Source organism: Hermetia illucens, chromosome 1 (assembly GCF_905115235.1).
Source record: "Hermetia illucens chromosome 1, iHerIll2.2.curated.20191125, whole genome shotgun sequence".
Lineage (NCBI taxonomy): Eukaryota > Metazoa > Arthropoda > Insecta > Diptera > Stratiomyidae > Hermetia > Hermetia illucens.
Genome location: NC_051849.1, coordinates 74,945,780 through 76,049,184, shown reverse-complemented (window position 1 = coordinate 76,049,184; position 1,103,405 = coordinate 74,945,780). Strand labels below are relative to the sequence as shown.

The 1,103,405-nt window shown below is 40.8% G+C and overlaps 12 protein-coding genes and 2 long non-coding RNA genes across 22 annotated transcripts; 9 read left to right on the top strand and 5 right to left on the bottom strand.

The window, feature by feature from the left end:
• Positions 1-5,790: 5,790 nt before the first annotated feature.
• On the bottom strand, positions 5,791-32,431 carry LOC119661148 (cAMP and cAMP-inhibited cGMP 3',5'-cyclic phosphodiesterase 10A-like). The gene is made up of 11 exons (XM_038070360.1): positions 32,246-32,431; positions 32,071-32,192; positions 31,888-32,004; positions 17,352-17,557; positions 17,118-17,291; positions 16,481-16,629; positions 16,116-16,422; positions 7,096-7,208; positions 6,804-7,038; positions 6,132-6,736; positions 5,791-6,063 (listed from the first exon to the last, which is right to left on the bottom strand). Exons 1-11 carry the CDS (start codon positions 32,332-32,334, stop codon positions 5,961-5,963), a joined length of 2,220 nt encoding a protein of 739 aa, XP_037926288.1. The 5' UTR covers positions 32,335-32,431; the 3' UTR covers positions 5,791-5,960.
• On the bottom strand, positions 32,357-72,334 carry LOC119661147 (DNA polymerase zeta catalytic subunit). Of its 4 annotated transcripts, none has more exons than XM_038070357.1 (24): positions 71,631-72,334; positions 63,483-63,623; positions 63,189-63,418; positions 62,892-63,133; positions 62,597-62,814; positions 62,377-62,541; positions 62,067-62,319; positions 61,900-62,010; positions 61,677-61,827; positions 61,417-61,604; positions 61,275-61,362; positions 59,394-60,637; positions 53,893-54,575; positions 49,548-49,712; positions 49,028-49,477; positions 45,934-46,268; positions 45,656-45,874; positions 45,282-45,603; positions 38,140-38,388; positions 37,967-38,080; positions 37,714-37,904; positions 37,437-37,664; positions 32,781-33,036; positions 32,357-32,618 (listed from the first exon to the last, which is right to left on the bottom strand). In XM_038070357.1, exons 2-24 carry the CDS (start codon positions 63,600-63,602, stop codon positions 32,466-32,468), a joined length of 6,375 nt encoding a protein of 2,124 aa, XP_037926285.1. In that variant the 5' UTR covers positions 63,603-63,623; positions 71,631-72,334; the 3' UTR covers positions 32,357-32,465. The 4 variants fall into 4 exon arrangements, with proteins under 4 accessions (XP_037926285.1, XP_037926284.1, XP_037926286.1 ...); XM_038070356.1 differs by having other exon boundaries at positions 71,672-72,334; XM_038070358.1 differs by lacking the exon at positions 71,631-72,334 and adding an exon at positions 63,775-64,160.
• An 11,783-nt stretch (positions 72,335-84,117) lies between these two features.
• Positions 84,118-126,312, bottom strand: LOC119647563 (calcineurin subunit B type 2). Of its 2 annotated transcripts, none has more exons than XM_038048598.1 (4): positions 126,128-126,304; positions 125,783-125,822; positions 94,813-95,111; positions 84,118-85,396 (listed from the first exon to the last, which is right to left on the bottom strand). In XM_038048598.1, the coding sequence occupies exons 1-4, from the start codon at positions 126,128-126,130 to the stop codon at positions 85,226-85,228; spliced, it is 513 nt and encodes a 170-aa protein (XP_037904526.1). In that variant the 5' UTR covers positions 126,131-126,304; the 3' UTR covers positions 84,118-85,225. The 2 variants fall into 2 exon arrangements, with proteins under 2 accessions (XP_037904526.1, XP_037904611.1); XM_038048683.1 differs by lacking the exon at positions 84,118-85,396 and adding an exon at positions 94,544-94,719 and having other exon boundaries at positions 126,128-126,312.
• Positions 126,313-127,150: 838 nt separating this feature from the next.
• On the top strand, positions 127,151-150,770 carry LOC119661680 (muskelin). The gene is made up of 13 exons (XM_038071118.1): positions 127,151-127,267; positions 138,279-138,491; positions 138,550-138,751; positions 138,832-139,108; positions 139,163-139,431; positions 139,491-139,651; positions 139,710-139,878; positions 139,935-140,132; positions 140,185-140,394; positions 140,454-140,539; positions 140,607-140,763; positions 149,828-149,963; positions 150,040-150,770. The coding sequence occupies exons 1-13, from the start codon at positions 127,185-127,187 to the stop codon at positions 150,291-150,293; spliced, it is 2,415 nt and encodes an 804-aa protein (XP_037927046.1). The 5' UTR covers positions 127,151-127,184; the 3' UTR covers positions 150,294-150,770.
• Positions 150,771-156,715: 5,945 nt separating this feature from the next.
• LOC119661236 (vacuolar protein sorting-associated protein 35) lies at positions 156,716-170,962 on the bottom strand. Its single transcript, XM_038070465.1, has 10 exons — positions 170,761-170,962; positions 170,265-170,454; positions 169,585-170,186; positions 169,382-169,522; positions 158,647-158,736; positions 158,441-158,589; positions 158,051-158,383; positions 157,376-157,939; positions 157,117-157,300; positions 156,716-157,062 (listed from the first exon to the last, which is right to left on the bottom strand). The coding sequence occupies exons 1-10, from the start codon at positions 170,815-170,817 to the stop codon at positions 156,901-156,903; spliced, it is 2,472 nt and encodes an 823-aa protein (XP_037926393.1). The 5' UTR covers positions 170,818-170,962; the 3' UTR covers positions 156,716-156,900.
• A 25,834-nt stretch (positions 170,963-196,796) lies between these two features.
• Positions 196,797-947,805, bottom strand: LOC119647289. 2 transcript variants are annotated; one of them, XM_038048193.1, is made up of 18 exons: positions 946,694-947,805; positions 879,782-879,821; positions 840,373-840,391; positions 778,803-779,325; positions 323,564-323,660; positions 293,017-293,300; positions 282,019-282,154; positions 254,583-254,740; positions 252,972-254,489; positions 235,400-235,581; positions 211,114-211,215; positions 210,788-211,057; positions 205,218-205,312; positions 203,056-203,147; positions 202,550-202,766; positions 197,954-198,089; positions 197,654-197,830; positions 196,797-197,540 (listed from the first exon to the last, which is right to left on the bottom strand). In XM_038048193.1, the coding sequence occupies exons 6-18, from the start codon at positions 293,281-293,283 to the stop codon at positions 197,423-197,425; spliced, it is 3,468 nt and encodes a 1,155-aa protein (XP_037904121.1). In that variant the 5' UTR covers positions 293,284-293,300; positions 323,564-323,660; positions 778,803-779,325; positions 840,373-840,391; positions 879,782-879,821; positions 946,694-947,805; the 3' UTR covers positions 196,797-197,422. The 2 variants fall into 2 exon arrangements, with proteins under 2 accessions (XP_037904121.1, XP_037904122.1); XM_038048194.1 differs by having other exon boundaries at positions 202,550-202,742.
• LOC119647290 lies at positions 223,668-225,754 on the top strand. The gene has a single exon (XM_038048195.1). It carries the CDS (start codon positions 223,728-223,730, stop codon positions 225,732-225,734), a length of 2,007 nt encoding a protein of 668 aa, XP_037904123.1. The 5' UTR covers positions 223,668-223,727; the 3' UTR covers positions 225,735-225,754.
• On the top strand, positions 247,541-249,174 carry LOC119647294. Its single transcript, XR_005248840.1, has 3 exons — positions 247,541-247,662; positions 247,731-247,822; positions 248,638-249,174. It is a non-coding gene; the product is annotated as an uncharacterized LOC119647294 (long non-coding RNA).
• On the top strand, positions 323,884-343,132 carry LOC119647292. Its single transcript, XM_038048198.1, has 4 exons — positions 323,884-324,042; positions 324,283-324,419; positions 342,679-342,732; positions 342,842-343,132. The coding sequence occupies exons 1-4, from the start codon at positions 323,979-323,981 to the stop codon at positions 343,085-343,087; spliced, it is 501 nt and encodes a 166-aa protein (XP_037904126.1). The 5' UTR covers positions 323,884-323,978; the 3' UTR covers positions 343,088-343,132.
• Positions 568,014-576,732, top strand: LOC119647291. Of its 2 annotated transcripts, none has more exons than XM_038048197.1 (8): positions 568,014-568,540; positions 568,634-568,858; positions 568,915-569,048; positions 569,142-569,318; positions 569,379-569,525; positions 575,161-575,301; positions 575,368-575,490; positions 575,589-576,732. In XM_038048197.1, the coding sequence occupies exons 1-8, from the start codon at positions 568,322-568,324 to the stop codon at positions 575,689-575,691; spliced, it is 1,269 nt and encodes a 422-aa protein (XP_037904125.1). In that variant the 5' UTR covers positions 568,014-568,321; the 3' UTR covers positions 575,692-576,732. The 2 variants fall into 2 exon arrangements, with proteins under 2 accessions (XP_037904125.1, XP_037904124.1); XM_038048196.1 differs by having other exon boundaries at positions 568,631-568,858.
• Positions 767,145-767,608, top strand: LOC119647293. The gene is made up of 2 exons (XR_005248839.1): positions 767,145-767,340; positions 767,395-767,608. It is a non-coding gene; the product is annotated as an uncharacterized LOC119647293 (long non-coding RNA).
• A 21,382-nt stretch (positions 947,806-969,187) lies between the features above and the next one.
• On the top strand, positions 969,188-1,025,490 carry LOC119646595 (endoplasmic reticulum metallopeptidase 1-like). The gene is made up of 14 exons (XM_038047089.1): positions 969,188-969,555; positions 969,633-969,829; positions 990,960-991,627; positions 991,687-991,771; positions 991,831-991,951; positions 1,000,188-1,000,342; positions 1,000,408-1,000,794; positions 1,009,346-1,009,526; positions 1,009,639-1,009,817; positions 1,009,876-1,010,016; positions 1,010,198-1,010,300; positions 1,016,066-1,016,135; positions 1,024,943-1,025,234; positions 1,025,295-1,025,490. The coding sequence occupies exons 2-14, from the start codon at positions 969,827-969,829 to the stop codon at positions 1,025,454-1,025,456; spliced, it is 2,547 nt and encodes an 848-aa protein (XP_037903017.1). The 5' UTR covers positions 969,188-969,555; positions 969,633-969,826; the 3' UTR covers positions 1,025,457-1,025,490.
• Positions 1,025,491-1,034,655: 9,165 nt separating this feature from the next.
• On the top strand, positions 1,034,656-1,072,076 carry LOC119661645 (endoplasmic reticulum metallopeptidase 1-like). The gene is made up of 13 exons (XM_038071077.1): positions 1,034,656-1,034,898; positions 1,041,224-1,041,885; positions 1,041,955-1,042,039; positions 1,042,096-1,042,216; positions 1,047,568-1,047,722; positions 1,047,786-1,048,172; positions 1,048,248-1,048,428; positions 1,048,486-1,048,664; positions 1,054,208-1,054,348; positions 1,054,453-1,054,555; positions 1,063,206-1,063,275; positions 1,071,542-1,071,824; positions 1,071,883-1,072,076. The coding sequence occupies exons 2-13, from the start codon at positions 1,041,224-1,041,226 to the stop codon at positions 1,072,039-1,072,041; spliced, it is 2,526 nt and encodes an 841-aa protein (XP_037927005.1). The 5' UTR covers positions 1,034,656-1,034,898; the 3' UTR covers positions 1,072,042-1,072,076.
• A 10,476-nt stretch (positions 1,072,077-1,082,552) lies between these two features.
• Positions 1,082,553-1,100,939, top strand: LOC119646969 (endoplasmic reticulum metallopeptidase 1-like). 3 transcript variants are annotated; one of them, XM_038047671.1, is made up of 10 exons: positions 1,082,553-1,082,835; positions 1,091,412-1,092,040; positions 1,092,095-1,092,176; positions 1,092,254-1,092,374; positions 1,092,470-1,092,606; positions 1,099,545-1,099,931; positions 1,099,988-1,100,168; positions 1,100,290-1,100,474; positions 1,100,546-1,100,689; positions 1,100,749-1,100,939. In XM_038047671.1, the coding sequence occupies exons 2-9, from the start codon at positions 1,091,412-1,091,414 to the stop codon at positions 1,100,651-1,100,653; spliced, it is 1,830 nt and encodes a 609-aa protein (XP_037903599.1). In that variant the 5' UTR covers positions 1,082,553-1,082,835; the 3' UTR covers positions 1,100,654-1,100,689; positions 1,100,749-1,100,939. The 3 variants fall into 3 exon arrangements, 2 of the variants coding, with proteins under 2 accessions (XP_037903599.1, XP_037903598.1); XM_038047670.1 differs by having other exon boundaries at positions 1,092,455-1,092,606; XR_005248790.1 differs by lacking the exon at positions 1,100,749-1,100,939 and having other exon boundaries at positions 1,092,455-1,092,606; positions 1,100,279-1,100,474; positions 1,100,546-1,100,687.
• Positions 1,100,940-1,103,405: the final 2,466 nt, after the last annotated feature.

Sequence of the window (1,103,405 nt, the reverse complement as noted above, 5' to 3'; positions counted from 1 at the left end):
AACGATACACAGTACAGGATTACAGTACCCTATAGGAGGCAATGTGGTCAGCATTGCGCTCGCCCCAGATTATTATCCCGATGTGACTCAGGTCACTTTATATGATGATGACGCCATATACGTCTTGAATGCAATAAATTTACCTGAAATGCGAAGCTTTGGCCTTCCATAACTTTGTTAATAACAGATGCATTACCTTTAAACTTTCCAGAATTATATCCAATATTAGCGCCTACGGTGATATTAAATTCCGGTAAATTACTAAAACATATACTATTATAAACTATTATTAACTTTATTTGTGCAGATATCGGAGCGAGATGTGTTTTGAGACCTAGATTTGAAACAGTTACTGCTTTTTTTCAGATTTTTCGGTTGTGTAGGTTCTGAGACCTGCTTAACCCAATGTCAGAAATAAGATCCGTTTCAAAAAGTACTAATCGTGCCCTTTCATTTGATACTCTCCACGACAATATTCTGTGAATTAAAATATACACCCCCTTTTCGCAGGTATGGTAGGCCCTCCTTGGAACTCAACACAAAATGACGCCACTCGCTGCACATAAAGGGACACACAGACCACATGTTCTCATCAAATTTCATGACAATCGGTTCAGCCATTTCCGAGGAAATCGGCTGTGACATAAAATTGAAAATATGCTTAACAGAGATTTGTAAAACGAAAACCTCAACGTTATGATGGGTGACTTTAATGCATGAACCAAGAGCAAAATGATTTAGGAACAAATACAACTATAGCCAGTGAATCTTGATCTATAATAATTAAGTAAGAGATACCTTGTGTGTTAATAACTCGGCTCAAAGGGGTTTTCTATGTGACGGTTGCCAGAAATCAATTTTTTCCCCTTTTATATATATATATAGTCTGAAAGCAGAATATGTTGAAAGTATACTGCTGAAAAACAGACGAATAGAAGAGCACGCGCCACATTGACGTGCATACAAAACGAAAATGTTAAACGAGTTTTTCTCCAACCTACATCTTTCAACTGTATTTTCGGTAATATTTTCTTGATTTCATTCTGGATTTTCAATGAAAAATAGGCAAGATTTTTGAATATTTGCAACGCCACCACTTTAATGTTTGAAATCATAATGCAACACCTTTTCAATCTCTGGGATCTGGGCATTGGACTCAGTCAAAGCAACTACACTACAATCATCGAGCATCTTTAAGCAGCTGCTAAATCGTCATTCGATTTTTCATCACTGAATGCTGTTAAAGAAGAGGTAAAAAAAAATATGGAGCATGAAAGAACTGAAAATATTCTCAAAGTATCTGGTGACGGCACCTGCAAAAAGCATGGGTTCAAATCATTCGGGGCATAAAGTATGGCAATTATATAGGTGTTAGGCTGGTATGATTGGACTAATGGATGATGCAGATGACAGAAAGCAATTACCGGAAATAAAAATTCCAAATTAGAAAATCCTTCACCGTTAGTTAACCGAAGTATCAAACATCATATCCTGCCAATTTATCAAGATTTGGGTGGCCGTACATAAAGCGTCAACTCGACGATCTGGCGATTAGCTGCTAAACACATGCAGGACTTAAAGTTATTGACGTTTCGGCCTACATCACTTCTGGGGTATTCAATGATGGATTTTCTTCAATTTTAAGGATTAAGAATCCGTTAGACGTAATTATTGACACCAACAGCAGAGTTTTTGCCAAAACATCGGATGAGACGCGGACTGTTCGACAGAACCGGATGATTTTTTCAAACACAAAAGCAACTAACAGAAGAAAATTAATTTTTCGAGGAAATTTGAAGGACTACTGTATGCGCCTGGAATCGCTGATTAATCGGTAAGTCATTAGAACAATAGTTTTTACATTTTTTATCTTTAAACGCGGTTATCTCGAAACTACTTTTTCAAAAAAGTGCCCGGGTTGTAGCTGAAAAAGTTATCGACCGATTTTGATGAAATTTGTAGAGGTTTTTCTGAGTAATATTACCAGAAGGATATGCATAAAACTTCGAAGGTCGAAGGTCAAATATGTTTAAAAAACAGTCGAAAATTTAACCTTCCAAGTAAAATGGCTCCCAAATTTTCAATTTTCCAATTTTTCATCATTTTATTGCTATATCCTTCCCCTTAATATGTCAGTCTACGAATAAAACTGATTTTTTCTTTTCCAGATCAAAAAAAAAAAAATGACAGCAGCAGCCCTTTTTCATGTCGCGAGAAACAAGCGTCTGAAGTCTCCTTTTAACGCCGCCATTTTGTTGGACATCCAAAGGAAAACAAACATTTTTAGTTTGAAGTTATAATAAACTTATGTCTTCATTTTAAAATAATTTGATTATTTTATCCCCTCTAAAAAAAAAATTCGGAAAAAAACGTATTTTTCACGCTCCTAAAGATATTTCTCCCCTTAAATGCCGCTAAATTTTTTAAGAATAGAATTGATGAAACTAATGCAAGTGATATTAATAATTAGCACTTGCAACGCAAACAGTGTTTTCCACAGTTCCAAAAGCGATTTTTTCAAATTAATTACATTCAAAAGTAATTGTTGAAGACGAAAAGCACCGTCAAATTGCAAATAGCATAATTTTTCATCAGAACAAACCGTGCCGACGTGGAGCGAACTTTGCCGACCTCAAATCGGAGCTTGTTTCGTGCGCACTATGCGCACATTTTAATTGTATTTTCCGCATTAACTTTGATATTATCACGAGGAACTGTTAGCTGCTAGCATACTAAAGTTTCTTCACTTGTCACTCAACATGGCGCCTTTGAATTTGGTTGAAATTTAAAAAATGATTATCCGAAAAAAAGTAGTTTTTTTAAAAAAGAATAGATGAAAAGGTTCTTAGATTGCACTGTAGAAATGATTTGCATCATTATTTGAACTTATTAGACAGCTTTTGCTTTTCCGCTAGTGTTATTTGTTATATTTGCATATGACGATATTTCGGAAACCACTTATTCCCCTCATCAGTGCTATAAGTGCTCCTAACTGGTTTTATTAAAAATGTATATACTATTCTAAATCTATATTACTTTTTAACTTATTTATGTATCCTGAAAGAAGAAGAGGTCTTCGATTAGTTTTTTTTAATTCGTACATCGATTATTCGTTTCTCCGGCTAATTCGTAGAAACCCGTCAGTCTCTAGAATTAATTTTATTTATTTTTCACTTCTGATAATTGGTAATCCCGATGTTTCGTACCAAATCATCAGTTACAATATGCTTAATCGCCATCGATTTTGTAGGTTTTCGGGAGTACTTGACAGTCACTTCTGCCTCCTTCATATGCTCGAGTTGATCCTACCAGTTATGTGTCGAACTTTTTCAATGTGCGTTGTATATGACGTGACAAGTTTGAAAATGTGACGCTTGATCTTTTTGGTGGTTGATTGATGGCGATTGTTGACTGTACAATGTAGTGAGGTTACTCCATTATACTCCTCGTGCTTGTTTACGAATGATCGTTTCTAAAGCGATGCTGTTGTATCCATTTTTCCTTGCAGTGTCCATAGTATACTGTTTTCAATTTCAAAGTCTTCCTCCGCGAGTAGAATTGTTAGGAGGCGGTGGATCGTTGTGCCGTAGGCTACCATTTTATGTTGATAACTATGGAATGAAGTGGCCGGTATTGTCATGAGTGAAGGTTATTTTTGAGTGTAGCGTGTCGATGTTACTTAATTCAATTGTTGATACTTATTTTCTGAATATACGGAACAGAAAAGGCGCCAATATCGACTCCACCTTCGCTTGTGTATTCGGAGCCCTATTTCTAGCATGATTGGAAAGATTGAGTGGCAACATTGTGGAAGAAGGTATAAGCCCCTTCCCTACGTCCATTTCTTGTTATATACCAACGCACAGTAACCTTCCGGAAATCCCCTAATAGATGATTATGATTCAAAAAAATGGTCACCGCTTAAACCAATGGATTAAAAAGCGAAGCGGCGGCTTGCCTTCAAAACCGACTACTGAAAGGAATTGCTCAATAAAGTCATACAAATGATAATATGGTTGACCCTTCACCCCTTCTTGGGGTATAGCGCCATCGTATCCGGTCTATTGGTATGTGTTTAATATTCCTCAGGTCTTCCCGATAGGCTCGCACTCCTCCCCTACTATTCTGCACCAAGGCATAACCAGCAATGCAATTGTCGGTCCTACTTAATGTGTGACCTATCTACTGGCACTTCCGCTTTCCGATCACATTGCCCACGGATGACACACCCTCCGCACCGACCACGTCCTTCATTTGAAACAATATTAGACTAAAGTACCCCAATAACACGTCACAAACAAGTGTTGATGAAGGCTTGGACCTTTAGAGTAACAGTGCTACTCCAGTAGTAACGCCGAAAGAACACTCGCAATAACAGTTTCAACTTAATCTTGGTGCTGAGATTTCTGCATTTCCAGATTTTAGACAAGAAAGAGAAAGTAGCTCTAACGCTGTTAATGCATCGAGCGGCATCGAGTAGGGTGTCACCGTCGGTAGAAACTACGTTTTTTAGATACACAAATTTGAACTTTCGATGCTCTGCCCATTAATATAGATAGGGAAAATCCGATGATCCATCAGGCTGTTTTTTTTTTTTTATTTGAACTTCAATCCAACTTGACTTGTCTCCTTTGCGGAATTCGGAGCTATTTAACCAAGCTCCATGACCTTGTGAGAGAGCAAACAGATGCTATCAGTGTAGTCGAGGTGTTTGAGGAAAGATGACACCGTGGATTGAATTCCTGCACGTCCTCCAGAGTATTATACTTTATGACGAACGACAGCGTTAGCAAGAATAAATAATATCGGTGCAAGATGCAACCCTGGTGGTCTCCGCTTTGGACCGCACATGACATTTTACGCTATCATATGTCGCTCTGATAATAATTATTAGTTTTTCCGGAATGACCCATGGGCCCTATTCCAAAATGATTCGTAATGTGATGATGTAGTGAATGTAGAAGGATCCGTAGCGTTGAGTGTATTGATGGCCAAGATGGTTTCTCTTCAGCTCGTCGTAATCGTGAATAAGGAATCAGCGTTTACAGAACCATCGAAAGGTTTGTGACCTCATGCAACTCATTTCGTGCCGCGGTATACACTTCTGAAATCATTGGGTTCTGTGGTTTCTTCTGGTTTCTTTACCAGCGTAATAATGAATTCCCTTTTGCCATGGCGCGCGCTACACTGAATTTCGCGGTATTTGACCCGGTATCGGAGTTCGAACGCGTCAAAGCCGCCATTACTCGCTCAGACAAATAGAGCCTTCAATCCCTTCCGTTTATCGATCCGCTTCTACGATTTTTCAGTCAGCAAGATCTTATGATGCCCCTTCGGGACATAGTCAACGACCTATGTAGCACCTGAGAAAAGAGCATTTTGATGGCAATACAGTGCATATCGATATTCTCTGGAGAGTTACTCAATGTATATCCGATCAGCAAGGTAGCTCTCCCACTGTCGAGTGACAGCTGGATTATACAAGCTGTCGTTGTTAAAATTGGGGAATTTTGCTGGTTGCTAGCCGAAAAATTTCTATTCCTTTTGGTCGCTTTTTACGACAAGCAGAGAAGACATTGACTGTATTCTTGAGCTTCAACTCACAGTGCACAAAGTCATACATATACATAATAGAAACAAACGAACTTGTAGTTGAATTCAATTTCTGCAATGAATTCATAACTTTTAAAAATTAATTGTGGTTAGGATCATTTTAACTTAGTTCTATAATACAGATTGCGGGAAGATTAAACATAAATAATTATGACAAAAAAATTAGCAAGTCCGCAATTTAATTTTGGCGAATTTTAATGTCTAAAGCCAAATAATTGAATTACTTCAAAACAAATTTCAATCAAACTTCATCAGTAAGCAATGAAAGTCAAAATCAGATAAATAGATTGTCCACATATTAATCAGAACAAATGATAACGTCTGAAGTAAGGCAGCGTCGTTCCACTTCATCTTGTTGTGTCCTCTAGTCCCTTCCCAATACTCTCGTCTGGATTCCATGCCTTCTTATAACGAAGTTCGATCATCAACTTCCAAGCTTTTTGGAGTTCTCTGAATTAAAGAAAAGTACAAAGTAAAGATACAATCATAGGAGACCATTTTTAAGGAAGCAACTTTACCTGACTAAATTATAGAGTTCCGCGGTACTTGGAAACATCCTTTTCAAGAGCTCGTAGATGGGCAAACATTTAACTTTTATGTATTCTACTTCATTTTCGGGTATACTAAGGACATTCTGGCGATCCATCCAAGTTGGCGGAATTAGTTTCATTGTTTTGAAGTAATCGCCCTGAGCATATAGTTCTCGATAGATATCTTCGCAGAGTCGCTTAGCAATACGGAATGGTTTCGCTACTCGACCTTTACATGCACAACGCATTAATAGTGTTAATTGATACGATCGATGTTGTGGATTCTCGTCATCAAATTTTCCCTCATCCAAAATCTTTTTTAGTTTCACAGATGAATTCCCTCCGTGTGATGAGCTTAAATTGACCACGGCATCGCCACATAATTTCATTAACTTATTTCGGTCATCTTCGCTTAGGTGGTCAAGGAGTTTATTCATAGTCAACAGTCGTTTTAAGAAAGAAAGTTGAAAGTTTCGAAAATGAGGCGGATCGTAAATTCGTATTATTGGGTGATTAATCACAGTATAATATTGTGAAGAAAATCCCTCTGAATTTAAGCCATCGCAACATCCACCCAAAAACAGAGCAAAAGTCTACAAGAGAGTGAAATGTATTCGTTTAATTACTAAATTTGAGCTGTTACAGCAATTTCCAACCCACCTCTAGCTTCGTCAATCTTTCGCCCACTCGTTGAACTATGCAGTACAAAAGATGTAGTGCATCAAAAGTGTGCAAGAAATTACGAAAAGGTAGGGCCCTGTGGCATTTCATAATATTAACGATGAACTCGTAGAGATCATCTTCGTCTCTTATCATATCGCTGCATGTTGCCTTGAACATGTAGAAAAACCACGGTACCAACATCTCCTCATTCTTTTCAGGATACCAGGCAAAGCTATGGAAAATGGTTCATGAAACCAACAATATTTACAAAGCTGTTTAAAGGTTTTACTCGTTGAATCCTTCTGGGAGATCTGCTTCGGTAAGTTTAATATAAAGCGGAACGGTCGCGAGTGTTGTCAATTGGTATCCAATCTGATCTTCAATTATCTCGCATCTGGCATACTTAAGAAGAAAATATTTTCAGTAAATATCTCATTTAAAAGAGAGATTCTTATAGAATTATTCATTTTTATGACCCCTGAAAAACTAATATTCTTCGAATTACTTTCACATTGTCTGCTTTTTAGGTAAGCCCAGAGGAACTTTTCGCTGTAAATACTCAAACCAGAGCAGAGTGGCAGACGAGCGATGTGTTGCGGGATTACAACACGGTATTCTCCATCAAAGGATCAACAGTGGTCTGCGTAGTCGTACGGTACGCCAGTGTATTACAAGCGATGGCATAATCCGAAAGCCAAGCGTAACAGCAATCATTGAAGCTTTTCCCTCAGTAGCGACATCCTCACGGCAGGTGGGGCGGAATTTTCTCATATTACATGACAGCCGCTGACTAGTTGTGGACCTTCGTGCACTACCTACGCTAAGTTAAACAAGAGAGAACTTTTGGACCAGACCCTCTAGAGCCTTCCTGTGGGCACTAGGTAAGCAATTCTGAACACTACAGGTTGGTTCTGAAGATCTGAGCTGCCAGTCACAGTCTTTGGAGTTTGTAGCATCAAAACGGTTCACCATAGTGCTAGTTGAGCTCCTCGGAGCAACCACTTATACTTACCGAAATATCCCAACATTAACTTAAAGACTCTGAAGAACTGAATTTATGTACTCCCTCGATGACTGCCTACCTTGTCGCAATGAGAGAACTCGATAAGGAAAGTCCTCTAGGGAACAAGAGGTGAAACCCTGAAGAGATCCCTAAGCAAGCTATCTACCGTACCGAGGGCTAAATAGCCTCAGGGACTGAGATGCGCCTTTGAACGGTGAATTCTGGATACTTAGCCACCCCCAATTTTAACTAACTTTGTCCCGGCAAAAACACTCTTTTTTCCCGTTAAAACATAGGCCATGGCAACCAATTATAACAAAACACAAGATACAATAAAAACACACAATTTTGACCGTGACGATCCAACCCTGAGAAAAAGCGTAACAGAACTGCCGATTCGTGGATGGCCGGCATAAAAGGATAACCCCCGAAAAGCTGATTCTAGGCTCAGATCCTCCATTCACTCAATTCAGGATAAATCCAGGCGGGACCCAATCCTTAACAGACGAACCAAAGCAGGCTAGTTGCTTAAGCTGGAGTGTTACCCACAGGTAAGCATTTGTCTCCAGACAAAAAATGCCTCCGAACAGCATGAAACGTCTTCTAGCTGTAAGGGCATCATCGCATGCTTTGCTTTGAGTCGCTAGGCGTATACCGTAATATGTAACGGCTAAACTTTGTCGACGAAAGAGCGAACGATTGGTTCAGGCGGTACTTCTCCTTCCTCAACAATATGTGATAGACCGGGAACTTTCCTTCCTCGAATTCTAGAAAGGTTCGGGAACGAACGGACTGCTGGCCCTAATACGGACTTGTGACCATCACATTACAAGTGCCAACTGCTAAGGCCAGTGAGAGAGATGTGCAACCCACTCCATCTCCATCTGAAGTGTAAATGAGGTACAATATTTCCTAAATAAATTTACAGCATTGTAAAATAGCAACCGCATTAATCAGTCGCCGAATCAATGGCTACAAGATTTTTATAAAACTCATACACAAACCATGGGTTGTTGGTGATTAAATTAGAGGGTTAAACTTACGACGTTCTGCCCTGTTGTATGGCGATGGGAGTGCTATATTCCGCTCCTGCATGGTAGTTTCAAAGGGCCTCCAAGCTATGTCGACAACACAATGGTCAAATTAACCAGCAAAGGGATAAAAAGAATCTTTGGTGATCTGCTTATTTTCCCTATGAAGAAGATTAAGTTGTCAGTGGAACATTCACCATGCCATGAGTAAAGCAATGAGGGTAATATCAACGTCCACCATTTCTATAAGCACATGCTCCGAGACCAAGTTAGGGCCATTAGCCCCGAGTTCGCACGCAGCTCATGTGAAGTGGACCCGATCATAAAGCCTCACCAGAGATTATCTTATACAATGGAATCCAAAATAGGCATGTCCCAAGAGAATTCCTGGAGGATCTGTTCTCAGCCCGGTTATATGTAATTGGCTTACTTATGAGTTTCATGGTGACTGTGATTATGCTCACATCGCCGGCTCAAATGTGTAGTTATGCTGTACAACTCGGGAGCCATACTCTTGAATTGCGGTTGAGGTTTTAGGTAGGTCTCATATCCACCGGTATAAATGCTAAGCCTGCATTCAGTATAAACTAGTGCCGTTGTGCCAGTCACAACAAGGCTCTGATTGTAGTCTCGCAATCAATCCGTACTCGCAGAGAACCGAGAGGGTAGCCCGACACGACGTGCGTATCTCGGACTCCCATTTAAGACGAGGTCGTGTCTTTTTAAGCCTCAACACACCTACTTCGAAGGCAACGGCATAACATGGAGATTATACAGCAAACAAAACGCCTTAGTTGTCTTCCTGAACATAAAAGAAGCATCTAACAATGTTATTGCTCAAGCCACCTAAGAAATACTAACCAGAATCGAATACGATTGGATACTACCGGTGGAAAAACCGAAATAATCCAATCAGGTCTAGGAATCAGCCAATCCACCAAGACCGAATGATACCTCATGGCGGTGTCATCTCTCCGGTACTCTGGCCAATAGTCATGGATAAAGCTTTAATGAAACGGCTTGGGCGAGATGATGGTGATATGCCAAAGATGTGATAATATTGATATCCGGAATGTTTTCCACAATTATCAGTAAGATTTTAAAAGAAGTTCTTAAGAAGTTGAGCAAACTGATTCAAACTAAAATTGATCTGATTCTATTCTCCATTAAAATAAAGAAACCCGAAACAAATACTATTACTCTTCCCATAAAAATGATCTTGATATGATCCTAGATAGGAAGTTAAAGTGAAAACTTGACATGTAAGTACGGATTAAGAGATCCGGCATAGATTTTCACGCGTAAAAAGTTTTCTGTGAAAAAAAGGGACATCGTTCGAAAATGCTTAGTTTGTCCGATCTTCATATATAGTTCTGTTGTACGGGGGTATTCGCTAAACAGTATAATAGGACCAAACTTAACAGTATCCAAACAACCGCAGGAGCACTACAACGAATATGCGGTCTTGTCCAATAAGTGCCCTCCATGCCAAATATATTGTACCGTGTAGTATTGTTAGGCTTCAGGGATGAAAATACTAGTCAGTGAGGCTCTACGATCATAGCAGTATGTTGGACCTACTACCAAGAGAACTTTCGGCATTTCTAACGGACTTTGTTAGCTGTAGAATTCAAGAAAATTCCCAACCAGGCCGGAGTATTTCACGGTTAAGGCACCGTATTTTTCACTGCAATATACTTCAATATTATAGCCTCCCAAGATGTATCAGCGCCTTCCAGGCGGAGATACTGGCGACACAGCAAGATTGACGGCGAGCAAGATGCGATCTGACTCATAAGCGAAGTATAGCTATTATATTTTCACTGATAATCAAGCGGACATCAAAACTTTAGATCCAACCGAGGTCCCTTTCCTCTCGGTGCCCGGGCGCAGGAATATGGAGCGAAACGATCGGCCTGACGTGCTACCCAGCGGGTTATTAAGGAGGGCAAAACACTATCAGACTGACAAGAATTCACCACCGTTCCAATATGGAAAGAGAAAGTGTGTCTATCAGAATTTTAAAATTACCGTCCGATACGGTTGCTGTCCTATGTCATGAAGATTTTTGAACGCATTCTAGACAACCGTATTTGCGACAATAACCGTGAATCAAACCGGGTTTGTCAAGAACTGCGGAACTACTGACGCAATGCACGCTACTCATACAGAAACACCATAAGGAGCATCGCCCTCTTTGTATTTCTAGATCTAGAGAAGGCGTTGGCCGTAAAGTTCCATGGATGACGGGCATATCACAACCGCTTCGTGCCTCTGTTGGTGCTCATCAAGGAAGCGCCCTCTCACCACTCCTCTTTGTTCTTGTTATGGACACTGTCACACTGGACATCCGCTATTTAGCACCCTATACTATATTATATTTTCTTAGCGCCTCATAGCAAAGCTGATCTCGAGTAAATTGTTCAAAAATGGAATGATTGCCTTATGGAACACGGTCTCAGACTAAATCTGAATAAAACAGAGTTTTTGACGACCGCTTCCAATGAAACAGGCACTGCCACTATCAGTGGCAGTGACCTGCCCAAAACTGAGCTATTTAAATATCTCGGATAAACGCTATCAGCCAATGAAGAAGTGGTTGGTGAAATTGCGTCAAACGTCAGCGCAACTTGAATGAAGTGGCTTCCCACAAATGGCGTTCTTTGAAATCGATGTATCAACGAATATCTCAAGTCTAAAATTTACCACAGTGTCATCCACTTTATCACTCTCTGTGGTTCTGAGTGTCGGGCGACTATAAAAGACAATGAACGACGTCTCGCGGTAATCGAGACGAAGATCTTACGTTCGATCAGTAGCGAAACACGCCATAATCACATCCGAAATGAGGATATCCGTTATTGATATGAGGTTGCACCGATCGTGGGAAAATTGCGAGAGAAAAGTCTTCAATGGTATGACCACGTAATTCGCACTAACGAGAGTTCACTAGTCAAGATTGGTCTAAAAATCAAAGCCGATAGGAAACGATCAAAAGGCCGGCCGAAACAACGATGGTGATTTGAAAGTCTCGCAGCTTCATCCAAATTAGGCGTTCGACAAAGCAAAATGGCGCAGTCGATGAAGACGAGCCGACCCCGCTTTTAAACAGGACAAAGGCTGATGAAGAAGATAATTCGATAAAATGGTTAAAATTTCTCGTAGGTCGAAAAATGGACTCGTTTGGAACAATTAATTCTTATACATCGGTTAATTCGTGGGAAAAGACGGAGAATCCTGGGCTTCAAGTTAAGAGGGGAATTAAGGGAACTGCAAAATGGTATGCAGATTTTGTATTTTTATTTGCCATAAAGACATTTTAATACAAGAGACTGATTGCTCCTGAGCAGTAATATCTAAGGTTTAGTATGTGTTATAAATTTTTAAAAAAATTCTATGAAAAAATATATCTATTGGTTCAGTAAATTTATAATGTCAATAGAGTGTCAACTTCTTGGTAATCGACTAAGTATTCCTTAGCATAGCCGGACCTATTGAAGATTGCCGGGTATCGAACACACTCTTGAACCACAGGAGCCATCCCTCACGGGTGATTTGCAATGAGAACGCAGTAATGAAGCCGATTCCGGCCATCTTATTGACAACAGAAAAATATCTCCCATTAGACTATGTAGGTCGCACCGTCGAATCTGTGCCGACAATCAAGTAATTTTATCAGCCATAAATAGCAATACCATACCAAGCGTTAGTATGGGCGCTAGGGCGCTCGAATCATCATCCGTTGCCAAGTCTACTTTGAAGGGTGAAGCAAGCAATGCTCGAATGCTTGTTGGTGGGCAAAGATTTTTGTAAAAGAACCCAAGACCTCTAAAGTTTCTTTTTTGTTGTCACTTAAGAAGGGAGACATAAAAACAAATAGTTTAGTTAACTGGGGGGAGCCGCAGCTCCGAGCACTCAGGCCATTGTTAGGCCCATTGTACTATCCCCGTAAGTTGCCTATTCAACGGCTTCCCGCCTACGGTGTTCGCAGGCTTGAACGAATCTTAGAACATTCTCCAGAGGTAGAGAATGTGCAGATTCTTCATTGAAGAAAACCTTGCCAAGGTGTCTTCGTCTGAGATCTGAGGATGCCGGGCAGCTGCATAAAAAGTGCAGGGCCATCTCCTCCTCCTCCTCACATTGGCTGCACACAGCCGAAACCACTACCCCAATCTTTTCCATATGGTAGTTCAAGGGGCAGTGTCCCGTCAAAAGCCCTACTAGGGTTTCCATGTCCCACTTCTTAAGGGACAATAAAAATGCCGCTCTAATGGCCCTAGGCTCCTTCACAAGGATTTTCACTTGCCGGCAAGAGTCCAAATTTCTCCACTCGGTTGCGTGAATCGTTGCAATTTCACCCTTCAGAGTAGACTTGACAGTAGATGGTCAGATTCCAAGAGGTGGTTCTGGCCCCACCATTGTGGATCCAGACCCTCGGCGAGCCAGTCAGTCAGCCTCCTCATTACCGGCGATGTTAGAGTGCCCCGGCACCCACATCAGGAATGTTTCGTTCAGTCGGCCAAGTTTCAGCAGCACCTAATGACAACTCCACACCAACTGGCTTGATATGTTGTTGCTATTTAGTGCTGATAATGCCGCCCGACTGTCGAAACAGATTCGAATGGTGCGACCCTTCCATTTTTGTCGCAGACATTCTTCTGCTGCCAATGAAATAGCATATATCTCCGCCTGGAATATGGTCGTCATTTTTCCGAGGGGTCGGGCCAGTTCTATAATCGGATTCTCCGAGAACACCCCTGCGCCCGATCCATCCTCATGACTAACCGGCCGGTGAAGATTATTAGGTCTGTAATCTGAAAAGACTCATGGCCACTTGTCGACCATTTTTCTCTTTCGGTGATTACGACAGTGTATGTCTTTTCAAAGACGAATCTGGAAACCATATGATCGGTCGGCATCAGGGCTACCGGATGTTTTTCAAGGAATTTCCAGATATTTGATTGGTTTGATTGGCCGCGTTTCCAAGGCCCAATGGTATCGAGCCTATATGCGTCGTTGGCCGCTTTCTGTTTTACCTCCAAGTGAATGGAAACGTAGATGCGTTTAATCGAGCCGGGGCGCACAGCCGCCGATCTCGACGGATAGTGCTCCTCATAACGCTCGACGTCAGAAATGCCTTCAATTCCGTAAGATGGACAGATATGCTGGGCACACTAGAGAACTCCTTTCACGTGCCAAGCTATCTCTTGCGGATATTGAGGGATTATCTGAAAGACCGCTCCCTGTTCTATGAGACGCTAGAGGGCCAGAGGAGGATGGAAATCACGTCGGGAGTAGCGCAGGGATCCATCCTAGGGCCGGACCTCTGGAACGCTTCCTACGATAGTCTGCTGAGACTCGATATGCCTGAAGAGTCGCGCCTGGTCGGTTATGCAGACGACGTTGCGGCACTTGTTGCCGGACGCACTGTTGAACAGGCGCAAAGCAGACTTGGCATATTGATGCGACGGGTAAGCGGATGGATGACTGCTCACGGTTTCAACCTTGCGCTGGAGAAAACCGAAGTAGTCATCCTGACCAGAAGGAGAATCCCGACCTTGCGTCCCATATCGATCGGCGAGTTGACTATAGAGTCAAAACCAGCGGTTAAATACCTTGGTTTAATGCTCGACTCGAAGATGAGCTTCTTCGAGCAAATCAAAGCAGCCGCGGACAGGGCTGCAGCAGGAGTCGCGGCCTTGAGTCGGCTAATGGCGAATGTGGGCGGCCCTATATCAACTAGGAGACGTCTCCTCATGGGAGCAACGCAGTCCGTCCTTCTCTATGGTGCGGAGGTATGGGCTGATGCCCTTGACAAGGAGGTGCATCGTAAACGCCTAGCTCAAGTGCAGAGGCGGGGAGCTTTGCGAGTGGCGTCTGCTTATCGCACTGTCTCCGAACCGGCTGTGATGGTGATTGCGGGAGTGATCCCCGTTGCCCTCCTTGCCAAGGAGCGCAAAGCTATCTATCGCCGTAAGGGCGAAAACTTAAGAAAAGTGGTTGCCCGTGAAGAACGTCAACGCACCCTTAACGAGTGGCAAGTTTCTTGGCAAAATGAGCCAAGGGGCAAGTGGACTGCGCGGCTCATCGACAAATTAGATCCGTGGTTGAACAGAAAGCACGGTGAGATTGATTACTTCCTTACCCAACTTCTAAGTGGGCATGGAGGTTTTCAGTCTTACCTGCACAGGGTTGGGAAGGCGCGATCTCCTGATTGTGTGTTCTGCAATAGAGTGCCGGATGACGCTGAACACACCTTTTTCTCTTGCGAGAGGTGGGATGGCCTCCGCCAGCAGCTTTATGCAAACACAGGGGAGCTCTCTCCAGACAACATTGTCAGAGAGATGCTGAAGAGCGCTGGCAGCTGGAATCGTATTGCGCATTATGTTCGGGCTCTTCTTACTACGAAGAAGATTGAACTCGACCGGCAGAGGGATCGGACGGTAAGGGGTTCCCTGAACTAACAACTCCCTTCCTCCCCTCCCCTCCCGTTGGTGAAAGGAATTCCCTGACTTGAAGGCTCCCAAAGCCGGGAGAGCGGGAGGGCTAGCCCGAAGTAATGTGTCAAACGGTTCCAGGCTAGTTCTCTGATGACAGGGAGGTGTTTAGTTGGTAGTCCGCCAGCGTGCTGTTGCGGGAGTCCAACACTCTGTGCGTAAACGCATTCACCTACCCTACTCCAAAAAAAAAAAAAAAAAAAAAAAATGGTATCGAGCCTATATGCGTCGTTGGCCGCTTTCTGTTTTACCTCCAAGTGAATGGGGGGTAAATTTAGGATAGCTTCAAGTGCCACAGTCGGCGTAGTACTCATTGCTCCAGTAATACTTAGGCAACCAAGTCTCTGAATCTGCGTTAGCAGCTTCCTGCTATTAGCAAAGTTCAGTCTTGGCCACCAGACGATGCATGCATACATCAAAATGGGTTTTATTATGGATGTATACATCCAGTATATCCGTTTAGGTGAAAACGGGAACTAGTGGAACTTCTAGCAGAAGACTGCTCTTTAAACTTGCAGAAAATCGAGGGGGTGGTCGAAAAATTTGTGTATTTTCTGCCTGTAAAATAAATACTTGTGTTCGTTAAAGCTTGCTTTCTTCATACATATGTATATAAGAGGTCGTTGAATAGGTGTTTTCAGAAGACGCTACAATAGAGCTAATAAATGAGATCGGATTTGGAACTGCGGCTTCCCTTCGTCTAACCTAAGCCACCCAGGCGCTGTCAACCCGATAATAAATCTATTTAATTTTTAAAACAATATTGATGGGTTATTACCTCAAGTTCGCATAATTCCTTGATCTTTTCGAAATGCTGGACCAACGATACATACATGCATATCCTCTCCAGTATAATCTCATCATATTCAGTGAAGTCTTTGTCATCTTTCTTATTTAATAATTGTATAACGGCGATCACATTATTATTATATTTCACTGGCATGCACAAACTGTTCTTCAGTGGAAAATGAAAGACTTTTTGAATTTCTGCATCCAAACGGATAGCATTATCAGCGGCATATGTGTAATTTATTGGCAAACCGGTTCTAACTACATAAGAAGCCAAACCCTTCTCTCTATGAAGTCTAGAAAAAGATTGTTAAAGTACTATAGGTGGAAGGAAAAGTAATCGTGAAGGTTTACTTAAATTGTTGTGGATGTTTGACCATTTTAAATCCAGTCGGTGTCATCACGTCTTCATACAGGTCAGCATAAGAATTGTATGTATTTATTCGTGTGTGGGTGGTATAGAAGAACACTCTTGAAATTCCAATGATGTTTTTTGTAAGCAACTGTAAGATATAACTTGGATAACTTGAGTAAGTATTTATAGTCCAAAGAAATTTGCAGCTTTCCACCCTATATTTTCTCATTATTATCAGATGACAGTCCATCCTACTCGACAGCTTCAAAAACTATGAACTGATAATTTAGAAAACATTCCAGCAAATTGGAGCAGTTTTGGTCCTGCATATCATCATATAGGAACTTGCAGCTAAAGAAATTAATGTTCCAATCGTCCAGTTAATGATGTGAGCTACAGATGATTAGGCAGATTCTATATCATATTAAATTACGCCAGGTGAACTGCCACTTTCATGAATGAAACTACTCCTAACCACAACTAGGTGCAAGTACAAATTACTCCACCAATTTTCGCAATAACGAAGCTTCAATGGCATCTTTAGATTTACAACAAACACTTATCTCGAAATTCAGGAAAGCTGAGAGCGAGGGTATTCTATTTGGAAAATATTCCATCCCGAACCAACAAGCTTACCATGACCTTTGAAATGAACTCAATATGTTCAATTCTCCCAAGAAAATAATTTTCCACATAACTCCTCAACTTCATATTAAGGGTGAAGTTTCCTTCGTTAAGACGTTGTCCTTCCTTCTGCGATATACTAAGTGCTATCCATTCCGCTGCACAATTGACTAATTTAATATCAACCTAGAATCAAAACTTCAATAAGTATATATCATGACTATGGGAGGGATGCCCAAATACGACCTGGCTATATGGTTTGTTATTTTCGCGATTAAGTTCGATTACCATATAACATCGATCTTTCGTCACATTCATAATTGGGATACAAATCAGATTCGTCGCGTAAACATTGCTCAAGAGGACGCCTTTTGAAAAAATCTTATCGAGGGTTGAGATTTCATTAGCGATCACTGACTCTTTCAGTTTTGCAACTGCTTCGCAAATATGTTCTGCCGGGAAACAAAATTTTTAGGTTCGCTAAACCTTAGACAAAAAACAACAAGAAAGGAATCAAGTTATTTTGAACTTTAGGTTTGAATGTAAAGACAAAAACGGGCACATTTCCTCCTTAGTGAACTTATTGACCAGATTTACATATACGCAAAAATACATTATTTATTTGCAATTACTATAATATCATGACCATTTGGGATTTTACTAAACTTTCATATCAAGATTCATGAACCCGCCCCGGAACTAAACGGTGGGAAGGTTGATACTGGTGATTCTAAGGACACATTAATTAAACCAAATCATGTAAGCGCGAATCGAAAGTGAATAAAACATCAAGTCAGTTTAAAATATAATTTATATAGTTGCTATAAACCCCTATGTGAAGCGTAATGCAGCGCCTAACAAACGCGTCATCGCTGTCGATTCCTGGCAACGAGCTCCAATTCCTCAGGATTTTGTGAGAAGCTTGCACGCTTCCTCCTCTGTTCTGTGCGATGTAGCTATAAGGCGAATCCATCGTTGACGATCCTGGAAAGGTGGGTTCCATTACAGTGTATAACTAGTGGAGTTGTCGCCCTTTCTTAATGTGCGATTTCCATCTACTATCACTTCAAACCTCTGATCAACACGTCCATGAGTGTCTAGTCCCTAGGCTGGCGATTATCATTTGCCATTATCTCATCCTAGAGTACCACGATGGCACAAAACAGACATGAGTTGATGGAAGCTTTTAGTTCATTATAGTATTGAGATAGCTGCATTTCCAGATGTTGGACAAAACAGCGAAAGTGAATTTAATACTATTCCTTCGTCAAGCGACAACGCTTTCTAGATATGCAAATTGTTCGACGCCTCCAATACTTCGCCCGCGAATGCAAATAGAAAGAATGAGGTAACAGATCAGACTGAGAACCTTGGTTTTATTGGTAATTATCATTAGCTCAGTTCTGCCTTGCTCTATCTCTAAAATAGAGAGTCATTTGGCCAAGGTCCACAATTCAGTGAAAGAGTAAACAAAAGTGATCAGCATAGTCGAGGTGTTTGAGGAAAGATGACATAGACAACAAAGTTTAGTATTTGTATAATAACGTGCGATTTCAAACCTGTCAGCATTGATATGCGGAAATCATTACGGTTCTGCTTTCTACTAAAGAAACGTCCACCAGTATCGCATTGAATAGTTTGCGAGGCCTACGACGATTATACTTCATTCGGTTCCCAGTTTTAAAAGTGATCATTTTAACATCCACAATGAGGAATGAATCAGTTCACCGCTCTTAGTTGAGAAGTATTACCCCATTCCAGGATTATTTAAGCCACAACAATTGCCTACCAAAAACCTGCACCCAATGTCTACGGCGGCCTGGTCTGATTATGCTTCAGGTTAAAGTTGCGTAATTAGGCAAGTCCTCACACGACCTCCGCGTGGTGGCCGCTGGAAACCGTCTTCGGGCGGGCCAAGAGTGTGTAGGGCCGGGCTGGGAGTAGGCCCATCCAACTGACGAGGATCTGCTTGTCTGCTGGTCATGTGTTAGGGGCAAGTAGATCTGGCGGGGGGATGGACTGAAGTAACAGCCCGGGGATCGTCCTCCCTGCATCAGAGAAGGTGCTAATAGGACCCCAAGCCAAGGTGGAACAGCATACGCCGAGGGCTGCGTGGCCAATGGGGAGCTTGGTCTTTAGTATGCGAACTCTGAATAACTTGGGCACCTTCAGTTTCAAATAAGACCCTTACCCTGGTGGCCGGGCCAGCCAGGGTGGACATTCTTCCCGGACTACTCGTGGGACCAAGACATGGACTCAATTAATAATAAAAAAACCAAAATGACGATAGAAGAGGAGGCGATGATGCCAGGCGCATCATCGGAGGACGAGCTGCTGGCCTCCAGCCAGGAGACAGTGGCCGTCGAGAGCAGTACACTCGGTGCCAGCCGTAGCACCGTTATGCTGAAACCAACCGCAGGGACCTCCCGGAGCGAGGCGTCAGACGGACTAGTGGATTCTAGCCTGGAATCCACTGCCGTCAGGCTGGGTGTAGCGAGTACCAGACATAGTACTCCTGACCCGAAGCCCTCAGCGTCGGGGGATCCCTCGAAAACGAAAACCGACAAGAATCGCCGCAAACCGGCTAAGAAGCGAAGGTCCACGGGTGTCCTGCTCAAGAGTCAGTACCAGAAGGCCATGCATATTCTCGGCAAGATTGCCAAGAATAAGGAGGCCGGTACTGTCGACGAGCGGGATGAAAAAGACCTCGCTAAATACCAGGCGATTGTTGATGAATACAACAGCAAACGCCGGGCTGACGAACAGAAGGTGAAGCCCATCGCTCTAAAACGTAACCGATCTCAAGACGAGGTCGAACAAGATAAAAAGCGGAGTAGAGTGGGCAAGAGCGCAGACGCCAAGCAACATACGAAGGAAATTGTTCAGCAACCGTCAGCCGGTGGGCCACGTACTGCGAAGACCTTCAGCGATGTGGCCAGGAGTCACTTATGGGTGGCGCTGGCGGATGGCAATTCTGCTAGCGGCAAACTAACGCTGGAGGTGTGGACCAGTGTTGAGGCTAGGCTGTCGGGCATGGTCTATGAACATCTCGTGGAAATCGGAGGCAAACACCCGGGACTCACTCCCCACTTTGATTCATCTCATGTGGTCCGTGGGTTCCACGTAATAGCTTGCATGGACCAGTTCTCTAAGGACTTTCTCGGCTCGTGCGTCGCTAAGATCAGCGACGCTTGGGAGGGCGTTAAGCTCAAGACTATCCCTTACGACGAGATTCCCAGGAGACCGGTCGCTCGCATTTGGTTGCCGAAGATCCGCATGGAGAAGGACAAGCTGGTCCATTTCCTGCGCCTTCACAACCACGGGATTCCCATGGACGACTGGGTTGTTATAAAGGAGGAGGAACCTCAGATAAACAGCCAGCCCGTACTACTCCGCATAAACGAGGAGTGCCTGGAGGCACTGAAAAAGGCCGATTACAAAGTGTGGTTCGGAGTCAGGTATGCCAAAGTAAAAGTGTTCCGCTCCGCAAAACCGGACGACGACCTTGACCCAATCGACGCCGCCAACGAGCTGTTGGAGGAGATGACGATCGACGGTCCGACGGGGGCTGTCGAACCCCCCACGAAAGCAGATCATGCTGAGGGTAACGCAGATAAATCTGCAGCACTCGAAGTGTGCCTCGGCTAATCTGCTCGTCTTCCTCTTAGAGGAAGACATCGACATCGCATTAATACAGGAGCCCTGGGTCGGAAGCGACCGAACCATCAAAGGGCTCCAAAACAAATATTTTAATCTATTCCACAGCACAGGAGACGCTGATCAGGCTAAACCTAGAGCATGTATTCTTGCGAGAAAGAGTCTGCACGCTTTTCTGTGCCCGGACCTGAGTTCCAGTGACCTAGTTGTGGTCAAGCTGGAGCAGGTGGGGGCAGAGAACGTGTATATTTCCTCGGCGTACATGGCTCACGACCGATCAGCTCCGCCACAAGAACTACAACATCTGATGAACACCATAACACCAAAGAAAGCCAACCTGCTGATAGGCTGCGACGCAAATGCAAGGCATACGCTTTGGGGCAGCTCTGAAATCAACGAAAGGGGTGAGTCATTCTTTGATTTTATTATTACTTCAAATTTATCGGTGTGTAACAGGGGCAGTACACCAACCTTTCATTTCCCCTGCTCGGAGAACTGTGACGGTTGGGAAGAGGTCCTTGATATCACCCTAATAACCGACAACGGGATTCTTAGGGTGGAGGACTGGAGAGTGTCTGACCAGAGATCCTTCTCGGACCACAGTTGGATACTCTTCAGTCTAGATCTCGCCGCAGAGGTCACCAAGCCCTTTAGAGACCCCAGGAGGATCGACTGGAGAAAGTTTGGTCAGGTAATTAAGAACAAACTCTCCGGTGCGCAAATTGGTAGGATTGGCACGACAGACGAACTGGAGTCAAAGGTCGGGGCTCTGGAGAAGGCTTTTGATACCGCCTTCAAAGTCTCGTGCCCTGCTAAGTACAGCAAAAAGACCCTGCCACCGTGGTGGAACGAAGATCTCTCTAGTCTCAGGAAGTTGACCAGAGAAATCTTCAACATCTGCTACAGGCAAAAATACTGGCAGCCATACAAGGACTGCCTAAAGAAGTACAAGTCGGCCATCAGGACCGCCAAGAGGCGGTCTTGGCTAGACTATTGTCAGAACATTGAAAGCACTAGTGAATCCGCGAGGCTCAATAAGATTCTGTCCAAGGAACATAAGAGTCCATCCTTCCTTAAAAAGTCGGAAGGCTCCTGGACGGAATCTTCTAGTGAAACCTTGGAGCTGCTGGTGCAAACGCACTTTCCCTCCAGCGAGGAGGACTGTGAGTCAGAACCTCGCTTGGAGGGTTTGCGGCAACCCCAGCTGTGCGAGACTATCAAATCGGTAATTACCGGGGATAGGATCGGCTGGGCTATAAACAGCTTCTCCGCATACAAATCTCCGGGCCCAGATGGCATAATGCCAGTCATGCTACAGAAGCAGCAGGAAAGGGTTGTGCCGTGGCTTGTTGAGATTTACCGGAGCTGCATCACTTTAGGATACGTACCGCAGTCCTGGAGGCGCGCACGGGTGGTTTTCATACCGAAAGCGGGCAGGCGCGGTCATGAGTCCGCGAAGGACTTTCGACCAATCAGCCTGACCTCTTTCGTGCTGAAGACCCTAGAACGCGTCCTGGACATTCACTTAAGGACGATTATGGAGAGAACGCCTTTCTCCAAGTCCCAGCATGCCTACCTCAAAGGAAAATCCACATAAACCGCCCTCCACGAGGTAATTGGCACGGTTGAGCGGTCGCTGCAGTACAAGCAGTATACCCTTGCTGCCTTCTTGGATATAGAAGGAGCCTTCAACAACGTCAGTACCAACGCCATCAAGGAAGCCTTGACCGGTATTGGATTGGAGGGGTATCTCACGCATTGGATTATATCCATGCTGATTACCAGGATAATCCAATCCGATCTGGGAGGCAACCACTTGACCAGAGCTGTGAACAGAGGCACGCCCCAGGGTGGTGCTATCTCACCGGTGCTCTGGTTAATAGTAATGGACAAAATTTTACGTACATTAGACAGCAGCGGGGTGAAGGTGGTGGCGTATGCCGACGACTTGGTGATACTAGTATCTGGGATGTTTCTGTCCATTATGAGCGACATTATGGAAGGAGCGTTGCGAAAGGTGTGCCTGTGGGCCGCAAGATGCGGACTCAGCATAAACCCAACCAAAACGCAACTGATGCTATTCACCACCAAGACAAGGATACCTGAATTCCATCTACCACGGCTGAATGAACAAAGATTGGTTCTTTCCTCTAATGTGAAGTATTTGGGTGTAATCCTGGATCCTAAGCTAAATTGGAGGTTGAACATAGAACTGAGGGTTAAGAAGGCCTGTATAGCCTTCTATGCCTGTAAGAGAACCTTTGCCAGGAAATGGGGTCTCCAGCCGAGGATGGTTCTTTGGATGTACACCGCTGTAGTGCGTCCGATCCTGACGTACGGATCTATTGTATGGTGGCAGGCTTTGAAGAAGAAATACAATAGAACGAAGCTTAATAGGATTCAAAGAACCGCGTGTGCAGGTGCTACGGGGGCTCTGCAGTCTTGCCCGGCAGATGCTCTCAATGTACTCCTGCATCTCCTCCCCCTTGACCTCCACATCAAATATGTTGCAGCGTGCAGTGCCGTAAGACTGCGTGAGTCCGGATGCTGGGCAGCGAAGTCCTATGGCCACAGCAACATTCTAGATGAAATACCTCGAGAAATCTGGGCATCCCCCACGGACTATGTCACACGCAAGCTGAACTTCACGAGAAACTTTGCTGTGGACCTTCCAACCAGGGCAAAGTGGAAGACCGGCGGCGTGTTGCAAGACTATGACACGGTATTCTTTACGGACGGATCAAAGATGGCCTATGGAGTCGGCGCGGGGGTTTTCTCGAATACACACGGTGTATCCAAGTCGTATGGTCTCCCAGGTTTCACCAGTGTATTCCAGGCGGAAGTACTGGCGATATTGGAAGTCTGTCGATGGCTGGAGCGTGATTCGAGTCCCAAGCGTAACATAGCCATTCTGACCGACAGCCAAGCGGCCATCAAGGCCTTGTACTCAACGACGACATCTTCCCGGTTGGTGGGGCAGTGCAGAGACACGCTCAACCATCTGGGCGGCACGCTCAAGATCACTCTCCTCTGGGTTCCCGGGCATAGGAACATAGAAGGGAATGAGCGGGCTGACGGATTGGCCAGGCAAGGCTCTGCTCTTGGCAGTCCCTCGGGGAACACAGTCGGTGCTCCGCTGGCGGCTGTCGGAGGCCGAGTCTACTCGCACTACCTAGCAGCCGCGGGCCTGAGATGGCGAAGGCTTACAAGCTGTGCCAAATCAAGGAGAATTTGGCCCGCTTATAACATAGCCCGATCACGAGAGCTCCTGTGCCAGACGCGTGCAAATGCATTCAAGATTACGGCGGTCTGCACGGGGCACTGGCCCATAGGGGACCATGCCGCTAGGCTCGGCTTACCCTACAACTCGCATTGCCGAAGCTGCGGAGAAGGAAGGGAAACCCTCATGCACTTTCTCTGCGATTGCCCGGCTCTAGCTCGAGTCAGGCTGCGGACACTGGGTAAACCATTCTTTGGGGACCTCGGTGAGATTTCTAGTTACAGGGTCGGAGAGCTGCTTTCCTTCGTGAATGCTACGGGCTGGCTCTGAGGATCCGAGCCAGCTGGACTCCGCTTCCCTGTTCCTATAACAACAGTCACGGTCTTGGGAGTTTGTGGCATCAAAACGGCGCACCAAAGCGCTAATTGGGCTCCTCGGAGCGGCCACTGATACCTACCTACCTACCTACCTACGGCGCGGTCAGTTAGAAAGGATAGTGCAGCAACTCCTTTAATGAGAAAAACTGGAAACCTGACCACGGCTGGCCTGTCGCTGACACTGTCGCCTATCTGTTACAGAAAATGGGAGAGAAGCGCTCAGCAGAAGGAAATTTAAACCATAAAGGAGAGAGGACTACAAATTTGCCTGCTAGACGCTTCTACTTCGACTCTACCAGGAAAGGCGGAAGAAAGAGAAGCTGGTGATGTGGACGCAACTGATCTAATCCCAGCATGTGTAAACAGATCCATGCAGCGCGGACATCGTGAACGTGGCAGAATTCCCAGCCGACGAAAACAAAAGGCACTGCGAAAGAAAGCGAAGTTTCTTGAGAATGAGGACATGGGTTTTGCTACACCACTAAGTGTGGCGATATCCAGAGAAATTGGGCGCAAGAAAGCGGAACTTTCGGAGGAAGGTGAGATCGAACTGGTAACCCCCACTGGACATAATCGACTTTTCAGTTAGCGGCGGTTTTTATATTAGACTACACTTATGTCTGCAAACATTAATGTTAATAATAATAATCATTGGTGCAACAATCTATATTGGATCAGGTTCTTGAAATGTGGTCTGGAATGCGCTCGCCGGAGATTATTACCCTGATTTGACTCAGGTACTCATTCACAACTAAGTCGGCTGGTATCCGACGTCAAATCACGATACAAATCCCACTGACGCCAGCGAGATTTGAACTGCGACCTTCCGTACGACAGCCTTGTGCTCTAACCACTCAGCTATCCGGACACATTAATGTTAGTTAAATTAATCTTCAGCATGCCAAAGCCTCTACCTATCTTTTTTGGTCCGCATCCACTTGATGCCGGACCGGACCAAATGGAGAGCAACTTGCACCCACTCTTGATGGTCCACGGACTCCTCTTTTTCGGATTAATACCCATCTTTCCAAATTTAAAAGAGGAACAAAGGCGGCTACGGTTTCTTACCAGGGCAGAGGCAACTCTTCAGACGCTGCCTCACCTCTGCACTGGAAGATGCAGATGTTATACGCTCCCTTTTATAATTCGCAAAATCCGACAAGGGTGCGAATTAAATTCAATGTAAATCCGCTCACAGTTTAGACCAAAGCTTGGCCGAAACTAGATAACTTTTTTAGCGATTGGGGACTCCTAAGTCCACATCCACTTGATGCCTAACCGGACCTCTGGCAAAGTTTCCACACCGTCCTTATACATATATTTCTGGTACAAGAGCTATGAGTTTGTTTTTTAAAATCTGTATTATTGAGATGCAGATCCGCGATACTGAGAGCCTGTGTCCTGATGTCAAAATTGTTAAAGGCAACCATGCTAAGACAATTCTATTCTCAGGACCTTGTTTCCGTCAATTTACAACACCAGGGTATATGAGAATTGGTGGTTTCTGCCAACCTTTCAACACAAAGGTGCTGCAAGGCAAATTGCTTTCACAATGCTTTTTGATTCTCGAGAGAAAACTGGGACAAACCAGAATATAGCGTGCCAGGATACACTGACTTCTACAACGATGGCTCAAGAATAGAACAGGATTCTTGAACAGGAATCTATTTTTTTAATCTTTCGAGAAGTGATCTTTTCCTTCTGGCAATATGCAACGGTCTTTCACGCTAAGTGCATGCGTTGTCGCCATTCTGACCAGCCATAATGCACCAGCTGGGCATATGTTCAGAATAGGAATTCTCCAAGATTATACGTGCCTATCTTGTAATGAGGAAGACCGGAACACGGAACATTTTCCATGTAAGTGCTCCGCCTATGAACGCATTAAACATCAGATTCATTGAACTACAGTGGCTGCAAGAAACAGTTCCAAAAAATTGAAATACAGCTTCAAAAAACATTTTTCTGACTTAATTTCGATGTAAAACAAAGAAGGAAGGAAGTTTAATAAAGAATGCCTGCACACTGTGCAGAAATTTATCACATCCATCATATCAACAACATTTCAGTTGGAGCTGAGGAAGTCCGTCTCATGAGCTCGAGAAGCACGACCAGAGTCTAGTTCAATTAGTTCCTGTCACGGATCATCAGCGAAAGCTCCCTAAAGATCTACGTTTATTTATATAGTACCTTAAATAATACATTAAATTTTAATTTTACCAAATTTATTTTTTCTACAATTTTCCATTTTATATGGAAAAAAATCTTTCAACGAGCATAATACGTTATAAAATCAAATGCTTTATCAAAATAGATCAGACTGAAGGCAAGAACATAAATCTACCTCTCCAGGACTTCTTCATTTTAATATACGAATTGATTCATATTCACCAACCTAACATGGATAAATCTACTTCAGTTTTTAACTTTTCTGTAGTGTTTATTTTCAGTATTCCCCATAAAAACATCATCCAAGCTTAATTGAAAGACACTTGGTAGCTATAATATATGAAATCCGGAATGAGTTGGAATTATTACAACTCGGAAAAACTAAAGAAATTTGCAGCACACTCCTCAAATACTCATGAATGAAAATTCCCATTGGCTTCTGTAATTCCGTTAATAATGCGCAAAGTGGTATAATATATTCTTATGCACCGTACATTTATAGCAAGTTTCTTCTTGCACAATAGATTTTCTCACGATTTCACCGTTTGAAATATTATATATATCTTTTACATGCCTTCTCACCACAAATCTGAGAAATGGGTTGCTTTGGTCCGCTTTTTCTACACATTTTATTTGAAAATTAAATAATCCTTCTCAGTCCGGCTTATCACTTTATCATTCACTGAGTTTACACCATCAGGAAGTATTATAAGTGATGGGAAATTGGTTGTGTAGCCGATACCATTTCCCTTTATGATCGGTAATCTACCCTTGGCCGGGAGGTTATAGGGAAGTTGTATATAAAAAGCAAAAAGTGGAGAACAGCAATTTCCAAATCATGTCCTGGTACCAAGTAAAACGGCGATGGACAGCTTGACCATAGTGAAATCTAATATTACAAGCAGCTTAGTGTTGAAATCGAAACTCCTCAGGATCAATAGCCGAATCAATTCGGGAGAAGTTATTGAGACCTGCTCCAATATCCAAGACGGTAAGAGACCTAGACCAAAGGAGCCGAAATGTCCGGAAACAAAAATGAAGTCCACTCCGGAGGCCGACCTGGACGAGTCATCTTTAATTTTACTTGGAGCAAAAATTGTTTAATTGTCAGAATTTATCAAAGATAATGACAAATTAGGTACTAGCACTGAGGAAGGAGGCACGTGGTCTCCGAAACAATTGTATGCGGTGCAAAAAATAAGAAATATTTACAGAAAAAAAACACCTAGCTCTTTTCTCAACTCAAATAAGCAAGCATATAGTGAGGTCATCAGCGTTCTATACATCAAATCGCGGGAAGATGCGAAAAAATCGAAGTCGAAAAAATCGAGTCTAAAATTACTACTCCGATGGGAACGCAGTCAATGCAGATAACACCGTATACTCGTGGATGGGTGGAGAAAAAAAGACGGTTCAGGAAAAGGAACACGAACACCCAAGAAACCAGCAGGCCCCCAAAAAAACAAAATGGCGTGTCGCCCACTTTGAGGATGGGACCTAATATCACGGTAGGTGCGAAAATAGTGCCAAAAATGGACTTGAGCTGAACCTGAGCCAAAATCTAAAAATAATAAGGAAAAAATGAGAATCCATCCCGCGGCGATCATCATTTCAACGACAGGTTGTATTACCGCAGATATACTAAGGAGGGTGAAAGCTGACCCTGATAAAAACTTGGAGGAAAATGTAGGCAGGATCCGGAGGAACCAAAGGGGGAGTTGTAAAGGTCCGAAGAGAGCAAAGTCGAAGACTTCCGCGATTCTGCTGTTGTGTAACAACCTAGACATGGTCACTTCTAAGGCAGAAATCTGCACAACCTTAACAGCTGAAGGTGCACGACTTGCTGAAAGTATCCATCAGAAAGGCATGTGGAGGCACACAGGGGCGACATCCGGCTACCAGCAGAGGCTTCCGCTTCTGCCACAAGCTGCTGGATGTCGGGAAGGTCCACATTAAATGGGTAGTCCACAAGTGCGGTTGATCGGCTTGACCGATGCAAATGGTGTGAGAAAGAGGAAATGTTGCATGGGAATGTAACAAGGATCCCAAATGCATGTTTTACGATGATGAGTCTGGACAGCAAGCATATTGTCTGCTCGTACAGAAATGTACGATATCGCCCACAAGTGGTTTCATACGGGCAAAAATAGTCGGCATATACATCGATAGTTGCTATGCTCCTCGAACGTTGGCTGATTCCGAGGACGTGTTGGGCAGATTGTTCTTGGACGCAAAAAGCGAAGACCAAAAGTCATCGTCGGTGACATCAATGCATGGGCGACAGAATGGGGAAGTCCACTGAAGAATGTAAGGAGGCCTCCGCCCAGTTAGACATCATATTGGCTAACGTTGGGTTAGTGCTTACCAAAAGGGGGGTCTAGTTCGGTTGTGGATGTGGCTTTTATTAGTTCTTAACTAGCGCGCGATATGTCCTGGAATTTCATTGAACACTATACCCAGAATAATCATCAGACAATTGTCTTTGACCTGAAGAACAAGGCAAGTGGCTGGAGACCTGTTCTTCCAAGAATGAGGGAAATATCAAGCTGGTCTGCGAAAGCAATTGAATAGCAAACGTTTATAGGTATGTGATTGGACTAGGACACTATGCCAGGCACACCCTCGGAGAGAGCCGATGTCGAGACGTTATACTTTCCCCAGTAGAAAGCCTAACTGCTGGTGGAGCAGCGAAATGTCTATTCTTCGGTCGGTGTGTCATCGGGCTATACAAGCGGCCCAGAGAGCAATAGGCACGCTTGACTAGGTGACCAGACCAGGTGAAGTAGCGTGTCTACAAGGAAGCTCGAAGAAATCTCAATCTAGCTATGCAGCGAAGCAAGAGGGATTGCTCAAAACAACCCAGAGGCGGATATAAACAGAGGGAAAAGTGCCAAAGGAATTGTTATGGGGAGATTCAAAGGTCATACATGTCCCTATCTCCTACTGAAAATTGTTCAGTAATGACAAAAGAAGTACTGGCGATTCGCAGTAGGCTGGGAAATACCAAAGCAACGGTCCTCAACGGTATACCAAACAAAGCCCATAAGATGGCTGTTAAGTCGAGACCGAACATGATTATAGAGTTGTGCTCGTTGGATGCAATCTTTCCTGACCCATGGAAACGGCAAAGGTTAGTGTTGGCTAGGTTGCCTAAACCCCTAAAGCATCTGGTGAAGCATCTTCTTACAAACTTATATATCTATTGGACACTATGGGGAAAATGCTGGCGTGAATAATTTACTACAAATTGCTCTTGGCCATAGAGAGTCTGGGGGGCTTACCAAACCGACAATTTGACTTCCGTACGGTCAGATCAACCGTCCACACCATCAAACTGGTGACTGGCTTAGCTTAAAATGCGAAGCAGGGAAAATTTGGCACTAGCAAGTATTGTGCAGTGATTATCGTTGATGTGCAAAATGCATTCAGCTCGGCCAATTGGAAGCTTATAAGGAGGTCTTTGGCGGCGATTGGTGTACCCAGTTACTTAACCGCGCTTATAGTCAGCTATTTAACAGGTAAAAAGCGACACAGACAACGGACCTAAGAAATACTTTGTCTCCGTGGGTGTTCCACAAAACCCTGTATTGGAACGACTATTATGGAACATTATGTATAATAATGTCTTCAACAGCCCAGTTGGTAACAAAGCCACAATAATGGGTTACGACGATGATAGTAGGTGATTTTCGTTGCAAAAAAAAAAACTTGCGGATGTGGAATTGTATTCATCCGAAGCAATTACTGTTATAAAGAAGTAGCTGAATGATGCAGGTATAGCACACGCGGCAGGCAAAACAGAGGCGGCGCTTATCATAAAGTTGCGTAAGGAAACCACTACTCGCCACATCATATCAAAATGGGGAAGCATATTATCACTTCAAAATCAGTAATCAAATATCTTGGAATTATGATAGATGCGAGACAAAATTTCAACGGCATTTACAACATGTTTGCGCTAAGCCCGATGTTTGCATGGACATGACAAGAATGATGCCAAATGTTGGGGGCCCGCCATCCATCCGTAGGCTACTTATAGCCAGGGTTTGGGTCACCTAGCTGTCCCAGCTGCGACGGTATTCTGTGAGACCCGGAGCATGCTTTTTACCATTGTCCTAGATTCACAGAGGAGAAAAAGACTTTAAAGGAGACATTGGGAGAAAATGCATGCGTGCCAGGAGAACTGGAATGCAGATAACAACATGGTGGTTCGGAATCAATGCAAATTGTGCGAGATAAAGGAATCCAGGAAGTCGCAGCTACGGATGGAATCGATGGGCGGAGCGGGTGGCCAAAGCCATATCCACCCCGCGACGATAGAGGGGGGTTTTCGTACACGATAGAACATGCGTAGCAGTGTTCTTCGAATATTTCCAATTACAGAAAAAAGAAAGACACACAGACAGTAAACCGATTTTAATAAGGTTTTGTTTCACCTCAGCGCTTTATGTATGAAAAGTTTATTGTATTTTTTATGTAAAAATATTTCAGGACATGATACATAGCTTGAACTGCATATGCAGTGAGTAAGTTCGATTATTCATTTCAATGTGATACTGACATTTTATGACTTCGGATACAGCCATTTTACCCGAAAGTTGCAAGGTTCACCTATTATGACCTTGTTAAAAATAGTAGGATTTCCACAAAATTTTCATTAAGATGAACTGATTTTAATAAGACTTTGTCTTCCACAAAGCCCCAAAAATAAATAGACTCTATTAATGTTCTTTTCCGTTCTGTTAAGGACCTCTTAAAACTGTAGAAATATATTCTTATTCTGAATGTCCTACATTTTTGCGCAAATTATGAAAAAAACAAACAAAAAGAAATAAAAATTTAAGCTGAATATACCGTGAAAATACCAAAGCGAATTCAGGTATGATGATCAACCATTCTTTGTGGATTGCGATCAAGCTCATGGTAGCACTGATTGTAACGTCCTGTACAAACCATTGCTGGAATTATTTATCCCACTGAAACTGGTCCGGCTGGGTTTGATTAAAGTTTCAACGAAACATATTAATAGAACTCAAAGGCAATGCAGAACTATCACATCAAGTGTCAATATCATTACAATAGTAAAATATTTGAAAGTTTGATGAAGACCCTAGTAGACAAAAATGCCACAAATTAAATGAAATGTTGGGGAACAGCCTCATCTGAAGATTTCATATTTTAACTGGAGGTTAGTCCATTACCAATCAGAAAAGCAGGCACCTTAATTGTTTTTATTATAATTAACTGTAACTGCAATTTTAATCGAACATTATTAAATTCAGTTGGGAAATCTTATCTATACGGAGGAAGAAATTCGCTGTTATGGCCCAGCATATTTGACGAAAGCTAGACAACCTACCTTTTTCTGTTTGAGAGTGCCCAGATCGACTTAAGTCGTCCTCACTTGACACGTAAATATCCCCTATGTCCGCCTGAATCTTCTTGAAGTCCTCATCAATATAGTGAACATGAATATCTATGCGTTAGGCAAGGTATAGCTCAAATAAAAACACATTTCTTCCGATGTCTTATAATCAAATACCAGCGCTGTTTGTCAGATGCTTCAACATGTCGAGATTAGCAATTAGCTTCTTGCTGCGTATTTTAATATCGCTTTCATGGTCTAGAATCTTCCTTAAAGCATCAGAAATCGAATCTATCGTCCTGAAAATAATTGTACTGATCATACCGCACTCATACCGAGCAATGTAATTCACGATCTAGAATATTCCCCTTGCACAGAAATTCCTCTAACAGACGTAAGAATCGTCTTCCGTTCTGGGTTTTCAACATGTGGGAGGTACATGACTTATCAAAAACAACACACGTTTCTAAGCAAAAAGGGTTTATTTATTTTTCTCTATGTTGAGGTGTGGAATCATACTGACATATTAAAATTAGGTTACTATACAAGTTTTTACAATGTTCTTAACATGTTTAGTTCGTTATTGAAAAATTTGCACTAATCAGGTTTTCAAAGTGTTGGATTTGCTTTCGTTCACGATTCTTCAAATTTGCTACAAACAAAACAGGACAATCCAATGAGCAACATTCAATATTTTCCGTGCGACCGCAACATGATTGACATATCTGCGCAGAAAAAAAAAACAGAAAACGCAATATATTATAGTTATATATGCAGGTCGCGTGCTGGTATGTTATTGTGCATATTTCATGATCAACAATTATTAATACAAAGGGCACTAAATAAAGGAGGAGCATCTTAATTTTGAAATTAATACAATATATTACCTGTTTTGTTAAATAATAATTTCTATCCAATTTTGCCATCTTTTGCAAGAGCACGACTGTACTCCTTTGGGAATCCTTTCCACAAATATTGCAGACAACTTCTTTGGTTTGTCTTCCACAATCTATAATGCAGTTTGCTGAAGCAAAATACTGTGATATTGTACTTTTCTTAGTTTCCTCATAGATTATTTGCTTTGCAGAAGAGACTGTGGAAATTGCGGGTAAGGCTAAGTGTTTTCGTGGCAAATCAGCAAACCTACATTAAGGAAGATGCTTATTTTAATAGAAAAATGTATAAATAGAAATTATGAAGATATGTATACTATATGTACTTTGAATACAGTTTGATGCTTTTACAAAGTCAATATCGAAGTACAGTAACAATTTGCGATTCATAGCAAAAATCACCAAGGATCAAATACAAAAAGGAAAGGAAAACCGCAGCTGAATGGGATTTCAAAAGTAAATTTCGCAGAAAAAAGTAGTTCTGCTTTGTACGGCTTAAGCTATATTCATACGATCCATTAGCTGGCGTGTCCAGCACTTAAGGTGTCAAACATGAGAGTATTTATGCTATCCAGCAGACACAGCATCCCAGAAGAAAAAAAGACTCGTCTCCCGGAATGAATTTGTATGGTGAAAGAAAATCATTGCACAAGTACACCGTTCCAAGTATCCCAGTATTTCGTTGTTGCATCAATGAATTCGTCAATGCAAACTATTGAAAAATGCATGTAAAATTACTATGGGTTTTATCGACAAATACATCTACCGTTCTTTTTGCATGACATTGTAATCATTTGTTCATTTATCCAAGCTGAAGATAAATTCACAACTTCGCGAAATTACAAATCAAATACAGTCGAATTTCTCCAAGTCGAAACATATTTTGTAACTTTCAGAAAATATTTCATACACTACAATTCCTCTAAGTAGAAATTGAAGAGTCGATTCCACGATGCAAATTACAAATCTTTCTATATTTATGCAGTATATATTCACAGAGCAACGTGGGGCATAGACATTTCAATGACGCACAATTTCCGGGGCCGAGTTTTGGGCATGAATTTCAACCCGGCCACGGGTTTTATTTTTTCGTCTTGGGCTCTGAGTGTACGAAATTTTTGCATAAAGTATCTATTTAGGGTTTTCGGGGAAATTTAGCTCTTTCTACGAAAATATGACTGATTGAGAAAATTGGGAAAGGCGCTAAAAAGCAAATTTATTGTTTAATTTCCAATTCTGTATAGTACTTTATCCGTTTGAGTAGATAATTGCAAGTATGGAAATGCTAGTTCCACTGGAAGTGTTAAAAGAAATGTGCATGCAAAAATCAAACAGTTGATAAAGCTGTTCTCGAATAGTTCAATTTAGCGAGAGGAAGCAATCTCTTCATAAGCTGGCCAGTATTGAAGAAAAGGGCACTAAATTTGGCAAAAAGCTTGTCTTACTTTCAGAAGTCGTGATAGCTACAGCGATTCAAAAATAGACATGGGCTCTGTGAAAAAATTATATCTGGAGAAAGTGCAGCAATCAAGAAGCGGTCGATGGTTGACTTAAAAGATTTCCTTCAATATTGTCCTATAATTTGACCGCTAAATATATCAACAAAAACAGTCTTTTTTACAACTGATTACCAAACAGTATTTTAATGCTAAAACGAATGAATCAGGGCGACTTTTAGCCAATCTAATTCAAGAAGTCCATCTTGATTACAAAGATTGCTTGAGGATAGAGCTAAATACTTGCGGAGATTTTTGCAAATGGTATACGCGCAATACATATATGAACAATATACACGATTAAGGGATGCAATATGGGATTGTGGCCCCAGCGATTATTATTATAATATCTCCTAAGCAAGTGAAGTGGATGAGAAGTAATTGGAGAGTGAGGGAGGAGATGACCCCTCTTCAATCCTGATGAAAACTCATAGCGGATACTCCCCCTTAAAAAAAATACGCATAATTTAAGCCCAAATAATTTTTTAAGGAGGTTGATCGCCACGACTTTTCAACAGGGTTTGAGAGAGATGAGCTCCTACCTTCTTCAATCCTACTTTCCTTTACTCCTAAACCCTAGGGTTTTCACACGAAAGTAGCCCCACTTTGCGGAGCCATGGCGTTTTAAGGAGGGATGACTAATTCACTTCTAAAACGGGACCAGAAATAGGGGACTTTTCTTTTTGATTCTGTACCTCTCACGGGGTAGGGTTGAAAATTCAAACTTGACCATGGTGATATAAAAAAAACCCTTTAAGGGGCCATCACTTTAAAAGGGGGAATAGCCGCCCCGGGTTTTTATCGGGTTTGAAGGGAAAGCACCTCCCTTTTCGCTCTACACAAACTTTCCGTCCCCTGGGATTCATAATTCAACCAACAATTTACCGAAATTGTAATTCCGGCGTCAATTGAAAAATATTGTGCAACAAAGCGCAATAAGCATACACAGCACAACGCAACATTTCAAGCAAAAAATTGATGCATTTAAATTTCCTAGCTGTGCCTTTCCTAGAAATTTAAGGGTTAATATGGTTCATCCCTTCCATGAAAACAATTTTCATAAGAAATTCGTGATAATAACCCATGTCCATGGTACTGAATTTTCTTCTTAATTGACAACTCCAATTATATTAATACTGAGAATAGAGACTAAACCTAACGAATTGACCTACGATAGCACTGTATAATGAACAATAAAAATAAAAGAATGGCACCACAATGGTTGAGGGGGTAGAGCGTCAACATCTCAATCTCGTTGCTCTGGGTTCAAACGTCTGTGCTTGTTGCTGAAGCACAGCCTCATCAGAGACTATGTGAATGTTCTATACTCCATTAATGAATGAACAGGAAACAGCTGCAGCTGAACATGTAACATGTATCGGTAGGTAAAAAAAACACATATAATTTTTTTTATCAGCCACGAGCACACACACACGATCACATAATTGCAGGTGGGTAAGAAATCCAGTCCTGGTTCCCAAGTGTCCGTCAATAAACGTTACTGAAAACTTACTGTTAGCCCAGTCATTGGAGCTTTTAACCTCCGAATTTTTTTCAGTCAAGACCGACTGACATGAAATTTGGGGTGGGAGTAGAGGATGCTATAAGAAACAAAGGTTTTATAGCGCCGATGTGTTTGATGGGAAAAATTAATTGGAATTCAATCAAATTTGGATATTATATTAGCTATATTCCGAAGAATTTTTGGAATTGTTTTTGAAAAATTTAAGCCATCTTTCTTCAAATACATCACCCATACTGATGGCATCCGCTTGCTCTTTCACCGAATCGTGCACCTTGGCCAAATGACACTGCATTTCAAGAAGAAAGCGAGTCGATTAAGACCGAAGTTAAATACAAACAAAACCAAGGGTCTTAATCTAACTGACCACTGCGCTTTCTCGGTTTTATCCATCAGAGCTCAACTAGTCTGAGAGAATAACAAGTGAGGAATTTCGCCGGTATATTTGCCAGATCCTGTGTATTGATCAGAAAGCAGAAGTAGCAAAGCGATTATGCCATACAGTGGAACCCAATATCGCAGGGTGGCCGACGAGTACGTTGATCTTGAGCTGCGTAGTACAGAACAATGGAAGAGGAATGCAAACTTCTCGGAAAGCCGTGGAGGGAAGTGAAGCACATTATCAGGAACCAGCGCCGATGGTGCGTAGATGTGTTGGCCGGGTTATGCCCCATATAGTGGTCTTATAGCAACCATATGAAGTCAAACATTGCCAATATTTAAAACAATGCAGATGATAACAAGTGGGTTACTTCTAAGCCAAATTAGTGAATAACCTGTAACCTCCGTTTTCTTCACAGATTAATGAAAAAAAATATTCTGTGCCACAAATTCGTAAGTTTTGGCAACAAAAATAATAACTGCCTTCACAGTGACAACTATATTGTTGACTACGACATGAAATCGAATCCACTACCCCAAGATGACTGATGAATAGTTCGTCTTAGAACTAGCTGCTAAGAAACCTCAACAAAGGGCTTGAGAGACTATGCTCCACATAAAGGTTTACAACAACCATCTAGCCAAAGCAGAATTCATCTAGCATCATTTTATTTACTCCCAGCTTTAAACTATTTTCATTTCTGCTGATTAAGTTGAAAATAAGTCTTCCATTTTCGAAAACAAAATTCATTACGCGCTTAACTGATAATTTCATATGAAAAGGAGAGTTTGTGACCGATAATCCAGACTGCAAAAACAAATATGAAGACAGTCGAAAAGAATAGAAGTAAACATTTCGAGGAATGCGATGTGTGCATTTCAATTTTTTTCTGCAGTTATTGTTTTTTATTTAGGACCGTAATTTTGGAATTTCAAACGATTTATATTTTATTGGTAGAATAGTGACTTGTAAAATAATGCAAAAGAAAAAAATATTTATCGTATATTAGAAATCTGCCCCGATTTGGAGCGCAACTTAACCCAGAATTTCATGATTCTCTTTCCGAACTTCATAAAAAAAATCAAATATTAACATATCGTACGTGATTGAATTGAAATATAGACCTCCTGAATGATATGCGGAACCTAATATGACTTTTTAACACATTCCTATAGAATCACATTCAATATACATACATAGAATAATAGTTTATTGATATTTTTTTTCAAATGTGTTGAAAAAATACTTACCATTCATTCACATCAGCTCCAATTAACAAAAGACATCGATTCAACGGTGGAATGATAGCCTTAGTGATATAGTACACTGCATTAATTTTCAATCCTTCGTCGGCTAAATATTCGTGAGGACTCCGAACCAAGCGAATCAATGGTAATCCAGGTGGACCATTAACTATTAGAAATGGAACACGTTCCCCTCGTCTTGGTTCGTTTCTCGGATCAGTTTGCAACCATTTCCTACGCAAATTACGATTAGTTCAGCCATTTAACGCTTTACAGAACTTACTTTGTTAATTCCAACGCAGGTACACAGGCTCCAGGTTTATAGTTGTTTTTTCCTCGGAATTCTTTGGCAAAAATTAAATCCTGGACATTAGCGTTGCCAGTGAGAAGTTTTGTAAACTGCCGGCAAACGTATTGCTTAATTTTGCTAACATCACATGTCTCAAACAGGATTCGAAGACATTTCTCCAGCATCTATATAGCCAAATCAATGAAAAAGTGTGGAATTTTAACAAAGAAAGTGGCCAAACTTATACCTTTGCAACAGCAGGGCATCCATCTCGACGGACAGTTTCTATACCCTTCGCTTCGTAAATGGGCTCTTCTTGATCTGCGGATTCATACATATAGCCTACGTAACGCTTTTTGGTCTATAAATCAAAATTGGATAAAATAACTTCTTTTAAAAAAAAAACTGAAAATCTATCACCTGCAAAATGCATGGTTGATACACCTTTTCTAATTTTAATTTAACAGGCTCTGGATTATCATTCGTCACGCAATCTGCTATTTCTTGCCCAATTCTAAAAGCTTCTGCTCTATCACGTCCAGGTACAAGTACAAATAAGGAATCAGTATCGCCATAAACAACTTTTGCGCGCCACTGCTTGTTCGCTTCCACTAATTTTATTGCACGCTCAAGTGTTTCTCGTGCCTTGCTTAGAATGCTGTCAGCAACCTTAAATTTAAAAAGTGAGATAGCATATAAAAATGCAGATATTAGAAATAATTAGAAAAAATAGCACATGCATGGAACTATCTGTTGTCAATGACGCACCAATTTTAGCAATTCTTCTCCAATAGTTAGCGGCAAGGTCATTCGTTTCAGTTGTTAGAATTATAAATTAATATACATAAAACCATAAAGCTATTCAACTTCCTCGGACGAAGATACCTTTTCAACGAAGAATCCACTTACTCTCCGTCTTTGAGATTCATCCTTAGATTCTTCAAAGCATACGAGCATCATAGGGAGGAAGAAACTTGAATAGACTTTAACAAGATATTTTTTTCTTTGCGAGTATTTTTATATTTGGTATTCTTACAGAAAAACTTAGCTAACCACCCTCATTGTTACTGTACCCCAAGAAAATTACATTCAGGCAATTCGTCTCCGGATGCGTTGCTTGCATTTGTATGGTGGAAGCATTACACATGTTCGACATTCTTCAAGAAGAGTTTGGGTATCGTTTTGATGGTGTTGGTATCGTGTATGTGATGCATGAAATAGGGAAACATACACAAGCCAATCATTACATTCGTTGCTGCCCAGAAACTCGATTTGTTTCTATTGTTGTTCTTGCTGACAATCGAAGAAAACTATAGACTTTTCAGGGAAAATTGTACATAGAGAAGCCGGGTGAGGAGAAAGTGCAATGTATATGATGCAGACATCACATTTGAATATGACTTTACACACATTCAAAACAATAAAATTCCCTAGATTGGTGTTAAATATTTTGATTTACATTAGATTTTTGGTGCAAAAAACAACAAATTTAACAAAAAAACACACCAATTTTTTCTTGGTCGAAAATTTCTGATTCTAGGTCATTCTATGGAGAATGTAATACTGCTTAGAATCTAGTTTTTATTTTTTCTCAGGCGTTTCAGTGACCCAAAATCATTCACGACAATTTTTAATGTTTTACTGAAAAATCAACAGCAGCAATCTGGAAAATTCCACAAATTACTTTTTAATTACACTTTAACATTACAGTAACATATGCAAAGTTTCATTAATATATCTCTTTAAAAAAACTCATTTGAAAAATTTGAACCAATCACGTCCTCTTAACCATCAACATAACCCAAACGATACAACAGATGTAAACAACATTAAACAAATTAGTCACCAAATACAGGTATGAATTCGAAATTTTCTTATACACAAATAACCTAGACATAATGTTAAATCCTCCACGTTATCTACATGCATGCTGGTCCCAAGTCCAGCTAAAGGAAGAGGATTTGAGCCAACCACTTGGTACTATCCTCAGTAAGACACGCTAAATATTCGCACACTCACTGGAAAAAACTGAGGAACTCGCAAGAACCCTTCGGAAAAAGTATAATACATTGATATCTGCGCTCTACAAGAAACCCGATGTTCTAATGCAAAATCTGCGGCAGACAGGTCGACCTAATTCCAAGAAAGATGCCTTCTGGCAACTGCTCGATTCAAAGACCAGTATCGTGCCTGCTGATCACTATGTAGTCATTGCAGGTGACCTTAATGGCCATGGGGAAAAGGGTTTCGAGCGCTCAGTCAATTTTGCGGACACTCATGGGTGTACTTGTGGATACATGGTTAATCAAACGATTGTTTCATCTTCCTTCATTTTATAGGGGGAGTAAAAAGTAAACTAACTATATTCTCATAAGACGCCGATATTTTACTACCGTCACTGACCGCAAAGTCATTCCCTATGAGACCATCGCACCTCAACATCGGCCATTGCGAATCAAGCTACTGAAAAAAACAGTATGAGGAGCGCACTGGCCCACAGCGCATTAAATGGTTGCATACGTATGTGGAAGAATCGTGGAACCAAGTTTAAAACACGATCCACAAAGCAGCCTATGCAATCCTCGGGGTCACCAAGCTAAGTAAGCAGTTTATTAACCGAGATTCTTGGCTTTGGAATGACGATGTTGAAAGTAAGGTCCGTGAACAGAAACGCCTCTATCACAAGTTTTTTTGACGATAAAACGCTAGCCAATTGGCAAGTTTACAAGAATGCTGAAAAGAAGCCAGAGGCAATACGATAAACTGGACACTCGGGGTGGCGAAAGAGATCCGTATAGATTTGTCAAAAGCCGACACCAACGCAGATAGGATATCGAACACTGAAATGGAGGAAGCAATAAAACGAATGAAATCGTGGAAAGCAATAGGACCAGAAGACATCGTATCTGAGCTCTCGAAAGCGAAGAGCTGGAACCCAACACTGCGGCTCAGTGAAATGACAAGGAAGCACCACAGTTCCAATATAGAAAAGGAAAAGTAGTCCAGCAGAATGTTCAAATTACCATCCTCCCCGGTTGCTGTCCCATACCATGAAAATTTTTTAACGCGTTCTTGACAACCGTATTGCCGCCATCGTTCAAAAACCGTGGAACTGACGCAATAATCGCTGCGCAGTTATTCATGGAGAAGGAAATAACGTGAAAGCATCGCCCTCTTTATACTGCATTTCAATATCTGGAAAAAGCGTTTGACCGTGTGCCACAAGCACTCATCTGGTATGTTGTACGGCAACCCCTAGTACCAGAAGAACTCGTGCACTGGGTTAAATTATACAACCACAATCCGAAAAGAAAAGTGCAAAGTGTGGCGGGTGTATTAAAACCACTTCATGTCTTTGTCGACCAAGGTTCCACCCTCCCACAACTCTTCGTTCTTGTTATGGACACTGTCACACAGGACATCCAACGTCCACCACCCTACACACTACTCTATACAGATGATGTTTTCTTAGTGCCTAATAGTAAAGCTTGTGAACGGGAAAAGGCTAAAGAGAAAGAAGAAAAGCTTAGACATAGCTTGCACCTGTCATAATAGCGACTCAGAAGGCAGCGCACACAAAGGGACAGCCAACCTACTGGCCCAAAGATCATAAAAATAAAATAATAAAATCGCAGGACGCAATCGACTTTGGGATTACTATAAACGCTAACCCCCTGCTCACAACAGCGGCAACTAATAACGAATTTTCAGTAGACCACTCGCCAATTCTCTTGTCTCAATAGCGAGCCCTCTCTCGTTAATACAGAAGTGAAAATCACAACACATCTGAAACTCCTGTGTCCTGTAGGTAATAACGTTAAAACGCCGTTTACTTTTTTCTTTAAGATGATCGCAGCGCCAGCTAGCGTGGCAACAGAAAAACACCTTTTTTTGGAGATGGGTGTATAAATTCCACTGTATTTCAATAATGAACTATGGGATCGGGCCGGAGAAATTAATATGTACGCTCAAGATACTAATAAATCGGTGGTGGAAAATTCGTATTTGTATCTTTATCCAGTTCTCCACAAAAAAATTCTAAAAAAAGGCAAAAAAAACGGCCTTCACACCGGATGACCCCCTTAACACTGCACTTGCCGACGTTAAGAGTTTAACATATGGCAACTCATTATAATGCACATCGCATAGCGTAAGCCCTTGCAAGGTTCTAACTTTTACGTTACGTTACGTTTCCGTTTAATTAATTCAACAGCCAATAACAAGGCCGTAATGTGTATATGGTTGTATGGGTAGAATTATTCATTATACAGCAGAAAACGAAAAAGGAATCTTTTGATAGAACTTGGCGAAGGTGAACTACGAAAAATTGCACTTTGGTTTTAAAAATCCGGCAATTCAAAATGTTTCGTGTATTCGAAAAGCTGCTAGAATGGACGATAGGTTGGGTTGAGTTTTTGTTGAATTTCTGAATTCGTTTCATTTAACGATTGCACAAATTTATGTTTATCAATCTTCTTTTTCAAGTTCATCATACAAATGTTTTGGGACAATATTCATCATAATAATGTTGACCCTGCGGTTTTTCGTATAAAGTTTTCGGAGAGAACCATATTCTCAGAAATTTCACGAGAATTTTCAACGGTCGCATCAAAAAGGCAACATGAAACTCTCTATCGAGCAAATCAAATACCGAATGCAGTTTCAATTACTCTCCGAGCCTTCCGTAAAGGATAATTGGACACGTACTTTTCAAACGGAATATTTCTATTGCCGTACTGTTTCATCATCCTCTTACGCCGCGTCCCCATAAAGTAGGCAGCCAAGTATAGTAGATATCTCTATTTATCACTACCTTTCATGAACTATGATTTAATCATAAATGGTATATGTAAAATATTACGTGACACAGTCTTTCGGTAAGTGACACTTCATTAAGCGCATCATAAGTGTGACATAACAGACTAAAAAGACATGACCCAATTCAACTTCTTTTTGAACATAAGGGAAGAAGAAATGGACTTTACCAACCATTATACAGGGTGCGGCAGCATAACTTCCTTTTTTAAAATGCGCGCCACTCAGTTAGTTGATGTCATAGCGGAGCGATAGTGGTCTCGCTCAAGAGGGGATACTGTAAAGTTTTGTCCCGACACGGTTCAGTCGCCATCATGCGTTGAAATGGTGAGGAGCGTGCCTTTGCCGTTGAGGTTTACTTTTCAAGCGGATGTTCGGTTATTGCAACACAGCGTGCATTTCGGAATCGCTTTAATTTAGCCCGTTGGCTCCCGTCCCAGACCGCAAATCAATTGTTACATGGGTCACTACATTCAGACAAACTGCAAGTGCGACAAAAGGAACAACTGGAGTCCCTCGGCCCGTTAGATCACCTGAGAACATTGAAGCAGTGAGAGCGTCAATGTTGCGATCGCCACGGTGTTCTGCGCGCAAACACGCATCTGCCCTTGGACTATCCGATCGGTCTGTGAGAAGGATTCCTTTGATGATCTTCATTTTCATCCCTATAAGATGGCGATAGTGCAGGAACTTTCAGAATCTTTTTATCTCAATTAGAGGCGATTTGGAATGACCGGCACGCTCTCCCGATCTGTCCCCTTGTGATTTTTTTCTATAGGGTTTTTTGAAATCCCGTGTTTATGTGAACCGTCCAAGAACCCTACAAGATTTGAAGACCAACATCCAAGAAGAAATTGCCAACATAACACCTGCTATGCTAACAAGAGTCATGACAAACGCCAGAAATCGGTTTACGCAATGTACGGAGAATGGGGGACGTCACCTAACAAATTTGATCTTCAAAACAATGTAAATAAAAACTTTAGACATGTGCCTACATTATAAAAAATAAATAAATATTTTCCGATGCATACAATAGTTTTTATTGAGTTTTGAAAAAAGGAAGTTATGCTGCCGCACCCTGTATTTTAGTAGATCAAAACTGCCACACACACAGTCACAACTGTAAAAAATTGTTTTATGTTAAGATTCCGGCATGTCTTTATGATCTTCAAAATGCAGTTTTTTTTAATGCAGTAGTTGGATTTTATAAAAGATAGCAATAAGTGTCATAGATTTGAGAATTAAAAAAAATAGCTCCGCATGCATTGGTAGTGAAAATAGGACTATCGGAAGAAAAAAAAATAAAAAGTATTCAATAAGGAATCTATTGCAGAGTTTCGAATGTTCGGATAAGACATATTTCGAAATGAACACAGTAAAATGGGAAATTTAGAAAGCACTTAAACAAATACGAAAATACTGTATTTCGAAAGCCATTTTCATCTACATCAGTGTACTCTCTGATAGAATAGAAGAAGGACACCAGGACACCAGGACACCAACACACCGATCCAAGAGACGAGTAAGAGAAGGTTACATATAGTATTCGTATAGCTTCAATAAAGAATTGTTAGCCCAGGTCGGAAATTTTCTTCTTTTTTTTGGATTTGGAATTGGGAGATCTATAGCAGGCATTAATAACAATTAAGAAAAAGCTTAGTAATAAACTTTCAGAAAACAATTATTCGTAAAATATTTTAATAATTATGCCCCTTTTTAGAGGTTGCAGTCAACAATACCTAACATCATCTTCATCAACGGTATCCCGTCTAACCCTGCCTTAGTAAAGAACTCCAACATTCCAGTTCCATTCCAGCGCCGAGGTCCACCATTCAATACCCCTAAAAGTTGTCTGGCGTTCCGTCCAACGCCATCGCTCCATCTGGGGCAGGGTCTGCCATGGTTTTCTCCTTTTTCTACCATAGGTATTGCCAATGTAGACTTTCTGAGCCGGGTCACCCTGACCCATACGGATTAAGTGACCCGCCTACCGCAAGCTATTAAGCCGGATTTTATCCACAACTAGACGGTCGTCATATCGCTCATCAATTTCATTATTATAAAGGTTACGGATCTAACATACATGGACAATTGTTTAAGGCTGAAAAGAGGTGCAAAATACATACCCATGCTTTTCGAAATATATCGACTTACGCATGAACAACTTAGAAAACATATAGAAATGTTAAAAACACCTACTATGTTTCTGAAATGGAGCGACGCGTGCGCCTACTGCAAACAAATTTCTGAATAATTTTAACATAATGGTTGATGCTGCGAATCATACTTGGAACTCGTCATGAGATTCCACTAAAGAGTTTGAGAAGATACCTAAGAAATAAGCATGAAATGATAAGAATTCAACAAAATCATAACCTACGGGTGAATACCGGGGGAGATGCTTATCGAGAGCATAGGAAACGAGACATCTTGTCAATTTTTTCGTCAAGCTAACCAAAATAATAGTTTCATACATCCAAAGCAAGAGTGTCGTCAAAATAAAGATATTGATGCCAATTTTGGAGAAGATATTCAAAAAACTTAAGTGTGTTAACTTATGGGAAAAAAAGTGTGCAACGATTCCAAGCTAATGCAGTTATTATAACCGGCCGAAACGTGATGCAACCTTCAGTTCAATTCTATTCAGGTAAAAACAAAAACAGAGATACCAAACAAAAAACAAAATAATTTTTCTATAATTATTCTAACGTAATTATTTAATTATTTAATTTGTTGCCACTTACCTCCACACAAGACATTCTTCCACTGAAATTCGCTGCAGTATATCCGTACGTAACGTTAGCCATTAATTTTAAGCCCAGTTGTCGAGAGTGGAGAACCCGCTGTAAAGTTGAATTACTTTTATGAAGCTTCATCGATTGCTTGACCATCAGCCGAGTATTCAATATTTCTCTCAGCATTCGTGGTAGAACACCTTCTCGGACATCCTTTTTCACAAAAACAACTCCACACGGTGACACTGTAATCTGATCATTTTCAATCAACCGTTTCAGTTCTGAAATAGATACGCGAAGTTGAGAGCATCCAAACTCGAAAGGCGTTGACCTTAAAAGCAAATATATAGAAATTTATACGAGGAAATACTCAAGCAACATACTGCCCCAAATGCTCCACTCTTCCCAAACATGTCGAAAAACAGTAGTTATATGCTATAATCATGCTTGGATATAAACTCTGAAAATCCAATACTATCATTGGATCGGCATAAAATCGTGATTTTGGTTCCAGTATCAGTGGGAGATACTCTGGAGCTCTGGAATGGGCTCGTTGCTGTACACTTGGTGAAACAGGTACGAAATTTTTGGGTTTCGCAATCCTAAAAATTAAATCAACTTCAAAAGATCGATTCGCTTTTAATTTAACTCTAATACTAACCGAAGCATCATACTTTCAACACGAAACTGTGATCCTCTTGAGAGAACTTCATAAAATTGAATACCTATAAGTTTTGCCATTTCGCTGGTTCGCCCGATCAAATCGAGCTGATCTAATAGCTGCAAGGTGCCATTAACTCTTTCTAAATAATATTCTAAGACAATCCACCGAGTGGTCGATGAATTGTACCATTTGGTTAGATCCTGGAAATCATGTTTAGCGTAACGTTTGTGGAGAATATGATACGCAATATTTTCGAATGTGTACGAAGTCAACGCAATTTCCGATCGCATCAATCGCCAAACATCCAAAAGAATTCTTCCACATAATTTAAGCTAGAAGAACGAGAAAAAAAAATAAAATAATAGATTTACTAATAGTACCAACATTTATTTAATAATTCTGCAGAATAGTCGCTAATAACAATACTATGCAATTTCGGCTGTTTATTTAAGTTTTAGATGATATGTAGGGTGCACAGGTGTAATGCGCATTCAGCGGCAAAATAGATTTATTCATTTGATTGGTACAGACGGTTAAAATTCTTCAAAACAGTCTCTCTCTGCATCGATACACCTGCAGCGACGATTCTGCCACGCCTGGAAAGCGCCCTGAAACTCCTCGACTGGAATGCCTCTCAGGAACCTTATAACTTGAGCTTGAATATTATCCACCGACTCCCAGAGCATCCTCTCAGCTCTTTTTTCAGTGGGGCACCACGGAGATCATGTTTTGGGTCAGGAAGTTGGTAACGACGAAGGCCGCGTGACTGGAGGCATTGTCGTGGTGGAGCTTAAAAGCATCTTTGATATCAGGCCTGATGCGTGCGACCTGGCGTTTCAGTCTCTTAGAGTGGAGTTAAAAAACTCATTTATAATCAATCGTAATAATTCTTTACTGCGCAAAACTCAAACTTCTTTTTGCTCCTTCGTCAACACCTTCAGCACAAGCTTTGCACAAACTTCCGAATTCGAAATCCTCCGTCACTATTCCATGTACCGCGAATGTCGACAAGTTCCTGGTATCAGCGATTCCCTGGATACTTAAGCGGCGGTCTAAACTCAAAACTTCGCGCACACTCTGGACGTTTTCATCAGTTCGGGGTGTTGCTGGGCGTCCATAACGAGGCTCGTCAGTAACCTCCACCGACCATCCTTGAAGGCCTTGTGCTCTCTTCCGCATTGGGATCTCGAAATGCATCCCTTCATAAAGGCCTCTTGAAGCATTTGATAAGTTTCCGTTGCATTCTTCCCAAGCCGCACAGGAAACTTGATCGCATACCACTGTTCCAGCGAGCGCTCTATTACGCAGTGATACAATCGAAAAACCGACTTCCCGCAAAGACATGTCCTAACACTCCTACTGCTCAGAGCAAATTGATATTAGTTTTAACATGGATTGAAAAGTGCGCGAGTAAGGAGTTAAAATGTGCATACTTAACAACGCAAAAATCTGGCAAAAAAAATCACGGTGGTGTGCTTATATGAAATCTAAGCCTCAACATATGTCCCATTCTACTATCTGCTCAAATAAACTTACTAATAGTATATTACCAACTTTAAGAAATTTACTGGAAAACCCCCTTAAGTTCATCCTAAGGGTACCAGCATAAAGGACAATATTCCGCAATATTCCCGGGGGGTGGGTAAACATGTGTGTACGTTAGTACCGGTGGTATTTACTTTAAGAACATATCTGCATGCTTTTGTGAACGAGATAAATTGGAAGTGCGTTAGCTCGAATTGGATCGACAACATTTGTTTATATAGGATTAGCACAATATAGATGTTTTTGATAAGTATGTACATATGTACCATATATCTGCAGTTCAGCAATTAATGCAGAAATATTTTGAATATTTAACTATGTACGAATAGGGAACCATGCATAGGGGGTTCCTCACATAATATGAACACAAAACCTTTTACCCGAAGTGCCCAGCTTCCGGTATCCCGACTTATTTTGTATCTGTAGTAGGTTAGCTTCTTCACATTTGCTTATAATATTGAACTTCTAGTACGTAGTGTATGAGGTTGACTGCCATCAATACAGTGCTTTCCATATCAAATTATTTGTGTAAATGGCTTTTTAAAAAGTAGAGGGCAATTGAATTTTTAACTGTGTATACACGGAACTGTCATGCACTCATCATTCCTCGTATAGGGAAACACAAAAACTCTTATATCTGAAGCGTTTCGAGATGTTTCTAAATATTTTCAGTTGCAATCAATAGTTTATGATGCACGAGGAACCTCCACATTGTTATATTTACCTAATGTTAAACAGATCATAATTTTCTCGTCGAAAAGTTATAAAATACATTCTCTATCTTCCCGGGATGGACTACATTTATTCGGGTTCTCTCCTCGACGAAAGGTAACAATTGAGAAAACTAGATACTAGTATATTCTACTTTTCTACTAAAGGAGGAGTGAAAAGGATTCATCAATACTTTTGTAAGTCATGCATTTTCCTATTGGAAACCTTCAATATACATGTAAATACAAATAAGAAGATTGATGCAACGATGCCCTGGTCTATCGAGAATCCTCTCCAAACTTAGACTTAACATATTTCTGTCTGCCAGAACCCAGGTTTGATACTCAACATTGAATTATGCACATAAAAATTATACTTATGCAAGCAGACCCAAAGACTGCAGTTGACTGCCCTTGAATTCATCTCCCCATTCTATTAAACTTTATAACGGTCGAACAAGCATTATTACACCCGCTTTGAGATAAAAATTATAAATTGGGAGAAAAACAAAGTTAGTTCCGTTCTTAGCTAAAGGAATCTGTTCAAAACATACTTAATTCATTATAGTATAATATATTCTTACTGTCGTACTATCCTTTCCACCAAAAAAAGTCGCAAAAATGCCTTTCATATTAGATACCTACGGTAACGGTATCCCCTAAGTCAAGTTAAAATATTATATGTTAATTTAAGGCTTTCATAGGAATTCTGTATGTTAAACGGCAATTTTCACAGAAAATTCGGCGAAGAATCGATAATCCATGCCGCTCAGTCCAAATTGAAAAAAAAACTTTTTCAGTAAAAATTAAACTTAACACTTTTTACTATTACTCACCTCAATATCTAAGTCAATAAAAGTCTCTCTTTCTTCTTCTGCATTTGATTCTCTCACTTTTTGGCTTGGAACCCTTGATAGCAACGCCTTCAAATTCATCCCCAACACGTGAGCTCGATCCATTAAATAGCCCCATGAATTCATTTCTACTTCATATCCCACTAGAATATCAGGATCCCAAGTATGGCATAATTGCAACATTTGTTCGAATAATTCCAGTTCCGATTTGACCACAATTATACGTGTAGCAACACCGTTCAACGATGGGTTTACACCCTCCGACACAACCATTATGCAACCTAGTGTCTTATTCTCTTTGCTTGGACTTTCCGGACCATCGTGCGATATCGAGAAAAATAAACATTCAACTGCATCATATTGGGGATCGGGCTTTAATTGGTCGCGAGTATTAACATGAATTTCTAATGAAAATACTGTTAAATGATTATGCTGTATAAATAGATAATATAAGATATAATAAGAATTTATTTATTTTATTTAAAAATGTATTTGATTATACCTGCACATCAGCTTTGACCTTCTGTAAATTTTGTAAACTAATTTTAAATCCAAAAGTGTTATCCAACGTTACACCACTCAATCCGAAGCTTACATCAGATACGTTGCAATTCTCGGTGATTGAAATATTTCTCAAAAATGATGTTTTCTCCAAAACTTGTTTTACCTGAAATATAAGAAGAAAATCAGACGTTGACAATGTTTTTAAGAGAGACAAGCGCATTAGAAAATTGTGTTGAAAAACACGGTTTGACGTAATATTTCTTAACAACTTATAGAAAAGATGCCTAATGCATAGATTATATAGTAATATTCCTAAAAAAATATTTTATATTGACTTAAACTATGCATAGATATCCCAACAATACTATAGCATCGTAACCAATCTTAATTCGGTTTATAAGCCAGGTTCAATGTGAGAGCTCAAGATTGAGAGTTTAACACAGTACTTTTTTAGGTAGCAACCAAACCAATGTGAGTTTGAGGTGCATCAGCTAAAACATTGCGACTGGTCTAACCCCATCACGACTAGTCATGCAACCAATCAAGAAAAAAAGTATTTAAAAAAAATGAGCATTGCTAATCGCTTGTTAAATAATTGAATACACACCGACGAATATATATTTAAGATTGCATGAGAATTGAGAGATTGCTACTGTACGAGCAACAGATTCGTTATTCACTAGAGCCTCCCTGTTGACAGTGAGGTTGATATCTCCACAGAGATATAAAACGAACTCCAAAAACCGTGCAGGGAATTTTCAAAAATTAAAGCACCATACTCTGGATACTTTCAGTAACACCGAATATTTTATCTCAAATCAATGGTACGTCTAGACTCTGTATATTCCGGGTGACTCGTCACTTGCGATTGTGATACAGGCTGCTGCGTTGCATGGTCAGAAGATACGCTTTCTCCTTCTATTCTAAGCATACTGAATGAATCACCACCAGAGGGGTATTGAAAAAAACACCATTGCTTGAAAAAATAAATATAATTTAAACTACAAACCCCCTTCATCGGAATGAACCATGTGATCATACGGGCCAAGTATGCTACCACAACGTAAAGCCGAACGCTCACGACATGCTCGATCAATATTGAGCATCGAACCCCATAAAGCAGCACTCAATTACAATGAAGATTACCATTAGAAAAAGCATCGAAATATCCTTATTGACCTAATGGTTATATTGAAGTTTCAATGAGATATGTCTGATATGTATTGTTCCACCCTCATCATCATCAACGGCGCAACAACCAGTATCCAGTCTAGGCCTGTCTTAATAGGGAACTCCAGACATCCGGGTTTTGCGCCGAGGTCCACCAATTCGATGTCCCTAAAAGCGGTTTTTCTACCATAGATATTTCCCTTATAGACTTTCCGGGTGGAATCATCCTCATCCATACGAATTAAGTCACCCGCCCACCGTTACCTATTGAGCCGGATTTTATCCACAACCTAACGGTCATGGTGTCCCTCATAGATTTCATCGTTATGTAGGCTACGGAATCGTCCATCCTCATGTAGGTGGCCAAAAATTCTTCGGAGAATTCTTCTCTCGAACGCGCCCAAGAGTTCGCAATTTCTCTTGCTAAGAACCCAAGTCTCCAATACATGAGGACTGGCAAAATCATAGTCTTGTACAGTAAGAGCTTTGGCGAGATGTTTTGAGCGGAACAGTTTTTCTAAGCTAAAATAGGCTCTGTTGGCTACCAACAACCGTGCGCGGATTTCATCATCGTAGCTGTTATCGGTTGTGATCTTCGACCGTAGGTAGGAGAAATTATCAACGGTCTCAAAGTTGTAGTCTCCTATCTTTATTCTTGCCGTTTGACCAGTGCGGTTTGATGTTGTTGGTTGGTTGGGTGTGTTGTTCCACTGGCAAGGTCAATTTGCGAACCCTGACTGAATCTACTTCACTTCTAACTCATATTGCTCATATTGCATAGACGATTTTACTTTTTGGGCTTATCTTGCAACCATAGATTTGCATGGCATTAAGTATGATGATAATGAAACTGAACAGTCTCACTGGCGAAATAAAAAAATGGGGGATTTGTATTAACTAATCAAAAACTGACACCAGTGTGCCTGAAGACTAATTAAAAAGAAAAAGTCCAGGCATTCTTCTAAAAATATTAAGGACAGGAAAGAAAATAGCCCCTTTTTGGCAATTTTTTAGCGCCGTAAAGAGAAAGGCCCTTCTTTCTACACAATCTTTAATTCTCTCCTCCCAATCAATCATAATATTGCCAAAAAACAATACGTTAAACCGTCATAAGTTTGCAAGGGGGTCCTTTCCCTCCTTTCCCCCTCCTACAAAAACTCTTCACTCTGTCCGTGGATGGGATTAAAAATTCCGACCTTATCATTATTTTAATATTTAAAGATTATTTGTTCAGACGAAACCAAAATAAATATATCATTTGCATTTAGACGAAAAGGCATGATACTGAGAAAGGCCCACCCGAGAAACCCATATACTGGCAGTGCAGGAAACAGTAGAACAAGAGAGCGGCCCTTTGACTATAACCACTAAAGGTGTTAGCCTACTCTATAGGATTAATGACATAATGACAAAGGAAGATTGACTAGCGATTTTGAAAGAAAATTTGCCTTCAGCGATTAATAAAATGGATATGGTTATCGAGAAGAATATCTTTCGAGACGACAAGGAGCAAAAAAATAATGGCCGTTGGTGCGACAATCTAACCGAATCTAGATCTTGAAGCGTGTCAGAGCACTGCACTGAAAACCGTAACGGCACACTACAGGAGGTACACTGTAGGAGGCAATGTGGTCAGCATTGCGCTCGCCCGTGATTATTATCCTGATATGACTGAGGTACTGATTTAGAGCTGAGTCGACTGCTATCCGATAACCAGTCAGAGAAATTTGAACCGCAACCTCCTGTTACGATAGCCTGGTGCTGTAATCACTGAACCATCCGGATACTTGCAAAAATATACCGGGAAAGTTGTAAAGGAATGAATCGCAACCCGAGAATTCCGCGTTTTCAAGTGGACTTGGAGGGAATCGTCGGACATATTTGAAACAAAAATAACTATGCAACACGTCCAAAGGGCATTAATGAGTTGTGGGATCGATCGCATCGATAAAAATAGAAAAATTTACTACCATACAATTGGACCAGTAGGAGTCCAATTTATATATGATTGCCATAAACCTCTATGTGGGACAAAACGCGTCAACCACACCTCTCACCATCGCAATAGATTTAGGATCGTTTTTTCTTCACATCTGTTATTGCCTATTCTCCCCAAATTTCAGCGTCGTAGCTAAACTGATGTGAAAGTGACGCCGTGTTAAATACATTTGCCTATTGCGGGTTTTCCGTTTTTTACAATTTTAAAAATGGAATTGAATTTGAAAGGAGTTTGTGCGAGACGAAAACATGATTTCCATGGTTGAGTCCGACCCAACATTCATCAAACAACAAATTACTAGACGATGCGTGAGTTTATTCAGGCGAGTGAATGGGATACTGTGAATGAAATGAAACCCAAAACCCTAGAGTTTTCAGTCGATAAAGAAGGCGATGTTCACATTGTTCAAGGATTATAACGGGGTTGCGCATTAAGAGGTCAGATAGTGAACAAGTAGTATCTAGTAGTATATGTCCGTCAAATTTTGTGAGTAAACAACTTTGGGATTTTGTACCACGACAGCGGACCACCGCGCAATACCATCATTGCCCGCACATTTTTTACCAAACATGTAAAGAATACCATCCAACAGCCCGGCAAATACCTTCTCTTCCAGTGTCACGTTGCAGTGAAATTGAAGTATGTAGTGCGTTGATCCAATCAGCATAGGGCTGGCCAAATTGCATATTATTGCCGCAACCTCTGGTTTTCCCCTCAAAAACTTTTAGTAATCCCCTATTTATATCATACACATCAATTAAATAGCATATAGATCCTCAGAAATAAAAACATGCGATCAGCATTTCTGGGACGTTATAGGGTGTTTTAGTATTGCAAATATATTCTACTATTTCAATCGCAAACTGCCGATACCGATCCACTTATAATAGTTTCCGCAACAATGGAAACCAAATTTTTAAAAACAAACTCGAAAATATTGAATAACAAACTTTATTTCTTCTAAAATTCAAATTGTCCAACTGAAGTCGAATTTGAGCTAAATAGAAATGGACCCGTACAACGTGTCTCAAAAATACTGTTTGCATTTTAAAGCTTTAGCTAAATTCGCTCAAAACGCATCCAATTTAAAGTATAAAACTACTTTCATGAGTTCATCAAAATAACATTAAGTACATTCAAATTTAATACTCTATTATAACTTCTGTATATATACCTGCTCACTGCATAAATCACTAATTTGCTCCGACTCGAAACTACGCTCCGATAACTTTTCACTTTCATCGGAATCATCAGCCAAATTTTTTACAGAAATCCCATTCCTGGGTGCTTTCATATTCGTAGAAGTTTTGACACTTTCAGTATCTGTACCAGAACTTGGCGAATCTAGCGAATATAAACGACTTATCTTTCTAGCTAACGAAAGCCGTGCCCGTGACTGACGTCGTTCCTTAAATTTTTGTAACGCTGATAAAGGCGTTTTATGCGCAGACAATTTATCTCTCGGTGTAAATTTCTTGTGATTTGTAGATATTGGCTCCACCTTCTTCACTACTGATGAATTCTCAGGTGTAAGTGGAGACAGCGATATACTCTTTTGTGACAATTCACAGTTATCACCAGCTTCGCCCGAAAAATTGGAGGTGTCCAAAATCATTTTCACTTTTTCGGTTCTCACTTTGATAGGACTATCTTCATTGTTGATTTGCTTACGATTTCTTGCTACGGTTTTCAACCACTGTTTGGCATCATCCTTGGTGGGTGGGCAATTTCTCGTTGATATAATAACCCGTTCTCTACTAGATAAATATTCTTTTATACTCATAGAACTTTGTAGTCCACCTTTTGTAGAATCATCAAGCATAGCCTTCACTATATGTTTCCGCCATCCGTTAATACCTTTTGTAAACAAAATAAAGAGAATTAGATTTAGACGTAAAATGTGAAATTGTGTTATAAAGAGTGACTCTCAGAACTGGTTGAAAAAGAGCCATCTAGACGTCATAAGGAATGAAAACCTCTCTTTTCTCCTATTTTTATGAAAAAATTAAGTAACGCCTACTATATAAGTAAGACAATAGAAACCCTTTCACAACTTCAACTTATGGAGTGAATAGTGAAGAATCTTGGTGATATCAATAAAAATAGTGAGGGTTAAAATTTTCAAAACTGCTTCACTGTAATCAGTAATGTAATAAGTATAAGAAAAGCCGAAATGAAGACTCTTTGTCTTTGGTTGCATCATCTCCCAAATGGGGCATAACGGGTCAACCACATCCACGCACCATCGCTATCGGTTCAGTGAAACGCGTTTCAACTCCTTTCAGATATTGTCCACACTTCTCCTTTACTGTTCTGCGCATCGAGTTAGACGTGGCAGTAAGCAAAAACAATGCTAACAAGTTTTATAAATTGATCAACACCTTTGATATTCTGCCCATTAATACAGCTAGGAAGAGTACTTTGTCCACCAGACAGATCATTGGGTTTCGCGGTGTTTATCTTCAGTTCGACTCTACATGCCTTCTTCTCTAAATTCAGAACCATTTGGCCAAGGACCACGACTTGATGAGAAAGCATACGGATATCATCATCGGTGTCGTGGTACTTGAGGAAAAATGTCATGGTCCACTGAAGATTCCCGCCCCCACCGATAACGAGAAGAAAGGATACAGGTTCATTTAATTAGGACAATGAGCTTTATTTCCAAATTTTTCAGAAATTTTTAGCATGTGATTTAATTAAAAATTAATTAATTAAATTCGTTATACTTTATTCCTGTAAGATTTTTGAAAACCTACGTATGTAAAAAAATGATTTCACTATTCTTTTGAAAGTATTCGAAAATTACTAGACAACCAGTTGAAACATTGTGTTCAGTACATTTTTTGGAAGACAAAAGAGAAACACATTTATTAACATTAAATTTTCGATCTTTTCTTTGTTGCGCTCCAGCATAATTTTAGCCATCTCTCCAACGGCAAGGAACACCTCAACTGATACTCCCCTCCTCCACTCCAAAAGTCGCACTCAAAACGAGGGGCCTTTTTCGAACCTTAAATGATCATCCCCCTTTTCCACTTCCAGGAAACAATCTCGGATTCGCAGGGTTTACAGATGCCTGGAAATAACAATGGTGTGGAAACTGTAAAGGTTGCAAGGAATAGTTTAGCGGGAAGATAATCAAGACTGGGGTGGCTTCGCTTTTGTTTGAAGGAGCAGTCCGTACTCTCATGTTTCGGTAGGTAAACATTTTCCTCCTGCGTAGCTGATTCCAAAACCCATCAAAATCGATGAAGAGCAGATGAAACGGGGATCTCAACTCCACACACTGCTCCACAGTGATTTGAAGGATGTTAATGAGGTCGGTACAGGGAGATCCAAGAGCAGAAGCCATCCTAGTCTTTGTCGATCAAACTTTTGAGATGTTCAGGATTATTTTAGCTATTATCTTCGCAACAGCAAGAAACGCAAATAGATCTCCAATTGTCGCATTCAAGGGTCGCTGATAAAGATCCCATGTTTCCCTAATTCGCGAATAAGTGGAAGTGCTGGAACAGTTCCAGAAGGAGCTGTCAGAGCCGCCGGTTTTATTGCGTTTAAAGGAGTGGATGGGAAGGGAAACTTCATTCTGAACATTACAGGGGCTTGCAATGTCATCCACGAAAGGAAGACTTCACAAGATGCTATACAATTGAGACGTGAAAAAGTTGATGGCAAAGATAATTTCATTTTTGTTTAGGGAAACAGTTTGTATACGCATGTAATGGTGGCCTATTATATCATTAACATCTACAATGTTGAACTTCACTGGATATTACACGGTTGAGATTCGTGGCGAGGAATTTTTTCCGCATCTTAAGCTGCTCGCCGATCAGAAGCTAGTTCTCTTATTGTCTAACGACCATCTGATCCCGAAAGCCTCGCTTTCCACACTTGCAAGTAGATGCGAATCCAATACGCAAGCAACCATCAAGTGATGAACTCGCTCAAGGCCAATGGCAACGCTGCTTTCCTTGTGAACATCCAGAACAAACCTCTGAAATGTTACTGACCACAAAGTAAATGATCAATTAGATGTTACCGGTTACTGATTAATTGAAACTTAACTGATGGCAAGCTTTGTACTCGAACCAACCAATGAAGAAGCGGTACAGCTTCAGTAGCTCACAAAGAGCCTGCTGACGGCATTCAGTAGCTCAGTGCTTCTCCTCTGTATCGGAAGCTGTACGCTATAACAATGTCATTTTGAGATCTTTCTCATTCTGGACTCTCAGTAATATACTGTGTCATGCCAGTTCTCAGAATATGAAAGGGCACCTTACGGATGCAGAACATTGAATTCATATTTACTTCTGATAGGGAAAGCACTACCACAGTATAGCATCGACTTCCCGGCTTAATAGTAAATCGTATTGTAATGAAGTTTACACCACTTGCTCCTTGGTAAGTATTTGACGTAATTCTTTCAATCTCTGTATCTCTATGAAGTTTCGTGAGAAGAAACATTCCTATCATAAGTTATTCGTCGACAAGACACTGACCAATTGGCAAATTTACAAGAATGCTACCGGAGCGGTCCATTACAAAAATCTTCATGATAAACTGGACACTCGGTATGGCGAGGGTAAAGTTCGAAGTGTGGCAGGTATATCAAAACCGCTTTGGGTCTCTGTTAGTGTTCATCGACCTCGCCACTCCGCTTTGTTCTTGCGATGGGTACTCTCACACGGGACATCCCGGGTCTAACGCCCTACCCGTTACTCTACCCAGATGAAGTTTTTCCAGCCAATCTCGAGCTACTTATCCAAAAGTGCCTCATGCAACACGGTCTAAGACTGAATCTGAATAAAACAGAATTTTTGACGGCAGTATACATTGATACAGGCACTATCACCGTCCATAGTAGCGATTTGGCCAACTGAGCAGTTTAAGTACCTTGGATGAACTAAGTTGCCTCAGATATTGCTTCACGCATCAGCCCAACTTAGATAAGGTGATAAATATGTCTCAAATTTAAAATTTAGCGCAGTGTCGAGCGCCCTATTGGTCTATATGGTTCTGAGTGCTGGCCGACAAACAGTGAATGGCGCATCTTGGTATTGGAGGCGAAACTGCATTGCACCTATCGTGGAAAAATTGCGAGAGAGATGTTTTCCATGGTATGCAAATATAATTCGAAATGACTAGAACACACCAAGATTTATGTGAACATCGAAGTCGATTTGAAACGACCAAAAGGCTGGCCAAAACGACGATCCATATCAGACGCAATCGATCAAGACGAGCCGACCCCGCTTCTAAACGGGACAAAGACTGAAGAAGAAGAAGAGTCACCGTATCTCTTTTATAAGCAAATAAATTCAGCTAAAAGCGTAAAAACTATTTTCTTTTTAATTCTTTTTAAGGTTTTGTGTGATGTTGGGTGAAACATAGGGGAAAACCGAAAAATCTGAAAAAAATCACAGTGATGCATCTCTACGAAATCTAGGCCTGAAAATATATCCGGTTCCGATATCTGCACAAATAAAGTTAATAATAGTATATTACCTAATTTTAGAAATTTACCCGGCACCCCCCCCCCCCCCTTATGTTCATCCCAGAAGTACAAAATTTGGCATGCGTGTAACGAAGAACATAATGCACAGTTTGGTCAAGTTTGAAGAAAATCCAACTATTATTAACAAAGTTATAGGGGGTGAAACTTTACAATTTTTTGTGAATTTCGTGCACTCTACAACCTGCATGACGTCATCATCACATATCAATTGGTCAATACCACAACGAAATGAGTTCTTATGAATTGGGTCCCAGAGAATTATTTTGTTTTAGTTTTTTAGTTATTTATCAGCCAGACATGTGTATATGTAGGTATATAATAGATGCGTGCTAATGAACTTTGCGGGTAGTGCCTAATTCAAATAGATATAAGAAGTAAATCGGAAATATGGGTACGATCAATTTATATACGTGCATATATGTGTACAGTATTCGGAAATAGGCAGTTTGTTTGTTTAGGGTGAGCGTAATATCTATGGCTGTAATATGTACGTATGTCTCGTAGTTTGGAAAAATATGGAGGAATATGTTGGATTTGTAGCTATATACGGATAGAAAAATGTGCGTTGAAATTTCTTACATAAGATGAACACAAAACCTTTATACCCGAAGCGCGAGCTTCCGGTATTCCGACTTGTTTTAACTTGAATTGAAACTTTTCTAATAGTTCCAAAGTGTCTGGGAGAAATATCGAGAAAAAGACAAAAATAAACTATTGAAAAGAAAAAAAATATCAAAAATTCATTAATTGGAAAAGGTATCAAATTCGTCAGGATTTCAAAACAAACGTGCAGCAAATCTTCAGAAGCCAAAAAAACCATTGAATTATTCTGGAGGGACCTTCTAGTGCGGACAATATGATTTCACTTTTGTTAGAGTTTCAGATTTGTTTTGTGGGTGTTAGAGATAAACCTATTTCGCGTAGAACGGAACTTCAGAAACTACTTCTAGATCACATTCTTTTTGTCATTTGTCACATTTTCAAAATGCAATAGCAGAGGCTAACATTTCAACTATAAATTCACAGATACTGCTCTATTCGCCAGCCCCAAAGTTGCACAAATGTTATATACTTAAAGATAACTTTTAATATCTATAAACAAATTGATTTCGATATAATAGCATGCATTCGCATAGTGAGAATCATTCATAATTTACCTTTCAAATTCGACACAACACTTTCAAATTCTTGGCATGTATTCAAGGATTTTCCCGGAATATGCAGCACAGTGTGTCCCACTTCTCGTTTACTCGTAATGTCTGCATCATCTCCGTAAAAAGGCTCCGTAAAAACTTCATCGGGAATATCATATATGACAGCCTGCTCGTTTACTTGTTCAAATGTTGGTGGAAGATTCAACGGTGTCACAACTACTAGCTCTGAATTCATGGATGGTACGATTGATTGTATATGACAATTTCCCATAGAAGTGGATTCGTATGAAAACTTTGTTTGTGAAGTTCGCGGTGAACTATCACTGAATAATGATGGACTGTCAACAACAAAAGACTTCTCGTAAAAGCTACATATATTCAAATCTTCAGCAGCATCAGCTGGTGAATTCTTTTCAGGACTTAGCTGCTGTTTTACAGTTTGCCTTGTTTGTCTACTACTCGCTGGTACCTGTTGAACTTTCTTCTTACGCCGCCGTTGAGACTTTTTCATTCCAGAAGGACCAGCTTTTGGGAAAAAGTTATGCTTACGGTCGTACTCACGCGATATATCACCAGGCGACCAGCTCCTTCTTCGATTCACTGGTTCATTTTTTACTTCAACAGCTCTAATTTTCGGTTTGATGAAACCGTTTGCATCCAAACTTACATTTTCTTCATTATCATCAGGCTCCGCTGGAGAGCTTTCAGTTGATTCAATTGTCTCGACATTCAGTGCTTCTTCAAATATTTTACCCTCATCGCTCTTTTCTTCAATATCATCAAATATTTTACCCTTATCGCTCTTTTCCTCAATATCATCAGATATTTTACCCTCATTGCTATTTTCTTCAATATCATCCTCCAAGACAACGGGTTCTTTTGCAGCACTTGTTTCGCCTACGGATTCTTCGACACCCGCTGATATATCTCCAGGCAATTGACAATGCTTTTTAATAATCTTTCGATAATTACTCAATCTTTTTAATTTCACTTTGCATTTTTTCAAGCCATGAACATCTAATTTAATTCGTTTCACTGTCTCTTTTTCCATTTTGTTGTCTATTGGCTGCATTCGCAAAGTATTTCGGACTGGAGTGCTTGGTTTCAAACTGCACACAATAAATGATTTTTCGTTATCTATCGACGAGCTAGCTTTGACTTTTTGACTGCCTCTGTAATCGTTAAGGACTTTAAATTCGTCAATCAAATTTACTGAGCAGCGTTTCAAACGCAAATTTGTGGACGACCTAAAAAAATACACAACATATCATCAAGATTAAAACATACAAGATTGAAGAATTTAGAGAAGATGACAGCAACAAAGATGAAAGTATTCCGCAAAATAGTAAGCAATAGAGCTGATAACAACGCTATAGAAAGCAACAGCACCCAAAGAGCAGCAACATAAGATATATGTAAAATGAATAAGTTGCACTGTTAAAGGAAATTCCCACATGCGTAAAGCTAGCATTCTTTCTCAAACGTGACCAATAAAGAGGCGCTTTGTTTTACGGGCTTGCGTAAGCAATCAGCTCACGGAACGGATAATAAAAGAGAGGACAGGAAATAGATAAGATCGGATGATTGGAATTAAAATGTGGGCTAGGATTATTCATTCATTGCGTGTAGGAGCTTTGCAATAACGTTATATCCTTGGAGAACTTTGAGTTTTGAAAGTTACTTCACAATTTACAATTCAGAAACATGACCAAAAGAAAAAAACATTGCAAAATATAAGAAACAACACCGTCCAAAATATGTAATGATTTATCCAAAAGCGAAAAAACTTCACTTCTTCCCTAGTCAATCTTGGACCACTTATTGAAGAGCTACTCCAAGAGTTAACTATGATCTAAAAAAACAACTAATCTTAAAAAAACTCACGTCAATCTTGAAACGTATCCATTTGATGTACCATTCAACAACGTCGAACTAGTGGCTTTATTCGGAAGAATTCCATTTTCCCGTATTCCTAAAACAATTTGCATCACTAAACTGTAATAATGAATGTCGAATATACAGCTACCTCTACCCGATACAGGCGACTGAGTGACGGTTATGTCTAAAGGTGCATACTTCGAAGCAGAACCAATTCGGGGTGAACGTGGAGATGCTTTCAGCTTTGAAGCAGTTCGGTTATTTCTTCGCTTTTTTGGAGTTGAAAATGAGTCATCACATCCATCAAATTGGGGGAAAGTCTCTTTACGAGAACTCCTGAGGTAAAATGCATGAAAACAAAATAATAAAGAATCAAAAGTGCAAATTATAGATATTCGGTTTCCTTACTGCGCTTGCGATAATTCCATAAGGATTTTATCAACACTATCCATAGAAATAGTATAATCATTCATATCCTCCTCATCATCATCAGAACACAATTCCTGACCTTTATCAATAGTCAAATTTAAGTTGATATCTTCGCCTTTTTTCGAAGGGACTATTCAAACATTAAAACAGGCTTTAATTATTTGTTCAAAATCAGTAAAAGTAATAAAAGAGAAATCCTCACAATTTCTAGACGATTGCGAAAGGGGTGCTAAAGTGCTATCTAAATCGATTCCACCTTCATCTTCCTCCAACTGCTCCATCACTTCGAGCAGTTGAAAATCTTCACCTTCCACTGAAATATAACAAAATACTACAATTGTTGGTAACATGAGCTAGATCAGCGCATACATGTTTGATTGACCGTTAAAGCTTGACGTTGTTGTGACAAACTTAGAACCATTTCCTCATCAACAAAGCTACTTTCACTAGATACACTGGTTCGTGACTTCGATCTGGCGCGTATTGTTTTATGAAAAAGACTGACATTTGAAAGGTGATCTGGAATTTTCGAAGCATTTGCCAGTGTCGCATTCATATCTTGTGAACATTCGCCGGGGTAAACAGAATTCATCAACAACTTTGATAAATTAAACTTGGTTTTCTGAAATGTCGAAAACTTAACTTTTAGTGTCACAAAAATTAATGTGTAACAATCTACCTTATCACTTGCAATTGTACTATCTAGCGCCGTTAAATTTGAAACGTTATCTTCTTGATTTTCAAACGACAATTTAGATTGTAAAGCTGCTCTATAAAATATATCACTTTCCGTTGGCTTCGCGCAAATACGATCTTGCGAGCACGCTACCTCCAAGGGTGGAATCTGAAAGCAAAAATCAAAAGTCAAAATATTCTGCTTTAAGAAACCCTTTTTTTACTTCTTGGTCATCTTGCATTTTTTGACGCCTCAGCCGTTCATCTTCCCAAATTGATTCGATCCCTGGATTCGTGTTACCCGACTGGCTACTTAGAAGTTCAAACCGGTTTAATATGAAAGCGGCAGCAATGTCAACTTCATGACGTGAAGTAGAAATTCGCAGAATATTTCGCTCTAGCACCTGATTAACATCAAGAAATGCTGGTATTTTGCCACTGTCTGTAAAATGAGGCAAAATAAAGGTTTCCCTTTCCATATCTTGGCCAAATAAATTGACAAATGTTTCTCAAGTTTACCTGATTCTTCAGATTGTCTGTATTTTACAATTTCCATTGGAACATGCAAAAAACTCATGCCATATAAATTGTAATCGATAAAAAATTGTAAAATATAGGGAACATGCGATTCATGCGGCTGAAAAACTCTTCCCAAAATTGCACCACTTTGTAATAAATTTGCAGCTTTCTTAATAAAACGGGGATTGTATAAAAATATTTTAAGAAACTGATGCTCCTTGCCATGGTATCCATAGTACGGTCTAAAAGCGAGTCAATTATTATTGGAAACAATCCAAAGAACCATCAAACACTTACATTCCCTTCACAAGTTGTATCTTAAAAACATGTTGATTTTGTGATTGAGTTTGACCCAATGATATATTAATTGCTTTATCAAGACTAGCAGCTATCTGGTAAACAATCTGATCGACATTGCATAAAGTACTGCTTTCATAAGGTATATAAAAATAGGGGAATACTCCATGCACATGCATACAAACTTTGTCGCCATTAGAATCTGATCCAAAAATACGAATAACGGGGAGCTGCATGGGGAAATCAAAACGGTTATGTAAGGAAATCGCAAACTATTCTCAATTCAATACACACCGATTTTAGCTCTTGTCCACGAAAATCAGAATAAGTCGGATCTAAACCTGGAATGGGTCGATGCATATAAAAATCCGCTACCACTATCCGCACCGAAAAAAGGCCCTCATCAGTCTTCATATTGTCTTCCAAGCATTATAGCTGTGACGAATGTAATGAAAGAAATAAATGGATACAAATTAGTATTCAAACAGAAATAAAACATTATTTTCATTTATTAATTTTAGCAGTGGAATTGCTTACAACAAGAACCGATTGCATTTGATTGCATAGATTATTAACTTAGCTATACCATAGTGCGCTACCAAAGTTTCGAAGCGAAGGAGCGAAGTTAGCCGCTTTATTTTCTTACGTAATCTTGCAGCACTAGCTGAATAGCGTATATAATTACTTGACGTCAGTGTTGTAACTGTATTTCGCTAGTAATTAAGGCTGTTAAATGTCTTCATATCAAACAATGCGCGCGTTTTTCTCAAAATGATTTGTCTTACATTTGCGGGAATTCTAAACCAAAAGCTAATGAACCGATCATTATAAAATGTTAAGAGTGTATTTTTTTTGCATAATTAGTGAAAAAAAATGATGAAAATTGAAACATTTTCTTTTTGAACATAAGTGAATAAGTTAGTAATGTAAAATTAAAACTTTTTTGGTTTCAGATAAAAAATGGAGCCGGTGCACGTCCCGCAGTTGGAGAACTCTAGTAACCACTTTCAGCGGCCTATTACCGCGTAACTTTGTTATTTGTGTCATAAATTATTCAAAAAAATTCTCAAAAGTGGTCTGAAACACGACTAATACAATTTCCATTTGATTGAATTCCAATTAAATCTTCCCAGTAAAAAATACCAAAAAAGACCTGAAAATAATAATAAACTAATGGCATGAAATGAAATAATGAGATGACGTTAAGTTGTATGCTGAAGCTGGCGACCACATTAGAAGTCTGTTGCGAATAATAGACATGTTCGAATGGAGTTTGGATTAGACAAGTGTAGAATCCAAGCCATCCGCAAAGGTTATCAAGAGCCCCATGCCGGACATAGCATTGGTGACCTCCACATCGAAGCTATGACCGAGACAGACTTCTACAAGTACCTAGGAATTCTGCAAGGAACCCATGCTCGAGTTGGTGATCTGAAGGATGCTCTGCTGTCCGAATTCCTGCGACGTGTAAAGTTGGTGCTGAAACCGCATCGCTCGGGGAAGAATAAAATAAGCGCGTTGAATGTATTCGCTATCCCTTCACTGGCTTATGTATTCGGAATATTGCCGTGGACGAAGACCGATTTGGAAAACGTCCAGCGGCGGATACGGACAATTCCGAATGCACCATCCAAAGTCTGCCGTGGAACGGCAGGTTTCCAACCTGCCTCGTGACATCGGAACGCATGCCACCCCCACCAGCGTCCCTTTAGTTTTTAAGTAGGTAGGATCGTCCGAGCCTAAATGCTTGGCACTTAATGCTAGTATTAGGTAAAATTCGGCATCCGCCGAGATTGTGATTACTCGGAAATAATGTGTAAACACAAAACCTTTTTAAAACCGGTTTACTGTCTGTCTGTCTGTCCATCACACGCATTTTTCTCGGAGATGGTTATAGCAATTGACACCTAATTTGTTAGAAAGGTGGGAACTATGAACGCTCACGAATATAGTGAATTACATCCTTACGTCGAATTTCGTACATGCAAAACGGGGGTCTAAATTTTTCATCAAATATAGTCATGTGTGGTATCAAATTAAAGGTCTCAGTTAGTACTTTTCGAAGCCTGCCTTAGTTTTGACATTTGTTGGAAAGGTGGGGAGTGCGGGAGGTTGAAATTGATCATTTCTTTAACGGACCCATTCTCAGAAACTACTTAACCGGAAAATCTGAAAAAAATCAAGAAGGTGCCAATGTATGGTGCCTAGGCTCCCTCCATACCGGTACCTGTTCAAATAAAGTTAATAATAATACATTATTATAATTTTTAGTAATTGGCAGGAAAACCCGCCTCAAGTTCATCCTAGAATCACGAAATTTTGCGGCAATATAGGCTAGAGCATAGAGCATAATCCTACCTATCCTAAATTTGGCGAAAATCGCACTATTACTAATAAAGTTATAATAGATATTTTCACATAATTTAATCATATATTACGTATGTAGCACGTAATGGGACAAATGCACACTCAAATCTCTTTACAAAAAAGAAATACCCAAAACCTTTCCTGTCTAAGGTTTTTGGAATGGAGGCCATTTCTTCACCATGAATTACCATAATAACAAAACATCGACCCTTTATATTAGAGAAGACGGAAGAATTGCTGTATGCCTGGATTCTTGATAAACCAGAGAAACATACCAATTTCAACTGCAGTCATCCAATAAAAGACGAAGAGTTTGTTCAATACCATTAGAAGTGAAAACGAAGCCTTCGATTTCAATACAAGTCGAGGATGGTTCGGCAAATTCAAATCAAAATTTGGTCTGCATAATTTAAAATTGACCGCTAGTGCTGATTATGTAGAAGCGAACAAATTTCCCGACATGCTTAAAAGTATTATTGATGCAGGCGGTTACAGCCCGAGACAAGTTTTTAATGTCGATGAGACAGGACTTTTCTGGAAGCGTTTACCATCACGTACAATTATTTCTAAGAAAGAAGCTACAACACCAGGCTTAAAAGCCTCCAAAGACAGGCTATTGGCTATTGGCAGGGAATTGTTGAATACTGTAACAGACGAAGAATTGAGAGGTTTCCAACCAAAAAAATTTCCAAACTTTTGGAACACATTGAGAAGGCGTTGGAGTATTTGGAGGATGATGGAGACAATGAAAGGAAGAAAACGGTGTTCTTTTCAATAAATAAAAGTGTTGAATGTTATCGGGAATTGTACAACTTGAAAAAGCATAAAGCAAATCAGACAAGTTCAACTAAATTTTTCAAAGCGTCAACATCTGGGACAGCTTCTCAACTACAAACCTCAGCAGGGATTCATCGTGATTTGTCATCAAGTGATGAGGAGTGATTCATAAATATATACATTTGTATTTTTATAATATTTTCTAATAAATCCTCTTTATTTTTATAGTAATAAATAATAATAATAATAATCGTTGGCGCAACAATCCATGTTGGATCAGGGCCTTGAAGTGTGTTAGAGCACTTCATTCAAGACCGTAACGGTACACTAGGAGGCAATGTGGTCAGCATTGTGCTCGCCCGAGATTATTACCCTGATTTGACTCAGATACTCATTCACAGCTGAGTCGACTGGTCTCCGACGTCAAAGCACCTTCATTGATGTGCAGCCCAAGATCTCGCCCCAATTGCGGCCTGCTCGATCTGGATGAAGGCAGTTTGTACGTCTCGCATGATCTTACTGAAACAAAAAGTTACTAAGACCATAACCTTCAATTTCAGATAGCAAACAATCCATTATCATGAGTTGATAGTAGTCACCATTGACAGCTACTTTCTGTTCGTAATGATTTTTGAAAAAAATATGGACCTATGATTCCATCGGCCCATAAACCTGTGGGTGTAATGGTAGATCATAAAACTCTTTCAGTTGTTTATCATTTAAATATGGCAATTTTATTTATTAATGTATTCATTGAGCCAGAAATGCGCCGATGATGTGCATGGAAACGAAAAAAACTTTTAACTAGATTTTGATAATGCAACTAAACAATTTTGGAGACGTTACGGCGTCAGTATTTTCATTACAATTTGCCAAACAAGTAGAAAATGTGGAATAACAGTTTAATACGAGCGTGGCGCGTGACCTGTCAAAAAACCTTACCCTGTCCGGATAGCTCAGTGGTTAGAGCACTAGGCTGTCATACGGAAGGTCGCGGTTCAAATCTCACTGGTGGCAGTGGAATTTGCATCGTGATTTGACGTCGGACACCAGTCGACTCAGCTGTGAATGAGTATCTGAGTCAAATCAGGGTAATAATCTCGGGCGAGCGCAATGCTGACCACATTGCCTCCTAGTGTACCGTTACGGTCTTGAATGAAGTGCTCTAACACACTTCAAGGCCCTGATCCAATATGGATTGTTGCGCCAACGATTATTATTATAAAACGGACTACATCCCAAAGCATTGATTATTATGATGTCACCACATCATTGAGAAATCAGCATCAACGTTGACAAAAATTTCGGAGACGTCAATATCAATGGGTGGATAGTAAAAAGATATCTAGCTGAAGGGCTTGACACAGGTCCGCAAATGACCTAAAATTGACAGGCGCCCACCACCAAGCTCGCCTTCAGCTCCCTCGAAAACATGCGAATTGGATGATGGAGAAATTGGTCGTAGACTTATTTCCACTCGAATCCAGGATGTCAAGGAAATGAATGGGTCGAGCACGAGTATACCGAAGATTTTCAGGAAGATCTACCTGGGGGTGGTATGACATTCGAAGGGAAAACGGATCATGTCTTCATCACAGGGGCGAGAAGCCGCCGCAGATTACGTCAATTTACTACGCAACACTACTTCGAAGGTTTTGCAGGACCACGTGGCGCTCCAAGGATTCATTCGTAAAAATTTTGTTTTCATGAATGATGCCGCAAAACCCTACACCACCTGTAATGCCATGGCCGGCACGAAGCCCAGACCTTTATCCAATCGAGCATTTATAAGATGGATTTTGCAAAAAAGTAACAGGGAGTAGAAACGGCACTCCAGCAAAGGTGCAATAGTTCACTGAAGCATCGGATGGAAGCTTTGATTTAACAAAGGGGAGGGAGCACTAGTTAGCGATTGATTGAAATGATTAATTACAGTTCCCCTTTAATTTGTTTCTTGTTTCTTCAAATTCGGTTTTAGATGAATTAAAAAATCCTGCAGAATTAATAACTTCATTTCTTCGTCTTTGCATAAATAAATTAATTTACCTAATACCAGCACTTTTCGCCATTTTTAAGGTTTTGTGTAAACACAAAACCTTATTAAAATCGATTTACTGTCTGTCTGTCCGTCTGTCTGTCTGTCTGTCTGTCTGTCCATCACACGCATTTTTCTCGGAGACACTTATAGCGATTGACACCAAATTTGGTAGAAAGGTGGGAACTGTGAACGCTCACGCATACAGTGAATTACATCCTTTTACGTCGAATTTAAGGGGGGTCCCCATACATGCAAAAGGGGGGTGTAAAATTTTTGTTCATCAAATATAGTCATGTGGGGTATCAAATTAAAGGTCTCGATTAGTGCTTTTCAAAGCCGATCTTAATTTTGAGATTCGTTGGAAGGGTGGGGAGCACGGGGGGTTGAAAGTGATCACTTCTTTAAGGGGGCCATTCTCAGAAACTACCGAACCGAAAAATCTGAAAAAAATCAGAAGGCTGCCACTATATGGTGCCTGGGCTCCGAAATACCTTCTAAGCCGATATCTGTTTAAATAAAGTTAATAATAGTATATTACTACAATTTTTTGTAATTGATTAGAAACCCCCCTTAAGTTCATTCTAGTACCATGAAATTTTGAAGTGATATAGGCTATAATATAAAGCATGATCTTCCCGAGTTTGGTGGAAATCGCACTATTACTAACAAAGTTATAATACCTCAAATTTGTTGCTTCTTTGAAAATTGAAGACTATGAATGTCAATATCACCCGAAAGTGGATACTCTTACATAATATATGGATATATTACTTGCTACGTACTAAGAAATACACAAAACCTTTCGTACCTGAAGCGTTTAGCTTCCGGTTTCCCGACTTGTTTGTAAATTCCCGTTTTCCATTCTTTTGACTTTGCATACGTTGCATTTGTTGCATGTTCAATGTCGGTCACCTATTCTTAAACTCAGTGTCAAATTTACCTTGTAAATTAGTATTTAAGACTGATATGTAGAATAAAGAAACCAGTTGTTAATTATCCAGCAACTCTTGAAGTTTCATTCATTTTCGGTATTTTGGTTCAAGTGCCTAAATACGAATTTAGAATTCGTTAAAGTGCCTAAACGCTTAAATCAATAATACAAGGTGTTCTAGTTCAAGTACTTGAACACATCGTGACAATTTTTTATACATTAACACCAATAATCACCGTTTTAAGCGGATTCATGCACAAATGTAGTACCTTTAGATCGGTACTCCAATGTCTTTTCAGTTTAGATGCGTGGTTTTACATAACATTAATACTTCAATAAAAAAATCGTTGAAAACATCTGCTTGCGATTTTTTTACTCTCGAATGTAGGTAGTAATTCTGGTGGTTTATAGAGTAAATTCAAAATTCGAAATTGCTCCACGCATTAACGCAACCTGGATGAAGTGGCGTTCCACAACGTGTGATCGATGTATCAACGAACCTTTCAAATCTAACATTTACCGCAATGTCGTCCGTCCTGTCGTTCTCTATGGTTCTGAGTGTTGGCCGACTATAAAAGACAATGAACGGCGTCTTGCGGTAATGGAGTTGAAGATATTGCGTTGGACTAGCGGCGTGACACGTTTTGATCACATCCAAAACTAGGATATCCGCAATCGATATGGGGTTGTACCGATCGTGGAAAAATCGCGAGAGGCGTCCGCGATGGTATGGTCACATAATTTGCGCAAACGAGAATTCACTTGCCAAGACCGGTCTGAACATCGAAGTCGATGGTAAGCAACCAAAAGGTCGGCCGTAACAACGGTGGCTTGATACACTGGATGGAGATTTAAAAACTTCGAGATTGCATCCAGATCAAGCATTTGATAAAGCCAAATGGCGAAACCGATCACGACGAGCCGACCCTGCTTGTGAACGGAACAAAGGATGAAGAAAGAGGAGAACATTTCAATTTATATTCACATATACCTATATTTCGTATAGCACTGAAAAAGGGAACAAATGGTTCCCGAAATGGCAGAATTAAACCGAATAATCATTTAAAAAACTTTGTCGCTACATACACCACAAGAACCTGTTTAGATGAGTCAGAGTCTGGGTGGCATCTCCTCGCCTATACTTTTTGTTCCCGTTATCGGTGACGTTCTTAAAACGGTCTTGGAGGACATGAAGAGGTTCAATGACTGATATTATGTTTTATCAAACACCCGGATTACGGTAATAACATCTGCTTTCTCTTCCATTGAGTCATGACCACATGCCGCGACGTATGAGGGGTTGGACTAAAAAAAAACACTAACAAAATCAAGGTCTTCAGTCTAAACGGTAATTAAAGTCTTCCTATTCGTAATAATGGGCAGAACTTATAATATATAGCGGCCAATACGCTCTAAACGGAGCCCCACATTGCGTACATTACGCATACGGGCCACCGTTGCCAATTTGATGAAATACGCTTTACCTCTCTTCGAATCATCCCGAAAATCCGCCTCTACTGTTCTGCCCACATAGCCCGCAATGCATTTGTCGCTTTGTCCTAAAGTATGACCTATCCCCACTTTCACCCCTTAATTAACACGTCTACCGATACCTTACCCCTACGTCGATTCAGTTCATCGCTCGAGATTTTCTCAAATCAGAGTGCCCCGATTAATGGCAATTAATGCAAAATAGATGATACAATATCCAACTTAGCACTTTGTCGACATAGAGGCCAAATTCCCGCAGAACGTGTTGATCAGAAGGCAGTGGATAGGTCACCGGCGAAAACTCCATTGCGGGTTATGTCATAGAATGGATCCCACCTTTCTAGGATGGCCGATGAGTGAGCTACTGTGAGTTGACTGGAGCAATGTCCATAAACTACCGACTTTAAGCGGGACGTACTCAGCATGATCGGTCGATTATTGAAATAAAGAAATGCACACAGTCCCTTTTGAATCCACAGCGTTAAGTGTAATCATAATAAAGCTGAAGTAAGTTTCATTGAAAATGAATATGCAGGAAATTGCAAAGTCTTAAGTATTTATAGAGTATTATATGTAAGTACTTAATACTTGTTTTTTTGTTTTTCGTTATGAATTTCTTTAAAATGTAGGAATTGTGTAAAAAAAATTCACCAAATTAATAAGCTGTCAGCTATTTTTTAGCGGCACTGTGCACTTTCGCAATACGCATAAAATGTACCCAATTGAGCGGGGTCCCTAACGTTTTGTTGCGAAATGATATACTTAAGTCGCAATTCCCACACATTAGATTTAGAAAATACCGTAACGTTCGAATAAATTTTGTAGAAAGATAATTCACCTTTCAGTGCTTGGAACCGAATAAAATATTTCTGAGTTTACCTTTCTTCTACGTACAGGTTAGCAAATGGGCGGGAAAATTATTAAATTGAAAAAAATGACAGTACTATCGCCCGGATTGCATTGAGAACGTGAATCTTACTTATGGTTACTATTTAAACTCAAACAAATTAGATTAAAAGCAAGAACTTCACAAGAATTCGCCCTGGTGAAATTCAAAAGTTACAATGACAACCCCCAAGTGTCAACTCGAAACCGGGGTTCGACAAACTGTCAACGCAATGACATCGACGTCAAAGCTTTCACAAGATTTCAGAATTAGTGAACAGCATTAATAATAGGTGAAACGAAAATACAAACATGTATCTGCAACAAACTGCAGATAAATTGTTTAGAAACAGCTGTATGCTCCTATGCAGGCAAAACAAGTGGAAGCAAATACGAAGTGAATCTCGATTTCGAAAAAAATGCTTCTAAATTCAGAGAAAAGTGATATCCTGGGTCCTGGGATTTTTTCTAGCGAAGGAACCGACAGACACTTAAAGGGAAACTATCGTCCGCACTTAAAATAATGTCTGTATGACCATTTTGTCTGATAAAGGCTACACCCAGCGAAAATGTATGGCTTAAAAAATAAATCAATTTTGTTAATGCAACGAACAGAAAATGTAATGTAACGAACAGAAAAGAATAAAGAATAGTTAACAAAATAAAATGAGTGAAAGTTCTATCGAAGGTGGCCACATTCGTAAAGTGGTAATGAATCACAAAGTATCACTCTTTCAAAACCATAAATGTGGGAAAAACGTTGTTGACTATTTGAGGGTTCGTTGTTGGCGGATCTACTGCAATAACAATTTACGTGCATAGAATGTAGCTTAAACATAAACATCTGAAATTAAAGGAAAAGAGCTAATCACTGTGATAAAACTGCATCCTGCACTACATAAACCTTGGATATTTTTAGAGAACGCGTGGATATATGGAAAAGATTGGGGTATTGCTTCCTGATGACTTATTGTATGTCGTTCGAAAATGCATTTATGTGGAAAATTCAGTCCTAGTTGCTAGACTAAGCAGATAATCGTCTATGTGCGCCTCATTGGTTCCTTAGAGTTTGCCATTCCCCACGGGGTAAGATTAATATAACTTCCTTTGGGCGCCCTTCATCACAAAGTCTGCATAAATTGTCTTCATTATAGATCTCCATCGTTTATAGATATTTCCGAAGATGACAGTGACCAGTTATTAGAATTCTCAATATCCTTACTTTCAGTTTACCTAGTTTCAGGGTTTTCGCTGGTTTAATCCGCTCGGTATCTTGTAATACTAATTCTCTATGTCTTCTATCATGGGTTCTTATAGTTAATATTTTATTGACTCCAAATGCAGACTCTAACTCCACGAATGGTGTCTGGAGTTCCTTCGGGCCATCTATTTTACCATTATCTCGTTTTTGGCCACCAAAGTTTTGAGATTCTGCTGATAATCTCATACTGGTTATGAACTGGAACTGTCAGAAAATATATGGATTTTAGCATTTCCGTATTTCCTCGCTAGATTCTCTCTATCACCCAAAATTATCGCATTTAGTCCATCAGAAACAAAGTGGTCCAACCACAAATCCATCTTCAAGGTTAGGATTCTGATTACTTTGGTAATTTCGCCATACTCGTATGTCTGAAGCGGCGTCAACTGTCGTTTGTACAAAGTCAAAGGGTAACATTGTAGCAGCATCTCCGGAGCAAATTGGGTGTGCTCTTCATAGCACTCCTAATGCAGAGGCAGGCGAATCTTTAGAGTTGGGCTCTGTTCTGACTTTGGTCACCATATTAGTGTCCCTTAGGTAAGCATGGAATTCACCACAGCTTTTTTTATATCCAGTATACTGGAGAATGCCATCTCCACGTACTTGATGAAGGCGATTAAACCCTACTCTGCAATGGACTCATCTAGAGTGGTTCTTGTTACGAAGCCTCATTGGGGGTTAACTGGTACTCCCTCTGAGAAGATATAGTCCGTCGGAATCCATTGGGGACCTGCTGTCGTCCCTGTTATTCGCTGTTGGCCCTATTTTGGGAATTTCATGGTGATTCTGGTTATGCCCATATTGCGGACGGACCTCCTTCTGGGCTTAAGCGTGGAGTTACGATGAACAGCGCCGTAGCCCTTAGTAGCGGCAGAAGTGTTAGGTAGGTCACTTGATTATTCACTCACTATAAACCAGTATCGCTGTATCAGTCACAGCGGGGTTCCATATCGATCCGTTCTCGAAGAGGACGGTCAAATGGTACCTACACGGTAAGTACTCACGTTAAATCCCCAGGACCGTCACATCCAGTATGCCATTGATGTTTTCAATTCCCATTTCTTACTTACGCTCCTTTTATTGGCGCAAAGTGCTCGCTTGCTCTTGTCTACAGGGTGTCCCTTTTATGATGATATAAATTTTAATGGTGCGTAGTACTACTTGTTTGAGGAAAATTGGTCCATGGAATGGGCACTCTGTCTTTTACTGTTACGGAGTTATAGCGTTTTTCGTGAATAGTGTCAAAAAACCTTCACAAAAAGAATCACAATTTCAGACTCCCCCAATAAAATAATTTTATCCCAGATTTGATATCATTTTCGGAAACTACATAAAATGTCTTATAAATGGATATTTTTTCAATTCTATTCTGAACAAACCAATGTTGCATACAATAGTGTCTTGTATACAACATTGGTTTTGTTCAGAATGGGTACTGTATCTTTCAGCTTTGAGAGGAACATTCATTTTGTACCGAATTCTATTATAAAATGTATCTCTTTTATTCAGTGTTCTAGGGAGGGAATTCATTTTCCATGGGAGAAGCAACGAAGCTGTGAAGTCGTTTTAGAAATGAAACAACAATTATTAAGAATTAGGATCACTGGTTACCCATTTGATTCAAGAAACAAGAATCGAAATATAACCGCCCATTACTGTGACTAAAAAAGTAGAGCACACAAATACTCACTCAACCGTCTTCCATACGGTCAGGCTTTGCGGCTTCACATCGCTGGAGAGTAGCGACGAACAAAAACATCCCTGACAAACCAGGATACGAGTCTGTGGTAAGAAGGTCGAGAAGATGACGCCAACTAGGTCGTAGCGTCAATATCTGATACCAACACGGTAAACTAAGTAGTTCCCGCACTGCTGTTCCGCCAACATTACCTCCACGAACCCCCTCTCAACTACATTAAATTTCTCATAGAAAATTCATCTCCACTATGTATCATTCGAGCTTAACACTGTACTATTATACTTCTCAGGCTGCACTAAAAGTTTTGTATGTAGATAAACCTAGTATCCTTTGGAACGCACGGCTCTCTGTATGTAGTTTTCGATCTGGACCAGAATGTTGCTATCAGTACTCTATCTGCTTCCGTTTTCCAGATCATTGGGGCACCTCTTATGTTAGTATTATTCCGACACTAGATTTATGTTTGCTTTCAACAGAGCTTTTTCTTTAGCCTTAGTTACGTTCACAAGCGAGGTCGGCTCGTGGTAATCGGTTGCGACATTTTATTTTATCAAAGAACTGATCTGGATGTAATTGCATCCAAAGTATCTGTTGTCGCTTACTATGAACTTCAATGTTCAAATCAATCTTGGCAAGTGGATTCTCGTTAGCAAGGATTACATGGCCATTCCATCGAAGACGCCTCTCTTGCAACTTTTCCACGATCGGTACAACCCCATATCGATCGCGGATATCATCATTTTGGATTTGATCAAGGCGTGTCAAGTCATTATTCCAACGCAACATCTTCGTCTCCATTACTATAAGACGCCATTGATTACCTTTTATAGTCATCCAATACTCAGACTCATAGAGGGCAATAAGGCGGACGACATTGGGGTAAGTTTTAGGTTTGAGACGTTCGTTGTATGTCGATCACATAGAACACCAGCTGTGAGACAGTGTCCTTAACCAAAACAAAAAGGAGTGATGAGAGGGCGCTTCCTTGATGTATACCGACAGAGACGCGAAGTGAACGATTTCCCGTATACAGTTGTGAAGAATGTGTTCAAAAATATTCATGGTATCGGACAGCAACCGGATTGGAATGTAATTTGAACATTCTACTGAATTACCTTTCTTCTCCTATATTGGAACTGTGGTACTTTCTTGCCAGTCAAATGGTGTTCTAACTTTCTCAATAGCTCGATTGAAGAATTGACGGAGCCACAGTGTTAGGTGCCAGCTTTTCGCTTTCCAAAGTTCGGATGCGATTCCCCAATTCCATTCGTTTTATTGCTTTCTAGATTTCAGTCGCGCTGACAAGTGCAATTGGTCCAAAGTGAATGATGAACAAATTTTTCCGTTGAAATCTACTCAAAGTATTCTCATCTATCCGCAACAGAAGTGTTCAACATCGTTTGTGCATTCGTGCTGGCTTTTAACAAGTCGATACACTCGCCATCCAGAGTGTCCGGTTTATCGTATAGATTATAACGGACCGCTCGGATGGCGATCGCTTCCTTTGCTTTCCTTGTGCTTGTGGTAGAGGGTTTTTTTTCAAGGACCTCTATTTCATATTGTCATTCCAAAGCCAAGTATCTCGGTTGATGAACCGCTTACCTGGCTTGATGACCCCGAGAGTTGCATAGGCCGCTTTGTGAATCGTCTCTTTAACTTGGTTCCATGCTTCTTTCACATTCGTAATCATTGATAATCGCATAAGTGGGATCATTTCTTTTTTCTTCTCACGAAATCGCCACCATTTAATGCGCGGCGGGCCAGTGCATTCCTCACGTTTTTTTATCAGTGGCTTGATTGGAAAGATGGTCTCATAGGGAATGGTTTTGCAATCAGTGACGGTGGTAAGATATCGTCGTCTTATGAGAACATAGTCGATTTACTTTTTTGTGTGGAAGTGGTGATTTTTTTGGGAAGATCAAGCTTTTAATCACTATTCGCGAAGAAATGGTATAACTTTAAACAGATAAATGATAGTGCACCTATTCCATTGACCAATTTTCCTCAAACAAGTGGTACTATCCACAATTAAAATTTGTGCCATAATAAACGGGACACACTGTATCTGAAACGTGTAATTATATCTGTACATTCAACTAGCCTGACTTGCTACTAATTTAGAAGATGGATCACATTGCCACATCTCTTAGAGCAAGTGAGCTAAGTACAAATGATTGATGTCACGTATTAAATTAGAAAGTAGTCACTTCGGTGATAGTATAGATCAAATCGAGTCGTGATCTTCCTGGTGCACAAGTACCAATTAATTCGATCTAATAACCTGCTTGGTGTCCGGATAGCTGAGTGGTTAGAGCACAAGGCTATCGTACGGAAGGTCGCGGTTCAAGTCTCAGTGGTGGCAGTGGAATTTGTATCGTGATTTGCCGTCGGATACCAGTCAACTCAGCCGTGAATGAGTCAAATCAGTGTAATAATCTCGGTCGAGCACAATGCTGACCACATTATCTCCTACAGGCTGTTCTGTAGTGTACCGTTACGGTCTTGAATGAAGTACTCTAACATACTTCAAGGCCCTGATCCAATCTGGATTATTATTAATAACCTGCTTGATTTCCCTTTTGATCGGTTACCATGGGCTCTGCCTTTAAGCACTGCTTTGGGTATCACTTGCTAGTACACTTTCTCCCTGTAATCCCTTCCCGCACTTCGATTGTGTGGGTCGTCAGAAAATTTTACACTAGGCTGGTGGTTCAGCTATACTATAACTACCCTTTATTGGAAGGAGAGATCTTTCTTGAATCCATATTCATGAACAATTGCCAAAGGAAGTCTAACTCTGTCATGTCTACTTTGGTTCCCAGGTTGCATTGACAATGGTCTCATACAAATTCTATAATTAGTTGCACCCATTGATTTTGATTAATCTGTTGGTATGTGCATCTTCTATAATTACGCAATATTACCATAAAAATTTGATTATTTAGAACATGTTTGTTTCTGGTTTCATATATATGTTTTGGCAGTATTAACACGTTAATATTGGCCTCATTAAAACTCTATGACTATTGCATTCCATTGATTTATAGAGGAATTATGATAGCTTAAATCGGACTAACCTGCTGGGTACCCCAGAAGAGCTGAGTTTCCCCTAGTAGCATATGATGTTCTCACCGGCATGCTTTACCAAAATAAAATTTAACAGAAATTTCTAGCCCAAACAAGTGGCAATTCCATTGTACTTCTCATACAGTATGGTATCTGCAAAGTTTTGCATCTCTTTATTTGAAACAAGTAATCGAATCTAGGAATATATTGCAGATTCTTGTGCTATTTTTGAAGTAAAATGTCGATGCTGTGTACCGAGGAAAGGAAAGCGGACACATAACAAAATCGGAAAATATAATCTGAATTAAGGGTTAAAAAATAAAAAAAAGTCAAGGACGCTCTAATAATAAGAAGCAATATGGTTCTATGTAAGTTTCAATCTTCAAGTTAGAAACAGGTCAAGCGGTCTTAGCACGTTTAAAAGTTTTTATTTTATCCACTTTAAGACCTTCATGATCCTTTATCATACTACAAATATGGTAAAAAGTGCTGACTGTAATTTATAAAAGGGTAACAAAGTTTACAATAAAAACAAGATGTCAATACTTAAAAACGCATTTCAAAAATACAGATTTATGATTGGCTGTTTGATGTTATCGATGAAACAAATAGTCAAGTTGTTGGGAATATGATGAAAATAAGAGTCCAAAGAACTTTAAAACACATGCGTCAATCATGCAATACTCTACAAAATAGAGTTTTTAAGATAGTCACATAGAATTGATGATGACACCTTCCAAATCAATTACAGTAAACCCTTGTTACAAGTATAACCAAGCTTGAAGGTAGTATGGAAGAATTAGTTCGTTAACCGTTGGAACACTTTGGAATAAAAACAGGGAATGCAGTGAATATATATTATAATGCAATATACATATTATGTAATTAAATATATGCAACAATATATTTTATATTTTGTGCCGCCACATGGAGAATTGCACATCGTCCCCAACGTTCAACGCTAGAAAAGCCCGCATTAGTGCCAGCTCTCGAACTAACTCATCGCATTAAAAACATGCCGACAAAAAAACAACAAATGTTAAAACCGTTTTTTGATACAGAATTCTCAAAATGGTTATGGTAAATGTAGAAAACAAAACAAACATTACGAATACGGGAACAAAAAGGAGCAAGTTCTGTTGGAGAAATATAGTAAGTTCAATGAAACCTGGGCTATGTGTATCAATTGGTGTTGTCGAAGACGTCGATGCTGCCTTTAAATTATTTGGAATAATGTGCCCCATCAAATGTATCCCATCGTGTATTCAAATTAGTTATAATAAAATGCTTCGAATTGTACATTTAATACCAAGTTAACGATGCTAGGAAAACCAATGCTAATTTCCGTGGAATACTATTTCAGATACTTACAACAAAGTGTTCTTTGTAGTCGAAGTTGTTATAACGCGAGGTCAAGCTGATCAGAGATCGCCGCAACAATCGCCATTATGGCACTGTCACGCACAAGGCGATGTCTTGTGAGCGATCCATTTATGATAACTTTCTAATGAATAGCTTTAGTAACATCGAATAGTAGTTTTCTAGTATTTCCATTTGCCTTGAGAGATTTGTGGACGCTGCGGTAGATCGTGTTGTGTGTGGTATATGTAATGCAATATTGCATCATATAACCACATTAACAGATCGCTGCGGACAGAGATCGCCGGGCGTCGCGACCAATCGCATTCTGTATGACGAAGACTTATACCGAGACGGTCGACTATCTTCAAGATTAGATATTTAACATGAACCTAAAATCGAATTGTATTGAAGCGCCGTTAGTCGCGACGCCTTATGCGATCTCGAATGCTGAGCAGCTCCCAAAGACAAAGAACGGCAATTCACAGCTGACGAAAATATTGTCTTGGATAGATGGCATAACTCGCCATGTCACCTTAGAAATAACAAGTACAAATGGTATGGCACCCATCCTTGGCAAGCGCCTTCGGTGGTATGATTATCCGCGCTAATAATTCACTCACCCGCCTGAATACTCAAGCCGATCGTAAACAACCTAAATGTCGATCAAAACACCGTCGGCCTGATACACTAGACGGCGACTTGACAACTTCTCAGAGCAGTCGAAACAACTTGCGGCCACGAAAAATGGTAAACCCTATCCACACCAGCCAGATGACTCATCTTTTGTCCTGCTTTTCAAGGTTTTGTTGAAAAATCGGTTTACTATCTGCCTGTCTGCCTCACGCACTTTTCTCAGAAATCGTTCCACACATTGACATGAAATTTGGTCGAAAGGGGGCAATTGTGAACGCCCGCGCAGGCAGTGGGTTACATCATTATATGTTGAATTTAAGGAGGGGGGGATTCCCATACAGGCACTGAATAGTCATATTGAGTATCAAATGAAAGGTCTCGATTAGTACTTTCCGAAGCAGGTCTTAGTTCTGAAGTCGGTTTCGAAACGAGGGAGTAAGGAAGTCATAAAAAAGAGTTACTTTCATTAAGGGGCCATTCTGTGAAACTATCCACCAGACAAATCTAAAAAAAAGCATGATGCCTGTATATTACATCTAGGCGCCAAAATACCCTCCATACCGATATCTGGTCGAATGAAGTCAATAATAGTATATAAACATATTTTTAAAACTTTGCTTAAGCTCATCCTAGACCCGTGCATTGATATAGGCTTTAATATTCTGACATTCTGGACAGTTTGATGGCCTTACTATTATTAACAAAGTTACACTAGATCAAAGTTGCCTCTGTTGCGTCAAATTGGTACTCTCTAAGAGATAATATATTACTTCCACATCGAATTGAATATTGGGAATGAAACCATCGAATGTACAAATACATATTATTACATGAAAGATCAACTTTTCACACAGTTTCCGACTTGTTTTGACTAGTTTCGCCTCCTGTGTATAGTCTTCTTGCATCTACGGTAAGATGACGAGACAGCTCTCGCCACGTCACTGATGATGATGACGACGGTTTTTCTGTCTAAGAACAATTTTCGCCTTTGTGAATTAAACAATGTAATTTAAAGAAGTTTTTTTTATTGTTTTTTCAAGATTTCTTTTTTTCGCAGATTTTCTTTTTCAAATTTAAACTTTTCATGCATTCACTTTTACATTAAGAAAAAATTAGAAGATTAGGGGATAAAAAAAGATACAATTCGTATTAATACAATAAAAACGTTTGTTTAAATAGTTTTCTGTATGCTCATAGTTTCTTTTTCTTTCATATAATGATCATATTCAATTGTTTTATTTTTTGCTTTCTTTGTAGTTGTGGTAGATGTGTATGTAGTGTGTGTGTGTGCATATAGAAAGAGACCCCACAGAAGTGCAAATTTCATTAATTCTTAATATTGTATATTTAATTTTAAAATAATATTTATCTTATCTATAATCTTTGTTGTTGTTTTGCTTTGTTTTTCTTTTCTCTGTATAATATATCTTTTAAATATAATTATATATTATTTTTTTACATATAATAATGTTTTACACTAATTTTTTGAATTGTTTCTCTCATAAATCTGTAGTTAGTCATTTAAACAACAATTATGGCAAAAAGATTGTAGCTTTCTCTGTTTATTTGCTTTGTTAATTTTTAAAGTTAGGTATGATTTAAAAATATCTATATACATATGTTATATTTGAAAAACCTATGGAGAAAAATATATACGTGTAGAATGAAGTTATTTAGAAAAGCAAAAGTTCGTTAGACGTAAAACAGAAAAATCAGCGGGCAAGTATCTTCACTTTAGAACACTACGGGGTTGATTTGAAATATTTATCCTTAGAGTATGGATAGTAATCCACTAGACACCTGGATTAGTGCACTTTCATATAGTTGCTTGAAGGGATAAAAGTTCAAAAAAGTATTTCTTTATGAAAAATAGCGTATTCAAAGGACGGAGCGGTAATTTCAGGCGAGCAGATTGTAACAAGAACTTATGTATTATTGACTCATTCAGCAATTTCTGAATATTCGGAATTTTTCACTTTCGAAAGGCAGTTAAAAAACATTACCCAGGGACACTAAAACAAAACTTACAATAAAACTCAACTTTATTGTTTCAAAGCGGGAAATCATTTCACAGCACTCGATAGAGTGGCAGCATTTCTGATGTTTTTATTTCCTTTGATTTCCTGCGTACTACATTGGCACGTTACTCATTATTTTCTATTGAACTTGGTTCAAATGATTTTAAACATATGTCCAGAAATTATCGCTACCAACTCCATTGATTTGAAGTGTTCCGGCCGTGATTAATGATTGTAAGACACTGATATCGAAAAAACCACTTCATTTTACACGTAGATATTACTTTCCTTACATCTCTCTTCAATTTCTTATTAATTAGAATTAAAATACATTTGTAATTATCAATAATATAGCTAAAATGTTTGATTGCACAACGAATGGGCATACCTACATGTTTCCAGTTCGCATCGCAGAAACATGTGATCCATCCGAATTGAAACTGGAAGAAACATGTCCGCATTTATTTGGGAGAATTATTAGTAATAGTATTATAATATATATTATATATATATTAAGAAGGCAAATTAGATAATTCGAGAAGAGAACTTATGCAAATTTTCAACTTTCTTCCATTTGTAGTTAATTTCCATAAGTAATTTCACAGTAAATCTAAATTTATGTAAGAAGATTTATATGCTTGTATTTTCTCAATATTTTCTCTCTCTAAAGATTAATTAGATGCTATCAGAATTCAGTACAGATTAGGGTCTTTTTTACTAATTAATTTGTAAAGAACGCTCTTAAAATATAATTATTAAGAAAACTTGTACCCAACTCAAGAAAGTAACAGAATTACGTCCTTATAAGACGATTATAGATTAAACTCGTTTTTAGAGTTTCTTAGATAGCGTTATCGTGATGAATAAATATTTTAATACAAGCATAACTCGGCCTGCCGAATTTAAATTCAATTATAAATAAATCGACACTTCACACTAACTTCTTGAACGCTCTGTTACTGTTAGTACTTTTCTAATATAAAATCTCCGATCAGCGGATTATAAAACATTAGACATTGCGTAACATAGTTGAACTGAAACAAGTGAATGATTGAAATTTGTTCATACATTAGGGAAATTTAGCGTCTGTCAGTTAATTTTTTGTTTTTTTTTTCAGAATTTCGCACTATAGATAAAAACCATACTTAAACGCTTATCAAGATTATCATAGAGAATTTTCTATTATTATTAAGTAATTAATAGTATAGTACCTAGAGGTATATAACAATATCAAAGTGCATTTCATATTTTCATCTTTAGTAAAAAAGGGGCATTATGTATCTAGTATGTGTTATGGTATTTCAATATCTTTTTTTGACTATGTGATGCCCATGTATTGTAGAAGAATAAAATGAGTTGAGTTTATGGTTATTTTATGAATTGAGATTGCTGTATTACTGCTTCTCGCAGTATGCCAAAGATGAAAGATGTTGATGAGTGGAAGATACGATTATGTTGAAGAGATAGCAAGAGGACAAATATAAAGACGCTTATGGCTTCTTATTTCGAATGACTTTCACACTTGCTCTCAATGTCGAATTTTAAGCGCATTATTATAATTTTTTAAATATACTTTTAAACGAGATGCTTTTTCCGAATTGTTCTTTCAGCGCCACGAAAGCAATATTATTTAGAAATGGTTTTTATTTTGAAATGTTTTGCCTTTTCTTGCAAATGACTAAATCGGTATTCATAATATAAATCCACAATACGACGCCTGTTAAGTTTTCAAGAGGCTTGGGATGTATCATTTTGACGTGTCAGTTTCTAAAAATGTGTGGAAATGGTTTGTTTTTTATTGGGATGAAACTATTACATGTTCTGGAAATAAAACTGGCAATGGTTGTTGAAACAAAAAAACTTTCTGGAATTTGTCATGTAAGTTATCTCATAAGAATTGGGAAAAATGACGCGTTCCAATTTCTTATTTTACGATTTTACTTTGCTCCCCCATTTTACTTTTAAAAGCGGAAAAGGGATGTAACTCCTTTGAAACCTTAGATTAAAAGAATATTTCCCAATTATTTTGAAGAGTGTATGAGTTTTACTGCCGATGAACTCTTAACAGGCAACGTATCACTCACCAATTGTTAACTAAGTTTTCATATTCCATTCTTCATAACAAAGTCCATACCTGATCATTTTATACAAAACGAAATTTGTTTGAATCACTGCATTGTTCGACAATTTACTAGAAAGTAGTAATCATTGTGACCAACGATTTGTTTTAAAGTTAGAATACATAATGAGCCGAACATAAGTGAAATAAAAATGACCAAGTTCCACGGAGGGAAAGTTAAACAAAAATAATATATTTACTTTCTGGCTTCTGAATGCAATTCTCATTAATGCATGATAAATCCTAATGCTATTGAGAAAAAAATTAAAAGACTTGTAAATATTACATTTTTAGATTATTTATTAGAAAACAATTGAACAAAATAAAAGAAAAATTCTAAATAAATGTACACTTCTGCCGTTACTATTCGAGGACCACTCAAGACACAACCACCTGACTTGCAATTCTCATTTTATTCCTCTTTTCTGTCAGACCGGCTAAATTAGTTAATAAAAACTTCACATTGTATAATACACTGCAGAGTAATACACTATGTTTGCTTTGTTCATTTCATATTTTACTATTTCCTCTTTGTTATTCGAGAAAAAATCGGTTGTCATTTCAGTTGTGTTCACAATTAAAAGTCTCATTTATAGGTTTCACTTAGGAAAGAACACACCATCAAAATCTCCCTCTGATAAAACAAGACATGATAAAATCCCGATAGAAATCATTATAATGTATAATAGTGGTACTTATTATTGACTAGAATATCAGATCAATTAATTTAATTCAATATAATTAGTTTGTTATACACTTTAAGTAATCAATTACAACTGTTCTTCATTTATAAAAGCATAAAAAACATAACCCCGACTAAACATACATCTTAAGTATTGTATTTGTAATACATGTCTGACTACGTTAGAGTTAGTAAATGAAAAGTAATTCGAATTACTATTGTGTGGTCAAAACTACAAAAGTTAGAGTTACGCAATATACGACTTTTATTCATTTCACCTTTCTATTAGCCTAATAAAAATTTACAAACACATTAGATGTAAATGTAAAGATATATTTCAATATATTACACAATGATCTTGAAAAAATGGCAAATGATAATTACAGACCTAAAATTTCATATATGAATTACCTCATTTTTGCTTGAGTGTTCCTTCTGTCTCACACAAATTAGGTATAATATGTCAATTCTTTTACTCCATTCTTTGATTTGTTGATCTATTATTTTTGTCATTTTTCATTGTTTATTCTTTAATATATTTTATTATTTTTTAATATTTATTTATATATAATTTATATATAAAATGTAAAAAATGAACAATGCAATAAATTATTTATATTTTTTTCCTCATTTTTCAGCTTTTGCTTTGTTGTGTAAATAAGAGATAGTAAAAAAGAATAATATATATTATTTTTAATAAATTTGAACTTAAACGTCAACAACCATTTTTTTATGAATATCTGTGTTACCAACAACCGAACAGAACTCATCGAAAGATATTTTACCATCCTCATCTTTATCGGCAAAAACAATTGTTTTGTCTACAATTTGTTGGAGTTGTGTGTCTTTAAGGTTATTTCCTACCATCATTTTCAGCACCTGTTTGAAAAATGAAAAAGTGAAAATATAGTAAGCGAAAAATGCGATGGTTTAATTGCTTTAAATTTAAACATATTTTCAGTATAAGTTGTATTCCTAGTACCTAAACCTGTCATGGATGAGCAAATGTTTCTGTTGTCGAGGTTAATGCCGGATGATGTTCAATTTTAATGTGCCTACTTCCTACATATCGATGTTCTGTTAGATCGCAGTTACATTCAGCATTGTATTCTGGTCTTACTATGGTCGACACGAGCAACTGATAATTTGAATGTAGGATAAATTTTCATAGTGCGTTAAGTTTGCTTTTGCAATAAATCCCATATTCAAATCGTGCCTCTGGAAGGACTTTAAATCGCTAAATTTTGTTAGATAGAATTTTATTTGATGAAAATTACGTTGCAGAAGAACATTTTAATAGTATAATACTACAAACCAACGTAGACTTCTGATACAGAGAAAAAGGCTTTCTGTGTGCAATTGAAAACAGTTCAGGTGACAATGAAATCGTGGATGATAATCTGAATGCCCAGGTGATTTCAAAAAATATTTTGCTCGGGTAGATGGTTGGGAAACACGATCTTGATAACCGTGGCCAAGGAGAGGCGAGAGATTTGTGGATTTCTGCAACTCGTTGGCTGACTGCGGAATCGTGGAAGCAGATCGATTAAGGTAAGGAATTGGAGGCTCTATTAATTATTGTGAGCAGTAGAGAACGTGAAGGAATTGAGCACAAATATCGTGGCAAACCACGAAAAGTGCAAGTATGGACGTAACAAACGGAAATTTACTATTGCGCTGGTCAGCGAAGCAGAAGTTGCTGCGAATGATAACGATTTAAAAACGGTATACCACATCACAAAGAAAAAAGTACATAAAGTCACGCTTTTCTTGCAATCAGATGTTTATAACGATAAAGTGGTATTTTACTAGGAACTATCAGAATCTCTTGTTTCGTCCACGTAAATTTGGTGAAATCGGATAGTTTTATCGCTGTCGCTGCATTCTGGATTGCAAATATTGTGGAAATATATTTAGAAACGATTTCTGGTGCGAGTAATTTAATAATATATTCAAGATAACTTGAACCAGGTTAAAGAGGACATATGATAGGACATCCTCTTCTCGTAGAAAGTTGTTGATATCGAATTGTCTTCAGAGCAATCCTGCTGCTTTTATCTGGCCTCGCACATTGGTCAGGGTCAACCTAGTTAGTCTTATCAATTTCTTCGGGATACCGAATTCTCTCATGGCCCTGTACAGTTTTACCCTGGCTATGCTATCATAGGCGGCTTTAAAGTTCAAGTTCAAGATGTTTGCTGCTGGTGATGTCAGCCAATCAAATGAGCCACATGGCCGATCTAAAATTAAATTGAAATGATCCCGGGCAGAGTACGCATGACGTTCGATGTTTCTAAGGAAATAATCTTGCGTCATCTGAGGGAAATCGATAGGGGGTGCCGAACAAATTAACCCTGGCACAAGAACAAACTCTATCCGGCGCATCTTTTCTTTCCTGAAATCGCAACCAAAACGAACAAATTTTCAATCAAATTGTCGCATATGTCAAAAAATGAATTGTGCACGATAATTGCAGACTCCCAGCGCAGCGGTAAGACAAAAATGAACCACCAAAAAATATTGTCCGAAACGAAACATTCACTAAGAAAAGCTGATGGTGTCTGTTTGGGAGTCCGGCTTAGGTGCTATCAGCTACAGCTTCATGAAGCGTGGCATACTTCTCACGGCTAATGTCTGCTCAAAGTAACAAAATAAGGTGGAATCTTCCAGTTACATATAATGAAGATTGACCAATTGTTCGGCTCCCTTCGACGACAACGCTCGACCACATTCCGACAAGGTAAGCGTGCTAAAACGTGGAGTTGGAAACTCTCCATCAACCACCATATACTCGCCAGATATTGCACCCATTGATTATTTTTTCTATGAAAATTTGGACAATTTCTTCAAGGGGAGGCTGTGAAAATGGTCTTTCGGCAGTTCATCGATTCCCGCGAGCCAGGCTTTTACTGCAAAGGGATAAATGAGTTACAATTGAGATGGTAGAAGTGAGTCGATGGCATGTACGATTACTTTCATTACTGCCACAGCCGAATCTAGGCACCGTTGTTGCAGGTCCATTTGGAAACTTGCACTCCCTTCCACTATTCTGCACAATGCGTTTTTCAGTGTTCAGGGCCAACTACTCCTTTATACACGTACTGTTGTATTGTCAAGTGGGAGGTTTGCAATTTTGCTATGCAAACATAAATATGAAAATATATAGCATAATTTTATTTTAAATCACACTTCACCCCTGTATATGAATTATGAAGCTGGTCTGGGGAAACCAAACTTATTTCCCAGATAAACTACTTTCAGTATTATAATTGTATGAAATTTCTGCAAATATTTTGACTACTAGATGCCTAAATCGTTTATCTATTAACACTGACACGCTTTAAGCATTTATCCAAATTCTGCATATTTTGCTAGAGTTAGCAAGATACGATATTTTACTTTTTGGAAAAGTAAACAAAATTTTTCAAAGTATTACGGCATTTCCAAAAAAGAAAATGAGAGGAAGATAGGTGGAGATTTGGATGGATTCTTGCCTGAAGATTGTATTCTATCGCCAAAAATAATCCAAAAATACTAAACGTTTTTGTACTCCTGAAAAAGACAAGTATATTCCTATTTATGCGAAATATTCATTAAGGGCAGAAAGTATATGGATATTTCATCATGTGATCATTTTGAAATGGTTTCCATATTCTGAAGCATTTAATTTTATCCAGAAGAAGAATCAAATGTTAGTAGATACTTCGACCAGTGTTGCATTTACGGTTTTGCTGAAGACCAAAATGGACCAAAATTACGAGATAAAATATAGTTGTTTGCAGATTAGGTCGACTGTAATTTGGCGTATAATAGAAGGTTAGAATTCATTTAGTCGGTATCAGTGAGTAGATAACCACCCGTTTAGTTTCACACGATAGTGCGTCAGTTCACATAAACTTTAAAAGGCCATCAACAGCTCAAATTGTTAGTATGCATAATTAATCTTGTGACAGTTTTGTTTTTTGTTGGCAGTCATTGTACATAATTGGACGGCTTCTTATCTTCAAGAATACATCTCACTTCCTACGATAAATTATATGTACGAAAGCTTCGCGTGACGCGTTCGCTCCTTCTGGAATAGACATGAAAACTCATTCAAATATCTATCGAATATTCGGAACTATTAAAGAAAATTTAACTATGTTGACGTGACATTTCCAGTGTATAACACATCTATACTATAAACGGACGGGTGTATTAGCTAAAGCAATGAAGTACACAAGAGATACGGAGATATTACGGTGACTAGACATTTCATCCATGAGAGATCCAGATGTTATACGGTTGAGAGCCGTATTACGAAAAACGCTCCAGATTTAGTTCCAACTTTCACATTCCAAAGGAAGTAATAGATAAGATCAGAGCAGATCTACCCCGGAGTAGAGCAATAGAATCTATATTGTGTCTTATAAATACAGCGGGCTAACGGCTGCAGCACATATACATCCAAAATAAGCTTCATTGCAACTGGAATCACATCTAGGTAAACAAGTCGGGAAACCGGAAGCTGGACGCTTCAAGTATGAAAAGCTTTGTGTATTTCTTTTATAAAAAGATTTAAATGTGCATTTGTCAACTTTGACCCATTATAACTTTGTTAGTAATAGTGCGATTTCGACCGAACTGAGCAGGATCATGCTCTATATCATAGCCTACATTGTTACTAGGATGAGCTTAAGGAGCGTTTCCAGTAAATTACTAAAGATTATAGTAATATAATATATTATTTTAACGTTATTTGAACAGATATCGGTATGTAGGGTATTTCGGAACCTAGACACCATATAGTGGCAGCCTCTTGACTTTTTTCAGATTTTTTGGTTGGGTAGTTTCTGAGAGTGGGCCCGTTAAAGAAATGATCATTTTCAACCCTCCGCACTCCCCACCTTTCCAACAAATCTCAAAACTAAGACCGGCTTCGGAAAGCACTAACCGAGATCTTTTATTTGATACCCCATGAGACTATATTTGATGAAAAAATTAAATTCAAAGTAGAATGATGTAACTCACTGTATGCGTGAGCATTCACAGTTCCCATCTCTGCATCAAATTTGGTGTCAATCGCTACAACCGTCTCGAAGAAAAATGCTTGTGACAGACAGACAGACAGTAAACCGATTTTAATAAGGTTTTGTTTTACACAAAACCTTAAAAACTAGCTTCAGATGGAGAAGTAAATAAATCGAAGGGTATGCGACCAACCTTGCGAAAAGTAAACCGTGCTCAAGTGAAAATCAAAAGCACTGCCATTCCCTAACCAAATCATTAGTATATAAAGGTTTAACTCGAAAAAAAAATGCTCAATTGAGCACAGGGGTTCCATGGCATTTCCGCAATGGCATGCACACAATTTTTTAAATGAGAATAGTCAAGGCCGTATTGTAGAAGCAAACGCACGGTCTTACAGGAAATTCAGAAGACTGAAAAAAATTGAATGGGGATTTCGCTCACAATTATCAATTAAAATAAATAAAAAAATTAGAAATTTGATGAAAAGTATTTCCAATCCAAAGGAAATCCCGACCTACCAGAAACAATAAGGCAGTTATGTCGATACGCAACAATAAGTTTTCAACTTTCTGTTCACAGATGATCGTATTGATGGATAATTTTTTTCGAGACAAGGTGAAGAAGCTAACAAATATTACGAGGGCATTAAATAACGAAACTGACGCTCCCGCAGAACTTCCCATGCACCAAACGCCAGCGACCGACAGTTGTTTATCGTGAAGCCTTCTCTTACGAATGTAGTGCCGCTTTTCTAACGAAATCTACAATTTATTGAAAGTGTATGTCAATGAATGTTTATCGCGGGGGAAATTTCTTTTAGTGGTTTAAGGGATCATTCCATGTGTGGGGTCCGAGGAATCGATTTTTCCCCATCAATTGTATCCAGACATAATGTAGAATATATGGGAAAAGTGATTTTTCGATATTCCGTGCCATTCAGAAATTACTGTGTTAAACAGGTAAGGTGTCATATGCCAGATTTATCTCGTTCGCCGTAATAAAGCGCGAATTTACCAGTCCGAACGATACTCGAATGACTTCCCTAAAAGAGCGACAATTGAGGCCAAGATTTTATAAGGCTTTTTTGAGAAACTAATGGTTTATGGACCAAGAATAACAGATTATGATCGGTTAACATTTTATTGTTAATAACCACATTTTAATTTTTAAACGCTTTTTTCTCGGCTAATTAAACACTTTTATAAACACATCTACCATCACCTTGATTTTTACATATGTTGTTCTCGCAACCTATTGAAGTGTCGAGCCATCAACATCAAGACGCGCTTGACCCTCCTTCACTTTTTTTCACCCTCCATGCTCGACGTATTTTCCGAGAATTTCAACACTTTTGTTTTATTATTTCTGTGGCCATTGTATTTAGTAGAAGCTACCATTTCTTGCTTCAAATACATTGGAGTAATAGCATTCACATTTTAACTTGATTCTGACCATCAGCTGTCTTTATTTCACATCTTACTTGTTCGATGCGTTCCTCTTTCTATCTATCTATCCACTTTAATGTACACACCTCCGATGACTTAAACCTTGACCTATGTGCTTCGGCACCTTATTGCAGTGTTCAGCTAACAAAATCAAGCGGTGCTCGGTCCTACTTCATCATGTTTTCCATCGTCCAAAATTGGTGAATTTTATCACTTTTGGATTATCTCGGTATGTTCCCGTTTATTTCATTTGGTAGAAAATAATACCGTTGTTTGTTACAAATGCATTTAATAGGAAATGTACTTCACTTTATTATCATCTTCAACTGCCTTTGTCTCACATATTTATTTGAGATCTTCTATTTTTCTTTTTTCTACTCATTTCTTCTTTCGTAATGTAACTCAGTTATATCTGAAAACCTGAAAAAGACCTTCACACGGGACAACCCCCTTAAGCGTTTTCAAAATGGCCAAGAAGAGCACCAATGAGCAAATCAACATATAAAGCAATGATGACTGTTTTTTCTCTATTCATGGGATTGTGTACCTCCTTTGTTTTGTAGGTTTCTAGCCAAGTGTTGCACTATCCGGGTTATTCGCCGAAACTTGTGATGTGTAAATTCTATCTGTTTCCTAAGGTGAAATCGGCATTAAAAGGCAAAAGGAACAAGATTTCAATCCGGGAATCTATGAAAAAGAAAGCGGCACGCATCTTGAAGGAGCTGACAGAAAAAAACTTCCGGCATTTTTTCTAACAATGGAAGATTCGCATGGAGCGTTATAGAGACGACGCTATCGCTTCATCTAAAGCAGGGTCTACCACGTCTTCTTATTCTATCATAGACATTGCCCTTATAGACTTTTCGGGCTGGATAATCATGACGTATACGGATTAAGTGACCCGCCCACCGCAATCTATTCAGTCGGATTTTATCTACAACCATACGGTCGTAAAATTTCGTCGCTATAGAATAATAATAAGAATAATCGTTGGGGTAGCAATCCAAGAACGTAACGGTACAGTACTACAATGTAGGAGGTAATGTGGTCAGCATTGCGCTCGCCCGAGATTATTGCCCTGATTTGACTCAGGTGCTCATTCACAGCTGAGTCAGCTAGTATTAGAACTGCCAGTTCGCAATTTTTCGTCCTAAGAATCCAATTCCAATTCGAGGAATACATGAGGACTGGCAAGATCATGTTTTGTATAATAAGAGTTTTGACCCTATGGTGAGACGTTTTGAGCGGAACAGTTTTGTAAGGAGAAATTCTGTTGACTAATAACAACGGTCTCAAAGTTGTTGAAGTCGCTTATTATTATTATTCTCATTTGATTAGCGCTATTTAATTTAATATACTTTGTCTTGTTTTCAGTAATGTGCAACCCAAGATCTCGGGCCGCCTACTCGATCTGGTTGAAAGTAAATTGTGCATCTCGGATTGTTCTTCCAATAATATCAATGTCTCAAGAATAGGAGGGTTGTACCTCTCGCATTCAGTTTTTCTAAGGTAACTTGGCCCTGGAAAAGGATGCATGATAGGCATCCCCTAGTCTTAGGCCGTTGTAGATGGTCAAATGTCTCTAGAGTGATCCTGCTGCTTTTATTGGGCCTCGCTCATTGACCAGGATCAGCCCTCCCTTGGTAGTGTACAGTTTCACCGTGGTTATGTTATGCTATCATAGGCGGCCATGAAGTCGATGAAAAGATGGGTCGACTAATGGCCATATTCCGATAGTTTTTCCATAGCTTACCGCATGAAGAAAATCTGATCTGTTGTTGATATGCCTGGAGTGAAACCTCTTTAGGATGGACCGATTACGTTCTAGCAAGATAGTGGATTATTTATCTATAAGAAATTCAGCAACGTGATACCTCTATAATTGCTGCACTGCGTGATATCCCCCTTTTTATGTATGAGACAGATAATGTTTTGTTGGCCGCTGTTATTCCATCGGACCTCACTTACGATTTTCAAGCAGATGAATTGCACGAACTGTTTCTTTTATGCTTGGTAGTGGCAGCATTTGTCCGTCGTCTTCTATTGGCGGGTTTTTGAACTCGCCGATATTTCGGTTATTGAGCAGTTCATCAAAGTACTGCAGCCGTCGTTCCAATATTTCCATACGATAGGAAATAAGATTTTCCTCTTTGTCTCGAGAGGATAAACATCGGGGTGTATATGACTTCATCCTGCTGACTTGTGGGTAAAACTTCTGGGCCTGGTACGAATGCCCACTTCCTTGAAATTATAGCACCTCCCGATATATGCAGCATTCTTCCGTTCCGTTGCTAGCTTACATTCATCGTAAAATCAGTCATTCCGACAGGTTTTATTACGTGAGAAAATTGAACGGATTGATACCAAACTATCAGTTTTATTTTTTAATTTGGAAAAAGAAAGAAAAATATCAGAGTTCGTGCAAATCGAGGCCTTCCAAAACCCAGGATTTGAGGTAAAATTTCAAATAAAATAGATGATCGCCGAGGCTGCTATTAAGCAGTTATTAAACTTCTCGGCTTATTACATTTCAGACGGTTCGAAGTATCATACATAAGTCCACATTAATATAACGAAATTAATTGGCGCGATAACAATCAAAAAATCTAACGAAATTATCATTTTTCTTCACAGTGTATTTACTCCGAGGCAGGGGAGAACAGGTTCATTATCCAGAAGAGCAATAAATAAACTTTTTTTCAAAATTGGATAAGTATCAAGAACTTATACAAAACGTACATCATTTTTAACGCAACCTATAGTCTGCAACTCTGAAAGCCTATTATTTTATAGATCATAGAACATATCGCTCATCAAACTATTTAATACATTTAAAATAGCTTTACAGAGTAATTAAAAACATGTAAAAAAGAAAGTCATAAAAATTGTTTTGTATGAAAACGAAGAAAATTGTTTATAAAATATATTTTTGTTTTCCTCTGTGTCTCCCATAAATTCAACACCTCCACCTCAATTCAAAATAACGCCGGTACATTTTAAAATTTCACATTTACGCTTGCCAAACATATTCATTCGAAGAAATTTTCGAAAAAAATACAATAATCTATCCTTTGCAGACACACAGCGGCATTAACGTTGGGTTCATTTCTAGCATCTGAGACAACAACAGAATAGATCCCAACAGATATGAAATTTTATGTGTACTCGAAATGCCCGGGAATCGGATTCCGCACTACAAAAATCTCATGTTTCATTTAAGACGGTCACTAACTAAATCATGTGTTGAAAAACGTATGTGGAATGATGTAAATAATGAATTTAGGAAAAAAGGCGTAATTTTCATCAACTCATTATAAATATATTCAGAGTACTCGAGTCATTCATATGAGAACACAACATTAGAAACATTGGAACTCGATTTCTAACAAGATGAGGAGAAAATCTTATTATTTTCAATGTAATTATTTCGTCAACGAGTCAACTCTAAGTTCATTTTTTTTGTACTGAAAACGAATCGCACGTGAAAGCACTAATTCGCGCAGCACATAAACAGTTACAAATATTAACTTTTCTAATTAAAATATATTGAAAAATTATTTCCGGTTCGTTTCGTTTGCTCCTTCGTAAATTGCAAGAATTTTAATGCTGATGATACTATCGTTCCGATACATTAATACGCTGTTGGCGTTGTGACAAAAATTCTCTGAAATATTTAAGACCACACCGTTTTCCTAGCTGCATGGAAACGGTAATATCAACAGGTGGAGGGGAATTAAGAAATTTCACCTTGAGGAAGATGTTTAAAGGTATGAGAAAGAGAAGAAAATAAGTATAAAAAGTGGAAGAGTATTTTCTTTTTTCAATGATGATTGAACTTACCTGAAACAATTCACCATTTGATATGTATCCATCATTATCCATGTCATAGATGCGGAAGGCAAATCTCAATTTCGATAGTTTATCACCTTTAACACTAAATTGCGAAACTCCTTGAATGAATTCCTTAAAATCTACCTCCCCGTTCCCATCCGCATCGAATATATCGATAACACGTTGTACCAGTGGATTTTGTTGCAGTTCTGGTAACGACATAAATTCGTCGACACTTAACGCACCCGAATTATCGAGATCTAATTTTCGGAAACGCTTGCCAAGACGTCGGATTTCATCCGCATCGACTAAAATGAAAAATTAAATCGAGGACATTAGATTAAATGGCGAATGATGTCAACAATTAATAATTTAGAAATATATACAATACTTAGCAAAAATATAACAGCTCAATTAAAATCAACTACGGTACAATTCGCAATTTGAATCAATAATCTTATTGCCATTATGAATCCTTTAAGTCTATTTCCACTCTTCAATTATCTCCAAATCGGAAATCCTTGTTAGGGGGGAAGCACAGATAATAGATGGGCCCGTGGGAGTGGGACGTTTCATCTTCCTTTCATTCTTTAGAATACGCCACGAAGGCAACGAAGAAGAATATAATTTCCACACCTGTCGAATCACAGTTGATACGACAACTTTATTTTAACTTTCAATAAAGAACATATCGCATTTAAGAACACTGTGAGGTTTGGGACAGAAGCGAGATTTCTAATGGAAAATCAATTTTTAGGTGATATTCCCGTAGTATCTCATCTCGAGGGTTGACTATCAATTTAAATTACCATTGCATTGATAAAAGACGTTGTTTGTTAGCTTCTCAATTCATGGTTTCGGTTCCGGTATGTTTTGTGTTTGATGTTGCTTCTAAGGAGATTACTTCAGTTCATATCCTTTCACAAATAAACTAACCAAAAATTACTAACTTGTTAAATTTATTCTTTTCAGCAATGAAATATTTATTTTTGTTCTTTTGAATATCAAAATACTATATTCCTCACAAATTAGCGGTTATACATTTGTTCGAAGTTTTATTCATTGATTATTTTCTGTTATTTGTATCTTGGAAATGAATTCATAATGATATCTACTCACGACCGTAAATATATACATACATGTCGGAAATGCGAAATGATTTGATGATGGAATTGTAAAAATAATAATTGTTTAAAATTACGGATAACTTTATTGTTTTTGAGAAGAGTGTGGATACTTCATTGGATAGAGAATTGTACACAACTTAGATTTGACATCGATGGCTCAAGGTAAAACAAAAAATTCGGGATATGATACTAAGTGGGTTTTGCTATTCGATGATCAATGATGATAATGGGATAAATTTAGAAATAGTAAGCTCACATTGCGATCGCATGAGTGCTAAAAATATAAATTCTGGTGCACATCTACACACTGTTATATTTTAATGATATTCCAATAATTGAGAAACAGGAAATTTATTGAATGGTATTCTGAATTTAATAAGGATCAGTACGACCCAACGCCAGCCATATCCTATTAAGTGGGTCAACCTCTTCAATTGGCTGCTTTGATATTTACCTGCATACCCAACATTGGTACAGAGGCATAACCGATTTTCTGGCGTACAATCAACGAAGTGGATGTGAACAATTTGTTATTCAAGAAAGACGATGCTACCCATCCCTCAGTGTATGTTTTGCACATTAAATTTTTTTTTATGTAATCAGCTACCGCTGTGATCTTGCCTAACTTCTGCTAAAATTTTGTCAATTTCCGTTGAAAGTAGATGTTTCCGCTTTTCACTACAAACATTGTTGCAAAGTGCCTAAATATGTTGAGTTGTTTGTAAAATGAAATTTCAAACGATTGAAATGTACTGTAAATTTGGGTTGGCCCTGTGGGTTGTTGATAAATCGGACAACTCAGCCATTGAAATCAACGATTTTCCATAGGTCCAAAGCGTACTTTGTTCAATGAAGCAAAAATCTTTTGTAAATATTAGACGGTGTTGGTTGAAATGCTTTTGTTCATGCAAAACAATTATTCGAAAAGCTAAAAAACGATATTCAGACTTAAAGAGCCAACCTTCAAGTAAATGAGCACAAATTTGGCAGGTGACATATTTTTTCGTAATTTTTTTTTTGCTCTGTTTGGCATGTACATCATTACTCAATAGTTTACACAACCAATTCTTAATATGATAAACATATATGCTTTCGCGAATAAGCAACAGAAATTTCACACCTTTGACATTAAGCATCTTTATTTCTCTCAGCCATCGCAAATTTAACGGTCTTATAATGGAGTAGCGAAAAAATTAAACAGCAGTGGTAAAGCGTAAAACGTAGTGAACAATAAGAAAGCCAAACGGTTTTGATTTGTTATAGAAAGGACAAACATAATAACAAACAAACAATCTTTTCAACATTTGCGAGATTATCTCACGTTTCAAGCAATTTTGAAATTTATATTAAAATTTAACCTTAAACAGAAACAAACAGAGAAACTTTGATCTATTTTGACTTTCTATTGCTGTTATTGACTGTATTCGAGCAGATATTAAGATGGGAAGTATTTTGAAGCCTAGATGCCATAAAGAGGCCAAAGATGATTTCTTCAGTTTTCAGTACAGTTTTTGAGAGTGGGTCTTTAAGTGTGTTCATTAGATACTCCCCCATGTTATTTACGCAGCTATAGCATCGTACTTTGTACTATCCTCAGTAAAACAAAAAAAAAATTCTGCGATAAGGAAAAAAGATAAATAAAATAGAGTTGGAAGTTATTTCACTATGCTAAATCCTACCAGATTCCCCGTGGTAGGCTAACCAAGAAAATCCATCCAATGTCGTTAAAAACAAAATGATCGTCCTAAGCATAGGGTTCTAAGATATGGACGGCGTCAGAACGTAAGTAAATTAATCCGAGCAAAACAAATACGTGTTTGCAAGCTAAATATTGGCACACTCACTGAAAACACTGAGGAACTCACATGAGCTCTTCGGAAAAGGCGTATTGACAACTGAGCTCTATAAGAAACGTATTGGTTTGATGCCGAAAGCTGCGACATAGGACGCGAACGAGGTAAAAATGGCACACACATTCAATGCGGTGTTGACATGGTTATCTCTAAAGGTTTCCGTGATGCCACTAAAGAAGTCAAACAATTTGATGACCGGCTGGTGATGTTCATCATTATGTCAGCTGATCGCACTATTCACTTCTGCACCGCAGACAGGTCGACCTGATGTCGAGAAAGACGCCTTTTGACAAGTTCTCGATGCAAAGACCTGTAACGTCTCAGTTGATGACTATATCATCACTACAGGCGACTTTAATGATCATGTGGGTGAAAAGGCAAACGGCAACAGGTACCATGGAGGAAAATGATTTGAAGCACGCAGTGGCGATGGCGAGCGTATAGTTGAAATTGCAGACACCCATAACCTTGTACTTATGAACATATTGTTCACCAAACGATTAACTCATTTTCTTACATTTTATAATGGGAACAGTAAAACGCAAATCGATTCTTATAAAACGCTAAAATTTTGCCACCGTCACTGACTGCAGAGCCGTCCCCTATGAAAACATTAGACCTCAATATCGACCATTGATCGTCGTCTTGCAAATCAAGCCATCGAAAAACAGCATGCGAAACATGCTGGCCCGCCGCGCTATAAATGGTATGCAGAGAAAAAAGAAGAAATGATCGCACTTACGAGATTACCAAACATTATGAATGTGGAACCAAATTAAAGCTATGATCCACAAATCGGCCTATGCTCCAAGCCGGGTAATTGGTTCATCAGCCAAGATATTTGGCTTTGGAATGACGATATTGAAATGAAGGTCCGTAAAAAGAAAGGCCTCTACCATGAGTTTCTTGTCGATAAAACGCTCGCCAATTGGCAAATTTATAGGAATGCCAACCGGGAAGCAAAGAAAACAATCGCTGTTATCTGAGTGATCCACTACAAAGATCTTTGCGATAAATTGGACACTCAGGTTGGCGAGAGATCTATGTCAAAATCCGGCACCAACGCATACACGATATATCGAACAGTTCGATTGCGGTAATGACATGAACGGTACTTTGCTTAGCGACCGATGAGCCGCGACGGATAGATGGCGAGAATATTTCGAGCAGATTTCAGCAGAAGAATTTGTCCATCCTCCACCCCCAAACATTGCCGACATTTGGAGCAATTCCAGTTGTCAGCGCCACTGAAGTCGCGGAAGCAATAAAACGAAATAAAAATCGGAGAAAGCAAGAGCGTCTGAGCTCTGGAAAGCGAAGAGCTGAGACACAACATTGAGCTCAGCGAATTCTTCAATCGGGTTATTGAAGACAGAGCACCATCTGACTGGCAAGAAAGCACACAGTTCCAATTTGGAAAAAGAAAGATAGTAGTGGCACACGGTCAAACAAACTCATCTGGTATGCTCTACGATAGCACCTAGTGCCAAAAGAACTCGTGCACTGATTTCAAATGCTCTATTACGATCTGAAAACTAAAGTTCGAAGTCAGAGTGAAATTATGCGGTGTTTCCAACGATTAATTAATTGAAATAATAAAAACTTGTTGTTTCTTTTTCGTTGGTGTGGGTATTTATTCTTGCAAATACCGATATTTCGGGAACCACTTGTTCCCTTCATCAGTGCAAACAAGTTCTGAAACTTCTGAAACAAGTTCTGAAACTTGTTTGCACTGATGAAGGGAACAAGTGGTTCCCGAAATATCGGTATTTGCAAGAATAAATACCCAGAAGAATAAATACAAGTTCTGAAACTTGTTTGCACTGATGAAGGGAACAAGTGGTTCCCGAAATATCGGTATTTGCAAGAATAAATACCCACACCAACGAAAAAGAAACAACAAGTTTGTATTATTTCAATTAAAGTTCGAAGTGTTGTGGGTGTATTGAAACCGTTTCGTGTCTCTGTCGGTGTCAATCAATGATGCGCCCGCTCACCTCTTCTCTTTGTTCTTTTTATGGACACTGCCATATGAGACATCGAACGTCCAGCGTTTTTACATTGCTTTCTGCAGATGATGCTTTAATAGCGTCTAATAGCAAATGACAACTTCTCTAAAGATGGAATCATGGTCTCATATTGAATCTGATTGAAAATACATTCATTCTTTCATTTCTTTTCAAATAACTCGGGTCAATGCTATCAGCCAATGGAGAACATTAGCGTAACCTGGATGAAGGAGCGTTCCACAACTGGCGTTCTTTGTGATCAAAGAAAAACTGTGAACAGGCGCAAACGCGATCCAGGACGGTTTTGCTGTGTTTGGTGGGATTGGCTGCACTCCTATGTCGAAACTCTCAGTTCGCGCCTGCATTGTCAGCAGTTGGACCATCTATAGCAAGCAATCGCTCAAAAGCGGGTAGTTTAAACTACTACATTTAAACTTAACTACATCTAATTTAATTGTTCACAATTGAATTGAACTTCTCATAAGAACTGCAGTTCATCAGTTTCGGAGTGAAGCACAACCGGTATTTTTCTAGTAAGCCTTCAATCACAAGGTGTGACGTTGGCCATCCTATCGGAAGTCTGAAAACCTGCCTATATCGGTATGTATTTTTTGAAAGTGACAAAAACAAATCAATCATGCACCAACGAACGTCTCAAATCTAAAATTTACAGCAATGTCGGCCGCCCTATCGCTCTCTATAGTTCTGAGTGTTGGTAGACTATAAAAGATAATGAATGGTGTATCGCGAGGATGGAGACGTAGGTTGAATTGGTGGCCTAACACGCCTTGATCACATGCGAAATGAGGATATTCGGGATCGATAATGGGTGTACCGAAAATTTGCCAGAGGCGTCTTCGATAGTATGGTCACGTCATTCGCGCTAACGAGATTCACTTGCCAAGATTGGTCTGAACATAAACTCGACGGTAAGCGATCAAGATCAGGCCTTTGGTAGAACAAAATGGCGTAGCTGACCAGAACGAACGATCCCGCTTATGAACGGAACAAAAGCTAAAGAAAAAGAAGTGTGTTCTTTAGAAATCATACCCAGCTTTTCAAGAAATAAATCATAAATTTGTGGATGGACAATTTTTTCCGTTTAAAAAAATATATATAGGTATAGGCAGGTTTTCAAATTTCCGATAGAGAGGCCATTTGGCTTCGTATAAGTGATCTACTTTTCATCACCTATCTATGTCACAAACGGGTTAATTTGATTGCGATTTAGCAGTAATTCGCAGATAACATATGGGGCGCCCATATGTCGGACCGCTTTTTGAATCCAACCTTTTCCAAATGGTTACAAATAGTTTATTGTTTAACTCCTGGGCAACCGAAACAGGGCTTACATGGCGATTCAATTTCGAAGCCAAAGTTGCACAGAATCGTTTGTTGCAGTATCAGTTGTTGTATCACTATTCGCCTTTTTAGTCGCTTGTCCCCCGTTTTCGTTTTTATCACCGAAAAATTAAAATGTTCGTTCATTTTCTTTGTTGGTGTCAATTTGTGATGCGCGCTCAAACAAAACTAAATCAATTACAAAACTGTTACAATATTTTTCGTACGAAATTTAATCTTTTTAACATCACCTAGTATAACCCGATTGGACTTATACAATGCGATACACAGATTACTCATCTATTGGAAAAATCTATATTATCATAGGAGGACGTAATTTATAATTCTGGAAAGCTTAACAATGGAAAAAGGAACGGCTGCCCGGAAAAGGAAGTTGAACGCCATGGCCAATACTTCAGTTGATATCATGAGTAATCAATTTCAATCTTAGCAAACATGAAGCGTAGAGAGTCGTTCTTTCTACAATTGCGTGGACAAATCAATATGTTTTAAAGCTTCGGACAATATATGAAGATTTTTTTTGTCAAAACTAAAAGATCCAGTATCCATTACAAAAAGAATATTAATCCTGCACGTCTTCCATACCTAAATAGCAAACTACATAGTTAAGAAGACTTTTCAAAGTCAGCAATTTTTTTTGACAAATTTTTTTTATTTACTAACTTCATAGAATATAATTTTAAGAATCAAATTCAGGCAATAATTACATATGGTCGAAACACAACTACATTTACATTTTGTTCTGCGGCTTCATGGTTTGGTCAGGAGAAGTTGGAGCGAGTCTCAAAAAATGGCAATTTCAACATCGGATACATCATTATCATCATCACTAACTGCGCAATAACCGATATTCCAGACACCCCAGTTTTGTGCCGAGATTCACCAATTCGATATCCCTAAAAGCTATCTTGCGTCCTGACTTGCGTCATCGCTCCATCTCGGGCAGGATCCGCCTCGTCTGCTTTTTCTATCATAGATAATGCCCTTATAGACTTTCCGGGCTGGATCATCTTCATCCATACCAATTAAGTGACCCGCCCACCGCAGCCTGTTGAGTCGGATTTTATCCACAACCGGACGGTCATGGTATCGCTCACAGATTTCGTCGTTATGTAGGCTACGGAATCGTCCATCCTCATGTAGGGGGCCAAAAATTCTTCGGAGAATTCTTCTCTCGAACGCGGCCAAGAGTTCGCAATTCTTCTTGCTAAGAACCCAAGTCTCCAAGGAATACATGAGGACTGGCAAGACCATAGTCTTGTACAGTAAGAGCTTTGACCCTATGGTGAGACGTTTCGAGCGGAACAGTTTTTGTAAGCTGAAATAGGCTCTGATGGCTGACAACAACCGTGCGCGGATTTCATCATCGTAGCTGTTATCGTTTGTGATTTTCGACCGTAGATAAGAGAAATTTTCAATGGTCTCAAAATTGTAATCTCCTATCTTCATTGTTTTCTTTTGACCAGTGCGATTCGATGTTCTTCGTTCCTTCGGTTTTGGCGCTGACACAGCATGTACTTCGTTTTGCCTTCATTAACGTGCAACCTAAGATTTCGCAGCGCCTGCTCGATCTGGATTAAGGTAGACTGTACATCTCGGATTTTTCTTCCCATCATGTCAATATCATCAGCATAGGCCAGTAGTTGGGTGGACCTAAAGAGGTTAGTGCCTCTTGCATTAACATCTGCATCGCGGATCACTTTCTAGAGCCAGGCTATAGAAGGCGCATGATAGGGTATGCCCTATGCCTGTACCCTTGGCTTGGAGCGTTGCTGATGTTGAATGGTTTCAAGAGTGATCCTGTTGCTTTTAGCGGGCCACGCACATTGATCAGGGTCAGCCTCGTCAGTCTTGTCAATTCCGTCGGGATACCGAATTCTCTCATGGTCGTGTATAATTTTACCCTCATAGGCGGCCTTGAAGCCAATAAATGATTTCGAGAGTGATCCTGCTGCTTTTATCTGGTCTTGCTCAATGGTCAGGGTTAGCCTAGTCAGTGTTATCAATTTCGTTGGGATACCGAATTCTCTCATGGCCGCGTACAGTTTTGCCCTGGCTATGCTGTAATAGACGGCTTTAAAGTCGATGAAAAGATGGTGTAACTAATGGCCATAACATTGGATACAACCTTGTGTCAACAACAACCATCGGATATAAATTTTTTTCAATTTTTTATCTTCAAAATTTAAAAAATACAAATCAATATTATTTCATTTCTGAGAAACCGAAAGCTGGACGTTTTGGGTATGAAAGGATTTGTTTTCTTACGTGCGGAACCTTGCACTTCAAAATTCATTTGCACACTATTTTTCAAAAAGCATTTTCATAAATGATTTACTCTGGAAGTACTGTATCGATAATAATCAAATTAATATGCTTCACATTAGTAGTTCAACACTATTAGCAAATGTGCAGAAATTCCCCTAAGAGTCGGCGCATACAGAAAGCGTTCTGCGTTCTTTGTAATATGGATTTTCACCGTTGTCTAACCGCCGGCAGTGCGCCTTACTACGTAAGGAAACCGCTCGCTCTCAAACAGATATAAAACAGGAATGGGAAAAAGTAGCTTCTTCATATATGGGACTTGAGTATTTTACTCTTATGTCAATTATCAATGAAGGGACGTTTTGACTCCACAAAAGACGTCTAAGCCAAGGTTACAAGCACTCTCGACAGCATTCCGGCAAATTACTTCCTGAAAGGTTTTGATAACTAGGAAACACGTTACTAGGTGTGTACAAGGGTCCGCTCCAAACACTGAACTGGAACAAAAAAAATCGGCCTTTCATATGGTGCTGCTGACGTCCAATTTGATATGCAGAATACTGTTTTCACATGCACTTATATCACTTGATCTTCCAGAACTTTCTGGATCACTGGTTGGATCGTGATGCTTGAGGAATTTTCTATCTGTTTGACACCCAGTGTATTTACTCTATGAGAATAATTCAAGAGAAAAGTGACCAATATTCCTTTTGCTCATTTTTTATATACACTCTGGACGAATTGTCTATTCTCTTTGTCATGAAGTTCTTCTTTTCAATAGTGTCAAATGACAAGGTAAAATTCAATTTTCCTTTCGAACAATGTTACCTATGCTCGGAGGAATATAATCCGCCTGAAAATCATCTGTGATCCGGAACATAAGCAAAACGTTACACTGGATAAAATCAAGTGATTTCTCCGTACAATCATCTTCCTAAATTGCAAACTTGAATCATGCACATCTCCTTCCTACTCCTTATATCGGCAGATATGTATATATCTACTACCATTGCGTATGAAAAGGATTCTCAGATTAACAATTCATGTTCACACATAAAAGAATTCATTTTCCACTACTTTTGATATTCTGCAACTGCAGGATGAGACTATAACCCTGAACTGCGACGGATGTGGAAAATAATATTTGCTTACTAATGGCGCTTTCTGCTTTGTGTAGTGGAAAATAAGACTCTTCCAGAGGGACCCCTCAGGATGAAAAGCTAAAATCAACAGCGAAATGGTGTGCACCTCGTGGAAACAATTGAGTCGATATGTTATTTTATCGACATTTGTATAAGATAATAAGATAATTTATTCAGCACGATTGTATGTAAATAAACTACGTATATTCTAAACATATGTTTAAACTTGTCGCGACCGTCAACAGTAAATGATATGGTAAATAAAGCTTGGGAGAGTTTTTGCGTTAATTTTAATTAGCGCGGTATAGGAATAGTCACTAATGTTTATACAAATGCTATGTGACAACATCTACTCCCTGGGGCTTTACACGTGTGAGAATAATTAAATTAAATAGGACAAACAAAAGCACATATTTGTAGCTTTAGCTATTTGTACAATATAAAAGAGCCTTCTGATGACTGTTTTCTAAATTTCGTTGAAATGGATGCAAAAAGGTTTTGAAGTAAATATATATTTAGCCCAGAAGGACTTTTGGAGAAACGATCTGTAGATATGTGCATTAGTTTCGGCAGTTTTGCAATGCTACATACGCCACTGGAGCGATCAGTATAGCTGAACGATGGGAAAACATCCAGGTATCACGAAAGGTAATAGAAGCAAAACTCCACACCATGTTAAATAAATATATGTGCAAAACCTATTTCTGTGCCTTTTCCCTTATTTGTTTTTATGTTATTTTTTTATTTACTGCAGTTGTTTTTTTTTTGGGCATGATCCGCTATATACAGCGTTGGCACACTAATTAGTCCACCTTCGTTAATATTTAATATGCTGCACTTTTTGCAAATGTAACGTATTCTAATATTTTTTTTTTTCTGTATGTAGTATGGAATTCAGTTATTTAAGCAATGTAAACCACTCCACAATTTCTCATTTTCGATTTTCATTTGTTTGATAAAAAATAATAACGACATGGGCTCTCCTTTTGCCTGGCATTTTCATTAGCGCACCTTGTGCTTTGTTTTAACTTTCAGTTAAAAACAGAATTTTAAGTGAAAAATCATACAAAAGAATCAAAATAGGACGCAAGAAGAGTTCTACGGAGGATGACGAATGATATGAAACATTTATTCACGCGAAAAAAATATTAACCGTGAATCAAGCAGGATTTGTCACGAACTGCGGAACTAGTGACGCAATATACGCTGCGCGGTTACTCATGGAGAAACACCTTGAGAAGCACCGCCCTCTTTACATTGCCTTTCTGGATCTAGAGAAAGCGTTTGACCGTGTACCACACGAACTCATCTGGTATATAAAAATAAAACTAGGTAGCTTATTCTCTTCCTCAGTACTTAAGCTAGCTGAGAGAGAAGAGAGTAAGTAGCTTTCGAAATACGTATTTACTAACTATTAAAATATATTGTAGTAGGAGCAAGCTACCTAGTTTTATTTTTATTTAGAAGAACTACAAGCATCGGAACGATAATTATCATCTGGTATGCTTTACGACAGCATTTCGTGCCAGAAGAACTCGTGCGCTGGGTCCAATTACTCTACCACGATCCGAAAAGTAAAGTTCGAAGTATGGCGGGTGTATCAAAACCGCTTCGTGTCTCTGTTGGTGTTCATCAAGGAAGCGCCCACTCACCACTCCTCTTTGTCCTTGTTATGGACACCGTCACACGGGATATCCAACGTCCAGCGCCCTACACACTGCTTTATGCAGATGATGTTTTCCTAGCATCTGATAGCAAAAACGATCTCGAGCAACTTGTTCAAAAATGGAATCATCGCTTCATACAACACGGTCTCAGATTGAATTTAAACAAAACTGAATTTTTGACGACCGATCCCCATGAAACAGGCACAATACAATCACTGTCAGCGGCAGTGATCTGCCCAGAACTGAGCGATTTAAATACCTCGCTCCAAAGCTATCAGCCAATGGAGAACTGCGTTATGAAATTGCTTCACGCATTAACGTAACCTGGATGAAGTATGGTATGGTATGGTATGGTCACGCAATTCGTGCAAACGAGAATTCACTTGCCAAGATTGGTCTGAACATCGAAGTCGATGGTAAACGACCAAAAAGCAGACTTAAGCAACGGTGGGTTGATATGCTAGATGGGGATTTGAAAGCCTCGAGATTGCACCACAGATCAGGCATTCGATGGAGCCAAATGGCGAAGCCCATCACGACGAGCCGACCCCGCTTGTGAACGGGACAAAGGCTGAAGAAAGAGAAGCAAAAAAAAATATTAACAAAATTACTCGGTCTATAGTGTGTACGCGCAAAAAAGTTCAAAACTCGATTAAACACAACAAGGAAAATAAACGTTTTGCTAATACAAGACGTTGTTGGCCAAAAAACACCACAAAAAGCGAATACGCTCTAATTTTTCGACAATCATTGTACGGCCATTTCGCTATTTCGACGCAAATAAGAGCCACAATGCAAGAAGTTATGGTGTAAATATTTCTATCAGAACCGTCAAATAGCGACTTTTGAAGATCACAAGTTAGACATGGTAACCAGAACAAACGGCTAGTCTTCGTCAGGAGCCATATTGACTTTCCTCTTTCCTTCTTATGGTCAAGGGGAAATTTAAAGATTTAGTCTACCGAAATTTGCTGTCAGAGCACCTTCTACCATTCCTGGAAAACCTTCCGCTGCCAGTTTATTCAAAGGTAACTTTCCAGCAAGACAATGCACCATATCATAAGTGGCGATTTGTACAGCAGGGGTTGAGGGACGAGGCCATTCCAACCATGGAAATCTAACAGAAAATTTATAGGCAATAATTAAGCGGGGTGTTATGATACTGAAACCAACCAACCAACCACAAATTTACTTGAAATGTAAAACTTTGACTTTTCTATAAATTCGTTAATAATAGTCGGATTGAATTCAAGCTTTTCAAATTTTATACTTCTGGGTTGAATTAAAGGGGAGTTTTCCGGTAAATTTCCAAAAACATGTTAATCTACTATTATTAACTTTATTTGTGCAGATATCGGAATGGGGATAGTTTCATCACTATGATTTTTTTTTTTCAGATTTTTCGGTTGGGTGAGTTCTGAGAACCAAATCTGTTTCACTTTTTAGGGCACATATTCTGAGCCCTATCTCCCCTATGTTCAACCCAATATCAGATCAATTTCGAAAAGTACTAATCGAGCCCTTTGTATCCAACATGACCATATCTGGTGAAAAAAATGTACACCCCATTTCCATATGCATGGAGAGCTCCCTTTAAAATTCAACACAAAATGGCTGCATATGAAGCGACGCACAGCCCGCATCTTCTCACCAAATTTCGTGGGAATCTGTTCAGCCGTTCCCGAGTAAATTGGATGTGACAGATGGACATTGAACCGATTTTAATAAGGTTTTGTTTCACACAAAACCTTCAACATGTGCACGTTTTCAACAAAATCAATAAATATTTGCTATATGTGTTTATTCTGTTTTGTACATCTTTAGACGCACGCGCCGTGTGCTAATTAGCGTGCAACTCCTGTGTCCCGTTAGCTGATTGAAATGTACATGTTGACTATTTCAATGATTTGATTTGCATTGTGACTGTTGCGCGATAAGTTTCGTTATTTCTTCAAGCGGTTTGTTTAATATTATATCGAGATAAAAACAGTAAGTAGTATTTTGATTGGGTTTGAAGCGGCGTTTTTATATAATTTTCGTTTCTCGATAAAAATGCCACGTGCACCGCATGTTGAAAATCGGCTGCCACCATAGCCCAAAATCTATCCAACCAAATTCTTTGAAACTTTCAGGACTTATTCAGAACATATTTCTACGGTCCGCAAACTCGGATAATTGCAATTCGTTCAGCAGTTTTTTTTTATTCATTGAAGAAACCGTGAAAAAACACCAAAATTCACAAAAAAAATTTAACATGGTAATTTAGCTTTTAATATTTTTTAGTAATTCTAGTTTGCAGATTGTAGTTAAGTCTGTACGTTAAAATGCCGTTTACTTTGTTTCTTTAAGATGATCACAGCGCTCTCTAGCGTGACAGCAGAAAAACACCTTTTTTTGGAGATGGTATAAATATATATAAATTGCCCTGTATTTCAATAACCACCTATGCGATTGGGGTGGAAAAATTACTCGCACATTCAAGATATTAATAAATCTATTTTGAAAAATTCGTATTTGTATCTTTATCCAGTTCTTCACAAAAAAGTTCTAAAAAAAAGCCAAAAAAACGGCCTTCATACGGGATGATCCCCTTAACAGGGTGTAATTGCAATTAACCAAATCAACAAAGTAAGAATTCCCTATGCGAAGAGCTGAAGTCTTCATTCACAGCTTGTTGTATGTGTATATAATCGAATCAAAAAGGGGTTGAAATGTGTTGTCTAATTTTATGAAGAAGAGCTCTAGCGAGGATATAAGATTAGAATTTATTTGAAGAGTTCCAAACATTTTGGAAGCTTTAAATTTTAGAGTCTGTTCATTTGATACTCGCAAAAACGCCAAATGATACTCTGATGAGCCGCCTTTCACAGCAAGTGCCGTTTTTTTGTTGTTTTGATTCTGAAAAGATCTAGAACTTACTCATTTCCTAGAAAGTTTTATCCAGACTGAGAAGCACTGAAGTAAATTTAAATGGTAGTAAAGTCATGCGGCATAAAAATAAAGAAAATTGTTTACACACAGAAGAACGCACCCTGGAAAAAGTTTCTAAAGGCGACATTGTAAACAATTTCTGATCTTCTAAATATTCGAGAGAGTTGCCTTCAAGTATCAAGTTATTCAATGAGTTCAGTCGTTTCATAAAAAAACACATAATTTTATGAATTGAAATACATTTCTCCCTCATCTTCAATACACTTGTTTCAGTGGTCTTTTAATTTATGGATTCCATTTCTGGAATAAAAATTCAGAAGATTGGCGGGATAGGGGTCACAGCCGCTATTCCCTCTTCGTTCGATGAAAGTAGTTCCCTACACATGAATTTTCGAGATGTGAGCTCACCCAGAAATCAGAGACGAAAAGGATGAATGTTGCACCAAAATTCACCGGTTTCTTTCTGCAATGACTTTGTGAGCTATGTGAGGGTGCATTATTTTGATGGATATTTTTTTTCTCCTGTTAACTAAGCCATTCCTCTAGAATTTTTACATTAAGCTGGTCCAAAAGGTTTTAATAATGATGTATTATAAATATTGTATCACCAGTTTAGAGATAATCTGCGAATGAAATTTTTTTGAACTTGAAAATTTAGGGTTAGCACTTTCTGGGCCGAATTTCGGACCCTAAGTTGCTTCAAAGCAGAAGCACTGGGCTCACACCATTCCTTATCCTCTTGTTTTGATTTAGGATCATGATGTTCAAATTAGGTCTCATCCATAATGAAACAATTCAAAGCGGCCCTCATTGTGCACACAGATTTCTAAAACCTAAAACTTTAACCGAAACATTTATATTGCTAGAGCTACCCAAAAATTCAAACGCTTTCTATTGCATGCTTTGAAATACAATGCACGCTTTCAAATCGAATCGGTTGGAGCGACGAATATTGTGAAGTATGGTAATTTCACACATTTCAGTTCAAAGTAAAAAGAGAAGTAGATCATCAGATTGGTTTATATCTACCAGTACCTGAAGAAAGTTCGCAATTTCCGTAAATATTTACAGACAGAACGTCTGCCGGGTTCAGTTAATACTTACTAAAGTCCTAGGAATTTGTATTATGAGTTTCGATTTAAGAATACATCCAAAGTATTTCCAGCTTGGCGAAAAATGCGATTGAACGGGATATACAGTTTTAGACTAGCAAGTTGCAAAGTTTTGATACTGCTTTGATACCGAAACGTCGAGAATTCCCCGAATTGGGGCTGGCTTTAAGGCTACTATTTATGCTTGGTTTCAGGAATATTCGCGCGCTTCTCAACAGTACTGAGAGTCCCCAAAATGATCGTCTCTTGTAGCATGAGCAAGAATTCTGGTGATATAAGCTAGACTTACTGAGCCTAAACGAAATAAAATTGTGGGACTCTGGAGAGTACTCGCCACCCTTTTGCAATGCTGTGATTTGGTATTCTGTGGAGCATAATGGTAGCAGACGGTCGGTATCGGACTGATGACAATTGATCCCTCTGATTACTTGAGCCGGTTACGGACAGGGTGTGTATTATGTACCCAGGCTAAGAAGCATCACAATTATGCAGTGCCACGCGCCAATGGAGATTTCTGATATAATTTTCTGGAAGCAACTTCAGGCAGATCAGGGGAAATTTCCTAATGGCGACATTGTGATCGCGACAAAGTACAAGAGTTCCTACAAGGTCAGTTGAGTTCAACCGACAAAGAACATTTAATCAGATCCACCATATCACGATTAGCTTGTTATTTCTAAAAATGCTTAATACTATATTTGGCGCATAGATTCAGCCAGAACTTTTGCCATTTGAGTTGCATTTTTGATATTCTTCGGACTAAACTAGCGACTTGAAACTATCATTTTTCCTAAAATGTTACACGTTTTCAGTATATAAAAGAATTACAAAGATAAATATAGCCATGCAAAGATAACCTTTTTATATATTTTCGGTTTGGGGCATATGGCCTTGCCAGGCCTCTATGTGTTTTGAACATATTATACATTTCGAATATTTTACGTTTTTATTTTCTTTTTGGTTTTTCCTCCAAAAAAAGTGCAAAGAAACATTAGACGTATTCGTTGGTATACTTTTGGACGCTGGAATTGCGTATATTCAGAAGTTCTGCAACTTGCAGATGCCCTACCTATATTTCAAGCAGCTAAGCCTTATAATAGATCTTTCACTTTGCTACTATTAGGTTGTTGAAAATGAAATGGCCGATTTGGCAATCAAGTGGAGTTAGTTGCGATTTTGCTATATCAAACCACCGCCAGTTGACGCTGTTGGTGTCGGATAATGAAGTATCCTACATTTAATCAAGCAGTCATTTCAGTTTTGACCATCGTTGTGATTACTGTGAATAGAAAGGAAAAAAAGGATGGAAAAGAGCCAAGAACGTATACTTTTTCTGTATGAGTTCAAACTCCGCCATAAAGCAACGGAGGCGACCAAGAACATTAACAACGCATTTGGAGCTGATACGGTAAGCGAACGAACTACACGGTGATGATTCGAAAAAATTCGGTCAGGTGACGTAAACCTTCAAAGTGAGCCACGTGGACATCCAGGACCATCGACTGACAACGACGAGCTGTGTTTGCTAGTCAAATCCGACACACATCAGTCTGTGACAGGCATTGCAGAGAAACTGGACGTACACAATTCGACAGTTTCCCGGCACTTGCAACAATTTGGGAAGGTGAAAAGCTTGACAAATCTGTTCCGCACACCATACCGGAGCAGAACATGGCGCTTCGAATGGAAATTTGCAGTTCTTTACTCTCCTGCAACAGAAACGATTCCTTTTTGTGACGAAAAGTGGATATTATACGACAATCGTCGCCGTTCAGCGCAATGGCTAGATGCTGATGAGCCACCGAAGCATATGCCGAAACCGAGCCTCCATCCGAAGAAGATAATGGTGACTGTTTGATGGTCTACAGCTCGAGTTACCCACTATTCTTTTTTGGCACCTGGAGAAACGATAAATGCACAGAAATACTGTGCCCAACTCGAGGAAATGCACCAAAAATTGAGTATTCAACGGCCGAGATTAGTCAACAGAGATGGTGTGATACTCCGTCACGACAATGCACGACCTTATGTATCCCGAACGGTTCAAAAGTTGAACGAATTGCAGTATGTACAGTAGTATATTCACCGGACTTTTCGCCAACCGACTACCACATTTTTAAGCATTTGGATCACTTTTTGGGGGAGAAGTGTTTTGAATCGACTGGCACCTATTTTGATTAAATAAATAAATTTTCGTAAGCTTTACAGTCGTTTAAAATTTTAGTCCCAAAACGGCCATTTCATTTGCAGGAACCTAATATATATTCATTTTGAAAATGGGTTTGAACGTGCATTTCGCAAACAAGCTGACAAAACCACACAATTCGTGATAGTTGCAACTTTTTGGAGAAAAACACTTGCGCAAAACTTTAATGCAGTTATTTATCTATCGTCATCAGTCGAATTCACACAATGCATTCCATCAAAACCACTGGTGGTCATGTGGTTCCAGAACTAAATATCCGTTGTATGCCAAATTATACACAAGCCTACAGAAGAATAAGAACGCGAAAAAAACAAGGTGAATGCGAGTATATTGGTTTAGTTTGCAATTAGATAGTCATATAGTCATAACTCCTTCACATTACGAGTATATGGACCAAAGCCATTTGCCAATGATGGTATTAAATTACTTTGCACTATACACTCCAATAAACAACAAGTGCCTATCGAAATGGGAAAGGGTAGGACCCCTCGTTTTATTCTTTTAACGCTTCCATTATATTATGACTCACAACTACGCCCTGAAAAGAAATAAAGCCGTAATTCGACTTTCCACCGTTCACTATTCGAAAAATGTTGAACGATGAAACCTGAAGCAATTTTGTTTTTCAATGGAAAGAAATTGGATGTCGATTCTATAGGTCAATGTTGGCCCTCATTTCCAATTGAAACTTTAAACAAGACGATCGATCGATCGGCTTTCCTTTCCATAAATATGTAAAGTCATAAATCGGAAATGATGATCACTATCAGATGATCAAATCGTCTTTAGCTGAAGTAGGTATCAATTTTTGCAGAAGTTTTTGAAGATACCTTCTCTAGCGATCCTAGCATACTTAAAAAACACCTAGTTCTATGCAGTCACATTAGTAGATCTTCCTGTATCATGTTTCTATTTCCATTGGATTAGGCACCTCAAGTTAACATATCGGAAGACCGTTGGGCTACCCTCCGTTATTGTATTCATATTTATCTGATAAATATAATTTTTATTTAGCATTTCATATATTTCTCGAAATTTGCAAAACACTTTAAAATATTCCATAATAAATATAACTTTTCGGTGTCAATTTGGCATAGTGCCAATGACTCGATTTTTGTCAAAACAAATGTCTCAATATTAATTTTATGTTTAGGTCAAGATTTTCTCTGCATTGATAAAAAACAGAGCAAACTAATTGAAAACATCTTGTCAACTCAAAGAATTTAATTATTGTACACCTGTCTAAAAGCCAAATGCCATTATTTTACATTTGTTTTCAAGGATGCGCAAAGTGAAACTTCAAAACTTTCGAACAATCATACAAGAAGTCCTTTCATTGAGTCTATGTACAAGAGCTGATTCTACAATAGTCTCAAGTACATTAAATGTTAATAGATCTACAATTAGGAATATAAATTTGGAGTATAAGTAATTACAGCTTGTTATATTGGAACTAAAAAAGAATAAGTTAGATTGATTCAAAGTGATACTACTATAGTCAATCGAATTGCTATAAATGTTTAATATTTAATAAGATAGAATTCTAAGTGCATATAAAATGTAATCAATAGAAGCAATAATTTTTAAGTACCGGACATAAAATTTAGAGCTTTCGTTCGTTTAAGGGTTGGTTATAAAACGCTATGTGATGCGAAATTCATGCAAGGGAGTATCAAATCGGAATGAAGAATGTGGCCACTTCGATTTTTTAATAAAAACACTTTTTGTTAGAAATTTTTCAAACTTTTGTACCTAGTTCTCTTAGTTGATAGAACAGCCTTTACATAAGAAATTGTTTGAATTGTTAGGAATACCAGTCGCATCAGGTCTTTATTATGCCCTTCAGCAGGAAAAACTAAAACAAAATTATCATGCCATCCGGCAGGAAGAACTAAACTGGCAAAAAATAGCAAAAAAATACCTTTAGCGAAAAATTAAATTACTAATAATGGCAACAATACAAGTAAATTCAATCCTGAACACGAGGTGCACTGAACTCTGCCTTCGCCATTGCGAGGATCTTGTGGGCCTACTACCGAGGAGAGTGAAGGAGACTAGCTTTAAAATTCTAATGCTTTCGGGTTTTGGCATATTGTTATTGATATTAATATTTCCAAAATGAATGTTGATATTTATAAAGAATTATCTTTGTGATAGGAACAAAAAATTATAACTATACGTATTGCTTAGAGGCAATAGCAGTTGTAGTAAATGCAAGTATTGGCATTTCCAGATTTTAAGTAACGCAGCGAAGGCAGATTAAGCGCCGCTAATGTAGAAATAACGCTACCAATATAGATAAATTAATCGAAACCTCAACTTTCTGCCCGTTAATGCAGATAGGGTTTACTCAATTTCCCCAAAAATATGGTAATATACTATTATTAACTTAATTTGAGTAGATATCGATATGGAGAGTATTTTGAGGCCTGGGTACCATATCGTGGCAGCTTCATGATTTTTTTCAGATTTTTCGCTTGGTTATTTTATGAGAATGGGTCCGTTAAATAAATCATCATTTTCCACCCCTCTCACTCCCCGCCTTTTAAACAACTTTCAAAACTAAGACCGGCTTCGAAAAGTACTAATCGAGATCTTTCATTTGATACCCCACATGACTATATTCGGTGAAAAAAAATTTTACACCCTCCTTTTACATGGATAGTCAAATTGCCCTGAGTTTTTATCACCCAAAAATCGTTCAGAAATGTAGCAATCTCAGATTGCAAAGTATATTTTATCGAAAAGCAGAAATTGTAGAAGCACTGTGGGCATCCTTTACGGTCCATAATTCACGAGATGGCCATATGTTCAGAATAGGAATTGTAAAAAATGATAACTGTCCATCCTGTAATGAGGAAGCGGAATTCACGAAATCTATGTGAGTACCCCCCTAAGGTGGCATCAGATATCAAATTTTAGTACTGATGTACTCCAGTTGCAGCGGGTAGCATCACATCCAAATCCCGCGATAAATAAACGAATCTGGGATATTCCGTTATAAGGTGACGTCGACTACAATGGAATAATATGATCTCAGTGCTCAAGAGACGATGCCTCTCCTTCACTTCCCACATTGGACCAAGTTCGCTTTACATCTAGCATTACACTGGTCCGTCTCTTGTAGCGAAAGATAAGAATTTAGCTAGGATTGAGCTGATTCGAAATGTTTACTGCTGAATTAAGTAATAGTCGAAATGTTTGCTTGGAACTCTATTTGAAAAATTTCTGCCATAATGAATTCATATTTACCTATTGTTGACTTTTCTTTATTTCACAGATAAGCTCATGTTTTCAATTTATTTTAGGACTGACTGACTGATCCCTTAGTACGCAAAATTGCGTGAATGATGGCATGGTAGGCGATTCACTGCAACCCAAATTCTAACAGGTAAATTCCAGAGTTCAGATAATGCCGCTTTGTCGTGCTAGATAAGACAGAAGGTTCTTCGCTTTGTGGACAAAATTGTCGGAACAGAAGTTCGTGATCAAATCTCATTAGTGCCAGAGGAATGTGGATCATGAGTGGATTCCTAATAGTAGTCGACTCAATTGTAAATATCCAAGCCAAATGAGAGTAAAAGTTCCAGGCGAGCGCAATACTGACCATATTGCTTCCTAGTTTACTGTTATGGTTTTCAAATGATTCTTCTAACGCGCTCCAAAGCTTGGGCTCAAATTGAATTGTTGAGCTATCAATTATTGTTGTTTATAACGTCACTATTAATTTACATTTAACAGTTGTAGAAATTGAAATAGTGAAAATCAAATGGCATTACTTAATAATGATATATTGGTTTATATTACCAATAACAAACACATATGAATCAAATCATTCAACCGAACAAATAAATTATACACATTTCCATGATTTATTAAGACCCAATTAAAAAATGGAAAAGCTAACAGATATTGAGAATTCTAATAAATTTCGAATAAAATGTGTATAAAGCAATCTGCAAAAAAGACACAGGAAAAAAATTCAATAAATAACCAGATATAATTTGCTTCAAAGACGCAGCGAATAATATTTGACGCCCAATTTAACATAATAGCACATTCTCTGTATGTTTTTTGCTAGCACTTTATTCTCTACAAAAACATAAAATTGTGCTGGTTTCTCGAAAGAAACTAACAATTAAGTTTGATACTTAGTCATGCTGTAAGCGCCAGAAATATTTCAAATCGTCGCACGTCGCATTCATGCCAAACCATTTAGACATCGTGCCAAGTACTCGTTCACTTCCAGATGGAATATACGGCAACCAATTGTAGTAATTACTTGATTTTCTAATATTATTTTATAGTCATTTTTGCACCAAATATGCAGTCGCCAACTATTCCATTAATTGAATAAAATAGCAAATTAAAAGTGTTTGGAAATTTTAGGAATGCGGAGTGGAATGGTACATTTCCGAAGAGTAAATACAAAAATTCTAGTTGAAGATGAAAAATACCAATTGTTAGCAATTGTGGATCAGAAATACGCTCGTAATAAAGAGGATGTTGATGATGAATTTTCAGATGGCGGATTATTGGAGCAGCATCTTTTACGAATAGAAATCAGTGGTTGTCGAATCATCTGATTTTTTTTTTAATTTACTATCCCAGTATTCTTTTTACTGGGACAACTTAGAGAATCCTTCCAGCGTATGACCCATGTTACCCAATTTCATATTTGCTTCGAAGTTTTCAGGATAATTGTACGTTTTCTACTTTGCTTTCAGGTCGCTTTTCTGATTTTTTTTGTCAATCATCGTTTTGCATTAAATGCTCACGGAGCTTTCGAATTTCTACATTTCTCGTATAAAATATGGTTGTTATAAATCCTGCCACATAATGCATAATGCGTCAGCTTTTCAGTTTTTGGCAATGTGTTATCATGTTTATATTCTTTCTCCATACCACTCTACTTTTTGTTGTTTTTAAGTTGCCATCTGCTGTTGTCGCTCATTAGAACTAAGATACTTTTGACGATCGATGTGTAAAAGGTTTGTCTTCTCTTAGGGCTGATTTATTGTTCATACCTAATGCCAAAAAGAATCGACCTTTTTAAAACGTTGCTTTTCTGTGGACATTTATATTTCTTAGTATCGGCAAGGCAATATAGTGTTTTATTTGCTAGCATGATTGTCCTTTGTGATTTTTGCACCTAAATACACAAACATATCGTCCTTGTTACAGATTGATGAAATTTTCCCATACTGTGTCATAGTTTTGAATATATCATTGTCTACACTAATCGCAACTTTCATCGCAGCAAGATTTCCCCCTTTGTTCCTCAGTCGCAAAAGTGTTAACATTTCCACAGCATTTGTTTCCTTGTGAATACTTGATCAATCATAACTGTTGTTCGCCAATAATACTTTTAAGAAAAACTTGTTTTCTTATGTACATTGCAAAATAGGCAAGTAAAGAATGAAAATGTGCAAAATTAAAGTGAGATAAGACTCATTTTCGGAAGGTATCCAACCCAGAAATTTGAAAAAAGTTCAGGATGATGTATTTATTTGAAATTTACCTCCCAACATACATCCCATCCCAAATAGTACATTATTAGCTCTTTGAAATCGTCCTGAAAACCAACTTTAAGTTCTTTCGACGAGTACCAAATCCGGAATGCAGTAACAGAGAGGATAGTATTGGGAAAAATACTGGAAAGTTTCGTGGAAATTCGGCTTTTAGTATCAAAGTTACAGAGGCTCAATCATATCAACTTTGTGGGAATTTGCTGCATCTTAAAACGTGGAAATAAAATGCTGACATCAACAAAACCAAGGTTCTCAGTCGATCAGTCATTACACACTCCTTATCTGCATTATTGGACAGAGCATTGAAGCGTCGATCAGTTTGTACATTTAGGTAGCATCATTTCTGCCGACAGTGGCATCGAACCTGCTAGATCCGCTTTCGCTGCCTTGTCCAAAATTCGGAAATGCAGTTAAATTGAGACTGTTCTGTGCTAGTATTCTTTCTATGTGGCTTTATGGAAGTTGTACATGGAAAGTGGTCAACACTGTCACTCAAAAGCTCCAACCCAGTGGCAGTGGATAGGTGCTACATTAATGACTTGCTAATAATATTGAACTCCTTGTGTGCGTATAAAGTTGACTATTATCGATACAGTATTTTCCAGAAAAATTATTAATTATTTGTATAAGTGGCTCTGCAAAAATAGTCCACAATTTGTAACTATGTTCGAGCGGAATCGTCGTGAATTCAAGGTTACTCCTGTAAAGAAACAAAGCTTTTCATATCTGAAGCGTGTGGCTCCCGGGTTCCCGACTGGTTTAAGATATTTTCAACATTTATTATTATATTGATATCCTTCGGCGTAAGCAATAATTTTCGATTATGTTGAGATCAGATTTTCTATTGGAAAAAAGCATTGTACATATTCATTAGCTTTCATTTTCTCACTAATGGACGCTAATTCCAACCGACAGTTAAACTCGATAGCATGGGCCTTTACGAATCCTTCGCCATGCTTTTACTTATTTAATATTATTTCCTCTCCTCCCTGAATGTTGGGGAAATTATAGGTCCAGCCAACTGAACTGTCTCCATATTTTTCCAGTGGATATGGTGCGTTGAAAACGCCAAATGGTGCCTGTTCTGAAGAGCAGTTAACAGTGGATTTTGCTTCAACTTCGGGCGTTAGATGGCGACTTTCAAATTACATACTGTATGTTACGTTGCTTAGCTTCAACGCCACCCCTATGCTTATTTCCCGTGTGATTGGGAGCAGAATTTGAAACCGTCTTCAAAGTTCGACGCTTTTCATGTGGTCAACCTGGTGACTCTTTTCCCTTTAGTTCCCAGTAAATTCACTATGTCCTTTCAACTTGACGCAATGGCTGCATTCAATGAGCAGGAGCATGCAACTAAATGGGACAATACCCTCGATTCTATACGCTGGAGTCTGCATGTGACCCTCAATCAGACAACGAGAAAGTCCGCATATGAGTTAGATGTTCCGCAGTTTAAATTACTCTCTCCTCTCAAATGAAGTTTATGAGGAAGATCTTGTGGGTTTACAGAAAGCGAGGCATGAAATTAACGAATCAATAAAAGAAAAGCAGAAGCTGCCGAAAGAATATTTGGATTAAGATCGAAACCATAACCCTATGAAGTAGATCATTTTGTAGTGGTGAGGAGACCCAAGGGGGCAAATGACTGAGCAAGCAGAAAGATAATCCTGAATACAGCAAAGCAAACGTGGCAAAAGTTTCAGGTAAGAACCGTTATATAGTAGATTTGCCAGAAGGGGGTCTGAGTCCAAAATTTTTTGGTGGCCTTTTTAGTTTGGCAGTATAATGGCAAGCGAAACCAATAAATTTATTTTTGACTTAGGTGAATATTTGCGTCCATCAGAAGGAAGGAAACGATATTCGCAGGTATCTTGTTGCTTTTATTGGCAGTAACCCGAAGGGAAGAGGGCTCTGGTATGGCACTGATAATGGATTCAAAGAGGATCTGGTCATGTTTCACTTCTTAAGAGACAATAAAATTCACCCCCTCGTCTTTTTTCACTTGAGCTTAGGAATTTAAATTTCTCTATTCGGTATCCTTCAAATTTAATTTAACCTTTAAGAGCAGACTTGACAGTGAGTGGATGGCCGGATGTTCAAGGTCCCAGCATCCTTGGCGGGCCCGTCTGCCAGTCTACTCATTATCAGCATTTTTCGAGTGTGCACATCAGCAATGTTTCAGTGAAAATATACTCTAAATGCTTAACTGTTTGTACTGCCGGATTTCCACTCCTGATAAGGTCGGTAGTGTGCAGCTGCCCCACTTAACTTTCCTAATGAACACAACTAGTCCAGTGTTCCTAGCGTTCACTGTAAATCAATTATGGAGGCATCAACTGTATATTATATGTTGAGTTGCATTCAAGCAAAGATCTTTGTGTCATTCAGGAGCCACAGTAAGGTGTCCGTTATTACCATTAGCGATAACACAGGAGAGAGCCACAAATCGCCGCGAATGAGGCATAATTGAAGGCGCCTAAGGCATATTCTTTTTCGCACATCGCCTTTTTAATTTTTGCAGTGAGCTCACGCAATGCAATCTTCACGAATTGTCTTTCTGTCGTCTATAGTGAAGTGACCTAGGAATGTATGTACCCTTTATGAACCGATCTACTAATCATTTCATTCCTTTTAGCAGAAAGGATATTAGACTGATCGATCGGAAGAAGACATGCTCAATCGCAACAAGCTTTTAGATGCTTTAAAAATGGCGACTTTGACGATGAAGAAAAGGAACGTCCTGGATAGCTGAAAAAGGTTGAAGGCACTGAATTGAAAGGACTATTGGATGAAAATTCTTTCCAAACCAAAGTGGATAGCTCTCTTCGGAAGCTTCTCTCATAACAGTTGCGAACATCCGGGTCGTTTTCTCAATTCCAATAATGGATTTGATGCGCCTACTAGAGATATTAACTCGAGCGCTCAACAGTGTTTTGTACGTCTGTCATCCGCGTATTCGGAAATGGAGCGATTGGAGTGGAATCCATGCCCATATCGAGATCAATGCGCCTGCGATCTGAGAGGGCAATTTCGTTCGATGCCCTCCACTCTCTGATAAGAGTCATATCAGTGGATCCTTTCGTGATATCAATGACATCTCGATAGACGGCATTGAAGAACATGGGTTGATTACTCAAGTTGAGGATCTGCAGTCGATTTTTACGAGATATTCTAATAATTCCGATTCTGCCGTGTTGATGTTAGCACTAACCTAACAGGTGTGGTGGGCATTAGCATCGCATCCTGTTATTCCCCCGTGATAGCATATTGTATAGCTCTAATGAATTTTCCTGGGAAAGTTAGTAGAGCACAAAAAATCTCCTTATCTTGGTTTTGACTGAAGGTTAATTTGACCGTTGTGGTCACTTGGTCATTAACCAAAATAGGAGGTCTTTCGAAACCACCATGCAGGAGTGGAGTTTACCATTGGCATGCCACAGGTCAGCATGTCGGAAGTTTAATATTGTTTATTGCTTTTATTTGCAGCTCAAAAAAAAGACAGCTCTGGTACGAAACTAACAATGGACTCAAAGAGGATATCGTCTCCGCAGATATCCAATAGGGTTCTGTATTGCGATCGCTACTGTGAAACATCATGTACAACGATGTACCCAAACTTCAACAAACCACTGCAGTGAATAACGCCAAAGATAGCATTGATTATAGTTACAAAGCATTTTAGATGTCAGGTAGTTCTCATGTGAAAACAAACGGAGCAGAAAACGTAAACATTCTCATCGCCACAGGAGAAACGATTTCATTAACATTAGCAATCACATCATCACTTTTAAGACCGCCCATATATGGGCATGATGATAAAATCAAGGTTAAATTTTAGTCAGCTATTGCAGTATACTCTTTGCAAAACTGGTAGTGACTTTATGTGGCCCATGCGATGATACAAAACAAACGAGATGTGGTGCACTTTTCGACTACTCAGGCCTGGGGAGAGAAAAGGTGGTTTTCCACAGTAAACAGCAAATTATTAAATTTAATGGCATAATAGAGACGTCCAGATATTTGCACCCCTGGTCCGGATTTCTCTCTATGGCCATGCATAATAGATTTTTTTTATACATAAGATTAAACCATATGCGCAAACAACCGATCTATCGATCGGTATCGCTCATCAATTTCATCGTTATAGAGGCTACGGAATCTTTCATTTTCATGTGGAAGGCCATAAATTCTTCCGAGGTTTCTTCTCTCCAACTCTTGGAAATTTTTCTTGCTAAGAAACCAAGTCTCCGAGTAACACATCATTGTCTGAGACGTGTCGAGCTAAGCAGTTTTTGTAAGCTGAACTAGAATATGTTGGCAACCAAGAACCGTGCGCGGATTTCATCGTCATAGCTGTTACGGGTTGTGATTTTCGACCGTAGATAGGAGAAATCATCAACGGTCTCAAAGTTGTAATATCCCATTTTTATTTTGCAACCAGCGCGATTTTGAGTTGTTGGATTTTTGGTTCTTGGTGCTGAAATTGCCCCCATGTACTTCGCCCCACCTTGGTTAATGTGCAGCCCAAGAAAATAAACTGTACATCTCGGGTTGTTCTTCCCATGTCAAATCGTCATCATCAGCCAGCAGTTGGGGGGACTTGAAGAGGATGATGCCTCTTGCATTAATATCTGCATCGCGAATCACTTCTTCTAGGACCAGGTTATAGAAAGCGCATGTTAGGGCATCCCCTTGTTTTAGACCATTAGTGATGTTGAATGGTTTCGAGAGTGATCCCACTGCTTTAATCGGGCCACGCACATCGATTAGGGTCAGTCTTGTCAGTTTGATCAATTTCGTCAGGATACCGAATTCTCTCATGGCTGTGTATAGTTTTACCGTCATAGGCGGCGTTGAAGTCGATGAAAGGAGATGTAACTGGTGGCCACAATTCAACAGTTTTTCCATCGCCTTCCGCAGAGAGAATTGAGTTCGTGATAGGCCTCTGCGTGTGCCCGTGTTCTTTAAGAGTGCTCCATTGCCCAGTATGCAAAATTCTTCGGTTCTGTTGCTTACTTACATTCATCGGCGAACCAGCCATTCCAACTATTTTTGTGGCTGGGGCCAAGTATGTTTGTGGCCGCATCAATGATAGCTTTTTGAAGTGGTTGTGAAGATTGTTGTTGTTGATGCTTCATCTCTAGGATCTGTTAGATGCGATTATTGCGCCATCCATTTAACCCTTACGAAAGGCTTTTCTGTGAATAGCTTCAGTATTCACTTTCACCTGATTGTCAGAGGGGATTTTAGGTGTTGTAATTCGAGCCCGGTCCACTTTGCAAATGAAATAATAATCAAAGTTTATATTCGCTACATTAAAGTTCTGGCATTCATCAAGGTTAAGGGGTGGCGGCATCCAATCAACATGTAGTCAATTTAATTGAAAGTGTTTATTGACTTTCCAACCACCATTTCGTAACTGAAGAATCCGCAGTCCGTTATCATTTGTGTTTTTTTGTAAGCTATGGGAGTCAATATATCGTCTGAATACGGGCTCTGTCCCTACTTGACCGTTGAAATCTAGAAATATTACTCCCTTCTATTGCTTCGTAGAAAGTATCTTCCTCCGACTCTGCAGTCTCCTCTGTAGAGGTGTGAACGTTAATGAGGTTAATTTTTCGAAATTTGTCTCGGAAACGCAGAGTGCATAGCTTTTCGCTTATGTTTTCAAAGCCGATAACAGCAAATTTCAAGTTTTGACTCACTAGAAACTTACTTTGAGTACACGGTTTACTTTATGGCCTCTGCAATATATGGTGTAGTGGCTTTTCTTCAGGAAATCGGTCCCTGTCCAGCACATCTCTTGCAACGCTGTTACATCAGCCTTATATTGGGGCAGGGTATGGGCTAGCTGTTAAGCAGTATGTGGTCTGTACAGAGAGTGCACGTCCCATGAGAAAAAGCGCAAATCGTTAGTCCATTTTCATCGTTCCAAAATCCGTCCAATCCGAGGCTTCTTTGGTGACTGCGTAAGTTTCGTTTTCTGTTTAGAGGTGTCAGTTCCCAGATATATTCCATCGTGGGTACCAATCTACGTTTCGCCCTGGGAGCTATACTACTCTTTGAACGTGTAGATGCAAAGGAAATAAATGTGTGAAGCTAGGATTTGTCGCCGGTTGCTGGCATATGTAAGCAGTTTAAAGAAAAAATGGAAATAAAACGAGAAGAAAGAGATAGAATTGAACGATCGGAGGTAGAACGTTGACTAGGATTATTCATGCCTTACAAAAAAGTTATGTCCTTGGAGAACTTTGCGTTTGGAAAAATACTTAATGGCTTTACAGTAGTTTATTCGCTTTTAACGGTGAACTTTTATTAACTAACACATGAAAATCCATGTCTTCCGCATGAAAATCCAGGATTTATTTTAGGCTTAATAAAGTTAGAATATTTTGTGGCAATTTGTAATCAGTACGGAAAATAAGTTCGCCTATGTGAGGTAGAAACAGAGTTGATCAATTTTCGTCAAGTAGCCCGAGATACGCTTGTTTAATTGAGTTCTGATGTCATTCAGGCTTGTTTTCGATAGCCCGATCACAGCAAACTGCTCGCTTTGATCGCCCTCTCAATTTCAGCCTTAAATTCATTATCGTCGGTTAATTGTAACCGACTATGTACACAAATGTTTTCTTCACTATCATAATTGGCCCCTTTTACGTAGAACATCGAACATTTCCGTGCCTTATCGATTAATTAGAACCTTATGGAGCCGTAATCAATGCAGCTTAAGTGTATCATTGACATTGGTATTAACTCGCGCCAAATGTGTGCTCGCAGCCAACAAAGTTGTGTATTTGCTGATAAGCGATTCAAGATACTCGGGCCGATAGCAAAACGCTCCCAGCTTTTATTCGGTGTGGCCGGGAAGCAAATAACATCAGTAAACAAAATTCCCTTTAAATGATTTCAATTTTGATATCGGCACTCGAGAGCCTTACGTGAAATCCGTGCATGCCTGAGGCAGCCCGCGGCCGCCCGCGCCCGCACGCAACCACCAACACATCCTGAACGAACGATTTAGGCAAATTCGACGAGGAAGGTCAAACGGCGGCAATCAGTGTGTACTCGCAGCGTAGGGGGACACGACCTCAGCGACAGCGAATGTAAACACCTGATCGCTCTTTCTATAAATAATCAATAATATCGTAACAGGTGGCTCGCTGGATTATAGCATTGCACTGGCTCTCGGCAGCCGAGCGCTGTGCGTGATTTGGGCTGCTCACTGGCTAATTTTTAAATTGCTCCACCGACTGCAGGAAGCATGCTGGCGGGCGCTGCGTGGCACGCAACAGTCTCCCGAGCGCGCGCTCGAAATAACCACTTCGTCAGACTGCACCACTCTGCAGGCCGCCCCACAAGGGCACTCTGTAAAACCACTGCCGAGCACGGGGTCGCGCCCCCCTCAGCTGACTGGCTACTGTTTTCCTTCACCTTAATCACTGCCACCATCGCATTCTGCTTGTCTAATTGTCAGTCGATAATTTCATGTATTAATGATCTGGCGTAAAATTAGAAACACAAATAACAATGACAAGGCGCGAAAAAATTCAAAACGATCTAATTAGAATTCGACCCGCCTTCGTCAAAGTCACTCCGTCCACTTTCTGCTCGCGGATGCTTCCCCGATGCCAAGAACCACAAACACAACCCGCTCCGCCTTCGCTACTTGGAATGCAAGATTCGTGTCCTAATTCGATTTGGACGCACCGATATTAAAGCAAAAGGAGTCCACGCACATGACAAAACTTCAAACTTCAATTTCGCATATACTTACAATTGGAGCACATCTCCATGGGCAATGAAGTTTCGTTACCCTGCGAAAAGAAGGAAAAGGGAATTTATTAGGTCAGTCGCTGCATGACATTCCACCGAGCCAGCGATCTCCCGACGGAATTTTTCAAGTCAGAAAAGGTGTTTTCGCCCGACTGGCGAACCGTTCGTCCTTGCTGGCGATCCGCATATTTCATCTAATCAAGCCACTCAGCTCAGGCTCTCTGCATAACGTTTTTATTTCGCCTTATGCGAGCAAGACCCGTTTTTGCCCTCGTTCGTCGCGAAGGAAAATTTTTCCAGGTTTTCGACTTGAAAATTACCGCTGCCGGACGTGACGAGCTCTTACCATTTTTACGCTAATTCACTATATTAACCGCTACGAGAATATTACACAGAAGCACTATTTCTATTTCATTTGATTTCGGTGTCAAATTGAATAATTCATATAAAAAGCTCACAAAAATATGCCTCGACGTTCGACACAAACTATTATCGACACAATGGCTACCGTTGTGTTGCCTGATTGTCTGCGAGGTGCAAGTAGAAAATTTTGATTTTTCGAAAATTATGAACTGTTTTACCGCTAGTCGAGCCGCTGTATTGTTTTCCGGGAGAGTTATTAAATTTTCAATAGAAGCGAATTAAATTCGGGGAGTTGTTCCCGGGGCGGTCGTTGAGTTGGGAATGAATTATTACCCAATTACCGGCAAGAATCTGAGAGAAAGAAGTTAACTTATTGTAACCTTCGAATGTCTGAAAAGAATCAACAACCCTTTTTTCAATTTGATGCCTAAAATGCACATCAAATAATTGGAACGTGTTGCACACGTAAGAATTGTTAATTAGTTCCCCGAACCTATTTTCTCAGGTCTTTTCCTTACTAATCACATCTTAATACTAGAAGTCAGAAGATTTTCCAAATTATTTCTTGGTTTTTTACTTTCTAAATATCACAATGAGGCCAGGTATTGAACAAATAGCTTTTCCCCTTACTCAGTTGCTTTCCTAAAGAACCACTTACTGTACTCGAAAGTAAAGAAAATCGGAAAGTAGCGGCTTTCAGTCCATAAGGCTTGCCATTTGAGTTACTAATTAAAGATATATATGATGTATTTCAGTACAGATACAATAAGACCAATATTATTATCTGTTCAACGAGTTTGTGCGTTTTTTGCTCTAAAGGATATTCAGATGCATCTCAGTCTGTTCGCCTCGCAAGGTGAGGGAATGCCACCTGTTTTGTGAAGAGCAATTCCATGCACTCTATCAAAATCCATTTCAAATTGGATTATCGTTTTCGAAGATTCCCAATACAAAAACCAAGAAGCGGTAGTGCAGTTCGTGCAAATCCTGGTTTGGTGGAATTCGTTCCAGTGCTCAGCCCGAATTCATTTATAAACAGTATGGCGTGCCGATTGTCAGAATCTCAGAAATTGCAATATGAAATTTGCAGATATTCGAGTTATTCAACATCGTATCTTCCCGAGTAAGTTGCATTCAGTGAATATTCGATAATGTGTAAAGGTTGTTTATGATGTTTTTCTGTGTCGCGAGGTGTTTTGCGCGTAAACTTCGGTAAACGGTAAATCCTATGTTTGGCGATTGGAGAAGGAAAGAAGGGAAAATATCCTCGTAGAAATCTGTTGGCCTCGAATATCGCGCTGAATAGTACCGTTTCAACTGTTTTTCAAATTCTGTGGTAATTGCGATAGAGGCAATATGGCTGGAAACCGGATTTTCAAAAGTTTTGGATAGATCCAGTGTCGAGATGGAGCAATCAGACCAATCGGAAATACGTGATGGTCATCTGTTTTGATCGTTCTAGCCCTCTAGTACGTGCATAATAGAAATACTTCTTGTTGGGGAGGCTGAGTTTCTGGGATCTGCCTAGTTTGTGACGTCGTACTTCGGTTGTTTATTTATTTCCCGAAAAATTAAAATTCCATCGCAAATTCCAAACTTTATAATATTTCTTGAGTTTTGAATGCAGAGAGCGATTCTGATACGCACTTTCGTTGCCTTCAAACTCTGAGAGTTGTACTGCGTTCCATGCCGGCTGACCCGGCTATCCCCTGTTGCACTGCACTTTATGGAAGCTTTCATACGTCTCAACCACTTGGGGAAGTTGCTTATAATGGAGTTGACTGCACGGGAGTATTCCTAGAACTAAAAATTAATGTTATTTTAGGAGCGGGACGTTTCAGGTATGAAAGATATTCCAAACCCTTTGTGGAGTAAACATCTGCGTCTTTGAGTTGAAAAGTTGCTCCTGTTGTGTAAGCTGCCTTAAATCCTGGATAATTATGGAGATTCTGTAGCCCAGTTCTTACTCAGCAAAAGCCGTCTACATCGATTAAACTATCTTTTCTCCTACCTACGTTACCACCTTGCTTTCTGAACTTGATATATTAGGTTGGGAATAAAGAAATGTCGTATTTGTGATCGAAATTTGACGCTTTATTTAACATACTTAGAATTATCCAATTTAAGTTGCCATTTAGAAGGCAACTTCATTACCCCTCCCTCCTTGGTGCCAGGTCCGGACTATGCGGTGGGTGCGATAGGACATCCTATCCGAGCTTCCGTAGTTTCTGGCGGGTCATAAAAGATGTGTGAGGCCGAGCGTTGTCCTGGTGGAACACAACACCATTCCTATTGACCAATTCTGCCCGCTGGTCAATCTCCTCCTTGAAACGGTCGAGTTGCTCACAGTACAGGACCAAATTGAGGGTCTGGCTGTAGCTGAGCAGCTCATAGCGGATGATTCCCTTCCAACCCCACAAAACACAGCAAACCCTTCCTGGCCGTCAATCCGGGCTTGGCGATGGTTTGGGCCGGCTCGCCGAGCTTCGACCACGATCTTTTTCGCTTGAGGTTGTCCACTTTTCATCACCAGTCTCCATCCGCTTCAAAAATGGGTCGAATTCGTTCCGTTTCAGCAGTGCATCGTAGGCCTTGATTCGGTCGAAGAGTTTTTTTTCGTCAACTCGTGTAGCACCTAAACATCCAGCTTTTTTTGGAATCCAATTTTCTGCAAATGGTTCCAAGCGGTTTTACGGTCTGTACCCAGTTTGTGGCCAATCGAGCGAATGTTCACTTGAATCTACTTGGATCATTTCGACGATTTTATCGGTTTCTACGACGATTGGCCTACCAGTACGAGGTGTATCTTCGACATCCACTACACCAGAACGAAATCGATCGAACCAACGCTGTGCTGTGCGAATCGGTACAGTATGGGACCCATAAACTTTACCAATTTGTTGGCCGCCTTCGTTGCATTTTTACCTCTCAGGTAGTAAAAACGTAAAATATGACGAATTTCTTGCTTTGTGGACTCTATCTTTGACGCGCTATAACTTGAGGCTAAAACGCACGATCACAACACTGTAAAAGAGACACTTGTAGCACAGATTGTCGTCTTCAAATCGCAGTATAGTATGACCCGATGCGATAAGTACAACACAAAATATGTTTAAGTGTCGCCATCTATTGACAAAATACGACATTTCTTTTTCCCCAACCCAATATTTCTTGGAGCTTCTTCTGTATCGTCTTTATTGAGAGAACTGTTTGTTTATTTACTCGTATTAATAACTAATTAGCCTGACGAGCTTGGTAACGCCACAAAATCAGTGAATGTTCTGTTTACTAATTTACTCAGTTAAATTAGACTTTGTACTCCTCACGTAGTATGCTATCCGATGCAGTTTTGGACAACCGTGACAATCCATGACGTTCATGAAGTAGTTCCTTCAGATTTCGAAAAATTACTCTTTGTTGCTGTATTGATCGCTTGACTTCAATCAAGTGGGTCCTCCATATTGCCCATGAGATAAATTTGGATGAATTTATTCAATTGCACTGCTCGGGATCTGTAGATTGGAAGGCGAATTGGGGTATTGAGCTCGGCATCTATAGATTCGAAGGCGGAGTCAGAATTGTGGATTCATAAAGAAAATGAACATCGACTCTCTCGAGCAAAAATTACCTTGTATGTCGTACTGAATCCTTCGCTGTTTGTTTTAAACAAATAATAATAATAATCGTTGGCGCAACAATCCATATTGGATCAGGGCCTTGAAGTGTGTTAGAGCACTACATTAAAGACCGTAACGGTACACTACAGTACACTGTAGGAGGCATTGTGGTTAGCATTGCGCTCGCCCGAGATTATTACCTTGATTTAACTCAGGTACTCATTCACAGCTGAGTCGACTGGTAGCGGACGTAAAATCGCGATACAAATCCCACTGCCGCCAGCGAGATTTGAACCGCGACCTTCCGTACGACAGCCTTGTGCTCTAGCCACTCAGCTATCCGGACACGCTTCAAATAAAGCCATGTGGAAATATCTTTGCGCGTCTGATAGAAATCGTCCGGATTTTGATGTTTCGCCCCGAATAGCAACGATTTCGCGACCAAATGGAGTAAAGTCATCGGCTTTGACGTCAGTTCCTATAGTCTCTGCAGAATTATTAATTCCACTCATTCGTAGATCTTTGAAATTGAGATTGAGACAGATTGAGATCTCCTCCAAAAGGTGCAAGAGGGGAACTCGTGTTAAGTCCTACTATCGCGAACACATTAGCTGAAAGCTTCCTGTAACGCATTAAGGAACAGTTCGAAACCTTGATCGACAGAGAATAAGCTGGCTTTCGGTCTGGATCCTCTTGTGACGCATTGTGAGTTTAGATTACCGCTCTGCATGCCTTTCATCAATTTCGAGAAAGCTTTCAACATCGTGAAGATGTATCTGGAATGCTCTGTGTAGGAGAGAAACTACAGTAGAGTCTCAAAATAAAGAGCCCCCAAAAATATATATGGTTGCCATTCGCCTTTTGGTGGTGTATAGCCCCTGAAATGCCCTTCTCCATTGCTCTGCACCAAGTGCCTTTAGGGCGACCCACTCATCAGTCATCTTGGGAGAGTGGAGTCCACTGCATGGCGTAACTTGCAATGCATTTGTCGCTCCTAATTAAAGTGTGACCACTGCCACTTCCTTCTTCCGACCACAGTGCGTACCATTGGCAAATTGATCGACGTCTTCGATGCTCCGCCCATTAATGCAGTTAGGAAAAGTGCGATGCCCCGTCAGACTGATAACCTTGGACTGAAGATAAACACCAACAATGTTTATCTTCAGTCTAACTCTACTTCCCTCTCTTTCCAAATTCAGCGCCAGTTAGCAAAGGTTCATGATCCGATGACAGTGCAAGCAGATATCAGCCTAGTCGAGGTGTTTGAGGAAAGATGTCATAGTACACTGGATTCCTCCACGTCCTTCGGACAAGGCAGCATGAAGAACGTCATCGATAACAAGAAGAAATAATAACGTTGACAGGATACAACCCTGGCAGACACCAAGATTTTGCCTCGGTGCAGCACGTAATATTTTGCGACATCGTATATCACTCTGAAAATAGCTATTGCTTTGCTCGGAATGCCCCTTCTGCGTAGAGAGCTCCAGATACACTTAGAGATCTAAACCCGCGCACTGTTAGAAAATGATCCGTGCGATGTTGATGTGGTCAATGCAGGAAGATGCGGAGCGGAAACCGGCCTGCTCTCTGTGGATGAAGCTTTCGAGGTGTTCTTTGATGCGTTCTAGTATTATTTTAGCTATTATCTTTACGATGGCAGAGATCACGCAGATACCTATCCAATTGTCGCACTCAAAACGGGTCCCTTTCTTTGGGATCTTGAAGATCATCCCCTTCTTCCACTCTCTGGGGGAGGTCTCGGATTCCCAAGATTTCTGTACGAGTGGAAGCAGCAGATCTGCAGTAGCTGCGGGTGCAGCGATAAATAAGTGCGATGAGACCGTCAAATTCAGCGGCTTTACTCCATTTAAGGGAAGGAACAGTACGTATCCGCATGTTATGATGACTACAAGAGGAGGAATCTTACCGGATGTAACACAATTAAGGACCATGGTGAAGTGTTCTTTCCATCTCTTCAGTTACTCATCATCGTGGATGAGAAGTCGACCGTTAACGACTTTCACAGGACTATCGAAAGATTTGCGACCATATGGGCGTGCTGATTCGGTATACAGTTTTGAAATAATTGTGATCTGCGGCATCTTTCGCTTCCATGACCAGCACAATAGCAGTTCCCCCTTGTCATGGCGTACACTACGCTGAACTTCTCGGTATTTCGCTCGGTATCCGAGTTCGAGCACGGCACGCCCTTCATCACTCGCAGCGGTCAGTAAAGTCTTCAATTCCTTCCGTTTATCCATCCGCTTCCATGATTCCGGAGTTAGCCAGATCTTATGACGTCGCTTCGGATCGTGACTGACGACTTGTGCAGCACCCGAGAAGAGAGCACTTTTGATGACAGCCCAATATTCATCGATATTCTCAGCCAGTTTTGTGAGTTTTCTTAACCTGGACCGGAATCGGAATCAGTTCGAAGTTTGATAGAAACCCAGGTCAAGAGAGACCGCTTTTCAGTAGCCGTCATTAGCAATCTGACACCGGATGCGCGTGTGCTTGACTTCATCAGAGTACAAAAGCACATTTCCACAAGAGGGAAGAAGGAAGGGGACTCTCCAGAGTCCTACCAACTTCCATATTCCACTTTATTGCTTTATTTAGCCTTCCATAAAATTACTTCAAGTTTCAATTACATTGCCTTTTTGAATCTGAAGGAAGCGTTTGACTGTGTGTCACATTAACTAATCTGGTATGCTCGACGACAACACGTATTACCAGATGAAATCGTACGCTGGGTTAAATTGTTCTACCACGACCCGAGTAGTTGGAAGTGTAGTGGGTGTATCAAAACTGCTCCGCGTTTCTGTCGGTGTTCATCTAGGAAGCGCCCTCCCACCATTCCTTTTTGTTCTTGTTATTATTATTTTTCTGAATAAAACCGAATTTTTGACGACCAATCAATGTCAATTGGCCGTAGCCTGCCCAAAACTTCTTTTTCTTTAGCTTTTGTCCCGTTTACAAGCGGGGTCGGAAAGTACTAACTGAGACTTTTCATTTGATATCCCTGACTGAAATGACTATATTTAATGCAAAAAAAAACTACACCTCCCTTTTGCACAAAACCTTGAAAAACCAAGATTCTCAGTTTGGTGGGTCATAGCCCTCTTCCTATTTGCCATGGACAGAATGTTGATCAATTTATGTCTAGGCATCTATTTTAATTCGCCTTCGCGGCTTCGTCCAAAATCTGGAAATGCATCTATCTCAATACCATAATTGGGTGAAATCATAATCGATATGATCGCAATCACGCTCTCGTGATTACGGTTGTAATCAGGCAATCATATAATGGTTATCATGTAATGAATCATGAAATCATAATCCACAGTCGCAATTATATAACCTCGCTGTTTTCTAAAAAGTACATATAGCTATACAGCTTACTTCAACCGGCACTTACTCAAACGTTTAAGTAATTATAACTTCTAAATGAAGAGAGATATTAATATAAATTAAATGCATGCTTGTTGACTAATGTGAAAGTATACAAAAAATAAATTTATTTTTTGGAGTAAGCTTTTAAAAACTTTCAACCAACTGACAGAACATGGGTTGATATGAGAAACTAAAAAATATTTTTTAGTCGACAACAGCTTTTAGCCCTTTTGATGCAAGCAATTTGCGTCTAATTTCTGGAATGATTTTCTTGCGTTATGGAAGTAAAAGTTGTTGCGATCCAAAATAGCCCTTTATTTTTCAATTACATTGAATTCAGGTGAATGTATTGCGGGTGTAATTACGTAAGGGCGATTCTAAATGAGCCAACAGGAAAATCTATATCTAGCTTTGTTTCCGCTTAATATCATTTCTATATTAAATGCATGGTTTTCGAGTTATTTGCGAAAAAACTACTACTTTTAAAAAAAGTGTTCACTAAACATTTTTTGCTTAGAATTCACCATTTAGTCGATTTCTGTGGTTACTTCGAAAAAAAATTTCTACTTTGGGAAGGGGGTAACTACACCCCTCCGAGGGGGAACCGCACATCGGCGCTATATACCTTTTGTTTCTTATCTCACCCTCTATCGCCACCCAAAATTTCATCTCGAATCACTTTTGACTGAAAGAATTCAGAGGTCGCATCCGATTTTCGGCTTTAATGACTGGACTATAAGGCGGATGCACTTGTAACTTACAAGTATGATTGCAACTTAATTACAACGAATGTAGTCAGTGGCACGATTTTCAGTTTGTTTCATGGTGGCGATTATTTACAACGGTGGGCTCTTCACTGGAGCATATTTGTTAAAAATATTGCAGCAGTGATTTTATAGGTATCTTGTGAAAAGGCTTCTCGCTAACGAGAATTCACTCGCCAATATTGGTCTGAACATCGAAATCAATGCTAAGCAAACAAAAGGCCGGCCTTTTATTACTTACCGGAAATATTCGAATGCATATTACCAGTCTAGATGCGTACATATATGTACGTAGTAAGTGGTATTGAGTAATGTTTGTTTAGGATGATCATAATACTTATTTCTTCGATATGTTTATACAAATGTATATTTTGGGGTTTGGGATCTGGTGAATTAAAGAATACAGCATGCTGCATTTCTCCACTTTCGGTAATGGTTTTGAATGTAATTTTTATATATAGTTGTGAATTACTTCCCTTTTGAGTGGTACTAGTATTGTATGGTTTTCTGATCCGTCAAATATGGGTATTGCGTCCCATGTTGTATTAACTACAAGAATGAGCTCTCATATCGGATGTCAACAGGGTAATCCGGATTTTTCGAAAAAAACAGTATCATTCATTGTACATTTTCCCCATCTTTCAAGAAAATTGTCTGCAAATCCCATGGGTTAGAACTTCCCAGGTGATGTTTCTAATATGTCGCGATCCATTTATGTCGAAAATGGTCTTTGTTGCTTTTTTGGCATTCTGGTCGTTTTTCAAGTAGCGGATGGGCTAAATCAATCAATTCTTTTTGGAATTGGTCAGTATTAACGGTTTAACTGGCTTAAAGAGGCTCTTCTTACTACTTCTTATTCACAGTAACTATGCGATGCAGAATACTCTCTTTTCTAACGTGGTAGCAGAATTTCATCGTTTGTACGACTCTTCATCTTTCTTTCATTTAACTCTATCCATCTGCTGATCTTCTAAATTAATTAATTACTCTGCAACTTGTTTTTGTGTTTGTGAATCATTTGCATCGAACAATGCTTTTAATTCCACATCTTCATGCCTTTTAGGCAATTGCTTTAATCAAATTTTATTATTTTAGTGGTTTTACTGATTGAACTTCAGTTAAACTGATACCCACTGAATTAAATATTTTCCTGGAAATTATTTTCGCTCTTTTAAAATGTCAGAGTGTCAGCCCTCCTTTAGCGAGGTATTTGCCACTGATTTGCTGATCGCGTTGATACTAAGGAAATCCTCTCTTCCTCCATGGATCTCGGTAAATTTTTCACCCGATGTATACTTCGGATTCTCCTTGCACACTGTAAAATAAATGAATTTATAGTTTATATCGCTTGTTAATCTTGATGGAATTTTTTACGACGATAAGACATCCGTTCGTACCTTCCGTCACGCAGTAGGCTACCGAACACAGGTTTGGCCAAAACCCTTTTCAAATCTGCCGACGATAACATTTTCAAATTTTTAAGTCTAATATTATTGACCACAGTAGCCTGGCTGAGCCAGGTCTCCTGGATCTTTTCTCAGCTTATGAACTACCCGAAGTCTTTTCTCTTTTGAGTCCCGTCTTGTGGGCGTGATCTCAGCTGCTTCTCTCTTTTTCGGCTCTACTGTTCCCTTTTTCTCTGCTGTTGAATACTTATGTCTATCCTGAATCTACTTGAAAACATGTCGGAATACCAGAAACTCGGCGCTACAGGTATAAAGGTTTTGTGTTCATCTATTTAAGCAACCCTCTATGCGCATTTTTCCATTAGTACATAGCTAAGAAAGCATAATATTTCGTCATATATTACCAAACAAATTAAAGATATAAATATAGTGCGCATAATTGATTTAAGGTATGTTCACGCATTTCCACTTTACTCTATGTATGAAAACATACATACGTTCATCTTATTGAACACTACCCGCAAATTGCATTAGTATATACGTATATACACACATGCCGTCTCCAGTAATTGATATTGATATTCAAATCACTAAAGAAAAGCGAAAGTGTTTCCAGGAACGCCGCCCTTCATATAAGTTCACTTTATTCATATGATGATGATGTCACACACGTCCTAAAATGCAATAAATTTACGTGAAATGCTATACTTTTATAATACTTTCAATCATTTTGTTAATAATAGTTAGATTGCGTTCAAACTCTCCAAAGTTATGTCCTATATTATTCCCTATGATGATATCAAATTTCTAGGATAAATTTTGGTTCTGAGAAGGAGATCTGCTTCACTTTTTGGAGGAAACATTTTGAGCCTCCACTCCCCTATGTTTCATATAATGGCAGAAATAAAATCAATTTCAAAAAGTACTAGTCGAGCCCTCCTTTGATACGTCACGCGACCATATTCTGTGGAAAAAAATGTGCACCCCCTTTTCGCATGAGCTTTCGGGAGCCCCCTTGAAGCTCGATACAAAATGGCGCTAGTCGCTGTATGTAAAGAGGCAGAGAGACCATATGTTCTCGTCAAATTTCGTAACAATCGGTTCAGCAGTTTCCCAGTAAATCGGGTGTGACAGACGGATGGACATTGACTCGATTTTAATAAGGTTTTGTTTCACACAAAACCTTGAAAACCATCACTTCTCTTTTCGCTTGAAATACTGGCTATCAAATCACCCTTAATTTGAATACAATTGCCCCTGACTTGAAGCTACCCGATAGACACGGTTGGCTTTATTAAGCATTTCCTTGATTAAATGAAGGAGTGGTATGTAGAGGAAGAAGCAGTGAAAAGTCCTTTCTTTATTGGAAGGCAGCACGCAGGTATGCATTAACGCATCACAGCGCTTCATTGCTGGTTTATAGCAAAGATATTGCCTACTAAATGTATGTCCGTGTCGTCTAAATTGCGTACATTAGAATATGCTGAAAAGTCACAGAGGATGTGCGACAGTCATCGAAGACTGCCCAGAGAAAATGCAAACTTGATTGCAGGCAACGTTCCGTGAGAAGAGAAAAAATATATTCAAACTTTACATCCAGCCAGAAGAATACCCAACTCAAGCCCAACGTCCAATATGAATATTCCTCGGACAGAAACACTTTGATGCATCTCTTCGAAAGACTTTTTATCCGCTGTGGTACCCCTTTCCTCAAGCTCAAGTCGTATGTGCCCGTCAGTAAAGACGAGGAGATCACGCGCTTAAGCCATTCATTCACTGCGGTAAGTTCATCCAACAGTTTATTTATCATCAGGGTTCATATAAATGGCGTGGACAACCTTATTCAGACGTTCATGAACACCTTGGACGAGTGCCTTTCTACCGAGGAAGTAGCTCTTCACAATGCTATTTCCTATGAGTCGCACCCACCAACACAGAAGCCCAACTTAGGTAGGACATACAAGTTCTTCACAGACACCAAGTTGTTGTCAGACTGCCTGTTTGCAAGCCTTACTGCTTGCTTGACATTAAATAGGATGCTTTTATCTCCTCGCTGGACTGTAATCCTCCCCAGGACCTTGCCAAAGGTCAGGGGAAGAAATATGCCCTTAGACCAAGCGTTACTCTTATCCTTCTCCGGTGACTTCAGTAGCTTAACCATCAGAGCAGCTTAATTGTTCTTCCGTAGATAAGAATCATACAAATATTGGACATCGTTACCGCTTTCTCATAGGACGCCAAAGGAAATAAACACTACTGCGTCATGTCAGCATACAGTCTTCATTCACCATAATACCGGCAATGCCATGATTTCCCATTGCATGTGTGACAGATCCTTATCACCATGCTCACCGACAAATCCTCTCCAGCCTTCTTCCTTCGAATTCTTAAGCAAATCATTATAAGACACGTTACCTCGCCTTTAAATAGCTTTAGTTTGTCAACGTCAACAAGGGGATTAACGGTACTCCGTATACGCCTTATTGGATCATAATTTGATATGGATTTCGCCTGTTCCTCCAAATTGGAAGACGTTCTAAAAGGGTAATCGGAATTAATCGAAATTCAAACGATAATATAAGGCGGTTGCGAGACGATTTATATAACATGACTTAGTAGTCGAAGCTCGCCGAAAACAAACGCGTTTTATATGTGACTGGGCTTTGATATCTTGATAAGAATGGACGTACCGATTACAACTTTCGGCTACCACACAATAGCACGAATAGGTTTTTGAAATATGCATAAGCTCTTTGACAATGGAGGTACCGGAAATAAATTTCAACAAGCCGGAGATGATGGTGCGATGGCCCATTTAGGAATTTACTGGCAATCGTGTAAAAGTAACCATAGACAGTATACTGTCGGTTCATTCCAAATTTTATGATTATGATATTTATGAGCAGTATCTTCCTTTGAATTCTTATCGTTCTACATTTTTTTTTTGACAGCAATATCCTTGAGAATTGTCCCGATAACCAGGCTTCTCGATGGTCTTCCAACACCAACAATCCACCGCAGTTTCTCACATTGAAATTAAAACGACCTGCAATTGTACATAAAATCATGTTTGGCAAGTTTGAAAAATCGCACGTTTGCAATTTGAAGAAATTTAGGATCTATGGTGGTCTGGAAGAAAGTCGAATGGTTTTACTACGAGAAGGGTAAGTTATGCTGTACTTAATAAAATGTACCTTTTGGCTAAACCTTATGTCAATTTAGGGGACTTCAAAATGATTCGAATCCTGAAACTTTTGACTTACGGCATGTTAATGACAATGGTGAATTATTACCGGTTATGTACGTTCAGATCATGCCGCTTTTATCGTGGGGCCCGAGCTTTAATTTTAGCATTTGGTATGTGGAGCTACACGGACAAGATGATCCAGTTTATGTTCAAGAAAGTTTGAAAGGTTACAACACGGTAGGTTTTCTGTTTGTCGGATTGTGTGTTGTTTGTTTGGTGTTGTGACTTTGACTTTGGTTATTCACTCTTCTTGCTAGCTGCGAGAAATCGAGGTGATAAGATTGTGTCTCAAACATTTTCGCCAGCAAGGATATGACGCTGCCTTTGAAGCGCTTCAAGAACAAACTCAAGTCCGTTTAGAGCATCCAGTGATCACCGATCTCTACGAGTGTCTTGTAACCAGCGGCGATTTCAGGAAAACTGAAGAGTTTATTTCTAATTGTATCCACGATGGTCATTCAGATGAATATTTATTTCAACACGATTACAGTCATACTTGGAATACACAAAATATGAACGGCGATGAAAAGCCAGGTAGGAGTCACTGCAATGCTCAAAAAAGGAAAATGACAAAACTGGTTTTTACAGGGACCAGAGGTGGTCATCAGCTAGTAATGGATTCGGCGAAAGGAATCATTTACTTATTTGGTGGTTGGAACGGACACAGGGATATGAACGATTTATGGTATTTCGATATTCGAAAAGAAATGTGGACGAGATTGTTTGAAAATTCCAGTCAGTTTGGAGGTCCTTCACCTCGTTCCTGCCACAAAATGGTTCTGGATCCAACAAGCGGTCATATTTTTACTTTAGGTCGATATTTAGACAGTTCGGTTAGAAAAACGGAATATTTGAAGGTTTGGATATATTATTCATTTGCATTCCTGCCAAGTATAATCCTTTACTTCACTTTCAGAGTGATTTCTATCTATATGATACAGTGACTAACACTTGGCTCCAGATTTGTGATGATACGAGCCAAGTAGGTGGGCCTCAATTGGTCTATGATCATCAAATGTGCATTGATGTTGAAAAGAGAATGATATATGTATTTGGTGGAAAAATCTTGACTCCTCGGTAGCATTCCAGGATTGTTTCAAGATAAGATTCCCCTTTTCATTATATTTTCTTCCAGCTCGATTAATCAAACTTCAACCGAAACAGAATACTCTGGATTATTTTCGTATCATATTGCTACGAATACATGGACACAAATTTTCGTTGATTGCGGCCATCCTTCAGCCTCAAATCCTGATGTGTTGTCAATCAAATCCCGTGTCACACATTGCATGGTTTTTCATACTGTAATTCTTACTTTATATATTTCTTTGCAAGTAGTCATTCGGTTTGATTTTTGCAGGAGAGACGTAAATTATACATATATGGTGGACAACGCGGGAAAGAGGATCTAAATAATTTTATATCGTACGACGTAGACACGCAAGAAGTAACGGAATTAACAAGTGATCCATATAATCAAAACAAGACTGAGCCTCCAGTTGGGTTTACGCAACGTGCAACAATTGATAGTGAAAAGGATGAGATTTATGTGTACTTTGTAAGATTCCGGAAACATTGCTAAAGGATCTGATTAATCTCGTTTTTTATAGAGCCTAAGCAAACAGAAGGATAGACGCGATCCACAACCATCACATTCCTCCAATTCGTTTTGGATGTACTCGATTAGAACGAATAAGTGGTCTCGGATATACACTTGCAAACATCCAACTGAACGATGCTACTCGAAAACACAGGAAGATAATCACTCCGAACCGTGCCCCCGATATGCACACCAATTGGTTTATGATGATATCAGAAAGGTAAAGTCATTACGGTACACAGTTTGCAGCAAAATGTCAAAAGTTTTTTCTGGTAAAAGGTTCATTATTTGTTCGGTGGCAATCCAGGGAAATCCAATACACCAAATGTTCGACTGGATGACTTTTGGAGACTTGAGCTAACAAAGTAAGTAAAATATAGTGAAAGAAGGTTTGCACCTTGCAGGAAGTATTCTTCTGTTGTTGTTTTTCAGGCCTAATCGTAGTGAACTTCTCCGACATTGTCAATTTCTAATAAGGAGATTGCATTACGAGGAGATTTGCAAGGTAGATCCTATCAAAGCGTGCAAATATTTGCAGAAAGAGGTTTCCGAAGTTATTGATCATCACGACAAAAATCAATTGGAAAACGTAAGTAGAATATAAAGTTCGTATGGGTTCATTAGTAATCCCATAAACAGTTAATTGAATAAATCTAGTCTGGTAGATCCTTTATTACTTTGTGCAGCTTAATCGGTAATCAGATTCTGTCACACGTCTATGCCCTAAGGTCAATGTAACCACGAGCGGCTGCTTTTTCTATACTTTTGCAAACATAACATGAATATGAATTATATTAAAGCGAATACCGCCTAGTTCAGACCTAAGCTAGCCGAAAGAGATTTTGTTTAACGGCTTTTACTGTCTTCAAGAAAAAATATAATTGAAAGTTAATGCCTTACTACCTAGTTTCTGCCTTAAGCGCTCATTTAATTTGAACTAAATGACAAAGTATTCTCGAGCTAATGTGGATTTCTGTGGTTGGCATTTCTCCCGGTTGGTTTCTTGGTTTCTGGACTCTCAAAAAGTATGGTGAGCTGCTAGTATAAATATGTAGTCATAAGACACTTTCGATATTTTATCTAAAGTGCATATGAAAAACCCATCGGTATATTGTAATCATCAGTTATAAAAGACGCAACTAGAGCTGCAGAACAGGAGTTTTCTGACAGGAAGCTGCTGATGAGATTTCAATTGCCATTACTGTTTGCCTTGAAGGTTGTGGATTAATTTACAGAACTGCTGGTAAATGTTGAAGATACTTGCCAACATATTGTCATATGGAGTTAATGTTTTTCTAAGCCTCCAAGGCTGCTAAGCAAGAAAACTGTTTTATACGCACCAGTCACTTAAACCCAGTATTCCCTTTTAATACTCTCCTTGTATAAAATGGTATTATGTATTCTAATAGAGTACTTACTACGAGTGCTCATGTCAGTCGAGTAAAGAGAAAGCAATCTTATTTATTCATCATCAACGGCGCGGTATCCAGTCTAGACGCCGAGGTCCACCAATTCGATATTCCTAAAAGCGCTCCATCTCAAGCAGGGTCTGCCTCGTCTTTTTTTTCTATCATAGATTGCCCTTATAGACTTTCTGGGCTGGTTCATCCTTATCCATACGGATTAAGTGACCCGTCCACCGAAACCTGTTGAGCCGGATTTTATCCACAACTAGACGGTCATGGTATCACTCAGAAATTTCGTCGTTATGTAGGCTACGGAATCGTCCACCCTCATGTAGGGGGGCCAAAAATTCTTCGGAGCATTCTTCTCTCGAATGTTTTTTTTTTTTGCTATGAACCCAAGTCTCCGAAGAATACATGAGGACTGGCAAGATCATTGTCTTGTACAGTAAGAGCTGTGACCCTATGGTGAGACGCTTCGAGCGGAACAGTTTTTGTAAGCTGAAATAGGCTCTGAGAAATTATCAACGGTCTCAAAGTTGTATTCTCCTATCCTTATTCTTCTTCTAAATAGAAGAAATTTTCAACGGTCTTAAAGTTGTAGTCTCCTATGTTCATTGTTTTTGTTTGACTAGTGCGATTTGATGTTGTTCGTTCTTTTGGTTTTGGCGCTGACGTTGCCACCATATACTTCGTCTTACCTTCATTAATGTGCAACCCAAGATCTCGCGCCGCCTGCTCGATCTAAATGAAGGTAGACTGTACATCTCGGGTTGTTCTTCCCATGATCTTGATATCTTCAGCGTAGGTCAGTAGTTGAGTGGACTTGAAGAGGATGGTGCCTCTCGCATTTACATCGCCATCGCGAATCACTTTCTTCAAGACCAGGTTGAAGAGGACGCATGATAGGGCATCCCCTTGTCGTAGACCGTTGTTGATGTTGAATGGTCTCGATAGTGATCCTGCTGCTTTTATCTGGCCTCGCACATTGGTCAGGGTCAGCCTTATCAATTTCGTCGGGATACCGAATTCCCTTATGGCCGTGTATAGTTTTACCCTTGCTATGCTATGATAGGCGGCTTTAAAGTCGATGAAAAGATGGTGCAACTGATGTCCATATTCCAACAATTTTAAACTAACCGCAGAGAGAAAATCTGATTTGTTGCTGATTTGCCTGCAGTGAAGCCTCTTTGGTATTGGCCAATGATGTTCTGGGCGTATGGGGTTATCCGGCCTAGCAAGATAGCGGAGAATATCTTATAGATGGTACTCAGCAACGTGACACCTCTATAATTGCTGCACTGTGTGATATTTCCCTTTTTATGTATGACACAGATAATGCCTCGTTGCCAATCGTCAGGCATTGATTCGCTGTCCCATACTTTGAGCATCATTTGATGAACAACTTGGTGTAATTGGTCGCCTCCATATTTAACCAATTGGGCTGTAGTTCCATCGGCTGCTGACGATTTATAGTTTTTAAGCCGATGAATTGCACGGACTGTTTCTTCTTTGCTTGGTGGTGGCAGCATTTGTTCGTCGTCTTAAGTTGGCGGGACCTCCAACTCGCCGATATTTTGGTTGTTGAGCAGTTCGCCAAAGTACTCAACCCATCGTTCCAATATGCCCATTCTGTCGGAAATCAGATTTCCCTCTTTGTCTCGGCAGGATGAGCATCGAGGAGTATAAGGCTTCATTCTGCTGACTTGTTGGTAAAACTTGCGCGTCTGGTGCGGCAGCTCCCTGTACTTTTCTAGTTCATAGACTTGGTTCTCCCAGGCTTCCTTTTTCCGTCTGTGAAGTCGCTTCTCCGCTCGACGGAGTTCGTGATATGCCTCTACGCGTGCCCGGGTTCTTTGAGAATGCTATATTACTCGGTATGCAGCATTCTTCCGTTCCGTAGCTAGCTTACAATCATCGTCAAACCAGCCGTTCCTACTTTTCTTGCGGCGGGTGCCCAAGAAGTATCTTTGTGGCCGTATCAATGATAACGTTCTTCAGGTGGTTGTCAAGATCATTTGTTGATCATCTCTAGGATCTCTGTTAACTGCGGTTATTGCGGTATCCATTTCGCCCTTATAGGTGTTGCAGAGGGCTATGTTGTGAATGGCGCCAGTATTCACTCTCACCTGATTGTCAGAGAAGATTGTAGGTGGTGTTGTAATTCGAGCTCGGAGCACTATGCCAACGAGATAGTGGTTCGAGTCTATATTAGCCCCCCTATATGTTCGAACATTCAGCAAGGCTGAGAGGTGGCGGCGTTCGATCAACACGTGGTCAATTTGGTTGAAAGTGGTCCCGTCTGAAGAGGCCCACGTATGTTTGTGGACCGCTTTCCGCGCAAACCAGGTACTTCCAACAACCATTTCATGCGACACTGCTAACTGAATAATCCACAGCCCGTTATCATTGGTATCCCTATGTAAGCTATGGCAGCCGATGTATCGCCTGAATACGGGTTCCGTTCCTACTTGACTCTCCAAGTATAATTTTGATATTATAATTGGGACAGGCTTCGGGGCTCCGCTCAACTGCCTCGTAGAAGATATCCTTCTTCGACTCTGCAGTCTCCTCTGTAGGGGCGTGAACGTTTATGAGGCTTATATTTCTAAACTTGCCTCGCAAACGCAGAGTGCATAGCCTTTTGTTTATATTTTCAAAGCCCATAACAGCTGGTTTCATTTTTTGGCTGGCTAAGAAACCTGCTCCGAGCATATGGTTTACTGGATGGCCGCTATAATATATGTTGTAGCGGCCTCTCCAGGAAACGGTCCTCGTCCATCGCATCTCTTGCACCGCTGTTGCTTCAGCCTTATATTGGGACAGGGTATTGGCTAGCTGTTCAGCAGCATTCGGTCTGTACAGGGAGCGCACGTTCCATGAGAAAATGCGCAAATCGTTAATCCGTTGTCGATGCCGGGTTCGTCGTTTTAAAATCCAACCTGTCCGAGGTTCCTTCCGTGGCTTCGTAACATCGGTTTTCTAAAAAAAAGTCAAGCGACGACGGCTTTACGGTTTCTTACCAGGGCAGAGGCAAATCGTCAGACGCTGCCTCACCTCTGCCCTGGGAGCAGCGTGACCGTAGCGGCTCGCAGATGTTGAATGCTCCTTTATATAATTCGTAAAATACGACATGCCTACGAATTATATTGAGCGCAAATCCGCCTTATTGACCAAAGCTGGCCAGGGCTGGAATATTCGTTTTGAGAATGAAGGGGGTCCTAAGTCCGCATCAACTTAATGCAGGGTGTCAGTCCTACCCAACTAGGGTTGTCAGTCCTACCCAACTCCCAACCTGGAGGACCAGTTGGTACATTTTGTCCCGTTTTTAGCCGCGGGAGACTCACCTTCATCCTTTTCCGTCTGCAGTTTTTCATGAAGAAAGAACAGCGATCACCACGTGGAGGTGGAGATAGGGTTTATTTACTGAAGCGAGTTATTTCACTCACCAATACTTTTCCACACTATACTCGACTATATAACATACTAGACCATATGAGACCGATTGCACAATTCGGATGACACCTGGCGCGGCATGGCGCCTGTTTGATCATTGTTAGGATTGGTTGTTCAAGGTTAATAGGATGTGGATAGGTCTACCACATTAGGATCAATTTAATTTTGAAGACAATGGAGATGATCTGAGCTATTTTTGGGGTGAAAAGCCAAACAAGGTTCAACATACAATGATTTATTGAAGTGGAAGATGGAAACAGGTCATTTTCGAAGGGGTATGATAGGGATGATTTTTGCAGTGTGACCAAATTTTAGCTTGTCATTTGTTTGACGGAACGTACGATCTTCTCTTCCTTGATAAAATTTTACTAGGGAATGATTTGTGAATAAGTCAGGTTATGAGAAATGGATGGTGGTAGATACCAAATTAGATTAACTGGATTCGAAGGAGGCTAAGCCTAGCACCATTTTGATCGCGGCCGATATACGTATCAAACTCCATCCATACCAGCTTTAACGTTAATTCGAATTTCTGGGCTACCTGGTTTCGCCCATGCCTCCCTTGTGTTCCGATACTTTTCGTGATTTATCATTTTTGGTGTAATATATAGATTTTAGTGATGATTTTAAATATTGCCTAAATATGTTTGTGTCCAGAAAAGTGCTGCCGATATGATTGGGTAATAACTGAATTTCGGTGAAGATTTTGTACACAAGGTTCAATTTCGAGACATATCCTTGAACGTATTTGGAGTATATTTGTCAGGTTCTCCCTTGAACATCACTTTGTCGTGGTCAGGGAGCCTATAATAGTTTACTACCATACTAACGGTGTCCAAAACATAAATATGGAAGCTTTGGATTTAAAAGATCCAAGCGGTAAGAAGTCACAGACTTGGAATCCACCCGGATTTATGAGCAGTCAGCTCGTGGCCGAAGCACAGATTTTGGAAGCCTCACCAAATTCATGTTTCCCTACAGAGGAATCTGCGGAAAGCATGCTCTCCAACTCAAGGGAAAGCTACATTTAGTGCCTAAGTCGCAGCCAGCCAGAAAGCAAAATGCGGCAACTCTCATCTTGAGGGAAACTGGGAGTTCGAATACGACAAACTCGCTCCCCGTACTATTGCCTAAATATACCCTTTGACGGAAGAGGAAGGCTCAGCAGAAAAAACTTCAGTCACCAAGGGGGGGGGGACTACAAGCTGAATCCTGCCTGTCATAACCATCTCCTTCATCCTTACAAGATAAACAGGAAAAAAGGAAAGTGGTGACCTGGGCGCTATTGGCCTAACGCTGGTAGGTGAAAATGAAAACAAACGGCCCGGACTTTGTGAACCTGGGAAGGCTCCCAGCTAACGACAGAAAAGGCATTTTGGGAATGAAGACATTGATGCTGCAGGAAGCGGAATATTCGGCGGAAGGTAGGGACAAAATGATAACTCCGGTTAGACCCACATTGAACGCAGCAGACTCTTCTGTCAGCGGTAATGTGCGGAAGAAGCGTAAGACCAACACATTTGTATTGGGCAACGCTTTAGTGTGCTTTGTGGTAGGGCCTATATATATATGGTCGCAACGTCAGCACCAAAAACCAATCAACCATAGGAGACTACAATTTCGAGACGGTTGTTAGTTTCGCCTATCTAGGGCCGAAAATCACAACCGATAACAGCTACGACGATGAGAGCGCCTATTTTAGCTTACAAAAACTGTTCCGCTCGAAACGTCTCACCATAGGGTCAAAGCTCTTACTGTACAAGACAATGATCTTGCTAGTCCTCATGTATTCCTCGGAGACTTGGGTTCTTAGCAAGAAAAAACGGCGAACTCTTGGCCGCATTCCAGAGAAGAATCCTCCGAAGAATTTTTGGCCCCTTACATGAGGATGGACGATTACGTAGCCTACATAACGACGAAATCTGTGAGCGATACCATGGCCATGGGTTAATAAAATCGGTGTTATTGGGTCAATTAAGGCGACTAGGATCTTTTTTACAATGAAAGAGATAGCGTATGTAAAATCAAGTGGTTTCGTTGTTGGGGGAGTAGTAAAACCAATCCTAGAGGAGAGAAGCTATTTGATTTCATCATTTCAGCTGATCTTATGCTTGCAAACGTAAGCTGTGCCCTACGTTCATAGGACCAAAAAGAAGTGATGTAATTGATCTAACAATCTGCACTTCAAAGTTATAAGATTTGATTAGAGCCTGGCGAGTGCTAGACAAAGTCTCACTGTTAGATCACCGTTATTTAATTATTTAATTTGTCGCCTGCAATAGGAGATGAATTGTAAACTTTGAATCGTACACTTTTCGAGTGCTATGAAGAGGCTGTCCTATTTCCCGAGCTTGACTGACGCTGTCTTTATTTCTGAAAACAAGCTCGCTAGCTAGGATGAAGTTAGGCTCTGATGGAGGGACCTTTGGGCGTTCTTCTTCACCACAGCTTTGTAAAACTTGGCACATTTAGAATAGTGGTTTCTTAATTGAAACATGGTGAACTTTTGATATACACTCGGCGTTTTGTACCCCAATACCTGCTTACTTCAGACCTGCTCCAAGCGGATAATGGATAATTCGGTCTGGTAGAAATCATCTAAATTGCGTTCATTGAAATCGGCTTATTCTCTTTTTTTTGTCAGTTCCTGACCCGTTCACAAGTGGGGTCGGCTCGTCGTATTGCAGGTTTGGACACCCGCCATCACTTCCAACATTACTTTTCGTATTGTGATAGAGCAATTGAACCCAGCGTACGAGGTTTTTGGCATTAGGTGTTGTCGTAGAGTATACAAGATAAGTTCACGTGGCACACGGTCAAACGTTTTCTCCAGATAAAAAAATGCAACGTAAAGAGAGTGATGCTTCCCACGATATTTCTCCATGAGTAACCGCGCAGCGTGTTTTGCGTCAGTAGTTCCTCAGTTCATGATAAAGCCGGCTGCTTCACAGTTATTTCAGGGATTTTGAGAATATAGTTATCAAGAATGCGTTCGGAAATCTCCATGGCATGGGACAGCAACTGTATCGGGGGATAATTTGAACACTGCTGGATTACCTTTTTATTGGAACTGTGAGGCTTTCTTGTCAGTCAGATGATGTTCTATCTTCCTGAATAACTCGATTGAAGAATTCACTGAGCCACGGTGTCGGGTCCCAGGTCCAGAACTCAGTTGCCATGTCTTCAGTTCCTGTAGCTTTCCCCGATTTCATTCGTTTTATTGCTTCCTAGACTTCATTGGCTAGCGTTTTATGGTCGATTGTTGTTTTTTTTTCACGAAACATCGTCAGTCAAAAGCTAGATATCTCGGTTGATAAACCGCTTACCTGACTAGGTAACCCCATAGGCCCTTTTTGTGGATAGTGTCTTCAACGTGGTTCTACGATTCTTCCACATTTGTAATGGTTGCATTTTCACCTACATAACCACTACGGTCGCCTTTAATGATGATATATTCATCAGCAGGCATGTTATAGGTCTTTACATCGAGAAGTTGTCAGGAGGCATCTTTCTCGGCATCATGTCGAACTTTCCGTAGTGCGTATGCGGTGAAGAAGTGAATAGTGCGATCAGCTCATATAATGGTGAGCTTCATCATCCGGTTATCAAATCGTTGGACTGTTTTAATGGCATCGCAATGCAATGCCAACATCTTATTGAGTGTATGGGCTATCAAAAAGAAGGAGAAGATTATAGTCATTTTTACCGCCTTCTCGTTTTATGTCGCAGCTTTTGGCACCAGACCATCGAGTTTTCTTGTAAAGTATAACAGATATCAATGCGTCTTTTCCGAAGGGCTCTTGTGAGTTCCTCGGTCTTTCCAGGGAAGATGCCAATATTTAGCGTGCACACATGTCCTTTTTTGCTCCTTTCATGCGGATGCCAATATTAAGGGTGCAGGCACGTACTTTTTTGTGCCTTCCATGCGTCAAGAATCTTGGCCATTTCTCAAGGGACGGCCGTCCTGGGGCGTCGACTGAGGTGCACGCAATAGTATTTCTCCGAGTCTCCGAGAACTCATCGCGATCACTTTGTTTTAAACCACATTGAATGCATTTTCTTAGTCGGCCGGTCGCGGACACGGTGACCGGTGACAGGAGAGATCAGGTAAGATTTAGCATAGTAATTTTCTTTGCTTCCAGTACGCCGGATATCAAACATTCTATCTGTCCCAGCTTAATTGAAGCAATGCTTAGTTTCGTTGTTCAATAAATGAATTGAAATGCTTTTCCACATCCTATGAATTGAAATGGCTAGTAGGGTTCCTTCTAATTCGAATTCATTTCATATCCCAAGTGTACTTTTCATGGTAGGATCCGCTTTGATAACCAGTGTTGATCAATATCAACGCCCTGCTAAATTTATGGGCTTGTTCTTCATTTTCCTCTCAATACAACTCCATTCAGGCTTCTTTCGTGATATTTCCGAATATTGTTCTATTATTTGAGCAAGGCGTATTCTTCTATTAATAATCGAAATGTGTATTTGGCTTTGAGCTATAGTTCTTTTTTGTCATACTTTAAATAAAGCATGCATAAGCCGTCTTTGGGTGATACGTTATGAATCCAAGATATTCAAACTTCTTTTCAATATTATGCCGTTATTTATGCTACACTGAAATTGAAGAATCGTCCTAAGAAGGGTAAAAACCTGATACCATGATAGATAAATCTAGGCGATGGGCTATTTGCCGAATCTAAATTATAAATGCAATTAAGTTTGAGGATATCTGTAGAAAATTTGTAGGGAAAAAGCACAGAAATTTTAGTTTCCTTCGTATTTTATTGTTTTCAGTTCCATAAATTAGCGTCTCTGCTCTTCCAATGTGATGACTATGAACAGAGTGCCGCTCCCATGAAAACACTTCCAATACGTGGAGAGACTCACAACGACTATGACATTGGAGGCAGTGGTGACACATATATCAGTGGTAAGTCTTATAACAAAAATGGTACCTTTCGGCAAATATATTTTAGTTTCAAATGAATAATTCTTTTGTTTTTCAGGAAAAACATCAATCAAGGATAACCTGCCAATGTTCGTTACAAATGCTGCCCCTAAAACAATGTCTGATAAAATGATACAATCAAATAATTTGTCATATTCACTTTATCAAAAATGTGGCGGAAAGAAAAGTCGTGGCGATTACTTCTTTGGAATTAAGAGCAAACGGACGCATCTATTCAACACTTTGGTTCAGTTTATGCCTCAGAGCATGGTGCAGCCGCGTGAAAATCTTAGTGATTTTGTACTATTTTAACTTGGGAAAAGCAGTGAAGGCAGCCTACAGTACTCCCGGAGAATATCTAGTCAAAGGCAAGGATATACAAAAAGAACGTCGTATAAATTTTTATAAGGGACGAAGTATAGCTGCAGAGATCAGGAGGAATTGAAATGAATCAATTTGTGATGATTGCATTGTTTTAATTTTCTAAAAGCCGAAAAGAAAGAAAAAGTTTGCGAAATATAATCATCTTTATGCGTAGGATAATATCGAATTTTCTATGAAGAACTACGACTGTACAAGATTTCTGAATTGTACAAGAAGAATATTATATAAGGTATGTGACTATTATTTTTTCAACATGCTATTTTGAATGACGATCATCTTTTATGTATAATAGAAATGGTTTGTTTTAAGGACCATTTATTTTTTGTTATCCATATAGTTTTTAATTAAATATCTTGTAAGTGCTAAATTAATATTTAAAAATACATATATGCCTTTTTGTTAATATTTGCTGTTTAATTTCTCTATGACAACAAGAAAAACAATTGATTTATTAGTGAGTGCTCAGACGTACTGTGTGAAATCATGAATGGGAGCCAACGAAATTAGCGCAATCAAGAAAGTAAGCAACCATAGATTTTTGTGTCTTCAAGGGGTCGTCTAATTTCAAGCCTACTTCTGCGAATTGATTGCGAAGTGACTATCGAAGATAATTGAGAATTTTTCTTTCAATTTTTTAACACATTATTCGTCTTCAAGAATGTACTTTTGAAAATTTAATAACCGCCTCTGCGACTTTGAATCGCCCTTGTCCTCATCATCCCGGCAGGATCACAGGCGACTTTGTGGTAAGATTTCTATCATTTGAAATGTCTCAAATCAGAAAAATTGAATATGTTTTTAATTGGTGATACGTTGGCTTTGTTTTTCCGAAACAGTTTTTTGGTCATTTTGAGATTTGTTAAAATTACACAATGATTTTTAGAATTTTGATCTATTAGAAGTTGTAAAAACCGAACAAAACCAAACATGTGGAAAACGGCCTCGGGAAAACAGCGACTACATGTCTACTGAATAACGGAGAAAATTGTATAAATTCGACAAATATAGAAATATTAAAACAAGTCGAATACCGGAAGCTCGGCGCTGCGGGTATAAAGGTTTTGTGTTCATCTTGTATGAGAAACTTTCTAGGCACGTTTTCCCACTCACACACAGCCAAAAATTCAAAATATTCCTTGATATGTCTCCAAGTCCGCCGTTCATATGAGTTCAATTTATATGATGATGATGTCATACACGTCTTGGAGTGCAATAAATTCACTTGAAATACAAAACTTTGATCTTCTATAACTTTGTTAATAATACAGTGTAACTCGGTTAATTTGAAATCGAGGGGCCGATGAAAAATTTCGAATTATCCAAAATTAAAGAAAGCGCATATGTACAGGGTGGTTCAAAAGTCTTTTCACATGGTCCAAAAGTCTCTTTACATCAAAATAAAACGCAGTAAACAACTAAAAGACCGATTGAAGAAAAGCGAGTACAAAATGTTGCCTAGGGTCTATCGTTAGCGTTCGAATTGCGCACAGTCGCAGTTGCTGCAGTCATCGAGGCGTTGAACGCATTCTCGCACAGTGCTATCATTTGCGATGTCTTGAAAAGCGTCATAAATGTACACCTCCAACTTTTGTAGATTGTGTGGTCTACGAGCGAAATCCATGGGGCAGTTCGGGGAATGGGGAAGCCATTCAATGGCCCGATAACATGTCCCTGGAATACGTCACCTGCAGATCATCAAAATTGGGAAGCTGCTATATTCCTGGGAGGAAGTAATTTTGCAGCATCTGCCGCGTAGCTGTGAGCGTTGAGATTACCGTCAAAGAAGTAAGGGCCATAAACACCTGCGTCCGAAATTCCACCCCACACAGTTAATCCTGGCTGGTTTGCCGGCTGTTGCAACGTCGGATGCGGATTTGGGAAGTTTCAATATAAGGAGTTATGACGATTCGCGTGTCCTGATAACTTAAACTGATTCTCGTTGGACCACAGGATACTTGAAAATAATGTAGGTTCGATTGTCAACTGATTCAAAGATCATCTTGATTCAGGGCGATATTTAAAATTTAATTTGCGTCTAACTCGCATGAACGAGGATCGCGACATGTCCGTCTGCAAACAGCCTTTACGTGAAGACATTTCAGGAGAATCTACCATGAGTTGGGCTAAGAGTTGTAAATTCTCTTCCCTGTGGGTTCAACGGCTGTCCGGAGCGTGATACATCCTCTATTATCCCAATCCTAATTTTTTTACGCACATAATTTACATTGTGGGCGGTTGGTGCTTCCGTAATGAAGTTGTTAGGTCATTCATTCAGAACTGCCTGGACTCGTGGCACGTAGCATATTTTGATAACGAAAATGCGTTCCTCACGCATAAACAGCATTTTACGTATGGACACAAACAAATGTACGCCATTATTTTCTAGTGTGTTTCTCGAAGAACGTAAAACTTTATGTTGAGGATGCTGGGAGTCCTGAGTCCGCATCCACTTGACGACAGACCGAACCACTTGGGAAGTAACTTACTTCCTCTCTTGTTGTCCACGGATTCCTCTGTTTTGGGTTTAACACCCAAATTTATCAAAAATCGTACGTACGTACAGTAGATGTTCAATCGTTAGAAATGATGTTTGGGCATACACTGTCGAGGCAGTTTACCGTATTCTCTCTTGTACTCGTTCGCCTACAGCCGGTACACCCTGTTCTCCACTCGCTCTTTTACGCGCTTACCTCGTTTTCGTCTACTCCTGTTTCCACGTTGGCTCTATCGCGTTCAAAATATAGTACTGGCATAACACCGTCCTGTTTCATTTGTACCGTTATTGTACATATTATGGTGTTAGCAGAGCATTTTCGGCGGTTCACGAGCACAGAACACAACTTTTTCAAACGTGCGAAAATACTTTTGGACCATTCTGTATAGATGTATTGTGTATATTTATTTAGTGTCCGGATAGCTGAGTGGTTAGAGCGCAAGGCTGTCGTACGGAAGGTCGCGGTTCAAATCTCACTGGTGGCAGTGGAATTTGTATCGTGATTTGACGTCGGACACCAGTCGACTCAGCTGTGAATGAGTACCTGAGTCAAATCAGGGTAATAATCTCGGGCGAGCGCAATACTGACCACATTGCCTCCTAGTGTACCGTTACGGTCTTGAATGAAGTGCTCTAACACACTTCAAGGCCCTGATCCAACATGGATTGTTGCGCCAATGATTATTATTATTATATATTTATTTATTATTTATTAAATGAGTTTAATGAGTTTACATATTATAAAACCTGCTTATAATAGGTAATGTAGTTCATGGCATAATGCTTTATATACTTTATTTTAGTTTCTTTCTTCGTACTTATTATTATTTCGCTTACAAAAACATCGATTGCTTCTGAACTGGATAGAAGTAATTAGTCTTCGGTTATGCTTTCCTCGTCTGATGATTGATTGTCATTATCGGTCCTCTGTTTTTCACCTCTTCCAAAATATCTTCATGTATCAGATCTCCACAGACTTTGAAGTTGTCGTCAACGCGTACGAAGTCCTTGTAGGTTACGGCTGTATCGTAAGTTAAATCAAAAGTATTAGGCGCTCCCTACTGCGCCACAACACTGTTTCCCTATATGTGCCAAAGTTTTGTCGGTTGTACAGTTATACAATCACCGAGTTTTATCACGCGACTGTTTAAATTTTTTAAGGACACATTCATCAACGTCTCTCCATAGCCTTCCAGTTCCTCACAGCATCCTCTAAGGGAGTCTCGTTTCGAACACGTAACGAGCCTCTTATATTCACGTTGTGAGTTCCGGAAGTTTAACCAATCTTCGTTGTTATTGCTTTTACAGGCACGGTTCATAAGTCGCCTGGTTGATTAAGATCTAGCAATCGTGCAGGATACTGGAGCGTAATATTATTTCTTATAATCAAACACAGGCTTCTGCTTCTGCATGGAACCCAATTTTTATGTCACCACGATCAAACGCTTATTATTTTTTGTTGGGAATGGGGCCAAGAAGGAGTGTACATTTTTTTTATTGATTGTAGTCATATAGGGTATAAAAGGAAAGGTGGCGATTAGCACTTCCTGGGTTAAGTTTTGACATTTGATGCAAAAGGAGAGAGGGGGCTGGAAATTTATCATTTTTGATTCACCTCGAAAAAATAGCCAGAGCACAGGAATGTGCGGGAGCCAAGAAGACGTGTCCATGACAAAAAACTAGCGGACCTATTAAGAACCCAACCGAAACAGAATATGACAACCAAATACCCTGTTGTCATTAATAAATCGGTTGTCCGATTCACGATAAATGAACTGCTCAATAAAAGGATGAGTTACGCAATTATATCAGGATCAAAAAATGGAAAAAACAGTGATGGACGCTAAAGGTAAGACACAATATTTCGAATCAGACACTAAATATAAAATTAGGCGTGATGTGGCGAAAGTTTTAAAGTCTGTGGCTGACAGTAAGCGCATTCCAGGAAAATCAATCTGGTCGAACAGTTGAAAAAGAAGAATGCACATTGCCCCAAAGCGAATAAAGACAACGCATTGGTAATTGTGGAATATAATAAGCGAGTAAACGAGAAGCTGAAATCTGCAGGATGCTTCGAACTAATAATCAACCCATTGCCCGGTTCGATTAAATGAGTAGAAAAGGCGCTAAAGGAATGCAAATGTAATGGTGCAAAAGGTCGGTAAGCAGGATATACTGGACTAAATCAATAGGAATCAAACGGAGAAATTCTCTTTCTCGCGGTTAAGATAATTAGGAAAAACAACGGCATTAAATTCGACATATACAGGAAGCTAACGAATGCACAACGGATCATCATTAGAATACATAAAGTGGCCGGTTACCGCTCCATAGACTGTTATCAGTACCTCACAAAGGAGAGGTTCTATAAAGAAAAAGCATACATACAGTATATGTCTTATTTGTGGCTTTCGTAGCTTAATTGCTATCGTTAATTACATACTTGTGGTGTTTGTTCGTATTTGGCGTCGTGTTTAAGATTACTCCCAAATATCTTGCCTCATCTGAAAGTCTTTTGGGAGTTTCAGATCATCCCGCGTTTTCCTTTTTATGAGTGTCAGGAGACTAGTCTTGTTGAAATTCATAGTGTAATTCTCCCATTCAATACTCAGAGTACCACCTGTGAAATTGCTTACAGGAATTCCCCCGACATAAGTATGATGTCATTGTCAGCAGCTCATCTACTACAAGGTACTGCAGTAGAGGTGATAGACTAGACTTTAACTAGATTCTGTACCAGAAATAGTAACCATCTCTTGTAAGGGAGTGAGGTAGACTGACTGCTAGTAATGAGTCTCGCACATTCGCATTTGCCCCTGTTGATCTAATCCGTATTGCGACTAAGTCACTAAAAAAAGTCAGCTAGTGATAGCGTTAGAATTCTGGATTTGTTGTATATCATGCCCTGGGTTTGCCAGAGAATACGCCATGTATCATTTTATCTCCAACGTTCTCGATTCCAGCTATTCTCCCGTTCACTAGCCAAGATTCCTGAATGAAAACTGTCCACAATTTCAGTTTTGATCAGCCGGCTGATCCTCTATGGTTGGCAGATAAAGGTTTTTCTGGATTATTTTCAACGTTAGCTGGGACAATCTAAATTAATCTTTCCAACTCTTCGATCTCTCCTTATCGATTCATAACCCCGTTCCCATTGCCCCATTGTCAATCTTTGGCTCGTTCGTTTGCAGAGTTTATAAATAAAGACTATTTTGTCTAAGTAAATACTTGCGAACTGAGAATAAAAAAGCCTTTTGTTCTGGTTTGCTTTGTTTGGTGCCCAGTGCTTAAGGGATAGTGCTCCTCTATAGGTTTCCCCTTTTCATTGCGTCTTACCTCCGGAGTGTTTAGATTTTGATCTTCCCCATTTCACTTGTTTTGATATTCGGCGAGGGATGGAGTCACCTACATTGTTGAATAGGTTTCCTTCGCTCGTTCTCTTGATCTACCGGGTCGAACCTAAATGTATAAAATCGAATAATTGAAAGTGACATATTGGAAGTTGGGGAGAATAGAAGTTTCATTTTGTGATAGGCTATTCACACTTAATTCGATTGTAGAAATCCCCCAATATATAAAGATAATGCGAATGAGACTAAACCCAGTATGGAGGAATATGTGTCGCACATTATGCACTTCATGGAATTGAAGTTTATGTTGTTTATTATCACCTCATTTAAAAGTCTAAGGGGTGAAAGAGCAACAAACAGCCCTCAGATTTGCTTTCCATTGCATCGGCGATATGTATAGGAATATGGTTGTATCAAAAGAAAAAGGAAACTCCTAATGTACAATTATCACTTATAATAAATTACTGCCAATTAGTAAGTGGGAAGGTAGCAATGAAAGGAAGATCTTGAAATAATTATAAATGTTTATTATATATTAAACAAATACATACATTTACTAAAATACAATTATTATTTAAATTGATGAATATTGCCAATGGCTTTAAAAGCAATTGCGTTCTTCTACACGTTTTAAACTATATTATGTAATTTGTTTTATTATTTTAGTTAATTTATAATTTCACAACATACCCTAGTTTAATGTAATGCCAGCGAATGAAATTTCCAGGGTCGAATCATTCGACTCCATCCGGCTTCTAATGTGCACTAATGTGTTCTTATAATGCATTTCAATTTGTTTTGTCTCTTCACTCGAGTCTAGTGTTGGTAGTTCTTCGTTGATTTTAGTGATAAGCTGAAAGAAGGACACTGTGAGCACTTTATCTTCTACACTTTTTTATCATCTTACTTGATTCAACATTGCAACTGTAATAAGTGAGTTTCCGCGCTCAAAGTAAAAGAGGTAGTGATTTAAAAGCTCGACGTAGAGTTGGACCCGGACACTGGGATCTATGCATTGTGAAGCTATTCGAGCTCCTTTCTTAAGGCACTCAAGCGTTCGTTTCTCATCCCGCATTTCCTCACCAGCTTTCCTGTGAAAAAAAGTTTGTGGCAAAACCGTTATTTTCTCGAACGTATTTTAGAAATTTGTTATCCAAACTACTCACTTTCCACTCCAAAACAGACTCGCACATGTAACAACACCACGACACTGATCAGGTTTTTTAAGCAATTTCGAAGCGGCCAGAGCACAATTCGTTCGCAATGGTTCAGCATTTTCTTCGCTAAAGCAGGTCATCTGTTCACAAGTCGCAATTATCAAGGTTATGGCGGCCAATTGAGATTTTGAATCAGATATTTCGTCCTCGTACAATGAAAATGCTTGTGTCATAAAATCGTAGGCAACAGTTTCGTGGTTTGTATACGCGATTTGATCAATAATGAGAGCGCCTTGAAGATACAAACGAAGCGCCAATTCCGGCAATTCAGCTTTGGCCAATACTGCTATTGTGCTATGACAATATTGTAAGATTTTTTGGCATTTTTTATCCCACATTTGATCTTTATCAGCAATGCTTTTGTATTTAAATGCTAATTGATAAGCAGCGAATACTAGTGGCGGGAGAACATGCTTAATTCTTTGCGGCCCACCAAGTCCTAAATGCTTTCGAGCTGCTTGAAGTATTTTGTATTGCATGTCTGGGTCGTCAGATTCGAGTAAATGAACGAATCTGGAAACAACAATGTTTAGTATATCATTTTTAGGGCAATGGGCAATAAGCAAGCCAATGTATGTACGTGAACCATGTCTGTAGTTGAAATGTTAACTGCAGTGACCTTACCTTGCAACAATTCCTTGTTCTTCAGCAAAGTCTTCTGGATCGATTTTTTCTTGTGTAGTTTGCTGTTGTTGTTGATCTTCTTCATCCTTTATCAATGGCGTCAGCATCGCCAGAACGCTGTCTGTTTCGTCGGCTGTCGGAATGAATGTTTCGTTTTCTAGAATGTTCATCACAATATAAAGTGCAAGTGATTTTCGCGATGTGTAATCGAATTTGTCAAGTAGTGGACAGAAGTTTTTCAACTGGATGATGGTTAGGGCATTATTGTAAAAATCAACACAGATACGTAGGAGACGGGATAGTTCTTGATTGACTGATAAAAAGTGCGAAATGCTGAAAAAAGAAAAGCGTTCAGTCAACTAGAAGTTACCTCGGAATGTCATGTTTTACTTGTTTAGGTTTAATCGTTCTAAGATTTGAGTGGTTGTCTCCAACACCTTGTCAACGTAATCGACACGATCGGGGTATACTTTTTGAGCGAGTATTACAAGCGCAACTTGAAGTGATATGGTGTCCTCTAATGGCATATCTGTTCGCGTCTGTAGACATAAAACATTAGCGAGTTTTACATATTTTCTGAATTTTCTGAACAGTACCTGGACAATATTTGCTATTTGAACACTAAATACATCGAACAATTGAACTTCTGCTGGTATGACGGATGCACCTTCTTCGACCCCAGCTGCCTGAAAAATAAGAATACAAATGATGAAAAGAATCTTGAAACAACGTTTTTTATTAACGCATGTGGACATCACAAAGATACTTAACCTAACAGGAACCTTAACAGCGAACTTAATCTAAATCTAAAATAAAACCATGTCACCTAATAATTTTAATTTCCGTTGTGTGTTGTAAGTTAAGTTAACGAAATCCTTCAATCGTTACTGTCGGTAATTCTAAAATAGAGTCGGGGAGAGACGGGAGGGATTAGGGATCAAGACGGGCAAGGGATTAGGGAGGGAAGGGTTATGAACGACGTGAGCTATTTTATTTGGGTGGAGGAAAGTATTGGACGTGGGAGTGACGACCTATGTAGAGGACTATCTACTTTCCCTCCGGTTATCACTGTTGTAGGAAAGGATGATTTATGGGACTTGAGAAGTTGGTCCTAGCTGATCTCAATCCTCAGGCACTCAGCAAATAATGGCTTAGGAACCAGACACCTTTCAAGGGATTTAAAGTGTACCCAGCTAGGACGTGGGAGTTTGAGTGATTTCGTAGAGGACCTGGTTGGATATGTACATCGTATCGTCGTCGTCTTCAAATATGCCAGCGCAGTGGTGGAGAATTTGCCTTTCCTTGAGGAGCAACCTCTCTATTTGATATTTTTGCGGGTTGAGGGCTATCTTCTTTTAAGTGAAATATGGGTAGAGCTCCTCTAAATATAAATTCAGAGGAGCCCCGTCACGTAAATTGTAGGTAGGATTAGGTCGTCGACATATTGAGGAATTTTGATTGGATTAGGGGCAGGTTTCTTGATATCCACGGTAAAAAGCGAATAAAGAATCGCAGAGAGCCTTACGTGATTCCAGCTGGATTGGTGTAAGGAGCGAACAGCGACTGCTGAACTTGCTTGGAATTGCAGCCCTTCTAGGATGTTAAATATTAGTTTACAGAGGTAGGATTTCATTGAACGGTGTTGTTTAGCTTTTAAAGGAGTCCGTTTTGTCATACGGAGTTTCCTTATGTTAAGGAGGCTATTGTAGGTGTCTTGAAATTAATTTCGAACAAGAAGTCTATAACAGTGTGTAGAGATAGGTCTGAAGCTATCCGATGGATTCAGTTCAGTTCAAGGGGAAATGAACGTTCAGCAAGCAATAATGTTAACACAAATGGGCTAATGACTCTAGAGCGGAACTGAATCGGAGGGAGTAGATATTAAAGCAATCCAGTCCACCTGGAGGAGCTTAATTGATGCATTGAGGTTAGTTTCAAAACTTTGGTCACGCACATGGAAAGTGGAGGAGTGGGCTTTTGCGAAATTGTTAGCAAGGGCGTTTGTTTTTTGGGTGGAGATATGTTTTCTGGAAGTCGCGGGGATCTCTGTGCGTGTTTGAGTATAACTCGAGATTGGGGAGGCAGTTAGTATACAGAGCCAAGATCGAAGAAGAATTGAGATATCGAGTTCTCCTTACATTGTAGGTAGAGAGGGACTAAAATAGGAAACATTATCAGAAGCAGGGTATGTCCGGTGGTGCAGTTTACGACCTTTATTATTGATATAGGGAGTCCAGCAAAGAGGTGTGCTTGGCGTTTAAATCAGCTCCCAAAATCCGATTTTTCGATTGGAACAGTAGGTCATCATGTATACGGAGCTGGAGGTAGTTTGGATTGAGACGGTGGTAACCTCTAGGGATTTAAGGACTTTTGCGGGAAAAAAAAGAGTTGTGTTACGAGAAATTTGTCGCAGACTAGTGTTGCGGTGCCTTTGGTGAGTTATGAGGCGGTTTGGTTAGGATGATGTCTTTCTGTGTGGAAAAGGTTGAAATCTAGAAAAGTGGGTTTGTACCGGCCCTGCAACCTGGAGCACGATTTGTGGCTTGTGTACACTTAGGAACAATTTCAGCTCGTGCCAGTGAGCCCGATCGATTATAGAATTAATGGTTAGCACGATGATTCTAACAACTATTGTTGGATGTCATAAGTTTGATCTTCATCACGAACCGCCCTGATTGCTCAGCGAACAATTGGAGATCCGAGATGGCTTGGTTAGACGGTGCATGTGGGATTGGAGGACTCGGGTTGTCACTGCGTTGTACACTGGCGAAAGACAAGGATGGTTGAGTGAGTGGATGGCGTCGGGTTATTTCGAGAAGAAAAAACCCGTCTTGGAGCCTTCTTAGCTATCACTGAATTGGCCACAGGTTTACTCTTCGGCCCTCTTGTTTCATTTTCAATGTGACGATGTCGTCAAACCCTGACGGATAGCCCTATGAAGGTGCCTTAAATCTTCAGTTCTTCGACAATCTCTTGTACGGAGTAGATGTTGTCGAAGGAACCAATAATGAATGTTGTGGTTTTATCCGAAGGGAGGATATAGGTGAAGAAATACGTTGTTGCGATGTAATCTTCTCTAGATTTGAGGAGTAATAATAATAACGATCGAAGTAATTAAAAATAGTAATATAATAGTGTTCGGATAGCTGAGTGGTTAGAGCATAAGGCTATCATATGGAAGATTGCGGTTCAAATCTTACTAGTGAAAGTGGGTTTTGTATCGTGATTTGACGTCGGACACCAGTCGACTCAGCTGTGAATGAGTACCTGAGTCAAATCAGGGTAATAATCTCGGGCGAGCGCAATGCTGACCACATTGCCTCCTACAGTGTACTTTAGTGTACCGTTACGGTCTTTAATGAAGTGCTCTAACACACTTCGAGGCCCTGATCCAATATGGATTGTTGCGCCAACGATTATTATTACATTAATATAATTCTTCTTTACTTCTACAGATCTATCTTAACAAAGCCCCATACCGTAACAAGGTAGGAATTCGTTTTCAATATATTATTTTGTGGGAGCTCAATCTGCACATATTTGTTTATTTTCAATGTCCCTTAGGAAAGGGGAAAAATATGCGTTACATAAGATGTTTTAGTTGTTTTTTGCCCTATATACTTTTACAAAACAGTATACTAAACCTCTCTATTTTGATCGAGAAAGTGATATTCTTTCTTCACATACGCTGACGTTATATAAAGTATCTTCGTTCGAGAATGTTTCAAATACAAACATTGAAATGTAAGTCCATTAATTGAAATGTGGAAAGGCAAGTTTATTGGGTTGTACCCTTCGAAGGCACCGCCTTCTTATAGTTGCCATTGTAACCTAAATGGGGCTAAATGCGTCCACCACACCCACGCGCCATCGCTGCCGGTTCATTGGGATGTGCTTCAGCCCTCTTGAGATCTTCTCGGCGAACTTGCACTCCTCAACTGTTTTGCACCAGGTGCTCCTAGGGCGACCTAATCGTCCGCCGTTCTAAGATTCCATTGTATGACGTAGGCAGCAACTTGATATTGATGTATGCATGCAATGCAGATATCTCAGTCCTAGATTTTGGGCAAATATCGAAGGCGAATCTAGTGCTATTTATGCATCGGATAACATCGAGTTCGATGCCACCTTCAGTACAAACAATGCTACGAAGCTAAACAAATTGGTCAACGTCTTTAATGCTCCACCTTTTAATGCAGATAGGAAGAGTATGACCCCAGTCAAAATTAGAACCTTGACTTTGTTGGTATTTATCGTCAGCCCGAATGTGCTTGCTTCCCTCTCCAATTTGTTTGTCTAAAGTCCACGACTCGGTGAGAGAACAAGGTGTCATCAGCGTAGCCGAGGCGTTTGAGAAAAGATGTTATAGTCCCTTGGAGCCCTCGACATCCCCTGGTTAAGTCTGCAAGAAGAAGAATTATATGGGTGACAGAATATAATTCTGCTAGTCTCCATTGTGGACTTCCGGGAAGCAACGTAGGATAAAACCGGAGAGAAGAGAGATAGGATAGGCCTTTTTCCAAAAATGAGGAAAGTAGCATTCTTCGACCCTTTTGTTGAAGATTATACATAGACTGAGCGACAGTTAACAAAAAAAAAAGGTTAGAAAGCCCATGGGGACGAGATCCGACATTGGGCGAAGATTATGAGTAATTCAAACAAGGAAGAGGTGAGAAAAGGAATGGCGCATAGATTGAATAAACCGCCTGAGAATATTGACCCGCACAAAATCCAATACCATAAGAAATCCCGGGAAGATCAACGTAGTGTGCGTCATGATAAAATGTGATTTTTTATTGCATCAGGGAACCAGAAGTTGCTGCAGGTAGTAATGATTGCATAGTCGTATACCGCATCACGAAACAAGTTGCACGTGGTCGCAAATCTTTTGATGGTCTCTCATTTACGATAATGAACAGCTGAAGAGGTGGAAGGACACCTTTCTCACGGTTCTCAACCGCATGATATTCGGCGAAGTTCGGCTTCTTGTAGATGAACCCCATCCATGTGGATAAGGACTGCTCCTCTCAATATAAAATAAATCATCTCGTCCATCAATACACTCAAATGGAACATAGCCGCTGGGCTTGATGGTCTTCTCGCAAATTTATCCATCGCTGCTTATGCAGTTATTACAGATTAGCTAGTTCCACTTATATCGAAATTCTGGAAATCCAAGAGCTTCGCCAGAGAGTGGAAGAAAGGGACGATAGTTAAGAGTCCGAGATATGCACCCGCCTTGAGTGCGACAATTGTAGGGGTCTCTGGGAGCTCCCTGTCATCGCAAAGATAATAATTAAAATGATCCTGAAACGGGTCAAGGTACATCTCGAAGGCATGATCGACACAGATCGGGTTGCTTTCCGCTCTGCATCCTCATTCATCGACCACATCAACACCCTACGGATGATTTGCGTGGAATTCAGGTTTAAGTACGCTCATATAAAAGTACTGAGCGTACTTAGGTTCAAGCAAAAAGAAAAGATCCCCTACTCTTTTATTTATTGTATTTTGTGTCATTCCCATGTACATCGTGTTATGTGACACAATGTTGGTAAACTGCAAAATATACATATATTAGATGATACAATAAAATAACAATAACATTTATTCCAATGTAATACAGATCACACAAGGACGACAAAAAAAATTAACATAACCGAGTGCAACAAAACTATTGGCACAATAAGAACAAGCAGGGAATTGGAGTACTAGAAGCTGGAGGTTTTGTGTAATTTTTATATATTCAAGTGGACATTTGCCCTATTCTTCTACTTCGTACTGTTTGTGCATTTAGTATGTCAGACTGTTCACTCTAGTGTCGCCCTGACATTAAAAGCCTTAGATTGCAGTAAATTTGAACAAAAGCGGCAAATTTGATCTATTTTAACTTTGTTGGTAATAGTAAAATGTCCACCAAGCTTGGCAGAATCATGCTTTATATCATAACCTACATTATAATAATAATCATCGTTGGCGCAACAATCCAATTGGATCAGGGCCTTGACGTGTATTAGAGCACTTCATTCAAGACCGTAACGGTATACTACAGTACCCTGTAGGAGGTAATCTGGTCAGCATTACGCTCGCCCAAGATTAGCCTAATTTGACTCAGGTACTCATTTATAGCTGAGTCGGCGTCAAATCACGATACAAATTCCACAGCCACCAGTAAGATTTGAACCGCGCAACAGGACCGGACGATATCGCGTCTGAGCTCTAGAAAGCGAAAATCTGGATCTGACTGAAGAAAAAAGTACGAGCACTGCCCGATTCGGTTGCTGTCTCATACCATGAAGATTTTTGATCGCATTCTTGCCAACTGTATTCACGACATCGTTCGCATAACCGCGAGCCAAGCCGGATTTGTGCGATTACACATGGAGAAACACCGTGAGAAGCCTTTACATTAGATTTCTGAACTAGAGAAGCGTTTGACCATGTGCCAGGTTAAATTGCTCTACCTTTTTGTTCTTTTTATGGACGCTGTCACACTGAAAATCCAAATCTGCTTTATGGAGATGACGTTTCCCTAACGTTTCATAGCAATACTGATATTGAGCAACTTCTCCAAAAATGGAATGATAGCCTCATGCAACACGGTCTCAGATTGCAACTGAATAAAACAGAATTTTTGACGACCGATTCTAATGAAATAGGCACTATAACTGTCAGTGGCCTACCCAGAACTGAGCGATTTAAATATCTCGGATCAATGCTATCAGCTCACACATTAGAGCAATCTGGATAAAGTGGCTTTGTACAACCGGCGTTCTTGGTGATTAACGTAGCGAACGTCCTAAATCCAAAATGTACCGCAATGTAGTCCGCCTTGTCGTCCTCTATAGTTTTGAATGTTGGCCGACTATAAAAGACAATGAAAAGCGCATTGCGGATCTTGGAGATCAAGATGTTATGTTGTACCAGTACCGTTTATGAATCTCCAGTTCGAGCAAATGCTACAAATGTTCAGCCAAGTTAAAGTTCATCAATTGGGGAGAAATGTATAGTCGACGTGGGATATTATACAAGAACCATTCTAGTGCCGAGAAGAAAGTGTACATGGTTTTGTTGTCCTAGTGGAAAAGAAACGATTGTTCTATGCCTATTAAAGTATACTTCCTTTTCATGTTCTAGCCAATAAATACCACTCTAGTCATTTTGAAGCCCCAATTCAATTGATTCCCGGAACCAAGCTTGAAGACCACCAAACTGAATATCAAAATTCTAAGAGTTTTACAGCATGATCTTTCAAAAAAAGGCTATTTTCCTGGTTATTTTCGGATATGAACGATTTGGTTTTGGCGGGAACTTTTCTACCCACAGTAGTCTGCGTTAAAGTCAAATTGTTCGGGATATCTTCCTCCAATGTTGTGGTTACGGCATGCAGTGTAACGTTACCAGTTCGGCATTTCGGTCATTCACAATATTGTCAATGCGGTCAAAAGATAGTTTAGGTCACAGGGCGAAACGTGGATCGGTACCTATGATGATGCATAAAACCTGACAAACGCCTGCTGAACCAACACCAATAATTCTACTACTAAACCCTATCTTCGGCGCCTACAAAAAAGACAAATTGTACCAACTGGTCCTTCAGGTTGGGGGTTGGGTAGGGGTGACAACCCTCCGCGCAAAACCAATGTTACGAAGCCACAGAAGGAGCTTCGGAAAGGATGGAATTGAAAACGACGAACCCGGCAACGACAACGGAATAACGATTTGCGCATTTGCCACGGAACGTGCGCTCCCTGTACCGAGATGGAGCTGCCAAGCAGCTAGTCGATACCCTGTGCCAACATAGGGCTGATGTAACAGCGTTGCAAGAAATGCGTTGGACAGGGACCGGTTTCCAAGAGAAGAGCCACCACACCATATATTATAGCAGTCATCCAGTAAACCAAGTGCTCAAAGTAGGTTGCTTAGTCAGCCAAAAAATGAAACCTGCTGTTATCGACTTTGAAAACATAAGCGAACGGCTATGCACTCTGCGCTTGCGAGACAAATTTAGAAATATAAGCCTCATTAACGTTCACGCCCCTACAGAGGAGACTGCAGAGTCAGAGAAGGATACCTTCTGCGGAGCAGTAGAACGAATACTCGAAACTTTTTCCAGGTAGGATATCAAAATCATATTTGGGGATTTTAACAGCCAAGTAGTAGGGACGGAGCCTATATTCGGGCGATACGTTGGCTCCCATAGCTTACATAGGGATGCCAATGATAACGGACTGCGGAATGTTCAGTTAGCAGTATGGCACGAAATGGTTGTTGGAAGTACCTGATTTGCGCGGAAAGCGGTTCACAAACATACGGGGGCCTTTACAGACGGGAGCACTTTCAACTAAATTGACCACGTGCTCATTGAATGCCGCACCTCTCAGCCTTGATGAATGTCAGAGCATATAGTGGGGCCAATATAGACTGGGATCAGAATCTCGTTGGCATAGTACTCCGGGCTCAAATTACAATACTACCTACCATCCCCTCTGATAATCAGGTGAGAGTGAATACTGAAACTGTTCAGAACACAGCCCACCGTAACACCTATAAGGGGAAAATGGAAGTCACAATATCCTCAATTAATAGATGTCCTGGAGATGAAGCATCAACAAACGATCTTCACAACCACTGTTATCATTGACACGGCCACAAACATACTTGAACACAGCCGTAAGAATAGTCGGAAGGGCTGGTTCGACGATGAATGTAAGCTAGCTACGGAACGGAAGAATGCTGCAACCGAGTAAAGTTGCATTCTCAAAGAACGCGGGCACGCACAGAGACCTATCACGAACGAGCGGAGAAACTACTTCAGACACAAAAAGGAAGTCTGGGAGGATCAACAGGTCTCTCTCTCAACTCGAAAATTGCAGGGAGCAACTAATCCAGGCGCAGAATTTTACCAAAAAATCGGCAGGATGAAACTTTACACACCTCGATGTTCATCCTGTCGGAACAAAGAGGGAAATCCGATTTCCGACAGAATGGACATATTGGAGCGATGGGTTGAGTATTTTGATGAACGGCGAGGTTCCGCCAACTGAAAATGACGGGCGAATGTTGCCACCAGCAAGCATAGAAGAAGAAAAGCTTAAAAACCATAAGTCGCCAGAAGCCGCCCAGAAAATCATTGGCCCATACCAAAGAGCTCCTATCTAGGATCGAAAATCACAACCGATAACAGCTTTGAAATTGAAATCCGCGCATGGTTATTGGCTGCCAACAGAGCCCTTTTCAGCTTACAAAAACTGTTTCGCTCGAAACGTCAAAGCTCAAGGTCAAGTCGAAGGGTCAAAGCTCTTACTGTACAAGGCTATCATCTTGCCAGTCCTTATGTATTCCTCGGAGACCTGGGTTCTTAGCAAAAAAAATTGCGAACTTTTGGCCGCGTTCGAGAGAAGGATCCTCCGAAGAATTGTTGGCCCCCTACATGAGGATGGACGTTTCCCTAGCCCACACAACAGCGAAATCTATGAGGGATACCACGACCGTCTTGTTGTGGATAAAATCCGACTCAATAGGTTGCGGTGGGTGGGTAACTTAATCCGTATGGATGAGGTTGATCCAGCCCGGCAAGTCTATAAGGGCAATATCTATGGTAGAAAAAAAAAGAAGACGAGGCATACCCTGCCTGAAATGGCCCGATGGTGTAGGTCAGGACGCCAGTAGCTTTTAGGGATATCGAATTGGTGGACTTCGGTGCAAAACCGGGGTGTTTGGAGTTCCTTACTAAGGCAGGCCTAGACCAGATACCGACTGTTGCGCCGTTGATGATCATGACAATATTGTCAAATATAACTTCGTTTCAGTTTCTGTTGAAAAGTACCTGAAAAGTGAGGAAAAGTACTGAGGTACTGACGAACGAAAAGATAATAAATTTGGTACCAAAAGGCGCATAATAAAATCTCCACAATTTACTAATGTGGTCAATTTGATTAAATGTTTGTTATTTGTCAGTCGAAACCCAGGCCCTGTTCTCTTACAGTGTGTCGGCAATGACGACGTGATGGAAAAACCAAAACCAAGTGGCCGAGGAGAACCTCCATAGTGGTGGCACCGTGGGACGCTGTACTCACTTTGGCTAGCCGGCCGTGATGCAGTAAGCGAATGCTCCAAAGGCCTAATCAGGGCGATCAGACCCGAATCTGCACGGGGACTCATCTAAGTGGCAAATTGGTCACGAAACCTCACCAGGGGTATACTGGTACCATACCCTGGACTCTCATACTCTGATCACCATCATGAACGGCACAACAGCCGGTATCCGGTCTAGGCCTGCCTTAATTAGGAACTCCAGACATCTCGGTTTTGCGCCGGCTCTGATTGTGGTCACAAAATCAATCCGTGTCCTAAGAAGACCGTGGGATTAAGTCTTCCAGACAGGTGTTCACGTAAAACCCTCAAGGACTTAACTGTCACCAAAACATTACCTCCTCGCCTACGCACCCGAGTAAGGTGTTGTCAGATCCCACTTTGGCATTCAATTATCTCACCACCCCTGAACTTCGTATAGTTGTTCGCAGAAAGCATCCTTTCCTTCTATATTGGAAATCTCGGTGGGTGTAATGCTTCTTAACCGGAATCTCGCACTCCAGATCTTCTCACTTGGCTTTCCAAAATACAAAAGCATAATGCTGCAAGGGAGAGAGTACTTTCCAGGCTCTCCTCCATCTTATTTCGCTTCATCGTCGAAGTTGTCATTCAAATTGGAAAAACCGGCGATAAATTTATCGAGGAACATACGCACATTCTAGGAACCAATCATAAACCATTTTCGATGATCAAATCGGCGGCTTTTTAAAATTTGAAAAATGTTGGCCCACAAATCTGTATTCCTTTGAGCGTATTCGTAAGCCAGAGCTCAATGGGCAAGTAAACTTTATCAATTTAATGCGACTCGTCGGTTTTTTCATTTACAACGAAAGAAAAAATAGATAAAATCAATTTCCTCCGAGAGCAGATGGTTTTCTAACAGTTTACCACAAAGTTCAGATCACTGCTAAAATGTAGGTTGATGGATGTAGAAAAATCATCACAATTTGAATCGTTCGTCTTTCGCAACGTAATTGAAGATGTTATTTGAATTATGTCATTTCTTGGACTTATCAGCTTCATTTGCACTTGACACGGATGTTTCTCATTCAATTTTAAATATTAGACCGCCTTATTGGAGTGCCCTATCTAGGCTAGTTACACAACAGTATCTACACCGCGAAGAAAATATTGACAATGCGTGTTTGTCAATATTTAAAGTTTGTAAACAATAGGGCACACCCGGAACCTTATTATCGCCAAACGATGTGGAAAATTGTTTGCACGAACACTTACCTTTTCGTTCCTCTGGTTATATGCAGCCAACCGATCGATTAACGAGATTATGATATTTTTGACATTTACGCCGGACTGCAACTGGGCACAAGACTTCAGAAACGGGTCCAAGGTCTGGAGATGGAACTCGTCGGGAAACACCTTGGTAAACGTAGAGACACGTAAATGAAGCTATTATTCACTAAATTCTAAATCTTGCTCACTTGTATTATGCACTCCATAAGATACTCCTGGGCGATAGCATCACGACAGCTTACCACCTGCTCAAGGATCCCGGGTAATATTAGCTTCTGGTAGGTCTCCAGGGTGGCCGACTCGAGTTGTGATAATCGCACTAAGTTGGTGCCCACTAAGATTTTCAGCTCCTCGCGCTCCTTTTCACGTCGTGACTTCTCGCTCGAGTGTCCCTGGTGTTGCATTCGGACCCAGAGTTTGTTCATTTCCGCGAAGTTCATCAGGACGAAATCAATTGCGTCGAAAACGTTGCCCTCATTCTCGTCTTCTGCTTGCACCACATCTGGCAGAATATTGCGGGTGCACTGGAGCAGATAATTTCGCAGGAACAGTCCGCGCAGCGGGTGCTGTACGCCACGGCACATTTCCACCAAATCCTTTAGAATGCTGCGCTTCAAGGCGCTGTTTGTTTTGATGTAGACGAGTCCGACTGTGATGAGGAGGTACAGGCGCGGCACAATGTTGCCCGCGTACTGCACGAGCTCATACAAGTCGGCCACTTTCCGCCCCTTTTGGAACTCGTCGAGAAGATACAATTCCAAGTGACAAAGTTCGTTTGTGATCGCCATATCTGCAAAAGTTCGTCAGCCAATTGGTGGAGTTGTCTAAATTGGTATGTCATTAGGAGGTCAACGGACGTTGTACTTACACAGTTCGTAGTAGCTCTTGGGCGATAGCAAGGACGTCCGTAGTTCGGCGAGCATTGTGCTGGCGCACTTGAGGGCGTCCATCAGTCGAGTCTTGTCCAGGCATCGCTTCATCTGGAACGCTTGGCTGCGTACGATCCCAAGCGCGTCGCTCAGGAGCTTGTCTTGATCGTCGTATCCATTTGGCGGAATCTGTGTGCCGACAGTCACCGACGGCGGGGAACAAAACAAAAGCAGGCGAGAAATGCATTATAATCAGATTTGGTGACAGGAAAACGCAATATGCACACAAATCAAAGAAAGACACTGTGCAGACGAAGCGGGCAGTTTTTGAAGCGGCGGGAAACGCATATGGAGAAATTAAGTGCACAATGCGTAAATGCGTAGCGCAACACTTATTTAGCGAATGAATGAAAAGTCACAAAAGTCCTCTCCCACTCGGCCACCGCATATTAGGAAAATAGCAAAAGAAAATATTTTTCTTGCGCTGACATTTACCGTTCTCTGGATCGTAAGTAAATTACTATTGTAGGCTGCCGAATTCCACGGGTACATTTTCGTGCTGGAATTCAATTGGCTTCGCTGGCGCCGATGATACTCACCATTTTATGCGGGCTATTGTAGAGACTTTATCGAACTCTTATCGGCTGATGCCTTCTTGCTTGCCGTTCTGCTGCAGTTCGATCTGACACAAGTGATGAACTTGACAGCTGATGTCAGGGGTGGATCTGCGCTGATTTGTAAGTTCTCAGCGAATTGAATTCGCCGGGTGGAATGAACAGAAAGCAGCATTAACATTGCAGAATGTATTCGGAAGTGAATCAAAGACTAACACCTGAAGGAAGCGAATCGTTTATTATTCAAATTATTTTCTTTTCTGCCAAATTTATGTGAAGCAGGGAGTAATCCTGAGGACAGAATCGATTTGTTGATGATCCTTATTATTTTATTTTAATTCAATAGAAACACTGAATAGTTCGGCCCGTTATGGACAGAAAAAAATTTAATAAGAATTGATGAATAAATTACAGAAAAATTTAAGATAGAAGATACGGATCGTTTGTCTTTTAATTTTTCTGTTAGCACATTTTGATTAGCTGTTAGTGTAGACAAGAAATCAGGGAATCGGGGCCTAATCGCCACAACAACGCCGCATACAGAACGGGCGCGTGTTGGATCCGCACCTACTAAAAACCAGCCCCGGTCTCTCCAGCCTCAGCCCGCGGGACCAGCATTTTTTGCCTTTGTGCCTTCGTCCTTTACGATTACGGAGAAAACTGTAAGCCAGTTCTCCTTCGACCTCAGTATCTCCCCAATTAAGTTCTCCGGGTTGGCGTACCTACCCAACGCTTGGTTCAGCTCCCCTCTCTCCATTGTGAACCTTGGACAGTGAAACATCACACGTTCTTGATCCTCCGCATTTACCGTTTCCCGTGAGAAACTTGTCAATGCGGTAGTTCGTCTCCCCGTGCTTCCGCTCAAGTCGCACTCTAATATTGGGAATGGGCCTGTGCCTCTCCCGACCCTTCGTAGACTCGGCCCATCTGCGTTGCCAGAGATCATTCGACTCTGACCTAGCCACATTTCTACATTCTATGTGCCCTACATAAGTCTTGCATGGTATATCACATTCATTTCTTTCGCCAGAATGTCGACAAAGTTTCAGCCCGTCAATATTCGGAAACATTTTTGCAAGTGCCCGGGGTTTTCGCATGCATACTCTAAATGTTTAATAAAGCTCAGTTTGGTGTCAATTATCACCCCTAGGTATTTGATAGTCGGCTTGGAGACGACCGTATATCCATCGACTTCCACTTTCACTATGTTCCTTTTCCTGCGGTTCGTTATTAAGACCGCTTCCATTTTCGTGTCTGTCAAGGTCAGTCCGGCTCCTTCTATCATAGTCAGGACTTTTCTTCCTTTATTGCTTTCATTGCGTAGACCTCCACGTCCTCTGGGTATTTTTCTGTAACAACCACAGATAGATCATTTGCAAAGCCGACAATGGTAGTCCCCTCTGGAAGGGGAAAAACAAGCACCCATTATACATGATATTCCACAACAGGGGACCCAATACCGACCCTTGTGGTACCCCTACTGTGCCAAAAGGCATTTTGGAGCCCTCATCCGTTCCGTAACAGAGAGTCTTCTCTGAAAGGTAATTTTCCACAAGATTCGCTAAATACCCGGGAACACCTATGCCAACCAACGCTCCTTTAATTCTGTTCCAGTTGGTCGAATTAAATGCGTTTTTGACATCCAGTGTGAACACGGTTTATTACACCCACTGTAGAGTGAACAATTTGGAAACCAAACTGGCGCTCCGACAAGCCATTGCTGTTTTTAACGATGGTAACGAGATAACGCTCTAAATAATCTTCCCTATTGTATCCAGCAGACAGCAAGGGTGATATGATGCTGGGTCTCCAAGTCGCTTGTTGCTTTTTCCACTCGACGAAGACTACCGCACGCCTCAAAGATGGTGGCAAAAAAGGTCGGGCTTTGTCTTCACTGCCTAACCTGAGGTTTTATTTTCGTCGTCTACCACATATTTCCCGCAGCTCCTACATAGTTACTGGAGGTATTATACTCTCATTGAGTTGAATAACGGTTTGCCTTTCGCTATTTTCGTGTTGAGGAAACAGAGTGGTAATAATCTTTTTCAAGAGAAGCGGATACGTCACTTGGGGTGATCTCCGCAGCCTTACCCTGTAGACCTCGATCCAAGGGTTTATATGAATATGGTTACACAGCTGTACACAGAAGTTCTTTTTACTCGTTCGAATGGCTTCTTTTAAGCGGCCACGAAGTTGTCTGTGTGTCTCCTCTCGGCCGTTGCCACCGGGCTTCTCCTTGAGTCCCTGAAAAAGCCTCCTTGCCAGGCAATATGCAGTTCGCAAAGTTGCGATTTCGTTGTTCCACCAGTAGTTTGGTTGCCTACTGGGGAGCAATCGTTTTTTGAGCATAGTAGGGTCGCATGCTTCCTTCACTGATCGGGTGATTTGCGTGGCTTTTTCACTAGCCGTACCATCTAGGGGTATGTCCGGTTTGAGCGACGTAGAAAACGTGTCCCCTACAAAAGCTTTCGTCGTCCACCCGAGCGAATCACACGGCATTCTACGGGAGCTTTTTTTCGAGCTTGATGCAGATTGCCTGGTGGTCGCTGTGAGTATAGTCTCCACTGACATGCCACGCAGCTCTACTGGCTAAAACGGTACTCACGTCTATAAGGTCCACTATAGATCCTAGGCCTCTTCCCCTGAAAGTGTACAAAGCCTCAACATTTGCGAGTATCACGTCCAGTTCTCCGAATGCTTAAGGAGAACACGTTTCCTCACATTTGTTGTCGGGGTGCCCAATTCAAGAGCCCACGCATTAAAATCACCTACTATGATTATTGGTTAACGTTGTCTTGCATTCAAAGCCAGAGTGCTCAATATTTTTCATTCCTTCCACTTCTTTTACCTTCGCTCTGACGAAGCCTTCCTCTGGGTGCCCCATTATTTCCTGGAAGGCTTGTTTTCCGCAAGCCCATGGCGCTGCTTGGCACGTTTGGTCTTTGACACAAATGCTACCACCATGGTTTCGATATGGCTTACTAACTACGATTACGCCGATGTAATTTTTTATGCGGATGGTTTGCGAGAGTAAATCCTGTGCCACCTGGCAGTGGTTGAAGTTGATTTATATCAACCTCATTTACAATTTTAATTAAGGGCTCTTTTGTATTTCGCTTGCGCTGCTTTTAATGTGCCGATAGTCCACACCCTCTTTCTCTTCGCACAGTAGGCAAATTGGGTCAGCTTCGCAGTCCTTGCTGATATGATCTTCCACTCCGCCGAAAACAATATACTCGTATGCTTACAAACATATATAATATTAACCCGGTCATGAGTTAAGATGTTCTCTTCTTTACTATTGGGGTTGCTTGTCTTTGCCCTAAACGCGATACAAGGCTAATAATTTCCTTGTCAGTCCCCTATAAATTCATCAGTTTATCCGTTATTAGTGAAAGATCAGTGCGCACCTTAAGATCAGTAAAATTTCGTTCGAGAAATAGGTGGAGGTAGTAGGGTAGGTAGGGTAGTTTTAGGATAGGCAGCTGAAAACCGTAGATATTTTTTTGTTACATCCCATATATCCGTTAGAGATTTCTGGCTGCATTGTAATGGCACCGATGCAATACACGAACACGAACATAATGCTGTATGTAAAGCGATCCATCAAAACCTTGCATACAAGTATGGACTGATAATGGGAACATGCTCGGTTTGCCAACAGCATTTATTGGGACCGGCAAGTTCTAACTGATCGCTATATATACCACACAACAAGCCTGAGGTGCTGTTAGTTGACAAGATGGGTCGCTTCGTTTATATATATATTATTGATGTTGTTATCCCCCATAATAGCAATGTTGAGCGGAAGGAAGATGAACCATGAGTCATTGGCTCGGGAAATTAAAGAAATTTGGCATCTTGATAGGTTGGCAGCTACAGGTATTGTACCTAAACCCCTCACGGCTTCCCTTGATGTCCTAGAAATCTCGCACAGTCTGGTTCAGAAGTACACCACGTGGTGTGTGGATGTTGCGGAGAGCTCTGGATGGATTCTCCCATTAATCTACACCGATCACCACCACCAGAGCCGCTTCATCTTTTAAGCAGGTAGGTACGTGCGAGCCTTAATGCTTAGCAGATAGAGCTAGTATTAGGTATTATAAAATCCAGCATCTGCCGAGATTGTAACAATTCGGAAAAAAAATTGAGTGGCGCGACAATCCACTTGTATCAGGGCCTTGAAGTATGTTAGAGCACTTCATTCAAGACCGTAACTGTACACCAGTGTACTACATAGGAGGCAATGTGATCAGCATTTCGCTTGGCGGAGATTATTGTCCTGATTTGACTCAGATACTCATTCACAGTTGAGTCAACTAGTATCCGAGGTTTGAACCGCGACCTTCCGTTAATATAGCCCAGCGCTTTAACCATTTAGTTATCCGGACTACTATCCCCTTAACATTTACTATTTCGTTGGGTGTCTCTACTCCCGTGGAAACTCACTCCTCTATTCCCTTCTTTCCTGGAAACATAATTTATTTTATCACGCTCTGTAATGATGAGTGTTATTTCCGTTTTGCTCCTCCTGCATAGAGCACTCCAGATACATTCTTTGTTGAAAGTGTTGAAAGCCTTCTCGAAATCAATGAAAAGCATTTCAACCACTGGTCTACAATGTTCCGAAGGGTGTTAACTTGGTCGGAACAGAAACCCAGCCTGCTCCTTGTCGATCAAACTTGCGAGCACATTTAGCTTCAATTGTCATACTCAAGTCTGGTCCTGTGTTCGCCATCCATTTGGTAGCTGCTTCGGTCATGCTAAACCCAGGGCAGAGGTGAGCATCCGATGAGTTGCCTCTGCCCTGATTGAAACCGTAATCGTTTCTTTGTAATTGAGGAAAGATGTCATGGTCCATTGAAGTCCTCCCTATTGGCGACGGAATACAGCAGAATCGCTACGACAATGCGACATTTTGTGCCAATATTCGCCGCTCTTATATCAGTTATTAATTTCTCCGAAATGTCCCTCTTAGCAGACTATTCCAGATACAGTCCCAGTTGATGCTGTCGGAGGCCTACTCGATCGATGAAAAGTAAATTAAGGAGTATTCTAAACTCTGCACACTGAAAAGCCGCCCGCTGTAAGTCAATCTTTTTGGTGCGTTTCAGGAAAAAATTAGTTACTACCTTTTCAACAGTAGCAGGGTTGCTAATATCCATTCAATTGTCGGCCTCGAGATGAGTGCCTCTTTCGGAATCCTGATTTTCGTCTCCTTTAGAACATTAGACTGCTTGGAGTAGAATTTGAGCGAGGAATAAAGAACACAGGAAAAAATGGAGATGCACCTCGAAGATACTGTGCTGAATATGTATAGCACCGTAAAAAAATGCGCTCAAAGTTTTTAAAGATGTTTTCCGTTAAAAAAAGTACGTATATTTCATCTTTATGTTATATATCATTTTGTTGCATATTTTATAAAGAATTTGATGTGTAATTTCAATTTTTGATAAAGTAACCACTTTTATTATTGCCATTTTTGTCAATTTTTTGCTTAAAGTAATTGTTTTTTCTGCTTGTTCGTATTGTGTGAAAAGATCCGTCTAAAATGGCGTTTTTATGTCGCAGCTTTGGCCGACAACTCGTGGACGTTGGGTGTCATGACAGGTACGGCTAGAATTATTTGACGCTGGACAAAGATATTTGTTTCTTTTTATGTTAGATTGTGTTGTATGTCTTGGCATGTAAAACGGATTCGTTTTCAGCCCACTCGAACGCCATTAACATCAGAAGAAACTGTAACGCAAGATTATTATTTGCTAAAGCGCATATTGAATGGATCGCTATATCTGGTTCGTCTAGTCAAAATTTATGTTTTTTCAACAAAAGGGATCCGTAATGTTCGAATACCCTTTCGAAAATAGGAAGTCAAATACCAAGAGCCCGTGGTCAAGCATGGAGGCCGGTCAATGATGGTAGGGTCTACCTTTTCTGGTGATGCAGTTGCCCCAGTGTTTAAGGGCATGGGTGTAAAGACCGCAGCCAAATAGAGTAATTTATTATCGGTGTCTATGCTCCTTTCAGTGAGGAGGAAATAAGTAGATGCGTCTAAAATTAATCTTTCGGATGCATCCATTCCCTGCTGGGATAAGATGAAGAAACACATGCAGTAGGAAGCATGTTCATCAATGCAATTTGACACGCATTATGGCATTGATGCACTTAGCTGAGAAAGGAATGAATTCCAATGTGATGAATAGATAATGAGAAAAGGGTTTGCTATTGAATGGGAATTTTACTAAGTTCTGACAGCATTATCAAGTAATGAAAAATAGAAGTGATAGTATTGCACCTTGTTAGATGCTAGAATTTGCGTAATTTGGAAGTTTTTGAAAATATTTTTCATCATCATCATCAACGGCGCGCAGTCCATCTGCCACTAGTTTCATTTTGCCAAGAGAGCTGCCACTCGTCTAGAGTGTGTTGCCGTTCTTCGCGAGCAACCACTTCCCTTGGCTCATCTCCCTTGCGCTTGTATATGGCCTGACGCTCCCTAGCAAGAAGGGCAACGGGGATAACTCCCGCGATCACCATCACGGCCGGTTCAGAGACTGTGCGGTACGCAGACGCCACCCGTAAAGCTCCCCGTTTCTGTACTTGCGCGAGGCGTCTACGATATACCTCCTTGTTAAGAGCGGCAGCCCATACCTCTGCGCCGTAGAGCAGGACAGACTGCGTTGAGCTCATCAGGAGACGGCGCCTACTAGACGTAGGACCCCCAATGTTTGCCATTAGCCTACTTAACGCCGAAACTCCAGCCGCAGCCTTGTTCGCTGCTGCTTGGATTTGCTCAGAAAAGCTCATCTTTGAGTCAATGGTCAACCCGAGGTACTTTACCGCTGATTTTGACTCGATTAACGACTCGCCGAACGATATGGGACGCAGGGTCGGAATTCTCCTTTTAGTCAGGATGACTACTTCGGTTTTTTCCAGTGCAAGGTTGAAACCATGAGTAGTCATCCATCCACTTACCCGTCGCATCAATATGCCGAGTCTGCTTTGCGCCTGTTCGACAGTGCGTCCAGCAACAAGCGCTGCGACATCATCTGCGTAGCCGACCAGGCGCGACTCTTCTGGCAAGTCGAGTTTAAGCAGACTGTCATAGGTAGCGTTCTAGAGGTCCGGCCCTAGGATGGATCCCTGTGCTACCCCCGACGTGACCTCCATCCACCTTTGACCCTCTAGTGTTTCATAGAGCAGGGAGCGGTTCCTAAGATAGTCCCTCAAAATCCGTAAGAGATAGTTCGGCACGTTGAAGGTATTGTCTAGTGTGCCTAGAATGTCTTTCCATCTTACGGAATTGAAGGCGTTTCTGACGTCAAGTGTTACGAGGAGCACCACCCGTCGAGTTCGGCGGCTATGTGCCTCTGCTCGTCGAACGGCGTTCACGACCTGCATGACAGCATCAATTATCGATCTCCCTGCCCTAAAACCAAACTGCCGGGGAGATAAATCTCCGGCAGCGCGTATCGCTTCAGCGAGTCTACTTCTGATGGGCTTTTCGAGCACTTTCCCAGCGGTATCAAGCATACATAGTGGGCGGTATGAAGACGGCAATTCGGGATCGCCTTTCCCTTTAGGGATCAGCGCAAGCCTCGCAACTTTCCAACGAGCAGGGAAAATGCCCTCTTTCAGGCAAGCGTTGAATGCGCCGACCAGTAGGTCTGGCCGGTGCTGGAATACCAGTTTGTATACCTCTGCTGGAATACCATCCTGGGTCCTGGCGCTTTCTTGTTTTTGATAGAGAGGACTGCCTGTTTCAACTCTTTTATAGAGAAAAGTGGACAGTCCTCTGCGCTCTCCGCGCCGACGTCACCATCCCATGCGGGGTGTGCAGGGAAGAGTGCCCTCAAAATGCGGTCCATCCGCTCGGCCTTAATTGAACAGGGTTTCCGCAGAGCCCCGATTTTTCAGGTTACAAGTTTGTAACCGAGTCCCCACGGATCCCCATTCACCTCGTCGATCAGATCTTACCAGCAGCGAGCTTTGCACGTGTTTATTGCGCTGCGGAGTCTCCTTTTGGCTGATTTGTACTCCACCATTATGGTACATGACTCCCCCAGCTCGCCTAGACGTTGTGTTAAGCGGCGGAGCCTGTGACACTTCTTCCGGAGCTCTGCGATTTCCACTGTCCACCAATACATGGAAGGTTTGCGGCGCCTCGATGTCTTCCTGGGCATGGAGGCTCCGCAGACCGTCGTTATCAGGTTCATAACTGAATTTACGACAGTGTCAGCCGCGGTGCCACCGCCCCCAGGAGTACCCTTCAGCATGGCCCCACCTGTTTCCAGAGTTTCGACACACTTCCCGGTGTTCACTTTCGCGACGTTCCATACACAGAAAGATCGCTGGGGTGGTGCACACCGAGAGTTTGTGTCCACCACTTCGAAAGCAATGTATTGGTGGTCACTTACCGAAAAGTCTTCCAGAACTCGCCACCCGTCCACGAGCGACACCAGTGATTCCGACGCGAAGGTTACGTCTGGAATTCTTCCTTCGCAGCCCGGGCGCCGGAACGTTGGGGTGGATCCGGTGTTTAGAACTACCAGTCCTGTTCTCGCCGCCATTTCCAGAATTCGTTTCCCTGTGTGAGGCATGTCCCATTCAAGTGCCCTAGCATTGAAGTCACCCCCGACCAGGATCCGCCCATCCGTGCTTAAGATAGCGTCCTCCAAAGCATCAAGCCTCCGACGAAAGTCCGGCATCGTCTCATTCGGCGTAAGATCTATGACGATGAAATCCGCGCATGGCCAACAGAGAGATTACAAAAACTGTTTCGCTCGAAACGTCTCATCATTTGGTCAAAGCTCTTACTGCACAAGACTATGATCTTGCTAGTCCTTATTTATTCCTCGGAAACCTGCGTCCTTAGCAAGAAACATTGCGAACTCTTAGCCACGTTTGAGAGAAGAATCCAGAATCCTTCGAAGAATTTTTGGCCTCCTACATGAGGATGGACAATTCCGTACATAACGACGAAATCTATGAGCGATACTACGATAGTGTGGTTGTGAATAAAATCCGGCTAAACGGGTTACGGTGAGCGGGTCATCTAATCCGTATGGATGAGGATAATTCAGCCCGGAAAGTCTATAGGGGCAATATCTATGGCAGAAAAAGAAGACGAGGCAGACCCTGCCTGAGATGGGGCGATGGCGTAGGAAGCCAGACAGCTTTTAGGGATATCGGAGTTCCTCATTAAGGCAAGTCTAGACTAGATACCGGTTATTGTGCCGTTGATGATGATGATGATGAAAAATTATACATAGTATAATCTCAACAAATTCGCAGTGAACGGTGAGTTGGAAATTTCAAAATTTTGAAATGTGATTGCCTATTGTTTGTAAACGGCAATTGCGGCGTTTAGTAAAAAGTGAATAGGAAAGAATAGGGATGTTAGAAGACGGTATATTTGAGGGAAATGCAGATATTGATGAAAGCTTGCAAACGGACGATTTCCATAGGTATGCCCCTCCTGAAAGAGCAACGAATTCAGGAGTCGCCAGTTTAAAGCCAAGGCTCTGGGAATGGTATTTGTCGATACAATTCATCGTGGAAAAGTTTCTAATCCCTTCTAGAAATATTGACAAAAGAAAACTTAGATGTACCTATTAGCATGAAGAAGGTAATAAAAATTCTAGCAATAATTAAAGAGAACTACAAATAATACGTACATATCACAGACGAAGATATTATGCTCACCCTAAACAATCATTGCCTATTACCGAATACTGCATTCTATATGCATGTATATAAATTGATTTTACACCTATTTTCGATTTACTTCGTGCATAAAAGTATACATATGTACATATAAGGTACGTATATTGAATAACGCATGTTCAATGTACAAATTAAGCACTACCCCAAAGTTTCATTTACATATACTACATATAAATACATACATACGGCTGTCTGGAGTAATTGATATTGATATATAAACGACGAAAAAACTAAAACGAAATGTTTCCCTGCGACCTCCCATTCACGTGAGCTCACATTGTTGTGGTATTGACTAACTGATATGTTATGATGACGTTATACACGTTTTAGAAGGCACGAAATTCACATAAAATGTAAAACTTTCACCTTCTATAAATTTGTTAATAATAGTTGGATTTCCTTCAAACTTCCCAAAGTTATGCAGGCAATATTTCTAAAATATGTCGATATGCTATTATTAACTTTATTTGTGTAGCTATCGGAATGGGATATATTTTGAGGCCTAGATTTTGTTTAGATACGTCACTGTTTTTAAACTTAACCCAAAATGGCGCCACTTGTTATATGTAAAGGGAACAACAGACCACACATTCTCATCAATACACGTTACAATTGGTCCAGCCGTTTCCGAATAATTCGGGTGTGACAGACAGATTGACAGACAGACAGACATAGACTCGATTCTAATATTTCAAAGCGGTCTGCATTTCAAGAAAAGCGGCGCAAACCAACATATATTGTTTGTTCCGTTCAGAAAAGGGATCAGTTCGCCTTATCGGTTGCAACCCCATAACGATCGCGGAATCTTCATTATTCCTGACAAATGGTAGCAAATGTACTGGTTATGTTATTTAATTCTAACCTCCATTCTTTTCCATCATGCGACCCCGCTTTTGAACGGGACAAAGGCTGAAGAAAAAGATCACTCTTTTCCATCAAATTGGGAGTTGATTCTATGGTAATTCATGCATTAATACTGTCTTGGTAGTGATTCCATAACCGATTTCTATATCATAAATTACGCCACCAATTCTAAGTCATTGATTATGAACCTCCCTCGACGGATTCTTTCAGTGACGGACCACCGCAGTAGTAATTATTGCCTTTCTTATACACAAAACCTTAAAAATGAAGGGCAAATTCGACCCAAAGCTACTGAAGAAGAAGAATATGATTTATGACGCTCCTTATGATTCAATCCCTAATATTTCGCGCTGAACTATTATACTTTCGGATCTCAAAACTCCTTATTAAGTTTCAAAAAATGACTTTATTGTTCATAATGATTCATTATACAATTTGCTTGTTAACATTGATTCAAACCCATGAATATTTCCTTATTTTAAATCTTACGTTCACCGATATATAATTTTTCATCCATAATTTCTCATCTCAGTACATTTACCTTTTTGTGGGTCGAGAAAAATCGCTTTAAATATATGGGATAATATATCATTGTCTATTGAAACGAATTATTCAAATGCTTATCATATAAATTTTGGTAAAAATTGCAAAATTTTATTTTTAAATATATACGAAGTGGTTTGCGAGTTTTTTGCTACAATTGCAATTATACTCCCACTTTTGAACTATCTCTATTTGTAATAAGTTTGAATATATTCGATTTTAATGTTTCTTACTAAGTTAATTGCAATGGAATTCCAATGTGCAGCTCATTTTGTTCAATGTAATTTCTTCGTAGTTTTCTCTACTCATTTGATCAAAAATTGTTTATTGTAAATTTTGGTGTTACACAAATTATTACTTTAAGATGAGATGATTAGATTCGGATAGAATAGTGGCAAATAATTCTATTAACATTCAAATACGCGCTTTAGATAAAATTGGAGTAATACAACATCGATAGAATATATGACTTTTAGCTTTATGTGTATGTACACTTTGCAAAAGATAAACTGCGTATCATGCGTAGATTTTATCTTCCACATCCCAGTTAGCATATTTGCAACTGATTTCCATAAATATTAGTGTAAATATTAAAACAACAAGCATGAAATGACATCAAGATGAATTTAAATATATTTTAGACGACACAAATACGAAGGGATTATGGTTCATTGGAAATTTGTGGAGACTGTGTGAGTTTCACGGTTGCAATTGGTGTACGGGGAAATCATGAGAATCAATAAAGGGCGGCGGGTTCCAGGCGACTCAATGCTTAGAAGTTTATTGAAAGTCTAGTATTGCATAATGGTTTGATTTAATATTTTGATCCAATCATGGGTCCATCGTCCATCAGTGACAATCATTATTTATTTTCAATAAATTAAAAATTATGTCAATACTCACTGCAACCATGAAAAAGCACACACTTATTTACAGTTGAATTTACAAATTATTTTTTGATTGTTTATTTGTATTTTACCCGATTTTTCCGAACAAACGTATTACATATTCATTTTTGATTTAATTTTTTTTGTTTTCACGAAAAACTTAGTTGCACACACATTTATTTATGATTTTTCTTAACAATCGATTATACGAATTTGCTACATGAAAATAAATTCCAATGATAAATGGCTCGGATTTATGAATATTGGGCCTCATTGAATTGTTTCATGTTCAACTTTTAATTTGGCACAATTTTTAGTCGAATTGAGGGAAAAGTATTATTTGCATATAAGCAAAGATATTATGCAGTAGAAGATATTTGTGATCCGATCAATGCTACTATATTAGAATGAAATAACATTTTTTAATCAAATTTCTGTGATGCTGATAAATATATTGTGATATAATAGAAAGCTGACTTTTAAGAATTAGGTGTACTGAAAGTTAAGCGGGTTTGGTAATCATTATTCGGTTGTTGGGAGAAATTTTTGAAAGCAAGAATCGCATTAGTTCGATCATAAGAATACGAAACAAAGGCACCATTTTCGATTTTAAAAATGTTGGTATGACTACTTCAAAAATTTTAAGGATTACTTTTTACATTAAATACTTTTTATTAAATAATATGAAATTTATTATCGCGCCTTATTGCAATTACGCATCTAATGCTATTTTTAATTATTGGTCATTGTAATTGTGAGAGAAAAATCAAAATGCAATACCCATAATACTACTACTACATATAGAATGGAAGGAGGTCTTTACTGAATTCAAAATATGTTTCTTTTTACTTTAGTTGGTAATAATGAATAAGGATAATTAGTAATGACAATAATCAGCTCGAAGCAGTCGACCAAGAAGGTTATCCCCGATCATAGTTACGAAGGAAAAAAATTGGCTTGGATTTGTTTGCAATTTTTTTGAAGAAATTCGCCACTACCGGAATCTCCCAAAAAACGTGTAACTTGTATAAATCGGCTTTCGCGACAACCTGCCATCTGTCACAAACGCTGTTGGACGGATGCGCTGATATATCGCATCAGTAAAGTAAAATATTATTCTGCTTTGCGATAACATCTGTTTTTTTGTCAGATGTGTTATAATAGGGAAAAGTGATTCATTTTGCTAAACAGTGGCCTTAGAGAAGAAGAAATTTTACACTCGGTAAACGTCCAAGATAATGGCGTAGAGGAGGAGTTAAATGTGCCGACGAGCAGCGAGGACTCCGTCGCCCAGGAGATCATATAGCTCAAAAAGGAAAATAAGCAGCTTCATTCACAGTCTGAATCTCAGCAGGAACAAATTGCGAAGTTGATGAAAACTATCAAAGTAAACTTAGGAGCAGCGATGCCATCATTTTGTGATCAAGTACTTTCAACGCAACCAACCACACTCAGATCAAGGGTATCAGTAGTGTTTATCAGCAGCACCTTCATATCAACATGGGTCCAAGAGCATGTAGTGGCTCCATCCTCGCAGAGCCAATTGATGATCACAGCAAAATATTCACATTCATTAGAGGGCAAGGGTTTACTCCTCTAACTCTAAGGACTCTGTGTATGATTATCCGAGACTTTTACAGGAAAACATACCTTGTAGATATCATGTCTAAACTAACCACGCAGCACCTGCAATTAAAAGTACATTCGGTTGCAAACATTGTGATTAGGAAGGACAAGGCGTTTCACACACACGCACAATCATCTCGATCTACTCGACCCCTCTATAGAAATCAGTGAACATAACACACAAAGTCGCCTTAGACAAGGTCGGAAGTTGCCCTAAATTGCTCAGTAGTGAATAGGTGTGTAATCTGAGCAAAAAGCCATCCGCATGGGGAATGCCCAAGGTTACGATGAAGAAGCCGCAATCGTCAAATAATACAAGCAAATTGTAGCTAGGAGAGAAGTTGCCAAAGCATCAGAGAGAATCTGCTCACCTGCACTTGGAATGAACAAATCCTTAGGTGTGAAAACCATGAAGGTCTGAAAAATTACATACCCAATCCATCGATAAGAAACAGTGGTGGGCTACCGGCACTGAAAATTCGTGCTGCAGGACGACGGATCAAAATGGACGCAATCCTGGCATTGAATGAAGTCATAACATTACATTATATTTCTGGTCACTGTCCTCTACAGAAGCATCTGATATCGGAAATATCATATGCAAACGAGAAGGACGAGATGGCATCTCATGTCATATTAGTCATAGAAGTCAATTAAATTGGTGATTGCAAAGTGCTAATTTTTGGCAGGCAAAATCGCACCACCACATTCCTGCCTGTTGGATAGCATAAAAACTGCCTGCAAAAGAACGAAAGAAGTGGGATCTACAAAATCAATTGTCCGGAATGCGACCAGGTTTACGTTGGACAATCTAAAATACTGGCGGCTATCAGGATCAGAGAACATATAGGGGAAGCACGGGTTGCATTGAAGAAAGGACGAGCAGCGGTGAAATACAATAGGGTTGTTCCTAATAAGAAAAAATGTTTTCGTTTTATGGTTTCCATTTCGTTTTTAAAAGACAACCTCATAAGGTAGTGAAAAGCATAAAGAATCGGTTCCAACTAAAAGTAAGTAAAGAAGAGATGATTACAGGATGTACGGTTCATTTTACCGATCTCCTCAATTCTTCCGACACAATCTCAACGGGTGAGTGGCCAATCCCGCAAATGATACTGATACTGCAGTCGACCCATGGCCTCTATAAAACATTGATGCAGCGATAAAGGGCCTGAAAGCAAATAAAGCACCGGGAATCGATGATGTGCCCCCGGACCCGTTGAAAGGTAACAATAATTGCGAGGAGAAAATGCAAAATCATCTTTTGTCCAATCTACAAAAAATTTGGCGGTTCAGGTATGAAAGGATCTGGGTATTTCCTGTGTAAGTATATTCAAGGGTACGTAGCTCGTAACGCATTTAACATGTCCGACCGCTAACTTTAGTGTGATACTGATATTCTGTATTTTTGGGTTGCAATAAATTTACATGGAAGGGACAATTTTGAGGTACTGTAACTTCGCCAGTAATGGTAAGATTTTTACCAAAGTTGGGAATATCGTGCTTTATATTATGTTTTATGACTAGGGTAAACTTAAGGAGGGTTTCTAGCCAATTTTCTAAAAACATAGTAATATACTATTATTAACTTTATTTGAGGAGATATTGGTATGGAGGGTATTTTGGGGCCCGGATTGGGGCAGCTCTATTTTTTTTGAATTCGATGAAAAAAAGATCGCTTTATAATGCCCACAATCCCTTCCTTTGCAATAAATATTAAAATTAAGACTAGCTTCGAAAAGTACTACCCTGATAACCCCACACGGTTATATTTGGAGAAAAAAATGTATATCCTCTTTCGAATGTATGGGGACCTCCTAAAACTCAACGTAAAAAGATGTAATGCATTACCAAATTTCCTAACAATTGGTATAACTATTTCTAAAGAAAGTGTGTATGGCAGACAGACAATGAACCGATTTCAATAAGGTTTTGTTTTACACAAGACATTACGGGGGACACCTCACTGCTTTCTACGGCCTAGAAAGGATCCTCAAAAATCTAGGAGCAAGGTATTCCTTACACTTAAAAAGTCATCACGTGGTACCAGGATGATTTCAAAGGTAAACGCTTAATTCAAGATAGGCTTTTCATCGCGGAACAAGTTTTGGATAGATGCTACGTCGACGTCTATCAAATATTCGTTGTAAGATACAATGTGAAGTTATGCTCCAGTTTAGGATCGTAACAAAAGCAACCATGAGGGACTCAATTTCGCAGATATGAATTCGAAATGTTTAACTGATCCAATTTTACCATGGAACGGTCTCAAACAGGGTGACGGGTTAGCTCCAATGCTCTTCAGGTTGAGCGTTGAATGCAATCATAAAAATTCCTGTTGATAACAAAGGGACGCTGCACCTTAAACCATCGCTAATGACATCAATATCTTATTGGGCCCAATCGCGGTGCCGAACGAAACTTCGTGAAACTCGACGATACAGAGAAGGAATTAGGATTACGGGTGAATGAGCAAAAATTCAAAATCATGAGCCAAACTAGAAAACAGATGACAAAATATCACAATTGATGAATACAATTTGGACAATGTTGATATTTTTACATATTTGGGAAGAAAGCCTTTGTAGGACTGAAGGGCGACTTGAGAATACTCAAAGCGGGAACATAAGGCTCGAAATGGGCTGCAGTGATACGAAAAAGAAGAAAAAAATTACATTTCATAGAGTCGTGGTAATTGCCTAGAATTTTGGACAAATATCAGAGCTTAAGCGGGTACTCTTTCATTTTTAGTGGTAATACCGAAGTAAGTTGACGAAACGGAGGGGTTTCATACGTTGCTGAACGATGCCCCCGTACGTGGGATGCCCTTCATACCTCCAACATCCACCAGTTGTTTATGAATATGGAATCGGCAGATAGTCTAATCCATATGCACATAGTGAACTGATTTTAATAAAGGTTCTTAAGTACCATGCAGGTGATGTTGATGTGTTTTAGAGATATTCATATCTGACGCCGGTGTTAAGCAATTTTGCAAGTGGAAATTAATGTGTTAAGGACAAATTTATTCCTGTCATCGGGTAAATTGAAATATAGGAATTAAATTTGCTAGTTTTGTACTATTGCTTTCCCAATATTTGATGTTCCCTCTATTGTTTTCGCTACTTGCTAATGAGTCACATAAATATGAAATATCTTTTTATATGAACTAAAAGCTATGTAAACGATTCAAATAACAAGTGATATTTTTTCCATGGCCGAGAATGATATACTCTTAAGTATAGAACACTATATTTTAATGAGATTTTCAGGAAGTAGGCAAAAAAAAATTGTGTAGGATGTAAAGACAATGGTCCAATTTAAATACGTAAAGGGTAGTCTTTTTTCTGTGGAGTCCGTTATTTACCCTGTTAGGATATTTAATTTATCTCGAGTTTTATGGCTCCAAACTTAACTATATATTAACGTCGCGACAGCCTAAATTGAGTTTTTCATAATAAATCGGATGAAGACATTGCGTAAATCAGCCGCGCATTAAATTCCATTCATCAGTTAAAAAATTAGGATTATGGCACCCGACCTATATTTTTTGTGATAATTGCCGTGTTCAATATTTCAGTAGAATCCGCTTTAAATATATGGGAATCACTATTTAATTTTTCTCTCATGAATGTATCGAACATTACATCAAATTGGAAATATATTTTTGTTAATGGATTGTGTTTATAATTGTGTATATTCATTTATCCGAATTCGAGGATATAAGTACATTCATATGATGAAATGCATAAAAAATGGTAACATACCCATATCCATTTATCGGATTTATTTAAATAATCATTTTTGTAAACTTAGCCTTCATTATTCCAACCCATTATTCTTATTTTTCAATACAATATTATCAAAGCGCTTGAAATAACACATTTTCACTAAATATTTCATCCACCGGCGGTTTATGAAATGACACCAAAGTGATTATTATTAAACGCTTTTCTTACCATTTTGTTTTTCCTATTAAACAATAGTCTATTAGCACGCACAAATTTGATACAGATTTCAAATGTTTGGTTCTAGTTATAATTGATACTTTTTGTTTTGTTTTCATTTCGAATGGGTGTTTTTAAATATTTGTAAATACTACATATATTTTAAGAATTGATAATGTTTTTTGACAGTTAGGTATTAGTATGGGGCATCATTATATCGAGCTTGCTTCTAGTTTAAATGCTATTTCCTTTGAAACTTACATTCGTAAACTATGGATGATATAGTAAAGCGTTATTGTTGCATAAAGGGTCGAGAATTTGTGACGATTCGATAATTGATTCATGTGCAATTTTCATTATATTTATTTTTCTATGTACTATAATTATATATGTTGCGTAAATCTTCATCTATATGTATTACAAAAATGACATAAATAACAGTAAATTTCAATGGATTTGCTATCTGGACCCAATTTTTACATACTATTAAATTACCACTAAATTTATTGAATATATTTGCAATAATATTTTGAAATAGATTCAAATTTTTCGATATTTACTAAAATTATTATGGCAATTGTAATTCGTTAGCTAATTGTTATTTCTTAATATACATTATTGTTATTGCTTTTTGAAGTTATGATTTGATGTACATGAATGAATACTTCCAGTTCATTTGGAGAAGACAAAAACTAAACATGAAGTCCATTTAATTTTTAGAGTATCTGAATCATGACCGGATGGATACACTCACTAGCATTAGAATTTTTAAATTTCATTTTTTACGTCAAACACGGTGTGCTACAGCGATTACATTCCGATGAAGAAGTAGCCGCCGAAATACGTATTCGGAGAATTATAGGAACCTCATTCACTTAAACGAAAATTGGAATTTGTTTTTTTTAGCCATTACAAATTAAAAATAAAAGCAACAGGAAAATTATTTTATTTTTTTTTTAATTTCAAAGTTAGGTACTTTATTCAGTTGTGGGATAGTAGTCACCGACAAATGACTTGGGGTTGATTATAGATATTATGAAACATGATTGTGAATTACATATACATATGTAAAATAAGTTAATAACTTCCCAGCTCCACGAATATTTTCTATATCTGATTTTTTCTTGTTTAGAATGAAATTGGCGTCTTAAGGTACAGTGTGACGAGTTTGAAAAGTTTCGGGGAAGGACCCACAAAACACTATTTAGCCGATTCGTCTGAAATTTGAATTCCTTATTCTCCACATGCATAACGATATGCGGAACCTCAAATATATTTAATTTTCTAATAGTACATTTTTCTTTTTTCTACAATGAAATTTTTTTCCGATAAATTCGACATTTTGGTTTTTTTTTAAAAATATATACGCATTTGAGGTTCCGTATATTTAGATAAGCCTGCAGAATAGAAAGAAATTTATTTTGTTGAATTGAGATCACCGTGTGTTTCCCCGAGTAAGATCATCTTTTTTTTTAAAAAACCTACTTTAGTCATGAAACATACATTGATTAATGCAAAATTAAGAAATTTTTTTTTGTATATTTTAAGCTTTCATAAAAATTATATTAAAATTTTAGAATAACCGTGTACTATTTTCTTGTCCAATAAAAATAATGAAACAATTTCGAGCGTCACACTGTAGTACTACCTAAAGCCTGCTGCCATTTACTGAATCTTCAAGACCAAAAGGAAGGTTTCCCAACATTTTTCGGCGTAAAAGTAAATGCATATGTAGAAACACATATTCTTACTGAAAATGAAAACATTTTTTCCACTTCTTATTAGGAATTAATTAAATTATATCAAGTTCTGTGGATTCCATTTATATTCATATATATAACATAAATATATAAGCTAGATGCGAGCCACTCGAATGACTCTGGTCCATCTACTCGAAGTACCACTCCAAATATACTTTCTCAGATTTTTTTTTATTTTCGGTTTTTAAAGTCCAGCAAGAAATTCAAAAAATTTTCTTTTTTATTTTAAATCGCCGCAAGTTTCTTTTTTGAACAAAATGTTTGAGAATACTATATGACCCTGCTTCCGGACATAATAAGGATATTTGAACATTACTTATTTGTATTAATGAGACAGTAACAATATTACAGGTAAATTATCAAATTATCACTAAAGCATCAATTTTCATCAAGTGTTGAAAAGTATATCGTAATTATGATAGTGATTTTATATTGATCAATTTAATTTTCACATAGTTCAACCTTGAAGTAAATGTAAAGATATATTAGGGGGCGGTACTGATTGATTTTAGATTGCCTCTGAAGGTAAAATATTTGCTCTTTATTTTCACTTTCATAATTTCAATGCAATAATATAAATGTAGTTTTTATTTTCTGAAATATGGCCTTTAACTGTTTTTATAACAGAAACATATTTATTCTTTCAATGTTTCCCTGAGTTGCGCCGGTTTCGTCTCGATGCTCTAAGTATTGACGGTGGAAAAATAAATATTTTTCTAAAAATAAGAATGTTGATCTTAGATTATCATCGTTATCATTAACGGCGCAAAAGCCGCCTTGCGGTCCAGGCCTTCCTTAACAAGGAGCTCTAGACATCCTGGTTTTGCGCCGAGATTCACCAATTCGGTATCCCCAAAAGCTGTCTGTCGACCTGCTACGTCTTCTTTTTCTACCGTGGATAATGTCCTTTTAAACTTTTTGGGCTGGATAACCCTCAACCATACGGATTAAGTGACTCGCCCACCATAACCTATTGCACCGGATTTTATCCACAACCGGAAGGTCGTGGTATCCCTCATAAATTTCGTTATTATATGAGTCACGGAATTGTCCATCAGCCTTTTTGGCTGATCCTCTTCGGAGGATTCTTCTCTCGAATGCGGCTAATAGTCCACCATTTTTCCGTCAGGAACCCAAGTCTCGGAGGAATACATAACTGGCAAGGCTATTGTCTTATATCGTAAGAGCGTTGACTCTATGATGATAGGTTTGGAGCGGAACAGTTTTTGTGAGCTGAAATAGACTCTATTAGCTGCCAACAACCGTGTGCGGATTTCATCGTGGTAGCTATTATCGGTTGTGATTTTCGAACTGAGATAGAAGAATTTATCAACGGAATTTATCAATCTCAAAGTTTTATTGTCCTATTTTCACCACCACCATATATTTCGTCTTCCCTTCCCTAATGCGCATGATTTCGGGCCGCTTGCTCGATCTGGTTGCAGGAAGATTGTACACCTCGGGTAGTTTTTCAAATGACGTCGATATTGTCAGCATAGGCCAGTAGTTGGGTGAACTTGAAGAAGATCTTGCCTCTCGCATTTACATAAGGACCACGAATCACTTTTTCCAGGGCCAGGTTAAAAAGGAAACACGATAGGGCATCCCTTGCTTTAGACCGTTGTGGATGTTGAAAGGTCTGGATCTGGCTTTCACATTGGTCAGTCTACGGTCACGTTTGTCAAAATAGCAATAGAATGACCAACTATCGTAAAAAATTGTAATTTCCTTACAATGTAACTCTAGTTACGAACAGCAAATTTCTACTTTTGAGTCCTCCAATATTACAAATGCTAATATCTGGTGACATGATAAGACTCTTGATCACAATACAAGTGACAGATTGGGATCAGCTCTTGTCAGTTCGCAAAATTGGAAAACAAGGTGATTTTCCATGCGTTACGATGTGCGGAATGCATGCACTGCCATTCAGCGAAATTCAATATGTTACCAATTTACGGTATTGTGAGGTGAATTCTGGCTAGTTTTAGTTGGGCTATGAAAAGAATGGTAACAGAAGAATTTTATGTTATTACGGTTTGTTCAAGAGAATGACAAGCCAAAACGCTTTTTCAATGTGTTTAGTCGTTGGTTCAGATGTTTGTGAGGTGCTCGAGGTTTGTTAGGTAATGTGAAGTAGTGGAAGAACTTCTGCCCTCTAATAAGAAACGCAGATCACCCTCAGGGGCCCATTAAAGCCAATTGCCGTTCTTTTTCTTTTTGAATATAAATATTGTATAATACTTTGGTTTTTGAATGGTAGGGTTTGTAACTGTTTAATCCGAGACTTTACTGTATGAATTCTCTATTAGAAATAGACCACATATCCTAAGACCTGATGATCCTGATAAGCAGGCGCTTGGTACTTTACAAAATTGGCTTCATAATGTAAGACGAATATGAATATAACGGTACAGCGATTTCGAAACTTATTTCCGCTAGACTGTGAGAATGAGCAAAAGATCTCCCGGACAATGATAACCAACGACCGTAAAAGGGTTCCTTTGAAGGGGTTCTATTTGACGGGCAATGTTTACATTGTTTCAAATTGAGGTTTTAGATGAGTTAAACGTCCAGGAGATAAATAAAAAAGCAACATCAGTAAAACAGGTGATACATTCACAAATAGGAAAGAGATCAAATCTGGAACAAGTGAGTATGGGTTATCTGTCGATTTTCAAAAGGAAATAACCTTCGTCACTAAAGAAAAGTAAGACGGGAAAATATCTAAGAAACCGATAACAAAACCATAATAGTTCCAATATTGGCAAGCTTAAAAAATCTAACGATCGGAAGCCTACAAAACTGGATTAAAGTCAGCAAGAAAAAGAAAATTTACAAAGTTAAGATCAGTCGGCAGATAATAGTTATTTCTAAAAACAATTGGCATCCTTTAAATGGTAAAGGTCCATGAAGTGTTAAAAGAGTCGGAGAGAACCGGGGTGAGCAAGGTTACTTCGCGGAAAGAGATACTTGCTGCATTCGAAGAGCAGCTTAGTTTCAATGATATGAACTTAAACACCAAAAAGGCAATGAGGCAAACCTATTAGGAATATGGAACACTACTATCAACTTGCAAACGTAATACAGGAAGATAAGATGAAGCAGCATAGAGCAGCGATTAAGGAAAATCGAAAGTAGTGCGGAGAACAGGGATACCTAATAATGGACTGCAAGATGAAAATCAGCCTTAAAAAATTGTAAGGAGGACCAGGATTTGCTTTCGCAGATCGTTGGTGAGTCGAGTGTGGATATGCTACTTCAGAGATACATCGGCACCGCGCAACATTGTCATAGGCAAAACAAGCTTTTCAACGCGTTGGCATCGGTGTAGGGTAGACAGTTGACTATGCAAGAGGACAGATTTGAAGCGTTTGTGAAGTTAGACATGGTACTGGGTCCAGGCAAACTTTGGGAAACATGATCACTTTCCGAGGAAGAAGGTTAGGTTTGATTAAGAATTTTGGTTTACCAAAATGGCAATATGGGTTTTAACGAGCTCATTCTTCGATTGATGCAATACCAAGGTTAGTGAATTGAATTAATGGGGGCCTTGCTATTTAGCTCAGCATATTACATTGACTCGCCGGCTGTTTGTGGTCTGAGTTGTCCTATTCATTTTGCTATATGTAGCTCATGCTTTGGTGGTGGCAAACACCAGCGCCGTTAACCAGAGAAAAGTGAGTTCAGCATACCATCTAATTTCTGATATGGACAACTTTGACAAGGCGGTGTACACCATCGATTTTCTACCGGGTGAAAGGAATTATTTTTACAAGACAATAAAACCAAATTCATTGGATGTGACAACGGATTTTCGAAAATGTACTAAGAAGGAATTGTGCAGAATATGCATCAACCGTGAGAAAATACCGGATCCCTTCACTGATCCCGTATCCCGTGTGTAGAAATGGGTTAAGCGAAAACATCAAGTGGTTAATTATCCCTCAGGAATTTTTTTGCCGGATACAGAGATTATAGGAAGCATTTACATCGACTGGATATGGTCTTCTGATTGTAGTGAGAAACAAGCAATGTTCTATTATCCAAGAACGTGAGATGAACTAGACGGGGGAAACATTACAGTGGTAATGATACAAAACTAGGAAGGAGTGCATATACAGAAAACGAGGCAGGCGGTAATCATAAAAATATTGGTGTAAACTATTGCTCTTCCCCAAACAAAAGCTGTCACTTAATGTCCGGCAGACATGAGGAAACAATTTTGTATAACAATGATCGAAAGGTACATCTTTCCAGCCGAAGACCGCCTAGTAATATTCAACATTCCCACCAGATGACGATGGACCAGCGAAGCCAGTTCGAATTTCAAGCATTGACTGGCTACCTTCAGACGATCGATTTCAAAAAGTATCTGCATATCTTTCGCTATAAGCATAGTTTAGATTCTTCATCTCCCTACAGTACTTTAGAGGTTTTGCGCCGAGGGCCACCAATTGAATATCTCTAAAAGCTGTCTGGCGTCCTGACCTACGCCATCACGCCATCTCAGGCAGGGTCTGCTTCCTCTACTTTTGCACTTAGACTTTTCGGGCTGGATCATCCTCATCCATGCGGATTAAGTGACCCGCCCACCGCAACCTGTTGAGCTGGATTTTATCGTGGTATAAAACCAAAACATAAAAAGCAAACATATCTTTTAAACAGTTGAAATTGGTCCTTTTCCTGAAAAAAAAACACCATCTCGACGACGCCAATCAGGACAGTAGTCTGAATAGAACCACGAGGTTTACAAGACAAGAAGCTGCAGATGAATTAAGCCAGTGGGATGATCCAACAACTGCTAACGAGAAGAATATCAGGGAATCCTTATGTTCCTCTCGCTCAAGTCACGCCATCATAGAAACCGACCTCTCACCTCATTATCATCCTCTATTTTTTTCTCGGCAGTTAGCCTTTTGTGTATGTTAAGAGCAGAAACAGCGGATATATACCAAATGGCCTGAAGGAGGTGGAATATTCGACCAGTGAAACGTAAGAGCTTTTCGGAAGGTTTGTGCTTATCGATGCCTGTCGGCATGTTGAGTTGATTTCCGCCTTGAAAGTAGAATTAATTGCGGAATTACACTGATTTGCTGAAATCAGCTTAAAAGCTGAAAACTATGGAAAAGACAATTGAAATTGGAAAAACCAAGGAGAAAATGATCTCAATAGGAAAACGAAAGTGCGATCAGTAGAAAGGACTCACTATCTTAGTCATCAGATACCGATCCACTGTTTGGGTTTTAATGAAGCTCTGAATAGTTGGGAAAAATTTATAACAAATTAGGCCATTCTTCAGCTGAAAAGGATATAGCAATCATTTCTATTAAAGGATATGATAGGTAACTATTAACAGCGGATGGAGTTTGAGTACATTCATAAATATGTATCTAACGAAATGTTAGATGTAGCGTTTGTAGATGACACCGAATTGTTGTGTGGACTCGCAAATTGGATAATGCAGAGGTAACACTGAGAAAATTGGAGGAGAGGTATCCTGGAGGCTCAGGTAAATAAATTCCAGAAGCTCAGAACAACACAATGACGTAGTCCAAATCATTGCTCAAAGGAATATATTTAGATTTAGATTACAGCAATTTGTGTGCAACCTCAATGAAAATAAAGTAAATTTCGAGGTCATCAGGAAAAAAATTGCACAGAATAGGAGAAAATGCAAAAATACATGAGTTGTTCCATGTATCTTAAATCGGAATTACACTGCGAATGAATGCAAGTAAAGAGTTTGATCTAGTCCTTGCACAAGTTGCAGGTATATATAAATTAATGCACGCGATAGTAAAACGTAGACATAGGCGCCAGTTTTGGAAAATATACATTTTAGATTTTTTCCATTACTAAAACTGTTTCGTCTAGGAATTTGAACCAAGAAGAATCCTTTTGAAAAACTAATTACCATGGATCAAACTTCGTCAATGATTATGAGGAATAACATTGAGTGATGGTAATTCGCAAAATAATCTCCGCGGAGTGGGTTTTAGAAAGTCTTAAAAAAATTCGTGACCCCCTTCTCGAGTACCTTAGCAGTCACAAAGTGTCATATTCTTTTGCGTCAAACACTTTGAATATCTGAATATTCATTCCAATGGCTATACTCGCCGTATAGAAAGATTTGATATAAATTTTGCCGAATTTAAGTATCTCGATTTACGGGGATGATATCAAATTGACATTCCGACCAAAATTAATTAATCTCCTAAGGAGAAGGGCGAACTTCCTAATATTTCGGCAATATCGATGAGCGATCAGATCAGAAGCATGTAAATGCGATCATTTTGATTTTTAAATTTTTCCCATTTTCAGGTACTAAGCATTCAACTTCATGCTATCTAAATGTTATAAATTGCTCATTGTATTTGTTTTTGTTTTTCCGTTAAAATTGTTTTTCAATTTATAATTTTTCAAAGTAAAGACATTCTAATTGTGGACCAGTACAATACGGAATAAATATCGAAATATCTAATTAAAAAAGCGATTTAAGGGATATATTAGTAAATACAATTTTCACATGTTAGCTAGTTCGAGATAAAACAACATTACGTATTTAAATTTAATTCTTTTATATAAAAATCATTATGGGTCTTATTTTATAAATACCAACTAAAATATTCTTGTTTATCACCGCTTAATCTTAAACGTAGTACATAAGGGTATAAAAAATCTCTTTCGTTCTATATAATAAATTTAAAGCTATACCTTAAGTCATATAATACGCATAATTCAGAATATTTACATTCTATCAATACATACAAAATACATTTAAATTTTCTCGTTCGAAACAACACAAACAAAAAATATGACTAATTAGTTATGGTCAACTTCCTCAAGTTTTTGTAACAATTTGTCTAAGTTTGCTTTGTTGTTCGTCGTTTAATGTGAAAAAAGATAATTGGAATTAATGAAAAATGAAAATAAAACATTTTAACGAATATAATACATTTAAAAAAGTGTGTGGAATACTGCTAAACGCAATTATTTTTGTCCATATAATGTACATATTTAGGTATGAACGAACATTATTCAGTTGTCTGGTGGCATCTTAATTCGAAACCAAAGTTAAGATCAACCTGGTAATCGCTGGTGCGAAAGACCTTGTCACGATTTAAGTTACGCGCTGTAGGTAAACAACACTCTGTTTTCATGATTTCTCGTTCATTTGTTTTTCTTTTTTACAGTACATGAAGGTTTTCACAGCTTTTTGATTTTGAATCACGTGCCCATACTCGTCCCAATAATCCTTTCACTTTAAGACTAGCCGATGTCCGGGATCCGCGGTATTTTCGTGGGCTGTAAGGATTTAAATCAAAAGCTTAGAAATAAAGTACAATAGTATAATGAGGGACTACAATCAAAATATTCGTATTAAACCCAGTCTTTTATTAATAAGAAAATTATCTCACCTGCTATGTGCACTGCCAGGTGGAGTATTGAATTCTGAAATAAGATTTGTTGGCGGTCCCATTGGTGTGCTAGGATTCGTTCCTCCATTACCAGTTAAGCAAGCAGTTGCCGCAACACCCAACGGTGAGCAAGCTCTTCGTTTTGACTTTCGGCACGATCGTTTTCTAAATAAATCCCTGAAAAAAATGAAGGAAAACAAATAAGGTGGTTTGTTTGTGCCATATTATAGTTTGAAGAAAAAAAGAATGAGATAGGGACTGGTATATTTTCTCATATCATCAGGCATTGTATGAAGTTACCTTGACTTTTCTGGATTTTCCAGTTTCAAACGAATCTGTGTTAAAAGTCCAACTAGGAGCTCATCAACGTTATGATTAATACCAACTGAAGTTTCGATAAATTTGCAATCATAGGCTGTAGCCATCGCTTTACCCTCTGCAAAGAAATAAAAAATAGACATTTCTTAATTGTAATAATTCATAAATTGAATTGAACTATATAACAATTATGTCAATATGGCAGAGAGGGGTATCAAATAAAGAATCTGACTATATCTTGCGTGGCGTGAAACTTGGAACAAAATTGGGAATAAAGGCAAGGTAATGGTTTGTCTTCAAAGTTTTGTGCTAAACAAATCAATTCAATATCTATCTGTCCGTCTGTCTGTCACACGAGATTTACTCCGAAGCAGTTGGAGAAATCGTTACGAAATTTGAGAATATTTGGTCTATTAATCGCTACATGCGCAATGAGTGGCATCATTTTGTGCTGGATTTAAGGGGGGAGCAATTTTCTCCACTGAATATGGTAATGTGAGTATTAAATGAAAGGGCTCAACTAGTACTTCTTAGAAATGGTATTATTTCTGATATTGGGTAAAAGGTAGGCGAGTGAGGACTCAAAATGTGTTCCCCAAAAAGTGAAACAGGTTTCATTTTTAAAACGTACCCACCCGAAAAATTTGTAAAATTCACAGTGATGCATGTATACAATATCTAGGCCACAAGATACATGTCATTACGATATCTGCTCAAATAAAGTGAATAATAGCATCTAAATGGCGTAGTTAGAGTTTGAAGGAATATTAAGAATTTTCAGTTAATATATGTACAAGTGGAAACATGTGCATAAAAGTTCCTCATACAATATGAACACAAAACGTTTATACCTGAAGCGTCTAGCTTTCTGTATTCCGGTTTTGTGACTTTTCGTAACAACAATATTTTCCAGCAGCTAGACTAAAGCCTTTCACAATAAATGGCAGTGGATCCCTGGAATGTGCGAACATCCAGATTCTATGCAACTAGATTTTTGCTCGTAACGTGCGAATGAAGAAGCAGCCTTTGTTGAAGGAGGCAAATGTAAATAGGTGATTATTGACTTTACATCCATCAACGAACGTGCTCCTTCAACATTTGCTTCATTAATTAATTGCCTTAACTGGGGATAAAGTAGAATAGTAGAGCCAATTTTGGCCGGGCTTGTACTATATATTATTTCGTCGTCCTTAACCTATGGGCATATAGGGGAGCAGGATTTCTAAACTTAAATTGCACAAATTATGCGTCAATAACACGAAGACTGCGTTTAAGGCACATTTTGACAAAAAGTCTTTAGGTGAGTCAGAACTGATAATTGAATGCCTGCGGGTAAACAGCAAGAAGAGCATCTAAATATTAGCCACGTACCTGTTGCTATTAAAAGGTTTAAAATAAAATAACTGGTGAGATGGGGAGTATTAAAATGCGATCCCAAAGAAGAATGAAACTTATTGTTTACAACTAGAAAGCTCGGTGAACTTGACGGGTGATTCTAATCTGGTTTTCTCTTGTTCCAAATAGAGTATAGAATGTCGGAGATTGTAGAGAAAGTTGCCATTTTGACGAGCAAAATTGCAGCTGCCATCAAGATATTGCCAAATCAGAGGTTAATATCTATTTCTAAGTCAAATAAAGTTTTGCGTTTGAAAACTTTTGTCCTTCAGGACATTCCTTCTAACTAATAGTGGCAAGTTTTTCGAACGGAGAATCAATAAGAGATTGCTTCCGATTGCCGAAAAGAAAGATGATCCCTCTGAAAATTAGTTCTGACTTAAAAAGACCTCATGTCTGTAACCGACATAGCTAACCCACCATTGGCTTTGAGAAGGATATTGAGCTAACATTTCTTGCACGTCTCCATCGATTTTAGCCAATTACTAAAAGTTATAGTAATATACTATTATTAACTTTATTTGTACAGATATCAGTATGGAAGGTATTTCGGAGCCCAGGTACCATATAGTGGCAGCCTCTTGATTTTTTTTAGATTTTTCGGTTGGGTAGTTCCTGAGAAATGCCCTTAAAGGAATGATCACTTTCAACCCCCCGAACTCCTCACCTTTTCGGCAAATGTCAAAACTAAGACCGGCTTCGAAAAGTATTAACCGAGACCTTTAATTTGATACTCCACATGACTATATTTGATGAAAAAATGTACACCCCTGTTTTGTATGTATGGGGGCCCCCCTTAAATGCGTCGTAAGAGGATGTAACTCACTGTGAGCGTTCACAGTTCCCATCTTTCTACCAAATTTGGTGTCAATCGCTGTAACCGTCTCCGAGAAAAATGCGTGTGACGGACAGAGAGACAGACAGTAAACCATTTTTTTGAGTAAACACAAAACCTTAAAAAAGATAGACAGACAGCAAACTTTTATACTGAACACAGGAGGTGGAAGGAAACGTTTGGGTAGAGACTCTGGGTTATATGTAATATTAGCTTGTTTTCTGGCCTTTCTAATTTTCATCTAATTACCATTCCCTCATCATGGAATGCAAAGATGAATTCTGAGGCTTTAGAAAGATTATGTAAATCATATTTTGGTATTTCCTGTTCACTCCTTAGTGGAGTATAGGGCATCTTCAGTTTCACCATCGTTACACTTAACGTTTTGCCAAGTGATAAGCTTACAGCAGCGAGACAAACACAAAATGAACACAGACACCCATGACGACTGGAATTCGAACCCATACCAGCGAGATGGAGAAGCTGGCGTTATTCATTTTAATGTGCTACTATGATTCTGTTACTGGTTCCTGTAACTTCGTTAATAATAGCAGGATTTCCACCAAACTTTCCAATACCCCTATTTCCTATTATCGCCTATTATGATTAACTTAAAGGGGAGTTCGTAATAAATTGGCAAATTCTAGTAATATCTATATTACTATTAGCTATATTTTAGTAGATATCGAGATGCATAGTATTTTGAGGTCTACTTCTATATTATTCTGATTTTTCAGTTTTAGCAGTTGAATAGTTTCTGAAGATCAGTGGCTGGATTCGGTCGCAAATTCAAGTTTTGCATATATTGAGACACCCAACGTAGAACCATGTCGTCATTCCATACGCGGGAGTCCAAACTTCCAAGATTTCTACTGAATTTCGTGCATGTGGGAAACAAGTAGATAGACAAACATAGGCAGATGGGTAAGCAATAAACGACCTTAACTAGGGTCACTCGTTCTCACAATGTTTGCTTCTGCAGTTGCAACAGAATTTATGGGTCGCTAACTACTCTTTCAACTCTGCCTCCTTTTCACTGCTACTTTGTTTCTAATGAGAATACGCTTCAGTAATCAATCAATAATATGGAATAAAAAGGTGAATAGTGAGTAAATAAGCTTCTTCTTCTACTTCTATTGTTCATAGTTAATATCCGGCCTATCTACTATTGGCGGTAAATCAATCTATTTACAAGAATGAATGAAAGCATCAAACATTCATCGAACAAGGAAAACTTCTTCCAGAATTTCCATTTACCGTCATTTATTAATAAATCAACCATTAAATTCTGTTATATAGTTGTTAATTCAATTTCAGCAAAGCCTTCAATATTTCTTTTACCGTCTGCCCTGTATTACGACTCAATTTTCTTCCGAGCAAAGATCTTCTTCCCTCACCTTGTACAGCTCGCATATGCCTTTCACCAACTTACCTCCACCCCCTCGCCGGCAGAGGCTTAGACAATTCCATCAGATTCAAATGAAATTATAGTGAACAGAATGGTCTGGTAAAGAGATAAAATGCAAAGGATATTGTAGAAGGAGGCAAGAGTGCAGATAGGTTTCTATCTTAACGTATAAAATCAATTATCATGCCCATGGATACGAATAACGCCAATAACGTTTAGTGGATGGCAGTGGAGGTACTGATGGCATTGTAGAAGGGGACACGTTGCCTGGGGGAGCAGATGATTGTCTTTATTTTAAGATTGTTTTGCAATTTTGTATCAACGTTCGATTCATTTTTATAGTAGCAAGTTTGCTTGTTTGTATTTCTGGGAAAATAGATTGCTGCTATGTTGATTCCTTGCTGTTTGATAAAGGATTCTTTGATAAAGCACGTGTTTCAGAAGTAGGTTAGAATAATCATTCGGCGTTTCGTGTTGTACTTTGGTTTATTTTGAAAAGTTTCTGGCTGATCTTTATAAATGGGAAATAATTAATTTCATGCCTGAAGGAAGGAGGTAATCACTTAAAGTAATATTTTCAGCACATGTGTTAAAATAAAGCTACACATGCAGTAAGAGCTACTCGTTTCGAAGTTTACGTCATCCAACGTTATTTCAAGTATTCACATTGAAATTTCAAAGTCTATTTTGTAAGGAATGAGCAAACCACAGAAGGCACATTGCATACAAAATGAACGTGAACAATCTCAACTCATCTCCTTTTAACCGCTTTTTGAAGTAATAAAAGAGAACCATAACAACAAAATTTAACAAACACAAAACATTTACATGAGAAAATTTTCCCAGTACAGTAACAAAGGACTTTCAGGACGTTTGTGACTTCCGGACAAGTAATTAAATATGAAATTTGGAAAATATATGTAAATGTAGTATTACATACCATCTGAGGTAACAACTCGACTTCTTGCCAGGTCCGCTTTGTTGCCAACTAAAATCACTGCCTTTTGTGCTATATTTTCTGTTGTCCACAATGTTTGTAATATCCTTTCAGCTAACATAAAACTTCCTCGATCTGCTGAAGAATATATTACGCAGTAGCCGTGTGGGTCGTAGCTAGACAGGCAATTTTCTGGCTGTAAAAACAATAAAGCGGGTGACTTTTATGAGGTATTATATATGTAGTGTTGTAAATTGGACCTAATTAAAGTCAAAAATATATGTACGTATATATATTAGTGTTATGCTAAAATCGTTTCGTTTAACGCGTTGATTTATCATCAGCGTGACCAATTAAAGGTAACAATAACGATTTACTTTTGTGTTTAAAATAGATAGGACGAAGAGCACAAAGGAAAATTTATTTATGGAAATCGGATTACTTTTATTTTGTCTTATATAAAATGGAGTAGTTATATTACAAGCAGAGAAACTGTCAATTATCCTTACCGTCATATCTGCATATGCATGGTCAATAAAAACTAATTCAGACTCTTCACCACTGAGAAGAACTGACACTGATTTCTCTCCGGAATCATCATCTGCAAAAAAAATAGTTTTATGTAAATAAAAGCAAATATGGAAATCATAAATTCAATCTAACAGAATTACGAAAAATTACTAGACAAATTTAGTTTGTTTAATATAATAAGTTCGTTACAGCCATATTAATTTAATTTTAAGAAAGAAGAAAGTAAAGTTTCCAATAAGCGCTCTAAAGTTGGTGTGTTATTTTATTAAATTTTAGTAAAGGTGCTTAAAAAACTGTCAATTCTAAATATGCCATACCCGTAGTGAAAAAATGTTAAAAGTATTGATAAATCAGATTCTGGTTGAATTGATAAGTATGTGTATTATTGGAGTCTAATGTGTGAATTGGAAATCTAATAAGTTTTTGAAGATTTTTCGAAGTGTTAATTTTAATATACAATAATTTCAAGAGAAAATATATTAATGACTTGGAGAGCCACGTGATATGTGTTATAAATAAAAAGATTTCTTAATGTTCTTATGATAATATTATGTGGAGGGGGGGGGGGGGGGATTGCTGGAGATAAATTGATTCACTCTTCTACATTCGCAATGTCGGGAAAGAGAGTGCCTGTGAATCACAAGAGAGGCGACTGAAAGGGTATAGATACTTAGGAGTTCTGATTCAGTTCCGTAAAGACACTTAATAAGGTTAACTGTATCGATTGTATTAAGGAAACTTAGTGAAATGAATAATGTACTATCCGTTAAAACAGGAATTGTAAAATGTATTGAAATTCACAATGAAATCGTAATTTGAAGACCTTCAGTATGAATATGTTAAGTTTAAATTGGTGGGAAATGATAATTTCATGAACAAAAGGATGAGAAGAGGAGATTTCTACAATTTGGTATTATATGAAAAGAAATTCCCTTCTTGTGAATCACAGATAATTACAAAGGGGGTTTGTTTCAGAGGGAAAAAATTGCATCCGTGAATCTCGAAATTCACTTATTATATCTCACAAATTAGCCATATCACAGAAATTCAAAATATTATGGAATCTTCAAAAGCTTATTTATCTACAAAATAATTAGAAATAGCATTCGAAATTTTAAACTAATAAATCTAAAATTCCATAGTGATAAAATTTTGAATTATCAAGCATATTTTCTTCATGAAAATAATCCAAACTTTTCTAATTTAAATACTAAAAAAAATAGAAAAATTAATATGTGAGAACAGATTCGAAAAATCGAATTGAACTGGAATTTGTTTTAAGAAAATTAAACTTCTTTATGTGTTACCATCTGATGCTTTATCGATCTGAATTTTGATATCAGTATTACCTAAGAGTGTATGAGAATTGAAAGAAAAGAAAAATTGTACATCTTAATTTTAAACTTAGTTATAGCTTTGAATTTTATAGGAAATCCATTTAGACATCACTATGAATAAAGGAATATAATTAAAATATAAAGACAATATAATAAAATTAAATAAAATCCCAGGTAGAGTAAATGATCAGGGAGTTTCTGAATATATGTATATTTACGAATTTTCTTCAGTTGTAAGTGAAATTTCAAGCTTGAACCCGTTTTAAACGAGCTCCAAAAATGTCACCATTTATTTTAAAATTAATTCAAAGGACAATAAAAGTTTATAACTTGTGTGGTTTATGGTAGAAAAATAATTGGAGTGATTCAATTTTTGAAGTATTATATATTGTAGTTTCAAACATAATGTTTGGATACTTTAATCGACTCCCAACATATGATAGTATACGGGATGCATTGTTGTACTTAATGTTTCTACTTCCCTTGCTATCGTTTGCAAATAAGAGCAGCTAAATTAAATGTCATATTGAGTTTCTAGGCGTTAATTATCTAATGAAAATGTTTTAATTTCATTAAATGCAGTTAAGGGTATAATGACTGCTGTTTTCTAATTTGGTAATAAATTATTTCAATTCATTTATATATTCATGATAATTGTTATTATTTGTTTTCAGCAAAAATAAAAACAAACTTAAAGTATATCATTGTCTTTTTAAATTAAAGTATATTTAGTTTTATTACTTGCAGTTGCATTACAGGTGTTAGCGAATTATCAACTGTGACAGATAATATATAATACATACCTATACTAGTATCATAAGCGTGAAGATATTCAGACGTCATGAACTGAGAAACTAAAGAACTTTTTCCTACAGCAGCATCGCCTAACATCAATACTCTGGAAAGAAATCAATAAATACAATGATAAAATGAAAAGTTGTTACAGTTTTAATATCCCAACATAAATCGGGTAAGATTATCGAATCTATTTATGATAATTAATTCTTTGGGACTTTATTGAATTCAATCATAACAATGAATTCGGTAGTGATGATAATATAAAATCATCCCTCAACAAATCAGTCCTATCAAAACTCATTCAATTCTGAGGAAATTGATGAACATTGATATTGGTGAATTTCAACAAATATATCAATATGAATTTGGACCGGAAATTTGATCCCTAGAGACAACAGAATTCATAGTGTGGGGGAAATACAGTTGAGGGAGTGGATGTTGATTCTATTGTATTTGTTAAATTCATCAGAAGGCCTAGCACCGCAAGTGAAATGATGTCGGAAGTGAAATGATTCCACTTGAATAAATAATAATTAATGCAGATTCTGGAATAATGGATCATTAGATATTATGGGAGCAGAAATAATGTAATTTGATATCAACTTTCAGGGACTTATGTTGAGTTATTTCCTTTATTTATTTTTGTATCTTTGAATGCAAGGTAAAAAAGAGACACTTCATTCAATCTCAAAGTATCTATATTAGGTAGTATGCCTCATGCTGGTCGCATTTCACGGAAATATTAATTAGTATACCCAGCTCAGTGCGAGCATGTACTCTTCAGATATTAATTTTCCTAAGTTGCCTAAAAGGTAAGACTTTTGAGTATATCCAAATAGATCTGTTTTGGCCATGATTTCCTTCTTCGTCATGAACCGTTGTCGTCCACTGATCCATTTTGTTAAGCTCGGAAATAAGAAAAGTCAGCGGGAGCTTTTATTCTATGCTGTCCCTTAATGAGCGAGTATACTATTCATTTTCAAATGAGGGGGTTCATTCCTAATTTAATGACTATGTGTAATATTGCCCAGTTACTGTTTTTCCGTTTTCGAAGTAATCGGTTTAGATGATTTCACGTGTATCGCAGGAAATTGTGGCCATAATTTTGATCCGTCGTCGGTCAATTAAAACCATATTGCGGATTTTATTACCAATTTCGGGAGTAGTAACATCCACTGGGCATCGCAAACGATGTTCATGTTTACATTTATTAAATATAAACAGTTGAAAACACAGAAGCAGATGCGCCATGAATTTCGTCCAACGAAGCATTAATTTTTTCTAGTGTTAAACCCTAGAAGGATAATCAATCAAGAAACAAGTCGGGAAACCGGAAGCTGGGCGCTTCAGGTATGAAAGGTTTTGTTTGCTTCTTCTGTGAGTATATTTGAGTGTTGAACTATCCCATTTGTACGTAGCCCGTTATGTATATGCATTTAGTATGTCAGAATTAGTACTTCGGGTTGTAAATTTTCACGGTAAAGACAACTTTGAGCTACTGTAACTTTGTTACTTAGTATGATTTTGGTCAAACTTGGGAATAATATGCTTCATATTATATTTTATACTACTACCAAGTTCTATAACTCTGGGATAAACTTAGGGAGGCTTTTACTCAATTTTCCCAAAAATATTGTAATATACTATTATTAACTTAATTTGAACAGCTATCGATATGGAGAGTATTTTGAAGCTTGGGTACCATATAGAGGCAGCTTCATTCATTTTTCCAGATTTTTCGGTTAGGTAGTTTCTGAGAATGGGTCCGTTAAAGACATCACTCCTCCCACTCCCCGCCTTTCTAACAGATCTCGAAACTAAGACCGGCTTCGAAAAGTACTATTCGAGACCTTTCATTTGATACCCCTCATAACTACATTCGGTGAAAAAAATTGGTACATCCCCCTTTTACATGTATGGGGACCCCCCCGTAAATTCAACCTAGAAGGATATCACTCACTGCATGTCTGGGGGTCCACTGGTCCCACCTGCTCACCAAATTTCGTGTCAATCGGAATAGCTGTTTCCGTGACAAGCAGACAGACAGACATTGAACCGATTTTAATAAGGTTTTGTTTTACAAACATCTTTTAAGATATAGTATGAGCACGGGTGAATAATTCCTCGGGGAAGGATCGATTTGTTTGCCACAGCTTAAATGGGATGCGTTCACTAACCATTGAGAACTTAATTGCTTGAGGAAAACTTTCACAGAAATGTGTCAACCTTTGAAATCAAATTGTAAATATGAAGCTTTAGGGTGGATGTAATATTACGAATGGTTCTCATAATAGAAAATTATCCTCGTCCAGAAAGAAGTCCGACTTGAACTAGAATTAATGGGGCTTAAGAATTAATAGGGACTCCTCAGAAAGAACGTCTGGTCACCTGAAGGTACTTGATAGTTCCGAAGACATCATTCTTTACTATTCACATTGCTTTTATGTTGGGTTTCTTACTCAACAATTGTAAACCCTTGTATGTTCTTCTGAACATTTCTCTCTAGGGCTCCGGAATTAACTGATACCATCGTGAGTCGCTTTAACAGCCTCGCGTTGAAAGACGAAATGTATTTGGTTGAGGGAAACTTAAAATTATTAGGCGATAACGGCTTTACGGTTTCTTACCTGCGCAGAGGCAAATGACAGACGTTGCCTCACCTCTGCCCTGGGAGCAGCGTGACCGAAGTGGCTCGCAGATGTTAAGTGCTCCTTTATATAATTCGTAGAAAAGAACATGACTACGAATTATATTGAGCGTAAATCCGCCCATAATTTGGGCCAAAGTTTCGTCCCCTAGTCCCTATTATTGAATGCTTGGGTGCTGCCCTAAACGAGGGGTCCGTGGACCGAAAAACGTGAGAGTGAGTTGCTCTTAATTTGATCCGGTCCAACATCAAGTGGATGTGGACTTAGGATCCCTCATTATCCCAAACAATAATCTAGCTTTAGCCTAGCTTAGGCTCAAACTATTGGCGGTTAAACTTGGATATAATTCGCATCCTTGTTGTGTTTTTGTGAACTTTCGGTCACACTGCATCCAGGGTAGCGGTGAGACAGCGTCTGATGAGTTGTCGCTGCCCTGGACGAAACCGTTAGTCCCTAAACTTAAAATTAATTTGCCGAAGTCGAAAGGCAAAAATCTTTATGAAAGTTGCAGAGGCCAACATGCAAATTTTACTAGAGATTTTAACAGGCATTTCCCCACAAATAATTGCCTAGCAAAAAGTGGATAGCTGGCTTGCCACAGATTGTAGTATGAATTCTTTTCCGTGATTCCTCTGAATGGGTAAGCGAAAATGCGCAAATCATGAATAGCAAATAATCTATTCAGCTTGCTCAAACCCAACTGTGATTATTTAATTCGCAAAAAGTAAATTCAAGACAATCAAGTACCAATAACAATTATTATAGCAAAATTTTTCTCGAGTGCATAGTCTACCAAGAGAATTTAGACATCAACTTCTTACCCCCTTCCATTCAACTGTAATGTTCATCCGGAGTTTAAAACTTTGACTCATGTATGTAAATTTCCCTTAAAAGCTAATTGATAAGGGTCAAATTAATTATTTGGCCGAATCTTAGAATTAAGGAAGGCACGAGCGGCAATCAATTTGAATCTTATCAATTAACTTCTAAAGGATATTTGCATACATGTGGCAAAGATTTAAATTTTCGAAGAATGCTACAGTTACAGATTTCTAATCACGTTTGCGTTCAGGATTTATTTTTACCGAAATTAAAAGAGGTGCACCGGCTGTTAATTAAGTTAATTTTTCTTCTGAAATGAAAACCCGTTTTTTTGGTTTTATTTCGGGTTCAAAAGATTTTTTGTCTGTATTCCCTGGAAATAAATTGCACTTTTTATTGTGAAAAAAGTTTATATTCGCATCATTGAAAGTGAGCCATTGATCCATTCAGAAAGCCACTAATTTCAGATTCGTTTGTCTCAATCACTTAAATCTTTCTGCTTTACCTTTGATTTGTAGTCATATCGGTTCATTATAGATATAGATATATTTTTGAGTATAACATAGGGAATTTTCGGGTCAAAATGCATGCAGGTGTAACAGGTTTTGCTCTCGGAATCTATTCAACTGGAATAGTTGCCAATATGTTTTTCATCCCTACCGTAATAGTACGTTTATCTCCCTGTTGACTCCGTTGGAGTATAGGGCATTCGTACCATCAGACTATGCTTTGGTTTCATTATTATCACACTTAATGCTGAGCAAGTGCTAAGCTCCCAGCAGGAAGAAAAATACAAGATGAACATAATGATTGCAAACATTGATGACGACTGGGAGCCGAACCCATGCCAACGAGATCGACAGGCCAGCGCTCAACTCCCAATCATCGCGCCATGACAGTATGCGGTATTGTACCAGAAGTAAGTTGCAAACGCCAGTATGAAAATATCATTTTACGTAATACTAAAAAATTTAAATCCTAGCAATATAAAAAAAATTATCAAGTCGAAATCATGTAGTCGAATGACAACTCCTGAGAGTACGTCTCGAGAGCGCACTATCAGGGATGGCCCCTTAAAAGGAGTATTTTGCATTTGCGGGGTTATTGTTGTAGCGCAGTCTTTTCGTTCGCTTAGTAATCATAGCTTCTGAATGGCCTTTAAATTGTAAAATTTAGTCAGAATGGTTCGAAGTCCAGACAAACAGAATATTTTCCGTTATATTAATTGGAAAATTTCCTTGAATTTGTCTTCTGGCGTAAATGTCATAGTCATACTTTTAATACTTTAATACAACCGCAACCATCAAAATCGAAAAATCTCAAATCAATTTCCAATCCATTTATAATTTGTATGGAATATGACAGTCAAATAAAACCCCTATTGCAATGAATTTACCGAAATTTTGATTGATGGTTGGGAAACCTATACATAAACAAGTGGCCAAGAAGTTGAGAGGAGAAAAGTTACGACGAAATAAATTGCAATATAATTTCCCAGTCTTCAGTTTATTTCTCTTTTTAGCGGAATGATTAATGGTTTCAGTGATGGCGGCGATGTTTTAGCTGTGTAGCAGGTCGTCTAGTCATATATAAATATAAATGCGGAGCTACGGTTCAAGGGAACCTTCGAACGATGGAGTCCTGAGCTTCAAGCATTTTACTATTCCTGGTTGTAAGGCTGATGGTTAATTTGGTAGAAGTTTAGTATAAAAAATGGGTAGCAAAGGATTCATTTTTCATCCCATAAAAATTCTAGTCATTGCAATGGTTGCGTTTCCATTCCTCCCGTCTGCTCCGTTAGTTCCTGGTCGGGAAGATGAATTGACTTTTTCGTCTGTTAGGGTAATAGTTGAAAGTGATGGAGTTAATGGCCCGTTGATGAAGAAGGAGTCAGTCGAGGGTAAATGGTTGAAATAAAACTAGAGATTGTCAGAAATATAAAATGATCTAGAACCATTTTAGTGCTATTATATGGTTGCTGATAAAACAGACAATCTGCGGGTTTTGAGACGTTTAGTCAGCGAAATGAAATTGCTGATTTTGTGATATAATTTTATGAGGTGAAGAGATAATTTTACCCAAAAGAAGTGAAGTTTCTTTCCTACCTATATGGTCCGTTTCCTGGATTTGATGTACTACTCTCCCTACTTGATGCCAAACTGCAAGTAGCTGATGTTCGTGCCGAACCAACCACAGGAACTTGATTAGCTGTTAGGTGTTCTGTACTGGAATTCGAACTGGCTACACTATTGTTGGAGCGGCTACGTCTGCTCTTCAGGGAATCGCCACGGTTTACCACTCCTTTTCCGGTTATTGAGAAATGTCTTAGCCTGTAGTATTCCTCCTCTACTCCAGTGTTGGGCATTGAAGCCACCCTGGTGAAAATAGTAAATGGTCAGTAAAAAATGTGGTAATTTAGTTAGATTTTTACCTGGACCGTTGTTGTGGAAGGCTCAACTGATTTGGTCGACCAGAAGCACGACTTCCTGGAGTTTTTACTGACTGCGATCGGCAATGGTGTGGCGATCCGTATCTGTAAATAGGAGAAAAATTGTTTCTAAGTTTATAACGTCAAATCCGTTTTGAAGGAATTAAATACAAAATTTCATCACGATGAAAATCCTTTCGTTAAATCGCAGTGTAAACGGTGTAATTACTTGTAATGACTTAAGTTATTTGACCATTCTGAGTGACTGTAGTCGACTTATTGAAGCTGCACTGAAGTATGTCGTCGATACACCTTTGTTGCGGAATGGGGGGGGGGGTTGATGCTTGCGTCATTTAAGAAAACCTACCCGTGCCCTTAACTTAATGTTTAGGTTTCCACGGAAAGTTGAAAAAAGAAACGGTTGGTACCTATTGGAAGTAAAACACGCGAGTTAAAACTGGATGTAAAAGCACGTGAAGCCGTAAAACTCCTGATCGATAAGGAAGATCCACAAGGATCACATCTTTAATCGATGCTTTTTCTGGTTCAGATGTCCATGATTTTGTGGTCTTTGGGGTTTCCAACCTGCCCTTGTATTTTCTGGTCTAAATATTGGGGGACGCCCCTTATCTAATGTGAGTTTCGCAGCTGAAAAAGGGGGTTAGGAAATTGGAAAGTCTCGAGAGAGAAAGAGATACAGAATCCAAATCCAAATCCAAAAAACTTAATGTGAGGATTTCAGGACTTTTCCTACAATCCGTTACCGGCTACTTGCTATTGGAGGTTGGTTTCTAAACGCACATCAAAACTAATAGGTAATTTCACAAATAACTAAAATAAAAAAATAAAATTGGTCGGAAAGGTCGTTGAATATGAAAAAATTTCGGGTTTGTTTATTTTATTTTGCGTATCCATTTAATCTGCCTTTTTTATACTGATGTAATAATGAATGGAAAAAGACAGTACTTAACATTTTGAGTACATTTCTAAAGCGAGATAATGACTTTTTATGGGAATCACCCAGAATTGACAATAAGATTGACTGACAGGAGTGTGGCAGCCACGAACGAAATTTCAAGAACGCTTAAAATAAGGAATAAGACACAAATATGTTGTTGTAGTTTCCGGACCCCTAAAGAAATGTGCACATCATCATCCTTACCATTTGCGTACTTGCAAAGAATACCATATTTTATGTGGATACCATTTGAGCACTCGCATGGAATTCCATATCAAGGTGGGTACAGGAGGCATTCTACACTTATGAGGTAAGACGGTTGCATCATGCATTCGAGGCTATGAAAACTTTATCATTTCCACTTATGTGAATATTCGAATAATTTGCTCATTAAATAAATATAACTTTCATTATCAAGCTAAAATTCAGGCTCCATTGTACTATTTTCCGTTCGCTACATAAGTAGAACTACAAATTCATATCATAAATAAAAAACAATGAAATGCGAAAATTGCATTCCTACTTCAGCACAAAACGAACAAAGGATGTGCACTACAAAAATTAACGAGTGCACTAAATATATTCTGACAGAATAGTAATTAGCAATAGCAAGCATATCCACACGCAATCCCGAATCCTGAATTTCTAGCAAGCAAGGCTCTCTGTCCAGTATCTACATTTCTGAAGGTAGTCGTTAATTTTACGAAAATTTCATTGAAAGTATTAAGGTTGCGTGCAAATCTTCAATTAGCCATTGCATCGAGAAGGTTAAAGAGTTTGTTGCTGAAAGTATCGCAACCAGTACTCAGTGGTTGCAATACGTGCATGGTATCCATTGTGAGGAAAATCCATTAAACGAATAAGAGGTCATGCACACATCTGTTTAAATAGATTTTTAAATGGAGGTGATTTGCAGGATGTGCTGCTGTTTATCGGGCGAATACAATGTTATTTTGTTACAGTTGAACCTTCGCAATTTTGTTCCTTTTAGAATTATTGCTCATAATTTGTGTAGATGTACCGAAAAGCGTATCTTGTTTGTGTTTCCATATGAAATATCCTTCACTGGAGCTTATCTAGAATCGCAGGTTATGCAATTTTGCTTCATTTTAAGGTTACTGAGAGCACACAGACTTGTGGAGTTTTTAAAGGAGCATGGTTCCTATTAGTTTGTATAAAGGATACTAATCCTTATTCGAATGAAGTTTTCATGGAATTTTTTCTGAGTTCATAGCATTGATTCAGACAACCGTGTTATTCTAAACGCAAACATTCGAAATAAAGTAGGGCTGACAGTAACTTGAGGAATTTGGTGCATCTCTCAAAGTTTTCAATGAATTGATATTAGATTAAATTCTAAATTCTTCGTCTTCTTCTTCTGGGGCACTACAATTCGATGTTGATCCTTGGTAACCCAAAATTAAAAATATATTTCGCCGGACTGGTGCAATAGTAAATCAGACGTATCTCCAGTAAAATTCAATTAAAGGTTTTAGTTGGTGGAATGGAACTGTTATAGTTTTTGCAACTTCCCACAACCTACCCCGTTTTCACCATTTCGAGGGAATAAAAGTAAATAAGAAGAGCTTGGAGTCACTGTTATAGATGTTAAGCAAATACTAATCACCAACTTCCATTATGGAAATCAAAAATATTTTTTTATTTTTGTCTTTTGACGTATTATTATTTTGGAAGTTTTCTGAACAAATAGACACAAACACTCCTACGGAATTAAACTCTTCCTGCCGAAAATGCCTTGATTTGCATCCCCATTTTTTTTTCACAATTGCAGGAATTCTAGTTCAAAAGTAATAAATTAATCATTATAAAATTTTGAGGTATAATTTTCAATAAAATCTTCAGCTGAATTGAGGTTTATATTCTTAGAAAATAAGTTTGTGATGTAAAATTAAAAGCTTTTTGGTTTCAGATAAAAATTGCAGTTGCTACACCTCCCGTTGGAGAACTCAAGTTACAACTTTCAGTGGAATATTGTCGTGTAACTCCTTTATTTTTAGCTTAAAGTTTTGAAAAAAAAAAATCCCAAAAGTTGTTCCCAATATGAATAATATAATGTCTAAATTTGATTGAATTCCGATTAATCCTTCTAAAAATTTGAAAAAGTACTTGAAAAAAGACTTTCTAATGTGGTGGGAATAATGTTTTTACGCCGAAGCATCATTTGGTCATCTTGTAACCTTTCGGCTTAGGCCATTTTGGGTTAGAAGGCAATGACGCAGTAGGTAAGGCTATAAAAGAAGCAGGAACGCTACTATATTGACCAGAACTTTTTGTGAAAGCGTCTCTTTCAGTTTGTGGAAATTATATTAGGCAAACTTACCAAAATTGGAAAGAAAAAGAAGGGAAATGAACCCAAGCACTCGCAGGAAGCTAAAGATATCTGTGGAGACTGTATGCAGATTCTGTGGAGAGAGTGCTGAAGCATTTCTAAGATAATATTAAGCGCTTGTGTAAAGCAGGGTAAGGCACCCGGTAGAACATCTCAGAATTTCTGCCCTCCCCTTATTACCATTATTATTATCAGCCTTATAGCCTTGTTTAGTGATTTGATGACTTCTTTGCTATTTTATACCGATTGATTTTTTCTTCAGTCTTAACCCCTTCATTTTTTATTTAAGAACCATTTCGCAGGTTTTTTTGGGTGAGCGTGTTTGTCGCTATGATTATTTCCTGGGACTCGTTATCCTCTCTGTGGAGAGATATGTGATTCTGGCTAGTGGGGAATTTCGCATACCTAGGTCTGGAGCCTTTTCTATGATCAACTTGGACTGGAAGGGTCCTTTCTATTCCATTTGTATTTAGTAATATTAACTTCTTTCGATTTCACCCTCAATTGGTTGTCAATTTGTATTTGTTTGTTTACTGACAATAAATTGGCTTTTGTTCGGCAAAACCTTTTGTCTTTTGTGGGAAATTCATTTATTTGCCGGCTGTTTAAAAGTCGACCAAACTTTTTTTGGATGCTATCTTTTTCCTCCAGTTGTGCGCATTTCATGCCAACTTCTATATCCCTGATGATTTCTCTTTTTTTAGGAAGGTTTGTTTTTTAACGACAAAGTTCAGACCTTTGTTAAGTAACTGAAGTTGTGTTTTGGGAGAACTGTTTTAGTCAGTCAGTCAGCTTTCTTATTTAAGATGGCTTTCTGCCGATGTAGGCGTTTAGAGGGCAAGTTCCAATAAGGTAGTGTACCATATGTCACTTGGTTACTCCTTTGTGCAGTATAGGGTTTCAGTTGCGTTAACATCGCCCTTAATACTGTAAAGTGACAAGTCTACAGAATGGAAACATCCATGACGACCTACATATTATCCGTTCAAGGCACCAAATGCGAAATTATTGTCTTGGGAAAACAGGATCTAAGGTTTTAAAGAAAACCTGAGCAAGAATAAGAGAATGAATATTTAACTGACAATAAAAGTAACAAGTCGGAATACCGGAAGCTCGTGCTTCGGGTATAAGGGTTTTGTGTTCATCTTATCTAAGAAATTTCAACGCACATTTTTCTACACGTAACAGCTACAAAACTACGAGACATACGTACATATTACAGCCGGAGATGTTACGCTCACTCTAAACAAACAAACTGCCTATTTTCGAATACTGTACACTTATGGGCACGTATATAAATTGATCGTACCCACATTTCCGATTTACTTCTTATGTCTATCTGAATTAGGCTCTACCCGCAAAGTTCATTAGCACGCATATACTATATACCTACATATACACATGTCTCGTTGGAATAATTGATATTCATATACAAATGATTAAAGAACTAAATCAAAATAATTCTTTTCCACCCAATTCATACGAACTTACTTCGTTTTGGTATTGACGAATTGATATCTGATGATGACGTCATCAGGTTGTAGAATGCACGAAATTCACAAAAAATTGTAAAGTTTTACCTCTTATAACTTTGTCAATAATAGTTGGATTTTCTTCAAACTTGACCAAATTGTGCATTATATTCTTCATTATACCCATGCCAAATTTTGTACTTCTGCGACGAAGGGGGGTGCCGAGTAAATTTCTAAAATGTGGAAATATACTCTTATTAACTTTATTTGTGCAAATATCGGAACCGGATATATTTTGAGGCCTAGATTTCGTAGAGATGCAGTATTGAGATTTTTTTCAGATTTTTCGGTTGGATAGGTTCTGAGAACGAGACCTGTTACACTTTTTGGGGGTCATATTTTGAGCCCTCACTCCACTATGTTTCACCCAATATTAAATATTGAACCAGTTTCGAAAAGTACTAATTGAGACCTTTCATTTGATACCCCACATGGCCACATTTTATGAAAAAAAATGTTGCACCCTCCTTTCACATGTATGGGGAGCCCCCCTTAAACTTAACACAAAATGGCAGCAGTTGTTGCATGTAAAGGGAACGGCAGATCACATACTCCCACCAATTTTCGTGACAATCGGTTCAGCCGTTTCCGAATAAATCGGCTGTGACAGACAGACAGACAGACAGACAGACAGACAGACGGACAGACAGACAGACAGACAGACAGACAGACAGACAGACAGCCAGACTGACAGACAGACAGACAGACAGACAGACAGACAGACAGACGGACAGACAGACATCGAATCGATTCTAATAAGGTTTTGTTTCACACAAAACCTTAAAAATGACAAGAACCACAAACATTTGCCGTTGGTTTGTGCATTCGAATAGGAAAGTTGACTTTTCCTCGAATTGAGCCAAGCTAATTTATGACTCGATTTAGTACTCCAATAACGTGTGCAAGCTTTAAAACTCGAATTTAATAAAGCCTTGAACCTTTAGCTTGTAATCAATTTCAGTCAAACTCAATTGATTAGACCATGAAGACCATACATGAAACGTAATATCAATCAAATTTGAAAATACAGATGCTAGCATTTTTCGCATATTTTCTTAAATAAAAATAAGCAGTTTCATGAAATCGACGATGATGAAGACTACGCATATTCCTTACTACAGATAAATCCACTTTTGATGACGAATCTAAAGAAAAAATTTTTAAAGGCAAAAATACTTTTATGACCAGGAAAAAATTATACGGAATTGCTATTTCCTATTGAAATGAATTGCATCTGCATCCGCAATAAATCAAATCTTTTGATAGAAATGTATCTTCAAGATGTTCAGTCTATTATTAGTTTATTCAATGGCATTTGCCTATGAATAAAGCAAATTGGTCAAAGATTTGAAGCAAAAAGGGGGGGGTGACTCCATTGATACTTGATTGAAAGATATGATAAGGAGGTTTTTCGTTAAATTTAGTCTTGATAATTTCTTATGACATGTCAAAAGTATTCAAAGTGATTCTGTTCGCTCGCCATAAATAAAGAGAATAAAGAAAACGGAAAACCCATATAAGAGCTTCATTAGAGTAATTGAGTCTCGCGCTGAACCGGATTAATTTTATATATAATATTTAAATAAGGTTTCTCTCCAAGTCAGATATTCAAGTCTCAGCTATTTTCAATGCAATTGTAAAGAAAACCTTCTAGTTTAGGATCCTGGGTCTTCTTGTTCTAATAGAAGCGGACGAAAAATATATGCAAAATGAGTCGCAGTTTTAAAGTTATTTCTTAATTAATGAAATATGTAGATCCCCTTTTGCATTGGAGAGTTAAAGAAGTTTAAAAAGTTTGTAATTGTTTTTCCCTGTTTTTATGTGAAATAGATTGCATGTGCTTCTGATAATTTAATGTTATTCCTTCTACCTATGCAGCTCCTTCACGTTGTCCAATAAGTCCTGCCATCAGCTCACTTCTAGCAGGTACCAAAATCCCGTTTAGTTTAAATCGTCCGAATCTTTTATTCTTTATTGTTTTCCCCACGAATTTTTACTTGAAAAAGAACCTTTCCTAATACTGTACAAACAAGAAGCTTTCTTCCTTCTTTAACAATTCGATTTTAGAGAAATGTGATATCCTCAAACGAGGATGATCGATTTCGCACTAGTTACCAAATAAAATGAGATTGGCTTTTAGTGTCCATTTAGTTCGAACTTGAGGACACTTAGAATTTTTTATGTGAAAATGGCTAGGTTGAATTCGTATAATAAAACTGACTGTAAAAAACTCCTCTCTAAGATGGTTTGTCTATGTACATACTCCATTTCTCTGAAGTGTTAGGGCAGAGTCATTGAAAAGGAATAGTCCTAAAAGATTACAGATAGCCTCCGTTCCTCATCGGACTTTTAGAACGTAAATTTTGCATCTTAGACATTATCTTTATGTATTCTTTTGTCATTTAATATCTATATATTTACGAGGAGGTACGTTTAGGACTACACTTAAACACTTCATCTATACTACATATATATTTATAAATTAGTGTCTCGCAGTGATGAAAATTTCAGGCCGAGTAATTAGTATATAATGCGTTTAATATTGATTGGAAGAGTAAGAAAAAACAAAGTTTGGCTTGGGGATGCAGTAAGGCAACTCAAGGAGTAATTGAATAATACCTCGATGCCACTTCTACATTTTGATTACCAGAAACGGTGCTAATGATTTTTCTGGATGAGATAAAAAATGTCCCGAAATCAGACTTCCAAGTACCAAGCATCGATTTTGATAGCCAAGAAGTTCTGCATGAAAACTCTACAAGGATAACAATGTTATATATGAAATTCTGATTAGAAGTATTGAAAAATAGGATCCTAAAATGCGAAATAGTAGGTTTTTTTAGGTGGTTTAAAGGTACCCTTTTACTTTTCGGGACAACATATTTTTTACAAGCCAAATATTTTGAAGGCTTTGTGTAAAACAAAACTTTATTAAAATCGATTCATATATAGAAAATAAACAAAACGTGTTATCCTTGAAGCACCGAGCTTCCGCTTTCCGACTTATTTTTGTATTATTTTTGTTCTTAATTAAAGGCACCGTTTGCATATAATGCAGACGAATTTATTTGGTATTTTCCCAGGAAGTTTGAAATAAAGCTAAGTTAATAAGATTGAATAAATGTTTTTATATTTTAATCTAAGATACCTCTGATGTTTTTCCACCCATGTCAGAACCGAATTCGGGAAGAGCAATCACCTTCGGGCACGTGCGAAACTAGTTTTCAATTGTTACAAATAAGTCAGTTGCCGTATTGTATAATAATAATGAAAACGTGTTCAAGCCTCCAGAAGTTTTTGCTTTGCCAGCTATTAATATGTGTCTTATCAACGTTTGGAATTTTCTTAATACTTTCTGCCAGGCAGTACCCCGGGCGTAGAACAGACGTGCTGCATTTCGAATCGAAAATTTCCGAGGAAGAACAAGGTGTTTGTATGTTCCCAAGTCTACCAATTGGCAATCCTGAAATCATGAAATATGAGAAACCCAAAAGAAAGTTGTCCTGCGGCCAACCTGAGGATGATTGGGTCAGATGTAATGGGTACTATTGCAGCATCCAAGCGTGGGTAGTCAAAAAGTTTGGCAAAGTTACATGCAGTTTCAGAGAAATAATCCTAGAAGTAAATGGTCGTTTTAAATATAGCAGAGAATCGGAAACGCAATTTGGTTATGAGCTAAAGGATTCCGATTTTGTGGATGTCAATTGTCAGGCGTCGTTATGGAGATCTTGGTCTGGAGTCATTGCAGGATTTCGGAAGGTGCACACCAAGTTTGCTGATGAAAACCGAGTACGGATTTTACCGTTTTTAAATGTCGTAATGCTTGGTGTCGGGTCTGTAAGTAGAAGCGGCTTCTTTAGAAAGTTTCCTCAAACTTATAGATATCTTACGAAAAAACTCGATACTCATATTCTCAAAGGATATAATATTGTTGGCGATGGGACTTTGCAGGCTCTCTTGCCAATGCTCGCGGGCAGAAGTGTGCGGGAAATAAAGGAAATAAGTCGAAGTACGATTTTTTCTAAATACGAGAAAGCGTATCATTTTATATGGAAGGATTTCATTGCGCAAGGATACTTAGTCCTTCTAAACGAGGACGAATCTAACTTTCTTAACCCCTATTATGACACGTACATGCTGAAAGATCCATCAAGAGATCTTTATAATCGTACCATCTTGCTGAAGGCCACTAACCCAAACTTTACCGGCAAGAAATCTTGTTTTGGAAGCAGCCCGAAATATGAAGTCGTCTTGAATTATTTGAAGAATTTCGTGCATTCGCGTCATATTCTTCCAAAGTTTGCATTTAGTTTCCATAATGAAATTGCATTGATTGAGGATGTGGACGCAAATATGAAAAATTGGTTGATAAATCTCAAGCAATTGGGAGTACTGGATACAACAATTTTGATTATTATGTCTGATCACGGATTCAATTTACCCATCAAATCAAACACGTTAGAGGGCAAGCAGGAAGAGAGGCTACCATTCCTGAGTTTCACTTTTCCAAGCAATTTCAACAACCGTTTTCCTGAACAATATAACCACTTTCTAGATAATATCGATGTGCTTACAACGCCCTTCGATATTTATGAAACACTGAAGGATATTCTAAGGCTTCAAGATCCAAGCTTGCTCCACCTCGCTCAGTTTAGACAAAAGAATTTAACACGCGGAATGTCTCTTTTTGAATATATTCCTCCTACAAGATCCTGTAAGGATGCTGATATTGAGCCGCATTGGTGTACCTGCTTGCGGTGGAGAAAACTATCTACATTTGATTTGTTTCCAGTTTTGGCTAAAATAGTGAAGGATAAGATAAATAACATAACGCTTAATGATCGAATGGTGTGTGAGGAGTTGACAGATGGATTAGTTCAGTGGGCAATGCAATTACTTCCGAACGATGATTTGTTGAGATATCAATCATCAGGATCAGATAACGAGGGGGACACTCAGCAAAATTTTCATGTCTATCAAGTGAGAGTTCTATTTGGGCAAACGAATATGTTATTCGAAGCAACGATTCGACATTCTTTAAAGGATAATTTGTTTATTTTAGAAGAAAAGGATCTGCTGCGTAGCAATGAGTATGCAAATCATTCAATGTGTGTTGGGAAAGGGCAAAAACAGCTAAAAAAGTATTGTTACTGCAAAAACCATGTTTAATAAACGTATTGAAGCTGTGTTTCAGTTTAGTCGCTTGGGTATTTTATTTTGTGATGGTATCATATTTAGTTTTAAGAAAATGCACGTATTTCGGGAACCTTTTGTACCCTTCATCAGGAAATCGAGTCTACAATTCAGTTATTTTTTTCGCTAAATTAAATGTATTTTGGGGCAAATTAAGCAAGCAATGAATCAAATACTAAAAAGTTAAGCATTGGTGGAAACAGACATTTTATTGACATTAATCCTGAAGAATCTGGTCAAAAGGAACACTTGCAGTATATATCCTACGCTTCAGGAACCACCCTCACTTTTGATAATTTATAAGAGAACTTGCTAAGGAAGTAAGGGAAAAAGTATCTTGATTTTTATAGGTAACTGCTGAGTAAGACCTACGTCTCCTATTTACTTTTTTGTGGAGTATTGGGTATCTGCGAAGTATATTATTGTTTTTCTACTGAGTTTTCAATGAGATTGCTTCAATTTCATTATCACAGCGATGAGCTTACAGCAACGGTAGAACACGAAGACCGGCACAAACATCTACGGCCAAGCGAGACTCGAATCTGAGGCAGCGAGATTGAGAGGCTGACGCGTAACCAACTCGTTAGTAAGATACATTTTCAAATTCCTCGGATATTTGGCCCTGCGCTCAACTTGGATCTAATGTCAGTGCGTGAGTGAAATTTGAGCAAGGTTTGAATACCATTCTGTTTTTTGACATTTTTAACTCGAGTATTTTCTTGGGAAGAATGTATAAAGGTCTGATTCTGTAACATATTCCAAAAAAACTTCTTCAAAAAGTATCCGATCACAATTTTTAACGACCGGGGTCGGGAATCATTAGTCTTTTGTAGGCTTACTTGGTTTCCATGAGCATATTTAAGTAGCGAAGTTTACTGCAAATGACAGCATTAATCAGAAATATTGTGGGAACGCTACAGATGCCTTTAGAAAAGGTTGTGAATGGAAAGGTGAAGCAATGTCCACTCCCGTACAAGATACTGAGTTATTTTTTGTTGGAGAATTGACGAAACCAAACCAAATGGACCAGCTGGAAAGCAACTTACTTCTACTTCTGTGTTTCATGGACCTCTGGGGCTAAACATCCAAGTTATTCGAAAAATTTACTGACGGCTTCGTTGATGCGGACTCAGGACTCCCTCAATCCTCAAAGAAAACAATTCACTTTGGCCTAGTCCAGGCTTCAACACAAGGCGATTTACACTTGGATATGATCCGCACTCATAACGTGTTTGCGATTATACAAGTATATACCTAAATGCAACCATTACCACCAGTAGCCAGTTTCGGTCACGGTAAACGGAAATTTGTTGGCAATCTAAGAAAAGGGGCCATTTCGAAAAAGAAGGAAGCAGTGAACCAGTGTGTGCAAGGAACCAGTGTGTGTAGATGTTCCACGTTCAAGCGAGCACCAGGCAGTCGCAAATGATGCTCATTAAGCTGAATTCTGAGCATTGTAAGACAGCATTACATTTGCTTCCCCAAGTCATCAGTCAATCAAGTGGCCATAGTCAAATTATGTGAGCAATACAAGAACCTAACTTGAAGTACATGGATCCTTGACAAACCTGGCAGAGCAGAGACCATGGTATGTTGAAAATCAGACGGTTTTGTTTGGCTTATATTATTAGTATTCGTATGAAGTAATTGGCTAAACTTCTATAAATTTAAGAAAGCATGCCGAAACAGCCAGGGCGATGATTGATCCGTTTCAAGTGATTATTTTAAGTACAAAAACCTCAGATAATAATAGATTGGTTGACCCACTCTTGTTGAAACTTTTATCCTTAAAATCATAGAAGGCGAATGGTATTTCGATAGTAGACACTTCGAGTTAGTAAAATGCCTGGAATGTGTTGAATGAATGAAGAAGTTATTTGAGTTAATTGAAAGTCGGAAGTCCTCATCGATGTTTTAAATTCTTGTATTTGTTACGTTTCCACCTGAGCTAGAATGCTGCGATACAACAGTAATGACTGCCAAAAACATTATAGCATTAGCGCCAATGTTCTGTAAGTGGTTGGAAGACGCTCTAAAATCAGCAGAGCAAAAGGCGAAGGCAGTGTTGATAGTCGTCGCAGGATTAATACTTTTGGAGCTGATGCTGTTTACCAAACAATTCGATCCTGCCCATTCATCTGACATCTTGGTACTATGTTCAACTGATTCGTTTCCGCGAAAAATATTGATAGCAGCTAGATACGGATATTGAAGATCAGGAAAATGGTTTTAGTTTGTAAAAATCTGGCACACCTCAGATCAGGAGGTCGATAATGTTGTTTGTTCTTATACAAGAAGGGTCATAAGTGAACGTTGCTGCTGGCTGGGTTTATCCAGTGGTTCAAAATTAAGATCTTAGTTCAAATGAGCAACTTAACTTCCTGACCTTGGTCCTGTGCATTACACCAGCGGATTGAGTTAAAAAAAGAACCTCATTCAATTTTTTGCGTTGTTTCTTTTTTTCAAAGAACGGCTGATGCCATTGTGATATCTGTCAATTTTAATTTTACAATGTCAACACAAAATGATTATTATTTAAACCGATAATCTATCCATTCAGTTTTTGTTGTATTAACGACTAGATATGCTGATACGTAGACATTTTCCAACATTTCCGTTTAAAAAATGCATAAATCCAATGAGAGCGAAATCATCTTCTATGTGTCTATTAGTTATCGTGTTAATATGGTGTGCAGGAATATCAATAAGCCTTTATATTCGGTCCACGATTTTTTCGAATCTTTCAAGAAGTGTCTATCTTTCCCCCGGAGGAATTGTGTCTCAACAGGATAAGAGAACTTGTATAGTTCCGAAGCTTCCATTGGAAAACAAGGAGTTATCAAAGTATTACAGGAAACCCCCAAAACTCGATTGCAATTACGGCTATAATACGTGGGTATCCTGTGAAAAATCAGTTTGCAAAATCACAGCGGCAACAAAAAGAGCTTACGGGAAGGTTGCGTGCTCTTTCAAAGAGTTCATGCAAGGCCCCGATAATGAATCCAGATTTTTTCCGGCAGTTCGAATTACAAAACAATACAATTTGACGAAATCCGATTTTGCAGAAGTTGAGTGCAAATCTTCTGAGGGAAAATATTGGGCCGGATTGGTGTCAGGTTTCAGGAGAGATTCAAGTGTGGGAAAAGTCCCTGCAGTGAAAAATGAAGAGAAACCTTTACTGGATGTGATGATGTTTGGAATAAGTTCTCTTAGTCGGAATGATTTTATACGGAAACTTCCGCAAACGTACCGTTATTTAACGCAGACGTTGAATGCTCATGTGCTTGAAAGTTACAACATTATTGGAGATGGGAAAGCGCATAATTTAATCCCGATGCTCACTGGGTCGAGGGAAGTTGAACTTCCGGAAACAAGAAAAAGGATTACGGGATCATCAAACGTACACGTTTTTCCTTTTATTTGGAATGAATACAAGACAATGCATTATGTGACGGCTTTCAATGAAGATAAACCAGGATTTGCTACGTTCAACTTTCGCCTGAAAGGCTTTGTTTGGCCTCCAACTACTCATTACATGAGGCCGCTTTACATGGTCTTTGAAAAGCAACAGCGTTTTTACCAAACTCCCTTCTGCTGGGGATTAATTCCTCAACATCAAGTGATGCTTAATTATGTAAGAGATTTTATGTTGACTTATGAGGGATATCCGAAATTTTCTTTCAGTTTTTTGAGCGAGCTTTCAGAAGGTTATGTGAATTTGATTTCGGTTGCTGATGAAGACGTTCAAAAGTGGTTGGAAGAGTTAAAAACAAAAAACGCGCTGAATAACACTATCCTGATGATCTTTTCTGACCACGGAACTCAGTTTGAGGATATCAGAAACATTTTAGAAGGGAAAATTGAAGAGCGTTTGCCATTTTTCAGCTTTGTATTCCCGGAGTGGTTTCCTAAAACTTATCCGGAGCAGTATGAGAACTTCAAAAAGAATCGAAACCGTTTGACTACACCGTTTGATATTCATGAAACCTTGCGAGATGTCTTGCGGTTGCAAGGTTCCGAAGCTTCGCCAGTTGGCACTTCGGAAACACAGAATATAACGCGAGCCTTATCACTTTTCCAGCGAATTCCTAGGGATCGAACTTGTGCCGATGCAAACATTGATCCGCAATGGTGCATTTGCTTATCTTCGGAATGGGTTCCGCAAACCCCAAAAATAGATTATTTGAAGGAGGAATTAACAAATGTTGCAATTAACAAGATAAATGACTTCACGAGTACACAGCGTCTGCATTGCTCCAAAATAATGTTGAAAGAAATTTTATGGATAAAAAATTTGGTGCTCAACGAAAAGCTTTTAAAGTATAAAGGTGTGAAAGATATTGATGGATTCCAGCCCGATTTTACCTCGAATATGAATAAAAGCAAAGATATTTACCAAATACAGTTTTCGACTAAGCCGGGAAACTTTATTTTTAGAGCAGATGTAATTTATAACTTTTTATCAGGTGTAGCGGATACGGGAATGAACACTATCCGCCGTATTGATAATGAATATAGCGGATGTGTGATGGCAGATTATATAAGAAAACCGTTAAAAGAATTTTGTTTTTGTAAGAATGATCAGGGTTAGCCACATAATAATATTATGTAATCCAAAAATAAAGTAAGTTTTAAGCAATGAAGAGATTTGTCTTTCAAGGTACGAACTAAGGCGATTAGATTCAATAAGCTGCAAGGAACGACTGCCATTCAAATATTTAAGAGGACGTACTCGTCCTTTCGAAATTTGGAGTGGTCAATGAAACTGAACATTTTGCCTTCAGAGATTTTGTGATAAAGTTCGGGGACTCGATCAAGTTGTTGACAGTCGATTGTCGGCGTTGAAACCCTTCTTCTTATGCATTTTTCGGGTGGAGTGTTGAGTGTTGAGCGCTAGATTGGGGCCATCGCATAATCACCTTTTTAATGTAGGGGAATTATACGGGTTTCAGTCCAAGATCGATAAGAAATCCGACAATAGAGGATCTAGAAGAGGAATGAAAGGTGCAGAAGGCAGATAACACAAATTAGAAACGAAAAGGAAACTCAGCAAGCTGTCGCAAATTCAAACTCGTGGATAGAGTGGTATAGGTTTGAAAGCACTTGTAGCCGATCCTATCGATTGTGTTTTTTACAAATCAAGGAAACTTTGTTGCAAGCGCTTGGGACGCATCCACACCTTTGACCGTGAAGTTAGAAGGAAAGTAGCCGATACATGGAATTGCTTTAGCAAAGACTGTCCGTCATGTTTGCCTGTTCAGAACGTACCTGGGAGAGTGTGCATGGCGATATTTGGTTCCCCAAAGATAAACCAAATGTTTTTAGATGTTTGGAGTTTGAGGCAAATGTCAAGCGTGCGAACCCGGCATAAAACCATTCCCCAAAGTTTGTCTATGAAAGCAAGAGGGTACGACACCTTTGCTGAAGAACATTTCCTCGGGGTATTTTCATTCGACATTACATACCAAGCGTAGGGCTGTTTCTTTCTACTCTTCAAATTGGTTATGGGTGCAGGTATTATCCATTTTTTCCCATGTGATATCTTAAAGAAGAGAGAGAAACCGTTCTTCATCCCCTTTCTTAAGGGGCAGTCAAAATGCCGGTCTAGCGGCCCTAGGCTTCTTCACTGAATGAAACTTAGCGATTTTGTTCTTCAGGAGAGACTCCTTAGTGGATTGTTAGACGCCAAAAGTCGTCTCTAGTCCCACCACTGTAAACCTGATGTTCGAAGGATCAATATCCCAAGTTCTTAATTACCAAAAATCCTTAAATATCCTAAATGTCCTAAACTTATAAAGTGCAGAGAAGATGGTTTTGATTTGTTATATTCGCTAAACATATCCTGTGGAATGAAATAGTTTTGGATCCAACGTAAAAAAAGAAAATTGACAGAAATATAAATTTTTTTGTTGATGTTCCTTCAGATTTTTTAGATTTTTCCATTTATAACCACGTGTGACTCAATATCAATATTCAATCACTATGAATGGAAGTTATTTGTACATAAGTTTGGTTCAATACAATGAGTATAGTTAGTGTTCTGGACAACACTATCTTATTGTGTGAAACAAAACCTTATTGAAATTGATTCAGTCTGGGAGTGTCTCTGCCTGTCTGTCACATACATTTTTACTCGAAAACAGCTTAGTTTATTATGCTGAAATTTTGTAGGAATTTGCATGAATTTGAGTTGGGTTTAAGGGGGGCCTTCCTCACAGACGAAAGAGGAGGTGTACATATGTTTAGCTCCGAATATAGTACTGCCATATAAATGAAAGGGTTCAATTTACATTTTTCGAAACAGTCGTCCATCTAAAATTTTATTCTGAGTAATTGACTTGAACTTTTGATACCTGGAGCGACCAGTTTCCGGTTTCCAACTTGGTTTATTGAAAATTCGGTAATATTAGAACGAATAACGTAATATATCTCATAAAATTCGAGAAATTTCAAGTGGATGTTCCGCAATATTTTGCAAATGGAAAATAAATACTAAAAGATGTCCAACAACTAATCCCCAGCTGTAGAAACATTCAAGCCTTTTCTGACTTCAGAGATGTCGCAGCGTTTGGCAACATGTCTTCGTGCAGGTACAATGACCGCTGCAAAGCAAAACATATGTAGATTCTTCTGGCGTTAGGAAGTTGTAGCCTAATTACGATGAAGTAAAAGTAATATATGAATTATAAGTTAGCTTTCTGGTTTCTAGGAGAATATTAAAATGTTTTTGACGAAATATTACTTGAAATAATATTAGAATATTGGTCCTTCGGTAAAACTTGTTAGTACTGATGAAGGGAACAAGTGGTTCCCGAAATATCGGTTTTTGCAAGAATAAATATTCACACCAACGAAAAAGAAACAACAAGTTTTTATTATTTCAAATAATTAATCGTTGGAAACACCGAATAATTTCACTCAGAGAAATATTACTGCTATATGAAAGAGCTGAAGTGCTGGGAAAGAGTGCAAGTAGCACACGGAAAATTGATGTATATCAGTAAAAAAGTAACTATAGACGACAGTCCATTATAGCATCATGACATCGAGATTTGGATTTTGAAAATGAGCTGCATTTATCAATTTATCAGATATAGGTTTATGCTGGGACGAAAGATGAAAAAGAAGAGACGAATCAAGGTTACCGAAAGTATCAGACCTGTTCAGTAGCGAAATAAAAAGTCTATTCCTTTTGCAGTCAAAATGTGTAGAAGAATTCCCTGTGAACTTTCGCCAAAGAATGGGTGCATGTCTTATGCTTTCATTAACTCGACATTTAGACAAATGCTTTAGTCCTTCCCCAAAGAAAAACTTTAAGTGATTTTGGATTACATCGTTACAAAAGTTGACTCAGGTAATCGAATGACAAGAGAATATTCTTGCACCAGGCAAATGAGTCCTTGCCTACATGGATAAAACTCTGTGAAACAAAAAATTCATGCAACCAGGAAACGTTGGCATATTCAGAAGGATTGGTGTTCCTGATTAGATGTGATAAATGATAATTTCATTTGATGAATATGAATGCTAGAAAAATAGCACCAATATCAAATGGTCCAAAAGGCTTTCCTTGCAGGTAGATTAAGGTCTGGTTCTATGGAGTATACAGCACGTTTTGTGCTTTTATCAAATTTTGAGACAACGAGTTCGTCACTTCCCGAATAAATTTCGAATAACAGAGAAACAGCGAAACGATTTTAATACAGTTTTGTTCTCTATAAACCCCTCAAAAGATAAATCAAGATAAAGAAAATTGCTGTCACACACTGTCCATCCAACTACACCTTCCCATCTTGTTTCATCTTACTTACTTGTTTCAGTTTTCATCATCATATCCGAAGAAGAGAAAGTGTCACGTTTTCTCTAGCTTTTTGGCACCATGCCATCTTCACTATAATTTATGTTGCAGTTCATTAGAAATGTCCGCAGAAGTGGCAACAACAAAAAAAAAGTTTCACAAGCGGGGAAAACGTCAAGAAAATACATTAAATGGCATCAGCCTCTTACGACAGTCTTTGCTTTCCTTTATGAATCATGTCTTTGAATACATTGTGGATGGATGGTTATAAAAACGAATAAAAGGGGAAAGAGTATGTTTCTCGGAAAAATAATGTAGAATGATATGAACAAATGATTTTATGGAGTTAACAGAAAAAAAACAGAAGACCTTGGCGACCAAGTTTTCATTGTTTGTGTAGAGAATTCTTCCAAAACACAACAAATATCTGGTGACGTGTTATCTCTTCAAGGATTTATACTGTCTTGAAGCGTTAAAGTGCTCTGTACAGCCAGATGTAGATGAAACTGGCTCGCATTTCCCGGAAGAGCAAATCCAGGATAATTCATCATTTTTAGAGGTCTTTGTTCGGGATGGTTTGTAATCTGTAATTTATAATGATGTAGTGAAAGTAGTTAATCTTGTGGGGAGTGTTTGTTCTTACAGGAAGGCAACAAATTTTGCGAAATATAAACTTAAATAAATTATTCGTTGTGCCGGATGACTTAGTCGTTAGAGCAATAAAATATTGCAATGGAAGGTAGGACAAAATTCACTGGTGAGAGAAGAATTGGAATCATAGATTCAGTTGTCAATGAGTACTTGAGTTAAACGAGGGTATACATCCCAAGCAAACACTAAACTAAAAGAAGGAAAAAAGTGTGACAACACCTTTCAAGGTTTAATCGCTTGTTCATGATCCGTATATATTTTATCAAATAAATTTTTCATAAATTCATTTTAAAATTACTATAATTTAATTTTATTCCTGATTACCCGTGAAAAGAAAAATTATTTGTGAAAATGAAGTTGTGAAAATGAATCGTATATGAAATTAAATGAAAAATAAAAAAAAATGATTATAATATCATGGTTACAAAATACCGCATAAAGAACAAGCAGTGGAGCTTAGTCTTTCTGGTGCGAAATCTCCAAAATTAAGACAGAGGGCAAATACATAAGGTAGCGTCAAGTACCTGCGAGGAAATTTCCAGAAAACCTTTTCATAACCTAGAATACGGAGATATGGAAAGCAGGCCGTATAAATGGTTCTTAGGCCAACGCAGCTCTATTTTGGAAGCAAACGGGAAAAAGATTTTTTCACACGGTTACCCAAATAAAATGCGAATGATTTGAAAGCACATCAAGGCTGTTTCTTAAAGATCAAAGGCCGGAAGGGAGACGCCGATAGTCTCATCATTTATTCACTCCCAAATGAGCCATTGTATGAATACATATGAAGTATGAAATATTATTGCAACAAATATATTAGTAAATTCGCTCCTTATTTGTTATTTCATGTATATTTGCAGATGTAAGCCCTTTAAAATATTTCAATATTTCGAAAAAGTTAATAATTCACAAAAGTTGAAGAGTCTGAAAACAAACAGAATAATTTTTTTTGAATCTCTACCGAATTTCGAGGGTCATGGTTGCATGTTCTAAAGGTATCAATGATCCAATCACATCATATGATACAATCTGATCTCAAACGTGAATTTTATTTAAAGATGTTAATCATGATTTCTAAATTGTTGTTGAGGAAAGGTAATCTTACCAAATTTCCACGCTGGGAGTCATAAATTCAAAACAACAATTTGTACAAGGAAGTTTTCATCTGGCAAACAAGAATGAATTTTGTTGAGTGAAAAATAAATTAAGGTGGTTACAACTCCCAACAACATCCTCCCGCATGCATATCTCTGCCACAAGAAGTCTACAAAACTCAGCGGAAGCATTTACAACGGAAGATTGTGATATAAAAACATTTCAAAAGTTACAATTTGTATTCGGAATATCTTGGGCTCGGGAAACTTCATTCAAATTCACATGACATGACATCTTTGCCGGCTCTGTTCATGCTTTCTATCTTTCTTTCCGAAGAGCAAGAGCTCGTTTGAGTAATTTTCTCGTTTAAATTTGCGGTGTAGGCAAGGGCGGGCATATGTCCCTTGGAAATGGCTTGTGCCACATCGGTAAACAAGGAAACTTTCTTTTTTAGCACATATGTATGTATGTAGGCAAAGCCGCAAAATGACAAAAACTGAAACAGAACATCCTAGATTTTTATGTAAATTGTTTTCGTAAACAGTTTTTTTCTGTTTGATCCAGAGGGATACAACCTTCTGTGGGTGAACTGACTGTTTGTTATATATATCAATCCTGGTATATGTTGAACACTGCAATTTTCACTTGACGTAAACTAAACTAAACTCAACTAAAATTTCGAAGTGTTCGCACTGAAAAATGGAATAACTGGTTACCGAAATAAATTTTTTGTGTAAATAAAGGAAAGCGTTAACCCCTCTTATTAGTTGCCATTCAATCATTTAGGAATACGTTTTCTTTTATTTGCATATTCTTAGCGGAAAAGATATAATTCTAAAATTTCGAGTCAGATCGCGTTGTGTATGGCATATGCAATGCGAGGTATCATTGATCTATCCATTATACAACTACGTAACCACGTTACGGGCAGGGGTCGCCCGTCGCCACAACAGAATGCGTTCTGTGTGGTAAAGGCTTAATTTCAAGGTACATTCGACTATTTGCAATTGAATACCCATTCCGTTCTCATAACGGTTACACCCATATCGTGTGTGATACTTCTTGTGGGAGAGGCACATATGCATTCACTCTTCTTACTGTGGATTTGGAGTACCTTTCCTATTTGATGACAAGAGAAGATATTATGAACTCACCCTAGAGTTCTGGGGGCGGGTCAATGTTTTTTTGTTTATTATGAGTTATTTCCAATCATTTGAACCAATTTTCTTAAATTTTGTTTTCTTTTGCTTTTCTTTATTTTCTAGTTCTTTTTATTATTTTTATTTGTGAAAACGAAATTTTTTGACACTTGGTTTTTATTTAATTTTTGTTTGATATTATTGGATTATAGGAATGAAGTAGAACTACGTTTTTGATGTGAGGACTCGCCTCCCTCTTGTCCTTCTTAATTCTCGCAGAACTCCCACTAATAGAAGGTGCCAAGGATGGGCGGGAAGCGCAAAGACCGCGTCCCTGCTTCGTCGTGGACCTTCCATCCCGATCGTAGCACTCTGGTTTCGAATTTTACGGCTCCACACACGCGGTCGAGCAGATGTTTTGTTTGTAATTTTTCAGTTCAGCTTCGTGTTTGCATTCCGCCAGGTTTGCGCCGTTTTGTTTTTTTTTTGGATTTCAGATTCCGGTGTAGTCCCACACATCGGTTGGAAAGACAAGTACAATTTCGTAAAATTACCTACCCATCCCCACATTCTTAAGCCTGACAAACATAGAGGCATGAAAGGATTATAAAATATGAGAGGATTATAAAATATATAAGCGAATCCAAAACGAAACTAATTGATCCTATGAAAAAATTGGAAACAATTTTAACCGTATTGAACCTCTGAAGAATATGAATATGAGAATCAGTTTCAATGTATCAGCGTTTTATGCGTAAAATTGCCTGAAATCAATGAAACGACAGCACCTCAACCACGAATATATTTTGGAAGGAGCAAACACATAAACATGAATTAGTTCATATTTGTGAATGGTTTCCTCTGTTGCTAATGTGCGGATATGGTTTATTTATATTGAACTTTTGCAAAAAAGCTGCTATGGAACAAGATTGCAAGCGTTGTGCATATTATATAACAGACCAACCTCCTCCACTTTGGATTTCAAAACTCCTTTTACTTTGTGTTGAAGCAGATACTCATTTGAGAACTGGACAAATGTCCAAATATGATTTCCCATTATTTTCAACATCTTCTTAGTAGTTTATTTCACACCACCTTTTATAGATTTTACACAATCAATTCAGTTAATATTGCCCGAATTCTGGTCACAATCGTAAGAAAATTATTTTCAATTTATGAAATTTTTTCGAGCAAAAGTCCCCTTTCATATCATGCTTATGTATTCAGTCCATATCATCAGTTTTAATTGTTCAGGAGATCCCTTAATTATTATACCATTGGCTCCAAATCCTATAGTGTAGTCGGTCAAATGGCTCAAAATTTAGGAAACTGTCTTGTTTCCATGACATTACCGGGAGTTAGTTTTTCATTTCTCAGGAAAATCATAATTCCTTTGAATAATTTACGTCCTGTAATTGCACTCAAAGCTTACTTGAAGCGACATGACTCATGGAGACGTAAAAGTCCTCCATGAGAATCCATGTGCGTTTGGAAAGGATTTTGCAATAAGTTGGCGAGTTATAAGATCATCTCCGACAAATTCCATTAACTGTGTGGTAGGTATATGTTGAAAGTAAGGAGAGGAAATCTGTTCTGCTCCTACAATGAATATAAGGGCAAAAAAAAAATGGATGAACCAGATTAAAGGAATCCTTGGAGATCTCAACGAATTCAGTGCTACCAGTAGGAATGCATAACGAATATAATTATCGTATCCTTTGGGCTAAGCCTTTTAATCCTTAGCCTTATATTTAAGTTTATTATATGTTTTGCCAAGCTTTGCCCATATACATGGGCGAAATTTCTTTCCCGACTTAAAGGATTCAATTTTCAACTTTAGTCCCTTCCGTCATGCTAATGTCTTAGCATCTGGACAGTGAAACTGAGAGAAGTGAAACCTACAATTAATACGCGGGTGGTACAGTACCACTCAAGGAAGTATTCAAGGAAGCTTTTGGGTTCTGATGATAATGTAGGAGAGAAACCTGTGTACGGATGCGAGTTGTGGGAACTAACTTGATTCATCAATCTAAGTTAGCATACCATCAGCATTCACCCTTGCTTTCAAGCTGTAGGTTTTTGCAACTGATGGTAAGTGTAAATTATGTTTTATTAATTTTTAATGGGCCATTTGGTATTTTTCAATGTTTATGATTTTTTTTGTAGAAAATTTATTTTACATCTTTTTTAAATAAGAAAGTATGCATTTCGATTTATACAAAAAAATGATTTTGTATTTATAGCTCTGACTTCCTCAAAAAATTACTTTTTTAATTGGGTCAAACAATATTTCAGCTCAGAAGACCTTAATGAAAAAAATCCAAAACGGAGATTGAAGCATAAGATAAAATTTAAAAGGAAGTATCACACTGGAAAGTTTGGTGGAAATCTTAATATTGCTGACAAATTTATAGTAGGTCAAAGTAGTCTCTTTTGGGTAAATTACTACTTCTCACGGTATAAAATGTCAGTACCATATGGAATTGAATATCGGGTATATTCAACATATATTCACTACGAGCTATATATATGAGTAGAACATCTTGTAGACGAATATTCTTAAATGAAAAATCAACAAAATCTTTAATATCGATTTCCCCGACTTGTTATTGTATATTTTATGAAAATAAAATATTGGTTATGCTAGCTAATTTAATATCTGGGAGAAAACACTCTTTTGGAATGTTAAACACCTTTTTAAAATAATAACTGATAGCTAAGTAGCTACTTTATTAACAGCAAAAACTTATTTTGTTGGCTGGTGGTGATCTCATCAAACGCAGCCTCTCACCTCCACCCAGAGGAGCAGCGTGACCGAAATCGGCTTCAGCTAATATACCTAGTCTTTGTTTAGGGATGAGTGGTCCGCCATCTACTCAAGCGCGGAGCGTGCTGTTACTTAAATTAGTGCGGCCCGCTATCAGTGGATGCCGGCCTCCGAACAATTGGAGTACAATGAATTTACATGGAATACAAAACTTTGACTTTCTATAACTTTGTTAGTAATAGTTGGATTGCCTTCCAGAATTAAGTCTTATATTATCACTTATACTGATGCCACTCACTTAAATTGATTTCGTACTTCTAGAGTGAACTTAAGAGGGGTTTTCGGATAACTTTCTAGAATATGCTTATATACTATTATTAACTTTATTTGGGTAGATATCGGAACGGGATGTATTGTAAGGCATTACTGCATTTTTTCAGTTCCTTCGGTTGGATAGCTTCTGAGAAGGAGATCGTTGCACTTTTTGGGGCACACATTTTGAGTCCTCACACCCTTGTCTTTCACCCAATATAAGAAAGAAGAATATTTTCGAAAAGTATTAATAGTCAAAAAGCGATTGTAAAGGATGCCAGGTAAAAAGTAAATATCTTTTAATTTTTAGCCCGAAGCTTACCGATTTTCAGCCTCTTCCCACTTGTATGTTTTTGCAAACATAAACACAGTTTTCGTTTATAGAACTTTGTACTTTACACTGTATCATATCATGTACAAAATGCCTGAATGCTAAATTGTTTTGCCTCAAAGAAAGATTCAAAGAAAGAAAAAAAGAGAAAACATAAACTTACCGCATTTCAAAATCTCGTAGCTCCTCTGATGTGAGTGTATTTGTTACATCCAGTAATTGCCTCATGTTGTCTTCCCTTTGTTGTTTTTTCTTGCGTGATTCCTTAGCTTGTTCAACACTGATAAAGTCTCCCTCGTTTTTCAACAAAAGCGTTTCCACTGTATTATCCAAACTTAATGATGGCTGTTAGTTGCGGACAAATAAGATGAGAATGAAAAGTAAACAATTAGATAAAGTTGGAAAAGTTTTTTTTGAAGAAGGAAGAAATTAACTGCTATGTATACAAAATTTTGTTAGAATGTTTCAATTTCTATTAGTGATATGTTTTCATTGTTGTATTGCTTCATTGTTCTCGAGTTGTTTATAGTTATCCGGAAATGTCCTTTCTTCTGTTATACATACTATAAATGACTTGAGGTGAAGTTGACCAAGTAAAACAAAATTAAATTTCGTTAGAAAAAAGTGGGTAAAGTTTTAATAAAATTAACCCATTATAAAAGAAAAACTAATTTCTTGTCAAATATTTCATCCCTTAGAGTACCAATCCAACTAAGAGACATTATTATCATTCTTGGTGGAGCATCTATTGTAAATTATAATATATGCTCAGACATTTGTAAGCTTCAGTTCTAGAACATAAAGAATTGAAATGTCTCTCACTCTTCCTGACAACATATTCTTTTCCATTCCGTAACATGGAAATGTGTGCATGTTTTATATATGCGTATGTATGAATACTATTTCCAGTATATCACTCTGACTTACATAGAATGGGTGTCCTGAATCATACGGACATGGTAAAAGTAAATAAAGTTGCGGAAATACATTACTTTTCTTACATATACATATATAAAATGTATTGAATGGTAAGTGGCTCAAAAAAGTTGTTTCTCTCTAGTAACTCATTTAGGTTGATAAAAATAATAATAAATGCGCTACTGCAATACGTAGCAATTAGATTAAAAAAACAAATGCAATTTTTATAATTACGAGAGTAAATGGCGCCAGTTGACCTTCATGGGGTGACCCATTATTATTTCACCTTGCAAAATTAAAGGCATTTATTTGAATAAATCTCTTATTTACCATGTTACAGAGCATCTAACATCTACACGGCTTTTTCTTGTGTGCTGTTACTTCGCATTTTATTTAGTTCTGAGCAAGTAGTAAGCCTGAGGTAGTGAGACAATCACAAAGATAAGGGATTAAAGCTCATCCAACTCCATTTCCAAATGCTTGTATTGTTTGAAGAAGAGAAAATCATGGCACTGAATGTAATAAGAAGAAATATTCTATTCACTGGATTTGCATATGCATCTCTACAACTATGATAAATACCCGATGGACCCAACTATGGCCGATATGGTTGTCATGAGCCTAGCGCGTCCACCAATTCTATATCAAAATATAATCTCTATATTTAGAATAAAAACAAAATTTGAGCAAAATTTAAAGACTATCTCAGTCTTTTTCTATTTTGCTACCCATTTGCTCTTATATTTCTTCTAACATAGGAATATAAATGATATGAGTATTTAATGTAATCATTGACTTTTGATCTGCTCCCGATCCATACATTAGTAAACAAGGGTGAAACCGGAATCTGGACGCTTTAAGTATGAAAGGTTTTATGTATTTCTTTTATAAAGACATTTGAGTGTGCATTTGTCACATTAGTACTTAGCACCTAATATATTTATTTATTTATTTTGATTCTCAATTCATCTATTCAAATTTAATCTATTATAACTTTGTTAGTAATAGTGCAATTTTCACCAAACTTGGTAGGATCATGTTGAACATAAGGGGGGGTTTTGCAGCCAATTACTTAAAATTATTGTCATTTACTGCTAATATTTCGGAGCCTAGGCACCATATAGCGGCAAACTTTTGTATTTTTTCAGATTTTTGGGTGGAGTAGTTTCTGAGACCGGGTCCATGAAAGAAATGATCAATTTCGACCCCTCGCACACCAAATATTTACAACAAGACTGACTTCAGAAAGTACTAATCAAGACCTTTCATTTGATATCCCACATGACTATAATTGGTGAAAAAAATGTACACCCCCTTTTTGCATTCATGGGGATCCTCCTTAAATTCGACCTAAATGGATGTAACTCACTGTATGTGTGAGCGTTCACAGTTCCTACCTTTCCACCAAATTTGGTATCGCTGTAACTGTCTCCGAGAAAAATGCGTGCGACAGACAGACAGATGGACAGACAGACAGTAAACCAATTTTAATAAGGTTTTATTTTACACAAAAGAAAAAAAGATAAACAGACTACCCGTATTTTGTTACTAGATTCCAGCTATATATAGATAAATTTTGACTTTGTATATTGTGTTTTCGCTATTTTTTGCTTGATTTGTTAAAACATATCCACTTAAAACTAGAAAGCTCATAAATTATTCTCAATGACACCCTTTTGTTACTCACAGATGTCTTGTTTGATCTATACGTAGATCAAAGAGGCCAATTATAATATTTCCTAATATTTTGATAATCAGACCTTTGATGCCACCAAGGTCTGCAGGGAAAAGTTATTATTCAAGGACCCTTTGGGACATTGACTGACACTAATCTATTTTTGCGCCTAGCATTCGAAAGAGATCTTTCGTTGACTCGACTCAAAAGTTTAACTGAATTTAATTGAATTTTTATTCATTTAAGTTGGTTTTATCACAAAAACGTCATACCATCAAAATTTACATGAACAAATCGTAAATCTTCTTGATGTGATCATTTCTCTTTTTTGCAGACAGCCAACCCCTACAATAACTGCAAGTCAGTTGAATGAATTCGATTTACACTTCATATTGAAATTTTCCATTACGTTGGGGGAGGATAAATAAATAAAATCAAAAACTAATTTAGTGTTTAGATTTATTTTTTTATACAAAATGTATGGAGCAGCGAAAGACAGGAAATGATATTTTTATTGTATCCTGAATCTGAAAACTTTTTTGCAGGCTTTCTGGTTTCTTTCCGAAACTGCCTGAAGAAGATTGATTGGAAGATATAAAATTTGAGCATATTACCGCTAATAAGTAATAAAAAGTTGGAAGAAAGAATAAAATTTTCATTCATATGTTCATTTGAATTATATTCATTTAGTGATTGAAGCTCCGTTGTGGCCTGCCATTGTGGTTTAAATGAATGAAATTCTAAATAATTTCTCTCAGTCTTAATTTATTGGAAATAGAAACTTAATTGTTTAAAATGCGCACAATCGAAATTCGAAATGAAATGGAGATTTGTTGTTACCATTCATCATCGAAAATCGTTCACTGGATCTGTCGTCGTATGTTGAATATTGTGGAAATTATTAATTTCTGATTAATTGTTTGAAAATCATATCACTTGTTTGAAATGATTTTAACGAAAATTTATTAGATTTCGTTGTCCAAGTTTATTGGAAATAAGAAGTAATTTTGACCTTCTTTTGTTCTTTGAACTTCTCTGAAATGTTTATTATGTGTCAAAATTTTGCTATATGTTTTGGAAAGGCATTTTCTAGAATGGCGGATGTAAGGTAAAACTATTGTTCCAAGTCGGCTCTAGGCAATATAGTGCTTATACTGAGAAAAAGTAAATAATCATCATCAACGGCGCAACAACCGGTATCCGGTACACGCCTGCCTTAACAAGGAACTTCAGACATCCCGATTTTGCGCCGAGGTTCATCAATTCCTGACCTACGCCATCGCTCCATCTCAGGCAGGGTCTGCCTCGTCTTCTTTTCCTATCATAGATATTGCCCTTATATACTTTCCGGGCCACCGCAGCCTGTTGAGCCGGATTTTACCCACAACCAGACGGTCGTGGTACCGCTCATAGATTTCGTCATTATATAGGTTATGGAAACGTTCATCCTCATGTAGGCGCAAAATCTTCAGGGGATTCTTCTCTCGAACGCGATCAAGGATTCTCCATTTTTTTGTTGCTGAGAACCCAGGTTTCCGAGGCATACATACGAACTAGTAAGATCTAGTTTTTTACAATAAGAGCTTTGGCTGGTGGTGAGACGTTTCGAGCGGAACAGTTTTTGTAAGATGAAATGGGCTCTGTTGGTTACCAACCGTGCGCGGATTTTGTCGTGATAGCTATAATTGGTTGTGATATTCGACCGAAGTTGTAGTCTCCTATTTTTATTCTTTTCATTTGACCAGTGCGATTTGATGTTATTCGTTCATTGATTTTTGGCGCTGATGTTGCCACCATGAACTTCGCCTTGCCTTCATTAATGGCCTGCTCCATCTGGACGAAGGTAGACTGTACGTCTCGGGTTGTGGACTTGAAGAGGATGGTGTCTCTAGCATTCACATCTGCATCGCGAACCACTTTTCCCAGGGCCAGGTTAAAGAGGGCACATGATAGGGCATCCCCTTGTCTTACACCGTTGTTGATGTTGAGTGGTCTCGAGAGTGATCCTGCTGCCTTTATCTGGCCTCGTACCGGGGTACCGAATTGACTGTGTCAGTTTTACCCTGGCTATTTATAATTAGGTAGCCTTTCGGTTTTTTCTACATTAGAATCTGGTTTAGATTCCTAGTGTTTCATAAAAAATAAGAAGTGTTACAGTTCCCAGTAACTAGAAAGGGGGAGAAGAACTCCGTGGGTGAACATATTTATTGGTTAGCATTTTTAAGTGAAATGTATTTTTCTTAAAATTTTTTTTGTGAGCTATTGAAGCTTAAGAAAGGTTGAATCAAGGCACATCCAATATTTTGATTGTTAGTTTCGCGTTTTAGGACCAGTAAAAACATGTGCTATGTAGAAGTGAACTTTACCCAGTCACGTTGTATTTTGGCAAAGTTTAACTGCTCGTGCTATTCTGTATCCACCTCTGCTTCCACACATTTGGAGTTTCGTTACTGGACATGTTCATTAGTCATTGGTCATTAGTAATTGATGTCTTTGTCCAGCAGGTCGGTTTGCGTGTTCGCATGCAACCTAGTTGTGTATACGTTTATATGTAGCTAGGCTATGTGCGGATTTGCATGCCCGCCAGTTGTCAGACACACCACCTCATAAGGGTAGGCGAAGTTTCGTGTAAAATAAAACCTTATTAAAATCGATTCAATGTCTGCCCCTCCGTCTGTCAGTTACATCAAATTTACTTACGCATTGTTATGAAATTTGGTGAGAGAATGTGAAACCCGTGAAACACTTCAACTACAGCAAATTGTAGAATTTTGTCTTGGGTTTTGAGGGTGGCTTCTCAAACATGCAAAATATTTCCAAATTTTTATTTGTTTTTATTTTTCTCAGAATATGGTCATGCTGGGTATGAATTGAAAGGACCCATCTAGTACTTTCTTGGAATATTTTTTTAGATTTGTTAAATGTAAGCTGAGTTGTTTTTTTAGTATTTGCTCATGCAATTACCCTTGATCTTGGTATCGATAGTTTATAAAATTGGCAAAGAATTCAACTTGGAAATTCGTATAGCATTTGAATACAAATACACAATTCGACATATTTTTTGTGGATTTTGTAAACCATTGAATTGGAGATCAAAGCAAATCGCATGGATGAAAAAAACCAAAATAGTGTTTCTCAGAAAATCGTGGAGGCAGTTGAAGTACACGGGGCTGGGGTGACTTTTGACCTAAATTAACAGTAGAGGACAGCTAGCAATTTTTTTTAGGGAGTGGGACTGCAGATTTGGGTTACGCAATCCAATTCTAAAGAAAGTGGAAATTCGGAAACTTTTCGTTTGGGGAATATTGAAGGTCTTGTTTGAGTTAAACTATTCATGGATTTTATTTCATTATGAAAGGGTTTCATTGGCCAAAATAACGATGGATTCAAATAATAGAAACGCTATTTAAATTTAACTGGTTTGGAAGTTCCATGGCCGTGCGAGTCCACTATAAACTATACCGTAAGAACAACTGGCATATTAAACGAGATGTTTCGCGATTTTCCTTTGCATGATGGCAGCATTTCGAGTTAGCGAATTGTTTGATCGATCTATTATGTGGAAATTTCATGTAGAAGAGGGAAAAATACTCAAATGCGTTCGATAGCGAAATCATATCACACAATTGGCCTACATCGGTGGACATTGAAATAGCTAAATTGAATTAACAACTTGAGGGTTTTCATGGGATGGTTACCTCCACCTAGAGGAAAAGTCACCAACAGCCATTGAATCCTTCTGACCATAAATTCTTTTAAATAATTTTAAAAATTAATATGAATCCCTTAGGGGATAGGAGCGGGGTTTCTAGCTTGCTTAATATTTCTTCAATTTCCCTCTATTTTTTTTTTATTAAATTTTCTTCTATTCAACAGAAAAATTCTTGACATTTCAGTCTCTCAGGTGTCTTTTTAAAAAATTGGCGGGGCGGGGGGGGGGACTGCACTGGGACCTGGAATACAAGCAAAAGGAATATCACCAAGGCCTATCAGAAAATACACGTGAAGTTAAACTGAAAATAAAGAAATGTCACCTTGACTGCCCGCTTGGAACCGTAAAACTCGCCACTCGAGTGCCGTGATCGAGAGAAAAATTCATGCCGGATTACATCTTTAATCGATGCTTTTCCTGCTTCAGATCATCATGAGGTGCAGCCCTTAAAGTCCCCACCTCACCTTGGTATCCTAAGGACATAATATTGGAAGAGTTATGATTTTTTTTTGAGTAAGCTGGGACCTTAGGGTTGCAAGCCAGGATATAGTGGGTCTAAGGCAGTTCTTCAGTATCTTCTGTGGAAAAACGTTGGGATAGAAGTGTTAAGATCCGTCCATACCCTCTTTCTAATTTCCTTCAAGATCCCTATATTAAATTAGTCGTTCATTGATTATATGACTATAGGAGCTCAGTAGGTTTGAATGTTTTCAATCTATTGATTTTGTTTGCTTATAATCAGCAATTGGGGTAGAAAATGACAGTTTTCATTTTCTGTACAAAGTAGTCGTAGTAGCATTCTGGTTACATGATCGGCGTAGGCTGCATGTCTTACTTACATATGATTTATGATGATGATGATAATAAAACTCGGATGCAGTTCGACTTCGCTAGGGTTTATTTTCTATATATCGAGGATAAGTTACCTAGCAATCCCTTAGAAACAGTAAAAAGATTCACTTGAGACACCAATATCGCAGTGTCATGCCCAATTTTTCGACTCTGTCTCCCCTTTTCCCCAACAGATTTTAAAAGTAAGATCAGTAGAAACAGTACTCATAAAAACTTTTGAATTGATTTCCTTGTGTTCTGATCAAGGAATAATGTTTTAAATTTGTTAAAAAATAGATCATCTTCCATATTATGGGAACAGGATTGGAAATTTATTCTGAATCTATCTTAGAAAGCTATTAATGTCATCTTAAGTGGAGATATATCCCCTATTAGCGGACTTCAATCAAAATTCCATGTCTTTGGGAGAGCATCGCCTGATATGTACTTCCGTCCAAATATGTTCAATAAATCTATTAGGTGCAGGTTGTTTCTTAATTTAGATTGAAGTTTCCTAAGCTACAACGCGAACAAATCCGTTCATATCCTTATGTACGCCATTCGGTCGCCCACCTGTTTCCAAAGGTGAAAAGTAAAAATTGCAGCTGCATCGATCCGTATCTGACATCTATTTATGATGACTTCTAAACAAGCATCTAAACATTTACACCAACATGAAAATAACTCCACAACCTGCCGCGTCGTCTTATCCAAGCGCAAATGAAAATGTCTCTTCCACACTTGTACCGAATCTCTTAAGTTTATCCTCTCAAAAATATTTAATTGGACTTTACGTTCATTTTGCTACAAATTTTATGACTTGTAAATAGATCTATAAAATAAAATTTCGGAATTCAAATTAAAATACCCATAAATAATTTTCACTTATCATGAATCTAAATAAATTTGACGGAGACGCTTGTTCGAGCCTTGCCACTTGTTTAGAAAATTTGTAAAATGTCGGCTCCAAATGTAGAATTGACTGCTTTATTTAGGATAAAAGAGGCTGTTTGTTAATGTGAGACCTGACAAGAGAAATAAATAATGTAGCCATGGAAGGATCAGTTTAGCACATTTTGGCCATAGCAGCAATATGCATCTGTCTAATGGTTGTGAAATGTAGTGCTAATTTTAGATACCAAATGTGTACCACGGGAAGCTTGTGAGACTAAAATTACAGATTTCCGTTGCTGCGTTGGATATACTTAAATAATCAAAGGGAAGCAATTATCAATTTTAGAATCATTTGTAAATAAATTAACGATTGATTGTTTCCAGAAATAAAGTTTCTGACGATCTTGTGCATGCCATCAGTTCACAATTATATTTATCCGCCTAAGCAAAAAGTTAAATTCGTTCAAAGAATATCTTGGTAATTTGGGATTATGTTACTTTCTGGAAACATACATCAATTTATCTCTGGTTAGTCAATTTGTAATGCATTTTTCCTCGATTCATTTTCAGGTTATTTAACATTTTTGAAGATGAATAGAATTGTAAATAAATCTAAACACTTTCATTAAAAGAAATATAAATATTTTGGAAATTTACGGCAGCTTCGGTAAATAGAACAGTTTCAACATATTTTATTTATTTTATGTTATCTTTGGTCTTCCTGACAAGCTCTTTGACTATATAAAAAGTTCAAAAGCATTTCTACCACGTTTTAAGGAATTAAAAATAACATTTCTCCAATAAAAATATCTTCTTGATAAAACATCTGTGAAATATTGGAAAGACACATTACCTTGACGAAAAATGAATTGAATCCACTAAGGAAACTCATTTTATACTTCGTGCGTAAATAATACAATCTATATTTAATGAAAATTTTTTTTCAATATCAAGTAATGTAGGACTACGTAAGTAAGGTGAAGGAAATCATAAACATGCCGAAAAATTTGTTTTAATTAAACCATTATATATCAAATTTCGAAAATTAGGATATGTTTTCCTTCTAGTCTTGGGTGATCATGAAATTACGAGGAGAAATCAGAGGCAATAGCGAAAAATATGCTTTGTGATTTATTGGCTTTTTATTCTTCTCTTACCGAAAAAATTATAGTCGTTATCCCTCTTTTGCCATTGGATAAGTTCATGGTTGTTTATATTTACAAATGAGAATGAATATTTGACCTGAATATATGTAATTGGATGTTTTGCAAGTTTCTACATCAGATTCTATGCGTTTATTTATGGATAAAATTCAACTTGGTTTCCTATGTCTAGCATTCAGGTTATTTAGCAAAAAAATAAGATCATCAAAATAAAATTTCTTTGATGTAAATATTTGAATGGTGCTATAAAACGAATTAGTAAAAAGGCTATCTAGTTCAGAAATGAAATGAGATTTTGCACGGGTTTTGGGGGTGTTGAAATTGTGCAATTTTTGTTCATTGATCCCTCTAAGATTTGTGGGCAGGTAATTGGTGTGAAAGAATTTTAGTGTATATTATCGCTGGTTTCGAGGAAAACAAATGGAAGAAAATTCCCTCCATTTAAATTCATGATAAAACAGACAAGTTCTTATTGAGAGACATTGTTCTCGTGAGTAAACAGTCGCATAGAATTTTGTGTAAAATAAATACCTACTAAAATCAGTTTACTATCTTTTCTATTTCAATATTGGGTTAAAATCCATTAGAACTATAATATTTGTATAAGTCTTGTAATATGTTCAAGTCATGTGTGGTATCACGCTTTTGATAAACTTAATGGATTTAAAAGGAATTACCATCCATATAAAGGGAAACTGAAGTTTTTTTCATTGAATAAACCCTTGTAGCGTATCAAATCGATGCAAGTCATAGTTTTGACATAAGTTCTAAAGAGGGGATAACAATATAAACTTAGAACCCGTTAAGCTGAAATATATATTATATATTTTCGGAGAAGAAATCGCGGTGCTATGTACATGCTCATGTTAGTGTGCAATTGGATACATTTTCATTAACGGATCGATACAGGTGATAACAGGAATTTCTATATCTGTAGATTTGAGAAGCTGCGAAATTACACTGCAATATTCTTTGTACCTGTTTCAATATAAATCGAAGTGAATATTTTTGGTCGAGGATGGGCTAAAAAATGTTGCTTTTAAGCATTTTTTATCTCTTTTGCATGAACGTGTGTTACATTTGTAGAGAAAGCTGATTTTTCAAAATTTTTTGCTAAGTTTTTGAACGAATGAATAGTTTCTATTTTTATCTATCACGGACTTATGACATTAAAGAAGAAAGACAATCGTTAGTGAGGCGTTCGCAAAAATATGTAAGTTTTATATTGGCAGAGGAACGTAGAAAAATCAATCAATTAAAATTTAATTTAAGTTGTAGTGGAGCTAAGACAGTTTTGATGTTAGGAGTTCACAAAAAAGGAGTGCGAATCCCGTGTCCCATTAGGTATCATTTTCGTGGCCTTTTCGATATATTTCCGACCGAAAAGTTCACAATTTGAAGGTTTAGACTGTGTAATGAGCACGTTGGGTAGTTCGGTGGGGCAGATTTTGCGAAATTGCGATTGTACCGGTGCGACTTTTTCGTAATAGGGCAGAGGGTTTGTATTGCAAGAAGTATATCTCTTTTTGGAAATAGAGAGGGAGCCCTTCTCCTGCCTCAAAGGGTGACCGCAGAAATGCTGGTTGCAGAATCCAATCGAAATTATTTGAATATTTCGGGAGCATAGTTGCAAAGGGGAATATTTTTGTGTTTTTGGGGAGTTACTTTACTTTAATTGAAGTGAAGTGGACATAGCTTTTAGGAAATCGACAGGCAACATGCAATTCGCCAACATCTCTTTTTCTTTCCTGGGGCTAACGTGACTCAAGCAGCGTTGAGGAATTTTTCTATACGAAAACTTGTGGGTTTGCTATTGATGTGCCGACGTGATATCACGAGACGACGTGATCGAGCGTTACAAATGTCTTTGCCTTCTGAGCACACAAATATCATCCTACTCGATCGTAGTTTAAATACCTCACATTGCAGCTGCTCGTTGATAGAGACAACCAACGCCACCCCCACAAGCCAGTCTGAATAAAATGAAGCCCTGTTTGAGTTTTTCTGATTTGGATTATCTTAACCACTTCGAAAATGAGAAGTGAAGACATCAACTATATTACACACTGTCATAAGCAAAGGAGGTCACTGAATCCATTGTTTGGGTTTTCCGAGCGGGATATAGCAACATTGTTTTTGTTGTTTAGGATATGCATTGGATCCAGCATCATCTAGTAAAATATAGGCAGAAGCTGTTATCAGAACCTTGTGAAACATATTTTTAACCATACAAAATTAGATATTTGATCGGAATGTTGGAATCTAAACAGTAGGAAATTACCGGGATACTGAAGTTTCACTTAAAATGTAAAATGAAAGCAGAAAGTAATGGTACAGTATTTTCATAAATTAAAATGAAGAAGCCTTAGATTATATTATTGCTTCTTTTGGATAAAACTTTTGAGTTGAAGATTCTTTTCTTCTGTTCCACCTATCTCCACCACATGCGCTTTCGAAGAATTAAATCTCATTATCTTTTTAAAATTGGATGCATTTAAATTTTAAAATACATCATGTGTTGTTAATATAGTCGAACTTGATCCTAAGGGATCATCAACAATTTCTATCATTATTACTAGGGCTCAAGTTACATATCAGGAATTAAGATACAATTCAAGCAAATATTATAAATTTATTGATGTGTGTTATATCTAATATTCAATGGCCTTCAAATAGCTTTTTTTCTATTTTTCCCCTCACTTCAAGGATACAATATTTTTAATTAAATATCCAATTTGGCTGATGTAGCCTAATAGAGAACATCTGACAGATATTCATATGTATTTCCTAATAAATCTAGATATATACGAACTTATCAACATTCTGACTCCATTTCGTTTTTCCATTTTCTAATATTTCCATAATTTTTCATGTTACACCAACGCCTAGCATCGTCAAAAGTTATGTTATATCCCAAAAATAGAATGACAATCATCACCACTCTAAAATTTTATAAATTTAATGTAAATTCCCCAATCGAAATCTCAGAGTTCTTTCTGGGGGAGAAAACACAACGCAATCGTAATATTTATTATTAGAAGCTGCATAATCCCTTTCAAGCGCGTCAAAGTTCATTTGGGTCGTTTTCAGCCGTAACATTGACATTAGTCATGACAATTCAAAATATTTCTCTAATTTCTTCATTGTCGAGAAGAAAAGCCAAAATCAATTGTCTTGAAATCAAACTTTTTGACTTATCTTTATTTTGTTGTTACGTGGCAATTTGCACGGTGGTAAGGTGTCACGTTAAACTATTTTTCCAAATATTAGAGGGAAAACGATATCTTATTTTTTCCTTCAGCGGGAGATCGTTATATGTACATTTTCATGTGGAGGTTAACCAAAATACCAAACATTTTGAATAAAAATTTTGTTTTCAGCTTGATTTGGAAGGTCAGTGATGATATAATTTTTCAGATAAATACGAAAATTTTGTTTTTATGCAATAATTCATGCGGTACGTGGCTTTTGAGGAGTATGCTAGTACCAGACTTTCGATCCTAACATATAACATCGACATCGGTTTCCTGCAGTTCGTAGGTGGTAGTGCATATTCTTTTAGTATTTGAGACTTTTCACTTTGATGTGGCGCCGGCAAAAGTACGACCTACAATAAATCTTGTTATCAATACTAGACTTTCCACTAAACTTTTCACTATTGTGTTATATTTTATAGTCAATGCTACTGCAGTTTGCAATTCGAGCTTGAACTTAAGGGGGCTTCGGGCAAATTTCCAAAATATAGTAGTACTTTATTAATAAAGTTTTTTGAGCAGATACCGAGATAGGGACATTTTGAACACTAGATATCAAATAGTTACATCATCATGATTTTGGTAGTGAAGAGTGGTACTTAGGCATGCACTTTCTAACCTCCCAGTTCTCTCTTTTGCTCCTTCACAAACATTAAAGTTTGAAATTTGTTCTGAAATATTTAAAAAAAAATGCGCTCTTTCTTTGCGGGCATGAGGGTTCATCGACATTTTCACCAAGCTTGGATCATTTCCGTGTAACAAACAAATGGATAAACGGATAGTTTCGTTTTATATAAAACATTGAAAACGATCACACGGGACGACTCAATGGTTAGTGCCCATAGAGACGGTCTCTCTAAAGGGTTTAAGGAGGGGTTTTCGCCTCAATATTGCAATTTATCTTTTTGTTATTTTAAGGTGCCCTCGAGTAATTGTTTTTTTTTGTTTTTTCAGCTCACTGCTAAGAATAATAATAATCGTTGGTGCGACAATCCACTTGGATCTGGGCCTTCAGGCGTCTTATAGCACTTCATTTAAGGCAGTAGCAGTACACTACAAGCCTATGGTAAACTGTAGAAAGCAATGCGGCCAGCGTTGCGCTAGCCCTAGGTTACTTTCCTGATTTAACTCAGGTAAAGATTCACAGCTGAGTCGAATAGCATACCACATCCAGTCACGATACAAATCCCTCTGCGACCAGTGAGATTTGAATCCCGACCTTTCGTGACAGCCTAGCACTCGACCACTAAGCCATCTGTACACCGATCAGAATATTTATGAGAAAAGGTGCTTTGTAATGAAATTAGAATACACGGGACATTTGGAAAAACGAACCCAACAAATTGAAAGATTTAAAAGACCTATTGGAAGAAAATATCGCTTCATAGATAATTTGATTTAAAAAAAAATTACTGTGGCACTTTGTGGGAATTTTGAAACATTAGTATTTTGTTTATGTGTAATGTATCCTAAGATTATATGATTTTTAGAGTCAGGGAAAGCGATAGCATTTCCGTGTTCAGACTCTCAATTTGCTTCCTAGCTAGCCTCCGCGTATACTTGACTTCATATTTTAGTTTTTGGTGGCATGCCTTTTATTCTTCACATCAGTGCTACTTTGCTCCAGCCCCCCAGGACATCTCAAATGTTGCGTTTGCCATCAAGCTTAGGTTCCGTAAGTGATTATTTTCCAGAGGAACTAGGGGCCTGAGCGACTAAACGCTGTAAGGAATTTCCCATCATAGTTTTGTGGAAATACTCTTCTTTGCCTTTTTTCGTCCTTGTTTCGGCTGTCGAACATTTATTTTTCTTATTTAGTCATATTCACATTTTGTGAAGGGGTGTTTCCACCTGTGTCAACCTAGAGATGATAAGCTAAGGTAACAGCTCCATGGGCCGCGCCTTTTAGTCATCTGAGGTTTGAAGAAGGATGAGGTTATGATTCATCATGCAATCCATAATGTATTTCTATCAGTCGCCCGAGTCTACAGATTTACGAGTAGTCGGCTCTTCGTGCGTGTTTGATACATATTTCGCGATTTAGTTCGCAGTGGAGTTACTACTTTCTTTAGTATGAGGCATACATAACGGTAAACCGACTGCATACATTACTGTGAATACACTTGTAGAAGAATTGAATTGGAAGTGTTGATGAGAAGGCGGAAATGGTAGTAGATAGGTTACAGGTTGAGAAAACTCGACAACTTCATTGCTGACTACGCCATGCCAGTGACCGACGACTGGGTTGCCCTAGAAATATATGGCACAAGATCGTGGAGGAGGAGTGAAAGCTTCTCGAGAAGTCGTGGAGCCAGCCGAAGCGCCTTTCCACAAAGCGTGAACGATGGCACGTAGGCAGGGGTAAGCGGCAGCCATATGTGTATATAGTTGTGGCCCTTTAAATTGAAAGACATCTGAATGTAAAAAAAGTTGGTGTCTATTTTTGAAAATATTAATATTTACTTAAGCGCAGCTAGCGAATGAGAGGATTTGATGTTCACATGCGTCTTTAGCTCTGCAGGTTCATATTTTTAAGAATTGCAAGGGTCTCGATCCCCATCTACTTACTGATAGCCTGGACCAAATATATAGTAACTTTGTGCCAGTTTTTTTAGTTAGTTCAGGTTTAACCATGGGTAAAGTTAAAAGTTTTTATCCTGATATCACATTCATTGACCGATTGAAGGGACTCTTCTTTTTGGGCAGGGATACCATTTTTTTAAAAAAAGGATGACTGGTGATTTCATCTAGGGCTACCAACCAAGTATATAAATGATCCGAAAGGCAGGGAGAAGACATATGCATGGGCAACAGGATATTTTGTGTAGGGACTCAGCTTTTGAATAAAATGTATGGCAATGCACATATAAAATTGGAGTTGTGGGGTGAATTAGATTTACATAAATGTTCATCAGCCTTTGACAAATTAATTGTATATGATAAAAATTTATTGGAAACGGCTCTAGAAAACTTTTGCAGTACTTAAAAAAAGCGGACGGTTCACCCGTGATTGGTGGCATTAAGTGATTCATCTCCTTATTTGAATATAATGTATAATATTTAAATGGATTGGAAGAATCGTTATAATCTAATCTCCATTAATAATAACAGAACACGAAGGAATTGCGAATTTGTGATCAATTTTTTAAATAGATCCGTTATCTAGATAGATATAGGTTCAAATAAGTTAATCCTTAATCACAATTAACAATGAGTCTAAGTTAGACGATTAATTACGTTCATTGATCAGCGATCAATTTGAACTAATCATTGGTGGATTAATTTGATTAATCATTGATTATGATTAATAGTTTTTGGTGAAATTACAAAAATTACCTCAAGAGACGTAATTTTAGGACAGATGAAAATATTCAGATCATTGTTACCATATAGAAGAAAACTGAAACAGTTTGTTGAACTTCGGTTTGCCAATAATTGAATATTTGAAAAAACGAGTTCTGAAGACTAGAATTTCGAATATTGGCGATACTGAAAGATGTGGCTTGGCTTTGGGTTGCGGATAATCAAAGATAATATTATAGTTTTTGTCAGATAGCATAGGAGTATAAGAAAATAGCAGCAAAAATGAATTGAAGCGGCAACAGAAAAAGAGCAAGTTATTCTGGCTTCCTTAAGGTAAGTCCACTATAAACCCATATTAAAATTCGGCAACTGAGCTTACCAAGAATTCCGAAATTTCAATTACATTTTAATTAAACTTATTAATTTCCCATATTCAGGACTCTTCCGGAAAACAGCGCCTAATGAAAATTCAATTAGAAATTCATCCGAAATGGAAGCTTTATTACTTTCTTTGATCTTTACCATCATCTTCAGCAAAATGCAAAGCTCCCACTCCGATTCATGACAGGATATGACATTTTCAGTTAAACGTCCTTGTCAATAAAGCAAAGTCTTACAACAACAGTAAATATTTTCTTCCATGTTCACAATACTGAACACTTTGAAGTCATGTAAATCACTGGGTATAGGTACTAATGAAGTGAATAGTCCTTTATTTCATAGTAATGAAACAATCCTTCCACTGAATGGGTGATTGAGTTATTTCGACGGGTGAATAATTCCTGCTGAAGTAGTTACATAGAAGAGGATTTCACTTTAGCTTTTGGCTTTCCAGAGCTTGAAGCGAAGACGGCTTATATCGACTATGCTGTTTGGCGAAGAAGGTAAGGAGAATATCATGCTTTAAGTGGCACTCAGAGTATTTTCCTGAATGACCGAAAGGTAACTAAGCACTTATGGTAAATTATAGTTTACAAGTAATAGGTATATCACTATATGGCTTTGAGGTTTTGATCTTGTATTAGATAGTTTGTCATATATTTCAACTTTTAACTACGATTTTTCTTTTAAGAAAGGAAACGTATATATATAATAGGCTTGAAAGGTGTATCTAAGCACCTAATTCAAATACAAGAGATAAATTGAATTTCGCTCCTTTTCTTCTGGACATGAAAAAATCAGCAGCGAATATAAACAAATCTATTTCGGCTCTCAATTTTTATTAGTAATTGTTTGGATAACCTTTAGATATAGATAGGATAAGACTTAAGATACTCGGTTCTTTTGAATATCAGCTCAAAGAAATTATACTATTGTTAGCAGAACTAAAATATGTTAGCATCCGCAACACAATATGAGTGAAACCACAAACCTTTGACCACTTTCTTGAATATCTGCGAATTCTTTTGTAAAGAGAGCCCATTTTTTGGTAAACTTGCAACGAATTCTGTTTCGCCTTCAGCAATCCTTCTTACACTGATTTACACCACTGCTATTAAATTTCCTTGTTTTTATTTCTACCGTGCAGTTGTTTCTTTGATTACTAAACAATTCCGCTCACATAAGAATTAAAACCATGAGACCTATCACAAACAGTTCAACAAAGAACAGCTTCAGATGATTGATCATCATTACTTTTATGATTCACAATTATTTCGTTCTCACAAAGGACACTGCACTTCTTCACTTCAAGCAGGGGGAATTTTCCTTGTTTTGGACAAGGTAAATCTGGTCAGACTTTCGATTTACAAGGCTGTTTGTTCGTATATGATAAACATCAACCGGCTCTGTCTGGTAAGCACTACATACGGAGTGTTCAATACTAGAACTTTATCGGAATATTTGGACTTTTTCAAAAAATCCCTTTTTTTCTTCCTAAACGTTTGGGTAACTATTGGCTTTATTTCATAGAAAACTCAGAAAAATCTATTCCTTCCGAACTTTTTCTAATAACGATTAAAACGCCTTAATTTTACCGTACGTACTTGCTGAACGACTATTGTAGCCCGCGGTTGCGTACAAACTGCCGCTTCCAATGGATTGGCGGTTACATTTATAGCTCCGGTGTTTTGTGATAATTTTTGGCAATCTTCCAAAGTATCTACAAGATGCGACGAAGATTGTTGCTGCGATGCTTGCTGCTGGGCTTGGGATGCTGCGTTTGACAGCAATGGTGTCATATTTGGATGATGATTCTGAGAATGCTGTTGGCCTGATTGCTGAGTTTGTTGTTGCAGCTGATGGTACTGATGATGAAGCTGATGCGACAGTGGATGATGATGCATCGAAAAAGCGGCAGCATGTTCTGCGAAAAAGTCCACACGAAAATCTGGCAGTGGTGGAGTAGACCGTGTGCCACCAGAGGTGCTTGTCGGTCCCATGCTTGTAGCAATCGAGGATGATTGTAAGTTTGTATTGGACCCATGGAGTTGATGATAATTTGGAGCGATTTGGTCGAATTTTGAAGCGATCTGATCGAATTTGTGTAGTTCACCAGAGGGTTTTGCAGCAGGTGTTTCGGCAACTTTAGGGGAAAAGGCATCGGCTTTCGCTATATGGTCATACCTAGAGTGGATTAGATCAGGACGGTTACGTTTCGTTGAGCGGCGCTCGTGTGAGTGCTTGGTCTCTTTTTGTGAAAGTAAAGCATATTGCTGGAAGATATCAGCTCGGGAGGACTTTGAAGGAGAGCTATAAGTTTTGCGCTCATAAACCGATAAATCATCGCTGTCGGTGTCAGAGTCACTATCAACATCATATGGAAATTCTGGATCTTCTTCCACTTCAAAACATTCTCTTTGGATTCTTTCGTAATCAATAGCCTCTCGGTCAAAGGGAAACATAGTTAAATCCTTTTTGTCGTATGTGTGCTTTTGAGATCCATAGAATTTCTCTTTATTTTGTACTGCAGGAGCGGAACGGATTTTGCCCCCTGAGTACTTTTCTTTCCGAGGGCTTGTCTTGACGGAACTATATCGATTGGACTTTGATTTTAACTTGACATCCCTTTTCTGTTTCTTGGCATCTTCCAACTCCAAACTGTTATCCTTGACAGGTTGCTTTGGATAACTAAACCCATTAGTTTTCGAACTACTGTTAGCCATTGTTACCGAATCTTTACGTTTTTTGTTCTCTTTGTTCTTATCAGGCTCTTTAGAGTGCACACTTTCAATTTCGTTTGTTCTTATATCTGCACTGAGGCTACCTGATCGGCCATATTTCTTTTCTATTTTATCTTGCTGTTGAGTCCACTTCATCTTATCCTGCAGTTGTTGGTCTTGATTGACCTCTTTGCCTTTTTGATACTTTTTTTGTTCCAATAAAATTGCGGCATCGTCAAATGTGAACAGATTTTGACTTTTTTCAGTAGTTCGAACACTTTTTGGAGAAGGTGGAGGATCGAATGGAAAATGTACGGAAGAAGTTACTGGTGCGGTACGTGGCATATTGTTTGTGTGCGAAGTAGAAGGTGCGACAGTCGTTGTAAGTGATGATTCCGCGCTCTGTACAGTCAAATGATAAAGAGCATATTAAACTGCTTGCAAAGCTGAGCAGAATATTGGTCAAACGGAAATAAGGAAAAAATTATCACGAACCTCTTCTTTCTGATTCAGCAAAGGGTCCTTGTTGATTTTAGAATATCCTATCAGTTCCATTTCGGTAACAGTTTGTTCATTTGGAAAAGCTAGCGCTGTCTGAGGCGGTTCATCTAATGAAGAGCTGAGAAGAGGCTCACTTTGTCCAGAGGTTTCGCCTGTAAATAAAAATCGTTGCAGGAAATCAATTTTGAGATATGTAAAATGAATAAAAGAGTTCAGTTGATTAACAATAGTGTAGGGGAGCGGCTTTGGTTTTAAATTATGTGCGAATGTATAGGTATTTTTTTGAGATAGCTCAAAATCGCCCATCGAAAGCAAAATTGGAATTCAAAATAGAAATATGTAGATGAAAACTTGGATAAAGGATCGTTGGACGTAATTGTGTAAATACATCCTCGAGGATACAAAAGATGAGAGTATATCACGCAAATAATACCGTTTTCAATTAAATTGTCCTCGTACATATACGTAACAAGGAAATATACAACTGTTAAATAAGTCGGGAAACCGGAAGCTTGACGCTTCAGGTATAAAAAGTTTTGTGTTTCCCTATGTGAGGAGCATAACCTAGTTCTCCGTTGGCTGATAGCATTGTCTCAAAATATTTAAATCGCTCAGTTCTGTCAATGGCAGTAACCTGCCCAGAACTGAGCGTTTTAAATATCTCGGGTCAATGCTATCAGCCAATGGAGAACTGCGTAATGAAATTGCTTCATGCATTAACGCAACCTGGGTGAAGTGGCATTCCACAACTGGTGTTCTTCGTGATCGACGGACGTATCAGTGAAGGTTTCAAATCTAACATTTATCGTAATGTCGTCTGTCTGCCGCTCTCAATAGTTGTTAGTGTTCGACGACTATATGAACGGTGTCTTGCTGTAATGGGGACGAAGATATTGCGTTGGACTAGTGGCGTGACAAGTTGTGATCACATTCTAAATGAGGATATCCGCGATCGATATGATGTTGCACCGATCGTGGAAAAATTGTAAGTAAGGCGTTTTCGGTGGTATGGTCACATAATTCACGCTAACCAAAATTCACTTGCCAATATTGGTCTGAACATCGAAGTCAATGGTAAGCGACCAAAAGGCCTGCCGAAACGACAGTCGCATGATGGGGATGGGGATTTAAAAGCCTCGGGATAACAGGCATTTGATAAAATGAAATGGCGAAAGCGATCAGAACGAGCCGACCCCCCTTTATACCGGAAGCTCGCGCTTCGGGTATAAAGGTTTTGTGTTTATCTTATGTAGGAAATTTCAACGCACATTTTTCTATCCGTATATAGCTACAAATCCAACATAATCCTCCATATTTTTCCAAACTACGAGACATACGCACATATTACAGCCATAGATATTGCGCTCACCCCAAACAAACAAACTGCCTGCCACTGTGATTTTTTATCAGATTTTTCGGTTGGATAGGTTCTGAGAACGAGACTTGTTACACTTTTTGGGGGTCTTATTTTGAGCTCCCCCATGTTTCACCCAATATCAAAAATTGAGACCTTTCATTTGATACCCCCCATGACTACATTTTGTGAAAAAAAATTGCACCCTCCATTCGCATGTATGGGGAGCCCCCTTAAACTTAACACAAGATGGCGCCACTTACTGCATGTAAAGGGAACACCAGATTACATACTTTCACCAATTTTCGTGACAATCGGTCTAGCCGTTTCCGAATAAATCGGGTGACAGACAGACAGACGGACAGACGGACAGACGGACAGGCAGACACCGTCTCGATTCTAATAAGGTTTTGTTCCACAAAAAACCTTAAAAAGGGCTGGGGAGAAGTAGATTCTTCATGAGTGGCATTTTAATATTACATTCGAATGTCAACTATTCTCGCTAATTATGACGTCATCATTTTTGTATGGCTTACGATGCGGTAATTTCGCACGAAATTGAAAACTGCTGTAACTATGACACTAATAACCGGATTTCCATAAATGGCATGTGTATGCACGAGGCTGACCTCTATGCCGGTGCAAAATTTAGTACTCCTAGGATGAACTTAAGGGATTTTTTTCAGTCAATTTCTAAAAGTTGGTAATATACTATTAGTAAGTTTTAGATTTCATCTAAGCACACTTTCCTGATTTTTTTCGGATTTTTGGGTTGCGTACATTTTGACTCCTCATTAGCGCACTTTGCAATTGACGCCAAAAATAATATCAGTTTCACAACGTACTAATCGAGACCTTTCATTTGATATCCTACACGACTACATTCGAAGAAAAAAAATTTTAAATCCCCCCTTTGCATGCATGCCCTCCTTTAAATTCCACCTAAATTTATGTCACTCACTGTATGCATGGGGTTTCATAGTTCCTACCTGTCAGTGCATGTGACAGACAGACAGTGAATCGATTTTAAAACCCTATTAATTTTTTTTTTCACGAAACCTTAAAAATGTAGACATCGGTACCAACTTTGCTAATATCATATTTCTCATAAAATATGGTGACGTCTTTTTGGCTGCAAAGTGGTTGCTCCAAGAAGTAACTTCAGCATTACTTTTTTTGTGGTTGTTTCATTCATCTTTGTGAACTTCTGTCTAATCCTTTATGGGATATAACTTCCCGGAAATCCGCACAGTCTCCTTTCACATTTTTTTCTATTTTGATTTTTAGTGGAACAGTGCTTCGATCTCAGTATCATTACACTTAATTCTGTGTAAGAGATGAATCTAAACCTGCAGAACAACACCAAGATGAATCCAAACCTCCATGACGAACCAGGAGTCTAGCTTGGGGTAAAGAGGTCGAGGGGCGTAATTGGATTATTCTATTATAATTAAAGGAAGTAGAGTCGTAAACATTCACATATTTTTAAGTCAGTCTCCAAAAATAGTTCGAAAACAAGTTTTCGCATCAATCGATTTCAACCAATTACTTAAAATGTGCATATCCTGTTCAAACAAACTTAAATCCATTCATAACTAGAGAATTATCTAGAAAGTCGTGGGAATTTGTTCATGATCTAGTACTCGTAGTATTTTTTCATATTAAATTCATTGAGAAAAATTGAGTGTAAATAATGCAAATAGAAAACACTTCCCGGAAAGCAATAATAACTCTTTCCCACTCTCCAAATAGACCCCAAAATGAATTCCATCAACAAATATGTTATTCGGCCTGGAATGCGTTTGTAAATACTTACTAATATGAAAGTAAGATTGAAAATACAGAAAAATTTCAATAATTTATTATGGAAGAATGTACTATAATTATTTTTCAGCCTTCTATTTTTATTATGCGCAAATAAGCCATTCGAGTGAGTTGAGACATTGGAGGTATTTAGGGGAACCTTAGTTCTCCAGGTGGGCACGATGCTGGGTGCACGTCTCATATATAATCTTAGAGATACACTGAATGCTACACGGACGTATTTACTTATCTAAACCTTGATAGGAATGTGTTTCAAGATCACAGATGAAAATAGAATGAATTGTCCAATTGTCAGAAATCGGTAAAGGACAGATTTTATTGGTGATAATTTTGGATGAGAACTAACAAATCAGATTAATTTTTTCCCCGAATTCGATTGTTTATTTGACGATCAAGTTCAACAAGATATTCCAGGAGATTCATAGGCGAATTTCGAGGATATTAAGTGGGAGACGTAAAATAACTTTTTACGTTTGGGCGATATCAATTATAGTTGAACTTCAGTCCAATGCCAATGTGATTGAAATTGGACCAAATAATGAAAATATTTACTTAGATTTGTTACAAATAACTGCAATTTTCTTGGAAAGTTTTGAATATTTTTAAGATACAAATACATGTTGTGTAAAGATTACGTCAATTCAGATGAATGAAGGACAATGCCACCCACATAAGTTGTTGCTCGAATGTTTGCTACTCTCTATTCAAATCCGCAATAAAGCAAGTTTTCCAAGTAGTTATAACGTACTTAAAGAGGTTTCTAGTCTTTTGCTTCCATCGTTATAGACTTTCGATGATTATCTTATTTCTCTGCTAGTGCAAGAGTTTTGACTATTGTTTCCTTTATTTAAAGTAGGTGGCCAAAGGGTAGTATAGGTCCCAGGGCGAAACGTGGATTGGTACCCACGATGGAGCATAAAACCTGGGAAATGCCTGCTGAACCAACACCAACAGCTCTACTACCAAACCCTATCTCCACCTCCACGTGGTGACCGCTGGGAGCTCCTTCTTAACGAAAAGCTGCAGACGGAGAAGAATGAAGGCGAGTCTCCGGCGCCTAAAAACGGGACAAATTGTACCAACTGGTCCTCCAGGCTGGGGGTTGGGTAGGGCTGACAACCCTACACGGAAAACAATTTGTTACGAAGCTAAAACAGGAGCCTCGAACTGGACGGATTTTACAACGACGAACCCGACCACTACAATGGAATAACGATTTGCGCATTTTCTCATGGAACGTGCGCTCCCTGTACAGAGATGAAGCTGATGAGCAGCTAGTTGATACCCTGTCCCAATATAGGGCTGTTGTAACAGCGTTACAGGAGATGCGTTGGACAAGGACCGGTTTCCTGGAGAAGAGCCGCTACACCATATGTTATAGTGGTCATCCAGTAAACCATGTGCTCGGAGTAGGTTTCTTAGTCAGCCAAAAAATGAAACCTGCTGTTATCGGCTTTGAAAACATAAGCGAACGGCTATGCACTCTGCGCTTGCGAGGCAAGTTTAGAAATATAAGCCTCATTAACATTCACACCCCTACAGAGGAGACTGCAGAGTCGGAGAAGGATACCTTCTACGAGGCAGTAGAACGAACCCTCGAAGCCTGAACCAGATATGATATCCAAATCATACTTGGGGATTTTAACAGCCAAGTAGGGAAGGAGCCCGTATTCAGAACTCGGATCACTATCTCGTTGGCATGGTGCTCTGAGCTCGAATAACAATACCATCTAGAATCCCCTCTGGCAATCAGGTGAGAGTTAACATTGAAGCCATTCACAACACAGCCCTTCGCTACACCTATAAGAGGGAAATGGATGCCGCAATAACCGCAGTCAACAGAGGACCTGGAGATGAAGCATCAATAAATGATCTTCACAACCACCTGAAGAACGTTATCATTGATACGGCCATAAAAATCGGCGCGATGGAGGTCGCGCCAACTGAAGACGACGGAGAAATACTGCCACCACCAAGTTTAGGAGAAACAGTCCGTGCAATTCATCGGCTAAAAAATCATAAGTCACCAGGAGCCGATGGAATTACAGCCGAATTCGTTAAATATGGAGGCGACCAGTTACACTAAGTGGTTCATCAACTTGTGTTCAAGGTATGGGACAGCGAATCAATGCCTCACGATTGACAACAAGGCATTGTCTGTATCATACATAAAAAGGGAGATATCACACAGTGCAGCAATTATAGAGGTATCACGTTGCTGAGTACCATCTATAAGATATTCTCCTCTATCATGCTAGGTCGGATAGCCCTCTACGCCCAGAACATGATTGGCCCATACCAAAGAAGCTTCACTCCAGGCAAATCAGCAACAGAGCAGATTTTCTCTGTGCGGCAAGCGATGGAAAAACTGTTGGAATATGGACAACAGTTGCACCATCTATTCATCGACTTTAAAGCCGCCTATGATAGCATACAGGGTAAAACTGTATACGGCCATGAGAGAATTCGTTATCTCGACGAAACTAATAAGACTGACTGAGCTGACCCTGACCAATGTGCGAGGCCAGATAAAAGCAGCATGATCACTCTCAAGACCATTCGACATCAAGAACGGTCTGCGACAAGTGGTGCCCTATCATGCGTCCTCTTTAACTTGGCCCTAGAGAAAGTGGTCCGTGATACTGAGGTAAATGCAAGGGGTACGATCCTCTTTAAATCCACCCAACTACTGGCCTATGCTGACGATATCGACATCGTGGGAAGAACCACCCGAGACGTGCAAACTGCCTTCATCCAGATCGAGCAGGCGGCGCGAGATCTTGGCCTGCACGTCAACGAAGGCAACGTCAGCGCCGAAAAACAACCAACCAACAACATCACACAGCACTGGTCAAACACGAAAAAGAATAAGGATAGGAGAATACAACTTTGAGACCGTTGACAATTTCTCCTATCTAAGGTCGAAAATCACAACCGATAACAGCTACGATGATGAAATCCGCGCACGGTTGTTGTCAGCCATAAGAACCTATTTCAGCTTACAAAGACTGTTCCGCTCGAAACGTCTCACCATAGGGTCAAAGTTCTTACTGTACAGGATAATGATCTTGCCAGTCCTCATGTATTCCTCGGAAACTTGGGTTCTTAGCAAGAAAAATTGCGAACTCTTGGCTGCGTTCGAGAGAAGAATCCTCCGAAGAATTTTTGGCCCCCTACATGAGCATGGACGATTCCGTAGTCTACACAATGACGAAATCTATGAGCGATACCATGACCGTCCGGTTGTGGATAAAATCCGGCTGAATAGGTTACGGTGGGCGGGTCACTTAATCTGTATGGATGAGGATGATCCCACCCGGAAAGTCTATAAGGGCAATATCCATGGTAGAAAAAGAAGACGAGGCAGACCCTGCCTAAGATGGAGCGATGGCGTGGCCAGGACGCCAGACAGCTTTTAGGGATATCGAATTGGTGGACTTCGGCGCAAAACCAGAATGTCTGGAGTTCCTTATTAAGCCAGGCCTAGACCAGATACCGATTGTTGCCCCGTTGATGATGATGAAGAGGAGATTTCGCGCTGGCCCTATTTTGTGCACAATTCATTGATGTACCGTCAACGGAGGCAGAAGTCGTTTGTTGGTTTGTTTTTGCCTGGCTAGTACATAGTTTCTCTCCGGTTGTCGTGCTACCTAACAATAAGATTCAAAACGCCCAGCCACCTCCCAACGTTCTGATGCTGCTTTTCTATAACCGCTCCGAAAATTCGGATTTTAAAACCTAATAATTATGGTATAAATGGGTGTCAAACTTAGGTAGATAAAACAGTAGGTATGAAGAAGAAAATCGAGGGGCAATTTATTTTTGTGACGTTGTCACCGTAAAAGGGAGTCTCTTTCTTATGACTTCTCTATTCAGTTGACAATGCACTATAATAGTCTGCTTGCTCCTTCATCTAGTTATGGACTTTGGTCAAATGTTTGCGGATTTGGAGAAGGAGGCAATCAGGGTCGAACTTAAGATAAATACCTACGAAACCAAGATTGTTGGTATGGCTCGCCATCGCATTCACATTTACATTAGTAGTCAGAATATGAAGGGCGTCAGCGCACAGTTACCGGACTCCATGTTTAACAATGCTAAATCCACTTTCACTGTTTTTAAGGTTTTGTGTGAAACAAAACCTTATTAGAATGGTGACGGTGTCTGTCTGTCCGTCTGTCTGTCTGTCTGTCTGTCTGTCTGTCACACCCGATTTATTCGGAAACGGCTAGACCGATTGTCACGAAAATTGGTGAGAGTATGTAATCTGGTGATCCCTTTACATGCAGTAAGTGGCGCCATCTTGCGTTAAGTTTAAGGGGGGGCTCTCCGTACATGTGAATGGAGGGTGCAAATTTTTTTTTCACAGAATGTAGCCATGTGGGGTATCAAATGAAAGGTCTCAATTAGTACTTTCCGAATCTGGTTCAATATTTGATATTAGATGAAACATAGGGGAGTAAGGGTTGAAAATATGACCCACAAAAAGTGTAACAGGTCTCGTTCTCAGAACCTATCCAACCGAAAAATCTGGAAAAAATCACAGTGGTGCATTTCTACGAAATCTAGGCCTCAAAATATATCCGGTTCCGATATCTGAACAAATAAAGTTAATAATAGTATATTTCCACATTTTAGAAATTTACCCGGCACCCCCCCTTATGTTCATCCCAGAAATACAAAATTTGGCATGAGTATAACGAAGAATATAATGCACAGTTTGGTCAAGTTTGAAGAAAATCCAACTATTATTAACAAAGTTATTGGGGGTGAAACTTTACAATTTTTTGTGAATTTCGTGCACTCTACAACCCGCATGACGTCATCATCACATATCAATTCGTCAATACCACAACGAAATGAATTCTTATGAATTGGGTCGCAGACAATTATTTTGTTTTAGTTTTTTAGTTATTTGTCAACCAGACATGTATATATGTAGGTATATAATATATGCGTGCTAATGAACTTTGCGGCTAGTGCCTAATTCAGATAGATATAAGACGTAAATCGGAAATATGGGTACGATAAATTTAGATACGTGCATATATGTGTACAGCAGGTAATAGGCAGTTTGTTTGTTTAGGGTGAGCGTGATATCTATGGCTCTAATATGTACGTATGTCTCGTAGTTTGGAAAAATATGAAGGATTATGTTGGATTTGTAGCTATATACGGACAGAGAAATGTGCGTCTCTTACATAAGATGAACACAAAACCTTTATACCCGAAGCGCGAGCTTCCGGTATTCCGACTTGTTTCCAATGTTTGGAAATGCAATTGCCTCAACACTAATATTAACTTGAGACTGTTCTGCGCTTATCTTCTCTATGTGTTACCACATGGGAGTAGCACACGGGAAGTGATCGCCATTGTTACTTGGAAGTTCCAAGCTTTCCTCAACTCCTGTCGTCGTTTTCTTAAAGAATTCTGGCTTGAAACAGAAACCAACGGAGGGCGTCGGTCAGCGTATGAACTGTATACATGTGGAAGTATTGCCGAGAAGACGGAATTGTAGTGGATAGTTCAACTATTCAGGGCGGAACTCCACTGCGGATGGTGCCATGTAATGGAACCCATTATTCAAGGGTGATGACGAATGGAGCAGCCTGGTGCTCTCTGTGGTTGATGTGTTACGCTCCACATAGGGGTTTATGGTAACCAAATTAAAGGGGCGGTTTCACATAGATGCGAAAGGGGGTTGGAAAAGTAGTTTCTCATGATAATGTTATGTTGGATATCAATCCAAAGGGAATTAGTACTTTGCAGAAGTGAAGAAATTTATTAAAAGAAGTGACTTACAAAAATTAGAGTATTACCATACTTTGATTGGTTATCATACAGTTTATCTTGTGATCCTTGTTAGTAGTTTTAGATTTATATGTAATTTAATACTTTGCTTTTTAGTTAGCTTTTCTTAGTGCCGATGTTGCAACATTAAACAGATTTTATACTTTAGGCAAAATTGATTTTGCTTTCTTTTCCTTTTCAGTTAGAAAATAAGTCACAATAAATTTGTGTCCTCACGAGGGTTGACGATGCAGCACTTTGAATTATGTCGGTGTTTACGTAGATTAGTGCATAGTCGATTTCGAATCGGCATTTTAATTTGATATGTGGACAGAATGCATTCGAAAATTCTGCCATATTTGTTTGAACAGGTTTTCTGGTCAGTGATTCCTTTTTCTAAATTATGCAGGGAGGGCTCGATTTTAAAACTGGAAATAGTTTGTGAGTGGTTTGATGAGAATACGTCATTTGTAGTTGCTGTTGGGAGTGCCCTGTGAGTTGGGGTTTAAGCGTATACTTAAAATCTTCCCTGCTTATCGTAAGAGGCGACTATAAGGGATACAAATTTCTGGGCTGCACCGAAATGCGAATAACGTCGTGATAGGAGCTTACCTCAGGGTTACGACCTTTGGCTATCAACTACGGATTACGATTGGTTTCTGGAATGTTCCGACTCTGCTCGAAAACAGCAGCGACAGTTCTCGCTTTCGCCAACTTGAACAGGAATCTAACGTTACAGGCTAGACATTCTAGGCCAGAGCGAAATAGGATGGTGGGACTCCGTAGAGAACTTCTCTCCTCTTGTCAGATTTATCGCAATGTGCTTATGTACTCTGGAAAGCTAAGTGGTAGTAAACGCGAATCCGCTGTAACGGCTATCGTAAGTCCAGCTCTCTTGACTTGGGAGCCGGTTTCTGACAGGACAGGATTCTGACTTCAAGATTCCGGTCCACTTTAAGGAGCATCACAATTATACAATGCTATGCAACAACGCCAACTTTAGATAGTGGATATGTTTTCTACGAAAAATTACAAAGCAGTTCAGAAGAGGCTTCCTAAAGCTGACATTTTGGTCGTGGTTTGTTAGGAGACGTTGTGCTGCATTTTGGGCGGTCGTCGTCTGAGCAATTGCGGAGGCTGATACATTTTGTGGCCTTTTCCGAGAACTTTCACTAGTACCAGCACGCTCTGGCGCTGTCGAGGGGCGATCTATTATCCGATCGAGGGGCGAATCTACATGATGTGGTCCTACTTCCCAGTGGCTGTTTTCGCCACCAGTGTCTGATGTAGCTGGGCCACAGGGTTCGACGTGTCACGCAACATCTCGGCAATGTGTCCAGAGATCCCGGTGCCAGTTTGATCAACACCTAACTTTTTCATTTAGCTTACCAGTTGCCTTGGCGTACGGTTACCAAGTGTTAGCTCTATCAGTAAGTGATTTAGTTTAGCCGGTCCACTCACTGACAGGAGTTTTATGAGCTCATTGAGGCTTTTATATAGGTAACATCTTTAGCACATCAGATACCAGCTCAATTGTTTCCTAATCCAACCTGATGAGTGCATGGTTAAAACGTGTGGCTTCCTTCATGACATCGGCTAGAGCGAATTTTGTCTCGAGCTAATGACTGTGGACTCATTTTTGCAAACTAAACAACCCAAAAATCCGAAAAAATCAGGAAGGTGTGCTTAGATGAAATCTAGGCCTCAAGGTATATCCCATTCCGATATCTGCTCAAATAAACTTACGAATAGTATATTACCAACTTTTAGAAATTAACTGAAAAATCCCCTTAAGTTCATCCAAGTCCAAGTCTTCCGAGCCCTTTTTAAGGTTTTGTGTAAAACAAAACCTTATTAAAATCGGTTTACTGTCTTCCTATCTGTCTGTCTGTCCGTTTGTCTGTCTGTCCGTCCGTTACACGCATTTTTCTCGGAGACTGTAGCAGCGATTGGGAACAGTGACCACTCATGCATACAGTGAGTTGCAGCCTTTTACGTCGAATTTAAGGGGAGGTCCCCACACATGCAAAAGGGGGGGTGTGATTTTTTTTCAACAAACTCGATTAGTACCGAAGATGATTTTAGTTTTGACATTTGTTAGAGGTCGAAAATGATCGGGGGGTCGAAAATGATCATTTATTTAACGAGGCCATTCTCAGAAACTACTCAATCGAAAAATCTGAAAAAAATCCGAAGGCTGCCACTATATAGTGGCTAGGCTCCGAAATACCTTCCATACCGATATCTCTTCAAATCAAGTCAATGATAGTATATTACTATAATTTTCAGTAATTGGCTGCAAAACCTTCCTTATGTTCATCCCAGCACCACTTAGCAGCGATGTAGCCTATAACATAGAACATGATCCTACCAAGTTTGGTGGAAATTGCACTTTACTAATATAGTTATAATAGGTCAAATTTGTCACTTCTTTGGGAATTCAAGATTTTGAATGGCAATATCACCCGGAAGTGGATATTCTCACATAATATATGTATATATTACGTGTTACGTACCAATGGGACAAATTCACACTCTAATGTCTTTATAAAATAAATACACAAAATCTTTTATACCTGAAGCGTAAAGCTTCCGGTTTTCCGAATTGTTTTTAATTATAATCCGTAAACTTTTAGTTCTTTTCAATTGATGTGTGTAGAATTTTTGGTCTTGCCAGTTAGCGATTTGGCTATCTTTAGCTTCATAAACTGGTAGTTGTAGTTTAACACAATCATGTTAGTAACATAGCATGTTGGTTTGGGCCCGGATAAAGGAGAAGGGTTTGCTGAGATCAGAGTAATAGGTAAATGAAGTATAGTTTGAGTTACTGCACTCTCCAATCAGGTAGGATTGAATCCGATCTCTCTTGATGACAGTTCCCGTTACAGGCCACCAAGAAAATGCATTCGTTGTCGATAAAAACAGAAATGATCGTGTTGAATTCAAAGCTTTGAAGAAACGCTAGGGCGTTCACCTCAGTCAACGGCGCAGGGCGGGTCCGGGTCCTGTCGAGAAATGAGCAAGCGTGAGCACGTATGCAAATTCGTCCAAGTAAAACAGTTACGTGCCTGCACGCTAAATATTGGTATCTTCACTGGAAAGACAGAGAAACTCGAAAGTAATCTTCGGAAAAAGCTAATTGATATTTGAACTCTGCTAGAAACTCGATGATGTGGTGCCAAAAGCTGCAACATAGATCGGAAATGCGATAAAAATGGCTATAAATTTGTCTACTTTGATAGCCCAATACTCAATATGGCGTTGGTACCTGATGTCGCGAAAGATACCTTCTTTGACTGCAACGCCGTTCCCCATTACATCATCAGCCGCTGATTTTTGTCTTGTCAATCAAGTTACGTGAGAAATGGCCTGCCGCGCATTAAATGGTGACAATTTCGTGTGAAAAAAGAAGGAATGATCCTGCTAATGCGATTATCACCCATCATGAATGTCAAAGAATCGTGAAATCAAGTTCAAGACATGATTCACAAAGCGGCCAATGCAACTATCGGCGACACCAAGCCAGGTAAGCAGTTTATCAACCGAGATACTTGGCTGTGGAATGAAGATATTCAAATGAAGCTTCGTGAAAAGAAACGCCTCTACCATAAGTTTCTTGACGATAAAACGTTTGCTAATTAGCAAATTTACAAGAATAGGGAGCAAAGAAAGCAATCGTTGATACCTGGTGGGTCCGTAATCAATATCTTTACGATAAACTCGACCCTCATGATGGTAACAGAGGTCTGAATCGACTTGTCGCAGGCCAACATCAGGGCACATAGGATATCGAATACTTCTGCTGCATTAGCGACTAGGGCCGTTGGATTACCGATCTGAGGTGGATAGATGGCTGGCGGGAATGTTTCAAATATATTTCAACGGAAGAATTTGTTCATTCGGACCACTTCCGGACCAATTGCTGACATTTGGAGCAATTCAACCTGTTAGCTTCACTGGGGCTCTGAGGTGGCCAGGAGGAAGAAGGGGCGGCAATCCGATCGACTGAATAAACACTAACGTAGTGGCATCAGGAAAAGCTGTGCTGACTTTGATTTGCTCGTTATGATGCAGTAGACGAATGCTCCAAGGCTTAATTAGGGTCAAACCCGAGTCTACATGGAGACTTATTTAAAGTGGTTTCGGCCAGGAGGCCTCACGTGAGGTTATTTGGTACCATGCGAACTGGGACAGCCCTACGAGTTCAATGTCTCAGAAAAAATCCTGGGACAGGTACTTAGTGAGTTTTTCAATCCGGTTATTGAGGAGGGTAAAAATGAATCTGGCGGGTAAGAAAGTATCATCGTTCCAATATGAAGAAAGAACGATATTCCAATAGAATGGTTAAATTACCGATCGAGACTTTGAAGATTTTTGCATGCATTTTTGACAATCGAATTTGTAATATCATTCAAATAACAGTAAATCAAGCCAAGTTTACGAAAACTCATGTAATCTCATGTAATATACGTCGTGGTTTATCTTGGTGAAACACTATGAGAAACATCTCCCACTTTACATTGCATTTCTGGAACTAGAGAAGGCGTTCGACCGTGTGCTACACAAACACATCTGGTATGCTCGGCGGAAACACCTAGTGGCGGAAGAATTGGGGTGCTAGGTGAAATTGTTCTAAAACGATCCGAAAAGTAAAGTTCAAAGCGAGGCGGACATTTCACCCTTTCACCACTGTTCTCTATTTTTGTTATGGACACAGTCACACGGGATATCCCTATGCCCTATGCAAATGAGGTTCAAAAATAAAATGATCCTCTCATGCAATACTGTCTGAGACTGCATCTGAATAAAACAGAATTTTTGACGACCGATCCTAACGAAACAGGAACCATCGATGTCAGTGGCAGTGATGTGCCCAGAATTGAGCGACTTAAATATTTGGGATTAATGCTATAAGTGAACTCTCACAGCTGGGGTTCTTTGGGATCGACGTATTAATGAAAGTCTCAATTCTAAAAACTACCACCGTCCCGTCGGCTGTATCGCCCTCTATGGTTCTGACTGTTGGCCGACTAAAAAAGACAATAACTGGGGCCTGGCGGTAATGGAGACGAAGATGTTGCGTTGGACCAGTTATGTAAGATATGATGTCGTATCTGCAATAAGGATGGGGGGAGGGAGTCGCACAGACCGTGGAAAAATTATGAGAGAAGGATCTTCGACGGTATGGTCATGCAATTGACCTTAACGAGATTGATCTGAACATCGAAGTTGATGGAAAACGATCAGGCCCGGTTGAAACAATGGTGGCTTGATACACTGGGCGGCGACTCCATTTAGATCAGACCTTTGACTGAGCAAAATGGCGCTACCGATCAAGACAAACCGATTCCGCTTTCGAACGGGGCAAAGGTTAAAGAAGAAGGAACATGAGTTATTGTGGTTTCTTTTATGTTTCCTCTTTTCACGTGGAAATCATATTCACCCTCTAGGTCCTTGAATTTGTTTATAAGTGTAGAGCTGCGTGGCCGCGATGAATGGGCAGAGGTTTGGGTGCATTTTTGATTTCCAAGTCGACGAAAGTTTCTTTTGTACGGTCGTCATTTACATTGACAAATTCGAAAAATAGAACTTAGTGATTGCCAGTAGAGGATAAACCCTTGTTGATCCGCTTGTTGGGGGATCGTATTCTTCTGGAGATTATCGTTATATATCATTCTATAGCTGTTAAGAATTTTTTCCCTTGATTCGCTTTGATTTAACTAATCACGGACGAGTGCATTGTTGATTATATTGCCTTTTAGTGAACCATTACGATCTTGTATCAAGTGCTCTAACTTGATTGAAGGCCTAGATCCAGATTTTTATTATAGTTTTTATCTGGTTGACTAATACAACCTGATGCTTTGTTCAACATATTGTGAAATGTTTACTCAAGTGGCCGAGGTTGAATGTAAATAAGAACAACTTTTGTAAATATTATATATGTACATATTTGAATTTCGATTTTGAGCGATTATCACCTCTACTCGTTATAAAAGGATGTTTCAGTGAATAGCTTATAACTTTCCCTTTGAAGGTGGAAACTTTCAGGATATACATGATTCCTGTGGGAAAAGCTGCGGAAAGTATCTATCTAATCTACTTACGATGTATTTTCCATATAGCCAGATAAAAGTTGCGGAATAAGCGTTTGAGTATGATTTAATTTTAACAACTCTAATCGATAACGATTGTACTTTTTATCTTATTTTTATAGGAAATTTTCCTTCGCACAATATATGCAGGAAAAACTCTTTCTAAAGTTGATTATGTATAATATGACAGGAGATGACGGATGAATAAATGAATACCAAGGAATTATATCTACAAGCCCATATATAAGTATGTAAGTATGGATAAATCATCTCTTTTGATTTTATGTCAGCAGTTAAAAAGATGTTATGCGTTGAGAAGAATAAAATGATAAGAAAAAGATTTCATGAATATTTCATAAGATGATGAAGGATATTCAAACCGTTGGTTTGATAATATGCGGTGATATTAATATTTTCGGAAAAGCGAGTTTAAAGTGGATTCAAGATTCAAGTGAGTTATAGTTGGTGGTTTTCGTATATTATGTACATAATCCCTTGATATGTTCCTGTCAACGAATAATAATTTTTTGCGTCAGTTTCGTGTAAACTCTGGCAATAAATTCTCAAGAGAGCCTTGGAATAGGGGATCGTTCGAATTTGTTCTCAGGTAATGGGTAGAATGAAACTTCCTTTGGGGATACCTGTATCGGCAAACAGGTAAAAACTCTTTTGTATTGTTATTGTAACCAACTGGGAAGTTGCAATGAGAAAAGGCACATTACCTGAAAAGATAGATAAGTTGGGTTGGAAAATTCTTGGAATTTTTCCACGAAGTTGCAGATAATAGTGGATCATTTTTAAGGTTTTGTGTAAGACAAGAGATTCTTACCTATTAAAACCACCCCGACTTCCCCCAAGTCTCATGGAACCATCATAAGGTATTACCTCACGGCGCGGAGTCAGCTCTCTTTAGTTTGGTCAATTTTCGTCTCTACGGGACATACTTAGACCAATTTAATGGTGTTTTTTTTTAGTTTGATGCCATTAGGTTGTTTAAAACTGATATAATGTTAAATGGAGAATCTGTACTGGCTGCGGCACCGCGACGGGAGGGGCATTTTATCCACCTTTTTCGGGATTAATTTGATCAAATAATGCATTCTATAGTGTGCGATTACCTTAAATTTCGCGACAATATTGAACATTATTGATTGCGTATCCGTCAACGCTTCTGCGCATGTTGCTGGCAACATGAACTCGAGAAGTTCAAGGCCAAGTTTAGAGGGACCGCCTGATTAAGAGACAGCTGATGGGCAGAGGAGATAATTTTTGGATCAAATTTCGGACTTGCTGGGGGTGAGTGTGCGTTGACAGTTGTGCTGTTCTTTGTGCCAACAAATGAGGAGGAAAATCACACTTGGAAGCGGAGGAAGTGGATCAAAATCGCGAGATTTTATTGAAAGGTTATCATTTCGGGTGCGTTTTCTTTTTTGTTCCTATTTCACATCTCTTATTTCTTTTAGGTAGCTTCAGGAAGAAGTGAAAGATTGGTGGGATTCGGCGAATATTGTCCGGACGGAATCTGAGCTCTCTGACTTCTAGGGGTGTCACAATTGAAAGAAGAACAGGAGTTTATCGCAACGGAGTCACATCGAATGGATAACTTGGGTATCTTATCGCTCGGTTCGGTAATCGAGCTGCCCGCGAGTAGCGCATACATGAACAGAATTTCAAGAAAATTAAGGAATTTTTATATTTAGAAACAAATAATACGCAGAGCTCTGGGTTGATCCTAATAATACTAGCACTATGTATCAAGCATTTAGGCTCGGACGACTCTATCTACTTAAAAACTAAAAGGGCGTTAGGGGTGGTGGCCGGTGGTAGGTCAATGGGAGAATCCATCGAGAACTTCCCGCAACATCGTGCACGTATGCAGAATGATTTACTTTGCATAGTTTGAACCAGAACGTGTGAGAGCCCCAGGACATCAAGGCAAGCCGTGAGGGGTTAAGGTACACTACCTGTAGCTGACAATATTATGTGAACTACAACTATCCGCTTGGGACGCTAAATTTCTTTGATTTCTCGAGCCAATGGTTCATAGTTCATGGTTCATTTCCATTCAGTGTTGCTGTTATGGGGGATAGCAACATCAATAATATACGGGGAGCGACCTATCTTGTCAACTGACATTATTATTTATTTTTCATTTTTAAGTTATCATTTTAAGTTTATTATTTCAATTCACTTATCATTTTAATTTTATTATTTATTATCTATATTCTTTATCGGATTCCCCTTTTAAGAATTGGCGGGTTTTTCTGTGTTCTCGTCTTGTTGCTTCTCTGGATTTATATATATATTTTCTTTGCATTATCGACGGTTGCTATACCATACCATGCATTTTAGGTAATTTCTTTAATTTGAAGATTTCCTTCTTTTCTCCCCTTCCTTGATCCGACAAACTCGTACACACTAGGCCGGAGAATGTCAAGGAAGGGAGGGAACCTCAGGGGCCGCGCCTCATTGAAAACCTTAGGCAGAGGAAACAATGATTGAGGCTGAGATCTGTCGTGGATTCAGAATTATTGTGCGGAACAGGCTGGGATTATTGTCGAGGCTTTAGGTTTAATAAGATTAGTTGCTGCCACCTTCAGGCAGCAAATAATTACAGGTCAACCAAGAAAAAATACAAATTCACCGTTATAGATGCCTTGTTTGGCTGGAATCGGTTCTGCTTGACCGAGAATACTCTTACGATGATATCAGCCAGTTTTCAGTTCCAGTGAAAATTCAATTTCCGCTGTGTTTCTCTTTTGAAACTGAAAAGTACCAAACCTTCAAAGGCTGAGGCGCTTTCTCCACAGGCACAGTAATACAGTGTTAAGAATCTCTATGTTCTCACAAGAGATAGCTTTTCATGATTCGATAAAAGAATACCGCATGCATACTTGCCCCGAGGCAGCGAGATTCGCAAACTTCATTACTTTTCGAAGCACTCAGAATGCACCCTAATAACGCAATCTGGATTGATGTGCTTTTAACGGCTCTGCTTGTTCTACGCAATAGTGAACATAGAGACTTCGCACTCTGAACTAGTTCATGAGATTATTAACCAAATGTCTGGATAAATTTTCCTCCTTGAAGACATGACCATGGATCGTCAGATTTTCGTAGATAAGTACCAGGGGTAAATAAAAGCTTGTCATTCACAAGGGCTTGCATCTGTGAACCATGTTTTCATTTTATTGAGTGAAGTCAAAGGAACCTATGCATCTTCAGAAGAACAAATAGAATGAGAAAATTTTGCAGCAGCACATATTTCAGGACAAGTTCGTTGACACAATTAGGAGCAGCGAATCATCCTTCAACAGTAACTTAAGACCCGCTGAACCAAGTGCATCTGCTCATCATCGTTGATTTTCAAAGGTGTCAACTATGAGTAATGCGTAAAGTTGCACTCATACGTCCATGCATTTTTCTGTAATAAGAATTGCTAGATCGTGTGCAAATGTTTGTACAAAAATCCTCTGATCTAACCGATGCTATAATCAGGTATTCCTTATCAAAGGCTATAAGAAAGAAGAAGGGACCTCCTCATATTGGACACTTTGTCTCAATCAACTACTTGACGGTATCGATGTATCATTATCTTCCTCCAAAATGAAAAGCTTATCTCGTCATCAGCGGTTCAATTACTTACCATCTTGCGGTATCAGAAACGTCCGTAATGGGGCATAGTTGGAGTCTGTCCGATATCAATGAATTCACTTTTCCTTTACCTCTCGAATATTGTCTTCTACATTTTTCTGACAGCTTTTTTTCACATGCCTTATTGGAAGTTGTGTTTCTTGCAGTAAAGCAACCTCTTGGAAATTTATTAACCTGGCAGCCTTTTTAGGAGAAAAAAGAAATTTTTCTTCGTTCCCGGGGATTTAAAAACCTTAAAAAGGCACATTTACTTAGGCACAGCCACTTGAATGTCGTAGCTAGAGCGGAGCATTCGCAACTCATGCCCAGAAAAAAACACCTGCAGTTTCTACATTTATTTATTATTTCGTGGGTAGGTGCAGACTCTCAGAGTCATCCAATGATATACCGGACTCAACTGTTTTGGGTCGCCAACAATTTAACATCAACTGCTTGCTTTGGCTCCAATTTCTACCTCCAGGTATTTTCCGACTTTCTGTTGTGTAAATCTCCATATTCTTCGTGGACTTTATTGTTACAATCACGGCCAAACCACCCGCAAAGCCGACAACCGCAGCCTCTTTTGGGATCGGAAGCACAAGAAGGCACAAGCAAGGAGTCCAGTACTAATCCTTGTCATGTCTTTGTGGTGATGGTGTACTCTCTGGGGCCCTCATCCGTCCGGTACCAAGGAGCTTTCTTCCAGAGGTAATTCTTAAAAAAAGTATTCAGGATCACCTGTTTTAACCAATACTTCTTTAATTCGGTTCAAGTTGATGGACTTGAATGCGTTTTTGACAACCAATTCCAACACACAACAGCACTGGCTAGGATTCTCTGCGGAGGACGTCTCATATTGGCCCTCTGACAGGCTTACGCCACTTTCAGCGGTGGGTAGCAGTCAGTTGTAAAATGCTCTTCTCACCATCTGTACTATTTTATCCAAGAGGCTTACCGAGTTTGGGAGAAACACGAATTTTTGCTTTTCCACTGGGCGGGCAATATTTCTTCTTTTAGGCACACCTCGGAAGTATTGATTAATAGCTTGGCTCTAATGTTTACTACCTGCTTCGAAATTTTCAACTGGCTTGTATTTTCAGTGCTTATAGCGTAGTGTAAATACAACGCGATTTGCGTTGTATTCCGGGAGGACTGGACTTTCCTTCTCTTCACATTATGTACAATGTGGATTAGCTCTTCTGTCCTTTCCATATGGTCCTCTGTTTCACATTTTCTGCATTTTTCGAATCTGGCATTCGCTATTTGAACAAAACTCCGGCGTTTGAAGCATTTTTCAGTGCTTCATTCTCTCTAAGCCGAAAAATCACCCAGCCTATTTTTACTCTCTCTCTGGTGTCAATAGTTTGATTGCTACTTCCACTTCCTAGTGTAATACGATATGAACAAAATTTGCTAAAAAATTACACATTTTTGTTCGCATGAAGAACTTATGTGAAGAGTATATTTTGTCTTATTAAGGTTTTTTGCAAAGCAAAACCTTATTAAAAACGGTTTACTGTCTGTCTGTCACAAGCATTTTTCTCGGAGACGGTTATAGCGATTGACATCAAATTTGGTAGAAAGGTGGGAACTGTGAACGCTCCCGCATATAGTGAGTTACATCCTTTTATGTCGAATTTAAAGGGGGGGGGGGGGGGGTCCCTATGCATGCAAAAGGGGGGTGTACATTTTTTCATCAAATATAGTCATGTGGGGCATCAAATTAAAGGTCTCAGTTAATAATTTTCAAAGCCGGTCTTAGTTTTGACATTTGTTGAGTAGTTAGGGAGCGCGGGGGATTGATTCCCAGAAACTACCCAACCAAACAATCTGAAAAAATCAAGAGGCTGCCACTGAATGGTGCCTGGGCTCCGAAGCTTATCCTAGCACCATGAAATTGCATCGGTGTAGGCATTGAGCATAATCTTACCAAGTTTGGTGGAAATCGCACTATTACTAACAAAGTTATAATAGATCAAAGTTGTTGCTTCTTTGCAAATTCAACACTATGAATGTCAATATCACCCGAAAGTGGATACTCTCACATAATATACAGTTCAGTAAGATCGATCTAATAAGATCGAATTCCTCATCCTTTGCTGTGGTTTTGTCTATGTCCTTGTAAACTAAAGTGATATGCTGCCTGCTAGCTGTTAGGCTCCCTCCCATCCTAAGGATTTTTCAATCTGGTTCAAGACATTGTTCGCGGTGGTATCCCTGGTCTCCTTTTGGAATCCGCAAATGAAGCTGATATGAAATTAATATCCCCCCCCCCCCTCATATACATCAGTTTTTATCTGCTTTTAATTTTATAAGAATCCAGGCGTATCACTCTTCCCCTCGTTTCTGATCATCCTCTCTACTTCTCCCTTTCGTAGATGCGACTTTTCTTTGGGCTTCCGTATCCTTCTTATAGTGTCCACTTCTTTTTTCATGCGCTGCAGCTGTGTGCGTTCCACCGTAAGCTTAGATCACTAATTTACTAGCTCGCCTATATTGCAATGTTACCTCGAAGTAGTTCGTTTCTTTACAAAAGCATCTGCAGGATCATCGTTAGGTCTTCTTCTTTGTTAGAGAGAAGTTTTGTCCTCGTGATATCGACGACTTCCATCTGTTCCCATTGATGAAAGTGGATTCATTACCCAGTTGAGAATCTGAAGTTCTGTTCCTACTAGATATGCTAGTACATTGTTTAGACCCAGGCGAATCGACGATTTGTTCCTAACATATTGGTAGCTGCAATGAATATAGAACTTACTATCTGCGTTACCAATGGCCCATGGTTGATGAATAAGGAGCTTGATAGTTATGTAAATTTTCACTTTTTTGTCTCTTTACAAGTACTAGTATATAGTATATAGTAGTATACCTATTTTCCACTATGGAGGAACTTTCAAAAATTTCGCTTGGTACGTCAATTCTGCCTGGAAATTTTGTAGCAAATATGATGTGCTCATACATCGTTAATTTCAATAATTGATTCGGGTTTGTAGAATTAGAATGTTATAAGCTTCTCAAAGGGGTGTGAAGAACAATATGTATATTTCATCAATAAACCCACTACAATATTTTCCTGTATTAAAAATGTATCTCCCATTATTTATCTGTTTATTACAGATTTATTCTTGAAATATTTAATTTTACTTTTCTCTGGAATCGAATTTAATGAACACTGGTTGCATGAATCCTTTTGATGCTATTGTCTTCTAGTGTATACTTTGAAGATATTTAAAAAGTTCCCATTCTAAGTATTAATCCTTGAAGTCACGTTTGCGTCACTCTCGACCTTAAGACGTTTTAAAATTTAACAATATAAATAGGACTGGATATTTACGAATTTCCAGTTCGTTTACAACAATCTTTTTTCGTTAATTCGTAAATATTTAGTTACAATTTTTACGTAATTTTGTACATGGGCTTTTTCGGAGATGTGTGCGTTTAAGTGATCCAGGTGCAATTTTCAAGAATTGTAGACCGGAACTATTCCGTTCTGAGCATACACGAGCACTTTTCTATTTTCACTCTGTTTTTGAGAGACAAGTAAACAATTTCTTCTTCTTCCTTTGAAAAGTGTTAAACGGAAGTGTCTGCGTACACTTTCTGTTTCTTCTATAAGTTTACATATGAATTTCTTTATATTTTTATCATGAATTATTTTTCTATATTTAGTTTTTCTATAGATCATAGCGAACAGTGAAGTGTGAAGCAGATTAGTTCCGTAATTAGGTATCCACGTTTTATTTATCTCTATCTTCATTTGAAATCAAATTACACATGTATCTTTGAGTAGCTTTCTAATGAATTCACTAATTTGAACACGAATGTGGATTTGCACATTATACGGAAGCGTGCTCGTCTTCTGATGTATGGCCGAAAAATTCCCCGACCCATGAGAAACAAGGTATGGAAACGTTTGTTTATTGTTTCGATATCAAATAATTTATAAGTAAGTTACTGCTTGAATGGATGTGGGTTTCTCCAGGAAAAATGACCTCCACCTCGAGCCAATAGCAAGTTTAAGGCTGCAGATAGGCAGTGTGTGAAATTTCATTACGGGGAGTCGCTTTTATTGTCTCCATGTTAGATTGATACTATGTGCATGTTTAAAAGAAAAAGATAAAGCAACATGCGAGTCAGTAAATACTGTATAAGCAATTTTAGATAAGCACGCGGGTTATACAACTGAATACTGAGGGGATCATGCATCTATTATATATTGAGAGGTTTGGTTTCATTGCATTTTATGAGTACTTAATACTCAGTTTCCAACAATCACATCTAAGGTGGAATGGTGTGGAATAGTGGGACCTTCTGTGTAGAATGAGTCTTAGAATTGTCACTGCAATCATTACTGTTCGCACTTGAAATAAAGACGCTTCAACCTCGGCGTATTATGAAGGTGTGTCGATGGACAGAGAGTCAGCAAACTGTGTGAAGCCGAGTGGCAGCGTTCTTGGCATTTGTACCTGTGTCATAACTAAAACAGAGAAAAAGGGAAAGTCAAAAGGTGGCGACGAAAAAGGTAGGTCTCGTTATTACCTGAGTCAACACCAACATTTCTAATACAAAACCCTATCTCCACCTCGACGTGGGGATCGCTAGGACTTCTTTCTTAATGAATAACTGCAGAAGGCGAGTCCCCCGTGCCTAAAAAGCGAACAAATTGTATCAACTGGTCCTTTTCCTGCTAACAACCTTTTATTAAAATAGCTTGTTACGAAGCCCCAAAAGGAGCCTCGGACTGGATGGATATTACAACGACGAACTGGGCAACGAAAACGGGTTTACGAAGCAAATTTGCAAATATAAGCTTCATTAATGTCCACGTCTCTAGAGAGGAGGCTGCAGAGTCGGAGAAGGATACCTTCTACGAGGCAGTAGAATACACCCTTGAAGCCTGCCTCAGATATGATATCAAAATCATACTTACCGTTGGTTCCCATAGCTTACATGATAATACAAATGATAACGGACTGCGAATTATTCAATTAGCGGTGTCATTCGAAATGGATGTTGGAAGTACCTGGTTTCCGCGGAGTGCGGTTCACAAACAAACGTGCCACTCTCCAGACGGGACCACTTTAAATCAAATTGACCACGTGCTCATCGAACGTTGGCATGGTGCTGCGAGCTCGAATAACAACACCACTCGGAATCCTCTCTGACAATCAGCTGAGAGTTAACACTGAAGCCATCCACAACCCAGCCCTCCGCAACACGTATAAGAGGGAAATGGGTGCCGCAATCACCTGCAGAACGTTATCATAAATCCGGCCAACAACATACTTGGCCCCAGCCGCAAAAAGTGTTGGAACGACTGGTTTGATGATAAATGTAAGCTAGCAACGGAACGGAAGAGTGGTGCATACCGAGTAATATTGCATTCTCAAAGAATGCTGGCACGCGCAGAGCCTTATTACCATCTGTGGCGAGCGGCGAAGAGACTCCGCAGACGGAAAAGGTTGCCTGGGAGAACGAACAAGTCTGTGAACACGAAAAGTACAGGGAGCAACCGCATCAGGTGCGGAAGTTTTACCAACAATTCAGTAGGATGAAGCCTTACACACCTCGATGCTCAGCCTGCCGAGACAAAGACGGAAATCTGATTTCCGACAGAATGGGCATATTGGAGAGAACATCGGCGAGTAAGAGGTCCCGCCAACTGAAGACGACGGACCAATACTGCCACCACCAAGTATAGAAGAAACAGTCCGTGCAATTTATCCGCTAAAAAGTCATAAATTGCCAGGACCCGATGGAATTACAATCGAATTTGGTTAAATATTGAGACGACCAATTACACCAAGTGGTTCATCAACTTGTATTCAAGGTGTGGGGCAACGAATCAAAGTCTGAGGACTGGCAACGAGGCATTATCTGTTCCATATATAAAAAGGGAAATATCACGCAGTACAGCAATTATAGAGGTACCACGTTGCTGAGTACCATCCATAAGATATTCTCCTCTATCTTGCTAGGCCGGATAGCCCCATACGCCCAGAACATGATTGGCCCATACCAAAGAGGCTTCACTCCAGGCAAATCAGCAACAGATCAGATTTTCTCTCTGCGGCAAGTAATGGAAAAACTGTTAAAATGTGGGCATCAGTTGCATCTATTCATCGACTTTAAAGCCGCCTATGATAGTATAGCCAGGGTAAAAGTGTACACGGCTATGCGAGAATTCGGTATCCCGACGAAATGGGTAAGACTAACTAGGCTGAACTTGAACAATGTGCGAGGCCAGATAAAAGCAGCAGGATTACTGTCAAACGCACAAACTGCCTTCATCCAGATTGAGCAGGTGGCGCGAGATCTGGGACTGCATATTAATGAAGGCAAGGGGAAGTATATGGTGGCAACGTCAGTGCCAAAAATCAAAGCACGAACAAAATCGAATCGGACTGGTCAAACGAAAACAATAAAGATAGGAGACTACAACTTTGAGACTGTTGATAATTTTTCCTATCTTGAGTCGAAAATCACAACCGATAACAGCTATGACGGTGAAATCCGGTTGTTATCAGCCAACGGAGCCTATTTCAGCTAATAAAAATTGTTCCGCTCGAAATGCCTCCCCGTAGGATCAAATCTCTTACTGTACAAGACAATGATCTTGCCAGTCTCTACGTATTCCTCGAAAACCTTTGCTTTTAGCAAAAAAACAAGTCGGAAGACCGGAAGCTGGACGCTTCAGGTGCAAAATGTTTTGCGTATTTTTTAGTACGAAGCACGTAATATATGCATATCTTATGTGAGAGTATCCACTTTCGGGTGATATTGACATTCATAGTCTTGAATTTTCAAAGAAGCAACCACTTTGACGTATAATAACTTTGTTAGTAATAGTGGGATTTCTACCAAGTAGGTCATGCTCTATATTCTAGCCTACATCACAGCAAAATTTCGTAGTGTTAGGATGAACTTAAGGAAGCCAATTACTAATAATTATAGTATATATAGTAGTATAAGTATAGTATCCTATTATTAATGGTATCAAAGGTATTTCGGAGCCCAGGCACCATATAGTGGCAGCCTCCTGATTTTTTTTCAGATTTTTCGGTTGAGTAGTTTCTGATAATGGGTCCGTTAAAGAAATGATCACTTTCAACCCCCCGCACTCCCCACCTTTTCAACAAATGTGATAACTAAGACCGGCTTCAAAAAGTACTAACCGAGATCTTTAATTTGATAGCCCACATGATCATATTTGATGAAAAAAAAATTTACACCCCCTTTATGCATGTATGGGAACCCCTCCTTTAATTTGATCTAAAAAGATGTAACTTACTGTATGCGGGAGCGTTCACAGTTCCCACCTTTCTACCAAATTTGGTGTCAATCGTTATAACTGTCTCCGAGAAAAATGTGTGTGATGGACAGACAGACAGACAGTAAACCGATTTTAATAAGGTTTTGTTTTACACAAGCGTTAAAAAGATTGCGAACTCTTGGCCGCTATCGAGAGAAGAACTCCCCGAAGAATTTTTGGCCCCCTACATGAAGATTGACGATTGCGTAGGCTACATAACGACGAAATCTATGAGCGATACCATGACCATCAGGTTGTGGAAAAGTCTATAAGGGCAGTATCTATGGTAGAAAAAGAAGACGAAGCAGACCCTACCTGAGATGGAGTCATGGCGTAGGCCAGGACGCCAGGCAACTTTTAAGGGATATCGAATTGGTGGAGCTCCGCGTAAAACTGGGACGTCGGGAGTTCCTTATTAAGGCAGGCGTAGACTGGATATTTATAGAAAGATATTATTCTGTTGTATTCAACTTATTTACAGAATTGATTTTACGTTAAAAATAAGTTGGGAAATGCGAAGTTTGTCAGACCGTTCACTTGAGTGTCAAGTCTTAGAATGCAAGAAATTTGAACAGAAGAGATAACTTTGATCTAATATAACTCTGTTAGTAATGACGGGATTTCTATCATCATGCTTATAAATATAGTCTGTATTATTACAAAAGTTGATGATTCTAGGATGAACTTAAGGGGGTTCTCAGTCAATTTCTAAAAAATACTTATAATTGATGTGGTAATATAGTATTATTAACTTTATTAAAATAGTTATTGGTATTGAAAGTATTTTAAGGACTAGATACTATGTGCACGGGCCGCCATATTTCTTTTCAGAAATTTAACTTTAACTTTAACTTTAACTCACCCTTTTCGGAACTTCACACTCTTCCCCCTTGCAACCAATGTCAAAAGTAGGTAAGAAAGCGCTAATCAAGACCTTTAATTTGATACTCCGCATGAAATTTTTAGACTCCTTTTTGCATGTATGGAACTTCGTTACTCACTGTTTTACAAAAAAACCTTAAAAACTATTTAATCTTGGGGGATATTTCTCTATTCCGTGAACTTAAGTGCATACCATCCAACTAAGCCTGCAGATGCCGAGCAAAATAATGAACTACGAATATATTAGACATCAACAGTACAAGGAAATAAATAATCATACAATACATGTGGTAATAAAATGTTCGATTCAGTAAACAAGAGCCTGGACATCAAAAGGTTTCCAGACCTTTGTTAACTTGCTATGGTCTGTCTACTGCAGCTATTTACTCTTACTTTATTCGAAGCTGTTTAGCTTCCCAATAGTTCTGGGAAGCACACGTAAGCGCCTGGAAGTCAAGGATATTTCACTTGCAAAGCCAGCCGTCCTACTGCGAGTATTTAATTTGAAAACAAATAAACATGGGAAATCTGTGCACTCACCCATGTCCAGGGAGTCGAATGTTTCAGAAGTGTCTGTAGCCGTAACGTTTGTGATTAGCGTAGAAGCGGATTCAGTGGAAGTGTTGATAGTTGTTTCCGACGTTGATGCAGTTGATGATGATCCCATCACTACTACCTGAAATTTAAAATAACGCATTGTTTTCATTTCCTTGTTTGCAATTACATACATAGTTGAGAGGATAATACGTGGTATACCCACAGTAAAACAATATGCAATACATCACGTCATTGTGGGAAGACCATGAGTGGGCGGACTTTTTAGTAAATATTTTAATTAAAGTGAAAGTTTTGAATATAAATTAGCTTTAATTATGTTATGTGGTGTATGTCTGTAAATAGGCAGTTCAGCTTCAGTTGTAATTTAAAAGCAATTAATAGTTAATGGACAAATTGAATATATTAATGTATTTTTTTCTGAAGGGAGTTGGTAGGCTTGCTCCAGATTACGGGTTTAAGTAACTTGTTCATATTTCTCTTACAGACTCAAGAATCATGACCTAACAAACCTTCCATTAATAAAAATATGGTAACCTTCCCTAGCTGTCCGATGGACTTTTAACACATTCTAATTTAAATGGACATTGTGTATAAATGGCAACATTTTCCAGGGAAATTACTGCGATTGGCAACTTGAAATTTAAAAGGCATTAAAGTAAACAACGAACTAACATCGGGTATATTTTTGATATTCATGGAACTTTCAGAAGCATCTTGTTTAGTAATAGGTGTGTTTATAACTTCGTATTTGCAAATTAGAAACAATAACATAATTTGTACATAGCGCTCCCATCGGCCTGAAATGACTCAACTTAGTATTACAGGAAATTAGGAACTTTTAATTGAAATGCGCAAATATAGCATCTACCTTACGATATAATAAGGAGAAACGTTTATATTATAATATGATTATAGAGTTAGCTGTATGTGCAGCACTATATATTTTGAAAGCGAAATATACTAGACTTGACTACACATAGACCATTCTACTGCCAGGCAATAATAATTTTCAATTTTTTGTAAAATTTACGAACGCATGCTATATATATGAAAACATATGGTTATGTTAGTGTCACCTAGCAGGCATTACCGGTAAAATTTTTCACTCCAATGTAGCGTTTCCTTTCACACCTTGGAGCAGTCTATAGCGTCCACACTGTCAGACTGTGCTTCAGTTTCACTATCATCATACTTAACGCTACGCGAGTGATAAGCTTACAGCAGCGAGACAAACAATAGGCGACTGGGATTCGTACCCAGAGCAGCTAGATTGGGACGCTGACGCTCTATCCTCTCAACCATAGCGCCATCAACTATGTCACTTCAACGTGGAGAGACAAAATCATTCGCATGCTCTCTTCCAAAATATCGGCTTTATGGGTCGTAGGAACGTTGCGTGTATTTTAGGAGTCCCAGTTATATAAGTGTCATCATGATCACAAAGATTCTAACTGATCCTGCATCAGAAGGAGTTACTTTTTAAAATTATTTCTCATAATGTTTCTATTATCTTTTGGGATCAGCCCAAAGGCGGGTTTGGGAACAGAATATGTTTGCCAAAATGATTAAGAGCAGAGGATCCTTGGAAGAGGGGGAGGGGATATCTCTCCTTGAAAGCTCAAGTGTAAGGCACCTACTAGCTAGCTTTTGTCTTTAGTGTTTATGTTTTGGAGAGAAAAGGGCGGGCAATAGTATACTAATCCCGAAAACATTAGGAGAACTAGCAAAAGCCGGTCTTTTTACAGGTTCTAAAAGAAAGAGGACTCGTTTAGCAACACGAGCGCAGAACAAATTCTTATATTTGCTTAGCGTTACAGCCATGTTTCTCGGCTAATGGAGGAAAAACCTTCATGCCACTGCCAGTACACCTGTTATATTTTATGGCCAAACTCTCCTAAGAAAACCTGCTCCTTTAGGTACAGTTGATGAGATGAACGCTACAGTTCGTTGCCACGTTTGAGCCCGCTCAGGAGCGCTTAAGGTGAACAACAAAGTCACTTTTAATAAACAAACAAACAAATTAAAAACCATGGATTTGTCATTTTTAAAATTTCAGGCACCACGTCTTAAACATCATTCACATCCATATATCAAATCCTCATCATATCAAATTTACGCTGGGAAGCACACACATGGATCGTTTTTTACGCAGATGTCATATCAAAAGGGAAAAAAAAGTGAGCGTTGAACTTTGCTCCATTGCACAGTTCTAATATACAATTGGCGGACCAAGAAGGAAAAATACAAAAATAGCAAATCTGAAGGCAAAAGTGAAAACCACTTCATATTTTCAACCTAATTTAACACTTCTTTGCTAGGCCATCCGAGCCCTAAAATCTAGTCAAATATTCAATTATAATGGTTCATTATCACTTCATCATCATCTGCGACGCAACCACCGGTATCCGGTCTAGACCGGTCGCCTTAATAAAGAACTCTATACATCCCGGTTTTGCGTCGAGGTCCACCAATTCGATATCCTTAAAAGCTGTCTGACGTCCTGGCCTACGCCGTGGCTCCATCTCAGGCAGGGTCTGCTTCGTCTTCTTTTTCAACCATAGATATTGTCTTTATAGACATTTCGGGTTGGATTAACCTCATCCATACGGATTAAGTGACCCGCCCACCGTAACCCATTGAGCCGGACTTTATCCACAACCGGACGGTCATAGTATCGCTCAAGTCTCCAAGCAATACATGAGGACTAGCAAGATCATTGTCTTGTATAGTACGAGCTTTGGCCCTATGGTGAGACGTTTCGAACGAACCAGTTTTTGTAAGCTGAAATAGGCTCTGTTGGCAGCCAACACAATGTGCGGATTTCATCGGGGTGTGCAGTCCAAGACTTCGCGCCGCCTGCTCGATCTCGATGAAGATAGCTGTACGTCTCGGGTCCCATGATGTCGATATCGTCAGCACAGGCTAGTAGTTGGGTGGACTAAAAAGAGGATCGTGTCCCTCCCATGTACCTCAAGATCACGGATCACTTTTCCGAGGGCCAGATTAAAGGGTTAAAGAGGACGCATGAAAGAATATCCTCTTATCTTAGACCGTTGTTGATGTCGAATGGTCCCGAAAGTGATCCTGATGCTTTTATCTGACCTTACACATTGCTCAGCGTCAGCCCAGTCGGTCTTATCAATTTCGTCGAGATACCGAATTTTCTCATGGCCGTGTATAATTTTACCCTGTATGCTATCATAGGCGGCCTTAAAGTCGATGAAAAGATGGTGCAGCTGATGTCCATATTTCAACAGTGTTTCCATCGCTTGCGCAGAGAGAAAATCTGATGTGTTGCTGATTTAGCAGGAGTGAGGCCTCTTCTGGGCGTATGATCCGCAATTTTGTCCAATCTAGCCCTTCTATGTTGTGTCTTGCTTCTTTTGAGGGGTCAAAGCCAGATAATACAGTTGGTCGCGGAGTGCCTAACAAAAATCATCCCAATTATAAAATTATTATTCCAATCTTTATCAAATTTTAACACAGTATCAACACTTTTGAGAAACGCAAGATAAAATTATTTTCCTTGAGGATTGAGTGAGTCTTAATACCTCATCCAGTTGATGTCAGATCCGACCAATTGGGGAGAAAACTTTTTTCCACATTTGTTTTTAACTAAATAAACAAATTTTCAAAAAAGCGACTGACGGTTTCGTCTAGGGCGGATGTAACTTATAAGACGCTGCTTCAGCTCTGTCTTGAGAGCAGCGTGATCTTAATTGACTACAGATGGTAATCTCTGCTTTATGAATAATCGCAAACATGACGTGAGTGCGAATTATATACAAGTAAAGAGAGCAAAAAAGAGGGGTCCGTGGACCACAAACGTGGAAGAAAGTTTTCTTATCAATTAGTCCCGTCCGACAACAACTGGATGCGGACTTAGGTCTGCTTCACTCTCTACTTTCCCTCTAAATTTCATGGTAATTGGTCTTGAGCGAAGAATTGCTCTCTCAGCGAGAAACACATGTGGAAGAGGCAAACCAGGAGTGCTCTGACAACGTGGCGACCATGGTACAAAGGCGCGGTTGATGCGCTATGTCTCATTTAGGGGATACCGGCAACCATTTTTAAAGTGTAAGCACTGCCATAGTGTATAATTCGAAGTCATTGGTGAGATATGTAAAGTTCAACAAAAAATAAAATATATACCTTCTAGTCTTTTTGAAATAAATAAAACATGATCACTAAGGTGGAAGCAATCGGCAGTGTTCCTTCTGGCAAATTAATGATTTGGGAATGGACAGTGATTACACGATACGAATTTGGAGCTCGCGCCACAAGTTTTTCGCATTCTACCGAGCTTAATGTCGCACATAAAGGGTTGTTCAATCAAAGTGCTTCCTTGGAAGATTCGTAGCTTTAAGTGAATTTATTATTTCGCTGAAAAACACTTTAGAGGATGTTAAAAGAATAACTCGTAGATAGAATACAACGTTCGCCATAGTTAACTGTGAAAATGGCAATAGAATAGTGAGGCTGTTGAAACAGAAAGGGAACACTTGGATTCTTTTTGCAAAGATCCTTGAATAGGAACAGAAACACCGGACGGGCGTTGAGTAGAACCGTAAAAACTTTCTAGATAATTTCAAATTTATATCCGACTAACCAATCATAATAAATCTCGCATTGAGTCAGCTTTTGAACTATTATCACGTTAGTACTACTCTTCAGTAATTCAGCTGTTTTTTGTGGAATAGGACCGTTGAAATCTATTTAACCCTGGGGTATCTGTACTACTTCCGTGCGATGAAATTTTAACAAAGTCAAATATGATTTAATTCTGTAGCTAAATAAGATTTACGCCGCCTCAGTTGAGTCCTAGTTTTGATGTTGGTTAAGAAGCACGGGAATGATGGACCTGTGGTGGCACAACGGAGACGAGAACCACCAACTGGATTACCGGCAGTAAGAACGCCTCCATCGATGGACTGAACTGCCGCCGCCACATCTAGCAGCCTGGGGCGAGGCCTGCCCATTACACTTCCTCCTTCTTGTTCTAATCGTCGACCAAAGCGAACATAGTGCTCCCGGAAAATCTTTTTTTGTTGCCTTTGTCGATCCTTTGTGTGCTTTTTTTTCTCTACATCTGTTTCCTGGAACATTACATACAGTCAATTGGGTTTTTCCTCACTTCTCGCAGAAGTCTCGTTTTCTGGCGGAATCGCTAGAAAGTTTTCGACAAGCTATTCATTCCGCGTCTTCTCCAACTCCTTGTGAGCCTTTGGTTCCTGGCGAAACTTTTGCTTGCTTTCAAATACTTGAGTGCTTGCAACACTGAAAGGCTGTGAAGTGGAAGCGTGGGCGGTAAACATGGTTTCAAACCAAACAGAGGCGGTACACTACTCATTTCCAGCACAACATTTTGTTAATCCACTGTAAGCCAAAAGTGCGAAATTTTGTAACTTAACTCAATAGGTAAACCGAATTTTGCAGAACATTTTCTTTGTCTAATCGTGAAAGTTAAGCGTAGTTGGTGATGATGAGTGTTTGAATAGGGGACTGTTTGCGTTTACTTGTTAACCCCCTTTCTAGATGAAATTGAGTTTCAAATGCGTATATACGCTACGTTATTCTCACAATTACTGAAAAAAAATATTTCAATTTATATAATTTTAAACGTTGTTGGGAGTGTTTTCCTTTTATTTTCCCTTTTTTTAGTTTTGCCCAAAATAAATTAATTAATATTGATTTACTGTGAATTTGCCTGACGGTGCCGTTTTAATTCTTACTAAGAATTGAAAGATGCGTTATAGAACCGGCTTCAACCCTTGGTACCCCCTGTTTTTACCCAGCACATCCCCAGAACTAAGGCGGTAAAAATGGTTATAAATTTCTTTACTTTGCTAGCCCACTCACTCAACATGGTGTTGGCATTGCCACCTCAGAGGGTTTCCGCGATGTCATTAAAGAAACCAAACGATTTGATGATCGGCTAATGAAGCTCACCATTATATCAGCTGATCGCGCTATTCACTTCTTGACCACGTACGCACCACAGACAAGTCGACCTGATGACGAGAAAGATGCCTTCTGGCAACTTCTCGATGAAAAGACTTGTCAGATGCCTGCTGACGACTCTATAATCATTGCCGGCGACCTTAATAGTCATATGGGTGAAAAGACAGTAGGTAACGGTGCCATTGGGGAAAGGGGTTTGGAGCGCAAAATGAGGGTGGCGAGCGAATAATCGATTTTGCGGAAACCCATAACCTTATACTTATGAATACATGGTTCATCAAACGATTGCCTCATTTTCCTACATTTCATAGTGGGATAGTGCGTTTTACCACCGTCGCTGATTGCAAAGCCGTTGCCAAATGTGGCCATCGCACCTCAACAGCGGCCGTTGATTGCCGTGCTGCGAATTAAGCTACCGGTAAAACAGCGTGAGGAACGCACTGGCACGCGGCGCATTAAATGGTGGCGATTTGGTGAGAAGAAAGAAGAAATGATCTTACTTACACAATTACCGACCATTACGAGCTCTGGGAAGCGAGGAGATGGTACCCAACACTGTGGCTCAGTGACTTCTTTAATCGGGTTATTCAGGAAGAAAGAACACCATCTGACTGGAAGAAAGTACGACTGTTCCAATATAGAAAAAGAAAGGTACTCCAGCAGAATGCTCAAATTACCGTTCGACCCGGTTACTTTCCCATACCATGAAGATTTTTGAACGCATTCTTGACAACCGTATTCGCGAAATCGTTGACATAACCGTGAATCAAGCCGGATTTTTCAAAAACTGCGAAACTACTGACGCAATACACGCTGCGCGGTTACTCATGGAGAAACATCGTGAGAAGCATCGCCCTCTTTACATTGCATTTCTGGATCTAGAGAAAGCGTTTGACCGTGTGCCACACGAACTTATCTGGTATGCTTTATGGCAACACTTAGTGCCAGAAGAACTCGTGCGCTGGGTTCAATTGCTCTACCATAATCCAAAAAGTAAAGTTCGAAGTATGGAGGGTGTATTAAAGCCGCTTCATGTGTTCATCGGTCGGTGTTCATCAAGGAAGCCCCCTCCTCTTTCACCACTCCTCTTTGTTCTTGTTATGGGCACCGTCACATGGGACATCCAAAGTCCACCGCCTTATACACTGCTTTATGCTGATGATGTTTTCCTAGCATCTAATAGCAAAAATGATTTCGAGCAACTTGTATAAAAATGGAGTGATCGCCTCATGCAGCACGGTCTCAGATTGAATCTAAACAAAACTGAATTTTTGACGACCAATGCCCACGAAACAGGCACAATCACTGTCAGCGGTAAAGATCTGCCCAGAACTGAGCGATTTAAATATCCCGGGTCAACGCTATGAGCCAATGGAGAATTGCGTTATGAAATCGCTTCACGCATTAACACAACCTGGATGAAGTGGCGTTCCACATCTAGTGTTCTTTGTGATCAACGTACCAACGAACATTTCTAAACAAATCTAAAATTTACCGCAATGTCTTCCATCCTGTCGTCCTCTATTTTTCTGCACGTTGACCGACTATAAAAGACAATGGACGGCGTCTTGCGGTAATGGAGACGAGGATGTTGCGTTGAACTAGTGGCGTGACACGTTTTGATCACATCCGAAATGAGGATATCCGATATCGTTATGGGGTTGCACAGATCGTGGAAAAGTTGCGAGAGAGGCGTCTTCGATGGTATGGTCATTTAATTCGTGCTAACGAGAATTCACTTACCAAGATTGGTGTGAACATCGAAGTCGATGGTAAACGACCAAAAGGCAGGGCGAAACAACGGTGGCTTGATATGCTGGACCAGGCATTCGATAGAACCCAATGGCGAAACCGATCACGACGAGCCGACCCCGCTTGTGAACGGGAAAAAGACTGAAGAAACAGAAAAAGAAGAAGAAAAGCTTGACTACAGGGTATGGTGACCAGAGTGAGTAAGCGAAAACGCCTTGACAAAATTCCACCACGAAAATGGGAACTGCGTTGTGGAATGCTGCATTATGCGTAGTGTCGATGTTACCTTCTGCATGATTTTGAAGGTCCCTAGAATGGTAAGGCGATGGTAAAGTTGCAGATGAACTCTTTATCTAGTACCCATAACTGGGGTTGTGCATAATTATATGCAGAGCAAGGTTGGCTACTCATTTTTGTGGCATAATAACATTCTTGGACTTCAGTTAATTTGATCTTTCACAGCTTTGTTAGTAACACTAAAATTTTAACTGAATTTTCCAGAATCCTGGTTCATGTTAGAGCGGTAAAAAAGGCGAACATTTTAATTGAACATCTAAGAAAACTGATTAAGATCACCGCTTACCAAGCAACAATCTAAAAAACAAGGCCAAATGCTCTGAATCGATTTCTCGCTCTAGCTTGCTAAACGAAATAATGGCTCAAAATGTAACGCCGCTAACCTTTTCAATTCCCAGGTATACCTTGTTTAAGTATTGTCTGTAAGTGATGTGGAGGTCCAAGCAACTGTGAAGCAAAGAGTCGATAAAAGGGCACTTAATCTCGACAGTATCCCAAACAAAACTCTTAAAGGAGCAGTCTAAATAGTGTCAAATATTTTTGTCCATGCATTTACTGCATATTTTTAAGAAGGGACATTTCTTATAGACTAATGCTCATTCCCAAGCCAAACGGACAATCAGGCGAATCTTCGTCCTCGATGCACATATGCCTTTCAAATAACATTGCTAAATTATAATAAATATAATATACCTTTAACTATTATGCTAAGAATAGATTTGGAAAGGTCCAAATTTAAGAATGGTTCCGATTTCGGAAAATAGACTAAAATACTTGAGGCTAAAATCTAATTGGGGCCGAAGTACTTGGTGGTGAGGTTTCATTGCTGTGATTTCTATGAAATACTGAATGAACACCGAACAATATGAAACTTCCTTCCTTACCGTTAATTCGCGTAAAAGCAGGCATAACTTTGTGAATTGGTATAGGTAAGGTATGCCATTCGAAGAATATTGTGTAAAATGCTGCAATTAGTCGGAAGCATCTCCGAAAAATATTGCGGTGCCTCTCATAACCTGATACTGTATCTTCTGAAATAAAAAAATCGAAGTTTTTTCATTTGATGATCGCTTTCCCCAGGTAACGCTGGGAGAGTTTTTCGAAATTGCAACTTTTCACTTTTTCAAACGTGATTTTTGGGAAAAAAAATCAACTAATTTATTATTGCAAAATCAGAAAAATATTAATAGATTTGTAAACAAAAACTCTATATCATTACCTTGTAAATTGTGTTTGGAAACAGTGTTCAAAATTTGAAAGTAATTTTAGAGGTATGAGGAGCACCGAATTTCATCGACTTAGCTTACACTGGATCATCGATGCCAGGTCCATAAGGGATGTTGGTAGCATCCATGATGTCCGAATCACATTTTTGCTCCTGTCTACAAGGAATTCTGCCTTCTTTAGTCTGTTTTTGAGCCCCGGCTCCGCTTGGCTTATCACGCCCATTCATGGGTAGTTGGTCCACTACTGATTCTTACACCTTGCATAAAGCAAAGAACTTTCAATGAAAACACAGGTTGCCACATAAGCTGCAATCTGAATGTTGACAGAGGTTCCTCTCGAGTGCTTTGGTGAGATTTTCCAAATAACCCCGACTTAAATCGCTGTATCTTTCTTAGTATTGCTCCGATTCATCTCTAATTTTCAAATACAAAGAAAGCTTAAAAACGTTATCCAATCGTCGAAAGTGACTAACGACATGTTTGAAGGGTCAATTGCAGATGGAACAGTCTAGCGAATCCACTACAGCAATGAATTGTATGACTTATACGACGACTATGTAGTAGCATTAACATTTATAAATCCAACAGCAATGGGTTGGCTCCGTTCGGCAAACTGATGGCAGAGAAATCCTCAAATGTATTGTGAAGGGCAAAGAATAAGGTAATTGACTACTGCCGAAAACGAGGAAGCGAAGAAATTACTCAGAATAACACTTCTCAGTTCTCAATAAACTCGGGTAACTGGAGAGGATATATCCTTGATTCTATGGCGCCGATTCGACTGCTCCGTAAATTTTGTTGTTAAGTAGGCTTTGATAGTACAATGGGCCAACACGGCCTGAGTGCTCAGAAGCTGTAGCTTCTCCCTCACCATACACAGGCTTTGATATCATCGTCTGCCAAAAGTGAGACCTCTTGGGAGAGTTGCTTCCAACATCAAATTCAATTTCATTGGTTCCACACTAGAGCAGGCAAACGAACTTTGGGTATACAAATTACAGAGATGAGACTGAGCAGAAAATACTATAAAGCATTTTCACCATGAAAAGTCATTTGCAAAAGATAACAGTTGAATTGCTTTAAATTTTCTTTACGATAAACTCTTATCGAGACCTAAATAAAGACAAGAGAGAAATATTAAAAAATCTGATCTCGGTGTATCAGTTGTTCCATCGAAATCAATACTCCGAAGTAGACCTCGAGATTTAGAAATACAGTAATATAGTAATATGCAAGATGAAAGATGTATTTAACAGATAAAAGAAAATGGATTTTTCTCAATCCCATGGATCTAGACATACTTTAGCCATTCCCAAATTGAGGGATTTACTCATTGAAAGGAAAAAGCGTTCACCTTCTTCATCAGATTTTGTTCCCTTGATTTCTATTTTCAAATATTCAAAATATCCTTGATGGTAAGCAATTTTTACTGAATAGAAAAATAGGGGTTGGGGACGATTATTCCCGGAATTTTCCACAATATCTTTTACAGGGGATAGGGTAGCGTTCCGGTTGAATTGATTCGGTCGCCGAGCAAATTTATTCGGAAATGATGATAGCTTTTTCGTTGCCCATACTAGTATCATACTCCTTGCTTGTCAGTAATTGTTGCGACCAACCTTCTCTATTGGGATGGTTGTACAAGTTCAAAATTTATATAGCATGCAAAGACATGTTCTTTTTTCAACTCGTTAATAGAATCTACATATCATTTCAATTATGAATCCTACTGGAGTGAACTTACCTTTGGAACAGCACTGGTAGCAGCAGCAGGTGTCACCGTTGCCGTCGGTGCCCTAGTTCGTGCGTTGCGCCCGCTTTTAAAGTAAAGACGTCGTAAGGCGGTTGAGGATGGTGAATTGACAATTCCATCTGTGTCAGAACCACTCGAATTGTTGCCACCTCCGCCGCCCGGACTTGGGGGACGTCCCATGGTTAAGGCTATCATGGTTGTACTTTGGGTTGTTGGTGCCGTCATTGTGACTTGAGCATGGGACACCGCTGCTGTCATTGCACCGTGACGGGGTACTGGAAGAAAAAACAACAATAGAAAAGGGTGAAAATGTATGTAATTTTCATTAATATACATATACTCGTATATAATATATATGTTGGTCCTCACTTAGGGACTTTGTGAAAGTCATTTGTAATTAAGAGGGTATACATCGTTCTGGTGAAAGTTAGGATGAATTGCTCAAATTAAGACTGTTTTGTAGTCCTATCATGTGAAGGGATTAGAGGATAAGTTGAAAATTGAATGTTTTTCCTAACACGTAGGCGTTGGGTAACCATGAATGGAGTTTTAATTTATTCAATGACTGCCTGCAGAAAATATTTAGCTACTTTTTGGTTACATTATCTCTAAATAGAATGCGGTTACTAATGAATAGATACCTTTTCAACATCTTTTTTATATTGATCTGAAATGAGTGGCAAAAAGATTTAATCTTTACCACCGAAAGTGGGACAGTAAGACTCGTAGAGATATTTAAATATAATCTGTATTATAAGGTCTTAGTAACACTACTAAATATGATGATAAGACTAGTCTATATATCAGATATATGAAAATTAAGTGAAAGATAAAAGCAAAACATCTCTGGCAGTAGTGGTCAATAGTATGTATTGTTATATAGATTCATAATCAGTTGAATAGAGATTTGATGAAAATTTTCAGCTCATTATTTCCACTACTTTTGTGGATATTTAAATTAATTCCCAGGTTTGTCATGATTTTAATAAACGATTATCATGAGTAGAAATTTTTATGTCTGGATTGCCTCGAGTTCAGACAAATAAATTTAGAGAGCCAGTATTCATTATATAGCATACTTTTCTTTCGTCGTCGTTCTGTAAACAAACAAGTAACATACCTACGCAACCTGTCGCTTGATAAACCCTTTATAATTATATTCGATTGGCATAAATTTTTGACAGCAATTCGATAAGCTGGTGTTTCTCCTTCACAGTTCTGTGCTAACCCTAAGTTGAATTTGATTGTATGGTATAACCCGCAATGGAATTAACGTTCTTTCTGAGTGTGTAACCTATCCACTGTCACTTCCGCCTTCTGAGCAACACATTCATGCGTATCTGGTTACCACGCGGGTGAAGTAGTTCGTTTGTTATTGTCTTGGGCCGGAAAACCTCACTGGCGTCACGCAAATTGATGAAAGCTTAGAACTTCCGAGTAACAGTGACAGCTGCTTCTTATGAGCTACTCCTATATAGTAACACAGAGAGAGAATTCATCCGGAACAGCCTTAACTTGATGCTTGTACATTTTTGCAATTGCGAAACCCTTATGTGAGTCATAACGCCTTTGCGCCATCATTGACGATTCATCCTTCAGTTGCCCATGACTCCACATAGTAGGGAGGTTTGGCGGGCTCTCTTCTGAAACCGCAAAGTAAAGTTAATGATGCTGCGGACAAGATATCCGGGGTGCCATTCGATCCCCTTGAGTGTCAAGCCTTCTTTTTCTATCAGGTGACGTATGGAGCATTTAATAACAAAAGTAAAACAAATCGGAACCTGGACGCCTCCAGTGTGAAAGGTTTCTGATTTTCTTATGTGGGGAACCTTGAGCACAGGACAGTTCCGTTTATGTAGTTAAAAATTTGATTGTGCACTATTTTTCACGAACCATTTACACAACTAATTTTTTCTCTAAATTAAATGCATTTGTATCTGGCTTCACACGAAAATCGGAAGCTCAACGCTTCAGGTAAGAAAGGTTTTGTGTATTTCTTGTAAGTATATTTGAGTGTAAGAACTATGCTAATTGTACGTAGCCCGTAATATATGGGTAATGTTTAGATAGCTGAGTGGTTAGGGCACAAGGCTGTCGTGCGGAAGGTCGCGGTTCAAATCTCGCTGGCGGCATTGGGATTTGTATCGTGATTTGACGTTGGATACCAGTCGACTCAGCTGTGAATGAATACCTCAGTCAAAACAGGGTAATAATCTCAGGCGAGCGTAATGCTGATCACATCCTACAGTGTACTGTAGTGTGAATGTGAATGAAGTGCTCTAACACACTTCAAGGCCCTGATCCAATATGGATTGTTGTGCCAACGATTATTATAAGTGTTTTGGATTGTAGTAAATTTACATGGAAGAGAAAACTAAGAGCAACTGTACCTTTGGTATTATTACCAAACTTTGGGATATCGTGCTATCATGCTCCATATTACAGTCTATATTACTACAAATTCTTATGAACCTAGAATAAACTGAAGAAGGTTTCTAGTTAATATCCCGAAAACATAGTAACATGTTATTAATAACTTAATTTGAGTAGATATTGGTATGGAGGGTATTTTGAGGTCTGAACGTCATATTCAGGCAGCTCCATGATTTTTTTCAGATTTTTCGGTTGGGTAGTTTCGGAGTATGGGTCCATGTAAGAAATGGTCTCTTTATAGCCCCGCACTTCGCGCCTTTCCAACAGATGTTAAAACTAACTAGGCTTCGGAAAGTACTAATCGAGACCTTCCATTTGATACCCCACACGGCTATATACGGTAATTGTACGGCTATATACGGTAATTTTACACATATGTGTGGGTACCCCAAAGAAGACTATAGACAGGAGGAACAATACCAACAGCTCGGAATCTCACTGAGTACTTTTCGAGAAGGGACGAGGTAAGTGGTATTGTTGTGTTGGTGTGCCCATGTTGCTTAGATGGTTTTCTTGTGTGTGCTTCTTCATCTTATCCCAGCAGGAAACGGTTGTATTCAAAAGATTGATCTTGGATACTTTTACCTATTTTCTCCTCGTTTCCTAGGAGAGCAATCATGGATATATTGCCCAGAATGTTACAAGTGTTTGCTTCCACAAAGCTTCCTATAGAGGAATTTTGGAGCATCATACGCTCAGTAATTCCATTAAGATCTATTACCATTCATCCAAGTTGAATATTGAAGCTGACTCTGATGCATGTGGTGGTGCATGCAGGTCGATGAAGTCATTTCTAAAATGCAAACATTCGCTACCATTTACTTGTCCTAATTTGTTGCAGAATATAAATAGTGAAAACCGTTCCCAGCAAATGTGAACTATACGAGTTTTCCTGCAGTACATGCATATCCTGGCGAAGTTCCTGCAGTCAAAACTGATACTCACCCCGAAGTCAAAATACTCAGTGGGTGACCCTTCCTCATATAGACTGATATGTCTGGTCAATACCATTAGCAAACTATTTGAACGAGTAATACACAACAGACTGCTCACTATTATGAAGAAGAAAGAAGGCCTTTCTCCAGGACCAGCAAGAAAACTCTAGGCCCGGAAGGGACTCTCCTCTCATCAGGACTGATTGTATGCCTGGGATTTCATAGCCAGACAGTAAATTGATTTTAATCAGATTTTCCTTTACACAAAACTTCCAAAACGAACAGTAAAAAACTTGAGCAGTGATATGAAGAGGTTGTCGTCAACCTGCGAGTGTTCAAAGAAACTACGCACGCAAAAGCGAGGTGCATTTCGGGTGAGACGAAATCGCTACCTGGATCAAGCAGTGAAAACATAAACTCTCCAGACAAATTCACGGATATATCTAAATCTGGACCAGGGAAAATAATTATATGCCCAGAGGGATGTAGAATGTATAAGGGAAAGAGAGGAACTTATTCAATCGCATAGGTTACCCCGATCCTCACCGAATGCTGGAGTTGCTAGTGAAGAGGGAGACGTCATAAGTAAAGACACGGCTCCTTCCAAAAGACCGAGGAGTGAGAACGCCTCGGAGGTAAGACTCGGTGCATCAAAAGAAGGCTTGGAGAAGCTTACAAGATTTCAAAAGTGGGGAACGGAATGTGATCAGTTCTGACCTTAATGAGGGCGGTGTGTATGAATGTATACTATTAACCGACGACGAAAGTTTGAAGTCGCTATAACATTGGAGCTGGAGAGGTTATTTTGGCATATGTCAAGTAAATTCTCCTCTAGCTACGATTCTGTCACCGTACGAGTCATTTCGTCAAACGTATGCTCCCGTTGTGTACATTTTCCCTGCCTCAGCCCCCTTTCCTGTACAATGATTTCTTCGACAGATTATTAGAAGTCCTAATCGTTTTGTTTCCCTTATTTCCTTCCATCCTCTGGGCGGCTTTAGGCTTCCTATGATCTATTGACTTATTAATCCTGGCCTTCCCTCCCTCTCTAACAACTCCACCCACTCTTCTGTTCCGTTATCCACTTTCATGTACAGCTGTGCCGCCCTTCTATTTAACCTTTCTAGAAACCACTTAGATAGCACTCTTGATCTTGCCCTCTCTAACCTTCCTTTGCGTTGTTTTTCCCAATCCCAACATGCTTCCTCTTACCTTGCCTCTGACACCCATCATCCTGCTCTCGAGTTCGGTACTCAGATATTCCGACTCCACTCTCCTATCGCGCGCAAGCCTACCAAGTTCAACTTTTATAAGGCGAACTTCGAAGGTTTGAACTCAGCCCTAGTGGAAATCAACTGGGTTCCCCTCCTCTCTCCATTAACGTGTGACCAAGCACTTAGCACCATATATACCATTTTATCTGAGCTTCTTCCCTGTTACATCCCCTCCTCCCCTAAGTGTTTACACTTTTACCCTGTTCACCTGGCTCACCATTGAAGTTCAGAAGAAAATCCGTCAAAAACACACCGCGAAGCAATTCTTCTATAAGCTATGCTGACTTAGTTTTTTTTCAAAACTATGCGTTCCTCGGTCAAATCCTTAATATCTGAGTCCAGAAACGAATATCGGACCAACATTGAAGATTCACTAAAGCGCGGAAACCTCAAAACTTTCTGGTCCCACATTGGGTACGACAGCGGGAGTCCTGCTCAGCTATCTCCCCCGTCTATTAAATTCTCTGGCTCCTCAGTTAACTCCCCCGAATTATCTTGTGATTTACCCTACCGCTACTTTTCCTCAGTCTATGTTCCCTCTCCCTACTCATCTTCCCTCCCGCCAGTGAATGTAGCCTGCCCTGCATCGCCTCCCATTTCTATTCTTACTCCTCTCCTTGTCGAGTACCTCATTGAGAAACTTGGTGCCAATACCGGCCCTGGCTACGATGGTCTTCCAAACCTCTTCTTGCTTAAAACTGGCCAGTCCATCTCGCTTCCGCTATCACTTATTTTCAACAAAAGCCTCGAAAAGAAACATTTTCCCGGTTTGTAGGAAGAGGCTCTCATCATCCCCATTCACAAAAGTGGCGATCGTATACTTGCCGAGAATTACCGTCTCCTCTCCTCTTAATACGAAATCTTGGAAAGATATACCAGCAACTGGTTGTCCATCCACTTTGGCCACCACATAGTGAAATAGCAACACTGCTTTGTTAAGTGTATTTCCTCTGCCAACTTGCTCGGCTTTACACATTTTGTCGCCAAGTGTCTGAATTCACGGCTAGAAGTGCATATCATTTGCACTGACTTTGCCTTCGGCACTAGAAATCACAAGATACCACTTGCTTTATGTTTTGCCCTTTACCTTTCCAACCGATCCTGCCACGTCTGTTTTGATGGCTGCACATCCCGGTCCACCCCCCCCCCCCCCCCCTCCTCTTTATTCAGACAATGATTTATTCTGGCTCCCTTATTATTTTTATTGTTTATTAACGACCTTTCCCCGCTCCTTACTTCACCCTGTTTGCTCTATGTCAATGACTTTAAACTGTTTTCCGCTATATCATCGCCTATGAACTGTGTTTCCATTTAATCAAACCTCGAAAGTCTGATTCTTTGGGGCACGGCTAATGGTTTAGCGCTAAATGTTAAAAAATGTAACTTTATGTGCTACTCGCTTAAATCCCCACCCCTTACGTTTTCAGAACCTCCCGTTCCTACAACAGCGTAGATCCTATTTGGATTCATGCACATTTTTTAAAGGCATTTATTAATACATATCAGCGCTTTGTTATTCGGTACTTTGGCCAGATATAATATCAGAAGCAGAACTTTGTCGGCGTGCGGTTCAGATACTGGTGGACGCGCTGTCGTTCTCGTTAACTGAACTAGCTACGCGTTCTGTAAGCAACTGCAAACTTTCTTTTCTTTGTGGTAGAGGGAATCATTGCTTTAAGAAGAAAAATAAATGAAAACGGTTAGATATAATTGCCGGGCGGCAGGGTTATGGGAAGAACAACCTAATCTATCTTCATCCAGATAGCAGGCGGTACGAGATCTGGGGCTGCACATTAATGAAGGCAAGATGGAGTACACGGTGGTAACGTCAGGGGCTTAAAAACCAAAGAGCGAACAACATCAAATCACACTGGTCAAACAAAAACAATAAAAAGATTACAACTTTGAGACCGTTGAAAATTTCTCCTATCTAGGGTCGAAAATCACAACCGATAACAGCTATGACGATGAAATCCGTGCACGATTGTTGGCAGCCAAAATATCCTATTTCAGCTTACAAAAACTGTTAAACTGTTTCGCTCGAAACGGCTCACCTTAGGGTCACAGCTCTTACTGTACAAGATAATGATCTCGATAGTCCTTATGTATTCCTCGGAGCAAAAAAAAAGCTGCTAACTCCGTGAGGTTGTGGATAAAATCCCGCTCAACAGGTTGCGGGGGACTGGTCGGGATAATTCAGCCCGGGAAATCTATAAGGGTAATATCTATAGTACAAAAAGAAGACGAGGCAGACCCTGGCTCAGATGGAACGATGCCGCAGGTCAGGACGCCAGACAGCTTTTAGGGATATCGAATTTGTGGACCTTGTGGACCTCGCCGCAAAACCGGGGTGTCTGGAGTTCCTTATTAAGGCAGGCCTAGACTGGATACCGGTTGTTTCGCCGTTGATGATAATGAATGGAATGGGCTCAACGAAGGTAGAGGATTATCTCTTAGGCTAGCAGGAACTACACACGTGTGAAAGGAAGGAAGGTCATATGCAGCAATAAAAATAATAGAAATTCCAGAAGGGGTCCTTGAGGTACAGGTCCAATGTAAATGTATTTCTCATCGCTTGAAGTTGAACATATTACGTTATTATCTTCTAAATTAAATCTCAGAAGTCGCGAATATTACTCCTTTCAAAATTGAATATAAATTCTTTGTTCGTGGTGCTATTATTGTTCCAAAGTATTCAAAATGTAAATAAAATCCTCAACAGAAAACGCTTAGTCAGCAAATCTTAAATTTTTTGGAAAATTTTCATTGAGTGCAAAAAATCAAATAATTTGGAAAATATAAATCTTTGAAATATCTTTTGACATATGTACATCATCTCCTTTCAATTGTAACATCAAAAGCGAGAGCATCCACCTTGCTTATAAAAACAAACCACACCCCCCCTTGTTAAGTGCTGCCTCTTTCGACTGGCAAACAGCATCTGCTCGTCCAATATTTGCCGGTATGAAATCGGGACCATAAAATTTTCCATGTAACTTTCCACTTTCGGAACTGAACATTGAACTTTCCTCGACAAATTCCTCGTTAGGAGTGCGAGTTAGCACAACCCCCAATAAAAGTCGTAATTAAATCCAAACATTTATAGTAAACTTAATATAAAATCTAAACACATGCCGAGACCGGAAGAGCCGAGATTTGCTACATTTGCAGATTCTCCATCTTCGGTGTAGTTGCAACCAGACGTGGCTGTGGCAGGACGCTTGCAAGTGAGCATCACTTAAATTCAGTTACTAGGATATTTCCCTGTTGACTGAATTAGGTGGATGCCTTGGGAGGTAGAGAGAATTTGTGGTTCCAGATGATATAAAGTCTGGAGTTAATTGAAGCCAGAACCACCTTCATTAAGTTTGATAGGAAGTAATAAAGTGAGAGACAGAAGGTTTTCGAAGCAAATGGCCAAATGGCAGCGTGTTTACCTATTCAAATATCTCAAAACTGCAAATTGGTTTAATTTTGAAATAAATCTAAATACATAGAAAAGAACTTGAAGTGGATCAAGAGCGGGGGTCCTGGCTGAATAGCATGAACTGCTTTGGTGAGAGAATGATGGCATTTGATTGATTAAGATTTAGAGGTTGAAATCAGTTAATGCCAGTTTATCGGATGCACAGTTCGCGTGGATATTTATGTAGAGACACCAGAATTCTACCAAACATTCTCGGCATGTTTAATTATAATTTGAACCCCCCAATTCAGATATTACTGGACCCTTCAAACATAAAATTTTAATTGGTAACTGGAGCTTTTTATCCAACTTCAGCCTTCAAAACGTATTAAGGGTTCCTCCAGGTTGCTGTCCGTACCTCCGCCTACAATTTGCAATGGAACAATTCAATGTTGCATAGTAAATGACTAACAGAGAAAGCAATTAAACTACACACTACATGCTCCCTATACCAACATTTCCACTGTCTAAAATGTAATTTTCTAGTTGAGGAATTCGAAGTGAGTTATTCGGTAGTTTGCTTAAGAGAAATTAATTAACAGAATGCAGATGAGAATGGACCGACTTGGCAAAAGGACACGACGCCCTGGATGAGTTGCAGTAAAGTGCAATATAAACTGGGAGTCTAAATTGGTGGTTGGTTGCAGTTGACCGGAAAACCAATTATTTTATGCTAAAATCATTTGAACAACCGCAGAAGTTAGATATGAAAATTGGAATGTTGGATTGTTTGCAGAAAAATTGGAATTGCGGATTTGAGTGAAATTTTCTTTTTTTGCAATTTATATGGGCCTTCTGAAGATGTACAGATTTAAAATGCAATTGGATTAATTCAAAGATGCTACATCGGGGTATCGGTCGATGTCTAGACGTTATGGTGTTAACATTCACCCTGAAGAACTATTCAAGGAGATTTGTTTTCTTATGATAAGAGGTACCAAAAATCTCAACTCAACCTGGCTTATTTATTTCGGGGAGGAACAGTGCCAATATTCGAAATAATACTGGTCTCAACAGCTGGGCATCACCGATCTACACACAGCTCACTCATTTTAGCTGTTTTATTGATTCATACGTTTTACTTGTTTCCGGAATACCGGGATTTATATGCTCATATCCAATTGTAATCGGAGACTTTTGGCGAGTTTCTGCAAAGCCACAATCAAGGGTATTTCTCGAAATGTTGGGATACAAAGAGAGAGAGAACTCGAATCTGGAACTTTTTGGGTACCACTTCTTTATTCAGCAAATATTCTAAGCATTTGTGGCATTATAATATAAGTAAAACTTTATTAAAGTGCTACACATACTATACTTCTCGCGGAAACAGCTTCGCATAGTAACACGAAATTTGGAGGAAATGTTGTATGCAAGAGTAGCATCATTAGCTTAAGTTTAAGAACGTATCCTTATATGAGCAAAGAGGAGGTGAAAATCTTCTCGCACTAAATATAGCCGTGTGATGTATCAAACGAAATTTCTCGTTTAGAGCTTTTTCGAAAAGTTCATAATTCAGACATTAATTGCAAAGAAGTGAGGGTCGAAAAGTTCAAACTTCAATTTTCAGAACCCACCATTCCGTAAAATCTGAAAAACCAGAAATCTGTGGAAAACAGGCTCTCCACTTCAGTGGAAAACCTACACCCAGTGTCTACGGTGTAATCAGCCAGAAAGGATAGTATAGCGACTCTCTTAATGAGAGGAACTAAAAACCTGACTACGGCCGGCCTGTCGGTGACACTGTTGCCTAACTCTTCCACAAAATGGGAGGTGAAGGCTCGGCAGAAGAAAATTTTAACCGCAAAGGAGAAGGGACGACAGGCTTGCCTGCCACAAGCTTTTTCTCTGCCTTTACCAGGACAAGCGGAAGAAAAGGGAGCTGGTGATATGAACGCAACTGGTCTAATTTCTGTATGTGTAAACAGTTTATTCAGCCCGGACACGGCGGCAGAAGCAGAAGTTTCTTGGGAATGAGGACTTGGGCTGCTGGTGTTACACCACCAGAGAAATCGAAAGCGAAACTTTCGGCGGGAGGTGAGGACAAGCTTGTAACCCCGGTGAGTTCCCCACTAAACGCAGCAGACTTTTGAGTTAGCGCCGGTTCTCATATTGGATTACACTCATGTCTACAAACATGAGAGTCAGCCAAATTAACCTGCATCATGCGAAAGCCTCTTCGTATCTACTGGCAATAAGCCCGGCCAGGCTGCAGGACTGTACTTATATATTTCTGGTTCAAGAGCCATGGGTTCGTTTTAACAAAATCTGTGATATTGGATCAGTCAAGGAAACTAAGTTCTTTTTCGATGAGAGATCCTCGAGACCGAGGGCCTGCATTCTGATATAAAAATTGTTAGAGACAACCATGGTGAGACAATTATTTTCCCAGGACCTCGTTGCGGTCAACTTACAATACCAGGTTAATGGTAAGAGGAGAAACGTCATACTTGCCTGTGCTTACTTACCTTATGATTTTTTGTGCCCTCCGCCGACGCAAGGACTAAGCGATCTTGTAGTGTATGCCGAATCAAGTGACCTTGAACTCTTAACATTTGTTGGGGCAGAGGCAAATGCAATCTTAGAACAAAGAAGCTGTTTTATTGTATCACTTCAGCTGGTGTAATGACCGCGAATGTAGGGTGCGCTCCTACGTTCGTGGAGCCAAGAAGAAGTGAAGTAATTGATTTAACAATCTGCACTTCAAAGTTGTTAGAGTTGATTAGAGATTGGCGAGTGCTAGATGAAGTCTCACCATCAGATCACCGTTACTTAGAATTTATTCCGACTATTGCAGGCGAACAGTCCGTAATACAAAGACGGAATCGTATGAAAATGGATTGGGCAAAATTCAATGAACTCCCTGGCAAGACTAAGAACTCCTTTGGCGATAAAAGATCAATTGGAAACTCTGAATTGAGCACTTTTAGGGCGATTTGAAGAGACTTGTCCTGTTTCCCCAAGCAACCGCGGTAAAGCGGTTCCATGATGGGAAATGAACCAGACGACTTCTAGATTGTGCTTACAAAAGCAATAAGGATGAAAACTGGTTAAATTTCCGGAACTAATTGCGTGAATTTAAGAGGCTCGTAGAACGAGACCCCTTTAGAAAATATTGTGAAGAATTGGAAGGTGAAAGGGAGACTTTCAGGCTGTGCAGAGTCCTTAATAAGTATGAGTCGACCAAGTTGGACTCTTTTAGAAAACGGAATGGTACTTTCACGAATTCCAGAATTGAGTCTGTACAGACTTTCTTGGAAGTACACCGCCCGAGGAGCGGTTGTTATCAATGAAAAGGCGAGAGCTGCTATACTATCATTTGAACACTTTAAAGCACTTGATGGCATCGATGCAGCGATACTAAAGGAGGGTACAAATCACTTAGAACGATTGCTAAGAAATATTTTTTGTGGATGTCTTGTTTTGGGCTACGTGCCTTCTTTCTGTCGGAAGGTTAAGGGTCTTCATTCCCTGGGAAACATGACTATTCAAATCCAAAGAACTTCTTCCATCTTAATATTATTTTCGCTGAAATGTCTAGGGACACTGGTTGAGCGTTATATTCGCGAGAAAGCGCTAAGGGAGTACCCACTAAATGGAAACCAACATGCTTTCTAACGTGGAAAGTCTTATGAGTCTGCTCTTCGCTCTTTGGTTTCAAAGATAGACGACGCATCTCTGAAAGGAGAGTACCTGATGGGGGTGCTCGTGAACATTGAAGGGGTGTTTGACTCTGCGCCCTTCCAAAAGGTGCCGTTAGAGAGAATGGTGCTGATGAAATTTTAATTAAGTGGATTTACGTTATGCAATGCTGTGTGCTGAAGTAGGTATTGACAGCTACCTAACATCGGAAGTGGAGTATGTTGATCGACTCACTATTATGCAAAATCTGTTAATACACGTTAAAGTTTAGGCAGATATCGTGGTTGTGATGGTTGTTGGTCGAGATCTCATTTGGTGCCTCAGGCGTGGACTTTCAGTAAGTCTAAATAAAATCACAATTAATTACGAAAAGGAGGAAACTGAATAGTCTTTGCCAGAGGTGAGAGGTACAATGATTCAACTTTCCAAAAAGTGAAATATTTGGGAGTTATTTTAGACAAGAAGCTTCTTTGGAATAAACATGTAGAGATGAAGATGAACCGTGCTCTCACCGCTTATGGGCTGCGCAGGCGGATCTTTACGTCGACATGGGGACTTAGGTCTCAGGTAGTAATGTGGATATAGGTTGCTATCATTAGGCCCATGTTGGCTTACACATCCGCAGTGTGGTGGGTTAAGATAAAACAAAAAGGGTTTCGCTGTAACTTAGCCACACTGCAAGGAACTGTTTATTTGGGTATCACCGGTGTCATGAGCACGACAACTTGTGTAGCTTTAAATGCAATGCAATGAGAGCATGATCTATGGAGAAATAATGGACGTGGTGGGCACAGAGAATTGGAAAAGTTATTGGGAGAACTGAATCCAGTTTTCGCAATGTCTTCTGATTTTCGCATCCCCATACATCTGTTTGGTAGAATATATGAGGTTATCTTGAAACAAAGAGAAAATTAGGACGAACCAGAAGAATGCGTGTCAGGATATATTGATATCTTCTACACCAAAACCTCAAAAACAGAACAGGGTTCTTGAGCCGGAGTGTACCTCTCGAATAAAAAGTACAGGTAGGCTTTTCCCTTGGGACAATATACAACGATCTTCCAGGAGGAAGTGTATGCGATCGTATGGATGATTGACGAGTGGTTAAATGGCAGGAGCATCGCATCTGTAGCGATAATGAAGCTGCATTGAGGGCGTTGAGTAAACCCTTTGATTACTTCAAAAATCGTTCAGGAATGTCGATTGAGTCGATTGAGCTCTGTTTCTAGATTCAATACGGTGGAACTACTCTAGGCACCCGGATATTGTGTTGTAGAGGGAAATGAAATCTTGGATGCTTTAGCAAAAGAGGGTTCAATTTCAGCAAATACCATCCAAACTCATGTGTAGCTCAAAGTCTCACACTCACTGATGCAATTTGGAGACCGCTGCAGTCAGCATACTAGGCCCCTATAAGCTTCTCGAGTATGGAAGGTACTAGTTGAGACTGCATGTCGGGAGTAAGCTCAAGATGGTCTCCTTAGGCAGGCTGAAGTCTTTTGTTTGGGAGGCAAAATTCATTGTCCGACTACTCGTTTGGTGTCCGCCGGTCAGCCGCAGTGGCCAAGTTACCACCCCACGCGGTTTCTCCATGAAACCCCTTGGTTTCAGCTGGGGGTGGTGCTGCGACATTGGAATTTTTAAAACAGTTTGAATTAATGATAAACGCCAAGAAGAAGAGCCATTGTAACAAGAATAATTGTTTTGGTAATATTTTGTCTTATTTAATAAATCTTATTTAATTCTAGCAGATTTGAATTTAAGTAACTAAAAAGGAATTTAAATAAAATAATGAAAACTAGTGCATAAATGCTCAACACTCGTTAGCAAGCAACAGTGTCAATTTGAGGCTGGTGTTGAGATAGTATCATTTCAAGATTCTATACAATATAGTGAAGGTGGATCCTAGCTCTGCGAATGCTCCGATCGTTTGTGAGTAGCAGACGGACCAGCTTCAAAATCACTGTATGAACGTAGCGTAGTGTAGCAATGGTATTCCTTCTCCATCTATCGGAAGCTGGAAGCTGGTGTAAAGCTCAAAACTGTCCCATACCACGGAATTCCGAGAGACCGGTGGGTGGTATCTGGTTGGTCTTCATGAATGAGGACATGCACCTTCTATTTTCGCGTCTTCAAGACCTTGGGATCCTAATGGGCGATTGACTGATGATTCAAGAGGAGAGACCCGAGAGTGTCTGGAGGCGGACTACGAAGTCCCGCTGAGATTCAGGAGCCCTGCATCGTAGGTACTCAAACCATTAAAGAGTTCCAAAGTAAATATTATAATTTAGTCTACAACAAAAGAGATCGGGGCAGACCTGAAGCATGTATCCTCGCCAGAAGGAACTTCTCTGTGTCCGAATCTGAGTTCCAGTGACCTTATCGTGGTCAAATCAGAGCAAGAGGGAGCGGAATACGTGTATATCTCCTTGGCTTACATGGCCAACGAGCGATCAGCTCCATTCGAAGAACTACAGCGTCTGACGTCTTTCATTGCCGTAAAAAGTGCCAACCTTTTGATAAGGTGCTATTGGGAGACATATGCTTGGGGGCAGCTCGGAAATCAATGGAAAACGTGAGTCCCTTTTTGATTTTGTTGTGTGACAGGGGACACACCAACCTTCTATTTTTCCACCTCGGAGAAATATGATGGCTGCGAGAAGATCCTTGATGTCGCCTTGATAACTGACAGGGTGAAGAACCGGAGCGTATTTGAGTAGAGGTCTTTCTCATATCACAATTAGGTTCTTTTCACTCTTAATCTCGCTGTAGACATATCCTACCCTTTCAGAGACTCCAAGAGGACCAATTAGAGGAAGAATGGCCAAATTATCAAAAAAACTTTCCCTTGCTAGTAAGGGTAATATTGGGACGAACGCGACGCCTTTAAAGTCTAGTGCCTCACGAAATACAGCAAAAAAGTCATTGCCACCACTTTGGGGAATGAAGATTAGAAAGCTGGCCGGAGAGGTCTTCGAGATCTGTTACAGGCGCAAATACTGTGAGCCATACAAGGACTGCTTGAATCGGTATAAGTTGGCCATTAGGCCTGCAGGGAGCGGTGCTGGCTAGACTATTGTCAGAAACTGAAAGTGCCGATGAGTTTTCGAGACTCACTAAGATTGTGCCAAAGACACATAGGAAGCTATTCCCTTTTAAAAAGTTGGAAGGCTCTGTGGCCTGTGAGCTACCAGATGCAGACATAGTTGATTCTACTTACCCATCGAGAAATGGCCCCTCCTCTATGTTCACATCCTTCCTCCGAATCCCTCCCAATAGTAGAAGTAGCCTGCCCCGCATCGCCAACCATCCCCCTTCTTACTCCTATCCTTATCGAGTACCTCATTGGCAAACTTGATGCCAATGTCGGACCCGGCTACGATGGTCTTCAAAACCTCTTTTTGCTCAAAAGTGGTAAGTCCATCTCTCTTCCTATATCTCTTATTTTCAACAAAAGCCTCGAAGACCATCATTTTCCCGGCTTGTGGAAAGAGGCTCTCATCATCCTGATATACAAAAGTAGCGATCGTACGTTTGCCGAGAATTACCGTCCCATTTCCCTCCTCTCTTCCTGTTCCGAAATCCTGGAAAGATATGTCAGCGACTAGTTGTCCACCCACTTTTTCCATTACATAGTGAACGAGCAACACGGCTTCGTTAAGCGTAGGTTTACTGCCTGTTTAAACTCACGGCAAGAAGTACATACGATTTACACTGACTTCGCTAAGGCCTCTGTCTAAACTCTCATCTCTAAACTTGTTTTCTGGCTTGTCTTTCCAACCGATCCTACCGCGTCTATTTTGACGGCTGTACTTCCCACTCCTTCTCCCCTTCCTCTGGCGTCCCAAGGGAGCTACTCTGGGTCCTTTGTTATTTTTACTTTTTATTAACGACCCTCCCTCCTCCTTACTTGTCCCTGTTTGCTCTATGCAGACGACCTTAAGCAGTTTCCTGCTTTACCGTCGCCTGTGGACTGTGTTTCCCTTCAATCTAACCTACTAGACACTCTGGTTCTTCGGTGCTCGACTAATGGTCTAGCGCTAAACCTCAGAAAGTGTCACTCTATTTGCTACTCCCTAAAATCCTCACCCACTTCTTTCTCCTACTCTCTTAACGGACATTCCTTATCCTGCTTAAATTCCACTCAAGACCTCGGAGTCACTTTAGACAATAAGTTCCGCTTTGACGCCCATGGACTGTGTTTCCCTACAACCTAACCTAGACACTCTTGTTCTTTGGTGCTCCACTAATAGTTTAGCGCTAAACGTCAGAAAGTTTCACTCTATTTGCTACTCCCTAAAATCCCCACCCACTTTTTTCTCCTACTCTCTTAACGAACATTCTTTATCCTGCTTAAATTCCACTCAAGACCTCGGAGTCACTTTCAACAATAAGCTCCGCTTTGACACCCATTGCCTCGAAGTCACCAATCGAGCAGCAAAATTGTCACCATAGGGTCAAAGCTCTTACTGCACAAGACAATGATCTTCTCACAGACTTGGGTTCTTAGCAAGAAGAATTACGAACTCTTGGCTGCGTTCGAGAGAAGAATCCTCCGAAGAATTTTTGGCCTCCTACATGAGGATGGACGATTTCGTAGCCTACATAAAGACGAAATCTATGAGCGATACCATGACCGTCCGGTTGTGGATAAAATCCGGCTGAATAGGTTACGGTGGGCGGGTCACTTAATCCGTATGGATGAGGATGATCGCACCCGGAAAGTCTATAAGGGGAATATCTATGATAGGAAAAGCAGACGAGGCGGATCCTGCCCGAGATGGAGCGATGACGTTGGTCAGGACGCTAGACAGCTTTTAGGGATATCGAATCGGTGGACCTCGCCGCAAAACAGGCCTAGACCGGTTACCGGTTTTTGCGCCATTAATGATGATTTATAATTCGCTCTCTTCAATTCTCCCGTGAGCAATACCCTCGAGTACTGGTCCGTGATCTGGTCACCCTCCCGTAACTGTGATAGTCTTGCCCTTGAAAATGTACTACGTAAATTCACCCGTTCCCTCTTCTTTAAGAAAAGCTTCCCTCGTTTGGACTACCCCTCCCGCCTCCGCTTCCTGAAGCTTCCCTTCCTACAACAGCGTAGATCCTATCTGGATCTATGCACATTTTTTAAACTTTCTTCGGGTCTGATGGATTGCTCCGCCGCTGACGATATCACCTGCCGTCTTGCCTCTTATAAGACACGTGGCGCAGACATTTTCAACGTGCCCTTTCGCAGAGCTCGAAGTCTACTTTCATTCCCCAAATCCTAGGCTTTGCCAAAATTACAACGCGCTCTTCTCAACTTAAGTCCTTTCTATCTACGGGCGGATTCTGTGAAGAAATGGCATAAAGAGAACTCCTTGGACTACTTTACTTTAGTTACACGTCTACTCTCGTACTACACAACCTCAACACCGAGGTTCACTTGTTCTGTTGTCCATCGGTTAGCCGGCCCCGGTCCAGCTAATTTTCATGTAAAATGCGTTTTCACTCGCCTCAACCAAACCGTTAATTTAAATGCAAGGTCAATGTCAATGTTCTCCTTTGATCGGTCATACTATATTTGAGCATTGTTATTATGTACAAATTGACAATTTGCATATAAATATATAAATGAGTTTTAGAATTTTAGGGAGAGGTAACAGGCTGTAGGTTTTGATAAATAAAATGAAATGATTAATTAATGCTGAGGAAGGGGAGAAGGAAATTGGGAGAAATATATTGAGAAAAGTGTTCAAATGGAAGAAAAGGGGAGGATATTACGTATTAGTAAATGCATTCCCTTTTTAAGATTGTTTCCGGAAAAGACGAATCAGTACTACAATACATTCAGCCAAAATTACAACGCACAACAGCTTGGTTCTTTTAACTTAACTTACCTCCTCATGGGGACAATAAGTAATTGGAGGTTACTCTGTTTGTTGTGCGTTAAATTAAATAAATAAATTAATCTATCTGGGTGTGACGTTGCATCCTAAGTTAAATTGGAGACTAAACATATATTTACAGGAGGATGTTTGTAAGGAAGTTGACTCTTCTGAAGAGGATGGTCCTCTGGACGTACTCAGTCGTACGGTTTTGTTGTGTGGGGTCAGGCACTGTGCAGGAATTACAATTGAATCAAGCGTAACAGGATTCAAAGAACCGTGTATACAGGTGTTACTGGGGTTCAGTTGTCATGCCCGGCTGATGCCATCAATTTACTTCTGCGCCCACTCCTCCTGGACCTACACAATAAATACACTGTAGCGTGCAGTGCTATTAGACCATGTGAATCTGAATGCTGGACAGCGAAGTGCTACGAACAACAAGGTGAAGGACGTGGAAATCTGAGCGAAGAGTTGGTTGGAAACTTTTTCGAGGAGGTATCAAGAAATTGATGTCCCGTCGATAAAGCGGGAGATCTTTTACCTGCGAATCATGCACGTTGGTGTCCTTCGTTTTTCAAAGTTTCCACGTCTATGGCTTTCCAAAAAAGTTTTTGTTACATGAATATTATTCAATTTTCATGTCCGGGGCTGCTTGTTTACGTCTAATACGATTGTTTCTCATCAGGTATTCGGTAACACCCATGAATGCACACATACTACATATATATAGATATGTTGCATTAGATTAATTGACGTCAGAAATATGCACATGAATAATGGTTCCCAGGCTCATAATTCCAGGGGGAGCAATTCCTAGAAGCCGGTATGGTAAATAATCCCGTCTAAACTTAGAAGCAAAACAATGCTCGCTATTGCAATAAGAAATCTTGGAGAAAATCGCGGAAATGCAAGTTCAAAAATGATTGACCTTGACTTTGAAATGTTCGCATTTCATTATAAAGATTGAGCACTAGATTCATGGAGCTTTCTAATATTGTTTCGTTATTAATGTGTACACATTGGGTATTTTGGCAAGTTTACGTTTTATATTTAGACTGTAACGGTGAAGATTCGGTTTCTCACGCTTGAATTATAGTCAATAATTTCAATTTGACTACAACAATTCCTGAAATTTTTATGGCCATGAAAGCCAACTTGGTGTCCACAGTGACCGGTTCCAGGGAGAATTTATTTTTACTGGCATATATACGTATGTATCTATAGATAAAATGCTTGCGTGGGTGAAATGTTAAGGGGCGACTATTTTTATAAGTATTCCAAGTCGTTTCTGAAATGAGAAGGTCTTCTGTTTATTAATATCGATTTAAACTAAAGGTGAACTTGGAAGGTATTTTTAGATATGGATTTATTTGCTGATTTGCCCAATCTCTACTAAACCATTCTCTGCTATGCATTTGTGTTATGTCTGGACTACAATTAGTCCTAATCAAAGTTCAACTCCACTTCATCTTGTTGTTTTTGATTTGCAGCTTTGAGAGTTCTTCATGACCAAAAAATTAAGGTTCAAAATTGTGGATGTGATCTATTCTTAAAAAGAAAAATGACTTGCATAAAATTTGTATAATGGAAATTCATCCCTCATGAACTTTTATCTGACTGAAATGAAAACGTATTTTCTCTCAAAACTTATTAAGTAACATCGATTTGGGGGGGGGGGGGGGTTTTTTCGTATTTAAACTGCATCCACTCCAGAGATCTATAAAAGCTTTTTCAGTCGGAATAAATATATTCAAATGTGGCTGAATACGTAATAAAAATCATTGCAGATTATCAAAAATAGACTCATAGTTTCAATGAAACTTGGCGCCATGGAATCCCCATTTTGCACATCATGCGGGGTTCACTGCCAGCTGGCATTCCGGGTCTGCTTATTTTATAGTGGGACAGCCTGAAATCCGGCATCGATATTCCGATTCCAACTACTTGTTGGTAAGCAACATTTTAAAATAGAAAATCAAGTCACTAACTTACTGCGAAATGAGCTGCTCAAATGTTTGTAATCAGTAGCAAATTTACTTCGGATTTCGGGGAAGGTACTGACTGAAGGCCGATACACTGTGTCGATAAACAATTACAAATTAATCCGTGTAGTAGGCAATGTTTTACTACTGAAGCGAATGTTTAGATTATTGGTGCTAGTACTGAGAGGGGGAGTACCGCAAATTACATATTTGATCACTCGCTCGCATGTAGTCATGTGGTGATTCCGGCTGCTCCTAAGGTGTGTTTATTGGCACATCCGTTAAGGTTGATTTACTTGCTCTGATGATGTTAAGTGTGCATACATTTATGACCATATTCTGGGTAATTTCCTTGAATTTTAGGTATTGATACTTATTTGCTATGTCCCAGATAAATGTTTTAAATTATTCATTCAAAATTCTACTAATAAACTGAAATCATGGAACATACTGCTAGCGTAAAAACGGAAATGATAGGTCTTTTCGTTGGGAACATTTATGCATAAGCTATCATTTGGTTGTTTGTTTGCTAGGGGCAAATTCATTGCGCTTCAACTCCCTCCATTCCAACTTCGGCTGACTAGGAGGGGGGGGGGGGGTTCCCTTTCCATACGCTACATTTATATACTAATTCCGAAAGAACACTAGCACGGAACAATCTCAACTTGATTTCGGTGTTCAGAGAATCACATTGCCACATTTTAGACAAGCGAAAGCGAATCTAGCGCTGTTAATATATCGGGCAAACCAGTCTTCCTCTGCCAATTAATGCAGATATGCAGATAGGGGGAGTACGATGACCCTCAGACTGGGAACCTTGGTTTTGTTGGAGTTCACCTTCATTCCAACTATACTTGCATCTCTTTTCAAACCCAGAGCCATTTGGCCAAGCTCCTTGATCCGGTGAGAGAGCAAACAGGTGTTACCAGCGTGGTTGAGCCGTTTAAGGATAGATTTTATAGTCCTACACGTCCTCCGAACAAGGCGGGATCGAGAACGACACCAATAGCGAGAAGAAATAATATCGCTGACAGATGTAACTCTGACAAACTCCGCTTCCGATCCCGAATTCCTTTGTGATTTTACCTCGGTTCAACACCTGAAATTTTGCTCCATCATATGTCGCTTCGATAAAAGTTGTGAGCTTCTGTGGGATCCCCGTTCTGCGTAGAGTAAGCTAGATACACTGTAGGTTCACGTGGTCGAAATCTTTCTCGAAATCGATGAACAGCAGGTAAAGCGAAGATCTAAACTCCATGCACTGTTCTAGAATGATCCGTAGGCTGTTGATGTGGTCAATGCAAGAAGATCCGAAGCGGAAACTAGCCTACTCTCTGTCAACCAAACTTTCGGAACACTTATTAAAGCTGTAATGACATTATTAGATTGTCGATGGTCAAAAGACCATCCTGATTGGCCGGAGACGATCAAGAGGGGAGTGCAATCTCAAAAAACCTAAAAAGTTAGCGAAATTGACCGTGAAGGTCCGCCCGCAAATATTGAAAATCCATCGAGCCGCTCCGTCAACCCCTTTCTTGCATGCCTCTGTGCTAGCCAGGCTAGGGAATGTGGGCAGAGGGGTTCTTTGAGTACTTCGATCTCTCTCGAGTCATTGTACATTGTCCACGTGTCCTTTCCGGTACGTGGGTTCGCACCGAGTCTTAGAAAAAAAAAAAACACAAACGCGGGTATTCGCGTGCAACTAATCAAATAAGCAACACGTGAGCTGAACCTGTAAAAAAATAAACAAGTCGGGATATCGAAAGCGGGGCTTCGGGTATAAAGGTTTTGTGCTCATCTTATATGAGAAACTCTCTATGGACAATTTTCCATTCGTACAAAGCTAAGAATACAAAATATTCCGACATACCTTACCAAGCTCCAAGGTACACATACATATCAACGACATAAATACTGTGTTTATCTTAAATAAACAACCATTCCCGATTACCGGAAGACGATGCGTACATATGAATGTGCGCATCTGATTTAACGCATTTCGACGCATTTCCACTTTACTCCGTGCACAAAGCCATATATGTATGTCATGTACGTAAATTAAAACCGCTGGTAACCAGGTATATGCATCCCTATTATATTGGTTACCACTCGCAAGATTTATTAGCACGTACATATACATAAACATGTCTACCTCAAATAACTAAAAAACGGAAAAATAAAACGTCCTCGTGGACCTCGCCGTTCATAAAAGTTGACTTTATTTGATGATGACGTCATTCGCGTCTTAGGCTCCAATACATTTACCTGAGATGCAGAACTTTGACCATCTATAATTTTGTTAACAATAGTTGAATTGATCAAATTAGGGGGATTTTCCGGTAAATTTCTAAAACATGGTAATATACCATTATTGAATTTATTTGTGCAGATATCGGAACGGGACGTATTTTATATATATGGTTGTATTTCGTATCTTGGTATTGTGTAGCGCGTCAACGACATTTACGTACCATCGCTCGTGGTTACTTGAAATGCGCTTCAGTTCCCCTCCATGACTTCCCGAGGCGCTCGCATCCCTCCTCTACTGTTCTGCGCCAAGTGCTCTTGGGGCGACCCACTCGTCGGCCATCTTGGGAGAGTGAATTGCATTGCATAGCATAGCTCGCAATGCAATTGTCGCTCCTCCTTATTGTGTGACCTATCCACTGCCACTTTCGTCTTTCTATCACATCGTATACGAGTGCCAAGCTTGTGCCCCAATAAAGTTATTCGTTTGAGATAGTGTCGGTCCAGCGTACTTCAACTACGACGCAGAATATTGAAGAAAGCTTGGAGCTTATGAGTAACAGTGGAGTTCACTTTCCATGCGCTACTCCCATATAGGAACACAGAAGGAACACTAGCACAGAACAATTTCAGCTTGATCTTAATATTGAGATAATTGCATTTCCAGATTTTAGATAGGGCGGCGAAAGCGATGACTCGTCAGACCGTGAACCTTAGTTTTGTTGATGTTTATCTTTAGTCAGACTCCAGTGACCCAGTGAGAGAGCAAACAAATATCATCAGCGTAATCGAGGCGTTTGAGTAAAGATGTCATCTTCCATTGAATTCTTCAACGTCCTCTGGACAGGGCAGCATGAAGAACGTCACTCTGATAATCGGTATTAGTTTCTCCGCAGTCCCCCTCCTGCGCAGAGCACTTCAGATACACTCCTTGTTCACGATATTGAAAACTTTCTCGAAATCGATGAGCAAAGATCTAAATTCCAAAATGATTTGTAAAGCGTTGAAGTGGTCAATGCAAGAGATTCCGGAGCGGAAACCAGCCTGCTATCTGTCGATCAACCTTTCGAAATATTCTTTGATGCGTTCCAGCTATTATTTTTGCGACGGCAAGGAGCACGCAGATATCCTTCTAACTGTCACACTCACTCGCCTAGATTTTTTATAGATGTATCACTGCGATTTTTTCAGATTTTTGGGTCGAATAGGTTATAAGAAGGAGAACGGTTTCACTTTTTGGGGCACTCATTTTGAGCCCTATCTCCCCCTATGTTTCACCCAGTGTCAGAAATAAGATCAGTTTCGAAAGGTACTAATCGAGCTCTTTCATTTGATATTTCACATGATCATAATCTGTGAAAAAATGTGAACCCCGTTTTTACATGTATGGGGAACCTCCCTTCAAACTCAACACAAAATAACGCCTTCTCACTGCATGTAAAGTGACACAGGCCGTATGTTCTCACTAAATTTAGTGACAATCGGTTCATCCGTTTCCGGATATAAAATACGTTTTCACTCGCCTCAACCAAATCAACCGTTAGGCTTGCATCATGAAATATATGAATTAGTCAAGTTTAAATGCAAGGTCAATGTTCTCTTTTGGTCGGTCATACTATATTTGAGCATTGTTGTTATGTACAAATTGACAATTTTCATATAAATATATAAATGAGTTTTAGAATTTTAGGGAGAGGTAACAGGCTGTAGGTTTTGATAAGTAAAATGAAATGATTAATTTTTAAAATTTTAAATGGTTGAAGTAAAATGAATGTTGAGGAAGGGGAAAAGGAAATTGGGAGAAATAAATTGAGAAAGGTAAGGGGTGTTCAAATGGAAGAAAGGGGAGGATATTACGTATTAGTAAATGCATTCCCTTGTTAAGGTGGTTTCCGGAAAAGACGAATCAGTACTACAATGCATTCCAGAATTATTTTAGTTTAGCACGCAGATACCCTTTCAATTGTCAGACTCAAGGCGTAGCCCGTGACAATTTTATAAAACACCTTGTAGAACGGCACTTCTCAATTGATATTTGAAGTCTGCTTTATTTGTAGATCGGTCCTAAGATGCTTTAATTTACATTTAAAGGAAATATACAGAAAGCGATGAGAAAGCGACAAACCATCTGCTTGAAGTGCTTCCCAGACAGTGTCCAAATTAATATTTCAAAGCCGACTGTCATATATGGTACACATAGTTAACTTAGGAGCTAGACCTTGAAACAAAAAATGGTCTCACTACAGCGAGTAAAACAGGCATTCAGCTCGTACTACAGAAATAAATCGGTGGGCCTGAATAACATTATCCCTGCCCTAGTTATAGTTTGTACTAAAAACAGGATTGAGAAGGACTGAATAGACTATCGGGAGGGTTCACACAGGATGTGTACATTTCCAAGTGGCTACCTAACTCTAGGCAGCATGCTGGCCAGAAAAACAAATGTAGGGATTGAGTATTCCACGGAAAATGGAAAGCCGATCTCTGAAAAAGAATATGTTTTGAACACATTCATGGAACTTTCAACGATCCTCTGCGATCTTTAGCCGGTTGCTCACAATATGGCAATATATGGCCTAGTTGGCATTATACTTACGTCCTAGATAGTGGCTTTGAAAAAGTTTCTTGGTGCAGTGCGAACGCGAGTGACCGGTGGACATCGAGACAAACTGGAAGTGTCCCAACAGCTCTTTGCTGCCGTAGATGGGTGGTGTGAGTCTAGCTCTGCCATCTCTCTGATATCAATAAATCAATTATGGTCTACAGTGTCAGTAGTATCTGCTTTTCTGCTTTCTCTCTGTTTCGAGTTTTAAATGGGAATTGTAGGCTATAAGAGCCATTCTGGCCAACTTGCCATGGTATTTCGGTTTATCGAAGATTCTTGCTTGCTCGAGTTTATAGTCTTGGCTGTCCTTCTACTAGATGGGATTTAGCAGTAGAGTGAAGGAGCGTCATCACAAATATCAACACCATATTAAGCAAAGTGTCGTGGAGCTGTCACCAGTTGCTGCTGAAACTTGGCCAAGTGAACTAAACAACTCTGATGTAAGTGCTACGACAGTTCAACGTAGGTCGTAATAAAGACTGATAGACTGGCTCGTCAAGGGTTTTCTTCGAAAATTGTGGGGCTATGGCCAGCGTTTGGCTTATGTCATTCACTGTATAGTCTATTGTGAAGAATGAAGTTGCAAGAGTTCATGCAGTCGTATGAAGTTGTCTGAATTCCTGCTGGCGCTCGAAATATTTGTTATAGCTTCTACATCGGCATTTTTATTGCCATTCAAGAGGGAAAATATGGAAACCTCACTTAAACAACCGAAATACAGGAAGCAGGAAGGTTTGGGGATAAAGGTTTTGTGTTCATCTTGTGCGAGAAACTTTCCATACACGTTTATCTACTCAAATTCAAAATATTTCTTGCTATGTTATCAAACTTCAACTCCTGCTCTTCATAGAGTGTAATCAATTCGCGTGAAATACAAAACTTTGATTGCCATCGAACTTTGCAGAATTATATCTAATGATATCACTTATAAGGATGCCAAATTTTGCACTACTGTTACTGGAGTTGCGGAATTTTCTTCGAAGTGTACCTGTTTTTCTTCCTTCGATGGCTCAGCTTTCTCCGGTGACTTATTCCGCAATTTGGATGTGGGGCATGGGCAAACTACTTCTGGTTCTCTGACGGTACTACTGGAGCTTCGGCTGGAATGTTTTTAAGGTTTTGTGTAAACACAAAACCTTATTAAAATCGGTTTACCGTCTGTCTGTCTGTCTGTCTGTCTGTCTGTCCGTCTGTCTGTCTGTCTGTCTGTCTGTCTGTCTGTCTGTCTGTCTGTCTGTCTGTCTGTCTGTCTGTCTGTCTGTCTGTCTGTCTGTCCGTCACACGCATTTTTCTCGGAGACGGTTATAGCGATTGACACCAAATTTGGTAGAAAGGTGGGAACTGTGAACGCTCACACATACAGTGAGTTACATCCTTTTACGTTGAATTTAAGGGGGGGTCCCCATACATGCAAAAGGGGGGTGTAAAATTTTTTTTCATCAAATATAGTCATGTGGGGCATCAAATTAAAGGTCTCGATTAGTACTTTTCGAAGCCGGTCTTAGTTTTGACATTTCTTGGAAACGTGGGGAGTGCGGGGGGTTGAAAGTGATCATTTCTTTAAGGGGGCCATTCTCAGAAACTGCCAAACCGAAAAATCTGAAAAAAATCAGGAGGCTGCCACTATATGGTGCCTTGGCTCCGAAATACCTTTCATACCAATATCTCTTCAAAGAAAGTTAATAATAGTATATTCCTATAATTTTTTGTAATTGGCTAGAAACCCCCCTTAAATTCATCCTAGCGGCACGAAATTCTGCAGCGATGTAGGCTATAATGTAGAGCATAATCATACCAAGTTTGATGGAAATCGCACTATTACTAACAAATTTATAATACGTCGAAGTTGTTGCTTCTTTGAAAATTGAAGACTATCAATGTCAATATCACCCGAAAGTGGACATATGCATATATTACGTGCTACGTACTAAGAAATAGACAAAACCTTTCGTACCTGAAGCGTCCAGCTTCCGGTTTCCCGACTTGTTTTGTTGGTAAGCTGGGGAGTAGGAGTCTTTGGTTGGTTCTGCAGTGCAGTTGCTTCATCCATTTGTTGTTGGAACATCTTCAGGTTGTGAATTTTCCACAGGAGATCTTGTTTTTTCTTCAACAGTCTCAAATTTTGTTGTTACAGGTTCCGTAAATTTCGATGGTTTTACCGGGGCAGTTGGTTGTTTTTAATATTTCTCTTTCTTGCCTAATTTTCTAAATTTTTGACTATCAAAAATTTCGAAATTTCGAGTGAAATGTTGTGTCATAAAGCGGAAGGGCTCTTAGTCTTATAATAACTCAATTGATAATTCTAGATCTCTTAAAACGATTTTCATTTCGAGGTTACCAATTTATAATGTAATTATTGAATTATAATATATTTGTATTTATTTGTTAAATTATTATTATATTCTCATCATAAATTGGTTATAATTTATTTTTTAAATTTATGGTGTGGTGGGGAGCTCGAATCTCCGCTAAGCAGCGCCTCCACACTAGAATGAAGTGGTGGACAACCGGCATATAATGCTACCGTGGCATATAATGCTCGTCAACTCTGAGATCTGAATTTCAAAGACGGTAAAGGGTAAGCTACAGGGAAGGAAAGAAGTAACCCCGTCAGGACTTATAGAGAGCAGAGTCCTGATCCGGAGGAATTACTCTTCAACCAGCTTGGTTCAAAATTAGTTTAGCTGTACGAATTTATCAAGGACAAGCACAACGTGCACCTAGTCATAAGGAATATGGGGAGGGCTATTAGGGTTTTTTTTAACAGATCGCAAGTGGAGAAAAGGAATTCTAAGGAGATGCTGAAACTGCTGCTCTAACAGTGTCGCAAGCGACTCAAGTGATGTCTAACCGTGCTGCCATCGAAATAATGTGAAGCAAATTCAGAAATACTATGCAAGTACTCTGTGGGCAAAAATAAGTGGTGTATATGTATACAGCTGCTACGCCCGACAAAGTTTGACAATGTTTGAATTTGCGTAAATGCTTGACAATCTTCTTCTTGACGCAGGGGGATGAAATTCAAGGGTGAATGCCGGTGATTTTAATGCTTGGGTTCTTGAGTTGAAATTGCAGAGAAGCAATTGCTGGGAGGCGCAGTTTATTAGAAGTTTTTGCGAAGTTGGATATAGTTCTAGTCAACGAAGGTGATGGAATGTAATGTAGGAAAGGGGAGCCTTGCTCAGTTGTAGACGTGACCCAAAGCGATCACCACGCAATCTTGTCTGAGCTATGTGGTGGGCCACAGGAAGGAGAACCATCAGGTTCGAAACCGGGAAAAACCTCAGGCTGGTCTGCGGAAACTTGGGATGAGAAGACTTTCAAAGAGGTGTGGTTAGACCAACCTACTAGAGCAGACGCCTTTACGCAATGAGCTGTCCATATGGCACAATGCATTGCCAAAGCATGTGACGCGTCTTTGCCTAGAAGGTGTCCATTCCCCAGTAGAAGACTCAACTACTGATGGAATACTGAACAGATCAGCTTTCAAACAACGAGCCACCGAGTCAGAAAAGCGGCTCAGAGGGTGATTAGTGGGATCGATTAGGGGCAAAAGGAGCACGCCTATAAGGAAGTCTGCATAACCCTCAAGCTCAGCAAAAGGAAAAGCTCTGCTCAGAAGTGGACGTAAACCTAACGGGACGATTCAGAAGCCGTTTATCTCCGCAGGTCTCTCACTTAAAATCATCCCCCTAGAAGAAAGGGATTCTGACAGCTTCTAGCGACCTCTAAATGTGACGGTATTAGTCACTAGAGAATGGCTACTGCTAATCTGCGTCAGAATGGGTGACAATACAGCCCCGGGCTTGGACGGAGTACCGAATGAGGTCCTTAAGCTCACCGAGAAATCCAGACCGGACGCGTTCGATGAGTTGTTCGAAGCTGGTACGGCTGCCTAAGTCAGGTAAACTGCCAGGTGAGCCATCCTCATACTGATCTATATTTTGTGGACACAGTGGAGGAAATGTTAGAGCGGGTAATCCTAATAAATTAGCCTATATGTATATATTTTACGTTTAAAGCTAGAGAGGGACATAGAGTCAAAGGACCCAAGCTGTAGGGCATTGTAGGACCGGCAAAACCTCGGGATCGGAGAGTGAAAGTAAATCTCGAACTCCGCGAAGGGTACATGTCCGCACTATGTGTGTTATGAGATGAGGCGATACGAAAAGCAATATCCCAGTTGGCGGAGCAGTCCATCAGGCCATTGCAGAGTTTGAAAAGAGCACACATATCAACGAAGATACGGCGTTGCTGTAGGGAGGGGAGATTGAGGATGCGGAGTAGTGACGGATAATCAACCCGTGGAAGGTTCTTTTTGTAAAAGAGGGTCTGGGTGAATTTGCGTTGTACAGCTTCAAGAGTGCGGCAGTCACGGATGCGGTAGGGGGACCAGACTACACAGCAATATTCAAGGATGTTTCAGACAAGGGAATTGAAGAGTGTTAAGGAGGGCTGGATTGAGGTAAAGTCGGAGGAGGAACGTAGGATAAAACCAGATATTTGGGAAGCTCTATTGATGATGTCAGCGAAGTGGGAATTGAAATGAAGTTTACCGTCAAATTTTACACCCAGGTCTTTGAAGAAGGTCAGTAGTGAAAGGGGTTGTCCGCTGAGAGAATAGGAAAAGGATGATGGGGAGGGTTTAAGGGAATAGCGCATCCAGTGGCATTTGTTGACATTCAGTTTTAGCTTGTTGACCGAACACCAACGGGCTAAATTATCAAGGTTGGACTGTAAGAGAGCACAGTCCAACGAAGACGAGACAGAGGCAAACAATTTAAGGTCGTCCGAGTAAAGCAAATGTGAACAGGTGAAGATGGAGGCGAGGTCATTGATAAAAAACAGGAAGAGTAGCCTTGGGGAACACCAGAGGAAGGACAGAAGGAACCAGATGAGTGACCATGAAATGAAACTTTGCAGGAATGGTGTGAGAGATAGGAGGAAAGCCAGGAGATGACTGAGAGAGGGAAGTCTAGCGATGATAGTTTAGAGAGGAGAATGTGGTGGTCAACGGTGTCAAAGGCTTTGGAGAAATCAGTATAAATAGTATGTACCTCCTGTCGTGAATTCAAGCATTTAGCAACAAACTTGGTAAAGACCAGAAGATTTGAAGCCGTTGATCTATGTTTCACGAAACTATGCTGCCCTTTGACAATGAGGTGACCGAAGTGCGCAGTCGACCAGTCGTTGACGTATCTTTCTAGGGTTTTGGAGCAAGAGGAGAGAAGAGAAATGGGGCGGTAGTTCACAGCAAAGGAAGGGTCTCCACTCTTGAGGATAGGAATGATAAGGGCCTCTCTCCGGAGACGGGGAAAGTAGCATTCATCTAGACTTTTGTTGTAGATCATACACAGGAAGAGGGAAATGTGTTTTCTACAGTTAAGTAGGAAGAGATTAGGATAGCTTGTGATGAAGATTAGGATGCGATCAACTCCATGATCGCATCTATCCAGGAGGCGTGAAAGACGCGGCTACGTCCCCGCGTAGAGAAGAAAGGTGACCAAGCTAGAGTGAGGTGGCCAGCTTCTTTTGAAGATTTCCACCTCACCAAAAAAGGACGTTCAGTCGATTTTAACAAGGTTTCGTTTCACGCAAAACCCTCAAAATTAGGGAAGGGAGCATACATATCTAGTGAATATTAGAAAGAGGAAAAGGATTTCATATGCAGCTGCCCCGATTCTTCAGACATTAGAAGAAAGTATTTTGGAAAGTTTCTTTAAAGAAGTGTCTGCAAAGTCTCTGCGTCTGGAAGATCTCAGATTCCACAAAAATCTGCAAATAACGCATGCAGGAGTCAGTTGAATAGGCGATTTGAGAGGATAGTTAAATCATCATCATCATCATCGATGGCGCAATAAACGGTATCCAGTCTAGGCCTACACTTCAATGGTGTTTAAAGATGCGGTTCCCCCCAAACCTAACCTAATTGGTCTACCCCTATTACTAAACTTTTATTTGAGTGTTTTGTTATAATAAATATTATGAATGGAAAGAACTGACTCAGTAAATAAATGAGGGCTGCAAGTTTTGAAGGGTTTTTAAAAAATTGAATCGAACCGAATTAAAAATAGATAAATTTACCTTTCGATTTTTTAGGCGTAGTAGGAGGGGCTGGTGTTACGGGTGGAGTGCTTCGATCTTCGTTATATTGAAGAGATCTTGGGTCGTTGATATCACTCTGCAATAAGAAAGTGTAGAATGTTATTTATGTCGTACATACAGTTTATCCGCTAAATATCATATTTCTACTTAATCATTGGCACTACATAAAATCTACAACGTAAACAATTAACTTGTATAGTCGCAGTTGTTTCCGATACTTTATGGGCACATTATCACTTTCTTCATAACGCAATAAAAGTAATTGCTATCTATTTGTTCAAGATAAATCATCCCATAAGATAACGATTTATGGAATATTTCGCTCTTCGTCACCAATTAGTATCGCGTTGTTTGAGTGTCAGGAAATAAAGAAAAGATAATTTACACAGATCGAATGGCTTCGAAATTATTGACTCGATTTTACATATTTCTAACTATAATTTTAACGTATTCTAATGGTTAGTATCTATTTTATCCGAATTCCTCTGAGTTTGTGCAATGATGACGAAACAATAAAAAGAAGATGGGAAAAGTCGTTGATCGTTCTGCCGCCCGCCGCACTAAAAATAAGCCACTATGTCACGAAAATACCCAAGAATTTTGAGTTTATTTTAATAGAAACCATCAATTCGTGTAATAATAATTGAGTGTCGCCATAGCGTTACGTTGAAAGTGAACATTCCGCTTCGTATTTTTAGCTCTCAGATGTTACACATGCACCTATACGGACACCAGTTCAGATAGATCATGCATAACTAATCCTGATGCAGTCATTGGGCAGAAGTTTACGAGTTGTTCCAAGAAATATTGTGTGATATTTCGACAAGAATTGCAGGTGAGTTATGTAAATTTCGGGTGAAAGTACTTGCATTGTCGTGGAAAATTGTAGGGAAACTGCTTGTGAGATTACCCAGAAATTTACATTCGTACATACACATGTGCACAATGAGCGATATATGCAGACGTTTGGAAATGGAAACCTCTCCGAATTATTTACTTTTGGGGTAGTTTATGAGAATAAGGGTTCCTTTTGCAGTAACGTAGGATGCATTTCGCCTTTCTTATAAGGGCATTACATATTGTTAAATGCGGAGTTGAAGGACCTGTTTTTATGGTGAATGGGCATATCAATTTTTTATTCCGGAATATAAATTCGATGAAAATGGAAATTTTATAACAATTTTATAACTGGAAAGCTCCCTCCCTGTAGTATCGCTTCGATAATAAATTAGCTCTAACTATCGTCCCACTTTTCCTTTCCAGGACATTGAATTAGCTCCACTTATACTCTTGAGTCTACAAGTATATATTTGCTCCAAAATCACATCATAATTTGGGGGTCATTGGGGGCATGTCAGGGCAATTTCGCCTATTCTATGACCGGAAAACAATTATGGTGATTTCTGTTTTATAGCCGGTCTAAGCTCTTATAACTGAATTTAGATTCGAAGAAAGCGTCCTGCGGCGCGGAATAGCCGTTACTTTTTATTGCTGCATGTAACACCCTATCTTAAATGGAGTGAAAACATGAAAGCTGGAATATACACGACACCACTTTCTTCAATATATTCAAATTCTCCTGATCTCGTACGTGCTTTCAGAACACTTCCGACAAAATCTTCCTTTTTTAGCCCCTGCCCCATGGAATACATTCTTTGTCACCGTCTGGTGTCCCAATAATAAAGCAACCGACTTCAACCTGAAAACGACATCCTTCAATAGTCAGCACGCACAATTCCACTTGGTTTGACCATTCATTTTAGCACGTCAACAGCAGGCGTACTTCTGTGGTGTGGTAAACGGACTCCTAACGATATCCATATCCATTTCTATGCCTCTTATAGGCAGGAGCATGATGTAGAGTTACTATGCCATCAGGGTTAATCCAATCAATAAATTGCGACGCTCTGATTATTCGTCGGGTCAGTTGGAGCAGAAAAGGCCCTTCGGAACCGCATGCTACTCTGCTCTGAGTCGGTTTTTTTCGTTGGCTATAGAAAAGGTATCTTTTCCTTTTTAATTTACGCAATCTAGTCCCCAATCCTGTTTCTCGTGGGCAATGATGGGAAACTTGAAACTCATAAACCACAAAAAAGGATATATGAGAAAGGGTCATTGTCGATTGGTCGGTAACCCCGTAGTTCCTGTATTTTGTGGGGGATACAGGATGTGATATTTCTGTGGAAAAAGGGTCGATTTCGTTGTTTGCAGACAAACCTGGAGACATCCGAAGTGTGTACTTTTTATATTAAGATGAATTGAATATCATGATTGAAAATTTTACAATACTTTAGTGCTAGGATTTTTAATAAAAGCCATTGTTCGAGTATTATAAAAGTGAATGATGAAGGAGATTTACGATTAGAAGGTAAATGCATAAATATATTGGAAAAGGAAATTCTTTATTGGATATTTAATAATAGTAATAATCGTTGGCCGGACAATCCAATTGGATCAGGTCCTTCAAGCGTTGTAGAGCATTTCATTTAAGACGGCAGCGGTACATTACAGGACTACAATACCTTATCGGAGGCAAAGTGTTGAGCGTTGCACTTGCTCGTAATTATTACCCTGATTTGTTCCCCCACGGATACCACCTTATCGTGATATTAATAATTTAATAATAAGGAAGCTAAGTATTTTAACTCTCCAAGTGGCAAGAAGTCATCGACTTCGAACCTGCTAGTGATCATGAGCAATCTGATCGCGACCGGGGCGTGGATTTTGGAAGCCTCGCCAAATTCATGCCCACCACAAAAAAATCTGTACAAGGCATACTTTTATACTCAACAGAAACTTGCATTTGGTGCCTGCCAACTACAAAAGAAAGTACGACAACTCTCAACTTGGGAGAAACTGGAAATCCGGCCGGTATGTGGAAATGGGGCCCAGCAGGCTGGACACCGTGAACCTGGGAAATCTCTAAGCCAGCGGCAGAATAAGGCGAACCATCCTGGGAATGAGAACATGGACGTGGCTGTAATACTAGGTGCGTTAATGTCCAGAGAAATCGGACGCTTGGGAGAGGAATCTTTGGTGGAAAGCGGGGATAAACAGTTGACCCCGGGGAGACTCGCACTGGACAATTTACCCATCTTCCGGGAATGCCTGTGGAAAAAAATGCTGAAACCGGGAAGGAAGCCAAGATTTAACAGTGAAGATTTTCTCAATGGGCTCCTCGGTGTGGAGTGCACTGATGAAGGAAGGTAGGGGGTATCATCCGCATGCTGGGTGAACAGAACTTCGGATACTGGATTGTGAAGTTCATGAATGGTAGGAAGGCCAATTCTACAAACGTGGAGAGCAAATTGCAGAATCTTCGGTGCGCTTTCCCACAAAGGAGTTCCGCGCGGTGGATAGTGCGTACAGTGGCAGAACCCCCGTGTAGTGGTGGGCACTGGCGAAGGGGTTACAGAGTGAACTCTACCTGCTAATAACTTATCCTACACCATTTATGGAACAGGCGGAAGAAAAGGAAGGCGTAAACAAAACGAATGCTCTGCGTGATGAGATGAAACCTTTTATGGAGAGGACATGAGAACTGCGGTTTTTTCAATTGCGGCTATTTACAGAGAGATCAAACACGGAAGAATGTCGCATACCGGGCAATGTTGCACTGTCATAGAACGCGGGCATGCGCAGAGAGATACCTCGAACTCCGTCGAGTGGAGAAGTGACCGCACAGGCAGGAAAGGGAGCAACCACACCAGGCGCGAAAGTTTGATCAACAAGTCGGCAGAATGAAGCCTTATACACCACGATGCTGCGAAATCTGATTTCCGACCGCATGGGTACATTGGAGTGAAGGGATGAGTAATTTGCTGTTGTTGTTGTTGTTCTTTAGTTTGTCCCCTGAGACACGATAGACGAACAGTCCAAACAGGGACTGATTCCACCCACGAAGTACACCAACTGTACAGCAGGCACTTAGCCTATGTTGCCTGAAATATACTGTTGTTTATGAAAAACAGCAAAACACAAATTCAATAAGTTTGATTTTTTCTTTAATTTGCCGACGCCCTTACAAACGCATGGAAGGCAATGAGGCAGCGGATGAACTAGCCAAGAAGGGAGCAGGGATGCCTTTACACGGGCCAGAACCCTTCTGTGGAATCGGAAACGGTTTCATGGCTATGAATCTAAGAAACGAAGAGAAACGGTTGAGGGAACTATATTGGGCGGGCCTACCAGGGATGGAGCAGTCCAGGGTGCTTATTGGGGGATACGAACCCATGCGCACAAAGGATTGCTTAAACCTAACCAAAAAGAACCTCCGAATCATAGTGGGAATTCTCACTGGTCATTGTCGGCTGAACTACCACCTAGGGAAGCTAGGGATATCTACGGACATTGCCTGCAGGTTCTGTGAGGAGGAGGACGAAACCTTTATGCACGTCCTGGGACAGTGTCCGGCACTTGTGCAAAGTAGGTCGATACATCTGGGAGAACACTTAATACCAGATGCAAAGCTGAAACTTCTGGAAGTGGGGAACATACTAAAGTTCCTAACGGTTACAGGCCTGCTTGAGATACTATGATCAACAGGTACACTATAATCAGTAAAAGGGGCACAATAGTTCTTCAAGGATGCGGTGCGACTTTCCCTTAATAGAATAATTTAATTTACAAACGCATAAGTATCAAAGCCTGCGCGAACAGAATGGGATAACAGAGATTAGTTATTAATGTTTTAAGGTTACGCATGTTTAGTCGTTATTGAGTTGATAATATTTAAGTTGAAAAAAAATAATCTACGCGATGATGTATCTTAGTCGTTATCGTAGTTGATGTTGATGACCAGGATGTATTATAAGTTTTAGTATACAAAGAGATGAGTTCCGGCAAAAACAGGATGCATTGTATTATAGAATCGAGGGTCGCTGAGGTCTGGAGAACCAAGATTCAGTACTCCTTCGGATGAAATAAAAGGTTGTCTGCATCGTCCATTCGAAAGGTTCCCAGCCCAGACCAGGAAGCCCGAAGCAACTTGACGCACGAATACATAGAAGTTGCTCGGTAATTTAAAGGTGTCTGATACCGTGTGGATCAGGTACTTTTCCGCAACTTTACTAACCATTGCAAATCATTGGAGCACCGAGGGGAAGTGACAGATCAATGCAAGAAAAAAGAATGTGGATAGTAGGAAATGTCTTGCGGCGAAGGAACTGAAACTGTACGTATTATAATCTGACTCTAGCCTCTTTATGCAAAATATGAAAAGTCATTATTCATGCAAGGATCTCTACTGAAAAAGATTTGTTCAAGGTTAAAAAACTTATTATATCGTCTACACTTAACCCGAAACCGGGTATAGTCCTTACACTCAAAGATTATGTGTTTCTCTAACGATCGTTGCCGATTGTTTGCCGCAAATCGCGCACGTGACCGTGCAGTGAGTCGCATATCAGTACCGCTTTATAACTCGCAGCGACACATTCCCGGCCATCATCAGCGAGCGTGTTCGACGCGGATAATGGTGACCGAGAGTCAATGGGGGCAGAGGCGCCGGCATCAATGACACCACGCCGCATTTCAGGCAACAGTTTCAGTACTCGCCGAAGCACTCTTCAGTACCGTCCAGCTGAGGTTTCCGCTGAGGTTCGGGACAAATTGAGCGTATACAGAATTTTCGGAAATGGATCCTTTGCATAGACCAGGTATTCCCAAGATCTATGCACCTCCAGCAACTCCGAGAATTCTGTTTCAAATCTATGATAAGACTAGATTTGGATTGTGTGTTAATATGTCGTTGCTGCAACTAAAAACCCTTGTGTATTGTGGCACAGTTACGGCTGTTAGCTTACACGGTCAGAAGATTCGCTTTGGCGTTATTGGTTTGAGTGACCAAAGAGATCGACTATTGAAAATTCGTCTGGAACGTCGGCGGGACTCACTAAGGCAGGACCTTGCTAGGCTGACTCAACTCAGCTTTGGTAATGCCAGCAGACGGGTGAAGAATAAAATGCAACGGGTTTACCGGAACTATGCGATCCCCAGTGAAACACCCGTAGTTGAAATTGTGGACACACTAAAGCAGAAATTTTCTGTGGTACGCAGTCGGTTACGACGGCATGGCGAAAGTCACTCCAGACGTGTCCAGATTTTCAGATTTCTCAAAAAATCCCAACAGAGCGTCCAGACAGCACATTTTTCGGTAACGGAAGCGAAAGAATACTTGCGTGCATGCTATGGCAATACGCCTGGCATGAATTTTGCGAATTTTAGCGAAGAGAAAGTTCGACGAGTCATAAATAGCTCAAAGAACTGGAGGGGCCCAGGTCTGGATCGGGTGTAGAAATTCTGGTATAAAAAGTTCACCAGTACGCATGGTCGGTTGGCATACAACATAAATCCGGCCATTAGTCGGCCGGAGGAATTTCCATCCTTCCTTACTGCGGGGATTACCTACTTTATCCCTAAGAAGGACGCGGTGCAGTATCTCGCAAATACTAGATAGCGTCTTGCATACCTGGCTAACATCGATTAGCACATCTACACATCTGCATTGATCCGAAACTAATAAAGTTGTCGGCGACAGTTATGGAAGGGTGGCACACCACCAAGTGCGTACATCTGAGGGTGTTAATACCTCAGAGCCTATCCGTATACGGAGGGGCATCTACCAGGGGGATTCTTTGAGTCCCCTTTGGTTTTGCATTGCACTGAACCCCTTTCATGACCACTGAATGATGCTAGAGGGCATGGTTTTGCAATAAAGTATGGCCGTGTTAAGTCCGAACTGACACACTTGATGTAGTTAGATGACATCAAATTGTATATTGTTACTGACGACCATCTCAAAAGTCTGTTGCGAATAGTAGACATGTATAGTCGTGATATTCGGATGCAGTTTGGATTAGACAAGTGTCAAATTCAAGCCATCTGCAAAGGTTATCATGAGCCACATGCCGGATATAGCATTGGTGACATCCACATCGAACCTATGACCGAGACAGACATCTACAAGTGCCTAGCAATTCTGCAAGGAACCCATGCTCAAGTTGGTGATCTGAAGGATGCTCTGTTGTCCGAATTCCTGCGATGTGTAAAACTGGTACTGAAATCGCATCTCTCGGGGAAGAATAAAATAAGCGCATTGAATATATTCGCTATCTCTTCACTGGTACTGGAGTATTGCCGTGGACGAAGACCGATCTGGAAAACGTCCAGCGGCGGATATCGACAACTATGTCCAAATTCCGAATGCATCATCCAAATTCTGCCGTGGAGAGGATGAACCTGCCTCGTGATATCGGTGGTTGATGTGGTGGCGCAATATCATCGCCAAGTCGACTCGCTGCGCACTTATTTGTACAGCACAGAACAGACGAGTCCCTTGCTTGCGGCTGTCTGTAAGGCATATTGTGGACTGACTCCACTTGAAGGATCAATCTTTCAATCCTCTGAGTGGTCTGTCCTCAGAGAGTCGGACAAAGAGCGGATTGATGAATGGAAGTTGATGGCAATGCATGCTAAACATGTGAATTGTCTTTGGCAGCCATTTGTCGATTTGCATTTGTCGAACAGATGGCTGTGTACTGGGGAACTCTTTGCTGAGACGGAGGGGTCCATGTGTGCCATTCAGGGCGGCGTGGTCGCCACCCGAGCTTATGAAAAGCTCATCATGAAAGAACGGGTGGAGAACGACCAGTGCAGAATGTGTGGTTCGGCATTAGAGACGTTGGATCATCTCATTTCTGACTGTACTGTTATGGCACCGGTGCAATACATTACCAGGCATAATGCTGTATGTAAGGTTATCCATCAAAACCTTGTATGGTCACGGGAACATGTCCGGTTTACCGATATGAGCCGCAAGCGGTACTTGAAAGTTCTGCTTACAGCATGTATTGGACCAGTAAGTTTTGACTAATCGCCAGATTCCCCACAACAAATCTGACGTACTGTTATTTGAAAAGACGAGTCGCTCCGCGTATGTTATTGGTGCTGATATCCTCCATAATAGCAACATCGAACGGAGATACATGGAGAAGAAGGAGAACTATGAACCATTGGTTCGAGAAATCAAAGAAATTTGGCGTCTTGAGCGTGTGGTTGTAGTTCACATAATATTGTCAGCTACAGGTATTGTACATAAATCCCTCACGGCTTCCCTTGATGTCCTGAGACTCCCATCATGCAAAATATAATACATCATTCTGCATACGTGCTTGATGTTACGGGGAGTTCTTGACGGATTCTCTCATTGACCTACCAACAGCGCCCCTTTATTATTTAAGTAGGTAGGATTGTCCTAGCCTAAATGCTTGGCACTTACCGCTAATTTTAGGTAAAATACGGAATCTGCCAAGATCGTGACAACTCGGAAACAATAATAATCGTTGGAACAATAGTCCAATTGGATCAGGGCCTTGAAGTGTATTAGAGCACTTCATTCAAGATCGTAACGCTATACTACACGATTACAGTGCCCTATAAGAGGCAATGTGGTCTGCATTGCGTTCGCCCGAGATTATTACTACTCATTCACAGCTGAGTCGACTGGCATGCGACATCAAATGTCGATAGAAATCCCACTGCCACCAGTGAAATTTCAACCGCGACCTTCCGTACGAGAGAAGTAATAAATTAATCTGCATTTGTAATTAAAGTTGTGAGAATCGTTTGACTAATTTGGTTATTGCATCACCTGCAAGCAATAGTTTGTAATTTTCAATGACTAAGTTTAGCAGAACATTCCTAGATGCATACTCCCGTATGGTTGGGTGAAAATCGCTTAATATTGTAACAACTTGACAATCGTGCATTTTATCTAGTTTCTAGATTACTCATGTGGTTTATGAGCAGTGTCTAATGTGTAGGCAACCATTGGCAATTTTATGGGATTCACGTGCTATTTACCCATGCATTTCAAATGGATATGGGACTGTCCTAAACACAACAATAGACAGAAAGGAATTCAGACTACTAAATTTGTGAGTATGCTATATGTGGAGATAACCCAGCATTGTGATTTAAATGCGACTCCTTCTTTATTTTTATTTAATAAATTCAAGGGTGCAATACAGTTGAATCGTCGCCAACCTACACTTGGATATATCCTTTCTCAAAAAGCGTTTAATATTTTCCCTCATTGGAATTGTGATCAGAGGAAGTCTTCTTCATTTTTTTATTACTTCTAGCCACTTCGCCGCCATTACAATTTTCTGATTTAAGTGAGCCTCTTGTCCTGCTTTATGGAAGTAGGGAAAATTCGTAAAACTTAATAAATTACTTGAATGTTGTAAACTTATTGTACTTTCCTAAAAATTGAAATAATTTTACAACGTTCGGTGAGACAAAATAGATATATGAGGGAAAAGAAATTCCTTTCGAACATAAATCTTGAAGGAAGTTACATTATTTTTGTAGATATATATCATATATATTGATATATATTTCTGTATATGTGTGTCGCTATCAATGCCTGCTTCCACAGAATTTTCTTCGTACTTAATTTCTACAAAATTCCCTGGCAGTTCTCGCGTATTTAATGGCTCATAAAGTTGCTTACATATGAATTATGGCTGTCTCGTTAAGTTCAATATTTAATCCAATTAATTATTTTCGCATACTGAAGCGTGAAAGGGTTAAGCAATTTGAACTGGCGTAATAATTTCTTGAGGGTTTGCTTTTGTTCTCATACCTCAACACGAAAATTCTCATTAGCAAGATGAATAAATTGATTTTATAGAACTTGCGAAATTTTGAATTTTGGAAAGTTTTTGGTGGTGTAACAGTGTTTTATGGGGGCGGCTTTCTTTTGGGGGAAATCTGATGAGCAATTTTGGTTTAGAAACGTTTGGTGATGCTAAAAAGGAAGTTTGAAATAAATGGTAAGCAAGCCAAGTGCACCAGCTCAGCTTGTTGTTGCTCTGCGCATCTATGCATCCTCGAATCTTGATTGCACCCTTGTCTATAATGCTCGGATATTATGTACATAAATACCTATTTGTATACTTACATAACAAAGCTATTTTAGTCGCCCCTGCAAGAAATAGGCTCGAGGAGAATATGATTTCGATCGACAATTGCTATGAATGCTCCCAAGTTCAGTGTTCTCTTGCATCCATTTTGAGTTTTCCTGTAATGAATATCAGGAAGCAATTTCCCTCATAGGGGTGAGATATAACCCTTTAGGACATTTTCTATTATTTCAAATATGCTCGTCTCCGAGGCCTATCAAATACAGGAGCTGCCTGGGGCGTTAAGTGTTGTTCGATTTGACGTGCGAGGAATGGATTCCCAGGTATTCGGAGCAAGGACAAGAAGCGTTTTCGGTTGAAATTTTCTATTCAAATTTGGCTGAGTAAATATTTAATGTTGATTGGATGAAATGCAATTAATTGAGAGTGTTTTATGCTTGAAATGGGATTTTGTGTAGTCGAATATTCCGTGACGAGAAAAGCAATAAATAAGTTTATGATGTGATTGTTATTGGAAACAAAGCTCTCGCTTTCGCAACAAATTGTGCTTTGCTCGAATAATTGCCTCAAATCTGTTTCTTTCTTTCTTATGAAATCATTGGAATCAGCTGCCCCCAGCACCTCCGGATTTTTTTCACATCCTTGAATGCAATTCGTCTCAGCCACTTAAGTATGCCACTAGATACGTGACTATGTAGTTCCAACTTGTTGCCTAAGGTACAAAAATACATCTAGATTGATTCAAAGATGTTTTTGGCGCCCTTGTATTGTTTACAAATCAAAAATGTTGAACTTTGAGAAGAAAATTTACGATGTTGGAATCGTGTTTTTGTTTATGTAGGAAAATAGTCATTCAGATATTTAAAATTTTTACAAAGTATTCAATCTAAACGGCCTACGTGCGAGTACACATTTTCAACGGAAAGTTCCAATCAAAACACAGAAGTACTTTCAAACGATTTTGTTTTCCATCAAAATTGGAATAGTAATGACATTGTGGTCAGTAAACCATGAAAAGATAGAAACAAGTTGAAGGATTTTGCTTGAGGCGAACCAAGGATTCCACCTACATCATTGAATATGTTTAGATCGTGATTTTTTATAATCTGTGTGAGTAGTTTACTAGCATATACATATATATATATATATTTTTAAGAATATATGCTATGCAATATTTTTATTAAAATGTGTTTGAAATTCATGGCTTCGTCCAGTAACAGGAACAACGTGTCAGAAAGCTCGATCAAAGTGAAATGCAGATAACGTGCATCACCATGCTCGTTTACAGTGGATAGAAAGGGGGTCCTTACCTCCCCGGGCTGCAGTTTCCTTAAGGGCCCAGAATAGAGACTAATAACGTTAGGTGGATTACCCAATTTTGCGGCAGAGCTGTATAATTTTTACTTGATACCTGATTTTCTCCCTACGACCCTGCCTACATTAGACTATCAATTTTTTTTAAAGAACAATCTGACATAAAAATTACAGTTCTTGATGTTTCCCGTGTATATTCCTAGCAGTAAATGGGAATTATTAGCTGTTGTAAATTTTTCGTTTGGAATGCGAGGGATTTAAGTTCACATCCACTTAATGTTGGACTAGACCAAGCGGAGGTAAACTTTCTCGAATCTTTTTTGGTCCAACGACCTCTCCTCCAGCATTTCGGTAGACACCCGCACTTCTTCTCTACTGCGCCAAGTTCTTTTGGGGCGACCTAACCGTTAGCCATCTTGGAGGAGTAGGATCTACTGCTTGACGTAACCAACAATGCATCCTAATATGTGACATATCTATTGACACTACCGGCTTCTGATGATATCATTCACGGACTTTGCTGCCGACCTTAATATCCTTCCTATGTCGGTCTGATAATAGCAGTTAGTGTCTCCGGAACGATCATGCGAGATGCACTCCCTGATTATGTTCAACTCTACAGACTGTTGCAAAATGATCCACATGGTGTTGGTGTGGTCAATGCAGGAGGATACAGAGCGGTGACCAAGCTTTCGAGGTGTTTGCGGATTCCTATCCTCAACTGCCACACTCGTGCACTTATTTACAATCTTCTTTCAGCAGATCTGCAAAAACTGCAGGAGCGGCAATGAATTGGTCTGCGAGGAAAACGTCAAGCCCAGTGGCTTTACTCGATTTGAGTGCATCGATGATCGAGATGATTTCTCTTCTGTTTGGAGGAGTAGTTCGTACGCGCATGTTGCGCCGACTCTCACAAAGCGGAACTTCACAGGATGTGATATGATTAAGAACCGTGAGTAAGTCTTTTTTCCACCTCTGCAGGTGCTCGTCATCCCGAATGAAGAGTACACCTTAACATTCCTCAGAGGACCGTTGAAAGATTTGTTACAACATGCAAACGCTACTGTGATGCGGTGTACAGTTCGGAAATCAGTGTAATCTGCGGTAGCTTCCGTGTCACTGACCAGCACAATAACAACAACAAATTGTTTTCCCTAGGACTTCGCGTATTATCGGAGTTCGAGCACGTCATAGTCACCATTACTACCAGCCTTGAATTTCAGATAAGCAAGATAGGTCTTCCATTGACGGGCGGCAGTTGCATCTTATAAGCGGTCGGCGGGCAACCCTTGGCAAGTGGCGGACACAGCACCCAAGCGAAGATGAGCAACCATTACATGGTTATACGCACATTTAGAAGACAATTTCTGAATGCATTGCGGATCGGAAAGTATATATATAATATGTTGTCGGCAAATTGAAACTTAATTGGCCTTATAGTAAGCTCTGTACTAGAACAATGTGTCACCAATAACGAGGCGGTGGAGGTTATAGAAATCCACAACCGCCCCCCCCCCCTCTCCCATTATCGTTGTGGCCATCAAAACCGTGTTTTTCATGATCATATGATCGAACAGGGTGTTGTCAAAGCTTACCATTTCAGACTACTTGACGGTCACAATGCTTATAACTGCTCAATGGAAGCATCCTTCCTCACTATATCGGTAATCCCCGTTGATGCTTAGCACTGTACAATTGTGATGTTCTTTAATATGGACCGAAATCTTGCGGTCAAAATCATGTCAGAGACCGGCTTTCAGGTTACCGGACTCGCGTCTGCTACCGCTTGGATCTGTAGGGAACAAAAATGTATTGCCGCAACAGGCAGGGCAGCGCTCTATCGACTTCCACCATTTTACTTCCACAATGTCCTACTTATATCGATGGGATTCATGTTCCAGTTGGCGAGGGCGAGTATCGAGCTCGAAATAATTTTCTTGATGGAAATTTACTGCAATAATAATGACCTCTACTTGTGGGATCAAGTGATGCTCATCCCATATCGCCTGGAGTAGCTCTTGATTCTTTTTTATCATTCGGACACTCCCTCCTTTGGAATTTGTGGTATCTTGGAGAAGCTGCCATTGTTTCTTAGCACTTTCCCGATGGTGAGGGGCACATCATCAGCATTCAAGAGCCCTAGTATATCTTTCCGTCCATATAAAGTACCCTGGTGGATTTTGTTTCCCCTTCATCGTAGTTGACAATGGCTGGTAGGTATGTGGATACGCTTTGCATGCTTAGACTACTGACATCCACGAACAGGTGGTTCGTGGTTCATCATATTAATAGACTTAGCTAATTTGTTACAGTCAGCCGAATTGATCGCCTCTATCCGAGCATGTAGAGCTGTAAACTGACCATGTTTTAGAGAATCGATGCCATCGTGGACCCCATCGTTGACATCGGAAACTGATGATAACATCTTCCTGAGTAGTGCTTTTGAAGTTCTCTTCATTACTCTTCAAGAATTTCGTCAATTTTACTAATAATATTCGCACGCTTAAATTGGCGGTGAGGAAACAGCGTATTAAAATGCGTCGATGGTGCTAATTTTCCTGCGTGCTCCCACATTTTATGTCTCTGATTCATTCTGTTGGTCCTTTAACGTTCCGTTGACGGAAAAATTGCCCTCTACTCTCAAGATTCGCCGAACCGGAAGGTCTCCAAATTTCGTAATTCTTGGTCGAGAGCTTCTCAGAGAATAATTTTCCAAACATGCGGAACAGAATCATTAGATACAGGAGCACGTAGCCATGTACATGCCGCGAATCGTAGCCTCTTCGGTCGTTTTATCATCTCCGTACCCACTGTAGATATATGCGTTTTGTAGTCGTAAATTTTCGGCTTTGTTTCAATTTGTTCGACGGAATGGATAGCTTAGGTTCGTTTGGCGTTTCGATTGGTAAAAAGTATATATTTATAATTTCGACTTGTTTGGTGATACTGCATAGTAGTTGTCCGGGCTTCATGTTAGGTGTCTCCTTGGTTGACTTTGCCCTGAATTGGATTGCAGATATTCATGAGATTATCTACTCCAGGACCTTTGGTAAAATGCCTTCAGTTGTTCCCACTGCTTATAGGAGCCCTGCTGTTATTTACTGATTTCTGGTAATACTTTTAATGGCCATTGTATCAAAAATGGTCCCGTTGTGAATGCTTCGATGTCCGCTCGATTACTAGGGATTCATAGTGAAACTAGAAGCCTTGAATTCAAGCATGCTTCAATCTGGGATAGCACTGTCGTTCTGACGGCAGGAAGATCGCCCATCAATTACTGGCCGTGGGTTTTGGCGTGCCGTACACAAGTAAGGCCCGATTTATGACTATTCATCGATAATTTTCCTTATCTTGGTTACCCGATTGACAACATAACTTTCCATGCTCATTGGGTCATATTTAATCCATGCTAAGACTATGGTCAAGTCATACCTGCATTGTACTTTTGATACTTTCAATTGCATCGTTGTAGATACAATTTTCATCTCGTCGGCTAATAGAAGAGCTCCGTTTAGCTCCAATCGTATCAGAGTTTTTTCTGCTTTCAGTGGCTTTACACGAGTTTTGGCACAGGGTAGCATTTACTCCCCCTTGTATGTCCACTGCTCTAAGGTAGACAACAGCGGCATACGGAGGCTCTGCACGTCGGAGTATCCATGCTGCTCGTTTCGTTGCTTCTATAAGTATTGGACCCATTGGGGAATCCGAATAGACTCCAACATTGATAGTCCGGCTTCCAAAGGTCTCCATTAGTTCAGAAGCGCCTCCGCTGAGATATCATGCCAGCCAATTCCACATTACATTATTTTTTGCATTAAGATCTTCGTAACAACGGTCATTGGAGCTAACGACTACATTGGGTTGTATATGGCCGTAATATTTGACAGGAGCGGCCGTTTCGTCAATTCTTTGGATCAGTTTTGCGCCACGATCGTGTGCTGTGTCTTGTACTATCTTTCGTAGTCCAGCGTATTTGTATTTTATTGGAATCTTGCTTAATAATACGGGATCCGTCCATGCCGTCCATTTGCGTAGGATAAAACTGCCAGCTTTCGATAACTCCATCATCTGATACATCAGATCACGCGCCTCCTTCTTTATTGCCGCTCCTCTCAGGAGATAATACACGTAAAAACCTTTTCGCAACCTTTTTCTCGCAACGGGAAACCTCTGTCCTCATTTTTCACTAATTGTGGGAATGTTCTACCCATCTTAACAGTTTTTGGCATAGGTTCTCTTGCAATTCGGGCCCGGTATGTAGAAGGTCGTTTAAATTGGAACTGCTCGAAGCTTTCGTGGAAGCGTCATAACCCGGCCGAATTTGTCTTGGTTGTGCTTTACAGCTTATTTATCATATGATGCGGAAAGTATTATAATATACATATGCCACCGTTCTCACCAGCAAAGGATGTCGCTTGCCTCATGTCGCCATGGTCGATGAACTCGTGTACTGTCTTGTACTATCCTTCTTTTGATCTAACGTCCTCCTCAAGCCGTTTTCCAGTTGTCTTAGTCGTATGAATGCTCTGTTTTTAGGATTCCCTAGCGGCAAGACTTTGGGGCCATCCTTGAACGGAAATGTGACCGCGTAGTTTCCATTTTCTTTGCACTAAATCGGTCTTTCGAAAACCACCTCGTGGTGGATCATCCGGAGCTGCTTCTGTTTCGAAAAATTGTTGGAGCCGTGTATGTAACTTCGGCGTGGATATGTTAGATATAAAAGTTGCGACTTCAGATGATGATCTTTCCTCTTGATTCGTGGCTCGACTATCTTTTCAATACTTTAGTTCCAGTACTAGGTCAATGCCTGCCTTAAGAGTATATTGCATTTTAGGTTTATAAGTTGTAGATTTTTCATCGGTTCAAGTCTCTTTTCATTAATGTCTTCGTTCGGTAGTAAGGCTATAAGCGACGGTGACACTTAAGCTTCAATCGCCAGCTCAAAGTTAGAAGCAAAATTTGGCTTAATCCTCAGTTCGATGGTTTTCCGAGCAGTTGCAACATGAATACCATCGGTGCCTAAAACTGACGTGAACACATTCCTCTTTTTCAAACTTAAATTTGTTTGCCGCCGCTAATGCGATGAAAGACGTCTGGGAACCAGGATCGATAAGAGTTTGAAGTACCAAACTCTTGCCAATTGACCCTTTGCCGTTGTTAGATATCATAATCGAACTTCTTCATTATGATACGGTTTATCATTGGGTCCCCATGAAAAGTTGTGCCCCTTGGGTTACTCAATCCAGCTAAGCAGTTCCGTATTGTATTTTATTATACATCGTTATCATGTCATTAGCAGATTCGTAGCCGAGCTTTTTCACGTTGAAGATTGCGTCCATGTACTCAGAGTGCGCTTGCCGACTATCAGCAACCAGTTCTTTCAATATCAGGAGCGCGGACTTGCAGTTGATACTAGACAGCTACAGGTGGGACATGTTTCTCTCGCTTCTACTTGCAGATATGCTAGCAAGGATTGCAACTTTTGTATTTCTGCAATCGGCGGATTATTTCCTATCACGGCTGCTTACTGATGCCAGTAAAGAAAGGAATCTGGGCCGGCGGTAATTTTGGTAGGTACTCCGAGACACCGTATATTTGCCTCTCCCCCGTGTATGTGCCGGTTATCGGAATTGACGTGAATCCTCCTACTTCAACGATACTATTGGCGACCTTCCTGACTGGTATCTGATGTGCCGGCTGGCATCTCAGTATAGTCACTTGTTCTTCCTCCCGTCGTTAATCTATATACAGGTTATACAACTCTCTGGCTTAATGAGATCGAGTAGCTTCCTATGATTTACCCAGAACTTCAGGGCTTCTAGTTTCGATTTCTTCGACAAATATTCCGCTGATCTTCAAGATGGTCCATCTTTCATATAATTCATTTTCAGAATTTCAACCTGAATGGCAAGGTCGTTTTGCTCCTTTAGTGTCGAACCCGTCGTGGCTATTCGGATGTTATGGTTTAATACTGGGAGACTGTGAAGGTTAGATTAAGGAATCGAGGATTGGATCAGCACTAATTTGATCGTAAAAATGAATGCTGAAAGTGTAAGATGATACATGAGATGTATCATAAAAATATGAAAAAAATATGAATGCAATAAATTTTTAATGACACAATTTAATTTAACCATAAATTGGACGTGTTTGCAGTTTTTTATTTCCAATAATAATGCTTCCAATATCCCTTGGAAGTAATATTTTCCTTTTGAAACTAATCGAAGATACCGTAGCGGTGCAACAAAAAAGAGTACGGAGAACCTCACAAAAGAGGGCCATTCAATTTGTCCGACAGCTTGTGGTAATCCAGATTGAATAGGACTTCGGTTATGTTCCGGGTTATGGAGAGCAGCCTGCTGCATTTCACTTCTTCACTTTTTGAGTGCGTGAAATATTGTGAATGAACGGATGAGATACAGTGAAATCACACCTTCTCGAATTTTTATTTTAAACATCCTCAAAAATTTAAATTGTTATAAATAATCCCCCACGTTGAGCGCCATTTGAGATAACTTTCTAATTTAAGAGAAATTTAGATACTTCGATGTTTCTCAATCTTTAATTACTCCTACCTCCTTTTATTTCTCTCAACTGTGCCAAATCTATTTAATCCTGAGATACATTTTTCGAAAAAGATATGTAGTAAAAAAAATCTTCTTGAAAACTGGCAACAGGACGAACTCTCAAACAAAGGATTCTTTTAACAATTCATGGAATTTAAACGTTTTCAAATTCTTTTAGGATGAATCACTTAATTGCGCGAAATGCTTGGAGAGTGTCAACAATGAAAAGAAAAGTTATTTGTCCTTGAAAATTGACAAAGAAATTCATTTCCGATCCAGAGCTGTGCCACTTTGACCTAGTAAAACAAACACTTCCTAAAGAATCCTTTTCTCAATCACAATAAAGAAAATTCTCTTTCCAATAAAACATTTTGTCGTATCTCGTCCTCCACGAAAATATATTTTGATTTGTTTCCCATTAAAAAGTTTTCAAACGCTTTTTTTAACATTCTTCCATCTTTCCAGGAATTCAGTAATAGAATACTCTTATCAAAGTTATTTATCTTTTATAAGAAAGATCGCGTAAATGATTGGTTCAATTCATCTTGTCGTAGAGGAAATTTGTGCCTTTTTTATGGTTGGTTTATTGTTTCCGACATAGCTTTGCTGTCAAGTCAGCCATTTCATTTTTACAGGAACTGCTTCCATCTGTTTATTTCTGTTTGGAATGAATTAATACTAATGGATCCTTTGTGTCTGCAGATAATTTCATTTGAATTATTAAAACAATTACGGCCGGTAAATCGGGAAAGCAGTAATGAAAAAGCCTTAAACCAATAGGGGAAGAGCACTATCTCCTGGTTGGATGGTTATACTTCCCCGTTGAGGATATTTTTGTGGTAATAAAATCTAATTATTTTGTGTAAAATATAATTATAATCGGGATATGAAGGCCTTTCGAAGATATTTAGGAAATTAAAGTGCCTTGCAGGATTCCAGAAAAGTCAATTTTGAAACGAAACTTACAAGCCTTCAACCAACTTTTTTTTTATTACTCCAACTTTCAGTATTTTCGTATTAACCCCAGCATGAGTGTGTCTGAACAGCACATTAAAGGAGAGTAAACACAATTTTTTGAGCTCCTTAGTGTGAGGCACTTAACCTTTCAATCAGTTACCGTACAGCCTTTCCTTTCATTATATTATACAAACTTCCGCCACTTTTTACGCCTTTCCACTACCGGGTTTTGTTCCCTCGTTAAAAAGATTCCCATTTTCATATTTCCTATAATAAAAATTGTATGCGAAATAATAGCAACTTGTTTCTGTGTTTTCTCTTCTACCTCCAGAAGCCTGCAGGGGTTGTAAATACGTTTTTGCGAGGATGTGAGGATAAGCCGCTTGTGAGTATACGTAGAAAAGTTTCATTACTTAGGAAGCGGAAAGAACTCTTTCTGCTTTGCAATTAGGATATGCTTTAATCAAATATTTTTTATTTGGAATTATTTTCAGTATCTCAACAATGTAGTGGAGGACCCGACATTTAAGAGTTATTACCGGTCATGCACAACGGATCTTTGTAATAACGGCGACGGCATTAGATCTACTGGATCAAGTTTAGATCCTGATTCAGGAGCAGGAAGTAATATGATTATTCCGGGACGCAGTATGGCGGGTGAAACGTGTAGCAAAGCAGCTTTCCTCTTGATGGTTTCGACTTTAACTGTTTTATTAATGTCAGATACATTATGGGATTAATGCTATAACATGCGTAAATAATAAATTGCAGGAAATATGTAATTAGATAGAAGCAGAAACCCTCTTTCAACTTTAAATTCCCTCATAATATAATAGAGCTTAGCGTAAGATTCTAAGCTACAGGCTTATAATTCTTACAGCACAACCGAAAGATCTACGCGTTTCTCAAAGCTGAGGTGCAATTCGGATGCCTAACTCTGCTAAATGTCTGTTTTCAATTGGTGAGGAATGTTTTAATTCAGTTGAATAATCGAGCTGCCTCAATGAAGGGGTTTCACCCGGACGGTTCCTCCTTTCCCTCAGAAATGGTCTGACATCCTCAATGAATTGCTCACTAAACGGGCAGGGCTGTCTCCGAAGGTCCAAGCAAGTAGTTTTGATTCTCTAGCCGACATTATATCTGTATTCTTCGCAAGAAGACTATAAACAGGAGGACCAACTCCAGTGGCAAAGAGACACGGACTCTTATTGTGCAACTTTCGGGTAAGTGGCGCGAGCCCCATATATTTAATGTATTGGTGTCCCGATGTCGCCTAGATGGTTTTCTAGTGTGTTTGTTTATCTTATCTCAGCTGGAAACCGATCCATCCGCAAGATGGGTCTTGCATGCATTTACTTACTTCTTCTCTCTTCCTAAGTTTTTTGGTTCCCACTGGGATATGCGAAGTCATAAGCAGCTGTGCAATATCGATTGTTATGATAGATGCTGTCACGTGGTTGCAGCAAGTCGCAGCCCTATGCTCGCAACCACGTGGGCACACATCAATGCACTGCATCACATATACGGCACTAAAGCCAGCCCTTATGTGGGGAATTTTGGTCACGCGTCGTGATTAAATATGTACAAGGATTTTCTGTTTCCATAAAATTTCAAGGAATGCGCGGCGAGTTGAATCTACTTGATCCTAGGCCTTGAGAAGCTTGGTCGGTGAAGAGTGAACCGCGACTTACCGGCACACCTTGGGACACACTGGAGTCCCTCGGAGAAGGCACCACCTATTTGCTGTTGTCGAGCCCGGCTCTGCCAAGGTTGAACTGGTATTAGTAACCAGTGTCGCACAGAGCGAGCGCTGATCCGACCGTGAACTCCGGAATGTGTTGAACTTAGCGCTGGTCTTCGGTAACTGAGGTAGGGGCTTTATCTCCGATGGTACATCTGCTCCCGACTATTGTGGCTCACTTCCTTGCAAACGTTGCGTTTATACGATTTCCATCGAAAGCAAAAACATTAAAATCGAGGAGACAGTAGAGTAGAGGGAGCAGTACGGAAATTGGTGGCTTGTCACAGCAAGGGTTGAAATATCTAACGACACTCTAGAGTACGTATGGCCAAATAAAATCAAAGAAAATGGTTCGGCTATCGGTGGGGGGGGGGTGCAACTCTATCGCTCTGCATGTGTAAAAGGAGTCCATATGAGGTCGTTAAAACTGGATAAATGGCTTTGTACACATTCGATTGGGACCACAGTTGAATATGACTGCCAGAGCTGAAGAGCGAATGTTGACTGGAAATGTGCAACTTTCCTCTAGAAAAAGGTAAACAAAGGCATGAAAAACGACCTAATTCAGCTGGTATAGCTCCTGGACCGCATTTCATTCTACAGGTTAACACAACGCATACCAAAGCAGAAACAGCTGTAGTCCCCGCGAAGAACACTGTAAGTGTCAAACGGAACATATTACTACCTGGCAAACCTGGTTCAAAAAAAAAAAAAGGCGGAATACCGGAAGCTCGCGCTTCGGGTATAAAGGTTTTGTGTTCATCTTATGCAAGAAACTTCAACGCACATTTTTCTATCCGTATATAGCTACAAATCCAACATAATCCTTCATATTTTTCCAAACTACGAGACATACGTACATATTGCAGCCATAGATATCACGCTCACCCTAAACAAACAAACTGCCTATTACCGAATACTGTACACATATATGCACGTATATAAATTGAACGTACCCATATTTCCGATTTACTTATGTCTATTTGAATTAGGCACTACCCGCAAAGTTCATTAGCACGCATATATTATATACCTACATACACACATGTCTGGCTGACAAATAACCAAAAAACTAAAACAAAATAATTCTCTGCGACCCAATTCATAAGAACTCATTTCGTTGTGGTATTGACGAATTGATATGTGATGATGACGTCATGCAGGTTGAAGAGTGCACGAAATTCACAAAAAATTGCAAAGTTTCACCCCCTATAACTTTGTTAGTAATAGTTGGATTTTCTTCAAACTTGACCAAAGTGTTCATTATATTCTTCGTTATAGGCATGCCAAATTTTGTACTTCTGAGATGAACATAAGGGGGGGGTGCCGGGTAAATTTCAAAAATGTGGAAATATACTATTATTAACTTTATTTTTCCAGATATCGGAACCGGATATATTTTGAGGCCTAGATTTCGTAGAGATGCACCACTGTGATTTTTTTCAGATTTTTCGGTTGGATAGGTTCTGAGAACGAGACCTGTTACACTTTTTGTCGGTCATATTTTGAACCCTCACTCCCCTACGTTTCATCTAATATCAAATATTGAACCAGATTCGAAAAGTACTAATTGAGACCTTTCATTTGATACCCTACATGGCTACATTCTGCGAAAAAAAAATTGCACCCTCCATTCACATGTACGGAGAGCCCCCCTTAAACTTAACACAAGATGGCGCCACTTACTGCGTGTAAAGGGATCACCAGATTACATACTCTCACCAATTTTCGTGACAATCGGTCTAACCGTTTCCGAATAAATCGGGTGTGACCGACAGACAGACAGACAGGCGGACAGACGGACAGACAGACACCGTCTCGATTCTAATAAGGTTTTGTTTCACACAAAACCTTAAAAAAAAACCCGATCCGTCGACAAACACTCGTCTCTCTAAAGATCGAGCATAGAAATGGTGGAGCAATAAAGAAACAAGTCAGGAAACCGGAAGCTTGACGCTTCAGGTATAAAAGGTTTTGTGTTTCCCTATGTGGGGAACATAACGTAGTTCTCCATTGGCTTATAGCATTGACCCGAGATATTTAAATCGCTCAGTTCTGGACAGGTTACCGCCATTGCCAGAACTCAGCGATTTAAATATCTGGAGGGGCAGATTACTGCCATTGAAAGAACTGAGCGATTTAAATATCTGGAGTCAATGCTACCAGCCAATGGAGAACTGCGTAATGAAATGTTTCAAGCATTAACGCCACCTGGATGAAGTGACATTCCGCAACTGGTGTTCCTTGTGATCGACGTATCAGCGCACGTCTCAAATCTAAAATTTACTGCAATGTCGTCCGTCTGCCGCTCTCTATAGTTCTGAGTATTGGCCGATTATAAAGGTCAATGAACGGCGTCTTGCGGTAATGGGGACGAAGATGTTGCATTGCACTGGTGGCGTGACACGTTTTGATCACGTCTGAAATGAGAATATCCGCTATCGATATGGGTTTGCACGGATCGTGCAAAAACTGCGAGGGAAGCGTTTTCGATGTTGTGGTCACGTAATTCACGCTAACGAGAATTCAACAACCAGTATTGGTGAGAACATCGAAGTCAATGGTGAGCAACCAAAAAGCCGGCGATTACATCCTGATCAGGCATTTGATAAAATAAAATGATGAAACCGATCATGACGAGCCGACCCCGCTTGTGAACTGAAGGCTGAAGAAAAAGAAGAAGATGTGAGGAGCGATGAGCCTGACAGTTCCGTGTCACATAGTTAAAAATTCTATTGGCATCTATTTTTTAGAAAGTAATTTAAATAAATCATTTGATGGAAAGCCCTGTATTGAAATAGTCAACCTCATACGCTTCACACTCTGAGTATTAGCAAATGCCAACAATTTAACCAACATCAAATATAAACAAGTCGGAATACCGGAAGCTCGCGCTTCGGATATAAAGGTTTTGTGTTCATCTTATGTAAGAAATTTCAACGCATATTTTTCTATCCGTATATAGCTACAAATCCAACACACTCCTTCATATTTTTCCAAACTACGAGACATACGTACATATTACAGCCATAGATATTACGCTCACCCTAAACAAACAAACTGCTTATATCCGAATACTGTACACATATAGGCACGTATATAAATTGATCGTACCCATATTTCCGATTTACTTCTTATATCTATTTGAATTAGGCACTACCCGCAAAGTTCATTAGCACGCATATATTATATACCTACATCCACACATAATATAATTCTCTGAGACCCAATTCATAACAACTTATTTCGTTGTGGTATTGACGAATTGATATGTGATGATGACGTCATGTAGGTTGTAGAGTGCACGAAATTCACAAAAAATTGTAAAGTTTCACCTCCTATAACTTTGTTAATAATAATTGGATTTTCTTCAAGCTTGACCAAATTGTGTATTATATTCTTTACTACACGCATGCCAAATTTTGTACTTCTGAGGTGAACATAAGGGGGGTGCCGGGTAAATTTCTAAAATGTGGAAATATACTATTATTAACTTTATTTGTGCAGATGTCGGAACCGGATATATTTTGAGGCCTAGATTTCGTAGAGATGCACCACTGTGATTTTTTTCAGATTTTTCGGTTGGATAGGTTCTGAGAACGAGACCTGTTACACTTTTTGGGGGTCATATTTTGAGGGCTCACTCCTCCATGTTTCACCGAATATCAAATATTGCACCAGTTTCGAAAAGTACTAGTTGAGACCTTTTATTTGATACCCCACATGGCTACATTCTGTGAAAAAAAAATTTGCAGCCTCCATTCACATGTATGGGGAGCCCCCCTTAAACTTAACACAAGATGGCGCCACTTACTGCATGTAAAGGGATCATCAGATTACATACTCTCACCAATTTTCGTAACAATCGGTCCAGCCGTTTCCGAATAAATCGGGTGTGACAGACAGACAGACAGACAGACAGACAGACAGACAGACGGACAGACGGACAGACAGACACCGTCTCGATTCTAATAAGGTTTTGTTTCACACAAAACCTTAAAAAGCGCTAGGGAGAATTAGATTCTTCTTGAATGGAATTTTAATATTTCACTCGAATTTCAATTATTCTCCTTAATTATGACGTCAGCATCTTATTTGTATGGCTTAGGATGCTGTTAATTAGCCCGAAATTGATAAGTTTGAACTGCTATAACTTTCCCGCTAATAGTTGGATTTTCATGAAACTTGGCATGTGTATGCACGAGGCTGTCCTCTATGTCGGTGCAAAATTTAGTATATTTAGGAGGAACCTAAGAGGAGTTTTTTAGTCAATTTCTAAAGGTTGATAATGTACTATTAGTAAATTTTTTGAGCAGATATCGGAATGGGACATCTCTCGAAGATTAGATTTCACATAAGTGTTTTACACAAAATCTTAAAAAGGGCTGCAGATAAGTAGATTCTTCATAAATGTGGCTTTAATATTCCACGCGAATGTCAATTATTCCGGGTAATTATGACGTCAGCATCCGATTTGCATGGCTTTGGAAGCAGTAAATTCCCGCGAAATTGCTAAGTTTGAACTGCTATAACTTTGGCGTTAATTGCCAGATTTCCACGAAATTTAGCATACGAAATATTGTCCTCTATGCTGGTACAAAATTCGGAAGTCCTAAGATGAATCTGAGGGGGAGTTTTCAGTAAATTTCTGAAAAGTAGTAATATACTAGTAGTAAGTTTATTTGAGCAGATATCGGAATGGGACATATTTTGAGGCCTAGATTTCATCTAGGCACACCACCCTGATTTTTTTCGGATGTTTAGGCTGGGTAGTTTCCGAAAATGAGTCCTGTCTCACTTCAAGTACGTACATTTTGACTCCTTACTCACGTACTTTGCAATTTATGCCAAAAGTAATGTCAGTTTCGAAAAGTACAAATCGAAACCTTTCATTTGATGCCCTACACAACTATATCCGATGAAAAAAATTTTTGGATCCCCCCTTTGCATGTATGGGGAGCACCGCTTTAGACTCCACCTAAATTTATGCCACTCGCTGCATGCGTGGGATTTCATAGTTCCCATCTGTCCACCAAATTTCGTTCGGATCGGTTTAGCCGTTTTGGAGAAAAATGCGTGTGACAGACAGACAGACAGACAGACAGACATTGAATCGATTTTAATAAGGTTTTGTTTTACACAAAACCTTAAAAATGACGAGGGCTGCTCCAAGAAACCGCTTTTGTGAATATTATGAAGTTCGTATCGGTTACGCATCCTCAATTATTCCTCAAGGTGGTTTCGAATTTTGTGACGGCGAGGACAAGAATACCCTGTGACAATCGTCTGAAGAACCGTACCATAAATACGGCCACAAATATACTTGGCCCCAGCAGTAAAAGGAGTCGGAACGGCTGGTTCCACGATGAATGTAAGCTAACAACGGAACGGAAGAATGCTGCATACCGAGTAATGTTGCATATCTCTTATCTTAATATAGTATCTTAATATAGTATATTATTACTACGATATAACTGCGAAAACGTAAAGTAACTTGGCGGATTGTCCATTCACTTATCAATTTCCAACTTTCTTGTTAAAAACTGATTGACTGCATGAAAAGTTACAAGTAACAAACGCTAAACCGGATGCCTTGACGTAAATAAGATTCAAATTGCTCATTTGAAGATGTTAACTCGTTTTCTTTTCCGCCTTTTGGAATTCGATTTTTAAACCATTATAATTAACAAATGGGGGTTGCGAATTGTTTTTTTTTAACGGAGATTGTAATTTGGCAGTTGAAGCTACTAGATCGGCGTAAAAAAACATATAGTCATTTCCTAACGCGGGGAGTCTATTCCTCCAAGTGGTCCGAGTTTTACCCTATGCTAGACGTATAATAGATTTCGAAAAACTAAATGTTTTCCTTGTCTAGCACCAACTTCAAACGCAAATTATACGTCCAAATTAAAATGCTTTTTACAATTCTCCTGGCTAAGGTGCACTCGCCGCTACTTCCAACTTTACTCTGGCTTAAGCTTAAGCGGGTCATCCCGTGTGTCCGATCTGCGGAATCAAATTTGTTTTTTGGCATCAATTGTATCTACATATAGTGTAGAATATATGGGCAAAGTGATTTTTTGATATTCGGAGCCGTTCAGAAATTATAGTGTTAAACACATAATAAGTCACATGTCAGATTTATGTCGATCGTCGTAATAAAGCGCGTATTTATCGGCCCGAATGATGTTCGAATGACTTGGCTAAACGGACAAGAATTGAAGCCATGGTTTCTGGCGGAACCTAAAGTTTATGGATTATCCAACGAAGTTCTTTGAAATTTTCACCAATTATTTAGACCATATTTCTACGGTCCGCAAACTAGGATAATTGCCATTCATTCAGTAGTTTTTTTTATTCATTAAAGAAGCCTCGAAAAAACACCAAAAATCACAAAAAAAAGTTTAACACGGCACAAAAAATTTTCCTCTTAATGTATTTTAATAATCTTAGTTTGCGGACAGTGGTTAGGTCTGCACGTTAAAATGCCGTTTACATGTTTTCTTTGAGATGATCGCAGCGCCCTCTAGCGTGGCAGCAGAAAAACACCTTCTTTTGGAGATGGGTATATAAATTGCTCTGTATTTCAATAACGAACTATGCTATCGCGCTGGAAAAATTACTACGCATCCTCAAGATATTAGTAAATATATGCTGAAAAATTCGTATTTATATCTTTATCCAGTTCTTCACAAAAAGTTTCTACAAATAGCAAAACAAACGGCCTTCACACGGGATGATCACCCTTAAGTCCACCATCTGCATTTGGCCGGCGACCGTAACGTGGATGGGATGCAATTGCCTGTCAGTTTTGCATTTTCTGGTGGCCGTTGATCGAATGAAAAATTATTTGGTCAACCAGATGTGCCTGTTTTGGCTGTTAGCGAGGGTTTTATATTTGCTTAGGCTGTGAGCGGGAATTTTGTGGGCACCTTTATCGCTAATGAACATTTTTGAGAAATGCTTATACACGAAAATATCCTAAATTGGGTTCAGAGTTCAATACGTGGATGGTATATTCAGTTCAGCTGGTGGACGGGTACATTGCGGGCTCTTTCGGCGTAACCGACCGGCCGAATTGTACGTGGATGGCGGGCTTTAGCCATCCTCCATTGAGCTAACATCCATTCAGCAGGATTTCCATTACATCCATCCCATTTTAGCGTTACTTACTGTCACTTTTGTAAAAATGAGTTTTCAATATATTCCGTTATATTCAATTTCCACATTTCATGTTCCTAATATTAATTAACGCTACTTTATAACATTATTATTGTTATTATTCAATTTAGAAATTTTATAACAGAATTATCATTATTATTCAATTTAGAAACTTTATTATGGTGAACGGTGAAAGATTTTATTCGATGGGCTGCGAGAGAAACCGCGTGTGTCTCCCGGTGGTTGCGACAGAAGAGACCGGCTTATTTCCTTTCTGTCCCAACCAACGGCTCTTTCTCACCGCTAATTCTCCACTCTCGTGGCGAGTTCTAAAGTGAGTGGAGAGTTCCGCGCCATCTACCCGTCCGCATCCGCAACATTCGAAATAAATTTCGAATACTGCAGATCCTGCCGCGCCACATCACTTCGCCCTAGACGAAACCTAGGGGGTTTCGGCGACCGATCCCGGAACTCCGTTCCCCGTTAATCCACAAAGCGGACACGACGCTGCTTCGGGGCGCACACGGGTTTCAGTGTGGACAAAGAGACCGCCTTTTTGTGTCCTCGATCTCGAGCTGGAAGAAATGTTCTCCCCTCTCGAGAACGCGGTACAGGCCCTCATATGGAGGCTGCAGCGGCTTCTGGACGGCATCCGTCCTGACCAGAACGTGCGTGCAAGTGTCCAGTTCCTTGGGCGAACAGGCAGGTGTGGGCGAGTGTCGAGTGGGTGGTGGCGCTTTGATGCGTCGGAGATTGTCTCTCAGCAGACACACCAACCCCGACTCCGTTAGACCCGATCTCTAGTCGAAAACCGGATCGCTTGGGAGTCTTGGGTTCTCCCCGTATACCAGCTCCGCGGGGCTGGCAACAAATTCCTCTCGGCGGGTTGTACGTAGGCCGAGTAGAACGAGAGGCAAGACTTGAGTCCAGGACGGGTCGTCGCGTGCCATAATGGCGGCTATCAGCGTCCGGTGCCAACGTTCTAGCATCCCATTGGATTGCGGGTGGTATGCAGTAGTCCGCTGGCGTTTAAAACCCAGGAGTTTGCCTAACTCCGAGAAAAGGGTGGATTCAAATTGCATTCCCTGGTCAGTGATGAACACTGCAGGGACGCCAAAGCGAGGTATCCACTCTCGGTAGAGGGCTTCGGCACAAGATTGCGCCGTAATGTCTTTAAGAGGTATTGCCTCAGGCCACCGCGTGAATCTGTCGATGATTGTGAGGCAATACTTGTAACCGTGCGAGTCTCGCAATGGCCCTATTATGTCGAGGTGTATCGTGTGGAAACGCTTGGTAGTGCGGGGGAATGAGCCCACTTTTTTCCTTACATGCCTGGAGACTTTACACTTCTGGCATGCGATGCACTCTCTGGCCCAGGAATTGATATCCTTGTTCATGGAGGGCCAGAAGTATTTTCCGGTGACTAACCGATTTGTTGTCCTGATGCCGGGATGCGCCAAGTCGTGAACTGCGAAATAGTAAGTAATGCATTCCGTAATACGTAACATGATAAAATCTATATGAAAAAAAAAACGAAAAAGGTTAATGATCGTCTTCGAAATATTAGAGAATTTCTGTATTAACTTTGAAAGTATTTAAAGGAATTTTAGGGTTTTGTGGGAAGTTAAAAAGTGTGACTGTTTTGTAAATAAAATTGAGAACATGAATTATGAATTATGTTAAAATTAATATTTTATGGTAAGTGAATGTTGGAATGGATGAGAAAATGGGAAACTAGAAGGAGTGTAATGGATACGCTAAGCGGGGTTGATGCTGGATTCTAGTTCGCGTTTAGTCGGACAAAGCGAACGTAATGATGTGGATGCAATGAAGTATTACATATAACGGAGCAGCTAATGGGTCGCCTGAGAGTACTGATGAACATTGAAGCGCCATCAAATATGCTTCCATCTCTTGGGCGGATGAAGTTGTTAATCAGATCCTCAACAGACGTCGGAAAACCTGGCTGCCAATGGAAACATGAAGAAGGATCGATGGACGTAAGTAGCTTTGAGTACAAATGTGCTACGAATCATAATGAGACCTCCCTGTAGCCCTTTGAATTTTATTTTCGTTAATCAACTCTAAACCTTGAAGCAGGGCCGCCTCATCTCAGTGTTACGCTCCATACTGCCCTTTGCTAATAGTTATATCCATAATGGGTACACTACCTCCAGTTTCGATTAAATATAATATTTGGTTCTGTTTGATGTATGCCATGGTCATTGTTATTATGATTGTCGATTTTTGGTTTGAATTAATTGCTACTGGATGCTGATTGCTTTTGTGTTTTTATTGATTTTCGAAACTCATTGAATACTCAATTAAGGATACGTTAAATGAAAATATAATAATATTCCCAATCGAATAGGCACAAAGATCGGTATAGCCTTAAAATTAAATTGGTTAATGTGCGTTGTGTATAGTCATCAATACTCGAATATGCATACCTATATATACAAAGGTAGGTGCCCATTTCAAATTTCGCATGGAAGCTGTTCTTATACACTTGATTGTTATGTATGAAAATGCCTCTTTCAATGATTGTTGACATTGAAAATATTCTGTCCAATGGTCTGAGAAAAATAACAATTTTCCCAGCCCATTTTCATCCAAAGCATATTAAACGAAAAACGCCAGAATCGATTTTCAGATAATAAATTGAGTTTGTCATTTGCAGGGTTCATAATTTCTACCTCCATCAAAAAAGTTCAAAGAGTAATTGAATTGAAGCGTAAATTATTGAACAAACTATAGATTCGATGGCAATGTTTCTGATTTCAATTACGGTTTCAGTGAAAGCTTATTTAGGAAAAGCGATAAGAAGTGAAAGTGAATGTTCAAAGAAACAATAATGACATTAAACAATACGCAGACCCTTTATTCCGGGAAGGCTGAAATGACGATGGCTAGGTACTTTGAGAATTCTCGTCAACGTAAGATAGGAAGAGACAGAATAGGATAGTAGCGAAAGCTGTTTGCCATTTAATGTAGCAGCAAAATTTCTTCTAAAGAGAAGGGTTATGTCGATGCATTAAGTGGCATTCCTATGAGGTAGAAATAAATGATTCTAAGCGAGGGAGGAGGCCTCCGAGGGCGTTTATAAACAAATTAATTTGGTTTTTGGTTGCCTTTTTAAGGTTTTGTGTAATACAAAACCTTATTAAAATCGATTCAATGTATGTCTGTCTGTCTGTCACATGTACTTTTCCCCAAAACGACTAAACCGTTCGAATGAAATTTGGTGGACAGATGGGAACTATGAAATCCCACGCATACAGCGAGTGGTATAAATTTAGGTGGAGTTTAAAGGAGGGCTCCCCATAGATGCAAAGGGGGTTTCAAAAATTTTTTTCACCGGATATAGGATATAGGGTATCAAATGAAAGGTCTCGATTTATACTTTCCGAAACTGACATTAGTTTTGGCGTGAATTGCAAAGGAGTGAGTAAGAAGTCAAAATGTTCGCATTTAAAGTGAGACAGGACTCATTTTTAGAGTCTACCCAGCCTAAGAATCCAAAAAAAGTCAGGGTGGTTCCCTTAGCTGACATCTGCTTAAATAAACTTACTAAGAGTATATTACTAACTTTTCGAAATTTACTGGAAAACCCCCCGTAAATTCATCTTAGGGCTTCCTAAGCAGCATAGAGAACAATATTTCGTATATACGTGATAAATTTCATGGAAATCCGGCCCTTAACGCCAAAGTTATAGCAGTTTAAACAATTTCGCGCAAATTAACTGCTTCCAAAGTCATGCAAATAAGATGCTGACGTTATAATTAACGGGAATAATTGACACTCGCGTGAAATAGTATAGTCGCATTTCTAAAGGATCCACTTCTCTGCCCTTTAAGCCCTGCCCTTTTTAAGATTTTGTGTAAAACACTTGTGTGAAATCTAATCCACGAGAGATGTCCCATTCCGGTATCTGCTCAAATAAATTTACTAATAGTATATTACCAATCTTTGGAAATTAACTGATAAACTCCCTTAAGTTCATCCTAGGTGTACTAAATTTTACATTGACCCGTGACCTCGTGCATACGCATGCCAAGTTTCACGAAAATCCAACTATTAGTGTCAAAGTTATAGCCGCTCAAACTTATCAATTTCATATAAATTAACAGCATCCTAAGCCATACAAAGAAAATGCTGACGTCATAATTAACGAGAATAGTTGACATTCGTGTGAAATATTAGAATTCCATTCAAGAAGAATCTAATTCGCCCCAGCCCTTTTTAAGGTTTTGTTTGCATATTTTAATATTTTTGGGAAAATTGAGTAAAACTCCCTTAGGTATATCTCAGAGTTATAAAAGTTGGTAGTAGTATAGTAGTCCGGTCCAGCATTAAGTTAATGCGGACTTAGGACCCCATCATTCTCAAAACGAGTATAAAATATAATATGAAGCATATTATCCCCGAGTTTGATCAAAATCACCCTATTAGTAACAAAGTTACAGTAGCTCAAAGTTGACTTTACCGTGTAAATTTACTGCAACTGAATATAAATATCACACTAAAGTAGATAGTCAGACATACTAAATGCATATACATAACGGGCTAGGTACAAATGGGATAGTTCTACATTTAAACATACTCACAGAAGAAGCAAACAAAACCTTTCATACCTGAACCGCCTAGCTTCCGGTTTCCTGACTTGTTTATATTTGATGTAGGTTAAATTCTTCACATTTGCTAATAATATTAAACTCAGATTGTGAAGCGTATGAGGTTGACTATTATCAATACAGGGCTTTCCATCAAATGATTTATTTAAACCGCTTTCTAAAAAATAGAGGGCAATGGAATTTTTAGCTATGTGGCACGGAGCTGTCGTGCACTCGTTGCTCCACACACCTTTTTTTTCAGTCTTTGTCCCGTTCATAAACGAGGTCGGCACACCGTGATCGGTTTCGTCATTTCATTTTATCAAATGCCTGATTAGGATGTAATCGCGTGGTCTTTAAATCCTCATCCAGCGTATCAAGCCACCGCTGTTCCGGCCCGCTTTTTGATTGCTTCTCATTGACTTCCATGTTCAGACCAATATTGGTAGGTGAATTCTCGTTAGCGTGAATTACGTGACCACACCATCGAAAACGCCTCACTCGCAGTTGTTCCACGATCGGTGTAATCCCATATCGATCGCGGATATCCTCATTTCGGGTGCGATCAACACTTGCCACGCGACTAGTCCAATGCAACATCCTCGCTTCCATTACCGCAAGACGCCGTTCATTATCTTTTATAGTCGGCCGACACTCAGAACTATAGAGAGCGGCAGATGGACGACATTGCAGTAAATTTTAGATTTGGGACGTGCGCTGATACGTTGATCACAAAAAACACCAGTGGTGGAATGCCCCTTCATCCAGGTTGCGTTAATGCGTGAAGCAATTTCATTACGCAGTTCTCCATTGGCTGATAGAATTGACCCGAGATATTTAAATCGCGCAGTTCTGTGCAGGTTACTGCTATTGCCAGAACTGAGCGATTTAAATATCTCGACTCAACACTATCAGCCAATGGAGAATTGCGCTAAGCTCCTCACATAGGGAAACACAAAACTTTTTATACCTGAAGCGCGACGCTTCCGGTTTTCCGACTTGTTTTAACTCGGGAGGAGTAATAAAAAAGGCGAGAACATTTCATATAGCTTGAATCGTGGGCGTCTAAAGACAAGTACACTCCACGAAGTAATAATTAGTTAGTTCCCTCGTGGGGCAGGTTCGGAGGGACGGGGTATGTTATTTATTTTAACCCTTCGTGAACGAAATAGGAAGAAAAATACAAAGGAGTAAAGGATTTCATTTATAAATTCCGAATTGTTAAGTGACGTTGGCACCATGTTTACGTAGGCAATCAGTAATGCAGACTGAAGTTGGTCAGAACTTGCATTCACATTCCTCCATTCCTGGAGCTTCAATAGCAGTAAGTTATTTAAAATACCACATAAGTTGCCTCGATTGTGGGACTACTTTTGATCGGTTTTGATAAAACCAACTTTTTATGTAGACACAGAGCAATAAGTAGCTAAATATGTAGAGCTAACAACACCTAAATATGTGGCTCAACTATTTAAATTATCGAATGGAAGTGTGTATTGTGTAAGTAGTTGTGGTAAGTTTAGATACATTCTCTTAATACAGATGTTTAAGGATTCCATTGTAAGTTGGGAGATGATATCAACAATTTGTTGATGTCAACTTGATAATAATTATTTCCATTTTTCTGACTGTGCAATTGTAAATATTCCACGTTTTGCTTTTTAAATAAAGTTTTATATTTTATATAGAAAATTATTTATCTAATCCACAGAAATATCCAGATTTGTCGTTGTGTGCGTGCCTGTGTCCGTGCGATTCAACCGGCTCAATTCTCGTAATATCCAATTTGATCCGACTGAAGCGCACGCACACACACTCGCTTGTAATAGCAGGCACTGTATAACTATTATTTATATATTTTTTTTTTTTTCATACATCGATTTTGAATAACAACGAAAAGGATATATATGTTGGAGTAGATAAGCACTATTTAGGTCAATAAATATCTTGAAATGAGAAACTGACTTTGATTGCCGATAAATGTTTTAGAACGGTAATAAATCTGAAAAGAGATCAAAATTGAGAAATTTATGGATAAGGAATGTGACAAACATTTATGTGCTATGCTCCTATGTATCGTGGATTCTTACTTGAGTTTATGCTTCATTGTTTGGTTCATTCAATCTTGATTTCTTTCTTACATTGAATACTATGTTACTCAGTTTCCATGATTGTAAGGGCAGGTTATGATTTAAAAAATCCCCAATATTACTCATATGACGAACCAGTAACGTCAATTCTCAAAACGCTCTGTAAACTACAATGGGCCTGTCATATGGAATAAATCAAAGTTCAAAGTAATCGACGAGGCGAGAAAAGAAGAAAAGATGGGAGGAAGACTCAGCTGACGAAGACACCAAATCCCTACTAAGACGATTTAACTAGTGGACACAATTCCTTGTCCAGACCATTGGGGACAATATTTATCCACGCATGTATATTTTTGACACCAACATAACCATAATGACGGTTCATATGAAGTAGTGCAATGAAAACCCTTTTTCAAAACCCAGCGGCAACAATTTCAATCGACAGCTGCAAAAAAACAGTGGTTTTCATAATAAGCACCTAGGATAGCAGAGGAACCACCCCGGAGTAATTGCAGAGGAATTGTTATCCACAATGGAGCATAAAACCTGGGAAACGCCTGCTGAACCAACACCAACAGCTCTACTACCAAACCAAATCTCCACATCCACGTGGTGACCGCTGGGAGCTTTTTCTTAACGGAAAACTGCAGACGGAGAAGGATGAAGGAGGGTTTCCCACGCCCAAAAACGGGACAAATTGTACCAACTGGTCCTCCACGTTGGGTGTTGGGTAGAGCTGACAACCCTACAACCTATTATGAAGCCACAACGGAATAACGATTTGCGCATTTTCTCATGGAACGTGCACTCCCTGTATAGAGATGAAGCTGCCAACCAGCTATCCGGTACCCTGTCCCAATACAGGGCTGATTTAACAGTGTTACAGGAGATGCGTTGGATAGGGACCGGTTTCCTGGACAAAAGTCGCTACACCATATATTATAGTAGCCATCCAGTAAACCATGTGCTCGGAGTGAGTTTTCTAAGCGAACGGCCACGCACTCTGCCCTTGCGAGGCAAATTAAGAAATATAAGCCTCATTAACGTCCATGCGCCTACAGAGGAGACTGCAGAGTTGGAGAAGGATACCTTCTACGAGCCAGTAGAACGAACCCTCGAAGCCCGTTCTAGATATGATATCAAAATCATACTTGGGGATTTTAACAATCAAGTAGGGACGGAGCCCGTATTCAGGCGATACGTTGGCTTCCATAAGTTACACCAAAATTCAAATGATAATGGACTGCGGATTATCCAATTAGCAGTGTCACAGGAAAAGGTTATTGGATGTAACTGGTTTGCGCGGAAAACGGTCCACAACCAAATGTAGGCTTCTCCAGCCGGGACCACTCCGGCGAGCGGAGAATCGACTTCACAGACGGAAAAGCGAAGCCCGAAAGAATCAACAGGTCTGTGAACTCGAAAAGTACAGGGAGCAGCGGCACCAGGCCCGGAAGTTTTACCAACAAGTTAGCAGGATGAAGCCTTATACACCTCGATGTTCATCCTGCCGAAACAAAGAGGGAAATCTGATTTCTGACAGAATGGGCACATTGTAGCGATCGGTTGAGTACTTTTATGTACTACTGAACAACCAGAACATCGGCAAGTTTAAGGGTTCGCCAACTGAAGACGACGGACAAACACTGTCACCACAAAGTATACAAGAAACAGTCCGTGCAATTCAATTACAGTCGAATTGGTTAAATATGGAGGCGACCAGCTACACCATGTGGTTCATCAACTGGTGCTGGCAAAGAGGCGTTATCTGTCTCATACATAAAAAGGGAGATATTACACAATGCAGCAATTATAGAGATTGTTACGAACCATCTATAAGATATCCTCCGCTATGTTGCTAGGCCGGATAGCCCCATACGCCCAGAGCAACATTGGCCAATACCAAAGAGGCTTCACTCCAGGCAAATCAGCAAAGGACCAGATTTTCTCTCTGTAGAAAGTAATGGAAAACTGCTGGAATATGGCCATCAGTTGCACGATCTTTTCATCGATTTTAAAGCCGCCTATGATAGCATAGCCAGGGTAAAACTGTTCACAGCCATGAGATAATTCGGTATCCCAACGAAATTGATAAGACTGACTAGGCTGACCCTGACAAATGTGCGAGGTCAGATAAAAGCAGCAGGACGACTTTGGAGACCATTCGATATCAACAACGGTCTACGACAAGGAAATGTCCTATTATGGGTCCTCTTTAACCAGACTGTAAAGAAAGTGATTCGTGATGTTGATGTAAATGCAAGAGGTACGATCCTCTTTAAATCCACAAAACTACTGGTCTATGCTGATAATATCGACATCATGGGAAGAACGATTCGAAATGTACAAACTGCCTTCATCCAGATCGAGCAGGCGGCGCGAGATCTTGGACTGCGCATCAATGAAGGCAAATACAGCCAAAATAGACAAAATATATGGTGGCAACGTCAGCACCAAAAACCAACCAATCAACAACACCAAACCGCACTGGCCAAACGGGAAGAATAAGGATAGAAGACTGCAACTTTGAGATCGTTGAAAATTAAAATAAATATAAAATATCTGGGGTCGAAAATCACAACCGATAACAGTTACGACGATGAAATGTGTGGACGGTTGTGGCAGCCAACAGAGCCTATTTCAGCTTACAAAAACTGTTCCGCTCGAAACGTCTCACCAAAGGGTCAAAGTTCTTACTGTTCGTATTGCTCGGAGACTTTGGTTCTTAGCAACAAAAATTGCGAACTCTTGGCCTGCGTTCGAGGGAAGAATCCTTCGAAGAATTTTTGGCCCCCTACATGAGGATGGACGATTCCGTAGCTTACATTACGACAAAACCTATGGGCGATACCATGACCGCCAGCAATTATGGCATCAGGGACCTTTAGGTATATATGCGCAGATTCTGACTCTGACCTTGTTTGCATACATGTGATTTTTATAAATTTAGGAAATGAGTGATTCCTTTTGTCATTCGAAATGCTGACAGCTGCAAAAAAGCTGTGAAAGAGAAATTTTGCTTTTTGGTAATTCCCACAAGAATGAAGTGGTGATCACTTATAGCGACAGCTTCAAACCTTTGACTATGGATAAGATACTTCGTGTACGGAATGCTGAGCTGGTCAGGTCGATTACAAATTAAAGGATATAGTGAGATTTCTATAATTCAAGCTTCAGGTAGTGATACTTTTTACGTGCACTAACCTACCACTAGCTACCACCACCAGCGCACCTTTATCTTTTAAGCAGGTAGGTAAAATCTGGCATCTGCCAAGATGGTGATAATTCGGAAATAAAAAGTTAATTAAGTTTTGTCGTCAAAGTGATGTCCGATAAAAAATCGATTTTTGGATTTGGATTTTACTCACGCTAGAGTAATGAAAGATCCAAATATTGTTAGAAATCTATTGAGGCAGGATGTTTTTTGGTTGCCGCAGGGAGGGTTCTATCTCCTCTGTTATGACTTATAGTTACGTACACCCTTGCAATGGCTCCTGGAGAACTCAAAGGTCTTCGAATTTACAGACGATTTGCCTGAAAACTTGCCGATAATTGTTATAGCTAACTATCCGCAAGTTTTCAGGCACAGTGTGTGATCCGTTGAATACAACTCTGTATGTAATCGACAAACTGACAGTGAACGCTAAGAATACTGCACTCGTTACGTTGATTAGGTACGTCACACACGCTACACACCTTAGCAGGGGTGGAAATCCAGCTGGTACATATAGTCGAATATTTAGGATGTATACATCCATAATAAAGTCCATTTTCATGTATGCATGCATCTTTTGCTGGCGAGACTGAACTTTGCTAGCCGCAGATAGTTTCTGAGGCAGATTCAGGGGCTCAGTTGCCTAAGTATTACTGGAGCAATGAGTACTACGTCAAACGCGACACTCGAAGTTATCCTAAATCTACCTCCTATTAAGTTGGGGATGAAACCGAAAATAGCTAATGACGTATATAGAATTGATACTATTGGCGTATGGAAAGACGGTCAATCGTTCATCTGCAAATTCTCTGGCAAACATCAGGTCGCTCTGACTTCCGCCGAACATATGATTTCCAAATTCCTATTTGAGAAGGCATAGTCCATCGAAAATGGCCATGAGCAGGAAACTGCTAACGCACATTCAGAGGCTTGGTTGCCTAAGTATTACTTGAGCAATGAGTACTACACCGGCCGCGGCACTTAAAGCTATCCTAAATCTACCCCCATTCACTTGGAGGTGAATCGGAAAGCAGGCAACGACGCATATAGACCTGATACTATTGGAGCATGAAAAGGCGGCCAATCACACGGTCTGTAAATTCCTTGAAAAACGTCGTCTTTAAAAAGACATACACTGTCGTAATCACCGAAATAGAAGAATACTCGACAAATGGCAATTATTCTTTTCAGATTATAGACTTAATAATCTTCATCGACGGGTGAGTCACGGAGGATGGATCGGGCGGAGAAGTGTTCTCCTGGAATCCGATTATGGAACTGGCCCAACCCCTCGGAAAAATTATGACCATATTCCAGGCGGAGATATATGCCATTGCATTGGCAACAGAAGAATGTTCGCCACAAAAATGGAGGGATCGCAACATCCGAATCTGTTCCGACAGTCGGGTGGCATTACCAGCACTAAACAGCAACGACATATCATGCCAATTGGTGCGGAGTTGTCACCAGGTGTTGCTGAAACTTGGCCCACTGAACAAAACATTCCTGATGTGAAGCCAGGGTACTCTAACATCGCTCGTAATAAGGAGGCTGACAGACTGGCTCGCCGAGGGTCTGGATCCACAATGGTGGGGCCAAAACCAGCTTTTCCACTGTCAAGCCTACTCTGAAGGGTGAAATTGCAAGGTTTCACGCAACCGAGTTTAGAAATTTAAACTCTTCCGGCAGGCGAAAATCCTTGCAAAAGAGCCTGGGGTCACTAGAGCGGCATTTTTGTTGTTCTTTAAGAAGTGGGACATGAAAACCCTAGTAGGGCTTTTAATGGGGAACTGCTGCTTAAACTACCATGTGGAAAAGATTGGGCTGGTGGTTTCGGTTATGTACAGCCAATGTGAGGAGGAGACGGCCCTGTACTTTTTATGCAGCTGCCCGGTCTCCACAGATCTCAGACGAAGACACCTTAGTAAGGATTTCTTCAATAAAGAATCTGCACACTCTCTGCCTCTGAAGAATCTTCTCCGATTCGCTAAAGCCTGCGAACGGCGTAGGCGGGAAGCCATTGAATAGACGATTTACGGGGATAGTACAATGAGACTAACAATAGCCTCAGTGCTCGGAGCTGCGGCTTGCCCCAGTAAACTAAACTAACTAACCATAGGTTAGTCATGGAAGACGGATCGGGCGCAGGGTTGTTCTCGGAAAATCCGATTATGGAACTGAATATATGCTGTTTCATTGGCAGCAGAAGATTGTTTGCGATAAAAAAGGTGACGACAATTCAAGTCAGTTGGTCTGTGAAGAGCGAAACATTCTTGATGTGAATGCCAGGGCACTCAGACACCGCTGGTAATGAGGAAGCTTGCAGACTTGTTCGCCAAGGTTCTGAATTCACAATGGTGGGGCCAGAACCAGCTTTTGGCATCTGGCCATCCACTGTGAAGGGGGAAATTGCAAGGATTCATGTAGCCGAATGGAAAGATTTGAACTTCTGCCGCTAGGTGAAAATCTTTGTGAAGAATTAGGAGCCGATAGAGCGGCGTTTTTGTTGTGCTTTGAGAAGTGGGGTACTAAAACCTTAGTAGGGCTTTTAACGGAAAACTGCTCCTTACACTACCTCATGGAAAGAATTGGAATGGGTTATATGCAGCCAATGTGAGAAGAAGAAAGGGAGGGCCCTACAATTCGTATGCACCTCTCCGGCCTCCTCAGAACTTAAATGAAGATACGTTAGTAAGGTTTTTTCAACGAAGAGTCTGCGCGTTGTCTGTCTTCGAAGAATGTTCTCAGATACGCGAAAATCTGTGAACGCCGGCCGTAGCCAAGTCGCCATTCAATAGGCGATCTTCGAGCATAGAACAATAAGCTTAACAAAGGCCTGAGTGCTCGAAGCTGCGGCTCCTTCTAAACACATTACTCAAATTCAACTCAACATTGTTCACAAGAAAGTGGGTTTGAGCACTAAAAGTAAACTGTAAATGTCTGTAAATGTTAGCAAATTGTACGTGTATTCAACAAAAGTCATGGAAAGAGGCATGGCATTTGAACACCGGCACAAATGCCGAAACATACCGACAAGCATATTAGACCAGTTCGAGAACATGTTTGCAATCTTACTGAAAGCTTTCCTAAGAAAGTGAGACCATTGAAGTCCTAATATATAATATATATGTAAGTCACTTTGAAAAAATAAAACCAAATCAGATTCTGTGACATCAAAGTTTTCAATATTCTTCTTCGAAGGGAGAGGTAGACTGAGAAGGAGCGCATTCTAGTTGGTCTCTAGGGGTATTTTTCTTGTAAAGTTCTCAGGTATGTATTATTAAAGAACAAATTCGCCCGACGTCCCTTTATATTAAATTAACCTTTCAATTCAATTAAGCTTCTGTTTGGAGTCATGGAATCAATTACGCTCCAATGGCGTGTCTGAGTCGTATTTTCCTTTCGTTCTTCCAACAAATCAGTTATTTTCATCACGAGCTTGCCATCTGTTTCTGACTGCAAATGGAAATTGTAAATAAGAAGGACTTTGTGCATAGTTAAAAAATATGCAGCTTAAGTAATTTGAGTTGAAAAAATTGAGCAGTATAAATTGCGGATGATTGTCATAAACATTCTTTATCCATAAATCCTACGAAACATCAACTCGTAAATTCAGTTGGCTTCGTATTGTCGAAAACTCATAAACTCTCCCGACGGGGAATGAGTCCACAGTTCCTGCACTTCGAAAGTTAGCAAAGCACTAGTTACTTATTGCTGCTTTCAAACAATCTAAACTGATGTAAGTTCAAAAGTTCTGAAAGACAGAAGTTTTATGGGAAGCAAACTACCATCCTTGACAACAAACCACTTACAGTTAAAACGAAACTTAAATTAAATCCTTTTCGGACTCCATTCACAATCTCCTCTTTCTTGAATGGGGAATGTTAATAATTGAAAAATCACAATTCATAATTAACTTTTCCACTTCCCTTAAGTGCTTTTAAAAAATCTGGAGAAATGGCACTAAAAGTAATTCATCTGTTCTTGGTATTTTACAGGGTTAACGAGCTTCCTAACTACTTCGACCGGCAATAAAACTTTTCCGCAAACTTTCCCAGGAAAGTAATTGAGAGTGGTGTTGCTGATGGCTTCTTTCTATCCATCGTTTGTTTTATGTTCGTCTGCTGAGTGACATTTTTCGGTGGTTCTTCATAAAAAGGCAATGTGTCTCTGGAAATTTATATGCATGGCTACAGTGGTATGTGGGCGCATTTCAGAGAATTCGGATACATGGGTGGGTGTATGGAGGAGTCAGTATTGAACTTTTATAGCCTGACAGTTCTTTTTCTAAGATTTATGGTGACATTTTTGAAGTCATTGTTCTCCTTTTAAGATCCCTTCATTCGATAAAAAGTGTTAAACTGTGAAGAAAATATTAAAGTAATATGGAGAGAAACTGGCAAGTGAAAACTATTTCAAGGGGTCACATTATCCGTTTATATATGTTTATAGTATATGTATATGGTAGCGAATAAATCGGGTACCAAATCGCGCATTGAGCACTGTGGCCTGTCTTACCGAAAAGCCTATACCCTGTTCTGTGCCATGTGTTTCTGCGGCGCCTCACTCGTCGGCCAATCGGGGATTTTCCAAATTGTTTCGCTCTATCAATTCTTTAGTTACTAGTTTTGACACCTCTTTGTACCCTTGCACCAATTCTCAGCATGATTTCCCGAATGTTGCCGAAGCTTGCATAAGTTTCTCATTCCCTTTTTCTCTAACATCAGAAGACCCAGCCGTGATATGCTAAATGGCGAAACTCCAAAGAGTCACTTTTAATCCCCTCAAAGTTGGGTTGAAAAGTTCGTAGCCTAATCCACAAGTGGCGCTACTTGTATTAAATTCTTATGATTTTTAGTTTACCCTCCCCTTCAAAAGACAAGTGTAGAAATTTGACATCTGTCACATTATTAGTTTGTGAATTAGTTAGTTATGAAGTTTATGGGAAAATGGTTTGTAAAGAAAATGGATAAAAAGAAATTTCGTGTGTTAATAAAGCATTGCTTTTTGGCGAAAAGTAAAAAATACTGGAAGTCAAGGCTTGGCTTGATAAACATTATTCGGACTTTCCACCAGCAAAACCAACCGCTGATGAATGCTTTGCTAAGTTTAAACGAGGCGAAATGAGTGCGCAGGATGATACACGCAATGGGCGGTCCAAAGAGGCTGTTAGCGACGAAAATACCAAAAAAGTCGACAAAATAATTATGGATGACCGCAAAGTGTAGTTGATTGAGATAGCTGAGGCTCTAAAAATATTAAAGGAACGTGTTGGACATATCGTGCATGAATGTGGGTATGCGAAAGCTCTGTTCAAATTTAGAGCCGCGCGAGCTCCCAATCGACTAAAAACAAGAACCAGTTGACGATTCTCACCAGCATTAGAAGCTCTTCTTCCATAAAAAAACTTGAATTTATGCGTCGATATATGACAACGGACGAAACATGACTCCATTATTTCACATCAGAATCAAAACGATCACCATCTACACGTGGTGAATCGACTCTAAAGCGTGCAAAGAAGCAACAGTCGGCTGGCAAGGCTACGGAACCAGTATTTTGGAATGCACATAGTATAATATTCATCAACTATCTTGTGAAGGGAAAAACGACCGACAGCGACTACTATAGTACATAGCGTTATTAGAGCGTCCCCATTCCATTCCAAGGCCCCATTCCAAGAAAAAGAAAGCGTTGTTTTATCAAAACTGTGCATTCTGTTACAAAGCAATGAAAACGATGGGGAAATTATATGAATTGGGCTTTGAGTTGCTTCCGGATCGACCGTATCCTCCAGATTTGCCCCGTAGTGCTCTTTCCCTGCTCACACTTTAAGAGAATTCTCGCTGGAAAGCAATTTAGCGCCGACGAAGAGGTAATCGCCGAAACTGAGGCCTATTTTGAGCCTAAAGGCAAATCGTAGCGGTCATGCATTGAATAACAAAATCAAATTTTATTAAAAAAAAAACTGTACTATGTTAGCCAACGAACTTTTCAGCCCAACTGGTAAAGGATAAAGTTATGGATCCTTAAAGCGGGGTTCTTTGATATTATCTTCAAACTTACCCCCGTTACGGGGAAGGTATGCAAGAGAAAGGAGAAGGTCCCCCTCTCTAACCCCGTTGAAAAAACGCGGCGGTTACCCGCCCCCTCCCCTAACAAGTTAATGCGCTTCTAATTGGGGCTATTTTCATGTCAAACGGATGGGTTTAACTTTGAACCCTATCCGCAGGTGGAAAGGAGGCTACGGCGAGAGATTCTCTCTCTAAAATCCTCTTGAAAAATCGCAATGGTTACCTCTCTCAAAATATATAATATCATCTTGGTAAAGTTCGATTTGCCAGCACCACCCTCGGAAAGGGAGTGGATATGTGAGAGGAAGATGATTCCCGTGTGTAACGTCTTTGACGAATTGTAGCGATTATACCCTGTTGAAAGGTTATGATGCTCCAAAAAGAGCTATTTTTGTACCATAAATAAGATTATTGGCAGTGGGAAGGACCCTGTAACGTTCAGAGTAGCCCCATTTTGACGCGTCGTTGCTCTTTAGGGCCATCGTAACTCTGTAACGGGAGGAGGGGGAGATTTCATTTTTTTTACATATTCTCGATACCCACTCCTCCTCATTAGATAGGGCTAAAAATTCAAACTTTACTATTATGATATAAAAAACACTTTGGAGGGCTATCACTTTTTATTATGGGGGTGATCGCCAAAACTTTTCATCCGGTTTGAAGAGGGTGGCTCCTCCTTGATCTTCTATAAACTTTACGCCTCCTTCGGGAGTTGGGGTTGAGGATTCAAACTTTGCCCCTCTTTACGTTTCCGTATGAAATAAAATCCTATTAAAATTGATGCAATGTCTGTCTGTATTTGCGGCTGCCGGTTTGTCTATCACACGCAATTATCTCAGAAAAGGTTACTGCCATTGATATGAAATGGTGTGGAAAGATCTGAACGGTGAACCCCCACACATGTAGTGAGTAACATTATTCTACGTTAAGTTTAAGGGGGCACCTATACATGCGAAACGATGACCTAACATTTTCTTCACTGAATATAGTCATGTCAGGTATTAAATGGAAGGCCTCAGTATTTTTTAAAGCTGGTCCCCTTTTTGGCATTTGATATAAATTGGGGGAGTACCGGGAATGGAAAGTGATAATTGTTGTCACGGTGCAAAATCAAATCGATCGCGAATATCCCTATTTCGAATGTGGTCAAAGCGTCGTCATTAACGTGCGATGCCAACACTCAGAGCGACAGGGTGAACGACCATACGATCAATTTTCGTTTTGAGACGTTCGTTGATACGTCGATCAAAAAGAACGCCAGTTGTGGAACGCCACTTCACCCAGTTCTGGCAGGTCACTGAAACTGACAGTGATAATGCTTGTTTCATGACGATTGTTTATTCAAAAATTCTGTTTTATTCAGATTCAATCCGATCGGATCATTTCATTTTTGGACAGTGTTGTTCGAGATCAGCTTTGTTATTAGACGCAGGGAAAACGACAACTCCATAAAGCAGTGCATAGGGCGCTGAGCGTTGGATGTCCCGTATGACGGTGTCCATAACAAGAACGAAGACGAGTGGTGAGAGGGCCAGGAATCCAATGAAAAGAGTGCGATATTTCTCACATTGTTTTTCAATGAGTATCCGTGTAGTGTGTATTGCGTTAGTAGTTCCGCAGTTGTTGTCAAACCTGGTTTGATTTACGGTTATTTCAACGATTTCGCGAATATGGTTGTTAAAAATGGTGTCTCATTCGGATCGGATGGTAATTTAATCATTCTCCTGGACTATCTTTCTTTTTCTATATTAGGACTGTGGTACGTTCTTGCCAGGCACTTTCTACTTTCTTGTCAGTTCCAACTTTTTCAATAATGATAATGTTAATGTTAGGTCCAAGCTATTCGCTTTCCAGAGCTTATATGCCATGTCATCAGGTCCTGCGGCTTCCCCCGATTTCATTCATTCAATTGCTTTCTCGACTTCAGTGGCGCTGACAGGTGGAATGGCTTTCATGATCAATGGCTGATTTCAAGGTACACAATTATGGTTTTTGGCACCGGCATTATGAGAATATAGTGGAATACATAAAATGTAGAAAGGTAAGACAATCGTTAGCTGAACCATGTATTGACAGATACAAGATCATGGGTGTCCGCAAAATCGACTAAAAGTTCAGTACCCTCATTGGGTGCTCGGAACTCGTTTCCACCATGACGGCGGGTCTTTTCACCCACATGACTATGAAGGTCATCTGCAATCATGATATAGTTATCAGCAGGCCCGTTCCAGATCTTTGCATAAAGAAGTTGAAATTGATGTCCATGTTTTTTTTACAGTTGATGTATAAGTTAAGAAAAGAACTAGGTGTTTTCTTTATCCCGTAAATATTTTTATTTTTCCCCGCACACAATTGTTTCGGAGACCACGTGTCTCCTTCCTCAGTGCTAGTACCTAATTTCTGGTAAGCTGGTTGAAGCTTTCACGAGATTGACTAGCAACAGCGTAGCATGTGGAATCGAAATTAATGGAGAAGATTTGCCTGAAATTATAGAAGTGTAATTCTGCCAACTGAATGTTTTTTTGGAATTTAGCACGTGCTTACATCGAATTTGTTTAAAGGCTGCGGAAAAATTATGCCGAGCAAAACGAATGATTCTACTCTCATTAAGGACGCTGTGACCTGTGACTTTACCTGGAACTTGACTCTAATTGTGGTGTATTGTCGTCCATTTTCAATGAGTTAGATTGTAATTTTGCTATTCTGCTGAGTCAACTGAAGTTTCTTATAAATCTGTTCTGACAAGAAGTTAATTTGTGAATCGGAAGCTAAGATTGCTCACACTGACCTCAGCGCCATCACTGGCTTATAAGCTAATAAATACTGTTCTTAGAAGATGCTACGTCTCCCTTGTGGCTGCTGGTGTCATTTCTTCTTCGCCAGGTGCAGCAGAGTGTTGTGCTTCTTAGCGGTATGGCCAGATTCCAGGCAATTAATGCAACCAGATTTCCTCGCGTCAACTTGAGGAAGAGTTTGCAGGAAAAACTCGATGTGTGCTATCACAGGTTATGCAGCTAGGCTCGTTATATACAACTGATGTTAGGGACCTTGCTGTGGATAGTTGCTTTTCGTCAGTACCCTTGCTATGATACCGAGTGCCTCTGGAAACCAGTTCTCCAAAAACAGCAAGAACTCCGTGGGAGTATGTACCTTAGCCGGATATGATTGTGAGAGGGTTGTGAAAGTAGTATTGAGATCAGCGATGTCACTAACAATCTTAAGTTTTTATACTGCTCTTTCAGCAGCTGCCATGCTGCAGTAGTTGTCCTCGGATAACGCTAGATATTTTACAAGATTTGATTTTCAGCTTCATGGGCTAGATTTGCAGGTAAGTTGTAGCACTTAAAAGTTGTTTTTGCTGCCTGCGAAGCCATTATAGAATGCCAGTACCACAATGAAGAGAATAGTCTGGCATACACTAGACAATCATTCGAGAGTTCCTTTCAACTGAAATTCATATGGATATTGAGCAATGTCGAAATTGCCAGTTGCATATCCAGATGACCGAAAATTTCTTAACGTTACACATTACAATTGTTAGAAGTTTCAGATTCTGGTCCGCTGCACCATGTATAAGATACGTGAAATTTATCGGACGCCATGTTTAAAACATATGATATGGAGAGGACTAAAGTGTCGAAAACCTTTCTGCATTTCCTAACCTGATTAACAGAGAAGAGTCTAAACACGTGTTGATGGGACACTTCACTTGGATGTAGGATTCCAGTCGGCTTAGATGTGAATGAGTACTTGAGCTGGGTAATAATTACGGCGACCTTCTTCTCACTGTCTTCCACAGCAAAATGCGTATAGCGGCGGAAATTATGAAGTATGCGGGGATGAATTTTCCATTCATTTGTTTCATGAATTAAGTCAATCAATTCGTAGTAATAATGTACTCCTACTTATCCTCAGTATGTACTATCAGTAAAGAGATGCTTCTCAAATATAACATTTATGAATATCACTTCTCTATCATCATAAATAATAGAATTCCCATAATTATTACCTAGTGGTGGGAGCGTATAGTTATAGCAATATAGAACCCGTACATCCTTATAACTATGCGGAAAAGATTTCAATTCTAGGAGTAGATTCCATGTTATCGTTGGTTACCATTCCAGATATACACAATTGGGGGTCAAGGCTTATTACACCAAATTGCAATTACTTGTTGGAGGTAATGCCCCGGAACGACCGACTCGATTCCTTCTTCCCTCAAATACCAGCTTAATAGCTACTAGACCGTCGCAACGCAACCAAATTAATAGTACTCCAAACTAAACACTATCAGAAATCTCAGCCTTGGTACACGGACTGATGAAGTGTAGGCCTAAAACTAGAAGCGAGTGGGAAAGGCATTTTGCAAATTTAATTTGATGAAAGCACTTCCTCTTCAGGTTTTCACTCTATGTTAAAGTAAGAAAGAAAAGTCCTGAATTGAAGCGGTCGAAATTTTGGGAGTCTAATGCGAGAGATGATGATAATACTGATTGTTTGTGCTACGAAAAGATAACGTAGCTCATCTAGATAAAGTTATATGGCTTGATCAATATTTTCAAACAGTCAGTGCTATCCCAACATCCTTCCATCGTAGCTGCCTTCTTATTTCTGAGTTTTAAGAAAAATTGTGGAGGTGAATTTCTGCCACAAGTAACAGTAAATATTAGATCAGACTCCATTAATCTGAATTTTATGAACACTGCATCACTGAACAAATGCACATAATGGTCCTTAATATAAGGATTGCACAGAAAGGAGCGCTTTTTGAATGCTTCTCAAATTCTTCATTCTTTGATTCCACATTGCGAACACAGCGAGGGGATATCCTAACATAGGTCTTCACCCGAAGTATCTTTGACTATGAGGATGTTGGCTTTGCATGCTGCAACATTATTTTGAAGTTTTCGAAGAGTTTCGGAATTTATTTAGTAAATCAAACCATTTTCCATTGCTGACGTTGATTTTACTGATTCCGCATTAGTGTTTTTGGGACGGAACAGTTATTAACCCATTGTTCACTACCCAACAAGAAAGCCCAGTCGTACTCTATTAAGCAAAAGTTAATATACAGCGAATGCCTATTTCTTACGACATTCCATACACTCCAATTATCGTGAACTTGAAGGCGTCATTTGTGATTAAGCACTATTACTAATTCGAGTCAACTGTGACTTAGCACGATTATTAATTTTCAGCTGGAGATCATTTTTTTGTGAATTAAATAATTTCGAAGTTTTACTTACGATAAAATTAAGAGAATAATTGGTGCACATCAGTGAAACTCACCTATAAAGAAAATAACATATTTTTAATGAACTGTGTTTTTTGGTGCGAATTAGAAGGTGATTAGATAGCGAAACTTTCAAGAAAAAGATTGTTTTAGAAGACAGTTACCTTTATTGGCTAATAGTAACTGAAAATTTATACAAATACATATTTCGAGGACCAAGGATAAGTTAAAACACTGAAAGGGAGCCTAAATACGTATGTATTTATAAATTTATAGAAAAATTCTTACATAACTGCATGAATTTCGTATAAAGTCGTAGAATACATTTCTTCCTAAAATGTGTGAAGAGGCGCAAGGAATGAACAATATAAGTTTCAATAAGATCACCTATGATAGCATTTGGTTCTGCAGTGTGGAGTTGCCGGCGGGTCCCTTCGTGTGGATAAGGGAAAATTGGGTGGATGCGTTATGGGCACGCACCTGCCCGCATCAGGAGATGTGCGTGCATGGGCATGTCTACGCGCAGGACGGGTAGGTGGGAAGTAAACGCCCACCCGTGGATAAAAATTGGCTATGGCAAGGACATCCAGAAATCAAACCAAATATAGAGGACAAGAAGGGTAATTTTTTTACGGTGCAGGGCTTCGGAAACCCAGTACCGGCGGTTTTTGGGAGTGAGGAAGCGGGTTCCCGGCCGTCGATATCCTGCGAACGCAGTGCCTTAGTAGTGGGAAACTTGGCAACTTTTGCATCTAATGCTAAAAGAGATCTTAGTGGAGTGGAAATGAGCTCTAAATTTGGGAGGTCTCCACTGAAGGCAACTTTACCCCCAGGCAGTCGAGATTCGTCGAGGGACTCGGAAAGGAATTTGGAGAGTCCCGGACTGACATAACTATCGATGCTGTAAAATGGGATCGTGGAAGGCAGCAAACTACAACAGCGTTTGTTTTATTGGGGGAACGCATAAATGAACTCTGTGAGTTCATTAAAGAGAGGCGGAATATCCACCAAAATATCAGGGCCCTGATACGAGGTATTAAGTTGCCCTATATTAGGGCGGTGGAGGAGAAAAACGCCCAAGTGTCATGTAGCAAAGTCATATGTGTGACGCTGGTGACGCCATCTCAACATAAGATACGTGAAAATACGGGCAAATGGAGTAGGGATGGAATAAGTGAATCCCTTGTTGTCTAACAAGCGGCCAAGAAGAAAAAAGCCTCATCTCCAAAGAAAGCTGCGCCGGCGAAAGTTCCGGGTTGTTTTTCGATTACGGGTCTAATTGTAAAAAAAGGAGAACAGCCTAAAGCTCATAAACCCGAAGAATGGATGGTGGTGGACGGCAAAAAGCGACACAAGGAGAAAAAGAAGACTCGTCCGGAAGTAAGTATTTACAAGAAAGCAGATATGTTCTACGCTGACATCCTTCGGAAAGTCAAAGCCAATCCCGAACTGATAGACCTGGACGGCAGTGTGAGCTGTATCAGGCGCACGCAAAAGGGGGATCTGTTGCTGGAATTAAACAAATCTAGCGCGAAGTGGATAGCTTTCGCGGCCAGATGGAGAAGGTGCTAGGTGAGCAAGCAGACATGAAAGCTCGGAAGCAATAAATAGTGATTGAGTGCAAAGACCTACACGAGGTTACATCACCAGAGGATATCTGTGCTGCCCTAAGAGAACAATTCAACCTTAGGGAAATAGAAGACAGTGCCATCAAAAGGAAGAAGAAGGCAAATGGTGGTACATAGACCGCCATTGTTAGCTTGCCGGTGGAATCAGGTATTAAACTGATTACCGCGGGGAAGGTAAGTATAGGTTGGATCCTTGTCGACTTAAGGAGCAAATATCTCTGAAGAGATCCTTCAGGTGCCTCGATTTCAGTCACTTTGCAGCAGGATGTACTAATAAGTACGATAGGTCGAGAAGATGTAGGAAGTGTGGTGAAAAGGGCCACCTTATCAAAGACTGCACTGCAGATTCACCATGCTTGTTGTGCAAAGGGAGAACGGGAATAGATGACCGACACGCCGCAGGTGGTGGCAGATGCCCGGCATATAGGAGGGAGCTGAATCATAAGGCTAAATGAGGCTGATACAAATCAACCTCAACCATTGCGAGGCAGCTCAAGACTTGCTCTCGCAAACCATTCGAGAGTCGAATGTGGACGTGGCGGTACTTTGTGAACCATACCAAAATTACGTTAGTGCTACGTGGGTGAAAGACTCATCGGACGGCAATCCATTCAAGAAACAATGGCATTCCCGGGAGCCGACTCTGTACGGGCGAAAGTCAGCGGCGTCCATATCTACAGCTGCTATGCTCCTATATATGCCAGCCTGGTCTTGGACGCTAGAGACCACAGTTCTAAACGCGTGGGCTTTAGACTAGAGAAGTCGGGTGACGAACACCATGGGCCAAATCTTGCTTGAAACCTTCGCGAAGCTGGATATCGTATTCGCCAAAGTTGCATGCATGCTCAATCTAAGATACCTCAGCACCTCTTTGGCGAGAGGGATGGTCTGGCGGGTGAGTGAGCACTATACCCACAGTGACCATCAGACGATCTTTATCTATATCAGGAACGGGGGAGGCGACAGTCGAGTGAGCATCAAAAGCGGAAAAACAGGAATATCTGGGTGGTCTACTGGAACTTTTGAGGAAGAGACATTCCTGGCGACGTTGGAAAAAGTGAGTCATTAGTATCAACGATTAACTGATTATTGCAGAAAAATTAATTTCTGGGGTATTTCTAAATTGTTTTTAAGCAAAGAGTTTATTGATGATGAATCTAGAGATACTTTAAGGTATTTTAAGCTAATAAAAAAGTGGAGGAAAAAAATCACAAGAGGATATAATCCCTTCAAGGGGCAAACCTCTTTAGAATTTACGGAAATCGATTTTTTTCACTTAGACAAAACTTGAATATCTTCACAATCACGTAGCCAAGTTTCACGAATGAAAAAGAGCTCGAATTGAAAGGTTTCTTTCATTGTTTCATATGAGTGCAATTTACGTGTTAAAAATGCTAAACGCACTGTTTTGAAAACAACAAATTTTGAGGTGGCCGGACTGCTGTCAAGCAATTTTTGTTCCGTTGACTTCAACGTTTTGATATATATTTAGAACAGCTTATTTTTGTAATTTTGTATTTATAATTTTAGGACACTTTTCGGCATTTTTTTCCAATTTTTAAAATTTTGTATAAAACAAAACCTTATTAAAATCAGTTTGGTGTCAATATGTTTGTCCGTTGCACCGATTGTCACCAAATTTGGTAGGAAAGCGGCAACTACAAACGCCCACGCATGCAGTGTGTTCGTTCTATGTGGTACTCAAGGGGGGGGGGATCTCCATACATGCAGAGGGAGCTGTAAAATTTTGTTTCACTAAATATAGTCATATGAGATATAAAATAAAGAGTCTTGATTAGTACTTTTCAATGCTAGCATCAGCCGTGTCATTTTTGCAAGGGGGCATTCTCAGAACTCACCCAACCGAAAAATCTGAAATAAATCACGAAATTGCCACTATAACGTGCTTAGGTTCTGAAATACCCTCCATATCGATATCTGTTCAAATAAAATTAATAATATATTACCATAATTTTTAGTAATTGACTGTAAAACCCCTCTTAAGTTCATCTTAGGACAATGAAATTTTGGAGTAACATAAATTAAATTAAATTAGAGCATCCTGTCCTTTGGTTGAAGAAAAATGCTTAATAAGTAACAAAGTTATAGTAGGTTAAATTTGTCACTTCAATGCAAACTCAAAGACGTTGAATGTTAATATCACGCTAAAGTTAATATTCTAAAATAATATATGCATATATATTACGTCCTAGGTACAAATATTCACTCAAATATTGTTATAAAAGAAATACCCAAAAAACTTTTAATACTTGAAGCGTCAAACTTTCCCATCATGTTAAAAACCAAATCGTTTTCGAAAAAATCAACTGGAAAACACCAGGAAGCCGCCATTCTGCCTTGAACAGCGGCAATTTGCAGGCACTGCTACTGTCATAACACGAATCAAACCGAGCAGACTGGTTTAATTTTGGGCTTTGCCAATATGAGTTTCGATTTTTATTTGGACTGGCGATTGGTGAACAGTAGGGAATTTTACAGGATATGTATACAATAAAAAGAAACGTAGCACTTCCTTTGTTATCCGGTTATCCGGTTATCCGGTCAAGAATGTACAGAAGAGAGAAAAATTGAGGCTGACGCATGGGGGTGCTCTGTAGAGGCCGTGAATGCCAACGTATCACGGGGAAGGAATGCGGAGGGGATTAAATACTATATATTCTGGGAGTCGGGGATTGGTATACATGTAGCTGGTAATATTATACGACTTTGGAGCTCTTTAATGAAAATGTTGTAACCTTCAAGATTCATAGGAAAAAAACAACCAAATTTTCGTTTAGTTGAAGTCTGCATTTTGAAAACATTAACATCAACATCTTCCCACCGTTTATAGCAAAGCATTTGCAAGCATATTCACAACCTTTCTTTTTTAGACAGAGAAAAAATTAAAAAGGAAATGCATTCCCATATTTCATACGTTTTAGAGTAAATCACATGACAATATACACCCTTTGCAATGGCTGAATTCTCGTAAAAAGGAAAAAAGAGAACACAAGAGTCCAAACTAGGACAAGCTAAGATTGGTACAGGTGAAAATATTCGTTATTAAAATATTTCCGCTTATTTTTAACGTTTTCAATAAAATCCATGTTTTTCCGCTACACCATGCAAATGAGCTCGCTTGGGGACTCCTAAGTCGGAAAATCGTTTCCAGGACGATGCTCAAAAGCCAAGTGCCAATCTGTCTGATGATGAAACCACTTCCACAACGTGAAATTCAAATTTTGTTATTTTTTTACGTTGAACAAAGTGTTCTAGGAATTTTACGAGTTCAAAGTAAATGAAATTTCCCATATTATTTATTAACATTTTTTTTCCTTGGTGTTTCGTCGCGTCACGTCACGTTGACCTAAATGAAGTTATGCGGAAGATGTGGATTCACTTTGCCAGTGACTCAGAGCATCTGTCCGTGGGGTGATGTAATTGACATGAAATATTCTTTTAAAAACACGGTTCTATAGGAAAGTTGTTGCATTGTTCCAATCTTGTGATTTATTTGTGTTTTCTAGGACTGACGGTCGGAATGGGGTTGCGGTAATTGCTTCTTTGAATTCTACGTGTGTACATTTAATTCCCTGCCATATCTTTGTGGGAAACTAGATGTGCGTCTAGCAATACCAACTTATTACTTCTAGGTTTAGTATATGGTTTCTCATATCCTTTAATAAAGTGCAAGTAAATATAATGATGGAATCACTGCAAACCAGTAGTACTTCATTGTTGAATCCTATAGCAGTTTCCCAAACTGTTGTACCCATTTGAAAAAAATATATTTCATATGTCGTTATGCGGCCTTGACCTGCAATCTATGTACCGACTACTCGCTATACCCCGAAGCTGCTCGAGACGTTAATCAGCAATATATTTGCCGAAAAGATACATGCTACCCGGAACTTATCGCTTTAGAGCAGCGAAATGCGTAGTGAATGATGCCATGTAGGTAGCGAAAGTTTTTTACCAACCTGAGGTGTAGACACATCGATCACGACGGGAAGTGCTCCTCGTAATGCTCGATGTTAGAAATACAGTCCATTTCGTAAGATAAACAGGCAGACATGAAGAGATTTTTAAGGACACCGCTTCCACCCTATAAAACATTGGAGGGTCAGGGGAGGATCCTTGCCCTGGATATCTGGAAAGCTTTCCACGATAGTCTGCCAAGAATCGACATGACAGAAGACTCGCGTCTGGGTGCAGAGCAAAAAACTGTAACTGGAGCTTTGTTTTTAATTCAACTAATGGATAGGCTTCTCTGCCTATCTTACTGTCTCTGAGCCGGTTATGGCGGTGATCGTGGGAGTGACTGCCATCGTCTTACTTGCTAAGAAACGCAAGATCATCTAAAATCACAAGGTGGAGAGCACAAGACATGTGGTTGCTGCGAAAGGAAGGCGACATACGAGTACACTGAATGAGTGTAACTCCTTTCGGAAAATGATTTGTGAGGCAGAGATGGTGCAACTCATCTGAAGACGGACTAAAGAGTCCGTGGCTGAATCGAAAACAAGGTGAAATTGATTATTTCCTCATCCTCTAAGTGGGCATTGAGGTTTTCACTGTTACCTGCGCAAGATCGACAAGGCACGGTCTCCTAACTCCACAATGGCGATACGTTTTTTTCTTCCGGCAGGTAAGATAGCATTAGTCAGTCTGTGCTGACACAGTGGAGCTAACGCCTGACAATGTTCTCAGCGAACGCTGACAAAGGGTGAACGGTTGCACATTACATTTGGGTTTTTTTCTCGCGAAGAAAATTGAGTTCTACTGGTGAGAGACGGGATAGCAGGATGTTTTTTGAGTCAACCATGTATCTTCCTTCTCTCCAATCCTCAACGGCGAAAGGAATTCCCTGCCTTAAGTCTTCCTAAACTACTAGAGCGTGAGGGTTAACCCGAGGTAACGTATCAAATAGTTCCAGATTAGTTTTCTGATAAAATCGAGGCGTTTAGTAGGTAGTCTGATGGCTTATCCAAAAACGTATGTGTTTGATCCGTGATAAAAGTTCAGTTGCTATCTTTATAGGCTTATTAGCTTAGGAAAAGAAAAAAGTAAATGATTTAGTACAAAAATAATATTAAATCGTAGTTCCGTGTTAGGCTTTACAAATATTGTATATCACCTTTTTTTTCTAGTAGTGCCGGCCAGAGATTTTCAATTGGATTAGGAACTTGTAGATTCCCCGGCCAATACAAAAGAGTTTTTTCATCGTTCTTTACGAATATCATTACTTTTTTGCTTCATCACATTGCGTAAAGTCTTGAGATACAGTAGTCGTTTGGAACCAGATAAAGTCGACTGTTCTCCTTTGAGTTAATTACATATCCTATCATATCAGAGAGAGGATATTTCGTTCTTTTCATAATTCGAACTGCATCAAATTTTTCATACGGCCTGTGACGATTAAATCGAGAACTATTTGGGAGGATCTGAATAGACGATTTGTCAGAAAACGAACATGAAATATGAAAAGTATCATATCAAGGTCAACGATTTCGTTTCATAAGTATAAAATGCATTTCAAATGCCTATTTCTTCCCAGTTTTTTACACTCCAATGTTTATTGGATAAAGTAACTGTGTACATTGCCGATTTGAACGGAACTCCAGCCACCACTGCAGCACTGTCAATGATTTGATACCCTCGTAGTGACTCAATGGATTGCAGCATGGTTAAAAGACCATTCGAGTTATTTAAAACCAACCAAGAGGGCAGAGTTTTCCCAATCACATAAAGAAATAGCCAAATTAACCGTGATGACCACACTAATACTACAGCCCCACTGAAATACTCCATCGACTTTGTGATTGTCAGGCTCTGGATTGTGGGGGGGGGGGGGGTGTCCTTTTGAACACTTCAGTCCCATTTAGGTCAATTGCGAATTTTCATGTCTTTTAGGCGATATGTTGGACCGCATCAGAACCTGAAATTCAAAGAGGATGCTGTGCGAGAATGAAACGCAACGGACGCGACTTTTAAAATAGTGAATACGAAAAAATACCGATCGAGAGGGAAGTCTACGGCGAATCATATCTTCAATTGATTTTTCCCAACCTCAAGTTTTTATCCTTTGGCTTTCCCACTCTTAGGTGGCATCCTCAGGCTATAAAATTGGATGATTTTAGTATGAGTTACGCGGGAGCTAGAGAGGAGAAGAGCAAGGGATCCATAAATTAAAAGTTTGGCTTTATAAACTAATGGGCTTGTTTCAGTTAAACGAAAGCATAGCAATAGAAATCGAAAGAGGATTGATTCTTTCAAAGTAGGGCTAGGGATATCTTGAATTACTGATACTAAGGGATTGCATGATAACGAAATTCAATTTCGCCAGGACGTTTGAACCACGTTGGAGTAACACGACACGAACTAGTGCTCGACGGATTGTTGCACAATGGGGGTTAAATTATCACCTAGGCAAACTGAGGATATCCACGCATACTCTCCGAGGGACGAAGCTTCCATACATATTCTGGTATACAGTCCGGCTCTTGTGCGAAGTAGTGGGAAAGATTTATAAATTTCTGTCGGTTATACGCGTAATGGACATACTAAAATTAATAAGTTTACTATAAATAGTACTAACGGTATTGGAAGTCTGTCGATGGCTGGAGTGCGCTTCGAGGCCCAAGTGTAACATAGCTATTCTGACCGACAGCCAAGCGGCCATCGAAACCTTGTACTCAGCGACGACATCTTCCTGGCTGGTGGGGCAGCGCAGAGGCGCGCTGAACAATCTGGGCACACGCTAAAGGTAACTCTCCTGTAGGTTCCTGGGCATAGGAACATAGAGGGGAATGAGCGGGCTGACAGATTGGCCAGGCAAGGCTCTGCTCTTGGTAGTCCTTCGGCGGATACAGTCGATGTTCCGCTGGCGTCTATCGAGGGCCGAGTCTACTCGCACTACCTAGCAGCCGCGGGCCTGAAATAGCGTCAAGTCAAGGAGAATTTGGCCCGCTTATAACACAGCCCGACCACCAGAGCTCCTGTGCCAGATGCGTGCAAATGCATTCAAGATTACGGCGGTCTGCACGGGGCACTGGCCCATCGGGGACCATGCCGCTAGGCTCGGCATACCCTACAACTCCCTCATGCACTTTCTGTGCGATCGACCAGGAATATTCAATTTTTCGGTACGTTTACTAAACTGTCGTCTGCTTTAGTTGCCTAAAACTCACCTCCTGGTCGCTCGAAAGCATCAACAGTTCATGCCCGAGCAAATCATACTCCTATAAAGATCCCAAGTTTCTTGCACTCTCGAGACGAAATTCCTTACGTATTCCTCGGAAACCAGGATTCCTAGCAAGAAGAATTGCGAACTCTTGACCGCGTTCGAGAGAAGAATCATCCCAAGAATTTTTGGCCCCTACATGAGGATTAACGATTCCGTAGCCCACAGAACGACGAAATCTATGACTGACATCACGGCCGTCTGGATAAAATCCGACTTAACAGGTTGCGGTGGCCGGGTCACTTAACCCGTATACAGGAAGACGATCCAGTCCGGAAAGTCTATAAGGGCAATATCTATGGTAGAAAAAGAAGACTAGGCAGACATTGCCTGATATGGAGCCATGGCGTAGATCAGGACGCCAGACAGCTTGTAGGAATATATGTATCGAATTGGTGAACCTTCGCGCAAAATCGGGGTGTCTGAAGTTCCTTATTAAGGCAGGCTTAAACCGTTGTCCGGGTAGCTGAGTTGTTAGAGCACAAGGCTATCGTATGGAAGGTCGCAGTTCAAATCTCACTGGTGGCAGTGGGGGTTATATCGTGATTTGACGTGGACTCAGCTGTGAATGACTACCTGAGTCAAATCAGGGTAATAATCTCGGGCGAGCGCAATGCTGACCACATTCCCTCCTACAGTATACTGTAGTGTACCGTTTCGGTCTTGAATGAAGTGCTCTAACACACTTCAAGGCGCTGATCCAATATGGATTGTTGCCCGAACGATTATTATTATTAAACCGGATACCGGTTGCTGCGCCGCTGATGATGATGATAATGATTCTCGAGACGAACCGCCAAGGAAAAGGCATTTTCTAGCACACAATCTGGGGAAAACGAAGCAAAAAAATTGATATTTTTTGATATCTAGGAATTGATTTACTATAATCTAATAATCTTTAAATAGGCTTTGCTATTTCTAAGAATATTAAGGTTAGAGGGATTTTTTGCTTCAAATTTCAAAAACGAAATTAAAATGATCATTTATAAATCAGTAATTAAAATAAGTTAATGTTTCCGCTGAAGGATATCAGGCAGGAGAGACAATGGTGTATACAAGACAACAGATCTTCCCCTCAGTTCGGCACAGGATAAGGGGTAAACAATATGATATACATGCGCAAAGCACAGATACTAGACCCAACAAGGATACATTTGAAAAAAAAATGTTATGCTCCTCCTCCGCATCGGAGAAGCCCACATATACGAGAAGGTGACGTTCAATTAACCCAATCATTGCGACGTCGAATTTATCCAATCGAATTCAATTTATTTCAATTTATTATTTATAATCCAATTATATTATTTATAATCCCTCAATCTTTACAAATATATGCGACTAACCGTATTCGTAAGATTTTGCTATCGAGATTTTACTGTAATCAAATTCCGCATGAAACGAAGTAGCCATTTTCGTGCAGTCGTTCGATCCATTTTCGAATATCTCGTATTCTGTGGGTCCAGCGGCGTTTTTCTGATTCGTGCCATTTCTCCTGCCAGTTTCAGTTCGTACGAGCTGCCGCCGATAGGAATGAGATTCTCTGGTGAAATACGCTCGATCGTAAAGACGTTGTCCTTCTCTGGCCATAATATCAACCGAGTTCATTCCTGCTGCCATACAGACTGCTTCATCGGATATTCTTCTGTTACTACAACATGTTCAGAGTGCACTTATGCGATACGCAGTTCCAACTTTTCTCTAATTTATAATATTTTTCAGTGCATCTGCCCACTGGGGCTGCATATAACAGGGTAGAACTGACCACCCTCGAAATAAGGAATCTATGGCTCGGCCTTGGGTCATCTGTATATGGTAGCATTTTAGCAATCAGCACTCCTGTATTATATGCCTCAGTTGCTGTTTTGGTCAATCAAGTACTTGAGCATAAATTTGAAATATATTGTTCGCTATTCAACTTTGATTTTCTTGGACATGCACTTTCTTAGTTTGGTAATAAGTACTACTTCCGTCTTATATTTTACAAGCAATAGACAAACATTCTCCAACAACCGACACTCCAATGTCGTCTGCGAGACCAATGGAGGCGACACCAGCAGTACATAATAATCCACGAAAGTGAGCTTAGGACGGCCCTTATGAGACTTCGCATGTCGTTCGATACGACTTCATTTCGGCATTGCCAACTGCCGGGTACTTCGGCCCGCCTAAGTTCTTTAGGGTCTCAAGTATCGATTATGATCCAGCATTTATCCTCGTCAAATTTGACTTTAGCTGTATTAGCTGGCAGATAAACTGTATCAGTCGTAATCTATTGTAGATTACAATATTGTTCGTTCGAATATTTTGTCACTGTAATTTAGAAAACATATAAGCCTGTAGGATGGAGATTCACCCAAAGGTTTATTTGGTTTGTTGAATAATATTGATTTTTGCGTCTTCCATTGTGATGATCCTTCTTTCAGACATGTACTATTCAGTGCATTCGCCACGGCAAACATATTTGGCGCTTTGTTCCAAACTATTTTTTTTGCCGCTTCTAGGACCACCTCCTCACTTACCGAGGAAACTTCGGCGGTGTCTACCTCGTCAGTAGGAAGGCTAGCAGTGGAAAAAGATTCATTACTACTTTATTTAGTAGGTTAGGGCAAGAAATTAGTGGAGAGCGTTTTAAGGCTTTATCGTCTGTAAGGCTTTATAATTTGCGTTTCCTTCGAGCGCTGTATTTTCTGCAAAACTTCTTTGACAATTTCTTCTTTGAAAACTTATTGGTTGCCCATGTTTCAACTGACTTCAGGGGGCAATTCATTCTTGTACGCTGTGTTGTTTCGAATATGAAAAGTTGGTGGTCGCTGTATATTCGCTAACGTACCATTAGGGATATTACTAGCAAGTGTCATATCTATCACGGACCTAAGTTCTCTCATTCGAAAAGCGCTGACGTATCCAGTGTTTGCAAGTACAAGATTCAGACGAAAAGCGCTTCGAGTAATATACGTCCTCTTGTGTTCGTTTCTCGGCTGTCACATTCTTTAGCTCGTGCGCTAGCCTCTCCACGATAAATTGGAACTCCTCTCTCGTGAGGTGGTGGTGGTGGTGGTGCCCATAGCAATTACAGATGGATATTCCACCTATTTTTGCTCTAGTGAAGCCACTCTCGAAGATCCTCATGGCTCCTTCTATGGGTCGATTTCTGTACGTTCACGGATAAGAGCAGTGTCGCCACTTTTCTGGTCTTATCCGCAACCCAAGTCCCAAAATGTGTAAACCTTTGTACTGTTCGTCGATAATGTCGACGTCAATGTTGTTTTCCAATATCGTCTGGGAGAGCAGGTCTAGCCATTTGGCAATAATTTAAGTTTAATTGTAAGAAGAATTTGCACCTAGTGGCGATCGTCGTCCTAAACACCGGACATGTGCTGCTGCCTATTATGTGAGCGTTGTTAATGCCGCTTATTTGCCTGTAAAACAGATAGTTGGGTCTTTCTCCGCAGTTTTTTGCCAGTTTTTTGCCACATTTGCGGCACAGCTCAAACCTTTCGCGTACTCTCGTACATTTTTTAGCCATGTGTCCAAGCTTCGAACACCTAAAATATCTTTTTAGACTTATCTGCTTTCGCAGTCAGCAGATGACCCAAGAAACCTGGACTTTGCTGGTAGTGATAGCTCTTTTCGCCGCTTCAAGAGTTAGACATATCGACGCAGTTTATGGGCCGCCATATGCCTTTCTTCGCCATAGAATGTCTGTCTCCTGCACCAACCGTGTTCCGGCTTGGTCTGTCTGTCCGTCTGTCTTAGATTTTAGAAGTAGGAACTTTGTCATAAGTAATAATACTTGACGTAATTTTAGAATCTTTGAGCAGAATCTATTAATAACAGTTGTGGAAGGTCAAAGTTTTGCATTTCAATTTATTGCTAACTCTAAGACGTGCATGGCGTCTCCATCATATAAGATGAACTTATATGGACAGCGAATTTAGAGTTTGGAGACTATCAAGGAAAATTTTGCATTTTTAATTTTGTAGGTTATATCGAAATTACTTGTTCCAGCAATAAATCACAAGCGTAAGTGCTTTCCTTAATATCTTTTCTGAAGCATTAGACTTTAGATAAGATATAATTTATTTTATTTGGCCGTTATAATTTGCCTTGCTTTTAACTAATTTATTCATTTCTTACCAGATAACTTCGATTGTATTTGCATAGTTGGGACAAAGAGCTCGTCCTTCCTATAAATGTGTACACGGTACTCCAGAATTCTAGGGTGAATTGTTGGAGGTATACATAGTATAATTAATTAGTTGGCTTCCAGTTCAGCGGATACCTTGGAAATTAATCATCAAACCTAGTTGTAATAAAGCTTCCTTCAAATTACCAACCCAATTGTTGCAATCCCCTCTGTCATATTGAAACAGCACAGGAATTAAGCAAACACGAAAATAATTGTTCGCCTTTGTAGGCAATTGACCTAATCTAGTTGAAAATCATGCCAGCACTTGCCTTTATCTTTGCATTTTGATGGAGCTTAGTAAGACTCGGGATGGGAGAGTCGTGTGCGGGAAGGGGTGAATGCATCCAAGTATGTATTCCTACTAGGCAAAGCGCTAATCCAGATTAATGACTAGCTTCGGCTGCGCCATGGCACATCTCCTTGCTGTTACCTGCCATTTCCATTTGCCATTCCGTCTGCGCTGAGTTGCTAATTATGGCTTTTGTGTTCCCAAAGTCCCCAACGAATTGCGTAAATAATATCCGGTCACACGAATGTAGAGTACTCGTGTTGTGTTGCAGCAAAAAATCATAAATCAAATATACTATGTATTCGTATTTTATTCTATAATATAAAGTCCCCAAGGAGGACGCTCGGTGAAATGAGTTTTGACTGATTGATTCCTTTGTAGATGATTGATAACTTTCCAATTTTCTGGCATGGTCGTTGAGGAAATTGCCTCTTCTTTCTTTGTGGCAAAGTGAGGAAAAGTAGAACTCGCAAATTACTTGGTTTTCCCACAACAGTGATTCATTACTATTACTTGTATAACGCAAATTTGGCGAATTCGTCCCATTGATTTCGTAGTGTAAATACACACTTTTATGTTCTACATAGGTTGAAACGAAATAACGAGAAAAACCATTTAATGATCCATTGTTGTCCCAACTTTTCTCATTATCATGGAAGAAAAAATATTGCAAATATTCATTACAGTATTTTTCAAATGTCTGCACTTGCGACTTGTTGTCGAACAAACTAATTGTCTTGCAATACGAGACGTTTTTCAAAAGGCGAGACATTTATTTTCTAGTTTTGGGTCAACTTCAACCAATGACTAATCCAACGGATATGGGAATATCCAGAAATTTCGCTTTTCTTTCTAAGCAATAATTTTAATATTGATCAGCATTATAAGACCCGAAAAATATACGATAAGGACGATCGTGTTACAAAAGTAACTTAGGTCATATTTTTTGTTGAGGATGCTGGGAGTCCTAAGTCCGCACCCACTTAGTGACGGACCGAACCACTTGGGGAGCAACTTACTCCCTCTTTTGTATTTCTCGGACTCCTCTTTTTTTGAGTAAAACCCAAGTTTACAAAAAAAGACTAAAAGTTGACTGACGGTTTCGTCTAGGGCAGAGGCAACTCATCAGAATATTATTAGGTTGTTGCATATGAAATGGCCGATTTGGCAATCAAGTGAAGTTAGTTGCGATTTTGCTGTATTCAACCACCACCAGTTGGCGCTATTGGTGTCGGATAATGAAGTATAAATACTCCTATATTTAATCAAGTAGTCAATTCAGTTTTGATCAGCGTCCTGATAACTGAATAAAAAGGAGACAAGTCGGGAAACCGGAAGCTGGGCGCTTCAGGTATGAAAGGTTTTGTTTGCTTCTTGTGTGAGTATATTTGAGTGTAGAACTATTCCATTTGTACGTAGCCCGTTAAGGATATGCCTTCAGCATGTCAGATTTAGTACTTCGGGTTGTAAATTTACACGGTGAAGACAAATTTGAGCTACTGTAACTTTGTTACTAATAGTACGATTTTGATCAAACTTGGAGATAATATGCTTCATATTATATTTTATACTGCTACCAACTTTATAACTCTGAGATAAACTTAAGGGGAGTTTTACTCAATTTTCCCAAAAATACGGTAATATACTATTAGTAACTTAATTTTAACAGATATCGATATGGGGAGTATTTTGAGGCCTGGGCACTATATAGAGGCAGCTTCATGATTTTTTTCAGATTTTTCGGTTGTGTAGTTTCTGAGAATGGGTCCCTTAACGAAATCATCACTTTCCACCCCTCCCACTCCCCGCAGTTTTAACAAATCTCAAAACTAAGACCGACTTCGAAAAGTATTAATCAAGACCTTTAATTTGATACCCCACATGACTATATTTTATTTACACCTCCCTTTTACATGTATGGGGACCCCCCCCTCTAAATCTCAACGTAGAAGGATATTTGCAAACAAAACCTTAAAAAGGATTGAAAAGAGCCAAGAACGTATACTTTTTCTGTATGAGTCCAAACTCCGTCATAAAGCAGCGGAGACGACCAGGAACATTAACAGCGCATTTGGAGCTAATACGGTAAACGAGGCACGTAGACATTCAGGACCATCCATTGACAACGACGAACTGCCTTTGTTAGTGGAATCCGACACAGATCAGTATGTGAGAGACATTGCAGAGTACCTGAACGTACACTGTTCGACAGTTTCCCGCCACTTGCAACAACTTGGAAAGGTGAAAAAGCTCGACAAATGGGTTCCGCAAGCCCTTACGGAGCAAAACGGAAATTTGCAGTTCTTTACTCTCCCGCAACAGAAGCGGTCTCTTTTTGCACAGAATAGTGACACGTGATGAAAAGTGGATATTATACGACAATTGTTGCCGATCATCACAATGGCTAGATGATGATGAGCTACCGAAGCAGATGCCGAAAGCTAACCTCCATCCGAAGAAGGTAATGGTGACTGTTTGGTGGTCTACAGCTGGAGTTATCCCTTATTCTTTCTTGGCACATGGAGAAACGATAAATGCACAGAAATACTGTGCCAAACACGAGGAAATGCACCAAAAAGTGAGTATTCAACGGCCGAGATTAGTCAACAGAGATGATGTGATACTCCTTCACGACAATGCACGACTTCATGAATCCAGAACAACGGTTCAAAAGTTGAACGAATTGCAGTATGAGACTTTGCCTCATCCACCATATTCACTGGACCTTTCGCCAACCGACTATCACTTCTGTAAGCATTTGGATCATTTTTTGATGGAATACCAATTGAGGAAAGAAGAGGTCATCAAAATTGCCTCCAACGAGTTTATCAACCCCTGAAAATTGGACTTTTAAGAAACTGGCATACATGCTCTTGTATTTCGCTGGTAGAAGTGAATCGACTGGCACTTATTTTGATTAATTAAATAAATTTTTGTAAGCTTTGCAGTCGTTTCAAATTTTAGTACCAAATCGGTCATTTCAAGTGCAACTACCTAATACAATGGTTAGCTCTTCTGAAAGTGCATCTGCAACCACACGTGGTGATACATACACAGTACATATTTCTCTCGGTGGGCAACTTTGCATTGTATTGATAATTAATCTCTTTTCCAGGATTATGGCTATCAGCAGGCTTCGTACTCGCATTTTTAAGGTTTTGTGTAAAACAAAACCTTATTAAAATCAATTCACTGCTTGTCATTGTTCACTGTTCTCTCTGTTGCTCAGAGGTGGCGGTGAGGAAGACGGGGCGGCAACCCTGTTGGCCAAACCAAAACCAAGCGGCCGAGGAGAACCTCCATAGTGGTGGTACCGGGGGACGCTGCACTCATTTTGGCTTGCCGGCCGTGATGGAGTAGGCGAATGCTCCAAAGGCCTAATCAGGGCGATCAGACCCGAGTCTGCACGGGGACTCATCTGAAGTGGAAAATTGGTCACGAAACCTTACCAGGGGTATACTGGTACCATGGGAACTGGGATAGCCCCTGGACTCTTATACTTCGGGTGAACTTCTGTTGTATGTTAGTATATTTCGGTTGTTTGCGGTTGGGCCCCTAGTGGCAGTTTCATGGGGGTTGTAGCTATGCTCAAGGGAGAAGAGACCTTCGGGCCTCGGCGTGGTGTTGCCTTTCAACACGGGTGCCGTACTCCTTAGTTCGGTAGAGATTTAGGTAGGTGTTGCATCCACCAGGATGAATGCTAAGCCATGCACTTGGTATAGACTGGTACCGTTGTTGCTTGTCTCAGTGGGGCTTTGATTGTGGACACAAAATCAATCCGTGTCCTAAGAAGACCGTGCGATTAAGTCTTCCAGACAGGTGCTCACGTTAAACCCTCAAGGACTTAACTGTCTTTCTGTCTGTCGGTCATACGCGCTTTTCTTCAAAACGGGTAACCGATCCGAACGAAATTTGGTGAACGTATGGGAACTATGAAATACCACGCACATAGTAAGTGATATAAATTTAAGTGAACTTTAAAGGGGAGCTTCCCACGCATGCAAAGGTGGGGTGTAAATATTTCTATCACCGAATATAGTCATGTAGGATATCAAATGAAAGGTCTCGATTAGAACTTTCCGAAACTATTAATTTTGAAGTAAATTATAAAATATGTGAGTATGGAGTCAAAAGGTGCACGTTTACGTTGAGATAGCATTCATTTTCGTAAAAATCTGAAAAAAATCAGGGTGGTACGGTAGAAGGATATTTGCAAACAAAACCTTAAAAAGGATTGAAAAGAGCCAAGAACGTATACTTTTTCTGTATGAGTCCAAACTCCGTCATAAAGCAGCGGAGACGACCAGGAACATTAACAGCGCATTTGGAGCTAATACGGTAAACGAGGCACGTAGACATCCAGGACCATCCATTGACAACGACGAACTGCCTTTGTTAGTGGAATCCGACACAGATCAGTATGTGAGAGACATTGCAGAGTACCTGAACGTACACTGTTCGACAGTTTCCCGCCACTTGCAACAACTTGGAAAGGTGAAAAAGCTCGACAAATGGGTTCCGCAAGCCCTTACGGAGCAAAACGGAAATTTGCAGTTCTTTACTCTCCCGCAACAGAAGCGGTCTCTTTTTGCACAGAATAGTGACACGTGATGAAAAGTGGATATTATACGACAATTGTTGCCGATCATCACAATGGCTAGATGATGATGAGCTACCGAAGCAGATGCCGAAAGCTAACCTCCATCCGAAGAAGGTAATGGTGACTGTTTGGTGGTCTACAGCTGGAGTTATCCCTTATTCTTTCTTGGCACATGGAGAAACGATAAATGCACAGAAATACTGTGCCAAACACGAGGAAATGCACCAAAAAGTGAGTATTCAACGGCCGAGATTAGTCAACAGAGATGATGTGATACTCCTTCACGACAATGCACGACTTCATGAATCCAGAACAACGGTTCAAAAGTTGAACGAATTGCAGTATGAGACTTTGCCTCATCCACCATATTCACTGGACCTTTCGCCAACCGACTATCACTTCTGTAAGCATTTGGATCATTTTTTGATGGAATACCAATTGAGGAAAGAAGAGGTCATCAAAATTGCCTCCAACGAGTTTATCAACCCCTGAAAATTGGACTTTTACGAAACTGGCATACATGCTCTTGTATTTCGCTGGTAGAAGTGAATCGACTGGCACCTATTTTGATTAATTAAATAAATTTTTGTAAGCTTTGCAGTCGTTTCAAATTTTAGTACCAAATCGGTCATTTCAAGTGCAACTACCTAATACAATGGTTAGCTCTTCTGAAAGTGCATCTGCAACCATACGTGGTGATACATACACAGTACATATTTCTCTCGGTGGGCAACTTTGCATTGTATTGATAATTAATCTCTTTTCCAGGATTATGGCTATCAGCAGGCTTCGTACTCGCATTTTTAAGGTTTTGTGTAAAACAAAACCTTATTAAAATCAATTCACTGCTTGTCATTGTTCACTGTTCTCTCTGTTGCTCAGAGGTGGCGGTGAGGAAGACGGGGCGGCAACCCTGTTGGCCAAACCAAAACCAAGCGGCCGAGGAGAACCTCCATAGTGGTGGTACCGGGGGACGCTGCACTCATTTTGGCTTGCCGGCCGTGATGGAGTAGGCGAATGCTCCAAAGGCCTAATCAGGGCGATCAGACCCGAGTCTGCACGGGGACTCATCTGAAGTGGAAAATTGGTCACGAAACCTTACCAGGGGTATACTGGTACCATGGGAACTGGGATAGCCCCTGGACTCTTATACTTCGGGTGAACTTCTGTTGTATGTTAGTATATTTCGGTTGTTTGCGGTTGGGCCCCTAGTGGCAGTTTCATGGGGGTTGTAGCTATGCTCAAGGGAGAAGAGACCTTCGGGCCTCGGCGTGGTGTTGCCTTTCAACACGGGTGCCGTACTCCTTAGTTCGGTAGAGATTTAGGTAGGTGTTGCATCCACCAGGATGAATGCTAAGCCATGCACTTGGTATAGACTGGTACCGTTGTTGCTTGTCTCAGTGGGGCTTTGATTGTGGACACAAAATCAATCCGTGTCCTAAGAAGACCGTGCGATTAAGTCTTCCAGACAGGTGCTCACGTTAAACCCTCAAGGACTTAACTGTCTTTCTGTCTGTCGGTCATACGCGCTTTTCTTCAAAACGGGTAACCGATCCGAACGAAATTTGGTGAACGTATGGGAACTATGAAATACCACGCACATAGTAAGTGATATAAATTTAAGTGAACTTTAAAGGGGAGCTTCCCACGCATGCAAAGGTGGGGTGTAAATATTTCTATCACCGAATATAGTCATGTAGGATATCAAATGAAAGGTCTCGATTAGAACTTTCCGAAACTATTAATTTTGAAGTAAATTATAAAATATGTGAGTATGGAGTCAAAAGGTGCACGTTTACGTTGAGATAGCATTCATTTTCGTAAAAATCTGAAAAAAATCAGGGTGGTACGTTTATATGGAATCTAGGCCACATTAACCGAAAAATTCTTCATCCTGGGAGTACTTTGTGTAAAATAAAGCCTTATTCAAATTGACTCAATGCCTGTCTGTCCATCTGTTTGTCTATCACACACGATTTACTCGGAAATGGTTAGATCGATTGTCACGAAATCTGATGAGGACATATGGCATGTGTGTCCCTTTATGACATGGACATGGGCATATTTGTATTGAGCTTGAAAAGGAGCTTACCATACATCGATTAGTACTATTCGGAACTGATCTTATTTCTGATGGTGAAGCATTGGAGAGATAGGCCTTAAAATGTGCGCCCCAAAAAGTGAAATAGGCCTCGTTCGCAGAACCTATCCAACCGAAAAATTTGAGAAAAATCATAGTGATGCATTCATATGAAGTCAGGGTCACAAAATACATCCCGTTCCGATATCTGCACAAATAAAATTAATAATATCATATTACCATATTTACCAGAAAATTCCCCTTAAGTTGATCCCAGAAGTTGGTCAAAGTTTCACATTTCACGTAAATTTATGGCACCCTAAGACGTGTATGACGTCATCATCAGTGAACTTATATGAACGGCGAGGTCCATGGGGACATTTTAGCTCTCCTTTTTCGGCTTTGTTTTAGTTACTTGCATATCCGTGTATGTGCTCATAAAGTTTGCGGGTAGTAACCAATATTATAGATATGTGCCTGTTACCAGCGTCTTTTAATTTACGTACATAATATATATACGAGTATGTATACTTTCGTGCACGGAGTAAAGTAGAAATGCGTGAAGATACGTTAGATTAATTGAGGCGCGCATACACATATATATGTATGCATCGTCATGCGATGATAGGCAATGCTTGTTGAGTTAGGATGAACACAGTATTTATGTCGTTGATAGAGATGTACATTTCAGAAGAAGCGTCTGTACTGCTGGTCTGAGGAGGTCATTTCGGCCTTCGCTGCTCAGAAAACGAGTCTCTCTACGGCTTCGGTCTTGCACAGCCCCGACCTCCTCAAACCCTTCACTATCCATAGAGGAAGGAGGTGAAGTTTCTTTAGCGTGTTGAGGAAGCTTACTTAACCTGACAACACGGTCGCTGAACAGGAATGTTTGGCAGCGGCGGAGGCAGTGCCCAAATTTAGAGCATACATAGAAGGTACAACTTTCACAGTGGTAACATACCAGGCTTCGCTCAAATGGCTGATGAACCAGTCATACCCTCACGGTAGTCTGACCAGCTGGGCATTGAAGCTTCAGAGATCCCCATTCATCATTAAGCACTGTAAATACGTATATCCGAAGCGTCCAGCTTTCGTAATAGTGCCTCTACATTTTCGAAAAAATGTTATGGTATGGAGAGATGCCATTAGGAATGAAGAACATCTTTGATTTTCGTTGACGATGCGTTCAAAATCAATGCGGTAGGACACCAAAAAAATATTTTACAATCCGGGTGCAAAAAACAATCCTGCGCATTTTTGGATCAGAATACACAGTCGCCTAGTTCTTCCGAGCTAAACTTAATGGATATCTCCGTTGGGGGATTTTGAAGACAGACTCGTGAAGAAAACTTTGCTAAATGCATAAGACAAAATTACCCCAGAAATGACGGCTTTCGTTGTTAGCTTGCGAAAAGGATTGAAAGCCTGTGCGATTGAGAAAGATGATAAATTTCAACTATTAGAGCTCATACGTAGAGGGCTAACTGCATTTTAATTTTTAATTTTTTGATTTCAATATGTAGTCGCCAAATTGACTGTACGCACCAGGTGTTTGTAATACGCAGCTAACCGCCAATTATAGTGTGAAGGTGTATTTCATAAGCATCAATTGCGAAACGGAGAAATCTATAGTTGATACATTCATGAAATGTTGTATCTCGTCGTTTGATGGTTTCAGATAATTTCTGCAGTAAGGCATGAAATGACGGAACACTCATTATCGAAAAATGTACCCTCGAGTTTTCTCAATTTTTGAAAACAAATTGTAAATTGACCAGATTCGTGGCGTGCTTAGAGTGAAGGATGAATCCGATATTTCTTCCTTTCCTCCTTTTAAACGGTAGTATAAATAGATAGTGCTAGCTAACTCAACGACGTCCATTTCGCTTGTGAACAAACTGGTCACTGTTCGGCAACCCAACCGATCTATTTACGCTGTGTCTGGCGTGTCTGGTGATGACCTATAGGTAGGGCTTTTGATATCATCATGGTAAAGTTTGAATTTCCAGCCCTACCCCGGGAAGAAGACAGGATGACGAGGATATGAAGAATACAGAAGATCCTCCTTTCTAATCTATTTAAACAATTGTAGTGGTCTTTCCCTCTCAAAAAGTCATGACACCTCAAAAAAGTGAGACCCCTCTCTCCAACTACGTTGGAAAATCATTGCGGTCAGCACTCCGTAAAAAATTATGACGTCTAAAATGGGGGGGGCGGGGGGGGGGGGGGGTGGTTGATATCCGAGTATATCACTAATTAATTTACTACAGGCAAAACAACCTTATTATTATTATTATGATATATTATACGACGGTTAACCATTATCAAGATGAAACAGAGAACGAGACAAAAGAGAGCCAGTTTAGTAATTCGTACAGTGCAGTGCCAGCGAATTATGAACATCGCTGATTTCAATGAAACTATGAAATTTAGTATATGTAGTTTTGTGAAATATATATTTTTTGATTACACATTGACTTCATATTATGTGCCCACTTCTGTACTCCCTGATGATACTAGAAAAAGTACTGTTTTGCTTTGCTTTACGTTGGTTTTCAGCGTTATCATAAATTGGTAAAACAGGCGATTTTTGTTGCGAAAACGTTTTACAGCACTGAAAAGTTTTTGATATTAAGATCAATTATTAGGTAAATACATTTTAAGAGGTTTAAGGGTAAGTGGCTTAAAAAAGTGCATTTTCTTCAAGTTGTATTAAAGTCGTGTAATTGACAATAGGGGCAGAAAAACTGGATATCCCACCAGCAAAAAAGGAGCCACTTTATTTTCATTTATGGTAAATGGTATATTTACCGAGAAATTACTCGATTAGAACCGGTAAGTGGGAGTATAGTTTCTACACATTCTAAAAATATCCATAACGGAAAGAGGGACCAGCGAAGTCTACATATTGACAGACTAGTTTGTTTCCGTTCGACGACAATCGGGAGAAAAGTACCAACCTTCCTGCGTTCAGCGATGGCTTGGGGAGTGTTGGTGAATAAAAGTCCTCGACCCTTGCAATTTGTGGTAGCAACAATATTTAAAAGTCTTAAACGATGGTTGAACCATATGAACAGCGAATATAAATAACTCGGGGTTTCACAATCTTTATGCAAGGCAATGCACTCTGCCAAGTAGCGAAATCTGTCAAGGGGTCTTGTCCGGTAGAAATATTACCGCCCTTCTTTGGTCACCCAAGTCTTCTGAGTCCTGATATCAACCGAAGTATCCCTTGGCAATCCTTTTATCTTTCATTGCATTGAATCCTGTGTTCCAAGTATGCCGCACAGAATTGAAAGAATAATTTGAAACAAAGGTCGCCTACTTTAATAAATTCATTACCTTTTTATCTGTTTTGAAGCAAAATTTACTATATTTATATTAGTTCGAAGGGCAAGATATCAAAATTTTGTTAGTGTTTATAATTCGATGGCACTACACTGTACTACTTTCCTCTAAAAGGAAACAATTCATGGCAAAAAGGTCAGAGGAAAAAGTTTTCTCCGTTTGTCCTTCTACTGAGTTTGTAGTCCCACTTATTAAACGAGGATTGCCTTTAATTATACTATTCATTTACAAGTGAGTGACCTAAAGGACTCTAAATTTAATTTTGCCAAATATAAAGCTCTCTGTTGTGGGTTCCAAATTCAGGGCTTATTTTGCAGGAAATTTTAAGGCATTTAAAATAGTGCAAGTATTTTGCAAGTGAAGTGGTTATAACTGAAGTCAGACAACCTTCTCCCTATTAGCGTTCTGTGTAGATAATTGGCTAACCCAATTGTTTGGTTAATGAGACTATTATTAACATCTTTCTTTCCCGCATGGCCTGTGCATGCATGCTTCGATTTTTCAATGAATTCTCTCGAAAAGCTGAAACCTTGCGCATTAAATAGAATTCAGAAGTATCTGTTTCAATTTACAAAGATCTGTCCATCCGGGAAACGTCCTTGTCAATTTTCTTCACCTACGAAGAATCGGTTTCACCCCAGCCTATTTTAGTTAGCAACTTTGTTTTCGACGCTCACATAAACAGTTCGTCAAAAGTCTTTTCTTGTCCATTGGATAATTCGTAGTAACAATTTGGTTTCGTAGTAAATACAGATGCCACACATTTTTTAATTCTACCGAAAATTGGCTTATTCTTCACATTTGTTCCCCTTCTGCAATTGGAATGTTTACTTGTTCCAATGTGTAGTGAAAAAAATTCGCATATTTATGAAATATGGGATGACCCGAAAAATGTCGTAAATCATGTTTTGGTTCATAAGTAGGACACACGTTCGACAACGAGAAAAAATAGTGATTAATTTTGCCTGTTGTGATTTTGCGGGGCCTTGACCTTAACACGTAAAAAAAGTAAAAAAGTGGGTTATGAAAATTTCGGACTCCGCCATTAGGGATCATGACGATTGACAATTTTGTGGAGATGGAAAACACGAATGAATACGACGTAAATCTGTTGTAAATAATATGGTGACCTGCTTTTATATTTTTAGGCAAAATATAAAGAACTGATGGGGAGTGTACTATTTGAGTTTTCCTAAAAATATTTTTTTTAAACAATATTTTTGGAATTTACTTAAATATTGTGTAGGTTTCGAAATGATCTCCAAACATTTAAAATTGATGTAACGTTGTTGAAAATTCGTTTAATTAATTAATAATCAGAGAATACATTAGTATTCGGAATTGCAGTATAAAGAAAGACAAAAAGGAGATCAAGGGAGGTTATTATAGACCGAAATATGATCCTTGGTAGGGACAGCTTTGCCTGGGAGGGGGCTTTCAATAAAAATCCTTCTTACGGTTTATCAATAAGTTAGAATGATTTAGCTTTTATTCTGCAGGTAAGAGTAGTATCTGCGCTCTACAATCGATAAAAGGCAAAACTTCTGGCCAAAACTTGAAAATCAATGAATTTTGGTTTGGGGACGTTAACTGCGTAACTGGCATATACTCCCAGCTCCCAGCTTATTTGATACATTCACTGTTTATAATTTTGCATCACTGTAATATCGAAACTAGGAGATTGATCTGAAACCAAAAAGGGTTTCAGCGAGAAAAAAGACGCATGCCTCCGTCGGGTTGGATTCCGTAAGTCTAAGTGGACGCGTTGCGCGCCTTTCTTCCTGGTTGCGCTTTCGTCCGGAAAGAAAAACTTTGGCCACACCAGAGAGGCCCTCTTGACTGTGCTCTGGATGTCGAAGATAAAATAATGTGGCTTGAGGAGCTCAAAGGGACCATTATAAGGTAGTTGTAGTGGCCTCCGGGAGGCCTTCGCCCTAATTAGGCCATGCATCCATTAGTCCAGATCCCTGGGCACGTCAATCTCGTCTTTCGCGTTGTTGCCGGATGGCAGTGGTTTCGACTTTGCACCTACTGTCGAGTACAGGGTTGCTGAGAGTTTAATGTCCATATAGCAGCTGCAACCATCCGGAGCAACTATTTAGGGAGTGGACGTTTTTTCAGGTTTCTGCTTCAAAGCTGAACATTGTAAACGACCTGCCTTCAAAGGAATACCGGAAGTGTAAAATTATGAGTTACGCGGGTTATAACTCATGTTCATAAATGCTGTACTTCCGCAGCAGCAGGATTTAGCTCCTTGTAAAAGAAGCTCAACGGCTGCATGATTTGGTTCACCTTCTGCCGAAGTGTATCACCTACAGGGTTTATCTTATCGATGGAATGCCAGAAATTGAGAGAAGAATGAGAGATCTGTTGTGCAAATTTACGAGCTATCCATAGTTGTACAGGGAGTCTGCGACCAAGATGGTAAGATGACATCCGTTATAATGAAGCGCACAGAAAACTTCACTTTCGGTGGCTATTTTTCACATCAGAAGGGCACTTTACAATCGGGAGTTGTGTTTCACTTCCTGGGCGGGGGTTCACTTGTCCACTTGGCTGATTATTCGCCAGTCTTCTTGGTTCACGCCGGTTGTAACTGCGAAACTTAAACGTAATGTAAATGTAAGGCTCAAGGACACGTTTTTTCTTCCCTTCACTTGGGTTTTTTGTTCGAGGCTGTGAACACCCTTGGCTCCTTCCTGTTTGTGCGCAGTCGAAGTAGAAAATCGTTGGGTCGAAAGGTTCAAATATAGTAGGAAGTACCAATACCAACTTCCGCCACGGTTACGGATGACAATTCACTTACAAATTATGCTTGGCAGGCACAATTATGTCTGGCGGCAGGGGAGCCAAGTTGAAATTTGCCACTGTCGGGGTCTCTAATGCAGCGCTTTATATTCTCGCCTTCTGGTTATCAACTTTACTTTTATTTTTGTATTTACGACACTTTAATAACTTTTTGTTATCGTTGATTTCATAATAAGTCCAGAAAGTAGAACTCAAATAACCTTGTTGATATTAATGTAATGCAAAAGGACCTCTTCTTTCTCTTCGACCCAACAATTTTTTAGTGGTTGTTAAAAAATTGCCTCTCAAAGCCATGGCTGACTCTTTCCAGACCGTTTACAAATGCGTGTGTTCGTCTTGCAAATTGTTCGCTCCGCCACAGGTGTATTATCTGCATCCAAAGAATAAATAAGGCAAGGAGGTGGTGTAAGGAAAGTGCCTTGGGGAATTCCAACTTGGAGGTTATAATCCCGAAACGTGAGGCTTTTGCAATTCGCCCGGAATTTACGTTCCAGGGGAAAACATTTCAAAATTCCATGCAACTTTACTGGGAGGAGCTCCTGCATACAAAGTCGTTACAAATAAGATGCTCGGATTGAGTCACAAGCCTCGGAAAAATGCTAGGGCCTCCATCTGAGTCGACGCGGCAGGAAGGGCCGCGGTCCGGAGGTTGATTGGTCACAGATGGAAAAACAGCCCGCATCTAATCCGCAGCAATCAGTGGTGTCGATTGGAAATTTAATTGGGCCGCTGTCGACGAAGTTGGCAAATGGTTTCTCTTCGTCAATCCTGAAAATCGCCCGAGTATAAGAGAACTTGTTAGAATTGTTAACATATTTTAAAAAGAAACTAATCTTTATAATCATCATAAAACCGCGGCAAGAGACGGGATTGATACTCTTTGGATGTCCGCTTTTTTGGCGATTTTTCATTCTGGTCTGCTACGGGGTACGTCGGTGGTTTTTCTTTTTCTGTTGAACGGGGTGTGGGTGTGGTCTGCAGTAATCCGACTATAGCAGCCGCCTTCTGACGAAGTTGGTGACCTGAAGCGCGAGATGGCCGCACTTTTGGAGCTCGCTCGCGATCTTCTGCTCGAAAAGGGAGCGGGTCGTCAGAGCAACCTACGGACCGAAGCATTTGTTGGTACCATCGTATATTCAGCGAAGAAGCCCCCAGATATACGCGCCTACCTAAAGAAAACTAGGTCCGCGGGGGTCCTGGTGATGGCCAGGATCTGAAAAGTAAAGTTCGAAGTATGGCGAGTGTATCAAAACCGCTTCGTGTCTCTGTTGGTGTTCATCACAGAAGCGCCCTCTTACTACTCCTCTTGGTTCTGGTTATAGACACCGTCACACGGGACATCCAACGTCCAGCGTCGTATACACTGCTTTATGCAGATGATGTTTTTCTAGCGTCTCATAGCAAAAGTAATCTCGAGCAACTTGTCCAAAAATGGAATAATCGCCTCATGCAACACGGTCTCAGATTGAATCTAAACAAAACTGAATTTTTGGCGACCAATCCCCACGAAACAGGTACAATCACTGTAAGCGGCAGTGATCTGCCCAGAACTGAGCGATTTAAATACCTTGGGTCAACGCTGTCAGCCAATGGAGAACTGCTTTATGAAATTGCTTCACGCATTAGCACAACCTGGATGAAGTGGCGTTCCACAACGATCAACGTACCAACGAACATCTCTAAACGAATCTAAAATTTACCGCAATGTCGTCCGTCCTATCTTCCTCTTTTTTTCTGAATGTTGGCCGACTATAAAAGACAATGAACGGCGTCTAGCGGTAATGGAGACGAAGATGTTACGTTGGACTAATGACGTGACACGTTTTGATCACACCCGAAGTGAGGATATTCGCGATCGTTATGGGGTTGCACAGATCGTGGAAAAAATGCGAGAGAGGCACTTTTGATCACACAATTCGTGCTAATGAGAATTCACTTGCCAAGATTGGTCTGAACATCGAAATCGATGGTAAACGACGAAAAGAGAGGCCGAAACAAGGTGGCTTGATTCTCTGGATGGGGATTTAAAAGCCTGGATATTGCACCCACATTAGGCATTCGAAAGAGCCAAATGGCGAAACGGGTCACGACGAGCCGACCCCGCTTGTGAACGCGACAAAGGATGAAGAAAAAGAAGACTCTCTATCCTCCAATGCACTTCCAATCTTGAAGAAATCCTGTGAACTTGCTACGATGTTTCTCTTGAATGCCAAGCTGGTGAAGGAATCACTTTGTTTTCAAATAGATATGGCGTGATTGATGATAGTAGAAGTTTTTTAAGCAAATATGAGAGGATGAATAGCAAATTTATGGGCCTGTAGGATGCGGTCAGATCCTTCTCAGTTAGGGTTGTTTTAATTTCTGAAATTTTTCAAAGGTTGCAGGCGAGATGGAGAATAATTGCGATTGCGATCTCCGGAAATTCCTTCCTGTTAAAAAGCTTCTAATCTGTTCGGCTTATCTTCTAATTTACGCAAGCTTGATGCCAACTCCTCGATAGGTATAAGAAGTCTCCTAAGTACTTGGACATGTTTGTTGGCAGCTTGCCCAGTGAAACAGTTCGACTAATACATAGATCTGCAACTTGCCCGACAGTTATCATAGTTGTGACCCCTTGCCAGACAGCCCCAGAGTCCAATAAAATGTCAATTTATTTACGTTATTGTATAAAGGTTGAATTTTATATATTTTACTCGTGTAACTCGTGTAATAACTGCCTTCATCCAGATCAAGCAGGCGGCGCGAGATCTTGGGCTGCACATCAATGAAGGCAACACAAAGTATATGGTGGCAACGTCAGCACCGAAAACCAACCAACCAACAACATCAAACCGCACTGGACGGGAAGAATGAAGATAAGAGAGATCTTTGAGCCCGTTGATAATTTCACCTATCTAGGGTCAAAAATCACAATCGATAACAGCTACGATAATGAAATCCGCGCACGGTTGTTGTCAGCCAACAGAACCTATTCCAGCTTACAAAAACTGTTTCGCTCGAAACGTCTCACCATAGGGTCAAAGCTCTTACTGTAAAAGACAGGGTCAAAGCTCTTACTGTAAAAGACAATGATCTTGCCAGTCCTCATGTATTCCTCGGAGACTTGGCTTCTTAGAAAGAAAAATTGCGAACTCTTGGCCGCGTTCGAGACAAGAATCCTCCGAAGAATTTTTGGCCGCCTACATGAGGGTGGACGATTCCGTAGCCTACATAACGACGAAATCTATGAACTCAATAGGTTACGGTGGATATCGAATTGGTGGACCTCGGCGCAAAACCGGGATGTCTGGAGTTGCTTATTAAGGCAGGCCTAGACCGGATACATGTTGTTGTGCCGTTGATGATGATGAACTCGTGTAATTCGTAAGAATAAGTTTCCTCTGCAACCAGATGCTTTGGACAGTAGCAACACCTGTCAGATAATGTCCAGGGTTCCCAGAGAATGGGTACCTTAGGGCTTAGATGCCATTGGGGAGAGCACGGCAAGTTTCTGCCAGATTTGTTTGCGAAGAAATTTTCGGAGAATGGTCCCTTATTTGAAGTGCCCCATTCCTACCCTTCTTATTTCCCAACTACCCTACTTTGTAACTGTTATCAGAACAAAAAATTGGTTTTGAAAGTACTAATCCTTTTATTTAATACTCCACATAACAAAGTATTGTTCGGTAAAAAAGAATTTACAACTTCTTCTTTCCATTTCCGCATGTGTCTGGTTCATAGTTGCAGACTTCCCACCAAATTTCACCATTTCATCGAATTTCTTATGGTTGGCATTGTTTTCCAAAATATACACGTGAGAATGACTTGTAAATATTTCACATACCTTAAGGATTGCCCTTTATTTCGGTTAATCGCTTTTGTCTGCCTACATTAAGCGCTGTTTCCGCCGGGATTGCGTCGTAATTTAGCGCGGATTTTAATTTAGATAATAAGTGTTTTAGCTAGTATTTCAGCAGATCCATTCTGGAGTTGGAATTTAGTTTCGGCGAAAACATGTTGACTGTTATAGTTTTTATTTCGACTAATGAAGTTTAATTTCCGCACAGACATTCGTGTGATCATTTTGATTTTATGGTGATATGTAAAAACCGCAACAAATTTCTTGACGCATTATATTTGCATTATAACGCCTGATTCAACTTATAAATCTTCTAAATACATGACCTTGCATTCAATCTAAATAAATAATTTAGTAAGGCGGTAATTTTAATTGGTCTGAATCCTTTCCCATCCCGCCTGATTTTATCGTAAGTTCGGCTGAAAGTAAATCTAAGGATTACCGTAATTAATTTCTAGTTGGTTTCAACTCCTAATTGTTTCTAAACGCTTTAGAAAGACCGCCAAAAATTGATGCTAATTTACAGAATTACTGGACCATAAAGTAAATAATCGAAAATTTACGACGCAAAATCCGTAATGGCTCTTCCTGTTGCCTTAATGAGTTTGTCCTTCGGAAAATTCTGCCCACGCAAATCAAAGATTGATTTTGTTTAAAGCTGTAAAAAGTTTGCACGCCAGTGATTTACGAAGACCTTCTGTTTGCAGTAATAAGTATCATCCCCAGAATTTTGATTGATTAGGACTGAACGACGAGGATAACGTCGTCGTAAAGATACCTTACACAAAGAATATTTAACAAGATTGCTTGTGCTTTCTCGTCCTTAATCCTCTTTATATTGCAAATAATATGATTAATAAAAACGTTGTCAGGGTCGGGCTATCTTGCCTAATGGGCGTGTTCCTCCTTCCATTAAACGTTAATAACGTTTCGATAAGCCCAACGCATAAAGTCCAGAATTTCGGTAGGTAGCGGATAAAGTGACTAATAAATTGTTTATGTTAGTCATAAGAAAATGTAGAAGCCAAGGTCGGCTCAGCTCTTAACTTGGTAATTTGAGGGCTTTCCACGTAACGCCCTTTAGAAGTGAATAATAAGGACAACCTGTAGTGGAAATAATCTCAAATTGCTTCTAGATAGATGCATGTATTAAAAGATGAAAGCGAATCTAAAAATATTTGTCAGTTGCTGATAGACTTTTCCATTAAACAGCAATCTGATGGAAACTGATGGATACGCAGCTCCAACGAGCAAGTTACCCCGCCTTGACCTTATTAATTTAGTGATAATACTATGGAAAATTTCGAAATAATGGTTCTAGAATCTATCAACCATTTAGCTTGCCATTTCTGACTTTTCCTCCTAATTTCAACATAGGAGTAGATATGAGGAAAACTTAACAAGCCGACTGTGCTAGCGGACATGATTAGGAGACAAAAAAATGAAGAGAACTTAGTAAGGAACATATCTTACGTATTCTATTCCATTGTCATTATATTATGTTATGGAATGGAATCCACTATCCCGGGATAGTCGGTGATTGGATCGCCCTACAAAGCAAAGGCACAGAACAATAAGAAGAAACTAAAAGAAATTGCCAGAATCCGACAACAATGGGGGCGAAGGTCTGCATAGGGAAGAGTGGAATTTGAGTTTCATTTAAATGTTATCTTAAAAAAAAATGGGATAATTAATAATATCATCCCAATTAGTATCCTTCAATACACCTTTGGTGTGATACAGGGCAGCAACGTAGATTTACAGCCTGTCAGCGGGCTTGAAAGGTAAACAACATTATCCAATTCTATTAAAGGACAAGAGACGTTCTCATTGTGAAAATGTTGTACCAGAATCAAATGGACTCTTTGATCAGTTTTCTATAGGTGATTACATCAGGCTGCTCTTATAACACAATAAGTTATTTGCTCTACATAGGAAGAGGAAGGACCTGAGGTTCACCCCCATAGTTAGTCCAATTTAAGTAATAAAGTAATACGGGTCGGTTATAAATACAGGTTGCAGTGAGGGAACTTCCTTGCTTGCGATCCACACAGCAGCCATATATCTTACGCAAGCGAACATGTGCGAATTCAAAACGACGCAGCCAAACGTTTTTTGTGGACTTCGTAAAAAAATCAGGAAAAATTCAGAATCCTCAAAGACCACCAGGACTCTAAAGAACGTCGAGAAGGTACGGAAAGCGATTATGAAATCCTCCAAGCGATTTGCTAGCAAACATTTTTCACGAATCCCAAAAATTTCATCCATACAAACTGGTAATGGTGCAAAAACTTAATATACACGATTTCAATTTACGAAAAAGCTTTGTGAAGTCTTTGTCGAAAACTCCTTCATGACGCACTTGTGATCTTCAGCGATGAGGCACATTTTCAACTGTCAGGATGCGTTAATAAGCAAAACATGCGATATTGGAGTGGCACGAACCACCGAGAAATTCACGACTAACCCCTGCATGCAGAACGTGCGACTGTTTGGTGTGGATTGTCAAAAGCTGGCATTATTGGACCCTGTTTTTTTTTAAAAAACGACAAGGTATTTACAATTACTTCCGACTGTTATATCCAGATGATTGAAGAATTTTTTCATAAAATAGTTATCGTTCCGATGCTTGTAGTTCTTCTAAATAAAAATAAAACTAGGTAGCTTTCTCCTACTACAATATATTTTAATAGTTAGTAAATACGTATTTCGTGAGCTATTTACCCTCTTCTTAAAATATATTGTAGTAGGAGAAAGCTACCTAGTTTTATTTTTAATTTTTTCATCCCAAACTTGAAGAAATGGATCTGAAGGATGTGCGGTTCCAAAAAGACGGCTCCACAGCTCACACAGCACGAAAATCAATGGCTCTCTTGGGCGAAAATTTTCCTGAACATATTATCTCTTTGAGGGCTGATTTTGAATGGTCAGCACATTCGCCAAACTGGGCACTCTGTGATTTTTTTGTGGGGATATCTCAACATCGCACACGGGGCAAAGTGGAAGAAAACTTTCGATTTCGACTCTCTCGACGTATTGGAGGTGACCTTCGAAATATGTTTTTTTAAAAAGTATTTAAAAAAATATTTAAATATACCTCTATGTAAAAATAGAAATATTAAAATGACATTTCCAATAATTATTGTTTTATGATCTTTGGGTTGTCAAAGGGTAGTATAGGTCCCAGGGCGAAACGTGGTACCCACGATGGAGCTTAAAACCTGGGAAACGCCTGCTGAATGAACACCAACAGCGCTACTACCTTATCTCCACCTCCACGTGGTAACCGCTGCGAGCTCTTTCTTGACGAAAAGCTGCAGACGGAGAAGGATGAAGGCTAGTCTCCCGCGCCTAAAAACGGTACAAATTGTACCAACTGGTACTCTAAGTTAGGGGTTGGGTAGGGCTGACAACCCTACAACCTGTTACGAAGCCACAACAGAATAACGATTTGCGCATTTTTTCATGGAACGTGCGCTCTGTACAAAGATGAAGCTGCTAAGCAGCTAGTCGATACCCTGTCCCAATATAGGGCTGATGTAACAGCGTTATAGGAGATGCGTTGGACAGAGACCTGTTTCCTGGAGAAGAGTCGCTACACCATTATGGTGGCCATTCAGTAAACCATGTGCTCCGAGTAGGTTTCTTAGTCAGCCAAAAAATGAAACCTGCTGTTATCGGCTTTGAAAACATAAGGAAACGGCTATGCACTCGGCGCTTGCGGGGCAAATTCAGAAATATAAGCCTGATTAACGTTTTAGCCCCTACAGAGGAGACTGGCGAGTCGGAGAAGGATACCTCCTATCAGGCAGTAGAACGAGCCCTCGAAGCCTGTCCCAGATATGATATTAAAATCATACTTGGGGATTTTAACAGCCAGGTAGGGGTGGAGCCTTATTTAGGCGATAGGTCGGCTTCCATAGCCTACTTCAAAATACAAATGATAACGGACTACGTATTATTTAATTAGCAGTGTCACACGATATGGTTGTTGGAAGTACCTGGTTTGTGCGGAAAGCGGTGCACAAACATACGTGGGCCTCTCCAGACGATATCACTTTCAACCAAATTGACCACGGGTTGATCGAACGCCGCCACCTCTCAGCTTTGATGAATGTCAGAACAAATAGGGACCAATATAGACTCGGATCACCATCTAGTTGGCATGGTGCTCCGATTTCGCAGACGTACAGGGAGTAACCGCACCAGGCGCGCAAATTTTGAAGCCTTACACACCTCGATGTTCATCCTGCCGAGACAAAGAGGGAAATCTCATTTCCGACAAAATGGGCATATTGGAGCGATGAGTTGAGTACTTTGATGAACTACTGAACAACCAGAAAATCGGCGAGTTGGAGGTCCCGCCAACTAAAGACGATGGACAAATACTGCTACGACCAAGCATAGAAGAGACAGTCCGTGTAATTCATCGATGGAATTACAGTCGAATTGGTTAAATATCGAAGCGACCAATTACACCAAGTGGTTCAAGGTGTGGGGCAGCGAATCAATGCCTGACGATTGGCAAACAGGCATTATCTGTCTCATACTTAAGAAGGGATATATCATTCAGTGCAACAATTATATATATATATAACGTTGCTGAGTACCATCTATAATCTCCGCTATCTTGCTAGGCCTGATAGCTCCATACGCCCAGAACATCATTGGCCCATACCAAAGAGGCTTCACTCCAGGCAAATGAGCAACAGATTAGATTTTCTCTCTGTGGCAGCAATGGAAAAACTGTTGGAATATTGACATCGGTTGCGCCATCTCTTCATCGACTTTAAAGCCGCCTATGATAGGGGTCGAAAATCACAAGAGCTACGAAGATGAAATCCGCGCACGGTTGTTGACAGCCAACAATTCCGCTCGAAACGTCCCACCACAGGGTCAAAGCTTGTAGTGTGCAAGAAGCAATGATCTTGCTAGTCCTCATGTATTCGTTGGAAACTTGGGTTCTTAGCAACAAAAACTCTTGGCTGCATTCGAGAGAAGTATCCTCCGAAGAATGTTTGGTCTCCTACATGAGGATGGACGATTCCGTAGCCTACATAGTGACGAAATCTATGAGCGATACCATAGTTATGGATAAAATTCGGTTCAATAGGTTACGGTGGGTGGGTCACTTAATCCGTCTTAATCCGTATGGATGAGGATGATGTAGCCCAGAAAGTCTATAAGGGCAGTATCTATGGTAGAAAAAGAAGACGAGGCAGATCCTGCCTGAGATGGAACAATGGCATAGGTCAGGACGCCAGACAGCTTTTAGGGATATCGAATTGGTGGACCTCGGCGCAAAACCGGGATGTATAGAGTTCCTTATTAAGGCAGGCCTAGACCGGATGCGGTTCTTGCGCCGTTGATGATGGTGATGATTCTGATCTTTTTAAATAAGGAAGTTCCCCGCCACACTCTGTACGAATCGAACATAATTGGATTCTATTTAATTAGTTGTGGAAAACGTTTGTATAAAAATTATAGAAGGGGTAGTACAATGCAATCTAGTGATACCAATCGGCGGAAACAGTGTGTGTAATTCTAACTAGTATTTGATTTTACATATTAGCATTCTGATTACCGAAGTTTTGGGATTTCCCGTCAAAGGAACTAAGGAAGTTTGAGGTTTTTAGATAATGATAGCCTGCCCAAGTCTGGGGTCTCGGTGGACATACAACAATATTGTAAGTATACTGCACAGAGGGTATGTTAGTTCCATGAGACTTACCTAAAGTGTAGAAAAGGTTCAATTTGAGAGATAACCTATGTATTGACATAGAAAAAGCCTAATCTTTGTGCTTTGTGGAATGTCGTCAAGCTTTAACACTGCCAGTTTCATTGCTAGTTGGATAGTAGAAAATTTAGTTTCACAAATCTGCATTTCTGATCATTTTTAAGGTTTCATGTGAAACCAAACCTTATTAAAATCGATTCAATGGCTGTCCGCCTGTCCATTTGTCTGTCACACCTGATTCATTCGGAAACGGCTAAACGGATTGTCACGAAATTTGGTGAAAATATGTGTCCTGTGTGTCTCAGAACCAATTCAACCGCACAATTTGAAAAAAATAACATTGGTGCATCTATTCAAAATCCAGGTTTCAAAATACGTCCCTCCACGATATCCGGTCAAATAAAGTTAATAGTAGGATATTAATATATTTTATAAATTGAGGGGGAAACCCCCTTAAGTTCATCCTAGGAGTACGGTGTTGGCGATAGTATAACATACATAATTCTAGAAATCTTGAACGCAATCTAACTATTATTGACAAAATTAAGAAGATCAAAGTTTTGATGTAAATTTATTGCTTTCTAAGCCATGTATGACGTCATCACTATATGAAGTAAACGTATAGGAACGGCGGGTTGTATAAGGACATTTTAGTTTTTCTTTCTGTGTTTTTGTTTAACTATCTGTATATCATTATCAACTACCGAAAACAGACATGTTTTCGCGCACATACATGCCAATGAGGCTTGCGTGTACAGGATGACATATGTGTACGTTACCACCAAGGGAATTTAATTTTAGGCATATGTGTATGCACGGGGTAAAGTGGAAATATGTTAGATCATACCTATATATGTACGGATAAAATTACGGCATTAGATAATGCTTGTTTGTTTAGTGTGAGCCAGGTAATTACCTAATATAGTAGCCTGAGGGTGCTAATGTAGGTCCGCGCCTCGTTGACCACTTGAAGCAGGAAAAGCATCGATTGAGGATCTTCCCTTTCCATCGCGATACTCGGGTCCACATGCGGTCGGGTCGAATTTTTTTTGTTTTTCTCCGACCACTTATGATGCTCTTTGGCCATCGATCAATCGTATCACATTATTGCGAATCGGTGCTCCGAGTGAGGGGACATCCTCTAATTTCATGCCCTCTTGATCATGACCCAATTATCAAGTATAAAGGGTTTTATCGATTGTAGTTAAGCACACCAGGAGCTCAACATTATTAGCAAAAGGGAAGAAGTTCACCAAAAACAGATGCAAATAAGTTGGGAAACCGGAAGCTGGACGCTTCATGTATGAAAGGCTTTTTTTATAAAAATATTTCAGTGGATATTTGTCCCATTAGTACCTAGTACGTAATGTATATGCATATATAAGGTGGGAATATCCACTTTAGTCCGATACTGACATTCAAAGTCTTGAATTTGCACAGAACCTACAACTTTGACCTATTATAGTTTGTTAGTAATAGTGCGATTTTCACCAAACACCAACCTGGTAAGATCATGCTCCGTTATAACCTGTATTGCTGCAAAATTTTATGACTCTAGGATAAACGTAAGGGAGTTCAGGAATCAATTACTAAAATTTAAAGTATTATGATATGCTGTTATTAACTTTTTTTGAACAGATATCGGTATGGAGAGTAATTCGGAGCCTATACACCATATAGTGGCAGCTTCTTAATTTTTTTTTGGTTGGGTAGTTTCGGAGAATGGATCCATGAAAGAACCTCTCGACCACCCCCGCTCCACTGGCCACCTATCCAAAAATGTCAAAACTAAGACCGACTTCAGAAAGCACTAACTGAGATCTCTCATTTGATACCCTCCATGACTATATTTGTTAGAAAAAAATGTATACTCCTCTTTTCCATATATGGAGACCCCCCCCCCTCTTAAATTCGACGTAGAATAACGAAGCATACTCGATGCGTAAGCGTTCATAGTTTCCACTTTTCCACCAAATTTGATGTCAATCGCTATAACTAGAAGAAAAACGCGCGGGACCGACAGACAGACAAACAGCTAGGGGTGATGATCTCCAACCTTGTCGAGTTTATAGGTCCCCGACACAACGTGCACGGTGAAATTAAAAGTCCGGTGCGTGCTATACGATCAACGTCTTTTGAGGTATGAAATTAGCTACATTGTTCCAAGAAATAGAACGCAACGGTAGAAGTAGCAACACATGCGTCCTCAATGTCAATACCCGGTAGGAACCCGGACTAGAGATAATTACACAGCAGTGGATCGCCTTCAAAACGGAAAAGAAACATCAAAGCCCCACAAATGGCATACATATACTAATAGAGAATCCCCAGACCTATGCGGAAGATAAAGGTAGGCAGTTCTCCCCCCCGGACTTAGGTGAGCATGTGAACAGGATAAGACGCACGTTGAAAGGCGATTTACTTCTTAAGCTTAGGCCCGGGGAGAGTAAGTCTCACGATTTCCAAAAGAAGTTCGAACTATCACTGGGCAAAGCAGCGGAGATAAAGGTGGGCCAGGACTCAATGCTGATTGAGTCCAAGAAACTAGATGACACAAAAGCGGACATCTGCGAGGCCTTAAAAGCTGCGCTTGGGGCAGATTCGATCCTTAAGTCAAATGTGATATGGCTGTGTAGTGCATATTGTGGAACTGAAACATCCATAACAGCTTTTGGCATCCAAAGCAGCGAAAAAAGCTATTGCTGTAGGCAAAATTCGCGTCGTCTGGGTCAGCTGTTGACTGCGAGAGGAGATATCCTAAATAGGTAGTTCAAATACCTGGAATTTGGACATATTTTCAGATCTAAAGTTGTGTCGAAGGTGCGGACAGGAACGGCATATTGCTAAAGATTGCAATGCGAACTCCAAATGCCCGCTATGGAGAGAAACATAAGAGAGTAACATCGACCATTTCACAGGTCAGCGATTCCAGCTTTTCGTAAATTAAATTCCTACCGCTGAATTTAAACCATTGTCAGCGGCCCACGGCCTGCTGTTCCAAGGCATGCTTGAAAATAAAATTGTCATTGCCATCATATGTGAATACTATAAAGATCTTCTTAGTGGTGTTTTTATATCAGACAAAATCGGAAGAGCGGCAATCTGGAGCAATCTGGAAACCGCGCAATCAAACAATAGCCCAGAAGACAGCTCCACGCGGCAGGTTATGCAAATAAGTGGACTCAGACTCATGGGAGATTGCTTACAAGGCAGTCATGGCATCAATGAAGGGAGAACGCTTGCCACCGATCATCAACCCTGCTTTGCTGCGGGATAGCATTAGTACCACCTTTCCAAAAGTTTCAAATGCATCGAATCTGCACACTTTCCAGATAGATTTCGATGAAATTCCCGCGGTAACCACTAAAGAAGTCCAGGAAGCGGCAAAGAAAATGATGGTATTTTCCATCCTAAGCCCCAGGCTTAGGTGGCATTCCAAATAAAGCTCTTGTAATGGCCGTTAAAATAGTTCCATGGTGGTTCGCTGAAATATTTGGGTGCGATGTGCGGAACAGAAGCTTGTTCAATCCCAAAGCGAAATAAATCTTTGGGTGATCCTCTGTATTGTATGCCTATATGCCTTTTAAACGGCGTTGGAAAATTTTTCGAACAAGTCATCTACAATATGTTTGTATTGATCACAGAAAGGGAGGGTGATCAGATAGGCGAAAGACGATACCTACTATCAATGTCATCAGTACAGTGACGAAAAGTTCTGAGAAAGCAGTTGAGGCCAGTAAATCTTACTCGATAGTTACTTGGGACGTGAAGAATGCCTTCAATACTGCAAAATAGAGCAAAATAATTGCAGGTTTGGCCAAATTGGGCGCTCCTAAATACCTGGTGCGCATAGTCATAGAATTCTTCTGGGAGAGGTAATTATGTTACGATTCGGACGATGGACCTAAGATATATAAAACAACCTGCGGGGCTTAACAAGGATCAAGGATCCTCACTCCTCTCCTGTAGATAATAATGTATTTTAAGGTTGCAATTGCCCAAAGGAGTGACAATTATTGGTTTAGCGGACGACATCAGAGTGACTATCGTGGCACAAGATATTGAGGAGATCGAGGTCCACACAAAAGAGACAATTTTTGAAACAAGGTCTTGGATAGAACACGCTGTTATGACGCTCGTAGGGCATAAAATCGAAGTAGTTTTGATCACTAAGCAAAGGAACCAGCATAGAAGGAAAATTGCAGTCACATATCGATTGGATGTATTGCGAACATCGTGCACTTACCGTACAACATCACACGAAGCAACATGATTGATAGCAGGCATGGTCCCCATCGACATCTTGGCGAACGAGGGTCGACGCCTCTATGACCCATCATATGAAATTGGTGATTCTTGCACCTATCGTCGGCAATTGGCACGAAATGAAGCAATTTGGAGTGGCAAAAAAGATGGAATGATTCACCTAAAGCACGCTCATGGGATTGTTCCAGGTGTTTCAAAATGGATCAAATGAAGGCACGGTGAAGTTAGCTACGACCTGACTCAATTCATAGGCGGGCACGGAGGGTACCGTGCATGCCTTTATTGCTTTGGGCGTGACGACTCCCAGTATTACCCAACATGCGAGATGAATCCAGAGGATGGGGGAAAAATTGTTTTTAACTGCCCGCATATAGAGCGAAGACGGAAATTGACGCCAGGGCACGGTTGTTACCTGAGAATATCGTGGAAGTAATGTTCGCCCCTGAAGAAACTTGGAGGGCGGTGCAAAAATTATGTAGGCGATCCACAATCTGCTGAGGAAGGAGGAGCTTCAGAGAAAAGTAGTAAGTAACGGCCCGAGCCTTAGTTTGTAATTGATCATGCTCCGCGACGTAATACCGAAATGGTAGTCCCGCGAGGTAAGCGAAGAAGAAGGAGGTGGTTTTAGTGAGTGAGAGTCTCATATAATCGTATGGTAGGAGCCTTCGAACGCCAAAAAATGGTAGACACATAGACAGACAGATAGACAAAAAACGGATTTTAACAAGGTTTTGTTTTATGCAAAACCTTAAAAAGGGCTCACCTAATAGCAGCAAAGGGCAAAAGGGCTGGGGAGAAGTAACCCCTTCATATGTGGAATTTCAATATTTCACCCGAATTTCAAATATTCTTATTAATTATGACGTCAGCATCTTATTTACATGGCTTCGGATGCAATAAATTTAGATTGAAGTTGATAAGTTTGAACCGCTATAATGTTGATTGTAATGGATTTCTATGAAACTTGGCATGCGTATGCGACATATTATCCTCTATGTTGGTGTAAATTTTGGTACACCTAGAATGAACTTCAGGGGGTTTGTCACTCATTTTCTAAAATTTGGTAATATTCTATTAGTAAGTTTATTTGAGTAGATATCGGAATGGGACATATTTTGAGGCCTAGATTTCATATGAGCGCACCATCCTGATTTTCTCGGATTTTTGTAATGAGTAATTTCTGAAAATGAATCTTGTCACTTTAAGTGTACATGTTTTGACTCCTTACTCGCGCACATTATAATTCATGTCAAAACTAATGTCAAATTCGGAAAGTACTAATCGTGGCTTTTCAGTTAATACCCCACATAGAATCGATGAAAAATATTTTTACATCCCCCCTTTGAGCCCGCTTTAGACTTCACCTAAATTTATGTCACTAACTGTATTCCTGGGATTTAGTTCCCATATGTCCATCAAATTTCATCCGAATCGGTTTTATCGTTTTTGAGAAAAGTGCCTGTGACAGACAAGCAGACAGACAGATAGTGAATCGATTTTAATGAGGTTTTGTTTTACACAAATAAATATAAATATGTACACACATAAAAAGTAGCGATACTCAATTTTGATGCGTAAATATGTATGTATGTAGTAAATGTAAAGTGCCATGATTGTTTGTTTATGATGAATATAATGATGACTTCAGTGTATATATTTTTGAATTTGCAACTATACGAAGAAATGTTTTGAGTTTCTTTGGAAAAACTTGAATTGCAAGCTTCTGACATGAAAAAAAATGCAAAACCTTTCATACTTAACGTTCTCGTCTCTTGCTTATCGACTTCTTCGCCCACTTGTATCTATTTGAATAAGATCATGCTCATCATCATCATCAGTTGAGGACTTCAAAGCCTGAATGAACTGAGAATGGACAAAAGTTTCTTAAATATCAATCAAAAGATAGTAACCATATTGTATCCCAGGAAAATCACTATAGCTCTTTTATGTATGTTAATTCACGATACAAAACTTGTAGAAATATTCGAAAATCAATAACCAATAACGAGGAGTGGTTGGGTATGGCCAATTCGAAATTCTCAACTTGAAAAGTGAAAATAAATTAAATTTTCGATTTTCCTATGAAGTTAGAAATGAAATTATAATTATGAAAATTGTTATAAAAGCTTTTAAGGTATTGTGAACAATGAAAACTGATCTCTGCAAATTCGCCGAAATAGGAACGAAGGTAGAGACGTCTATCAGTACTGCCCTTCCTTTTGTGAATTTACAAGGATATATGCCGAACATACAAATGGTTTAGTGGGCTAATTCAAAGAAGCTAACTATTCCCGAATTACCTATTCACTGTCCAGATATATACGTTTCCATTAGATTTCATATTTATGTACTGAAAAGGACAAATATAAGAATATGTAACTCTAAATATACTTAACCCCAATCACAATTCAATGAATCTGCATAAAAAAAAATCATAATTCTCGTGGGATTTTCACGTAAATATTTATTCTTCTCAATGTTATTTACGTAACAAAAGGAGCCATAATTCATTCAGGAAAGCCGTTTCAATTTGGTATAAATCTGTATGCATTGCAATAACATTGTCTAGAGCGAAAAATCGGACCAGATCTACTATGTATTACGCTGCAGTCGCGACTGACCTAGTTTGAAGGCTATTTTTCATTTATTGTGCAATGCTCCCAGCCAACATGCCGGAAACATATTTAGAGTGAAACCACTGTCAATGCTGTTTCCTACCACAAATTCCAAAATCCCAATAATAATTCACGCCAAGTAAGTCGCGTCGTCATATTAATAGAAACTGCAATTTCCAAAGAGTTGTATGAACAAATCATTGAAATCTGAAAAACAATAATAAATTCTCCCTTTTGTAAACGCTCCCCCATGTTGGGGGATACGACAGCAGTCATCGCTGAATTATATTTTGAAGGATGGCTTGATGCCGTCTTTTCATCTTAATTTATTTGATCTGGGAATTTATAATGAAAGATTCACTATTGTTAGATATACACGAATCTTGGGACAACGTGATGATATACATTCACATTGTTGTTGTTGTTCGTGCTTTAACCCTCGAGTTTCAGTATAGTTTTCGGTAGCAATGTTTCGGCATAGTGAGACATCTCTTTGGGAAAGCGATATCAGACCGAGCGGTACCTACCGTAGAAGATACAAGGATCTCATAATTGTCAATTGCGTTCAATTTAAAATTTTATAGAAACCATATTGTTGATCTAATTGTTATCCAAGATACTGAAAAGATGGAGGTGGCAGAAATAATCTGTTATAAATTATATATGTATTTTGTGATTTTCATCATGACGTCTAAATTTGCATATAAGTCACTAGAATGATAGCTCACGTATAGTTTACCAATTTTTGGCCAGAACATCAGTTTGTCAGTATTATGAGAAAGTTTCTTGTAATATTCATCCGCCGAACATGTTCAATTTAGTTTGTGTGTGAATGCCGTTTTTTGGCTTCTTTTAGAAATTTGTTGTGAAGAACCAGATAAAGATACAAATACGATTTTTTCACCATAGATCTATTAATATCTTGAGCATGCATAGTAATTTTTCCAACCCGATTGCATAGTCTGTTATTGAAATACAGGGCAATTTATACACCCATCTCCAAAAAAGTGTTTTTCTGCTGCCACACTAGAGGACGCTGCGATCATACTAAAGAAGAAAAAAAATTAAACGGCATTCTAACGTACAAACTTAACTGCAGTCTGCAAACTAGGATTATTAAAAAATATTAAAAGCTAAACTTTTTGGTGCCGTGTTAAACTTTTTTTTATGAATTTTGGCGCTTTTTCACGGCTTTTTCAATGAATAAAAGAAAAATAGTTTGCGGACCGTAGAAATATGTTCTAAATAAGTCATGAAAATTTCAAAGAATTTCGTTGGATAGATTTTGGGCTATGGTGGAAGCCGATTTTCAACTTGCCGTTCCGATAAAAATGCGTTTAAAAAGTATAATGCGATATTTAGCCATAAAATCTTAACTGGCCATTAATCTGCTGTACATAATCCATAAACTTTAGGTTTCTTCCAGGAACACAAGTACAGCCTTGGTTTGCATTCTTGTCCGTTTAGCAAAGTCATTCTAACATCATTCGGACCGCTAAATACGAGCTTTATTACGGCGATCGGCATAAATCTTGCATGTGACTTATCACGTGTTTAACACTATAATTTCCGAACGACTCCGAATATCAAAAAATCACTTTACCCATATATTCTACATTATATCTAGATGTAATTGATGCCAAACAAAATTCGATTCCTCGGATCCGACACACGGGATGACCCTAAGGGGGTCGATTTATATACGGTTGAGTAGGTTCATCCTATTCGGGCTCAGAGGCCAAAAGAACCTTTTAAGACGATTGTTTGCTGACAACTGCAGATCACCAGATTTCACTACAGTTTGGATTTGTAAAATTTGCTAGTTTTGACAATTATGTTTTTAACTAAGGATACTTTCATATCGTTATTCGACGAACTAGCATTGTCCAGATGCGACCTAGTAACAGTAACAGCAATTTAAATAGCCTCTTTCCAGAAATAGCACCTTTTTAGAAAACAGCGGCCTAAGTTTGTATAGTATAGTGGCTTATTTAGAACCTTGTATTTCAACGCTTTTTTTTGTTTTTGTTGGTATCGAATGCATGTAGATGTTTGCCTTCAAGCAGATATATTTATGGATTTTTTCGCTTCTGGAGGATGCAGATTGCCTTTTTGGGAGTAGAACTGAACTGTCTACAACGAGCATATGTATGTACACGGCAAAATATCGGGTATAGAAACCCTCCCTAAGAGGTTACATACAGGGGCGGTTGGTGATATGATGACATTTGCTGAATTTAGTTTCAACAACTTAGTAAATGTCCATGAAAAACAGTTAGGAAAATCGATTAATTCATATTGTGAAGTCAATACTTGCAAAAGTCTATTCTTTTTTTCAAAAAAAGGGTGTATTGCAGCTATTTCCCAGAAGTGATTTTTTTGGGAACGGCTTGCGGTAATATAATAACTCGATAACTGAAATAAAAAAATTTTGGAAACATTCCTTTGTTTATCGTATTGTATAGTCCCTGAACAAAGGATTTGCCAAACTGCAAACTTTTAAAAAATGGGGGTTGTTTTGATAAAATTTATTTTTACATCTTAGAAAAATATTTTAAAAGAATTTAAAATCCTTTATACAGGGACTATTCCTAAGGAATAAGTGGGGAAAATTCAACATTGAATAGATTAACAGCTTTTAATAATTGTGTCCACCGGGAAGGTTCTTTTAAAAAAAATATGATTTTGAGATAATTGCGATTATGTTTTCAAGTTAATTTCATTCTGTTTTAAATAAACTTTCTTCAACTCACACTGAGTGGTCGATTCAAGGGCCATACAGCATTGCTTCTACGGACTTCAAACTATCGCCTTGATGCTGCACGCCGAAAGCCAGCTTCTTTTATTACTGCAACTATAAGCAGTATATATGGTAATGAAGATTCAGAAGCCTATACACAAATACGCTGGAGTAGGGGGTAATGCGTTATAAATAGCTCTGACTTCCAACCTAATGATCCGATCGTTATGAAACTTGGTGAGGATATTCTTGAGATAATATAATGGGTGTTGGAATGAATTTTTTTTTTATTATAATCTAGTAGATAATTTCATGGCATTTATTTCTTAAATATGATTTTTGGCAGATGCCCTTCGCGGCTACCAGTTACATGGTCCTTTCGATCAGTCCAATTTTTATTTACTTTTTCCAATAAATTTGACCATATGACATCAATGGTGGCTTGAGTGGCTTCCAATGCTTCAGGAAACAAAGTTATCACCAAATTGATTTTGCAATAAGTCGACTGCTAACCGATATGGCAAGTTGTTGTTGGTCTTGTTGGAACCAAATGTTCAGCTGATAAATTTTTAGAAAGAAAAATTCCCTCAGCATGGCTCGCGGTCGTCAACGGCCCCTTCTATCTCAGTGAGAAAGAAATCGGGAGCGATGATGCCGCCAAAGTGTAAACCGGACCAGGAAGTCAATTTGGATGGATGTAATTATGATTTGTCTACAGTTTGAGGATTGTCTTTGACAATTTTAGTTATTGACGTAGCCATTTAACCTGAAATGAGCTTCATCACTAAACCAAATTCTTCGATGAAACTGCTGATTTTCGGCCAGTGTGAAATGAGCCCAATGAGGAAAAATTCGTCACAAACGATTTTTTCACACGAACTGTATTTAATAGGCACGTAAGCCAAGATCCTTACGTAAAATTTTCCATGTAATCGAAAGACAACAAGTTGAGAACAGCAGCAACATTGATTTCGGTACGCACATTTCTTAATCTTGTTGATGGTTTTGAATCGAGAAGAGTAAAATTAGTCCCAAAACGATCAATAACTACACGAATTACTTGCTTGCTCGGCCGATTATGTTGACCGCAAAATGGACGAAGTGCCCTGCGAACCTCGTGAAAAGATTTATTTCAAAGTAAACTCTCATTATCGTTATTCTGGTGTGAAACGATTCACGATGACTTGCCAAACCTTATTGAACAGAAATGCCAACACAGTTTGACATTCTCAGCTCACAGCTCACAGTTATCCATATGCAACTAAAAAACACTCACTACTTTAAGAACATGAAATAATTTTTTTTTCGGTTTTCCCGGCCACCACCACACCACTATATATAACCACCTAAGTTGCTTCAGTGAGAATATCGTATTTATCCGAGTTGAAGTTCCTCTCCATAAGTATGAGTATCTTGCTTAGCTGTTAACTCTTTAGGAGTGCGTGGACAATTATAGGCAAAGATCTTTTAACTTTAAGTATGAATGCTCGGTACCAACCTACACGGAAACTTGCGATATATCCAGAACACTGAAGTAATAACTCTGCGTCCAGGTCGTCCTAACTTGAAAAAGGGAATAAGTTGTTATCGAAATCATCATCGTCATTAACGGCGCAACAACCGGTATCCGGTCTAGGCCAGTCTTAATAAGGAACAGCAGACATCCCCGTTTTGCGCCGAGGCCCACCAATTCGATATCCCTAAAGGCTGTCAGGCGTCCTGACCTACGCCATGGCTATATCTCAGGCAGAGTCTGCCTCTTTTTCTTTTCCTCCCATAGATATTGCCCTTATAGACTTTCTGGGCTGGATCATTGTCATCCATACGGATTAAGTGACCCGCCCACCGTAACCTATTGGGCCGGATTTTATCCACAACCAGACGGCCATGGCTTCGCTCATAGATTTCGTCGTTATGTAGGCTACAAAATCGTCCATCCTCATGTAGGGGGCCACAAATTCTTCGGAGGATTCTTCTCTCGAACGCGGCCAAGAGTTCGCAATTTTTCTTGCTAACAACACAAGTTTCCGAGGAATACATGCGGACTGGCAAGATCATTGTCTTGTACAGTAAGAGCTTTGACCCTATGGTGAAACGATTCGAGCGGAACAGTTCTTGTAAGCTGAAATAGGCTCTGTTGGCTGCCAACAACTGTGCGCGGATTTCATCATGGTAGCTCTTATCGGTTGTGATTTTCGACCCTAGATAGAAGAAATTGTCAACGGTCTCAAAGTTGTATTCTCCTATCCTTATTCTTCCCGTTTGACCAGTGCGGTTTCATGTTGTTTATTGGTTGGTTTTCGGTGCTGACGTTGCCACAATATACTTTGTCTTGCCTGCATTGAAGTGCAGCCCAAGATCTCGTGCCGCATGCTCGATCTGGATGAAGGCAGTTGGTACGTCTCGGGTGGTTCTTCCCATGATGTCGATATCGTCGGTAGCCTAGTCAGTCTTATCAGTTTCATTGGGAGACCGAATTCTCTCATTGCTGTATACAGTTTTACTCTGGCTATGCTATCAGAGGCGGCTTTAAAGTCGATGAAGAGATGGTACAACTGTTGTCCATATTCCAACAGTTCTTCCATCGCTTGCCGCAGAAAGGAAATCTGATCTCTTGCTGATTTGTCTGGAGTGAAGCCTCTTTGGTATGGGCCAATGATGTTCTGGGAGTATCGGGCTATCCTGCCTAGCAAGATAGAGGAGAATATCTTATAGATGGTGCTCAGCAACGTCGCTGATGTTCTGGTTGTTCAGTAGCTCATCAAAGTACTCAACATATCGCTCCAATATGCCCATTCTATCCGAAATCAGATTTCCCTTTTTGTCATCTTGCTAATTTGTTGGTAAAACTTGCGCGCCTGGTGCGGTTGCTCCCTCTACTTTTTGAGTTCACAGATCTGTTGGTGCTCCCAGGCTTCTTTTTTCCATCTGTGAAGTCGCTTCTCCGCTCGACGGAGTTCGTGATAAGGTTCTGCGCGTGTCCCCGTTCTTTGAGAATGCAACATTACTCGGTATGCGGCATTCTTCCGTTTGAAATGCTGGTATAAATCATGTCGGGAAACCGGAAATTAGGCGCTTCAGGTATGAAAGGTTTTGTTTGTTGTAAGTATATTTCAGTGCAGAACTATCCCATTTGTATGTAGCCCGTATTGTATATGTATAATTACATGTCAAACTACTCAATTTAGTATCATATTAATATTTAGTATAAATTAGTATATTAGTATAATAAATTTAGACGAAAAAGACAACTTTGAGCTAATTTTACTTTATTAGTAATGGTACGATTTTGATCAAAATTAGAGACATCATGCTTTACGCTATAATCTATATTATTATATGTTGTTACTCTAGGATAAACCTAAACGTGGTTGTCAATTTCCGCAAAAATATAGTAATATGCTATTATTAACTTAATTTGAGTGGATATCGATACATGAAAACCATGTAAAAGCAGCTTCATGATTTTTTCAGATCCTTCGGTTGGGTTGTTGCTGAGAATGAGTCTGTTAAAATCATCACTTTTGATCCCTCGCACTCCCAGCCTTTCCGACAAACTTCAAAACGTCGAAAAGCACTAATTGAGACTTTTCATTTGATTCAAAACATGACCATTATATATATATTTTGTTAAAAAAATTTACATAACCATTTGACATATATGAGGACCCCCCCTAAATTCAACGTAGAAAGATGTAACTTACTACATATACAGACGTTCACAGTTTCCATCTTCTCACTAAATTTCGTTTAGTAGCCGGTTTCGGTGGTATAGCCGTTTCTGAGACAAGTGCATATGACAGACGGGCAGACAGACAGACGGACAAACACACAAGCAGACAGGTATTGAACCGATCTTAATAAAGCTTTGTTTTGCAAACAAAACCTTAAAAACTATTGTCCAGCGATAGAAACAATGTTTAAATTTGTAGGTGAAAATCTAATCAGTGCGTCCGAATGCGAATGCCTGAAAATGGCAAAGCAGGAAGGCAGGTGACGAATTACAATGACATCTATTCGCTTTACGATAAATCAGAAAATTTGTTCATATCACATACCACATTGATATGAAAACTATTACAGGTAGAACTAGTAAAATTGTTCGACATTCGACAACGGAAAAATTCCAGAGTGCATAATAGGGCGAAGAGAGAGCGATTTCAATAATCCCGAAATAGAGAAAGAAACTAACTGAGCATCCCGGTTGTCTTTTATTTAAGGGCGAAAGTAACGGAAGTGATCGGAAAAAAAATTATAAAATTGCATATTTAAGAAAAACACAGCACAGCGTTTCGGGTTTATACACCTTCTCTCACAGTGAGTTGTATTAACTGATCTAATGAACCCATCACGCCCACAATATTTTCAAAATCCTACCTTGCCACCTGACTCTTAACTTTACTCCGTAAACATTTGTTACTTATCACACTACGTATGTAGTGTGAACGCTTAGCAATAGGTAAAAACCAAAAAAATTCCCGGGGAGATTCCAGAGTTAAAGAACTGAAGTATTGTAAACATAAAAGTTCATAGAGGAAAGCCTCTCTAGTCGCTTATTTTTCTAAGTCTGCTAGTTGCCACCTATCATTTTTCCTCATTTTCCTGGGTTAGAACAACAAATATGTGTGTGCTTGCATCACCATATGGACTGAGAAACATCATGTCGACTACCACGTAAGTTGCAGGAGTGAATACTGACCAAATCCACGAAGAAGCAACTCAGCTGTAGTTCTTGAAAAAGAGCCAACAAATTTTTTTTCTAGTGGAGTCTGTTTGTGGCCCGTCGTGGCCTTTCACGCACTGCAAGCGCGACCTAGTAGGAAGCCGACCAGGTCTAAGAATAAAACACTTTCGCTAGAATTAGCTCGCAGTGCTCTATTTTAGCATCTATCTCTTGGCTCGAATCAAATCAACAACAACATCAGCAACATGTTGTATCTGACAAAGTTTCCGAGTAAATTGTTTTGGAGGTGTCGCGTTGAAATGTGAAAGTTAGAGGGTGTGTCATAAATTTCCTCGGGATATAAAAATTTTGAGGGAAATTAATGACAAAGGCGCTGTTTTGAGTGGGTTGTCACAACATCGTTAATGATGAAATTTGATGTGTAAGCATTTTAGAGAATTGTTAACAAGTGGACCATAAGAAGTGGTTTGCTCATTCAGTGGGAAATATAATGAAAATCCAATACTTTGTAATATTCGTTTGCTTTCACTATTCATGCCCGAAAATATAAAAATCTGTTGAATGGATTGACTCGTATCTGCGGTGTAGAGACGTGTATAATTATGTAGTAATGAAGGTTCGAAAAATTAATTGCTTTTAATGATAATTAATTTAATTTAATGATAGACCAGTAGCTTACTCCAAACTACAATTTTATTTTATTATGTATATATATATTTCGGGAGCAACTTCCTCCCTTCATCAGTTCAAAGCTACTGAAAACAATTGCGATTCTACGGTTCCATATGTTTAGTATATAAACACACTAATTACCTAAATTACTTTAAAAAAAAAAATTATTAACCTAATTATCTATTAATTACCGCGGCAGGTCTTCTTCATTTTGAGGGGCAATTACCGGAATCTGTGTTTAATAATCGCGTCGCCACTTCTCTCAGAATTTCTAGACTTTCCCAAGGGTCCAAGGTTGTCGTTCCTTGTCGCTTCCTTAACGCTTCCCAGTAAATTCCGCAAGGTGGACGATCGACTCGAACCTACGACTTCCAGTTGGTAATTTTTTAACCAATTCCTGATGTTGTTAAATAGGTAGGAATATGAGATACTTATTCGTCTGATGGTTACCTATGCCTATTGTGTTGCTTGACTTTCCTCCCGATCAATTTCTAAATAGTCTGAGGACTATATTCATTCTTAATAGCGGTGTCAATAATATATTGTCGTTCCTTATTGAAACCGTATTCTGAAAGAGGGTATGTGATCAGTCGGTGAATCATGCAACTATAGGCAGCCATTTTCTGGGAAAATGTGTGATGTGAAGTTACTGGTATCGTTCTCTGCGTTGCTGTTCCCGTTAGAGTTGACGATATTTAGATCCAGGAAGGGTAGAACCCCATCCTTTTCTACCTCTAGTGTAAACTCGATTTTCGATGGATCTTGTTTGTATAGGAGATGACCATATCTATATCGTCTCTTCTAACAACCGCAAATACGTCGTCTACATACCTAAACCACACTTTAGGCATTATTTCCCTCGATTCAATTTCTTCTTCGATTGATGACATGAACCTTTCAGTGAGTAACGGCAAGAGGGCGTTCCCCTTAATAAGGAATTTCAGACATCCCGGTTTTGCGCCGAGGTCCACCAATTCGATATCCCTAAAAGCTGTCAGGCGTCCTGACATACGCCATTGCTCTATCTTAGGCAGGGTCTGCCTCGTCTTCTTTTGTCTACTATAGATATTGCCCTTATAGACTTTCTGGGCTGGATCATCCTCATCCATACGGATAACCTGACCCGCCCACCGTAACCTATTGAGCCAGATTTTATCCACAACCGGAGGGTCATGTTATCGCTCATAGATTTCGTCGTTATGTAGGCTACGGAATCGTCCATCCTCATGTAGGGGGCCAAAAATTCTTCGGAGAATTCTTCTCTCGAACGCGGCCAAGAGTTTGCAATTCTTTTTGCTAAGAACCCAAATCTCCGAGGAATACATGAGGACTGGCAAGATCATAGTCTTGTGCAGTAAGAGCTTTGACCCTATGGTGAGACGTTTCGAGCGGAACAGTCTTTGTAAGCTGAAATAGACTCTGTTGGCTGCCAACACCGTGCGCGGATTTCATCATGGGAGCTGTTATCAGTTGTGATTTTCGACCCTAGATAGGAAAAATTGTCAACGGTCTTAAAGTTGTATTCTCCTATCCTTATTCTTCTTCGTGTTTGTGTTTGACCAGTGCGGTTTGATGTTGTTGGTTGATTCGTCTTCGGTACTGACATTGCCACCATATATTTTGTCTTGCCTTCATTGATGTGCAGCCCAAGATCTCGCGCCGCCTGCTCGATCTGGATGAAGGCGGTTTGTACATCTCGGGTGGTTCTTCGCATGATGTCGATATCGTCAGTATAGGCCAGTAGTTGGGTGGACTTGAAGAGGATTGTACCTCTTGCATTTACCTCAGCATCACGGATCACTTTCTCGAGGGCCAGGTTAAAGAGGACGCATGATAGGGCATCCCCTTGTCGTAGACCGTTGTTGATGTCGAATGGTCTTGAGAGTGATCCTGCCACTTTTATCTGGCCTCGCACATTAGTCAGGGTCAGCCTAGTCAGTCTTATCAATTTCGTCGGGATACCGAATTCTCTCATAGCCGTGTACAGTTTTATCCTGGCTATGCTATCATAGATGAATAGATGGTGCAACTGTTTTCTAATAGCTAATATTATTATACTTAAGCTTTAATTGCATTAAATCTTTATTCCTTTAATGATGTACATATAAAAAGCTAAAAAGAAATGTAATTATTCATGAAGTCAAAGATGCCGTGATAGTAGATATAGTTTCGCATCTTGTGGCATATGGTTGGAAAGATCTTTCAAATTGCAATATTTTCAGTTTTTTGGCGGCTTTTTCGATGGTTGACTTCGTTTGCGATTGACTGATGATATGGTGGACGCTTTGTTAGTCGGAAGATACTTTCCTAGCTGTTTCTTTTAAAATGTTGATTATAGATTCCTTGTTAATTGGGTCGATTTCGAAAGCTGTTTTTACTTCTTTGTCATGGAATTTTTCGTAGGCCTGGAAGGAGGTTAATATAAAAAATCGCTCGCCGACCACGATTGCTCTTTATGACGGGCATTGCTGCCTGCAGTGATCCATTCGTGCATAAAACTAACGGCGTGTGAGAAATTTTGAAATTCATTTAGGTCATTTGAAGGGGCCATTTTTGCTTGAATGATAATATCAAGAACCGCAAATGCCGCGATGTCTTCATCTCTTTCGACGCCTTCTTTAATTATTTGCTCATTTATACCGTGACCCACTGTATGGAATAAATCGGAGTTTGTGAAAGTAGTAGGGTTATACAGAGCATTTCCCGTAACCTCAAAACCCGCCATGTTGTTACACGGCGTCAAAGCATAATCCAGAGATGAGCCGACTAGGCTTGGAATGAGGCATATTTGCAGTATGATGACCATTTGAAGCACTTCACTATTCAGTTTCAGTTGACCGTACTATTCATTTTTTACCGTATACATTCCGCCGATAGATCAATCCGTTGCCGCATGGCAGAACACCAACTGATTGGCAAGAAAGCGCGATCGTGGCCAAATTATCGTGAATCTAGCCTCGTTGGTTCAAATCTGCAGCAATATTGACTCAATATACGCCACCTGGTAGTATAGTTTTAGCAGTCTGGCAAAGACAATGAACGGCGCCCGCAGTAATGGGGATGAAAATGTGTTTACGTTCGAAATGGTTTGTACTCATTATAGATAAATTGCAACAGACAGAGTCCTCGTGTAATTGGTGCAGGTAAGAACTCACTAGCGAAGTTTGGCCAGTCAGTGAAGTCAGTGAGGAATGACGCAAAGGCTAACCGAAGCAGCAGCTTCATATGCTAGATGGTTATTTGAAAGCCTCTTTAATAGACTCGCACCATTTTGAAGAGCGACCCCGCTACAAATTTAGTAACTTAGTAGTAGTAGATACCTTATGGAGGGTATTTTGAGCCCTAGACATGATATAAGGGTAACTTCGTGATTATTTAATGATTTTTCGATTTAGTAATTTCTGGGAACGGCACGCTAAATAAGTGATCACTTTTCAGACCCCGCATTTCCTGCTCCTTCATAATTAATATCAAAATTAGTATCGGTTTCTGAAAATACTAATCGAAACCTTCCTTTTGATATCTCACATTACTATATTCGGTGAAAACAATTTATAAATCTTCCTTTTGCATATATATCCCCCATAAATCTAATGTAAAACGATGTTACTCACTGCGTGCGTGGGCTCTCACAGTTCTAACCACCTAACCAAATTTCATACCAATACCTGTAACCGTTTCTGAGAAAAATGCGTGTGACAGAAAGACAGACAGATAGGAAGACAGACAGGCCTGTGCGGAGTTGCCAGATCTCCCATCACATACTCCTTCGTACGAAGGAAAATAGTAGAGTTGTCCGAAATCATAAAGAATAAACATAATGTGCATCAGGCCATTAAAAACATTGTGACCTTCGAGATGTTTACAATAGTGTCAAAAACAAAACACATGCTACGAAGAAAGTAAACGTAATTTAGGTAACAAAAGTGACGCCCTTTCAAAACTCAAACAGTGGTAAATTTGGGGAGAGAAGCAGAGATGGAGTGAAAGTTTCTCTTGGGTTATGCTGATTTTCTCAAGAAGGTCAAAACAGAGCCGTCAGCCGGATTAGACGTTCCCAAAAAGAGGATTTGTTGCTGGAGCTGAAGAAGTCTCGGGTAAGACGGCTGAAAGTAACTATTAGTTATCCAACTGCAACAGTTTTCAAACTGCTAGCAGATAGTAAAATAAAACTACGTTAGGTCATTTGCCGACTTGGGGAGCAGGTGTTTCTTAAGCGCTGTTCTAGATGCCTTGATTTTGGCCCCTTAGCGGCGAAATGCACCAGTGACAGTTATAGGTCAAAGAGGTGGAAATATTCAACGAGTGCAACGCTGAATGTATGCTTTGCAAAGGCACGTCGCAGGCAGTAGTAGATGCCCAATATTTAGGAGAGCCTTGAATGCAGTGAAGAAATTAAGGTGACACAAATCAATTTCAACAATCGTGATTCTGTGCAAGAGCTCTTTTTGAAGTTGTATTTGTCAGAGCATAAATAGCTGGTATTTCGATATACAGCTGCTATGTTTCGCTAAGCGCGATAATGACACAAGAGGAGGAAATGCTAGGTATGCGAGTTTTTGTTTTCTCAAATCCAACTAAGTCGATTTTAACTCGTGGACTGTAGCAGTTGAACTACGAACACCAGGGCCGTATTTTACGTTTGCAGAACTAGACTTGGTGCTTGCAAACACCGGAAGTGTATTTACCTTCTGAGAAACGGGTTCTTGGACCCAATAGTCGATTTGACATATGTGAGAACCACACTACCAAGGAGAATGGTCTGGTTTGTCAGTTAGCACAATACTCACAGCGATCACTAAGCAACTTTTCTACAACCGAAATAGGGCCATGCGGCGATATGCGTTTGGAAGTCAGGATTGGTGGGTTAAAACATTTGAAGAAGATGCATTTCTAGAGATTCTATTGGGAGGCCAAGATATCGGGTAGCACAGATGAGATGCCCACTTCTCGCGAACAGGCGTCAAAGTATTGGTAGAACGAAGAAATGACAAAGTTGAGGGCAGCAAATTTTCGAACAAGAAGGATGTGCCAACGATCTTGACGAAGACCGGACTTGGGCAGGAAATGGGAAGTATATGCAAACTTTTGAGATGGCTTTAAGCAAGCTATACGCACCAGCAAGGGAGAAACGTTTAAGAAGCTTTGGCGAAGGCAAACCAAAATCCAGCGAGCAGGGTTGTTATGAAAAAGAAAAGGTAACGAACATTTCAATTCATCTGCCCACATCTTCTTCTCGATATAATGATGACATTCTTCCCGCATAAAGGTGAGTCTAAAAATTATAAACAATAATTTGGCGTCTTCACGATACCTGCGGTAATTGAGAAAAAAATTGAGGAGCTTTGCAAGAGAAACGGTGACAATAAAGCTTCCGGTTCGGACGATGTTCCCAATTGAACTTCTAAATACGCTGTTAAGATCAGACTCGCCGAGCAGCGTGACCGAAAGTAGCGACAGGTGGTAATCACTCCATTTATATATAATCCCAAACACGATATGAGAGCGAATTATATTGAAGTGGAATCCACTGTTAGTTCAGGCCTAAAGCAGACGGAAGTGGTTTTTATTTGTTGAGGATGCAGGGAGTCCTAAGTCGCCATCCATTTGATTACGGACCGGCAGTCAACTTCTTTGAGAGGGCTCCGTGGACCACTCTCTCAGTGGTCCGGTCCGTCATCAAATGGATGAGAACTCAGGTTTCCCTGCGTCCTCAACAAATAATAGACTTCACTAGTTTTAGTTTTATTTGGGGCATGCATGGTAAAAAGATTTTTTTTCCGCTTGGTGGAAGAAGCAAAAAATAGTTTTACAACCCAAGTCCAATAAGCAACTGGGACAATCATCATGATACCTCCAGATTTTTTGAAAAATCCTAGAAAGGGCCATGTATAAAATAGAGTTTTCCATCTCACAGAATATAGGGGTGCCTTATCGAAGCGATAGTTTGGTTTGTATCAAGCTCGGAATGCGATGTCCTCCAATAAATGATGTGCCGTGGTAACATTGATCCCGGATAAAAAGCTCATCGGCTTAAACGGCCTCTCTAGTTATTTGAGAAAACTTTTTAAAAGTTACCTATTGGAAAGGACGCTTTGGTTCGGTCTGGATGGAGGACCTAAGCGTTATATCATCACAGTGAGATTGATATTCTGAAAGCCGACAGTAAGATTCTCCCTATTGAGGAGCGGATTCCATAAAGACACAGCGAGATTATTTACTTATAGGAAGTATCTGCACTGATTCGGGTTGGACGATTCTTCCTTTTGCCTCTAAGTGGCTGCACACTTGAGGACCTGCAGCATGTGATGGTCTACTGCCCATAATTTTGTTCAGAGAGGAGGAGCCCGAAAAACTCTCTGAAAATCAGCATAAGCCTTCAGAATATCGGCATGGTAACGCTGAAGTCAAGAATCTATCTTTAAGCAAATCTTGAATGCACACAAGCAATTTAAATCCTTCGAAACATTTGAAGGAGAGAAACCAATGTTCACATCCATGGGAGAGAATGAAACTATACCAGATAAACTGAAAAGTTCGTAGGCTAACATACATTTTTTTTTATGAAATTTGATTTTATTATTCAATATAGTTTGCCCGCGATCCAGCGATTATAGCGGTCATACAATTTTTCGATTTATCATTAGCTTCAAAATTTCGCCGGGAGCCAGATTTGAAGAATGGTGGATGCGCAAGCAATTCGAAGCCCAATTCGTACAATTTGATTCTCTTGTGAAATAATGGAGTCATGTTGCGTCCATTGTTACATATCGATGCATAAATTCGGGTTTTTTATGGAGGAAGAGCTTCAAACAGGGCTCGGAATCATCAACTCGTTGTTGTTTTTCGTTAAATTGAACAGAGCTTTTGCATACCCAAACATTCATGCATGATATCTCTGACACGTTCCTTTGATATCTTTAGATCCTCAGCTATCTGAATCAACTTCACTTTGCGGTCATTCAAAATTGTTTTGTGGACTGCATGCATCGTTTTCGGTGCCCATTTTTCTCGTTCAGACTTAGCAAACCACTTCTCAATGGTTAACTTTCCTGGTGCAAAGTCCGAATAATGCTTACCAAGCCTTTATTAGCACACGAAATTCATTTTGATCCATTTTATTCAAACTAACAAAAGTTCTATCCTACAAACAATAGTTCAGCTGTCAAATTTTTGCATGTGTCTTGTGAAGGTTAGGGTTAGGTAAATTCATAAATTTCTTTTAAAAATTGAGATTAGAACAGGAATGCTGTTTGAATGTTGTCGATGTTTCTATTTACTCTATTTTATATAACGGCTAAGATTAAACTTCCCACTCCGCAGAAATTATAATAAGACTTCAATGTAAGCAAATAAGACAACGATTCGCTCTTGCATTTACAAATTTATTCAGTACATCATGATCAATAAATACTTCACAAAAGCAATTTACACTCACTGGAGATTCAACATTCCAAAAATAAGTGAATTATTTTGGAAGCTTAAGGAGTCAGGGGCGGAAGCACGTGGCATGTAGATATTTTCATTTCTTTGGAACGAATTTCCAAAATTCAACTCAAACCACTTGATAAATTCGTCCTATGTCCCAGCGCAATAGCAAGAACACACGTTGTACAAGAGCCTCGTTCTATTGGCGTTGTAAAAGCTAAATAATCTGCTTATGATGACATTTTTCGAGGATATTTCAGGTTGATAGGAGGAAGAGGTTGACATTTATGAAAGCAGCTTTAGGACACCGAATGTAGGAAGATCTATGGATAAATTGAAGCCCATGGGTAAAAACTACATGCCTCCTCCATCAAAAATGCGGCAGTTTACTCGGGTAAGTTGAGAAAGCGGCCTGTGCTACTTGCACACTAGTCCATGTCCCTTGCTAGCGGCTTTAGCCACTTATGCCCCGTACCTTTATATCTTGTCAATCTATATGTTTCCTGTCGGAAAGGGGGAGAAGGGTGAGTGGCCAAATGTACATTGAGTCATTAGGATTATCGCATCCTCAGAAACTCAAAATTTCGGGTCTGCCAACAAAATGTATGAAGTTTCATTCACAGCTAAACAAATTGGGTAGCAAATAGAAAACGTCTTGAAACTTGCTGTTGTAATTGAATCAAATGTAGTGGGGTAAGTTCTCACCCTTATTGAATTAACCATAAAGGGTGCACCCTGTTTACCTACTCGTACTATAGTGCTATGTACATACGTGAGCAGATATGAAGAGTCGTCTCAGGCAGTTGATTCGCTAATGAATCGATTCACGTCTCCCAGACAAACTCGAACCAAATAAAGTTACGATTTATTTACATTAGATGATGTGTGTGCATATGTAATCCTGTCTTTTGAAATGTTGTCTTCTCGCAATCATCTGAAGACGATTGTAACTAGAGCGCGAAAACACTTAACTTCTCAAATTGACGAAATTTAAGTTTGTAAACAGCAAAATGACGACAAATTGGCACAGGATCCGTGTGTACTGCGAAATCAATATAATGCGTGGTGAATGTTTATATTGGGTGCGTTCAGTGAACTGCATTTTTGGCTGAACTTTTGGCACTGTTCAATTGTTGAGTATGCAGTTTGCAATGTGAATGCATCACACACGAATTGTGGTGCAATACAAAAAAATGCAATTGGCGTCAATGTTTCAGAGTGGGCCACCGAGTTTGACGTCATCGATTCTATTATCGAACGTGAACTGTATGCTGTTCGAGTAATTGACATTTTTGTAACATTTTTTAAAAACAAATTACCAATTACTCAGAACGGAATCTTCTCTTATGAGATGGCATTACTAGTATTCACTCTAGAGACACATGAATTCATAGATTCCTGCATTTTGATCCCATTATACCGTGGTCTACATTTTTGAAAAAAAAATCCTTAATTCTCATATTAAAGGAGTTTTAGGAGTGTCGTGGCACAAATTGAATAATGCTACTAATAATACCGAACAGAAAATTAACGCCACTGGTGCAATAATTGAAGAGTAGAATGATTTTGAAAGTGTTGTAGACGTAACTATCCAGGTTTTGTTTGAAAGAAAACCTTATTAAAATCGGTTTCCTATCTATCTGTCTACCACCCATTTTCTCAGAAACGGTTACTCCTATTGATACGAAATTGATCTACACATCGTTCTCCCAATCGACGGTTACCTAGCTAGTCGAGATGATGGAGCTCAGTAAAGAGGATCTTTTACCGGAAGCTAACCAATAATCAAAACCCCAAGCGAAGGTATAACTACCGTGGCGAGTGCTGAATAGTCACAGGGGTTAAGATTTGGGAGAATTTTGGGTATCGGGCGACACTCGGTTTCAACTAGTTTTATCTCAGAAAAAGGGTCAAGATCGACTTATTATCCCTGGTAAAGCAAACACTATGGCGAAACAAAAGCATAAAATAAACTTCAATCATGACGATCCAACCCTGAGCGAAGAGAAAACCCTCCACTTATTCAACCGAGCGAAGAGAAAACCCTCCACTTATTCAACCAACCCAATTGGGACCCAGACTTTAACGGACGACCAGAAGCAGTCCCCTTCTGTCAACACTCGTGACCCCGCGCTCCAGTTGGGGGCACTTACTGAGACTTGAGTCTTGACTACGGGTAAGCACCTGTCTTTGGGGAACAAACAGGCCCAAACAAACCACCGTCAAAACCAAACCAAACCGCCTCCGGCCAAACCATCTCCAGGCAAGTCACAACCCCGGGTTGAGCCAATGTTGAGGGTAAAGGATCGTCCGGGGCATCTAAAGGCTAAGGAGAAACCAAAGCGGCAGCGGTCGTTTGATGATTCAAACTTTTCGACTTGGTCAGAAACGGCTGCGTCTTCATTTGCAGTCAAGGTAATCGAAGGCGATGGCGTCTTCATTTACAGTCAAGGTAATCGAAGTCGATGGATGGGTCTTGAATGACGACAACATACGGATGAATTAGTGTTGGGTGCAGGTGCAATGCGAACAGCTTAGGAAGAAACTTTGGAATGCCCCCTTGCAAGAGATTAAGCTTCGCTTTGAGTCGGTATGTAAATTCTGTAAAATATTACGAATAGACTTTTCCGACGAAATCAAGGACTTAGGCAATACTGCTCCTTCCACAACGATGCATGGAAAGGTGTGCGACTGATACTGAAGAAGGGTTTCCGCGCTGCCATCGTTTAAAAAGTGTTTTCTCTGGCTTACAGAAGTGAAGCGTGATGGTGCTGGGGTCCTGAAATAACTTCGTGCCCAGAATAGACTCAACAACTCCACCTGAGTGTTGTTGGACAGCAAAGGGAAAAGAGAAGATAAGCTAGGAACTACCTTCATTATAAGCGTTCCTGAATCAAATATCAAAAAGAGTCGGGAACGAACAGACTGCCGGCTCTACTACGGGATTGTTACCGTCACATTACAAGTGTCGACTGCAAAAACCATCGAAGAGGACGTGCAGTCCACGGTGTCTTTATCTGAATCGAATATGAGGTGTCACATTTCCAAAGAAAATTTTCAGCATTGTAAAGCGGCGACTGAACTTATCAATCGTCGGATCAATAGCTGTCAAACATGTATAAACCTCACACAAGAACTACGGGTTGTTATTGGGGAAATTAGTGGCTTAAACTTTCGAAATACTAATTTGTTGTATTTCAATGGAAGTGATAGAGTCCGTTCCTGGGTGGTGGTTTCAAAAGACCTCCAATATATTTTGGTTAACGACCTATGTGATGCCGGCACCACAACTTTCAAACTGACCATAAACATTCAACAGGGAGGTAAGCAGATTCCATGTAGACGAAGTTCACAGTGGAATATTCATCAAAACTAACCAATATGTCGAAAGCGAAGCATGGGGATAATTGCCGGATATGATGTTAACGCCCTCCGAAGTTCCAGCATCAACACGAGAGAATCGAGACTTCTTAATTATCTGCAGGAACCGAATCGCAGATCTTCAATTGGCGGAATGAACCTACTTTCTTTATTGTGGTCAAGAGAGAAGTCATCGACATCACGGTGGCATCACCGCACATTGCGTATCCTATCGTAGAATTAAGAGTATTAAACGATATCAATCTCTCGCATCACAAGTGCATTGATTTCGTAATGGGCATTGGTCTACCTTCAACCATTCCATTTCGAAATCCACGCAAGACAGATTGAGCGACGTATAAAATAGAAATAAGTTCACGAATTACTATCGCAGGCTTTGAGAAAACAACCCAGATTATCCTAACTAGCATGAGAGAAGTTTTCCAAGAGCCCTGTTCACCTCAGACCCTCTGCCAATAGTGGTGATCACAAATTAAGCTCCTTTTTGCAAATTCTCAATATTCACGGAGATATAAGCGTTTAAAGTTTTTCCCCTGATTCCTCCAAAAATCTGGAATTTTCCTGGCACCTAGACCCCTCAACCTATGTACCATTTTCAAGCTCAGACCCTCTACCGATGGTGGTGATCACAAATTAAGCTCCTTTTTGCCAAATTCTCAATATTAACGGAGATATAAGCGTTTAAAATTTTTCCCCAGATTCCTCCAAGAATCTGGAATTTTCCTGGCACCTAGACCCCTCAACCTATAAACCATTTTAAAGTTCAGACCCTCTACCAATAGTGGTGATCACAAATTAAGCTCCTTTTTGCCAAATTCTCAGTATTAACGGAGATATAAGCGTTTAAAGTTTTTCCCCAGATTCCTCCAAGAATCTGGAATTTTCCTGGCACCTAGACCCCTCAACCTATAAACCATTTTGAAGTTCAGACCCTCTACCGATGGTGGTGATCACAAATTAAGCTCTTTTTGCCAAATTCTCAATATTAACGGAGATATAAGCGTTTAAAGTTTTTCCCCAGATTCCTCCAAGAATCTGGAATTTTCCTGGCACCTAGACCCCTCAACCTATATACAATTTTGAAGCGCAGACCCTCTACCAATGGTTGTGATCACAAATTAAGCTCCTTTTTGCCAAATTCTCAATATTAACGGAGAGTGTAACATGGCAGCAGGGAGGGAGCGAAATATCAGATAATTAGTAATTAACCGCGTATAATATTTAGGGCATTGTAGTTATTATCGAGTAAACGGTTGAAGTGTAGTGTATTCTTTAAATTATCTTAATATTTTTGCAGTGGTCTTGCCTCTATCCTGTCCTTTAGCCTGTAAAACGTAGAGGTACTATTAGGCTTTTAATGGGGCAGTTCCGCTGTTGGTTTGTTAATAATCAGCTCTCAGCGCTAGTGTTGAGAAGTAAAGGACCCAAATGCCCAATGACCTTGCTTACCCTTAGTAAGGAGGTAGATATCTTGGTAAGGTCGTCCTTGATTAGAGACGTCTTTGAATTGGTTGGAAAATTTCCAAGAGCCCGTATTTCACAAAACAGAGGAGAACGAAAGAGCACTCCTGAACCTAGCTCTAAAGTTTAATGTAGCCACTGGCTGAAAGCGGTGCAAAGTGGCTCAGAAAGTTCTAAAAAAGAGGATAAGGTCGGCTAAACGGTCATCATGGAGGCGCTTCTGGAAACAGACTAACTCTTTCGAGGCAAACTCAAAGGTGAAGCCGATCCTTGAAAAAGGAACCAGTAGCTGGGTTATCTACGGGAGGTATTCAGAAAGCGAAAAAGAAGCCGCAAGTCATTTGCATCAAATCTCATCACAGAGCAGAAATGCGCAAACATCCCTCAACCGATAAATTGGATCTAGCACGCAAAGAAGCATAACGGAACAAGTAAAATGGCCATTTAACTCGTTTCATAGATGCAAGTCTGCGGGTCCGGATGGCATTAATCAGGTTCTGGTAATAGAGGGAATGACTGCTCTGGGCCTATATTAATGGAATATATAGCTTGCAGTCCTAGTATATGCTTATGTTCCAATTAACTGCGTGATGTGAAGAACTGAAAAGATCGGTTCGTAAGGGATACATAAATCCCCAGCTGGTTACTTCACTGTAGGCGACTTGCCTACCAGAAAAGCAAATGCTTGGCGACAATACTCATTCGCAGTGATTTGCAACGTGCCAAGACAGAATGGATTCGATCCCCTGTTAATCCGTTGGGTTTTTCACATGCAAGAGTAGAGAAAGATCCACATATTGGTTGGTCAAAAGTCTATTGAGGCAAAATATCTTTGGTGTTATAGTTCCTGGTTATGGATACATTGCCATGGCTCCTAGAGAACACAAAGATTGTCACACAAACATTTGCGGGCGATCCAGCTCTAATAATTATTACACTAACAAGTTTGCGGACGTTGTATTTTATAGATTCAATGAAACTGTGCATGTAATCCACAGATAGTGATTCCGGAACAGACAGAACATATAGGGAGGTCGTGACAATCGGTTCAGCCGTTTCCGAATAAATCGGGTGTGACAGACAGAGACAGACAGAGACAGACAGACGGACAGACAGACAGACAGACAGACAGACAGACGGACAGCGTACGTTGATAATAACGAATGTGAATCGGAAGCGCTGTGAGAATTAAATAGCATGGGAAGTGAAAAAACAAAGATTGTTTTAGTTGATTTGGCGGAAAAATTGCCGGATGGTGTATGGTGCGCGAGTGCTTGGAGATGAAGTGAAATCTAGAGCCACTTCTTATTTAAACCACGAACAAAAATAACAAGTGTTCCTTTTTAAGGTTTTGTGTGAAACAAAACCTTATTAGAATGGTGACGGTGTCTGTCTGTCCGTCTGTCCGTCTGTCTGTCTGTCTGTCTGTCTGTCTGTCTGTCTGTCTGTCTGTCTGTCTGTCACACCCGATTTATTCGGAAACGGCTGGACCGATTGTCACGAAAATTGGTGAGAGTATGTAATCTGGTGATCCCTTTACATGCAGTAAGTGGCGCCATCTTGTGTTAAGCCTAAGAGGGGGCTCCCCATACATGTGAATGGAGGGTGCAAATTTTTTTTTCACAGAATGTAGCCATGTGGGGTATCAAATGAAAGGTCTCAATTAGTACTTTTTGAAACTGGTGCAATATTTGATATTGGGTGAAACATGGAGGAGTGAGCGCTCAAAATATGACCCCCAAAAAGTGTAACAGGTCTCGTTCTCAGAACCTCTCCAACCGAAAAATCTGGAAAAAATCACAGTGGTGCATCTCTACGAAATCTAGGCCTCAAAATATATCCGGTTCCGATATCTGCACAAATAAAGTTAATAATAGTATATTTCCACATTTTAGAAATTTACCCGGCACCCCCCTTATGTTCATCCCAGAAATACAAAATTTGGCATGAGTGTAATGAAGAATATAATGCATAGTTTGGTCAAGTTTGAAGAAAATCCAACTATTATTAACAAAGTTATAGGGGGTGAAACTTTACAATTTTTTGTGAATTTCGTGCACTCTACAACCCGCATGACGTCATCATGACATATCAATTCGTCAATACCACAACGAAATGAATTCTTATGAATTGGGTCGCAGACAATTATTTTGTTTTAGTTTTTTAGTTATTTGTCAACCAGACATGTGTGTATGTAGGTATATAATATTGCGTGCTAATGAACTTTGCGGGTAGTGCCTAATTCAAATAGATATAAGACGTAAATCGGAATTATGGGTACGATAAATTTAGATACGTGCATATATGTGTACAGCAGGTAATAGGCAGTTTGTTTGTTTAGGGTGAGCGTGATATCTATGGCTCTAATATGTACGTATGTCTCGTAGTTTGGAAAAATATGAAGGATTATGTTGGATTTGTAGCTATATACGGACAGAGAAATGTGCGTCTCTTACATAAGATGAACACAAAACCTTTATACCCGAAGCGCGAGCTTCCGGTATTCCGACTTGTTTTTCTTTGTTGTTTCCTCGCTGAACCGGTGACTTGTTTGCCGTTTTTTTTTTCCAATACATTAACGACTGTTGGTTGAAAACATTGAACAAGTTGCACAGGAACAGATTTCGCAACATTGAGAACAGTTAGGTGGCAGCGCGGTTGCTCGTGGGCAGGCAGCCCCTGGTTCGATTACGTTCGTAAGCCTTTTTTTTTCTATTTATCTCTATTTAAACAAAGAAAAAAAATTACAAACAAAAAATCGTAAACTGGACTTCTGAATCGGTCTTTGGTTCGTTGGTAATTGGAGAAAGCGAAATAGCAACGGGAGCAACTCTTTCCCTTTATTCGGCTCTCTCGCTGAGTGCTGAATTGAATTTTTTTCTAGTCGACTTCATTGAGTTTAATTAGAAAGTGAAGTAATTACGTGGTCCACACTACGCAGAGCTCGTGCTTTCAAGTAGTGCGCAGCCTAGAGGGAGCACGTTTGGCCCCTGATTCTCGGAATCGAGGTTCAATCCCGGGCTGCAGCGCGGGACGATCCTTTTTTTCCTGAAACGCTAAGCATTAATAAACAAACCCCAGTTTAGAACCATTTGCGGGTGGATAGCCCTCAGTTCGATCTGCAGCCAAAGTAAGAGTGTGTAGGAATCAACAGACAAATTTATTTGTAAATTATTTCACTGCAAACAGTGGAGGAAGCCGAGAATTTCGGGGGGCTTCCCACTAGCAAAACGGCTAGTGGGGAGTCGCCTTTGATGGTTTTTAGCCTTAATGATCCTTTTAGGCGGAGCGGTAAATTAGTGCGATCGCCTCCAGCGAAATCGAGTGAGAAACAGATGTCGGATCAAAGGAGCAGCAGCGGTGGAGTCAATTCTTTAAATGAGGCCGACGCGTTCACGCAGCTGGGAGCAATGATCCAAAATCTGATGGAGTACGTTGGTCAGCGGAATAACGTCCATCACGCTATCAAAGACCAAGTGCGTTCTATTAGGGCGACGTACTTTAAGGCTAAAGAGGATGTAAAAGCACGCGAAGAAGGTATACTGCCGAACAGCCAACAGAAAGTGATGGTTACTGTAGCAACACAAACTATGGTGAAAACATCTCTTCCCAAGAGGCTTTTTGACAAAGAAGGTATCCAAGGTGAAAGAGACATCTCAGCAATGCGCAATAAGCGACAAAGAGACCCCAACGAAGAGGTACAATCACCCCAACGGACAGCGAAACGCAAAAAGGAGAAACCACTTCCGGCGCAACCTACGAAGACAGGAGACGGAAGCTTATCGGCCCACCCGGAAAAAGCCACTAGCCGCGCCGAAGACTCTACCTGGACTAAAGTAGAAGGTAAGAAACGGTTGCAAAGGAGAGCCAGGCCAGACGCGCTGATCATAACAAAAACTAGCGAGCTGACGTACGCGGAGATTTTGCGCAAAGTAAAAGTAGATACCTCCCTGACTGAACTAAGTGGTAATGTTACGCGTATCAGACGTACGCAGAAAGGTGATCTGTTGCTGGAGCTTAAAGCGGGTGAAGATGTAGGCGAAAACCTACGAAAAAAAAATCGAAGTGGCACTAGGTGAGGCTGCAGCAATCAAAATGAGCAGAGATTCAGTGGTGATAGAATGTAAGGACTTGGATGAAATCGCCACGAAGTCCGAGATCTGTGAAGCCTTGCAATCTCAATTAGGAATACAGTCAGTGAGCGAGGCCAACGTGCTACGACTTAGGAAGGCGTACGGGGATACACAGATAGCGTCGATAAGTCTTCCTGTCGAAGCAGCAAAAAAGGCTATAGCAGCAGGTAAAGTTCGTATTGGATGGGTGGTTTGCCGGATACGAGAGCAAAGTCAGGTGCATAAATGTTTTAAGTGCTGGCAGTTCGGCCACATTGCGAAAGCCTGTACCAGCTCACAAGACAGATCTAGTCTGTGTCGCAAGTGCGGAGAGCAAGGCCATTTTGCGAAGGATTGCAGCGGAAAGCCCAAATGCGTGTTCTGTGTTGAAATGAAAAATAGCGACAGCGCCCACACTGCAGGAAGCAGTAATTGCCCAGTATTCAGAAAGGCGTTCATAAATAAGCACAAATGAAGTTTATGCAACTAAATCTGAACCACTGTCGAGCGGCCCAAGACCTGCTCTCCCAGAGCGTGTTTGAAAATAATGTCGACGTAGCTATTGTATGCGAACAATATGAAAATCTTCATAGCGGAGTATGGGTAGCTGACAAAAACAGCAAAGCCGCGATATGGAGCTGCGGAAGTCGTGCGATAGAAGATGTAAAAAAACATCCAGAGAACGGATTTACACGTGCCAAAATAGGAGGTATATACATCTATAGTTGTTACGCAGCCCCGAGCCTTACGCTGGAGGAATTCACTTTGTTGCTTGAGAAACTATCTTTTGATGCCAGGCGCTATAATCCCAAAATAATTGCCGGTGATTTCAACTCATGGGCAGAAGAATGGGGAAGCAGAAAAACAAATGCAAGGGGGCAAATACTGCTAGAGGCATTCTCGCGTCTAAATGTCGTACTTGCGAACTCTGGGGGAGCCAACACATACCGGAGGGGAGAATTACAATCGGTAGTAGACCTCACTTTCGTCAGTGACACCCTTATCAAAGACTTGCAGTGGCATGTTAGCGAAGAGTACACACACAGCGATCATCAGGCTATTGTCTTCCAAACCTCGCGTAGGAATTACATGAAGCCACAAAAAAGAATAACGATGAGCTGGGTAACTAACAAATTCGATGAAGAAATGTTCAAGGAGGTACTTCTAGATGACACATTAGTATCGGGAAGCGCACAAGAAAAAGCTTTACAGGCCGCGGAAAAATTGCAGCGGGCATGCGATGCCTCTATGCCACGGCGTAGCGCTTTCCGAAGACGAAATCCCAATTTCTGGTGGAATTCAGAAATTGAGGAATGTCGGAAAAACTGCCTCAGAGCTAGGAGATGCTCCCAGCGCAGAAGAAATCAACCTGAATTCGTTGAGCTGCACATGCAATACAAGAACGCGAGGAAAAAATTGCAAGTAGCTATCACGAAGAGCAAATCCGAACATTTCAAGCGGATGTGTACCGAAGCTGATTCTGATCCATGGGGTGGCGCCTACAGGTCTGTAATGTCATCACTGAAAGGCAAGCGCTCCCCACCGATTACCTGTCCAAAATTACTACAAAACATAGTGGACACTCTCTTCCCAGAGGATGTGAACTACACAAATCTGCCTAAAGTGCATGTAATAATAATAATAATAATCGTTGGCGCAACAATCCATATTGGATCAAGGCCTTGAAGTGTGTTAGAGCACTTCATTCAAGACCGTAACGGTACACCACAGTACACTGTGGGAGGCAATGTGGTCAGCATTGCGCTCGCCCGAGATTATTACCCTGATTTAACTCAGGTACTCATTCACAGCTGAGTCGACTGGTGTCCGACATCCAATCACGATAACAAATTCCTCTGCCCCCAGCGAGATTTGAACCGCGACCTTCCGCTACGATAGCCCAGCGCTCTAACCACTTGAGCCATCCGGACGGACAAAGTGCATGTAAACCACGACGAAATCCCTGAAGTGGTAGAAGAGGAAATTTTTGATGCAGCAAGTAAATTGGCTGAAAATAAGACCCCAGGGCCAGATGGAATCCCGAATATCGCCCTGAAAGTGGCAGCCAGGTCAGCACCAGGTATGTTTGCTAAAGTTTTTACGGCATGCCTCAGAGAAGGAGAATTCCCCGAGCAATGGAAGCTGCAAAAGTTGATACTTATTCCGAAGCCAGGTAAACCATTGGGAGACCCCTCCTCATATCGACCGATATGTTTGGTCAATACCATTGGTAAACTATTTGAACGAGTATTATACAACAGGCTGCTCGCTGTTGCGGAAAAGGAAGGAGGCCTTTCCGACAAACAACTCGGATTTCGTAAGGCAAAATCAACTGTCGACGCAATCAGCATGCTGACTGGCTTGGCTCAGGCTGCAATAGAAGAAGGAAAATGCTGTGCAGCAATAACCCTCGACGTAAAAAATGCGTTCAATAGTGCAAAATGGAATAAAATCATCGAGGCACTCGAAAAGATACAAGCCCCGAAGTACATTGTACGCATTGTGGTCGAGTTTCTCCTTGGGAGAAGACTTTACTGCGACTCGGACGATGGGCTAAAAATATTCCCGACAATTTGCGGAGTGCCACAGGGTTCTGTCCTGGGTCCCTTGCTGTGGCTAGTTATGTACGATGGAGTGTTGACGCTACGCCTACCGGACAACGTGACAACTATTGGCTTCGCCGATGATATCGGAATAACGGTGGTCGCAAAGCACCAAGACGAGATCGAGATCTATGCAAATGAAGCGATATGGGAGATCAATTCCTGGTTGAGAAATTCTGGCCTTTCACTTGCCGAGAGTAGTTCTCATTAGCAAGAGAAGAAAGAACACAACTGTGAAAATCAAAGTTGGCGGAAAAACAATTTACTCCCAACCATCGCACAAATACTTGGGAGTAATTATTGACAGAAGACTCAACTTCAAAAGACACATTGAGTACGCCGCAACTAAAGCGTCTTCCATCGCTACAACGATCTCGAGGATACTACCGAACATTGGTGGGCCAAGACAAAGTCGACGTCTTCTGCTCTCCAGGGTAGTCAGCTCCGTGCTACTGTACGCAGCTCCAGTTTGGGCAACTGCTCTGAATAACAAAGTAAACTGCCGAAAATTGGGAATGGCATATCGATTAAGTGCACTCCGGGTATGCAGTGCATATCGGACAACATCAGGAGAAGCGGCATATGTACTAGCAGGGATGCTCCCCATAGACATCTTGGCGAAGGAAAGCCGGCGACTCTACGACAAAACGTATGCAGCTGGAGAGTCTAGCGCATTTCGACGGCAGCTGGCACGGTGGGAATCTATCGAACGGTGGCAACAGCGATGGGACGAGTCCCAAACTGGTCGTTGGACATACCGCATCATTCCGGATATTCGGAGATGGTTTGAACGAAACCATGGGGAATTAAGCCACGGGTTAACACAATTCTTGAGTGGACATGGAGGTTATCGTGCCTATTTACATCGATTTGGTCACGACGAATCACCATGCTGCCCAAGATGTGGTAACGTGGCTGAGAATGCGGAGCATGTCATATTTGATTGCCCCAGGTTCACCGCGCACCGAGCAAGAATGGAAGCGGTCGCAGACAGGCGTTTAACACCCGAAAACATTGTGGAGTTTATGCTGGAGTCAACGGATGCCTGGAACCAGGTTGTAAGGGAACTGCAAGCTATTCACCAACAGCTTAGGCAGGAAGAACTACGACGAAAAGAAGGAAGGGAGAGAACCATAATGAGCCGCAGTTAAAAGCTGATCCAGCCCCGCGATGCAATACTTGATAGGAGTTCCGTGGGGAGAGTGGAATGAGAAGGAGGTGGTTTTAGTGAGTAGAAGTCTCACATAACTGCGTGGCAGGAGCCAGCAGTAGGTTTTGAACCTTTCCACCTTCCAACGCCGAAAAAAAAAAAAAAAAAAAAAAAGACAGACAGACAGACAGACAGACCGAATCAGACGCTCCCAGAAAGGAGACTTGATGCTTGAGCTGAAGAAGTCTCCGGGCAAAACGGTGGAAAATTTCCTCGGCAAGGTGGAGAAGTCCTTAGGAGAAGAAGCTCAAGTACGGGCCAGAAAGCAGGAGCTTGTCATCGAATGCAAGGACATTGACGAAATCACGACCAAGGAGGATATCCGTGACGCCCTAGAAAAGCAGTTCGGACCACTTGGCTTGCAAGATTCCGCAATCAGGGGACTGAGGAAGGCATACGGAGGCACGCAAACGGCAACTATAAGCTTACCAACTGAAGCAGCGTTCAAACTGCTGGCGGCTGGGAAAGTAAAAATAGGTTGGGTCGTTTGCCGACTCAGGGAGCAGGTATCCCTTAAGCGCTGCTTTAGATGCCTGGAATTCGGCCACATAGCGGCGAAATGCACCGGTGACTGTGACAGGTCAAAATGTTGCAGAAAATGTGGGGGAGAAGGCCATATGTTCAGGGAATGCAAGGCTGAGCCTGAATGCATGCTCTGCAAGGAAAAAAAGGGCGTCGACTGTCGGCACGTTGCAGGCAGCAGCAGATACCCAGTGTTTAGGCGAGCCTTGAATGCAGTCAAAAAATGAGGTTGATACAAATCAACCTCAACCACTGCGAGGCAGCGCAAGACCTTCTCTCGCAGACCATCTATGAGAAGGGAATCGAAGCTGCCATAATCAGCGAGCCCTATCGCAACAATAAGAGCGGTGTCTGGACTGCAGATGAAACTGGCAAGGCGGCAATATGGGCGTGTGGAAATCAGGCCATTCAAGAAGTGATGGAGTTTCCAGAAGTTGGATTCGTCAGGGCAAAAATAGCTGGTATCTATATATATATTGCTATGCTCCACCAAGCGCGACGATAACAGAATTCGAAGGAATGCTAGGTATGCTAGTCTCGGATGCAAGAAGTCGAAACCCCAAGATCATAGCTGGTGATTTCAACGCGTGGGCCGTGGATTGGGGCAGTCGCACTACGAACACCAGGGGCCGTATCCTGCTCGAGGCTTTCGCGGAGCTAGATTTGGTGCTTGCCAACACGGGAAACGCTTCCACTTTTCGTGGGACAGGATCGGGCTCAATAGTCGATCTGACATATGTGAGTACCACATTGGCGAGGAGAATGACATGGTTTGTCAGTGAGCATTATACTCACAGCGACCACCAGGCGATTTTCCTCCAGATCGAATATGGGCCATGCGTCGATGCGTGTTCCCGTGAGGCTGGAAACCGGGGCTGGTCCGTGAAAGGGCTTGAGGAGGATGCATTCATAGAGATGCTATTGGGAGCCCAATGTCCCGGTGGTGCGGCTACGGAAAAGGTAGAGCAAATGATGGGACGCATAACAAGAGCATGCGACGCTGCTATGCCGAGGCGACGAGTTCTTGCAAAAAGGCGCTCAAACTATTGGTGGAATGAAGAGATCGCGGTGCTACGGAATGCATGTTTTCGTGCTACAAGGATCTGCCAACGATCTAGAGCAAGACCAGACTTCGACGAGAAACGGCTAGCATATGTGAACCTTCGAGGTAGGCTTAAGCAGGCTATACGGACCAGCAAGCGAGAATGCTTCAAGGAGCTTTGCACAGAGGCAGACCAAAGCCCCTGGGGAACAGCGTACAGGATAGTTATGAAGAAGATGAGAGGGCGAACACCACAGTTGACCTGTCCGCATCTTCTGCTCGATATCGTGACGGCGCTCTTCCCCCCGGATAAAGGGGAGCGCAAACAACACAAGCGAGCACTCGACGTCTACACCATACCTGCGGTAACTGAGGAGGAACTTATGCAAATTTGCCGGAGAATTGGTGATAACAAAGCACCCGGTCTGGATGCTGTTCCCAATAGAGCCCTTAAACTCGCTGTTAAGACCAGACCCGACTGGTTTATCAGCGTGTTTGAGACATGCATGATAGAAGGAATTTTCCCCGATCGGTGGAAGAGGCAAAAACTAGTTTTGCTCCCGAAGCCGAATAAACATCCAGGACACCCTTCATCATACCGACCGATTTGCCTTATCGACACGGCAGGAAAGATGCTCGAAAGGGTCATCTACAACAGACTGCTCCCTATCATCGAATACAAGGATGGACTATCGGAGCGACAATTTGGATTTCGTCAAGCCCACTCAACGATCGACGCCGTAGACGTTGTTTTGAAGCTGGCTCGAGACGCGATGTCGTCTAAAAAATGCTGTGCCGTAGTGACATTGGACATCAAAAATGCGTTCAATTCCGCAAGCTGGGAGTGGATAAAAAGTTCACTGGCTAACACGGGTGTCCCTAGTTACTTGACTAAGCTCCTCAACAGTTACCTTTCGGAGAGGACACTTTGGTACGACACGGATGAGGGATCCAAGCAGTACACCGTCACCGCAGGAGTACCACAGGGCTCAGTGTTGGGTCCTCTCCTGTGGAACGTCATGTACAATGGGGTCCTTGTCCTTCCCGTGCCAAAGGAGGCCACGATAATCGGTTTCGCAGATGATCTAGCTGTGGTTGTCGTCGCGAAAGAACCTGAAGACGTCGAAATGTACGCTAACGAAACCATTAGCGCCATAAAAGCGTGGCTGGAGATGGTTCAGCTTGACCTTGCGGAACAAAAGACGGAGGCGGTCTTGATTACCAATCGTAGGAAGAGGAATACGATTAATATTCGCGTTGGTAGTCACGTCATCACTTCGAAGCCGGTTATCAAATACCTGGGGGTGATGATTGACGCTAAGATCAATTTCAGGGGACATCTGGACTATGCCTGTGAGAAAGCGGCAAATACCAGCGTATCATTAGCGCGGATGATGCCTAACATTGGAGGTCCAAGGTATAGTCGCAGATTACTTGTGGCCGGAGTGGTTCGCTCCACACTATTATACGCGGCACCAGTTTGGGAGGAAGCATTAGTGTGTGAGAGTAATCGTAGGAGAGTAAATATGACTTACCGCTTAGTGGCGCTAAGGGTGTGCAGCGCCTTCAGAACAATATCAGGCGAGGCAGCGTGTGTTATTGCGGGAATGATCCCGATAGACATTCTGGCAAGTGAGACACGCTGCCTGTACGAGACAAGGAAAATGAATCCTCTTGAAAAGGATGCAGAACGCCGAAAGGCGGCAAGGCGAGAGTCGCTGGAAAAGTGGCAGAAACGGTGGGATGACTCGCAGAGGGGTCGCTGGACCCACACTTTGATTCCCCGTATTGAAGAGTGGATCCAGCGACGACACGGTGAGATTAACTACCATCTGACGCAATTCCTGTCGGGACATGGCGGTTACAGGAAGTACCTGCACCAATTCAGGCTGGATAATTCTCCCTTGTGTCCTGAATGTGGTTGCACACCTGAGGACCCGGAGCATGTTATGTTCCACTGTCCACGATTTCTCTCAGAAAGGAGGAGTCTGGAAGACTCCCTGAAAACCACTCTAAGCCCGCAGAACATCGTCGGGGAAATGTTGAAATCGCAGGAAAACTGGTGTGCGGTGAACACCGCCATCAAACGAATACAAGAAGAACTGGCAAGAGCGGAGCGCGCAAGGAGGACGCGAAGAACGGAAGGCGTGGTCGCGTAAAGCACAGTCCACCCCGCGAAGTAATGCTTTGCGGCGGTCCCGCGGGGAAGGAAAAAGGAGAAAGTGGGGGTGGTTTTAGTGGGTGAGAATCCCACACGCTGCTGCAACCTGGCGCGGCAGTGTCTTTCTAAGATTTCCACCTCCATCCATAAAAAAAAAAAAAAAAAAAAGACAGACAGACGGACAGACCGACATCGAATCGATTCTAATAAGGTTTTGTTTCACACAAAACCTTAAAAAGACAAGCGAACAGACAAATCGATTTTGTTTTACACTAAACCTTAAAAATGATAGAATATATGTTTGATGAATTTTCACCATGTGATGCAAATATAATTTTACGTTATAGGAGGCATGTTATGAATAAGTTGCATGCTCAAATCGTTTCATATAAAATATTTTTACTTTCGTTGAAAATTTAAGTAAATTCAATAAGAAGTTCTTATGTAACCGGAATCGTATCCTTCCACGAAACTTACCTGGAAGAAAAGAAAAATATTTATTATATTCAAAGATATTTCTAAACAGAATTTATTATTTTTTGGGAAAGCATACACACAGTGCTTATAATAAATAAGCATATCGTAACTTCGTATATATGGTTGCCACAACCTTCAATGTCTGGCGTAGCTCATAAACACACCTACTTACCATCGCTGTTCGTTACTCATAATGTATGTTGATCCCTCCGTCCGGCACGCCTATCTTTCCGAGAAACGTGCACTTTTCCCCCACTGTCCCCATGGGTTTCTGGGGTGACCCGATCATTGGCCATCCTGAAGTAGTGAATTCCGTTGTATGCCGTAGCCAGAAATTGAGTTGTCGCTTTTTGAAAAAGTGTGCCCAATCCACTGATCAGCATAATAATAGAAGCCCTTTTGTCACGGCGCACGCTAGGTTGAACTTTTTAGGATTACGCATAGTATCGGACTTCGAGCGAGTTACGTTTGCTACGCGTTACGTTTGCTATGTGCTTCTACGATTTTGCAGTTGGCCAAATCCTGTGACATTCCATCAGAATTTGAACAGCGACCCAGATAATGACCGCGAAAAGAGAATTTTTTAAAGGGGATCCATGCTCATCAATATCTTCATGCGTCTGTTATCCCATCATTAAGATACCTACCAATATGAAGTAGGCCACATCGTATAAACAGTAGATATTGAGCTGAAATTGGATTAGATGTAATCACTATCGAGGCCAATGTCAACGCCTTTTTTGTTAGGTACAACCAGGAGATAACTTCTAAATCTGCTGAACGCAATGTGTTCATTAAAAGTTGTCAGTTAACAACGAACTAACTTTATCACTCTTTCCCTAATGTATCTCGTTTGTGCGTAACACTATACTATTTAAATTTTTCTCATTCTGGACTGGAAGTCAGTACACTGTCAGAAGAAGGGCGCCCGTAATGAGGGCACGCCTTGCGGTTGCCGTAAGCATTAATTCAATTTCGAATTCACGGTTGCTTCCACCATGTTCTCCGGAGTATAATTGAACAGTTACGTTCTGTAGTGCTACCATCTAACCTTACTTAATCTCTGAATGTTAAAATGGCAACTATGGAACTTTCGCTTAAAGAAAGGGGGCATTCTAGATGTCCTCGCTACCTTCAGCGAGGTGCCGTTGGGAAACTTGTTAAAATCCACTTGTAAGTAACAATTTACCGTGCTCCATTGATTGGTTTTCATGAATGCTAATTATTCAACATGTTTCCAGCTTGATTCATAGCCCAGTTGAAGGGACTCGGAGAAGATAATCAAAGAACTGCTTTGGAAGGTGTTAGGTGTAGGTCTAATAAAGGAGGATAAAGCAATGCTTGCAATCTTCAATTTTGTATGTGTGAAATTTTACGTTTTGTTTACATACATTGAGATTCATAAATCAACCGAAGTTCTCTTTTCGGAATTATATTAGACGCACCGACCGCTAGCAGTCCAAAAGTTTCCTAAGTCTATGAAGAGGAAAACAATGATGTGCAAAAAATTCTCCATCAAAAGAATTTTTACGACTAAACCCAAACATAACTGGGAGTAATTATTGTCTTCTTTCATCACCCGAAAATACTAAATGTTTTCTAATTTTAAACATCCCCTAAAACTTATTTCTTTGCACCCAAAGTAGTTTGGAAACAAGTTTCTCTTTTCGGTGCCCAAGCGATATTTCCAGCGGAATAGAATCCTCTTACAACCCCCTTGGGGCCGAATTCTACGCTACTTTTGGAGAAGTTTCACGCGGCGTATCGTGACTATAAAAAGATATCAAACACGTGTTTCGAGGGAACACACACCAACCAATAAACTCGTACTTCAAAGCTGATTTTCTTTACGATTCTTTAAATCATACATACAAAGTGCGAATAAAATTAAAAACTGATTTTGTTTATTTGAAGAGTTTGGGATTATTTTGGTAATTACCTTGGTTTCTATTTTCAATTCAAAGTATGTTGTGTTTCGCCAGCAAGGATAACTATTGTAGTGGAGAAAGCTCATTATTGACCATTGCCAAAAACAATAGAGGGAAATGCGGCGCTATTAATAAAATAGTGAATTTACGCACATCTAACCAAGGATGAAGAGCTGAACCCATAACTTTGGAACAAAAATATTTCATTGTACATTCGAACATAGAATGGAAAAGATGGGGCAACATTAAATAATGGACCTCCACATATTCAATACTGTGTGTACGTAGGAACTCGGCAAATTATTTAAAAGAATGGAAAATATTCCTTTGTTTTCAATATTTACATAATCAAAAAAAGAACCGAAAACCGTGAGCATTTGTCCTGACTTACGTTTTTGATCCTTCATAATTTCTGATTGTTAAATAAAGCCAGAATATATTGAACACCAACCACACTTTGGAGGTTTCCTACCCCGTTTTTCGACAATTATTGAAAGTCTATTCCATGAGATGTTTTACTTTTTTTATGGAATCTTTTTCACTAGTTTTTTTTATAGTTACGAACCGAAATCTATATGTGCATAACAAATGTTGGCTCTAGCATTCTTCCCTACTGAATTATTTCAATTTAAAATTTACAGGTGTAAATTGGAAAAATCCACCCCTTGGCAGCAAGCATGGGAACGATTTCTTCACACTCTATAAATTCGCCACCTGCGGAATACATTTCAATACGCTTTCATTTGAGTAAATACTGGACCACCAAGCAAAGGAGATTAATTTGGGCTTATTATTATTAGAACGTGAATTCTGAGCATTGGGAGCTGGACATGGAATTTAAGAAGTCGCGTGGCGCTTATTATCGTTCCAATCGCCTGGGGCGCACATGGCACGTGGGTCACTCCTGATTTGTTGTAAAATATTTAGTAATATTGGACTTTGCCAGGTAATATTTTTTTCAGATAAATATAGTTCACATAAAAAGATATAAAAGAAATTTCCCTCTCAATTTTCAGACATTTTATATTTTCAAATAAACACTTTTTACTTTCAATAAAGTAATCTTGAAACTCGCCAGCAACCACTCCACAGAAAATATTGTTTTTTCCTGGAATTTCGGACATAAATCTGATACCTATTAAATTCAGATCCGTTTATTGGTGTTTGCGTATAAGAATTGGCAATAGACTGGTGCAATAGCCAAGTCTAAATCATAAGGATCCAAGAAAATGGTAGGCGCCACCTCAGAACCTGTTGAATTAAGCGCATTTGAGGTTTTATCAGAAACAAATACTAATTAAAATCAATTGATTACAGAGTTGTTCGAATTATTATCCACATAATATTAATAACTCGAGCGAAGACCAAACATAGTTTTATTTTCTTCTTAAGTTAATTTTTTTAAGCCAACGTTTCGCTAAATTTCCCTGGCATCTTCTCTGGTGGGATGGCCTACGTCCAGGCCCGCATGCTTATACTCCATCTCCACCAGGCAACTGGGTAAGTAATTAGTTTATTCTGCTTGTACCTGCTTCGAGCGACACTTGTTAGTATACTGCAGTAGGTTTTACTGATGCCTTTCTTTGTTCACCATATTATTGGTTAGGTAGTTGTCGAGGCCTTTCTTTAATATTATGTATTCTATTTCCTTTTACGTGAATGTGGCTCTTTCCAATATTGCAGACATTACGTTCTTGGTGGAGTCATGGAATTCGTGTTCAACTTCTACTTTGTAGGGTGGAAGAAAGGAAAGTGATGACACTTTCCGAAGCAGTTTCCTTTTTGTATCAATTTAGCTTAATATATCTATTTCCTGCATGGCTTATATATCCAATTATGGTAATTTGACCTTGAGTTCGATCTCCATAATGAACTGCAGCTTTTGGCGATACAAGCTAAATTTTAGAGGGAATCATTCACCTCTTTCTTGGGAAGTATCTACTTAGATCCTGTGCCGTCGGAGTTCCATGACGCGGGGAAAGTGGTCTGCCCATAGGCGATAAAAACAAGATGAGATTACGGAAACCAATACGGTTGCTGTCCACCATACAAAAACCTGACATTTTTAAGTACTGGTTTCTGGAAAGTTTAGTCCAGATTTGTAAAATTGTTCATTTTCTGGAGAAAACTATATACACCTTTCCAAGAATCACTTCTTTTAAGAGGTTTTTAAATTGTACACAACATTTTTGGTTTCTACAATAACACCATTATGCAGATATTTGGATTGGATCTCGCTTTGATCCATCGTGACAGACATTGTAAATATTGTTTCAGAAGATCCGTTAGACAACTGTTTTATACGAATAGATTTCATGCTTTTAATAGTCATTAACTGCTTGCTACAATACTTTGCGCAAATAGTTCTTAGAGATACCAGTTGGGTCAATACTTGATTGAAATGGGATATGGACTCGGAATATACCTAGCCTTTGTTAACGACAAATTATCCACGGGCGCTTCCAAAGCCACCATCAAATTCATCAGATTATTTCTCAGCCTAAAGCGTGGGACGACCACAAAGTGGACCAAGCAAAATTTAGTAGTGGATTGGACATCCAGGAAATTCCATAGGCAAATGCTCGAGCAAGTACTATTATAGGAGGCGACATTGATGGAAAACCCAAAAGAAAAGGTGTCAGTCCTAGGGGTTTTACGTGAGCAACTGTCTGGACGACTTAATCCCACGGTTTGCTTAAGACATGGATTGATTTTGTGACCACAATCAGAGCCCCGCCGAAGCAAGCTACGACGGTTCCAGTCTATACCAAGTGCATGGCTCAGCATTCATACTGGTGGATGCAAAATTTACCTAAATCTCTACCGAACTAAGGAGTACGGCACCCGTGTTGAAACGCAACACCACGCCGAGGTCCGAAGGTCTCTGTTCGCTCGAACGTAACCACAACCCCCATGAGGCTCATTTGTAATGATAGGAGTGGAGATAGGAGATCAAGTCGATCATCCTGAGTGGCCGATAACGACCTAGAGGGCAGAGCTATCCCAAAAAAGCTAAACAAATTGGCAAAATTTGACCGTGAAGGTCCGCCCACAAAGATTGAAGCTCTATCAAAGTGCTCGGTCGACACGTTCTTGCACGCCTCTGTGCTAGCCAGGCTCGGGAATGTGGGGGGCTTCCTTTGAGCGCTTTGATCCCTCACGCTTCATTACTTAAAACAACGTGCCTTTTCCGATGCGTGGGTCCGCACCGGATTTTAAATTCGATTTTAAGTAGGATTTCGCGACGGCCTATCGAATGAAAACCAGAACGCGAGCTAAATTGGAAAATAAAAAAAAAACCGGCTCGACCGCGCGCGTGGAGCCGTAAGTCTCCGGACCCGAGTGCCGCGATCAAGGAGGGGAAGATCCACGACGGATCACCGTCTCGATTGCCGTCTCTTCCGCCTCAGATCTTGTACGAGGCGCGGCCTGTGAGGTTCCCGCCCTTCCTCGACATCCTCCGGCCAGTTATTCGATTAGAGGATGTCCCTTTCATAAGAATTTTGCGGGAACCTCCACCTCCTGTCCACTCCTATCATTACAAGATATTGAAGGATGTCACAAAGTCTGCCTTGAAGCCAACTTGAATGTGAAGATTTAGGCCACCAATATAAAATGGTGAGGAAAGAATTCAACCAAACATTTTCAGGAGTAAAACTAGGTACTTCAAGTGATTATGCGGGAAAGCGAACTTCGACCTATGGAGGGGGCCGTGGGGGTACAAAGTGATCATGTCATTAATAAAATTCATTGGGTGTGCAATTGCAATCGGGGTAGCTATCATGCCACAAGAAATTAAAGAAATCCAGATCCACAAAAACGAGGTAATCTGGGAAATCAGATTCTGGCATGAAAACATTGATCTTGTCCTCATGGATCATAATATTAAGGTACAGCGCTCGAGTACCTAGGAGTCTGTTATGACTCCTAGCAGCTGAAATATTTGGAATAGGTACATCGCTTGCGAGAATTGGAAGGGTAGTATTGGTCCCAGGGCGGACCGTGGATTGGTACCCACAACGCCTACTGAACTAGCATCAGTTCACATGGTGATCTCTGGGAGTTTTTTCATAATGAAAGACTGAAGACGAAGAAGGATGAAAGCGAGTCTCACACGACAAAAAATGGGGCAAATTGTACCAACTGGTCCTTAATATTGGGGTTGGGTAGTACTGATAACCCAATGCGGAATGCAGCTTGTCATGAAGCGACAACAGGAACCTCGGACTGGATGAATTTTACGACTACGGACCCAGTCACGAAATCGCACTAAAGATTTGGACATTTCCTCGTGGAACTTGCCCTCCCTGTACAGATCGAAAGCTGCCAAGAAGTTAATTGATACCCTGCCCCAATATAAGGCTGATCTAGCTTTACAAAAGTTGCGCTAGACAGAGACCGGTTTCCTGGAGAAACACCCCTGCGCTATATATAATAGCGGCCATCCAGTAAGCTATGGACTCTGTGTAGGTTTCCTTGTCAGCCAACAAATAAAACCCGCTCTATCAGCTTTGAAAATATAAGCGAAAGGTTGTTCACTGTGCTTTTGTGAGGCAGATTTAGAAATATAAGCCATTATAAGTCATTAACTCTAATACCCACAAAGAGGAGACTTCAGAGTCGAAGAAGGATATATTCTATGAGACAGTTTCAAGTACGTTATTAAAATCATACTTGGATGCTTTAACAGTCAAGTAGGGACGGAGCCCATATTTAAGCGATACTTTGGCTCGCAAAACACCAATGATGATGAACTGCGGATTATTCATACGTCCAAAAACATACGTCGGCCTCTCCAGACGGGACCACTTTTAATCAAATTGGCCATGTCTTGATTGAATACCCCCACCTCTCAGTCTTGAACAATTTCAGAACATATTCGGTTGTAATATAGGATCGGGTCACTATCTCGTCGGCATAGTGTACCGGGCTCAAATTACAATGCCGTCTAGAATGTTCTGAAAATGAGGTGATAGTGGATAATGAAGCCATTAATAACAAACAACACCTACAAGGAGGAAGCAGATGCCGCAATAACTGCAACTTACAGAGGTCCTTGAGGTAAAACATCGACAAATAATCTCCATAGAAACTTGAAGAATATTATCACTGATGCGGTTACAAGCACAATTAGTCTCTGTCACAAAAAAAAGTCAAAACGACTGATTCGGCTATGAATATAAACTAGCAACGGAACGGGAGAATTCTGCATACCGGGCTATGCTGCACTCTCTAACAATGCGGACACAGACGCTGCTTCAAATGAAGCGATGGTGTAGGTCAGGACGCCACACAACTTTCAGGGATATCAACCCTCGACGCAAAACTGTATGTTTGGTGATCCACGTTAAGGTAGGCCTGGATACTGGATACTGGTTGTTGCGCTGTTGATTATGACGGATTTTAAATGAGTCGTTTCCTCGGAAGTTGTTAGCTCGGACTTGCTTTCTCCTGCTCCTATCCGGGCCCAGCATTAGAGAAACAGTGGGAACTCCATCCCCATTTAAGTGCATTGCCAATATCGACGAAACAGCATGCCTACTAGCAGGTACGCTTTACATCGACAATTTCAGGAGTTTCTATTACCCAACATATGCAGATGGCGATATCTATAGTCAATAGTTTCGAAGTGGAAGAAATGGAATCATTCACCCAAATGATGTTGGACAATGATTGAAAGTTTGTGAATTTCTGAAACTATAGCTGGCTGGTCATTTGCAATGCACTGTTCAAGCATTGAATCTGACACACCTGAAGGGCAAATAATCCTCCTTTAATACAACTGTTACGCCCATATTCAGATGTTTATAGGCGACGACTTATTTGAGCAAAATACTTCTGCAGTCATTGCACTTTGCTTCATTAGAAAATCGTGGTGAATGAATTGCTCGAAGGCCCTACGGAAGAAAGCATGAATTTCTTGCTTATAGTTTTGAAGGTTTGAAGCAGCCACTTTAAACTCTAACCAAACAAAAATCGAAAGACTAGATCAATGCCAAAGAAAGGAAGAGAAGGCAAAAGGGGGAATTTTTAAAAGTAATAAGAATCTTCAAAAAATGTCCTATATCCATCGCAAGATGAAGACCGGTGTAAACCATAAGGACTGGACGGTGCTGCTGCAAATTACATCAGGAGTATGCTCAAAGCAGATTTAATGCTCCACAGTTTCCACTGTGAAAGCTTTTTGTTTAATATGCTTGCGTAATAACTTGAAGGCTGAATTCAAGGACATTGAAGAGATATCAACGCGGGAGAATAACCTTGATGAATTGGGAAAATCTTTGTGGTCTGACGCCATAAAAAGAATGAGTAAGGCCGATGAAGAAATAGCGAGTAAACTTGAGGCAGAGTAAGGATTTGCACCGATTATAAAATGAAAACAGCTTGGGTCATGCATTTGGGCATTTTGCAGTTAAAGATGGGCTGAAAAAGTGTAAAAGTACATAGTACTGGACCATAGGCCGCGTATCAATTGGACTTTCTATTCTACAATAGTGGTATTTCGGATTTTCTGCTTTACGCGGTATCAGGCGATTTATTTTGAGGTTTTGTGTAAAATAAAACCTTTCTAAAATCGGTTTACTGCCTGCCTGTCTATCTGTTGTCCATCTGTGTGTCCGTCTATCTGTCTGTCTCACCTTATATCTCAGAAACGGTTACTCCTATTAATACGAAATCTGGGAGGATGGTGAGACCCGTGAATCTCACTGCGTGCAGTGAGTAATATAATTACACGTTGGGTTTTTTCTTTCACCGAGTGTAGGCATGTGGGGTATAAAATTAAAGGTCTCGATTAGTACTTTCACCATTATTACTTTTGACATTGGTTACAAAGGGAGGAGTGCGGGGATCCGAAAAGGGTCAGTTACTTCAATGGTCCGTTCTCAGAAACGGCCCACCTCAAATATCTGAAAATGAATATGTTGGTTCATGTACATGGTATCTAGGCCTGAAAATATTTTCCATACCGATATCTGTTAAATAAAGTTAATATACTCGTAGTATTTTACCATATTTGTTATAAGAATATTTTCTAGAAATTGACTGGGAATCCCCTTAACTTTACCCTAGAATTACAGTACAGTGATATAGCCGACACCATGGAGAATAATACTGTCAAGTTTAGTGGAAATCGGGCCATTACTAACGGAGTTATAATAGGTCAAAGTTGTTAGTGAAAATTTCTTCGATTCTAAGATTTTGAATGTCATTATCATAGTAAAATGAATGGTTTGACAAACGAAACGTATAAGCATTATGAGCTAGTTACGAATGGGACAAATGCTCACTTAAATATGCTTATATAGGGAATATACAAAACCTATCACACCTGAAGCGTTTAGCTTCCGGTTTTTCGAATTGTTTTTTTTGTATACTCATTTCATTCGAGTGTTCTCTTCAATCATCACAAAGTAAATGAATTATTACAAATATGGTAGTGGCAAACTTTGGAAACAACAATGACTACTTCTCGTGAGAAGTACGGTAAGGTTTGACTGTCGAGTTAATGTATATATGTCAATTATCAATGAGGGGGTAAATTGATGGGCTTATAGACATTGCGCATACAGTAACCACCAACCTTCCTTCTCGATGTTAGAAGAGGAGGAATCGGCAGTTGAAATTGCTCCCGCAACAAGGCAGCCAATGTATGTGGCTAGTCCGTCGGGAATTTTAAGGTGGATACATTTCTCTACCTTACTACTGTCTAGCAGCTGAGTGAGACATGCTGATGTCCGCGTTTAGATTTTTTTGTTCAAAGAGCCCGGAATGGGTATCTGCAATCATTTATACAAACCATTATAAATAGAAAGCATCGAAGATGAAAGATAGAATTCTCAAAGTCAGGAACAACAAATAAAATATATAATTACAGAAAAACAGTGTTTTCCTGGCCAATATAATGCTAGCATCCAGCCAAGCTTCCAGACAAAACAAACAGAATTGATTCAATAAATCTATCGAGTTTTCCATTGCACCAGGCACAAGACATTGTGTACACATCGTACTGTTTGATTTATTTAGAGTCATTAAAATGCCATTCTTCATGTTGAAAAATTTCTACTATTTCAAAATTACTCAGCATTTTTGTGATTATCCTGTTTGAAATGGTAATGAAAAAAATCAGGAGTATTTGAAGTGGAAATGAACAAAAAACGCAAAACAATCGTCCGTGTGCAGAAATCCATAAAAGTTTTATAAATGCTGCGGAATAAATCGTTCGATTACTGTAGGCACGGCCGAAATCTCCAAACATCCATGTATACCTTTTTAAGAGCGGGTGTGAATTGTTGGTATCAAGGTCGAAGTTTATTTTAAGTCCAGATGCGGCGAGATGAAATGTGATTCGAAAAAGATATTGAAAATAAATGTTATATCAATAGAAAAAGATGAGATGAGTGATAACTAAAATATGAATCCCCTGTATTTGACCTAAGCCGGAGGCCGTTTTTCATTTCTTGATGATAAATATGCATACAATACAATCTGCTCAGACAAACATCTTTTTTCAAGGGTGAATTCATTAAAACCGAATGAGTCCCGTTAAATTATTATACAACGTACATTCTGAAGTCAGGTTTTCATATGAAAATAGACGTGACATGAAATGTAACATTGATCTTGTCTATCTAATTTTGTTACAGTTCCTTTTCTTAGTTTCTCGAGAAAACCCGGGTCCGTGAATGTACCCCTGTCTGACCCTACCTTGCGACGGGCCTGACGGGCTACAGAACTTAACGAGAAATGGATTCCATTAATCCAAAATTTAAGACTTAACTACTGGAAAATGAAAAATGAAAAATTATCAATGGTCTCACTTCCAATGTACAAAACCAACAAATAAGACATGAAAAGTCATCATCATCATCATCAACGGCGCAACAACCAGTATCCAGTCTAGGCCTGCCTTAATAAGGAACCTTAGACATCCCGATTTTGCGCCGAGGTCCACCGATTCGATATCCCTAAAAGCTGTCTGGCGTCCTGACCTACGCTATCGCTCCATCTTAGGCAGGTTTTGCCTCGTCCTCTTTTTCCACGATAGATATTGCCCTGCTGGTAATATAATGTTCTATATTATAGCCCACATTACTGCAAAATTTCGTGGTGCTAGGATGAACTTAAGGGGGGTTTTGAAGCCAATTACTAAAAATTACAGTAAGATACATGTATTAACTTTATTTGAACAGACATCGGTATGGAAGGTATTTCGGAGCCCAGGCACCATATAGTGGCAGCCTTTTGATTTTTTTCAGATTTTTCGGTTGGGTACTACTTGGCACTTCCCTCCTTTCCAACAAATGTCAAAACTAAGACCGGTTTCGAAAAATACTAACCGATACCTTTAATTTGACACATGACTATATTTGATGAAAAAAAATATTACACCCCTCCTTTGCATGTATGGGAGCCCCCTTAAATTCAACGTAAAAGGATAAAACTCACTGAATGTGTGAGCGTTCACAGTTCTTTCTCACCTTGCTACCAAATTTGGTGTCAATCGCTATAACCGTCTCCGAGAAAAATGAGTGTGACGGACAGACAGACAGACAGAAGGGTACATGTCCGAGGGGATATTCTATTCCCAACTGCATGAAAGCGGCAGAACTTGGTACTTCTGCTTAAGCCTGGTAAACCTTCAGGTGAACCATGCTCCTACCGACCCATATGTCTTCTTTTGGACACGGTGGGGAAAATGCTAGAGCTTCAGAGCCTTGAGAGCCAAGGCGGCCTTTAAGATCGGCAGTATGGGTTCCCTAAAGCCAGATCAATCATTGATGCCATGAAAATAGTTACTGGCTTGGCCGAAGATGTAATTGACGGAAAGGGTAGTATCAGCAAATATTAGGAGTACGTAGCTTCCGCGGGTGTCACGCAGGGCTCCGTATTGGGCCCACTACTGGGGAACATCATGTACAACGATGTACTTAATATTCCCCTTCCAAGGGAAGTCACAGTGGTGGATTACGCTGACGACATAGCGCTGGTTGTTGTCGCAAAGCATCTCGAAGATGCTGAGTTATATTCAAGCGAGGCAATCAGTGCTACTAAAAGTTGTCTCAAGACCTCTGGTTTGGCACTTGCGGAGGAAAAAAACAGAAGCGGTCCTCGTCACTAAGCGCCGGAAGAGAAATTACGCCTGTATTAGAATCGGGAATCATATCATCACTTCCAAGCCGACCATCAAATACTTTGGGGTGGTAATAGACAGGAAACTCAGATATAAGCAACACGTGCAGTATAATTGCGATCAATCATCCACTGCTAGTATAGCCCTGGCGAGGATGATGCCGAACGTGGGAGGACCATGGCATACCTCTAGGTTGCTTATAGCCAAAGTGGTGACCTCGATTAGGCTCTATGCAACCCAAGTTTGGAGGGAGGCGTTGCGGATGTCAGGGAACGCTATCAAACTGAGTTCAGTCTACAGGAGGGTATGCTCTGCCTCCAGGACTGTCTCAGATGATGCAGCATTCGTCATTTCTGGAATGATGCCGATTGACATCTTGGCAGATGAGATGGCGAACATATACAATGCGAGGCCAACCACCTCCTCATCGCGGACGAAGAAGACTGAGAGGGAGAGATCCATAAATAGATGGCAAGAGCGGTAGCAACGCTCGGCGAAGGGTCAGTAGACTCAGAGGCTCACTGCTGCCATCAAGGAGTGGTTGGAGAGACGAAACGGTGAGATTAATTATAATCTCACCCAGTTTCTCACGGGGCATGGAGGATATCGCCAATACCTGCACAGGTTTAAATTGGAGACCTCACCCGATTGTCCAAATTGCAATGGAGTCCCAGAGGACCCAGAGAATGTATTCTTCCACTGTCCGAGATTTGTGGAAGAAAGGAGGAATCTAGAAGAGACTCTAGGAGAGGTGCTGGTACCGGAAAATCTGGTGCCGAAAAAGCTAGCACATCAAGAGAATTGGGATGCGGTCAACTCCATGATCGCATCTATCCAAAATAAACTGCGAAAGGCAGAGGAGAGGAGAAAAGCGCGGTCATGTGCGCGCGTATAGAAGAAAGGTGACTAAGCTAGAGTGAGCTGACTCCGCCCCGTGATGTAACACCTTATGGTGCTTCCACGGAGCAGGGAGGGAGTCGGGGGTGGTTTTAGTGGGTTCAATTTCCCCACACTGGTGCGTCCAGACCAGTGTCTTTTGTAGATTTCCACCTCCTCAAAAAAAAAAAAGACAGACAGACAGTAAACCGCTTAAAAAAACAGACAGACAGTAAACCGATTTTAATAAGGTAACCTTAAAAATGAGCATTCTGCACGGCCAAAAAAATGGAATACTTCAATATAATACAAAGAGAGCAAATTTTTGCCAGCAATTTAATAAATTATTATTTTGTATAATGACCATTAGCTTTCAAGGTTACGAGAAGTTTTCTTTTGATTGACCGTTCTGGTAAACTCTGCAGGGATAGACCTTCTGATATCCTTTATGCAGTTCTTTAAGTCCTTTTTGCACCTTACCTCTTTTTTGCGAAGTTTCTCTCGACATCCACTCACAATTGTTTCATTGGAGTTAAATCCGGTCTCTGTGGTGGCTGAGGAAGAGTCCTTTTGCTATTATAGAGGATCAATTCCTTCAGGACCATGGCGGTGTATTTTGGATCATTGTCATTATCTAACATTACATCAGAAGAAAAATCCCCTATACCAACCGTTGAAGGTTTGCACTGGATTAGTTTGTCATACCTCTCTTTAGTGAGCTTTTCTTGGGTTATTTACAGTTAGCCTGGTCTTTTAGAAGTCATAGCACCCAACATAATGATACTGCCAGTGTCGTGTTTAACTGTTGGCTCAATATTACTGTTTTCTAAGGCAGTGCCCGATCTTATCCATACCAATTGCGGGCCAACGGAATAGAAAATGCTGAGTTTAGGTTCGTCGCAAAACAAAACAGGTTTTTAAAGCTCTTCTGTCTTACTAACAAACTCTTGAGCATATTCAAACCGTTTTTGTAATGAACAGTGGACCTTGGTTTCTTGTTATTTGAGCTATTTCTTGGTTAATAGTAACTGCAACTCACTTTGGTGCACTGATAAGACATCAGCTTCAAATGCAAGAGTATCACCAGCAAAATCGAGAAGCTACATGGCCTACCAATATTGAAGAGTCTACAATGACCCAGAGTTTTTTATTTCTTGCACTTTTCAAAAAGAAAAAATATGGCCGAATGTCAAAATAGAGCGGAAAGGCTATATGTCGGTTTCCGATTTTTCCGACTTTACGATCCAGTTGTTATTTGTGATTTATTTCAACTTTACCTTCCCCACGTTAGCTTAACACTTAACAGTTTTTCCAACATTTCTGGAGTCCTCTTTATAGGAGGACTGAAATGCCTAATAAACCCGACTTATCTCATCTACTGAATCTAGCTAACATAATAAGCACGTATCGACAGGGCACTTTAATGAAACTTTATTCAGATAAGTTAGGTTTTTGGGATATCTCCGCTCTGTTGATAAACGCCTGCAATAGAACCTCAAATATGAAATCAAAACATCCGTAAATAAGGCCAGCTAGTGGACCCGGACCGTCGTCAGAGGAAGTTTTTCTTATTTCTCCTTCACGAATATGAGGAGGATGTGGCCATCAATATTCATTTCTGATATACTGAACCAAGATGAATTCCACCTGTGAAATCTGTATCTAAACGACACTATATCTTGGTCTCGTAAAATGAATAACGTCACTAACGCCTATATGATTCGAATGAAATTGTCCAAAGAAATTTATATGCTCTGATTCGACTTCTTGATCTTATACAAATTTCGCAAGAATAATAATACTAAAATAGATATTCTTGCTAAAAGATACAACAATAGAAAGATCAGAGAAAACGAATTATAAGTTGGATCACATTTTTCGAGGAATCCTTTAGTTTATAATTTCATTCGAAATACCGCTTGTCTGAGTGATATACTTTGAAAATGCTCTCGCCATTTATTTGAATTAATTGTAGCGTCAATGTGATCCAAAATGACTATAAAAAAGTGCAAAAACGTGCTCCTAAAATAAAAAAATTCTTCATCAAGCATGTTATTTGTTGTTCACTAAATGTCGAAGTTATTCTACTGCACATTTCGAAGAAATACTTGAGTAGAATTTGATAAATTAGATTTTATTCATAATTCGCCTTTACGTTACGTTATGTGAGAATATCCACTTTCGGGTGATATTGACATTCAAAATATTGAATTTCCAAAGAAGTGACAAATTTGACCTATTATAACTTTGTTAGTGACAGTGCGATTTCCACTAAAGATCAAGTTCTATATAATAGCCTACATTGCTGCAAAAATTCATGGTCCTGGATGAACTTAAGGGCGGTTCTACAGCCAATTACTGAAAATTATAGTAAGATACTATTATTAACTTTATTTCAAGGGATATCGGTATGGAAGGTATTTCGCTGCTTATAATGGCAGCCTCTTGATTTTTTTCAGATTTTTTGGTTGAGTAGTTTCTGAGAATGGCCCCGTTAAATAAATGATCACTTTCGACTCCTCCCACTCCCCGCCTTTTCATCAAAACTAACACCAACTTCGGAAAGTACTAGCCGGGACCTTTCATTTGATGATGTAACTTACTGTATGAGTGAGCGGTCACAGTTCCCACCTTTCCACCAAATTTTGTGTCAATCGCTGCTGCAGTCTCCGAGAAAAATGCGTGTGACAGACAGAATGCCAGACATATGTGTGTGTACCGATCGAACATCTGTAAAGCGCGTGCATGCATTCATCTTCATTTACCCCAGGTTTACACCCAGGTACTCATTCACAGCTGAGTCGACTGGACGCCCGTCACAATCCCAATCTTATACAGCGAGTGGGTTTCGAACCGCGCATTCTTAGAACCGAAGGCTAGCGCTGTATCACTAACCCATATTGCCGAAAAGATGGCGGTCTCTCTGGAAATCAGTTCGGTTTTCGAAAGAGGAGGTCTGCAACGGATACAGTTTTCCTAGTAGCTAACACAGCTAAGACCGCACTTGACGAGGGCAAATGTTGCGCAGTGATTCCACTTGATGTAAAGAACGCCTTCAACTGCGCTAGATGGCGCAACATACATCAGTCCCTAATCAACTTAGGCGTGGCGAAGTACCTGGGGCGTATCGTTGGCGACTTCTAATCGATATTCTGTGCTGCGAATCAGATAAGGGAATGAAATGAAACGAAACGCACGGAGTTCCACAAGGGTCTGTCCTAGGGCCACTCTTGTGGATTATTATTTATAACGGAGTACTGACGCTGGACCTTCCTACTGCTGTGGCCTTCATTGGTTTCGCGGACGATATTGGTGTGACGGTTATTGCACGCCCTCTCGAAGAAGTCGAGCTTATGCAAATGAAGCAGCCTATGAGATTAAATCCTGGTTAGAGAATGCTGGTCTACAGCTCGAAGAGCATAAGATGGAAGTAGTACTTATACTTATACTTCCATGAAGATCTAAGTTGAGACGCAAACAATTCATACCAAGCCTGCGGTTAAGTACTTAGGCCAGAGGTTGAACTTTAGATTGCATGTGGAGGGTGCAGCAATGAAGGCATATAACATCGGAACGCAGGTTGCGAGAATGCAACAAAATATAGGTGGCACAAGGCCGAGTAGTCGACTCCTTATTTCGAAGGTGGTCAGTTCGATCCTACTGTATGCAGCCCCAGTATGGACAGATGCACTGAAAAATATAGCAAATAAAAAAAAGATTGGAGCTGCGTATCGCATAAGTGACTCCGAACATGTTGCGCTTACAGAACAATATCTAATGAAGCACCTTGCGTTATAACAGGAATGGTCAAGATTGAAATTCTGGCGAAGAAAATACAACGACTTTATGATCGTACGTATCTCACCGGAGAATCTCCTGCCCGTCGGCGACAGTTCGCACGAACTGAAACTGCCGCGGAATGGCGAGAGAAGTGGGACGAGTCAGGAAAAGGCCGTTGGATTCACAAAATCATATGGGATATCCGAAAATGGATCGAGCGACCCCACGGTGAAGTAGGTTTCGACCTAACGCAAACGCAAAGGGTTACATTAGAAGCTACAACCGGGAAGCACTTTACACCCGAAAATATAATGGAACTTATGGTGAATGGAAAGGGGATATGGACCGAAGTCGAAAAAGTGATTGCAGCCATCGGAAAGAAGCTTAGGCAGGAAGAAATCATCCGAAAAAAATAACGCGAGAGGAACACGAATGTGAACACGAGCGCAGAATAAATTCTGATTCACCCTCCGACATAATACCAAATGGGAGTCCCGCTGGGAGAGTGGAGGGAGAAGGAGTTGGTTTTAGTGAGTAAGAGTCCCACATAATCGTGTGACAGGAGCCTGCGGTAGCTTTACACAAAACCTTAAAAAGGACATTCCGCAGAGAAGTACGAAGACAGCTTAGACATTTTTAAAAATCCACAAGGGTATTTTGATTCTATTGTAACTGCTGGCAAGGGAGACACCACCATCGCGTTGTCAAGAGGCACATTATATATATTATTATATATTTTCAAGCTGAAGTCTCTATTGAACTAGAAAGAAATTTACAGAGTATGGCGGGTGATCCGATAAGCCAATGCAAATTAAGAACGGCTGCAAAACTATTGGAGGAAATGGAGCATATAGAAAAGAGTGGCAGGTAATATTAACAGCAAGGCTAAGCCTTAATCAAATGGTCCGAAGAAAACAGTTGCGAGTATGGGGATATAGGCTTAACCTGGAACTCATTGTCATCGATGGGTGTGAAAGACAGCGCTAATGATCCTTCCCAGAATGAAAGTTGCTAATACTCTCCTCAGATTCAACTCATCTCATAATAAGATGTAACAGGAAGAATCATTCAATTTCCATCCCAGGAAACAAACAAGCTGAGAAACCGGAAGGTAGACGGTTCAGATCTGAAAAGTTTCGGTTTTATTTCCTATCTAAAAATATTTGAGTGGACATTTGTCCCATTTGGCATGTAGCATGTATTATACTGTATATATTATATTATGTCAAAATACTCAATTTAGCGAGATACTGACATTCAAACTGCACTGATCGGCAACTTCGACCTACTATAACTTTGTTAATAATAGTGCGATTTCCACCAAACCTAGTAGCATGCTTTATATTATTTATATCTTGTGCCGAAGTCCACCAATTCGATAAAAGCTTCTTTTTCTACCATAGATATTGCCCTTATAGACTTTCCGGGCTAGATTAGGCTCATTCATATGAATTAGGTGACCAGTCGGAGTTTATCCACAACCAGACGGTCATGGTATCGTTCATAGATTTCGTCGTTATGTAGGGTACGGAATCGTCCATCTTCATGTAGGGGGCCAAAAATTCTTCAAGAGTTCGCAGTTTTTATTCCTAAGAACCCAGGTCACCGAGGAATACATAAGGACTGGCAAGATCATTGTCTTGTACAGTAAGAGATTTAACCCTACGGTGAGACGTTTCGAGCGGAACAGTTTTTGGAAGTTGAAGTAGACTCTATTGGCTGACAACGTGCGAATTTCATCGTCATAGCTGTTATCGGTTGTGATTTTCGACCCTAGATAGGAGAAATTTTCAACGGTGTCAAAGTCGTAGTCTCCTATCTTTATTCTTCCTGTTTGACCAGTGTGGCTTGATGTTGTTGGTTGGTTGGTTTTTGGTGCTGACATTGCCACCATGTACTCGTCTTGCCTTCATTGCTGTGCAGCCTGGCCGATTTTGATGAAGGTAGACTGTACATCTCAGATTGTTCTCCCCATGCTTTATATTACAGCCTATATTACAGCAAAATTTCATTTCATTTTAATTTCATTTATAGAAGCAACTTAAAGGGGGTTTTATACCCAATTAGTAAAAATTACAGTAATACACTATTATCAACTTGATTTGAGCAGATATCGATATGAAGGGTATCTCGGAGCGTAGATCTCCCATCAGGCGCGACCTCAAGGGGCGGATATGGGTATACTTACTGATTTGTAAATATGTGTGCATATACTTTTTCTCTAACTGTGCATGGTTAGTGTTTGCTCATCTCACGTGCTTGGATCACAATGGCTACGCGTAGGATAGCCAGAAATTAAAACCAACATGGAAGAAGTGAGAAGCAATAAAGTTACGCTGCAGGGTTGAATACCCAGCACCGGCGGTTTTTGGGAGTGATCAAGCGGACTGCTGGCCATCGATATCCCTCGACCGCAGTGCCTCGGTGCTGGACAACTTGGCCGCCATAGATTCTAATGCTAAAAGTGATTTAGATTTGGAGGAAGCGATGTTCAAGTGAAGCAAGACTTTGCCAGGAAGCCGAATAACGAAGGAGAAAAATGATATGTTGAATAAAAATCGATCCCCGCAAAGACAGTTTCGATGCCCACCGTATCTGCCCAAGAATGACGACCGCACGAAATGCTCCTAAATCAAAGGATTGACCAACTCAGGAAGAGCTTTCTAATTCTCCGATCTCCACCGATGCCAAACACGGCAAGAAGTCTGGAATGTACATTAAAAGCTAAGGGTAATGGAGTGTTTAAAAAGGGTGATCAGGTCAGGACTCAACGAGAGCCCTGACATGGAGGAATTGCCTTAAATTGGAGAAGCTGGGAGAAGAATCAATCCATTGTGAGTCTGAAGAAGCCTATGGTAGTACTAAAAGGCTACAATGTGACCAGTGCAGGCAGCGTAGAAGCTTTTAGCAACAGGAAAAGTTCGAATCGGAAGGAAGAAAAGAAGGGACGGAATAACCAGCATATTCCCGAAAGTGCTAAATTCTCGAAATTTAGCGAAGGCTTTGACACATTTAAATAAACTTCAATCATTGCAGGGTCGCTCAGGATTTACTTGAGCAGACCATCCATGGGTCTTAGATGGCAGTTGAAGCCATACAGGAACTGTCACGGAGACGTACGGGTCACAAAATCGACTGGTGGAGCGGCGTTATGGGCTTCCGCCAGTGGCTTTGTGTGGAGCAAAATAAGCGGGTTGCCACCCAGTCTCATATTGTCAGAGTTTGAAGACATGTAGGGTAACCTTGTTGACGATGCAAAGGGAAAAAGTCTGAAGGCGATTGCTGGTGATTTTAATACCTAGAATGTGGTAGCAGAGAGAATAACGCAAAAGACCGAGGCCTATTAGAAGCTGTAATGTAAGCAATGTAAGTGACGACTGCACCACAGCGTTCACTGTCTTTCTAAATTTTGTGGACATTGTCGGTTGTATTATAATATAATATTTTTCTGATTTCGGATGGCGTATCACGCGTTGGTTTCAACCGAAATGAAGTTACCCGCGATCGATATGGAGTTTCAACGATCGTGGAAAAATTGCGAGAAAGGCGTCTTCGATGAACGGGACAAAGAAGACAATATTTTAAACCGGCATCTATAAATCCTTGCGACTAGTATTATATGTTTTCCCCATATATAGTAAATATCTCAGAAATCATTCACCTTGGATTCCAACTACTTGAAAATGTTCAGTTCCTTAATTTGAATCATTGTTTATTATTTGTGCAATAAAATCAAAAGTTAATCGTTCCCATTGGAACATTTTTGAAATTATTTATACTTCTTTAATCCGATGAGCAGCATACTTAATACATTCAATAAACAAGTGGAAATACCGGTAGCTCGGCGCTTCAGGTATAAAGGTTTTGTGTTCATCTTTTGTGAGAAACTCTCAATATACATTTTCCCTTTCGTAAATAGCTAAAAATGCAAAATATTCCGTCATATATTCCCAAATAAAATACATATATGAACACACATATTAAAGATAACCATTGTGCTCATCCTAAACAAAAACACATTGCCTATTCCCGTATATGTAAGGATCTAAATCTAACGCATCTTTACGTATTTCCGCTTTATTCTCACTTTCCACATCTGATGACGTCATACACGTCCAACAATGCAATAAATTTACGTGAAATGCAATATGTTCTATAACTTTGTTAAGAATAGTTGGATTGCGTTCAAACTTCCCAGAATTATCTCCCACATTATCTCGTATATTGCTATTGTACTTCTAGGATGAGCTTAAGAGGAGTTTTCGGGTAAACTTCGAAAAAAATGGTGATGTACTATTATTTACTCTATTTGTATTAGGTATTGGAATGGGATGTATTTGAAATCTGGATTTCGTATACATGCATCACTGTGATTTTTTTCATATTTTTCGGTTGGTTAGGATATGAGAACGAAACCTGTTTCACTTTTTGCAGGCAAACATTTGAGCCTTTCACCCAATTTCGAAAAGTACAAATCGATCCTTTTCATTTGATACCCCACATGACCATATTATGAGAAAAAACCCTCTCTTCAAACTCAACAAAAAATTGCGCGACTCGCTGCATATAAAGGAACACACAGACCAAATATTCTCAACAAATTTCATTAGAATCGGTTCAGCTGCCTCCGAGTAAATCGGGTATGACAGACAGACGGACAGACAAATATTGAATGAATTTTAATAAGGTTTTGTTTCACACAAAACCTTAAAATTCGATGTACATTTATATTTGCAGATAATTTTAAAGCCGATCTGAAATTCATGCGATAATCTATACTTAAGCTGCCACGAAATTGATTACCGCCTCGAAATTTTAATTCACTCTCTAATTGCATTGAAAACGTAGTTCCTATGTTGTTTATCTTCTTTTTAGCTGGGAGGAAGAAGAACCAACTTTATTCAAGTTAAATTTAGATAAATTGACAGAATTTAAGGTAGAACAAATTCAATAAAACTTTGGTGAGTTCTTAGAACACTTAAATGGTGTAGAACGTTACAACCTAAGTACGAGTACATCGAAAATGTTGTGCAAGAATCGTGGTGAACATGCATTACTCAAAGTCAGAGTATCAGCAGGTGCTTAAAGGAGATTAATGGGATCCAGTTTAAATTTCGCATAGTTACTTTCTTCCTCCACAGTACTTGAATGCACCGAAATTTCATTCTTTGCGCAAAGTATCTTTTCAGCGCATCTTTTTCTTTAGCTGCAGCAACCCCTTTACTCAGTTTTAATTAATTGAAAAAGTTTTTCGTTATTGCAACAAACACTAAGCGTACTAAATTTCGACAATTTATCTTAAAGATTTAATGGATCAGATTCTAAATGCGTTACGCCGTTACAAATGGAGGCATGGCTCGATGAAAGAGCTTTCTTGTCGCGAATGACTGATTGCTTTTTGATCTAATTTTGTATCAAAGGAATTTATCTCCAGCGGAATTTTATTGAGTTCGATGTTTCAAGCAATCAAGCCTACAAATTGGTTACAGCCTCAATTTCTTGATGTTTTATGACGTTTTGTGTTTTCAAGGCGTAGAAAAGAAAGTGCAAACGCACTCGACAATGAGATTTACGTACGAGAATTGTCAGTGACAATTTGGATTGGACAAAATCTGAAGAACCGTGGGCTGTTAAGAGGTATTTGAATATAAAAGTCAATTTAAAAGCTAAAGAGCTCCCAATTTGATTTGCTCCAGAATAAAACATAGATAGAATGAAATTTGGAGGAGGTTTTCGACTTTGGCTAGAGCAAAGGGAACTGGTCACACCACTGTTTTTTGAAAACGCTAAAATTTTTGGAGAATGTTTGCAAACTCATATTTGAACATTTCATGAAAATAGAATTTCTGGAAGTTACCGACATTCGTTTTGAGAATGAAGGGGGTCCTAAGTCCGCATCAACTTGATCCAGGACGGGACCAATTGGGGAGCAACTTACTCCCCCTTTTCTGGTCCACGGACCCCTTGCTTAGGGCTTGCACCCAAACTTTTTAAAAAAAAGTCAAGCGACGACGGCTTTACGGTTTCTTACCAGGGCAGAGGCAAATATATAAAGGAGCATTCAACATCTGCGAGCCGCTACGGTCACGCTGCTCCCAGGGCAGAGGTGAGGCAGCGTCTGACGATTTGCCTCTGCCCTTGTAAGAAACCGTAAAGCCGTCGTCGCTTGACTTTTTTTTACCGACATTGTTAGCAATTTATCCAGAGTGCTTTATACAGCCAAGAGGAAAAGATCCTTAGAAGCTCAGAATACTGTTCTAGGCAAACATGTCCTGGACGCGTACCATCGAAGCTATCACCAATGTGGTAACCAGGAGAAATTATCCTTGCAACAGCCAAGCAAGCTGGGACAATTGTTTGCATTAGGAGAGGCTTTAAAGACTTATAAAGTTACCTACCTCAAGTATGTATCTTTCACGAAAATTGCAATATAATGAGAATGGAAAGAATTGCGGTCCTGGGGCATGTGTCAAATGGAAAAATTTGAAATAGAAAATAATTGCCTTTAATCAATATGATAACATGGCAAAAAACTTGTAGCCTCTTTGAATAGGTTTTAATTAACTCTACGAGGTCTTTAATAAGTAGACTTTCAAACTCTGATTGCCTCAATGATGTTTGTATTCATTTTTGTGCTTGTTCCATCGCGGTAGGATTGATGATAATCAAACTAAAGCACAGTCACTTTCATATTGAAATCCGGGGAACAATAACAGTAAGAAAGAAAATGGAGGAGCACTAAACTTCATTCAAAATGATGGGGTGATGGTGTTTGCTGACGGTTTTGTTCGTCATTGAAGATGATGTTGATATTCTGTAATGAAGTAAAATAGTGCGAACAATTTAAATGCATTTTCCAGAATACTTCTCACACATAAATTAGGGCAAAATTAATTTAGAAGAGAGAGGATTGTGTTCAGCCAAATTCCTCCAAGACGTACTTGAAATTACAAACCGTAAAGCAGCATGGTCCTTGGTGTTGCACTTTCCAACATCTGAATTCTTTCAATGAAGTCAATGAAGTCAGCTCACTAAGTGATTGGAAGTAATCCCGCAACAAAATCTCGATCAGACTGATCTTTCGTGAAGGATATTCTACCCGAACCACCATCAGTTGAATGCTTTGACAGAATTTCCCAACGCCGATCATGTTTCCAATTGGACAACTAGGACTTAACATGCTGCGCTGACTTTAGCGCTGGCCAGTCTAGACTGGACTAAGTCCGTAATGTTGCCAAACCGACGTAGAGGCTTCTCCACAAAGCAGCACATAGGCATTTTAACCTACCATTTATAAATTCTCCTATAACGCGGAATGGGTGAACATATCGGCTTGGCAAATAAAATACTTTACTCTTGGCCGATAAATTTGAGGTTCCAAGAATTGTGTCAAGCAATCCTTCTAATACACAAAGGAGAAACAACTTCCAGCGACAGCAAAGGGGTCTTAAGCGTGATGTAGCACTGCGAAGGACTGCTTTTATATGGCCACGGTGAAACAGAAAAGTTCATTTGAGCAAACTAGCCTTGCCTGTACCTATTGTTGGTTTTACTATCAAGAACTGCCACGGAGCCCTAATGACGGTCCGCCCGATCGTCATCAATTCGTAAACCCGAGAATAAAAACTGAAAGTTTCATTGTTGGAGTCACAAGAAAAGTCTATTTGAATATCAAATTGGGTTTGTGATACAGTCTACTCCTGGTGAAAAGCCCAACATTACATATTTGTATGCCAAGAGGCACTCCGAAGCACTTGCTAACCTATTATTTATGATCAAGCTTCATATAGCACATAGAAGGCCTCCCAGATTACCTCTCTATGCTCTTCAGTGCTTTGGTACACTAAATTTACCATCTCATGGTAGGATCGCGGTTTTCGGTAGCGATGAGTTTGCATACGTTCTTGACTTCCTTGGCTCACTCAGTCAGTAACATTCCTGCCTCTGTTCGCATGCAAGGTACTCGCCAAAACATTTTTCTACCTAATACCACCATCCTACCTACGCCATTGTGAAAGGGAATTGTTAAACTAGGGATAACCGAATTAACTTTCCTAAGTGGATGGATAAAAGCCTGTGATTAGTTAAATTGCTTTAATGTCGGAGGTCGCAAATTCGTGTGGTACACACATATTATGGTACACCCTCACAGAGGAAAGCAGTACACAGCCTGTTCTCAGTAACTCTTCGCTATAGGCTATACTACTGCATAAAGGAAAAGTATAGGGCACAACTAAAATCGAAGGCTAGTATTCTCCAATGAGAGATTTTCTAGTAATTTCAACTAAACAAAGCAGTTTCGTACCTTATGCCATGCAATTACTTTACTACTCAATCTAACGATAACTGTTTCTATTCTCAGCACAGCAGCAGCTGTATTATGTTTATAGTTTGATGAAGCAGCAGCAGCAGACATTTCTTTTCAAAGATCCTTATTTTCTCTATTTGGCTAGCACTCAAATTAAACCAGATAGGACACCCTTAGGTGAGCATGGGACTGGCTGAAGTAAGATAGCAAATAATCTTAACCTTCTGGCTAAGATGTGGAGGACAAAAGAGTCTTCGAAGAGACATGAATACCTTGCGAGCGTTTTAACGTTTTAACGTGCTGGTTAAATTGGACACGTTCGTTAAGACGCACATCCAGGTATCTAACGCACCTCTTATGGGAAATACGCTCAGAACCATATTCGTTCGCAGCAATGTGGAAATCTCCAGTTCCAACTGGCGCACTCCATTTCAAAACAGAATCTTATCACACTTTTGCACATACATTTTCATCCACCAGCTGTTCGTGAAGAAGTTAATGTCATTGAACGCCTTCTGAAGCTCAATTTGCACCTCAGTTATCCTTTTGTGTTCCATGTGGGCTATCAGATCGGTAGCAAAGGCAACCAACGACCTTTCAGGAAATTTATTAAACTCGAACAAGTTGAGCAATTCACTGGCAAATACTGCGAAAAGTATAGGCGTAGTCACTGTTGGTGGCTGGGAAACTCGTTCTTAAGGAGCCTGAAAATCAACCCATTCATCCAGACCGTATTAAAAGCTTTCTCCATGTTTATAAGGCAAGCGCCTCCTCACTCACCATTGTTAATCCGCCAGCAAATATCAGACGTTACCTTCGTTATTGCATATATTGTCGAATGTTCAGATGCAAGTCCGAATTGTGCATTCGACAATAATTGCTTCCTCTTGATATGCCCTTTCGAGGCTTTCAATACCAAAACCTCAAACACCTTGCGATATTAGCCAACAAACTGATTGGGCGATAGCTCTTAGGATTGGATGAATCCTTCCCTTTATGTAAGATAGGGAACCCTTGTGTTTTCTTCCATTGTCATGGAAAGAAGGAATTGTTCAATAAATTATTATGTTTAATAAATTATTGCACTAATTACGAATGGCACTGTCTGGCAAATGGCTGAGGGCCACGTTGGGAATGCCATCCATAAGGGATGATCTCTTATAATTTACCCTTCTAAATATGGAAGTTAACTCCACACATGAGACAAAGTAATCAAGCATATTATCGCTGGGTATGAGATCAGCTTGCAACGCAGAACTAAACGAGAGAACTGTAGTGCTAGGCTATGTTTGAAATTATGGGCATCTCGTTCTACAATTTCCGAAAATCGCATTGGATCTAAGTCCGTCTTGGGCCTATGCACCGATTCAAAGTCCTCGCCTATAAATTTGAGTTTCAGAGCACCATCCATCACGATGTAATTACCTTGCGCGCATCAACAGTTACACTATTCGTGTCTGCACTTGAGTCAATAAGGTGTTGCATCGCGATACCACCGACGATCTCCGCACAGTTATCCGTAAGTTCTTTATTGGGCATACCTATTAAATCTAAGCTCTTTCAGCGGTTGTTGAAATTTGCATTAATCCTGAAAAGAACTTTTGGGTCATTTCACTTGATGTTCTACATTACTAAAACTGATTACTTCTTGTACAGACGACTATAGTTTCGTCCAGGGCAGAGGAACTCATCAGGCGATGCCTCTGCCCTGGATGAAGCAAAGTAGTCTGTACAATTTTTCTGAGCTTAGGGTGTTCGCCCAAAAAGAGGAGCTCATGGACCAGAAAAGTGATAGAAAGTTTATTTCCAATTGGTCTAGTCCACCATCAAGTGGATGATGGACTCAATACTTCCTCAAATCTAAAATAATTACTTGTTGTCATGGTTTATAGAGACGAATGTTCAGAAAACAAAAGGAGGCTACATAAAACTAGATTTTTTAAATTTGAAATTCAGATCAAGATTTGCCATTCTGGAAGGAATAGTAAGTACTACAACACCTCCGTGTTTTGCAAAAACTTGTCGTTAAAAGGAAAGCGATTCAACACAAGCGCTGCGAAGAATGCTTCCGAAAAGTTCCCACGACAACAACGTTTCTTTCGATAACTGCGAAAGCTGGCATTTTAAGATCCTTCGATAATCCAAACAATTGCGGGACAATAGAACGAAAAGTAATCAAACCTGCTAACGAAAGAAAGTATAGGCGAATGTTTCCTACTCTCCGGGTGTAGACAACGACAAAAGAACATTTGTTATATAATATATGGAGAAAAATCAAGCAATGACTATAGCTATTACTTTAGAAGGATTATTTATATAAATATATATGATATTGGAGATCCTTAAGGACTGTGATACTCGAAGTCTGTCACAATTCAGTGCCCGACTTATGAAAAAATGATACGGTTTCTCCAGTTGCCTGGCCCCGGTTGCTGTCAACAGGATCCTGTATATCTCCGCTCGGAATATAGTCATCACTTTTTCGAGAGTTCGGCCGGGTTTTCCGAGCACATTCCTGATCCTAACCTTCAATCTGAGTTTGAGTCATTAGTGAACTTAGATATTGGAAATGAGGCGCAGTTTAAGGTTATATATTGTTTAATACTTTTCGTTGAAAAGAAATTTCGTCCATTGAATTGAACTTTTTCGAGTCCTTACAGACAGATTTCATGGGTATGAGGATGGTTGTTGACAGTTAGACAAGCTCTTTCAGTTACCACTATATTCTGAAATATGACTATGTTCTGAAAAGAAAGTTGTACATCCATTCAACAGAAAATCATACCATTCATTGCATGTAAAGGGATTCATAAACCACAGATTCTCACCCAGGAAACGGAGAAAGCAAACCTCCATAAAGATCAGATTTGGCAAGGAGACCATATAGTCAGAACCAGCGCTTAAATACCTAGCGATCATGCTTGACTAGAAATTAAAATTCAAGCTTCATCTTGAGAGTTTAGCAACAAAAGTACATCTAGGGTGAGCACATTGTTCGCGAGAATGTCGCTAAATATAGGTCACCCAAGGGAGAGCCATTGGGTCCTTATCTCTAGAGTTGCCAGCTCTGGACCCTGGGCATTCATAACCTAAAATATCCGATGAAGCAGAATGCGATAGCAGGTATAGTTCCTATGGACAACTTGGTGAATTGGGGGTCGACATCTCTATAACCCAATATACGCAGTCGGCGAGTCGCAGACCTATTACCGGTAATTAGCATGGATTCAATCGGTTTCGGAATGGCAAAAGAGATAGGTGCTGGACCTGAAAAATTATTCCAAATCTTTTAAATTCCACAATGTGCGGTGAAGCAGGAACTTCGAAGAAAAGTGATGAATATCGACATGAGTCGCAGTTAGTCACTGATGCTGTCCCGCGATGTCATAGAGTAATGACATTTCCGTGAGGTAAACAAAGGAGAATTAGGTGCAGGAGTAATTGCTGCTCCTGGTAGTGTATACTACCCCGGAATGCAATTTCGACGTCATCCTGTGAAATTCAAACTATTTTGAGCACTGTTTTCGTAGCTAATCATAATACAATGCTAAATTTCACCACATATGATAAATATCAAATAAGCTCCACAGGAACACCTACAAAACGTACCTGCATAACAACAAAACAAAAATATTTTCAGACGTAAATTCTGCCGCCACCGTCTTCAGTCATATGTTTAATCCAATTATAATGAAAAGTGTGTTGAACGATATTTTCCGTAGCTTATAATTTCTCGTCACGTCTGCCAGGGAGTAGAACAACTCCACCAGCTACAGACGCTTGTGCATTTGTTGTTTACGTATCATAGTGGAAGCACATAGTCTTGACCGACTTCAAGGTATTCTCCCGTTTGTAACGAAGGCCACATAGCATTCCGTCGCTTAAGACATGTGCAATGACACGTAATCAGAGCATTATCTCAGGTGAAAATATCCACTTTCACATTACAGTCAAAATCGATTTTCCCTTCGGGCTGATGCTCCTTTGGAGCGTCTCTGCAATGGCTTCTGGTCCGTAGCTGGAAAAAGATACCTTTATTCTGCTCCGTACATGGAAAAGGATACCTTTAGAGACGCAGACAATTTCTCGGAGCTAAAGAATTGATGCAACTTTTTTGGTGTCAAATTATCCTCCAGACGTACGTTCTGTTTTCTGGAGCTGTTCTTTCCTAGAAATACTTTCTTATAAATGCATGCATTTATTTTAACGGAGATCCCCTTTTATTTGCTTATCACAAGTTACTGATAGAGCAGTTTGGCCACCAGCAATATCTTTTCAGGTCCAATGAAGGAGATGATCTTTTCATTACATCCATTGACGTCATATGAGAGTCGTGTCACGTCCTTGGTATTGTTTTATTATAAATAATTCGCACGGAACAACCAGACAATTTCTTATAAATGACATTCATGCTCTCATTATTTTTTTCTTCTCCTTGGATAAATTTTTCTGGGATGTAACGAGAAAATAAAGGCTCAAAAAGAATGTGTCACAAATAAATTCTTCAATTTTCTTTTCATTCATTTTAAGTGTTTGTAACACATTTATTTTTCGTTTGTTAAAACGATGAAATCTAGGTCACGCTTTCAGGTGCATACGTTAATTATGGCTGTGTGTCACGAGGCTGGGCCCGCCCAATCAATGAGTAAGTGCGACTGTCCTATTATGTGAATTCGAAAGGCGAATAACAACACAGTTTTTTTTTTTGAAACATTGAGATCATAACGAAATCTTTTCTTTGTGCGGATCATTAGGTAACTCATTTGAGGGAAGTAGAGCGTTCGTGATTGTTCCGGTGTAGAATTGAGTGGCAATGCAAGTTTGCCTCCTGAACGTAACTTTTTTTTTTATTTTAGCAGGAAAATAAATACATCTACGAAATTAATACATTTACTGTCCTAAACCTCTAAGCGCATCTGGGAAATATTCGAAAGAAAGATTTTTCTTATGCGGGCAAGAGCACGTTCAAGAACAATAGCGAGAAATTTGGTAACATTTAATAGTTGGTAAAGAGAATCGTGGATACTAACCAACTCCAAATTAACGTCAAATTAGTGCCCTTAGAACTTCACACCCCTGTAATAACTAAGGTGATTGGGGTTAAGTAATGGACTGCAAGATAGATTGATGCCGAATACAGCCTTCCCTCTGCGGTTGATGATGACCAGCACTGAAAAAGTCCAGGTAAACCTCGACCATGGAAAACCTGGCTCTGAAGTAATCTCAAGGGCAAGTTCCAAGGATAACATTGCAATAGTGCTGGCTTAAGATCTCTTGGTGTACCGGGGCAAATTCGCGGTCTGAAAGGAGGATGTATGCAAGTAAGCTGGGATTCCTCTTGTGGAAAATTAAGAGCCTGCGTTATTCTCAAAAGGAAATTAAAATACATATGACTTCCAGAGTTTTTAACTGTCCAAGCCTCAGTGGAAGCCGGGGAAGCAACTCGAGAGGCAGTTGGGATACTTTCCAGGAGACGATACCTGCATCCCACCGTAATTAATTGTCAGACTGACGAAGTTCCACGAGAGAAAGGCGCTATTACTTCTTTTGAGCTACGATGCTAACGCCTAACATAAAGTTTGGTAAAGTAGCAACATTAATCCAAGAGGTTCTGGAATTCATCCTTATCATCATAACTATAAGGCATGAACTGATGAGCGGCTTGAACAAGAGTCGGAGAGTGTCGGATGAGCTTTATATGTTGGATCGCAGAATAATTAGATTTGACATTGAGGTCAAATCGGCAGTAAATAGGATAATAAAGAATCCCAGCAGCCTGGGATTCCTACACAAGACACCAGAGTGGCAACATGGTTTATCTACAGGTAAGCAGTGACATCAGGAGCGAAATATAGTTCCAGCTCTGTTTCCGAACAGCGGTGGATTATGAGGCCAGCTGTCACGTCATAGGAGGACTTAGTTAAAATGGGAAAGGAGGAGCGAAAATCCTTCAACCTGACGAAATAAACCGGGGACTGGCCGAGGTACAAAAGAGCATTAACGACGAGAAGCAACGCAATCAATGAAGCAAAGCCAAACAGCTGCAGGGTGATCTGCGAACAAATAGAACAAACCACAGGCACATCTAGGCTATATAAAGCTACAGCTAAATATCTTCTGTTTGTCTGAGGAAGAAATATGGGAAATTTACCGAGAACGAGGAGTACATATATTTGTTTCTCAGAACTTATTTTCCGGGGTCGTACCCAACAGCGGAAGGCAATAACGTTTTGAGTGACACCTCAAGAACGAACATAAGGGGGAGATGGTGAATTGAAAACTATCAAAAGAGGTATGCTGAATTTTTAAACGGCTGAAATTACACGGAGTAGATGGTACTTTCACAGCACAACTCCACAGACCAGAAATCAGACCAATCTGTCTAACATCGTTAGTACTTAAAACGGTCGAGGAGGCCATAGACAATTATATTAGAACTAACGTTCTCATGCACATCTCCTATATCCATCTTAGCATGTTTACCGCTTAGCGAAGTTGCTTTGTATCAACTGATTGATGTATTACGGAGTGCCATAGACACGAAGGGAGTTGCACTCTGTGCTCGTTGAAATATCAGATGTCCTAATCTACAAGAATGGGAAACACTCTGACTCTGGCACTACTCAAGATTATCCACAAGGGGAAATGAGCCAATATATAAGCATGCCACCATATTTCAGCCGAAAATATACGCCACAGACTTTCCAAATCTCTTTCAACTTCGAAAGAAACAATGGGGGCAGAACATTGCTATTTTAACCGACAACCAACCGGCTATTAAGGCACTTGTCTCCTACCCGGTAAATTCCATTCGCTCAGCTCGCTCAATAAGCTCTGGATACTCTTGGTTCCAGGCATGAGACAATGAGGCAGCGGACGAGCTGGTCAGAAAAGTTGTCGTTGCGGGCAACATTTCAAAACTGGCTTCACATGGTTCCACCACTGGAGACTAGCGACCGTGCGGTGCTAATCGCTATCCGGTACGACACTTAACTGACTTCACGCAGTCGTTCCGTGACAAGAAGATCATCTCTAAAATCGGCTTGGTGGGAGCGTTCAACCAGACACCTGTGGCAGGACATTGAAAAGACAACTATCACCACGCCATCATTTAGCCTGTTCAAGTTGCCGTACATGACCCTCGAATCATGCAATACAGCGCAGATATGCCAACGGCACCAAACAATTTTTGCCATCCTAATTGGGAAGACATCCCCTTCTCATTCACAGGCAAAGAGGAAGACCAGAAGCACTTGTGCATTCCTTTTCAACACATCAACGATTGCGGGAAATTAGAAGCTGTCCGTAGCTATTCAAAGCCGAACACCGCGAACGAGTTATGGCAGTTTCATGCATCATCAACTTGTGCAGAAACTGTATGCGCACTGCACTAAAACACGAGCACCATTCAGTTGCTCTCTCATCGGCAACATCAAAGAAAAGGTCGAACTTCACTGGGTTCCTGAAGTCGAAGCGGCTTTTCAGAAGGCAAAAGACAATCTCGCGCGAGCCTCGTTGCCCACCTATCCTCAGACTAGAGCGCCACTCTGATTTTAACGTCACAGCCCTTCAACAGTTTAGGCGCATTTTTCAGGGATGCGGCTCCGTGATTTTCACAGATCACAAGCCACTTATCTTCGCCTTTCATAAGAAACCCAACAAAGCTTCACCGCGCCGAACTCGACGCTTGAACTTTTCATGGACAACCAACACGTCACTAGAAAAGACAGCATCGTGGCCAATATCTTATATCATCAAAAAATCTTCCAGACCAATTTACCTAACATCGTTTGTACTCAAAACGGTGGAGAAGGTCATAGACAACTATATTAGAACTAACGTTATAAAGCGTAATCCCCTACATAACTGTCAACGCGCTTACCGGGCAGGACGGTCAACTGAAACTGCTCTGTATCAGCTGACAGAGGTATTAAGGGATGCCGTAGAAACAAAAGAAATTGCACTGTCCGCGTTTTTGGATATCGAAGGAGCATTTGACAATACATCGCACACAGGGATACAAGATGCCCTGAGCCGCAAGGGAGTGGAAACACCCTGGCATTCTGTATGGGCAAAAGGCTAGAAAGCAGGCAAATAGAAGTACCGAAAGGTACAAATTCTATTGTCATGAACACCACTCAAGGCTGCCCACAGGGTAGGGTACTATTGCCGCTGGATGAACTGCTAGACGTGTTAACAAATATTGGAATACAAGTTCTGGGCTACGCGGACGACATTGTTTTAATCTGTATTGTAAATTACTCTGGAAGGCACATGTCGGAAACACTTTTCGGAAAGCCACGAGGGCTCAGATGCCGTGTAGATCCTTTGGATATATAGTGCAACAATAAGGCCAATGATTACTTATGGAACGGTAATCTGGGCAGAAAGAACCGAACTCACCACACAAGCCAGGAAATTACATAAGCTCCAAAGGCTAGCTTGCGTGTGCATCAGTGGGGTAATGAGGATATGCCCAACGGCATCCCTGGAGGTCCTTCTGGGATTAACCCCTCTCCAACTGCATATACAGATGCAGGCAAGGAGGGCAATATTCAGGATGGCCGGTAGTATGAGTGAGGCGGAGAGCTGCCTAAATCGAAGGAAGATTGATATCTTTTCCAGGGGGTATCCCGAATTACCGATACCAAGGGATAACAACAACAACGAGATTTCACTTCGATAAAAAGTTTGAAACACGTTGGAGTAACAAGGCAAAGTGGGAGAGCCTGGCTGCGACATACGGCTTAAACCAGCAACTGATTGCTTGGTACACTGACGGATCCCTCATAGTAGAAGGAGCGGGTGCCGGTGTTATTGGTCCTAGGAAAATATACTTTGAGTCAATGGCCAGGTACACTAGCATATTCCAGGCGGAAATATACGCCATAGACAAATGTGCCTCCTTCAATCTGCAAAGGAACTATAGGGGGCAGAACATAGCTATTCTCATCGATAGCCAAGCAGCGATCAAGGCACTTAGGTCCAACCAGGTGAACTCTAAACTGGTATGGGAACGCCTTGAGAGACTGAATACACTCGGCTCGTCCAACAAGGTCTGGATACTTTGGGTTCCAGGCCATGCTGGGTTGGAAGGCAACGAGGCAGTGGATGAACTAGCCAAGAAGGGAGCAGGGATGCCTTTACACGGGCCAGAACCCTTCTGTGGAATCAGAAACGGTTTCATGGCTATGAATCTAAGAAACGAAGAGAAAAGGTTGAGGGAAGTATATTGGGCGGGCCTACCAGGGATGGAGCAGTCCAGAGTGCTTATTGGGGGATACGAACCCATGCGTACAAAGGATTGCTTAAACCTCACCAAAAAAACCTCCGAATCATAGTGGGAATTCTCACTGGTCATTGTCGGTTGAACTACCACCTAGGGATGCTAGGGATATCTACGGACACTGCCTGCAGGTTTTGTGAGGAGGACGACGAAACCTCTATGCACGTCCTGGGACAGTGTCCGGCATTTGTGCAAAGTAGGTCGATACATCTGGGAGAACACTTAATGCCAGATGCAAAGCTGAAACATCTGGAAGTGGGGAACATACTAAAGTTCCTAACGGTTACAGGCCTGCTTGAGATACTATGATCAACAGGTACACTGTAACCAGTAAAAGGGGCACAATAGTTTTTCAAGGACGCGGTGCGACTTTCCCTTAAGAGAATAATAATAATTTGTAGAATAGTTTAAAAGTGGAACGCGTCATCTTAAATGCCTCCGTATTAGTGGGGAAACAACCGTAAACTTCAAGATGGCATAATTCTCCAAAGTGATTTTCGTCATAATGCAGTGGGCACAAGCAAAATAAAACAAACTTCAGTACTGGGTAATATTTTTTCTAATTTATTTAAAAAGGTTGTGGATTTGACTCGTGGCAAAATTTCTTTAAGCAAGATCTGCAGTGATTGGAATAGAGAAACCTCATATATCTGATAACTGATTGCAAGGGTAATAATCCCTATCTTCCCGTCCCCCATCCATCGCTGGAGAATTCCAGCATAATGTTGTATGTAGGCATCGAAGCTCCTAATGAAGGAAGATTATCTCCTCCAATCCTTACAGGCCACCGCGATATAATTAAGGGCATGGTTTGGTCACACCGATGTCTATTTCACAATCTCAAACTGGAACCAAACGTGCAGAAATATCAAATCTGAGTGGTTATGAAATTCATTTTATAATTTTTCTTGGAACAAAAAACTTTGTTATATTTTTATCCTTGGAAAATTTGTCTGTAAATGACATGCTAAAGTTTGCTTCAACAGAAAACAGAACATTTCGCAAGAAGTATTGAAATGGCCCCATTCGTGCAACAACCCCATTCCACATATTACGCTGGAGCGTAATAGAACGGAAGCTCCCAAAGACCAATATTTTAAATGTCCACGAAATGATTTATCAACAGATCAAAGACAAAGTTGAGAAAGCCCAAAACGCAATGTCCCACAAAATCGTTGAACTAATTTGAAATTGCGTTGGGTTGTAGCCCAGAATTCGAAGTGAACGCGATGTCACTTCGCGGAATGAGGCTGACTTGTTCGTTGAAATTAGTTTAGAAATTGGAATAATGCGGACAAATCATATACAAATCCAAAAGTCAAATTTATTAAAACAGAAACTTAGTCAAGTATAGAAATGCCGAAAACTTGGTCATTTCTGCTCATAATTAATGAAAAAGGAACACGAAACGCAAGATGAGGTTGGGAAAAGTTCTGTTATCGCGTCCTCCATCTACGTGAACATGCGATGGGTAACATTTTTCTATAACTTTCCATGTACTCATTACTTTTTATTTATGGCATACCTGGGAGATTTAAAGAAAGAATATAAGTTGACAATTGTGTTTCAGTCAATTTATCCAGGTGAGAACTCCTTACTTTTCCGAAGAACAAGACTAATCCTAAGCCAACCAACACAACCCCAAAATATGCGTCCAAGTGAAGCAACGATGATAATCCTCCTTTGAGTTTCTGTAAAGAATAAATTGTTGACGGTTGGACGTGATCTAATTATTGCAATTTAAAATTCGGCAATTAGGATGGGCAGACAGAAAAGGCTCCATTGTGACGAGTTTTGTATAAAAATGAGGGATGCCTTTCCGAAAAGGGAATAGGAAATTCAATTTTGAAATATACTAGTACAAGTAGGCTAGAGTCATTAACATGGAGATGGCGTCTTTACGTGATTGAATATAATATATAATAATATATATATAAATAAATATATATAAATATAATAATTTGTTTCTCTAATAAATTTGAAAAAGAAGCCTCGATCATAAGTCTGTGTTAATTGTTAAGTTGCGCTTCGATATTAAGCTACAGCAAACCGATATAGTAAGTACAAGAGGAAAATGGTATCCAATCATACATTTCAAGGCCAATCAACATAATCAATTTATTCCGGCTCGGAAAAGTTTGTCACACTCATTTAAATTCTACTCTGGGCTCGATTAGCATGAAAATTCACGGGGAAATTCGCGGTAAAAGTCTCCCACAAGGAACTTCCACTTAAAAGTTTAGCTGGCTCGTGCCTCAAACGGATGTCTTTTGGTTTAATGATATGTCATATTTTCGGCTGTTGATTTTTTCATTAAGAGCAAGATTGGACAATACCAGGAAAATCGCTTTTCTGGGAAGCTTGACGTAAATTGGATGTAGTAATTGGTGTGAGACCGAGGAAAACTCAGCCCCACAGTGTTGGGCTTGACTATTTGAATTTTTCTTGTGAAAAGATGATTAGCTGATGGTTTTATTAGACAGGGAGTGAGAAAATTTCAGTATGAATTTGGGTGATGTGGCTTATGTGACTGACCGCAATTTGTTTGTTTTTATTCAGAAGTACACGGAATGGCTTTGCTATCTTATATTGTTTACTTGTCTCACCATCAATTATGTACAACATTAAATTGCAAGTGCACACATGCTGACATAGAGGCAGCACTTGAATTCCAAATTCAGTTCAAAGAGCTGAATAAAATTACTCCTTGCAGAGAAATCAAGTGATGCCTCCAGATCATGGCAAGGTTTTAGTTTGTTTATCCTTGATAAAATGAGAAATTATTGTTATTAGAACTTGAGTGAACTTTTACAACAATAATAATTTTAGAACAATAATAATAAGTCTGTTGCGAATAATATACATGTTCAGCCGTGATATTCGAATGGAGTTTGGATTAGACAAGTGTCGAATCCAAGCCGCAAAGGTCATCACGAGCCGCATGTCGGACATAGCATTGGTGACCTCCACATCGAAGCTATGACCGAGACAGACTCTACAAGTACCTAGGAATTCTGCAAGGAACCCATGCTCGAGTTGGTGATCTGAAGGAAGCTCTGCTGTCCGAATTCCTGCGACGTGTAAAGCTGGTGCTGAAATCGCATCTCTCGGGGAAGAATAAAATAAGCGCGTTGAATGTATTCGCCATCCCTTCACTGGCTTATGCATTCGGAATATTGCCGTGGACGAAGACCGACCTGGAAAACGTCCAGTGGCGGATACGGACAACTATGTCCAAATTCCGAATGCATCACCCAAAGTCTGCCGTGGAGCGAATGAACCTGCCTCGTGACATCGGAGGTAGGGGCGTGGTTGACGTGGCGACGCAACATCATCGCCAAGTCGACTCGCTGCGCGTTTATTTTTACAGCAAAGAGCAGGCGAGTCCCTTGCATGCGGCTGTCTGTAAGGCAGACTGTGGACTGACTCCACTTAACTTGAAGGATCGATCTTTCAATCCTCTGAGTGGGGTGAAGTCGGACCAAGAGCGGATCGATGAATGGAAGTCGAAGGCAATGCACGGTAAACACGTGAATTGTCTTTGGCAGCCATTTGTCGATTTGCATCTGTCGAACAGATGGCTGTATGCTGGGGAGCTCTTTGCTGAGACGGAGGGGTTCATGTGTGCCATTCAGGATGGCGTGGTCACCACCCGAGCTTATAAAAAGCTCATCATTAAAGAACGGGTGGAGAACGACCAGTGCAGAATGTGTGGTTCGGCGTTAGAGACGTTGGACCATCTCATTTCTGGCTGTACTGTTATGGCACCGGTGCAATACATCACCAGGCATAATGCTGTATGTAAGGTTATCCATCAAAACCTTGCATATAAGCATGGGCTGATCACGGGAACATGTCCGGTTTACCGATATGAGCTTGGCACTTAGTGCTAGTATTAGGTAAAATCCGGCATCTGCCGAGATTGTGATAACTCGGAAATAATAAATAATAAATTCTGGGTGTGGGCCTAGAAAAATGGCTTTAATCATTTTTACTGTACTTAACAGATTTGCAAGTAATATCTGCACAGAAGGCTTTGTAACATTTTAAAAAAATAGGGAAGTTGTTGATTTTTGAAATTCGAGTAGTGTTCGATATATTTTGCGGATAAGAGGCCAGTGACACCTTCAAGTGGGTTTTTTTTATATCGCCGCGGTAAAATTTGAATTTTCGATCCTGCTCTGTGAGGGAGGAGAGGATGGGGCGGATATGTAGAAGAAAGAAGAAGGCACCCTTTCTAATCTCGACAAATAATTGCAGCGGTTACTCTTCCCCTCCTTAAAAAGCTACGACGCATAAAAGTGAAGTTGTTTTCATGTTAAAACGGTAGGGATTAATTTCGAACCCCATTCCTTAAGGGCAAATTAGAGTGCATGGGACAAGGAAAGGATCCTTTCTCTCGCGTGGTCACCTCCCTGGAAAAGGTTTGCCCTCCACCCCATCCTCATCTGCGCAGGTGATGGGAGAGGGAGGGAGTGGAGTTGCCGGTCACCTCTGTAACCCCACTTGTACATCGCGTCGAGGATTGTGGTAATGATACGAAAATAGCCCCTTTTTGAAGCGACATAGCCATTCAAAGGGGGACCTTCTTCTTCCTTCTATCTGCCCACCTTTTTTTTTTCTCTCCGTCCGGGGGTGGGGTTGAAAAATTAAAATCAAAATAGCATCTATTTGAAGCGCTTCAGCTTTTCACGAGAGGACTACCGCTGCGATTTTTCAACGGAGTTTGAGAAAGAGGATCTCCCACTTCTCCATTCGTGCTTTTCTTTACCACTGCGGGATTGGGTTCAAAATTAAATCCTACCGTTATGCTATTAAGCCCTACGATGAAAATAGCCCCGTTTTAAGGGCCTATAACTATTTACGGGTGAGGGACCGCCAGAAAGTAAGCGCCAACAGTTTTCATCAGGGTTGATGAAACTCCACGAACTCCTCACCCCTTTCTTGGATGGGGTTGAAAATTCAACTTGCATCGGTATTTTTTATATCATTGTAGTTTCTTGATTTTTTTTTTTTATTTAGAATTCCATTAATAAACAGCCGATATTTTACTTCTCATATTATTCAAATATTTTAAATCTTTAATAACTATGCGGGGCAATGCGGAAGTTTTTCTCCGAATCTTTCAGTTGACTAACACTAAACATTGTCTGACAAAGTCATGGACGATTCTTTCCATTACATTCACAAGTGAGTGCATTCGTTGTGCAAATTAGCAAATGGGAAACTATGAATCTTCAGTCCTATCACGGGGGGGGGGGGAGAGCGGATGGGGAGGATGTATGGAAAAGGAAACTCCCTCCTTGCTAATCCCGTTAAATAATTGTAGTCGTCAACCCCACTTCTTTCAAAATAGGGCTGTTTTCATGTCGAAAAGGAAGGGTTTAATTGTGAGCTGCATTGCGACAAAGGGAGAGGAGGGTAGGAAGGGAGAAGCAAAGCAGCAATATACTGAAGATAATTCCGTGCGGAGGCTGAAGGATCGAAAAAAACATGACACTGAGTCAGATTAAAAGAAATTCAATGCTTTCGGTGATAATAATGACAACCATCTACTTTATCATCAGCTAACACTACTGCGCAGCAAGCTGGTTCCGATTATTACATTACCATCTTTAAAAGGAGATGCGGTACATAATCGCCCAATATCAGAAATGTTAAAAAAATGTTGGAGCTTAGCTCGGAGTGTAAATCTGGCCGAAAAAAATTCATTTCGAATGCATTTTAGCAATGAGGGCCACTAAGGAACCTAGTGTAACAACTAAAATTAAACCTCCTACGCTTTACCTTCGTAAGAAAACTAACGAAACGGTTGCGAGAAACAATTTTCATATTATTTCCATTGAAAATGGAGAAATCAATGGGACGAAAATAGAAATTTTCTCAGAAGAATATATGAGAAAGGTAGTAAAGCAGAATGTTCAAATTATAATACCATCTGATCCGGTTACTTTCCCATACCATGAAGATTTTCGAACGCATTCTTGACATCGCGAAATCGTTCAAATAAACGTTAATCGAGGCAGGATTGTCAAGGACTGCTCAACTATTGAAAGACCGTGAAAAGCATCGCCCTATGCTTTACGATAATACCTAGGGTCTGAAGAACGCGTGCGTTGGATTAAGTTGCTCTACCACAATCAGAAAAGTAAAATTCGAAGTGTGGCGGTTACATCAAAACCGCTTCCTATCTTTGTTGGTGTTCATCAAGGAAGCGCCCTCCATTCGTATTCGTTTTTGTTACGGACACTGTCACACGGGACATCCAATGTCCTATACACTGCTTTATGCAGATGATGTTTTCCAAGCGTCTAATAGCAAAAATGACCCTGAGCATCCAAAAATGTAATGAACGAATTATGCAATACGGTCGCAGACTGAATCTGAATAAAACTGAATTTTTGGTCAGTGTTGGTGATCCGCCCACAACTGAGCAGAATGGAGAACTGCGCTATGAAATTGATTCACGCATTAGCGCAATTTGCATGAAGTGGCGTTCGACAATTTACGATCGACGTATCAAAGAACATCTCAATTCCAAATTTTACAGCGGGGTCGTCTGCCCTGTTGCCCTCTATGTATCTGAGCAGTGTTGACTTTTTAGTAACAAATGTACAAAATTTAGCACTTTTTGAAGTTCGTCAGTACCTCGGTACTTTTTCTCATTTTTCAGTACTTTTTAGTCAAATAGGTACTTGTCAGTGCTTTCCAACGAAGACCGAAAAGGAGTTAATATTTGCCAATATCACGTTTTATTGAATGACAAATTGGCCCAATGTTTGAATTGATAACGTCACGCAGCAAGCGAAATAGGTCAACATTTCCATAAAATCACAAAACCAAAATGGGGGTTACGAATATATATAGTCCATTACATCATAAAAGGTATGGAATAACCGTAGTGGCTTGGACATAAAGTGGAACGACAAATCGCGAAAAATGACAGTTCGAAAACATAGCTACGTCATTCGCAATTTACGTAAATGTTAACTCAAAACCGCCCGGCATCGGAAAATGTCGCCACATGCAGTATGTATTGTGGGGAGCGAAGTTTCAAATTATCAAAATTTTGAGCTTTAGGTATTCACTTCTGTAGTTCGGCAAAACTCAAATTAGGATTTTGTACGTAAGCTCAAAACTTGCGACAAATATGTAATCCTTAAGCATGGTGACGGGAATCAGTTGGAGCTTTAAAGCGACGAAAGTTAGTAGATTGGTAGTTATTGACTAGAACATAGAGAAGAAGTATACTCTGCCATTTGTCTCTCAGTAGGACAACAACCCCACTCGGCACGAGAATGATTATTGTATAATTCCCACGCCGACCCTATATGCTCCCGCAATCGGTAAATTTTAACCTGGTTGAACATCTGTAGCATTTGCTCCAATTTTAAGTTCATACACTGCATATCTTCTCTAGAAACGATTTTAGAAAGATACTCTAAGAAATGCGGAACGAAATTTCTTCCTATTTGACTTAATACCTTTCCAATGCGTTATTATTTTGGAACCGTAGTTGGGTACATAAAATTCACATTGAAGGTCGAATTTTGCGGGTTTTTAATTTAATTTGGTTGGTTTTTAATATCCATTGTATCGTTTCATATTTAGAAGTGCCTCACCTCTCACAAAGCAAAGTACCAACAATATTGGTAGGCACGTTATACGATATCCATGGGTATGACATAAAATACAACAACGGAAGAAGCGAAAATCTTATCTTTTTCCTTGAACCTAGGTAGGTTCTTATAAAAGAACTTTTTGTGCATTTTTAGTACCACAATTTTTTGCTTCCAATACTGGCTCTGAATGTTGGCCGACTCTAAAAGACAATGAACAATAGTAGATTACATTTTACACTTTCTAGTTCGATGCATCAGAAGCAAAAAGTGTACTACAGTGAGAAAAATATTGTAACTGTGGGCAAAACCACATTGACAATTTAAGACAATGCGTGGTTTATAAAGTGCTTAAGCCAAACACGTGTCCGCATAGCTGAGTGGTTAGAGCACAAGGCTGTCGTACGGAAGGTCGCGGTTCAAATCTCGCTGGCGGCAGTGGGATTTGAATCATGATTTGACGTCGGATACCAGTCGACTCAGCTGTGAATGAGTACCTGAGTCAAATCAGGGTAATAATCTCGGGCGAGCGTAATGCCGACCACATTGCCTCCTACAGTGTACTGTAGTGTACCGTTTCGGTCTTGAATGAAGTGCTCTAACACACTTGAAGGCCCTGATCCAATATGGATTGTTGTGCCAACGACTATTATTATATTAAGCCAAACACACTGCATATCCAAATATAGCAATTCATCATCATCATTATCATTAGCGGCGCAACAACCGGTATCCGGTCTAGGCCTGCCTTAATAAGGAACTCCAGACATCCCGGTTTTGCGCCAAGGTCCACCAACTCGATATCCCTAAAAGTTGTCTGGCGCCCTGACCTACGCCATCGCTCCATCTTAGGCAGGGTCTGCCTCGTCTTCTTTTTCTACTATAGATATTGTCCTTATAGACTTTCCAGGCTGGATCATTGTCATCCATACGGATTAAGTGACCCACCCACCGTAACGTATTGAGCCGGATTTTATCCACAACCGGACGGTCATGGTATCGCTCATAGATTTCGTCATTGTGTAGGCTACAATCGTCCATCCTAATATAGGGGGTCAAAAATTCTTCGGAGGACTCTTCTCTCGAACGCGGCCAAAAGTTCTTCTTGCTAAAAACCCAAGTCTCCGAGGAATACATGAGGACTGGCAAGATCATTGTCTTGTGCAGTAAGAGCTTTGACCCTGTGGTGAGACGTTTCAAGCGGTACAGTTTTTGTAAGCTGAAATAGGCTCTGTTGGCTGATAACAACTGTGCGCGCATTTCATCATCGTTGCTGTTATCGGTTGTGATTTTCGACCCTAGATAGGAAGAATTATCAACGGTCTCAAATTTCTATTCTCCTATCTTTATTCTTCCCGTTTAAGAGAAAGTCAGAAGTGATTTATCAATTTTGACTAACTTTAAACGCAAACACAAACGACTGGAATGAAACACTAAGGACTTCACTGCAGAACCGCAATGTGCAAGCCTATATTGTCAGGTGACGTCTACTCATCGGCATTGCTAAACGTTTTGTGTGGTAAAAAGGGAGCACGGAGTGAGAAACAACAAAACCACAAAACTCCTTAAATCGGTGCCTTTGGAGGATCAGGAGTCTGCTGCTCGATGACTTTTAGGGGAATAAACAAATGTCTATTCGTCCAAAAGTTTTTCTCAGACAGAAAAAGGAAAAAATATGAGAACCTACAGGTCTGTCAACACGAAAAGTACAGGAAGCAATGGCATCAAGTGAAGAAGTTCTTTTTAGAATGAAGCCAGATACATTTGGAAGCCCATCCTGGCAAGACAAATGGGGAAGTCTGATTTTATAGATAAAATTTCAGAAATCAATCGAAAATTACATTACTCCAGCAATTAATTTGATAAAACAATAGAAATATTAAGCAATGTTGTCTATCAACTCACGTTAGCTGGGATTTTTGATCCGAAAAAATACATACCTGAAAAGAGAAAAGGAAAATTACTAATTTCATCCGTTTTGGTGATATGAAATATATTTTCAACTATTTGTCTTAGGAATAAGTATCAACATCATTTATGTAGTTCGCTTTGTAGAAAAGTGGTTGGACTTTTTCTGCAGGAAGAAAATTATCTTATTGAAATATTCATTCGACGGAGCCTTGTTGTAGTTGGTTCGAGAGGATGGTTGTGATTTCCATATCATTGTCAGCTACAGAGTTTGTCTATTGTTTCTTTATGATAATAATCTTTTGCACTCCCATAGGATCAGGGCCTTGAAGTGTGTTAGAGCACTTTATTCAAGACCATAACGGTACACTACAGGATTACGATGCCCTATAGGTAAAGTGGTCAGCATTGCGCTCGCTCGAGATTATTACCCTGATTTGCCTCAGGTATGCATTCACAGCTGAGTCGACTGTTATCGAACGTCAAATCACAATACAAATTCGACTGTCACCAGTGAAATTTGAAACGCGGCGTTCCGTACGACAGTCTTGCGCTCTAATTGCTTAGCTATCCGGACAGATTTCCTTATGATTTCCCTAATTTCCTGATACTTTCGAGTAGCCTATTTGAAATCGCCATTTCAGTTTTTGTAGGGAATACTTAGCAAGTTTTCTTGAAAATCTACCACCGGCTAGGCCACCAAATCTCTTCTCTTTTAGCAGAATCACTAACATGTAGTTTCTTAGAATCTAGTGCCAATATATACATGTATGTGTTAATATGGGATTACGCTAACTAGGATGTAATCATATAACATAACGATGGATGAAAATTACTAGTATTGCTTTAGAATCACGTATTGTATAGCGCGATTTGAGGTCTAACGCGGGATCCGCCAAGGTTGCATCTTGTCACCGATATTATTCCGTATTATCGGTGACGGTCTTCTTGCTGACTGTCCGATAAACGTTTCAATGGACTACGAAACCTCAACTACACTGAGGACCCCTGTCTGCTCTTTTATTGGGTCATGGACTTTGGCCAAATGGCTTTAGATTTGTGGAGAGTGGTAAGTAGGGTCGGACTAAAAATAAACACCGATAAAACCAAAATTGCCAGTCTGACGGGTTACCATCTCCTTATTTACATTAAGAGGAAGAACATTGAAGCGTGTTCAGTCTAGTTACATCGAAAGGAAATATACGTTACTATATCATAATTTAACGAACACACGAAATGCAATTAGCATCACTGTCAGTCGCTCTGTTCAAACCAGGGTAGTTGAAGTTCGGAGAAAGGTCCATAATATTATACTACATATTTAAAGCTAGCATTAGAGTTTTCTTCGCCTTCGCAAGCTTTTAAACCTCAAGGTGAAATCACGAAACTGAGCCAGACACCAGCTTACCCGTGGAAAATCTGGTAACAACATGGTGGAATCGGATACAGCATAGAACCTAATTGGTGTGAAAGGATGCACCTACGACTAGAAGAAGCAAAAGCGGAGCGGAGACATATATCGTAAGCTACTGCAGATAACACCATGCATTAGAGTGGTCAGCTAACAACTGAACAGCCCCGCAAAGAAATGCCAGAACGGTGGCCTCGCAGGAAGGGTGTGGAGAAAATATTCGAAATTAGTCGATAAGATTCCGACGTGCGGATTCTAGATGCGCATTTGCTGCTCTGTAAGTTTGGGCTTAAAAATTCACTCAAATTTTTCCCCTGATCGACACCTTACGACCAGTCAGATCGGCTTTTCACAATCAGAAGTATTTTAGAAATTGTCTCCTGGATGTGTGTAATAAGAGAAGCGCTGACATCGGCTTCAAAAAGGATCATCATCTGATGGTCGTTTATGTTCGTTCGCGTTTTGAGTCCGTCACTTTTCGCATGGTTGAAGAGCCACGATCCGTTAAGTTCAACATCGACCGGTTGAATGATCCAGCTGTCGCTCAACACTGGGAGAGTTATCTTGCCGATCGGAAGGCAGATATATTGAGTAACCCGCCACTGTAACAGGCGGATACGAACTGTTCCTCCAAGCAGAAGGGAAATCATTTCGGCCATTAATACACTCAAAGTGGAGAAAGCTGCTGGGCTTGGCGGTCTTCTCAAAGAATTATTCATCGTTGCGCATTGACTACGGATCCTTTTGGAACAGTACGCCGAATTCGGATCTCAGAACGTCGTGAGGTCCAAAACGGAGCAGGGTTGCGTCCTGTCACCGATTTAATTTTTTATTTTTATCGGTGGCGTTCTTCATGCTGGCTTGTCCGGATAACGTGGTGGAATTCAATCGATAGTGACAACTTTCCGCAAATACCTCCACTACGCTGACAACATCTGTTTGAAAAAAGTCAAGCGACGACGGCTTTACGGTTTCTTACCAGGGCAGAGGCAAATCGTCAGAAGCTGCCTCACCTCTGCCCTGGGAGCAGCGTGACCGTAGCGGCTCGCAGATGTTGAATGCTCCTTTATATAATTCGTAAAAGATGACATGCCTACGAATTATATTGAGCGCAAATCCGCCTTATTGACCAAAGCTGGCCAGGGCTGAAATATTCGTTTTGAGAATGAAGGGGGTCTCCTAAGTCCGCATCAACTTAATGCAGGACCGGACCAATTGAGGAACAACTTACTCCTTCTTTTCTGGTCCGCGGACCCCTCGCTTAGGGCTTGCACCCAAACTTTTTAAAAAAAGTCATTCAACATCTGCGAGCCGCTACGGTCACGCTGCTCCCAGGGCAGAGGTGAGGCAGCGTCTGACGATTTGCCTCTGCCCTATTTGCATTAACGGGTAGAGCATTAAAGGCGTCGATCAATTTGTATATTGTGACGAAAGTCACTTCGGAAAATTGTGTGTGACGTCAATGTAAATCGTAGTAATGACAATTAGCCAGGACACCAAAATTGTATAACAGTAGGGCGAATATTACGATAATTGTTAACAGAAGTCGGTAAGAAGATTTTTCGCAAAGTAGTTTTCTAGTAAAGTTTTTGCATGCCTTACTGGAATGTTTCGCGGGGTATAAAAGGACTGGATATCCGCCCACAAAGTCAGTCTAGTTCTAAAGTTAGAGCAGATCGCGTCGGTTATGAATACGCCTCGAATTGTACCAGCTAAAGGATTTGTTCTATAATTAGTAACACAGTACGGTTGTATAATTTAGTGTAATATATACGCTTATATTAATTTTATAGAACGGATTTTTGTTTAGTGCTACTCAATCCAGTGATACGAACCTACGTAAAGCAAATAACGTAACTATTGACGAGTATGAATAGCGAAGAATGTAAGAATTGATGACAGCGATGCGATTACGTAAAGGAAATACGTAGCAATTGGTGACAGCGGAAGGAGTACGTAAAAGCAAATTCGTAACAATATCTAGGAAGCATGGTCTCTGCAGACGGTGGCACCGAACTGGAAGTTGCCCGACGCATTAACTAGATATCGCCCGGCGTCCAAAATCTGGAAATGCAGCTTACTCAACATCAAGATCAAGTTGAGATTGTTTTGTGCTAGTGTTCTTTATGTGTTGCTATACGAGGATATCACATGAAAGGTGAATTCCACTGTTACCCAAACGCTCTAACCTTTCGTCAGCCTCTGCGTCATTGGAATGCGCTAGCCTGACACTATCTCAAATGAAGAGCTTGGTCGAGGCACAGGCACTGTGATCGGAAAGACAAGTGCAACCATATATTGTTAAAAAAGCCCACGGACCCTCTTCCCGCCCAACCGGACCGAGGGGCGACCAACCTAAGGATGGGCTGAAGGCAACATCCAAAGGCCCGCATCATAGCGATGACGCGTTTTAAAGTGTGCGTACTACATCCCGATTGTCGCAAACACTTCAGCCAATGACGCGGATGTTCTACACTACAGAGACATGGATCTTATATCGAAGACAGTGCGGATCAAGACTGAAACCCATTAGGTCAGATTGTTACCGAACAGGACTCTTCGGACTATAGCACAGGTTGCAAGGATAACCGCTTTTTGCATCTCCATGTATAGTCCAGCCCTAAGATCGAGCATTTTCAGCGCTTTATGTAAGTTCTGCGGAACTAATCCCGTCGCTGAAATTATTACTGGAACTACTTCGATCTTTTGTAGTCTCCAAGTCTGCTTCATATCGTCTGCCCAGGGGCCGTAGTTCCGGATTTTTTCGTGCTGTTTTTCAACAGTGTTCCGGTCCAACGGTACGGCTACATCGATTATAAAGCACGCTCGTTCTTCCTTCAGAAGCAGAACTAGATCGGGTCTGTTATGATTAACACTGTGGTCGGTGGCAATAGTGTGATTCCACAGTAGTTTGACCCGATCATTTTCCAAGATTCTCTGCGGAGTATACTTATAGTAAGGATGGTAGGTTGCCACTAAGTTATACTTCAACGCAAGGTTTTGATAGAGAATCTTGCAGACGGAGTTATGACGATTGGTGTACTCGGTACCGCTCAACATCCTGCACGCAGATGTTATGTGCTGGATGGTCTCCTCTTCACAGTTGCATAACCTACAACTGGATTTGGTGATTGAGGAATCGTGAAGAATGTACCGTTTATAATTTTTTGTTGGGAGCGAAGCATCCTGAATTGAAGTTAGGAATGCTTCGGTCTCATAGAAAAGTACACCATTTGTCAACCATTTGTTGCAGGCTTCGATGTCAATGCCTGACAACAACAAATTTTTTATATGACCTCCGTGAATGGGTTTCTCTTTCCACACGTCGATCTTCTGTTGGACTGAAGTAACATTCGACATGGGATCCCATTCTCTGCTTCTCAAGTTCAAAGGAGATAATTTATTATCTGCCATGACGGTAGCCTGATGTATTTGGCTGGAGGATTGTTTCTTATAGAAAAACTCACGAAGAGAATGCACTTGATTGTAGTGCAACGTTTTTAAATCAAGTACCCCCCTTCCTCCCAGATGACGTGGGATAGTGATCCTCAATTTTTCGGCAGCTCTATTGTGCATGTTGTTGTTTGTAAGAACTACCCTTACCCGTCTATTGACAGATTCTAAATCAGTGTTACTCCACTGTATCACACCGAAAGTGCATAGAAGGACGGGAATGCCGAAGGTGTTGATTGCCATGATCTTATTTTTCCCGTACAGCTCAGTTTTAAGGACAAGATCCAGACGCCGCCAGCAACTTAGATTTAATTATTGCCACAGCAGGTGTTGTTGCTTGCAATATGCCGAGGTATTTGTAGACGTCGTCCGAACCCATGCCCTCAATTCGGATGTTATTTTGGCTGTATCCTTCGTTGTCGGTGTGTTTTCCCCGAACAATTGTTTTTATGCGACATTTTTCCAAACCCAACTGCATGTCGATATCCCTGCTGAACTGGATGGTGATGTCCAGCAAGGAGCGAAGTTGGTTCTCATCTTTGGCATACAATTTGATGTCGTCAATGTACATCAAATGGCTTAATGTACATTTCGACAATATGCCATGCTTGACTTGGAACCCGTATTTGCTTTCATGCAAAAGATGGGATAGCGGATTCAAAGCCAAACAAAACCACAGTGAGCTTAGAGAGTCGCCTTGCAAAATGCCACGCCTGATTGGTATCTCTCCTGATGTTTGTGAGGATACCGATAGCTTCGTGCTCCAATTCTTCATTACTGTTCTCAGAAGAAGAACGACATTCGGGTTGATTTTATACAAGCGTAACACTTGTAGTAACCACGAATGTGATATGGAGTCAAAGGCTGATTTATAATCGATGTAGGCTGTCGAGATATTTCGTTTTTGGTGAACAGCCTGCTTTACAGCTACCGACATTCAGGCTGTGAACCTCTGTAGCAGTAATCTCGCTAGCCAAACGATCAGCCAAAATTCTGTCAACGGCAGCAATGATGTTAGTAGTTGCCGAAGTAAACTTCAGTTTTGGGATCTTTGGCCTATCGTCTGGGAGAATCTCAGCATACTCTGTGAATGCGACCTGGAATGCGGTCAAAGCCTCATTATAAATTGGGTCGACATCCCCAGTTACTAAGCTTCTCCTGACTACTGGATTCATGGAGTGCCTTACAGGTGGAGTACTTGTGTCACTCCTTTGACTAGTCCGGTAATTTGATGACTCTAGCCCGAGCTCAAATGAAACCTCTTTGGAAGATTTGTTGTCTAGTTGGTAAGGTAACTCGCCTGTTATTCACTATCACCCGGTACTGGTTGACGACGTTCTCTTCCGGAACATGACTTAGCTCCGGAAATGGGGCTATGAACGCGTCATAGAGTCGATGTCTATACCCTGATGGATTCCGTTCCAAATCCGTGACACGGTAATAGGCGCGGACGATAAATTCGTTGGGTTGGTTCGTCCAAACCAGACGACGCCTAGGTCTCCCGGAGCGAATCCAGCCGTTGCAATTCAGAAACAGCGTGGCTCCCACACCTTATGCGTTCATGCGAGGCCCTCTCCGAAATGACCATGCCTGACGTAACTGAAGTCGACGTTAAAGCAGCCCTTGACAAGGCAGGTAACTGGAAGGCGCCAGGAGTTGACAAGATTCACAACTTCTGGCTGAAGCGGTTCAAGAGCACTCACAGGATATTGGCAAATCAATTTAATCAGATGATTGCCGATCCTGATTTAGTTCCACCATTTTTCACCAAGGGGATAACTTTCTTCATCCCCAAGGAACAGGGTGTCTCTTGCCCTTCAAAATGTCGACCAATTACTTGTCTTCCTACCATCTACAAGGTCTTCACTTCAGTTCTGTGCGCGAACATCTCAAAACATCTTGATGTTCATAAATTGATAACTGAGGAGCAAAAAGGATGCGCAAAAGGCTCCCGAGGCTGCAAAGAACAGCTTATAATCGATACGGTAGCTGTAAAGCAGGCTGTTCACCAAAAACGAAATATCTCGACAGCCTACATCGATTATAAATCAGCCTTTGACTCCATATCACATTCGTGGTTACTACAAGTGTTACGCTTGTATAAAATCAACCCGAATGTCGTTCTTCTTCTGAGAACAGTAATAAAGAATTGGAGCACGAAGCTATCGGTATCCTCACAAACATCAGGAGAGATACCAATCAGGCGTGGCATTTTGCAAGGCGACTCTCTAAGCTCACTGTGGTTTTGTTTGGCTTTGAATCCGCTATCCCATCTTTTGCATGAAAGCAAATACGGGTTCCAAGTCAAGCATGGCATATTGTCGAAATGTACATTAAGCCATTTGATGTACATTGACGACATCAAATTGTATGCCAAAGATGAGAACCAACTTCGCTCCTTGCTGGACATCACCATCCAGTTCAGCAGGGATATCGGCATGCAGTTGGGTTTGGAGAAATGTCGCATAAAAACAATTGTTCGGGGAAAACACACCGACAACGAAGGATACAGCCAAAATAACATCCGAATTGAGGGCATGGATTCGGACGACGTCTACAAATACCTCGGCATATTGCAAGCAACAACACCTGCTGTGGCAATAATTAAATCTAAGTTGCTGGCGGCGTCTGGATCTTGTCCTTAAAACTGAGCTGTACGGGAAAAATAAGATCATGGCAATCAACACCTTCGGCATTCCCGTCCTTCTATGCACTTTCGGTGTGATACAGTGGAGTAACACTGATTTAGAATGTGTCAATAGACTGGTAAGGGTAGTTCTTACAAACAACAACATGCACAATAGAGCTGCCGAAAAATTGAGGATCACTATCCCACGTCATCTGGGAGGAAGGGGGGTACTTGATTTAAAAACGTTGCACTACAATCAAGTGCATTCTCTTCGTGAGTTTTTCTATAAGAAACAATCCTCCAGCCAAATACATCAGGCTACCGTCATGGCAGATAATAAATTATCTCCTTTGAACTTGAGAAGCAGAGAATGGGATCCCATGTCGAATGTTACTTCAGTCCAACAGAAGATCGACGTGTGGAAAGAGAAACCCATTCACGGAGGTCATATAAAAAATTTGTTGTTGTCAGGCATTGACATCGAAGCCTGCAACAAATGGTTGACAAATGGTGTACTTTTCTATGAGACCGAAGCATTCCTAACTTCAATTCAGGATGCTTCGCTCCCAACAAAAAATTATAAACGGTACATTCTTCACGATTCCTCAATCACCAAATCCAGTTGTAGGTTATGCAACTGTGAAGAGGAGACCATCCAGCACATAACATCTGCGTGCAGGATGTTGAGCGGTACCGAGTACACCAATCGTCATAACTCCGTCTGCAAGATTCTCTATCAAAACCTCGCGTTGAAGTATAACTTAGTGGCAACCTACCATCCTTACTATAAGTATACTCCGCAGAGAATCTTGGAAAATGATCGGGTCAAACTACTGTGGAATCACACTATTGCCACCGACCACAGTGTTAATCATAACAGACCCGATCTAGTTCTGCTTCTGAAGGAAGAACGAGCGTGCTTTATAATCGATGTAGCCGTACCGTTGGACCGGAACACTGTTGAAAAACAGCACGAAAAAATCCGGAACTACGGCCCCTGGGCAGACGATATGAAGCAGACTTGGAGACTACAAAAGATCGAAGTAGTTCCAGTAATAATTTCAGCGACGGGATTAGTTCCGCAGAACTTACATAAAGCGCTGAAAACGCTCGATCTCAGGGCTGGACTATACATGGAGATGCAAAAAGCGGTTATCCTTGCAACCTGTGCTATAGTCCGAAGAGTTCTGTTCGGTAGCAATCTCACCTAATGTTGCCTTCAGCCCATCCTTAGGTTGGTCGCCCCTCGGTCCGGTTGGGCGGGAAGAGGGTCCGTGGGCTTTTTGAGCTATATATATACCGGGCGCGTGTGGGATTCACATCCACAAAAAACCACCCCCCTTTGTTCCTTCAGCAAATCCTCCTGCATTTGGATGATTGCGGAGCCAACCGCAAGCCACTTCTCCTCGGACTCCAGCATCTCAGTAACGAAGCTCTCCGGGGTCCCGCTCCTGCCCAGCACCTGGTTTAAGCTCCTTCTCTCCATCGCAAATCGTGGGTAGTGAAACATCACATGCTCTGGATCATCCGGTATGCCATCGCATCTGGGACAGTTCGGAGAATCATCCAACCCAAAGCGGTGCAGATACTGCCTGTAGCAACCACCGTGCCCCGTGAGGAACTGGGTAATGTGGTAATTGGTCTCCCCATGTTTTCGCTCAAGCCACACACCAATGTTGGGAATGAGCCTGTGGGTCCACCGACCTTTCGCCGACTCGTCCCATCTGCGTTGCCAGAGATCAAGCGACTCTGACCTCTGCCGCATTTCTACGCTGTGCATGCCCCTCCATATGTCTTGCATTGTACAGGACACTCATTTCTTTGGCCGGAATGTCAACCGGGATCATGCCCGCCACCACCAATACTGCCTCATCTGATGTGGTTCTAAAAGCACTGCAAACCCTCAAAGCCATCCGCCGGTAAACCGAGTTCACCTGCTACCGTCTCTGAGAGTTTGCAAGCGCCTCTGCCCACACAGGCGACGAGTACAGCAGGATGGAGCGGACCACTCCGGCTAGCACCAACCTCCGGCAATGTTTCGGCCCACCAATATTTGGCAACATTTTTGCAAGTGCCGTGGTGGCACTGGCTGCCTTTTGGCATGCATACTCTAGGTGTTCCCTAAAACTCAATTTGGTGTCAATTATTACCCCCAGGTATTTGATAGCCGGTTTTGATACGACCGTATGTCCACCGATCTTCACTTTTACAGTGTTATTTTTCCTGCGTTTCGTTATTGAGACCGCTTCCGTTTTCGCGTCGGCCAAGGTTAGCCCGCCCTTTTCTAGTCAGGACTTTACCGCTCTCACTGTTTCTGTTGCGTAAAACTCCACATCTTCTGGGTGTTTTGCTGCAACAACCACAGCTAGGTCATCAGCAAAGCCGACAATCGTAGTCCCCTCTGGGACGGGAAGAGCAAGCACCCCATTATACATGATTTTCCACAACAGGGGACCAAGTACCGATCCCTGTGGTACCCCGGCTGTGACAATGTACTCTTTGGGGCCCTCATCCGTCCCGTACCAGAGAGTCCTCTCTGAGAGGTAGTTTTCCACCAAATTCGCTAAGTATCCGGGGACACCTATGTCACAACGCCCGTTTAATTCTATTCCAGTTAGCTGAGTTGAATGCGTTTTTGACATCCAACGCCACCACGGCACAGCAGCCGCAAGAAATCAGTGCACCTTTTGCCAGGTTTACCACCATGCCAATTGCGTCCACCGTAGAGTGGGCGCGTCGGAAACCAAACTGGCGTTCCGACAAACCATTGCTGGCTTCGACGATGGGCAGGAGTCTGGTGTAGATGACTCTCTCCATCATCTTCCCCATTGTATCCAACAGGCAGATAGGACGATAAGACGCTGGGTTTCCAGGTGGCTTGCCAGGCTTCGGAAGCAACACCAACTTTTGCTTTTTCCACTGGGCAGGGAATATTCCTTCTTTTAGGCACGCCTCGAAGGTGTTGGCGAAAAGGTCGGGCCTAGTCTTCACTGCCACGGTTGGGGATGCCATCCAAACCTGGGGCCTTGTTGTCACCGAACCTACTACATATTTCCCGCAGCTCCTCCACAGTTACAGGCGGTATTATGTCGTCATTTAGTTGGACAAAAATTTGCCTTCCCCTATTTTCGTGGTGAGGGAACAGAGTGGTAACAATGTGTTTCAGGAGGCGCGGACAGGTCACCTGGGGTGATTTCCGCAGCCTTTTCATCACCACTCTGTAAGCCTCGCCCCAAGGTTTATGTCGGCATGGTCGCGCAGCTGTTTGAAGCAGTTCTTTTTGCCCCTCCCAATGGCTTCCTTTAGGCGGCCACGCAATTGCTTGTGTGCCTTCTTTCGACCGTCGCCACCGGGTTTTCCCCTGAGCTTCTGGCAAAGCCTCCTTGCCCGAAAACACGCGGCTTGCAAACTTGCGATTTCGTTGTTCCACCAATAGTTGGGTTGCCTACTGGGGAGCAATCGCCTTCTGGGCATTGTAGCATCGCATGCTTCCGTTACCCATCGAGTGATCTGGGTGGCTTTCTCTCCAGCCGTACCATTCAGGGATATGTCGGATTTGAGCACCGCGGAAAATGTGTCCCCCTCGAAAGCTTTTACTGTCCAGCCAAGCATATCACCCGGCATTCTGCGAAAACTCTTTTTCGAGCTCGATCCGCCCTTGATCTCTATGCAGATTGCCTGGTGGTCGCTGTGAGTATAGTCCTCACTGACATGCCAAGCGATTCTACTGGCTAAACTGGCACTCACGTATGTGAAGTCCACAATAGACCCCAGGCCCCTTCCCCGGAAAGTGTACGAAGACCCAACATTCGCCAGTACCACGTCCAGCTCCGCGAATGGTTCGAGGAGAACGCGTCCCCTCACATTAGTTATCCGACTGCCCCATTCAAGAGCCCACGCATTGAAATCGCCTGCTATTATAATCGGCCAACGTCCTCTTGCATCCAAAACATATATATATATATATCAAAAAGCCCACGGACCCTCTTCCCGCCCAACCGGACCGAGGGGCGACCAACCTAAGGATGGGCTGAAGGCAACATCCAAAGGCCCGCATCACAGCGATGATGCGTTTTAACGCAAAGTGTGTGCGACCATGCGAAAATGTATTACTACATCCCGATTGTCGCAAACACTTCAGCCAATGACGCGGAGGTCCTACACTACAGAGACATGGATCTTATATTGAAGACAGTGCGGATCAAGACTGAAACCCATTAGGTCAGATTGTTACCTTTATGTCACCTTATGCGTTCATGCGAGGCCCTCCCCGAAATGACCATGCCTGACGTAACTGAAGTCGAAGTTAAAGCAGTCCTTGACAAGGCAGGTAACTGGAAGGCGCCAGGAGTTGACAAGATTCACAACTTCTGGCTGAAGCGGTTCAAGAGCACTCACAGGATATTGGCAAATCAATTTAATCAGATGATTGCCGATCCTGATTTAGTTCCACCATTTTTCACCAAGGGGATAACTTTCTTCATCCCCAAGGAACAGGGTGCCTCTTGCCCTTCAAAATGTCGACCAATTACTTGTCTTCCTACCATCTACAAGGTCTTCACTTCAGTTCTGTCCGCGAACATCTCAAAACATCTTGATGTTCATAAATTGATAGCTGAGGAGCAAAAAGGATGCGCAAAAGGCTCCCGAGGCTGCAAAGAACAGCTTATAATCGATACGGTAGCTGTAAAGCAGGCTGTCCACCAAAAACGAAACATCTCGACAGCCTACATCGATTATAAATCAGCCTTCGACTCCATATCACATTCGTGGTTACTACAAGTGTTACGCTTGTATAAAATCGACCCGAATGTTGTTCTTCTACTGAGAACAGTAATGAAGAATTGGAGCACGAAGCTATCGGTATCTTCGCAAACATCAGGAGAGATACCAATCAGGCGTGGCATTTTCCAAGGCGACTCTCTAAGCTCACTGTGGTTTTGTTTGGCTTTGAATCCGCTATCCCATCTTTTGCATGAAAGCAAATACGGGTTCCAAGTCAAGCATGGCATATTGTCGAAATGTACATTAAGCCATTTGATGTACATTGACGACATCAAATTGTATGCCAAAGATGAGAACCAACTTCGCTCCTTGCTGGACATCACCATCCAGTTCAGCAGGGATATCGGCATGCAGTTGGGTTTGGAGAAATGTCGCATAAAAACAATTGTTCGCGGAAAACACACCGACAACGAAGGATACAGCCAAAATAACATCCGAATTGAGGGCATGGATTCGGACGACGTCTACAAATACCTCGGCATATTGCAAGCAACAACACCTGCTGTGGCAACAATTAAATCTAAGTTGCTGGGGGAATTTGAGTGGCGTCTGGATCTTGTCCTTAAAACTGAGCTGTACGGGAAAAATAAGATCAACACCTTTGCCATTCCCGTCCTTCTATACACTTTCGGTGTGATCCAGTGGAGTAATACTGATTTAGAATCTGTCAATAGACGGGTAAGGGTAGTTCTTGCAAACAACAACATGCACAATAGAGCTGCCGAAAAATTGAGGATCACTATCCCACGTCATCAGGGAGGAAGGGGGTACTTGATTTAATAACGATGCACTACAATCGAGTGCATTCTCTTCGTGAGTTTTTCTATGAGAAACAATCCTCTAGCCAAATACATCAGGCTACCGTCATGGCAGATAATAAATTATCTCCTTTGAACTTGAGAAGCAGAGAATGGGATCCCATGTCGAATGTTACTTCAGTCCAACAGAAGATCGACATGTGGAAAGAAAAACCCATTCACGGAGGTCATATAAAAAATTTGTTGTTGTCAGGCATTGACATCGAAGCCTGCAACAAATGGTTGACAAATGGTGTACTTTTCTATGAGACCGAAGCATTCCTAACTTCAATTCAGGATGCTTCGCTCCCAACAAAAAATTATAAACGGTACATTCTTCACGATTCCTCAATCACCAACTTCAGTTGTAGGTTATGCAACTGTGAAGAGGAGACCATCCAGCACATAACATCTGCTCGCTGGATGTTGAGCGGTACCGAGTACACCAATCGTCATAACTCCGTCTGCAAGATTCTCTATCAAAACCTTGCGTTGAAGTATAACTTAGTGGCAACCTACCATCCTTACTATAAGTATACTCCGCAGAGAATCTTGGAAAATGATCGGGTCAAACTACTGTGGGATCACACTATTGCCACCGACCACAGTGTTAATCATAACAGACCCGATCTAGTTCTGCTTCTGAAGGAAGAACGAGCGTGCTTTATAATCGATGTAGCCGTACCGTTGGACCGGAACACTGTTGAAAAACAGCACGAAAAAAGCCGGAACTACGGCCCCTTGGCAGATGATATGAAGCAGACTTGGAGACTACAAAAGATCCAAGTAGTCCCAGTAATAATTTCAGCGACGGGATTAGTCCCTCAGAACTTACATAAAGCGCTGAAAACGCTCGATCTTAGGGCTGGACTATACATGGAGATGCAAAAAGCAGTTATCCTTGCAACTTGTGCTATAGTCCGAAGAGTTCCGTTCGGTAACAATCTGACCTAATGGGTTTCAGTCTTGATCCGCACTGTCTTCAATATAAGATCCATGTCTCTGTAGTGTAGGACCTCCGCGTCATTGGCTGAAGTGTTTGCGACAATCGGGATGTAGTAATACATTTTCGCATGGTCGCACACACTTTGCGTTAAAACGCATCATCGCTGTGATGCGGGCCTTTGGATGTTGTCTTCAGCCCATCCTTAGGTTGGTCGCCCCTCGGTCCGGTTGGGCGGGAAGAGGGTCCGTGGGCTTTTTGAACTATATCTCAGTAAAAGGAATTTTAATAAGGAATTGTTCTCCCCAAAACGAATAAAAGATAAAGGATGATAGGAATAGTCTTTCAGGACAGAATAGATATGACATGTGAACGACTGAAGCGTGCAAAAGGACCCCTTCACTTTCTCGAACCAGGCTAGCATAGAGGCGTGTTGACGGAACCTTCATGGTCAATTTGAGCCATTACAATAACCGTTTGTGAGAAAATTGGGTGTGTTAGACAGGCAGACGATTTCAATAAGATTTTGTTTTGCACGAAACCTTAAAAATGGAAGAGTAACAGAAGAGAGATTGTGAAGTAATTTACAACCTGGAGAGATAGTCATCTTTGGTGTAGTTTAAATCGCAAGAAAGTAGGAAAGAATTAGCAACTGTTTTAGTAGTACAAATTGGTGTCTTCTTGGATTTCTAGAGGATAATCGGTTAATATTTGTGTGAAGTGCTTCACATGTACTGGTTTCATTTACGGCTAAGGGATACTATTCTCAAATGCCCATTTTTCTTTGACTTCAAATTCGAAATTGTTCTACTTTCGCTGATACAAGTTTGGTACTCATTCTTAACTTTGTCACTCATGTGCTACCCCCACCCTTCAGGAAATGGGGTTATAGGCGCTGTTTTCATAATGTTCATTCCACACGATTATTTTAAAATTAAATTAGCTCTCAGTTATCTAGTTCAAATGATCTGTCACAAGAAACAAAATCTTTTAACATCTTCCTTGCAGAGAAAAATGTTTTCATGTTCTTCTTTGTGGAATTTCCCAATTTTCTGCTAGATTTAATATTTTCTATTTCCATTTGCAAAGTCTGACACCGACTGCTTTGTTTCTTTGTGAATTCATTTTTGTATCAAACAGTCGAACTTGTTCCGCTTCTTTCAACTTTACAATGCCATAACATCTCTCTTTTTCATCCCTAACAAGTGCAAGTTTTCCAGCTGCACTTTTCATTTTGTTCGTGCGGCTGAATATCCTTTACCTTACAAGGTAATGTACATGTGTTTGCATGCATGTATGGCAATAAACAAAGGGTTGCATACAATGTAGTCTATTGAGTTCAATCGCTGTTGGCGTTGGTACTGCTTCACTCAGTTCCTTACTATCTAAAATAAAATTCCGAGGAAAATTTGGTCTGCATGGAGGTCATTGTTGTCCTTACTTCAAGGAATTAAGTAATTGTACAAGCGAAACTAAAAATAAATACCATAAGTTTCCCATTTTTGTATGCTTTTCTCGACAAACAACAATTGAGGGAAAAGTTCAGCAATATTCCAGTCAGTCAATATGTCGTTATTTAGTGGATATTTACTGGGATATGAAAATCATTCAACACAAATTATCACCACACAATTAGGTGGCGTAAATATTTACACCCCCTGAAGAATTTTTCGGTAGACTAAGACTAGCTAATCAGCTTCCTAATAATAGGTAAGTGAACATCTAGTAGGAACGCAATTTTGGAACTTTTCAATTTCTCCATTGAAAAGTATAAAAATCTGGTAAAAAAAATTAAGCAACCATTTCCCTCCGCCTTTGAATTTTATTGGCCCATTTGATTTGACAGCTGCAATTCAATACGATCCTACTTTCGTTTTAAATATTTGAAATACCTGAGAATGTTTTCAAATCGATGTTATAGCCAATAAAGCGTCTGAAAAATTGACAAACATTAGATTCGATATTTGATTGAATTGTTGGCAATACGAGCGGTGCCGTAAAATTTGATCTACGGCTCCTTAATTGTGAAAATGTTTTTTTTTATGATCTTGAATAGCGTTAAGAGAGGAGAAATGGATGACCATGATGTAATTCTTGATATATTTGGCGAATGATTGTTTTGAATGCTGAATTTGATATGTGATGTGAAACATCCTGGAAGTAATGAAAAAATCGAATGGTTGAATAGCATGCTGAAAATAGAAAGAATCTGCGAGGATGTTACATTTTCCTCTACAGTTGATAATCTATTCTCCTTGGCAGGTGAAGGTCAAGTGTCAATTGAACATTTATAATTTCACAAATCTGTAAATCAGATTGAATGAGGGTTTTAATGTACCCTCGAAACGTACGGTTCTGCGGTTCCACTACACTGCAATCGGGTCGGAAAAAACGGAGTTAATGAAAGCTCACATCATGTAAGTAATTGCATATTATAATAAAATAATATAAAAAATGAAAGCAACGATAGTTTCACTACAATAAGATCCGGGAATGTTATCAATTCAAAAAAGTATCGCTGTGGGCCCAAAATTCATCGTTATGTTGCCAAGAGTTCGTCTTTGTCACCTGATTTTTATTCTTTTCTTTTCAAATAAACTGCCAGTCTAGCGGGTTGGGTTGTTGCACTTCTTTATTTACTTGCTTCTTAGAAATCTTTCTTTCAGAATTATGGTTCCCTAAATGAGATTACTTCTTTCTTCCGCACTTTAAAGTGATTTTACGCTCTTCTTTTTTGAACTTGAACTTTTTCGGTCTACACTTGCAAATACGATTCCTCTTTGATCCTGTTTTTCACTTTTATGTGTTTTAAATCAGTTTTCTTTCCATCATATTTTTCATCACACACTTTCTTTAAAATATTAATTTTGAAACGGTAACTTTTGCTTTCAATTTTATTTAAAAAACATTCTCAATTTCTAAATTTCCACAAAATCCTAAAATAAGTTTCAATATTTTCAAGATTAATATACAAATTATCTAACATTTCGTAAATGATCATTAACCTTGTTTATTGTTATTTGCGCATTAATCATATTGCATATTGCGAAGTGCAACACTCACCATTGTTTCTGGTTAAGGCGAAATGCATGTGAATGCAAATTATGCTGGGGATTTTGGTTTTAAAAAGAGTTCAATTTAAGGCAGGACGGTTGGAAAAAGTTGAAGCAGTTTTTATTGTTTTCCCAGCAGATGAGGAATTAGTGGAACATTGGGAAGCTGAAGGAGATTAACTGGGAGTCAGCTGAATCAAGGAGTGGTTCGGTGTCGCTGTTGGAGTGACGTCGTTTGTATTTTGAGTTCGGAATTATTATAAAAAAAAAGACTGAACTAAAGGAAGGATTTCGATTTGAAATTTGCTCATATTGATGGAGTGAGATGTCCGAAAAATTGATCCTAAACATTGTAAAGGACCGCCAGAATCGGAGGAAAAGCACGATTGTCTTCCACGCAAGTAGTAAACTCCTAAAATTTACCTGTGGTGTGTTTAAAACTTTATTATTAGATTTCGAGGAATGCCGAAAAGAGACCATTTTTGGATGACATTGTTCGGGTTTTCGTTAGGAATCAGTGATAACCAGAAACAACTGAGCAAGTTTGAGTGCAATTGCGTGGTGTTTCTAGTGATTATTTATTTGAAATAATAAAACTTGTTTTTCCTATTCGCTAATGGAGAATTTTATTTTGCAAATAACAAGCCTCTGTTAGCACTAATGAAGGCAACAAGTGGTTCCCGAAATATTGGTATTTGCAAAATGAAATTCTCCACTAGCGAATAGAAAAAATAAGTTTTATTATTTCAACTAAGCAAGGCCTTGACGCCTCCAAACGGTGGATCAAGTGGCACCTCTGGAGCAGAGAATACAAAAACTTCCCACATGACGTGAAGAATTTTCGGTTACATCCTAGATGAAATAAGCATGTCATTTTGTAGCCTGTTCACCATTGGCTAATGTTCAGTTGAGTAAGGTAAGGGCGGCAACGTTGATGCCACGCTATCTTTAGATCAAGCATTCTAGTTGATTGTCAAACCTGACGCATTAAGAAGCAGGATGGTGTACTTCATCAGGATTCTAGGGAAGCTGCAAGGGATTTAGGTACAATAGTAATTGACCATAATATGGAAACGACAACTAAGCGCCAGGCGCCAAACTTCCTTGATTTCCGGGACCAGTCCCCGTAGGTATATCTGTACAATGTTGCTTGGCAGTCTTGTCAATTAACAGCTTTATTTATTTTATTCCATTTATTTTATTTCAGACTATTATTCTATTTTGTTTTATTTCATTCAGTTTATTTTATTATTATTTTCTTCTTCAGAAAACTTAAACATATTTGATTGTTTTTTATTATTTTTGAATTTGTTTAGATTATAGCAATAAAGGATCAGAATACTAAAGCCTTCCCTAATGAATATCTTTGGAGAGGCATCGATTTAGGATGTGATCCGTCGTGGGCCCGAAGTTTTAGGGGCCCACCTGCGCTCCCGGGCGATTCTTTTTTCGCTTTGTTTCTAGCTTAGCTCGCGTGTTTAAATCGGATGGGTATGCGTCATATACCAACAAGTTCCGAGGCGGACACACGCATCGATTTATGGATACGCGAAGTTTTTGTTGAATAACACATGAAGGATTGATTTAACTGCACCTTAAAACACAGCCTACCTATTGAGCTGCTTTACGACGACGCAAAAGGCGACTAAAAGGAGTAGGAACTTGCGGGCTACCAACTTTAACAAATTTAAAATATATTCTATCATCAAAATATCAATCACGCCTCGGATCGGCACTGGCTTAATGGCCATGTCGTTTGGCTATTGAAAACAGATGATTGGTGTCTGAAATGTAAGCAAACCCCCAACGGTATTGAGAGCCTCAAAAATACTTGTTTTCTCCAACTTGGGCGAAAGTTACAGTGATATAAGACATTTTGGGCCATATTTCTCTGCCTGTTGCGTCACTGTGCTTTTGTAAAGGAGAAGCCTAGTGCTAATAGATGCCAATCGAGTATCGGACTGACGCTTATAGGGAGGAGACGAGTTTTGATAGGACTGTGATTACGCAAGGTTAAGGAGTGTCACAATTATAAGCAACCACAGGCAGTTCAGGGAGGAATTTCTAAAAGAGATATTGTGCATTTCTTGTTCGAAAATGTAACGAGGGGGCATGGATTTAGTAATTGTAACGATAAAGAAGAAAAGTTTGTAAATTTCGGCGTTTTTCACTGCCTCATCATCGGCTTCACACTGTTCGAGCACAGAGCCTGCCATAAGGTCAGTGGAGTGTAGGCTGACCAGAAATAAAAATTTAATCAAATCGACCATGATCAGTAGAAGATTCAAGAATTGTCTTCAAAATGCGCAGGATAGAGAGAAGGTGAAATCGACCTTGAACGGAACCACTATCTGATGGTTGCTTGCCTTCCATTGCGTAACTCAGTTGCCTGGGAATACTGATGACTAGTGAAACGCCATCAAAAACGCTTTTATCTTTGAAGTGATCGGCAACGCTCCAAAATGACGTCACAAATCCTGGCTGACTATGGAAACGTTGAAACAGATCAACACATTTAAGGGAGTATTCTCGGTTAGGAATTCAAAGAAATTTATTTTTGATTTTTGCATATTTTCAAAGTTTAGATTTTAGAGACTATGCTTCTAGAAGGATTTTTTGAATATATTTTTTTTCGGAGTTACATTTATTTTTATGACGCGGAGCTACTATGGACGTGCGTTTAGTGTGTACATTTAAAGAATTATTTTTACATAAGATTTTAAATTTTACTCCAAAATGGATAGAAAAATTCAAAGGGAAGTACTTCGCATCTTAAAAGGCAAAAAAAAAGAAAATCCTCGTCCATTTCTCATACCATAGAACATGTTCGAAATTTTACGAGTGTCCCAGCTGCGAAACAAGACGTTAAACTTTTAACGTGTTTTACTCGAAGCCATGGTTTTGGGACGGTTGACATGATATCTCAAATTCTGCTCAACCGATTTATTTGAAGTTTTACGAATAGCTTGAAAATTCTTTATTTATTAAAAATTAGCTGGACGTGGGGTTTCTTGAAATATTTTTTCTTACTACTTTTCAAAAATTACCAAAATTAAAAAAATAATGAAGAAATAAATAATTCTTTTCTGCACATGGCCGCTATGTTTTGGGAGTTTTTTTTACCGGTGGCGTCGAACAAAATAGCATCCTTACTATTTAAAAATTCACCAAAATGTTTTGCTTTGGGTTGGAATCATATCAACCCCGGCGTAAATTTGTTTTAAGTCCCTATTTGGCGCCTCTACTTCTTCAATTTTGGATTTTTTTAACTGTTTTATTGATTAAAAACCGATGCTAAAAACGTTTGTCTTTTCTTATTAAGCCTGAATATGCCCCGTAAATTTGGCCGCCGAGACTAGAATAACTTCTTAACGAAATATCTGCTCTATTGGTAGTGGGAAGCGCGTGTGAATGTCATGCGTTGAAGTTCCCACATCGCAACAAAGTGCGACAAATATAGCGACGCGCGTGCCCTAAGGGAATTTCGCTACTGCATTGGTCAGGAAGGTAGAAACAAAAAACAAAAACAAAAACTTGCATGTAGTCGCACGCTTTCCAATTAATCTACAAGGACGTCAACGATTAGCTTTTCTTTGCAAAAGCCGTCTTGAGGGACGTAACAAGCGCTTCTTTAAAATCCTCAATTCTTAATTACCGCTGAAGATCCACCGTAACATGCGGATATATCTGCTCCACCAGACAGAAGCTATCAGACGCTCGAACAGAATTAAGCCACCGGGTTTGACGGTCTCCTCACCGAACAATTGCTTATATTCCGAAGAGGCATCCGTCGGCCGATAATTGTGCATGGTTTCTGCTGTAACGAATGTAATAGTTAAAATAATCCAAAATAATCCTGGAATATATAAAAGCACAATTGGGTACGTTGATCTATAGAGGGCGGGCTAGTTTTCGCTCCGAATGTTGTTTTGTCACCCATTACTTTTCCTGCTGTTATCCATGACGTCCTCAATGCAGCTTTGGTTTCTTTTCTGAAGTGCTGTAATCAAGTTGATCGCATCTAGCTTGTCTCTCAGTGGTGGTGTGTATGTGTGTGCGTAAGGGGTGGGAGAGGGACGTAGCCTCTGAGCATTCAAACCAAAGCGGTCCATTGTACTCGACGCCCCCATCCAACGAAATATCCTGGGTTCGTGTATATATCAAAGGATTTCCGTTAGTGGACATGATGCTACCTGCTGCAAATGGAGTACATCAGCACCAAATATCTGACGCTTAATGCGTCCATAGGAAGACAATCACATTGGCAATGTTCCGCAGATTGAGATCTCCAAATAGCTTTTTCAATGTGTCCCTCACGTCTATTGTTTACCCACAGATGCAAACGAATTAGTATATGAGCTGTTTTCATTTCAGTGCTCCGAATATATTTATCGAAGGCCTTCAAATTGAGTAGTGCTCATGGCGCCATTAATACCTAGATATACTGTTGTTTGAGTGTAGTTTACAGTGAAGATTCTCCTGCTTCCTCCTTGTAAACCACACTACCGATGGAGCATAACATATATCCACATTGCTAAGTCCTATGTGCCCATATCGAGGTAAAGATCCGTCTGAACAGCCCATAAGATGTAAGAGATCATTCCATCTTTACCTCTATCTCATTGTTCCAAAGAAGCTTCCTATCTAAAATAACTCAAATATTTTACTTTTCTTTACATCCTCACTTTATTGCCAAGTTCATTAAAATTTGTGCAATCCGATTTTCTAGGATTCCATATTTGTATTGCAGCCCGCAAAACAGTAGTGCAACAGTCTTAGGCTTAGAACCCGCCAGTCTTTAGTCAGCTTTAATATTTTTGAAGTACAAATTATTAGGTCAAGGAGAAATAAAACCTGCGTGGTCTGCCGAGCATTTGCGCATTATTGTTATTACTCTGTTAAGGGAAGTTCCACTGCACTGCCCCTCAGAGAACTATTTTGCCCCTTTTACTGGTTATAGTGTACCTATTAACAATAGTATGTCAAGCAAGCCCAGAACCATCACGAATTTTAATATATACTTCGAGGTAATTCAATTCGATTTACTTTGCACAAGTGCCGGATACTGTTCTAGAACGTGTATGGAAGTTTCGACACACTCCGCACAGAACCTGCAGGTAGTTTCCGTAGATATGCCTAGCTTGCCCAGGTGATAGTTTAGTAGGCAGTAACCAGTGAATATTCTTACTATAATCTGGAGGTTATTCTTGGTGGTGTTTAAACAGTCCTTTGTGTGCTTGGGTTAGTATCCCCCCATAAGCCCCCAACTCAACATGGCTTGGAACCCAGCGTATCCAGTCTCTCAAGATATTCCTATATCAGTTTAGAGTTCACCTGGTTGGGCCTAAGTGGCTTGATTGCCGCTTAGCTTTCGGTCAGAATAGCAATGTTCTGCCTCCTGTAGTTTCTTTGCAGGTTTAAGGAGGCACATTCCAGTATACTTAGACGTTGATTTCAAGTACATCCTTGAACTAATGACCCCGGCTCCCGCACCTTCTTCTGCGAGGAGTCCGTCGGTCAACCATGTAATTAATGGCTGGTTCACACCGCATGTCACAGAAACACTCTCTTAGTTTTCGCTGTCACTGCAACGTGTTTCAAACTTCTTATCGAAGTGAAACCTTGTTATCCTTTTATCCCTCAGTATCAATAATTCGGGGTATCGCCTAGGAAGAAACATGAGTATAGAGTAAGTTATGAGAGCCTTCGTAACTTTCCGACATGCGTCCTCCAGAGTAAGTTTTGGTCTAGTGTAATTCTCAAACATTTGACCTCTGCTACTCGTTTCACCTCCATTTCATCGCTCTCAGGTGATCAAGCTTGCTCTTCCTAGTGATTGGTACTATCGTGATTTTGCATGAACTGATACGCAAACCCCCATTCCTGCATCAGATACTAGTAACCCTTGGTCTTGTTTGGATTCTATCAAATAGAGTGTCCTCCTATTTGCCTATATAGATTAAAACAATGTCGTCAGCGCAACTCTATACTTGTATTCCAGTATTTGTTAGCTCATCCAAGAGTTCATCCCCTACCATACTCTAGATAAGAGGAGAAAGTACCCCGCCCAATGGACAACTTTGAGTAGCATTCATGGCAATGAATTTGTAGCGGTTAGGCATACACTAAGCTTGCAATCATGAGACAAAAGTTATGAAGTTATGAACTCAAATAGCTTTGCTCCTCTAGGATTTCATTTGCTACTTCCGCGTTGGCATTACAACCTATTAGGAGTTCAACACCACTTGCCTCTGTCTACGGTCCCAGATTGCTTAGTTCTTTTTCCGTGGGGGACACAGAGAATTATAGGGTATATTAGCCTGGTATTGTAAAATAACGAGAGCTAGGTCCTGAAGAACAAAAATGTCTCTGCATGGTTGCTTTAAACAAATTTGTCACCAGAACACAAGCATTCGATCCGAAGCATTTTTCATCGTAAAAGATTCTAGCTTCCGTTACGGATCCAGTACCACTGATTTTGGGTAACCGACCCCAAATCTCCAGCACCATAAAGAAATATTGACAGTCTTGCAATTTCGTCAGCCTTGAGGCTTTGGCAAGCTACAAATTAACTTATCTAACCTTCACATTTGTAGAAAATAGTGCAGTCTTACTCGTATTTGTATATAGCTAAAGAGTCTGCTGCATCTAGTATGGATTTCACTGGGGTAACGAGCATGTCTTTGACCTTCTGTCGATCGTCTACGTGTCTACGTTCAGGTATGAAACCAACTGCATTCACATCATTAGTTTCACATTCTTCCGCTTTTTCTGGTAGAGGTTGGAGGGAAGGTTATAGCGGGGAAGATTTAGCCCGTAGTCCCTCCTTCTTTCGGGTTTACGTTTTCTTCTGCTGAGACTATCTTTTTCGTTTTCTGGAAGTATGCAATAGTGCTGGGGTTTAAAGTTTTTCTCATTATTGGAGTGAATTCGAAGTATGTGCCTTTTTAGCACTTGGAGAGTCAAAATCGGTAACATCCATTTAATGTTTTGGGTACACTTAACGTAGTAGTGGACTACTACCGACTACCCCGGAGACCGGAACGTGGATTTTGAACAAATGTCTGTGGATTTGGAGAAGAAGTCAAGCAGATTCGCAATGAAAATAAATATTAACAAAATCAACGTTCTCAGTGTAAACGGTTATCGCACTCTTCCTATCTGCAATATTGGACAGTATTGCGTGTACCTCTCCTTGAAGGATATAATTCTCCAAAAAATATACCCCAGCTTATAGAGCAATCACTGTAAAATCCTTATGCAGAAGACTGATAATGTCCAGCCTGCATCACTTTCTGATTTTCCAAATACGCATTTTCCCTATTTTTTGGCTTCTGGACCACTTATACCATTTCAAGCAGACATTTTATCAGCATTTATCACCAATGTAGCATGAATCTCAACGAAGTATTTTCAATCATCTCAAATTTAGTAGCTTTCTGGGCCGCTCGTCTGGCCCGATGACACACCGACCGAAGATCAAACAGTTTACTGTTCTACCAGCGCCACTCTACTGGGGACAGTATAAGGTCTCGGCATCAATGAGTAGCATGCCACCACAATTTACTTCGTGATATGAAAGGCTCTTTCAGATGGTGTGGCTGGCACAATGCCCTGGCCCAGCCACATATCTATAACTGTTTGGTTGTCTATTGGTTTAGTAGGTCAAACTGACGCTCTTCTCATTCTTGGACGAGCAGGTCCTTGATCGCTTGTCTTGATTTCAGGTCAAAGTATTATTTGGTATGTCTACGTAGGACATACTACCTGCGCCTAAGAGGAAGATCATCTCAGGATGGATCCTTATTCACTTCTTCTACTTTTTAGACTATTTTGGCTCAACCCGAGTCTAACCGTCACCTGGTTTTTGAGTGCCTTGGCGGTAGCGTCTCTGGCACTATTTTTCCGTCTACCGAGATTTTAGGCAGCTTCTTGTTTAGGGAACATGCTGGTTTCCAGAGTATTCATCTTCCCTTTCCCGAACCGTCCTGTTTCTTTACCTGTCCACCAGTACACAGTTCGATGCCACCTGCTTTAACTGCGTTACCGTCAAAGGAGCAATTTCGCAGCTTCTTGTATGGCTGATGGTTGTTACCATGTCCTTGCTTTCTTGATGCACAATGCGCTTGTCTTTGATAAAGTCTCATACCACAAAGATTTTCTCTTCAAGCAAATTGAAGGGCGACACTTCCAGGACACCTCTTTCCAACCCCCCCCTCCCCCCCCTTGTCTTTGTTGGGACGTTTTGGATATTGGAGGAGATCTCATAATTATTGAGCTTCTTCTGAGCGGATCCGGCTCTTGATCCTGAGGAGCATCCTCTACTACGTTTTTGAAACCTACTGTTCTCTACTAGGCGCACCGTTTTGGGCTTTTGTGGGTGCAGGGTGCGCGATTTAAACATCTTCTTATCTAAATTGCTTGTGGTAATAGATGGCACACTGGCCAAACTCCGCCGAGCATTTCCTTATCTGTGTGAAACGACGCACTTGAGGGAAGACCTAGCAACCCCGTACAGAGACGTCAGTCTCTCTGTCTATCCTCCACACAAACTTTTCTTCGAAACGGTTATCCTTATTGGCAAGAAATTTGATGGGAAGGTTGGAACACATCGGTCTATATTGATTTTAAGGGTGTCCCATACACGCAAAAGAAGAATGAACAATTTATTTTCAAATGGGGGACGTAAATTAGTACTTTTCGTTTTGACATTAATTCTAAACGGGGGAGGGCGAGACTAGGAAATTATCACTTAATTGTCGTGGCCATCCTCAGAAACTGTCAGAACGAAAAGTCTGAAAGAAATTCACGAAGCTGCTATTGGTATTTGGTTTCTTAGCTCAAAATACGCTCCATACCGATATCTGTCTAAAAAATTTAATACTTTATAATAATGGGAAGTTCCTTAAGTTCACCTTAGAATCATAGAATTGCAATAATAACAAGAGCTCATGCCGCTTATGTGGAAATTTGTGAAATACTTTGAATGTCAGGATCACACTAAAGTCTGAATAGTCTGACATACTAAATGCGCTAATATTCCGAGCTAGGTATAACTGCGACAAACATCTACCCAAATATGTGAGAAATACATAAAACTTTGTTTAAGATTTTATATGAAGCAGGGTTTAATTTAGGCATTTGAAAATGTTCACATAGCAGCACTCGCATTCAATTTTTTCTTCTTCGCCTCTGCAGTCTTCTATTTCCTTTTAGCTTTCGCCTTTTTATTTTTTTTTCTTTCTTTCCACTTTGCTTTCTCCGCGCTTTTCTTCTACCTTTCTTGCCATTGCTCGGACTTCAAAAGGACCATAAATGATTATTACCATATTTCTATTTCAGAAAAGTGCGTGGTTGTCATAGTAGACAGCTATTTAGAAGTCGGACCTTCTTAGTGACATTCGGACCACCTATTATCACATATTTTAATTGAATATTCACCCTATTCTTATATTATACGATATGTGTTTCCCGATCGCCATTACTCCAAATTTTAATTGACCTCACACATACTTTTCCAAAATGATTTTCGCCCCAATATGTACCTTCCTTATCCATTACAAGTTCCGCTTTTTAATCAGTGCCTTCATGGCTAATTCGGTTGTCTCCCTTATTTTATTGGTAATAAGAGTATGTTTCAGTTTGATTATCAGCTCATATAATGTTATGCAAGTGATAAAGTACAAACCAAACATAAACATCCTACGGTTGTAATAATGAAAATGTGATTCAATTCAACAGAAATTTCCGGATTTCCACCTTTTGTAATTCTTATTCATTTGACGTAATAAAGAGTTTCTTTTATATTAACCCCTCACACCCCAACATTATTTGTGTAATTAAAATCGCATTCCCTTCACTTACCATGGTCTTTCCGTATCACCCCTTTTGCGAGTTAAGTGGCACTACCCTCATTTTCCTTGACGGGGCTCCAAACCAATTTCGTGTAATTAAAACACATTGGAAGCCTAATTATTGTATAATATATTGATTTACATTAGAGCCGGAATCAACAACCTTACATAAGATTAGGATATTAGACAAAAAGGATTTTACCATTGAGATATTATACCCACAAGGCGCACAATGCAAACAAGAAAATCAACTCGGCTTTAGAGCTTGAACGCTTTCCTAGACCCCGAGAAGATTTGTAGACGGTATTCTTCGCCCTTACTGTCATATCCATTCTCCTCGAAAGGATATATACATTGGAGTACGAGCCGTGAGGGTGTGTTCTTATAGCATAAAATGCCCAATAAACGCCAGCTATTATCATGGGCTTAAATCGTATAAATCGCTTGAAAGGAGAGACGGACGATCCACTTCCATAAACGAGACCTAGTTCAGCAGGCATCAGGATAAGAGGATACTGGAAGTCATGGAAAAGCTATGGATGGTTATGTGTGTTTGACACCAATGTATGTAGATGAAAAAATGAAGTTGTTTTCCGAATGCGTACAGTGGTCGGGATTTATTTTATTTCAGTCCAAAATATTCGTGGTTTAGTGATATACTGAGTGGACATCATAATTCACTGGACGTAAATATCTACCAAATAACGCAGCTAATTAATATGAAGCTTAGATAACTGTTGAATTTTACGCTTTATCTAAATAATCTAGTATCTCGTAGCGGCCCTCCTGTGACAACTCCCAGTGGATATACTCAACCCTCAGAGATTGTAGCCTGACTTTAATCATTTTAAATACTTGCTTATAACTAGCTGCTATCCATTCATTCGCATCTCTATCTTTGTTTACATACATACACACAAATAAATTGATTTCCTACATACGTATCTTGTATGTTCGCTTCGCTTGGCTTGTCCGTCTAAATCTAGCACCGTTGGCCGTGTCTGATCCCAGAAATCTCTGCTCCTTAAAGGGACTATAAACATAATAACATGAAACTGGGCCAATTGGAAAACTATTTACTATATGGTTGGCGTTCCATATCCCGTTAAAGGTTCTCAGTCGGGAGGATTGTGACCTAAAAAAAGTATGTTATGGACGTCCATCTTTTTCAAGGGGAGTAGAAAATGTTTTTTAGGGTGGGTATAAGTAATATGCCAGTCATCAAGTGATTTTGCGGATAAAATATGGCCCCAAATGCGATAAAAGCCTGAAGATTTGCAACATAAGATAATTGGATACTCTATCGTTTAATGTCCTAAGTGTAGTGGTTTTTCACTTCCATCTAAGAGAAATAATACTTCAAAATAAGGTGGAAAATTGTCGTAATTTTGAAGATTGGCGGAATTTAAGATATTTGAGGAGAATAAAAAGCAATTGGATTTTTTTTTGAGGAGGTGGAAGTTTTCAAAAGACACTGGTCTGGACACGCCAGCGTGTGAGATTCTTACCCACTAAAACCACCCCCGATTCCACCCAAGCCCCGTGGACGCACCGTACGGTATTACATCACGGGGCGGAGTCAGCTCATTTTAGCTTGGCCCCCTTTCGTCTCTACGCGGCGTACGCAACCGTGCTTTTCTATTCTCTTCTGCCTTTCGCAGTTTGCTCTGGATTGATACGATCATGCAGTTGATCGCATCCCAGTCTTCCTGACATGCCAACATTCTTTGCACCAGATTCTCTGGTACCAGCACCTCTCCTAGAGTCTCCTCCAGGTTCTTCCTTTCCTCCGCAAACCTTGGACAGTGAAGAATACATGCTTTGGGTCCTCTGGGACTCCATCGCAATTTGGACAATCGGGTGAGGTATCTAGTTTAAACCTTAAGAGGTACTGGCGATATCCTCCATGCCCCGTGAGAAACTGAGCAAGATTATAATTAGTCTCACCGTGCCGTTTCTCCAACTACTCCTTGATGGCAGGGATGAGCCTGTCTGTCCACCGACCCTTTCCCGAGCGTTCCCAACGCTCTTGCCGTTTATTTAGAGATCTCTGCCTTTCGGCGTTCTTCGTCTGCGATAAAGGAGAGATAGACTTCGCATTATATATATTCGTCATCTCATCTGCCAAGATATAAATGGGCATCATTCCAGAGATGACGAATTCTGCATCATCTGAGACAGTCCTGAATGCCGAACACACCCTTAGGGCTGTTCTTCTGTAGACTGAACTCAATTTGTTAGCGTTAAATGCAACCTGCAATATCTTTCCCGAAACCAGAGCTGCATAGAGCAGGATCGAACACACTACCCTTGCTATGAGCAACCTGGAAGCATGCCGTGGCCCTCCCATGTTTGGCATCATCCTTGCCAGGGTCATACTTGCAGTGGATGCTTTATCATAAACATACTGCACGTGCTGCTTATAGTTAAGCTTCCCGTCTATCATCACTCACAAGTATTTGATGGTCGGCTTCGAAGTGATTATATGATTCCCAATTTGAATACGGGCAAAATTTCTTTTACGGCGCTTGGTGATGAGGACCGCTTTCGTTTTTTCCTCCGCAAGTGTCAGACCAGAACTCTCTAGCTAACCCTTAAAAGCACCGATCGCTTAACACGAGTATAATTCAGCATCTTCGAGGTGCTTTGCGACCACAACCAACGCTAAATCGTCCACGTAGTGCACTATCGTGGCTTCCTCCGGAAGGGGAAGATTAAGTACTTCGTTGTACATGATGTTCCACAGCAGTGGGCCCAGTACGGAGCCTTGTGGGACACCCGGGGAAACAACGTACTCCTGGGGTCCGTCATGGGTGTCACACCAAAGCTTCCGTTCTTGTAAATAGCTGTTGACATTAGCTGCAAGATAAGCGGGAATACTAATCTTCGCCAGAGATTTCCGTATTAGGTTCCAATTGGCCGAATTGAATGCATTTCTTACATCCATTACTATCTAATATTTGCTAGTACTGCCCTTCCCGTGGATTGCATCTTCGGCCAAGCCAGTAACCATTTTGATGGCATCAATGGTTGACCTCGTTTTACGGAACCCATAGTGCCGATCTGAGAGACCTCCTTGGCTCTCAACAACGGGGAGTAATCTATTATGGATCACTCACTCTAGCATTTTGCCTACAGTGTCCAAAAGACAAATAGGTCTGTAGGAGGTTGGCTCAGCTGGAGGTTTGCCAGCCTTAGGCAGTAGCACCAGCTTCTGTCATTTCCATGATGCAGGAAATATCCCCTCAGACATGCACGCTTTGAACAACTCAGCGAACATGTCCGGTCTGGATTTCACGGCAAGCTTAAGGGCCCTATTCGGAACGCCATCCACACCCGGAGCTTTGTTATCTCCTATCCTAGCGCAGATCTCCAGCAGTTCGTCACTGGTGACTGGCGGTACTGCCGTGTCGTTCAGAGGTCGCTGTGAATCTGAAAAAAAAAGTCATGAAGCTGCCTCTATATGATGCCCAGGCCTAAAAATACTTCATATGAATATCTGTTCAACTTAAGTTAATAATAGTATCTTAGCATATTTTTGGGAAAATTGAGTAAAACCCCCCTCAAGTTTATCCCAGAGTTATAAAAGTTGGTGGTAGTATAAAATATAATATTTAGCTTATTATCCCCAAGTTTTATAAAAATCATTCTATTAGTAACAAAATTACAGTAGCTAAAAATTGTCTTTACTGGGTAAATTTACAACCCGAAGTACTAAATCTGACATGCTAAATGCATACACATAATGGGCTACGTACAAATGAATAGTACTGCACTCAAATATAGTCACAGAAGAAACAAACAAAACCTTTCATACCTGAAACGTCATACTTCCGGTTTCTCGACTTGTTTTTAAGGTTTTGTGTGAAACAAAACCTTATTAGAATCGATTCGATGTCTGTCTGTCTGTCTGTCTGTCTGTCACAGCCGATTTATTCGGAAACGGCTGGACCGATCGTCATGAAAATTAGTAAGAGTATGTGACGACGCCATTTTGTGTTAAGTTTAAGGGGGCTCCCCATACATGTGAAAGGAGGGTGCAACATTTTTTTTCACAGAATGTAGCCATATGGGGTATCAAATGAAAGGCCTCAATTATTACTTTTCGAAACTGGTTCAATATTTGATATTGGGTGAAACATAGGGGAGTGAGGGCTCAAAATATGACCATCAAAAAGTGTAACAGGTCTCGTTCTCAGAACCTATCCAACCGAAAAATCTGAAAAAAATCGCAGTAGTACATCTCTATGAAATCTAGGCCTCAAAATATATCCGGTTCCGATATCTGCACAAATAAAGTTAATAATAGTATATTTCAACATTTTGGAAATTTACCCGGCACCTCCCTTATGTTCATCCCAGAAGTATGCGGCATGCGTATAAAGAAGAACATAATGCACAATTTGGTGAAGTGTGAAGAAAGTCAAACTATTATTAACAAAGTTATAGGGGGTAAAGCTTTACAATTTTTTGTGAATTTCGTGCACTCTACAACCTGCTTGACGTCATCATCACATATCAATTCGTCAATACCACAACGAAGTAAGTTCGTATGAATTGGGTGGAAGAGAATTATTTTGTTTTAGTTTTTAAATCATTTATATATGAATATCAATTATTCCAACGGGACATTTGTGTATGTAGGTAGATAGTATATGCGTGCTAATGGACTTTGCGGGTAGTGCCTAATTCAGATAGATATAAGGAGTAAACCGGAAATATGGGTACGATCAATCTATATACGTGCCTATATGTGAAAATAGGCAGTTTGTTTGTTTAGGGTGAACGTAACATCTACGGCTTTAATATGTACGTATGTCTTGTAGTTTTGTATACGGATAGAAAAATGTTAGTTGAAATTTCTTAGATAAGATGAACACAAAACCTTTATACCCGAAGCGCGAGCTTCCGGTATTCCGACTTGTTTATATATTTTATTCCGTGTTTCTATAGCAACTGACAGTCCTCTAGGGTCCATACCAGGTAACACGTTACAAATAAGTCGGGAAACCGGAAGTATGCCGTTTCAGGTATGAAAGGTTTTGTTTGTTTCTTCTGTGAGTATATTTGGGTGTAGTATTATTCATTTGTACATAGCCCGTTATGTATACGTATTTAACATGTAAGAGTACTCACCGTAGTGTGCTGTTGATATTTAGTTAAAGTATATTTAGCTAAAGTGCCGAATTTACACGGTAAAGTCAACTTTGAGTTATTGTAACTTTGTTAGTAATAGTACGATTTTCATGAAACTTGAGGACAGCATGCTACTACACACTATAATCTATATTACTACAAATTTTTATAACTCTAGAATAAAGTTAAGGGGGGTTTTTACTCAATTTCCCCGAAAGTATAGTAATATGCTATTATTAACTTAATTTGGACAGATATCGATATGAAGAGTATTTGGAGGCCTGGACACCGCACAGAGGCGTAATGATTTTTTTCAGATTTTTCGGTCGGGTAGTTTTTGGGAAATCATCACTTTCGACTTTGCCCACTCCCCGCCTTTCTAACAAATGTCAAAACTAAGACCGGTATCAGGAAGTACTAATCAAGACCTTTCATTTGATACCAAACATGACTACATTCGGCAACAAAAATGTTATACCACCCTTTTGCATGTAGGAGGACCCCCTCCCCCCCTCCTTCATACGTAGAAAGATGTTACACACTGGATATCTGGGCGCAAACAGTTGCCACATTTTCTCCAAATTTCGTGCCAATCGGTATAGCCATTTCTAAGAAAAGTGCGTGTGATAGTGTGACAGACAAACAAACATACAGACATTGAAACTTAAAAATTGACAAAGTGACATTGTGATATTATTCAGATCTTGTTCTACGTTCGATTCGGCAGTTAGGTGGAAATGTTTAGGTAAGTGCACTGACACATAGCAAGCTTACATTGCTATGTGAAATTGCGCACAACGCGAATGTCGAATGTCTTTTTTCGGGATCTGGACGACCAAGCCCATTTTGATATAGGAGAATCTAGAACGAAAAGCAGCCTGCTCTACTCTCGATCAAGCCTTCGAAATGTTTCTTGATATGTTTTAGGATTGTTCTAGCAATTTCCTTTGCGAAGGCAAGGAGGACGCAAATCTCCCTAGAATTCTCGCACTCAAAATGGGTGTCCCTTTTCCGAATCATAATGAACATCCCTTTCTTTCACTCATTTGGAAAGAAGCTTTAGGGAGACAGCAGGAACTGCGGTGGACAGTTCCACGGGGAGACCACCAAGCCTAGCGGTCTCGCTCCGCTTGAGGGCACTGATGGAAGAGGTGACTTTACTTACTAGGCATACGAAGTAAAGTTTTACCAAATATTATACTCTTGAGGACCGTGGAAATTTTCCCTAAGCCTTTAGAGATGCTCGTCACCGTGGGTAAGGAATCAACAGTTAACCTCCCTACAAGACCATCGAAAGACTTGCGGTCATTGCCAGGTTCATTCGTAATGCAGTAGACCGTAGAGAATTCGTTATTATTTGCGGCAGCGTCTGCTTGCCTCAATAGTTGTATCAGTCAGCTAATTCTTATGGTGAACCTTCGGGACATGACCAAGAACTTAACTTTCAAAAGAGAATAGACCATTTTTGATGGCGTTCCAGTGCTCATCAATATTCTCCGGTGCCCCAGTGTTTACCAATATTCTCCCTTCAAAATGTAAGCGAAGACATGCGGCCATCAAGTGATGATCTTGCTCGAGGCCAATATCGGCGGTTATATTGCTTCGCACATCCAGAAAACAATTGCTAAATCTACTGTTGATTACGATGCAAAACTCTTTTCGTTGTCATCATGATCCTGAGACCGAGTTTCTCCATCACATATCCGAGGAAATTATTATTATTAACATTCAGATCACCTATTAGAATTGTAGTGTCATCTTCAGGAAGTCTCCCCAGAAGCACTTTGAGTTGGTCATAAAAAACCTTCATTTTCTTCGGCATCGAAAGTCTCAGTTGAAGGGTAGCACTACTATTGAGACGTCCCTCTCCCCTGGGCAGGAATCTCGTAGTTAGTATTCTGTTGGATACTGATTCCTAGGACATAGAAGCGTGCCAAGTTGAGGCAGTGAGAATTAATCTAGCACCGGATTGAGGCTTCCTTTCAATAGGCGTACCAAAATAAAAATAGGACAGCGCCGGGAGAGGAAGAAGGGTTCTTCCATAGACCGATCTTCTTACTTAGCTGAGTCTTAAGACTTTTGACAGTAAATTAGTAACAGCAAAACGAATCTGCATCTGCACGGAAAATATTGGTACCGTAACTGGAAGATGCAGGCATTCGCATTGATATTTGCTTTCTACAAGAAACCAGGTCTGGTCCCAAAACCTGTAACATAGAAAAAATTGTAAAAATGGTTATAAACTCCTTTATTTTTCTACCCCACATACTCAATAGGGTAGTAGCGTTGCCATCTCGGAGGGTTTCCGTGATGCTATCAAAGAAGTCGATGGATTTTGGTGACCGGCTGATGAAGCTCACCATTATATCAGCTGATAGCAAGATTCACTTTTTCACCCCATATATACCACAGATAGGTCAATTTGACACCGAGAAAGATGCCTGCTGATAACTTCTCGATGGAAAGACCTGTACCATAATGTTTGTCATAGGGGAAAAGGGCTTGGGGCGAGCAATGAAGGTTCCCTTTCCTATAAGACTAACGTGCCTCAACATCGGCACCTGATTGCCGTCCTGTGAATCAAGTGACTCATAAAATAGAAGGTGAGGAACGCACTGGCCCGTCTCATTTACAAGATTACCAACCATTACGAATGGAAAAGAATCGTGGAAACAAGCTAAAAATACAGTTCACAAAGCGACCAATGCAAAGCTCATTTCGAACAACTTGTTCAAAAATGGAATGATCGCCTCATGCAAGACGAACATACATACATAGATTGAATCTGAATAGAACAGAATTTTTGACGATCGGGTCCAATGAAGCAGCTACTATCACTATCAGTAGCAGTGACCTGCTACTGAGCTATTTCAATATCTCGGGTCCATGCCATCATCTAATGGTGATCTGAAATTGAGTGAGTGAAAGTTTTTCACGCGTTAACGCAACCTGGATGAAGTGGGGCTCCACTACTGGTGTTCTTTGTGGTCCGAATGGCATCTTGCGGTAATGGAGGCAAAGCAAATGGCATAGCACGCTATGATCAAGTCCGAAATGAAAATATTTGCCATCGGTATGGTTTTGCACCAATTGTGAAAAAAATACGAACCAGGGACCTTCGATGGTATGGTCACGTAATTCGCGCTAAAGAGAATTCACTTGCCAAGTGTGGTTTGAGTTTTGAAGTCGAATGGAAACCAGCCCAATTACCTTAATCTGTCACCTGCTTTTCTTTCCTCTATCTTTGTGGCGTATATGACGATGGGGTGGTTGAGAAGATTGAGTAAGCCACTCGATCTCGTTGCTCCAAGTTCGAATCTTGGTCATCATGGACGTTTTGTGTTCGTCTTTGTACTTATCTCCGTTGCTGTAAATTTATCACTTGACAGCATTAAGTGTAATAAAAGTCAATCTGTCACCATTACAAATCGTATTATAAAATTATATGAAACGAAAAGATTATTTTCGAACTAGGGACAACCTTAATGTATTTATTTGCAGATTTCGAGCTTTCCGGGGCCAGTTACTCTCTTCCTCAATCCTTAGATTGTAATCACTGAGGAAGAAAGCGACTGGCTCCCGAAATATCGATATATGCCATTAAGTACAATAGGGTTGTCCCTAATCAGAAAGTAATCTTTTCATTTTATTGAAATACAGGACCACTAAAAAATTCAGCTCTACAAACCACATTAAATTATATATTTTTCTTGACCCAGTTGATGGGAAATCTATCAGTAGGTGGCGCAACAATCCATATTGGATCAGGGCTTTGAAGTGTGTTAGAGAACTTCATTCAAGACAGTAACGATACACTATACTACACTGTAGGAGGCAATGTGGTCAGCACGAGTGAGATTCGAACCACAACCTTCCGTACGATAGCCTTGTGCTCTAACCACTCAGCTATCCGGACACATTATATCCTTAGAACTAAATCCGGCAAAAATGAGATTTGACCTGGAAAATCACTGCGCTGGTAAATAGCAGCTCCTTGTTAGCTGTCGGAAGCTGCCCAGAAGAAAAAGTCAAGAAGAAATAATGCTGTAGATACTTCATGGGACATTCTGTGACTGTAATGGCACTATGCTATATGAATCAAATACAATTATAAGTCAAGGAATCAATGAAAAACAAAAGCCGGGGATATTCCTTGATGCATTCCAGGGTGAATCTATCATCTCTATCACAGCAGGAAGCACGCAAATATCCCACCAATTGCTCCAAGGCACACTCCAAGAACCCACTTTCTTCAACGTGGTCAGGCGAGAGGTCATCACGGTGGCATCTCCTGACATCGCGTCTCTGATCGGAGTGTGGAAAGTATCAAACGATATCACATTCTCGGATCACAGACGCATTGATTTCGTAGTGGGCATGAATCCACCTCCACCCACGCCATTTCGGAATCCGCGGAAGACAGATGGGGTAATGTATAAAATAGAATTGAGCGCCCGAGTCACGATCCCTGGGAAGTGCATCAAATCCATTGCTGCAATTGAGAAGACAACCCAGATGATCACAACTGGCATGGGAGAAGCTTTCGAAGAAAGCGGTCTACTCGAGATGCCAAAGAAGGGTAAAACACCGTGGTGGAACTCGGATTTGGCAAAATAGAGGAGATCAACAAGGATACTCCTCAATCGTGCTCTGGAGGGTGAATCAGGCGCTAGCTGGAATCATTATAAAGAGGCACAGAAGGCTCTAAAGAAGAACTTAAGATCGGCTAAACGATCATCATGGAGACGCTTTTGCGAAGAGACTAACTCTATTGAGGCAACCTCAAAGCTGAAGTGAATTCTGGTCAAAGAACGTAGCCAGAAACCTAGTAATTTACGTTTACAGAACGGGAAATACACAGAAAGCGATGAAGAAACGGCAAACCATTTGCTTGAAGTGCACTTCCTAGGCAGCATCCAAAATCTAATCTCAGGGCCAACAGGTGCCCTCAACCGAGAGACTGGAATCTGGCATGCAAAGTAGTATCACTGGAGCGAGTAAAATGGGCATTTAACTCGTTCCATACTAGTCTGCGGGCCCGGATGACATCATTCCTGTGCTAGTAATAGAGGGAATAGATGCCCTGGGTCTACACATTCGGAATATATATCGCGCATGCCTAGCACACGCTTACATTTCAATTAAATTGCGTGATGTGAAGGTGTTATTCATTCCCAAACCAGGAAAACCCACCTACACAGACGCAAAAAGCTTCCGACAGATCAGTCTAACGTCTTTTCTGCTAGAAAGACTAGTAGATCGGTTCATAAGAGATATACACATTCCAAAGTGGCCATTTCACCATAGGCAACACGCCTACCAAAAAGGAAAATCCACGGAGATAGCACTCCATGAACTTACGGTAAAAATTGAAAAGGCGATGTTGAAAAAGAATAGGCCTTAGGCGCATTCATGGACATCGAAGGTGCCTTCAATTATGCCTCATTCGCGGCAATTTAATCAGTTGGATATTTCACATGCTAGAGTAGAGCAAAATCCACAAATCGGTCTGTCAGAAGTCTATTGAAGCAGGATGTCTCAGGGGCTGCCCACAGGGAGGGGTTCTCTCTCCACTGTTATGGCTCTTGGTAATGGATACCCTGCTGTGGCTCCTGGAGGACAAAAAATCTTCGCGCAAGCATTTGCGGACGACCTAGCCGTAATAATTACCGGCAAGTTTGCGGAGACAGTATCTGACCGCTTGAATGCAACTCTGCATGAAATCCACAGCCTCCACAATGGACCCACGGTGAACGTTAGGAAGACTGGACTAGTTATGTTCACTAGGAACGTCAGGTGGGGCAGCTATACGCTACCCACCTTAGCAGGGGCGGAAATCCAGCTGGCACAAACAGTCAAGTACTGAGGAGTACATTTCGATTCCAAGTCAACATCGAAGCATCATATCCAGGAACAATATCAGAAATCCTGCAGATTGCTCCGGTGCTGTAGGAATGCGATAGATGTATATATACCTCCATAATAAAACCCATTTTGATGTATGCATGCATCGTTTGGTGGCCAAGACTGAACAGCAGGAAGCTGCTAACGCAGATTCAGAGACTTGGTTGCCTAAGTATTACTGGAGCCATGAGTACTATGGCGATTGCGGCACTTGAAGCCATCCTAAATTTAAGAATGTCTGCGACAAAAATGGAGGCGTTGCACCATTAGATTCTTCTCCGACAGTCGGACGGCATTATCAACACTAAATGGCAACGACATGTCAAGCCAGTTTGTCATCAGGTGCTACTGAAACTTGGCCGACTGAAGAAAATATTCCCGATGTGGGTGCCGGAGCACTCTAACATCGCTGGTAATGAGGAGGCTGACAGACAGGCTCACCGAGGGTCTGGATCCACAATGGTGGTCAGAACCAGCTCTTGGAATCTGACCATCTACGGTCAAGTCTACTCTGAAGGGTGAAATTGCAAGGATTCACGCAACCGAGTGGAGAAATTTGGACTCTTTCCGGCAAGCGAAAATCCTTGTGAAAGAGCCTAGGGCCACCAGAGTGGCATTTTTGTTGCCTCTTAAGGGTTTTTAACGGGACACTGCCCCTTAAACTACCATATGGAAAATATTGGGATAGTAGTTTCGGCTATATGCAGCCAATGTGAGGAGGAGGAGACGGATCTGGACTTTTTATGCACCTGCCCGGTCTCAGACGAAGACACCTTAGTAAGGATTTCTTCAATGAAGAATCTGCACACTCTCTGCTTCTGGAGAATGTTATCAGATTCGCTAAAGCCTGCGAACACCGTAGGCGGGAAGCCATTGAATATGCAATTTGCGGGGATAGTACAATGGGCCTAACAATGCCTGAGTGCTCGGAGCTGCGGTTCCCTCCCAGTAAACTAAATTAAACCGCATCACATTCGTAACCTGGGAATACGGACTGCTTTTTCAAATAGAAATTAAAACATCTCGGCCGACAATGAGATGTATTGGAATCGTGTGCCCAGTTTAGATAACCGATTTACCTGCTCTTTTGACAACGTGAAGTGTGTTGGGAAACAAAGAGACGGAAAATATCATGTGCTGTTCCGAGGTAAAATCTCAGAGAAAATATCAAGCGTGTGTTATTTCTGTTGATGGCAGCAGCCTTCGCTACTATTTCCAAAATCTGTAAATTCAATTATCTAACTTGAAGATCAAATTGAAGCTGTTTAGTACCGATGCGTTTTCTGTGTTGCTCTATGAGAGTAGCATATGGAGAGAGATTGCCACTTTTATTTGAAAGATTTAATCGTTTGTCAACACTTGTCTGTGTCGTGCCAAGGGCATTCTCTCGGCTGATACAAATTAAGGAAGAGCGACAACTCTATCCTTGGCTATACTACACAATGAATTCCATCATCCCAGGATGGTCGGCGAGTGGGTCTTCCCAGAAATACATAATGCAGAACAACAGAGGGAGATTGCAAACTTCTCGAGAAGTCCTGGTAGGAGCAGAAACACACTTCAGCGAACCGGGGATGGTGAGGGTTGCTGAATGATTTAACGATTCTAGGAGTGTATCTTTTAATCGATGCTAGATGCACTACTCTGGGGAAGAATCATAATCTTGCAATTATTCCATTCTGTAAGTCGATTTTTGGTTTATTTCATTATTTCCGGCTGCTTAGGAAAGGTACATGCAACAAGCTTTATTTGCTCATTTAGTACCTGGAATTGAAGGGTGTGTTTATGCGCTTATTTGTACATACAATAAACATATGCATAAGCGGAAAACAAAAATTTCCGAACACTAACAATTTGACCAAAATTTGCTCTAACTTCAAATTCAGGAATTTACAAAGTGTAATTACCGAGTATCTTCTAGATACCGCTTGATATTTAATAAGGCAGAGAAGCATATTGAAATCAGTGCGGATACATACTGAATATACTTCCCTATTTGCAACTACACGAATTATATATTTCTTTATATGTGTGTTAGGATCTGCAGTTAATATTCAGGAAAAGTAGTTGTTAAGCTCTGTATCAAGGTACTTCCATCATGGATAATTTTGATAAAAGCGAAGCACGTCGTCTCAGCACAATTCAATTCTCGAGGGAACTTTATTTCTTTTTGATCTATGAATAACATAATTATTCAAATATCAAGTCGGTATCCTTGAAATGAAAAATCGATTCTCATACATTTTCCTTTTATTTGGAAGTTCAGGTCACGTTTTAACCAATGGATCTATTAGCGAAATGCGAACGGGAGTATTTCATGCCATTCGTTGGGAAACCGGGCTGTAATCTTCTTTCGCTCTTAAATCTATTGAAATTGAAATGTTTTATCACGTTAATTCCATAAGGAACATATGGATACCATCACGATATTGGTATTCTTGCCGTGCTGACCGCAGGAAGCCTTGAATATATCGTTTGAGAGGTTCTTATAGGTGCGCGCTGATTCAATTCAAAAGGCGATAAAATATATGTACATATGGTGATAGGTAAGTGGAAGAGACAATTTCCCAGGTGTGCTGGTGATTTTTTATTATTTCTAGAACGTTTATGTATTATAAAAGTGTTATATATTATAGTTATTTTATAATTTGTTTTTCTGCTATCTGTAGCATGAAGGAGACCTAATATTTCGATCGAGAAGATTTTTAGAAAGTTTTTGGAAATGGTTTTGAAAAATGTTTTATATGCAAATCTTACTATTTGTTATTAACACAAAAGGCGATTAAGAAGTGCTTAGAAAGATACATTTTTAACAAAATTTTTCTTTAAGGAGTTAACTTCCTTCAAGCGTTGTTTTTTAAGAAAACTACGAAACTTTTTTAAACGATCATTATATCGTCTTGAAGTGCATACACTAAGCAGCTTTCAGTATTTTTTTTTTACTTAAAACGTTTCACCGTAATGCTACATATGGCTGTAAAAAAATGTATTTTTATGTTTTGCAGTGTCAAAATTATGCCAATCTGGATCGTCTGAAGCAAAAAATGTCGATCGATTATGTAAGTAACCATAATAGCTAGCGTTTGATCTAAAGATTTCAAAAAATATGAATTTTTCACAAAATGACGGACAGTTAAAGTTAATGGTTCGAATTTTCACTAAACAAATCTTGCGTTTTTGGAATTCCTTTTAACAAAAAATGATTAAACACTACACGTGAAGTGTCAAATAAACCTGCGTTAAACAGCGATGCAGGAAACGCTTTCCAGGAGAAGAGTCACTACGCCATATATTATAGTGGCCATCCATCTTGGAGTACGTTCCTTAGTCAGTGAAAAAATGAGACTTGCTGTTATCGGCTTTGAAAACATATGTGAACGGTTAAGCACTCTGCGTTTGCGATTCAAATTTAGAAATATAAGCCTCATTAACGTTCACGCCCTTACAGAGGAGACTGCAGGATCGGAGAAAAATACCTTCCACGAGGCAGTTGAACGAACCCTGTCCCAGGCATAATATCAAAATCATCCTTGGGTATTTTAATAGCCAAGTAGGGACGGAGCCCGTTTTGAGGCAATACTTTGGCTCCTGTGGCCTACATAAAAATACAAATGACAACGGACTGCGGATTATTAAATTAGAACTGTCACACAAAATGGCTGTTGAAAGTACCTGGTTTGCGTGGAAAACCATCTACAAATAAACGTGCGCCCCTCCAGATGGGACCATTTTCAACCAAATTGACCACTTGTTGATCGAACGCCACCACCTCTCAGCCTTGATGAAAATCAGAACATATATGGGGGTCAATACAGATTTTGATCACTTTCTCGTTGGCATGGTGCTCCGGGCTCGGATAACAACAGCAACTAGAATTGCGTCTGACAATCAGGTGAAAGTTAACACTAAAGTCATCTACAACACAGCCCTCCTCAACACCTATAAGGCAGAAATGAATGCCGTGAAAACGGCAGTCAACAGAGATCCTAGAGATGAAGCATCAACAAATCACAATCACCTGAAAAATGTTATCATAAGTGCGATCACAAACGTACTTGGCTCTACCCGCAAAAGAAGTCAGAACGGCTGGTTCGACGATGAATATAAGCTATTAGCGGAACGGGAGAATGCTCCGTAACGAGTAATGTTGCATTCTCAAGAACGCGAGCACGCGGGGAGACTTATCACGAAATCCGGCGAGAGGAGAAGGGACTTCAGAGACGGAAAAAGGAAGCCTGGGAGAACTAATAGGTCTGTGAACTTGAAAAGTACAAGGAGCAACCGCACCAGGCGCCAGTTTTACGAACAATTCAGCAGCCTGAAGCCTTACACAAATTGATGATCATCCTGCCGAGAGTATGAGTATTTTGATAAAATGCTCAACAACCACAACATCGTCGAGTTGGAGGTCCCGCTAACTGAAGACGATGGACAAATACTGTCATCACCAAGTATAGAAGAAATAGCCCGTGCATTTCGTCGGCTTAAAAATCATAAGTCGCTAGGAGACGATGGAATTACAGTTGAACTGGTTAAATATGGAAGCAACCAATTACAGCAAGCGGTTTATCAATTTATGCTCAAGGTGTGGGACAGCGAATCAATGTCTGACGACTGGCAATGAGGTATTATATATAATACAGGGTGCGGCAGCATAACTTCCTCTTTTAAAATGCGCGCCACTCAGTTAGGTAATGTCATAGCGGAGCGCTAGTGGTCTCGTTCAAGAGGGGATACTGTAAAGTTTTGTCCCGACACGGTTCAGTCGCCATCATGCGTTGGAATAGTGAGGAACGTGCCTTTGCCGTTGAGGTTTACTTTTCAAGCGGATGTTCAGTTATTGCAATACAGCGTGCATTTCGGAATCACTTTAATTTAGCCCCGTTGGCTCCCGTCCCAGACCGCAAATCAATTATTACATGGGTCACTACATTTAGACAAACAGCAAGTGCGACAAAAGAAGAATTGGAGTCCCTCGGCCCGTTAGATCACTTGAGAACATTGAAGCAGTGAGAGCGTCAATGTTGCGATCGCCACGGCGTTCTGCGCGCAAACACGCATCTGCCCTTGGAGTATCCGATCGTTCTGTGAGAAGAATTCTTCATGATGATTTTCATTTTCATCCCTATAAGATGGCGATAGTGCAGGAACTTTCAGAACGTGACTTCGATTCTCCGATGAACGCGTGTGAGCTTCTTCTTGTCGTTCCCGAGGGTGCTATTGTTTTTTTCAGCGATGAAGCCCATTTTCATTTGTGTGGGTCGGTTAACAAACAAAACATGCGCTACTGGGCTGACAGCAACCCTCGAGAATTGCATCAAAAGCCTTTGCATTCACCCAAACTCACAGTGTGGTGTGCAATTTCCTCAGCTGGAATTATTGGTCCCTGGCTTTTTGAGGAAAATGAGGTTACAGTGACAGTGAATTCGGTATGTAAACATGCTACAGAATTTTTCTTCCCACGGCTAGAAAATTTGGATTTGGGGGACACTTGATTAAAACAAGACGGTGCAACAGCACACACTTCAAGAGCATCGATGGCTGTTTTGAGGGAACACTTTCCAGAGCGCCTTATCTCAATTATAGGCGATTTGGAATGGCCGGCACGCTCTCCCGATCTGTCCCCTTGTGATTTTTTTTCTATGGGGTTTTTGAAATCCCGTGTTTATGTGAACCGTTCAAGAACCCTACAAGATTTGAAGACCAACATCCAAGAAGAAATTGCCAACATAACACCTGCTATGCTAACAAGAGTCATGACAAACGCCAGAAATCGGTTTACGCAATGTATGGAGAATGGGGGACGTCACCTAACAGATTTGATCTTCAAAACAATGTAAATAAGAACTTTAGACATGTACCTACATTATAAAAAATAAATAAATATTTTCCAATGCATACAATAGTTTTTATTGAATTTTGAAAAGAGGAAGTTATGCTGCCGCACCCTGTATATCTAAGTAATATACTGGCTTGAAAACTTAATACCATCTTCGTAATGGTGGATCCCAGTGGATTTTTTTGGTAGGAAGAGAGTTTGAAAACGATGGGATTCTCATAACAAGTTGACGAACATAGGGATGGATGTCATGGAGGCGTAGTCGGAAAGCCGGGAAATTAGTTTTATGAGGTAGTGCTTCGTGGTTTCGATGTTGTGACGATGGGCGATCTTTTCTACTCTATAATTACCAATATATGTTAAACGACGTTAATCAAGTTTTGGGAAAGTTGTGCATGGGCGTGAGGCAGTAGGAAGAATTTTGTGGTGAAGTTTTAGTTTCAAGCTGTGGGAGACCTTCCCCATTTAGTGTGCGACAACCAGAGAATATTCCATTTTAGCCTCCAAGAATGTCGCAAAATCGGAGTGTGTGCGGGACATTTTCCCGTTCGTGCATGCTTCGCTGGGAAAACCCCGAAGGGAAAAGAAGGAAAAAAAGAACAAAGTATTTTGGTATATTGGTGCTTTAAATTCAGTACATTTTTATATTTCCGTATACATATATTTTCTTTCTTTCTTTTTGAGACAAGTAATTTCCTTCCTAAAAAAATACGAGATACACGCCACGCCCAGCTCGGAGTGTAAAACAAAACGTGTAAGTTTTCATTTCATTTCACTTTTTTTGTCTTTTTCTTTTCTTTCGTTTATATTTATTCTCCTTAAAGCATTTTATTGTAAGATTTTTCTTTTAAATTTGAAATTTAGATCTTCATTCCTAATTATTTTTCACCCGATTTGTTTTCGTTAATACTGTATTTATAACATAGGATAGCATAAATTCGAGTTAATTTTTTTTTTAATTCGTGGACTTACTCTCTTTCCCCTCACCTTGATACCGCAAAACCTTGTTATGGACATCCTCTAAATAATGGCCTGAGGATGTCAAGGATGGGAGGGAACGTCAGGGGCCGCGCCTCAATAATCGTCTGCGGCAGAAGAAGTAATGATCGGGAATGTGATCCGTCGTGGACCTTCCCTCTCGATCGCGGCACTCGGGTGTGGAGACTTACGCGCGTGTGGAGTCGCGCGGTCGAGCCGTTTCTGTTTTTTATTTTCCAGGTTTGGCTCGCGTTTTGTTTTTTTTTTCGTTAGGCTGCGAATCCCTTTGTTCGTTGTCTTATTTCAAGATCCGATGCGAACCCACGCATCGGCATAGACACGCTAATTTTGTACTAATGACGTGAGGGATCAAACCACCCAAAGGACCCCCCAACATTTCCGAGCCCGGCTAAGCACAAAGGCGTGCAAGAACGTGTCAACCGAGCACTTTGATGGAGCTTCAATATTTGCGGGCGGACCTTCACGGTCAATTTCGCTGTTTTTCTTTAGGTTTTTGCTATAGCCCTTCCGTCTAAGTCATATTCGACCACTCAGGATGGTCGTTTGATCATCCTATTTCCTTTAAGTTCATTACAAACTTTGAGACCGTTGATAATATCTCCTATCACAACTGATAACAGCCAACAGAGCCCATTTCAGCCCATAAAAGCTGTTCCGCTTGAAACGTCCGACCATAGCGTCAAAGTTCTGTACAAGACAATGATCTTACGGGTCCTCATGTATTCCACGGAGACTTGGGTTCTTAGCAAGAAAAATTGCAAACCCTTGGCCGCGTTCGAGAGAAGAATCCTCCGAAAAATTGTTGACCTCCTACATGAGTATGGACGACTCTGTAGCCTACATAACGACGAAATCTATGAGCAATACCACGACCGTCAGGTTGTGGATAAAATTTGGCTCAATAGGTTGCGGTGGGCTGGTTCTTTTGGGGAATTTCTTTGACAAACTATTAACATAGTAATTCATGGATTTTCTAACTTGTTTATGGATTTTTTGAAGTCGGAAACCAGTCCTACTATTGTGAATGCAGAAAGTTGGAGCCAGTCTGTTAGCTTCCTCATTACCAGTGATATTTGCCTGCCCGGGCACCCACAACAGGAATGTTTCGTCCTGTCAAACAATTTCAGCAGCACCAAATTGGTGGTTAAGTCTGTAATTCGAAAAAATTGGAGGTCATTTCTCTCTTGGTGACTACGTAGAGTAGACCAGAGTATGTCTTTTGAAAGATCAATCTAGAAACCATATGATCAACGAGTATTAGAGCTACTGGTATTTGCCAAGGAATTTCTAGATGGACACATAACCGTATGATTGATCGCCTTTCCACGCGCCAATGGTTGGAAACCTTCATGCGTAGTCAGCTGCTTTCCGTTGTATTCCCAAATGAATGGTGGGTAGATCTAGGATAGCTTCGAGTGCAGCGGTCGGCATAGCACTCATTGCTTCAGTAATACTAAGGCAACCCAACTTCTTAATCTGTTTCAGCAGCTTCCTGCTGTTAGTGAAGTTCAGTCCCGGCCTCCAGTGGACGCATCCATACTTAAAAATGAATTTTATTATGGATGTATACTATACATCCAATAAATCCGTTTGGATGAAAGTTTGCAGGTCTTACCTATAGTAGTTCTGCAGCAGCGGAGCAATCTGCAGGATTTCCGGTATTGTTTCTAGATATGGTGTTTCCACGTTAACTTGAAGCCGAGATCTCTCATAAGGTGGGTAGTGTGCAGCTACCCCGCCCGACCATTTTCGTGAATATAACTCCAGCCTTTCTAGCATTCACCGTGAGACCATTACGGAGGCACCAACGGTGGATTACATGCAGTATTGCATTCAAGCGGTCACATATTGTGCTCGCCAACTTGCCGATAATTATTAAGGCTATATCGTCCGCAAAAGGGAGTACAAAGACCTTTGTGTCAGCCAAGCGCATTGCAAAGTATTCATAACCAAGAGCCATAACAGAGAAGAAAGAACTCCAAAGATATCCTGACTCAGTAGACTTCTGTCCGACCAATATGTGGATTTTTCTCTACACTAGCGTGTGAAGAATCCTACTGACTAAGAGTTTTGTCGTGTTAAAAGTTGCCGAGAATGGGGCGTGATTGAAAACGCCTTCGATGTCCATGAATGTGCCTAAGGCGTATTCTTTATCAGACATCGCCTTCTCAATTTTTGCCGTTAGTCTCTATGGCATGTTGTCTACAGTAAAATGACCACCTAGGGATGTATATATCGCTTATAAACCGATCTACTAGTCTTTCCAGTCTGACGAGGTTACCTGGTGAGATAGAGCCAGTAAGCATGGTTCTGAAAAAAGGGTACTGAACAGGCTGGATTGACCGGTTGTGTGGGAATATTTATTTATTTCAGGACAATAGACAGAGATACACCAAGTAGATATTGTCCCTAAAAGAAGGTGAATTAAGAAAGCTTTACTTTCACTTAAAACTAGAGATCATACAAGAGTCTAGCGGACCCAGCTTTAATATATTATAGCACTGATAAACCCTCGAAATCGGAAAAATAAAGACCGCAGAAATTCACGAAAGACATTTCGAAAATTTCGGCGTTTTTATTATTCTTTTTTATGACAAGATAATCACAGAAGGATAAGACCAGATAATCACGAACATATATAAGGAGAGTTGGACGTGTCAAAGTCAGAGAAGGTACGCAATATGAAGCCAGACATCTTGAAAATGAGAATGCAGACATCCCGGCAATATTTCTCGAAATGAAGTTTCGATACAAGAAAAGATGGCTGCCAAGTGAGTATGAAAACAGGGTGGGAGAGGATTTGATAGAGTAGCACATCGAACGGAACTGGCAAACGTTTATTACTAACCGATTTATAGAACACCAGTGTACTAGAGTGTCTAAATTCGACTCAAAGGACACGCAGTCTTCAGGAGAAGATGCAGATGGAAAATGGTTATGGTCATCAGCATAAAACCAGCAAGACGTAGAGAGGGAAGGTCGTTAATGAGAAATTGTAGCGGATCTAGAATGAAACGTTGCGTTACACCAGAGGAAGGGCGAAAGGAACGGAATATGCCATTATCGAAAGAAACGCAATAGGAATGGCTACAGAAGATGGAAACGTACCAGGGCATAATTAAGAATGCTTTTTAAGTGAAATCACTTCACTAGTGAAGGTGAATATGATGGTGTGGGCTTGAAGAATATATGCAGTTTATAACGACGTTCGCTTTTTCAAGCTGGGAAGATGTTTTCGAGCAGGATATCATTACAACTTGGAGGGATGCCATTTTTCAGAATTCCCTGTGTGAATTGGTTTCAGTTCTAATTTGAACAGTGGTAGCCGCATAAGGTGATCACAAGATCGGGGATTTTTTCTCCAAGAAAGGATACTACAGAAAGATCTATTTCTAAATAATCCTTTCCAAAGGGCTCTCGACAACCTTTTGGCGGAACAACCATTCCCATCCCCACATTTGCATGTCCGTAAGTATTTTCTGAACAGGCCTTTAATTTGTCCAAAAAGCCGACACTCAATCGGTTCGGTGGCAAGCGCTTCCAAACCCATATAAGCCAAGTAAAACACTCTATCTAAACGTTTGAATTTGCGATGGCTTGTTAAGCTTTGGGAAACATGTGGATCTGTCATTAGGAAAAACTTTAAACTCCCCAATCTGTCTTATTATGCAGAATTTGAAGAAAAGAAACCAAACCGTTTACACAAATATTCGAACAAAGGAGACGAGTATTAGCCGTTGGAGAAATTCTGGTCGTTTTACCTCAAATTATACATTTTGAATTGAATTTGACCTATTTACGGGTAGAAGTACATATACATACTGATTGGGCGTATATAAAACGTACCAAGTATACATGAATATACGGTATTGATTATTTCCTTTTAAAATATTTTCCAATACCCCACAATTTACTTCCTATCTGCGCTAGAGGCATTATTAAATGTAGGTTCTCCATTTCGCCACAAACTCTCTGGTGCTCGGTATTTCATTAGAAATCCCAGGGATAAACTCTTTCCCTTTGACTGCAGTTTAATTGATTTGAAATCGAAATTTAATGGAATAACGTTTTTGTTCCATTATTGCAAGTTGTTTTGAAGTTATCTAGTGCCAAGGAAATCTAATTGAGGGATTCATTGATTGAATTGTAACCAGGAAGAGGTAATTTTTTTAATATTATCGAGAAAAGTTTATTTAATAGAAATTGTAATTACTTATTTATAGATGAAAGGATAACTTCATTGAAAATCATTCATCAGTCCAAAAGGAGTATTCCAATCGGTTGAGCAACTCATCATGAGTAGGGAAAAAATTTATTATTGACAATTGTTAACAAAATGGCGAATGTAGATTTTTTCAAAGAGCTCTGAAAGTCCTCGCTTAGAAAAAAAATTCACATTTTCGACAAAAAAATTGACTTAAGAAAATATCAAAAAAATCTGTTCGTCAATTGCTAAAATCGTATGTACTTCACTGGATAATCAAATGGAGAAATTACAACAAAATTTTCACGTTGACTGTTCGCCGATTTTAAAAACGTGGTTTCGAGAAAAACGCGTTTGAAATTTAAAAACGCTATAACTTACCGAAATCATTAAAATATGGTTCATAGAAAAATTTTCAACTTCATTTTGCTATCATAGCATCATAGGATTGCGCTTCCATTAAATAGTTTGCTCTCTTTGCCATATTGAAAAGTGAGTGTTCTGTGGCTTGAATGTGGTTTGGTTCTTTTTATACAAGATCGCTATTGATTATGAATCAAGTGATGTTTAAGTGCTAAAATGCTGAAAAAAACTCCAAATAGATATACCAACCAATATGTAACTCCTTCTGGTTGGCAAGCTATGTCATCTTCAGGTTTCATGAGTCTACTCAGCGGACATTGGTGAAACTTTCGTTAAGTGTGCAATCTACATCCATATATTATGCTGGTCAATCCTGGGATAGAGCTTCATTCTATGCAGTTCGGGTTACAGTTTTAATGGCTTATACGAATGGCCGATGGTCAAAGGGCATCCGAGTTGGTCAATCAAGAGAGAAAAAAGCTCTCGCTTCAGGTATAAAGGTTTTATGTTCATCTTATGTGAGAAACTTCTACGCACACTACCCCCAGACTTCATTAGCACGTATATATACTTACATACACACATATGTCTGTCTGGAATAATTTATATTGATATACAAATGACTAAAACAAAATCAGCTCACTTTGGTGTGGCATTGGCGAATTGATATGTGATGATGACGTTGTGACGGCACATCGGAGACCTGACATGAACGCCGCCGCGAATTCGCCTCTCCCGCCGCATTGAATGGCCATGGATATAGCTCACGGCTGGGCAGGAGACTGAGGCGAAAAATGTCAAGATGACAGGAACTTCTGACTAGACCGCCAGAGAGGGCGACGTTGTTCACAACGTAAACCAAAAAAAAAAAAAAGGAAATAGAACAAATTCCTGTATAACTATAATATTAACATTTTATAGATTATGCTCTTTATTACTTTATTAACAAAGAAAATATAAAAGTTAAATAAATTTAAAAGTGTAAAGTGTGCCTTCCACCTCCAACGATAAAGGGAAAGTACTAAAGTGGTGACCTCTATCAGTTGTAAAAGAACAGTTCGTACAGGGAAATGGTAAAGAATATGGTGGAATTTAAATAAGTGCAATTATAACATTTTTCTATCGAAAACAACCTGTTTCTATTCCGCTTGAAAACAACTTGCTTCCATCGCGAATCAAAATTAGAACAGTTATTCCGTGCTCGAAACATGTAATCAAAATTGAATTTAAAAAGGAAATTGGGAAGCAGCTTCTAGAGAAATTGTAGCGCATTCGAACGGAAAGAAATCGATTGGAACATGTGTGCCAAAACGCGACACAGCAAAGAAAACAGACCAACAACACACATTTCATCAATATTCTTTATAGACTAAGAATCTAGTTTTAAGAAACAAACCAACAACCAAACAACACTTTGAACAACATAACCACATAACTTTCGTGATGACAAATCATCAGGACCGCGATTTCTGGAGGTGTTCTCGCAGTACCAAGTTCGCTTATACGGCCGATTAACTTCCTTGAGGAAACGGTCCCTGAGATTCGCAGCCGTGAATGGAACTTCAAGCACCGGCACAACTTTCCTGGGATTTCAACAGCAACGGTGGTAGGTTAGTGGGAGAAACAATCGAGAACTCCTCGCAACATCGCGTACGTATGCAGAATGGTGTACTTCTGCAGGGTTTTAACCAGACTGTGTGAGAGTCCCAGGATATCAGGAGAAGCCGTGATGGATTTAGGTATGATACAATACCTGTTGTTGACAATATTATGGGAACCACAACCACCCGCCCGGGATGCCAAATTTCTTTGATTTCTCGAGCCAGTAGCTCGTAGTTCATCTTTTTCTCCACGTATTTCCGTTCAATGTTGCTTTTATGGGGAATAGCAACATAAATAACATACGCGAAGCGATCCCTCTTGTCAACTAACAGCATGTCAGGCTTGTTGTGCGATAGCTGGCGATCAGTTAGAACTTGCCGGTCCCAACACATGCTCTAAGCTGAACTATCAAGTACTGCTTGCGGCTCATATCTGTAACCCGGACATGTTCCCGTGATCAGCCCATGCTTGTATGCAAAGTTTTGATGAATTACTTAATTTTGCAAGGGGATTCATTAAGTCCCTTTTGGTTTTCCCCTTCTCTTTCACGGCTACTGAACGACGTTAGAAGGGATGGTTTTGCAATCAAATATGGCTTACATACTAAATGCGAGCATCATACACATTTGATATGAATGAGATCAAGTTGTATGTTGGTATATCTTAGAAGTCTATTGGCCATAATTGCCATGTTCAGCCGTGATATTTGGATGTAATTTGGTGTACACAATGTCCAGTCCTAATTGCTGCTGCGTGTGAAATTGGTGCTTGTGAGGTAGAATTAATAAGCGCAATGTATGTGTTCGTTATCCCTTCACTGGAAAATGCGTTTCGTTCGACGAAAACCGATCTGGGAAACGTTTTCCAACAATCTCTCAGCCTAACTTCTTGACATTTAGTGCTGGTGTGAGGTAAAATGCAGCATTTGCCGAGATTGCGATATCTCGTTAGTAAGCTGAGCAAAAAAGTGAAGCGATGGCGGCTTTACGGTTTCTTACCAGGGCAGAGGCAAATCGTCAGACGCTGAGGTGAGGCATTTGCGCTTAATATAATTCGTAGTCATGTCGTGTTCTACGAATTATATAAAAGAGCACTCAACAACTGCGAGCCGCTACGGTCACGCTGCTCCCAGGGCAGAGGTGAGGCAGCGCCTGACGATTTGCCTCTGCCCTGGTAAGAAACCGTAAAACCGCCATCGCTTCACTTTTTTGAAAAGTTTGGGTGCAAGCCCTAAGCGAAGGGTCCGTGGACCAGGAAAGAGGGAGTAAGTTGCTTCCTATTTGGTCCAATCCAGCATTAAGTTGATGCGGACTTAGGACCCCATCATTCTCAAAACGAATATAGTAAGCTAGGGTGTAATGACAATAAGAGTCCGCTCAGATGATGGTCGTTTTGATTCTGGTGTCAAATAAGCCGTGTTTCGCCCGTTGTCACATATCGACGCATAAATTCATTTTTTTATAGAGAAATAACTTCAAACACTGGCCAGAATCGTCAGGTGTTGTTTTTGGTTGATTGTGAGCTCACGCGGCGCCCACTTTGAACAGAGCTTTCGCATGCCCAAACATTCATGCGCGATATGTTCAACGCGTTTCTTTAATATCTTTGGAGCCTCAGCTATATCTATCAACTTCACTTTGCGGCTACCCAAAATTATTTTCCGGACTTTTTTGGTATTTTCGTCGGAAACAGCTTCTTTGGGGCGTCTTCGATGCGCATTTCGCCTCGTTTAAACTTAGCAAACCACTTCTCAATGGTTGATTTCCCTGATGCAAAGTCCGAATAATGTTCATCACTCAACAGCGCTTTTTTCACTGAAAATGCTTTATTAACACACGAACTTCCTTTTGATCCATTTTCTTCAAATTAATAAAAGTTGCTTTACTCAAAATGTCCTATTCCGAAAACTAATAGTCCGAGAGCTGTCAAACGTGTGCACCTGCCTTTTGAATGTTAATGTCAACTAAAAATCGTATGGATTTAGTATTAGTAGCGCCATCTGCACGTTAGCCTACGAACTTTTCAGCCCACCTGGTATTTGTCAAAACATGGTTTACCACACGGTTATCTCATCCTCCTACAATTCCTAGTGAAAATATTAGTACTCAGGGCGACCATATTCCCATCGTCACTGACAGCAAATTCATTTTGATATGCATTGCACTTTACCACTGGCCGTTTATTGCTGCCTTACATGGAAAATTAACAATGGAATAATACAAAGATAGCATTGGTGTAAATTTTACGAAAAAAGAGGAAAATTTTAAGGGCATCGTTTTCGTTGGTGAACATTTTTGATAAATGCTCACAGACAAAAATATCTCAAATTTTCGTTTCAAGGTGTTACACGTCCAGAATTGAACTAATGATATTTCAGGTGAGTGGGTGGTGCTTTCAGTTCAATTGGTGACCGGGTGCATTGCGGGCTCATCTGATATAATTGATAGGCCAACAATTAGTTCATTCGCCACATCCGCAAATACTGCCGGAATTTGGTGGCCACTACAAACATGCTCTGGCAAGCGAAGAGATGGTAGCTAACACTCTTATTTAATTCTTCAATCGCGATATTGAGGAGGGCAAAAAGTTATCTATTTGGCAAAAAAGGAGGGATATGAAAAATACAGATAGTCTAGCAGCATGTACAACTTCAATGCCATGAAGGTAAGTTAAGGTGGTCGCGAAATTAATCATATCACCATGCACCAAGCCAGTTTTGTCATGAACTGCTGAATTACTGACGCAATGCAGGCTGCGCTGCTATTCATGGAGAAGTAGAATGCCAAGCATCGCCGCGTAAAATTGCATTCCTGTATCTATTGAAGGCGTCTGACCTTTTTCTCACACGGTGAGCATCGCGACAAAACCTGGACCCTGAGAAATTTGTACGATGCAATAAATTGGTCCACTGTGATCCGAAAAGTAAAGTTCAAAGTGTAATAGATATGTAATTTCTAAACGCTTCGTGTCTTTATCGTTGTTAAGTAAGGAAGCGCATTGAACCCACTCTTCTTTGCCTCTTTGGTGTAGACACTATTGCGACAGAAATATCAATGGCTTGACAAGAACTCGACCTGTTCGGTAGCGAGGACGATTCGTTCGCTACCGGACGGATCACAAATTGAAAAAGAAGAAACAGGTACTTCGGTCAAACATCAAGACTAAATTGAGTCAGTATATGCATTAATGTTTCAAGGAAAAAGCTGTCAATAATTCCAATCTGGGGCACCTTCCAAAAATTGAACCAAAGGAAGAAGCACGTTTCAGTATCATAGCTATATATGTGTATGGCATATTTTGATTGTTCAACTCATAATTTTCCCTTTTCAACCTTATTAAAATCGGTGAAATCGGTCTATTTGTCGCACTTTTATCAGAAACGATTACATTGATTGACACCAAATTTGGTGAGAAGATTGGAACGTTGTACGCCCATGCATGCAATGAGCTATATCGTTTTATGTGGAACTTAAGGGGGTCCTCATATATGCATATATGTTTTTTCAATAAATATAATGATGAGGGTAGCAAACGAAAAGTCTTGATTAGTACTTCTTAGTTTTGAAACGAATTACGTGACAAGGAGGTACAGGGGTCATAAAAGGGTCACTTAATTTAAGGGCCCATTCTTGGAAACTACCGATCAAAAAAATCTGAAAAAAATAATGATGACGCCTCTACATAATATAAAATATCCTCCATACTGATATTCGCTGAAATAAAGTTAACAACAATATATTAATATACTTTTGCAATTTACTACGAACCCCGTCAAGTTCATCTTTGACGTGTAAAATTGCATTAATATGGACTTTAATATGAAGCAGCCTACTGGAAAGTTTGGTGCAAATCCTACTCTTATTAACAAAGTAACAGTAGGTCAAAACTGCCTCTTTTGCGTCAAATTGGTACTCTCTAAGAGATAAAAGGTCAGTACCATATCGAATTGAATATCGGGTGCATCCAAGGTATATACGCTACGAGTTATGTATAAATGAAACTATCATGTACCCGAATATTATTATACAGTGTGCGGCAGCATAACTTCCTTTTTTAAAATGCGCGCCACTCAGTTAGTTGATGTCATAGCGGAGCGCTAGTGGTCTCGTTCAAGAGGGGATACTGTAAAGTTTTGTCCCGACACGGTTCAGTCGCCATCATGCGTTGGAATAGTGAGGAGCGTGCCTTTGCCATTGAGGTTTACTTTTCAAGCGGATGTTCAGTTATTGCAACACAGCGTGCATTTCGGAATCGCTTTAATTTAGCCTCGTTGGCTCTCGTCCCAGACCGCAAATCAATTATTACATGGGTCACTACATTCAGACAACCTGCAAGTGCGACAAAAGGAAGAACTGGAGTCCCTCGGCCCGTTAGATCACCTGAGAACATTGAAGCAGTGAGAGCGTCAATGTTGTGATCACCACGGCGTTCTGCGCGCAAACACGCATCTGCCCTTGGACTATCCGATCGTTCTGTGAGAAGAATTCTTCGTGATGATCTTCAATTTCATCCCTATAAGATGACAATAGTGCAGGAACTTTCAGAACGTGACTTCAATTCTCGGATGAACGCGTGTGAGCTTCTTCTTCGTTCGTCATTCCCGAGGGTGCTATTGTTTTTTTTTAGCGATGAAGCCCATTTTCATTTGTGTGGGTCGGTTAACAAACAAAACATGCGCTACTGGGCTGACACCAACCCTCGAGAATTGCATGAAAAGCCTTTGCATTCACCCAAAGTCACAGTGTGGTGTGCAATTTCCTCAGCTGGAATTATTGGTCCCTGGTTTTTTGAGGAAAATGAGGTTACAGTGACAGTGAATTCGGACCGGTATGTAAACATGCTACAGAATTTTTTTTCCCACGGCTAGAAAATTTGGATTTGGGGGACACTTGGTTCAACAGCACGCACTTCAAGAGCATCGATGGCTGTTTTGAGGGAACACTTTCCAGAGCGCATTATCTCAATTAGAGGCGATTTGGAATGGCCGGCACGCTCTCCCGATCTGTCCCCTTGTGATTTTTTTCTATGGGGTTTTTTGAAATCCCGTGTTTATGTGAACCGTCCAAGAACCCTACAAGATTTGAAGACCAACATCCAAGAAGAAATTGCCAACATAACACCTGCTATGCTAACAAGAGTCATGACAAACGCCAGAAATCGGTTTACGCAATGTATGGAGAATGGGGGACCTCACCTCACAGATTTGATCATCAAAACAATGTAAATAAAAACTTTAGACATGTACCTACATTATAAAAAATAAATAAATATTTTCCGATACATACAATAGTTTTTATTGAGTTTTGAAAAAAGGAAGTTATGCTGCCGCACCGTGTATAAAAGATCAACAAAGTCTTTCATACTTGAAGCGGCTTCCAATTTCCGACTTGTTACAATTCAAGTGAATTCACGTTGGACGTTATTTAAAATGCAAGAGAATGCTTGTGATTGACAAAAATCAAAATAAAAATTCCGTTTGAAAACGTCCAAGCTGTCGTTCATTACTAGGTTTACGAGTGTTTTTTAAGCTTTTGCTTCCCATTCTGACGTTTAATTCTTTTAGTTTATTATTTCTCTATTTCTTTTGGTTGTTTGAAATTTAAAAAAGTCAGATCAACTTAGTACCCTTCATTGCTATCGAAATTTGCCCTTTGAAGTTGAAAGTGTCTTTTTCCTTAGCACATGAATTCGCGAATGGAATTTGATTGGTCCGATTTGGTTATTTTTCGGCAGGGTTCCATTTTACTAAAATCAGGTCAACTTGGAAGTGTTGGTATACTCGTGAAACTAGGCTCTGGTTAGATAGAAATTTTCATTGTCATTCATTAATTAATGTATATACAAAGAATCACCTCCGGTTCAAAGCATTTTGCACGCAAAACTGAAAATATCCGGGACCTTGATGGCTAATCAGAAATATCAACTGCAAATTCTTAACACAATGCTCACCGGAATCATTGGGGATACACCTCCACTTAATGTATCAAACACTCCACAACGTAAACAAACAGCAGCCAAATAACAATAAATCCTGCCAATATTATTCACAGTGAAGACTTTCCCCATCTTTCCCAATTGCTTCTAGGTTAATATTTTTTGTTCACTTTAGGAAATGATTATTCCAGTCTGAGGTTTGGGGCCCAAATACTCCCAGCAATCTAGTTTGTAACAAAAACGATGAAATATATAAATCACAACGTCGGCAAACAAAAGATGTTGTTGACCTTTCAACGGAAAAGGAAATTGAGGATATACAGGCATCTTGAGGATGAATATTGTAACGAACTGGATTGGACAGTTATTACAACAAATTTGCGAGGATAATAATATTCTGGCTGTAGATATTATCAAATATTTCAGGCTTAAGGATATTAGATATTTTGTCTGGCATAACAAATAAATATATCTAGTTACAAATAGAAACATTGAAATTGTGTTCACACAAAGGAGACGTGGCGACCATTATTCATGGGGAAAAAGATTTGGAGAAAAGTGCTCAAAAAGATTACAAGCTTTTAGCCCGTTTAGTCTGAAAGGCAGTCTGCTTGTCGCCTGGAACTTCACGTGCTGTGTGCTAGAGAGTGAGCATTGAAATCTGGAATACTCAGAAAGTACCGGCTGTAACAGTTTCATTTTTTCAGATAGCGATAATTCTGCCAAGGTTGTATTGTATGAGGGAATTGCAACGAATCAAAAGTGGGGAGATCCATTGTGTCTACTAACGCATGCTTACGATTGTACTAATGAATATTCTGTCCAACAGATATTATGTATATTGCAAAAAGTTCCAGGATCATCCCTCGAGGACATTCGGTAGAAAGATGATGGTACGATTGTGAAACGGTTTGTTATGTGGATGATTTACGCCAGCTTGAGTCAACCTGTGAAATGGTAGGTGTCGGAGACCAGTTTATGCGTTTATGGTCGGAAAACTTTGGATTTGCTATAGAAATTTATGTAATTGCAGTGGTAGAATAAAAATATTGAAAGAATTTTTTGCCTTTTTGTGAAATTTCTTGTAATTAGAAAGCCATTGTTTTATTAGTCCAGGTAATAACAAGCTGTGTGCATTTTCCCTGTAAATACAGAGAATTTTCTGAAAAAAATTATCCAGCCGGACCAAGTCAGCCGCCTCGAACTGTTATAGAGCAACAAGCACATTTCACCTGTGTACAGCAAAGTGCATGCCCGCAGTTTAGCTAGTCGGTTTTTATCGATCACCAAGTAACACCGTCCACTGTCAATTAGCCAACAAGCCTATAGGCTAATTTCTCTTTTTTTTTACACCTATCCTTCGTGATACGGAACGCATAAAACTCAAAAGAACTAAAATTTCGACCAATTCATCCAAAAAGAAGCGACAAAAGTTTACTGTTGATTTCACCGAAGAAGAAAAACTCATTGCTAGCGAACTGCGCTGCTCATATTCGCCCAAAGGAAAAGTAAGGGAGAACTTCCTGTGTGAATTATGGTTTTTCCGGACACTCAATGAATTATCGAAACTGTTCGACCTTACGGCTTTCCGCATCACGTGTAGGTCTCGAGGGTTCACTATCAAGGCTAGGCGAATTCTAGGCTGAGGGTGCTCGAGGAAATCATGTTCTGAGGTCTGCTGTTCCCAAGCCCCGGTAAAGGAGGAGCGTTTGAGGCAACGTATTCTGTACTATCCTCAGTAAAACAAAAATAAAATGCTGAGATCAGGGAAGGAGATAAATAAAGTATAGTTGAAGTTATCCCACTATGCTAAATCATACCTGATCTCTCTTGGTGGCAGGTCCCGCGACAGGCCGACCAAGCAAATGCATACAATGTCGTTACAAACATGATGATCGGATTAAGTCACAAGCCTCGGAGAAATGCTAGGGCGTCCACCTCAGTCGACGCGGCAGGACAGGTCCCTGTCTTGTCGAAAAATGGGCAAGGGTTTTTGACGCATGGACGGCGTCAGGACGTAAGCAAGTTAGTCCGAACAAAACGAACAAAACAAATACGTATCTGCACGCTAAATGTTGGTACCCTAATTGGAAAGACCGAGGAACTCGCAAGAGCCCTTCGGAAAAGGCGCATTGATAGCTGCGTTATGCAAGAAACCCGATGGTCTCTGCGACATTGAACGCGAATGCGATAAAAAATGGCTATAAACTTCTCTATTTTGGGAACCCACGCACTCGCAGTAGGCGAATGCTCCAAAAGCCTAATCAAGGCGATCAGACCCGAGTCTGCACGGTGACTCATCTGAAGTGGTAATTGGTCACGAAACCTTACTAAGGGTATACTGGTACCATGGGAACCGGAATAGCCCCTGGACTATCATACTTCGGGTGAACTCCCGTTGAATGTGAGTACAGCTCGGTTGTTTGCGGTTGCCCCCGCTAGTGGGAGTTTCATGGTGATTATGGTTGTGCTCAAGCGAGAAGAGACCTTCGGGCCTCGGGGTGGTGTTGCGTTTCAACACGGGTGCAGTACTCCTTAGTTCGGTAGAGATTTAGGTAATTCTTGCATCCACCAGTATGAATGCTAAGCTATGCACTTGGTATAGACTGGTACCGTTGTTGCTTGTCTCAATGGGGCTCTGATTGTGGTCACAAAATCAATCCGTGTCTGAAGAGGACCGTAAGATTAAGTCTCCACGACAGGTACCTACGTTAAACACTCAAGGGCTTAACTGTCAGCGCAACTGAAGTCGAGTAGGCAGAAAAAAGAGGGAAATCGGGAAAAGCCACAGGACCTGACGATATCGTGTCTGAGCTCAGGAAAGCGAAGGGCTGGGATCCAACACTGTGGCTTCGTGAATTCTTTAATCGGGTTATTTAGGAAGGAAGAACACCATCTGACTGGCAAGAAAGTACCACAGCTCCAATAAAGAAAAAGAAAGGTAGTCCAGCAGAATGTTCAAATTACCGTCCGGTCGGGTTACTTTCCCATACCATGAAGATTTTTGAACGTATTCACGAAATCTTTGAAATAACCGTGAATCAAGCTGGATTTGTCAAAAACTGCTACTACTATATAAAAAACAATGAACGACGACTTGCGTTAATGGAGACGAGGATTTTACGTTGGACTAGTGGCGTAACACGTTTTGATCACATCCGAAATGAGGATATCCACCTCGAGCAACGGATCAACATCCGCCATTCAATTTAGTTAGAAAAAGTTTATGAAAGCTGGCTAGACTGCATTTGAAGCAATATATAAACCAGACTTTAAGAATCAGCCAAAAACGATTGCAATGGGCTAAGCGGTACGTTAACTAGTCTTAGGAGATGTAGAACAATATCATATTTTTGGGCGAGCCGAAATTCAAAGAATTCGTGTGCGGCGAAAAGCTCTTGGAAAACCTTTGCCGAAATCTGAAGGGTTTACTGTCTGGAGATATTTTTCTGGTGTTCAAAGGAATCGAGTTTGCTTTCTAAGTTTGAAAGTAATAGCAGCGGCTTACATGAAGATCCTAAAAAACAAACATAGTGCAACTTTTCGGTAAAACTTCAAGATTTATTTATTTATTTATTTATTTCAGAAATACCAATAATAATAATAATGATCGTTGACGCGACAATTCAATTGGATCAGGACCTTAAGGTGCGTTAGACCACTTCGTTTAACACCGTAACGGTACCCAACATGATTACAGTATGCTGTAGGAGGGCATTGCGCTCGTCCGTGATTATTGCCCTGATTTGACCAGGTACTCATTCACAGCTGGTATCCGCCAAGTCACGATACAGATCACACTGAAACCAGTGAGATTTGAACCGCGAATTTCCGGCCAACAGCCTTGTGCTTTAGCCACTAAGCGATCCGAACACACACATAAATACCAAGACGACGAAAAATTGGGGAGGCTTTTAAATGTCATTGACGAAGAAGCCACACAGAGGAGAACTTATGAATGGGAAAGGCAAACATGCAGCCAATATGGAAGATCTTTTGTGAAACTGAACAGTTTGCAAAACGGTAAGTGGACGCAATTCACCAGCTATAAACGGAGAGGAATTCTCATGTAAAACTACTAAAACAAGTGAGAGGTATAGAAGCAAGCGAAAGAATAATAATATTCTCCACAACCACCACGTCCAGGAGTTATCATCATCAAAGGCGCAACAACCGGTATCCGGTCTAGGCCTGCCTTAATAAAGAATTCCCGACATTCCGGTTTTGCGCCGAAGTCCACCAATTCGATATGCCTAAAAGCTGTCTGGCGTCCACCGTAACCTATTGGGCTGGATTTCATCCACTATCAGACAGTCATGGTATTGTTCATTGATTTTGTCGTTATGTAGGCTACGGAATCGTCCATCCTCATGTAGCGGGGCCACAAATTCTTCGGAGGATTCTTCTCTCGAACGCGGCCAACAGTTCGCATTTTTTCTTACTAAGAACCCAAGCTTCCGAGGAATACATGAGGACTGGCAAGATCATAGTCTTGTACAGTAAGAGCTTCGCCCCTATGGTGAGACGTTTTGAGCGGAACAGTTTTTGTAAGCTGAAATAGACTCTGTTGGCTGACAACAACCGTGCCCGGATTTCATCATCGTAGTTGTTATCGGTTGAGTTTTTCAACCCTAGATAGGAGAAATCGTCAACGGTCTCAAAGTTGTATTCTCCTATCCTTATTCTTCCTGTTTGACCAGTGCGGTTTGATGTTGTTGGTTGGCTTGTCTTCAGTACTGACGTTGTCATCATATATTTTGTCTTGCCTTCATTGATGTGCAGCCCAAGATCTCGCGCCGCCTGCTCGATCTGGATGAAGACAGTTTGTACGTCTCGAGTGGTTCTTCCCATGATGTCGATATCGTCAGCATAGGCCAGGAGTTGGGTGGACTTAAAGAGGATGGTACCTCTTGCATTTCCCTCAGCATCACGGATCAATTTCTCGAGAGCCAGGTTAAGGAGGACACATGATAGGGCATCCCCTTGTCGTAGACCGTTATTGATGTCGAATGGCCTTGAGAGTGATCCTGCTGCGAGGCGGGTCAAGGGGTCGCAAAGAGCAACTCCTTATCAATTCGTTAGTTGTAGGACTCTGAAGTAGAGGTGAAGTGCCAAAGCTTTTGATAGCGTTCTGTCCGTTTCGCTAACCGATGCCCTACATTTTTATCGCATTGATTCGAAACTAATAAAATTTTTGGCGGCGGTCATTAAAGGGTGACACACCACCCTATCAGAGCATTCATCTGAAAGTGTCAACACCTCAGAGCCCATCCATGTACCGAGGGGCATGTTCCAGAACGATTTGTTGAGTCCGCTTTGGTTTTGCATGGCCTGAACCCCCTTTTATGGCTAGTGAATGATGCTATAATGATGGTTTCGCAAAAGAATATGGCCTATGTGCTAAGTACGAACTGATACACTTGATGTACTTAGATGAAATCAAATTGTATGCTGGTACTGATGACCACTTTAGAAGTCTGTTGGGAATAGTAGCTTATTTAGTCGTGATATTCGAATGGAAATTGGATTAGATAAGTCTTGACACCAAGCTACCCGCAAAAGTCAGCACGAGCCGCATGCCAGACATAGCATTGGTGACATCCACATCCATGCTATGACCGAGGCAAACCTCTACAAATACTTAGGAATTCTGAAGGAACCCATGTTCGAGTTGGTGATCTGAAAGATGCTCTGCTGTCCGAATTCTTGCAATGCGTAAAGCTGATACTAGAATCGCATTTCTCGAGGATGAAAAAAATAAGTACATTGAATGCATTCACCCTCCTTTCACTAGTTTATTCATTCGACATATTTCCGTGGACTAAAACCGATCTGGCAAAGAGCAGGCGTGTCCCTTGCATGCGGCTGTCTGTAAAGCAGACTGTGAGCTGACTTCACTTAACTTGAAGGATCGATCTTTCAATCCTCTGAGTGTGGTGAAGTCTTACCTGGAGCGGATTACTGAATGAAAGTCGAAGGCAATACACGGTAAACACGTTGTCTTTAGCAGCCATTTGCCAATTTGCATTTATAGAATAGATTTATACGTGCCATTTGGGACGGCATGGTCGTAACCTGAACTTATAAAAAGCTCATATTGAACGAGCGGGTGGAGAGTGATCAGTGCATAATATGCGGTGCGGCGTTAGAAACGTTGAACCATCTCATTTTTGGCCGCACTATTATGACACCGGTGCAGTACACGAACATATACAATGTTCATCCTAAACAAATAAACAAACATGGCACATTGCCTTATTAACGTCGGTTTACCGTGCTACAATATTGAGAACTTCTGCAGCAAATTGGAAGCCAACGTACTAAGTGGATCATCGGGTCTTGGAAGCAGAACTCTGACACGCAATTAGGGTTTTTCACACACCACGTAGCGTCGACACCATTAAACTCTCGTCGAATTTCAGAGCGGCTGTGTGATGACAAACAACGTTTGATGGAAACCCAGAAAGGACTAAGGTCCTAATGTTCGATGAGACTTATTCGGCCTGGATTTCATTCAGGAACCTTTTCAAGCCCTTTGCCTTTTACAAAAGGAGACTTTTTGGAATACAGAGGTTGCAAAATCTTTGAGAACCAGCAATGGAAAAAGTAACTCAACAAATCAAGCGTCTAAATCGCGGATGCCAACTACTACTCAGGTTGGGATCAGACAAGCGAAGTGAGCAAGCAATATGTGCTTCAATTGCATACATGCGCTTCGAGTGTACGAATGCACATCTACTCGTATGCTACATCATACAACTGCGGATAAGACTAAAAAGACAATGATAAAACTACATAATGTCAACGACAACTTCATCAAGCTGCCGGCAATAGTGAATTAAGGCTTTCAGAATTGCTTTATCATGGAACATGTAGCAAATCTATTGGGATTAAATCCAAAGCATGTCTCAGCGGTATCTGCGATCAGAACGAAATTTAGAGGACAAGTAGCAATAACCATAAAGGAAAAATGGTGAAATTATGAAATTGGTATCACCTAAACCATCATTACAATCATGAAGCGTTCTGCAACAGAACAACAGAACATTGGGTTGACCTACGCTGAGCTGGCACAGGTTGCAAAACCGAGGGTAAGTAAAATCGAAGTGCTTCTGGGCACATATTCGATTAGATGTCTTATTTTACAGAACACAAACAAACAAACCCAAGCTCGTCATCTGTCCCCCATCAGCCCGTTTACTAGTACCGGGCCTATGGAAAGTCTTGAGGAAGCATCAGATTAAGCCGATGGACAGTAAACGAAATCGGTCTGAACCATATAATTGAAAAGACCCTAATCGAAACAAAAAAAATGTAGTTTGGGTAAAGTTGCTCCTTCGGCTGTGGCTGCAATTAATTCCGCCGTGTCCTGTGGAACCTCATTAATATCCATTGACTGTCGGGAGGACTTCGCAAGTATTAAGAGGGTCATTCTGTGTGTCGGACCCGAGCAATCGATTTTTTTTTTCATCAATTGTATCTAGCTATAGCCTTGAATACATGGGCAAAGTGATTTTTTGATATTCGGAGTTCTTCGGAAATTATAGTGTTAAACACCTAAAATGTCACTTGCCAGATTTATGTCGATCACCGTAATAAAGCGGGTATTTATTGGTCTGAATGACGTTCAAATGATTTCGCTAAAAGAACGAGAAGTGAAGCCAAGACTTTGTATGTGTTTCTTGAAGAAACCTTAGGATTATGGACTAAATATAGCAGATTAATGGTCGGTTAAGGTTTTATGGTTAAAAAATCAAATTCTACAAACTCTACTCTATAAACTGCATGTTGAAAATCTGCTGCCACCGTAGCCCAAAATCTATCTAACGAACTTCTTTGAAATGTTCACGACTTATTCCGAGCATATTTCTACCGTTCGCAAACTAGGATAATTGCCATTCATTCAGCCGTTTTTTTTATTAATTAAAGAAACTGGAAGAAAACATCAAAATTTACAAAAAAAAAAGTTTAACAAGGCACCAAAGTGAAACTTTCAATATTTTTTAATAATCCTAGTTTGCGAACTGTGGTTAAGTCTGCACGTTAAAATGCCGTTTTTTTCTTTAAAAAGATCACAGCACTCTCTAGCGTGGCAGCAGCAAAACACCTTTTTTGGAAAGGGGTGTATAAGTTGCTCTATACTTCAATAATGAACTATGCCATCAGGCTGGAAAAATGATTATGCATGTTCAAGATATTAATAAATACAATATATGCTGAAAAATTCGTATCTTCATCCAGTTCTTCACAAAAAAGAAAAAAAAAACCGCCTTCATGCGGGACGACCCCCTTAAGAAGTATAAATTGTGGCGTCACATAAGTAAAAGCTCAGACATTTACGCATCCTGGAGGACGCCATTGGAACAATATATTCTCAGGCCAGCAAATAATGATAAGAAATGAATGGATAACCCAGATTTTTTTGAAACAATTTCAACACCATTCTTATCCAGAGGTAAGGTTAGTATACAATTTCTTGGTAAAATATTGACAAAATTCTGATTTGGAAATGGAAAAGTATAAATTTGAAATAGAAAATTCTCAAATTGACTTGCAAAAATTTGAAGTTGGTGTAGAAATCTGCGAAATTAGTTTGAAAAATTCCTAATTTGACATGAGAAACCTATACCTATGCATAGGTGCTCCTTCGTGGGCTGGATTCAGAGTCTTAGTCTGCTAATGTATAGAATTTTGCATTGGTTTTGACGATGCCAACAATGAGCTGATTTTCACTCACTAAATAAGATGCACTAGACTGGAATTAATAAATTTGGAACAAGCAACCTTCGCCATTACCTTCTGTTGGGGCCTTTCTGCACAAACGTAGCACATTCAAAGCTTTTCTTGGAATGCGGTTTCAACACCTACTTTCATGTGGCCCACCAGCTGAAACGATATACTCAAATTTACATAGAATACATGAAAATATGGAGCTACATTTCATTAGAAGCAATTTCAGAAATCAATGGCTGTAAGCAAAGTGTTCTCAAAGCAATAATCCCACACAGAATGTACTCCTCTGCATGCCGGAGGAGCTTCTACCACGAACACCTTTCTGTGGTTATGAGTAAAATAAAAGGTAACATCTTTCCCTTTCTACATTTGAAGCACACAATATGGTTCACGTCGCATGTACAGAGGCAAATACCACACGAAGTACAATATTTGCACATAACCTTAATGATGTATTATGCAGATGGCACGCCATTTCATACTTAATAACTTTCCGTGAAAGGAACACCGGCAAATGTTGTGTATTCCATTGTTCCTTGAACAACAAGGAGAAAAGAACACAAAACTAATTACAGGATGGTGCACATAATGTGCGGGATTTAATGTGACCTTGTGCGTGGAGTAATGATTTCTTGTTTGGCGACACATATTAACTCAGAGCCTTGTGTCGTTGACAGCATTACCTTTGCAGCGGTGATGATTTTTTTATGAACCGAGTAATCGAAATCTTGGGAAAGCCTGTCAACGGCCTTTTCTTGTGAAACAAACACGGAGCAGGATAAACGTTTACCATGAATTGTGGGGAAATTGCATCATTATTACTCTTTTGGGGTCGAAAAAATCGAAAGCAAGGGAAAAATTAGCTAGCGCAAGGGATCTGTCATGTACATATGGGGTTCAAAGGTGCAGCTTTATTTGTTTGTAGCTACACCAAAGTTTTACCAAATATTTAGTATAATTTGAAAGCAATATAATTTTATTGTATTTGTATTGTATGTGATGAATTTTGAAGGATATCGGATGACGTTTTCTCTTGATCTTTAGACAGGGGAGCTATTTTATTTTGCTCACTCAAACCCTTGAAAGTCAGGGTTTGATCTTTAATATCGAATTACACATCTTCCATTTTTTCCGTTATAAAAAAGTAATGAATACTTAATAAAGTAATTTAAACGATATGGAAATTACTGAAAACAGACTGCCTCTTGTTTAATGTAGGCTTCCCTGTTTGGAAGTGGAGCTAAATCATGACTCGATACCTATGGATGTGATGATTAAGCTTAACTACTTGCATTAATACCCTCACATTCAAAATCTTCACTTAACTTTACTGTTTAGTGAGTAATATCGTTGATAAACTCTGTTGGTAATGCATGGTATGGTAGATAATTCAAGAATTTCTTATCTCTGGAACAGGTTGTTCACGGTCAACAAATTAATCAATACATTGGCCGTATTGGTATGGTATGGTATGGTATGCTGGTCCTAAGCCTAGGTAAAGGAGGAGGGTTTGAGGCAACGCACTTTGTACTATCCTCAATAAAACAAAAATAAAGTGCTAAGATCAGGGAAGGAGATAAATAAAGTATAGTTGGATTTATTCCACTATGCTAAATCCTACCTGATCTCTCTGATAGATCAAGCAACAAGCCGACCAAGAAAATGCATCCAATGTCGTTAGAAACAACATGATCGGATCGAGTAACAAGCCTCGGAAAAATGCTCGAGAAATGGGCAAGGGTTCTTGACGAGAAATGGGCGTCAGAATGTAAGTAAGTTAGTCCGAGCAAAACACGTGCCTTCACGCTAAATGTTGGCATCCTAACTGGAAAGACCGAGGAACTCGCAAGAACCTTTCGAAAAAGGCGCATCCATATCTCCGTTCTGCAAGAAACCCGATGGTCTGGTACCAAAAACTGCGACATAGAACGCGATCGCGGTAAGAATGGCTACAAACTTATTTATTTTGGTAGTCCACAATCTCAATACGGGGTTGGCATTGCCATCTCAGAGAGTTTCTGTGATACCATGACAGAGGTCGAACGATTTGATGATCGGCTGGTGAAGCTCACCATTATATCAGCTGATCGCACTATTCACTTCTTCACCACATACGCACCACAGACAGGTCGACCTGATGCTGAGAAAGATGCCTTCTAGTAATCTCTCGATGAAAAGATTTGTAACGTGCCTGCTCACGATTATATCATCATTGCTGGTGACCTTAATGGTCATGTGGGTGAAAAGGTACACGATAACAGGGGAAAGGGGTTTGTAGCGCGAAATGATGGTGACAAGCGTATAATCAACTTTGTGGCACCCATGGCCTTGTACTTTATACATAGTTTATCAAAAGATTGTTTCATCTACCTACATTTGATAGAACAGTAAAATGCAAAGCGACTATTTTCTCATAAGACGCCGACATTTTACCACCGGCACTGATTGCAAAGCCGTTCCCTATGAGTCCATCGCACCTCAATATCGGCCGTTGATTGCCGTGATGCGTGAGGAACGCACTGGCCCGCCGCGCATTAAATGGTGGCAATTTCGTGAGAAAGAAGGACGAAATATCTCACTTACACGATTACCAACCTTTACGAATGTGGAAGAATCCTGGAATCAAATGAAAGTGATGATCCACAAAGCGGCGTCTACAACCCTCGGGGTCACAAAGCCAGGCAAGTGGTACATTAACAGGTAAACCGGGTCAGGTAAGCGGTACATCAACTTGGCTTTGGAATGACGATGTTGAAATGAAGGAGGAGGACGATGAAGGACGATGTTGAAGTGGAGGAGGAAATAAAACGAATGCAATCGGGGGAAAGCAACATGACCTGACGACATTGCATCTGAGGTCTGAAAAGCGAAGAGCTCGGACTCAACACTGTGGCTCAGTGAATTCTTTAATCGGGTTATTCAGGAAGGAAGAACACCATCTGACTGGAAAGAAAGTACTACTGTTCCAATATGGAAAAAGAAAGATAGTCAAGCAGAATGTTGAAATTACCGTTCGAACCGATTATTTTCTTATACCATGGAGATTTTTGAGCGCATTCGTATTCGCCAAACCATTAAAATAACCGTAAATCAAGCCGGATTTATGAAGAATTGTGGAACTCCTGACGCAATACACGTTGCGTGGTTACTCATGAAGAAATACCGTGAGAAACATCGCTCTCTTTACATTGCATTTCTGGATCTAGGAAAAGCGTTCGACCGTGTGCCACATGAATTCATCTGGTATGCTCCACGACAACACAAGAAGATCTCGTGCACTGGGATCTACCAGGATCCAAAAAGTAAATTTCGAAGTATGGCCGGTGTATCAAAATCGCTTCGTATTTCTGTTGGTGTTCATCGAAGAAGCGCGCTCTCACCACACCTGTTTGTTCTTGCTATGTCATGGCCACACGGAACATCTAACGTCCATGATGTTTTCCTATGTAGCATCTAATAGCAAAAATGCTCTCAAGCAACTTGTCCAAAAATGGAATGATTGCCTCATTCTACACGGTTTCAGATTAAATCTGAATAAAAGTGAACTTTTGACGACCGATCCCCTATGAAACAGGCTCAATCACTGTCAGCGACAGTAACCTGCCGAGAACTGAGCGATTTCAATATCTCGGGTCAACGCTATCAGTCAATGGATAACTGCGCTATGAAATCGCTTCACGCATTAACGCAACTTGGTTAAAGTGGCGTTCTACAACTGGTGTTATCAACGAAAGTCTCCAAGCTAAAATTTACTGTAATATTATCCGTCATGTCGCTCTCTATAGTTCAGAGTGTTGGCCGTATATAAAAGACAATGAACGGCGTTTTGCGGTAATGGAGACGAAGTTGTTGCGTTGGACTAGTGGCGTGACACATCCTAAATGAGGATATCCGTGATCGTTATGGGGTTGCACCGATCGTGGAAAAATTACGAGACAAGCGTCTTCGATGGCATGGTCACGCAATTCGTGCTAACGAGAATTCACTTGAGATTGGTCTGAACATCGAAGTCGATGGTAAACGACCAAAAGGCAGGCCTAAACAACATGGGTTGATACGCTGGATGGGGATTTAAAAGCCCCGCAATTGCATCGAGATCAGGCGTTTGATAGAACTAAATGGCGAAACCGATCACGATGAGCAGATCCCGCTTGTAAACGGGACAAGCGTTGAAGAAAAGGAAGAATAAATATTGATAAAATTAAAATTTCCTGAATTCTATTGTTCAATATCGTGAATTAGTAGAAGTTCCTGGGGTGTCTGACGTGTAGGCAAATTGATGCAGACACCACAAGAAATCCCTTTTATGACTGGCATCGCGTTTCTGGTTTATACTGATTGCGGGCTCAGCTTCCATACCAGTGGATAGCACCTCGGCCGCAACTAAGTGGTACTGTACAACACATGTAGGTTTGTCCGCGATATTTTGCCCATATCGCATCTGCATGAAACTCCCACAAGAGGGCATCCGCAGATAATCGAGCCGAGACCACATTACCCACGAATTCTCGAGGGCTGTCTCGTCCCTATGTTTACTACTTCAGATGATTCCTATTGAAGACTGGAGTACGTGGGGACGGCACTCCTCAGCGGCTTGGTCCGAGTTGTCATTTGGTAGGTACAATGTTTGTATCAATATTCAGTTAAGACGAAATTTTGTGTCGAATAAATGTAGATTATTTACCTCGTCATTCAGAGGAAGATATTAACCAGATATTATTTGATGCAGCACTGACGTACGGCAGTGAGGGATTAAAGAGTAGAATAGATCGCAGAGCGAAACGCGGATTGCTACCCATGATGGAGCATTACATCTTAAAAACGAATGCTGAACTAACACCCATTGTTATACTACCAAACGCTATCTGCATCTCCATGTGGTGATTGCTAGGAGTTCCTTCTTAGTGAAAAGTTGCAGTTGGAGAAGGATGGAGGCGAGTCACCTGCGTACCAACTAGTCCTCTAGGTTGGTGGTTAGGTAGGGCCGACAACCCAACATCGAAAACAATTTGTTACGAAGCGACAACAGGAGCTTCGGCCTCGATGAAAATTAGAACGGAGAACCCGGCAATGAAAACGAACTAATAAGTTGCACGTTTTCTCATGAAACGTGCGCTCCCTGTATATATTGAACGCTACATAGCATATAGCAAACATATGATACTGATATAACACCCTTGAAAGAGATGCGCTGCATAGGGACCGGTTTCCTGGAGAAGAGCCTCCACAGTATATATTATAGCAGCCATCGACGGAGTAGGTTTCTTAGTCAGCCAAAAATTGAGACTTGCGGTTATCGGCTTCGAAAACGTATGCAAAAGGCTATGCACTGTCAGCTTTCAAAGCAAATTTCGAAACATAGGCATGACTAACGTTCACACCCCCACAGAGACGATTGCAGAGTCGGAGAATGACTTTATGATTCTACGACGCAGTAAGGTGGACTCTCGAAGCCTGTCCCATGTTTGATATCAAAATCATCATCATCAACGGCGCAACAACCGGTATCCGGTCTAGGCCTGCCTTAATAAGGAACTTCAGACATCTCGATTTTGCGCCGAGGTCCACCAATTCGACATCCCTAAAAGATGTCTGGCGTCCTAACCTACGCCATCACTCCATTTTAAGGTCTGCCTCGTCTTCTTTTCCTACCATAGACATTGCCCTTATAGACTTTCCGGGTGGGATCATCCTCATCCATACAGATTAAGTGACCCGCCCACCGTAACCTATTGAGGCGAATTTTATCCACAACCGGATCATGATCCTTCTCATAGATTTCGTCGTTATGCTGTCATGTAGGGGGCCAAAAATTCTTCGGAGGATTCTTCTCTCGAATGCGGCCAACAGTTCGCAATTTGCTAAGAACCCAAGTCTCCGAGAAATACATGCGGACTGGCAAGATCATTGTCTTGTACAGTAAGAGCTTTGACCCTATGGTGAGACATTTCGAGCTGCCAACAACCGTGCGCGGATTTCATCGTCGTAGCTGTTATCGGTTATGATTTTTGACCTTAGATAAGAGAAATTATCAAGTTTCCCATGATGTCGACATCGTCAGCATAGGCCAGTAGTTCAGCATCAGCATCACTGATCACTTTCTCGAGGGCAAGGTTAAAGAGGACGCATGATAGGGCATCTCCATTTCTTAGACGGTTGTTGATGTCGAATGGTCTTGAGAGTGATCCCGCTGCTTTTATCTGTCCTCGCACATTGGTCAGGAACAGCCTAGTCAGTCTTATCAATTTCGTCGGGATACCGAATTCTCTCATGGCCGTGTACGGTTTTACCCTGTATGCTTTTATAGGCGGCTTTAAAGTCGATGAAAAGATGGTGCATATTCCATATTCCAATATTTTTTTCATTGCTTGTCGTAGAGAGAAGATATGATATGATCTGTTGCTGATTTGCCTGGAGTGAAGCTCCTTTTGTATGGACCAATGATATTCTGGGCGTATGGGACTATCCGACTTAGCAAGATAGCGGAGAAAATTTTACGGATGGCACTCAGCCACGTGATACCTCTGTAATTGCTGCACTGTGTGATATCTTACTTTTCATGTATGAGACAGATAATGCCTCTTTGCCAATCGTCAGGTATTGAGCACAAGTTGATGAACTATTTGGTGTAATTGGTCGCCTCCATATTTAACCAATTCGGCTGTAATTCGATTAGCTCCTGGCGACTAATGATTTAAGCCCAAGCCTAACCAAGTGTAGAAAAACAGTCCGTGCGACTGTTTTTCTACACTTGGTGGTGGCAGCATTTGTCCGTCGTTTTCAGTTGGCAGAACCCCCAACTCGCCGTTGTCCTGGTTGTTCAGTAGTTCATCAAAGTACCCAACCCTTCGCTCCAATATGCCCATTCTATTGGAAATTAGATTTCCCTCTTTGTCTCGGCAGGATGAACAACGAGGTGTGTAATGGTTTATCCTGCTGACGTGTTGGCAAAACTTCCGCGTCCCTGTACTTTTCGAGTTCACAGACCTGTTGGTTCTCCCAGGCTTGCTTTTTCCGGCTGTGAAGTCGCTTTTCCGCTCGATGGAGTTTGTGATAAGTCGCTGTGCGTGCCTGCGTTCTTTGAGAATGGAACGTTACATTACATTACATTACATTACAGTATGCAACATTCTTCCGTTTCGTTGCTAGCTTTCATTCATCGTCAAACCAACCGGCTCTTTTTGCGGCTGGGGGCAAGTATCTTCGTGGCCGTATTTATGATAACGTCCTTCAGGTGATTGTGAAGATAATTTGTTGATGCTTCATCTGCAGGATCTCTACTGACTGCGGTTATTGCGGAAACCTTTTTCTCTAATAGGTGTTGCGGAGGGCTATGTTGTGGATGACTTCAGTGTTAACTCTCACCTGATTGTCAGAGGGGATCGTAGGTGTTGTTGTCATTCGAGCTCGGAGCACCATGCCAACGAGATAGTGATAGTGATATATTGGCCCCCCTATATGTTCTGACATTCCTCAAGGCTGAGAGGTGGCGGTGTTCGATCAACACGTCTCGTCTGGAGAGGCTCAAGTTTGTTTATGGGCCGCTGTCCGGGAAAACCAGGTAGTTCCAACAACCATTTCGTGTGACACTGCTCGGCTCCGTTCCGACTTGGATGTTAAAATCTCCAAGTATGGTTTTGATATCATATCTTGGACAGGCTTCGAGGGTTCGTTTTACTGCCTCATAGAAAGTATCTTTCTGAACGTTAATGAGGCTTCTATTTCTAAATTTCTAAATTTGCCTCGGAAACGCAGAGTGCATAGCCGTTTGCTTGCGTTTTCAACATCAGGTTTCATTTTTTGGCTGATTAACAAACCTACTCCGAGCACATGTTTTACTGGATGGCTGCTATAATATATGGTGTAGCGACTCTTCTTCAGGAAATCGGTCCCTGTCCAACCCATCTCCTGCAACGCTGTTACATCAGCCCTATATTGGAACAGGGTATCGGCTAGCTGCTGTTGCGTGCTCGAATAATAACACCACTTAGAATCTTCTTTGATAATCAAGCGAACGTGAATAGTGAAGGCGAGAACAAAAAAGCCCTCCGTAACATCTATAAAGGGTAAGTGGATGTCGTAATAATCGCGGTTATATGAGGTCCAGGAGATGAAGCATCGTCAAATGGTCTTCACAACCACCGGAACCATTGATACAGTTGAGTAGAGTCACGACTTCACATACAGAAAAGGATGCCTAGGACAACATACAGGTGTGTGAACTCAAGAAGTACAGGGACTAAATTTTACTAACGAGTCAGCTGGATGAAACCTTATATACCTCGATGCTCAACCTGCCGAGACAAAGAGCGAAATCTAATTTGCTACAGAATTGGCATATAGGAGCGATGGGTTGAGTACTTTGATGAGCTACTCAACAACCAAAATATCGCCAAGTTTTAGCTACCCTCAATTAAAGACGATGGACAAATGCTGCCACCACCAAGTATGGAAGAAACAGTTCATGCCATTCATCGGCTTAAAAATTTGCCTGGATCCGATCTAATTAAAGCCGAATTGATTAAATATGGAGGCGACTAATTACATTACTCATCAACTTATGCTCAATCCATCTTTTCATCGGTTTTAAGGCCACCAATGATAACATTAGCCAGGATAAAACTGTATACTGTCATGAGAGAATTTGGTATCCCGACGAAATTCATTCAGCATCAAAAACGGTTTAAGACAAAGGGATGTCTTATCATGTGTTTTCTTTAACCTGGCACTGGAAAAAGTGATCCGTGATGCTAAGGTAAATGCGAGGAGCATGATCCTCTTTAAGTTCACCGAAGTGCTAGCCTATGCTAACGATATCGACATCATGGGAAGAATGACCCAAGACGTACAAGGTGCCTTCATGCAGATCGAACCGATGGGGCGAGATCTAGGGTTGCACATCAATGAAAGCATAATGAAATATATGATGGCAACGTTAGCGCCTAAAGCTGAAGAACGAACAATATCGAATCGTATTGGTCAAACAAAAACAATAAAGATAAGAGGCTACAACTTTGAGACTGTTGAAAGTTTCTCCTATCTAAGGTCAAAACTCACAACCCATAACAGCTATGACGGTCAAATCCGCGTACGGTTATTGGCTGCCAACAGAACCTATTTCATCGTAGAAAAAACTGTTTCGCTCGAAACCTCTGACCATAGCGTCAAAGCTTTTACTGTACTTGGTAATGGTCTTACCAGTCCTCATGTATTTCTTGGAAACTTGGGTTCTTAACAGGAAAAATTGCGAACTCTTGGCCGTGTTCCAGAGAAGAATCCTCCAAAGAATTTTTGGCCCCCTACATGAGTATGGACGATTCCATAGCCTACATAACGGCGAAATCTATGAGCGATACCACGACCGGGTAGTTAGATAAAATCCGGCTCAACAGATGTGTGGGCGGGTCAATTAACCCGTATGGATGAGGAATATTAGGTGAAGTGAGTTTCGATAGAAGTATAGCATGGAGTCAAGGCTTCTAGAAATCCGTGTAGCAAACGGACATTTTCTGTGGAGAGTTTAGATTTAGGTCACGACATTGGTGATGTGAGAGTAACAGAGGATCGGTGTTTCAAAAGGGCATGCTGAGATATCTCTCAAGGATTTTTGAACAGGAGGGGAGGAGGAGCATACCAGCGAAAGTGTGATTACAACTTTTGTGGATAATGAGAGCGTTTTTCCGCAGGTTTGAAGAATGACAACAGCTTTTAATGAAAAATGATGCAGAGACAGAGGAAAAAAAGTGTGTTTCAATTTTTGGCAAAGCGAGGCTAGGAAATTCATCAGGACCAGAACCAATTGGTCTCAAGATTGGCAGTAACGCACTTGACTAAGAAAAAGGAGAACATTTCAGTGGATGGAGTACGTGGCATCCACTTGCGGGAGAGAAGTAAAAGGAGGAGAAGTGTTATATGTCCAAAAGTAATTACAGGGTAAGTCATACTTTCATTCAAGCGAGCCTCTAAATTGGCTGAAATCGGGAGAGACACGGGCGGGGTTATATATGTTCCGGATGTGACACCAGAAGGGCTTAGAGTTTTTGCATGCGAAGATTAAGAGTGTGGTTTAGATTATTTCTGGCGAGATTGAACTGAATAGCGGCACTGTTGCTCATGGCGGTATAAAGAAAAGGGTGCAGGGAGTTATTCAGGAAGGCAAAGAGAATATAATCACCACAATTGATGAACTAGAGAGAGGAAAATACAACAGACTGAGATAGGGGGGAAATATAGGAGATAGAGGGGGAAATATAGGAAATAAGGAATAGACTTCCACTGCGCGAGGAAGAGGAAGAGGAAGAGGAAGAGGCAAAATTAGGTTCGGTACGGAAGTGAGGCTTAATAGCGATCAAGATGCCCCCGATATTTACCCTACCAGAAGCCGGGCCATTGCGATCACAGCGAAAGAAAGTAGTATCCAGCCAGGTTTCAGAAATGCATATTATATATTATTATTATCAGATGAATGTCATGCCTCATTAATGCAGCACATGTGCTGGCTGAAGCTTTGAAAAAAAATTGAAAAACGATCCGCCTCAGTAATAAGGAAATAAATTATTTGAACCATCGCATGTAAGAATTTGAATATTTGGAAGGAATTCAATTAAAATAAACAAACATGTAACTGTATACATTATATTGTAGGTGTATGATTACGTCAACCATCTTTTGAGTTGAATTAAATATTCGTTACTCCGAAGCACATTACACATTGCTGACAAAATCGAGGCCCTCGACTTGTAAACTATGATTGACGGAAAGACGACTACTTGGTGCGAAAGTTTTACACTCTCCGTTAAAAAAATTATTCCACCATGACATCCACCTTAAAAGTTAAAAAGCCCAAGGTGTTCCTACACACTTGTTACGGAGCTAGTTAACCATGATTTTTTCAATCATTGAAGTATCTTTCAGGCGAAAACAGTTGAATTAATATTTTCCTCGAAAGTACTCATTTTGTGTTTCGCTCTTGCTCATGTAAGACGCATCGATGAAAATTTCATAATCCACATTTTCAAAATAAAAAACCCAAACAAAAAAATTAAAATCGTGGTTAAAATTCGCGAAATTTTCTCCAAATATATAACGGATTAAATAAATATTAAAATATTAAAACGAGAATATTTAAAGTAGTAGAAAGTGAATACAAAGGGTACAAAACCGAGATAATTTAAACTAAATATAGTCAAAAAGATCAAAGTGTGAAGGAAGGATACAATCATTATCTAGTAGGAAGTATGCAGCAAGGCGAGAGCAGTGCATCGGTGCAAGGACAAGCGCAGGTTGTGTCTGTTGTGCAAGACCAGAATAATTTGAATAATACGAATATCAGCGGAAATCCTGAGGAAACATCCAAGGATAGCAACAGTGACAAAGTGAATCATGTTGTAATTAAGTCGCCCCATGCCCCTGTCATACGTCAACGATCCTTGTTCACAGCGAACCCTGCACCAACGGTAGGTGTTGATTTCCTATGAATTCTTGATTGCTATGACCAGAGCTTTCATAGTCGCCTTTTCTACCTCCTAATTTCGCATATTCCTCAGCAGTCGAAGTTCAACGTTGCTGCTTCTCCGTTCGTTTCGACACAGCGAGCAGCTACTCCGAAGGAGAATAGTCCTCGAATTTCACAAATAGGGGCGCCCGTTCCTCATGTCCCCCCAATTCCGCATATTGGACACTCATTGCCTTTCGATGGGCGTGTATTGCGCAGTTTATCTGCTCGGCACCTAGCCCCACCTATGTACCCATATGAAGACGACATATGCCGCATAGTAAGTACTGATTCCCAATAGATCGTCATAATTACATTTGAAATTTTTCTTTATAGCCAGCCATGCCACCGGCTTTTCCCCTGCCTTTCTCTAATCGGCGAAGCAACCGAGAATTCGACTCTACGCGTTCCTGTGGCCCTATGGCGTTGCCTAATGGAACGATTCAAATTCGGTTGCGAGACGGGATAAGGTTCGTATTAATTATGCGAAAAGGACTCTCCCTGGAAGCTCTCAAGACCTTTGAATGTATAGTCCTAATATTAGCTTTTGTATCACTTCCTAGGGTTGATATGACATTGGATAAAGCTGTACGCGTAGTGAATCAACGTAGCCGTGTTGCAATTTCACTATCGAGTAATGGCAGCTCGTCTGCCCTAATCCATCCAAATGGACGCGTATATCAATACGGTTCGAGAGTCGAAATTGTCGCCTACGATGGTATGAAAACTAATAACTATGTGTAAGTTGACTGCATGTCGCTAATAGAGCACTAGTTAAAAGATGGGATTCGTTCTTGCAGGCGGTATGCGAAAATGTGGTACAAAGGCGTAAGTTTCACCAGCGAGAATTGTGCTCTGACCTATCTCGTGGATGCTGCTGGTACGCGAACTACAAGTGATAGTTTTACCGACATGTCCAAGGATTATACAATTGCTGTGTTCTATAAGTAAGTATTGTACGTGATCTTTTTTTTATCTTTGCATCTTTGTCCTAATACTTGGATACTCTGCCAAGTTTTCGTCCCTATTATAGAGGTGAGGGATTTGTTCTCGAAGAGCAATTCTTCTAAAAAAAGTCAGGACTGTCAACTTGGTCGACACTTGAATCGGCGATGGTTGAATTGGTAGACCGCCAGCCTATCGCCATCGACATTTTCTCGCATCATGGAAGTTTGTGTTGGGTCATTTTACTTGTTCGGTGGTTCTAACTTTAGCACATTCTCATCAATTGAATAGAAGGGAAAAAGGAGTAAGGAGAATACTGGAGATGGTATATCTCTGGGCGAGACTACATATTGTAACGGAAAGACTGCTATCTTTTTCTGTAAAAGTTCGAAGGGGTTTGTTTGTCCAGTGTGATCGCACCTAGCGGGCGCTGTTCTCAATTTATATTTGACCTGACTTTATTTCAACCGTCTAACGTCCTGACGTCCGGAAGCATCACGTCGCTGCTCAAAGGCTCTGAGGTAGTCTGTAATAGTCGCATGGTCGCACGCATCATCGCTGTAATGTTGTACATTGTATGCCTTCTTTCATCCATCCTCTGGCTGGTTACCCGTCGATTCGGTTAGGTGGGAAGTGGGGTAGTTGTTTTGTTATGTATATACTATTATCTACTTAGATTTGAACCAGGCTTAACCAACGGGGCGCAAGCTGGCTTATTATTTACATTCAATTCGCATCACCTTTATGCGAAGAATCTTTAGGTATTACCAAAGAATTGGGCATAGTAGCATGAATTTGGTGAATTATAAGAGTTCACTTAGCTGTGTACCTTGCTGGTGTACAGAATATTGGACAAGTTGTAGGCCACGGTAACGTCTAGGCTTTACTGTGTAAATAGCTAGTTTTGATGATTTCTAAGGTTAGACTCGGGGCAGTGTCTGCAATTTACGATGTAATAACTTTCCGGCGACACTGCGGTAGATTTTAGATCTGAGACTTTATTCTATACGTCGATAACAAAGCGGGTAGTGTGACCCAAGTGTTAACTGGATATCGTTCGCTCCCTTATCGAACATCCATTAGCTGTTTGGGTAACGGTTCTCCCACGGCAGGGGTGAGACGTATGTGAAAGATTGGTTCTGCTCTGGATGAAACCATGGTCGGCTGTTTAGCCTTTGGGTGTTAGCCCAAAAAGAGGCGCCGATGGTTCTGGTGTATGGTGTATGGCGGACTCAGGGTTCAATTCCAAACAACAGAAAGAAACAAGGAAACACATTGTTGAGAGCATCTGCACAGAGCAGTGTATTAAAAATCTGTGCGTTGGATGTGCCGTGCGGTCCATGGAGAAAACGAAGAAGTGGGGGAAAGCGTTTTCCTCATGATCCCCTTCAGGAGGAAGGGGTTTTGAGATACCTACCACACTTCGAACTTTACTGTTCGAATTGCGGTAGAGCAACTCAATCCATGTTCCAATGTCTTCTCTAGACCCAGGAAGCAATGAAGAGAGCGCGGTGCTTCTAACGGTTTTCCCACATTGGCCAGTTGGTCGGCACTCCCGTTTTTTTGATAAATCTGGGATGGATCAAGAAAATTTCAACGGTGTACCAACTGCAGTTGTGAAGAATATAAATAACCGAATCTAATTATAATTTGACCATTCTGCTACCTGCTGCTTTTCTGTTCTCATATTGGAACGCTTGTGCTTTCTTGCTAATCAGAAGGTGTTTCACTCTCCTCAACGTGTCGGTGGTTTGATTCCACGTTTCATCATTTAGATTTTACAAAGGGTATGTTACCACTAAATGGGAGATTGACGGTGGTCAAAAGTTCACTTTAAGTGGCTGAAATCGACCAAGAAGGGATCTCAGAAAACCTAAAAATTTGATGAAATTCACCGTAAAAGTCCGCTCACAAATACAGGCGAGTAATCACTACAGACGGCTCTCAAATTCGTTTTAGTGTGTCAAATAGAGGAGCAATATTTTAGCTTTTTCCCGGCTACTAGGGTCCACGTGCGTTCGACTTCAGTTTCGGGTTACCAAATCTTTTCCACAGAAGCAATTATTCCCAAGCCTCATCCCATGCCACCTTGTAGAGTCGAGTCCTATCTCCTCCTTAGCAGCATATCTTGAGAGCTCGACTTTTCTTGTTTGTCTTGATTCTTAGCGTCTCGTTAGTTATTGTCACTTGCGTCTAATTTAATTCTCTTTCCTGTTCGGCAAGATGAAATGACGGGTGAGATAAAACTTTAATAGAATACTTAAGCAGTCCAACAAAGCAGTCAGTCTGTACTCATGAATTCCGAACGAGGAAGATAGAATTCGCATGATTTTTTCCGCGTGATAGCACTCTGTGCCGGGAACAACTCTGTTAATGTTTTTCGGTCTGACTGGAATTTTTCCTACATAAATGGTATAAACACACAGGGTGAAAAGACGACCGATGCCTATGTCGCTTCACGAGCTGAAAAACAGGCAACTAGTGTATTAGGCCTTACGACAGCCGCCTGCCTCAACTAATCTGGCATTTGTAAGTGACAGACTTGTCAATAGTTCCGGATCCGAAAGTTTTTACGGACTTGACTATATGTATGATTATGATAAATCGGATGATGAGTCGTCTTTGTGATGCACAGCGTGACAGCTTTATATTATTTAACGGATCGTATCTATATAATCATCACGACCTGGAAGCTGGTTTTTAATGTCACACTATTTTGACATAGCAACCAGTTCTTGTTCCACGTGAAAACACTCTCATTCAAACCTACGAGGGATATTTCGGTGTCTTGCGTGATCATGTACACACTCTTTTCATGGGAAGAACAGCAAATTGGTATTGAGACTACCACGAATATTTATTTATGCAAGGCACTGCAATGAAATCTGCTCATATATTCATCCGCTTAGATCTATGTGGAGAGAACGGCCGTGGGGGAAGGACACAGGGCATTAGAAGAGTGACTCGCAGTTCTTGCAATGCATTCTGATTCTCGGGTCCCATGCATCTCCCGGGTCCCATGCATTTGTTTGGAAGAAGATATGAGGTCACCCTGGAACGTAGAGGGAACTGGGAGGTCCCAGAATAATGCGTCGTGGGAAACACGGAGGTCTTCTATACCTATGGCTAAAAAACAGGGTTCTGAAGCTCGAGTCTACCTCTAAAATAAAAATGAGAAGTTGGCTTTTCAGTTAGGGCAATTTTTATGTAATCAGGCATTAGGCATAAGATCTGTGCTGTTGATGTACTGCAGTTGCCATAGGTAGCATCACATTCACTAACGGAAATCTTGCGATACATAAACGAATCCGGGATATTCCGTTAGACAAGGGAGTGGAGGACAATAGACCACGATGGTCTCAGTGCTCCAAGGCTATAGCTTCCCACACACACAAGTGTATATAGGCTGGGGAAGTTGCGAAATTCCCCGGGGATTGTGACCCATCTACGGAATCGAGGATTAGTTGACAATGAAGCCGGTAGAAGTTGATGTTTCTTAGCTGATACAAATCCTGCGTGTCCTGTCTGTTGTTGCTTATTAAATCAAGAAGCGATACCGATCGCAGACTTTCTTCTTGTTCTTGGTGATTACAGTCGCACCTATTTTTAGTTGGCTATAGAATAATATTTGTAAGTCTTCTTTGAAGAAAATTGTCCAATTTTCCTATCGTTTAGGCTGTGATACCTTTGCGTAGAACTATGAAAACTAAGTATTATAGATGCTGAAGCTTCTAATTAAAATTCCTAAACTGGTTTCCATTTTGCTTTATTACTTACTTACTACAATGGTGATTGGCCTTTTTTCATTGCCAAGGTGAAATAAGTATGTATCGCCTGATCGCCAAAGCTGAAGTTTGCCAATAACCGGAAGCTTGTAACATGGATTCCAAGGCTACTAGAAAGATGGCAACTATGCCGTCCATGGCTAAGCTTTTTAAAAGATCTCCCATTTAATTGACGTTGGAACGGAAAATAAGTCTTGACGCATATACAGTGCAGTATCGTTTACTCGTAGAAAGGCAGCGTCTATATGGAAATCTCTGGACAAACATAAGGCGCCTGCGGTGACTGCTGTTTCTATGATTTCGAGGGTTGTTTTCGAGAAGAAAAACTTTGTTGTAATCTCGAAAAGACGGGAGCGATCATACCTAGGGTGAACTCCCGTTATATGTGAGTACACCTAGGTTATTTGCGTTTGGCTCCCTAGTGGGAGCTTCATGGGGGTTGTTGGTTATTCTCAAGCGGCGTGGTTTTGCGTTTCAACACGGGTGCCCTACTCCTTAGTTCGGTAGAGATTTAGATAGGTCTTGCATCCACCAGTATGAATGCTAAGCCATGCACTTGGTATAGACTGGTACCGTTGTTGCTTGTCACAGCGGGGCTCTGACTGTGGTCACAAAATCAATCCGTGTCTTAAGAAGACCGCGGGATTAAGTCGTCCAGACAGGTGCTCACGTAAAACCCTCAAGGACTCACTGCCCAATATACCCTAAAAAATGAAGTTGCAAGGGATCATGGAATCGAGTGGAACGACATTATCCACTGCACGCTGGAAATCAAAGCCAAAAGAACGTAATGCGCAATTAAGTAATATAAGGTAAACGCTATGGGGTAACCACGAAGGGCAAAATTACGTCTAATTAAAATCACCAAAAGTAGTCTAGTAGAGAATGAAAAAATAGTCTGCCTGCCAAAAAATTATCAGCTTGCAAGTATTACATGGTCAGGGCAACCTAGTGATTAAGGAGTTAGTATTTCGAAAAGGAGGCTTGTGAATCAAATCTGTTTAGTGGCAGAAGGTTTATTGTAACGTAGTTTAAATTTCAAATATTATATTAGTCGTTAAAAGAGGGACGAAGACGGTTACGATTTCTTACCAGACGCTGTTTCATCTCTGCCCTGGGAGTGACCGAAGTGGCCCGCAGATGTTATGCGCTCCCTTTTATAATTCGCAAAACACGTCAAGGGTGCAAATTATATTCTACGTAAATCCGCCTACAGTTCAGACCAAAAGCTTGGCCGGAGCTAAACAGTTTCTCTTGATGCCGATCACGCTGCTCCCAAGGCAGAGGTGAGGCAGCGTCTGAGGAGTTGTCCTGGTAAGAAACCGTAGCCGTCTTCGTCCCTCTTTTGATTTTGGAAACTCGGGTGTTAAACCTAAAAAGAGGAGTCCGTGGAGCATCAAGAGTGGGAGCAAGTTTCTCTCCATTTGGTCCGGGCCGGCATCAGGTCGATGCGGACTTAGGACTCCCCAATCCCTAAATAAGGGAAATTAATCGCTAGGAGTACTCTGGACCTAATACCTACATACAAGCTTCCTTTCAATGGCAGGTAGGTCAAATTTATCTAACTGGGACGTCTTTTTTTCACTGAAAACCGTTTAAACTCGTTTGTTCAAAATCATGAGCCTGCTTGGTGTCAGATCCTTTTATACTACTAATTTATTTTAATTTCAAGGTTTTTCATTATTGATACTTAGCTCGCTGTTTTCCAGCCAAACATACCTGAAATAAAAGAAAACATGATTATTAAAATCGGAAATTGATGAGTAGACATTATGTAGATCTAGAATTTAGTCTGTATTTAGTTTAAGTGAATTTGGTGAGGGAATGTCAAAATAAAATTCTCTCCAAATAGTGATTCGCGTCATGGTCCTGCTTATGCACAGGAAGCAACTGCTGTATTACAAGATTCCAAATTTCAATGTAGCGAGGATGGAACAGAAGTGTTTGAGATCAACGGCTTTCGCATATCCCAGACTGCAGATGGTTTAGTTAAGTAAGGACTATTTTAAGTATAAGGACTATTTTTCAGACTTGAACTTTCATTCATTTAACATTTTAGAATTACTCGTAACCATAACAAATGTTTGATAAGGACCAGCCCGGGAAATGGGTCCGCAACACTGACGACGCCAATCATACATTGCACAGCTTCGCTTGGGAAGACATCTCATTTATTTGTAAGGTAAGGATGTTTCTAAGCATTAGTAGTTGGGTGTAGATATTTATTCGGTAATTTTGAAAGGATAACCTGAACTTTCTATTTAACCTCTCCATCCTCAGGCGTGGTGAGCGACGAATGCACTTCGACGGTGCATCGTTCGTTGTACGTAATGCAGGACACTCGGCAGGATTCGATGAGAACAATCTGCTGAACGTTTACTAGAAAGTTACTACTCGAGTCATCAACGCATAAAAATACATGAAAATTAATTTAAAAAAATCACAAAACCTATAAAAAAAACCTGCGACCTTTCCGCAATTTAAACCTTGATTCGTGGCCGTCATCTTATATGGGAATGTTTTATTTGTACTTTTACGCGTATTTTCGTGTAATTTTATTTCTGTGTTTGTAGTTGATTGTAAATTGTTGTTTGATTAATTTTTGACCGTTTGACTAAGCCGTTTAGCCTATAATATCGATGCGAGTCGTGCGTTTGGGCGAGACACTCGCTGAGCGTTCTCACAAATATTCGTACGTATTTGTGGAATTAATGAAATATTCACTTCCCTGAATTTTCTCTATGCAGTTTTTAGAAAAAAAGTTGAAAGCAAAATAACGAAAAAAACATAAAACATTCCATAGAAAATCAGTAAAAAAGAAAGTTTTATCAACGTATACACTAAATAGTCAGTAGTCGAGTTATTATTACAATAGTATTGGTGAATAGAAAAAAGTTTTCCTTTTATTGTTCCGTTTAATGGCGCGTATGTACTGAGCATGAAAATCGAAGACTAGTCCAGATTTACTCTCAATCTGCACTGTATGCAGGGCAGACGACCCTGTCGTCCCCGGATGATTGCCGTGAAAGCAGAAATTTTTAAGGCAAATATTTTAGTAAAGTCGAAATTTGTCAGTTCGTTGAAAGGATGCTTGTATTAATTCTGGGAACGTGCCACACAATGCATAATAGAATTTCGGGCTTGTGACGTTTAATCCTGTTGATTGGGATTGTGAAAATTATGTAATGCGTATTTAGCATGTAAACTTAGTTTATTAATATGCTAATATTTAATAAGCCAGAGTTAGTTTCCCAGTAATTTTATAGATTATTTGGATAATGTTTGTCAAATTAAATGCTATACCAATGTAATTTAACTGAAAAAAAAATAAATTAAATGTGTGGTTTGCGAGTTTCAGCACTTGATTGCCTAAAATATAATGCTGGAAATTTCGTAAGCCACTTTTGAAATTTGAGATTTAAAACTGTCTTTAATTAATTACGCGTCTAAGGCAAGATCTTTTTTGGCTACATGATTAGATATAGGATGCATTTCGTGTTTTATTGGTACAGTGGTTGTCGCTCCAAAATTAGACCCCGCAGAAATTAGTCTTCATCTCACTGAATCCTTTCGCCAAAAGTAGGGGAGTGGAAGGAAATCGTTAGTTCAAAGAATCTCTTAGCGTCTAGTCTTTCCACCGGTTGAGCTCAATTTTCTTTGCAAGAGAATGTGAACATTTTGTGCAACATTGCTCCATCTGCCAATCTTTCTCAGCGTCTCTTTGACAAATGTTGTCTAGAGAGAGTTCCATGTATCTGCATAAAGTTGCTGGAAAAGCCCATCCCGTTTTCCACAAGCGAAAAAAGGGGTGATCTAGCATATCCGCCATTTCGCGGTAGCGGTGGCGGTGAGTACTATTCATTGAGATCAACGGCTGTGCGAGTCAGTTCGATCAAGTCCCTTCCACCATCACATATCGATCGAGTCTTCTCCTCATGAGCTTTTCGAGGATTTTCCGGACTGTGTCAAGTGCAGTGTTCCGTAGCTCCGGATCTTCTTTTCCTTTGCTGATTAGCGGTAGCCTTGCCATCTTCCGGCGGCAAGGAAAGATGGCCTCCTTCAAGTAAGTATTGAATGGTCCGAACAGTAGGTCCGGGCGATGGAACTTCAGTTTATATACCTCTGCTGGGATTTCATGGGATTCGAGTGCGTCAATTTTTTTTTATAAACGGAAGTGCCTCCAGCTTTTTCATGGGGAACGGGATACGTAGCAAATAAAGTCAGCCCAATGAGGTCCATCTGTTCGGAATTAAGTGAAGAGTGGTTCCGCAGAGCCCCATTTTTGATCCATTCATAGTTTGGTATTTTTCACAACCCGCCAAAGCACAGAACCCTCGTTATGTTGGGGTAACTACCGGGAAGAATCTTATACACAGGAGGCAAAATTCGAAAGAAAACAGGTTTGAGGCCGAGTTTGCATCGTAGTACCAGTAAGGGTCGTGCTTTTATCGCACTTTTGTGTGCACGAATCCATGTAACTTTAGTTACAACCATATACATACAACCATAGGAAATTGATGACGTGGCATTGCGATATTATTCGGATCATCAACTTCTGATTGATTTTGGCACCAAGTTCAATTTCTATCACAAACGAAGTCACGAATAGGAACCAATACCAATGAAGATGCGCAGAACGCAACCGCGATCTTGACTAAAATGCCCCGCCTACCGGGCGCTATCTGTTTTGTTCCCTAAAAATGCAAACCTTGCCGAGATAGTTACCTCTTTCTTGCTCGTAGCGCGAATATTATACACAGGAGGTGAAACTGCCTAGGCAAGCCTTAAATATTTACAGGACAAAAAGATGGCGGCCGGTGGGCAGTGAAGATCTTAATTGCTTTCTGCACATCCTCATTGGTATTGGTTTGTGCCGTGGTGTTAGAGCACGTGGCCGCATTTGTAATAGGAACTTTTGAGCTTGGTGCCAACATCAATCGTACATCCGAATAATATGACAATGTTACTTTAAAAATTTCTTATTGCTTGTTTGTAACTTGTTGCTTTGTTACATGGATTCGCACACTTTAGAAGGGTTATAGGGGTACGACACCTAATACGTTAACAGACGCGCAGAATGCACTTCTTTCCTGCTTTTTCTTACTAGTTTCACCTCCTAGGTATAGCATAGAAGCTGCGCCGGCTGCAGTTACCAGATACAGAACTGAATCTACGACAGTGCTAGCTGCAGCGTCACCAATCCCCGGAAGTGTCCAAGTATCATCCAGTGTGGCGCTACCTATTTCAAGAGCTTCGACGGTTTTCTCGATGTTTACTTTCGCCATATCCCATGCGTAGCGAGAGCTACAGGCTAGTGCACACCGAAAGATAACGTCAACCACTTTAATCGCGATGTATTGATACAACATAGACGTGGATCCATGGTTTGACCACGTTCTCGCCACTATTATCAGGATCTGTTTCGGATGAGGCATGACTCATTCAAATACTTTGGTATTGGAATCAACCCGAATCAAGGACCGTCTCTACATGAGCGATTTACTGTCCTTTAGAGCGTCAAGTCTGTATCTTAATTTCGGTTTTATTTTATTCAGGGCTAGATATACCTTGAAAAACGTTCTCACCAAAACGACATGTTCAGACAAAGCCATCCAATCCACCATGGCGCCGAACCCGAAGTCAGGCGCCGTATGGCTGGTAACTCGTGATGCCATGTGGCTCGGTTCCTATTCCGGTACTCTTCCCTGATTAGCACTAGATTAGCTTTCACCCTCCTGTTGAATGCGAAGTATGTTAGCCATATTCCTGTTAACATTTATAGATATAACATTCCATTCCAGTTATCTTATAGTTAATCGTGACTTTCAATGAAGGAAAGTGAGGGTGGTAAATTTTTTTTTAAATTGTAAAGAATAAAAGGCGTTAAAATTGTGAGGTATAAAAATACAGAAAGCTTGAGACTCAGTTGCTCAGAGTATAGTGCAATTGAGTTGGAAGATACTTTTACTTCACTGTATCGATAGCACAATCATGAATATCGTTGAGAAAAAAGACTTTTGAGATAACGAAGGTACTCCACTTGGTATTCTTAGGATTAGACAGGCAGAGTAGAACTATTCCAACTTCTGAAATAGGTAAATTATGAGTTTTTCGAATAGCACAATACATGATGCAAGGGTTCGTTATACTTATAGGAATTAACGAGAGCTCAAGTAAAATTCATATGCGAGCTTCAATTCACATGCGAGCTGTGATTCCCAGGACGAAGAATTGAACATCTGCGTCTCCCATATGGAGACAGTTAATTTTGTTAATGGTTTGCTTAACTGGTCTAAGTACACTTATCACCGCCCAAAATCGTTGCCATTCAAAACCTTTGAGACAGAATCGTAGGCCTAAAAGAAACTATTTAGATGCCGTATTTTTTTACATATTATACATTTTTTGTGTAAACACATATGCGTTATTGATTTTAAATGAAATTCTTTTAAAGTGTGGGCACGGACCCTTGCCATTATTAAAAACTCTGAAAATTAGAGATTCTAAGAAATTAGAATTAGCGAAGCCTTCTTTCCAATTTTCGAGCTGGTAATGTAATTGGAAATGTGCTTCGCAGAATATGGTAATATATGGTCAATACATAAAACATTTTCCTTAAAACAGAATATTGAGATGCAAGTAATGTACTTTCCTTTTTTTACTAGGAAAATAACTCTGGTGGGCCACACGCACTTTCCTCAAAAACATAACACTGATTGATACCATATTTGACGGGCAACTGTGAACGCTCACCCAGGCAATAAGTTAGATCCTTCTATGTGGAACTTAAGAGGAGTCTCCATTCATGCAAAAGGGGGGTGTCAATTTTGTATTTCAACGAATATAGTTATGTGGGGTATCAAACGAAAGGCCTCGATCAATACTTTTCAAACTGGCCTCAGTTCTGACAAACGGGAAGGGAAGGGGTTATTTTTTTCACGGATTTATTGTCAGAACTTACCCAACGAAAAAATCTGAAAAAAGCACGGAGTTCCCACTCGCCAGTGCTTGGGCTCCGAAAGCCCTCCATACCGATTTCTGTTCAAATGAAGTTAATAGTAGTATAGTAATTATATTAAAATAAATATATTACTTTTACTTTTAATTTTAGTATAGTAGATTACTACAATTTTTAGTAATTTGCTAGCCCCCTATCATCCACCCCCGCCCGGCAAGTTATTCGTTGCATCATAAGATATTAACCATGATCGCAACAAATTTGGTGGAAATCGCTCTATTACTAACAAAGTTATAACAGTCGAAGTTGTCGGTTCAGAGCAAATTCTAAAACTTTGAATATCAGTAACACGCGAAAGTAAACATTCTGACATAATATATGCAAAAAGACCTCGCTAAATACCAAGCGATTGTTGATGAATACAACAGCAAACGCCGGGCTGACGAGCAGAAGGCGAAGCCCATCGCTCTAAAACGCAACCGACCTCAAGACGAGGTCGAACAAGATAAGAAGCGGAGCAGAGTGGGCAAGAGCGCAGACGCCAAGCAACATACGGAGGAAACTGTACAGCAACCGTCAGCCGGCGAGTCACGTACTGCGAAGCCCTTCAGCGATGTGCCCAGGAGTCACTTACGGGTGGCGCTGGCGGATGGCAATTCTGCTAGCGGCAAACTAACGCTGGAGGTGTGGACCAGTGTTGAGGCTAGGCTGTCGGGCATGGTCTATGAACATCTCGTGGAAACCGGAGGCAAACACCCGGGACTCACTCCCCACTTTGATTCATCTCAGGTGGTCCGTGGGTTCCACGTAATAGCTTCCATGGACCAGTTCTCTAAGGACTTTCTCGGCTTGTGCGTCGCTAAGATCAGCGACGCTTGGGAGGGCGTTAAGCTCAAGATTATCCCTTACGACGAGATTCCCAGGAGACCGGTCGCTCGCATTTGGTTGCCGAAGATCCGCATGGAGAAGGACAAGCTGGTCCATTTCCTGCGCCTTCACAACCCCGGGATTCCCATGGACGACTGGGTTGTTATAAAGGAGGAGGAACCTCAGATAAACAGCCAGCCCGTACTACTCCGCATAAACGAGGAGTGCCTGGAGGCACTGAAAAAGGCTGATTACAAAGTGTGGTTCGGAGTCAGGAATGCCAAAGTAAAAGTGTTCCGCTCTGCAAAACCGGACGACGACCTTGACCCAATCGACGCCGCCAACGAGCTGTTGGAGGAGATGACGATCGACGGTCCGACGGGGGCTGACAAACCCCCCACGCAAGCAGATCATGCTGAGGGTAACGCAGATAAATCTGCAGCACTCGAAGTGTGCCTCGGCTAATCTGCTCGTCTTCCTCTTAGAGGAAGACATCGACATCGCATTAATACAGGAGCCCTGTGTCGGAAGCGACCGAACCATCAAAGGGCTCCAAAGCAATTATTTTAATTTATTCCACAGCACAGGAGACGCTGATCACGCTAAACCTAGAGCATGTATTCTTGCGAGGAAGAGTCTGCACGCTTTCCTGTGCCCGGACCTGAGTTCCAGTGACCTAGTTGTGGTCAAGCTGGAGCAGGTGGGGGCAGAGAACGTGTATATTTCCTCGGCATACATGGCTCACGACCGATCAGCTCCGCCAGAAGAACTACAACATCTGATGAACACCATACACCAAAGAAAGCCAACCTGCTGATGGGCTGCGACGCAAATGCAAGGCATACGCTTTGGGGCAGCTCTGAAATCAACGAAAGAGGTGAGTCATTCTTTGATTTTATCATTACTTCAAATTTATCGGTGTGTAATAGAGGCAGTACACCAACATTTCATTTCCCCGGCTCGGAGAACTGCGACGGTTGGGAGGAGGTCCTTGATATCACCCTAATAACCGACAACGGGATTCTTAGGGTGGAGGACTGGAGAGTGTCTGACCAGAGATCCTTCTCTGACCACAGTTGGATACTCTTCAGTCTAGATCTCGCCGCAGAGGTTTCCAAGCCCTTTAGAGACCCCAGGAGGATCGACTGGAGAAAGTTCGGTCAGGTAATTAAGAACAAACTCTCCGGTGCGCAAATTGGTAGGATTGGCATGACAGACGAACTGGAGTCAAAGGTCGGGGCTCTGGAGAAGGCTTTCGATACCGCCTTCAAAGTCTCGTGCCCTGCTAAGTACAGCAAAAAGACCCTGCCACCGTGGTGGAACAAAGATCTCTCTAGTCTTAAGAAGCTGACCAGAGAAATCTTCAACATCTGCTACAGGCAAAAATACTGGCAGCCATACAAGGACTGCCTAAAGAAGTACAAGTCGGCCATCAGGACCGCCAAGAGGTGGTCTTGGCTAGACTATTGTCAGAACATTGAAAGCACTAGTGAATCCGCGAGACTCAATAAGATTCTGTCCAAGGAACATAAGAGTCCATCCTTCCTTAAAAAGTCGGAAGGCTCCTGGACGGAATCTTCTAGTGAAACCTTGGAGCTGCTGGTGCAAACACACTTTCCCTCCAGCGAGGAGGACTGTGAGTCAGAACCTCGCTTGGAGGGTTTGCGGCAACCCCAGCTGTGCGAGACTATCAAATCGGTAATTACTGGGGATAGGATCGGCTGGGCTATAAACAGCTTCTCCACATACAAATCTCCAGGCCCAGATGGCATAATGCCAGTCATGCTACAGAAGCAGCAGGACAGGGTTGTGCCGTGGCTTGTTGAGATTTACCGGAGCTGCATCACTTTAGGATACGTACTGCATTCCTGGAGGCGCGCACGGGTGGTTTTCATACCGAAAGCAGGCGCGGTCATGAGTCCGCGAAGGACTTTCGGCCAATCAGCCTGACCTCTTTCGTGCTGAAGACCCTAGAACGCGTCCTGGACATTCACTTAAGGACGATTATGGAGAGAACGCCTTTCTCTAAGTCCCAGCATGCCTACCTCAAAGGAAAATCCACAGAAACCGCCCTCCACGAGGTAATTGGCACGATTGAGCGGTCGCTGCAGTACAAGCAGTATACCCTTGCTGCCTTCTTGGATATAGAAGGAGCCTTCAACAACGTCAGTACCAACGCCATCAAGGAAGCCTTGACCGGTATTGGATTGGAGGGGTATCTCACGCATTGGATTATATCCATGCTGAGTACCAGGATAATCCAGTCCGATCTGGGAGGCAACCACTTGAGCAGAGCCGTGAACAGAGGCACGCCCCAGGGTGGTGCTATATCACCGGTGCTCTGGTTAATAGTAATGGACAAAATTTTACGTACATTAGACAGCAGCGGGGTGAAGGTGGTGGCGTATGCCGACGACTTGGTGATATTAGTATCGGGGATGTTTCTGTCCATTATGAGCGACATCATGGAAGGAGCGTTGCGAAAGGTGTGCCTGTGGGCCGCAAGATGCGGACTCAGCATAAACCCAACCAAAACGCAACTGATGCTATTCACCACCAAGACAAGGATACCTGAATTCCATCTACCACGGCTGAATGAACAAAAATTGGTTCTTTCCTCTAATGTGAAGTATCTGGGTGTAATCCTGGATCCTAAGCTAAATTGGAGGTTGAACATAGAACTGAGGGTTAAGAAGGCCTGTATAGCCTTCTATGCCTGTAAGAGAACCTTTGCGAAGAAATGGGGTCTCCGGCCGAGGATGGTTCTCTGGATGTACACCGCTGTAGTGCGTCCGATCCTGACGTACGGATCTATTGTATGGTGGCAGGCTTTGAAGAAGAAAAACAATAGAACGAAGCTTAATAGGATTCAAAGAACCGCGTGTGCAGGTGCTACGGGGGCTCTGCAGTCTTGCCCGGTAGATGCTCTCAATGTACTCCTGCATCTTCTCCCCCTTGACCTCCACATCAAATATGTTGCAGCGTGCAGTGCCGTCAGACTACGTGAGTCCGGATGCTGGGCAGCGAAGTCCTACGGCCACAGCAACATTCTAGATGAAATACCTCGAGAAATCTGGGCATCCCTCACGGACTATGTCACACGCAAGCCGAACTTCACGAGAAACTTTGCTGTGGACCTTCCAACCAGGGAAAAGTGGAAGACCGGCGGCGTGTTGCAAGACTATGACACAGTATTCTTTACGGACGGATCAAAGATGGCCTATGGAGTCGGCGCGGGGGTTTTCTCGAATACACACGGTGTATCCAAGTCGTATGGTCTCCCAGGTTTCGCCAGTGTATTCCAGGCGGAAGTACTGGCGATGTTGGAAGTCTGTCGATGGCTGGAGCGTGATTCGAGCCCCAAGCGTAACATAGCCATTCTGACCGACAGCCAAGCGGCCATCAAGGCCTTGTACTCAACGACGACATCTTCCCGGTTGGTGGGGCAGTGCAGAGACACGCTCAACCATCTGGGCGGCACGCTCAAGATCACTCTCCTCTGGGTTCCCGGGCATAGGAACATAGAAGGGAATGAGCGGGCTGACGGATTGGCCAGGCAAGGCTCTGGTCTTGGCAGTCCCTCGGGGAATACAGTCGGTGTTCTCGCACTACCTAGCAGCCGCGGGCCTGAGATGGCAAAGGCTTACAAGCTGTGATCACGAGAGCTCCTGTGCCAGACGCGTGCAAATGCATTCAAGATTACGGCGGTCTGCACGAGGCACTGGCCCATTGGGGACCATGCCGCTAGGCTCGGCTTACCCTACAACTCGCATTGCCGAAGCTGCGGAGAAGGAAGGGAAACCCTCATGCACTTTCTCTGCGATTGCCCGGCTCTGGCTCGAGTCAGGCTGCGGACACTGGGTAAACCATTCTTTGGGGACCTCAGTGAGATTTCTAGTTACAGGATCGGAGAGCTGCTTTCCTTCGTGAATGCTTCGGGCTGGCTCTGAAGATCCGAGCCAGCTGGACTCCGCTTCCCTGTTCCTATAACAACAGACACGGTCTTAGGAGTTTGTGGCATCAAAACGGCGCACCAAAGCGCTAATTGGGCTCCTCGGAGCGGCCACTGATACCTACCTACCCATATGCATATACATTAGGTGCTAGGTACTAATAGGAAAAATGTCCACCGAAATGTTTTTATATAAGAAATACACAAAACCTTTCATACCTAAAACGTCCAGTTTCTGATTTTCTTGCTTATATTAATTCTTTAAGAAACGTCAGACAATTCATCGCGGCGATTGATATTATCCATAATACACCAAAAGTGTTTATATTTTGCACGATTTAAGCTAATACCAGTCCATAGTTTTTAGGAATATTTTGTTATCTATGTGATATAAAGTTGACTTTTCGATAAGCGCGCATTTGCTTCCACTGCTCGGTTTAGTTCTCGAACAATTCACATAACAGATCTGGAAATGAAATAGAAATGAGGACTATTCACAATAGATGAAAGTGTCTAGGAAAGCCCCGAATTTTTATGGTATAAAAAAGAGGGGGGGGGGGGGTAGATGATACATACGCTTGTGGCCAGTTGCTATAGAAATATTATGCACAATATACATAGTTACCTTAGTTTAGTGCAAAGATCCGCAGCTCCAACCATTCAGGTCTTTGTTAGGCACATTTTACTATTCTCGGTCTCTCGCCTACGACGTTCACAGGCTTTCGCGAATATGAGAACATTCTCCAGAGACAGAGAATGCACACGAATACACGTCGAAGAAAACCTTACTAAGGTATGGTATCTTCGTCTAAGGTCTGAAGAGGTCGCACAGCTAGCTGTATGTGAAGGATAGTGTCGTCTCTTTCTAATCCTCACTTTGCCTGCATATAGCCGGGCTCTACACTTCAATTTTTTCTATGTGGTAGTTTAAGGAGCAGTCCTCCGTCAGAAGCCCTACAAGGGTTTTCATGTCCCACTCCTTAAGGGACAACAAAAATGCCGCTCCTGCGGCCCCGAATTCTTTCATAAAGATTTTCGTATGCAGATGTTTAAATTTCTCCATTCGGTTACGTGAATTCTTGCAATATCCCTCTGCAGAGTGGACTTGACAGTGTATGCCCGAATGGCGAAAGCTGCATCTGGCCCGACCATTATGGATCCTGGGTGAGCGAATGTTTCCTCATTACCTGCGTTGTTGGAGTGTCCTGGCACCCACACCAGGAATGTTTCATTCAGTCAGCCATGCTGAAACTGCTGCCCGATGGTCAAAACAGATTCGAATGGTGCAACCCGATTCTATGACATATCCGTCTTCTAGGACTAACCCGTCGGTAAAGATCATTAAGTCTGTAATCCGAAAAAACTCTGGAATCTGGAAACCGTATGACGACGGACATGGGGGGCACCTGACGTTTGCCAAGGAATTTTCAAATGAACACACGACCGTATGTTTGGTTACCCCTCCATGCGTCAGACGCTTGTTTTTGTTAAAAAAGTTCAATGCACCTCCAAATATTTGACTGTTTGTACCAACTGGATTTTCGGAGCTGCTAAGGTGGGAAGCATATAGCTGGGCCACTTGACGTTCCTGGTGAATGTAACTAGTCCAGTCTTCTTAGCGTTCACTGCATTAGATGCAGTGTTACATTCAAGCGATCACATACTGTGGCTGCAAACTTTCCGATAATTATTACGGCTAGATCGTTCCTAAATGCTTGTGTGGAGGCCTTTGTCTCCTCCAGGAGCCATAACAACGTGTCCATAACCAGGGACCATAACAGAAGAGGGAGAACCCTTTCCTATGCGCAACCTCCTGTCCAATGGAAGTGTGGATCTTTCTCCACTCAAGCATGTATAGAATCCACTGATTAAAACAGATCAACTCCATGATGCCTTGCCACGTCACAAATCGCCGCGAATGAGACATTTCCATGAATGCACTTCATTTTCATTTTCAAAATCATTTTTAATTAAACTAAATGTTGACATTAATAATGAATGCACTTCAGTATATTCTATATTGAACATCGCTTTCACAGTTTTCGCTCAGTTTTAGCTCATCGAGTGCTGTCTCCGGGCATTTGTCTTCCTGGTAGGCATTGCCTACAGTGAAGTGGCCACGTATGGATACATAACATGCCTTATGAACCGATTTACTAGCTTTTCCACTGATGGGTTGGAAACCTTTTGTGCCTATGTAGGTGGGCTTCCCAGGTTTAGGAGTAAATATTACCCTCAGGCCACGCCAGTTAATTCGAATATAAACCTGTACTTGAAAGCACGGTAGAAATTCCGAATATGTATACTAAGGGCATCCAGTCCCTCTATTACCCCAGCATGAATGATGCCATCCGGACCCACAGACTTATATTTATGGAGCAAGTTAGCAACCGCACCAGGCACGGACGTTTTACCAACAAGTCAGCAGGATGAAGCCTTATACACCTCGATGCTCATCCTGCCGAGACAAAGAGGGAAATCTGATTTCCGACAGAATGGGCATATTAGAGTGATGGATTGAGTACTTTGATGAGCTACTGAACAACCAGAACATCGGCGAGTTGGAGGTCCCGCCAACTGAAGACGACGGACAAATACTGCCACCACCAAGTTTAGGAGAAACAGTCCGTGCAATTCATCGGCTAAAAAATCATAAGTCGCCAGGAGCCGATGGAATTACAGCCGAATTGGTTAAATATGGAGGCGACCAGTTACACCAAGTGGTTCATCAACTTGTGCTCAAGGTATGGGACAGCGAATCAATGCCTGACGATTGGCAGCGAGGCATAATCTGTCTCATACATAAAAAGGGAGATATCACACAGTGCAGCAATTATAGAGGTATCACGTTGCTGAGTACCATCTATAAGATATTCTCCACTATCTTGCTAGGCCGGATAGCCCCATACGCCCAGAACATCATTGGCCGATACCAAAGAGGCTTCACTCCAGGCAAATCAGCGACAGATCAGATTTTCTCTCTGCGGCAGGCGATGGAAAAACTGTTGGAATATGGACAACAGTTGCACCATCTGTTCATCGACTTTAAAGCCGCCTATGATAGCATAGCCAGGGTAAAACTGTACACGGCCATGAGAGAATTCGGTATCCCGACGAAATTAATAAGACTGACTAGGCTGACCCTGATCAATGTGCGAGGCCAGATAAAAGCAGCAGGATCACTCTCAAGACCATTCGACATCAACAACGGTCTACGACAAGGGGATGCGCTATCATGCGTCCTCTTTAACCTGGCCCTCGAGAAAGTGATCCGTGATGCTGAGGTGAATGCAAGAGGTACGAACCTCTTCAAGTCCACCCAACTACTGGCCTATGCTGACGATATCGACATCATGGGAAGAACCACCCGAGACGTTCAAACTGCCTTCATCCAGATCGAGCAGGCGGCGCGAGATCTTGGGCTGCACATCAATGAAGGCAAGACAAAATACATGGTGGCAACGTCAGTACCGAAGACGAATCAACCAACAACATCAAACCTCACTGGTCAAACACAAGCACGAACAAGAATAAGGATAGGGGAATACAACTTTGAGACCGTTGACAATTTCTCCTATCTAGGGTCGAAAATCACAACCGATAACAACTACGATGATGAAATCCGCGCACGGTTGTTGTCAGCCAACAGAACCTACTTCAGCTTACAAAGACTGTTCCGCTCGAAACGTCTCACCATAGGGTCAAAGCTCTTACTGTACAAGACTATGATCTTGCCAGTCCTCATGTATTCCTCGAAAACTTGGGTTCTTAGCAAGAAAAATTGCGAACTCTTGGCCGCGTTCGAGAGAAGAATCCTCCGAAGAATTTTTGGCCCCCTACATGAGGATGGACGATTCCGTAGCCTACACAATGACGAAATCTATGAGCGATACCATGACCGTCCGGTTGTGGATAAAATCCGGCTCAATAGGTTACGGTGGGCGGGTCACTTAATCCGTATGGATGAAGATGATCCCACCCGGAAAGTCTATAAGGGCAATATCTATGGTAGGAAAAGAAGACGAGGCAGACCCTGCCTAAGATGGAGCGATGGCGTGGGCCAGGATGCCAGACAGCTTTTAGGGATATCGAATTGGTGGACCTCGGCGCAAAACCGGGATGTCTGGAGTTCCTTATTAAGGCAGGCCTAGACCGGATACCGGTTGTTGCGCCGTTGATGATGATGAAGTTAAATGCCTATTTCACTTGTTCAAGTGATATTACTTTGCATGCCAGAGTCCAATCTTTCGATTAAGACGATGCTGCCTGGGAAGTGCACTTCAAGCAAGTGGTTTGTCGTTTCTTCATCGCTTTTTGTGTACCTTCCGCTCTATTAGCGTAGATAACCCAGTTGTTGGATATGTTCTTTGACAAGGATCCTCTTCAGTTTTGAGGTTGCCTCAAGAGAGCTGGTCTCTTCGCAAAAGCGTCTGCATGATAGGCGTTTAACCGACCTTATGTTCTTCTTTTGAGCTTTCTGAGCATCTTTATACCGATTGCAGTTAGCAGGTGCATCATACTTTAGAGCTCGGTTGAAAAGCACCCTTATCATGGGTTGTTCTCTCAATTCCAGCAATGGATTTGATGCGTCTCACAGGGATCCTAACTAGGGTGCTCAGTTTTGTTTTGCATGTCGCCCAACCTATCTTACGTAGATAGAGGTGAATCCATCCCCATTACGAAATCAATGCGCCTATAATATGAGAGGGTGATATCCTATCTCTGACAAGAGCCGCAATGCCATGCTATGCCACCATGATGTTGATGACCTCTTGCCTGACCACGTTGAAGAAACTAGCTTCATTACCTAAATTGAGGACTTGCAGTTCGGTTCCAATCAGATCCTCTAGTAGTCCTCTAGATCTTCTCGCGTTGATGATGGAACTTCCTCAACATATTGTATATGGTGGATGTTAACATTACATCCTGCTATTAACTTTCACTCTTGGCAGTGGTTGGCTCTGATGAATGTTGCACTGGGAACTTCGTCTACGTCACAGGGAAATAAACAGAGCACCATAGAAGCTCTTTATTGCCCTGCTGACGTTTTAGGATCAGTTTGATCGTTGTGGTGTCGCCATCAAATAGGTCGTTAACCAAGATAGCTTCCAGGTCTTTTGAAACCATCTTACAGGAGCGGGGTCTATCACTTCCATTGGGATATAGCAAGTTGGCATGTCGGAAGTTTAGGTCCCTAATTTCCTCCCCAAAAATTCATGGTCTTTGTGTGAGGTATAAGTTGGGCCGGACGTAAATTGGGACGCAGCTTGCTGAGGTGACGTGACGCGACTCACGATGGCTTTTTGTGAAATGGGGAAATGAATACACCTGCGAATGCTCGCACGCATGGTGACAACGTTCGTTGAGTGAAAGCTGGCAACTGTTCAGCCTTCGAGAAATCAATGTAATTCAAAAAATTGTTTATACTTTTCGAAAGAAAATTATTCCTTAAGGATAAATCGTTATCATCATCTTTCTTTAAATAAATGCTTTCCCGAAGGTTTTTAAGAAAATGTTGATTAGATCAGGTTTTTGACAAAGCAAAATGAAGGCTGGGGAAGAACAAGAGTTCACCACCGCTTCCGAACAGAGTTCTTTAAAGTATTCCCTCCTGCTCCGCTAGATTGCGAACTTGAGGGTTTTGTAGGCTTTTTTATAGGAGTGCTCCTTTTGCCTATGATAGATGCTACCTACTACCCTCTGAGCCATTCGTCTGGCTTGGTGGAAGATTCACTATTCCACCAGTAGTTGGATTTTCTACTGGAAAATTTGCATCTTCTAACCATGGAAGTTTCACATGCTTTACCGGCGCGGAGTAACGAGATCGTGAGGCTGGCGCTCAATCATCTTGGCCACAACACACTTTTGTTCAGCTAGGCACCAAAATATACCCCATACCGATATATTTTCCAATAAAGTTAATAATACCATATTACTATATTTTAGAAATTTACCGAAAACCCCTTTAAGTTCATTCTTTAAATGCAAAATTTGGCATTGGTATAGGATGATGTAAGGCATATCCTTGCGAGGTTTGAATGAAATCCAACTATTATTAACAAAATTATAGAGGGTCAAATTTTCGCATTTCACGTGAACTTATTGCACTCTAAGACGTATACTATCGTGTAGGTAAATGCGCCTTATATGAGCAGCCGGCGGGTCCATGGGGATATTTCAGTTTTGTGTTTTTAGCTTTTTTTTAGTTATTTGTATATCAGTATGAATTACTCGAGACAGACATGTGTGTGCATATGTATCTACAAATAAACTTTGCGCTTAGCGTCCAATAGGATAGACACGTGTAAATGTTAGTACCAGTGGTGTACTTTGAGTACATACATTTATGCATCCATGCTTTTGAGCACGGAGTAAAGTAGAAATGCATAAGGATACATTAGATCAATTTGAATGGACAACGTTTGTTTATTTAGGATTAGTACAATATTGATGTCTTTGATATATATGTACATACATACATATGTATATCTAGATTTCAGCAATTAATGAAAGAATATGTCTGTCTGTCCGTCGCACGAACTTTTCTCGGAATCGGCTATACCGATTGGCACGAAATTTTTTCAGAAAGTGGAAACTACGAACGTCCATACATAAGGTAAGGTCCATCTTTCTATATTCAGTTTAAGGGGTACATCCAAAAGGGGGGGTGCAAATTTTTGTTTCACCGAATATGATTATGTTGGGTATCAGATGAAAGGCTTCGATCAGTACTATCTGAAGCCACTTTTAGTTTTGACATTTGTTAGAAAGAAAGGGAGTGTGGGGGTAGTTTTAGAAACCACCCAACCGAACAATCTGAATAAAATCATGAAGCCGCCTCTATATCGTGCCCAGGCCTCAAAATGCTCCCCATTCTGCTCAAATTAAGTTAAGAATAGCATACTTCTACGTTTTCGGAATTCAGTAGAAATCCCTCTTAAGTTTATCCTAGAGCTACGCGGTAATATAGACTATAGTATGAAACATGATGTCCCCAAATTTGATCCAAATCATACCATTATTAATAAAGCTACAGTACACATAGTTGTCTTTTTCGTGTAATTTATGGTAGAAGCTAATATTACACGAAAGTGAGTAGTTCGACATGTTGATATACATATACAGATAGTGCCGGCTACGTATAGATGGGATATTTCTGCAATCAAATATACTTACAGAAGAAACAAACATAACCTTTCATACTTGAAGCATGTAGCTTCCGGTTTTCCGACTTGTTTCATTTTGTACATTTTATATACATATTTATTACTTTTAATTTCGTCCATGTCCGTACTTTTCTTAAGTACTGTCTAAACGTACAGACGACTACTATATGTAAACCTGATTAATTTTACTGATCCAATCCAATCTGGATCCTGAATCCTGATTGAATTTAAATCACTAAATCTTGTTTTGTTTTTATAGAGAATTGTCCTAACTGAATACACTTTCAGAATTCTGTTAAAAGTTAAATCGAGAAAATGGGGCATCTCAATATAGGTACATCACAGAACAGGTGATTTTTATTATTTTGAGCGACAGAAGTGCCAAGCGCCGACATGCGTTTTCGAACTGGCTGGCTTAGCGGCAAACAGGTAGTTGTTGACAGGTATTTCGGTTGAGTTGCATTTAATTGCTGGCAGCTCAAAAGTCAAAATTCGGTTATTTGTTAGATTGCTCTGATTCCAGAACTCAACTCATTTACTACAAACCTTAACTCTGGAGGCCATAAATATTTCAAATATTGAACTGTTGCGATGTGCTCAACAGGGAATACTGGAGGCCATAATCGATATTGCATGGTCGATTATTCACCCGAAAGTCCATGAAGAACTGGAAATTCCAATTGCCAGAAATAAATAGAAAAACTAGGCTGACAAGCGATTCGACGAATTGGCTACAAATTTGCTAACTCACCCCAAAGCCAAAAGTAGTTATTGATGGGTGCTATTGGGGAAGCACAATTTATGCACATATCCTCATTCAAAACGTCTAACGTTTTTGAAAAAACCTTTTACAATATCGTCTAAACGGTGTAAATTTTCATATGCGATATTTCTGTTGAGAAAGCAGTTAAATCACCATAAAATGCACTTTTAGTATGTACGAGTGCATGTCACGTATTTGTGAATATATTGAACGGAAAGCTTGCACTTATTCGTGAAAGTCACGTGACGGCCATAAATCAACTTCAAAGGGTAATTGAATGAAGTAAAGAGGTGATTCGCGTGTGTTCTCATGTCGTGGCGTGACAAAGTTAAATCATAATAAATAAATAAGAAGCACGGCAAGGAAAGGCACTGTCGGTGCGACTAGCTAATGGCATTTTGTAGATACTTTCCTTTAAGCTTCAGAATGCACTTTCTGACTTACGTATGCCTAATTAAGTTATCAAAATGGGTGGAGCTGAAGATATGAAAGAGGTTTGTAAGGAAAATCGATGAAAATATTGTGTGTGGGAAAATATGTGCTTAATGAAGGGCGTACCTATCATAAATGCATGCACTAACGGCTGCAAGCTGTTGAATCGATTTATTGGATAATAGCTTCCACTTTCCGTTGGTCATATTTGTTTATAGAAATGTTTTAATAGTTACATTCCCCCAGAGCCGGATTGACAGGAAGCACAAGCAATTGAACAAATCGAGTACAATATCCACAAGCCAGTTACAATGTATCTTAGTGGAAATAATGTCTTGCAAAAGGAAATTTTGTTGGCGCATTCTCCTGTGTCAAAATGATTCAGGAAATCATACTAAATTAATGTTGGTTTTATTGCAACTACCGAAATCTCTGAAGGACAGCACATTTGTCAAATCAACCCAGTCTACCTTTTTATGAGATAAGTTTTTGGTTGGTCTGCTTTTTGCCCTCACAATCATTGCTTCTAGAATCGACTATTCCAGGATGGTCAACAAATGAGCCGCTCACGAGCTATGTGGCGTAGGACCATGGAGGAATGTGGAGCAGAAGCTGACACCCCTGACAAAGGGTGGGAAATTATTAGAAATATGAATTCAATATTGAGAACTTCGAAGAAGGAACGAAATTGGTACTGATTTAGACGAGAAAATTGGAAAGAAAATTGGTCAATGGACGAAAATTGAAATTTTTTGGAAAGCTTTAAACATGATATCTCCGTTGATATTCAGAATTTGGAGAAAGGAGAAGAAATCTGGAATTATTCCCTAGAAGGAGGAAAAGACTTGCAACTAGAGACAGAAAGTGAAGAACAGTTCCTCTGACACAACTTCAATGATCACATGGTGTCCTTATAAAGCGCTTTTTGTATGCGGCCGAAACTAATCCTGCTGTTCCTATCATATTTTTCAATAAGAAACCCACTGAAAAAAAGACAAATTTTAGTTTTTAATTCCGGATAGTGAGTTTTTTATTCCTCATACACCGATATTTCGAGCACCAGTTGTTCCCTTCCTCAGTAAATTTTTATCTGAACTGCTTATGGTCCAGCTTGTCCTTAAATACCTAAATCCAGACTTTAATTGGTAGTTAATTTTATTATCTAATTAATCCAAAAAGCCAAAAAGTTGAGGTTTCCTAAATCACTGTTAATTCCTTTTTCCTCCCATAGCTTGCGGATAATGAAACTCTCTAATGCGTCCAATTTGCGGAAGTCATTAACCTCCTTAATTGCCCTTTGATTATCCTCCGTTATTGTATGTTTCTCTTCGATGATGTATCTGGCTACCAATGATTTGAGGGCATGTGTTGGTCTGCTTTTTGTTTTCACCAGATTTGCTTCTCTTATATTTTCGTTGAGCCTCGTTGCTATTAATCTTCTAGTTTGCCCTATACATGATTTTTCATAATCGGTGGAGGTAACCTGGTAGATGCTACTTTTCTCGCTATCTTCCTTGGGGTCCTTGACGGTTCCTAATTGTGTCTTCAGTTGATGTGGTCTGCTGGTAGATATCACCTCGATGTCACGTTTTCTTAGGATATTTCTCATTTGGTAGCTAATTTGGAAATGGATGATAATAACCCGACATTTTTTAGATGGACACGCTTGTGTAAAAAAAGGCATCAGGTTGTTCCATTCCATATTCGTCATTTTTTAAGGTTTTGCTTGTAAAACAAAACCTTATTAAAACCGGTTTAATGTCTGTTTGTCTGTGTGTCTGTTTGTCTGTAAATATTTTTTTCACCAAATATAATCATGCGGGGTATCAAATGAAAGGTCTCGATTAGTACTTTTCAAAGCTCAAAGTTTCGAGATTTGTTTAAAAGGCGGGGAGTGGGAGGGGTGCAAAGTGATGATTTTTTTAACGGACACATTCTCAGAAACTACCCACCCGAAAAATCTGAAAAAAAATCATGAAGCTGCCTCTATACGGTGACCAGGCCCGGTGCCCTCAAAATACCCTCCATATCGATATCTGTTCAAATTAAGTAAAGAATAGTATATTACCATATCTTTGGGGAAATTGAGTAAACCCCCCCCCCTCTTAAGTTTATCTCAGAGTTATAAAAGGTGATAATAGTATGAAATATAATATGAAGCATATTATCTCCAAGTTTGATCAAAATCATACTATTAATAACAAAGTTGCAGTAGCTCAAAGTTGTCTTTATCGTGTAGATTTACAACACGAAGTACTAAATCTGATATGTTAAATGCATATTCTTAACGGGCTACGTACAAATCGGATAGTTCTGCATTCAAATATACTCACAGAAGACGCAAACAAAACCTTTCATACCTGAACCGCCCAGCTTCCGGTTTCCCGACTTGTTTACTGATTATTCCTTGTTCCTCCTGTTGAACCCGTTCATTTCCGTATGAGTATCTACTTCATTACTATTATTATTACTACTGGCATTCAAAGTTTTTGAATGCAATAAATTTTGAATAGTTTGACTTAATATAACGTTGTCAGTAATAGCAAAATTTCCATCCAGCTTGATAATATTATGCTCTATAGTATAGCATTCATTACTGCCAAACCTGACGATTCTAGGATAAACTTACAGGAGTTCACAGTCAATTTCTAAAAAATATACTTATAATGAATATGATAATATACTAGTATTCTTTTTATTTGCACAGCTATCGGTCTGGAGAGTATTTTGAGGGATAGATACCGTGTGCATTGATCACTATATTTATTTTCAGGTATTTGGGTTGAGTATTCTCTTAGAATGGGTCCATGAAGTAACCGATCCGTTTCAGACCTCCGCACTCCTTTTCTGGTTTTGGAACTAATTGGGAACTTTCATTAGACACCCCATGCAACTACACTCGGTCAACAACAATTTAAGACCTCCCTTGTGCATATATACCCCTTTCCCTCAAACTCAACGTGGCACTTTGTTACTTGCCTTACGCAATGGGATTCGCTAGTTCCAACTTTTTACTAAATTTCACATGAATAGGAGTAACTGTTTTTGAGGTAATAGGTGTGACAGATAGACGGACAGAGAGACGGACAGACAATCGGATGGACAAACAGACAGACAAACAATATATCGATTTTAATGCAGCTTTGTTTTACGAAAAACCTTAAAAAGGCACACCCAAGGTCGCTCTTGACGGTGTAAGACTATAAAGAATTCATCCCTAGCCTTCTTGTTTATGAACAAGAACGAAATACTATAGCATCCAATTACCTCACAACTTTTAAGGGTTTCTTATTATGTAAAGGCCGGTTTTAAGGCTTTGTTGTAAACAAAATCTTATTATTGGGTGACATCGTTTAACATTGAGTTTAAGGGGTGTGTAAAACTTCTTTTCACCAAATATAGTCGTGGGCTATCAAATGAAAGATCTCAGTTAGCACCCTTCGAATTCAGTATTAGTTTTGCATTCGTCGAAAAGTAGAGGGTTGCCTGCGTTCGAAAAGAGTCAGTTATTTTCAAAGACCCATTCTCACTAACTACTGAACCTACAAACCTAAAAAATAACATGGTGGTCCGCGCGCATGGTATCTGGACTTCAAAATACTCCTAGTTATGATATATTCTCAAATAAAGTCATTAATAGTATAGTATGGTGTTTTCAAAAATTACGTTCATCGCAACTTATTGACTCGGATTTAATGCACAACTTATGGTCATGGTATCGCTCATAGATTTCGTCGTTATGTAGGTTAAGGAATCGTCCATTGTCATGTAGGGGGCCAAAAATTCTTCGGAGGATTCCTCTCTCGAACGCGGTCAAGAGTTCGCAATTTTTCCTGCTAAGAATTCAAGTCACCGAGGAATAAATGAGGGTGACAAGATCATTGTCTTGTACAGTAAGAACTTTGACCCAATAAAGAGACATTTCGAGCGAAACAATTTTGGTAAGCTGAAATAGATTGTGTTGGCAGCCAGTTACTTTGCTTTTGGTGGTGACGTTGCCACCCTATATTTTGTCTTCATGGATTTGCATCCCAAGATCTCGCGCCGCCTGCTCGATCTTGGTGTCGATATCGACAAAAAAGGTCAGTAGTTGGGTGGACTTAAAGAGGGTCGTACCCCTCACTTCACTTTCTCTAGGGTCAGCTTAAAGAGGATGATAGGGCATCCCCTTGTCGTAGACCGTTGTTGATATTGAATGGTCTTGAGAGTGATCCTGCTGCATTTATCTGGCCTCGTACATTGGTCAGGGTCAGCTTAGTCAGTTTTATCAATTTCGTCGGGATGCTTTCATAGCCGGCTTTAAAGTCGATGAAAAGATGGTGCAACTGATGTCCATACTCCAACAGTTTTTCCATCGAGAGAAAATTTTATCTGTTGCTGATTTGCCTGGAGTGAAGTCAATGATATTCTAAGCGTGTGGGGCTATCCGATCTAGCAAGACAGCGGAGAATATCTTATAGATGGTACTCAGTAACGTGATATCTCTAAAATTGCTGTACTGCGTGATATCCCCTTTTTATGTATGGAACAGATAACTACACCTTGAGCATAAGTTGATGAATCGCTTGATGTAGTTGGTTGCTTCCATATTTAACCAATTCGGATCTAATTCCGCCGACTCCTGGCGTCTTATGATTTTTAAGTCGATGAATTGCACGGACTGTTTCGGAGAATTGAGGTTTGTAATTCTTCATGCAGCTGACTTGTAGAAATTTCTGCGCCTGGTGCAGTTGCTCCCTGTACTTTTCGAGTTCACAGACCTGTTGGTTCTGCCAGGCCTCCTCTTTCCGTCTGTGAAGTCGCTTCTCCGCTCGACGGAGTTCGTGGTAAGTCTCAGCGCGTGCCCGCGTTCTTTGAGAATGCAACATTCCTCGGCATTCTTCCGTTCTTCCGTTTCGTTGCTAGTTTACATTAATCGTCAAACCAGGCATCCCGACTCTGGCGACAAGTATGTTTGTCGTGTATCAATGATAACATTCTTCAGGTGATTGTGAAGATTATTTGGTAATGCTTCATCTCGAGGATATCTGTTAATTGCGGTTATTGCGGCATCCATTTCCCCCCGCAATACCCAGTCAAGGGCTGTGTTGTGGATGACTTCAGTATTGACTCTCACATGATTGTCAGAAGGGATTCTGTGTAGTGTTGTTATTCGAGCTCGGAGCACCATACTAACGAGATAGTTATCCGAGTCTATATTGGGCCCCATATATGTTCTGACATTCATCAAGGCTGAGAGATGGCGGCGTTCGATCAACATGTGGTCAATTTGGTTGAAGGTGGTCCCGTCTGGAGAGGCCCACGTATGTTTGTGGACCACTTTCCGCGCAAACCAGGTACTTCCAACAACCATTTCGTGTGACCCTGCTAATTGAATAATCCGCAGTCCGTTACCATTTGTATTCTCGTGTAAGGTATGGGCGCCAACGTATCGCCTGAATACGGGCTCCTTCCCTACTTGGCTGTTAAAATCCCCAAGTACGATTTTGATATCATATCTGGGGCAGACTTCGAGGTTTCGCTCTACTGCCTCTCCGATACTGCAGTCTTCTCGGTAGAGGCGTGAACGTTAGGTTTATATTTCACCCCTTAAGAGCAGAGTGCATAGCCGTTCGCTTATGTTTTCAAAGCCGATAACAGCAGGTTTCATTTTTTGACTGACTAAGAATCCTAATCCGAGCACATTGTTTACTGGATGGCCACTATAATAGATGGTGTAGTGACTCGTCTTCAGGAAACGGGTCCCTGTCCAACGCATTTCCTACAACGCTGTTACATCAGCCCTATATTGGGACAGGGTATCGGCTAGCTTCTTGGCAGCTCCATCTATGTACAAGGAGTGGAAAATATGCGCAAATCGTTAGTCTGTTGTCGATGCCGGGTTCGTCGTTGTGTAGTCCATTCTGTCCGAGGCTCCTTTTGTGGCTTCGTAACAGGTTGTTTTACATGTAGGGTTGTCAGTCCTACCCGGTCCCGAAACTGGAGGACTACTTCGTGCAATTTGTCCCGTTTTTAGGCCAGGGAGGCTTGCCTTCATTCTTCTCCGTTTGCAGATTTTCATTAAAAAAGAGATTTGACTCAAGTACTCATTCCCAGCTGAGTCGACTGGTGTCCGATGTCAAATCACGATACAAATCCCACTGCCACCACCGAGGTTTGAACCGCGGCCTTCCGTATGACAACCCAGTGCTCTAACCACTGAGCTATTCGTACGCATGGACTGCATATATATTACTTTTCACAACCCCCTTATATACTTTATCCTATTAGTCATTTTAACCGGGCCAATCATTTCCATTTTTCCATCTAATTGTCTTTGTTATATGTATAGTGTACTTGCGCCTATTCCAAATCAAATCGCTTTATTTCAAACACATTTCCAGAGGCAATTTTGAGCAATTATCCTAATGATATCTTATATATTTTTTCATAAATTCCACAAATCGAATATGATATCTCATTAATTTAGTCGTAAAGCAAAATATTGCCCATTTTAATAAAAAAAATTTCAAAGAAGGATATTGCCTTTTGTCTTTTCTAAAATAAGTTGGGAGGAGATCTGATGGTGAAATATTCGAAGGCGCTTATAAAAGTTGGAGTGCACCCAAAGGGAAGCGAAGGTTTATTGAAATATTTATAATAAAACTAATTTGGGGCAAAATTCTAGGTTCGCCCAAATGGAAGTAAGCCCTTAAGTCGTTTTGACCACATGCTGACGCTGCTGCCGGTTCAAGCATTCCGGATAATATGAGCAATAACAAAATTACTGGGAAAGTTAATTAGCGCCTGAAAATATTAATTAGTGGGAGAGGGTTAATGACGAAGTGTCCACTATCAAATATGAAGATAGTTATTTGGTTGAACGGGATCCCCGTGCGAAAAAATATCAAGACATTATAAATTTCGACAGAAAACGGAAAGTATAATATTGGCAAATGAAACAACAAATTACTTGGACTATGAGGAAACTTCGGGAAAAAAATTGCACAAGTAGCTTTAATGACAGCGGCAGGATAGAAATCAATATCTGGAAGAAGCAATTAAACTTCTGGGATATAAAAAATGAATACTTGCCAACATTTGGACGACCCTTAGGAGAATTCTAAAGAAGTTCAAATTCATGAGTAATTTCACTGAAGAAGATGTATCCATCATTGCGATTTATGGTTATCATTAATTTTTTTGCTAAATGGAGTCATAGGTGACCAGGTGAAAAAAGTGGGAACCAGAACAATTTATATGTAACGGTTCATGTTTATGCAATAAATAGGTATAATAATATATATAAACAAAAAATATCAAAACATTTACAGATGAAGAAATGAACCCTATTAATCGATTAGATACATAAGTGGATTACGACCAATCAGCACTTTCTACATATGTATACCATTCTATCAGTTCTCCTTCCTTGCTATATCTCTTCCACTCTTAAGTGCTTATACTTTTACCTAATTTGGTTGACCACTGAAGTCCACAAAAACTTTGTCAAAAACTTACTGTCAGGAAAAAGTTCCAATCTTCTGGAATTCATGCTGACTTCGTTTTTTCAACACTTTGCGTTCCCCGGTCAAATCTCTTATATGATACTTAAGTTCAGATAGGAATACTTCGCAGGTATTAACGCCTCACTAGAGAGTGCAGTTCCCCAGCTATCTTCTTCTTTTATTAAACTCTCAGTCTATGTTCCCTCTTCTTCTCCACCACTAATAGATGCTGCCTGGCCCGTATCTCCCGTCATTCTCCTCCTTACCCCTTTCCTTGTCAAGTACCTCATTAGCAAACTTGAGACCAATGTTAGCTCTGGTCACAACGGTCTTCCTGACCTGTTTTTGATCAAAACTGGTCAGTTCGTTTCCCTTACCCATCCATTATTTTCAACAAAATCTTCAAATAGAACCATTTTCGCAGCCTGTGGAAATTGGTTATCATAATTCCCTGTTTATACAAGAGGCGATGATGGCACTCTTCCTGAAAACTACCAACCCGTTTCGTTCTCATGTTTCGAAATCTTGGAAGGGTATGTCAGCGACTAGTTGTCCACCTACTTTGGCCATGTCATAGTAAAAGAAGAACTCGGCTTTGTTAAACATGGGTGCACTACCTCCAGCACACTCGATTTCATCGACTTTGTTGCCAAATATCTAGATTCACTTCAGTAACTGCGTACTATCTTCACTGACTCTGCTAAGCCTTTGACACTGTAAATCACAAGACATTATCTCCACACTCTACTCTCTTAGAGTTCTCAAATCACTTGTAGTCTGACTTGCCTCTTACCTATCTAGCCGACCGAGCCGCATCTCTTTTGATGGCTGAAAATCCGGATTCTTTTCCTCTCCTCTGGTGCCCTACAAAGTTCTATTCTATATACCTTCGGTATCCATTGCCTCGCTGCTTTTGTGATTATAACTCCTTCCAACCCCCCTTAACCCTTTAGAAGCATCCTCGAGTACTGCTTTGTGATCTGGTCACCCTCCCGTTACTGTGATTGTCTTACTCTTGAAAAGGTACAACAGATATTCACCGATCTCCGCTTCTTTAAAAAAAATTACCCGTACGGAAAATGTATTCCGCTTCCACTCTCTAAAGCTCCCCTTCCTACAACCCCGTAGAGCCTATCTGGATTTAAGCACATTTTTCAAACTTTCCACGGGGATCCGATGGATTACTCTGCCTCCAATGACATGACTTGCCGCGTCTCCTTTTACAATATACGCAATGCAGACATTTTCAAAGAGCTCTTTGCGGAAATTGAAAACCATTTGCATTAACCAGTTGCAAGAGTTTGTCGATGTGACAACGCACAACGGCTTGGTCCTTTAACTTTAACTTTTCAGTTTTAAGTTTTAAGCATAGCTTAACGTTTTTGTTTCTCCTCCTTCTGAGGACACTAAATAATTAGAGTTTACACTGTTTACTATTAATAAACACCGGGAATTTTTTATTTTAACCGTGCATGGCAGAATCCGTTATTTTAGGTTTAAGTAAGTTGACGTCTGGCTCAAGTGGTTAGAGCACTAGGCTATCGTAGTGGAAGGTCGCTGTTCAAATCTCACTCATGGCAGAGGAATTTGTTATCATACCTGGATGTCGGATGCCAGTCGACTCAGCAGTGAATGAGTAATTGACTGAAATCAGGATAACAACGGGCGCAATGCTGACCGCATTGCTTTCTACAGTGTACTGTAGTGTACCGCTACGGTCTTGAATGAAGTACATGTCAATATTTGAGTGTCAATACATCATTAGTATCCGCCTGGCGTCCGTTTACATCAGTCAATTTTTTACCTCTTGCTGCATTTTATTCTAGATGGTTTTGTTGCTCGCCCTAACAGAACTGAATTTCGTGTGAAAATAACATCGAAAGACGGTTGCTGGGAATCTGATTTTTTAAACAAATAATAGTCCGACCTTAATGAAACGTATAGTTGCTGCTAAAGGCCTGTCAGCGGTACATGAACGAGTGGGTGAAACGCTGGCACGTTCTGAGTACCTATCCAACCGAAAAATCTCAATATAATCACAAAGAAGAATCTAAGTAAAATGTAGGCCTCAAAATACATCCTATTTCATTATCTGCTCGAATAGAAATGTAGTTTCGCATATATAATAAGCAGACTTGAGACTTTTCAATTTCAGGATTCGGAAGTTACAAGTCTTGCAGCACCGATGAAGGGATCAAGTGGTTCCCGAAATATCGGTATATGCAAATCAAATAAATAACACTAGCGAAAAAGCAAAAACATCTAATTACCTCTCTAATTAAGTCTAATTACTTTGAATCGCATGCTATTGTTCCTTGGAAAATGAGCCGATAACAGTAGGAGGAGCAACTAATTGATTATCACTGCTTTTATGGATATGTGTGCGCTGCGAGCATTTTCGAAAAGACGAGCGACGAGACGATTTGCGTATTAAACATTCAGTGTAGAGGAGTTAGTAATTGGTCAGCAAACATCACAAATTCACAAGAATTTAGTCAGAACCGAGTTCTTTGTCGTTTATGATGATTTCCTCCTTATTGGGAACAAAGGAGCCAGAGGTGTTGATGGGCTTGGGAATTTTGCTGGGTAGATGCTGCTCTGAAAATGTTCCGCAAATAGGACAAACATTTCCTGTGTGCAACTGGAGATAGCGATTCCTCTCAACGTAGCGATTTCATATCAACATAATCAAAGAATTATTAAAGGTCAGCAATGATTTTCTCCGCCTTATTAAGGTTTTGTGTAAAACAAAACCTTATTAAAATCGATTCAATGTCTGTCTGTCTGTCTGTCTGTCTGTCTGTCACACGCATTTTTCTGCTAAACTGATCCGAACGAAATTTGGTGGAGAGAGGGGCACTATGAAATCCCACGCATACAGCGAGTGGCATAAATTTAGGTGGAGTTTAAAGAGGGACTCCCCATACATGCAAAGGGGGGATTCAAAAATTTTTTTCACCGGATATAGTTGTGTAGGGTATTAAATGAAAGGTCTCGATTTGTACTTTCCGAAACTGACATTGGTTTTGGCATAAATTGCAAAGTGCGTGAGTAAGGAGTCAAAATGTACGCACTTGAAGTGAGACAGGGCTCATTTTCGGAAACTACCCAACCTAAAAATCCGAAAAAAATCAGGGTGGTGCACCTAGATGAAATCTAGGCCCCAAAATATGTCAAATTCCGATATCTGCTCAAATAAACTTACTAATAGTATATCACCACTTTTTAGAAATTTACTGAAAAACCCCCCTTAAATTCATCCTAGGACTTCTAAATTTTATACCATCATAGGGGACAATATTTTGTATATATGTGCTAAATTTCATGGAAATCAGGCAATTAAGGCCAAAGTTATAGCAGTTCAAACTTAGCAATTTCGCGCGAATTTACTGCTTCCAAAACCATGCAAATCAGATGCTGACGTTATAATTACCCGTAATAATTGACATTCGCGTGGAATATTAAAGTCGCATTTATGAAGAATCTATTTATCTGCAGCCCTTTTTAAGCTTTTGTGTAAAACACTTATGTGAAATCTAATCTTCGAGAGATGTCCCATTCCGGTATCTGCTCAAATAAATTTACTGTTATAATAGTATATTATCAACTTTTAGAAATTGACTAAAAAACTCCCCTTAAGCTCATCCTAGGTGTACCAAACTTTGCACCGCCGTAGAGGACAGTCTCGTGCATACACATGCCAAATTCCATGAAAATCTAACTATTAGCGTCGAAGGTATAGAAATTCAAACTTATCAATTTCGTGCTAATTTACAGCATCCTAAGCCATACAAATAAGATGCTGACGTCATAATTAACGAGAATAATTGAAATTCGAGTGAAATATTAAAATTCCATTCAAGAAGAATCTAATTCTAAAGGTTTTGTGTGAAACAAAACCTTATTAGAATCGAGACGGTGTCTGTCTGTCTGTCTGTCACTCCCGATTTATTCGGAAACGGCTAGACCGATTGTCACGAAAATTGGTGAGAGTATGTAATCTGGCGTTCCCTTTACATGCAGTAAGTGGCGCCATCTAGGGTGGCGCCATGTAGGGTATCAAATGAAAGGACTCAATTAGTACTTCTCGAATCTGGTTCTATATTTGATATTAGATGAAACATAGGGGAGTGAGGGTTCAAAATATGACCCACAAAAAATGTAACAGGTCTCGTTCTCAGAACCTATCCAACCGAAAAATCTGAAAAAAAATCACAGTCGTGCACTTCTATGAAATCTAGGCCTCAAAATATCTCCGGTTCCGATATCAGCACAAATAAAGTTAATAATAGTATATTTCCACATTTTAGAAATTTACCCGGCACCCCCCTCCTTATGTTCATCCCAGATGTTCAATTTGGCATGCGTGTAACGAAGAACATAATGCACAGTTTGGTCAAGTTTGAAGAAAATCCAAAAATTATTAGCAAAGTTATAGGGGGTGAAACTTTACAATTTTTTGTGAATTTCGATCACTCTACAACCTGCATGACGTCATCATCACATATCAATTCGTCAATACCACAACGAAATGAGTTCTTATGAATTGGGTCGCAGTTTTTAGTTTTTTAGTTATTTGTCAGTTTTTTAGTTATTTGTCAACCAGACATGTGTGTATGTAGGTATATAATATATGCGTGCTAATGAACTTTGCGGGTAGTGCCTAATTCAAATAGATATAAGAAGTAAATCGGAAATATGGGTACGATCAATTTATATACGTGCATATATGTGTACAGTATTCGGTAATAGGCAGTTTGTTTGTTTAGGGTGAGCGTAATATCTATGGCTGTAATATGTACGTATGTCTCGTAGTTTGGAAAAATATGAAGGATTATGTTGGATTTGTAGCTATATACGGACAGAAAAATGTGCGTTGAAGTTTCTTACATAAGATGAACATAAAACCTTTATACCCGAAGCGCCAGCTTCCGGTATTCCGACTTGTTTATATTTGATCTTGGTTAAATTGTTGGCATTTGGTAATAATATTAAACTCAGAGCGTGAAGCGTATGATGTTGACCATTATCAAATGATTTATTTAAATCGCTTTCTGGAAAACAGATGGGATTTTTAGCTATATTACACGGAGCTGTCGTGCACTCGTCGCTCCTCACATCTTTTTCTTTTTCTTCAGCCTTTAGTTCACAAGCGGGGTCGGCTCGTCGTGATCGGTTTCGTCATTTTATTTTATCAAATGCCTGATCAGGATGTAATCGCGAGACCTTTAAATCCCCGTCCAGCGTATCAAGCCACCATTATTTTGGCCGAGATTTTGGTTGCTCACCATTGCTTTCGATTTTCTGACCAATACTGGTTGTTGAATTCTCGTTAGCGTGAATTACGTGACCAAACCATCGGTAAACGCCTCTCTTGCAGTTTTTCCACGATCGATGTAAACCCATATCGATCGCGGATATTCTCACTTCAGACGTAATCAAAACGTGTCACGCCACCAGTGTAATGCAACATCTTCGTCCCCATTACCGCAAGACGCCGCTGATTGTCCTTTATAGTCGGCCAACATTCAGAACTATAGAGAGCGGCAGACGGACGACATTGCAGTAAATTTTAGATTTGGGACGTGCGCTGATACGTCGTTCACAAAGAACACCAGTTGGGGATGCCACTTCATCCAGGTCGCATTAATGCGTGAAACAATTTCATTACGCAGTTCTCCATTGGCTGATAGCATTGACTCGAGATATTTAAATCGCTAAGTTCTGACAATGGCCAGAACCTGCCCTTCGAGATATTTAAATCGCTCAGTTCTGGCAATGGCAGTAACCTGCCAGAACTGAGCGATTTCAATATCTCGGGTCAATGCTATAAGTCAATGGAGAACTACGTTATGCTCCTCACATAGGGAAACACAAAACCTTTTATACCTGAAGCGTCAAGCTTCCGGTTTCCCGACTTGTATTTTCATTAATTTATATGTTTGGTAGTATTTTAAGGAGAATTCTTTGGTTAGCTCATCGTCCTTTTTCTAAAGATCATCACTCATATTAGGATGATAACTGTTGTGCCCACAAGTTCGCCGCTTTCGTTTCGTTTCGTTCACTTTGTCCGTGACAAACGGATGAGGAAAATCATTTACTAATATGCAGCATAATTCTATTTGATGTTTAGCTTCCTTAGCGTTTCCATTAAGGATCTTCCAATTTCATATTTCGCACTGTCCACTCACTTTTAAATATTAATTTTAAAAAAACTTTCGCACTTTTTAAATTCCCACAAAATGTCAAAATTCATTTAAACATATTCAGGCTAATACGGAAATGTAACATTTCGAAAGCACTCAACGTTTTTTTTTCTCAACGCACAACAGCACAACGCTTTTTTTCTCGTTCGAACATGTTTTTATTCAAGTTGCATATTGCAAATGGCTTTTTACTAACGCTGGTTTCTGGCTAAGGTGGAATTTTGTGCATGCAATTGCGAATCATAGAACATAACGAGACTCCTAATGGAGTCTAATGGTGGCTCGATAGAGAATGGCTAAGCCGGTGCTGGATAGTTAAACGGGAAATGACAGCGTTGATTGTTCATGCTGATAAATTTATAGTTTCTTGAAACTGTTTGTACGAAACATGCTAAACAATTTGTGGGGTAATTCTGAGCTGACTTTTATTCAGGGTGATGCAAGCTTTTCGATGACAATGACTCGAGAGGACCTACAAATGTGGCTAAATCTTACGATCCCATCGTGGCTATTCATTTTGACTTGCACATGAATAGTTAATGTAGTTCTAAAATGAATAATGACAACAACACTATGATGGGAAGGTTAATCCGCAGCTTCAAAACTCGACGTCATTGCTTGCTGATTGTTTGAAGGCAGGATTCCTCTGTCGCTCTAGAGACAACGATATCGAACGGAAAGAAACCTCCGTTAGTGCATAGCGATGTGTTTTGTTTGATGAAGGAACTACCTGGTGAAGGCGAACGTACTGGTGCCACGAATGTCATGACACAGTATGAACTCGAATATTCATATAACGAATTTAACGGGGAGGAAGACGAATAGCTCATTTTCCATGAAGGAGGATGCAGTCAAATTTTTTTTGTTAAATTTGCACTTATGATTTGGGCTGAGACTAGACAGTCTGGTTTAGTGCGAAGTGTTTTTCGAATATTTCTGGTAATGTACTCCCTTTAGGCTTTCGGGAACCTTTTTGTGCTTTAAAGTAGCTAAAGCCAATTGCTTTAGAGATTAGATACTAATAATCGTTAACGCAACAATCCATATTGGATCAGGACCTTGAAGTGTGTTAAAGCACTTCATTCAAGACCGTAACGGTACACTGCAGTACGCTGTAAGAGGCAACGTGGTCAACATTGCGCTCGCGCGACATTATTAGGTTATGAGTCGATTGGTATCCGACATCCAATTACGATTACAAATCCCTCTGCCACCAGTGAGATTTGAACCGCGACCTTCAGCTAGCACAGCCCAGTTCTCTAACCACTTGAGCCATTCGGACACAGAGATTTTATACTATCGGAAATTACTCGTAAATGGATTTTATGTCTGGCTGCGAAGGTCTTCGACTTCAATTTTAAATGATCAGTCAGATAAAAAAGCGGGATATCAACCAGAAATCACAAACTAACAAGTACTACAGGATAAAGTTTTATTTTCATGTAAACCAACCATACAGCTGGAACTTTTATGTCGCGTTATATTTTTTTAGGAGGTAGAAATCTTTAGAAGACTAACCTCAGGGTTCACAATCCCTGAAGTGTGAAATGTTTACCCACTAAAAGCAGCTCTCACTAAGCTACGACTGATATTTTTCCATCCAGCAACTGTGTTCCATCCCAGCACTTTGATTGGCTTCGCTGGGGAATTGGCTGGTTCTCTGCATTTGGCTTCACTCTTTTCAGCGATCTCATTATATTATCGATATCAGTCAATTTTCGGACTTCGTTATTATCACGTGCTCAAAGTCGGTAGCTATGTTTAATTGCTTGGTCTTTGATGACTTCACTAACCAACTGAACTTTCAGTTAACTATGCAGAGCCTCATTAAGAACGAATCAGGGAGCATCTGTTATGATGCTAAGCACTTTATATTTCCTTCTTTCTTAGGATGTGTCTTTTCCAACTGAGCTCGATGTTAGTGTCATACCTAACTATTTTATCTCACTCGCCTTTGTACATCTTTTCCGTTTCTGATCACTTTAATTGGATTCCGTTTTTAAGGTTTTGTGTAAAGCGAAGCTTTATTAACATCGGTTTACTGTCTATCTGTCCGTCCGTCACACGCATTTTTCTCGGAGACGATTGTAGCGTTTCACACCATCACATTGATTTGGGGAAAATTGGGAACTGTGAATGCTCACGCATGCAGTGCGTTACATAATTCTAAATCGAATTTAAGGGGGGAGGATGCATGCAAAAGGGGTGTGTACATTTTTTTTCCATTAAATATAGTCATGTGGGGTATCAAACGAAAGGTCGCGGTCTTAGTTTTCACATTTGCTGAAAATGTGGGAAGTGAGAGGAGTCGAAACTGATCATTTCTTTAACGGACCTATTCGCAGAAACTCGCTAAGCGAAATATCTGAAAACCTATTCTCCGAGACTACCCAACGGAAATATCTGAAAAAAAATCAAGAGGCTGCCACTATATGGTACCTAGGCTGTGAAATACCCATCATACCGATATCTGTTCAAATAAAGTTAAATAGTAGTACATTGCTATAATTTTTAGTAATTGGTTGCAAACCCCCCTTAAGTTCATACTAGCACCATGATATGCAGCAATTTAGGGTATAACATAGAGCATGACCTTGTCAAGTTTTGTGGAAATCTTACAATTACTAAGAAAGGTATAATAGGTCAAAGTTGTCGCTTCTTTGCAAATTCAAGACTTTGAATGTCAATATCACCAGAATGTGCATAATATATGAATATATTACGTACTGCGTACTAATGGGACAAATGCACACTCATTACACAAAACCTTTCATACCGGAAGCATCCAGCTTTCGGTTTCCCAACTTTTGTTTGGGAAGTAAATCAACGTACATAGATTTGCTTTCGTTTAATTTTATTTTTCATTTCTTGGTCAATTCTACAAAGGTGTCAATAGCTGTTTGTAGCTTTATTTATGCTTCTTCGGTAGTTTTACTCGTCTTCACAGCAAGGTATATCATTTTTATACAGGAGAAACAGTGTTGGGCCCTAGACACTGCCCTGAGGTACACCGTTTGCAATTTTTTTCAGTTTAGAGTAGGTTCGCATTTCACTCTGAATAGGCACTCTGATAGATATGAATTTAAGATATCGAAAAATTCTTCTGAGAGCATGAAATTTATACAACAGCCCTTGAAGCCACACGTTATCAAACGCCTGGGCGACTTTGAGAGAAACGGCTGAGCACACTTGCTTTTTTTCCATTACATTTTCGATCCGGATTCGTGATAATGTGCACCTGTTGGATTGTAGAATGCTTTTTGCGGAAGCCGGATTGGTGAAGTGGTATTAGATTTCAATCCACAATGATTTGCTTCAGTCTCTTAAGGAAAAGCCTTTCAAATAGCTTGGTTGTAGTAGTGAGTAGGGATATTGGTCTATACGATTCGACTTTACTTGGCTCCTTCCCTGGTTTGGGAATCATTTTAACTTCGGTCACTTTCCGCTGGTGGGGCGTATTTTAATCTGAAGGCTGCATTAATTATTTGTAATGATTGGTATTCTTCCTGTAATAAATACATAGCCAGGAGCTTTATTAGGGGGCACATTTGTTTTAGTTTCTGGCCTCACCTCACTGAGTTTTGCACGCGTGTTGGATAATGGTCCAAATTTAATTTATTCGGTTGTAGCTATTTTCTTTTACCTTTCTTTACTCGTTTACTACAGTTTTTCTTCTTCTGTTTTATTTTTTTATTTTATTTGGTCTTGAGAATTTATGTTTCATTGTGTTTTTCTTTATTTTATTTTTGCTTGTCTTTTGTTATTTTTCGTTGAATTATAGCGATATGAAATCGACAAAAAACTTTTGATTTGAGGACTCCATCTTAACTTCCATCTCCGTTTTAGCTCGCGAAACTCACCTCAAGGATCTGCCCTCTCAACCGTAGCACTTGGGTCCGGAGTTATATGACTTCACGCGTGCTCGCGCCGATATTTTTTTTTTTTGGTTTTATTTCCAATTTTAGCTCGAGTGTTTACGTTCGATGTTCCATATTTGTTTGATTTTCAAGTTCCGATTCAGACCCACGCATCGGTTTAAGAACACATGAAGTTTTGCATAATGACACATCCGGAATGGAAGTGTCCAAAAGCCCCCCATATTCCTAAACATGGCGAGCAAAAAGGTGAGGAAGTGCGTGCCCAGGGAACGCTTCAGTGGAGCTTCAGTATTTCCGGGCGGGCCTTCACGGTGAAGGTTTTTAGGTTGTGGGGTACCTCTCCCTTCTTGGTCGACTCGGCTACTTAGAATGGTTTTTTTAACAACCCCAATAACAGTAAGTCATTATATAGCTTTGTTCAGTTTATTTCTTTGATTTCTTAGATTTTTGTCCAGCCTGTGCTTAGTAAGCATATTGCGTTGGCCCAAACTGCTATGGCGTTGACGATTCTCATGTAGAATAAATATACAGAATCATCTGGATCTTATGTTGAAGGCCAAACAGCCTAATCTATAGAATCTAGATAATTTATAATGATCTCGTAGTTGGCATTTAAAAAATCATGTTCAAACCATCAAAGTTCGTTATTGTTAGGCTGAGTAAAAGAAAGATTCGAAGATAGAAGTTAAACTAAAACGAATACTCGGACTAACTTCAAATTTTCATAAAAATTGATGGAAGTTGGCCATTTCGGTTAGAAGTCGAAATAATCTGCTGTAAATCATAGCCTTGAATGCTCGACTCGGCGAAGTCCCCACCGATAACAATTTTGTCTCCTAATTTGCCCCCAAAATAAAGTCACTACTCAACATTATTTCTATTTTTTATAATTTGTTACTTTTTCAGGCGCCTTCTCATTATATGGTCAGCTATGTAAGGAAGATTAGACTTTCCCCTTTTAAGAACGTTTTCTGTAAAACAAAACTTTATTAAAATCGGTTCTATCTGTCTATTACACCTTATATCTCAGAAACGGTTACTCCAATAGATACGAAATTTGGTAGGAAGGTGGAACCCCCATCTCCCATTGCATGCAGGGAGTAACATTGTTCCAGGTTTAGTTTAAAGGGAGATCCCCCGACATGTTTTTACGCCGAGTGTAGTCGTGTGGGGTATCAAATGAAAGGCCTCGATTAGCACTTTACGAAGCCGGTATTAGTTTTGAAATTGGTGGCAAAGAGGAGGAGTGCGGGGGTCCGAAGAGGGTTAATTACTTCAAGCACTCGTTCTCAGAAACTACCGAACGCAACTGTATGCAAAAAATATGTTGGTTTTTAAAATATTCTCCATACCAATATCTGTTTAAATAAAGTTAATAATTGTATAAATATATTTTTTAGAAAATGATTGGGAAGCCCTGTTGAGTTTAAGCTATACTATAGAGCACGATACTGCTACCTTTGGTGGAAATCGCACTATTACTAACAAAGTGATAATAAATCAAACTTGTTACTTTTGTGCAAATTTTGTGCTTTCTCAGAGTTTGAATGGTCTGACAAAGTAAATGCATAAGCGTTACGAGTTAGGTACAAATTAATTAATGGCCTCTCAAACGTGCCTATGTAAGCAACACATAAAACCTTCCATACCTGAGGCGTTCAGTTTCCGGTTTACCGACATGTTTAATAGGTCTTTTTTTGTCAAGACATAGATATCTTCCGCTTCTTTCCAATGATCAATTTTGTCGTTTCGTCGTGATGAGGTGTTGTGACTTGAATGGAATAATGAGGTGCAATGTCTTGATTCTTTGAACAGAGCCAGGTTGGAAATCGAAACGAAAGGATTTTGCTTCAGTTGCAAAAGTAAAGAAGTGAGTGGTTAAAAGACTGAACATTTTAAATGAGACGGGAGTCATTCTCAGGAACTAACCAGCCAAAGAATTAAAACCGCCTCTATTCAAAACCTAGGCCCAAAAAGGAGTTCTCAGCTTTGAAGGAACCTTACCCACAATATTAAGCATAATCCTGAAGTTTGAAGGGAGTCGTAATATTATTAAAGAAGTGTGTGTGTGTGTGTGTGTATGGTGGGGGAGAAGCTACAGCTTCTGAGCACTCAGGCCGTGTTGGCCCATTGTACTCGCCTCCCCCGTCTAACGGAATATTCCGGATTCGTTAACGTATCGCAGGGTTTCCGTTAGTGGATGTGATGCTACCCGTCGCAATTGGAGGACATCGGCACCAAAGGTCTGATGCCTGATGTGTCCATAGGCGGGGCATTCACATAGGAAATGCTCCGTGGATTCCGCTTCCTCATTACAGGAGGGACACGTATCGTCTTCGGTAATTCCTATTTTGAACATATGCCCAGCTAGTGAATTATGGCCTGTCAGAATGCCCACAATACACCTGCAAGTCCTCCTGCTTTTCGACAGGATAAACTTTGCGGTACGTATGTTGGGTTCTGGCAGGAAAAGTTTGGTGTGTCGAGCAGCATTTAAGCTCTGCCACCTGTCGTTATGGGAAACTATTAAAGAAGTAATAGCGGGTCAAAGTTGTCAATTTTGTGTGAATAATCTAATCTAATCAATATGAATCGCCATTGTCATATTAAAGTGATTTGTCTAACATTAAATTCATATACATCTAACTTACTAGCTAGGTACAAAGAAAATCGTCGTAAAATGAAATATTCTCAAGTGTGAAATGCACAAAACGTTTCATTCCTGAAGCGCCAAGTATCTGGTTCCCAACTTGTTTCGTCCGATGAGACTGTGGTAGAAATTGGAACAAACATTTTACTATTTATATACAATATATATCCACCCCCGAAGAAATTAATGGTTCAATTTGGTTCATCATTAAGTCATAGCCTTTCAATGACGGAGGTCCCTTTTTGCATTGGAATCAGATGGCAACTTTGAATTATTTAATAGAAGGAAGTGATATGTCCTCGCTCGCTAGGAACAGAATTCAGTTTCCTGTAATTTTTTTTCTCTTAGAATGTGTACGAAAAACAGCCAAATGTACATAGTCACATTTTATGAAATAATATGTCATGCTGTGAAGTACACTTCTTAAAAACCGCAGGGAGCTCTGGTGTTTTAGTGTTAACGATTATGATTCATTCATTTCCATATTTTTCCAGGTAAAAAAGTAATTTCCAGTAGGGAAAATATCCACTCCTGCTTGTTTCTTGTTTCTAGTTCCAGCTGATACTGTACTAATATGTAAATTAACTTGCCTTCGCTGGACACTGTAGCCATTTTATGATTCATCTGACCGTCATTACCTCATTTCCGGCCAGCATCAACTTCCCAAATTAGATGATAATGGAGTAACTTTGCCAGTTATTCACACTCATCCAACTTTTTCAACAAAAGAAAGTTCGTTCACGGAGGCATCCTACTATCACTTCCAGCCATCTTCACGATGCTCGTCTTTACAGCCTCCACTTCCAAGGACCATAGTTTTTATCACATACAAGAAGATCAATAAGGCATGGTGGCTCCCGCAACCCTTCCAAAACATTTTATTCTTGCACACTTTGAAAAAGGTTTTTCACTTAATTGAGCATAAAATACGTCCTAATTTCGTTAGTAACGCTTGAATTATTCAAGTATCGGAGCTACCAAGTGGATGAATCGCCTCTGATATGAATGTGGATTCGAATTTGGTGCGGACATCGATTACCAAAGGGAGCGCGTTTTTCATTATATGCAAGAGAATCAATTTCAGGCGTCTAATAATTGTATAATGTATAGGGATGCCAGTGGTATTTGAAGCGAACGGAAAGTGGTAATTATAGCTATCACCACCGTTGTAGTCCATTTTGGGTGCCATGTGGTTCGTCAGTATTTGGAGTGTCACATCAAAATATAAGAGAAAGTGATCATTTAATAGATAACCCCTGGATTAAAGGTAACTCAGTAGATATTATACCATTTTAAGAAATTGAAGTTATGTTTGTGTATTGATTTTTCAGTTCTGGGGTTCATAGATACACTCACTTATTAAAAGTAATTGTTCGGCCTTGAGCAGTTAAATGAAGCTGCTGTTTTAAGTAGATGATCAATTTTTCAGCAATATGGTAGCTTCGGCCGTCTGTGATGGAAAGCGAAATTTGTTTCTCAAAATGTAACCCATCTAGAGTTTTTCTTAAAAGTAGACTAAGTAGTTGGAGGTAGTCTTCATATGATGTGAACTCCATCTTTGTGCTGCCCAAATGAGTGATGGTAAAGAAGACAAGAAGAAGTCTTTACATTTAAACATCATCATCATCATCATCAACGGCGCAACAACCGGTATCCGGTCTAGGCCTGCCTTAATAAGGAACATTCAGACATCCCGGTTTTGCACCGAGGTCCACCAATTCGATATCCCTAAACCACCGAAATATATTGAAACTTCAGGGAATAAATGAGAATCAGATATAGTTATTAGAAGATAGTGAATTAGGCAATGTGCAAACTATCTATAATATTAAACTCGAAAAGCTCCCTGTGGAGGTGGCGGTTAAGAATTCATTCTCACATTTTTATGTTCGGTTTAAAAAATAAGCGAAAAGTATTGAGAATTGTGAGCTCACAATTTGGAACCTCAAAATTAACTTGATTTTCTGTAAAACTATCTATATATCTCTTAAGGACAGGTTGGGATTGCCGTATGAGGACAAAGGTTGGTTTCGGCATGGTGCACACTCTTCTTGTTACTGATTCTTTCAAAACAAATTAAGATATTGGGGCTCTGGGGAGTCGTAATTTTTCTAAGCGGCCGGTCATTGTCGTACTCTGACAGCATTCTGGAAGAACCAGTCTTCGTAGTGTATACTTTCATGGGTTGGAGTCGGCTGAGGCATGAATCTGATTGTGACACCTCCGTCTAAATGAAGAACACTTGATCACGCTGGAAACCTTATATAGTGAGAAGAAGGTCGTTAACTATTTTAGACTCAAAGCAGAAATAGAATTGCTAGTCACAAATCTTATATCATTAGAATATAATCTAGGAAACATTTTTTCCTGAATGGTATTTTTGTGTGTGTGACTCAAGAAGGCGGGCATAAAAACCGTGATAAGACATTGAATGGAACATTGTCTCTTAAAATGTCATCTTGGGAAAATTAATTTGGTGGTGATATGTCGAAGAAGAGCGAGCAGCCCTACATTTCATATGCAACCATCCGAATTCCTCAGACTTCAAACGAGGATATCTGTATTTCAGAAAACGCCCTAAACTAAGTAAAAGCCTGCGAGCACATGAATGAACATGCCAGGAGATAACTGCTTACTGTAGTCTGCATTCTTACAACTACGCTTCCCTCCATTTCTCTAACCTAACCTTAAGGACCAAATTCTAGATGGGTGTCCTCTAGATGTCGACCAGAATGCTGACTATATGGATGTTGAAAACTTTTCGTCAATGACAACGCGACAGGATGCAGATGGAAATTGTATAAGGATATTGAAACAGGAATCTTGAAATAATGCTCTTAACGGAAGGCGAACACACACGTATGTGCGGTTGCCATTTACTCCTTTGTAAGATATTGTGCGCCAACCTCACCCTCGTTCCATCGTTCGCAGTTATCTGAAATGCAGTTCAACTCACGCCATGACTTCCTGAGGCGCACGCTCTCCTTTTCTACTGTTCTGCTTCAAGTGCCCTTGGAGCGCCCACTCATCGGCCACCTTGGAAGAGTGAATTCCAGTGCATGGCGTAGCCAGCAATGCTATCGTCACCACTCCTTAATGTGTGACCTATTCACTGATACTTCCACCTTCCGATCATATTGCGTACGAGTGCCAGTCTTGTGTGCCATCCAAGCTTTTTGTTTGAAATAGTATCGGGCCGCGCACTTCAACAATACGACGCAGACAAGTGCTCACGAGGGTTCGGAGCCTTCGAGGTATTTTGCTAGTCACTTCCCATGTGCTACACATGTTGCATATAATAATAATCGTTGCGCAACAGTCTATATTTGATCAGGGCCTTGAAGTGTGTTAGAGCACTTCATTCAAGACGGTAGCGATACACTGCAAGATTACAGTACCCTATAGAAGGCAATGTGGTCAGTGTTGCACTCGCCCGGGATTATTACCTTGATTCAATTCAGGTACTCATTCACAACTGAGTCGACTGGTATCCGACGTCAAACTACCACTACTACTAGTGAGATTTAAACCGCGACCTTCCGTGGGACAGCTTTGTGTTCTAATTAGTCAGCTATCCGGACACACGACTCCGATATTGCAACACAGAAGAAAATACTAGCACGGAGCAGTCTCAACTTGATTTCGGTGTTGAGATTTTAGACAAGCGAAAGGAAATTTAGCGTTGTTAACACGTTCTACATATTCGAATTAATCGACGACTTCGCTGCTCTACCCATTAGTGCAGACAGGGAGAGTGCGATGATCCATCACATCGAGAAGCTTGGTTTTGTTGGCCTTCAGCCAACTCCACTTGCCTCTCTTTCCAAATCCATTTGACCAAGGTCCATGACCCGATGAGAGAGAAGAGAAAACATATGTCGTCAGCGTATTCGAGGTGTTTGAGGACAGATTTCATAATCCATTGAACTTTTCAACCGGATAAGACATCATGGAGAACGTTACCGATAACAAGAAGAGATAATATCGGTGGTTTCGGTTTCGATGTCAAATTTCTTTGAGATTTCATCTCCATGCAGCACGTGGCATATTGCACGATCATATTTCGCTCTGATAATAGGTACATTTTTCTGCAAGGTGCCCCTTTTGCGTAAAGGACGACAGATACACTCCCTGTTCACGTTGTCGAAAGCTTGCCGAAATCAATGAAGAGCACTGATCAATGCAAGGGGTTCCGAAGCGCAAACCACCCTGCTCTTTGTTGATCAAGCTTTCGAGATATTCTTTGATGCGTGTCAAGATTGTTGAACACAACTTGTTCCAAACATCCAGCTATGGATAATGCCTAGTCATAATGTTGACCATTATTACGCAACCTCTTGGAAGCCGCAGCTTTTTATAGCATTTTGCGTGTCACGGTCCTCTGCTTTGACCTGAAAATCGCATTGAATTTGAAGATCCGAAGCACATGCTCATCCTGTGTTCGAGATTTAGGAGTCCTTTACGAAGAGGAATGATTATATTGGAAGTGATCGAATCTATTTCCAGCCATTCAATTGTGAGGTGGGTAGTAATCCTAGTGTATTAAGATGAGAAAGAGGATAATTAGAAAAATTTCAAATAATGTGACTTTCTTGAATGTAATTATTAGATGGATATTCCTTCCTTTCATAGTTATTATCCTGTCTATATCTAAGAAAAGGCGGCTTAAGCCAATGTACAATCTACGTAAAGCTTTGGGTTCCACCGCCATAATGCATGGTATACTAATTTCAAAATAGTCATCAACAGGGGCAGACAATTGTGGAATGTAGTGCGAGGATACGATACCATCGCAAATGTTGGTTCACATTCTTGGTAATTTTGTAAAGAATTACACGTCCAAATTTAATAGTGATCGGTTAATTACTTTTTTAGTTGTCTGCAAATGTGAAAAAGTCATTTTGCGAAAAATGCTTTTGAAAACAAAATTGTTTGAAAAGTCGCCTTCCGAATATCGAGATATTTCTCACTTCTAATTATAAACAAAATACAGTTACGACAAATGCATTCGTAGAAGAGAATGATGCTGAGTATTTATAAATACACTATTCACATAGTTCTACAAAATTACGAAAGGACATAAAGCGATTACTCCCTGAGCGTTCGAGCCTGGACCCGATAATGGCTTCGTTCTACGTCCATACAATCCAAAGGAATTCTTCGAAATTTCTGTAGCGTATTCTTAGAAAGCTAAGTTAACGATCTATCTGTCCCATAAAAAAAGTACGATTTTGAAAACCGCTAAATGTGATTTCCTCGCTTAAAGTAAATGATCCTCTTTGGTCCCCCGCACACCCCCTTTGCAACTAATGTCAAATCTAATATGTATTTGTTTCGAAAAGTGCTAATCGAGACGTTTCATTTTATACCTCATAAGCCTATATTTTGTGAAAAAAGTGTTTACGTATATAGGGACCCCCCTTAAGTTCAACGTGGTACAATGTACTTTACTGCATGTGTGGGGGTTCACCGTGCCAACCTGTCCACCAACACTGATTGTTTTTGTTTTTTAACAAAGCCTTAAAGGTTAACTTAATTCAAATTAACCCCAATCACGGATCTAAGATTGAAATCGCCATCATAAGTAAAACCTACAGAAACCTTGACGGTGGTGTGTGGGTCACAGATTCGACTGTATGGTACCCAAGCTTTAAAATATACCATCAGTCACTGCTGGGATAATGGCAAAATAAGTGTGCAGCTGCTACGCCTCACCTAGTGTCACATTGCTTGAATTTGAAGACTTGTTCGAAAATCTGGTTTTGCGCGCTTGGTCCCTCAAGGGGGGAGAGTAGAGAGAGTAACGCAAGGGAACGCAGTTTATTGGATGCATTTCTCAACTTTCAATTCAGTTCAATTCTAGATTTGACTTTTGTCAGCCTTGTCCTGGTGCGTAATATATCCTGGCTAGTTAGCGAGGACTTCATGTACAGCTCTGATCTATGGGAGGAGCCAAAGGCCACAAGATCTGCACAAGCAAAAACCTAAATGGACAAGAACTTGAGCTTGGTTTGTAAAAGCGATGAACGGACAAAGATTTATAGAGGTGTAACTAGACCACCATAACAAAGTAAGCAAATCCACGGACGTAACTGTTCATATAATGCAATGAATCACCAAAACATGTGGCACGTCCATGAGTAAAAGATACTCAAACCCCACTACTGATGGAATAACGAATGATCGATTTGCCGTGAACACCTCAGAATGCGGTATAAAGAATTGAATAGAAAATAAAAGCTCAACTCTGTTCAGAGGCGGATGTAAACTCACAGTGTAGCGCCTTTAGAATCATGATGGAATAATTCAAAGACCATTAATCTCCGCAGATAACATTCCCTACCTTGTTGAAAATCATCAAGGGTTATTCCTTCAGCAGCAGCCTGAAGGTGACGGCAATTCCGGGCATAACCAAAGGATGGACATATTTTCTAAGTTCTTTGAAACGTGTGTATCAGAAGTGGTATTTCCTATATCATGGAATCGGCAGAAGCTAGTACAGGTGCACAAAGCTGGCAAATCTCCAGGTGAACCATTTGCCTATAGACCCATATACCTTCTGGACACTGGCAAAATGTTAGAGCGAGGAATCTACATTGTTCCCGGTTTTTGAGAGATCTTTTAGAGCGGCACTATCGGTTTCGTAACGTCAAATCGACCATGGATGCCATCGATTTTTTTGTTTGTTTGACCGAAAATAAAATGACAATACTAGCAAATATTGCGTGGGAGTGACCCTGGACGTGCGAATGAATTCAATTCTGCTAATTTGAGCCTGTACCTGGTGCGAATTAGTGTTCTCACCAATCCCTTTGCTATTGTCAATAGCAATTTCCAAGAACGGAGGGTCTAATGTAACACCGATGATGAACCGAAGGAGTACGTTATCTCCTGGAATGCGGAGTTACGCTGACGATAATTGTTCAGTGTATGCGCGGGACTTCACAATCTGCATATATCCACCAAATTTTATGTCAATAGGGGGGACATTTCCGAGAAAAGTGCATGCAACAGACAGACAAACAAGAAGCCGACTTTTATACGGTTCTGTTTTGCACAAAACCTTTCAAAGAGAATGGAGTATATTCACAAATAAGCTATCATGTCATATTTAGTTTAATGGAATAAACCTGTGAATTCGATTTGAGGAAAGTAGATGTTGACTTGCCTTTTTGGAAGAAAAATTTGATCTGGCGAGTAGATAATTTTCATTAGTTTTTGCTTTCCGTAATTTCGAGGGAAGAACAAAAAAACACAAACGATAAGGCACTACCACCGCCAGTAATAGCAACCTGACGAGAGCTAAGCAATTCAATATCTCGGATCAATGCTATCAGCCAATGGTGAACTGCGTTATGAAATGGCTTCACGTATCAGCGCAAGTTAGATGGAATGGCTTTCTACAACTGGCCTTTTTTGCCATTAGACACATCAACGAACGTCTCAAAGCCAAAATTTACCACCTCCTCTGACCCTTTATGGTTGTGAGTGCCGACCGACTATAAAAGACAATGTACGACGCCTCGCGGAAGTATACATAGTGTGTACAGACCTATGGAGTAACACCTTATGATCATATCCGAAATGAGGGCATCCGCAATAGATACGGAGTTACACCGATTGTGGAAAAAATGTGAGAAATGCTTTTTTGATGGTATGACATGTAATTTGTGCTGACTAAAGGTCACTTGCTAAGAGTTCTTTACACAACGATTCCATTCATACGTAGCATGTAGGTCATAGTTTAAATTAATTTAATGTATCAGGCTATTCACCAGAAATATACAACTTTGGCCAACTGTAGCTTTGTCAATAATACTAAGATTTTCTTGAAATTTCGCAATAGTTCACCTTATATTGAGCATTATGTTTTTGTAATTTTTGCAATCGTGCGTAACTATTATTAACTTGATTTGAATAAAGATCGGGATGAAGAGTACTTTGAAGCCTAGATTTCATATAACGGCATCTTCAGTACTTTTTTAGATTTTTTTGCTGAGTAGTTTCTGAGAATGAATCCCCATTCACTCCACACTTATACTTTTCGAACCCTCACTTCATTACTTTGCAGCCGTTGTTAAGTTTGAAATCTGCTTTCTAAAACACAACACGGTTGTATTTGATGGCTTTTGCGAGGAGCCGTCACTCAAACTTAAAAAACGTCATACCTTCCATTGTCTGCTTGAGATTTTATAATCTGCATATGTTCACCAAATTTCATTTCAATAGGTGTAGCCATTTTCGACAAAAATGTATGCGACAAACAGACAGATAGAACTTTTTAACATGGACTTATTCGTGTATATAACCTTAAAAGCCAGATAGAGCGCAATTGCCTGCTTTAAAATTATAAAGATAGCAATTGGTCCACACAGTTGACTTTATAATTCCATGGAGAGGCTTTTATGATAAAATGCAAATTTATGCACATCATGCACAAGCTTCGTATTTATAAGGTTGAAGTAATACCGTGGGCTTCAGGCGTATGAATACTGACATTTTAGGAGAAACGATGGCCCGATTAATATTTGAGGAGGAAAAGTTGTGGATGAAGAAACTCTACAAAGCGGGGTCAACCAGCTTCCAATGCTAGTCAAATTTAATAAATAGACGACTTGAAAGTACTTAAGTTTACTTAAAGAAAAGCCTTTTACCTTCTCTTTGGAAGTCCCATTTGATTAGAAGTGATTCAGCGTTTCCCTTGCTCTTCTCCTCAAACGGAATAAATTAATTGTTTGAATGTTGGGTAAACAAATGTTAGTAATTTTTCATTGCCTTACTGACTTTTCCGTGCAAAGGATATACATAATTTATTTTTCATGAAAAAGCAATTTTATTCCAGGTTCTAGAATACCCAGAATACTTTAAAAAACTCATTCAAGGCGAAATGAATTTGATATCCGACCATGAATTCGCTGCTGATGGTTCTCTGGTTCTCCCAAGAAAATCATTCGCAGAATAATGACGACAATAAAGAGAGGAAAGAAAAGAACATAATTTGATTTTGACCAACACACTTGACCGAAGCTCACTAAAAAGTGAAACCATCAGCTAATCGAATAAGCTGCAAAAATGCTCCTGGAGCATGTGAAAATCGACTTTTAAATTGATGTGGAAAATCACCTTTTTAATGGAGTCTTTACCGTCTTCCTCGAGTAGTTAAATGCCGAATGAAATTCAGTGAGCCCGCCTCAAGCGCTATTCAGTTCCCTTTTCTGGGAAAAAAGGAATTTCCACGTTATACTATATTTTTTATGGATTCTCTTACGTTTTGCCTTCTCTTTTGGCAGAAATAGCAAACGGGCAGAATGTGTTTAGAAATTGTTTATTTTAAAGCGGCTTAAAATAATTTTCAGGAGATTGAAAATGATGACCACTTGTTTTCAACTGGTAGAGAATTTAGGATTTCCTTCTCTTTAAGAATTTATGATAATTCGGGTAGTTTGGCTGTTAAAGAAAGGTATTCAAGCATATTTAGCAGAATGTAGCCTTCATCTTTTTTAGCCTTTCTCCCGTTGAAGGGCTATTCTGTAAATGACTGTGTAGATAAGGGAAATGCGCGCAAAATAATCATAATAATAATCAGGGAGCCCTGATCCAATATGGATTCTTGCACCAACGATTATTATTATCATCAGCGAGCGCGTTCGACTTGAGGTCATCGCGGGAACTGGTGACGAAGAGATGATAGGGGCAGAGGCGACGGCATCAGCAACACCTGGCCGCACTGCAACAGTTTCAGTACTTGCCGAAACAATCTTTTCCCCCGTTGGGAGAATTGTACGCTGAGGTTCGGGACAAATTCAATAGAATTTTCGGAAATGGATCTTTTGCATAGACCAAGTATTCCCAGGCTCTATGTATCTCCAGAAACTCTGAGAATTCTATCTCAAATCAATGATGAGAATGCATCTCGGTTGTGTGTCGCTGTTAGGAACCAGCGGAGCTTTTCCATATCATTCAACGAATTCCAACAGAGCGTCCAGGCAGTGCAGTTTTCGGAACGGTTACCGGAGACGAAATAATATTGGGGTGGACTTTGGGGGTTCCCCGCCCAGCATGCTGAGTGAATCACTGCCGAAGGCACCCGTTATGCCACTATGCCGAGCATGAATTTCGCAGATGTTACCGAAGAGGAGGTTCGACGAGCCATAACGGAAGAACTGGAGGGGCCCTGGTCTGCTTCGGATACAGAACTTCTGGACCAAAAAGTTCACGAGTACGCATGGTCCGTTGGCACACAGCATAAATCAGAAGGAGGAGGGAATTCCCGTCCTTCCTCACTGCGGGCATTACCCACTTTATCCATAATAAGTACACGGTACAAATTCATAACGTGCATTGTTAGAGAAAGGGTCAATGCGTTCCTCTTTCCGAGGAACAGAAGGGCTGCCGAACCGGTTCAAGGGGTTTCAAAGAGCAACTCATTTTCGACTCGGTATTTGTAGGACGAGCAACTAGAGGCCAAAGAAACCTCTTCAGTTGCTACATCGATTATGCCAAAGCTTTCGACAGCGTACCGCATACCTGGCTGAACGATGTCCTACGTCTGTATCGTATTGATCCGAAACTAATAAAGTTTCTGGCGACAGTCATGGAAGAGTGGCATACCACTTTATCAGGGCGTTCAACTGAGGGTGTCAATACCTCAGAGCTTGCGTTGCGTTCTCTTTGTCGAATCCATCTGCAAAAGTCATCAGGAGCCACATGCCCGGTATAGCATTGGTGACCTCCATTTCCAAGCAGATAGACAGATTTCTACCTACAAATACCTAGGAATTCTGCAAGAAACCCATGCTCGAGTTGGTGATCTGAAGGATGCCCTGCTGTTAAAATTCCTGCGATCTGTGAATCAGGTGCGGAAATCGCGTCTCTCGCGGAAAAATGAAATAAGCGCGCTGAATATGTTCGCTATCCCTTCACTGGTTTGTGTATTCGGAATACTGCCTTCGATGAAGACCGACCTCGAAAACGTCTACCGGCGGATGCGGACTATTATGTTCAAATTTCGAATGCACCATCGAAACTCTGCCGAGGAGGGGATGACCCTGTCATGGGAGATAGGGTCGTGGTTGACATGGCGTCATATCATTATCGCCGATTCGATTTGTTAGCCGCTTATTTCCACAGCAAAGAGCAGGCGAGTCCCTGGCATGTCGCTGTTTGAAAGGTTGACTGGCTGACTGCGCTTAATCTGAAGGTTCGATCTTTCAATCCTGCTGTGGAGCTGTTTGGTGAGACAGAGGGATGTATATGAGCCATTCAGGGTGGCTGGCGTGGTCGCCACCTGAGTTTATACATAAGGAACGAGCGGGTGGAGAACGACTAGTGCAGAATGTGTTGTTCGGCGACGTTGAACCATCTTATTTGTGGTTGCACTATGATAGCACCTGTGAAATACACGAACAGGCATAATGCTATATGTACGGAAATTCTTCAAAACTTGCATGCAATGATCATGGGAACATGTGCCCCTTCTTCATTTAAGTAGGTAAGATCGTTGGAGCCTAAATGGTTGGCACTTGGTGCTAGTATCAGGTAAAATCCGCCATCCGACGTGATAACTCGGAAAAGGTTCTAGGCCTGGTGGTATCCGACAGCTCCTCCTCTCCCACCTTGGCGTATTCAAAGCTCGCGTAAAGAAGGGTATTTTAAGGTTTCATGTGTAACAGAACCTGATTAAAATCGATTCAATGTCTGTCTGTCTGTTTGTTTGTTACACCCGACTTACTAGAAAACGGTTGAACCGATTGTCATGGGGTTTGGTGAAAAGGTGTGGTCTGTAAATCCATTTTCTTATAGCAAATGGCACCATTTTGTGTTGAGTTTTAAGAGGGGCTCCTCATACATGCGAAACGGGGTGAGAAAATTTTTTTTTTAGAATATAGTCATATGGGGCACCAAATGAAAGGGTTGACTTAGAACTTTTTGGATTAGGTGAAACATAAAGGAGATAGGACTTAAATTTTATACCCCAAATAAAGCAGGCCTTGTTCTCAGATCCTTTAAACGAAAAATCCGAAAAAACTCACAAGGATGTGTCTATATGAAATCTAGGCTTTAAAATACATCTCGTTTCGACATCTGTGCAAATAAAGTTAATAATAGTACATTACCATGTTTTAGGAAGTTACTGGAAGAGCACCCTTAAGTTTATCCTGGAAGTACAAAATTCGGGACCAGCATAGTCGATAATATAAAACAGAATTGAAGACTTCGATCCTTCACGTATCATTATACTAAAATTCACCTATCTCTCGAGGTTCCTTCCCTGCCTTGGCATCCTAAGGCCATTTTGTTGGAGGATACCCGTTTTCTATAAGGATTTTGCGGGGTTAAAAAGGAAGGAGGAAGAAGTATTCAAGAGAATTAAAATTCACCGTGATCGATTTAAAAGAAAAGGGGAAAAAGTGATAAGCGACAAATAATAATTAAAATAGTATAAAATAAAACTCCGCCGAAGCCGGTCCCAAGCCCGGTTGTGAAAGGAGGAGGGATGGATAGCTTCAGTCTGAATGGCTGTACGTCACCGCAGCGTCTCAGGGGGTAGGTGAGGAAAGTGCAGGAACTTTGCAGTCTTGCAGATTACTCACTAAGGAAGCTATCTACACACCTGGCAGCTAGGGATAAAATGCACCACCAAAAAATGAGAAGAAGGAGAAATTTAAGGTCCGGTACGGATAACCGGCGGGAGTCGTCTGACTTGGTGACTGGGTCGGGCTCTCGTAATGGACAGCACGGCGTCGAAACCGCTAGTCGTGGGGCGGTTCGACGTCTAGGCGCCACGACGACCAGGAGCACAGCTCCGCCTGCTGCAGCTGTTTCGCCACAATCTGTGGCGACCACTTCAGCAGGTTCGCGTAGGAAGCGGATGAAATGGACTGAAGAAATGAACCTCTTCATCATCCGCTCCTACTACGAAATAACGGCGGGGGCGGGTACAACATCTTACCGCCCCTTGTTGCACCAGAGATTCGTCGAGCGTTTCCCGCAATTCGCACACGTGACTGTGCAGCGAGTCGCAGACCAGTACCGCTTCATCACTCGCAGTGACACAATCCCGGCCACCATCAGGGAACGTGTTCGACTTGAAGTCATCGGGGAAACTGGTGACCGAGAGTCGATGGGGGCAGAGGCGGCGGCATCAACAACACCACGCCGCACTGCAGGCAACAGGTTCAGTACTCGCGAAGCACTCTTCTCCACCGTCCAGCTGAGGTTTCCGCTGAAGTTCGGGACGAATTCCAAAGAGCGTGTATAGAATTCTCAGATATGGATCCTTTGCATAGACTAGGTATTCCCAGGCTCTATGCATCTCCAGCAACTCCGGGAATTCTATCTCAAATCAATGATGAGATTGCGTCTCGACTGTGTGCTGATATGTCGTTGCTGCAACTACAATCACTTGTGTATTGTGGTGCAGTTGCGGCTATCAGATTGCACGGTCAGAAGATTCGCTTTCGCGTTATTGGTTTGAGTGACAAAAGAGATCCACCATGGAAAATTCGTCTGGAACGTCGGCGGGACTCACTAAGGCAGGACATTGCTAGACTGATTCAGATCAGCACTGGCAATGCCAGCTGACGGGTGAGAAATAAAGTGCAGAGGGTTTACCGGAACTATGCCATCCCCTGTGAGACACCCGTAGTTGAAATTCTGGACACACTAAAACAGAAACTTTCTGTCATATGCAGTCGGTTACGACGGTATGGCGAAAGTTATTCCAGACGTGTCCAGAATGCAACATACGCGAGGAACCAGCGGAGCTTTTTCAGATCTCTCAACGAATCCCAACAGAGCGCCCAGACAATACAGTTCTCGGTGACGGAAGCGAAAGAGTATTGGGGTGGACTTTGGGGGTTACCTGCCCAGCATGCTGAGCATGCTGAGTGGATCACCGCCGAAGGCACCCGCCATGCCAATACACCTGGCATGAATTTCGCGGATGTTACCGAAGAGGAAGTTCGACGAGCCATAAACATCTCGAAGAACTGGAGGGGCCCAGGTCTGGATCGGGTGCAGAATTTCTGGTATAAGAAATTTACCAGCGTACACAGTCGGTTGGCACGCAGTATAAATGAGGTCATGAGTCGGCCGGAGGAATTTCCACCTTTCCTCACTGTGGGGATTACCTACCTTATCCCTAAGAAGGACACGGTGCAGGACCCCGCAGACACAAGACCGATCACTTGCTTACCAACCCTCTACAAATTCATCACGTCCATTATTAGTGGAAGAATCAATGCGCACCTCGAGACCAATAACATTCTGTCGGAGGAGCAGAAGGGCTGCCGAGTTGGGTCAAGGGGTTGCAAAGAGCAACTCATTATCGACTCGGTAGTTGTAGGACAAGCAACTAGAGGCCAAAGAAACCTCTTCAGTTGCTATATCGATTATGCCAAGGCTTTTGATAGCGTTCCGCATACCTGGCTAATCGACATCCTACATCTGTACCGCATTGATCCGAAACTAATAAAGTTTTTGGCGACAGTCATGGAAGGGTGGCATACCACCTTGTCAGTGCGTACATCTGAGGGTGCTAATACCTCAGAGCCCATCCGTATTCGGAGGGGCATCTTCCAGGGGGATTCATTGAGTCCTCTTTGGGTTTGTATTGCACTGAACCCCCTTTAATGGCTACTGAATGATGCTAGAGGGCATGGTTTTGCAATAAAATATGGCCTACGTGCTAAGTGCGAACTGACACACTTGATGTACCTAGATGACATCAAGCTGTATGCTGGTACTGACAACCATCTTAGAAGTCTGTTGCGAATAATAGACATGTTCAGCCGTGATATTCGGATGGAGTTTGCATTAGACAAGTGTCGAATCCAAGCCATCCGCAAAGGTCATCACGAGCCGCATGCAGGACATAGCATTGGTGACCTCCACATCGAAGCTATGACCGAGACAGACTTCTACAAGTACCTAGGAATTCTGCAAGGAACCCGTGCTCGAGTTGGTGATCTGAAGGAAGCTCTGCTGTCCGAATTCCTGCGACGTGTAAAGCTGGTGCTGAAATCGCATCCCTCGGGGAAGAATAAAATAAGCGCGTTGAATGTATTCGCTATCCCTTCACTGGCTTATGCATTCGGAATATTGCCGTGGACGAAGACCGATCTGGAAAACGTCCAGCGGCGGATACGGACAACTGTGTCCAAATTCCGAATGCATCACCCAAAGTCTGCCGTGGAGCGGATGAACCTGCCTCGTGACATCGGAGGTAGGGGCGTGGTTGACGTGGCGGCACAACATCATCGCCAAGTCGACTCGCTACGCGCTTATTTTTACAGTAAAGAGCAGGCGAGGCCCTTGCATGCGGCTGTCTGTAAGGCAGACTGTGGACTGACTCCACTTAACTTGAAGGATCGATCTTTCAATCCTCTGAGTGGGGTGAAGTCGGACCAGGAGCGGATCGAGGAATGGAAGTCGAAGGCAATGCACGGTAAACACGTGAATTGTCTTTGGCAGCCATTTGTCGATTTGCATCTGTCGAACAGATGGCTGTGTGCTGGGGAGCTCTTTGCTGAGACGGAGGGGTTCATGTGTGCCATTCAGGATGGCGTGGTCGCCACCCGAGCTTATAAAAAGCTCATCATGAAAGAACGGGTGGAGAACGACCAGTGCAGAATGTGTGGTTCGGCATTAGAGACGTTGGACCATCTCATTTCTGGCTGTACTGTTATGGCACCGGTGCAATACTTCACCAGGCATAATGCTGTATGTAAGGTTATCCATCAAAACCTTGCATATAAGCATGGGCTGATCACGGGAACATGTCCGGTTTACCGATATGAGCCGCAAGCAGTACTTGATAGTTCTGCTTACAGCATGTATTGGGACCGGCAAGTTCTGACTGATCGCCATACCGCACACAACAAGCCTGACGTACTGCTAGTTGACAAGACGGGTCGCTCCGCGTATATTATTGATGTTGCTATCCCCCATAATAGCAACATTGAACGGAAATACGTGGAGAAGAAGGTGAACTATGAGCCATTGGCTCGGGAAATCAAAGAAATTTGGCGTCTCGAGCGGGTGGTTGTAGTTCCCATAATATTATCAGCTACAGGTATTGTACCTAAATCCCTGACGGCTTCCCTTGATGTCCTGGGACTTTCGCACAGTCTGGTTCAAACCATGCAGAAGTACACCATTCTGCATACGTGCTCGATGTTGCGGGGGATACTCGACGGATTCTCCCACTGACCTACCACCGGCCACCACCACCAGTGCCCCTTTAGGTTTTAAGTAGGTAGGATCGTCCGAGCCTAAATGCTTGGCACTTAGTGCTAGTATTATGTAACATCCGGCATCTGCCGAGATTGTGATAACTCGGAAATAAAATAAAAGAAATTAAAAAAATTAATCATGTAGAAGGAGAAAAATAATTCACGAGCAAATAAATCAAAATAATGAAAAGGAACACAAACAAAAATAAAATAAATCAAAATAATAATATATATACAAAAATAAATAATAAATTGACTCAAAATCCTTCACACAGAGCTCTAGGGATGGTTTATAGAGATCTAATAACTTCATCCCGAAAGACAGCGCGGTAATTTTAAAAATATAACACCGCTTGAAACTTGGGGATTCAAATAAATCAAAATAATTAAACGAAAAGTAAACCCGTTCCTTCATATTTTCTTTTCACGCTGATTGGAATTGAAATGTTCAAAACGAATTCATCAAAACACCATGTAGTGGGCGTATTTCAATGCTTAACCCGCACGACGTACAGCCCTGATTTATCATGTCATGAACCAGACGATTAGATCCAAAATGACTGACTAAGAAATAGCGTGCCCACACTAGCACCACGTCCTCGCATGAAATTCCATAAAATGACCCTTTATATTTTCGATCCTCCACCAAGTTATAAACTTGTCACTCTTGCTTCGACTGATAGGTAAGAACATTATAGATAAGGGGCTTCTATGTCAGCGACGACATTCAAAATCTGGCGTCAAACCTCCAAAAACGTCAAGACTTTTCAAGGGCCCTCCCGTATGATTGCCTATTATTAGCACGAGCCGATCATATATTATACTAACTAATTTCAAATCTGCCTTGGAGTTCCCAGCAAAAGTTCGCAATTGTCTCAACGTTGGCTAGGAACCTCCTTTCTGCTCTCCTTTGGCTTCCTCCGAACTTTACAGTCTTTAACGGCCGGAAAGAGAGCAATTTTTCACGACAATTCCGTTGGGCTGATAATGATCTCGACAATTTCAATGTTTCACGATCTTGTAAACGGTTTCGATTCGATTCAATTAGAATGCAGACACTTTAATTTCCCAGAAATTCACCGCGTCCGCTTTTCATGACCAAAACGAAAAAAACCGCTCGCCCTCTACCAAAGACGAAAACGAACTCCTTAGTCCGGCTGTTCTGTTGTCTTTCGATCAGCCAGTCCTCAATGCAATAATCTACTTTCAGGCGTCTCACTGAAGAAGGGAGTAAGTTGCTCCCGAAAAATAAAAAAAAAATGTTCTTGTAAAGGAGAAGGTACGCGTTTAAGTTCTTTATGAGCAGATTTACAGGAAAGTGGCAGGCCAGAAAATGTTACGATTTTCTTAAGGGTTTGATTTCTTTTCTTTCAAGAAAACCATAATTTTGGATTTATAAAACACCTGGCAAAGATTCATTTCATCCCAAGAAAATATTTACACTTTAATTTTAATATTTTATAAGTGAAAGTTGCTCTACAAAATATCCGATTTTCGTAAATATAATATAATATTATGGGACTGCCTTATTTAAATAATTCAACAAAAGAATGGAGTTTCTAGCTTTACTTCAGGGTTGAAACCTTGTAATATTCCTTTTGTGTTACATTTACACATGACTCGTTTTTGAATATTCACAGTCACAACCACGTTATTCAAATAAAATTTAATTATTCACCTTCAGCAACATCTTGGACGCAAGAGAAAACAAAGTCTCTACAAGGATTATGAATTGCTGTTCCGTAGGTCACTTTATGTTTTCCTCCCTCATAAAAGAGCATACGAGGCAGTATAGGGATCGTACGTACTTAAGTATGTTAATTAAGGCTTGTTGCATATTTTTCTTCATTACAAAAATCCTTCGCACGGTCAGCGTCGTTTTTCCACTACCCATTGCACGGCAACATTTTAATTAAAACCATTTGTAAATTTATGCAGGTACCTTGTTAACATGAATTTCAGGATAAAAAATTTGCTGGTTCCGAGTAGCAGGCGTATTGCCGTTAATTTATGCTACGGCAAATATTTAACAGGGTTTAATTACTTGGGTTTTCGCTGCAGATTATTAATTTCATTTTTCAATTGTGACTATTGCGACTATTTATTTTCGATGCCGAGATGTCATACAGATTCGAATAAACCAGAAATTTTACACATTTCCTAATTGTGAGGAATCAAAATAAGTTGCGTGTGGTCTATCTCCAACAGCTTACGATATACCTCCTTGCCAAGAACGTCCGAACAGACTGCGACGAACTAATCAGGAGACGTCGCCCGCTAGATCAATATTTGCCATTTGCCGACTTCAGGCCAAAACTCCAGTTGCAGCCTAGTCCGCTGCCGCTTTCGGTTACTCGAAAAAGCTCATCTTTGAGTTAACAGTCGGTCCAAGATAATTCAATGTTGGTTTCGATTCGATTATCGATCGATATGGGACGCACGGTATGAATTTTTGCCAAGTCTGCTGGGCAGAGGTCCCGTAACAACCTCCGCGATATCATCTGCATAACCGACCACTCACGACTCTTTTGGCATGTCAAGTCTAAGCAGCCTATCATAGGAGGCGTTCCATAGGCCCGGCCTTGGAATGGATTCCTGCGCTACCTCCGACGTGACTGCCATATTCCTCTGAACTTCCAGCATTCGATAGAGCAGGGAGCGGTTTCTCGGATAATCTCTCAATATCCCTAAGAGTTAGTTCCGCACGTGGAAAGTATGGTTCTGTGCCTAGAATATCCTTCTATCTTAAAGTGTTAAAGGCATTTCTGACGTCAAGTGTTACGAGGAGCACCACCCGTCACATCGGTGGTTGTGTGTCTCCGCTCGATGAACGGCATTCACGACTTACATGATAGCATCAACTGTGGATCTCCCCACTCTAAAGCAGAACTCCCGTAGAGATAAGTCTCCGGCAGCACGTACCGCCTCAGAGTCTGCTTCTGATGAACAAAGTGGTCGGTTTGAAGACGTTTTAATTAAGGTAGCCTTTGCCTTTGCTGATCAGTGCAAGCCTTCCAACGAGAAGGGAAACTGCCCCCTTTCAGGCAAGTGTTGAATGCACCTCTAATGAGTGATATAAATTTACCAGGATCTTAAAGGAGGCTCCCTATACATGCTGTACATACAAAGGGGGATGTTGAAATTGTTTTCATCGAGTATAGCCATGTGGAATATCAAATGAAAGGTCTCGATTAGTACTTTCCCAAACTGAAACGTGAATCGTAAAGTGCACGAGTAAGGAGTCAAAATGTGCACACCTAAAGTGAAACAAGGCTCATTTTGAGAAACTACCCTACCCAAAATTCTACAAAAAATCTATATGTAATTTAGGCTTCAAAATATGTCCCATTTCGGTATCTGCTCAAATGAACTTACTAATAGTATATTGCCAACTATTAGAAATTGACTAAAATTCATCTTAGGAGCACCAAATCCACCAGAATGGAGGCATGAATATGCGAGTGCCGAGTTCCAAAGAAATCCGGCCGTTGAGGACAAAGTTATAGCAGTTCAAAATTCCGCGCGAATTTAATACATCCGCCATGCAAATAAAACGCTGACGCCATAATTAATGAGAATAGTTGACATTCGAGTGGAATATAATGGCCCATATATGAAGAAGTTAATTCTCCCCAGCCCTTCTATGATACTTTTTGCTGCTATTAGATGAGCCCTTTTTCAGGTTTTGTGAGAAACAGAACCTTATTAAAATCGATTCAATGTCTATCAGTCTGTCTATCTGCCACATCCGATCTATTGAACAGATGAACAGATAGTCACGAAACATGGTGAGAACATGTGGTCTGTGTGTCCCTTTCCATGCAGTGAGTGTCCATTTTGTGTTGAGTTTGCAGAGGGGCTCCCCATACATGCAAAACGGGGTGTACATTTCGATTAGTACTTTTCGAAAATGATCTTATTTCTGATATTGACTGAAAGTTAGGTGAGTGAGAACTCAAAATGTGTAACTCAAAAAGAGAAGCAGGTCTCGTTTTGAGAAGCTATCCAACCGAAAAATCTGAAAAAAATCGCAGTAATGTATCTGTATGAAATCTAGGCCACAGAATACATCCCGTTCCATTAACTGCACAAATACTGGTATATTATCATCTTTTAGAAATTTACCGGAAAACCGCCCTTAGTTCATCCCAGAAGTACAGAAATGACATCAGCATTGGCGAATATGTAGTACATAATCTTGAAAAGTTCGAAAGCAGTTCATCTATTATTAACAAAGTTATAAAAAGTCGAAGTTTCGCATTTCAGGTAAATGTATTGCACTCTACGACGTGTGTGCCGTCGTCATCATATAAAACCAACTTCACTTTTTTGGCTTTTGAAGTTTCTGCCTGACTGTTACACGATATTTACTCCGAAACTACTTAACCGATATTACAAAATTTGGAGAGAACATGTGGTTTGTGTGTTCCTTTACATGCGCCATTTTGTGTTGAGTTTCAGGGAGGGTTCCCCATACATGCGAAAGGGGCGTGTAATTTTTTTTAATCACAGAATATTGAATTGAATTGAAAGAGCAAGATTAGTACTTTTCGAAACTGATCTTTTTTCTGACATTAGGTGAAATATAGGGAAGTGAGGGCTCAAAATGTTTGCTCCAAAAAGTTCAACAGGTCTCGTCCTGAAAATCTTCTCACAGTAATGCGCCTCTACAAAATCTAGGCCTCAAAATACATGCTGTTCCGATATTTCCATAAATAAAGTTACCATATTTTGGAAATTTATCCGAAAATCCCCTTTAAGTTTATCCTAGAAGTATATCAGCATAGGCGACAATATAGGACAAAACTCTGAATACAGTTATTATTAACGAAGTAATTGAAACTCAAAGTATTGCATTTCATGTAAATTTATTGCATTTTAAGACGTGTATGGCGTCATCATCATATGTATAAAGTGAACTTATATGAGGGGGTTCCTGAGGCACTTTCACTTTTCTTTTCTAGCAGCTTTTTTTAGTTATTTGAATATCAATGTCAATTACTGAAGGCAGGCATGTATGGGTATGGTTAAAGAAGATGGACGTGGATGTATGGATGTTTTCGTGCACAAAGTAAAAAGGAAATGTGTTGGATCAACTTTATGCATAATATTTATGGCTTTAACTTATATCTACATACGTATATTTTGTTTGGCAATATATCGCGGAATATTTTGCATTTTTAACTATGTCAATTACTGGAGGTATACATATGAATTTATATGTATGTGGTAATAAAGCTTGCTAGTAGTAATTAATAATAATATTCATGTGTGTTCCTGGTTACCAGTGGTTTTTGATTTACGTATATAACATATCTACGTACGTATATATCGTCGTGCAGTAATTACCAATGTTTGTTTATTTAGGATGAATACAGTATTATGACAGAATATTTTGTTCTCTTAGCTATGTCCGAATGGAAAATCGTGCATGGAGAATTTTTCACATCAGATGGATACACAACCTTTATAACCGAAGCACACAGTTTCCGGTATCCTCACTTTGTTTTTGGTGAACTTGTACAAAGTTCCCCATAACATTGATTTCCTAGTGTGAAGCGCGTCAGGTTGATTATTATCCAGATCAAAGTGTTTGTGTAAATGGCTCTTTGCAAAATAGAGCGCAATTGAATTGCAATTGCACTCATCGTTCCCTACATAGTGTAGTGACCGCGGCTGCGCGACGGGAGCGGAATTTCATTCGGCTCTTTCTTAATTAATTTGCTTAAACAATGCATTTAATAGTGTGCAATTGCCTTAAAGTTCGCCGCAGATTGCACATTATTCAATGTATTCAAGCGAATTGATCTTGACAGGAGGGGAATGATTTGCCGCATCTGCAGGCGCATGCGCATGTTGCCGCAACATTGCCAAGTGAGAAAGGCTATGTAGCGGGAATAAAAGCGGTGCACGAACAAAGGCAGCGAAAATGTTGCTAGGGAGAAGGTTTTTGGCGGGAAGAAAGAGGAGTTTGGTTGGAGATCTGGAGGACAGCGGTTGTGGCGAGAAGTTTCGATCTGGCGGAGAATTCGGAGGAGAATTCTGAGGAGGAATAGAAGAGAAGGTGACTTATCGGGCTGTGGCTAGAAGTTTTGATCTTGGAGGAGAATTCTGAGGAGGAATAGAAGAGAAGGTGACTTATCGGGCTGTGGCTAGAAGTTTTGATCTTGGAGGAGAATTCGGAGGAGAATTCTGAGGAGGAATAGCAAGAGAAGGTGACTCATCGGGCTGTGTCAAGAAGTTTTGTTAGTGACGGAGAATTTTTGGATGTTTCGGAGGTGGTTTTTTCGGAAAGTGACAAGTTTGTGATAAGAAAAACAAAAGGAACAATTCCGGAAGGATTTCAATTAATGGAGGAGGACAAATTGTGAACAGCAGTAAAACGTGCGAGTTCGAACATGTTATTATTAATGATTAATAGTATTTAATTGTTTTTTTGATATAAATCTTTTTTTTTAGTACTTGTTACACCAGCCGCCAGCCGAGCTCGGAGGGACGAACTGGGTGAGTCCTGGTTTTTATTTTCCTATCATTTATTTTTCTTTTTTTTGTTGGTTTTTTATTATTAATAGTTGAATTTTAACATATTTTTTTTTTTCTCTTTGAATTGAATTGTGACTTTTTATTTCTTTAAATTTTACCACATTTTTTTTTTGTTTTTTTTGTTATGATAATTGAACTTGTATAAATAATGTGTAAATAATATGAAGTAGTTTGAGGACTTCCTCCCCTTAGTTCCTCCTTACTCCCGCGGAATTCATATGAGAAGGGACATCCTCTAATCGAATAACTGGCCGGAGGATGTCGAGGAAGGGTGGGAACCTCACCGGCCGCGCCTCGTACAAGATCTGAGGCGGAAGGGACGGCAATCGGGACGGTGATCCGTCGTGGATCTTCCCCTACTTGATCGCGGCACTCGGGTCCGGAGACAAACGGCTCCACGCGCGCGGTCGAGCTGGTTTTTTTTTTTATTTTCCAATTTAGCTCGCGTTCTGGTTTTCATTCGATAGGCCGTCGCGAATTCCTACCTAAAATCGATTTTAAAATCCGGTGCGGACCCACGCATCGGAAAAGGCACGTTGTTTTTAGTAATGAAGCGTGAGGGATCAAAGCGCTCAAAGGACCCCCCCACATTCCCGAGCCTGGCTAGCACAGAGGCGTGCAAGAACGTGTCGACCGAGAGCTTTGATAGAGCTGGAATCTTTGTGGGCGGACCTTCACGGTCAAATTTTGCCAATTTGTTTATCTTTTTGGGATAGCTCTGCCCTCTAGGTCGTTATCGGCCACTCAAGGGATCGACTTGAACGCCTATCTCTAAACAATCATTACAATAGGGAAGCACAAAACCTCTTATACCTGAAGCGTCTAATTTGCGATATCTCGCTTTTTAAGGTTTTGTGTGAAACAAAACCTTATTAGAATCGAGACGGTGTCTGTCTGTCTGTCTGTCTGTCACACCTGATTTATTCGGAAACGACTAGACCGATTGTCACGAAAATTGGTGAGAGTATGTAATCTGGTGATCCCTTTACATGCAGTAAGTGGCGCCATCTTGTGTTAAGTTTAAGGGGGGCTCCCCATACATGTGAATGGAGGGTGTAATTTTTTTTTTTTACAGGATGTAGCCATGTAGGGTATATCAAATGAAAGGTCTCAATTAGTACTTTTCGAATCTGGTTCAATATTTGATATTAGATGAAACATAGGGGAGTGAGGGTTCAAAATATGACCCACAAAAAGTGTAACAGGTCTCGTTCTCAGAACCTATCCAACCGAAAAATCTGAAAAAAATCACAGTGGTGCATCTCTATGAAATCTAGGCCTCAAAATATATCCGGTTCGGATATCTGCACAAATAAAGTTAATAATAGTATATTTCCACATTTTAGAAATTTACCCGGCACCCCCCCCCCCTTATGTTCATCCCAGAAGGCATGCGTGTAACGAAGAACATGATGCACAGTTTGGTCAAGTTTGAAGAAAATCCAACTATTATTAACAAAGTTATAGGGGGTGAAACTTTACAATTTTTTGTGAATTTCGTGCATTCTACAACCTGCATGACGTCATCATCACATATCAATTCGTCAATACCACAACGAAATGAGTTCTTATGAATTGGGTCGCAGATAATTATTTTGTTTTAGTTTTTTAGTTATTTGTCAGCCAGACATGTGTGTGTGTAGGTATATAATATATGCGTGCTAATGAACTTTGCGGGTAGTGCCTAATTCAAATAGATATAAGAAGTTAATCGGAAATATGGGTATTATCTATTTATATACGTGCATATATGTGTACAGTATTCGGTAATAGGTAGTTTGTTTGTTTAGGGTGAGCGTGATATCTGTGGCTGTAATATGTACGTATGTCTCGTAGTTTGGAAAAATATGAAGGATTATGTTGGATTTGTAGCTATATACGGACAGAAAAATGTGCTATGAACTTTCTCACATAAGATGAACACAAAACCTTTATACCCGAAGCGCGAGCTTCCGGTATTCCGACTTGTTTATATATTTCCTTGCAACATTCATTTAAATATTATATGATAAGATATGCGAATAATTCAGGTAGATCAACAAAATATCCCTCCGAATTAATGAAAATCATCTATCTTCTGGTTGAATGTTGGCTGCTATAATGGAAAATCTAATACGATTGCATAGAAGTGTTAATATTACCATGGATAGATGAATTTGCGGCCAATAAATGGTGTTATGTTCTTAACTGATCAATAAAATTATCGAAATTCCATCGCGGCAATCTAAAATGATTAGCTTCGATGCAACGACGTTGAAAGCTTTTAGATTTAGGTGATGCAAAGCCATCATTTTCATAATATATTAAGATAATGCAATCAGTTTGCATTGGCTTTTCCTGGTAGTTCCATGCTAACGTACTTTATCTGCCAGTGCAAATATATATTACTTTAATGGTTTCAAATTGCGTCTAAATTATCGAGGTATTATATGCTTTAGGTTCGAATTCTGAAATTATTATAATAATCGTTTTTTGTATTCTAATGTTACATCTTCTTCTTCTTCCTGTATTCTTTGAAAAGTCCGGCATAGGGAAGATTGGCGAAACTTTTAAGCAACACCTTTTGTTAATTACTATTTTCTATTTGTTTCTAGTCACGCATACATATAATTATATAGTTGCTATTCATTGCTTAATGGGTACGCCAACCAAGCCCACGTTCCATCGTTCACGGTTTGTTGAAATGCACGTCAACTCCTTCCAGGATATCCCGGGAACCCTACACTCTCCTTCTGTTCTCCACCAAGTGCTCTCAGCGCGACACGTCCGCCTTCTTGGGAAAACGAGTTTCAATGCATTCGAGCACTAAGAATTAGTTTCACGGTGGGTAGGTATCAGTGGCCGCTACGAGGAGCCCAATTAGCGCTGTGGTGCGTCGTTTTCAGGCCACAAACTCCAAAGACCGTGACTGATGTTATAGGAGTAGGGGGGAGTAGGGGGGCAGAGTCTAGCCGGCTCGGTTCTTCAGAGCCAGCCAGCCCGTAGCATTCACGAAGGAAAGCAGCTCTCCCACCCTGCAGCTAGAAATCTCTCTAAGGTCCTCAAAGAATGGTGTACCCAGTGTCCACAGCCTAACTCTAACTAGAGCTGGGCAGTCGCACAGAAAGTACATGAGGGTTTCCCTTCCTTCTCGGCACCTTCGGCAATGCGAATTGTAGGGTATGCTGAGCCTGGCGGAATGGTCTCCTATGAGCCAGTGCCCCGTGCAGTCCATCGTAATTTAAATGCAGTTGCAAGCGTCTGGCACTGGATGTGATCAGGCGGGCTAAATTCTCCTTGACTTGGCACAGCTCGTAAGTCTTCGCCATCTTAGGCCCGCGGCTGCTAGGTAGTACGAGTAGACCCGGCCCCCGACAGCCGCCAGCGAAACTCCGACTGTATTCACCGAAGAGCTGCCAAGAGGAGAGCTTCGCCTGGCCAATCCGTCTGCCCGCCCATTCCCCTCAATGTTCCTATGCCCAGGAACCCAGGGGAGGGTGGCATTGAGCGTGCCGCCCAGACGGTTAAGCGCGTCTCTGCACTGCCCTGCAGCCTGGAAGATATCGTCACTGAGTACAAGGCCTTGATGGCCCCTTGGATGTCGGTCAGAATGACTGTATTACGCTTGCGGCTCGAATCTCGCTCCATCCATCGACAAACTTCCAATATCATCAGTACTTCTACTTGGAATACGACTTGGACACACTGTGTGTATTCGAGAAAATCTCCGCGACTCTACAGGCCAACTTTGATCCATCCGTAAAGAATGCTGAGTCATAACCCCCATAACGCCGCCGGTCTTCCACTTTACTCTGGTTGGAAAGTCCACAGCAAAGTTGCTCGTGAAGTTCAGCTCGCGTGTGTCAGTAGGGAATGCCCAGATTTCCCGAGGTACTTCGTCTAGGATGTGGCCCTAGAAGTTCGTTGCATAGCATCCGGACTCATGCAGTCTGACGGCACTGCACGCTACAACGTATTTAATGTGGAGGTCTAGGGTGAGGAGATGTAGGAGTACATTGAGAGTATCTGCCGGGCAGGACTGCAGACCCCCGGGAGCATCTTTACACGCGGTTCTTTGAATCCTATTAAACTTCATCCTGTTGTATTTTTCTCTCAAAGCCTGCCACAATACAATAGAACCGTACGTTAGGATCGGACGCACTCCAGCGGTGTACATCCAGAGAACCATTCTCGGCCGGAGACCCTATTCATTTGCAAAGTTTCTCTTGCAGGCATAGAAGACTATACAGGCCTTCTTAATCCTCAGTTCTATGTTAAATCTCCAATTTGACTTTGGATCCAGGATTACACCCAGATACTTTACATTAGAGGAAAGAACCAATTTTTAATCATTCAGCCTTGGTAGATGGTATCCTTGTCTTAGTGATGAATAGCATCAATTGCGTTTTGGTTGGTTTTGCAACACTCCTCCCATGATGTCGCTCATAATGGACAGAAATATCCCTAATACTAATATCACCAAGTCGTCGGCATACGCCACCTTCACTCCGCTACTGTCCAATATACATGAAATATCGTCCATTACTATTAACCAGAGCACCGGTGAGATGGCGCCACCTTGAGGCATGCCTCTGTTCACAGCTCTGGCCAAGTGGTTGCCTTCCAGATTCGACTGGATTATCCTGATACTTAACATGGATATAATCCAATGCCTGATATAGCCCTCCAATCCAATGCCGGTCAAGGCTTCCTTGTTAAAAACGTCCTCTATGTCCATATCTTCATTCCACCACGATGGCAGGGTCTTTTTGCTGTACTTATTAGGGCAGGAAACTTTAAAGGCGGTATCGAATGCCTTTTTCAGAGTCCCGACCGTTGACTCCAGTTCGTTTATTGTGCCAATCTTATCAATTTGCGCACCGAACAGTTTGTTTTTAATTACTTGACCAAACTTCCTCCAGTCGATCCTCCTGGGATCTCTGAAGGGTTTGGAGACCTCTGCGGCGAGATCTAGACTGAAAAGTATCCAACTGTGATCAGAGAAGGATCTCTGGTCAGACACTCTCTAGTCCTCCACCCTAAGAATCCCATTGCCGGTTATTAGGGTGATATCAAGGACCTGCTCCCAAACGTCACAGTTCTCCGAACTGGGGAAATGGAAGGTTGGTGTACTGCCCTTATTACACACCGATAAGTTTGAAGTAATAATAAAATCAAAGAATGACTCACTTCTCTCGTTGATTTCTGAGCTGCCCCCAAAGCGTATGCCTTGCATTGGCGTCGCAGCCTATCAACTTTTCTCCTATGGTGTTCGTCAGATTTTGTAGCTCTTCTGGGGGAGCTGATCGGTCGTGAGCCATGTAAGCCAAGGAAATATATACGTTCTCAACCCCTGCCTGCTCTAGCTTTACCACGAATAGGTCGCTGGAGCTCAAGTCCGGACACAGAAAAGCGTGCAGATTCTTCCTCGCGAGAATACATGCTCTAGATCTATTCTGATCAGCGTCTCCTGTGCTGTGGAATAAATTAAAATATTTGCTTTGGAGCTCTTTGATGGTTCGGTTGCCTCCGACCCAGGATTCCTGTATTAGTGCGATGTCGGTGTCTTTCTCTGAGAGGAAGACACGCAGATTAGCCGAGGTGCACTTCGAGTGCGGCAGACTTATCTGCGTTACCCTCAGCATGATCTGCTTGCGTTAGTCCCCTGCGGACCGTTGATCGTCATCTCCTCCAACAGTTCGTTGGCGGCGTCGATTGGATCTAGGTCGTCGTCCGTTTTTGCAGAGCGGAACACTTTTACCTTTGCATTCCTAACTCCGAATCGCACTTTATAATCGGCTTTTTTCAGTGCCTCCAGGCACCTCCAGGTGCTTTTAGGGAGCAGTAAAGGTTGGCTGTTTGTCTGAGGTTCCTCCTCTTTGATAACAACCCATGAGTCCCGCGTGTCGGCCTTCGGTGTCCAAGAGATGTTCAAAGACCATCCCCGACAGCCTGGTCTCAACACTGGTCTACACCTTCGGCGCTAGTTTGCCGCTAGCAGAATTACCATGTAAGTGGCTCCTGGCCACGTCGCTGAAGGGTTTCGAAGTTCGTGGGCTTTCGGCTGACTGTTGCTGCGCAATTTCCGTCAGATGTTGCTTAGCGTCTGAGCTTTTGCCAACTCTGCTCTGCTTCTGATGTTGCTCGACCTCGTCTTGAGATCGATTGCGTTTCAGAGCGATGGGCCTCGTCTTCTGCTCGTCCGCCAGGCGCTATTGTATTCCTCAACAATCGCCTGGTATTTAGCGAGGTCTTTCTCATTCCGTCGTCAACAGTACCGGCCACCATATTCTTAGCAATATTGCTGAGAATATGCATGGCCTTCTGGTTCTGGCTCTTGAGCAGCACACAAGTGTACCTTCGTTTCTTATCGGTTTTCACTTTCGAGAGATCTCCCGATGTTGAGGGTTTCGGGTTAGGAGTACTATGTCTGGTACTCGCTACACCCAGTTCTATGGCAGTGGATTCCAGGGTGGAAGCCACTAGCCCGTCTGCCGCATCGCTCCGGGAGTTCCCTGCGGTTGGTTTTAGCCAGCGGTACTACGGCTGGCACCGAGTGTACTGCTCTAGACGACTACTGTTTCTTACTGGAGGCTAGCAGCTCCTCCGATAATGCGCCTGGCATCATTCCCTCCTCTTCTATCATCGTTTTTTGATTTTTAAAAATTGTGTCCATGTCTTGGTCCCATGAGTAGTCCCGGAAGAATGTCCACCTTGGCTGGTCCGGCCACCAGGGTAAAGGTCTTATTTGAAAATAAAGGTGTCCAAGATATTCAGAGTTCGCATACTAAAGACAAAGCTCCCCATTGACCACGTAGCCTTCTGCGTATGCTGTTCCACCTTGGCTTGGGGCCCTATGAGCACCTTCTTTGGTGCTGGGAGGACGATCCCCGGGCTGTTGCTTCTGTCCATCCCCCCACCAGATCTACAGCAGACAAGCAGATCCTCGTCAGTTGGATGAGCTTACCGCTAGCAAGGCCCTACACACTTTTGGCTCGTCCAAAAACGGTTCCCAGCAGCCACCACGAGGTGGTCGTGCGAGGGCTTCCCGAATTATGCAACTTTAACCTGAACCATAATCAGACCGGGCCGCCACGTTAGCCGGCTTTCGAACTGTCATCCCTCCTTAATCTGTAATCTATCCATTCCTACTTCCGAATCTGATAATATGGCCCATTGGTAACCGAGCATTGCGCTGGGAAGTTTTTTATTCGAAGTAGTGGTATTCCAGCGTGTGCCGATGACACGTCGCAGACCCATGTACTGAGGCTTGGAGTTTTTCAGTAGCAGTGGTGGTCACTTTCCATGTGATACTCCCATATAGCAATATAGAAAGAACACAAGCACAGGACTGTCGCAGGTTGATCTTGGTGTTGAGATAACTGCATGTCCATATTTTAGGCAAGGTAATAAAGGTGAATCTAGCATTGTTAATGTATCGAGTTACACCCAGTTCTGCGCCACCGTCGGTGGAAACCATATACAAATCAATCGGTGCGTTCGATGCTCTGCCTATTAATACAGATAGAAAGAGTGCGACGACTAACCAGACTGAGAACTTTGGTTTTGTTAGAATTTATTTCAGTCCGATATGTCAACGATAACAAGAAGAAATAATATCGGTCACAAAGACGTCTCTTTTGCAATTTTTCCACAGTTCGCAATTTTCGGAACCCACTATCCATCACGGATATCTTCATTTCGGATGTGATAAAGGCGTCTTACGCCACTAGTCCAATGAAACATCTTCGTCTGCACTACCGCGATGGGCCGTTCTGCTAATGCATGCAGCAATTCCATAACGTGATAAGGTTGATAGCATTGACCGGAGGTATTTAAATCGCTCACTTCTAGGCAGGTTACTGCCGCTTATAGCGACATTGTCTGTTTAACTCAGATTCAATTTGAGACTTCAAAAGTCCACCAGGATTATCCGGCGATCATATAAACAAGAAATGAGACAAAAAGTATATCTGCGACCGTTTTTTAAGGTTTTGTATAAAACAAAACCTTTTTAAAATCGGTTTATTGTCTGTCCATCACACGCATTTTGCTCGGAGACGAAGACGGGAACTGTGAACGCTCACGCATACAGTGAGTTACATCCTTTTACGTCGAATTTAAGGGGGTCATCCCGTGTGAAGGCCGTTTTTTGTTTCTTTTAGAATTTTTTTTTGTGAAGAATTGGATAAAAATACAAATGCGACTTTTTACCATAGATTTATTAATATCTTGAGCGTGTATAGTAACTTTTCCAGCTCGATGGCATAGTTCGTTATTGAAATACAGAGCAATTAATCCACCCACCTCCAAAAAAAGGTGTTTTTCTGCTGCCACGCTAGAGAGCACTGCGATCATCTTAAAGAAGAAAAAGTAAACGGCATTGTAACGTACAGACTTAACTACAGTCCACAAACTAGGATTATTAAAAAATATTAAAAGCTAAATTTTTGGTGCCGTGTTAAACATTTTTTTTTTTGTGAATTTTGGTGTTTTTCACGCTTCTTCAATGTGTAGAAAAAAAACTACTGAATGAATCGCAATTATCCTAGTTTGCAAACCGTAGAAATATGTTCTGAATAAGTCGTGAAAATTTCAAAGAATTTGGTTTGGTAGATTGTGGGCTATGGTGGCAGCTAATTTTCAATATGCGGTTTCTAGAAAAACGCATTTAAAAAGTGGAATGTGATTTTTAGGCATAAAATTTTAATTGATCATTAATCTGCTGTACTTAGTCCATAAGCCTTAGGTTTTGCCAAGAAACACATGTACAGCCTTGGCTTCAATTCTTGTCCTTTAAGCGAAGTCATTCGAACGTCATTCGGACCGATAAATACGAGCTTTATTACGGCGATCGACATAAATCTGGCATGTGACTTATAACGTGTTTAACACTATAATTTCCGAACGATTTCGAATATCAAAAAATCACTTTGCCCATAAATTCTGTATTATATTTAGATACAATTGATGCCAAAAAAAATGCGATTCCGCAGATCCGATACACGGGATGACCCCCTTAAAGGGGGTCCCCATACATGCAAAAGGGGGATGCAATTCTTCCTTATCAAATATAGGTATCAAATTAAAGGTCTCGGTTAGTACTTTTCGAAGGTATGGTTTTAGTTTTTACATTTGTTGGGAAGGTGGGGAGTGCGGGGGGTTTAAAGTGATCATTCCTATAAGGGGCCGTTCTCATAAACTACCCAAGCGAAAAATCTAAAAAAAATCAAGAGGCTTCCCACTATATGGTGCCTGGGCTCCAAAATGCTTTCCATACCGATATCTGCTCGAATAAAGTGAATAATAGTATATTACTATAACTTTTAGTAATTGGTTGCAAAACCCCCCTTAAGTTTATGCTAGCACCACGGAATGCAGTGCTGTAGGCTATAATATAGAGCATGATCTCACTACTGGTGGAAATCGCGCTGTTACTAACAAAGTTATTATCGTCAAAGTTGTTGCTTCTTCGCAAATTTAAGACTATCAATGTCAATATCACCCGAAAGTGGATACTCTCACATAATATGTGCATATATTACGTGCTACGTACTAAGAAATGGGCAAAATCTTTTAACCTTTAAATTAAATATAAATTGCCTGTGTTAATTCAGAGAAGATGATAACAATCTAGCTCCGGATCCATATTCTGGTGTGTTCACTATTTAGATACGTACCTGCAATAGAAAAAGGACTTTGTTAGTTATCGTGTATAGTCATGTAGTTTAGCAGATAAATATTGTAAGGAAACCCGTTTCGAAATGAGCAGTGACGACCACAGAGTTATCAACAATTAGCAAAGGCACATAAATTGTATTCTACTCGAGACAATATTAAGTAAAGATACTTGATCGCAGATGGCTCAATATTAGTAAGCAATCCTGAAGTCAAAGTAACCAATTATTCGCGCAGTGTTTGTAGTCAGCACCCCCCCCCCCCCCCCCCGTTGGGGAGGGATATATGCAAAATGGAGGTATGAAAGTTTGTCTCCACCGAATATAGTAGGTGCAGTATCAAATGAAAGGACTCGATTAGAATTTTCCAAAGCCAGTATTTGTTTTGACTTCAATTGGGAAAAGAGAAAATACGGGGGCTGGCAAGTGATCACTTATTTAAGGGGGCCGTTCTCTAAATTGACGTAAGAATGATGATGATTAACATCGAGACTCCGAAAGAGTCATGTTTTTCACGTGCCTTCTATAAATACAATTTTGATAAAATAGACAAAACTCCGTTGAAAATAATGAAAAGAATTAGATTGCAAGTTTTTACGAATTTGTTGTTGTTGGGAAATTATTCCATTTTCCTTGAACGAACTAGATACGGTTGTCTTATACCCCTTGGTAGAGTATAGCACGTCAACCACATCTAGGCACTCCTTCTCTACTATTCCGAGACAAGTGCCCTTACAGCGACCCACTCAAAAGCCATCTTGGGAGAGTGAATTCCGCTGCATGACGTAGCCCACAATGCAATTGTCGCCCCTCCTTAATATGTGACCTATCCACTGCCACTTCCGTCTTCCGATCACAGTGTGTACAATTACCAGATCTGTGCCAACCACGTTCTACGTTTGAGATAGTGTCAAGCAAGCGTACTCCGATAATACGACTCAGATAGGTATTGAGGAAAGCTTGAAGCTTTTGAGTAATAGTAGAGTTCACTGCGCTACTCCCATATAGCAGCGTAGAAAGAACAGTAGCACAGAACACTCTGACCTGGCTGATAATGACGATGATTGGGGAAAGATATCATGGCCCATTGAACCCCTTCACGCCCTTCAGACAGGGCAACGTGAGAACGTCACCGAAAACGAGAACATTTTGTCCAGTCTATTCATATATCGAGATATAAAGAGTATCTTATTATGGACTCAGCAGCTGCAGAACAAGCAACTAGGAGCCAGGGAAATCTCTACTTGCTATATTGATTATGCCAAGGTTTATGGTAACGTGCCGTACACCTGACCATCTATATTCTACGTCTGGATCGCATTGATCCGAAACTAATAAAGTTTTCGGCGACAGTCATGGTAGGGTGGCATATCACTTTATCAGTGCACCCATCAGAAGGTACCAACGCAACAGAACCTATCAGCATACGGAGAGGCATTTTCCAAAGGGGTTCACTGAGTCTTATATGGCTCGACACTAAGTGTGAGCTGGGATTCATGATATACTAGTACATGTTTAGCCGTGATAACCGAGCTCAATTTGAATTATCAAGTGTCAAATCCAAACCAAGGTCATCACGAGCCGCATGCTGGACATAGGCGACCTTTGCATCCAAGCTATGACAGAAACATAATTCTATAAATACCTTGGGAGATGGGTTCCTCCTCGAGTTGGTGATTGAAGAATGCACTAATGTCCGAATTCGTACGACCAGTGAACTTCACACGTGCTGAAATCGTCGGGAAAGAATAAAAGGAGAGTACTAAATGTGTTCGCCATTCCTTCATTGGTATATGTATTGCGAATATTGTGGTGGATGCAAACCGATCTGGGAAACGTTCGTCGACGGAGGCAAACTAATCTGCTGTGGAGCAGATGAACCTACTTCATGACATTGGAGGCAGGGGTGTGGTTGGCTTTGTGGCACAAAATCACAATCGAGTCGACTCGCAAGTCGTTACAGTGAGGAATCTTTTGCACGTGGCTGCTTGTAAGGTAAATAGCTGGCTTACTTCACTTTACTTCAAGGATCGATAGAGCATATCGATGAATGGAAGTCAAAGGCAAGGCACGGTAGACAGTCTCTAGTATCGATTTATCGATCTCCATTTGTCGAATAGGTGGTTGGTATGTTGTGGAGCCATCTGTTTAGATGTATTTATGTACACCATTCAGGGCGGCGTGGTCACTTACCCGTGTTTCTAGCGGGTGGTGAACAACAATGGAAAGTGTGTTGTTCAGCGTTAGAGTTGTTAGACTATTTCATTTTTAGCTTTACTGTGATGACGCTTTAAGGCTGATTCATCAAAACCTTGCATACATCCATGGACTGAATGCAGAAACATGTTCAATTTGCCGATAAGTACCATAGGCAGTTCGCAATAGTGCCGCTTACCGCATGTATTAGGGCTAGCAAACTTTATTTGATGCCCACATTATACGCAAGAAACCTGATGTTCTATTGGTGGGTAAGACGGCTGGGCGACCCGTTTTATCCACTAACAGAGCTTCAGGCTTTTCATGCTTACTCAAAAATTGTTCGAGACGCTCTTATCTCTCACGGGCACTAACTAAAATTAAGTGCTGTAAGTTACCAACCAACACTTATTAGATGTTATTCATAAAACAATTTGAAACAAATTTGACAAATGCAGCGGAAAAATATGATATATGATAATATAACGAAATTAATTATAGATCTAAATTGTTTCTATTTTTAAGGATTTATGGAAAATAAAACGCACTTTCCTCAAAAACGATTATACCTATGGAGCAGAAATCCGATACAAAGGTTGAAACTGTGATTAAATGTACCCTAGAAATGAAAAAAATTGCACTAATCTACATAGTTCATACACCTGGACTACCGCGATATCATCTGCTTGCTCTCTCACCGGGTCATGGAACTTGGCCAGCTGTCTCTGGATTTGGAAAGAGAGGCAAGTTGAGTTGGGCTAAAGATAAACATCAACCAAGAAGAACCAAGGTTCGGATTCTGACGGGTCATCGTATTCTCCCTATCTGCATTACTAGGCACAGCATGGCAAGTGGCGATTGATTTGTATTTCGAGGAAATGTAGTTTCTGCCGATGGTGGCACCGAACTGGATATTGCCCGGTACATTAACAGCGCTAGATCCGTTTTAGTTGCCCTGTCTATAATCTGGAAATGCAGTTATCTCAACACCAAGGTTAAGTTGAGACTGTTCGAGTGTTCTTTCTGCGAGATATCATCGGAGTACGCTGGCCTATCTTAAACGAACAACTCGATCGGTGCATAGGCTTGGCACACATTCGCATTGTGATTGGAAGTCAGAAGTGGCAGTGGATAGGCCACACATGAAGGGGAAGTGACAACTGTATTTCTGGCTACGCCAAGCAGTAGAATCTACTCTCCCAAGGTGACTTTTGAGTGGATCGCCCTAACGGCACTTGACGCAGAACAGTAGAGGATGAGTGCGAGCGTCTCGGGAAGCCGTGAGAGAGGAGGCAACCGGAAATAATGGCGCGTAGGTGTGGTTAATGCGCACTCCACGAAGGGGTGAACGGAAACCATATGAAATATAACAGCAAGCACCATAGTGGAAAATTTGGTAGAAATCTGACTTTTACTATGGAACTGTTTCGCTCAAATTTACTGGACCCTGCCCCATAATAATTACAAGGAATGTGAGTATCCCAAAAAGGTGAATAGTCTAACTAACTTAATATAATACTATGATAGTTTTGCATAAATGGATCCACTTACCTCGCAACTACTCTTACCGAAAAAAATCTCAAAGACCATCATTTGTTATACTCAGATTTTCAATAAATTCATAATTTATGAGGGAGAAAAGGTACTCTACCCTTCTTCTAAAGTATTTAACTTTTTAACTGCAAACTTTCTATAAATGCAACCCGTTTCCCCTCAGTGGAATATACATAAGAATTTCAAATGGTCACAAGGCAAACTTAACGAGCGCTTTAATCCTATTCGACAAAGTGGCAGAAAAGTGTAATTTGGTTTCGTTATTTCCATTTTCTTCGGGATTTGCATTTCATAGCGGAAATATAGGTAGCGTTGAATTAAATTCATTCGGCGCCTTGAGGAATAAATCAGGTCAAGCGGAAATTGACCGAAGTCCTTTCAAGCGAAGTGAACAGTTTTTCGCAGAAGGATGGGTGGCCTTTTCTTTAACTATTTACCTGTTTCGTATTATTCTAAATATCAAAGCCTATAATCTGCACCCATTTTCGCAATTTCCCTTTTCACGACTAGCTGACGTTCTTGGGCGCCACTTCGAAACTTTTGTTTAAAAGACGTGAATAGGAAGTTAATTATAACTTCCGAATGAATTTTCAACGGTTTTTGTATGCTAGATTGGGCGCGCAAGGTCCGCAGTATATTTGCGCTACGGGTAGTTTTTTGCACTACGAAAACTTGCAACAAAAGATGTGACGAGACCATTTCATATAACATGTGTGACCGTTCGTCGAGAATGACGTTAGTGTATTTTAGAAACCTAGATTTATAGTGAAAATAGTCGTCCTGAAAATGAAAATTCATTTCGGTCCCCTTTGGTGTATACTAACCAGGAGTCTGTTAGTTGGTGGTTGCAATAAAGAAAAAACTAGCCTCTACGCAAAAATTAAATATCGTAAATCGTATTTTGCAAGAAAGGGTTCGGTTGGTTCCAGAGGGTACCATTTTCGATAAGAAAGGAAAACTCTCCTTAATCTGTTCCTTTTATTTAAAAATATAGAGATCATTTTACGCCTGCTTATCCAATGCAGTTGATAATGGCCTCTGATAAATGAGCACATAACTTAATTCCAAGTCATATTTCCAAACATTTCCAAATCCTTCTTGATTTGGTCAAAGATGCCTTGGGGGGAAAATAAGCGGAGGTCACCTTGGTATCATTCTAGCGTACAAAGTGAATTATAAAATATAATCTGTGAATCTTCAATCCAAGTATCCAGCAGTTAGCGTGTCCAGCATTGAACGTGTCAGATACAATAAAATTCTTCCATACATTTACTATGAGAGTATTCATACTATCCAGCAGCAGGCGTTTAGTATACAGCACGGAGTGTGTCAGACACGGCGTCAGTAGAAGCCCAGATGATTCATCTCCAGACTTGAATTTGTATGGTTGAGGAAGATGATTGCGCATGTACACCGCTCCGAGCATTCCTTTGGGGCTTTATATACTATAAGAATTTCGTTCTTGCATCAATGATTTCATCAATGTAGACGAATGAAAAATGAATGCATATCAAATTAGTATACTTTTTGTCGACAAATGCAGTTACTGTTCTTACATGACATTGTAATCACTCGTTTATTTATGCAAGCTGATGATAAATTCACAGCTGAAAAAGGAACAAATTTGGCGCAACACTACTTAAATTACAAGTCGAATAGAAGTTCGCATGGCATTTTGCACATGGAACCATTTTATATTTGCGAAAATGTTGCTTGAATTCTTGAGAGGTACTTTTTGATATAGGTTGGTCTCCAACGAAACAATTGCTAAAAAATTCATGCGCATGTTTATGTTTATCCGCTCCCAATGAAATGACTTTTCACTTTCCCTACTAGGACGCTTTCCAGCACGCCTGCTGTTGGATAGTTTCAATACTCTCATAGTAAATGTATGAAAAGATTCTGTTTTGTCTGGCACACTCTTTGCTGGACATGCTATCCGTTGGGTAATATGAATACTTTCAGTTGTGCTGTACTGGGCAAGCTCCGCGCTGGGTATGGAACACATAATAATAATAATCGTTGGCGCAACAATCCATATTGGATCTAGGCCTTGAAGTGTGTTAGAGCACTTCATTCAAGACCGTAACGGTACACTACAGTATACTGTAGGAGGCAATGTGGTCAGCATTGCGCTCGCCCGAGATTATTACCCTGATTTGACTCAGGTACTCATTCACAGCTGAGTCGACTGGTATCCGACGTCAAATCACGATACAAATTCCACTGTCACCAGTGAGATTTGAACCGCGACCTTCCGCACGACAGCCTTGTGCTCTAACCACTCAGCTATCCGGACACACATGCTGCTGTATAATATGAATACTCTCATAGTAAATATATATGGCAGAAGCCTTTTTTGTCCGATACGTTAGGTGCTGGACACGGTAGTCCAGCAGCTACCGTGTTCAGCACCTAAATTTTAACGGTGCTTAAAACATAAGTCTGTACCGTTAATACTGAATTATTTCAGTTTCCCCATTAAAGTAGTCAGATGAACAGAAACGTATCACTGTCAGAGCGTTATTTAAGTGTGAAATGAAAAAGATGATACTTTCAAAACGATCTGCTCCCATGGGTATAGTCGTCTACTGGTGCATAAAACTGTTTCAGCAGACTCAAGAACCTGTAATATCTGTGATTCTACAGCATGTGCATCATTTTATTCGCTCTTTTTTTTTTCTTCCTTCTATTTAGTATTCCATTATCTTCCTTTGAAATTCCTACTTCCCACGCCGACCTATCGACGAACGTCTCAAATCTAAAATTTACTGAAATGTTGACCGCCCTATCGCCCTCTATGGTTCAGAGTGTTGGTCGACTATAAAACGTTTTGCGCAATGGAGACGAAGATGTTGCGTTGGACTAATGGCGTAACACGCTTTGATCACATTCGAAATGAGAGTTTCCTCCATCGGTATGGGGTTGCATCGATCATGGAAAAATATCGAGAGAGACGTCTTCGAGGGTATGGTCACGTAATTCGTGTTAACGACATTTGCCAAGATTAGACTGGTAAACGGTAAACGACCAAAAGGCCGGCTTGGTAAGATGGATGGGTTAGAGGCTAAAAGAAAAACCAAAAAAAGGAAAAATGCTGTCCGCATTGATTATTACCCTGATTTGACTCAGGTCAGCTTAGTCGACTGGTATCCGACATCTGGTCGCAATATAACTGCATCAGTGAGATTGAAACCGCCACCTTCCGCTGCGGATTTTGCTCTGCTCTTTGGGAGAGTGACCGGAGGGTTTTTTTTGTCTTTCGCAGTATTCCAAAATATAATAAAGAGTCTAAAATGTATCATCCGATCCATACAAAGTAATCTATATAACGATAATCTCAAATTGATAAGAAAGGGAAATTCTCTATTTTCATGGTCCATGGATGCCAAAAACGATGCGAACCTCAAAGGCAGTGCTTTCTACAAATCTGAGGTGGGAGAGATATCGATTGAGAAGTTTCACGTTTTACGGTTGAGCCGGTATTTTTCTTTCTAGTTTTCGCTTCGCGTATGTTTGTAGGTTTTCGCCATATTCATTTTTTAGTTTCAAAGTTCCCGTGGACCCCACGCATTGGTTAAACGACACACACAGTTTTGGTATACCTCGAGTTTAACTAATTGGGAACGGTCTTTCACCAACCCACTAAGCCATTGGTCGATTTCGGCCAACTCCAATGGTCATTAATGATTATAATGTTACTAGCTCATTACAAATGACACACAACATGGGGATAACATTCGTTAAATTCAGGACCGGACTTTGTTTGGTTCCAAGTAATGGAAAATGTGGCTTATGGTGTGTTGGATAGAGAAGCAACAGACTTCTGACTTTTTTCCCTGTTAGGCCTTTCACTTCATTGTTTAAGATTTAGGCTACATGCATTTTACCCAAAGGAAGTTTTTCGAAGCCCCGTTTCCAATCCCATCTTATAGGGAACAGTTTCTATTCCTTTCCTGAGCAGTATACAATGAAAATTGAGCCATTCTTGTGAGTGTATTTGGTAATGCTTTGAGGTTGAAGTGTAGATTTCGCAGAAAAAACTTCTCACGTGTTGTTGGAGATGCATCTAGGGGCTGAAAGGTGTGCTGCCCTGATCTTCGTTTGAAGTAGTTGTTAAAGGCTCTAGGTTTCGCAAAGGACCTTGTCCTTGGGAAATGCCTATCCGTGCCTTTATATGAACAACGTTTCTTTCTTAGCTTTTGCTGGGTGGCTATTCAAACTTCCTCACTAGTGTCGAGGAAGGCGATGATTGGTTGGAAATCGGGGAACGTAGTGAGGTGCTATACCTTACTTTACATTCGATTAATTTTCTGAATTAAAACAAGAAAGAAAGGAAGAAAATAAAATCTTTCTACTTCTGTGTGTCGGGTTGAGGATGTGGAGAAAGTGCGTGTTAAGTTGAAAACAAAGAATTGTAGCAAAGTGTTGTATATGACCATCTTCTATATTTCGCCCTTTCTTGGTCCTGATTGCAAAGATGGAATTAAAGATGTTCGCGTTTTGATCCGGATGACGTAGAAACGAAACGACGAAGAAAAAGCATATTTCCACTTCGTTGTCAGGAGTAGAATATTCTTTGGTTGCGGGCATTCGGCTGGAAACAGAGGTACATAGCGTGTAGCGGAGAAAGACATTGATTCATGGTGGATCTCCCCTCTTGGTTGCGACCCTCGAGTCACACATTTTGCAGCTCCACATGCGTGGGCCGATTTTTTATTTTCCCATTTTGGCTTCCCGTGCTTTTCGCCAAGTTGTGGTGATATTTCCCATTTCAGTATTTCAGGTTCTAAAAAGTCCCCCGCATTGATTAAATGATACGCGAAATTTGGGTGAATGACACATGAAGGACTGAAGTGTTCAAAAGGGAACCCTGCCTAAATTATTAACCCTCATTAGCACAGAAGGGTGCAAGTGCCGACAGGACACTTCACTAGAGCTTCAGAACTTGCAAGCCGGTCATCACGGTAAATTTCGTCATCTTTTCAGTTTTTAAGGTTTTATGTAAACACAAAACCTTATTAAAATCGGTTTACTGTCTGTCTGTCTGTCCGGCAGTCTGTCTGTCTGTCCGTCACACGCATTTTTCTCATTGATACCAAATTTGGTAGAAAGGTGGGAACTATGAACGTTCACACGTATAGTGAGTTACATCCTTTTACGTCGAATTAGGTATCAAATTAAAGATCTCGGTTAGTACTTTTCGAAGCCGGTCTTAGTTTTGACATTTGTTGAAAAGGTGGGGAGTGCGGGGGGTTGAAAGTCATGATTTTTTTAACGAACCCATTCTCAGAAACTACTCAACCGAAAAATTTGAAAAAAATCATGATGCAAAGTTATACTAGGTCAAAACTGTCGCTCCTCTGCAAATTCAATACTATGAATGTCAATATCATTTTAAACTGGATATTTTCACATAATACATGCATATTTTACGTGCTACATACTAATGGGACGAATGCACACTCAAATCACTTTATATTATAAAAGAAATACCCAAAACCTTTCATACCTGAAGCGTCTAGCTTCCGGTTTCCCGACTTTTTTTGATAGCGCTGCCTTTATGGTCGACTTCGTCTAACTAGGATTGACCATGACCATGTTCTCATCCCCTTGAGTGGTGAATTTCGTCATCATATATGTTAACTAGGTGTAATCCTCCACAGTTTCAAAGTTGTAAGGAGTCTCTTTATTGTTGATACATTTTTTTGATGCTGATGTTACGACTATGTACCTCGTTTTGCCTGCTCGATCTAGATGAAGGTAGTCCATACATCTGGGGTTATTCCTATTATTATGTCAATATAGTCATCGGATGACAGTAGTTTTGTACACTTCTAACAGCATCCCGTGGCCCATTTTCCAAAACCAGGTTAAAAATGGTACATTAGAGCTTTCTTTTTTGTGGATAGTTGCAGATGGTGAGGGTTCACGGAATTAATCTAAGTGATTTCATCTGGCCTAGCACAATGCCAACGGTCGGACTAGTCAGCCTTAACAACTTACATAGTTTTACCCTGGCGATTCTATCATAGGCGGCCTCTAAGTCAACGAAAAGATGGTACATTACCGCACTCCAATAGTTTATTCAATGTTTCTCATTTGCCTGGTTTGAAAAATATTTTCAATGAGGTTCTGGGCGTTTACAGCTATTTGGCCTAGCAAGACAGAGAAGAATATTTTATATACATTTTATACTCAGCAACGTGATACCTCTTTAGTTGCTGCATTCAGGGGTTTTTAACTAAGGGTCACATAATGCTTCCTAACCATCAGGTTTGACTCACTGTCCCAAATGTTAAGCATAAATTGATAAACCATCTGGTTGGCCGCCTCCATTTTTCACCAGTTCAGTTGAGATTCCATCGACTCCTGGCGACTTATGATTCTCAAGCCGATGAATTCCACGGACCGCCTCCTTCATGGTTGGTGTTGCAGCTTTTCACCGCCGTCTTCAGTTCACGTGACCTCTACCCAGTCCATATTTTGGTTCATCAAAATGTCTAACCCGTCGCACCCGGATGCCCATACAGTCGGAAATCAAATCTCCTTCTTTCTCCCAGCATGATGAGCATCGGGGTCCTCCCACTGAGTTCTTGGTTAAACTTCCGCGGCTTTTTCGATTTCTCCAGTATTTCTGGCGTTCACAGATGGTTCTCCGGTAAGGAGTCGCCAGATCTTCCATTAGGCGCGACCCCGATTGAGGGATAGGAGCATAGCTATTGATGCGTTATTGAGTGTTCATCCACCTTCTTTCTTAACTGTGCATAGACGAGTATTTGTTCATCTGAAGTACGTGGGCCAAAATGGCTATGCGAGGGATATTCAGAATATAAAACCACCATGGAAGATCATCTCAGGAAAAATGTATGCTACGCGGGCCCGGAACCTCAGTGCCGACGGCTTTTAAGAATGAGCAAGTGGGCTTCCGGTCGTCGATATCCCTCATTCGCAGTGCCTCGGTGGGGAACAACTTGGAAACCGTGCATTTAATGCGTATTCTGTACCGTCTGAAGGAGTAGACTGCATTAAAGGGATGCATCAAATGCCTCACGTTTGTTCACTTCAAAAAGGCATCTACCTGCACCATTTAACAAGCTGTTTGATGGAAAAGATATGGGAATGAAAATGCCTATTGTATGAAGAAAGGGTGGAGAGATGGAATAACTAGCACATTGCCGGAAGTGTAAATGACCGGAATTCAGAAGGGCGTTAGTTGCAATGAAAAATGAGGTTTATTCATTGATTGGATGGAGAAGGCAACCTTCTAATCTATGATTATCATCATAAGTGAACCCTATAGAAACCGTGACGGTGGTGTACGGATCACAGACGCTAAACTATAATAATATACTAAGACTCAATCAACCAATGGCTTTATGTGGCGAAAATCAGCGGTATGTACGTGTACAGGTGGTATGACCCAGCGAGTATTACATTATTTACACTTGAAAGCACCTTAGATGAACACTAAAACCTATTAGACGCCTTGGAACAGTTGGATATATTTCTGGTCAACGAAGGTGATGTAAGCACCTTCCAATCGTGAACCTCATCTTTGTCAGCCTTGAGGTGCAGTCTGTCCTGGAAAACCTGGACTACACACACAACGCGATCACCAGGCGATTATCTTCGAACTATGGAGAGAACTACATGGCAAAACAGTATAATTAAAGTCAAGAAGGACATCAGGCTGGTCAACAAAAGAAATATTCTGGCGGCCCTACGGAAAGAGCTGTCCATTTGAACAACACATTTCATTTCATTCATGTGATGCGCCCATGCTTAGTAGATGCACATTCTTTAGAAGTAGACCCAACTACGGGTCGAATGATGAACTGGTCAGCCATTTTGCCACCAAGCCAGATGAAAGGCTCAGGGGGCAGTAGGTAGGATAGATTAGTGGAGCAATCTGGAATGCTTTAAAGCGCAAGAGAGGGAACTGGCACCTTTTGAAGATCTCTGAATGTACATAAAAACTCCGCAAGAAGCTGCAGACGACCTGTCGGAAATTTACAGCTGAATAAGCAAGGACGAAGTTACGAGCCAGGGGATATTTTCTGCATCACAGAACTAGCAGAGACTGGTACTGCTGCCTAAGGCTGCCTTTTAGACACTATGGGCATAATATTAGAACAGGTAGTGAACATAAATTGCTCCTGGTTACTAAAATCCAAGAAGACTGTTTAGGTCGTCAGAATGAAAAGATACTTCCAACAACTATTGTGTGGTCTTCACCATGGATATTAGAAATGCGTTTAATTCAGTCAGTTGGAGCTTAATACGATAATCCTTAGGTTTGGTATGACAACGGGTTTCTGCGGGTGCCCCGCGGAGCTTCGTACTGGATCGACTACTGTGAAGTGAAATGTAAAATCGATTTCGGAAGGGGGCATTGGTTGTGGATTATGTCGATTATAAATATTGGTTGTAGTCGGAAACCATCAAGCGAATATGGTGTTATACTCATGCGAAGCAGTTGGTGCTGTTAGGGCCCGAAACGAAATTATACTAACATTAAAATTGGCAATCAGATCATCACTGCTAACCCGGCCATCAAATACTTATGAGTGAACATAGACACGAAATTAAGTTATTTTTTCGTCCATATAAATTCAAAAACGCGGTATGTGTTTGAATTATAACCAAGACAAACACGCCTAATAAATTTCAGGCCTAGGTCTGTCAAAGCTAAACTAGATTTGAGAATTGAAGGAGTCGTAAGTCCGTCATACACTTGATTGCTTACCGGATCAGTTGGGAAGCAGCATACTTCTACAATGGTAGTCCACGGACTACTCATTTTTGGGCAAATTGAAAAAATTATATGACTTACACTTCCGCGGAGTCTCAATTCCTGAATAAATGAAACCATACTACGTATTTTACCACTGTCCGAGATTCGTGGACGAGAGAAAAACCTAAGAGAAAATTTAGGTGAAGGACTGATATTGGTAAATGTGGTGTGGAGGATACTATAATAGTATCACTGGCAAAGCAGTGACATCTGTATTGTATTAGTACAGGATATCGGCCCGTGGTTGAGCAGTTCGGGGCCGCACACATGGCAGTTCCATCGTTGCAAAGTTAGTCCGAGGATTCTTTTGTGGCTTCGTAACAGCTGTTTTGACAATACCCACCTGCCAATCTGTACAACGAGAAGGCACAGTTTGTTCTGTTTTTGGGCGTGGGAGAATCGTCCCGCTAAGAAAAAACACTCAGTGATCAACGTATGCAAGTGGAAATAGCTACTCATAGCTGGCCTTGGTTTACCAAAGGTGCCCTCAGTGCATCTGAATTATTATAACTCAAATTTTGTGACCATCTATATCTTTAGCCGTTTTCGAATAAATGAACCTATTTGAATAAGCACACAAATCTTAAAATACCAGTAATCTCCGACAAAGTTGATTTTGTTCAAGCACCTCATTTGTTGACATGATTCCCAAACAATAAATTATTTGTGAAAAAGGATCAGATAATTACTAGTAACAGAGCTGCTGCAAAAACCAAAGCTTGTTATGGAAAAAAGATAAGAATAAATTGAATCAGAAGGGAATATGCTCGACGGCTTTTATACGAGTATATTAACAAACACGTTGAAACAGAGCTTTGCTTGCCAACAATTTTCCGCTGTTTATTCTTGTATTTTATAGGATTTAAGCATTTATTCTGTGAGTAGTGAGGGGATAATCGAATATTGATGGAAATCACCGACAGCAGACGTACATTATCGCTTATTTACGAAAAGGGTAGAACCAAGGCCAGGGCTGCAGCTCACAAAGTGGATTATCTATGCGTGGGTTCAGAAAACCTAATTGATTGGATTTAACATGTTTTCAGCTTAAAAGGATGTCAGTTTTAATAAAATCGGATGAGCCAACAATTACTTGACGAAAATCTGATTTTCGGTCACACCTCACTAGCTAATAGGAAAGCAACGCTTTTAATGTAGGTTAAATGGTTTCCAGGCACCATGAAAACTGTTTCATTTCCCAGTGGGTGCGGTTTGTTTGCTATATATTGTAGGCAGCAAATAATCAGCGATATTTAATGCTGTTCTTATAGAACTACATATGGTGCTGGATTTTTAGGTTTATTTTGCTTAAAACATGGTTACAATTATCCCCCAAATTGAAGCATAGGCGTCATAGTTATCAGTTTGCCCTCCAGGTGTTCCCGAGAAGACTGTTCGTCTACTATTCTGTGTGTGAACAATCAAATAGTAATAAATGGCTGGCATTAGCACTTTGGCTCCACAATCACACAGGCTGCCTGAATTTGTTTTGCTAAAAATATTGAAGTCCCATCTCCCATATTTACATAACAATAAATTGACTTTAAAAAGCAAACATCCCATCCATGGATAATTAGAAAGGTGTATAAAATTATTGATGCTGGTGTTGGTATCCACAATTGACCTGCTTCCATTTTGACGAATAAATTGCGCTTCAATTCAAAGTTCAGGATTTATTTTGTTTGCTCGTTGCGGATCAAATTATCTGTTTTTAATAGTACTACTTAGCACCTATGAAATAGATTTAATATTCCATATTTATTAGTCTTTGAAATGCTCTAACACTTCAACATTCTCCCTAATTAAATAGAATCACCTGTCGTCATCGTCGTTTATTATTATTATCTCTGTAGCTGGCTATTATCGGAACATTAACAAATGTAAGTTTTGGGAGGGGGGACCATTTATAAAGAAATTCGATGGTCTGGACGCGTTCCCTGGCGAGACATTTGCATAGCTGTAATGGTCGATTAATCTTCGGCAGGAAATCCTCTTCACTTTTATTTTGAACAAAAAGAAATGAAATATGCGTTGTAAGAAAAGATATTAGAATACTTATAACTTCCTGACTCACTTTATCAAATATATCATAATTTATATTTTCTCGGAGAAGTATCTAACATCTAACTATGTTTAACGGAGATAAATGTATGAAATTTATACTTGATTCCTTTTTAAGGTTTTGTTTGCAAATCGGTCGAATGTCTGCCTGTCTGTCTTTTTTTTCCGATGGAAGGTGGAAAGCTTCAAAACACGGGGACTCTTACCCACTAAAACCACCTCGTTCTCCTTCGACTGTCCCCGCGGGACTCCCATTTGGTATTATGTCGCGGGGCTGGATCAGAATTTATTCTGCGCTCATGTTCATATTTGTGTTCCTCTCGCGTTCATTCTTTCGGATGACTTCTTCCTGCCTAAGCTTCTTTCCGATGGCTGCAATCACTTTTTCGACTTCGGTCCATATCTCCTTGGCTTTCACTATAAGTTCCATTATATTTATATATTTATAAGGCGAATCATCGCGCCCAAATCGATACAGATTTGGTCGATAGCCTCCGTGCCCGCTAAAGAATTGAGTTAGGTCGAAATCTACTTTTCCTTAGGGTCGCTCGATCCATTTTCGGATATCCCATATGATTTTGTGAGTCCAGCGGCCTTTTTCGGACTCGTCCCACTCCTCTTCCCATTCCGCGACAGTTTCAGTTGGCGCGAATTGTCGCCGAAGGGCAGAGAATTCTCCGGTGACATACATTCGATCGTAAAGTCGTTGTATTTCTTTCGAACTGACCACCAGGGGGAGGAGCCTTGGGCCACCTATATTTGGTAGCATTCTCGCAACCAACTCTTCGATGTTATATGCCTTCATTGCTGTACCCTCCACATGCAATTTGAAATTTAAAATCTGGTCAATCATTACACCTAAGTACTTAATGCAGGCTTGGAATGAATTGTTTGCGTTCCAACTTTGACCTTCATGGAAGTGCACTTTCTCCGCTTGGTAATAAGTATTACTTCCGTCTTATGCTCTGTGAGCTGAAGATCAGCATTCTCTAACCAGGATTCAATCTCATAGACTGCTTCATTTGCATAAAGCTCAACTTCTTCGAGAAGGCGTGCAACAACCGTCACACCAATATCATCCGCGAAACCAATGCAGGCCACACAAGTAGGAAGGTCAAGGGTCAGTACTCCGTTATACATGATAATCCCAAGAGTGGCCCTAGGACAGACCCTTGTGGAGCTCCACATGTCGTTTGGTATGATTTCATTCCTTCATCTGATTCGCAGCACAGAATCCTATTGATTAGGAAGTCGGCAGCAATACGCACTAGGTACTTCGCCACGCCTAAGTTGATTAGGGACTGTAGCGACATGGTAATGACATGACAGCATCAACATGGCAACGCCTTTCAACAGCTGATATGCTCAACAAAGTAACGTCACTATATGGATCGGCAAGGATATAAATTCGACGCCATCTGACTCTTTTAGACGCCCTTTCTCTCGACCTTCTCGGTGTTTGTAACTTAATTGTTTTTCTCGAATTTGAATAAATAGGTAGAACCTGAAAACGTACTTTTTTCATGTTTCTACATTGGTGACCCCGACGACTAGAGTTAAAATAAAAAGTGCAGTGAACTTAAATTTCCATACGTTTAATCGACACCAAGTGCGAGTTTCAAAATGGTCACTGAATCCAAATCGCCAGAGACGCCGAAAACATCCCTTCAGAGTGATTTCCTGCCGCCGATAGCTAATCGACCAGCAGGCGTATTCGCGGAAGCGACACGCATACAAAAATTTCCGTCATTTTGTCGACCCGACCCGGCATTTTGGTTTGAGCAGGTAGAGGCTGCGTTCCACACTAATCACATCACGTCGGACGAAACAAGATTTAAGTACGTGATACAATTTGCCGAGCCGGAAATCCTTCCGCATGTGATCTCGATAGCACGCAATCCTCCGGCAACAAATAAGTACGAAGCCGTGAAGGAGAGGATATTGGCAGCATTTGCAGAGTCCGCCGAATCCAAGCTGCGACGACTTTTCCAAGGGAAGAATTTGGAAGGAAAGAGACCATCGCATTACCTGCAGGACTTGCGAAACACTGCCGGGGAGCAGGTAACTGACACCATGCTAAGATCGTTGCTACTTGAGCAATTGCCCGAAAATATTCGAATGGTGTTAGCAATTTCTAACGAGGCAGACGTCGATAAATTGGCGAAAATGGCGGATTTAATGATCGAGATCCAACGACTGCCTTGCATTTCCACGGTTCAGAAGGCACCCACGGAAAATGATGTCTTGGAGCAAATATTGAGCCGAATCGACCGACTGGAAATCACGACACGCAATCGGTCTCGATCCAAACAACGGAGCACCAGAAGGCAAAGATCAGGCTCGCGGAATCGAGGGTTTTGCTTCTTTCATCAACGGTTTGGGAAACAAGCGCGTAATTGCCGACCGCCATGTAAGTGGAAAAATAATTCCGCGACTTCGGTAAACTAATTTGTCGTCCCGAATTTTGGCGGTCGAGGACGACCCCTCTCACAGTAAACCCAGCCGATTATTAGTACTCGATCGGAAAAGCTGCATGCATTTACTGGTGGATACCGGTGCTGATATTTCAGTTTTGCCTAAAGACAAAAATCAGCACACGCCAATGCAATTTCAGCTTTATGCCGCCAACAATACGCCGATCAAAACATATGGACATCGCATCATAACGCTCGACCTCGGCTTACGACGACCGTTTACCTGGAGGTTCGTTTTAGCGGATGTTCGACAACCAATAATCGGTGTCGATTTGCTGCACCATTATGGCTTAATAGTGGACCTACGCAGGAGAAAGATAATCGACGAAAAGACCAACTTATCCAGCATCGCAAAGCTCACCGGCACCATAACTTGTGGTATGACAACACTGAAGTCTAGCGAAAGTTATCATGACATTCTGAGAGATTTTGTCGACATCACAATTCCATCTGACGGAGCGAAAGTGATGGCTCATGATATCTACCACCATATCCTGACTAAAAGATCGCCTGTTTTTGACCGACCCAGACGATTAACGCCCAAAAAACTGCGCGAAGCAAAGGCCGAATTTGACTACATGCTACAACAGGGAGTTTGCCAACCATCGAGTAGCCGATGGGCGAGCCCGTTACACTTGGTACGGAAGAAAAACGGACAATGGAGACCATGTGGAGATTATCGGCGTTTGAACGCTATCACCGTCCCAGATAAGTACCCCATCGCTCACATTAGTGACTTTGCGCACAAACTGAGTGGATGCAAGGTATTTTCCACGATTGATCTGACAAGAGCATACCACCAGATTCCTGTAGCACCCGAGGACATTCCCAAAACAGCTGTCATTACTCCTTTTGGGCTTTTTGAGTTCCGAGTAATGACGTTCGGTCTACGTAATGCCGCACAAACTTTCCAGCGGTACATTGAACATGCACTCCGCGGATTAGACTTTTGCTATGCATACATCGATGACATACTTATCGCTTCTAAATCGAACGAGGAGCATCGGAAGCACTCATTGACGATATTTAATCGATTCCGTGAATACGGATTATCCATCAATGTCGATAAATATTTAGGATATTTGGTGAGCGAAAATGGCATCAAGCCAGGACGAGTGGAAACCATTTTGAATTTCGGAAAACCGTCAACAATTGCCGATTTGCGACGATTTCTAGGAGCTGTTAATTTCTATAGAAAATCGTTGCAGAATGCAGCCGAAATTCAAGCACCTCTCCACGAGTATCTCATTGGTGCAAGGAAACGGGATAAACGCAAAATCGAATGGAATCCACGAGCAGATGTCTCATTTGAAAAGTGCAAACAGCAAATTGCCAACGCTGCGTTACTACGACATCCCATTGAGAATGCACCATTGGCCATCAAATCAGACGCATCGGACACGGCTTTGGGAGCAGTTCTCGAACAGTGGAACAACGATGTTTGGGAACCGCTCGGTTTCTTTTCGAAGAAGTTCTCCGATACACAACGTAGGTACAGCACTTACGATCGAGAACTGCAAGCAATCTACAGTGCAGTCAAGTTTTTTCGGTACATGGTCGAAGGTCGTCCGTTATTAATCAAAACCGATCATAAGCCGATAACGTTTGCCATCCAATAGAAAGCCGATAAAGCTAGTCCACGGCAATTAAGGCAACTGGACTATACCTGCCAATTCTCGACCAATATCATATACGTCACTGGCGAGGAAAACGTTACAGCAGACGCCTTGTCCCGAATTAGTGCTGTTACATTGTCGGTTGCCATAACGCCCGAAGAATTAGCTACAGCGCAACGAAACGATGAGGAACTCCAACATCTACTGCGTTCTGAAACGACCTTGGATTTGAAAAAGTTGCGAGTTGACGACAAGGATACAATGTTGTGCTGCGACGTGTCAACTTCCCAAATACGGCCGTATATCCCAATACTTCTCAGGAGGAGAATATTTGAGATTACTCACCGACTATCTCATCCAAGCGGACGCGTCACGAAGAAGCTGATTTGCCGAAAATATGTCCGGCCTAGTATGTCCAAGGACATTCTCGAGTGGGCACGAACATGTCTAGCGTGTCAACGAAGTAAGATTGGACGCAGCCGCTGCTGAGCTAGTCTATGGGACAACGATTCGCATTCCTGGAGAGTTCTTTCTTGACGAGGAAATGCCTCCCGATCCGAAATTTTTTGTTGAGAAATTTCGTCACCATATGACGCAAGTTCGTGCAACGCCAATCTCTCAACATGATAGAAGGAAGGTGTTCGTACACAAGGATCTTTCTACATGCTCACGCGTGTTCGTGTGGATTGATCGAGCGAAGAAGCCGCTAGAGCATCCGTACGAAGGACCATATAAGGTGTTAGAAACACTTTCCGACAACGTTTTTAAAATGGAAATTCAGGGCAAAGCAACAAATATCAGCGTCGAGCGACTAAAACCTGCCTATTTCGAAGTAACATCTGATCCAACGGAAGCAGCCCAACGACCAATAAGTTTGGCTCCCAAAACGTATGTAAGACCAAGAGCGAAACCGGCGAGTGAAAGGCGAGTAATATTCGATACGTAGTTTTCCAGCCGTTAACCGTCAAAACTACTCAGGAGGGAGCAGCGTAGCGACATGGTAATGACATGACAGCACCAACATGGCAACGCCTTTCAACAGCTGATATGCTCAACAAAGTAACGTCACTATATGGATTGGCAAGGATATAAATTCGACGCCATCCGACTCTTCTAGACGCTCTTTCTCTCGACCTTCTCGGTGTTTGTAACTTAATTGTTTTTCTCGAATTTTAATAAATAAGTAGAACCTGAAAACGTACTTTTTTCATGTTTCTACAGGACTGAAGTATCTTGCTCCATCTTGCGGAATTGAAGGCATTCTTCACATCAAGTGTAGTCACTGCACAACATCTGCCCTCGTCAAGTGCTGTCTTGGCTGTGTTAGCTACTAGGACAACTGCATCCATTGTAGACATCCCCTTTCGAAAACCGAACTGATTTTCGGAAAGACCGTCATCCTCTTCGGCAATTCGAATTAAGCTGTTATAGATTACTCGTTAGAAAAGTTTGCCAGTATTATGTAGAAGGCATATCGGCCTGTAGGACGAAGCTTCACCCAAAGATTTGTTTGGCTTGGGGACTAATATTAATTTCTGCTTCTTCCATTGTGTAGAAAATGCTCCTTCTTTAAGGCATGTGGTGAACGCCTCAGCAAACATATTTGGAGCTATTTTGACTGCTGCCTTGAGAGCTTTATTGGGGATGCTATCCAAGCCAGGTGATTTATTTCCAACAATTTTATTCGCAGCTCCGAGGACCTCCTTTTCACTTACCATAGGAACTTCGGCGGTGTTTATCTCGACAGTGGGAAGGTTAGCGGTACTCATATTTTGTGGGAAAAGATCCGTTACTATTTCTTTAAGAAGAGTAGGGCAAGAGATCGGTGGGGAGCGTTTGCATTAACTTTTGATATTCTGGTTTTATAGGCGCCACCCCAGGGGTTCGTGTCAGCTTCATTACACAGTCGCTTAAAGTGTTCGCTTTTACTTTTTATGATGGCCACATTTAATTTCTTCCGAACGTTTTTATATTCCTCATGTAATTGCTCGTATCCAGACCGGTTTCTATTTCGCTGACTGCGCCTTGTGGCTTTGAGCCAGGCCTTGTAGCATTCTCAGATTTCAGAATTTCACCAAAAGTTCGGAACTCGATTCTGGGATACAACATACCTTGGCATGCATGCGTCACATGCTCGTCGGAAATTTTCGCCAATCTGTAAAACTTTATTTTCTGCGCTTCCTTCAAGCGCTGTATTTTGCTGCAGAACTTCTTCGAAAATCTCCTCGTCAAACCTATTAGCTGCCCACCTTTCAGTTCTCGTCCGAGACCATTTCATTCATTTACCATGCCTAATTTAAAAAATGAAATGGTCGCTATGTGTATATTGGTCACTGACATACCACTGCAGATCCTTAGCTAAAACATCGCTAACAAAGTGACATCTATCACGGACCCCATTTCTCTCTTACGGAAAGTGTTCACGCATCCGGTGTTAGTAAGTACAAGATTCAGACGAAAAAGAGCTTGGAGTAATATACGTCATTCTTCAGCCCATACGTTGAAATCGCCAGCCACTATCTTAGGGCTATGGTTGTGTGCATCCGTTGCTGCCTGTGATATAAGCGCTGTCAACGTCGTTTATTTGCCTGCAGAACAGACAATTGGGATTTTCTTCGCAGACTTTTGCAATGTGGCCTTTGTTTCCGCATTTTTTACACAGGTCGGACCTATCGTGAACGCTAGTACATTTTTCCGCCACGTGCCCAAATTCCAAACACCTGAGGCATCTTTTCAGAGTTATCTGCTTTCGTACTCGGCAGACGACCCAGCCAATCCGAACTTTACTAGCAGTGATAGCCCTTTTGGCCGCTTCAAGTGTTAGACTTATGGAAGCAGTTTGTGTGCCGCCATATTCCTTCCTTGGCCATAGAATATCTCTCTCCTGGACCGACAGTATTCCCAGCTGGGGTCATAGGGCTTGAAAAATTTCTTCTTTCGTTGTGATCTGTCTGTCTGTCACAGGCACTTTTCTCAGAAACGGCTATTCTGATTGACACGTGGTGAAAAGGTGGGAACTGTGAACGCCCAGACATGTAGTGATTGATATCGTTCTACGTTGTGATTTAGGGGGGTTCCCATACATGTAAAAGGAGGGTGTAAATTTTTTTTCATCGAATATAGCCATGTGGAGTATCAAACGAAAGGTCTCGATTAGTACTTTTCGAAGGCGGTCTTAGTTTTGAGATTTGTTAGAAACGCGGGTAGTGGGAGGGGTAGAAAGCGATGATTTCTTTAACGGACCCATTTTCAGAAACTATCCAACCGAACAATCTGAAAAAAAAACATGAAGCTGCCTCTATATGGTGCCCAGACCTTAAAATACTCGCCATATCGATATCTGTTCAAATTAAGTTAATAATAGTGTATTATCATATTTTTATGAAAATTGAGTAAAACCCCCCTTAATTTTATCGCAGAGTTATAAAAGTTGGTATAATATAAACCATATTATCCCCAAGTTTGATAAAAATCATACTATTAGTAACAAAGTTACAGTAGCTCAAAATTATCTTTACCGTGTAAATTTACAACCCGAAGTACTAGATCTGACAGGCTAAATGCATATACATAACGAGCTACGTACAAATGGGATAGTTCTACACTCACATGTACTCACAGAAAAAGCAAACATGCCTGAAGCGCCCAGCTTCTGGTTTCCCGAATTATTACTTTCCTTCCTTGCTTTCAACAGAATGTTAAATGTATCTATGCAAAACAAATTCCTAGACGATTTAAGGTTCGTCGTTTAAATAGAATAAATATAAATACATACATATAACTTTGCAATCACGAAAAGTTTTTTAGGGAACAATAGTTTCTTCCAAAACATTTCTTAAAGTTAGAAAAGAATGTCCTCTTTTTTCCTAGCCGTATTTCTTCTATAGAGAACAATAGATAGTCTGTTTCTATTCAGTAAGTTTTTGCTTTTTCAGCAGAATGTGTATCGATTGATGGCGTATTTTCGGGTATTTTACTTTCGGTCTACATACATATACTTTCTCCTTCAACTAGACTCCTAAATTACGTTACTGACGTCTCCAGATATCGACTTCCTAAAATTATATAGGTCGACTTTATTTATTCGGTCATCATGGACAACTCGTAATTGTGCATCCGTGGTTGCAAAGAGATTACAAATATTATCTGAGCACGGGAAGATGTGCAGCACAGCTTAATAATCTTCAGCTTGTGTGTGTATGGATAGGGAAAGGCGCATGGCCTCTGACCATTCAGACTGTAGTGGCCCACTTGACTCCTCCGTATAATGAAAATAATTCCTATTGTTTGGCGTCAATCATTACTGCAGTGTCTCCAGTGTCTAGTCTGAACGAGTGCTCCTCACGCTCGAGGACCTTATAGGATTTCACGTATGGTGGCTGCAGCGGCTTTCGGATAGCACCAGCCTTCACCAGGGCGTGGGCACAGACTGTAAGCCTCCTAAGGGTGTTGAGCACTGGAGATGGCGGAGGTGGCTTCAATTTAGTAGCACAACAATTGAGTCTCTTCAAGACCGGATCTGTTTTCGAAGGCGTGGTTGCGGAGGATCGTAGGTTCTTCCGTACATCAAATCAGCGTGGCTGGCAGCAAACTTTTCGGGAGCGGCTGTACGGAGGCCATGCAAAATGGAAAGCACCCTGGTGGCTAAAGATGTACCGTTCCGTGCCACATTCCAGAGTCCCATTGAACTACGGATAGTATGCTTTTGTCTGAGCTTTAAAAAGAGAGCAGATGCGAATCGCATTTCCTGGTATGTGCCCATTACCCTTGAACATCATAGGGTGGAATCCACTCTTGACGGAGGGCTCCAGGACAAGGCTGTGCTGTCATCATGAGGCAATACATGTGGCGTGCGAATCTCGGAAACGGCCTACAATGTAGAGATATATAATACGGAAGAACGGCCAGAAATATCTGCTAGCGACTAACCGGTTCGCTGTCGGAATGCCGGGGTGTTCAAGGTCGTGCACTGTGCGAAATATTTTCATACGGAAAGCAGCCGAAACATATGGCCCTGGTCGCCTCAGCTCATGCCCAGATGCACGGCTAATAGTTGACAATCGGAGGCGCTATCGTTCCATTGAGCGGGAGTCATGTCAGGGATAGGGGTGCATTCCTGATGAGTAAATGCCAAAAGTGTAACTATTGCTTGGTGGACTCAAACACCGATGGCTTTTGGAGACAACACAGCCTCCTCTGATGCTTTGTTTTCAGGCTCAGACAGGCAGGCGTTAAGGAGGAATTTGTGCTAAGCTGATTTGGCCAGGACACGACGGGGTTGTTATCATTTGTACCTGTTTGGACGCAAATTGTATGTCGTCCAGGGTGATGAAATGGCCTAGAAATTTTAGCTGCGGTTGCAGAAATTTACCCTCTTCCAGGTTCACGACTAAGCTATGCTTGATGCATTGAAGAATGTACTCGAGATACCAGATACCGAATGCTCGGACTCGGTGGAGTGGTCGTCCGCAATATTCCGGAATTGTCTGAGCATTCAGGCGTCTGCAATCTCCGCCGGATCACCATTAGGCGTCGAGACCAGGTGGAGTACAGCTGATGGAATGTGTGCATATACCTTTCTCAGGTGCTGTTCTAACTTTTACTGTGCAACAGCGAGCTTCTAGGGATGCATTTTCAATAGTATTGGGAAGCTGGGTTGGGAGATATTCGATTTGGTAGTAATGTTGCGAAATTTTTGGAGTAGTGCGTGAATGCATGGATCGGCAGCTTCCCCAAATACAATTGAAAGACTGTTATTGTTAGAGCAAATTGAAATGTTTCCTTCCCTGAAGACCAAAGAAAGCAGCCCATACTACTAGAATTTATAGGCCTAATATGGGGATATTGATGTCCACTAGAAAAATATACCTCGAAAAAGTCACGCAAGCCAAGACTCATCTCTATTTGCCTGTATCCGTAAGTATTTGGGGTGTGAAGTTTGCTGCTCTGTTTGCGGGTTCAAATTGTTGGATCTGGTGTTGGAGTGGGCTGAGAACTCCGCATCTGCATCCACTAGAAAATTGCGCCTGCTTCAAGTGTTCTGAACTGTTACGCGACATAGTGTTGCGCTTCGGATAGGTGTTGCAGCGTTGCCTACCAAACCTAGTTTTTCAGGTTTTCTTGAAAACAAAACCTTATTTAAATCGATCCTTTGTCAGTCAGTCTGTCTATTTGGCACACGCAATTTCCTCAGGAACGACTGTACCGATTGACATGAAATTTGGTGAGAAGATGGGAAGTGTGGACCCCCAGAAATGTGATGAATTACATTGCTGCACGTTTAACTTAAGGAGGGTCCCTATATGCCTAAAAGATGGGTGCAAACCTTTTTAAGCGAATATGGCTTTTAGCATTGGTTACATGGCAATTACTTGAAGGACCCATTCTCAGAAACTACTCAACCGAAAAATCTGGAAAAAAATCATGCACTTGTTATCAGGCCTTTTTGATAGTTGCTCAAATAAAATCAATAATGGTTTATTATTATATTTTGAAATTTTCTGCTAACCCAGCTTCAGTTTATTCTTGATCCGCAAAATTTTCGGGGAAAGGGCCGCATATTGACTAGTTTGGTGGAAAGACTAGCATTATTAACAAAGTTATAGTAGGTCAAATTTGCTCCTTTCAGGTCAAGTTACTACTCCCCATGAGATGAAATGTCAATAACACATCGAATTGAAAATCGATACCACGCATGGGCTAGTACATTAGCTTGTTTTGCAAATCTGTAATGATACCAGCACACACCAGAGCACGATGTGGACCGCAGCGTGCGAATTTATTCTAGTCCGCCCCCTCGAACCCATAACATGCTCCCGAGTATTGCTAGTTGTCACTGCATTTCTGCGATTTCTACTGTTTTGCCTTATAGGTTCTCATGTTCTAAAGGAGTTTCGATCAAACTTATATTCTCCCATGGAATTCCTGAAGTTTTACCAGTCTCCATTTTTATTGCAATTTCGGTTGATTTCTTGAGTTTTTTTAGTTTCTTAGGTTCCACTAGATAACCATTTTAGCGCATTTACCTTAGATAATATGATAAGCCCCTTTAATTGAGCCAAAAGAGTTCTTAGTCACTCCCTAGGTGACTACACTATATTGCCAAGAAGCTCATGAAACTCTAAATTCTAAACAGCATTTTCGAAATACAACTTGTGGAGTCAGTTACTTTACCTCTTCTTGGCCCGACGAACGTTGGAGAACACCCCACCTTTGAAGTCATAGAACCAGTTGACGTGATGAAATCAAACAATTTGTTTCCTCTGGGATTGCAGTTGCTACTTCCCCAATGAATATGTTGGGTGTTCACATCACAACCTATTAATAGTTCAAGATCACTTTGCTTCGCAAACGCTTCCAAATCCCTTAGTCCTTGCGCCAGCTGAAAGCACACAGAAATATAGTTTAGGCACACGGAGGCAATCATGACGCTCTTCCTCTCACAATTAACCTGGTATTTTAAGATTGCCGCAACTAGGCCCTAGGCACAAAATTGTCTCAGCATGATTAACAATAATAATAATCGTTGGCGCAACAATCCATATTGGATTAGGGCCTTGAAGTGTGTTAGAGCACTTCATTCAAGACCTTAACGGTACACTACATTAGCACTATAGGAGGCAATGTGGTCAGCATTGCGCTCGCCTGAGATTATTACCCTGATTTGACTCAGGTACTCATTTACAGCTGAGTCGACTGGTACCTGACGTCAAACCACGATACGAATTCCACTGCCACCAGTGAGATTTTATATTAGACACAGGCTCACGGTCTTGAGGAACTTTCATCAATCCCAGCCCAATTCACTGATTTAATACCATAGACTTTATCAAGCTGAACCCATGGCTTTTATCTGGAAAAATGTAAGAAACTTTAGCTTGCTGCAAGTTAATTTGACCAACTTTTTTGTTTGTGGACGTAAGTGTACCCTAATGTGCAAACTGACGCTAAGTGTCGAGTTTGATGCATCTTGGGTGGCTTTCATCACGGTTTTTAGTTTGTTCCTAGCTTCCGCCGAAAGTTCTATCTTCCTGCGTCCGATTTCTTTGGATATGGGCAAACTTGGTGATGAAGCAGCGCCATAATCTCATTTCGAAGAAGCCTGGCTTTCTTTCGTAGTGCCTTCCGCTGCCGTCGACTAGGAGCCTTCCCAGGCTCATTGTGCCCGATCTCCATGGATCTGTTTCCACATACAATAGTCGCAATCTCCAGAGTAAGAGTGCTAGTTACTTTACGTGCACCATATAGTAAGACAAACAGAACCTTGGAACGGAACAGCCTGAACCTGATGTTGGTGTTGAGACAACTGTTACAATTGATTTCCATATTTTGGCCAAAATAGCGAAAGGAGATTAAGTACTGTTAATACGTTGATTAACATCAAGTTCTTGCTAAGGACAACACCAGACTGGAAATCCAACGTGCAGTACCCTATACACTGGTTTATGCAAATTATGTTTTCCTGGGGTCTCATAGCCAAACGATCCAAAAATGGAATGATCACCTCATGCATCACGGTCTCAGATTGAATTAGAATGAAACTGCATTTTTGACGACTGATGCCCATGAAACAGGGACTATTACTGTCAATGGTAGCGAGCTGCCCAGAATTGAGCGATTCAAATATCTTCGGTTAATGCTATCAGCTAATGGAGAACTACGTTATGAAATTGCTTCACGCATTAGCGCAATCTAAATGAAATGGCGTTCCACAATTGGTGTTCTTTATGATCGAAGTATCAACGAATGACTCAAATCCAAAATTTACTGTGATGTCGTCCGCCCTGTCGCCCCCTATGTTTCCAAGTTTTGATCGACTCTAAAAGACAATAAACGCCGTTTCCCGGTTATGGAGACGAAGACATTGCATTAGGCTAGCCTCGATCACATCCGAAGTGAGGACATCCGCTATCAATGGAGGATTAAACAGATGGTGGGAAAATTGCCAGAAAGGCGCCTTCGATGGTATAATATTTAACACCCGTTAATGAGAATTCACTAGCCACGATTGATCTGAACATCGAAGTAGATGGTAAACGACCAAAAGACTGGCCAAAACCTTGGTGGCTTGATACGCTGGATAGGTATTTGAAAGTCTCGCGACTGCTTCCAGATCAGGCCTTTGATAGAGTAAAATGACGCAAGCGATTACGACGAGCGACCCCGCTAGTGAACGGGTCAAAAGCTACAGAAAATAAGAGGAAGTTCGATGCTGCTACAGGTCGAAACAATGCTATCTAAATATACAAACTGTTCGACTTCTACACCAATGTGCCAATTAATGAAAAACCTAAGTGATTATGTCCTCATTAAGGAGGTAAGTCGCGACAGCGTCAGAGCAATGTATCGATACAGGGTATCAAATCATGGGAGTAGCACGCTCATCTTTATAAGTATATAGCGGGGAATTTTATTGACGAAATACTCGATGTCATAGCACAATCTTCGTAATCTCGGTATATCTAACAAGTCGGGAAACCGGAAGCTAGACGCTGCAGGTATGAAAGGTTTTGTGTATTTCTTTTATAAAGAGATTTGGGGGTGCATTAGTCCCATTAGCACGTAGCACGTAAAATATTCATATATTATATAGTATATACTCGCAGTGGATGCTTGAAATTGACCTTTGCGCCTACAATCACTCCCAAGTATTTCAATGCAGACTTGGAAGTGATGATATGAGGACCGCTTTGGTCTTCTCCTCTGTAACTGCCATAACCAAGCCTTAATCGGGCTTCCCTTGAATACAACCTAGCATCTTCTATATCATTGGCGTAACCAACCACCATGGCCTCCTCCGGAACCGAAAAATTAAGTAAATTATTGTACGTAATGTCCGGCAGCAGTGGAACACCCGCAGGTAGCTAGTCACAATAAAAGCGAGCTCTGTAGGAACACTAATCGTGGCCAGAGTCTTTAATATAAGGTTTCGAATTTAACGCATTTCACATGTCCAGGGTTGTCAGCATGGAATTTTTGCTGGAAAGGGAAGTTAATTTTCATGAATCGTGTTCCACACCAAGCTAGAAATCAATTTGCTAATTGGGTGAAATGAATGGTTAATATGGCTTTACTTGGGTAGGTCACGTGATCCGCGTAAATGAATGGGCTGTCAATCGTCCCGTCACAATTCTTTAAGTGATATCCCACGGGTTTACCACCGCTATCGAGTAAACGTTTTTCCTTGCTTTGCTGCATTGCTAGCTACAGGCTCTTAACACTCCTTATAGGAATGCTCCTTTTGTCCCTGATCGGTCCTACCTACTGCCCTCTGAGCTATCCGTCTGACTCGATAGTAAGTCGATCGACGGCTGTCCAAGTCACTATTCCACCAGTAATTGGGTCTTCTATTGGGGAATGGGCATCGATGCGTCACATGCTTCGGCAATGTATTACATTATATGCAAAACTCTATTCATTGATGTGCTAACCTTGTTAGTTTGGTCTAGCTACACCTTCAAGAAAGTTTACCCACCCATTGCTTTTGCAGACCATTCTAACGTTCCTTTGCATTGTTTGGTGATCACTTAACGTGAAGCGCTGACCAACTTGCCAAGACATATTACGAGCCAATGGAGGTTTAACAAAAGTCGAAGTGACAGTTGTTGGCCAGTAGTATATCTAGCTGGGCAAATGTTTCTAATAAATTGCGCCCTCTTGCGTTAGTTTCTTTGCTTTCCTACTCGATTGTCCACGCATTAAAGTTAAGCGTAATTATCTTTCGACTTCGTCTTCTCGCATCGAGAACAGAATCTTCTAACAAGTCCTCATATTCAGAAAATCAAAGGCTTGCTGAGGTAAAGCAACTGTGCACGAATAGACCACTTATTTTTGCCCATAGAAAGCCATTAGTCGGCTTACTCATGGTATACTGTAGCGATGGCAGGACTCATTATGATGGCAATTTCCATCTCGGATCTGCAAGTAGTCTACCCAAGCAAATCCTATGCGCTCTTGCAATGATTCAGATTTATTTGAATTAACCTCATTTCCTCATTCCAGTCAACGCCTTCCTAAATTCGGGGCATTTATCGCTACTGGCAATATGTCGGTTACTTCGTCTCTCCTTTCCTTCACATAAAATGCATTTGGGGTTCCTATTGCACTCGTTGGCAATATATCCTTTCTCCATTTTCGGTAGCGATCGGACAGATCAATGTACCTTTTTAATGAGATCTGTTCCCTTAGATGGCAAACAACTCATCCAATTCGAACAACAACTTCTGCGTTGCCTCCACTCGGCCATTTGGGTGCCACCATAGGCACCCTTCAGACTGCATTCTCCTCCGAGATCTTCCAACTTGAATTGCGGTTTCAAGGCAGTGTAGATTTCTTCTATTGATATTACCCCATCAGGATTTATGCACTATATATAGATTTCAGCGCTTTTCAAGTTTTTGGAGCTCAAGCATGAGATCCCCTTTCTGCGTCCTTCGGATCTTGCTGATAGTTTCTCCTAGGTAGGGTCAGTTTTGACTTTTCTTAGTATGTCCGCGTATGAGGATTTCCCTTGTTCAAGATGACAATTGCCCTTGGGCGAATTCGAAACTGTGGTTTTCTTCTTGACCATATACCGTTTTTATTTCCAGTGGGTTTTGTTTCACTAGCCGATGTTCCTAATTGGGCCTTCCAAACTTTTAGTTGTACTGTTTTTGCATGTTGTACTTGTCCTTGGCGAATTTGGACAGCTCAACTATTTTATCTCCAAGCTGCATGAAACGCGGTTCTTTTTGGGGGGGGGGGGGGGGGGGGGGGGGAGGTGGACGGCATTGCTCCATTTATAGACTTCTTCGCATTTATCATTTTATGAGCTTGCATTAGATTTTTTTCCCCTTTTCAGCGTTGAAGCAGATCTCAGAATCGATGAGCTTCATCACGAGTCCATTTCCTGATCCTGGAATACCTATTTTTGGCCAGCGATCTTCTTTCAGCCCATCCATCATTCTTCTCCTTTGTTATTGGTGTTGTTGGTAGGATTGTGCGTCGTATGAACCCCTTCTTCCCCTTCTCATGTCCGGCATCAAATCACTGCGGTCGAGGGAGCCTGGTATAAAAAGCTTTAATTTCAAATGAGTTCTGATAATTGAGCTGATGAATTAATTTCTGATCGTCTACGCTACAGCTAAGAAGTAATAAGGGAGTCCTGTTCTTTAGAGTAAGATGGGGAAAGTAAGTGTTCGGTCCCAGTTTATTTACCTGCGTAACGAAAGTTTTCAGCATTGCAAAATGAACCTATGAACTCCCATGTTAAGTACACGTGTATTGTTACGAGACCATCCACTTCTCAAAGCTTTAATAACCACATTTTCTAGCAAATAATGCATAAACGGTCGAGTGAACACAAGAAAATTTCTTACTTATGTCCTACACTCTAGGGCACGAGAAAACCACTGTATTCATAGCATTAGAGTTTGTAACGACTTTCAAGTAACTTTGTTACGGCTCGACTCCCTTTGGTCAAGTGTCGAGGTATTGCCATCAATTATGGTGGCATTATTTGTAGGCCACGGACTTTCTGTTTTGGCTTTGAAGTTAGCCTTGCTGTTATTGCATTAAGTGTTAAAGTGACAGAGAAATGGTTTTGATGGCTTTCTCCTCCTCCCGGCCTTGTTGAAATTGAAATTATGTTGTATAGTTGCGAATCGTACCAGGGTGCCTTCGTTGCCCTTTCAACATATGCAATAGCAGGTCAACAAAGGAAGCCGCTCGTCCTTCTCGACAATTATATATTCACAAAGAAGTGTAAATGTTCTTGAAGTGACCGCCTTTCTATTGTGGAGGACTATGGAAACATAAAACGAGGGAGGTCTTGTAAAACGCAGAACATTAAATTCCAGCAGTTTCTTGGAATGACACAACTAATCAAGCTTGAGCCAAACCAGTAAACGAGCTTAAATCTTAAATCAAATTATTTCAGACAAACTGACGCGTATGCTGTTTCAACTCAATTTAGGAATTGTGTTTCCGCTGACTAAACCCTAAATGACAGGAGATGGGTCCCATTTAATTCCTAGTGGTTCCTTCACTGAGAATCAGTTAAACGTTCTTTATATCTTGTTACGACGTATTAGCAGCAAAGAAGAAGCGCTCCTTTAAAGAATTCCCATCTTTTTTCCAACAATGAAAAGGTAATTCCATCGAGTACCTTTTTTCAAATATTTTCCTTCTTAAGTCCTCCCATTTATCACGGAACATACGAGCCCTGCTCCTTGGAATTCTTTCAAAATTGTCATATTTTCGTTTCCTTCGGATCCTTAACGGCACATTTTTTAAATGAAAATCTTCTGGGAAAATAATAATGTGAAACTGAAAAGGAGAATAGATACACAATATAGGAAATATTTTAACCTTCAAACCCCGCCTTCGTCCCTTTCTTTCCATTGAAATTTGAAGGTGGTTTTAAGGCGTGAGCAACGTTGATTTAAACATTTCTTATTTATGAAGCTGGTTTATTCGCAGAACCAATGGAGGAGTGTTGGAAAAAATCGAGAATACCTCAGGGGATTATGGTTCCAAACAAAAGGTCATCAGATGAGTCTTACCAAACATATTCGCTGAACGTTCACCCCACAAAATATGGAATATATCAGAGAATATTCGAGTGAAAACATAGGTATCTAATGGAACTAATAAATCTGAGCGTTCCATGAATATTGCCTTTGAATAATTTATGATAAAAGCTTGTGGAATCTGGCAAAATCCTGCGATGAATTGAATTTTCCTCATCTTACAGTAAAATGTAATTAGTTTACTTTATGGTGTGGCTACGGCTGAGCTCAGTCCAGCGAAAGGGTCGCAGTCTGTTCTACTAACTACTATCCTTGATGTTGATGATCAAGAGCGGCGTAGGTAGGGGGTACTGGTTGAAACATAAGAAAAATCTAAAGACGCTTATGTGTTGAGCGGGCAGGGATTGTTTAAAGTACTCCCTGACTGCTTGAGATGCAGCAAAGAGCACAGCGATGAGAAGCAGCACGGCGAAAATACAAGCACAGATAATTTTTCCTTTCTGCCCGTAGGAAGATGGCTGTTTTGCGGGTTATATGTATTGACAAGCGCCACCTTCAGTGCGGACCGCACACCTATCAGGAAGGTAAATCTACGCGAAAACACTTCAAAACTTACTGCAAAAGTTGTGGAGGCTTGGTCTCAGAATAAACTTGTCTTGGCGCATGCTTTAATATTGAATTAGCTTTGAACTAGCCATCAGTAAGGGAGGAGGTTGGATTGGAATCGATCCGCTCTTAATCAGTAATATGTACTACAGGGTGCGGCAGCATAACTTCCTTTTTTAAAATGCGCGCCACTTAGTTAGTTGATGTCATAGCAGAGCGCTAGTGGTCTCGTTCAAGAGGGGATACTGTAAAGTTTTGTCCCGACACGGTTCAGTCGCCATCATGCGTTGGAATAGTGAGGAGCGTGCCGTTGCCGTTGAGGTTTACTTTTCAAGCGGATGTTCGGTTATTGCAACACAGCGTGCATTTCGGAATCGCTTTAATTTAGCCCCGTTGGCTCTCGTCCCAGACCGCAAATCAATTGTTACATGGGTCACTACATTCAGACAAACTGCAAGTGCGACAAAAGGAAGAACTGAAGTCCATCGGCCCGTTAGATCACCTGAGAACAATGAAGCAGTGAGAGCGTCAATGTTGCGATCGCCATGGCGTTCTGCGCGCAAACACGCATCTGCCCTTGGACTATCCGATCGTTCTGTGAGAAGAATTCTTCGTGATGATCTTCATTTTCATCCCTATAAGATGACGATTGTGCAGGAACTTTCAGAACATAACTTCAATTCTCGGATGAACGCGTGTGAACTTCTTCTTGATGTCGTTCCCGAGGGTGCTATTGTTTTTTTAGCGATGAAGCCCATTTTCATTTGTGTGGGTCGGTTAACAAACAAAACATGCGCTACCGGGCTGACACCAACCCTCGAGAATTGCATGAAAAGCCTTTGCATTCACCCAAAGTCACAGTGTGGTGTGCAATTTCCTCAGTTGGAATTATTGGTCCCTGCTTTTTTGAGGAAAATGAGGTTACAGTGGTAGTGAATTCGGACCGGTATGTAAACATGCTACAGAATTTTTTTTCCCACGGCTAGAAAATTTGGATTTGGGGGACACTTGGTTCCAACAAGACGGTGTAACAGCACACACTTCAAGAGCATTGATGGCTTTTTTGAGGGAACACTTTCCAGAGCGCCTTATCTCAATTAGAGGCGATTTGGAATGGCCGGCACGCTCTCCCGATCTGTCCCCTTGTGATTTTTTCCTATGGGGCTTTTTGAAATCCCGTGTTTATGTGAACCGTCCAAGAACCCTACAAGATTTGAAGTCCAACATCCAAGGAGAAATTGCCAACATAACACCTGCTATGCTAACAAGAGTCATGACAAACGCCAGAAATCGGTTTACGCAATGTATGGAGAATGGGGGACGTCACCTAACAGATTTGATCTTCAAAACAATGTAAATAAAAACTTTAGACATATACCTACATTATAGAAAATAAATAAATATTTTCCGATGCATACAATAGTTTTTATTGAGTTTTGAAGAAAGGAAGTTATGCTGCCGCACCCTGTATTACAATGAAGGCGAATTCATACTACTATCGTTGATTGTTCATATGGAGAGATCTTTTCTATCTTACTATGGTTTCTAGACCGGGAAGAAAACTTTGTGCAAGCATTCGCAGACATTTCGGGCCCTGTGATAAATTTGTAGACACAATATTTGAGCGCATAAGTGTAACTCTTTAAACTGTTTATAGATTTACGGTGAACTCTATGAAGACAGGACTAAAAAGCGGTTGAAACACAATTAGGCGAAAGTCGCAACCATTTAGGACATTTATTTTGATAGGAGTCTAGCTTTAGAAAGTAACACCTGGTGGTGCAGAGTGGCAATCAAATGCTGCTGAAAATTTACATGGGATGGCCTTTATGATCATAATAGTTCCCCACGTAACACCGATTCTTAAACTATTATGTCGGGTGATAGGCGTGCCTAAGTACAGCCTATGTGAGAAACGAGAAGGATATTCCTCTGCATGTGTGCAAAACTTTAAAAAATTAAGAATGTCCACCTTCCCCATTTTTTAGGAGAGGTTCTTAGATTTACAAAAGGCTTCAAGGGTAGTGCATCGGACTTGTTGCCGCCTTACTGCTCTGAACGAGAACTTGCTTGGTTTGTTATAAGCCTCTTTATGATCATAGGGTTGCACTTACGTGCCATCGATATCGGTGCCTTGAGTACCTCTTCCATTACCCCACACAATTCTAGAGCAACCCACTCGCCGTCCAACGTGGAATAGTGCGTGTCATTGCATGAGATAAACTGCAATGGTTGTCGCCCTTTCTCAATGTATGGTTTATTCATTGCCACTTCCGCCTTGTGATCAACTAGTCCGGTACCGACCCATATGTCGGTGAAGTTTTTCATTTGTTACTGTCTCAGACCAGAATGCCGATAACACGACGCAAACTAAGTTCATGAATCTCATCCGACTTCAAAACCGAAAAATTATTTGCCTCTGCCTCTAAGATGTCCATTTCAAAGAAAGTTCGGCTTTAGCATTTTAATCGACGCATATTTAGCAGTTTAGCATGGATGGATTCGCACACAAATGGATAGACAAACAAATAGTAATCGGGTTTGGTTTTGTACGCTGTCACTGAGTCAAGCGGGCAAACGGTCAAATCAGCTATTGGTTTCGAAAATGCACTTTCTGGGCATCTCAGTCCTTCGATGGCATTCTGCGGTTTGTAACTTTCAGCAGTTTGTCATTGCTCCGGTGACTGGGCCTCTTCACCGTTTACGAGACTTTCCTACTGGTCGGCTCGTTTTGGCTTTGATCGTTGATCATTCGTTGCATATGGAGAATTCGGTACGGTAAAAGCCTGCTTTGCGCACTTGTCTCCACCATGAAGGATGTATCTTGCCGGCATCAACGTTTCAATTCCGAACTTTACTAGTTGACCGGTTGAAACAGAATATTAATTTTTGAATTGTAAATTAATGAAGCGAGGAGACTCGATCGATGGAGCGCAGCTGTTATGTCAATATGAATACATGCTGCGAGTATTTAGCCTCTGGACTGATATTGGCGACATCACCGACGGTATGCCGCACAGACTAGAAAATATGCGAATCTTACTGACCTACTTTGAGGATTCATCCATCATATCCAATCGCATATGTAAAACCACTTTGACGATTTTGAGGAATAACATGCGAAAGTCCTCCATATGGGTCTAACTAAGATAATACCGCTAGGATTGTTTTGGTCCACTCAGCTGGCTATTCCTTCCATTCTTTTCTCCAAAAGACACTGGTACACGTGTTCGAACGTGTGGGCTTTTTATCCACTCAAACCACCACCATCTTTTGTAATAACAAGCACCGCTATGCCATCGGCATAATCTACTATAGTGGCTTCGCTAGCAATTGAAAAGAGTGGGGGCATCGTTATACATTATGTTCCACAATAATGGTCCAAGCACAGGACCCTGTGAAATATCCGCAGAGTAAATGCCAGAGCCTTCTTCATGCTAGATTGTTTACATCAAGCGTAGTTAAAATACTGGGTACACCAATCGTCCGGAAAGACTTCCTTATGAGGTTCCAAATTACCGAGTTGAATGCACTTTGCACATAAAGGGTAATCATTGCACAGTACATTCCGTGCATTGCATTTTCAGCCAAGTCACTCACCAAGTCGATGGCGCCTCTGGTAATCTGGTTTTAAGGAAGCCGAATTGTCAGTTGGATAAGTTTCCGAGACTGTTACAGTCAGAAGCAATATGCTACAAATTATTCACCCCACAATTTTCACCGTAGTGTGCAATAGACATGTAGGATTGCAGGGACATAGTTTACCGGTTTTGATGTTGCAGTCATCATAAAGGCTTTGTTGAGGTCCGATACGTTGTTCTTAGAGCATACTACAAATATCCAGTACTTCTTTAGTCGTTATTATAGGTATTACAACTAAATATGAGGGTCACTGGGCACTGTTCTCTAGCCTGCCCTCCTGGGAAAAAACGCCGAACAGTTTTCAGTAGGAGATGGGGATTCAGGTACTCAATCATCCGACATCCAGTCAAGATAACAAATCCCTCTGCACCAGGAAATTTTAACCGCGACCATCCGCTTGAGGTTTCTTCGAGTTTTCTTATAAACATGCTGCTTCAGCCCCTGGCCTGTCTTACCCATTGCTCTCTGGGCCATTGGTCTGGCCCGAAGACACTCCGACCGAAGATCAGATGATTCAGTATTCCACTAGCAGTTAGGCCTCTATGTAATGGGGAAAGTATTATATAACATCTCGACGTCCATGAGTAGCATGCTGTCATGATGAACTTCGGGATATGGGAGGCTCTCTCGAGAGGTGTCAGGTATAACGTTTTGATCTAACTGTTGTGTGTTGTTTTCGTAGAGGCACGTGACGTTTTCCTCGTTCTTGAACGTGCAAGTTGATTAGTTTGATTACCAGGTCAAAGATTCTGGCTTCGTGATCGCTGTGGGTATAGAGACATTCCAGGACATATCACGAGCTAGTGAAGAAATACAAAAGTCAGGTCTGCAACGAATTCAGACCTTCTTTCCCGCATATATTACCCTAAACATCGTTAGCCAATATAATGTCTAATTACGTAAAAGTCTGTCGGAGACAATGCCCTAACTCATTCTTCAGTGAACTTCTCCATTCTGTGGCCAATACATTAAAGTTATTGGCTGACTTTTGGTCTCCGTCCTTTTGCGTCCGAGACCAATCTGTCTAGCATGTCGTTGATCTAAGCCAACATCACGTTTTAAGGAGCATAGTAACTACTGCCCATACAAATTCATTTTTAGGCTACCTCAAACATTTCTGGGTGCCCTGTATACCTCAAAGATTATCGTTAGTGTTTCTTTGGCATTTACTCTCGCAGACCAATAGCAGGTGTTGAGTGACCATACAGTGATTAGAATCAACTTCATTTTCCTCCACAACTAGCCCCTCTTTCACTTAAGAAACTTGTCGGAGTAAGCTACAGGTCTATCAATTTTAGACTTAACTACAAAGAGAAGACAATATCTAACGTTTGTCGCTTCCGTCAATATGTCTGCTATGCTGGTCCTTCTTTCTATTGCACAGTATGCATCCTTGCCACAATTCCGAGGTTGTGCCTCCTTTCCCAGCAATGAAGAATGTGTGAGTGTGCTGAAACGATCATCTCCTGTTCGTTATTATCACCAACGATGTCGGTGCCCAATCAAATCGCTTTCCTGCAAATCATTTCAAGGAAGGTGGTGGGACCCTGGACAGGGGTACTGTGCCTTCATGCTATGGTGGTAGTGGTAGTAGCCGTGAATCTGGTTTTGGGTTCTTTTTGGTGGCTACCGCAAGGCCCGCTCTCTTGAGTTGGGAGCCGGCCTCTAATATACTTCTGTGAATTTCTGCAACTTCTACTACCTCGTCATTGGTGGCACTTTGTTCGGGCATAGAGCCTGCCATAAAGTTAGTAAGGTTTCAACTGACCGACGCCGCACGAGCAATCAGATCGACCACTTGGTAATCAGCAGTAGATTTAGGACTTGTTCCCTGGATGCGTGAGGCGCTGACATCGGCTTCGAATGGGATCGCTACTTAACGGTCGCGCCCGCTGGTTTCCATGTTATGTCCGCCACTGCCAGAGTTGCTGGAGTTGCGATCCTGCAAGTTCTACATCGACCGCATGCATGATCCAGTTGTCGCTCGACAGTGACAGAGCTATCTCTCTGATTGGACGGCAGTTATACTGAGAATATCGATGAACATTGGGCTGCCATCAAAATTGCCCTTTTCTTGGGTACTACACAGCTCGTCGGCCACGTCTCGGAGGGGCGTGATAAGATCTAGCTGCCTGAAGAATCCTGGAAGCGGATGGAGAGAAGGATTTGAAGACTCTTTTGACCGCTGCGAGTGATGGTGGGCGTGACGCGCTGAAATTTTGATATCGAGCTAAACCCCGAGAAGTGTGGGCGAAATGGCCAACCACCGTAACATGCAGATACGGACTGTTCCTCCAAGCAGAGGGGAAATCATTTCCTCAATCAATGCACTCAAACAGAGTAAAGCCGTCGGGCTTGACGGTCTCATTGGAGAGTTCTTTGGTGCATTTGTAGTTACTGCAGATCTACTGCTTCCACTGATACAGGAATCATCAACACCCTAAGGATCATTTTGGAACAATGCGCGGAGTTTAGATCTTCGTTGCAGCTGCTCTTCATCGATTTCTAGAAAGCTTTCGATAGCGTAAACAAGGAGTGGATTTTTGTCTTCTACGCTGCAGGAGAAGGGGAAGCTAAGAGCCATAATCAGAGCGTCATATGATGGCGCAAAATGTCACGCGCTGAATGAACTGAGGTAAAATCTCTCAGGATATTGAAGTCGGAAGCGGAATCGGGGTTGCATTCTGTCATCGATTCTATTTCTTCTTATCGGTGACGCTCTCCATCCTCTCCAGAGGACGTGGAAGAATTTAATGGACGGTGGCATCTCAAATAAACACCTCGACTACACTGGCGACACCGGCAACGAACTAGATGCTGTCAGACGCGTTAATAGCGTTAGATCCGCTTTCGATGTCTTGTCTTAAATCTAGAAATGCAACACCAAGATTAAGTTGAGACTATTCTGTGCTTGTATTCTTTCTGTGTTGCTATATAGCAGTAATACATGAGGCAAAAACCGCATTGTTATTCAAAAGTTTCAAGCCTTCGTCAACACCGGTCTGTGTCGTATCATCTGAGTACACTGGCGTGATACTATTTCAAACGAAATACTTGGTCAGCGTACAGATCTAGCACTATGTTTGGAAAGCGGAAGTGGTTGCGGATATGTTAAACACTGAGGAGGGGCGACAATTGCGTTGCTGGCTACGCCACACAGTGAAATCCATTTTTCCTAGTGGGGGTCGTCCCAAGGGCACTTGGCGGGGAATAGTAAAAAGGAGTGAAGGCGTCTCAGGAAATCATGGGGGGAATTGAATTGTATTTTAAGTAACCGTGAAGGACGGCGTGTTGGTGTCGTTGACGCACTATACCCCACCAAATGGCAATCATATAAATCTATCTTGTTTCAACAAGGAAGATCAAATGATCTACCGGAATGGTATACTACTAACCCGTGCAAATAGAGTTCCGTCAGTTTCGTGGACTACCTCAACTACGAGGAGTACACGGGTGCACGGGTGATGCTGATTGTGTAAACAAGTGGGTGGTAAAAGTGGCCTGCAGAAGACCAGTTGTACAAGCTGCACTACTTCACTTTTGGCTTGGTACAACGCGTCCTATTGACTTATTGCATACATGATTCATGCAGAGGTAATTTTCAAGTCCCCCCTCTCCCCATACATAAATGTACTTATCATATGTTGGGGGTCCGTAACCTATTGAGAATGGGAGGTAAATTTTCAGTAAGATAAACAAGTCGGGAAACCGGAAGCTGGACGCTTCAGGTATGAAAGGTGTTGTGTACATTTGTCCTATTAGAACCTAGCACTAATATATGAATATATTATGTGAGAATATCTACTTTCCATTGATATTGACCTTCAAAATCTTAAATTTTTGAAAGAAGTGATAATTTTGACCTATTGTTAGTAATATCGTGATTTTCACAAAACTTGGTAGGATTATGCTCTATATTAAAGCCTACATTGTTGCATTTCATGGTACTAGGCTGAATTTAAAGGGGGTTCTGCAGTACAACAAGTTTTAGTAATATACTATTATTAACTTTTTTGAACAGATTTCGGTATTGCGGAGCCTAGGTACCATATAGTGGCAGCCTGGTGATTTTTTTCAGATTTTTCGGTTCTGTAGTTTCTGAGAATGGCCCCATTAAGGAAATGATCACTTTCAACCCCCTTTACTCCCCACCTTTCCAATAAATGTCAAAATTAATACCGGCTTCGGAAAGTACCGATCGGGACCTTTCATTTGATACCCCACATGACTATATTTGGTAAAAGAAAATGTAGACCCCTCCTTTGCATTTATGGGGGCCCCTCTTAAATTTGACCTAGAATGATGTAACGGTATGCGTGAGTGTTAATAGTTCCCACCTTTCCACCAAATTTGGTGGCAATCGCTACAACCGTCTCCGAAAAAAATGCGTGTGACAGACAGACAGACAGATACACAGACGGACAGACAATCAGACAGACAGCTTGCGCAGGCTGGTCTGCAAAATCTTTGGATGAGCAGACCTTCATAGAGATGTGGTTAGATCAACCTGATAAAGCAGGCGCCTCTACGGAAAGAGCCGTCCATCTGGCTCAATGCATCGTCAAAGCATGCGACGCGTCCATGCTCATTCGCCACTAGAAGACCAAACTACTGGTGGAATGATGAACTGACCGGTCTTCGATCAGCCTGCCACCGAGCCAGAAGAGCAGCTCAGAGGGCGGTAGGTAGAGTCGATGAGGGGCAAAAGGAGTGCGCCTATAAGCCAACCCGCAAAACCTTCAAGCTCGCCATTCAGCGAAGTAAGAGGAAATGCTTTAAGGAGCTCTGCTCAGAAGCGGACATAAGCCCGTGGGGGAGTGCTTATAGAATCGTGATGGGACGATTCAGAGGTCGTTCCTCTCCGCAGATCACTTGTCCCACCCTCTTGCTGAAAATCATCCAGGGGTTATTCCCTCAGCAAGAGGAGAGCACCGACATATTCCAACCATCTCTGAATGTGACGGTAATTCCTCCAGTCACCGGAGACGGACTGCTGGAGATCTGCGGCAGAATAGGAGACAATAAAGCACCGAGTCTGGACGGAGTACCGAATAAGGCCCTTAAGCTTGCCGTGAAATCCTAGCCGGATATGTTCGCTGAGTTGTTCGAAGCGTGCATGTCCGAGGGAATATTTCCAGCGGTATGGAAGTTGTTACTTCTGCCTAAGCCTGGTAAGCCTCCAGGTGAACCATTCTCATACCGACCCTTATGACTTTTGGCCACGGTGGGGAAAATGTTGGAGCGGGTAATCTATAATAGATTACTCCCGGTTGTTGAGAGCCAAGGCGGCCTTTCAGATCGGCAGTATTGGTTCCGTAAAGCTAGATCAACCATTGATGCTATCAAATTGGTTACTGGCTTAGCCGAAAATGCAATCCACGAAAAGGGTAGTACCAGAAAATATTGCATGGTAGTAACCCTGAACGTGAAAAATGCATTCGGCCAATCGGAATCTAATACGAAAATCCCTAGCGAAGATTGGTATTCCCGCCTATCTCGCCGCAATTGTCGATAGTTATTTAACTGAAAGGAGGCTCTGGTACGACACTGATGACGGACCGCAGGAGTACGCTGTTTCCACGGATGTCCCGCAGGGCTCCGTATTGGCCCCACTACTGTGGAACATCATCTATAACAATGTACTTAATCTTCTCCTTCCGGAGAAAGCCACAGTGGTGGGTTACGCTGACGACATAGCACTGGTTGTTGTCGCAAAGTATCTCGAAGATGCTGAGTTATACTCAAGCGAAGCAATCAGTGCTATTAAAAGTTGGCTAAAAAACTCAGGTTTGACACTGGCGGAGGAAAAAACAGAAGCGTTCCTCATCACGAAGCGCCGGAAGACAAACTACGCCTGTATAAGAATCGGGAATCATATCATCACTTCCAAGCCGACCATCAAATACTTGGGGGTGGTGATAGACAGGAAGCTCAGTTATAAGCAACACGTGGAGTATGTTTGCGATAGATCGTTCACTGCTAGTATGGCCCTGGCGAGGATGATGCTGAACGTGGGAGGGCCACGGCATACCTCTAGGCTGCTTATAGCCAGGGTGGTGACCTCGATTCTGCTCTATGTGAGCCCAGTTTGGAGGGAGGCATTGCAGATGTCAGTTAACACTAACAAACTGAGTGCAGTATACAGGAGGACAGCCTCGAGGGTATGCTCTGCCTTCAGGACTCTTTCAGATGATGCAGCATTCGTCATCTCTGGAATGATGCCGATTGACATCTTGGCAGATGAGATGGCGAATATATACCATGCGAAGCCAATCTCTTCCTTATTGCAGACGAAGAACGCTGAGAGGGAGAGATCCATAAATAGATGGCAAGAGCGGTGGGAACGCTCGGGAAAGGGTCCGTGCACTCACAGGCTCCTTCCTGCCATCAAGGAGTGGTTGGAGAGACGACCCGGTGAGATTAATTATAATCTCACCCAGTTTCTCATGGGGCATGGAGGATATCGCCAATACAATAGGTTTAAATTGGAGACCTCACCCGATTGTCCTCATTGCGATGGAGTCCTAGAGGACGCAGAGCATATATTCTTCCACTGTCCGAGATTTGTGGAAGAAAGGAGGAATCTAGAGGTGATTCTAGGAGAGGTGCTGGTACCAGAAAATCTGGTGGTGAAAATGCTAGTAAAACGAGAGCATTGGGATGCGGCCAACTGCATGATCGCATCTATTCAAGATAGATTGCGAAGGGCAGAGGAGAGGAGAAAAGCGCGGCCACGTACGCCGCGTATAGAAGAAACGGGATTAAGCTTGAATTAGCTGACTTCGCCCCGTGATGTAATACCTTAGGGTGGTTCCACGGGGCAGTGAGGAAGTCGGGGGTGGTTTTAGTGGGTAAAAATCCCACACGCTGGTGTGTCCAGACCAGTGTCTTTTGAAGATTTCCACCTACTCAAAAAAAAAGGCAGCTTGCGTGATAGCAGGAATGGTCCCGATTGAGGTTCTGGCGAAAGAAAGACAACGACTTTTACGATCGAGCGTATCTCACTGGCACATCTCCTCCCCGTCGGCGACAGTTCGCACGAACTGAAACTCTCACAGAATGGCAGGAGAAGTGGAACGAGTCCGAAAATCCGGAAATGGATCGAGCGACCCCACGACGAGGCAGGTTTTGGAGTAACTCAATTCTTGAACGGGCACGAGCATATCTGTATCGATTTGGGGATGATGAATGCCCGAAGGGCTGCATTGGAAGCTACAACCGGAGAGTACTTTACACCCGAAAATGTAATGGAACTAAAATAATATAATGAAAGCAAAGGGGATGTGGACCAAAGTCGAAAAGGCGATTGCAGCCATAGGAAAGGATCTTAGGCAGGAAGAAATCATCTGAAAGAATGAACGCGAGAAAAACACGAATGTTAACACGAACGCAGAATAAATTCTTATCTAGCCCCGACATGTAATACCAAATGGGAGTGCCCCGGGAGAGTGCAAGTAGAAGGAGGTGGTTTTAGTGGGTAAAAGTACCACATAACCGTGTGGCAGGAGCCAGTGGTAGTTTTTGAAGCTTCGCACCTTCTATCGGCAAAAAAAGAGACAGACTGACAGAAAGGCAGCAAACCGATTTTAATAATATTTTGTTTTATACAAAACCTTAAAAATGCTACATTTCTAAGACAGGATATGTTTTTAAAATGCTTTTAAAAGTGCGCATCTACGGATAGAGCAATTCGGCTATGGATTACTAAACTATGTGACGGAACTGGACGTCAGTTAGCTAGATTACATCCGAGACATGTCGATTTTTTCTAAATAACTATATAGTAAAAGTAAAAGTTTGTCCTTTGGGTAATTTTAATAAAAAGCAATATCATTTCTGTAGAGTTGATTCGATATTCGAATCCTGGTACATTGATTTATCCTATGCCAATGTAACATTTTCAGGAGCAAACATTTCCAATCTAAACAAATGCCTGCAAATATATCCACTTGTCCTGTTTATACTTCTTGCACCAGTGCGTTGCGGAGGCGTCTCTAAGTATCTTCCATAAAAACACTAATACCAATAAAACGACAGAATTAGGAACATGAACCTAACGACTAATTTCCAATCTCAAAATCACTCCAATTGACAGTACTATGTAAATTTTTATTGATTCTTTAGAATCCTCGGGTCTTTTATTTGCCTAGTACGGGAGAGAGAGTTCCAATTAAAAGTTTTTCCCCAACCATCCAGGACATTCGGCATAATGGACTCAAATGGCCGAATCAAATGAATTCACTGGAACCCGATTTCGAAAGATACCATCGAATAATGACTTTTCGCTTTTGATTCTGTTTTGCGGGTATAGGCGAACTGACAGGGAACGTAAACGTAATATTATATTAGCATTGCAAAGCAGTTTAGCAGCATCTGCTGGATAGACGCGGATGATTTTGGGAGATTTTTTTCCTTCGTTTTCTGGTACATGAGTCTGGAGAGTTAGTGGGGGTGCACGTTAGCACTCAGATAAAATTTCAGGATCAAAAGAAAATTACATTTGTTTCACTTAGATGATACTAGCGCCGCTGCTCATAATGACCGAACAAATTACTGGAAAATTCGCTGCGATTTAACAATGAGAAAATACTCTGAGGGAGGAAGTGTTGATAAGTACGTATTCTTCTTAAAAATATAGGAATCTGTCTTTTTCATGTGAATCATTATAGGGCATCCCTCTGGAAGGCTGAGGATTGATTCCAATGCAATCTTGCTGCCTATTCAACAATCTTCTGGGTAACTTCTTTATGTGATACTTATGGGGTACAAGATTGAAAGTTATTCGGAAAGAAACCCTTAACTTTTCTTGTTGGTCATAATCTACCTTTTTTTCGTTACGTGGCCCAAGGTATTCTCTCCGGGTTAGCTGGAAGAAAAATTCGGAAGTTTTCACTGGAATATATTAAAATTATTTAAATTCAACATGAACAGTTTTCACCCTTAATATTATATTATATTTTTTCTCTTTCCCATTGAATAAATGTGGATATTTGCATATCCTAATAAGCATATTTATCCTTTTTGTTAGAAAATCCCTCCGGGGATATTAAAAATACGTTACTTACTTCTTGAAGTCTGTTTGGAATAGGTAGCTTGATTGGGCTTTTAGAGCAGGTCAGCAACCTATATTTTGCAGATTAACTGACGAATACCTTCCTGAAAATGTATCAACGAGCTACGCCTAAATGTGCACAAAGTGAAAAACTGAAAGGAATTAGAACGCGTGAAGCGGAAGAGACAGCGCCTTCTGAGAATGCTTTTGGGTCAAATTAGGAGCATGATCTTAAAAGTTCGAACTTAATACATGAATCCATGTAGGCGGGAAACATTTAAGATGAAATGTTTATAACGACCATAATATACACTAAGCCACAGAGTTTTTCCGGCTGATAATCGATATATTTCTAGGGAATATTATCTTGGAAAGCATTTCAGTTTCCACTCAAGTATCTTGTGAAACAAGATGAAATATCATTTAATTTCTAAGCAGGGAGAAAAAATATTATTGAGCAAAGCTACAGAGAATTTTTACGTAATTTGAAAGACTGGCAAACACGAAGGCGTCTTCCAAATAGTCGCTGGAGAAAACCGCTGAATTACGGATATAATGAGCTTGAAAGGCGAAGACGTGACACTTTCATTATTTCATACTTGCTCAGGAGGTCTTATTGAATATATAGATATCGGAGGAAGGATGAGCAAAAATGTCCCACGAATTGTTATGAGCACATTTGGTTACTTTGACACTTATTATGATCATGTTAACTTTGGAGAGAATTATTAAAGTTGATGCTGGGGGACAAAAGATATATTGGATGATCACATCCATTGCTTCTTTCACCAAATCGTTTCTATGTAGCTGGATATCATGCTAAACTTAGTCATATCTATATGGTACATTGTGTATATTTGTGAAATCGGGCGGGACACATAATGCATTCGTAGAGCGTCACGTTGAGTAATATCTCAAAGAACAGTAGTTCTAAGAGTTTGACGAAAATCTGCAAGGTGAATCACGATGCGTATCATAGTTTTAGAAGGAACTGAAGTGATGAATTCCACAGCCAAAGACTGCACAATAGTATGGGGTGCCACTACTGAGACTAATTTGTGATTGTGGGTGTGAAGGACAACTCTTTACCTTGCGCTTAAGAGGTATCCTCATACATTCTAAAGTGAGTGTGCAATATCTTTCACCGAATATTTTCATGTTGGATATGAAATATAGGCAGTGGGAGGAGCCCAATTAGCTCAATTGTGCGCTGTTTTGATGTCACGAACTTCAACGGGCGTGACTATCCTAGGCAAGGTACGGGGAGCGAAATCCAACCAGACCTTAAGAGACGTAGTATTTAAAGAATTGTTTTTCAAGTGACGGCAGCTTGTCCTCAACTAGAAGTGACCAAACGTAAAGGGAGTGTCTGAAGGTTTCTCCCTGAATTCTCTAACTTGCACAATGCGAATTGTAGGGAATGGTGAGTCTGGCGGCATTGTCTCACTGCCTGATGTAAATTCCAATAATTGTAACCCCATTTGCACGTATTTGGCGCAAAAGCTCCCCAAATTAGTTCTTGTTATAAGAGGAGCAGATTCTTCTCGACTTGGTACAAATAGAGAGCATTCGTGAAATCAATGGTTGTTAATTATTTCGATTAAATTACCTCTTTCAGAATCACCAGCGAAACACCAACAGCGCTAGCCCTCTCACGAGCGGAGCCCCCTTGGATAGTTCATTAGCCTGTCCATTCTCCCCAATTTTCTCATGACCTGTAATCCAGAAATGGGTGATTTGAGCGATTGGAGGATGTCTTCACTGAGTAAAAACCGGTAATGGCCGCCTGACTGTCGGTTAGAGTGACCTTGTCATACCCATGGCTCGGATCATACCTAGGTCATCAGTATCGCCAGTACTTCCACATACATCGAAGAATCCTGAAGGCCATACGACTTGACTACATTAAGCCTAGGGCTTGGCTGTTCACTATCCGGACTCACAGTACGAGAAGCAGAAGCCAGATATCCAGCAGCACTTGCACAGGCGATTCTTAAGATATAATTTAACTTGGTTGCATTGCATTTCTTACTTTGCGCCTCCCATCCATAAACTACAACCGTTCGTTAGAATGGGACGAAAGCTTTGCTTACCCTCAGTTTAGCTTAGGATATAGAATCACGCCCGGATACTTTACATTGGCCTGCGTGGAGTTGCTAAATTCGCCATTAGACGCGTTCCGCACGAGAGGGACTAGGACTAGTTCAGTGAATGGACCCCTCTGAAGATCCTCGCTTTCCGCTTATACCATCACAAGCTCCTGCAATTGAAAGCGCTATTCCTAGCGAGACGTGTGTAGTTAACCCACCCGAGCGATGCTATATGCAGTGAACAATGCAGACCTACCTTTATCGCACTGGGTAACAAGATCAATGAGTCCTCGGAATTAATCAAGTAACGACGGAATATTCATCAGAATATAAGGGCCATGATAAGAGACAACCAGTTGGCATAAGGGAAGGCTTAGGATGAAACAGGAGTGCAGGCATCCAGCGAAGAAGTGAGTCGACACAAGAGAAGCCCATCTAAAACACGAGACGGGAGAAACTGGGCTGGAGGCTGTTCAAATGGTTAAACAAAGCAATATGCCAGCAAATAACACCTAAACGTGGTGAAGGACCATACGCTGACATTCTCAAGAGAGTGAAAGTAGACCTCTAACTCACCAATTTAGCCAATTTTAGCCTCATTAGAAGGCAGCTATGGGGCTGCTGATTCTGGACGGGAAAGGAAGTCGGTAAAAAATGATAATAGTCGATTCTAGCGCGTGGGCTCTTGAATGGGGTAGCCGGACAACTGATGTGGGAAGACTTGTTTTCCTCGAAGCATTAGCGGAGCTAATCGTGATACTCTCGAATGTCGAAACTTCATACACTTTCAAAGAAAAGGGGACTGGAGTCTAGAACAGACCTGGCATACGCGAGTGACACTTTAGACAGTTCAGTTGCTTTACAAATCCGTGAACACTTCATAGTGGCAATCAAGCAATCTGCATGAAAATAAAGGGTGAATTGAACTCGAAAAAGAGCTTGCGTATAATGCCGAGTGGATGGCAAAAGCTTTTGAAAGAGATATGTACGTTCTCCGCGGCACTGAAGTCCGACAAACCGGGTGAAGGAACGATGCGATGATAATATGCCCAAAACGCAACCCAACAGGGACTTAGTGGAAAGTCCGGTAAGGACGATCGAGATAAAACATACAGATAATAGCGGGATCGTTTATAATAGGGCACTAGAAAGGACAAAAAGAAGTGCTTCAAACACTTGCAAAAGAAGAAGTGCTTCAAACCTTGCCGATATCAATTCAGGGGGTGGGTCCTACAAGATAGCAATGAAAATGCTGCAAAGACTACCTCAAGAGTCTTAATCGCGCCTTCTGCAAAAGATTGTTGCTACTAGGTTTCTTCACCATTAAAAAAGCGGAAGACAAATGGTAGTTCGGCTCATCGAGTGAGTAATACTTCTAGTAACCGAGGAGAAGCTGCGGGAAATATGTGGTAGGGCTTAGATGGCATCCTTAACGTGTGAAGACTAGACCCAATTTTTCGCTAACACCTTCGACGTAGTCCTGAAAGAAGGAATATTTCTTCCCCCTTTGGAAAAGGCAAAGTTGGCGTTGCATTCCCAACACAATAAGCCATTTAGAGATTTAGTATCAAATCGGCTTGGAGAGATGATGGAGAGGGTCATCTACAAAAGATTGCTATCCATCGCGGAAAACAGCAATGGGTTATCGACGGTGGATGACATAAGCATGCTTTTAATTTCGCAAAAGACGTTGTTGTGTCGTCTTGACATCACATACCAAAAATGCATTAAACTTAGCCACCTGGAACCGAATTAAAGAGGCGATCGCGGACATAGGTATTCCTGGATATTTCGCGGGTTGGCTGTATGGATGAGCACTGCAAAGAGCACGTTATCACACCGGAGGTACCATAGGACTTGATGCTCTTTCCTCCGCTGTGGACTTTTATATATAATGGGGTGCTTTGCGGATGACCTAGCTGGAGTTGTTACAGCATAGCATCTGGCCTAAGTAGAGGTCTACGTCGCGGGGACGCTAAGAGCGGCATTTGTCTCCTATTCTATTTCGGTTAGAGCCTCGAATATGGTTTTGGTACTGACATTACTGAATGTTTCTTCAATAACCCGCCAGGCAGCTAAGGTACGTTGTTTGTAGTGTGACTACCGCTCCACTATTTTAATTATCTCTTGAAAGGTGGTTTTCGTCGATCTGGTTTGACAGGGGCTTTCATGACCGTTTTCTAAGGTTTTTTGTGTAACACAAAACCTTATTAAAATCGGTTTACTGTCTGTCCGTCTGTCTGTCTGTCCGTTTGTCTGTCTGTCCGTCTGTCTGTCTGTTCGGAGACAGCTATAGCAATTGACACCAAATTTGGCAGAAAGGTGGAAACTGTGAACGATAGCACATACAGAAAGTTACATCCTTTTACGTCGAATTTAAGGGGGTCCCCATACATGCAAAAGAGGGGTATACATTTTTTTTCACCAAATATAGTCATAGGGTGTATCATATGATAGATAATATGGTTTTATTTCCTAAGATGGGCAAAGGAGCATTCTTCGGGACTTTTATTGAAAACTAGGTATAGAAATATATTGCTAACAGTTAACTAAGAAGAAGTTAGAGAGACCATCGGGACCAGGTACGATTTTGCTGTCAAGTTTAACAATGAAGTACTCAACTATCACTCATGCGCTATGTTAATTATTGTTTCTACAGCGGGACGCCTTGAGCTGGGCAAGGTGAGTGGCATTTTTGGAAGACAGAAGCTTCTTCTGTAGTACGTGTGTCATGCTATTATATTACTGGGTGAATTGTTCAACACAATCCCTAGTTGATGTTGTTAGAGATGTGATTAATGTTAGGAGATATTAGACAACCATTGCAAATAGCATACTAAATCAAACACAATCCTCATTATCATTTGTTGTCAGTTACGTAACTCTGAGTAACCGAGGAATAAAAAGCCATGTTCCACAGCATATTCTTTTTTAATGCTGATTGCTTTATATTAAGTTATCAAAGGTACGCCTAGTATCAACAAAGCAACTAATTAATTAATTATTTCTACAGTTGTTTCTTGGGCGAACTTTTAATTAACTCAAAAATGCCTTGCAATATTCTACCAATTACTTTGTTGGCACCAGAGTCTCGTCATACATTGGAACAACTTCCAACCTTTGCTAATTTCCTAGGAAGTTTTAAACATTTCCAAATTGGAGAAGTGAATGTTTTCATTATCTTGTTTAACATTTTATGTTTTATTTTAAATAGAAGTGTGGAGTTTAAAACTTCCGATATTGTTGTCATTATGAAAGACTTTCATCAAAGAAGTTCGTTATGACTCAGATAACTTCAACTTGAAAGAAACTGCAAAGTGTGTTTCACTTGTTGTGATATTTGAAGTTTGACAGATAAAGTAATACATGCAATTCAATTGTCCTGTCCTTGGCTTTTGCGGGGTCCTTTTTACCGTACCAAACACTTATCAGTTTCAGTCGCAATTTGCTCAGTAGAAATTATTCGAAAAGGACGTTTTTGTCGCTGCGGTGAATGGTCCTTCCATATTCTCACGATTACGCTTTTCTTTAGTGTCTAACTCATAATAGCGAGATGTGGCCACCCGCAAAGAATTGGTTTAGTGTTATTATGAATTCGGGATATTTCTTTTACATTCAGCTGTAAGTCTATTATGGAATTTGTTAGAACCTCATACCTTATTGAAATATAACTGAAAAATGGGAAAAGTTAACCATGAACCCAGCCCCTATGTGCAGCTCCACTGAAGTGTTCCATAGACACCCGCTTGCATGCCTCTGTGGTAACCAAGTCAGGTTCGAGATTTGAGAAACTTCATTTGCCCTATTCAGAACCCCCACATAGTAAGAGAGATTCCCCTTTCAATTCTTTCCTGGGACACGTTGACTTTGCCACAATTACGTGGTTTTTCTCGCATCTGTGAAGTTTTAGCTTTTTGATAATTTTAGCAGGCCTAAATTTGGTTAAATGCTTTTCATTTTAAGGTTTATTGAAGGGCACGCTTCACGGTTCACCCCAATGTCGGGGTGTCACTTTTCAATTTATCTGGATTTTGTAGCTCCGTTTGCTTCCGATGTGCGTAGAATTAACTATTCTTCTCCTGATTTTTTCTTGATGGGGCTACAATGTTCACGGCACTTGCTTCTTCTCAGCGCATTCCAAAAACGATCTCACCATAATACGTTATCCACTTTTTCGTCCGCAGTATTCTCAAAAATTTCTTAGCTTCCGTTTTTTCTTCTTGCTTCAAAACGGTTTTCATTCAATTTTTCGACCCAATCGGTTTTGCTTGGTTGCTTGACTCTCTATTGAAAACGAAGGCAAATTTGGGAGAACAGACAAGATTGTGGGTTGATCTCGTCTGGTATGTTCCCAAAATCCCCAAATCCGAACCCAAGAGGGAGGAAATCCCGGGTAGCTTAGGGGTAAAGGTAGGGGGCCAAGAGAACTCCCGTTGATAATGGTAATGCGATAAAGGACATTCGATTGGCTATATTGGCGGAATTATTTGCAGAGCAAATACTCACAGCGAGAAGTGTGAAATCATTGAAGACCTCATCGTCATGCAGATGGGCGGGAGATGGAGTGCGGAACTCGCGTTCATCAACACTCACTTTCCACTAGGTGTTATAGTGGTAGACTGCGCGGCGGTGGCCACAGCTGAGGAATAAAGTCGTTAAATTGCCAGGCTGGAAGGGAGTTGAACTGTCGACTTGTGCTCGGAATGATATACGAGAGGTATGCATAATAAAAGTCTGCAGCGATTGAGACGGATAAGCTCCTGCGCCTGTTAACGACGGATTCCTGTAAACAACTAAATGCCGTAACTTTCTTATCAATTCCAGACACAAACAAAGCGCAGAAGTATCCAGGCTTTATAAAGATTGAGCAATATCCTATATCTGTCTGAAGAAGAAAGATGAGACATTTAATGAGAATGCGGAAGATAGCGTTCACTTATTACTCAGACCTCAATTTCTGGGTTCCTACCTTACGGAAGAAGGTAATAACACTCTGCCTGACACCTCAACAACAGACAGAAGGTGAAAAGGTAAAATTGGAAACTAGCAAAAGAAGTTCGCTTGGAAGTTAGAGTAACATACTATTGAGTACCATTAAAACGTTAAAATGGCCTTCAATGAGGAACTCTAATTCGCTTCAAGGCCCACATCTTACTAAATTATCACGCCAGACAACCATATGAGAACTAATGTTCTGATGCACAATCCATGTTAACACGCTTACCGAGCAGGACGGTCAACCGTAACTGTCCGATATCAGCTCACGAATGTATTACGAGCTATCATAGGAATTAAAGAAGTAACACTGTGTACGTTTCTGGGCATCAAAAGAGTGTTCGAGAACACATCATACACTGAGCTACGAGATGTCCTGGTCCTCAAGAGAGTGCCAAACACCCTGCCTTTCTGGATGGGTAGAAGGTTAGACAATAGGCAGATAGAAGTGTCGACAGAAATAGACTCTATTGTCACAAACATTACTCAAGGTTGCCTATAGAACGAGATACTATCACCGCTTAAGTCGAGTATGGTAGTTGGTGAACTCCTAGGAGAGCTAAAATCCCTTAAATACAGGTCCAGGATAATAAATTGAGAAAATGAATAATATGAAAAAATCCAAACTGGGCTACGACTTGTTAGCACCTGGTGTAGGAAGGCTGGGACTTTGCATCAATCTAGCCGATTGCCACTATATATAGTACCATTCACTTGGAAGCGAAAATTTTTCCACTTGAAAACTGTTAGAATATATGGCCTTCAAATTTAACGAACCAGCAACAGAGGTCAAATGTCCGGGACTTACCTTAGACTAAAAACTGCTCTGGAAGAGAGGGTTGCTGGGAAGGGGCAAAGGCATCAATGGCTAGAGCATCACAGACGTCAATCAATTTGTATATCTGCCCAAGGTGACACACAAGGTGGTATATGTCGCCCGACGCATTAACAGAGCTACATCTACTTTGGCTGCCCTGTCTAAAATTTGAAAATGGAGAGCATCTCAATATTAAGATCAAGTTGAGACTGTTCTGTACTAGTGTTCTTTCTGTGATGCTATATGGGAGTAGTTCATGCAAAATAAATTCCACTGTTAGCTAAAAGTTTCAAGCTTTCGTCAACACCTGTCTGTGTCGTATTATTGGATGATGCTGGCCTGACACTATCTCAGACGAAGAACATGGTCGGCGGGCAGGCCTGACGCTCGTACGCACTGTAATCGGAAGACGGAAGTGGCAGTGGATACGTTACAAATTAAGGAGGAGCCACAATAGCATTAGTGGTTACGCCATGCAGTGGAATCCACGCTCCCAAAATGACCGACGAAGGGTCACCCCAAGGTCGCTTGATGCAGAACAGTAGAGGATAAGTGAACTTCTACTTGGCAGTGATGTTGCGCCGCCACATCAATTACGCCTCTGCCTCCAATATCGTGAGGCTGATTCATCCGCTTCTCGGAAAAAATTTGGATGATGTACTCGGAATTGGAACATAGTAGTCCCTTTCCGTCGCTGGAAGTTTTCCAGATTGTTTTTCGTCCACGACAATATTCCAAATGCATAAGCCAATGGAGAGGATAGTGAATATATTCAATGGGCTTCCCCGAGAGTTGCGATTTCAGTACCAGCTTTACACGCCGCAGGAATTTGGACAACAGAGCATCCTTCAGATCATCAACTCGGGCATGATGGGTTCCTTTCAGAATTCCTTGGTATTTGTACTGTCTGTCTCGGTCATAACTTACAGGTGGAGGTCACGACTGCTGTGCTATGATTGGTCGTTAGTACCAACATACAGCGTGATTTAACCTAAGTACATCAAATGTATCAGCTCGCACTTAGCACGTAGGCTATATCTGATTGGAAGACCAAAGGAGAGTCAACGAATACCCTTGGAAGACGCCTTTCCGTATATGGATAGCTTCTGAGGTATTGGTACCCTCAGATCAACGCACTGACCACGGTGGTATGCCCCCGTTGACAAACATTTTTTTCATTTGGGATCAATGCGATGCAGACGTAAGCCATCGATCAGCCAGATATGCAAGACGCTGTCAAAGGGCTTGGCACAATAGATATAGTAACTAAACAGGTGTCTATGTCTCTAATTGTTTGTCCTACATTTAACGAACCGATAATGAGCTGTTCTTTGCAACACCTCGACCTATCTCGGCAGCCTTTCTGTTTGTCGGACAAAATGTTGTTGGCATCGAGGTGCGCATTGACCCTTTCACTAATAATGGACGTTATGAATTCATAGAGGGTTGGTAAGAAAGTAATCCGTCTTGGGTCTTCGAGGACCTGCATCGTGCCCTTTTTAGGTTTAAGGTAGGTAATTCCCAAAGTGAGGAAGGGTGGAAATTCCTGCTCCCGACAAATGACTTGATTTATGCTCCGTGCCAACCGACTGTGTTCTGCTCATTTCTTTATAGGTATTATCATTGATGTGCTTGAGCAGATATAAATATTTTGTGTATTTTGACACATAGATATCATCGAAGGGCACCGCAGTATTTCAAATTTCTCGGCCTTGAATTATTATTGTTTTTTTTTAACACGACCACCGACCACATTTACACGAACCTAATATTAGTAGCTTTTATCAGAGCGGCATATGATGGGTGTCGGGGCACAGAAAGTCAACGTACCAAGGCAAAATCGCAAAGTAAGTTGACATCGATTCCTATCCTTTTCTTTATCTGTGACGTTCTTCGATTGGATAGCTTACGCACTAAGAAAGCGGGGCATGCGAAAAGTGGATCCCATTAGAACGTTGCCGGGAACCGAGAACGCGTAGGTGTGGTTGATGCGCTATGTAGTCAAAGGGTCTATTACAACAATTTACATTTAAGATAAAATGCACCTTAGTCATTTGTTGTGCAGGTCGTGAATGATATGCAGCTTGTAGGTCATTTCCAAATAGCTTCACTCGGACCGCAGACTCAACGAAATTCAATATATCATCAGTATCAATATAAAGCTCGCCTTCATCTAAGTACATCAAGTGCGAAATTTTTTACCCAGCCCGGAGCTATATTTAATTGTAAAGCTATGCCCTCTATCAATTAGTCATGAAACAGAATTTCACGTCATACAAAAACAAAAGCTTAATGAATCCTTTGGAAAATGAATCTCTATAAATGGATGTGCTTTCCAAAGACCTAAAACATTACGCATTTGTTTATGAGTAAGAGAGTAAGACTTCAAAATATTAAAACATTCGGACGTTCTTTGTTTGGGATGATGCATGTATCTTCTCATTTACCGAGCATCCAAAACTTTCTATGGTTGAGGTTGATCAAATCAGATAATTTTGCCATTTGCCGCACGCCACCATGTTAGTGTAAAAATCAATTTAACACTAGCCAATCCAAAATGATAAGAAACGTTACATTACATCCATTCAAGAATTTTATGATTTATGGTATCTGAACCGTGCCTTTAGGGTCTTGTTTATTGTCGGAGGATAAGGCCCAATGCGTTTGAGGTTTGAGGTGTAACTTATCATTGTGCTGTTCAACGAATTTCTTAAACTGCTACCGATTCAATGATATACACGCTCGTAGTATTATTTTTAGATCGTATTGAAACTTAAGCGCTGCCCCCTTCCTATGCTTTCCAATATCTTTTTTATTGGTGAAAGCTCGAAATTTTCTCAGTTTTCAAATACATAAATTTAGGAGATTATTCGCAAGTATTTGAAAAGCGTCTCAACCTCAGCACAAGCGAACAAATTGAACTATAAATAAATTTATTAAGAGCAGCAGAAATGAATACAGTTTTGAATAAACAAAGGGGCAAATTATTTGGAACTCTAAGTCGAAATAAAAGACAATGAAAGCTCTCTAAAACAAGCCATTCGTAGGAGAAGCACTCCAGAAATTGGCCGCTACCACCGGTGAATTACTTATTAAACACTAAGTACATTTAGGAACCTAAATGTATCAAAAGAGCTTGCCTTGTTAGGAATCTGTAGCAGCACAACGTTACATCAAAAAGGAGAAGAAAAAGATTGAATAAAGAGTAGTCACATTTTACATCCGGTGTTCTCTTTCAATTCACCCCCAAGGATTTCTAACCCCGTTAATAAAATGATAATTCAACAAAATCTCAATGGATGAAAAATTCGAGCACGCCCAAGGCGAAGCATCGACCCAACAAACTGCGAACACGCAAATCGAGGTGTATAGCATAACTTCCATCAATCTGCCGCGATTTTGGTCACAGCACGCTGCATTATTGTTTTCTAGGGTTGAAGCGCTCTGCCGTTCTCATCGCATTCGGACTGACGTTGCGCAGTTTGACAGAGTTGTCGTCGAACTGGATGTTTCGACTACTTGAGTAGCGGACGTCGTACATACGGCACCTGCACCGGAAATTTGGCGTTGTGAACATGAAGTGCTCCATCTTAGGCTCTGATTTTTTTGACACATCACACCCTCCTCATTGATATTCAAAATAAGAAGCCTAGGAACCTTGAGACAGGTACCTCCGGTATTGTGCGTGTTAAACAGGGAACATCGATAAATACCATTACCGAAAGTTCCTCGCACCACAGGGTCCTAAGAAATGTTTCCGTACTTACAAACCCCTCCGACGTTTAGTCAAATTCGGCCCACCAAGCAAGGTATCATATCGTAACAACGGGCCCGCCGGTAGCTCACTGTCTGCGCCGCCTCACCCCCCAAAAACTAAAGATTGCCAAGTTCGAAATTCAATACTTCTTGGAAAAGAGCTACCTCATTTTGCTCCGAAAAATGACGGCTCGTGGTGTCGTTGCGGGGACTAACGCAAAATGAACGCCGTCACCCACCGCGCTATATTTTTGACGTGACTGATTTGGTAAATAAGACCACGTATTCAAAGGTCGATTTCATGACGACTTTCCATCAAATATCTGTGGCCGAAGGACACATGCTCAGGGCAGCAGGGCTTGGAAACGCAGCCCAAAGCTTCCAACGGTTTAAGGACGAAGTCTTCAGCAGACTCGATTTCTGCACATGTTACTTGGACGCCATCCTCATCTTATAACATGGAGGAGGAACATGTCAATCACCTACCGCAAGTTTTCAGAAAGCTCAGCCATTACGGAGTAGTTATCAATACAGCAAAATGTATTTTCGGGGTACTCAGCATGGAATATATTGGGCTCATTATCAGGACAGATGGAATTTCAATACCGGCATCCCGAGTGGAACAACAACAACCACGAGACTTCCTTGGGACACTAAACTTCTATCGCCGTTTCATTCGGATTGTTGGCAGATCTGTAGGCACTTCTGACCAAGTTCTTGTCAAGCGTTAAGAAGGGGATCAAAACCCAAACACAGTGGATCCCAGGGGCAAGCGTTGAAGAATTCCAAAAACCGTCTAGCTGAGAAAACACGCGTGTTCCCAAAGAAGGCTCAGTCCAACCGAAGCTGTTTACACTGCAAATGATCGCGACCTTCTGGCTATCTACTGTAGAATTCGTCATTTTCAACATTTCCTCGAGGGCGCAAACGTTCATGTTGAAACGGATCATAATCTTTCGGTCTATTTTTCAGCAAAAGGCCATTCCGGACAGTCACATCAACTCAGTTTCATTTCACAATTTTCAACAACATAAGACACATACCACGAGGTTGTCACACGTGGATGGCGTATCGATGGCAACATTCATTGACCTAGATCAACTCGTAAGTGAACAAGCTAATGATCCTGAACTTCGAATTTTATTGGCTGAACACACAACTTGGATAATCTTGAAACCAGTTGCTGTAGGCGGTAAAACTGAGCTCTTTTGCGAGGTCTGCCACGATCGTATTCGCCCTTTCAAAATTTCGCAAAAAACTGTCTGGATTGGGATGCGAAACGACGTCGGAAATTGGGCGCGTTCTTGTGTTTCATACCAACGACATCAACGAAATAACTTTCAGTCGTTCACACTGCCTTCAGCAAAATTTAAGCATGTCCATTTTGACATCATTGGCCCTCTTGTTCCTTCAGATGGTTATTAATATTGCCTTATGATGAATGATCGATTTACGAGATGGCTCAAAGCAATCCCATTGGTGGACCAAACACTTCGAACCCAGTTCGAATCCCAATTCTTTAACCATCTATCTAGGTTCATTGGTTGCACTCGAAATCGAAGATCGCTTTACCACTCGGCTTCCAAAAGCCTGGGTGAACGTTGACACCGATCATTGAAAGTGGAAATCATCTGTCGTGAGCGTAACCTGGATTGGGTAGACGTTGTCCTACAACTTTCTTTGGTCTCTGCAACAACTTCAAAGAGAGATCTTCAAACATGCTCGCATGTTTTCTAACCGTCTACCGTCTGTAGAGGCCAACGTCCGTTTGTGGACCCTTTTCCGCGCAAACTAAGTACTGCTAACAACCATTTCGTGTGACACTGCTAATTGACTGATCCGCAATCCGTTATCATTAGTATTCTTATGTAAACTATATGAGCCGATGTGCCGCCTGCATATAAGGGGGCCAATATTGTCGCGGATCACTATTTCATTAGCATAGTGCTCAGGACTCTAATAACAACAGGGAGAAATGGATACGGCATGAGATGAATGATTGCTAAAATCCCGCACAAGCAAAGACCTACCACGAACTCCGACGAGCCGACAAGCGGACAGAAAAAGGAAAAATAGGAGATTCAACAGTTCTGCGACAATCCAGAAGTACATTGAGCATCGGCCATCGAAGTGGAACCAACAAATCAGCAGGAGGAAACCATATGTAAGAGGTTGGAGTACTTTTATGAACTCCTCAATAAGCAGAATATCGGCGAGTTGCTGGCCCCGCCTCCCAAAAGCAGATGAAATTTTAGCTGAAGTGGTTAAACATGGAGGTGGCTGAAATATTCTCCGGCGGATAAAATATTCTCCGTTATCTTACTGGGTCAGATAGGCAAAGACATTTTATTCCAGGCTAACCAGCAACGGATGTGAATTCTTCCTAGCCGTAAAAATCATCACTACGCTGGTGAAAATTACAAAAGCTGTATCCTCTTTAAATCCACGCAATTGCTGGCTAATGCTGACTATATTGAACAAAATGGAAAGCACGTGTTTTCATCCATATCGAGGGCAAGGCGAAATATATGGTGCAACCCTGGCGCCAAAAAGAAAAGTTTCTTCCACCAAATTTGGAGCACCGCAGGCAAACCTTCAATGGAAAATGTTTCCGATTGGTCGGTTGATGGCCACCGTTAGTGGTTCCATATCCGCTAGACATCGTTTGCTTGTGATATCAGTTGATCCGTACGCTGCAGAGGTAAATACCGAAGCGGTCCTGATGGTGAAGAGAGAGGTAGCACTTTCAACTTGTGGACCGCGAACTTATTAAAGATGTGTAACCGTGATTCAGAGGAAGGCTTGGCAATTTTTTTCATAACCCAACTAAACTAATCAGCGGGTATTCGCATGTTCAGTTTCGCCTGCACAAATTGAGGAAATCGATCGGTGGTTGACAAAGTTTACTGCACTTTCTTCTTCTGTAGAAGGTGGGAGCACTATCGCCAATATTTTTTTGTCAGAGGGGCCAAGTATTTCTGGACACCTTCAAGGGAAGCCAAGAGACACAGGCATTCATAAGACGCAAAAGAGGGAGACGGATAGATTAGATGTAGTGCGCCAAACGGGTACTGGTTGGTGTCCTATTATTATTATTTTGGTCGGGAGTCTGCCTTAGATAAGGTGTCCGAGACTCTGGACTTAAATGCATTTTACTCAACAAAAACAATTTTCTTGCTTCAGTAGCCGCTAAGAAAAGATAGTCCGTCATTTAATTTATCAGCCGACATCATCAACTTTTAACGTTATCTATGGTTTCTGATGTTGAGGAGCTGGCTGAGAAAGGTCGCCATAAGGATATCAACCCATAAAGAGGGGGATATTCAAGAAAATTATTGGTGGCTAATGCCCGAAGTAAACAGTAAATAACGCGTTCATTTCATTAGATTCACTAAATTCTTTGCTCGCTTTTGGAAACGCATTATCAATTAAATGGTTCAGTTCAAGATGATCTGCCAAACTAGTAGTAAAAGGCAACTAAAATGGATACTTCCGATGTAGTCGAGAATAATGCTTGCAATTACACGTAGTTGACGGGAGGCTTGCCAAAAGTGGCATTGTTATCCTAAAGAGTGATCTAAATGCCATGGGGACATTCAAATCACCAACTCAACACCAGGGTCAGATTGAAAATGTTTCTTGCTAATGTTTTTTTGTGTTGCTATATGAGGGTAGCACATGGTCTACGATCTGCCACCCAAGTAAGCTGGCCTAATTTAATTTGGAACAAAGAACTTGGTCGGGAAACTGGCCAGTCCCCCGTGGACAATGTGATCGGAAAGCGGAAGTGGCAGTGCATAGGCTACACATTAAGCAGGGGAGATCATTATATTGCTGGCTACGTCGTGGGATGGAACCCACACTGCCAAGATGGCCAACGAGTGCGTCGCTTCAACAGAACTTGGTGCATAATGGTAGAGGAGGAGTGCGGCCGTTTCAGGAAGTCGTGGGAGAAGTTGGAGCTTATTTTGGCAGACCAGGTACGATGGCGCGTAAATGTGGCTGATGCGCCATACCCCGCTAATGTAATATAAGATGAATGTGATTCTTTCACTAGATCACTAAATGATGAAAATTAATTTTCTATTTTGGAGTATTCAGGCAACAGACCACATTACCCACAGAATTGATTCTTCAATTGATTTCAATTTAACAATAAATGGTTGTAGTTTGGAAAATAGAAACAACATCGCTTAGCTATTTCGGAAAGAAAGTAACCCGAATAATAATAGGATAAGTACTATAAAGATTCGAAAGTAATTGCACTTGAATATATAAATAAATCAATTTACGAAAAAGGGCAAAATGGGAAAAGAAATTCGTCTTAAGTGTTTAGTTGTTTCGGGTTTAGTTAAATAACATTTCATTAATTATATATCAGTATATGAGCAAATTCTTTACATTTAATTAAAGCTGCTAAAAATTGAAAAATCTTTTACATTTTTATATTAACCGCTAAAACTTCAAGAAATTCATATTTTCAAAATCAAATTCAAAAATTATTCAGCTGGTAATTCATCTTTGTTTTTTCATCGCAGACTAATTTTCCTACGGTTGCTCTGCCGCCCTCGTGGTTTTCAACCCCCTACTAATAGGCAGGTGAGCCACTCAAGCTGGTGAGTTTCGAATTACGCTATTCTGGTGGTTCATTTAGTTCCTTTTTTGTGTCAAGAATAATTAGAGAAGTGTCCAGATAGCTAAGTGGTTAGAGCACAAGGATGTCGTACGGAAAGTCGCGGTTCAAATCTCACTGGCGGCAGTGGGATTTGTATCGTGATTTGACGTCGGATACTAGTCGACTCAGCTGTGAATGAGTGCCTGAGTCAAATCAGGGTAATAATCTCGGGCGAGCGCAATGCTGACCACATTGCCTTCTAGAGTGCACTGTAGTGTACCGTTACAGTCTTGAATGAAGTGGTCTAGCACACTTTAAGGCCCTGATCCAATATGGATTGTTGCGCCAACGATTATTATTATAATTAGAGAACAACATTTAATTGCTGTTTTCTTTTACTCTTTTATTTGACTAAGCTTGTTCTAAAATTCCTATCCAAGAATTTATGCAATATATTTAATGATATTTCTTTGATGTAAGGGACCCTCCTTTATATTCCTCGTAATTCCCCACCGGGCTCACAGTTTAAAAGGTCATCTCAATATTTTGTATCAAGGTGCTATGTTAGTGAGTTGCAAAAAGTTTCATTGAGGGTATGTGGGGGGTATGTAGTACGTCAATGTGAAGCAAGATCGGATATGTTGACAAGGCAGTATTTAAAGAAGTATTTTAGTTAGATGCAGAGAGGGCAGCAAGCGCTGGGTTTGGAGGTTGTAGTGACCGTGGCTTCACGACGCGAGCGGAATCTCATTCGTCTCTTTCTGAATTACTTTGCTCATTGAATGCATTTCATAATGTGCACTCACCATGAAGTTCGCCGCAGATTGCATGTTATTGAATGCATTCGAGCGAATTGATCTTGACAGAGGGGAATGATTTGTCGCATCCGTAGGCACACGCGCATGTTGCTGCAACATGCCCTCAAGAGAGTTCAAGGCAAGTAGCGGCTGCTGAGCGGTTTTTGGGAAGCTGCTCGGTGCTGAGGAAAGTACGATTGGACTGGTGAATCAAGTGAAGGGTGTCTTCGTGGACGGTGGTCGCTGCAGGAGTCATTTGAGTGCACGACACGTTCATCTCATCGGTGAGTATTAATCTTTTATTTGCCCTGCGTAAATCGGTGATACGAAACGAAATTCTCCCACTTTAAGAAATTTACTTCGGTCGGGACTTGTTTCCTTGACGAGTGCATTTGGTGGATAGTTGGAGGCAAGTTATGAAGGAAAAGGCCTTGTTTGTGCGGCAGCAAACGACGTAAATTCGCAATGATCCAGTTCGATTCCCTTTCGAAGCAAAATAGGAAAATTACAGGGAAAGTCGGCGCGTGGAGAAGAACAGTGGGATTGGCGGCCCTTAAAGTTTTTATGTAGTACGTTAGCTTTGTGAGGTCGTTTCGGGTGATTATTTAAAAGTTGCTAATTTGAAACGGACAATTTGGAAATCTGCGAAAAGTCATTGGATAACTCCTACGAACAACATTGTCTTGTCGTTGGTGAATTCAACGAGAGGATATTTTTGAGATTATCCTTTTCATTAGCTGTGTTGTGCCATATACGCTGAAAGCCGAGAAATCATACACATCTAGTGTTGGAAATGCTGATGCTGTGATTACAGATTTTGGGCAAATGTTAAAAAGTTTCGAAAGGAATGCGTCCACAAATTGAACGTCTCGAGCAAGATTTTAATATTTCGCTATGCGTTTATAAAAAAAAATACGTGGAAAACAGAGTTGGGGAAGGGAACAAAGACGAGAGCAGCGCGGAGTGCGAGTTAGTACGATTTCTTGAATCCCCGTGATGTGTTTTCAACAACTGCGAAGAAATTTGCGCTAGACATTGATGCAACTCTAGTTACTTGTAGCCAAATCCATTAGTGCCATTTTCCTGCAGTGCCTAACTGTTTAGGAACTAGTGCGAGCCCGTCGCGTTAATAATTAACTGTATCTTGGAGTTGTGGTGCGTCGGCGGTTATACCATTCCAGAACTAAATATTCCGGGTAAAGCCACCTTCCAAAAACAAAGAAAAAAAACATCAGTTGCCCGTGGTTCAGAAAATTTGTGGGTCGACTTCCCATTGTTGCGCCGGTTTCAGAAGGTGCTTAGCGACAGAACGTTAATGAAAGCCATTCGTTATTGTTTTTAATGGACATGTTCCTATTTTATACCTAATATGTTTAAAAATTTGTATAATAATGTTTAAAATTTCGTTTCTTTTCGAATCCAGCCTCTACATTGACACGCCGAGTCCAGAATGATTTTGTAGTGAGTTTACATTCCATCTTTTGGTTTACTCTTTTATTATTTTTTTCTATTCTTCCTATATTATTATTTTCTTTTTTTCAAATTTTGTTTTCTGCCTACTTTGTTTTTTTATATATAAATACTTGAAATTTACTGAGGAATACAGAATGAATCATTTGAATTAAAGTTTGAATGTTTTGAGGACTTCCTCCCTTTCTCTTCCTCTTTGTTCCCGCAGAACCTTTTTGAGGAACATCCTCTAAAAGACGAAATAGCCTGATGTCGAGGAAGGGTGGGAACTCAGGGGCCGCGCCTCATTCGCGATCGGAGGCAGAAGAGGCAATAATCGGGATTGGGATCCGTTGTGGATCCCCCCCCCCCTAAATTCCTATATTAAATTCCTGAAGCAATACACGCTTCACATTCGCAGTCAGGTTGATGGATCCTGGACTTTTTTATATAAATAATAAATAGGTATCGTAAAAAAAACAGCAGAGTTTTCTTTAATTAAAAACAAAAAGTGAAGAATATCTTTTTATAGGTATAGCTTTCAACAGAGGTATGTAAACAGCTTTTTCTCTCCTTGCAGCTGAGCGATTGTTGCAAGATTAGACTCCGAGTTTGTTCTGAAAAAATATATAACACTTTCCACAAAGGGGAAAATTCATCACTTATGATTATTAGGCCGTTCTTTTCGAAGATGAAGCAAGCACAATAGTTACCGTCAATCAGGACCGTTATCGCAGTATGTTAACTGATTTTTTCATGGCAATCGTTTGTGATAAGGGTATGGAGCGCTCCTAGTTTTAACAAGATGGCGCTCCACGACACGCAGCTCGAGTCAATCTTAATTTTTTTGAAACGATTGTTTGCAATTTTGATGTCAAAAATGGTGATTGTAACCGTGTTCACCAGATTGAACGCGCCAGACTTCTTTTTATGGGGCTATCTGAAATCCAAGGTATATGCCAGCAAGCTTTGACGTACTTAAGGTCAACACCCGACAGGAAATAGCCGTCGTATCGGCCGAAACATTGGCAAAACGCTACGAAACGGGCACTATTCGCACTACACGTTCAAGCGGTCATATTCAAATAAAAGTTATCCCCTTCAACCCTATTATTTCAAAATGAACAGCTAAAAATGTTTTTAAAAACTTTTTATTGATTCTAGCCAACCCTATATATGTAATTCAGATTGATGTGGTATTTTGCGGATTATACAGGGTGCGGCAGCATAACTTCCTTTTTTAAAATGCGCGCCACTCAGTTAGTTGATGTCATAGCGGAGCGCTAGTGGTCTCGTTCAAGAGGGGATACTGTAAAGTTTTGTCCCGACACGGTTCAGTCGCCATCATGCCTTGGAATAGTGAGGAGCGTGCCTTTGCCGTTGAGGTTTACTTTCCAAGCGGATGTTCGGTTATTGCAACACAGCGTGCATTTCCGAATCGCTTTAATTTAGCCCCGTTGGCTCCCGTCCCAGACCGCAAATCAATTGTTACATGGGCCACTACATTCAGACAAACTGCAAATGCGACAAAAGGAAGAACTGGAGTTCCTCGGCCCGTTAGATCACCTGAGAACGTTGAAGCAGTGAGAGCGTCAATGTTGCGATCGCCACGGCGTTCTGCGCGCAAACACGCATCTGCCCTTGGACTATCCGATCGTTCTGTGAGAAGAATTCTTCGTGATGATCTTCATTTTCATCCATATAAAATGGCGATAGTGCAGGAACTTTCAGAACGTAACTTCAATTCTCGGATGAACGCGTGTGAGCTTCTTCTTGATGTCGTTCCCGAGGGTGTTATTGTTTTTTTTTAGCGATGAAGCCATTTTCATTTCTGTGGGTCGGTTAACAAACAAAACATGCGCTACTGGGCTGACACCAACCCTCGAGAATTGCATCAAAAGCCTTTGCATTCACCCAAAGTCACAGTGTGGTGTGCAATTTCCTCAGTTGGAATTATTGGTCCCTGGTTTTTTGAGGAAAATGAGGTTACAGTGACAGTGAATTCCGACCGGTATGTAAACATGCTACAGAATTTTTTTTCCCACGGCTAGAAAATTTGGATTTGGGGGACACTTGGTTCCAAGAAGACGGTGCAACAGCACACACTTCAAGAGCATCGATGGCTGTTTTGAGTGAACACTTTCCAGAGCGCCTTATCTCAATTAGAGGCGATTTGGAATGGCCGGCACGCTCTCCCGATCTGTCCCCTTGTGATTTTTTTCTATAGGGTTTTTTGAAATCCTGTGTTTATGTGAACCGTCCAAGAACCCTACAAGATTTGAAGACCAACATCCAAGAAGAAATTGCCAACATAACACCTGCTATGCTAACAAGAGTCATGACAAACCCCAGAAATCGGTTTACGCAATGTATGGAGAATGGGGACGTCACCTAACAGATTTGATCTTCAAAACAATGTAAATAAAAACTTTAGACCTGTACCTAAATTATAAAAAATAAATAAATATTTTCCGATGAATACAATAGCTTTTATTGAGTTTTGAAAAAAGGAAGTTATGCTGCCGTACCCTGTATAAGTAATGGATGAAAGTGATCCTCCGTATTTACAATACTGTTGTATTGGGAAGAATAATGGGTCTTCATAGTCTGATCTATGTCGAAAGAAGTTTGTCGACAAAGGTAAAAAAATGAAAAAAAAAAAGTATGAGAAAAATAGGTTTAGTACGCCCAAATTTTTGGTAACATACTAAAGAAATCCGGCACAGAAAACGAGAAATAAATGAAAAGGAAGATGGCACAGTAATAGGAAAAATGAAAACAAAGTCTAAATTCACAATCAAAAAAAGTATGTTAACATAAGAGAATTGTTAGTACGTTGTGTTGTTAATTATGTTCTCCAATCAATGGGTAATACCGATAACGGTACAACACAACAAAGTACCGTTGCGTGAGGTAATTGTTGCAGTTTATGTGAAATTGTTACCCAAGTGGCTGTGTAAAATAACAAAAGGTGAAAGTTGTCGCGTAAATCCCGTAGTAAATACTCCTGGCTTATAAAAACGAGAATAGGATTGACAGGAATCCGCGCTCTGGTCGACCTGAAAAACTGTCGTTGCAAGAAAAGCGAGTTTTCCTTCGAAAAGTTCAGTGAGAATTCACCGGAACGTATTGTAAACAAACTCCGGGTCAAACAATTAGAAGCCTCTTAAAAAGTATCAGTTTTAGTTCCCGAACCGCTGGCAATAAACCGTACATCTCTTCAGCGAATAAGGAAAAGCGCTTCGAGTTTGCAGAAAAGTATATCTTGAATTACGAAACTTAACGACGGGAAGGTAAAAGTCTGGCGAAAATCATGCACTGATTTTAATGAGAAAAATCTGAATGTGAGCATTAAACATGGTGGCGAAAATGTCATGGTTTGGGGTTGTTTCGTGGCATCAGGGATAGGCCCATTGCAGTTTATTGAAGGAACTATGACTCCCAAAGACTACTTAAAAATTTTAAAAGAAAATCTGCGTCAAACTGTGCTGAGAAACTACGCATCTTAGACTCGTTCCAGCTTTACCAGGATAACGATCCGAAACGTAAAGCGTGTGCAATCCGGGCATGGCTCCTTTATTTCTTGTCCTGAAGTATCAACCTCCCCAATCACCGGATCTCAATCCCATTGGAAATTTATGGGACCAATTGTACCGCAATATTTGTCAGCGTCCACCCGTGTCAAATAAAGCAGAAATGAGAACGCGACTCCTCGAAGAATGGGAAAATCCTCCCACACATTACCTTCGAACCCTAGTGGAATCGATGTTTCTTCGGTTGTTAGCCGTAATTAAAGCCAACGGTAGATATACAAAGTATTGAAAACTCTTTTGATCTTGTGTTTTGAGCGCGATTGATTTCATTATATGTAGTGTTGGCATACTTTTTTTGACTGTGAAGTTCGACTTTCTTTCATTTTCCTGTGGCTGTGCTAATTTGATTCACTTTTCTCCATCTTTTTTTGTACATGTTTATTGAATAATGTTTTTTTTGTAGGTTACAACTCACTCTGGCATAACAAATGAATTGTTTCCCTACATTTCCCCCGTGTTCATTTTATTGGTCGCTCGGGGGAAACTTTTTTGAGCACTATATGTATATTGCAACCGACATGGGACTGCTATGTATAAATAATATATGGCCTGAAAACAGTCCACAATGTAATGCTTGCTGGAGTCCTCGCTCTTCGGGCCTGTGCTTTAGTTATAGGTAACTTTCTTAAACATTCCTTTATCATGTACAGTAAGAAAATTGGTGGTATAACATTCGACGTCTAATTGTGACGAGGTATTTTGGAACATTTCAACGGTTATATCAGTCTTGCGCGATAAAAACATACTCATATTACTGCAACATTACTTACGGGTATTATAAATTCCATCGGAGAACAAAACTTACCTGAAAAGAATAAGAAACATTTTACTTAATTTCATAAATATATTCTTCTTAAAGCAAAAAAAATGAAATTGTCATCAGTTATAAGATGGTATGTATGTAAACACTGAGAAAACCGTTGCCGCCTTATTATAAGAAGTTTTTGTTAATGTACATTTATTTTATAGACATGGAGTCACATAATGCACCCCTTAAATTGGGAAACAAATTTTAAGTGTTTAACGTTGGGCTAAGCGGACAAAAAAGATCTTGGTACCTTCTGTAGAACCATTCATCACGGTGCTGAACACACTCTCGATCAATACGGGTCAAGCGACGTGGAATAATTTGACATAATGATTCAAGGACAAGGTCCTTGACACCTTTACAGGAAAACTATCGAGCATTCGCGAACTAGTAGGCAAATGATCCATCTGTGCCTTTTTGTGTGTGTTTTAAATTGTCGTACTCAGCACATTCGCACCTAATAACAGGAACTTACCCGAATCAAGCGCGATCACCTCCGAGTCTAAATGTGAAGGAAATTTCTACATGGAACGAATCCATGACCCACCGACCATTACGATTTTATCAATTGCCACTACTGTCAGCACCCCAATAAATTGCCATTGACACCTCCATCTCAACCTATCGACATTGATCAATCTTTAAAATCACGGGCAACTATCATGCCAGACCTAGACCAACACTTTCATATAACCACAAGAGACTCCCGTTTAACAAAATGGCCATAAACAACAACGAATGTACCTTCCAATCTGAAGAAATAAATAACCTCAGATATAATGTTCCGATCGTTATGAAATTTGGTGAGAATATTTCCCAGATAGATTTTTCTTTTATTTCTTCATAACTATATATACCTCCTTAACTCGTGTGGTGTTATTTTGGTAGGCTTCGGATGCGGACCCACGCATCGGAAGGAACACGTGCATTTTTGGTATGATGACACGTGAGGGCTCGATGTGCTCAAAAGACTCCCCAACATTCAAGTTTGGCAAGCGTAGAGGCATGCAAGCACGTGTCGACAGAGCGCTTCGATTGAGCTTTAATATTGGTGGGCGGACCTTTCGCCAATTCCACTATCTTTCTAAGTTTTTGGGATCGATCTCCGCTCTTGGTAATCGCCGGTTACTCAGGATAGTCTTTAAATTATCGCCAATCCACTTTTGTCATTACAATGAATCGTATATGAGGTATGTGCGTCCAAATGAATGAGTATGCAAAGGTTTGGTATGCTCAAAAGATATAGAAAGTAGATTTCATCCAATTCTCTAAGCCATTACCGATAACATTTAAGTAGGATACATAATTTGACTATGCTCAATATCGGCTTACAAATTTTTGCAGGGGTTGCATATCCACTTGGTTTTGTTCACTCATTCACAAATATACGATTCTTCAAAATATCCAATATCACTGTCAGGAACATGGACGTGCTGTACATTTCCTTATTCAATCTTGCTTGAATATTGCGAAATTGTGTCGTAATCAAAATCTGTCAAACACACGTTTCTACACCATGGCTAATCCAGCCTTCCTTCTAAATATTCATGTACATACAATACCTACATATTTCTGTTATGAAACTGCCTGCTTAGAAGCTAAGTACTTAGCTAATACCTTCAGTATATTGCCTAGATATTTTTTATATATATGCATATAGTCATTATTTAGACTCACCGTACATTTATCATTCGTCTCCTAAATGAAGTTTTAATAATTGATGAACTCTAATGAAGCAAATGAAACAGTTTGCGAGCATCCCATCCAAAGCAACATCTATCTTCCGCGATTTCGAGAATCAATACGCTGATAGCAACGTTTACTGCCATCATTTTACAGCCTCTTTAGCAAAACATTAGCATCTTCATCCTACGACTCCTTCCTGTCACTTTAAGGAGAGGAATGGAAGTGTTACCGGAGAGAGCCTGTCACATGGATAAATTGGTGAATGGAAAAAACCTCAATTATCGTTGCCTGTCAGTTAGATATTTCCATTTCATGCTATCCAACTTGTACCTGGTGAATTACATGTGATACCGTAATCACATGGCTAAAGTAATCTGCAGAAATGGTAGATCCGGTTTTAAGTTAATTGAAAAGTTACTAAGGAAAACTAATACAGTAAAGCTGGATTAAACCCATTGTATGCTGTACGTCGATCAGATTAGGTGTAAAAAGGTTATATAATGTATGCCAGTTCCTTTTTTTTACCAGTAGTAAATAACAGCAAATCAGCAACACCTACATGTAAGGATGTTGACAAGATGCCAATGTAAGGAGGAGTGCGATGATAATGATGATTCCGGTCTTTCCGTTCGACTTTCATTGATTCACTTTCAACTTTCCTACACTTCCCATTGATATTTCCTACGTGTTTAACGCAATTTTGCCTTCAACCTTCCTCCCTTCCTTATATTTTCTTATAAATTGTCCTTAATATTTGAATTGCGACTATATTGTAGCAATTGAGTCATTCAGTAAATACTTGGAAAGAATTCGAGCGAAAATCTGATTACCACTTCTCAGATAGGCGAGAGTAGCTCACATAGTTGCTAGGTACACATTGGTTATACTCCTGGAAAGAACGTTCGTAAATGCTTTTCAGATTCGCGTAGATAAACATAAGTTTGTTGAAGAAAATACAGAAGAAGTAGATTCGAATGTGATGCCGATATCTAAATATGAAATTCTTGCTCATGTTCACTGCATTTTTAGGCATTTGTATATTTGTAATTGTTGCCTCGTGTAACAAACCAGAAGCAAGGAGAGAATAATCACAACGGTCACCCGAGTAGGATTTTGTCAACCACGCGCATAGAACTTGTAAATGAACCCACCTGCACCTAAGGGCAGCTCCCACGAAGTTCTGTCGACAAACACTTGCTTGTCGCCTTGTTACCTATTCTGGCACCGTGAATTTTACTTCATCTCAGACTCCTACGAAAAATCCCGTACCGCAAATCATGTCCACCTAATGATGCACCAGCGTAAGGTTCATAACCCAGAATACTAATCAATACCGGATAAAACCAATACATCTCGGAACAAAAATATGACAAGAGAAGAACGAAAATAAAAGAGCCTTGTACGCACGTGCATCGAAACCAGTCATTGAACCTAATGCCATAATCAAGGACCGGAAATCCCAGTACCGATTGCAGCCTTTTTTAATTGTTTTTGAGGTTTTGTGTAAAACAAAACCTTATTAAAATCGGTTTACTGTCTGTCTGCCTGTCTGTGCGTCACACGCATTTTTCTCGTAGACGGTTCTAGCGATTGACACCAAATTTGGTAGAAAGGTGGGAACTGTGAACGCTCACGCATGTAGTGAGTTACATCCTTTTACGTCGAATTTAAGGTGTTGTTCACCAAATATAGTTATGTGGGGTATCAAATTAAAGGTCTCGGTTAGCACTTTTCGAAGCAGGTCTTAGTTTTGACATTTGCTTTAAAGGTGGGGAGTGCGAGGGGTTGAAAGTCATGGGACTATGTAAACGATATAAATAGTATACAGGTGTCGCTTTCACCTCGGGTCGTTATGAATTATATATTTTACTATATTGTATTGTGTTTATTTCGCTCATCAAAAAAGAAAAAAAAAGGGAAATATAGGAATCTTTAAATACATATATCATTCATTTTATTAGCTTTAAGATAAATAAATCGTATATATTTTTGTCCTAGCCTTAGGAATAAATTTAAATTTAAGAACTAGTTTTTTTAAGAAGAAGAAGAGGTTAGGGAATTTCTTTTAAGTTTTTTGTTTGTCAACAAGACAAAGCTAACCTTGTCGGGTTTTTGACCATTTCCCGATAACTTACATTTTATTTTTCAATGTAATGTATTTTGTTATATTAATTACAGTTTGTTTTTTATTAGTAAAAACTTTGAGTGTCCACAGTGGCCATAATGTTTACTCCATTTTCTTTTGTTAGATTATAAGATTGTTTTTTTCATTCATTTTTCTCGATCTATATTATTACTGTTCAACATTTGTTTTAAATAAAAATGATTTTGAAAATAACAAATATACACTATACACTACATTGCTGCTGATGCTAGAAGGAACTTAAGGGGGGTTTTGCATTCAATTCCTAAAAATTATATTAATATACTGTTATCAAATTTATTTGAACACATATCGGTGTAGAGGGTATTTCGGAGCCTAGGCACCATATATCGGCAGCCTCTTGATTTCTGTCAGATTTTTCGGTTAGGTAGTTTCTGAGAATGGGTCCACTATCGAATTTATCACTTTCGACCCCCCGGACTCCCCCCCCCCCCCCCTCCTTCCAACAAATATCATAACTAAGACTTCGGAAAGTACTAGCCTTTCATTTGATACCCCACATGACTATATTTGATGAAATAATATTTTGAGGCCTAGGCACCATATAGAGGTAGCTTCATGATTTTCAGATTTTTCGGTTAGGGTAGTTTCTGAAAATGGGTCCGTTAAAGAAATCACCACTTTCGACTCCCCGCCTTTTTAATAAATCTCAAAACTAAGACTGGTTTCGAAAAGTATTAATCGCTAGTTTCATTTGATACAACACATGACTATATTCGGTGAAAAAAAATTGTACACCCTCCTTTTACATGTATGGGCCCCCCCTTAAATCTCAACGCAGAAGGAGGTTACTCATTGCATGTCTGGGGGTCCACAGTTCCCACCTTCTCACCAAATTTCGTGCTAATCGGTATAGCCGTTTCTGGGAAAAGTGCCTGTGACAGACAAACAGACGGACAGGCAGACAGACATTGAACCGATTTTAATAAGGTTTTGTTTTAGAAACAATCCCTTAAAAAATCTACCGAATGAATCGCAATTATACTAGTTTGCGGACCGTAGAAATATGCTCTGAATAAGTCGTGAAAATTTCAAAGAATTTCGTTGAATAGATTTTGAGCTATGATGACGGCAAATTTTCAACATGCAGTTTCGAGAAAAACGCATTTAAAAAGTACAATGGGATTTTTAACCATGAAATTTTAACTGACCGTTAATCTGCTATACCTAGTCTATAAACCTTAAGTTTCTTGAAGAAACATAAGTAAAGTCATTCGGACCGATAAATACAAATATAATTACGGCGATCGAATAATCCTCCGTAGAATTTTTAGCTCCTTGCAAGGAATGGACGATTCAGTAGCTTATGTAATGATAGAATCTATGAACGATACTACCGACCGGGGGACGGGTCACTAAACCCGTATGGATGAAGATGACCCAGCCCGAAAAGTATCTAAGAGCAATATCTACGGTAAAAAAAGGAAACGAGGCACACGGCGTCTGAGATGAGGCTGTGGCGTCCAATTGGTCGACCTCTATGCAAAACTGGGATGTCTGGGGTTCCTTATTAAAACAAGCCTAGACCGGAAACCGGTTGTTGCGCCATTGATAATGATGACTATCCACCGTTTTGACTCGACCAACTGGAAACCGTGTTCCACACATAACACAAATTGAAGAACGAAATGAAGATTAAGTATATTATACAGTATACGGAGCCAGATATTCACCACTGTAATTTCTACCGAGTGGAATCTTTCACCAGAAAATAATTACCAAACCGTGAAACAACAAATATTGTCAGCATTTGCGGAATTCACCGAATCAAAATTAAGTTACCTAACATACAAAGTTTAGACGCTATGAAGCCATCGCATTATCTGCAAAGTTTTTGTAATCGCTACTATTGTAACAATTTCCGGAGAACATCTATGTTGTTTTGAAACGCTAGTTTAAATGGGGAACCTGCAAAAACCTCCTGGCATTACAAAAGCCCGAAAGGAGCCTAAGAAGTGCTAATGCAGCCCGTAAGCCATATAAACCACTACGAGCTGCGAATGCGAAATCAATCAGGAGGTGAGCAGGAAGTGATGAGGCTCACGATCCAACATAGCTTTTTGCTATCTCCACAAACAATTTGGAACGTGGAATTTTGCCGACCGTCATGCCAGTGGATAACAGCCGTGAAGGCTGACCCGAATTACCGAGGACACTCCAGGAAAATTGAAACTATACCCCGCTTATAATACCGCAATGAAAACATGCGACCAGAAGATGACCAAACTTCATCTAGAACTGGGAAGACAATTCGCTTGGAATATTTTGCCTTGATGGCTGATTTGCGCCGGAAAAAGTTCGTAAATGGTGAGGCGGAATTAGTACCCAATGCTAAGCATTCAGATGAGGCCAATGCGTCTACTGTCACCATTAAGAAAACATGGAGTGCCACGATCTGCTGAAGAAATATGTCGATTTAACTTTTCTATTCGGGCACTGATCGTAGAAAAGCGATATCACCACATATTCACAAAAGAACCTCCAATCACCAAAAAGGCAAAACGTCTATTGCCTGAAAAGCTTCGTGCAGCAAAAGTAAACGTCATTTTAATGCTTCAGCGAGGGATATATCAGTAATCATGCAGTCCGTGGCGAGAATGATGCATCTTCTACAAAATATAAGAAGACTGAATGTAGGTCGTTCCCAACAAAGATCCAATCGCTCATATTATCTTCGCTCACAAACTGATAGGGATGACACGGGATTTAATGTGAACACACAACCTAACTTCTGGAGCTCTCGAAGTCATCCCAAGGGAAGGGGGGTATAAAAACCTGAAGTGAAGAAAACGCTTGAAAATGAGAGGTGCAAATCCGATAATCTGAGTGTGTGCCATCGAATGCCGTGTTGCTGTGAATCTTTCAAACGTTTTAAAAGACACAAATGACTGAAAGAATTGGAAGGGTCTTGAACTGGATTGGAGGTTTGTACAAAAAGTTTATCAGAATTCACTGCTAGTGGGTACATGGTATAAACAAGGACGGAATACAATATGGAAACCTGTGGACACTAGACCGACAAAATTCATAACTTTCGTTATTGTTAGAAAGATAAATCTATATTTCGAGGCTAATAGGATTCAGACGGCAGCGTACGAGGAGCAACAGAGATCACTAGTTATCGGGCATTAGCAGTGGAAAACATTTATTCACCCTTATATATGAATTACGCTAAGGCCTTTGACAGCATTTCCCATAACGGTCCAATTGATATCCTGAATATCGATTCAAACAAAACTGCTTGCAAAGTCATGGAAGTGTGGTATATCACCCAGGTAGTGAATTCATATCAAGGTAATATCACCTTTGGGTCCAAAACATACGGTGAGAAACCCCAACTCGAAGACAGCATGGACCCTATCTGTGAGCGTCACAAAATTCAAAACAGGATGCGATTCCAATAGTGGAGAACTTTCTTACTGTCCAAACCATACAAACCCTGAACAGTCGACTAGAAAATATTGTTGTCGTCCTCAAAAATGTCTATCCCTTGCACGGGTGAAGAGGTCGGCCACGTCCCAAAAGGATACCACGAGATTTGTCTGAGTGTGGAAACCTGGCAGCGGAATAATAACAAAAGAAATTGGGAGCTGCATTGATCGCTGTGCTAGGGGTTGATTTTACTCGCTAGAGATCGTTCATGGAATAAACTAGAGAAATGCAGTGTAGTGTAGTGCCGTGATAAACGGAATTTGATAATTGCGTTGATGATTAGAACAGAACCTGCCTCGAAAATAAACGGTATGTATACCGCATCACGGATAAACATGTAGGTGGTTGTAGATCATCAGTTCTTGTCTGCCTCGTATTAGCGAGGTAGTCTGGTCTAAACCAATATTAAACGATGATCGTTATCACATTGAATGGATACCCTTTTCCGTCCGTGTTGACCAGAAAGCGGAAATGATAGGGCCTAGATTTCACATTCAGAAATGGGAACGGGCACGTTAATTCAACTACATGTGGAGTGAAGTTCCTGTAAAATTTTCAACTGCGGACATTGTGCCATATTCTCTTAAGGCTGCAATAGATGTTCTGTTACTGCGGCAGAAAGCTATTTAGTTAAATATACATATTGCATGCGATTGAATGCGCTGAGTACAAATTTCAGGACTTTACTGAGAATATCATCCGGTCGTGGCGCATTTTTGACCTTCGTGGACAGGACTGTCTCCTCTGGTTCTTTTACAATGAAGAGTAGGAATACCTCCGTACTCATTCAATTTCAGCCGTCCAGTAATATGGAGGGGACTTTCCGTGATGGAGTTTCCTTTTGGGGGTCGGTGCATTCTAAGCTTATCATTGACTCTACTAGCGATTCAGTGGTGGCTCTTCCGTCCACGCCTGAGATTTTATCCTTCATTTACCCCGCTATCGGCAAATTTTCCAGCATCGATTTTCCTGATGTTCCACCCGGTAAATGTTTGCGTACGTTACAACATTTGAAGGAAATGTGCTGATAACCATTGGCCATGAAATCATCCAATGCCCTCTATCGTTGTATCACGCAATCACTGCATCGGAATGTCGGAGCGCTACCGCTATGTTCAAGCTGGTTGAGACTGATTGACGGGTCTGTCGTTAAAGTCCCCTCTAACTGGAATGCTTTTTAAGGATGCAGGGCTATTCCGAAAAGGGGACATAAATTCGTTCGGTGTAAGGTAAACACCGAAAAAAGCCATTTACGCAAAACGAATCTAAACGAAGTCACCTCCTCGCTGTCGCAAGTTAACGGTATCTCAGACCTAGGTCGCAGTATACGACGATGGTGACCTTCTATCTCGTTACAGCACGCTGAGGAGCAAAAGATCAGCTCTTCTTGCTTGCACCATGATGAAGAACATCAAGTCATGAGCAGTAGCACCCTTATATACATTCGCTGCAAGCGATGTGGAAACATGATGCTTGGCTTGTCACTTTCTGCAACTTTTCTTTGAAGACCTGGCACTGCCCGGAATCGGCAGACCGCGGTCCTTGTAAAGAACACAGCATTTTTTCGGCTCGTAATACTTCGCTTTGTGGCCAGGTTCATCACACCTGTAACATAAATCGTTTATGTCCTGCCCGTAAGCGTCTACTCCGGCGTCTTCATGTTTAGCGATGTTGCGGATTTTTTGAATATCTTCCATCGCGGTTGGCCCCTTATCTTTTCTTTGGCACTGATGTGATGACCTCGACTTTGCTGTAGTGGAGCCATTGTTGACATTTTCTACCTCAACCCTTGCCATTCGGATGAAGTTTGTCCTCTTTGGTGAGATGACTTGTGTTTCCGTCTGGTTGGGAAGTTCGTCATTCTGATTTCCTAACAAGGGACTGTTACGTACTTCCAAGCTTGGCATCTTTACTAGTGGCCTTTTTCCGACCTCGAACTCGATTGCGTCTTCTCTTTTTAGCCGTCAGAGTTCTTACTCTAGCCTTCTCCGTTGGCACAGTGGGTCTTTCTACTTTTTCAGTAGATGACCTTGGTAACTTCGGCCTTCTGCCAAAGGGATTTGTAGTATCATCTCCTATTTAAGTTGCCAGGAACGGCGAACGGTTCAGGTTACCTCGAAACTTTTACTATTTTGCAATTGTTATGCTTGCTTAGTTCCCATCAGAATGACCTCCTAAGGAAAGTCAGATTGGCGTCAGATTGAAGAAGGAGAAGAGAAGAACAAACAGCTTGGAGGCCAATTCTTCAGCAGAGGTAATATTCCATTTAAGAGATGTATAGCCACAGCATCGAAATTTGCACTTTTTTTTTTAATATCAGTTATTGTAGGTTCTGATAGATTGCTTTGCGGAAATAATTTTCACCATTCTAGAAAATGAGAGGAGTCCATTGTGGAGAATCGCTCCTCCTCCTCTGTAAAATTAGAAAACGCTAATCTGTTTTGGCTGCATTGAAAGAAAGATGCGGCAGATAACGGGTAGTAAAGGGACTTTCAATTACCGACTTTCAAATACAAAATTAAAATATCCTTAAAAGTAATACGGCAATTTTCTCAGAGTTGAAATCAAGGATGAACATTTCAATAGACGTTTCTACAGTTGATTTGCATCAGTCAACATTCATTGAACGCCTTCAAACCATCTACCAAGGAATACTTTCATAATTCCCATAAACCCAAAGGCGAAGAATCTATATAGCGCAGGAGTTGGGGAGTTATTTATTCCAACAAGTCTATCTTTTTATTGTCTTGAATATTGCCATGATGAAGGCCGGGGCTCATTGTTGTTGATGTCATTGGAGAACTCAATTTCCGCGCAATTAATGATATCTCTCGAGTCTCCTCTTTCTTGATTACAAACAGCAGGGTGTAATGGATTTTTGGAAATGGCTAATATGAAACTCGCCTTCCAGCTATCCGGAGAGGAGATTGAAATTATTATGTTAATTATGTGGTACAGTATCAATTCTAGGGAAAACAAGTATTCGCCTTAGGAGTCGACTGGAGAACTGCAGAATCGAGTGGTAATGAATTTGCTGTCTATCATTATCGTTTGGATTGTTGATTACAAATAATTAATTAACAATTGTGGATATGCTGAATGTGCTGCTACTCAATAATGAGGAACAGAAATAATGAGAAAAATGGATATATATTCTGGAGCAAATAAAACTTGCTTTTTGGGCGAACAACGAATATAAATATTTGCATCTTTGAGTAAGGTTAAAAAGGGGCAAATTATCTTTTACCGAGGTAAGTGGAATTTTTTTATGAGGTTGTAGTTGATGTGCATTTAGATGTTGAGCTCTATAATAATAATACTAGCCGTTAAGCTACGGCAGCTTAACGGTCTAACCACAGAACTATCTGGACAGCTCTAAAGTTCTACATAAAGAAAAGGTTGCTTACAATTTCGAGGTTTCAAACGCAAAATTTTTGGGTATAGCCAAGCAAAAATTAAAAGGAATAAACTATAATATGATCTCAAAGGAAAAATGTCCATATTGGGAGCGAAAACGTTTATCCGAAACTTAAGAGCTTCATTGGTCAATTAAGTGAAATATACCGCAGCAAGTCGAGAAACTTGGATGGTTCAGGTATGAACAATATTGTTTATTTCTTCTCTTCTTGGGTGGACATTTGTCCCATTATAACCTAGCACGTAATATATGCATATGTCTTGTGAGAATACCCACTTTCACGTGACACTGACATTCAAAGACTAGGAATTTGCACTGAAGTGAAAACTTCAACCTTCTACAACTTTATTAGTAGTAATGTGATTTCCACCAAACTTGGTAGATTATACCCTATATTACCGCATTTCATGAATGTAAGATGAACCTAAGATGGGTTTTACCGTCAATTACTTTAACTTTATTTGGACAGATATCGGTTTGGAGAGTGTTTCGGAATCTAGGCACCAGATTGTAGCAGCTTTGCAATTTTTTAGATTTTTCGGTTGGGTAGGTTTGTTGAAGGGTTTGCAGCCACCCCAGCCATTCGAGACTATCAAATCGGTAATTGAAGATAAGATCGGCTGGATTATAAATAGCTTCTACTCATATAAATCTCCGGATCCAGATGACATAATGCCAGTCATGCTACAGAAGCAACAGCAAGGGGTTGGGCCGTGGCTTGTCGCGATTTACAGGAGCTGCATCTCTTTAGGATATATACCACAGCGCACGAGTGGTTTTCATACCGAAAGCGGGCAGGCGAAGAACTTTCGACTAATCAGCCGTAAATCTTTCATATTGAAGACCCTAGAGTGCGTGTTGAACATCCGCTTAAGGCCGATTATGGAGACATTGCCTTTCTCTAAGTCCCAGCATGCCTACTCCAAAGGCAAATTCACAGAAATCTCTGCACGAGGTAATTGGCACGGTTGAGAGGTCACTGCAGTACAAGCAGTATACCCTATCTGTCTTCCCGGATGAACGCCATCGATGAAGCTTTGACCAGTATTGTATTGGATGAGTATGTCACGCATTGGATTATATCCACGCTAAGAACCGAGATAATCCAGTCGAATCTGGAAGGCGATCACTTAACCAGAGCTGTGAACGTAAGCACACCCCAGTGTGGCGCCATCTCTGCGATGCACTGGTGGACAAAATTTTGCGAATATTGGGTAGCAGCGGGGTGAAGATGGTGGCGTATGCCGACGACTTGGTGATATTAGTGTCAGAGATGTTTCCCTCCATTATGAGTAACATCATGAAAGGAGCCGCAAGATGCAGACTCGCTATCCACCGCGCTTGATTAAACAATGATTGGTTCTTTCCCCCAATGCAAAGTATGTGCGTGTAATCCTGGATCCAAAGCTAAATTGGAGATGGAACATATAACTGGATGTACATCGCTGTGCTGCGTTTAATCCTAATGTACGGCTCTATTGTATGGTGGCAGGCTTTGAGCAAAAAGTACTATAGAACGAAGGTTCATAGGATTCACAGAACCGCAGGTGCTATCGGGGCTCTGCAGTCCTGCCCGGCAGATACTCTCCATATACCCCCTCATTCCCTCTAGACATTCACCTTAAATATGTTATACGTGCAATATTGCCAAGCTATGCGTGTCCGGGAAATGGGTAGCCCATTGCAAGACCATGACACAGTCTTCTTCACCGACGGATCAAAAATGGTCTGTGGAGTCCGTGTGCGGTTTTTTCAAATACACGCAATGTATCAACATCGTATGATCTCCCAGGTTTTGCTAGAGTATTCCAAGCGGAGGTACTGGCGATACTGGAAGCGTGTCGATTCCTGGGGCATGATCCAAGCCCCAAACATCCATTCTGATCGCCAGCCAAGCGGTTATTAAAGCCTTGTACTCAGCGACGACATCCTCCAGGCTGGTGGGGCAGTACAGAAATGCATTGAACAATCTGGGTGGCACGCTCAAGGACACCCCCTCTGGGGTCCTGGTCATAGGAATATAGAGGAGAATGAGCGGATTGGCCAGGCAGGGCTGCGCTGTTGGCAGCCCGTCGGCGGGAACAGTCACTGTCTCGCTGGTGACTGTTAAGGGCGGAATCTCCTCGCACTACTGAGCCGCGGATCTGAGATGGCGAAGGCTTACGAGCTGTGCCAAGTCAAGGATGATATGGCCCACCTGTAACAAAACCCGAGCACGGGATCTCCTTTGCCTGATGCGTGCAAATGCATTCAAGATTACGGGGGTCTGCACGGGGCACTGGCCCATAGGAGACTAAGCCGCCAGCCACGGCATACTCTGCAATTCGCATTGCGGAACCGGAGGCGAGAATCCTGAGGCACTTTCTTTGTGATTGCGCACGTCTGGCTAGAGTCAGTCTACGGACACTGGGTAAACCATTCCTTGGAAAGAGCTGCTTTCTGCCGGCTGGACTCTGTCTAGCTGCTCTCATAACAGCAGTCATGGTCTGAGGAGTTTGTGGCATCAAAACGCCGGACCGCAACGCTAATTGGGCCCTTCAAAGCGGCCACTGATCCTATCTTTGGTATATACGAACTTCCATTCAGTACAATTTGCAGCAATGTAATTCACTGTATGCGTGGGGTGAATCCATTTTAATAAGGTTTTGCTTTTAACAGAACCTTAAAAATGATAAATTCAGAGTAGAATTAGCATAACTTTGCTAACTAGTGGGTAATACTTCATAGTAGATAATCACCTTCCAATTTTATATACAGTAGTATCATCTTCTCCAGCATCAACAAAGGCAGAGCAAACGTCAGTGCCAAAAACCAAAAAACGAAAACCATTGGTCAAACGAAAATAATAAAGACAGGAGACTACAATTTTCAGACCGCTAAATTTGTCCCATCTAGGGTCGAAAATCGCAACCGATAGCAACTATGACGATGAAATCCGCGCATGATTGTTGGCAGCCAACAGAGCCTATTTCAGCTTACAAAAACTGGGTCAAAGCTCTTACTGTACAAGACAATGATCTTGCCAGTCCTCATGTATACTTCGGAGACTTGGATTCTTAGCAAGAAAAATTGCGAACTCTTGGCCGCTTTCGAGGGAAGAATCCTCCGAAGAATTTTTGGCCCCTTACATGTGGATGGACGATTCCGTAGCCTACATGACGACGAGATCTATGAGCGATATCACGACCATTAGGTCGTGGATAAAATCCGCCTGAACAGGTTACGGTGGGAGGTCACTTAATCCGTATGGGTGAGGATGATCCAGCCCGGAAAGTTTATAAGGGCAATATCTATGGTAGAAAAAAAGGACAAGGCAGACCCTGCCTGAAGTAGAGTGATGGCGTAGGCTTGGAACCCAGACAGATTTTAGGGATATCGAATTGGTGGACCTGTGTCTGGAGTTCCTTATTAAGACAGAAATAGACCGGATACCGGTTGTTGCGCGGTTGGTGATTTTGAAACGATTCTGAAGGAAATGTTTTGGGAGCGAAAACTCAAATACTAATTTATCACCATTTTTTGCTTGTGCGGTTCAAAATAGTTTTCTTTTCAATGCTAGGTCCACACCAATACTAACACTTCTGTAATTCCTGTCCTTTCGAAGATTTTATTAACTTTTTCAACGGGCGAGCGACCAATTCGCGGGCCATACATATTTGCAAACAGAATTACAATTACCAATGCAAACGAAACTTTTTAAAAACAAAGTTAAAATGCGACAATAGCACAGAGGGTTGAATGGCAAAAATGTTGAAGGGTTTCTGTAAAACAAAACCTTATTAAAATCGATTCAATATCTGTTCGTCAGTCCATCTGTCCGTCTGACCGTCTGCCCGTTTGTCTGTCTATCACACGTTATTTACTCCAAAGCGGCTGAACCGATTGCCACGGAATTGGTGGAAAGATGCGGTCTGTGTGTCCCTTTTTATGCAGTGAGTGGCGCCATTTGGTGTTGAGTTTGAAGGGGTACTTTCCATAAAAGTGAAAGGGGGAGTAATTTTTTTTCGGAGAATATGGTCATGTTGGGTATTAAATGAAAGAGCTCGATTAGAACTTTTAGAAACTGGAAATATTTTGTACTCTTAGCTATATACGAATTGAAAATTGTGCGTAGCGAGTTTCTTACATAAGATGAACACAAAACCTTTATACGGTAAGCGCCCACCTCCCGCTATTCCGACTTGTTTTGGGTATTTTTAACACTTCCTTCTCATCCTTATCAAACAATCAAAGTTTCTACCAATTTAAGACGGTTTCTAAAAAAGTTACACCCTCATAGCATAAGGATCTCGGGGTGATTATAAGAAGCCTTTCGAATCTTCATTTGGTCAGATATTGCTAGGCAGCGGGTAGTAAGGAAGTCGAATTTCATTGAAACTATGATCAGGGAATAAGCGTATTTTAGTATACATTGTAGACGCAAGTAGACATGGAGTCATGTGTCCGCACCTATTTGCAACAGTACTCCACTTCAGTAGAATATGGAAGCAAATCACTCAGTTCCTTAGTAATTCTGCAACACAGCATGTTCTGTCGTATATAAATTTCACTTCAGGAGATCATGTAGATTACCATACCATACGTATATGTATGTACCTACATAACGTGTAATTCATGGTACGCTATCGGTAAAGTAACTTCAAATGAAAAGTTTGCTTTTCGCCGAAAGGAAGTGATGAGTAAATCTTGGCTAGTTAGCTTATTCTATTACATTTCAAACTTTGTTTCACCGCGGCGTGGTGGAACAACGCCAAAATAACATATCGAATCTCTTGGATCCGAAAGTTGTCGTACGACTAATTGACACTAGCGAAGATTGATTTTCGGAGATATTCCCATGGCTTACTTCCTGGTGAAATGAAACCAAATTGAAATTTGGCACTACTAGATTACTATTTTGTCTCACTATCGCGTAGTTATGTTGTGTTTGCAGCTTCGAAATATAGTGTATATATGCATGCATGTATTTTACGTTATCTGCAGAATCGAATCAATATGCGCCGTCTTGTTCGCAAACTTGTTGCCATTTAGAAGGCAACTTCATTATCCCCCTTTATAAAACCCCCTTCTTATTTGCAAAAAACTCACAGCCAGTTTTCGCAATCCTCTTTTGAGGCCAACTTAGTAGCACCAAGAGCGGTTTGCACGGACTGGAAGAGATAGTAATCACTTGGTGCCAGGTCCGGACAATACGGTGGGTGCGATAGGACATCCGATCCGAGCTCCCGTAGCTACTGGCGGGTCATCAAAAATGTGTGAGGCTGAGCGTTGCCCTGGTGGAACAGACTACTATTCCTATTGACAAATTCTGGCTGCTGCTGGTCAATCGCCTGCTTCAAACGGTCGAGTTGCTCACAGTAGAGGACCGAATTGAGGGTCTGGCCATAGTTGAGCAGCTCATAGTGGATCACTTCCTTCCAATCCCACCAAACACACAGCAAAACCTTCCTGGTTTTCAATCCGGGTTTGGCGATGATTTCGGCCGGCTCGCCGCACTTCAGGTTGCTTGAGGTTGTCGTACGTGATCCACTTTTCATCACCAGTCACCATCCGCTTCAAAAATGGGTCGAATTCGTTCCGTTTCAACAGTGCATCGCAGACGTTGATTCGGCCCAAGAGATTTTTTTGCGTCAACTCTTGTGGGACCTAAACATCCAACTTTTTTTGAAGGAATATATGTAGATGTTGAATTTTTCACAGTTCGTGTTACTAGAGCGTGGGTTTGCTAGAATAGATGTACTTAACGATGTCATTTTAACGAGAAATATCTGACTCTTACGGAATATTTGCGGCTACGAACCGCATTATTCTTTGGACAACGCAGAATGAAGGGCGCTACCGATAACGAAAAGAAAAGTACCAGTGACAACGTGCAATTATCCCTATGAGCGCGTTGATGGTAAAGACATTTCGGTTCTATCCAGAAGGTTAGTCAGAGTTCATATGCTCTCATAGTTCATCATTAACTCTACAAGAGTTGAAACTGCTCCGAATGTCATAAGCGCGAGAACCTTGGGGTGGCGGTACCGGAATAAGGAGCCAACTTCATGACACTGAATAAGACGATACCGAACTTTCGACACAAGCTTGATACGCTGCCCAGGGATGGATCCTAGTTGGGATTGGCTTCAATACTTGGATGGGGCCGTCAGAGTGAAACGGATTTTCCAGATGGCGGCGAGAACAAAGCTCGTAGTTTTAAACATTGGACGTACGCCAAAGTTCCTGCGCCCATGCTACGAAGGAAGTAATCCCGATGTAACAATTACATCGGAATCACTAGTGTTGCTGATGGTGGCTAACACTAGTCCGTCGCTCTCCATGTGCATGGAACGTCGTGAAGGTTCTTAATATAGGTAAAGCCGCACTGGAGCTACAGCCGTTAGTTATAAATCCACTAAAGACAGCTTGCGGAGCTTCCACGCGTAGGAGAGCACTCAGTCATGATAAATTTCCAACATATTAGTGGGCGGCGGATATTGCTGAGCTCCGGAAGGAGTGTCATAGGCTCCGCCACTTGGCACAACCGGAACGAGGCATTCGCACAATGACAGAGTACATGTCAGCCGAAAGGAGACTCGGCTGTGCGATAATCTGAAGCAAAGCTGGCCGCTGGTGGGATCTAGACGATTGTGGGAACTCGGTCCTAGCCTGGTAACCCGAGAAATCGCGGTTCTGTGGAAACCTAGTACACTTAATGCTGAACGAAGGGCTATATTGTGCGGGTATTATTCCCTGCATATCTCGTACAAGTTGATGACAACAGGGCGGTTGGTGCTAAGGACGGCCCACTTTTCTCCATAAAAGGAGGAGGCAATTCTCACAATGGACAAAAAGAGGGCGGCAGAGCCCGATGCTGTCAGGGCAAAGCCCGACGCAATCAAGACTCGCCTGAATGAGCGCTTTTTACCTTTAGGCTGGAAGGTGATGAAGCTTATGCTGGTTAACAAAGGGAAAGGAGACATTGAGTTGTCGTCAGCATACCGATCACTCTGTATGCTAGACACGGCCAGGCAAGTGCTCGAAAAGCAAGTAGAAGCAGTATGGGCTACCGAAGATCTAACTCCTAGACAGTTCGACTTTAGAATAGGGTGATCTACGGTGGATTCTGACATGCAATGCATGGATGCGGAACATTAAACAGAGGGATTATCTATGAAACTGCTCCTTGCGACCGTAGAGGGCCAGAACAGAAAGGAGATTGCGTCACTTGTTACGATAGTCTACTAATGCTCAGAAAAGTCGCACCTGCTCGATCTTTCAGATGATTTTTCGGCACTTGCTCAACTCAGACTGGGTTTCTCCACTGGAATGTGCGGACGAGGCTGGAGATTGAGTTTTGATCTTTAGTCACCTATTGGCAAACGTTGGCGATTCTCTATCTAGCAGGCGATGCCTTCTCATGAAGACAACGCCGACTGTTTTGCTGTATGACGCGGGGGTATGGGCTAATTCTTTGGAAAAGGAGCTGTAACGACAGAGCATTGCGCAAGTACAGATACGGAAAGCTTTACGGGTAGCGTCTCCCTAACGTTTAGCCTCTGGAACGGCAGTGACGGTAACCGCGGATGCGATTCCTCTTGCCGTAAAATCATCTGCAAACGCAAAGGAGAAGACTCAAGGGAGGTGATTGCTCATGAAAGACGATAACACACAATATAACTGGCAACTTTGTTGACAAAATGAGTCAATAATCAGATGGAATGCGCTGCTCATTGGCAACTTAGGTGCGAATCCGCACTAATTGCATAATGAGACTAAGTATTTCCTTACCCAGCTTCTAAGCGGTTTTTAGTTTTACCTACACAATATTTGGAATGAACGACCACTGATTGTGTATTCTGCAATGGGTTTATGCACGACACCGATGACACATTTTTTCTTATGGAAGGTCGGATTGTCAGTAACGGTGCGCCGAGCAGCTCTTTCCAGATAACATTGCCAGAAAGATGAGGAAAGTTGAGATATGCAACCGTGTTGCGGGTTACGGTCAGGTTCATCTTGTTATGAAGAAGATAGAGTTCGACCGGTGGAGGGATCGGATGGCGTGGAGAGGCCTCCTCTCTTTTCCCATTGCCGAGATGAATTTTCGTGAAGGAGTAAGAATGCAGAAAGGCGGAAGGGCTAACCCGAAGTAATGTGACAAACGGTTCCATGCTAGTCCTCAGACGACGGAGATGTGTTCTAGTCCAGATAGCTTAATGGTCAAAGCGCTAGCCTATCACGTTCGAAGGTCGCGGTTCAAATTTCAGTGGTGGTGGGATTTGTATCGTGATTGGATGTTCGATGACAGTCCACTGAACTGTAAATGAGCGCAATGCTGACCACATTGCCTTATACAATATACCTACTGTAGTGTACCTTTACGGATTGTCGCATCACCAACGATTACTAATATTAAGATAGTTTTAAATTTTAGGTTTACGTTCAATTTTAAAAGAAAGGCCCAGCGAGATTTTTTAGTTGCCATCTTTCTCCTCCAATTTGAGTCATTCAAAAGTGTATTCAATAAGAAGAACTAATTTCTCGAGCTGTGAAGTTTGAAACTGAACTTTTACATATTCTTTGTAGTTAAATATATATAATATGGAAATTTGGCAGTAAACAAACACACAAACATTAAAAAAGCGCCCTTCATAACTTAAACTTGCAGCTTTCAGTCTTGTTTACGATTCAGTTCACTTGAAATTTTCTTAGAAACCCTCCTCAAATCCAACAACTGTGATTTCACATGCCATGATAATACCACGCCACCTTACCTTAAGACCGAAGCCTTACTAATAAATGAAAGATACCATTAGCACCATGTGATTTGTTTACTAAGAAGTGGAATAGGCGAAGTGAAATACAGACCTTAATGTCAGGTGCGATAATTTCCGAGGAAAAGGTGTTGCCGAAATGCTTCTCTCAAGTTTAAGGGATGAACAGTCAGGATCTCCCCCATGAAGTCAGTAGGTCAGTTGGCATATTATTCTACCTAAAAAAATATGTTAATTTATGAGGTGATATTTTCGTCACTCAATTTGAAGAAGACTCATTTCTGATGTTCTTGGTGACTTTTACATAGTTTTCAAATTATAAATTTGGAAAAGTTGAAGTATGTGAAATAAGTCTTGTCAATATTGGACGTCAAAGTACAGTTATGCCTATAACAGATTCCGTATTGAATTTGACAGTGGAATTGGCAACACGTCCTTCCATTAAAATCAAATAAAGGTAAGACTACAGCGAATTTCCGCTTACTGTCAGGTGAATTACAAATTCCGAAGTAATGATAACACCTCAATACAACCTAACTGCCGTTATTGATTCCTTTGTGAAAAAAACATTTAAATATAAACGGAAATCCTAAATCTATGTGTCTATGAAGAGGACTTGATTTCCATCCCTAGAATGTGGCTTGGAATAAATATAGCGGGATTTAGTATGAATATGTAAATCAATCGTGCTTTAAATGAAGGGAGCTGGAATAATGGGGAAGGAACCCCGAAAGAAGAACTCCTGGTAAATGTGTACCTTGCACAGTTCAAAGACGGAGGATCCCCCACAGAAAGCATTTCTACTTTCCGAAATCTATGTAGCACGTCAGGCCTTTAAAAGATAGCTGTGAAAATATGCTTGGGGCGATCTTCTTTAACACCTTCAGTAAGCATTCCATTAGATGAATACCAAGAAAACCTGGAAGTTTACGTTTTGTTTGGGCAGAGGCTTTAAAATGTAATTTAAGGAAATCTTGTCTACAAGATGAGTTGCGTTCTCTGTTTTGCGTAATTGATGGAATTATTTACACTTCAAATAAATAACAGTGTGGCGAAGAACAGACAGAGTCAATGTGGTCCAGAGAACATTATACATACAATAGATGTCACTCCAAAGTTATATGGAATTGGTAAAGAATGAAGAATTCATAATGGAACCGGACAAACGGTTAATTAATCAGAGACCTAGACTAAGGATCAAACAAAATGAAAACGTTTAGAATAATTTATTGCTGTTCTATGGACTAGGCAAATTCACAGAAAATTTATTTCAAATGCTTGATTTGATAAAAGTCCAGTGATCAACGTTAGGAATGTTTTTGCGGCCGTAAACTATAACGAACGATGTAAGGTGACCAAATAGCTGGCATGTTTTCTCAATTCTTCAAGTGGACAGAGAGCACCCTATGGTTGTAAGCCGTTTGTAACAGTTTAAGAGGCTTTTAATCCGCTTAACAGAAATAGCCAAAAAAATGAAGCGAATAACTCAGTTAATTGTCGAAATGCATCCTGGAGGAAAGGGCCATTGCAATTTCGAAATATATTTCCGAAATACTGAAATATGATGGATAGGACTTTAAAGACATACGTATCCCAGTTTCCGTAGCCTACACAATGACGAAATCTATGGGCGATACCATGACCGTCCGGTTGTGGACAAAATCCGGCTCAATAGGTTATGGTGGGCGGGTCACTTAATCCGTATGGATGAGGATGATCCCACCCGGAAAGTCTATAAGGGCAACATCTATGGAAGAAAAAGAAGACGAGGCAGACCTTGCCTAAGATGGAGCGATGGCGTAGGTCAGGACGTCAGACAGCTTTTAGGGATATCGAATTGGTGGACCTCGGCGCAAAACCGGGATGTTTGGAGTTCCTTATTAAGGCAGGCCTAGACCGGATACCGGTTGTTGTGCCGTTGATGATGATGATGATCCCAGTTGGGGATGCGTGTTATGAAAAGGATAGACACCCCACGTTAGAAAATGACTACATGTTTTTTAACGCCGAAATAGTAGTTTTACCCGTCAAATTACCATATACGTTAAAAAAATACAATTTAGAATGGTTTAAAAATTGAATTCTCACAAGGCGGAAAACAAAAAGCCGTGATTGGCTGACACTTCATGTGATGTCATCGAGTGAGCAATTTGAATTTTATCTACGTGAAAGCATCCAGTTTAGTGTTTACTTGTTACTTTTCAAGTAATCAATCAGTTTTTAACAGGAAAGTGGGAAATTGACGCGTGAATGGACAATCCTTCAAGTTACTTTACGTTTTGACAGTAATGGTAACAAGCTATTTTGCAAATTCTAACATGTTTACCTGAACGGCGTTGAAACGTACATTTCTGAAAGATTCACAGGCCACAAAAGAACCTTGGGCACGTTGAATATCCGGCGGTATCTCCTCTCTTTTGACTTGATTTGAATTTGAATAATAGTGATACAAAATTCTCTTGGATTGGATTCTTAGCTCGAGTTGTGACTTCACACAACATGGAGCGGACTTTTCAGTCTGTTTGAATTTGGTTAAAATTTAAAATGTTGATAATGTCGAACATTCAGTTTTTTGTACAGAAACCGTCTTTGAGAGTTTTGTTAGATTGCAGTATAGAAGAGATTTCTGTCATTAATGAAAATAGGGCGGGCAGTTTAATATAGTAATTTTTGGCAGTAGTTATGTTGCTTATCAGATTATCGAGGAATTAGGGAATGATATTGCTTTAATGGTGCCAACATTTAGATATCTAAGAGGCCGATTTTTGTGTATCTATCTGGTAGCACAAAAGACGAAGCTAACTGGTAGCGAAATAAGCGTAATGTTAACGAAAACGCTTTTCATCAGTGGAAAACACACAAAAATCACCTACTTAAAATGACTTACATTAGGCATAAATCTTATTTTTTAAATATCATATTATGTTTTTCTATGTTTAGTTAATAACTCATCTGATGAACTCTTATAACACACGTAACGCAGATATTTTCAACGTGCCCTTCGCGGAGCTCCTTGAAGTCTATTTTCATTCCCCGATTCCCAGGCTTTGCCAAAATTATAATGCAAATCGGCTTGGTCCTTTTAACTTCCTCACTTTAAGTAGTTTCAAAAGTAGGATAAGTTTTTTGCTTACTCCTCCTCCTCCTGAGGACAATAATTAATTGGAATTCTCTCTGTTTGTTGTCCGTTAATTAAATAAATAAATAAACGCGTTCACGGGTATCTAGTCCGTACGTCGATAAAGTTCTTAATTCGACATTGTGTTAGCAGCCTGATGACACGAAGCAGTCAAGTTTTGAGGATTGGAGATTTGAACCAGCAGTGATTGAGGGTTTTCTAAGTCCGTATCCAGTTGATGTTAGACCGGACCAATTGGGAAGAAACTTTCCTTTTGAGCTAAATACACAAATTTTTAAAAGGAATTACTAACGGTTCGGTCTAGGGCAGTGGCGACTGCTATATGTAATCACTTCCTGTCACGTTGCAGGGAAGAAGTGCGGCAGTTTGGTAGAAGATATGAAGTTACCCTGAAGCGTAGAAAAGACTGGTAAGACCCTGAGGAATGCGTGGTGGGATATACGGAAGTCTTCTACACCGATGGCTCGAAAACAGAAGAGGGTTCTGGAGCCGGAGTCTACCTCTCGAATAAAAACGAGAAGTTGGCAAACTGGGCGATTGACGAGCGGTTGAAGGGCAGGAGCATCGCAATCTGCAGTGAAAGTCAAGCTGCATTGAGTAGTCCTTTGATCACCTCGAAAAACCGCAGAAACCGTTTGAACTCTGTCTCTAGATTCAATACGGTGGAACTACTCTGGGTACCTGGTCACTGTAGCTTAGAGGGAAATGAAATCTCGGATGCTTCAGCGAAAGAGGGGCCAAACTCCCCTATGCCGGGACCGGAGCCAGCAATTGGAGTATCAGTAGCATTAGCTAGGTCTGTTTTCAAAAACTAGGAGCGAGCTTCCCACAATGACAGGGTCTAAGTGATGCTCGACACATCAAACTCGTCCTGCCAGAACCGAACATACGTACCGCAAAGTTTATTCTGTCGAAAAGCAGGAGGACTTGTAGGTGTATTGTGGGCATTCTGACAGGCCATAATTCACTAGCTGGGCATATGTCCAGAATAGGAATTACTCAAGATGATGTGTGTCCCTCCTGTAATGAAGGAGCGGAATCCACGGAGCGTTTCCTATGTGAATGCCCCGCCTATGGACGCATCAAGCATCAGATCTCCGGTGCCGATGTTCTCCAGATACGACGGGTAGCATCACATCCACTAACGGAAATCGTGCGACACCTTAACGAATCCGGAATATTCCGTTAGATGGGGGTTGCGAGTACAATCGGCCAACACGGCCTGAGTGCTCAGGGGCTGTAGCTTCTCCCTCCCCATACACACACACACACACACATATATATAAGTTTTGCACTTTTGGCACTAAAAAGTCAACACGGAAACTCCCTCTTGACACTGTTGAAAACATTTTCCAAATATGAAGAACAGATGAAGCGGACATCGAAACTCCACGCACTGTTTCAAAATGATCCGTAGGGTATGGTTAAGGGGTCCAGAACGGAATTTAACGTGCTCTCTGTCGATCAAGCATGTGTCGTTTGATACATTCCAAGTTAATATATGTTGGTGACAGCAGGGAGCACGCAAATACCTCCTATTGTCATTCTAGACGAGATTCGGATTCTCAAGATTGCCCTATAAGTAAGTAGTAGTTCTGCAGAAATGGCAGATACAGCGATAAATCGCTGTGCCAGAAGACTATTAAGACCGGGGAGTTACTACGTTTGAGTGCACTGATTTCCACTTCGATTTAGAGGAACAGTCATCTAGGAGAAGCGGAACCGTAATGGAGTGTTCCTTCCACCTCTTTAGCTACTCGTCATTGTGCTCCGTTAACCTTACTCACTGGCTAATCGGTAAACGTGTGGCTACCTGCAAGTTCTTTCAAGTTGTGCTTCCTTCATCAGTGCAGCAATAAACTTCCCTTTGTCACGGCACAAACTAAGTTGAACTTTCCGGAACTTGACACGGTAGTGTAGTTAAGCGCATTATGCATGCCATAACTTGCAGGGACTTCTTCTGTTTATCACTCCGCTTCTATGATTCCGAAGTCAACCAGAGTTTAGGACCGCTGCCCGGGACGTGGCCCACGCCTCTTTCTCAATGCTCCCATGACAAACCTAGATTTTGTATAATAGGTTCACCATATTCTCGTTCAGATTCTTCAGTTTTCCAGATACTGAATCCTGTCTAATTTTTTATGTATTACATTCTACCACTAGTCCCCTTCCCACCAACCATCTTCAAAACTAAAACTTTAAAACTTACCCCTGAAAGTATTGTTGAACATTTTGCATTTTATTGCTACAGATAATTGCATTCGGGAAAATCAATTTTTGCACACCCTTTGGGTGTGTGTGAAACAAAATCTTATTAGAATCGATTCAGTGTCTGTCTGTCTGTCTGCCACACCGGATTTATTCGGAAACGGCTTGACCAATTGTCACGTGTGTCAGTGTGTAATCTGTTGTTCCCTTTAGATGCAGCAAGTGGCGCTATTTTGTGTTAAGTTTAAGGGGGGTTCCCCGTACATGTGAATGGAGGGTGCAAATTTTTTTTTTCACAGAATGTAGTCATGTAGGGTATAAAATGAAAGGCCTCAATTAGTACTTTTCGAATCTGGTTCCATATTTGATATTGGGTGAAACATAGGGGAGTGAGGGCTCAAAAGATGACCATCAAAAAGTGTAACAGGTCTCGTTCTCAGAACTTATCCTATCGAAAAATCTAAAAAAATCACCGTGGCGCATCTGTACGGAATCTAGGCCTCAAAATACATCCGGCTCCGATCTCTGTACAAATAAAGTTAATAATAGCATATTTCCACATTTTAGGAATTTATCGAGCAACCCCTCTTATGTTCGTCCCAGAAGTACAAAATTTGGCACTGGTGTAATGGAGAACATACTGCACAATTTGATCAAGTTTGAAGAAAATCCAATTATTATTAACAAAATTATATGTTTTGTGAATTTCGTGCATTCTACAACGTGTATGAAGTCACCATCCCATATCAATTCGTCAATACCACAGCGAAGTAAGTTCATATGAATGGGGTCGCAAAGAATCATTTTGTTTTAGTTTTTTAGTCACTTGCATATAAATATCAATCACTCTAAAGAGTCACATATCTGTATGTAAGTATATAGTATATGCGTGCTAATGAGGTTTGTGGGTAGTGTCGAATTCAGACAGATATATTTGTACATTAAACCAACCGTATTTAATATACGTGTTATATATGTACATATGTATGCTTTTATGTACAAAGTAAATCGGAAATATAAGTACGATCAATTTATATACGTGCATATATAGTAGTAATATGTTCTGGTGCGTCAGCAAGGACTACAACCACAGCGATCACCGGACAATCTTCTTTGGGCTATGGGTGGAGTCACTGGGCAGAAGACCATCATTGGCGAAACCTAGAAAGATGTCAGGCTGGTCTGCTAAAGCTCTGGATGAGCAGACCGTCATAGAGGTGTTGTTAGACCAACCTAATAAAGCAGGCGCCTCTACGGAAGGAGCTCCTCTTGTGGCCGAATGCATCGCCAAAGCGTTTAACGCGTCCATGCCTAGGAGGTGCTCATTCCCCAGTAGAAAACCAAACTACTGGTGTTATACTGAACTGGCCAGCCTTCGTTCAGCCTGTCACAGAGCCAGAAGAGCGGCTCAGAAAGCGGTAGGCGCCTATAAGGAAGCCCGCGAAACCCTCAAACCCGCCATCCAACGGAGCAAGAGGGAAAGCTTTAAGGAACTCCGTTCGGAAGCGGACGTAAACTCGTGGGGGAGCGCCTATAGAATCGTGATGGAGCGATTCAGAGGTCGATCATCTCCGTAGATCACGTGCCCTTCAGTCTTGCTAAAAAATATCCAGGATTATTCCCACAGCAAGAGGAGGGCATAGACAGCTTCCAGCGACCTCTGAACGACACTGCAATACCGCCAGTCACTAGTGACGAGCTGCTGGAGATCTGCGCTAGGATAGGAGAAAACAAAGTTCCGGATCTGGATGGCGTTCCGAATAGGGCCCTTAAGCTTGCAGTGCAATCCAGACCGATGTTCGCTGAGTTGTTCGAAGCGTGCATGTCCGAGGGGATATTTCCTGGATCATGGAAATAACAGAAGTTGGTGCTACTGCCTAAGACTGGCAAACCTCCAGCTGAGCCAATCTCCTACAGACCTACTTGTCTTTTGGACACTGTGGGCAAAATGCTAGAGCGAGTTATCTATAATAGATTACTCCCGGTTGTTGAGAGCTAGGGAGGTCTCTCAGATCGGCAGTATGAGTTCCGTAAAGCCAGATCAACTATTGATGACATCAAAATGGTTACTGGCTTGGCCGAAGATGCAATCCACGGAAAAGGCAGTACTAGCAAATATTGCATAGTAGTGGCCCTGGATGTGAGAAATACATTCAATTCGGCCAACCTAATACGGGAATCTCTGGCGAAGATTGTTATTTCCGCTTATCTTACAGCTATTGTCAACAGCTATTTACAAGGCTTTGGTGTGACACCGATGAGGGGCCGCAGGAGTACGTTGTCTCCGCGGGTGTCTCACAGGGCCTCGTACTGGGCCTACTGCTGTGGAGCATCATGTACAACGATGTACTTAATCTTCCCCTTTCGGAGGAAGCCACGGTGGGGGCTACGCAAAGTACCTCCAAGATGCTGAGTTATACTCATGCGAAGCGATCAGTGCTGTTAAGGGTTGACTTGAGAGTTCTGGTCTAACACTTGCAGGGGAAAAAACGGAAGCGGTACTCATCACCAAGTGCCGTAAAATAAATTTTGGCCGTATTCAAATCGGAAATCATATCATCATTTCTAAGCCTGCCATCAAATACTTGGGAGTGATGATAGACGGGAAGCTTAGCTATAAACAACATGTGCAGTATGTTTATGATAAAGCATCCACTGCAAGTGTGGCTCTGGCAAGGATGATGCCGAACGTGGGAGCGCCACGGTATGCTTCCAGGTTGTTTATTGGTAGGGTAGTCAGTTCGATCCTCTATGCAACTCCAGTTTGGGAAAAGGCATTGCAGGTTGCATTTAACGCTAAAAAACTGAGTTTAGTCTACAGAAGAACAGCCCTAAGGGTGTGCTCGGCATTCAGGGCTGTCTCAGATAATACAGCATGCGTCATCTCTGGAATGATGCCCATTGATATCTTGGCAGATGAGATGACGAATATATATAATGCGAAGTCTATCTCTCTTTTAGCGCAGACGAAGAGCGCCGAAAGGGAGAGATCTCTAACTAGATGGCAAGAGCGTTGGGAAAGCTCAGGAAAGGGTCATTGGACACACAGGCTCATCCCTGCTATCAAGGAGTAGTTGGAGAGACGGTACGGTGAGATTAATTATGACTCAGTTTCTCACGGGGCATGGAGAATATCGCCAGTACCTGTTCAGGTTTAAACTTGATACCTCATCCGATTGTCCAAACTGCGATGGAGTCCCAGAGGACCCAGAGTCGGGGGTGGTTTCAATGGGTAAGAATCCCACACGCTGGCAAGTCCAGGCCAGTATCTTTTGAAGATTTCCACCTCCTCAAGAAAAAAAAGGCAGATAGACAGACAGACAGACATCAACTCGATTCTAATAAGGTTTTGTTTCACACAAAACCTTTAAAATGAGCGTTGAAGTTTCTTACATAAGATGAACATAAAACCTTTATACCGGAACCGCGAGCATCCTGTATTCCGACTTGTTTAGAAGTATAAATTTATGTCAATAACTGCATGGCTGGGATGTGCTTTTTCCGAAATAAATGCTTGTGACCAATTACGAGGTCCTTGAACTTGACTGCTACTCCTATTCGTTGTGACTCATGTAGTCTCTTCCTACGTATATACGTAATATACTTTCGTTGTCGTTTCAACTTACTAGATAGTGGTCCAAACAATAAATAGAACCTCTTGTTTTGAAAAGACAATATTCTGACACAGCATTAAAAGGTTCGAATATTCATTTTTCATTTCATTTCCTAGTAATACAGGAATCGAGCTTAATAGTTAACAACTTAGAGAAATATTTTTATTTCCGGTAAAATTTTCATTTCCTTCAATCATAACTAAACTAATCATCAGAAAAGTTGAAAGGAAACCATATTGGCAACAGAACAAACTCATCCGCATAAAATACATAAACTTCAGAAATATTTGATTTCGTTCAAAATGCATACTCATGTATGAGTATCTATTTCATGGGGTTAGGGTCATATGCAAGTATTTAAAATTCTCTTTAGATTTCCCTGTTCCCATTTTATTAGGCGCTCCTGCTACTTCGCCATATGTATGTCATGATACTCCAAAGGAGGTTATCTTTCTGATCCCAATTTCAGAATTACAACGTGCATCCCATGGTTATACGTACAAAGTACTACAATTTAACGTGGGCCCATCTGGGTTGAAAACTTCTTCAATCTTGTACTTTTTCCAAATTTCCGGCAGAATGAAAACTGAGCGGAAAATATGACGAAAATTTCCTAAAACTTTAATTTTATTGAGTGGCTTCGTACAGTGTATTCAAATTGAAACAACTGGAAACTGGGGCACGTCACAAAAGAAACTTAGAATATAGTTGAAAACTTCCTTCAGATGGATTATTCGGGTATACACGAACATCGGCATAAATTCTGAACCAAGAAATTATTTGCCCCGAAAGTTTTCGACGTACTTTCATAAAGTATGTTCGGAAATTGAGGAATAGAGAGTTTTTAAACTCTTTTGGTTATTGAAGTTAATTGCGGATTTCGAAGTATGTAATTCATAAAAGTGTGTTCTTCTTTCCCATGTTCAAAAAGGATAAGTTCTTATTTTCCACCGCTCTTAACTGCTGATTTAATTCAGTTATCCACTCAATTCGAGGTAAGGAGGTAATCCTCGAAAGCTGTCTCTGCGTCAAAAGAATCCATCCTACTCAGAACCTTTTCTATTCTTGCAATTTGTCCTTGGTTGTGTATATTTAATATTAGAGCGATAAACTTGTCGCACATTAACCATCGCACACAGCCTACCGCGAAGCAGATTATCTATTGAAGTGTGGAGTTTGGTAGTTTAAGGATAAGACTTATCTCCCACAGTAACGTCTAGAGTTTTCTATGTTGCTGTATTATAGCGATCAACTTCAATCAGGATGTGACACGATTGTAATTAAACTATGACAAAACCAACAACTCTCCCATTAAGCTTGAGCCATCAAACCATAACTCCTTCACCGTAAATTCCTTCGACAAACAAGTGATTCATAAAGCCATCGTTAAATTTTCTGGCTAGACAAAGATAATCCTTAATGGAATTTTATCGATTATCTATATTCTCAATCCATTAATGCGGAAAGTCGCTAGGAACATACACATAATTGAATCATCAAATATTTGATAAGGATGGCGGAGCCGCACCTACCAAAGCAGATTATTCGGCAAACACAATATCAAATGTCAGAGATTTCTTTTTATTTATCGTGACTATGGCCAAATTTAATGTGCACGAAGTGGAATGGGTGATAAAAGTGCTACGGCTCACCTTTAGATACTGATATCAGATATTGTCTTTTAGTTAAATTTATTTATACCGCAATAAAAAATGTATATTCCCGCATCCGTCGACCTTCCTCTATTGATATATGGCCATATATTATGGCAAAACAAGCCTAGTAGCAACGAAAGTGCTAGAATTTTGCATTCGATTGCGGTTGATTAGGAAATTTAGCTGGACAGGAGGGAAAGTACTTAAGGTGTACATCATTTTTGCTGATTTAACTTTTCCTGGAGCAACAACTTCATTTTATAGATATTAGTACACGTAGCTTTCCCTTATTGTTATTTTGGACGGTGGACGTGGTGGACGATATGTAATATTTAAAAGACAGGGCGAAACGTGGATTAGTACCCACAATGGAGCATAAAACCTGGGAAACGCCTGCTGAACCAACACGAACAGCTATACCAGCAAACCCTATCTTCACCTGCGTATGGTGACCGCTAGGACTTCTTTCTTGACAATCCTACCTACAAAAGAAGTCTCGGTCTGAATAGATTGTCTAAAGTTTTTATTTACATTGTTTTGAAGATCAAATCTGTTAGGTGAGGTCCCCCATTCTCCATACATCGCGTAAACCGATTTCTGGCGTTTGTCATGACTCTTGTCAGCATAGTAGGTATTATGTTGGCAATTTCTTCTTGGATGTTGGTCTTCAAATCTTGTAGGGTTCTTGGACGGTTCACATAAACACGGGATTTCAAAAGACCCCATAGAAAAAAATCACAAGGGGACAGATCGAGATAAGGCGCTCTGGAAAGTGTTCCCTCAAAACAGCCATCGATGCTCTTGAAGTGTGTGCTGTTGCACCGTCTTGTTGGAACCAAGTGTCCCCCAAATCCAAATTTTCTAGCCGTGGGGAAAAAAATTCTGTAGCATTTACATACCGGTCCGAATTCACTGTCACTGTAACTTAATTTTCCTCAAAAAACCAGGGACCAATAATTCCAGCTGAGGAAATTGCACACCACACTGTGACTTTGGGTGAATGCAAAGGCTTTTGATGCAATTCTCGAGGGTTGGTGTCAGCCCAGTAGCGCATGTTTTGTTTGTTAACCGACCCACACAAATGAAAATGGGCTTCATCGCTAAAAAAAACAATAGCGCCCTCGGGAACGACATCAAGAAGAAGCTCACACGCGTTCATCGGAGAATTCAAGTCACGTTCTGAAAGTTCCTGCATTATCGCCATCTTATAGGGATGAAAATGAAGATCATCACGAAGAATTCTTCTCACAGAACGATCGGATAGTCCAAGGGCAGATGCGTGTTTGCGCGCAGAACGCCGTGGCGATCGCAACATTGACGCTCTCACTGCTTCAATGTTCTCAGGTGATCTAACGGGCCGAGGGACTCCAGTTCTTCCTTTTGTCGCACTTGCAGTTTGTCTGAATGTAGTGACCCATGTAACAATTGATTTGCGGTCTGGGACGGGAGCCAACGGGGCTAAATTAAAGCGATTCCGAAATGCACGCTGTGTTGCAATAACCGAACATCCGCTTGAAAAGTAAACCCCAACGGCAAAGGCACGCTCCTCACTATTCCAACGTATGATGGCGACTAAACCGGGTCGGGACAAAACTTTACCGTATCCCCTCTCGGACGAGACCACTAGCGCTCCGCTATGACATCAACTAACTAAGTGGCGCGCATTTTAAAAAAGGAAGTTATGCTGCCGCACCCTGTATAACAGCGTTACAAAAGGTACCCTGGACAGGGACCGGGTTCCTCACCATATATTATAGTAAACCCTCTGTTCGGATAAGTTTTTTAGTTATCTAAAAAATGAAATCCGCTATTATGGGCTTTGAAAATATAAGCGGACGACTACCCATTTTGCACTTGCCAAGCAAATTTAGAAATAGGCACCTCATTAATGTTACCTTCTAGTTCTATCTTCTGGCTTCACTCAATCCGACCATTTCATCCAGAATAAGATGATCCTCATCGGATGTGATACGGTTAAGAGCCGTGGTGATGAGAAGTTGACCGTTGACTTACTTCACAGGGCATCTAAAGATTTACGACCAGATGGAAACCCCTTTGTGATGAATCACTGCGACGCATTGTCGCTGTGGCCGCCAAGATCGTATTTTCTCATCCCATGTCTGAGTAAGGTTTTGCCAGGTCCCACCTTGGTGTTCAGATCGCCCATCAGATCACAATATCACCTTTAGGAAGCGTCCCCTGAAATGTGTTTAATTGCTTGTAGAAAGCATCCTTTTCGGCTATATCAAAAGTTTTTGTGGGTAGCATTATACAATACATTATAACCTGGACCGGAATCTTGCAGTTATAAGTCTGCCAGAAACGAGCTTCCAGGTCAAGAGAGCGCGCCTTCCTGTAGCCGTCAGAAGCAACCCGACCCCGGATTCACATCTGTTACCATTAGCTTTCCAGAGTGCAAAAGCATATTGCCGCAAGAGGGAGAGGAGTACTCCACAGAGTCCCACCCACCACCAGTTCACAGCTTATATCGCTGGAATTCCGCCCAAGTTGGAGATTGCGAGCTTTCTGGGAACCCTCGCTAACGTTGTCGAGGAGCGCATTCCAGAAACCAATCATAGCCAATTTTCGATAAGTAAAGGTCGTGAAAAGCAAGAGTCACTACAATTCATCAATCTAGAATCATAAGTAGCGAGGAACCGATGACATTACAGTCGAACAGGTTAAAACTGGAGGATACCAATTAAACCAAGCGGTTTTTGGCAAATGATCAAAACGTCTACCAAATTAGCTTGGAATTAAGAGATTTCTTTGTGTAGTAATAAATGCAAAACTGGAAGTGGTAATCATTTGGAAAAGAACACTCAAATCATATTATATTGCACTACTGACGCACGTCTAAAACATTTCAAAGGATTTTATTTATTTGTACCGAAAGGTTTCAATAAAAAACTACTAATTATAATAACAACGTTAATCCAACAAAATTCGCATGTTTTTATTTCTGATATTTATATGGACGCCAAGCAACTGAGCGCTTGTAATACAAACTTTGCAGAACTTCCACGAGCTTGTGATCCGTGCCGCGGTTGGATACAGAAGAGACCGACTTATTTCCATGCGGTCCTTACTGTCCCAACCAACGGCATTTTTTTACCGCTGGTTCTCCACTCCCCTGGTGCGTTCTGAAAACGAGTGAGTGGAGAGTTTCTGAGTTCAGCGCCATCTATCCGTCCGCATTCGCAACATCCGAAATAAATTTCGAATGCTGCAGATCCTGCCGCGCCACAGGTTCATCAACTTAGATTTAAGGTTTGTGACAACTTGATTGCGGGGTGATTGTCACAATTGTCTATCGAATACATAGAGAGGGAGATATGATGCAGTGCAGCAATTATAGAGGATTCACATTGTTGAATAGCATCTATCAGATATTCTCTGCTATGCTGCTAGGTTGGATAGCCTCATACCCCCAAAATATCATTCTCTCATACTAAAGAGGCTTCACTCCAAGAAAATCAGCAACAGGTCAGATTTTATCTGTTCGGCAAGCGTCGAACAAAAACTGTGGTCGTCCGTTTCATCGAACTCAAGGTCGTTTATGATGGTATAGGGAAAATAAAACTGTAAACGGCCAAGGGTTTTGGTACCCCTACGAAACTGATAAGACTGACTAGGCTGACCGTAACAAATGTGCGAGGCCAGACGAAAGCAGCAGGATCTCTCTTGAGACCAGTCAACATCAACAACGGCTTAAGATATGTTAACCTATCGAGCAGCACCCTTTTTAACCTGGCTCTCGAAAAAGTGATCTGTGAGCCGTGGTATATGCGAGAGGCACCAACCTCTTTAAGTTCACCCAACTATTGGCCTATGCTGACGATATCGAAATCTTGGGAAGAAAAACCCGATATGTACAAAATGGATTTCTACAGATCGAGCAGACGACTAGAGATCTCGGGCTGCACATCAATGAAGGCAGGATGAACTATAGGTGGCAAAGACAGCACCAAACAGCAAACAGCATCATATATTACTGGGAAAAAAATAACAAAGATAGTAGACTATTACTTTAAGACCACTGACAATTTCTCCAGCGCAACGTCGAAAATCAGAACAGATAACAGCTACGACAATGAAATCCGTGCACGGTTGTTAGCAGCCAACAGAGTCCATTTCACGTTACAAGAACTGTTCCGCTCGAAACTTCTCACCATAGAGCCAAGGATATTACTGTATGAGACAATGATCTTTTCAGTCCTTATGTACTCCTCGAAGACCTGGGTTCTTTTCAAGAAAAACAGCGAACTCTTGGCCACTTCGAACCATTTTTGGCCCCTCAAAAGAGAATGGATGGATTCGTAGCCTCTATAATGAAACGACGGCTGTGGACGAAATCCGACTCAATAGGTTGCGGTGGGCGGGTCATTTAATCAATTTGAATGAGGATGGTCCAGCTCGGGGAGTCTTTAAAAGCTATAGTAGAAAAAGGAGATATAGCAGACCCTGCCGGAAATGGAGTGATGTCGTAGGCCAAGATGCCAGACAGATTTTAAGGATATCGATTTGAAAAATCTCGGCGCGAGACGGGGATGTTTGGGGCCTCTTGGTAATACAGGCCTAGACCGATTACGGTTTGTTGCGCCGTGGATGATGATAGCTACGCTGCTTGGAACTGTTTGACTTACTACATCGAAATAGGCTAAGATTTAAGGAGCTAAAGGGGCGATATGTAGTTGTAATGGTCAGAAAACTCTTTATATTATGTTTTTCAAGAACATTATCTCAGGAATATTGCCCCTAAATTTCATACCGATGGGGATATTAGGTCCGAAGTTATAATTATTTACAATGTTGTTGTTTCAGTGCAACTGCTTATAGATGTTCTAACCTTCGTCGTCAAATATACCGTTGCAGATATAGCCAATAAAGAATGTAGAATGACTCTTGGTCAATATGAAATCAATATTTTGGAGTCGAAGACACGATTAAAGGTAAAATAGACTAAAATTGTGGAAATATTTTGATTTTGCCCACTGCAACTGGATGGATCCTCTTAAGCTATTCTTCCCTCGGTAGTATTCATCTTCATCTTTTTCATCTCAAGATGTGTCATCCCAGAGACAGAAGTCAAGGATGGATTCAAGAATCACCGATGATAAGATCTTCACTTCGCATTGTGCTTCTCAGTTGAACAGCAGTCCGGCCACATGACTTGAGTTCAATATGACTAACAAGGTACATTTTCATTAAATGGTAGAAACCTTAAGGCGCCGTAGCACCACTACGGTTTACTCTATTGGCTTCGTTTATCATTATCGTTCTCACAACCCTCTAGCGGGAAGGAAGAACACTAGCTGCCGAATATCTGTTGAATGCACTAGGAAGCTAGTTCGACTTCTCCCTAAATGCAAGCGCTAACACTTCGGAAGATAGCATCTGTTTCAGCGCTTTTTGTCCTTCATAGAAAGACTCATCCTCGCGTTCACTGGGAGTCTTTTTGAAGGCTGCCGACTTACAGCCCCCCTTCCCCTCAATTAGGGGTCTTCTTTCCTTATATGTTAATATACCATATCCCGAAAGCAAATCGCTGCAATGCCAAATGTGCTCAAATACCTCGATGGTGAGCCCCTCCATATCTTGGAACTGTTTGCTGAGGGGAATTCTTTCGTCTGGTACCATCTGTCCCTCCAATTTATTTCCAATTGTCCTCCTGCGCATATTACCTTCTAGAATGTCGCTAACTTGGCTATTTTCTTTCTGTAGCTCTTCTTTAAAGACCTGGTACCTTTCCACATATCATATTCTTTGCAGAGAGCACAGCATTTTTGCGATATGTAAGTCTTGGCTTTATGTCCGCACTCATGACATTTATAACGCAAGGTACCTCTCTCCTCCCCATTGCATGCCCTGGCAATGTGCCCATAAGACAAGTAGTTGTAACCAAACTTTAACATATCCTCCTGCTGTTCCACCCGATCAATATTTGCTAGCCATCGAGAAGCTTCTTCAATATTATCTCCTGTATACTAACTATAACTAAGTTTTGTCGTCGGGATTTGACAGACATTATAGTTTGAGATTGGTTATTACTGCGTAGTCACGTGATCGCTTCCTTTACCTTTTCATTTTCCACAAAACTGTTCAGATCTTTTAAATGAATTGTAGACATCATTTATGAGGGAAGAAACGACTGCATTGGTCTTCGTAGAATGTGTCCTTTTTATTGCTCCTCGCACCAAGTTCGAGCAATTTATCACCGAATTGAGTCCCACAGTATATTCTTCCTTGAGCTGCTTCGGAGTTCTCGAGGGGCTGCGGCATTGCTTGACTTGATACTTGCCGTCCTTCCCAATATTAGAATTCGAATTTCGACTCGCAGCGCTACCAAGAGTATTTTCTGGTTGAAGACTAGTCAGGTAAACATGGATTGTTGCCCACCAGCAATTTGTATTTGTGTCTGATCCCGCTAGATTCCAAGAGTCTACTTGAATTAAGTGATATTTCAGATATAAATCGTAAAAGTAGGAAATGGAGTGGATTATTAGTATTCTGTTAAGGGAAAGTCGCATCGCGTCCTTGAAGAACTATTGGTTATAGTGTACCTATTGATCATAGCATCTCAAGCAGGCCTATAACCGTTAGGAACTTTATCTGGTATTAAGTCTTCTTCCAGATGCCTCGACCTACTTTGCACAAGCGCCGGACACTGTCCGGTATAGAGGTTTCGTCATCCTCCTCACAAAACCTGCAGGCAGTGTCCGTAGATATCCCTAGCTTCCCTAGGTGATAGTTCAGCCGACAATGACCAGTAAGAATTCCCACTATGATTCGGAGGTTCTTTTTGGTGAGGTTTAAGCAATCATTTGTGCGTATGGGTTCGTATCTCCCCATAAGCACCCTGGACTGCTCCATCCCTGGTAGGGCCGACCAGTAGAGTTCCCTAAACTGTTCCTTTTCATTTCTTCGATTCATAGCCATGAAACCGGTTCCGATTCCACAGAAGGGTTCTGGCCCTTGTAAAGGCGTCCCTGCTTCCTTCTTGGCTAGTTCGTCCGCTGCCTCCCAAACCAGCGTCGCCTGGATCGCAAAGTATGCAGACCTTGTTGGACGAGCCGAATGTATTCAGTCTCTCAAGCGTTCCCATACCAGTTTAGAGTTCACCTGGTTGGACCCAAGTGTTTTGATCGCTGCTTGGCTATCGGTGAGAATAGCTGTGTTCTGCTCCTTATAGTTCCTTTACAGATTAAAGGAGGCACATTTGTCTACGACGTATATTTCCGCTTGGAATATGCTAGTGTACCTGCCCATTGGTTCAAAGTACATTTTCCTTGAACCGATGACACCGGCACCCGCTCCCTCTACTGTGAGGGATCCGTTCGTGTACCAAGTAATCAGTTGCTGGTTTAAGCCGTATGTCGCAGCCACACTCTCCGAGTTTGCCTTGTTACTCCAACGTGTTTCAAACTTCTTTTCGAAGTAAAACCTCGTTGTCATGTTATCCCTTGGTATCAGTAATTCGGGATACCGCCTAGAAAGAATATCAATCTTCCTTCGATTTAGGCAGCTCTCCGCCTCACTCATACTACCGGCCATCCTGAATATTGCCCTCCTTGCCTGCATGTGTATGTGCAGGTGGAGAGGGTTTAATCCCAGAAGGACCTCCGGGGATGCCGTTGGGCATCTCCTCATTGCCCCACTGATACACACGCAAACCAGCGTTTGGAGCTTATGTAATTCCTTGGCTTGTTTGCTGAGTTCGGTTCTTTCCAACCTGCAACCCCATTTTTTCCTGCTATGGATCTGCAAGTTATCAGAGCCCTCGTGACTTTCCGACAAGCGTTTGCGACATGTGTTTTCCAGAGTAATTTTTGGAGTGGATACAAATGGATTTAAATATTGAAAAGGGTAATTTCTTTGAATTTTTACGGATTTATTTGACCAATAAAAATGAGAGGGGCAAGCTTAGCCCAGGATAATTACGCAAACAAATACATATGTTAGTAAGGAACCTACTCGGCATATGCTAAGATCAGATTGTTATGAGCTGGAACAACGTTGCGGTGAATACAATCTCTGAATAGTGCCCTTGTGTCAAATTGGGCTGAATTACCGCCAAATACAAATATGTGTGTTTTTAATGGCGACAGATACCACCGTAATTTTGTCAGAGAAATGGCAATATTAGTGTATGACGAGTTCGTCCTCATACATGTCTGTCCATCGAATTCTTCTCCACGGACGAACTCCAAGTCCACAACAAGGTGGTCCATGACGGCGCGATTGTTGAAGGGGTAGAGTGTTTGCCTCCTAATCATGTCTGTGTATCTGTGTTCGCCTCGTGTTTGTTTCGCTACTGTGAGCTTATCATTTGTATAGCATTCAGTGTTATGATAATCAAACCGAAGCACAGTTCCATTGAAAAATGGTGAGGACTTAGTGTCTGGCACGGATTCCCGTAATGCACAGCACTGCGTCGAAACCGCTAATCGTGGGGCGGTTGGACATCTAGGCGCCACGATGACTAGGAGTATGGCTTTGTTGCGACCACTTCACCAGATTTGCATAGGCAGCAGATGAAGTGAACTGAGCAGATAATCCTCTTTATCATCCACTCCTACTACGAAATAACGGTTTTGGCAGGTAGAACAGCTTATCGTCCCTTGTTGCACCAGAGATTCCATGAGCGGTTACCGTAATACGTGCACGTGAGTATGTAGCGGGTCGCAGACCAGTACTGCTTCATTGCAGGCAGTGACTCAATCCCGGCTGTCATCAGGGAACGATTCGAGGTTATCGCGGAGCCTGGTGACCAAGAGTCGATGGGGCAGAGGCGTGAAATCAATAACATCAAATCACACTGCGGGCAGCAGTTTCAGTACTCGCCAAAGCACTCCCCTTCACTGTCCAGCTTAAGTCTCCACTGAAGTTCGTGACGAATTCCAAAAAGCGTGTGTAGAATTCTCGGAAATGATTCCTTTGCATAGATCAGGAACCGGGAATTCTATCTCAAATTAATGATGATATTGCACCTCCACTGTGTGATATGTCGATAGTGCAACTACAATCAGGTGTGGATTGTGGTGCAGTTGCGGTTGCAGATTGCACAGTTGGAAGACTCGCTTTCGCGTGATTGATTTTAGTGACCGAAGAGATCCACTATGAAAAATTCGTCTGGCATGTCGGCGTGACTCACTAAGACAGGACATTGCTAGGCTGACTGAAATCAGTAGTGACAATGCCAGCAGATGGGTGAAAAATAAAGTGCAAAGGGTTTACCGCAACTATGCCATCCCCAGTAAGTCACCCGTAATTGAACACACTAAAGCAGAAACTATCTGTCGTACGGTTACGATGGAATGGAAAAACTCACTTCAAATGCGCCCAGAATGCAACGCACGCGAGGAACCAGCGGAGCTTTTCGAGACTACTCAATCAATTCCAGCAGAGCGTCCAGACAATCCAGTTTTCGGTAACGGAAGCGAAAGAATATTGGGGTGGACTTTGGGGGTCCTTTGCCCTTTGCCGGGCATTAATTCTCGAGAAAGTGGTTGCAGTTCCCATGAAGCTGTCAGCTGCAGGTATTGTAACCAAAATGATGATTGCTTTCCTGGGACTCCACACAGCCATGTTCAAACCGTTCTGTATATGTGCTCAATGTCAGAAAGAGTTCGGGACCAATTTTCTTCTATATTTCAAACAGGTATAATCGTCCGAGCCTATATCTTTGACATCTAGTGTTAGTATTAGGTAAAATCAGGCATCTGCCGAAATTGTGACAACTCAGAAAATAAAAATAATAAATATAATTAGCTATCGTTACCGATGTTTGTAAAGTGTTTGTAGAACTTGAACCCATAGCTTCTCCTTTACAAGCAAATTTTTTTATTTGTGCAAATAAGCACTTATTTCGCGAGCTACATATATTCTTCAGTGCGTAGCTAAGCAGTGAAGGAGGGAGTAAATAGAGTAAACAAATAAAAATTGAAAACTTTTTACTACTCTACCTTCTACTCCTAAACCAACCTTTCAATAAACCGACTTCAGCGGTTGGAGGTGTTTGGTAATCTTTCATCTAGGTACCATACATCAACTATAAACAATATAAAGGAATTTTATTAGTTTATGTTCTACAGTTATAATCTTTGATTAGATTAGCTGCTAAGGAGAAGCTACACTGTTAAGAAGAAGTTGGAATGCGGTCTGAAAGAACTATTGTTTCTGTTTTACTGATTATAGTATGCCTATTAACTATGTCATGCAAGCCTATAACTGTTAGGAATTTTAGTATTTTCCCTACTTCCAAGTCTTTCAACTTTGCATCTGGTATTAAATATTCCCCCAGGTGCTTCGACCTACTTTGCAACAGTACCGAATGCTGTCCGAGAACGGGTATATACGTTTCGACACACTCCGTGCAGAAACTGCAGACAGTGTCCTTAGATATCCCTAGCTTACCTAGGTGATAATTTAGTCGGTGGTGACCAGTGAGAATGCTCACTACCCAGAGGTTTTTCTTGATAGGATTTAAACACTCTTTTGTGCGCTTGGGTTCGTATCCCCAAATAAGCACCCTCGACTACTCCATTCCTGGTAGGCTCGTCCAGTATAGTTCCCAAAATCGTTGCTCTTCATTCTTTAATGTCGAACCCCCACGAACCCTTTTCCGATTCCACAGAAGGAATCTGGCCCAGGTAAAGGCGTCCCTGTTCCCTTCGTGGCCAGTTCGAATGCTACCTCATTGCCTTTCAACCCAACATAACCTGGATCTCAGAGTATCCAGACCTCAAGGTATTTCCATACTAGTTTAGAGTTCACCTGGTTGGACCTAAGTGTATCGACCGCTGCTTGGTTGTCAGTGAGAATGACAATGTTCTGCCCCCTGTAGTTCCTTTGGAGATTAAAGGGGGCACATTTGTCTATGGCGTATAATTCCGCATGGAATATGCTAATGTGCTTTCCCATTGGCTTCAAGTACGTTTTCCTAGGACCAATGACCAGGGCAACCGCTTCCTCTACTGTATATACAAGTATATTTTGAGATTGTGAGGTCTTTCATTTACGAATAAATATATGTTTGAGTAAAAAATGGTAAAAGGTTTAAATCAGTTTTAAATTAATATTGAAGTAAAATAGCCTCACCTGTAGAAACTTTCTTCGCTATTCAAACTTCACTGTGAAATTTTATTTCCTGGAAGGCCGAGAAAAAATCGAACGTACATTCGAGACTGTCTCTAATTTACCTTAAATCTATTTACGGATCTTCAGGAATAAGCCATACTTCGTAGGATGAAAATAAATATTCAAAACATCGAGAATGGGCACTTGCTAAAGCCGCCGCCTTATTTTCTAGTCTGATATTCTCTATAGAAACAGTACATTCACCATAAACAATATATGGATCCAGAGAGCTTAAACGTGTGTTTCATCCTCTATCAATTCAATTTGCTGAAAAACAGATAATTCCTACCATATATGCTATTGACTTGTATTTGCGTATCAACCCACAGGACAGATATTGGTCGATGTAAATATAAAGGACGACGACAAGTTTAAAGGAAAGTGCTTTTGTAACGGGTTCCAGATTTATTTGAACATATGCATCCTTTTAGGGATGAAAGGCTGGGAAGCGATTGAAAAACATTCTCATTCATCCATATGAAATATCCTTACGATGTGTATATTGTTGCGATGACAACACCACTTATGTCGGGTATTCAAATGAAGCAACAACTGGGAGTTCTCCATGAGAAAATATTTGATCTGCCTTCATGTGTCCTGAATGTGCTGAATGGCGATTTTCGAGTATATTCAGCTGTAAAAATATGGTGAGGATTCCAGTAGTCCTTTTTCAATTGGGAATCTTTCGTTCAAGTAAAATGGAGTACATTCGGACGATGGTAACTACGTTACTCAAGAGCCAGTGAAATGTTCTTCATCATAAACTCCCGTTGGTTGCTATCGGGTTTCAAAAATTTTGTTCTAGTCCTGTTCTAGTTTCAAGGGTTTCAGTTTTCAACAATATGTGCTCCGGGGATATAAGTCAGATTGAAAATGATTTGAAGTTCGGGGAAAGGAACTTTGAGAAATTTACGACAATGGGACACTTTTTGTGAAGGATTCCACTTTCTACTGTTGAAAAAAAACTTATGAGTATATCTGTGTATGAACCATTTACAAAATTCAAGATGTTCATCTTTCTACCCATGTATCTACCCGTCTGGTATATATCAATTGCACATACATATGTGTGTGTCGTCTTTGAAACGAACTTTAATCTATAAAAATTTTACATAGTCAACTCTATTATAATCTGGCTACCGTTGACTGCTGCCGATGCAGCAACGTTTCATCGAACCCAAGAGGAATTGAAAATATCTACTATAATTCTTGCTTAGATCCTTGTGAAACGATGTAGAAAAGGAGCTCCAAATATTATAGGACTATCGATTTCGTTCAACATCGCATGGAACTCTCCAGCTGGCACTCCGTGTTTATGTGATTATGCAAATACAATGGTACAAAAATCAGTCAAGCATCTGCTCATTTTATGATATCGTTTTCCGAAGGTAATTTAAGGATAGATACAACGTGACTAAAAGACGAGAGAACGTTTGGTGAAATGCAATCGTACTGCCTTAGAGCACTGTCATAACTTTATGTGAAAGCAGTTAGACAAAGGAAGAGTTCACTGAAAGCATATGCAACGTAAGAAAAAAAGAATGGAGAGAACACAGGACGATGCTGCTATTAAAAATATTTCGTTAAACATTGAAACAAACATCTTGGCTGTAATGGATAACTTACGATAGCGAATTTGGTTCATGCTCAAATTATATTATATAACTGCAGGGAGGGACCAAATGTAGGATAAATCAGGTAGTCGTCCAGAGAAATTTCCATCCTTTCTCATTGCGCGATTAGGATTATTTGCTTCCTAAAACTCAACAATTCATAACAAATTAGTGAGATTACGAGGTTGCAAAAAGCAATTTGATGTAATTGTAGCACAGGCAACTAGAGGGTAGGGACCAAAGAAATATCTTTAGTTGCAACATTCCAGCGTCCATTTGTACGCAGGACGTTATGTATATGCATTTAGCATGTCTGACTACCCACTTTAGATATTCAGTTGCAGTAAATTTCCACGGTAAAGTCAACTTTGAACTACTGTAGCTTTGTTACTAATAGTATGATTTTGATCAAACTTGCGGATAATATGCTTCATATTATATTTTATACTACTACCAACTTTTATAACTCTGGGATACACTTAACTGGGGTTTACTCAATTTCCTCAAAAATATAGTAATATACCATTATTAACTTAATTTGAACGGATATTGATATGGAGAGTATTTTGAGACCTGGACACCATATAGAGGCAGCTCCATTATTTTTTTCAGATTTTTCGGTTGGGTAGTTTCTGAGAATGGGTCCGTTAAAAAAATCATCACTTTCCACCCCTCCAACGCCCTGCCTTTCTAATAAATCTCAAAAATAAAACTGGTTTCGAAAAGTACTAATCGAGACCTTTCATTTGATACCCCAGGTGACTATATTCGGTGAAAAAAGTTTTACACCCCCTTTTACATGTATGGGGACCCCTCCTAAATCTCAACGTAGAAGGATATCACTCATTGCATGTCTGGGGGTCCACAGTTCCCACCTTCTTACCTAATTTCGTGCTAATCGGTATAGCCGTTTCTGAGAAAAGTGCGTGTGGCAGACAGACAGAGAGACAGGCAGACAGACAGATGGACAGACGCCGCTCCAGTTTGGGCAACCGTTCTGGAAAACAAATCAAACTGCGGAAAACTAGGAATGGCGTATCGACTAAGTGCACTCCGGGTATGCAGTACTTATCGAACGACATTAGAAGAAGCAGCATATGTACTGGCAGGGACAATCCCCACAGACATCTTGGCGGATGAAGGTCGGCGTCTCTACGACAAAATGTATGTAATCGGTCTATTGTACTTCGACGGCAACTCGCACGGCGGGAATCCATCGCAAAATGGCAAAAGAGATGGAACGAGGCACAAACTGGACGTTGGACCTATCGTAACATTCCACACATTCGAAGATGGATTGAAAGGAGCCACGGGGAACTAAGCTACGAGCTAATACAGTTTTTAATTGGACATGGAGGTTATCGGGCTTATCTATATCGATTTGGACACGACGAGTCACCATGCTGCCAAGATGTGGTAACGTGGCCGAGAATGCGGAGCATGTTGTATGAGTGCCCAAGGTTTAGCGTACACCAAACTAGGCTGGAGGCGATCGCAGACAGGCGTTTAACACCTGAAAATTTAGTGGAGTTTATGTTGGAATCAACGGAGGCTTGGAATCAAGTGGTAATTGAGCTGAAAATGAGTCATCAACAGCTAAGGCATGAAGAATTGCGAAGAAAGCAAAAAAGGGAGCGAACAATAATGCGCCGCAGTTAAGAACTGATCCAGCCCCGCGATGCAATGCTTATAGCAATCCCGTGGGGAGAGTGAAAGAAGAAGGGGGTGGTATTAGTGAGTAGGAGTCTCACATAACTGCATGGCAGAAGCCAACAGTAGGTTTTGAATCTTTCTTCCAAAGATCAAAAAGAAACAAAAACAAGTCGGAATACCGGAAGCTCGCTCTTCCGGTATAAAGGTTTTGTGTTCATCTTATGTGAGAAACTTCAACGCACATTTTTCTGTCCGTATATAGCTACAAATCCAACATAATCCTTCATATTTTTCGAAACTACGAGACATACCTACTTATTACAGCCGTAGATATCACGCTCACCCTAAACAAACAAACTGCCTATTACCGAATACTATACACATATATGCACGTATATAAATTGATCGTACCCATATTTCCGATTTACTTCTTATATCTATTTGAATTAGGCACTACCCGCAAAGTTCATTAGCACGCATCTATTATATACCTACATACACACATGTCTGGTTGGCAGATAACTAAAAAACTAAAACAGAATAATTCTTTGCGACCCCATTCATAAGAACTCATTTCGTTGTGGTATTGACGAATTGATATGTGGTGATGACGTCATGCGGGTTGTAGAGTGCACGAAATTCACAAAAAATTGTAAAGTTTCACTTCCTATAACTTTGTTAATAATAGTTGGATTTTCTTTAAACTTGACCAAACTGTGCATTAAGTTCTTCATTATACGTATTCCAAATTTTGTACTTCTGGGATAAACATGAGGGGGGTGCCGGGTAAATTTCTAAAATGTGGAAATATACTATTATTAACTTTATTTGTGCAGATATCGGAACCGGATATATTTTGAGGCCTAGATTTCGTAGAGATACACCACTGTGATTTTTTTCAGATTTTTCGGTTGGATAGGTTCTGAGAACGAGACCTGTTACACTTTTTGTGGGTCATATTTTGAACCCTCACTCCCCTATGTTTCATCTACTATCAAATATTGAACCAGATTCGAAAAGTACTAATTGAGACCTTTCATTTGATACCCTACATGGCTACATTCTGTGAAAAAAAAATTTGCACCCTCCATTCACATGTATGGGGAGCCCCCCTTAAACTTAACACAAGATGGCGCCACTTATTGCATGTAAAGGGATCACCAGATTACATACTCTCACCAATTTTCGTGACAATCGGTCTAGTCGTTTCCGAATAAATCGGGTGTGACAGACAGACAGACAGACAGACAGACGGACAGACGGACAGACGGACAGACAGACACCGACTCGATTCTAATAAGGTTTTGTTTCACACAAAACCTTAAAAAGACAGATAGACATTAAACCGATTTTGATAAGGTTTTGTTTTGCAAACAAAACGTTAAAAAGGGGTGGGATAAATCGCCGCATCATTCAAAAATTGATTGAAAGCTGCCACCGGGAGTTAAACTGCAAGCTAACGCAGTTCTTCAGTAAATATGGCGGTTATCGAGCTTAACTACAACGATTTGGTTACGACGCGTCATCACGCTGCCCAAGATGTGTTAATGTAGCCGAGAATACGGAGCATGCTGTATTTGACACCAAACAACACTGGAGGCGATCACACGGCCATTCGTAAGTATTGTGAAGTTCATGTTGTAAAGGAGCTGAAGCAGGAAAAATTCGAAGAAAAGGAGAGACCCACAATGAGCCGCAGCTCCGTGATGAAATGTTTATTTATAGCAGTCCCGTGGAGGCAGTGAAAAGACGGAGGTGCTTTCGGTGAGTTAGAGGCTCACATAACTGCATGACAGGAGTAACAAGGCAAATTGGGACAACGTGGCTGCGACATACGTCTTAAACCAGCAACTGATTACTTGGTACACTGACGGATCCCTCACAGCAGAGGAAGCGGGTGCCGGCGCCATTGCTCCAAGGAAAATGTTCTTTAAATCAATGGGAGGAACAATAGCATATTCCAGGCGGAAACATACGCCATAGACAAATGTGCCTCCTTTAATCTGCAAAGGAACTACAGGGGGCAGAACATAGCTATTCTCACCGATAGCCAAACAGCAATCAAAGCACTTAGGTCCAACCAGGTGAACTCTAAACTGGTGGAGGAATGCCTTGAGAGACTGAATACACTCGACTCGTCCAACAAGGTCTGAATACTTTCGGTTCCAGGCCATGCTGGGTTGGAAGACAACGAGGCAGCGGACGAACTAGCCAAGAAGGGAGCAGGGACGCCTTTACATGGGCCAGAACCCTTTTGTGGAATCGGAAACGATTTCATGGCTATGAATCGAAGAAATGAAGAGGAGCGGTTTAGGGAACTATACTGGGCGGGCCTAACAGGGATGGAGCAGTCCAGGGTGCTTATTGGAGGATACAAACCCATACGCACAAACGATTGCTTAAACTTCCCCAAACAGAACCTCCAAATCATAGTGGGAATTCTCACTGCTCATTGTCGGCTGAACTATCACTTAGGGAAGCTAGGGATATCTACGGACACTGCCTGCAGGTTTTGTGAGGAGTATGACGAAACCTCTATATACGTCCTGGGACACTGTCCGGCACTTGTGCAAAGTAGGTCGAGGCATCTGGGAGAACACTTAATACCAGATGCAAAGCTGAAAGATCTGAAAGTAGGGAACATACTAAAGTTCCTAACGGTTATAGGCCTGCTTGAGATACTATGATCAGAAGGTACACTATAACCCACTATAGCACTATCGAACCCAAATAATCATAAGCTACTAAGCTACTAAGTTGAAATAGGATTTTTACAGTTTGCTTCAAGAGGTGCTTGAATTAATACATTTGCATCTATATATAATATATATATATATGAGGAATATGAAAAGGCAACAGTTCCATGACATTCCAGAGCACAATAACGAATTTGATCGAAGCATAAAGCGCGTTATTCACTTGTTTGGCAACGTGGAAGAAGTTCATTCGTAAATTAAAATTCTTGGCAATATTTTGTGTTAATAAATACTTGAATATAAATTCACTAAGGGTCGTGAAAAGTGCCACGGGAGGTTCTTTCGTCGCTTGTTTCCTGAGGTAATGAACGCATTCATATGTACACATATATTGTCCGGAGAAACGATAGCCTTAAAGAGCATGGCATACATTTTCTGAACAAATCTAAAACTTTTCTTCTGCTGATCCCATTCTCAATACTTTCAGATCACAGGAACACCACTCACACTATCCAAATATTCCTTGTTTGCAGCAACATATCTCCTCAAACAGCTTTACGACGACGGCTTTTCAGGAAAATAAATTTCAACGGAAAAGCAAAAAAGTATGTCAGTCTCCATATAACTGATAAAATTGAGTCAACATCAATAGCAAACGATACGAAGTTTTCCAGTGTAATGGACGTCGAAAGCAAGCGAGTCCTTGCCATGTTGTAGTCCAAATGTCGGCAAGCATTTTGTTGATTCCCCTTTCACTAAAAGCATTCTGACTGACATGATTTCAACGGAATTGATTGAAGTTTATTCTAAGGGATGACTTTGTATCCTCAATTCAGCGTTTTTAAGTGTGGGGATGCTTATGAAGCAAATGTGTGAGAAAATATTTCATGTTATGTGAGGCAATATATGACGCATCTTCTGCTTATGGGTGTAGTGTACTTGAGAAATGATACATCAGAGGGCAATTTTCACACAAAAATTCGTGGAGGGTTTTAGAAATATAAGAACATAAGTATTGTAAACTTTATAGTGCTATATTTATGTTACTTGTCAACCATTTGTACTGGGTAGGCTCAAACTAGAGAAACGAATATTTCACTTTGCTAGCCAATTTCATGCTCAAATGTCCGGAATAATATAAAGCTCTCAGAGTTTCACTGAAATCGGAGGTTTTCGAGTTGACCAAACGCAAACCTTCAGCTACGCCTGTGGAGGAAAAGTGGTTTGAGGCAACGAATTAGGCGGGGTAATCAGGGAAGCTATCGCGTTCGTGTACGCTAGAGACAAAGAGTTCCCCCGTTCTCGTGAAGAGCCAATAATAGTAACAATTCTCACAATTTTAGTTACTAAAGGATATATGCTAAGGATCCAAACAGATTATTTATTTGCGATTTTTGGTTATTACTAGATTTTAGTTTATTTAATAATATGGCAAAATCTGCAGCCGCAGCAAGGATGGAACCCATGTCATAAGTACTCCACTGTGATGAGTGTTGGGCGTATTTTTATTTGTAAATACGAATACGAATAAATTCGTACGAAGATTTTCTATGTAAAAGTCAACCTTTTGATATTTATGCAAATGAATACGACCACGGCTATATTTTCACGTCGGAAAGTGAATAAATATATAACGTATTCATATTTACGAGCACGAATACGAATTCTTTTGGGTGAATACCAACCGTCGAGCAGGAACGAATAGATGGCGAGAATACTTTGAGCAGATTTCAACTCCCGTTGAATGTGAGTACAGCTGGGCCCTCTAGTGGGAGTTTCATGGGGGTTGTGGTTATGCTCAAGCGAGAAGAAACCTTCGGGCCTCGGCGTGGTGTTACGTTTCAACGCGGGTGCCGTACTCCTTAGTTCGGTGGAGGTTTAGGTAAGTCTTGCATCCACCAGAACGAATTCTAAGACATGCACTTGGTATAGACTGGTACCGTTGTTGCTTGTCTTAGCGGGGCTTTGATTGTGGTCACAAAATCAATCTGTGTCCTAAGAAGACCGCGGGATTAAGTCTTCCAGACAGGTGTTCACGTAAAACCCTCAAGGACTTAACTGTCAGTGCAACTGAAGTCGTGGAGGCAATAAAACGAATGAAATTGGCGAAAGCTACAGGACCTGACGACATCGCATCTGAGCTTTGGAAAGCGAAGAGCTGGGACCCAACATTGTGGCTTAGTGAATTCTTTAATCGGGTTATTCAGGAAGGAAGAACACCATCTGACTGGCAAGAAAGTACCACCGCACCAATATGGGAAAAAGAAAGTAGTCCAGCAGAATGTTCAAATTACCGTCCGATTCGGTTACTTTCCGAATGGCAGGAACGAAGAACTCCATCTGACTGGTAGGAAATTATCACTGTTCCGATATAGAAAAAGAAAGGTAGTCGAGAAGAATGTTCAAATTACCCTCCGATCCGGTTACTTTCCCATACCATGAAGATTTTTGAACGCATTCTTGACAACCGTATTTGCGAAATCATTGAAATAACCGTAAATCAAGCCGGATTCAAGAACTGCGAACTACTGACGCAATACACGCTGCGCGGTTACTCATGGAGAAACACCGTGAGAAGCATCGCTCTCTTCACATTGCCTTTCTGGATCTAGAGAAAGCGTTTGATCGTGTCCCACACGAACACATCTCGTATGCTTCACGCCAACACTTAGTGCCAGAAGAACTCGTGCTCTGGGTTCAACTACTCTACCACGATCCGAAAGTGTGGCGGGCGTATCAAAACCGCTTAGCGTCTCTGTTCGTGTCCCTCTCACCACCCCTTTGTTCTTGTTATGGACACCGTCACACAACATATCCAGCGTCTAGCGCCCTACACACTGTTTTATGCGGGTGATGTTTTCCTAGCATCTGATACCAGAAATAATCTCGAGCTACTTGCTCAAAAATGGAATGATCGCCTCATGCAACACGGTCTCAGATTGAACCTAAACCAAGCTGAATTTTGTGAGCGCCAGCGATCTGCCCAGAAGCGATTTAAATATCGCTCTCTATGGTTGTGTTGGTCGAATATAAAAGACAATCAACGGCCTCTTTTGGTAATGAAGACGAAGATGTTGCGTTGGACTAGTGGCGTGACACGTTTCGATCACATCCGAAATGAGGATATCCGCGATCGTTATGGGGTTGCACCGATTGTCGAAAAATTGGGAGAGAGGCGTCTTCGACGGTGTGGCCATGCAATTCATGCTAACGAGAATTCACTTGCCAAGATTTTTCTGAACATCGAAGTCGATGGTGAACGACCAAAAGGGAGACCGAAACAACGGTGGCTTGATACGCTGGATGGGGATTTAAAAGCCTCGAGATTGCACCCAGATCAGGCATTCAATAGAGGCAAATGGCGAAACCGACCACGACGAGCCGACCCCGCTTGCGAACGGGACAAAGACTGAAGAAAAGCAAGAAGAATATCTGCATTCTCAAATGCGAAAAAGTTTTTTTTGTGTCGAAATGGTAGTATCCGGTCGGATTCAAGAAGAAAATTAAAAGACGCTGCAGGTGTAGACAAAAAAGTATGTACATATAAAACTGAAAGATATTTTCAAACCTGAAGAATTGTTTTGTGAAGAAAAAGCACTTGAAAGCAAACACATGTTCTTCTTCTTCTTCACTTTTGTCAGATGCGTGTTTCAGACATCAGACATCGAATTTCCTTTCTTTATGCGTATGCCATATTTTGCAATAATTTAAAATAATAAAAACTTGTTTTTCCAATTCGCTAGTTTTGATTTATATTTTGCAAAAACCAATATTTCGGGAACCACTTGTTCCCTTCATCAGTGCTATAGGAAAAAGAAGTTTTTATTATTTTAAATAATTTAATCGTTATAAATACCGCAGAATTACACTCAGACATGATACATTTCTAAAACATGCTAATATACTATTATTAAATTTATTTGTACAGGTTTCGAAACGGGCTGTGTCATGAGGTCTAAATTTCGTTTAGACACACCACTGTGATTTTTTTCAGATTTTTCTGTTGGATATGTTCTGAGAACGAGACCTGTTACACTTTTTGGGGGTCATATTTTCAGCCGTCACTCTCCTACGATTCACCCGATATCAAATATGAGACCAGTTTCGAATAGTACTAATTGAACCTTTTCGTTTGGTACCCCACATGGCGAAAAAAAAATTTGAACCTTCTATTCACATGTATGGGAAGCCTCCTTAAACTTAACACAAAATCGCTCCACTTACTGTATGTAAAGGTAACAACAGACCACTTGCTCTCACCAATGACAATCCGTCTAGCCGTTTCTGAATAAATTGGGTTTGACAGACAGACAGACGTCGAATCGATTCTAATAAGGTTTTGTTTCATATAAAACCTTAAAAATTGATTAATTCTGGTGTGCATAAATTACCGCCTCAGAAGGCTGAAGAGAGAGAAGGTAAAGATGAGCTGACTTTTCTGTTCTGCATGACTTCCACCTAAAATTTCCATATGTCAATTTTTTCAAAAATGGTTTGAAAGTAACCTCCAGGCAATACAGGCGTTTTATAGTTTTCATCATATTATAATCTGCTGTATTCGGCAAATTTCTACAAAATGAAACAGGTTGCTATGGAGAGGAAAATCCTTTTCCTCTATTGCTAACTATAATGATGTTTTTTAAATGCTTCAGAATCTTATCGATGACAGTCTTAATATAACAAGTTCAAACTCAAAGCAACCAATCGACTCAATCTTTTTATTGCAGCTAGGATGTTTGCAAAGTATCTTGTGGCTTCCGCTCTTGGTAACGAAAGAAGCTTGAAGTGAACGAAATAGTGTTATAAGGAAAGGTAAACCAATCGGAAGTCCCCGATACACCTTTTCCAAGTCAGAAAAAGTAAGTATTGAAGGGTTATGTCAAATACATACTACGTACTTTTTTGAAGGATGCTTGCAAAGTGCTCGTATTCATAAAGCAATCTTTTCTAAGATCTGCCCTACACCACGAGTATGAGAATTGAACTTTGATCCTAACATCAAAATGCTGTGGCTATAACTTGTGGTTTAGAAAAAATATGTGCAAATTAAATAAGGCAAAAATTTAGTCAGTGCCGACAATAAATTTGATCCAGGTAGTGTTACATTTGTAGATTATGATACTGATGTCGATGGTCATTGGTGCATGCACCTATATTTTGTTCGCTCTTGACAAAGACGTAAAATGCTTTCATCAAATCGGTCACTACCATCAGCTCGAACTTCCTATCTTTCATTGTTCGCGGTGAGCCATCTGATTGATCTAATTCCATTCAGACCCAAATTGGAAATTACTCCCACTAAAGCAGGGGAGGAAGAGAATGCTTGGTGTCATCAATACTGAAAAGCTACACCTTACAAGGTCGAATATTCAGTAGTATACGAATAACACTATTTTTATCTGTGTTGTCGCACATTGAGATTTCGGACAATCGAGAGAGCGGCGACTTTATGCCATTATCTCGATTACTATAACTTTTTTAATTGAAAGTTTCCCTACCCAGTTTTGCAAGTATGAACGTATGCTGTTTCTAACATTTTCCTGGTAGATCGCTGAAAAAATAAAGTGAAATTGACAAAATTATCTTTTACGGGATATTTACTACGACTCGTAAAGTGAAATCAAGAATGGCCATCCGGTTATCCTCTTCAACTACTGACGCCTAAACGATTGTAATCTTATATCTTTTCAGGTTAGTACGTCAAGCAAGCATGACTTCCACCTTCATTATTCATAGAACAGGAATACTTTTTCATAGTGTCATGTCGAGGGAAAGGCGAATACGATAGAGAATTGGACTTGCTGAGGTTAACCTTATAACTTTAAGTGTCCAATTTATATCGTACTTAATGCGATAAGATAGCGCGAGGGAATGCTTTGAATAAAGTCAGAAGTAGATATGTGAATGTTCGCTGCCTTATTTCTAAATATAGGTAACAACTGTTGGGGATTTTAATATGTGTGTAAGTAACTTGTCCTATTTTAGTCTAAACCTTTTTATAAATGTACCACCGCGGTTGGTAGACGATTTCAGAATATTTAGAAGTATTTTGGGATTTGAATCACATTGCATAAAACCCGTTTGTGATCTATAGTGTTTAGGTTGCTTCAAGTTGGGAAATCACCCGAATGAAATTCAATTTTCCATGGTCATCCTCTTGAGAATGTAATATTCTTATGATTTGAAGAAGCCCATGTCTGAAAACATTGCCCTGAATTAGGTGAATTTATGATAATTCTAGGTTCTTAAAGACTCAGCAAATGATGATAAAGGTGGTCAAAGGATAGTATAGGTCGTAGGGCGAAACGTGGATTGGTACCCACGATGAAGCATAAAACCTGGGAAACACCAACAGTTCTACTACCAACCCCTATCTCCACCTCCACGTGGTGACCGCTGGGAGTTCTTTCTTAACGAAAAGCTACAGATGGAGAAGGATGAAGGCGAGTCTCCCGCGCCTAAAAACGGGACAAATTATACCAACTGGTCCTCCAGGTTGGGGGTTGGGTAGGGCTGACAACCCTACACGGAAAACAACTTGTTACGAAGCCACAACAGGAGCCTTGGACTGGACGGATTTTACAACGACGAACCCGGCAACGACAATGGAATAACGATTTGCGCATTTTCTCATAGAACGTGCACTCCCTGTACAGAGATGAAGCAGATAAGCAGTTAGCCGGTACCCTGTCCCAATATAGGGCTGATGTAACAGCGTTACAGGAGATGCGTTGGGCAGGGACCGGTTTCCTGGAGAAGAGCCACTACACCATATATTATAGCGGTCATCCTGCTGTTATCGGCTTTGAAAACATAAGCGAACGGCTATGCAGTCTGCGCTTGCGAGACATTGCGAGGCACATTTAGAAATATAAGCCTCATTAACGTTCACGCCCCTACAGAAGAGATTGCAGAGTCGGAGAAGGATACCTTCTACGAGGCAGTAGAACGAAGCCTGTCCTAGATATGATATCAAAATCATACTTGGGGATTTTAACAGTAAAGTAGGGAAGGGGCCCGTATTCAGGCGATACGTTGGCTCCCTTGGTTTACATTAAAATACAAATGATAACGGACTGCGGATTATTCAATTAGCAGCGTCACACGAAATGGTTGTTGGCTGTTTGCGCGGAAAGCGGTCCACAAACAAATGTGGGCCTCTCCAGACGGGGCCACTTTCAACCAAATTGACCACGTGCTGATCGAACGTCGCCAACTCTCAGCCTTGATGAATGTCAGAATATTTTGGGGGAGGGGGCAATATAGGCTCAAAACTCTAGTCAACCCTAGTTGAAATGGTGCCCGGAGCTCGAATAACAATACTACCCAGAATCCCCTCTGACAATCAGGTGAGAGTTAACAGTGAAGTCATCCACAACACAGCCCTCTGTAACACCTATAACAGGGAGTTGCATGCCACAACAGCCGCAGTCAACAAAGATACTGGAACAGCCGTGTGCGGATTTCATCGTCTTAGCTGTTATCGGTTTTGATTTTGAATCATAGATAGGAGAAGTTATCAGCAGTCTCAAAGTTGTAGTCTCCTATCCTTATTATTCCCGTTTGACCCTTGCGATTCGATGTCGTTGGTTGGTTCATTTTTGGCGCTAACGTAGCCACCATGTACTCCGCCTTGCCTTCATTGATGTGTAGCCCAAAATCTCGCGCCGGCTGCTCGATCTGGATGAAAGTAAACTGTACATCTCGGGTTGTTCTTCCCATAATCTCGATATCGTCAGCGTAGGCCAGTAGTTGGGTGGACTTGAAGAGGACGGTGCTTCTCGCATTAACATCTGCATCGCGGATTATTTTATAGGGCCAGACTTTGTCCTCTTTAGGACACATGATAGAGCATCACCTATTCGTATACCTTTTATACCTTGTTGATGTTGAATGCTCTCGAGAGTGATCCTGCTGCTTTTACCTGGCCTCGCACGGTCTGGGTCAGTCTTATGAATTTCGACTGGAATGCGAATTCTTTCATAGTCGTGTATAGTTTTACCCTGGCTATGCTGTCATAGGCGACTTTAAAATCGATGCGGTTGATGTCCATATGCCAACAGTTTTTCCATTGCTTGCAGTCTATCTATCCGTTGCTAATTTGCCCGGACTGAAGTCATTTTGATATGGACCAATGATGTTCTAGGCGTATGGGGTTATCTGACCCAGTTAGATAGCAGAGCATATCTTATAGATATCTCTATAATTGTTGCACTGTGTGATATCTCCCTTTTTATGTATTCAATAGATAATGCCTCGTTGCCAGCCGTCAGGCATTGATTCGTTGTCCCACACCTTGAGCACAAGTTGTTGAGCCAGTTGGCCAGTTCGGCTGTAATTCCATCGGCGTTCGGCGACATATGATTTTCAAGCCGATGAATTGCACGGACTGTTTCTTCTATACTTGGTGCTGGCAGCATTTTTTCGTCATCTTCAGTGGGTCAGGCTTCCAACAACGGCAGGATGAGCATCGAAGTGTATAAGACTTCATCCTGCTGACTTGTTGGTAAAAGTTCCGTACCTGGCGCGGTGGCTTCCAGTACTTTTCTAGTTCACAGACCTGTTGATTCTGCCAAGCTTCCTTCTTCCGTCTGTGAAGTCGCTTCTTCGCTCGCTGGAGTTCGTGATAAGTCTCTGCGCGTGTCCGAGCCCTTTGAGAATGCAACATTACTCGGTATGCACCATTCTTCCATTTCGTTGCTAGCTTACATTCATCGTCAAACCAGCCATTCCGACTCCTTTTACAGCTGGAGCCAAGTATGTTTTTGGCCGTATTTATGATAACGTTCTTCAGGTAATTGTGAATATCATTTGTTGATGCTTCATCTCCAGGACATCTGTTGACTGCGGTTATTGCGGCATCCATTTACCATCCAACCTGAAGGACCAGTTGATACAATTTGTCCCGTTTTTAGGTGCGGGAGACTCACCTTCACCTTTCTCTGGAGGTGGAGTTAGATATTGGTAGTGGGACTGTTGGTGTGAGTTCAGTAGGCGTTTCCCAGGTTTTGTGTTCAATGGTGGGTACCAATACATGTTTCGCCGTTGGACCTATAGCACCCTTTGACCGCAAGGCGGTGTGATTTTGCGGAGGAAAAGCTGAAGTGATCCTCATCACCAATCAGTGTAAAAAAATTAGGCCCGCATTAAGTTGGGAATCATAACATTACTTTCAAGCTGGTCATCAAATACTTCGGAGGAATAACTGACACGAAACTTAATTATAAACAGTACGTGTAAAATATAAGCAACATAGCGTTCATGGAACATATGACTCTCGCAGGAATGATGCGGAATGTGATAAGGTCACGGTATACATCTAGGATCACAGAACTGGGTACTGGGTTACCTAACGCAGAATGTCACGTATAATGACAAAGTTGTGCTTTCTATACTATTGCAGGCTATGATTATCGGCATTTCCGATGACTTGGCTGCGGCCGTTACATCAAAGCACCCAAATAATGTCGAAGTCTATTTCATAGAGACGGGAGAGCAATAGAGACTTGGCTGGAAAAGGTAGGGCTGACCATGGTATATGAAGAAACAAAATAACAACCCGTAAACAGAAATATAGCCTGAAAGTGAAGTCGTTGGACATATGGTCTATGTCGGCTACCAAACACCTGGAATGGTAGTTGATCCCAAGCTGAACTTTAGGAAGCACTTAGAGTAAGCATGTCAAGAGGCAGTTGGTACTACCGCAGCACTTGGAAAAATGTTGCGGTACAGTGGAAAATTGCTTATCGCAGAAATAATGCCATCTATTCTTCTTCACCTGGATAGACGGAGGTCCTTGAAGACTTTATCAGAGGGCACCAGGTTTGTAGTGCGATTCCAATCGACATTCTAACGGATGAGTGCCATGTACCGAGAAAGACTATCGATGGGCGCACAGAACGCAGGAATGCGACAAGGTACTAGTCGCAAGATATATGAGACCAGTCCTCGAAGGGTCGGTTCATTTCCAACATTAGGGCATGGTTTAAATGGAAACACGGAGAAGCCAACTACGACATTACCCAGTTACTCACAGCACACTGTGGTTGCTACAAGCACAAAGTAAACGGTTTTGAGCTGGACGATTCGCTGAATTATTCTGTATGCGGTTGAATACTGGAGAACGCAAAGCATGTGATGACCAAGATTTGCGATGAAGGGAAGGAATCTAAATCAAACGCAGAAAAAGAGCGTGAGTCCGGACAGCATAGTGCTTTACGGTTTCATTCACAATTGCTAAAATACAGAAGAAGCTGGGATGACGATTATATACAAAGCTAAGTGAGCGATCTGTAAATAGATTTCAAGGACACTGGGAACACTGGGGAGAAGGTCGGCGAACACACAATCTGATGTCTACCGTCAAGCAGTGATTTGAGAGATGGAATGATTGGATTAATGAGAGATATTATCTCAGGCAGTTTATTGTGTACCTATACAGGTTTAAACTATAAAGCTCATCCGATTGTCCAAACTGTGATGGAGTCCCAGTGTATCTAGAATATTCGTTGTTCCACCGTTGAAGATTCGTGCAAGAGAGAACCTAAAATAAACTCGAGGAGTGGTTTTTGAAGAATTCTAACTTTTTAAAAAAGGCAGACAGTCAAACAGTGAATCGATGAACCGATCACTGACACAACGCGCTATGATCAAATCCGCAACTTATATCGCATTGCACCGCGCTGATGAAAGTTCACTAGCTAAGCCGGGCTTAGCTGAAGTCAATGAGAAACGAACCACAGGATGGCCGAAACTGCGACGGCTTGATACAGTATATGACAAGTTAATAACTTCCCGATCCCACCTGGAACAAACCTACGTCCTACAGAAGTATCAAACCCACTCTAAACGAGCTGACATCACTAATTACTGGAAGATAAATCTTGTTTTGATTTACCAACTTTTGGCCTTTCCCTTTTTCAAACTCGCCCAACATTGTCCTTCGATAGTAGTATCTGGGTTAATGAGTAGATTGACTACAATTGAAATTTCAATGATAATAGCATGTTACTAACTTTTTAACTTTAACTTCAACGAATTCAAAATTCCAATAAATTGAAATGAACGTGAGTTTCACAAACGATTCATTTTGCTTAGAATGGTCACATCATTTTAGATTCTCCTTGAAATGATATTTCATTCGTAAATTAAATTGGATTGAATTTAAATTGTGGTTAGTCAAAAAGGTAAATGTGAATTCATACAAAGTTTCGTCCCTTTTTCATTTGCAGCCCAGATGTGTTTGGTTCTTCAAAAGAAGCTGATTCAGTGCCACGTAGAAGCCTAATTTGCTGAACCATCAGAAGGTCTTTTCGATCCATTAATAGGATTGTAATAATTAAAAGTAAATAAAAGATAACGCTGATAAAAGTGAGTCTTTTAACAAACTCGAACATTTAATGTTGTGCGTTTAACCGAAAAATGAACGAATAGTCCAATTGCTGCCTTTCTGCTGTGGCAGATTGACGGGAATCAAAGGAAGGTCAACCTTGAACTTTACGAAAAATTGCAGGAGATTAATTACCTCTGAGGATTCTGATGTTGAGAGGAGGCAGCAGACTATGTTTTCTTGTTGTAGATTCAGGTATTGTCGATTGAAAAGAATGAATGCTTTCAATTTATTTGACCGGCTGCAACCCTATACCGTAGGGGCTTGGCTTTTGGGGAAAAGCCTTCCATTGCATTGCAAAGGTAATTTGAAAGGCGTCTTTTCCAATGAATAAGGTGCTCTCAGCTTTCTATTGTGTCGTTCATACAATGAAGTATCCTTTAACTTTGATTCATGACACCTTTAGAAAAAAGGACCGTGAATCTAATGAAAATCAGATACTTTCATCCATTTACTTAACAAATTCTTTCTTTCAATTCTACGAAATACTCAATAACTCAATTTAATGTGATCTCTTCCGCAGGTGCTTACGATTTCATAACATTTCATAAAGTGCCAATGGTAACCCAGGCATAAAGAAGGATTTCCCCCTGAAATCACTTCAGCTTACTAACATATTGCTTCGCCATTATCGGCCAATCGTTACGCATAAGGTGCAGAATCTTACGTTCCAACATCTTAGCCACTACACGGCAAGGTGAGCCGTGGATATCTCGTCTTTTGACTTTCACTTAATTTCACCCCAACTTCGGCTTCAATGATTTCCTTAATTAGTCCGTGCTGAAAGCCCGTCCTTGGGGGGAATCGGAAAACGATGTACGATTAGTAAGAGCAGACTGATTTGGATTAGTCATCATGGAATAGGTTAAATCGGATTAGATGAAAGTAAGTTGAAGATTATCTTGATAGTGAGTAATGAGAAACAAAAAGTCTGGCGTGCAGATTGTAATTAAGAGAAAATCGGAAACTTCTATTTCGGGTGTTAAGAGAGAATAAAATGCAAATTGGATGATCTAAGTAAAAAACTTTTTCGATTTGTTACTTAGTTATTTAAGATTGGGTCCGCGACTGTATTCTTTTTATTAGGTTTTGTGTAATGAACGTGTACTAAACGAATTCAATCAATGGAAATGACTTCGGCGAAGGAAATAGGATTACCCTTTTGGTATTTGGAATGAGAGGGAGAAGAGTAAAAAGTGTGAACATAAAGTCGCTTATGAAATTCATGATGGTCTCTCTCTATAATTCTCACGGGTCGAAAAGGGGTTCGGTGTCGCTTTTGTAGTAAAGAATGCATACAAGCAATAAGTTGTGGCGCAGCAGGATTGGCAGTATTCGAAATTTATTTCGAATGTTGCGAATGCGAGCGGATAGATGACGTCACCGGCGCGCTTCACACGTTTTAGAACTCGCCACAGGAGTGGAGAGCTAGCGGTAAAAAGGCGCCGTTGGTTGAAGACGAAGGGACCGCGTGGGAAACCAACCGATCTCTTCTTCTCCAGGCTTCGACGGAGAAAGTGTGAACCGCCATGCGAGCAAGGTGCAACCTGAGACCGCTACCGAAACTTACAAGCATAATTTATAGTGATTCAATCCTAGCTAAACCAAACGTTGGTAAAATGGAAGTATTCGATATCGTGACTACAAACTACGAGCTATAACAACTCTCAAAGAAAAACTCGGCCTGGTGCAGACTAGGAAGTGTACATATCTAAAGACCTTCAAACAGCTGTTGGCCTTCCCCACTCCATATGGTCCCTAAGCCAAACAGCGATATTCAATTCCACTCATCCACGACTTTGCGCATCATCTCGCAAATTGCCGCATCTTTTCGACCTTTGACTTAGCCAAGGCTTATCATGAAATCCCTATAGCTCCAGAAGACATACCAAAGACAGAAGACAGTATGCACACCCTTTGGACCCTTCGAGTTCACCCGGATGACTTTCCGATTGTGCGATGCGGCGCAAACCTTTCAAAGGTTCATTCACTCAGTCCTGCGAAACCTAGATTTCTGTTTCGTATACTTGGATGATGTTTTGGTCGCTTCTTCCACTGAATCTGAGCTCTTAGCTAATCTCGAGTGCATTTTTCAACATCTCCTTCAGGTCGGGTTAGTCCGAAACGTTGAGAAATGCAAGTTCCTCCAAACACAGGTGAGATTCCTCGGCCACTCCATTTCTCCTGAAGGAATACAGCCCGACTCAGACGAGGTGCAAGCAATTACAAGTTTCCCGCGCCCGAAGACACTGAAGGAGTTGAGGAAGTTCTTGGGCATGCTAAACTTCTATCGTCGATTCCTGCCTAAGGCCGCCCAACACCAGCCCGCTTTGAACGCGTACTTGTCTGGCCCCAAAACAAAGGACACACGGGAGATCGTGTGGTCTGAAGAGGCTGTCCGTGCGTTTCACAAATCCCATCAACAACTGGCCGACGCTACACTCTTGGCATTTCCTCTACAAGATGCACCCCTAGCCATTTTTGTTGATGCCTCTGACATCGCAGCACCAAAAGGTGAATCAGGTCTGGCAGCCGTTGAATTTGTTCTCTAAGCAGTTGAACTCCACTCAATGGAACTACAGTACCAACGATCGTGAACTGCTCGCCACATTCTTGATCATCAAATACTTCCTCTGCTCTCTAGAAGGCAGGCCGTTCACAGTGTTCACAGCCCATAAGACTCTCACGTATGCTTTGAAACAAAAGCCCGACAAAGCGTCCCCTCGTCAGCTTCGACACCTCAGCTTTATAAGCCAGTTCACGTCTGACATAAAGCACGTGTCCGGCAAGGACAACATAGTTGCTGACACTTTATCTCGTGTCTCCGAGGTTAACATCCTCGCCTCACTCGACTTTTCGGCTATTGCCAAGGCGCTACTTCAGAGCCTCAAATCGAATCCCAAATACAAATTTCGGCAGCTGGCCATCTTCGACTCGAACCTCTCTCTCTGCTGCGAATACTCGAAAAAGCGACCTCGACCATACATTCCGGCACCCTTCGGAAGAAAGTGTTCCACGCGGTCCACGACTTAGCGCATCCAGGCATCAAGACAAAGTAACCAATGTACAGCACAAAGTAACCAATTTCAAACCAGTGAACGATTACTTTTAGTAGTTCTTTCTATAAAGTCTTACCAGAAACAAAACCAAACATGGAGAAGTAAAGTTACAGTTCAGGGTTTCCACTACCGATAGTTTTTGGGAGTAGGAAAGCGCGCTCCTGAACGTTGACATTTAACTACTACAGTTGTCTCAGTAATGGGAACCTTGGCCGTTGTTGCATCAAATATTAAGAGCGGGGGGGGGGGGGGAACCTTAAACTGTTAAACCGACGCAACCGTTTAGAAGAAGCTCACCCAGACAGGCACAATACCCCGCGGTTAAAAGTGCTAACTCCAGTAGAGGAGGGAAGGGTACTTTGTAGCGAGAAGTCACGCAAAGGAAGAAGCCTGACGCCAAACCACCCAACAGAGGTAAGAGGCGGCGACCAATGACGACCTGCCTTTATGCACTAGGTGACAAAAACATGGAGCTCATTGGAATGCCCGGAATGTTCATCAGCATATAAGGGCCATGATAAGCGGCATTGGGTTGGCGTACGGCATGGCCCAGGATGAAAGAGGGGTGAAGGTGTCGAGCAAAAATGTGAGCCAGATGATACAAGCGACGATCACCCAAAACACAATAGAGAAGAAACTGGGGAAGAAGCTGCGAGAAGGATTAAACGAATCAACATGACAACAAAACCCCGAGGAGAAAAATGGACTTAGCCCCCCAAAAAATGAAGGACGTGAGGAGGATGCTGAAGGTGCCGGTGAAACTCACGTGGATACAAATCCGGAAAAAGGGAATATATGAGGAGGATGTGAAAGCCTGAACAAACCTCGGAAAAGGAGAGATTGGAGGATGATAAGACTGGATATTATCGTCAACCCCAAGCGTGATAGGGAATCATACACTGACATTCTCAGGAGAGTGAAGGCACATTGTGGACTCCGGAAGACCTTCTGTTAGAGTTCAGAAAATCCAAGTATGGACTCGCGGATAAATTCTTAAGCCAAATTGGAACGTCCTTACAACAAGAAGTGGAAACAAATGCTAGCAGGTGGCAGAGCACTATAGTCTACAAAAATGACTTGGCAAAGCGGCTCAACTTCGTCGGACTCCAAGAATCAGTGACGAAGCCGCTAGGAAAGCTTACAAATCGCGATAACCACTCTTCCTTTCAAATTGTTAGCAATAGGGGGAGTAAGAACAAACTGGGTCATGTGTCAGCTTAGGGAGCAGGTGGCATTGACGCACTGCCTTGGATTCTTTGGCTTTGGTTTCAATACGAGGGCATGTTCAAATGACAAGTCGAAACAATGCAGAACATGTGGAGTGGAATGCCATATCACAAGGACTGTGGAGGTGACCTAAATCGTTAACTGTGCGAAGGAAGAAGGGTGTGGACCATGAGTACTTTGAAGATAACAAAAGGTACCTATAACACAGGAGAGTCGTCTACACAAATCGCAGATGAGGTTAACATAAATCAACCTCAACCACTGCCAATCGCAGCGACACCTCCTCGTGCAAACTATTCGGGAGAAAGACACAGATGTGGCCATAATTAGCGAATCATGGGCATGCGAGGAATGAACCTTTAATAATGGAGCATCCGGAAGATGGATTTATCATTGCAAAGGGAAGGGAATCCACATATATAGTTGATATGCTCCACCCAGCGCTACACTTGCCGAGTATGAGCAAGTGCTGTACATTTTGGTTCTGGATGCGAGTCGGGAAAATCATAGAAGGGGAAAGCTCTTATGGGAGACACGTTCTTCGCGGCGTTTAAGTACGATATATCCCTGGACGGTACGAATAGGGAAGAAGTTACCCAAAACACCAAATGGGGGACGGAAGCACACGATGTTACTATGCCCAGAAGGCGACTACTCCCCAGTAGGCAACCAAACTACCGCTGCAACAACGGGGTTGAAACTTCGTAAACCACATGTTTCCGGCAAGGAGGTTTTACCAGAAATTTAGGTATGTTGACATCAAATCACGATACAAATCCCACTGCCACCAGTGACATTTGAACTGCGACCTTCTGTAAGACATTTGTTTCTGGAGACATCATACTCAATACTTCCCGAAGCATAGATATCCTTGAACAGTTAATAGTCTTCCACCCAAGGGCAGTGCGTAAAAACTTCCTCTCCTAACGTCATTACTCCTTAACAACTTCTAAATTTTGCCGATTCTGAGTTTCAAATCCCCATAGTGGTAATTTCAACAGAGGCTAATACAGCAGTATGTCCTAGTATCCTATAATCAAGTGTTATTAGTCGATTTAATTTGCAGGTGTAGTAAGGAAATTGCTTCTGATATTGTCCATTGCATGCATACGAGTGTATATTTCCCACATTCAATGAAGCACAGTATTGCAGAGAGGAACCGAGCGCTAGCCACTTTGTGTGAAAATTAAGCAAGGAGCTAACATATAGAACTAACACAACTATCCGAAAGTGGCCAATTGTAATTGGTTTTCTGTTAATTATTCTATCAAGTAATAAATTTTTATATAAAAGATGCGCCAAAACCCAGTGATTCAAAATGAAAAAGGTTCCAGTTTTTATCATATACCGTGGAAATAAATCCAATTTCAAACCCAAGCCATTAACATATTTTAAAACCCACACAAGTAAATATATTTACTTACATTTTGGGAATTTCCATTGGAAGGGTTGGGAAGTGAGGGGCCCGTTCTGTTTCGTAGACGGGCCAATGCACTCCTAAGGCCCTCCGTATTGTTGTTGTCGGGCCCCTTCTCGAACAAAATACACCCACAAAACAACACTTTGAATGATTTTATTTACCACTACACTGTCAACATAACTACACAAAAATTATAAAAAAAATATGTTATCCGTTTCCGTTAAAAAATCGAACGAAAATATTCTAAAATCACTACCACAATACAAAACGCGAAAAAAGCTTTCTCTTTATATCACAAAATGCCCTCCATCCACGTAGAGAGCTGCATATGTTAACTGGAATTTCAGATAGAGTTTAGTCCTTAAATAACTTGCTTTGATGGTTTTCCGTCACGTTAACCCGAGCCACCGAGACTTATTCAACCAACCATGGGATAATCGTTAGAACCGCTAAAAGGATGGAGATTCTGTAAAGGTGTATAGAAGATGGTTCCCAGAATCATTAACTTATATCGCCGTGGGTATTGCCTGAAATGAAAAGGAAAACAACCGCATTACATAATAGAGAAAGTTCTGGGTATCTAGGAGAGATTGTATGGTTCAAGATGGTTAACTCCAAATTGCGTTATTGAGAATTCGAAAATTTTTAATTGGAGCTAAAATTAAATGGAATTGTTTCCATTCTACTTTAGTGATAAATAAAATTAAGTTCCTGTAATTGTACTAATTGAAGACGTCTGTACCCTTGAATTTTACCCAATTAAATAAAATTGGGATTATTACTATAGTCATTCGTTAAATGAATACCTTTCCTATCATTACGGTTTCAAATTGAAATTAGATTTAGACATTTCGAAGCAAAATGTCTCAGGCGCCCGCAGTTGTGGTGTGACGAACCGGTCGCCTCTGTATTTTAGGGTGTTTTTTCCAGATTTTCGTTCAGACATTGCTAAAACCGGTTAACTGTCTGTCCTTGATGCCGTTTTCCCCATTTTTGGGTGGGTGTTGGAACTATGGACCACAATAAGGTAAATATAACACCTGCAATTAGTCTGGGGGAATATTACTATTATTAGCAAAGTTATAGTAGTTCAAAATTGCCTTTTTCGTGTATATTTTGTGAAGTGAAGTTATTCTTGCCATCAGAACGGGTATGACCGCTTGAAGAATCTGCTCCAGAAGATGAGGGATTTGCTCCTTTGGCCGAGTTTTAAGGTGGTTGTGCCTATACCGCGAGCAGAGCTCCTTGCGGTCTCTAGTGTGAGTTGCGCTGTATAATTCAGGCGCCATTCCCTTTCTTGCGGCAGAGGTATTAGATAGGCCTCTAATGTACTCAATATGAGCCAGTACCGCTGTGCTAATCTCGACGGGACTCTAATTGTGGTCTTGAAATCAATCCACGTATGAAGAAGACCGTGGAATTATCCCTAAACGACAAATATTTACGTTAACCGCCTTGATCTTCCTGTCTTTGCAACTCAAATGTCATTGCGAAATTACCAAATTTTACAATATTCGTCGCTTCAATCGATGCCATTTGAAAGCATGCACTGTATTTACGCTTGTGCTGTAAAAATGTTTGGATTCTTCAGTAGCTCCACCAATAACCAATATAAGTCAGATGTGGCGGGTTTGTCAGTGCTGGCAAATTGGCCTTTCCTGTTGTGAGCTTCGTTTTTCGGATATTTCAGAAACTCTATTGGCTGGTAATTGCAGTGAAGGCCTGCTTGATCTTCCAGCGTCCGACATTGTGATCTTGTGAATATTGTACAAGTTTACCTATCATGGCGCCATCTACTTGAATGTGATCAACGCCATCTAGTAGCGAATTTCAGCTAGGCGATACCTAGCGAATCAACCTTATTCATTATTTCAGAGCCTATAAATCGCAAACATATATATCATATATCACGAACTTTAATTTTCAAGATTTTGTGTAAAATAAAATCAGGTGTGACATTTTTTTCACCAAATATACTATACTATCAAATCGAGGGTCTCGATAAATATTTTTTAATGCAGTTCTGACATAAATTTCATGGATTCATTCTTAGAACCTACTCACAGAACGAATCTGGAAAAAAATAAGAAGCTGTCACTATACCGTGCCAACTCTCCGAAATACCTTCCATACCGATAACTGTTCAAATAAAGTTAATAGTGGCATGTTGCTATAATTTTCACTAATTGACTGTACGGTGGTCAAAGGGTAGTATAGGTCCCAGGGCGGAACGTGGATTGGTACCCACAATGGAGCATAAAACCTGGGAAATGCCTGCTGAACCAACACAAACAGCTCTACTACCAAACCATATCTCCACCTCCACGTGGTGACCGCTGGGAGCTCTTTCTTAATGCAAAGCTGCTGACGGAGAAGGATGAAGGCGAGTCTCCCGCACCTAAAAACGGGACAAATTGTACCAACTGGTCCTCCAGGTTGGGGGTTGGGTAGGGCTGACAACCCTACACGGAAAACAACTTGTTACGAAGCCAGGAGCCTCGGACTGGACGAATTATACAACGACGAACCCGGCAACGACAATGGAATAACGATTTGTGCATTTTCTCATGGAACGTGCGTTCCCTGTACAAAGATGAAGCTGATAAGCAGCTAGCCGATACCCTGTCCCAACATAGGGTTGATGTAACAGCGTTACAGGAGATGCGTTGGACAGGGACCGGTTTCCTGAAGAAGAGCCACTTCACCATATATTAAACAAGTCGGAATACCGGAAGCTCGCGCTTCGGGTATAAAGGTTTTGTGTTCATCTTATCTAAAAAAATTCAACGCACATTTTTCTATCCGCATCTAGCTACAAATCCAACATACCCCTTCATATTTTCCCAAACTACAAGACATAAGTCCATATTACAGCCGTAGATATTACGCTCACCCTAAACAAACAAACTGCCTATTTCCGAATACTGTACACATATATGCACGTATATCAATTGATCGTACCCATATTTCCGATTTACTTCTTATATCTATCTGAATTAGGCACTACCCCCAAAGCCCATTAGCATGCATATACTATATACTTACATACACACATGTCTCGTTGGAATAATTGATATTTATCTACAAATGACTAAAAAACTAAAACAAAATAATCCTTTTCCACCCAATTCATACGAACTTACTTCGTTGTGGTATTGACGAATTGATATGTGATGATGACGTCATGCAGGTTGTAGAGTGCACGAAATTCACAGAAAATTGTAAAGTTTCACCCCCTATGACTTTGTTAATAATAGTTGCATTTTCTTCAAACTTGACCAAATTGTGCATCATGTTCTTCACTACACTTATGCTAAATTTTGCACCTCTGCGATGAACATAAGGGGGGTGCCGGGTAAATTTCTAAAATGTGGAAATATACTATTATTAACTTTATTTGTACAGATATCGGAACCGGATATATTTTGAGGCCTAGATTTCATAGAGATGCACTACTGTGATTTTTTTCGGATTTTTCAGTTGGATAGGTTCTGAGAACGAGACCTGTTACACTTTTTGATGGTCATATTTTGAGCCCTCACTCCCCTATTTTTCACCCAATATCAAATATGGAACCAGTTTCGAAAAGTACTAATTGAGACCTTTCATTTGATACCAAACATAGCTACATTCTGTGAAAAAAATTTTGCAGCCTCCTTTCACATGTATGGGGAGCCCCCCTTAAACTTAACACAAAATGGCGCCAGTTGCTACATGTAAAGGGAACGACATTACATATTTTTACCAATTTTCGTGACAATCGGTCCAGCGGTTTCCGAATAAATCGGGTGTGACAGACAGACAGACAGACGGACAGACAGACAGACAGACAGACAGACAGACATCGCATCGATTCTAATAAGGTTTTGTTTCACACAAAACCTTAACAAATGAAACCTGCTGTTATCGTCTTTGAAAACCTAAGCGAACGGCTATGCACTCTGCGCTTGTAAGGCAAGTTTAGAAATATAAGTCTCATTAACGTTACCTTCTACGAGGCAGTAGAACGAACCCTCGAAGCCTGTCCTAGATATGATATCAAAATCATACTTGGGGATTTTAACAGCCAAGTAGGGAAGGAGCCCGTTTTCAGGTGATATGTTGGCTCCCATAGCTTACAGCAAAATACAAATGATAACGGACTGCGGATTATTCAATTAGCAGTGTCACACGAAATGGTTGTTGGAAGTACCTGATTTGCGTGGAAAGTGGTCCACAAACATACTTGGGCCTCTCCAAACGGGACCACTTTCAACCAAAATGACCATGTGTTGATCGAACGCCGTCACCTCCTCACCCTTTGTGAATGTCAGAACATATAGGGGCACCAATATAGACTCGGATCACTATCTCGTTAGCATGGTGCTCCGAGCTCGAATAACAATACCATCTAGAATCTGACAATCAGGTGAGAGTTAGCACTGAAGCCATCCATCCATCTAAGAGGGCAATGGATGCCGCAATAACCGCAGTCAATAGAGGACCTGGAGATGAAGCACCAACAAATGATCTTCACAATCACCTGAAGAAGGTTATCATGGATACGGTCACAAGCATACTTGGCCCCAGCCGCAAAAGGAGTCGGAACGGCTAGTTTGACGATGAATGTAAGCTAGCAAAGGAACGGAAGAATGCCGCATACCCAGTAATGTTGCATTCTCATAGAATGCGGGCATGCCAGAGACTTATCACGAACTCCATCGAGCGGAGAAGCGAATTCACAGACGGAAAAAGGAAGCCTGGGAGAACCAACAAAGCCTGTGAACTAGAAAAGTACAGGGAGCAACCGCACCAGGTGCGGAACTTTTACCAACAAGTCAGCAGGATGAAGCCTTATACATCTCGATGCTCATCCTACCCAGACAAAGAGGGAAATCTGATTTCCAAGAGAGTGGGCATATTGGAACGATGGGTTGAGCACTTTGATGAGTTACTGAACAACCAGAACATCGGCGAGTTGGAGGTCCCGCCAACCGATGGATAAAATACTGCCACCACCAAGTTTAGGAGAAACAGCCCATGCAATTCATCGGCTAAAAAATGATAAGTCGCCAGGAGCCGATGTATAATAATTACAGCCGAATTGGTTAAATATGGAGGCGACCAGTTACACCAAGTGGTTCATTAACGTGTGCTCAAGGTATGGGATAGCGAATCAATGCCTGACGATTGGCAACGAGGCATTATCTGTCTCATACATGAAAAGGGAGATATGACACAGTGCAGCAATTATACCAATTATACCACTACCATCTATAAGATATTCTCCACTATCTTGCTAAGCCGGATAGCTCCATACGCCCAGAACATCATTGGCCTATACTAAATAGGCTTCACTCCAGGCAAATCAGCAACAGATGAGATTTTCTCTGTGCGGCAAGCGATAGAAAAACTGTTGGAATATGGACAACAGTTGCACCATTTTTTCATCGACTTTAAAGCCGCTTATGATAGCATAGCCAGGGTAAAACTGTACACGGCCATGAGAGAATTCGGTATCCCGACGAAATTGATAAGACCAACTAACCAGCAACATCAAACCGCACTAGTCAAACGGGAAGAATAAAGATAGGAGAATACAACTTTGACATCGTTGATCATTTCTCCTATCTAGGGTCGAAAATCATAATCGATACCAGCTACCACGATGAAATCCGCGCACGGTTCCGCTCAAAACGTCTCATTATAGGGTCAAAGCTCTTACTGTACAAGACTATGATCTTGCCAGTCCTCATGTATTCCCCGGAGACTTGGGTTCTTAGCAAGAAAAATTGCGAACTCTTGGCCGAGTTCGAGAGAAGAATTCTCCGAAGAATTTTTGGCCCCCTTCATGAGGATTGACGATTCCGTAGCCTACACAATGACGAAATCTATGGGCAGTACCATGGCCGTCCGGTTGTGGATAAAATCCGGCTCAATAGGTTACGGTGGGCGGGTCACTTAATCCGTATGGATGAGGATGATCTTACCTGAAAAGTATATAAGGACAATATCTATCGTAGAAAAAGAAGACGAGGCAGACTCTGCCTGAGATGGAGCGATAACGTAAATCGGGACGTCAGACAGCTTTTAGGGATATCAAATTGGTGGATCTCGGCGCAAAACCGAGATGTCTGGAGTTCCTCCTGGTTGTTGCGCCGTTGATGATGGTGATGTTTAATTTACAATTTTGAGTAAAAGAAAACCTTTTTAAAATCGACTCAATGTTTGTCTGACTAACTTTTATTTTGTACCTGGAGGGAAATACACAACGGATATCCATCGTTAATCGAGGACGCGCATCCGGATTCCTATCGACTTAAGTCTCCCATACTCTCTCCGCGATGCCACCATTCTAGTATCACTCTGCAATTGATAATAGTTAATCCTAAGTGACTCAGCTGCTACTATTTTCCGCAGCGTTAAATGCAGTAACTTTTTTTCTATGCCTGCGTTCAGCTTCCGCTTCTTTTAGTCGCTGGTACATCCGTTCGATAGGGGCAACAGCCACGTTCATCGTTGTTTCCAGTTCCACCCTACAGTTTACCAGATTTTCCACCATTGAGTAGTTCTTTAATTTAGTAACGAAAATGAAAATGGGATTAAGACAGTTTACAGTTTTGTAGCATTGCAGAGGCAACTCATCGGACGCTACCTCACCTCTGCCCTGGGAGTAGCTTGATGGAAGTGGTTTGCAGTCCAAATGGTAAACAAATTACTCCCATTCTTTTTGACAAGACAAGACAAGGGTGCTTTCTCCTGACCACGTTGCCAGTGAGATTCTGAGTAGCGCTGGCAGATGGAGTCGTGTTGCGTATTACATAAGGGTTCTTCTTGTTGCGAAGAAGAATGAGTTCGACTACCAAATGGACCGGATTTCAAGAGATTTCAAGAACTTGCAATTCCCTTTTTCCTCTCCCCTACCGTTAGTAAAAAGAACTCCCTGACTTGCATGCTTCGTTCAGAGTAATGTATCAAACAGTTCGAGGCTAGTTTTTTGATAACGAGGATGCTTAGTTGGTTGTTCAATAGTGTAAAAAAACTTTAAATTCGTAGTAAAAGCTACTTATGAACACAGATAGCTTGCATTAAATATGTCATCACTATGCAACAAACCTACGAACGAGCTTTCTCTAGGAACGTAAGATTGGGTGAAATATCTTTATGTTACAGTAATGGGTGCAGTCGACCACCTTATAGATATTTTGCAAAGTATTCATGTTATACAACTAAAATTAATAACACTTGAAGTTATTAATTTAATATATTTTATTGATCTTCATCCTCTCACAGTTCCAACTAGACTCTCCTTTTATTATCTTACTGCTACCTTAATACCTACGATGCTCGCTCGTTTGTGCATCCGTTATGCAGGTGCACTTAATAATGTTTATGATTCTATTGGTTTGTGCATCCGTTATGCAGGTGCACTCAATAATGTTTACAATGTTTCGGAATTAACTGTAAATGGGAGATAAGCGACCCAAGCGGATATTTAACCTCTCCCCTATTTAACTTGAAATTCTCCGTAATTTTACTGGATTGCGAGCTTTTTACAACAATTTTCAATTTTTTTTTTTTGCGTCCATGATATAGGGTAAGTATTATGATAAATAGTATTAACAAAAATGCGCTTACAATTGAACCAGATAGGTAATTTATATTTTTATGAAATTTTAAAATATTGATATGTTCCAAGTTTCTCTTATTTTCTAAACTATCTCTTTGAAATCAATGTTTTTGGTGAAATTATAATCCGTATTTTCATTATAAAAGAACCTGTCAATAAATTTTACATTTGTTTTACCAACGGTTTGATTTAGTATCTGGATTGTACAGTTATTGATGTTGATTAAATAGTTACCATTTAGGTGTATGTTGCTGTCGTCACAATAATTAACAATATTAGTTTGTTTAAGATTCTTACAGATTATAGTGTTATCATCAACCTTCACAATTTCTGTTCCATTATTTTCTACAAGTACGCAATTATTTCTTGTAATACTCTTACTCAAGGGTTTCAACTCCCTTTCATAATTCAATTTTTCATCATAAACATATTTTGTTCCATTTATTTCTATAAAATACTGATCTTCTAACATTGCTTGTAAATTATTCGTAGTGGGTAACGATGTAATTAATTTGTACTCTTCAATTTTGTAAGAATTTGGAATTTTAAGGGCCAAAATTATTGTGTTTTCCTTATACTTCAGTAGTCCGGTTCGTACGTTTTTGAGTTTATAAAAGTCCAGTTTAGTCGTCAAAATTTCGGTTGCTGTTAGCATACTAGAGTGAATCAATCCATGTTCCATCATTACTATGTTGTCAATAATCTGATTTAACTTCTCTTCCAAAATTCGGAGTTTTTAAAATTTGGTCTGTTTTCAATTGTGTTTTTTTTTTTACTAATAATTTTTCGTTTTCTGTGAGTTGTTGAAAGGTTTTACTAATTGCGTTTCGGTCTGACTCTATCAGATTTTTAAGGTATTTAATCGAGTTATTAAAATGAGAATTGAGTTCAATTTATTTATTAAGGTTTTGAACTGCATTTTCACAATTCTCTTCTATTAGTTGGATATGTTCTACTATTTCCTGTCTATCTGTGGTGTTGCTAATAATAGAAGTTGCAGTGCAACTACCCAAACTGAGGTCATCACCTGCAAATTTACGAGGACGTTTTATATTAATGGGATGTTCTCTACCTAATTCTTTAATCCTATATCTCGGTTCGTTCTTATAGTAATTACGTTTATAGTTCTTAACTGGAATAATTCTCCTAGTCTCCCTATAATCTTCTCTTTTCTTATTAAGCTTATTTATATATTTATTCTTGTACTCCTTCAAAGTCTTTTCAAGCTTTGCAGGATCAGCCCGTACTGCTTGATTCGGAGTCATTTTGATAGAAGAGTGATATCTATCATTATAATTACTTACTGCCCTATGTATTTTCTGTAATAAAGTTAGATCTAATTTCCTCATAGATACTAGTTTTTCCTGTAATGTTGAGTGAAACCTTTCGATATCACTATTCCCTGTGTGGGTATTTGGTTTCGTGAAATGTAATGCTATACCTTGCGTTCTAAAGAAGTCCTTGATATTAATACTGGCGAACTCATTATCGGTAATAATCTTCTGCGGTTTACCAAATTTAGAGAAGTGTTCTTCCAACACTTCGATCTTCCTATTCCAATTTCTATTTTGCAAATGATAAATATAAGCTTTTTTCGTCAGCTTATCAATTAGCGTTAGAAATGCCTGTTTCATGAAATAGTATATATCCATATGCAAAATTTCGTTTATACTAGTGGGAGTTTCACTAATTTTGTATTTAACTCTGAAAGGCTTACGTTCGTATTTGGTTTCCAAACACGTTTTACAATTATTAATAACTTTGGTTATCTCCTCGACTAACTTCGGGTAATACAATTTATTTTTTAGACTATTAAAGGTTTCTATAATCCCACTGTGCATACTCTCAACTGTGTGATATAAGGATATCTGTCTATGGATTTCCTCTGCTGTTTTTATTTCTCTAGCCCTCATTGTAGCTTTGATAAACTTTATGTTCCTATCGTCTCCAAATAGTTCAATTAATACTTGCTGAATTTTATTAAACTGATGGTATGAAAGTTCGGTGTAGATTCCTGTTATACCTGGTCGAATATACCTCCTTAAAAGGTCAACCCAATGGTCCCTATCCCTAGTCATATCCATATATATTATTCTACGGTTATGCAATATTTCTATTTCCTGATCTACGTCATATGCTAGTATTAACTGCGTTTTATATTTATTTACTATGGTCTCTTTAATAGGAATGTGATCCAACTGTTGTTCATCTTGTGAATGAACTGTAGCGTTATCTGACAAATCATTGATCGATTGGTTATCAGTGGAATTTTCTTTTTGATTAGTGGCTTCTGGAATGCGACTCAAGAAGTCTGCAACCTTGTTTTCCTTACCTTTGATATACTCTATATCAAACTGATACTCTTGTAGTTTCAGTAACCACCGTTGATAACGTTGACTAAATTCTTTCCCCTTATACTTCTTTGTCATATACTTTACTGGTAAGTGGTCTGTTATAAGTTTGAATCGATTACCCCATAAGTAGGGACGGAAATATGTTACAGCCCAGACAACTGCTAAAAATTCTTTATCGGTAACAGAGTAATTTTTCTCATGATCATTTAGCGATCGAGAGGCATAACACACAGGTTGATTATTCTGTGTTACCACGGCCCCTATCGCATAATTGCTCGCGTCGGTAGTGAGTGTAAAAGGTTTATCGAACTCGGGAAATTTTAAAATCGGTTGTTTAGTCAAAACTAATTTTAGTTGTTCGAATGCTTGAATATATTCTGGATCTCTAACATTAATTTTTTTGTCCTTTTTCAGGTATTTGATCATCGGGTGTGCAATTTTCGCATAGTCTTTTACAAATTTTCTATAATAGCCTGTAGCACCTAAAAATCCCCTTAACTGTTTAATTGTTGACGGTAGTGGATACTCTTGTATACACTTTACCTTATTTGGGTTAGGCTGCATACCCTCAGCTGTAAGGATATGTCCAAGAAATTCGGTGTGTTTTTGCATAAAAGAACATTTGTCAAAACGAATTTTTAAATTATGGTCAGATAAAATTTGGAATATTTTTCTTAATGCCTTAATATGCTCTTTTAGGCTAGTGGAGAATATGAGAATATCGTCTAAGTAGACGATGCAGATTACGCCTACACAGTCTCGAAGTATATAGTTCATAAATCGTTGGAAGGTCCTTGGGGCATTCTTTAGCCCAAAGGGCATTCTAAGGAATTCGTATAGGCCGTCGGGTGTAACGAAGGCAGTTTTGTGGATATCCCTCGGATGTACTTTTATTTGATGATATCCATGAACCAAGTCTACGGCTGAAAAATATTGTGCTCGTCCGAGCTTATCTAATAGACTCTCTATGTTAGGTAGGGGGAATTGATCATCCTCTGTGATTTCGTTTAACGCCCTGTAATCTACGCACATGCGAAATTTTTGTTTACCTGATTTATCTAATTTTTTTGGTACGATTACAATAGGTGAGGCATATCGGCTGTGTGATTTCCGAATTATCCCCATTTTCTCAAACTCCCTCACTTGCCGGCGGACTTCCTCCTCGTGTTTTGGAGGAAGACGGTATAGCCTCGAATGGATTGACTGATTCGTTTTTGTTTTTATTTCGTGCATAATTGTGTCGGTGTTAGTTAAAGGGTCCCCTTCCTTGTAAATTAACCCACTAAATTCCTTAAATAACTTTTCCATTTCACTTTTTTCTTCTTTATTTAAATGACTTAAGTCAACTTTCCCTTGTTCGGCATTAAGTTCAAAGCACTTGAGGTTTTCTTCATTTTCTGAAGAATCTAAAGATATTTTACTACCATTATTTAGGATGAGACATTTATTCTCAAAATTGAAGATTTTCACAATTTTGGATAATATGTCCATTCCGATTAAAAAGTCATACGACTTCCCTAATAAATCCCTCTTATACCATTTGATTCCACCTTTTGGATCAAAGTTAAATTCTGTTGGAATATTTGTAATTACTCGTTCAACGCTTTCCGTGGTTGTATGATTTATAGTCTGCAAACGGATGTTAGTCTTATCGAAGATTTTAAACTTGCTACAATCTACTCTAGCAGAGTTCACAATGCTCATTGTTGAACCTGTATCTATCAAGCACTTGTACAGTTTATTATCAATGGTAAGATTAGCAAAGATTTTGTTTCCGAGGCCTAATTCATAAAAAAACTCTGGTTCAATATTATGAACCTCTTCGTTTACTGAATTAGACCCGGGTGATGGGTCATTTCTATTTTGATTTGATCTTCTATGGGTCACGGTACCTATCTCCATAGGTTTAGGTGGTGATCGCCTAACCTGGTCAGAACGATTCCAGGAATGTTGTCTATGTTGAGTAGGATTATTATTACTTCTAAACCCAGAATCTCGGAAGTTTTTTAGTCGAGAATTTTGTCGATCTTGCCAAAAATGTCCCGAGCTACGTCTGTATTGATTTGATTCTACCCTATTTGGTCTACCAAAATTTGAATTGTATTGTCCATGATTACCGGATTGTTTCTGTCTATTGTCCTGTTTGTTATGGTGTTTTCTATAGTCCTGACTGTTATAATTCTTTCTTTCCTGATATAGTGTTTCTCGGTCTAAATTATCTTGATCGTAGCCCACGTACGAGTATAAAAATTACCACTAACTATTTGCTTAATTCTATTCACTAATAACGCGTAGAAAGTTTGGCGAGTTTCCGCTGTATTCGATTCATAAGTGGCGAATGTATTGATTTCTTCTATAATATATTCAATTTTAGAGTTAAGATCGGAGATAGAACATACTTTGAGTTGCGTTATTCTTCTCGAAAGGTCCTTGTAGTTCGTAGATGGTCGAAAATGTTGTTTGAGTAAATTTCTAGCCGACTCCCAGTTTTCCGGACGATTATTTAACAAAAGTTCCTTTGCCGCTCCTGTAATTTTTATGTTATAAATTACCTGCCAGGCTTCTTCCCGTGATTCCTCATCAATAGCACTAAGATGACCACCAACGGTTGTTAGAAACTGCGTTAGCTGCTTCCTGTCTCCCGAAAACTCTTTTATGTAGGCAATTTGTTTTATTATTGTTTCTGCTCGATTCGGCCGTTGCAAATTAGCTAAATTCTCCAAAGCTGCTATCAATCGTTGCGCTAATACGTTATCCATTTCGGCTTGAAGGATGCGTCGATGGTAAATAGCTAGTCTGTATCTACGTTGAGTCTTGAGGTGAGTCTATTTCACTGCACTTTTATATTAGATTTTTTTTTTTTTTATTGCTAGGATTCCAAACCAGCCTCAGAATGTGTTTTAAGACGGTTTTATGCTTGTTACTCCGCCTCCTAGCTTTGTATTTATTTTAGTTAATATATTTTTTTTTTTTTTATATTATTAAACGAATCGCGACACTTGATTTTTTTAGTTAAAACAACTTTGTTTCTAAAAAATTGCGCCGGTTCTTGAACGAATTTAAAACACGTAACTTCGCGTATCACTGGATCCTGCTCGATGCATGGATCCTACCGACTGCGCCACTAAAATTAATAACACTTGAAGTTATTAATTTAATATATTTTATTGATCTTCATCCTCTCACAGTTCCAACTAGACTCTCCTTTTATTATCTTACTGCTACCTTAATACCTACGATGCTCGCTCGTTTGTGCATCCGTTATGCAGGTGCACTTAATAATGTTTATGATTCTATTGGTTTGTGCATCCGTTATGCAGGTGCACTCAATAATGTTTACAATGTTTCGGAATTAACTGTAAATGGGAGATAAGCGACCCAAGCGGATATTTAACCTACATAGCCTGAATGAAAATCTATAGCAATCCACCAAGGAAATTTAGCTGTTATCGCTGTTTGCACTGATTTTAGTTAATTGGTAAAGATTCATGAGGAAGCGTTTGACCGTGTGCCACACGAACTCACCTGGTATGTTTTACGACAACTCGTGCGCTGGGTTCAATTGCTCTACCACGATCCGAAAAGTACAGTTCGAAGTATGGCGGGTTTATAGAAACCGTTTTGTGTCTCTGTTGGTGTTCATTAAGGAAGCACCCTCTCAACACTCCTCTTTGTTTTTGTTATGGACACCGTCACACGGGACATCCAACGTCCAGCGCCCTATACACTGCGTTATGCAGATGATGTTTTCCTAGTATCTAATAACAAAAATGATGTCGAGCAACATGTCCAAAAATGGAATAATCGCCTCATGCACCACGGTTTCAGATTGAATCTGAACCAAACGGGATGAAGTGGCGTTCCACAAGTGGTGTTCTTTGTGATTGACGTATCAACGAGCATCTCAAATCTAAAATTTACCGGAATGGCGTCCGCCCTATCGCCCTCTATAGTTCTGAGTGTTGGCCGACTATAAAAGATGTCATACGGTAATGGAGATGAAGAAGTTGCGTCGGACTAGTGGCGTGATACGTTTTGATTACATCCGAAATGAGGATATCCGCGAACGTTATGGGGTTGCATCGATCGTGGAAGAATTGCGAGAGAGGCGTCTTCGATGATATAGCCACGTAATTCGCGCGAATGAGAATTCATTTGCCAAGATTGGTCTGTACATCGAAGTCCATGGTAAACGACCGTATGGGCCTCGATATTATACTCAGATGAGGCATCCAATAGAACCAAATGGCGAAACCGATCACGACGAGCCGACCCCGCTTGTGAACGGGACAAAGGCTGAAGAAAAGAAAATGAAAATGAAGCAAAACATAGTAGAATTGCCTAAAAGAAGCGTCGTCAATATTTCTGATGCCGTTATAAAGAATCGTTTTGAGACGTCATATAGCGCCTTAAATCTGCTAACATATCAACCACTTTAAATGGCTATTATATAATAATAACCAATATAACACATAATTTAGCTTTTGGTTCAGCCAAATACTTTAGGGATCAATATTAACAATACCAGGCGCCAATACAGTCGAAATTATATGAGTGAGCCAAATAATAATTACCAATTCCCTTCAAAATGCCACCAAATTCGTAGCTAATCTTTAACACCCTCTAAATGGGCTTACTGAAAAGAACCTTTATATCACTTCGAACAGATTCGCTGACTAAGCAAATTGATAAAATCCCCAACAATGAATTTTCCTTCGGGGAAATGTGTATGTGCTCCTAAATGGTTCTCGGTGTATAAAGCAAGTCCTGTTGCCTCGAGTCTATTACAAAGGTGTAATAGATGCCCAACTCGACTTCACAATTACAGCAGTTGAAAGCACGTCGGGCAACATGACCTTTTTTGCTAAATTGCTGGCGTTGTCCCTGGCACTCAGTGGGAAAATATGCAGCTGGGTTAAATGAAAATCCGAATATTTTACAATTCTCATATGACTAAGCGACAGTTTCCCGTGGACGGAATTAAATTCTGGACATTGATGTAATGCACGGCAATGAGAAACTTTAATCATTTCATGTGGAGTGAAATATGAGCGTTCATGTTGCGCTGAGTTTGCAAAATGTTTGTGTGAGTGTTAAAGGTCCTTTCAAAAGCATGTGAAATGCTTTATAGTGACGGGCATTTGCGTCACATGCTAGAAGGTCATGCTTTCGAGGAAACCTCCAAATTTGTTGGTCTTGAGTCGACAGTACCGGGGTAAAAAGAAACTAAGATTACATACATTCGTCAATCAAATAAAAGCAATGTCCGTTAATGGTAGACCTGCCTGGCTTTAGTGATTTTTCACTTAATTGCTGTGTACTCCTTATAACATGATTTCTCTCTAGCAGGGATATTAGTTTTTAAAAAACATGAATATACATAACTAAACAATTATTAAACAGAAAATCCCAGTTAATCAAAACTCAGAATAATATCGGAGTCCTCGCATGGTAAGAACTATTGCAATACGAAAATAGAATTCCCCAAGCCTTCATCGAATGGTCTCCTCACAAAAACGCATTCCTTAATTAACTTTGAATACATGCTTCCCTGCTGGTACTCTCATAGCACCACGCAATTTTTCAGGTACGGCTTCTCCGTAGGTGCGCTACTCCCAGTACTACGAAGAGGCGGTCCTGTGGTACTGGTTAGAGCCGGCAGTGCCGAAAAAAGGCATGTCTCTATGAGCATTTTATGTGAATTAGGTAATTTTCCACCGAAATCAATCGACTAAAATGTTTAGTTGGATGTTAGTATCAACATTAATATAGTAAATGTTAGCCAAAAAAACACTTCAGTACTCATGGGGATTTGCTTCTATTTGGATGCGCATTTACTCCATTACTCGTAACGAGTCGAAATATCAGTTGAAATCAGGGAGGTTATGAAATCAAAAATAACGAGAGCTACAAAACATAAAAAGGAACGATGCGAATGGGGATGACTTCAATCAACGACCGTGGCATACCAGATACCAACTCAAAATTTATCTAATTTGGAAAACTATAGATTCTATGTAAAATTAACAACAAGTCAAGATACCGGAAACTGGGCGTTTCAGGTAAAAGGTTTTGTGTTTATATTAAGTGCGAAACCCCCGATGATGCTTTTCGATTCGTACATAGGAAAAAAAGCAAAATATTCTTTCATCAATTGCTAAAATGCAGATATACATAGGACAGCAGGTGCCCCTCAAGCGCTGCTTTAGATGCCAGGAATTTGACCACATAGCAGCGAAATGCACCAGTGACTCTGACAGGTCAAAAAGTTGCGAAAAATGTGGGGGAGAAGATAATATGTTCAGATAGTGCAAGGCTGAGCCTGAATGTATGCTTTGCAAAGGGGAAAGGGCGTCGACTATCGGCACGTTACAGGCCCAGTGTTTAGGAAAGCCTTGAATGCAGTAAAGAAATGAGGTTGACATAAACCAACCTCAACCACTGCGAGATAGCGAAAGACCTTCTCTCGGAGACCATCTAACAAGAGAAGGGAATCGAAGCTGCCACAACCAGCGAGCCAGCCTCGCAATAATAAGAGTGGTGCAGATGTAACTGGCAAGGCTGAAATATGGGCGTGTGGAAATCAAGCCATTCAAGATGTGATGAAGTTTCCAGAAGTTGGATTCGTCAGCTTGTATCTACATATATAGTTGCTATGCTCCACCAAGCGCGACGACACCGGAATGCGAAGAAATGCTAGGTCTGCTAGTCTCAGATGCAAGAAGTCGAAACCCCAAGATCATAGCGGTTGATTTCAACGCGTGGGCAGTAGATTGGGGCAGTCGCATTACGAACACGAGGGACCGTATCCTGCTCGAGGCTTTCGCGGAGTTAGACTTGGTGGTCGTAAATACGGCAAATGTAGTCAGTAGTTGATTTGACATATGTGAGTACCACATTGGCGAGGAGAATACCATAGTTTGTCAGTGAGAATTATACTCATAGCGACCACTAGGCAATTTTCCTCCAGATCGAATATGGGCCATGCGGCGATGTGCGTTCCCGGGAGCTGGAAGCCAGGGCTGATCCGTGGAAAAGTTTGAAGAGGGAGGCCACAATCCCTGTAGTGCGGCTACAGAAAAGATAGAGCAAATGATAGGACGCATAACGAGAGCGTGCGACGTTATTATGTTGAGGCGGTGGATTCTCCCAAAAGGGCTCTCAAACTATTGATGGAATAAAGAGATCGCGGAGTTGCGGGATGCATGTTGTCGAGCTTGAAGGATCTGCTAACGATCCAGAGGAAGACCGGACTTCGACGAGAAACGGCAAGCGTATGTGAGCCTTGAAGGTAGGCTTAAGCAGGCCATATGGACCAGCAAGCAAGAATGGTCGAAGGAACTTTGCGCAGAGGCAGGCCAAAGCCCCGGGGAACAGCGTACAGAGTGGTTATGAAGATGAGAGGGTGAACACTACAACTGACTTACCCGAATCTTCTGCTCGATATTGTGATGGCGCTCTTCCCTCCAGATAAAAGGGAGCGTAAATAACATAAGCAAGCATTGGACGTCTACACCATACTTGTGGTAACGGTAGATGAACTTGCGCAAATTTGCCAGAGAATTGGGAATAACAAAGCACCCGGTCTGGATATTGTTCCCAATAGAGGTTTTAAACTCGATCTTAAGACCAGACCCGACTAGTTTATCAGCGTATTTGAAACATGCATGATAAAAGGAGCTTTTCCCGACCGGTGGAAGATGCCAAAGCTAGTTTTGCTCCTGACGCCGAATAATCACCCAACACATCTATCATCATACCGCCCGACATGCCTCATCGACACGGTAGAAAAGATGCACGGAAGGACCATCTTCAATCGACTGCTCCCTATCATTGAATATAAGGATGGACTATCGGAGCAACAGTTTAGATTTCGACAAGCCCACTCAACGATCGACGCTGTATACGTTGTTTTGAAGCTGGTTCGATACGCCATGTCATCTAACAAATGCTGTGCCGTGGTGACGTTGGACGTCAAAATTCCGCTATGTTAGTTATTTGGATGAGGGATCCAAGCAGTACACCATCACCACAGGAGTATCACAGGGCTCAGTGTTGGATCCTCTCCTGTGGAACGTCATGTACAATGGGGTCCTTGTTTTTCCCGTGCCATAGGAGGCCACGATAATTGGTTTCTCAGATGATCTAGCTCTGGTTGTCATCGGGAAACGACCTGAAGACGTTGAATTGTACGCTAACGCTGGAGTTGGTTCAGCCTAACCCTGCGGAACAAAAGACGGAGGCGGTTATCAAATACCTGGAGGTGATGATTGACGCTAAAATCAATTTCAAGACTATGGCTGTGAGGAAGCGGTAAATACCAGCGTATTATCAACACGGATGATGCCTAACGTTGGAGGCTCAAGATACAGTCGCAGAGTACTTGTGGCCGAAGTGATTCGCTCCACACTATTATACGCGGCACCAGTTTGGGAGGAAACACTATTGTGTGCGAGTAATCGGAGGAGGGTACATATGACTTACCGCTTAGTGGCGGTAAGGGTGTGCAGCGGCTTCAGAACCATATCAGGCAACACAGTGTGTGTCATTGCGGGAATGATCCCGATAGACATTCTGGCAAGTGAGAGAGGCTGCCTGTACAGAAAAAGGAGCGTGCAAGAAGGACGCGAAGAACGGAAGGTTTGGTCACTTAAAGCGCAGTCCACCCCGCGAAGTAATGCTTTGCGCTGGTTCCGCGCGAAGGAAGAAGGAGAAAGTGGGGGTGCTTTTAGTGGGTGCGAATCTCACACTCTGCTGCAACCTGGAATGGCAGTGTGTTTGTAAGATTTCCACCCCCAACCATAAAAACAAGTCGGGAAATCGGAAGGCGGACGCTTCAGGTATAAAAGTTTTGTGTATTTCCTTTGTCAAAAAAAATTTAAGTGTAAATTTGTCGCATTATATGCATACATTTGTGAGAATATCCACATCACATCAATATCACAGTCTTGAATTTGCAAAGAAGTGACAACTTTGACCTATTATAACTTTGTTAGCAATGGTGCAATTTTCACCAAACTTAGCATCATGCTCTATATTATAGCCTATATTGCTGCAAAATTGTGTGGTCCTAGGATGAACTTAAGGGGGGTTCTGCAGCCAATTACTGAAAATTATAGTAATATACTATTATTAACTTTATTTGAAGGGATATTGATTTGCAAGGCATTTCGGAGCCTAGGCACCATATAGTGGCAGCCTGTTGATTTTTTTCAGAATTTCGGATTTCGTAGTTTCTGAGAAAGGCCCCATTAAATAAATGATCATTTTTGACCCCCGTTTGATACCCCACATGACTATATTTGGTGAAAAAAAATGTACACCCCCTTTTGCATGTATGCGTGCCTCCCCTTGAATTCGACGTAACGGGATGTCGCTTAAGTTGCTTACATTGTTGTTGCTGAAATCGGTGCTTAAGCCTATTTCATATGTCCATTCAACTTTGCGGTCCTGCCAAACTATCCGAAATTCTAAAGTGTGTATCTCGTGCCCCCTAATATTCACGTAAAGCTGGCCTCCACAGAGGCTTGGAGATCAGAACAATCATCATCATCATTAACGGCGCAACAAGCGGTATCCGGTCTCTGCCTGCCTTAATAAGCAACTCCAGATATCCCGGTTTTGCGCCGAGGTCCACCAATTCGATATCCCTAAATGCTGTCTGGTGATCAAAATAATAGTAGAAGAAATCGAGTGTTCTACTAGCAAACACTCAGCCAGACTGAGGAGTGGAAGGGTGGTATTTTGGAGCCTAGGCACGGTATAGTAGCAGCTCCGTGATTTTTCGTTTGAGCACGTTCTGATAACGTAAAAGAAATTACCACTTTGCAGCTCCCGTCCTCCCCCCTTTTGCATTAAATATCAGAATTGCGAAGAGCCTTGAAAACTACTAATCGAGACCTTTCCTTTGTCTACACGACTATATTTAGTGAAAAAAATGTACACTCCCCTTTTATATGTATGGGGACCTTCCTTAAGCTTCACTGTATGCGTGGGCGTTAACAGTTCCCACTGCTTACCAATTTTGCTGTCAATCATTACAACAGTTTCTGTGCATGTGCCAGAAAGACAGACAGTAACCGAATTTTAATAGGGTTTTGTTTTACACAAAATCTTAAAAACAGCTGGGAGAATATTTCACTCAAATGTCAATTATTCTCGTTAATTATGACGCCAGCAGCTTATTTGTATGCTTAAGAAGCAGTAAATTCGAGTGATATTGAAAGAGTTGAGAGAAAATGAGAAAATGAGTCCTACCCTATTTTAAATGTGCACACTTTCACTCGTCACTTGCGCATTTTGCAATTCACACCGAGAGCTTTTATTTGACACCCCACATGGCTATAATTTATTCCTTGAAAATAAAATTTACCTTCCCCCTTTTTATGTATGGGGAGCTTCCCTTTATACTCCTCGTAAAATTATGTGACTCACTGCATGCGTGGAATTTCATAGTTCCCAGTTGTCGACAAAAATTTCGAGCTTAACAAGTCGGGAAATCGGAAGTTGGGCATATGAGGGTATTTTGAGGCCAAGGCACGATAGAGTGGCAGCTTCTTAATTGTTTTGAAATTTTTTGGTTGGGTAGTTTCTAAGAAACGGCGCAACAAGCGGTATCCGGTCTAGGCCTGCCTTAATAAGTAATTCCAGGCATCCCGGTTTTGCGCCAAGGTCCACCAATTCGTTATCCCTAAAAGCTGTCTGGCGATCAGAACAATAGTAGAAGAAATCGAGTGTTCCACACTTAGTCAGACTGAGGAGTGACTCCAACACAATGACTTGTCCTACGAACTGAAGACCCTGTGATAAGTCCATGTTTGAGACCACCAACAAATACATAAAATATTTCAGTGTTGTAAAGTAAAAGAAAGCAAAAGGAGAGTATATGTGCTCGGCGCCAGGCGCTACCTTGAAAGAATCTTTACGTTTCTACTCATTTTCATGGCGTAATTAACTTTTCAAGCTACAAGTATAATTTAGCTTATAGAGCGCCAAAATAGATTTAAAAATTATATGTAGTGTTATCAGTATTACTCTATAGCTGCTACGTGATGCACTCATGGTTCTTGGAACCAACTGGTGGCGCTCTGGATGGTAAGGACGTTGAAATTTCATTTGATTCTTTCTTTTTAAGATTTTTTAGTAATCGTTTTTCTATTACGGGTAGGTAGGTATGTAGGTATCAGTCGCCGCTCCGAGGAGCCCAATTAGCGCTTTGGTGCGCCGTTTTGATGCCACAAACTCCTAAGACCGTGACTGTTGTTATAGGAACAGGGAAGCAGAGTCCAGCTGGCGCGGATCTTCAGAGCCAGCCCGTAGCATTCACCCTGCAGCTAGAAATCTCACTGAGGTCCCCAAAGAATGGTTTACCCAGTGTCCGCAGCCTGACTCGAGCCAGAGCTGGGCAATCGCAAAGAAAGTGCATGAGGGTTTCCCTTCCTTCTCCGCAGCTTCGGCAATGCGAGTTGTAGGGTAAGCCGAGCCTAGCGGCATGGTCCCCTATGGGCCAGTGCCCCGTGCAGACCGCCGTAATCTTGAATGCATTTGCACACGTCTGGCACAGGAGCTCTCGTGATCGTTATGTTATAAGCGGGCCAAATTCTCCTTGATTTGGCACAGCTTGTAAGCCTTTGCCATCTCAGGCCCGCGGCTGCTAGGTAGTGCGAGTAGACTCGGCCCCCGACAGTCACGAGCGGAACACCGACTGTATTCCCCGAGGGACTGCCAAGAGCAGAGCCTTGCCTGGCCAATCCGTCAGTCCGCTCATTCCCCTCTATGTTCCTATGCCCGGGAACCGCCCAGATGGTTGAGCGCGTCTCTGCACTGCCCAACCAACCGGGAAGATGTCGTCGTTGAGTACAAGGCCTTGATAGCCGCTTGGCTGTCTGTTAGAATTTTTTCTATTACATTTTATTATTTTTATTGATTTATAAATAAATTTTGTTAAACTCAGCAGCATGAAGTACTGTTTACCGTTTAGGAACATGTTCAAGGAAGTGCTAATTGATTCTGACAGAATAAGGTCTGTAATAAAAAATGGGATCACATTAAAACGAAATTCAATGGAAGCTATAAATCATAGCATTAATTTATTTGCCCTTCCAAATAAACTGAATTAGATGTAATTGCCTCCACACCATACGTGATCATATCAATTAATGATTAATGCAATCTTGTAATGGCGGAAGGTGCTACAGTAAACATGCACAACGAAGTCAATCAATACTCCGGTACTAAAGAAAACGTTAATTTTCCGAACGTTTAATTGATCGATCACTATCAACTATTTTATTGGGGCGATTGGCGTACTAGAAACTGCTGGACGTGAAAATAAAAACAAATTGCTTTTATTTGGATTAATTTTACGACTTTGTATTTGATATGTTTCCGCCAAAAGATCCTATGGTCTTTTCATTTATTAAAATGCGTCGTTTGGCTTTTCGTATTATCCGGCAATTGCTCAACTTGTGGCCATTGTGGCATTTCCCTCGAAATGATTTATTTAATTGTATACTGTGTACTATATGAGGAATTAGTGAACAATTCCAGTCACGAAAGTTAATACGTTAGTCGTGTGTATGTAGTACAGGAAAGACTGTAGCTAGCCATAAGATAGTAGAGATATAATTTTTATTCAAGATATACAAACACCTGCAATTTCAACGGTTTATAGTGTTTTTTAAAAATAATAACTAATTTCCTTTATGTTATCGAAATGCAGGTTATTTTTGGAATAGCGGAAACTGAAAAAGGATTAGCTAGGCAGAGAGCACGTGTTCAACTGAGGGAAAATTATTTAGTAAATTTAAAAGCTACCGGAAAGATCCCATAAATGATCAAATCGTTGGACGTGGAAAAACTGCATTAATGTCGGAAAGTATCGAATCAGTTTTATGCTGTTCTTGCTTCACATGAAAAATATTACACGGAAAACTTGCTATACTGGTGTTTACTGCTTCATGAAAATCAATTTAAAACCCCAATGGCAATCTATGTATATCTCGCACACATGGGCTGGAAAAACGTTATTACTTTTCGACAATTTGAAGTATTGGCTTAGAGAAATGGCAATTTGCGAGAAATTTGTTGATTTTCCTGTTTTGAACAAATCGTTCGTTTCCTCAAACGTGAAAGTGTTATTAGGATTTGCAAAAACATTTCCCCATGAAAAATGATATCTAATGGCAGTTTTCCATTTTGGAGTAACTGCACTGGACTTGGACTTAAATCTAAATAAATGGAGAGGGGCATTATTTGAATTTCTACCCCTGGCTTACACTGAAAATAGCAACCGAAAGTTTCTTGTTGGAAAATAAAATAATATTTTTTCCCCGGTTAATAGAAAAGGTATGTTGTTTGGGCTGATTTCACTTGAAAAGGCTTGGAGGAGGAAAACCTACTCCTATTCATCCTATTTGGTCGTAATTTTGTATGCTATCCACAAAAACGGTAAAACTATTATTTTTAAATTTTTTCTTGGTTTGAAAAAAAATTAGAAGTGGAACAGGTTTTCAAAAAATACCGAAATTTACATGAAATTTGAATTATTGTGCTTTATAACTCAGCCACTTTTTAGCAAATCTAATGCTAATTGTCATGGACTAGGTGTTCCTCCGCTAGGCCTTTTCAAATGAAATCGTACCACAAAAAAACATAAATTTACTTTTTAAAAAAACTTCACAAGCGAAAAATATATTTTTATGTTTTTTTTCCATCAGAGCACTAAAACTATTTGTCAACCAGTGAATGGAGCGAATTTACACGCTCATTGCTGAAGTACTTTTATGCTTGATGATTCTTGCGCGAATCACCTCAACTCTGTCATGTCATGTCATGTTGTTCATGTCAATTCATAATTATACGAGTCAAATGGTAATTTGATTTTACTGTGAGTTCCTCCTTCAGATTTAAATATAATACAGAAAGGAAACAGTATAATATGGAAGATCACAGTCACTGGGTTGAACTAAGCTCACGTTCAAATTCACGCCTCTCTGAATGAAAGAGAACCCCTTTACTATTATTTAAAGAAAATGTTATAATTTCATCCTTCTAAGCTTCGATAGTACTAAATTTAAAATAGGTATCTCCCTCTAAATTATCTGGAAAAAAAAGATAAGTTTTGTTTTTTAATGCCGAATAGTGTGCTTTTTATTCCTCGTAAACCGGTGTTTTGAGGACAGTTATCTCCTTCCTCAGTGAGTTTTCGTCTGAACTGCTTTTGGTTCAGCTTAAATGCCTAAATTCAGGTCTTAATTGCTAGTTAATCCAAAAAGCCAACTGTTGATGTTTCCAAAATAACTGTTAATTATTTTTTGCTCCCTTATCTTGTGGATGATGAAACTCTCTAATGCCTCCTTAATTGCTCTTAGGTTATCCTCCGTTAATGTATCCTCCTCCATGATGTGTCTGGCTGCCAATGATTTCAGGGTATGTCTTGATCTGCTTTTTGCTTTCGCCAGATTTGTTTCCCTTATATGTTCGTTGAACCTCGTTATGAATCTGGTTAATTGAGTGAGATTGATGTGTTTCAAGATCAATGACAGCTGAACGGTTTACGAAATAGATTTTGAGAAGCTTACGCCGATAAGATAAGAGAAGAGAATTATACCTGCCATCCACATTCAGTTCACATTTGACCGGCGGCCATCATGGATGGAATGCAGTTGGTCTTCAGTTTTGACTGTTCAGGCGGCCAGTGATCGAATGAAAAATCATTCAGCCACCTGGCCAGACATCTTTGTTTAGAATGTGACCGAGGATTTCATGTTTGTGTAGCCTGTGAGCGAGTATCTCCAGTCGATATTCAGGCATTTGTAAGACAACTGCCAAAACACACTGTTTTTGAGTATTTGATGGAATTATATTGCAAACAACAGAGATAGAATCTGCATCCCGAAGGTGGTATTGGATTCTTAGAAGTTATGGTCTGCAATGCTTTAAAATACCAGTGTATATCAAATAGCATTACATAATTAATCCGGCAAAGCCTAAGCAAAATATTTTAGGCAAAAATCTATTTATTTGCTGAATCATTTCAGAAGAAGAAACGAATGGATTTGTTTCTAATTACAGAAAATATTCAAATTATTTGTGATTTTCGCCTTCTTGAAAGTGTATCTCAAGTGTCGTTTTCAAAATCGGGTAATAACTCTTAGACTGACCATTCGAGTTAATCAGGATTAACCACGGGCTCTCCCAAACCCAATAAAAAATCACGAACTTGACAGCGGAATCCACTAACTCCTGAGTAAAGCTGTACTTAAATATCCCGTCGGCACGCACTTTTACACTTTTCTGGTAGTCAGGTTTTTCTACCATTATTATCAAAAACTTCATGTGTCTCGAAATATTAACGAGGAAATCGCGGGACATTATGCAAACACTTTAAAAGTGAAGCTGAGGGGCAAAATCAAAACCAGTCGAAAGTTGAATGTTCAAAATATCAAATATATCCCCTAAACGGAGGTTTCGACGAAATGGATTTTAGCTCTCTCCAGGTCTTCTCGGGGAGCCTAATGTTTTTGTGTGCCATGTGATTTTAGGACACCCCACCCGCCTTTCACTCTGGGAAAGCTGGCTTCAAAGCATGGTGTAGCCGGCAATGCATTCCTCTCCCTCTAATCAACACATCTGCGGTACCTGGCCCGGACAATCGACTCAGCTCTTTGTTCGAGATTCTCCCAGGTCAGAACACACCAATGACACTGCGGAGACAAGTATTAGCGAAGGCTTGGAACTTTTCAGTAGCTGCGGTGATCATCTTCCTTGTAGTGCTGATGATGTTGGCATTAAAATATCTGTGATTCTAAATTCTAAACAAAACACTGAAGGCGAATCTAACGCTGTTAATGCACTGGGTGACATAAAGCATCATAAGCTAATCGAGTTGTTTGAGGTAAGATGTCACTGAAGTCTTCCACGATCTCCACGGAAAGGACCAAGGAATAGTATCCGCGAAACAATGTAACCTTGCAAGACTTCACTTTGAAGCTCAAATTCCTCCGAAATAAAGTAATATTTTGCATCATGATATGTTGCTCGAATACTAGTTTATGGTTTTTCTGGATGCCTTCCTGCATAGAGCATCGCAGATACACCTCTTATTGACGCTTCTGAAAATCGATCAAGAACAAATGGAGAACTCAACTCTACACCCTGCTCTGAGACGATCTGAAGGATGTTCACGTGTTCAATGTAGAAAGATCCAGAGCGAAAAGCAATCCGCTACCCGCCCAGGTGAAGGTGGTAGCGGATGCCGTCGAATTAGTTATACTGGTATCAACGATATTCTCTTTCGTTATGAGTCAAATCGTAAGGGCGCATTGAAAAAATTGTGCGCGTAAGCCTATAAGGCTCTCCCATCGCTAAATGGACAAAAATTGATACTCTGCTCCTATGGGTATGATTCTGGATCCTCAAATTTGGGCCTGAGTATAGAACTGAGGGTTAAGAGGGATTGTGTATTCATCTACGCCTGCAAGAAGACCGTTGTAAGTAAATGGCCGAGGATTGTTCTCTGGATATACACTGCTCTGGTTGGTCCCATCCTAACGTGCGTTTCTATTGTGTGGTAGCATGCACCAACTAAGAAGTGCAATAGAATCAAGCTTAATAAGATTTCGGAAATAGCGTGTCCAGGTGCTACTGGTGCTATGCAGCTCTGCCGTGCAGATGCCCTCAATGTACTCTTAACCCTCGCTTTGCAACTTCAATACGCTGTCGAATGCAATGAGTCCGGGCGTTGAACAGCCAATCTTTACGGCTGTAATAGCGGTCCAAAATGAGTAACTCAGAAAGTTTGGGCATTCCCAACGAACTACGCTACATGCAAGCCATGCTTCACGAAGAACTTTTCGATGGGTTTTCCAACTAGGGCGGAGTGAAAAACCGGCGACGTGTTCCAAGGTTATACTCAATATTTTTCGCCGACGGATCAAATATAGTCTGTCGAGTCTGTACGGTGGTTTTGTTATACACCCAAGATTGCCAGGATATACGAATGAGTGACACAAGCAGCTCTACAGAGATGTGGAGAGTTGTGATCAATAATTAAACCGGAAGATCTCCGGCCCATGGGCTCCCAGCCCATCTTTTGTTTTGAGGCGAAGTTCTCATCTGCATGTTACGATAGCTAGCCGTTTCATCCGTAAGAGGTAAAATTTGCCCAAATGTTACCTGAGGTCTGTGATCAAATGTCCCTTCTAGCTGTTAAGCTGGCCCAGTGCTCATTAAGATGTCTACCATTCGATCAGCAAAATAGTTGACCCATCGTTGAACAACCAACAAGTCTCGTAAGCGAATCGCTTAGAGCTTCGAAGAACAAAGCTTCCCACTCCTGCGAAAAGATGCGGATGCAATTCGAAATCGAACACAAGTAACCATCAAGTAATGATCCAGCTCGAGGTCGATGTCAGCTTTCCATCCAAGCTATGCTGATCGTGATGTCAGTTTAGATCCAGCTGACCTTATCGTGTGCTCAGAACTTAATAATATGCTACCAAAGACGAGGCTGTTGAATCCGCAGAAAGTCTCTCTGGAACTGCTTTAAGATGCTCATAAAAACTAAAAGTAAGTTGTTCTAATGAGATGTTCTTCATTCTGATCGTAATCTCGCAGTTAGCATTATATCTGACACCAGTTCCTTGGGCAAAAGCGATTAGAGCGGATGCAGTGAGCATTAATTCGGCTAACTTGGTAGAATTCAAATGCAAAGTGGCGCACGGGGGATATGATTGATTCCCAAAGACCCCCTATCTTACTCTCACTTAACCCTGAAATGTTTAACCTGTATCGCAAAAATTCTCTCTAAAGTTGGATAAAGCGTACCATTAGTCAGGATGGTGTTGGCACACACCTAACCTCTAAGACGCCAAGGTGATGCATCGCCATTCGGACTCCTGGGGCCATGTATAGTGGATTATATCGAATATCAACTAAAACTATAAGCAATAATCAACGATAATCACACTGTGAATGATAGCTGTTTTCTCCGCTTTTCTTGAAGTAAATTCAACCTTAATGGCAGGGTGTTTTTTCAAAAACATAGCGAAACGTTCCATATTAGTCAGGACATTAGATTTTTGCCGCAAACCTCAATCCTATGCTGTTTCTAAATAGAAAAATATTCTACATTTTTGAGACGTTCGACTTGCTAGACCCTGAAAGCTGAATGCACCCCAATTCGTGTTTACAAAATTGATTGAAAAATTATTTGATGCATGTAAATGTGGGCTCCGAAGGAAATTCTCATAGAACTACCTCTCGTGTGTATTTCCGTTGCTTCTGGCGCTAGCTAATACCAGTATTACGGGAACAATTTGTTCTCTTCTTAAGTTCAAGTTATCTTTTTAGGAATTAAGGAGGTCTAAGGACGAAAACGGTTTGGTACACAGGATGAAGCAAAACACCAATAGCGTTGCTGCCAAATCATATCTCCACTTCCTCATTGTGATTGTTCTTTCTTAATGAGAAACCGCAGACAAAGAAGGATAAATATGAGTCTTTCACGCATGAAATTGAAAAAAACTGCGCTAGCTGCTGCTCCAGATTAGAGTTGGTGCAGCGCTGATAAATCCTACTTAGAAGAATTACCTGTCATAAGGCCACCAAGTAACCCTTGGACTAGATTGAACATAGAATGGTTAATACAGCAAAAGGTAAAACTAACTAGCTAATCCTGTCCGAACATAATGCTGATATCACCGCTATTAGCCAAGGGTCAACTACCTTATGAAAGTCTGGAATCTAAAATCTACCACAGTGCTGTCCGCCCTGTTGCCTTCTATAGTTTTAAATTCTGGACGACTAGAGATGCAGATGTTGCGTGGGATCAGTGGCGTAAAACGCTATGATCACGTCCAAATGAGGATATTCTCCGTCTTCGAAACTGTGGTCGTGCAATTTGTGCTGAAGAGAACTCACCCCCTAAGATCGACTTGAACTTCAAAGCCGATGGGAAACGATAAAGTTGACCGGAAAAGCAACGGCTTGATGCATTACAAAGTGATTTGAGAGTAACGATTTCATTGGGATCAAGTCGATGCTTGAGAAAAATCGTGCATTGTATTAGGACAAACCAATTCCACTGCTGCATAATTCAAAGGCCAAAAAAGTAGAAAATCACCACGTTGCTAGCAAGCCTTTGGATAGGGACCAGTTTTCTACAGAAAAACAACTATTTCATATATTAAGAAAACCATATACTCGGAATAAATTTCGTAGTTAGCCAAGAACTAAAAAATGCTGTAGTTGACTCTAAAAACGTAAGTGCGCAGCCATTTATTCTGCGTCCCCTAGGAAAACCCGCAAATATAGGAACTATATATGGAAGAAACGGCCCTTTTCATTAATCCGCTTAAGGATGACGATAATGAAAATAAAGCAAAGACTGACACAAAATAAAATGTTATAAAATTGAAATAAATTTTTACTTGACGCTATCATGACTTAACAAATGTATCTACTGGGTTCAAACCTCCAAGTATGACCGCATCGTTGAATGGATTGAATGGTAGGTATCATATTAACTTTTCTCTAAGAGTTATTCATGAAATATCTTCATTCATCGAAATAAGATAGTGATTGATATATAATTGAAGATTAGATATTAAAAAGGATGCTCTAACCATTTTCTATGTTTTATAGCGAGCTCAACAATTGAGTCGCCTTGAATATAAATACATACATATAATACGTTATCTAAAACAACTCCCAGGAATTTCTTAATCGATAACCGACGGCTTCTGGGTGAAACATTTTTTGTATAGCTATTGAGGTCTGCAAATACGTTTCTATCAGAATCTATTTATTTGGAGGATACGGTCGTTCAACCCAGGCAAATAGGATAAAAATTCTAAGCAAATATGAATGAGATTCGCATAATCAAATAGGTAATGCCACAACTATTCGCATTTGTCCAGATACATTCCTTATTTCAACATTCATTTAATGAATAATAAATCATTCCTACGGCAATCGATGAATCAAACGACTCATTTATCTGCAGCTTCATTGAATACATAAACATTTTCTTCTATTCACTTTCCCTTGTTTGCCCATTGGTAATGAAATATCCTTAATGCCCCAATAATCTCCGATGATGAAAGACGAACAGAAAATTCTAATTTTCTAAACATTTCCAGAAATCGAACAATGAAGCAATGTCCAGTACCGAGTTAAATATGAATGAAATGTTTGTTAATAAATATAACATAAACAAAGTTATAAGGAAGGATTGTAACAAAATTTGAACGGTCGGAGAATAAATGAGTTCATTTGATTCAAAATGTAGAAATTATCTTATTGGATTGTTATTGATTGTCTCTCATAGATTCTATGTTTTTCGTTGGAAGCCATGCTAGTGAACATAATACATCATTTGTAGGAAAACATTATTTAAGTTATGTGACGCTTCTGCAGATTCACTACGAGATCCCTTAGCGAACCCTACTATGCACTAAGAAAATTTTCCTGGAGTATTGAATGAAAAGGATACGTTTTTGGTGTAGCTGGCAAAACTGAACCACCACCCCCTCTAGGTGTACTCTTAGCAATCTAAAGCAAACAGAAGTAAGAAGTTGATGTTATATTTTCACCTCACAAAGTAATTATGGACTTTTATATTGGCTTTGGAACATCTCAGTCTTACACTGAATTTAAATATGCACAACTATGTATTTAAACAGTATAAAGTTTCTCAAACGAAGAAAGCCATGATTTATCAACGTGTACGCTTTCATTTAAACAGTAAACTTATGCAGCAGCGTTCATGTATCCCGCTTAGCTCTAAAATAAGTATGAAACAAAAATCACATCCGCCATGGTGTAGACAACTCTATACTTCTTGAATTTTTGGGTTATAGTGTGGCGAAGCTAAAATATATTACACTGAAAACTTTGAATGGTTTCTTTTCTGTCATCGCCGTGTTTCTACGCCTTCGAAATCTCTCAGAGAAGATAGTGATATTTTAGGACGTGGTTAAGAACCTGGTTTGTCTCGACTGACTAAAATTTTCAGCTGAGATATGACAATCCCCCTTTCCGGTTGCACAACACCTGGATGACATACAACGTGCATATATGTATATGCGTATGAGGGATTTGCAAGTCATAAGTGCAAACTGCGCGATTATGAAATGACTTTCTTTCCCCAATCTTAATAAATCCACGAATATGCGATTTCCACCAATGGGGGATGCATTTCGTAATTTTAGGATGAACTTAAGGGGGGTTTTGCAGCCAACGACTAAAAATTCTAGTAATATTACTAAGAATTCTAGTAATAGAGTATTATTACATTTTTTTTGAACAGATATCAGTATGGAGGATATTTCGGGGCCTAGCCACCTTATAGTGGCCGCCTCTTGATTTTTCTTAGATTTTTCCGTTGGGTAGTTTCCGAGAATGGTTTCGCGAAACAAATGATTGAATTGATGATTTCGACCGTTTCTTTCCAAATAATATTAATGCTGACTAACTTCAGAAAGTACTAACCGAGACCTGCCCTTTGATATCCCACCTGACTATATTTGATAAATTACATCCCCGTTTGCACCCCTCTCCCCAATTCGGCATAGAATGATGTAACTTACTGTATGGGTTCCCATGTTTCAACCAAATTTAGTGTCAATCGTTACAACTGTTTCCGAGAAATATCCGTGTGACAGGCAGACAGACAGAAGGACAGACAGTAAACCGATTTTAACAAGATTTTTTTTTTACACAAAATCGTAAAGGGCTCACCTAATAGCAGTGAAGGGTAAAAGGGCTGCGCAGAAGTATCTTCTTCATATATGGGGCTTTAATATTTCATTCGCGAGAAGTTGATAACTTTTAGCTGACATAACTTTGGGGCTAATGGCCGAATTTCTATGGAGTTTGGCAGGCAAATGCAAGACATTTCTGTTGCAAAATTTTACTCCCCAACGATGAACTTACGGGGGAGGGGGGGTTTCAGTCAATTACTGATATCGTAGATATCGGTATGGGATATATTTTGAGGCCTAGATTTCATATAAGCGGTCCTGATTCCTGATCTATTACGGATTTTTGGATTAGCTAATCAAGATCTTTCATGCGATAACCTACATGAGTATAATCGATGAAAAAAAATTTACATCCCCTCTTTGCATGTATGGGGACTCCTCCTTGAAAATCCACGCAAATTTATGGGATTTCATAGTTTCCATATGTCCAGCAAATTTCGTTTGGATCGGTTTGGCGATTTTGATGAAAAGGGTTTGTGACAGACAAGCAGATTGTGATTCGATTTTAATAAGGTTGTGTTTTAAGCACTTTCTTCATGAATTATGAGAATTCACCCTTAATACATAGTTTGATCGCTAAGCAAATACAAGTAATTAACGCAAACGCTTATTTTATGTACAATATCTAGATGTTTAACTCTCTTCTGAAATGTGGAATTTTTTATAAAAAGTAGAAAATCCCATCGGGACGATGGGTTAGTGCCTGGCACATAGCACTGATGATGGCGGATGCGAATTCAAGATGGTATATTCTCGCAAGTGAAGGACCGGTAGCCCTTTTTGACATTACTATCATATATTGACACGAAGTCCGAAGTGACTCCTCAGAATGGAGTGGATCAAAAGAAAAAGTAAAAATTGAAGGATTAGCTTGAAATGGAAACGCTCTCTACCAATTACTTGCCCTAACCTGCAGCATGAAAGAATTGTTCCATTTTTAACAAGGAATGTCCCAGGAAGACGTGGTTTTCCCAATGCTCTTCAATTTGGCGCTTAGTTTAAAAATAGAGCGTATTGTTCAGTCCTCCCCATTATAATGTCGAAATACATGAGGCGTCGAAGCTCTGTTTCTACAAAAGAATTATCAGATTCTTATTATTTTGTGAACGCGAGACTACAGACTATCGTTCACAGTTCGTTGAAATGCGCCTCAACTGCTACCAGGACTTCCCGGGACGCACGTACTTCTCCTTTACGAAATATGTCCTTGGGATGCTCCCCGCCCCCCACCAAAATTGGTTGGTGATAATTTTCCATGTGATACTCCCATATATACTATTCCCACAGAAAGAACACAAGGATAGAACAGTTTCAACTTAGTCTTGGTCTTGAGAAAACAGCAAAAAAAGAAACCTGGAGAAACCAACAGAACTGATACCTCGAAAAGTGCAGGGAACAACCACATTAGGCGCGCAAGCCTTTATCAACAAGTGAGCAGAGTGAAGCCATATACACCTCGATGCTCATGCTGTCCGGAATGAAAAGGAAATCTTATTTCTAACTGCACGGGTATATTGGATGGATGGGTTAAGTATTTTGATCGAAGTTAAGCTTGGAAGAAACAGTCTATGAAATTTATCAACTTAGGAATCAAAAGTCGCCTGGATCCGCCAACCGAACTGGTAAAATAAGATATTCTTCCCTATCTTGCTAATACGTCCAGTGTATTACCGGCCTATAACAAAGAGGCTTTATTGCAGGTAAATCTGTAACAGATCAGATTTTCTCTGCTCGGCAACTGATGGAAAAACTTTTAGAATATGCCCATCATCATCTCGTAATCGACATGAACACTATGGCCATCAGAGAATCCGAAACCCCGCACAAATTGATTAGAATGACTAGACTGACTAATTTACGAGGCCGGACGATATCAGTAGGACTACTCTTGAGACCATACGATATCAAGGAAGGTTCAAAATAAGGGGACATGCATTCTTTTTAACCTGGCCATGGAGATAGTGACCGGTAATGCTGATGTCAACGTAAGAGGTACTACCCTCTTGAAGTCCACCCAACTACTGGCCTATATTGACGGTGTTGATATAATGGAAAGAACAATACGAGATGTTCAAATGAACTTCATCCAGTTGAAGCTGAACTACAAATTAATGAAGGTAAGAGGAAATATATGGTGCCAATGTCAGCACCAAAGACAGAAGACACAATAACATTAAATAGCAGTAATAGCAGCCTAGTATAATATAATAATAAATAATAAATAAAGATAGGAGAATATGACTTTGAAACCGTTGATCATGTCTCCTGTCTAAGGTCCAAAATTGCAACCGATGACAGATATGACAATGAAATCCGCGAAAGGTTATTTGCAGCCAACAGAGACTATTTCAACTCACAAAAACTGTTCCGTTCGAAACGTCTCACCATAGGGTCGAAGCTCTTACTGTACAAGGAAATCATCTTGCCAGCCCTCATATATTCCTCAGAGACCTGAATTCTTAGCAAGAAAAATTGCGAACTCTTAGCCATTTTCGAGAGAATAATCACTGAAAAAATAGTTTACCTACTATATGAGGATGGACGATTTCGTAGTGTATATAACGACGAAATTTATGAGCGATACCACCCCCAGCTCAACAGGTTGCGGTGCGCGGATCACTTAATCCATATGGGTCGGGATGGTCCAGCCTGCAGAGCATAAAGGCAATATTTATGGTAGAAAGAGAAAACGCAGCAGGCTTTTCCTCAGATGGAGTCATTTTGTAGCCTAGGGCGCCAGACAGCTTTTAGTGGTATGGAATTGGTGGAACTCGACGCAAAACTGGGATATCTAGAGTTCCTTACAAAGGAGACCGGATACCAGTTGTTGCGCCGTTGATGTTGATGAAGGTTCTCTAGTTTTCCCATTTCCACCATGGTAGTAACTAAAATTAAATATAGATTTAAATATTGATATATAAATAAAAGCTATATGTGCTTGCCAAGGGTTCCCTCCTTGTTTCCGGTTAATAGCAATGCGTTTCAGTTCACCCCGCGATTTTCCGAGAAACTCCAACCTTTTTGCGCTATTCTGCGCCAGGTAGTCCTACGACTATCCAATCGCCAGTCATCCTCGGATAGTAGGTTCCATTACATGGCATAAGCCGTAGCGAAGTTGTTCTGCTTCTTTATATGTCGACTGTCCATTGCCCTCAGTGGTGAGGTATCTGCACTTTCAGAATTTAGATAAAATAGCGAAGGCAAATGTAGCGTCCGTGATGCATGCATGCGTCTTCAATGTCGTACATATAAATGCAGATAGGAATAGTGTGATAGTTCATCAGATTAAAAATTGATTTTGTTCGTATTTACTTTCTATCGGGTTCTGCTCCTATTTTAAATCGAAATAGAAAGTATGCAGACGTCCTTTTCCAACTATCTGTTACTATTATCGACATTACAAAAGCCAACTTTAAGGAGGGTGAAGGCATCCCTTGATAGCTTCTATACATGACAAGTAAGAAGACAACAGAACAAACCGGAAAAATATTTTCTCTTTCTGCTGAGCTACCTTTGTGGACCTTGTAGGCGAATTAATAATAAATCTACATTTTACTAGATTGAGACGAATCGATTTTAAAATCGTCTACCCCAAATTCCAAGATCAATGACAAAGTGGGTCAAAGAAAATATTTATTGCACTTAATTCCATACTTAAAGTATCACATCCTAAATTCAAATTGTAACTTAACAGGAAACTCTCGTTCAAGTTGTCACACATGTTACTCTTCAAATTTATCACTTTCACAATAAACCTTTCACCAATTTCGGTGACAATTTGCTGAGATTCACAGACGTTTTCCTCTTCCCTTTTACGTTGAGATGTCTCCGCGTTTCATACCTTTAGATGTAAGCTACCCGTGCCTAAGTCAATAAAGCAAGACGTGTTAAGGTGAGATGTGGAAGAAAGAAATCTTAACCACTCGAGGACGATAATGTCATTCTGTTCAGAAGTGTGACTAAGAGGATTTTCGTACGCACAAAGAGTATACTCGTCCTATGTAATACCTTCACTATATATACGAGTACTGTAGATAGAGTTTTGAGTACGTACCCTGATGTTCCTCAGCAAGCGTTAATATCAATACATCTATAGATAGGACATGTGACATGTTGTATTCTCCTTAAAAATAGCAGTAAGGCATCGAGCATCTTATAAAATATGTGATTCAATTTCGAAATCCTTTAAGTGCAAAAAAACTTTCGAGGGGATTGGATTCGGATTTTCTACTTCAACTTTTGTAGAACACAAGTTGACGTAAAAGTGAGTGATTTCATCATTTCGCATGTAAGTGAAGACTAGAAATCAGTAAGTTTGCGGATTTCAAGCCAGACTGGCCTTAACTGTAAGATACCTAATTTTAAAAGGTATGTGATCTGATATCAACCAGACAAATGAAGTTACAATTGTCAACCTCTCCAATCTCACATAAACTTCTTTCAAATAATCTCCGGCGCCCCCTTTTGTATACAAACAGAGATATCTCATTTAATTCACCCTTTCATTTTTTCGGGACCTGCTCAACACGTGTATAAAATCCCTTCAAAAAATACATTCTTTAGGCGATTATAAGTTCAGCCAACGCTTTTCTGCTACGAATAAGGTCGCATGGAGTACCAAAAGAATATTTTTCAGAACAGGTTTTTTAGTGGGTTGGAAAAGCGAAGGAGATTATTTTGATCAAGTTAAGCTTCTACGTTGGGTCGCAACCAAAGTTAAGAGTAAACTCTCTGCCATAAAGTACTAATCAAAATCCTCCATTTGATATACTACGTTGTTTTCTACGCTCTTGCAATGCACAGGGAAGCTAGTCATAAACTACGCATAATAATATAATATCATTCACTGTACACCGAGATTTCATGGATCTGTAACTAGTGAGTGTAGCCCAAGTCATACTTTTTCAGTAAATTTGACCTTCAGTCCAATTCTTCACTTAAAAAAGTGGATTTAAAACGAAAATGGCTAAAATTATGCCTTCTGTTGTACGCCTTCGTTTTTCATTGCTTCATTGTTAAAGAAAACAGATTGATTCAGAAATGGATAAATTAAAACTGTTTTTCAAATGTTTCCAAATGCTTGGCTTTTCTACAAATTCTGCAAGCCTTTAAGTCTGCATCCATGTTTATATACTCCTTATGAAATTAAAAAAGCACTTGAAGAGGGTGTAACAAGCATAGCATGTGGGGTGAAATTCATGTTTATCAAACGTAGAGTACTGGGCTGCCACCACATCAAATATCGGAGTTATTGTAGAAAAGGTAATCGTAGTATCCTATAAGTTACGAGTGTCCGAGTCAAGAACGCCAAGACTGAGCTCTAACTGTTTGGAACGCCCAAATTGCTCAGAAATCCACCAGCTGTGGACATTCTGGGATGTACTGCATACTCCTCCTCCTCTGAAAAATTTAGAAAAATAAAACTGTAAGGACCATCCTGAGTGCCCAGAGGCGACCAAGAGGATGGACCTCTCCCAAAACCCCAAACTAATTAGCTAAATCAACTGTGAAGTTACGCCGCAGATACAGAAGCTACAGATACAGAAACCCGCGCTCCTATGGTGGCCAGGCTCGGAAATGTTTGGCGGGGGGGGGGGGGCGGTTCCTTCGAATACTTCGATTCTCGATTACTCCCGCGCGCATAGAGCTACAAAACTCTGGATCCGAGTATCGCGATAGCGCCTCAGACATTTAATGGGGCTCCCTCTCCGCCTTGACATCGTCATTAAAATTGGAGGATGTCCCTAAATTATGGTGACCTTTGCGGGGGGTTAGAGAGGAGGAGCGGAAAAGCAATTCCATAAATGAAGCAAAATTTAGTTGCAACTCATATTAATATGTTCAAACAAAAATAATAAAATAAATTGAATGAAAATAATAACAAGTCGGGAAGCTGGACGCTTTAGGTGTGAAAAGCTTTGTGTATTGCGTTTATAAAACATTTGAGTGGACATTAGTCCCAATAGTACGTAACACGTAATATATCCATATATTATGTGAGAATATCCACTTTCGCATGACAATGCCGCCATGCCATTAACATAGTATGCTGGTCTCAAGCCCAGGTAAAGGAGGGTTTGAGGCAACATGCTTTGTACTATCCTCAGTAAAACAAAAATAAAATGCTGAGATCAGGGAAAGATCCCGCGACAGGCGACCAAGAAAATGCATACAATGTCGTTAGAAGATGATCGGATCGAGTAATAAGCCTCGGAAAAATGTAAGGGCTTCCAACTCAGTCGACGCGGCAGGACGGGACCCGCTCCTGTCGAGAAATGGGCAAGACTTCTTGACGCATGGATAGCGTCAGGACGTAAGCAAGTTAGTTCGAATAAAACAAATACGTGTCTGTACGCTAAATATTGGCACCCTAACCGGAAATACCGAGGAAGTCGCAAAGGAAAAGGCGCATTGATATCTGCGCTGTGCAAAAAACCCGATGATCTGGTGCAAAAACCTGCAACATTGAACGCGAACTTCTCGACGGAAAAACTTGTCACGTGCATGCTAACAACAACATCATCATTGGCGGCGACCTTATTGATCATGTGGGTGAAAAGGTCGACGGTAACAGGTGCCACGGGGAAAGTGGTTTGGAACGGGCAATGCGGGTGGCGAGCATATAGTCGATTTTGCGCACTCCCACGACCTTGTACTTATGAATACATGGTTCATCAAACGATTGTCCCAGTTTCCTACATTTTATAGTGGGGAACAGTAAAACGCAAATCGACTATATTCTCATAAGACGCCCACATTTTACCACCGTCACTGATTGCAAAGCCGTTCTCTATGAGACCATCGCACCTCAACATCGCCCATTGATTGCCGTCCTGCGAATTAAGCCACCGATAAAACAGCGTGACGAATGCACTTGCTCATCGCGTATCAAATGGTGGCGATGTCGTGAGAAGAAAGAAGAAATGATCACACTTACGCGATTACCAATCATTGCGAATGTGGAAGAATCGTGGAACCAAATGAAAGACACGATCCACAAAGCGGCCTCTGGATCACCGACCCAGGTAAGCGGCATATCAACTGGAATGACGATGTTGAAATGAAGGTTCGTAAAAAGAAACGCCTCTACCACAAGTTTCTCGACGATAAAACGCTGGCCAATTGGCAAATATATAAGAATGCCAACCGGAAAGCAAAGGAAGTGATCGCTGTCAACCGATCGGATTATTACAAAAATCTTTGCGGTGAACTGGGTACTCGGGATGGCGAGACAGATCTATATCCACTTGCCAAAGGTCGTAACGAACGCACACAGGATATCGAACTTTCCCATACCATGAAGATTTTTGAACGCATTCTTGACAACCGTATTCACGAAATCGTTGAAATAACCGTGAATCAAGCCGGATTTGTTAAACACTGCCGAACTACTGACGCAATATCGCTGCGCGGTTACTCATAGCGAAATACCATGAGAAGCATCGCCCCCTTTACATAGCATTTCTGGATCGAGAGAAAGCTTTTGACTGTGTGCCACACGAACTCATCTGGTACGCTTTACGACAACATTTAGTGCCAGAAAACTCTTACGCTGGGTTCAGTTGCTCTACCACAATCCGAAAAGTAAAGTTCGAAGTATGACTGGTATATCAAAACCGCTTCGTGTCTCTGTTGGTGTTCATCAAGCGCCCTCTCACCACTCCTCTTTGTTCTTATGATAGATACAGTCACCCGGGACATCCAACGTCCAGCGCCCTATACACTGCTTTATGCAGACAATGTTTTCCTAGCATCTAATAGCAAAAATGATCTCGAGCAACTTATGCAAAAATGGAATGATCGCCTCATGCAACACCGTTTTAAATTAAATCTAAATAAAACTGAATTTTTGACGACCGATCGCCATGAAACAGACAAAATCACTGTCAGCGGCAATGACCTGCCCAGAACTGAGCGATATAAATACCTTGGGTCAACGATATCAGCCAATGGAGAACTGCGGTATGCAGTTCTTCACGCGTTGACGCGTCCTGAATGAAGTGGCGTTCGACAAGTGGTGTTCTTTGTGATCGACGTATTAACGAACGTCTCAAATCTAAAATTTACGCAATGTGATGCGTCTTGTCGCTCTGTATGGTTCTGAGTGTTGGCCGACTATAAAAGACAATGAACACGTTGAACTAGTGGCGTGACACGTTCTGATCACATCCGAAATAAAGACATCCGTGATCGATATAGGGTTGCACCGATCGTGGAAGAATTGCGACAGAACCGTCTTCGATGGTATAGTCACGTAATTCGCGCTAATGAGAATTCACTTGCCAATATTGGTCTGAACACCGAAATCGATGGTGAACGACCAAAAGGCTGGGCGAAACAACGGTACGTGATACGCTGAATGGGGATTTAATAGCCTCGAGAATGCATTCAAATGAGGCATGTGATAGAGCCAAATCGCGAAACCGATCACGACGACCTTCTGAACGGGACAAACGCTGAAGAAAAAGAAGATCCACTTTCACATGATGCTGACATTCAAAGTTGTTTGTTCAGAAGTAACAACTTCCAACTATCATAACTTTGTTAGTAATAGCAGGATTTCCACCAGACTTGGTAGGATTATGCTTTATATTATACCTTACATTGCTGCGCGATTCTACGATGAACTTCAAGGAGATTTCTCAGTCAATTACTGAAAATTATAGTAACTTACTAGTAGGGAAATGCCTGCTGAACCAACACCAAGAGCTCTACTACCAAACCCTATCTCCACCTCCACGTGGTGACCGCCGGGAGCTCTTTCTTGACGAAAAGCTGCAGACGGAGAAGGATGAAGGCGAGTCTCCCGCACCTAAAAACGGGACAAATTGTACCAACTGGTCCTCCAGGTTGGGGGTTGGGTAGGGCTGACAACCCTACACGGAAAACAACTTGTTACGAAGCCACAACAGGAGCCTCGGATAGGACGGATTTTAAAACGACGGACCCGGCAACAACAAAGGAACAACGATTTGCGCATTTTCTCATGGAACGTGCGCTCCCCGTACAGAGATGAAGCTGATAAGCAGCTAGCCGATACCCTGTCCCACTATAGGGCTGATATAACAGCGTTGCAAGAGATGCGATGGACAGGGACCGGTTTCCTGGAGAAGAGCCACTACACCATATATTATAGCGGTCATCCAGTAAACCATGTGCTCGGAGTAGGTTTCTTAGTCAGCCAAAAAATGAAACCTGCTGTTATCGGCTTTGAAAACATAAGCGAACGGCTATGCACTCTGCGCTTGCGAGGCAAGTTTAGAAATATAAGCCTCATAAACGTTCACGCCCCTACAGAGAGACTGCAGAGTCGGAGAAGGATACCTTCAACGAGGCAGTAGAACGAACCCTCGAAGCCTGTCCCAGATATGATATCAAAATCATACTTGGGGATTTTAACAGCCAAGTAGGGAAGGAGCCCGTATTCAGGCGATACGTTGGCTCCCACAGCTTACACGAAAAAACAAATGATAACGGACTGCGGATTATTCAATTAGCAGGGTCACACGAAATGGTTGTTGGAAGTACCTGGTTTGCGCGGAAAGCGGTCCACAAACATACGTGGGCCTCTCCAGACGGGACCACTTTCAACCAAATTAACCACGTGTTGATCGAACGCCGCCACCTCTCAGCCTTGTTGAATGTCAGAACATATAGGGGGGCCAATATAGACTCGGATCACTATCTCGTTAGCATGGTGCTCCGAGCTCGAATAACAATACCACCTAGAATCCCCTCTGACAATCAGGTGAGAGTGAACACTGAAGCCATCCACAACACAACCCTCCGCAAAACCTATAAGAGGGAAATGGATGCCGCAATAACCGCAGTCAACAGTGGACCTGGAGATGAAGCATCAACAAATGATCTTCACAACCACCTGAAGAACGTTATCATGGATACGGCCACAAATATACTTGGCCCCAGCCGCAAAAGGAGTCGGAACGGCTGGTTTGACGATGAATGTAAGCTAGCAATGGAACGGAAGAATGCCGCATACCGAGTAATGTTGCATTCTCAAAGAACGCGGGCACGCGCAGAGACTTATCACGAACTCCGTCGAGCGGAGAAGCGACTTCACAGACGGAAAAAGGAAGCCTGGGAGAACCAACAAGTCTGTGAACTAGAAAAGTACAGGGAGCAACCGCACCAGGCGCGCAAGTTTTACCAACAAGTCAGCAGGATGAAGCCTTATACACCTCGATGCTCATCCTGCCGAGACAAAGAGGGAAATCTGATTTCCGACAGAATGGGCATATTAGAGCGATGGGTTGAGTACTTTGATGAGTTACTGAACAACCAGAACATCGGCGAGTTGGAGGTCCCGCCAACTGAAGACGACGGACAAATACTGCCACCACCAAATTTAGCAGAAACAGTCCGTGCAATTCATCGGCTAAAGAATCATAAGTCGCCAGGAGCCGATGGAATTACAGCCGAATTGGTTAAATATGGAGGCGACTAGTTACACCAAGTGGTTCATCAACTTGTGCTCAAGGTATGGGACAGCGAATCAATGCCTGACGATTGGCAACGAGGCATAATCTGTCTCATAAATAAAAAGGGAGATATCACACAGTGCAGCAATTTTAGAGGTATCACGTTGCTGAGTACCATCTATAAGATATTTTCCGCTATCTTGCTAGGCCGGATAACCCCATACGCCCAGAACATCATTGGCCCATACCAAAGAGGCTTCACTCCAGGCAAATCAGCAACAGATCAAATTTTCTCTCTGCGGCAGGCGATGGAAAAACTGTTGGAATATGGACAACAGTTGCACCATCTGTTCATCGACTTTAAAGCCGCCTATGATAGCATAGCCAGGGTAAAACTGTACACGGCCATGAGAGAATTCGGTATCCCGACGAAATTAATAAGACTGACTAGGCTGACCCTGACCAATGTGCGCGGCCAGATAAAAGCAGCAGGATCACTCTCAAGACCATTCGACATCAACAACGGTCTACGACAAGGGGATGCCTTATCATGCGTCCTCTTTAACCTGGCCCTCGAGAAAGTGATCCGTGATGCTGAGGTGAATGCAAGAGGTACGATCCTCTTCAAGTCCACCCAACTACTGGCCTATGCTGACGATATCGACATCATGGGAAAAACCACCCGAGACGTACAAACTGCCTTCATCCAGATCGAGCTGGCGGCGCGAGATCTTGGGTTGCACATCAATGAAGGCAAGACAAAATATATGGTGGCAACGTCAGCACCGAAGAAGAATCAACCAACAACATCAAACCGCACTGGTCAAACACGAACACGAAGAAGAATAAGGATAGGAGAATACAACTTTGAGACCGTTGACAATTTCTCCTATCTAGGGTCGAAAATCACAACCGATAACAACTACGATGATGAAATCCGCGCACGGTTGTTGTCAGCCAACAGAGCCTATTTCAGCTTACAAAGACTGTTCCGCTCGAAGCTCTTACTGTACAAGACTATGATCTTGCCAGTCCTCATGTATTCCTCGGAAACTTGGGTTCTTAGCAAGAAAAATTGCGAACTCTTGGCCGCGTTCAAGAGAAGAATCCTCCGAACAATTTTTGGCCCCCTACATGAGGATGGACGATTCCGTAGCCTACACATGACGAAATCTATGAGCGATATCATGACCGTCCGGTTGTGGATAAAATCCCGCTCAATAGGTTACGGTGGGCGGGTCACTTAATCCGTATGGATGAGGATGACCCAGCCCGGAAAGTCTATAAGGGCAATATCTATGGTGGAAAAAGAAGACGAGGATGATCCAGCCCGGAAAGTCTATAAGGACAATATCTATGGTACAAAAAGAAGACGAGGCAGACCCTGCCTAAGATGGAGCGATGGCGTGGGCCAGGATGCCAGACAGCTGTTAGGGATATCGAATTGGTGGACCTCGGCGCAAAACCGGGATGTCTGGAGTTCCTTATTAAGGCAGGCCTAGACCGGATGCCGGTTGTTGCGCCGTTGATGATGATGACTAGTAATATGGTAGTACCTTTATTTGAGAAGATATCCATATGGACGGTATTTCGGATCCTTCCGGTTGGGTAAAGAGAATGGGTTTGTGATAGAAATTATCACTTTCAACCTCCTGCGCTCCCCAGCTTTTTAACAAATATCAAAAACGGCTTCAGAAAGTACTAACCGAGACCTCTGATTTGATACTGCACATGACTACAATTGGTGGAAAAAAGTTACAGCTCCCTTTTGAATGTTTGGCCTTTGGCCCTTTCCCCTTCAATGCCAACTCAGTTGTTAGCACAGATGAAGGGAACAAGTGGTTCCCGAAATACCGGTATTTGCAAGACCAATAAATAACACTAGCGAATATAAAACGCAAGTTTTAATTATTTCAAACAACTTATTGTCAGTAAATGTATGCAAATGAAAGTACAAATTCAAATTTTAATTTCATTGTGTAAGCGTCTTTCTGCAATTTTCACTACGTCATTTTATTACACCTTTCACTTCATGCATAAGCTTGACTAGCAGTCATCAATTTTGAAATGGAGACCAAAGTGATATATTTAGATCAGTCAAATCTCTCGTTCCGTATTGATTAGCAAGTTTCAGAAATGAAACACCTATAGTCAACCCGTCACCATTCCTGACGATCATTGCATATGTCATTCATGATAACCCTTTATCAACGGACCTAACTCCAATTTGTGTTGATTGATCGCAGATTCTGACCCCCAGCGAGCTACGTACAAGTCAGTTATGTTTCCAATTAAATGGGTAAGGTGTCCTTCTATTTTGTTCACCAGATTGCTGTGTGGGATAGTTTCAACCTTGTTTCCCGACCATCTGAAAAATACTTCCCCTACGATGCCAATCAGTGCTGCACAAATCGCTGCAGTAACCGCAGATATCCGGGCGTAGTGAAAGGATATAGCAGCCCTCGGTATTGATCGAAATCCCAACAAGATGCTGAAACTGACAATGAGAATGACACCAAGCATGTTCAGATACTACCTAAAAGAAGCGCCTTTTCCTGCAGAGAAATTACAAAAGCTTGTGTTGATCCTGAAGCAGGTAGACCCATCTGTCTTCCAAGTTACAAGCGAATAATATATAACGGAATATTCCCAGTGATTGATAGTGCGGTTATTTATAAAATAGGCAGTTTGGCTTACGGAAGGGTCGGTCAGCAGTTAATGCTACCAAAGTGGTTTTCGAGCTAGTCAAGAAAGACTTGCGCACTGGCGGCTCTGGACAAAATCACGCTCAATCTTGCCAGATGAAGCCGTATCGTCAAAGCGCTCATCGCGGCATACATACCAAACTATATTTTAAGTACGAAGGGTCGAAGACCTACTACATAATGGCAGAAGTTGCGCAGGAGCCTGCTCTAGGTCCTCTGGTGCGGAAACGTATGATGCCATTTTACTGCTTCCAGTACCAAAGCAAATCGTTGCCGTCGAAACCGGTTACAACATCCAATCACTTCAACGAAGTTGAGATCTATGCGAGCGAGACTATATCGACGAACAAATCTCGTCGAGCTGGAACTTACTGAACATAAGACAGAGTTTGTATTCTTTACAAAGCAGCGAAAGCAGAAAATTGTTGAAATTTGGATTGATACTAGAAGATTATTGGGCAAAAAGTAGTGACCATTAGCTCTGCATTAGCGAGCACACTTCCAAATATAGACGGCCCGAAACACAACCGAGCAATAGAAATGACAGAAAATCATTAATAAAACCTGGTTTTAGGGCGCTTCAGTAAAATTCTACAACTAAAAATAAATAAGTCGGAAGCTTCGGGTATAAAGGTTTTCGAATATGGCTAAAAACCCAACATATTCCTTCATATTTTTTTCAAATTACATGGAATCGGGTGTGATAGACAAGCAGACAGACATCGAATCGATTTTAATAAGGTTTTGTTTCACAAAGAAAAACTTTACAGTCCATTTCCTTTGTTAAATATTTTTATTGTTGGAAACTCAAGCCATGATGAAGATGACAAATAGTTGTCGAAATATGCATATTTGCAAGCAATAAATATTTTTAGTAAAGCAAGCGCTTTGGATTTATTGTTTTTAGTCATTGAAAACCGCATACAGCTTTTAGCTGCATATCGGCTACAATGGAAAGCGCAGAGAGGCACTATCAATATAGTAGTCCCGAGAGAGAGTCTGGAGAAAATATTGGAGATTTTCGTCGGTAAGAGTCTGGCATGCACCTCCTCGATTCTCGATGCACCTATGAACGATTTACCCCAGAAAGAAAGGCTGACAGACATTAAACCCATTTGAATAATGTTTTACTTTACACAAAACCTTACAAATGGCCTATTTTTCGAATAACTCAAATAGGTTAGCCCTTTAATAGATACGAGTAAATGCATAATAAGACTGATAAACAAAAAAGCTTGCCATTCAAACTAATTCCCCCCCCCCCCCTTACTTGGAGGTAAGAAAAGCACCTCCTGTAGGAAAAGAAGGATGTTAACAACTTATGCAACTGCAATTGAATGAATTACATTGCACTAAACATTTAGACCAATTTTCAAATTAGTAGTATAGTATTGACATTTAAATAACATAGATTTATGCCAAAGTATTTGCAAAGTAATTGGACAGGATGGACAGCTAATCATTCAGATTGACCAACTGCGCAATAGATTGCAGGCTTAGTGCCTCACATTTTAGCCAATAATTTGGCTGTTATTTAAATAAATAATGTTGTGCCTTTGGGGGGTTTGCCATAAATGGCCAATGCAAGTTAAAATAAACTTAGGTCCCCCGCAGACAGATTGCCTTAATAGACAATATTCATGGGCTTCCAGAATTGTTCTCGTATGCACTTTCAACCTTTACAAAACTCCCCCTCTGCTTTCATTTCCGCCAGTGGACTTTCTACTCATCTTTCAATGAACTCTCTTCTATTTATATTTCAATAGCATCGCTTAACTAAAGGGGAGATAGTAGTTCAATAGTATTGAACACTATTTGCTTCTCGGAAATTGCCCTATTAACTTTTTTTGCAGGATGTTGTCTATTACAATTAAGCTCACAGGGTGCCAGGTACAGCAGTTACCAACTAGTTTAGATGGCGGACTCTAGAAACTGTCGATCAACTGATTGCTTTCCATTCTGTGCACTATGATGTACACTTGCACTCAATAACTTCTGATAAATGGGACTCTTTCAATAGCTTGAATTGCGTGATGACGCATTTTGAGTACAAAGCATGAATGCCAGTATAAATGAAATGAAAGATATCATGCATTGATGACTCCTATTCAGGAATATTATTGATCACCAGGTTCAATTCTTTTCATATCGGATGGCTATTCATGAATCAAAAGATTTTCCTGATTTGCCAGAAGAAATGGAAAAGACCAATCTCATAATGCAATCCACCCCCTCAAGATGGCGACGAGTGGTTCAGTGAAGAAGCATTTGACGCAGAATAGTAGAGGAGAAGTGTTTGCATCTCGGGAAGTTCTGGGGAGAACTGAAGCGCATTTCAGCGAACCGCCAAGGATGGTGCATATGTGTGGTTGACGCGATACACCCGACTCATGATTCCATATTCGAGGGTCAGCCGGCGCACCATGATAGTAACATGTGACATCTACGTATTCTAAACATATTTTGGGAGAATAATTGCTACTCGTATATTGTTTATTCAAAATTAATCATAAAAGCAACTAGCGCCATACACCGTGTTCTCATTCCGATTTTTTCAAACAAAACCTAATTAAAATCTGTCTACTGTCTGACTGTCTGTTTGTTTTTTTTTTTTTTGAATGGAGGCGTAATTCTTAGAAAGGCAAAAGGTTGCAACAGTGTGTGGGTTTCTCTTCCACTAAAACCACCCGCGATTTCTCCCTCTTCCTTTTTTGTGGAACCGCCGCAAAGTATTACTGCGCGGGGAGGATTGCGCGACCAAGCCTTCCATTCTTCGTGCCCTCCTTACGAGTTATGTTATCACAACATTCCCATCAACCAACTAAAAATCCAGAAAATATGATTCCGCAGAAAGAATCATATTTCCTTAACCAGAATGGCAAGAACTGGCTGATAAGTTTTTTATATCAGTTTAACTGCATTTTCTAATGAAATATTATTTTGCAGTTTCGTATATCAGTCTAGCTGCATCTTCTAATGAAGAATCATTTTCTCAACTAAGCATATTTCATGAGAATATGTTCATTTGATGGTAATTACAGTTTTGATTGCAAAGACCACCGCCGTTTCATTATTACTGTTTGCAAAAAAGTTATTATAATTGAATTGAATAATAAATATATAAAGAAAATGAAGTTTTTTTTGGGATAAGCCAAAGCTTATCATTTATTTTGTGCTCTCCGCTTGATTGCTCAGTTCACCGTACATCAGATTCTCTGCGACTTCAGACCCCGACCCCGAGGATGTTCTGATGGCTATTGCTAACTTACGAAGAGTCTTCCAGGCTCCCGCTCTCTCATGTAAAATCGTGGATAGTAGAGCATAACAATGCTACGGGTCTTCAAGCAACCACATTCAGGGTAGGAGGGAGAATCATCAATTCTGAATTGGTGGAGAAATGGGATCAGATGGTAGTTAATTTCGCCGTGTCGTCGTTGAATCTATTACTAGATATGGGGAATCCAAGTGTGGGTCCAGCCACCACTCTGAGATTCATCCCACCGTTGCAATTTTCGCAGCGTCTCCCGTGTTTCTGCCTTTCGGTATTCTGCATCCATTTCATGAGGATTCATTCTCCTTTTCGCGTACAGACAGTGAGTCTCACTTGACAGAATGTCCATCGGAATCATTCCCGCGATAGCACACGCTGCCTCGATTCAGGTTTTTCTGAAGGCGCTGCACACCTTTAGCGCCACTAAGCTGTAAGTCATGTTTACTCTCCTCCGATTGTTCTCACACGCTAGTGCTTCCTCCCAAACTGGTGCGGCGTATAATAGCGTCGAGTAATCTGCGACAGTGTCTCGTTCTCCTTCAGTGTTAGACATCATCCGCACTACCAATATGCTGATAGCTGCCGCTTTCTCGCTGACATATTATTTTGCGACGACCACCACGCTAGATCATTTGTGAAACCATTATCGTGGCTTCTTTTGGCACGAGAAGTACAAGGGCAACTGGCTCAGTTGAGTGCATTTTTGACGTCTAACATTGCCACGGCACAGCATTTATTAGACGACATCGCATCTCGAGCCAGCCTCCAAACCGAATCTATGGCGTCGTTAAATGGGCTTGTCGGAATCTAAAATGTTGCTCCCATGGGCCATCCTTATGGTAGGGAGAAGTCTACTGTAGATGACCCTTTCGAGCATTTTGCATACCTTGTCGTAATGGACAATCAGGGGGCATGATGATGGATGCCCCGGTTGCTTATTGGGCTTCGAAAGCAAAACTAGTTTTTGCCTTTCCCACCCAGCGGAGGAAACTCCTTCTACCACGCATGCTTCAAATACGTTGGTCAACCTGTCGGATATGGTTTTAACAGCGAGTTTAACGGGTCTTTTGGAAAGAGCATCCAAACGGAAAGCTTAATTATCACCGATTCTCCGGCAAATCTCCTCAAGTTCCTCCTCGGACATTTAACGCTTGCTTATGCTTGCTGCACTCACCTTTATCCGGGGGGAACAGCGTCACCACAATATCGAGCAAAAATGGGGGCGGGTCATATGTGGTGTTTTCCCTCTTACCTTCTTCATAACCATCCTATCACAGTCGCCGGGGCATTTGGCCATTTTATTCACAATCAGACGGTCATGGTATCGCTCATAGATTTCGTAGTTATATAGGCTACGGAATCGTCCTTCCTCATGTAGGGGGTCAAAAATTCTTCGGAGGTTTATCCTCTCGAATGCGGCCAAGAGTTCGCAACTTTTGTTGCTAAGAACCCAGGTTTCCGAGGAATACATTTGGACTGACAAGATCGTGGTCTTGTACAGTAAGAGCTTTGACCCTATGGTGAGACGTTCTGAGCGAAACAGTTTTTGTAAGATAAAATGGGCTATGTTGGCAGCCAACAACCGTGAACAGATTTCATCCTCGTAATTGTTATCGGTTGTGATTTTCAACCCGATCAACGATTTCAAAGTTGTAGTCCCCTATCCTTATTATTCTCGTTTGACCAGTGTATTTTGATGTTGTTGGTTGGTTGGTTTTTGGTGCTCAGGTTGCCATCATATATTTCGTCTTGCCTTCCTTGAAGTATAGCTCAATATTCCGCGCCGAACACCGCCTGCTCGGTTTGGATAAAAGCAGTTTATACGTCTCGAGTTATCCCATAATCTCGATCTCGTCAGCAGACCCGTAGTTAGGTAGACTTAAAGAGGATGGTCCGTCTCGCATTTACCTCAGCGGCACGGATCAATTTTCCCAGTGGCAGGTTAAAAAGGACGGATAATAGACTGTTGTTGATGTTGAATGGTCTCGAGAGTGATTCCACCAAGAGAATAGTAAGCTGTCTTCCAGGATGTTCAATTCGCATAGTCTGCCCAGCTTACAAGGAATATGAATCCATACCAGATTTGTGAAGCGGATATCGGCAGAGCATGCAATCACCTCAAAGCCGATCCTACAGAACTCCTGTGCTCGATCCAGGAATGTAACAACTTCGTTGAAATACAAAGTCTAGAGGAGAACAAAAACAGCATCACAGATTCTCGAGCGCAGTGCGGCTTAATTTCATTGAGTTAGTGGCTTACTGCTGATTCGAATCTTCGGAGGAAACAGAAACTCACTCAATTAAATTAATGAAATTAAGTTTAAAATTTTCACGGTGCAAAATCCCAATTATATGATCTAAACTTAAAAAAGTCGGGAAACCGGAAACTTGACGCTTAAGATATAAAAGGTTTTGTGTTTCCTTATGTAAGGAGGGATGAACGCATGACAGTTTCGCTTGTACACAGTTAAAAATTCCATTGCCCTCTAGTTTTTAGAAAGAAATGAAAAATGGGTCTAAGATTAAGAAGGAGGGTTCCCAGCAAATTTTAGTAATATGTTATTTTCCTATTATTAACTTCATTTGAGCGGTATGGAGGGTATTTCGGGGTCCGGATGTCATATAGAGGCATCATCATGATTTTTTTCATATTTTTCTGGGGATTAGTCTTAGTTTGGGATTAATCTTGAACCGATTACTAATTTCTCTGAATTCATTTAAAATACAATCATCAATTTTGAACTATGTTTATTCTTTTCCAACGAAACATTGTTTCACCAGGACACAAAAGAAGCAAATTTTATTTTCGTAGCGTATAATTTGATCGATTTAATATGCATATGACAAAAGTAGCTAACCCTTCGACACAATGGCGCATATAGGTTGTCACAGCTAGATAGAGTGTTTTATCACATCAGGATCAATATTATCACCCGATGTGATATAACACTAATCACATAATCTTAAAGCAATTGTTATTTCAACATGGTTCCAGCTCTGCAATAAGTGTGTAATGAGTACTCGGCACTTTACTTTTTTGCAAGTTCGGTGCTCTGGTATTCCAGATATGATGAATATTTTCACAATTCTTTACTTTTCTTACAGTATGTCACTAAGTGTAGAAATTTACAGTTCACGAAATTACGCTGTAAAGTTTGTATCAAGTGGGACAAATATGTATATGGTACATATGTTCCCGTCTCTAAATTTAAACACGTATGGTAAATGCTTACCCTAGAAGCCTCTTTCTAATGAGTTAGTTAAAAATCTATTTCTATAATCTTGAACTGAAATGCACTAATTAAGATATTCCTATGAGATAAACGTGCATAAATATAATGAGAGCGCATTTCTTACATTCTTCAGTTTGTTGACACCTAAAATCGTTGACCCATTTTAGAGTTCCACTACCCTCGACTGTTTGCAGAGACATTTCTGCTTGGAGAGAGATACCAGTTATTCTTCATACACATTGAGGAACTCTACTCTACTGACATTTGTGGAATATATTGAAGAGGAAACATCTCATCACGTGAAATTAAAATGTGGCATTGGGATTGCTTTCTTGCCACCGCAGTTGCCCCCGAAAACTCCCTCCGATGCCACTTATCATCATGCAGCGCACTCAAAACTCTGCTGGTAAACGTGCTTTCAATATTGAGTCGCTTCCAGCATATTCAACTGGAGGAATGTCCTTGCAGTAAAATAAGATTCAACAGTCAAAATTTGCTTAGCAAAGAGAATTTTTGAATATCTATTTAATTTATAATAAGTATTGGGTGATGTCGCAAATATTAGCAAAGAATTTTTGAACCTACTTTCAGTATGTGACCGAATGCTTATATGCAACATTGACCTCGTCCTGGAGATACAGGAGGATAGCATACTCAAGATTAAATATTAATCATGCATTTCAGTTTGCGACTGTTATTAAAGGAGCTTTGAAACCCTTTAGTTGTTTTGAAACATTTCTTATTATACATTCGAGTACGTGTTTGTTACCCCAGGCGAAAAGAAGAAGTACTAATCCCTAAGATAACTTTGAGAATAAAAGGAGCAGACACTTATGAGATATACCGCTCTTATATTATAACAGATTGCTTCAAAAAAGGAAAGTGAAATTCTTAGATTCGGAAAGAAAACTTTCTATTTGTCTCATAAAAATTAATTAAAAGTAATAGAATGCATCGCTACTGGATTTAACCGAAAATAAAGTTTTGTGCAACAGTTGAGTTAGTCTTCAACTCCGCCGCGCTATTAGCATAGTATACTGGTCTCAAGCCCAGGTAAAGGAGGAGGGTTTGAGGCAACGTACTTTGTACTATCCTCAGTAAAACAAAAATAAAATGTTGAGGTCCGGGAAAGAGATAAATAGAGTATAGTCATGGAGTCATGGAGTTATTCCACTATGCTAAATCCTACCTGATCTCTCTTGGTGACAGGTCCCGCGACAGGCCGACCAAGAAAATGCAAATTTATAAGTATGCGAACCGGGAAGCAAGGAAAGCAGTGTCACCCGAGTAAACCATTACGACAATCTGTACAATAAACTGGACACTCGGGATGGCGAGAGAGATCAACTTGCTAAAAGCCGTAACGAGCGTACACAGGATATCGAACACTTCTGTTGCGTTAATGACAAGAACGGTACTTTGCTTACCAACCGTCCAGCCGCAACGGATAGATAGCGAGAATACTTCGAGCAGATTTCAGTTGAGGAATTTGCTCATCCTCCACTTCCACAATCATTGCTTATATTTGGCGCTGAGACGAAGCAATAAAACGAATGAAATCGGGAAGAGCCACAGGACCTAACGACACCGCATCTGAACTCTGGAAAGCGAAGAGCTGTGGCTCAGTGAATGCTTTAATCGGGTTACTCAGGAAGGAAGAACACCATCTGACTGGCAAGAAAATACCACAGCTCCAATATGGAAAAAGAAAGGTAGTCCAGCAGAATGTTCAAATTACCGTCCCATCCAATTACTTTCACATACCATCAAGATTTTTAACGCATTCTTGACAACCGTATTCGCGAAACCGTTGAAATAACCATGAATCAAGCCGGATTTGTCAAACACTGCGGAACTACTGACGCAATATACGCTGCGCGGTTATTCAAATACCATGAGAAGCATCGCCCCCTTTACATAGCATTTCTGGATCTAGAGAAAACTTTTGACCGCGTGCTACACGAACTCCTCTGATATGCTTTACAACAACATTTAGTGGCTGAAGAACTCGCGCGCTGGGTCCAATTGCTCCACCACGATCCGAAAAGTAAAGTTCGAAGTATGGCGGGTGTATCAAAACCGTTTCATGTCTCTGTTGGTGTTCATCAGGGAAGCGCCCTCTCACCACTTCTCTTTAATCTTGTTATGGACACCGTCACACGGGATATCCAACGTGCAGCGCACTATACACTGCTTTATGTAGATGATGTTTTCCAAGCATCTGATAGCAAAAATGATCTCGAGCAACTTGTTCAAAAACGGAACGGAACGGATTGAATCTGAATTTTTGACGACCGATCCCCATGAAACAGGCACAATCACTGTCAGGGGTAGCGATCTGCCCAGAACTGAGTGATTTAAATACCTCGGGTCAACGCTATCAACCAATGGGAAACTATTATACGTTATGAGATTGCTTCACGCATTAACGCAATCTGGATAAAGTGGCGTTCCACACGCATTTTTTTCGGAAACATTTTTCGCGATTGACACCGAACTTAAAGCGGGCCCCCATACATGCAAAAGGGGGCTGTGATTTTTTTACACTAAATATAGTCATGTGGGGTAAGTTTTAGTTTTGCCACCTGTTCAAAGTTTGGGACTGCGGGAAGTCGAAAGTGATCACTTCTTTCACGGACCCATTCTCAGAAACTACCCAAACGAAAAATCTTAAAATTTCAGGAAGCTGCCACTATATAGCAGCTAGGCTTCAAAATATCTCCATACTGAGAGACATCGTTAATCCAGCAGCGGCTGGTTTTTTGAGTCGATATCTATCACTGCTAGACCAGAACTGGCTCCATCGACGGAGCCGCTCAGAACAAGTTGGATTCTTCGCCCCACCCACATGGGCACAAACCCTCGCTATTAAAAGCGCTGACACTAGTAGGGAGTGTGAAACTTTCACAGCAAACCATCGACCACACAGGTCCTGCCTTTCATCGCACTGGGTGACAAGATCATAGAGCTCTGTGAATTTATTAAGGAACAGAATATTTATCAAAATATAAGTCTAATGATAAAAGGCATCCGGTTGGAATGGGGTGAAGCGCAGCACGAAACAGCAGTGAAGGTTTGAAGCGAAAAAGTGAACCAGGCGACATTACTATTGCTCGTTCAAAACACGAGAGAGGAAAAACCGGGGAAAAGGCTGCGAGAACAATTAAACTAATCAACAGGGAAGCAAAACCCGAAGAGAAAAAAAGGCTCAACTCCGAAAAAAAGTGAAACAGGTGAAGAGGATGGCTAAAGCTTCCGGCGAAGCTCATATCGTTACGATTTTGGTAAAAGAGGGTAGATCTCTGAAGGAAGATATTGAAGCCCGAAGAAACGTGGCGCCTCGAAAAGGAAAGGTAGGAGAAAGATAAGGCCAGAGGAAGCCGACATAAGAGTTAGTAGGCCGAAAATTATTATAGTCTGCAAAGCCATAGATGGCATCACCAAGAAAGAGAAGGTTCATGAGGTTTTAGGAAAGCGATTCGACCTTATTAGACAAGAAGAATCAGCGGTGAAAACGGTAAGGAAAGCTTATAGTGGAATACAAACCACCATTATCAGCTTACCAGCAATAAAATAAAAAATAAACTGGGCTATGTGTCAGCTTAGGGAACAGGAGGCACATATGCCTTGACTTTAGTTACATTGCGATGGCTTGCATAAATTCAAACGACAGGTCGAATTAATGCAGGATATGCGGAACGGAAGGCCACATTAGCAAGGACTGTGAAGCTGACACAGATTGCTTACTGCGCAGAGGTTGTGAACAATCGAAACATTGCACGAAGAAGTGGGAGCTCTTAACAAAAATCGTAGATGAGCTTGACGCAGACCAACCTCAAGCACTTCCAAATGGCGCGGGATCTACTCTCGCAAGCTATTTGCAGGAGATACATGTATATGGCTATAATTATATTGAAATCAGGAAAGCGGCATTTGGATCAAAAACCAGGGGCCAAGAAAGGCCAAGCAACGCTATGCGGTTGCGGAGAACAATCCTTTCAGCCAATAATGGAGCATCCTGAGAATGGATTCGTCGGAAAAAAAAGTGAAACATATCGATATATAAAGCTGCAATGCTCCACCCAGTGTTACGTTTGCCAAATACGATCAGATGCTAAGTGCTCTAATTCTAGACGCAAGAGGACGTTGTTTGAAAGCCATAGCAAGTGGTTTTGACGCGTGGGGTCTTGAAGAGATAGCCGAAAAATGAATGCGAGAGAACGTCTTCTACTCGACGAATTCCCGGAGCTAGCCGGAGGGGACCTGCGTTGTGTAACGGACCTAACATACGTGAGTGCCATTTTAACCAGAATACTGGGTGGTTTGCAACTCCCCAAGTGTAACATAGACCGCTTGTATGATTCAAGTGTCGCTAGATAGTTGCTGATTGGACAGAAAATACACTGAGTAACCCGCATGCCCTTTTCTCGGGTGTTACGCACGTCGTCGACCATCTGATCTGGCTGAGTGCAGAATTTTGAAAGCAGATCGATGAACGGAAGGGATTCAGGATACTATTTACCGTTGCGAGCGGTGACGGGCGTGTCGCACAGGAGTTCCGATACCGTGCAAAATCCCGCGAACTTTAACGTAGTATGGGTCGTAACACAAGATAATTTGTTATTGAGCTGATCAGAGAAGCAGAAATTCCCGCGCAATTATTTCAGAAGTGTATATCGCATCATGGAAGAACTTGTATGTGGTCGAAAACCTTTCGATGGTTTTATCAGGGTCCCTAACGGTCGACTTCTCATCCACGATGACGAGCAGCTTAAGAGGTAGAAGGACGACTTTACTAGGGTATCATATCCAGCAAAGTTTCACCCCTTGTACCCCCAACTCATCTCGGAGGACAATGTACTCAAATGTAGCAAAACCGCTGGGTTCTTGTCTTGACGGTCTGCTACTTCCACTCGGATGAAAATGGAAATTCGAGACTTCTCCGGAGGGTAGAAGAAGGGGTTGATCATTAAGACTCCAAAGAAGGGCATCCGTCTAGAGCGTGACAATTGGAAAGGTATCTGCATGCGATGCCGTCGCAAAGATATAGGTTAAATAATTCTGAAATGGATCACGTAACAGCTCGAAAACTTGATAGCCAGAGAGCAGGTTGGTTTCCGCTCCGGTTCCTCCGGCACTGACCAAATCAACACCCTAGAGATATTATAATTGTGGTACAGTGCACGGAGTTTAGATTGGCCTGCTCTTCATGGTTTTCGAGAAACCTTTCGACAGTGTGTACAGTAAGTGTATCTGCGTAGAGCAGAAGGCGGGGCATTCCCGACAAATTAATAAAATTAATAACTATTATCAGAGTAACATATGATGGCGAAAAATGTCACGTGCTGCGTTGAAGTAAAATCTCAGACGAATTTGTGGTCCAAAGCGGAATTTGCCAGGGTTGCATCTTGTCACCGATATAAATTTTCCTCCTTCCGGGGAACGTGGAGGGGTTCAATGGATTATGACATATTTTCTGAAACACTTTGACTATAAATACACAAATAGATATCATTCTATTTGCTCTCCCACTGGGTCATGGACCTTGGCTAAGTCGTTCTGAATTTGGAAAGATGGGCGAGTACTGAAGATAAACACCAATAAAGCCAGAGTTTTGAATTTGACGGGTCATCGCACTCACCCTGTTTGTATTAATGAACAGTGCATCGAAAGTGTAGATCAATTTGTATATCTAGGAAGCGTGGTTTCTGCGAACAGTGGCACCGAGCTGCGGGTCGCTCAACGCATTGGTACTGTTAGATCCGCTTTCAATGCCGTTTAAAATCTGTAAATACAGATATCCCAATACCAAAATCAAGTTGAGACTATTTTCTGCTGGCTACTATATGGGAGTAGTACATGGAAAGTGATCCCCACTGTAACTCAAAAGCTCGAAGCTTTCGCCAACATTCCTTTACGACCTATGATCAGAGCATGTTGCCTTAATACAATCCCGAGCGAAGAACTTCGTTCGCGCACAGGTCAGCTACCTCAACGGTCCGTGAACGATGGCACGTAATCGTGGTTGATGCGCTACACCCCACCTAGGGGTCACAGCCATATATATAAATATTTTATTGCTTTGTTGAAACGGAGGCGTCTAAAATTGTATAGGTAAGTTAATTGGATTTTATGACGTCCTCCGGCGGGTATCCATTTATAGCGAATTACAACAGCCTTGAGAAAATCATGGTTGAAGATCTAGTACGATGAAGCCGATAAAGGCAGCAACTAAGGACATCCCGGTAGACAGTCTCTCTAGAAATGGTAAAGGAGATCAGACAAAGGCGCATCGGTTATTTCAAGTAGAAGAAGAAAATCCTGCTAGACAAAACTTGTTGACAATCCTTTCAATTCCTTTCAAATTCAGTTTTAAAACAAGATTCGTTTAGATAAAATAATGATATGATATGAGACGAGATGATCTTTCCCAGAGATTGAAAGATGAGCAACAAAATGTTGATAAACGACAGGAATGGCGAGATATTCGGTGCAGTCTGCACATAGAAGAGGCATATATGGCATACTGGTCAAAAAAGCAAACCCGGAAGATAAACCAGAAGAGAGTAAGTCACTGATGAGCAGTGGAGTCAGCAAAATGGTCAGTGTAGGACCGACGCCATTTTAAATAACCGCGAGCAAGGAAGGCATCGATGATAATCATTTATGCGCTTTTCAATCATATACTTCACAGTGGAGTGCAAAGCCTTGAAATAAGCAAGGTCGGCGTCATTCCTAAAAATCCGGAACTGCTTCCATAGTGCAGCTTCTGGCGGATGTTTCTACGGATCTCCGTGGTGAGCCGAGCTGGGTGAGAGCACAGACAGCGAGGAAGAGAAGAGCCGTAACATGGGACAAGGGAAGGATGTTGTGAAGATTATCAATAGTTTGAACGCAGATTGAATTAGATAGTCGATTGAAGCTTAGGTTAAGCTGAAACCATCAAAATTGGCGTTTTGGAAATTGAGTTTAGCTCACTTGCGGGCAGGTTGGAAGGAAGAGATCGAGAGTGTGGTCCAAAGAGTATTCATACAAGAGGAGAGTAGAAGGAAAAAGCGGTAGCGGTTGCTGGAAGGAATTGGAAAGCTAGAATGAATAGGTTAGTTGAGTGTGGGGAAGGAAGCGAACCTGTCAGCTAGAACTTCGGAGAAACTGTCAAACAATTCTTCATACAGATGAGAGGGCAAGCATCGGTGAACTTCTTTATGCTGTTTTGTCCAGAGGACATGGATGGGTTCAATAAACATGATATGTTTCCTCAAATATCCACACTACGGTGATGAAATTTGCTAGATCCCACCGAGTCATAGATCTGAGCCAATTGGCTCTCATTTAAAGAAGAAGGCAAGTAGAGTCGAACTGAAGACAAGCACCAACAAAAACAAGTTCTGACTGGCATCGCAATCTTCATATCTATCTAATGGACCGAATATCGAACACCAATTGATCAATTTGTATATCTAGGTAGTCGTTTCTGCTGACAGCGGCACCGAGAATGCAGTAATCTCGACACCAACATCAGGTTGAGATACACTTTGGGCAGTTACCAATTAAAGAGTTTATCATTATCACGGAACATTTTAGACCGATGCAGTTTCGAATGCATCACAAAATTGTCACATAAGATCGATATCATTAGGTCAGCTAATTGGGCTGGTTAGCACATTATACCTCGATTTCCTTTAACTTCGACGATTCAGCCAGACAGGCTTAACCGAGAAGGCCCTGAATTTATATTATTTCCTAGATGTTTTTTGTTACAATAAAAACAAGAAGTAAATGTTTTACAAAAACTTTTCCAAAAATTAATTATGGGTGATTTTGTCTAGAACGGATTAAAAAGTTTTCTTCCAACATTTTCCGAAATTTATTGAGAAACCTTTCTTGTTCCACGGCAAAAATTACCATGAACGAATGTTCTCGTTGCTCCCATTGCCTATCCCTTGATAATTTTTCGGAGTAAGAAACGAAGGAGGGTTCTTTTATTCTCATTAATCCTTGCTGGAAAACATGTAATCAATGCTAATAACACATTTAACCCAAACACGGTATCACAGCAACGAAACACATATTGCTGCAGATGGTGACGCGAATGTTTCAAATTATTTTCCAAAAATTTCATCTGCACACTGGGAACCAGGTCAATTTGGTGTTTACGAGGAGCAAGAGCAAGGACTAGGATGAAGCGAAATGAATAGATATGAAGCGTACTGCAAACATTGATTCTTCTTGTATGTCTGCTATGTATACACTTATTCAAAACTCAGAGAGAAGCAAAGCGCCGGAGAAAATTGGATTTTTAGGACCAGCAACTACGTAATTCTACGAAATTCAATAAACGATTCAGAGTTTTGGTAAGTCATCCAGCTTTCGGATCGTTGAAGCACATAATCCCTATCAGGTTTGTACAGTCATGAAGAAAATCTTCGGTATGCCCTAATGCGTTCGAAAAAGAAATTGAACCTTATAATGCTTCCAGGAGCTAGCACACCAACGTGGAAGTTGTGTGTATAGGAACGAACTTTCTATTTACCAGGCTTAGTTCAATATTTACTCTCCCCCACAATATTTTGCTATTTTTCAATAGAAAATTGAAAGAAATCACTAATATGATTTCTTCTACTTATTGCGACAATCAGTTACCGATAATACATCCCTATCGGAAGGACATACTTTGGATACATGTACCTTTTAAATGTTCCCTATTTATTTTCATTTGTAAGCAAGAGACATGTATGTATTATGGCAGGAAGTACAAATAGTTCGAAGAATTTACTCTCCCATATTCGCTCAATTCAATTTTTACTTTTTATCTCTGGTGATGTAACGTTGACATCAACTTATCTCTTCCTTGTGCATGAATGTGTTCTTTTAAGTTGGGTAGCACAAAGTTCCTTCTAAACCTCCATACGTCGCTTCATTTTGACTCGAAAAGTACGCCACTTAAAAACCCTGTAGCAAATCTCGAAGGAGGGACCACGTCCCTTCCCAACCAAAGTCAATGCGACTCTGCGATTCCGTCATACATGCAATGAAGCAAAGTCAAAGAGCTCGCAGCATTCTGGGGTATTTTAAGTTTTTACAGGACATTCATTCCCAAAGCAATAACGGCACCACTCAGAAAGATTCTTCAGGGAAAAATCAAAGGAAGTTCACCAATCAGCTGGACTTGCAAATCTACCACAGCTTGTGAAACTTCCAACAAGGCACTGCAACAGGCAACGCTGATTGTAGATTCGAAACTTGATGCTCCGTTGGCTAGCTAGCGTCAGAACAGCCCTCCAACTACGAATTAAGGGTAACTGGAATCGATTGGGTTTTTTTTAAAGCGCGAAACGTAAATACGGAGTGTATGATCGGGAATTACTGGTTACATATGTGCATCGGGCAGTTTACCACCGACATCCAGCTCGTATCCCGTTTCGATAACGTTGTCACGGACGTATTATCGCGTGTTGAGTAGTTGTAATCAATAATTGTTCACGCAAAACTTGCAGCATATCAGCCCGCTAACGAGGAACTCAACATACTCCAACAAAGAAATACAGAGTTCAGACTAAAGCAATTCCAGTTTCCGCGGTTCCTTTACGTCACCCATCCATTTTAAAAAACCGTTTTTAGGAACTGAACCTTACATTGAATTGGTAATACAGAGGTATGTTTGGCCATCTGTCGAAACCGGCTGCAGGATTTTCCGCGTTATTGTAATAGTTGCGAACAGTCAATGCGCACAATGATGCCACTCAATGCATGTAAAGGGACAAATAGACCAGATGCTCTCACCAAATTTCATGGCAATCGGTTTAGCCATTTCTGAGTAAATCCCTTGTGGCAGACAGGCAGTCATTGAATCGATTTTAATACAGTTTCGTTTCACACAAAACTATATAATTGTGACATTTTGCGACAGATGCGAAAATGAGAAGTTTGATTTGTTATCATTTAACACTAACAAGTGGATTTCCATGAAACTTTGCGATGTTATGCGTCATACTATTTCCTATGCTGCAAAAGAGTTGTTTCAGTTCAATTTCGAAAAGGTGGCAATATACCATTATTAAGTTTATTTGAGCAGATATCAGATACCATACTAGGCAGGTTTGATGTTACATACGCATTAAGTTTATCAAAATGCAATTCCGAAGACAAAGTTTAGTTGAGTTTTTACAAATTAAAATTCTAAATACAATACTTACTGCTAAAGACGAAAGAAAGCTGGAATGAAAAAAAAATCTTTATTAGAGTCGTAATGAAATGAGTAATAAGCAAAGTATTCATTCATTCATAGGTTAATAAAATTTGATTACATTCTATTATAAAGTGATAAAAACGTTAATTATGATGTTCCTCTAAGTCTTGTATTCGCCGCAGATAAAAAACACTGTACAAAGCTATCTGTAATCACAAAAGCGACGAGCGATGGCCAAAAGACTATCCTGAGCAAAGCTAGAACTAAAAATTGGAAAAACTGAACGCCCGCAAATAGGAATTCCCATAAACTCACTAAAAGATCAACACGCGAGCTAAAGTTGCATGAATCTTTTCTCAAGTCTTCATCTTGACAGTTTGTAGTATCTTCGTCTTTGTGACAGGAGCAGTGTTTTCTTGGAATGCAGTTTCTAATATGTAATATTTTCCCCTTTTCTTCCATTTTAACACCCCTTACCATTCCCAATAAACTTCTCCCTACATCCTTTTTTCCTCCCCGACATTCGTTTGCATCAACCGTTTAAAATTTTAAAAATTAATCACTTCACTTAATTTATTGAAGCCTACCACCTATCATCTTTCCCTAAAATTTCTAAAACTCATTTACGTATTTATATATCAAATTGTCAATTAGTATATAATAAAAATCTTCCAACATTACATGACCGGTCAAAAGGGAACAAGGACCTTGCATTCAAACTTGACCGGTTCATATATTTCGGAGTGCAGGCCTAACGGTTAATCTGGCTGTGGTGAATGAAAATGCATTTATGCACGTGATTAGCGGGACCAGGGACCGGTTGATTAGATGGACGCGTTATTGAAGTTTAGTGGTTCGAGGAGAAAGAATAGTGAAACAGCTGAATAAATTTAAATTTATAATGAATATAAAGGTTTAAAATATAGTCTTTCGATGTAGATAATATAGTATTATTACATTATAATTTTATACAGTATTTTGGAATTAGCGGTTTGTATTTGCTTGGGGCACATCTTGGATCCAAATTTTCCTAAGAACCAAAGTGATTAGGTGTTTTCTTAGCCGCTTGAAAGGGTAGTAAATATGAAGAAAAACAAATAGACGCTTCCGGCAACAACGGCAGCCATTCCGGGTCGGAAGACAGGAATACGCGATCGGAGAAGGCGAATCCACCAAGTGTGAAAAAAGGGAGATAACGTTTTTGGTCTTTTAAGGAAATGTAGACTAGAGTAAGGTGGAGGTTTTGCTCAAGATCGGATACTTACGACGTCGACGATAAATCAGAATAGCGGAACGAAGAAGCATTTATGGGTGTTGCGCAGTGGCGGCCGCGATTTCATTCATATTTCGCCTGCACGCGCGTACATCGATGATAATGTACCAACGAAGTATTAAGTTTAAGCATATGCAGACGGTGGTTGCGGAAGTGCGAAATTATTTCGAAGTTTCTCCCCATGAACGTCGATCGTGCCTGCTTAACGCAGAGGGGAGGATAGTGTCTTCTCAGTGTTTTAAGATCGTCGCAATCCAGAATTAAAACTAAATGATTATAGATTCCTCCAACACGCTAGGCTCAATGTTGCTTTCACTCTTGGCTTCGAACTTTTTATCGTCGCATATGAAAAAGATGAAAGGTAGGAATTGTCTCCATATTGATTTCTACTAAAATTAAGTTAATAATAGTATATTTCTATATTTTTGAGAAAATTGATTACACAGCCCCCTTAAGTTTATCCTAGAGTTACAATCTATGGTTATATATCCCCAAATTTGATCAAACCCGTGCTATTATTAATAAAGTTACAATAACTCCAAGTTGTCTTTTGCGTGTGAATTTACTGCAACCAAAAATACTAAATATCATACTAAACTGAGTAGTTTGATATACTGGATATACATATAGATTACGGGCTACTAACTGAAGAAACAAACAAATCTTTCATACTTGAAAAGTCTAGCTTTCGGTTTCCCGACTTGTTTTTGTTTCTTTTCATTATTTTTTTAGTCTGAATTTATAACGTTTTATCATTTATGAAATACATATGGAAATGAATCCGAACTAATTTCCTAATAAAATATCTAGTTCATAAGCACCGGAGGTGAAAACAACACCCGTATAATAGTTATATTATTTACATAGTCCCCCATGAGACAAATGGCAGAACTGGGCACGGCCGCTGCTAGTTGCCATTCCGAAACCATCCGTACTAAGATTTCTCTTTTTCATCCCACGTGATATCAATTCCTCTTGCTCTGGAGTATCTTCAGGCGAATTTTGGAGCCCCCACAGTCAAGTTCAAGTCATGTTCTATCCTTTTGTCCGTGACCCGCCTATGTATATGATACATAACCGGATCACCGGCAGAATCAAGAATTAGACCATTGCTGTTAAGATACACGAACGCTTCTGGAGGAATGAAGCCTGTCGTGAAAATTGGGCATTCCTCTCGATATCCCCGAATAAACCTCTCTTGGAATTTCTTCCAATCTGTTTGTTTAAAGTTCAGTTCGTGGACGTCACTGTCCATCGGCAGAAGGCGAACTCTTCGTCTATCAAACAGAAGTTCAATAAGGATAGCGTTATGGTCGCTATTGGAAGGTAGAGTCCAGATAGGTATTGCTCTATCCAAGATTTAAGGAATACCCCTCTGTGATTGTTTGTGGCGTTTAGTCACGATGTATGCTTAGCATTCAAGTAAATTAACAGAATGTATAAATTCCCTCCTCTAGATAGTGAAAACAGAATACAAGAGACTTCGATACATTGAAAGGTTTCAAATTGAAGCCTATTAATATGCCTGAAACGATAATGGCGACCCACAAGTATTCCGGTACCACTTCACCATCATAATTTCGTCTATCGTTCCTCACGAATTCAAAATCTTTGAATGTTATCGAATGCCTCGGACTGAGGTGGGTTTTTGAAATCAAGACAATGTCAGGCTGTTACCTGGCAGCGAAATCGAGGAGCTCCGCTCTTCGGTGAATTCCTACGATTTAATTCACATTAATCGCGATGATCCGGAGACCATCCACTGATACCGCTGCGACTGCAGACCTAGCAACGGGCATGGTGTTTGTGTAAATATTCTGTTATACTGTATACTGTACTTTTGTATTGTGTACGTGTAGCGTATGCTGCACATGCTGACACATGGTTAATATTTTATTGAGGATGGTGTTCATCTGGCTGGACGCTTCAGGTACGAAAGGTTTTGTGCATTTCTTAGTACGTAGCACGTAATATATGCATATACAATATTATGTGAGAATATCCACTTTCGGATGATATTGACATTTATAGCCTTGAATTTGCAAAGAAGCGACAACTTTGACGTATTATAACTTTGTTAGCAATAGTGCGATTTCCACCAAACTTGGTAACGTCATGCTCCATGTTACACCCTATATTGTTGCGAAATTTCGTGGTCCTAGCATGAACTTAAGGGGGGTTTTGCAGCGAATTACTAAAAATTATAGTAATATACTATTATTAACTTTATTTGTGCAGATATCAGTGTGGAAGGTATTTCAGAGCCCAGGCACCATATAGTGGCAGCCTCTTGATTTTTTTCAGATTTTTCGGTTGGGTAGTTTCTGAGAATGGCCCCCGTAAAGGAATGGCCACTTTCAACCCCCCGCACTTCCCACCTTTCCAACAAATGTCAGAACTAAGACCGTTTTCGAAAAGTACTAACTGAGACCTTTAATTTGATACCCCACATGACTATATTTGATGAAAAAAAAAATTACACCCCCCTTTTGCATGTATGGGGACTCCCCCTTAAATTCGACGTAAGAGGATGTAGCTCACTGTATGCGTGAGCGTTCACAGTTCCCACCTTTTTAGCAAATTTGGTGTCAATCGCTATAACCGTTTCCGAGAAAAATGCGTGTGACGGACAGGCAGACAGACAGACAGACAGACAGACAGACGGACAGACAGACAGACAGACAGACGGTAAACCGATTTTAATAAGGTTTTGTGTTTATACAAAACCTTAAAAATGAGCTAGTTTTAATTAAGTTTTAAATTATATTTTATTAATTAAGTAATGTAAATATCTTTTTATATTATTGATAACAGTTAATTTAATTTAAATTTTAAATTCTTCTTATTAATTATATTAATTTGTAGACACATCCGTTCTCTACAAATGTCAGCCTACTACTTCGTTGTGAGCAGCATCATTAATCAATTTTGGTCTTTTTCCTATGTGGAAAGGAACTATACGCATGGGTCAGGATAATAGTTACGTGGTAGACGGAGAATGCACTGCCCGTTCTAATGTGCCTTCCAGCCTCCTTCGCAGTCACCCATTGACAGGTAGCCGGCCGCTCTCCTCTCCAGCTCCAGACTAATTCAATTAGTCAAAACGCTTCCAGAAACCTCGATTAAGATTGTTCAGTACTAAACTCGTTCCGCTTCTTTTTACTTGGTAAGACAGACAATTTCACAAGCTTCTGTGGCTAAAAGGTTCCAATTTACCCTTTTTCCAGACTTTATTTTAATTGATAAAGGATAAAAGCGAAAATCAAATTGATCAGTTTGTAAATTAAATATTTCATACAAGTGAATGACTGGATGGGAATTAGAAAATTGGAAGTAGTGGTACTAAAAAGTGGGAAAAATGGTTAGATCGTCACTAGACAAGGTAAATGAAATATTTCACGTGTCGGAAAGCCGCGAACACTATACATCCGCCATGACGTTTCCTCACTCGAATTTCGGAAGTCAGTTGTATATCTTGTTAAAAAGTAATTAACAAACCTAGAGATATTATAAATTAGATCAACTTGTGTTGTTAGCATTAGCGTCTTAATATTGATACTAATAGTTATGATAGATCCACGATAAAATTCCAGCTTAAAAAGAGCATTGCCTCTTGTTAGCAGAAGAGTATTACAAACTTTTACGAGGGGCCACATCCTTCTCAATTTATGTATATTCTTTGAAATCATCCTATACTGTGCGCAAGTTTCTATTATATATTCCCTCGCATATAACAGTTTCTTATCGTAACCATTAAAAATGCAAAGTGCGGCTAACCGCATGAATCTTCGTGAACTAGTTTCCAAAATCATCATGGACATAAAACACAGGACTTCAATTTGGGAATGGTTTCGAACATTGAATCTCCATTTTGTAGGATGTAATAACTTCTTCCATGATAACATAAAAAACAGGTCAGGACAACGCTAATAAGTTCAGTCTTCGAAGGACTCAAATAGTGATGCAATTACCAGACATGAAACTCTTCTTTTGTCGGCACACTGAATATTCATAAAGTGACAACAACGAGAATATTTAACTAAGTGCCAAAAGCCATAGAATGCATCCCAAGGAACCAGGCTAATTACACTATTTGTCAGCCATCAACACAAGTTGGCCTTAATTTTGCCAAGGAGATGTGCCCAGATATTGGCTTGGCGTCAATGCTATCTGGAAACTTAAACATTGTCGGCGCAGGATGTATTGCATGTAATGCATGTACAGAAGGGTGTCTGCATCTAAATGTCAACATGATATTTAACGATATACTACATATATATATGAAATGTTACTGAAGCCATGACTATTTGACCTTATGGCGAACACATTTATTGTACCCCAACATTTCAGAAAGAGTGGGTTTTAAAAATACCCAAGTTTTGAGCATATTGCGGGATATGAATGCCATGTTCATTGAAAATGCAACACAATTTGAGAATGCCTGCACATGTATATTCATATATTCCTACCCGTTTTTTGGTTGAATGTAAGAAACGTATGTTCGAGTCGATTAATATGGTATGCATAAACCTGTTCATTGATATTATCAGTGGATTAAGCTATTCTATTATCGCCTGGACTATACAACGAGATGGCTGGACAAAGCTAGTAACGTTATCGCATATATTTCCCTATTTTTATGTAAAACATTATCGATTATCAAACGCAAATCATTACCTCTCTGTAATCTCTCTCTGTGCAATTTGTTTTTTCAACGATCGGCCGGAGAAATTTCAAGTCTAAAATTGAGTCCGATAAAATTATATTTTATCCTCGATACTCTTTGGTGTTGTCAAGAATTCAATGGACGATGGGATGATTCCTAAACCAACCCAAATACCGTAAGTACACTGGTGACACCTTCTTGCTCTCCCATCAAGTTGCGGACTTTGTCCAAATGACCCAGGAAACAAGAAATGATTAGATAATCAACCCATCTACGTCTGCCACCACTTAAGTATAGTCCCATCCAAGTGCACATTAAAGAAAAGTAGCAGGCATTATAAGAGAATTGTAACAAATCAATTTGGATTGTTCCTAAAAGTTCTAGTATGCACCACAACTTTCGATACAGGTGATCGAATTTGTTATATCTTTGAGGCACTAAGTTATACATCCATCACTTATATTGCTTTACTCACATTCTGTTGAATAGAAGCTGAATTAATGTATCTTATGTGAGCAAACAGTCAATATGACGTTCTTCTTTAAACCAGCAAACATTTTATGGAGACGTATAAAGGATGCGGATAGTTCGCAGTGATGCAGTGTTGAATATTCGTACAACGAGGTACGGCTAGGCCAACACCCACCCGGATTAACTATACAGTTTCTGCCCTGCTTACGTAGTGACTTCACTGTGAGTTACGGGTTGTAGAATCCACTCAAAGTGTTCCCTACTTAACGTAAAGGGTGACTCAAATGAATAGAGTTTTGTGGGCTACCAATGGTGGACATGGAATCAGATCGACCTCTCGAGCATAAAAGCTGTGTAAGGCAGCCATCTCCAAAGGCAGCTAGGAAGAAAGTGCAGTCTTCTCCGGATGCTTCCGCAGCTAAGAGGGAATCGGGTTTTCTTGAGGAGGAACAGGTTTCAGGTGGTGAATTCGTTCGTGTGGATAACAGAGAAAGCCATTAAATTGGGGTGCAAGAGGCAATACTAACGGTGACGGTGGAGATGGCACAAGCGAGGGTAGTAATCAGGTTGGTTGCAGCAGTGACAAGCGGGGCAATGGTGTCCCCGCAAAAGGGAAGCTGGGTGAGTCTTTGTTTTACGTATCGAACAAATTTAAAAAAAAAGCGAAAATCGAAAATATGAAGCAAAAAGCAATTCAATTTTAGAACGTAAACACTGACAAGAATAATTTAAATAGGACTGAAAATTTAAAAATGGTCCGACCATGGCCACAAGAAGCAGCCGGAGCGCTCCTTGAGTGAGTGAAGGCTGCTCACTTCACTCACATCACAACGGAAGAAAAGCTGCAAACTTTCCTTCTGAAAGGTTTGGATGCGGAGGTAGACTCCGATGAGATGATCAAAAGGCTTTGGGAGACGGGAACTGTGGCCAAGTACCTCTCGGTGTCTCGTTTAAGTACAACGAGATCTGCCTGAAGAAAAGGTTTCTCTGGCACTTTCTCGTGCAGATAAGCGCGGAGCCGGGGAAGCGATCTGACCGACATCAGGTCACTTAGCTACCAGGCAATTCGTTTGGAGCACCTGCTGGGACATAAAATCACTCAATGCAGAGGATGTCAGCCAAGGGCAAAGAAAAAACACTGGCGGTGCCGATGACTTTCAGACACTTGCCTGGAATTAGAACTTTTAACTGCTTTTCTTTTCTAACGAAAGTTACCTTCGGGGGCGCTTCGGGTCATATTTGCCAAACCTCAAGATTCACATATACACATGCAAATCAACAACATAAATACTATGTTTACCCTAAATAACAAATAATATATATGTATATGTGCGCATCTAAATTGACGTAAGGCATCTTCACACATTTCCACTTTACTCCGTGCACAAAATCATATATATATACCTATATTTTGGGTACATGAATCAAAAACCACTGATAACCAGAACACACGTGTCCATTATACTGGTTACTTTCAGGAAGCTTTATTATCATATACATATACAGACATATGCCTACCAGGCGTAATTCACACTCCCATGTAAATAACTATTATAATAAAAGTCAAAAAAGGGAAACTTAAACGTTCCCACGACCCCGCCTTTCATATAAGTTCGCTTTATATGATGATGACATCATACATATCTTGGGTGCCATAAATTTACTTGATCTACTGTAACCTTGTTCACACTAAGCGAATTGCTTTCAAACTTTTCGAGACTGTGTCCCATATAATCGTCTATCATTATCAACGGCGCAGCAACCGGTACCCGTTCTAGGCCTGCCTTAATAAGGAACTCCAGACATCCCGGTTTAGCGCCGAGGTCCCCCAATTCGATATCCCTAAAAGCTGTCTGACGTCCTGACCTACGCCATCGCTCCATCTTAGGGAGGGTGCCGAGGGGATAGTGATCCGAGTCTATATTGGCCCCCTATATTTTCTGACATATGGTCAATTTGGTTGAAAGTGGTCCCATCTGGAGAGGCCCATGTATGTTTGCGGATAGCTTTCCGCGCAAACCAGCATTTCGGGTGACACTGCTAATTAAATAATCCGCAGTCCGTTATCATTTCTATTTTTATATCATATCTGAGACAGCCTTCTACTGGCTCCTTCTCCGACTCTGCAGTCTTCTCTGTAGGGGCATGAACATTAATGAGTCTTACATTTCTAAATTTGCCTCGGAAGCGCAGAGTGCATAGCCGTTCGCTTATGTTTTCAAAGCCGATAACAGCAGGTTTCATTTTTGGCTGACTAAGAAACTTATTCCGAGCACATGGTTTACTGGATGGTCACTATAGTATATAGTATAGCGACTTTTCTCCAGGAAACCGATCCCTGTCCAAAGCATCTCCTATAACGCTGTTACGTCAGTCCTATATTGGGATAGGGTATCGGCTAATTGCGCAGCAGCTTCATACCTGTACAGGGAGCGCACGTTCCATAAGAAAATGCGCAAATCGTTAGTCTTTTGTCGTTGCCGGGTTCGTCGTTGAGTTATCCAGCCAGTCCGAGGCTCCTAGGTTTCAACTAATATCGGAAAAAAGATCAGTTTCGAAAGGAACTAATTAAGTCCTTTTATTTGGTATCCCGCTCGGGGATTTACGGGGAGCCCCCCTAAAAATTCAACACAAAATCGCGCCACTCGCTGGACGCACAGACCACATGCTCTCACCAAATTTCGTAGCAATCGGTTTAGTCGTTTCCGAGTAAATCTGGTGTGACAGGCAGACAGACAGATGGACAATCAAACATTGAACCGACTTGTGTTTACACAAAACCTTAAAAATGCATGTCATCGAACTAGGTATCATATAGTCACAACGCCAGGACCACTAGTTGCTTTAAAATCAAGACGCTTAATCCCGGACAAGCTGAACATCTCAAAAAAATAATTCAATACCATGATGTAGCTAGGATTGGCACGTACATAAAATAGTCCGTCGGCTACACCATTGCATATGGTGCCTAAAAAGAATAACGAGTGAAGACTATGGAGAGATTATCGCTTGTTCAACATCCGGAATTTCGCCAGCAAGTACCCAGTTCCGAACATCCAAGATTTCGCCCAAACGCTCTATGGTAAAACTGTCTTTTCAACAATAGACCTGGTAAGAGCATTTAACCAGATCCCGGTAGCTGAAGAAGACATACCATCGCAACGACATTCGGCGTACGGAATGGGGCCCAAGCGTTCCAACAATTCATGGACGAGGCTTCGAGAAGTTTGGACTTCTGCTATGCTGACATCGATAACGTTCCGAACTTACTACTACTGGCTCACACATGGATCTCCAGGTTTGACATACTACTTCGGATCAACTCAGCAATCTGATCGGTGCAACCGACAGAACTACAGCATACCCTACCGCAGCTAAGGGAATGGTGGAGCATTTTCAGCTCAAAGTATCAATAAGATGTCACAATAGCCGTCGAACCATGGCCTCGGAAGGATTGCCTATCATGCTACTAGGTACTCTCACAGCTTGGGAGGAAGACCTCGACGCAACTGCTGCAGAAATGATGTATGGACAGCCATTACGCCTCCCAACAACAAGCCATGTCTTCATCTATAACGATATAATAATAATAATAATACAGTATCCATTGATCTGCTGAAATCTGCTTATGCGATGGCCGACGATATCGAAGAGAACCCGAGCTCGGACCAACAAAAGGAAACCTTCGTGACAATACCCACTCCCGAGCACATCTGAAAAATCGTCCAAGGTTTCGTTCAACAACGTGCATTTCCTGCGTTGTCAGGCAGACCTTCAATAATTTAATAATAACATTTCCACAGATTCACAGCTGGCGTCACGATACTGTCAGTTGAACCATAATCATTTCCTCGCACTCAATCACTGGCTGGGGATTGCTGTGGCGATGCCAGTTACTTCCAAGCACTTGTCTGGAATTAGAACTTTTAATTATCTTTCGTTGCTATGGAAGTGATCTACTCCCTAAAAGTTAACTAATTGCTAGAGTGTTAAGTAGCTCTCACTTTGCCAACACCACATCTGCCGAGGTTTTTGGGCATCTTAAACTTCTATCGTCCTTTGTTGCTCAAGGCCGCTCATCACCAAGCGCATCCTTTACCATGGTCAGGTTGGATTCCATCAGGAGTTATCACGTGGCCGAGAGATTTTATCTAGAAATTTCACCTGCTTCTGTAGTTACAATTATCTCTTACGCTTAATTTTACTAAAATACTTAATTTAGGTTTTCCTTTCTTTATATTATATTTGATGGCGTTGATGGGTAGCCGATTAGTGACCTTTTTCTTCACCGGCCTCCTGCCAGACCGTCACCACGACGTTGCGCTCATGATGCATGCCTCCGATATGCCGGTGCAACACTAATGATGTGCGAATTACATCGTGATGGATGATGCTCTGAGACATATAGGAGAGCACTTTAAACCGGTGCATCGGCCTATAATGAACTTACGAGCAACTCAGAAATCGTGGAATGAAATGTCCATAATTTCAAAAGAAGTTTGAATCGCACAACGGTTCTCCAGGTCATTCTTGCGATGCAAGCTGATCTCTGGTTGATTAGTTGATCCCATTTGTGGAATTAACTTTCATATTTGGACGGTAAACAATAAGAGATCATCCGGTATGGATGGCATTCCCAACGTTACCCTCAGGTATCTACCGGACGTGGCCATTCACGACGATTCCTGTTCTATTGAACAGGATGCAGTAGTCGTGAATGGCCAGATTTGATTATTATCTATTGAATAATCGTTTCTTTCCAAGGCGGAAGGAATTATCGTCGAATGCGCAATTCGGATTTCAATCTGGACATTTGACAATATATATAATAACGAGAGTAACGTCGAATATTTGCTGGGGGATTAACAGTGGTGACTGGCCTTTAATACCGTCTCGTTGGATCTTCAGGCTCGTGAAGAACGAGTTTCCCAGCCACTTCGTAGTAATACGGGAAGTGCTTTTTTGAAATCTCGCTACTAATAGAGAATTTTATGTCCTAAATGCACCAAGGAACAAGGAGCAAGTGAGTGCACCTATATTTTTGCAGTTTTTTTCCGCGCGAATAACTCAACTTTTCCAAGTTAATTAAATCTCCGAAAAGTCATTGGTTGCCTTCGCTGGCGATCTGCTAACTTACACGACACATAAGGATGTAACTAGAGTGCAAGTTGAACTTCAGAATGACTGAGCTCAATGACATTAAGTTTCTTCCACATTCTTCATAACAAGTGCGTTAAATACCTTGGTGTCTATAATTTAATGAGGACACACAGCACTCATGTCTCTTCAAAGACTCTCTTCGCATCTTAGTCGACAGGTTAAGATAATTTGCTATCTTACTTTGGTTAGCCCGTTACTCTACGGGTGTCCTATTTGGTTTAATTTGAGTGCTAGCTAGATGGAGAAACTAAGGATCTTTGAAAGCAAATGTCAGCATTCAATAGGCTTCATTCCGCGCGGAGCGTCCGTCTATCTGAATAGTTTAGCTCTTTATTCGAACGGTGACCCGGTTAAGCATCAAATATATAGATGGAACAGGTCTGTAAACTTGTGAAGTACAGGGAACCAACCTTGTCAGGCGTGGAAGTTTTAGTAACAAGTTAATAGGATAAAGCCATATACGATTCGACTCTCATCTTGTCGAGGCAAAGCAAGAAATATAATTTCCCACCAGATGGGCATATTGGAAGAATGGGTTGAGTATTTTGATGAACTGCTTTAAACCAAAATATCTTCGGTTTGGAGTTGGAGATCCCTCCAATGGGAGGCGATGGAACAATGATGCGACTACCAAGTACGGAAAAAACGGCCCGTGTAATTCATGGGCTTCGGAAGGAAGAAGACCATCAAAAACCGATGAAAAAAGCGGTTCATTAACTTATGGTCAAGGTCTGGAACAAGAAGTGAGTGCCAGTGGCCACACAAGCAAAGATAAATATTACCCAGTGCAACAATTAAAGCGATATTCCTTTGCTGAGTACTTAGGATACTCTCCACTATCTTACTAGGCCGCATAAACCCGTATGGGGTCAGATTATCATCGGTCTATACCAAAATGGCTTCACTAGTGGAAAATTTCTCCCTTTTAGCGTCGAACTGCTATTTGGCTCAATGCAGGAGGATGGATGATTCCATAGTCCATGTAGTTATGAAATTTATGAGCGAGCTGCTAAATTGTATGTCAAATCCGATTCAATAGGCTGCGATGTTCATCTAATTCATCTGGTTATTGGGGCACCAAACCATATCTATCAACCAACATTATCCCAGACAGAAGGGGAGGATCACATAAACTGTCTCGCATGTGAATCATGCTTTAATGGTTACAATGGGAGAACCGAAAGAAACATTACGACGAGGAGGATTTAAGCTAATTTTATTCGTTATCTAGTTTTAGGTTGTTGCAAATGAAATCGCCGTTTTGGTACTAAAATTTGAAACGACTGTAAAGCTTACAAAAATTTATCTATTTAATCAAAATAGGTGCCAGTCGATTCAAAACACTTTTCCCAGCGAGATACAAGAGCATGTTAGCCAGTTTCGTAGAAGTCCAACTGTCGGGAGTTGATAAATTCGTCGAAGTCAATTTTGACAGCCTCTTCGTTCCTAAATTGTTTTTCCGCCAAAAAATTATCGAAATGCAATCCAAAAGTGGTAGTCGGTTGGCGAAAGGTCCGGTGAATATTGTGGATGAGGCAAAGTCTCATACTGCGATTCGTTCATTTTTTGAACCGTTGCTCTGGATACATGAGGTCATGCATTGTCATCGATCGCTGTAATAAATCGCGTATTTATCGGTCTGAATGACATTCGAATGACTTTGTCAATTTATAAGAATTGAAGCCATGGCTCTACTTGTGTTTCGTCAAGAAACCGAAGGTTTATGGACTAGGAATAGCAAATTAATGATCAGTTAAGATTTTAATAGAATTTAATAAGATTAACTAGGCTGACTCTGACCAATGTGTGAGGCCGGATAAAATCAGCAGGCTCACTCTCAAGACCACTCAACACTAACAATGGTCTAAGACAAGGGGATGCCCTATCATACATCTTCTTCAACCTGGCGCTGGAGAAAGTGATTCGCACTGGTCCAATGAAAACAATAAAGATAGGAGACTACAATTTGGGACCGTTGAAAATTTCTCCTATCTAGGATCGAAAATCACAACCGATAATAGCTACGACGAGGAAACCCGCGCACGGTTGCTGGCTACCAACAGAGCCTATTTCAGCTTACAAAAACTGTTCCGCTCGAAATGTCTCACCATAATGGCAAAGCTGTTACTGTACAAGACATCTTGCGAGTCCTTATGTATTCCTCGAAGACTTGCATTCTTAGCAAAGAAAAATTGCGAACTCTTTGCCCCGTTTAAGAGAAGAATCTTCCGAAAAATATTTGGCCCCTTACATAAGAATGGACGATTCCATAGCCTACATAACGACGAAATCTATGAGCGATACCATGACCGTCTGGTTGTGGATAAAATCCGGCTTAATAGGTTGCAACGGGCGTGTCACCTAATCCGTATTGATGAGGATGATCCAGCCCGGAAAGTCTATAAGGGCAATATCTATGGTAGAAAAAGAAGCCGAGGCAGACCCTGCCTGAGGATGGAGCGATGGGTAGGCCAGGACGCTAGACAGCTTTTAGAGATGTCGAATTGGTGGCCCTCAGGCAGAACCGGGATATCTGGAGTTTCTTATTAAGGCAGGTCAAGACTGGATCCCGATTGTTTCGTCGTTGATGATGATGAGCATTTTAAGTGTAATCGCAAATATTTCATCTTTTGCAGATTCCATTTGGGAAATGTCGCGTGCAAATCCTGATGTCGGATTCGGGCAACATCAGTAATGATTTTGACATTGCGATACTATAGTTCGGACGTCCCTGGTTCGCGAAATGCTAACTTCTTAGATGAACAAGAAGCTAGACCGTTCATTGACAAATATGCTCTAAAGACTAACATTCTCTAAATATTAATCTACCTCGCCTAACATATCCACCACCAACCTCAACGCTAATTTCGCAGATTTGCAAATATCCAAACATTCGGCGAAACGCTGCATGAGTGTAGGTTTGAAGGATTAGGAGAAGCTTATGATAAATTAAAAGATATCTAACAATATTAAAACTCAATCGATTCCGACGCAATCTTGGTTTCTGTGTTTCAGCTGATACTGACAACGTATTGTTAAAAACCACATCCTTAAATTCGATGATTTTAATCTTACACCAGAACGGATTTCACCTATATTGACATTACACGTACATATCGAACTAATCGAAAGAAACACGAAGCAATAATTACATCAATCGACTTTTGTACTTTGAAAAGTTATTGGCGGTACTTTCGAATTTCTGATCAACTTTGAGCAATTGAATATTGAACAATTCTTGCAATTCCAATTTCAATGGAACCACCTCTTTGTAATAAACATAATTCGAAACCTCGCAAACGTGAGCGTTTCTCCGCAAAACTTTTCCATCCACTTGCCATTCAGGAGTAGTGATTCCGCCATAATATAAGAACAAGCGGAAAGAAACCAAAGTGCTGGTAAAATGGAAACATATAGCGTTCTTTCAAGTTACTTCCAAGGAATCACAACGGATAGACGGAGGGCTGACTTCAAACTTGATTCTAGGATTTTGGTTTACATTTTCAAGTATCACAAGGGTTATTGCCGACGAAGCAAAAACAATTCTTTGCACTTATCGTTATTCTTGAAAGTTTGCAGACAGAAGTCATACGTATCTATGAACATACGTACATATCGCCATGTTACAAACGAATCCTTTATCTTATATGGAGCGAAAGTTTGTGTCGAAAATTCGATGGAACGAAGTAATTATATAATAACTGGGAAAAGTCGGAGGCTTCAAAATATAATTGGCAACAAACTCGAAATGGAAAAGCTTGTTTTCCTGATTGGTGAACTTTTCGCAAGTTTCAGATGCAACGGATAATGGCTGATAGTTTGAAATTTTGGGATTTTTCAACCCAGATCTAATTTTGCGTCGCTTTAACCGTGATCCTAAATTTGATAGAAGGTATAATATGAAGTTAAGGAATTTTACTATCTTCGAAAAGAGTTTGACTTTTTGCAGTAGATCTGAGTGCTTAAAGTGGGTACCATACTTCCAACAAATGGAAAAGTTTTCCATCCGCAAAATCCGACCCAAGGATTGCTGTTTATTCGTTGTTAATTGTATATACAGGGTGCGGCAGCATAACTTCCTTTTTTCAAAACTCAATAAAAACTATTGTATGAATCGGGAAATATTTATTTATTTTTTATAATGTGGGTACATGTCTAAAGTTTTTATTTACATTGTTTTGAAGATCAAATCTGTTAGGTGACGTCCCCCATTCTCCATACATTGCGTAAACCGATTTCTGGCGTTTGTCATGACTCTTGTTAGCATAGCAGGTGTTATGTTGGCAATTTCTTCTTGGATGTTGGTCTTCAAATCTTGTAGGGTTCTTGGACGGTTCACATAAACACGGGATTTCAAAAACCCCATAGAAAAAAAATCACAAGGGGACAGATCGGGAGAGCGTGCCGGCCATTCCAAATCGCCTCTAATTGAGATAAGGCGCTCTGGAAAGTGTTCCCTCAAAACAGCCATCGATGCTCTTGAAGGTTGTGCTGTTGCACCGTCTTCTTGTCTTCTTGATACCAAGTGTCCTCTAAATCCAAATTTTCTAGCCGTGGGAAAAAAAAATTCTATAGCATGTTTATATACCGGTCCGAACTCACTGTCACTGTAACCTGATTTTCCTCAAAAAACCACGGACCAATAATTCCAGCTGAGGAAATTGCACACCACACTGTGACTTTGGGTGAATGCAAAGGCTTTTGATGCAATTCTCGAGGGTTGGTGTCAGCCCAGTAGCGTATGTTTTGTTTGTTAACCGACCCACACAAATGAAAATGGGCTTCATCGCTAAAAAAAACAATAGCACCCTCGGGAACGACATCAAGAAGAAGCTCACACGCGTTCATCCGAGAATTGAAGTCACGTTCTGAAAGTGCCTGCACTATCGTCATCTTATAGGGATGAAAATGAAGATCATCACGAAGAGTTCTTCTCACAGAACGATCGGATAGTCCAAGGGCAGATGCGTGTTTGCGCCCAGAACGCCGTGGCGATCGCAACATTGACGCTCTCACTGCTTCAATGTTCTCAGGTGATCTAACGGGCCGATGGACTCCAGTTCTTCCTTTTGTCGCACTTGCAGTTTGTCTGAATGTAGTGACCCATGTAACAATTGATTTGCGGTCTGGGACGGGAGCCAACGGAGCTAAATTAAAGCGATTCCGAAATGCACGCTGTGTTGCAATACCCGAACATCCGCTTGAAAAGTATACCTCAACGGCAAAGGCACGCTCCTCACTATTCCAACGCATGATGGCGACTGAACCGGGTCGGGGCAAAACTTTACAGTATCCCCTCTTGAACGAGACCACTAGCGCTCCGCTATGGCATCAACTAACTGAGTGGCGCGCATTTTAAAAAAGGAAGTTATGCTGCCGCACCCTGTATAACATCGTGTTCGCGGAGCGAGCAAAAAGCAAGAATGTATGTATATGCTTGAATCCAAGGGACCAAACTGCAACACCAATACCGACGCAGTAAAGGCGTACCCCAGATATCCAAAGAGGCGGAGTAATCCTTCAATTCATTACAAAATTTGAAAAACATGTAGATATGAAGAAATTTTTGGCATTGTTACAGGTAAGCAAAATAAAGAAAGAGCAATTGCGTGGGATAACCGACACTATGGATCGTCTCTTAAAAAAACAAGTCGGAATACTGGAAGCTGGGTGCTTCAGGTATAAAGGTTTTGTGTTCACCTTATATGAGAAATACGCGTATACCTTCAATTCAAAACATTCCTTGATATACATTTGTATTTCCAAACTCCAACTCAGCCGTTCGTATGAGTTCACCTTATATGATGATGACGTCATACAGGTCTTAAAGTGCGATAAATTCACGTGAAATACACAATTTTGACCTTCAATAACTTTGTTAATAATAGTTGGATTTTTGTCAAACTTCCTAAAACCATGCATTATGTTATTACTTATTTATTAACTATGTTAAATTTTGGTCATCTAAAAAAGTTGACTGACAGTTTCGCCCAACGCAGAAGCAACTCCTCAGACGCTGCCTCACCTCTACCCTGGGAGCAGCGTGACCAGAAGTGGCGCAAACACCGCATGAGTGCGAATTATATTGAAGTGAAAGGTCGAAGAGAACGTTTTGTTGAGGAGGTACTCATTCCCCAGTAGAAGACTCAACTACTGGTGGAATATTGATTTGGCCAGCCTTCGATCAGCCTGCCAAAGAGCCAAACGAACAGTTCAGAGGACGGTAGGTAGGAGTCATCAGGGGAAAATGGAGAATGTCTATAAAAACCTCCCGGTTGCCATCCAGCGGAGCAAGGGGGAATGTTTTAAAGAGCTCTGCTCAGAAGCGGGTGTAAATCCGTGGAGGAGCGCCTATAGAATTGTGATGGGACGGTTGAGAGACCGGTTATCCCCGCTGTCCGTTTGCCTTACTGTCTTGCTGAAAATCATCCAGGGGTTCATCCCCCCCGCAAGAGAGGGGCACTGACACATTTCGAAGATCTATGAATGTGACGACGATCTATGAATGTGACGACAATTCCGACGAAGATCTGCAGCAGAATAGGTGACGACAAAGCTGCGGTTCAGAACGGCATACCAAACAGAGACCTTCAACTTACCATAAAATCCACACCGGACATGTTCGATGAATCGTTTGAAGCGTGCATGTACGAGGGGATTTTCCCTACAGCATGGAAATGGCAGAATCTGGTATACTTGTAGCCTACTTATTGCCAGGGTGGTGAGCTCGATCTTGCTTTATGCCACCCCTATTTGGGGATTACATCATGTAATGCTTATAAACTGAGTGCGCTTTATAGCAGTGCGATTTATAAGGGTGTATTCTGCCTTCTGAGAGGACATCTTGGCGGATGAGATCACGAGTATATACAATGTGAAGTTAGTCTCTCCTTTGTCGCAAACGAAGAATGTCGAAAGGGAGAGATCTGAGAATAGATGGCAGGAGCGTTGGGACCGCTCGGGAAAAGCGCGGTGGAAACACAGGCTGATTCTCACCATCAAAAATTGACTGGAGAACAAGATGGAGAGATTAATTATAATCTCACCCAGTTTCTTGCTTGGCATGGGGGGTACTGCCGCTACCTCTACAGGTTTAAATTGGACAATTTGCCCACTTGTCCAAGCTGCAAGAGAGTCGCCGAAGATCCAAAGCACATATTCTTCCACTGTCTGAAATTCAGGGAAGAGAGGAGAAACCTAGAGCAAGTTTTAAAAGAAACACTGATATCGGTGAGTAGGATGGTAGCATCGTAGGAGGATTGGGATGCCATCAGCTCAATGATAGCATCAATCCAAACTGTGGAAAGCGGAAGAGGTGAGGAAGGCGTCGTTACGAGCGTCGCGTATAGAAAGTAGGAGAAATATCTAAAGTGAGCTAACTGCGCCCCGTGATGCAACACTTTATGGCTTTAGTCGGCAAAAATCCCATGCATTTCCAGGCTAGATTCTTTTGAAGATTTCCACCTCCATACAGAATGAAAGCAAAGGACAGACAGACCAACAGATAGTCAGACATCGAATCGATTCTGATAATTATTATATTGTCGATGCGTTATTAGTAGCGTGGAGGTAATGACTGCCAAAACGGAGTTTATCATTAAATGTTACGCCAGCGTCTTCGAAAGAGCTCAGATAAGATAGAGGGTACCTAACGAAAGAGTAGTAGTTGATAAACTAAGGAGCTAGTAACACATCGAGTGGCATGACGTTCAATGCTAATTAATTTATAAAACACTGGCACATCTATATCTAATATCTAAGTTACACTGGAAATAGATGCAGCATCTTATATTGAGGTAAGATAAAAAGTCTTTGATAAAAAATAGAAATAATAGGGAGCTGAGTATGGAGCTTGCCAGGAGGATTAGGATGCGATCAACTACATGATCGCAGCAATCCAGGATAAACTAGAAAAGCAGAAAAAGTGAGGAAGGCGCGGGAAAACGGAAGAAAACCTAGCTAAAGTATGCTAGCTCCGCTTCGTGATGTACTACCTAAAAGTAGTTCCACGGGGTAGGATGTGAGTCGAGGGTGGTTTTAGTAGGTAAAAAACCGACACATTGGTGTACCCAGGCCTGAGTCTTTTGAAGATTTCCACTTCCTTGAAAAAGAAAGGGACAGGAAGATGTCGAACCGATTCTAATAAGGTTTTGTTTTACACATTAAGGTACACACATTGTTGGCTGTGGTGGAGAAGCGCATGCGTTTTACCACCCATTAAATGATTCGATGATTTAGGTTTTACCCTACATATATTGGTTTCTTCAGAGCATTTAATTACGCACAGAACATTTGCGGGGGCACGACTCCTAGCTATGCTTTTCGAATTTCATAAAAGAGAGCCATTAATATTTGATAGTCTAGGGTAGCGATTCCAAGAAATTGTGGAACTCTTATCACAATGGTTTATCATTTCCATCCAATGATCGATGACAACTAAATGAAGATAGATGCTGTGTGAAGAATTAGTTATTTCACTATAGCGAACTATCATCTGTTTCAGTTACCGGGAAAACTATCCATTTTCTGAAAATTTCGAATTTCCATCCACTATTCAAGAGCAGTTTTCAAATATTGGGAAGGGTTCTAACAAACAATAAAATGGATCGATTCCAGATGGCTTCATCGTCCCAGTGTTGCAACTAGTCACATATTCCAGAAATTTCCATCAGGGAAACGCTTTGACATTGCGAGTGAGCCAGGCTAGCAATTGATTTAAAGAGCAAAGTGAGCATTACTCGCGTGGTTTGGCGAATATAGACGTTTAGCTCAAAAGCTTTGATGTGTAGCTATGGAAGTCCTTCATTGCCGTTTAGTGAAAAATAATTGGATTTCTATAATAGTTCATGCTTCAGTGATAAAACTCGGTACTTATTGTTTTTGGGAAAATGCCTGTACGGTGATATGCTATTCGATTGGGCTCAGTTTACTTGTTCGGCTATAATTGACCTCGGCAAACGCGATGGTGTGGTTCGCAAAGGGAAAAAGGTTTTCAAGATTCCAAAATGTTTCAGGGATATTTCGCTCCAGATAGGGACAATTTTCACCCAAAATTTTTCGGATGTCAATCAAAATATAAATATTTTAAAGTTACTTTCTTCACTCGCGTTTAGGGACAATAGTTTTAAAAATAGTTCCATGTATCAAGTATGAGGACATTTTATATTATAGTATGGTTACCATACAAAATTACCTGAATGTACTAATTGAAAATATTGAAATCTGTAACCATAATTAATTTCCCTAACTTAAAAAATATGAATCGTTTGGAAATTACAAATTATTATGTACTCAATATCTCATAAAAGTAGTTTTTTCTACTCTCAAATCGAATCCTTTGTAGACATTCAACAGTTCAATAGCTCCTTATCCTTTCTTTTGCCAAGTTAATTTCATGCCTCCATTATTTTCAAACAGGAGTGAATGATGTTCACTTAAAACCCCTCAAACTTTCCATTAAAATACTAAAAAGCAATTTGCCACTTCATTTTAAATAATAGATCCATCAGTACCACAATTATGTGGGAGGCACCGATAATAGATTACACTTCAAAAACCGCCTTAGCCAGATTAGGGGCAAAATAAAAATTATCGGAAAATCAATATGGTGTGAAGAGGGTAATAATAATGGAAACCGATACCTGGAAAGAAATGGAGTACAGTGACGGGGATGTCAGCACTTTCACTGTCTCCATTCCTTCCCTTTCTATTTCCGGGCCAACGCCAACGCGAAAGGAACGGAGGGTTAGTGACAGATTTGGGAAGGTAGGAAAGGATAATTTCGGTTTGAATTGAGTTTTGAGAGTACAAACGGAATATGTAAGTATATCGCAGACTAAGGCGTGTATTTCCATTAAGCAGAACGTAATTTGATTAGAACCTTTCATCAGTTTCTACAAATTTAAATAAAAAAACTGCGATCCAATAATGCGAACGAAATCATGGAATGTCAGACAATGAATTTTGAAGAATGAGGACGGAAGTACCGAAGTGATGGTTGGAATAAAATAGTGAAGCACGTGATGAAGTAGATCGTGTTGTGTATATCGCTTAGAAAGATATCCTAGATAAAGAGCTTGGGCACTGCCCGAATCGTAAATATTTTTAGTTGTTTAGTAGATTATTAGTTGACATACCTGTGAAACCCCGTGTTCCGGAGCTTAGTGTGCCAATGGCATATCTAGGTGCTGACAAACTTGCACGGTCAATTTTCGCCAGTTTTTCTTTTCCTGGGGTAGCTCTACCTTAGTGATTGGCCATAGCCAACCCGAATGGTTGTAAATCTCTGCAGCGTCTCAAGGGGTGAATATGAGAAGTGTATGAGCTTTGTCATTGAGGAAGCCAGGTATAAAATGGAAATCCATCAAATAAGTTGCAAGAGAAATTTAAAGTTGGGTACGGATAACTGGCGAGAGTCATCGGACGGTATCGACCTTTACCATCCGTTCTTACTACGAGATTACAACGAAGATGACATCTTAACGACCCTGCCGAGCAATACTATTTTATTACACGCAGCGACATAATCCCAGGACGTTATCAGGGACCGTCTTGCCTTGAGATCATCGCCGAAACTAGTGAACACGTGTCGATGGGAGCCAAGGTGACGCATCAACAACAACAAACCCAACTGAGAGCAATAATTTCAGTACCACTCCCTATCCGCTCAACTCCACCATCACCGGCTAAAGCCCAGTCAGATTCAGGAGGAACGCCAAAAAATGTAAGCTTTTGGAAGTGGATCAGATAAGCTAGGGCTAAATGCATCTGCAGCAATTCCGAGCATTCTATCTCAAATCGATCATAAGATTATTTCTCCATTGCATGCTGATGTAGCACTACTGCAACTACAGTCACTTCCATATTATGGTGCAGTTGTGACTGTCAGATGACATGGCCAGAAGATTCGCTTCTTGTTATAGGTTTGAGTGACCGAAGAGATCTAACATGGAACACACACATTTAAATTGTGGGCGCATTTCATTGAGGCAGGAGATTGTCGAGCTGGCTCCAATCAGTACTGAGAGTACATACGGGTGAAAAATTAAATTCAGGGAGTTTATTAAAACTATGCTATTCCCTAGCTGAAATTCTGAACACTCAAGCAGAAACTTTCTGTCGTTTGGAATCAGCTGTGACAATACAGCGAATCTCACTCTAGACATGTTCAGAATGCAATGTCCGCGAGGAACCAGTTGAGCACTTTTAGATCACTTAACCTATCCCAACAGGGAAGTAAAAGAATATTGGGGTGGTCTTGCCACTCTTCCAAGTGCAGAAGAGTCACAAATACTTCGAGTGAAGCGGGTGCTGAATTTCTTGTAAGAAATTGCTATATCGATTTCACCGAAGTTTTTGACAACGTCCCGGACACCTGACTAATCAATGTCCTATGTATGTATCGTATAGATTCGAAATTATACCTTACAACAAGACTGGCTTTATGTTAGCTGACACTATGTATCGTCTGAATTAGGAGGTAGTTTGTTAGCAGACGTCTTAAAATGAAAGATTCCTTTTTATTGGCTAAAGGTATTTGGTAATATATACAAATACGTTTTTCGGGGACCAACTGTTCCCTTCTTCAGTGTTTTATCTTCTGAAAATTTTCTGCACAATTTTCGAGATGTGGAGCCTCTCGTAGGAGTCTAGTTTCCTAACGTCGTTCACTTCCTTCAAAATATTGGCATTGCCCAACCACAAATGGTGTTCCTGCTCTGTCAACCTGTATGGCAACGGACTTTATGGGTGCGTTATTCTTATTTTTAGCGGATTCAGCCTCCTTTATGTGTCCTAACACCCTGATGTGGACTGGCCGTCTTGTTTGCCCTACGTAAATCTTGTCGCAGTCTGGGCAGGAAATCATATAAATGCCAATTTTTCCAGTACACCCCTTTTTGCCCTTGACTGATTGCAACCGGGTCCTAAGTAGGTATCGCCTGCTGGTCGAGGTGCCTCGGAATACACATTTATGTAGCCTCCTTTTGATGTTCTGCATCCGATCCGAATAGGTTAATGTTATCCATTGCCTAGGTTCTGTGTTCACCTCTTGGAGGAGTGTTGAAAGTTGTTGTCTTCAGACCTGGCGTAGTTTCTTTTTGATCCAATTTTCGATGAGGTTCCTGTTATATCCGTTTTTCTTGGATATTCCCAGGATGTAGTTCATTTATTTATTTCTTCTCTCCTCGTTGAGCGGTGTTGTGACTATCCTCTGAAACATAAAGTTGTGTGTCGCCATCTTATGGTGGAAATCGTGATTTGAGGTGTATGTGATGTTTCGTTGCGTCTGGGTCGGTTTCCTATTGATGTCGAATTCAAAATCCCCTCTTTCCCCGATTATTTTGAAGTCTAGGATCTCCATGGTAAACTCAATGCTCCTGTGTGCCTGGTTGAGGTTATCGAAGATTGTTCCTGCTTCTTCCCTTTTAATGATTGCTAACACATCGTCCACGTATCTGATCCAGAATCTGGGGGTGACCCAGCCTCCTCGAGTTCATTCTCCAGGTTCTCCATAAATAATTCGGGGAGAGGGGGTTGCCCATTGTTGTCCCGGAGGTTGTTTTATAAAATTTATTCCTGAATGTGAAATAGGATTCACTCATGCACGTGAAGGCCAGTTTCTTATACAGTTTAGCCTTCTTCCGCCATTCGGACGAGTTTTTGTGTGTCGTGATCCATTCTTTGAACATGTAGCATAGGGCTTCCTTCATCATCCTTTTACTTCGAAGGATACTAGTATTTGATCACTTTGTATCCCCCGGCCTAGTTGAGTCTGGCAATGATTTCTCTGCCGTTTCCTACTGCCCGTTTTCCTATTTTAAGGCGTAACCTTTTGACTTCTTCCAAGAGGCACTTCCCAATATTTTGGGTCAGTGAAACTTACATTCTTCTAATTTTTTACGTACTAAGTCGTCATATGCTCCTTGTCCATGACCGCTGCGTATCTTTTGCCTGCTGGTAAGTAGAAAACGGGTTTCTCTTTTAATTCTTGAATGGTTTTGTGGTGACTGGACGATGCACGATGGACGTTAATTACAGGAATAGCTATAAAAACCCGAATTGTATAGAAAATTTGCAGAAGATAAAACACTGAAGAAGGGGACAGTTGATTCCCGAAATACAAGACATACCCTACTCGAAACGACGTCATTGGAGCAGTCTTTATTATTCCAATATTAAGATGGAAAACCAACGGAAAATCTCCAGATAGGTAGAAGTTTGAGCTTATTGTCTGATTAACATCAGCACAACGAGAAGAACTCCCAAATGTCCTGAGGACTATACCTATGTTAAACCTAGTCAGCAAATCCCTGGATGAGTTTACCTTGTGGTATTGAAGTATTACTTTTTGAGTTTGATCCAACTGTAGGTACCGATAAAAGTACCACCTAAGCCTAAAGTGGACATACCATTTTAAGCGAAAAGTTCCAGGAAATCGCTATTGCTATAAGATATTCTCTGCTCTCTTGTTAGGCCGGATAGGCCCATACGACCAGAATATCACTGGACCATACCAAAGAGACTTTCCTCCAGGCAAATCAACAACAGATCAGATTTTCTTTCTACGTCAAGCGATGGAAAACAACGAATTTAAGGCCGCTAACGATAACGTAACCAGGGTAAAACTATACACAGCCACGGGAGAATTCGGTATCCCGACGAAATTGATAAGACTGGCTAGACTGACCTTGAGTAATGTGTGAAGCCAGATAAAAGCAGCAGGATCACTCTCAAGACAATTCTACATAAACAACGGTGTACGACAATGGGATGCCCTACCATGTGTCCTTTTTAACCTGGCCGTGGTGCAGGGGTAAATGCGAGAGGCACAATCCCCTATAAGTCCACCCAATTACTGGCCTATGTTGACGATATCGACATAATGGGAAGAGACTCGAGACGTACAAACTGCCTTCATCCAGATCGAGTAGAAGGTGTTCTGCGTGAGACCTAGGACTGCACATCAATGAAGGCAAGACGAAATATATGGTGGCAACGTCAGCACCGAAAACCAACCAACTAACAACATCAAATCGCACTGGTCAAACAAAAACAATAAAGATAGGAGACGACAACTGTGAGACCTTTAATTTTTCTTATCTAGGGTGGAAAATCACAATCGATAAAAGCGACGACGAAATCCGCGCGCGGTTGTTGGCTGCCAACAGATCCTATATCAACTTACAAAGTTATTCCGCTCGAAACGTCTCACCATAGGATCAAAGCTCCTACTGAATGGTACAAGACAACGATCTTTCCAATTCTCATGCACTCATCGGAGACCTGGGATTTTAGCAAGGAAAATTGCGAATTCTTGACTGCGTTCGACAGAAGAATCATCTGAAGAATTTTGGGCCCCGGCGATTCCGTAGCCTACATAATAACTAAATCTATGAGCGATACCACGACCGTCTGGTTGTGGATAAAATCCGGCTCAGGAGGTGGCTGATCCAGGCAGGAAAGTCTATAAGGACAATATCTATGGTAGAAAAAGAAAATCAGGCAGACCCAACCTGAGATGGAGTGATAGCGTAGGCCAGAATGCCAGACTGCTTTTAGGGATATCGATTTGGTGGACTTCGGTGCAAAACCGGGATGTCTGGAGTTCCATATTAAGGCAGGGTTGGATCGGATACTGGTTGTTTCGCCGTTGATGATAATAACGAATTAATTATTAATGTGCAGTAGAATCCGTTCTATTATGATCAAATGAATTATTTCTATTATTTTGTTGTGTCTAATTTTATAGATCCTATTTAATCTAGTGGAATTTAAGTATCTTAGAAAAAAAATTAAATAAAATCATGAAAAGTAGTGCATCTGGAACGATAACCAGCTTGCACACTGTTAAACAAGCGGTTCTGGTATTCTTTAAAGCGTTTCAAGATTATTTTGGTTTTTAAAGTTTTGTTGAAAACAAAATCTTATTCAAATCGGCTTACTGTCTGCCTGTCTTTTTGTGCTTGGGCCTTTTCTCAGAAACGGATTTGCCGATTAACACCCAGTTTGGCGGGAACGTATATACAGTAGGAGCTATGTATAAATAAAACCATCGCGTACCTGAATATTGTTACATGAAACATCAATAAAACTTTTCATACCTGAAGCGCCGAGCTTCCAGTTTTACGACTTGTTATATTTGCTGAAGTGACAACGCTCGTTACTCCAGCCAAACATCACCGTTAAAGCCATGATCCAAGTCACACTAGTGGCAGAGGGATTTTCATCATGACTGGATGTCGGATATTAGTCGACTCAGCCCTGGATGAGTACCTGAATCAAATCAGGATAATAATCATCACCGGGAGCTATGGTGAAAACATTACCTCCTAGTGCATCTTTACAGTCGTGAATGAAGTACTCTAACATACTTCAAGGTCCGAATAGATTGTCCTGACATTGATTGCTCTGATATTGATGCTATACATAAGCTCATTGGTTTCTTTCCGAAATTCCCTTTACACACCATTCAACATCGCCATCTGTGGAAGTCCCAGCATACAGGACTGGATTTTGAGCTAAATGTCAGCCTCTAAGTCGAATCAGATTCAACCAAATTCATTTCGATTTGAATTTTCCAAGTCGCCCATAAATTATTCCATTATATAAAGGGTTATACCTTTCCTTTGTCAGTAGACTGCAGCTCCTTTCAGAACGATCCAACCCTCAATTTTCTAACCTATAAGCTGTTTCTCTTTTTTCCTTTTCCCTATAACTTCCGAATTATTATCAATTGAAGAATATGCACTGGTAAAGTCTTTCCACTATTTGATGAAAGCATTCACAGATTTAATGCAAGATATTCGGAATATTTGTTTTTTGTTGTAGTATTAGAGTGTGGAATAAGGGCGACATTTTTAGGTTTTATTGCGGGTCATTTTGAGCAATGAAACCGATATTTCCGGTAAATCCAGAAAGAAGTGACATGATGTGGAACGACTCTTGCTTTTACAATGAAAAATGTGGATTCCCCGTTAACTATTTTGCCCGAAATCGACATAAGCGATGCGCTTGTGGGATGAATGTGTGTCACTGTAAGCATGAACCGCTACGACTTCCAATCTCCAATCAACACTCCCAAAACAATTTAGCTCATGCACGAGACGTAGTCCTTCATTTGAAAACACACCGTTCCCAACGAACACGGTGTCACGTCCCATACAAGAATTTTCCATTATATCTAGCTGGTTGAAAGCAGCAGTCATCAATTAGTTTTCCTTAAAACTTTCCCAAGTGATTTGTAACAGTGAAATCGTACCATGTGTGTCTACTCATCTATGTCTATCTAAATATTTAATCACCATATGTATGTATCAAACCTTGGCAACCAAAAAAAATTGGATATTTGCTTCAGTAGCAACTCCTCGTTTCTACTTGCCACTTGCATTGGAATTTCAGTAAACACATGAGCACACGGAAACACTCTATTCCTAAATTTTACGGCAGTTCAGATCTAAATCAGAGGACGTTCCCAAACTCCACACATCGCCGCTTTCCCCAATTTTTCCCAGGGAATCCCCAATTCCCATTGAAGAGAACTATTAGTCGTTAGGTCTGGCCCAACAGGAGCAACTCAATTCAAGTCACGTAAACTAGCAAGGAATGGATGCAAACCAAACAGTTTTGTACATATTATTGGAGAAAGTTTATAAATTGTAGGAAGGATACGTTGTTGAAAGGTGTGTCGCCAGGACATTGTGGCGATTGTTCATAGTATTAAATGTGGAAATGAATTGGTCCTTACGGGAAAATTTTATTAATTTTGTAGGAGAACGACGCATTACAAAAGGGATTCCTGCTGTGTCAATCGGGCGCCATGAATAATATATGCACGTATTTAGGAGAAAGCTGTCTCCGGACTATTTGATTGCATAACAAATTGTTTTGGATGTTTGATTTGAATGACGTTTAATGGAATTTCGAACGAGGGTTTGAAATTGTTCTGTTTTGACACAATTGATGGGTGTTGGTTCCAAAAGGAAACACACAAAATAGTTCGCCGGATCTTTTGGAACTTGAAAGCTAATATGGGACTCATCACCAATTCCTTCCAAAATAAATAAAACAACATTTTAGATGCAGGAGTTGCCCTGTTGCTCAAATCAAGTAGAAAAAGTACTTTCCCATAAGAAAGTTTATAAACAAGCGAATAATAATGAAGAATACCTATAATTTAAAATAAGTACCATTTTATCTTTTCCTTAGTTGTGGCAGCTCACTCTAAAGGCAGTAATTATGAATATCTGCAATTACTGTAAGAGACTTATACTACCAGATTTCAACGTTGGATGTGTCAGTCTATTTTAATCGTCAGCTAACCCACGTAACTAATGAAGATTGGATTCGAGGTTATCCCTGAATCAACTCAAGATTTCGTAGACCTCCAATTCTACTCAGATAGCGGGAAGCCATCGATAGGGAGCTTTATGGAAAATAGGTAACATACATATTTACATATGGCAAAGCCGGAGCAACATGACATTACTTTAACATAAAGTTGGTAATAATGCCAGCCCATCTTTAAAATCCTTTAATATTTCATGCACTCAGGTATTATTATGTATGTGAATGCATACACCTTATCTTGGCATGGCGGGTTTCTTCTGTGTTGCGTTTAATGTGAAAAGATGTTTATGTAATGGGAACATTTTAAGCTAAAGGTGATCCATTTCGTTAGCAAGTATAGATATAACTTTCGCTATGAAAATATCGATTTTTGTGTAAAAACGGGAAAAGCCCTGTAGAAGTTATAGTGCTCATTTTAGTGCTTAAAATGAATGTTATTCTGAGTCAGAATGTTGGACAAAAAGTAGCTTGCAGATGACCATGAAAGCACCTTAAAGCAAAAGAAATGATTTCTGATTAAGTTAATAACAAGTCAGGAAAGAAGAAGCTGGACACTTCAGATATGAAAGATTTTCTATATTTTTTATTTAAAAATATTTAAATGGACATTTGCCGTAATGCTTATACAGTAATATGCCAGACTATTTACTTTAGTGTGATACTTGCATCAAATGTCTTGGATTGCAGTAAGTTTGCACAAAAGCCACAAATTTGAACGATTATAACTTTCTTAGAAATAGCTCGACTTTCATCAAACTTTGCATTATCATGGTCAGTAACAAACATGGCTCCGCCTGATATAGATGTTTCACCACAATCTATGGCAACCGCTTCCGTAGGTTTCCGTAGGTAGCGAATGAAGTAGACTGAAAGTATGAATCTCTTTATCATTCGATGTTACTAAAAAACTACAACAACGGGGCAGGTACAACATCGTGCCACCCTTTGTTGCACGAGAAATTTACCGTGTACAATACGTGTGACTGTACAGCGGGTCACAATCGGTACTATTTTATTATTCGCAGCGAGAAAATCCCGCCCATCATCGTGAAGCGGGTTTGACTTCTGGCCAAGGGTCGATGGGGGCAGAGGCGGTGGTATCCACTACACCACGCCGCGCTGCGGGTAATAGTTCCAATACTCGAGCAAGCACTCCTCTTCGTCGCCTGGCTGAAGTCTTAACTAAGGTTCGAAACGAATTCTAAAGAGCAAGTATAGCATTTTTGTAAATGGATCCTCGGCAAGGACTTGGTATTTTCAGGCTGAATTTCAACAACTTCGAGAATTTGATCTCAAATCAATGACAAAGATGCATAATGACCGAAGATCCACCATGGAAAATTCGTCTGGAACCTCGGCGGGAGTCACTTAGGCAGGACATTGCTAGGCTAAATCAAATTAGCTCTAGCAATGCCAGCAGACGGAACTCCGCCATGCTATTAACATAGTATGCCAAGCCCGTAAAACAAAATAAAATGCTAAGATCAGGGAAAGAGAGAGAGAGAGTATAATTTAAGTTATTCCACTGTGCTAAATCTAAATCTGTGTCCGGATGGCTCAAGTGGTTAGAGCGCTGGGCTGTCGTAGCGGAAGGTCGCGGTTCAAATCTCGCTGGGGGCAGAGGAATTTGTTATCGTGATTGGATGTCGGACACCAGTCGACTCAGCTGTGAATGAGTACCTGAGTCAAATCAGGGTAATAATCTCGGGCGAGCGCAATGCTGACCACATTGCCTCCCACAGTATACTGTGGTGTACCGTTACGGTCTTGAATGAAGTGCTCTAACACACTCCAAGGCCTTGATCCAATATGGATTGTTGCGCCAACGATTATTATTATTATTAAATCTAAGGGTTCTTCACGCATGGACGGCATCAGGACATAAACAAGTTAGTGTGAACCAAACAAATATGTGTCCGCACGCTAAATGTTGGTACCCTAACTGGAAAGACCAAGGAACCCGCAAGAGCCCTTCAGAAACGGCGCATCGATATCTGCGCTCAGCAAGAAACCCGATGGTATGGTACCTCTTTTCTCTGGTAGAATGAATGAATGAATGAAAGAAGTCGAATGATTTGATGACAGATGAAGCTTACCATTATATCAGCTGATCGCACTATTCACCTCTTCACCGCATATGCACTACAGATAGGTCGACCTGATGCCGAGAAAGATGCCTTCTGGAAAATTCTCGATGAAAAGACCTGTCACGTTCCTGCTGACGACTATATTATCATTGCCGACGACCTTAATGGTCATGTAGGTGAAAAGGGAGACATGTAACAGGTGCCATGGGGGAAAGAGGCTTGTAGCGTGCAATGAGGGTGGCGAGCGTATAATCGACTTTACGGACACACATGACCTTGCATTTATGAATGCATGGTTCATAAAACGACTGTCCCATCTTCCTACATTTTATAGTGAGGACAGTAAAACGCAAATCGATTATATTCTCATAAGACGCCGACATTTTACCATTGTTACTGATTGTAAAGCCGTTCCCTATGAGACCATCGCGCCTCAACATCATCTTACGAATTAAGCCACCGATAAAACAGCGTGAGGAACGCACAGGCCATCCGCGCGTTAAATATGGGGCGAATTCGTGAGAAGAAAAAAAGAAATGATCTCACTTAGGGGTTACCAACCATTACGGATGTGGAAGAATTGTGGAACAAAATGAAAGACACGATCCCCAAGGGACCTCTGCAACCCTCGGGCTCACCAAACCCAGTAAGCGGTACACCAATCGAGGTACTTGGCTTTGGAATGATAATGTTGAAATTAAGGTCCGTGAAAAGAAACGCGTCTACTACAAATTTCTCGACGATAAAACACCGGCCAATTGGCAAAATTATATTAATGCCAACCGGGAAGCAAAAAAAAAGCAGTCGCTGTCAACTAAGCGGAACATTACAAAAATGTTTGCGTTAAACTGAACACTCGGGATGCCGAGAGAGATCTGTATCGACTTGTCAAAAGCCGTAACGAACGCGCACAGGATATCGAACACTTCTGTTGCGTTAATGACAAGAACGGCACTTTGCTTACCAACCGCCGAGCCGCAACGGAGAGATGGCGGGAATACTTCGGCAGATTTCAACTGAAGAATTTGCTCATCCTCCACTTCCACAATCTTTGCCGACATTTGGAGTAGTTCCACCTGTCAGCGCAACTGGTGCTCAGAGGTGGCGGCGAGGAAGATGGGGCGGCAACCCTATCGGCCAAACCAAAACCAAGTGGCCGAGGAGAACCTCCATAGTAGTGGCACCGGGAGACGCTGTAATCACGTTGGTTTGCCGGCCGTGATTCAGTAGGCGAATGCTCCAAAGGCCTAATAAGGGCGATCAGACCCGAGTCTACACGGGGACTCATCTTTAAACCTTCAAACCTTACCAGGGGTATACTGGTACCATGGGAACCGGGACTCACATACTTCGGGTGAACTCCTATTGTATGTGGGGACAGCTCGGTTATTTGCGGTTGGCCCCCTAGTGGGAGTTTCATGGTCGTTGTGGTTATGCTCAAGCGAGAAGAGACCTTCGGGCCTCGACGTGGTGTTGCGTATCAACACGGGTGCCGTACTCTATAGTTCGGTAGAGATTTAGGTAATTCTTGCATCCACCAGTATGAATGCTAAGCCATGCACTTGGTATAGACTGCTACCGTTGTTGTTTATCTCAGCGGGGCTCTGATTGTGGTCACAAAATCAATCCGTGTCTTAAGAGGACCGTAGTATTAAGTCTGACGACAGGTGCCTACGTAAAACACCATGGGCTTCACTGTCAGCGCAACTGAAGTCGAGGAGGCAATGAAACGATTGAAATCGGGGAAAGCTACAGGACCTGACGACAACATATCAGGGCTCAGGAAAGCGAAGAGTTGGGACCCAACACTGTGGCTCAGTGAATTCTTTAATTGGGTTATTCAGGAAGGAAGAACACCATCTGACTGGTAAGAAAGTACCACTGTTCCAATATAGAAAAAGAAAGGTAGTCCACAAGAATGTTCAAATTACCGTCCGATCCGGTTACTTTCCCATACCATGAAAATTTTTGAACGCATTCTTGACAACCGTATTCGCGAAATCGTTTAAATAACCGTGAATCAACTGCGGGATTATTGATACAATACACGCTGCGTGGTTACTCATGAAACACCGTGAGAAGCATCGCCCTCTTTACAGTGTATTTCTGGATCTAGAGAAAGCGTTTGACTGTGTGCCTCACGAACTTATCTAGTATGCTTTATGACAGCACTTGACCCGAGTCAACGCTATCAGTCGATGGAGAACTCTGTTATGAAATTGCTTCACGCATTAACGTAATCTGGAAGAAGTGGGGTACCACAACTGGTGTTCTTTATGATCGAGGTATCAATGAATATCTGAACAAACGTCTCAAATCTAAAATTTACCGGAATGTCGTCCGAGAATTCACTTGCCAAGATTGATCTGAACATCGAAATCGATGGTAAACGACCAAAAGGCAGGCCGAAACAACAGTGGTTTGATAAGCTGGATGAGGTTTTAAAAGGCTCGATATTGCATCCAGTTCAGGCATTTGATAGAGCCAAATTGCGAAACCGATCACGACGAGCCGACCCCGCTTGTGAACGGGACAAAGGCTGAAGAAAAAGAAGAATGCCAGCAGACGGGTAAAGAATAAAGTGCAAAAGGTTTAGCGGTACTATCCCATCCCCAGTGAGATACCAGCAGTTGAAACTCTGGACACACCAAAACAGAAATTTTCCTTATTATACGGTCGCTTGCGACGGTATAGCGAAAGTAACTCCAGGCGTGCCCCGAACCACTCAACGAATCCCAACACAGCGTACAGATGGTAAAGTTTTTGCAACGTAGGCAAACGATTATTGGGGTGGAATTTAAGGGTTACCCACCCAGCCACTATGCCGGGCGTAAATTTTGCGGATGTTACCGAAGAGGAAGTTCGACGAGCCATAAGCAGCCCGAAGTGCTGGAGGAATCCGTATCTGGATTGGATACAAAATTTCGGGTATAAAAAGCTTATCAATGTATGTCGGTTGGCTCATAGCATAAACAAAGTCATTAGTCGGACTGAGTAATTTCCAACATTCCTCACTACGGCGATGATCTACCTTGTGCCTAAAAAGGACACGATGCAGGACTCTGCTGGCACAAGATCAATTACTTGCTCAACAACCACCTACAGTTCATAACGTCCATTATTAGTGGAATTGTTGATGCGTACTTCGCGATGACATTTTCTCAACAAGGCTCACAGTGTCCCGCACACTAATCGCTATTCTACGTCTGTATCGCAACTAGTGCTAGCCTCACCTTGTCAGTGCCTTTATCTGAGGGTAGCAACACCTCAGAGGCCAGCTTCCCATAAAGAGAGGCGTACTCTAAGGGAATTGATGGAGTCCCCGATAGATCTGTAAGCACTGAATCCTCTTTCATGGCTATTGAACGATACTAAAGGGCGTGATTCCGCTATAAGATATGGCCCACTTTCTTAGTGCGTGCTGACATATTTGATGTAATTAGATGACATCAGCTTGTATGCTAGTACTAATGACCACGAATGTTAGACATGTTTAGCCGTGATATTCAATTGGAATTTGGATTAGACAAGGGTCGAATCCAAACTATCTGCAAAGGTCATCACGAGCAGCATGCCGGACATAGCATCGATGTTTATTTTCATTTGTCGAACATATAATCTGCATTGTTGTGCCAACGATTATTATTATTATTCAGGACGGCATGGTCGCCTCCCAAGCTTATAGAAAACCCATAATGAAAGAGCGGGGGGAGAACGACCAATGATGAATGTGTGGTTCGACGTTAGAGATATGGACCCATCTCATTTATGGCTTCACTGTAATGACACCGATGCAGAACACGAGCAGGCAGAATGCTGTTTGTAAGGAGATTCATCAAGACCTTACATACAAACATGGGCTGATCAGGGGAACATGTCCGGTTTACTGATAAGAGCCGCAGGCAGTAATCGATAGTTCTGCTTACAGCATGTATTGGGACCGGCAAGTTCTAACTGATCGCACAAGCTTAATGTGCAAGACGGGTTGCTCTGCATATATTATCAAGATTTCTATCCCCCAGAATAGCAACATTGAACAGAAATACGTGGACAAAAGTGATTTATAAGCCACTGGCTGTAGTTCCCATAATATTGTCAACTAGAGGCATTGCTGCTAAATCCCTCACGGCTTCCCTTAATGATCTTGGACTTTCTCACGGTCTGGTTCAAATCATGTAGAAGTACATCAGTCTGCATAGGTACTTGATGTTGCGGGGGTTTCTCAACGGATTCTCTCACTAACTTATAATACCACCGGAGTCTCTTTATCTTTTAAGTAAGTAGGATCGTTCGAGCCTGTAAACGTGGCACTTAGTGCTAGTTTTAGATAAAATAAAGAAATAAACCAGGCAAAATCTGGAAATAAATAAATATATTATTATTAACTTTATTTGAGTAGATATCTTAGTGTAGAGTTTTTTCAGGCCTAGATACCATGTGCTTGGAAACCACCAATTTTACCGGTTGAGTCGGTCGGTTCGGTTGAGAACGGGTCTTTGAAGTCTTTGACCCCTTTCGAACTCCCGCACTACTCCGTTTTGCAACCAATGCCAAAACTAATGTCTGCTTCGAAAAGCAAGTGCTATGTACTTTAGAGCTTCCAGTTGATACCCCAAATGACTACATACGGTAAAACCGCATTTCCACCCACTTTTGCATGTGTGGCCACCGCCATTTATATCAACCTAGATGGAGGATAATCACTGCATGCGAGAGGAGTCACAGTTCCCAACACATCCTGTACTTAAGGAGTTTAGCGACAATGTGACCCGAAATAGGCGAACGCAGAAAAAAGGATTACTATTCGAATTATCGAAAAAGAAAAAGGATTACTGCTCGAATTATCGAAAAAGAAGAAGGATCACGATGATCTACTAAGGAACATCGAGGCTTCACTCGGCGAGCAAGCCACCGTCCGCGTAAGTCGGTCATTGGCTGTGATAAAGTCTTAAGATCTTGACGAGATCACCACCAAAGAGGAAATCTGCGAAACACTCAGAGACCAACTGAAGGTGGAAGACATGCAAGAACTAAATGTAAAGGGTCTAAGATGAGCGTACTGCGGAACGTGGAGAACGACTCTGGGTCCGTTGCCTCAGCTACGAAAGCTTTGCTTGCGGGTAGAGTTCACGTAAGATGTGCAAGTATTTAGAAGCACGGCGATAGATTACACTAGATCGAAGATGAGGAGAGGAAAATCATTTGGCGAAGGACCGCACCCTGTCTTCTATGTGGGGAAAGTAAAGATCGCGATTGTAACCATATAATCGGCAGTACCAGATATCCAGCCTACAAGATATCTGGCTTACACAAATGAGAGTCATCCAGTTGAATTTAAATCACTTCCAGATCCGCTATCACAGAAAATCATTGAACAGGAAATTAATGTTGCTAGTTCCTGTTAACAATTCGAAAATCTCCACCATGGCGTTTGGGAAAAGCTGCGGTGTAGGCTGCGGAAACCGAGTCTTTCAACAAGCAATGGGACAATGGGATCAGAAGAGACAGAAAAAGGTTGGTCATCAGGATCACTTTCTGAGGATACCTTTCGGGATTACTGAATTTATTGGTACGGCTGCAGATAAGCAGTCCCAGTTGTCCCAAAAATATAAAAATATGTCAAAACGCATACACTATCAAAAGCAGACTCCCAACTACTGAAGAACGCTAAAATAGCAAAATGCCTGAAGGCTAGAAGGTGAAGTCAACGGCGAAGAAACACGCCGGAATATGAGCAACGATACCTCAAGTATAAACGTGCACATAATAAGTTGCAATGGGCCGTCACGAAGAGTAAAAACGATTGCCTCAAGCGGCGCTGTGATGAGGCTGAGTCTTGTCCATGGGAAGGTGTGTACCAATCAGCTATATTGGAAGTAACAGGTAAAAGGTCTTCTTCTATTATGTGTCCCGGATTGCTGTGTGAGATCGTGTGGACGTTGTTTCCCCAACAGCAGCAAACTACCTTTCCAACGGTATTGTGGATGAACAAAGGAGCCGTGAACCACAAACTGCATCGCCAGCAGTGTGAACGTCTTCGCATTGCACTACCGCCGGAACATCTAGCGGCCTGGCACGAGGCCGATGCATTACGCTTCCTTCTATTATTGTTTGGGATAACGAAGAATCCTAAGTCGACATCCACTTGATGTTGGACCCGACCAAATGAAGAACAACTTACGCTCGCGTTTCTTGGTCAACGAACCCCTCGTTGGAGGCATAGCACCCAAGCATTCAAAAATAGGGACTAAGGGTTTCGTCGTCTAATATCAAGTGGATGTGAACTTAGCATCCCTCATTATCACAAACCGTAATCCGTGCTTTATCCTAGCTTAGGATCAAACTATTGGCGGTTTAACTTGGATATAATTTCCAACCTTGTCGCGTTTTGCGAATATATAAAGGAGTATTCTCCATATGTTGCCACTTTCAGTCACGCTGCTCCTAGAGCAGAGGTCCGAAACCATTGCCGTCGACGAAACCATTAGTCCCTATTTTTGTTCTTCCTTCTTTTAGTTACCGAGTTTACACGTTTTGCCCTTTTCTAAAATTTTATAAACATATTTTGTGTGTCTATTGTAAAATAGACAATTGGGAAATTATAATTAACGCGCATATACTTATGGCTTGTCTATTTGATAAACGGCGTACATAATTTCATTTGTGTACTGTGGTATTATAATGAGAATTAGATCAATCTATATCGAAATAAAAACAGGAACAAAAATGTCGACGGAGGATTGAAGTACTAGATTTTGTGATCACTACAATATCACTAAGTGCCAAAGACATCCCCCCAGTAGCCACAGACCACAGTGGACGCTGGATGCAGTAAAAAGGTTCCGGGATAACGCAGATCTGAATTATAACCAAGTCCATAATAAGGCGCTGAAACTGTGAACGAGAATGGCACCAAGCATATTTGCACAAGTGTTCACAGACTGCTTAAGAGAAGGATCTTTCGCAGCAGATTGGAAATTACAAAAGTTTGTACTGACCTTGAAGCCAGATAAATTGATAGGATATCCAACAACCCACAGACCCATGTATCTTCTGAATGCAATAGCCAAAGTCCTGAATGAATTATATATAATCAGTTATATGCAATAATTTATAGCGTTGGTTGTTTATCAAATAGATGGCGTTTGTCGCGGCATGAACGCCAAATTATGCATTAAGTATAATTTTCGACTACTTCCGACAGCGGAAATTACTTTACTATTCGGACGGAGGGTCGAAGACGTACAATATAAAGGAAAATTATTTATGATGTCGTTCTACGGATTCCAGTACCTAAACAGGCTGTTGTCGGTGGATTCGTAGATGACACTGGGGTGGTGAACTTTCTTCTAGATAGACCTAATAACACAATATTATAGAACGGACACCGGTCGTTGCGCGGTTAATGATAATGATGAGGTGTATGATAAGCGAAACAACTCTTTCTCTTACAAAAGGTAGGATAGTTATCGTCACCGCCTGTCGACGTAGCGATGTCAAATGTCTGCGGACACTGTAACTGAGTGTATGCTGCAGAGTATGGACAATAGAGTGGTACATCACACTCAAGCCACTTTTAAGGGAAAAAAGTGGGAGATGGTCAGGAGAGACGACAGGGTAGCTGAATCGTGGTGTTGTCTTCCCACACTGCAGGGGCTCACCTGGGGGTGAGTGTTTTAGACCCGACAAGGCGCTGTTTTAGGCGGTAGTTCGTCTGAGACAGGAGTCCGGCACTTTGTACGTAAATACATTTTACCTTCACACCCCAAAAAATAAGAAATTTAGCTAGTCATACACACAGACCTCTTGGCCGCGTTCGAGAGAAGAATTCTCCGAAGAACTTTTGGCCCCTTACATGAGGATGGACGATTCCGTAGCCTACACAATGACGAAATCTATGAGCGATACCATGACCTTCAAGTTGTAGATAAAATCCGGTTCAATAGGTTACGGTGGGCGGGTCACTTAATCCGTATGGATGAGGATGATCCAGCCCGGAAAGTCTATAAGGGCAATCTCTATGGTAGAAAAAGAAGACGAGGCAGGCCCTGCCTGAGATAGAGCGATGTCATAGGTCAGGACGCCAAATAGCTTTTAGGGATATCGAATAGGTGGACTTCGGCGCAAAACCTAGATGTATGGAGTTCCTTATTAGGGCAGGCCTAGATCTGATACCGGTTGTTGCGCCGTTGATGATGATGATAGGACAGAGCAATATTTCCACTTTGTTTGAAAAAGAGAAGATGGGGCATTTAGGAAAGATAACGACGATAGAGTGTACATATTTTTCAACGGTAATTTTCTAAATTCCATTGTGGAAAACAATACCGTACCGCTACGCCAGGCAGCGAGATCTGAAGAAAAATGTGATTTACCAAAATTTACTTTCAGATGATATCAAATTTATCCTTACCTGTCTTCGTCTTTTCTTCTAAAGATTTACCGCCTGTTTTCTGTAAAAGAAACAAAAATATTTGTTATCTCTTTATTTTTTATCGGTTTATTTGTTAAGTTATATAACTCTTTATGGCAGGACCCATTTTTGCAGCTACTTTTATGTGATGACAATATCCGCGAATGCCTTCCCTGCAAGCATATTGCTGCCCTTATCGCATTGCACAGTAACCGTTTAAGTTTCCATTCATACCTTTAATCTTAATCTACTGTTCATTATACTCTCCAAAATATGGTTGTTGGTGGTATGGTAACCGAGAAGTAGCTTATGAGGGTTTGGCGGAAAGTCAGGGCTAATAAAAATTCCAGTTTCAGTTTGGATACCATTTCCATTTATGTTCTTAACCGCGCTGTTAAGACAAGACTAAACTCGACTGGCTTAGCAGCGTGATTGAGGCATGCTGTTAGAACGTTTTTCCGCCCGGTGAATGAGGAAGAGACTAGTTTTGCTACCGAGGTCCAGCAATATTTTGCCGAGGTAACGTTGATGACATGTGAGAGCAATCGAGGGGGGTAAATATGCCCTACCGTTTAGCGACGCTGATAGTATGCAGCACGATCAAGACAACTCCAGGCAAAGCAGCGTGTGCTACTGGAAGAATAGTCCCGCGGCGAACGTTCTGCTAATTGAGAAGCGGTGTCTGTACGAAAAATGTATAAATGATTACCAAAAAGGTCGCTATATCCATACACTGATTTACAATATTGAGGAAGATTCAGCGACGGCACGGTGAAGTTAATTATCACCATCAGCACAATTTCTGAGAGGTCATGGTTGCTGCAGGAAATACCACTGCCAATTCAGGCCAAATGATTCTTTCTTTTACCCTCAATGTGATTGCATTCCTGAAAACCCAACGTATGTCATTTTCTACTTACCGCGATACTTAGAGAGTAGGATTTGCCAAATTCTCTGAAGGCGGAGTGTGACATTATAGGGAAAATGCTGAGGACAGAGAAGTACTAGTGCGCTGGGAAATTCCTAATAAAGAAACTTAAGACCAAGCGCGCGAGGAAAGCGCGAAGAGCGCACGTTGCCGTTGCTCGAAGCATGGAAAGTTGGGATCCTTTTTGTGGGTGAGAATTCCATGCACTGCAACAACCTCGTGCAAGACTGTGTTTTTAAGAGTCCCCCTTGCATCCAAAAACAAATTGGAAACCGGAAACTCGGCGCTTCCGGTATAAAACGTGATATTGACGGTTTATCTCTTGGTAGTAGTACCAGTTTGACGCAAAACAGGCAACTTTGATCTACTATAACTTTCTTAATAATAAAAGGATTCTATCTATGTTACTGTAAAATTTTACGGACCTACAATTAATGTAAGGTGAACTCGCAGTAAATGTTTCAAATATAACTGCATGTTGTTTTTAACTTTATTTGAGCAAATATCGTAACTTGGGAAGTTTTGGGGTCCACATACCATGTGTAAGGCTCGCTATATTTTTTTTCAAATTTTTTTTTAGGATAATTTGCGAAAATGGGTCGCCGAAGTAAATTACCTTTTCGGACACCCGCACTCCTTTCCTTCTGAACAAATGTCGAAACGAAAATTGGTTTCAAAAAGTACTAATCGAGACCTTTGATTTGATAACCCACATGGATACATTCGGTGAAAAAAATGTTTGCACACATATATTACGTGTGTAATTAACTGCACGTGTATTCTTTGTTCCAACTTTTTCACCAAATTTTGTGCCAATATATATAACCGTTTTTTGAGGACAGTGCGTGAGGCAGACAAACAGACAGAGTAGTTACCAGATCTCGCATCAGGAGCGATCCCAGGTGGCAGATAAGGCATACCTATCGATGTGTACTTTCTCTTCTGACTATGCATGGACACTTGGTTGATCATCTCTAGTGCGTAGACCAAAATGGCTATGGGAAGGACACCCAGAATATAAAACCACTGTTGAAGATGTGAGATGGATGCAACTTACTGCACAGAGGCTCGAAACCGCAGTACCGGCAGTGTGGATTTGGAGAAGGAGATATTCAAGCGAAGCACCACTCAACCAAGAATGCCAGTTCCAAACTCAAAGAAAGATGAGTTGAAAGCAGATTCTTCCACGGCAAAAACGGTAACAAGACAAATCAAATTTGTTCAAGAAGAGCGACAGCAGGAGGTACTCTAGGACCAAGAGAGAGACACTTTCAGAAGAAGCTCGTCAACTCTGAGATCTACGCCAGTATCAAAGATCGTAACGGACGTGACGCGGACGAAAATGTTTGGAAGAGGCATTCTATAATCATAATGGCATGATTGAGAGGTTGTTCATCTCTGCAGATTACGTGTCCTACCCTCTCAATAAAAATCATGCAAAGGTTATCTCCAACCAGAAGAAGGCACTGACAGCTTTCAGCATCTGAATGCGAGCGCAATTCTGCCCGTCACCAGAAACGAGCTGCTGGAGACAGAAAAGCCGCGGTTCTGAATGGCACAGCGGACAGAGCACTTAAGTTTACCGTGAAATCTAGATCGGACATGTTTGCTGAGTTGTTCCTTGTGTGCATCTCCAAGGGGATATTTCCAGCGGCGGGGAAGCAGTAAAAGTCAGTATTCCTGCTTAAGGCTGCTAGACCTCTAAGTAAGCCAACCTCCTGGGTACCTATATGTCTTTTGGATACCATTAAATTAGTTACAAGCTCCGCCGAAGATGCAATTCACGCCACATATTGTGTAGTGGTAACCCTGGACGTGAGAAATGCATTTAATTCGGCCAATTGGAATCTAATACGGGATTTCCTGGCGAACATTGGAATTCCCGCGGGTGTCCCGCAGGGCTTCGTACTGCTGAGGAACATCATGTACAACATGTTCTTAATGTGCTGGTACCGGAGGAAGTCACGGTAGTGGGTAGCCCCGATGAACATAGCGCTGGTCATAGTCGGAAAGTATTTCGAAGATGCTGAGTTATACTCATGTGAAGCGATCAGTGCTGTTAACATTGCTGACTAGAGAGCTATGGTCTGATGCCGTAAAAGAAATTATGCCCGCTTTTAAATTGGGAATCATAACATCACTTCTAAGCCTGCTATCAAATACTTGGATCATAGAGGCGAAGCTTGGTCGGACAGGGATTATGCCGGACGTGGGAGGGTCAACCGATTTTGTTCTATGCAGCTCAAGTTTGGGGAAAGGTATTGGAAGTCTCACAAACCCGGGCCATTAACAACCGGAATTCACAGAAGAACAGCCCTAAGGGTGTGCCCTGCATTCAAGACTGGGGACAGGGGGCAGGGGCTGCAGCGTTCGTCATTTCGGGAATGATGCCGATTGATATTTGGCAGGTGGGACGACGATGGATTCATCTTTGCTTTATCGCAGACGAAGAATACCAAAGGGGGAAGAAATCTGTAAATAGATGGCAAGAGCGTTGGGAATGCTCGAAAGAGTAGGCGGACATATAGGTATATTCCTGCCATCAGGGAAAGGTTGGAGGGACCCCACGGTGAGATTACAAGTTTAAACTAGACACTTGGCTCGATTTTCTAAAATGCGATGGAGTCCCAGAGGACCCTGAGCACATGCTTTTCCACTATCCAACGTTCGTGGAAGAAAGGACGATCCTAAAAGAAAGTCTAGTGGAGTTGCTGGTATCAGGAAATCTGGTGTGGAGAATGCTAGCTTGTCAAGAGGATTTGGATAGGAATCCAGAGTAAATTACGAAAGGTAGAGGAGACGAGAAAATCACCGTGAACAGAAGAAAAAAGACTTAGCCAGAATAAGCTAACTCCGCCCCGCGATGTAATACCCTGTGGTGGTTCCATACGACAGGAGGGGATTCCGAGGTGGTTTTAGTGGGTAAAAATCTCACACGCTTGTGTGTCCAGGCCGGTCTCTTTCGGCGATTTTCACCTCCTTAGAAAAAGGACAGTTCAAAGATCAGACTGATAGACAGTGAACCGATTTCTAAATTAGATTAAATTAATCTATCGTATAATCGGAAACTTTTCCATTTCTTTTAATAGTTTTTTGATTAAAAAGGCAGCTAGGCGGAAGCAAACAAACTGATTTTAATAAGGCCATTGTTTTTCACGTTCAGGCGAACCAGTGAAGTCCTAAGTCTAGATATAGAAGCTATCACCCTTTTCTTCACATAATCTTCAACTTGGTTTAATGTTGTTGTTATGCCAGGAGCTATATCTTTTTTAATTCAACCAAATGCACCATTATTCCGTAAAAATTTTAATCTTGAAAGCAATTACCTCACCGATCCATCTCTACATTCTATTGGGACTTCAATATACATTTCCGCTCAGTTTACAAGAAACCAAGTCAAACGAGAAATAACGAATGTTTACCATGAAGAAGGATGTTGAAATTCAATTTCATCAGCTTCAGTCTCGAATTCCTTCCTTTCCTTTTTGCCAGCGAATTGAATATTTCCTTTTACATATCGAAACAAGGTCGACACTCGTTTAACTCTTACTCACTTTGGAAGTGCAGCCAGAACTAGAGAGCGTACCTAACGATCATGATATCCTTTTTCAAGTATGTGTCCTTTCGCTGTTTTGCACTATCGATTTATTTCCAACGTATCTACCGCGATATCTGCTGATATTGGCGAAAAAAGGCGACTAGTCTGATTAGATTGGCCGAGTTCAATTAACTTTAATTACTTCACCCGATGACTGAATGTCGCGAAAATAAATTCAATGCGAATGTAGAGAGATAGTTTAATAGATAGGTATTGACACGCAAGGATTGTTTGACGTACGGAAGGATGAATTGTTTCTAAATTAAAATGCACGAGGAAATTTAAATGGAAAGAGAAAATCAATCGAAATGGAGGCGACTTGCGTTGTTCCATTTCGGGATTGATTCACTTCTGTCTATGATACCTTCTTCTATTTTACATATGGTATATGTCAATAGGTTATTGTAAAAGAGCTGGGATAAATCTGTCGAAGCGGTCCATGTCGGGAAAAATACGTAACTAGAGCATATGCAAACATCCACATGATTCATTGATTCCATTGTGATAACCTAACTTGAGAACCTATTTCCAGTTTGATATTGAGTTGAGCGAGGGTCCCAAATAGGTATTGCAGGCAAGTAATGGGTCTTTTACAGTTTTTACTTCCCCTAACTTACTTCTTTTGTTCTGAACCTTTCATCTTTATATCCTTTGATCCGAGTCGGAGTAGAAACCGATTTCAAATTAACACTAATGATGGAAGCTATCCAGATACGTAGAGCATGGATCACATCCCAGCATTTACCACGGCATAACCCACTGCTTTATAGTCGCTAGTGTAGGAGGCAAAATTGACTTAATTATAACTTGAGCGAAAAGTTTTCCTAGTTAGTTGCGGGTGGCTTCAAGCAGATGGTTAGGATGTCATCAAGTCCGGAAGTTGTTCACAAGCCATCATGATATAGTTATCCTAACGAGTATACATCTTTTCCGAAACGCATTTATGTAAATGGATTTGGATAGGCTGTAGTGCTATTTCCTGCAATGGTCTGAATGAATGGAACCCGATTTGCAGGATGCCATACTACGACGATGGGAGCCTTAATAAAGTGAAGACGAGTCGTCATGATGGAAAAAAATTGTAGCTATTTCCAGAGTTATTCGTCGCAATTTCAATTTTCGTTAGCATCTGCATTTTACGCTTATAGTTTGGCGGAAATGAAGCTGTTGATGGAAGTTTGCATAAATAAATTCAAGATGGTAAAAATCTAAATTGCTAAAAGCTTCTCCTATAGTTTGATGCTGCTAAAGCTTTTATGGAAATTTATTTTGTTGGTGAAACTGAAAAACTTGTTATCTTCACTTCTATCATAGCTTTTGTTTATAACCGTAGAAAAAAATTTTTTTTCTTTTAAGCTTGAAGTATATAAAATGAACGGTGACTTTCTCATCACATAGCAACACTAGGCAATTCGTAGTGACATGTTGCAACTATTTTTCTTCATTGAAATCTTAAGTTAGAAATCATTAATAAATCTAAATATTAAACATAAATCTCTTTCTGCAAGGGTCATCGTAATGTAAAACACAATAATTCAAAAGAGTTTTAGCCCTTTAGGTGAAACCAAACCAAGATTTTTAACCAAATATTGCTTTGCTTAGAAAGATGTTTAGAAGAAGATGATTGGTATAAAAAATCTAAGATCTATCTAAACAAGAAAGGGAGCAAATACTCGTGATGACAAATGGCATACCGAGCTCATGTTCACTCGCATTGCGCCTTTAACCAGTTGTTATACTGGCAGACTGTGCAACGGAGGACACCGTGGAATGATGGAAGATCACAACCACTAAATTACCAGAACTATCGACAGGGGATGGGGATGATATACCAAAGGCATCCATGGTGACAGTTTATCTTCCCATAGCCGCAGTGATGAAACACGAGAGCTTCTGGGCTCTTAATTACGTGCAAAAAATATCTTCGTGGTTGTGGAGAGTCTTTAGAAGCAAGGACAAAGATAAACTATGGTTTGAATTAGGGGGTAGTTTGTTAGCCGAAGCCTTAAAATGAAAGATTGGCTTAGAAAATATTAATGCCTTTTATTGGCTAAAAATATTTGGTAATGTATATAAATACGTATTTTGCCGACCAATTGTCCCCTACTTCAGGGTTTTATTTTCTTCTGGAGAATGTAAAACACTAAAGAAGGGGCAGTTGCTCCCCGAAATACGTATTTGTATACATTACTAAGTACTTTTAGCCAATAAAGAACAAAAATGTCTTCAAGGCAATTTTCCATTTTAAAGATAAAATACTCACGACCGGGGTAGATAAATGATCCACGGAGGCAATTAAACGCCGAAACTGCCTCATTAACTACAGATTTGATATACTTCGGATACTTCGAACGGCACATCGGGTGGAAAGCCCACCAAGATCCGTCAAGGACTTGAGGAGATCGTAGCGCCCGAAAGGATAGGTTTAAGCAGAAAAGCTGGAACACCTATACCTGAATCTACTGGAACTCAACGGGGACTGCGAGACTCAGGGAAGTGACATGTCGGTAGAGGAGAATGATATTCCAACATTGAAGAGGAGCTCAACGTATAAATGGAATCAATGATCAGCATTAAGATAGCCCATATAAACTTCCACTATATAAACGGACGTACCACCGGCAGACTCGTGGTTTACAAGAAGAAAGCATGCAAGTTATTTGGACCTAAGAGGTCGCATCGTTGTTTAATCCAATTTTAAATGTTTATGCCTTTCAGAATTCATAGCTGAACGCGCACGCGGCTGTCCAAGTTTTACTGGAAGTCGGGTGGCGGCCGTAACTCCGGACTACTTCTCCGAAGACGACACCTGGATTCCACTGGAATTACTGGTTACACTGGTGAAGTTGTGCGAAAGGAAAATACTACCACTTTTCCACAGCTGTAATACCAACGTTCATAATCGGATCTGCGGATGCAGCAATACCAATCGAGCAGGAAGTACTAGACATAGCTCTTAGAAATACTCTAATGAATGGGCAGGTAAAAATTGAGTAAGAAACAAAAATGAGGTCAACTATGAAGTAGAAAGGATTGTAAGGAATTGTAGGAGAACAAATTGGGGCACCTGCATAGGCCACCTGAACAATAATATGATTCATTTAAAGATGCGAGTGATATCAGGAGCGCACTCGAAGTGGAGATAGTGGTGGAAGGTCTCAACTGTGTCACCATTGACGCAAATGAGGTTTGCTGTCCGGAATAAGGCCTACTGTCAAAGAATGTACCCGGGTGACTATAGCCAGAATGAGAACAGAAGTCCGAAAATTCATCAACCGAGAGAAATAAACCGAAGACAGGCAGAGGCATAAAAATTCACCGACGACGTATAGTAACGCGATTGGGGAAGTAAAGCAGAAGTGCTTCAGAATTTTCTGTGAAGGGATTGAACAACAAACAAACAGCCAGACCATTCAAAGCATCCAGGGTATTCGAAGGATAGGACAATAACCCCTGTCTGGATGAGGGGGATAGGGTATCCTGCTTCTCAAAACTCATTTTTCATGGCGGAAGATAAAAACATTCTGACATCCCAGGGATAGACAGAATGAGGAAGAAGAAAACTTGCAAACTTAAAAAAGCTATGCTCGGAAGCAAGATTAGATGGGTAGTGGGAAACTTTAAACTAAATAAATTACTTAAATTGGATGGCATTTTCACAGCATTATTTCAGAGGGGCTTTAGGATGCTTACCGGGCAGCATGATCAGCTGCAAACTGTTCCGCATCAGCTGACGGATGTATGACTCGATCTCATATAAACTAACAAACTAGACCTGTGTCCGGTTTTAGACGTCGAAAATTCTTCCGACAATACATCGTATGCAAAGATACGAGATGGTCTAGTCCGCAAAGACAGGACGTTAAAGAGCAGGCAAGTGTAGTAGAAGTGCCGACAGGCACAAAAGCTTTTATTTTGACCATTATTCAAAGTTGTCAGCAGGGTGCGGTACTATCACTGTCAGTATAGTAATTGATAACGTAACGTATGTGGTAACGGTTGAGGGAACTATACTGGGTGGACTTACCAGGAATGGAGCAGTCCAGGGTGCTTATTGGGGGATACGAACCCAAGCGTACAAAGGATTGCTTAAACCTCACCAAAAAGAGTCTCCGAATCATAGTGGGAATTCTCACTTCTGGGAGAGTGTCTGGAACTTGTGCCAATAAAGTCGGGACATCCGGGAGAATACTTAATATCAGATGCTAAGTTGAGAGATTTAGAAGTAGGGAATATACTAAAATTCCTAACAGTTATAGCCTTGCTTGACATACTATAGTTAATAGGTGCACTATAACCAGTGAAATAAGAACAATAGATTTTTAAGAATGCGGTGCAACTCCCCCTTAACAGAATAGTAATAATAATAGCAACTGAAGAACACCTATCTAACAAATACTACAATACATGGTTCGGTCCAACATCATTTGGACGTGGATCTCCCATATCCGAAACAATGATCTAGCTTTAGCCTAGCTAAGGTTCGAACTATTGGCGTTTTAACTTGAATATAATTCGCATCCTTGTCGTGTTTTTACGATTATATAAAAGAGCGTTTTCCACCTGCTGTCACTTTCAGGGCAGAAGTGAGGCAGCGCCTGATGAGTTGCCCCTGCCCTGGACGAATATCGATTTTCGGTGAAGATATTGTTCTAAACTGTATGGGTAAATATGGGAACACCCCATGTGATAGAATCCAAACTGGATTAAAAATTATTAGCACCTCGTGCAAGATCACATTAATCCAACTAAGACCGCCATATTATTACTCACAAGGAAGCGCAAACTGTATCTCTTGGGAGTCGCCAGACTACATGCTATTGAAATCTAACAGAGGTCAACTATTGGGAAATTAGGCTGGACCAAAAAATAATTTAGAAGATGAGCATTGGGAACATAGGTCGTTAAGCGGTAAGTACCATATGCAGCACAAATGAAATGCGGATGAAAAATATGAATAATGGAAATTCTGCGCATGATTTGCACTACAATAGTAAAGCCAGTGATTCTCTATGGGGCGGTACTTTTGGCAAATTGAACTGGACTCAAAGACACGCTTGTGTGTTTATCATTTGGGCAATAACCATGTGTCCAAATATATCCCAGGAAACCCTTCTGGGATTGACTGTCCAAGGGTATCAGTGAAGCAGAGAGCTGAATAAATCGAAGGGGGGTTCACATTCTATCTTGACAGTATTCCAAATTGATGATACCAAGGGATACCATTACAACCAGGTTTCATTTCGACAAGAAATTTAAAAAATATGAGGCAACCGGGCAAATTGGCAGGGCATGGTAGTACCCATATTTTAAACCATCAACTGATTACCTAGTACGCAAGGGTCGATGGTCTAAGGAATGTACTTTGGACCAGTGGGTAAGCATACCAGCATATTTCAAGCGGAAATATATGCGAGAGATAGCTATGCTTCCTTCAACCTCCAAAGGAACTATAGGAGGTTGGACTTTGCTATTTGATCGGCAGCCTGGTGGCTATCAAAGCACTTAGTTCCAACCAGGGGCCTTAATATATTGAATACGCAAGGCTTGCTCAAGAAAGTGTGGTTACCATGGGATCCAATATGGATTGGATAGCGGATGAGCTGGCCAGGAAAGGAGGATGAACGCCGTTTGTTGAATCGAGCTAAGCAAGGAAGAGGGACGGATGAGGAAACTATACTAGTCGTACTTACCACAAACGGAACAGTCTAGAGTACTTATGGAGGCAATTGAAACCAAGCACTGGCTGGATTGTTTAAATTTTATCAAGAGGAGCCTTAGGAATATGATGCACTGGATATTCTGCACATTTTGTTAGGATAGTGACAAAACGTCCGTACATATTCTGAAATGAACTGGAAGAAAGACTGAAAAGCTGGCAAGTAGAGAACATCTTATAATTTCTGTCGGGTATGGGATTGATCGACAACTATAATTACTACTATACTATACTTACTATTACCACTAAAGGGATGCAGTAATTCCTCTAAGCCGCGGTGCAATTTTGCTTGACACTGTTATTATTGTTATTCTACTAGGGAAAATGAATAAGACGTAAAAAAGAAATGCCCTAATAAACTGCCTTTCAAACTGTAGTGCAGTCGACTTTATTTGTGGTTCCTTTACAAAGTCCCTACTTTTCAAAAGCATGCATTCTGACATTGGTAGTAGCTAACCAAGAAACAGAGCCAAATCTGCTCTCTCGGCTAGCTTTGATGTGAAAGGGTGATTCCAACTTTGTGTGTGATAGGCAAACCGTTCGTAATGTGAGTTTGTAATACCACCTTTCTCAAAAAGTGATACATTATCTACTCTACATTATCTACTAAGGTGAAGTTTTGCGCACCTCTACTGCAGGCATCTTATCTGCTTCTTCTTGATTGTAAGAAAACTGGGACCCAATCCAATGAGCGTGTCACACCTGTTTCTCAGATGATTATTTAGGCGGAGGTAGTCACTGAAGGGGAATTAAGCGACTTTTTGAAGTGTTGAACTGTCCTTCATACTATTACGAAGTTTGCGAGTTACATATGTATCAATTATCGAAGATCTTACAGGAATAGTAGATTTAGAAAAAGTAGACGATCAGTGGAAGAAAGGGTCCATCTAAAATTTTAAGAATTGGGTAACGGAAGAGGATAATAACACCGAAACATAGTCGAGAATATTATGAATGAAGGATTAAACAGGGATGTCAGAGGGATATTCATGGATGGATAGGAAAAACGAAGGATAAAACTAGACATTGTAAGAGCTCTACTGAGGACATCGACATAATGAATATTAAATCGAAGGTTATTGTCAAACTTTACATCCAGGTATTTCTAAAAGACAATCACCGACAGTCCGTCGGGAGAGGTATCGCGGAGAGCTCTTCCTTATAACATCCGACCGCACCACCAAAAGAGTGTATCAATATCAAAAAATACGATCGATAGGCGGACCAACAACAGAAAAAAGTTTTAAATTATTCGCACCTACAAGATAAGTACAGTTAAATAAGGAAGGAAGGTTGGTTGGAGATCGAAAACAAGAAAGGGATGAAATCCTGAAGTACTCTGCAGTTTAGTGAGAGACAGAGAATGGGAATAAGAAGCTTTAGAGAATACGTAATAAATAATTTAGCTACTGCATATTATATTGAAGATGAAGGAGGGTGTTATCCAAAAGGAGCCATCGTTTGAAGTGGCAATGGCCACTCTAAGGTACATTATGGACATGCCATGCCTATTTTGCGATGAACATAATATTGTAGTTGAAACTTAGTAAGGGACACAGTCAATTCTGGTAAATGCTGTGCCATTTGGACGTTAGATGGTTTAACTCCTCGAGTTGACAAAAAGTCAAAAGGTGGTGGCCAAGAAAGGTGGTTCTGAATGCTTGGGGAAATTGGTCGTGAATTGCTTCCCGGGGATCAATAGATAATGCAGGAGAGATGATGAAAGTAATTATCAAAAAAATCTAGAAGCAATGAAGGCAGCAGTAATGGAGAAGTTTTTTGAAAAAAACTATCCTTCACAAAAGAGAGGATAAAGGCGGCCCTGATCACGAATCGTAAAAGTAACACTCTCAAATGGAAGGTACAAGAGATATAGTCATCTTAAAGAATGATTATCGACTATAAAATATGTCTGCGGCAAACCGAACTATACTATTTGGCGCATTTGTACAATTTTTGCTGAATGTTGGTGGGATGCAACATAGCCAGAAATTATAAACAGCTCTGAAGTGTTGAAATCCATACCATATGCAAGACATAGACACTGATAAGCTAAAACAACAGAAAAAAAAATTAATTCAATTTACAGCCTCATAACTCTGAGGGTTTGTATCTTCTTCTTGTAAAGTGATAGTAATCGTAGTTGCTCTGATCCCAATATACTTACATGCAAAGGAGAGGCAGTAGCTCCACTATTTTGGGCTGGACGCTTTTCCAAATTATCGTGAATGCAGTAACACGCTTGAGATCTCAGAGTGCAATGTGTACAATTTCCCTAGATTCGGAGCTGAGGACGAATGTCTACCCTCAAGATATATACACATATATCTGATGAGGACTGATCTATAGTTATCTTCGCATTTATTAATAAGCAGGAGGAGCTATGAAAGTAGGCAAGAGTGAATAAAGTTGAAAAGCCCATTTCATGAAAGCAAATTTCGGCCGCAAGGTAGTTTTTTACCTATGAATCAGGGCGCCGTCACGTCATGCTAAAATTTCAATAACTGTCTGTCAGGAGGGAGACAATTGTTAGGCGAAATGATTCCGCGAGCGGATGGATGACTCGCTTGTTACCAATGCCACCAATATTGTTTTCAATATTAATAATAATAATAATCGTTGGCGTAACAATCCATATTGGATCAGGGCCTTGAGGTGTGTTAGAGCACTTTATTCAAGACCGTAGCGGTACACTACAGTACACTGTAGGAGGCAATGTGGCCAACATTGCAATCGCCCGAGATGATTATCCTAATTTGACTCATGTTCTTATTCACAGCTGAGTCGACTGGTATCCGACGTCAAAACACGATAAAAACTCTACTGCCACCAGTGAGATTTGAACCGTGACCTTCCGTGCGACAGCCTTGTGCTCTTACCACTCAGCTACCCGGACACCCATATCAGTTTTCTTTAATATATATATATATACACCTGTATGGTTTCTATTCACTGCTTGTAAGGTTTAGCGCGTCAATCACACTTACGTGCCATCTTTCGTGATCACATGAAATGCACCCCCCCCCCCCCAGGGCGACCTCCAACGCTTCCAAGATATACAAATTAACCGAGGCCTTCCATGCTCTGCCTGTTAATGCATATAGGGAGTCTTATGACCGGTTAGACTGAAAACCCTGGATTTGCTGATGCGTGTTTTCAGTCCAACTCTACTTGCCTTCTATCCAGAACCAGAACCTCTTGGTCAAGATCCATTACCTGGTGAGAGAGCAAAAGGATGTCATCAGCGAAGTCGAGATGTTTGAGGGAAGATGTCATAGTCCATTCAACTATTCAACGTCCTCTGGACAAGGAAGTATGAAAACCTTCGCCAATAAAAGGAAGAAATAATATCCGTGACAAGATGTAAACCTGGCAGACTTCGTTTTGGACCTCAAATTCCTTTAGTATTTTACACTGGTGCAGCACATTGCATTTTGCACCATCATATGTAGCTCTCATATTACTATTAGCTTCTAGAGAAGGCCTCTCCTGCGTACAGAACGCCAGATACACCCCTTTCTACGCTATCGCAAGCTCTCTCGAAACCAATGAAAAGCACGTGAAGTGAAGATCTATGCTCCAAAATGATCCGAACGGTATTGATGTGGTCAATGCAGGTGAATCCAGAACGGAAACTAGTCTGCTCGCTGTTGATCAGGCTCTCGAGGTGTTCTTTGATGCGCCCTAGGATTATTTTAGCTATTATCTTTGCGATAGCAGGGAGCACGCTGATTCTCCTAAAATTGTCAGACACAAAACGTGTGCAAAGGTATAATTGTTTTCAAAGCTGTATCCGTAAGTCTCAAATGAAAAATTGTAATTTGTGTTTTCGCAAGCTGCAATGATTTATGAAATTGAGCGAGAGCCAATGACCATGCGAGTGGATCAGATCAATTAAAGAGGCAGAACTGTTCCTAAAGCGTAAATAAATGCGTAAGGATATCGGACAAAGTTGAAATGTAGCGGAAGCTGATCCCAAAATGGAAAATTCAAAAAAAAAATACCAGATTGATCTCGCGCTTTGATCTATGTAGATCACTCGAGACCCGATAGCAGCGATTGAAAGAGAAGGTGATCCTACCTTCTCATAAAATATTCCTCCTGCTTCAGGTTTTTAGGAGGCGCTGCATGCACTCAGTCAAGCCGGTTTCTCTACTTTCTATTTCAATTGGTTGGCGCTGTATTCCTTTTTTAGTTTACTAGGTTCCGGTGCAGTCTGACGTGTTGGATCTATACAAGGAAAATCCAAAGGAACACTCCGCGCTTGCGAATCTGGCCAGTATAGAAGCTGGCGAGCGTGTGTCGACGGGACACTAAGCGGTGTTGCAGTATTTATGGCGCGACCTTCACGCCAATTTCGCCAGTTTAAAGGTAGATAGATTTTTATTTTACAGTGTAGATATATATTTCGGGAGCCGCTTACCCTTACCACTTTGTACTGATGAAGGCGATAAGTGGCTCCAGAAATATATATCTACACTATAAAATAAAAATTGTTGTTTGGAGTAAGCTACTGGTCTATCAATTTTGGGCTTGACTACAAATGGAAGACAATATCTAACCTCTCAGTCTTAAGGTTTTGTGTAAAATATAACTTTATTTGTACAAAACGAAGCCTTATTCAAATCGGTTAGCTGTCAGTCTGTTCGTCCGCCCGTCTGTCTGTCTGTCTATCACACAACCAGTTACTAATATTGATAAGAAATTTGGTAGATTTATCGCAATCTAATACTTTAAATCAGTCGTAAAAAAGTAGCCCCCAAAGTGGGGGAGGGGGGGGGGTTAGTTTTGGGACAGACATTATCTATCTATCTAATTTCAAATAGGTGAGCCTGTAAAAGATAGCTGTTTCCGGCTTACGTATAGTGCGTCGAATAGGAAGGTAACAGTTTCTCATCTTTGTCCCCGACCAGGTTCCACTGGATTTGGCTTTAATATTCGAATATTCGATTACACGCCTTATACTTGAAATAAGTGTTCCTAAGCCTCATTTTCGCATCCTATCTTGTAGAGGAGAGTTTCTTATTTTTTCCTTGGTAGAATAAACTTGTCGTTTCGTCTTCCAAAAGTCTCTGAATTTACGAGCCTTTCCTTACCATTGTAAGCAATCCCAATATCTTGGCTTAATTATTTGAAAACTTTAATATTATGTTTTCTGCCTCAGAATGAAGCGACGCATGAGATAAAACTTTGATAGAATTCGGAGGCAGTCGGTTATAGTGGTGCCTTTTCTATTCTCAATGTTTCATCCCCAATTTACTCATCAATTCCAGATGAGCAAAACCGAATCCACGAGATTTCCTTTTAATTTAATTTTGTCACCTTACACACTGCGATGGGAATATTTTCTCCATTGACAGGTTTTGGTGTTAAGGAAGCATTTTGACAATCCAAGAAAGCATTCCAAAGAAGGTATTACTGTAGACATCGATTATAAAAAGGGTGAAGGGATTATAAATCGCACACTTATATTGAGCACCTCTCAGAAAGTACACACCTTTAAAAACCACACAAATCTGAAAATTTGAATCCTGTGCAGCAGCAAAAAAAATGTATAACATAATAATAGAAAATTTTGTGGAAAGTAGGTCAAACTTATCAATGTCGTATAAATTTATTACATCCTAAGCTGTAGAAACCTAATAGTGACATGACACTTAGCATGAATAGTTCAGATATAGGACCCAAGGATAAAGTGGCCACTTTTTCACATTCCTTTTTAAGGTTTTCTCTAAAACAAATGTTGGTTTATCATCTGTCTGTTTGTCACATCCAGTTTCTTCGGAAAGGGCTGAACTTATTGTCATGAAATTTGGTGAAGATATATGGTATGTAAGAATGGTTGGTCTGTTATCCCTTTGCATGCAGCAAGTGGCAATTTAAGGGGAGCTCCCTAACTATGTGAAAGGGGGTCTAAAATGTGTGCTGTTAGGCTTTTTTACATCAAAAACGCAAAACCTTTTATATCGAGAGCCTTAGCTTGTAGTTTCCGATCTTGTTTCTATCTATTTTGATTGAACTTTTTAAAATATAAGGATAACGTTTCATAACAAACCTTAAAAAAAATGGGAGCACTACTAGAGAATTAGCTACCATCCGTTATTATTTATCCAGCTACCTCTAAAATTGAATTAGCAAATTACGATTATATTCAAATTTATTTCATTAAATTACAAATGTGATAATCTTCTCTTTTATGTCCTTAATTGTCGTAAATTAAATTTGCAGACTGGGTTGATGATTTCAGAGAAATCTCCCAAGAAACAGATGCGGAAACTCTCAGGAGTTAATTTTCAAACAGCCAAAAATTCTAATCCTGTCCCTAATAAACCTAACTCAATTCGCTATTTTCATCCTTCGAATTCCGTGCAAACGCTTTCCATCTTCAGGAAAGATATGTATTATAGCAACACGTGTGCTCCCTGAAATATTTTCAGAATTTTCGTTAACTTGATGAGGATGGAGTTTTCCTCTTTTTACCATGGGACTTCCATATGTACATATGTAGAGACATAATATTATTTGCCAGCTCATCGAATGATCGAGTTTACCGCCTTCAACTCAATTTATTGCCACAGCTCAAATAAAAATGTCACCATGTGCTGGCGTTTGTCGTCCTCATCACCATCATTGTCGTCGTCATCATTATCATTATATTGCTTATCACTTTGTTTCCTAACACTGCCAGCTCCTTGTCGAAATCAATAGGAACGCCAACGTATTGCTCGTACGCACAATACAGCTCTCGATTTGGTCCTTGAATACTTATCTCCTTTGCCTGCATTCTGATTTTATTCGAATCAGTAGATTAATTTTTGATGATGCTTGCAATATGTAGATTTCCGCTACTTGGGAAAGCAAGTCGTGGAATAAAAGGAAGCCGCCTGCCAAACGCTTCCTATTGTTTAAACTAGAATAAACAGATTACTGGGCACAATATTCGGCTGCTTATTGATCGTTTCGATGTGGGTTTTAGTATGCCTTGGAAAGAATTCTTGCGATGTTTAATTTGGTTGAGCGTCAGCGTCTAGATCTTGTTACTCCAAGTGTGAATCCTGATTTGTCATGGATAATTATCCTTGTGGTTTCCCACTGCTGTAGCTTTACCAATCGTACAGCGTCCAATGAAATGATCATGAAACAAAGTAGTTACTGTCTCATTTAAAATTAAATTAAATTATTATCAATTCTTAAATTAATTGATCACGCACGAATAAATTACTCTTTTTAAGGTTTTGAGTAAAACAAAACCTTATCAAAATCTATTCACTGTCTGCCTGTCACATGCACTTCTCTCCAAAACGGCTAAACCGATCCGAAAGAAATTTGGTGGACATATGGGAACTATGAAATCCCATGCATACAGTAATTGACATAAATTGACATACAGTTTAAAGGGGGGCTCGCAATACATGTAAAGGGGTGATGTAAATTTTTTTTTCATCAAATGTAGTCATGTGTAAATGAAAGGTTTCAATTAGTACTTTCCGAATCAGATATTAGTTTTGACATGAATGTATATGGAAAATGTAAACACTATAGTGAGACAGGACTGATTTTCGGAAACTACTCAACCCAAAAATCCTCAGTGCTAGTACCTAATTAGTTAACCTATCTTAAACTACCGCTATTTATATCGTAACTTTTTAGCTCTGCTGATTACTCTATAATTATTTTTTCTGATCCTTCCCATTTTGCCCCTATTTTCTTTTTTATTATCTGCTGCATACCTTTTTTACGAGGGTCGTTGCGCAGTTTCCTTCATCGTTATTTAAGGTTACCTGCCTCCCTTCTTTGATAATACATATGCTTTCCGCTACATCTGAAAGGTGGGTTTTCCGCACCCGCTTTATAACATCCACATTGTCCATCGTTAGGGTTTGTCTCTCTTCCACCATATGCCTTGCTACCATTAACTTGATGTTTCGAGGGTCGTCGGTTTTCGTTTGGTGTACTCTATTATGTGTTCCTCGAATCTTTTGGTCACTAGCCTTTTAGTCTGACCAATATACACTTTTCCACATTCTGGACAGTTGACCTTATAGATTCTACTCATTTCTCTTTGGTTAAACCCCGCTTAGTCCTCAGTTGTCTGTTAGCGCTTGTACTTACTATTTGGATGTTGTGTTTTGAAGGCGATTTCCTTATTTTGCTCGTCAACGATGAAAATGTAATGATGGCTCTGATAGGAGCATTATCGCTTCTTTGCTGTTTGTAGAGTGTTGTGTTGTGTTTGTAGAGTGTTGGTGCCCATTCATTTCATTTTGTTTTTTACGTCATATTCTGTCTATTTCTTCCCTACTATATCCATTTTTCACCACTGTGTCTATTATGTAAGTTATTTATTGAAGCGCTCTTCCGCCAATGGTGTCACTAGCAACTGATGTATCATACTGTAGTAAGCTGCCATTTTCTGCCCATATGAATGTTTCGATGCCGTCGGTATGGTACACTGTATGTCAGTTTTCTTTCTGAATATGTCGAAGTCGAGTTTATTGTTGTATCTTATTATTGCTAGGACCAGAAACGCCATTCGTTGGTCATCTTCCTTTTCTATTGTGAAGGTTATGTTGCGGTGTATGTGTTTATTGCTTCCAGTGTTTTCTCGATGTCTTCGTTTGGGATTATACCCAATATGTCGTCTACGTAACGTGCCCAAAATTTCGGCAAGATGCCTCGATTTTCAATTCCTTCTTCTATGCTTTTCATGAAAATTTCGCTTATCAAGGGATTTCTTGAGTTGGTTTTGTAAGATTGGTCTCTGCAGATGAAGTAGTCCTCATTCATGCAGAGATCTACCAATTTTGAGTAGATTTTCGCCTTTTTCCTCTTTTTAAGTTCTACGCATTGTTCCGTTAGCCAATTCTCGAGTTTCCAAATGGCTTCTTTGGTTGGTATGCTCGGATATAAGGCTTTTACATCGAATGATATCAGATAGTCGCTTTTCTCTAGGTTTTCGTGTGCATCAAATTTCTCCACTCGCTCCATGCTATTTTTTACTGAATACTTGCTGTGATAATTTCTGATGGTGCTTATTTCCTTCATAAGCTACTTTGCAATTTTATAGGTTGGAGAGTTGGTGTCCGCTATTATTTCTCGTGTCTCATTATCTTGCTTATGGATTTTTGGGTGGATCCTCATTCTCGGCAAAGACGGGTTTGGTCTGCAATGTTTCCTAGGGTTTTCCTACACTATTTGAGCGCCTTTTCTACCCTTTTTATAGATTCAGAAGAAGATTGTTTCTAAACTTGAAAAAGGAAGGAAAGTGCGCAAGGACCCTTGTAAAAAAGGTATGCAGCAAGTAATAAAAAAGAAAATAGGGGAAAAAATGGAAAGGATCAGAAAAATTAATTATAGAGTAATTAGTAGAGCTAAAAAGTTACGATATAAATAGGGGTAGTTTAAGATAGGTTAACTAATTAGGTACTAGCATTGAGGAAGGAGGCACGTGGTCTCCCTTAACAACTGTATATGGTAGAAAAATAAAAATATTTACAGTATAAGGAAAAACATCTAGTTCTTTTCTTAACTTACTAATAGTATATTACCAACTTGTAGAAATTAACTGGAAAGCCCCCTCGAGTTCTTCCTAGGAGTACCAAATTTTGCACCAGCATATAGGACCTGCAACCGCATTCCAAGTTTCATAGAAATCCAACCATTAGCGCCAAACTTATAACAGTTCAAACTTACCAATTTCGCGCGAATTTATTGCATGTGGCGCCATGCAAATTAGATGCTGACATCATAATTAACGAGAATAATTGATATTTGAGTGAAATATTCAAGTCTGATATATGAAAAACTTACTTCTACCCAGCCCTTTTACCCTTTGCTGCTATTAGGTGAGCACTTTTTAAGGTTTTGTTTGTAAAACACCGATTTCTCAACTTATTTGTATCTGTAGGTTAGCTTCTTCACAATTGCTAATAATGGAGAACTTACTCATCATTCATCAAGGGTGGTTGGTAGCTGTTCGCTTTGTAAAGAGTGTCAAATTAAAAATATTAAATGTATATAAAGATAAAACGTAGAAATAAATTCACAATTTATCGGTGCGGTGCTTGTTTTTCCCGGTAGGTTCTGAATAAGAAAACAAAACCTTAACTAATTTTCGTAAGGACACTAAGGATATGTTACGGAATGGTGAAACACATTGGCAGATTTCAATCGAGGTTCGAATTCTTGTTGGCGTGGTAAGGTAAATCCGCCAAAAAAATTCGGTTTGCCTGTAAAAAATAAAGCAAACCGCAAGCAGGAACTTGTAAAACGTATAAGAGGAAATAAATACCGAAATGCGGTAGAAATACGCCGCAGCCTTCAACACAATGACGAACTGGAAATATTCTCAGAAATTGTTTTACAAACACTTCGAAATGCTGGTCTTACCGACCCCGGGAAAGTGAAATGGTATTCGCTGACAAATATAAAACCTGCGATAAAAATAATTGGGAGAAGTTTATATAGTGGGATTAGACCAAAATAAAGTGTTTTGGATTGGGTGGCCGTGAATGTGTGTGACGGATTTCGGTAGGGAAAATACAATCACATCATGTAGAGCCTGCACTGAAGTTTTCATGAGGCTCAATTATGGTATTGAATTGTATGTCAACAAACGGAACTGCGGGATTGGAGAAGATGAAAGGAAGAATAACAGTGGACTCTTATATTGAGGTTTTACAGGATCTTTTGTTTGGTACGATGGAAGATGTGAGGTTTAGTGCTTCAGATATTGTCTTTCAACAGGAGCATCCTCGGCAGCGCACAGCAAAATCGACCACTAAATGGCTCTAGGCGTGCGGAAGGAAAACGTTAGACTGGGCTCTCCAATATCCACGTCTAACCTCATCGAACACCTATGGACTGCTATAAAATGATCGGTCACATGGGAATTGGGGATATTAACTTAATCCTGACCAAATGTGTAGGATGCATGGAACGCAATACTATAGGAAATTAGTAAAAACCTAGTTGGTAGTATGACTATGAGCATCTACGACATCCAGGAATCCAGGAAATGCTACTGGCCCACGCCATCGCTACATCTTAGGCAGGGTCTACCTCGTCTCCTTTTTCTACCATAGATATTGCCCTTATAGACTTTCCGGTCTGGATCATCCTCATCCATACGGATTAAGTGACCCGCCCACCGTAATCTATTGAGCCGGACTTTATCCACAATCTGACCCTCATGGTATCGCTCATAGATTTCGTCGTTATGTAGGCTACGGAATCGTCAATCCTCATGTAGGGGGCCAAAAATTCTTCGGAGAATTCTTCTCTCGAACGTGGCCAAGAGTTCGCAATTCTTCTTGCTAAGAACCCAAGTCTCCGAGGAATCTGGCAAGATCATTGTATTGTACAGTAAGAGCTTTGAACCTATGGTGAGAAGTTGCGAGCGAAGCAGTTTTTGTGAACTGAAATAGGCTCTGTTGCTAGCCACGATACGATTTCATCGTATTAGCTTTTATCAGTTTTGATTGTCAATCATAGATAGGAGAAGTTGACCAGTTTGACCAGTGCGATTCGATGTCGTTGGTTGGTTGATTTTTGGTTGCCACCATGTACTGTTTCGCCGCTTAAAGCCACACCTTCCACCCGACACTCGTCCGCATCTGCCTGCCACACGTGCACGCACATCCTGGTCACACGTTGTGTATTTGCAACACGTACAATAATGGTGGGCTAATGGTGAATAGAAACGTTTAAATCTGCTTAACACTGGCTCCTGCATTAACTTTTGAAGGGTTGTATGTTCTTGCTACGTTATTCAATGGGGTGTCGTCCCAAAATTTGGCGAAATTTATCATCATCATCATCAACGACGTAACAACCGGTATCCGGTCTAGGCCTGACACAATAAGGAACTCCAGACATCCCGGTTTTGGGCCGAGGTCCACCAATTCGGTATCCCTAAAAGCTGTCTGGCGTCCTGACCTACGCCATCGCTCCATCTTAGGCAGAGTCCGAATCGTCTTCTTTTTCTACCATAGATATTGCCCTTACAGACATTCCGGGCTGGATCATTCTCCTCCATACATACATCCATAAGTGACCCGCCCACCGAAACCCATTGAGGCGGATTTTATCCACAATCTGACGGTCATGATATCGCTCATAGATTTCGTCGTTATGTACGCTACGGATCGTCCATCCTCATGTAGGAGGATTCTTCTCGCGAACGCGGCCAAGAGTTCGCAATTCTTCTTGCTAAGAACCCAAGTCTCTGGCGAAATTACTCTTAACTAATAGTATAATAACTGTTGGCGCAACAATCTATATTGGATCAGGGCCTGGAAGTGTGTTAGAGCATCTCATTCAAGACCGTAACTGTACACTACAGTACACTCTGGGAGGCAATGTGGTCATCATTGCGCTCGCCTGAGGTTATTACCCTGATTTGACTCAGGTACTCATTCACAGCTGAGTCAACTAATATCCGTCGTCAAATCACGATAAAAATCCCACTGCTACCAGTGAGATTTGAACCGCGACCTTCCGTACGATAGCCTTGTGCTATGCCTTATGCTATACCGGGTGACAAGAAATTTAGTGAGAAGGTGGGAACTATAAAAGCCCATACATGGAGTAAGTTACATCTTTCTACCTTGAGTTTAACGCGGGGTCCTGATACATGAAAAAGCGGGTGTACATTTTTTTACCGAATATAGTCATATATCGTATGTCCGAAAGCTACAAGGCATCTGATTGCTAGCAAGGAAAAATTGGAGGGCACCCATTAGGACCGTAATCTCGGCAGAATGAACTGAACACAGTATAACAGCCAGGCTGTTGGAGTGAACTTCAACAGCGTGGTTGTGACATAAGGCAACTTTTTACTTTCTACACTGGCGCATCCCACACAGTAGAGGGAGCGGCCGCTGGGGTCATTGGTGCAAGAAAACCGTACTTCGAAACTATGGATACACAAGCCAGCATATTCCAGAGTGATATATACCGTATAGCTGGATGTGCCTCCGTCAGCCTTCAAAGCAACTATAGCGGACAGAATATTTCTATTCTAACCGACAGCCAAGCAACGATCTAGTCAGGCAGTCAGGTACAACCAAGTAAATTTCAAACTGGTACGGAAATATCATGGTTGACTGAATGGTTTCCAGGTCATGAGGCAGCGAACGAACTGGTCAGGAGGGGATCATGGCGCCTCTACACGGACTGCTCATCCTGCTGACAGAATGGGCATATTGGAACGATGGGTTGAGTATTTTGATGAACTGCTCACCAACCAAAACATCGGCGAGTTGGAAGTCCCGCCAACTGAAGACGAAGGGCAAATGCTGCCGCCACCAAGCATGAAGCAGAAGCAGCACGTGCAATCCACCGGCTTAAAAATCATAAGTCGCCAGGAGCCGATGGAATTACAGCCGAATTGTTTAAATATGGAGGCGACCAATTACACCAAGTGGTTCATCAACAGATTCTTAAGGTGTGGGACAGCGAATCAATGCCTGACGACTGGGAACAAGGCATTATCTATTTCATACATAAAGAGGGAAGCATCACGCAGTGCAACAATTATAGAGGTATAACGTTGCTGAGTACCATCCGCATTCTTGCTAGGTCGGATAGCCCCATACGCCCAGAACATCATTGACCCATACCAAAGAGGCTTCACTCCAGGCAAATCAGGAACATATCAGATTTCTCTTTGCGGCAACCGATGGAAACGCTGTTGGAATATGGAGAACAGTTGCGCCATTTTTTCATCGACTTTAAAGCCGCCTATGACAGTATAGCGTAAATGGCCATTAGAGAATTCGGTATCCCGACGAAAATAATAAGACTGACTAGGCTGACCCTGATCAATGTGCAGGATCACTCTCGAGACATTCAACATCAAGAACGGTCTAAGACAAAGGAATGCCTTATCATGCGTCTTATAGTCTATTTTCATCCATGGGCTACACATTAATGAAGGCAAGACGAAGTAGATGGTGGCATTTCTCCTATCTAGGGTCGAAAATCACAATCGATAACAGCTATGACGATGAAATCCGCGCACGGTTGTTGGCTACTAACAGAGCCTATTTCAGATTATAAAATCTATAAGTTTTATAAAAGTAGTTCCTTTGTTTCCTATAGCTCTTTTTAAGTAAAACTATTAAAAGCAAAAGTTTTCAGTTTATTTATAGATTTTATTTAAGGATTGCAAACACGCGTTTCGGACACAACATGTGTCCTTCTTCAGTGCTGGTGCTATAATAATTATTGAAGGAGGACCTATTGTGTCCGAAACACGTCTCTGCAATCCTTAAATAAAATCTATAGTTAAACAAGACACTTTTGCTTTTAATAGTTTCACTTACAAAAGCTCTTTCGCTAGAAACCTCTTACCATAGTCAAAGCTGTTGTTGTACAAGACTTGATCTTGATCTTGCCAGTCCTCATGTATGCCTCAGAGACTTGAGTTCTTAACAAGAAAAATTGCGAACTCGAATTTTTGGCCCTCTACATGTGAATGGACGATTCCGTAGCCTACATAACGACGAAACCTATGAGCGATACCATGACCGTCAGATTGTTGATAAAACCCGGTGGTGGGCGGGTCACTTAATCCGTATGGATGAGGATGATCCAAGGCGGAAAGTCTATGAGGGCAATATCTATGGTAGAAAAAGAAGACGAGGCCGACCCTGTATGAGATGAAGCGATGGCGTAGGTCAGGACGCCAGACAGGTTTTAGGGATATCGGATTGGTAGACCTTGGCGCAAAACCGGGCGGTCTGGAGTTCCTTATTAAGGCATTCCTAGACTGGAGACCGGTTGTTGCGCCGTTGATGGTGATAATGATGATACTTATGATAAATATGATAATCTACTAGTACTATTTTTTCAAGGTATCGATTTTAAGGGTTTTTTTAGGCCTAGGCATCATATTTTTGGAGTTGACTAGTTTTTGAAAATGGGTCTGTGAAACCGTCAGAAATGATGCTAACTTTGGAGAAAACTCAACGAGGCTTTTCATTTGATAACGCACGGGATGTCCAATATTATTCTCGAACATTGTTTGATTCACGTGAGTGTGGATTGTGCATAAATTCAATTAATTCAATCAATCTTCCAGCCTAAATTAATTAATTGCTTGCTCTCAACCACCTTCGACATCCCTTTCAGAGAGTTACGTAGTTAAAGTTCATTAACGATCTAATGGAAAGCACCGTCGTTCCTTACATCGCATATCGTAATTCATGCACAGATACAATGCCTTCGAAGCATCTTTCGTTATGTTCGAATAATGCTTCTATTCTCCTGTTCCTGGAATGTATCGGTGATGCACTGAAATTCAGTTGGCACTTGAGTCGAATTCTAAGAATGAAGTAAGTTAATTGGTTTTTGCTGCCTATGACCATATTTGGATTTGAATTATATCCTAATAACTGTTCCGGCCAGAGAAATAAATTAACAAATGGCAGTGAATCAATCCTGACTGTCACTAGTAAATTAGATTTAAATAATTTCGCTGTAGGTGTAAAAGTGTTTTCCCAACATACTTTTTAAATGTTACTCTATACGGAGGGTTACTGTTTTTGAGTACAGAAACTAGAACTTCTAATCTCGTGTCTTGGATTCAAATCGATATAGCGGGCATAGATTTGTGTGCTTCTCCTACTTGTCATCTATATAATATTAGATGATATAGCCATCATTGGGAATCAGGGGCTCACAAGGAATTAAATAAACGAAATCCTAACTTGATTTACCGTAATGCCGAAATCATGGGATACTCTCCCACCGAGAAATGAATCTGAATGTGCAAATGGGGAAATTCCCAATTAATAAAATATTCTGGTTATATTATGGTTATGTATTCATTCCCCATCGCGGGTAAGCTTAAAAATTCGTCTCCTCTGAGGAAGCCTTAATATGGAAGCAAACGAATTCAGGCACGACTCCCTTGGCGCATCTGTGTTTCATATTTTCCAGATTTTATTAGACGTGTGGGGAAACTAGCAGAAAAAATAAAAGTGGTTACGGCACCACATTCACGTCGCCATGGGAGGCAATCATTGTTGCTCAGTTGCGTGTGGTTTACCATATAGTCGAACACTAATGAACATCAGCCGTGTCAAGTGATCCAAAACGCTTTCATGACTTCCAAACGCAGACCGTCAGGAGCGAGGGAGCAAGGAGAGATATGTTGCCAATAAATCAAATTTACTTATTGGAAAATGTGATGAAAAGTAAATGAAAAGGCCACAACCAGGGTGGCTTCTATCGGGTGAAATGTAATTTATGCATTTGCCTAATATCAATAGATTGTCCCTTGAAATATGTTTACGTATAATATGTATTATTCGTGTGTAGATCAAATTAATTCATCAACCGAGGTAGGAGGGCTGACAATAATTGAGTGAGGAGAAAGGAAATATAATTTCCAAACACAATATGCATTATGTTCAAGTGAAATTGCTTACCATCAAGAGTAAATTCATCGTTTTTATAGGTAATACGGGCACAGATACACAATTATTATTTATTTAATTGACTATCTAAAAAAAAAGTAGTAAAAAATTTGGCCTTACGTCAAATTACTCCATATGAGTAATTATTTTAGCACATAAGGAAGAAAATCGACATAGACACCCTGCATACTGCATTGTCATTAAGTGTGTCTGCTAACCATTTGTTCTGCTTGAGATAAACATTTTTTCAAATGGTATCAATGGTAGTTTTCTCGACCTATATAAATAAAATCTTCTTAAAATCCGTTTTCAACAGGCGCCTTTGCTTAGTGGAAACCTTGGAAGCAATTGGTGCCACGGGGTAAAAGCTTGGGGCAACCCAATGAGGTTGAGAGCGTATCTTGGATTTCATTGATTCTAACGAATTTGTACTTGTTCATACATAGTTCATAAGTGGTTCCCGTGACGCGCAGATCGACTATGCAGGCTGTAAATCGTGTCTTACAGAACTATCGCATTCCAAAATTTATTGAAGTACCAAACATGAAGTAAAGAAAATGATGCTTGCTACTAGAACAGCATCTTAAAAAATGCTTCTTGATAATCGAAACTGTCTGTACGTTAGAAGTATTGCCGACATTCGGAGCAAGTCTCCCTATCAGCGCCAAAGAAGTTAAAGAGACGTACACAATATGAACCCTGAATCAATGACGACATTGCAGGGAAGCCATCGAGAGCAGAGAGTCGCGATCCAACCTTCCAGCTCATTACTTCTATCATCGATTTGATTGTCATCACTTACACTTAAGATGTTGAGCGCATAATTAACAAACGCATTTGTGACATCATCGAAATTACTCTGAAATAAGTCAGGATTATTCAGAATTATTTACGCATATCTGGCTATTAAAGGCGAAAACTCGGATTGGTACCCACGGCGCCTAAAAGCAGGACTAACTTTGCCAACTAATTCCCAAAGATGGAAATTGAATTGGCCTGAGAGCCCTACAAGGAAAATAATTGTTAAGAAGTCACATTAGGAGCCTCGGACTGGACTGACCACACAACGATGGACCCGGCAATAAAAAGGATAAAGAATTTCTGCGTTTTCTTATGCACGTGCCCCCTGTGCAGACGGAAATCTGCTCGGCAGCTAGCCATTATTCTGCCTTTATGTAATACATGCTACAGGGTGACAATGGATGCGTTGGATAGGGGCCAGTTTACAGTGCTGACGGAGTGATCTCGTTGCCCCGGGTTCTAATCTCAGTCGTCGTGGATGTTTTTGACTTGGCGTTGTGAGGGTATCACTTGCACAGCATTAAGTGTGAGGATAATCAAACTGAACCTCAATTTCATTATTGCGTCCCCTATACTCCATAAACGAAGGAATAGGAGATAAACAAACAGCCATGGCGCCGGTATTCACGGGATATATCCACTTACATCCGTTGCATAAAATTGCCAACGACAGCCGACTGCAGATTACTCAATTATCAGTGCCACATGATTCGCAACTAACAGAGTCCAGCGCCACTGTGATGAAACATCGAACAAGTCGGGAAACCGGAAGCTAAATGCTTCAGGTTTGAAAGGTTTTGTGTATTACTTTTATAAAGAGATTTGAGTGTGCATTTGCCCCATTAGCATATAGCACGTAAAATATGCATATATTATGTGAAAATAGCCACTTTCAAGTGATATTGATATTCATAGTCTTGAATTTCCAGAGGAGCGACAGTTTTGACCTAGCAAAACTTTGTTACTAATAGTGCGATTTTCACCAAATTTGGCAGGATCATGCTCTATACTGTAGCCTATATTACCGCAATTCTATGATTCTAGAGCGAACTTAAGGGGGGTTTTCCTGTCAATTATTTAAAATTATAGTAATGTACTATTATTAACTTTATTTGAACAGCTATCGGTATGGAGGGTATTTTGGAGCCTAGGGACCATATAGTGGCAGTCCCCTGATTTTTTTCAGTTTTTTCGGTTGGGTAGTTTCTGAGAATCGGTTGGTTAAAGAAATGACCACTTTCAACCCCCCGCACTCCCCACCTTTTCAACAAAAGTCAAAACTAAGACTGGCTCCGAAAAGCACTAATCGAGACCTTTAATTTGATACCCCACATGACTACATTTGATGAAAAAAAAATGTACACACCCCTTTTGTATGTATGGAGACCCCTCCTTAAATTCTTCGTAAAAGGATGTAGCTCACTATATGCGTGAGCGTTCACAGTTCCCACCCTTCTACCAAATTTGGTGTCAATCGCTATAACGGTCTCCGAGAAAAATGCGTGTGACGGACAGAGAGACAGACAGACAGACGGTAAACCGGTTTACACAAAACCTTAAAAATGATGTTAACAACCACATTGAAACGAACACAAACATATTTGGCGCCGGGACCCAAAAAATGGGGAACGACTGGTTTGATGGTGAATTTAAGCTAACAATGGAACAGAAGAATGCTGCATACCAAGTAACGCAGACGCCTACCATTATGTCGAGCGGAGAAGCGACTTCACAAATGGACAAAGGGGCATGAGGAAGCCATTTCTGTGTCGCGCTTCAATAAAAATGAAAACTGTTTAAACTTTGGAATTCACAACGTAAATATAAGAAGGTCTTAAAGCATTCAAAGCGAAGCTTCATTAGGGCGTACTGCGAGCAACTCCAAGGCGAAGGATAGACTTGAAGATTTTGCAGTTTGCTTAAAAGGACTGAGCCGGCAAAGTTGGATTCTCTTAGAAAACTGGATGGAACTTTCACGAACTCCAGAGTTTAGTCTGCACAGACTCTCCTTGAAGTAGACCATCCGGGAGATCAGATAATTGAAACAGTGAATTAGCGGTTTCTGCAAATCTTTCAACACGAAAGCGATGTAATGTTAACTGGGACTTTGCACGAGTGTTGGTTACTAATGATTTCAAAGCACCTGGCATGGATGGCGATGCTAAAGGAGAGTTTAGAGCACTTGGAGCAACCTCTAAGAAATATTTTTCGACCGTGTTTTGCTTCGAACTACGTACTCACTTGAGCTATGTAGAGTGACTCACTACCATGCCAACTGCACAATCAATCAATATATGCCAAAGTTTCTACGGATGATGGCTGTGCAAGCTATTGGTCTCGGAACAGTATGTAGAAACACACAACACGCCATTGATTTAATTGGCAGTTGATGCTTCAAGTATTCACTTTTAGTAAATCGAAATAAGACCACAGTGGTAACATTCAAAAGAAGCTTGATTCCGGGAGCTCAGCGCATTGGGTACGAAAAATTTCTTAGATTTCTTATGCCAGAATGTTTGGGTGCAAGGTTATGTTTATATACAGTGTAATATGTTGAATATACCCGATATTCAATTGGATGTGGTACTGGCGTTTTATCTTTTAGGTAGTAGTAATTTGACGCGGGAGAAACAAAACTTTGTTAATAACAGTGGTACTTCCACTAAACTTTTCAGTATTTTGCGAAATCCATATTTCTGGAAAATTCTGCAGATCTCGGAAGCACTTGAAGGGGAGTTCCAAGTAAATTTAGGCAGATTTATTTTTTATTTATATTTCGAGACTTAGGTGCATGGACGACCACATTTTTTTCCGATTTCCAGTTGGGTCGATCCGTTGACGTCCTTGAAGTAACTGATCCCTTTCCCCGTACCCCCACATTCCTCCCTTTTGCAAACCAATGCCAAAACTGCTTCAGGAAGTACTAATTGAAATTTTTCATTTGACGGACTACATTCGTTGGAAAAAAAACTGTCTCTTTTAAGTATATGAGGATTCCTTTAAAGTGCAAAGTTCCAGTCTTTGAACAGTGTGTATGACAGACTGACAGACAGATTAAGTCGTAGCTGTAGAAAGCGAACCTACCACTCGCAGAGCTTAAGATGGCAGTTGTGCTTATAACTAAGCGGTCTATGAAAATCAAAGTTGGGACAAAAAATAATACGTTCCCAGCCTGCGATTAAAGAATTTAGGCGTAATGATCGACCAGTGTCTAAATTGCGAATTACGTGTGGTGGGTGCAGCAACCGGGGCATATAATACTGGCATTATTGGCGAGGATGTTACCGAACATAGGTGGCCCAAGGCCCAGCCGTCAGCTCGATCTTACTATAGCTCCGGTGTGGACCAATGCACTAGAAATTGAAATACGAGCTGCATATCGCCTCACTGCGCCCATATTGCGCCTATCGAACAATATCCAACGAAGCGGCTTGCTTGCTAGCACGGATGATTCCAATTAATTTTCTAGCGAGAATAGAACAATGGCAGAGGACGCAGAACACGAGATTCGCAGTACAAGGGTAGTAACCTAAGTGACTGACGAACACATCCCAATCAAAAATCATTTAGGAAGGTAGAAGCCAATGGAATCCTATTACTCGATTCAATACTGCGGATCTACCCTAGATGGTAACTACGTAAAACACCGAGGACTTGACTGTCAGAATCAAACAAACATAAAGTTAAAGTTTATCTTCCCGAAAAGCAGAAAAATTAGCAGAAGTGTTGTGGGCATTCTGACTGGCCGGAATTCACCAGCTGAACCTATGTTCAGAATTGGAATTATTCAAGATGTCCCTCCTGTAATGAGGAAACGGAGTCCATACAACATTTTCTTTGTGAGTGTTGCGCCTACGGAAGCATCAGTCATCAGATTTTTAATGATGATGTACTCCAGCTGCAGCGGATTGTATCATGTCCGCTACCGGAAATCCTACAAAACACATACAAATCCGAGATATTCCGCGATACGGGGGAATCGAGTATAATGGACAACTGCTGTCAGAGTACACTATAAGTTTCTTTGGAATTAAATATTGACGATATTGCATTCTAAGTGTTATCATCGATATTTGTACATCTCCGGGGACACCCCCGCCGGGCCTAATGTAACATAATATGTAAGTATATACCCTAGACTATACCATATGCAAAACTATGTACATCGACTGATCAAGCAAGCTTGCCTTTTATCAAATTTATACAATGACGCAATACGTGTTAAATCAACACTTAAAGGGGATGTTTGCCGTTCCATGATAAATACTCGTTCATATACTGAAGAGGAAGTCCTCATCTTTATAGAGTTTCAGAATGTGTGGAAGAAATAAATGGCATTCATAGCAATTTCGAATACTAATATTTGCAAAATAATTGATGCAATCAAGTACTCAAAATCGTATCTATTTCAGTTTAAAATCGGAACCTACTGCTCCCGATAACAAATACAATCAATTCAAAGCTATATGAATACCTGGAAAATTAATAATCCCTTAAATCATGCAGACACAGAAGTATGTAGCACATTTGTCCCACTCCGTATCAAAGTCAAGTGCGAATACGACGCTTGCAATTCAATTTAACATTTCGCAATGACCCAAATAATATCTGTCCCTGACATTTTCGCTTGACTCGCTGATACTCCTGCAGATTGCGTGTGTGAGTTCGATTTTTGATTAATAAATAACTCGCAAGAGCTCTTAATTAAGCAGGACCTTAAGTCGAACATGATTCAAGGCAGTGTCATCTGTTATTGCCATATTTAGATTGGCAGCGCCTTTGTCCACTAAGATGAAGATTGAGTCAATTTACTGGAAATTGAAGCACTCTTAAAAATTGATTCTGCGAATTTGCCCTTTGAAGTCGCCTTTATGAGGGGAAAGCGGAATTTGTTGCTTCAAAGTTTCCTAAATGAGGAAGCTAACCATTCCAGGACCTAAACATTGAAACCAACATTCTTCAATGATTTTGCATTTTTTTCCAACTGACATACTTTCAACGGACAAACATAATTGAGAGCTCTTCATCTAGACCCAACAGCTGGAAGCATGCATTCAATAGACTTCCTCGAGGTCCTTATCGCAACTTAATAATATTAAATTGGTAATAAGCATCGACGTAACTCAATTTCCTCCAATCCAACAGTCTTTTAGAAACTCTCATAACGGTACACAAATTCTCAAGAGGATGTTGGCTTTAATTAAATTTGAAATTGTATTTATTTTTCTTTGAAATGTTTTAAGAGAACATTCCTTTCATGGGGTGACTTTTAGGAAATTTGATATCTGCCAATAAAATCCTTAGCGAATAAAACAATCTCCTGAAAGTACTTTTGAGGCAAGGACTTGAAACCTTTTTCCACTTCCTTTTGGGAAAAGTTTGATCTTCGCACAAAAAAAGGAGTGTCTTGATAGCAATTAGGAATGCTTCGAAAGTGAACGAGGAAAGTTGATGGTCATAAATTGTTGATTCTTAATTGATTTTCAATGTTTAATGGATTTTTGAGGTGATAAATCCCTAACTGCCTGCAGGTACTGGCAAAAGACCATCCAAAAGGGGAAGGATTTTTGAAGTACCGGGGACAAATGTTAAGAGGGAAGCCATTAGGCTGGCAAGGTCGAACTACGAAACGCGGCAAATTTCTACTCGGTAATTGAAAGCATCTACTCCAAAATCAAATATCGATTGAAAGAATGAACTCCCACCTGAAAATATTCGAGCTCAGAAGTTTTACTGGGAACGTAATTTGCTCAAAATGGTGCGATAGCGAGAAATGACGCAGCACTCAGCTCCTATTTGACTAAAATATCGTACAACATAGGCTGTGGCCACATCGGAACTTCCTGCATTACGTGTTCCAATTCAGGAAATTCAGGGATGAATTTCACACTAACCAACTACAATAAATATAATCAAGCAAGTTAATTGAATTTCATGTAATGTCAGCAATACCTGAAGCGCTCTAATTAGCAGTAAGCGCTGCAGGATCCTGTACACGTAGCCAGATTTTGTGCACGGATGGCTGTATTTGAATTAATGCTCCTCTGAACTAGGAATGAATTCTGAAGCCCGCTGCAGGGCAACGAGTCTTCAAATATTTGACACCACGTTTTTAATGAACTACTGTTGTTCATCCTTGAATGCGACATGCCATAGGAAGGCTTCTAGGCGTAAGTTCTAAGTGCGAAACTTATGAACTATTTACGACTTGGTTACTCGTCACCCCTCAGCAACTACATACATAGATGCATCTAACAGGAGCAAGATAAAATGATTTTACTGAGACTTAAATGTTAACTTTTCGCTTGAAGTAGTCTCTTTTTAATTTGCCGTGGTTTAAAAGTAGTAGTGTGAATAGTAGGGCCTCATATAAACGAAATGTTGACGTAGGTCCAACCTCTGACAGGTTACCATTATAAAGACCTACCATCGCTTGATTGGTGTCCAAAATATGTTTTCTTCAGCTTTATTTGGTGTACCATATTTCCAATTCTTGGCATGGAGTGAAGTCAGTATTGCTAAAATGACAACAGTTCACATCAAATCATTTGCTATTTTTAGTTTTCTTTTTTTTTTAAATGTTTGTGGAACTAAATATAAGGGGATTCAAGCAAGCCAAGCCCAAGGGGAAATTAAATTATAATGGAAATTCGTGGAAATTGAAGTTCGCAGTGGAAAATTTATCAGAACTAACCAATATGCTAAATGTAAAGGCAGGAGGTGATACTAGAATGTGACGTTATCACCCGCCATATATGCTGGGGAAGTTTCAATATCAACACGAGAGGAACAAGACTACTGGAGCATTTGGTAGCAACCTAACTGCAAATCCCCCATTTCAGTAAAGAACTCATTTTCTTTAACAGGATCAGGCGGGCGGTCATCGACATCACGGTGGCATCCCCGGATATTTTGGCTTTTGCTAGAAAGTGAAAAGTATCAAACGATATTACGTCCTCGGATCACAAGCGCACTGATTTTGTAATTAGCATGGATCCACCAATCAACCACTTCATTTCGGAATATTTGCAAGACAGATTGAGGGACGTACAAAATAGAACATAGTGCCCGAGTTACGATCCCTGGGAAACATATCAATTCTATTGCTAGATTGGAGAAAACAGCCCAGATGATCACAACTGGCATGAGAGAAGCTTTCGAAGAAAACTGTCCACACAAGGCGAAAAAACATAAAATAACATGGTGGAACTAGAATTAAAACAAAGGAGAACGGCAAAGGGTGCTCCTTGATCCTCTAAAGTCTGATCTAGCCGTTGTCTGGAATCGGTACTCAAAAAGCTCTAAGGAAGTACATAAGCTCATCATGGAAAGCGATGAAAAAACGGTAAACCGTTTGCTTGCAGTGCACTTCCCAATTAACACCCAACATCCCATTTCACGGCCGACAGGTGCGTGCGACCCTCAACCGAAAGATTGGACTTTGGCATGCAAAGTATCTTCTTTTCATAGATACAAGTCCGGATGGCATTATTTCCACTCTAGAAATAGATGGTCCTGGATCTACATATTTACCGTACTTACCTATCACACGCTTTCATTCAAAGTAACCCGCGCAATGTGAAGGTGGTATTTGTTTTCAAACCAGGGAAACACGGACGCACAAAGTTTTTACCGATCAATCTAACTTCCTTTTTACTAAAAGGACTGAAAAGACCAGTAGATCGGTTCATACATCCCTAGGTGACCATTTCACTGTACGCAACATGCTTACTAGAAAGGCATGGAGAAAGAACTCCATGAGAAACTCCAATTACCATTAGTTGTCGATCTAGTCGTAATAATTATCGGAAGGTTTGCGGACACAGTATGTGACTGCTTGAATGTAATTCCGCAAGTAATCCACAGTTGGTCCTTCCATGAAGGACTCACGATGAATGCTAGGAGGACTGGACTAGCTATGTTCAATAAGGATCTCAGTTGAGGCACCTATATACTACCCACCTTAGTAGGGGCGAAAATTTAGTTGATACAATCAGTCAAATATTTACATGTCGGGTCCAAGCTAACGTCGAAGCACCATATCCAGGAACAATATTAGAATCTTATAGATTGGTCTAGTGCAGATTCAGAGGTTGGGTTGCTAAAGTATTACTGGAGCAATGAACACTACACGGCACTTGAAGCTATCCTAAATCTACCACCCATTCATTTAAAGGCGAAATGAAAGGCAGCTAATGATCCATGTAGGCACGATACGATCCGTGTGTGTCCATTTAGAAATACTTTGGCAAATATCAGGTGGCTCTGATCTTCGCCGATCATATAGTTTCCAGATTCGTCTTTGAAAAGACATTCTCCGTCGTAATCACCAAAAGAGAAGAATGGTCTTTTCGGATTACAGACTTAATAATCTTGGTGCGGGCTGTTGTCGGGAAATCCCATTATAGAGCTGGTTTAACCCTTCGGAAAAATTACGATTACGATAGAACAATATTAGGCGATGACGGCTTTACGGTTTCTTACCAATCCTTAAAAAAAATATGTTCAGCTCTGGCCCAAAGTATGGGCGCATTTACGCTCAATATAATTCGCAGTCATATCGTGTTCTCCAAATTATATAAAGGAGCATTAAATATCTGCGAGCCGCTTCGATCACGCTGCTCTCAAGGCAGAGGTGAGGCAGTGACCGACGATTTGTCTCTGCCCTGCTAAGAAACCGTAAAACCGTAAGTCTTGGGTGCTAAGCCCTAAACGAGGGATCCGTGGACCAAAAAAAAAATTAAAGGGTAAGTTGCTTCCCATTTGGTCCGGTTGGACATCAAATGGATGTGCACTTAGGACCCCTCAATTGTTAAACAAAAGAGAACAATGTTTGGGACAAAAATAGCGGGCTCACACCATTCAAATCTGTTCCGACAGCCGCGCAACTTTAGCACCGCTAAACAACAATGAAATATCAAGGCAGTTGGTGTGGGGTTGTCATTGCTACTGAATCTTGGCCGACTCTCTTCTCTCGATTCTCGATGAGGGTGCAAGGGCACTCAAACATCGCTCGCAATGAGGAGGCTCGCCAATGGTGGGATCAGAACCAGCTTTTGGCATGCAGCGATTCACTATCAAGTCCACTGCCCAAATGAAAAGAAACAAGTGAACATCTTTGTGAAACAACTCGAGGCCACTTGAGTGGCATTTTTGTTGTCCCTTAAGAAGCAGGACATGAAAACACCGCCTCTTAAACTTCATATCCAGCTTCCCTGCCTCATCAGAGGAAGTTCTTTTGGTAAGATCTTTTTCAACGAAGAGTCTGCAAATTTTCTGGCTCTGGAAAATGTTTACAAATTCGCGAAAGCCTACGAACGTCAGAGGGAACCCATTAAATAAGCGATCTTTGGAAATAGCACAATGGGCTTGGCACTGCACAACCTCCCCCTCCCCCCAAAAACTAAACTAAAGTAATCAAAGTTGAAGGAAAAATGGGATGGAGGGTAGAAGAGATACTAAACGTTTCAACCTAAAAAAAAATTACAGTATTGCGTCTTCCTCACATTTTTTCAATGATTGATTCTTTAGTAATTAAGTCTTTTGAAGAGCGGTGGCGACTTAGATATGTTGGGAGTTTTTAGGCAAATTATAAAGGAATAAAAAGGAGAGAGCTCCAAACTTGAATGAATCTGTGGTGCAACCATGCGTTACATATAGTGATTTACACATAATCTACATAATATTTGAGCCTAATTGTCAACAGAACAAACAGTCCAACCTATATTGACAATAAATAATGACCGTCATAGTACAATCAAAGCTGATATTCAGGGAGAATGGTAAGTAGGCATCAGTGACTGCTCTGCAAAACCCAATTAGCGCTGCCGTTCGATGGTACAGACAACTAAGCACATGCCTGCTTTGGGAAAAGCACAGGAGAAGGGATGACTCGACTCGGATTTTGAAGAAACGACTAGAGATATCTTGTGAAGACTGTGCTGCGAAACGGGTGCTTAGCATTACTCCGCTGCACTCTTTGAGGTCGCGAACGAATTATTTGACTAGTGTCCGCGGCCTGGCTGTAGCTAGAACTGGGAGATCACAACGAAAGTGCTGATGATTTCTTCCTTCACTCCTTAACTTCGTCAATGGGAATCGTAGGAAGTGCCAAGTCTGACTTCATGTTCCTCAATAGGTCAATGCAGGGTGCAAACAACTGAAATCCTGTATCTATTTGTGTACGTTTGGCCCAACTACTCTCGCGATAGGGTCTTCTTATAGTCGGACCAACTTCTTTTTGACTTGCTGCCTAGTTGTTGGTCGGAATGGGTAAATTCTACTTGGTGCTCGGATCACGCCGCAGCCATCGGCAGTCTTCCAGTATCGCCAGTACAGCCGGCTGGAATACACTGGGGAATTCTGGGAGACCGTGCGAATCGGATACACTACGCGTATTCGAGAAAAGCCCCTTATCGACTCCGCAGAGCATTTTCTATACATCGGTGAAGAATATTGTCTAATAACCATGCAACTTTTCGCAGGTTCTCCACTGTGCTCTGTTTGGAAAGTTCAAAGGGAAGTTCCTCGTGAAGCTCGCATTGCGTGTAGTGTAGTTCATTGGAAATGCCCTGCGTTCCGGAGGTTCTTCGTCCAGGCTTCGCAGTCCAACATCCGGACTCACGTACTTTGAGAGCACTGCACGCTACAACGTATTTAATGTGGAGATCCACCCCCGGAAGATTTACTATCAGAGTATATAAGGGGCATCTGCCTCTAGCAGGACGGCAGTATCTAGTAGCATTTACACACACAGTTCTTTGAATCCTATCAAGCTTGCTTGGCGTCTGCCACTATACAGTAGAGCCATACGTTAAGAGAGAATCAGAGCAGAGAATCAAAATAGGTATACATATTCCCCTTTGCTGTCCAGAAAATGTTCGATAACGATCTCCGATAGTTTGGCCTAATCACCGGTCCACACTTCCGGCGTCAGATTGCTGCTAACCGAATTACCACCCACCAACGTCATTCGTGAGTGACTCCTGACTACTTAGCTGACAGGTTTCGCAGTGCGTACCTCTGTATAGATTTCGAAAAACTTTGGACAAGGAGTTTATCTGGAACATTATGGAGAAACTAGTAGCTGTTATCAGAGCAAGGAGAGAAATTGGTAGTCCAAAGTGGGGTGCAATTAGTTTGACAAGATAAATACCAGCAAAACTAAAGCTCTGGTCATCGCACTCGACCTATCTGTGTTAATCGGTTGAAAATTGAAGGCGTCGAATAACTTGTTTATATAGAAAACACTGTGATTGCCGAAGGCCCCACCCAACTTGATATCACTCGACGTATTAACAGAACTAAATCCACCCTCGTTGTTCTAACCAAACGCTCCTATCTCAATACCAACCTCAAGATAAAGTTGTTTCACCCCAACATTGTATGCACGTCCATCCGTTTCCACACTAACGCCATAATACTCTGGCTCAGGTACCTATGGAGAAATTGATGGGAAGGCGGAAGCGGCAATGGATGGACCACACTTTGCGAAAGGGCGACAAATGCATTGTGCGCCATTGCCGACCTGCAAGTAGGTTGCTCTTGAAATTCGCGACGCAGGCAGTGGAGAGAGAATGTAGGCTAATCGGAAAAACCGAGAGGAGGAACAACACATTGATGCTCGTTTCCGGAGAATTTCTTTGTTAACAAACGTCCTCTTCCAATACCGTGCTTTTTTGGGTGATTGTTCCTGGAGCAATTTTGTGCTCTATCCTTAGTTACTGTACGTGTACAAAAGCATAACCCATTGATCCCCTTCTTATCCTCACAGAGAGGCTTATCAGCTGGATTGTGCCACACCTGTATATACCCAAATTATCTAGGTAGCACAGGCTTAGTTCATAACTATTACAATTACCTTCGTTCTTTCATAAAAATAATCTTACTTAACATAAGGTTTGACAGGAATAATTTTCCTATTTCAATTGAAATCAATACATCCAAATTGCTTTAAGGATACTATTCAGTGACGGGAAGATAGAAGTTGAATAAAGTAGACAGCAAATAGCAGTATCAAATGACTACAAGATGATGTAGTCCCTTTTATGAAAAAGCATGTGCATGTATCTGGGTTCTCACATTATCTAAACTATTCCATAAGCTACGATTGCCTTCTTCTTAAGCATACATGGCTACCGATTCACTGACATTTCCTTTCTAATCTTGGTAATGTTCATTCAACAGAGTGAACAATATAGTCGCCTTCAATTTTGTCCAAATATGATTTTTGGAAACATCCGGACATTGCTTGCCTAATGTTTTTCTGTTTGTGACATTTCTCCTTCTCAGTTTAACACGAAATGTGTGCAAACATCATGGGAGCCATGAGGGACAAGCGAGCATTATGATTTCTCGGAAAGGAAATTAGGAAAATATTCTGAATTCTATGCTGCAGATTTTCTTCTTTGATAACCTAAATAGTATTATTGACGTCTGTAGACGAAGGAGTATTATTAATCTTCTGCATGGGTGAGTATATCGAGCTTCGTTTTGGGGAGGGGGAAATATTAATATAAACTGTTTTGTTTACCGCCATGATTGGAAGCATTTAAGTAAATATCCCTGGGTTGCACCAAGTTATTTGTCTAACCCAAATATATAATATAGTAAATTTAATTTGGGTAATTGGAACGCAGTACGGCCATGAATTACAAAAATATATAAATATGTCGGAAAACCGGAAGCTCGACGCATTGTGTATAAAGGTTTTGTGTTCATTTCATGTCAGCTATGCACGTTTTCCCATTCGTACATACCAAAAATTAACAATAGTCCTTCATATATTTCGGAACTGCAAGATATATAGACATGTACATATTAAAATTATAACTGTAGGTCATCCTAACGAAACAACCATATTCGAGTGCGGCATACTCATGCATACATACATATGTGTGTGGCGCAGCAGAGTTGACAACATTCGAAATGTATTTCGTCGTCTATTTAGTTTTGTACTGGGGAATAAGCACTTGCTAGGCGTGGACGCGTCACATACCTTGGCGATGCATTGGGCCACATGGGTGGCTCTTTCCGTAGAGGCGCCTAATTTACCAGATTGATCCAACCACACCTCTATGAAGGTCTGCTTGTCCAAAGCTTTTGCAGACCAGCCTGAAAGTTTCGGCCATGGTGGGTATTTGCCCTGCGGCTCGACACATATCTCAAAGAAGATTTCGTGATGATCGTGAACGTGACCCTCCTTTCTGAAAGCACCTTCGTTAGCAAAAACTATGTCCATCTGCGCAAAAGCTTATTAGAAACTTCGCCGCCTGGCATTTGATTTTCAGCTACCCCACTCTGAGGCCCAAGCATACATATACACCACTTATTTTTGCCCACACAAAGCCACTGACTGCCTGACTTGCAATGGCCTATCGACCGCAAGCCCATATCGCCGCTCCACCAGTCGAATCAGTGACCTATATGCTACCGTGACGGTTTCTATAGGTTTCACTTATGATTGTTCTTTCAGAGCAGTACAAATTTCCGCTTTCGATATTACTTCATTGAGATCCTTACGTTGTATGTAGATGTCATATTTTTGAGAACGCACTGCGGCATTCTCCCCAAGCGAATTTTTGACTGGAGCGCGAAAGTCATTAGGTTTACCTACGCTGGATCTTTTTAGCTCGAACACGAGATTCCCTTTCTGGGTTCTTCGGATTCTTTTCACATTTCCGCTCAAATCTTTTCGGTCCAGATCAGCTTTGATTTTTCAGAGTATCTCCGTGTAAGACAGATTGCCCTTACTGGAGATAATAATCGCATCTGAACGAGTTCGCACTTTTGCTTTTCCTTTCGCTTTTTTTGCTGGTAACTTTAGTGCATCCATTGTTTTCAAAACTATGCCGGAACTTTAGCGCAAAAGTGTCATTCGCCCTATTTCTTAAAAAGTCGACAAACTATACTACGAAAACTATGGAGGAAAAGTGTTATCAAAAATAACCGTAAGAAGGTTCGAAGCCTTCTCAAAAGATATCAATTGATCTGATTTTTCAGCAAGATAGTAATAGATACAAGAACAGTAAGTGCTGGTCTGTCGTAGCGGAAGGTCGCGGTTCAAATCTCGCTGGAGGCTGAGGAACTTGTTTTCGTGACTGGATGTCGAATACCAGTCGACTCAGCTATGAACGAGTACCTGACCAAATCAAGGTAATAATCTCCGGTGAACGCAATGCTGACCACATTGCCTCCCACAGTGTACTGTAGTGCACTGTTACGGTCTTGAATGAAGTGCTCTATCACAATTCAAGGCTCTGATCTAATATGGATAATAATAAAGAGTTTTTATTGCTGATTTATTCGAGGACTAGTTGTCGTTTTCCTCAGTGAATTTTAATCTAGGCTAAACTACAAAACAAAATAGTCGGGAAACCGGAAGCTGGGCGCTTCAGGTATGAAAGGTTTTGTTTGCTTCTTGTGTGAGTATATTTGAGTGTAGAACTATCCCATTTGTACGTAGTCCGTTAAGAATATACATTTAGCATATCAGATTTAGTACCTGGGATTGTAAATTTACACGGTAAGGCAACTTTGAGCTACTGAAACTTTGTTACTAATAGCATGATTTTGATCAAACTTGGATATAATATGCTTCATATTATATTTTATACTACTACGAACTTCTATAACTCTGAGATGAACTTAAGGGGGGTTTTACTCAATTTCCCAAAAATATGGTAATCTATATTATTAACTTAATTTGAGCAGATATCGATATGGAGAGTGTTTTGAGGCCTGGGCACCATATAGAGGCAGCTTCATGATTTTTTTCAGATTTTTCGGTTGAGTAGTTTCTGAGAATGGCTCCGTTAAAGAAATCATCACTTTGCATCCATCCCATTGCAATTTACACCCCCCTTTTACATGTATGGGGACCCCCGCTAAATCTCAACGTAGGAGGATATCACTCACTGCATGTCTGGGGGTCCACCTTCTCACCAAATTTCGTGTCATTCGGTATAGCCGTTTCTGAGAAAAGTGCCTGTGACAGACAGAAAGACAGACAGACAAACAGACAGACAGACAGACGGACAGACGGACAGACGGACAGACGGACAGACGGACAGACGAACAGACGGACAGACGGACAGACGGACCGACATTGAACCGATTTTAAAAACGACATAACGACATAACAGAATAAATAGCACTGGAGAAGTATTGGGAACACTGAGGAAGTGTTGGGAATATAATTCGGAAGTCCTTCCAATTTTCATTAACTTCAAGCAAACGTAAGACATTACCGATTTGGTTCTATACAAAACATTGGCTGATTTCAAGTTGCAGTAAAACTAATTAGATTCATAGGAATTACAATGAACGAGGCAAGCGCTTAAGTGAAGATAAGAACCAGCTAATAAGATGCTTGGTGACAGGCTACGGATAAAAGAAAGAGATTGATATGTTCCCAAACTACAACTGATCGACGAATACAAGTGGGAATATTATAATTTTGATTTTGTTTGGGATTATTTTCAGTCCAACTCTACTTACCCCCTGTCCCATATCCAGAGCTAATTAGGACTCGGCTAAGAGGCAAATGTCATCAACGGAGTTGGGTGTTCCTTGAAGTGTGATATCGTCCTTTCACCCTTCCATGGCGTATAGCCAAGGCAGTATCAAGAAAGTCGCCGATAATAAGAAGTAAAAGCATCGTTGACAGGGTACAGGCTTGTGGAACTCCGCTTTAGCTTTGTCATGTTGCGTCATCGTATGTCGCTCTGACAATAGCTATTAGTTTCTCCTCCGCAGAGCATTCCAGATTCACTCTTTATTAGCGATATCGAAAGTCTACTAATAAAAAGCAGGTGGGGTGGTATTCTAAGCTCTGCACACTGCGCCAAAATGATACAACGGGTGTTGATTTAGTCGGTCCTGGTTACAGAATGGAATCTAGCCTGGTATTATTCGATCATGCTTGCGAGGAGTAGTTTGTTTCGGCATATATCTTTAAGGCAACAAGGAGTCTTTCTCCGGAATCTTTCATTCATTGGCGAAGATTGCAGATTCTGGCGACATACAAACATGGGAAAGTGACCAATCAATAGAAACGGCAGGGGCTTTAAGGAAAAATTTTGCAGGCAGACCGCCAAGATCCTAGACTGCTTGAGCGCGTCAATGGTGAACATAATTTAGCTCCTAATCGGGGAAGCCGTATCCGCAAATTCCAATGATTTATTTGTTATCCATTATACATTCAACGCCCCAAGATCGCAGTTAATTGTTCCTACTGACTTTTTAGCAGTTTATCATTGCGAATGAGAAGCCTAACGGTAACGTCTCCCATAGAACAGAGCTTTCATCCCGCTGTGCTCATCAATCGACTTCCACGTTTACGCAGTCAGCCAGGTCTTGAAACATCCCTCGGGATGTCGACACAACTTCACCCGCATCAGAGTTCGACTCATTGGTCATCAATTTTCTCAAGCGAACTGTTTAAAGTTTGTGTCGTTTGAGCAGCAAGAAAATATTCCAATCGTTGAATGGCAGCTCCTATTCAACTTGAGGGTCCGGCACTCTGTACTAGCTCATGGAAGCAAAGTACCAGCATGGAAGCATCCATTGATGATCCCTTTCGAAGCCGACGTCAGCGCCTCCCTTCTTCTCCTTCTTCAGCCTTTGTCATGTTCAGAAGCGGGGTCCGCACGTCTTGCTCAGTTGCGCCGTTTTGCTCGATGAGATGCCTAATCTGGATTAAGTCACGATGTTCTCCAATCACCATGAAAGCGTATCGAGCCATCGTTGTTTCCAACGACCTTCTGATCGTTTCCCATCCACCAGTAAGTGAATTCTCGTCTTTGGGGTTTGAGAGGTGCGTTAATACGTCGATCACAAAGAACGTCTGTTGTAAAAGGCCACTTCATTCAAATCGCGCTGTTGCGTGAAACAATACCGTAAAACAGTTCAACATTGGGTGAAGGCATTGATCCAATATATTTAAATGGCGCAGTTTTGGACAGGTCGCTGTTCCATTGGAGTCAGTTGAAAAACAGTTAGTTGTACATATTATCCAACGAACCGGGACCATCTGAAAAACCTCGAAGCATATGGAAGGACTCAATGAACAGTGCGAATTACACGCTGCTCGGTTGACGAAATCTGACACCGTGGTCGCTAGACCAAGAAGAGTAGAGACGAAGACTTCAGGAGATCTAGGACCAGGATTGTAACGGAAGAAGGTGCAAGGTTTATATGTCCAAATTTGAAAGTGTTAAGAATTACATTGTCTGTGAAAAAGAAGTAGTTTAGGTCGAGATATATCTTCGATTTTCTAGTTGACCAGTAGAAGTTGATATTAGGCAAATCAAAATTCATTCGGGAGTTACGGGAGATTAACAATTAATATTCATTGTGCTGTGTTACTTTTGCAGTTTTGTAACTCTAGACTGAGAATCTATTGCCACTTATTCTGTAATTTCGAACAAATAGGATTAGGCTTTTCGCATGTTCCTTTACTAATTGATTCATAGATTAATCGAGTCGAGTGTTCGGAATCATTTTGAAAGAAGTGTGATTTAGGATGTAAGCCTCCATATATTTTATATATGTAATCAAATTTCACAATTTAACATTTGTCATGCTTGCATACAAAATTACCTTCCTTTATTTCAGATTTTGACTGCTGTCATTTTAAGGTAAAGATATCATAATGTTAAAAATATAGCCTCTTGCAAGCAAGCGGTTCATCGACCTTTACTTGTCTGTATTGTATCACGATATCAAAGGGATCTAACAATTTATATTCCTGAGAAAAGGTGGCATCGAGCTTCCAACATTTCGAAATGTCCTTATATCAAAAGCGACGTCCAACTGAGGCGTTTTCCCTTCAGCATTTTATTTGTATTGATACACATGAGCATCGCGTGGAAGGTCATTACCATTAAAAGTTCATCAATTCTTGCTGGAATTCTTTCAGTTTATTTTAGACTCACACAGTTCCTAATGAAAAATTATGAGAGGGCCCAGGGCTTGTGAGAAAATTCAAAACATGCAAAGTGGCATTGGAGGTGAGGTGGCCAATACTTGCTCAGTAAGATTAAGGAGCAGGGCGTCCTAGGTCCAAGTCGAACACAGCGGTGGAACAGAATTGCCCATTTTCCCAAATTAGTTGAAGCTTATTAAAGCTGTGACTAAAGTTAGGGGTGAGGCTTGTGAAATATAAGTAGGAACAACAAATCCGATTGCTATCTTCATTCACCTCAACATAACTGCACCATCCACCCCGTTAAAAATTTTCCCTAACTAGGTCAATTTCCCGCTTTGAGTATCAAACGTAATATTTTTTTCCAATTTACTTCTATTATACAAAAAGTTCAGTAATTTGATTTTTTCGTGAGAAGATTCCACACAACCTATTTTCTTAGGAACTAGATATCCAACCAATAAGGACGTTCTTTCAGAATATTCAAATTTTAACCTTCATAAAAAATACTAATTTGCTCGTTCATCAGTCATGAGTTGAATGAAAAATGGTCCTTAGATTACATACCGCTTTTCAATCAGAGAAGCCATTTCTGAATAGAACAAAAGAAGCAATTTCTTGAATTGAGCGAAAATTCTAGGCCCAAAGTTTTATCGCCCACACTATAATTGCTGGCATATTTGATTTTATGGAGTTTGCTCTATTTTCTTTTCAATACTCTTTCAGGTAGCGTCCCTTCCATTGTATAACCGCCGTCTACTTTTAATAACCTCTTTGTGAAGGTGAGAAACAATAAAAGAATTATAGCCTTTTTGGATGATTAAATATTCTGACCATTAAGGAAGAAACCGCCGTCCATTTTTTTAATTCATAAATTCTTGATGAGGGAAGCCTCCAGTCCGACCACTTCCGCTTTATGGCATGGAAATTCGATAAAAATACGAGTATTATGAAACTCAGGCATAGATAATCAATAACTAGGCATTGACGGTTGACAAATTAAAGAGATCCACTCCCCTTGTAGAAGAACAGAAAAAAGCTAATCGGTTATGCGGATTCCCATCTTTTCTTTTTTCCTGTTTTTATTTTCATATTGGATGACTTTTTCCCATATATCTTAATGGTTAAATGGAGTGAATATCACGAGTTATTATTTCCTGCTTCATAATCCACGACTGAAGATAGGAAAAACAGAATAAGGTTTTGTTTCAATGTTTATATTATATGTAATAAACTACCCACGAGTACATACAGAGAATTGGATATAATATAGCCTCGTCAAAAATCGAAACAAATTTAGGAACGAAAGGGAATGGAATTTCCTCCGACCTTTCAGATAGGTGGTTAGAGCTTATCAATCGGAAAACCAGAAACCCCTTCAGAAAACACACCAGGAAAGTTTGCCTGAGCCTGAGCCTAAGCGTCTCTCACAGGAGTAGCGCTAAGTGGAACACGTACAAAAATGGTGGGATAATAGTGAATAAAACCATTAAAATCTGCTTAATCCTGTCTTTAGAAGGGTTGTATTTAGTTGCTACGTTACTCTATGGGGTGTCGTCCCAAGACTTGTCCTCTGTTGTATGTAGGTTTCACTAGTTCTCGTGGCTTGTCCTTTCCTTGGAACATGCACACATGACTGTCTTAGAGTCAGAATAATTTCGTTCCTCCCCACTATCTTTTCAAACCTTACCTCTAGAGCAAGTTGTATTTTTAATCATTGATAATACAAAATTCCCTACTCACCGAAAGAATACTTTTGTAGTAATGGCTAACACCATGATGAGGATGAGTTGATTTTCAACACCGAATAAGTTAAGGTCAGAAACCAAAATTTTCCAAAAGGACAATTTTTCGATTGCAGTTCAAAACATGTCAAAAGCCTCGAGCTTCCGGTTTACGCTTCAGGTATGAAAGGTTTTGTTAATTCCTTCTGCAAGTATATTTGAGTGGAGACCTATCCCATTTGTATGTAGCCCGTAATGTAGGTATATGTATATTGAGATTGTCAGGCTACTCGCTTTAGTGTGATACTGATATTTAGTATTTTGCGAGGCACGGAAAAAAACAACTTTGAGCCCTGTAATTTTATCAGTAATAGTACGATTTTGATCAACCTTTGTGATATTATGTTTCACGCCATATTCTATATGACTGCAACTCTAAAACCATATCACGAGTTCGTTGTCAATGTCCCAAGAACATAGTAACATGGTATTATTAACATAATTTGAATACATATCGACATAGAGAGTATTTTGTGACCTGGACACCGTATAGAAGCAGTTTCTTAGAATGGGTTCGTTAAAGAAATGATCAGTCTCCAGCCCCCGCACTCACTGCCTTTCCAACAGATGTCAAAACTAAAGCTGGCTTCTAACTAATGTTGGCCTTTCATTTGATATCCAAAATGATTATGGTATATTCAGTAAAAAGAGGTTGCTACCCCCATTTTATTGTATGAGGATTCCCCCTTAAATTAATCGTAGAAAGATATAACATGCTGAATGTACGGGTGTTCACAATTTCCACCATCGCACCAAATTTTTTGTCAATCGGTATACCCTGAGAAAAGTGTGTGACCGACAGACAAATAGACGTCAACCATCAAAGGTGCGTTTCATATCGTTCCACGCTCTTTGATCCCTCACATGCCATTAACACAAAATCAACGTGTCTGTACCGATGCGGGGGTCCGCACCCGATTTCAAAATATATAACGCGACGGCCTAACGAATAACAACTAGAACGAGAGCTAAAATTGAAAATAAAAAGACAGAAAAAAACGGCTCGACCGCGCGCGTGAAGCCGTAAGTCTCCGGACCCGAATGCCGCGATCAAGGGGGAAAGATCCCCGACGGATCATAATCCCAATTATTGCCTCTTCTGCCTCAGATCGTGATTGAGGCGCGACCTGAGATTCCCACCCTTCCTTGACATCCTCAGGTCATTTCGTCTTTTAGAGGATGTCCCTTCCAGGTGTTGCGGGATCAAAGAGGAAGAGAGAGGGAGGAAGTCATCAAAGCAATCAAAAATTATTCAAAATTCATGACATATTACTTACTCGCACCAAAAAAAAAAACATATATATAAAAATAAAAGAAAAATTGTAAATAATAATATAAAATAACGAAAAGAAAAAAAAGTAATTAAAATCAAAGAAAGTAGAAAGATAGTAAAAAAACTAGAAGAAAAATGAACTCCAATCAAAAGAAATTTTAAAAGAACTTACCCTTGCTAACACTCCGAGCTCGGTGTGGCGTGTAGCTAGTTGATGCTGATTCGGCGTCAAAAAGAAAATATTCAGAGCATTACAAAGTAAATTTACAAAACAAAATTCTACACTTTACTATTTCATTTGTTTTTTTTTTTTCAAATAAAAAAAAAAAAGCTTTTAGAGGTCGGTTGTTTTACATATGCTGCGCGCGAGAATTTTCAAGAACGGGCTGCGAAAATGACACTTTTGGTTTACATTGTGATATCACCGGAACGATTGTAACTCCAAAATGTCCATCGATCGACGGAATAACAACGGTATTCACATCAACTTTACATGGATCCGAAATGAACCTTTGAGCAAGAACAGTATCCAAAATTGAAACACCGGAGAGACGTCGAGGTTAGTTCTTTCCTTTGGATTTTAGCAATTCCTCGGCAATTGATACACACGATTTCATAGCGTTTATAATAATCACAATTGTGCACAATGACCGAAGTCAAATCGCGAACAATACCAGCATCGGTGCTGAACCAACCACTTCCAACCAACCTCTCCCTCTTCCAACCCAGAGCCGCTCCACTCGCCGCTACGTTGCCTTTAACTCTGTTCCGTTCATGTTACAGCAACATGCGCATGCGCCTGCGGATGCAGCAAATCATTCGCCTCTGTCAAGATTAATTCGCCCGTATGCATTCAATAATGTGCAATTTGCGGCGAACAATAGGGTAATGCATTATTTGAGCAAATTAATTCAGAAAGAGGCGAATGAGATTCCGCTCCCGTCGTGAAGCCGCGGTCACTACAACGCTCTCACCGATCACCAGCAATGATTTGCTTTGCGATATCATTAGTACTCTCTTCCCAAAAGTGAATCGAATCCATCCATTGCCCAGATAGGTCTCGATGAAATTCCCGAGGCAACCATTGAAGAAGTCTTGAAAGTCGCAAAGAAGTAATGGGCTCGGAAAAGTAAAGCCAAATAAACCTCTCGGTGATCCTTGGTCTTATAGGTCTATATGCCTATTAAACGGTGTAGACAAACTTTTCGGATGAGATCTTCAATAGGCTTATATTGACCACAGAAAGGGAGGGCGATCTGTCAGATAGGTAGTTCGGATTCAAAAAAGCAACATCTACTCTCAATGCGATCGGTATGGTGACGAAAATTGCGGAGGAAGCACTGGAGGCCAATAAATCTTGCTCGGTAGTCATTCGCGAAAATTTGGGCTAAACAGCAAAATATCAGGAGAGAAAAACACAATTTTGAATTCTTTTAAAGTGATTCATTCTACACAGCTTACTCAATTTTCACAAAAAACTTTGGTGTTGTAGAGTAAAGTCCCACCTGATATTCAAAGTTTACTCCAATGCTCTAGCTATCGTAGAGTTTGCATTATTATGAATTTAGTGGTATAAAGGCTGCGACTTTTTTAAAAATTAAAATGTCTGCGACAAATGAAAGGTTAAGAAAACGAAACAATTACTGAATATTTTTGGCTCAGAGTTGTATGAGGAATCGCCTGGCACTGTATGTCCGGTAAATTTGAAACACCACACAGGATCTTCTTCCTTTTCTTCAGCCTTTGTTCCATTTATAAGCAGGGTCGGCTTGCCGTGGTCAGTTTCGCCATTTGGTTCTATGAAATATATGATCTGGATGGAATCGTGAGACCTTCAAATCCCCATCCCGTGTGTCAAGTCACAGTTATTTCGGCCGTCCTTTTGGTCGCTTATCTCGACTTCGATTGAACATCCAAGCAATCGAAGCAATCTCGGCAAGTGAATTCTCGTTAGCGCGGGTTACGTGACCATACCATCGAAAACGCCTCTCTCGCAATTTTTTTACGGTCGGTGTAACTCCATATAGATCGCGGATATCCTCATTTCGGATGTGATCAAAACGTGTCACATGTTCGTTTCCATTATCACAAGACCCCGGCCATTATCTTTTATAGTCAGCCATTACTCAGAACCATAGACAGCAACAGGGCGGACGACATTGCGGCAAATTTTAGATTTGGAACGTTCGCTGATACGTCGATCACCAAAACACCGATTGTGGAACGCCGCTTCATCCAGGTTGCCTTAATGCATGAAGCAATTTCATAACGCAGTTTAATTCTCCATTGACGGACAGCATTGCCCCAGATAATTAAATCGCTCAGTTCTGGGCAGGTCACTGCCGCTGACAGTAATTGTATTTGTTTCATGGAGATCGGTCGTCAAAAATTCTGTTTTATTAAGATTCAATTCGAAACCAGGTTACAGGAGGTGATCATTCCATTTTTAGACAAGTTATTTTGATATACCCTCCACACTTCGAACTTTACTTTTCAGATCTTAGTAGAGCAATTGAAACTAGCGCACGTGTTCTTCTGGCAATAAGTGCTGTCGTAGAGTATACTGAACGAATTCATGTGGCAAACGGTCTCGCTTCTCTAGAGCCAGAGATGTAATGTAAGGAGAGCGATTCTTCTCACGGTGTTTCTCTATGAGTAAACGCGCAGCGTATATTGTGTCAGTAGTTCAGCAGTTCTTGCCAAATTACTTCTAAATATCAAAATTTTATGTGTTTTTTCGCAACTTTAAGCCTTCTGAAAGCCTTTTATCATCCACATAGCCTTCTAACAATATATAGGATTATTCAAGATGTCTCAAAATGGATCAAACGAGGGCACGGTGAAGTTAGCTATGATGTAACTTAATTCCTAAGCGGATACGGAGGGTACCGCGCATACCTTTACACCTTCCGGCGTGGCTAGTTCCCATATTGCCGGAGGATGCGGAGCATGTTGTTTTTAACTACTCGAAGTTCGCGGCACACCGTGGTTCGGCGGAGATTAACGCTGGGGCGCGGTTGTCACCCGAATATATTGTGGACCACATGGTAGCTTCTAAAACTGCTTGGTGGAAAAATTAATGCAATTAATGAAAGAGGAGCTTAGGGCTACAGTAGCAAATATTGACACGAGCCGCAGTTCGTAACTGATCCTACCCTGCGACGTATTACCGAAGTAGCAGTCCCGCGGGACAAGTGGAGGATAAGGAGGTGGTTTTAGTAAGTAAGTCTCACATAATCGTATGGTAGAAACCAGCAGTAGCTTTTGAACCATCCCACCTTCCGATGTTAAAATAAAATAAGTCGAAACCGGAAGCTCGTTGTTTCAGGTATCAAAGGTATTTGTTTGTTTCTTGTGTAAGTATATTTGAGGGCAGAACTATGCCATTTTCAGATAGCACAGAATGTACATGTATATTTAACATGACAAACTACTCATTATAGGTAATGTTGATAGTATAATACCAAAGTAACAAATTTACACGGAAAAGAGAACTTTGAATTATTGTAACTTAATGAGTAATAGGCAACTTTATAACTCTAGGAGAAACTTAAAGGAGCCTTCTAGTCAATTTCCCACTATTAGTACTATTTTTGATTGGGTAGTTTCTGAGAATGGATCTGTTATAGAAATATTCTCTTTCGGTTCATCGCACTCCACATCCGAAAGTACTAATCGATTCGAAAAGTGCTAATCGAGATCTTTCATTTGATACCCAACATGACTATATTCCAAAAAATCCTTAATATATTAATATATTTCCTTAATATATTTCCGACATTTCAGACGTACAAAATAAAGGACTAACGAATAAACGCAAACAAAAAGATGCATAGAAAAAGTAGAAAAAAACGATAATAAATTAGAAACTAATATTTTCGTTTACAGGAAATTAATTCAATGTTTCCAAATAATTCGATGTTTATTCTCTGGTAGCAAGTAACAAAGAAATCGTAGCTCTAATTCATATGGTTCATAAACCGATTGCTATCTTTTGAAGGAAATTCCCGAAATCCGATTGTGCTATTATGTGAGTTTTAAAAGAAGCTCGCAAGTAAGATACATTAAAGCGTTCGTTTACACATATTTTCATTTCAAACAATCATCTAAAATTCCAATTTCAGGATATGTGTAGCTAAAGTGAAAATATGCCGAAAACGGAAATCCTTGGAAAGTATTCCATTTTATTCTTTTATGTATTCATCCCAATTTCATACCTGCTTTTGGATTTGAAGACAAGCTCAGATACATATTCGGGAATAATCTTTAACAATTGAAGGACCAGTAACGATTCAAACATTTTACGATGCCAACATTTTATTTTTTCAAGAGCTCTTTCACTAGACCGCTTTTCTGTGATCTACTTCCGAGCACCGCAAATCCGCATTAAATCAACTTACATAAAAGGTATAAATCTAGGGACAATTGGGGATTACCAATCTGCCTTTGGAGCATTTTCTGAAACTGCATGTATTCGTAACGACCGGAACAGAATGGGAAAGAAATGAGATTGTTCGGTAAAAGTGATGTATGGAGAAAAATAAAGGGCAATATATGTTGTATAGTAAGTCCTTGTAAATATTATAGTTGAAGTCTAAGTTCAGATCCCTCATGTCCAATAGTATTTATTAGTATGAAACAGAATAATATTTACTAAAATCGCTCTTTGTATTTAGATGACCAATTAGTTTACATTAATAAATCAAACAAGCTTAAATTATTAATAAACTATAAATTAATGGCAATTTGGAATTCAGAAAACTAGCGTGGGCTCATAAATCGCATGGAAATATGGAGAATATTTAATTATAAACTTTATTAGACGGAGCCTGTATATTAATTGTTTTACCCAAATTTAAACGATTTTGAATATTTGTGAAATGATTTTAGGTACATAAAAGAGTTCACGTATCCACTTTAAAAATAATATAAGCCATGTCAAAAAGCTGAAGTGAAATATATTAATTGATGGTTATTCTCCTCAATTATTTAAATTTGTACAACAGCAAATTGTCACCGAAAGTTGCATAGGGAACAGTAGGCGCAGCTTATTCAAATCACGAAATGATCAGGTTCAAAGTTCGGAAGTTGAAAAACTAGAGCCTAAAATAATGAAGTCATAAAGGAGATTACATGTTTGACATCTAGGACCTTCCAAGAGCTTGGTATACCTTGGGATAACACTTTATTCTGAAGCAATAAACACTTTATCTGTAGCCTTCGGGACAGCACCAGATAAAAATATTTGCAAAGGGACGGCAGAACACAAAGAAAGTAAGTATAGGAAAAAATACAAAATTGAATCGAAAATGCCACAGGTTCCTTGAAGGTATGTTCCATTGTGTTAAAAGAACTACTACTAATCGCCTTTACCTGATAACCAATTATCCTCACTAAAGTAAACAGAAATAACGAAAAAAAATTTAAAAGTGAATTGATAACCTTGGAAATAGTTTCTGCAAAATAAAAATAAATAAAATACAATAGAATTCCACCGCAGGACTGTATAGCTTCAATCTGAATGGCTTTGCGCCATTGCAGCGTCTCAGGCGGTAGGTGAGGAAAGTACAGGAACTTTGCAGTCTTGCAAATTACTCACTCATGAAAGTATCACCAGAGATTCGTCGAGCATTCCCCACAATTCGTGCACGTGAGTATGCGGCGGGTCGCAGAAGAGTACCGGCCATCATCAGAGCGCGTGTTCGACTTTAGGTCATCGCTTGAACTAGTGACCGAGAGTCGATGGGGGCAGAAGCGACGGCATCAACAACACCATGCTGCACTGCAGCCAACAGTTCCCACCGTCCAGATCACAGTTAGATACTAGACAGCTACCTCACTCCCCCTTGCCCCTCAAGGGGCGAAATCAGTGCGAGTACACACGATTTCAAATTGTTTTGCCCTTGAGCATGAGCGAGATGTACCGAAAACCCGATCAGCTGTGTTTGACATACCGCTCGGACTTGCCAACGTATTGGTGAGATTGGCAAGTTTTTGCTTATGTATAAGTGAATACGTGAAACAACTTTTTGCTATATGGGTGAGCACGCCGTAGTACCAGAATAGCAAAATCTCACCGATCTCTCTCTTACCAATACGATTTGGCGAACATTATGCCTTTTCCTTGTTTAACGTCTCTGATGTGTACAGATAAGCTTCTGCAAGCACATTTGCAAGTGGGGTCATTTTTGTAAGGGTACTGCCTATAGTAGATCTACTGTGGTCCAGATGAAATCTCCGCTGAGGTTCGGAATCCTCGGAAATGGATCACTATACATCTCCAGTAATTCCGAGAATTCTATGTCAAATCAATGATGAGATTACATCTCGTCTGTGTGTTGTGTGATATGTTGGTGTTGCAACTATACAATCACTTTTGTACTGTGGTGCAGTTACGGCTATCAGATTGCATGGTCAGAAGACTCGCTTTCGCGTTATTGGTTTCAATGACCGAAGAAATCCACTGTCAAAAATTTTCTGGGACGTCGATGGGACTCACTAAAGCAGGACATTGCTAAGCCAATTCAATTCAGCACTGACAATGTCAAAAGATGGGTCAGAAGTAAAGCACAGAGGGTTTATAGGAACTATGCCATCCCCAGTGAAACATTCGTAGTTGAAATTCCGGACACACTTAAGCAGACATTTTCTATCGTAGACATTCGGTTACGACGGTAAGATGAAAGTCACTCCAGACATGTTCAGAATGTAACGTACGGAGGTTTTCAGATCACTAAACGAATCCGAGGAGAGCGTCCAGAAAGTACAGTTTTTTGTGACGGAAGCGGAAGGAAGTGGGCTATTATTAGTTATGGAAGGGTGGCATACCACCTTATCAGGGCGTTAATCTGAAAGTACTAATACCTCAGAGCCTATCCATATACGGAGGGGCATTTTCCAGGGGAATTCCCCTTTGGTTTTGCATGTCACTGAACCCCCTTTCATGGCTGCTGAATGATGCTAGAGGGCATGGTCTTGCAGTCAAATATGGCTTACGTTCTAAGTGCGAGCTGACGCACTTGATGTACTTAGATGACATCAAGCTTTCCGCTGGTGCTGATGACCACCTTAGAAGTCTGTTGCGAATAGAAGACATGTTTAGAGGTGATATTCGGACAGAAATGTCAAATCGAAGCCATCGGCAAGTGTTATCAGGATGCGCATGCTGGACATAATCTTGGTGATCACCACATCAAAGCTATGGCCGAGACAGACTTTTTCAAGTACCTAGGAATTCTGCAAGGAATTCGTTCTCGAGATGGTGATCTGGAAGATGCTCTGCTGTCCGAATTTTTGCGCTATGTAAAGCGAGTACTCAAATCGCATCTCTTGGGGAAGAATAAAATAAGCGCGTTGAATGTACTGGCTACCCCTTAACTAGATTATGCATTCGGAATATTGCCGTGGATGAAGGCCGCTCTGGAGAACGTCCGACGGATGCACCATCCAAATTCTGGCGTAGATGCCGCTGTTGTAAGGCAAGCTGTGGGTCAATTCCACCTAACTTGAAGGACTTATCTTTCAATCCTCTTAGTGAGGTGAAGTCAGATCAGAAGCGTTAAGGTATCAAAATATTTAGTTGTTTGCAGCTGACTGCTGCGCTAGTGGGGTATGGGTATGCCGCGTGGCGTACTTGTGTTGAATGTATTATATTATAGTTGCGCGTAATGTAGATGCGGTCGTACCTTTAATGTAAAATGCTCTTAAATACACGCAAATATTAAAGTGTGCGTCTGTGATTTAAAATGCTAAAATGTAAGTAGTCCGTAGCACTAAGGCATCAACAGTGGCTTCAATTATCACGGTGGATCCTTAATAACGAGAACAATCGTCACCTTTTTCTGCAATAGAAATAATAAAATTTCGACAAACACCCTTATTTGTTTTTATATGTAAAAACGAATTCATCTTTACTCGAAGCAATTTCATAGATATCCTTAGATATTGCCATTTCGACACTTTTCAAGTATTTGTCCTTTTCTCTTAGTTTTAGTTATGCTTTCTTTGTCGATTTCTGCCCTGTTCATTTCTATTGGGATATTTCCATTTTTTTCGTCTTGCAGTATCTTCGCCTTTGACATCGCGTTCCGCCTAAATCATGTACAATGATACTTCATTTTCAGCAGCCTTGTAAACTCCATCAACTCAGTTCCTTCCCCGTTCCAAGAGTTCATTTTGAATATACTACCTAATAGGTGATTCATTTCAGGTTTGGTGGCTTTTCTTCTTATAAGAATATTTGGGTCCACGATGGTTACATTTATATATACATAGCTCGTAGTGTGTTTCTACTGAGGATGTCTGACTACACACTTCAATTCAGCATGTTACGTGATAGGGTGCAGTAATTTAGGGGCAATTTTCAGTAGTAGTACGATTTTCAATGCTCCATGTTGTGCTCTATATATTATAGTTCTAGGATGAGCTGAAGGGAAGTTTTTGGGAAGCTGAAGAGTATTTTAAAACCTAGATGGTATATATAGTCACTATCGTGATTTCTAACAGATTTTCGGCTGGGTAAGTTCCGCGAATAAGATGCCTCTTTCTAATCCCCACACTCGCCTTTTTCTTGATATGAAAACAAAGAACTGTTTGGAAAGTGTTCAAGACCTTTACAGTTGACTCCCTCTGTTTCGATCTTCCAAAAAGTTTTTGTATTCTCAATTTTTCGAAGAATCCAACGTTTTCTCATTCCACGTAGAGTATTCGAGCTTGGATCAACGCATGTGTCCACCATTCAGTACTTTAGAGTTGCACGCGGGTGCAAAGAACTCACTCGCTGTTGGATCCAGAGTGAGGGGTCATGGGAAACTTGCTCAATAAGGGCCATAATTGACTTCTAACAAACTTTCAGATGCATCATCATTTGTCGTAGATTTAACATTTTTCCATCAGGATATAATTTACCATCAGGATATAATTTACAATGAGTAATGTTGGAAATAAGCGAGCAGGCACTGCTATGCTTTTCATTGAAATGATTCAGCACGCATCGCCTATGGAGACATGCAACTACAATTAATTTTCGCCAATTTCCGATTTTTCTTTTTTGATGAAGCTCTCCTGAAAACATAGAGGGGTTTCAACCACGCCTACATTGCTTGGTCACAGCATTAGAACTCTACCCCATTATATTTGCCCCTTCGCCGAGCGATCGTTAGAGGTTTTAGCTCATTTCCGCGGTCAATCAAATTTAAACGCCTCATGCGTTAACTTCACTTGAGACATAAATAATTACACTTTAAGCAGTGGATCAGTAACATGGGGTCAAGCAGTGAACTGCAGGAAAGACTGGCGCGAAATATAGCTCCCTGGGGACTAACCTGCCTCTCTATAAGGGTGACATAGACTTGGGAGCCAAATTATCTCTTTTCGAAAGTGAGTCAGAGGCCAAGAGTCTTGCCTACCATCACCGTTAGTAAGTAGTGATAGTCACGCCCTGTCTAGACTGGGGAGTCGTAAAAAACCTTGCCTCCATTCACGGTGTCATGCGAATCGTGCCCATTTGATACGACAACGTTGGTCTACTGCCAGGGCTACAACAATAAAGGCCCCTAGTCAACAAGTACGAAATCAGTGTATTACACATCATGAAGGAGACAAGTCTCCGTAACTGCGTTATCCGCAGGAAGACTCGAAACCAAAAGAGGCCCTTAACAAGGATCAGAAGATAATACCCCATCATTGTCCGAGCCAAGAAAGCGCGAAACAGCGTTGATTAGCCCACGTGATAAGAATACTCACAAAAAAACCCAAAACTGAGCCCGAAAGGGGGTTATCCCGGGTAGATCAGGGGTGAAAGCAAGAATCAGGAAGTTCGCCATGCGGTCATGAAGAGCAGGCCACTATCGAAGACCTTGTCGTCAGGCAGATGCGCAAGTCATGGAGTCTCCAGGATAAGCTTTCGAGCAGGTTATACAATGGTGGACTGCGTGATGGAGGACATTGCGAAATTCCTTAGGACTATAGTCCCTAAATTGCAAGCCTGGAAAGGAGCAGAATTTTTGAGATGTGCTGCGGGTGATGTATCAGGGGCACACATGGTGACAGTGTTTCTCCCAATAGCGGGAACTTAGGAGACAGATCATCTTACGAGCCTATTAATTGCTCAGAATGGTTATCTCCATACGCGATTAGGTAAAGTACTCACATCCAAAGCAGAGTCAAAGGTGGACTGTTCACGACATGGGTAGATGAGAGATGCCTGTAGGCAATAAATTCTCAAAATTGCCACATCAACTATAGATAGCTGTGCACGTGCAGAGAGAAAAGCCGAGGAAAGATATTTCAGAGGAGACATCGGGTGGCAACCCCTGAGGTACCCGAAGGAATTTCAAAGGCCAAAGAGGCTAAAAGGACGCGACCAAGCTGGAAAGAATACCTGCAGCCCAATGAAGAGGAAAAGGTGGGCGACTTAGAGCGAGATCGTCTAGGACTTAGGGTAGACGACGCGCAGGAAAGACCAAGAACTTGCATTATTCTTAAACGTAATTAAAAATATATATGTCTTTCAAAGTTCCGGACTGGAGACATTTTGGCTATCCAAGTCTCATTGGAAGCCGGGCGAGAAATGGAGAGGCGGTCGTAACATCGGGCTACTTCCCAGGAGAAGACATCCGGATCCCTCCGAAGCTAGTTGCTAAAATGGTGAAGTTCTGTGAGTGGAGAACGCTAACACTTTTCCTCCGCTTCGATGCCAATCTTCATTACGAAGTGTCGGGAAGCAGCAACAATAATCGAAGAGGTGAGTACCTTCTTGAATTTATGCTTAGCAATAAGTTACAAATATATAAGATAAGGAACACTCCAGCATTCGTGACCAGCACTAGGGAAGAGGTACTAGACATAATAAAACTTGTTTATTCTTATTCGCTAGTGTTGACTTTTGTTTTGCAAATTACACAAAACCTTAAAAACAAGTTTTATTATTTCAAATAATTAATCGCTAAGAACACCGCGTAATTCCACTCAGAGGTGCTAGACATAACTCTTTGAAATATTCTGATGGACGGGCTGGTCTAGAATAGCAGGGAGTCTGATGAGCCATCAGATTCGATATGGATACTAGTCCGAAATAAAAAGGAATCCCAGGAATGAATTGGGACTCCTATGCAACGCACCTGAGCAACAACATACCTCCGCTACAAATCAACATCGAAACGAACGTGCCGTAATATTGTGTGATTGATTCGATTTTATACCTCCTTCGCTTTCGCAAACGGCAGTGGAAAACTACAAAAACTTTTTTCGGCACATACTTTGAACTATTACTTAAAGAAAATTGAGAAAGCTTTAGTCCGCTTGAGAGTTTAGGTGTTTGTTTATATAAATGAATGTGGTCAGCGGTGAAACTTAACGGTGTGGTTGTCCCCCAATGAAGAGAACTTGCTAATTTGAAATATATCAGGACAGAAATCTGAAGAGCTATCATCGCGGTACATCACCAAAGTTCTTAAAATAATTACAGAGTCCATAACAGATAGCTGACGCTCAGGACGGAAAAACTAGACAACTTATGAAAAGCACTTTGATGGGTGACAATAGGACTTAGTTAGTTAGACAAAAGGACTTAGTTAATAAATTCTACGCCACGCTTCCTATGGTGGCAAGCATCCCTGAAGTAACGTCCACGAGTTCAGTGGCAGAAACTCATTTAATTCAGCTTGTCTGACGATTGTCAAGGTAACCCACAAAACGAGCGGAGATACGCGTAAACAGAACAACGGCAATCCACCCAGAATGAAATATCAGCGCTCTCGATCCAGATCTTGTGCACAATGCTAGTTAAAAAATCTTCAATCCCATTGTAACACTGGAAGTTCAGTTACGAAGCTATCACATACCTGAACCCATTTAATGGGACTTCGCAGAACGTGAATGACCCCGTTCTATCCTCTTTACCTCGTATATTTATGTTCGACCAAAATACGGAAATACGACTCCCCATAAACCCAGGCGCCAACATGCGTATTTAATCGCACTGCAAAAATTAAGAACCATATTAAGAAAAGTGTTCCAAGCCAACTTCTCAGAACGAACAGCAGCAGCCACTGCAAACTCCGCACCAGTCGCGGGACCAACAGGTGTACACTGTGGTGGCAAAATGCCAGCAACCGCTTCAACAAAATGCGTCGCAAATGAATCCGCAAAGGGTGCCATTATGTTGAATTCGCCGAAGAGTGATCCCGGGCGCAATGACCAGCGCATCTATTAGCAGTATCGATAAACTTAAGCTTTCTTACCTGATGGGCAACGATATCCAAGGGAACCAGATTTCGGACCAACACTAGCAGACCATTATGACAATGCTTGCTCCCGGGAGGGAAATCCCAAAAATCGCCCAAGCTCCCGTTCAATAACCTTCAGGGTAAACTCAATGAAATCCAGTAGAATGGTTAGATTTCCTGATCGTTACCAGGCAAGACTTCGGTTATTGGGTAACCTAATAACATAAATCCACAGTTGTAGTCACGTTACGGTCAGCTGCATGATCGTAATTTCCTTGCACTCCATCCCGGACATAGGAGTGCGACGCTAATTATCTCCTGACACTTACCTGGAACAAGACAGTCGGGAACCGTCCCAACGCCTGTTTAGAAAAGTGAACATCATAATGCAAAGTAAGTCCCATGTCATATATAATATAAATATTATAAAACTCATTGAGTTTGTCGAATGGCTTTCATTGATTCCCTGCTGACACTTCCTCCACAGCGCTTTATGACCAATCGGATTAATACTTACTACATCCGCTAGAGATTCCCTTTAACCATGGGAACTGGTATTAGACAGAATATTAACTGTGAGCTGATATGAATGCCGTGGTGGGCTCTTATAACACTTTGTGCGGATATGTAATGAAGAGCGTAATTATAATGGTTAAAGGTTTGTGGAATTGTGTAACCTACACGGCCTCGTGATTGGGGATACATCGTTGGAGGACAAAGTCTGCCATAATGTCAATTGGGTTTCAATTGACCACATTGCGATAAGCTGTAGATTTAGGAGTTGTCTTCTGGATGACTATCATTTAATAATCGTTTGCCTTAGCTTATGTATTGCCTCGACCCCCGAATCTAAACAGGGTTCAGTTTCATGTCTAGGCTGCCGTTCGGATATGGGAAGTTTATCTTTCCGATCGGACGACTGACATCTTCAAGAGCCCGCAGAGAAAATTGTTAGCACTGGGTCACTATCAAAGCATCAAACAAACTTGTTGGCTACAATCTGAAGAAGGAGCGTCAGTTGTAGCTGACTACCAAAATTTGGAAGCATATAGCGGAGTCCTACGTAGTGTGCGCGCTGGCAAAAAGTTCACTGCAGTATACCGCACCACGAAAGAGCTTACAGGTGGTCGCAACTCCTCCAATGTAGCTTAGAAGGTGAAATGAGCATTTCATTACGGTTTGCAACCATAAATTCCGGCGAAATTCGACGTTATCCGGAATAACTAGCTTCCGCGGGTACAAACTACCCTTTAGATGAGAACGAGTACATTTCAACTCTTAAACGGAGCATGACCACTGAGCTTGGCGTCTCCTATGGAACTGTTCAATGGAGATAATTCAATACCAACATCAAGTTAAGGTTCTTCTGTGCCAATATTTTCTCTGTGTTCTTATCATATATGTAAACGTGTAAAATGTCGCTATTCGGAGGCTCCAAGCCTTAGTTAATGAGTGCCTTCGCCATGTTACCTCCATTACCTAATCAAGCGTTCGCCACTTTAAGTCCCTCACTGACCTCATATCAACCCCTTCCTATTCTCTCAATTCAAGCTGTGAGCTTCTTCGCGATCATCTTTAGTGTTCTTATTAATATGCAGCTCAACAGTTCGCATCGCCTACTCAATTTGGATGAAGGCAGATTGAACATCTCGGGTTGTCCTTGCCACCATGCCGATATCGTCAGCATAGGCCATTAGTTGGATGGGGTTGAAGAGGACAGTGCAACCCGTAATTAAATCAGTATTACCGATCGCTTTTTTTCAGGGCCAAGTTAAAGAGGATGTTTTCTCTTGTCTTAGACCATTGTTGATGTCGAATGGTCTCGAGAGTGATCCTGCTGCTGTTATCAAGCCAACCTTTGGTGTCAGGGCCGTGTATAGTTTTACTCTGACTATACTATCATAGACGGCCTTGAAGTTGATACAAAGTTGGCGCAACTGATGGCCTTATTCCAACAGGTTTTCCATCGTTTACAGATAATAACAATAATCTGTGGCGCAACAATCCATATTGGATCAGGGCCTTGAAGTATGTTTGGGCACTTCATTCAAGGCCGTAATGGTACACTACAGTACACTATAGGAGGCAATGTGATCAGCATTGCGCTTGCCCGAGATTATTACCGTGATTTGACTCAGGTACTCATTCACAGCTAAGTCGACTGGTATCCGACGTCAAATCACGATACAAATCCCACTGGCACTAGTGAGATTTGAACCGCGACCTTTCGTACGGCAGCCTTGTGCTCTAACCACTCGTGTCCAGATACGTTTACAGATGTTAACGTTAATAATGGTTACGGTCCCCTTTGCTTTCCTATTATTTACGACAAGAGTTTGTCCGAAAGTATTTTTCAGGATATGTGGAAAGAAGCTCGCACAATCACCTTACCCAAAGATGGTGACATTACCCTGACCGAAACCTATGGCTCTACATCCATCCTGCCCTTTTTCTTCAAATTTATTGAAAGGTATACAAAACGCTGTGTTTCGTCTCGTTTCGCAAAGGTTAGGTTTCAACACACTCGCACCACTGTCACGAAATTGTTGGAATGCACAAATGTCGTTACAAAGTATCTGAATTCAAGATGCCCATACAATGTATACTCCAAGGCCTTGGAGTCTATTGTCTACTCCTTCCTTCTACTACTCCTAGTTGATATTTTGTTTAGATAGTAGGATAAATCGTGTCTTCTTCAACGGTTGCATCTCGTCTGCATTTTTTCCCTATTTGGGGATACTTCAGGGGTTCATCATCGGCCTGCTTTCATTTTTTACGAACAATCTTCCGTGCCAACATGCCGATGATTTAAAACTATGTTTTGTTGGCGGTTCGCCTTCTGATCAGCGCAGCCCTCAGTTATACCGTTACACATTATATGGGTGGTGCGTTCGGGACAGATTGCCACTTAAAGTGAGGATATGTCACTGATCATGCTACTCCCAAAAGAGGTCTCCAACGACATCCGTTTATTATAATATATTGATGACCAGCCTTTGACGGTAATTGCCTCCTAGACGCATTTCAGTGTGATTTCCGGCTTCATCTTCATTATGTCGCGCGTATCTAGCCGCACTCTCGCAATGTCCGGCTTTATCCCTCGCTACTGAAACAACGCGTCGAAGCAAAAAACCAAAAAACATAGCTCGGCAAAGCGTGAGTTATGCTAGCGTTTTGAAATCTACACTTTAAAGCCAATAAGCGCCCCAACCCAAAATATTGAAGGGCTTTTCCTTACACTGACTCAAACGACAGTTTATGGTCCCAATATAAAACATGATGGAAGAAATGATACGCAATCAAACCCAGATCGTACAGGCCCTTCTCACAAGCAAATGAACCAGAGCAAAATATGTCGCAGGAATTAAAGCGGCGTCAGCCCGCATAAATTGGATATATGACAGTTCCTATTTGACAAAGAAATCGACATAACGCTCAAATCTGAAACGCATCCCACTCACAAAAACAATTTTCAAACTGACGGCACTAACTATCAGGAAAGGAAAGCCCATGGCTCCGGAATACTCATCGGATTTCACATTAAGTATTCTCTTCTAAACGATTACTGCAAAGACTACCTCCATGCAACTTGAATTCGATTACTGGAGTGGACCAGTGAGATAACTATAATGCCATTCTACTGTCTTCCAAAGTTTAAACTCAATTTTCAGACATTCAAGGAATTTTACAGTGGGAATCTAAACTCACTCCCAAGAAAAGGCAGTTGTGGGACGTGCTAGGAAAACTAGACTTGACATCTTCAATTCTCGGCATTCTAAAAATGTGACACGGAAACCGTTAATAAGTGAACCGCACGGCTGATGAGCTGTTTTCATTTGCGAGCGCACCCCTTATAACAAGCAATGCAACTAGGTAATTAACAACGAAATCAACGAACTAGTTGGATTTCCATAAGTATAAACTCTTATCTACAAATCAACGCTCCTTTGAAAACCAGAGATAAAATAAACAAAGTCCTCTTCAAATTGAACGAAATAATGACAGTGGCTGCATATTTCTTTACCCCACGCCCATATATCACCAATCTTCCCAAAAATAGTACATCGCGTATCATACTACAGGTCCAAGCAAAGCGTAATGGCAGGCTCACAAATCCCCAGACCTAAAAAGCAATTGGCCAAAGCAAGTCGATCGCTCCACGAAACCCTTAAGAATCAGTGGTTACAAAGTTACTTACGCGGTTTATCACTTACTGTGTCATCTGATTGTTACCTGTGCGATGGGTAAAGTTGAAGAAACATGCTCAATGCGAATCACCAATGAGATCAGGAGATAGCAGCTGGGCAAGAAGTGATGCCAAAAAAGGGACGGCATTTGCAAAACATCTCAAAAACGCATTCCATGGCCGAAGGGAAACTTCCCATTTAGAGCCAAAGAAGCCGTTCGTATCTTTAAAGACAAAGTGGACCATTGAAAACTCCAGGATATGACCTAATTACAAGCAAACAATTTGAACGCCTATATTTCCAAGGTTTGAGAGGTTTCAGCCGTTGCAATGATTCCTAAAAATAGGAAAGACTAAACACAGGTTGCATCCTACAGGCCTCTAAGTCAACTAACCATCCTCCTAAAATTCGCGCAAATGAAACCAAGTACTGTCACGTCACTTTCACCTTTAACCGGTAAAACTGCGCTAGGGTCTTAGTCAATGGCGTAACGATCTCTTAACAGAATGGGGTAAAGTATCTTGGTTTGCACCTGGATGGGCGAACCTGCAGAAAACATATTGAGATGAAGCCAATACTAATAAAGCTGAGAACAAAAAAATATGCATTGGATTCTAAACATAAACTTTAAGTTGGAACTTGACCATAAACACCTGCTCTACAAAGCCGTTATAACATAATGGCAGGATGGACTCGCGGAATTCAGGTGTCGGATTCGGCGAACATATTTAACATTGATTTTTTACAAAAACTCAGTCAAGGACATTCACAGAGGCCTAAAAATTGCAACGGTAAGAGAGATTTAATTCCGATTGACGACGGATAAAGGTTAGCTCCCATCCGAACCCCTTAGTTAGGAAACAGCTTCAACAGCTTAATGTCAGTCGATTAAAAAAATGAACATCCTAGAATGTGAACAAAGGCAAACAGCATTGTGTATGTAGACTAATCTGTAATCTTACTTTTTGAACAATCTACTCAATATCACTGGTGAAGAATAGTTTCTATTTTAAAGATTCAAAAAAATAAACATGTCGTTAAAAAAATCGAAAGAAAGATAGCAGGATTGGAATGGATTGTTTTGTTTAAAGTTTGAGAGAGTTATGAGTTATTTAGTTAATCATCGACTGCATGAATTGGGAAGAAAATAGACCCCGGTTTCGTTCAGAGGTAAATTGATACGCTGCCGAATCTCTAACTGACGAGATCTACCACCAAATAAATTCGGATCTAGGACTCCTCTAGTAGTCAAACAAAACAATTCTGGAAACGCGGCTCATCCTTGTAGTAAAGGCGCATTCTAAAAATAGGAAGGTTGAAGTATAATCCAAACTCTAAGATAACCAGCCTGAAAATATTCACTCCTGCTTTACTCCTCTTTTTCGCGCCTGAACTTCTTAGTGCAAGAAGAGTTTTCCTTAAAAATAGGATCCCGATGAATTTATATTGAAGGTTGAGGTTCGAAGCAATCAGAATTTTCGAACAGTCTTAGTTCACAGGTCCATATTTGTGGACCCTCAACTAGGGAAGTCATAAAACACAGCAAAAATGGAGAAAACAAGCACAAACATCCCTGGTCTGTATTTGCTGATCTAGACATTTTGTTCATCAAAATGGGGTTCAGCCTCCCAACATATAACCAGCACGGTGAAAGGATTTAGGTGGGATAGACCTTGTTTACCAGTATCTCTGATGCTGTCGACTCAAAGAAGAGTCCAGTTGTGCACAAATTCAGTAGCGGGTAGAGAAATATTTATTCACTTGTACTCATCTTCCAAACATGGTATATTTTTCATAATTTGTTAAGTATTATTGTCAGCTAACTTGAATAACGATGCTCTATGGTATTTATTTTGGACAATGGTTATAGAGAATTAACAATGTAATTTTGAGCATACTTTATAGATATTCCAGTTCCGATAACCCTGTCACACACTTAAGATAAACTAAACTATTTACATAATATAGGTCTCGAGCAATTCACAAGCAAGAGAACACTTTAAATATCTTCTGAAATTCATTAACACCACGACAGCATAACTTACCCGTTAAATATTTTCTCCTTGAACGGGTATATCCTTGTCAAATAGCCACAAAAATTCTGGCTGTAGATACCAAATAAGCGGGAGTGTTACCTCTTAAATCACTTCTGACTATTACCGAACACTGTACACTTTCACATGTCTGCCAGTGGCACAGACTTGCTTTTCGCAATTTTCACTACCGCCTCTGCGAATTTCCAACTCTTCCCGTAACAGGCTGGCGGGGCTTAAATTAAATTCCTGGCATTTCCACTTAGAATTTACGATGACATTAACTCCGGTAGATACAAAATTTCAAGTTTATTTTGAACAAATGAGTGTCGCGCCAACTCTCCTGCCTAAGGCAAAGTAGAGCAGACTGACTGCCAAGCTGCACATATATATATATATAAAGGCTACATTAAACCGAAACTCATACTGGATTAAGTAAAGCCAGTGATGTAAAACCGTTATTTAAACGACACGACGAGAAGCTTATCGTCACAAGACAAGGATCCGTACGTTGGCGAATTCGTTAAACGACTGACGGTTGATTGAGTGTCGTGCAAAAAGCCAGGTGGCGCGCGAATATATACCCAGACGGTCATAATGATATACGACGCACGAACACCATCGCCACTCGGATGTACACCAACAAGGATACACAACTGCATTAACTACTACGGTGTGTTGTGTCTATCCTTGCCCATTCCACCCCACATGGAATCTAGCCGCATCCTTGCAAAGTCTTGACACTCCAAAGAGTTAGCGTTGGACCGTAAAAACGCGAAGGAGCGTCGCCCCTCGAAAATTGTATATTGTGGGCTCACCCTTAAGAATAAGCTTTCGGTTACCACCCCCTACATTGTTCTCAACGGTATTGAATAGGAAAGCTCAAGTACTCTTCCTTCTGCAGAAGAATAGTAAATCGAAAGTGGGTTACGTGATGAACTATCGGGAAATGTCCGGATAAACTAGGACGCGTAGCGTGCACAAAAAACTAAGAATCCCAAAGCTGGAATCCGACCCAAAATTGGCCTAAAACCTGCATCCGTTGCAGCGCGATTTGCAATATATGCAGCCAGTTCCTGGCATCACACAACACTTAGCACGGAAATGTCGAAATAGCACCGATTGTCAAGCAGTGAAGCAACGAACGACACGAGTTCTGAAAGAAAACTGGAGTAAAGTCCCCTTGTGTTGCAGGTCGTTGTCTGTTGACCTAATATTGGCCCACGTCCCTTTCGTCTTCGCCACAAAGTCTACGACGCTTCTGTCCCTTCAGTCCCTTCTTAATCCCTCCATTCGCTTCCCTCTTCACCTTTTCCCCTAGAGCATCAGATATTGCCGGCTACCGGACTCCAAACACACGCCTGCGCTCCACCCACCTCGGGACGAAGCTTTCTACAGTTCCGGCTTCCATCGGAATTTCGCTCCACTTTCCCCAAGTTCAGAGAGTGAACTTGCGCCCTTCGAATATTTTTACTAAATTATGCAGTGTTTCTCCCCTTGTCAAGTACTTTGTTTACGTTTTGCCTTTGCCGAAGGAGAGCACGTGGTCATGGCCTGACTGACGATATGTTGACCCACTGCGGAAAACTAAGTGGGGTAACGAAAGTGCTATGATAACGATTTCAACTGTGCATTCACATATATATACATTCCAAGGAGCTCAGCTGTACTGACTACTTCGCCCAACACCCCCCACTGTAGATTCACCAATGTTGACAATGTCAATCACTTGGAAATTAGTGCAGAGAAAGAAAAGCAAGTCGAGGGAGCTTTTCGGGGATGCAAAATAGATCAATAAGTCAATGTATTTTGAGAGGCTGCTGGGAACTACCAGCAATAGATGAAGGGAAGTAGATTTAGCTGTTGTTGGCCTTAAATCTACTTGAAATCGTTATTGATTTTAGAATTTACACATTTATGCTATATAATAAGAAACATAGATGCATCTTTCAGGATGGGGAGGATATGTAGATTGCCAGGAAGTGCTTATCATCCAAATACAAAAATTAAATTTAATAGCATTAGAAGTCATTGAACGTTCTTTCTTTAACCATTTAGATATTTATCTATTTATTTGTTTAAAACAATAATCCAGAACAACAAATTTCTAATTAATACATATTGTCCTCAGAGGGAGGAGAAAGTAAACAGTTTACTCTACACTTAAAATTATGAAGAAAGATGGAACCAAAGGACACAAGTTGTAGGTCATTGCAGGACCTACGCAATCGCAGTGTCAGTTCGTTAATTTAATTTAGTAGAGGGAGCCGCAGCTCTAAGCACTCAAACCTTGGCTACGTCCATTATACTATCCAGAGACAGAGAATACGCAGATTCTTCGTTGAAGAAAACCTTACCAAGGTATCTTCGCCTGAGGTCTGAAGAGGCCGGGCAGCTGCAAGCCTCTTCGTCCTCCTCTCATTGGCTGCATATGGCCGAGACCACCACTTGGATTTTTTCCATGTGGTAAGTTAAGCGGCAGTGTCCCATTAGAAGCCCCCCATGTCCCGCTTCTTACGGAATAATAAAAATGCCCCTTTAGCGGCTGCGGATTTGTTCATAAAGATTTTCCCCCGTCGGCAGAAGTTCAATTTTCTAAATTCAGCTGCATGAATCCTTCCCATTTCCTCTTTCAGAGTAGACTTGACAGTAGATGGCGGGACGGCAAACGCTGGTTCTGGCCTCACCATTGTGGATTCAGAGCCATGGCGAGCCAATCAGCGATGTTAGAGTGCCCTGGCAGCCACATCACGAATATTTCGTTCTAATGACAACTCCATATCAACTGGCTCGATATGTCGTTGCTGTTTAATATTGATAATGCTGCCCAACTGTTGAAACAGATTCAAATCGTGCGACCCCTCCATTTATGCCGCAAAAATTCTTCTGCTGAAAAAAAATCGCATATATATTCGCCCGGAATATGGTCGTCATTATTCCGAAAGGTCGGGCCAGTTCCATAATCAGATTCCCCGAGAACATCCCTGCGCCTGATTCGCCATGACTGACCAGTCTGTGAAGATTATTAAGTTTATAATCTGAAAAGACTCATGGGCATTTATCGACCATTCTTCTCCATTCTCTGTATGTTTTTTCAAAGATGAATTTGGAAACCATATGATCGACCGGCATCAGAGCTACCGGATGTTTGTCAAAGAATTTCCAGATAGACGCATGACCGTATGATTGGCCGCTTTCCACGCTCCAATGGTATTGGGTCTATATGCGTCATTGCCTGCTTTCCGTTTCACCTCCAAGTGAATGGGAGGTAGATTTAGGATAGCTTCGTGCGCCGCAATTGGCGTAGCACTCATTGCTCCAGTAATACTTAGTCAACCAAGCGTCTGAATCTGCGTTAGCAGCTTCTTGCTGTTAGCAAAGTTCAGTTTCGGCCACCGGGCGCCGAATGCATACACCAAAATGTACCCGTTTTTGTGAAAGTCCCCAGGTATTATCTATCGCATTCCTACAGCACCAGAGCAATATGCAGGATTTCTGATATTGTTCCTGCATATGGTGCTTCCACGTTAAATTGGAGTCGAAATATACTACTAAATACTTGACTGTTTGTGTCAGCTGGATTTCCGCCCCTGCTAAGGTGAGTAGCGTATAGCTACCCCCACCGTGAGTCCATTGCGGAGGCACCAACTGTGGATTTCATACGTTACCTTCAAGCGGTCACATACTGTGTTCGCAAACTTGCCAGTAATTTTTATGGGCAGGTCGTCCGCAAATGCTTGCGCGAAGACTTTTTGTCCTCCAGGAGCCATAACAGGGTATCCATTACCAAGAGCGATAACAGCGGAGAGAGAACCTTTCCCTGTGGGCAACTCCTAAGACATCCTGCCTCAATTCTATTTTACACGTCGACAAATCTATCCTCCGCAGATTCCAAGACGGAGTGGGTGGAGATGGATCCATGCCCATTACGAAATCAATGGGTCTGTGATCCGAGATTGTGATATCGTTTGATACTCTGCACTCTGTGGCAAGAGCCGGAATGTGATGTGATGCCATTGTGTCGACGACCTCTTGTCTGACCATGTCAGTGGGTTCATTACCCAAATTGACGATTTGCAATTAGGTTCCTACCAGATAGTCCAATAGTCTCGACCTTCCCGCGTTAATATTGGAACCTTTCCAGCATTTATGATGGTCGTTAACATCACATCCTGCTATTATTCCCATGTCTTCACTTTTGACATAGTGGTATTAGGGAAATAAGCAGAGCATGATAGAATCTTCTTATCGCCCTGTTGGTTTTTTATGGTCAGCTTGGTCTTTGGGGTGTCATCATCGCTTATGTCTTTAACTAAGATAGCTTGGAGGTCTGTTGAAACCATCATGCAGGAGCGGGTTCAATCACTTCAATTGGAGTACAGTAAGTCAGCATGTCGGAAGTTTAAGCCCCTAATTTCCCCGCCAACAATCTTCTTATATGAAGTATATACATGTCTAGCAGCGATTGATCCGATTGATAAGTGCAGTCGCCGCTCTACGATAATAATAATAATAATCGTTGGCGGAAGAATCCATATTGGATAAGGGCCTTGAAGTGTGTTAGAGCACTTCATTCAAGACGTAACGGTACACTACAGTACACTGTTGGAGGCAATGTGGTCAGCATTGCGCTCGCGCGAGATAATTAGCCTGATTTGACTCAGGTATTCATTCACAGCTGAGTCGACTGGTATCTGACGTCAAATCACGATACAAATCCCCGCGACCTTCCGTACGACAGTTTTAAGCTCTCACCACTCGGCTATCCGGATACCGCTTTACGATGCTGCATATTTATCTGAGAGATAAAGCACCTCATCTACGGATCAGATGAAGATCCCCCGGACTGAACGTCCTCTTTGATGGTTTTAGCGGGTGACACTTGTAAAGCGACCGCTCACGCAGTAGAGCCCATACCCTGTCTGTTCCCGAACCTTCTTAATATCCGGTACAGGAACGCCGATAGTGAGAGAAGTTCTCGGCGTATCGGATCTGAGGTTATTCTGGACCCCAAGTTGTTCCAGGACTGCAATACCAGGAAGAAAGCACTTTTTAGAAGATGTAAGCTCGGAAACCCTCTTCAGGGTCAGCCGCGCACCCTCCCACACACTGTTGAAGGAGGACCAGTACTTTCTGAACCACACGTTCGTGCTTTCGTCGGCAAAGTTTATCCGTAACATATAACAGTATACACCTACCGACTCAAAGCGTAGTGTAACCCCTTGCCAGAATGCAGTCGTTACAGCTAGGACGACCTTTCCCCTTAAGCTGCTAACGCTGGTGTATCGTAACCGGAAGGATTGATGACGTCATAAAAGACCCATCCATTGCCTTCGATAGCATTGGCTGCAAATGAAGTCTTGGCCGTTGCTGGCCGAGCCTTCTTTCCAACCATTTGAGCCAAAGAGCTGGGATCGTCAGAAGACCGCTGCTACTTTTGTTCGCCTTTTGCCGCAGATGACCCAGACGATCCTTTACTTTCAATATTGGCACAACCTGGGGGTTGTGTTTTGCCCAAAGGCAGTTTACCCCAAGGCAACTTGCCTGGAGGCGGTTTGCTGGAAGGCAGTTTGCTCGGAGGCGGTTTTGCCCAAGGGCAGATTGCTGCCTGAAAACAGATGCTTAGCCGTAGGTAAAACTTAACCATCAGCATGTGGTGCCAATTGGAGCCAGGGGTCAGCGACGCTAACAGGCCCGACCGTTAATAACTGGATCACAATAGGGTTGATTTCCACTTGAATAACTTTAGAATCTGAGTCTAGACTTAAGTTCTCTATCGAAGAGTTTATGGTTGCCCCTTCGCTCAGGGTCGGATCGTCATGATGTATTTTAGGTTTTTAATTTTTTCATTGTTGGCTGCCATGGCCTTTATTTTACCGAGAAAAAGAGCCGGTCTCGGCAGAGTCCTACTGAAGGTAAGGTTGAAGGTAGGCCACTTCTTTAAAACCCCGAAAGAGATGGAGGGAATTAGTGGACAACATTGATTGGTTTATAAAGTTGAAAGGCGCAGTCGCTCAACCAAGAAGAATGAGGACGAATACTTTAAGAAGTCAAAGACCGTCATTAAACTATAGCGTCAAGGAAAGTATGATATTGCGGTTGATCAAATCAAGACCTACATACCAGTAGCTTAAAGGCAGTAAATCGACGCTTCACAAACCCGTGTTGTCTGTCACTACAAAGTGACCAAATTACGCAGTCAACCAGTCGTTGATTTATCAGCCGAGGATTTTGGAGCAAAAGTGGAGGTTGTTTAAAAGCTGCGGAAGGCAATAATCAATTACTAAGCTCAACAGTCTATCTGCCTCTTGATTCATTTTGCCAAGAGAATTGCCACTCATTTAGTATATGTGGCCGTTCATCGTGAGCAATCACCTCTCTTGATTCCTTCCTGTTTTGTGTAGACACAAAACCTTATTAAAATTGGTTTACCGTCTGTCTGTCTGTCTGTCCGTCTGTCTGTCTGTCTGTCTGTCTATCTGTCTGTCTGTCTGTCCGTCACACGCATTTTTCTCGGAGACGCTTATAGCGATTGACACCAAATTTGGTAGAAAGATGGGAACTGTGAACGCCCACACATATAGTGAGTTCCATCCTTTTACGTTGAATTTAAGGGGGGGGTTCCCATACATGCAAAAGGGGGGTGTAAATTTTTTTTTTCATCATATATAGTCATGTGGGGTATCAAATTCAATTCAAAAGGTCTAGATTAGTACTTTTCGAAAGCGGTCTTAGTTTTGACATTTCTCGGAAACGTGGGGAGTACGGGGGGTTGAAAGTGATCATTTATTTAATGGGGCCATTCTCAGAAACTACCAAACCGAAAAATCTGAAAAAAAAATCAGGAGGCTGCCACTATATGGTGCCTTGGCTCCGAAAGACCTTTCATACCGATATCTGTTCAAAGAAAGTTAATAATAGTATATTACTACAATTTTTTGTAATTGGCTGGAAACTCCCCTTAATGAATCCTAGCGCACGAAATTCTGCAGTGATGTAGGCTATAATGTAGAGCATGATCATACCAAGTAGAAAATTGAAGACTATCAATGTCAATATCACCCGAAAGTGGACATATGCATATATTACGTGCTACATACTAAGAAATACACAAAACCTTTCGTACCTGAAGCGTCCAGCTTCCGGTTTCCCGACTTGTTCGTACGTTTGTAGACAGATTCACACCTTTTGGTAAGAAGATCCACTAGCATCTGCATCAATGTCGGCCATTAGCCGATTTAAAGGTGTAACTCCAGCTCCAGCTCGAAAACGCTCATCTTCGAGACCAATGTTAATCCAAGATACTTAGCTGTTCATTTTGTCCCTATAATCGACTCGCGAAACAATATGGAACCCAGGATCGAGATTCTCTTCTTGGTCAAGATGACATTTGGACTCTTCCCAGCGCAAGGCGGAAATCATGACCTTACCCGTCGCATCAATTTGCCGTGCTCCCGTCAGTACTTTCTTCATCTCCCTCTGCCGTTTACTATCTCGTAGACCAGGAACTGGTCCCACAGATAATCTCACGAAATCCGCGAAAGATAGTTCGGCACGTGGAACGAATTTTGTATTGTGCTTATCATATCTGTCTTTCTTACGGAATTGAAGGCGTCTCTGGTATTAAGCGTAACGATGAGAGCTATTCTTTGAAATTGGCCGCTATGTGCTTCAACTCAACGGCTTGCATCCAGGACCTTCATGACAGCATCCACTGTGGATCTCCCATCTCTAATCCCGAACTGCCTTTTAAATAGGTTCCTAGCAGCACGTTTCGCTTTCACGAATTTATTTCTGATCAGCTTTTCGAGCACTTTCTCGGCGGTATAAAACATGCGGCAGCTCAGCGCCTCCATAACCTAGTTCTGACTCATGATTTATGGTTGACAAAGAAGAAAGCTTAGCTTCATGGTTCCTGATTAAAAGGAAGACATTTATTGGCTGGATATGATTTAGTGCTGTATTGTTATATATCCGATTTAGTAGAGGAATTTAGGATAGGATCCTAAAGAGATGATTGGCAACTTTTCGTAGATTCATCCTGAACGAGGGAAATATATTCGCTCTATTGGGAGTTCTGTTTTAACCATTGGAAAGAACATCGGAAAGTGGCAACAGAATCCAAAGCATGAACATAGTTCAAGAGAAGTTACTAGATAATATAAGGTATACATATAAGGTATATTTACCATCGTTTGGATTCAACATTTTTCTGAATATCTTGAAAAATAAGTTTTTATGATTCCATTGTTCCTGACAATCGGCTTGAGCACACAAAATTTACTCGCCCAAATCCAAGCCTGATAAGAGCGAAGTTGAAAAAGGATTTTCCCCGTCCGGAAATAAAATTTTCAATGAAAAGAGAGATAATATGTAGTCCACATTATTTTCACCCTGGCCCGGATTTCCCCTCTACGGCCTTGCTCAAATCGAGCGTATCCAGCCATTGATGTTTCGTTCGACGGCTTTTTAGTCGTTTCCTATCGAGTTTGATTCTCAAGCCAATCTTTGTGAGTTCTGGTCAGCAGCAGATCGGAAATCCCTCGGCAACCCTATTTCAATCTCCATTAACTTTATTTTCATTGTTATCATAGCGTACTACGCCAATGATCCAACGCAATGTCTTCATCTCTATCATCGCGAGGCGGCATTCATTGTCTTTCGTAGCTGGTTAGCAGTCGGAACAAAATATGGCAACAGCACCAATAATATTGTGGTAAAATAATTTTGACTTGAGACGTTCGTTGATGCGTTGATCGTAAGGAACTTGATATTCTCATGCACAGCAAACCAAAAACACGTTAATAATCTCTATCCTTTGTTATGTTTTCATGAGGGGGCATGAAAAGTTGCGGCGAAGTTGAAGTGGTCAGTTCAAATCGTCATGAGCAACCGTACGATGAAGTGAGGAATACCCAAATGAGCAAGTTCAGATTACAGCAAATAGTATGTAAGACGAAAGAAAGTAACTGACTCCATGTAACACCCAAGCCCCAGGCAAGCTGGGTTGTGCGATAGAGAATAACTATTTTGAAATTTTAAATTTTTAATGGCACTTTAAATTTACGATAGCTTCCAGACAATGAGTTTAGATAATTTGGAATTACTTCAATAGTTATTTAATCTATTAAATGCAGTAGTTAACGTAGAAATAGGAGGAACAGATATTAGGAATAGATTAAGCAATGATTTGGTGAAATGCCTGTCTAGATTATAAAATTTCCTTAAAGGCGTCGAGCATGCAAGCGAAGGGGTTGACTTGAGTCATTTTAAGACATATATAGGTTTAGAGAAAAATTGTTTTTTTATAAGCGAGTAGATTACTATTCTATGTTCAGCAGTAGTTTTCGAAACGTTATTGACTCCGCCTAAAATGAAAACTTTAACAGAAAAGAAAGCAAAAGTTTGCTTTTTCCTTTATGAGGTTTTATTTCAAACAAAACCTTATTAAAATTGATTCAATGTCTGTGCGACTGTTCGCTTCACCTAGATTTTCTTCTAGGTTTGTCCTTTCTTCTACGAACCTAGCACACTGGAAGAATACGCCCGCTGGGTTCTCTAGAACCTCGACGCAGTTTGGACAATCAGGTGAGGTGTCCAATTTAAACATGTACAGGTATTGACGATATCCTCCCTGGCGCCGTTGAATAACTCGGTGATATTATAATTGATCTCCCCACGCTTTCCCCCCAGCACTCTCCGATGGAAGCAATCAACCTGTAAGTCCAACGACCCTTTTTTGACTGTTCCCATCGCTGTTGCCGTTTGCTTATGGATCTCTCCCTTTCGGCTTTTTCACCTGCGATAAAGGAGAAATGGACCTGATGTTATATATGTTCATCTTCTCGTCTGCCAGGACGCCAGTCGGCATCGCTCCCGAGATGACGAACGCTACATCATCTAAGACGGTCCTGAAGGCAGAGAATACCCTTAAGGCTGTTCTCCTGTGGACTGCACTCAGTTTATGTGCATTGCCTAAAAATTGCCGCATTTTTCCCCAAACTGAGACTGCATGCAACAAGATAGAACTCATCTCTGAACAGCCTGCAAGTACGCCGCAGCCCTTCCACGTTCGGCATCATCCTAGCTAGAGTTATACCCATGGTGGATGCTTTATCGCAACTATGCTATATGTGCTGCTTAAAATTGAGTTTTTCATATATTGTCACACCCAAGTCTTTAATGGAAGACTTAGAAGTGATGGACCGATTCCCAATTCTAATACAGATGTTGTGTCTCTTATGGCTATTAGTGATAAGGACTGCTTCCGCCTTTTCGCCCGTGAGTCCAGTCCTGCATTCTCTAACGAAGTCTTAATAGTACTGATTTCTTCGCTTGAGTACAACAGTATCTTCGAATTGGTTTGGGACCACAACCATTGCTATGTCGTCGGCGTAATCCACCACCGTGGCCTCCTCCGGAACCGGAAAGTTAACACCCGCGGAGACAACGTACTACTTAGGTCCATCATCGATGTTGTACCAGAGCGTCCCATCTGGCAAGTAGCTGTCGACAATAGCAGCGAAGTAGATGGGAATACTATTCGTCGCCAGAGGCTTTCGTGTAAGGTTCCAATTGGCCGAGTTGAATGTTTTCTTCACACAATATTTCTGGTACAATTCCTGACTGTTCCTTCTCTTCCGTTGGAGCGTAAACGGTGATAAGCCACTTAAAGTGAACCAATTCATTTACTGATTGGTCTGATATCTGCGATGCTGCAGGCAAAATTTTTGAGGACGATAAAAGCAATGTCGCATTCTAGCGTTCCAGTTTTCTTTCAGCCTTTGAAAATAGTAGGCTCCCTAAAGTCAAATATTTCACTGCCTAACCATTTCATTTTCTGGATTATGCAGCGCTAGGCACCAAGAGAGATTTCCAATATAGTGGAAGTTTTTCGGAATGAGTTAGTGATGTAAGGTTGGCTGTTATGAGTGGATACATCACATCATAGCTTGCAGCTGACCCCCAGAACCTGGAATTGCTTTAGTCGAAGCCCTGTGTTTCCTCAATGCACGATAATGCGCCCACGATAACATTGTCGCTACCGTGTATGGGCTGGATATCGTGGTAAACTGCCTATTATAATTTAAATGGCGAAATTGAAGTGCCAAGGACTCGTTCGAGTCGGCGAAGGTTAGCGGCTTGTGATCTTTAAGGATGGTGAACTCCCTTGCCTCAATCATAAGGAAAAAGTGTTTTATCGCTAGGTACATAGCCAGTAGTTACCAGTTGTATGCTCGGTATTTGCGTTCCGCTGGTCCGAGCTTTCTTGAAAAGAAAGCTGACGGTTACCAGCAATAATTATCCTGCTTTTGGAGAACTGCTTCAATCATCAAATCAGATGCCTCGCAGAAAATGGCCAAAGGGGCGACAGATTTTAGATATACGTCACCTGCTGAAGTGCAGTTTTGGAAACTTCAAAAGTTACGGTGGATTCCCTGGTCCAGTCAATTGGTGAATTATAAATTGTTGAAACGTTTGCACTGCATTCCGTATGCCAAATGTCATAAACGAAAACTCGTAAAGACCGAACAGTGATGTGATCGTATGTTTTCTTCAACTACCGGGATCTGGTTAACTTATTAAGGCAGGGCTAGACCGGATTCCAGTTTTTGCGCCGTTGATGATGATGATGACTCTTTTTAGGTGCCATATGCAAGCGTGCAGCTCGCGGACTATTTGATGGACGTGCCAATCCTAGCTGGATCATGGCATTAAATTCTATTTGCGCGATGTTCAGCTTGTCGAGACCCAATCATCTGGATTATAAGGGAACTGGTGTCGTAGCGTTGTCACTACATGATGCTTAGTTCGGTGACACGTCATTTTCCTAGTTCCGTCCGGATGAGTTATTTCCGAAAATTCATGTAGGATATCGTGATAAGGGGTTCCTCCAGTACTTGTTGTGATCGTCGGGATTGTATATTCTGCCATCTCTCCTTGGCATGTAAGGTGAGTTGTTGAATTGTGAAGAACGAAGGAGTTCGTAATGTACTAAAAAATCTGGTCCAAGTATAGGTTCAGAATCGTCCGCTCTAACAAATCTCCATGGAAAGTCACATCGAAGGCCGGGGTTGAATGTGAGATTAGCGATTCCGAAAGTTGCAACTGGTATTCCATTGGCAGGTGAAAGCTCGAACCGTGCTTTTCTACTTGGTTCTTGGAATTTTGAGCGCGGATGAACACATATATCGGCACCTGTGTCTATGAGGAACCGTGTCCTCGTATTTTTGTAGAACATAAACAGGCGTCATGAAGATGATGAAACGGGGCCGTCTGCTACCTGTAATGGCTCCCGGTGACTTTTCCCGAAGTTCAGTTACACGGTTTCACGCATTTGGTGGTTTCGGCATTAAATTTCCAGCGATTCTTTTTGATCTGGGCTGTGAATACGTTCGAGAATGAGATCGTCGACATTTACGCCCGGCTGAATTCTCGGGTTGGAACGCCTGTCTGACCAAGTGTTTCTCTGTTTTGCAACCTGACTTGATAATTGCTGGACTAGCTGCGTTAAACTGGTTTCCGCTTCTGAAGGCAAGGATATTGTTTCCGCGATTCTTGACGGAAGTGTGTTGTAGACCTTATCAGCTCTGTCGACTGTAGTTTGTATTGGCTAACCATCTATCGTCGCCAAAATTAACTGAAGAGCATATGGTAGGCGTCTTAACCATAGACTTCTCACCAGAGACTCCGGAACTATAGTACCGCCGAGACACTGCAGTCGGCTGGTACACAACCGTTTCATTAATTCCTCGCGTAAGTGGTTATATAAGCTATCTTTTACTGACTTTGCAATTATGTTACGGACTTCGGTGACATATCGCATTGGCAGCACCGTTGTGGATCTTTTATCGTACACCTCACTCAGCCTCTACGAGTTTAAACCAAATCTCGGGGTCGTGGGGATTGAAGTCTGGGAAACTTGGTACCCAGCTCACCGGTTAGGTAGATAACAGAAGTTGAATGAAAGACATGTTTATTTAAATCCAAGATCAATCCTGCTTCCCATTGTGGTGTTCACAAAGTGAGATCTGTGAGTAGACTATTTCGTGTTGCAAGACAATATTATACTGTCAGCCTATTGGGAAGGTTCCCAGCATGTAGATGGAAGTAGGATTCAGTAGCAAAGTAGTGTTCCCTAAACCACATATTGTACTTTAATTCGAAATATTGTATCGGATTAAATATGCTCGATATTCAATTCGATGTGATACTGGCACTTGATCTCTTAGAGAGCAGTAGCTTGACGTGAAGGGGACAATTTTGAGCTACTATAACTGTGTTACCAATACTGGAGATTCGCATTTCACAAATGCTGTTATTTTTTCCAGACATTTTGGTTCGCTAGTTTCTGAGAAGGGGTACTGAGATAGTTGAATCCTTTCAAGAACCTCTCTTTTATGCCCAATGTTAAAAGTACTAATCGAGACCTTTCATTTGAAACTCATGTGGCTGTATTCGGTAAAAAAACATGTGCAGTCTCCCTTGCAAGTATGGGAACCCCCCTTAGGTTCAAAGTGGAACATGGTAATTCACAGCATGCAAAATGAAAAATGTGTGTGTGAATAAAGTTAGTAATATTATATTACTGTATTTTGTAATTTTACTGCGATCCTCTCTTAAATCCATTCTCGACAGTAATATAGGTTCTAATATGGGACACCATACTGAAAGTTTAGTAGAAATCCTGCCAACATTATCGCAAAATAATAGGTCAAAGTTGCTGTTTTTGCTGCCTCACCTGCCCTGGGAGCAGCGTGACCGAAAGTAGGGACAGGTGGTAATCGCAAACACGACATGGGTGCTAATTATATTGAAATGAAATCTGTCGTAAGTTCAGACCTAAACCAGGCCGAAGTAAATTTTTGTTGAAGATGCTGGGCGTCCTGAGTTCGCACCCACTTGATAACGGACCGGATAACTCCGGAAGCAACTTACTTCCTCTCTTGTGGTCCACGGACTCCTTTTTAATGTTTTGTGTAAACACAATATACATACAAATACACAAATATACATACATACATGCAAAAGGAGGGTGTACATTTTTTTTTCATCAAATATAGTCATGTGGGATATCAAATCAAAGGTCTCGGTTAGTACTTTTCGAAGCCAGTCTTAGTTTTGACATTTATTGGAAAGGCGAAGAGTGCGGAGGGTTGAAAGTGTTCCTTTAAGGGGACCATTCTCAGAAACTGCCAAACCGAAAAATCTGAAAAAAATCAGGAGGCCGCCACTATAGGATGCCTGGGCTCCGAAATACCTTCCATACTGATATCTGTACAAATAAAGTTAATAATAGTATATTAATATAATTTTTAGTAATTAGCTGCAAAACCTCCTTAAGTTCATGCTAGCACCACAAAAGTATAGGCTATAATATAGAGCATGATCTCAACAAGTTTGGTGGAAATCGCACTATTACTAACAAAGTTATAATACGTCAAAGTTGTCGCTTCCTTGCAAATTCAAGACTATGAATATCAATATCATCCGAAAGTGGATATTCTCACATAATATATGCATATATTACGTTCCACGTACTAAGAAATACATAAAACCTTTCGTACCTGAAGCGTCCAGCGTCCGGTTTCCCGGCTTGTTTTTAGGTTACACTCAAGCTTTCCACAGAAGCTGATTGATGGTTTCGCCCAGGACAGAGGCAACTCATCAGACGCTGCCTCACCTCTGCCCTGGGGGCAGCGTGACCGAAAGTAGTGACTGGCGGTAATCACTCCGTTTATATGTAATCGCAAACACGATATGAGTGCCAATTATGTATGTATGAAATCCGCTGGGTATGTTCAACGCATATATATTGGACCCATCGTGCACCAAATATTCCTACATAAAAAGTTCACAAAACCTTTCTTACCAGAAATGCCGGGCTTCCCGTTTATTCTTGTTTACATATATGTTTTGTCTTGTCTGCGCACGTTTGCTGTACTACGTAGCGTACACCTACAGTGGACTCAAAGTCAAAATGATCCACCCGGTATAAAGCAGTTAAAATGTGTTGTACTGATTGAAAATAAGTAAATCATGAACTACTATATATAAAACAAGTCGGAATACCGGAAGCTCGCACTTCAGGTATAAAGGTTTTGTGTTCATCTTATGTAAGAAATTTCAACGCACATTTCTCTATCCGTATATAGCTACAAATCCAACATAATCCTTTATATTTTTCCAAACTACGAGACATACGTACACATTACGCTCACCCTAAACAAACAAACTGTTTATTTCCGAATACTGTACACATATATGCACGTATATAAATTGATCGTACCCATATTTCCGATTTACTTCTTATATTTATCTGAATGAGGTACTACCCGCAAAGTTCATTAGCACGCATATACTATATACCTACATACACGCATGTCTGGTTGGAGTAATTGATATTCACATACAAATGATTAAAAAACTAAAACAAAATAATTCTTTGCGACCCCATCCATAACAGCTCATTTCGTTGTGGTATTGACGAAATGATATGTGATGATGACGTCATGCGGGTTGTAGAGTGCACGAAATTCACAAAACATGGTAAAGTTTTACCCCCTATAACTTTGTTAGTAATACTTGGATTTTCTTCAAACTTGACCAAACCGTGCACTATGTTCTTCACTATATGCACGCTAAATTTTGTACTTCTGGGATGAACATAAGGGGGGGGGGTGCCGGGTAAATTTCTAAAATGTGGAAATATACTATTATTAACTTTATTTGTGCAGATATCGGAACCGGATATATTTTGAGGCCTAGATTTCGTAGAGATGCACCACTGTGATTTTTTTCAGATTTGTCGGTTGGATAGGTTCTGAGAACGAGACCTGTTACACTTTTTGGGGGTCATATTTTGAGCCCTCACTCCCCTATGTTCCACCCAACATCAAATATTGAACCAGTTCCGAAAAGTACTAATTGCGACCTTTCATTTGATACCCCACATGGCTACATTCTGTGAAAAAAAATTTTGCACCCTCCTTTCACATGTATGAAAAGCCCCCCCTTAAACTTAACACAAAATGGCGTCAGTTGCTGCATGTAAAGGGAACGGCAGATTACATACTCCTACCAATTTTCGTGACGATCGGTCTAGCCGTTTCCGAATAAATCGGCTGTGACAGACAGACAGACAGACAGACAGACAGACAGATCCCTTCAAGCGGAGCGCAAAATTAGTGAGATCACCAGCAGCGAATTCGACGGAAAAGCGTATGTTGGGCCCTAAGAGTAGCAGCAGTGTAGTTACTGCTGAAGCCGAGGGTGACGCATTTACGAAGCTGGGATCGATGATTAATAATCTAATGGAGTACGTTAACCAACGCAATAATGTACACCACGCGATAAAGGATCAGGTGCGTTCTATTAGGGCCACATACTTTAAGGTCAAAGAGGACATGAAAGCACGGGCAGAAGCAACAGTGCCGATAAGCCAACAAAAAGCGATGGTTGCCGTAGCAACCCAAACCACGCAGAAGACATCTCTTCCTAAAAAGCTCTTCCAAAGTGAAAAGGATATCTCGGAAATTCGGAACAAACGATTAAGAGACCCAAATGAAGAAGTGCTATCTCCCCAACGAACAGCAAAAAGGAAAAAGGAGAAACAGATGCCGGTGCAACCTGGGAATGACGGAAGATTATCTGGGCATACGGAAAAGGCCACTAACAGCGCCGAAGACACGTGGACTAAGGTAGGACCTAAGAAGAAGCTGCAAAAAAGAGCCAGGCCGGACGCGCTGATAATAACAAAAACCAGCGAGTTGACGTACGCGGAAATCCTACGCAAGGTTAAAGCAGATGCCTCCTTGACGGATCTGAGTGCAAATGTCACGCGGATAAGACGAACACAGAAAGGCGACCTGTTGTTCGAACTTAAAACCGGTGATGACGGAGGCGAAAACCTACGGAAGAAAATTGAAGCATCACTAGGTGAGGCTGCGGCGGTCAAAATGAGTAAGGATTCGGTGGTGATCGAATGCAAGGATTTGGATGAAGTTACCACAAAATCTGAGATCTGCGAGGCCTTGCAAACCCAATTGGGATTACAAACATTGAGCGAGTCTAATGTGCTACGACTTAGAAAAGCGTACGGTGACACGCAGATAGCGTCGATAAGTCTTCCTATTGAAGCAGCGAAAAAGGCGATTGCAGTGGGCAAGGTACGTATTGGATGGGTGGTCTGTCGGTTACGGGAACAGAGTCCAGTACATAAATGCTATAAGTGCTGGCAGGTTGGTCATATAGCGAAAGCTTGCACTAGCTCCCAAGACAGATCAAATCTGTGCCGCAAATGTGGAGAACAAGGCCATTTGGCAAAGGACTGCAACGGAATGCCCAAGTGCGTACTCTGTGTGGAAGCAAAAAGTAATGACAGCGCCCACATTGCAGGAAGCAGTAAATGCCCAGCGTTCAGAAAGGCGTGCATAAATAAAGCCAAATGAAGTTTATGCAACTCAATCTGAATCACTGTCGAGCGGCCCAAGACCTACTTTCCCAAAGCGTATTCGAGAACAACGTCGACGTTGCGATTGTATCTGAACAATACGAAAATCTGCATAGCGGAGTATGGATAGCAGACAAAACCAGTAAGGCGGCGATATGGAGCTGCGGAAGCCAAGCTATAGTAGATGCGAAAAGACATCCAGAAGACGGGTTCACCCGTGCCAAGATTGGAGGGATATATATCTATAGCTGCTACGCAGCACCGAGCCTCACAATAGAGGAATTCACGTCATTGCTGGAGAAACTATCCTTGAATGCAAGTCGCTACAACCCCAAAGTAATAGCCGGCGACTTCAACGCATGGGCAGAAGAATGGGGTAGCAGAGAAACCAACGCAAGAGGACGAATATTGCTGGAGACATTCTCGCGCTTGAACGTGGTACTTGCCAACTCTGGGGGAGCCAACACATTCCGAAGGGGAGAATTGCAATCGGTGGTAGACCTCACCTTCGTCAGTGATACCTTAATCAGAGACTTGGAGTGGCGTGTCAGCGAGGAGTACACACACAGCGATCATCAGGCTATCATCTTTCAAACCTCGCAAAGGAAGAATTTGAAGCCATTAACACGAATAACGATGAGCTGGGTAACTAAGAAATTCGACGTAGAAATGTTCAAGGAGGTACTTCTGGAAGATACATCGCTATCGGGAAGCGCACAAAACAAAGTTTCACAGGTCGTGGAAAAATTGCAGCGGGCATGCGATGCCGCTATGCCTCGACGTAGCACTTTCCGAAGACGAAATCCTAATTTTTGGTGGAATTCCGAAATTGAGGAATGCCGGAAAAAGTGTCTCAAAGCTAGGAGACGCTCCCAGCGCAGAAGAAACCGACCTGAGTTCGAGGAGCTACACGTGCAATATAAAGATGCGAGGAAAAAATTGCAAGTAGCTATCGCAAGGAGCAAATCCGAACATTTCAAGCGGATGTGTACTGAAGCTGATTCTGACCCATGGGGTGGCGCATATAGGTCAGTGATGTCATCACTAAAAGGCGAGCGCTCCCCACCGATTACTTGCCCAGAGTTGTTGCAGAATATAGTGAACACTCTATTCCCAGTGGATCTGAATGGTACAAGTTTGCCTGCAGTACAATTAAATCCCGACGAAGTTCCGATAGTGGAAAATGAGGAGGTTCTAGACGCAGCAAAAAGACTGATTGAAAAAAAGACTCCAGGACCGGATGGAATCCCTAGCATTGCCCTGAAGGTAGCCGCCAGGACAGCACCAGGTATGTTTGCCCAAGTTTTCATGGCATGCCTTAGGGAAGGAGAATTCCCCGAGCAATGGAAGGTACAGAAGCTAATACTCATTCCGAAGGCAGGTAAACCATTGGGTGACCCCTCCTCATATAGGCCGACATGTCTGGTCAATACCATTGGCAAACTTTTTGAACGAGTAATATATAACAGACTGCTCGCTGTTGCGGAAAAGGAAGGAGGCCTTTCCGACAAACAACTCGGATTTCGTAAGGCAAAATCAACTGTCGACGCAATCAGCATGCTGACTGGCTTGGCTCAGGCTGCAATAGAAGAAGGAAAATGCTGTGCAGTAATAACCCTCGACGTAAAAAATGCGTTCAATAGTGCAAAATGGAATAAAATCATCGAGGCACTCGAAAAGATACAAGCCCCGAAGTACATTGTACGCATTGTGGTTGAGTTTCTCCTTGGGAGAAGACTTTACTGCGACTCGGACGATGGGCTAAAAATATTCCCGACAACTTGCGGAGTGCCACAGGGTTCTGTCCTGGGTCCCTTGCTGTGGCTAGTTATGTACGATGGAGTGTTGACGCTACGCCTACCGGACAACGTGACAACTATTGGCTTCGCCGATGATATCGGAATAACGGTGGTCGCAAAGCACCAAGACGAGATCGAGATCTATGCAAATGAAGCGATATGGGAGATCAATTCCTGGTTGAGAAATTCTGGCCTTTCACTTGCCGAGCATAAAACAGAAGTAGTTCTCATTAGCAAGAGAAGAAAGAACACAACTGTGAAAATCAAAGTTGGCGGAAAAACAATTTACTCCCAACCATCGCTCAAATACTTGGGAGTAATTATTGACAGAAGACTCAACTTCAAAAGACACATTGAGTACGCCGCAACTAAAGCGTCTTCCATCGCTACAACGATCTCAAGGATACTACCGAACATTGGTGGGCCAAGACAAAGTCGACGTCTTCTGCTCTCCAGGGTAGTCAGCTCCGTGCTACTCTACGCAGCTCCAGTTTGGGCAACTGCTCTGAATAACCTAGTGAACTGCCGAAAATTGGGAATGGCATATCGATTAAGTGCACTCCGGGTATGCAGTGCATATCGGACAACATCAGGAGAAGCGGCATATGTACTAGCAGGGATGCTCCCCATAGACATCTTGGCGAAGGAAAGTCGGCGACTCTATGACAAAACGTATGCAGCTGGAGAGTCTAGCGCATTTCGACGGCAGCTGGCACGGTGGGAATCTATCGAACGGTGGCAACAGCGATGGGACGAGTCCCAAACTGGTCGTTGGACATACCGCATCATTCCGGATATTCGGAGATGGTTTGAACGAAACCATGGGGAACTAAGCCACGAGTTAACACAATTCTTGAGTGGACATGGAGGTTATCGTGCCTATTTACATCGATTTGGTCACGACGAATCACCATGCTGCCCAAGATGTGGTAACGTGGCTGAGAATGCGGAGCATGTCATATTTGATTGCCCCAGGTTCACCGCGCACCGAGCAAGAATGGAAGCGGTCGCAGACAGGCGTTTAACACCCGAAAACATTGTGGAGTTTATGCTGGAGTCAACGGATGCCTGGAACCAGGTTGTAAGGGAACTGCAAGCTATTCACCAACAGCTTAGGCAGGAAGAACTACGACGAAAACAAGGAAGGGAGAGAACCATAATGAGCCGCAGTTAAAAGCTGATCCAGCCCCGCGATGCAATACTTGATAGGAGTTCCGTGGGGAGAGTGGAATGAGAAGGAGGTGGTTTTAGTGAGTAGAAGTCTCACATAACTGCGTGGCAGGAGCCAGCAGTAGGTTTTGAACCTTTCCACCTTCCAACGCCGAAAAAAAAAAAAAAAAAAAAGACAGACAGACAGACAGACGGACAGACAGACAGACAGACAGACAGACAGACAGACAGACAGACAGACAGACGGACAGACAGACATCGAATCGATTCTAATAAGGTTTTGTTTCACACAAAACCTTAAAAATGTTGCTTAAGATGAACTCGTTTACTTTTAAGTTTGTAAAAAATAAAAAATTTATTTCATTTATAAATATAATAACATAAACATAAAAATGCATAATTCCTAGTCAAAGTGAAAATGATCCATTAAAATAAAAAAGGCAAAAACAAAGTAAATTCAAAATTTTTTTTAGCTAATTAATATTTAGTAAGAAGCCCTTTAGCCACCCTAACAGCTGACAGTCTTCTTGGCATTGACTCAATAAGTTTTTTTGTGAACTCTGATGGAATTTTTGCCCATTCCTCCAAAATAACCTGCTTTAAGTGATTTCGGCTAGATATTCTATGTTGCCTGATTCGATCGTCTAGAAAGTCCCACAAATGCTCGATAACATTCAGATCTGGTGATTGTGGTGGAGTTTCGATAACCTTAGGACAATTGTAGAGCATCCATTCGCGAATGAGAAACGATTTGTGTTTGGGGTCGTTTACTTGGTAAAACTGGAAATTCCCTTCAAGACCCAAATTTCTGGCACTGGCATGTAAATTGTCCTTTAGAATTTGAAGGTACATAAATTTGTCCATATTGCCGTCTATGGCATAAATATTTCCGACCCCATTGGCTGCCATGCAACCCCAAACCATTATTGAACCGCCCCCATGTTTTACGCTCGCTTGTAAATTTTTCAAATTTAACTCTTCATTCTTCTTTCTCCATACTCGAACTTTTCCGTCGGATCCAAAAACATTAAATTTGCTCTCATCTGCAAAGATAACGTTGTTCCAGAATTCTGGACCGTGTGAATAGTAACGATTTGCAAATTCTAGCCGGCGTTGCTTATTTTTTGGACTAATTAACGGCTTTATTCGAGGGGCTCTGTTGTTAAATCCAAGATTTCTCAAAACGATTCGGATTGTTTCGTCGCAGACCTTGATACCTAAATGCTTTTCAACTTCTACACGTATTTTTGGTGCACTTATTTTAGGATTGTCTCGAACCAAATTTAAAATCCATCGTTCGTCACGCTCGGAAAAAGCCTTTTTAGGACTTATACGAACTTTATTACCGATGCGATTTTCTCTAAATCGCTCAATTATATGTTGTACAGTTGAAGGACTTTTATTAACAATATTCGCTATCGCTCTTTTACTTTTTCCAAGCATAAAATGATGGATCACTATCTCCCACTCTTCGTACGTCGTGTGTCGACCCATTTCACTAGAAAAACTTGCCGAAATAGAAATGTAACTGATGACTGCACTCAGCGAAGGGCTATAGTCAACTGCACAGTTGCACAGCTACGCATTTTAACAGTACATCACAAAAGTTCAGTACCAAGTTCATTGGAATAAGTTGCCTGGATCATTTTCACTTTGACCCCATATTCGGACCAATGACAAATATTAACAAGTAACTGCAAAGAAAATACACTAATTTCAAATATATCTTGAGTATTTATTACTAACATATCAAGAATTATTATTACGTTGAAATAAATTCATTTGTATTAACTATACTTTAATCTAACTCGACTAAAGTCATTTTCAATGGGTGGATCATTTTCACTTTGAGTGACTGTATGTTATGTAAATTTTGTTTTGATTAACGGGAGGTTAGCAATCATCACTCTCTATTCACGCTTTTGCAGTCCCAAAAACGTCACAATATTTGGGTACAATATAACCAAAATCATTTATTTCGTGTGAAAGCCATATCTTCATTTTCATTCACCATGCGCAATAGATTAGTAATCAAGCAATAGCCTACGAGCTTTCCAAGCTTAAACTATTCTCCCAAGAAAATGTCTTCATATTTGGATCGAAATTCACGGGCTAAGATAAGCCAAATGACAGCCTGAAGAGCATTCTCACCTTATTGAATTTTGACTATTCTGCTAAGGAATTTTGTATCGAATTTTCTATCATATGGACATTGATTGTATCGGAGTTTTCGTTGCAAAGTGTGATTCAAACTGAAACTAACTGAACACCAAAGATAAGCTTCCATTCTGCAATCTGAGGCACTATCTTGGTGGAACCCTAGGTGTGAAGCGACCACATAAAGCAAAATGAGATTTGTTAGGCGAACTTATTAGCGGCACGTATACATTTGACTAATATAACCTTCATAACTTCGGAGAATAGTGTAGTTTACGCTTCTACACAGAATATGGGTATGTGGTTTAGTTCGTGAAGACAATTTAATAGATTGATTAATTGTGCATTAACTTTTACAAAACGGTCGCTGCAGCATTACTAAGGTTTGAATATGCAAACCGATACCGCGGCTTTTCAAATCAAGCAAATTGTGTTAGACAGTGAAAACATCGGGAAGGAGTTTCAATCATTTGCGAAAGACTGAATAGCGAAAAAGCTTGAGTGTAGCTGAGAACTAATCTATCAGATATCTGTGAAAATCAACTAATCAAGCAAATTATTGCAGAAATGGTAAGTGGATATTATATCAACGGATAAAAATACTGTGTTAGTTGACTGGGGCAGTACTATACACTTGGTAGAATTAGAAAAACGTCTACATAAGATGACCGCGCTGGTGCTGATGCTAAATACCATACATACATAACATAAGGCTAGCACTAGGAATTTGCGGATATTGGTGGAAATGTAATCTACTAGCATATGGTTCCGCAAAATTTAGCAAAAAGTAAATTCTGAAACTATAAAGCCAGAGCTTAAACTTCCAGAACTTTTCTTGGCTATCAAAAGTTCAACAGAGTGATAGTCACGTCCACTAGTGGTAATCACGTCCACGATGTTTTTCGTGTGTCTGGAGGCCAAATCTTCTAATCTACGCTCCTGTATCTTAATCTAGGATGAAGTAATATGTTGCCAGCTAGTTCCGATAAGGTTTTCCAATCGATATATTAATCACTTAGAGACGTTTCTCTTTGTCCGTGTGTCATAAATATAAATTCACTTTCATTCATTTGTGTTCTGGTATTTTGTTGTCGTTTTGTTTATTTCAAGTTTGGGCTAAAGCCGACTAAGATGAAGGTAGAACCTGCTGCTTTTCACTTACAATAGTTTCTTCCCTTCAACGCAGCTGATGTTTTCCAGACCACATTCTTCCGAGGGAGATTTTTTTCTACTAGCTCTATATCTTCGGCTCCAGCTCTAGATGCTAACAGAATTAAGCTGGTTCTACTATTCTATGAGATTGTCACGATGCAATGCTCCGCTTTAAAGCAATGCCTTGAAATTTGAAATTTCCATGGAGAATAAATCTAATTACACAAAAAATCTACGAAACAGCAGGGAAGGAGGAAGAGCTCTCTGGGCGCAGCGCAAAAATGAGTCGCTCTCCGCAATGACCAGTGGAAGAGGCAACGAGGGGTGAAATACCCTATTTGACATCAGGGCGCACAAATAAAGAGTAAGCCTTATCAAGTGGCCCAACTGACGATGCGGGGAGGGTGTCCCTGTTCCGGAAAAAATCCCAATCATAATCGCTAGTTTTGGGCAGGTGGTCCTAGCTAGAGCCGAAAAGCAAAGGCTCATCAGGAAATGAACAGGAGTGGTAAAGCGCGTAGGATCGGCAATGTTTCTTCAGAGGAACGTCCGCGAAGGCGTCAAAAGCGGACTGATGGAACTGGGGAGCTACTGGACCGCATCTCCTTCTACAGGCGAACGTGGATAGCAGCACAGGATGAATCCCGAAAACAACAGAGCAGAAGTATTTTTCATACGGAAAACGAAGGGTGGCGGAATTGTCGTTACACTAGGCCCAAAGACCACTGGCAAGAGTACGTTCTGCGAAGCGGTCAAGGGGTTACTGGGGTAGAAGGCACCCGTTTGTAGTCTAGAAGTCTGAGATTTTCGCTGAAAAGGTTGAAGTGGAGGAGGCCATATAGCGTGAATGTTCAGAGGCAACCAATACCCGGATAGGTATCACATATGTAAATGTTCGCGGCCAAAAACTCGCCGTGGTGAAAGTTCACGAGCAATATGCGAGGAAATTCCTTAGCAGCGGAAAAATCAATATTAGATGGGAATCCGCATTTGTGGATAATCCCCATCAAGTCCTACAGGTGTCTGGACTATGGACAGACGGCAGCAACTTGCAAAGAATCCAACAGGAGGGCAGCATGCTCCAGATTCGGTTAGATAGGCCTCCTGCATGTCCAGTCTAGACAGGACTAGGAAGCGAATAGCATGATCCGCATTCTATAAATTAACATCTAACGGAGTGCAAACGCTCACCAGCTGCTGGCACAGTTCACTGCGTAGGTAAAGACCAATCTAGTGCTAATCTTTAGTCTTGGTACGACTTGATTATAAGATTCTTCTAGATATTAGATATGAATATCGCTAGCAACTGCTTTCGATTCGGAACCTTGACATTTTAAAATAAACGTGGAAACCACAGCTTAGATAATTTTATTGATATAAAGGAAAGTTAAGGAATAATTAGTGAGACTCTCTCTGTCGTTTGATTTCACAACTTTTATAATTAGTTTAGCTCGTTTGAAATTCTTATGTCAACTCCCTTTTTTCTTAACTTCAATTGATATTTTTTTACATTTGATTTCAAAGCCTACTCCGACACGGAAAACACCAGGGTTGGCACCTGTCAGTCAAATCAACAACATTCGAAATAAAGTTCGAATGCTGTTAACCCTGCTGCGCCACAAATCAATACCGGAATAGGAATCCGGCTTCAAGGCATCTAAACTTATCGGGTACCACTGCCATCTGGGTTCGTGACGACGTTCGACTCCGTGATCTTGTGGAACGCCGAGGGATGGGTTTGTCTGAATTCGGTGTTTAAGGATAAGGTTTTCTTAGCGTTCTCCTGACGCCGAATGAGACGATGCCGGACTTTTGGTGTCGGCTTCATGCTCTAGAGGACACCGTTTCGTACACGGAGGGGCGAATTCTGGTGGACGGTAATTTAAATGCAAGGGCCTTTGAATAGGGCATGCCTTAGTCAGACTCCAGAGAGAAACGGATCCTTGAACCGCGACGAGAACCGGGCTAGTAGTCTTAAACTCCGAATCCACGGCAAGCTTGTGACGGTCAGGCTGCGAAAGAAATATCCTTGCCATCACTTGTGCGCCGGAAACTCTCGTACCACCGGTGGACGAGTGGTGAGTCGTAGAAGACTTCTCGTCAAGTGATCATCGCGTTCGAACTGGTTGACACTACTTACCGTGTGCACCAACCCCTGTGTGGAATGTCGCGAAGGTGAACATCGGAAAGTTCGTCGAAGCTCTTGGAGCAGGCAGAGTCACGCTGGATGGCGTTTCGGGGCGTGGTAGTGTTGTATCTGGCACTGTCGTGAATCTTTGGCGCGAAAATTCGATTGACAGTTGCCACCACCGGTGTTCTCTGTGGCGGAGTACGCCTTGATTTCTCGAGAAAAATAATGGAAGTTAAAAAGTTGATTTTGACATTTTGAATTTAAATGAAGCAGAACTAATTATAAAAATGTTGTGAAGTTTTTCGATCGAGAGAGTCTCGCTAATTATTCATTAACTTTATTAATATTAATAAAATTATGTAAGCTGAGTTTCTACGTTTATTTTAAAATGCCAACGCTTTGAATCGAAAGCAGTTGCTAGTGGTACTCATTACCAATATCTAGAAGAAAATTACAACAGTCTTAATAATAATAATAATCGTTGGCGCAACAATCCATATTGGATCAGGGCCTTGAAGTGTGTTAGAGCACTTCATTCAAGACCGTAACGGTACACTAGGAGGCAATGTGGTCAGCATTGCGCTCGCCCGAGATTATTACCCTGATTTGACTCAGGTACTCATTCACAGCTGAGTCGTCTGGTATCCGACGTCAAATCACGATACAAATTCCACTGCCACCAGTGAGATTTGAACCGCGACCTTCCGTACGACAGCCTTGCGCTCTAACCAATCAGCTATCCGGACACAATCAAGTCTTATCAAGACTAAAAACTGAATGATCAACTTGATAACGACAGTAAGTGAGGCTTCCATGCCACGGAGGAGCTCCAGTCGTGACAACCGGCAGAAATTATCGACCTTCGGAGGGAGTATCATAAGCTCCGCCGTTTGACACAACGTTTACACACAAGCGAAGAGGCGTGCGCCATGAAAGTAAAGCATAGATCACCAAAAAGGGGGCTCCGCAGTGCAATAAATAGAAGCAAAGCTCGCGGTAAATGAAGTCCCATTGGGACTAGGCTATAAATTTGTAAGCCCTGCATATTAAGTACCAACCAGATGGACCGCATTGTACCGACATTATTCCCCAGACATCCCGTTGGTGTTTACAGCGCGAAAAGCGTTGAGGATTGTCCCCTTTTCACAACCAGAAAGCTCGAAGAAGCGGTTCTCACCACGAAAAACAAGAAGGCGCCAGCTCCTGATGGTATCCCGGTGGAAATTTACAAACTGGTGTTTCGCCTATGGCCAGACTTGCTGCTCAGGGCGTTCAACGCACAGTCGTCGATCTCAATGGGTAGAGTTCCCCATAACGCTGGATGTCAGAAATCCCTTCAATTCCGCAAGATGGACAGATATGCCAGGCATATTAGAACACACATTCCACGTAGCTGTCTATCTCTTGCGGATATTGAGGGATTATCTGAAAGACTGCTCCTCCTCTATGAGGTAGAGGTAGAGGGCCGGAGGAGGATGGAGATCTCGTCGGGTGTAGCGTCGGGATCCATCTGTCTGCTGAGGTAGGACATGCCAGAAAATTCGCGCCTGGTAGGTTATACAGACGATGCTGCGACACTTGTTACTGCACGCACCGCTGTACAGGCACAAAGCAGACTTGGCATATTAATCCGACGGGTAAGCAGATACATGACTGCTGATAGTTTGGCCCTGCTCTGGAAAAAAAACCAAAGTAGCCATCTTGACCAGGAAGAGTATGCGGACCCGGTGTCCCATATCGATCGGCAATATGACTATAAATTTTGAATACCTTGCTTTAATGCTCAACTGAAAGATGAGCTTCTTATTGGCAAATCAAAGTAGCTGGACTCTCAACTTTGAGTCGGGTTATGGGGAATGTTGGAGGCCCTACATCTACTATGAGATGTCTTTTTATGGGTGCAACGCAGTTAGTTTTGTTCTATGGCGCGGAGGTATGAACTGATGGCCTTGACAAGGAGGTGCATCGTAAGTGCCTTGCTCAAGTGCAGAGACGGGAAATTTTGCGTATGGCGTCTGCTTATCGCACTGTCTCAGAACCGACCGTGGTGTTGAACGCGGGAGTGATTCCCGTTGCTCTCCTTCCTAAGAAGTGTAAGATTATCTACTGCCGCAAGGGTGAAGATTTAAGAGAGATTGTTGCCCGTGAAGAATGTCAACGTACCCTTACGGAGTGGCAACTAACCCTCTTAGCAAAATGAGCTAAGAGCCAGATGGACTGCGTGGCTTATCAACAATTTAGATCCACGGCTGAACCAAACGCATGGTGAGACTGATTATTTCCTTACCCAACTTCTAAGTGGGCATGGAGGTTTTTAGTCTTACCTGCACAAGATTAGGAAGGCGCGATTGTATGTTCTGAAATGAAGTGGTGAACGACGCTGAAGACACCTTTCTCTCTTGTGAAAAGTGGGCCGGCTTTCGTCAACAGACACAGGCGTCAGACAACATTATCAGAGAGATGCTGAGGAGAGCAGGCAAATGGAGTCGTGTTGCTCATTATGCTCGGGCTCTTCTTATTGCGAAGATGATTGAGCTCGACTGTCGGAGGGACTGAGTGGCAAGGGGTTACCTGAACTAATAATCCTCTTCCTTCGCTCCCCTCCCGTTGGCGAAAGGAATTGCCTGAGTTTATGGCCTACTGTTTCGGAAGTTCAACATTATGTGCGTAAACGCATTCACCCTACTCCCCGCCCTACTCCCAAAAAAAGCAATATTTGACACCTTGATGTACCTTGCCCTTTCAATACTTATAGTATGATGGTCGAAAAAGTGCGTTTCATAGCTATAAGACCACCTCTGATTTCCATTATTTACATCGAGGAATACCACCAAATCCTAAATTAGCCAAAACTTCCTTGATAGTGTGAAAGACAGTATTTTCAAATTCGTTAGCCTTTCTGAAAAACTCGCAGATTATCAGCAAGTATCTATTAGTTATGAGTTTGGATTTTTCATCGATAATATTATTGTTCCTAAAAATGTTCTCATAGTTATGTAAAACGCTCGAATTTCTGATATTATTATTTATTTTATCAGGGTTTTAAGAGGCCTTTTTTTCAGGAACACAAACTTTTATTTAGTTTAGACTACAACGAAAGGATAAATCCGTCAAATCCTGCAGTTTATTCTTCCGATTTTCAACAATAGAAGGAGTGGCGCTAAACCATCTATTTTTATGGTCTATTTTACACTTTGCATAGGCACTGGTTGCTAACAACCTCTGGTGTGAGAAGAGGGGAGGAGGAAAAGGGTGGCTTCTTTCCCGATTCTTCAACGACGTTACAAAGAAGCGAGACGACTGCACATAGCATATTCGTTTGTTTTATTATTATCTGTATCGCGAAAGAAAAAAATGTGTACAAAAAATTCCGCGCATTTTTATGGTTTTGATGAAAACTTTTGTCTGTTTGTTTGCCACACGCAACTTTTCTAGAAACAATTACACCTCAGAAACTACGCACCCGAAAAACCAGGAAAGAGTCATGGTCACTCGTGCGCATGGTATCTAGGCTCCGAAATATCTGCTCAGACCCAGTTACTAATAGTATATCAGTAGATTTTGAAAATTTTCTGACGGATTCGCCGTTCTTTTCTGTTGGAAATAGTACACCCCATTCGCCAGAATATCCAAGGAAATTATTGCCGTGATGACATACACCGCCTCACATGGTACGGCCCTACAGGCGCAATTGGTCGATATGCCGAACTGGAACGTGATTACTAGTCTTTTGGTTTGGCTGATCCAATGTTCGCAATGCTTTGATTGTAAGAATGGTTTCACTTATATAAAGTGCGGTGTTCTCAGCGTGCTTCACAACTATAACCACCAGAAGGTTGTTCACAGATAAGCAGGCACCCAATGGCCAAGCGCTGTATCGTACATTATGTTCGACAGGAGGGGCCCCAATACGTAACCTTGGGCAACACCTGCTTTCACAACGTATTTTCCGTCGCATCATCCACTTCTTTGAAATAAGTCTCTCCGAGATGTAACTCTCACTTATCTGAGCTAAGTAATCAAGGACATACAGTTTGGCAAAGTGCCCTTAATACAACCCCAGTTGGCCAAATGAGGGCACTCCTGACATCTAGCGTCATTACGCCGAAATTCATTGTGCTGCTCCTATAGATTACTTGGTAGGGCGACGAACGCTAGCAGTCTTTTATATATTACTGCCTTTAACATCTTCTCCATAGTCTTTAAAATATAGATAGGGCAATATGAAAAGGGTAGGCCAGGTGGTTTTGTGGTGTCTATAACAGAACCAAACTTTGTCTCTTCTTTGGTGCGGGAAACGTACAATGTACGATTCAAATTTATTTATCAACTATGTAGGCCTGATTTTAGCAGCCATGACGCAGGCAATAACTTCAAGGCTGCGGTCTTTATACAGCAAGAAGCTGTCTCGTATCTGCTCATTTTGCGTTGTTTTTACACTAAGAAACGCGTAACAGCTGTAGATATGGTCGTCTTCGCTTTTTACTTCAGTAAATCCAGCTTCCGGGAACGCCATTGTTTCTTTATGACTTTCTTACCTCGTGTCTGTATTCCCCTGTATTTCCTTTTCTGCGTTCGCCTGATACGGCTCATGCGGCCCAAGTTTTTCAACTCCAGATCCACTTTCAGTTTCTGAAGGATATCGGCATAGAACATGTCTCCTTTCTAGGAAACGACGATTATTTCCGGACGAATCTTCTTTATACCCTTTTGTCGCTTTTTGCTGCCCAATTTTGTCTATTGCTCAGGTTTATTAATTTTTTTTATGCCCTTCTTTTGCTAATGTTGGAGCTCTAATCCTGGAACTATCAACTTTCTTCAGGATTTTCGGTGGCTCCACTTTTATCGCTGATTAAGCTTTTCCCTTCTTGGCTTTCTGCTGGCACCAGCGCCTCTACTTACTTCTTTAATGGATAAGGTTTCACTTGCGTTTCTTGGCGACTTTGTCCGAGTGTAGGCCAACTTATTGCTCCGTATCACAGATTTGATTTATGCATTCTGCTCGTCAAAGAAAAGCTGGTCCAGTTTATTGATTTTATATTGCATTAATATCGATCTGGGGACTGTCCCTACATTTTCCGAGTTCCGCGACGAATTTCAACTGCCGAACCATAACGTTGACTTCGATGGTGACCTCTCATGCTTCCAGCTCTTACGATAAGGATCCCGTTGGATTCCATTTCCATTCCACTATTAGCTGTTGTAGTATTAAATGCCAAAGCCAGGTTTCCCACTACTGAGGCACTGTACTGCAGGATGTCGACGATGGGAGCCCGCTTATACTCTCCCAGAAGCAGCTGTTTAAACACAGCGGCTGCCACAAGGTAATTTAGGTTTCAACTGACTGGAAGTCTACGAGCAATCAAATCGACCACAGTGCGATCAGCAGCAGAAGTAAGAGTTCTCTTCTTGGGTTTCACATGAGATCATCAGGTCCTTAAAAAGTTGGAGATATTCAAATAGCCAAACTCTAGCCCGCCTGCTTGCATGATCCTATCGTCATTCAGTAGGACAATTATCTTCTTCATCGGTCTGCAAATATGTTGAGCAGTTAGACTGAGAATATTGAGGGCATTGGAGCACCATTAAGAATACTCTTCTCTCTGGCGCTATTCAGCTTGCCGGCCACTCGTGGATAAAATAGCTAGTCATCGTTACAAGGAGATATGGACACATCCACACCCTGCCGGCCATTTTGGATTCATGCGTGGAGTTTAGACTTTCGCGTTCATGAAGGCTTTCGATAACATCAACAGGGTTCTGAAATGTTCTACACTAGAGTGGCATTCCAGGGAAATCTATAATAATTGTCAGTGCCACATTAGCACAAGGGCATTTAATTACCCATGACATAATTTTTCAAATATTGTGACCATGCTGATGAACTTTGCTTTCTCTCCCTCCAACTCATGGACCGTGGCCAAAACCATGGATTTGAACAAGGAAGCAAACAGAGTCGATCTGAAGTATTTAACCAATGTTATCAAAATTTTCCCATGTGCAATAATGAGGGGAGAATTTAAGACTTTATTGAATTTGTATATCTAGGAAAACTTAATGTCCGTTGATGCGTTAACAGAGCTATATCCTCCGTGCTGTTTTGTAAATCTATCAGCACCATGTTATGATGCTCCGTGCCATGTACAGTTATACTAGAGCAGCCCTTGAAAAGTTATCACCATTGCTACAAGAAAGCCGCAAAACCTTGGTTAGCCCTTGTCCTCGTCCGGTCATCGAATTATTCAGGCCCGAAATGAGGTCAATACCTGTAAGCGTGCTGATGGGAAAGTATGGTGGTTATGCATAAAAAATATAGACAAATCCATTGCATGCTAAGCTATGTAATAAAATTCACTTTCTAAGAATGATAAGCTTATCGGTAGGCTCCGAAACACATGGCGCAAAAGAGTGAAGAGTGGAAGCACCTCGGAAAGCTCTGTAGGAAACTGAAACATATTTCAGCAAGTCGGCGGCGATGATGCTAATCGGTTGAAACTCCTTTGCCCGTGTATTAAACTCTTTCCACAATAATTCACGGCAAATAGATATACTGTGCTTTCTCAAACTACTCTTGAGCAAATTATGGTCGCAACTCACGTTAGCATTCAAATTATCCAGATTGATCACAATATGAACTTCAGCAAAGCTCACTTGCCATACGCAAAGCTTTAATAAAAATCGTCCTTCCCCTCGGTGTCGAATGCCTGCATTATATTACTTCCGATCCATGCAATGCAACCGTAACCCGGCAACCAACAAGCGTTTGTTTTTACTAGACATGGATTATGCGACTTATGATAGGCTTATCAAAACAAAACACGGGCATCTGAGAGACGAAGGTGATTGCCAAAGCCTCACTACCTTATCTTGACTAAATCCGAAATGCGCCGCTGATAGCGCTGGAATTCTCAGTAAAGGTGCGAAGCACAAACAAACAATCTTGGAAGTCTGGATGAGTAAGTGTGTGGCCACGTTTTGACAATCAATCTTAATTTTCAGTCAATAAGTGAAAGCTGTAACTGAAGCACCGATATATGCTTCTATTCTTATTCTATAAAGAGAGGAAGATTTATTAGGATTTACTTTATTTATTGCATTCACCCATAGATCCTAGCGAAAAGTTACAGAATCCTAGCATAAAATTTTCCTATACCACTCTTGGTTCTTGGTTCGTGCATATAAATATAATTACGAAGTTTTCAATCAGAATATTATTTTCAAATATAGCTGTACATATATATATATATATATATATATATATATTGTTTTAAAAGATATCTGGGATTAGAATAATGTGACGTTTTCGTCAAATATTTTTTTATGAGTTCAAGTACATCAACCTCTTGCGCGCACCTGGTTTCGTCCTTTCATTTTTGACTACGCTTCTTCTGGTACAGCCGAATACCTGATTTTTGCAGGCGAAACAATTTCGATTATCGTTTTATAGAAAAGGATCGTGTAAACCAAATCTTTAGTTTATTAGAATTTTTGACGACCGATCCCCATGAAACAGGCACAATCACTGTCAGCGGCAGTGATCTCCCAGAACTGAACCATTTAAATACCTCGGGTCAACGCTATCAGCCAATGGGGAACTGCGTTATGAAATTGCTTCACGCATTAACGCAACCTGGATGAAGTGGCGTTCCACAACCGATGTCCTTTGTGATGGACGTATCAACGAACGTCTCAAATCTAAAATTTACCGCAATGTCATCCGTCCAGTCGCTCTCTATGGTTCTGAGTATTGGCCGACCATAAAAGATAATGAACGGCGTCTTGCGGTAATGGAGACGAAGATACTACGTTGGACTAGTGGCGTCACACGTTTAGATCACATCCGAAATGAGGATTTCCGCGATCGTTATGGGGTTGCACAGATCGTGGAAAAGTTGCGAGAGAAGCGTCTTCGATGGTATGGTCATGCAATTCGTGCAAACGAGAATGCACTTGCCAAGATTGGTCTGAACATCGTCGTCGATTGTAAACGACCAAAGGGCAGACCTAAGCAACGGTGGCTTGATACGCTGGATGGGGATTTAAAAACCTCGAGATTGCACCCAGATCAGGCATTCGATAGAGCCAAATGGCGAAGCCGATCACGACGAGCCGACCTCGCTTGTGAACGGGACAAAGGCTGAAGAAAAAGAAGAAGTTTATTAGACAGCAAGGGGCGTCTTTGTTACTATGAAGCTTGTCTCGGAGAGAATAGTGACTGCTAGATTCCGGTTCGGAATGAGGAATATTTCAATGGTACACTATTAAGCATCAACAGAGATTTCCCACACAGAGGAGAAGGAGGTTTTCTATAAGCAAATGAAGGCCTCCCTGCACTGGCTTCCGAAAGGTAACATTATATGTTGATGGGTGATCTGAATGTCAAAGCGGGTTCTGACAACACCTCATTCGCAGATATGATGAGAAAACGCAGCGATCGTAACGATAAAATTGAAAAGTTTTTGAATTTTATTCCCCTCTCATTGTTTAAGTACATAGCCTGCCATAAGACCAACTAAGTTTTAACTGGCCGACAATACTCGAGCAATGGGATTGGCCACAATAGCAAGATCAGCAGTAAATTTCTAGGTATTTGTAAGAAGGAAGATGCTACTCATCACTTAAGTGTCACTTCTTGTCATTTGTGCGTTGGGTCCGCTGCTTCCCACAGGGTTAAGTGTCGATCCTTAAGTTAAATATTTACCTTGCAAGATGCAGCAGTCGGATTTTGTCTAATACAACAAGTGTCAAACATTTAGGCTCCGACGATCCTACCTACTTAAAAGATAGATGGGTTAATGGCGTATTTTTACATGGTTTGAACAAGACTGTGTGGGAGTCCCAGGACAGCAAGGGAAGCCGTGAGGGATTTGGGTACAATACCTGTAGCTGACAATATTACTGGAAATACAACAACCCGCTGCAGATGTCAAATTTCTCTGATTTCCCGAGCCAGTGCTCATAGTTTACTTTCTTCTACACATATTTCCGTACAATGTTGTTATTATGGGTGATAGCAACATCAATAATATACGCGGAACGACCCGTCTTGTCAATTAACAGCACGTCAGCCTTATTGTGTGGTATATGGCGATCAATTATAACTTGCCGGTCCCAATACATGCTACAGTACTATCAAGTACTGCGACTCATACCAGTAAACCGGACATGTTCTCGCGATCAGACCATGCTTGTATGCAATGTTTTGATGAATCACCTTACGTACAGAATTGTGCCTGTTCGTGTACTGCACCGGTGCCATAACAGCGCAGCCAGGAATGAAATGGTCTAATGGCCCCAACGCCGAACCACATATCACACTGGTCTGCACCCGCTCTTTTATTATAAGCTTTTTATAAGCCCGGGTGGCCACCACGCCGTCCTGAATACACACGTACATAAATTCCTCCGTCTCAGCAAATAGCTCCTCAGTACATAGCGTGCATTACCTTTGACATCCGTTCAACGATCCGCCCCTAGTTTGACTTCACCTCACTCAGAGGATTGAAAGATCAATCCTTCAAATTAAGTGGAGTCAGCCCAAAAAACAGCTGCCTGCAAGAGACTCGCCTGCTCTTTGCTGTAAAAATAAGTGCATAGCGAACCAACTTGGCGGTAACATTGAGCCGCATCATCAACCACGCCCACGTTCATCCGCTCTACGGCAGAGTTTAGATTATGCATTCGGAATTTGAACATGGTAGTCCGTATCCGCCGCAGGACATTTTCAAGATCGGTTTTCCTCCACGGCAAAATTCCGAATTCATACGCCAGTGACAGGATATCGAATACATTGAATTCGCTTATTTTATTTCTCCCCGAGAGATGCGATTTCAGCACCAGCTTCATATCTCGCCGGAATTCGAACAGCAGAGTGTGGCGCGGCAGGATTCGCAGCATTCGAAATTTATTTCGAATGTTGCGAGCGAATAGATGGCGCGGATCTATCCACTTTGCGTGGCACACCAAGGGAGTGGAAGATCGCAGTAATTATGTTTTTCAGACCTGTCACTGAATTTAATTATTAAGTTGAAAATTGCTAAAGAATATGGAAGTCCTTTTTTGAAAATAGAATTTGAGTTGAGTTTACTGTATAGAATTCGCGTTGAGTTTGCTGTATAAAATTCGCATTGAGTTCGCTTAAATATTTCAATAAAAATAATAAGTAATCATAATTACTTAATTGGATTACTTAATTGGTGACCCCGGAACTCGCACCAACAGCATCAACAACTAGGATCCCGAATTCCCAGAACCTGCAAAATTGAAAAACTCAAGCACATCATCATCCCCATCAACAAATCGCAGTCTGCGCAAGCACAATCGCCCAGCAGGCAGCCGCAACAACCGATTGGAGATAAGTAAGAGTTCCGCAGCCGCAGCCGCCATCGCTGCCGCAGCCACTTTCGCCGCCGCACTCAACTCCACCATCGCCGACATTGGTGAAGTTCTATTAACGACAAAAATTCGTCCGAACAACACGGCAGAAATAGAACTTCCAAGGACTGAGAAATCCTTCCAAAACATCAGTAGACCGTACGGCAAGCGATTTTCACGCGTTCGCATCTACAGTTGAGTGTGGAGTGCCGTGGTAAACATCCCGAGTCGGAGCAGAGGCAAGAAAGAAAAACGCGAGAAAACCTTCTCTACACAGTGTACTGCGCGACACACGTCGGACCCTCACCAGAAGTGGATTTTCACGCGACTTCCCGTACGCACGCCCTCCTGCACAACACCTTTCACGCACCGGACTAGTCATCATTGCCACAACGATCAACAACGGCAACAAACGGACGTCCCCAGCACCGCCAACGCCGCAGCTACAGCCGACAAACAACGAGGAGTTATTCTTAAGAGAAATTATTATTCATTTATATATAATATTTATTTATTTATTCAGTTAAAAAAAAAAAAAAAATAGTAATAAAAAAATTGAAATCGCTGCAAGAGACGGCGTGCAGGTGTTTAACATCGCGAGTCCTCCATTCTCATTGGTGGTGTTTTTGGTCTGCGCTGGATAGCGTCCGCTTCGTTTTTTTCTCGTTTCGTGCGTGCATTTGTGGGTGCGGCCTGCCGTGTCGGTGTAAAGTTCACCGCGTTTCAGAATAAACTCACCGCGTTTGCATTTCAATCTCGTACTTTTCGTGAAACAAGATGTCTTTTGACAATAAAGACGCAGCAGGCCCATCGAACCCGCAAGTGACCGCCCTCGCCGTACGCGTTCCTCCGTTTTGGCGGCGGAACCCCGAACTGTGGTTCGTGCATCTGGAAGCACAGTTCCAAATGTCCGGCATCACATCGGACGCGACCCGTTTCAACTACGCGGTGATCGGCCTGGACGAAGAGTCCATACTTCTGGTGTCCGACGTGGTGAAGTCGACATCGTATGTGCAGCTCAAGAGCGAGTTGATCAGGCGCCTGTCGGCAAGCGAGTCGGCAAGCAAAATTAGACCACTTGCTGGCAGGTTTAACCTTAGGTGATCGAACTCCCAGCCAATTGCTTCGTGAAATGAGGCAATTGGGTGGGAGTAAGATCGGCGAAGACCTGATCAAGTCGCTCTGGCTGCGTCGGCTCCCGGAGGGCACCCAGGCGATCCTCGCTTGCGTCTCCGGTTCCTTGGAGGAACTGGCAGCGACGGCCGACCAGGTTCAGGAGGTGTACGTACGCCCAACCTTGGCGGCCGTTCAACCACCGTCGGATGAGGTGGGTGAATTGAGGCGCGAGATTGCTGCATTAACAGCCAGTATGGCCGAGATGCGGGCGACGTTGGACGCTCAGCGTTCGGGCGCCAGATCGCGAGCACGCTCGCGGTCTGCCATCCGAAAAGGGCGATCAGGTAGCAGGTCGTCAAGACAGTCCACGGACCCAGGGATTTGCTGGTACCACCGCAGATTCGGGGATAAAGCGACAAGATGTACGCTACCGTGTAGATTCTCTTCTACCGCAAAAAACTAGGTCCGCGGGGGGTTTTGGCGGCGGCCACCCAGAACGCAGCACCACGTCGCCTAACTATTTTTGACCCCCTCAGCAGGCGCAACTACCTCGTCGACACGGGTGCGGAGGTTTCGGTTCTTCCCGTACCCCAGCATCATCAACTTTTCCCTCAACCGCTCAAACTTGCGGCAGCAAATTCCTCCCGCATAAACACGTACGGATATAGGCAAGTGGACGTGAGTCTTGGCTTGCGTAGGACGTTTTCGTGGCGTTTCATCCTGGCGGATGTCAGCTTCCCCATACTAGGCGCAGACTTCCTGTGTCACTATGGATTGCTGGTGGACTTGCAAAACAAGTCTCTTATAGATTCCACGACCAACCTTAATACGTCGGGACATATGGTATCTGCAGGCCCTCAAACAGCTGTTGGTCTTCCCCACTGCATATGGTCCCTAAGCCAAACGGCGAATGGCGCCCATGTGGGGATTACAGAAGGCTAAATGCACAGACTGTTCCTGACCGATATCCAATTCCACTCATCCACGACTTTGCGCATCACCTCGCGAATTGCCGCATCTTTTCGACCTTGGACTTAACCAAGGCTTATCACCAAATTCCAGTAGCTCCTGAAGACATTCCAAAGACGGCAATATGCACACCCTTTGGACTCTTCGAGTTCACCCGGATGACTTTCGGATTGTGCAACGCGGCGCAAACCTTTCAAAGGTTCATTCACTCAGTCCTGCGAAACCTCGAATTCTGTTTCGTATATTTGGATGATGTTTTGGTCGCTTCTTCCACTGAGTCTGAGCACTTAGCCCATCTCGAGTGCATTTTTCAACGTCTCCTTGAGGCCGGTTTAGTCCTAAACGTTGAGAAATGCAAATTCCTTCAACAACAGGTGAGATTCCTCGGCCATTTCATTTCCCCTGAAGGAATACAGCCCGACCCAGACAAGGTGCAAGCAATCACAAGCTTCCCGCGTCCAAAGACAGTGAGGGAGTTGAGGAGGTTCTTGGGCATGCTAAACTTCTACCGTCGTTTCCTGCCCAAGGCCGCCCATCTCCAGTCCATTTTGAACGCGTACTTGTCTGGCCCCAAAACTAAGGACACACGAGAGATCGTGTGGTCTGAAGAGGCTATCTGCGCGTTTGACAAATCTCGTCAACAACTGGCTGACGCTACACTCTTGGCATTCCCTCTGCAAGATGCACCCCTAGCCGTTTTTGTTGATGCCTCTGACATCGCAGTAGGTGCTGCCCTTCACCAAAAGGTGGACCAAGTTTGGCAGCCGTTGAGCTTCTTCTCGAAGCAGTTGAATCCCGCTCAACGGAACTACAGCACCTACGATCGCGAACTGCTCGCCGCATACCTGTCCATCAAATACTTCCGTTTCTCCCTAGAAGGCAGGCCGTTCACAGTGTTCACGGACCATAAGCCTCTCACGTTCGCTTTGAAACAGAAGCCCGACAAAGCGTCCCCTCGTCAGCTTCGACACCTGAGCTTCATAAGCCAGTTTACGTCGGACATCCAGCACGTGTCCGGGAAGGACAACATTGTTGCTGACGCTTTGTCTCGTGTCTCCGAAGTTAACATCTCCGCCTCACTCGATTTCTCGGCTATTGCCAAGGCGCAAGTGGATGACGCAGCATTTCAGAGCCTCAAGTCCAACCCCAAATACAAATTTCGGGAGTTGCCCATCTTCGGCTCAAACTTCTCGCTCTGCTGCGAAGACTCGGAAAAGGGACCTCGGCCATACATTCCGGCCACATTTCGCAAGGAAGTGTTCCACGCAGTTCACGACTTGGCGCACCCCGGCATCAGGACAACAAACCGGTTAGTCACCGGAAAATACTTCTGGCCCTCCATGAACAAGGATATTAATTCCTGGGCCAGAGAGTGCATCGCATGCCAAAAATGTAAGGTCTCCAGGCATGTTAGGAAAGAAGTGGGCTCATTCCCCCGCACTACCAAGCGTTTCCACACCATACACCTCGACATTATAGGGCCTTTGCGAGACTCGCATGGTTATAAGTATTGCCTCACAATCATCGACAGGTTCACGCGGTGGCCTGAGGCAATACCTCTGAAAGACATCACGGCGCAATCATGTGCTGAAGCCCTCTGTCGAGAGTGGATACCTCGCTTTGGCGTCCCTGCAGTGGTCATCACTGACCAGGGAATGCAATTTGAGTCCACCCTTTTCTCCGAGTTAGGCAAACTCCTTGGTTTTAAACGCCAGCGGACTACGGCATACCACCCACAATCCAATGGGATGTTGGAACGTTGGCACCGGACGCTGAAAGCCGCCATTATGGCACGCGACGACCCGTCCTGGACGCAAGTCTTGCCTCTCGTCCTACTCGGCCTTCGTACAACCCGCCGAGAGGAATTTGCTGCCAGCCCCGCGGAGCTGGTTTACGGGGAGAACCCAAGACTCCCAAGCGATCCGGTCTTCGACAAGAGATCGGGTCTCACGGAGTCGGGGTTGGTGCGTCTGCTGAGGGACAATCTCCGGCGCATCAAGGCGACACCACCCACTCGACACTCGTCCATACCTGCTTGTTCGCCCAAGGAACTGGACACATGCACGCATGTGCTGATCAGAACGGATGCCGTCCGGAAGCCGCTGCAGCCTCCATATGAGGGCCCGTACCGCGTTCTCGAGCGGGGAGAACATTTCTTCCAGCTCGAGATCGGTGGTCACAAAAAGGCGGTCTCTTTGTCCAGGCTGAAACCCGCGTGCGCCCCGAAGCAACGTCGTGTCCGCTTTGTGGATTAACGGCGAACGAAGTTCGGGGATCAGTCGCTGAAACCCCCTAGGTTTCATCTGGGGGCGGAGTGATGTGGCGCGGCAGGATTCGCAGCATTCGAAATTTATTTCGAATGTTGCGAGCGAATAGATGGCGCGGATCTATCCACTTTGCGTGGCACACCAAGGGAGTGGAAGATCGCAGTAATTATGTTTTTCAGACCTGTCACTGAATTTAATTATTAAGTTGAAAATTGCTAAAGAATATGGAAGTCCTTTTTTGAAAATAGAATTTGAGTTGAGTTTACTGTATAGAATTCGCGTTGAGTTTGCTGTATAAAATTCGCATTGAGTTCGCTTAAATATTTCAATAAAAATAATAAGTAATCATAATTACTTAATTGGATTACTTAAAGAGCATCCTTCAGATCACTAACTTGAGAATGGGTTCCTTGCCGAATTCCTAGGTACTTGGAGAAGTCCGTCTCGGTCATAGCTTCTAGTGCAGGTCACCAATGCTTTGTCCGGCATTTGACTCGTGGTAACCTTTGCAGGCTTACTGCCTTGGATTCGACACTTGTCTTATCCAAATTCCATTCGGATATCACCGCTAAACATTTCAATCATTCGCAACAGATTTCTAAGGTGGAAACCAGTATCAGCATACAACATGATATCATTTAAGTACATGAAGTGTGTTAGCACGCTCTTTGCACTAGGCCACTCTTTATTACGATCATTCAGTGGCCATGGAAGGGGATTCAGTGCCATACAAAACCAAATGGGACTCAACGACTCCTCCTGGAAAATTTCCTTCGGAATACGGATAGGCTTTGAGGTGGTGGTACCTTCAGATGCAGATGATGCATGCCACCCTTGCATGACTGGCGCCAAAAGCTTTATTAGTTTCAGATCAATGCAATGCAAATGTAGGATATCGATGCCAGTTTTAGGGGACGCTCTCGAAATCCTTGACATAATTGATATAACAGCTAAAGAGACTTCTTTAGCGTCTACTTGTCTGTCTTACAACTCCAAGCAGTTCGTTTCGATGCTGGCGTCAAAGGTGTGGCTATATACCCCATATAACTACCTACACTAATAATAGGCGTTTTTAATTTGTGGAGGGTTGGTAAGAAAATAATCGGCCTAACATTTGCGGGGTCTTGCACCGTCTCTTTCTTAGAAACGAGGCAGGTGATCCCTGCAGTGAGGAAGGATGAAAATTTCGGCCGACTAATAACCTGAGTTATGCTACGTACCAACCGACCGTGTACATCTCAGCACACAGCCAACATTTTTATACACGCTCTTTGGAATCCGTCCCGAATCTGAGCAGAGACTTCAACCGTGCGGTGAATGAGAGTGCTTTGACGAGTACTAAAACTATTGCCTGCAGTTCAACGCGCTATTGTTGATGCCGCGGCATCTGGCCCTATCGAGTCTTGGTCACCAGTTTCCGAATATGCTCCCTGATAATGCCCGAGATGGTGTCGTTGTGAGTAATAAAGCGATATTGGTTTGCAACCCGCTGCACAATCTCGTGTCCGTATTGTGGGAAACGCTCGACGAATCTCCGGTTCATTTCCTCAGTCCACTTTATCCGCTACCTACGCGAACCTGCTGAAATGGTCGCCACAGAATATAGTGAAACAGCTGCAATGCTAGAGTGACTGTATATCTAAATTTAAGGCAAGATTCAGATTGTGGTCGACGAAAATCACCTTAAAAGAATCGAAGATCTCAATAATTCTAGAAGCGGACATTTAGATGATGTTGCGCTCTATTATTAATGGTATAGATAAAGCAATATATTGAAAAACAAATGTCGACAAAAGTCGTAAATGTGTTTTACTTGGAAAACAAATCCTTAAGTAAAAGTGGATGATGGAGGAGAGGAAGTTAGTCAGGATGGACAGAAAAATACAAACAACGTAAAGATGGTTAATTTGAATCGTTTTTGAACTTACTGTATTGTTTCCGCTGTGGCGCCCCCAACTGTGAAAAGAGGGTTTTTACTGTTTTTGGCAAAAACTGTAGATTTATTTATAACAACTTGTTATACAGCGCTTTACAGGCTCGTGTTCGCCCGAAGACAGAGTTTTCCGTAACATGGCATCGCTTGCTTCTATATATAGACTTATTACCGCGACTCAAACGGGTTAAGGGTCAAAATAATCCGTAGACCTCGCGTCACGATGTCTCAATTTTCTGGTTCTATCAGTGACTTCCTACATTCCTACTGGCGGCAAACGCCGTTTCGGTATTGGTTGCGCTTCTTGCTAATGAGTTGGTTCAGCCATCCTGTATTCCCTCCGGATCAATTTCCTCCTGTGAAGGCACCACATATGTATCCTCCATAAAAGCCCTGGGAGGCAGGTCAGCATCTTCTTGTCTATTTGCGGGAACCTTCTATTGTCAATTTTTAAAGTTTTGTGTAAAACAAAACCTTATTAAAATCGGTTTACTGTCGATCTGTCTGTCTTCTTTTTGCCGATAAAAGGTGGAAAGCTTCAAATCCTACCGCTGGTTCCTGCCACACGGTTATGTGGGACTCTTACCCACTAAAACTACCTCCTTCTCCTTCCACTCTCCCCGCGGGACTCCCAATTGGTATTATGTCGCGGGGTTGGTTCAGAATTTATTCTGCGCTCATGTTAATATTCGTGTTTCTCTCGCCTTCATTTTTTCGGATGAGTTCTTCCTACCTAAGCTTCTTTCTGATGGCTGCAATCACCTTTTCGGCTGCGGTCCAGAACTGTCGCCAACGGGCAGGGGGTTCTCCGGGTATATTCTTTCTTCATAATATATGCGTACATTCCGCAAGCTAATGAGACAAATTCACACTCAAAAGTCTTTATAAATGAAATACACAAAACCTTTCATAGCTGAAGCGTCCAGCTTCTGGTTTTCCGACTTGTTATGGTTCTAATGTCGGAAAAAATGGCTGTTATTTGAAATTTTTCAGAGTTATTCTAGGACTGTGATCTCTCCAGTTATAAACGAAGTTTTCCCAAATCTCCTTGTGTTGTGTCACTAGCGACTTCCGAAAAGGAAATAGTTTTTTGAACTGTTTTGACCTGACATTATTATTCATATATAGTGGATATCACAATTTTAAAGCAAACCTAATCTATTGTAAGAAAACTTAATCTGGCGAAACAACTCTAGAATATAAATTAATATAACATCGTAAAAGGTTAGATATTGTCAAGCCTAAAATTGATAGACCAGTTGCTTACTCCAAACTGCAATTTTTATTGTAAAGTGTAGATATATATTTCGGGAGCACAAAGTTGTTTGTAGTTTGGAGTAAGCTACTGGTCTGTCAATTTTACAATTTCGTATTATTTGTATGTAAATCATGATAAATATCTGACGGAAAGATTGCAAAACCCTCCATTCGCTATTTGAATAGTTGAGCTTGAGCGGATTTGAGGATGGGAAGGGAAGTAGATTAGGAACGGGGTGAGACGTTTTGCTTAGGAGAAAGGACTTTGAGGACTGGCAGCGGCAACCAGTAGGGAGAATTACTCTAACTTCCCTGTCGAACAGGCAGGCAGTTATCGCTATCTTAAAAGATTTGAATATGAAAAGAGAGTATTTTGTCATTGTCAGACCACGACGTATTAATCGCACTCTTAACAGGATTTTAATTTGAAATGTATCAGCTAAATTTCAATAAATATAAAAGTTTCTTTTCTTGGGGCTTAAGTAATAATTTTGTTTTCAGATGCACTTTAGGTCTCGAAAGGAAGATTTCGAACTAGTGGAACCTCCAGAAGAAAAATTAGCTTGGTGGTGGATCATACCAATACTTGCGTCAATATGCCTGATAGTGGGGCTTCCATTCATAGCTGTTTTTAAATTGCCAACGCCATTAAACAACGGCGATGCTCATCCCGGAAGATTCATTGCTGCTAGAGCAAAAAGTGTCTTGGAAGGGTTAGTTGCCATTGGCCCTCGACCAACTGGTACCGTAGAAAACGAAGTAACTACAGTCAAGTTTTTAACTGACAAAATAGCAGAAATTACTGCCGAATCACAAGGCCTTTACACTATCGACACGGACATTCAAATATCATCTGGGAGCTTTTATGATTCTGGGTATCCAACACTATTTGAGTCCATTCAAAATGTAATTGTAAAGCTTACGCCGAAAGGTTCAAACGACACAAATGCACTGCTCCTTAATAGTCACTTTGATACTGTAGTTGGTTCTCCAGGGGCAGGAGATGATGGGTCAATGGTGGCTACAATGTTGGAATTGTTAAGTGATTTAACCAAATCCAAAGGAATTGTACGTCATACTACCATTTTCCTATTTAACGGTGATGAAGAAAATGGACTAGTTGCATCTCGTGCGTTTATTACGAAGCATAAGTGGGCAGGACTTGTAAGGTAAGAGCGGAATCATTCAATAATTTTAAATTCACGTCGATATACTTCTATCATTTCAGAGCATTCATTAACCTAGAAAGCATGGGAGTGGGAGGAAAGGAGATGCTCTTTCAATCTGATCCAGGGAGTCGTTGGATGCTAGATGTATAAGAACAGTGCATTGATTTTTTTCAGAGTACTAACTTTCTTCCGTTTTATTACAGTATTATGTCAAAGACGCAAACCATCCGTTTGCATCTGTAATCGGGGAAGAAGCATACGAAAATCATTACATTCCATCGAACACAGATTATACTGTTTTCCACGATATAGGTGGCCTTTCAGGTAAGAATTTCATTTAATTTTTCCAACAATAGGCATACTACAGAACATGGAAACTTCTTTAGTATTACCTCCTGTATCTCCGTAATGCACAGAAGTAAAGACGAACCTGACAAACATTGCTTTGTTTGTAGGAAGGCAATAGTGCCCTCAGTGAATATGAAAGAGTTTGTGTTTACTTCTGTATCCCAAACCGTGAATTGGCTTCCAATTTTGCTTCTACCAACATTTAGTGGCATCTTTAGAGGCGCCTAAACACTGCAACTTGTTACGCCTGGTGATACTACAGTGACACGTTTAGTGGCAAGTGGAAATAAATGATGGGGATCTCCTTATAATGTGCGATGTGAATAAAAAAACACTATTCACTGGTCCCTGTCCAACATTTCGTCATGAAAATCGTGTCTTTTCAAAATGACTTTTTACTAAACTAGCGAATTATCTGCGACATATCAAATTGGTCGATGTTTGGAGTTTCCTATTAAGGGGGGACCCTACTGTCAAACATTTTTCTTGCATTTTATTTTTTTGGTAGTTTTGGTAGAAAAATTCTTCGAGAATATCTGTTTAAAATTTTAAACCGATATTTACTTTCGTTTTCATTTTACAGAATTTCTTAGCATTTTGGCACACTCTTTCCAATTAAAAAATTTCCCAATTTTGATGGCCGGAAAAGTCAAAGTCATGTGTTTGTATAAATTCAGGTTCTTGCAATAGTTGTTTTTCGAAATTAATAGAAATGGTTTGATATATAATTTTCCGATTGACATTTTTGGTTGAAATTTGACGCCAGGCTAGAGCGACCGTCAGTTTCTTTTTTCGTTGTATTTCGTATCTCAATTGCAAATCGTAGCAGCTAATTTAGCGGTCAAAATTTTAAAATTATCTCGGCGAACAGTCGATAGAAGACTTCATTCCATAGCGTAGTTCGCAATGGAATTGTCGTCCTTTCAAAACATGTGACCTATCAATTACCATTTCTGCCTTCTCATCGCCAGGCCCACGGATATCCTGGTTCCTGGCGCGTACGTCTACGACATTCTCCATTTGTTATTGACTTAAGGCAGACTAGCCCGATGCAACGATGGAAACATTAGTTCGCAATAGTTTGGAGCATTGACTTTCCATGTGCTATCCCCATATAACAGTACAGCGAAAACCTCGGCGTTGAGTTAGTAGTATTTTGGACAAAACAGTGACAAAAGATGTAGCGCTGTTAATGCGTAGAGTTATATCAAGTTTAATACAACCGCTGGCAAAAACAACGCGTCTTAGATATACAAACTTTGGGTTTATCATTGCAAATAAGAATAGGACGTCCTCCAACCACTGGTTTTGTTTTTATTTATTTTCATCCCAACCCCATGAAAATCCATGAATTGGAGGGGAAAACAAACAGATACCGTCAGGGTTAACTAGGTACGCAAAGGGAAGATGATATCATTCATTGAAGCCCTCCATGGCGGCATGAAGGACGTCACTGATAGCGAGATGGAAAAGTATCGCTGACAAAATGCAACCATGGTATACTTCGCTTTAAAGTTCAAGTTCCTTTGGAAACAACACGTAATACTTTGCGCCGTCATGTCGCTCTCATAATAGCTGTTAATATCTTCGTAGAGCAAGCAGAAACACACCCCCTATTGGAAATAGATGAAAAGTAGGGGAAGGTGGAGATCTGGACTCTACACCTGGTCCACAATGATCCGTAGAGTGTCAATGTGAAGAAGGATCCTGCGGAAATAGCCAACTCCCTATCGAATAAGCTTTCGACGTGTTACTCAATATTTATAGGATTACTTTGGTTATTATGTTCGTTCGGCTGCGTATAGCAGAGCTGTGGAAGGCCTCAAATCAAGAAGTTTTCTGGTCCTGGCGTAGTGTGTCTGGCTATGCGATGGTTGGTCCGGATGAAATGCAAGTCTCACGTTGATGTCAGTTCGGTTTTGGCAGCTGAACTTTTTACCGTGCTTGAGGCCATCAAGGTGGCTTCCAGAATGGGTGAGGAGAAGGTTGCTATCATTACAGACATTCTCCATACTTGTAAATTACTCAAACTTGCTACGTCATCGCATCACCTAGTTGGCAAAATACATGCCGTTGCATGTTTCCCCTTTTTATGTCTTTAAAAGTTCTATGGTGCCCGGCGTATGGGTGACAGCTATTAAATGAACTCGCCCATATAGAGGTCTGTACAGATCTAGGCTCTAGTCCCACAAGCTTAGTCGAACCCTCCCCTGTAGATGTTCTGAAGGCAATTCAGGAACCCTCCTTTCGGATGGAGGATTTTTTATTTGATCCGAAGGAATATTGTATCTTAGTTTTCTGGACTTTGTGTGAATTAATTTTAATGACATTAATAACTAATGCCTGTTAAGCTTGCAAGAAGTGTTCATTCTGTTCGGGCAGTCTTTGACACTTATGTGTTTATAAGTAAGTCGGCTAATTAAAAAAATAATCAAACTTAATAAATTTGTGTTTGGCTCTTTTTGGCCATAAACGATAGTGCGTTTCTGGCAGCATAGACCAAGTGCTGCTTATCACTCCCGTTGGTGTACTCGTGGGTGTTATCAGGTCCTGTTTAGAATGGTACCCTTCCTGGTCCCAGGAGACAAACAAAAAACAACAACAACAACGGAATACTTTGGTTATTACCTTCGTTACAGTAGAGAGAACCTAAGCATCCCTCCGATTGTGAAAATCAAGACAAGAGACCATTCTAGGAATCTTAACCAGCAGCTTTGTTGGCCAAGGTGGTCCCAGTTCAGTGTTATCTTCACCAAAGTAATGGTAAACTTCATTTTGTCAAGATGCACGCTACGTTGTACTTCACGAAATTTGACGTTGTGTCGCAACTCGCATCGGTCCATCGATCCACTTTCACATTTCCACCGTAAGTCCAGTTTTTCAACTTCCATCCTGAAAGTGGTTGACAACTTATCGCTTGTGGCAGGCTCTATACTTGAACGATTTACCATCAATGACGAGAGGGTCCACAAATTGTCATTGTTGTTAGTACCGCTCCCAACACCATCTTTTAAGTGTAAGTGTAAAGTATCTATCATTATCATAATCTCGCCGTTAGAAAGCCTATCCTGCACTCAACTCAGTTTCTCAAAGAAAACCCCGTTGTTTCTGCATCGTCACTGATTCTCCGTAACTTTTGCTTCGTGGATGCAGTTAGTATTAATATGGCATCATATTTACTAACTTTCGACATCCCTCCTGGTCCAATAGTACAGTATCGCAAATGAGAGAATACCTGTCCCACCATACAAGCTCTTAACACCAGAAGTGCTGAAACAGCTCAAGTTGGAGAAACCGAGCGTTTTGGAAGCCCTCGATACATTTGTGACAGAGCGTATCCACGTTACGGAATCTGCTTTGTATCATTTTGTGATAGCGAAACGACGTAACTGTTGTCATCTGGCCGCCCTTTGACTAAAATAATTTAAGATTTGCAATGCTTGTACGCATAGATTGAGTGAATTCTCAATCCCCAACTCACAGAAGAGTCACAACCTTAGCGATATATATATTTCCCAGTTCAATATTAGATACTGTTAGCTCGGGTGAATATTAGATATTGTTATCTTGCGGTCTTTTGCTTCTAATAGCTCCAATTTCACCGCATGTTACGCGGATCAGAGTCAAGATGAAATGCTTCTTACACCATCTAAGCTGGCTATAACGGGTGAGGAGCTTGGTGTTAATGCTACAAAATTTAATTTAAAATTTAATAATTTATCAAATTGTGGTATATACCTTTCACTGATACAACTTTTTGAATTGCTGCGATGCAACTCTCTCTTTATCACAAGCAGGCATACACGTAAGGGATCATTGAATAAAGCCATGTGAGGTATCAAATGAGGTGTTTCAATTAATACTTCTCAACGAAGATGTTGGTTCTGTCATTGGCAGCGAAAGAGAGGAATAAAGGGGTCCAAAGCTACCCAATTGAAAAGTCTAAAATAAATTATACTGGTCCGTGCACATGGAATCTAGGCCTCAAACTACCTACGTGACGATATCTGCTCAAATAAAGTTAATAATAGCACATTATTATTCTTATTTTGAAAATTTGGTGCGAATTCCTTGTAGCACATCCCAGATTCGTAAAATGATAGGAAACATCATACTGGATAATTTCTTACTTATTAACAAAGTTATGGTAGGCCAAATTTGCTTCCATTGCATCAAATTATTACTCCCTAAGAGATAAAATATGGGTACCATATCCCATTCAATATTGGGTATTTTCAAAGCATATACACTACGAGCTATGTATAAATACTCTTACATTAAAATCAAAAAAACCTTTCATACCTGAACTACCAAGCTTCCGGTTTGCAACTTGTTTTTCTTTCACATTCACAGCTGTCAAAGGTTCTTCTCTTTGTTATATCTTTACATAAATTAGTGATCGGGTCTTTGCATCAAAATTTTGATTTCCGCCACTTCTCTGGGCATTTGTTTAATCAGCCCTGCTCTTTCCTCAATCCTCATCATAAGTGAGCTTTTCTGCGGATATAGCGCCAATGTCAGAATTTTTGTGGCTCACTTCATTACTCACAAATACTTTTCATTGCACTGTTAACATCATCATCAACGGCGCAACAACCGGTATCCGCTCTAGGCCTGCCTTAATAGGGAACTCCAGATATCCTGGTTTTGCGCCGAGGTCCACCAATTCGATATCCCTAAAAGCTGTCTGGCGTGCTGACCTACGCCATCGCTTCATCTTAGGCAAGGTCTCCCTCGTCTTCTTTTTCTACCATAGATATTGCCTTTATAGACTTTCCGGACTGGATCATCCTCATCCATACGGATCAAGTGACCCGCCCATCATAACCTATTGAGTCAGGTTTTATCCACAACATGACGGTCATTGTATCGCTCATATATTTCGTCGTTATGTAGGCTACGGAATCGTCCGTCCTCATGTAGGGGTCCAAAAATTCTTCGGAGGATTCTTCTTTCGAACGCGGCCAAGCGGCCAAGTCTCCGAGGAATACATGAGGACTGACAAGATCATTGTCTTGTACAGTGAGAGCTTTGACCTTATGGTGAGACGTTTCGTGCGGAACAGTTTTTGTAAGTTGAAATAGGCTCTGCTGGCTGACAACAACCATTCGCGGATTTCCTCATCGTGGCTATTATCGGTTGTAATTTTCGACCTTAGATAGGAGAAATTATCAAAGATCTTAAAGTTGTTTCCTCCTATCTTTATTCTTCCCGTGTGACCAGTGCGGTTTGATGTTATTGGTTGGCTGGTTTTCGATGCTCACGTTGCCACCATATACTTTGTCATGCCTTCATTGATGTGCAGCCCAAGATCTCGCGCCGCCTGCTCGATTTGGATTAAGGCAGTTTGTACGTCTCGGGTGGTTCTTCCCATGATGCCGATATCGTCAGCATAGGCCAGTAATTGCATTTACCTCAGCATCACGGATCACTTTCTCGAGGGCCAGGTCAAAGAGGACGCACGGTCGTAGGCCGTTGTTGATGTCGAATGGTGTTGAGAGTGATGCTGCTCCTTTTATCTGGCCTCGCACATTGGTCAGGGTCAGCCTAGTCAGTCTTATCAACTTCGTAGTGATAGCGAATTCTCTCATGGCCGTGTACAATTTTACCCTGGCTATCTATCATAGGCGGCTTTAAAGTCAATGAATAGATGGTGCAACTGGTGTCCATATTCCATTTCGATCGCTTGCCGCACACGAAAGTCCTGGGGGTTTAACGTGAGTACCTGCCGTGAAGGCTTAATCCCACGGTCCTCTTCGGACGCGGATTGATTTTGTGACCACAATCAGAGCCCCGCCATGCAAGCACAGCGGTCCTGGTTTATACTGAGTGCAGGCTCAGCATTCATACCAGTGGATGCGAGGCCTATCTAATACCTCTGCCGCAACTAAGGGGAACAGCGCCCGAGTTGTACAGTGCAACTCCACGCTTGAGCTCCGAGGAGCTCTGCCCGCGATGTAGGCGTAACCACAACCACCATGAAACTCCCACTAGGGGGCCAACCGCAAATAACCGGGCCGAGAACACATCCTCCAAGAATTCTCCTGGAGCATATGCTCTCAGAACGCCATCCCGGTTGCCATGGTACCAGATAACCTCCGGTGAGGCTTCGTGGCAGAGCCACTTCAGATGAGTTCCTTGCAGACTCGGATCTGATCACCCTCCTAGAGTACATGGGGACGGAATTCCCCAACGGGTTAACTGGAACGCTTGCCGCACAGAGAAAATATGATCTGTCGCTGATTTGCCAGCAGTGAATCGTCTTTTGTATGGGCCAATGATGTTCTGGGCGTATGGGCTATCCGGCCTAGCAAGATAGCGGAGAATATCTTATAGATGGTACTCAGCAACGTGATACCTCAATAATTGCTGCACTGTGTGATATGCCCCTTTTTATGTATGAGACATATAATACCTCGTTGCCAGTCATCAAGCATTGGGTCGCTGTCCCACACCTTGAGCACAAGTTGATGAACCACTTGGTGTAACTGGTCGCCTTCATATCTAACCAATTCGGCTGTAATTCAATCGGCTCCTGGCGACTTATGACGCTTCAAAATGCGAATATGCTCTTTGTCTCGGCAGCATGAGCATCGAGGTGTATAAGGCTTCATCCTGCTCACTTGTTGGTAAAACTTGCGCGCCTGGTACGGTTGATCCCTGTACTCTTCGAGTTCACAGACTTGTTGGTTCTCCCAGGCTTCCTTTTTTCGTCTGTGAAGTCACTTCTCCGCTCGACGGAGTACGTGATAAGTCTCTGCGCATGGCCGCGTATGCGGCATTCTTCCGTTCCGTTGCTAGCTTACATTCATCGTCACACCAGCCGTTCCGACTCCTTTTGCGGCTGGGGCCAAGTATGTTTGTGGCCGTATCAATGATAATGTTCTTCAGGTGGTTGTGAAGATCGTTTGTTGATGCTTCATCTCTAGGTCCTTTGTTGACTGCGCTTATTGCGGCATCCACTTCCCTCTTATAGGTGTCGCGGAGGGCTGTGTTGTAGATGGATTCAGTGTTCACTGTCACCTGATTGTCAGAGGGGATTCTAGGTGGTATTGTTATTCGAGCTCGGAGCACCATGCCAACGAGATAGTGATCCGAGTCTATATTGCCACCCCTATATGTTCTAACATTCATCAAGGCTGAGAGGTGGCGACGTTCGATCAACACGTTGTCAATTTGGTTGAAAGTGGTCCCGTCTGGAGAGGCCCATGTATGTTCGTGGACCGCTTTTCGCGCAAAACAGTGTTTCCAACAACCACTCCGTGTGACACTGCTAATTGAATAATCCGCAGTCCATTGTCATTTGTATTTTGGTGTAAGCTGTGGGAGCAGACTTATTGCCTGAATACGGGCCCCTTCCCTACTTGGCTGTTACAATCCCCAAGTATGATTTTGATATCATATCTAGGACAGGCTTCGATGGCTTCGTGCTATTGCCTCGTAGAAAATATCCTCTCCAACTCAGTCAGTCTCTGTAGGGGCGTGAACGTTAATGAGGCTTATATTTCTAAACTTGCCTGGCAAGCGCAGAGTACATAACCGTTTCCTTATGTTTTCAAAGCCGATAACAGCAGGTTTCATTTTTTGGCTGACTAAGAAACCTACTCCGGGAACATGGTTTACTAGATGGCAACTATAATATATGGTGCAGCGGCTCTTCTCCAAGAAATCGGTGCCTATCCAACGCATCTCCTGTAACGCTGTTACATCAGCCCTATATTGGGACAGGGTGTCGGCTAGCTGCTTGGCAGCTCATCCCTGTACAAGGAGCGCACGTTCGATGAGAAAATGCGCAAATCGTTATTCCTTTGTCGTTGCCGGGTTCGTCGTTGTAAGATCAATCCTTTCGTGGCTTCGTAACAAGTTGTTTTCCATATAGGGTTGTCAGCCCTACCCAACTCCCAACCTGAAGAACCAGTTGGTACAATTTTTCCCGTTTTTAGGCGCGAGAGACTCGCCTTCATCCTTTTCCGTTTGCAACATTTCGTTAAGAAAGAGCTGCCAGCGGTCACCACGTGGAGGTGAAGATAGGGTTTGGTAGTCGAGTTGTTGTTGTTAGTTCAGCAGGCATTTCCCAGATTTTATGTTCCATCGTGGGTACCATTCCACATTTCGTCCTGGTACCCACACTACCCTTTGACCACATTTTAATTTTGATACATACATATATAAACAAGTATGCTAATTTAATCATACCTGTGTATTCAAACAGGGCTCAATTTCGCGTACATCAACTATGGCTACGCTTATCATTCACCTCTGGACAAGATAGAATTCGTTGAGAATGGATCGCTGCAGCATACTGGGGACAATTTGCTAGCTATTGTGAAAGCGATAACTAATTCGAACGAGTTAAGTCAACCCAAAGTAAGTGCAGAAATTGAACTCCTTTCCACGATTATACGCAGTCAACGACAAAACTATATTTCTAGGAGTCACTATCAATGGGAAAGCAGGTGTATTTCGACGTTTTCGGTTTGTTTATGCTGAACTACAGCAAGGAATCAGGAACAGCGATAAACTGCGTAATTGGGATCCTTTCGTTGATAGCTATTGGAGTATCAATATGGCTTATTACACGTGACGTTGACACTCCGCTATGTGATATTAGTATACAGTTTGCGATTAGTTTTGGAATTCAGCTGTGCTCGCTGGCTGTTGCTGTGGGCGTAACCATATGCTTGGCATATTTGATCGATGCAGTCGGCTATTCTATGGCTTGGTTCTCACAACAGTGGCTTATATTCGGAATATATGTTTGCCCTTTCATATTCTTACTTGGAATGTTTCCAGCCCTCTTTTTAGACTGGGAGAAATTTGTAAGTACTGACAAATTTTTTAAAAGAATCGTTTGACTGTTTTTGTGGGAATTGGAGTTACACGCAGGTTGTCATAATACATCTATATGGGAAAAACATCATTATTCGTAAAAGAATCAGGGAATTTTTCAAGAATGATAGAGAGAAAATCTAATCGAGTTAGAGACTACACCTCTATGCTTGTATTGACTCATTATTATTATTTTGCTTTTATACATTACTTAGAATAAATAATTTGATAAACTTTTGAACGAGGATGATCGACACACTAAGTTTAATAATGATAAACAATAATATTTTCTCGCCGGCTTCCACAAGCTCTTACCCCCTGGGACAATAAGTTGGATTTTGTGAACACTTCCCTCCCACCCAAATCATGGTCGAAAATGCCCATTTCTTTAAAATCTAAAAGGTTTGAAACTTACACCAATGTGGATCTGAAAACCCATTAATATCGAGGAAGCTTGGAAAATTACCAAGAGTCACTTCTACTTGTCCGTAACCGTAAGCTACGATGAGCGTGGGGTTTGCTGCTGGGGAAATAGTTTGTTGGGTCTGGAGACTGGGAGGGCCGGGACTTCCGCGCCTGTGTCTAACAGATAACTGCGCCCACTAAGGGGGTCAGACTCAATTTTTTTGGAATCTCATTAAAAGTAAATGGGGTGGTACATTTCGCGGGTTGATCCGCAAACCTACGGTGGTACTAGCAAACGCCGGAGTTCGATGTGGACCGCGATGCGCGGCTATCCGAACATCTATTTCTCGAGGCGGCCGTTGAACGATGTCGAGACCGCTCTCTCGAACGCAAGGATCCACCGCCGCTGTCAGTTTGGCGACATTGTTGTGTGTGTGGCCAATTATCTTCGAGGTTCCCTCACGTCGACGGATTCGCTAGACACCTCCACGTCACATGTATCTTGCCTACAACCGCGGTCAACACCTCAAGGGAATAGCCGTGTGCAACCACTAGGATTGCCTGCGTACCCTCCGGCAGTCGTTGGAGCCATACGGATTTTAGGAGCTCCGCGCCGTTCTTGTCAACATCCAGCTTTTTCATTTCCCGAAGCATCAACTGTAAACTGTGTAAAACAAAAATCAATTCACTGTGGCATAAATTTAGGTGCAGTTTAAAGAGGGGACATTCAAAGGGAGGATTCAAAAATTTTTTTCACCGGATATAATCGTGCAGGATATCAAATGAAAGGTATCGATTAGTACTTTCCTTAACTGATATTAGTTTCGGCGTGAATTGCAAAGTGTGCGAGCGAGGAGTCAAAATGTACCCACTTAAAGTAAGACAGGACTCATTTTCGGAAACTACTCAACCTAAAAATCCAAAAAAAAAGCAGGGTAGTGCGCCTAAATGACATCTAGGCCTCAAAATATATTCCATTCCGATATCTGCTCAAATAAACCCACTAATAGTATATTACCAACTTTTATAAATTGACTGAAAAAGTCCCTTTAAGTTCATCCTATGAGTACTTAATTTTGTACCGACAGAGTGGACAGTCTCGCACAATACACATGAGTTTTACGGAAATTCAACATTTAGTGTCAAAATTATAGTAGCTCAAACTTATAAATTTCGTGCGAATTTACTGCGTCCAAAGCCATACAAATAAGATGCCGACGTCATAATTAACGAGAATAATTAACTTTCGAATGAAATATTAAAATTCCATTCATGAAGAATGTACTTCTCCGCAGCTCTTTTTAAGGTTTTGTCTAAAACAAAACCTTATTAAAATCGATTCAATGTCTGTCTGTCTGTCCGTCACACGCATTTTTCTCCAAAACGGCTAAACCGATCCAAACGAAATTTGGTGGAGAGATGGGAACTATGAAATCCCACGCATACAGCGAGTGGCATAAATTTAGGTGGAGTTTAAAGAGGGGCTCCCCATACATGCAAAGGGGGGATTCAAAAAAATTTTCCACCGGGTATAGTTGTGTAGGGTATCAAATGCAAGGTCTCAATTTGCAATTTCCGAAACTGACATATAACTGGCATAAATTGCAAAGTGCGTGAGTAAGGAGTCAAAATGTACGCACTTGAAATGAGATAGGACTCAACTCAACTACCCAACCTAAAAATCCGAAAAAAATCAGGGTGATCCGCTTAGATGAAATCTAGGCCTCAAAATATGTCCCATTCCGCTATCCACTCAAATAAACTTACTAATAGTATATTACAAACTTTTAGAAATTTACTGAATAACCCCCTTAAATTCATCCTAGGACCTTGCACCAGCGTAGAGGACAATATTTCGTATATACGTGCTAAATTTCGTGGTAATCTGGCAATTATCGCCAAAGTTATAGCAGTTCAAACTTAGCAATTTCGCACGAATTTTCCGCTTCCAAAGCCATGCAAATCAGATCCTGACGTCATAATTACCCGGATTAATTGACATTCGCGTGAAATATTAAAGCCGCATTTATGAATTTATTTATCTGCTGCCCTTTTTAAGGTTTTGTGTAAAACACTTATGTGAAATCTAATCTTCGAAAGATGTCCCATTCCGGTATCTGCTCAAATAAATTTACTAAAAGTATATTATCAACTTTTAGAAATTGACTAAAAAACTCACCTTAATTTCATCCTAGGTGTACTAAATTTTGCACCGGCATAGAGGGCAGCTTCGTGCATACGGACGCCAAGCTCCACGAAAATCCTACTACTAGTATCAAAGTTATACAAGTTCAAACTTATCAATTTCGTGCTAATTAACAGCATCCTTAGCCATACAATAAGATGCTGACGTCATAATTAACGAGAATAATTGAAATTCGAGTGAAATATTAAAATTCCATTCAAGAAGAATCTAATTCTCCCTAGCCCTTTTTTAAGGTTTTGTGTGAAACAAAACCTTATTAGAATCGAGACGGTGTCTGCCTGTCCGTCTGTCTGTCTGTCTGTCTGTCTGTCTTTTTTTTTTTTTTTATGGATGGAGGTGGAAATCTTAGAAAGACACTGCCGCGCCAGGTTGCAGCAGCGTGTGGGATTCTCACCCACTAAAACCACCCCCACTTTTTCCTTTTTCCTTCCCCGCGGGATCGCCGCAAAGCATTACTTCGCGGGGTGGACTGCGCTTTACGCGACCACGCCTTCCGTTCTCCGCGTCCTCCTTGCGCGCTCCGCTCTTGCCAGTTCCTCTTGTATTTGTTTGATGGCGGTGTTCACCGCACACCAGTTTCCCTCCGATTTCAACATTTCCGCGACGATATTCTGCGGGCTTAGAGTGGTTTTCAGGGAGTTTTCCAGACTCCTCCTTTCTGAGAGAAATCGTGGACAGTGGAACATAACATGCTCCGGGTCCTCAGGTGTGCAACCACATTCAGGACACAAGGGAGAATCATCCAGCCTGAATTGGTGCAGGTACTTCCTGTAACCACCATGTCCTGACAGGAATTGCGTCAGATGGTAGTTAATCTCACCGTGTCGTCGCTGGATCCACTCTTCAATACGGGGAATCAAAGTGTGGGTCCAGCGACCCCTCTGCGAGTCATCCCACCGTTTCTGCCACTTTTCCAGCGACTCTCGCCTTGCCGCCTTTCGGCATTCTGCATCCTTTTCAAGAGGATTCATCTTCCTTGCCTCGTACAGGCAGCGTGTCTCACTTGCCAGAATGTCTATCGGGATCATTCCCGCAATAACACACGCTGCCTCGCCTGATATTGTTCTGAAGGCGCTGCACACCCTTAGCGCCACTAAGCGGTAAGTCATATTCACTCTCCTACGATTACTCTCACACGCTAATGCTTTCTCCCAAACTGGTGCCGCGTATAATAGTGTCGAGCGAACCACTCCGGCTACAAGTAATCTGCGACTGTACCTTGGACCACCAATGTTAGGCATCATCCGCGCTAATGATACGCTGGTATTTGCCGCTCTCTCACAGGCATAGTCCAGATGTCCCCTGAAATTGATCTTAGCGTCAATCATCACCCCCAGGTATTTGATAACCGGCTTCGAAGTGATGACGTGACCACCAACGCGAATATTAATCGTATTCCTCTTCCTACGATTGGTAATCAAGACCGCCTCCGTCTTTTGTTCCGCAAGGTCAAGCTGAACCATCTCCAGCCACGCTTTTATGGCGCTAATGGTTTCGTTAGCGTACATTTCGACGTCTTCAGGTTCTTTCGCGACGACAACCACAGCTAGATCATCTGCGAAACCGATTATCGTGGCCTCCTTTGGCACGGGAAGGACAAGGACCCCATTGTACATGACGTTCCACAGGAGAGGACCCAACACTGAGCCCTGTGGTACTCCTGCGGTGACGGTGTACTGCTTGGATCCCTCATCCGTGTCGTACCACAGTGTCCTCTCCGAAAGGTAACTGTTGAGGAGCTTAGTCAAGTAAGTAGGGACACCCGTGTTAGCCAGTGAACTTTTTATCCACTCCCAGCTTGCGGAATTGAACGCATTTTTGATGTCCAACGTCACTACGGCACAGCATTTTTTAGACGACATCGCGTCTCGAGCCAGCTTCAAAACAACGTCTACAGCGTCGATCGTTGAGTGGGCTTGACGAAATCCAAATTGTCGCTCCGATAGTCCATCCTTGTATTCAATGATAGGGAGCAGTCTGTTGTAGATGACCCTTTCGAGCATCTTTCCTGCCGTGTCGATAAGGCAAATCGGTCGGTATGATGATGGGTGTCCTGGGTGTTTATTCGGCTTCGGGAGCAAAACTAGTTTTTGCCTCTTCCACCGATCGGGGAAAATTCCTTCTATCATGCATGTCTCAAACACGCTGATAAACCAGTCGGGTCTGGTCTTAACAGCGAGTTTAAGGGCTCTATTGGGAACAGCATCCAGACCGGGTGCTTTGTTATCACCAATTCTCCGGGAAATTTGCATAAGTTCTTCCTCAGTTACCGCAGGTATGGTGTAGACGTCGAGTGCTCGTTTGTGTTGTTTGCGCTTCCCTTTATCCGGGGGGAAGAGCGCCGTCACGATATCGAGCAGAAGATGCGGGCAGGTCAATTGTGGTGTTCGCCCTCTCATCTTCTTCATAACTATCCTGTACGCTGTTCCCCAGGGGCTTTGGTCTGCCTCTGTGCAAAGCTGCTTGAAGCATTCTCGCTTGCTGGTCCGTATAGCCTGCTTAAGCCTACCTCGAGGCTTCACATATGCTAGCCGTTTCTCGTCGAAGTCTGGTCTTGCTCTAGATCGTTGGCAGATCCTTCTAGCACGAAAACATGCATTCCGTAACACCGCGATCTCTTCATTCCACCAATAGTTTGAGCGCCTTTTTGCGAGAACTCGTCGCCTCGGCATAGCAGCGTCGCATGCTCTTGTTATGCGTCCCATCATTTGCTCTACCTTTTCCGTGGCCGCACCACCGGGACATTGGCCTCCCAATAGCATCTCTATGAATGCATCCTCCTCAAGCCCTTTCACGGACCAGCCCCGGTTTCCAGCCTCACGGGGACACGCATCGACGCATGGCCCATATTCGATCTGGAGGAAAATCGCCTGGTGGTCGCTGTGAGTATAATGCTCACTGACAAACCATGTCATTCTCCTCGCCAATGTGGTACTCACATATGTCAGATCGACTATTGTGCCCGACCCTGTCCCACGAAAAGTGGAAACGTTTCCCGTGTTGGCAAGCACCAAATCTAGCTCCGCGAAAGCCTCGAGCAGGATACGGCCCCTGGTGTTCGTAGTGCGACTGCCCCAATCCACGGCCCACGCGTTGAAAAGGGTTTGTCTGTCTGTCTGTCTGTCACACCCAATTTATTCGGAAACAGCTAGACCGATCGTCACGAAAATTGGTGAGAGTATGTAATCTGGTGTTCCCTTTACATGCAGTAAGTGGCGCCATCTTGTGTTAAGTTTAAGGGGGGGCTCCCCGTACATGTGAATGGGAGTGCAAATTTTTTTTCACAGAATGTAGCCATGTAGGGTATCAAATGAAAGGTCTCAATTAGTACTCTTCGAAACTGGTTCAATATTTGATATTGGGTGAAACATAGGGGAGTGAGGGCTCAAAATATGACCCCCAAAAAGTGTAACAGGTCTTGTTTTCAGAACCTAGCCAACCGAAAAATCTGAAAAAAATCACAGTGGTGCATCTCTACGAAATCTAGGCCTCAAAATATATCCGGTTGCGATGTTTGCACAAATAAAGTTAATAATAGTATATTTCCACATTTTAGAAATTTACCCGGCACCCCCCTTATGTTCATTCCCGGAGTACAAAATTTAGCATGCGTGTAATGAAGAACATAATGCACAGGTCAAGTTTGAAGAAAATCCAATTATTATTAACAAAGTTATAGGGGTTGAAACTTCACAATTTTTTGTGAATTTCGTGCACTCTATAACCTGCAAGACGTCATCATGACATATCAATTCAATACCACAACGAAATGAGTTCTTATGAATTGGGTCGCAGAGAATTATTTTGTTTTAGTTTTTTAGTTATTTGTCAGCCAGACATGTGTGTATGTAGGTATATAATATATGCGTGCTAATGAACTTTGCAGGTAGTGCCTAATCCAAATAGATATAAGAAGTAAATCGGAAGCATGGGTACGAATTGCATATATGCATATATGTGTACAGTATTCGGTAATAGGCAGTTTGTTTGTTTGTTTAGGGTGAGCGTGATATCTATGGCTGTAATATGTACGTATGTCTCGTAGTTTGGAAAAATATGAAGGATTATGTTGGATTTGTAGCTATATACGGACAGAAAAATGTGCGTTGAAGTTTCTTACATAAGATGAACACAAAACCTTTATACCCGAAGCGCGAGCTTCCGGTATTCCGACTTGTTTATATTTGATATTGGTTAAATTGTTGGCATTTGCTAATAATATTAAACTCAGAGTGTGAAGCGTATGAGCATTATCAACACAGGGCTTTCCATCAAATGATTGATTAAAATCGCTTTCTATAATAGAAAATAGAGGGCAATGGAATTTTTAGCTATATTACACGGAGCTGTCGTGTACTCGTCACTCCTCACATCTTTTTCTTTTTCTTCAGCCTTCAGTTCACAAGCGGGGTCGGCTCGTGGTGATTGGTTTCGTCATTTTAGTTTATCAAATGCCTGATCAGGATGTAATCTCGAAACTTTTAAATCCCCATCCAGCGCATCAAGCCACCATTGTTTTGACCGGCTTTTTAGTTGCTTACTATTGCTTCCGATGTTCTGACCAATACTGGTTGTTGAATCTCGTTAGCGTGAATTACGTGACCACACCATCGAAAACGCCTCTCTTGCAGTTTTTCCACGATCGGTGCAAACCCATATCGATCGCGAATATTCTCATTTCAGACGTAATCAAAACGTGTCACGCCACCAGTGCAATGCAACATCTTCGTTCCCATTACCGCAAGACGCCGTTCATTGTCCTTTATAGTCGGCCAACACTCAGATCTATAGAGAGCGGCAGACGGACGACATTGCAGTAAATTTTAGATTTGGGACGTGCACTGATACGTCGATCACAAAGAAAACCAGTTGGGGAATGTCACTTCATCCAGGATGCATTAATGCGTGAAACAATTTCATTACGCAGTTCTCCATTGGCTGATAGCATTGACTCGAGATATTTAAATCGCTGAGTTCTGGCAATGGCAGTAACCTGTCCTTCGAGATATTTAAATCGCTGGCAGAACTGAACGATTTCAATATCTTGAGTCAATGCTATAAGTCAATTGAGAACTACGTTATGCTCCTCACATAGGGAAACACAAAACCTTTTATACCTGAAGCGTCAAGCGTCCGGTTCCCCGACTTGTTTGTATCTGTTGTAGGTTAAGTTCTTGGCATTTGCTAATAATATTAAACTCAGAGTGTGAAGCGTATGAGGTTAACTATCATCAGGGCTCTCCATCAAATGATTTATTTAAATCGCTTTCTAAGAACTAGAGGGCAATGGAATTTTTAATTATGTGACATGGAGCTGTCATGCGCTCGTCGCTCCCCACATCTTCTTCTTTTTCTTCAGCCTTTGTCCCATTCACAAGTGGGTTTGGACCGTCAGTTTCGCTATTTTATTTTATCAAATTCCTGACCTGAATGTAATCGCGAGGCTTTTAAATCACTATCCAGGATGTCAAGCCACCGTTTTTTTGGCCGGCCTTGATCGGTCCAACCCCACATCAATCTCGGATATATCCATTTCGGACGTGATCAAAACGTGTCACGCCCATAGTGCAATGCAACATCTTCGTCTCCATTACCGCAAGACGCCGTTCATTGTCTTTTATAGTCGGCCAACACTCAGACATTGCGGTAAATTTTAGATTTGAGACGTGTGTTGATACGTCAATTGCAAAGAACACCAGTTGTGGAATGCCACTTCATCCATGATAAAAAACACTACATACATTACTACTTTTTCACCAGAAATATTGTACCTACACAAAACCAGTTTTTTTAACGCTCTCCAGAAATTGACTTACCTCTCATATCATTTAATATATTCCTACTTTAGTTTGCATAAACTCAACTTCCATAAATTCCAAAGGCATGCCGCAGGTCTCTCCATTTTTAATTTTTTTTTTTTTGTATTTTAGATATTTTTGCCACCTAGATACAGTATTCTTCTCTTTTTGCATTCTCATTGCATAATTTTGGTACTAATAATTTTCGTATTAACCGGCATGGGGATTCGATCGACATTTTTGATGACAAACGTTGTTTTATTTTATCTTCTTTCCCTCGTAATCAATCTTGCTTCCGGATTATATATGAAACGTGAGTATGTACTTTCCTGTTTGATGAATTCAAAAATAAAATGTTTCAGCTTTGAAGAATGAAATGGAATATTAGTTACTAACTTGTATGTTCAATCCATGTGTCTTTTCAGCTCGCATTTGGGTTCTTCCAATTCTTTGGTGTCAAGTGGTTCCGCTGGCCTTTTCTAGCTATATTATGGCAATCCTTTTCTCAGTTTTTATACCAGTAACAGGAAGGTCAACGTCCAACCCAGAACCTCTAATAGCCTTGTTGGCGATGACGTTTTGCTTTTTGATGTTTGGTTTTCTGGTATTGCGCAATATCTAAAGATGTTTTCTAACTTTTAACGTTATGACTTCTATTTTAGATTCCAATCGTCAGCATTTTACAGAGATCTAAGACAATTATAACGAGCATACTTGTGGTTTTCGTGGTGTTTTTCATTCTTACTTTTACAGAGGTTTGCTTCCCATATACACCAGAAAAACCAGAGCGGCAAACTGTAATAGTGAGTATGCAGATTAATGATTCAATATTTCTTACTCATAAGCGGTATATAATACATATGTCGTTGATTCACCAAAGTTTGATTACTCATTCAATTTTTCGTTTTTCCAGTATATCTTATACAGCCTTTTTGAAAAACACACTAACCAACTACATGGATAAGAAAACATTTTTATTTACAGTATTCCCAACGTACCAGGTACAATTCCGCAGGGCAAGCTACATATAATGATTCTTTGTATTATATGACCCTTTGGGACAGCCATTCACGTGAAACTATACAAGGTGAGTAATATGTACGTAGCATACGATATGATAATAATGATTTTCCAGCCTATGACCAGATAAATGGATCATTTTGAATCCTAGATCGTTTGACTCGAGCATATTCCTGTGACTATTTTGTAATTTTTAAGGTTTTGTGGGAAACAAAACATTATTCAAATCGATTTGTCTTCGGTTCGTTTGTCTGTTTAGGTGGTCTGTGAACCCCTACACGTGCAATGAGTTGCATCTTTTTGTACTGCGCTTAAGAGGGAGCTCCCCATTTATGCGAACGGAAGGAGCAACATTTTTTCACACAATATGTTGGGTATCAAATTTAAGGGCACAATTAGTACTTTTCGAAAATGATCTTATCGCTGATGTTTGGTGAAATAGAATCTATCCAACCTATATTAAATGTAGCCCTAAAAATTCATCCCATTACGATATCTGCTCAAAAAAGTTAATAATAGCATATTACTATATTTTAGAATTTTTCCCAAAATCCCCCCTTAAGTTCATTCTAAAAATACAAAATTTGCCACCAGTGGTAATATTGGACATAATTGTGAAAAGTTTGAAGGAAGGAATCAAACTATTATTAACAAACTTATGGAAAATCAAAGTTGTGTATTTCACGTGGATTTATTGCAGTCTCAGACATGAACCATATGACGTTATCATCATATGAAGTGAACTCATATGAACGGCGGAGTTGGAGTTTGGAGACATATTATGAAGTATTTTGAATTTTTAGGTGTGTATGAGTGGAACAATGTGCATAAGAGGTTTCTCAAACTAGATGAACACAAAACCTTTATACCCGCGTTGAGCTTCTGGTATTTCAACTTGTCTTAGAAGTTTCAGACGTTTACCCTGCATTAAAATGAACTTCTGACAAATGACTTCAATGTCATCGCGATCGATATTCTGTTGCACCAAGCATGGAAAATTTCGATGGTATGGCCATGTAATTGACGGTGACGTAAAATTCATTACCTAAGATTAGCCTTAAGGCCGAAGTCGAGGGAAGCGGCTCAAATGCCGACGGAAACAGCGATCGTTTAATACGCTAGATGGTAATTTAAGAGCCCCTCGGGTCTATCCTTTCACTGACAAAAGCTGTGAATTCTATCTAGACAGGAGGACAGAGAAAAAATCCCCAAAGAATTGTTTACTTAGGATCCGCAGCCTGGCTCTGCTTAGAGCCAGGAAGTAGCAAGAAGACAGCTCTAAGAATGCAAATTGTAGGATATACAAAATTTTGCGGCATGGTCCCCTAAGCAGATTTGCGCCGCTGAGCGTTCTGATCAGACTATATACCACTTGTCTACATTGCTCCCCTCAGCTTGGGGATGTTGTCATTGAGTGCAAAGTCTCAATGCCCCCCCCCCCCCTGGCTGTCCGTCAAAATAACTTTGTTCTGCTTGGGGCTCGGATCATCTCCTAGCCATGGACAGGCCTCCATTATCGCCAGTACCTACGCTTGGAATATACTTGCATATTCTGAATGACCGTACAATTTGGCTACACTGTGTACACCCGAAAATACTTTTGTGCTGATCGCACAGACATGATGATGCATTGGTCGAAAGGAACCTCGCGATACATCGCCGGCCATTCGCTCTGCCTTGATTGGAAAGCTTCTTACAAAATTCCGCTTGAAGTTTGGCTTGTATATGGCGGAATCCGTTAGAAATGTCTAGAGTTCCGCAGGCACTTCATCTAGGATATTATTATGGCTGTAGGGATTCGCTATCCAACATCCGGACTCACGGATTTGACGACACAGCACGCTACGTATTTAATGCGGAGGTCCAGAGGAAGGAAGGACCTGTAAGATCACTTTGAGGGCATCCACCGAGCAGAACTGCACAGCTCATCTGCACATGTGGTTCTTTGTTGCTCGATTATATTTCTTGAGGTTATTTCGGCAGATCATATTAAACAATTTCATTTTCTAAAAGACGCGTTGCGACTGTTTTTATATTCCAGAGCCAGGTTAATTTTTCGGGGTGAAGAATGAGAATTTGAATTGAAGGTCAGATTAAGTCTGATTTCTAAATTTCATTTTTTGTGGAAGGCTTGATTTTTTTTTATTTTTCGGTCATCATCATAGGTAAAATAATTAAGCATTTTTCTTTCACTTGAAAGTTAATTATCATCTATTCTGTAATAATCCAGTAATGAATGAAATGGTGTGGTTCCTTAAGACTCATGAATGTATTTTTTATTTTTCCAGAATATGTATTTTCACTGCCTCTTGTTGCTTTCTTCAGCGATGTAGCTAGACAGGATCAACCGCTTCACGTCAGAATTGGGGTGATGCAAGGAACTTGAACATAGTAGTCTAGATTCGCTGCAGGACGTTTTCCAGGTCGGCTATCGACAACGACTGCAAATGCCAATAAAGAGACAGCGAACATAATGGGTTTATTTTGTACTTCCCTCAGGATTACAGCACCTGCTTTACACGTCACAGGAAGTCCTTACAGAATTCTTAGATGCAGAAGTGTGCATTAAGTACACCTTAGATGTGGAGTTCTTCAGTGCTATGTCCGGATATGCAGCTTCCAATGACCTTTAGGATGGCTTGGATTCAACGCTTGTCTAAAACAAATTTAATCCAATTATCACGGTTGAACCTGGCAATTATAAACAATAGATTTCTAAGATGGCCATCGGTCCCAGCATACAATTTATTACCATCTAGGGCGTCAGCTCGTACTTAGCAAGTACGCCATATTTAATAACCAAGTCATTCCGTAGTCATGACGAAGTTTCAGTGCATACCAAACCAGAGAGTACTCAATGAATCTCCTTGGAAAATGCCTCTTCGCGAGCGAATGGACTCTGGGATATTCACGAGGTGGACGTAGAATTTTGATTAGCCACTTTTGTGGGACGCTGTTAAAAACTTTGACATAATCGAGATAGCAACTGTCAACAAGTCCGAACACCGGAAGCTAGAGGTTTCGGGTATTCATCTTTTGTGAGGAACTTTGTATCCGCGTTTTTCTTCCCGTTGGTACAAATTCAAAATATTCCTTCACATATTTCCAAACTTACATATATACAATATGCACATATTGGAGCAATTCAATCCCTCACGTGTCATTTTACAAAAATTCACGTCTTTTCCAATGCGTGGGTCCACACCGGATCCTGGAAAATAAACAAACATAATCACGCAAGCTAAACTGGAATGAAAATGAAAAAAATAATGGCTCTACCGTGCGCGCGGAGCAATAAAACTATGGCCTTCCAGATTCCCTTCCTACCTTGACATCCTCAGGCCATTATATTGGAATATGCTCCTTTCTAATCAACTAAAATACCTCAATCAGAACTATGCTTGATAAAATTTTTCAATAGTGTCATTTAAAACATTTGTTTCTTCATCTTATAATTAACCACACAGTTGGTTTTTCGTTTGTTAGGAATTCCAAGTAAAAATGAAAACTAGTCGGAATACCGGAAGGGTGATGCTTCGGGCATGAAGGTTTCGTTTTCTTCTTTTGTGAGAAATTTTCTATTCACGTTTTGCCAGTCGCATATACCTCCAATTCAAAATATTCCTGGATATACATACGTAGTTCCAAATTCCAACTCTACCGTTGATATGAGTATGATGACGTGATACACCTCTTAGAGGGCGATAAATTCACGTGAAATGCACAATTCTGGCCTTCTATAAAATTGTTAACAATAGTTAAATTTTTGTCGAACTTTCCAAAATTATGCAGTTTATAACTGTGCTAAATTTTGTAGTTTCAGGATGAACTTAAAGGGGTTTTCGTGTAAATTTCTAAAATATGGTGATATATTATTATTACTTTATTAAAGCAGAAATCGGTTAGATAAGTTCTGAGAACGAGACCTGTTACACTTTTTGGGGCACATATTTTGAGCCCTCACTCCCCTATTTTCCACCTGGTATCAAAAATATTATCAATTTCGAAAAGGACTAACTGAGCCTTTTCATTTGATACCTACACGACCATATTTGATGAGAAAAAAATGTACACCACTCCCTTTTCACATATATGGGTAGCCCCCCTTCTCAAACTCAACACAAAACAGCGCCACTAGCTGTATGTCAAGGGATTCACAAACTCCACCGTCTCACCAAATTTCGCGACAATTGGTTCAGTAAATTGGCTGGGACAGACACACTTGAAATCGATTTTAATAAGGTTTTATTTTACACAAAACCTAAAAGGAAAAATGTCCTATAGTTCACATTCAACATACCATAGTAGAACCATCCCCTGATGCGCTCCTTCTTCTTCACTTCCTGCAGACAACGTCGCGCCTCGCGAAAAGATACAAATCAAGTTTCCAGATATTTGCAACAAGAGAAAGCTTCGTTAAATTTACTCGTTGCATTATTTTTAGAGAATTTCTTGTTAAGAATGTTTCAGTTTCATTTCCCTTTTTGATAAGAAATGATAGGAATCGGAATTGACAGGTGTGCGGGGAACGAACAAAACCGAAATCAAATCAAAAACTTCAACTAACTCGGATTTAATTCAATTGGGAACGTAATTTTTCTTAAATGGTGTCAATTCTCAATGAAAGATCTCACACTGAGCCAGCAACAAAACTATCAATCTAAAAGAGAGTACTCTTCTTCTCCAGTCAGTATAATCGTGCGATTCCCACTTCCAAAGACACAAACAATTTCCCTCGGATGAAAACGGTTTTATTTCGATTACAAAGGATAAGCTGGCAAATGTGCGGTGAAGATCGTTTTCTTCGAAAGTTAAATCTGCCACTAATCTTGTTGCTACCGTTTCTCTACTTTAATTATCTGCTTTTTATTAGTAAAGATTTTTTTATTTTCATAAAAAGCTTTCAGGAAGAACCATATCTCTAAAATTTTCGTACGCTTTTTTTCTGAATACGATCTTAGTTGCTTAAATTGCAAAAACATTCTCTCGTGCAGCGTCCCGCCGATCAGCTGCCAACCCAATTAGCCGGTCCCGCTCATTTCTGATTCTACCGATCCTGGCCTTGAATTTCAAATTGAACGGAAACAAAAATTAATTAATTTTGCATGACTAAGTGCATTCACATTCGCTCTAGCCTAGGCCAACTTTTGTATCTAGGTTACGTGCCCCGAGACAAGTTTAGGTACCAGCTAAAAGGATCAACGTATATTTTCCCAGTCAATGCTCGATGACAATAAAGAACTGTTGTCAAATTCAAATTGAAATTTGTACAAATGAAATTGGATAGTAGACTTTAGGAGAAAGCGAAGGTTAGGTTTTTTAAAAAAATAATTAAAATGAGTATTTGAAATGTTAAATGTTGGAATATCGGGATGTCGGGATAGAAATTACGCAATAGAGAGGAGTAATTGGAAAAAGGGAGGAGTATTATATTGAGAGAGTAAAAAAACAAAAACAAAATGAAGACAAATATTATTGAATGCACTCTCGCGTCGAATGGAACCTGGGAAAGGCAAATGATATACCGCCCAAGTCGCAAAGCCGCGGGCACTACAAATGTAGTAACACACGGCTATATGCTGTGAAAAAATATTTTGCGCTGTGTAATATTTCGAATGTGTAGGGAGCCCAACTCAAGAAGGTTTTGTTTCACACAAAATCTTACAAATCCATCTAAGACTGTCTCCAGGTGACCAAATGCTGCAATGTCTGCAGCCAAGTTTAAACCTCAGCCAAAATCGCGATTATCAACATTTTGTCCTTCTTTTCTTTTTAGAATCCATCCGTCTACTTTTTCGCTTTATTTAACGTGAAATACTTTCTATCTTACAGATATTGCCAAGCAAAACGGTTTCAAATTACATTCAGATCAGGAAGATGAAAGTGGACTACGATACTATAAGTAGGTATATCAGTTAGACGAAATTTACTTAATAAACGCCGAAAGGCCGGGTTTCATGTTAACATTTTCAGTGATCGCCAATTTCACTTTTTTTCCACAATTTGTGTGTTATGCTGAGACAATTTTTTTCTTCTCTTAGAAGTAATCACCATTAATTATTCGTATAATCACATCAGAGTTTCAGTGAAAGATCCCTTTATTACTTCTTACTTTTTCGTGGGTGATTTTGATTATGAGTCAATTCTTGGTCATGTTGGATAATGACTCCTCTCATCATCAGGGGAATCGCATTTACAGTAATTTTAATTGAAATCAGTGAGGCTATTCAGATACAGGATGGTAAAAGTCTTGTATTGTTTAACTAGCCATAGAGTTGATTCCTCTGGCTCACGGGAGGCTATGACTTTGGTAAAGATTGGATAGTTTATATACAGTGCCGCTGCTTGGTTCCCATACTGTCCTTGTTGTTTTCAACAATGCTGATGCAGATTCCAATAACTTCGCCTACCAACATATCGATTTCATGCAAGTAAAGTAATATTCGCAAGCGTTAGATTCACGGTAAGTTTCTAAACAGCTTTTATGTTTTCCGAGCAAAAAGGAATTTGGACTGCAGTGCTTGGAAATTTGAGAAATTGTATTTGTCATTCAATCTATTGGGTACTTCATTAGCTTTATGTTGGCATTTGATTCGAATAGCACTTGAAACACACGCCCTCACGCTAATTAGTGCATTAATCCTATCTCCAATTAAGTAATCGGCTTCATTTTCTAATAATTTTGCCAATATGACAAGAAACCGGGAGTGAACATGAGGACAACGAGTAAATATACGATATTTATGGAATTGACGTGAGAGTTTGCCACACCCTACTATGAAGCAATGCACTTGGCCTTGGTCACAAGAGAAAAGTTTACCTACAAAGCAAGCTGAGTTTGCTCCCCTACACTGCAGCGAAAACTAACCAGATTCCTAAAAAAACGCTTGAGAATTATGTGCAGATTATTCTTATCAACACCAATTATAGTCCAAATCAGGAAGTATGGAAAGATCGAGTAGGAGACTGAAAGCTATAGCGAATAGAAAGCGCAAATGGGATTGGGAGGACAGCAAATGACATCTCAAGGCCTTCCTTAAATTTACAAATCCTAGAAAGACGTGGAAATTCGGGTATAATATGAAAAAGAACTGAATGGGTTGAAACGAAATAGCAAAAATTGGACAGAGATTAGCCCTGACGGACAGACAGACAGACAGACAGACAAACAGTAAACCGATTTTAATAATGTTTTACAAACATCATCATCATCAACGGCGCAACAACCGGTATCCGGTCTAGGCCTGCCTTAATAAGGAACTCCAGACATCCCGGTTTTGCGCCGAGGTCCACCAATTCGATATCCCTAAAAGCTGTCTGGCGTCCTGGCCCACGCCATCGCTCCATCTTAGGCAGGGTCTGCCTCGTCTTCTTTTCCTACCATAGATATTGCCCTTATAGACTTTCCGGGTGGGATCATCTTCATCCATACGGATTAAGTGACCCGCCCACCGTAACCTATTGAGCCGGATTTTATCCACAACCGGACGGTCATGGTATCGCTCATAGATTTCGTCATTGTGTAGGCTACGGAATCGTCCATCCTCATGTAGGGGGCCAAAAATTCTTCGGAGGATTCTTCTCTCGAACGCGGCCAAGAGTTCGCAATTTTTCTTGCTAAGAACCCAAGTTTCCGAGGAATACATGAGGACTGGCAAGATCATAGTCTTGTACAGTAAGAGCTTTGACCCTATGGTGAGACGTTTCGAGCGGAACAGTCTTTGTAAGCTGAAGTAGGCTCTATTGGCTGACAACAACCGTGCGCGGATTTCATCATCGTAGTTGTTATCGGTTGTGATTTTCGACCCTAGATAGGAGAAATTGTCAACGGTCTCAAAGTTGTATTCCCCTATCCTTATTCTTGTTCGTGCTTGTGTTTGACCAGTGCGGTTTGATGTTGTTGGTTGATTCGTCTTCGGTGCTGACGTTGCCACCATATATTTTGTCTTGCCTTCTTTGATGTGCAGCCCAAGATCTCGCGCCGCCTGCTCGATCTGGATGAAGGCAGTTTGAACGTCTCGGGTGGTTCTTCCCATGATGTCGATATCGTCAGCATAGGCCAGTAGTTGGGTGGACTTGAAGAGGATCGTACCTCTTGCATTCACCTCAGCATCACGGATCACTTTCTCGAGGGCCAGGTTAAAGAGGACGCATGGTAGCGCATCCCCTTGTCGTAGACCGTTGTTGATGTCGAATGGTCTTGAGAGTGATCTTGCTGCTTTTATCTGGCCTCGCACATTGGTCAGGGTCAGCCTAGTCAGTCTTATTAATTTCGTCGGGATACCGAATTCTCTCATGGCCGTGTACAGTTTTACCCTGGCTATGCTATCATAGGCGGCTTTAAAGTCGATGAACAGATGGTGCAACTGTTGTCCATATTCCAACAGTTTTTCCATCGCCTGCCGCAGAGAGAAAATCTGATCTGTTGCTGATTTGCCTGGAGTGAAGCCTCTTTGGTATGGGCCAATGATGTTCTGGGCGTATGGGGCTATCCGGCCTAGCAAGATAGTGGAGAATATCTTATAGATGGTACTCAGCAACGTGATACCTCTATAATTGCTGCACTGTGTGATATCTCCCTTTTTATGTATGAGACAGATTATGCCTCGCTGCCAATCGTCAGGCATTGATTCGCTGTCCCATACCTTGAGCACAAGTTGATGAACCACTTGGTGTAACTGGTCGCCTCCATATTTAACCAATTCGGCTGTAATTCCATCGGCTCCTGGCGACTTATGATTTTTTAGCCGATGAATTGCACGGACTGTTTCTACTAAACTTGGTGGTGGCAGTATTTGTCCGTCGTCTTCAGTTGGCGGGACCTCCAACTCGCCGATGTTCTGGTTGTTCAGTAACTCATCAAAGTACTCAACCCATCGCTCTAATATGCCCATTCTGTCGGAAATCAGATTTCCCTCTTTGTCTCGGCAGGATGAGCATCGAGGTGTATAAGGCTTCATCCTGCTGACTTGTTGGTAAAACTTGCGCGCCTGGTGCGGTTGCTCCCTGTACTTTTCTAGTTCACAGACTTGTTGGTTCTCCCAGGCTTCCTTTTTCCGTCTGTGAAGTCGCTTCTCCGCTCGACGGAGTTCGTGATAAGTCTCTGCGCGTGCCCGCGTTCTTTGAGAATGCAACATTACTCGGTATGCGGCATTCTTCCGTTCCGTAGCTAGCTTACATTCATCGTCAAACCAGCCGTTCCGACTCCTTTTGCGGCTGGGGCCAAGTATATTTGTGGCCGTATCCATGATAACGTTCTTCAGGTGGTTGTGAAGATCATTAGTTGATGCTTCAACTCCAGGTCCTCTGTTGACTGCGGTTATTGCGGCATCCATTTCCCTCTTATAGGTGTCGCGGAGGGTTGTGTTGTGGATGGCTTCAGTGTTCACTCTCACCTGATTGTCAGAGGGGATTCTAGGTGGTATTGTTATTGGAGCTTGGAGCACCATGCCAACGAGATAGTGATCCGAGTCTATATTGGCCCCCCTATATGTTCTGACATTCATCAAGGCTGAGAGGTGGCGGCGTTCGATCAACACGTGGTCAATTTGGTTGAAAGTGGTCCCGTCTGGAGAGGCCCATGTATGTTTGTGGACCGCTTTCCGCGCAAACCAGGTACTTCCAACAACCATTTCGTGTGACCCTGCTAATTGAATAGTCCGCAGTCCGTTATCATTTGTTTTTTTGTTTTTGTTTTACAAACAAAACCTTAAAAAGGGGTGCAAATGTTTTTTTCATCAAAGATAGTCATTTGGGATATCAATGTTAGTTTTGACATTTGTTGGAAAGGTGGAGAGCGCAGGAGGTTGAAATTGATCGCTTCTCTAAGGGATCAATTCTCAGAAACTACTCAACCGAGAAATCTGCAAAAAATTATGAGGCTGCCACTATATGGTGTCTAGGATCCGAAATACTCTACGCACCGATATCTGTTCAAAGAAACTTAATAACAGAATTTAACTATATTTGTTAGTAATTGTACCTACCTCGTCATCTTTTTCTACCATAAATATTGCCCTTATAGAATTTTCGGGCTGGATCATCCTCATCCGTACGGATTAAGCGACCCGCCCAACGTAACCTATTGAGCCGGATTTTAGATTTCGTCGTTATGTAGACTAACATTGTTGTGATTATGGATAGGGAAGATTACCACTGCAATACGAAAGAAACGTACCAGGCTCAATGTAGAGCCCTGAAAGAAGCTGCAGAGCGTGTTTTTTTTATTTTTGTTTTTCAAAACACAATACCCTACTAGGACTGCAGCTAACATACTGGGCAACAAGCCACAATGAGAAAGGGCAGTAAATGTTTATAGTAGCCTTTATACAACGAAACCTACCTACGTTCCGTGGCGAATATTACAATACTACAAAAAAGAGTAATCTACTATCCACACTACTTTCGGAATGGACGTCGAGGAAAGCTATTGCTAAGGAAAAAGGGGCAACACCTAGAGTGTGGTTCAGTTATGTAGATAAAGTGTCTACGGTTGTGCAAGAAGGAAGATTTGATGAAATTTTAGCCACCATCAGCAAGGCCTGTCTAAACATAATATTCACCGCTAAAAGTGAATTCAACGAAAGCGTTCCATTTCTAGATCTCAAAATACAAATGGCAGCTAAAATTCGGAATATATTGGAAACCCACTGCTACCCAAAAAATGATTCGAGTAATATGCACAAAAAATAGTGGCCTAAAATTGTATGATCCATACATTGATCAAATGCACATAGACAGTTGAGGGGTTGAGGGGTTTTAAAACGAAAAATCATATTAAATCCAGACGGCCGTCAGCAACGGATAATTATTTTCTAGCCTCCTTTACAACTGATTAATCTATCAAAAATCGAAAAGTACTAATCGACGCTCATTAGACAAACGGACTGACTGTTTCCCGTACAACCTTAAAAAGCCAAATGATAGAATTTCCATGTCTTAGACCGTTGTTATCAATGAGAGGTCTCGAGAGTGCTTCAGCCGTTTTTAGTTGTGTTATCATAAGCGAGCTTAATAGCGATAAAAATTTGGTTTCAAGTGATGGCTACATCCCAACGGTGCTCGCGACATATGCTTCCTAAGCCAATGAATTGCACGTTTTTAAGGTTGTGTGAAACAAAACCTAGAATCGAGTCGGTGTCTGGTTTTCCGTCTATCCGTCCGTCTGTTTTTTTTTAACCTTTGGAAAGTGGAAAAGTTCAAAATGTACCGTTGGCTCCTGCCATACGGTGATGTGAAACTTTTACTCACTGAAACCACCTCGTTCTCCTTCGCTTACCCCGCGAGACTCTCATTTCGGTACTATATTGCTGGGCAGGATCAGTTCTGAACTGCCGCTTCTATCGTTATTTGTAACTTTCCTCCGAAGCTCCTCCGTCCTCAGCAGATTGTGGATCGCCTTCATTAATTTTTCCACCGCCCTCCAAGATGTTTCAGAGCCTAGCATGTAGTCCACGATATTCTCGGGTGTCAACCGTGCCTTGAGTCAATTTCCGCCTCCGCTCTGTGTGCGGCGAACCGCGGGCAGTTAAAAATAATATGCTCCGCATCTTCCGGAATCATCACGCATGTCGGGCAATTCGGGGAGTCGTCATGCCCGAAGCGGTAAAGGTATGCATGGTACCTTCCGCGTCCGCTTGGGAATTGAGTTAGGTGGTAACTAACCTCATCGTGCCTTCGTTTGATCCATTTAGAGACATCTGGAATAATCCCTCGGGTCCAGCGTCCTTTAAGTGAATCATCCCATCTTTTTTGTCATTCCAAAATAGATTCACTTCTTGCCAATTGCCGACGATAGGTATAAGACTCGCCGATTGCATATAATGGGTCATAGAGGCGTCGACCCTCGTTCGCCAAGATGTCGATGGGGATAATACCTGCTATCGCACAATCTGCTTCATCTGAATTTGTACGGTAAGCACATGACGTTCGCAATGCACTCAATCGGTATGGGGCTGCGATTTTTCTTCTGGTTGCTTCTACCTTCAAAGAGGGCGTTTAGATGGGAGCTGCATAAAGCAAAATGGAGCTAACAACACTCGAGATCAGGAGCCGACGGCTTTGCCTAAGACCACCTATATTAGTTAACATTCTTGCCAACAATGTAGCAACTCCGGAAGCCTTAGTTGCTTTGTGGTCTGTCTGTATGTCTGAACCGATTGTCACGAAAATTGGTGAGAGTATCTGATCTGCTGTTCCCTTTATATGTAGCAAGTGGCGCCATTTGGTGTTACGTTTAGGGGGGCTCCCCATACATGTGAATGGAGGGTGCAACATTTTCTTTCACACAATGTGGCCATGTGGGGTATCAAACGAAAGGGCTCAAATAGTGTTTTTCGAAACTACTCTATATTTGATATCGGGTGAAACATAGGGGGCCAGGGCTCAAAAAGTGTAACAGGTCTCGTTCTCAGAACCTATCCAGCCGAAAAATCTGAAAAAAGCGGTGCATCGCTACGAAATCTGTGGCTTAAAATACATCAGGTTCCGATATCTACACAAATAAGGTTAATAATAGTATATTTCCACTTTTTAGAGATTTACCCGACAACCCCCCTTAAGTTCATCCTAGAAGTACAAAGTACAAGTTTGAAGAAAATCTATTATAATTATTATTAACAAAGTTATAAGGGGTGAAACTTTGCCATTTTTTGTGACTTTCATGCACTCTACAACCTGTATGACGTCATCACCACATATCAATGCGTCAATACCACAACGAAATGAGTGTTTATGAATGGGGTCTCAAACAATTATTTTGTTTTAGTTTTTTAGTCATTTGTATATGAATATCAATTACTCGAAACAGACGTGTGTGTATGTAGGTGTATAGTATATGTGTGCTAATGAAGTTTGCGGGTAGTGTCTAATTCAGATAGATATATTGGGTTGGGGAAAAAGAAATGTCGTATTTGTGATCGAAGTTTGACGCTTTATTTAACATACTTAGAATTATCCGATTTGAATCAAATATGGGCAAACTTGTTGCCATTTAGAAGGCAACTTCGTTATCCCTCCATTATGAAACCCCCCTCCTTATTTACAAAAAACTCAGATAGCCAGTTTACGCAAGCCTCTTTTAAGACCAACTTAGTAGCACCAAGAGCGTTTTGCATGGACCGGATGAGATGGTAATCACTTGGTGCCAGGTCCGGACTATACGGTAAGTTCGATAGGACATCCCATTCAAGCTCCCGTAGCTTCTGGGGGGTCATCAAAGATGTGTGAGGCCGAACGTTGTCCTGGTGGAACACAAGACCATTCTTATTGACCAATTCTGGCAGCTTCTGGTCAATTGTCTGTTTCAAACGGTCGAGTTGCTCACAGTAGAGGACCGAATTGAGGGTCTAGCCATAGTTGAGCAGCTCATAGCGGATGATTCCCTTCCAATCCCATCAAACACACTGCAAAACCTTCCTGGCTGTCAATCCGGGCTTGGCGATGGTTTGGGCCGGCTCGCCGCGCTTCGACCATGATATTTTTCGCTTGAGGTTATCGTACGTGATCCACTTTTCATCACCAGTCACCATCCGCTTCAAAAATGGTTCGAATTCATTCCGTTTCAGCAGTGCATCGCAGGCGTTGATTCGGTCCAAGTCAACTCTTGTCGCACCCAAACATCCAGCTTTTTTGGAATTCAATCTTCTGCAAATGGTTCCGAACGGTTTTATGGTCTATACCCAGTTCCTGGCCAATCGAGCGAGTGCTCACATGCCAGTCTACTTGGATGATTTCGACGATTTTATCGTTTTCTACCACGATTGGCGTGCCAGTACGGGGTGTATCTTCGACATTCACTGTACCGGAACGAAATCGACCGAACCAACGCTGTGCTGTGCGAATCGTTACAGTATCGGGCCGATAAACTTCACAAATTTTTTCGACCGCTTTTGTTGCATTTTTACCTCTCAGGTAGTAAACGTAAAATATGGCGAATTTCTTGCTTGGTGAACTCCATCTTTGACGCGCTATAACTTGAGACTGAAACATACGATCACAACACTGTCAAAGAGACACTTATAGCGCAGATCCTGATAAGTACAACACAAGATATGTTTAAGTGTCGCCATCTATTGACAAAATACTACATTTCTTTTTCCCCAAGCCAATATTTGTACATTAAACCACCCGTATTTAATATACGCACTATATATGTACATATGTATGCTTTTGCGCACGAAGTAAATCGGAAATATGGGTACGTTCAATTTCTATACGTGCATATATATGTACAGTATTCGGAAATAGGCAGTTTGTTTAATTAGGGGGAGGATAATATCTATGGCTGTAATATGTACGTATGTCTTGTAGTTTGTAAAAATTCTTCCTCATTTCTTTTCGCAACTCACCAAAACTATTTGGAATATCAGAATCTTTGCTGCAATTTGATTCATGTCTTCCTATGTTATTTAATAGCGGGGTCTTAGGATTGCACTCCAGAAGTTTATTTTCACAATCTGAATCTGTACCAATCAAAAGAAGCTATACACGTGGAATCCAGAATTATTAACGACCTGAAGCGAGGGTAGAAAAAATTTATTACAAACATAATGATGATTGATTCGTGATGGGCAGGTTCAGTGAAACTTTTTTCCAATCTTATTTTTTCCATTTTTGTTATCTGGAATGGACATGAAACCTTGCTCATTATCAAAATTAAAAATTCAGAAAAAATCTCCAAAAATTATCCAAAAATTTCTTCTATTTCAGTAGTGACTTTTGGATTGAAGCACCTCCACTTCAAATTACTAATCCAACAGGATTGCGACTAGTTTCCAAAGAAGCACTCAATTCCACAGTCTACAAATACAGTTTCGAAATGATTGGCAGACCAACAAAATGTGAACTATTCATTGCTCCATTCAACAACGCAAGCCTGATAGACTGGTCATTCACTTCTGCCGGTATAGAGGAACCACAGCCATCAAAACAGCAGTACAATGTGCGCGTACAATTTGGAAAGAGTACTTCAGTGCCTTACACATTTTCGCTGACTGTGAAGGTTTGGCATAACAGTTGATAGTAACGTAATCTAGATTTAAACCACGATATTTGATTTCAGGTTGTCAATAGTTCGAACGAAGCTTTATCACTTGGATTGCTAGACATGTATTTGGAAGATGTCAGTTCATACCCTGCAAGTTTCAAGAACTTTCTACAACTGTTTCCAAACTGGACAAGTATACAAAGTTTTCGGGAGAGTTTTGGTAGATACTTATACTGAATATGTATAATAAAATAGATATTTTCTAAAACCAGATGCATGTTTGTATTATAGTTTATTCTAAGGACTAAGACATGACTCTCAAAAATAGTGGAATCAAAATTTGTAGTTTATATATAAAGTATAAGTTGGAATCAACTTTGATTGCTCCGCTGGTCAAAACACCACCAGGTGTTGATCTTAAGGAGGAACTAAGTCTTCCAATTCCACAAGAGGTGGAAAATAGCAGTTCAGTTCATTTTACAGCTCAAGGCAGTTTCAGTGCAAGAACTGCAAAGAATTTGGCCACACCAAGTTATATTGTACACTTTCTAGTGTGTGCATAATATGCGGGGAATTCTATAAGAGAGTTTTTTGCCCAAAAATTAAGCCGATCCTGTAGCCAGAAAATGCAGCAATTATGGACAAAATCATACTGAAGCAAATAAGCTGCCTGTTTCAATATGGAAGCAACAACAAATGAACTCTGTGGGTATAACACTAACTATCGCTAGCTACTTTAACTTACTAGTTTCATCTATTCGTCCTGGAATGCGATTTGCTGATGTAGTGAAAAACCAGGGCCAAGACTTACTTAGACTTGTTAGCACCGTGTACAACAGTATTTTTAAATGTGGCCCAAATATTCGGCAAGGTTTGTCAAGGAGGTTTTATTAATAAAATCAAACGTCTACTCCTTGGCTGTTTCCATTATCTGTTAATATCGTATTTAACGAAGCGGAGATTCCAGGTGAAATACAAGGAAATTCTAAGTGAACAATATAAGATCAGAGCAGGAGTTCCTCAGGGGAGTGTACTCAGTCCTGTACTATATCTTATCTAGACGGCCTGTTAGCGGGTTAACTACCACAGCTACCTTTGCTGACGACACCGCAATCTTGAGTTCACACGCAGACCCAACTGGAAGGGGATATAAGGGAAATAGAAAACTGGTTTCAGATGTGGTGGATGAAAGTTGGCGAATCGAAGTGTATACAAGTAACTTTCACTTTGCAAAAGAAAGTTGTCGTTATACCCCAATGGGATCACGTTAAATACCTGGAAATTCATCTTGATAGAAGACTCTCTACAAAACAACACAGAGTGGCGCAAAATCAACAGTTGAAGGATTTTTTGTGGTTGCTGCACAAAAAATTACCACTTTCTCTGAACTGTAAGTTATTGATCTACAAATCGGTGCGTAAAGCTGTGTGGACTTATGGGATTCAACTATGGGGCCCTGCCAAACCATCTAACATCTATTTGCTCTATTAGTCTGAAATTTTGAGAAATATACGCTGCGCTCTGAAATTTCCGGAACACCGATCTTCATAGAGACTTAGAGACCATTATTGTTCCGCTAATAAACACTTAGTCAGACTGAAGAGGTACCCCAAAACAATGCCTAAGAGAATTTTGCCTTATCGGAAATTCAAGAGGCTGAAAAGAATTGACCCCGGAAAGGTGTCTGCATCAGTTTGAAAATTTCGCTCTTTTTTACATAAAAAAATTAATATTGATCACCACTTCCTAAAAATTATCGTTTTGCTTAATTTGAATGAAAGAAAAAAAAATGTAAAAATAAAAAAAAACAAGTCGAGAAACCGGAAGCTGGGCGCTTCAAGTATGAAAGGTTTTGTTTGCTTCTTGTGTGAGTATATTTCAGTGTAGAACTATCCCATTTGTGCGTAGCTCGTTAAGAATATTTAGCATGTCAGATTTAGTACTTCGGGTTGTAAATTTACACGGTAAAGACAACTTTGAGCTACTGTAATGTAACTTGTTGGAGATAATATGCTTCATGTTATATTTTATACTACTACCAACTTTTATAACTCTGAGATAAATTTAAGGGGGGGTTGTTCTAAATTTTCCCAAAAATATTGTAAAATACTATTATTAACTTAATTTGAACAGATATCGATATGGAGAGTATTTTGAGGCTTGGGCACCATACACAGACAGCTTCATGATTTTTTTTCAGATTTTGCGGTTGGGTAGTTTCTGAGAACGGGTCCGTTAAAGAAATCATCACTTTCCACCCCTTCTACTCCCCGCCTTTTTAACAAATCTCAAAATTAATACCGGCTTCGAAAAGTACTAATCGAGACCTTTCATTTGATATCCCACATGACTATATTTGGTAAAAAAAATTTTTACACCCCCTTTTACATGTATGGGGACCCCCCTAAATCTCAACGTAGAAGGATATCAATCACTGCGTCACTGCACTGGGGTCCATAGTTCCCACCTTCTCACCAAATTTCGTGCCAATCGTTTCTGAGAAAAGTGCCTGTGACAGACACACAGACAGACAGACATTGAACCGATTTTAATTAATTATATTAACTAATTTTAAGGTTTTGTTTTGCAAAGAAAACCTTAAAAATAGTTGATTAAACAGAAAGCTCCCGGAAATGGCACCGGAATATGTTAATAATATACTAGTTTTAAGAATTGAAATGCATTTCAAGTTTCCAATGTATGGATGGAGTCAAATAATAAACATTTATCCAAAAATATATCACTGCACTGCTCAGTCCGGGAAGGTAAGCGAGAATATTATCACTTCTTTCTTACAACGTCGTTATTGAAACTTATATATTATATCGAATCTCTTCCTTCGCATAACAGCTAGTCCGATGTTTTTACAACAATTCAGTTACGAGGGCCTTCCATGCCGCTTTTGGTAGGATATTGAATCTCCCCGTAGATAGATTCTGTTTTGTGTCTATCGCATAGCACTTTTTACCGACTTTACCTAAGTTTTCTAATGCCTCTCCATCTAAATCATTAATCTGAAAAGTAAGAGGTCACCGACAGCTGACTGCTTGACGAAAGCGACTCAGAATTTGCTCTAAGCAAGCAGACTTTATAGAGGCATAGCAACTCCAGCGACGAAGAGCATGCAATCTCACTGCTCATCTTTAAGGTAGGGACGACGTAGGCAAGTGGCCCGAAACCCATGTAGTTAATGTATTGGTATGTTGGAATTGCATTATTTCCACCTCACTTCTTAGGAGAGAAGACGTGAGTCTATTGCCGAGAGTATTCGCGTGTTTGGTTCCACAAAGGTTGCCATAGACGAATTTTTACGCATCACTCGCGCACTGAGTGGTGGTAAAATACCACTAATAATAATAATAATAATCGTTGGGGCAACAATCCATATTGGATCAGGGCCTTGAAGTGTGTTAGAGCACATCATTCAAGACCATAACGGTACACTACAGTACACTGTAGGAGGAAATGTGGTCAGCATTGGACATTGGACGTCAAATCACGATGCAAATCCCACTGCCACCAGCGAGATTTGAACCGCGACCTTCCATACGACAGCCTTGTGCTCTAACCACTCAGCTATCCGGACACAAAGCACTATTAAAGTAAAAACATTTTGAAACCTAAATATCGTATATATAGCTCTTTTCTAATTTTTTGGTTAGATGATTTTTGAGAGTGGGTAGTTGATTCGAGTGGGCACCTTTGAACCCCCCACTTCCCCCTTTCTGTCAATTTACTTTGCAAAGTACTACTCTAGGCCTTTTATTTAATATTATAAGTAGCTACATTCGGCGAAAAACTCAACACTCCCTTTTGTATATATAGTGGCCATTATTCCCTACATTTCATTTTTAAGATTTATGTAAAACAAAACCTTATTAAAATCGATTCACTGTATGTGTGTCTGTCTGACACGTACTTTTCTCCAAAACGGCTGAACCGATCCGAATGAAATTTGGTGGACAAATGCGAACTATTCGTTTTGAAAATGAAGGGGGTCCTAAGTCCGCATCAACTTAATGCAGGACCGGACCAAATGGGGAGCAACTTACTCCCTCTTTCCTGGTCCACGGACCCCTCGCTTAGGGCTTGCACCCAAACTTTTAAAAAAAGTCAAGCGACGACGGCTTTACGGTTTCTTACCATCTGCATTCAACATATGCGAGCCGCTACGGACACGCTGCTCCCAGAACAGAGGTGAGGCAGCGTCTGACGATTTGCCTCTGCCCTGGTAAGAAACCGTAAAGCCGTCGTCGCTTGACTTTTTTTTAAATGCGAACTATTCGCACATACACCGAGTAACATAAATTTGAGCGGAACTTAAAGAGGGCAAGAAAGCGGGGTTTAAAATTTTTTTTCACCGAACATAGTCGCGTAGGGTATCAAATGAAAGATTTCCATCAGTACTTGTAATTATAATTGTAAAGTGCGTCAAAATGTACACACTTAAAGGGAGACAGGACTCATTTTCGGAAACTACCCAACCTAAAAGTGCGAAAAAGGAAGGAAGGTGCACTTAGATGAAATCTAGGACTCAAAATATGTCCCATTCTGATATGTACTCAAACAGCTTACTAATAGTATATTACCGAATTTTAGAAATTTACTGGAAAAACCCCCTTAAATTCATCATGGAAATCTGGCCATTAACGCCAAAGTTATACCAGTTCAAACACGCGAATTTACTGCTTCCAAAGCCATGCAAATAAGATGCTAATGTCATAATTAGCGAGAATAATTGATATTCGAATGAAATATTAAAACTCCATTCATGAAGAATCTACTTCTCCCCAGCCCTTTTTAAGGTTTTGTGTAAAAGAAAACCTTATTAAAATCGGTTTATTGTCTGTCTGTCTATCTGTCGGTCACACGCATTTTTCTCGGAGATGATTATAGCGATTGACACCAAATTTGGTGGATAGGGGGGAACTGTGAAAGCTCACGCATACAGGGAGTTTTTACGTCGAATTTAAACGGGGGTGTACATTTTTTTTCATCAACTATAGCCATGTGGGAAACCAAATGAAAGGTCTCGGTTATTACTTTCCAAAGCTGCTCTTAATTTTGAAATTTGTTGGAAAGGCGTTGATTGATCATTTATTTAACGGACCATTCTTAGAAGCTGTCCAACCGAAAAAAAATGAAAAGAATCAAAAGACTGCGACTATATGGTGGTTAGGCTCCGAAATATCTTCCATACCGATATCCCTTCAAATAAACTTAATAATAGTATGTTACTATAAATATCGGTAATTGGCTGCAGTTCATCCTAGCACCACGAAGTTTTGTAGCAATGTAGGCTATAATATAGAGCTTGATCGTACCAAGTTTGGTAGAAGTCAAGGTATTGCTAACAAAATGATAATGATGATCCAAGTTGTCACTTCTTTGGAAATTCAAGATTTTGAATGTCAATATCACCCGAAAGTGAATACTCTCACATAATATATGCGTATATTACGTGTTACGTACTAATGGGAAAAATTCACACTCAAATGTCTTTATAAAAGAAATACACAAAACATGAACGTCAGCTTCCGGTTTCCCGACATGTTTGTATCTGTTGTAGGTTAACTTCTTCGCATTTGCTAATAATATTAAATTCAGAGTATGAAGCGTATGATGTTGACTATTATCAGTACGGGGCTTTCCATCAAATTATTTATTAAAATCGCTTTCTAAAAAAGTAGAAGGCAATGGAATTTTTTATAACTATGTGACAAGGAGCTGTCATGCACTCGATGCTCCTCACATCTTCTTCTTTTCAGAACTATAGATGGCGACAGGACGGACGACATTACGGTAAATTTTAGATTTGAGACGTTCGTTGGTACGTCGATTACAAAAACACGAGTTGTGGAATACCACTTCATCCAGGTTGCGTTAATGCGTGAACCAATTTCATTACCCAGTTCTCCATTGGCTGATACCATTGACCCGAAATATTTAAATCGCGCAGTTCTTGGCTGGTTACTGTCGTTGACAGAACTGAGCGATTTAAATATCTCCAGTCAATGCTATCAGCCAATGGAGAACTACGATATGCTCCTCACATATGGAAACACAAACCTTTTTATACCTGAAGCGTCAAGCTTCCGGTTTCCCGACTTGTTTTTTTTTTGTTTGAGAAGTTTACTTCTACTCTTATCCGCAATCTGTTTCTAGGGTGATCGTTTTTTCGGCCGCCTTCTCATCAACACATCTACCGGTACCTGGCCTACACGTCCAAACAGCTCTACGTTCGAGATTACCACAGGTCAGCGATGACGCGACGGAAGGCTTAGAGGTTTTTAGTGCAGTACTTCCATGAACTGCTCCAGTATTATACCACAGAGTGAATATTGACGAGAAATAACTTCAACTTAACGGTGGTGTTGAGTAGTCTGCATCTCCAAGTTTAAGACAAAACAGCGAAGTCGCATGTGGTACTGTTAAGTTGGATGACATTAATCTCGATGCCACCGTCGACAGACACAATGCTTCTAAGATAGACAAATTGGTCGGCAGCCTGGGAAGTCAGACTGGGAACCAATAAAACGGGCGGGTGGCAATCTTAATTCCAACTATGTTTGTTTCTTTTTCCAAATCCAGAACTAAAGCCGCGGGGGTGGTTATTTATCGCTGTTTCTGCAGTTCACAAAGACCTGCTACTTCCACTCATAAGTAAATCTTTAGGATTCGATACTTTCCCAGAGGGTGAAAGAAGTTGGTGATCGTTTCGATTCCCAAAAGGGTATCGGCTTTATGTATGACAATTGGAGGGGTAATTGCTCGTTCCCTGTCGTCGCAAAGGTGATATCTAAAGTGATCGTAGAACGCATCATAAAACATTTGGATAGCTTGATCGACAGAGAGTAGGTTGGTTTCCCCTTCTGTAATGACGACATGACCCTTTGGAAAAGTGAACGGAGTGTAGGTCTTCGTTTCACCCGCTCTTCTTCGATTGCGAAAAAGCTTTTGACATCATGAAAGGGGGACAATATTTGGCGTGATCTACATAGGAGAGACATTCTGTTGCAACCAATAGGGACATATGATGGTGCTAAAGGAGGAAGCGTGGAGGAGTTTAATGAACTCTGACGTTCGTCCTTAAACAACTCGATTACGCTGATTACATTTGTTCGTTCTTTCACCTGGTCATGGAGCAAGCAAACACTAAAAAACCAAAGGTTCTCAGTCCTACTTTTCCAATCTGCATTAATGGATGTATATTTAGGAAGCGTGATTTCTGCCAACATTGACTTCGAACTTGATGTCACCCGACGAATTAGCAGCGCCAGAGCGCTTTTCACCGCCTTGTCTTAAATCTGGAAATGCAATTATCTCAACGCCTATATCAAATTAAAAAGAAAAACAAACTGAGTTTGTGTCACGATACATTCAAAAGGAGGGTTTTCCTTTTTTTTTTAAACCAAATATACTCATGTGGGGTTGCAAATAAAAAGTCTTGGTTAATACTTTCCGAAGTCGGGCGTAGTTTTGACACTTATCGGAAAGGTGGGGAATGAGGGGGCCGAAAATTATCATTTCTTTAATTCATCCATTCTCAGAAACTACCCAACCGAAAAATCTAAAAAAAAATCAAGAGGCTGTCGCTATATAGTGTTTAGGCTCCGAAATACCCTCCATACCGATATCTGGTCAAATAAAGTTAATAATAGTATATAACTGTAATTTTTAGTATTTACCTACGAACCGCCCTTAAGTTCATCCTAAAATCATGAAATTGCAGCAATATAGGCTATGATATTGAGCATGATCCTTTCAAGTTTGGTGTAATCGCTTCGTTTTATTACTGACAAAATTATAACCGGTCAAAGTTTTTGTGCAAATTTAAGACTTGGAATGTCATTATCACGTGAAAGTGGATATTCTCACATAATATATGCATATATTACATGCTACGTACTAATGGGACAAATGCATACCCAAATGCTTTTATAAAAGAAATAAAGAAAACCTTTCATACCTAGAGCGTCCAGCTTCCGGTTTCCCGACTTGTTAATCATTTATATATCAATATCAGTTACTCGAAACAGACATTTGTACATATATATATGTTTACATGCATATGTAAATGAAGCTTTGAGGTAGTGCCTAATTCAGATAGGTATATTTGTACATTGAACAACCAGTATTCAATATACGTACTTTATATTTATATATGTATACTTTTATGCACGAAGTAAATGGAAAGTAGGTGTACAATCAAGTGCCTGCTAAATTCAAAAGGAAGGGTTAATCTGTGCCGAAATATTAGTAGTTGAAGGAAAGTAGCCAACGGCTCGGCAAAAGTTTTAAGCAGAAGTTTACGTCTGAAAGCCAATGTAATAAAAATCTCGTCAATCCCTCAGTAGTGGATGGTATCTATTCAAATACCGAAAAAGGGAATATTATAGTATGGAGCGATTCGGCCCCTCCTTTAAACGGTTCTGTAGGCTATATTCCTCGTACATATTGAGTAGAACCATCGCAAATTAATAAGTCTGCTCTAATGTTGAGGAAAGTTCTCAATCCATCGATGTGCTCATTTCATATAATTTGAAAAACCCTTGAGTTCAGGGTTATGATTGCTTGCCTTTTGTCTTTAGGCAAAAAATACCAGCGAGCTGTCCTGCAAGAATATTCTTGATGCAATATACTTTTAAGTGTACATAAAGTTTTGCTTCATGTCAAAGATCTGAAGAAACCCAACCCTGATATTATCTATTATTTTTTTGGAGAATTTCCACGAGAAAAGCCTCGCGAGCTGATACCAATACAGGTCTCCTAAATAGACATGTAATATCAGCTCGCCCTTATTTACCAAGCTTAAAGTGTACTCCGAGAAGAAAAAACAGCCGGATTTAGTCAAAATGCATAATGCAACCCATAACGAATGAATAATATATTTACATATGTATTGGTTTGGTTAGGATGATCCAGCGACAATTTTGGTCACTGTCAAACTAAAAAATTAAATTATAATTTTTTTTTTGTGGCCATTTGTATGTAGCTGTATAATATTCAAAAAAAAAATACTGAAAGTTGTTCAATGCACTTTAAAATGATATAATGATTGTTCAAAAAAGTTTCATAGCTTTTTTTTAAAAAATCCTTGAAAGTAACCATTTTTTCCATAACAAATGTGATACCCTGAAATCAGGCCAATAATATCTTTTATTTTATAATTCATTCCAAATAAGCTTATGATTCATTATATATGAGTATAAAATGGCAATCTCTGCAAGGAAGTAAATATGCAACGTCATCATAATGGGAAGCTTTGAGTATCGTCAAATGGAAGTTTCCTCTTCTTGACAAGCACGTCAACAAATCACGGAGAATACGCTAAAACCAATGTAATCGGTCGCATTAAAAGCGCTTGGAGTTCGAACTGTTTTATCACGGTTCAGATAAGTACAACCGTTTTCACCCTACGATAGTAATTTCCAAGGCGTGATAAGCTTCATATCATGTCAGTATTAAATGCATATTTGATATGATAGCAGCTATTTAATTCGCGCTTATACATTGTGATTCATCTTAGGAAATATGAAATCCCTAAATTCGACTTTAAATCAGTTTTAAAGAAACCACAAATCTAGTACCATAAGTGCTTCTTTCTTTTGATTTTCTGAGTCTCTGTTTCGGTTTAGTGGAATACGGTCATATATTTTGAAATTACATTCTGTCAAAAGTGAGTATTAGATTGTGATAAGTTTCAGCCAGTGTCATCCTTAACAAAAATGTTCTAATAACATCAAAAATGATGATGTATCCAAGTGACAAATTAATTGTGCAATTCAACATTCAACTAATATCCCTAAGTGGGGACCTCGAAAAAAGAAAAAAAATATTCTTATTTTAAGTATAATCACCTGATAACAGTTATAATCTTTGCCAAATAGTAATTCTTCTATTGAGATGTTTTGATTAGATGTGGCTTTCATTATATTGGAAAATATTCATAAAAAGTTAAAATAATAAAAGTATACTGGAACTATATTACCCATGTCGAACATCATACATACTTAAATTCGGGTGTGTAAAGGCTCGCATAATAAATACTTCATATTTTATATTATATGCATTCATAACTTTAAGAGCTCTGCTGACTTGGATGGTTTAATCTTTTGTTGTAATTTAAGCTAAATCAATTTTTTGAGGTTTTGTGTAAAACAAAACCTTATTAAAGTCGGCTTACTGTCTGTCTGTCGGTCACACGTATTTTTCTCAGAGACGGTTATAGCGATTGACACCAAATTTTGTGAAAAGGTGGGAACTGTGGACGCTCACGCATACAGTGAGTTGCATCGTTCAACGTTAAATTATGTGTGTAAATTTTTTTTCCACCAAATATAGTCATGTGGGGTTTCAAATGAAAGGTATCGGTTAGTACCGGTCTTCGTTTTAACATTTGTTGGAAAGGTAGGGAGTTCGAGGGGTTGAAAGTGATCATTTCTTTAACGGGCCCATCCTCAAAAACTACCCAACCGAAAAATCTGAAAAAAATCAGGAGGTGCCACTGAATGGTACCTAGGCTCCGAAATACCTTACATACCGATATCCTTTCAAATAAAGTTAATAATATTATATTTCTATAATTTTTAGTAATTGGTAGCATAATCCCCCTTTAGCTCATCGTATTACCACGAATTTTGTAGTAATGTAGATTATAACATAGAGTATGGTCCTGCCAAGTTTGGTGGAAATCACACTATTACTAACGAAGCTATAATAGGTCAAAGCTGTCGTTTCCGGGCAAATTCAAGACTATAAAAGCCAATATCGCCTGAAAGTGAATAATCTCACATAATATATGCATATATTACGTGCTACGTACTAATGGGGCAAATGCACACTCAAATATCTTTATATAAGAAATACGGAAAACCTTTCATACCTGAAGCGTCCAGCTTCCGGCTTCCCGACTTGTTTGTTGCTGAAAAAGGATTTTCTAAAAGCATTATCAATACTACTGCATAAAATGTCCACTATCAGAAGAAATTTGTAAAAGGCTAGCTGAACCCGGCAGACGTTGTTGTGCCTAAGTATATTTGTAAAAACTGCTGATGTTCTCCATGTTCTTCACTTCGTCTCTACGTAGGTATTTGAAATACACAAAACCTTTTATCTTCCAAGTATCAGAAATAATAACTAACGTGAATTAGATCCCTCCAAGCTAGCATGCATAGAACTGCAAACTTGGTTTGAGAACGTCCAGCGGTAATATGAATACACGCGATTAACCACCAACGGCAGGAATTGGCTTCATGTCCATCGAAACCCGTGATTTCGCATATGCTCATGGATATCATTGGAGAATCTCTACTGAAATCCTAGACAGTTGAATGAGACATACAAATAACAAAGTCAAGAAAAAGCTGTATTTCGGAAATGACTGGAATTAATTACAAGCAGTAAAAGGATAACTGTAAGCTTTAGATCATCGTTATGCTTCAAAAATGCTAAAACTGTGATTGGTAGAAGCTATTCGAAAATATGATGGGATAGAAGCCGCACGGTGTCGGACCAGGTGGTCGTTGAGTGATCGATTGGCTGATTTGGCAAGTTCGCTAGTTGAGTGGCTGGCGTCGATCTAGAGGGCAGAGTTGTCCCAAAAACCTAGAAATTTGGTGAAATTGATCTTACACGTCTGTTAACAAATATTGGAACTTTCACGGCACGAGATTATACGCCTCTTTGCTAGCCAGGCTCGGGAATGTGGTTGGTGCTTTGGAACGCTTCAGTTCCTCACATGTCATGTATAATCGGGCATTCAGTCTCATAAATTCCCATGGGGACGAAATTTTTTTGGCAGCAGGAATGTAATTCACCGCATGCATGGGGGTTCACACTTCCAACCTTACTGCTGAAATTTGTATCCTTTCTGTGAAAAGTGCGAGGGACATTTAGACAGATAAATCCCCCGTCAGCGCGTTTCTTTGTGTGGATGCTCCACGGGAATTTTTTTCTGCGGACAAGTCAGGATGTGGAGTCTTCCAACGACATCAGCAGAAACCACTGATGTATACGACTAGTGAATGTAAATTCACGTTTACATATTAAACTACACCCGTGCAACCTCCAAGCGCACACCCCGCTTCTTCTAGTCGGGCTTCCAACACGAATTTTGAAGTAGGCTTGTTATCGAAAATGTTGCCAGCTATGTGGCTTGCGTTTTTTGCCAGGTCTTTTTCTTACAGAACAAACATGATGGTGGTTATCGTAGTCCTATGTTATATGACCTCCATCTTCGCAACTACTGCATAGTTTGGAGCGATTTTCCTCATTTTTACAATGTTTGACAAAGTGTCCAAATTCCAAACATTTAAAGCACTGTTTAATCCTCATCTGTTCGCGGATGCGACAGATAACCCAGTCTGTTTTCATTTTACCTGCTTCCAAAAGCTTCTTCGCGCTTCCTGCAAGAAGGACAAGTGCCATAGTTTGTGTGCCGCCGTATGCTTTTCGCAAAGATGTCGCCTCTAAGGTTACTGCTTCCCTAATTTTGAACCGACAGCAAACCGTAGCGACTGTGTCCTCTTTCCTAGTAATTTCGTCGATGACTTTACGTTCGATGGTAATGCAATGGGTTAGGGTTCTGAACTGTGCTTGTACGCCGAGGGTTTCTCCGATGGTGCTTCTGAACTCAGTTGATATTTCTTGTGTTTTGCTAATACAACCCCGTTTTGAGTCCTACTTTTTGACATTATTTTGTATACTTCCTCCAATTTAAGGTAAATTTTGACTGAGCGCAGTATATTCGCATACGATTTTTTAAGTTCTTTGCTTTTCTCGCCGTTCATTTCTGTATCGTCCACCCACCTCTGGTTTGTAACGTTTGCATTTACCATTCGCGGCTTCGGAGTAATTTCCTGCTGGCGTCTCCAGTTCGAGGTGTGGCCATTCGGGGTATACTTCCTCCTTACAAGGAGTCGTTTACTCTGGGAGTTGTCTGCATTTATTCTTCCGAATCGTTTTTTAGCATCCTCGTCAGGCCATTCAATCTCCGTCAATTTGTAGAGAGCACTTATACTCTCAATTGCATCAAGCATTAGTTGATGAATGGAACGCTCTTTCCGTCCTCCATCTCGACCAATTTCTCAATTTGCTCACCAAGCTTGTAGAAATTGCTTCTTTCTGTGCGTGAGTCCACTTGTATATCCACGTTGAGTGGCGTTTTGGGTTCCCATTCGCTGATGCTTCATTGTGAGCTTGCGCTTGGTGATCTTAGAATTTTAAAAATCCTTTTGAAGGGACTTTTCTTGTTCGCAAATTACAGTTGGCTGTCATTATTTCTTCAGGTAATATTTGTGATATTTGTATCCATCTTAATTGGGGCCCCACTCAAACCGTTATCAATGTTTGCCCAAAGTGAACAATCCAAATCGTATTCCAATGCCGTGTGCATTGCGCTCCTCAGGGTAAACTTTGCGTTTCTTTTTATACCGACAGCCAGGTATGGCATCAGACCTTGTTTTTTGCGGAAGGAACCTGCCGCGACCTGCTCTCGTGAATATGAGAGTAGGATTTATAGCAGAGCTCTAGGCAGTAAATCATACAGTATTTCCCATTCGTCAGCTCACAGTAGGATAAGTACACCTGGTTTGCAGCAATAGTGCTTGATCCATTCAGGAAAAGCACAATCATCCTGCAATCTTCCCCAAAGTCAAATTTGAGTAAGGATGGAAATCAAGGAAGCTCCCTAGTCTTCTGGGATAGAAGCTGCAGATACAGAAATGCACAGTTAAGCCCATGAGTGTTTAACGTAGGTACCTGTCGTGGAGACTTAATCCTACGATCCTATTCAGACACGGATTGATTTTGTGACCAAAATCAAAGCCCCGCTGAGACAAGCAACAACGGTACCAGTCTATACCAAGTGCATGGCTTAGCATTCATACTGGTGGATGCAAGAATTACCTAAATATCTACCGAATTAAGGAGTACGGCACCCGTGTTGAAACGCGACAGCACGCCGAGGCCCGAAGGTCTCTTCTAGCTTGAGCACAACCACAAACACCATGAAACTCCCACTAGGGGGCCAAACGCAAACAACCGAGCTGTACTCACATACAACGGGAGTTCACCCGAAGTATGAGAGTCCAGGGACTATCCCCGTTCCATGGTACCAGTATACCCCTGGTAAGGTTTCGTGACCAATTTGCCACTTCAGATGAGTCCCTGTGCAGACTCGGGTCTGATTGCCCTAATTAGGCCATTGGAGCATTCGCCTACTGCATCACGGCTGGCAAACCAAAGTGAGTACAGCGTCTCCCGGTGCCACCACTCCTCGGCCACTTGGTTTTGGTTTGGCCGACAGGGTTGCCGCCCCGTCTTCCTCACCGCCACCTCTAAGCACCACAGAAATGCTCAGTGGAAAAATCAAACAGAGGAACACTCGGAGGAAAAATAATAGGGTTGTCCGGATTCATAAAGGACAAACACAATATGCACCAGGCCATCAAAAACATGGTCAGAGTCATTCGTGTCCTATACATCAGTGCCAATGACGATAAAAATGCCTCGAAGGAGCAAACGCCACTCAGATAACACAAGTAATGACATCCAAAATCCAAAGTTCGGTAAACTTGAAAAGAGGAGTAGAGAGGGAACGAACTATTCTCGCGGGACGAGGAAAAGCAAAAAGTCTTCTCATCGGAAAAGAGAAAGACCAACAAAGTGTCCGAAATTGCAAAAACAGCAGCGCCAGTTTGAATGGACCCAATAGCGGTAACGCCCCAAAAGAACCGTGCAAATACGGACCAAGTTTAATGGAAAGAAAAGCGCGACACGCGAAAGAAGATTATGGCCTGTCTGTCCATTCTTCCGCTTGTCTGTCCCTCTGTCGTCCCTGTTTCCTCAGAAACAGTTTCTCCTACTAATACTAACTTTCGTGGAAAGGTGGGCACTGTTGAGTTTAACGAGAACTTTCTACATACAAAAGGGGGTGTATACTTTTTCGGCATCAAATGTAGTCAAGTGGAGTATCACATGAAAGGTTCGGATTAGTACTTTTCGAACCAGTTTTGACATTGGGTTTTGACATTGGGTGCAAAAGGGAGGAGTCCGGGTGTCTGAAAGGGGTTAATTATTTAACTCTTCTTAAAAATCTGAAAGAAATTATGGAGGTCTCTGCACATGGTTCTAGGCTTCAAAATGCACCCCGTGGCAATATCTGATTAAATAAAGTTAATAGTAGTGTATTATTATGTTGTTAATAATAGTGTATTCTTATGTTTTGATAATTTACTGTGAATTCTTTCAAATGAATCTTAGGTCAGTAAAATTGCAATAAAATGGATTTTAATAGGAACCATCATACTTGAATGTTTGGTGGAAATCCTGCTATTATTAACAAAGTCATAGCAAGTCAAAACTGCCCCCTTTCATGTAAAACTACTACTCCCCACGAAATGAAATCTGAGTCTGACGTTTGATGCGAAAGGGCAGGAACACAAAAGTTTAGGAAAAAACGAGGATACTACTGCAGCAGCAATAGGCTATTTATATAACACATAATAATCACCAAGTTTGGTGAAAACCTCACTCAAAAATCGAACATGGATCCCTTTTTCTATAGCGATTTTCGCAGGATGCGGTAATGTGGATTCGGGGACTATCAATCTTCTCTAGTGATATTAGTGTGCAGTAGCCAAGCTTCCTACTGTTGACAGCGACGGACGTTGCATGATCGTACGCCCATTTGTACATCTCCTCGAAAATAGCATCTTAACTTTCATATACACTCCTCCTTCATATTGGTATTTTGTTCTGGGGATATAAACTCTTTCACCAAACAATCCCTGGGGCCTACAAAAAGATTACTTCGCACAGGTGAGGTTTTGTATTGTCTACACCATTGCAGAATTTCATATTTCCGCAGAACAACTGCTGAAATAATCTTATGAAACCGGTCTACGATCCTCAAGATCCGCACGCAATGCAACGGAAAATAAAGCATAAGACGTTTTGCTCATATACTGACTATACTGACAGAAATGATTTTCTCTTTACAGATGGAAACGGACAATCGGGTCCTCATACCAGACCGGCATAAGAAAGATGAAAGAGTGCATTGTTATTTGGCCGTACCACTCGTAGCCTGTATCTGCTTAATAGTTGGCTTGACAATACTCGCTCTTTTCCAATTACCAACTCCTCTGGGCAACGATGCAAACCCTGGAGAATTTATAGGTGAAAGAGCGCAACGCAATTTAGAACAACTGACTTCGCTAGGCCCCAGACCTACGGGCAGTGTAGCAAATGAAGTGTTTGCTGTACAGTTTTTAAGTGACAAAATAAAGGAAATTATTTCCGAATCCAATGGCCTTTACAATATCGAGACAGATATTCAGGTAGCATCTGGGGGACATTCTACTTTTGGATACCCATCCCTGTACGAATCGATCCAAAATGTAATTGTGAAATTGACACCGAAAGGTTCTACGCTGGAAAGGTCGCTTTTAGTTAATAGTCACTTTGACTCAGTGGTTGGAGCTCCCGGAGCAGGGGATGATGGGTCAATGGTCGTTTCTATGCTTGAAGTACTGAGCGCTCTTACTAAATCAAAAGACGCCGTACGTCACCCCTTAATTTTTTTGTTCAATGGCGACGAGGAAAATGGACTGCAGGCATCTCATGCTTTTATCACACAACATAAATGGGCGTCGACAGTGAGGTGAGCAAAAATGAAGCTATCCCAAGGATGTCCTGAAACGATACTGATATTCATATTTTGATATTTCAGGGGATTAATTAATCTCGAAGGCATGGGTGTGGGCGGAAAGGAGATTCTTTTCCAATCTGGACCCGGCAACAATTGGATGGTAGATGTATGCGTTGATTCCGTAAAATATTGTGAAGATATTATTGAAATTCTGTTTTTCAGTCCTACGTGAAAAGCGCCAAGTACCCATTCGCATCAGTTTTGGGCGAAGAAGCATTTGAGAATAGACTTATTCCATCAGATACAGATTACACCATTTTGAATAGAGTTGCGAATCTTTCAGGTTAGTAAATATACAATGATCTAACAACCAAATAATTCCCTGCTTTTGACTTAGTATTGCCAGCCCTAAATTTTTGATTACGTACGTATATTGCATCGCCTTGCATTTTTTTAACTAATCAATGAGTGTTCTGATAGTTCAACTCTGAATATGAAATACACCCTCCATATTCCAAATTCATTGTCCATTTTCCATTACCGACCTGGCTATGTTAATTGTACAGCCTCTAATCTAGAAGACCACTAGGTTCTTATATCCCTTGTGGCTCAGAAAACTAATCATTCACTCGCTCTCATCGCGTTTTGCATGGACCGGAAGAGATGGTAATCGCTTTGTGCCAGGTCCGGGCTATAGCTGCCGTAGCTTCTGGCGGGTCATCAAAGATGTGTGAGGCCGAGCGCTGTCCTGGAGGAACAGAATACCATTCCTATTGACCAATCCTGGCTGCTTCTGGTCAATCGCCTGCTTCAAACACCTGGCCCTTAATCCGGGCTTGGCGATGGTTTAGGCCGGCTCGCCCCCTTCAACCACGATCTTTTCCTCTTGAGATTTTCGTACGTAATCCACTTTTCATCACCAGTCACCATCCGCTTCAAAAATGGGTCGAATTCGTTACGTTTCAGCAGTGCATCGCAGGCGTTGATTCGGTCTAAGAGATTTTTTTGCGTCAACTCGTGTGGCACCCAAACATCCAGCTTTTGTTGGAATCCAATCTTCTGCAAATGGTTCCGAACGGTTTTATGGTCCTTATCCAGTTCCTGGTCAATCGAGCAAATGCTCACATGCCGGTCTACTTGGATCATTTCGACGATTTTATCGGTTTCTACGACGAGTGGCCTACCAGTACGGGGTGTATCTTCGACATCCACTACACCAGAACGAAATCGATCGAACTAACGCTGTCCTGTGCGAATTGTTACAGTATCGGACCCATAAAATTCACAAATTTGTTTGGCCGCCTTCATTGCATTTTTACCTCTCAGGTAGTAAAAATGTAAAATATGACGAATTTCTTCCTTGGTGGACTCCATCTTTGACGCGCTATAATTTAAGACTGAAACTTACGATCATAAAACTGTCAAAGAGACACCTGTAGCCCAGATTGTCGTCCTCAAATCGCCGTATAGTATGACCCGATGCGATATGTACAACACAAGATATGTTTAAATGTTGCCATCTATTGACAACATACGACATTACTTTTCCCCAAACTAATAACTTGCTGTGAATTGAAAGAGAGTGTATTTAACATGTCATGCTCGCAGATATAACAAAAACAGGTAGCTACTTTGAGTGGAGTGGAGGGCTCCAGAAACACAGTGGGTACACTTTTAGAAAGTGTGCACGTGAACCCCTGACCACGGATGTCTAACTACGGTATTGCCTTATTAGTGGAAAGGTTGTCTATTGTGGCGTCTAATATTGGCATGACAATGGGTTGAGAGGTCGATTATGCTCCGGTGAGAGGTGATGAAAGGTAGCCGAAAAGACATCATTCTGACTCGCAATTACTCACGCGATCTTGGCCGGAAGAATCAAATGAAAGCCGGTTTCATCTCACTTCATAATATAATAATGTAACTCCATGAATTCACCAAGTTAAGGAAGAATATCTACCAGAACAAACTGATAATGATAAGAGGCATTAGGTTGATGTATGGAGGAGCCTATGATGAAACAATGGTAAAAAAGTGAGTATAAAGATGAACAAGGTGAAAAATAAAAAAAAAATTGAGAAACGTGCGATTCTATAGCCTACATAATGACGTAATCAATGAGCCATACCATGACCGTCAAACTGTGAATAAAATCGGGCTCAATAGGTTACGGCGGGCGGGTCACTTAATCCGTATGGATGAGGATCATCCAGCCCGGAAAGTCTATAAGGGCAATATCTATGGTAGAAAAAGAAGACGAGGCAAACCCCGCCTGAGATGGAACGATGGCGTAGGTCAGGACGCCAGACAGCTTTTAGGGATATCGAATTGGTGGACCTCGGTGCAAAACCGGGGTGTCTGCAGTTCTTTATTACGTCAGGCCTAGACCGGATACCGGTTATTGCGCGTTTGATGATGATGATGAAACCCTAGCATTAGTGCTGACGAATTGCACAAGCCAATGAACGGAAGTTGTTTTCAAGGCAGTATCCCTTCTGAGATTGAATATAAGCTGGGCACTTTTTGGGCTACCAACCTGCAAATTTTAAAATTTTCTTGCTACTTTTGATCAGTTTTTGGTATGTACGCACGTTCCCCAACAACGATAGCGAGGGCCCTCAGATTGCTCGGTTTCTTTAAATTGCCCCAGAGTTTTGGCAATATAGGCAAAAGTTGTCATATTCTGGAAAGTGTCATCGGACTGTTGCCGACGTCTAGCGTGGAGTGCGCCTTCATGACCGGTTTCTGGAAAGATCTGACTGCCAGTTTCTGATACAGGTTTGAGAGAATCGCAATTATGCAGTGCTATCAAATATAGCGAAGAAAGACAGTTTTAATGAGCACGTACACGTAGTTCAGGAAAGGATTTCTAAAAATGATAAAGTTATTGTGATAGATGCCCTTGAATATCAAGGTTGGTTTCAACAACACCTTGTTCGGACATATGGTGAGGGGGCGAGTAGATTTCTACAATTTTCATAGTCAGATCATTGAAGTTATATTTTTCGACCGCAGTAACATGCACTCAATGCATACGGAATACAAATAAATTTTACAGACATAGCGATGGACGCTACGTAACTATTAACAGAAGGGAACTTGTACGAACATAACGACAGATCCGGAATCGACTATATGTACGATATTTATGACTGAGACAATGACGGTTCGCCTCTTCGATGCCGGGCACGACCACTTAATGCCTTTTTAGTGGATTGTGTTTACACAATTATAACATACTGGGAGCTTGTTTTTGATGGTTAAGATATGGTTTGCTGGAATTGTCAACAGATTGGATATATGAATGAAGGATGTTGGAAGGATCTCAAAGTCTTCTGACAGATCCACGTGACGGTGTGGATATTACGACGTCTGCCGTAGCAACTCCGAAAAAAACGTTCCGATTAACTTAGATTTGGCATACCCGAATTAGATAATACCACTTATTGGTTCTAGAAAACCAGTGTTTTCGGCTCTGAGGCCATTATACGTAAGACTGCAGCAAAACCAAGTAGCCAAGGAACGTATTTACGGAGTAGCAGAGGTGGCGACGCGGAAACCTAAGCACCTAACTGTTCCTTACATTTGGATTGGCAGCAAATAATGCTCAGCCGTTGTGGGTTTTCGTCCGGAAAATTATTAACCAACCAGGCACGAGTGGAAGAGATTACAAATCGATATGGGAAAAGCCGATGGGACTAGCATCCCGACAATAAGCAGAGTGTCAGCTGACATCATATTTCATGATCAGACAGAATCGATGTAATTATTCCTCTATCGTTAACCCGAAATCAATACCTTGGTGCTGATTTTCTGCGGAAGTTCGGACTCGCACAAGACTCCAGTTTGTTCAATAGACAATGTCGAGAACGCCAATAAACACCAGTTGACGACACATCGGCGAACAAACATCGATGCTGCCATTGACAGTTTTCCTTCCTTCGAATCGGAGGGCTTAAGACTTACAAGTCCAACGTTTTCTATATCTGGTCTAATAAATCGATTAAGCAGAGATACTTCTCAGTCTCACCCACCATCGAGATACTCCTTTATAAAGATATTGACATTGATAATCTTTCAGATGTTTGAAATCCATAATTCGATAACCTCTGATTATTTGGTATAATTTAAATCAGTAGCTTTCAATGAGCTTTTGAACCAGTACGAGAACAACTTCTTTGAACTTCCCGCATGCGAATGCTTCGCAGAGAGTGAATTGCTCACTATTGGCCACTATACGTGCTGTCAAGTTGTCTTCCAACAGTGCTCTTCGTTTGCCAGAACCCATCTTGATAGGGATCTCCCCCTATCATCATATGAGTACTTACACTCATTTACGGCGACTGAATGTCTTGCATGATGCCAACGTGATGATCTGTTCTTAGGATAAACTTGATATACTTCGATTAGTGGTGCAGAGATACCTCCTCCAGGTGAAGAGTTACAGCTTGCGATCCCGAACTCGTGAATTTCAAGTCGTGGATATTGTAAATTAGCAGATCTTCAACTTAAGCAGTGAGGCATAGCGGTAGCATGCTAAACTAGATTAGAAATTTATGTAAGCAAAGGTCATCGAAAGGGCGGAACGATTCAATTCGAACCGGAAAGCATGGATGGTTATAAGCTGGGCTTCACTCACGCGAAAGACCTCAAAGTCAAGCCTCTCCTTTAACAGTACTCAAATACCTGGTTACTAGCAGTGATTGAATTATTGGTCTTCAGCTGTTTTTGCTCGACCGGGTCTTGGAAACCCAGCTGCCCTGTAGTGCCCACGGCTTTGCGACATGGATGGTATTTCATTCGCTTTATCCAAGGTCAATCCGAAATGATATCTAATAATATGTAATATTTCCTCTTTTTCTCTGTTTTTAACACTCCTCGGCTTTGCCAATTACCTGCCTCAATTTCATGATCCCCAGGTTTGTGAACATTCAGAATCTGGTGCGGTCCTACGCATCGGACGCCTGAATTTTTTATAATGACATGTGAGGGATAGTAGTCTTCCAAAAACGCCCTCACATTCCAGCAGAGAGGCACGCAAATGTTGACGCGTGGACCTTCTCGGTCAATTTCGCTGTATTTTTCGGTTTTTGCGATAGCTCTCCCCTCTTGAACTCAGGATTGTCATAGACAAATTACCATTTTGTTATTACAATGTACCAATGAGTTTGTGGGGTAAGCTCCTTGTATGTGTACTTTTTCGTCTCCAGCAGAAGCATATAGACGTTTTGGAGCATTGATCAAAACAAAAGGGAGCAATAGATTGCTTACGCACTAAAAAATAATCAGCGTGGTCGACATATTCGGAGCGCTTTATCAAGAACTAATCTCAACAGCACGTCCATCGTGTTTACAACAGCATGCATCCGTATTTATCTTTATTTGTCTGTTGTCTCTGCAAAACTTTTTTTGATTCAGAAAAGAACCTGAAACGTTCCTGGCTCGTTTTGTTCAGCGTTAGAAATTTCTCTATTAAGAGAGAGCGCCGATGCCATTTCTTTTAATTAATATGTGGTTCGCTTACCATGTTACGTTCAAGAAGTTCTTCTGAGCTATCGACACTTGATCACGTCTAATATTCCTTTGAAAAGAAACCCCGTTTTCAAATTTGAGAGTATCAAAATGGCAACAATTAAAAGTTTCTATACCAGTTTTAATATTGCTTCAACTTAATGGAATTATCTTTTCCCCCAGGACTGAATTTCGCCTATATCGATAAAGGATACCTATACCACACCCCTTTGGATAGCATAGAAAATGTCGAAATTGGAACTCTGCAGCACACCGGTGATAATCTTCTGGCCCTCGTAAAAGCTGTTGCTAATTCGGAAAAACTGAACCAATCTATTGTAAAATTATAATTTTTTATACTTCGAGAAAATCAAATACAGAATATAATCACTATTTTACAGGAAATAGAAGAAACCAGCAAACAAGTATACTTCGATGTTTTTGGTCTATTCATGATTAATTATTATAAAGAAACTGGGACGGCTGTAAACTATGCGATAAGTGTCCTGTCGCTAATTGCCGTTTGCCTGTCGATGTGGCTTATTAAGCGTAAAACTAAAATATCACTTTCCGAAATCTCTGTTCAATTCTGGCTGAGCCTTGGTGTTCAGCTAGGCTCGCTGGCTATCGCCGCAGGGGTAGTTATTGGCTTATCATATTTTTATGACGCTATCGGATATTCCATGTCATGGTTTTCACAACAATGGCTTATAATCGGGCTGTACTTTTGTCCTTTCATTTTTATTCTCAGTATCTTTCCGCTACTCTTCTTAGGATGGAGATCATTTGTAAGTATTTGCTGCCCTCTTATTACTTGGAGAGTCCTCAAAATACCCTAAATTTATTAATTTACCTATTTTCAGAGTGTTTTACCACTTGGCATAGGCATTCAACTATTTCTCCATTCACAAAGCGTTATTTTAGCTGTTATCATCATTGTATTAGCTGAAATGAACATTCGCTCAACATTCTTAGCTACCAACGTCCTAATGTTCTACGTCATATCTTTGTTGATAAATTTGTCCACTGGACTGCATGCCAAACGTGAGTAATACTTTTTCTACAAGGAGACGTTCAGCGCAAAAAATTTATTTCTTTCAGCTTACCTTTGGGCTATTCCGGTTCTTATCTGTCAAGCAATACCGCTCGCTTTTACAAGTTATATTATGGAAATCATTTTCTCCGTTTACATCCCGGTAACAGGAAGATCAGCAAGTAATCCAGAGACAATGATAGCTTACCTTTCGATCGTCTCCTGCGTTTTGATGTTCGGATTTATAGTGAGTTAGCATGTGATGGTGATAGAGCTGGATGAGCCTCTCTGGTCAGCCTCTCCATATTGTTGCATTTTGGATTTTTATGTTCGTTTTTCTGCTTGTCCCTCTGCTTCTTGTAAAGCATTAGCCGTTATGACAAGGAAACAGAATCGAAGTCGCACTGAAAATGGACGAAACGAAGAATAATAAAGGAGATGCTGTGTGAAAGTGCTATGTTCGCAATGGTAGCGCCAACCTCCAGGAACGAAAAACCTAACTACAGTTTGAACGAACCGATCACTCATTCGGATCTGTTAGCATATCTTAAAGTAAGAGCAGGGCCCTGCGTAGTGCGTACATTGGCTCCATGATGTGTTAATCACCCGTTTCCCGAAAGTCAGTCATATTTCCATGAATTCCCATGATTCTGAAAAATAATGGTGTTGCTTTTTTAACTTTAGCTCAGTTTGAAATTATTATTTACCTATAATTTGAGGAGTATTGATCCGACTTATAAATAATATAAATTAGGTCGCATTTAAGCATACTAAGGCTCTTCCGCAAGCTAGCCTAAAAGCCCCAAAACTAAAATTTGCATCGGCAACCAACAACATTACCGCTAATGTTGAGTGCTTCGTTGCGGCTACCACGACTATTTATCAGCACAATCAACATCTTACACCGAATAATGAGGTGGTTCAGCACTTTCGACACTTTACTATTCCTCAAGTTAGAACTGAATAAAAGGGATGAAACTTGAAAATTGTTTGGATTCAGAAGCGTTATGGCTCCTGCATCTCGAGTGTTTATATGAGCTCTGGCCCCGTATCCGCAATGGGTAACTCTGATATAACTGAACTGATGGTGAAGTAGTTTTTTAAATGACAGGATTTTGGAAGGCGACTAAAATTGACAAATGCTGCATTTTCTAGCAAGTCAATTTAATCGGATGATTAATTAAGGGGTAACTTTCTAATTTCCAGAAAGCAGACAATCGGTTAAACCGTATCGAAGCATTGTTCAAAAACAGCAATGAGAAATCTAGAACGATGGCCTTGGCGGATGTTATTAAAATGCAAAACCTACGGAAAGTTCTAAACCAACCGCTGGCTATTGACATATGTGAAACTCACTAAACCCACGTTCTTCTCATTTACAGACCTTCAGGTCTGACTGCAACTAACGAAGTACTTTGCGGAGCAAGACAAATTACCAGCTGAGGTTTCTGTAGTTATCATTATCTGCTTTCAAAACTCTCCCTTCGTCGGAACATTGTGGTTCGCCTTGTTTATCTTTGTATCGATTTCCAAATTATCTCTGAAGCAACCATGTGTGCCACGAATTTCCTGGGTAATAGCAGTTCCCCGGTGACACTTTTCATCACGTAACAGGCTGCATATCCTCCGAAATCACCTCACACGATACCCATCTTGCTCGATTGCTAATTGTTCAACGTCGTTGCTAACTTGCCCATGCTGCATTGAAACATCTTTGGATTCTGTGTCTTCTTTGTAAATCCTCGACCACTCCAGACTGCGACGGACATAGGATTCGCTGGTCGCATCTACTGCGTTATAGAAGGGTCGTCCATCGTTTGGGAAAATGTCATACATAGGCACTTAATCGATATGCGTTTTTTTTAGTTGAAGGGGAGGGGCAGTCCAAAATCTGTTTTCACCAGATATATTCATGCCCTCCACCATATGAAAAGTGTCATTTAGTAGTTTCCGAATCAGGTCTTGGACATCCACTGCAAGGGAGGGAGGGGTGGGGTAGAAAAGTGTGCAATCCAGTAAAATGTCATGATGATGTCTCTGCGAATCTAAATCTCCAAAGTCTAAAATGTAGCTCAAAATAAGAAGCACGATCCTGGAAAGTTTGGTAGGGATCATGGCATTAATATACAATTTAAAATAGGTCAAAATTGTTTCTTTCGGGCAAATTTACTGCATTTCAAAACATCATATTCTGTTCAGCATCTCATTAGAGTGAATAATTTGATATAATTTATGCATCACCCGATAAGCTATGTAAATATAGGGACATCATGCTCCCAAATATTCTTATCTAGGAAGTCTAGAAACTTTTCATAACTAAAGACCTAGACTCCTCTCATCCACGAATCTTGCACAATAAAAGAATACGCGCAGTGGGACTCCATCGCAGTTTGAATAATCATGTAAATTGTCCGTGAGATTATAATTGAGCTTTCCATACTTTCACTACAACTACTCATTAGTGGCAGGGCATAGCTCAGTCGTTAGAGCACGAGTCTCTCGTAAGAAAGTTCGCGTTTCAAATGTCACTGGTGGCAGTAGGATTTGTATCGGGATATGACGTCAGCTGCGCATTGACTCAGCTGTGAATGAGTATCAGAGTTAAATCAGGGTAATAATCGCGGGAGAGCGCAATGCTGACGACATTGCTTCCTATAGTGTACTGTAGTATACCGTTACGGCCTTTAATGAAGTGCTCTAGTAAGCTTCAAGGCCCTGTATATCCATCGACATTTTTCCAAACGTTCTCAAACCTCTGGTCATCGTTTATGGATCATTTTCTTTCAGGACCGTTTGTCATGATTGTAGACGTCATTTCGAAGATGAAAATTACTGCATTATCTGAGATAGTCCAAAAAGTAAAACACACCCTTAGGGCGGTTCTTTTGTAGACCACACTCAGGTTATGTTGGTCATGTGTACAACATGAGATTTCAAGTCCTTTCCCTGAACTTGACCCTGTGGAGCAAATTTGAGCTTGCATCGTGTCCGTAAGCTGCCCGCAAGTGTACTGGAGCCCTCCCACAATCGACATCGTGTTTCCCAGAGCTATAATCACTGTGGATGTTTTGTAGTATAAGTGTATCACACGAGTTGCTTCGATTTGAGATTTGATAATGTACTTAAAAGCTGGCTTGATACATAATTCCCATTTTAAATGCGGGCATAATTTCTCTTTCGGCACCTGATGAAGGAGAGAACTTTCATTTTGTACACTGCAAGCATTTGTTTAGAATTCCCAAACCAAGCTTTAATACCACTGATATCTTATAGTATAAATATAATTTTCGAGATACTTTGCAGTTCCAGCTCGTTACTATAAATCACCAAGCCATGTGGATCTCCGCGGTGGCACCGTACTTTTTGGTTTCGTCACCGGTGTCATAGCAGAGTATTATTTCTAAACGTCTAAATGTAGTAAGCGACGATAGCAACGAAATTGCTGTCGCTAGGAACTTCTGCATAACGCTTCATTGGGACGAACTGAATGCACTTCTGACTTCAGGATCATCATCATGCAATATCTACTGACACTATCGTTTCCATGAATTGTATTTTTGACAAAGCCATTTACCGATTTGGCTTTACGAAATCGATACTTCCTACTTTAGTTTAACTACTACAATATTTTGCCACTGTGTCTAGAAGACATTTGGATTTAAAGAAACATCAATGACCTGGAGGTTTACCAGCCTCAGGCAGCACTTGAAACTTTGATGATATGAAAAATGTCGCCTCGAAAATACATAAACAACAGTGAATAAGTTCCAAGATTTGGCGCGCATTATTGCCCCGAAATCATTTTCGAATTAAGAGGTATCTGGTCTCTTGCGGGGGAACAACCCCTGGGTGGTTTTCAACAAAAAAGACAGAGCGTATGATATGCGGAAAAAAATAGCCTTTCACTCCCCTATTATAATGCTGATGACGTGGCTATGCTTGCTGTTGATCGGAATCTGGGAACGGTGTGCAGGAATACACAAGGTGCCGTTGATTTGATAGACAGCTGGTGCCTCAGACATGGCCTTTCAGTTAATCCAAATAAAACCACAACGGTATTATTCACAAAAAGGAGAAAACTGGATGGACTTTGTCTCCTTGCCATGAGGGGTACAACCCTTCAACTCTCCGAAGAAGTGAAATATCTGGGAGTCACTCTGGGTAAACAACTTCTTTGGAAGAAGCATGTAGAGGTAAAGCTGAAACGAGCTCTCACAGATTATCGGCTGTGCAGACGGACCTTAGCCTCGACATGGGGACCCAGGCCTCATGTGGTAATGTAAATATAAGTTGCTATCATTAGGCTAACATTCGCTTATGCATGCATGGGTTAAGGTGAGACAAAAAGCTTTTCACCGCAAACTAGCCGCACTGCAAAGAACTGTGTATCTAAGCATCACCGGGGCTATGAGCACGACAACCGGCGCAGCTTTAAGTCATCACTCAATCTGCAGAACCTGGATATATTTATTCAAAGCACTGCAATGAGAGCAGCTCATAGACTAATTCGATTAGATCTATGCCGAAACAGCGGATGTAAGGGGCACACAGCATTGGAAGAGTTACCGAGAGCACTGAATCTAGTTTTTACAGCATCTTCCGATCCTCGCGTCACCATTCATTTGTTTGGTAAACGATATAAAGTAACCCTGAACCATAGAGAGAACTGGGAATTCCCAGAGAAATGCGTGGCGTGATATACGGAAGTCTCCTGCACCGATGGCTCAAAAACAGAAGATGTTTCTGGAGCCGGAGTCTACCTCTCGAATAAAAAAGGGGAGTGGGCTTTTCCTTATGTAACGGTTTTTCAAGCCGAAGTTTATGCGGTCCTAAGGGTGGCGGTGATTAACGAGCGGGTGAAGGGCAGGCGCATCGCAATCTGCAGTGATAGCCAAGCTGCATTTAGGGCGTTGAGTAGTCCCTTGATCACCTCGACAATCGTTTAGGAATGCAGAAACCGTTTGAACTCTACCTCTAGATTCAATAAGGCGGAACTACTCTGCATACCTGGTGACTGTAGCGTAGAGGGAAATGAAATCTCGGATGCTTTAGCAAAAGAGGGGTCAATCTTCCCTATGCTGGGGCCGGATCCAGCAATTGGAGTATCAGTAGCATTGGCTAAATCTATTTTCAAAAACTGGGAACAAGCTTCCCATAATGACAGGTGGCAGAGCCTAAATGCTGCTCGACACACCAAACTTTTCCTGCCAGAACCGAACATGCGTCCCGCAAAGTCTATTCGGTCGAAAAGCAGCAGGACTTGCTGTGGGCATTCTGACAGGCCATAATTCACTAGCTAGGCATATGTTCAGAATAAGAATTACTCAAGATAATATATGTCCCTCCTGTAATGAGGGAGCATCTCCTATGTGAATACCCCGCCTATGGACGCATCTGCCTTCAGATCTTTGGTGCCAATGTTCTCCAGTTGCGACGGATAGCATCACATCCACTAACGGAAATCCTGCGATAAGTTAACGAATCCGGAATATTCCGTTAGACGGGAGTAGCCAGTACAATGGGCCAACACGGCCTGAGTACTCTGAAACTGTAGCTTCTCCCCCACTACACACACACCCATTATAACAAACTAAATAGTAAATAACTGTGAGTCCTTACGTTATTCTCTCTACTCTCTCCCTTGATGACCCGTAAAAGGTTTGTGGCAATGCTTTCGCATAATCACAAACGTTCTGTAGTACAATGCATCAATGCTGTGATGGGGGCCTTTGGCACATGCTAAGTTATTCGCCACGTAAAAATGATGATAGTTTCTGTTTTATATTGCAGGTTCCAATTTTCGGCATATTTCGGAACTCAAAATTGGCGGTATCAAGTATACTAATAGTTTTCATTGTGTTTTTTATACTTATTTTCACAAGCGTCGGTTTTCCATATACTCCAAGAAAACCGCAAAGGCAATCAGTTTATGTAAGTGAGAGAAGCATTTCCAATAATTTCGTACCAATTTTGTTATTTGACAACTTTGTGAAAATAATAGTTTAGTTTGCTGACATATTTTTTTTTTTTTGCAGCACACTCAGCGAACAAGATATAATGCTTCTGGTGCTATAATTTACAGAGATTCTTTGTACTACATGCGTCGCTGGGATAGGCATTCACTGGAAACACTGGAAGGTTAGATAATTTCCTGTACCATTAGAAATTGTGCATTATATCTATATTGAATTTATCAAGCATTGTTGAAAGAAACGGAGCTTTTGACCTGATCACGTGAGGATTCTTTGTTGATATATTAATATTATAAACAAGACGAGAAACGGGACGCCAAAAGCTTTCGATATCAAAGGTTTTGTTTATTTTTTATATAGGAATATTTGGGTGCCCATTTGCTCCATTCGTATCTAGCTCGTAATGTTTATGCATTCAGTTCACCACACTATTTAATTTTTGTTTAGAAATTGAGGAGTCCTAAGTCTGCATCCACTTAATGTCGGACGGAACCAATTGTAATTTTGACACTATTCACTTTAGTGCAGTACTAACGTTCAAAGTCATAGATTGCAAATAAATTTGCACAAAAGATACAACTTTGACCTATTATAACTTTATAAGCAATAGTGTGATTTCCACCAACCTTGAAAGTATTATGCTCTATGGTTACTCATTGCATGCGAGAAGATTCACAATTCCCGCCTTTTCACCAATTTTCGTATCAATAGGAACAACCGTTTCTGAAGTTCCATTTCAATATCCAATTCAGGTGAAAATGATTTTGATGTTGAATGCTTGCTATGCCTAATTTCGTCCTGTGGTCTAATTGCTAATTGAGTTTGCTCGGACTAACCTAGGAGCAAAGAAAAGTATCGAATTCGATCCAGATGAGGGAGCTTCGCTTCTAGATGATGAGAAGACTCACTGCCACAGGTTGCATACTTTATTTCCCTCTGAAATTCACAAAAAAATATATACTTTTCTTCATAAAGGCATCCTTAACTATAAACGTCAGTCTTCTAGGAATTCAAATACCTGTCAAATCGCCACCGTGTCTTCCCGTTTCTCAACAATCTGTTTCATATTTGATCCGTTTTGCGATTGAGTAGTGCAGAAAAATTTACCAAAGCTTTGAAGTTTGGGAGTTAATATACATACTTAGTCAGTTTACGGATAAGGCAGCCTTTGTATTCCCTTTTAAGCTTATTCTCATACGTGAGGATCACTTAATCACAATTTACAACAGTATATGTATATCTGGGGAAAATTCACCTGTTGTCCAAAAAATGGTTGACACTAATAAACATTAAATCATCTGAACTATCAAGATACTCAAACGGAGTAGAACCGCCTGCCTTAGCGAACGCTGTACTCAACTGTCATTTCCTGCTGGTTAAGACTCTTCGGGTTTGGTAGCTCCGTTTATGTGAAAACCTGAGATCCTTCCCAAGGAATGAATTAAGAGGATAACCGTTAAGATCCCGAAAACTACCTTTCAGATTATAATTCAAGGTGCGGTTGCAGGCTGCCTACTCTTCACAGATCTACAGAAAGGAATTAAAGAAGCTATCAGGCCTATCAACAAGAGTTTGTTTTCCAACAGAATTGATGTAGGATATGGTGAGAACTTTGTCATACAATTTGTCAGTATTTGTCATAATGCCTTCAATTTTGCTCGAAAATTATACCAAAATAATCAAAATCCATTTCGAAAAGGATAACCCCGTGGAAAAAAAGCTGTAAAATTTTTAATATTTTTGGGCCTCACAATCATTTATGTGAGACTGTAACTGGGAATATAGTACACGAATTTACTTCTGGTGGTCCAGAAGCAAGGAGAACCACAACAGTGATTTGATTTTTAACCCTTATACAAATAAGGTCTAACTCAATTGAAACTAACACTTCATTTTGTATTGCGTAGATTTACTGATTGGATCATTGAACAGGACACTAGTTTTTGACAAACATCTTTCCGGATGAAGTTTGATTGTGGCAACAGACAAAATCGTAACATTTCGGCTTCTGAAAAGCCACAAATAGTTAATCAATTGCTATCGGCTCCTGGTAATGTGCTTTTGCTCCCTTCACAATTTTCCGGGAAGCTTCAACCGATCCTACACGTGCTCTATACTACGTAGTTCTCGGGTGACCCAGTTATCCACCATTTTTGGAGCAACGAATCTACCAGTATCTGACTCCCATGCCCCCCAAAACTATCATGAACTGCCCCAGGCCCGAACACTCTGATGACACATATGCATGCATAAAGTGATGAAAACTTGGAGCGTTTAAGTAACAGGGTCCTTCACTTCTCGTATACTAGCACAGAGCAGCCCCAATTTGATGCCTGTGTTGAGATAGTTGAATTAATAGATTTTAGAGAAAGTAGCGAAGGCAGCTTTAACGCTGTTAATACGATAAGCGACATCAACTTCGGTGCCGCCGTTTCCAACGTATAAGAGCTAATCGATTAGGGCAAGATGATATACTCAATACAAACACTTCACATCCTCCAGGGAAGGTAGCTTGAAGAACGTCATCAATTACGATAATAACAAGAAACAAGGTAGTGGTAATCAGATGCTGCCCTAGTGGACTCAGTTTTCGACTTCAAATTCCTCTGGTATTTGACCCGATCCAGCACATGGCATTTTCAAATTTTACGCCATTATAACTCACAATGGTGATAGCTGTTATTTTTTCTTCCGTATTCAAGAATTAAAGATACACGCCCTGCTTATGCCGTCGAAAGCCTTCCCGAAATAGATGAAGACCAAGTCGGGCGGTTACCCAATTTAATCATTCATCAAGGAAAATTCAGTGCACAAACAGTAGGCTCTCTGTCAATCAAGCTTTTTAGGTGTACCTTGATGCATTCCAGGATGATTTGCGCATCTTGACTTGATGAAATACCTAAATATCCTTCTGATTGTTACATTCAAGACAGGTACCATTCGTCGGGATCTTGGAGTTCATCGCCTTTTTCTCATTGGGATATATTTATATCAGATTCCCAGCATTTGCGATTGACCGGAAGTATAAAGAACTGCAGAAGTTCCCCGGAAAGTTTCCACAGTGAGCCCGTCAAGGATTTCGATTTTACTTCGCTCGATCAGGTTGATGGCAGAGATAATTTCGTTGTGTCATCTCTCTGTAATGTTAAACGATTGAGAATCTTAGTGAAGTGCTCTTTCTACAACTGCTTGGCATCGTTGATGAGAGGTCCTCGCGGGAATATCGAAAGGCGGTGGCGAAATCATCAAGCACCTTCTTTGGTCCGCAGATTATAAACACAACTTCAAAATCTACTGCTCCTCTTGTGGCAGAATCTGTCCTCGAAAAGTGTACCGTCGACGATGAGGCGGTGGAAGTTCCGGAAGTCTACGGACGTTTCACCATTGTTGTCATCGAGATCACGACTTCTTCTATTATAAGCCTTCCCGAGGTGTTGTCTGTGCCCACCCTAGCATTCAGATCACCCATAACACTAACAGGAGGCCTCTCCTGAACTGCGTGTAATTGCGCATAAAAACATCCTTCTCGTCTATATCGAAAATTTCCGTTTGTGCGTAGCACTGTATGGTCGTAATGTTCCTTGATCTGGACCGAACATGCTGTCAGAAACCATATTAGCGTCTGCTATCACTGAAATTTCCAGAATACAACAGCGCAGTGCCGAAGAGCGAGAAGAACTCCTACTAAGTAATATCATCACTTTTCATTACCTTACCGGAAACGCCCCCAAACCGGGGTAATTCTCACCCGGGTCCGATTTTCTGCATAATTTTCAGTGATTATAACTCTACTTAGAACCAGAAATATGAATTCCCATATTCACATGCACACGAAATCATTTTCTAGTCCAAAACCAGTCCAAAGCCAGCCCGAAGCCAACCCAAATAATAGGTATTCATAACACCAACCGATACTCAGCGTAGGCGTCGTCGACAACTTCCACCCCCACTTGTACCTCGCAGAGTGGAAATGTTTTGAAATATGATATCACTTTGCAGAACATTACCTATCCCTTTCTTAATGCGGTGCTGTTTGGTAAAGCGATGATGTTAGATAATGCAGTGATGCTTGGTGATGTTGTAATGTTTAGTAATGTCTAGATAGCTCTTGGATGATGGTAATGCAATATTACAATTCAAGGTAATGCCATTTCTATGTTACATCACCTATCTATCTATAATGTCGAGTTTATATCTCCGTAATTCTTGCGGAAGTTGTAGAAAGAGAGAAAACTAAAGTTAAAGGACGCCTAATTTCGTAGAGAAGTGGCGTCCACTGATAATCAATATTATGGGATTCAACGCCGTTGGACTTCTCTTTGTGGGTTTATGCGAGAAGCAAAACTTCCGCCACCTTTTATATAATTTGATCTCAGTCAGTTCTTTGTTAGGTGCTTCTCTCCTTCAATACTTTGTGTTGCTTGAGAGATTCAAGTCCTCATTTGACTGATTTCAAAGGTCAGTAAAGCTATTGATAACTAAGCCAAAAAGAAAAAATATTTTGCAAGGGTAAGACCGCCTTGGCACGCGGAAACTTTAAACAGTCATGGTCTCACATCCGTATCAACCGCAATCAAGGACCTTGAAAGTTTCTGTTTTCCTGGTTTAAAAAAAAGTCCTCATTCTCTCATGCACATAATCTGGTGCTTCAAAATTTTGCTCCCTAATAATTGTTTCCAACTATATAAGATACATAAGAAGATATCAATGACTGGGAACCCGCTCCTTATAGCTAGAGTTTAGCATGGACTTCTAGAGCTTCGAGCTATTGCAACCAATATATCGGATTTCATTTACTTCGTAACTAAATTCTCGGCAAGAAGTGCACATTATGGGCACCGATTTCTGTAAAGCTTTCGATTCCGCGGGTTACTTCTATCCAAACTCTATTCCCTCTGCTCTTGTCTTTCTGACCAGTCCTGCAACGTTTCTTTTGATAATTACGTATCATGTTAATTTTCCGCTTCCATTCTGGCGCCTGTATTATTGTCGCTTTTTATCAATGACCTTTTCTCTTTGTTTAATTTCCTTTGACTGCATATCATACTTGATAGACTGTGATTATCTACAATAGAATTCAAACATCCTGGCTCACTGTTGTTAATTAGTTGACATTAAATGTCAATAAATGGCTGTCTAATCATTTCAACCCTCACCGACTCTCTTCTCCTACATCCGAGTATTCCTTCACGGGTTGATTTCTCTCACGCAACTGTAACTATCTCGTTTCTGGAAAAGTTGGATGCAAAAAACTGTGATACTCCTCCTTAAAAGGTACTTTCTTCATGTGGACTTCCCTACTGGTCTACGCAATTTTTATCATCCTTACTGACATCAGCGGAAAGCATTTCTTAATATACGTATGTATTTATTAGGCTCCAAATCTATCACGCACGACAGCTTAGGTTCCTAGAATTCATTTCGTAGAATAGTTTTCGGTGTAGCCTACTTTGTTTTCCTTTTGCGTGCAATTAATACTTGGATTTACCATGTGGGTTATCCTCTTTGTAAAAAATGATAGAATAATCCAAAAGTAATTGAAGACCTGGATTCATCCACTCTCTGGTGCGAAACCTCAACTTCTGTTTCGAATATTTAAACGATGTTCTGGTCGCATCTTCCTCTGAGTCAGAGCATTTAGACCACCTCGAGTGGATTTTTCAACGTTTCATTAAAACCGGCTTTGTAGCTAATGTTTAAAAATGCAATTTCCTACAATCGCAGATGAGATTCATCGGTCACCTGGTTACCTTTGAAGAAACCAACCCGACCCAATCAAGGCGCAAGCGATTTCGAGGTTTCCACTTTCGAAAACTGAAAAGGTTCCTGGGCAAGTTAAACTTTTTCGTATTCGGCGATACCTCAGACATTGTCGTAGGTGCTGCTCTTCACCAAAAAGTGGACCAAATCTGGCAGCCGTTAAGCTTCTTCTTCAAACAGCTGAATCCCGCTCAATGGAACTACAACGCCTATGACCGTGGGTTATTAGAAGCGTACCTTGCAATTAAATACTTCCGGTATTCCTTTGAAGGCACGCCATTCACATTATTCACGGATCATAAGCCACTCACTTTCGGTTTGAAGCAAAAGTCCGACAGTCATTTCACTTCCGACATGCTGACGGTTTGTCACGTCCTCCGGAGTTTAGGATTCCCACCACCTTCGATTTTTCGGCAAGCGCTCAGGCACAGAAGGACGATTTCCGAAAGTAGGTGTTTCGCGCCGTTCTCCATCTGGCGCATCCAAGCATTCGGGCAGCGAATGGGTTAGTCAACCCAAAGTATTTCTGGCGTGGAAGACGGCAAAACGTGTGAGGAAAGAGGTTCACCTCGATTTCATTGCCACTTGGCGAGACTTCAGGTATTGCCTTACAATCACCGATAGGTTTACGCCCTGTCCTGAGGCGATAACTTTGAAAGACATTACTGCAACTTGTACTTATGCCCCCTGTTAAGAGTGGATACCACGCTTTGGGATCCCGGCACTTATAATCACAGACCGGGGAATGCCGTTTGAGTCCTTTCTTTTCTCAGGGAGGTCAAAATCTTCAGCTTCAAACGCCACCGGACAGCCATATATCACCTGCAGTCCAATGGGATGCTCGAAAGGTGACACAGGACGCTGAAGGCTGCTATAATGGCCGAAGGCAACCCGTCTAGTTTACACGTCCCGCAACTCTTTCTTTTTTCCCTCCGGGGAGCCAATCAGGAAGAATTTGCTGCAGGTCCCGCGGAGCTGGTATACGAAGAGAAGCTGATGCTCCTCAGCGACTATGTTCTCGATGTCAGGTCGGGATTCAACACTACCGGCTTATCGCATCTGCTCAGGAACGCAATGCCGAAGTTGAAGGCGTCAGCAACCATGCGGAAACTGTGACGTGCCCAGAAATCTCGAATCATGCACGAATTTTTTAATTAAGAACCTCTTGGAAGCCGCTGCAGCCACCCTATCATATTATTATAGCCTCAACGTCGGGAACACGGTAAAGAAGGTCTCCTCGACTAAAGCCCTTCTTCCAGCGAAATGCAATCAGGAGCAGCGGCCCCCGACGCATCCATTTTGACTTGTGGCAACCGAGTTGAGAGGCCGTGCGTATGGTTTCTCACTGAAACCTTTGGTTTCAGCTGGGGATGGAGTGTTTTTTTATAGGAGTGAGCAATTTGCGTGTCGAACACACGCAAGTGCTAATCGCGGTGGCTATGATATCGAACAACGATTTTTGACGGCGACAATCAGGAATGAGTCAGGACAGAGAGGGGAGCTTATAAAATGTTATAAAAAATTTAAATTTATCTCTTGGTTCAATATATTGTTCTAATTGTCTTTTCTGCAAGATTAATCCTTTTGATTAACATTTACGTAATAAGCTACTTTGGTCGGATGAATAATTATGTATTGTAAAAACCCCTAAATGAGCAATGCCAATGAGATACCCTCATCCGAAACAATCTCGAATGAAAAGTTGCAGGGTCTAAATAACTGTGTTGATTAGAGGGCAGGCAGGCGGCGCGAGATCTTGGGCTGCACATCAATGAAGGCAAGATAAAATATATGGTGGCAACGTCAGCATCAAAAACCAACCAACCAACAAGATCAAACCTCACTGGTCAAACGAGAAGAATAAGGATAGGAGACTACAACTTTGAGACCGTTGATAATTTCTCCTATCTGGGGTTGAAAATCACAACCGATAACAGTTATGACTATGAAATCCACGCACGGGTGTTGGCAGCCAACAGAGTCTGTTTCAGCTTACAAAAACTATTCCGCTCGGAACATCTCACCATAGGGTCAAAGCACAAGACAATGATTTTGCCAGTCCTCATGTTTTCCTCGGAGACTTGGGTTCTTAGCAAGCAAAATTGCGAACTCTTGGCCGCGTTCGAGAGAAAAATCCTTCGAAGAATTTTTGGCCCTCTACATGAGGATGGAAGATTCCATAGCCTACATAACAACGAAATCTATGAACAATACCATGACCGTCCGGTTGTGGATAATCCGGCTCAATAGGTTACGGTGGGCATGTCACTTAATCCGTATGGATGAGGATGATCCAGTCCGGAAAGTCTATAAGGGCAATATCTATGGTAGAAAAAGAAGACGAGGCAGACCCTGCTTAAGATGGAGCGATGGCGTAGGTCAGGACGCCAGACAGCTTTTAGGTATATCGAATTGGTGGACCTCGGCGCAAAACCGGGATGTCTGGAGTTCCTTATTAAGGCATGCCTAGACCGGATGCCGGTTGTTGCGCCGTTGATGATGATGAATATTAAGGGAGGATGACAACTTCTTTGCTGACTATACTACGCAGTGAAGTCCGCTATCCCGTAATTGGCTACAAATGACTTATCCAAGAAACGCGTTGCGTGGACACTAGAGGAGGAGCATAGGTTTCTTAGGAAGTTAGGAACGAAAGTGAAACACATATTCTGAAGTTTTTCTCTTGAAAATTAACATTTCCAAACGGTTGCTAAAACCACGATATATTGGGAATTGAAGTTGTATAATAAAATATTTGAGTATGATATATCCCATAACCGCAGTGAAAATTACAGTAGTAGTAGAAAACGTTTTGTGGCGGTGCAAATTACATCAAGACGCTTGCCTGGAATTACATCTTTTAATTACTTTTCTTTTCTACCGAAGTGATCTATGTATATATTCCCTGAAAGTTGATGTTCCAATTAAATATATAAACATGGCTTTCATTGAATTTTTGCGGTCAAGCACCAGCCTCACCTGTTAATTCCTAAAGTTTAAACAGAATAATCTACAATAGTCTCTTGAAACTAACTAAATTGGAATTTTATTTTTAGTTGTCGCTAACCGAAATGGGTTGACGTTACACTCCGATAGTGAAGACGGTTCTGGGTTGCGATATTTTTCGTAAGTATTCCTTTTAAAGCATATGTAAATATTTTAGTATAACAGCATTTTTTGCGCTCATAAATCCAGTTGGAAGCATGGGGATCCCTTGGCTTCTGTACTTCCCACCACTCCATTAGGAGAGTAAATCAATTCCACTGCACAGAGTGTGGTTTCTTTTGAAATTACCATTGAAAAAAAGCGAAAATTTTCCAATTTAAAATTTTGACTGCTCATTTATTATCTATATCTCCTTCAAATTTTCCAAAACGATGTCCTATATTATGGCATATGCTAATAGTTTTACACTTCTTGGGTGAACGTAATGAGGGTTTTCCGGTAAATTTTTAAACCATAGTAATCTACTATTATTGCTTTTATTTGGACCGATGTCGAAACGGGATGTGTTTTGAGGCCCAGATTTCATATAGATGCATCAATGTGGTTTTACACGTTTCGAGGCCTCGCTCCAATATGTTTCATCTAATATCAGAAATAAGATCAGTTTCAAAAAGTACTAATTGAGCCCATTCATTTGATATCACATGACTACATTCTGCGAAAAAATTTTACAACCCCATTTTTGCATGGATGGGCAGTCCCCCTTCAAAATCAACACAAAATGGCGCCACCCGCTGCATGTAAATGGACACATGTTCTCATCAAATTTCTTGACCATCCGCTCTGCCTTTTTCGATTAAATCGGGTGTGGCGGACGGACAGAGAGGCAAAAATTTAAATTTTAATAAGGTTTTGTTGTTGTTGAGCGCAATGCTGACCACATTGCCTCCTACAGTGTACTGTAGTGTACTGTTACGGTCTTGAATGAAGTGCTCTAATACACTTCAAGGCCCTGATCCAATATAGATTGTAGCGCCAACGATTATTACGGCACCCGTGTTGAAACGCAACACCACGCCGAGGCCTGAAGGTCTCTTCTCGCTTGAGCATCACCAATAGCCTCGAACCGCAAACAACCGAGCTGTACTCATATACGACAGGAATTCTCCCGAAGTATAAGAGTCCAGGGGCTACCCCGGTTCTCATGGTACCATTATACCCCTGGTAAGGTTTCGTGACCGAAGCCACTTCAGATGAGTCCCCGTGCAGACTCGGGTCTGATCGCCCTAATTAGGCCTTGGAGCATTCGCCTACTGCATCACGGCCGGCAAGCCAATGCGATACAGCGGTTCCCGGTGCCACCACGCGGAGGTTCTCCTCGGCCACATGGTTTTGGTTCAGTCGACAGGGTTGCCGTCCCGTCTTCCTCCGGCGGATTGGGGCATAACTATTGATGTGTAAATATGTCTTCATGCACTTTCCTTTTTTGACCGTGCATGTGCAAGTGTTTGCCCATCTCGGTTGCGTGGGCCATAATGGCTATGGGAAGGATACCCAGAAAATAAAACCACTATGGAAAACGTGAGAAAGAGGAAACTTATGGTGCAGGGGCTCGGAACCCTAGTACAGGCGGCTTTTTGGAGTGAACAAGCGGGACATCCATTATCGATATCCTTTGACCGCAGTGCCTCAGTGGTGAACAACTTGGCCACTGTGGCACCTAATGCTACAAGTGTTTTAGATTTGGAACAGGAGGTGTTCAAGCGAAGTATCGCTCTATCAATAACACCAGTAACAAAATCGAAGAAAGATGAGTTAAAAGCAGTTTGCTGGACGACAAAAACCGTAACAACACCCACCGCATATATTCAAGAGCGACAGGAGGAGGTGTGCCTGTACCAAGAAAAGGACTCATTCCAGGGAAGTGCGTCATTTCTGAGATTTCCACCAATGCCAAAGATCATAGAAGATAGAGCGGAGGGAAGGCCAATGCATTCCAATGGTGAAGGACTTTTTAAAAACAAAAATGCGATTATGACTCATGGAAAGTAGAGCCCTGATCCGGAAGAATTACCCTTCGCACAGCTTGACGCAAAAATAGTTTAGCTGTCCGAGTACATCAAGTGTAAGCACAACGTGCACCAAGCCATAAAAGATATGGTAAGAACTATTAGACTGCTAAATCGCAGCAGAAAGAACGAAATCCAAGGTCAAGTTGCAGCCTGCTGCCCCAACGGTGTTACAGGTGACTCAAGTGACACCTAATCCTATTTGGGAAAAAGATGTGGATCCTCTGGGAAATCAGCATGGGTCTAAGCGGAAAAAGGCATATTAATAGTTTTGTGTGCGGAAAAGAGATGTGGATCCTCTTGGATGTCAGCAGGCGCCTAAACGGAAAAAAGGCATACTAGTAGTTTCGAAAAACGAAGCTAGAAGCTCTCGAAGAGAGAAAGTAGATGCCTCAAGTGCAAGCTGCATCAATCGAATCGGCAAAAACCAAGGGGAACGAAAACGGTGGATGTATCATCCATGAGAGCATAGATGACCCCGAACCATAACATCTTACGCTACCCTCAGGAATGTCAGAGATGAATTAATACCAAGGTAGTTAATAACAAGTCGGAAAACCGGAAGCTCGTGCTTCGGGTATAAAGGTTTTGTGTTCATCTTATCTAAGAAATTTCAACGCACATTTTTCTACCCGTATACAACTACAAAACTACGAGACATACGTACATATTACAGCCGTAGATGTTACGCTCACCCTAAACAAACAAATTGCCTATTTTCGAATACTGTACACATATAGGCACGTATATAAATTGATCGTACCCATATTTCCGATTTACTTCTTATATCTATCTGAATTAGGCTCCACCCGCAAAGTTCATTACCACGCATATACTATATACCTACATACACACATGTCTCGTTGAAATAATTGATATTCATATACAAATGATTAAAGAACTAAAACAAAATAATTCTTTTCCACCCAATTCACACTAACTTACCTCGTTGTGGTGTTGACGAATCGATATGTGATGATGATATCATGCAGGTTGTAGGCTGCACGAAATTCACAAAAAATTGAAAAGTTTTACCCCCTATAACTTTGTTAGTAATGGTTGGATTTTCTTCAAACTTGACCAAATTGTGCATTATATTCTTCATTATACCCATGCCAAATTTTGTACTTCTGGGACGAACATAAGGGGGGTGCCGGGTAAATTTCTAAAATGTGGAAATATACTATTATTAACTTTATTTGTGCAGATATCGGAACGGGATATATTTTGAGGCCTAGATTTTGTAGAGATGCACTATTGAGATTTTTTTCAGATTTTTCGGTTGGATAGGTTCTGAGAACGAGACCTGTTACACTTTTTGGGGGTCATATTTTGAGCCCTCACTCCCCTATGTTTCACCCAATATCAAATATTGAACCAGTTTTGAAAAGTACTAATTGAGACCTTTCATTTAATACCCCACGTGGCCACATTTAATGAAAAAACATTTTGCATCCTCCTTTCACATGTATGGGGATCCCCTTTTAACTTAACACAAAATGGCGTCAGTTGCTGCATGTAAAGGGAACGGCAGATCACATACTCCTACCAATTTTCGTGATAATCGGTTCAGCCGTTTCCGAATAAATCGGCTGTGACAGACAGACAGACAAACAAACAGACAGACAGACAGACAGACAGGCAGACAGACGGACAGACAGACATCGAATCGATTCTAATTTGTTTCACACAAAACCTTAAAAAGGCGAAGAAAAAATCAACAAGGGCAATTTGTCCTACGCGGCGATATTGAAAAAGTCAAAGCTGACCCCAACCTAAAAGATCTAGGCGGAAATTTCTGCAAGATTCGAAGGATCCAGAAGGGTGACCTCATGTTTGAGCTGAAAACGTCCAGCTTGGGAAAAACTGATGGCTTTCGAACGCAAGTTAAGAATTCACTGGAGGAGAATTTCACAGTACGGGCCCAAAAACATGAGGTCTTTATACAGTACAAGGATCTCGATGAAGTGACATCTAAAGAAGACATTTGCTGTGCCATGAAGGAACAGTTCAATTTGAAGGAACTTGTTGAGAAATCTATTGCGAGTTTGTGAAAAGCCCACGGCAATATCTAAAGGCCAAATAACGATTACCAGTGAACACAACGTAGAAGTCACTCGCGGCCGGGAAGGTTCGAATCGGATGGGTCGCTTGCCGTTTGAGAGAGAAAATTGCTTTAAGGCATCAGCGACATTGATCTGTCCGATCGATACAGAGGTCTGGGGATGCCATATTGCATGGAAGGACGGGATAACGGGCATATTACTGGAAGTGGAAAATGCCCAGAATTTAGGAAGGTGATGACTTCGATGAGAAAATGAGGTTTATTCAAATAAACCTTATTTAGAGGTGTTGCTAGATCAACCTAACAAAGCAGCCGCATCTACGAAAAGAGCTGTCCATGTGGACCAATGCATCACCAAAACATGTGACGTGTCCATGCCTAGGAGGTGTTCATTCTCAAACGAGGGGATAGTTGCTGCACCATGGAAGTTTCAGTAGTTAGTGATACTGCCTTAGGTTGATAGCCTCCAGCTGAGCAAACAGACTAGAGACCTTTACGTTTTTTGACAAATGCTAGACCGAGTAATCTACAATAGATTACTTCCGGTTGTTGATAGTCAGGAAGGCCTCTCAGATCGACAGTATGGATTCCGTAAAGCCTGGTCAACCATTGCAGTCATCAAAATGGTTATTGGTTTGGCCGAAGATCCAATTCAACGAAGGGGTAGTACAAGCAAATATAGCGTGGCGGTGACTATAAACGTTCGAAATGCATTCAACTCGGCCAATTGGAACGTAATACAGGAATCTCTGGGTAAGATTTTTATTTCCGCTTATCTCGAAGCTATCGTCGACAGCTATTTACAAGAAAGGGGGCTGGGGTATAATACCGACGACTATAGAAGGTGTCACACAAGGTTTCATACTGGGCCCAATGTAGTGGAACGTCATGTACAACGGCGGTTGGCTAGAGAATTCTGATCAAACGCTTTCTAAGGAAAAACGAAAGCAATCACTTTTACCCAGCGCTGTAATTCAAATTGACAACCATATTATCAAGCCGGTCATCAAATACTTGTGAGATGGGAAGCTCAGCTATAGATAACACGTGCAGTTGGCTTGTGAGCATCCACTGCAAGTGTGGCCCTGGCAAGAATGATACCGAACATGGGAGGGCTAGGGTAGTGAGTTCAATACTGCTCTATGCATCTCTAGGTTGGAGAAAAGCAATGCAGCTCACACTTAACACTAACAAACTGAGTGCAGTCTACAGAAGTGCTTTGTTTTCAGGACTTTCTCAGATGATGCAGCATTCGTCTTTTTGGGAATGACGCCGATTGATATCTTGGCAGATGAGATGACGAACATATACGATGCGAAATCTATCAAGAAGAGCGCCGAAAGGTAGGGATCTCTAAATAGATGGCAACGAGTTGGAAGCGCTCGGTGAAGGGTTAGTGAACAGACAAGCTGATCCCTGCTACCAAGGAGTGGTTTGAGATACAGTACCGTGAGATTAATTATAATCTTACCCAGTTTCTCACCAACGTCGCCAATACCTATACAGTTTTAAACAGAATACCTGATGGAGTCTCAGAGGACCCAGAGCACATATTCTTCCACTCTCCTGAATTTGTGAAAGAAAGGAAGAACCCAAAGGAGACTCTACGTGAGATGTTCGTACCAGAAAATCTGGTGCGATCAACGCATCTATCGACAGCAAACTACGAAAAACAGAGGAGACGAGAAAAGCGCGGTTACGTACAACGGGGTAGAGAAAACGTGACGAAGTTAGATTGAGCTGACTCCGCTCCGTGATGTAACACTAGATGGTGGTTCTCCGGGGCATGGAGGGAAGTGGTTTTAGTGGATTAAAATTTCACAGGCTGGCTTTTGAAGATTTCCACCTCCTCAAAAAAAAGACAGACAGTAAACCGCTTTTATCATCATTTATCATTTGTTTTCAATAAAGCCGAGTTTATAAAAGCTTCTTGTTTTCGTGTGACTATAGAAATCATCTTTATTCTACTCATCTACTTTTCCGGGAGGTGCACGCACATTCGTATGCAAGTTTTCAAAAACTCGGCTCGTATTTGAGTTTTACTCACCGATTTAGTGAGTATAGTGAGGCTTTGGTAACTTGATGGGCAATAAAATCTCCCCAAACTCTCTGTTTCAAAGGCGCATCTTAATTGGAATTTGTGGCTTATTCGAATAGGTGATTGAGTTCTAAAAGATGTGTACAAGACTCAAAATTATTAAAATTGAACAGGTTAATTTATAAACAGTGTAGTGGTTGTATGCGTTGAAGTAAATGGGTGGAAGGTTTACCTTCGAGTTGGATATTGATAGAGTCATAACAAGGCATTTCGCTGTTGATTAAGAATATAGCTTGGTATACTCGTTACTATCATTGTTACATTACCCAGCGTTTATGGTCAAGTTAGTAAGACCATCTTTTCTGAGAATATCCAACTTGACCATCTTTTCTAATAAGATACAAGCGGTTACGCCAAGTGCTCGTCAACTTGTGCTCAAGGTATGGAACAGCGAATCAATACCTGACGATTGGCAACGAGGCATTATCTGTCTTATACATAAAAAGGGAGATATCACACAGTGCAGCAATTATAGAGGTATCACGTTGCTGAGTACCCTCTAAAAGATATTCTCCTCTATCTTGCTAGGCCGGATAGCCCCATATGCCCAGAATATCATTGGCCCATTCCAAAGAGGCTTCACTCCAGGCAAATCAGCAACAGATTAGATTTTCTTCCACCGGCAAGCAATAGAAAAACTGTTGGAATATGGACAACAGTTCCACCATCTACTCACCAACTTTAAAGCCGCCTATAAAAGCATAGCCAGGGTAAAAATGAGCACGGCCATGAGCGAGTTCGGTATCACGAGGAAATTGATAAAACTGACTAGGCTGACCCTGACCAATGTGCGGGGCCAGATAAAAGCAACAGGATCACTCTCAAGACCATTCGACATCAACAATGGTCTAGGACAAGGGGATGCCCTATCATGCGCCCTCTTTAACCTGGCCCTCGAGAAAGTGATCTGTGATGCCGAGGTAAATGCAAGAGGTACGATCCTCTTCAAGTCCACCCAACTACTGGCCTATGCTGACGATATCGACATCATGAGAAAAACGACCTGAGACGTACAAACTGCCTTCATCCAGATCGAGCAGGCGGCGCGAGATCTTGGGCTGCGCATCAATGAAGGCAAAACAAAATATATGATGGCAACATCAGCACCGAAATACAACAACATCAAATCGCACTGGTCAAACGGAAAGAATAAAGATAGACTACAACTTTGAGACCGTTGATAATTTCTCCTATCTAGGGTCGAAAATAACAACCGATAACAGCTACGATGCTGAATGCCGCGCACGGTTGTTGTCAGCCAACCGAGCCTATTACGGCTTACGGTTCCGCTCGAAACGTCTCACCATAGGGTCAAAGCTCTTAATGTACAAGACTATGATCTTGCCAGTCATTATGTATTTCTCGGAGACCTGGGTTCTTAGCAAAAAAAACTGCGAACTCTTGGCCGCGTTTTGAGAGAAGTATCCTCCGATGAATTTTTGGCCTCCTACATGAGGATGGACGATTTCGTAGCCTACATAACGACGAAATCTATGAGCGATACCATGACCATCCGGTTGCGGATAAAATCCTGCTCAATAGGTTACGGTGGGCATGTCACTTAATCGGTATGGATTAGGATATCCACCCCGGAAAGTCTATAAGGGCAATATCTATGGTAGACAAAGAAGACGAGGCAGACCCTGCCTAAGATGGAGCGATGGCGTAGGTCAGGACGCCAGACAGCTTGTGGGGATATCGAATTGGTGAACCTCGGCGCAAAACCGGGTGTCTGGAGTTCCTTAGTAAGGCAGACCTAGACCGGATGCCGGTTGTTCCGCCGTTGATGATGATGATGATGATGATGATACAGGCAGAATAAAATTAAGAGGCCGAGTGTATTAAGTTTGCAATAGCCTTCCTATGTATTACTCCTAATTCACCTGAAGTTGCACTTACTGATCCGTGATCGTTCTAGATCCAGCCGTATCGTCAAGTTTATAGGTATGGAATAGCAATTTATATTAACTAATTGTGTAGAATGTTATTAGACGGACCCTTACTTCTTTGTTTAAAACGACGGTACTTTCGAAATTCGAAACCAGTAGTAGACATCATACACTAGATTATGCTTACTTTAATTTTTTCTAAATTTTGGCATTCTCAACTTGCAACACTTTGATCTATACGAAGAATTTCATTGAAATGAATATATTGGCAATTTATTTACGTTTTCGAAAAGATAAAATAATGGTTGCTTTCTTTAATTTTCAGAAACGCATACTGGACGGAAGCGCCTTCACCTAAGATTCAGAATCCAAGTGTAATGCAACTAGTCTCGAAGAGCGAAGTCGGCTCCAAAATGTACAAATACACATTAAAACTAATTGGAAGGCCGACCAAATATCGACTAATGATTGCCGCTAATAATGGTGGTATGTTGACGGATTGGTCTTTTGCATCTCAAAGTCCACCACCCAATACTCTAAAACAACAAAATGTTTATATACAATTTGGAAAAGATAGTCTGCCTTACACATTCTCATTAACGTTGAGGGTAAGATATAACAAATGCTGGCGGTACAACATATGTCAAACGATTGACTTTCTTTCAGGTTGTGGATAGTTCCAAGAATGCTCTGTCGATTGGATTAGTGACTGTTTATTCAGAAATGAACGAGTACACAGAAGATTTTAGAGACTTTGTGCATTCTTTCCCCATTTGGACTTCTGTACAAAGTGCGCGGGAGAGTTATGATTGGTACATATTTTAAGCAAAAAATGAAAAATAAATTATTTTAATAGAATGCACGCAGTTTAAAAAATGGATTTATAAAATTTTCCAGGCTGGCTTTTGCTTGCTACAAATTTTTTCATAAAATGTGAAAAATTGGTGGCGTGGGGTCACTGAGACTTCCAAAAATAAGCAAAAAATGGGGTTTTAATCAGCATGAAACACAAAACGATAAAAAAATATCGCCAAAAAATAACAAAATGGCGGCGATTTTTCAAATTTTTCCGTACCAAAAACCTGATGTAAATCAAAATGTTTAGCACCAATCTCCGTCTCCAAGATTCATTCTATTCCCTTGAACCTCTATAATAACATATTAAAATTTCAAAGCAACTAACCAAGTGGTTTTTTTAACCTTCAACGCCAACTCAAAAAACGCTGAGTTGAGAAAAGCGCGTTTAAAAATTTATTACAGTATTGACAGTAGTGACTTTTTTGTACACATGCCGAATCATAACCGGTAAAACCAGTTTCCAAAGCGTTCTCTTCTATTTGTACAACATGCTAACAAAACGAGAATGTGCAACATAAGTATCTTAATAAAATAGACGTTGTGAAGAGGAAAGCACGTAAAAGGCTCAAAATGCGGCTTTGACTCGCCGCACTATATACACTGGCTATTCATTTTTCAAATGAAATGTGGCTTTCATATTCTTACCACGCATTTCGTGGTTCGTAAATCATTAATAAAAAAAATTTTTTTTACAAAAATTGAACCCGTCATAATTGTCCTAAATTTTCCATAATAAGCCATTGGAAAGGCATTGGAAAGGTAACATAATGATTGAACTTTTATCAAGTTTACAGGTTTGTTGGTCAAAAAAGTACCGTTACAACAATGAATACTGAAATTTAGATAAACAAGTCGGAAAACCGGAAGCTGGGCGCTTCAAGTATGAAAGGTTTTGTTTGCTTCTTCTGTGAGTATATTTGTGTGTAAAACTATCCAATTTGTACGTAGCCCGTTATGTATATGCATTTAGCATGTCTGACTACCCACATTATAGGTATAGTAGATTAATGGTCAGTTAAGGTTTCATAGCTACAAATCGCATTCTACTTTTCAAATGCGTTTTTCTCCAAACTGTATATTGAAAATCTGCTGCCACTATAGCCCAAAATCTACCCAACGAAATTCTTTGAAATTTTCAGGGCTTATTCACAACATATTTCTACGGTCCGCAAACTAGGATAATTACCATTCATGTGGTAGTTAAAAAAACGTGAAAATTCACAAAAAAAAAGTTTAACTTTATCTTTATCGAGTACTTCACTAAACATTTCTAAAAAAAGTGAAAAGAAACTGGAATGAAATGGGATGACCCACTTAAGCTTTTCTCGAAATTCCCAATACTACCAGAGAGTATGCAAAGTTTCCCAAAACATTCTTCCGCCCTCTGGCCTCGCACTTAGACTCCCAATCAACAAAGCATTTGAAAGGTGTAATTCTCGTCTACACGACTGACTATGAATTAACCTCTTTTCCCCTAAATACTCCATATTGACGGAGATACGAGCGTTTAAATCTTTTCAAAAAATTGCTCCGCCTTCCGGGATTTTTACACCACCTGGATCCCTTCCAGTCTATATACCACTTTGCTGACCACGTGATTGAATTGTGCTTTAGTTTTCCTAAAGATTCCTCCACTTCGAGATTGTTTTTCCGCCACTTGGAATGCCACACCTATCTACCATTTTGCAGGTCAAATGCGCCTCCAAACTAACGATCACGAATTAAGCACCTTTTCCCGAAGTTGGCAATATTAACGGAGCCTCAGCCTATTACCATTTTGCTGGTCTAAATCTCCTCAATACTAGCGTCTTGAGTTTCGCAGGAGATTCCTCCATTTCTCGGCCATTTTTACGCCACCTGGACTCCCCAAACGATCCAGTCATCACGGATTAAGTTCCTTTTCTGGAAAATCTCAATATGAGTGGAAACACGAGCGTTTAAAATTTTTCCTTAGATTCCTAAATTTTGCAGCCATCTTTGCGTCACCCGAACCCCGAACCTACATAGCACTTTGCAGGTCTAATTTTCCTCTACATCAGTCATCCCGGATTAAGGTCCTTTTTCCAAAATTCTCAATATTAACGGAGATACGAGCGTCTACAGTTTTTCATTAGACTCCTCCATTTCTCTGCCATTTTACGTCACCTTGACCCTCAACATATACACCATTTGGCAGGCCTGATTCTCCTCTATACTAGTTATCATAAATTAAGCTCCTTTTCTCGAAATTATCAATATTAACGGAGATAAGAGCGTTTTAAATTTTTCAAAAGATTCCTCCATATTTCGGCAATTTTTGCGTCACCTCTCCCAACCTACATATCATTTCGCCGGTCTAATTCTCCTTTATACCAGTGATCACGAATTAAGCTCCTTTTCTCGAGGTCCTCAATATTAACGGAAATACGAAGGCTTAAAGTTTTGCAGAAGACAACCTACATATCATTTTCCAAGTATAATTCTCCTCAAAGGGTCAAAGGGTAGTATAGGTCCCAGGGCGAAACCTGGATTGGTACCCGCAGAGCATAAAACTTGGGAAAGGCCTGCTGAACCAACACCAACAGCCCTACTACCAAACCCTATCTCCACCTCCACGTGGTGATCACTGGCAACTCTTTCTTAGCGGAAACCTGCAGAAGAAGAAGGATGAAGGCGAGTCTCCCGCGCCTGAAAACGGGACAAATTGTACCAACTGGTCTTCCAGGTTGGGGGTCGGGTAGGGCTGACAACCCTACACGGAAAACCGATGTTACCAAGCCAGGAAAGAGCCTCGGACAGGATGGATCTTACAACGACGAACCCGGCAACAACAACGGATTAACGATTTGCGCATTTTCACATGGAACGTGCGCTCCCTGTACACAGATAAAGCTGATGAGTAGCTAGCCGATACCCTGTTCCTAATATAGAGCTAATAGAACAGCGTTACAAGAGATGCGATGGACAGAGACCGGTTTTCTGGACTAGGGCCGCTACACCATATATTATAGTGGCCATCCAGTAAACTCGGAATGGATTTCTTAGTCAGCCAAAAAAATGAAACCTGCTGTTATCGGCTTTGAAAACATAAGCGAACGGCTATGCACTCTGCGCTTCCGAGGCAAGTTTAGAAATATAAGCCTCATTAACGTTCACGCCCCTACAGAGGCGACTACAGAGTCGGAGGAGTCTACAGTAGACCGAACCCTCAAGCCTGCCCCAGATATGATATTAAAATCATACTTGGGGATTTTAACAGCCAAGCAGGGAAGGAGCCCGATTCAGACGATACGTTGGCTCCCATAGCTTACACCAAAATACAAATGATAACGGACTGCGGATTATTCAATTAGCAGGGTCACACGAAATGGTTGTTGGAAGTACCTGGTTTGCGCGGAAAGCGGTTTACAAATATACGTAGGCCTCTCCAGACAGGACCACTTTCAACCAAGTTGACCACGTGTTGATCGAACGCCGCCACCTCTCAGCCTTGATGAATGTCAGAACATATAGGGGGCCAATATAGACTCGGATCACTATCTCGTTGGCATGGTGTTCCGAGCTCGAATAACAATACCACCTTGAATCCCCTCTGACAATCAGGTGAGAGTGAACACTGAAGCCATCCACAACACAACCCTCCGCGAAACCTGTAAGAGGGAAATGGATGCCGCAATAACCGCGGTCAACAGAGGACCTGGAGATGAAGCATCAACAAATGCTCTTCACAATCACCTGAAGAACGTTATCATGGATACGGCCACAAACATACTTGGCCCCAGTCGCAAAAGGAATCGGAACGGCAGGTTTGACGATAAATGTAAGCTAGCAATGGAACGGAAGAATGCCGCATACCGAGTAATGTTGCAATCTCAAAGAACGCGGGCAGGCGCAGACACTTATCACGAACTCCGTCGAGCGGAGAAGCGACTTCACAGACGGAAAAGGAAGCCTGGGAGAACCAAGAAGTCTAACTAGAAAAGTACAGGGAGCAACCGCACCAAGCGCGCATGTTTTGCCAACAAGTCAGCAGGATGAAGCCTTATACACCTCGATGCTCATCCTCCCGAGAGAAAGAGGGAAATCTGATTTCCGACAGAATGAGCATGTTGGAGCGATGGGTTGAGTACTTTGATGAGCTACTGCACAACCAGAACATCGAGTTGGAGGTCCCGCCAACTGAAGACGACGGACAAATTCTGCCACCACCAAGTTTAGGAGAAATAGTCCGTATAATTCATATGCTAAAAAATGATAAGTCGCCAGGAGCCGATGTAATTACAGCCGAATTAGTTAAACATGGAGGCGACCAGTTACATCAAGTGGTTCATCAACTTGTGCTCAAAGTATGGGACAACCAATCAATGCCTGAGGATTGGCAACGAGGCATTATCACGTTGCTGAGTACCATCTATAAGATATTCTCCGCTATCTTACTAGGCCGGATAGGCCCATACGCCCAGAACATCATTGGCTCATACCAAAGAAACTTCGCTCCACGCAAATCAGCAACAGATCAGATTTTCTCTCTTTGGTAAGCGATGGAAAAACTGTTTGAACATAGACAACAGTTGCACCATCTCTTCATCGACTTTGAAGCCGCCTATGATAGCATAGCCAGGGTAAAACTGTACACGGCCATAAGAGAGTTCGGTATCCCGGTGAAATTAATAAGACTGACTAGGCTGACCCTAACCAATGTGGGACGTCAGATAAAAGCAGCAGGATCACTCTCGAGAATATTCGACATCAACAATGGTCTAAGACAAGGGGATGACCTATCATTCGTCCTCTTTAACCTGGCCCTCGAGAAAATGATCCGTGATGCTGAGGTAAATGCAAGAGGCACGATCCTCTTTAAGTCCACCCAACTACTGGCTTATGCTGACGATATCGACTTAATGGGAAGAACCACCCTAGACATACAAACTGCCTTCATCCAGATCGAGCAGGCTGCACATCAATGAAGGCAAGAGATATATGGTGGCAACGTCAGCACCGAAGACGAATCAACCAACAACATCAAACCGCACTGGTCAAGCAGGAAAATTGAAAATTTCTCCTAACTCGGGTCGAAAATCACAACCGATAACAGCTACGATGATGAAATCCGCGCACGGTTGTTGTCAGCCAACAAAGCCTATTTCAGCTTACAAAGACTGTTCCGCTCGAAACGTCTCAACATAGCGTCAAGGCACTTCTTGTACAAGACTGTGATCTTGCCAGTCCTCATGTATTTCTCGGAAACTTGGGTTCTTAGCAAGAAAAATTGCGAACTCTTGGCCGCGTTCAAGAAAAGAATCCTCCGAAGAATTTTTGGCCCCCTACATGAGGATGGACGATTCCGTAGCCTACACAATGACGAAATTTATGAGCGATACCATGACCGTCAGGTGGTGGATAAAATCCGGCTCAATAGGTTACGGTGGGCGGGTCACTTCATTCGTATGGATGAGAATGATCCCACCCGGAAAGTCTATAAGGGCAATATCTCTGGTAGAAAAAGAAGACGCCAGACAGCTTTTAGGGATATCGAATTGGTGGACCTCGGGGCAAAACGGGAATGTCTGGAGTTCCTTATTAAGGCAGGTCTAGACCCGATACCGGTTGTTGCGCCGTTGATGATGATGAATTCTCCTCTATTCCAGTGATCACGAATTAAGCTCCTTTTCTCGAAACCCTTAATATTAACGGAGATACGAGCGTTTAAAAATTTCAGAAGATTCCTCCATTTTTCGGCGATTTTCCTACCATTTTTACGTCACCTGGACTCCCAACCTACATACCATTGCGCAGGTCTAGTTCTCCTCTATACCAGTGATCACGAATTAAGCTCCTTTCCTCGAAATTCTCGATATTAACGGAGATACGAGCGGTTGAAGCTTTTCAGAAGATTCCTCCATTTCTCGGCCATTTTTACGCCCCTGGACCCGCTAGCCTATATACCATTTTGCAGATCTAATTCTCTTCTATTGTAGCCATCACGAGTTAAGCTGCCATTGCGGGCCTAATTCTCCTCTATGCCAGTGATGACGGATTGAGATCCTTTTTCCGAAATTCTCAATAATAACGAAGACAAGATTTCTCTTTTTTCGGCGAATTTGACGCCTCCTGGATCCCCAACCTATATTCCATTTCGCAGGTCTAATTCTCCTCTATTCTAGTGATCACGAGTTATGCTCTTTTTCTCGAAATACTCAATACTCAGTTTTTCAGAAGATTCCTTCATTTTTAGACCATTTTTACGACTCCTGGACCCCCAACCTGCATACCATTTTACAGGTCCAGTTCTCCTCTATACCAGTGATCACGGATCAAGCTTCTTCTTTCGAAATTGTCAGCATTAACGGAGATACGAGCGTTTAAAATGTTTGAGAAGATTCCTCCATTTTCCTACCGTTTTAACGTCACCTGGACTCCCAACCTACATACCATTTCGCAGGTCTAGTTCTACTCTATACCAGTGATCACGGATTAAGCTCCTTTTCTCGAAATTCTCAATGTTAATGGAGATACGAGCGTTTTCAGAAGTTTCCTCCATTTTGCGGCCATGTTTGGGCTTCGCGAACCCCCAACCTATATACCATTTTGCAGGTCTAATTCTGCTCTATACTAGTGATCACGAGTTTTCTCGAAATTCTCAATTTTGACGCAGATACGAACGTTTGAATTTCTAAGAAGATTCCTCCATTTTCTACTTAGCTCTCGAGAAGCAGTAACATTCTATTGTATATAACCCGCTCCAGCATTTTCCCCAGGAGACATGAGGTTCTATAAACGGGTGATTGAGGGTTTTGAGGGCTTCTTTATAGGCGCGCTCTTTTCGCCCCTAATCGATTCTGCCTACCGCCCTCTGGGTCATTCGTCAGGTCGATTGAAGGCTGGCCAATTTACAATTTCACCAGTAGTTGGATCTTCTACCAGGGAAGGTGCCTCTCCTAGTCATGGACGCGTCATATGCTTTGTCGAAGCATTGTGCCTAACAGAGAGATCTTTCAGTAGGAGCGCCTGCTTTATTAAGTTGGTCTAACCAAATCTCTATGAAAGTCTGCTCTTCCAATTTTTTTGTAGAAAAGCCTCACATCTTTGTCAATTGCGGGCATGATCAATATGAAACCCAAATGTATCATGTTAGACTTGCGCACATGATACATTTGTGGCGTGTTGCTCGGAATAAGTATTTGTTACTGGATATGCATTTTCCCATCACATGCATATTGAAACCATGCACTTATCTATATTCATTGATTAAATTATCTGGGTGGTCGAGTGAGTTCAAGAATCGGGTTACACGCGACTCATCGACGGATATGCAGGAAAGTGGAGCAAGTTCTTGATCGCCACGCAATAAAATTGTATGATTAATTGTTTTAGTGTTTAAGTCAAATGTATAAAAGTGGATTTTAACTTTGAATAAACGTTCATTATCTCACAAACCACAGTTTGGTTTAGATTGCTACATCTTCGCAGCGGGTACTTGACTTTTGGGCCCTTAGCGAAATCCCCCTTGCGGGCAAAATAATCAAGATCCAGAACTGGCTATAAGGTCCACCATAGAAACAACAAATGTAAGTTTTCTTTGACAGCAAAGATGGTGCCATTCTATTTGCCGCGCAGCCGCTCAGAGATTGGTACTTACCATTATTCCACTTTTAGCAATCATTCTTCCATAACGAAACCTAACTTATTACAATTTCCTAAAATTCAAACAATGTCACGTTGTAAACATATACGCCACCTCTGGAGCCCGTACGCCAGGGTGGCAGTTTATATAAGTCCACTTATAATGACAATTTCCAATTCCGATTCATATGTGGTCTGGTCAAAAAAATCCTGAGCGACCCTGTAATGATTGTAATTTATTTGAACAAACCTCATTTTTTCATTGCCTTCCTGAAATCCAGTCATTAACCACTTCCGGCAATATGGCGACTATCCCATCCCTCCTTTCCTACGCGTGGCAGACATGTGGAATTCCCATTGCACTCGTTGGCGTACGGTTCTTCTAACATAAATTGTTTTTCCAAAACAGTGTAAATTTCCCCTCGTGATGTCACTTCATCGAAATCCTTTCACTGTATGTAGATCTGGTGTTTTCGGGTACGGACTGAAGTAATCTCTCCATTCATCTGCTGGACGTTGGACCTTTTCAACTCGAACATAAGATCCCCTTTCTAGGTTCTGCGGAATGTGTTGACGCTTCCAGTTACATCCGTTAAGGTGGAATCAACTTCGACCTTTTTGGGTAGTTCCACCTAGGACGGATTGCCCTTATTAACTATTAACTATGGCTTCTGGGCGAACTTGTACTTTGTTTTACTTTCCGCCTTTTTGATGCTAAGTAACTCTGTTCCATTCAGGGTTTTCGTTTCCCTTGGGTTTTTCCACTAATGAACTTTCAGTTCCACTTTTCGGAGCTGATTGTATATGTTTTTTTCAGATTTTTTTTATTCATTAGTTTCTAATTGAGGGTCCGTGAAAGAAATGATCACGTTCCAGCCCCTGCACCGTTTTTTTTGCATCAAACGTCACAATGGATGCTCGCTTGGGAAAATACTCATCTTCAGACTTTTCATATGATATCCAGCTGACTATATTCAGTGAAAGAAAATTTTAAAATTTTGCACCTCCTTTTACGTATATGGGGACTCCCCTTAAACTCAATGCGAAACTATGTTACTCACTACATTCAGTGAGGTTCACAGTTTGCACCTTTCTACCGGAATAACCGTTTCTGAGATATTGTAATAGGTGTGAAAGACAGGCAGATATACAGAAATTAAGAGTAGAGAAAATCAATTTTAAAAAGGTTTTTTTTACATAAAACCTTAGAAATTCCAGCACCACATCGTACGGAATATCGGATGTATTGAACATATATACACGATGAGCTGGGTATAAATGGAGCTAGCTACCTTGTACCCAAATATTCTTCTTTTTTTTAAGCCTTTTGCTGTTCGCAAGTCAGGTTGGCTTGTCATGATCGATTGCGTGATTCTGTTCTATTAAAGGCCTGATCTGGATGCAATCGAAAGGACTTCATATCACCGTCCAGCGTATCAAATCACTGTTGGTTCGACCGGCCTTCTGATCGCTTAACATCGACTTCGATGTTCGGACTAATCTTAGTAACTGAATTAACGTTTGCGCGAATTACGTGACCATACCATCTAAGATGCCTCTCTCGCAATTTTTCCACGATCAATGCCATCCCATATTGATCGTGCATATCCGCATTTCGGATGTGATCATGACGTGTTAGAATATGGATCCAACGTAAAATCTCCGCCTCCATTACCGCAAGACGCCGTTCATTAAAGTTTTTTGTCGGCGAACACTCAGAAACATGGAGGGCAACAGGGCAGACCACACTGCGGGAAATTTTAGATTTGAAACGTTTGTTGATACTTCAATCACAAAGAACACCAGCTGTGGAACGCCACTTCATTCAGGTGCGTGGAAAAATTCCCGGCGCAGTTTTCCATTCGAGGAATATTTAAATCACTAAGCAGGTCATTGCCACTGACAGTGATAGTACCTGTTTCCTTAAGATGGGCCTTCAAAAATAACAATAACAAACAGGAATGGTGAGAGGGCGCTTCCTTGATGAATACCAACGGAGATACGAAGCGGTTTTGATACCCCACCCGTGGAGCAAACCAGATGAGCTCGTGTGGTGTACCATCAAACGCTTTCTCAAGATCCAGAAATGCTATATAAAGAGGGCGGTGTTTCTCTGTAAGTAGCCGCACCGAGCTTCGGGTCTCTGGCTCGTTAGTGCTGATGAGGGCAAATTGCGGTGGCTTGGATCATATTAAGTAACAGAAATCGATTAGTCGGGATGATACACCACTACGGCCTGTGTGTTTAAGGACTTAGTCACAGTTGGAAGTTTTTATGCAGCAATCGACGAATCCAATACTTCCCATGAACAGTTAGCATAGTAGATCCTAGTGGGGAAGGGCAAAGTGATAACACCATGTCTGAAAAGGCACAGAAGAAGTATATGTTAACCGTTTTGGGCAAACGAACTACCATATTTTGAGATATTCATATTGTTTCCAAATATCCGTGGTTTACCGGGAATAGAGAGAAACTAGAACCCACAATCGGCGAATTAATATTGCAGTTGGTTGAAAAACGGGGATCTAAGGGGAAGAAATAAAGTAATAAATACTAACAACATCCCCAGTTAGTAGCTAGGGAAATTTAGAGAATTCTAAGGCGAAGCATATGGTTTTGGTGAGTAATACAGTTATTCATTCGGTGATCTTCAACACTGCTTTCAATATTACATTTCTGTAAAACAAGTTCACTTCAACCTGCACATCTTACCATTAACACATTCATTTAAATCAGGAAATTCCTGAAGTCATCAATTATAGTGCTTAGATAAAGAATATCTGGTATGAATCGGCAGAGATAAAATTGTTTATCTACACATGAAATAACTTCAATGCATTTAAGTTGGATGGCTAATCAGTATCGATCGGGCATGCAACCTTACTCGTACCAAGAACAAATTCTCAAACTCTTGACTTGTGTGCTGTGAAGAATAAATATCTAAGGGGATAGCATCATTGTTTTATAGTAAATCGATCAATCTTAGGCTAAAAGAGCAATTAGCTTAATTACACCTCTGAAAATGGAATAATTTTGTATAAAAGTGCGAAGCTATTGAAAATCTATCACGCTTGAAATATCCGGAACATGTGTTAGTGTTCATATCTTATCAGTTGTAATATTTCACTTTGGTTATAGAAAAAGCGGTCATTATTCAGTGTAAGTAAATAGATGTCAATATACACGTATTTAGGAAACAATTCAGAATTTCACGCTTCCAAGAGTAACAGAAATCTACGTAAATACGTTGACTCTATATCTAATTTTTTCAACTACCCCATGGGTTCCCATGGAACTATCTTCTTATCGATTTTTTTAAACTGTGTAAATATAATATCTGTATTCTATTTAGTTTTGTGAAGTACGTACATATGTTTAAGGTAAACGCTATATAATTGCAAACAATTATTATTTAACAACGTAAGACAGGTTTCTAAGATCAATCCTGTACCCGACAAAAAACAGCATTTTGCGATAGTGTACCCTTTTACAAATTTCTATCATAAATCATGAATTAAAAATTATTCGATAGTTCTCATGGGAAAAGTCGATAAGGAACACATGTCGTAATGATTATTTTTAATCAAGCTCTCTATTAAGATATCGCATCAAGCTAATCCCAAGTTATGAAAGCAGGGAAGTCTCCTGAGGCTTATCAAATATTGGGCAGACAAATTTCGCCGCAATTCACCGATTATGGTATCTATGACTATATATATGGAGTCAAGCCCATTTCGGTTGAAAATCCGGACATCTTTATAAATAAGATTTGTATTCTTCAATATTGGACATAAAATTCAGGAGACTTTTAGTCTACGAAACTTTAACAGTTTACTTAATCTGACGGCCGTGACGTCAGTGCAGTACCTGGTCCAAATAACTCTCTCGTCTTTTAGTTTCTATTTTAAAGAGGTGGAGAGCATCGAAAGCCACGGTGTGGGACTTTAACCCAATAAAAGCACCTCCCCTCACCCGCTATGCCCCATGGAACTATCTAGAGACTGTTGTTTAGGATCTGCGGGATCCTAAGTCCCCATCCACATGATGGTGGACCGGACTAGATGAGGAGCAACTTACTCCCTCGTTTTTTAGTCCATGGATCCCTAGTATTGGAGCGTAGCACCCCAAGCATTAAGAATTGAAAAAAATCAAAAATTTTTGACTGACGGTTTCGTCCAGGGCAGAGGCAACTCATCAGACGCTGCCTCACCTCTGCCCTGGGAGCAGCGTGACCGAAAGTGCCAACAGGTGGAAAGACGCTCCCTTTTATCATCGCAAAAACACGACAAGGTTGCGAATTATATTGGACTTAACACACCAGTCGTTCTAGTCTAAGCTAGACTAAAGCTAGGTTGTTGTTTAGGATCTGCGGGATCCTAAGTCCCCATCCACATGATGGTGGACCGGACTAGATGAGGAGCAACTTACTCCCTCGTTTTTTAGTCCATGGATCCCTAGTATTGGAGCGTAGCACCCCAAGCATTAAGAATTGAAAAAAATCAAAAATTTTTGACTGAGACATTAGATGGTAGGGCGGGTTAAAGCCCTACCGGCATACTCCAACGGTGAGAATTGTTCCCTCCTTGTCGCTTTTTCGAAAGCGTTCTAACCTTTGAAGCCCCTACTGGAAATCGTCATGTCCAAAAGGATGTGAATACCTACGGTATACAGCAGGCCCGTTTAAAAACGGGGTCCAGTGATAGTGGACATCTCCTTGGCTGAAGATATCTGATGAAAGGATTGGACTCTATCACATACTGTCCCACACGAAACCGTAGAATTTCTTTCATTTTACGGCTGCTGATCAGTGCAGCCTCAGTTTTGTGTTCGCCAACTCTAATCTATACGATACCAACCAATCCTTGCCAACCTAACTGATGTCTCATATGCCCAGATAACATCCTACCATCCTACCACATGGTCAAACATCACGTTCCAGAACAGTGGGCCCAGCGCTGATCCTTAAGGCACTCAGCCGGCTATCAACTATTCAACTGGGCCTACGTCGGTGTCATAGAGGAGCTTTCTATCCACGAAATAATTCCTGACGATTAGCTGAATATACATGGGCTCATTCAGCTGGCTTAAGGATCTTATTATATGCTGCCATTGCGTTGAGTTGAAAGCAACCGTCACGTCGAGGATGATGATGTCTGAGTATTTTTTTGTACCGACCTGCCACCTTATACCATAATTGCTTCCTCTGCCAGATTGACTATTGCATTGATAGCATCCACCGTTGATCGGCTGGCGCGAAGACCGTATTTTTGTGTAGACATGGCTCCTGCTTCCCCCAAAATTTGGAACAGCCTATTGCATATAATGCGCTCCAGCGACTTTCCCGTACTGTTCAGCAAACAAATAGGACAATAAATAATATAGCTCTACAGGTGCTTTACCACTCTTTGGTAACAGCACCAGATTTCCCTTTTCCACTGAGTCGGGAAGGTGCCCTCTTCCAAACAGGTATTAAAAGTGGAAATAAACCACTCCGGTCTTGTTTTTATAGCCGCCTTCAAAGTCACGTTCAGTATTCCATCCAGCTCGGGTGCTTTTTATCTCCTACTTTTTTGCAGGCCATGGTAAGCTCATCTACTGTTATACTTAGGATATCCTTTTTGGGATCCTCTCATTCGACCGCAATAGTGCATTCGTTTTACTGTGGGAATAAATTAATCAGTATTTAATCTGCGGGGCTCTACTTCCTTTCAACTTAGCAACAACCGCTCTATAGGCACCTACCCACGGGTTGATGTCGGCCTCTTCGTAAAGTTCTTTAAAGCAATCCCGTTTACTTTCACGAATCGCCTTCCACAGCTCCCTTCGAGTAGTTTTACACCTCACCTTCCTCTGTGGAACTTCTTCTCGCTTGCAGGCATATGGCACACAGTCATCTGATTTCATCATTCCATCATGGTTTCGGTAATCTGTGAGTGTTATTTTAGCGCCTTCGCAATTTGTTCAGATTCTTCACTCACTGTACTTGTTAATGTGGAACCATCTTTAAATATCTCAGTGAACATTTCCACGTCAAACATCTTTGAACTCCACTGCTCCACTAAACCGTATAGCTTGATGATCGCTAAGCCTGTATTGTTCGGGAAGGCATGTTCCAGTTCTGATAATAAGTCGAAGGTATGCCGGACATGAGGAGCGGAGTATCACATCAGAAAGGACTGTGGAGCATACCCTGATTTCGTACTTTGCAAAGGGAAGGAGGGGGTGGACCATCGGCACATTGCAGGCAGCAGCAGATGTCCGGAATGCAGGAGACTAAGAGGTTTTGGACTCAAGGGGACGCTGGCCGATCATAATAACATAATGTGTGTGCTCTTAAGTGCGGTAGCCGGACAACTAACGTAGGGGGACGTGTTCTCCTCGAAGCATTCGCGGAGCTCGACGTGGTACTAGCGTATGGATATTCGTGAATGCCAGTTAAGCCAGTAGAGTCGCTTGGCATATCAGTGAAGACGATACTCACCACCAGGCAATCCACATGGAAATCAAGGGCGGAGCGAGCTCGAAAAAGAGTTCTTGCAGAATGCCGGGTGGTATGCTCGGCTGGACAGCGAAATCTTTTGAGGCGGACACGTTTTCCGCGGCGGTCATATCCCTGAATGGTACGGCTAGATAGAAAGCCGCCCAAGTCATCCGATCGATGAAGCATGCGATGTCACTATGCCCAGAAAGCGATTTCTCCCCAGTAGACAACGCAACTACTGTTGGAACAACAAAATCGCAAGTTTGCAAGCCACATGTTTCCGGGCAAAGAAGCTTTTCCTGAGACTCAGGGAAAAGCCTGGTTGGCGACAGTCAAGAGGAGGCGCAGAGGACACTGCATGGCCGCCTAAAAGAAACCATTCGGAGGAGCAAAAAGAACTGCTCCAAACAGCTGTGTGACCATATCGACATAAACCCTTGGGACAAGGTAATGAAAAGGATGCGGACATCACCCCGGGGACCTTGTCCGCGCCTCCTGAAACAGATTGTTTTCACTCTATTCCCTCGCTACGAAAATAGGGGAAGGCAAATAGTTCTCCAGCTAAATGAAGGCATAATACATCCAGTAACTATAGAGAAGCTGTGGGAAATATGTGGTAGGATCGGTGACAACAAGGCTCCAGATGTAGATGACATCCCCAACCGAACTTTAAAACTTGCAGTGAAGACTAGGCCGGACCTTTTCGCCAGCACTTTCGAGGCGCGCCTAAAAGAGGAAGTATTCCCTGTCCAGTAGAAAAAGCAAAAGTTGGTGTTGCTTCCGAAACCTGGCAAGTCGCTTGGCAGCCCAGCATCGTATCGTCCTATCTGCCTGCTGGATACAAGGGGGAAAATGATGAAGTGAGTCATGTACAACAGATTCCTATCAATCGTGGAAGCCAACAATGGTTTGTCGGAACGCCAGTTTGATTTCCAACGTACCCACTCTACGGTAGACACAATTAGCGTGGCAGTAAACCTAAAAAAAAAACACTGATTTCTGGTGGCTGCAGTGCCGTGTTCGCACTGGATGTTAAAAACGCTATCAACTCGGCCAATTGGGACAGGATTAAAGGGGCGTTGACTGACATAGGTGTCGCCGGATATTTAGCGAATTTAGTGGAAAACTACCTCCCGAAGAGGACTCTCTGGTACGGGACATTGTCACAGCCGGGGTACTACATGGACCGGTACTTGGTCCCCTGTTGTCGAATATATATAATGGGCTGCTTGCTCTTCTTCTTCGGACTGTGGCCCATACACGTCGAAATGCCACGCGTTCTCTATTATAGGAGCCTGCCAGTCGATTGTCAGCTTTGCTGATGACCTAGCTCTGGTTATTACAGCAAATCAAGCAGGGAATGTGGAGGCATACGCGACGCAAACAGCAAGAGCGATAAAGTCCTGGCTACGCGAAAACGGAAACAGTCTTAATAACCAACCGCAGGAAAAATAACACTGCGAAAGTGGAAGTCGGTGGATATACGGTCGTATCAAAGCCGGCTATCAAATAGCTGGGGGTGATAATTGACACCAAATTGAGTTTTAGGAAACATCTAACATACCAAAAGGCAGCCAGTGCCAGTGTAAAAATATTGGTGGGTCGAAACATTGTTGCAGGTTGTTTTTAGCTGGAGTGGTGCGTTCCTTCTTTACTCGTCACCTGTGTAGGCAGAGGCGCCTGAAAGCTCTCAGAGACGGAAGCCGGTGAATTCAGTTTACCGGCTGACGGCTTTGAGGGTTTGCAGTGCCTTTAGAACCACATCAGATGAGGCAGAATTGGTGGTAGCAGGCATGATCCCTGTCGACATTCTAGCTAAAGAAATAAGTATACTGCACCATGCAAAACGTACGGAGGGTCACACAGAGCGTAGAAATGCGGCAAGGGCAGAGTCGCATGACCTAGGTCAACGCTGAAACGATGGAACGAGTCTACGGAGGGTCGGTGGACACAAGGCTCATTTGCAACATTAAGCATCTCTTCAGAGAAGTTTACTCTCTCAGACGGCAACCCCTTCCGATTCCAACTTTCCTTGGTAATACTAGCTTCCACGCTGCCTCCACTGGTAGTTGCATTGTAGCCGTTTGAGTACTACCATAGGCTTTCCTCATAATCACAATGGATTTTTTACCCATTTCCCCCAGCTCAAATTGTACTTTCAACACAGTGCAGATTAGTCCGAGACCCTTGCATCATATATGGATCTCATGTTTTTGGGCCCGTGCCGAGACATTTTCCCTAACGGAGTAATTAACTTAAGTACGAAAGGCGTCAGTTTCACCCAAGCTGAATTCTTTCAGCTCAAACGTGAGATACCATTTCTAGGTCCTTCGAATTTTGCTGAAATTGCCTATATCTTTTAGGTCAAAGTCAGCTTTAAAATTCTTTGGTCCATCCACCATTTTCGGTTTCCTTCGGTTTCGCTTCGGTTACCGACAATCCTAATACGGGTTCATACTTCATCCTTTCCATACTTTTAGCTCAGTTCTTCGGAACTACCACGGTCAAAATAGTTAATATATTATTACTATATATTACTATTTTTTGGGGAAATTGATTAGAAACCTCTCCTATGTTTTTCCTAGGGCCATAAATTTAGTAACATAGACTATATTAGGAAGCATGATATCGCCAAGTTTGATCAAAATTGTACTATTACCGATAAAATTATAGTAGCTTACAGTAATCCTTTCTGTGTAAATTTACTGCAACCCAAAATACTAAATATCGATGTCACACTAAAGCGAATAGTCTGACATGCTAAATGTACATATACGTTATGTATGTTTATTACAGTAATGGTATTTAAAAGAAAAATAAACACAATTCCTTTTTTGTTTAAAAAGCGCAAAAAACGGGGGCTGAAGAAAAATGGGAGTCGACATTTTTTTTTTACAAAAAAAACTTAAACATTAATACATTTAAGTAAAAAAACATAAATTATGCTTAATACTTAGTTGCATGATTTTCATTTTTAATGACGGCCTTACATTGATTGATCATGGAGTCAACAAGCTGACAAAGGTCCACGGGGATGACACACCACGATTCTTGTACAGCGCGCCGAAGCCCATTGTTGTAGGGTTTTGCAATACTAATGGCATTCTTGACTTCAGCACATAAATTCCCAATGGCGATTGCGCTGGCCACTTCAACACCTTCACCCCATTGTCCTGGGACCATTTCTTTGCTTTTCTGCTCGTGTTTTTTGTCGTTGTCTTCCTCAAAGACCCATTTTATCAGCATTTCGTCAGTAGTGTAAGAAAGCATGATGTTTTCCAGTATATAGACATACACATTTTGGTCCATTATTAATCATTATAGGGTCAAAGCTCTTACTGTACAAGACAATGATCTTGCCAGTCCTCATGTATTCCTCGGACACTTGGGTTCTTAGCAAGAAGAATTGCGAACTCTTGGCCGCGTTTGAGAGAAGAATTTTTGGCCCCCTACATGAGGATGGACGATTCCATAGCTTACATAACGACGAAATCTATGAACGATGCCATGACCACCAGATTGTGGATAAAATCCGGCTCAATAGGTTGCGGTGAACGGGTCACTTAATTCATATGGATGAGGGTGATCCAGCCCGAAAAGTCGATAATGGCAATATCTATGGTAGAAAAAGAAGATGAGGCAGGTCTTCCCTGAGATGAAACGATAGCGTAGGCCAAGACGCCAGAGAGCTTTTAGGGATATTGAATTGGTGGACCTCGGCGCAAAACCAGAATGTCTGGAGTTCCTTATTAAGGCCGGGAAATCAAACGTAACGATTTGAAGTGCTATTTCCTAGAAACCGTTTGATTGACTGCTTACACTTTTCAGCTGCATACAAAGTAGACACTCAATATATATAGAGTCGAATAAGTTCTGTCAGTCAAACAAATCTTTATTTCTCACGAAGTAATGAACCAAATCAATCGAACCGTACACGATTAGAAAAGGGAAACATAGGACTTTCAAATGAAAAAAAAAATATTTAAAATGGCCGCGGCTAGCAGCTATACAGGCCCGAAGTCTGTGAGGCCATGCATCGATTGCTTCACGTAAGTACGGTATGAAGAAGCATTTCTCAAGTTGCGGTGTAAATTCGATCGCAGGCAGTCTCCTTTAATTTAGCCCAAGTGCTGTAGTCCAGAGCATTCAAATCTGGGCTTCCTGAGGCCCATTCATCCGCGGTTATGAACTCTGGAACATGCGCCGCTAACCACTGCTGGATTATCTTGGCTTTGTGAGCGGGGGCCAAATCCTGCTGGAAACACCACGGCTTTCCAGCGAATAGAGATTCACTTAATGGCTCGACTACATCCTCTAACATCTTTTCCTAAACGCTCACATTGCTTTTGACGCCGGCCCCGCAAAATGAATGAACCAGTTACTCAGTGATATGGGGCGCCCCACCATACCATGAGTGAAGTGGGATGGTGACGACGTTGGACTCGCGAAGCATTTTCTTTGGCTTCATAACAATTGTGAGCATATATTCGATCATTTTGTCGGTTGAATTTTTTTCGATGGTGAACATTTTTTCATCAGAAAATAGAAGTTTGCGATATTTTTTAATGGGAAATCGTTACCGAAGAGCGGCACACCGAGTGCGCCATATTTCCTTCAATTTTGGCGTTAACATGTGGCTAACGCGCCGCCAATACGCACCGAGATCTTCTCGTAAAATACAAATCATACTTTGCGCCGACATTCGTTTCTGCTTGCGGAGAGGATTGGGACGAACACGCTCACCCACAGCATACTCGATATTCAGGCGTCGTACAGAGCCCCCCGCTTCTTCCGCGGCCTGTCAACCACATCAGCTGTTTGTGTATCGAGCTAATGCCCCCGTTCGTTTACTGTTAGCTTTTTTAACAAACTATGGATCTTTTTCGGTTATTCCCACATTTGTGCAACGCAATAATGGCAATTCTTTTTTCGTAGTTATCGAATTTCATCGTGTTGTTCACGCGCTACTAACCTTCCGAACCTGAAAGTTTGACGGAAGTGGGGTATGGATGGTTAGGTACTCTCTATGCGTACTGTTACCAGTTTCGAAGGCCTAACATTTCTCGCTATAGGAATCGACTGACAGAACTTATGGCTACACTATGTACAGTAGTAGTAAAAATACAAAAATTTAAATTAACTTCAAGCCTACACTGCTATTCTTTGGCAACCAGACTTATGGGATAGTTCCGCACTCAAATATATATGTATTTACACAAGAAATAATAAATAAATCGCAAAATTTTTATTCCAGATGAGAGAATCATACAACCTTCAAAGCGAAGAGCCCGGCGAAAGAAACTCCGACAAAGGCGAAAAGGTCGACTGGTGGTGGGGAATCCTCCTTGTGTTAATCATTGCCGTTCTAATAGCTCTAGTCATCGTTGGTTTCTTCGATTTGACCGGGACATCAAATTTCGATTCAGACACCGAATATTTCAGAAGATTACGAGGAGGAAGCCCCAAATTGCCTAATCCCATTCCTCCTTTCAAAGTGGAAAGCGTACGGGAAGTTATTGAAACCATTTCCAAAGGAAATGGACTATACAACATTGAATACGATATTCAAAATCGATCGGTTCTGCTCTGGGATTCGAACTTATCTGATAATTGTAATGGCATTCAACATATGGCTATAAGGGTAAGCGCGAAGAATGTAACGAGCAATCGTACTATCCTTGTAAGTGGCTCTTTCGATGAAAGTGAAGATGGGGCAAAAGAAAACGGTGTCGCCCATGCTATAATACAGTCTCTGATTGCCATAACCAGAGAATCAATAGCATTACGCCATCCTGTGGTGCTTTTATTAAATAGAAACTTAGCCAACTACACTCAGAGCGTAGAAGGATTCATGGGTCAAAAACACTGGGCCAGGAATATATCGTAAGAGTTTAAAAGTACTTTAAGAAAGATAATTATAACATACGATGCTTGCAGAGTATTTATTAATATCAATTCTATCCCAGGCGGGAGGGGGAATGTTATCCACACTAGAGCAGATGCTACGTGGCTGTTAAAAGTGAGCAACCGAATAAGAACATACATACGTGCTTGTTTCCAAATATTTACATCAAGAATTTTTTTACGTCACCATAGGTATATTATGGATCATTCCGCCACTCGCATTTATGCTTGATTTGCGATGAAATCTCAAAGTCAAATTTCATGCAAATCGAGTCGAATTCTAGACATTATAGTATACCTAGAAACCTTAAAGGTACATCTTTGGTTAACATATGTGCATAATCGTATATATTAAGCTAAAACGTGCCCCAAGGTTTCCAAACCTTAATCTAGTTTGGTATTTTGTAGGTTTGGACCTAACGTACGCTTACGGTGACAATTCAATAGCTCTATCAAGAGAAAGTGAAGTACAAAACTATATGGATGATAATATTTTATCACTCATTCGGAATGTTGATAGTGCGACCGAAATGGACGAAAACTATGTAAGTATTTGTATACACTTCGTTTTACTTCTCTATGATTTAAATTATGCTGACTCCAAAGTCAGACAGGATCCCATGAGAATGCGATCCAAACCGAGAGGATAAAGAAATCGGGAAACCGAAAGCTCAACCCTTCAGGTATGAAAGGATTTGTGTATTTTTTATATAACAATATTTGTGTAGGCATTTGTCCCTTTTATACCGAGCTGGTAATGATTATTCGTTAGTTTGTCAGACTATCCACTTTAATGTGATACTGATATTCAAAGTCTTAGAATGCAAAAAATTTTTACAAAAGAGGCAACTTTAACTATTAAAACTTATAAACTATATAACGACCAATCTGTTGGCCCCCTAGATGAGAATGGACGATTCCGTAGTCTACACAAGGACAAAATCTATGAGTAATACCCACCACCGTCTGGTCGTGGATAAAATTCGGTTTATTAGGTTGGCGGTGGGCAGCTCACTTAATACGTATGGATGAGGATGATCCAGCCCGGAAAGTCTATAAGGGCAATCAATATCTATGGTAGAAAAAGAAGACGAGGCAGACCCCTCCTGAAAAGGAGCAATGGCGAAGGTTAGGACGCCAGACAGCTTTTAGAGATATCGAATTGGTGGACTTGGACGCAAAACCGGGATGTCTGGTGTTCTTTATTAAGGCAGGCCTAGACTGCAGTGATTGTGCGATTTAGACCAAACTTGATAGTACCATGCTCCATATTATAACATATATTACTGCAAGTTGATGATTCTAGGATAAACTTAACGAGGATTGACCCCATATAGTGTCAGCTTCATGATTTTCTTTTTCAATTTTTTACTCAAATAATTTCTAAGAAGAGGTCCCCGGAAGAAATTATCACTTTTTAGTTTGCACCTCCCCCTCCTGAAACAAATGTCAAAACGGAAGCTTTCTTCAGGAAGTATTATAATTATGGAGAAGTTTCATTTGGTACACCACATGGTTACAATCGGTGAAAAATATGCACACCTCTTTTCTGCATGTTTAGAGACCGCCTCCCCCCTTTAAATTCAACGTAGAATTATGTTACTCACTGCATGCAAGTGGATTCACAGTTGCTATGTTTTCACCAAATTTTGCATCAATTGGAGAGAGACAATGGATGCCCCAAGCAGACAGACAGACGGAGGGAAAGACAGACAGATAAATTGGCGGTAGACCGATTTTAATAAAGTTCCACACAAAACCTTAAAAAAAAGAAATAATAATATTACAGATGACTGTTAATGACTGTCAATTTAAGCCACCAGCAACATAGCTTCTATTAAATGGATCGCATCAGCTGTATGAAAAGTACTTGCGGATATACATAAGCTAACAGACTTTATTTGATTCTAACAGGTAATAAAATTTTGCCGCAAGCATAAGCATAAAGTAAAGTCTAAAGTAACCCAATGCCATCGTTATTCGCTGGCTCTTTTTGAATGCAGTTAATGGTATCACTTACTGTATTCTGCATACATATATTTCGCAGAATTCAAGTATTTGTGGAATAACCCTTTCTCCTCCTAAGGGGCGCCTCAGGAAAAATTAAAATTGTTCTTTCTAATCAAATCAAATCTCGGACATACGAAGAGTGTATACGTGCTTCAAGTATTTGTATTCTGTTGACCATTTAGACGACACAAATACCCGCAGTATTCACCGGACCCAGTTAGTGTTGTGATGCGTCTGGAAATTATCCAAAGCTGGGTATTTGAACCCTACCTACGAGTAGACTCCCTTTATGAACATTATCCTAGAATCGGTACCCTGATTGCGATCTGTACGCTGAGGCTTTGCAGCTCCGTGGATTATGGTGAGACTATTCAGTGGACATCATCCCCGTACCCGTGAACGCTGCTTGATCTCACGCTGTTCTAAATTTGCTGACAACTCTCTCTTAACATACTCAGATCTTATAATGCCAACAGTTTCATCTTGCAGCTCTTAGGATTAAATAGCCTCGCCGAAACTGATGTTGCGTATAGCAGGATAGAGGTACAAAGTCATGCTCCGCTGCTTGAACCGACCAAGATTGGACCTCATATTACTTCCCTGTGGGCGACAAAAGCTATACCGCATTTTCATTCCAGATTTTTTTCTCTTTTGAAAATTATGTTCATTCGCGAGTTGCTGACTAATAATTTGTTTTCTTGAATCGCCAAGAAATTTATGAAGCACTTTTCGACCTGTTAAATGAATACCCCAAGAGTGCCGGTTTGAAGCGGGAGTGCATGAATTTTCCAAATTGACTGAGAACCCCCTTTTTTTTGGGGGGATAAGAGAATGGGTTTAGGCAGAAAGTATTGGTCTCACGGTATGTCTTCGGATTGTCAACCAAATACCACCCCGTCATGAGAGAACTAGTGTAAAATCATTTGAACCGCCCTCCCGGCTTAGGAAGACGTCAAGTTAGGGAATTCTTTTCGCAACCAGGATGGGAGCGGAAGCAGGTAATTGGTAGTTCATGGTACCCCTGCCATCCGGTTTCTCCGCTGGAGGTACTCAATCTTCTTTGCAGCAATAAGAACCCGAATGAACACCACCTTGCCCGGGTGAGGGACCCTCTACTAGTTTACAATTACAGTAAACGGGTATGCAGAACACATAGAGACTGAATTGTAACTCTCAAAGTAGTAATTAGTCACAGATTTCGATTCCATCCGCGACTTTGAGAAATCAAATCGTGGCCGAGGCGCAGATATTGCGGGCCACACCAGATTCATGTTCCCCCATGGAGAAATCTCTGAAAGACATATTCTCCACTTCCGTGGAAAGTCTGCCTCAATGTCTACGACGCGGCCACCCTGAAAGGATAGTACTGCAACTCCCTTAATGCGAGGAGATGAATCAAACAAACATAAAGCTTAGTCAAATTTATCTGCAGCTTGCCAAACCCTCTACCTATCTACTGACGGAAAGGCTGCAAAGCTGCAGGTCTATCCTTATATAATATATTTCTGGTATAAGAGCCATGGCTTCGTTCTAACAAAATCCGTAGTATCGGATCAGTAAAGGAAACTAGGATCTTTTCGGTGAGAGATCTTCGAAGCCGAGAGCCTGCGTCCTAATGTCGATTTTGATGCAGACAACGATGTTGAGACAACCCTCTCTACACAAAAAGGTGTTAGAGTTGGCACCGTGGCAGGTGCTAGAAGAAGTCCCTCTGTCAGATCACCGATACCTAGAATTCAATCTGACTATTGCAGGCTATCAGTTGATAATACAAAATTGGAATCCTTGGAAAATGGATTGGACAGATTTCAATCAACTTCAACAAATTGCAGCTCCCTAAACGACTAAGAATTCATTTCGAGACAGAAAATCAATTGGAAACTCTGAATCGAACACTTTTAGACTGCTTTGAAGAGGTTTGCCCTATCTCCTGAGATAAAATCCGTACAATGGTTCCTTGGTGGAACCGACAACTGCAAAGAAATCTACCAGACGACTTCTGAATTGTGCTGTTACCAATGAAGAAGCAAGAGCTGCTATAATATCCTTTTAACACTACAAAACCCCAAGTGGCATCTGTCAAAAGTAAGTATAGAACACATAGAGCAACGTTCAAGAAATATGATTCGAGGATGTCTTGCTGGGCTAGACTACATGTCTACCTCTTGGCGGTCTTCAAACCGAAGAAAGACGAATCAATTCCAAAGAGCTTCAGACAAATCAGTTATACATCGTTTTTGCTGAAATGTCTGGAATATTCCTGAGAAGGCGCTTAGGTCGCACCCAATAAAATAAAAGCCACCACGCTTACAAACGTGAAAAGTTCTGGGAGTCTACTCTTCACTCTTTGGTTTCAAAGATGGGGGATGCAGCTCTGAAAGTTGAATTCACAATGAGGGTGCTCGTAAATACTGAAGGGCCTCTTGCAAAATCTGCTAATATACAGTCAAGCTTATGCGGTTGGCGTGACTATGCTAGTTGTTGGTCGAGATCTCGAAACAGTGTGTAGACACACACATAAAAACGAGGGAAATTCAATATCGGATGCTTTACCAAAAGAAGGTTCAATTTCTGCCAATGCCCGGACCAAAACCAGCAGTTGAGGTGTCAGCAGCATTAGCTAATGCTGCTATCAAATACCTTGATGCTGCTAAACAAGCTAAGCATTTCTTGTCAGAACCAAACACACATACTGCCAAGTTTATCCTGATGAAAAGCAGGAAGATTTGCATGAGTATTGTGGGCATTCATAATTCACAAGCTGAGCAAATGTTCAAAATAGGGATTTTTCGAGATGATACGTGTCCATCCTGTAGTGTGGGGAAGTAGGATCTACGGAACGGTTTCTATGTGAGTGCCCCGCCCATGGGCGCATCAGACATCCGATTTTAGGTGCTTATTTACTCTAACTGCAGCGGGTTGCTCTAATGCACTAACACTAACACTAGGTAATCCGTTAAGCGCGGAATCGAATACCACCACTAGGGTCCGAGTGTTCAGAGGCTTTGTCTCTCCCCCATCTCATACACATACTGACATACACATGTGCGACACGGCTCCAACTTTCTCCTTGACAACGATGTCTGCATAAAGTTGCTGAAACCTATCCCACCTTTCGCAAGGGAAAAAGTGTGATTGGCGTCGATACAGCCTCAAAACTTAATTGCTGATGAGCAGTCCATCTACCCTTTGACTCATTTTGTCAAATGAGTTGCCGTTCTTCACGGGCAACATCCTCCCTTAAGTCTTCGCTCTTGCGTCTGGCTTTACGTTCCTTATCAGACGCCATTCGCAAAACTCCCCCGATGACGCACTTGCCAACTATCCTAGAGAGCTGTAGAGAAGAACAGGCAGCGTTGTCTCCATAAGAAGACGCCTCGTGGTCGATATAGGGCCCCCAACATTCTTCAATGACCGACTTAAGGCCGAGACTCCAGGCGCAGCCTTGTCCGATAGTGCTTTGATTAACTCATCTTCGAGATGAGCGTTATACCAGAGTAGGTGGCAGTGGGATTTGTACCGTGACTTGACGTCGGATACCAGTCGACTTAGCTGTGTGAGTACCTGAGTCAAATCAGGGTAATAATTTCGGCCGAGGGCAATGTTGCCGACATTGCCTCCTATAGGGTACTGTAATCCAGTAGTGTACCGTTACGGTCTTGAATGAAGTGCTCTAGCACACTTCAAGGCCTTGATCCAAATGGGTTGTGGCGCCAACGATTATTACTATTTATTTAACCGCTAATTTTGACTCCACTCGCCGATTGATGTGGAATTCACGGACAGGATTCACGTTTTAATCAGTATGATTACTTCAGTTCTTTCGAACGTTAGGTTGATACTATGGGCAGTTGTACATCCGCTTATCCATGCTATCAATGCTTCACTTTGCGCCTGAACCCCAGAACAAAGATAGCTAGCCTATTCCTGATGAACTTTTCGAGCACTTTCCCGGCTGTGTCAAGAATACACCTCAGTCGGTCTGCAGACGGCATCTCAGTGTCTCATCTCCATTAGGTGCAGTAAGCACCTCACCTTCCAGCGACAAGGAAAAATGTCCTCCTTCACCCAAGCGTTACAAGCAGCAAGTCTGTCCGTTGGTACAACACCAGCTCAGATACTTCCGTCGGAATACCACCAATATCTGGTGCCTTCTTGTTTGTCGTAGTGAGAACAGTCTCTTCCAACTCTTTCATGGTGAAACGGGCTTTCCTACTACTTTTTCCGTAGGTTGGTAATTTTCGCGACCACCGGCACATAGCGGGCTTGTCACGCCTATTGTCACGGGGCATGGAAGCTCCATTGGCCGCGTTATCAAGCTAATCACTGAATTTCTGCCACGTTCTACTAATATAGATTCCATGCACACTACTATACATGACCAGAATCCCAAAGGATTTGGATCCTGATAGACATCACCCCATTGACATCTACAGAGAACTGTGGACGCCCGAGGACTCCCAGTATGTCCCAACGTGTACCGGTCATTTGCTGTTCGGTTTTCACCAAAAGGCTCTCTCAAGGCTACCACCTACACAAAACGCTAAAATACTGCCAGCAAAAAGGTCAGAACTACTTACTCAGAAAGATCACTCCGCGTTTCGTGAGCGGGTTCAAGAGTGTATAATTTTGTGGCATTTAAACTACAAACCACGGGTGACGGTAATGGAAAATTAGTGAAGAGTTTATCAGTATCGTTTTCGAGGTTAATATATGAATTATCCTTGAATCCTTATATAAAAAATCGCAAAATCTTTCATACTTTCCCAATTTTTTTATGGGCCTACTTTCCCAATTTTTTTATTTATAAGTAGAAGTGATAAATATTTCAAAATGCTTAGCCTAAAAAGTTTTAACTGGCCCTGAAGGGGGTCATCCCGTGTGAAGGCCGTTTTTATCGCTTTCTTTAGAACTTTTTTGTGAATAACTGGTTAAAGTTACAAATAACAATTTTTCACCATATATTTATTAATATCTTGAGCATGCGTAGCATAGTTCATTATCGAAATACAGAACAACTTATACGCCCATCTCCAAAAAAGATGTCTTGGTGTCAATTCTTATGATTTTAGCGAAGTCATTCGAACGTCATTCGGAGCGATAAATACACGCTTTATTACGGCGACCGGCATAAACCTGGCATGTGATATTTTACCTGTTTAACACTGTAATTTCCAAACAACTCCGAATATCAAAAAATCACTCTGCCCATATATTCTACACCATATCTAGATACAGTTGATGCCAGCAAAAAAAAATCGATTTCTCTGGTCCGACACACGGGATGACCCCCTTAACTTTGCAAAGAATATCATTGGACATCCATATATATTTATACAGCCTGTAAAGCGTCGCCGATAGTTTCAAATAGTCTCCACTTCTGTGTCTTTTATGGAATAAGCAGGCAATAAATTTCACTTTAAGGATGTGGAAACCTCCATCCTAAATACTCAATACTTTCATTATGTTTCAGGATTCACGAAATGTTGTGGAGTCAATATTTTTCGATTTCTTTGGTGTTTTCATGGTAATATACAGCGAAACGGATGGAATTATAATAAACGTGGTCGTCAGCTTTGCTGCCCTCGCCACAATGGTCACCTCCATGTGGTTAATGCAACAATGGGCCGTTGTTGCTGCTTCTGTAATTTGGTTTCAGCTTGTAAAGTCATTCGCCATTCAACTTACATCACTCATAGTCGGGGGTGGATTTGCGATTTTCATGGCTTATCTGTATGACTCCTACAAAACCTTATTGACTTGGGCACCGAAGCATTGGATGGTGTTTGCGATCTACTTTTGCCCTTTCCTCTTCATAATGTGTATTTTCCCTTCGTTGTACTTGAACTGGAAGAAATACGTATGGTAACCAATTTATAATGCTAAACAATTAATAAAAAGGTCTACGTTCCGTAGAGAGCCATACCACTTCGATTTGGGGTAATGCTCTTCCTTCACGTCAATTGCATCCTGTTCATCATAGCCATTTTGACCCTAACAGGATTATCAGTGAAGACAGCATTTGTGATTGTTTCGGGCATTGCATTTTACACAGTTTCATTAATGGTTGTTCTGGCATTTAAACTTTATAAAAAAGGTACGAAATTACTTAACTAAAATTAGAGGGGAAGACAATCCTCTCATATGTAAGTACAAGATAACCATTTCAAACATATCCTTCAAACAAGCGCGTAGAACATTCTGAAGTATCATTACAGTATATTTATGGATATTCCCCATTTTCGTTGGGCAAATTCTCCCGATCGCTTTTGTTACGTACCTGATGCTAATATTTTACTCGGTTTACATCCCTGTTTCAAGCATTCCAGGGGCAGCAAGAAGGGTTCAATTTCTTCTTGCGCTCTCAGCTATAGGATTTTCAATGCTAATGTTCGGATTCTTGGTAAGAATATACTTCGTTACATTCTGGACCAATTTTATTGTGTGATGCTCAATGACTTCTTTTTGTTACAGATACCAATACTGGCAATTTTCCGCAAATCGAAAACAATGCTGACAGGTTTTGTAATCATTACGCTTATATTCTTGATCCTGATATTTACCAATGTGTTTGCGGCATAATAATCCGAATCTCTTATAAGCAGGGAGAATTTTCAGGTAAAATTTTATAATAAAATGCATCCAAGCAAGCTTATAAACTCTGGGTACATTTGCAGGAATCTCACAAGGTGTAATCTAGTAAACATGGTTCGGGCTCAATGAAGTCTTCACAGGAAGTCACAGGAGTGGTTACAAACCCAAATCTGACTATGCCGCAGCTGTAAAAGGAATGCACCTTTTGAAGTAATATAATGGGTATTCTTTAGAAAGTGACTATAAACTCATGGCGAAAATAACGAAAATGCATTCTCTTTTTGAAGAAATATTACAAGTGTTTCCTTTGGAGAAGAAAACTGCGAATTCGTCTAAGAGCAAAGGATAAAAGCTGCCGTTTGAATAAGTTAAAAACACCTTCCGGATCAGATCCCTGTTTCCTTAGTTATTACACAATAGGACTTTTCCTAGTTCAACAAAACACACCAGAAAACTCGTTTAGGTTACGAATGATCTTTGTGCAGTCTTGTTCCATTAGAAACTTCCAAAACTGTTGTTCCATTAGAAACTGCTACATCTAGTTGAGTTAATATCTGCCTTCGGGAATAGGGTAGGCTATAGTTTTTCACTTTTTTGTGTTAGCACAGAAAGCTATCCCGGATTTATTACCCCGCAGACCAAGAAGACTCCTGTATACAGAAGATTCAACTTCCAGCGCATTGTTCGAAATTTTAATGTGAAGAAAAATCCTTGCGCATGTTCGACCGTCGACGGAAATTGCGAGAGGAAAATTCTACGCATAAGGTCTGGTGTTAGTGCTGCATATGTGCCGCAGTGCACTGGTGCGCCCAACGTGGTTGCGAGCACACGGCACGAGGCGTGCACAGCTATTTATGGCTTGTCACAAGAAACCATCGACATACCTGCGCAGTCTCCAATTTCCTATCTCACTTTTTTGGGCACACATTATAAGCCCTAACTCCCACCTGCGTTTTACTTATTACACACATTTGATACCCAACATGATTATATTCCGATAAAAAAAATTGCTACTGTTTTCGCTGATATGGTAAGCCTCCACAACCCAACACAAAAACCCAGACCACGTATTCTCACCAAATTTTATAACAATAGCTTAAGCCGGTTCGGAGTAAATCTAGTGTGACAGACGAACGACATGTAGATATTGAATCAATTTTAACAAGGTTTTGTTTCGACAAAATCCCAAAAACCGGCAGTTAGAGCAAAGACAAGGAAGAACCATGAAGGAACTCAAGAAAAAGCCGATGTTGTCTTTAAAAGCGTTCAAAAGGAATGCCGTAGTGGAGAAAACGGACTACGACGTGGAAACTACCCACGGGATGAACGGACGAACGGGAGAATATTTTGAATTAAGGAAAGATCCCTTCCCTGGATTTAATCAAACGGGTGGATAAAGCATTGAAGAAAGGCCGCTACATCATCGACAATCCAGCCGAACTAGGAAAGCCCAACTCTGTATTAGGCAGAATGAAAAGTCAACCAAAGATCCATAAACATGACAAAAAATTTCGGTAAATTATAACGGCTACACTAACTCATCCACACAGAATATCGCCAAATGGCTGCTGGGTAGGTTTAAGCAACTAGAAGAACTACACCCGCTGTAAAAACCATTATGAATAGATTGGACCTCAGGAGAAAGCTAAATGATGTGGAGTTTATAGCTCTGGATGAACGGCTAACGTCATTCGACGTAGAGGTTCTTCATCTGGAGAGGCTGCTACTTAGAATGCGGGATATGTATGACAAAGAGCTATCTGAATTTTAGAGGAAAGTTCTACAAAGGAACTAGAGGAATAACCTGTTCATTAATAGGATTGAAATGAACTACAACCCAAATCCCTGTGTTGTGTGTGTGCGTGTGTGTGTTTGTGGTGGGGAGAAGCATAGCCTCTGAGCGTTCAGACCGTGGTCCCCGTCTAATGGAGTACCCCGAATGCGTGTATGTATCGCAGGATTTCCGATAGTGATGCGATGCTACCCGTTGTAACTGAAGCACATCAGCACTAAAGATCTGATGTCTGATGCAACGATAGACACGATAGGGCACTCACATAGTATGTGCTCCGCGGATTATCCTTCCTCAGAAGGCACACTTTTCACCTTGTAAAATTTTCATTCTAAAATATGTCCGGCTAGTGAATTATGACCAGACAGAATGCCCATGATACCGCTGCAAGTCTTCCTGCCTTTCGACAGGATAAACTTTACAGTATGCCCGTTAAATCCTGACACGGAAAGTTTGGTATGTCGAGTTGCATTAAGGCTATACCACCTATGATCATGGGAAGCTTTTTTCCAGTTTATGAAGGCAACCTTAGCCAATACAAATTATACTCTAATTGCTGTAGAGATTGAACCCTCTTTTGCTAAGGCATTCGAGATTTCTTTTCCCTCCTCACAACCGTGACCAACTATCCAGAATAGTTCCTCGGTATTGCATCTGGAAACAGAGAGAGTTTCATCGGTGTCTACCTTCCTGAACGATTTTCGAGGTTATCGAAGGGCTACACAAAGCCCGCAATGCAAAATGCGATGCGCCTGCCATTGAACCACTCCTCAGTTACCCAGGTTACCGCCATTAGGATCGCATATACTTTTGCTTGAAAAACCATTACAAAATGTCCGAAAGGAAAAGCCTATTTCTCATTTTTGTTCGAGAAGTAGACTCCGGCTCCAGAACCCTGCTCGGTTTTTGAGCCATCGGTGTAGATGGTTCATATACCCCGCCATGCAT

What these genes read in the sequence shown, in the direction of transcription:
- LOC119661148 (XM_038070360.1), bottom strand. Translation starts at nt 32,334, where the DNA reads ATGTACCTCCCACATGTTGAAAACCCAGAACGGAAGACGATTCTTACG. An exon ending in ATAACAAACCATATAGCCAG is followed by an intron (nt 17,292 to 17,351) that starts GTCGTATTTGGG and finishes TTTTGATTCTAG; the next exon opens with GTTGATATTAAATTAGTCAA. An exon ending in CTCCCAGAAGGATTCAACGA is followed by an intron (nt 7,039 to 7,095) that starts GTAAAACCTTTA and finishes CATTTTCCATAG; the next exon opens with CTTTGCCTGGTATCCTGAAA.
- LOC119661147 (XM_038070357.1), bottom strand. Translation starts at nt 63,602, where the DNA reads ATGAAGACTGATGAGGGCCTTTTTTCGGTGCGGATAGTGGTAGCGGAT. An exon ending in ATCAACCATGCATTTTGCAG is followed by an intron (nt 38,081 to 38,139) that starts GTGATAGATTTT and finishes TTTGATTTATAG; the next exon opens with ACCAAAAAGCGTTACGTAGG. An exon ending in CCTGCGTTGGAATTAACAAA is followed by an intron (nt 37,665 to 37,713) that starts GTAAGTTCTGTA and finishes TAATTTGCGTAG; the next exon opens with GAAATGGTTGCAAACTGATC.
- LOC119647563 (XM_038048598.1), bottom strand. An exon ending in CATGGAGATGTGCTCCAATT is followed by an intron (nt 95,112 to 125,782) that starts GTAAGTATATGC and finishes TTTTCATTTTAG; the next exon opens with TCGATGCGGATGAAATCCGA. An exon ending in CAAATGGTGAATTGTTTCAG is followed by an intron (nt 85,397 to 94,812) that starts GTAAGTTCAATC and finishes TTTTTCAAACAG; the next exon opens with GTGCTGAAAATGATGGTAGG.
- LOC119661680 (XM_038071118.1), top strand. Translation starts at nt 127,185, where the DNA reads ATGGCGTGCCGATTGTCAGAATCTCAGAAATTGCAATATGAAATTTGC. An exon ending in ATGAGATTTATGTGTACTTT is followed by an intron (nt 140,133 to 140,184) that starts GTAAGATTCCGG and finishes CGTTTTTTATAG; the next exon opens with AGCCTAAGCAAACAGAAGGA. An exon ending in TTTATGATGATATCAGAAAG is followed by an intron (nt 140,395 to 140,453) that starts GTAAAGTCATTA and finishes TTCTGGTAAAAG; the next exon opens with GTTCATTATTTGTTCGGTGG.
- LOC119661236 (XM_038070465.1), bottom strand. Translation starts at nt 170,817, where the DNA reads ATGTACCCGTGGAATTCGGCAGCCTACAATAGTAATTTACTTACGATC. An exon ending in TACTTACGATCCAGAGAACG is followed by an intron (nt 170,455 to 170,760) that starts GTAAATGTCAGC and finishes GTCGGCACACAG; the next exon opens with ATTCCGCCAAATGGATACGA. An exon ending in AGTCTGTTTTGGAGTGGAAA is followed by an intron (nt 157,301 to 157,375) that starts GTGAGTAGTTTG and finishes TTTTTTTCACAG; the next exon opens with GAAAGCTGGTGAGGAAATGC.
- LOC119647290 (XM_038048195.1), top strand. Translation starts at nt 223,728, where the DNA reads ATGCTGATACGTAGACATTTTCCAACATTTCCGTTTAAAAAATGCATA.
- LOC119647289 (XM_038048193.1), bottom strand. Translation starts at nt 293,283, where the DNA reads ATGACAGCAGCGGTGTCCCATGCTCAAGTCACAATGACGGCACCAACA. An exon ending in CTACAATAGTCGTTCAGCAA is followed by an intron (nt 235,582 to 252,971) that starts GTACGTACGGTA and finishes CGCAACTAACAG; the next exon opens with CCATCATTAAGTTTGGATAA. An exon ending in CCTGGCAGTGCACATAGCAG is followed by an intron (nt 197,541 to 197,653) that starts GTGAGATAATTT and finishes AAATCCTTACAG; the next exon opens with CCCACGAAAATACCGCGGAT.
- LOC119647292 (XM_038048198.1), top strand. Translation starts at nt 323,979, where the DNA reads ATGGCTTCGAAATTATTGACTCGATTTTACATATTTCTAACTATAATT. An exon ending in AATTTTAACGTATTCTAATG is followed by an intron (nt 324,043 to 324,282) that starts GTTAGTATCTAT and finishes TCGTATTTTTAG; the next exon opens with CTCTCAGATGTTACACATGC. An exon ending in GATGTGAGGATAAGCCGCTT is followed by an intron (nt 342,733 to 342,841) that starts GTGAGTATACGT and finishes AATTATTTTCAG; the next exon opens with TATCTCAACAATGTAGTGGA.
- LOC119647291 (XM_038048196.1), top strand. Translation starts at nt 568,322, where the DNA reads ATGCAGCAAGGCGAGAGCAGTGCATCGGTGCAAGGACAAGCGCAGGTT. An exon ending in AAGACGACATATGCCGCATA is followed by an intron (nt 568,859 to 568,914) that starts GTAAGTACTGAT and finishes TTTTCTTTATAG; the next exon opens with CCAGCCATGCCACCGGCTTT. An exon ending in ACAATTGCTGTGTTCTATAA is followed by an intron (nt 569,526 to 575,160) that starts GTAAGTATTGTA and finishes CTCTCCAAATAG; the next exon opens with TGATTCGCGTCATGGTCCTG.
- LOC119646595 (XM_038047089.1), top strand. An exon ending in TTCCGGATTATATATGAAAC is followed by an intron (nt 1,009,527 to 1,009,638) that starts GTGAGTATGTAC and finishes GTGTCTTTTCAG; the next exon opens with CTCGCATTTGGGTTCTTCCA. An exon ending in TTTTGATGTTTGGTTTTCTG is followed by an intron (nt 1,009,818 to 1,009,875) that starts GTATTGCGCAAT and finishes CTTCTATTTTAG; the next exon opens with ATTCCAATCGTCAGCATTTT.
- LOC119661645 (XM_038071077.1), top strand. Translation starts at nt 1,041,224, where the DNA reads ATGGAAACGGACAATCGGGTCCTCATACCAGACCGGCATAAGAAAGAT. An exon ending in AAATGGGCGTCGACAGTGAG is followed by an intron (nt 1,041,886 to 1,041,954) that starts GTGAGCAAAAAT and finishes TTGATATTTCAG; the next exon opens with GGGATTAATTAATCTCGAAG. An exon ending in TTCACTGGAAACACTGGAAG is followed by an intron (nt 1,054,556 to 1,063,205) that starts GTTAGATAATTT and finishes TTTTATTTTTAG; the next exon opens with TTGTCGCTAACCGAAATGGG.
- LOC119646969 (XM_038047670.1), top strand. Translation starts at nt 1,091,412, where the DNA reads ATGAGAGAATCATACAACCTTCAAAGCGAAGAGCCCGGCGAAAGAAAC. An exon ending in TATACCTAGAAACCTTAAAG is followed by an intron (nt 1,092,375 to 1,092,454) that starts GTACATCTTTGG and finishes ACCTTAATCTAG; the next exon opens with TTTGGTATTTTGTAGGTTTG. An exon ending in ACTTGAACTGGAAGAAATAC is followed by an intron (nt 1,099,932 to 1,099,987) that starts GTATGGTAACCA and finishes TACGTTCCGTAG; the next exon opens with AGAGCCATACCACTTCGATT.